Genomic DNA, 1,121,550 nt, shown 5'->3' on the forward strand with positions numbered 1-1,121,550 from the left:
TCAGGCTAGCAATTAGGATTTGGAAAAATCAGAAATTGCTGAAGGGTATCCGTCTCCATTAAGAGTACCATTAGGGTTTGAAGAAAAAACTGCTTTGCCTGGTCCAACCTATACCTCATTTGGAATATCGCATGTTCTTTTTTCTTTTGTGAGACAATTTCACATGAAACAAAAGATTTTAACAAGTGTATATAGTCTTTATCCAACCATAATAGGCTAATTGGCTGAACAATAACTGTGGATCCTTGAAACTTATAGAATAATAAAGGTAGTACTCATTTATCTCTGGTAACACTGAGGAAATTCCTAGAACTCCCAGGGAGTGCTTGACTAAATATCTCACTATATCAGTATACAAGAAAAATGGAAATGATTCATGGAAATTCCATCTGAAAAAAAAATGGTTTATTTTATATTTCAAGCCACAAGCTTGGCTTAAAGATTAAAGAAATGAGAATATTTTTAAAGATAAAGTAAAGTTATGTTAAGTGATTACTGTTTGGCAATGATTTTTTGTGTATAACCTCAAAGGTACAAGGGAAGTAAAATGTTTGGCCTTTAAGTAGCAGAAGCAAAAATTTTATTAACAAAAATTTATGCATTACAAGATTTATTCTTAAATAAGGAGAGTATAATCTATGTATTTTATTTTCTCATTTTAGAAATTAGTTTTGAATAGCTTAAAATTAATCTATATATGATCACAATTAACTGATATTTCTAATCTTAACTAGGTAAGACCCCTAAAAATCAAATATTCTAAATCTAATATTGTGATACACAGAATAATGTACAACAAAAGTATTCACATCGTAATCTCCATAGTTTGTGGTACATTATGTTTGTTACACAACAAGGAAGGATTAAGGTTACAGGTGAAATTAAATGTACTAATTGGTAGACATTAAAATAAGTTTATCTAGTATTATCTGGGTGAACCAAATGTAATCATGATGATCTTTTAAAAGTGGAAGAGAGAGGGAGAAGAGGAGGTCAGAGTTCATTAGAGATTTGAAAATGCTTTTCTACTGGTTTTGAAGATGGATGAGGGAGCCATGAGCTAAGAAATGCAGGTAGCCTTTAGAATCTGAAAAAGTCAGGATGGATTTTCCCCTAGAGAATACAATACCTCATTTTAGTCAGGTGATACCCATTTTGAAATTCTCACCTTCAGACTGCACAATAATAAATCTGTGCTATTTACAGCCAGTAAATTTGTGATAATTTATTAAAGCATCAATAGGAAACTAATATAAGTGTTAATCCACAGTGTTTAGTGGAAAATTAATCCTCTTTATCAATATGAAAGATAATCTAAGACATTTTGGAAGTGTAGGGAAAATGTGTACTTCAATAGAGAACTGCATTTTCTATTACAGATCCTATGAGGGTTATCTGATTCTGATTCTATGAGAGCAATTTTACAACTCTAAATTTTAAGTAAAAAAAATGCAAAATAATTTATCATCTATGCACATACAAATTCTGTTCTGTCCAGTACGGTTTCAATTAATTTTTCTCCCTCATCATAGAAAAGACTAGTTTTACCTCAATTTACACATTCATTTCAATATTCCCAGTCTATAAATGTGTTTGTTCTTTGGATTCTCCTTCAAATTGGTTGTAACGCATCAGCAACTTTCTCATTAATGACTTAAATAAAATCTCTCATCCATGGTCACTTTTATATCTCTAAGCTAGTTATGATTTTACCTTTTCTTTTTTTTTTAAATTATCTTTTAATGTAAGTGACAGAAATCTATCTACAATTAAAAGAAGAAAAAGAAAAAAAGGGAGAGAAAAAGAAAGAAGGGAAGGAGGAGAAGGAAATAGAAATAGTTATTATCAGAGTTTCATGTATCTCAATTTACCCTGAAGATTCCTGTCTTTGGGTACAGCTGGATGGCTCTGCTCTTGTAATTCCCTCAGAGGTATGTCTCCTGTTTTAGTTTTCTCCCACAATGGTTTTATTCATCAGAAGAATCTTTCTACATGGAGCAGAGTATGCTTTTTGGCATCCTCGACCATTCAAGTGTCACCATGTGTAATCCCAAGTGCAGTCACGGTCCCAGTGAATTTGTCAATTCCATCATTGTTTAAACAAATACCTATTCATACATGTATAGTCTGACTGATATTGTATCTAGAAACTTGAAATATATCAGTGAATACCACAAAAGCCTTCATCTTGTGGATTTTATATTCTGTTGGGGGAAAATAGACTTCCAATAAGCAAAATAAAAGTGGCAATCACATAGCATATTAGAGAATGACAAGTGCTATGTTAAAAGAAAGAGGAAAGTGAAAAGATAAAGAATGCTAGGGTGGGGACCACCTTGTAGCATTAATTAAGGGTTAAATAGGCTCCATAAAAAGTGAAATTTGAACAAAAGTTCAAAGGACAGGAGGGAATAAACTCGTGAATAACTACTGAAAGAGAAATCCAAACTGAAGAAATTGCCCTAGCAAAGGACCCAATGTGGGTAAACTATTGAAATTTTCTAGGAACAACAAGGAGGTTAGTATAGCTGGAGAAAAGTGAGAAAGAGGGAGAGCAAAAGGATATATTTAAAGCAGAAAGGGAAAAGGGCGTCAGATGATGAACACATTTGGAAAGTTGAGCAATCAGATATTCTGACATTTTTATGTGTTGATTTAGGAAAATAAAGGAATTGAGTATTATTCCATAATTTTTGACCTGAACAAGTAGAAGGAAATGGGAAAGCCTGCCAGAACTGTTGAATAAAGGAGGAAGACCAGGAAATATTTTCACAGACATGCTGAATTTGAATTAACTACTGGAAAAAACAATAGTAAAATCAAATAATATGATATGAGTCTGGAATGTCGGACAGAGGTCTGGGCTGGAGAAATAAATTTAGACATCACCTATACCTAGATTTTATTGGAAGACTAGAAAATATTATCAAAGGAGAGAAGATACCTAGAGAAGATAATCAGTACCAACCACTGCAACAAGAAAAGATTTGGAAAAAGAAGAACCAGCAATAATGACAAAGTGAAATAGGAGAAAATCCAAGAGACTGTAGTGTTCTGAAAGCCAGTTGAAGAAGGTGTCAGGAAGGAGATGACCAAGTAGATGAAATTCCCTTGAGAGTTTGAGTTAGGACTAAGAACTGGCCATTGGATTTACTGGCAATGGGGCAATTAGGAACATGTGGGAGAGAAGTTTGGATGGAATTGTGGGATCCAATGCCTCAGTGGATTAATAATTAATAAAGAATTAAAAAGGGGGACTAGATGGCAGTGATTTGAGATAATCCTTTACTCTTACTGCAAAAAGAGCTGGAAGCAGAAAAGAAACCCAAAGAAATATTTTGAACTTTTTTTTAATGGCAAAAATAATTTTTTGCATGTATGTCTCTGGACAAAGACAAACACATAAAATTATGTGCTGCTATAACAGAACACTTCTTATTGGGCAATTTATAATGAACAGGGTTTTATTTCCTAGATTTGTGAAGACTGTGAAGTCCAAGATCAAGGGACCCACTCTGGCTAGGGCCTTCACAGTGTGGGACAGGAAAGTGAGACGGACAGACATTGAACATGTAGCTCAAACCCTACTATATTATTGGCTTTAATCCATTTATAAGGTGTAGCCCAGATAATCTGCATACTTCTCACTAGGGGATGCACCTCCCAATGCTGTTGTCCTAGAGATTAAGCTCACAACAAATGCTTTTTGGGTGACACAATTGAATCACAGCATGCCATTTTCAGTAGAGTTATAGAAAGTATGATAATGTATCTCTGGAAAGGAGAATTGCTAAAGCTATTACCTTGAGTAGGATTGAAGGGATTGGATATTGAATAGTTGGCCCTCCACATTAATTGGTTCTGTATCCATGGGTTCAACCAACTGTATAAAGAAAATATTCATAAAAAGGAGTCCATATTAAATAAGTACATATTTTTTCTTGTCATTGTTACCTAAATAATACAGTATAGCAATTATATGGTATTTACATAGTAGTAGGTATTTATATATAATCTAAAAATGATTTAAAGAATACAGGAGGATTCATGTAGGTTATACACAAATTCTATGCCATTTTATATAAGGGCCTTGAGCATCCACAGATTTTGATATCTGAGAGGCATGTGAGAACCAAGGCCTTGTGGATACTGAGGCATCAATACATATATGAATCTAGGGACCACTGTTTATATGAATCTAACATACATAAGGAGGGACTAGCTTACATGATTATAACGTTTTTCATTTGTAAGAAAATGTGGAAAAGCAGTGTATAAGTGCAGAAGTAGTACAGGAGGTTGGCTTTGGTGGGTGGTGATTATTGTCTGAACGCTTTAATATTCTCAATGAAACAGCAAGCAAAACCTTTCTGGTAAAGGTAATGAGGAGGTACTAAGGCTGGAAAGAAGAAATGGAAAATAGTCATCAGATGGGGAAAATGAAGAGACTTGGGATGGATGGTGTGATGACCAGCTGTGTACCTTCTTGAGGTTCATAGCCAGGAATTTAAAACAAGGTTAATTGCTTACATAATATTTATAGTTCCAAAGTTCAGGTAATAAGTAGAGAAATGGATTTACCTAGGTTTTTAGTTTTGCCAAATGAGTTTAAATTTGCAGAACACAGAAGATATGCTTAACTCATCTCAAACACATATGTTAAAGAAATTTTATATCTCTTGGGTATCATGCAGGAAAAAAAGTGTCTTATTCTCAAGAGCTTACTTACCCAGGGATTCTTAAGGTTCCCACATATCTGGCAAGAATTCAGACGCATATATTAATTGTGATGTTGGGCTTGAAAAGTTCACATATTGGCCAACTAATTGAAAGTTTTTTACAAAGGGAGAAACTGTATTGTGATAGAACATTTTTTCTATGACAACTAATTCAACATTCTGTTGCTGTATCAGCATGAAATGTAGTTACATATACAGCTGACATTTTCATTTATAGTTAGAAGTATCTATGTTTTATTTTCCTACTGGAGAGACTGTTTATTTTAGGCAGATTCTGAGTTTTATTCTTTTATTCCCTATTGAACTTAGCATATGACAAAACACATGGAACATTTTCCAAAATAAAAAAGGAAAAAATAAACAGAAAATATCTTTATTGATTAAAATTATCAACTTCACACTTTGGGATACTATATTTTTGTTTCATCCCCAATAGAGCTCACATGATATTACACAAATATTCAAATTCACATTGCAGATTTAAAATGAACTTTAAAGTACATTCTGCAGTTGGAGACATTTCTGAGTATTAGTAAACAAAAGAGCTTATATTCAAATTCCATTATTATCTTATTTCAATAAATTCTTAGTTTACAAATAAGCTGTATTACTCGACAATGGCCATGTCTACTGTGGTCTTAAAAATAAATAAATAAAATACTAAAACAGAATTTAGGATTGAAATATAAATCTCTAAAAAAGAGTGTTTATGATAGAAATGCTGACAGACCCATAACAACAGCAGTGCTAGCAGGCGCCACTGTAATACCCAACATCATCAGCCAATTTACCTCTTCATTCATGTCTGTTGCTAAGTGTCTAGTTACTGTAAATGCTTTAGATTTTGCATAATTTATGTAAATTATTAAACACCTGTTCTCTTCCCAGAAAACAAAGATATGGAACAGTCTCCTTAGTTTAATTGATTCCTGGCTTGAGTTCTGTCATTGTTTCCCCAGCAACTACAAGGGAGTTGTAGCTCCCTAATGGTCAGATACTGTTGGAAAAACACAGATGTTGAGAATTGATCTTTCAGACACATATATCTGTATAGCTTTATGTGAGGCTGAGTGGGCATGTAAATGAATAAATGAAAGTAACCTTACTTCTCCTGAATGTGTTTAGAACAGAATATGCCTGTTATCAATAATACTTATCATAATGCACTTCTGCTGTTTATTTCTCTGCATTGACTTTTTATACTTTCGACATCAGGTTTAAATTTTTTTAAATGGCTCATTTTTCCTTAATGAGGTAATCCATATTTCTTTCTCAATAACCAATTCAAATTATTTTCTTCAAAGGTTTCCAAACATGTAGTTTAAAGGAACCATGCTTAAGGTGTAGATAAAATTCAGTGTCATCACATGAAGCCTGCTAGGGACACAGCACTTTCCTGTGAGAAATCACTAACTGTGATTATAAATCTCCTTGCTCAAATGCCAAAGGTCCCTGGATCAAAATAATCTTGTAATTACCTGCCTAACCTAGACAGTGCTTTGGAGTGATTCTTCATAAGGCAACTTGAGCACAGTATAGCCTAAAATTATTTAGTTATATTGAACCAGTTACAGATATATTATTTGTATATGTAAAATTTTCCCATGGACTTATTTTCCTTAAAATAGTTGATTTTGGAGTGTTTTATTCAGAATGTCATGTTAAATTTATTTATAAAACATAAGACTACTGGACCAGTTGTTCCATTGAAGATCACACATGTCCAACTACTATACAATTCTGTTGACCACTAAAGAAAGACAGGAAATAAGAAGCAGGATATAGAGAAAGGATTGCAGAAGAATTGATTGAGTTTCCTCAGTGTATCATCTTTGTATTCTTTGGCACGATTTACTAACCTTCTCCCTAACTGTATAAAATGTTCAGTGTTTGAAATCAAATTGAAAAAAAAAATTTATATATTAAGAATTCAGAATTAGAGTTGAATTCACATTCAGCTTTCAATACAATAATCCTCAATTATTAATGTTAATGAGAGTTTGAACTCACAATTTCTTTCGGTCAACCTAAAAATAAGAAAAAAAAGAAACATAGTGACTATGTAAATAACAATTCACTGAGTGCAGATGAGTTTAATGTTTCAATTTTTATTAAAAAAAATTATACCATAACAGATATATAAAAAAATCTGAGCATTTAACCTGACTTAAGTTTAATAATATGAAATGGGTAATAAATGAAATGAAATAATATGCCTAGGACATGGCAAGCAGGATGTGTATCAGGATCAACAATATGAATGTTCAGTAATTTGCATTTCTTTCTTTCTCACATGTGCACAACACAACTGGGATTTGGCCCATCTTACCTAGGCTTCTCTGGGCTTGATTCCAAGATATTGGATGGGTTCAATTTTTTCTACACGTCTTTCATCACCTTGAACCATTGGATTCCCAAAGCATGAGCTTCTCATAGTCAAAGCCAGAAGCACAAGTGAGTGAGACCACCCATACAAATATATCTCAGGCTCCTACTTGCTAGTTGTCTGCTAAAATCTCACTACAAAGCAGAACACATGGTCAAGGCCAATATCAATGGGAGAGGAGCATATGTTCCTCCCATGGAGATGAACAGAGATAGAATGAATACTTGCTGAACAAAATTTTAATCAACTATAGGCAGCTGTTATTACTATTTTTAAGGCAATTATAAACCAAGGCTACATTATGAGATATCTAATACCTACTTCAAAGGGAACATCACTGGTTAAGTAATAATTTTTTAAAAAATCAGCCATTTTAATGTATTTGGCCCCATCACTGATGACCATTAGCCCATATGTGTATGAATGACTCTGTGTGTGTGTGTGTGTGTGTGTGTGTAACTAAAGAGAGAAATATAAAACATTTCTTTTAGAAACAAGTTTTGGATTATATTGCTATAAGTCAAGAAGCTTGTTTGGTCCATAAACCCCAACCCCACCCCCACGTATGTCTCTTTCTCTGTCTCTGTCTTTTTGCGTGCTGCTTCTCTTCTACACCAAATTATTCCAATATAACCTTATAAACTAATTTCCCAACTTCTATTTTCCTACCAGGGGATAATATCTCCACTAAATTGAGCTGATCAAATGATCTCCTCTGGACCTGTGTAATTCAATATAAAAGGCATTGTTCGGTCTACCTTGATCATATAACGAAAGGACCTGGTACATACTGCACATAATAAAACAGAGGAAGGGGTGCAGCAGACAGTAAAGGAATTTTGATCAAAGAAGAGATTTATCTTTGTTCCTACACATTTTGGTTCCTGGTCTGTGTTTCATGAAGCCTGGCCGTTTTTTGACTTTATGGACCTAATATCATTTCAATTAATTGATTTCATTTTGATGCTTAGGTGATATTCTATCTTTTAACAGAAACAAAACCTCCTTGATTCAAATCAGAAAATTCTTGCATTTAGATTGGAAACTTGTTATATCCATATCTACCAACAAAAAGCAATAAAATTTGTCTCTCAAGTATTTTCACCTCATTGCAATTTATACAGCCTGTAACCTGTAGCATCTCATTTTATTTTCAACAAAGCAAAACTAAAATAAAATAAATTAGACTAAATTAAATTCAACTTAGTGGAGTAAGTAGGGTAATATTATCTTCATTTAATACATAATTGATAATTAATGAATTCTATAAAATGTATGAAAACTTTTAATAAACTACTCAGATATTTAATTTCTGAAAATGTTTCAAGATTATGTACTTTCCCTTCTTTGCCTGGATATCTAAAGATAACAAAAATGCAGGATGAGCTCACTCTAGCACCTCATACTGTGTGGTTTAATTAACAAAAATACTGTGTCACACATGCATCTAATAGTATAATCAAGATGTCCAATAAGTTTCCTTTGTCTCTCTAGTCTTTTAAAACAAATGTTGATCTGTTCCCTGTGCTTCTTTATTAATATTATGACTGTGTTTCATACCTCCTAGCTCTGCAGTGGGCTATACCTTGCTACCACCTACAACCCACAGAAAGTCACATCATGGCCCACATGATGGACTACTGTGTCCCTTCTTTAGCAAAGGTTAAGAAAGGGAGAGAGAAGGGAAATTGCATGGAAATGGAAGGAGACCCTCAGGGTTATACAAAATTACATACAAGAGGAAGTGAGGGGAAAGGGAAAAATAATACAAGGGGGAGAAATGAATGACAGTAAAGGGGGTAGAGAGAGGATAGGAAAGGCAGCAGAATACAACAGACACTAGTATGGCAATATGTAAATCAATGGATGTGTAACTGATGTGATTCTGCAATCTGTATACGGGGTAAAAATGGGAGTTCATAACCCACTTGAATCAAAGTGTGAAATATGATATATCAAGAACTATGTAATGTTTTGAACAACCAACAATAAAAATTAAAAAAAAAGAAAGGACCCCAGAGCAGGAAAAAAAAAGAAATTTTCAGAAGAAAATTTCCATACAAATATGAAAATCTTAATGTTCTAGCCAACTTTTATTTTTCCATGAGTGTAAATATGGAAAGAATCTAAATACTGAGGACTTCCATAAAAATGGAACATTCTGAGGATACTTCCTCAGTCTTCACTTTCTTCCCTCATAGGTACTTAAACCTTCTCCCAATACTTCCTGATTCAGATCATTTCCTCCAAATGTCATTCCCATTCCCTCAGAAAATCTCTAGTCCTCTTCACAGGTTGGAATTTCACTCTTTGGATTTATATGTTTGCCTGACTTTCTTTCAGTTCTTTCTTAGAAGGTTATTATCAGGACAAAATAAACTAATGTATCCAAAGGACCTAGTCCAGGACCTGTATACAGTGAGCATTTAATGAAGATCATCATCATCATCAGTTGGCATGACCATCATTTTATTTTTATATAGCAGAGTTGTAGGAGTATAGATTCAGGCTGCAAAACAAACCACTGAGTAAATACCCTGGCTTTGCCATCCTATGACCAAGTGCAGCTTATTTAGCCTATAACATATTTCTTTATCTGTGAAATGAATATAATAATAGTACCTACATCTTTGAAAACTTCTAAAGATTAAATAGATTGTTATATACAAATACTTATAGAAATTTTGTCATGTAATAAGCTCATCATATGCTTATTCATTTTATTATGATTTTTTTAATCCACATAAATTTTTCTTTGTCAAAGTTTTGTGAACTCAGGTATCTTCTTCAAATTTGCCCAAATGATAACTAAATCCATCACTAATCAAGGGCCAAGTTTGGCAAAGAACATAGACCCATTGATGAATGATAAAGTACGTAATTATTATGCCTGATCAACATTCTTACCAGTGTGACTCTAGTGGGATCCTTCCTTTAACAAATGGAACTATTACAGTAAGCACATCTATCAAGGATAGATGTTAACTTATCTTTCAGCTATGGTCTAAATCCATACTGAGAAAGGGAAAACATTTTTTTTTCCAATTAGCAAGGAGCCTGTCTGCTCTTTGAGTCAATGGACCCCAATTAGTGTGTGGAGAAGCATTTGATTTCTTTCCTGCCCCACCCTAGTGGGCTTACCTTAGTCATAAAAGAGATATATTAGCTTTTAATGCATGCTCTCCTGCTTAATATTGAAGGGAACTTAGTTCTTTATACCCAGTTGCTTCCACTGATAGAATAGGTATAGAGAGATTACCATTTCCTCCCAGCATATCTAGAAGATACATGAACAATGAGAAATCCCAGATAATTTGAAACCTCCTACAATGATTCTGTTGTTATTTCTACAACCCACACATGTCCTATTCATTAATTTTGTACTTACATGAAATTTACACTAGGAAGTTCTGGCCTGGCTTATGCTAGAACCTAAGTTTCCTAGATATGGTCTTTTTATAATCATATTTTAGCTTTTTTATATCCATAAAACTAAGAGCTTTAGTTCATTTCTAAGAACACATAAATACGTTATATTGCATTTTTTTAATAGAACTATTTTTAATAGTTTTGATTTTCTGCTTAGAGTATACTTATAAATTAAAACAGACACACAGAAAATGAAAGATATTTCTGCATTGATAAATATAGGGAATTTAAGGACCGTGTTTAATTCACTGTAGCCCCTTCCAAAGAAATCTTTTCATAAGATGCAGAAAGGTACACTAATATGTGTTGCTGCTAATTCAAGTAAAAATTTCACATGAGTGAATTTTAAATATTAATTGTAATCTTTCCTTAAATCTCTTTTCCACCTTCACTACCATTAAACTGTTGAGGTTTAATTTAATTTTGCTTAAGTAAATTGCAATAGACATGATTCAGTCACCTAAAGAATGTATTTTGGGGGAATTGAAGCTCACAGTTTCTTGTTCTGAGATGTAAGTATGCCTTAGAGGAATACTTTATAATCTACTCAGTTTTGCCAGGTGTTCTAACTCAGATTTACTCTTGACGAGCAAGTCATTCAAGCACACTGCCAAATGAGGGCTCTTCTATTAGTGGCTCTCCATGGCATTGCAACACAACACAAGTGGTTGAATCTAAAAAGGAAATAGACTATTCTTATAATTTTCATCTATACTAATAGTAGAATATTTTTTCAGACAATATTTTCCATCATACCAGTACATAGCATGAAAAACTTAGGTTAAATTTTGGAAATATTTTTTCAATAATTTGCCAAATATAGTAAATTCATTGATTATGCATCTAATTTGGCTGTTTTCTTTGCAGACCATAAATCCTTTATAATCTGATACTTCTAATAGATTTAAATATCAAAACTTGATAGTCAATAATCACATAATTTAAAAATAATTGATTTGTTGTTAAAATCATCTATTTTCACATTGTATTTCTTTGTGGTTCTAAGAGCTCAATCTTATATCTATAGTATTATCAGAAAATCTGGCTTCTTGTACTAACACCCCTTAAATGATGTGCACAACTCATACAAACCACTAAATATCCATTTCTCCCAGTTTTTCTGTTCCTTAAGTGACAGTAATATATAATATGTGTGTGGACAATTTTTAGGTATTATAATATTGTGTAATTCTCTCTGCTCTGTCACTGTGAGTCTTAGCTTTTATTTGTCCATATCTTTAAGAATGAAAAAGATGTTAGTTATCACTAAAGTTTCACATATTGATACTTATCAGCATTGATAAGTATCTACTTCCCAATTAGTCCAAATCAAAGACTATAAAATGATGGAGTACATTTCCAACAACCAGTCTATTTTAGGGATAAAACTTCATTTGTACACAATAAAAATTTTCCAAGTCTTTGTTCTTAAATACCTTTTACTTTTATTCTACCAGCAGTAAAATTAGTGCTAAAATTTTGTTGTTGCCTAAATTCAGTTCTACATTTTTCCAAAGGTCTTTTGCACAAATTTATTTATGAATGAATGAAATAGGTGCCTGTTTTCTTGTCTTGCTCACAACACAAAGATAAGTAATAATCATATTTTGTGTATTCTCATTAATTTAGCTACTTTTCTGGTGTTATGTTGGTAATTTGAATTTTTAATAATTAATGCTCAAATAGCATTAGAGAAATAATCACCAGATTCTCCTGACCTCATTGGTATTCTGCCATTCTGAAATAGGTAAATTATGCTTCAGTAGTTTAAACATTCGATGATTGATTATTACAACAACACACAAACTTAAAATTGATTTATAAATTATTAGTACTAACCATTCAAGATTGTGGGGCCCCGGGCCTTCAAGAAGGTAAAGGATCAAACAAAAGGAAGAAACTGCCCATGGTCTCCTCCTTTCCTGATACCTGTCTGTACAAAATAACTTGCGTGCTCCCAAAAGAGGTTAAGGCCTTTATTCAGTCAATAGGTATGAGACAACACCTGACAGGGGACTCTCCAAGTTGAAGCAAAACTTTACAGTTTTATGGGATAAGAAAAGCAGAGCAATTTGAGTCCTTGTGGCTTGACCTGGTCAGCAGTTTTTGGTCGCTAATTACTCTAACAATTGTGGTTAAAACAGCTTGAGATTATTCTAGTTTTTACTGTCTTGGTGCAATTCTATCCTGCTCATGGCCAGTGTACTACTTTTTTAAACATTTACAAAGTGTTTTAACTAAAATCAGTTGGTAGGAAAATATTAAACCAAATCACAGGTTTCACAGTTTCTAGATTTGCACAAATAAAATGGAAAATATTTGAAGCCTCAGAATGTCAATATTAAACAAATATAGTATAAGCTTTGCATACGTAAGCTGCTAATTTTGTTTAACCCTCCAATTATAGTCCAGACTTTCACATGTTTGTACCTATTTCTTTATTAATTAATTGATTTATTTTAATTAGGTATATATGACAGAAGAATGAATTTTGATTCATTGTACACAATTTCAGCAGAACTTTAATATCCCATTGTGTGTGTATGTGGGTGTGTGTATTCCTTTATCCATTCATCTATTGAAGGGCATCTAGGTTGCTTTCACAGTTTAGCTATTGTGAATTGAGCTGCTATAAACATTGTTATGGCTGCATCACTATAGTATGCTGATTTTAAGTCCTTTGGGTATAGACCGGAGAGTGGGACAGCTGGGTCAAATGGGGTTCCATTCCAAGTTTTGAGAGCTGTTATTTGCAGGACTTCAGGCTTGTTGTTGGTTGGTCAAGGTTCATTAGGCAAAAGGTTGGGGAAAATAAAGGAGGGACAGGGAAGCAAGGGGGAAATGGAAGATGATAAGGGTTAAAGGTTATAGAAACTGAGGACTCTGTCATGTGTGTTTTAATCCTTTTACATATTCATCCTTAACATTCTGAATTTCTTTGCCATCTAATATATGATCACTTTGAGTCTAAGAAAACTTGTTAAAAGTGAATGAAAGGATATGAAGATTATAGATTCTTTAAATCTTTCTATAAGACTGAATTTTACAGTCCCTTTCATTGTCTCTAGAACCCACATATCAGTAATGCTGTTTGTTCACACTTACCGTGTGCTAAATTAAAGTCTTGACAATCCAACATTTACACAATATAGAAGCCTGGTTCTGGATGTTTGACGGAAGGAGGGTACTACATAGTAAAGCTGGCAACTCACTTCTGAAAACGTGTTTTGTTGAAAAGCATTTAGAGTAACTATTCTTCCTCCTCTGCTTCTGGTAAATTTCATTAGTTTGAATAGATTTGAATTCACATGTGGTTTTCATAAATCCAAATGATAGACTGAAATGGCTTGGTGGTACACAGTCTTACTTTCTAAAGCTCTAAGGACAATTTTATATACATTGTAACCCAGTGTTTTAATTTACAAACAATCTGCTTCTACAACTATTTTTTGTTCCAGCTCCTTTTGAAAGAATAAAAGGTCACTGGCATCATTTCCTATTTCTCCCCTATATGTTCTGTAGATACTGACCCAATTACTTCCAGAACAAACTCACCTTTGTCTTCTCATAAAATGTTGCCTTAGAACTCATTATTGACACCTTCATTTCTCAGGACCAAACACATGGCAAAAACATTTGGAAAGTATGTCAGTGTTTACTCAATGGAATATGTCTTTACTTGATTTCCTTATTGTAAAATGTGATTTTTTTTCTATTACACTAATTGTACTAGAATGTGTTAACTGGTTAGCTCTGGAAATGATTTCAACTCTGTTCTTGTTTAGAATAACTAAACTTTGAACCAGAACCTTTCTGGGGTTCTTGCTGTTTCAGAAAATGTATGAAAAAGATGGTAATTTAGCACCCTGCGCCTTATAATTAACTTAATCGTTGTCAGCATGTAGCTATAAACCAAATACCAATTAGTCCTATTTGTATATCCATGGGCTTTTCTGGTTGTCTTTGAGTTAAAGTTTCTTATTTGTGCAACTTAGAGCCCCCCCAGTGTGCAAGGGAAAATGCTTTTTTATACATTTTTAAATGTGCAAATTAACTGCATATTTAGTTTCCCTATGCAAATGAGCTAAGCTGATAAGTTCTTATTAGCAAAAGACAGGTTTTGCAATGCTTAAAATTCAACAAATGTAGGGAAGCAATCTGTGAAATGCTTCAATAGTCCACAAATGGTAGTTAGGTATTATCAGAGATTCAGTTACTGTTTAACAATCATTTAATCCCTGTAGCTTCCTGTATTTAAAAAAAAGCCTGTTTCCACATTGAAGAAAGCATATATATAAAAATGCTGCATTCACATATTAAGATAGACAGAACCAATAGTATACATATGCTAAAAGAAATGCATTATCCTGAAAAGATTCCAATATATGTTGTGAAAGCCACCCAGGAACAGAACAAGTTACATTTACATAAAAGACCCAGAAAACAAACATAGAAACAAACGTAGAAAAAAACATATACAGGCCCAAATATATGTTTGGAGACTCCACAAAAGTGTGCTAGCTGTTCTCCAAAAACTATCTCCTCCTCTTTTAGGAAGATAGACTTTATTAACCAGCTTTCCTTGAAGATGTGTTCATGGGTCTGAGTTCTACACAATGGAGAAAAAGAGAAGGTGACAGATACAGCTTCCTAGCTTTGGCCTCTGAAGTTCTGAATGGGAAGAATCAAGGTCTATGATGACTTTGGAAGTTCCATTACAAAGATGACAGTACTGCCATTATCTTGGATCCCTGACACAGCACAGCTCCCTACTGTACTGTCTCCCTTTTCTGACATTTTTCAATCTGTCTTGAACTGTTAAGCAAAAAGAAATGGATTTCAGTATTTGAACCATTACATATTTTGATATATTACTTTGACCTAATAATTTGACTTGAACTTGTAAAGTGAAAGTTATGTAGCCCCAATGCATATCTTTTCAGTTTCTAGTCAAATTTTGTTTTCTTTAAAGTTATCAGAGCTTGCTGGGTTGAAGAAAAGGCTCTGATAGATGTGTCTTCGATTAACATAAAGTGTTTCTATTTGCATAAAGTCTTTCCATTTTTATTTGCAATACAAATAGCCATAAACAAGAAATTAACAGTGTTACCAACAGGCATGACACCTCCCAGTTGATGCATAAACAAGTGACTTTCCCAACTAGACAGCCTTCTGTTTCTACCAGTGCAAGATATGAGTACTTAAAATATTCACCAATCTCTATGACACCTCCATATCATTCTGTGATTCTATAACTCAAAAGACTTCAAAATATTAAAGAGATTCTTCTCTGAAAAACAGGCAATAAAATTAAGGAAAGTGAAAATTCTCCTCCTCCTCCTCATCTTTCTCTTCCTCCTCTTCCTCCTTTTTCCTGTGGGAGTCATAAGATTTGAGTTCTGGACATGATCTAATCTGGAGCTAGTACCTATTAACTGTCTATTTTATTACCATTCTAAAATGATAAAGTAGTAAGGACCATTTCTAAAATTATTTACAAATATGCACCATGACACTAAGAGATAGATATGCTAATCTCCCAGAACAATTTGCTTATGGGAAGCTCTGTCAAACATACCCTGCTTCTGTGAACAAAAGACTCATTTAGAAAATTATCTAGGTCTTGAAATAGTATCTGTGTGATAATGAGCAAGTTACTTAGCTCTAGGATCATTGTTTCCCTAAGTGTAAATGAAAGTCAACATTATCTTTGCTGTTTTTACAACTTTAAAATGGTTTAGAAATATGAAGGTTCTTCATCTAGCCCTTGCAAGGCAGTGACCTAGTATCATGTGTGCTTGCTTGGTTCCCATTTCACTGCCCAGTGTAGAATAGGCAGACTACATAGCTGACCCAATACTGGCCCAAACACTTTAGAGTCACAAAACATTTAGAATGACGAACAGGCTTAGATATGAGCCAAACATGAAAATTGAAAGTCAAACAAAGAAAGTCAAAGTATCATTTTAAAATCTACAGTGACTATCAATAAATATTTTCTTGAAGTTACATGATCTGAACTTATGGATTGAATGAAAATAATTGCTTTCACTGTTTTTTTTTAATATCAAACAACTGTTTGCTTTTGACATAATAAAGGTAATAGGCATTTCCTGATTACCTACTGAATGCCAGAAATGCTTTTACTTTGTTATAGAATTTAATAGTCACAATGAATCTTTCAAAGCAGGTGCCTCCCCACCACCATATAGGCACACCATTTTTTTTAGGTAAGAAAATAGAGCTCAAGTCCCTTGCTCAGGACCACCTATTGAACTCAGTACAGAACAAAACCTACACAATACAGCTGAGCCCAAGTTGTCTGGTTCCAAAGGCCAAATTCTTTTTATTGTCACATTGACTTTCAATAATAAAGTCTACAACACCTTCAAATCATTGTGCTTTAATTGACCAACCATTATTGCCCTCATCATTCCTATAAAGTGTTCATGTATTAAAACTCAGAAAAAAAAATACTTGGGGTAGAGATTTAGGGTGTAATAGCAATACCCATGGGTAAAGCAATCCTCTGAACAATGCTGAGCAAACTGAAGGACACCATTGTCTAAACATACTTAAATATACATATTTATTGGCAGAAAATGAATAGGCAAGGGGAACATGCTGATGCTTGATCAAGTCAAAGATAACATGGTTAGCATAGTAAGAAAACAAGAACAACTTTGTTGTGACAGTTCCTTTGTATGATGTCATTTAGTTTTTGTTCATAAAAATCTATAAAATGACATCTGTTTATCCATTTGTGAGCCAGACAAAGCCACATTTAGTACCAGGTCTCTGTGCACAGTCCCCTAAAGGAAGGCCCTTTGTAAGTGATGATGTGTCAAAAGTCACAAAAAACTGTTAAAATTCTACTTCTGCTGAGAAAATAGTGCACTTGATGGAGATGTGTGTGAGATGTATTAAATCCAGATGAGAGTGGTATTTCTGTCTCCATTAGCAACAAACACCCAAGAGAATGAAATGTTTAAGTTAAAGAAAAAAAATTGTTTGTGAGCAGAATGGCAATTTCCTCTAGAGAGGCCAACATACAGACTACACCACATAGATAGGCCTCCAAATTTTAGTTCCCACCATTCCTCCAAATCATTACATGTACACAAGTAGATGCTTTCAGAGAAAGTTTGACTGGAAAGAATTTCCTGACTTTCAAGAATTGTTATTCAGAAACTTGCAGGAATTAGTGGCAGCAAACGTACAAATTAACCTTCTTTTTCATTACAGGTAGTTTCTGAAATACTTACATATCTCTCAATAGTGTTCCTGTATATTCAGTATCTGTTTATCAGTAGGCTATATTCCCAAATCGAGAAAGGCTCCTACATGCTGTCAATTACATGATCCTATTAGAAGACTCAATTGTAGGACTCACCAGGTAAACTGGGTGGTCACATCTATATCAATTTCAAATCACAAGGCCTTTTCATTTGCAACTTGCTGAAACAAAGATATGAAAAAGAAAAAAAAAATGTTACCATATGACAAATACAAACTAGCTTTTATTGTTATTTTCTGTGAAAGAAAACATTTAAAAACTGAATGGCTTGATCCAAGGATTTTATTTTCTCACAATTCCCACAAATCTGCACTTTGGATTAGGTTCAGCTGAAAAATTCTTCCCTTGCTCTCACCTGAGATCATTCATGTAACAGCCATCATTTTGTGGCTGAATGGGATTGAATGATCTAAGGTCAAATCATTCTGTGTCTAGTAGTTGGTGCTGGCTGTCAGTTGGAGCAGTGGAGGCAATAGTTTCATTTGTTCTCTCTGTAAACTAATTCAGGATTCTCTATGAGACGGTCTCAAAGGAGCAAAACCAGGATATACCCCAAAGTTTAAGACCTTTTCAAATTGCCTATGGTCTTACCAGGGAAGGTTGTGGAGATCTGTGAGCAAATGATGCAGGGTAAGAATTAGAATATCATCCATTTAGATATTTTATATGATCTGATTTACTGGAAGAGAACAAAACAGACCCACCTGTATTTTTCTCCTTCACCGATTTTTCTATGATCTCTTCATTTCTACCTACTGAATAATATCTTGGGTAGAATGCCTGGCTTTCAAGTATTTGAAGAGCAGCACTTTCAGGTAGTAAGAAGTTCAATCAGAATTGAACCAAAGTTTTTATTTCCTGTTTAATTTAAATTTTCTTCCCTGAACCAAGATCTGAATCTCAAATTCTATACATTAGTAATAAATAGGAGGAAGTAGTCAGTCATTTTTCTTCCAAGGATGGAAGGGATAATGGGACGTTCAAATATGAAAAAAATGGCAAGATCTTTCTTGGTTGATGCTGCTGTGATTGGACTTCAAAGATAGCTGTATGATAGACACCAAATACCAGCTATTTCTCTGACATAGTACTATGGTGGCTACTTCTTCCACAACAGTGCTTCAATATAGCAATTATCTCATGGAGGCAATGTCTCTTCAATTGCCTTCTGCACACCAAGCCTGAACTGCTGTTCCTAGAACAGCCCTTTCTTCTAGGGTGAATCACTGTCATAGCAATTCTCTAGAGAGTGGTCCTTTCAAGAGAGCTAGGCTTGACTGCTTTCTATACTGACCACTCTGCCCCATGGAACCTGGGCCTAACAAACTCTGGGAGGACAATCCATTCTCACTAACTTCTGAAGCCACATCAGCCAGGCTTTCTACCTTCACCTGTTAAAGTAAAAGTCAAGGACCAGTCCATATATACACCCCAAACAAGACCAGTTCTTACAAAATCTTCACCTTGCTTTGCTCTGGGAGCGCCATGAGATGGGCCTGAGTTTTGAGGCCTAAAACACATCCCAGTGGAGTGGAATATCAATCTTCCTTTGTGTGAGCATTTTACTGTCTTCTGACTGGTTTCTGAGCTTCCTCCCTCGTTTGATTTGTATAGGACACCTCCTTTCTCCCCTCCAAAGAGGGGAGGGGAGATGCCTTGGAGCTCTAATGGGAAAAGCCTATTGAACAGCCTATTACTTAAATCTTTATTTGTTCATCATTTGTCCCTTCTGCACACTTAAGTTTGATTTCAAAAGTAGCAGGATTTCTCAAGGAACTATTTTTGCTATTCTTTGTTTATCATTTGCCCATTCTCTGTGGATTTACATATTTCTATGTACATGATGATGCATACCAGGAGACACTTTTCTCAGTCTAATTAGAATAACATAAGATTCTTCTTTTTACTCTGTGGTACTTTGTGATTGGTGCTGCCAGCATTAATCTCTGCCAGATTCAAGGAGTGTTTTGCTGCATTAACCAACGTTATGTGTTACCAATACTTTTATGCTATGATTCTGTTTGTATTATTCCCCAAGAATATTTTTCCTCCCAAACCATGGAGTCTGTGTAAAACCAGCCCTGGTGCTATCACAAGCTCCACCTTCAGGCAGGAACATAGATTGGGGGATCTCAATTGTCACATCATCTTTCTAGCCTTGCTGTACCAAGACTACCAGAATTCTTAACACATCCAAAAAGCAGCACAGCCTGCTGTCCTCTTGATTTTCAGAGCTCTAAGCCTTGGACTCAGTTTTTACATCTCTCCTGACTCTTGCAGCTGTCATCTGACATATTCCAGAAATTCTATGGATCCTGCTCTCAAGAATCCTGCAATTGTCATTTCTGGAAAAGCATTTCTTTTTTTTAATTTTTTCTTTACAATCTTTTTTCTTTACCAGCAATCATAAGGTAAAGGATGAAAAATTCATATTAAATATGCAAAAATTCTAGCTCTCATCTAGTCACTGTGTAAATGAGACCATTTTCCACTTTGGACTTATTCTGCAATATGTCTAAATGACACCACATTCAGGATCTTGCACATGGATGAGAACAGGCCCTTACTTGTCTATTTTAAGTGTCAGGTGGCAGGAAGTATCAGCTAATCTATCATGAATTCCACCACTTAATCTTTCTACGTGCTTCTCATATGGTCTGTATTGAAATTATTCAAATGTGTTCATGCAAGTGTCCAGAAAATACCAAATGTATGGGAAATGTCATCCCAAAGCATACTCAGCTGAAATTCTCATGGCCCCAACAGTTTGAGGCAGTTTTCTTTTCCTGAGACAGAATACACTGAGAAAACTTTAAACAGACTATTTTACATGAAATTTAAGCAACATCTCAGGGTTTATCAAGTTCTGAAGTATCCTGAACCTAGGTTATATGTAAGATTAGTGGCATCAATATATTTAAAAATATGGTATGTAAATGGCTTTCGGATCATGGGTCCCCTAGATAGAGGTAGAACTACATTTGTATTATGAATTCTCAGTCCATGGCACAGGCTCTAACAATGTAATCACATAACAACGTATTTTGTAAAGTTTGTAAAAGTGTGATATTTAACTGTGATTCAATGTAACTGCTATTTCTTTACACTCCAACACCCCTTGGTTGTACTCTACCTTATGTCTAGTGACTTTGGGGTGACTGAGGTATAGTTAAGGAGAAAGCTGGTTATAAATAGGTGTAGTGTGAGCTTATTGGTCCTCAGTCACTTCTGTACACCATTCAGGAATTGATAGTCATCCATCCAGATGCAGGAATGGCTACATGATACTCCTGCCACCCAGTGCTGACCAAATGGACTGTGATGATACTGTAAGGTCAGAGGTCACTGTGTGTGTACCATGGCATCTACATCAGCAGTGAAAGGATGTACATTACAGTTTGCTTCAGAGAATAGTTAACATTAGTTACTAAATAAGGACCCTTAAAATACTCTCATATTTTACAGCTCAGAAATTAAAGACTCTAGAGAGACAATTTTTTTCAAATTTGACAATAGTCCTAAAAATGTATTTGATATTACCAGTAATAAAATTTGAAGATGAAAAAACTTTCTGAAAACTAGGAAATATACAGCATTTCAAAACACATTTAAAAGATTGAATTAGCTGAGAAAAAAAATTGAATTACTCTTCTTTCCAAGGAAAATAATAGTATAAAATACAGTTTTATGAAGGTGTGATCAAAGAGTGCACAGCCTAATGTTGAAAAAAAATGTATATAATATGTATAATAGAAGTGCCTCAGACAATACTTAAATTTTTTAAAAGTTTTTATGTCTCGGTATTTTGTAAAGTTTGTGATTGCTTCTAAAGATTTATATTTTTCATGGCTTTCTTCTATTTAAAAAGGTTCTCACAGATTGCATATACTTCAAGTTCCAAAAAATCTGAGTCTGCTCCTCCCCCCAGGGTAAACAAATATATAAAGACACACATGGATGGATAGATAGATAGATAGATAGATAGATAGATAGATAGATAAACAGAGGTTATGTTCACTTTGGCTTTGAGAAAGCAGAATTAGTGAATGCAGATAGCACCCAAACCATACAGGACTTTATGGATTAAAATCAATATTTCAATTCACCCAGCTTGCACTTAGAAGCTAACTAGGAGCCAGTGCAGAACACATAGCTGACTCACATAAATAAAGCAAACCTCTTAATGGAGTATATGCAAAAATTAAGACGACAACAACAACAACATCCCTTTTAAGAAAGTAATCCAAACAGACCAATCCCCTTTGTACAGATGGAACATTCTCAGAAAAACCCTGGGACACATTAACAGGGTGGTTTATCAACCTCGTTCCATAATTGACTCTGCTCTTCGTGAAGGAGAGAGAGATTTAGGAGTCATTTAGATCTGGAGAGGATTTTGTCTAAAGATAGATTTATAAGTTAAGTAACATTTTTTTTTCAATCTGTATATTTTACTATCTTGACAATCAATAAAAAAAACTCATTTAAAAATTGAAATCTGGGGTGTGGGGATTTTTTGGCATTTTATGATTTCCGGATTAACACTGGCTGTTTTGTTTAAATGAGGTATTTTGATTTCCCCTCAACTTCTCAGAAGTTTATAGCCTTTAGGAACAACATGCTTTTGGATAAAACCCAATTTGCAAAGATGTACCTGAGGAACTTTTTTTTTTTAATATTCTTGAGCAGGACAATTTCAGTTGCTAATAAATTCTGGGAAATATTTATATTTTTGAATAAAACATGAACTTTCTTCTTTTTTAATAAATGAGTTTTTGAAACAGAACTTCCTAAAATCATGACCACAAAATATAAGACTTTAAAAGCTCTAAAGATTACCTGGATTTGTACACCAGCATTACTCCTCTCAGAGGAGAGACCTCTGGTAAGTGGCTTAAGTCTCTGAGCTCATCATATTCATATCTAAGGTAAGTGTCATAATGGAACCTGAATTTTACTCCTGTGTTGGGGATTAAATCTGATCCTTAAGAAATATTTTGACTCAGGACCTTTATAAAAATAATCAAAAATATTAAAGAACTCTTTACAGCTTTTTTTTCCCCCAAAGATAATCAAAATAAACTTGTGGCTAAAATATTGTCCAAAAATATTAGGGTAAGAACAAATTCTTAAAGGAAAAAAGATGAGAGTGACTAACACAATATAGGAACTGCAAAACATAGACAAGCATGACATATCTGCTGAATTCTTTTTTATTTATTTATATCATTTCCAAAAATTAAAAAGAAAAAAGAGGATGAAGAGAAAACAAGAGTTCTTCCCTGGTAGAGCCTGCCTTCCAGGGCCATGTCAGAACATCTCTGAGACAGTGACACTTAAGATTAGCCTGAGTGATGGGAGCTCCCCTGTTTAATATGTGGCCTACAGTGCACTAAATGAACAATGCATTCCATTACAACTGTCTTGAGGGGATTTGCTATTCAGACATTTCAATTAAAAAACAAGTATTGTATATTTCTATAGAACAATGCTATTTTTTCTTTCTTTCTTTTTTTTCTCCCCCCCCCCCCACAATACATATGGACAGAAGATGAGGCTTAAAACTTTGTAGGAGGTAAAAGGAAAAAATTAATTTAAAGGGTTTTGTTTCCTCCTTCTAATTATTTTTTTAAAAAATATTTTTAGTTATAGATGGACACAATACCTTTATTTTTTAAGTGCCTCATATGTGCTAAGCAAGCACTCTACTGCTGAGCTACCACTGTTAAGAGTCTGTAAACAAGTCAGGATGGCGCCTGGCATGTTGCCAGAGGGAGTGGTTTGTGAAGTAATGCCAGCGAGCCATTAAGCCTGGAGATTCCTTATTGGTTGACTGCTGTATCTAGTTTATGTTAATTAAGATAAGCTGTGTGTAATATATATACCCCTCCTGTCCTACAATAAACGGCTCCCACTCCTGCTGTATCAATCTACACAAGTTGTTTGTCCCCCCCCCCGTTATTTTGCTGTAGCCGCACTTCGGCATACCACCCCAACTTAATTATTATTAATGATTATATTTGCCTTTCTTTTCATCAAAGTCAACAATGTAAGTGAGGTTCCTATCCAAATTATAATTTATATTTTAAAATTTAATGTGTGATTTCATAAATCTGAATCTTTTAAAGAAATATTCTAAAAACTTTAAATAATGATATTCTAAAAGTCCTGAATTTGTTCAAATTCTCTATTACTGTATAATAATAGCAACAACTGCAGAACTATAATAGAAATATTTTCATTGGGTATTCAAGTATTAGATTAAATATTTTTTTACATTGTTTTCTCTATTCTGTTAAATAGCTATATAAGATATAGCATTATATCTTTTAAAGTAGTTTAAAGATGAAAAAAATGAAAATTAAGATGAGGTAAGTCCCTGTCCAGAAATTGGTTAAATAATAAATTACATTTGAACTCAAATACCGATTATATTATGATCATTTCAAAATTATCCAGAAAGAGCCATGTTCCAGGTCATTGTTCAGTATGATTCTAAAAACATTAACAGTTTATATTTTTGAAATATTGCTGTACTGGTTCCCTTTCCTCTTCTCTGCTGTGTCATGACACAGCCAGGGTACACTTGCTAAGATGCCAGTATCACATTGTTTGTACCTTCCAGACACAGAATCATGAGTCAAATAAACTTCATTACTTTATAAGTTTCCCAGCCTCAGGTATTTTTTTATAGCAACACAAAGTGGATTAAGATAACCAGTCATCATATTGAACTCTATTGAATTTTGCATATGTAATTTTTTACTTAGTAAAAACACTCTGATTTTATTATTATTTTATTATTTCCATATCTTCATGAAAATTGGGTTTTGGAGAGGCTGAAAATGGCTGCAAAGTCACACATTTGCCTACCAATCCTAGATTATCTATCACTATACAAGTTGCCCTTCTCGAGAAAGGCATCAAGAGGACAAAGGGGAGGTTTTAAGATGGCAGAATAGAGCAGGTCGCTTTCCTGACTGCTCCATGGCGTGAAACCAAGAAAGTAGGCAGGCAGCTTCTCAGCAGGGTGGGTGAACAAAAAAAGGAGGGGGAGAATTTTACTGGAATTTAATACTGGACACTCAAAGCAAATCAGGGACTCAGGAGGTTGGATATAGTAAAATAAGGAAGAAATCTCCAAAGCCACCGTCCTGAAGCACCAGCCAGAATAGTCCCTCAGCAAGCACAGTGGAGGGATAAGAGAAGTAAAGGAATCTGCATTTTTTTTTTAGGAGGACTGAGAAAGACATAAATTGAAAGGTGCCATAATTTGGCCCATAAATAGATCTACCTTTGGGAACTTTTGACTAAGTCACTCTTTAAAAGAAAGTAATAGTTGCTTCTTATATTAAGTTATTTTTGACTAATCTGTGACATAGTTAGGGCCACTCTAAAGGATCCAGAGGAGGGATTAAGGAAGAAACCAAGAACAGAAGAACAGAACCAACACAATTGTTAGCTAAAGAAAACCTTACACTAAAGGAACAATTTAGCCAGAGCAAAACAATACACCTTGTTACCAGCTTTGGGACAAGAGAGCAAGTTTAAGGTACTCTAAAAATGTCAAAACTAAAATAATCCAAAAACCTTGCACATACATGGCTAACATTCAAAGAGCAGGAATTTGGTTTTAGATATATTAATAAATACATTTAATCTCTCCGTAAAGGATAAAAATTCTAAAAAGGAAGATATCCCAAGACTTTCTGATGTTTACAATTTTTCAAATGGCAAGACATTATTACCACTTTGGGTACTGCTGTTTCTTTCAATCAGATTGAAAAATTTGGAGTTAAAGCAAGTTGTCCCCAAATTACATATATTTGGGACAACCACATGTAAGATGTATAAACTTGGAGAGTTGTTAATATTCACTTTCCTTAGTTTGATAGAGATCTTTACGTATACAAATTAGATACACTCTAGAAATGTAATGTAAAGCAAAGATCATGTGTTAAACTTCTTAAGACAGAGGACACCCTTGTGCCTCAGAAATGTTCAAAAGGAACATCAAACAAGAATGGTACAAAAGAAGTGGAAAGTTATCCACCACGTTAATTAGCACTGGCAGAGTCCATCTGGTCTATACCAGGCTGACATTGGAAAACATCATAAAACATTTTTCCAGGAGAAGCAGCCTTAGCTCTTGGTCCTTTGCTTCATTTTACTGGTTCTGAGAGACACAAATGTCATGTTCCCACTCCTACTCCATGTCTGACACTTCCTCAGCATTCCTAAATAGGAAAATGACAAAGGCCTTCGAGACCCTGTTGACTAAAGGAAGAAAGTAACATGGTGAAAAAAATATTGTAGAGGTTTTAACTTTTCGAATAAAACACTTTGGTCTTTCTCTTTTGTTTTCTGGATGCTTTCCCTTTCTTTTGAACCTCCTGTAAGGTCCATTTCCTGGTCTTTTCCACGTGAACCAATAGAGAAAGATCTAACAGGAAAATTTTTGAATATCTCTGTCCTCACATACTCAATCCACAATCTTGGCTCAAATTTTCTCTTTAAACTCTCTTCCAACAAGATGACAGCTTTTCCCCTGTAGTGCATTTCCTGAGGGGACAAGACTGGGTCTTTGGTTACCACCTGGGTCCTGAAGGATTACAAATGGAGAAATGGTTCCTAAAGGAGAGGCTGTGTTCAGTCTTCGCTGTCAGATCCCTCATTAGTTCCTAGGGTTATGAAGGTGAATTTGAAATGGGCTCTGCTGTCAAGGATCTTGTTATTTAATACTAGTATGCCTGGACACATGTAGGTGCACATTGGGTAAGAAACATCATGGTTCCAAAAATGATCACAACAATATCTCTTATCACATATGTTCTTTTGTAATGAAATGTAGCCAGCATCCTATAAAGATATGTAAAATCTGAACCCTATGTGCTATATTGGCCAACAGTAAAGCAATGTTGCATGATATCCCAGGCCACCCTTAGGTCTCTGTTTGGAACATTATTTTCTTGGAAACCATTGCTATTCTGTGAAGAAGCTTAAATAGCAAAGTATAGAAGCCCAAGTTGAAAAGAACTAAGGCTTCCAGGTAATTGACCTAGTTGAGCTTCTACCCAGGAACTTACTCAGCTGTTGGCATTGTGAACTAGACTGTTTGAGACCTTCCAGCCAGCCCAGCATCCCAGAAGAACTCCTAGTGCAACCCACAGAATTAGAAAATTAATACATTATTTTGGTTTTGAACTCTTTCCATGTGGCAAGAAATAATTACTACAATGGGTATAAGGCTTAGACTTGTCTCTGAGACTGACTTCCCATACTTTAATACATTAAGTGAATTCATGTATATGATTAAAACATTGCATTCAAGGGAGAAAAACATGAATTTTATTTTGTTTTTTAAAAAAGTAATAATATATAGCAATCAGTTCCACTGTATAGTAGAATGGGAAAGTATTTCTCATACAACAAGAATCCGGGGACACTTCCGTAAGCCAGCCATAGCTCTCGGCACAGGGGAAGAAGACTGAGTCTCTCCACTCAATAATTCTCAGTCTAGTGAAAGAGATGGAAACTTGAGCTTTAAAAAAAAAAAGGGTATAACACATTGAAGAATGTAGACAACTCCCTTGATAGGCCTCTTCAAATCCCTCTAGCCCACTTCTGAATTCAGCTCCACTACCACCAAAGTTTCCGTGTGACTTACATCAGCATGAGAAGACCCACCTCCAGTTCTTCCCACCCACCTTTCTGCTTTTTCACTTTCTGGTCTTTTCTAACACAGTGGAGGCCTTTGCCTGAATGAACACTGGAGATAGGCCACCAGGGATGCACCTCCACCAACAGGGAAGGCAGGCGGTGAATACGTACATGCTCTAGCCTCCATGTCTTCCAGAGGAAAACTCTGGGAACTATTCTGCTCAAATGTTCATAGAATAAAATCCTTATTGCCTCCCGTGGTAACCTCGACAACAAGCACTTACATGAACTCCTTGTTCTTCCATTTGTCCCTTCTCTCCACAAATACACTATGTTGAGTTCGGTCTTGCTTCAGCCTGATTTTGAATGAACTCCAAATGAAACAAAGCAGGGAAAAGAGTCACCTGAGACAAGGCCAAGGTAAGTACATTGAGTGAATCAAGAGCGTGGTCAGCAGAACCCACATTGATTGATTGATTGAATGATTGAAAAAGGAGTTTTCCTTTCTTTCTAATATGAACAATAGGCATTTGATGACATTAAATCTACAGTCCCCCAATTCAGATCGCCTTTGGCTATTGAGACAGGAGAGAGAAAATCAGAGGGTATCCTGATGGCTGAGAAGCAAATCAATAGATGCAGTTACCAGATGTTCAGATGTTCAGTTTAAATTTAAAATTAATGTGGTGAAAAAGTATATAGTTTGTCAAAAGAGTGGAATGGGATGGAAAATATTAATAACAAGAATGCTTTATAAATGATGTCCTCTCCAAACAGCTGAGTATACAAGATAAATTCAATTTCAAAGCCCTTGTGTCATTAACAAACTACTCATGCTTTTCTCACTAGGCTTCTGGATTCTCCAGGACCTTCTGTGCTTTGCCTCACATGGTAAAGATTCATTAACTTTGCTTCCCTATTTTTTTATTGTTTGACCCCTGAATTAATCTGACTCTGTAGAATTTTCATCACTATTGTTTTTTTTTTCCAGACCAAATTACAGAGGAGTAAATTCAATTTGAGTGAAAAATGTTGCCCACCTTCTCACTACTTCCAGTGTTATATGGAGTTGCTTATAGGCTTGAACAGTAGCAAGGCACAAAGCTTCACATTCTATTAGTGGTTTTCATGCTTTAACAAGATACTTCATGGAGAGTTGTTCTACCAGTGTAGAAGCAATGATCCAGGAGATAATTATCAATTTCAAATTTAACTAAAGCTAAATTAAATAAGTGTAATCAGGTCAGAATAGAGTAGTTGAATGGGGAAAATGGAATAAAAAACTTATTTTTTTCTGAACAAAAGGAGTTTCTCCCCTTCATGTCAATTATAAATGTCTAAGGGAAAGGCATAAAAGTTGCATTTTCTCATTTTGGTTTGAATTAGACTTATTGTTTTAGCACAGTGTGAAGAATCAGTTTGTGAATGTGTGAATGAATCAGAGAAATACATGGGTCGTGTGTATCTTCACATGCTGGGTTAGGTTGGCAGAATTTCCATTCCTAAAGAGTTTGATCTTACATCGATATGTAACATTAAGTAATGTTTACATTTAAATGTTTAAGAGTCGTGCTAATTGTTACATTACACAAAGAACAAATTTACAAATCTGGCCATAATTAAAAGTTTAATCTGTACATATGTATGCATTTGAAAATACAAATTATACATTAATATATTTTATGATACTTTATTAGAATTTTTGTAAGTTATTTATACCATATCTAACAGTTTTTTAGTGATTTTTTTCCTTAACATGTTCTGCCTATTTTCTGCTTCAAGCTGAATATTAAAGCATTATCATTGTTTTTGTTTGTTTGTTTGTTTTTGGTTCCAGGGATTGAACTCAGGGGCACTCAAGCACTGAGCCACATCCCCAGCCCTATTTTATTTAGAGACGGTCTCACTGAGTTGCTTAGCATCTCACTTTTGCTGAGGCTGGCTTTGAACTCGTGATCCTCCTGTCTCAGCCTCCAGAGCCTCTGGGATTGAAGGCATGCACCACTGCATCCGGTAAGCATAATTTTTTAAATACCTGTGTATGGTCTTCCCATTTCTTATATTTCAGTTCTGTCCTAATTTTTTTTTTCAAAAATTATGTTTTCTGAGGCATAAAAAAGCCTTTATTCTGTAAGTATGCTTCTCAATGACTAAAAATTGCTCCACAGCTCCAGGGTGAATAACTGAAACTACTACAATGCAGAGAATTCCCACAAAAGTGTTCAGAATGTTTGCTTCAGCCCTATTTTTACCCACACCGAACTTCTGAATCTCAAGTCAGGGAGAGTCTGCCCCATTCAATGACCTAAGAAAAACAATCATCACATTATTACAACCCTCTCAGATTTCAGTTCTGAACAGGACAAAACAGGCAGGGGTTTTATTCTGTTTGGTTCACTGCTATATTGACAGCACCCAGAGCTGTGCCTGGCACAAAGCAGGAACTCCATAGAGACTTTATGAGCAAATGCAATATCATTAATTATAGTCTACTATTAATCATAATTATCATTTTATTAGTTTGTGATAAGTACTTTGTGAAAATGACTAGGCCTCTCCATTTTGAGTTATCCAATTGGACCCAAATGTTTTGTAAAACAGTTTGAAACTTGGAAAATCCCAAAGCCCAACTGTCAGGTGGAGGTTGGCAACACTCCCCAGTCCAGCACTTGCCCTTGTGTTTCTCTGCCCATGGCCCTCAGGCTGGCCAGTATGAGACTGGTGAAGGGCTGTTTGGGCATTTTTTAAAGAATGGTCAACACTTATTCATATTACCCATGCATCTGCCAAGCCCCCCATCTTGCACACACTGCATTTAAGAGTCTGAGTCTATTTCTGTGTTCTGTCATGCTGTGTCTCCCAAACTTCATTAGCAACATGCACTTCAAAAATGTATGTCTGCACTGAACAGCCTGTGTCCTGCTAAGAAAGATAGCAGCATTCTCTGTTTTTAACAGTGACATTGCACATGCATTTGAACTCTTTTGAGTGGGAATAATATCTAACTTAGGATAGACTAGATTGCAATACCAACTAAACCAAACATACATAATGATCAATAGTGACACTTCACATGGGGCTCTTGCTAGCCAATGACTGAGCATGTTGGGATGCTAAGACAGGCCTCTTTCTATGGGACACAACATTCTTCCTTCAAAAGACTTTGGTTTGGTTTGAATTCTTTTCTTTTCTCTGGCTGAACTTTCAAACAACAGCACTTCATTCTAATCTTTTTTTTTTAATATTTTTTTTAGTCGTAGATGGACACAATATCTTTATTTATTTATTTTTGTGTGGTGCTAAGGATCAAACTCAGGGCCTCACATGTGCAAGGCAAGCACTCTACCACTGAGCTACAGCCTCAGCCCTCATTCTAGTTCTTTGCGTGCCCAGTCCTGCTTCTTTCTTCTCATTTATAGAAACCATATCAGCACTGTGGTTTCAACTATCTACCTCCTTTGGTTTCTTCTGCTTTATCCTCAAAGGTTTCTCCTGTATAAATCCCTTGCATATCTACTCCCATCTTGAAGTCTGCTTCTCATAGGACTGTAATACAAAAACTCCTATAGTGTATCTAATCGTCTCAGCCCAATTGCATTTTTTTTTGTGACCAAAAGACCTGACAAGAACAATTAGAGTACAAAAGTTTATTTGGGGGCTCATGGTTTTGGAGATCTTAGTCCATAGATCACCAACTCCATTCCTCAGGGCCTGACTTGAAGCAGAACATCATGGCGGACTTGTGGGCAGAAGAAAGCAACTGGGGATATGGCACCAGGAAACAGAGAAAGAGAGGACACAAAATATGAATCTCAAGGGCACACCCCCAGTGACTCACATCCTCTAGCCACACCCTACCTGCCTATAGTTACCACCAAGTTAAAGGGATTCATGCACTTATTAGGTTAAAACTCTCAAAACCAACCATCTCTAAATTTCTTGTATTGTCTCACACATGAGTTTTTGGGAGACATCACATACATAAATCATAACTGTGCTCTTCTGATCAATCATTGTAGCCTTTTCTCTAAATAAGGAACAAACTAAACCCTGCTTCCCCAAGGAGAATATCCAAAGGTCCACTGACTTAGTACCTCCAGATAAAAATCCAGAGTACCTTGGTGACATGTAGCTCCCTCCTTCAGGGCCATGTATAGCATCTCATTGTCCTATAATCTAAAATCTGAAAAAGTGAATTCACTTAGCAATCATTCCAAATACACACTCAATGGCAGAAAAGGAGTGATATAATCACACTATAAAGACTTTTTATTAATGAAAAGAAAATAAACATATCAGTTGCTGCAGGTAAAAAAACAACAGCAAAGGAATTCTTGGAAATATCTGTTATAAAAATACCTGACCTTATCAGAGAGAAATCCCTGACCAGTCTCTGGATTTGCTTGGTTCATTGTTCACTCCGGCCTCCATTGTGCCCTCCAGGAGGTACTCTGTTTTATCCTCCATAATTACTTCTTGAAATGGCTTTTGCGGAGTGGACTGTCTTGGGGACAACAGAGCTTTCCCAGCTTACTGTTGGAGGAAAAATTTGGAAGCCCAAGGCTGTTCTATAGTTATTGGCTTCTCCAAGCAGTCCTCACGGTTTCTTTGAAAATTAAGTCTCATCAAACACTTTGCCTACCTTTGTTGGATGGGCTTTTTATCAGTTCCATGCACCAGTTACTACTCTAAAAAGTTGTATTACTTTTTCTTTTTATTACTTGTTACACATAATTTTTAAGTCTAATTTTCTTATAATCTAATGAGAACCGAGGTGAAAATACTGAGATAAGCAAGATTGAATAAGAAGACAATACCCTTGAGGTTATTTTTAATTTTCATTCATTCATTCATTCATTTTCAATGCTGGGGATTGAAAGCAGGGGCACTCAAACACTTAGCCATGTCCCCGGTCCTTTTTATTTTTTATTTTGAGACAATCTCTCTCTAAATTGCCAAGGCTGCTCTTGAAATTGCAATACTCCTACCTCAACTCCCAAGTTGCTGGAATTAGAGATGTGTGCATTTGCACCTGGCTTATTCTTGCTTTTGTAGAGGGAATTCCTTTGTTTGTGTGAGAAGTATTGGTGGACTTTTCTTAAGAAAATTTTTGTTTTTTTTTAAATAGTTTGGAGCCCAAAAAGTTATCATTTCCCATCCTGAAGAATTACAAAGTTTAGGAGACTCTTGCTCCTTTTTACTTCTGCTCTTAAATTGGACAAGAACTCAAGTTCTTGTTTGAGCTCATCCATTTATAATATCTTTTCAAATGCAGCCAGGAAGAGCCAATCTGGCTTTTCCCCAATATCTTTCAACTAATAAGCCTCCTCCCCACTGAAGGATAGCTCTCAGCAAAAGACTGATGAGAGCTGAAAGATAAATATCTCATATTCCTTGCCCAAGATAAATGTAAGTAATGTCTCTTCAACATCACAAGATGCTCATCAGATTTAAGATCCACTTTCCCATAATCATAACTTGGTTGATAACACAATGTAATTGGCTTCCTTCCCTTCATGGCCTCATTTCCCCTGCTCTCTTACAGAGCACTTTCCCCCAAAATGTCTAACATTCTAATCTCTGTCTTCAGGACTGCTTTCAGAAGAACCCAAACTAAATATTACTTCTTCTTTCTTTCTTCCTTTACTTTTCTTTTTTCTTTCTTTTCTTTTCTTTTCTTTCCTTCCTTCCTTCTTTCCTTCCTTCCTTCCTTCTTTCCTTCCTTCCTTCCTTCCTTCCTTCCTCTCTTTCTTTCTTTCTTTACTGGGATTGAACCATTGAGCCACATTCCCATCCCCCTTTTTAAAAAGAAAAAATATTTTATTTTGAGACAGGGTCTCTTTGAGTTGCTTAGGGCCTCACTAAGTTGCTGAGACTGGCTTTGAACTTGAATTCTCCATCACTTGTTCTTTATTATATATCTAGAACAGTGGCTGGCAAACAGAATATAGACAATATTAGTGAAATGGATTGCTATACTCATCCTAAATGTGAAACTTCATCCTTAGCAAGTATTTCCTTTTGACTTTTTTGAGAATAGAAAGTGTGTTATTAAGCTATATGCTTTCCTCATTTCCCTATCATAGTGACTATCAACTTATCAAGCCCTAAATCTAATAAAACTACAAGCTGCCATGAAGAAAAACATATAAACACATACATACTAATTTTATAAGGTGCAAATAATGCAGAGACTGACTACTCTCAAAAGTCTCCACAAATCTAGATTATTAGCTCCAGAGCTATGTCAAAGCAAATAAATACTGCAATTCCAGAAGACACATTCTTTATCATACCTTTTTACTAAACTTTACCTGAAGAATTATTCTTGAAACTTTATATAGGTGAATTTTATACATAACTAATGATATGTGTAGAGTAAACTGTAGTAATTAACACTGTAAACTCTAGATTCTGGGTAATCTCAGACAGATTTTTCAAACTCTTTGCCCTATTTCTCTAAAAAATAGAGTAATCACTATGCATCTGGCACAGTTAATGGAAAAATAAAAAAGAATTAGTCTATACAGAGCACTTAGAAGAGTGTGTGGACCTTATCAATAACTATATCAACTATTATTCTGATGCTATCCAATTAAGTTTCTAAGGTGTTTTTTTGAATGACTTTGATGGTTGTTAGTAAGATGTTAGACCTCTTACTCCAACTTCAACCAAAGAACTTCTGGTTTTATCTGTTTATTTCCTGACTTCTTTGTAGGTACAGATAAAAGTTTCAAGATTTGCCTCAGCTGCAAAGAGCTACCTGGAGCAAAGGCTTCTGGGACCCAATAGTACATCCAATGACTACTAAGGGAAGAAGAACAGATTCCCAGCCATTTCATCTCCTGATAGACAAATATTTTAGGCCATGAGCTCCTGGTGGGTTTGGAAGAGGCTTTGTCTGACCTGCATCACCATTGAGTTGCTTCTTCTCCCAAGTCCTAACTTGCTACTCTCCCCTTCACAGATGTTGTTAAACTGAGATTGAGAACCTGCATGCCACACTCCCTCTCAGTAGTCAGTGTCTGCTTCCAGAAGATCTGACTTGCGATAACTTCTACATAAGATTCTTAAAGCTCCAAAGAAACCATGGTTTCTCTAGAGTTTGTCCCATAATTATCTTTAGTCACTTTATGAATGTACGATTTTTAGGCAATAGATTATAAGCTTCTCAAAGGCAAGAACTTGATTATATAGATGGAGATATTGAATCATACTTTGACTCCTGGGCTCTTGGTTACTTGGTTAATGAGCATTCTCATGATTAATTGTTATGATAAATATATACATACAACAAAATTAGTCTTTTTTTGCTTACTGCTTAATATAAGTAGCAATTATTTACTAACTTGCCCAAATTCTTTGGCCTTCTCTGTTTTTTTGGGACAGATAATAATCTACTTAACACAGCTTCATATGTCAGTGTTTGTCTCTACTTTTAAGCATTCAGGCCCAAACTGGCAATGCTCCCAAGAGTCTGTAGAGCCTGCTGCAACAAGATCTTCCTTCCAGAGACTCACTGATGACTCTAGCAGTTGAATCTTCTTATTAAGGAACAGAAATTTGCCTCAGTAAAACTTTCAGCTGATTTCTTTCTTTTTCCCATTTGGAAAATAATAATAATAATTCCACACTACTGAAGATTACAATCCTTCCAATATTTTGCGACAGATCTTAATGTCCCCTAAGGATGCATTCTGTTCCACATTAAGAATCCACTGTTTCTTTCAGAGATGAGATTTGCAGGATATTTGCCATCTTGCCTGTCTTCCCTTGGATACATTCTACTTCCTCAAAGTCTGTCAGAATCGTGGCAAACAAAACCTTCATAATGTACAGCCCAGTTCACTGGGGGCGATTAGTGTCCTTGTTTTGGATGCTGTGTGTGTGTATTACTGCTGGCTACATTGGCATTAAGTCTTTAGCCTCCTTGTTATTACATGGTCCACCAGAGTGGTTTTTCTGCCAGATCCTTATAATTTGACAGCTCTCCAGCTTAATTAAACCTTTACAATCTAAAGAACCCCTTCTCAGCCAATCTCAGCCCATCACCTCAGCAAGGATAGAATTTCTCCATTAATAACATGGAAAATTTTCCCATTGGTCTTTTTAAAATCCATTATTAAGTCAGAATCTTACTCAGATGTTGAGCGACATTGTTCCAATGAGTGAATACTGGCTCTGTGTGTGTGCTTTATAGGAACTCAGGGATCACTGCATATAAAATATAATCTATGAAATAGGATTTTATTTTTATAAGGGTAATTTGATTTAAAGATGGGAGAACTCTCCCTTCTGGAAATTCAAAGCAGGAATGCTATTGATATTGTTTGTGGATTTTGTTGTTTAGTCTAGTTTTATATTTTGTTTATGTTGGGCTGATTCTATACACCTTTACAGTTTCTGGGATCCAACTTCTTTCATAATTACCTCAGAAATGTTGTCCTATGGGAAACCTAGCACAAGAAATTGTGCAAGCTTTTTGGAAAATCAGAATTTTACACAGCTTTATGGTCTGGTATAGGGTAAAGCCAAAAACTAATTTTTCAAATTACTAACACAGATTTAACACAAACTGTGGTGGTTTATTGGCTGCACAAATTTGATTATTGTTTTCATTACATTTGAAGAACTGATTTCTTTCCAGAGATCTCATGTACAATGTAAGAGTAACAGCTAGTGTTCATTCACAAATAGTTACAGATCAACAATAGGCAGCATTGAACTGAAGTTCCATGGAATTCTGTCTCTCACCATGGCAATATTTATGTCCTCTTATTCCATTTGGTAATCCTGGAAAAGAAACTGCATCCCATCATCAATATTTTCCAAAGCAAACTTTGCTTGTAGTTTGGAAATTTTTAAAATGGAAATCATGATTTAGGGCCTTCACATTCCAAAATCTCACCTCTAGAACACAGAACTCCAGATTCCTGGAAAGCAGTGACTGTGTCACACTCCTCTGAGCAACCCCAGAGCCTAGCACCATCTTGATAACGAGTAGGACCTAAAGAGATGCTTGTGGATCAGGGGAATAATGAGTGAATGAATATTAATGAGTGCCAACTGTGAAAGTGAGCATCTCGTGACAATCACAGGCATTACTTTGAAAAGACAGCAGGAGCAAGGCAGAGCTGCAAAGGACATGTAATTGGAACTTCTTGAGCCCAGAAGAGGAGAAGATGTAGCAGGAGGATGGAAAATCACCAAGGACCACAGTCTATGACAGGAATGGGAGGCAATCAGCAGCACAAGCAGGAAGAGAGCCAAGGTGCTTTCAGGAAGTCTGTACCAGGAAAGAGGAGTGCACTGTATGTGGGAATGATGTGCAGACAGCTCGCAGAGCACAGGCACAGCATATGTAGCTTGTTAATTTGGGGATTTAAAAAATTATATTTGATATATAAAATTAATAAAGATAATGAAAAATTAAAACTAAGAACAAGGAAATGGATGCAGAGAAGTCTTTAACTACATGTGTTTAATGATCATAACAATTTATTATAAAATGCTTAGAGCTATAGTCATGCTCATGGGATGAATGACTTTCATGAAATAAAAACAGCTGTGGGGAAATCACAAACTGTAACAGTATCAATAAAACCAATAAAATTAAAGGAAGTACCTTGAATTGTGATTCCAATGGACAATACATACTCAGTTATCTTTTAGGTCATATATGGCTCAATCTAAATGTAATTATTAAAAAAACAGGATAATGTTGTAAACATTCACTATCAACCAACATAACCTACCACAAGGATCAGTGTTTTAAGGAGTAAGAACCCATAGTGCTGCAGGTCATAGACACAAGGAAAATCTCACAACAAAGTTTGAAAAGACCAAGCAGCTTATTATATAGTGTCACCAATATTGCTAGAGGTTCTTTGTGTATTTTAAAAGTATCACCCAGGATGTGAAAGATGTATACATTTTGCTTTGTTTTTCAAGAATATGTATACTTAATAACTCTAAGTTGTATATATTTTATTGCATTTGAATGCATTTTAAGTTTTAGTTTTTGTCTAGTTATAGTTTTTTAAAAATTTGAGTGCTTATTTATGGAAAAGCACATTCCCTCTCAATTATTATATAATACAATATGCAATGTAATTAATAATACACCTTCCATTGACATGGAATCTATTTTTTTAGTTAAATTTCTTCTCATACTTTATTTCTTTACTCACAGCAATTCCATGAGATAAGCAGGTTAGTTACAATAATCTCCATTTTAGAGATAGATAAAGAAACTGAGACATACGGAAGTTAAATATCTTGATTATGGTTTCACAATTACTTAACTTCCCAGGGCTCAATTCTATTTCTCTGAGTTGTATTTCTTTGAAATTTCTCTCAGACCCTTCTCCTTCCCCTTTATAGATATCCCTGTCAAAAAAGAGCTGGTTATAAGCAGTTATAATGTTTAATATCAGAGCTGATTTAAAAAGATGATCAGTCTAATACAGACAAATAATAATAACTCCACTTGTTAGACTCTTGTCTCCAAGGCCCAAGCAGGAGACATTTCTCATTTCCTAAGCTGATAAAGTATTGACCTATGGCCATAATAATCATATTTACTCCTTCAAAAATAATTCCCTTATGACAGAAATCAAGCAATCATTATTTAAAAAAAATAAACACAAATATTTTTATTACTAGAAATAAATAATATTTTCTTATAAGAAATAAAAATTTAAGTAGTGGGATCATAATGGAATAATTTCAGCTAAAGCACTAGACTGTAGTATTTTTGATGAGTCTGTTTCTAATGTATTATATAGATTTTAGTAATATTAGAGGTGACATGTCCACCAGGACAAAAGACCACACACCATTCCAGTAATCCTGATCATTTAGCACCATAAATACTCTCTGTTTCTGAAGGTTCCAGCTCATGAATTTTTCAATATCACTCTTTTTCATAATAGTTTTGATTTTTTTCTTTGACTCTCCATTATGCCATTAATATAATCCCACAGAGGCTTTTTCAAGTAGAACGAGAGCAGCACTTAATTACTGGAATTAGAAATGACAAACATCACAGTTTTTATCTAGTTGATCTCTTCTAAGTGGTTCTCTGTGTAAATTTGAATAATCTTGAATCTGTGACATTTAACTTTTCACAAAGACTTCTGAAATTATTTTTTAAACCTACTCTTACTTTCAATTTCTCTCAGAATACAGTGATGATTTTCTTTGTTAATGTGGACTCTTGAGTAATATGATAAAAATAGTAGCCACAGTGCAAACATTAGCTTTAATCTCCAGGTAACAAATGCCCTTTTTCCTATCTTAAACTTGATTCCCATTCATTAATATCAATAATAATTCCAAATAAACAAATGTATCAGGACAGTAAGGATTCTTTGGTTGTCAGTTATAGAAAACATGGCTTACAGAAACATGGAAGCTTGTTGGAGGAACAGGTAGTCCCAACCATTAATGGAAAGATAAAGCCAGTTGTGAGAAGAAGCCAGGAACAAGGTCAACTCTGAGTGGTAAAGTATCAGGAACCACTCAGCTATCTCATCAGGAGAATTAACGCACATGTCATTTTCTCTATCCATCTATTCAAGACTTACAGTACCAACAATGTAAAACTTTGTGCCATGATTGAGTTTCATACTGCGATGGATGGTTAATATTAGGTGTTGTTTTAAGTAGATAAAGAAATACCTAAATACCTGACAAAACATTATTTCCAGGCATATTCATGAGGGTATTTCCAGAGATTGGTATGTGGTGAACTGAATGCAGAAGATGGGCTCCCCCTGGGGGGGGGGGGGGGCAGCATCCAATCCATAGGGGGCCCAGACTGAATAAAAAGAAATGAAAGGAGATTTCACCATCGCTCCTTCCTAGAACTGAGACACCGTGCTTTTCCTGCCCTTAACATCAGAACCCTACATTCCTGGATTCAGGACTTGCAACAGCACATTCTCCCCCTGGCCTCAGTCTTGGCTGAGAGTTACACCATTGACCTCCCAGGTTTTAAGGCCTTTGGACTTGAACAGAGCCAAACCACTGGCCTACACAGTTGTACAGCTTGCAGATGGTCTATTGTGGAGCTTTTTAGCTTCCATAATCCTATGAGTCATTTCTTCTAACAAATCCTTTCCTATCTATCTATTCATCCATTTATCCATCCATCCATCCTCTTTGTTCTCTCTCTCTGGAAAGCCTAAAATACATACCATACCTCAGTTAGTAAGTCAGAATGTCTTGATTTTCAGTTTAATTAAGGCTGAAATATATGCATATATATATTAGGAATGAGAAAATTCTCCTAAATAAAAGCAGAATGCTGGTTAGCAAGAGCAGAGGGAACAGGTAGTTGGCAGCAAAATAACAACAGCAAGAACAACACATGTCCAGTGACATAAATCATAATCCTTATTCTATTGAAAAATAATATATCAGATGTTCATTAAAATGCTAGAAGAAGACAGTTTTCTTTCTTCTATGGCCATATTTCTGAAACTCACGTACTATTTCTACTCTATTTACTTGCTAAACATCTGCTGCTTTTAAATTTCTAGCAATCAGTCATCAGCACCCAAATCTTTACCCTAATCAGTATCCCTAAAATATCTAATAATTTATTTTCTTTCTCTTCAATAGACCTCTACTCTTTGCAGCATTCAATGCTAATGACCACAATATATGTTATTATCATTATTATTATCTTTAGTAACTGAAAAAATATTTGCCAAGAACGTATGTAGCTGTCACTTAGTAGTTTGGGAAATTATGAAAAGATTGCTAGACTCTTGGGGGTTTCACATTTAAATAACAAACAGATATAAAAATTATACCATTGTATATCATGAGATCACAAAATATTTATCTGTACACAAGAAGAAGCTCACTGAGTAGAGAAGGATAGAGAATATTCCTGGTAGAGAAAATGATGTATGCAGAAGAACTGAAGCATAGTCCCGTCAGGGGAAAGCACAGCATTTCAGGAAACTGTGTGTTTCAAGCTCAGAGAGTCAGGGGCTAAATTCATTTATACAGGGACATTTATATGACCTATGAACAAATTTAAACATTAGGCTTTAGCAATGAAAGACATTGAAAAGTTTTAAGATAAACATAATATTTATATTGTAGGAAGGCTACTATGGTGCCTACACAGATTGAACTAAGGAAGAATGCTAAACTATTAAGCATTTTTGCAATAATATAGGCTCCCCAAAAAAACTGAAAATTAAGACAATTGTATTAATTTATCATAGATCCTAAAGTAAATTACCACACACTTGAGGGCATAAAACTAAAGAAACATATTCTCTAGGGCCATAGTTTGAAATCAAGATATTGGCAGGACACTGGGAATCTATAGGAACTTGTTCCTTGCCTTTTGTGCCCTTTGGTAGCTGCTAGTACTCCCTGGCTGTGGTCACAGCACTCCAATTTCTGCCATCATTTTCCCCTGACCTACTCCTCTTCTTGTCAATCAAATTTCTCCATCTGTCTCTTGTAAGAACACCTGGATCATTGAATTTATGGCCAAACAGGATAATCCTGGATGATCTCTTTTTCTCAAGATCCTTAACTTAATTACATCTGTAAAGACCATTTTTCTAAATAAGGTAACATTCACAGATAATAGGAATTAGAAAATAGCACAGCTTTAGGGAGACTACTATTCAACCAACTGCAGCACTGCAATGAAAGAGCCCGTGGAGAATGACAGATTTGATGGTGACTGATAAAACTTGTTGAATCATAAATGTTCAGAGGACGAGTCCCACAAGGGTGGGTTAAAGGAGATGGACATTTTAAGAACGACTTTTGGATTTCCGCATTAAGGCAAACAGGAAAAACTGCTTTTTTGTCTATGAGTATCCCTTTTCATCTTCTTAACCTTTGGAACTCTAATTTGGAAGAGATGATTTTGTATCCTGATATTATTTCTTATTTCCTAAGACTCTTATAGCTAGGGTTATCCTTATGGCCAGATTCTGTAAACAGGGCTCTCCTGGTTAGGATTTAAGGATGTGCTTTTTAAAGAGATCCAACTTAGCAGACATGCTCTCTTTGCACATTTGCCCTTCACGTTCACCTTCTACCTCCCTCCTGGCAGAAACAGGATGCAATCAAGTCTTTAAATGAAATGCCATCTTGTGACCATAAGGCTCAGAGCCAAATGCTGAGGATTTGGAAAGGGGTCTTTATAGTAGAGCAAGTAGATAGAAGGAGACTTAGTCCTTGCTGGTGACATTGTAAAAATGACACTCCACATTTTGTATTAAATGAGAGAAAAAATAAATTAGAATGTGTTATTTTTTTAAAACTCTGTTTAATATACTGTTTTTATATGATGCTAGATTTTCTGTTGCTTACAATTAAACAGAGGCTGAGAAATAGAGAGAATCTTATATTTTGTGATATCTTCTGTCAAGAGAAAAAAATTACAGAAGAATGAACATTTGAGAGGAAAGATAATAGGTTAAAATTCTGTCCTGTTCAAGTTAAAATCCTGTATCTTAGGGCTTGAAAATATATCTTGGAATCAAGAGGAGTGTATCAGAAATAGACATAAATTTAGAGGCATCAGTATAGCAATGGTATAGACAAGATCACGCAGAAAAGATGTGCTTAGAGAAAAAAGAGGAAGAAAACAGGAAGGAACAGGTACAAAAAGGGGGGACTCACAAAGAGTGACAAGGAGGAAAGATAAGGCAAATGGAAAACAAGAAAGCAGTCATGTCATAAAAGCAAAATAGAGAATTTATTTCTAAGTGTTTCCCTTCTCTTCAGAGCTCTTAATCTTCAACATCTTATACTAATATTTATTGATTGTCTACCATGTATATATGTTTGTTCCACACAGTCTACTATTTCTATAAATTTCCATTTACTTCTCTGAGACCCCACTCACTATTATGAATTAATTATACTTTGCCAATAATTCACAAAATTACATTATTATTCCTGATCTTTCCCTGTCCAACTACCTATTAATCTTTCTTTTCTTCTAATGCAGAGAGATTCTAAAACTTCCATAAACCTATTGAGAAGAAGTTGTACCATACTTCATCTATTTTCTAATATTTGTGCTCACTTTATTTCTTTTCTAGAAGTATATGAATATAGACGTGACTAGAAACTTTAAATACATGTCATAGAAATTTCCTTTTAAAGAATAGAAGAATCTTTTTTAGTGGAAGTTCATGTTCATGTTTGACTGTCTTATCTCACATAGGAAATACTCAGATAGTAGAAAACACCCTTCTTATGACAAGATTGCAACTACTTTGAATATTTAACATTCACCTAAAATTTAACTGTACATCCACAATAAAAATATCAGTCACAGATTTCTCTTCCCTGAAAACACAAGCTATATTAAAAGTAAAGACTAAGTTAGAGCCGCTGTGAGTTATTTTTGTTTACTGAAAGATATGTATTTAGGAAAAATTCATTCTACTACTTTGTCCTTCTTGTGAAATGATTTTTAATACCTAAAATTCCTATTGGTATTTTGCAGAACAAATTACTCAAAAATGAGTAACTTAAGACAGGCGTCCTAATGGACTCACGGGATATTGGTCAGGAATTCAGAAAGGGGATTAACTGGACAGTTCTCACCTGAGGTCCCTCATGTGGTGGCTGTCAGCTGCTGGTTAGGGTTGGAGTCATTGCCACATCCAGATGGCTCATTTGCACGGCAGGCAGTAGATGCTGGTCACAGTGCCCACATGTGACCCATCACAAAGGCAGTCTCCAGAAAGTTAAACTTACAAGACAGCTGGCTTTCCCCAGAGTGACCATCCCCCCCCAAAAAAAAAGACAGGAAGGAGGTGCATAACCTTTCCTGATCTCACCTTGCAAGCCATCCAGCATGACTTTTGTAGCATTCTTTGAGTTACAAACAGATCACCAAGGTCAGTCCAGATTCAAGTGAAGGGACACTGACCTCACATTTTGATTTTAAAATGCCTGAAAGTTTATCATTATAAAAATCTATTTAACTTTCGTAATGAGAACTACTTAAAGTTTCTACTACCAATAGATACTATGAGACATTTACTACTGTCTCTTATAAGGGAAGCACAATAACTTTCATTAATATACTATATCCTTAAAATGATAAATTTCTTACAACAAAAGAAATGATATAGCCTGTTGGGTTTTGCCTTTCTACCCTTCACCCTTGAACCATATTTTTGCAAATCATTAGGGTTAAAGCTTTAATTTATTAAATCAAGAGGCTACCTCTAGGGAGGACAAACTTAAAAAGTAGTGAAGGTCTTGTCCTTTCAAGCTGTGAACAGCAATTACTTTAAGTCTTGTCTCTGCAGGAAGAAAAAAACAAACGTGTCGTCCTGGAGTAAAGGGAAAGGAGTAAAGGGAAGCCTCATAATTGCATGGGGGAAAATTAAAAGAACATTCCTCCAGTCTCAATTAATCTTTCCAGAATTTCCCTCTATGGTAGATGGAGAAAAAAAATTTAAATAGGCAAAAATAAATTCATTGAACATTTGTCTAGAATTTACTTTAAATCATTATGTACTGTGCTTTCAGATTTTCAACTTGAAAATATTTTTGAAAAGTTTAAGAAAGTTTGAGAAAAATTCATTTAGGCAAATTTTCTACTACTTTTATCATAATACAAGCAATTTAGACCTACCCATTGTTTCATTAATAAATCTGCACCAATAATTAACTTTAGCCTACTTTTACAAAATTTAAATCATCTCTTGTCCACATACCTATAGTGCACATTATCATCCATGTTTGCAAAGTTAACTAATATAAAAATATTTATCTTAGACCTGTTCCCTTTAAAGTTCCATGTTCGCTTGTGTTTGAAAAGTTGTTTCTTGTCTTTGTTTGCCACAACAACCATAATGGAAATGCATTCATTTTATAAAACACTCCAGATGTGTGTCTCTCAAGGGTTACATCTATAGTTCTGGAAGCGGCCAGTAAGTGTCGGCACTGTTGTTTATTAATATAGCTATGGACAATAAGTAGATTTTATTTCTAGCCAAAACAAATGGTTCCAGTTTTCTGCTTTTCAAAGTAGTCATTATATTTGAAAGTACTTCTTAAGATAGTGAATCAACCAGGTCCAGTTGAAAAGCCAACATCCAAAAGAGAGTAAAGAAAAAGTAAGAGGCAGCCTTGGTCTTTGACATCTTTCAATAAACAAAATAATGTCTGTTTACCTTTGAACTCCCCATATATGAGATTATTAAATACTTATTTAGTATACTTAGATGGATGTTCTGTTACATGAAGCAAAAATTATCCAAATGATCATGTTTCAGGCACACAACAGAGCAAATCAATTCTGTTTACTTGTCTGAGAATAGTCAGTAGGATATTGGATATACTCATGTTATCTGTTCCTGCAGGATTTTTCTGGGAGGGTCAACTACATTTCTGCATAGGCTGAGCATATTAGAAAAGTTATTGGGGCCAATTAATGTAGGAGGAGACTTCAAGGGTCAGAGCCATATTGAGGTGAAGAAAAAGTATGAGTCAAAAGAAGGTTTGACCAATTGCCTTTGAAATTTTCTTTATTTTACAAAAGGTTAAGGTTCAGGCACATACAATTAGCCCAAAATCATACTGTGTACCCAATATGGTGCTCAAGACAAAATGTGAGGAAGATGTTGCAACTTTTCTCATGACCCCTACAGGTATCATGAGACTAAATTATCCCTGAGAAGCTACCTTTTATTTTGCTTTTAGCTTGATAGCACTCATTCATGAATCTGCAAATATCCAGAGGGAATAACACACAGCATTTTTTAAAATGCACATTTTTCTGTATGAGGTTCTGCTTCAAAAAATGATTGCATTCATTTATTCTTTTAGGGCCTTGCTAATTTGCTGAGGCTGACTTTGAACTTGCGATTCTCCTGCCTCAGCCTCCCACGCCACTATGATTACACTCATGCACCACTGCACCTGGCTCATTCATTCAGTCTTAAAACAACCCTTGACGGCCCAATCTATACTCTCATATGTACATAAATGAAATCCCTTGGTACAAACTCTATCCATAGACTCAGATATGAAAATTACAAAGAGAAGGAAAGATTCTTCTGAGGGAGTTAGGAAGGTTACCCAGCAGAAAATTGAACAGGGCTTCCAAAAAGAGTCATTAGGTAGAAAACAATAGATGTGATGCCTGGAAGAGGAAAGTGTAGACAGCAAAGCTCTGAAACATTAGGACACATTGCACACTATAGCAACAAGGCAACCCAGCTTTGAACTGTAGGGAAGGTCTAGGATGGTATATTGACAATTTTAAACTTTATTTACTTTGCATTTAAGTTTATTTTGAATTTGAATACAGAGTCATAGGAAAAAAAATAGTGACATTAGATAATGTAATTGTTATGGTAAGTAAAAATATTCCTTAAAGAAATATGGGGTATGGGTTAGAAAGAAATGGTTCTATATTCTCTAATCTCCTGAGCAAGAAAAAAACACCCCTAAAGTACAATTTTGCAAAGGATTACCAAAATTGCCTTTCTTCTTTCATTTCTAAGTTTGGCCTTTTGATTACTAAACAGGTCTTTACTGAGTCAGGTATTCCAATGAGCCATTTGATAGCTACCACTAATTCTTTGTATTACCTTTGTTAATTAAAAAAATATATAGAAAAGAAGAAAGAGAGAACAGAGCAGATTTCCTTAAAAAACCAAAGATGTATTTTATTTATTTTTTTTTTCAGTATTTTAAACATTTTTAGTAAATTGAACCTGGAAATAATAATAATAACACTTATTACAAATACAAAAGGGTAGACTTTTTTCACATTTTGATTACATTTAAAGCCTCATTGAGTCCATGATAATCTTACATTTGCTAAATTACTTTAGACTATGAAAATCTCTTGTTACTAGAATTGTATTGCATGCAAATTTCCTTTTTCTCTGACCTGTTTAAGAACAAACCCTTTCTCCTCTTAGCACTGATACTGATGCAACTTATTAGATACAGGCATGTCATCTCACATCTTCTCCGTTTCGTTTATTTCAGGTACTCATCACAGAAAGACTAGCTCATATAGAAGGGAGTACTACTTCCATTTCTGTTTCATTTTTCCTCATTTGGTCTTCCTTTAATCCTAGAGATTTCTGGGTTTATGACAATAGGAATAGCATAAAGAGAACAAAAAGATTCCAAAGAGCAGGATGAATTTGCCATAAATGGGCAAATTTATATGAACAAAATCCTAGTGGGGATTCCTTCAGCTGTGTGTCATCTTCATTTTTATGGGAATTAGCATAACTTAGTGGATTATGTTCGGGTTGACTGACAGTCTTTGTGTCTGTGCTTGAATATCTCTGACAGATCATCATAGCAGAGCATAATATAATGGAAAGAACCCATCACCTGAGAGTCAGAAGTCCTTTGTTCCATCCTAGAGCTGACACAAACTTTGTAAGAAAACTTAAAGCATTACTTTACCACTCCATGCCCCCAAGTATATCTCATATGAAATACAGTCCACCAGACAGGCTCAAAGATCTAGTCTCTTCATCCTCTAAAACCCAATTACTCTTTGAGTGCACTTAAGCATAGAGCTGAAATTATTTTTACTCTGGTTTGTTTTTAATGTCATACTAACTTGTCATTGAAGTCAAAATCCATCAGTAACCCAACTAGATATAAGAAGGCTTCATTTGAAACTTGCAAAAACATACACCTGAATTTTTCTAGAATCTATTATTCAATGTCCAGCCATGCTTTCTGTAGATTATTACCACACATTCAGAACAATATTATTCTCAGAAACTTCATTAAAAGATGAAGAAAGGACATAGAAAAGTGAAAATACCATGTAGTAAAACAACACCCATAATGTAAGCAAGGTCTTCTATGTTCACTTAAGGTTGAGTTGGAGCTTTTCCCCCCATGACTTTCTCAATTGGTAAAAAGTGCTAGAGCTCCATGCCTATAGGGGATGAGACATCATCTCCTGGGCATCTAGGCAGGGCAGGGCTCACTGTAGCTGTGACAAAGAACTAACCAAGGACATCAGAGTTCCACCAATGCTTTCTGTACTTCTGAACTCTAATTAACTTTGTAAGTGAAAGGTTGTTTTACTTTTGTTTTTTTTTTAGAAGACTAAAGCTAAATAAAATACAATGAATATGGTATGCATAAAGTCAAAAGAAATGGTATCTTGCTTGGTCATCATGGACAAACATTAAACTGAGTTGGCAACTAATTGACCAATAATGGTTATGGACAAAGTAGAGTTAACTTTTTTTTTTAATGATGAGAAACATTTTATTACCAAGAATGTGATTTCTTTTTGAAATATAAAAGACAACCCTTTTATATTTCAAAATAAAATAACTGTCATCATTTTAACAAATTCCTTCCATTCTGTTTTTCTTGTACTTTTATTTTTATTCCTGTCTCGGTTCAAGGTTTTTACATTAAATAAAATTAATATGTGCACTTTAATATGTGCCTTCTTATTTAAGATGGTGCCATAGCTTTTCTAAGACAGTCATGTATCACATAACAACAGATACATATTCTGAGAATGTGTCAGCAGGTGGTTGTGTCACCATAGGAACATCATAGAATGTTCTTACAAACACAAGTTGTCTACTATGTACTCAGGCAATGTATTCAGTGAGACCAGTTATGTATTTGGGCAATTATTGGCCAAAACACAATAATATGATGCATGACTGCCTTTTAAAATATTTACCCTAACATAGTTTTAAATGTCTACCACATGGTCTATCATAAAAATGTCACTGAATTTAAAGATCTTTTTGTTCCTTGGATAAAATGTGACATAATTTAGTTTCAAAAGTTTTTTTCTATAACTAAGATAGAATATACATTCAAAATGTTTAAAATGCAAAAATGTTGAAGAAAAAATTACCATATTTTTATAGAACCAAAGAAATCCATAAAATACATAAATCATGTGAATTACTTTTGAGAGCTACCAAGATAAACTACCACAAAGTGGTTAGCTTAAAGAATCAAAATATATTATCAGAGTTCTGAAAACTAGAAGTCCAAAACTCAGGTATTAGCAAGGCTATAGTCCCCCTGAAAACTGTAGAGGACAATCTTTCCTTGCCCCTTCTAGCTTCTGGTGCCTACTGGCAATCCTTGGCATCCTTGTCTTACAGACACTCCACTCTCTTCCTCAGTCACCTGAAAGTCTTTTCCCTGGATTCCTTTCCTTTTATCATTAGGAGACTCTCATGCTAGATTAAAGATACACACCAGTGTGACATGATCTTAACTGATGACACCTACAATGACACTCTTTCCAAATAAGATCACAGTCTTAAGTACAGAGTTGAGGACTTCAACATACCTTTTTGAGGGGATGCCATTTAACCCATAACATCAAGTAACCTAGAAAAATACCATGCCTCCTCTGCATGTGCCCACACTATTTCCTTTGGCTCATAAGCCTTGCATCCTCTCTTGATATTTCCACAGTTTCTTCTTCAGGGGCATACCCTTCTTCCATGAATGGTGACTGTGGTCTCTATTCAACATGTGTCACTGAAAAGCCACACACACTAGATAGAGATAAGTTACATGGATTACAATGTCACTCATGGAGGTCTTTTCTTATGAATCCCCATTGGATTAGTTGTTATCACAATTCATATTTTCACACTTTGCTAGTTATTTTTCTGTCATATATCTCAAGCTAGATTGTAAGTTCTGCATTAGCAAAAACAGCATTTATTTTCCTATCTGTAATGCATATTAGAGTAAAATGTATGATGATTAAATAAATGAATTGATGAAGGAATAAATGGATGAAAAGAATTTCCCATGCCTGACTGCACCTGTAGATGTCTATGAGTTCTTGGCTTCTAAAGGGCTTAGCTTTACTAGGAACCCTTTCTGTCTAATTTAATTTACAACTTACCTTTCATTCTTATTTACATTTAAAAATAACTAGGAATCTTTTATCTTGGAACTATTTTACTTAACCCTCTCTTTAATTTCATATACATCTAATATGTCCATTACTTTGTCCCTATACACAATTAAACAGTTCAAAATATTAGAAACAAATTATTTTGACTTTTATATTCCCCACTTATTCTTTAAAATGAAAGTTATTTTCTCTTAAATTTAAGCTAACAAAAAGGTAATATCTATAGAAGTTAAGATGCCAAGTTGCATGCCATCATCTGCTTGCTTTGACTTATTTTTCCCCATTGCATTATATATTTACATGATTACTTTTTAATGCCTCAAAAATTCAGGATATTGCCTGTATTTTTTGTCATTGTACCAATATAAGCAAGACTGACACAATACATATTTATTGAATAAAAACAAAAGAATAATTGTGAAAAAAAAACATTTTCTTCCTAGACTGTAAACTGTTTGAGGGAGGGACTTTGTAACTATCAAGTGTCTGATAAGTAGGAATACAGCAATAAACATTCATTAATTAAATGATCACATCATTAAGAATATTTAGCTTATATTTCCCAATTTACAATTTTGACATAAATAGCAAATACTGTGAAAGATCAACTGAGTTAGACTTCCCTTTCAGAAAGAAATGCATATGAAAGAATATATTCTTGAGGAATATAAAAGTCCCTCCTGAATTAAAAAAAAAAAAATTAAAAAAGAGTCATTTTAGAGTTAGTCAGGAGAAGAGATTGGGATTTCTGTTTGTTTTTAAAATGTCTGAAAGTTCTATTCTCCAAACCAGGAAGAAAAGGTTTATCTATTCAAAGGGCTTTTAAACCATGGGGCATTTTACTATCTCTGGATAAATAAAGACTTCAAGAACTAACAGACTTAAAATTTGTGGTTGCTTTTAAAAACAAAGCTGCCTCCATATTTAGAGACAGTATACAGACAAGCTCGTATTGTAGGGTGTTAAACTTTATCACTGATGGTCAAATCTCATGTGCAATAAACTCACCTGTGAGCTTTTTGCTTTCCTTATCTTTGTCTCTGCCCTTAGGCATTGGTCACAGCTAGGATGCTATACTTCAGGAATCCAATCCAGCATAATAAATGACAGGAAATGAGACATGATAAACACCACAGAAAAATTAAGTCCACCAGAACTGTCATTATAAGAAAATAACTGCTGGCTTCCTAATTGCTTTACAACTTCAGGGACACCTGCCAATTATAATTAAAGAATCAGAGACTAAATATTCCATAAATCTTATTAAGGAACCATGGAAAACATAAGTCAGCAGGAAATATAAACTAGAGTCTTTCCCAAGAGTTCAATGAAATCTCTCTGTCTGGGCCACTTAATATTATGTACAAACCATAAATCCATAACAAGCATATTACCTAGTGTAAAAGGCAATACCTCTTTGTCAACATATATTTTAATTCATGGTGCCAGATATACATTGTATTAGGATGAATTATTTTCAGATAAAAAGACCTTCTTTCTAGTTTCATATTACTATACCACCCAGATAGATTTCGTGTAAAACATATTCTTTGGGAAAAAGTGTGTGACTGATAGCATAAATTCTAAGGAAGAAAAGAAAAGGGGGAAGGGACTTGAGCCAACATATTGATATTTTGCATATTAAATTTCTTGTTATTGCCATGAAAAATGTTCCCTAACAATACCTCTGTTAACATCATCACCTTCATCCCTTTCCATGCATTCCAAACGTGAGCAGCCACTGTGTGTATTGGCTGGCTTCAGGTCACATCTCCACCCATAGAACTCACCACATTTCCACTCTAGGATACTTGAATTGAAGGTGAGTTATGGTGACTAAATAGAGAGTCATGCAAGAAACCCAAGACCCAGAAACTAATAGATCTGACTGTCATCCTGAGCAAATTAAGACACTCTCTTGAGCAAATGAAGACACTCTCTTGAGCTGAGTTTCTTCATACCTGAGGCCTTGTTGTTTGCCAAGCTCTTTCCTTCCATCCTTTCTTCATTCAGCATCTCCTTAAGTCTCTTCTTGAAAGATCTCTCTCTTAGCTCATGGACCCTTTACTGACTCTCTTGTCTTCTTCACCACCATCCCCAGTAGTTCTCTATCCCATTAGTGTGTGTCTTACAATCTGAAATTACATTATTTCTTTGTATACTGACTCTCTGCTTGTGAACCCCACTATAATACAATCAATGGTTCTGAATTTTGAACACTTTGGTCTGGAAACTTTGTTTTTTGACAGTCACAACTTGGGTGGGGTGCTCTATGCCGCTAATAGGTAGCAAACAGATGCTGTTTAACATCCTACAAATGGATAAGATATCTTCACAACTAATGATTCTGTGGTTCCAAATGTCAATAGTGCCAAGGGTAAGACTGACACGAATCCATGAGACAGTGATGTCTTTTTAAGTCCCTGTTGAATCTCCAAGGGCTCAAACATTGTCTGGAATAAAGTAGCCTCTTGGACATGAGCTTCCTTTCTTGCATTTCCCTCTTTGTGCTCTTAGTGGGGGCTTTATCTCCTGTGCTCATAGCTCAGATGTGCCTGGATTCCTTGTAATCTTCCCACTTGAACCTACAATAATGTTCCAATTCAGGCAATGATATAATTACTTGGATGTTTCTGATACAAAATCCTACTTTTTGATCCCATTTGTGTACTTATGACTGATAATAGTAAATACATCACTCTGCTTCCAGCAACTGCATAGATCACTGATGATTTTCACCATTCTTGATATTTACAACACCCCCCTCTCACTATTCTATGGCATTATCATTCTCCAACACCTTTTCAAAAACAATGCAAAAACTACACCATGGCACAGAAATTTACCATATCAGATTCTGAACATGTGTAAGATGTTGTCTGGGTGTATGGATCCTATTTCTGCAATCTATCCTCCTTCAGTAGATAATCAGCTGTCAATTTATTTAATCCAATTCCATGTTTATCTTTCCAGACATTTATATTGGCCAAATACATTAATACTAGATGTGACTTTGGCATAATAAATCAGCAAATTATTTTCAATTTAAGCTATCATCTGCTACTGAAAACTGTGTGGGAAAATGTAGAATGCCAGCAACTCATTATATATCCAATGTGACAGTTTAGATAGAAAGAGTCAACTGAGTTAAAATACACACACCTTTACATACTTACTATGTTATAATTAAATAACTTATGTCATAAGTACAAATTTTTAGATCCATGTTTAGCATTCTCAAAATGTCATATTTTTCTGTGAAACAGAATAGACTTGAAACTAAGTTAAATAATTCATCACATAAAGCATGTTTGCCTTTCTTTTCCTAAAGGCCTCTCAGTAAATAAAATTCATTACAAAATATCTTAATTGCACATATTTTCAATATTCAGTCATTCTATAATTTACAGAAAATAGAAATGAAGTTATATTTACTTGTTTCCTTTAATCAAATAAACAATATAGCATTGTTTAATGAAGGAATGGTTGCTGAAGGTAGTAGTGTGAAAAAAAGAAGATTCTGAGTAATCTTAACAAGTGTGTCAGAACTAAAACAGAAAATTTGATACACATCAAAGATGTTGTCTCACTAAGCTGTAAATTTATTTCAGTGCAGGTGTCATTTCAACATCATTTATGAGTGACCATCAGAATCCTCAGTACATTTACACATACATCTTCTGTTTTTTTTTTGTTTGTTTGTTTGTTTGTTTTTTGCATATGGATTAGGTTTTAGAATTGTCTAGAATTTCCTGGGAATTAATGAGTGTGTGAATATTTTCAAAACCAAGTTTTGGTATTGCTTGAAAGAGACTTTCAGTACTTATCCATTAAAGTTATTATAAGCAAAAAGTTTTAATTTTTTTTAAAGTTTCTAAAGATACTCATAGAAATTAGGCAGAAATATTCACAATTATAAAAAATGAATAAATAACACAGAACAGAGGCAGTTCTAATTAAATATGGCCTGGGTAACTGTCCTTTAAGTCTAATAGATAGCAGAAATTCATTTTTCAGTCTTTCTACTTGTAAATAATTCAGCGTCATAAAAAGTGATCTTAATGATACATTTGAAGTATTTTAATTTTATAGATATAAATTTCCTGAGGATATATACATGTAGTTTAAAAATGTGTTACAAATAATGTAGACTATACACATACTACTAGTTTTATACTTTTTGGTGAAGAAATGTATAGTAAAGGTGAACACTGTAAATTATTACACTAAATAGATCAACCAAAGAAACATTCGTATATCTGTTCATTATTTGTGTCAGAAAACCATATTGTCACCATGGAGAGCTTTTCGTATACAAAAAAAAAAAAAATTGTAAAATTTGCCCTTGATTTACTCAGAGCTAACATTTTTAGTTCTAGAAAAAGCATTGGTAGTATTTTATGCATGAAATTCTTTTTAATTAAACAAAGACTGCTGCGACGAACTCTAAAAGAAAATCAGTGTGGTTTCAAGGACAAGCAAACTGAGCAGCCAAAGATCATAGGTGTGTGCTAAAAGGCCAAGAATACTCTGGTGACCAGAGAGGGAAGTGGGTGGATTAGAGGGAAAAGGCAATGTGGAGATACAGCAGCATGAACATATTCAAAATAGAAAAATCTGACAACATAAGCTTCTCTATTGTATGAAGCAACCAAGGAAACAGAGAGGGATGGAGGAAGACAGGGAGAGGGAGAGGAAGGAAAGAAAGAAAAGAAATTTCTTGGTGATTCTTTGGTTCCATGTGGTCACCATACCCTTATGCCATATCCCATCCTAGATGGGCTAATGAGCCTGGGGCTCATGAGATTACACGGTAAATTGAGTGATAGCTGCTTAACTCAGTAGAAAAGAGCATTTTTATTACATGATATCACCAGGCTCTTATGGTGAGCTTTACGAGATCTCACATGGTGATTTACAATTACTCCGTGTCACCAGTGTGGCACTACTGTTGCATTGTTTTGGCTATTAAAGTAACTGCCTCCTGAGCCAATTTGCGAACAAGACAATTCACAAAGCGGCAGTGCTTTGTACTGTAAAAATAGATGCTAGAGATAATTGGGCAAGGTGGTGTCATGTCACTTGTGTGCAGTTCATTAATTAACTGCTTGAAACTGCTATAAAATAATAGCCATGTCATCAGGATGAAAGTACCAGAGTGCAAAGGAAATAAAACTTCATAAGAAGGCAAACAGAAGTAGCTGTTATGAAGAAAACTCAAATGTTTCCTTCCTTTTTAGTACCCATCTTATTTCCCTGTAGTTACAAACCTGCACTTCAACTTTTCTTATTATTGCTTGTTAGTGTTTATTAGGTGGTAGATGATGCGTGCGATTTGTGTCCCCTCTGATCTGTGGATGCTGATGGATTGTTTACTAAAAGAGCTCAGGGATCCTTGCCACAGATAGAGCAATATCCTGAGATTCCCTCCCACAGTTCAGAACAAGGCCCATCTTAAATACATTCATGAGTGTGTCACTAACAGGATTTCTTATTTCAGCAGGAAGTAGATCTTTAGTAGGTCCAGCCCTATGTCAGGAAATAAACCTATGTAAGTGGAATGATTCTGCCAGTAGTAAAGTCTATGCAAATGTAATGTCATATTTTTGAAATTGTCTTAGTAGGCTAATTGTAGCTACTTTATAACCAAATTGGCTAATTGGCAGTTGCATCCAAAATAAAAAGAACAAAAGAGTAAGAGAGAGAAAGAAACTTAAGTGAAAACATGATCAATAATAAGTATTAGAATAGTAACTGTGCATACCACACCAAGAACTATTTTTATCTGCTTTCCAGTTACCAGCTCCACAGTGACCTTAAACCTGAAGCTGTGAGATGTACTTAACAAATGGAAAAGGAGATTTGGGGAAGTTGGCTGAATTTGCCTCTGGCTAAAAGAATATGCAATACCATTACATACTACAGATAGCCTAGAAAAATATAGAAGTGAGTACTTAAAGATATTAAGTTTATTTCTCTATGAGGACTCCCTCTCTTTTGCAATAATGAAAAACTAGGTCACCTCACAATGGTAATTTTCTCAGAATTATGGTGTACTCGAGTCAATTTGATCTCCTTTTAGCTGAACATTTAGCTAAAGAGGGCAGTGCTAAAAGAAGCAACCCATCATCCTTATCACTGCAGTAGGGGCGAAGGTGCTGGCAGTGTGGCCTCCAAGGCCCTGTCAGAGATTGTTCAAGGCTTAGGCTGATGAAATATTTTCTGTCAGGGCTTATTCCACACCTGACATTTCTCATATTTGATCTGTTAATGGTTATTGCCCACTATGCTGGTTTCAAAGGTCAGATTCATAAAAAGGTTATATCTCTACCAATTGAGCCCTTCTTTAGGAACTTCGTTCAAATATGTGTTGTAAGCCATGGTGACAAGTGCCTGACCCTCACCAGGAGCACAGAGGTGTGAGGACCCCTCCCTCTGAGGATCATTTGTTTTCCCTGTGTTTTGATGAAGTCAGCATCCTTTCTAGATGTGTTAATAGCTTTAAAAAATTAACTGTAGATTATTTTATTTTATAGGTATTTCTGTATATTCATATTAAAGAAATGCTGAATTGATATTAGCAAGGAAGTATAACTACATTGATAGTTATTTGCTGTAGTTATGGTATTAATCTTTTGCCATGTGTTTGCTAATAATAAAACCAAAAGCAAACTAATTTGGCAAGAGGAAATTGTTTTTAGTCCGGAATACAAGAACTAATAGAGCAGCCAAATTGCAGAAAGGACATGGCTATAACTAGTGTCAAGGACTTGAATCCCAAAGGGACCTGTCACATCTCAGTCTCAAAGTATCTTGTTCATTACTTGGAGACTATCTTGCTCCAAGTAGTGTTTTGTTCATTGATAAAAAAGAAATAACTCTTTTCTAGTTTAAAAAAATTGTAAAGACTAGTGAAACATAAATCTTTCATTGGTCCTTCCTTGACTAATGAGCTAGGGGAAAAATATAATGTACAAATGTGACTGACTCCCTGAGCCAAACTCCTGGATTTTGGTAGAAGGTGATAGCAGTTTCCAAAAGAAGCTGAATGGTGGGAAGAGGAAGAGTAGGAAGTAACTGTTTTCAAAAGAAAAGAAGGAACATCAGGTCAAATAATTGTGTAAAAAATTTTAATGAAATTATTACTTGAAAGTTAGGACATAATTTCAGAAACTCAAATAGAATGTATATCTTCTCCTAAAATCTCTCTCATTCATAATAAAACAAACATGGGAGGAACCACTAAAAAAATGAAGGGCTACATATTATTTTAATATGTGTTATTGTAACTAAATAGGTCCTTGACCATGTAAAGTGCATTCTATAGAAAATGTTTGAACAATAAGCAAATAAATTAAAATTACGTAAGATATCAATTGATAACTATAGAGAAAAATAGCAGAGAAGGACTGGGAAGGGAGGGATGAGAGAATTGGCTATTGTTTTATGTGCTGTTGTCAGAGAAAGCTTCTCTACATATCTGGGAAAGGAGTTAAATATTCTTGGACACAAAATTTGCCCTAACAAAGTTGAATTTGAAGTAGATATGCTAGATAATGAAATGATCACAGACTAAAGCATCATTTACCTATAGGAAGTTGTGAAACCTTAGAAGGTAATTTACTTCGGGTCTCAGTTTTTTCATCTGTAAAATAAATATATTGTTCTGTTTTCCTCTCAATCCTTAAGATTTCTTTTTAAAAATTTTTGTTTATTTTAATTAGTTGTACATGACATCACACATATATGTGATATAATTTCATTTTTCTGAATGTATATATTGCAGAATCATATTAGTCATATAGTCACGTATATACATACAGTAATAATGTCTATTTTGTTCTACTATCTTTCCTATCCCCACATCCCCTCCCTTCCCATCACTTTCTTCTACCTAATCTAAGATAATGCTATTCTTCCATAGTGCTTGTCACCTTATTGTGAATTAGCATCCATGTATTAGATAAAATATTCCGATTTTGATTTTGTGGGATTGGCTTATTTTGCTTAACATGATGTTTTCCAACTCCAACCATTTACTGGCAAATGCTATAATTTCACTCTTCTATAAAGCTGAGTAATATTCCATTGAGTATATATACCATATTTTCTTTATTCATTCATTTATTGAGGGACACCTAGGTTGGTTCCATAGTCTAGCTATTGTGAATTGAGCTGCTATAAACATTGCTGTGGTTGCATCACTATAGTATGCTGATTTGAAGTCCTTTGGGTATAAACCAAGGAGTGGGATAGCTGGGTCAAATGGTGGTTCCATTCCAAGTTATCTGAGGAATCTCCATACTGTTTTCCATAGTGGTTGCATCAATTTGCAGTCCCACCAGCAATGTATGAGTGTACCTTTTTCACCACATCCTCGCCAATATTTATTGTTGCCTGTATTCTTGATGATTGCCATTCTGACAGGAGTAAGATGAAATCTTAGAGTAGTTTTGATTTTCATTTCTCTAACTGCTAGATATGATGAACATTTTTTCTTATATTTGTTAACAAATTGTATTTCTACTTCTGTGAAGTGTCTGTTCAGGTTCTTAGCCCATTTATTGATTGGGATTTTTTTTTTGGTGTAAGATTTTTGAATTCTTCATATATCCTAGAGATTAATGCTTTATTGAAAGTGGATGTTTGGTTCTTCTCCATTCAAAATTTGGTCCTCTCTTCCTCACTTTCTTTATTTTTTACCAAATGGAGACTTCTCTGACCTCCTCACTATAAGTACATCTCTTCCTCCTCCCACACTCAATCCCATCTACTTTGTACCATTTTTTCCTAAAGTACTTTGTCACTTATAATATGTAACTGGCTCATTTTTATGTTAATTGCTGATGGTGGCCTCTTTCCACTAGAAGGTAAACTCCATGAGGGTAGGGATTGTCGCTTGAGTGGCTTGCTGCCATACTTTTGTAGTCTAGACCCTTGCCTGTGATAAATGTTCAAGGAATATTTATTAAGTGGATAAAATAGAAATGATAAAATGGAAAGTTTGTTTTAATATTTTTAATTGCAGATGGACACATACCTTATTTATTTATTTATTTTTATGTGGTGCTGAAGATCAAATCCAGTGCCTCATACGTGTGAGGCAAACACTCTACCTCGAATTACAACCCCAGCCCATAGACAATGTTTTAATGATTACTTAGTCTATTTTTTTCCTTAAATCAAATTTATATGTAAATATTTATATATTTATATATATATTTCCTTTAGCTACGAAGATATATAATAATTATTTTTCAGACAATAAGCATTGATCTTTCTGTAATAAATATTACTTTTGTTTGTTTAAAATTAGTGTTTTAAATATGCTATTTATTTACTTGTTGTTACTCTCTAGCAATTTACTATAACTTTGTATTTAGTTTTCATTAGGGTGTGGAAATTATGATAGTAAACATCTACTAATTTGCATTAAATTAGTTGCTCACTCCATTGTAAACAGTGAACAAAGATTGAGGATAGAGTGGGTGTTTGCTCCACATAGTCATTCAGGGACCTCTCTCTTCTTTCTAGCTGATATACCATTCACTAGTCCTAAACACGAGGAAAGACTAGAGAACTTGTAGAAGTTTTGAGATCAGTAGTGGAAGTAGCATGTATCACTTTCAGCTATATTCTGTTGCCAAAAGTAGTCATTAGGGACCCTCTGTATGAAATAAAATTATACAAAGTGCTAAAGAAATAGATGCAGATACAGATATTCATTAGCACTAGTCTTGCCCTTGCATTCTCTTAACATTTAACCATTCTCCTACACAGGAGATGGAGCCACTATTCTGGTGCTGCACACAAATAACAAAGAAGATCTTTGACTTGATTTTCATCATGGCTTGAATTGCTAGAGATAAGAAAAAAGAAAAAGACTTTCCTACACTCTAAATTTTGTTGTTTTCATCCAGCTTTATTTTCAAATGTAAGTCACCAGAATATTAAATATATTTACTTATATGTACATCCAAAATGGACTACAAATGTGAATTTTTTGATGTGTTCATCAATATTTTTACCTGAATTTTCCCCCGCAAGTGGAGATAGTTCAGTTCATTGTATATTGCAAAGCTTTTAAGAGCACAAAAGAAAATTTGAAACAGCTATTTCCAAACTAATTATCATTGGAAAAAACAGGAAGAAATCATAAACTAATATCTAACTTTTTCATCTTGAGTAGATTTCTACTAATAATATATTAAGAAGTACAAAATATATGCTGTATATTTTTTTCCTTTTTAAATCATTTACATTGACATACATTGGGCAATGGTTATCATAAGTAAGCATAATATTATATCCATTTCTTACCATAAAATGTAAGTTTATCTCTCAAATACTGCTTGGCTATGGCTATATCCTTAGGTCAGAAAACACATGAGAAGTTTTTTTTTTTTTTTTACACTTCCTCACTTCAATTGTTAGGATTTTCTTTTTCTTTTTCTTTTTATTTATTTTTATTTTTATTTTGTTCTAATTAGTTATACATGACAGTAGAATACACTTTGATACATCATCCATAAATGGAGCATAATTTTTCATTCTTCTGGTTGTATATGATGTAGAATCATACTGGTCACATAGTCATATATGTACATAGGGTAATCATGTCTGATTTATTATACTATCCTTCCTATACTTATAACTCCTCCCCTCCCTTCATTCCCTTCTACCTAATCTAAAGTAACTCTATATCATTTTAAAAGGAAAAACAAGAGCTAGTGTTGAGTACTGGTTCTAGCACTTCTTAACTGTGTGAGTTTTGGCAAATCACTTAGCTCTCTGAAACTTAATTTCCTCAACTAAAAAAGGAGAGCAACAATTCTTACCTTGGAGGGATATTATATAGTTTTTCATTAACATAACAACAAGTAAAGCAGTTCTTGCTTCATGGTAACCTGCGAATATACTTTACTATCATTATTATTTTTTAGGGTAATAACTTTTAAGGGCCAAAATAAATTATGTAAAATAACTACAATAAAATATTTTAAATAAATGTAAGCCAAAACAATGGGAAAGGAAGTTCAAGTGGGGCTTGAATTAAGTTTGAATTGTTAGTGGCCTTTGGATGGGAAAGGGAGATGCAGAAACACAGTGAATTTCAAATCTGTAGTTGACTTTCATAATTTTTAAATTTTAAAAATGTATTGGTACATTTTCATTATGCAAAATAATGGGATTCATTATGATATATTTATATCTGGATATAATGTGATTTGATCAGTTTATAATTTAAAATTAAGTAGCTAAGCAGGATGTGCCAGCTTTTTATTTAAAATGCAAGATCCATGTAAAATTTTAGACTTTTTTTTCACATTTTAGTCTTGAGTAAACATGATTGTTGTACTGTGAATTCTTTTGTGCATCTGTGTGTGTGTGTGTTTGTGTGTGTGTGTGTATGTGTTTGTGTTGTACTGAGGACTAAACATAGGACCACTCTACAACTGAACTAGGTACCCAACCTTTTACATTTATTGATTTATTCATTTATTTGAAATGGAGTCTTGCTAAGTTGTCCAGGGTAGCCTCCAATTTATGATACTCCTGCCTTAGCCTTCTGTGTAACTGGGATTACAGGCATGCACCACGGTGCCACTGCCTGGCTAATAGTATGAATTCTTACACTTAAGATTCTTCTTTGAAACTAAAACAAATATAAGGCAAATATGAAAACAGACAGATTGAATATGATATAACTTCCCCTTTCATGATTTTAAAGAGATGAGATGTTTACATAAAATAACATTTTGCTATCTATGAAATTTCACTTTAGAAAATATCCTGGGATATATAGCTCAGTGGTAGAGTGCTTACTTAGCATCTTTGATGCACTTATTTCATCCTAAGCAGCAAAAAATAAAAATAAATAAACAAATAACTAAATAAAAAGAAAGAAAGGCTAATTAAAATAATCAAGGAAAAAAAATTAGTCCACCCACAAATTTGCTCAAATATAGCCATGTAGCCATGGATAGACAAGAAACTATAAAGTTATTCGGGTCAACAATAACAACATTTACAGCAATAAATATGAAACAGTATTTTAAAATTATCCTTCAAGGATCCAGCTAATTATTATACTAAACTGGAAGAGTGGAGTTTGGGTCAGATAACATGGATGTTCAACTCACCTCTTAGCTCTTCTGGGTTACCCCAGTGCCAATCAAAGGCTTGGACTGAGACACTGTGTCTCTTACACACCCTTGGTAGCTCATAATATACACAAACAAACTAGCCTGAAGTGCTACCTTATTTTTTGTGTTTTCTTTTCATTTTTTTCCACTTCACTACATGACTATATCATCACATATGGCATAACATGTGAGCCAAAATTTCAGTCTCTGCTTGATAATTTATAAACATTTTAGGAAATCACTTTTAGCCAAATAATTACTACTGAGAAAGCATAATAATTATATATGTTACATGTGATATATATAAAATTGGATGTTTTATTTACAATCATATTTTCATATAAGAATCACTTGGTTGAAAGCAGTGAACACCAAAGTTTTCTCTAAACTCATATTCCATAAGTAGCTTTATATCTACTAGTAGAAATAAAGCAAAAGTATATCAACAATAGGCATGCATAACAAGGGTACTACAACAGTTAGCATACCAAAACTGAAGGTTTGAATTAAACAGAAAGTTAAATTTGAGTTCTTCCTTCTCCTGTCCCTCCTCCTCCTCCTGCTTGTCCTCATTCACCTCCTCCTCTTCATCTCCTCCTCCTTCTTCTTTCTCTCCTTATTATTATTATTACTATTATTATTTGTTATGGTTTAGATATGTTTCTCAAAAGATGATGTGTGAAACAATCCAAGAATGTTCAGAAGTCAAATGATCAGATTATGAGAGCTATTACATAATCATTGGATTCATTCACTGATATGGATTAACTTGGTAGTAACTGAAGGCAGGTACTATATGGCTAGAAGAAGTGGGTCACTGTGTGTGCCTTTGGGGTTTATATTGTTCCTGGTTAGCGGTGCTCTTTCTGCTTCCTGGTTTTCATGTCCTGAGCTGCTTTTCTCTGTCATTTCCTTCACCCATAATTTCCTACCTCATCCCAGGCTCCAAGCTATGGAGTAAGCCAACCATCAACTAAATCTCTGAAATTTTGGGGACAAACTTTTCCTCCTCTAGGAAGTTCCTGTCAGGCTTTTCAATCACAGTGATAGAAATCTAACTAAAACATTACTATTGCTTTATTATTATTTTTAATATTATTATGCATCATATTCTCAGATTCATTATGTATCAGTGAATACACTTTGCTAAGCATTGCTTGTGGTTATTTAAATAAATCTTCAGCTAGTCAGGTCATCATTGGTTCACCTGCCTTAGAATGTGATGTTATTTACACATTTAACAGAAAGGGAAAGAAGAACATTAAACTTCAAGTTTCTTGTTTGTGAAGGCAGGGGTAAAATAAATAGAAAAGGAAAGATGTCTGGGGAAATGAAAGGATAAAGAAAAGAAAGGAGACAGAGGGAGAAGATGTGGGGATAGCTAAATAATCTAATTTGTTTGTATAGGAGGTTAATCACATCATTCTGAAATAACATGCCTTATGAAACAAAGGCACTAAGGTATTGATTCTTGACTTTTAAGAAATTCTGAGGGGAAAAAAAAGTTGAAGAATTTTTAATTCCTTTTCTTTGTCAGAAATATGCTCCAGATCTTTACAAGGTACTCGATAATTTTCTAAGTTCTTTTTTTCATATCTTTGGTTGTATACAAAGTATATTCACACCAATTTGTGTTTGCATATATGTACTTTGGATAATAATGATTATCACATTCTACCATCATTTATGACCCCATGCCCTCTCCTTTTCCCTTCCATCCCTCTGTCCTATCTAGAGTTCATCTATTTTTCCCATATTCCCTCTCCCTACCCCACAATGAATCAGCCTCCTTATATCAAAGAAAACATTTGGCATTTGGGTTTTGGGGATTGGCTAACTTCACTTAGCGTTTTCTTCTCAAACTCCATCAATTTCCCTGCAAATGCCATGATTTTATTCTCTCTTATTGCTGAGTAATATTCTATTGTGTATATATGCCACATTTTTTTATCCATTCATCTATTGAAGGGAATCTTGGTTGTTTCCACAGTTTACAAAAATAAGTGCTGAGGATGTGGGGAAAAAGGTCCACTCATATTGTAAATTTTGCTGCTATAAACATTGATGTAGCTTTGTTTCCGTAGTGTGCTGTGTCTAATGGAAGGAAAAGTAGGCCCTAATCTCCATCATGTGTGATTAGGCCCCAACTTCCTTAATAAGATTCTTGTGGGGCAAGAATTAAAATCAAGAATCAATAAATGGGATGGACTCAAACTAAATAGTTTCTTCTCAACAAAAGAAACAATCTGTGAGGTGAATAGAGAGCCTACATCTTGGGAGGAAATCTTTATCCCTCACACATCAGATAGAGCACTAGTCTCTAGGGTATATAAGAACTCAAAAAGCTAAGCACCAAAAAAAAGCAAATAACCCAATCAATAAATGGGCCAAGGACCTGAAGAGACACTTCTCAGAAGATGAGGTATACAATCAATCAACAAATATATGAAAAAATGTTCACCATCTCTAGCAATTAGAGAAATGCAAATCAAAACTACTCTAAGATATTATCTCACTCCAGTCATAATGGCAACTATTATGAAGATAAACAGCAATAAGTGTTGGTGAGGATGCGGGGGAAAAGGTACACTCATACACTGTTGGTGGGACTGCAAATTAGTTCAGCCAATATGGAATGCAGTATGGAGATTTCTTAGAAAATTGGAAATGGAACCACCATTTGACCCAGCTATCCCTCTTCTTGGTCTCTTAAGTTCTGTCTTAATAGAAGACCTGACCTGAGATGTTCTATCCAGTTATTAGATGGAGAAGAATCAATAGATCAACAGAGTAAGGCAGGAAGTTACAATTTCTAACCCAAATAATGATAATTCAGTCCTTATACATAAGTCTGGTGTGTTTTCTCTGAACCCAGTACCAAATTCTTCCCTCTTTCCCATGAACATGGTAAAAGTTCTCCCGACCTACCTCCCTGACACACATTCATTCTTTTCTCACTAAGCAACTCAAAATGTTTTACCTCATCCCCCTTTGTCTTAATTAAAACTTTCCATTCCTGTCTAAATTCATACAATATTACACCAATGGCCTCTTTATCTTTGATCTTGCATCCATCTTTCCTTCTGCTTCCCATGCTTTCAAACTCTTAATATGTTCATTTAGCTAATTTGTCTATTTATATTTTGTGCTTGGGATTGAATCCAGGACCTTGCACATGCTAAGCACATGCTCTACTACTAAGCTATCCTTAGTCCATATATTAATTTCAAATGTCAATCACATCACTGAAAATAAAACTCACATCTTCTGCCCCAACATTTAAAGACTATCATAAACCTGTTTCACTAAATGAAAAAAAAAAAAGGTTTCCTCTAAGCAAAAATTTGTGTAAGATTCTGTGGTTACAAAAACAAAAAGAGGTTACTACCTTCAAAAATTTCAGAATAAAATGAAGTGACATGAATGGGAATAATCAAAATTGATCAAGATCACTTCTTAAACAAACTTTTAGTAATGAAGAAAAATCAGTACTTAATATATGTTTGAGCAAGTATCAGTTCAAATGTCTTTGCTCCTTCAAAGTGATCATTACATATTTATGCACATATTCAATAAATATTTATTGAGTTCTTCCTATGTGCCAAGTACTGAGTTAAGGACTGAAAAATATATTCAATAAATGTTTGGTGAATGAATAAGCAAGTGAATGAATTATAGATTAGCTTCTAACATTTTCACAATTCATTGACAAATCCTCAGGAAGTTTTGAGAATACCATGATGCCACTGTGAGGCAACCAGATTCCCCATCACAAATTCCCGATGTGTGCTCTCCCCCATGCCTCCGCTGGTTGTCTATAATGTTTGCAGGCAGACTACCCTCAACTGTGGGCTTTTGAAATTATATTTTCTAAAGACAATTGCCTCATCTAAGGGGATGCCTTCTTTCCAAGGAAGAACAGATCTAATGACTAATCACTGTGATCAGATAAAGGTTTATTGCCATTGCCGCAATATGTGGTCATCTTAGCTTACGATTTTAGCAGGAATTCAGCTAAGCCTCTGTTGAGACTATACAGCAGCCTAGCTTCTCTCTCTGTCCAGTTGTGCTTTCTTTCCTTGATCACCTGTAGATGGACATACAAACCCATATATGTTGCTAAGAACATACACTAACAAACTTCTGCACTCCAAGTTTTAACTCTGAATCTGCTTCCCAGAGAAATTCATTTATTTATTTTTTAAATCACCATGAATTTGCCATTCAACATGCATATTAAATAAGGCCATGAATTTAAAAACCTCTGATTTGGCCCAAATAATATGATGATTGATGGACTAGAAAAGATCATAATAAAAGTTCAGAAACACTTTTTGAGGATTATCTTAGTACATCTTCTATCTCAACCTCATATAAACAAGTACACACACCATAGCTAGTGTTTATTGTGTTATACTGAAAGTGGCCAATGAGATTTTATTAAGGCCATAAAGTCATAATTGTTTATGGCTTCCTTTGTAGTCATATCATGCATTAGTAATTGGGTATTATTAAGGAAATATAAATCTCTACAAATATAACAAATGTAAAATTCTAATTGAATTTTAAAATGGGTGCAAACTGTTTTTGCTTATTCTAAAATGTGGAGGCTATGATAAATTCAAAAAGATTGAAATATTTAAAATAAAAAAATTTAATACAGATATGTTTATGTGTTATGTTTGCTAATATGCATGCAGAACCATATAAAATGGCTGCAGTAGTATTCACCTGTTGTCAAATATCTTGTCTTTTAGTGAACAATATGTTGTATTGAAAGTAGATAATGAAACACTGCAAAGTTAAAATATATATCATTAAAACTCTAAAAAATTAAGGTATATTGATACTTTTTTCTAAAACATTATTTCTTTTTACCCACTCTTGTATATATAAAAGCATGTGAATTTACATTAATAACAATTGAGATTCATAGTTTACACCTTTACCTATAAGAACATTCACAAATTTGTCTAGCTATATTCTTGTACAAACCCATATGTTATGTTATTCTAATACCAGAGGAAAAAATGCAAATCTCTATTTTTTTCTGGATATTTTTTTTCTTTTGATAAAAGTATTACTAAATTTAAAAGTAATGTTTAAATTTCTTTCCTCTGAAGTAGCTACTTTTTTCTTAAGTTGCTCTAAAATATTCTAAAATATAATTTTCATCATATTTTAAGAAAGAAAAAACTCACCTTGAAGAAGTCCCCTATTACTATTCTGCCTTAACTAAGTGGATTATAGACTTTGAAACTAAACCTGAACCCTTCTTTAAAAGGTGCCCAAGCTTAACTATCTTGTCCTATAAATATGGAAGCCGCTTTGACAATAATTGGATCTCCCTAATACCCATATGGATTCAAATATTGCAGAAAGGAAATGGATTGTAAATTTTGGCAACTGAATTTAACTATACTTCCATATGCTTTACCAACCACAGGATTTGGAATTCGAACTGTTGTTACAAACCATTTTTGCTAATTAGAAGCATCTTCATTTTTCACCTTCACAAGTAAAGTTGTGAGAAGCCCAATGTTCGCCTTGCTTATCTCAAATTCCCATTTGGCAGGCACTGTAAAAAGTTACTCCCAAAGAGCTGTCATATGCCTAGAGTCTCCAACTTGGCACAGATACTAGCTTTGACCTCAGGGAATTCTCCTGTGTGAGTCTTCCTGTGGTTTACCTCTGAGATTTCTCTCTAAATTTAAAGAGAGCAAGAGGAATGGGTAAAAACAATAGCTCAACAAGCCAGGTTTATTTTAAGTGCTTCACAAAACAATTCTCCTGCAGGACCAAACTGCTACAACATGGTCTCAGATAATTACTCTTTACAAAGTAATTCAGGAAGAGCAAGGCCAATTAGCTTAACAATTAAAAGGTATGCTAACAGCACAACACACATTCATCAGAATTAACACCCACAAATGCTCCTATAGACATCACATCAATCAAAGTGTGAGAAATATAGATCTCAGTGACCATGTCCTTGGTCATCATCACATTTCATCCACCAGTCAAGGACTGGTAATTTCTTGTTTATTAACAGTCACCACAGTGATACTCTCTAACATACATCTTTATAACCTACATCTTTATAAATAGCTCAAGATGACTGGACTGAACAAAAGGGAAATCTAAAATTCAAATTTTAACTAGTAAAAACTATTGGTTAGTTTCTAGATGCCAACCAGATCTCAATACTTGACCTACGTAATATGTCCTTTCCATGATTTTTTTCTGTAATATTTTCAGTTACAGCTGAATTTGTAATATTTGCTGTTTTCACAGTGAGTGGTGGAGAGCCAGAATCAGGCAAAGAAACTGCCTCGTTTAAGGTCCAGCTATCCCTACCATCAACTAACTAACTTTGGAAAATAGAGTTGATCATTTTTGTAAATATCTGCCTATTCTCAGACTCTTTCTACACTGCTCTTACTCTGTGTGTGTGTTGTTTGTTTGTTTGTTTAAATTGCAGAGTAGTTTATTTTCCAGGCTCCTCTGGCTTCTAGGCAAGTGCAGCCAGTGGGAGGAACTGCTGAAGGCTAAAGAACAGAATGAGAAGAAAAACATGGTATTTCTCCCCTGATCTCTGTTTCTTGCGGAGCCATTGCAAGGTCCTATTGCCTCAAAACTGTCATTGTCAGCTGCTCACTCTTTGGGCACTCACAGTTTAGACTGTCTGTGGTCTGTCTTCTCCAAGTGGCCCCAGAGGCAGACAAAGGGACTATCTCACTTGTACCCCTAGAGTTGAAGATGAATTTCAGCACTCACATGATTTATGTAATCAGTTTTCTATATTCATTTCTTTATTTTTGCAACACATTCATAGATCTTTTTTTTTCCCCCTAACTGGACACTTACAGTTGTACCTACCTAACATTGCTTCATGTTCTCATATAAAATTGAGCCAATAGCAATAACACCAAACCTACAGTGTAATTTTGAGGCCCAACCTACAGTGTAATTTTGAGGCTTGATTAGGTGAAGATGTAATCAAGCTTCATGGTGCATCACAATCATCTGCAAAACTTGATACAATACAGATCATAAGGTCTCACCCTGGGAGTTTCTGATTCATTAGGTCTAAAGTGGGCCTAGGAACTTGTATTTCTAGTGTGTTCCCAGGAGGTTGGGATGTTGCTCAACCACAAACCACACTTGGATCAATCATTATAGTATAAAGTTCTTTACTTATTATGTATAATCCATAGAGTTTTAAGAATTGATGCTTTCTGGAATTTTCCTGTCTTTCCTAATTGTGGTTGTAAATAGGATTTGAAGATAACTTCAAATTCAGACTAGGCAGATTTATTTAATGATGGACTTGTGTGTATGTGTCTGGGACATTTCACATAGCATTTATCTATATGAAGTTAGGCAGGTAAGGTAGGTAGGTGTGTGTGTGTGTGTGTGTGTGTGTGTGTGTGTGTTAGATCTTACACTGTGCAAATGATGAGTAAAAATTGTTATATTTTAATAGTCTTTTGGATGAAATTAGGATAGATTTTTTGGTTATATAAAAGCAGTTATTTTTTTTCTCTCTCAACAAAAAGTATAACTGAATGTGAAGGAGAAGGAAAAGGGGGGATGATGATGTGATTTTGTATGTGACTACTCAATATGTAAAAAACTTTAAAAGACGTCTTAATATATTTTCAGTTAACAAGTGCTGCAAAACTTCTAAGCTCTGTTGAAGTGTGCTATTCAGGCTCAGAAGATTAAGTACGTACTAGACCTAGAACTCTAGTTTCCAACTCAACATATATTATTTACCTGTATGTCTTTAAATATGGAAAGTACTTTGACAAAAATTTATTCTCCCTTATAGTCACATATCTAGCCAAATACAATTGATTGAAATGCAGAGACTTTAAAAGATATATCTCTCTATATGTTTATATATCTGTTTGTATTCAGTTTTACCTATATCTTTATAGATATAGAAAGACACATGAGAGATTTGTGAAAGTCAATCTCATTACAAATTCCTTCTAGATTTGGGGGATTTTTCTCCCCCGCTAATTTTTATAGCTGGCTCCTCTGTCACAATTTGACAAAATGTCTTTTAACCTACACATTACCTCAAAGGTTTTTTGTTGTTGTTGTTTAGTTTTGTTTTGCTTTTTTTTTTAGTTAAAATCACCTTTCCTAAAAATCAAAGTTTTGTCCAAAATAGTCTGTACATTTTAATGTAAACAATAACCATGATCTCATTTACTCTCTCATATTTCATTGATTTATATAAATAAGTACAGAGAGCATAAAAGAATTTGGGAGTAAATGTATGTGGCATTTCTCACTCACATGTATCTTGCAGCTAGTGCTCCTTAGCTGTATCAGTTTTCTGTTGCTGTACAACAAAGCACCATAGTTTATTAAATTAGAACAGCATATACTTCTTATCTTACACGTTTCATGGGTCAAGAGTCTGGCACAGGTTAGCTGGCTCTTTGTTCAATGTCTTACAAAGGAGAAATCGAGTCTTTAGCCACCTGGGTTCTCATCTGGAAGCTCCAGAAGGAAAAGATCTGGTTCCAAGCTCATTGAGTGCTGGCAGAATTTTCTTGTGGGTAAGACTAAGTTCACTGTTTTCCTGATAGCTCTTGGCCAGGCACAGCTGTCAACTTGGTCCCCTGTCACCTGGCCACCTCTATCAGAAGCTCCCGACAAGACTCCTTGCTTCTTCAAAGCCAGAAGGAAAATCTTTCCTATTACCAAGGCCCAGTCCTTTCAAGGGCTTTCCTGAGAGGCCAGACTGGCTCAGAATAATCTCCTTTTAGGATAAATGTAAGTCAATTGATTGGGGTCTCAGTCCCACCTGCAAAACCACTTTGCTTTTGTTACACACCAAAACATGGGCACCAGAGTGAAATCCATCATAGTCCTAGTCCTATCCATACAGAGGGGAGGGGAATATCTAGGACATGTGTCGCAGTCCAGCTGCAGCAAAATAACGGGGGGGGGGGGTGGCAACTTGTGTAGATTGATGCAGCAGGAGTGGGAGCCATTTATTGTAGGACAGGAGTGGTATATATACATTCCACACAGCTTATCTTAATTAACGTAAAATAGATACAGCAGTCAACCAATAAGGAATCACCACACTTAATAGCTTGCTGGCATTACTTCACAAATCACTCCCTCTGGCAAAATGCCAGGCGCCATCCAGACTTGTTTACAGACCTTAACATTAACCACTCCCTCTGGCAAAATGCCAGGCACCATCCAGACTTGTTTACAGACTCTAACATTTGCCAGGCGCCATCCTGACTTGTTTACAGACCTTAACAGACATGTATAGCAGAAGTCAGAATCTGGGGTATCATCTCAGAATTCTGCATACCTCAGTGTCTGGGAACATTACTTCGTTTGCTTTACAGAGCTATTGGAAAGTGTTGAATAATCTAGCAGGCAGAATAAGAGAGGTGGTTTAAGAGAACTTGCATTCCAGTTATATTTAGGTGACACTGTTAACTTTTGAGGTACTTTGATTCCTGTGTAAATATCTACTCATAATAGTTATTTGGAACTCCCCAAAAAACTCTAATAGAGATATTATTTTATATTAAAATATTGTAAGAAAGCTAAAGTGCTAAAGTCACCAATTAAAAGGTAAAAATGCCAATGTCAGCAAATAAAAATTGGCTAATGAATATAGACATTATAAAGAGTATTATTTATTTATTATCTAATTATGTATTTCATATATTTTCTATTACTTTTCCTTTTCATACTCAAATTATAGAGTACTCTGAGCAAAGACTAAAAATCTTTATGTCCTCATTCAGAGTGAGATCTCAGGAGTAATCATGTGGCTATCTCTAGACAGATAATTAATTTAAAACAAAAAAAAAAAAATCTTCTTCAAAGGAAAACAAATGACAGAATGCCAAACTCAGGTCACAAGCTTGAAAAACCAACAGAATCCCTCCATCTTCATCTTCTTTTCTTTCTCTTCTCCACCCCACCCCTGCCCCATATCTGTACCTGTCTGTCTCATCTCATGATTCTCAATAGGAAAGGAAAGTTTTGCTGACATAATTGTTATAGCCAGGTCTCCTTCACTACCCCTAATATACTATGACTTATTTTTACGACCTTAGTTTGTTTTTTTTTTACATGAACTTCTGACTATATTTTATGAAGGGATCCTCCCAAATCTCTAGAGAAAAATGAAGCAGAGCAGCTACCAATCTCAGACACAGTGAAAGCCTAGGAGGTGCATGAGGCAGAGACGTGGCTTCCAATTGTAGCATTGGTAATTTTACTGATGTTAAATATTTTCTTAATTTTTCTTAATTTAAACATAGGGATAATTAGACCTAAAGACAAGGTCAAGAAAAAAACTATCAAGGGGCCTGGGCTGGGGCTCAGTGGTAGAGTATTATCGTAGCAAGTGCAAGGCCCTGGGTTCGATCCTCAGCACCACACAAAAATTTTCTAATTTGCTCCATTAGTAAGTAAAAGAAAATAAACATCAAATCTCAAATAATCAAATGAAATGTAAAATGTATTACTATTTTTCAGTCAACTTTCTTGTAGTTTCTTTTTTTGGTACTGGGGATTGAACTCAGGGGCACTTGACCACTGAGCCACTCCCCAGCCCTATTTTGTATTTTATTTAGAGACAGGGTCTCACTGAATTGCTTAGCACCTTGCCAAGTTGCTGAGGCTGGCTTTGAACTCATGATCCTCCTGCCTCAGCCTCCCCTGTTGCTGGGATTACAGGTGTGTGCCACCATGCCCAGCTCTCAACTTTCTTTTTATCTGTGCTTATTCTCTTCTCGAAGTTCATCTTAAAGGAAATAGTCATTTATTTATTTAGGTAAATCATATTTCTCAGAGTGAATTTCATGTATCTTTGATCCCCTGTGATGTTTCCAGTGGGAAAAACGAAAAGCAGAAATCAATGCTGGGGAGACCATCCACTCAGCAGTGCTAAAGGAGTCACAATGACCATGAGCATAAGGGTTCTGATAAGCCCTAGGTGGCAAAAATGTCCTTAATATCTCTCTGAATATGGTAAAATTTCTCAGGACAAGTATAGGGAAATGTTTTAAATGTCAATATGCAAAGCTCAATGGAGTTTCATTTATAATCTTTCATCAGAATTGAGAGACATAAATGATACAAATGGAGAAGGAAGAAAAAGTGTCATTATGAGAAAGAAATGAAAGGGAGACTTGGATAGCTTGGATTTGCTTGCGTGGTAGGAGACTATCATTCTTAATGACATTTAGCCCTGGTAAATGTCACCCATGACACTAAGAGTAATAATTAAATTAAAAATAAACTATAATCACTATTATCGAAACTAGGTGATACACTGCAATATGTCATTGTACAATCTTACCGTAGGAAATGTCTTGAAAATCTGAAATTATGGAATAAACTGGGGGTTGGGGGAGGCAAAGATCTATAACTCCAGACTAACACAAAGGAAAAAATCATAAAGATCATTCTAAATATTGCTATCATGCTTAGAAATTAATGAATATGAATTGCTGACGAGCAGGCTAGTAGAAAGATCGTAAAATAAAATCCCAGTTCTGTGAAAGAAGGGAAAGCAGGCAAACCTTTCATAGAGAGGTCAGATGGGATTAAAGGGTAATGTTTAAAGAAATAGATCTTGTTTATGATGTCCAGAACTGTTTCCTTGAGTAAAATAAATCAATGTGGTAGTCTTCTATTGCTAAAGATCAACATGACACATGAATGAAGCAATTTAGAACAAAAGGATTTACTTAGCTAATGCTAGAATAAATGTAATTCTTAGCATTTTCCATGTTATACCCCAATCAAAATAATGAGATACCATAGGCTCTTCATTTACATATTGGGTTAACTGTTGATTATTATGAAGTGGCAAGGTGAAGTAAAAAGAACAATAAATGGCAATTAGCTGAGGGATTCTACAGAAAGTCTTAACTTTACAAAGTAACAGTTTTCCACTTGGAGAAAAAGAGTATTGAATAATGCTTTTAAGCAAGTCGTAAACTCAAATGCACAAAACATGTTGCTATTACATTTTTCACCTACTTCAACCTTCTATATCAGTCCGATGTGCTGATTTAGAATTCCTTTGGACATTGCTATCATCTTGAGTCAAACCAATCTGCTATCTCCTTGAGACAAGAATACTGGATTGATGATTTCCATGAATAACATAAAATGTAGGTCTTTTTGTCTGAAGAAACTAAGCTTTGCAGAGATGATGGATCTTCCCCGAGGAGGTGGTTCACCTAGTATCTCATGACTTAAAACTTGGTTTTATGATGATGTGGCATAAGTCCTTTTCCATGTAGTACTGTGTCTTAGTAGGAGTCAGTATTGATAATCACTAATATGTGGGTGCAGTTCCTATATCAGTCCCTTAAAGAAGGAATATGCTATTAGTCTCCTGTGAACTTGAAGGAATGGAAATGAAACTAGAACATTAAGGATGGACAAGCCATAGTCAAGAGGGAGAAGACATTCCCTGAAATGGCTAGTCCATTAACAGAGGAAAGTTTTAATAAATTATCTTCATATAATTTGTCTTGAGCAGTGGTTAAAAAAAATCATGCTCAAGAATTGGGAAAATTAAATATCATGATATCCTTTTTCTAATGAGACTTCCCTATATGCCAAGTACTGTGCATGCATTATTTCATTTTGTCCTCTCAATAAATCTATGAGGCAGGAATTGTAATATTAAAATATAGAAAAATGAGATTCATAAAGGCTTAATATCATACTGGAAGAGATTTTAATTTATTTTTTAGTAAGGGAAACATATAACCCTACTCTGTGTTTGACACTGTACTAAGCTTTTTGCAAATGCTAACTCATTTAACTTTGTTACAGGGTTATGAAGCAAGGATTGTTATTTCCACTTTACAGAGACATTCCAAACAGGCAGTGGAGAAAGAGTGCCAGTACCTAACCACTGCACAACACTGCCAGGTAAGTGGTGGAACTGTAATTCACATTCACATCAGTGCAATTCCAGTGCAGATCCTCCAAAGACCTATGGTTTTCATTTGTATCATCTTTTTCAAAAGTCTTTATGTACAATGAAATCTAGTCTAACAAGTATGAAAACAACTGATTTTAATGATAGATGATTGACCATTTTAGTATTCAAATGGCAAAAATATTTTTGTGACAAAGAAACTAAATAAACATCATCTAATCCTGCCTGGGCCCTCATGCTATAATTGTGCTAATAATAATATACCATTATTGTTTACTTACTGTGTTTTAGATACTATAGAAATATTTTTGTGTTTTTTCTCAATTAATTCAAACACTGAGACTAGATGCATTATTAATAGTTGTGCTCATTATTTTCCAGATGAGGAAACTAAGATAAAGGAAGACTAAGTCATTTGCCCAAGATCACATAGTTATTAGTCTATAGCTTTACACTTTAACCAGGCAGGGTGGGTCCAAAACCCACATTCCTAATTCCCAACTGTGATCAGGAGACTCCAGGATATTTACACTTCTTATCTCCGTGCTGAAGCCACAGTAGCCTGTGCTTCCTCGAACCCTAGTAGACCCAGAACTTCCTCTAGTTCCCCATGATCCTTTGTATCCAAATAAATGTAAACATCTCAACCACTAAAAGAGAGAGAAGGAGGAGGAGGAGGAGGAAAGATGGAAGGAAGGAAGGAAGGAAGGAAGGAATTATATATTATATAATATATATAATTATATATATATAATAAATATATATATATATATATATATATATATATATATCCAAATAGTAATCCAGACTAATACTGCTAAAGATTATAAAACAACAAGGTAGAATCTGTAATTAAATTTGTTGAACGTGAAGTGCAAATTTTCTATTCCCTTTCACATATGCCTCCTTATTTTAGGTCTAAATACGGTTTTTTTTGTTTGTTTTTTTTTCAGTATTCAGTAAACACAACATTTATTTTTAGGTTTAACTATAGCTCTAAATGCTGTCTCGCCAGATTATCTCAGAGCACGTGCATGAAAAGAGAGTTCATCCCTGTTGACTTCCTAAATTAAGTACTGCCAAGGTGAAGCACAGTCATTAAAATATAAGGGGATCCCTTCCCTGTGCCTCGTTCTCTCTACTGTTTTAACATCTTCTGGAAATTCTGTTCCATGTGAAGAAGGAAAGTAAGGAAGTTGTCAGGGGAGAATAAAATTAAGATGGTGGTGATGAGAGAGTTTGTAAAGGAAGAGACCAGGTAGTTTTAATCACCAGTTCAAGGGCACAGAGCATTCTCATAGCAGAGGGAAACTGTGAACATTAAAATGAAAATGGTAAGATTAAGGAAAACACTTTTTTTTTGGTCAAGAAAGGAACTATTTTAACAGAAATATCATGCTTGGGTCTTTTAAATATAAATATATACACCTGTAATCCCAGTGACTGGGAAGGCTGAGGTGGGAAAATCTCAAGTTCTATGTGACATCCTGAATAACTTAGCGGAGACTCTGTCTCAAAAAAAAATTTTTTTTAAAGTCCTGGGATATAGCTTGACTAGCATGTGGATGAGACCTTGGGTTCAACTCCCAGTATCATAAAAAAGGAAAAAAGGAAGGCAAAAAGAAAAAAAAAATCATATTCTTAGAACTCTGGGTGCATAAGTTAAAAAATTATAGGAATTACTACTCTATTTATATATTCTTGTTTATTCTTATCTCCCTCTAAAGAAAACTTTGCCATGGAACAGCAAGCTTAAAAAACTGCTTACAGAGTAGGGTTTTCTTTTAAATATAAATATATAATAATCCAACAACACATCAAAACTCCTGAGCTGTCAGTGGATACAGTCCCTCCTCCTGGCTCCTGGGATTTCAGCCCACTAGGCATTCCCAGCTTCTGCTCCAGCCAAGCAGTCTAGTTCCATCCCATCCTCATGTGAAATCTGGTACCTTAATCTATTAAAACATTGTTTCCTTTTACTAACATATCTTCTTAATTAATAATGTGTCTTTCATGGTATAAATTATCTGTCCTTATCATGAATTTCTTGCCTAGAACAAAAAAATTAACTTTAACAAGTCTTTTCATTTCATTTCATCAAATTGCATCTTGATGGATCAAGACAGATGGGTAAAGTAATTTTCATTATCTGATCATCAGAATATTTCTTTTTATTAAAAACAAACAAGTTGATAGCATTTCACATATTTCCAGAGCTGGGGTCCTGCACACATTCTAAGACCAGGCACATGACCCTGGATGCTTAGACCTGGACTGAGGCTACATTCTGTCAGCAAAGGATGTCAGAGAGTTCTGATACTTTAACAAGAAAACAGGGTCTTTATGAAACATTCAGCCCCTGTGAATCCAGTCTCCTTGTACTGCGACTGTTAGAAAGTTTAAAATGTTAAGTAATTTCTCGAACTTGCCCTAGAAACTCAAGTTGGCTTCTTAAAGTTCCTTTTCCCCCTGTTTGAAAAACTTCTTTGTTTCACTAACAGCAAATCTCCTGTGTTTTGTAACGTTGTTATTGAACAAGTTTAATGATTTGCTGAGGACCTCATCTAGAGGCATTACCAAGCAGCTCGAGATTAGAAATGTATGGTGGTGGAGGCTCTCCTAGAATAAATGAAAATATTTTATTCAGCTACTGAGAAGGGTCTCCAGAGATCAAATTAGAAGCTAGCTGTGAAGGGAGATGTTTAGGCATGCTCTGGAATTATTTATCAGCATTTTCTGCTTGTGTGAGAATAAGCAGACATTAAGTTTAAATTAAACAAAGGGGGAAAGAAAACAAGTTTTTTCAGTAATTTGACTGCTAATGATATTTCTGAATTATTCTCAGCTTAATAGTTTAAGTAATTTGCAATGATAATAATTGTTCCTGCTGAAGCTACAATAGCGTTGATTTTTTTTTCTTTTTGCCAAGATTAACCCCCTTTAAAACCCTAATGGACATGTAATTGCAAATTTATTGTGGGCTTTGTTAATTTTTAAATTTGTTTTCTTCTTCTTGACATTTCTTTTAATTTAATTTTATTTTATTACATTCATCAACAATTTGAGAAACTGACTTAAAAGTCCATTAAAAAGGAATAAATGTTCTTTATGTTGCACTTGTTTGTCTTTATTTATAATGAGGCTGAGCTTGTAGATAGAATAAAGGCAGCTTAATTATTACTTTCAACATTAATGTGTTTTTCTCATGTACTCATTCAAAATAAGTGTGCTTTTAGGGGTTTTTGGAAGGAAGTAAACTGTTAATACGGGTTTGCAAATATCCCTTAAATAATTAAATAAAGGACTAAACCACATCCAAATTAACACACAAGTCTGTATTTTAAATAACATTTAGGTGAGGAAGTTTTGCTAAAAGCCAATAAACTTGTTCATAAGGGAATGCAGCATGTTATCACAAATAATTGGAAATTTAAAATATTTTTATGTAAAATACACCACATTGAGACACTAGAAACTAAAACCCTAAGTGTTACGGCTGCTTTTCATATTGAGGAAATGTAAATACATAACTCGACATATTGTCAGCCAGTAAATCGTCTTTTTCGTGTCCTGAACTAAGTCACCATATTAATCATGTACCTAGAAATGACCAAAACTACTAAAACTTCCCCTGACACTCACTATATCAAAAGTGCTATACTTGATGGAAATGATATTTTTCCTATAAATTTATGTTGCATATTTGAATATTCTTGGTTCATGTTAACTATTTTTAAAAGGATTTGGTTATCTGATCTCAAATAATTTCCATTAACTTATTCCACTGTGATTTAGAATTAAATTGCACCTTAAATTTTTAAAAGGAGTGGAAAGGAAAGGAAAAAGAAAAAAAATGAGCTGAGGTGAACGGAGGATTCAATAATAGCATAATACATTCCTGGCCTGAAGAGGGGAAATATTAGAAACAATGTGAAAAATTAAAAATAACACACACACACACACACACAAAGTTTATGTGATTTTAGAAGAGTTAATTTGGTGTAAAATATTTTTTTCTTAATCTGAAATGTCACAAATGTTAATGACTTTCAAACACTTGACAGTGACATTCTCCACCCTCTGTTAATACTCTTTCAGTGCTTGGGAATCAAATAATTACAGGATGAGGCATTAAAAAAGTCAAGAAGGCAATACAATGCTTTGAGTTAAATGAGAAAAAGGACTCAATTGCCAAAAGAGAGGAACAATTTAACTAGACACATTAGTAGAAATTTAACAAATACCTTAATATTAGTTTCTCTAAAAATGTTGTCAGATATTATTTACATTTATATCTGTTCATGTTTTTACCTAAATTGCTTAATTTCCTGAAATGCCAAAAGTTGATTTTTCTTTAGTCTTATGATGAAGGGAATCCCTCCATTGAAATATTTTTTTTCACATCTATATACTTGGGAGGTTATCTCAAAAAGATATCCAGATGTTTAACAATATTCTAACAGAGAGAACTACTTTCAAATATTTCCTACCTGCTTCTTCCATAACCTATGGTGTGGCTTTTTCTTTATCTATTTCCTTTTCATGATTCCTGAAATTACAATAGGTGTGCAGAAATTCCAACAAGAATAATTAATTGTTGACATAATTCAACTACTATGTGTGTCACCATGAATTGCCCTGCAACAATCTTGCTGTTACTGCTTACCTAAGTCTTAATATTTCAAGTTCTCCTTCACAGCAAGTAGTGAATCATTGTTCTGGAGAATTAAGTTTAGATAGCCCACATGGTACAAAAAATTAAAAAAAAAAAGAAAATTGAAGCTTGTGTTAATTTTCTGTTAGTATGACAAAATACCTTAAAAAAATCACCTCATAAGGAGTAAAGATTTATTTTGGCTTATAGCTTAGACATTTCAGTCCAAGCCTGCTTGACACTATTGTTTGGGGGCCTTGTGGTGAGGCAGAACATCATGATGGAAGCACATGGCAGAGGAAATCTGTTTACCTCAAGGCTGCTGGGAAGCAAAATAGAAGAGGATGATACCACCAATGTTCAATGGTCCTTCTACTAGACCCTACCTCCTAGAGACTGCACCACCTTCCAGTCGCTGTACTGGCTGGGTGAACATGCTTTAAACACATGGCCCTTGGGGAACACTGGAGAACCAAATGATAACAGAACTAACAGCTTAACACCAAAAAATCCAAATAGTCATAGCACATCAGCATATAATTATTAAAAGTAATGACCAAAATATCAAAAACACCAAAATTTCCATGGACATGTTAAAATCTCTTTTAACATGTCTCAGTCCTTTTGAAAGAAGTGGTCCTAAGTAAAATTGAAGAAATAAAGGGTAACTCTCTTTATACTGTGATGCACTATTACTGTATCTAGAGATGGTGGTGTATTGTGATAAATTGTTCGGTTCTACTAGAATAGGATCTTGTATCAATGTTTTGGTCATCTCCTATTTCTATGCTTCTAATATATCATCACCACTCCATAAATCAAAGAAAATATAAATCAATTAATATTTATAGAACCATTTTCCATCTTTGTAACTATATATATATATATATATATATATATATATATATATATATTACTTACAAATAAATCAAAATATCAAATAAATAAAACAATAAAATAAAACTTACAAATACAAATAAATCAAAACAATCACTTGAAAAACTAAACAAGTTTTAGTGAAATGAAGCTACATACAATCTTTTATGCATAGTTTTTTTAATAACTGCTAATGTAGTCTATGGAAGAATGTGTACTTAGGTTTGAGAACATATGACCCTCAAAGCTTAAAATATTTATAATTTTGCCCAATGCAGAAAAAGTTTGTCAATTCTTTGTATTTTTGACACTTTTTTAAGAACTAAACTTTATTTACTATAACTAGGTCTCCTGGCTAGGGTTAAATTTCTGACCAGATCTTTTACATGTTCCTGTTGTCCAGGTTAAAATCTATGACTTTTTTTTTTCTTAATCCACAGAGTTTCTCTGAAAGTTCCCATGTGTATCTGTGGCATCTGTTTTAGTCAGCTTTTTTCGCTGCTGTGACTAAAAAGACCCCACCAGAACAACTGTAGGGAGGAAAAATTTATTGAAGGGCTCACAGTTTCAGAGATCTCAGTCCATAGAAGTCCAGCACCATTCCTGAGGGCTCCAGGTGAGGATGAACATCATGGTAGAAGAGTGTGACAGAGGGAAGCAGCTCACATGATGATAAGGAAGGAGGGGGAAGAAGGGAGGGAGAGAGGGAGAGGGAGGGAGGGAGGGAGGGAGGAAAGGAGGGAGGGAGAGGGGGAGGGAGAGAGGGAGAGAGGGAGATGAGGGGGGAGGGAGAGAGAGGCAGAGGGAGGGAGAGAGAGGGAGAGGGAGGGAGAGGGAGGGAGGGAGAGAGGGAGAGGGGAGAGGGGAGAGAGGGAGAGAGGGAAAGAGGGAGAGACACTCCACTTTCCAGATATAAAATATATACCCCCTAGCCATGCCCCCAATAAACCAACACCCTCCAGCCACACCCCACCTGCTTCCAGTTACTACTCATTTAATCCCATCAGGGATTAGTTCACTGATTAGATGAAGGTGGTTGCTCAATCATTCTCCTCCAAATTTTCTTGCATTGTTTCACATGTGAGCTTTTGGGGGATTCCACATCTAAACCATAACATATCACATATCACCTGGTCTAAATGTTGGTGATTTCCAAATATATCTACCCATCCTAAATATCTCTTCTGAGCTTCTGCTAGCATCCTTCTACGTAAATGTCTTCCAGACTTCTAAAAATTGACAAACCCCAAATTGAACGTACATTTCATTCTCCAATCTGTTCTTCCTTTGTTGTCTTTTCCACTGATTGGTCCTGCTCAGTTACTGGACCCATCAACCAAGTTTTCATAATGGATCCTTCTTGCCTTTCACTTCTGATCCATAGGAATATTTTTCTAGTTATCATCATACACCAGGTTGCCACTATCTCTAACCCATCTAATCAATTGTCCAATCTTGTCAGTCTCAGCTGTGTTCATGACACATACCCTATTTTCTCCCACATCCCCTACCCTGCACACATACACATATTTCAATTGGGTAACTCCTGTATCACATTTATGCTTTTCTCATAAAAGATGTTTTCACCTGCACAAATCCTTCTAGACTGTGCTACTATCTCTTTTGAGCACTCCCAAACTTTTCTACACCTTCCCTTGCCATAATATTTTTCAAATTCCATTCTTTTCATTTTTACTAGTTCATAACAGGTTGAGGTATGCCTACTTTATTCAACCTGGTTTATTCAGCAAATAGCACATTATTGGCTCAAAAAAGGCATGCAAAAAAATCTTAATTGAATTTTAACATTTTGAACAATTTGGAGGATCATTCATACCTAATAATATTTCTGAAAAAGCTAATTAAATTTAAAATAATTTAATATTATTAGCAATATTTATTTCAATCCTTACCTTTAATTCTCAAAATATGTGAGCCTGTGCAGTTTCTCGTGCCACTATCCAAATGGCCAGCTTTGAATATAAGCAATGTTGGTCTGTGCCTCTTACAAAATAAATCTTGGAAGCCTTATGGATAGTACTCTGGTGTGCACAAAAAGGTGCTGCTGGACTATGTGATACTGTAACAAAAAAAAAAAAAGCTAGCAACTATAAATTTGAAGGCAATAGATCTGCATTTTCCAAAATCTGTATGGCTATATATAATCATTTATGCTTTCCGTTTATAAATATCATTGTCTTTAATTAATGTATCTTGGGTAAATGAAATACATCTTTACATAAATTCTTCAGGAAGAATCAATCAACCAATTATCTTATACTACAAACTAAAGTCATAGGAAAAATTTAATAAAAAATAATTTAGTGATCAAGCACCATGGCTAGCAGTAATGGATCTTTCCCCTCCATAAGGAAACTTTTATATAGTCATATTATCACTTGTCTGTCGAATGTGTTTCCTTAAAGCAGAGAGAATTCTAAGCACAAGACACTTTTTTCTGCATTGAAAAAGTACAGGACATTTCAAGTTATAGAAGCACAAGGCAAACACATCTCTGTTTTTCCAATTTTTATAGTTTATCCGATTTTCATGACTGAATTTAAACCTGGAGAAAGAAGGATATGTAATAAAACTTGAGGCAGACTCCTAACAGTAAGAAAATGGATAGATCTCCTGCACAACTTCTTATTGATAATGAATTCTCCATTTACTAAGGAAGACAGAGTGAAGCATTTCTTGGCAAATTATACTCACTTCTGTGTTGCTGCCAAATGAAATACTTGAACAAGTGCAATTCCACATCCTACGCTTGATGCGAGTCTAATGTCACTATATTTGGAATGAAACATTGCTCAAAAGTTGGTAACAAAAAATGTTTTTGTTTTTAACAGGTCTCAACTGTTTCTCTTTTCCCTCACTTCTAGCAAATAGTAGGCATGAGGTACTTATTGGAAGAGTCTAAAGAAAACCACATGCCATTTCTACATCAAATATTTGTCTGGGAGCACCCAGGGTAGAGGTATCTATTTTTTTTTTAAACAAAAGCCTCAACCCCTGAAACATATTTTATTATGATTTTATTTTATGGAAGACATTTCAAGAAATGTTTTTGTATCCTAATGACAGAGAAAAGGAATTGAAAATTCTTTTATTAATCTCACATTTCTGCCAGAAGAATAACGAAGTGTTTGAGGAATCCAGACTGAAAATAATGATGTTCACTCATTTATGAGAGCAGTCACATTCTTGCCAATCTGACTTTGCTTGTACACTGATTCTGTCACACCAGTTCTCACGTCAGGAAGCAACATCTCTTCTCATTCCTCTCTAAAGAAAAGAAAAACAAACAAATAAACAACATTCTTCAGTGTGGTTTTCAACATAGCCCTTTCTTCAGTTTCATGGACCTCTTTAGTGTCCCCAGAAAATGTCATACATTTTCAGCAGAAAAGGCCAATGTGAAAGGGAGATTAAAAAGAAAAAAAAAAGGTAAATGTGGTACTTAGCCATAATTGGAAAAGCATGCACTTAGGAAGCAGAGAAATTTGAGCTTAATCCCAGCTAAGCCCATTCAGATTAACCCTTTCTAAGAATAAGTCATAATAACTGTGGAAATGACAATGCTTAACTGAGGCAGACATTATTTCTAACCAAATATGCCCTCTCCCCAATCCTCTTTCTTTTCTAAATGATGCTAAAAAAAATGATAAACGTTCCATCTCCCTTGCAGCAAGGAATGTCTATGCAAACAGTTTTAGAGAATAAGATATAAATCGAAATCTGGCAGGTCACAGGAAATATTTTGTTTCCCATATTAGTTGATACAGATGTCACTGGCCTTCCCTACTCCCCTTTAATATTGCCTTCAACATGGAGGTAATACCTGGAGCAGAAGCAGTCATAGATTGACCTGTAATCATGAGCTAGCATGCCAAGGATCTGGGCAAAGCAGAAAGAAAGAGACAGCACCTGTCTTGCTGACTGCTGAAATAGCACTGACCTGCTTATCTCAGGATTTTAAGGTATGTGAGGGAAGAAAAACAAGTATTCCTTGTTTAATTGCTATAATTCAGTTATTTTTACTTATAGCCAAAGCATTCCTAACAGGCATACTAACAAATGTTCTCAATTCCAAGCAATTTAGTGTCTTAGTAACTTTTTCATAGCACCTCTAAGCCAAAAGAAACAGTTAATATGTTCTACTTACTAACTTGTGAGGTCCTAAAATGTAGCACATTTTTGTATTGTCACAACTTAGTGTCTAAGTTGAAAGCAGGGAAAAATTTAAAAATTGAAGAAGAGCACCACTTCCCAAATTTTAGAATCAAACTGGGCACCACCACCATCATTTCCAGTTCCACATGGGTTTTTGTGTGCTTTATTATTTTTATGATAGTAACTATTGAAAATTCAATGTCACAAAGATATGTTTGAAAGATACGATGTTCGTCTTGTCAAAATGACGAACAATATTGAGATGTCAGTTATGGGGTCAGATGCTAGTTGCACAATTTACAATGATATCGCTCTGGCTTGGATTGCTTTGGGTCACCATTTGGGAATAGCAGCCCTAACTTTCAGAAATATAATGATTAAAAAAGAGATAATAAATTTAAATAATAAACATCACCAGCTGACATGTTACAGATGAGCAATAAATTGTAGATATACTAGTTTTCATCAATTTTGAACATGCTTTCAAGAGTATCTACCTGTAAAACACTTTTCATCTCAGGGAGTGGGAAATAGACAATTCCTTGTTCTTCTGTATCATGAACAATATATATATAGCATCAATCTAAGAGCACAGTATTCAGTGTACTTCACTATACACCAGGCACACATAAAGGAGCACAACAATGCAAAATTAAAAGCTAATTCTGGAATCAGAAGTTACATGTGGCAAATCAAAGTACAATACTACAACTATACTATCACCCTCTGCTAGCTTGCCACTAAGAATTTCATCATAATGCTGTATTCATGAGTGTCTCTATTTCCCTGCCACAGGTAAATGTGGCAGAAATGTACAAATATGCAAAACGTTACTTGCCTTCCATGAGCAGGATTTTACTAACTCATGGTTAGATTTGTCATTCCATAATGAGTCTCTTATATCCTGTCTTTCCTGTCCTTTAATTTCCCTTCTTGATTATTCTTTTATTAGAGAAAGAATATTATGGTGCTTTAATTCCCACTTAGCCTGCTTATATTCCTCACAAGTAAATTTAAGCATATGCCCTAGTATAGTTCAATTTTGGGGGGTCCTATCCACTCTCCTGTCAGTGTGAATGGTGTTTCCTCTGACTTGTTTTTTCCCTTCTTAATGATGACCAACTTCTTTCCCAGAAGAGTAGTCTTTTCCAACAATAGAAATTTGTTTGTGGCAAGCTAAATTTTTCCCTGCTTTCAACTGGATAAGATGCCCCAGTTACTCACAAGCCACAAATATAATGACTCCAGGAAATTACAATCTATTTCACCCAAAAGAGCTCAAAATGACTGGGTGCTTAATGTAAATCAAAGGTCAATTTTCTTTGGAGGCTTGAGATATGGAGAAAAATAAATCTCGACTTGCAGGTCTCTGTTTGCTTGAAGAAATTCAAGCACTTCCTAATGTAATAGGAGATAAATTAGACCATTCCTCCAAAAAGCTTGGGACCCACTGATTCAAAACTAGTTAAAATTATCATGGCAGCCAACAAAGCAATTGTCTTCTGGGAAGCAACACCTTCAGAAAATCCAATGAATGGGATATGTAGCAATGAGCAAAAGATTGGTTCTAATTATGAAAAAATATTAGGTAAGCTATGTAATAACCAATCATGAAGGGTTACTATAAGCTCTGGACATGTTTTTTTAGCAATTATTATTTATATTTGATTAACATGCATTGATTTATACACATTAATTGGATTCATCTGATCTTTTCACACATGCATACAGCATGTGCTGATCAAATCCAATTTCCCTCTATCCATTACCCACTAAACATCCTTCTCAGCCTCTAGCAATTACTATACTATACTCAGGTGGACCTTTTGAGCTTCCACATCAGAGAGAACATGCAGTATTTATATTTCTGAGTCTGGTTTTATTTCACTTTACATAATGTCTTCCAGTTTTACTTTTCTGCAAATGACAGAATTCTATTCTTCTTCTTGGCTTAATAATAGTCCAGTGTATAATTCTACATTTTCCCTATCCACTCAACTTTTGATGGGTACCTAAGTTGATTCCACATCTTAGCTATTATGAACAAGGGTCATAATAAATATGGGCATATAGGCATCTCTTTGGTATTCTTTTTCATAAATACCCAAAAGTGGGATTGTCAGAAAATTTTGCCAACTGTTCATCTGACAAAGGATTAATATTATATATATATATATATATATATATATATATATATATATATATGGAACTCAAAAAACCAGAAGCAACAACAAAAAAAATCTCATGAAACACAATAGGGGAATAAACTGAAAAGACACTTACCGGAAGAAGAAATACAAATAATCAATAAATATATGAAAAAATGCTCAATAACATTAGCCATCAGGGAAGTGTGAATCAAACCTACAGTGAAATATTATCTCAACCCCAATAGAATGGCTATTATCAAAACAAAGACAAAAAATAATAACAAATGTTGGTAAGAATGGAAAGGATCTCTTCCACAGTGTTGGGAAGGTGAATGGTACAGCCACAGTAGATAACAGTATAGAGGTTCCTCAAGCCTGCTCTTACCAGGAAAGAAGAACACAGACTATGCAGGAAGCACTGTAGAAAACAGAAAGGCTCTCAGGCCTGCAAAACACAGTCATCTCTATTACAACATTTTCAAATGTAAATAATAATAATTCTATATTAACTGATTACCTTCACTTCCTCATTTCCTCAGGTGAATTACTCTCTCACCTAAAGTTAATAGGCTAAATGTGTATAGCAAGTAATTCAAGTAGGCTAAAATCAGCATCATTCGATCTTTTGTCTTTTAGTTCTCTCCATTCTTTCCTTCTTTAATGTTATTTCTCCCCTTTCACTTAGGAATGCAAATGAAAGGATTAACATATGTTGCTGAATTTGTTTTGTGCAACTTGAAAATCCATTTCACAAGAAATATCACATAACTCTTTACATTCCAAAATCTCTCCAGATACTCCTCTCTATGGTTTGCAAAGTGTAACATGTGAGATTTCTATTTATTTATTTATAGTTTTAAAATTTAAAATGTATTATTTGATGTATGGTCAAAGAACACATTGATTATATTTTTAATATTATATCATTAGAACGCAGTGTGACAACTTGATTAAAATTCACAAACACAGAAAAAAAGTTATTAAACACCAAACCTAATCAGTAAGTCAGAAACTCTGAACGCGCGCATGGTTTTTAAACGTATCCTGTGATTAGAGTGACCCTTTGCTTTCCTTATCTCTACTTGTGAGTTGACGAAATACATCCCTCCACTTCCTCAGTTTAAAGCAAGAATTAACAAGAAAAAATTTGTAGGCAGATCAAAGAATACTAAGTAAGTGCTGTAATTTTCAGGGAAAATATTATGGGTATTTGTATCATATACTGTAATGAAAATGGAAATTATTTACTCTGGGGACCCTGGCCACATTATCGTTAAATTATTTGCATCCTGATAAATGATTTGCATGCTAATGAGAATGTATTCCCAGAACAGTCTTTCCAAAGGCTTCTCTATAGTTTTACTACCAGGTATATATGATACCATGTGATTCAAAGATATAAAACCTCAAAAGATCTGTGAAGTAAATTACCCTTTTTTTCCTTTGCAATATACTTTGGGGGGATTAGTGAATGTTTTATTTTAAATTTGCCAGCTTGTTGATAATGAATTCTTAACTCTATGGAGTTTTTCACTCATTTGTATATTTATTTATTTATTTCACTTCTTCCATGATTACACCACAAATAGTCACCTTGCTTTGTGTGAGCCGAAGGTCTTTTCTCTCTCCGCACAAATGGATAAAGATTCGGTCCCCCGACAGAAGATAAAAATATACTCCATGTCAGAATTCTTTTCCCTCTCCAATGTTTTACATTTGACTTTTATTCATATGCAACTGAAAAAGAAAACAGAAATCTCTTCTTCAGACTGCAAATAAGGTTTTGCCTATTTAAGTGAATTTTAATTCGCCTGTTCTTCTCCTGAGTAATAGTCATTATTCTGATCTCCCCAGAGATGGTGTATTCCCAGTGTCCACTTGGATTCAGCTGCTGCAGCTAGAGCACACGTTTGATCTGAGATACTGTAGATGTATAATGCAAATAAAAATATGTTGATCTTCTCAAGGGTGTTCTTACACTAGCTAAAGAATAACTTGAAAGGTTAGTGGGGAAGGGGTTAGTTCCCAAAGGGAAAGGCTATTTCCCCACACTTGCTTGTTGGAGGATGAATTTGCTAATTGGAAAACTAGAAGTTCTGGGGATTTGCAAGTGGAACAGGTGAAAATGTAACTGGTGATAATTAAAGGCTAATTATCTTCAACCCACAATTGGCCACAGGAGGTTCTTTTGAGTCACATAAAAAGAGAGACTGAGCAAAAAAATAAAATAAAATAAGACATACAGAAGAACCTACAATTCTTTCAGATACCTGTGCTACTAACTATAGGCAGAAATTGAACCTGTTTAGTGATTGATGGCCAATGCTTACCTTACCTGCTGGCCACCTTTTCTCCCCAATCTGTCTTAATGATTAGTACATTTAATTCATGTCAGCATTAGAATGCATCTCTGTTGTTTAGAAAAACAGAGACTCCTCTGATAATTGAAAGAAAATTATTTCCGACATGCAAAATATGTTAGCTTTTTGTGCTATGATCAAAATACCCAATAAGAACAATTGAGATATGTTCATATATGAATACACAATCAGTGTAACTCCACATCATATACAGCCACAAGAATGGGAAGCTATACTTCATGTACATATGTCAAAATACATTCTATTGTCATGTACAACTAAAAAATAATATTAAATTTTAAAAAGAAAATTGAGAGGAATAAAATTTATGTTGGATCATGGCCTCAGAGGTTTAATCCCTGGTGCGCTGAGTCCATTGCTCTGGGTCCATGGAGAGGAAGAATATCATGATGGAGGAAGGGTATAGCACAGAAACACTGCTCCATTCATGGCTGCCAGGAAGCCCAAAGGGGGAAATGAGCCACAGAAAAAATGCACTCTTCCAAGGCTCCCAGTGACCCATACCCTCCAGCCATGCCCCACCTGCCCACAGTTATCACCCACTCAGTCCGTTCAAAGTGGCACAGACTAATGAGGTTTCAGCTCATAATCTAACCATTTTACCTCTATTTCTGAATTAACACAGGAGATTTGGGGGGAAACCTCATATCCAAACCATAACACAAAATCATTGTGTTAACTCTGCTAATGTTGCCCTGGGATGTAAACTGCTTTTGTGGATCTCTTTGACAATAGTTTATACAGTGTCGAGGTCAAGAGAAACATAAGCTATTTTTCATAATTTAGGCTGTATTTTGGCTTACTTAGGCACTTACATGTTAGGAGGGATTCCAGGAAGATTTCTCCAAAGAACTCCAAAATTGTGCTAGATGGAATAGGAAGAGACCAGGACAGAGAAAAGCAACAGCAGAACCATCACTCCAGGAGCCATGGCCAAGTGCTTCTCTGGCAAAATGGGGTAGGTGATGTATTCCTTGCCGTGCTGCCTCCTCATGAGCATCTGACAGTACCAGGTAACCAGTTCCAGTCTTCCCTTGAACATCTCTACATGACCTCCTCAAGGGTAACATGCTCATAAATGACCTTGCCCCTAATCTGACCACAGCTGAATGACTCAGAAATGGGTACTGATCCAAGCCAAGAACATCAAGGAACTTCCATAACATTTTTCAAAATGAATTTGAGTGACAGGGGTAATCTTTCTTAGGTATTAAAAATTGTATTGCGTCACACACAGAACCAACCAACGACTGCAATTTTCACTGTATGGAGAAAGCTGGTCTATAACAACAACAACAAAAAAAAAAAAAAACAAGCTGACAGGCAAAAAGAAGAAGTGACTAGAGAAAGGCCACTGGTTTGATCCCCTAAATATTTGTGTTAACATGGGGTTCAGTCATTTAACCTTTCCTTGGAGATGGAACCATAAATTTTCTGTTTTGATTAAAATAACTCATGTCAGGATTTTTAACTAAATGATTTCTAAAAGAAAATACAAATAACAAAATACAATTTAGGAAGACTAACCAAGAGAATTCCGGTGGTGTTGTCAAGCATATGTTATGAGAAGAGCTTACCCCCACTCCTAGTCCCCCGATCAAGTTCTGGTTTAAAAGGCAGAGAAAAATCAGTTATATGACAGAAAATTCTCTGCATGGAACAATGATGATCATGATCCCTGAGAGCAATAGATTCGATTCCTTGGACATTAGAAGGAACGAGAGGGACAACAGAAAGCCAGGGAGTAAAACAGGAAGAAGAAAGTTCCCTGTACCAGCAGTCAGCACAGAGTAGAAAATGAGAAGGAATGTGCCTCTGAGCTAGTCCATAACCCCAAACAAATGTCTCTAATTTTTTGGAATGTTTTACAGGCCTTCTAAAGGCCCAGAAGGGGAAAGAATGGACTGAGAGAAGGATACCAGACAAAACAAACTCTCTTTGTGATGACTCCTGGATATTGTCAGTGTGTGGGGAATGAGCCACAAAAGCTTGGACCAGGATGGACCAGGATGGAAAGAATTGATGGTGTAGGAAATGACACACATGATCAAAGCCTGACATCATGATGTATATTTCTGCAGAGTCCAGAGGATGCCAAGTTTCCCAGGATCGAGAAAGTCACTGTATTCTTTCCATCCACACCCCATCAAGTCATGTCTAGGATCACACCTAGACATTCTACCTGGGTGCCATCGGGAAAAAAGAGAGTGGGGCACTCTTTCAGTAAAAACCAGTCATGACTAAGTAGCACCAACTTGACTGAATTCGCTGGCTGGAAACTCGTGTGAGTTCAAAATACAAGTTCAGATTTTGTGAGTTTGATTTTGGTATGTCCATTCCTTGGCCAAAATCTGTGCTACATCTTAGCACACACCACTTAATAGCTAAAACTCATTTTAATGATTAAACCTATCTATGAATTCATGCTGAATATAGCATGTAAGTTTTGACTTTTATATCAATGTTTTGGCACATAGAGTTATTATGGGCCTGCTAGAAACAAAGTTTGGGTTTTAATTTAATAGACACACCACCAGTTTTAAAAATGAATAGCACGTTCATTAGAAACTGATATGTCAAAAAGCTAATCATTATTCTTGGCTAGTTCTTCACACAAGCAGATTTGTGTGTGTGTGTGTGTGTGTGTGTTTAGTTGTAGTTGGAATCTAGTTCTTTGCAAATGGGTTTGATATATTAACGACAAAAAGAGCCTCCTTTTAATTAATGGCACAGCTCTAACTTGCTCTAACTGGAGCAGTATCAGGGAGAGCCAGCAATGTCATCCCTCCTTCTATTCCACAGTGTGTTTACCTTTCACAGAACTGTCTCAGGAGAATTCATCCTGGAAGAAAGAAATTCTGAGCCAATTGCAGACACTTAAGGGATGGAACTAACTAAAAATTCAGTGCCGAGTAAAAAGTTTGCACTTCAGTATTTGAAGAAGTCGATTTGAATAGAAAAATAAAGGAGTGTCCCTTAAAAATAAATGTATTTGTTAGTAAAATTGTGTTGAGCACTGGAATTCATTTCAATCGGAATTCAAAACCCAACTCCTAAAGAAGTGAAATTAGAGACATTCTAGCTGAAGTTACCTTAAAGGGTAATGAAAAGCCTTAGTGCTCCCACTTACTCAAAATTAGAGAAGGCCCCAAGGCTTTGTCACATTCTGAACTTTGCCAAACACACTTTGAAGTGACTAAGTAGTGGCAGCTCTAAAAATAAAAGCAAAACTAATGCCAGAAATAAATTTTTATTTAGATCACATTATGTACGAATCCCTTGAATCACATCATCTCTGTTAATCTATCAACCCAAATCCCCATGAAAGAGATAGGTAAGTTATGGCTCCAATAGGTTAAATCAGTTGCCAAAATTACTAAGCTAATTATTGGCTAAGTTGAACAAAACACCAGCTGTCTAGGTCTAGTAATATGAGCTATTAATCACTTACATATAGACATTTAACATCGGACAGCTTCTTGATCAGTGGTTATGTTGATGGGCAAACACAGAGGCACTACGGAAACTAAGGCTTCCTTGGAAGCAGAGGGGAGGTTCATAGTGCTTTAATTCAGGACACATTTTGTGTGAAGTGACAGGGATTTCCACATGGATCTGAGTAAGCACATGGACACATGGAAATGAAATTTGAATGAGAAACCAAAGATAAGAAGATACAGATTTCAAAGCAACATACAGAAGAAAGTTGAAGACAAGAATGATGCTTATTATGCAGATAATATATAGAATTAGGTTGGTAAAGCCTCAGAGAACATCAGCTTTTAAGGAGTGTATGTAGGAATGGCAGTAATGAAAGGGAATCAGGAAAATAACTTTGCAGAAACCTGGGAAGAAGAGTAATATGAAAGCACCATGGATGCTGGGATTTTTCTCTTGCCATGCAACAGTGTGTCCCAAACACCAGGAATAATGCCTGGTTCATAGCAGTGGTTCCAGAAATACTTGTATAAGTATGTTGATCCACAGCAACTGCTGCTGTAAAGAAATTAGTCTTTCTTGTTGTGGTTTAAATGATAAGGATTTCTTAAATATCATTAAAACACTCACTTCCTATGTGTGTTGCACATAATCTACATGCTTAAAATTTTTTTCATGCTAGTTTAAAAAGAGAGCGTTATGCAGGTTTCTATAATTTAAAAATAATACATGTTTTAGGTTATCTTTACATGCTTAAATATTTTCAAACCAGTTTTTAGAAAGTAGACAATTATACAACTACTTACGAATGACAATCCTCATTATTTCAGAAATTGCTTACTAAAAATTTATTTCCTAATACAACTGGTGATGGAGTTACCTAATAAAAGGTTTGAGAGTTCTATTAGCTTTTAGCCTTGGATTTGCCTGCTTTTATATACACCTACATGTTAGAGCTATTTCATTAATTTTTCAGTGGGCCTATGATTTATGAAGCAGTTAATATGAATTTAGGAATTATCTGCTTCCAAAAATGCATCATAATTTGTGTTGAAGTAACAACTGTTTCAAAAAGAAAGCCACAGTCATCACTTGGTTGTGTTGGCTGACAAACCTGGAGTAATTAATCTTTGTTTTCAGTGAATATTTTATTAAATTAATTTTCAAAAATATGTGCAAATTACAGTTTTAAAAAAGCCTTTATATGTGACAGTGAAATGTAATGAAATGTACTCATGCCCAGACATAAGCACCTGCCAAGATTTGAAAAATGAACTGCTTTTTTTTTTAACCCAAAGAAATCCAAGGTACTAGGAATTTGCCAAATGAATAGATATAGCTTATTTTATTTGTTATTGTATTCTTCAGCACATATTCACTGTTCACCTGAATTTGTTCATGATGCTACTGCATAAAATATGTCAGGCTTTTGAAGACAAACCTGTGTTTGGAGCTGACATTTGCAACTTCCTAACAATATGATTTTGAACAAGTTATTGCACTTCTCTGAGCTTTATCATAAATCAGAATTACTTCAATACCCATTGTAAGGTTACTGTAAGTTCTTTGATAGCATGAGCTACATGGGTCTTGTCCAGAATTGTATATCTAGCTCTGAGGTAGGAGTTTGATAAATACTTGTTTTAGTACTTACGTATGTGTGTGACCTGGCACACAGAGTGTACTCAAAAAATGTTACTTCCTTCTCTTTTTTCCACTTACACAATTATTTGCATCAGCCGGCGCCTTCTCAAAGATTTCTGTTATTGGAACAAATGTGGATTTTAAGCTTGAATTGTTATAATAATCACCTCATTCCTCTAGCAGATCTTTTTCTTTGAATATATCAAACCTCTTACATTACAAATATCATCACTACTCATAATTTAATTCACTAACATAATGGTGCCCAAATATTGTCCTCTAACTCCTCCAAAGTAACAGGAATTACTTTCTTCATTTTCATTCATTCACATGACATCAATAAATTCAGAGTCTAATTATTATAATAGAATTGAGTTTTACTAAGTGTTTTGGTTAAATAAATGACAAGGCATGTCAGACATCTGCCTTTGGTTGACATGCATAACATATGCCTCCTCCACTGTAAATTCCACTATGGTTCTTATGTCAACAGCAATGGTGTAATGAAATACGCACCAGTTGTTATTGAAATTAGGACAACCAACAAGGAAGATTCCAAAGCAAGTTTATTATTTATCTTACATTAAAAACTATTATAAAATTGAAGCAGTGGCATGATTCAATTTAGTTTTACATGAAACTATTGATCTTGATTTTTGCACAAAGAAGTCCTTTCGGACTAAAGCTCTACACAGAAAATCAATTTGCTTAAAATGCTTCCTTTTATACATAATAGCTTGCCCATTGAGGGCTGAAATTCTGCATGTGAATAAAACTGCAGTCTCCTTCTTGCCAATCACAAGAAGCACTATGTAAATTATAATTGGAATATTTATGGCAAAAAAAAACCTAGAGGCCACAATCTTTCCACAAGATAATTGAATGTCAATAATGACCCAGGAAAACATTTAAAATCGTACCTCAGCATGAGTATAAATGTCCTCAAATTTAACTTTTAAAAAGTGTTTCTCTTCTTTGTGTGCTGAACTTCTGTTCATATATAGAAGAATACAAGCAAGCTGCTACTCAGTGGAAGCATTTTGGTTTAATATACAGAATAGAGAGGATTAGGAGGACTGCACTCAATTTTAGTTACGAAGGTGTTACTAACCAGCAATCAGAGTGAATTTGGCCAGTTGTTTAATCCACTATGAATCTCAGTTTTCTTATTTATAAGATTGGAAAATATATCCTAAATCTAAAATGCTTCATTTCCATCAAGAGTTACACTAATATTTTATACTTAAAACTCTTTTAAATATTAGAAATAAGTAAAAGAAAAATGTGTTGTTGTACTATAACTTTCAAGAGAAGGCAATGAAACAAGAATTAAGGTGCCACATGGATACTCTTAACTCAGACTTTTTCAAAATGTATCCTATTTCCTGTGAATTCAAGACAGTATTATTTTTGAAATTTTATCAACCAACTTAAAAACATAAGTTCTTGTGTAAAATTTTCCATCTGGTTTAGTAAATAGTGTATTAATTGAATAAGTGGAAGAGGAGAGATTTGGAAACAATTTCCAGAATCTAACAATCTGTATCAGGCTCTATCTGTCTCATTTGAACACAATATTAACATTTATTCATAATCTCTCCTGTTGAGGTTTATATATGAACTTGATGATTTAAAGTACGATATCGCTACTATACACATTACTTCTCATTACAACAAAAATGTGTTTTCTGCGGTATTTTTCATTCATCTAAAGTAGACCTAACTTTCTCTAATATAGTACATCCAGACTCTGAGAGTGATAATACAGATTTCATACACAGATAGAAAATATACTTGTTAATGCTACAGAGGAGTGTTACATTTTGCCTATGATCTGCTTCCATTCAATTTCCTTAAAGCTAATTTCAGAATCATTTTCCCATAAAGTTTTAATTGGGAGTGTCTCTTCACTACAGATCTAATTATTTCCTACTATACCATGAACATGACACACTTCCGGCCTTGTATACCCTAAAGGATTTCAATTAATTCTAGCAATTGTGAAACATTAGGAAAGTAACTCCTAGACATTGTGCAATATGACTAATTTGTATATATCTAAAAAATGTGATCTAACATAATCATATTTTACTGGAGGCCAAATAAAGGACATAAATGTGTTATTGAAAGACAAATGTTATATGATTGAAATTTGTTTTTCTCCAGAGCATAGTTTCTTCAAAAATTGTAGCAAACGAGGATTATTCCATTTTCTTATGCATAAGGGGAAACGACTAATCTTTTAACTCTAGCAAATAATGGATGCATTTTAATAAGGCTTTTAAAAATCTGAAATTAGCATAACATAAAAAAGAAATTAGACATTTTTATCAGTAACCACATGTAATAACTAATTAATGAGAAAGTACATTTTTCTAAATATTCATAATTTCCTAAATAAATCAATAACTCAGTAAATAAATTAACATAGTCTAATAGATTAGTCTAGTTTAGTCCATAATTATTAAAATCTGCTGCATTTTTGTTATACAATTGAATCAGCATATAGAATAATGACTGAGAATAAAGTCTCTGGAGTAAGAATGTCGTGCTTAGGTTCAATGGGAATTTGGGTATAGATTTAACCTCCAAAATCTTAATATATTCAGCTGGAAAATGCAAATTGAATAAATACCTTCTTCATTGGGTTCCTTGTAATGATTAACAAAGTGCATATAAAGTTGTTAGAAAAACCCCTTGCACTTATGTAATACCGAGGTCAGTAGAACAGGGAAATTTTTACAAAGCAAGAATTATAGTATTAGACCTTGACCTAAGTTGAAAAACTTGAGGTGATTGCAAAACTTGATTCCTCACATGACCCTCAAATCACAAAGTCCCTCTCTCTCACTTGCCCAGCACTCCAATGGTGATTGGTGTTTGGAACCAAATTCCCTGGGCATACCTGGTTCACAGGCTCCGCAGTGAAATTCCTTATCAATCATCATCTCAGTGTACCTTGTCTCCGTGTCTTCTGTTCAGTACTGCCTGGCCTCAGAAAATTCCATTTTGATTCTTAATATTTCTCTCCAACAGGAGATTTTTCTCTATAGTTAACCCAAATCTACTGTTGCAATTAAACATTATTTTCATTCTTCTTTAAAATTGATATGAATAAGCTGTTAGGATGCTGGGCATAAGAACTTTTTAACAGGGTTATTGAAAGTTTGAACATTAATATTACAAATTTGACAGTGAACTTACAGAATTAAATGATATAGAATTTGGGCATTGCTAAAAACAAAAATGGAACTCTATCTTATGTGCAATTGTTTTTAAACAAATCAGTATTTCAAAACTCTTTTAGATAGAAGTTTGAACTTACATGCATTTTAAATTACTTTATCAATAACAGAAGCCTATTTTCTCTTTTATTCTTATCAATATATATGGAGAACACCTACTGATTGTTTTGCCAGTAGGTTCTATCCTTTTGTAAGTTCCTCCTCTTTCTTCAAAATGCTTTTTATCTTCTCCCTGTAAAAGAGCCACTTGTCATCTTTAAATTTATCTATCTTTATAAAAGCTCCAAAAATATGAGTAAATTTACATGTACTTTGCTTATTTAATAAAAACCCTGCAAGTAGATAATACCCCCTTTTTCCTTATCTTGAATAACTAGGTATTATTATATATTGAGAATTAAATGTATACATATTTCTGCTTATTATTATGTCATAGACACTTTGTTTTGAGTTGATATTAATAGCAACTCTGGCTTTTTATCTGTATTCCTCAACTGTTTCTAATTTGAAATTTATTTCATAACATGTTATTAGATTGATTAATGTCATTCTCATAGGTTAAAAATATTTCTTGATGTGTTATGATGTATCTTCTTTGAAATATACTCTATTTTAGCAGAGATAAAACAGTGTAACAGTTTTTCTTAAATGGACAAAGGTAAGCCCCTCATAGGTCCAATCTCTTGCTGGATTTTCAAAAAAGGAAGCATCAGAACTCAATTCCACCTAATTAGCTGCCCATCACCCTCCTAACATCTATTAACTACGCTAACATCTACTATGTACTCCATTGTCTTGGAATTTTTGGAATCTTCTCTATTTTCCAGAGACACAGCTACATTACTTCTGACCAATCTCTACCTCCTGAATTTGTCTTTTAAATTGAATATTGCTCTCTTGCTCTGTGTCACTAGGAACTAGAAATCATATAACTAGTAGGCCCACTGATTTGGTTTGATTACAAACCAAATTAATACCAGCATGAACAAGCAGAAATCAACACCAACATGAACAAGCAGAAATATTCACTTTTTCTTTCAGTTAATCCTCTTCTGCTAATCTATCCTAAATAAAAAAGCAAATCCCATGCCTTCTTCAATTTTCCAAGAAAAGCTTCAAAATTATTTTCTCTTTGTCACTATTCTTTACCACTATATCCACTTAGATGCCAAATACCATTTTACCATTTTATCTATTTTCAATATTTATTTTGTTTTCTCTTCCCTTTTAGTTTCTGTATTTCTAATTTTTAAACAAATTTCTTTCTTTTACTTAAGTAAGCATGCAATGAATATTGAAATGTTAATCAACATGCAATATTCCCTAAAAGCATTAACTTTCCAGATGTCTGTTTTTGTACCATTGAACATAAATTTTTTTGAATATGATGTGATACCTTCATATTCTGTCATTGAGCTACTGAGTCTTACAAATATATGCCATCATTAAACTATTATGTTTCTTTTGGATTTTCCACATTAATTAAGTTTTTATGAGTTATATCATTCAACATTGAAAGGATATATACCTTATCATAAAACAAAATTTCAACAAATGGAGTTTCAGAGATCTGATTGGCTGGTTTTAGAGATTCATAAACCAGACAATATCTCATCCACAAAATAGAAAGGATATCCAGAGAGATAAAGAAAGTGGGCAAGTTTTACAAGCAGAACATTGGAGGAAAGCAAGAACAAAGCACAAACAGCAGATTAGTTGTTTCAAGATTACTTTCCCTACAGAAGTACAAGAGAAATTATGTTGGCACCATGGAATTTTGCTACTATCTCTTTCCTGACTTCCAAGAAGACCAAATCTGACAAGTGAACAGTTTAGATTTCAGTTTGTTAATGCGGAACTTTAGCAGGAATGACTTCATTTTAAGCCTGCAGTCATTTTTTTAATAAATTTTACCTTTTCTTTCATTTTAATGTCCACATTTATTTTAATATCAGTTTTACAGCTAAATATACTCTGTGATTATAACTCATTTTTTTATATTTACCCTCAGTTATTTCTTAGTTTGTAGATTATGATGCTTTTATGAAATAATATTACCTGATTTCTTCTATAATTAATACTGATTTTAATATAACTTATACACTTGCATGAAGTTTGATAAGTTTAAAAAAATCTTGTTTTACACCTACGTGCCTAGAATGTCCTGGGTATTATGTTCTATTTCTACTGCCTTGTAATTTTGTTTTTATTTGGTTTGATTTTTTTATTTTATTTTTTTGGTAGAAATCTTAAACTAGAATGAATCTTTTATCCTTGAAAGTGACTTTACAAATATTTGTAACTCGTATAACTCATAATGGGTTAATATTCCTACAAATCAACAACAACAAAAACAACTGATTTAAAATGAACAAGGAATTTAAATAGACATTTCTCTTTAAAAATATACATAAATAGTCAATAAGCACCTGGAAAGATGCTTAGCATTACAAGGTAAATGAAATCAAAACCACAATGATATACCATTCCAGAACATTTGGTTTGTTGTTTTAGAAAAGTAAATGAACAGAAAATAACAAGAGTTGGCAAGAATGTGGAAAAGTTGAACCCTTGTGCATTGCTAGAATAAATGTAAAATGTATAATAATTCAATTTCTATGCAAAACAGTATAGTGGTTGATGAAAAAAATAGAATCTCCATATAATCCAGCAATTCTGCTTTTAGATATATAATCAAAATAGTTGAAAGTCAAGACTCCAACAGATACAAATTTGTTCATAGTAGTATTGTTCACAATAGCCAAAAGGTGGAATCTACCCAAGTATCCATCATAGAGTGAATAGAACAGAGTATACATAAAATGGAATATTATTTGTTCTTAAAAAGGAATGAAAACTTGAAACATACTGTAATGTGGATGAACCTTGAAAACATGCTAAGTGAAACCAGATAGAATGTTCCTCTAATATTCATTTCTGCAATGAGACTCCATCTTTCATCAAATTAAATATACTCATTATTGATCTTACATAACTGATTACACATATCAAATCTACTATCAGGATTTGTTGATTTTATTTGTGTACTTATCAAGTCTACTAATTTCTCTTTTTGACCATAGCAACTGCATAACTATAACATTTATTCTGATGCAAAACCATCATCTCTAGTCTGAGCTACAAAAGCCTTCTAAGTGCATCATTTTGCACATATCCCTTATTATCTTTCTTACATCTATTTTCTGTAAAATCCATAGAGATTCTTTTCTACATAAGATTATGTCACCTCTGTATGTAAAAATCTTCAGTGATTTCATGGACTTTGAAGTGAAGTCTCAAATCTTAACAAGTCACTGTATATTTGGCTCCTAATCTTATCTAACCTCCTCTGAGAATTGAAACCCATCATTCTGTGCATTCAAGTGACACTGTTTTGGTTTTAGTTCCTTACATGATTTAGCCTACATTGTGCCATACAGATTTTGAAAATGTTCCTTTGAATTTATTTCACTGAATGCTTTCTCCCTCTTCATTTCATTCACCTTATGCTCATTTTCATTTCTCATCATGTACCACTACTTTGTGAGAGAAAAATTTCCAACCCTACCAAACTGGTCGGAACCTTCTAATGTATTATTTTATCGTACCATAAAGCTTTGCTGCAAAAATTACAGTTGTAATTTATGATATTTTTACTGTGATCATTATAGTAATGCAGGGTTCAACCACCACAGTTTATGCCACTTTTGAGGAAAAACCATGCCTTAAACCATTTGGACTGCTATAACAAAAATATCATAAATTGGGTGGTTTAAACAACAAACACCTGTTTCTCGCAATTCTGGAGGCTGGGAAGTCCCAAATCAAGATACTGATAGATTCTATGCCTGATGAGGACCTGTTCCTTACAGAGGGAAACTTCTCACTGAATGCTGACAGGTTGGAATGGGCAGGACAGTTCTCTAGGGTTCCTTTTGTAGGAATATCAACAGAATTTATAAAACCTCTGGCCTCATGATATAATCACCTCTTAAAAAGCCCCAGGTCCTAATACCGTCATCTTGGGCATTAGGATTTCAACATATGAATTTTGAGAGGACACAAACATTCAGACCACAGCAGACTACAACTTTTTGTTTATTATTTGCTCCTTAGTGCCTAACACAGTACTTAGCATTTAGTAGGCACCCAATAACAACATGTTGATGTAGTAGCATGTAGGATGGCCTGGAAAATTCTAAGTTGGGAACAAATTGTGAAGAATTTTCAACACAATGCTAAAGAATTGATACATAATTTGGTAGGCAATAGGAAGTCACTAAAGCTAAAGGGAAAGGACTTGAACAAAGGAAACTATTCATCAAAAAGGTTAATGTGTTAATGTTTGTGTGGTTCATGCAGAATTAAGATGCGTTGGAAGTTACTCATCATAACTTTTATATATGTACCAGAGAATAACAGAAATGTATATAAAACATAAGTGCAGTGAGACTAGGTAGAAACGTCCTTTCATTGTGTCATTATATGTGTTATAGGAGAAGGAACAATCATAATAGTTGAAGAGAAATAAAAAATTACCCATACATAAACTAGAAGAAAGAATGAAAAAAATGAAGAAAAAGAATTAAAAAAAAATAAAAACCAGGGAACAGGAATAGTGGTAATATGAAGTAATCTATTTAACTGCTAGAACAAGGGGAAGAGGGAGAATGGTTCAGGAGGTAATACGCAAAGAGTGACTGGTTGAAATTTTCCAAATAACAAACCAAAGATCCTACAAGTTCAGAGAAACTGGAGCACAAAGAAGACTTCTGTAGTCACATCATAGTTCACATTGCTGAAAACAAAACAAAACAAAAACTTATTTTCAATGTCTTAAATGCATCCAAAGAAAAAACTTTACTTCTGAGGGAATAACAAGAATAAAAGCAGTTGACTTCTTATTATAAATAATGGAAACCTGGTGAAAGTCAAGGGTTGAAATGAAGAAAAATGAACTATCAACCCATCAACTAGAAATGAATACACAAACATCCTCTGAACATGAAATGCAAATAAAAACCTTTTTAGAGAAATTAATATTTAGACAATTTGTCACCAGAAAAATTATTAAAGAACATTCATACTAAGTGGGAAATCATTCTATGAGATAACAAAGTTGGTAAGAAGGAAAGATTACTAAAATAGAAAATATGTAAATAGGAATAAAGTGATATTTTTAAAAATTTCTTTAAAAGTCTATTGCCTTTATAATGTAACTCTACTAAAAATGAATGATTTGTAACATAATCTATTAAAATGCAAATTAAAACAACATTAAGATAACACTACACACCCAGCTAAATGACTAAAATTAAAAAGACTAATAGAACTATGACCATATAGATACACAACATTGTAAATTTCTCTATATTTCTGGTGGGACTATAAAATAGCACTTTGGAAAACACTTATTGTTTCTAATAACAATAAGCAAATACTTGCCCTGTGACATATTCATTTTACTCTTACTTATATGTTCAAGAAAATTTATGTCCAAAAACTATTTGCACAAGTTTGTTTATAACATCTTCATGTATAATAGTTCAAAACTAAAATGGTACAGTGTATATTCCTAATAATAAGGAACTGCAGTGTGATATATTCATAAAATAAATATAGGGGTTTGAAATACAGATACATAGTAACAACATTGATAAAATTCAAAACATGTAAAATAAAAAAGTTAACATAAAGGAATACAGACTTGATATTCACATGAAATTAATACAAGCCAAACTACTCTAAAATATTCAAGTTAGAACAATAAGTGTTTGTTGGGTTATTAACTAGAAAAGGAATTCTTTGGGATAATAGAAATAATCTGTGTTCTCAATTGGGGCATAAATTACATGTGTGTATGGCAAAAGTAATCTGTTTAATATCATTGCATTTCACCATATATTAAAAAAACTTCACAAGTTTTTTTAAAAACCTAAACATTCTCAAAGAAATAATTATACCCACATAATTACACTAAATAATAATGAATAAAACAAACAAGAAGATATGAATCAAAACCAAGTTTTGTGAAGAGGAACAACTTTAAACACAGAAAGTAATGAAGAGTATTTAAAAGAAACTAATAAGTACAGTCTATATTAGACATAGTTAAAGAAAACAATTATTAAATTGAAAGTAAACATCAAGGAATTAACATAGAATATAGTGTAGAGATGGAATCATGTGAAAATGAACAGAATATTGAAAAATTCCACAATGGGTCTAATAGATTCAGAATTAAGAACACAGACTTAGCAACAAGTTCTACATCTTGTTATCTGTGTTAGTTTGGCATGAAACATATTTGATCTAACTCTTTATGTGTAAAATGGTGAGATTAGTAGTCCCTATTTTAAAGGGGTAAGAATCAACTATTTGAACACTAAAAATGCTTAAAATAATTAGCAAATATTAAACATAATAAACCATGTATGTGATTTTATATCAATTTTGGAAGCAGAAAATGAGTAGAATGGCAGACTGACAATACTTGAACTATAACAACTAATATTTTTAGAACTGTAAAAAAAGATTAATATTAAAGGGCATTGCAAATGTTCACCAATCTAAAGAAAAGTAAATTCAAAGCCATTAAAGAATAATACGTATTACCTAAAAAACATGTGATAGTTGTACTACTAACTTGTAATCGGTGACAAAATAATGACTACATTGTAAGCACTAAATAAGATGCTACAATTAAGTGACAACAGTAAATATATAAAGATTAAATTCACACATGAAAACTCAGGTATTCACATAGGTACATGTGTTTAAGCAAATCATGCCTACAGTGAAGCAACACAAAAATAAAGAAATAGAAAAAATTTTGATAGGAATATTGATCAACAAAAAGTGTGTTTAAACTACTGTGTTAATTTTGGACTAAACATGATTTAAGGATGAATGCAATGACAGAAATGGAAGAGAAACTATATATTAAAAACTGCAGTAATTCATCAGCAAGAAATGATAAGCATGAATTTGCGTATGCTTAACAGATGTTATTGAAAGAAGCAATATAAAACTTGGTGATTTAAGAACAAATATCTTAATGGTTAGAACACTCACCAAATACATGGAGACCCTGGTTTCACATACACACACACACAGAAATATTTAAATGTTGACAAATTGAGCATTATACTTGGAGATTTTAATAAACTGTTGTCAGAAACTAGTGCATCAATAAAAGACAGATGTTTTAACATTTAAAAACTTTGGACACTTAGAATGTCACAAAAGAAGTCTCAAAACGGAAAAAAAAAAAAAAAAAAATCCAGGCATCAAAACTGTAAACACCAGAACTCATCACAGTAAAACTACATTTGAAAGCAGTAATTGGAAGCTACCAAAAAAGATAATCTGAAGAAATCATGTGTCTATACTTTACAAAATATGCAAACATACTATATACTAAAACTTATAGTATAAAGTTAAGGTGACATAAGAAAGATGAAGGTTCATTTTGTCATATCATTACAAAAGGGCCCCAAAATTAAAAAGCAAAGTATCCAACTACTAAATCCAGAAAAACACAATAAAGTAAAAACCCATGGAAAGATAAAAGAACAAAATAATAAAAGCAATATCAGCAAATTAAAATGAAGACAGAAAAAAACAGAGATGTTCAATAAAATTAAAGGTGATTTTTAGAAGAGCTAGAAAACAAATGAAGTTCTAGTAAAACTTATCTCATAAAATGAAGCATTGGAAAAATAGGAAGAAATATAACCACCAATAATATATCATAGAAGAAAACTGCTGTAAACTTTTACTAAAAAATGAAAAGAATAAAATGGACAATTTTGTAAATCTAAATATGAAAACTGTTAGACATCAGACAACTGATATAAATCAGTAACTATATAAGATATTAGTAATAAAACATCACTGATATAACTCCTTAAAATGACAACCTTTAAAAAGATTAAATTGCCTTGAAAATTATTTTATTAAATTTTCTTAGCCTATAGAAGTATTCCAAAAGAAACAAAAGTAGAAAAAGTAAGTAAATTCAGTTAGTGAAAGAAGACAAACTTGAAATTCAACTGGAAACTAGCTTAAAATTATAAACCGATCACACTTTTGTGTATATATCCAAAATTCTAACAAATAAAATTATTAATTGAAAGAGAACAGCAATAGTAAAGACAGACAAAATAAGATATATCTTAGAAGTGAAGAATATTTAATTTTTATAAATGTATTGACGAAATTCAACTTAAAGAAGTAAAGCATGCCATTTTATTAAGTGACATTTTAAAAAATCAATTAATTAATGGGAGAAAAAATTCTTAGAAAAATCAAAAATAAAGGTTATTCTAGCCACAAAATCAGGTATGTCTGTTGTATTTAATAGGAAACTCTAATAGCACTCTCTTTAAGATCTGAATAAGTGATTGATTCCAGATATTAATTCTGCCCTTTAATATTTTCTTGGAATTTTAAGCTAGTGCATTTGACATAAAAAATTAATACAAGTTATAATAATTAGAAAAGTTGAAACTGTCATTACCTTCACGAACAAGAGTTAAATATTTTTTTTCCTCACAAAATTCAAACAGATTCACAATATATGGCAAAATTTTATAGCTAATAAAGCTTCTATCCTAGTTGTTGCAAATTACATCAACATAGAAATTAACTGTATTAACTGTGAAATTTTAGTAGAAAAATGTGGTATTCAAATAGAAGCAATAACCTTGTTATTCTGGGTAAAAATCTAATAAATATGAGCAAAGTTTTAAGAAGAAACATGCAATATTTCTGAAGGAAGCAAAGGAAGATTTTAATGAATGGAAAAGTACATCACATTTATGGAAGGGAAGACAGTGCAAAGGCATGACTAATTTTACAAAATTAATCAAATTTTTTGCAGCTTCACTAGAAACCACTTCAGAGCTTTTATGACACTTGAAAAATTAATCAGAAAATTATATTGAAAAGCAAAATGTTAAGAATAACCATAAAAAAGTATAAAAGTATGCAAAACAAATTCAAGGCCTGGCATGGTGGTACATGCCTATTATCCCGCAGGGACTGGGGAAGCTGAGGCAGGAGGATTGTGAGTTAAAAGCCAGCCTCAGCCACTTAGCAAGGCCCTAAACAACTCAGCAAGACTCTGTCTCTAAATAAAACATTTAAAAGCCTGGGGATGTGGCTCAGTGGTCAAGCGCCCCTGGGTTCAATACCTGATTAAAAAAAAAATTCAAGAACAGTGATATTTACTACTTAGTATAATTTTGTTTTTAATAAAACTATAATAGTTAAGACAATGTCTTATATGCATAGAGATGGATACATGATAAATGGGACAGAAAAATGGAATGAATGGTTAAGAGAGAAAAATATACATGAGCTCCTGTAAGCCAGTGCAAATCTTGGGGAAAGAAATATGATTTGGCAATGTGATTTCCTATTTAAAAAATAATAATAATAATAATAATTATGCCTTTCAAAACAGAAGCAAAACTAACAACTCCAAATACAGAATGTGGAAAAGAAACATTAAATATATTTGAAGAAATATAGGATATATTCATAGAAGAATTTGAGAAGAATGAGAAGACTAATGAGTAAAATGTGTTACAAAAAAAGTAAAACGTGGGAAAAGAAACGCATTATTAGGATCCAACATGGCGGCCGGCAAGGAAGCAGCACTTTCAGTATCTCCACATTAACCGGATCAGAAACACCCATTAAAACAGCTACATTCTACCTACTGAGGAGCTTCTAGCAAAATTCCGCTGAAAGGAGACCTGCCAGGAATTAGTAAGTTTATTAGAGGTGACAGTTTGCCCCAGACAAGTGAATCTTGGCCGGCCACGCGGGCGCAGAGGTCCAATCCCGCAGCCACCGCCCGACCGGCTCTGCAAGCGGCCCCCAGCAGCCCGGGGCAGCGAGAAGGGTCCCCGCCTGGCCCGGCAGACGGCCCCCACCATCCCGGCTCTCCTGGCGGCCCCACTCGCTCTGTGATCGGCCACCCCACCCGCCCGGCTCTTAGCCACGAGGCCGCTGCCTACCCGGTTCTACAAGCCGCCCCCGGCGCGGCAAGAAGGGTCCCTGCCTGGCCTGGTAAACGGCCTGCGCCCTCCTGGCTCTGCTAACGGCCCCGCCCACCCGGCAAACAGCTCCCCCCCGCCCTCCCGGCTCTGCTGGCGGCCCCGCCCCTGGCCAGCGCAGGCCCAGCTCTGCAGGCGGCCCCCGGCGGCAGATTACATTCAGGGGTAAACCAATTAGGTTAACGGCTGATTTTTCATCACAGACTTTGAAAGCGAGAAGATCCTGGAACAATGTATTTCAAACGCTGAAAAATAATGGATTCCAACCAAGAATACTGTATCCAGCAAAATTAAGCTTCAGATTTGACAATGAAATTAAAATCTTTCACGATAAACAAAACCTAAAAGATTTCGCAGCCAGAAAACCAGCACTGCAAAGCATTTTGGGCAAAATTCTACAAGAAGAGGAATGGAAAAACAGTGCCCAAAACCAACAGCAGGAGGTATCTCAGTAAAGGGGGAGGAAAACAACCAAAAAGTAAAAACTAGCCAAACTAAAATAAATAAATAAATAAACATGACTGGAAGTACAAATCATATTTCAATTGTAACCTTAAATGTTAATGGACTAAACTCACCAATCAAGAGACACAGGCTGGTAACCTGGATCAAAAAAACAAATCCAACAATATGCTGCCTTCAGGAGACTCATATGATAGGAAAAGACATACACAGGCTGAAGGTGAAAGGTTGGGAAAAATCATACCACTCACATGGCCCTCGGAAACAAGCAGGAGTGGCCATACTCATATTGAATAAAATCAACTTCAAACCTAAGTTAATCAAAAGGGATAAAGAAGGACACTATATCCTGTTAAAAGGAACTATTCACCAACAAGACATAACAATTATCAATTTATATGCACCAAATAATGGTGCAGCAACGTTCATAAAACAAACTCTCCTCAAGCTCAAGAGTCAAATTGACCACAACACAATAATTATGGGTGACTTCAACACACCACTCTCGCCATTAGACAGATCCTCCAGACAAAAGCTGAATAAAGAAACTATAGAACTCAATGACACAATCAATAACCTAGACTTAACCGACATATATAGAATATATCAACCATCATCAAGTGGATACACGTTCTTCTCAGCAGCACATGGATCTTACTCAAAGATAGATCATATATTATGCCATAGGGCAACTCTTAGTAAATATAAAGGAGTGGAGATAATACCATGCACCATATCTGATCATAATGGAATGAAACTGGAAATCAATGAAAAAAGAAGGAAGGAAAAATCCTGCATCACATGGAAAATAAACAATATGTTACTGAATGATCAATGGGTCACAGAAGACATAAAGGAGGAAATCAAAAAATTCTTAGAGATAAACGACAATTCAGACACAACATACCGGAATCTATGGGACACAATGAAAGCAGTTTTAAGAGGGAAATTCATTTCCTGGAGTTCATTCCTCAAAAAAAGAAAAAACCGACAAATAAACGAACTCACACTACATCTCAAAACCCTAGAAAAGGAAGAACAAAACAACAGCAAATATAGCAGAAGACAAGAAATAATTAAAATCAGAGCGGAAATCAACGAAATTGAAACAAAAAAAAACATTGAAAAAATTGATAAAACTAAAAGTTGGTTCTTTGAAAAAATAAATAAGATCGACAGACCCTTAGCCATGCTAACGAAGAGAAGAAGAGAGAAAACTCAAATCACTAACATACGGGATGAAAAAGGCAATATCACAACAGACACTACAGAAATACAGAAGATAATTAGAAAGTATTTTGAAACCCTATATTCTAATAAAATAGAAGACAGTGAAGACATCGATAAATTTCTTAAGTCATATGAGCTGCCCAGATTGAGTCAGGAAGACACACACAATTTAAACAGACCAATAACAAAGGAAGAAATAGAAGAAGCCATCAAAAGACTACCAACCAAGAAAAGCCCTGGACCAGATGGGTATACAGTGGAGTTTTACAAAACCTTCAAAGAAGAATTAATACCAATACTTTTCAAGCTATTTCAAGAAATAGAAAAAGAAGGAGCTCTTCCAAATTCATTCTATGAGGCCAACATCACCCTGATCCCGAAACCAGACAAAGACACTTCAAAGAAAGAAAACTACAGACCAATATCTCTAATGAACATAGATGCAAAAATTCTCAATAAAATCCTGGCAAATCGAATACAAAAGCATATCAAAAAAATTGTGCACCATGATCAAGTAAGATTCATCCCTGGGATGCAAGGTTGGTTCAATATACGGAAATCAATAAATATTATTCACCACATCAATAGACTTAAAGATAAGAACCATATGATCGTCTCGATAGATGCAGAAAAAGCATTTGACAAAGTACAGCATCGTTTTATGTTCAAAACACTAGAAAAACTGGGGATAACAGGAACTTACCTCAACATTGTAAAAGCTATATATGCTAAGCCTCAGGCTAGCATCATTCTAAATGGAGAAAAACTGAAGGCATTCCCGCTAAAATCTGGAACAAGACAGGGATGCCCTCTCTCACCACTTCTATTTAATTTAGTCCTTGAAATACTAGCCAGAGCAATTAGACAGACAAAAGAAATTAAAGGCATAAAAATAGGAAAAGAAGAACTTAAAATATCACTATTTGCGGAAGATATGATCCTATACCTAGAAGACCCAAAAGGGTCTACAAAGAAACTACTAGAACTAATAAATGAATTCAGCAAAGTGGCAGGATATAAAATCAACATGCATAAATCAAAGGCATTCCTGTATATCAGCAACAAAACTTCTGAAACGGAAATGAGGGAAACCACCCCATTCACAATATCCTCAAAAAAATAAAATACTTGGGAATCAACCTAACAAAAGAGGTGAAAGATTTATACAATGAAAACTACAGAACCCTAAAGAGAGAGATAGAAGAAGATCTTAGAAGATGGAAAAATGTACCCTGTTCATGGATAGGCAGAACCAACATCATCAAAATGGCGATATTACCCAAAGTTCTCTACACATTCAACGCAATGCCAATCAAAATCCCAATGGCATTTCTGGTAGAAATAGATAAAGCTATCATGAAATTCATATGGAAAAACAAAAGACCCAGAATAGCAAAAGCAATTCTAAGCAGGAAGTGTGAATCGGGAGGTATAGCGATACCAGATTTCAAACTGTACTACAGAGCAATAATAACAAAAACAGCATGGTACTGGTACCAAAACAGGCGGGTGGACCAATGGTACAGAATAGAGGACACAGAGACCAATCCACAAAATTACAACTTTCTTATATTTGATAAAGGCGCTAAAAGCATGCAATGGAGAAAGGATAGCATCTTCAACAAAGGGTGCTGGGAAAACTAGAAATCCATATGCAACAAAATGAAGCTGAACCCCTTTCTCTCGCCATGCACAAAAGTTAATTCAAAATGGATCAAGGAGCTTGATATCAAATCAGAGACACGCCGTCTGATAGAAGAAAAAGTTGGCTATGATCTACATATTGTGGGGTCGGGCTCCAAATTCCTTAATAGGACGCCCATAGCACAAAAGTTAATAACTAGAATCAACAAATGGGACTTACTCAAACTAAAAAGTTTTTTCTCAGCAAGAGAAACAATAAGAGAGGTAAATAGGGAACCTACATCCTGGGAACAAATTTTTATTCCTCACACTTCAGATAGAGCCCTAATATCCAGAATATACAAAGAACTCAAAAAATTAAACAACAAGATAACAAACAACCCTATCAACAAATGGGCCAAGGACCTGAACAGACACTTCTCAGAGGAGGACATACAATCTATCAATAAGTACATGAAAAAATGCTCACCATCTCTAGCAGTCAGAGAAATGCAAATCAAAACCACCCTAAGATACCATCTCACTCCAGTAAGATTGGCAGCCATTATGAAGTCAGGCAACAATAAGTGCTGGGGAGGATGTGGGGAAAAGGGTACACTTGTACATTGCTGGTGGAACTGCAAACTGGTGCGGCCAATATGGAAAGCAGTATGGAGATTCCTAGGAAAGCTGGGAATGGAACCACCATTTGACCCAGCTATCGCCCTTCTCGGTCTATTCCCTGAGGACCTTAAAAGAGCATACTATAGGGATACTGCCGCATCAATGATCATGGCAGCACAATTCACAATAGCTAGACTTTGAAATCAACCTAGATGCCCTTCAATAGATGAATGGATTAAAAAACTGTGGCATTTATACACAATGGAGTATTACGCAGCACTAAAAAATGACAAAATCATGGATTTTGCAGGGAAATGGATGGCATTAGAGCAGATTATGCTAAGTGAAGCTAGCCAATCCTTAAAAAACAAATGCCAAATGTCTTCTTTGATATAAAGAGAGCAACTAAGATCAGAACAGGGAAGAAGAGCATGAGGAAAAGATTTACATTAAACAGAGAAGAGTGGGGGGAGAGAAAGGAAGAGAGAAGGGAAACTATGGAAATGGAAGGAGACCCTCATTGTTACACAAAATTACATATAAGAGTTTGTGAGGGGAAAGGGGAAAAAAAAACAAGGGAGAGAATTAAACAACAGCAGGTGGGGTAGAGAGGGAAGATGAGAGGGAAGGGGTGGGGGGATAGTAGGGGATAGGAAAGGTAGCAGAATACAACAGTCATTAATATGGTATTATGTAAAAATATGGATGTGTAACCGATGTGATTCTGCAACTTGTATTTGGGGTAAAAAATGGGAGTTCATAACCCACTTGAATCAAATGTATGGAAGATGATATGTCATGAGCTTTGTAATGTTTTGAACAACCAATAAAAAAATAGACAAATAAAAAAAAAAGAAATGCATTATTAAAAAATATTTGAATACTGTCAAATATTATCATGCAATATAATTTTTTAATTCCTGGTTATTTGGGGAAGAAAAGGCAAATGTCTCATTTTTTAAAAAATCTGCAAAAATAAATGGGGAAATCACAGAAACAGATAACACAATGGTCAATAAACAGAATGGGTCAATTTCACTACTAATGAGGTTCACTGATTTTCAATTTATTTATTTATTTATTTATTTTAGTACTAAGGATTGTACATCCGGGCACTCTTCCATTGAGCTACATCCCCAGCCTTTATAATTTCTTTATTTTGTGACAGGGTCTCAACAAGTTGTTGAGGCTGACTTTGAATTTATAATCCTCCTCCCTCAACCTCCTGAGTAGCCACTGGCACCGCCATGCCAGGTTTCCACCACTAATTAAAACTACACAAAGTAAAATAATAGTAAAATGCTACCTCCTACCTATCTAATTGACATGTATTTTATAATCAGATGATTGCAAACATTTGTGACATTGTCTGAAACCTTTTACACTTTTAATCAGCAAAACAACAGCTATTACAGCCAAACAGATAAAGTGTATTGATTTGGATATGAGATGTATTATGGTTTGATATTAGGTGCCTGTCCTCCCCCTGCAAGAAAAAAAAAAAGATCATTTGTGAGACAATGAAAGAGGGTTTAGGGGTCAATGAATTGGCTCTTGAGAATCTTGGCCTACTCAGTGTGTTAATCCCCTGTATGGTAACTGTAGGCTGGTAGAGTATGGCTGGAGGAGGTGGGTCCCTGTAGACAAGCATTTGGGATTTATATTTGTGTCTGTTGAGCAGAGCTTTCTCTCTCTCTCAGCTTTCTGATGTGTTGTCTTGAGCCACTTTCTTCGGCCACATTTTCCCACCATGCTCTATTGCCTTACTTTGAGCCCAGAGCAATAAAGTCAGCCATCTGTGGACTAGGACCTCTGAAACCATGAGTCCCCCAAAAAACTTTCCCTCCTCTAATTGTTCTTGTCATGTCTTTTGGTCACAGCAGTGAAAAGGCTGACTGAAACAAGATGTTCCCCAAAAGCTTTTGTGTTAATACAGGAGGTGAAATTTTTCGCATAGAGAGTGGACTTGGATTCTTTGTCTTATGCATTTGAAGAATAGGGTGAGAGCAAAGTAACAAGATTTATTACAGAAACAAAAAGAGAGAGAGGTCCCAAGAGAGGGATATCAAAGAGTGGCTATTGTCTAAAGCTTTATGTAGATCTATAAATTTAAGAAAATCAGCCCCTTGCCCAATCCTGGGTAAGGCAGTCAGTGTCCACAAGTTATTCTTGTGGCTTTTAGTCCAGTCAAAATATTAATCAGGGGGTTGGGGATGTGGCTCAAGCAGTAGCTTGCTCGCCTGGCATGCGTGCGGCCCAGGTTCGATCCTCAGCACCACATACAAAGAAAGATGTTGTGTCCGCCGATAACTAAAAAATAAATATTAAAAAATTCTCTCTCTCTCCCTCTCCCTCTCTCTCTCATTCTCTCTTTAAAAAAATATTAATCAGGCATTTTTCCTTTTTTGGAGAGGCATGGACCTCGGTCACATAGCTCCTGGTTTAAAAATAGCCTTTTTGTAAGTTTTGTCTTAGCAAATATCTGCAGATGCTGTTTGGGCTCTACTGCCCTGGAATGTACCCAGGGACCCATCTGCCTATCCTCCCAGCCTTTTCTTTTTCTCTTGAGGTCAAAATCATTGGATTTTGAGAGTTGAAATCTATTACAGCCAAACAGATAAAGTGTGTTGATTTGGAATATGAGATGTGTTATGGTTTGATATTAGGTGCCCGCCCATCCTAGTTTGAATGAACTGAGTGGTAACTATAGGCATGTAGGACATGAATGGAAGAGGGATATCACTTGGACCAGACCCTGGAAGGGTTCATCTTATCCTCACCCTACTTCCCAGTCCCCAAGCCCAGAGAAGATTCCCCAGACACACCCTTCCCGGGGCGCCTGGACTCCAGCCAAGAGCAATGAATTCTGCCATTCTTGGACTTAAATCTCTGAAACTGTAAAATAAACTTCCTCTCCTCTAAGTTGTTTAACACTAATTGTTTATTCAGATTAAACAACAACATAATGTGTGATACACTTTTGTTTTTTTAAGAGCTGTAAACTGATCAATGAGACAACACCTCAGATCCTGCAAATAAAAACACCACATTCTCTGTTTTTTCCCTTTGTTTTCACTGTCTCTATTGGATAAAGGTCACCCTATGGCCTCTCCTCTTCAGAATCTATCTTCCATCATTATATCCAGCTTTGGGAAACCAGCATCCTAAAGCCATTAAAACATGGTGGTGCTCCCCAGCTTCCCATTCCCCTTTCTTAAAACCTTGGGAAAGCAGGGTTCTTTGGGTCCTCCTGGGAGGGTAAGGTTTAGAGATTAAAATGCTGCACATAATATGTCCATTCCAAAAATTTTATCTCCAAGGTCTTCAGACTATTTTTTTTTCCCTACAAGAAGGGGAAAACTTTTTTCTGTTACAAGCCAGATAGTAAATATTTTAGGTTTTGCAAACCACATACAACCCTGTCTCATTCCTTTTTTATCACTCTGTTTGTTTATTTAAGTGCCTTTGAAACATGGAAGAACTGTTCTTATCTTTATGGCTGTAAAAACAAACAAACAGAAACAGCCTAGGGATAGATTGTCTGGTGAACCAGTTTGTTGATCCTCCTCTACAGCTGTAGCAGGGTACTTGAGTCTCCTAGTCTCAATTCATGCAGTCCTAGAGATTTATTCATTTCATCTAGCTTACCTTATTTGTTGGTATACAATTATTCAAAGTTCCTTTTCATAGTTCTTATTATTTCCAAAGTATCAGTAGTAGTGTTCCCACATTCATATTTCTTATTTTGATTATTCATATTTTCACTATTTTTCTTTTTTAATCTAGCTGAAAGTTTGTAAATTTTGTTCAGCCAAAGAACAACTTTAGATGTGATTGATTTTCTCTTAGTCTTCTGTACTCTATTTTGTTTATCTCTAATCTTTACTCTTTCTTCCTTCTGCTAGTTTTGAGTTTAGCTAGCTCTTCCTTTTTTCCTTATTGCATAAAGTTAGTTTATGGATTTCAGGTTTTTAATGTACCTATTTTACTGATATAAATTTTCCTCTAAGCATTGCATTGCCTTTGCTGCCTGCCGCCCACAAGCTTTAGTAAGTTGTGCTTTCCTTTTCATTCATTTGTATATACTAATATCCTTGAGCAACTTTTTCCCTTGATTCTTTAGCTAGTTAAAAGTGTGATATTGAATTTCCACATATTGGTTATTTTTTTTTTCAGTTTTTCTTCTGTTATTGATTTTGGTATCATTGGAGAAGATACTTAGTATAATTTCAATCTTTTTAAAATTTAGACAGCTTTATTTTGTTTGCTACCAATTTATAATAATATCAACAATTTTCTGGTATACTTTAGTAAAACATAATCTATGGAATCATAGAAAATTATATATATATATATATATATGATAGGAGAATTGTGCTGCTATTTGTGCTTAGCTAAAATTATGTCCAGGAAGAATTAGAAAGAAAATACAAATAAAAAGATATGAAATATTGAGATTATCAGATAGAATCAAAAGATCACAGATTATATATGCATAAAACTGAAAAAGAAGAAAGCCTGAGAAGTAAAGAAATTTGAGTAAGTTTAAAAAAATAAAAAAGATAGAACATGAGATGAGATATGAGTGACAAGATGATTCCAAGTGGAAGTAATTCTCTTCCAGCACATGAATAAGTGGTATACTTGACTTCTTTGGATTTGAGGACCCTGAGAAATTCTACAGTGATCTCCACTTCTAATCAAAATGGGGTCTTTGGAAGGAGATTTATCCTACTACCTGAAGTATAAAAAAAATGCCATAGATTATATAGAGCCATTATTTTCAAGTATTGATAGTGTATAATGCAAAACCATGATCTCTAAGAAAGAAAACACATTTGACGATAGCTTTGTAATTATCATGAGAGAATAGCTGAGTTACAGCACAAAGATGGAGAACTCCATGGTAGCCTGCCTGGTCAATATCCTGTGAAGAAGAGACAGAACCAGAGGACTGGGAGTCCAAGGCAGCTGGAACTGTGAGGCCGAGACCTGTAGAGAGGTACAACACAGAGAGAAAGATCTCTGCAGATGGGCAGACGGTCCTTGAGTCTTCCAGCTGAATATTGATTAACATACTGATAGAAGGAAACTACCTAAATCCAGAAAAATCCTACTCTAAAAGAGGAGAAAAATCTGTAGAGGTTACATTGGGCTAGAAATAGTCTGCCTCCTCAGCAGAAAGCATTATAATATATTGGGCTCAGAGTGGCAAGCTGAGGAGGATACCTCAAAAATCTGCTCCAAATAGCCCATTAAAGGTTGCTGTGTTGTAACCATTATAAGCTAAAAAAATAAATAACACAGAGCCAGATGTGGTAGCACATGCCTGTAATCCCAGCAGCCTGGGAGGCTAAAAGCCAGCCTCAGCAATTTGGTCAGGCCCTAAGCAACTCAGCGAGGTCTCTAAATAAAAAATATTGAAAAGGGCTGGAGATGTGGCTCAGTAGTGGTTAAGTGTCCCTGGGTTCAATCAATGGTACCAAAAAAAAGAAAAAAACTGATAAAAATGGGTCTCCAAAATTAGAAGACAGGCTACTTCTGACTTCAAGACCTTTTAAAATTCTACAGTAATCAAAACTGCGATGGGCTGGGATTGTGGCTCAGTGGAAGAGCACTTGCCTAGCACAGGCAGAACTCGGGTTTGATTCTCAGCACCACATAAAAAATAAAGGCATTGTGTTGTGTCCATCTACAAAAAAAGATATTCATATTCTCTCTCTCTCTCTCTCTCTCTCTCTCTCTCTCTCTCTCTCTCTCTCTCCTTTAAAAAAAAACTGTGATATTGGCATGAAGATAGATAAATAGGTCAATGGAATAGAAGAGAGTCCAGAAATAGACTCACACATATATATATTCAATTGATTTTGACTAAAGTGCCAAGGAAATTCAATGGAAAAAGATGATCTTTTCAAGGAATGATGTAGGAACAGTTTGTTAGTAACATACAAAAAAATTAAATACAAAAAGAGCACTGCCCTTGGGTTCCTAGCACATACAAAGTATTTATTTGGAATATTCATAACAGTCACAGAGAGAATGAAAAAGCTAAACCCACAAAATATCTGGAAGGAAATATAAAATATTAGTGACCTAGGATTTGGCAAAGATTTTCTAAATACAATCCAAAATACTTAGTATAAAAGAAAAATTCAATAAATAGAACTTGATCAAAATAAAACACTCTTGCTCTTCAAAAGACACAGTATTCAAAAAAAATAAAATACTTGGGAATCAACCTAACAAAAGAGGTGAAAGACTTATACAATGAAAACTACAGAACCCTAAAGAGAGAAATAGAAGAAGATCTTAGAAGATGGAAAAATATACCCTGTTCATGGATAGGCAGAACTAACATCATCAAAATGGCGATATTACCAAAAGTTCTCTGTAGGTTTAATGCAATGCCAATCAAAATCTCAACGGCATTTCTTATAGAAATAGAGAAAGCAATCATGAAATTCATATGGAAAAATAAAAGACCCAGAATAGCAAAAACAATGCTAAGCAGGAAGTGTGAATCAGGCGGTATAGCGATACCAGACTTCAAACTATACTACAGAGCAATAGTAACAAAAACAGCATGGTACTGGTACCAAAACAGGCGGGGGGACCAATGGTACAGAATAGAGGACACAGAAACCAATCCACAAAACTACAACTATCTTATATTTGATAAAGGGGGTAAAAGCATGCAATGGAGGAAGGATAGCATCTTCAACAAATGGTGCTGGGAAAACTGGAAATCCATATGCAACAAAACGAAACTGAATCCCTTTCTCTCGCCATGCACAAAAGTGAATTCAAAATGGATCAAGGAGCTTGATATCAAATCAGAGACACGCCGTCTGATAGAAGAAAAAGTTGGCTACGATCTACATTCGGTGGGGTCGGGCTCCAAATTCCTCAATAGGACACCCATAGCACAAAAGTTAATAACTAGAATCAACAAATGGGACTTACTCAAACTAAAAAGTTTTTTCTCAGCAAAAGAAACAATAAGAGAGGTAAATAGGGAGCCTACACCCTGTGAACAAATCTTTACTCCTCACACTTCAGATAGAGCCCTAATATCCAGAGTATACAAAGAACTCAAAAAATTAGACAGTAAGAAAACAAACAACCCAATCAACAAATGGGCCAAGGACCTGAACAGACACTTCTCAGAGGAGGACATACAGTCAATCAACAAGTACATGAAAAAATGCTCAACATCTCTAGCTGTCAGAGAAATGCAAATCAAAACCACCCTAAGATATCATCTCACTCCAGTAAGATTGGCAGCCATTATGAAGTCAAGCAACAATAAGTGCTGGCGAGGATGTGGGGAAAAGGGTACACTTGTACATTGCTGGTGGGACTGCAGATTGGTGCCGCCAATTTGGAAAGCAGTATGGAGATTTCTTGGAAAGCTGGGAATGGAGCCACCATTTGACCCAGCTATTCCCCTTCTTGGTCTATTCCCTAAAGACCTAAAAAGAGCATGCTACAGGGACACTGCTACATCGATGTTCATAGCAGCACAATTCACAATAGCAAGACTGTGGAACCAACCTAGATGCCCTTCAGTAGACGAATGGATAAAAAAAATGTGGCATTTATACACAATGGAGTATTACTCTGCATTAAAAAATGACAAAATCATAGAATTTGCAGGGAAATGGATGGCATTAGAGCAGATTATGCTAAGTGAAGCTAGCCAATCCCTAAAAAACAAGTGCCAAATGTCTTCTTTGATATAAGGAGAGTAACTAAGAACAGAGTAGGGACGAAGAGCAGGAGAAGAAGATTAACATTTAACAGGGATGAGAGGTGGGAGGGAAAGGGAGAGAGAAGGGAAATTGCATGGAAATGGAAGGAGACCCTCAAGGTTATACAGTGGAGGGGGTAGAGAGAGAGGAGGGGAGGGGAGGGGAGAGGTGGGGAGGGGGGAGGGTGGAGGATGGGAAAGGCAGCAGAGCACAACAGACACTAGTATGGCAATATGTAAATCAATGGATGTGTAACTGATGTGATTCTGCAATCTGTGTATGGGGTGAAGGTGGGAGTTCATAACCCACTTGAATCAAAGTGTGGAATATGATATGTCAAGAAATTTGTAATGTTTTGAACAACCAACAATAAAAAATTTAAAAAAAAAGAAAAGAAAAAGCATATAGAAAATGTATACAAAATATGCAGTTGACCCTCCAAATCTATGGGTTCCATATTCATGGATTTAACCAACTGTGGATCTAAAATATTTTTTTAATTACATATGTACTAACATGTACAAACTTTTTCTTATCTTTATTCTTTAAACAATACAGAATAACAACTATTAGTATTGTGTTAATAATTATAAGTAATCTAGAGACAATTTAAAGTATTCAGGAAGATATGTGTAGGTTAAATATAAATACTACCCTAGTCTATACAAAGGACTTGAGCATCTGCTAATTATGGTATCCACAGGGAATTCATGGAACCAATCTTTTATAGATATTGAGGGAAAACTGAAGATTAGTAACTAGAATATGTAAAATACAATTTTATTTCAATAAGCAGACAACACAATTTAAAAATGAGCAAAGCTGTTGAACAGAAACTTCACTAAAAAATGTACAAATGTCAAACAGCACATGAAAAGATGCTAAATACCATTGTCATTAGAGAAGTATAAATTGAATTCACTACTAAATGCCACTACACTACTACTACCAAGTTTATAATTATAACCATAAAATATTGTGCAACTGGAACTCTCTCGAAATGCCAAAAGGAATTTAAAATGGCACAAACTCTTTGCAAAAAATCTACCTCAACCCTATGACCATGACAATGTATTTACCCAAGAAAATGAGAACATTATGTTCAGATGAGAACTTGTATGTGAATGTTCATAGCAGTTGATTTATAACAGCCAAAAACTGGGAATAACAAAATATACATCAGCAAATGAATAGAAAACAAATTGTGATCTATCCATACAATGAAATAATACCAAGCAATTAAATAGAATGAACTATTGATATATCCCATGCACAGATAAATTGCAAAGTCATTAATATTGAATGTAAGAGAGTGGGCAAAAAAAAAAAAATAGAAAATACGTAACTGCATGATTCAATTGGTTGAAAATTCTAGGAAAAGTAAACAATCTATAGCTGCAGATCTGTAGTTGTCTTGGGTAAAGGTAGCAGAGGAGAGTGGTCTAACCAAGGGGCCAAGGAGTATGGTGGCTAATGGAAGTGCACATTATCTTGACTATAGAGATGTTCCTTTACATTCAAAATTTTGAATAGGATGAGTGAAGGTGAGCCCCATTGAGAGGTGACATTGGAGACATACATGTGTCATAGTCTGTCAAGTAATACCTTTATGTACATTTTAATATGCACCAATAGTACTTTGATAAAGCTATAAGTTTAAAATAAACTATATTCTCATGGTAATCAAATGCTGTAGTTGTAGAGATGATGATAGGGTTTGGACTAGAAAATAAAAATAAATTTAAGCCCAGTGAAGACAAAGTCATTTGGTGAAGTGGAAGTACATCTGAGAAATTAGAAAATGTTGAAAATTAAAGTAAAGAAATGTTTTCCTAAGAGTAAATAAAGAACTTTCCAAAGAGAGGTGCCCACAGATTGTGGAAAACTTGAAATAAAAGTGAAAAAAAAGGGCATGAAGGTTTTACCTATTCATCACTTAGAAAATTGACAGAAATCCTCAATTTCTTCTCTTGAAAATGGATTAATAGCTACACTATATCTTTTGCTAAAATTAGCACGAATATTTAATATTCCAACTGCATTAACCATGAAAAGAAAATGTTATTACTATCTAGCATGAATGTGTCTTTATATAAAAACATCTGTTATTTTATGTTCTTGCTTAATAGATTATACAGGTCAACAGTTCTGAGTATTTACCTTGTTTGTCGTCAAATTTACTAATTAATGTTAGTCATTAGAAAGTTTACATTTGTGGTAGACTATTAGTTTGAAGGTTTTTATCATTCACAAAGGTGAATTTAAAAGTTTTGGCAATTCTTTCCTGATTAGCTAACTATAAAAGTAGTTTCTTTCAATGAAGTGCTAAGAAGCTAGGATCTCATTTTATCAATTAACCAATCAAATCAAGAGCCACATTGCTATCAGAACTATTTTTAGAGCATACTCAGATTTGTTCCCATTATGTGGGCTTGGTCTCAACAATCATAGTGCTCTGCCTTTCCTAACTAGTATGTTCTTTATTGTGAACCAAAGATGTGATATGGTCAGTTCGGCTGCATAAATATTCAAGTTTTATAAGGTCAGCAAAAGCTTTCATTGAAATGGAAATAAAATATAGGCATGTGCAAAATAAGGTAGTTATTATACTTTAACAAAAATATTCAAGCTAAAAAGAATGGACAGAAGGACACTTAAAGCAATCAAGAAAATAGAATTCATTCATTAATTCAACAAATACATTTAAAGTACTTTACTAGACACTTGGGATAAATCTGGAGGGGGGGGGGAATGAGGAAAAATTCCTGCATAGGAGACTGAGACTGATCATAAAAATTAATGAACAAAATATATATCACACTGGAAGGTCCTAAGTGTTATAGGAAAAAATAAATAAGGAAAAGGGAAACCAGGAGGACAAACAAGGAAGTTAAGTTTAAAATTTTGAATAGGATGAGGAAAGGAGAGCTCTATTGAGAGGGTGACATTGGAGTAAAATCTGGAATGAGGTGAGGGATTTAGCCGTATAGACATTCAGGCAGAGTACAAAGGCCTGAAGGCCCTGCAGTGTTCAGTGAAAGCCAGGAGCCAGGATGGATAGAGAGAGGGAAAGATGGAGACAATAATAGGGGGAAAGTCCCATCCACGTCCTATGTGGGATTGGGGTTCCCCTAGGTGGAAGGGGCTGACTGACAAATAAAAGCTAAGGGAAATAAAAGGGGGAAAAAAACCCACAACACAGAAAGTAGTTTCAAAACCAGGGCAGGACAGGCAAGCTGATCAAACCCTTGGAGCTTCTAGACAAAATGGAGTCCCTGCTTGCTTTATTTATACTGGGAAACATCAAAGAGATTCTATAGAGTGTTCTTTTCAAAAAAAAAAAAAATGTTAAAGCTGGACTGTACAGTTCCTAGAGGGTTATGCTCATTTCTAGAGCTACTATGAGGAACCTCTTATAGGAAGGGAAGGAAAGGTCACATGCATTGGGCAATCTATTGCCATGGGAGGGAGAGCCACAGAAAGTTCCCAATGCCAGGCCTATCTCCAACTGGCTTCCATGCAGAGAGAAGATCCTCCTGTATTTCATGGATGGCTTCCCGCAGAAAAGGTCAGAGAGATTATGGGGCAAGTTCAGGTAGACCTTTGTGTGCCATTGGCTTTTTACAGAGAGTGAAATAGGAGCTGAAAATGCTTTTGAAACAGTAGAACATGATCTATTTTCCATTTAAAGAAAATGATTTTTCTTGCACTACTGGGAATAGAATGTAGCGAGACAGAGGTGGGAGTAGAAAGACAGTAGATTATCACAGTGTTATAATTGAGATTTTTATGAGGCTGAGACCATAGTGAATGTAAGGAGAAGTTGGATTCTGGAAACATTTGGAAGTAGAGCTGATGCTATGTTACATAGCATATAGTATGAAGGAAAGATCAGAATTCAAAATAAACAGGAAGGTGTAGCCATGAGATTACAGAAGGATAAAGTTGCTCTCAATAGAAATACAGAAGATTTTGGAGCAGGTTTTGGTGGCACACACTAGAAAATCAAAACATGGAAATTTACATTCTGTGGAATGGGGATGATGCTCTTTGCACAGGACCAGTTGATGGGCACGTGACAGTGAACAAAACAGTTCCAGCCCCTCAGAGAATGAAGTCATAGGGACCAATTAATAAAACAGACTGGGGACATTCTTGCCCTAAAGAGAATTGTATGTGAGGGACTTATTCCTACTTCCAGAACAACACCCAATCTGAAATACTGAAGGGTAGACAGTAAAGTGTGAAATTTCACACAAATTATATCTTTTGACCTGATCAGTAGAATATTTCTCAAGTTAATAGATATTGATATTAAATAACAAAAAAATGTAACAGGAGGGTAACATACTAAACATCTCCAAGCACTTACAGCTTTTATTTTATATATTGAAGTATTAATACACACTAAAAATATAATTTCTTAAAATGTTTAAATAAATGCATGATGTGAAACAAACAATGCCAAAAATAGAAACAATGCTAAGTGAAATTGAGAATTTCATAGTGTCCCTCCCTTTAATGTTAAGTTTGACAACCTTCTTCATATTTTCTGAGGACTTTAACTTGAATGACTATGGGTTTGATGACAATTACTGTTTTCTAACACGTAAGTTTTTTTAGAGTGTAGAATGAAGTCAATATTACATATTTTACAATACAAGGAAAAACACAAAGAACATCAAAACAGTGAAAATGATTTCTTTCTGATTCAACTCTGTTAATATTTTGAGTCCATGCTTGCTTTATTTATACTGCTTGTCCTAAGAAGATATTTATAAAGTAGAAATTTTTGGAATAAATATAAATATGCACACTTGTGTTAACATTTATCTATTAGCTTCAGAAATAATTTGGAAGAAAATAATGATTTACGTATTCAGACCACATAGTGAGAAAAAAAAGTAAAGATAAACATTCTAAAATTAAAGAATATTTTCATAAAAACATTTTAGGGGAGAGCATGCCTTGAAAATCAAATTCCTCTAAAATCAAAAGAAGTTGATAATTCACTGAAAGTAGTATTTATTACAGGAATATTTTATTTTCCTACAATTTTTTGGTATACATACTATGCATAAAGCAAAATGAAATACAATATTTTACATATTTATTTTATTAACATTGATTTTTTTACATTACAAAGATTTTAAATGTCATTATATTTTCTTAAAAGTACATGACCTTAAAATGTCCACATCAATCATTCCCTTTAATTAAAATATTATTTTAAATATGTGCATATAGAGAGAGAGATGCATGATTTCATTTTTTATTATTATGAGTCAATGCCTAAGGCAGACTAACTTTATAAATAAATGAAGTTTATTTATATTTAGCTCCCACTTTTGGAGGTTCATGCATATTTTTTCAGCACTAACTCAGCTCTCTGAGGACCTCATGGTAGATGGGGTCACAATGGTGGAGAGTGTGAGAGGAAGAGATCACATCTTGAGATAGGAAGTCAGAGGAAAGACTTGAGTCCCCAGTCATTTCTGAGAGCATGCCCTCAATTGACTAAAGATCTCCCATCAGGCCTTTCCTATCTCCTCCACACTGCCAAATTGAGGACACACCTGCAATACCTGAACCCTTGGAGAACAAATCACAGCAGTGGATGTAGGTGTGCATATATCCAGCTGTAAGTGCTTCTTCAGCCACTGGTATGATGCTAAGTGAAGTGTGATAATGGCAATACTCATACAAGGAACATCATATGGAACTGAATATGTGCCTAGAATTCTTCTAAGTGCTTTCTTATTTATCAACTAACATAAACCTCAGAGCACATTGTTGAGTTGAACACTATTCTTAACACTGCCTCACTTAGGATGTGACATGAATCACAGAAGACAGAGAGATACACCTTTGCTCATGTAGGTGATACGAATAGGAAGTGGAACTGGTTCATATACCCTGCTATTGGATTCTGGAATCTGTTCCCTTAACGGCTATATTCTGATGCTTCATGTCACCTTAGCCAATTTCTGCTTTTTTTAGATGAATAACTATTTTTTTCCATTACAGTGAATAAATATATGTATTTGTGAATAATCACTGTTACTCTCTTACACTACAAAATGTAGGGTTTTAGTCTGAATGTTCTCTGTGAACTTTTTTTTTTCAGGTTTACCCATTACATTTTGCAATTATTCAACCAATTTACATTTCTAATTTTTTTATTAAGATCCTAGAAACTTTTCTTAGATCTTAGTACCTCCTGTTATTTTCCGATATTTATATAGCCATGATTTTCCCCTCCAGCTTAAAAAATAGGCTCTTTATAATTCCACTTTTCTAGTAGCAATTAACAAGTCACTACACTAGCCGACCTGGTTCCATTGTGTCTTAGGGGACTACTATGTGCCTGACATTATACTTGATATTTAAATAAATCAAAGACATGGATCTTTCCCTGAATTAATTTACAGTCCAATTGAAAAGCAGATATTCTACCCTTCACAAACAAAAACTGCCATATCAGCATTTCTCAGCTTCCGTTTTTTTTTCCTCCATGAAACAGTGATTTTCACAAACCCCAATGAATAAACACCATGTTTGACACAAAATTCCTTTTTACTGACTAAAACATCTTATTCTTTTTTCTTTAATAAAATAAAGTTATCATAATAGTGAATAATAGCACTGTCAGTAGAGAAATAAGCTTGGATCTCCTTAAATAATGTTCTTTTCTTATCTATATTAAGTTTTTTTTTTTTTAATGGTTATTAGAGGTTGGGGATGTGGCTCAAGTAGTAGCGCGCTCGCCTGGCAAGCATGAGGCACTGGGTTCGATCCTCAGCACCACATAATACTAAAATAAAGATTAGGAAATGGTTATTAGTAACAAATTACTTGAAACTATTGACATCTTGCATCAAAACAGATTTTTCCATTTCATATTGTCTTTGAGGGCTTGTGCTATCATGAGGCTTTATTGAGAAGATGAGGGTATTAAGGTTTTGTTTTTTTTTTTTTTTTTCCCATTACTATAATGATACAATTAAGCTAGGTACTTAGAAACAAAAAAAGTTCATTTTGGCTTAAAGTCCTAAACCAAGAGGGGAAACACCTGGTGATGGCTTTTGCTGACATAGCCCAAAGTAACACAGGGCATCACCCGACAGGAGTCAAGGATAAAGCTTATATGTGTGTGTGTGTGTTCCTCTGCTCTATCTCTCATCAAATCCACCAACATTCAGTGATTAGGACTCCACCTTGATAACTTTATCTAATACTGACTACATTCTGAAGGCTCCATTTCTAACCACCTTAGTCAGATTAAGTTTCCACTCTCTTAATCCAGCATAATGGGGATAAAATTGTACTGCCTAAAACTTTGGAGAATACATGTACACCATATCAAACCATAGCAATAAGTCTTAAAGGAAAAATATCTTTGGTATTCAACTTTTAACTAAAATTATATTTTTAATTGACTATGGTTTACCTTTTACTTAAATATTTTTCTTTAATGATGTTGCTTGGTTAAGCAACAATAAAACAAACTATTTTCGATTTTACAGAGAGCATCCATTGAATTGGCTGTACAGCTCTGCAGTCCAAATTTTAGTGTATTGAATTTGTGTTTTATGGTTTTATCGGCATGGCCTAGAAACAAATTTTACTCTTCTAATGAGGGCTTGCATCTAATCAAACATAGTCATTATTTTTGCTTCATACTAATTGGCAAAAATATGTTCTCCTTCCATTCCCTGTATCTTATCCATCAAATATCTCCAAAGATTCTCAATCTCTCTTAGCAAAAACAGTTTTAAGTTGGCTTTCATAAAAAAGCATTCAATTATTTTAGAAATAAACTCTTATAAATTCTAATTATTCTGATTCTAAACAACATTTGTTTCTATTACAAAATAAGCCTTTGAAATCATAAATGTCTAGAACAAAATCACCTTTTCTAATGAAAGAAAATATTTTGAATGTTGAGAACAGCAAACAGAGTAGCATATCTACAGATTTTATGTCTGGTTTTGTCAGCTTCTTTGCCGCTGTGACCAAAAGACCTGACAAGAACATTTTTAGAGGAGGAAAAGTTTATTTGGGGCTCAGAGGTCTCAGTCCATAGATGGTTGATTCTATTGCTCTCGGCCCAAGATGAGACAAAAACATTGTGATGGAAGAACATGGCAGAGGAAAGCAGCACAGGACATGGCAACAAGAAAACAGGCAAAATATATACCCCAAAGGCATGCCCCTGGTGATCTACCTCCAGCCACACCCTACCTGCCTACAGTTATACCTCCCAGTTAACCCATATTAATGGATTAATGCACTGATCAGGTAGGGGGCTTATAATTCAATCATTTCACCTCTAACCTTTCTTTCATTGTCTCACCCATGAGCTTTTGGAGGACATCTCATACCTAAACCATAACCATGTCTACACTGTTTTTCTTGTATTTTGCAGTTTACAAAGACAATTCTATAAGACAAAGTAGATGAAGTCTGAAGAGTTCTCTTTTTACAATAATTTAAAACCTGTGAAATATTTTAGTGTTGAAGGCAATGTTTCTCAGTTCTTTTGAGTTCATGACACATTTTCTGGTTCAAGAATGTTCAGTGGGTTTCTTGAAGAAATTGAAAGATTTAACAAATTCTAAACAAGCCAGCATTGATTAGCATGTAGTTCAGTCACAGGAGTACCTTGTGTTGTCCTGTCAAGGGCACCATCCTCCAGAATGGACATCAGCTCCATGACTTTGAATTGTTGCTGCTATTGTATGATCTTTGTATCCTCAGGAAAAAAAAAATCATCAAATTTTATTATTTTTCCTATGGGGGATCAAATTGTATGCTCTTGTTATATCTCATATTTAATCAGTTTCACCTTTCTTAGTATATCCCATAAATTGATTGGCCTGATACCATAATACTCTTTTTTAATTCCAATTGTGATGTAAGTACATTTTAAACATTGATCAATTTGACAAGGTTTTCATTAAATATTGTGGCCTTTGAACTAATGTAACCTAAGGAATATGTTATTTCCTTAAACAATTAGTTTTGTAGACAGTTACAGTGCACTCTGTAAGGATATCAAAGTCAATGTATTTTGAATGTTCCTCATAGGTCTATCCTAATTAATTTTTCTTTTTACACAGTTTCTATGTTCCCCAGTGTCAAAATACAAAGACCAGATGACAGATTATTTTATTGTTAAAACTTCCATAAATCAGTAAGCTTGTGATGAAAAGATCTGGATTGTAATTTACAAGAAAATAAGCCCTTGATCTTGGTGCTATGTTGGGCAGGGATCCAGTATGGAAATTTCTATAGGTCTCTACAAATGATTTGAGAATAGTAAAAAACAGTTATTGTAATACCAAAATGAATGTTACACAGAGACCCTCAAATAACTCTCAGACCACACAGTTTTATGCCAATAAAATCCTTATTGCTGGCCAGCGGCGAATGCTCTACTCTCTAAAAATGAGATGGTCAGAGTGACGCACTCCCGTAAGTTTGGCCACATATTTAAGCAAAAAAAAAAAAAAAAAAAAACACAAAAGGGATGTTTGGGGGTTTAGCCAATGCAAGCAAGCCAAGTTAAAGAAGCAGGAGATTGTAGTCAGGCAGTGGGAGGCTTAGCCAATCAAAATAAGCCCAGTTACCCCAGTTACAGAAACAGGAACTCAATTATCCCAGTTACAGAAATAGGAGATTGCAGTGAGATAGTTCTATGTTCTTGAGGTTTTCCACAACACAAGGAAAAACAACTTGTCCCAGTCATGCCTATTTCGCAAAATGAAGTTACTAAACACACATTATGCCTCATCACATTATGACTCATGAGAGTCATCAGAAAACAACAACAACAAAAGATTTCTGTAATTCTAAATAGGTTTTTTATATGAATATATCCAAAATCAATATTATATTTTATTATTAATACAGTATATATATATATATATATATATATATATATATATATTCTTAAAATAATTAAATGATGCAGTTTTATTTCTCAACAGTCCAAATCTCTTACTGTGTTTTTATTGGCAATGGGAAACCTTACAGTTTCAAGAATCAACAGAATATTTAGAAAATATACCACAATTTGAGGTTAATATATTTTGATTTATCTTGGTAAATAGTTCTCAGGCATATCTCCAACATAATCTAAATATAATACATTATGTAGAATAAATTCTGGCTATAAACATTTTTTTCTCCTGTAGGACCTACCAACATTTTGCTAGCCTTAGACCTGAGGAGTATAGTAAAGGTAGAAGGCATCCTGTCTGTATTTTTGGCTAAATACCACTTGCTTTTTCTAAAATTAAATCTTTTCATGCATCAATCATGATTATCTAAGATAATATCAGTTTTGATGGTATCAATGATGATTTATGAGCAGAGAAATCTTTCATGATTGCATGAAGATAACAGTTAATCTTCCTGAGAGGAGCAAGGATGCCTTCATGAAAGTATAGTCCTTTAGGGTGAGTCAAAAGTAGTTCCAAATACAGAGAAAAAAAAATTAGCAAGAACAGAAGAAATACAAGTGAGAAAGTAGGGGCATCTTCCAGAATACCTAGTACACTCTCCCTGAACATGATGCACATGCCACGGAATAATTAGAGTAAATAAAAAGAAACTTTAAATTTACATTAAAGAAACATGGTTCTCATTTTTTGATTAAAATTTGGAAATAAAAATTGGCATGTAATTTCATAGATAATGGGATTCCAACTAGGCTGGAAAAAGGAAAATGTAGAATTATAGTTGTGTTTAGAAATAAAATTCTTCTAATTATGGTAAATATGCTTTTATAGAGGGAAGGGGTATATAGACATTGAGGAGATCTGCTAAGAGATTATTTCAATGATCCAGGAAAGAAGTAAAGTAGGTTTGAACTAACCTCATGTCAGTAGGATTTAAAAGAAAGCAATAGATTTTTTTAAAGGAATATATAGAATCTATAGGCCAGTGCCTAAATATTGTGAGGCAACACAGAATAAAGAACTAAAGACAACCCCAAGCTACTTACAATGTGTGACTGGGAGAATTCTGCTACTATTACACAGCCTACGAAGGCAGGAGCCAGAGCAAATTAAGGAGTAAAGATTGTCAAGTTGATTTTAAGCGCTGACAGGGTGTCCAGGGGAAGTTGCAGAGGACACTTTCGGAAATGCACGAGATGAAGCTCTGGAGGACGATGAGGCAGATTCCCCAGCATCTTGACTGTGGTCCAGTTCAGTATACACCTCCATACTGCCAAGCCTATATTCCATATTCTACAAAAATTTATTCTAAGTCAATAAATTCATTACGAAGCTGTCCACACATTTTAGTAAGATTTCACCTGTGATTTACAATCTCTCTTGGTGAATATTGTAGTCTTTGTAGCCCTCAAATAGAGAAAATGCCACCCCTTCCTCAAGTCACCAGAAGCTGGGGGATTTCTTTTTGTCTGCGTGTGGGGAGGGGGCACAGTGTCAGGGGAGTAATGTGGATTGAACTCAGGGGCAATGGGCTACTAAGCCACATGCCCAGCCCCATTATTATTATTATTATTATTATTATTATTTTAATTTAGAGACAGTGTCTTACTGAGTTCCTTAGTGCCTCACTTTTGCTGAGGCTAGCTTATGAACTTGCCTCCAGAGCCACTGGGTTATGAATGTGTGCCACTGTGCCTGGCTGCGAGGGGGATTTCCTGATCCTTGGGAACATATTCTGAACCCCTTCTTTCACCCTGCTAACACAAATAGCACAATTCTGAGCAGGTTGCTTAAGCCCTTTTTTAATTTATAAAATGTGAGTAATAAAATAATAATCTCTACCTTGCCTACTTCAGATGTGTGCATTATTATTAAATAAGACAAGATTAAAGCAATATTCCAATGTAAGGGGTGATTATTATATTCTACCACTGTCTTGTATTCCCACATGATAAATTTAGCCAACTGGATAGTTGAAACATTATGTGCCAACTTCCTCACCCCATGCTCAGGATTTGGTAGGTCAAGAAATAGAAATCAAGGCCAGTCATGAGGCATAGTGCTATTGTGCTTGTGAATATTGGTTCTGAGACTTTGAGCAAAGTGACCCTAACAATGTGCCTCATTACCTTTACTCCTCAGTAAAGCTGAGGTGATATTAGAACCTCTTTCATTGAGTTGTGGTGACTACTAAGTGCTCAGAAATGTTAGCTATTACTATATTATTATAGTGGTGTCAAATTTTAAGTCTCAAACTTGAACTTACAAAACATGCAACATTTTATTTCTTTGAAAAAATTAAATTGACATAGCTTTACAGTCTTTACTCAGGCTACTGACAAATTTCTTACCAATTCAAAGGTAATCCTCACTTATAATTTTAAAAAGAATTCAGTTTCAGGATTTCAATCCAGCCAATTAAGGTATTCACATCCCTTTTACATTTCCTCATCTTTGATGCTTAATGAGTTCTGGTATCAGGTCAGTGGTGTCTGAACCATGTGCCTACATCTTTGATCCTTGCTGCCCTCCATGTTTGTTGATATGCTACCCTGGTACTTATAATTGTACTGGCTCCTGCTCCTAACACCTGTGATCTTTGTGATCTCTGGTCAAGAAGTTCACAGACTGTGCTTTTCTTGTACTCTTCTCTCTTGATTGGCTATTTTATCATAGTAGATTAAAACAATGAAGATTTATTTCCTTGCTCTGGCTATGTAGGCATTGAAGATCAATAAGGGTTCTGCTCAATGTCTATTGTATTCCAGGACACACTCTGATAGACTGACTCCCATCAAGGACTTGGCCAATCACATAGTAGAAGGAAAAGAGAAAGGGTGAAGCCTCATATTGGCTCTTAAAGTTCCCATGGGAAAGTACTTACATCACTTAATTCATGTCTCATGGAACAAAAGAAATAACATGACCAAGTCCAATTTCCATGGGGTAGAGTAGTATCATCAATCTTCATGCCATGGAGGAACAGAAACATTTTTTGAAATCATATAACTGCCCCCAAATTCCTAATCTCTTTTTAAGCATAAGTAATTGTCTCTCAAGAAGCCACAGACACTTTGTACATACACCATCCCAGCAAGAACTCTGGGGCTGCTGTCAGTTACACCTGCCTAGATAAGCCAGAGCACAGAGTTCCAGACTAGAGGGATGGAAGGAAAAACACAGCTTCCTAATGGCAGATCTCCAATCACTTTTCAAGCTCAGTTTCTAATAGTTTTAAATATAGTGGACACTCTGACAAGCCTTTCTATAACATTTGTAAGGCCCAAGGCAAGAATACAAATTGAGGCCCACATATTATATGTCTAAAGATTTTTTAAATATATGACATGCTACCAAACTATGACATAAAGTGTGTTCCAACTTTCCACCTTGACAAGTAAATCTTCAATAAGTCTTGGAAGTTTAACTCATAGAAACATGACAGAACAGAGTGCTGCCCAACCACAGGGCTCAGGCCCACTTTGACAGGTTTTGATTTAACCTCTCCAGCTCTCTGATATACTCAGAGGCCCCTTACCTTTAGGACATTCTGGCCAATGTTTCCATGCTTTATCCTCATTGCCCACATCTAATGCTGCACTCACCAGCAGTAGTCTACATTAAGGGGAAAGGCACACAGGCCTTCAACATGAGTTCAGTAACACTTACGCTGGAAATTCAGAGCTCTGAACCCTGCAACATGGTTCATAAAGGGGTCATGTGGGCTCTGGCTGAGCTCAGCACTGCTGACCTAGGAACTATCACCTATGGGGAGAGGTGGGATCAAATGAGGGTCAAAATGGCATGGGACAGAGAATCTCTCAATTGTGGTCCAAATACAAATAAACTTTAGAGCATAGAACACATAGAAGACAAGTCATATTCATGTAAAAGTATACTTTCACAAATTTCTACATGTCAGTAATAGAACTTAATCATAAAATGATTCTATAAGATCATGTTTTAAGGCTCTCTGCACTCTCCCTTCTATAGCTACAGACAGTACTTCTATTATGATAGTCCTCACCTTACTTTTGAATAAAACTGACCCAGTCAGGGGATATTTTAAATGCTCCCTCCCTTTGCATTTTATGAAATATCTTTTTACTCTTTGGGGAAAAGAATTCCCTGAAAGTTTCTCATTAAGAATTGTTTCCTTTAATACTTTAAAAAGCAGTTTTATTTACAGAAGTGTACATTCTCCTAAGATCTCTATACCTATTATGCAAAATAATTTCTGTTTATTTTTGTAAACTCAATACAAATTCTGATAGCAACTGAGCAGCATGTTTGTGCCAGTGTGCTGAGTTTCCAGTGACTTATCTTCCTGTCTTCATATGATCCCTGCTCTGTGAAAAAAGATCTCCCTTACATATAAGTGTCCAAGATTTGAGAGCTGTACTTATGGCCAAGACAAAGAAGTTTCGCTCTAAGTTAAATTAAATAATATTCTAACTATGGTCTGATTCGTTCCCATACTTTGGTTCTCCACTCCCACCATCAGCATATGATACCACACTGTGTGTTTAAATGAAAAAGTGGCATATCTAATAGGCTGACAAGTCCTCTTTAGGAAAACATAGGTTCAATTGCTTTATGAATTATGATGTATGAGTTACAAATGTCCTTGGTATAAGAATATTCATTTTTTGCATTTGCTTGTCTCTCACTATTGAAGCAGTTTGTAAAAATATAGTCTGTTTGCTTTATTTTATATGTACTTAATTTTTTCTTAAATGGGGAAAATATGAAACAGAAAACCTCCCATGTAACCAAGCCGAATCAAGAAAGACAATTACTTTTCCCTAATGAAATGTTCTATTTCCTTAGTTTGCTGTTTCATTAATTTCCCAACTTCATTTTGTGCTGATCTAGATTTTAGTAGTTTTCCCTGAACACAACTTGAACAAAAGATGTTTGGATTAATTAAAAAAAAATAATGTGTATCTGCAGTGTGAGAGACACTTTTCTATGAGCTGGGTAATGGTAAGAGGCAATTCAGTTTTTTTCTATCAGAGAACTTTCATTTTAGAGCCGGAATGAGGGCAAATTAAAACAGGCAAAAGAAATAAGAATTAAACATAGTGGTAATTATGACACAGAAAATCAAAAGACAGAGAATGACTGGGAGGCAAATAACTTGTAGAAATCCCTCTCTGAAGAGGTAAGATTGGGGATGGAACATATTGAGGAGAAAGGTGAAATAAACACATAAATATTTGGAAACAGCTCAGCCACCAGAGTCAATAGTGAGCACAAATGACAAGAAAGGAACCAGAGGGTAGTGTTGCATGATCAGAAATAAATGTAATAAATGTGATGGGAATGTAATAAAGAAAAGAAAGAGTAATGAGAAATGAGGAAGGATGATTACCCAGGGGTCAACTCAATTAGGGGATTCCACACTAAAGGTGAGTTCCATTTTATTATTAGTAGGAGGTCCCCACAGGATTTTTCAACAGGGCAATAATATGATCCAATATCTACTTTTGGAAGATGATTTTGCTGAGTGTATACTGTATTTTGAGTTTAGAGTATAAAGGCTGGCAACTTGCATAGGTAGGAAAGTGAAAACAGGGAACCAGGTAGAACACAAAGTTGGCTTACGGTTGTGTGGATTCATTTCTGACTGGGGTCTGTCCAGAGAGACACAGAAGATATCATCCATTTTTTAAGTTCAATCACATTTCCCCTTAGCCTTTTACTTGAAAACATATTTTGTGTCCCCCTTATTTCCTGGTCTTTTTTCCTTATATGGCATGGAGTCCTTTACATTCTTGCGAATACTCAGAATTCTTTCTCTGCCCCACTCACCCTCCATGCCAAGTAATGTGCAGAATTTTTCTTCTGGCAAACACACAGAGTCATTGCACCTGGGGTTACCATGCCCTGCTATTCAGATATGTGGCCCTATTTCACAGAAGTTATGCACTGCTTTCCAGAAGTTGCTAAATATCCAAGAGCATATCTATGATTCATTAATTTTAGATAAGAGGCAGACATTTTATTTTTGCCTCTTTCTGTCCTATTCATTTTTATTCCTTAAATTATAATTAATGAAAAATAAAAGCAAGTGCATTGACATGGAAATTCCATCAGGCCATGAGAAAGCCAAAAAAGCCAAAATATTTTTTTTCTGACTTTCTTCTCCACATTATTGGATGCATGCAGCTGGGTAGCATTAAGAGGATTAGAAACATGAATGGTCTTCTGTTAGTTTTCTGTCCTTATCATACATGTCCAGTCTAATTTCTGGAACATCACTTTCATTGTCAGTTATTAATCTTTCTGAGGTGGAACACTTAGTGGCTTTGGTTCAGTCAATAACTTCTTTGGTATTAAAAAGCTCTTAAAATGGAGTGACTTGTGTGTGCTCTTTAATTTCATTTCTGGCTGAGTATTTCAGCCTTCCACTTTGGTAGAGCATTGGTAGAGGCCAACTCATAGAACTATTTATGAATAAGGGACCTCTGGATTTAGTGGATAAGGGAAGGTGTTTCCCATTTATAAGAGGTATTGGGTGATTTCCACATTTCCTTTCTCTAAAAATCTCATCAATGCTATTTCAGTGCTTTCAAGGGGATGGTGTTCACAACAGAAATGAGATTGTTGTTTAGACTGAAAAGAGCCATAAACAGGAAGAATATTGCCATGTTTTCCAACAGATGCTCTCTCTGGCTCAAAGCTTGAGTCTATCATATTATTGAAAGGAGCATTTTTAACATCATGCCTCAGTAAGCAATAAGGGAAAAAAAACTCAGTCTATTTGTGTGAAAAATTGCATGTATTCAGAATTTACTACTACATTTGGATGGGAAAATGCCATAAATGTTAAATTTTAAAAATTATGTCAAGATTTGCCTGGACTTCTGTCACAGTTAGTCTTCTTCCTTCCTCCAGTCAGCTACCTTATTCTCAAGACTGAGTTCTAATAGCCAAATCCTCACTTCATCTTTTCCAGAAGGTACTCTCTTTGCATGATACTGAGCCACAAGTAACTCTGCATACATGGGTCTATGGGTTGGATTTGATGGAACTTTGCGTGTTTAATACTCAGCAGCCCCCATCATTATTATATGTTTGTTTCTTGACCAAATCTTAGGCCTGAAAAAAATGTGATCTGTGGCTTCTATACCTGAAGATGCAAAATTGAACACAAATACTGTAATAAGATAATTGTCAACCATAATCTTTATTAATGAAATAGTTTCTTATTTTTCAGACTAATTGATGTACTGGGAAATTCTGTATACTGACTGTGGGCTCTGGGTCAACCATTATTTCTAATTCAGTTCATGTCTTGTAACAAATGACCTTAAATGAAGAAAATCAGTATCTAAAACTCCCAAATGTAAGTTCTTAAAAAAAAAATGAAGCAGAGTAGTCTAGGATTGTACTGTAGCAACAAACAACTCTAAAACTTCAATGTCTTCAAACAGTAAAAATTTCTTTCTGTTCATGCTATGTGGCTGTTGAAAGCAGGCAAAAGGTGTCGTGCTCACTTACTCAACATGGGATTCAGGCTGAATGAGAAACCTCCCTTTCCACCATTGCCATTTACTGAGCCCAAGGAGAAAAGAGCTTTTCAAGGAGCAATTTAAATGCTCTAGCCCAAGTATGGCATACTAATTATTCATTGGCCAGAAATAGTCATGTGGTCTCAAGGGTCAGGGGTGGGGAAAAGGAGGTGGCTCACCAATTTCAGAAAGTATAATTCTACACATGTTCTAAAGGAGAGAGAACCAGAAATATTTTGATAAATACCTTAATGATTACTATAGCAATACACCACTGGCCTTCCCAAAGACTATCTGGGGACTACTCCATTGAGTTTCTTTATGTTATTGATGATTTTTTTTAATTAATAGCACAAATTAATTATTTAGCACAAATTAATTTTAATTTAGCACAAATTAATTATACAAAACAATGAATTTCTTTGTGACATTTTCATACATGCATGTTACATATTTTGGTGGCATCCACTCTTCCTATTATCCCTCTCTTATCCTCTGCCTTCCCTGGCTCAAATACATAATTTCTTTCTAGCAAATTACCCTGAGTAACCAGTCCTTGAGGAAAGACCATAAAACAAAGGATGGAGAGGAAAGCACATCACATTCTCCCCTTTGCCTTAGGTTCCTACCATTTAGGAAATGCAGGCTGGGGTTAGTATTTCTTTCCTTCCTGACTGAGCAGAATAGCAAGTCCATGAGTTGACTCACCCCACATAAATCCTAGTGCTGGTGGAGACAGCACTTTGTTGCACTATGTCTCTGAGATTTCCTTTGGGAGAATGGAGTTTATCTGGCACTTTCCTGGCATCCTCAGGCTTCTGCTTCTCTGGGAAATGTTTCTGCACCAGGAAATCAAAAACCATTAATAATCGTTCATTTAGAAGGTGAAGCAGATTGAAGAAAAATTTCAGAGTCGTGCCTTGCCTTTGCTCAAGGGAATTTCCTTGGCCCATTCCCAAACACTGTGTTAGGTTCCTCAGATTTCACACACATACACAAATGTTAACCGTAATCTCCAGGATGCTATCTATTAGGTAGATATATAAACCTTCCTGGCCACGGGGAGCTGGTGTCATCCGGGCACTCAGAGGACAGAGGCCTGCACTCTTTGCTACTTACAATCATCAAGAACTCAGAGAAGGCTTTGCTTTTCTTTTAACAGTTGTTGAGGTTTAATTTACATATAATGAATTACATATATTTCAGATGTTTAATTTGATGTGATTGATTTAAATAAACACCAGTGAAACTATCAACACAATCACAGAGTAAACATATCTCTCACCTCACAAAAGTTTTCCGGTGCTTCAGTTTTTAATTTTTTTTAATTTACACTTAATATTTGGACATATTTATGGATTACAGTAAATAAGTCAATATATATGTCAATATGCAATGTATAATGATTGAGTCAAGGTAAATACCATTACTAGGTATTGGGGAATTTTGGATTCTTGTTTTGTAGTTATTTGAAGCTATGCAATAAATTATCGTAGATAATAGTTATCCCATTGTACTGTGTAATACTATAATTTCTCTTACCTAACTGTATTTGGTGCTTGTTATCTAACCTCTCTGTATCCCTCCTCCCATCAAACCTCCAAAGCCTCTAGCAGTTGCTATTCCCTTCTAGGAGATCAACATTTGTAGAACACTCCTATGAGTGAGATCATGTGGTGTTTGTCTTTCTATGCCTGTCTTATTTCACTTAACATGGTTTCTTCCGGTTCTGTCCATGTTGCCACAAATGACAGAATTTCTTTCCTCTTTTTATGGCTGAATAATATTTAACTGCATATGTCTATGCATTTTTGTACCACATTTTCTAGATCCATTCATTCATATTTAGTCCATATTAAGGCTATTTTGAATAGTGCTGCAGTAAACATGTGAGTCTCTTTGACATACTGATTTAAATTCTCTTGAATATGTACCCAGTTATGAGACTGGTGAATCATATGGTACTTCTGTCTTTTTAGCTTTTTGAGAAATCTTGATACTGTTGCCCATAATAGTTGTACTAATCTATATTCCCACCAACAGTGTACAAGATTTTCCCCTGTTTTAATCCCTCGTTCTGACCCTCTCCTTCACTCATTCCAAGGTTATGAGTAATTTGCTTTCTATCACTATAGATTTTTTATTTTCTAGAATTTTTATATAAAGAGAATTGTAGAATACATACTCTTTTTTATATGTCTGATTTCTTTCATTCAGAAGTACTATTCAAGGCTTATCCATGTTGTTAGATGTATCAGGGGTTGATAACTTTTCTTTGAAAAACAATATTTCATTGAGTGAATATATCCTGATTTGTTTGCCCATTCACTTGTTGATAAACATGTGTATTGTTTCCATTTTTTATGTTGTAAATAAACCTGCCAGAGATATCTGTGTATAGTCTTTGTATGTGCATATCCTTTCCTTTCTCCTGAGTAAAGACTTAGAGTAAAATACTGCATCATATATATTTAACTTATAAGACATTGCAAATCTGTTTTCTAAAATTCTGTATCATATCATATTTTAAAAACACTGAGTGATCCAATTCCTACACTTTCTCTTCCAATATTTGATTTTAAAACATTCTTTTTCCATTTTAATGCATGTGTGGTGATATTTCCATGGGTTTTGACATGTATTTCTCTAATGACTAATGATGCTCATGTGTTTATTTGTCATCTCCATATAATTTTATGGTGAAATATGTATTTAATTTTTTTACTCATTTTTTTCTTTTAAATTTTTGTTTTCTTTTTGAGAACGTGTTTTTCTTTTAAAATATTTTAGATAATTACAAACTCACACAAACATATCCAAGAAACATATAAACATAGCTGTTTTCACCATTTGAAAGTTAAATTGCCAACATGATACCACATCACATGTGTATTTCCTATAAATATTAATGTATATTTCCTGTAAACTGTAACTCCATACCCACAGTACAACCAACAACTCCAGAAAATTAACATGTACAAATGATTACCATTTAGTATGTAGACCCTACTCAAATAAGTTTTCCCAATTTTTCCAATGTCTTATGAAGCAAAAGGAAAAAAAAATCCAGTCTAGAATCATGCTTCATTTGTTATGTCTCTTAGTTTCATTTGATCTACAACATGTTTTCATTCTTGCTTTAGATTTTTAAGAGGTTAAAACTTTTGAAGAACATAGATCATTTATTTTGTGGTATATCCTCCAATTTAGGGTTAGATTCTGGTTGTTTATTTTTGACAGAAATAATACTGAATTCTTATTATTACAGATTGTTTTTATAAAAATATCATTATTGAAGTATAATTGATACACTATAAACTGTTCATATTTTAAATATACAATTTGATGTAACTTAACCTATGTATCTATATCATTATCACAATCAGAATAATAAAAATATCAATAATCTTCTCGAAAGCATTCTAGGCTCTTTTGTATCCTTCCCTCCAAATTTTCTGTCCTCTGCCCAGACAACATATGATCTACTTTCTGCCAGTGTAGATTACTTTGCATTTTTTTTAAAAAAAATTCTATGTAAATGGAATCATACATCATACACTACTTTTTATCTAGTTTCTTTCACTTGACATAATTATTTTGAGATTCACCCATGTTGTACCATGTTTTAATATTTAGTCCACTTTGCTTTTAAGGAGCATTCTATTGCATGATATACCGCAGTTGTTAGAACCTCTTGATAGACATATGGGGTGTTTCCAATTTTTTACTATTAAAATGAAGTTGCTTTAAATATTCTTGCACAAGTCTTTGTGTGGACATACGCTTTTATTTCTCTTGGGGAAATATTTTGGCATAAAATAGCTGTATCATATGGTAAGTATGTGGTTAACATTTTAAGAAATTGCCAACTATTTTTTCTAAATTAGTTGTGCTATTTTATATGCATGTGCATTGGATGAGAGATCCATTTTGTTCACTTTCTCACCAGCACTTGATAGGGTCAGACTTTTTAATTTTATTCACATTAAGAGGTGAATAGTATTATCTCATCATGCTCCATTTTCATTTCCCTAGCACCCAATAATGAGAGCTTTTCATGTATTTGTCATTCATCTTATGAGCTGTTCATGAATTACTTGGATGCTGTGAGAAAATTTCAATTTCATGCTATAATTATAATGAAAATCTGTGACTCTCTACCATTCCTAATTCCTTATCTCTTCCCTTCCTCCTCCTCCTCCTCCTCCTCCTCCTCCTCCTCCTCCTTCACCTCCTCCTCCTCCTCCTCCTCCTCCTCCTCTTCGTCCTCCTCCTCTTCTTCTTCAAGGGAATTTAAAACATCTTATTTTCCTGTTTCTAATCATTGGTGATATATGGCTCTGCATTAAACTGTTGAAAACCTGATGCACCCTTCTCTTGGAGCTCTTCAAAGGTACAGTTCTTCAAACATATGAAGACTTGACCATCTCCTTCAAGATACTTTTTTGTGAATTGTTATAGTTTGTTGTTATTTGTTTATTTACTTTTATAGTCAGAAGTCTACTGATTGGGAGTAGGCTATGGTTTTCAGACCTACAGAAGGAGTAACAATCCCCATGTATTGGGCTAACTTTCTCTAATGGAAGGTTTTACAGTGAGGTATTTCTTAATTTCTTCAGAGGCATTGAATATCATGACAGGTGTGAGGAAGTGATTTTAGAAATAAAATAATCAATGTTTTATGTATATTTTGATATCAAACAAATCTTAAGAACAAATAAACCTGTTTTGTTTTTGTCCTTTGCACACAGCTAAACTACATTGTCAATAATTCTTTGAAAATGAGTAGAGTCATGTGACTGCATTCTGGCCAATTAAACAGAAATAGATATAAAATGTGCCACCTCCACACCTGCTCATCTTAACCCATCTCAGATGATTATCAACATTCTTTCACCTTCATTGATGTTCGTGTTGCAAGTATTGAAGACAACAGATTGACAAAATGGAATGAGACTGAATACCTAAATTATTAACTGGAAGAGAACCACACAAGGATCAGGAACACCACTTTGTTAGATTTTGTGAAGAATTTTCACTGCCTTAAGTCACTGAAATTTGAGGATTCACCTATTACAGCAAATACATTATGCTTCCTAACACAGAAGTCATTACGTCAGAAGGAAATGTCAATAATAAGGCTCCTGCATTTTTCTACAAGTACTTGTTCCTCTTTTTTGGACTTCAGGCTTCAAGTCCTTGATGGAATGCTGAAGCCCACTGAGACAACAGTGGTTGGAGTTTAATTGAAGGCATAACTACTATGCAATAGTCCTTTTAATCAAGATGTTAAAAGGAAACTTTATTAAACTGTGATTGAATATATAAAATTAAGATGTAATGCATTTTAAATATATTAGCTCAAATTATAAAATATTAAATTAAGATTTAATATATTAAATTAAACACAGATTAAACTAGATTGAAAAAAAAATGCTTTTAAAAATCTCAAATACACCAGAGAAATTATTAACCATTTTCTTTAAATAGTAGAAATCTAGTACATATCAGAGTGATAAAATAGGGACCATTGAGGGGAATATAGTCACACTGGGTACAGAACAATTGCTCCACTAGGTAAATGAAACTATCAAAGGAGAAGGTGAAAGTTGGTCCTTAGTTAAAGAGAATAAAAGAGAGACGCAGGGTTACAGCGCTGCAGTTTCTGCCAGACGCGCAAGCACCGCACTCAGGGCTGAATTCTGGGTTCGAGACGGGGAAGGAAGCGGTCCATCTCGGTTCTCCACACCGGTCAGACCACAGAGGAGGCCAGCAGCCACCATGTTGGTAAACTGACGTCACCACACCTGTTTTTGACTGACCGCAGCTCATTCAGCCATAGAACAGGTAATTTCAGGCTGCAATTCGCCTGCGGCTTGCAGACAGATTGCTAGGGTTCAGCGCCTGGGGGCTTCTTAAAATCTGATCTTATCGGAGTGAACACGGAGCGCGGGGAGGCCGAGTCCCGGCTCCCGGAGCCGTCCCGGAACCGCCCTGGCTCCGGGCTGCGGAGCCTGCGGAGGCTGCTTCTTGGACCCTGCTAATATCAGAGCAAACACGAAACACCAAGAGGCCGAGTTCCGGCTCCCGGAACTGAGCCCGCGGGGACTGCTTCTTGGAGCTTACACTTATAGGAGCTTACACCGAGCACAGAGCGGCCGAGTCCCGGCTCCCGGAACCGTCCCGGAACCGCCCTGGCTCCGGGCTGCGGAGCCTGCGGAGGCTGCTTCTTGGACCCTGCTACTATCAGAGCATACACCAAACACTAGGCGGCCGAATTCCGGCTCCCGGAACTGAGCCCGCGGGGGCTGCTTCTTGGAGCCTACACTTATAGGAGCTTACACCGAGCACGGAGCGGCCAAGTTCCGGCTCCCGGAACTTCCCTGGACCGGGGCTGGGAGCCCGCGGAAACTGTGTCTCGGTCCGGGTCCTGCTGAGGGCAGGTCAGGACTCACCCATTGCTTGGGTTGCCTGGCAAGGGGAACGAAATGCTGCCATTCGCATAGGATACCAACATGGCAGAGATCTGATGTCAGCAGAAAGCGGTGGAGGAGAGATCTTCATCAATACCAGCGGTGACATAAGCAGTTGGTCTCCTCGTAAGGGGGGTGAGGCTCAGTCACCCGAGTCTCCTCAATTTGTCCTCGAGCCAGAGGGAAGGAGCCGGGCCGCCGCCAGCCCCCGGAGCAGGCCCAGCGGCTCGCCAGCGTGGTGACCGCGTGACCCCAATTGGAGAGGGGGCGGAGCGGAGCCGCCACCCACACCCGCCAGGTGGGCAGACCCACGACCCAGTAGTACATGGGCGTGGTAGGAGGGGCAGGGCAGAGCCGCCCTTCGCGCTTGCAAGGTAAACAGACCTGTGACAGCCTGGCGGGTCAGGCCCAGTGGCCTGCCAGTGTGGTACACACGTCACCCCAACTCGAGTAGGGGCAGAGCAGATCCTTATCCCACGCCCGGATCAGGCCCTGCCGGTGTGGTGGTCACGTGACCCCAATTGGAGTGGGGGTGGAGCGGAACCGCCACCCGTGCCCGCAGGGTGAGCAGACCAGTGATCAACCTGCAGATCAGGCCCAGGGGTCCGCAGGCGTGGTAGGAGGGGCAGGGCAGATCCGCCGCCTGCGCCTTCAAGGTAGGCAGACCTACAACAGACCTGCGGATCAGGCCCAGGAGCCTGCCGGCGGGGTACAAATACCACCCTAATTGGAGTAGTGACAGAGCAGAGTCGCCTCCCTTGCCAGGAACAGACCCAGCATCCTGCAGGCGGGGTAGTCACGACACCCCAATTGGAGTAGGGGCAAAGCAGAGCCTCCACTCGTGCCCGAAAGGTGGGCAGATCTGCGACCGACCAGCAGGACAGGCCCAGTGGCCTGCTGGTACGACAGACACGTCACCCCAATTGGAGTAGGGGCAGAACAGAGCCGCCACCAGCTCCCAGAACAGGCCCAGTGACCTGCCGGCGTGGTAGCCACGACACCCCAATTGGAATAAGGAGAGAGCAGAGCCGCCGCCCGCACCTGCAGGAAAGATACGCAAGCAGTATGAAAAGACAAGGAAAGAAAGGACCACAAGCAATGCAGGTCAACGCAACTTTAGAAGAGGTAACAGCTGCAGCAGATGGAATGTCAGATAAAGAATTCAGGATATACATGCTTCAGATGATCTGGAGTATCAAGGAAGACATTAAACAGCAAAATCAGACAATGAAAGATCACTTCGACAACGAATTACGCAAACAAATCCAGGAAGCAAAGGATCAACTATACAGGGAGATAGAGGTTATAAAAAACAAGCAATCAGAAATCCTAGAAATGCAGGAAGCAATAAACCAACTTAAAAACTCAATGGAGAATACTACCAACAGAGTAGAACACTTAGAAGATAGAACATCAGACAATGAAGACAAAGTATTTCAACTGGAAAAGAACATAGACAGCTCAGCAAGACTGTTAAGAAACCATGAGCAGAACATCCAAGAAATATGGGATAACATTAAGAGACCAAACTTAAGAGTCATTGGGATACAGGAAGGTACAGAGCTCCAAACCAAAGGAATGAGCAGTCTATTCCATGAAATAATACAAGAAAACTTCCCAGACTTGAAGAATGAGACAGAATCCCAAATCCTAGAAGCCTACAGGACGCCGAATGTGCAAAATCATAAGAGATCCACACCTAGACACATTATAATGAAGATGCCCAACATACAGAATAAGGAGAGAATTTTAAAAGCTACAAGAGAAAGGAAGCAGATTACATTTAGGGGCAAGCCAATCAGGATAACAGCTGATCTTTCAACACAGACTCTGAAAGCTAGAAGATCCTGGAATAACATATTTCAAACACTGAAAGATAATGGGTTCCAACCAAGAATTGTGTATCCAGCGAAATTAAGCTTCAGGATGGAGAATGAAATTAAAACCTTCCACGATAAACAAAAGTTTAAAGAATTCACAGCTAGAAAACCATCTCTTCAAAACATCCTAGCCAAAGTATTACAGGAAGAGGAAATGGAAAATAACAATGAAAACCAACAGTGGGAGGTAGGACAGTAAAGGGGGGGGGGAAACAATCAAAGAGGAAAACAAACAATGTTTAGTAACAGAAATAAACAAATATGGCTGGAAGAACAACCCATATCTCAATAATAACCCTAAATGTTAGTGGCTTAAACTCACCAATTAAGAGACACAGGCTAGTAGAATGGATCACAAAACAAGACCCAACAATATGCTGCCTACAGGAGACGCATTTGATAGGAAAAGACATACATAGGCTGAAGGTAAAAGGTTGGGAAAAATCATATCACTCATATGGACTTCGGAAACAAGCAGGCGTGTCCATACTCATATCAAATAAAATAGATTTCAAGCCAAAGTTAATCAAAAGAGATAAAGAGGGACACTACATACTGCTTAAGGGAACCATACACCAACAAGACATAACAATCATAAATATTTATGCCCCAAACAATGGTGCAGCTATGTTCGTCAAACAAACTCTTCTCAAGTTCAAGAGTCTAATAGACCACCACACCATAATCATGGGAGACTTCAACACACCTCTCTCGCCACTGGACAGATCTTCCAAACAAAAGTTGAATAAGGAAACTATAGAACTCAATAACACTATTAATAACCTAGACCTAATTGACATATATAGAGTATACCACCCAACATCAAGCAGTTACACTTTTTTCTCAGCAGCACATGGATCCTTCTCAAAAATAGATCATATATTATGTCACAGGGCAACTCTTAGACAATATAAAGGAGTAGAGATATTACCATGCATCTTATCTGATCATAATGGAATGAAACTGAAAATCAACGATAAAAGAAGGAAGGAAAAAGCATACATCAATTGGAGAATGAACAATAGGTTACTGAATGATCAATGGGTTATAGAAGACATCAAGGAGGAAATTAAAAAATTCTTAGAGATAAATGAAAACACAGACACAACATATCGGAATCTATGGGACACATTAAAAGCAGTTCTAAGAGGAAAATTCATTGCTTGGAGTTCATTCCTTAAAAAAAGAAAAAACCAACAAATAAATGATCTCATACTTCATCTCAAAATCCTTGAAAAAGAAGAGCAAAACAACAGCAAAAGAAGTAGAAGGCAAGAAATAATTAAAATCAGAGCTGAAATTAATGAAATCGAAACAAAAGAAACAATTGAAAAAATTGACAAAACTAAAAGTTGGTTCTTTGAAAAAATAAACAAAATCGACAGACCCTTAGCGATGCTAGTGAAGAGAAGAAGAGAGAGAACTCAAATTACTAGCATACGGGATGAAAAAGGCAATATCACAACAGACACTTCAGAAATACAGAAGATAATCAAAAACTATTTTGAATCCTTATACTCCAATAAATTAGAAGATAGTGAAGGCATAGATAAATTTCTTAAGTCATATGATCTGCCCAGATTGAGTCAGGAGGATATAGAAACCCTAAACAGACCAATATCAATTGAGGAGATAGAAGAAACCATCAAAAGACTACCAACTAAGAAAAGCCCAGGTCCCGATGGGTATACAGCAGAATTTTACAAAACCTTTAAAGAAGAACTAATACCAATACTTTTCAAGCTACTTCAGGAAATAGAAAAGGAGGGAGAACTTCCAAATTCATTCTATGAGGCCAACATCACCCTGATACCTAAACCAGACAAAGACACTTCAAAGAAAGAAAACTACAGACCAATATCTCTAATGAACCTAGATGCAAAAATCCTCAATAAAATTCTGGCGAATCGGATACAAAAACATATAAAAAAAATTGTACACCATGATCAAGTAGGATTCATCCCTGGGATGCAAGGCTGGTTCAATATACGGAAATCAATAAATGTTATTCACCACATCAATAGACTTAAAAATAAGAACCATATGATCATCTCGATAGATGCGGAAAAAGCATTTGACAAAGTACAGCATCCCTTTATGTTCAAAACTCTAGAAAAACTAGGGATAACAGGAACATACCTCAATATTGTAAAAGCAATCTATGCTAAGCCTCAGGCTAGCATTATTCTGAATGGAGAAAAACTGAAGGCATTCCCTCTAAAATCTGGAACAAGACAGGGATGCCCTCTCTCTCCACTTCTCTTCAACATAGTTCTCGAAACACTGGCCAGAGCAATTAGACAGACGAAAGAAATTAAAGGCATAAAAATAGGAAAAGAAGAAATTAAATTATCACTATTTGCAGATGATATGATTCTATATCTAGCAGACCCAAAAGGCTCTACAAAGAAACTATTAGAGCTAATAAATGAATTCAGCAAAGTGGCAGGATTTAAAATCAACACGCATAAATCAAAGGCATTCCTGTATATCAGCGACAAATCCTCTGAAATGGAAATGAAGACAACCACTCCATTCAAAATATCTTCAAAAAAAATAAAATACTTGGGAATCAACCTAACAAAAGAGGTGAAAGACTTATACAATGAAAACTACAGAACCCTAAAGAGAGAAATAGAAGAAGATCTTAGAAGATGGAAAAATATACCCTGTTCATGGATAGGCAGAACTAACATCATCAAAATGGCGATATTACCAAAAGTTCTCTATAGGTTTAATGCAATGCCAATCAAAATCCCAATGGCATTTCTTGTAGAAATAGAGAAAGCAATCATGAAATTCATATGGAAAAATAAAAGACCCAGAATAGCAAAAACAATGCTAAGCAAGAAGTGTGAATCAGGCGGTATAGCGATACCAGACTTCAAACTATACTACAGAGCAATAGTAACAAAAACAGCATGGTACTGGTACCAAAACAGGCGTGTGGACCAATGGTACAGAATAGAGGACACAGAAACCAATCCACAAAACTACAACTATCTTATATTTGATAAAGGGGCTAAAAGCATGCAATGGAGGAAGGATAGCATCTTCAACAAATGGTGCTGGGAAAACTGGAAATCCATATGCAACAAAATGAAACTGAATCCCTTTCTCTCGCCATGCACAAAAGTGAATTCAAAATGGATCAAGGAACTTGATATCAAATCAGAGACGCGCCGTCTGATAGAAGAAAAAGTTGGCTACGATCTACAGTCAGTGGGGTCGGGCTCCAAATTCCTCAATAGGACACCCATAGCACAAAAGTTAATAACTAGAATCAACAAATGGGACTTACTCAAACTAAGAAGTTTTTTCTCAGCAAAAGAAACAATAAGAGAGGTAAATAGGGAGCCTACATCCTGGGAACAAATCTTTACTCCTCACACTTCAGATAGAGCCCTAATATCCAGAGTATACAAAGAACTCAAAAAATTAGACAATAAGAGAACAAACAACCCAATCAACAAATGGGCCAAGGACCTGAACAGACACTTCACAGAGGAGGACATACAGTCAATCAACAAGTACATGAAAAAATGCTCAACATCTCTAGCTGTCAGAGAAATGCAAATCAAAACCACCCTAAGATACCATCTCACTCCAGTAAGATTGGCAGCCATTAGGAAGTCAAACAACAACAAGTGCTGGCGAGGATGTGGGGAAAAGGGTACACTTGTACATTGCTGGTGGGACTGCAGATTGGTGCAGCCAATTTGGAAAGCAGTATGGAGAGTTCTTGGAAAGCTGGGAATGGAGCCACCATTTGACCCAGCTATTCCCCTTCTTGGTCTATTCCCTAAAGACCTAAAAAGAGCATGCTACAGGGACACTGCTACATCGATGTTCATAGCAGCACAGTTCACAATAGCAAGACTGTGGAACCAACCTAGATGCCCTTCAATAGACGAATGGATAAAAAAAATGTGGCATTTATACACAATGGAGTATTACTCTGCATTAAAAAATGACAAAATCATAGAATTTACAGGGAAATGGATGGCATTAGAGCAGATTATGCTAAGTGAAGCTAGCCAATCCCTAAAAAACAAATGCCAAATGTCTTCTTTGATATAAGGAAAGTAACTAAGAACAGAGTAGGGACGAAGAACAGGAGAAGAAGATTAACATTTAACAGGGATGAGAGGTGGGAGGGAAAGGGAGAGAGAAGGTAAATTGCACGGTAATGGAAGGAGACCCTCAGGGTTATACAGTGGAGGGGGTAGAGAGAGAGGAGGGGAGGGGAGGGGAGAGGTGGGGAGGGGGGAGGGTGGATGATGGGAAAGGCAGTGGAGCACAACAGACACTAGTATGGCAATTTGTAAATCAATGGATGTGTAACTGATGTGAATCTGCAATCTGTGTATGGGGTGAAGGTGGGAGTTCATAACCCACTAGAATCAAAGTGTGGAATATGACATGTCAAGAAATTTATAATGTTTTGAACAACCCACAATAAAAAATTAAAAAAAAAAAAAATAAAAAAAAAAAAAAAAAATAAAGAGAATAAAAGCAAAATGTAGCAATATGTTGAATTCCATCTGCTTCTGTGAGGCTCCAGTGGCCTTGCAACCTGGTGGTGAGCACAAGCCTCAACTACCTGGAGTTGTTACCTTTTCCTACATCAAACAGAAAAAACCCTGGAAAATGATTTTGATGTTTCTGCTTCTTTTTATCTAAGACAAGCTGACTCTCTGCTGATACTAACCCTTGGGTGTACCTGGAGACATTACAAGAGGAAAAATAGAAAGAGCACATACACACAAACACAGAGAAGGGAAAAGGAAAAAGAAATTACCTAAGGCATTTTTTTTCTGTTTAACTCAAGATAAATAAATATAAACATGACTTTGTATTGAGCTTAATAAATGTTAATTTAAAACCTATTGTCCTATCTGTACAATGGCCTTATTTTTTTAAGTATGATTTTCCAATTATAAAGGAAAATAATACTTAAAAATAATATAAATTACAAATCAGAGCAGATAAGACCCTTTCCAGGAAAGAAACAGACAGTAAGTGATGTAATCAGACTCAAGGCTTTATGTTACTCTATGCTGTTTCCATTAATGCACTGTGTGTGTGTGTGTGTATTTGTAAATACAATGGTCTGTATTTACAACTGAATTATATCCATAAAGGAAGTCAGTTTCCCCAGAGGACAAGTCAATGCATAATCACTTAGGAATTAAAGTACAGATGATAATAATAATAAATAATAATTATAGCAGTTACCATTTATTAAGCACTTAATGATGTGAGACACGATGATAAATACACTGCCTGAAATAGTCTATTTGATCATCTCAACAACTCATGAAATAAGCACAATCAGTCCCTTCATTTTATAGGTCTGAAGTCTAAGAATTAAAGAGCTTAAGAAAAATGCCCAAAGTCACAAAGTTTTTAAGTCACCAATCTAGATTTAAAGTCTCCCACTCCTTTCCTTCCCTCACTCAGTAAAGCATTCTTCATTAGCATGATTGGGATATTTAGATGGAATGAGATGGGAGAATAAGACTTGTGAAGAATCTTCATATCTGCTCTAAATCTTCTCACTGGCTCTTTCCTAAATCTTAGAATCTATAAGTAGCAATTTCTGATACCTATGTGGGGACATTATCCATCTGCCATGAATTCTTGTCTTAATACTGACATAAGCAATGGAGTGTGTGTGAGTGGTACTGTGTCAGCAGGCGAATAAAGTCTGTTTTTATTTAGTACAGTTTTGCATTCTTCAACCCACTATGATCTGACTTCCTTCTTTTCCAGTTTACTATAGATGAAAGTTAATTATTAAGTCTCAGTGGTTTCTTTTCAGCCCTCATTGCTTTGGGTTATATTGAACACAGTCAGCCATCCTTATCTTCTCAAATTCTCTTCTGACTTGATTTCTGATGATCATTTTCCTGGCTGTCCTTCTATCTCCCTGTCCCATTTCACTCTTCACCATTTGCCTTTTCAATAATCTGACCATTGAATTTCAGTGCTTCAATATTAGATAATCTTCCTGAGCTATTCATCTCCAAAAGCAGGTACTATCTATATCTATATAATAATGATACCATTTCTTCTTTACTGTGTCTTATCTTGGTCAGTTGTAGATACTTTTTGGATGATCTTGTCCTCTTATCCACATACATCCATATCTATATACAGCTAATATATCTGTTTTGACCCCAAGATCCAGGCTTTCCACTTTCTATATGACAATGTATCTATACTTCACCTGTATCTATATCTGAATCTAGACACCTTTATCTAGATATTTAACACAATATGTTCCAAACTGATCTCATCCTAACAAAGGATGTTAAGAACATGCCCTCTAGAGCTGGCTAGTGGTGACTGTGGGCAAGTTATTTAAGACCTCAGTTCATTTACCCACTTGGTAAAGCAGGAATAATTAGTGTACCTTCCTCATAATGTGAAATGACTACTCCTAGTTGGCCCAGGTATTTTATCGTAGAGTTATTTTGTTGCTGCCAATTCCTACTCACAATCTATGATGGTATGCCCCTGAATGTTCACTGTACTGGATCAGAGCTGATGGATCAGTAATAGTCAAAAATTTACCTTGACTATCTGTACATTATCAAACATTCCACATTTGGGATGAAGGTTGTATTAATCAAATTTCTCCAGTTCTAATAAATGCATTTCCTAATTTGTTATTCAAGATGCCCATGTAGTGTTGGGATTTAAGGAAGTTCAATCTTTTGGTGTGCATGCAGCGAGCGAGTCTTTTTCAGCTGCCAAATCACCTGGGAATGCCTTCACTCTGTGTTGTAATACATCTGTGAAAGAATATAACCACTAGACTTTAGAGAACATTCTTCTTATTTTCCTGGAGAGACTCAAAAAGAAAAAAAAAATCAAGACTGAGTATTACACATATGAAAGTGCATGTGCACATACACATAAACTTTACACTTTCCTCTTTTCAGAATGAGTGAATCTTTGAGTTTATATCACTTTCAGGACATCACTAGCAAACTTGCCACACTTCCAAATGTATAGATTCACCTTTTCCATTCTGATAAAGTGACCCTGAATTTGCCCTCACTGTTCACTCTTCACTGTGCTTACATAATTTTTTGTTCATTGGATAGATTCCTGCTCATATTTCAAAATCTATTCTAACATTTCCATTTTAGGAGTATCTTTTCAGATCCACTTCAAATAATGGATAAAATAATTATAGTAGTTTGCATATGCTTACTAACAATCTTTATTATTATAGAGTTTGAAAATACCATTATATATTGTGTACCCATGTGCTCATATAAATTTTTACATTTAAGCTTTACAACAAGTTTATTAGGTATTAGCTGTAATTTATATATAGGGGAAAGACACTCACTGAAACTTAATTGTGCAAGGCTTACAATTAACACTCACAAAACCAAAATATAAACTGCCTTTCAACTGTTAGCTCACATGGCCCCTCCCATCATCATAATTAGTTTGTGATCCAGTAAGTACTTTTCTTCTAGCTTTCCTAATATTCTATAATCTCAAAAACAAGAATCATTCATTTTTTTATTTCCATTTTCTGGCACCGTATTTGTTTTATAAAAATGTTTTAAATTTTGTCTAACGAATTAGTCAACCAGTAGTAATCGAATGACACATTTGCTCTGAATACATATTGGTAAAAAAAAAAAATTAACACCCAGAAAATAGAAAATAGGTCTCAATTTCAAGTAGCTTTCAATTTCCCAATTTAGTAGTTACATTGAATAGTATAAAGGCACAGAAATAAATTCAAATTTGTAATTTTACCTTTGCTGATACCAGGATTGAGAATGCCATGCATTTTTTTTCTGTTATATGACTTTTCAGCTTCCCAAAACCCAAAAGGTTGGATTATGTAATAAAAAAGCTAGCTTCCCACTCTGACAATCTGTCACTGTCCTCTAAGAAAGTCAAACCGTGAGAGCACTACACACTTTATATGTGTAAATCACTGGCATTTAACAAGAATTGGTTTGAAGAATTTGCAAATTACAACAGATTCCACTTCAAGAAACAGCCTTATGAATCTGTTAAAATTTTTGAATGGTTATAAATAGCAAAAGTTTTGATCTCGGCATTTTACTTTTGTTAAATTTTATTTTATTTTATTGTTTTTAATCTCAAGCACAACCTTCAATGTCCATATATTTGTAATGGAGAGTCTGTGAAGAAAAAAAAAAAAACATCTTAACCAGAAATAGGCACATAGTAGGCACAAGGTAAATGTCATTTTACTTCTCCCTTCTGCTTCTAATCATGTTGTTCCACCATCTGAAGATGTTTAGAAAACAGTTCTTGTGGACTTAACTCTTACATACAGACTGATCTTTAGGACACTTAGCAGTTTAACAGAACACAAGGACTGACCCAATCAAAACAGCCGTCCAGTTCAGCGGGCTCTGCACTATCTGCACAGTCAGAAGTTCATTCACTGCTTTATTCAGTTTGATTCATCTACTTATCTCCTCCATTCAGCTATGCTATGGTGTAGTATGGTAGCAAAGCTTTAATATTTCACAGGAACAACCCAATTTCAAGTTTCCATATTACCTTTGTGCTTCACCCTTTTCTCAGCAACAACTTTTGCTATATATATTTTCATTAAAAAAATAAAAAATAAAAGTGAAAAAAAACTTTTTAAAATGCTTCTTCAATTCAACTTTAATGATTTATTGAATGCTTACATGGTAGAAGGTGTTATGAAATTGACTGGCAGTAGATATGGGAACAAGTTGAATAAAAGAGCCCTCTAAAATCATAGTTTGATTCTTCTCTAGTTAAATAAGAAATTTCAGCATCCACAAATTATTATAGTATGCAATTTCATGAAATTTTAAGTAGCTTTTCATAGTTCCCAGTAAACTTAAGGTACAGAGTCTTCAAATTTTAACCATTAGCTCTGAGATTTAAAGTATGACTTAATCATTTATAGATAATTTTTTTTTAGCCACAACTTTGTCAAGGAAGTTCTAAACATGATGGGATATAACCCATTGACTCAAGATTGTTCATGTTGGCAGCCCCTTCGTTTCTAGAGTCATTTCACCAAATATTGTTTCACAAATAATTAGAATAAATTATCTTGGATATTTTTGGCCTGCTTCTTTAATAGTGTATAATATGGCATTGTTTAAAAATTACCAAAATATTATTTCTGGTTATTACATAAAGTCATTTCACATTTTTCAAGTAAAAGGGAAATTAGTCACTAGTTGATCATAACTTGGCAGAAAATTGCTAAGTATACAAAAACTATTTAAGAACAGGAAAAAAAAACCTTATTAATGAAATGTCACAAAATATCACAGTTCATTAGTCCTAGCTTTCTGATATCTACTGAATTAACTATAGACTTTTAAATAAATGGTTCTTTTCATGCACATGGTTTTAAAAATACCAAAAATCTTAATCATTAAATTTCCTAAGCATAATTAATAATTATTGAAAAAGTAATTTTAATAAATATGAAAGCTTCTTATTTGAAGATTACAATGTGAAAAATATCTAAAATTCAACCAAATTAATTATTATGAAGCAGCTTTAAGCTTTATTTTAATTCTTGGATTTACTGAACTCAAGAATCTATTTGGCAACTTGTTTATGTGTTATCTATGTTGTAATTAAAGCTGTAAATGTATTCATGAGCACATTTATAAAAAATTATAGTGGCGTGTGTTTAGAATCTTTGATTTTGCTAACCTTAAACTTGCAAGAAGAGTGAAAAACTTTAAGTAACATTTGTATCTTCATTTTGTTCTTCATTTCTTGTACTATTTAAGTAAGGATTGTCTTGGTTGGTGATATTTAGAATTTTTCTTATTGCACAAGCTCCCAAATGGGTGAGACTTTTTTTTTCTTTTTTAAGTGTCTAGCTATTGATTGAAGTCCTAGAATTCTGAGATCAACATTATAGTGATGGAACTGGGATGTCAAAATATCCTCTTCTGGTTACATCAACACAATATTCTTGATTCTTAATTAGAAGAAATAAGGATAAATAACTTATTAGAATCCCTTACTTTCAATTTCTTTTTCTAATATTCTGTGCCTCTAAGTGATCTGAAATGCAATCAAATAACCAATAAATATTCTTATAGCTATAAAATAAAAATAAAATACTGATTTTGTAAATTATTTTGAAATGTACCCCAATGTAATCTTTTAACAGATGTGAGAGAGCTGAAGTATCCCATGAATAATATTTCTCCCATGGATCTTTCTGTATCTACTTTTCATTATTATTTGCTCTAGTATTTATCTCTAGGGATTATCTTTCTTATACGGATATTTATAATTATAAGCATCTTGCTTATAAATACTATATTTAAAAGCCTTAAGCCATGTCTATATCTCTTTTTATAACATTTAAATGTCATATGTTGTATAGTAATACCTCAGTTTACTATTTGCTCACTTAACTAAAGCATTTATATTTAAAGGTCTGGGGGTACAGCTCAGTGCTGGACCACTTGCCTAGCATAAACAAGGCTCTCGGTACCAAAACAAACAAACAAACAAACAAACCAAAAAACACCTTTTGTTTGATTTTTTTTAAAAGAACAAGAAATAATGAAATCATGTATTCATATTTAAAGCCTGAAATTCTTAATGTATAATTTCAATTATAGAACTCAAACTTTTCACTTGGTTTCAGTAGGAAAACTATTTTCAGAGTTGATTGTGCAGCCAAGGAAACCAGCTTCCATTTCCTTTTAGAAGGTCTGATCTAGTTTACACATTATGTATATATTTTGGCTGAATGATAAGTTATCACAGGTGTATATCTTCAGCTAGCAAGAGTGCTTACCAAAGCATGCTGTGCGAGCTAAGAACACTGTAGCAGATAGTGCAGATACCATTAAAATGTCTCCTTTGTGTTATGTTCAGATGAAAATCCTTCTGCCTCCTGAATGTAAGAACTCAAGTGTTCATCAAAAGTTAAGAGAATTTCCAGGTAGAGAGCCCTAAATTCAGTTTATGGAATTAATAAGGTAACTGAGGGTAGACCAAATAATGAATTATGAATTCAAATATCAGACATCATCATCTGAAAAAAAAAATCAAAGTTTACCAAGAAATCTCAAAGGAAAGGCAGGCACCAGTAGATGTTCAATCAAATGTTTGTTGAACAAATGGGTAAATAAATACTGAAGGCCACAGGAGGCGAAGTTTGATTTACACAGGGAATTTGTCCCCGCTCTCTTCATGTCCTCACTGTTGGAACTACACTATACCCATGGATGGACAGGCATGGCAAGGAGGGAAAAAAAACACAGGTTCACAAAGTTCCCAATTGTGCAAAGGCAATGTGTTAAAAATTACCAGATATTTTATGTGCAGCACATAACACTGATTTTTTTTTCCTCAAAACCAAGGAAAATTTTTCAGTAATTCACAATTTGATTTTGAGCTGAAAAATGCAAATGATTGTTGAACTGTGATAGAAAGTAGTGGGTTCAGGATAAACATTGCCAACTGTGGTTTTATCCTTAGGAAGTCTGATATTCACTATTAAGACAAAAAAAAAAAAAAAAGAGGAACATCTTACATAACTTGGAACACCCAGTTTAAATGCAGGAAAGAAAAAAGTTAAAATGAAGAATAATTAGTTTTTTTTTTTTTAAGTAACCGGAATTTTCTCACTGTTGGAAGTTTGATGTGAAATTGAATAATGAATAAGACAATATATCAGAAAGTGAGTTTTCAAGAAGATGAAAATAAAAAGATTAGGAAATATTTGTGAACATAGAAATTTGGTTCACCAAGTTTGTACAAGAATGACGAAACAGTTATCACTATGAAAGCACTCTGCAAAAATTTGAGACATGAAAAGAAGAAGAGAAATGCATCCCATTGAAACTGTAGGGGTTACTGAGAGGAAATAATGAGTCAAATTAGAGTCAGAGAGACTGGAACAAACAGGAGCCATGTGGATGGAGCTCATCAGGTGGAGTTTGGGGAAAGTGACACTTTGTGTGGGACCATGGACCCCTGCACACACACATGTTGTTGCTTAGGGAAGGCACTTCTACAATTCCACTTGAGGAGGCGATCCTGCAGTCTATTTTATTTTGACTCAAAAACTAAATGATAGACTATTATAGTCTCAATCACTATTCAATTGCTAAAAGAGAATCATCTGATAGTGACCTCCACTCATAAAACACTGTCACTTGGTATCTTTTGAGAGACTGAATTTTCTTAGTGAGTGTAAAGTCCTATCTATCTGTAAATTCCCTTTGAATTTTTCTTTGAATAACCAGGCATACCACAGAAAAAAGAAGGAGAAGGAAGGAAGGGAGGGAGGGAAGAAAAAAAGGGAGGAAGAAAAGGACTAACATAAAATATTTTCAAAGAGCATATTTTTTCTATTTTGTATAATTAAATAAAAATGAGATGTGATAAAATAAGATTTTGTCAGTTATTTTTAAACATATCAATATATGTAGACATTTTATGAAGACAAACATGCTGGGCTTCATTTTCATTTTACCATAAGATGATTTAATGTCTCATCATGAGATCAAATCTTTTAAGCCTCTCTAATAAAAGTTAGGAACAAAAATAAAGGCAGGGTCTTTGCAGTCAGGTACACTAAGCTTTCATTCCAGCTTGCCAATAATAGACATGCAACGTAACCTCTTTGAATATTGAAATGATAATATTTACCACCATGGTGCTGTTTTGAGAATGAGACAGCTTTTGGTAGCTGCTCAATAAACTTTGTTTATTTTGTGTCGTGTTAGCAACCAACACACTATAATCGGTCAGCATTGGGCTAGCTGATGGGGACAAAATATAAAAATGCATCATGTACCTGCCTTTGAGAAGCTCAGTAGTGAAAAAAAGGTGGTAAATTCACCAATCCAATCTGTACCTAGTGTTAGAGCTATGAATTCTCTATGGAAAAAAAAAATTCCCCCAATTTCCTTCCATCGTAGGATACACTACTCTTCCAACTTTCCTGCCTAAAGCAACGCAGTGATCACAGTGGCATCTAGACAACGTAAAAGTCAAATGAACTAAAGCAAATCCCAGCTTCCTTGGAGGCATGAGGATGTGGAAAATCTCCATTCCCAAGAAGCTGTGAGACCATGTCTGATTTAAGTCCCAATCCTACACAAATCAGGCCTCACGCTGGGTTGCATGTGTAGAATTTCATGTCCAATCCCTGTAATGAGGTGATAAGGCCTGTGTCACAGTAAGTCGGTAGCAGGCAATGGCAATTAACAGGATTGCACTAACCTGGAGATGCGCCAAGCTGGCAAAAAAAGGATTAGAAAGTAAATGAAGTGAACAACCATGAACCAGCAAATAGGGCTTAATGGACAGTACAAGTCAGTGAGGCAAAAATGGGCCAGTTTGCTCTCATTGATTTTCACTGCCCATTGAGCTGCGTTCCTCCTTTGCTTTCTAATGAATTTATCTTGGCCTAGGCAAGTTCTGTGACTGTCATCCCGGGGACAATTCCATTGACCACATCAACTCCATGAATGACTGGAGTGGACCCAAGTATAATCCCACCTACAGAGCCCTTTCTCCTGTACGTCCATGTGATGTTCTGATGACTTGGACAGTCAGAGAAATTTTAATGGCGCCTTATGCTGTACTTGTAAAATTGTATGTGTTGAGAGGCATGGAAGTACACATTGCAGTTTTGTTCAACTTGTGTGATCTACCTTATTTATAAATAAGTGTCAAGGACAATGAAAATATCCGAATCTGCCATACTCCAGTAGCTATGAGTTAGGTCTTGTGGAAGGGACAAATGACTGCTGCTATGCAGAATGACTAAATTTAGGTGGTCATGAAGTCTTCACTAATTATAATAAGAGGAAAGCAATGCAGCTACTTAAACTCCCAAAATAATGCAATTTTAAGTGCTATCCAGCCTAGGAGACTACAAGTATCTCCACTTGTAATATGTCCTTACCCTCCTCTCTTCTGTTTTCTCTCATCTCTTTCCCTGGCCCCTTTTCCCTTTAATCTTTAAATGTTTGTTTATTTATTGCTATCTCACTTCTTCTTCCTTTCTACTGAATACTTTATTTCTAATCCTTCCTACTCCAAGTGGAAACGTACCCTAAAAGTAAATAAAATCACCCACTACATAGGAAAACAATTAAGAAAATTCACATTTGTCCACTAGATTATTCAACAATTGCATTTCAGATAATTTTTTTCTCCATAGCCCTTCCATTTGTGTGTAGTCACAAAGTGAGGTGACTTGTGAGATTTTAAAATTTCATCAGTTTCTTACAAAGGGAAAAACCACTTTCAATTGAAACTGCATTATTTACCATGAACCTGACCCAAGTTCCATGTCTTTAAAATAAACTCAGGTAAGAAAGGCAACATTTGTCTACCCATACCAAGTGCTTTTATTGTGTTAAGAATTAATAGACAATATGGGCATACAATTGTAGCTAGATTTTACTTCAATATAAATGGCCTTGTGATAAGGGCCACATCGGTACCCTTGACAATTCGGATTCCTTCATTACTGAATGCTTAAGCATCCACGTGCGGGTGGAGGAAGCCTCTGAGTTTTCCCTGGCTGGGCCAGAGGGTCAGACCTTACTTAGCTGGTGAAAATTAATGAGATTCCAGTCTGACAAGGAAGGGCTGCAGGCCTGAAAAAGACATTTTTTTTCCAAACTAATTAACAAGTTTTTTCATGAGTCCCATAAAATAGCTTATTTTTCTATTGTCATTGTAAACAATTATTTAGCAGTGAGACATACCAACAAATGATTGTGAATAACTCCTGAGTCTACTACATGGCCATATAAATATGTGATTCTTTGGTTTTTGTTTTAAATTGTTGACAAACTGGAAAGAAAAGGGTGGTGGGGATATAGGTAAATCTTAGATGTCATAGGTCATATTGCCTTGGTTATTAGTTCTCTCCTTAACTATGCTTTTCTTCCCAGGGGACCATTTTTCTCCCTCCTATAAAGTAGCTTTGCATTCCTTAGGTGCACTCTTGGAATTACAGGGCCAGCTGCTCTGGTTCTTCCCTGGGGTTACTGCTACTGCAGTCAGGGGAGAAACTGGGGGCATTTCAAACCCCACAAAGTGTTAATTGCAGCTGCTTAAGCAGAAAAAATAAATAAATAAAAAGAATCCGTCTTATTCTAAGTTATGCATTGCATAGCATGTGCATTTGATGTTTCCTTGTATGTTTCCAAAGCAGCATGTGCAAAGTATCACACTTAAACTGTCACCATCTGAAACATAGAGCAGCACATGGCAAATGTTTTAGGAAGGAGTCTATTCATGCATGCACCCCACCTGAGGCACCTGGAAATAACTGAACTTACAAACATAGTTTTGCTTTAAAAAAAAAAATCAAAAACTTCTGAGTTGAAATCAACTTAGTTTTAGCTGGATTAATTTATCCTAATATGGATCTCTGAATGTTTTATCTTTCCTTTGGATTATTTCTAATATTCTTTAAATGGATTTCCACTTCTCTGTTTTCTGTCTCCTACCCATTCTATCAGATTTTCTTTCTTAAAAATGCACATTTTTTACCATATCACTCCCCTTCTTAAAAAACTGTCAATGGTTTATTGATGCCAAAATAAAGCTCAAATGCCTTTGCTTGACATTTAAAGTTCTCTGCCATCTGGCCTCAACTTCCCTTTGGTTGCTGCCTACTTCCCTGTACATCCAAATATAAATCTTCTGCTTCAAAGTGGTCTATTCTCTATTACTTCATCACTACTCTCTTTCCACAGCAAAAAAAAAAAAAAAAATCTCATGAGTTTTCTAAACACTAATTCTCTCTCTCCTTGAAATGACCCCTCCCAATTCCATCAGCCTCTATTCTGCCTACCTTCCAGAAAACACAGCTTCTGAAAGACATCCACACCTCTACAGCTCTTTCAAGTAGTAGAGTCCACCAGGAAATGCAGTGCTGGAGGGCAAAAGAGTTGAATTTTAGAAACTAGAAAGAAGGTCTGGGTTTTCATTTTTCTAATACCAAGAAAGAACATGACCTCCAAGGAATGCATTAACCTTTGGGTCCTCCATTTCATCATTACTAAAATGGACATAAGCATTTCTTTTATTAATTTAATTTCACAATCAGCTAAGATGTCTGAAAAGGTATTTAGAAAACAATCCACAAAACTACAACTATCTTATATTTGATAAAGGGGCTAAAAGCATGCAATGGAGGAAGGATAGCATCTTCAACAAATGGTGCTGGGAAAACTGGAAATCCATATGCAACAAAATGAAACTGAATCCCTTTCTCTCGCCATGCACAAAAGTTAATTCAAAATGGATCAAGGAGCTTGATATCAAATCAGAGACACACCGTCTGATAGAAGAAAAAGTTGGCTACGATCTACATTCGGTGGGGTCGGGCTCCAAATTCCTCAATAGGACACCCATAGCACAAAAGTTAATAACTAGAATCAACAAATGGGACTTACTCAAACTAAAAAGTTTTTTCTCAGCAAAAGAAACAATAAGAGAGGTAAATAGGGAGCCTACACCCTGTGAACAAATCTTTACTCCTCACACTTCAGATAGAGCCCTAATATCCAGAGTATACAAAGAACTCAAAAAATTAGACAATAAGAGAACAAACAACCCAATCAACAAATGGGCCAAGGACCTGAACAGACACTTCTCAGAGGAGGACATACAGTCAATCAACAAGTACATGAAAAAATGCTCAACATCTCTAGCTGTCAGAGAAATGCAAATCAAAACCACCCTAAGATACCATCTCACTCCAGTAAGATTGGCAGCCATTATGAAGTCAAACAACAACAAGTGCTGGCGAGGATGTGGGGAAAAGGGTACACTTGTACATTGCTGGTGGGACTGCAGATTGGTGCCGCCAATTTGGAAAGCAGTATGGAGATTTCTTGGAAAGCTGGGAATGGAACCACCATTTGACCTAGCTATTCCCCTTCTTGGTCTATTCCCTAAAGACCTAAAAAGAGCATGCTACAGGGACACTGCTACATAGATGTTCATAGCAGCACAATTCACAATAGCAAGACTGTGGAACCAACCTAGATGCCCTTCAATAGACGAATGGATAAAAAATATGTGGCATTTATACACAATGGAGTATTACTCTGCATTAAAAAATTGCAAAATCATAGAATTTGCAGGGAAATGGATGGCATTAGAGCAGATTATGCTAAGTGAAGCTAGCCAATCCCTAAAAAAACAAATGCCAAATGTCTTCTTTGATATAAGGAGAGTAACTAAGAACAGAGTAGGGATGAAGAGCATGAGAAGAAGATTAACATTAAACTGGGATGAGAGGTGGGAGGGAAAGGGAGAGAGAAGGGAAATTGCATGGAAATGGAAGGAGACCCTCAGGGTTATACACAATTTCATACAAGAGGAAGTGAGGGGAATGGGAAAAATAATACAAGGGGGAGAAATGAATGACAGTAGAGGGGGTAGAGAGAGAAGAGGGGAGGGGAGGTGAGGGGATGGGGGATAGTAGAGGATAGGGAAGGCAGCAGAATACAACAGACACTAGTATGCAATATGTAAATCAATGGATGTGTAACTGATGTGATTCTGCAATTTGTATACGGGGTAAAAATGGGAGTTCATAACCCACTTGAATCAAAGTGTGAAATATGATATATCAAGAACTATGTAATGTTTTGAACAACCAACAATAAAAAAATTTAAAAAAAAAGAAAACAATAAAATACTCTGAATATCATATATGATAGCAATGTTCTCCTGAACAACTAGCATTTCCTGTGCTCTTATAATATGGCAGGCACTGTTGTTGTTCATAACATTGTTATGGTTGATACTATTATTATTCATAGTTCAGAGACAGAAAGGCTAAATTACTTTCAAAGCAGAAAGGCTAAATTACTTGTCCAAGCTAAAAAAGTAGGCAAGAGTAGTGATTCAAACCAAGGTAGCTGGAAGACCGAACTTGCTGTTATTGAACTGCATTATCCTGCCTCTTATGCAATCTTGTAATCAATTATTAACACGTATTTAGTCTTATAAACTCCTTGAGCCAACCAATCACCACAGCACATCTTCTTTTCATCCTCCATATGACCTTCACACCCTCTGTTCCCTCTGTCTGGAAGGCTTGTCACATGTTTTGCTCCCCCAACTCTTTCAGGTCTTTGCTCAAATGACACCTCAGTGAGGTTTTCCCTGACCACCATACTTAAAATTATAAATGTTCAGCCTTCCTTCTCCCTCCCCCATTTTCTGTATTTTCTTCATATCACTTGTCACTTGGCATCCTACATATTTTCTATATTTATTTAGTTTTTACTGTCCTGTTTTATTAGAATTTAACATTCTAGTGGAAACAGAGATTTTTGTTTCATTTACTCTGTTCCCAATGCCTAGAACAGTGCCTGTCACTTATTAAATAATAAATATTTGATAAAAATTTTAATGATTTGCTTTAGTATATGTCTGATCAAATTATTCAAGACTCTTTGCAATTAAATACTATTAACATGTGTATTCAGTTGTGCAGAATTAGAATACAGATACTATCTATAATTCTGGCATTCTCTTTAAATGACTCCTCATGCAGTTTCTTTTACTTGAATATGTGCCATAAATGCATTTGGATTTAGATAGACATGTTAGAATTGTGCAGTCATCTCTCCATGGTTCTTTAAAGGGGATTAGTTTCATGAACCCCCCACAAATACCAACATCTGAAGATGCTCAAATACCTTAAATAACTTGTGCAGATAACCTATGTAAACCATCTTGTACACAACAAGTCTTCTTAGGTACTATTACTTATAGTACCTAATACAACACAAATAGTTGTCATACTGTATTGTTTAGAGAATAATGACAAGAAAAAAAAGTCTGTATTTATTTGATACAGATGCAATTGTTTTTCAAATATTTTTGTCTGCCACTTTTTAATTCAGGGGTACAGAACCCAAAAAAATATGGAGGGCCAACTTAACTCTTTTTCATTTGTTAACTGCAAACAAGTTTCTACATTTTTAATTTAAGAAGTTTGTGAATGATTATTTGATAAGAGAAAAAGTATCCTCATAGGTAAAACTTCTACCTTCTATACATATTTTGCCCATGATAATGCAAATATGTCCACGTTGTTTGCAGGATAAAATATAAATTCCTAATCATTAGTGTCAAGATATTTTAGGACATAGTCTCCAAATTTCAAAATAAGTATTGGGCTATTGCTCTTTTTATTCATTTCAGCTTATAGTTAAACCTCTTGCAGTTCCCCAGCCTCTCTAACAGACTCTTATGCATCTTTGTCTGTGAATATCAGATACTTCTTTAGAAACAGCTTTCTCTAAAATATCTAATTGGTGAATTCCTACTTATTTTTCAAGTCAACTCAAATGCTGTTTCTCACAGAAGTCATCCTGGACTTTTCCATTCAGACTCAGCAGTTATCCCTCCAAGTTCAACTTCATGATGGACACATTTTGATTTTAACAATGAACATGGTACTCCATGGATTTCCTTGAAAATTCATCTCCTTGCTTTAGAAATATCTTAAAAGCAGAAAACATAATTTTAATTTTGTATTACCAATAGCTGGCACACATAGCTTGCTAGCACTCAACAAATACGTGTTGACTACATAGTGACCTCAGTTTTTGTTTGTATGTTTGTCTTTGAGTGAGCTTCAACTGTAGAAATAGATCATTTCTACCCTAAGTAGTTTAAGATTATATAACTACCTAGATTTCTGGTGTAAATTTTTAGTGGTGTCCTTTATTGGAAGAAATACTTTTCCCTTCATCTCAATATTTTCATAGATGTGAATCAAGCTCAACTTTGGCACATTTCCTGCCTCTTCACTTCCTCAATGATCCTTCCTCATATAGGAGTGAAATGAAAATTGGTCCTGCCAGGGTGTGCTCTTCCCCTTCTTTTTCAAGAACCTATAGAACACAGGTTCTTGATTGCTATGGCCAAATTGTCTACTGGGCCATGAAGAAGCTGTCCTTGTGGTAGAAGATTTTGACTGCTAAAAATTGTACTTGATTTTGAGTTTCAGTATTGAGTAACTGATTTATCTTTAGATAAAATCCACACTGCCAATTGGGAGCAATATCAATAATAAAGCAGATTTTTTTTCTCTCTCTCTCATTTGCCTTTCCCTTTGGTCTTATTTTGCAACAGTTAGAATTCAGATGTGGAAAAAATGAGGCTCTTTACAAGACCTTTGAAACTACAAACATCTCTCATAATTAAATTATGTTTATGTTATGATGTAAATTAAAATGTATTACCCAACATTGTTTTTGTTTGCACCATTTCATCTATGTATCTCAAGCAAGGCTAGGTATTTATAAGAATGTACACAAGATGCTCACTGTGATTATGAAAAAAAATTAGAGTGTACCATTTGAATATGCATTGATACCAAGATAAACACAGTTCCACCACCAATGATGATCTCAGTTCTGATACTTAAATAATTCCTAAGAGAGAGAAAATATTAAATTCATTCATCTGAGTGGTGCCATATTAGAGTCTTCAGATTATTCAGGCAAGGCAACCTTTGCTCACAAATTTTATTTCCACAGATCCTAACATGCTATTTATCTAGTGTGAATTTCATATCAATGCATGTTTCATGGATCTACCAACTTCACTTTCCTTGAAAAGAAGCCGATAATGAATAAATGTTTTTTTCCACTTTAGTAAGTAAAACATTAAACATAGTGCAAGACAATTTTAAGGCAAAGTGTCACAACAGATCGTGTCTATTTGCTAGTCAAACATGATTATAAGTGACAGAAGTGGTTTACATTTTCATTTTATAACATTCTAATACTATAAAACATAAAAATAAGAAACTAAAAGAATTATAGTTATATTGAAATGTACTTTCAGGGAAAAGAGGGAATATAATTTCTCATTACTATATATAATTACAGCTCTAAGTTTGCACTAAGTATCCCAGAGTATCAACTTTTATTTGGCAGTTTTAATTTTCATATTCATTTTTCTTTAAGCTTATCTGTGTTTCAACCACATTTTTCTTATCAGGAAAAATATGATAAATTAACATCATAAATGTTCATCATAAATGAACATTTTTCTCATCTCTTAGTTCATTACATTCAACTAATTTTTTGTTAATGTGAGCTTTGAGTTCAAAATTTTCATAGATATACATAAATATTTCATATACAAATTATATTCTTCTTTCTTAAACCTAGAAGGTAACAAAATGAATGAATATTTGTAAATGTAGAGTACACAGAATTGTTAAATATATATTAGATGACTTATTTCTATAAATATTATTCTAAATCTGTGAAATTGTATGAGCCATGGACCAAATATTTAATTTTCATCCAAATATTCTCAACATCTACTAAAATTTTAACTGATATAGTTAAGAAAGAAACTGTAGTGGTGATTATATAAATCAGTAGTCTCTCCCAATATAGATGAATGATGTCTATTAATCATGGGTACATAGTAGAAAATATTTGTGTACTGAAAAGAATTTCTCAAACATTGTTCACACTCTTGTTTTGCTCTATGTATATTTCTATCTGTGAAATGCACATTGCAGCTATAGTTTTTTACTAAAAAAATTCTTTAAAGTGTTATTGTACTTACCTTTGTATGTATTATAGTATATTCTTAATTAAATGAAATAAAGTTCAACAAAAATTATATGGGGATCTACATTTTTTTAATGATGAAAGGTGTTATATTGGAAAAGGAATGACACAAATGGTATAGAACAATCAACACTTTGAACATTGAAATGTTTAACTTGCATATCACCTTTCCCCATCATAGAATAATTTAAAATGTGAAAAACTCAGAAACTTTGATAAAAACTGTAATTTATAACTGGAAGATATAAGAGAGTCCTTATTCTTTAAAAAAATCTCAACAATATTTATACAAGGGCTTATGATGAGCCTGATATTATATTGACCACAGATAATTCCCAAATCACTGTTCCTATTTTGCAGAAATGTTTGTATTAGTTCATACTATTTGAGATTTTGTCACTAAGAAATTCACCTAAGTTAACTAAAACCTTCTATATCCATAAGAATCTTTTGCTTTCGAATGAATCCTCCTCAAACTCTTAGGACAAATTGAAACTCACCTCTATCCCCAATTCTTTCTAGAGATCTTCTATAGTAATAATTGAAAAGTTAAAATCTATACTTCCCAGACATTTTTGAGTTTTGGCTTCTACATGAAAAGAACAAAAACAAAAACCAGATTCTTTTAATTAGTGGCACTGATAAGATATTGAGAAAAACCCATGTGACTACCAACATTTGTTATTTTTGCTGGCCAGCAAAGTCATGAAGAAGTAGAATTTACCTGCATCGACATTCCATTGTGTCACCTCTAGTTCTTTGGTGTCACAGGCAGTTGCTGGAAAATGGACTGCCTGTCTCAAGGCTTGATGACTTCAAAAGAAGAGTCTACACTGAGAAGTTTCCTTACCCTGGTTCCTATCCCCAGATTTGTAGTAGTACATTGGGTTCCTAAAATAACAGTTCTTCTCACTCCTTACTTTCTGGTACAGGTATAGAGCTATAGCTTCCCCAGGAGGACAATTCTGCAGTGTTGTGGAAGTCTAGTCTAGAGATCCAGGTCTTCAGAATTCTCCTCCATGCTCCCCCCGACCCCTTTTTAACATTTAATCTGCTCTTTTAAACTATTTTCTACTTAAAATACCTTGTAGTTCCTTTAGTCCAATTTATAATCTTCCTAGTCTTCATCCCTGTGATAAAGATGAATCCTCTTTACTGAGTTTTTTTACTGAGTTTTTATGAATCCTTTTGACTGAGTCCTATAGACCATCACTGGGGGACATGCTCACCTCTGACTGATTTGTTAAGGACAAAGAAAATTTTAAAGTTCTATTTAGCAGGTTTATAGATTGTGCTCTACCTCTGTAACTGAAGCAGAGAAATGAGCTTCAATCCAAAAAGTATAATTTTCTTAAGAGAATCAAGATTTTCCTGAGGAAATTTAGGTGCCATTGCAATAGGAGTAACACATGATTTGAAGCCAAATGAGAAATGACTACTGGGTCTTTTCTCTAAAATGTAAACACTTTGGAAGGATTATGATTTTTAAAATCATTTACATATTAGGTGGAATTTGCTAAACCTGATTAATCTCTTTATAGTTTTAATAAAGAATTTTAAATTGAAAGCATTAATTTTAAAATGTTCATTAAATTTCTACCAGGCCGTCGACTATAATCTCTGCCCTCATGAATCCTACAAATTCATTGTAAGGCAATTGAATAATTCATTACAAAAAGAGAAACAAAGCCATCCCAAGTAGAAATAAAATGCTGTCCACACTCAGAAGAGAGAAGAGTTACCTCCTTTGCAGAAATTAGAGAAAGTTTCAAGGAAGCAGCAATATCTAATGCAAGCTCACATAATGGATTGGGCTAAGCCCAAGGAGTTGGGAAGAGGTCAACACAGATAAATGACACATTTGTGAACAGGAGAAATTATTGAGAATGGTGTAAGAAAATGTTTTCTAAGAACTGTAATTTTTTTTCATAATTATGATTTTTTTTCACATAGTATGTAGAATGAGGCCAGGGGATTGAAAGAAAACCATGACTTCAGAATAGTTAGAGAAGATTACTTTATAAGACTTGGTGACATGATGCCCGTGCTTTGGAATTTATTTATACCTAATTCCATTTTTAAAAGATCTGAAGTGGCTGACCTGGCAATTGATTGGCTACATGGGCCCGTATAACAAAAGAGACAAAGATGACATTCAATAAATATTTGTCAAGAATTGAATTAATTTACTGTGTCTTGGCAAATGGAAGATGGAAATGATACTACAAGAGTTGAGTCAGGAACGAGTTGATTTGAACAGATAATAGGAATTGACAGCAAGTATATTAGAACAGACTCTTCATGTGTCTATAACTACATATACCAGTTGTACCAAAAAAAAAAAGTAATTTAGTTGTCTTGTAGCAATATTCACAACCAGTGAAAAATACCCCCACTAAATTCCAGTTGTAAACAAAAATCTCAATACCCTGGGAGGCCAAGGCATTTCTCTCCCTAAGCAGACACACAGTAGGTGGAACTGATTTGCTTGTTATAGTGGGGTCTTCCAAATAATCCATCTTTTGCAGCCATAATCAGAGCATTACTTTGAGTTAGTTGGAGTCAAGAAGCTTGCACTGCATACTGTAAAAGAGTACCACACTTTCTCTCCTTTTTCTTTCTCTCAAAATGTGCATGAATAGCCATTTTCCATGACTCCAGATACCCTGATAACATCATTTAAAGACTCTCTCAGAGAAGAGCACTGGAATTACCATTTGAGAAATAGCTGGAGTGATATGTTCTTTAAGGGCAAACATTATTTCTGATATTTTTGTAACATATACGGAAGGTAGCTATTATCTTGATTTTGTAGATTAAAAACAAATGAAGGAAGTAAAAAAGATTAGGAGATTTCTCACATTAGCAGGACCATATACTCCAAGACATGAAAGACCTGGGTGCCAGCTAAAATCTATTTCTTTTTTTTTGGGGCGGGGAGCGGTTTCCCCACTACATCTCATGCCCTTACTTTGTCCATAGCAGCAGATGGAAAGGACACATATTTCCTACTGTTCTACAAACAAAACACCAAGTTGTAATTCTCTTTGGCCACTTTAGCATAAATATATTGATACTGAACTCTGTAGGATGCAGAAAGTCCAGGTTGCACACTTAGCTAAGTGACTTAAGCCTCAGTTTTCTCATCTGCAAAACATAGATAAAAATAATATCTTCTTCATATGATAACTATTGTTTTCAGAGCACATGCTGGGCTAAGTGTTCAGTACAAAGTCTCAACCCAGTATGTCCTCTGAAACCAAACGTTATTATTCTTGATAAGTTCCTTTTACTGACAAAAAAAAAAGCATGCTTTTTTTTTCCTGAGCATTGTCTCCGATTTTAAATGCATTGTTTGCTTGAAAATAATTAGCATATTTGCAGTGCTCAGTACTGTTCATTTTAAAAGGAATAGGAACAAGAGACTTTAGCCCTATGCAACCATTTCAAGAGTAGTCTCTTTAACAACAATACTCTGTGGTTTGAATCTTTCATTATTCACTTGTGCATGGTGAACTCAGGATACTTCATCCTCCTTGGATCTGTAGAACAAAATGTGCTCAGCTGCAGACCAATTATGATACTCAAGTATTTTCAAGACCGCTGAATGGGATATGTTGAACTGTGCTTGTGTGATTAGCTTCATTGATTTCTATAGAAAATGCAGTACTTAACTTCAATCAGTATAGTAGTTCAGTAGTTCAAGGAAGTTTACTCTTCTTTTGAAATTCACAAGGAATATATAGTATAAAGCCAGCCATATAAGAGCCATAATGATAATTTAACAAAACTAGATGCCTCAGGATGAACTATAATCTGTCTCATAATTTGAACATATTCGACCATCTCAGAACTGAGATGTATTTTTAGTCCTACTTTACTTACAGATTATACTGTGCAATTACTTGCAAACAACTATTGATTTACTTTAAAAATAAATACAGATCCATTACATTGGAGTCTCCATGTTTCTTTTGTTTAAAAATCTTTTACTGTCTTCTAGTTGAAATAGTGATGTCTTATGCCTGGAAGATGATAAGCCATTCATTAAAAAATATGGAGTTAAAAGCCTCCAATGAAAAAGCTTAAGTAGAAAACTGGTGGTTAATGGATCTTCAATGATAACAGACATGAAACTTGGTGAACCCTTAACTCAATCTATCTTTCTATCTAATTATTTCTGTGGCGCCTATGATCAAAGTTATTTAGGCAAGCTGACAGAAATATTGGAATTTTAACATAATAAATGAAAGAAAGAAGCTTTTCCCTGTCTGTATTTGAATGGAGACATATTGACATGTATTAGGGTTAATGATACAATGTCTACAATATACCCTGAGTTCCTTGGAAGGGAGTCAGTACAAATTTTTAAAGGATAATTTTTTTTTCTTGTCTTGTCTTCACTTTGAAGTGAGTCTTTTTTTGCCAACACAGGTGACATTTGACAAATCAACAGTTCTCAACAACTTAATGGCCATGATGTTCAAGGTCTGGAAGATATTTCTGAATATATAGAAGAACTGCAATCTGAGGATTGTTCTTTAACTTTCCAGTGTGAAAGCAAGACATTCAGTGAGATAACAGTAGAAACAAATTGCATAATTCCACTTCTATTTCTTATGCAAACCATTACCTAAAGCAGAACCATATCCAAAACAGCCTGCTCACCCCTCCTGTGAACAAATTCAAAATTATGAGGCTCATGATCAGTAGTGTGGTAAATCATATGTTGTTCCAAAATATTTTGAAATACTGTTTTTTCAAATGCTTGTACAGATCAATATTAAAAGTATATTCTCAAGTCTCTTCCTTTAAAATGTGGATTGATTTTTTATGTTATCAGGAATATTCAGACCTTGAAGGTGAAATTTCCAAACTGCTCCTCCATTTTCTCTACTTGCTCCATCATGGTTTTTATATTATGATACTTTTTAAGTTTCCAAGATTGTGTCCTATCTGCAGGTTGTTATCTTTTTTGCTTTTTGTCCAGCAAACTCACATAAAGCTTTTATCTTTGAGAACCTGCAACTAATTGATCCATGCAGCAAGGCTAAACATCAAAGGATAGGCAAATGTGGTGTCACCTGTGAAAGGGTTGGTGGGTCTTATGGGTTATGGTTACAAAAATAGTAAAAAATATTCCTCAAATTTCTTCCTTACACAACTTTAAAATAGAAGTCTCTGGCTTCTGTGAGTTTCCCCAAAGTGGAATAAACAGAATATAAGCAGTCACTTCATAAGGGTTTAGCTACATGGAGTGTTATGGTTTAGATGTGAGGTGTCCCCCAGAAGTTCACGTGTAAGACAATGCAAGAAAGTACTGAGAAGTGACTGGGTTGTAAGAGTCTTAACCCAATCAGTGATATAATCCTCTGATAGGGATTAACTGAGTGGTAACTGAAGTGGTAGAGTATGGCTGAAGGAAGTGGGAATTAGGGTGTGACTTTGGTGTATATATTTGTATCTGGATAGTGGAGTCTCTCTCTCTCTCTCTCTCTCTCTCTCTCTCTCTCTCTCTCTCTCTCTCTCTCCCTCTCTCTCTCCCCTTCCTGATCCCAGTGATGTGAGCTGATTCTCCCTGTCACCCTCTCCCTCTATGATGTTCAGCCTCAACTAGAGCCTGGAAGAATGGAGCCGGCCTTCTGTGAACTAAGACCTCTGAAACCGTGAGCTTTCAAATAGACTCTTCCTCCTCTGTAGTTGTTCTGGTCCAATCCTTTAGTCACAGCAGCGAAAAAGCAGAGTAAAAGCTGATTCTTGGAGGAACGTTGTTCTGATTTTCCTTTGGTTGAATAGTGCAGACAGAGTTCATATGAACATGATATCATTCATTCAGCCCATCACTCATGAATTCAGTCAATACATATTTGCATTCAACAGATACATTATATATTCATCTATTCTGATGACAGAGGAGCCTTTTGCTCCTATTGAATTTTCATGAAAAGGGTTAGTTTCTTCTTTTATCTGCTTCTTTAGATTTAGGTAACTAGAGTTAGCCTATCAAAGTATTCTAAGAAATTTTGTAATTTCCCGGAATTTCTTAATTTTAATTTTCATCGAAGAACTGTCATTAATTTGACTTAGCTGGCTGTTTTCTTTTTTCCTTTCTTTTCTTCTTGTTATTATAATGACACACCAGAGAGCTGCTGTAAGTTAGTGCCACTAAAAACATAAAATTTCACTTACATTATTAGAGCTTTTCAGGTCAACAAATCATTAATAGCACGTATTTTGTAATGTATTCACTGCGACAGCACATTAACTGTGCCCAATCAGGAGCCAGATGCTTTGGTTTAGGATCTCTTCCCATCTGTTTTGGCTGTCATTTGAATGGTAGTAGCAAACATTTCTCCAAACTTAGTATCAAGCTCTGGCGCCAGATCAAATCTCACCATGTGACCATAAGTATACTGTGCACTTTGATTATCAGAGCAATACCTGTTTTGGTTCAGATTAAACTTAAAAATCTATTGACACAGGCAGTTCTCTCCTGCATGATATCAGGGTCCATCTCCAAGTACCCCTCCGTTATTTCTGGAATTTTTAAGAATTGGTTCTATGCATTGTGAAGTTGGTCATCTTGCTCCCTAATCAACTCAAGTGTCAATTATAAAGCTGCTTTTTAATCATTCTCTGCTCTTTGGTTGTTAATTTGTACTCTATGATGAAAATGTTTTCATTGTAAAAATTCAAGGAGTTTAACTTTCTTCCCAAAATAAACAAATAAATCTAATGCTGATTAATGGAGAAAAAATCAAGAAATTATTGCACAATGTTAGAGAAAAGACTGCTATGGACTTCTGCCTTGCTTCTGGTCTGTTGAAGCTTTGTGGAAAAACAAACAGGCTCAGGGCTGAGTGTCGATGGCTACAAATTCTGATTGTTTTCTTACAAAGAAAAATGAAGCTTAATGTTCAAAAAGTCTTGCCTTTATCTGGAAAAAATTGGTGCAAATCATTTTGTTATATAGGACTAAATTCTAGGTGAAGTTGAGAGTGAATCAGTTTTCTTTTACAAAACTGTGGAGTACAATAAGAAGCCAAGTTCACCTTATTCTTTAGTCAGGAAGTGTGGCTGTATTTTGGAATGTAAGGGTGCTCTAAAACATCTGCAATGTCCAGCAGTTAACTTATCAGAATAAAAACTTTTTTTGTATATATGATTAGATTCTACGGTCTTCAAAGAGGGTTACAGAATCTTAATTACTTGGAATGTAACAACTCCAGTTAAAAACAAAATATTCAAGGTGAAAACACCCAGCAGAATTAAGCAGTATTATTTCAACCTTGAAATGAAAGTTTTATCTTATCACTGTGTTACCCTGTCACGGAAAACTGAGCGTGTGTTAATCAGTATTGCTGATTACAGATGGGAAAATTGTGGGGATTTTTCAGAACCCTCCTTTTAATGTAAATGAAGTGTCATGACCATGATGCAGGCAGAAATATTTTGCAGAGACTAGAAGGCTTTTTAAATTCTGAAAAATACAGGCTAACTTCTGAGATTTATAACTTATTGAACTTCTTATGCATAAAACATTTAGATTACTTTATTTAAATACATGATTGGATTGTTCTGCTGTCACTGCCTCAGATGTACCTGCTTGGTTTTTCTTTTCCATAAAGTATATTTAGTGATTTGAGTACATTTAAATGCAATTTGTCTTGAATAAGAAAAATCTGAAGATAAAGTAGCTGTAAACAAATAACTAAATAAATAAAGCTGTAACAATGCAAAGGAGAGACACAAAGCTAGGAATTGAATAGATGGGAGAATTGTAAGCACTGAATATTGATTTCAGGCTGTAGTTCACAATAAGTGTATCTGCCTCTCTTGCTGTTTCATTTTTAAGTAGGCCAAGAGAAAAAAAAATATGAGTATCTCTATCATTTTAGTGTGTAATTGCCTCTGTTATTTTATCAACCTTGTTGCATGATGGTGACAAACCAGGCTCAGGGCCAAACTCAGTTTCCACTCCATTTCAATCTATACCAAGCAAAACCAGGTCTATACCCTATATGCCAACCCAATTTTAAGTTTGTAGGACTCTGGTGCAGACCTGAGTTCTTCCATATTACTCAGTGGCAAAAAACCTTCACAGTTCAGTACAGTTCCAGAGCAGCCTAGGTGACCTGGTTCCTGGGGATTCCAATTCATGCCACCCACGGTTCTTAATTAACTCCAAGACGTAAAATAGGAATTGAAAACTCTGCTTAAAATAAGATCAATAGTCATGTTTGTCAAAATTCCTTAAAGTAAGAACTGAGCAAAGTTTGACACAGGGTGTACCTGCTCTGAGATCCACATTTCACCAAGAGCTCCAGAAATCACTGGACCTGAGTGAGTCCTGAGAGTTTGTGCTGCTGGACAAAAGAAAGCCCAGAATACACATTCACTCCTGTGAGATTGCTCCTCTCCTATAGCCCTTGCCATTGTTCATGCCTTGTGCCCTCTAGCTGAATACCCACCAATTATAAATATCAATATATTTTATTGTTTCCAGTAGAATTAGACAAAGATTTATGCAAACTGAAGAGAAACTAGAGCATGAGAATTACAAGAGTAATGCACCATGGACCAAAGTTCCTGAGGATTAAAAAGAGAATTATTATAAATCTATGAATGTGGAGGACAAAAGAAAATAGGTTTAAATCAAATCGTGATGTGCATTAGGTTTTTTTTTTAATCATTTTTTTTCTCCAGCATATTAATTGTTTCCAAAATAAAAAGAAGCAAAAATAATTCTTACATACTGGAATAGTGTTAGAAAAGGATTAAAAGGATCCAGTCTCTCTTTGTTTATAGACAAAATGTGTTAAGTGCTAAAGTGCTGACATCGAGATTTTATAGGCTCAATGCTCTGAATCAGATTCTACTGAAAAGCTGTCTCTCTTTTGACAGGAGCCTTACTTACAAAGACAAAAAAGGTCATTTTTATTTTTTTTCTTGTGGAAGTTCTTTATTCTTTCTGACTTTTTAGCCTGTTGCCCATCTCTTTTGCTAGCTATTTAGGGTTAGTTTTGCAGCATAATTTGATCATGTTTAGCCCAGTGTGAGACCAGATTAATCTGGTTTTCTCCTTTTGGGTCATTTACTGCAAAATGTTCTAGATCCTACCAAATTGCAGGCTTCTCTGACAATTGAACACACAAGATGCGTCCTTTGATGTCTTGGTCTTTAAATTTCCTTCTAAATATTTGAGAGTGAAAAACTCATGAAAGGGGAGACTAAATGTTCTCTATGAAATGTAATTACCTTTCAGTCTTATGGCATATCATTAAGTGGGCTTTGGATGACTTATAAATCACCTAAAATATACATACTACATATATATACACACACACAGAGTAGTTTTTTTTCTTCTGGTTTAAAAAACAAATTCGTTGGACATCAAGTATAATGTTTTTAATATGTCATGCCTTATAAAATAACTGAATTTGTCCTGAAATTCTTTCTATATAATACACAAGATATATTAATATAATTACCTTTCTTAGCAAATGCCTGGATATTTGGGTTTGTTGAATTTGGGCATTTGCTTATGCTAAGTTTGTTACTTGTGGTGTGTTTGTGTGTGTGATTGTATGTGTGTATTCTGTCTCCCCATTGAATATACATTTTATAATTCTTGAATATTGTTTCTATGTAATATATAACATCATCTTTATGCAGTTTTTTCCCAGTATAACTCCTCAAAAACCATCACCTCAACATAGATCAAAACAACCATGACTTTTTGACTTGGAATGTTTCAAAATTATTCTAAGCAAATGGTGTAGCAGGTTAAATGTTGCTATATTTTTTTTAAGAACAAAATGTTTTATTATAAAGTAATATCTTTATCACAAAATGAACATATGGGGCAAAAATGAAAAATTAAAATAGCTAAAAGTACTGTGCTCATCACTATTAGCATTTTGGTATATTTTTCTCCTACCAATTGCATTTTAAAATATCCAGTTTTCTTGATGATTTTACAACCATGTGGGTACAGAAGAGATAGAAGAGGGACAACATTCATCTACCTGTGGACATTCAAGGTCTCTGCATAAATTTTGGTTGCCCATTTTATAAATTGATGCAGAGCCCCATACCACATCTATTTTCTACTCTTGCCCTAATGAGTCCTTTGATTTTCTGTGTCATTCCAATTTTCCTAAAGTAACAAACAGTTGTATTGATGAATTCCTTTGTGGCATAATGCTTCTGAGAGAAGACTAATGAGAAAGACCTCTGTACCCATCATCCTAGAAAAGATGTGCATTTTAATAGAGGTCCACTGATGTTAATGTCCCTATTTGATCATTACATGCTGTATACATATACCAAATAATGGCACCATACCCCAGAAATTTGTACAAAGTTTTAAAATAAATAAGTCTTCTAGTATTAGTGTCATTCCTTAATGCCAACCTTGAGCTGGGATTCCTGGCAGGGTATCTCTGAACACATTAGCAGTATTTATTGAGCTCCCTCAGAGTGTAAAGTTCTGTGGTAGGATCCTGTAATGCTTATGAAAAATATTCAAAGTCCCTGATTTCCCCCAGATGGCAATTTAATGCTAAGAAAGTTTTGTGCACATTCCACTGAAAAGAGATTGGGTGAGTGAAGGTGTTTTACAAAGACATGTGGGTCAAAGTCAAACATACCTGCATTTGAATCTGGCTTTGGGACAATCCAACCCAGGTTTAATGTGATTGAAGACTGTTTCCCACATGTTAAAAATCAGACTAAGTGGCATCATTATCATGATAGATAATACTAATTGAAAGCTTATCACAGTCCAGGCATATTCTTTAATACTTTGATTATTTCAGATCAGTTTTCCCTATTTGAAAACCCAATTATCTTACCTTTTTATAGGTACCAAAATGGCAGCATAAAGGAATAAAAACTTTCCGAAGGCCACACGACCTGCAAGTGGAGGAGACAAGATTTGCTCTCAGGTAGCCCGAATTCAACAAGAGGATGCTTAACCTCCTTCTCCACTGCCTTTTGGGACTTTGGTGAGCATAAAGTAAAATAATATATATAAGCTCTACAGAATGTGCAAAGCTGTAACTTCTAAACACTCTCTGATTCCCTGGTGAACTGAGAAGTTTTGCAAAAGACAAGGGTTTACTTGAAAGTGAAACTTGACTTGTTACTTAACAGGTAAAGGAAATAAAAAGTGGTTCTATTTTTTTTTTTTTGAGAAGCAAAGAACATTTACCTGAACTTTAGTGCACTTTTTTGGATGTGAAATTCTTCTTCTCTCTTAGAATATCTTAACTCTATTCCAAAACAGGTTCATGTTATCCTCCAAATTATTCTACTGAGAATTTTGAAGGTAAGGTCATTCCTTAGAAATAGCATAGCTGAGATGGACTGTTTTTAACATAGATTTTAGAACACAAAGATTTCTACAAGTATAAAAGGCAAAAATTATTATGGTTATTTTAATTCATTTTCTTCATCATTTATTTTATTCATCTAGTAAATTTTTTCCCTTAAGTTTATCAATATTAAATCAATTAAAATAAGCACCTACTGTACCAGATACAGTAAAAAGCCTCTGAGAATACAAAGACCATTTTTTTTTTTCATTTTGCATCACCCTGGGTATATTCATCATTCTTAGTACTTAGTATCCTTCTCCTTCTCAGGGTAAGATTACCCACAATTTGGTTTGGAAAAATTTAATCTCACTCTTTACTCTAAGCCTATGACCTTCAAAACCTGATAAAATCTTCTGGGTTCTGTCACATGACATCCCTTTGGCCATGCTAATTTGTTCAGGGTTTGGTATATCCATTACTCCTATTTAATCCTATTGACCTTCAGGAGTTTACTGAGAATTTTGGGACAAAGTCATCGATTTGCTCACATTAGGTGGGTATCCTGTGCCTATGAAGTCCCTGGAAATTCTAGCAAATTTCCATATGGAGGAAAGCTAATCTTAGGAAGAAACCAACCCTATAGATGCCAGAGTGTTCGGATATGAAAAAAAAAATTATAAAGAAACCAATTTTTGAAGCTATTTGTAAATTGCTATTATTAAACCACCCTTGAAACTCTCCTCCTCCAGTTCTCTTAGTTATGTGTGAACCAATAAATTCTCTTTATTATTTAGGCCAGTTGAATTGGAATTTATTATTTTTAAATAACATTTCCAGCTTGCTATAAACTCCTAGTGTGAATGCAATTTAAAGTTCTTATCTTTCGTATCCATGAGAAACAAAGCAATGAGACTTATAAACAAAATAAGTTGCCCTCAGCTCTGACTCTACCTGGCATACATTTTGAGCTCCGTGGATCTCTCATTGATGCTCAGCTACTTAGCCACAAAAGATTAATTAGTTAGCTGATTGTCAATGGTCTTGGTTTAGGTTTTTCCTTTTGTTTTGTTTTTGTTCATTTCTTGTATGATTGCCAAGAACAAATCTGAGTATTGGACGAATGCCCAAGAATCTTTATAACTCCTTGTAGTAGTTGAACCAGATTCAGCACTTTTGATCAGAGACGAAATAACAAAAAATTCTTCAATCGATTTTTTTGAGGATATATTTAAAGACATTGCATGATATCTACTCTTGTTAAAATGTCCAAAAGTAATCACAGAAAATTTTTAAGTATTATTTCTCCAATTCTTCTGTCTTCTGCTTTTCTCCTCCTCTTGCTCTACTCCATCCACACTAAACTATTTCAGGTATGATCCTACCTTGGAGCTAGTTTCTGCATTGTCCTTCCTTCTATCAAGCAGAAACTGAACTGATGATCCTCTTTGTTGTTTATTTTTCCCTAGACATCTAATTCTCTTATTTACTTGTCAAAAGTCTTTGCTCAAATATCACTTTTCTATGAAGTTCGCCCTGTGACTGCACTTAAAATTGTAAACAATACCCTATGAACCTGAAATTTCTTCTTCTCTGCCTTATTTTTTCTATATCATTTATTACCATTTAATACATTATGTACTTTATTTCTTTATTTACTGTCTGTCTGCACTCTATGGAATGGTACCTTCCTTTGAGCAGGGCAGTTTTCCATTTTGTTCACAGCTACATCCCCAATGCCTGCAAGGATCCCTGGCACTCATTTACTGATGTACACATTTGCTAAACAGAGGAATCTGACCTTGTACCAAAACACAATCATTTGTTTTTCTTAGATGTCACATGGCAACAATGTCTCTACAAAGAAGAAAAATTAAGTAGATAAATATAATTACATATGAGAAATATGATAACAGCTCAGACTAAGAAACAGTTATCATTGAAATATGAAACACTAGAACAAGAAAAAAATTCTTCAAAGTTTGAAAAAAAATTAAGGAATCAAGACTTTAGTCCATAGAATGTAATATATCTCTAAGAAATGTCTGAAAGGTGTGATTCCCATGTGGATGGAGGCCAGTATAACAAGGAAAGCCTGAAAATTTGCATCTGCCTCAAATCATTCCAGTGGTAAGCCAGGAGCCCTCAAGGAGAAAAGATCGCACATTGCTTACTCCATAGACAGGTCAGAGGAGAAGTGACATTTGGATTAGCCCCACTCTTAGAAATAAAATCACAGGACAGAATTCAAAGGGAAGTTTCCAATTCCTGTCTTTAGAAGAGACTCAAGAACCATCAACAAGGGAATAAGACTGGAAGAACTTTATATGCCCCTGTAACCTTCAGCCCTTTCCCACGTTTGTTGGTTTTATCTCTTCGATATTTTCCCCTAAGGAATTAGCAGAAAAATCCTTAAAATAAAAGAGGTCTGTGTGATTCTGTCAAGGGTACGTAAATAAAGGGTCAAACTGGCAAGACTTCACAAGCTTCTGTCTTTCTTTCTTGGTGGATAAGAAAACCCAAGAAGATAGACCTGGCGGCAGCTACTATCAGGAAGGAAAACTGGCATAGTCACCAACTTGCAGGAAGAGATGCGGATTCCGACATGATATGGGCCTGCAGCTGTGCTATAGAAATGCCTCTGCCTCTTCAATATTTAATAGTTTATCTCCTCTAGAAGATAGGGAGTCACTTAACATCATATGAAAACAAGTTCAAAATATTTTTAAATACTTTTGTGAGTAAACAATTCATGAATATTTTAATCAAAGGAGGAATGTCTGGGGTTCTTTTTGGAATGTTATGTTATGGGAAGCATCTCTAAAACCTCAAGGATACCTTGGTGAGCATCAAAGGCCAAATGATAAGCTGGCTACATGATTAGCTAGTTTGACTTACTGTAGCACATATGACCTTTTATGATTAAGTTGAGCAATTGCTGTTAAATGAATGTGCCTGTAGAATTCTAGCCTAGTCCATCCCTTGGTAGAAGGAAACATTTCTAAATAAAGCAAAATATCAAATGCATCTGATAATGAACCAAAATTTTGCCTCTTATCTCTAAAAACATTCCAAAAGTTATGACACACTTTGATGTCTATGATATTATCACTATCTCTTCCAAATTTACAAACTACATTTAAGATGATGCATCTCTATATAATATCATATGGATTAAAAAGAAGCTCTCAATCCCAAGTGATTTCACTTTCTTGAGGACATTTGGCAATATCTGGAGCCTGGAGCAGGTGCTAGTGGCATCCAGTGCATAGAGGCCAGGTATGCTCCTACATTGCATTCTACAATTGTACCTCCCAAAAATGTACTGTGTTGTGGAAACGGTACCCATAACAAAGAAGTACCCGGGTCAAAATGTCAGTAGTGCTGCCACTAAGAAACACTGATCACAGAATCTCAGGCAATGAACTTAGTAAAAATAAATCAAAACAGAGAATATCATATAAAGCTTATGTTTCCATTTTAATTTTTATTGTAACTTTTCCATCCAAATTTTCTTTAAGATCACATCAGAAAAAGAATGTGGTTGCTTTTAACCTATGACCTAACATTTTACAAGTGTGTGGTATTTAAGCACATCATGAATTTCATTTTTGTGCTTTCATTTTTTCCTAATTAATAAACAAAGGATTCCAAGTTACTCAATGGCACTCAATTGTGTTCTGACTCCTGGCATTTGGGTAACATGTTGTAGATGACCAATAGCCTGCCTGTCAAAGCTTTGTTCTGAAGTAAGCTTATCAGCAAAAAATTGTGTCTATTGACTCAGATGAAAAATACCAAAGAAAACAGGACAGCAAGAACTGAAGTGAATAGCAAGGTCTCACTAGGACTTGTTGTTTCATTTTGAAATAAGTCTTCCATAATGTGATGAGATGTCCCGTATGGCCTGCCAGACACATTCCTTGAATGATGAGACAGGTCCCCAACAATGGTGAAGTGTTCTGTCAATCCCTGAGCGCCGTAACAATATACACGTGCAAACATTCCATCCCTAGGAGAGGATTTCTGGTAAAACAATTTGGCCCACTTTCCCAGTTCAAACAACTGCAGATGCATTCCAGTGTGTCATTTTCAATAAAGACAGGTGGTCCTCTGGTTCTTCATACCGGAACTCTGCTCTGTGCTATGAATGATATGTACACTGTAGTTTAGCCATACATGTGTATAAAGTATTTAGGATGACATAAATCAGAAGCTCTCCAACTGGCTTTGAATTGAACATTTTTATTCTCTACACATTTCCTGAAGTTGTAAGATAGTCCTTTCTTCTAGAGCACCACTATTAAAATTTGAGTCAGCATGAATGGTGTGAACTTTCTCACTAGCAAATGAATTAAGTGGCAGCCCTAATACACAGATAAGCTCTCCTTTGTTCCAATTCCAAGCCTGAAGAACTTGCTGTAAACTTTTCATGCTAGCAATTTCATGTGGCAACACTTGTGCACCTATGAAGATCTTCATGTTCTATGGTAAGGGTGAAAATAGAAGCACTTTTTATACTATACATGCTTCTCTTATGCCTCCATTTTGCTGTTTGGTGAGAATAGAGTAAAGAGCAATAAAGGAAAAGTCTTGGTTTGCAACAAAACAGTGTTGCTGTTTCTTTGGCCAGTGCTGACTGACAATGCCCTCTTAGTCATAAATATCCAATAATTCCACTCATGGACTCCAAGTGTGCCTTTTGAGGAGCTCAGTGGAGATTCCTCAGTACAGGATTCAGACTCAGGCTCCACTTCAAATCCTCCTAAAAATAGAGTTAAGGAGGTCTCTGCACCCACTGTGGAGACTGACCTACCTTAGGTGGAGGACCAGCAAACGCCATCTGAGCTCATTTACTGTCTATGGTGTCCCAGACTCAAAGAAAGCTCAAGTACCATAGCCACATTAGATAGTGATATGTGAGGCTGGGTTTTGGAATGAGAGATTAGTTAGAATCCTTTCTTTTCAGCTTTGACACTAATTACAGCAAACTTAAAATTCAAGGTCAAATGAGACTTATAGGGAAAAAATACAGAGGACACTGTATAAAGTGGCATCAAGTTGCCTGGTATAAATGACAGCTCCTAACGATGTGTGCGACCTTGACTAAGTCACTTAACATCTAAGCTTAGATTTCCTCAACTATAGAATACAATAGTGATATTCCCTGCTTCATGGTTGGTTGGTCTACATGAATATATTAAGTTAGCTATAAGAATAAAAACTTACTTTCTCAAATCCAGATACCTGTTTATGCTATCAGATTAAAATGTAAATAATATAAAAAGAAGTGAAGTTTTCTTTGCTTCTTAAATAATTTTACATCTGATATTGTCTGCCAAAGCTATTTCTCTCTAAATGTCTTTTGACTAGGTTTTTTTTTTAAAAAAAAAAAAAAAAAAACACTTCTCATTTCTTTGGAAATGATATATATGTGTTTTCTAAGACAGTGATTTTTCAAACTTTACTATGCCTAAGAATTATTCAATTATGTATTAAATGTATTTTTCTAGGCCCAATCCTCAAATACTCTGACAGGCAATTTGTAAACCACACTTTGGGAAAAAAATTGTTTTAAGATGAATGTGAGACTCTTGTCCACTGATCTAGTCCTGTGAAAGTTTGCAGTGATGTGTGCCTTGGTTTACAAAGAATGCCTTTCACTAGAAAAACAAAAAAATACAAGGACACCTTATATGACATTAAAGTTTTGACTTATCACTGCTTGTATAGGCAGAAATTGATATTTTCAAATAATTATAGCATTGTGTACTTCTGCATGGGCAACTTTATTTCCCCCCCAAAAAAAGTGCTCTTAAAAAAGAGAAGTAGGAGAGAAAACTGACCTTGGAAGTAACACAGCACAGAATTATAACTATACCAAGGGAGAGAATGGCAAATCTCTATTTCTGTCATATGAATAATGGACATCATAAAAGAAACAAAGTCTGTAAAAAGCAAATAAATTTTTCTATATGTTTTCTTTACTAGACATTTTCATTATATTTTACATCTTTATGTTAAATAAGGCAGCGTGTTTAAAATCATATAGTAATAGGAGCTATCCTCAATATTTGCCTAGAAAATTTTTGACATCTTGATTTAAGCTTCCAAATTAGTTCCTCTGTATGTGGCTCCCATTCTCTTATTAAGAGCACTTTCCTTATTACCAGGAGCAGCTTTCACATTTTGATGACACTGATTTTATTTTTTTTATTTTTGATTTCCAACCCTCCTCAACCCTCATCCCCAACATTGCTATTCCCAAAAGCTACAATGAATAAAAGGCCCCTATTTCCAAGCAAATATATTGAAATGTGGCAATAAGCACATCAATTATCATAACATTGGAATTTTTAAATGAAATAATGGACTATCTAAGCAGTTTTTCTATAGCAAAGCTATAATTTCACAATAAAAAGGTCTCTTTTTGAAGGTAATTTCCCCCATCTCAGACTTGAGAGAGACCATCTCATCACACAGACTTTCCTGCAAGGAACAGATTTGAAAATGAAATTTGTGACAGGACTCTGCCTATTCGATGTCTGCAGCAACCCATGGTTTTGTATTGACGTTTGTTTTCATTTAAAATTATTTTGGAAATAAGCTAGAAAAAAATTGTGTTGTCAAGACTTGATATCATTTCCTATAGCACTTCAACCTAGTATTAGGAACATTATATAAAAGACAAATTGTTTCTCTGTCTTCTCATGTACAAGCTTAATTCAGTCCTTGGAATGAGCTCATTGCATTCAGATAGCCATGTGTGAACCTTATGTTATTCTGCCCTTTCCCAATATTTAAAAACTGATATCTATCTCTTCAAGAGGATAAGTGTTTTGCTAAGTTGAAAAAAAATTCCATTCAGGCTTGGTCTGCATTAACTCTATTGAATTCTTCAAATACATACCAGGTTAGTGAAGGCTAACCCATGGTGGGCTAAATTTTTTGATAAATATCGAAGTTTTCTTTGATCCTGATAACCCACAAATGTTCAGCATGAGTGAGTTTTCACGGTCAGCATGCAATGATTTTGATATTTAACTTAAGCTCTACCCCAATGTGGTTTATTTTACTTATGTGGATGGTATGCTTAGAAGTAAGTAGCAAGAAAAATTGGAAACAGCACAAGAGTAGAAGACATGACAAATAAGGTGCTTTTCCCAGTTTGGCTAAGAGTCTACATCATTTACTTGTGACTTAAAGGGCTCTCTCTTTGTATGTGAGTTCATTTGAAGTAAAACAAACAAAAAGTTCAGAGAATGCATCTTCACTTTATTTGACCAGCCCTTGGCTGCTTTCTTTTTATGAATCCATGTCTCCCTTCCCCATCTTGACAAAGCTTCTGACCCTGACCAGGGATCAGGTGTCTTTCCATCACCTGGCAACAGGAGGCCCAAGAAGGATGAGATCAGGTAGGCTAAAGGTGTGCAAATAGATAATGCACTGGAAAGAGCTACCTCCCCCTTCAATTATAAATAGCAACCTCAAAAAATAAATAAATGCATTGTAAACCCAATTTTATTTGACTCAGAATAAATCCTGTCTTCAATTTGTAGGATTCAATAGAAGCTAGGATTCAAATGGGAAGAGAAAAGTGTCAATATGATTAAAGAAAATATACATGTAACCAACTTTCAATTCTGTTTGGATGTCCTAAGAAATCAGGAGGGGATTATCCTGGAGAAGGTATTTACTGGAAAAAAGCAGGAGGGGGCTTTTAGTGTACTGATCATCTTGGTTGCTCCTGACCTTGCTGTTACATGAATTATTTAATTTGCAAAATTTGTTTAAGCTCTGCATTGATACATATACATAAAAACAAAACCCAGGAGTTTGCCTTCTCAACACTAAGAACATATAGGACCACATTATTCTCTGATGTAGGGGCTGTCCTATTCTTTATAGGAAAGTGCAGCCATTCCTTGCCTCTACCCATAGATGCCAGTGTATCTCCCCTCTCTAGTTGTGATGGTCAAAAATGTGTCCTGAAAAACAAAATCTCCCAAGCACCTTTCATGAAACTTAGCATTATAAAAGACAATGTAATTGTAAAAGACAATGCTAAGTTTCATGCCTAGAAGATGTAATTCTTTAAGATAAGATTATTGCATCATAACCATGAGTAATATTATCATACTTGGAGAAGATTATGTGGGTTGGCATTACTTGAAATTCACGCTGTCTCCAAAATCATTAAAGTTTATTATAGTTTTGATATGCCATGTTTCCCACTGCTTAACGTTCGTGCTTAACTTCTATAAATCAAATACAGCCAATGCAGAAATGCTTTTGACAACAGATTGATTGATTAATCTCAGTTTTGAGCAGAATAATTGGCAAGAAAAGGGAACCCATTATAGGACTACATTATTTATAGAAACAAGAGGGCTCAAAATTACCTGCAAGACAAGTATCTGAGAGTATTCTCAGTTCTAATAACAAAACCTGACTTTACAAATGGCCATTGAGGCAGACGAGAAAGTAATTGAGAAGAATGAAAGTTTTCAGGTCTCTTGGCATGAAGAATTGCTAATACAAGTTCAGATTTTTCACAACAACCAATAAAATTAGTAGTAACTGGGTTATTACAGAGACAAGGCAAACAAGAAATTCATAGATAAAATACTGTGGGTAAAGAGTCAAACAAAAAGGTGTTTAAAAAATGAACATTAACATTCTAGGCAAACACTTTAAAAGGCTGCAGCGCCAGACTCACAAATACCAGCAAATCTTGATAACTCTTTTTATTAGGACAAAATGCTTTCTGTTTAAAGGGCATCCAACATGTTTTTGTTGGGCTTTTGTTTTGGTTGGGTTTTTTGCTCTGTGTATTTTTTTAAGACGACTTATGGCTTAAAAAGAAAAATAATGCCATCTGAATTCAATGTTTTACCAAGAACTGTTTATCAGTGTTTCATTCTGTGCACTCAGAGCATAAATGCTTTCTTTTTTTCCTGAAGCCAGATTTGGATCACTCACTTGAGCTGGGCCTGGGGGAGAAACACAGCGTGTATGATGAGCTGATTAATTACCAGAAATCAAATGCCTTGCAGTCCAGAGCTCTGAGCTTGAAAGCAAGTACCAGGTCGGGAAGAACAGTGAAATCCACATGCATGCATGGACACACAGGAACACCTTGGGGATTAAGTTTCACTGTGGCCTGAAACAAAGGACTTAAGAATGATTGTTTATCCTTGACAATGTGACCTGTGCCAGATCTTTTTAAACAAGAGCTTTAAGCATACAACTTTCAAAGGCAAAGAATCCTGTTAAATCAACCTCGAGATATTGTCGTCTTTAAAAAAAAAAAAGTATCAGCATGATTCTCATTGTTCCACCACCCTTTTCACACTCCTTGAAACTTAGGTAGTAATTCACAATTAAAGGTTAGGATATGTCTTATTTCAAGTTTTGTGTGCATAAATAGAATCTGTTGAGGCTGTCTCTTAGGAAGAGCTTCTCATTTAAAGTGGAGTGCATGTCTACTGGGGAGATATAAACAGAGACAGAATAATATGAAATGTTGGTAACAATATACTGCCAAGCTCTGAAACCTTGAAAGCCATTAATAATCATAGATGGGCAAGATCAGCTTGTTCAAACTTTTCAAGTCTTCAAAGATCATAGAAATATGCTGCTTAGCCCTTCAGTTCACTGTGTAGGTTGGATTTTTTTCCATGCCTAATATCCATAAAACCCCCATTAACATCACAGATTCATTTGTATCCGCAGACAAAGGTCAAAGGGTCCAGTACTGAATCCTAACACAGGAAAATTCACCTATTTTTTAGTTGTTGGTTTTTAATTTTTTGTTTCTAGGGATCATTTGTTCTCCCAGAAATTGCTTATACAGATTACCTTCCATCTCTAAAAAAAAAAAAACACTCATAGGACTTGGAGCTGTGGTGCCACAGTGATGCTTTCACATGCGGGTCATCTCCCCAAAAGTTGTGTTGTAACCCTAGAGCCCATCTTTGCTATTCCAAATCACTGAAGCACCTGAGCCCTTGCCTAATATGAGTAGATTTTTAAAAATCAAAACAATGGATTAAAAAGAGCACTGGGCCAAACCCTTTCTAGATTCCCCAAGCTTGTCTAGCAAAGAAAACTGGTGGATTGTGAGCTCAATGGTAAAACCTAAAATTGTTCTTTAGTATTTACTTTCTTCTTTGGCTGCCTCAGAAAGCTCTGTGACACTAAGTCAATGGAGGAAGAGAGATGAAAGTTCCTCAAATTAGGAGCCAGGGATACTAGCCAAATGTGTAACTGTAAATATTTTAAGATGAACAAGTGGCACAAGTGGAGTTTCTGTTTAAAAACTACTTTCAAGAGAAAATGAACACCAACAGGGAAAAACCTGGGGTGGAATTGCTTTTAAATGCTTGTGGAATTTGTCCCCTCTTCCTGTTCAGTGAGTATTTTCTGCTTTGGAATTACCATTTTTTCCTGTCCCAGGAGTTAGCATCCTCTGACACAGCAGGGTCTGGGGCAAAGGAAGGCACCTCCGCCTGGGGTTGAGAATTGAATCACCCTCATGCAACAGGACACTTAGTAAGAACCTAGCTGCCATCTGGACTGGTGATCCTTATGTTGCTAATTAGAAAATCATATGTCTCTCCTAGATTTGAACTTCAGGATGAAGAACATATTCAGGTATGTGAATTAGAAAGATGCAAAACAGATTGAAACTAGTTTGACTAGAAAATACTGTGTAGTGGAAAATAAGCATGGAAATCACAATGACCTGAAAGTTTGTTATGGTTTAGATGTGGTGTCCCTCAAAAGCTCACATGTGAGACAATGCAAGAAGGTTCAGAAAATGATTGGATTGTAAGAGTCTAAACCCAATCAGTGAATTAATTGCCTGATAGGGATTAATGAGTAGTAACTGAAGTGGTAGGGTGTTGCTGGAGGAGGTGGGAATTAGGACATGGCTGGGGGTATATATTTGGTATCTGGAGAGCAGAGTCTCTTGCTCTGCTTTCTGATCATGATGTAAGCTGCTTCCCTCTGCCACACTCTCCCAACGTGATGTTCAGCCACACCTCCAGCCCTGAGGAATGGAGCCAGCCTTTTATGGACTAAGACATCTGAAACCATGAGCCCTCAAATAAACCTTTTCTCTTCCACAATTATGCTGGTTGGGTCCTTTAGTCACAGCAGTGAAAAAGCTGACTAAAACAAAGTTTTTATCTACAGAATTAAAAAAAAATCAAGGCTTCAAAGAAGTTAAATAAAATTGGTTAATCCTTTCCCTCACACACCTCACCCTTTAACATCTACCTGGCCATTTTTCTTCCCTGTATCAGGCTTTCTTTCTTTCTTCTTTGGCTCCTCTATCCCATCCCTCATTTGGTGAGTCTGAAAATAGAAAAGACAAACCATTCCTGTCCAGCCAATACCTACAGTCCTCAGTGCCCAGTTGTCTAGTCCTACTCATTAAATAAGCCACTGTTAAATGATAATTATTTTCCCCTTCTTTTCCTCATATTTCCTTTATATAATTTGCTGTTCAATTACTTGGCATCCCACTTGGCATGCCATATATATATGGCATTCCAAGTAATTGAGTAGGAAATTAAATAAAGGAAATATATATAAAAAATATTTAAGGAGTTCTATATATCTATTTAGATATGTATAATATATATATATATATATATATATATATATATATATATATATATATATATATAGTGTTAAAATCCATGGGTAATTTGGAGAGGATTTTTGAAAATTTTACCAGAGTATATCACTTTAAATATATATATATATATATGTATAATCACTTTAAAAAGTTATATTCAAAGATCTTCTCTTTATTAGACAAATGGTAATAATTTATGGATGATCTTACCCAAGGCTTCTTTGAGATGATGATATTTTTGTAGAAATATGAATTTCTTTTTTTACAAAAATTACATTTGAGTTTGAAATGCATTGTATGACTCTCTCCCCCACACCCCTTTGGCAGAAATTTTACCATCCTAATTATGTTTACCTTAGGCCAATATTAAAATTGTTTTACATTCCTTGACATAAAAACTGCCTCAGGGATAGAGCATAGAAAGAGGGACTTGACCCAGAAACACATAGATGAGGGAGAAGTCTGCCCAGGGGTACAGATTTAACCTAGATCATACAGAAAGTGGATAAGCCACAAACATATAATCAAGAAATACTTATCTCTAAAACATGAAGTAGATATCTTATTAAACTACTCCTCTAAAACATGAAGTAGATATCTTTTTAAACTTTTCATTCTTATAGTTTTCTTAATTCTTTATCTTTAGCCAGGTGTAGTAGTATACACCTATAATCCTAGGAGCTGGGGAGGCTGAGGCAGGAGGATTACAAGTTTCAGGCCAGCCTCAGCAATTATCAAAACTCAGTCCCCTAAACCCAAAAAGAAAAAAAAAATCTACTTGTTCAGATAAAATTAAATAAAGAACTTTTTATTCTGGATTTTTATAGTTTGGAATTTTTCTTTTACCTCTTTAGAAGAAAATGTTCTAATTTTTAGTCCTCCAAAAGCAAAAATAATTCAGTTGGTTTTACTTTGTAAAGAATGTTATGCTCTCCTTTACCTGGTTTTTGTTTTGTTTGTTTGTTTTTGCAGCAAGCCTAGGTGCCTTTAAACTTGGGTAGTAGCTATTATGGTTAATTTTAGGTATCAACTTCAGTGGATTAATGAGTACCTAGAAACCTGGTAAATTGTTATTTTGAGTGTATCTCTAAGGGTGTTTTCAGAGATTAGCTTGCAAATCTAGGGAAGATTTGCCCTCAATGTAGCTGGACACTATCCAAATATCTGGGGACCTGGAGAAAACAAAAAAAAAAAGAAAAGGCAAAAATATCTGTTTCTGCTCTGGGATATTCTTTCTTTTCTGTTTTAGACACCAGAACTCCAAGCACCCCAGCCTTGGCACCTGAGGACTTCAATGTAAGGCCTGCTGGGTTCTCAGGCCTCTGGCCTCCAGCTGATAATTACTCCCTGGGCCCCCCTAACACTGAGGCCTTCAAACTTAGACAAAGCTATGCTACTGGAATTCCAAGGGCTCCAGCTTGCAAATAGACTATTGTGGAACATCTCAGCCTCCAAAAGTCACATGAACAAATTCTCCTAATTAATTTCCTTTATTATATCTATTATTATAGTTCCTATTGTTTTTGTCTCTCTGGAGAACTTTGAGTGATACAACATTTCTTCTTTTTCACATCGTCAACTCTATGAAATAATAGAAATTATAATGAAGCAGTAATTTCCATCAGTGGGCTCCAAAGGATTTATAGCAATTGTTTCAGGTGTGGACAGGAGACAGGTAGTAGTATTGACATTTCACAGATGGGAAAATGATGTCATATAAACATTAGGTGAATTGTCCAAGGTCATATAGAAAGTTATTGACAAATTACTGTATGTTCAAGCAAAACAGTGTATCCTCATATAGAATCTACTTCTTGGCAAATCAGCCATGTTGTACCTTATTACAAATGTACTTCATGCTAACCACCATGTAACCAACATAAAGACTTCCACTGCAACAGCCTTCTTAATAGGAAAAAGTGAATAGTTTGACAAAAACATATACAGAGTAAGAAAATGTATTTTCCCCAGAATTTAAAAGATAAAAGCAGTCATTCAAAAACAAGGACTTTATTCTGTTCCAGTTACCATATTCACACTGGGGATTTAACTGTGACGTATCATCTCTACCTCAAGGAACTTGCAACTTGTTGAGTAGAATTGATATTCTCAAGAAATACTTGCATTTATTTATAATGAAGGATGTGAGGCTTTGTGATGTGTACTAAATAGCTCCAATGAAACTTGCACTTTGAGTTGCTTGGTAGTGATATCAACTTTCTGATTTCTGCCTCACTAAGTAATGTGTTTCATGGGTCATTGTGTTACTTCTTGTTTTGTTTGTTTCAGGCAGTGAATATTTTTTTATCATCGAACTCTGTGGATATAATTATAATAGTAAAATGTGTATATGGCAATAGATTAAAACAGTTATCAATTTCAAATTAAACATTACAGAACAACAAAAAAGAAATGGTAATGGCTTTATCCCTTTTTTTTACATTAATGGGTTTCACTCTAACATTTTCATATATGCATATATCATGCTTTGATCTTGTCTACCCTTCCTTCTACTCCCTCTGCCTTCTCTTCTCTCTTCCCCAATATCCTTTCCACATCTACTAGACCCTCTCTTACTGCAAGTTACTTTTTTGGTTTTGTTTCTACATAAGAAAGAAAACACACTATACTTATCTTTCTGTGTCCGGTTTACTTTGCTTCACATGATGTAATCCAGTTCCATCCATTTTCCTACAAATGACAGGATTTTATTGTTCTTACTGCTGAGTAGTTCTCCATTGTGTATGTACCATATTTTCTTTATCCATTCATCTGTTGATAGGCACCTAGGCTAATTCCTTATCCTGGCCATTATGAATACTTTCATAATAAACTTGGGTATGCAGTTATCTCTTCTGTGTCTGACTTCATTTTCTTTGGATTCTTGATTTTCCTTTATTTCATACCCAGGGGTGGTAAAACTGAATCATATGGTAATTCTATTTTTAGTTTTTGAGGAACCTCCATACTGCTTTTAATAATGATTGTACTAATTTACATTCCCACCAATGTTGTGTAAGGGTTCCATTTTCTCCACATTCTCTCCAGAACTGTTACATTTTTTTCTTCTTCTTCTTCTTCTTCTCCTTCTCCTTCTCCTTCTCCTTCTCCTTCTCCTTCTCCTTCTTCTTTTTTCCAATAGTGATTCAGACTGGGATGACATGAATATCAATGTGCTAACTAAAGATATTGAATATTGTTTCATGTTTTTGATCATTTCTTTGTTCGTACTTCTTATAAGAGGTATTGGTTCAGACAATTGACATGTTCTTGATTGGATTACTTGTTATTTTTATAACAAATTTATATTGTTCTTCATATATGAGAAACAGAGGTCAAGTTTCAACTTTCTGCATATGTATACCCAGCTTTTCCAGCACTATTTGCTAAAGAGGCTATCTTTTTCCAATGTATGCTTTTGGCACTTTTTTAAAGAACTACTTTGCAATAGGTGTATGTTTTTATTTCTGTGCCCTCCATTCTATTCCATTGATCTACTTGTATGTTTTTATGCCAGTACCATACCGTTTCTGTCACTACAACTCTGTCGTATATTTTGAAATCAAGTATTGCGATGCCTCAGGCATAACTTTTTTTGCTCAAGACTGTTTTGGCTATTCTGGGTCTTTTATTCTTCCATGTGAATTTTAGGATTGTTTTTTCTTGTTATGATGAAAAATGTCACTGGTATTTTGACAGAGATTGCATTGAATCTGTAGATGCTTTCAGTCATATAGCCATTTTAACAATATTCTTTCACCATGAACATGGAAGTTCTTCCCATCTTATACGTCTTCTTAAGTTTCTTTCTTTAGTGTCTTGTAATATTCATTCTAGAGTTCTTTCAACTCCTTGATTAGATTTATTCCTAGGGTTTTTTTTTTTATTTGTTTGAGGACATTTTGAATGAAATTGCTTTCCTGATTTCTTTTTCTGCTCATGTTTTGTATATAGAAAAGTTATTGGTTTTTATGTATTGATTTTGTATTAGGCCACTTTGCTAAATTTGTTTATAAGTTTTAAGAGTCTTTTGGTGAAGTCTTTGGGGATTTCAAAGCATAGGTTTTCCAGTGTGGTGAGCCAGCCATGAGCTGTGTATGTGAACTATGAGCATGAGTACATGGGTGGACTGAACTGACCATGCCTCTCTGTTTGGGCTGGTGACGTGTGTATCCTTTTTGCTGGACCCTGCCTATGATCCCCACACAGCACATGAGAGGGGCGTCGCCTTCCAAGATGTCAGTCAATCTGCTGACCACTAGACTTCATGAAGCTAGACTCAACCCCTGAAACTCATTGGGGAGAAACTTTCTCAAGTGTCTTTCCCACAAGAAAAAGGGTCTTCAGAATGTCCTCTCTCTCATTTTTGCCTGCCTCCCTTGTGGGGAGGAGAGGGGCCATCGCTGAAGAATCCCAAGAAAAAGGTATTTTCTCTGTCTTGGTGTGATTATTTCGTGCCAGCCCAGTTCACCCTGGAGTGACCCTGAATGACTTAGTGGTATGTCACGACATTCTAGGTTTTGGGGGGGCATAGGTTTTTAAAATATTCACTACTGGTCCTATGAATCTTGGTGAAATCCATTATAATGTAACCATTTTCATCTGTAATTTCATTTGTTTAGATCTTCTCTCTCTTTTGACTTGTTTAGTTAGGGTATGCTAATTTTGTTTACCTTTCAAAGACGTAATTCTTTGTTTCATTGAATATTTTTACACTTGTTTTTGTCGTTGTTCTATTTCATTTACTTCTGCCCTGGTGTTTATTATTTATTTCCTTCTACTGATTTTGATTTTAATTTGTTCCTGTTTTTCTAAGATCTTGAAAAATGTCTTTAGTTTAATTATTTAAGGTCTCTATTTTTAATGTATTCTCTCATAACTACAAACTTTCCTCATTGTACTGCCTCCCACTCCCCCAGACTCTGAAACATTGTGTCTCCATTTTTATTTGATTCTAGGAATATTTTAATTTCTTCCCCAAATTCCTCAGTGCTCACTGTTTTTTCAAAAGTGCAGTATTCACTCTGTGTGTATACATAATTTCTATAATTTCTCTTTCTAATGATTTCTAGTTTCATTCCATTACGATCTAATAAGACTCAGTAAATCATTTCACTTATTTCATATTTGCTTAAACTTTTTTTATGGCCTAAAATACAATGTATTTTGGGGAGAGTTCCATGAGTTGATGAAAAGAATGGTATTTTCAACTACTGGATGAAAGATTCTATAGCTGTCTGTTAAGTCCATTTGATCCATAGTCTAATTTAATTCTGATGTTTCTTTTTAATTTTGTCTGGATGATTTATCTATTGGTGAGAATAGGTATTGAAGTCACCCTGCTATTACTGTATTGGGGCCACTATGTCCAGTAGTGTTCATTTTACAAAAATGGGAGTTCTGATATTCAATGCATGTATACTTACAATCATTGTACTTCTTAATGGATTGTTCCCTTTATCAATATGTGCTGATATTCTTCACCTCTTTCGAATGATTTTGGTTAGAAATATGATTTTTTGAGTATATGTATGCCTACTCTTTCTTTCTTTCAGATTCCATTTGCTTGAAATATTTCATGTCTTTTCACTTTCAGTTTGTGTATGTATTTTCCAGAGAGGTAAGTTTCTCACAGGCAGCAAATTGTTGGGATTTGTGTTTTAGTCTAATCAGCAAGTCTGCATATTTTTCTTTTAGTTTTCTTTTGGTTGTCTTGAATATTATATGTTATTTTCTTCATTTCTTCTTCATCTTAGAGGCTTGATAATTTTCTGTATTAATAATGTTTGATTCTTTCCTAATTATTATTTACTTATATACCCTTGAAGTGAGATTTATTCTTTCCTGTACTCTCATGGTTGTGTTGATCTCTCTCCCTCTTCTGGTTTTAAGATTCACTTAAGTATAGCTAATTAAGTAATGCTAATTTAGTAGTCATGGATTTCCTTAGTTTATGCTTCTCATAGAAAGTCATTTTTTCTGTTTCTATTCTAAAGTACAGTTTTCTGAATATAATAATCTATTGGCAGTTTATTGTATTTTAGGACTCATCATTCCATCCTCTCCTGGTCTTTAGAGTTTCTACTGAGAAATCTTTTGCTCTTCTGATGGGTTTGCCTTTAAATGTGATTAGATACTCCTCTCTTTTAATTATTAATAATCTTTCTTTGTCTTGTACTTTTGTCACTTGAACTATAACATGTTGTGGAAAAATTATTTTCTGGCCATGTCTCTAGTACCTGAATGTTCATGTCTTATCCAAGATTTGGGAAGTTTTCTACTATTAATTCACTGATTAGATTTTTGATGCCTTTGGTCATTAACTCTTCTCCCTTACCTATTCCAATTACATGTATATTTGGTCTCTTAACGGTGTCTCAGAGATCTTGTATGTTCTGTTCATTATTTCTTTTTTTATTACAGTTTAAATGTGATAATTATTCAACCTTGACTTCAAGCCTTTATATATTCTTCTTCTGCCAGATATAGCTTATTGGTGAGGCTTTCAACTGAGATTTTAATCTGACTTGTTTAGTTTTTCATTTCCAAAATATTTGATTTTTTTCAAAATCTCTATTGAATTGTTCATTTATATCCTGTATTTCTTCCATAATTTCTTCCTTAATTCATTCAACTGTTTATTTAATTTGCTTTGAATTATTTGAGCTTTCTAAAATCATTCTTTGAATTCTTTCTCTACCATTTCACCCACTTCAATATCTTTTGAATCAGTTAGTATAGTTTTAAAACTTTAAGAGGCATCATGTGCCTTTTTTGTTTTAATTGCTTATGTTTCTATGTTGAGTTTTGTGCTGCTTTTAGAATGGGTATCTCTTCCTTTTTTTTTTTTTTTTTTTTGGTTAGGGCCTTCTTAATAAGCATACTGTCTTGATGTTATGCCCTAGGAAACTAGTTTTGTGTGTGGGTGTAGTGTTGAAATTAATTCCAATTGGACTTGGTTACTCTTATTGTGGTTACTTCCATTCGGTGGAAATGAAGCTTCTTTTAGCTGTTAGGGATTTCTCACACTTGATTGATCTTGGTCAGTTACTTGAAAGAAATTTCACTAGTGACTGTTCCAATCAAGATGATAGGCCTGGAAATTTCATCCTCTGTTTAGATACTGGTGCAGCTTCACTTGTTTCATAGAAAGAACAGGACCAAGGTCAGAGCTCCTTCTCTCTGGCACTCACCTCCAGGCTTGTCATCAATGTGTGGTCTGATTGGGAATAATAGTGACCAAAGCTGAGGTCTCTCCTATGTGTGGTGCCCATACACAACTGTCCTGTTATTTCACTCTGTTCTTGCTATAGGGGTGAGTGCTCAGGAACAGGGCTTCGGATCCCTCCACCTTGCCATGATAAATTAGGGAAACTTTATTGCCTGGTGGCTTTTATGCCCCCTATTCTTTACGTTGAAGTATCTACCAAGGTTTGAGAGGTATTAGAATATGGATGGAGCAAGGTGCAATTCCTCTCAGCTGGACTAGGAGCATAGCTCAGCCACACCCATGTGCTCAACATTTCAGGTTTCATCACAAAGCAACACAAAGAAAGAAGATTTAAAAAGAAAAAAATGCAGAGATATGAAGATCAAGTTAAAATAATAGCAGCAACTGAGAAAATACTGAACTGACTGCACATTCTGGTAATTGCAACTATTAAGGAGGCTGGAGGCCTGACTGGGCAACACAGCAAAAAACTAACAAGGGAGGGGGAAGGAAAGAAAGGAAGAAAAAAAGAAAAAAGGGGAAGGAAGGGAGGAAAAGAAAAGAAAAATTAACCAAAGGGGAAAAATGGTAGCTGGAGAAAAGTATCAAAGAAGAAAAAGAAAAAAAGGGGGAAAGGTGAGAAAGAAAAATTAAATGTTAATGATAAGAGGAGACAAAAACAAACAAACACAAAACAGCAACAACAAAAAAACAGTATTCATAAAAATAAAAATTTTCTCACTGTCCAAGGTGGTTGAAAGAGTGGCAAAGAGTGGGAACTCATAGTCTATGCCAATCAGAGCTTCTCCCCATGTCTTTTTAGGATTTGTGTCCCTTGGACAAAGCACAGGCTAGGGATTATTCACCCCCCTCTTCTTTCCTTTGTGATTCTCATTAGGTGACTAGCATGGTGATTTATGATTGGAGTTGATTAAAATATTTCTCAGCTACTTTGTATGCTAGAACAAGCTAAAGCAGAATGCACACCTCCTGGGGGGCGGGGGATAATGTTTTTCAGAACTCTTTGGGTTACCCACTGTGAGAGCAGGGAAGACACAATGCCCTGGTGTGTCAGAATGAAGAAATCCCTAAAGCTTCTCTCTAGAGTTGCATACTCAGAGGGTGGAGGTTAAGACTGGTTCTATGATGGCAAGAGACTGGAATCTCAAAAGTCTCTTTGGGGAGTGATGATGGCAGGTTCTGCATAATTCTCCATCCATAGTTCTGGCACACGAGTCCTGGTTCTTGTGTGCCATCACACAAGACTTCTCAGTGCCCCCAAACTCCAACAGCTGATCTGGAAAACCGCAAATTCCAAAAGGAAGTGCCTTGTTTCCCCATACGCTAATTCCCAACTTAATAAATTTGGACAATAGAGACCTCCTCAAGATGACTCCGGATTATAGCACTGTGAGCATGTGCTGAGCCAGTTCATCAGACAAATCTTACGACTATTGGTTTATGCTGCTTATATTTCTGCAGGAGGCTGAATCCTGTTCAGTAGTGGTCACTGTGACTTTCCTTCTTTCTTCCCTACCCTCACCAAAAGGCTACCCCTCCTCCCTTTGCTGCACTTCTGTATGATCAATGCTAGATCATTCTGTTTCACTCTGTATTCCTCTATTCAGTGTCTCTGGTTTCCTTCAAGTCTCTGTCTATTGAATTCCAGTGTTTTCCCACAGACACCCACATCCCTGGCAACTACATTCCAGCTTTTTAATTCTCTCTCATGGAGATGGAGCTGAGTTTTGGGGGCCTCTAATGTACCATCTTAAAAAGGCTGAATCAAATTTTTCTCTGAACACTATTGATGGTGGCCACTTTAACTTCTTTAAAATATCGTATTAAAAGAAAACTGAATATTGAAGACTGTTTAGATCACATATTTCTTTAAAAGATTTTCTAAGTCTTAGGTCTGGACGTTAGGGACTTAAGGTAGATGATTTAGCATCCAGAACTTTTTGACATTCAATTTGGACACTTAATATTTGATAGTGCTTCCCTCAACATCAAGGTAGCAAATTTTATTTAGAGACAGGGTCTCACTGTGTTGCTTAGCACCTCACTTTTACTTTGAACTTGTGATCCTCCTCTCTCAGCCTCCTGAACCACTGGGATTTCAGGTAGGCACCACGTGCCCACACAAGTTAACGTTTTACTGACATATTCTAATTATTTTGTTACATAGAATGCATTGAGTATTTTCATCAGTCTTCACAATGTATTTTAGGTCTTCTGAGACATACTTCAGACTTCCTTCCCCTAGTCACCACCCAACCAGAAAGTAGCTTTCAGCAATGATTCACTTATCTCCTCATTGCTACTACAACTCACTCTCTTAGGGATGGTCCATGTGTTTTATGCATGAGAGTGGAAGTATAGCATAAGGAAATAACTGAAGATACGTTAAGAATGTTAGGACAACTAGCACATTCCTAGGACCTAAAATATATTCAAAATTTATGTCTAAAACAAATTCACAAACTTTTCTTCACCATTCCACTGCCTCACAGTCATATGATTATAGAATGTGTATTGATTGGCAAATTATAATTCCATCTTTTGTGTAGCTTTAAAATGGGGAACATCTGTCTGTAAGCATATTCTGATTCACATGTAAAAATTCACACATGTTTAGATATATATAAAAATGGAAACTTCCAAGCCTGGTTTTTCTTTAAAATGCAATATATGACATATTTCAATTTAAATTAATAAATTAATCCCTCATCTGCCTCCACTTTTCTTTTTCCCCTTTTCTTTCTGTTTTGCTCCATAAACCTTTATATCTGTTCTTCCTTCATTACTTCAAGGTCATAAAAGTATGTGACACTATATTACCTTCTAAACACTTAAAATTGCTTATATTATTCTATCATTATTAATTACTTTGGATACAAAAACTAAAGCAGGCAAAAATATTTGAGAAGTTGTCTTAGAAAAAAAATCCAAATTTTCTAAGGCAAACAGCAATGTCCATATTGACACTCATTAGTCAGTATCAATTTCCTACTCTATTTTGTCTACCCAAACCTAAACTTTGATATTTACAAAAGTTAAGGGTCATATTTGTATACACTCTTCAGTCTTGTTGTGATCAATAATGTTGACTATTCAAAAATGAATGTTTCAGAACCCCAGGGACAATGTGCCTTGAGGTGAGATTTAATTCTATGCCATTGTTCACAGTTCCTTTACTGACCAATATAGTATCTTCCTTCTATGTGGTGAATACCAAAATGTTTAGTCATAGTAACATATAAAAATTATTTAAACTGCTTCTTTTCCTTAAAGGAAAAAAAGAATGTACCTAAACCATGATAACTAAACAATCTTTCTTATTCGAGCTTATAAAGTAAATCTTAGAATGAAGATTAGAAGAGAATTGATGATTATATATATTACCTGTACCTATTTACATATTATTTACTTATTAAATGCCCTTTAAGAATTTGTTCTACACAGGATAGAAACATAGATCACAAACAATTCTAAAAATAGTTTAAAAATAAATGACAAAAAAACTACTCTCACCTTTGGATTCTGAATCGTTGCTCTTGTTGCTGTTGTTTCATTAAGTATGCAGATGTGGTGGAAAAGCAATGAAGAATGCCCTTTCAGTTGTAGGTGTGCCTTTAAAAGGTCAGGTCTAGAGGGCCTGTCATTTGTGTGTGTATGTGTGTGTGTGTGTGTGTGTGTGTGGTTGTAATTGTTGAAAAACTAGCAAAAGTCCTTTGCAGAACAAACTCTTCTCATTATGATTTCTTTTTTTCATATTTTTTTTCTAATGGCAATTGGCAGCATAAATATGTGCAGACTCACAGATCTCATTCATTGAATAAGATGCTTCGTCCATTTACTATGTACATGCTCTGTGTTCACTCTTCTATGCCCTGAAGACATGGGAGAATAAGGATTCTTGAGATATAAAGCTCACATTCTTGGGGAATGAAGTAAGAGGTTCAAATGGTGACCATTACAGTGTAAAATATGGAGAGCAACTAAACTAGGGAATGTTACCTGAAAAAAAATAGTAAAGAAGGCAACTCTGAAGTTGTAATACTGAGGCTAACATTTGAATCCTAACAATGAGTTACCAGGCAAAGCCTGGAAAAGAATGTTGTAAACAGATAACTACAGATACAAAGGCTCAAGATAATAAGACAGGTGTGCTAGCACACACCAGCCACTTAGGAGACTGGGGAAAGAGTATTCCAAGTTCAAGACCAGCATCAGCAACTTAGCAAAGTCCTTAAGAATGTAGTAAGACCCTTTCTCAAAATAAAAAAAAAAAAGTTCTTTGGATGTGGCTCAGTAGTTAACCCTCCTTGGGTTCAATCCCCAGTACCAAATAAATAAAAAACATAAGGCTCAAGGTGATAACTAAATTAGTATGTGTGAAGAAAGGGAGATGATTAAGAAAATAAAGTAAGTGCAAGACACAGTGGAAATGAGGTAAAGAGCTAGCTGGAGGCCAGATTAGGAGGGCTTCAAAGAAAACGGTAAGATTTTATTTTGTTCAATCAAAAGCCTTTGTATGGTTTTAAGCAAGGGTATGCTATGGTAGTGTTTATATATTTAAAATATCAATTTGTTGATATGTGGAAATGAGACTAAAAGGTTTTGGCAATGTCAAGTCAGATGTGATATAAGGTGAAGAGTAGTGATTAAAAGGGAAAATCATGAGAAGTCGTATAGCAGGAAATCATTAGAGATGGATCCCAAGCCCTGCTGATGTGTTACATACACAGAGTGAGATACAGGGCTTGAGAACAGGTCCTAATGTTGTGGACCTGAGAGATTTGGAAGACACTAGTCCCATTAACCAACATAGACAACAAAAGGGATGGAATATAAGGAACATGATAAAATCAAAAGCCCTGTCTCCTGAAATGGGGATGACTTTTCAACCTAAGGATGACGTAGAAATGAACCTCTAGCCACTGCTTGATCATTTTCAGGGAAATAAGTTTTACAACTTTTAAAGCAATCCTACCTGCATTACATGCCTAGTAACAATTAATTAACACAAAGTTCCTGTGAGAAAACCATTATTATTATATTCTCTATGCAAATGACTAAATTAGAGAGATTCTATAATTTGTGCAAATATATGTATGTATATAGTATTATATTGTATATTACATAGTGTATTATATTGTGTGTGTATTATACACATATATATTGTTGTGTATATATCCATGTCCATAGCACTTATGCATTGAGAATTTACATCCCAAACTGGCCAGCCTCAGAGCCCAAGTTCTGAAATACTAAGTGTCAAGAAAAAAGTCCCCAGTAGAGAAAAAGTTTACCGAAGTTTCAAGGCAGAAAGCCATTCTCAAGTCTCAGGGGACTGAATCTGGATGTAGGAGTCCTGGTCACAAGGATCAAAAGAGAATCCAGAAAGGAGATCCAATATCAAAGTTGAACTAGCAGCAAATTGCAGTTTGGCTCACTCCTGTAGACATTAGACTAAAGAAGATAAATTTCCTCTCCCCAGGAAGATTGTTCCAAGAACTAGAGATGGCACTTAATTTGCCAGTTGGCTGTTAAGTGATTCCAGTTACATGGATTGGAAAGATGATGGTTTAAGAATGATTCAGTCCGTTTGAAGGAAATTTACTCTTCTATACTAATCATCAGGTTGGACAGGACATGAATGAATGAGTTGTTCACACAATTGTTTCCACTGAGTTCTGGCCAGGTCTGATCCTAATAGGATCTTGAGAACAGATATTATCCTTCAGCTAAGGCTAAAGGAATGAGTGCTTGATATTTTTATATTGGAAGTAGCCTCTCTGCTCCTCTCACCTATGGATGGATTATTTTCTAATTAGAGACTCACCATAAAGCAATTTCATTATAAAAGAGAGTTTAAATATACCCCTGTGGCCAGGCATGTTGATGGATACTTGTAATCCTAGCATCTTGAGAGGCTGAGGCAGGAGGATTACAAGTTCAAAGCCAGCCTCAGCAACTTAGCTTGTCCCTAAGCAACTTATCAAGAACTTTTCTCAAATTTTTAAAAAATAAAATAAAAAACAAGAAAAGCCCTTCCACTTTAAAAAAATAAATAAAATATAAAATATATCTCTTCAATTATGACAAAGTAGAGACTGCTGGATGCCACACATCAGGCAAGACAGAACATGGACATTTTAAAACAAAAAATAATAATGATTTTAGCCCTGTTAAGTAAAACTACAGAAACTTTAATAATACTTGGGTTAATAACACAAGCTATACTATGAAAGTGCTTAAGATTTTATTCTAATTCTAAAGGTGAAGGGACTTGAAAATTTCCATCTGAATGGCTTAAGTAATTACATTGTTTATTGATACTAAGTAATTAATTTATTCAACACATAATAGTGTATAAGTACCTAGAGGGATTAGAAAACTATCCTGAATGTTGGATACAAAGTCAAACCAGATCCTCACCCTCTTGGAGTTTCATATTTTGAAGAAATATGCAAACACACAAACAAAAAAATCAAACATGTCTAATTGCAAATCCTAAAAAGTAGAGGGAAGAAAAGAATAAAACTCAGTGAGAAAGAGTAATAACAAAGACCCCATCTAGATTGAGCAATCCAGGAAGATTTTTTTGAGGAAACACAAAAGAAGCTGAGATCTGAAAGAGAAGGTCTCAGCCAAATGAAACATTGGGGTAAAAGAAAGAAATTCAGAAAGTTAGTACAGACCTTGGAAGAACCAAGAACTTGGCGAATTCAGGAAACTTTCATTGTGGACAAGTCTAGAGAGAAGTGACAGGTGTTATTAGATGAGTATGAAGAATAGGAGCCACATCATGAAAGGTATGAAAACATGTAGGGCTTTTCATCTATTTCTTCCCATATACCCAAGAAACCATGAATGTGGCACTATCTAGTAGAGATTTTTTAAAAGACCAAACCAGTTGTAATATCAATAGTGAATTAAAAGAGAGTGAAAACAGAAGTAGAGAGATACATACTCTAGGCTGTATTCCAAATGAGGTATTGTGCTGCCTTAACCTGAGAAGGATAGGCAGTAGAGCTATGAAGGAAAGTACAGATTAGACGTTCATTGTGAAGGTTGCATAAACTAAAGCTCAGTGATATATCCTAGCTCAAGAGGAAGAGGTGGGGAAAAAGAGTAATTTCTAGGCTCAAACCCATAGGTAGAACTAATATTAAAAAAAAATCAGCATTGTTTTCATTCCCAGTTCTCAAACTCAGTCTCATTTACATTTTTATTGTTTTTCCAAATAAAATGATTTTTTAAAAAATTTTTTGACTGACAGAATCAGAGGCCCTTCCTGCAATGCACAGCCAAACTGTACCCTCTTGGAAGCCTTTCTCCTTTATCTTCCTGGAGAATTTTTGACCAGATTTTTTTCCCCCATTCTTATGCTCACAGAGGAGGGTTCTGTAGGTTGTGTGTGGACTGTGGTGAAGAGGGAAGAAGTGGAGTGGCACTCCCAGGAGTTGAGAAAATTCTTTTGACACTATTAACTCCCATTCATCTATATCCAAACAAATTAGAGACATCTTACCGTTCTTGCTTCTATCTTTTCTTTTCCTTCCATTCACTGTGATACTAAGTCCTAGAGAGCCATCTTCAAGCTTTCGTTCCTATGTCCCCTAAAATAATGTAGTAAACTATACATATATTTCCTCACACATCAAATTAGTATTTTTCAACATAAATTCAAATAAGTTCATTTCTGGTTACAGGGAATACAAACTATATAAGATGCATAAGAGATAAAGGAAAAGACTGACTTGGGAAGATAAAAATAACAAGACAGGCTTGCTAAAAAAATAAGTTTTTAATACCACATAATTTGAAGGAAATCATCACATAAAATTTATGTAAACACTTTACTCAATATATCTTGATAATTTTGGTAGTCCCACAAAAAGATTACAGTTTCACTGAAAATAATCATTGACTCTAATCTGTACAGTTTGGGCTGTTATCTAATCAGAACATTCCCCAAAGGACTCCAATATCCCAATGCTAGTATCAGGCTTCACTCTGAACAGGAATATATTTAAGACAAAAAGATAGGAAGTCCTGCTGTTTAAAATGCCTTGATTATTCACTAGAGGATTCCTTGAAACACCTGAAATTTCTTTATGCCAGCCTCATATGTAATAGCAACTTATGGGAAGTTGATGAACATCTTTCTTTTGTAAAGTGCAAAAACAATAGTAAATTCATTTTTTTCTTCTCTGGAAAATCCATGATGAAAAAGCTAGACATGGAAGTTAAGTTTCTGAAAATTGACTTCCTTAAAAACATCTATGCATGCATATCTCTTGGAAAGTTTTTCCATAGCACCAATCAGATAGATGACTTTCACTGTAGATCATACTGCCTCTGTTTCAGAATCTCCATTCTTATGTTCCCACAGTCTGAGAATTGGATGAACTTGAGCCTTGGTGGTTGTTATAGTCTGAATAAGAGATGTCCTCCAGAAGCTCATGACAATGTAGCAATGTTCACAGGGAAATGATTAGATTAGGGAGCTGTAAACTAATTAATATATTCACCCATTTTGGTGGATAAATAATTTGAAAGGACCACCGTACTAGGTGGCTACTCTAGGCAGTTGGGGCACAGCTGGAGAAAATAGTTGAATAGTATGTGCCTGGAGGGTTATATTTTGGCCCTGGCTCCTCACTTGTTCTTTCTCTCTCTTTCCTGGCTGCCATGAGCTGACCATTTCTTCTTTGCCATACCTTTCCACCATGATGTTCTGCCTCTCCTCAGGCCGGGAGAGGAATGCAGTTAGTGAAACTGGGCCAAAATAAACTTTTCCTCCTCTAAGTTGTTATTGTCAGATATTTTGGTCACAGTGACGGAAAGCTAACATGTGGTCCTGGATTTTTCTCTCTCTCTAGCTGGTGTCTACTTTAAACTTCCACTTCTACCCTACACATTGAATAGTAATCTTGTGACAAGTACTTTGAAATTTTGATGTGAAAGATAATACTTATGAAGTAAGTACACAGTGAATGGATGAAGCAGAGGCTTAATAAACAAGTTAAATAACACAATCTGCATAAATAAATCTATACAAGCCCTCCTCAGAATTTTCACGTATAAAAACACACATGTGACGTTCTTAAAGTTTGTATAAGTCTTATGAGTTCTGTTAAGTTTCTAGGATTCTGTAGACATTTCTAGTTATGGCTATGTTTTCAAGTAACAGAAATCACACTTTGTTTTATTTCTCTTTCCCTTTTTCTTTTTTATTTACTTATTTATTTACTTATCAAGGCCATCTGTTCTTGAGCTTCCTAATTATCAGAGAGAGAGAGAGAGAGAGAGAGAGAGAGAGAGAGCTGGGTGCAGTGGTGCAGGCTATAGTCCTAATAATTTGGGAGGCTGAGACAGGAGGATCACAAGTTTGAGGCCAACCTCAGCAGTTTAACAAGGCTCTAAGCAATTTAGTGAGACTCTGTCTCTAAATTAACATTTCAGAAAAGGACTGGAGAGGCTGGGGTTGTGGCTCAGAGGATGAAGTAGAGAGTGCTCCCCTAGCATGTGTGAAGCACTGGGTTCGATCTTCAGCACCACATAAAATAAATAAATAAAACAAAGTTATTGAGTCCATCTACACTAAAAATAAATAAATAAATAAATAAACAGGATTGGGGATGTGGGTTCAATTCCCAGTATCAAAGGGGAAAAAAAAGAGATTTTTAGTCTATTCACTAAGATAATGGATAAATAAAAATTATCTCAATTTTTAAAGAACTTTTATCTTCCTTAGGAGCAGAATATATTAGATACATTGTGTATGTGTGTGTGTGTGTGATTTTTTATTTTTATTTTTTATTTTTGCTCCTTTATAAATGAGAAGTTGAGTGTATATTCTGTGAGTAGAAGACAGCTATTAAAGCATGGCATGTAATGTTTATACTATTCTATTCATCTTCTCTGTCTTCATGTCTGTGTCCTCTCCTTCTCTTATTTTCTGCATGCCTGTGTATACGAAAATGTGAATCTTTGCACATAGACTAGAGTATAGAAATTGTTATGTCATACTTTCTGCCAATTTGAAACTAATTCTGACCCTTTTTCTAAATATAATGCATCACTTCATCTGTTTCATACATACTTATTGTGTAGATACTGAACTCAAAATGTGTGATATTCGACCACAGTAGCATTGAGTAGTTGTCTTGCATAATAACTGCAAACCACCTTCTTTCCACCCCTAGGATCTGACTTGAATTAGAATTAAGTTTGCTTTTATTAAAATGGCTTTATAAGAAGGTTAATTAAGCTTTGACCCTCTTGAACCCTCATTCTAGGAAAAATCTGTGAACTATTCAGTTTATGAGCAGCTGGTTAGCACATCAATAGCACTTATTGAGCATATTTATGAGCAGAATGCTAGGTACTATAGGTAACTGTGAAAGAAGAATACAATCCCTTTTCTTAACAAAGTTACTATGTAATGAGAAAGAAGAGTTTTGATTTAGATGTCTCCCACTTACATAACCATAACCATAGGTGGCCATATACAGAAAGCCAAAATTATCAGAAATTAAGAAGACCTGAAATTTAAAAAACAACCTGGGTGCAGTGATGCACACCTGTAATCCCAGCAACTCAAGACACTGAGGCAGGAAGATCACAACTTTGAGGCCAGCCTCAGAAGCTTAGCAAGACCCTTTCAAAATATTTTTTTTAAAAAATTAATTAAATTAAAAAAAAAATTAAAAGGGCTGGGGATGAAGCTCTGTAGTAAAATGCCCAATACACACCCCCCCCCCTAAAAAAAAAAAACTAGAAATTTAAAGGACAAAAAAAAAAAGAGTATAGGATTTTTATCCACACAGGGCAATTAAAGTTGTGTACTCTCTCCTTCATTAAATATGGTTTGTTGGTTTGGTGTACTGGAAATCAAAAGAATCTAATTATAATCAATGAAGCACTTTGGCAAGTACCTATTTTATACTCTGGCTTTTAAGAAACATCTAACCAAAATTATCCCCCAAGTTAGGAATAGAACTGTTTAAGATTTCTATGTAAAAGCAAATATTTTTCATCAAGTTCAGGATATTTCTCAAGTCATCATTGTAAAGCTGTTCATAATGGAATTCAATTAAAAACAATTACATTAAGAATTAATGGATTAAATATATGTGCATATACATAGATGTGTGTGTGCATATATATATATATATATATATATATATATATATATATCCCCTGCAACACTGTTACCACATACTCTCATTCTTAGCATCACAGTTACCCACATCCTTGGGTCTTATTTATTTAAATTCTTGGAGTTCATTTTAACCTTTTACTGTAGCCCAATTATCTAATTTCCATATTCATTACTCAGTAAGAAGTCTGATCACATTAGATGTTATACAACCCTCTTGAGCATGGAAAAAATAACTTTTTGTGTCATGACGCCTACTTAAACTTAACTTGAAAACACTGTGGGAGATGCTTACTCAATAAGCATCCACTTATTTGACTGGAGGAAGGAGGAGACTAGAGCTGTATCTAGAGGCAAAATGCATATTCATCACTTTCCCAAATTTGGATATACAGATGAATTTCTCAGCAGTTAATTGCTCAGTGAAGCCTTCCCCAAGAATCCTGTGGAGTCTAAATGCTAAAAAGAGAATTAAAGTACTCCTCGAGGTGGTGAGCTTCCCTCAGCTGGTCCTTCACTTTTGTCCAAACTCTCTTACACTAAGAAGACCCTCTTAGAACAAAGTAGAAGTGCAGGAGAAATATGGATGAATGCTTGGAGCAGCATGGCCCTCGTTTGCATAATCTTGGAGTATGCATATGAGACATCTTGCCAGAAACACCTTCCAATAAAGTCACTCCTGTGAATGACCCATTAATAAGTCTTGTGGTACATTAGCAGATTCTGATTGGTATTTTGAGAAAATGAAGGAGAATACAATATTATATTTCATCATTAACAAAGTCATATTCAATATTAACTATGTAATTCTTTGCTATATTTTTAAGTGTAAGAATTGTGTCCTAAGACTAATTTCAGATACACACATGTACTTACTATGTCACAATGTAAAATATATTTCTTACTCTGAGTAGAGATGCTTACAACTTAAAACACCTCATTAGGATAAAATATTGTATCTCTGGAATTTCCTCGAGAAAAATAAATATGCTGCTTAATCTTAAACTAAGAAAATTGATTATGGAGAACTTCCTTCTTACAGAGATTGAGGCTGGTGCTGTACTATGGAACTTTATCTGGTGACCTGAGACGTGAATTTGTAACAGAGGGGTGGAAAAGCTGGCAAAGTCAACCACTGCCTAGGTAATCATTTCATTTGGGCCCAAACCTGGAAAGATGACACAAAGTTGTTGCTCAATAAATCTTTGAATGAATGAATGTGCATAACCGTGGAAAGCTTTCTTTGCCCCAAATCTCTAGTGTTACCTCAAACAACACACAACTAAAAGAGGAAAAAAAAAATACAACCCTAAGTGACAATTACAATATGACAAACCTAATCACCTGGATGGTGAGACAAATTGCCCTAGAGTTCCGCATTTTGAAATGTCTAATCTTTACCAGTTACACAGGGAGGACTGGCAATACTCACCAATAAAAAATAATTTCTAGAAATGGAGTTTGGAAAATAAACACAAATTATTTTAAGTGGCTTTTCAAAAGTAATAAATGCATTCAATCCAATGAATTAATGAAGTATACAAAGAGAAATGAAAATTAAAAAGAAAATATGGCATTTTAATTGTTTAAAATTTTTAAGATTTGGACTGTCATTGCCATAATTTCACTGCTCTATACAAAGCTAATATATTTTTGTGCTTTATATTGCAATCTTAAATGAAAAATTCACTATAATTAGCATTGGAACATTTAAAAGAACTTGATTCTTAAGTTATTTATATACCAAATGTATTCAAGAGTAACCTAAATACAATTCAATGTAAGTCAGACATTTTATTATTAGTTAATAGCTCATATTGACCTGTAAACATAAGAGATTGGAAAAATGAAGACGTAAGCCTTTATTCATCAGGAATTGAAATTTTGTCCTAATTCTTTAAGGAATAAAAAAAAATGAGGCAAAATGAAATAAAAAATTCACCTTCTAAATATTTCCACTTTCTCTTCTGTCCAACAACCTCCATTTTCTGTTTCAATGATCTTTATAAATCTTTTTTCTTTCTTTCTTTCAATTAATCAATGGGCATTTCAATCAATGCACAAAATTACTACAGTAGAGATTGGGGAGAATAGACAGAGAAAAAATATAAATGAAACTTGAGACAGTTGGATGGAGTATAAGCAGTGACCATACCAGGTCTGTAGGCATTCAGAGGTGGGGACAGAGTCTTGAAGCACCCCAGAAAGGGAAGGGGAACCAGATGCAAAGATGGTTTAAACCAGTAGTTTCTAGAGTGTACCACCAGGAGGCACTTACCGATGTTCCTCTATCAAGCCCCTTGACCTCAGGAAACTATTAAAACTCCCCCAACAAGAAGATGAAATAGAAAGAGTAATTACCTTTCAGTTGATGTAAGAATTGAATGAAATAAAATACAGAAAGTGCTTATATCACAATGCCAAGAACTGCTACACAATATTAACTGCTACTACTACCAGGCCATTACATCCCAGTACTGCTTATCCTACCTTAAGTAGGGTTCTTATGTTTGTAAAATTATTTCTTCCCTTGAAGAAAACTTTGTTTGCTTGCTCATTGGTATATTTTTTGAGCTAGTTTGAGCAGTTCTATTTTCCTAGCAACCAGATACTTCCTGATCTGAATAACTTTTTTAAAAATAAACAAAAACAAAACAAACAAAAAAAAAGACTTGGGTCAGACAAGAAAGACCATGCTAATTAGATAAATACTTTTAGAATCAGTGCATTGAAATTTCCTTCTTCTAGAATTTTTTCCCTCAATGAACTGTTTACCAGATTTCACATTAGTGCACCAAATCTGCTACTTGACAAAAACTTCTGTTAGAGGAAGAGCTGGAAATTTTCTGATTTGGTGAAGTATAGTAAAATAGAGAAAGTTTACTTTAAAAATCAGTGATTCTTTGCACATTTTGCTCTCCAAGAATGCAGTTTGAATGGGGGGGTTGGGAGTATTAATATTAAGGATAAATGCCGACTATTCAAGAAACTTTTATTTCTAAACAAGTTTAAGAAACCCAAGTTTTCTGAAGTAGTTTTCTCTGAGGTCTGGGCAGTCCTCGGTGAGCTATAGCAATGTGTTATTTCTCACATGATCTATTGCATGTAGGTGTCCAGATGGGACCTAAGGAGTGTTTTAGGGCTTTGTCATTCAATTTTAAATTGTTTTTATGAAAACAACCAGTTTTCACTTGCTACAAAAGATATTCCACTTTAAGTAAATAGGCTTGTGGTTAATTTTGGAGGGGAAATTTTTCAAGACTAAATTATTATTGATATCTATCTCAGATTTTCATATGATTTATATTCAGAAAAGCAAACAGTGACCTGTACATGACCATCTGTAACCATTTGTGGTAAAAACTGAAGTCTGCAAAGTTGATTACTCTTGAAGTGTAAACAATATAAAGCAGCCCTATTTCTAGCATTACAGTTTGATCTAAATATGATAATCCTAATTTGAATTTCTCCTATTCATATTTGAAATCAAGAACAATTTTAGTAAAACACCTTAAATATATTCCCTAATACAAATAATACAGAGAATTCTTGTTTCAAAACAAGAAATCATATAAATAAAAATTGTCTGCTCTGTTTTTAATCCAAGCTGACTATAAATTAGTAAACTAACATTAATTCTTTTCAAATCTAATGTTTTTAACTTAATTTTAAAATCAATTTAGATTTATAGAAAAGCAGGGAAGATAGAGTTCCTGTGTATCTTTCACCAGGCTTTCTTAATCATCTTAGATAACCAATGGTACATTTTTTTAAAAACTAAGAATTAACAGTGGGGCTGGGCATGGTAGTACAAGCCTGTAATCCCAGAAGTTTGGGAGGCTAAGGCAGGAGGATCACAAGTTCAAAGCCATCCTCAGCAAAATCAAGGCACTAAGCAATTCAGTGTGACCTTATCTCTAAATAAAATACAAAATAGGACTGGGGATGTGGCTTACTGGTTGAGTTCTCAGGAGTTCAATCCTTGGCACCCCCCAAAAAAGAATTAACAGTGGTCCAATACTAATAAATGAGGTAGAGATTTGATCTAGATTTCACCAAGGGTTCCACTAATGTCTTTTTCTGTTGATTGATTGAACCAGTTTGCCTTATTGTATTTAGTCATCATGTCTCCTTAGCTATCTCAATTCAGTGACAGTTTCTTGTTTTTTTTTTTTTTTTTTTTGGTCGTTTTTCATAATCATGACACTTTTGAAGAGTACTGGTCAGATATTTTGTAGAAGGTCTTTCTGTTTAGGTTTATTTGATGATCTCTTGTGATTAAACTTTTGAGAACACTGTCCCATATCATAATGCGAATGATTAAATGTGACTTCTGGTGAGTCTCACGTTTGTCACTTGGTTAAAGTATGTCCACCATATTTTTCTATTACTTTCTCCTTCCTATGCTCTCTATTCTTTGGAAGCAAGTCACTAAGTCTAGCCCATACTCAGAGAAAGAGGAATTAAATTTCTTCTTCTGTGGGAAGAAATGTCAAACAATTTGTACTAATACTTTTAGGTTTGCAAATATCCTAATTCTCAAAGTTTTATCTACTAACTTTAGTGTTCATTGGTAATTTGCCTGCAGGAATTATAAAATTATGGCTGTGATTTTCTATCTTCCACATTCGTTGTACATCCATTACTTGGAATTCTTCTGTGTAGAACACGTAATCCTTCTTCACCGTTATTTTTTATGTTATCATTTATTTACCTCAGTATGGATTTATGAATATTCAATTTTATTCTTGTGTTTAAACCTGTCTTTGTTTGCTGCTATAACAAAATAGTTTAGACTGAGTAATTTATAAAGAACAGAAATTTATTTTCTCAACATTCTGAAAGCTGGGAAGTCCAATATCTGGGTGCCCGCAAACTCAGATGTCTGGTGAGGGCTGTTTTCTATTGCTAAAATGGTGGCCATTGCTACCCTCTCTATAAGCAAGGGGCTATGTGCTCATAGGATAGAAGGTGGAAAACAAAGGTGGCCAAACACTGCATGAAGCTTTTATAAATGTCTTAATTTCATCCCCAAGGGAGGAACCTTCATGGCTTAATTGCTACTTAAAGGCTCACCTCTTCATACTGTCCTGTTGACCATTATGTCTCAACACCTGAATTTTGTAGGCAACATATTCAAACTGTAGCATTATTCAGTATTATCATTATTCATTTGTTGCTCAACATCTTGTTGCTTTGGGGCTTCCTTGATATTAACCTATACTTTTTTCCTTTTCTTTCTCTCTTCCTTCTCCCCTCTCCCATCCCCATCCCCATCCTCCTCCTCCTCCTCCTCCTCCTCCTCCTCCTCCTCCTCCTCCTCTTCCTCCTCCTCCTCATCTTCTTCTTCTCTCCCCCACTCTTTTGTTTTTCATTTCTTTCCTCTGCATTTCCTAATTGACTTAAGCTCATTTTGGAAAATTTCTGTCTCTGCCCCCAGAATAGTCATTACTCTAAGATATCTTGTCCCCAAGATCTGGGTGCTAGGTCTGCTTATTACTAGTAGGGTGTCACTACTTCAAGTGTACCTCACAGGACAAAGCTAGGAAATAATCACCTATCTGTTATTTCTATATCTATCTGTCTGCATATATTTAAAATAAACATGAGATCAAGCCATTATCTCTAATTCTGACAAAATTTCCAGATATAAATTTTAAGGCAGCATAGATTTTGTTCAAACAACTAAACATTTGGAGGGTGAAATATTTTTTAAAGCACCCTCTGTGTTTTCAGAGAGTTACAATAAGATGCATTGTTGTCAAATATTCTAAGCTTTCTATTACATTGAGCTTTTTTGAAACATGATAGATGTTACATAGTAACAAGAGAATGACATTAACTATATCCTTATTCCAAGCATTTACTGAGCACCACTTAAGCACTGAGACAAGCAGCAATAGAAAGACTTGCAAGACCCCTTTGATCTTAGTCTTCATTTAGAAAACAATGTGCCTTATTTGTATTATTTTAATTACCTATAATTTATTACATTCTATTTGGAGACAAATGTGTCTCTAAATTTCTTGCTATCAGAAAGGTGGTGCTTCAAAGGGGCAACATAAAGATTTTACAAAATTCTGCCTTCATGGCTTGAACATATCAGCATAAAACTCAGTTTTCATCATCCCAGTTCTCCTTTTAAAAAGCTTCTTTTCTAGTTTTATTTTCCACTTTTCTTAATAAGTTCTCAGTAATCGATCAAATTTTGAAATGTTTATTAGAATAAGTACTTAACATCATTTGTGCCTTGAAACGCTGATCAAAACTGTCACAGCAGCTTATATGATATCAAGACAAACAGACTTTTCAGCAGCCTCTGTTGGAAACGAAGCCCCGATACCTATATTTGTTGTATACACTTGGCCTCTTGGCTGCCAAACCTATGCCCATCTGTGGAGATGGCAGGTTGCCTGCTCATAAATTGGCTGGTCTCTTATACTATGACATGAGTTCCAGCCAATGACAGCTAACAAAATGTTTCCAGAGGCAGCTCTTCTTACAGGAGGTCCTTCCTCATGCCAGAGTTAGAGAAGCAGTTGGCATCATGCATCCACTTAAACTTTGTTACACCTGTTGACACTTTCATGCCAAAAGCAGACAATACAACAAATGAACACCAGAAATCACAAAGAATTTAATGAAGCTTAAAAGTAACCCTTCTCAGTGTCTTACAAATAGATAATCAATTTTACTGGCAATTACTTTCTCAGTTGAAATTTAATTAATAGTGCATGCAGAATTGCTAGAAACTGGCCAGAAAAGAATTTGCAATAAGGTGTCCTATATTTCCAGTGTTTGTGGTCTGAACACTTCATATTGTGTAATAAGTGAAAGTCAATAATTACACTAAATATATCTTTTGTCTATCTTTTTTTTTTTAACAATGCCGGCACATGTCAATCAAAGTAGGTCCCTTTTAAGATAGCTTTCTCTTAATGGAGAATTAAGGTAATTATTCCAATGATTGAGACTCCCAAAAGCATTGAATTACTTAGATTGTCTCTTTCCTAGAATAGTTAAAAGGAACTGTGTGGGGGTTGGGGGCACCCATTATAACACTATTCCACAATTCTATTTTAACTAAACATCATTTAGCCATCAAATCTGTTTTTAATAGAAATTTATGTCTAAATATGACAATAGAATATGTTTTTGATTATATGATAAATACATTATTTCACTATATTGTCTGTGATTGATAGGCTTATACTCTGATTTACCACAAACATATCCCTAAAATGCATCTCTGCACTTAAATGTAACTGTTTTCATAAAAGTGCTGTAATTAAGATAGTGCACTTCCATCCACTCCTCCTACCACCTCCACTCATCCCTGAAAAAACACAAGACCAACACACCAATTTATATTCAATATTATGCAGATGATTCTGGAAAACAGGAAAGGTATTCATTTGTAATAATAATACTAGAAAATAATTGAACTAACAACAAGTATCTCAAAGGTTTTCTGGAGTGAATGGGGTGTCTAGTTCTCTGATAAGCCCTAAATGAATCAAAATTCTTTCTCCCCTCCTTTTCTCACAAATCGAACAAAAGCAACTAGGTTTTACTACATACTATTATCAGACTCTAGGCTAAATTCCCTAAATCTATACTTTATTGAATATTAAAAACACTGAGTGAGATACTATTTCCACTCCACAGATAAATAAACTGAAGCACAGAGAGATTAAATAACTTGTCCCAGTACAATAACTTGTGTGAAGCTGCAAAAATCAAGCCCTCTGTTATTTAAGGGCCTAACTCTAACTGCTGTATAACTTCATCTCTTCTTTCTCTACTGTTTTAGTCAGTGTTTTCACTGCTATGACCAAAAGACCTGACAAGAAAAATTTTGGAGGAAGAGAAGTTTATTTGGGGGTTCATGTTTCAGAGGTCTCAGTCCATAGACAGCCAGCTCCATTTCTTGGGGCTTGAGGTAAGGCAGGACATCATTGCAGAAGAATGTGATGAATGAAAGCTGCTCAAGACATTGTACTAGGAAGAGAGTTCAACAAGGACAAAATATATACCCCAAAGGTGCGCCCCTCAGGGATCCCCCCTCAGCCACACCCTTTCTGTCTACAGTTACCACCAAGTTAATATCAATGAGAGGATTAATTCACTGTTTACATTCAACTTCTTATAACCCAATCATTTCATTTCTAAACCTTCTTGTATTGTCTCACACATAAGCTTTTAGGGGATACCTAACATCTAAACCCTGAAAATTACTTTTATTTTATATTCTGCAGGCAGTATATAATGAACTTTTAAAAATTCTTCCAAAATACCATTCTCATTTAAACCCACTTTTTCTGCCTGATCTAATTTCCCTCCTTTCTCCCATTCACTTCTCAGGGATAGTCATGTGACTCTCTTTCTTGCTTGACTATCACTACCCTCCTTGATCCTTCAAATTTAGGTTCAATGTTTCTTCTACATGTTCCCATTCTACATTTCTAATGATAGTTTTCGTGTTGTATAGTAATTGCGTGAACTCACAATGTCTCTCTTCCAACGTAGGGCAGAAATATTTTCAAACAGAAGACTCATCTGTCTTTCCCACTTTCTACCAGGAAGTATCCAACAGAATGAATGACATCTAAGTGTCTACTCATTCCTTTACTCATTCAACACCTACTATATAACCATCAGTGTTCTGGGGCCTGAGGGGGCAACAGTGAACATGACATAATATGCAGTCCCCACAGAGTTTATGTTCTCATTGAAGATTAGGCTAAGTGATAAGTCAACTATGCAGTTGGTGTTGATAGGGAAAATCATGAGACAGTGAAGTAGGACAGAGATTTGCAGGAAGGGGATTCCTTGTTAAGGAATACTTCAGAGGAAGGCAACATTGGAGAAACCATTCAAGGGAGTAAGAGGTAAACAGTGATGATATGTGGAGGCCAAAGCAGGAAGAAGAGTTGAAAGGAAAGTTCCTATGGCAGAAGCATGAAATCTGACTTGTAGATTTAGCAATATGGCCGTCATTGGTCATCTTGATGAGAGCAATTGTGGTGATCAACAGGAGCACCTTGACTGAAGTGGATTCCCAGAGCAGAGACAGCAAAGAGTTTATCAATAAAGACAATTAGAGAAATGGTACTTAGAAGAGGAAGGTGTTTCATGAAATATTATTTTTAAGTAGGAATAAAAGCATGGTTATATCATGATGGGGAAATTCCAGTAGAGAATAAATACTCGATGATACAGAAGAGAGGAGAAGATTACTAGAGCTACATGCTTGAAAAAATGGGAAATAGAAAGTTACTTTAGATAAAAGACTCCAATTAGCAGCTACTTTTATGAAGACAGAAATCCATTTGTCTTCCGTGTAACAATCATGGTCAAAGCAGATCAGACCAGTGATGCTGGGACCACAGGGTCAAGATCTCATACTCCTTGTTGGCTCATCTTGTTCCACTTTGTACAAAATGGGTTATAATCACATTCTAGCAATGGAAATGAAGGAAGGGGTGTAAGTGTGTGTACTCTCTCTCTTTAAGCCGAGAACCCTAAAGTAGCATACATCCATCACACATAAAATGATCCTATTCTCATCTATGTGACTACAAAAAAAATGTGATTTTTTTTTCCAGCAGAAGGGGCCTAGGGATTTGGTAGGATGTGAGATGGGTCAACTACTAGTCTTTGCTTCGGGAAAGAAAAAGGCAGTTAGCATATCCAGTGCAAGAAGACCTTTCCAAGTCTGGGGACCTAGGGATCTAATGTGGAGAAGATACCAGGTCTGCATAAGCCCCAAACTAATACACCTATGATTTTAGTCAAAATATGGTTAGCTTTCATCCACATGAAAATACAATTAGACAAATTATTTTGGTTGTGAGGTAGGATAGTTGGGTACTAAAGCTTGGGACAACTAAAGCATGGGCAGAGATGCAGGTAGGAACCCCATCTCCTGCAGTTTTTATTTTTGTGACCTTGAGCAAGTTGCCCATTGATTTAAACTCTAGTTCCTTCACATACAAAATAGGGTTAATAACACTGACCTCAATTGGTGTTTAGAAGAAATGAATGTAAATAGTTACATTAGCACCTGGCCATAATAAGTGCACATAAATAATAGCCATTACTGCCTTCACCTGACAACCTTCATGACTGCATTTGAAATCAATATTTTGCTTTTTTGTTTGTTTGAGTATCTAAATAACCAATGAAAATACTTAGTCTATTGTGTGTTTCTGATTCCAAGATTATTATGAAGATGGTATAAGTCATGAGAAAAATCTGAGATGACAGCAGTAAAAGTTGCCCTGTAATTCTTCCTGAATAAATACTTGAGGTGTTTTTACACCAGCAATTATTAATTACATGGTGATTGTCTATTTGGATGTATTTTCCCATTGGAAACAAAGCTATAGTCTTTTTAAAAAGTAACAAAAAGGAGGATTTGTAAAGAGAGAGAGAAAGAAAAAGAATAAAAGAAAAGAAAGTGAGAGAGATGGTATAAATCTATAGAATTGTATAAAATAAAGTTTGTATTCTGGCTGTATTTAGATTTTTGACTAAATGGCTCACTCTGAGTCTCATTTTACCCATTTGAAAAATGGGAATGTGGTTACTGTCTCATAAGTTTGTTAAGTGAAATTGCAAATAACAACTTTTTTATTCAAAAAAAATTTTTTTTTGTACCATGGAATTGAACTCAGGGGCAATCTACCACTGAGCCACATCCCCAGTCCTATTTTGTTTATTATTTAGAGACAGTCTCACTGAGTTGCTCAATGACTCACCATTGCTGAAGTTGTCTTTGAACTCGCAATGCTCCTGCCTCAGCCTCCCCAGCAACAGGGATTACAGGTGTGAGCCACTGCAGCTGGCTCTTCATTCAAACCTTAACACTTACATCAGGTCTCCTTTTAGAGCAAAGGGATTTCGACTCACTGCTCTGTTCTCAGGGCAAAGTACCTGGAATGCCAGGTGCCTAATAAGTATCTGTGAATGAACACACTATTCTTCTCTTGACCACCTGGCAACTTTTCTAAGTAGCCTTGAAACAAGGGACATAACTAATGGTGTTATTCCTTTTTATAATTCTGTTATTAGGTAGTTCTGCCAATATGGAGGCCCTTCACTTTGTTATTTTTAGCTCATATCTTTGTTTACTGTGTGTCAGGCTGACCTAACACGTTTTCTTTTCAGGCACTATATACCAGCTTCCCAGGACTTGAAGGTGTGCTGTGCAGTATCTTTGTGTTTCATCTGCCTTTATGTTCAGATAGCCCAGCAATGATTCACAGTCCACAATAGCTATCACAGTCATTCTATTTTAATCTGAATTTAGTGCATATTATTCTAAATAGGTAACCTGGTCAAGCACTACCTTCTTCATGCAGGAAAACTCTCACGGCTAAGTAGAAAGATAAGGGATGCTAATGAAAATATCAGACAGACAGAAGTCTATGCCTGTAACTCCACCAACAGACCAACAGTATTAAAGGATGTACTACAGTTCAGTGGACTAGTTACTAGATTTTTAAAAAATGTTCTATTAAGGAATATGAAATGAATTATCTTATATTTAGCTTCTATTCCCTTTGCCTTAATCAGAATATTGCAGTCCATTTTATGAAACAATATTTGTTCAGCAGTATTTCTAAAGTGATATGAGGTATTAATCCAGTGGACTGTGAAGGTTAAAATTTTTCTTACAAATACTTATAAATTTGTCTTCCATTGCAAATCCTTATCTCTACTTTTTTTTAACTCCCTCTACTTGAAAATTAATACTGATTTTAAATGGTATCACAAATAAGTATATTTTACCTCCAAAAGGGAAAAAAATATTATGAAATAATTTTCAGAGAATCTTGCAGAGAAAGAATTTCAAATTATTATTTTTTATTCCCAGCAGTTATAAATTACCAATACTGCATCATAGTTTTGTCTGCTTTAAAAGAAAGGAGGGAACAATAGAACTTGTATATAAGCTATGATTTATGCTTGGGCGAGGAGAGACTCTATATTTTAAAAGTGAGAGTATTGCACACATTTCACTTTCCCTCCACCCTTCTCTCCCTTCATGCATCAGGATAAATCTCACATTTACCCTGAAGGAAAGCTTTACATGCCACAAAAAGCAGCAGCCAGCTGAAAACAAGTGTTCTCTACAACAACAAAGGCGACCATATATCTGAGGGGTTTTACTTTTTGCAATGACTTTTTGACTAAGAAGGGAAAATTTACTGTCTGGGCAGAGGTTTTGTAGGTATTTTTTAGTCCATATTTGTTACACTTTTATTAGCCTCAAAAATAGTTACCATGGTAATAGCTCCATTTATATCTAATCTTAGAGCTGAATTATAGAAAACCTTCCCACGGGGTTGCACACAATGCCACTCGACCATTTCATCTAGCCTATTATTTAAAGTGGGAATTATTTTAAATACTATCAAATTGTTACATTCTATTCAGGACTTTTCTTTTGTAGCACTCAAGTTAGTGAAATCCTTTGGTGCAGAATTTTGGAAGAAATGTGTTGAATTTCAATAGGCATTCTTTAATAATTTTTTCTTAGTGCTTTTCCTTTTATGAATGCTTTATATGCTTAGACATAGATGATAGTTTATTTTCTTTTATATCTTAGTGCCCAAAAGAACTATCAAAAAACAATTATTTTAACATAAAATCTGTAGTAAATCATAATATTAGCAACTTCTAAGAACCCTTCCATATTTGAAAATCACTTTCCTCTAAAAGGCACTCATAACTTATAAAAGAAAGTCATAAATAAATGAGACATGACCATAGATCCACAGACTTTAAAAGAACTTGGATAAGCCATCCTGTTTATTCTCCAAATCCAGTCTTAACAGAAACGAAATTATCCCATATGGCAGTTTTCTCGAGAATATTCTTTAGTGATGGTTCCTCTACCCTCCATAATATATTTCAAAGTCTTACAAGGCTCATTTTTCTGAAACCCTTCCCAATATCTAAACAAGGGGTATCCTGCCACAGTTTAATTATACTTTCTCTGGGTCTGTACCATATTTGCTCATTGACACCCACAAGATACTTTTCAACTGTGGAAAGAACTCAGGAAGCTTCTAATACACTTTAAATTAAAATATTTTAACAACAGCACCCTGCATGTGCAGAAATGTATTGGCAATGGGAGAGGAATAAGATGGCGAAGATAACTCTACCACAGGACAGCCATTAGAAATGTTGGTTTAAAAGACTAATTACCAATGTTCAAAAGTCTCATATGCATAGTTAAGATCAAAACTGTAACACAGCATTATTACATGTCCAAAAATATTTGACCTTAAAGGCTTGTACAATAATAAAATATAAAAAAACAGCCAGGCATAGTGGCACAGGCCTGTAATCTCAGCAACAATTTGGAAGGCTGAGGCAGGAGGATGGCAAGTTCAAGGCCAGCTTCAGCAACTTAGCAAGGCTCCAAGCAACTTATTGAGACCCTGTATCAAAATTTAAAAAATAAATAGGACTGGGGATGTATTTTAGTGGTAAAGTGCCCCTAGTTACATCCCCAGTATAAATAGATATATATATACTCAAAATGACAATGATTGTGCTATGATATTCAAATGTGAATTTTTTAATATTTCACATTAGCTGATTTTTAACAATGTCTTATTATTTTTTAATTTTTTAAAAGAAGGAAAAATAAAATGTATGTGGCCAACAGTATGTGAAGCTAACTGAACATCCCTTTGCAACTTTTCCACTAGTATTTGCCTTGACTTTAGAAATTGAAGAAATTCAACACAGCCAAGTCCTTCCCTCTAGCCTCTAAGCAGGGAACAATGACCATGCTATACCTTTTTGGGTAATGAGACATAACCATAAGTCTGCTGGAATTTATCTGAGGAAAACATTCGTTCTTGATTTAAAAAGACAACTGTATTTTGTTTCATCTGCTGTTTGCCCACCCAAATCCAGCCTTGAATGGAGAATCTATGCCTAAACTAGAGCCCATGAACTAACTATGGAGACAACTATGAAAGAGAGAGTCTCATGGTGATCCTCATATCAGCTGTTCAACTAACACCAAAAATTTCAACATTTTTATAGTGAAAGGAAAGTAAATCTTCATTTGTTTCAGCCACAACTGCCTAGAAAATCTTTGTTTTACAGCCAAAACTGTTTCTTTTTATCCAATATGACATATACAATCTTAATGTCATTGTGAATCTGTTATCTTTGAGTCTCTGGTATAAAAATCTTTAAACAAATTTAACTTCAGTTACCAAATTCTTGGATTATAGAGCAATTTAATCACTTTTGTCTTTAAATTTATTAGGAATATGTCATTTTTTTTTATTATTGCCTTAATAAAATCACAGGAGAAAGTAAAAATTTTCAACTGAAAAATATCTGTGCTGTCATTAGACAGGATGAGCTCTCATAAAGATTTTGGTGGTGAAAGAACAAATAAATCTCAAGGCAATGATTATTTCCCTTATAAACTACTTAGTTTTACATATTTAAAAAAGTAGGCTTGGCAGTATGGAGATTTCTTGGAAAATTGGGAATGGAATCACCATTTGACCCAGCTATCCCTCTCCTTGGTCTATACCCAAAGGACTTAAAAACAGCATATTACAGGGACACATCCACATCAATGCTTCTAGCAGCACAATTCACAATAGCTGAACTGTGGAACCAACCTAGATGCCCTTCAATAGATGAATGGATTAAAAAAGGTGGCATATATACACAATAGAATATTACTCAGCAATAAAAGAGAATAAAATCATGGCATTTGCAGGTAAATGGATGGCTTTGGAGAAGATAAGGCTAAGTGAAGTTAGCCAATCCCAAAAGCCAAAATGCCAAATGTTTTCTCTGATATAAGGAGGCTGATTCATAGTGGAATAGGGAGAGGGAGCATGGGAGGAATAGATGAACTCTAGATAGGGCAGAGGGGTGGGAGGGGAAGATGGGGGCAGGGCCTTAGTAATGATGGTAGAATATGATGGACATCATTATCCAAAGTACATGTATGAAGACACAAATTGATGTAAATATACTTTGTATACAACCAGAGATAGGAAAAATTGTGCTCTATATGTGTAATAAGAATTGTAATATATTCTGCTGTTACATATAATATTTTTTTAAATAAATAAATGAATAGACTTGGCAAAATAGCCCATTGTGGTATACAAACAAAGTCACTTGTATTTATAGATTTAGGCTAATTTTTAATAAGTTTCCCAATCTGAAATCAACAGCAAGCATGCTTTCTTAAAAGAAATTTAGTAACTAATAAGCCATCATTACTAGCATTTACACTAAAAATATTGTTCCAGGTTATATGTGTGTATGTGGGTTTTTTTTTTCCTTTTGATTAAAGTTAGTTAAGCTAACTTCAAGGATAAGATAATCAAGAGATTTTGTGACATCATAGATGGATCAAAAGCAGAAAAAGAATGTAAGCCAAAGAAATGTCCTGATTTTTACACAGTCTTTTTGAACCTTTTTAAAATTTAGAATTGCTATTTTTATTTTAACAAATTAAGGGAGATGCTGTCAGAATGGAGATAAGAGTAGGATCCTATATCAAATGATGGATTTCTGACTCCTATTTCCTTTCCATCTATTCTGCGGGAGAAGCAGCCAAGACCCCACCCACATTGCTGACTTACTGTTATTATTTAAAGTCATTCAGGCAAAGGGTTTCCAGTGGGATTCTCTCTAATATGAATCTGTCTACAACCATGTTTTCCTTGGTGAAATCAGGGTTTTGCTTCTTCATTAGAAAATGTTCACTTTTTCAATTTTGTGCATTATGAAAGCAACATTTTAGTCTCCTTTTGCATGTAACACCCATGAGAAGGCTGAAATCCATGATCTCCAGAAATATTCATAAGTTCATATCAGAAATTCTTTTTTAAAAATCCGAATTTAAAAGCCTGTTGTTTCAGAGTGCATTTTCTCTACTACTTTGTGGAAAACTATTTTGTACATCTCCAAAGTTTTTTTGATTTTGTTTTATTTTTTTTCTTCTCGCTGAATGAATGATCCTCAAGGACCATTTATCAGTGGTAGAAGTTTAAACCGAAAAATGGTTTCTTAGGATGAAAAAAATTAAAATTAAAAAAATAGAAGAAAATAGAGGTTTTGAGTGCATATTGAATTTATAATTATGATTACACTATGAAGAATTACTTTAATCAGCTTTTTCACTGCTGTGAACAAAAATCTGACAAGAATGATTCTAGAGGAGGAAAAGTTTATTTTAGGGCTCATGGTTTCAGAGGTCTCAGTCCACAGATAGCCATCTCCATTGCTCTGGATATAAGTGTGACAGAAAATCATGGCAGAACAGTGTGGTGGATGGAAATGGCTCAGGATATAATGATCAAAAAGCATAAAAAGAGTTCCTCTTATAGACAAAATATGAAGCCCAAAAGCACACCCTCAGGGACCCACCTTCTCCAGCCACACCCAGCCTTCCTATAGTCACAAAATTAACCCCATCAGGGGATTAATTCACCAAGTGGTTTAAGGCTGTTTATAACTCAATCATTTTACCTCTAAACCTTCTTGCATTGTCTCACACATGAGCTTTTGGGGGATTCCTAATATCTAAACTGTAACAAGTGTTTAAAATATTTCATCATTGAAAACATAAGCTTTTAAAAATATTATTTTACAAGTTCAAGTGTAATCTTGTTTTTGTTAAAATAAATTTCAGTTTATCTGCCAAGATACGTGAAAATCATCTTAGACTTAACTACCATTTGCAACATTCCTCTTGAAGACCAAACTAGCACAGGCGTGCGTACACACACAGCACTGTTCAATGGCAACAAAAGCAAAAACAGACAAATGGGATAATTTGAAGCTAAAAAGCTTTTGCCCTGCAAAGGAAACAATCAACACAGTAAAAATCTATGAAATGAGATTAAATATTTATAAACTCTATACCCGATAAGGGTTAATATTCAAAATATATAAGGAGCTGAAACAACTCAATAGTGGGTTAAAAAAAATGACCCAATTAAAAATGGTATTATCAAAATATGCTCAAATATGTATGTATTTCTGTAGATATTAGTAATCTAAACTGATTATCACTATAAAACAGTGTCCAATTCTTTTAGGAACAATTGGATGAGAAAATGCAGTCCTTTGCCATGCAATGACATTTCAGTCAGTGGAATCCACATTGGATGGTCCCCTAAGATGACAATGCAGCTGAAATTTTTCTCTTGCCTGGTGACACAGCAGTGGTCCTGATGTGGTAGCATAATGCTTCCTAGAGTGTTTATGGTGAGGTCAGTGTAAACAAACCTACTGGCAAGTCATACAAAAGTATACAACTATTTGCTGTATATAATAATTGATAATAATAATAAACTACTATGGAAGGGAAATCGAGGAATGAGAGATGGGTAAGTGAGAAATGAAAGACAGAGACCAGGCAGAGATACACACGAGAGTGAGTTTGTCAGAGCTGACAAATGGCAAAACAGGCTTGAGTTCCAGGATTTTTATGGGGCGGGCTCAGGAATCAGAGCTGAGCAGGTCCTAATGCAGGCGGTTAGGGGTTGAGTTGGTATGAGTGGTGAGCCTTTCTCAGAAACACCCATGGGTTGGAAAGGGAAACTTTTTCCCTAAAATGGCAGCTGTCACTTAAGATGGACATCCAGATGCTAAGCAAGGACCTTATATTCCCCCCTTTTGTTTTTTATTGGGCCCCCTTAAGGAACAGGGATGTAGGTCAATCTTCTGTATCTACTTCCTGCTCAGAAGGGGCAGCCTTTGTGTTCCTCATTAGGGATACGGGATGTTATTGGAATGATGATGGAAGTTGAATGGTGGTGGAATGCTGTCCCCAGTGGCCCAATTTTGGTGAGGAATTGGTGTTCCTGTAACAAAAGATGGTTTATAGTTTGGTTAGAGAGTTTTTTGGATTTTCTCTTGAACAAATTTAATGACTCAGGGGGCAAGCATTCAAGTAGCCTTGCTATATGTGGTAGGGATGTGGAAGAAGCTCCTCTAGAGTTTGCATGAATGGGTAAGAGGAAAAGAAGTGAAAGAGTCATGAGCAGTGGGGAGGAAAGTAGCAGAGTTTAAAGGTGAGCACATGTGGAAAGTAAGACTGAGATCTTCCACCAGAGAAACCTGTAGAGATATAAGGTGACAAGGGGGAAACGAATGTAAGCCCTTGTAGGTGAGGAACTCCTTTAAGTGATGGGGAGCCAGGATAATAAGTGAGGTCCCAAAGGTGAGTTTTTTTTGTTTTTGTTTTTTTTTTTTGATTGGTTAATGAGTAGAGAGGCTGCAGCCAATATTTGTAGGCAAGAGGCCATCCCCAAACAGTAGGGTCAAGACTCTTTAATAGATAAGCCACAGAGAAAAGGTTGGCCACAGCATATGTTCGAGGACCCCTAGAGCAAATCCCTCTTTTTCAGCCCCGTAAATGTGAATGGGCATGTGAGATCAGGAAGATGCAGAGCAGGTGACTAGAGGGCCTTCTGGAGCCTGGAGAAGGGCTTTGTAACAGATTGCAATAGGGGTTCAAAGAGTGGGCCCCGGGCTGCATCATATAGAGGCTTTGCCAATATAAAGTAGTTAGGAATCCAAGCTCTGAGGAATCCTGCCATACCTAGAAAGGAGAGAAATTCTTCCTTAGTAGAGGATGTTGGTATATTAGTAATAGAACTTTTCCATTAACCGTAATGGCTTTATGTGTAGGGGTTAGGAGGAGGTCTAGGTATGTTACCATTGCCAAGGAAAGCTGTACCTTGGATGGAGAAACCCTATAGCCACAGGCAGAAAGGAAGCTAAGAAGTTTACAGGTTTCCTGATGACTGACCTCCAAGGAGGGACTGCAAAGAAGGAGGTCATCAACACACTGTAGCACCATAGACTGAGTGATATATATGGATGCTAAGTCCTTAGCCAAGGCCTGTCCAAAGATGAGAGATGTCTTGGAACCCTTAGGGGAGAACTTTCCACGTCATCTGAGTGGAGTTATATGACTCAGGATCTGTTCATAGAAAGGCAAAAATGTTCTTAAGACTCAGAAGGGAGGGAAATAGAGAAAAAGTTATCTTTCAGGTCTAGCACTGAGAAGTAACATGTCCCAGAAGGAATGGTGGAGAGAAGGGGTATAAGGATTGGTTACCATGGGATGGATTGGGACAACCGCAGAATTGATGAACCTTTGGGCTTTTTTTTTGTACTGCCAAGATGGGAATGTTATAAGGGGAATGGGTAGGTCTAAGGAATCCCTTTCACAAGTGGTCTTGAATGATAGGCTGTAAGCCAAGGAGTTTTTGTCAGGAGAGTAGGTATTGTGATTGGGCCAGAAAATGGAGGGGGTTTGAGAAGGATGTGAATGGGCTTGTGGTGTGAGGCAACGGAAGGACTTGAAACATCCCAGATAGTAGGGTCCACGTCCGAAGGGGGTAATGGGAAGGTACTGGCAGACGGAATAGGGAATGGTCCTAAGGTAAGGGGAGCAGCAGGTGAGTCTGGATGGAAGCATATGTGAGGGAAGAAGGAAAGCATTATAGCTTGCTCCCAAACTTGCCTGTGCTCCTCTGGCAGGAGGGTGTTAGACAAGATTATATGGATATCATGGAAGTTGTGGCAGGAGGAGAGAAGGGCAGAGGGGCCAAAGGGAGGAGTTGCTGTAGCAGCTTCATCAGAAAGGGTATTGTGGTATGGCGGGGGCTCATCTGCTGGGCTGAAGGAGGAGGAATCCTGGGTAGGATCCTCTGTCCCTTTGGAAGCAGGCATAGGGAAGGTGAGAGCTAAGAAGACTTGTGTGGGAGAGCAAGAGTTGCAGAGAAAGGGCTTAGAATGTAGAGAGGAGAAAGTCTGAACATATGATCTCTTTCCATTTTCCCAAATGCTCACAGTAGTTGAAAAGATCCCTGATAATATTAGGATCTAGAGTGCCGTTAAGTGGCCATTTAGAGTTGTTATCCAAAAGATATTGAGGCCAGATCTGTTTGCACGAGCAGATAAGTTTTGGGGGGTTTAGGTCTGGGGTAAAAGAGAGAAACCTAGGTTAGCCTAAGGGACTGTGAGAGGGAATGAACGAGGAGCCACTCATGGTGAGCCGTAGGAGGTGAGTTTAGAGGTGGTATGTCCCCCAGTCTCTAGCATCACTTAGTCAAAAGGACAGTTATGCTCAGGGGGTCATCAGCACCGCTCATAAGTGTCAGGGCCAGAGTCGGTAGAGGCACTTGGGCTCTGGGCCAGGACTAAGTAGTAGGGGCAGAAGCCCATAAAGATTAACCCAAGGCTGAGAGGTAGTCTCACCAGGAACAACTCCTAATCACCCTTGATGTTTTTTTCTCAAAACCCAGGACCCAAATAAAAGACCCCCTGTAGACTCAGTCTACAGTAGGGATCAGCCATAGCTATGTGGCTGGGGGTGCCCCCAACCACATGGTAACCCTGGGAGTGCCTTATGATCAACGGTGATTTTCCGGGACCTGTAGGTCATTTAGGTGGACCTGAGACAGGGGTCTTACTTGGAATGTTCAGCGGTGGATGCAGAGAGGACGTTCGACAGAATGGAGGGCCTGGTCCCATTATGGAATCCAGATCAGGGTCCAGGGACACTCAGTAACCCTTGAAGAGGGGAGCAGGTACACCAGGGAAACTGATTCTGGGTTTTTACACCCAAATGAAGGGAAAGCGAGGAATGAGAGATGGGTAAGCGAGAAATTAAACACAGAGACCAGACAGAGATACACATGGGAGTGTATTTGTCAGAGCTGACAAATAAAGGCCATCTCTCTGTAGATGAAAGAGGCAAAACAGGCTTGGGTTCCAGGACTTTTATGGGGCAGGCTCAGGAATCAGAGCCAGGCAGGTCCTAATGCAGGCAGTAGGGGCTGGATTGGTATGAGGGAGTGGTGAGCCTTTCTCAGAAACACCCTTGTGTGGGAAAGTGAAACTTTTTCCTTAAAATGATGGCTGTCACTTAAGATGGCCATCCAGATGCTAAGCAAGGACCAGTTAACTATGTTAACTGATTGATTAGGAATTCACTATATTGTGGTTTTTATCATTTTAGAGTTTATTCAATCTACTTTAAAAAATACATTTATTATAAAACAATATGCCTCATTGTTATGCTCGAATTCGGGACCCCCAAAAGACCACCAGAGACCAAGATCGATGTAAACAGCAAAGAGGTGTTTATTGCGAGCTAGCTCGGTCCTCTGTGCACGCACACAGCAACTGGTGATGCTGAGAGGCCCGGAGCCCAGGGTTTGCAGCAGTTTTATACATTCTTTGGAGAAGGCAGGGACTTCACATACATGATAGCATCTCTTAGCAAATCATCACACACCGCGGGAAAATCAAATAACAACTCTAAAACATGATTAGCACATTCACTGGTGGGAACAAGTTGAGTAAGGGTGATTGGTCAGTACAAAAGGGGTATTCATTTGAACTGATTGGTTTAAGCCAAGAAGGGTGTACATGCTGAACTACATGGTTTCCCAACACGTTATCAACCACCATAAACTACTGGGAGGGTCATCTGGCATCCCAGGTATTTCCCTGTCTCATGTTGATTGGTGGCTGCTAGGGGGTTGCTATGGATCCCCACCTAGCCTGACTGAGTCAGGGACACATGGCGCAGCAGATCTCTCCTGTTATTTGTAGATAAACAACTTAGCAGGGTGGGAATGTGCCTAGGAGTGGTCTGTGGGTTTTTCCAAGGACAAAGGTGATGTCCCTTCCTTGGACAGCTTTGTTCTGAGGTAGAGGCTGGTTTTTCATCATTATGCTGGCAGCAGCCTCTTACCTCTCATGTTTACCAGTCTCTTGATTGCATCAAAAAGCCATGTGGTGTGGTTGACCTATGCCATCTAGGAGTGCATGAGTGCGCACCCTGATATCTGCACAACAATGAAATTGCATGATGTTATATTTCAGAATGTGTTCTGTTCTTAAAAGCAATGCATGACTTCATTTGATAAATTTTGTACGAGTAATTCCACACCAATAAGAAAATTAAATTTTTTATGTTTTGTGAGCAGATAGTTGGTAAAAGTCCCAAGAAACAAATTAAATAATTTTTTACAAATACTATTAATATTTCTCCTAGAAAAGTATGCATGAAGTAAAAATAATGTCCTCTTATTTTTATCCCTATAGGAGGGATAAAAATTTAGATGACTTTAAGTAAAAACAACAAAAAAAATTTTAATGTTTGTGTCAAATCTGGCCTTTTCCTTCACACTAATCATTGGGAAAAACTGGCGAACAGAATGAGGTGGAGGGAAAAAGCAATTAAGTATACATAAATTTGAACTATCCTGATTAGAAAGATTACAGAATTGAAATAAGTCTGAAAACTCTGAGTCAGTGTTGACCCGTATTTAATGTTTCAGAAATGAAACGGCATCAGGTGAAACGGACTTTGCTATGTTTGCAAACTTTATTAGAAATGGACTGTTTCTAGGGAGCCAAAGCATTTTAACTGGTGCCAAGAGTGCAGAAGGGAAGGGTCTTTGTATTTTGAAAGAATAATGAAACCAAAGGGTTGCAGCCAAATTTTGAAGAGGAGTCCAAATGCTGTTTGGGGAAAAGATGACTGAATTACCAGTGGCTGTTTGTCACCTCCCAAAGCTCTGCTGCAGAAAGACAGTGCTGAATAGCTTTCATAATCTTTTTTTTTTTTTCCTTAGTCTTTTCTTTCAAATCAAGTCAAGCAGAATATAGTTAAAGGGTGAAGGCTTAATTTTCACTGAACTCCTCTTTGTGAAATTAGACCTTCGGAATCCAAAATTTCCCAGCCGTCTTTTTTAAATTTTTTTTTTAAACAGTAAGTAATCAGTGTTTAATTACTTGACTTTTTACATAATACAACCTTTGAGACTGCACTTTCTTACTGAGGCTTTGAGGTGTATTGTTCAGAATGTTTCATGACCCTGAATGTCTTTTAACACTAAAAATACTAAGACTAGACATGGAGAAAGTGGACATGCTCTTGGGGTATTCCACTGCACACACTTCTATAAAAGCCTTGGGTTAGGTGATCTTTTAGATGATTAGACACAGCTAGGAATGGAAACAGAGTTCTATGCCTACATTTTACTTAAGATTGCAGTTTCATTACTTCTAGAACTTGAGGCCTTCAGATTAAAGGCATTGTTTTATGACTAGACAACAGAAGAGTTAACAGAAGTTCTTTTACTCTGTGAGAACTATATTATTCAGAGCTAAAACTGTTCTTTAGCAATTAGTTTATTTATAACCTATATGTGTATAAACAATAGTGAATAGCTTTTATAATCTTTTATTCTTGGCCTCCTCTTTCACATCCAGTCAAGCAGAATATAGTGAATAGCTAAAACGTCATTTTCATTGAAATTTTCAGAGAATGTTCATAGTATATTCTCTCTTTAAAATTTTGCATATATAAGATATAAGAGAAAAACGTTAAACTGGTCCAAATTAACACTCATACTACTTTTTATTTTTATTTTTATTTTTTACAGGTTCTACCTATGTAGGAAATCACAAAAGTAATTAATTTTTTTATTGAACTACCAAGGCATCAATTAAACAAATATATGGAATAAAATTATAGAGGGCTCTACCTAGACCATCAAAGAATCAAAAATGTTAGTGTCATTCAGGAGAAAATGAATATATATATAATGTATTTTCTACCCTACCCACTCCAAAGATAAGAAGAAGAGGAAAAGAAGGAGGAAGAAAAAGAAAAGAAGAATTAAGATTCATTGTTGCCTTATCTGTGCTGCTAAAAGAAATTAGCCTAGACTGGGTAATTTCTTGGTAACAGAAGTTTACTTCTCACAGCTCTGAAAGATGGGAAGTGAAGAGTAATATGCCAGCAGTTTTGGTGTGTAATGAAGACCTGAGATTTGTAGATGGTACCATTTAGTTGTTTTCACATGGTGAGGGACAGAGTGCAAAAGGGATGAATCCTATGTCTTCACATGGCAGAAGAGCAAGTGAGAGCAAAGGCACCCTCTCAAACCTTTTTTATAAAGTTCTTAATCCCATCCACGAGGGCTCTGGCCTCATCACTTATCTCTTGAAGGGTATCACCTCTGAACATCATCACACTGGCAAATAAGTGCAACAAGTGAATTTGGGGAGAAACATTCAGGCCGTAGCAATTGCACAAACATAGGCACATGTGCATAATAAAAGATTAAATCAAAACCCCAAAATCTAAATACCCCAGAAATGATTATTTTGACTTGGCAAGTGCTTTGCAAATACGAAATTATTGATTGCTTATTTTAATCATTTTTTTTTTTTGCTTTTTATTATACTATGACCTGTTCCTGTTGTTTAAAAAAAAAAAAATTTTTTTGACCTCTAGTGGAACATGGTAGCAGCACATCCTACCATTTTAAGCATCTCTCCTTACTCACACAGACAGAAATTCAATAAATAATATTTTAAGAATGCTCCTCTAAATATCTGTATTTGTATGTCTTAAATAAAATCTTTCTACAATATGTCCACTAAGAAAACTACCTTGACATTTCCTGTATTTGGCAGTTTCGACTAGTCTGTGAACTCTGAGTTGGTAAACCATGTTCTCTTGTTCTCAGTTCCATCCTCAACAACTGGGACAGTACTTAGCAGAGCATAAGTGCTCCTTGCATATACATTGAATAAAATAATAGTGACTTAATAGAGATTAACCACATTCATTGTACGTGGACAATGCTGACACTTTCCTTTGTGAGATAAACTGCTCATTTTCTTCCTATCCTTCATCCATACCTACAAAGTCAAAGAAAATAAATATGCATTAGTTATACCAAGTTGTTTTCATGCTTTTATTTTATTTTTTACTTATTTTTTAATTGAACGCAATGACTATGCATTGCTTTATCAACAAAAAAGGCAATAAACATGATCAATATTACAGTTAAAACCATTTAAATAGGAAAAAAATTCCAGAGAAAATATGTTCATTTTGACACACATTAAGGGAGGTCTATATGGATGAGAAATTGTTTTTTTAAAAAGGTACAAATCAGGCATTTATGCTTACCTAAACACAAAGGTTTGGCCATTTACATTCCAGTTTTTAGTATTCTTTTGGCAGGACAAAAATTACTATCATAATGGCTATTTCAGAGTGTAGCTGTGAGGTGACTGGATCTAGCACAGAGCTTGATGAGATTAAGATGGCAAAGGGGGGCGGGGAGGGGGAGAGACAAAGGAAAAGGGGATTAGCCTCTGGAAAGAGAAGGGAAGGGGAGGAGGAGGAGGAGGCTATCCAGACATGCCCAGACTCATTCTAAGCCTTCCTTTCCATTGCAGCTGTAAATTGTGTGAATATCTGAATTATCTCCACAGTTAAGTTTTTTGTTGTTTGGTTTTGTTTACTTTTTAAATACTACTGCTGATGCTTTTTATAGATGTCAAGTTAGCTCTTTTCCATCTTATTTAATATTATATATGCCCTATGAAAAGGATATTTCCTCCATTTTGAAGATAAGGAAGCTGAGATTTGCAAGTTACCTGATTTCCCCAAATTCACAAAAAGCTAGAGGAGACTCAGAATTTAAGCTCTAATATGTTTATGTATATATGACTCTTAAAATCTTGAAACTTGAAAAACTCCTTACTGGCTGAGCATGGTGCCACATGCCTATAATCCCAGCCGCTCTGGAGACTGAGGCAGGAGAAGGGCAATTTTGAGGATAGCAATTTAGCAAGGCACTAAACAATTTAAAGAGACACTTCTCAAAATAATGAAAAGGGCTGGGGATGTGGCTTAGTGGCTAAGGACCTGTGGGCTAAATTCCTGGTACAGGAAGGAAGAAGAAGTAGCAGTCTTTGTTGTTCAAAAGGATAAGGTCAAATTTTCAAAAACACATATTTGAGAAGATAATATGAATCATAGCAAAACACTTAGTTTCAAACCATAGTTTTATCAAGTTATAGTATAGAGAATTAGTTTCAGTACAAGAAATTAATCTTGTTGGTAATAATTTCAACTAAATAAGAAACAATATTTTTTAGCTTCATTTATTTCAAATGTGGCAATTCTCTTTTCAATAAAAAATTTCTTTTAATTCCTATCAAGAAGAAACTCTAGATTATTTTATCATTGTTGATTCTGAAACAAAATCAGGAAATAATGAGAAATACAATCTTTTTTTAATTTAAAGTTTATCAGTTTTATTAAATTCATATTAAATGTTTTATTTTTCATTTACATTGGTAAAATGTCTTATTTTCTGTGCCTCCTGCTTTCCATACTCAAAAGAATATTTTTGGCTGCCTAGTTTATCTGTACCTGATGGATAGAAACAGAAAAATATATTCTAATTTGCTGTTAAACAAAGTCATCAGTAAAATACCATTTGGCCAATGAAATATTTTAAATTATTATTGCATTAAACTTATTTTCATTTAAATATCATCACATTTAAACTAGTTTAAATTATTCTCTCAATAACAATATAAATTTATGGTCTTCTATGATCTGCAATGATTTTGTAGCTATCTCACTTGGTAGATCACAAATTTGGAAAATTGCCATTTTCTCTGGAACAAATTCCTAGGGTTGGTTTGTTTGTTTCTTTGTTGTTGTTGTTGTATTTGTTTTCATTTTTCAAACCAGCAAATGCAAAGGCCTGATATATTTTCTTGGTTTTGTCTAGGTTGAAGCTTGAAGTAACTTGGAAGTAAACAAGTGACCTAATTAGTACACAGTAGAGATATTTAACAAACGGTGTACAAAGTCTGTCTTGCTTGACTATAAGAATCCCTCAGCTGTGTTGTCATGCTCATGTAGAAGCCATTGTGGTGACAGCATATTACATTAACTGTCTGTCTAGTAGTAATAGATCCTCACCAACGGTCAGATTTGGTGACAGGGGTTACCCAATGTGGAAAGGAAATTAAGGCATTCAGAAACTCTCCTTAATTTGCATTTTTTTTTTTCTTTCTTGAGAATACATAGATTTGGGCCTCTTTTTTTTTTTTTTTTGGACTGTTTAGTTTGGGGCTTTTGTTCTTTTGCAGGGTGTATGAGATTTCTCCTAGGGATGGGAAGAGAGTGCCTGGGGAGACAGCAAAAGAAGGTATATATTTACATTAGGACAAGAAAAGGGAATAATCTTTTCTTTCAAAGCTAGAATAGAGGAATAGATATGTATCAATGACTTGAGGTGCCCCACCTGAATGACCAGAAATAAAAGTTACCTGTATCTTTGGGCTGCCAGGCTATGATAAACTATAAAAGGTTTCTGTTCAAAGATGATTTAATACTGTTAGGAGGGAAAGAAGTCAGCAGGGCACATGCTTTGGAGACTAATATTCTTCATATCTAAAATGCAGCTTTGGTTAAGGACGCCAAAAGAGACTTTTAGAGATTTGGAACCTGCATGTTTTTGCAAAGGAATTTGACAAGCGTGGCATTTCTTGCATTTCAAGCATGCCAGGTAGCATTCATCAGAGAATCCTGGTTGCTTGTGGTTTTCACTAAATTATGCTGTTTTGGAAATGCACACTGTTTTCAAGTTTTCCTTTGGAATATATTTTGAAGTGTGTGTGTGTGTGAGTGTTTGTATATACACACATATGTTGAGGAAAAGGGCAGAAAGCAGTAAAACCGTCCTCTTTTTTCCTCAACCCAGCTTTTAAAAATTCTTAAAATGTCCTTAAATACTCACATACTACTACTAAGTTCTGAAAATATGTCACATAAATGAACGGTTTTTTTGCTCCTCAGTATAAACTTCCTAATTTTTTTCCTGAAGAATATTATTTTGAACTTCCAAATTTCCTTCTGCCTGGGTTAGACATTTGAACTCAAAACAGATCAGTTTTAATAGTAGCTATTGATATTCATTTTAATCTAGACTTCTAGTATTATTAAAACCTCATGCTCAATGTATGTATGTATGTGTGTATGCAATTCCAAACTTAATGTTGAAAATAGCTTTTCCTAATTATATAAAGAAAGGAAGTAATATATTTTATTTAAAAAAATTATTTTGGGGCGATAAAAGATAGAGATGTATTCTATCAAAGAGATCTTCTTAAATAAGTTCTCTAGGTAGAATAAAAACATTAATTTGGTTTCAATTGGATACATGTAAAGATGAAGTCCTTTCTTCTACAATTACTACAAATGCAGATATAGCTATCTTCTAAAATATTGAAATAAAATAATTATTTTATGCCTTAATAATACAATGGTACAATGTGCTAGAGGGTGATGATATAAAGATGAATGTGAAAACTGAACAACAACAACAAAAAAAAATCTTTTCCCTAAAAAACTGGTGATCTGCAAGGACAAATTTTTTTCAAATACAAATGTGAATAAATGGTGTTAAAGGCAATTTTTAAGAAGCCTTTCTTGGTCAAATATTTTTATATTTTTGCCTTTTTTTCATAAATGAAATATATATATATGCATATATATATGTATATATATATATATATATATATATATATATATATTTACTGAACATACATAAGATAAAATGCTCTGCTGAAATATCTATTAACAATTATCTTCAGCTATTTATCTATTTATATTACCTATATGGCAGAAAAAAAAAGTATTTTGTCTTAAAACTCTCTTGGCCATAGATAAAAATTATGTGACTACTCAGAAATAATTTAACACAACATTATATTGGTGCTATCATGTTCAAACTTGAAACAATGACATTCAAATTAAAGGACATTTTGTCTTTCATAAAGTATGTCATGTGCTTTAGGCCAGCTTTCTTAGTTGGTCACCCTTCTGTATATAGGCTTACAGCATTGGCTCTGTGTGCATCAAACGATCAGCCTTCACCCCTGAGTCTTTTGCTTCTATTGTGAGTAAAGTAGAAAGTCTTTAGCCTGTTAGAAAGGTACCCAACCTCCCTTAACTTTAGTAACCCCACGAACTTCCTCAGAGAGATTTTTGATATGAATTAAATAAGTGAATCTGTAATGAGTTAGATTTTCTAGATTTAGAAAACACTGAAAATATTGACTATTTTATTAGAAGGTATTGGTCTTTACAAGTTGTAAATATCAACCTCTGAATTAAGTTTGTTTTTGAAAATTCCTATTATTTAGGAAACACTGTAGTTGAAACACAATTAGTTACATCCCGTGTGCCTTATTTGATATGGCTATTCTACATGTACATAGAATCAAAAGAAATACATTCTTGGCAATTATGTATAATATGTACATTAATGAATTATAAGAAAAGGTTTAAGTGTTAAAGCCCTCCCTAATTTTTTGTACCATTCCCCATTCATCTCTCCTGCTCATTTTTTTCTCTTTAACTTTGGAAAGAAGAGTCAATTGTTTTAGCATCTCTCTCTCTCTGTCCATCTATTATTTATCAGTCCATATCTGGAGTGCCAATTGCACTGATATTCTATCTAATGCACATTGCAAACTTCAGAGAAGCAGACCTGAAGAGTGAGCTAGCAGAAGGTCTTGGTTTAGCAGATCCAAAGGGAAAGAATTTTCAGGCAGGAGGGGCTTTGTTGTCTAGTGAGATAACAGAACAAAGGAAACACAGGTGAGCCGGGAGAGTTCTGAGAAATAGAAAGTAAATAAGTTATTTAAGTAGTGTTGTCAAATATCTGAAAATAGAAAAAAAAAATTGTCACTTCTACAAACCAGGTAGTTTCCCAAAGAAGTTGCTCCTAATCAAATCTGTATGTGCTTTAAAGTCTTCTTTCAAAGAAATGTTCTACCTTAGAAGAGAAATTTTAAACTATGTATTTATTTGGAAAGCACATATTTTGGAAGTCTCACATTTGAGAAATTTTTTAATTAAATATTGTCCCTAGGTAGATATAGGTACATTGGATTAATGGAAGTATTTTAAGACAAAAATGTAACCCTCATAAAATTAGCTTTAATAAATATTTTACTACTTGTTGATTAAATCATTGACAAAAATTTTGTATGTTAGTTACCATAAATAATGAGTGAATGAACTCCAGGTATCTGAGGTTCATGGAACTGCGATAACTGGACAGAGGGTCATTGTTAAACTTTGTACCAGAAGCAAGATTCAAGTGCAGATCTTGGGAGATAAGCAAAGAACGCATTACAGTGAAACTACAAGGGTGTGTGTGTGTACAAGGTGGAGAGAGAGGGAGGTCAAGGAAGATCCAAACAGGCAGACAGACATGACCTGGTAAGGAGGAAGGTGGTGAACTTTTGAACCCAGCTGGTATACAGAGGATACAATAATACCAACCCTCTGTACTCCCCAGGTAATATAATCACAGTTCTCAGGGTAAATAGAGTCTAATCCCACCAATGTGTACTTCAAATAAGAACTTTGTTTCATTGGTATTAGCTTTTTATTTTTTCAGTTGTTTCTAAGTTGTTTAAATATTTGTTACCATCAGTATTGCTCTGGGCTTTTATGTTCTGGAAGATAAAAGACCAATAGTTTAATTTTGCAATGAAAAACACCTACTAATAAGCCAAGAGTATAGTGTTGCCTAATATATGTTTTTTAATTACAATGGTATTTTCTGCTTCTATTTTTAAATTTTAAATAAATGCTTAATTATTTATTTTAGTGGTAATTAAATAATTTTGTATGATATAAAAATTAAATAAAATAAGTCATTTCAGAGATTTTAAAAAATTACTTTATATACCCTTTGCTTCATAGGACATAGCTAAGAGAAGAGAAAAGCAAACTTTTGATTTTGTCCTTCTAACAGACTTTCTATCTAGAAGTAATTGTATGTTTATTATATTCTATCATTTTTGGACTCTTTAGTACCACTCTAATTTGGCAATTTGTACCAAAAAGTAAATGGTGACTTTCAAAGAAACTGGGTTAAATAAAATCTATTTTTCACGTTCTTGTTTTTGTCCCAAACATTACTAAGGTGGGAAAAAAAATCACATATAAGAAACTATGACAAGTAAAAAACAAGTAAACAGTTTGGAAGTGGGAATAAGACCAGCTAAAAATATCAATGTTTACCAACTTCTTCCTACTAACCAGCTTTTGCTGTAGGTTATTCAATTTTTCCACCTTATATCTCTTCCCATTTTATAAATGAGAAAAAAATAGAGGCAAAAAGAAGTCTTTTGTTCACAATGACATATCTAGTAATTTCCAGAGATACAAGCTTCATTTTAGGCGGGTGACTCCACAGCCTTTGATTCCTTTGTGGTTTAAGCAAAATAAAAATTATACATCCTACTCAGTATTCTTGGTTTTCTGCTTCAATCATTTGAATATAAAAAATAATGTATGAAACTGTGATGAAATAAATTCAAAGATTTCTCTATAATGATTGGCATTCCTTTTTGTCACACAATGACAGATTTACATATATTTATATAATTTCATTGAAAACACAGTGTACATGACAAAGTTGAAAATGGTTACTTAGAGATGAAACAAAGATGAGTTGTGGTGGAAGATATTAGGCTCTATATAGCTCAAAACTATTAAAATTTAATGCATTGCTAACCCCATAATGAAAAAAAATTTGTATTATACTTTAAAATATTGAGAAATCACATTTGAACAATATTATAAAACATATTCATGCTTCTGGAATGCTTGAGTGTATTAGCTATGAAGCATACACACCAGTTGAAGCAATTTGTAAGAGCATTGTAGTCATATTTCTGGAAAGTATAAAGCCATACACACACACACACACACACACACACACACCCCTATTATTTCATATTACATAATATATAGTACTATTTATAATGAAAATAAATGTATGGATATTTTGTGTAATCATATTTTATTATTGCATAGTATTTGTATATTTTAAATATAAAATAAATGAAAATAATATGATACATAGTACATTTTGTTATATTATATATTGCTTTATTCCTTTTTCATGTATATGTTATAAATACATACATGTGTCAAAAGTCGATGTTACATATAATGGATGTAACAAATTTTATTATGTCTTGTTTGTTTTTATTGAAATAAATAGGTGTCCTGTTTAGCATTTTTACTAGCAGTATTTGTTATATTCAGATATCTGAAGAAGATTTTAAAATATTCTAAAAACCAATCAAATGCATTTAGTATTATCTTCTATTTGGTAAGCAAAGAGAACAATTTCATAATACTACAAAGTTATTCAGTTTATATCTAATCATCAAAAAAGTTTCAATTCCTTTTGATTCCTACTTCTTAATTTAGTGATTTCAATGGTGAATTACAAAGATTGGGCTAATCATAAGCAAAGTTTTTTATTTCAAATTCTACTAAGCACAATATATAGTTTTCTCATTTTGAATAAATAAAATAAAAAAATAAAAGTTGAGTAAAACATATTTTTATTGTAAAATCAAATGTGGTATAAAAAATGTATTGTGTAAACCTTTATCCTTACATCCTAGTATCTAGCACAGTGCCTCATTTATAGTAAAACTATGATACATATGTTAGGAATAAATAATTGGATGTGAATATTAATTGTAGCAGATGCAAAGAAAAATCTATAGACTATCACTTTTTCTTCTAATGTAATTCTAACATGGTTTGAAACGGCAAAATTTTAAAAGTGAATCAAGCAAAAAACCAAAAGTTTAATAATAAGCTTCACCTTTAAAATCTTCTAAAATAATAATGAAGAGTTTACAAAAGAATGTTAAATGTTTCAAGAAGTTCATACCCTTTGTAGCTAAGCTTAAACCAAAGTACTTCCCATGAAAGATATCAAAGAATAATTCCCAAGCCAATCTCTACCCAGGAAAGGAAAAATCATAATTGAGTATTATATTCTATTATCACACATGCTTTTTTTTCTTTTCTTAACCATAAAATATTCACTAATATTTTATTGTGTATAATATTTTCTCCAAAAAATGCCACAAGTCAAGTTTGCATCTCTAGAAATTCTTCTCTCATTCAATACTAAAACTCAATATGTATTTTGAGTCAATGTAACCCTGGAGTCAAGTTTCTGCCACCATCAGGCATTTGTAACCTGAATGTCTACACTAGTACATATCCCGTTGCCACATAGGACACTCTTTTTTCAATTGCAAGAAGACATAAAAGCCAGCGGTAATTATCTAGGTTTCTCGTTAAGCCTTTGACTTAATCCAGACATTATGTACTATTGAAAAGTGGTTGGTGTTTTGAATCAGGAAAATTAATATATTTAAATAGAATTCTGTTAGTACAGTATTACAGAGTTTATTCCCCTCAGTTTATTTTTTCTTTGCAAATGTATTCTCTTTGTATATTTTAGAATAAATTTTAGCATTTTCTATATAACAAATCGTATATTTAAATTTTGCCCATCTCATATTTTACAATGAGGAGTTAGATTCCATCTATAAATTTCAAATTAAAACCCCATAAATTACCATAAGAAATATCAGTTGCTAATTATTGCATAAATTAAAAGTTCTTTTCTAAACAGTAGGCACTGGTTTTGCCTCTGGTCTCTTTTCTTGTACTGTTTCTCAAAAATAATATTTTATGTTATTTCTTGAGTGTCTTAGAAAACATAATCTTGTATTCAGACAATATATTTTACCGATTTTAAAAATCCAAAATTTGATACCTCATGAATTTTCTCAAGTTTGATAAATAACTCTTATGTAGCACTTTTTATATGGCTTCACACTACACTGCAAAAGTAAACATAATGGTAATTTCATGTTATGATTATTAAACTGTATGCTACTTCTTCCAAGAGAAGCAAAATATCAAAAATACTCTAACATCTTATTTAAAATCACCCACTCTACTATAGCAGTGGCATATTGTCCTTGACATTTGATGGGTGATTTATGTTTTTAAATGAAAGAGCTATCCAATCAACATAAAGAACATTACTTTTCAGAAGAAAAAGTAAACCAAGGTGATCCTTTTACAGTCACATCTCTGCAATCATAAGGTATTTATGAATCTAAATATCTATGCTTCTATCTGTCCCACTACTGAATAGGTGTCATTCAGATCTTATTACTGAATAGGATTTCTTATTGCAAAATACATAAAGTTGTGAAAGATTACTAAATTTTCATGTTTAGTCTTTAATTTAATCCAGATATTAGATTAATGAAGGGTTGTTTTATTTTTTTTGCGCTTACCTTTGTAATAAACACGAAAATCAACACTTTTCTATGTCATTATCTTTTAGAAATTATTAAGATTATTTTCTGAAATATTTTGTACTGCTGAATATCAAAAATCTTAGAGAAAAAGAGTGCATGCAAATCTACCTTTCTAATTATTCAATAGATCTTAGGAGTTTGAGTTTATACAAGATATAAACTGAAACAATCTGAGACACTGAAGGGCTACACATCGTAAGTATTGTTTATTACGTTAACATTCCTTTTATCTTGTTCTTTTACCCTAATTTTATTTATAGTTATTTATGCCAGTCATTGCTGCATTGATTCTTCCATTTCTTCTGATTTATTTTAAAAATCTATAAACCAAAATCTACAAAAGCGTTTAATCAACAAGGCAATGAAAATCATTCTAAGCATGGCTTAAAAGCTCCAGCTTTATGAGTGGTCCTTTATAGCCTCATTCCTTAAAGTTATCAAAAGTATTCACACGCCCAGAGACGTAGAATTCGTGCACTGTCTTCCTCTGGGATGCAGTTGTCTCTATAGAAGACTGTTCCAGAATGCTGGCTTCCAAATGGTTTACATGGCCTTTCACAAACGTCCCAGTTGTCATTCGTGCCACCTTAATACTTCAACAAACCTTTCTGAGATATGACTTTAAAATGTCCTGATGCTACTACTAAATTAAATTTAAAATGTTGACTTAAAAGTGAGCATTTGGGAAAACCAGTTTTTATGACTTCTCCAGCCTTCCCATAATGTGTCCTGAACTTCTTGTATCAGGCTTTCCAGAGTCTCTAAGATTTTGTTTTACAAGAGCATTGATTTTAACTCTTTGAAAATGCAGTTATTCTAAGAACACATCACCTGCATAACATACAATCTTTTACTAACTTTGTTCTTAGACAAGGCAAGGTATTTTCACAATTAAAGCTTAATAGCATGACCTAGAAGTACTTATTAGTTTAGATTTTTTTCTTCAGACTCATTTCTCAGACTCCATCTGGAACTATACTCTGCTCATGTCTATGAGGGTGGCAGGTGCCTCCTGGCCTTCTGTGTTTGTTTCCTCTGCTTGAGACTGGAATAGCTTCTCCCACTGCTCACTCCAGCATGCTCAGCTTATACTGATAAAATACTTCCCCACAAGGATGTCACTGACCTTAAAACAAATGGGCTTATTTCCCTCTAGAAGAAAAATAGAGAGCGGTATAGAGTTCCACGTAACCACAACTAGATCTCCAGCTATCTAGTGCCACTGTTCATAACATAGCTTGCCCTCTAATTATATTGTCTATAAATTGTCTCTACTACCCCTGAACCCTTAATTTCAATATTCTGTGTAAGAAAGTCATCCTAATTCACTATCTATGCCAATGGCCTAGCCATCAGAATTCTTTATGGTTTATGAAGAACCTTACATTCAGAGCCTTACATTCTCAATGGAAACAGCTTATAAAATATATTGTTGATATAATTACTATTGAGATGGGAGGTAAGTTGTCTTAAGAAATGTGTGGTTTTTTTTTTTTAATTTTTTATTGTGGGTTGTTCAAAACATTACAAATTTCTTGACATATCATATTCCACACTTTGATTCAAGTGGGTTATGAACTCCCACCTTCACCCCATACACAGATTGCAGATTCACATCAGTTACACATCCATTGATTTACAAATTGCCATACTAGTGTCTGTTGTGCTCTGCTGCCTTTCCCATCCTCCACACTCCCCCCTCCCCACCTCTCCCCTCCCCTCCCCTCCTCTCTCTCTACCCCCTCCACTGTATAACCCTGAGGGTCTCCTTCCATTACCGTGCAATTTACCTTCTCTCTCCCTTTCCCTCCCACCTCTCATCCCTGTTAAATGTTAATCTTCTTCTCCTGTTCTTCGTCCCTACTCTGTTCTTAGTTACTTTCCTTATATCAAAGAAGACATTTGGCATTTGTTTTTTAGGGATTGGCTAGCTTCACTTAGCATAATCTGATCTAATGCCATCCATTTCCCTGTAAATTCTATGATTTTGTCATTTTTTAATGCAGAGTAATACTCCATTGTGTATAAATGCCACATTTTTTTTATCCATTCATCTATAGAAGGGCATCTAGGTTGGTTCCACAGTCTTGCTATTGTGAACTGTGCTGCTATGAACATCGATGTAGCAGTGTCCCTGTAGCATGCTCTTTTTAGGTCTTTAGGGAATAGACCAAGAAGGGGAATAGCTGGGTCAAATGGTGGCTCCATTCCCAGCTTTCCAAGAAATCTCCATACTGCTTTCCAAATTGGCTGCACCAATCTGCAGTCCCACCAGCAATGTACAAGTGTACCCTTTTCCCCACATCCTTGCCAGCACTTGTTGTTGTTTGACTTCCTAATGGCTGCCAATCTTACTGGAGTGAGATGGTATCTTAGGGTGGTTTTGATTTGCAAGGAAATGTGTGTTTTGTTTTGTTTTGAGAAGGATACCAGAAATTAAACCCAGGGAGCTTCATCACTGAGCCACATCCCCAGCCTTTTTTATTTTTTATTTTGAGACAGGGTCTCACTACATTAATTCAGGCCTCACTAAGTATCAGAGCCTGGTTTTGAACTCGTGATTCTCCTGCCTCAGGCTCCTGAATCGCTTGGTGATTTTTAAGATTGATTATTAAATACATATCTAAAATAACTGGATTTCTCTACTGAGGATGGGGATCCATCCTTAAAATTGCAGCAACTCTGGAGGCTGAGGTAAAAGGATTGAAAGTTCGAGTTCAGCCTCAGCAGTTTAGTGAGGCCCTAAGCAACTTAGCGAGACCTTGTCAAAATAAAAAACAGAAAGGACTGGGGATGTGGCTCAGTGGTAGAGTGCCCCTGGATTAAATCCATAGTAGCAGAATAATAATAAAATAACTGGAGTTCGTGAATCAGGAAAGATAGCAGTATGCAAAGGATGTTCTAATATAGATGCCTTGAATGACTTCAAAAATTAGCTCTGAGCTTCTTGAAAACCACAGAATGATATATAATATAACCACATGGTATATAATTCTAATTGTTAGAAAGGAAGATTTCAGTGCTTCAAGAAAGACAACTTGAAAAGGGTCCTAAACTATAAATGTGATTTAGCTTACAGACTTTATAGAGCCTGTAAGCTATATTATTATTAGCAATATTTTCAAAAAATATGTAATGCTTTATTACCTACCAATAAATGTCAATCATTTATTTGAAGTATACCATATATATCTGTATAACCATAGTATAAGCATTTTCTTTTGTAATAAAAATACTGGAGAGATGCATTAAATGTAGATTATATTTTTTTTTAAAAATTAAGGTATATATATTTATTTAAGTACATAGGCTGTTCTATGTGATTTCTAATAGTATTGGAAAGTTCCATAAGCCACATAGCTTAGCTTTTGATCTCTCTGATTTACTTGTCTCTAAGAGTCACTCTAATTACCTAAGACTGATAATTGGCATTCAAAAAGGTAGCAGAATGCACCTGCCACTCTGACCATGGCCGACCCTCACCATGAATTAACTAAAAGTCCATGTCAGGCAGCTAATTGAATGAAGCCGTACACTTGTAAGTGGTAATGGTTATGATTAGTGTGTAACATACCACATAACAATAATGATGTAATCTGGGTCTCAGTAGACCTCAAATTGAAGTCTAAAGAGTCATAAGGAGAATAAATGACAATATGAAAACTTTAAAAGGACAGACAGAGCTCCCTTGCTTCTGTCTCCAAACGGAGAAAATATTCAACTGGATTTGAAAGGTTGGTATGTGATATGCTGCACCCTTGTACTTGATAGACTTGATAGCTCGTTAAGGTAGGCCTGTCAGCGCTCCTTTCATTTAGGTCTGAGGAGTTATTCTTCATTTGTAGCCGGGAGTGAGGAGTCAAATTGGAACTGCTGACTGCTGCGTTTCTTAGCAGCTGGGGCTCTCCAGTTTCAATGAGGTGCATGCTGAGCATGGCATGCCTATGTGGAGTGGCTTACCAGTTACTTTTTTGTTATATGTTTTCAGAGCCATTACAGTAATGAGATTAGTGATGCACAAGCTGATCATGCTTTCTTTACACATTACACTTTGTATACAAGTGACAAATATGAAGTGAGCGGCCAGAAAATGTCATTTGGTGAGAAAACATGATGTGTGGGTGTTCTGGCTAAGCACACACTGTGTGCAGGATGGAAGAGCCTTTGTGGATGAGATGAATCCTGCTGGGCTCTCAGCCCCCGGACTCTGGGATAATAAAGCAAACTTGTCCTGTGTGAAATGTGCTCCTGACTCCAGAGCTTATCCCATGCTTGTTAGATATGACATCTTGTAAATATCCTCAGCAGGACATGTTGCTGAACTTGTAAATGAGAAAAATGAAGCCTTTCATAGCAAATGTATCAGCCCAGTGACCAGCTTACTCATGAGCAGAAACTGAACATGTGTCCAGAAATGCAAAGTGAGATTTCAGAATGTGCTGTCAGTCCGGGATATTATAAATGTGGCTGGTGCTCCTGTGATTCAACAGTATCCTGTGGTGTGTAAACAGGTTACACTTCTGGTGTTCCTTTCCACAGATTCATATATTTACCGTGTAAATGATACTTGAAGTTAATGGTGACTAAGAAACTACTTAATGGAACTCAAGAGCAAATCTGAGAAATGGCATTGGTCTACCAACAGAGCTATTAGGATGGTCACAGATTTGCATCACAGATGCTGCATTAACCTTGCAAGTGCATCAACTCATTCCATAAAGCCTGGCGTGTTTATACTGTACCCTGTCAGTAGGTTTGCAAGCTGTCTGCAATAAAACCAAAGTCATGGTATGAGACTATTGAGGGCACAGCATATGTCTACTATGTGTAACCAGCATGAAAGGTAGATGGAATGTTCTATTTCTTTGGTAGATACAATAGTTAGAAACAGAAATATGTTTTCAATATAAGTAGTGATATTGATGAACAAGGAAATTCAAGATTCTAAATTACAAGATTTGGAATGTGAATAATAAGCAAAACCTAAAAGAGAACATTATGATTAAGGAAAATACTGTGTGGTCAATGGTAATCTCATTAACTGACAATGCTGAACTTTGTTTTCAATATACAAGTTTGAATTCATATTAAATGATTTTGAATTTAATAACTGGCAGCCAATTCCAACAATAGATTTATCTAGTATCTGGAGTGTTTTTTTTTTTTTTTTTTAAAAAAAGGAAAGAAAAGGTCATGGCCTGAAAGTCATTTTAAAAATATTGTTTGAAAAGGGCTTCCTGGAATTTTTACTTGGTATTGTAATTATTGATTCCAACCCAATGAACTAAGCAGCTTTTAAAATAAGAGCATCTCTATTTCCTTAAGTAAGATATTAGGGTGAGGTTTACACTGAAAATTTTGTATATACAAAATTTCTTTTCAAAAATAAAGTTTTTTAAAAAATTATCCTTTACACAGTTGATCAAAAATAGAGAAAGAAAAAAAGGAAATATTTTAATCAGTACTTTACATACTAAAAATTTTCAAATTTTAGAAACTTTTTAAAATCAGAATTTATTTGTAGTAGTATGCTCAAATATTGTTTACACTGATTTCACTTCATTATATTTTCTTTTGTTCTAAATTTACTTAACATCTCTATATTCTAGAATATGCATGAGTGTGTGTATGTGTGTGTGTGTGTGTGTATATATATATATGTGTGTGTGTGTGTGTATATATATATATATATATATATATATATAATGTTGTTGGTCTTTAAAAATAAATTTGTAGGCAATAAATGCAAACCAAAATTCAAGTATTGCAATCATACTTTCAAAAACTGTTAGCTTTTACAGAAGACATTAGTCATCATTACCAAACAGACCATGGAGAGTCAATCTGGTTATCTTGACTCATTAGAAGTTATTTAAAGCTTTAAAATATATGTAATGTTACAGATTAATATGAAATAGACTAACCTAGCTGTTTGGCCAGAAAATATCTTGTTAACCATCTGTGACTAACTCTTTCATATTGCCTTTCAAACTCATGAACCACAAATGCAGTTTTAAAAAATTGCCAAAATATATTCACTCTTGCATTTGACGGACAGATGAAATTTAACATCCTTTTAAGCTCCAACTATCATAAAGCACCTGCAGAAAGCCAATATATATTAAACCTGAAATTTAATTTAATTTTTTAACTCTGCTTTACTTAAGGATTTCAGAAACCTACATATGCATCCTTGGATAATATTCATGCTCATTGAACTGCAGTGTATCTTGTACAGAATGGTGCATTAAGAATGAATGAATTGCCTGCTATACATCCTAATTTGCTTATTTCTCAGTATTTTGTTACATTCTTAAGAGTTTTGATGAAGGAAGGAGAGGAATGCTTCTACAAAAGCTCACAAGAAAGGATTTTTAAGATAAATAGGGTAGGGGTAGGAAGTATTAAAAATCCAAAAGAATTTTTTAAAACAAAGCATGGTATTATGAAGTTGCTACAACTTTAAGTCACCTAAGTTAAAGAAGAAAGAAATCCAATTTTTTAAAGGCACTGTTAGGGTCAGTATCAAATCTAATAGGGTAAGAAAACAGTAAATACCACAAAATTTGAAAACCTCCCTATTCAAATCCACTTATCTTCTTATACCAACTCTATTTCCCTCAGTGAATTAATTCAAATTTAAGATCCATCAAGAGAGTAAGTTTCATATTTAAGTTTAAGAAAGAAGAGCAAAGCCTTCTCTTCTAGAAAGATTGCTTCCAGGAAAATATTGTATTTCTGAAAAAAAAATTGACAGAACTAACTGGTATATTGTTATAAATAATATTCCATCACATTAGGAATGATTTTTAAAGTCTTATCGGGGCTTTAGGAATATACTGCCATAACTTGGATAGAAATCATTTTTAAAATCCCCCATCATCTTTAGGTTTGAAAGCTTTTTGGAAAGTTAAGTGGGTAAAAAATAATTTGGATCTTAATTAGCAAAAGTTTTGTGTATTTACAGGTGCTTGTATTAGTAATTTAATTTTGCTAGTATTCCAGACATTAGCATCAGACTTTTTTCATAACACATTAATTTAAAACATTAAAAAACATAAGGAAGCCACAGAAAAAATCCACTTAAGTTATCACATGTACCTTATCAAAAGAACAAGGGACCACAGTCACACCATATGGGCCAGTCGGATCATAGTCATCTTCATGGGGAGGAGAGTGTCACTGATGCACAATAGGAAACGAATAATCAGATGAAATAAATTTGGCCTATTTATTTGTTTCCATTTCAGATTACTCAAGACAAAGGCAATGAGACCAGCATAAGACTGACTGTAAACCAGCTTAGTATCCACCACTGCATCATTCCTTCAATGTTATAATCAGGTTAAATAATTTGCATGCATAAATTTGATAGAAATATGTCATTAGGAATGAAAAACAAAACAAAATACAAAAAAAAACCAAAAAAGTAAAGTATAAGAGCTCTAATGTGTGTAGGTATTAACTTTGAAGAAAATCTGACAGTCAAATTTTGCACTTTAAATTTTTAATTTGAAGGAACTGGAAATTTTGTGGGAAACGTGATTAATTTAATATCTTTCGACTTATCAAGTATCTTCATAATTTTAGAAATTAGTCTGTGTCTACTTGGAATCAAAGAAACTGTTTATTTGGCAAAGAAGCTAAACCAATTGATAAACTAGGTGATTTAAAAAATGCTTTCATTTCATTATTCAAAATTAGAGAACAATAGACCTTCTTGATGTTGACCTTACATAAAAATAGAAATAGTATACAGGCAGTTGCCCATATTTTGGAAATAACCTAAGTTTCTGAGACGAAGAATTTGTTCTTATTTCTAAAGATAATGTTGTTATCAAAAAATATACTAGGGGTTATGTTTTTCCAGATTTTGTGAAGTTAAAATCTGGTTACACTAAAGAATTTGGGGGGAGAGGAGCCCCTATATTTTCTGTCATTTTTACGGCAATTTGGTTTTTAAAATTTCTCTTTTTGAATTTTTCTTCCATTTCAAATGACTTAGTTAGGACTTTTGTTGATTAAGGTAATTTTAAACTGCCTTGAATTGAAGCTTTTGTTTTTCCTATATTTTCATTTAACCTATTTACATTCTTCTCTCTTTCTGAGAATATGTACTGTGTTGTGGATAACAGGTTCAAGGAAAAAATATTAGTTATTGCAATTAGAGTATACGTGTTTAAAGTTCAATATATAACTTTAAAAAAGGAGGATCATTCTGATTTTATTTCCTCCCAAGTATAGAGTTGTTATATATTGTTAATCTAAACTATTAAATTTAGACTAAAGAGTCATAAGGAGAAAATACATTCACCTAATTTGATGTCTTATTTTTAATTGTCATCGTGAGCCCATAAATCCATCTTTACAATTTTTTTTTCTCTGTAAATTTCATGCATTACGTATCACATGAAGTCTTTTCACTAAAACTGACAAAGCTTTTCTTTTTTTTTTTTAATACAGGTATATATGCTATCATTCAATTCACAAATTCAGAAAAAAAATCTATTTTTATATATTTGATTAAATATAAAAGTCCCAAAATATTATCCTCAACTCTTTGGGTTTGGGTCAAAGATTGCTAAGTACTTTTTTTCACAGTCAACTTCTAAAATAGATATCACTTCACGCCTACCTTCTTATCCCCCTGCTTATATCTTCATCCTGCCACTGAAGTAAATACAATGTATTATTCTTAAATACTTATGTGGATGTTAACAAAAATGAAATAGGCATTGCTCCAAAAAGAGAGGAGGGGAGGGAAAGAGAAAGAACCTTCTGTATAATGCTGCTAGCAAGGCTTTATCTTTATGACACTAACGATAATCCCCTGTGTAATTAACTGTGGAGTGGTTATGCATGCTGCATGCAGCCCATGACAAGCCTCATAGAAAATACATCAGTATTAGCCACAGGTGAATTCGTTTAGAAAGATTAATGACTGCACCTGAATTTTAATGTCTGAAAAGGGATGGAACACTGAATCCTTAATTAAAAAGTTGAATGACTGGCATGGTTTGTTTAACATCACAAATTTCAACGGGAGGGTTTTGTATTCAAATACAGTATGCAAAAGGAAACTTTCCTTAGAAAGTGGTGAAGTAGGGGTGAAAAGCAAAAACGTTTTATATGCTTTACTTTATGTAAATCGATCCATGGATCAGTTGCTTTGATATGGATCAAATGTGGCGTAATTATGGCTCTTTTCTGTTTACAGTGAATGTGAAGAGGAGAATTCTTACAGAATATGAGCTGGCATTGCCCTGGAACCAAGAGAAAGAGTAGGAGAGCAGTAAAACCTGCCAGTAAACTTACTCTTTCTTTAATGGGAAGCAGTTTCTTCTTCATTATTATTTTACAAAGTTTTTTAATGAACAGAAAGTAACCTTGAAAAACAACTTGGCGATACCATTCCCAATAGAATTTCAACTCTGCTTTGCAAACTCTTTTGCTGAGCATGTTAAAGCTTGTCACAGACAGAAGATTTTTCAATGACAATTTTAATCTCCTCTTTTTTAGGACTTAGATAGGGGGCAAGGAGAAAGATGACTTAGGCATGCTTCTATCTAGAAGAGGAAACAACTCAGATCAATCATTTGTCCTCAGGGTAAGAATAGCTAAAAGCAGATGTCTTAAGCAAGAATGACCTAAAAAAAATATTACTTTGACCACTGCATTTACTACCTTTAAAATAGGGCTTTGTGGGTTTTTTTTGTTTGTTTGTTTTGTTTTTTGTTTTCCTGTTAACCATAAAAAACAGTTTGTATGTTCCCTACAAATCCTGATTTTGTAGGGAAAAATAAATAAGAAAAAAAGAAGAAAGAAAATGATATACCAGAAAAGACTGACATCATTGATCTATCCAGAGATAACTGGCACATTCAGTATAAATTCATATTCAACTTTTTTCTTTTTTATTGTCATAATGTAAGGTTTTTTGTTTTTGTTTTCTAAGAATGAAAACAAAAATATATCTGATAGTTTTGTTCTAACTGCAATTTAATTGTCTGCATTTTCTGTTTGTTCTTTTCTTCAAAACAGTAATTCTACTGAAATTTTAGTTCAGAAGAAAGCAAAGCATGTGTAAAATTCCTTTGCCTTTTTATTTTCTAGGTCAGAATGCTGCTCACATCCATGGCAAAGTAGATTTTGATGCTCCTTAACTTCACACATAGCTTGGTGTACCACTTTTTCTGCCAAGTGAAAGCATGGCTTTTAGTTCTGTCCGCTTTCCAAGGGAACACATTTTTAATGAAATGTCATTTAGGAGTATTTGTTACTTCCTGTAAAAGCTTCTTTAATGGTTTTGTGTGTGTGTGTGTGTGTGTGTGTGTGTAGAAAGAAAAATTCAGTCTCTTAAAATGTTGTAGTTATAACTGTTTTCCCAGTACTCAGAACACTAGTGAGTGGAAAAGAATATCCTCCAGTTCTCACAGATGTATCAGATGTTTTTTATCATGAATTGAGGATATGTGTGCTCCGTGTACTTCTAGCATCTCCGAGATAGATTATTAAGCAAGTGTATCACTGCATAGTTATAATTACCTGTATCACAGTTTGAGATAAAGTTATTGGCACATGAACTATAAATACTTTTCAGAGACTGGGTTTAGTTTTAAAATAAACATTGACATCCTAGTAGTAAGCCAAAACTGAAATGTAAAGAAATGCTAATGCTTTGGTAGCTCTTCTCTGCAGAATTCAGTTAATCCATTAGAAGTCAATCTGTAGGATAAGGTTTGAGGGGGCTTAAGGATTGGTATTGTTAATGCCAGTTAAAATAATTTACAAAGGTGTCCATTAAAGCTGTCAGCAAAGTGTTGATGGACAAGAATAGGTTGAGTCTGGATCTACCCAGAGCTATTCACGTTAAGGGTCAGTTAATGATTTCTGTTATAACTTTAGTAAATAAATGTCAGAAACTTCAATATTGAAGCTTTCTCCCAGTTAGTACCCAAATCTCTTTCTAAACTTATTTAAATCCTCATCACTAAAAGATAAGCATGTTTTCAATGGGTTCATAAGCATTGCTGGAAAAGGCCTTATCATTTTCCAAAATTCCAGGGGATCAAGTTCACTCCCACACCGATTAAATCAGAATAAGAGCATTTCAAACTTAAAAAAAAAATCGAAGATTAGAACCAAAAAAAAAAAAAGAGTATTAAGGTACCTCTTACATATTGCATTGGCAATAATTTAAAACAATCACTCACTCACAGTGATGGTTAAAGGAAAAATAATTTAATGAAAACCTGACATTATTCACTGAAAAAATATTTAGACCCAAATATGAGATAGAACTAAAAGTTACATCCATAAGTAGGCCTTTGTAACTATGGGTATAAATATAGTTAGGTGCAGAAAAAATTCAGCAGGTTCTGATTAATATGAAAGATACTTATCTTTCATGATGAATAGTAGATTCTTAGCATATTGTCCTGTTGATAAATGTTTTACATGTAGTAAGTAGAATTTGAACCACTTTTCTTGTGGAATGAAAGAATAAGATGCTTGTCCTGACTTTCTCTCCCTCTCTCACTTCAAAGTGCAACATTAATTTTTGACACTGCATCCTAATACATACACTACTTTTTAATACAGTTTAGAGCTCTTGCAATATTTATAATTGTAAGATATATCTATTTTTTGATAAATTTAAACATATATATATATATATATATATATATATATTCACATATCATTATCTGTTTTTTAGAAAAACAATGTGAGGGTCTGGGGAAGTGGCTCAAGCGGTAGCTCGCTCACTTGGCATGCGTGCGGCCTGGGTTCGATCCTCAGCACCACATACAAAGATGTTGTGTCCGCCGAAAACTAAAAAATAAATATTAAAAAATTCTCTCTCTCTCTCTCAAAAAAAAAAAAAAAAAAGAAAAGAAAAGAAAGAAAAACAATGTGAGTACAGTAAGTTGTCACCCAAACTGAAAAAAAAAAAATTCAGGACAATAGCAAATAGGAAGCCAGTAGTGATATTTATTATTAATTACATGCCAATCCCTATTATTAGAGACTTTTAGTCCATTACTTCATTTAGACCAGAAAATTTGCTCTTGATAAGTATATGCTAGACCCATTTATAGAAAAGAAAACTGAGGATTAAGGACCATTTTGTTTGTAAAATACTGTAAAGGAACTGGGGTCAGAGGTAGAGCACACACTTAGCATGCAGGAGGCTCTGGGTTCAATCTTCCACATCAAAAAATAAAATAAAGTGTTGTGTTCAACACATTGTCAAAGGCTTAAAAAAAAGTTATTTCTCTCCCCACTTGAAATCATGATCTATCTTTGGTTAAATTAAGAACTATTAAGTCTTCACTCTAGAAGTCTAGGATGCTTATTCAGGAGTTTGTTTGGAAGTTTGCTATGTAATTTGAAGGCAATCCTGTGGCAGCCAATTCTTAAACAAGCAATTATTCTGTAAATTAAACTGTAACTGCTTTCTGTCCCTGATAGTGATAGAATTGGATGTAAAGTTTGCAGCACTTACAAGGCACCTCTTCTGGGCTGACCCTGGAAGATAGCAATAGCTGTTGGCAACATTCATATGAAAAAAAAAAAATACATAGACAGAAAATTAATCAGTAAACTCCTATTTTATTTAAGAATGGATTATAAAGTTTGTGTGCTTGGTATGGTTTTAGGCTGCTTTAAGCAGACAGGAGAGAGAATTCACTTTGGCATCCCTTCTGTTTCACTTCAAGCCTCTGCTTTACTCCAAGTCTCTATAGTCTTCAGAGTACTAGGAAAAAATATAAATGGCAATTTTCTTCTTTAGGAAGAATTTCTTTTCATCACATATTTCAAGTGTCTGTAAATGAAAGTCATTTAAAGATTGAGGAATAAGAGACATTTTTTTCAAAAAAAATTTCATGCTTAAAAAACTGAAGATATGATACCATAAAATTTAATGGTAGAATCTCAGAAAGAGGTATGTGTTTACAATATTTTCAACTTTTCTGTATGTTTGATATTTATCGTATTGGGTAAGGGAGCTTGAAGTATGGTCTAGAAATTGCACACTATACTACTAATAATATTTATTCCTGAAAAGGGTAGGAATTAATAAGGAAATATTAATTCCTCTGAATTGCATATATTTTTATGCAAAAAGTTGTGTTAACTGATAGGAAAAGTTATGCTCATTTTATATGTAAAATGAGATTTGTAGAAAATGGATCACTGACTGCTTAGATTTATAAATCCTTTTGACACAGAGTGAAAAGGGAAATAATGTACTCATATTGGAGAGGTTCTTTTCTCCTGGTTTGTGCTAGAGAAATTACCTTTTAAATTTTATTAATAGAAATAAATAATAGAAAACTCAAAGAATTATCACAAACCCAGTATGTAGGTATTCTATTATAGAGAGAATATCATTGAAAATAAAGGCAAAACTTTTTCCTAGCTTCAAATTGCAGATGATCTAGTTAGAAAAACAAAACTAACATAATGGAAATAAAAACCATTTAAAGCAAACTCTCATTAAACAGAAATTAGAGAAGGAGATTTGAAGTGCAGTGATCAAGCAAAATTAACATATCTAAGGAAAACTACAGGGGAAATTCTGGGAATTAAAAATTCCTTAAAAAGATTTAAACATTTGGACTAGTCATAACCAATGTTAAGATATATTTCTATAGTTTTTTCATATATGTATTTTTTAAATTTCAGGATCATACCACATAAGTGACTTTGAATACCTATTTTATAAATATAACATGATAATTGGCTCATATCATTCATTAATTATACTTTAAGGCTTTTAATAGCTGCCTGAAATTCTATCATGTAGACATAGTTTATTTCCTCAACTCTTATTTTGTCAACCATCATGTTTGGTGAGCACTGAACTAGTGTTCTAAATAAAATTGAATATTTTTGTTGTGATAAGTTTACATAGTCAACTGTATCCCTTCTTTCCCTAACTGTTGGCTTTTCTTTTACTTTTATCTTTGAGATCTGGAATGACAGATGATTTTTGTAACATGCATGAGGGCTAGCAACAGGTGCTCCAATTTAAGGAAAAGTCACATATGAAAATCAATTTCTACAAAAGAGAAAACTATGAACAAATTCTTCATTTTATACAATCACTTTCCCACAAAGTCTGAAAATACAGATGTTTTTGAAGTATACTTTTATTTTTAACATTTTGATGTCTATGCCACAGTGCATAAAATTGTGTTGATATATGTATACTGAGTTTATCTCACTATAAATTTAGATATATTTTCTAAAAGTAAATCTAGTTAACACAAATACTGTAAACTTGACTCTTAAGTTTTTTAAATTAATATCATAAGCTGCAATGTAATTGCACATCAACATTATGCTGAAAACTATTTTAACATATTCCACAAGCCAGACTATTTGTATCCAACAGATCAGAAATTCAGATGTTAAGAGTTTATTGGAAAATAAATTATTATTATAAATTCAGAGATTAAGTGAGTATTTCCAAAATAAAAATATTGTAATGCTACCACGCTTTCTTAGGTAGGGTATGTGTTCCGTTTCCTTTAAAGATTTCATATTTTTCCAAATGTAGCCGTATGAAAAAGCTGAAGTACAGCACTTCCTGCAGAACCATTTGTCATTTACCTACATTTACTGTGTTTACTGTCCTCTGTGTATTGCTAAACTTCACTTTTAATAGGGGAAAATAGGCCTTAAGAGGGAAGCAGTATTTTACTGCTGAGCAAGAAACTATTTGTATTCCTCTTTCAAAGCCTGCCTCAGGAGCATGTAGAATGCTCCTTGACCAAAGGAGATGGTATGAATATTCATGTGTTTTATGAATCACAGAGTTGAGGCCGTATGGTTTTCCCATTTATCAATTACTGGTTTAGGATTATCCAGCCGAAGAGTTGAACTGATTAACAATGCTCTTTTTGTTTGCTCGGTGTTGAGGTGAAGCAGCCCAGTGACAACTGTATTATTTCTTGCCTCTTCAGCTGTCCACACTTGTGCAATAAGCTTAACATCCTGTCAGGTTTCATCATGTATCCTCTTTATTACCACATTGTGAGAATTTGTATAGTTGTAAATCAGAATGACTTTTTAAAGTTTAATTTCTCGTTGCAGTAAAGACCCCGTGGTTACTGTGCCTAACAAGCAGGGCTAATCATGCCCATCATTAAGTGGTCTCAGGTATGCTTGGTATCCGACTGGAAAATTAAAGTTTTAAAAGTTAATGCCACAAGCGGTTGACAAAAGCAGCTGCAGTGAGGACCTGACCATTGTAGGGAAGTTGGAATAAAGCACACAAACTCACCTTGACTGATTCCATGAGCATAATTATTTTGGGTTTGTTTTACATTTGTCATTGTTTTACTTTTTTTTCACCGCCTCTCACTGCACATCTTAATAATTCCTGTTTAAAATATCACCAGGAAATTTCTTTTGGAAAGACTTCTGCTGTTATTAAAATTAAACATGCAATTCTTTTGCAGCTCAAGAACTCTGCTGAAATTCTGAAGTCTAAACTCTCTTTTAAAAAGGGGAAAATAATATAGTAACAAAAGATTGATCTCTCATTCCCTCTTTCTTCGTTTTTATCCTTCCACTCCCTCCTTGGGCTCCCCCATCTCCCCTTCCCTCGTGTTTACTTTCATTAGTATGCAGTGGTACATTTAATGGAATAGTGTGAAAATGGGCAAAGCCTGAAGGGCCTTTCTTAAGTATAATTTTCACTTAAAATGCTGAAGTAGTGATTCCTTTTTAGAGAGAACAATGAACTTGCTCATCTGCTATTTAGCATCTTAAATTCAGATCCAAACTTTTCTTTTTTGCAGTGTTACATATTGATTCCCCCTTTGTCCCTTTTCCTGTTTCTTTGTGGTTTAGTTTGCTGTCTTTGATTGGGGTCATCTATTTCAGTTTGTGTGCATATAAACATCCGCATTCTTTGTTCTCTTCTTTGGTGACGGACAGCCAAGTTCAAATACATAGAAGACTCCCTTTTTTATATTTTGCATTATTTCTATATTTTTATTTTATTGTGAATATGAAGGGTATTAAGCCACCCCCTACAATCTACTGAATATCCCAGTGCAGTCTGAATTAGCTGTCATTTAGTTCTTTCTTCACTGTATCCAACTTTTACTACTAACCTATTTGGAAAGGAGCCAGAGAAGAGAGAAAAAGAGACTGCCTTGAACTTCAGTTGTATAGAACTAATACCTCTGCCCTAGTGTGGGAGAATCTAATTTTCTCTCTGAATCTGGGACTACACAAGAGGCAAGTTAGCACCTTCTAACAAGAATCCCTTAAAATGCTTTTTCTGACAAAGTCTCTGAGTGATCAATCATTTGCCCTACCAAAAAAAAAAAAAAAGAAGAAGAAGAAGAAGAAGAAAAAAGAGGAAAAGAGAGCAAAGAAAACTACATATTTCAAGTGCTGTAAAAGAAGTCTATATTTTGGGAAAACAAATTAAACTTTTTTGGGGAAAAAAATCCATTTGCTTCATAGGACTGTCTCACATCAAGGCAGACTGTGTCAGTGCTGTTGAATTTCTTCTCTCAGATCCAAGCATATCATTCTGCATTGAGTACGAAGCTGTGACTGCCTAAGATTCTGAAAATTCTGTTTGTGAAGCAATGAACAGTGTCAAGTTCTTTGTTCAACATTCTGAACACCAAGTCTCACATTGTGAATTCTGTTTTTCTGGTTTCTAAATCCTGAATGGTTGCATGCAATATGCATGTGGGATAGAGATTAGAAAGATTCTGCCTGCGGAATTTCTTACTCTTTCTAAAGCATGTGCTTTTTTCAGTGGCTATGACTCTAGTATATTTATGCTCATTTTTTTTCTGACAAGTTTGATCGTTTCCTTTACATTTTATTAAATATACTTTCAACATTACACATACTCTAACAAACACTGCATGTCGTTTCTGATTATATTTGGAGTATGACTATATGGCCGAAAAAGATTATGTATTCATTACTAAACTAAAGTGAATAAAACACAGGAATAGATATGAACCTGTAAGAGAGAGAGAAATAACTAAGTGGTTTTTAATGTTGAGAATTTTGTTAGATGAGGTTGGTCTCTTATTTATTCTATTGTCTTCCTTTTTTCATAAAATTTCCATTCATTTCTTTTCCATATTACAGTTTATATAAAAAAAAATCAACAGTAAAAAATTCCTTATTTCTATATCGTTATCTTTATAATTCAACATTTTATCAAGTGCACTCACTAATTAAACAGCTTAGACTGAAAAATAATGTCTGAAGGCCTTACATTTTTCTGCATGATGATTGCAACTTCAAAGAGAGCTTCATCCAGCAAATAGCAATGGGAAAAGTCAGTTTAAGTTTTTAAAATTCACTAAATAATAAGTGAACAACCTGAAACAGAAAAACAATAGTAAATACAAAGTCAACCTGAAGCACAAAACCAGGTCTCTTAAAAAAAAAAATGCACCTTGATGTATCTGTATACATGGAATTTTTACTTCCCCCATTCTTTTAAATGTTTTAGTTTTTTGGAGTAATTTCAGCAAAATTGAGGAGTAAATACAGCAATTATAGCAGAAAATACAGCAAAATTGAGCAGAAAATATGGAGTGGTTCTATATGCCCTCTCCCCACAACACACAGAACCTTCCCCACTATCAACATCCTATAGTAGAGTGGGATCTCTGTTACAATGTTCTTTCTTTTTTTGTTTTTGTTCCTGAAAAGAGGCAAATTTCTGGTGTTGAATTCTTTTACACTATGGGTTCAAAAATCCCATTTTTAGCTCAGTTTCAAGCCTTGCTGCGGTACATTATTCCCAAACACAAATTTTTCTTTGAATGCTGCTAAATTTATAATTCTAAATGAGTTATTGAGGACATACTGTGTTCAGCGTATAACACAGCAGGGATGCTAAAAGTAACAACTTGGAAAAGGTGTTAATAGTAGCACTAGTTGGTTTGTAGATGTAAATTGGCAAATACCTTGGCAGAGATTAACACTGGGGATACAGCACAGCCTTCATTGTGACTTCTCCTTCTGCTATTGGCAATAGCTTCTACCTGTGGGTGGACAAAATTCCAGATGTAATCATTCAGCACTCAAGTCCTGCTTCCTCAATATGCTTCCTGGGGAGATTGTTAAAATTGAAGCTCTACAGAGAAATTAAAATAGAACTTGTCATATCGTCTTAGAAATAAACTAAGTTTTAAGCCAAACAAATCCCAGGGTACTAGAACAACAACAACCAAAAAAAAAAAAAAAAAAAACAGAAACAGAAACTTAAAAGCAGACAGAACTATCTGAAAGAGGTGACAGATATGCTAGATATGTTAATTATTCCAAAGTGATCGCTATACAATGTATTGGAACATCACACTGTGCCCTATAATTACATACATATTATAAATTAAATAAATTATAAATAAAAAATAAAGAGATGCTCATTGGAAATAATACGCACTTGGATAGTCTGGGCTTGTTCAGGCTATCATAAGATCATAAACATGCTTAGTGCCTAAAGTCAAATGGTGGACCTTTCCTATAGCAATTCCAGTATGAATACTCAATTCTGAGTGTGAATATAGTGTGCTGCAGGCACTTGCTAAGCCCCTGAACCAGAAAGATATTCATCCTGTTTGGCCACGCAGGTCTTGAATATTAAAGAGAAAAGCCTTAGAAAACTGGGTTCCATAAGCTTTCATTAGATTGGAGACAGATGTAATTTTTAATGAATCCGGACTATGGGTATTGATTCTATCAAAGAGTTCTGGGAACATTAACAGAAAAGAGATTCTCATGACATCATGTCCCTCAACATAATGTGTACGTATAATCCATGTGGGTCATGTATATTTAATAAAATTATTGATGAGAAAGGGATCCCTTTAAGCCTTTACTCATTAAATGATGTTTCTCTCCCAACCTCTTATCTTGTTGCTCTGAGGCTTTCCTAAGTGGTTGCTCCTTTGTGTGTCCACTCAGCAATTTTCAGAAGCATCTCCTCTGCTTCAAGTATTGTCCTGAAAATAGTTCGTACTGCAATTGCCCCTGTGCTTTTGCCTCTATACCCCCTCCCCTCCTACCCCATCCCACAAACCATTTACAGAGAATTGATATTTCAGGGTCAATTAAGTATTCACAGTGCTCCCATTATGCAGGAAAATTGGCAGTACAATGCAAGAGCTGATGGCATCATCAAATTATCATAACACTTCTGAAGTTTTCTATTTCAAGGCCAACAAGAGCCCAAAATAAATTTCTGGGTATTTTTTTTTTAATTTCTTCAAAAGACCTTATCATTGCTCAATATTTATTGAGATGCCAATGGTAAGTCATTTCTTAATACACTTTATTTCTATTCATTTTTATCTTAATATTTTTTTTAATCTTTGGGTAAACAAGATCATTTATCCATCATCCCTGACATGTAAAAAAAAAAAATCTACAAATATATGTTGTATGTGCAAACAAGGAAAGGTTTCCGTTAAGCATTTGTGGTTTTCTTTTCACAAAGTATCTAATGAAATAAGTGTGGAGCAGTCTTGCCACATCCATAGGCATGCATGCCACAACATACTTAGGTGTTGCTATTTCTCTAACCGTTAGATATATTATTTTTTCCTCCAGTGTTTACAAGACAGAACAGGTCTTTTATCTTGGCATAATGCTGTCACAAAATAAATAAATAAAAGACTGTGGATAAGAAAGCGGGGAGTGGGGGGGGACGTCTTTCTTCATAGTGAAGATCTGATAGAAGAAAAGGCTCCGTGGTTTTGGTCTGGGCTTCTCCACTGAAGACAGACAGTTACTTAGAGCTCATTATGTGTGGTTTGAACGGCTAAGAATAGATATGTTCAAAGCGTAGATATCAATGTCTTAAAAGCCACTCGTGGGATAGACAACAGCTTCTTCTTTAAGCCACTTAATTTTTTTGTCTCGAAATTAATATTTTATTATTCCTTGGAGCACTGGACATGGTCTTTATGGTTTGAAGATGTATACCAACCACCATGCACACTAATATGAAGCTGCATCTTCAAACCCCATAGAGAGAAGGTGCTGGAACTAAATGCTTTAGCACATTGCTGCAGTAATTAACTGGGGTAGACAGATTTAATGCTATCATCATTTATTTTAACCAAGGACAAAGATAGGAAAGGAAGGGTCAGGAAAAGGAATGGATACAGTAGGAAAGTAAAAAAATAAATAAATAAATGTAGGCATTGCCCACATCGGGAGCAGTGGCTCCCTGCTACTTTGTGAACCATCGTGTTCAAAGCTGTTGATTTAGACTCCTGCTGGTAAACATGCTTTTTTATAACTTTAACTCATCCATATTTCACACAGGAGATTTCATAAAAGAGACAGATTTATAATTTTCTGTCACTGAATTCAAGATTACCAATTATTTCTTTATTGAACTTTTTGCATCCTTTACTAGAATAGGTATTCATAACTTTATATACCTTTTCTTTTTCCACAGTCACTCAATTTAGATTTATGAAGCCTAAGAGTTGTCTCCTATAGCAACTCACAAAAACATCTACTTCAAATACACAGTAACTCAATCAATGTAATTATTTCCAGGAACAAGCCACAAGTTTTAGGCTTTAATGAGTCTATATTCTTGGATGGTGCAATGATTTCCAATGAATGGAAAATAAGGATTTTTGAGCACAGAATATATGGGAACATTTAAAGATTTCTTTGTAGATTAATTGTGTATTCATAAAGTTTTAACTTTACTCTGTGTACAATCCAATATTTAAAACTTTCCAAACCATATCAATAGTGTACTTTCAGAACATTAATTATGTTGAGGTTCACAGAAATACCGGAGAATTTCAAACCAAATATTATATAGTAAAACTGCAAAAAGTGATCTCTTGGAACTGAGAGCTTAAAGCCGGTGACTACAAAAGAAGGATGATATGCCATATATCTTCTACAGGTGCTATACACGCCATCTGGTTGACCTAATCTAGTGGTATATTATAACTACTCTCTGATGTAGTTCTAATATAATAGGATTTGTAGAAAGAGTATAAAAATATTGATCAGGCAAATTGCACATATAGTAGTCTGAGAAATGGTCAGGATCTAGAGAAAAGCTATCCAAAATAGATCTTGAAGAAGCAGGCATTTTCTAGACAGCTAAGAATGATCCTATTCAACCAACAGAGATGAATTGGAATTCAAAAGTTATCCAATACTTGTGCTTTTTGAAGACTGAAAAAGGAACCCTCTAATTCCTAGGAGATGCAGCACTTCACCTCGCCAAGACAGAAGGTCTCAAGAGCAGAGGCTAGACTTTATCTCTCCAGCCACGAGGCACTTTGTGCTGACACCCTTTGCACAGCCATATCTTGCAGTCCCTGACCAGATCCTCAGAAGTTCAATAGCAAAACCAGGTACAAGAAGTGATCACATGCATCCTTGTATAGACACACCACCTCATTTTTTCCCTGCACATTCCTTAACTGTAAGGAATTCCTTAACTGTAAGAATCAAATGGGATTCTTCAGCAAATGGTTGCTGAAAAAATAAACAAAATAGAAGTAGGTGTCTATCAAGCTGAGTAGTCACTCTCTAAGAAAGAAGGACTATTCAGATCTAATAATGCATGGAGCTAAATACTGCTTCTATATATTACATAGAACTTTAATAGTTTATCTCTGATAAACAGAAACACAAATACTGCTTCCATATACTACATAGCATGTTCATAATTAATGCAATGATTGCACATTGGAGTTTAACTTTCAGATGTTTAATTTTGATCCTCATAACATCCCAGGGAGATAGATATTTTTATCTTAATTCTGATAGTAGAGTAGAGCAGTTAACAGAGAGGTTAAGAAGCTTGCCTTCAATGGCACAGCTGGTTGTATATTACCACAAGTAGAACATACCTTCTGACTGCAAAAACAGAGATAAGTAAGTGCTATGGAAATTCATGAGAGAAAAGAGATATTTTGAAATTTGAGAAGATTTTTATGGAGATGGAGTTTTGCTTTTATTTTTGTACTTTTGTTTAATATTGATGGATAGTGAAATCTATAGAAATTATGAAGAGGTCTTGCACAGTTCTGTGAGTAGTCTCTGTGTTTTTGTTTTGTTTTTGTATTTGTTTGTTTTGGATTTACTACTTTTATTTATCTTTTGAACATTTTCAAGGTATTCAAGAACTCACATTAGTTTGCCACATTTTTCAATTTATGCTGTTTAACTGTGAAGTGTGTCATGTGTAAGGGTGTGTGTACTATTTGATATTGCTTGCAGGAATAGCTACTATCCTTAAAGGAAGTCCAAAAATAGGATACAAGGATAAATATTTAAAGAGGCATATGTTTTTATAAAAGTTGTTAGTAAAGATTATGGTAAGAAAATTTAAAGATAATATACAGAATTATTTCTATAATTTTTATCACTAGGTAAGAATTCATAGAGCACTCATCTAAAAATCAATAAAGTTCCCCATGGAAATGACTCCACGGCATGTTAGTCAGCTTTCTATCATGTGACAAAATGTCTGAGATAAACAACTTATAAAGAGGAAATGTTTATTTTGACTCCCAGTTTTAGAGGTCACAGTTCATGGTCACTTGGCCCTGTTGGCTTTGGGTCTGTGGTCTCACAGTATATCAGGGCAGGAGCACCAGCCACTGGACAGCTGCTCTCCTCCTGATAGGTAGAAAGTAGAAAAGAGATAGGAAGGAGCTGGGCCTCCAAAGCCCCCTTCAAAGGCACACCCACAATGACCTAGCTTTCTCCTACTAGGCCTCACCTCCCAATGTTCCACCACCTTCCCAGAGCACCCCAGGATGGTGACCAAACCTTCAACTCATGGACCTTTGGAATATACTTAAGATCCAAATGAGGATCTTAGCAGCAAGTTAGATTATTCATTTCTGTTGTCTTTGTCCAAAATTTTTAAAAAAAAAGTCTAATTACATGTAACTTAGCCTAGTTTAGGTTAGATGACCATTAAAGTTATATATTACTAAGCTATATTTTACTAAGATGTCATGAAATGCAAATGCTAGAATTTTAAGATTTTATAGATAGTACAGTAATTGTAAATATTCTATTTTACAAATGATATAAGAGGACTATATGTTGGACAAATCAAATTTCAAAGAAGTTGAAATAGTATAATTCTGTGTTTTTATCTTCATGGGTATAGTGTTTTATATTTTTAAAATGTAAGTATAACAAAATTCAATATCAGAGACCATTTATAAGTCAAATTTAGTGTTGCAAACTCCAAGGTGCTATGTTTTTTATAAAAAAAAGTATAACTTGAAGATAACAAGACAAATAATCAAGGCAAGAAAAAAGAAGTGCATTTTATGTAGATGATTTTTGATCTACAGAATCCCAAAGAGGATAAAATAAATGCTGGACTACAACCTTCATATATTAATGTTTATAAACTAATGCCAAGATCTGAGAGTCACAAAACCCCCCTGGGTATCTTTATTTTTCATCAGTGTTTGTACTTTGCTCCATCATCTAAACATCTCAACATCATCTAAACAAGTGGCATTTTTAGAGTTTATTTTGAAAGAAATAAAATCAAGTCAACTCACTTGTATTTTCTTTTTTTATTCCATATTTTTATTGGTGCATTATAATTACACATAATGGTGGGATCTGTTGTTACATATTGTACCTGCACACAATCTAACAATATAATTTGGCCAATATCATTCCCCAGTATTTCACCTTTCCCTCTCCTCCTGCCTTCCCCTGGTCCCTTTCCTCTATGTATTTTGTAATAGTGAACCACATCATATTGTATTCTAGCTTCTCTCAATGCATTGATTTTTATCCCTTGTTAGTATAGGATCCCTGTGAAAAAACAATTTTGAAACTACTTTTAAAGTATAGAAATCTTTACATCTCAATTTTCATCTGTTTTTGTGGCCTAAGAATACTCAGCAATTTTTAAGTTCTGTTGAAATGAAGCACATAATAATGTAAAATGAACAATGAAAAAGAAATCTGAGTAATAAGAGTTTAAATGTCAATAGATTAAGCACTCCTTGGTTCCCAATGCTACATTTTCAAAATCTTTTTGAAGAAAAATCTCCTTTTACTTTATTTCTATCCCACTCCCCACCTTTTTTCATAAGATTTAAGAAATCCTCCAAAGATTTTGCAAGCTTCTTTTGGGGGCTTTCCACAATGACAGCTTCAGGCTGTTGGGTCAGGTGACTGTGAAATCTCCTTCACAAGAAGTCAGTTGAAATTATGCTGGTAGTAATCATACTGAATTTAGCCTGAGAATAGATAGAGGAAATAAATATGTATAGGATCAGTTTTTACATTCAGTTAAATATTTGCATGTTTCACAAATAATTAACTAGGATGAAAATTATCTTAGGCAGCACATTATACACATTTATGTAGCATCTATTACTTTACTAGGGCTAAAATATTGCCAGTATGCCTGATAGGCACATGTGGAAGCAAATCCCAGGAATGAAGCATTTATAGTAAACATCCATATGTTTTAGTAAACACAATTGCAGGCTTTCCAGAGTAAGTACATGTGTGAATTTTTTAAATGATACTGGAGAATTAAAATAACCACTCTTCTTATGTGCCTAAAAGGAAAAAAAATAACACTAAGTCACATGAATTGATGTTGTAACAAAATAATAATGATGAAAATAGTAATATATATATATATATATATATTCCTCATATTTTACAAAAGTCTGACCTGACTTTAGATAAGGAGGCAGTTTAGTAATGTTCAGCTGATAACTGATCTGGTAGAATTTAAGACCTAATCTTAAAGCACTAGTTGTTTATAGTAACAACTAACAGTGATTACTATGTTGAAGCACTGTGTCCTTTTCTAAGTACTTTCCTTATGTTAACTCTTACAAGTTATCTTTTATGATCAGTTCCATTATGGGCTTCATTTTACTGATGAGGAAACAGACACAAGGTGATTAAACACAATGCTAAAAGTCACACAGCTAGTAGATGACAGCGGGGATTGGAATACAGACACACTGCCTCTGTTGTCGATCTTAATCATGCTTTGGCTTAAATGCAGCATTCTTTAATGGTTGAGAACTGATTTGGATCATTCTGAAAGCCTTAACTTCCACTTTTCCAACAATGCTCATGTTCCATGCTTGCTTTTGTTTTACCTCCCTCTTTGTAATAGTATTTGGATTTTCAGTGGCAATGAGGGATGGCATCCCTCTCCTCTACCAGATAGGCACTTCGCTGTCTCAGGACCCTTCCCATCTTCACTTCAGGGTTTTGTGATCTGGGGGGCAATGTGCCATGGTGTACACCTGTAATCCCAGCTACATGGGAGTCTGAGGCAGGAACAAGCAACTTAGTAAGACCCTATCTCAAAACAAAAGAAAGACATTTTAAAGGATTGGGGATGAAGATAGTGGCAGAGCAATTGCCTAGCATGTGCAAGGCCTTCAGTCGATCCCTAGCACAAAAAAATAACATTTAAAAAAAATTTTGGTAGCTGCCTCTGGATAAGCAAATACTTTTAAGCCATCTGTTAGGCAACAATCAGGTGGCAATTTAGGAAAACTCTACCAGGGGTCCCAACAAAATGTGACCAGTAGAGAGAGAATGCAGTCCATTGTCCAGCCCTCAACCTGGTAAGGCGTAGGCTTGGTGAGCATCCTGATATCAACCAACATTGACATTGCCACAAGTCTTTACATGAATGTGGCTAGATTTATTACAGCTGTGGGAACAGAAAATCCTAGCTCTTTTGCATCTCTTACCTGAAATAAAGAGTCAAAACAAAATGGCTTTTGTGTATATGTGTGCTGGGAATTTGAACCTAGGGCCTCACACTGTGCTAAGCCCGTGCTCTACCACTGAGATACAGTCAAAACTGGTGTTTTGGGCACAAATAGACAGGTGTATTAAAACTTTCCTTCAGGGCCCAATATCCTTTTCCATGGAATGTGTTGACCTATAACTTCTAGTTTATGATTAAGAAAATACATTTTACAAATAGCCGTACATGGTTTATCCCCAGTTCCTGATATAATCACTTCTCAAAACCCCAAAATGTCTCTTTTGCACTGAAATTCTATAATACCTCAAGCAACTTTTAAGTCCAGTAAAACTTTTTAAAATAGTTGTCCAATGTCCACCACCAAAGAATGACATTCCGCTAATATGTGAGTCCCCACCTAACAACATGTCAAACACAACTATTGATAGATTCTCATTTCCTCATGGACACAGTTGAATTACTACTGTGTGTCATATTTTAAAAATCTCATTCACATTGTGGAGAGCTTTCTAGTTAGTAAAAACACTGCCTAGATATAAACAGTGAAATTCCCTGTCTCGATTCCATTACCACCCATACACTGACCTTAGTACTACCACGCCATGGGTGGGGAGTTGGAAGGAGCCAACAAGTATTGCATTTAACAATCCAGGGCATAGAATAGAAAGAAATAATATGAAAAGAAAGTCATGGTCCAATTTCCTTTCCAAGAGGGTTTAGCAGAGCTGTGGGAGTTGGAAGAAAACCGGACCTGGCATTGATAAGAGTCAAGCAATCTGGAATGCTTTTTGCCTGCTTGGACTTCGTCCCTCATGTTTTCCCTCTTGGTCCCACTTCAAAATTCATTGTTATGTTGTAAGTGCCTGATAAAATGTGAAGGTATTGTGAAAATGTTAATAATAATGTCTTTATACATTATGACTTAGGGGGAGACGATCTCTGTTCCTATTCCTTTGTCTTCTTTCCCTTCCTTTTTAGGTGATTTACTAGATAGGCCACCTTCTATCTTTCCTGGGACTTTCTCTCCTTGGCTCTTGAAGTTCTTTCCTGACAATTGTGAATGGTCCTTCTACTCTTGGAGCAAAATTTCATTCCCAGATTATCATCAAGTCCCCTTAACACTTGGTGCATGGCTTTTTTTCAGACAAGTTCCTAATAATCAAAATTTCTTGCTATTGGGTGGTTTTTGACAAAATAGGCTGGTGGTTATCAGATAATTGCCAGATCTGTCAAAATTAATTTTAGTCTCTTTTGATTAAATAGGGAGAAAATAACCGTTTGAGTCAAGTGTCTGAGACATACTAACAGATTCATTTAGCCTTAACCATTTCATTTATACCTCTAGAAGTGAATGGATTTTACTCCACTTAAAAAGATATATTCTTCCTGCAAAGTTTCATCTTAAACCATGAATACATCCACTCATATGAAAGAAGTCTCTCAAAATGGTCTTAATGCATATAATTGGAATAAACTCTACTTACATTTTCTATGCCTTATCAATTCTTTACTCTTTCTTTGTATCTAAAATTGATGCTTTTGATTACAGGGTCCAATCTGTCAGTCTCACTACAATTATTCCATTATCAATGACCAGAATGATTTTTTTAATCATTTATTTTTCCAATTATTGTGCCATAAACATTGGCTGATATTATCATCTTCTCATTGATATGTTTGCAAAGCACTTTAAATAGTGTCTGACCTTTTATAAAGTTCATATAATCTGTCACAATTATCACCATCTCATTGAATCCTCACAATAGCCTAATAAATTAGGAAAATTATGATCCCAATTTACAAATTTAAAAAATTAAGACTATGAAGTTAGGTAATTTGTCAATGATTAAATGCTAGCTAGTACTGTAGCAAAAGTTTAATTGCAAGACTGGAACTATGGCTTAGTTGTAGAGCACATGTTTAGCAAGTTCAAGGTCCTGGGTTCAATCGCCAGCACTGTAAATATAAAATAAAGTTGCACATGATTACAATGTGGTTACTGAGGTCTAACTAGCCCCTAGCTCTCAGTTCAAAAGAAAAACAAAAAATTAATTTCAAGGCTGGAGCTATAGCTCAAGTATACAGCACAGGCTGATCATGTACAATATCCTGGGTTCAATCCCTAATGCACACACAGACACACAACACACAAACACACACTTAAAAATTAAAAACTTGATTTCAGGCCTGGCTGATTCTAACTGAGGTGTATGGAAGATTTCCAAAATTTTTAATGTCTTTTCTATTTACCTGTCTTTGTATATCTAGTAAATTGCAGGAGAAAAAATATATATATAACACTGATCAATAAAGTAACTCCTGACAAAGAGGAAAATTAAAAGAAATGAAGATTTGTGTATATACCAACAGTTGTTTTTTTTTAACAAAAACTACTTGATCATAGTAAAGACTCTAAAGTCTATCCACCCTACTAAATCACCTCTTCCTATGGAAAATGAATTCAGTGTTAACAATAAAGTGTCACTGCTCAAGCAAGCTGAGGGATGAGGAGGGAAATTAAGTAGACATCTGTTTTATCAATAGGGGGGTGAATGATTCATATTCAAATTACAGTACATTGGGATTCCGTGCTTTGGGGATATCACAATCTGGAAAATACTATTGGATCAATGTATATGGCCATGCACTGAAAGCTTAGTGCTAACATCCCATAAGAAAAGAAAATGGTAATTATTAAGCTAAACTAAAAACGAATTTATAATGAAAAAGTAAGGATACCAGCTATTAAAAACCCAGGCTAACTCAAGACAACATTTCCAGTTCACTGATAACAAATTACTCTCCCCTAAAACTGGGGGAAGATTGTCAAACACTGTCAACACTTCTGTGTATGAAACTGAATTCCTCTTCAACAAACTCTAACAACTTGATAGTTTAAGTAAATAAATAACAAATGTTAATATCCTAAGTGTCTAGTAAAATAAAGCTAAACAGAAAAAAAAGGAGGGGGAAATCCTCTTCGTTCCAGATATAATAAGATATGTCTATGGAATAAAGGCTAACTTCTCCCTAAAGATAAAAGAGAACACCTGTACATTTCAATGAGCTTGAGACTCAGGTGGTTGCTCAAAGCACAAAACACTTCCTGATATTTATGTTCATCTCAAGGGAGTAAGAAATGTAAATGGCCAAATTCCATTTTATCTCAAATTATACTATTTTTTAAACCAGTAATTGTGTATCAATGTCTCAGAACTGTTCTGGACTTAATGGGGAACATAAGAAGCTAGCACATCTTCTTACTCTGAAAAATTTCCCCCCACATGATTTAGCTTCTCTTTCCCAACTTTGCCTTCCTCACTTGGTAAAATGGCATTTCCATTCACATAGCTATTCATGCAACAATCCTGTCTTCTTTAATAATACCACATTCAGTTCATGCACAGTGTCATCTCTAGCTACAAAAAAATATATATTCCAACTCCCCAATACCCAGTTAGTCCAAGCCTTGACTTCTATTCGGTCCCTGCAAAAACTGCCTGATTGGACACTTGATTTCTTCTTGGACTTTCTTACTCTCCTGCTCTACTCCGAGATAGTTCCAAAATGAAATGCAGTTCCTATCAATTTAATGTTCTGTATTACCCATGGCCTCCTACAACAAGGAAACCCAACATCCTCTCCAGTTTGCTCTCTAAGCACCTCTCAGCCCATCTCCCACCCTCAACTCCTTAGTCAAGATTTTTACACCTGGAATTTTCTCTCCCCAGTAGTGCTTTTTCCAGAGAATACATAAATGGCTTGCATCTTTGCTGCATTTGTATGTTGGTCTTATGTCAATAATTGCTCAGGATCTTTTCCCAAAATGCACACTCTTACTCTTCATTCCCTTACCCTGCTTCATGTTTTTTTTTTTTGGGGGGGGGGGCTATCCCTTATCATTATATAGCATTATATATATATGCAATTAATTAAATATTTACTGGTTGTTTCTCCCACTGTAATATAATTTCTGTGAGGCAGAGAATGTGTTGCTGTATTCCTTACTCTACAAGAGATCCTAGAGGATAGAGCATGTTTTATATACATTTGTTAAGTCCATAATGGTCTTTATATCTCACTGTTGGAACTAATTTAGATGACCATCTATCTAATGCCACAATTGAGTTATCAATTCTTGGAAAACTTCTCTAGAATTCTTACTGTATTCTAGTATACCTAATGCTTTCATTGTCTCACTGAGATCCAATGACAGTATTTCAGTCTAGGGAAAAGCAGGATAGCAGGGTTGATTCCAGTTTCTCCCATTCACAGCTGGCTGGACGTTTTTCATTATATATTTTTCTGTGTTAAAAAAAGTCATCTTTATACAAATCTTCCCACCCCAGTCCTACTTCGTACGTCTGAACCTCCAACAAAGTGCCCCTATTCATAATTCTGAATGATAACTATTGTAACCACATCCCTCCCCCTAGTTTTATTCTTCCCTGGAAAGAAGAAAATGTTTAAGATCCTGGAACTTTAATGACTCTCTGCCTCTATTTCATATAACACTTTGACTTGCTGGCTAGAAGGACTACAAATTGGAACTGAATTGTATTTTAAATGAGCTAAATATATTCCAATAGGGGAAAAATATTTAAAAGATATAGCCTAGTAATACTATTATAAATGGAGGTAATGCTAGAAACTAAGTCAAAGTAATTTTGTGAGGACTAACAGAGCTACTAGGTTTATTGATGTGTCTGTTACCAAATTAGAAGCTAAAAGAATATATTTACTAAATTAAGACACTATTTTTGACCTATTTTAAGTTTAGAGAAAAAGAGCTCAGAAAGAAGAGTTCCCATGTTTCTTGTTCATTCCTCCAGTTTCCACTATTATTAGCATCTCACATCAGCATAGTATATTTTTTAAAATTGATAAACTAATATTGATAGGTGTCTATTAACTAAGTCCATAGTTTATATGAAGGTTCTCAGTTTGTGTTGCATACTTTTGATTTTTTTTTTCCCAGTACTGGAAGTTGAATCTAAAGCTACACTCCTAGCCCTTTTTGTTTTTTATTTTGAGACAGTATCTAAGTTGTTGAGTCTGGCCTTGAACGTGTGATCCTCCTGCCTCAGCCTCCTAAGTAGCTGGGATGCATAATGTCATGTATTCAACAATATAGTTTCACATAGAACAGTTTCACTCTCTTAAAAATTCTCTGAGCTTCATCTATTCATCCTTCCTGCAAACTCCTGGCAACCACAGATCTTCTTGATTTCTCCATAGTTTTTTCTTTCCCAGAATGCATAATTTTTTCTTTTCCAGAATGGCAAGTGGTTGGCATTGCAGAATATGTAGCTTTTTAGACTTGTTTCCTGCCCTAAGCAATATATATTTAAGGCTTCTCCACTTCTTTCCATGGTTTGTTAGCACATTTTTTTTATCACTGATAACATTTCAATGTGTGATCATACTGTACTATATGATATATTCACCTATTGAAGATTACTTCCAGTTTTTTATGATTCTGAGTAAAACTGCTATAAACTTTTCTGTTCAGGGTCTTGTGTAAACATGTTTTCAACTCATTTGGGCAAATATCTAGGAGTGTAATTGTTATCTATATAGGTTTGCAAGAGAGTGCCAAACTGTTTTCCAAAGCGGCTGTATTTCTTTGAATTCTCATCGTCAATAGTTTCTAGCATTACCTCCATTTCAAGAATGGGGAAATGAACTGACTCAAGCCGCGTGACTTTCCCAAACTCACATAGAAATTAACTGGGAGCTGCAGGTGTGGAAGCCATAATGGACCTTCCCCAGAAGCAGCGCTGCCAACCACTATGCCTCACTACACTCCAAAGGCATTAAATGTACAAGGGAAACGTCGCACATAAAGAACAACTAATAAGAAAAACGTCCAGGGTTGAGTGTTTCTTATCATGTATTAAGAGAAGACCAGGGCATTATGATCAGGGTAAATGCCATCTGCATGGAGCAGTGGTGCTGAGAAAAAAATTTTAAAAAAATCATTATTCACGAATGAAGACTGGCTTATTATTTTTGTTGTTGTCTTTGAAAACAAATGAATCACAATTAACATATATAGTCTTTTGGTGATAAATGTCAACATTTTTGACATCATTGCATAGATCTCAATGTAGACAGGTTCAGAGGTACAGCTCTTCTATTTGGCTTTATCATTCACTTGTGAGGCTAATATATAAGTGTGCTGCAGAGGGAAAGATTGGTTGTCTAATATTTGTAAAGGATATTTAAAAATTTTAAAAAATGTATCTAAAGTGGAATGTAGGTAAAATTAAAGAGATGATATGGCAAGTCATTGACTATGAAACAAAATTCCAGTCAACTGATGAGCCCAGGGACATTTTAGGAACATTTTAGGCTTTCTTCCTTAAAATGCTTTCTAGATACTCTGTTATCATGGCAATCCTCTCCAAAGTCTGGATCTTCAAAGTAACCTTTTTCCTGCATGCCCCAAATAGAAATTCCACTCCATCTCTTCCTAGGGCAGAAATAAAGCAACCCTAATATCCAGGGTCTTTCTAGATTATACACTACATAATATGATATCATCTTAACTACTTTCCAAAGCAGAAGATATGTCCAATTAACCTTGAATATTTTATAAGAAACCTTACAATAGAAAATATAATTGCATGGTTGTTAAAACTTACGACTAATAGGTTTGATAGAGTACCATAAAATAATTCTCATCAGAAGATTAACACTAATGAAACATAATCTTAAAAATAAATAACAAAAAATTAACTCACTGCCATCAAAATACAACTAAAATGAACTTGGAACTTAGAAGGGTAGAAAAATACCTTAAACACAATTCATACAATTTCTGGATTTAACACAGGAATTTGTCCCACCCTATAGAAATTATTATTTCTAAATTCTTACTAAAGAAAAAAAACAGATGAAAGAAAATGTTTTTCTTGCCCCTTTGTGGTGTCAAAAGGTTATTCTATGAATAGGTTTCTAATGTATCCCCTCACTGAAAGTCAAAGTCCTTAAGGTACAGTTCTTAGTATTAAAAATTAAAAATAAAAATAGCAGGGAAAACCTTTCACACAGATAGAAATAGAGAAAATTGCTCAAGAGAGGGAAAAAAGTCCCCTTGACAGATAAGCAATAGCTCTGCTTACACAGTAATTTATGGTAATATCAGAAAGCTTTTGATAAAATTTCACACATATTGCAAGGTAGGACATTGGAGAAGATAAAGGACTCAAAGAGATAGGGAGAAATTAAACCATTTTTAAGGGGGGAAATAAGTATTTTTTTTAAAAAAAAAATATATATATATATATATACATTTTGACAATTGGTTTTGTCGGTCATAACAATTTATATAATTTATATGTGCATTGAGGAACTGCTATATCAAAAAGTGGCAGCCTAACATTTCCTCCATTGCTACAAAAAGTCACTTTTGAGAACCATAAATATGGGAAGATTTAAAATGCGCGCGCACGCACACACACACACACACACACACACATACCATACACTTACATATAATACATATGGGTGCATGTATGCACATCCTGTAATGTTTGTGAACTAAACTGTTATCATTTGACTAGTTTAGCACTTTTAAACTCTTATCTTCATTTTATTTGATAGCAAATCAATTTTCCAATAAAATAATTTTGCCTTTGGGGTATTATAATGAAAAACCAATTTAAAATATATTTCTATAAATACCAAAAAGTACTTTCACACTAGACATGCAGTAAATAAATGAAGCAATATCCATACAAGGTGCTCCTTCCTTTCTTGTTATCTGAAAAATAATGAGCCTTGGTTTACATATTTTTCCATCAACCTGAAGTTCTTATTAAGGTTAAAGCTTGAATATATTTGTTACTCTATGGAATTTTGTGTTTTGAATTTCACTTTCTATATTTAAAAACGTATATAAATGGCATCAATAAAGAATTTTAAAATGAGCTTTTTATATAGTTTGATGACCATTTTTTAAATAGTATTGTCCAGTTTTTTTCTCTGAACTTCCACATATATTTGTCATTGTTGTTCTTAGTCATTGATTTCTCAACTCTATTTCTGACAACAACCACTATGGTGTGCTTCCTTTTAGAAAACAGAATTTTTTTTTCTTTTCTTTTCTTTTTTTTGTCATTCCAAAGGAGGATATTGTAAGAACTCTGTTACTTGTTTTTAAAGATCATTGGCAAGAAAATTTTGGGAAAGAAATGCAGCTCTGTCTCTCTTCTCCCTAGCAAATCTCTCCTGAGGCAGAGCTTTAATGAGTAGCTCTGGAAACTTCTTAAGCAATATGTATCACTGACCTAGATGGCTGACCTTTCAGGCTGATGCTATTCAATAAAGATAATATCAGAATCTGAAGTAACTGGTTTGAGTTTCTAAAGTATTCTGAGGAAATATTTTGTGAGAGTGGGAAGCGTATTTTAGTGCCATTCACATGTTTCCCTGAAAAGGAAAGCTGATCTGCAAGGGTGCTGAAAGCATTACAGGCTAATTTCATTGCAATTGCGGGGACTGAGAGGGTGGCTAGGAGAACCAGGAGTTGGGTGGGGGTTCAAGAGCAGGGAGGTGAATACCCTTGACCCTTTGGAAAATCACAAAGTGCTGGAAACTGCTAGAGAAGGTTCATGTTTTGAGCCTTTATAGCAATTGTGCAGCTCTCTTGAAAATTTACACTGTCATTTTATTTATAGCAGATGTCTCTTAAAGCAAACATTTTTACTTTATTCTACACAAATCTTACGGAAAATTGCAAACATAATGTGGAGTTTTGGTCATGCTGTAGAAATCTACAGTATTTTCTATAATGGATTATGAGCAAGGGGAAAAAACTGATACTGATCTAAGGCTGAAGGATAAAGAGTAATCAAAACAAGGCTTCTGCAGATGCTTTCATGAAACTTGTTTTAAAAGAGAAGGCAAAAGTTGAAACTGTGGATTAAACCAACTAAATTAAATCAACTTGTATTCAAAATACATTCTGCACTTCTGAATAAAATGACCAGACGCCAGCATGAACCAATTCCAGTGTCTGAGATACAAAATAAATAAATAAATGTTTTATTTGGATGTTCCTAAGCAAACATTGTATTTGTGTCATACATCCGGTGGAAAAACAATCTGAATATGCATTTCATTTTTCTTAGCTAGTTCTGAATCGTAGTTTCTTATGATTCAATTTTGAGGCTAGCGACTTAGGTCTGTCCTATGGCTGCTCATCAGTTACTAATTTGTCCAACTGAGAAACTTTAGCATCTGAAATTTAGCTCTTAATACAAAATAGAATGTGCAATTAAAGGAGAAAGTAAATTCTGCCTGGAAACTTATACTGAAAAGTATAAATAAGAGGAAAATAAGAGATAATATGATGTTACATTAAGTGAATTCAGCAACCTTAATTTTCCAAGGACTAGTCAGTCCATTCAGCTACAGATATTTACTCTTATATTCTATATACCTAATTAGCAGAATTCAAAGTGGAATTATTGAATTCTGGAAATTGAAATCCAGATAAGTAAAACCTATATTTCTGAGAATTCACTCTTCATTATTCATAGCTTGCAACAATACACATTTCAGAAAGGAAGTCATTAAAATAATGTGGCTGTTATGTTTTCACAGACCTTTCTGAGAATTTAACCAATACGACAGCATAATCTCTCTGGACTCTAAAAACACAAATCCATGACAAGAACATGAGATTGATGGAATTTGTAATCACATATTTCTACTTATGTAATAAATTTACAATTTCAAGGACATTATTAAAAATGACCTGACTGCATTACAATGTGTGCATTCCTTTGCTATTTTGCATTAATGTCTGAAGAAAAAAAAATTGTACACTCTTAATAATCTGCTGGTGGTGCTTCAGTGGGTTGCTTACCATTATAATTCTGGTCACAGATGAGGGTTAAAATATCTCTAACCTTTACAAATGTATTATGTGGCACCACTGACATAGCTTTTATTGGAGATAAAATCAATGACAAATTTTCTGTATGACAGAAGAAGAACATGATTTCATATTAATTTCTGGTGATAGAGACATATTTCTCTGCTTGTACTTCTGAAATGTTTTGGATATAGTAACAATGGGCAATCCTTTCTCTTCCATTACATCAATAAAATCTCAAAATCCACTTCATTTTTATAGGTCCAGAGCTTCAGTAAATATTTCTTAAGCGGGACTAAAAAACAGGGTGAAAATGTTCAGAATTCAGCTCACTTCTAACCTGGCTGATCAAAACAGACAAAACATTCTGCTGGTTAGACATAATGAGAAGCAGAAAGAGGAAGCCACAAAAGAGCCTGGAAATTGAATGTTGCCATGAAGGTGTGTAAGAGCTTGAGCAAAAGTTTCTCAAATATAAGTGTCAAGATAATGGTAGGTCCCTCTGACAGTCATTTAAAAGAAAGAATAAAGCCTATTATAGAAACTTTTTGGAGTTATAAAAGCACTTGAGTTTTCAGGGAGCCACAGACTTGTAAAATGCTTCTGACATTCCATCAAAAAAATCGGTGTTATGACATTGTCATAATACATAATCATATAGTCAAGGAATGATTGGAAGTAAATCCATAATAGCACTTTTTTTATACAAATTTCACGTTGTATTCCAGACAACTTCTTTCTCTCTTATTCCCTTAGATTAAATGATGAAGAGAAAGAGAAATGCATTGTTTCTCCTGATTCCTTTTCTTGACAATTTCTTAGAAAAAAAATCAAAGTTCTAACTGGTCCATATTTCTTTCCGCTTTTGATCATGAAGAACCTAAAAGAAGTCCATATCTAATAGTCCAAACTGTCTAATACTGTCCTGATATCACTTCAAAATTACATACTCAGGACAAAGCACTCCTTTCAATTGCTGGACAACTCCAAGCTATATCAAGGGTTGTGTGAACTTTGTTTAAGATTCTTAAGGATCTGCTGAACTTGACTCTTTTCTAGTGCATATCTCTGCATGACACCAGAGATTTCCCTAGACTAGGTCTTTAATCACAAGTTTACCTGAAATCAGACCCAAGCTTAACATATAGAGTAACCAACAGTCAAAATGCACCCCTTCACTCCCCAAAGAACTAACATGTGGTTTTAATTTTATTTATTTATTCTTTCAATTTATTTTTTTTTAAAAATCCTTCCCTGTTGCCTAAGCCTTTGGGCATATGTGAATAATAAAAACAACACTGCTGAGCATAAATAATGCATATTAACTATGTCTATTAAAATTTTCCAAAAAGGTCCATCAAAATTCCCTATTTTAGAGTCAGGAGTCTCAATTGAAAATCTATTAGCAAAATAATTCTATTAAATTGTCTGATATGTCTAACATCAATTAATTACATTTATATTCAATGCTATAGTATAATGACTTTATAATATTAATTGTGATTTTAATTTAGGAGAAGAACTTATAAGTTTCCCTCAAGTTTCAGTATTTAATGATTTTTTCCACATTAGGCTGTATCCACAAATTGAGACTTATTTATTTATTTATTTATTTATTTGTCAAACAAATGGTCAAGTATTATTTTTTATGATTTTTTTCCACTGAGTTTACCAATTTAATTTGTTGTGAAGTAGTAAAGCAATCCAGTAAAACCAACAAATTAAAGGTCAATACAATATATTGGTTCACTTTGGCTACGCACTGTTCATATTTGGCCGTACAACCAGAACTTTATTTTCTTAAATATTGGAATTTAAATGACATAAGACTAAAGCCACAGAAGTCCAATATTGCAATCTGATTGAAAGTAGAATATTATCATATTGACACTAGTCAATAAAACCAATTAAGGTGTCTCTACCAGGTCAGCATTAAGACAATTCCTTCTCACAGTCAGACTAGTTTCACATCTGGCCATTTCGGCCAAGAAGATAAACTGACCCTGAGATTACAGGTAGTCTGTGACTGTTTCATGGCTGATAAGACAAAGATTGATGATGAAATGAGGTAGTAAAATGCTTAGAATCTCCCACAAGTAATCAATAAATGTTTGCTATTCGTATTGTCATTCAAGTAAGTACTGTTATTCAAGCTTTTCACTTTCAACAGACTACACCCCCCCCCAGCCCCTTACCTGAAATAGCTCCTCTTTCTCTCTTTGAAAATTCAATATTTCATTCAAGGTTCTGTGGAGCACCAGCCCAAGGTTATTTCTTTTCTCTGGACTCACTTGTCTTTAACCCAAATCAAAGTTTACAGTGTATTGTTATCTAAGTATGGAATGCTGTTACCTAAGCATTTTTACTTCTGCACACACACAAAAAAACACAAGTTGCCTTATGAAAAGGACATCATGCTATCTATCCTGGGTCTCTACTGTGTACCTACCTATACTCCACCATCATAGTCATGCTGCACAGAATCCAAAGAGAGAACTGGACAATATTTTAATGACATTCTTCCTTTGTCATTCCTGGTCAAGCTAAAGAACTACATTTTTTTCAACAAAGGCTCAGATTGTTTTGTAGTTTTGGCTTTGCTATTGTTTTGGGGTAACTTTTGCTTTAAAAAAAATCATGTCCCTTTAAAGGTAACTCCATATCATCTGCCTTTAAATCTGAATTCTTACACACTAAAATTCTCCGGATGGAGTCCAGTGAGATCCAGGATTATATAGTGCTTCCCTTTATAATGCCAAATTTCCACAACAGGTTATATAACTTGATGTTACATTACAAAGTGTGATACAATAAATATAGATTCTTAGATATGTCTGTGAGACTTTAATTCCTTGAAGACAAAACAGGTATGTCTACTATTATTGAAACAATTAAGGGCTATAGTCATTGGCATGGTGTTTATTTGCACACCATCATGCAATTCTCTTTGTTAACAATGGAAATTCCAAGTATTTAAGATTTATGTGTCTTGGATGAAGGGAAGCTAGTGATCTAAATGAGTGGATGTCCAAAAGATGAGTATTTACTTTTTCAATTGCTTCCTTTTTATTTTAAAAATCTGTGTACATATTAAAATAAAACCCCAAATAATCTGATTTCAGTACTTATTTTGTTTGGCTAGTTTGTTAAAAACAAAGCTCTTACCTAGTTATCATTCTTTTCTCCCCATCATAAACCAGAGACCTTTATCTCTTTCACTGTGTCATAAAAAATTCAATAAATGCTGATTTGCATTTCAAATTCCCCTCTTTTTTTCAGAAGGACATCAGTTTCAATGATAATTACATCACTAATCTCCTTTGTACTAACAGTGGGAAACCAAGGCTGAGCTCCTTCTGATGGAAGCCCTACAGACAGAGGTAATATAATATTCTTCCTTCTCAATAATACTGAGTTTTTATTTTGGTGAAGTCTTCATTTTATTTTGATTAATACATTCTTATTTAAGTCATTTGTTTGTGTTAAGCATTTCATTTTGTCTCCTTTCATTTAAAAAAATGAGCATCTTATTACTTTTGCTACAGAAAGAGGAAATTTTTCAGTGCTGATTGGCCACATTAACTTTTTGTTGTTATTATCAGTATATTTTAGAAACACTACTTGAGGAAATTATTTCTATATAATTTGAGGAAAGTATTTTTCCATCTTGTTGTTTAACCAATGAAATGACAAAAAAAATGAACTCATTCATACCTGATTGTGTACAGATACATGTATGTGTATGTATACATGTGTGTATAAGAACATACACATATTTTGACACATAGTGCTAGAGACAAACATACAGCTAGCTCTTCAACAAATGTTTTGTGAATTATTTCTTTTCTAAATTCTATACTATATGTTCTATATTTTCAGAGACTTGTCAGAATTTCAAGAAATTGTATACATGCAAAAATTATGTTTTGTAATTTATAAGTTTTGCTCTCTCTGTAAAGAAATAAGCAATATAGAATAAATAAATACTGAAACTATTATAACAGTTTAGAAGGGATTTTAATGAAGTTACTATTAAATATCTTGATATGCACATATCATGAAAAAAAGAAAACTAAAAATAATTTTTCAAAATAACTAATATCAATTTTAAACTATCTTATGGAAGTAAAATAAATTTGTGAAAGAGAGATCTGGATGTATGACATTTCTGTTCATTAGCTTATCAAATCATTTTAAAACATATTTTATCTAAATCTTATTAAATAAATATAAATTGTTTGAGTTATCTATATAACATTTACTAACCAATAACTATTTTAAAATTACTTTCAACAAATAAGACATTTTGCATAAAAAGTTTATCTTAAAAAGTATAGGCTAAGAATAAATGAAGAAATACAACCAGATCACAAAAACAAAAAGTATCAATGCCATTGTTGAATTTAAAAATCAGTCAACAGTTGTGTTTTGACTATACTGAATCTTCAAATTCCCCCAAACAGTTATCATGGACACATAACATTTCAAATAAAAATATGTACTTAATAATACTTGCTAAATTAAGGGAAAAATCCAAAAAGTTATTTAGCTTACTATGAATCAGAAACTCCATTGTTAAAACAGAATAAACTGGTCAATTAAACTAATGAATTTTTTATTTGTTTACCATTTCTTAATTCAAATATAATTGTGTATGTGTGAGAGAATGTGTAGACAAAAGTAGGAAAAAAATTTAGAAAAGTTAGTGTTAAAAATAAGTCCAAATATAAAACAAAATCCACAATGCAACATGGAAATATTTCTAGTTTGGGGATAAAGCTCAGAGATAAAGTACTTGCCTAGAACATGCAAGGCCCTGGGTTCAATCCCCAGTAGCACCGAATATCAAATTAAAAAAAAAAAAAAAGAAAGAAAGAAAGAAAAGAAATATTTGTAGGTTAATTAAGTACAAAATGCCTTGTCAAGTTAAAGACTATGTAAATAATTGTGTAAGGAAGGAAGAGAAGAAGGGAGGTAAAGAATAAATTTAAAAATTAAGCAGATATGTGAATATTCATTTTTCAAAAGAAATGTTTTGATAACAATAATGTTTTAAGTAGTATTCTTGTATCATAAAGTGTTCTTAGAATCAGATCAATAAAAGATAAGTTAAATGTTGCTTTTTTCTTCCCCGGCTCCCAAACTAAATACTTGTTTTTTTAGAAAATAAAATATCAATTGTTCAGTTACTATTTCCATGTTACCACATAACAAAATAATGTTGTGCCTTTCTAAAAACTGAATTGTATGAATTGTCTGTATCATTTTATATGTGTATATAAACACATTTATATAAAGGTTTATTGATTCTGTGACACAGAATAAAAATGAACTTGTGTGATGAAATGAACCCAACATTTTTATTTATTAGAATCTTATTATAGAAAAAGAAAATACAAGCAATGAGCTTACAGTGCATAAATTACTCTTTAGTTGTTAACAACACACACAAAGCTATATCTACTAAAACCAGAATAGCTAAATTTTTTAAAAAATCTGCAACATTTTCTAAATAATACCCATTCATTCTGATTCTAAGAAACAGTTATTTTATATCTCCCAATTAAATAATCCAAATGTTTGGAGTCTTAATGACCAAATAGCCATATAGTGGACTGAATTTTCCAGCCAGATATTTATGCATTATGTACACAAAACCAATGAATTACTGTACTTTTAATAGACCTGGATAAGACCTTGGGAGTTATTATGAACACAAAGATAATGCAGCTGTATATGACCTGGTTGTTATTTCTGAAAATTTTAAGTAAAGGCAAAAAAAAAAAAGTAAAGAAGTTTGAAAATTTTTCTAATTTGCAAGGAATAAATATATAAGCACATTTTTGTTCAAAAATTGTCTCCTTTTTAAAGTATATATAGTCACTGAATAGCCCAGAATATGTCTCATATTAGAAAAAATAGACCAATGAGAGGGCATAGTTGGCAAGCCAAAGAAGAGATGGTTGACAGGGCATAAACAGAAAGAATCCCAGAGGCAAGAAATGTGTGGAAAGAGCTAGTCATGGATGAAGGAGTGTGTAGGGAGTACAGGGACTTGGAGAAGACAGAACTGCCCTGAAACGAGACCACATCTAGTTCTCGGATCTAAAAATCCATACATTCACTTGTCCTGGTGCCCTGAAATTTCAATAGTCTATACATAGCTATTAATATTCTACTTTAAGAAATACAGAAATAAGTATAGTCTGAGTTCCATTCACTGATTTAATTAGACAACTTTTGTCTAAATATCTACCATTAAAGTGTAAGAAAAAACTTTTTTTCAAATGCATGTCCTGGTTGAAACTAAAAGAAAAAAAATGGTTAAGATGCACATTTAAAAAGCTATTTTAATGGAACCCCAGCTACTCACACTGTAATTTTTATACATGTATAGATTTAGACAGGAAAATAAGTAACTGGAGTTAAAGAAACTCATCAGTGTGCCTTTAAGAGAATGTGAGAAATTAGATTTAAAAATAGTTTTGTATAGATGGACTATCTCGGTTAATCCTGTTTTCCAAAATGTGCTGCCATTACACAAGTCACTGTCCACGTTTTCCTCTGTAGAGAGCACTAACAGATGAAAGTTATCTTTTAACAACCAGAGTTGCTGCAAATCCTGCCACCATCAACTTTTACAAAACTAATGCCCCTGGTACTTATCAAAATCTTCCATGTAGATTGTGGACAAAACTTTAATTGTACATAAATAATAAAGAAACACATTGAACACATGATTTAAAATGTAATTAGACAAAATTCTATTAGGTTTACAACCCTTAGCAGCTTTTCTTTGAAAGAAAAAATAAACAACTTAAGGCTTTTTTCTTTTTATCTTAAAATCATTTCCCTCAACTTACCAACCTAGGGAAATCAGTAGACAATTGAATGCCTTACATAACTCAGGAAGCATAAAGTATGTGGGCTCATGCTCTAGAATGGTACCACAAAAAAATTCTGAGAAGTGTGGCTTATTGTAGTGCTCAATTGTATTAACATAAATAACTTAGTTATAAAAATAATAATAATACTGAACATATTGAACTGATTTTAGTGTAACAGTTTCAAATGTTTTCAGCCAAGGACTCCTGACATTCAACTAAATTTGATAGAATTTTTGTTTCATTTGCCTTTCATACCCCAAGGCCAATGCTTAAAGAAATTCCAGACTGAGGTTCCCTATATCATCCTCATCTGTGTTCCCTAAGACATTTCTTCTATCCTCCCTTCTACCTACATCCCTCATCTACCAAAAGAACTACCCATCTCGTTTTCATTTGCATGACATTTTCAACATGCTATCCTGGAAATCCATTCTAAGGGACCATGTTCTATGTGAAAGTGTTATAATTAGATCCTTCTGGTACATTTGGTAATAAACCCATCTGGATTTGATCCAATATGTACTAGTTTTATACCAAATCTGACCTGTTATGGCTAGAGTTACACTAAGGTTCCATTTCTACATTCTTTCTTATTTAAATTGTGCGCTGTCATCCAAGGATTTTAAACAGCAAACTATGAAAACTAAGTTTGCATAAAGGTAACTTAGTTAGAGAGCAACCATCATTATTATTAGGTGTGGCTTTTCAAGGGGACAAGATGACAAAGACAAATAACCAGATTGGGGCTTTCTGCTAATTAGAATAGTAGCTCTCCAACTCTTTGGACCAGTATCCCTTTTTAAACATGACAAGTAACCCTGACACTCACCAGGCCTGCTCCTAATTTCCATTGGCCACTATTACTCCATGATAGCAATGAAATGTAATTCCTTATCAAATTAAATTTGGGAAGAAGGTTAGGGTTAGATATGGATATTCACATCTGATTCACAATATACATCAGAGACTATAGTTAGAATAGAGGACAGAAAATTAGTGGTAAAATTAAGTATTGCAATCCACTATAGAGTTAGATAAACACACAGCAAAGATGAACAATGACAATACTAAATCCGAAAGAACTTTTAAATACAAACCTCTAAGGGTGACAATTGAAAACTATTCCTAAAAGAAAGTATCAAGGCATTCACATAAGCAGCCCTTCTGAGGAGGGAAGTGCCGCTCACATCTCTGAGCTTGCCACACACTCTATGACAGCCAGACTACTCAGTAAAGGAAAACAAAAAAAATCCAGATCCAGGATAATACAAACATTGGCTTATAAACACAAAATCATGGCAACTCTGAGTAAATCACATAATATTTTACTTGGAAGTGGGCTTTAATTGTACACAACAGTGAAATCCTATGGAATTACTTGTCATGCTTCAAAAGAACCAAAAAAAGAATTTGAAATCATTATAACAATTCACAGCCCATCAATGGACAAAGGAACTTAACTTTAAAAAAAAAAATTTAATTGAGCTCTGAGTGCCTAAAAACTTAAATGTTTTGTATGGTAACCTAAATTTTTGTCAATAATTACATTGAGGATTATGTCAATTACCAAATACTATAACTCACATTTGGCTTCAAATACATACTTGTGTTCAGGATATCACTGGGTCAAGCTGCACCTCCTTGTAATTGTAAGGCTAATGAGAAGCATATTTCATAGACAACTAAAAACAAGTACCTGCTAAGTAAAGGCCAACTAATGTCATTTAAAATCTTGATGACTTCTTTTTAGTTTGAATACAGAAAATTCTAGAGAGAACTAAGTCATAACAAGTGGCAAGATAGCTTTGACATTCCAAACTCAAAAGAGGCTGATTGTCATTTAGGTTGTGAGCAGCGATTTAATTTCCTCAAAACAACTTCATCTGTCCATAAAATTAATGATCTTAATTTAAATTTTATTAGTTCTATAGTTTTTATTGACTTCAACTTGTAAAGTGGTCTTTCTTATACATGATTCTATAAAGCTGGTAAGCACACAGAGTTTATACCTATTTTGATGTTTAAACGTGTTTAAGTAATACTATAATAAGAATAATTAAGTCAAAGCTTAGGGTCATTAAGAAACTTTGCTCTTAAAAGGGGCCTACACAATAGTGCCCTAGCTCGGGTGTGGGGAAGCAGCTATTTGGCCTAGCCACAGTTTGTCACAGCTAATCCGCTAGAGAACAAAGCCATAAAATGAATGGAACAGGCTGAACCTGGGGAGAAAATGGGCACATCGTGATTGGGAGAGAGATTAAGAGACATTTCTATAGTCAGCTGGGAAGATTATGGTTGGAAACTGCTCCACAAAAAGCTTCCCTATGCCTTTTGAAGTTCTCTAGAATAATACCTCCTGGGAAACTCAGGCGATAGGCACATCCCAGTTCTTGTAAAGAATTCTACAAAGGCCACAAAACTTCTTTCTCAAATTTCCAGAAATACTGCAGTTCATTCATCCTGTCCTCACATCAAATCAAATACCAAGTCCTTTTTATCTGCACGCTCTATTGATTTACTCAGAGCCTCCTCACCATTTTTACTATTCCTACCATGGCTGTGAACAAAGACTTCTCCTTTAGGAAACTGAACATAATACTTCCAGTGTTTCTCAAATGCGAACCCTTCCTCCATCTCCATGCATTTTCCTCATTGTTTTATCCTCCTACAGCAAAGTTCAGATCATTTGGTTACCTGGCTCTAAGTGCTGAGAGCCATAGCCAAGTAGGAACGATGCATGGCATTTTTGGTTGAAAAGTGACGCCAGCAAGCCATTGAGATGATATGATTATGTTAAGATCTGCATTCAATTGGATATTAGACCCCTGCTGTCCGCCTCAGCCTGCTACTTTGGAGCTCTAGCACGACTCCGGGAGAGTTCCCATTGGTTGGGGAAGTGCGGTGGGAGGGAATTCCAGAGGAGGGATTTCCTGTTGGTGTAGTGTGTCCCGGGAGAGCACCGCGTGTGTGGTTCGGCATATTTCCCGGGAGCATGCATGAGTGGCATTGGCAGGAGTTTCAGAAATAAAGTTTGTTTCTGCTTCGGCATCTAAGTCATGAAGCTTCCACACTGCCAACTAAATTAGGTACTCAAGGCAATCATTCTAGTGTTGTTGACCTTCACTCTTTCCAAACTTGCTCCCCAGTGCTTTCTAAGCTTCAACCACAGTAAGTTATTGGGTGTTCACACCTCACTTAATGCCTCTGTGACTTTAAACAAGCTGTTTCCTTACAGGAAATATCCTTTTCTCTTACTCAATGGGTCATAGATTAGGTTTCTTAAGATTCCCAGACTCTAAAATGTACCCCCATGAATTTAATGTGCTCTAGAAATGGCAACTGGGTACCTTAGTCCATTCAAGTTGCAATAACAAAATACCATAATCTGGGTAGTTTATAAACAATACCCTTATTTTTTTATAGTTCTAGAAGCTGGGAAATCCAAGATCAAGGAGCTGATTCAGTGAAGGGTCCATTTCCTGGCTCGTGGATGGAGCCTTCTAGCTATGCCTTTGCATGGTGCAAGCGGGATCCCTTGTATGAGGATATTGGTCACATTTATTAGGTTTCTGCACTCATGACGTAATCTTCTCCTTAAATATCCTGTTTTTTAATAACATACCCATGAAAGTTGAGATTTCAACATATAAATTCTGAGGGAGATATAAACATTCAAACTATAGCAGAGAATAAATACAAAGAAGCAAGGGAAACAAGATTGTTTGGGCAGAGTTTAAACTTGAACTTGGATAAAACTGGAAAATTTGCAATGATCACACTGAAAAATCTGAGCTGAGAAGATCTTTAGAGGTGTCCCCAATCCAGGAAAAGCAGCCAGACAGGTCATTGTACGTTATCTCCACTAGAAAATGGGACATAACTTTTGGCAAATCATCTTTCTTCGACTTGAAGTAATATTGAAGGATGTAGTCAGCTATGTATAGTCAGAAGCAACAATAAGGCAAGTTTTAAAAACAGAACTGCGCAACTCAGTACAGGCACTTCAGCCCATTTCTTGTGGCACTCAGAACCACTTACTTTATAGAAATAGATTCACTCCCTCTGGGAAAAACTCCAGAATTCCAGTTGATCTATATCCCTGGGGCCATTCAGAATAGGAAGTTAGTGGTACAAAGTATAGCCCAAGACTACAGCTGATATTAATTATTTTTTCTCCACTACCCATTTTATAAAATTCCCTAATCTAACACCTCTGCTGATTCAGGTAGGTTACAATGTAAGGGAAGCCAAACACAATCCTGAAGAGTCTGGTCCCCTGGTCTCTATAAACTTCTCAGACCCTGGCTGCTTCATCAAATTTTGTAGAAGATTGCCAAGAAATACGGGTGCCTGCTCCGTTCTCCTTTGCCTCCTCTACCTCGTCCTGCTTATAAAGTTCAATCAACATACTAGGATGGCTACATTCTCCTTGTCTATTGATCTTTTAGTAAAAAATTCCAATCTGACTAGGTGGGACTCATCATATAAAGTTTAATGGAATTCACAAGATATTCCCTGGAGCAAGTGTTCCACATCTTAGAACATACAGAGCTTGGAGTTACAGGTTACATCAGATGATTGTGAGGTCACTTCCATCTCTAACCTGGATTATCAGACTCATTTATTCTACCTTTTGGACATATACTACCCTATATCAGTCACTTATTTAATGAATATTGTATTCCAAAAGATGGACCTATACACATAGACTACTTGCAAATTGTCACCTCAGTTGGGGTAGAGAACAAAGTCTGTGCTTTTGACAGACTATTCAGCCAACAACTGTGAGCCAACAACTGGTGCATTATGTGATAGGACCAATGTGTCCCATGATCATATGCCAGCTGTTACATTTCCATTGCTATAAGTTAATTCAAGAAAATGTTAGGTACCATTATATATTGACTGATCAAACACTCTTCAGGTTGTGTATCTGAATGAGGCTTTCTGCAAGCGGAAAGTGAAAACCCATACACATGAATATATCAAGGTTTCAGCCAAAATTAACCACTCTTCTTTCCAGAGTAAAAAGAATCCTGCTAGCGGTTGGTCTCTTCAACAACTGGTGACATGTCAGGGACTTGTCATTGATTTATATCGCTGATGTGTTAGACTTTAAATAGCAACATCAACTAGATAAGTCTTGCTAAGTACTTACAGGTTGGTGCTTCATCCTCTTCACCAAGAATACTCAGATCATAAACTCATTTAGCCAACTCTAGCATAGAGGATGACTTGTTCAAGATGTCAACTGGATGAGTAATGCTATTTATTTGGTTGTTTAGTAGGTTTTTCATAGTGAACGTCTCTGGTAGAAATTAACATGCAGTGCAAGAATTTCTACATTTTATGCCCACTTCCAAGAATTCAATTAATAATATATGCCTCTTCTTTAGAGGCTATTCTAAATCATGCTTTCTTTCTCCTTTCAAGCCACCTACCCAATGAGTTGAGCCATTTGACCTCTCTACAAACCCATATGTATTCTTAGCATGGGCTACTTATCTTTCCACACAAAGTGTTAGACTAACAAAAAAGAACTTTCATAGAAGAATTTGCCCATTGGTGGGTCTCTGGTACACTTGTGTCCACATGTCAGGCAAACTCACAAATGAAACATGTAATGTTTTTATTCATTCATCACCTGGTCATAAGAGGCAAAGAGGCTTCATGTAGCCATAGGTGTGAGCTAAGGAAAAGGTACCAACAAAACAGTGATAGACAGCATGGGATCATAAGCAAACTCTTCAAGCTTTATAACTTGTAGGCTCTACTCATAGCCTATTTCATTCCAGATAATCCACTTGCATCTTATGATGGTTTGTGACTGGACCTTCAAAACCCCTTTGATTCATAAAGTTTTCTAGATTCTATCTTGCAATGGACCCAGGAACACTTGATGTTTCATTACTATATTATCCATGATTACTAATAATCTGTAGCACAGTAGTGCATGAGGAGTTAATTTGAATGTGTATAATTCCATTCTGCTGATGGCATCACTATTTCCCAATCTCTGCAGCTCTGTGTTGCAAACATTCTCAGCATAAAAAGGGGGTTACCAATCCCCAATACCTATAATATCTTAGAGTATTACATAGTCCACATGGCACATCTATTTGAATTGCAGTCTGGATTGACAAGAGCATATTCCTTAAAGGTAGCGGGCTTCTGTGTTACCCAGTAAGTATGTTGGAACATTAATCAAAAATGTGGAATAAGATGCCTCCAGTGTTCAAAGTGTGCCAAGCACTATATTTGTCTTCTAATGGTAGTAGAATGAAATACAATATGTGTGATTTACTTTGGAAAGGACATCCTTGCATTTTCTGGAACTCTAATAATATTGTTGATAATCAGATCTATTAATATTTTGAGGGTTTATCTCCAATCCTTGAAGGACATTAATGTGCTTGCCACTTTTTGTTCATCTTGTCAATTAGCATAATGCTCTCAATATGGTAGTACAATTTTATATTAGGTGACATGTATAAATGTTCTGAGTCTCTTCTAATTAAATTTTGATAGCACCAGATATGGAGTAAGATGATACATATATACTCTTGTCCACCTTTAAGAATTCAATATACTCATGGTTCTCCTTCTTGATGAGATAGAAAAAGAGTATATGCTCAAAGCCAGTGGTACTATACCATGTGCTAGAGGTCATGTTAATATTTCTAACAAAAAGAACATACTTGGCATACCAGCTTCAATTGTTGTTACTTCTTGATCGAGTATACAGAAGTCTACTGTCATCTTCTAAATTGCACCTGTGTTTCCATAGAAACTATGGAGATGAACTAGACAGGAAATATTGTGACAACATTCATACATCTTTGATATTTTAATAGTGTCACTAACATCTGCCCTTTTTCCAGGTTGTGATATTGTTTTTCTTTTACTATCTTGGTAGAGTTTTGAGGAAACAATTCAGAAACTTCTTTTTGACCTTGCTTGTGATAACTCTTATCCCTGGCATTACCAACTATAAAGTTTGTCTCTTCTTAGACCTCATACACTCCCAGTCTAACAGGTAGCCTGAATATCAAGATCAACTGATACTCTATGTACAACAGTCTTCAAAAATATTTGGGCAATACCCCCTTTTCACTGTACAATGACCACAGTTACCTTAGAGGGAAGAACTGTAGTATTTGTTACTGTATTTATTTGCTATATTGTTACAAGTCTTACTTCCTAGGATGTTTTCGTTAGTCAATAATGATTCCAGTTGAAAACAGACTCAATTATAGAAATAGTACAAGGGATATACTTTATTTATGGCTGGTGCCCTTCACCTTCAATTTTTTTTTTAGAAAATGTATATAAGCAATACCCTACTGGCTCCCCATTTTCTTTGAAGTAACATATCTATTAATAATCTCCAGTGTTCACAGTTCTGTTCCCCTTTTACCAGGTGCAACACCCTGCCTTATTTATTGTTATGATTTGATCCTATGTAATTGTCTACAGGCAAGTGGGAATGTTAGGGTAAATACAGAAAAATGTTTACTCTATTATGTATACTCTATACATGTATACTCTATTATGAAGCAGAGATCTCTGAAACATCTTTAAGCAGTAACCTCTAACTGACATGGGTAGGATACTTCTACAGACCCAGAGAATTCATGGAATCTAAGAATTCAAGAATTTGACATATAAACTCAGAAGTCTTTGCCCCATTTCTCACCTTGATATAGAAGGGTTGCAAATATGGAGTATTCAGCTTCCTCAGAAGATTTGCTACTCATATAGTTAAACCCTGGGATGACCTCAGTTGCTCCTGTGTTTAACCAGAGGAGATGGGAGTTTTTTATGTTGCCAGTAGGCTCTCTGGCTTTCACACTTAGCTTATAATTGGTGATAACTCTCCATCTTCCATTGGTTTCATTCAATGTATACATTTCCCCCAACAGACATCCAAGGCCACCACACTTAAAACTCCATTTTTTTTTTTAATTTTAGAATTACAATTTTCTTCAAACCTCTCAAACACCTGAGACATTGCACCCACTAGCAAATTTCCTTCCACCAGTATATGATTGCAAGTTCAATTTACCACTGTCAAAAACTTTACTGACTAACTTGCCACAGCATGGCAAGAGTTATCTATACTCCACTCACCACTAGTGATGGAATCCTTGTAGTCAGATGGCTGGTCCAACTCCAAAATTCCATTTTATGGTCTTCTTCCTAGTACTACTTCCAGGGCCAACTGATTGATGTTGGATTCTCCAAGAAATGGACCCTGTGATTTGTATGTAAAAGTTTATCAGGCAGTGTTGTTGGGAGTAACTGTGAAGTAGCAAAAGGAGCAGGACTGGACAAGGAAATGTAGGATTGAAATACAACATAAGTGTGAGAGAAGGGCGGAATAGGGAAAGGTTAGTCAATGGGTAAAAGTTATAGGTAAATAAGAGAAATAATTTTTGGTGTACTATTGCACAACAGGTTGATTATAGAGTATGATCATGTACCATATATTCCAAAAATCAAGAAGAAAACACTTTGATTGTTTTTACCACAAATATTAAATGCTTGAGGAAATAAATATTACACAATATATACATGTATCCAAACAACACATAGTATCCCATAAATATTCATAATTTCAAATATTAATGAAAAAAACACATAAAACCAAAAAGTGGAAATAATCCAAATGTCCATTAACTGATAAATGGATAAATAAAATATGATATATCCATACAATTGGCTAAAAAGTAATGAAATACCCTCAAGTGCTGCCTACCTACCAGTGATGGTCTGTCTGCATGTATGAAAGTAGTCCCATAGATTACAAATGAGCCAAATAAAAAAGGTACATATGACCTTTGTTTATCCCATTGGACACTCCAAAATTGAGATAATGGTTGAGCAATGACCTCAATTAAGGCTCACAGGCCAGATCTTTGTATTGCCACATTACTTAGTCCCTGGGTAAGGGTGACACATAGGAAGAGGCATAAACTGGGCCATGGTATATTCCTTTCAATCAAAAGCAATTACTGAAGCTCTCAGTACCTAATGCTTACAAGACCTCCAAAAATGAATGCCTCACTCATATTCAAAGGGAGTGTCTTAAAAAGAGATTTGGTGGTACAACACAGCATTTACCACATTATCTCTTAAAGTCCTTCTTCTAAGCAGTGAATATTCTTATTTTCCTTCTAATGTCCTTCTGAACTTTGCTGTAACATTCTCATAACACATTTTACCTTCTACTATCTTGATATATAACTCTAATCTTTCCTTTTATATTTAAAATTCCTTGGATGCTGATATTGTGTCTGATTTATCTTTGAGTTCCTTTCTAAGTCTATTTCTGTACCTTCTCATTGTGCAATCAATATTTGTTTTATCTTGAAAACTTCTATTCATCTTCAGATCTCAGCTTGCAAATCCTTTAAGAAACCTTCCCTAACCTCCCAGACTCAAGAAGGTTTTGGATGTTCACTACACCTTGTACTTGTCTATTATTACATTAGTTCCAATTATACTTAATTTGTCACCAAAATAGTTTTTAATAGGCTACTGCTGCTAAGAATGAAAATTCATGAAAACAAAACCTAGCTTTCCTTTGCTCAATATTTTATCTACAGAAATTAGCCCAATACCCAGTATATAACTGGTTGTTAAATAAATAGTTGTTGAATGAAAAGATGGATGAATTAATACATGAAGATGAGAATTCACTTCAGAATGAAAATCACTTGGGAACAAATGGAAATTAACAGTCATTCACCCAGGAGCCTGAATTAGTTCAGTAGTTTGCTTTCCTCCTAAGATGTTGCCAGGACCTATAGTGCCAAAGGACTGAATTGATGAGGAAATAGAAGAATCCAAGTATTTCAGGTATCCTGATTGCTGGACAGATCCTAGTGAAAGTCTCTGGAGAGGCTGGCCAACAGGAAGACAACATGAGGACCTTCAACCTCTAGGTTTTAAGGTAAAGAGGCCATTCCCCATGAACGAAAAACATAGAAAGTAAAATTTAGTGTTGAAATCAAATTTTTATCATATTTTCTGTTTAACTCAATCCCTCACCAATAATGAGAGACTGTATTTGAGTCATCAGGACCCTTTTAGCTAAGCCACATCACTTTTCTTTCAGAAAACAGGACCAAGAAGGGCAATGGTCCTGCAGGATTTTGTTGTCAAGTTCTGTGATGGAATAGCACTACAGGAAGTAAGGATCACAGTATTCTAATTCCCAGCCTCTTTAGGAATTTTCTTTCAGGGTTGGCTTATTATGGATACATAGGTTTATATATGGATAAATATATGTATTCTATGTGTCAATATAAAATATCTGTTACTTCATTTTATTATTATTTTAACTTCTTGTTGTAGACATTGGGCTGGGTATCAGATTATATATATTCAAAAGCTGTTTAAACCACTTAATGAGCTATCTTGGAGAAATAACATGGCAACCTCAGTTTCCTCATTCTTTGGGGGTGGAGGGTAACCAGGGATTGAATTCAGGGGCACTCGACCACTGAACCACATCCCCAGCCCCATTTTGTATTTTATTTAGAGATAGGATCTCACTGAGTTGCTTAGCAACTTGCCATTGCTGAGGCTGGCTTTGAACTCGCTATCCTCCTGCCTCAGCCTCCTGAGCAACTGGAATTACAGGTGTGCACCATCTTGCCCAACTTCCTCTTGAAAGCAAATCTTTTGATTGTAGGAAAAACTACATCAGAACTATTGTAAGAGACAAAGTAAGAACTCAATACTTTGTGTTTAGTAAATAATCACCTCCATGATTATCTATATTGGTAATAGATTTCCAAATTATATTGGAATAGCTTTTGGATATTTATTAATAGGATTATGCAATTTTGTTGTTAACACTTTATTAGAGGCAAGTGAAAAAATACCATCATTCTCTAAATTATTGCCTTAAGTAATTATTGTGCTTTAGAAGGAAGTACGTAGTATTTGTAGGGTACTGGCACAGGAATTGATCTAGTAACTGCCTACTTGCTGATGGTTGAGATGCATGGAGATTAGGTCAGAAAATTTTGGGGGAAATTTTAATTGTTGTGAAGCCAGGTCATCATTAAATATCACTGCCAGTGCCTCCTTTATTACATTATGCACTGAAATTTAGTAAAATAAATAGCAGGTTTCTCTGGGTCTAACTATATATTTTGACTGTTGGGACTAAGAAAATAATACCCAAGGTGAAGGTCTTAGTTACAGTCTAAGAAGCAAAGTTTTCCTCTAACTTTCTCCTCCCCTCTATCTCTTTTTCCTCCCTTTCTCCCCTGAGGCAAATCATAGAAACTAGAATTTCTCTACCCAAAAGCAGGACATAGAAACCAGAACTTCTTTTCCCCAAAGCAAGCCATAAATCTAAAAATATTACTCTAATTTTCCCCCACCTTTCTGTGTAGGGATTGGCCATAAAGAAATTAAAACCCTCATTCCACAAAGGTCCTGCCCTACAATCAGGAGGAAAAAGTACTACACCAGAGAGGTCAAGAAGGACCTGAGCAGACAGGCCTTGCTGGGTCCCCCAACTTGGTCACTTCACAGTAGATCAAACCTTCCTTGTTCAATCATGTGACTACACAGCTAACCCCTGATTCAGTGATTCTGAGCATAAACAAAGGTATCATTCCAGATATTTGATCTTCATTCTGAAGTCTCTATGTCATGTAAGACAATGGCCAAATAAATGCATTATATTTTTTTCTTGATAGCTTATCTTTGGTCATAGGTGTGACATCCATGACCCTTTATAATGCATATAAAAGAGATCAGCTGCTTTTCATCCCCTGTGAGACCTTGGTTTAGTTTTTTCATAGTAAGATATAATCTTTATGTTTTACATCCCTTATTAGAAAATTAGGGAATGTTTAGCGTTAGCAAGTCTATTAATTTTCTGCTAAAGGAATCTTCTGTGTAGATTTGCGGCCACACAGAGACTTTGCCTTTCTGTCAAGATGACTGATTGTAAAGTGGAGAAGGGCATCAGAAAATTTCTCTTCTAGCCCCAGCTCTCTGAGTGGCAATATGAGTCTGAGCATGCCACCTGGCAATCTAAGACTGTGTTCTTACTTACAAAATTAGGAATTTCAATTGACATTTCTTTGAGCCCCTACTACAATCAAAAAATTATGCAGGAGACAGAGAGTGGTTCCAGGAAGGCTCTTGATGACAGCATAGAACATCATACCAGCGTGTCATTTCTGGAATATTAGGATACTACTCTCCACTCTCCATCCATTTTCTGTGTTTCTCCTCCTTCCTTTTATTCCTTATGTGCCAACATGTTTTGTCTCCTATTCAAATAAAAACTCCTAGCATCTTAGAGGCTGAATTAGGATGTCTTTATTCTTTGTACCACTTATTGTCACATTTTGTATTTAGGAAAGCAGTTACACATAGTAGGTGCTAGACAAAATGTTATGTATAACAGCATTAATAGCTATTATCAAAGAAGGGATCAGGTAAATGTTATTACAAAAGATGTAAAATTTACTCTAAGTAACTAGTGCTTATTTAGCTTCTAATGTGTTATCTCAGAAGGGAGCCCCATTAGGCAACTAAATATCACCATTTTGAATACAAAAGATTCAGAGTAACTGGAAGCTATGGTTTTAGATATGGTTTCATTAATATATTTGAAGTTTGGTCCTAGTGTGACAATGTTAAGAAGTAGTGGGACCTGAAGAGCTGGGGTCTAGTGACACATGGTTAGGTTCTTTGTGGGTGCTATCCTCAGAAGTGATTAAGGTAATTGCCATGGGTTCCTGTGATCATTGTCAAGAGACAGTTTTATAAAAAGAGTCGGATGGGTCCCCCCACACACACACACAAACACACACTCAGGCTTCCTCTCTTGCCATGTGAGCTCTCTCTTGCACAAATGCTTCTGCCATTGTACCACTGCCATGATGTGATGAAGCCAATAAGGCCCTCGCTAGAACTGGTGCCACATATACTTTTGTTATTTTAAAAGCATGTATGTCAAATTATGATAACCTCCTCAAAATGCTCCAGAAACTTCCCATTTCATTCAAACCAAAAATCATGACCCTTGCCAGGTATGGTAACACACGCCTTTAATCCCAGCAACTCTGGAAGATGAGACAGGAGGATTGCAAGTTGGAGGCCAGCCTCAATAATTTAGCAAGACCCTGTCTCAAACTTAAAAGAGCTGAAAAGATAGCTCAGTGATAAAAACACCAGTTCAATCCCCAGCACCAAAAACTAAAATAAAGTAAAATCCACAACCCTTTCCACATGATCCTGGTAGCTGCCACTCGGACCTCAGTCACTGCCTGTCTTTCTCTCTCACTTATCTAATTCCATTCCAACCATACCCTCTCCCTGCTACTTGTTAAAGCCACCAGAATCCAACTTAAGAGCTCCTCTACTGACATTCCATAGGAGTAGGAATTTCTTTTAATTTCTCAATTCATTCTGGTCACAGTTCAAATGTCATCTCAGAAAATTACTTGTTTAGCCATCCTTTCGGAAATAACAGCCTCCTTTACTCTTTATCCAGTTTTTCCCCCCTTATTGCTTGTTTCTACCCAACATTTAAATGACTATCAAGGTCATCAAAAACAAGGAATATCTGGGAAACAGAGCCAAGAATTGCCTAAGGAGACATGACAACTAATTGTAATACCATATCATAGATGGGCTCCTTGGACTGAAAAGGACATTGGGGAAAAAAAATGGGAAAAATGAATGTGAGGAAATTGTGCTAATTCTCAATTTTCTGTAAAAATTTAAAACAAAAAGTTTACTATGTCTGAGTGTGTGTATATATATATATGTGTGTGTGTGTATCATTTGATAATCATCCATTTCCCTAGAAACCCTTGCTCACTGTTTTATCAACAGTCTTAAAGCAATGCCTGACACCTAACAGACATTTTATAAATATTTGCCTAATTAATTAATTGTGTCATTTATACTTCTCCAGAACGCTAAATGGATTCCAAAATTTTAAGAAACATTTGCTAGGTTATAGAAAAAGCAGGGATGAGCTGGATGTGTAGTTCAAAGGTAGAGTGCTTGCCTAGCATGCTCAAGTTCCTGGGTTCCATCCCCACTTTTGGAAAAACAAAAAGAAAAAAAATAAATAAAGATAGATCAAGGATATAAACCACAATTCAAACTCAGTTCAATCTATTTCAAGAGTGCATTAAATCACCATTTAGGACCAAAAATAAAAAGGAATTTGGATTTCTGAACTATACTTAGTATACCATACTACCTATAGTACAGTAAGGAATGTTGGTTTTAAGCAAGGATAGTAGTAAAATGGCTATTTAAGTGAAAATGAATTAAGAATGGCAAAGACAGTGATGGAAAGGACAATTTAATAATTATAACAATGATACCAATAAAAAGAAATGAGACCTAAGCAAAGGGGTAATGGGAATGGAAAGAAATAGAAAAAAATAGATGTATATAAAAGATACTTTGGTCTTAGATCATATGAAATTGATCATTGATTAAAGTATTAAGCAAGAAAGAAAAAACAGATTGAACTGAGGTTATGAATCTAGATGACTAAAAGAATATTAATACCATTAACTGAAATGAGGAATAGCAATTTTTCTTTGACCTTTATATATATATATATATATATATATATGTGTGTGTGTGTGTGTGTGTGTACATATATGTGCATGCTTATTTTATTTGTAAGTGGCAAAGGAAATATAAATATAGAAAATATAAAATCCTTTGAAAAACTTAAAAACATTAGCAGGGTATAAATTATTTTTTAAATGAATTTTATTTACAGTTTTTCCAAGTGAAATATCTGTAACAGAAGGTTATATTTGGCCATCTAAGTTAATGCCTAGCTTTATCTGACAGCATTATCGATGGTCTTTCTTGTTTTTGATGTCTCAGGTACAAAAGCTTAATAATAAAAAATAATAATAATCCCCGTACAAAACATACTGAGACCTCTGCTCTCCATATCAGTCTTGGGGTTATTAAATGATAATTATTACTATGAGTTAATATCCATCCAATACTAACAAACATACAGCCTACAGAACAAATGAAAGGTGTTACCCTGGAGCAAAGTAATTTTTTTATGATCAATAGCCTATCATTAGCATAATGTTTATTTTATGCATTTGCAGGCATTATATCACCTGAATTGTGGTTTATAAATATTAACCTATTGATCTTTGCTGCTCTTCCATACGCTACAGGAGTTTCTGATAAACATCATCTTTCCCTTTTTTGTAGGTGAAGGACAAAACAATTAAGCAAACTTCTAGTTATTTGATGATTGGACATGGTGGTAGAAAGCTCTGAATCCAAGGTTGTTTAAACACATGAATTCCTCAAGCTTTCCTAGAGGTTTACATTCCAGCTTACCCATAAATTCCAAACTGATAATATGGCCTATTTTAAAGTAAAATGTAGAATGAGTACAATAACATAACATACATATTTTTATCCAGCACTGTGACTTGTGGCTTACAAATGCTTTATAAATTATCGAATACTATGCTGTAAATGGACTTGGTTTATTTCACAAAAATCTACGACCATTTATTTTCTTGTCTATTTTCTTTTTCAAGTTTTAGCTGAAGCAATTTATTAGGCAAGATTTCCTGGATTCTTCTTTGGAAACATATCTTTTTATTCTTTTGGGAGTTCATTACATTGGTTACCAATCTGATTTCATTTAGGTAGTGAAGACCAGCTCTTTGAATGAGCACAATAATATACCCTTAAAAATAATAAGAGAATATACTCAGGGGTGTCCAAGAAATCCATTATTTTTCTTAAACATTTTTTTCACTCCATTTGTATGGATTTCCTGATAGAAAGCTTTATTAAATCCATTATTTCTTCAATTCATTTTGCTAAAGTAAACCTGACACAAGGCTGAAGACTAGGACCAGCATTAGAATTATATTTAATGAAAATCTGGAACACAAAAGCACTTCAATTATTCATGTTTCCTGATATGTACTGAAAATGGGTGCACATATGTGTGTTCCTTTGATAGGGTTCAAATTAGCAATGAGCTTTTAAAAACACAATCCCTAGTAGCTTCAACAAATGTCTTTTAACCAGCTTATCTTGAGCAAAACAGAGACTTTAAATCAAACTTCTATTTCATCTATTTCTTTCTTTATTACTGAAACGAATAAAGTAATTTTTCATGGAAACTTAAATGCTTATCAAAATTGGGAAGCAATAAGTACAACAATAAAACCATTTGTTAGAAGCTTCATATATTATTTTATATTATTATGATTGGCGTGACAACATTTGTCTTGTCATAGGGAATTACATGGATTTCTTAAGCTGCAAACTGAAGCATAAGTCATGTGTGTACAAAGTGAAGGACTGAAAATTATGTCTAGTTGAACTCTCTGAAATTTGTTCATGAGAAGAAACTTTAGAACTGGGAACCAATGACCCTCATTTCACCACTTGCAACACAGAAAAGATTCTCAGTAATAAGTTCGACAAATCCGCATTCAGTTCCATATGGTCATTTATCCTCCCTACGTCTTTGAAAGTAAAATACTGTGAAGGCAGCATTTGAGTTTTTGGTGACAAATTACTTTTCTCAATGGAATCAAAGGCTGTGGCCATCTGCAATGAAATAGATGAGCCACAGCTGGCTTTCATAATAATCAATCCTGATTGCAGGACTGTGGCACTTCTGGATTGATTGTGAGGACCTGCTGTGACAAACAATACTGACCAATTCAGTCATGTTGACAACAAGTTATTTCTCATGTTTAGATACAGACTCTACCTTGTGTCATTAGAGGGAAGGAAAGTTGGAACTCATCTAAAATACGTGATCAATAGTAGAAAATTTTCTGAAAATTCAGAAAATCCTTAAACTATATTTAGAGAACTAAACTAACCTCCATGGTATGTCAATACCAAAGCTACATCTATAGTGTATCAGTAAAATATATAATCAAATTTGTGAGGGATTTCTATAATTGCCTCTTTTATCTACACATGCACCCTAAAGGAAGCAGGCTTTCCCCAATTTGCACAATGTGATTTGAAGACCTTGACTCCATCTTTTCTCTGTGTCTCCAGGGAGAACTCATTCTACCAGGAATCAATACCTGTTGAAAATGCAGGCAGGCCTTCGAGTGGTAGAGGTTTAGGACTACGGCCCAAGACGACAAAATTTGTCTTTTTGGAATGTAGAATTAGAATCTAAGACACTAAATCAGTTAGCTATGGAAAACTAAGGCTAAAAATTATATAATTCCCATGTCTGGGAGGCTGATAAAGAATAAAAATGAGTGACAGAAAAGAACCAGTAATGAAGACTGACATGTTGAATGCTTACTCTAAACCAGCATCATTCGTTATTTATTCATTTATTATTATTATTATTATTTTTGGTACTGCAGATTGAAATCAGGGGCACCCAACCACTGAGCCACATCCCAGCCCTATTTTGTATTTTACTTAGAGACAGGGTCTCACTGAGTTGCTAAACTTCTCTCTTTTGCTGTGACTGGCTTTGAACTTGCAATCCTCCTGTCTCAGACTACTGAGCCCCTGGGATAACAGGCATGCGCCACCGCACCTGGCCACTATTTATTTTAAACCTCACATCACGATTATCATTATCAGGTACTATTATTATCCTTGTATAACTGATGAAAAATCTAAAATTTGAAGAGATAGATTAAGTTATTCCCATCATAGATGTGAAATGGAGACAGAACTCAAGCTCAGTTCTGTTGGACTCCTCTTGACTCCTTAGCTATAGAGCTGGACATCTACATAGAAGGTGCAGAAGAAAAGAGAAGGAAAGAAGTAGATGTGACCTCACCCTATTGCTTTAAGAGTGAACTTTCAACTAACTTCTGAGCTACAATTTCCTTTGGTCTAAATATTTGCCCATCTCAGTCCTGGGATTCTCCTGAACTTCTACCGTGTCTCTAGATGTGTGTATTGGACACAGTAAAAACGGAGCTGTTGAGATAATTTAAGAAAAGTTACTCTTTGTCTTCATTTCTTCAGACAGTTCTTTCAATGTTTGATAATTCACTTTGACTTCAGATTTAACTTCAGTGTTATTGTGATTTTCTGAATAGGTAATGCACCAATACCTAGTGATTGTGAGTAAATATGAAATTTAGGTTCTTTTTTTCAGCGATTTTCTACTTTTCAATTTATAAGGAACATCCAAGACTAAATCAGATAATGTTTATTTATCATTAGTAACGACCATATTTGAATATACATCTACTTCTTTCTTCTAGAATCACTTCATTAGTGAGATTTTAAATCTGTCTTAAATAACAAGGTCACTAATGCCTTCAGCCCATTATAATGCTTCATTCCCATAAATATCCTGTATTTGTGGACAGCAGAGCTACTAACCAAACGTATTCTAAGAATGAGGCATTGGTGGATTTGTACTCATCCTTCTTCTCTAAGACCCAAATCAAATAGGGAAAGATGAAGACCAAGATGACTCAGATAGCCTCAAATTTCAGAAGAATGCTACTTTCTTATGTAGAAGTGATATTCAAAGGAGAATTTAAATTCTGCATTATTTCATAGGTTATGTTATTTGTGCATTTTGATGCTCTGGATTTTATTGTCCCGGGCTTTGTTTGAGAATGGGAATTCAACATCAGATTTGCACTTCAGCTGAAGCTCCAGTTCTCCAATGGTCCTTCCCCAGTGGCATGTCTCAGTCTGGACAGGGCTCCTATACTGTTTGGGCATTTGTCTGCATTTGTTTGTTCCATGTTTCTCAAGTAGACAGTACAATCAGGGTTTCTTTTTCAGAGAGTTGGCTACTGCTACGTTTGGCAGTAGTTAACTGTTTAAGCAAATCTAGGATACTGGAACAGAAATTTAAAATGTATAATGAGGCAAAGAAATACTTCCTTCTCATTTTCAATTACTTTCATAATGCTTCATCATCATTCTCCTTAAAATTGTTTCTCTTTGTTTTTAAAGGGATGTGGAAAGAAAAGGTTATTTATTGTAAAAATATAAAGACTCATTATTTATTCTCTTTTATGTTGTCACAAATTCTGTGTTATTATAGACAAATTGTTGAAAAGATTTGCAGATAATCTTGTCTCAATTGCCTTAAACTTATTCCGCTGTATTTTTCTTTTAGAGTAATGCCCTCACTATAATGGAATTTCAAATATATTAACAGATATTACCATTGATCTTTCTTTATGTTAAATAACTATGAAATCTATATGTTTCATTCGTATAAATAAAATATGTAAATGCCATTTAAATATATATGCATTTATATTTTATGTGATTCTGTTCACTTTTATAGCATATTTTTTAAGGATTAATGGATCTATTTTCTATTTCTTCAGATTGTAGAGCTTTTTCCAGTGTAAAAAAAAGCTACTTTTCTAATGTTATATAAATATAATATAAATTATACATTGAATATACATGTAATGTAATGGTAAATATGATATTCTCTTTTTTTCTTAGAATTTTTTCCATGTTTCCAAAGGTTAAGATCAATAGGCACTAGAACATCTGTGCAGGACATTTTAAAAATTGTTAAAATGTTGTAGTAACTATACCTTGAGGTATATAAGAGTAAGTCAAGAAATTCATAATAAAGGGATTTTTAAAGGTAGTTTCAGATGGGACCAAATAAAGGAAATTTTTTTATGCTATTCTAAATGCCTGACATGAGTTTTCTGGATTTGATAGCATTCTAAAGGAAAGTGCATGGCTTGGTGGAGCTGGCAGAGAACAGCCTTCAGAGAGAGATGGTTGCTTTCCTACCCGAGGTTGAGGTCAGGAGGAGGATGGTTAGGACAAGAATAAAAGAACTTTCCTCCAGGGCAAGTAGAGATGCCTAGGGCTGCTAATCTTCAATTAATTTAAGAAGGACATAAAGGGAAATCCAGAAAGAAAATGAAGTTGTATCTATACATGCAAAAGCTGATGGGGAATTCTTAGCATTCAGAGCTTAGTAACAGTCCAGCAGACATTCCCCAGATGGAAGATTTCTGAAGATTCCACAAAACTTCCCCATAAGAGAATCATTAATATTTGTACATCTACTATACACAGGGAACACCTCTTGCAATTTAGAATGGCACTTGAAGAGCCCAGGACAAAACAATGAGATGGGGTGGCAGAGATGAGAAATGAAATGTAAGTCAGGAAAAGGGTGAATGAGCCAGCCAGGTCCTCCTCCTTATTGCAGCTCACTCAACTGAGCCAGGCCAGAGAGTGGTTCTGGAAGCTATTTAAATAAAACTGATAATGAAACTCTGATAGTAAACTAAATTAGGTAGAAAGAGATGATGTTATATGAAGAAAATGGCCTGACCTATAAGGAAATATGCAAAAGAATTCATATTAGATCAAGGAAAAACAATTCTTTTAAACAAAGTATGTTTAAAAGAAAATAATAATAAAAGTGTTTATTATTTAAAATCCTACAAAGTCCATTTCCCTCAGTATACACATATGTTGGATTGTCTAATCAGGATTAAACAAAGTTTTTATGCTTATAAAATAATACACACACACATATAAAGAAAATGAGTCTAATGAAGTAATACTGCATATTTGCTTCAAATGTTTTCAGAAATTTTAAAATGTATGGTTGCACTAAATATTATAAAGATACAACAGAATAAGGGGACTAGAGTGACGGAGTGCTATCAGGTACAGCAATCTGTTACAAGCTTCCACTTGTAGAGATATCTGTTAAAACTGATGGCATGCATGTTCTATTTAAAGAAAGATTATTTCATGCAGAGGGTGCAACAAGAATAAAGACCTGAGACTGGGATATGATGGTTGTATTCAAGGACCAAAGAGGAAACCAAGGGGCTGGAATGACTGGAAGCAGGAGAAGGTGGAAGAGGTATGCTCAGAGAACAACCTTGCAAGTAGACCTCATGGGCTCTGCAGGAGCTTTGCATTCCACTCTGAGAGAGTAGGGAAGGTATCAGAGGGTTCTAAGCATAGGAGCGTGATCGGATGCACATTCCTAAAGGCTCACTTTCATGTTTTGCTTATTAATTACTGTGTATATTTTTAAGTCGGGGGCAGGTCATGCCAACACTTTCCTATTGCCATGGCTCACTCTACTTATTTCATTGTCTAATACCAGGCCTGCTTTACCCATTCACTTTGCCTTCCAAGCCCCTGACAGCACTTGAGTTTGCATCCTCTATTGCAGGCTCTTACAATTCCCACACAACGGGGAAACACTCTTAAATAGAAGCTCAAGTTGCTACCCTTCATGTTTTCTTTTTTCTTTGATCCATCAGGTCTCCTCAGACATGGCTTTGTTCACACTGTGAATTACAAAGCCGTTCTAAGACCTCCTGGTCTTCTGGGATTTGCTATGCCATTCAGAAGAGTTTAGACCCAAGAAACTAAGTGCTCCAGAGGTCTTGAGCTTGTTGCCAATGAGAAACCACATTTGTCCCAGAGACCCTTTTAATTTCTCTCCTGAAGAGCCAGGTAGTACTGGAAGAAGACTCATGCCTAGGCAAGGTTATCCCTAGAGAATGAGGAACCAGGCCACAATACATCATTAAAGGTACTCCCTGACTCCAAAATGTATTGTTATAGAAATAAAGTCAGTTGAAAATTCATTTTCAAGATAGACTTGAAGAGGAAAAGAAATATCAAAGGAAAAGCTTAAATATGTTTAGAAGTGGAAAGAAAATAGTACCCATTTGCTCTGGTAATGGCATGTGTGAGGGCTGGAGTTGGGGCTGGGGGGATGGTGGGGAAGAACTTTAGGTTTCTGTTTCTTACAGTATCCCCTCCTTCATCTGCCTTGTTGAGTCAACCATGGCAGAGGAGTTCTGAACTATCACCACCAAACATAGGACCTACTAGGCACCCCAATTTAACATTCCACAGAACAAGTGTGTCATAACTGGACATTCGGTTTATTCTCATATGAAACTCCCAATCCCTGCTCAACAATATTCCAGATTTGAGTTCATAGAGTCTATAAGGCTTCCCAAACAAATTTAATTCTTATTTTCTCTGTTTAATATGCATTACCAGTTAGATTTATTAAACATATACTATGTGTCAAGCACTCTGGGCCCTGAGTATTAGGCCTGGGTATCATGAGATTAATAAGAACAATTCTGTCCTTGATGAATGGCATGTTCCAGTAAAGTAAACAGAACTATAAATAGGATAAATGATGATGTAGTCCATTAAGCGTTTTTACTGAGGTAAAAATAAAGTGTAAATGCACAGAGGATACTATCTTGCTGAAGGAGAAAATCATATGCAGAACTGAGCACCTCGTATTTTGCTTATTGCTTCATATTTTAATTCATATTGGAATCCAGAAAGATAATTTCACATATCACTAATTCTATAAGGTAAGGGTAAGATGGTAGAAGGACTTCAATGGCATCTTAAAGACCTCACACTGCATGCTATCGCAGTGAAAAATCCACTGAGGGTGTTTAAGCAAAGAGGTACTCATTCTAATTACATTTCCTCATTTATAGCACTAGGCTAGGCCTCTTCTCTGACCACTTAATTCATATATCCACCAGCTGATGTTATTTACATCTCTACTTAGAAGTATCATGGATCTTGAAAACTTAATACATCCAAAAGTCTTCCTTTCCTTCCAGTCTAGCTCTAGGCCCCAGGTCGTTTCCAACTCTAAAAGGGCCTTGACATCTAGCCACTGCTAAAGCTGAAAATGTAGAAGTCATTCTGGAGTTTTCTTCTTCCCTCATTCTCCATCAGCAAGTCCTTTTCTATTTTTCTACCTCCAAGTTTTATTTTGAATCTGTCTGCTCCAATCTGTTTTCATTCCTGCCACCCTATTTCAAGCCATGTCTGTGCTCCGTCATGTAATGGCAATGGCCTCCTCCCTTTGTTTCCCTATCTCCACTCTGCCTTGCTCCAGGCCAGCTACCACAGCCACCAAGAGTGATCTCAAAGTGGAAACTAGATGAAGCCATTCCATCCTGAAGCAACATGCAAACCCATCTCAATTCTTCATATTATAAAGGAAAGCCGGAATCCTCACCATGCTGTGTGCCTGGACTGCCCTATTTTCTTACCTCTCCAGTTATACTTCTTGCCACTCTCATCCTCGCTAAGTTCCAGTCTCACCCTCTGTTGGAACCTAAATGTGCCACATAGTTTCTATACCAAGACATCATATATGATGCCTCTCCTTCCTTCAGTGTTCTCTATCCTTCATGGGTGACTTTGTCTTTGGGCTTCTGCTTAAATCGTAGATCTCCCTTAACTCCTCTTGGTAACACTCTGGTCCCCCACTCATTTCTATCAGAGTACCTAATTTAAATCCTTAACAACAAGTACTTCAACTTATAATAAAATAGAGGATGATGATAGATAGAAGGCTGCAGTTAACTAGAGGATAATTGAAGACAGACAGCAAGACAGTGAGATGGCTGCTATCTACTTGTTTGATGTCTGCTTCCCCCATCAGATGCTTTAACTGCAGCCTCCATGGGGTCTGCTTTGTCCACTGCATCCTAAATATCAAAGTGCTCAATACATGGTTATTGAGTAAAATAAATACACTTCTCTCTCTCTCTCTCTCTCTCTCTCTGTCTCTCTCAAACCACTTTACTTTGAAATTAAGTAACTAATTTGCATATATTTCCAATTTATTTTACTTAGATATGTAAAAATTCCCTACACTGACTACCTTCTGCTAGATGCAAAAATATAGCATGCTACCCTGTATTCACTGCAAAGCACTAAAATAATATCATCAGAGGATATTTTGAACGTTGCAATGTGTTTTTTAATTCTCATTGACCACTGAATTTCTTATATTTCCACATATAACCAATTTCCAGATTTACTGAAATTTCCATACATGTATACATGTATCTGTCTATACATCCATTTATCCTTTTTCATCAAAATGAAACATATTATAATGTGCTTATCTATAGTATATGTCTTTTAAAAACAAATAATAATTTTATTCAATCTGCTTAATGGTATAGGTAACTTTTTATTCCAAGTATACATAAGCATAGGGTGAAATAACATAAGTTATGTTATCTTCTAGCCAAAACATTAAAGAAAAAAAAGAAGAAGAAGAAAAGAAAAGGCTGTTCTTGCAATCTTTGCAGAATTTCAAACATTAGTCAAAGAAGAAAGTCCCAAGAATCTTTTCAGAAATCCTGTTTGGGCGCAATTCCCAGCCTAATTTTGCAAACCAAGATGTTTGGGCAGCCCTGGTATGCTGGGGATAAGCAGTTGAGGATTTTTATCTGAATCAAACCCAAACTCTGACTCTAATTAAAATACCACAACACTGTTAACTCCTTGACTGTGTTAGACATCGGTTTCGTTGAACTAACTCCACTTCTGGAATATAGCCTCTCATCTATGTTCTTTCTGATTGCTTATATTTTCATTTCTGCTTTCCTCTTGCTTTTCAAAGGATGAAGGGATCGTCCCACTTTTTTGTTGCTATGCAGACTTCTCTGGAGTTGCATCAGGAAAGCAAAATTACTAAAGTCAAATAACACAGATGTGATGACAGGAGCTTCCAAAGCTTTCAGCTTTATTCATTTTCCTCTTGAGAACTAGGGATGGGGCAAAAAAAAAAATGTTATGTGATGCTTTTTTTTTTAATATTGTCTTATACAATAAGGAGAAAGAAATAATATGTATACATACACATATACACATATAGGTAGGTAAATATACACATTTTAATTGGTAAATGCCTTTGATGTTAGCATTTGAGTTCATAATCCCCTACAGAGGAAGCATGACCTGCCAGGACTAGAGCTAACTCTGTGTGTTTATATCACCAAGCATATATATAATGGATGCTTGGAGCTACCAATTTGTAAGAATATGCCCTAAATTCTTTGAAATCCCATCAAAGAAAATCAGCAAAGGACACATGTTCTCTGTCCCTCATCCCAAGACTGCTTTACATGGATACCCACTTTTGATCCTGTTGCCTGCAAACCTAAAAGGCCGTAAGATTTCAACTTGCATCACCTGTTGCTAGTGCTTCTGCTATTCCCTCATTACTATTTCACTCAGTTCTGAAGCCTAGTATGAAGCCAAATGCAAAGTGACAAGTGAAAACCAAGGGGCTTCAAAGTACACAGTGTATGTGATCTTCTTGCCATAACAGAAGAATGTCTTTGTCCTGTAAAATTAGGGCCTCTCCGTCTTCTACTCGACAGAATTAGCAATATGGACTCTGTTCAGTAGCTAATGGGAATTCCAGAGAGATTTGGAAACGTTTCCCAGAAGTAGAGGAAGTAAAGAGCTTCCAGATTCCCTATATAAATGCTTTCCTTAAACCATAGACCTATCATTTATTAAATTGAACAATTATTTACTGGGCATCTATTCTAAATGCTGGGCATAAAGCAATAAGGAAAGTAGAAAGCCTCTTTTTCATAGAGCTCACATTCTAGCTGGGAACACAGTTAACAAACAAATGAGTGGAACATGTTTGAGATCAGAAGTGGTAAGTGTTGCAGATTCTTGCGGGGAACGGAGAGTATTGGGATTTTAATGGAGTGATCAGGGAGGTCTTCACTACCTGGAAGACATTTTGAGAAACTCCTGAAAAAGTCAAGCAGTTTTGATACCTACAGGAAGGTAACACCAGGCAGAGACAATAGTAAACACAAGTGCCACAAACCTAGTAGTTTAAAACAATAAAAATGTATTCTCCTACTCTTCTAGAGGACAAAAGTCTTCTCAGAGGGTCTCATCTGAGAAGTCTGAGATGACTGGTGTCTCTCTCCATATGGTCTCTTAACCTAGCGTACTGGAGGAACCAGGAGAAGGCCTGAGAGGTTCAAGTGAAGGAGGAGAAGGAGTCTAGGAGATGGGGGAGAAGTCATGGTAGGAGGTCCTAGGTCAAAGTAAGGGCTTTGGCAGTTGTTTTAATATGAATGGATTGGAAAGTCTTTGGAACAGATGTCAGTTTCCTGGGGCTTCCATAACAAATTGCCACAAACCTAGTAGTTTAAAACAATAAAAGTGTATTCTCCTACTGTTCTAGAGGGCAAAGTCTAAAGCAAGGTTCAAGCAGGGCTATGAGCCTCTCAGAAGCTCTAAGGGAAAACGTGTCTGCACCTCGGCTGGCTTCCAGTGGCTCCTCCTACTTCATCGTCTGGTACTAGTCAATGCAATCTCTGCCTCTGTGTTCTGAGAGGCTTTTCTTCATTGTCTTTCCCTCTTGTGTTTCTCACAAGGACCCTTGTCACTAAATGATGAAGGATGATCTCATCTGGAAATCCTTAATTGTATCTTCAAATAACCTCTTTTTTTTTTTTTTTTTCATTCACAGGCTTCATTCACAAGTCTCAGGGGGTGAGGACATAGACACATCTTTGGTGGGGTCACCAGTCAACCACCTCAGAAGTTTCAGGGGGAGGAGTTTTCAAGATCTGACTTGCGACTTAGTAGGCTCATTCTAGATTCTAGTTCCCACAGTAAAAATGGGCTTTAGCGAAGCAGGGAGACTGCACAGCAGAATCCCAGGGACCACAGGACACAAGGAAATAATTCAGGTGTGTATGTGGCTTGTACCTGAGCAGTAGTAGTGCAGGCATGGAGAAATGGCTAGATTCTAGATAGAATTTGAAGGTAAAGATAACAGAATTTACAGAGGATTTTATGTGAGATGTAAAAGTAGAGTCAAGGGTGAATGCAAGGCTTTGAGAATATCTGTAGTTCTTTCTGATATGTATGGTAGAAATGACTCCTTTCCTGTAAAACCCTTTTCATCAGAGAGGTCAAGGTCATTATCTATCTGCCACTCTTCTTCTGTCCATCTCCGGTTGGATGTTATTTCCTTCTGGCAGCTTTCCCTGACATCAATAGATTGGATTAACTTATCTCTGTACTCTGTGCCCTGAGTTTATTCCTGTCATAGTTTTTGCAAAATAACCCCACAGTTAGTGACTTAAGACACACAACATGTACTAAGTTCATGATTTTGTAGATTGATAATTAGCTTGGTCATTCAGATCTGGGCCAGAGTCTGCTGATCTAGGCTAAAATTGCTTATGCATCTACAGTTAGCTAGTGGGTCAACAGGAGCTGGATGATTCATGATGGCCTCATTTGAGAAGTCTGAGATGACTGGTGTCTCTCTCCATGTGGTCTCTTAACCTCTACAGGCCGACCTGGGAATGTTTTCATAGCAGTTAAATGTTTCCATAAGTGAGAACAGAAGCTGCAAAGCTGCTTGAAGCTTAGGTTTAGAGATGATACAATTCTGTCAAAACCAAAGGATAAGGAAACAGACTCCACTCATTTCTAGTAGAAGAATTGCTATAAATTCTGCAATCTGTCAAATCTCTTAATATAACTACTTATTCCCTGCTACTTAGTAGACCCCAGAAAAAAGGAAATGAGACTCTTTTTTCATCATTGTATCCTCAGTCAATAGACACTGAATACACGTTTACAATACACATTAACTTTAAAAAGCCAGGTGCAGTGGTGCAAGCCTATAATCTCAGCTATTCAGGAGACTGAGACAGGAAGATTCCTTGAGCTCAGGAGTTCAGGGTCAGCCTAGGCAAAATAGCAAGATCCCATCTCACAAAAAAAAAAAAAGAAGAAATGAAATGAAATGAGTGAGTTAGTTAATTAATTAATTAATTAATTGAAAAACAAAAATGCAATTCAGTTTGCAAATATCATCCTCTCTTGGTGAGCCTCCATTTTCTTGATATATGCATCAGAATCTTTATATACTCATTATCTATAACATGTATTTCCAGGTGGTGTAAAACTATTGCTCCAAATGAAATATCAAAATTAAGATGGACAAAGTAAGGCATGGCCAAAACCACTTTTTTCTTGAAATTTCCATACATTTTAAATACTTTGAATAACTTTTTAAGGGCAATAGATATCAAGTCACTTTATATTAACTCACCACAATGAATTCTTATTTTCTTTGGAAGAGTTTCGTTCCTATGTAAGTTAAGTATATACTTTTTGAGTGGTAGCAGGTGTTATGTAGACCCACTTTTTTTTTTTTCTTTTTAAGGTTCCAAGTTCTGGGAAATATCTTCTTTGCATAAATTACCTGGATCTTTTCAGCAATGCCTTGAGAAACCACAGTTGTAAAGAGAATTATTTTCTTCCCTACTGATCGTCAAAATAATATGGAAAACACAAAGGATTCATTAATAAAGATACGTCTTTATTGTGAAACAATGCCATTGTCTGGAAAAGCTCTAGTGCTTTACAAACAGAATATATTGGGCTGTTGTTCTTCTTTAGACAGTGGAAACTTAAAGGTGTTTTGGTGGTAGAGATAAAAATTGAATTTAAAATCCCAGTGCCCAATCATTTGCACTAATGACTTCATTCCTAAAGCTCCATTCATTCTGCTCTGTTTCTACATGTACTACAAAGAATTCACACTACGTACCAGCATACTCCTTTTAGACTCTCTTATATTTTTTACATCCTCCTTAATGTGAATTTCTTTCGGCACTGAACCTGAACATCTTCCAGAGCCTTATTGATCTAAATACATCAACATGTTGTTTGTGCTGCTTGTCTGTCTGTTGCAGTTAGTCTAATAAGTCTATTGGACTATTCAATTCTGTGTTCGGTAGTCTGCCTAGGTTTTGTAGTCAGTACACCAGAGATGTGGAAACAAAGGAGTCATCTGAGATGCAATTCAGTAAGAGCTCCTGGAGAAACTTCAGCTCTCTAAAGAATATAGTTCTCAAGAATTAAGACATCTTGGAATTAAAATATGATGAGGGGGCTATCTAAGACCCCCCCCCCCCAGGGACATTAAAAACACAAGCCCAGTTCTTTTTAACTGAAGGGAAGGAATAAGGAAGCAAAGCTGGTTCAGTGTGGAATAAACAACATTGTTAATCGTTAGAAGTTTGTGTTTACATCAGACACTTAGAAGAGATGCAGGTGTTAGAGTTTTATTAGGCATCCAAGTCTGTGCAAGTCAAAAGATGAAAGAGGCCAAATCTGGTCATGTTAAGCCTTAGACCTTGGTGCAGATCTGACAGTCTTAACCAATTGAGAGGGAATTCAACACAAAAATTGCCCATCAGAGGAATCATACACTGGGCAGAAAGGAAAGGGTCTTCTAAAGGGTTGGGCTCTCAATAGCTGGTTATTGTCTAAGGACTGCCTGATAAGGTAAATTCTGAAGGGGCTATTAACTGACTCTGTCATGCAACTTCACTTCTTGCTGCAGAATCAAAAGTTTTTCTTGAATGCAAAGTCAAGGGACATAACTTCATGGCTCCTATGAAGCTTCAAGTAATTTAAAATATTTGAGAAAGAGCTGAATGCTTAATTAAACCACTATTTCCACCTCTATTGTGGCATTGTGGTGGGATGGTGCAAGGAGGCCTATAATCAAAAGGTAATTTGGAAGAATCCTAATGTATTCAGTCACTCTGTTAATCAGCATAATTTCTTAATCATTTGTGGTCTTGGTGCCCTTTTTGGAAGTTTTACTTGTCATTGTGTTTATGGGAAATTGACAGTTATTAATTGTTTTTAAGCTTGAACCAGTCCCTATTAGAATTCAAATTTATTTCCCACTACTGGGTCCAATATCTATGTAATCATTTATCTTATAGTGAATTTTACTGTAAGTGTAATATTTACAAGAAGTAATTTGTCATTCCTGGGTTAAGTATAGAAACTTCAATATTTTCTGTATAAATATGTCAAATAGCTAAGATTCAAACAATAGAAGAGAATGGAAAGCTTATAATATAGCATTTTATATTAGAGTTAGGAGGCATGCTATCTGTTATCATTATTGTTTTTATAAATATGATTTTCTCAATTATTAACCATCATTAGTATTAATGGCATTAATACTGGTAATCCATCTCACCAAGGAATTCGAAGTGCTGTATTTTTTTTTTAAATGCTAAATGAGTTCCAGGGCTCCAGCAGTGATTCCCATCCTGATGCGCTACACCCAAAGTCTCCAAGCACAATTAATTTTAATTCATATACGAATATGCCATACAGTGCTTTGGGTTAGAGAATGGAGTGATACCCCCTTGCAAGTAGTTTTGAAATATCTCCCTAAGGTCTTACATTTCTAATCTAATTGGCACTATATCCCTTTTTCTCACCAGGGACAGTACTCCTTGTCATTTAAACCTTGTTATGCCTATGTGTTCCTGGACTAGGGGGCCCAGATGAATGCATACGTGAAGTGTACAAAGGTAGAAGAGGAGCAAAGGTCCAAGGCTTGTCCCTGGAGGTAAGAAACCTGTCATGCTTATACCTTGCCTCTTCCCTTCAACCTGCTCCCCATTTCTTTCCCAACATTCCTGTGACATCTCTCCTGATTTTCTACTCATCCTTGCCTCTGTGCTCTGGGAATATGTGACAGATTGTCCCAGCCCACATGCTCTATCCTGCTGGCCCTCCTCCCCAGCCTCTGCTCCTCATTCCTTCCTCTTCCCGACAGCTCCTACTCTGTCTTCGAGGATCATTTCAAGCATCATCTCATCTGTAAAGTGCTTATTTTTATATCACCTGTACTTTGGACTCCTTTTCTCTCTACCCTTTTCCTTGGTACAGTTGTCTAATATTAGAATTGATCTATCTACATATCTGTTTCCATCATTTCTGCCCAAAAGAATGGACAAACACCATGTGTTTTTTTCACATATGTAGCCTAGGTTCTTGCTAACAGAAGACTTGGTACATTTTCAGCAAATGAATGAATGAAACTTTGTTCCTCACTGTGTATACCAGGGGGTCAGCACCTCCACCATCACTCTCTGAGGGTCTGCTGCAGGGTCCTTACCTATTGGCAGGCCCTAGTGCTCCCAAGCACAGGAATAGCACCCTTCTCATTAGGATATTATCCCACACAGTTTTGCCTGCACCTACTGAATATTCTCTACCTTAACTGAAATCTGATTTTTCTTGGCATGCCAATCTTCAGCTAAATACTAGAAAAATTATCTCTGGTAGAATCATTAAAACTAATATGAACTCCTATTACTCTACATGTAAACATGTCAATATGCTAATTCTGCCAGTAGTATGCACATCGAAAAAGAGAATGGAAAGCCAGTAAAACATAAAAATGAACCCCTAATGGTGGCATTTCAGGGACTAGGAGAGGACAGATGGAAAGATATTTCTGGACCAGAGAGCTTCTGGGTGCCCTTCACGTTGTACCACGCGAGCCATTTCCTATTCTTGTGCAGAAGGTTGGATCTGCTGCCACAACACTCTCTAGCTCTCCTGAGAACAGTTTTTTTCTATTTCTGTCTTTTAAAAAAAGGTAGAGGCACCATTCCTTCTGGTTGTCAGGAACCAGGAAGGAGACTTCCTCATACAATGGCAAGAAAAAGCCAAGAAGGGACAGAGAGATCATCTTTTTTTTACATCCAGTAGACACTGTAATAATACTTCCCAATTCAGAGAGAGATGTTGAAGTTCAATGGTAACAGATTTGTAATAATTATGACAACAGATTGCACTGATTAATTGTTTACCCAGGTGCTATGCTAAGCCCTTGCTTAGGTCATTTTGTTATCCCCATTTTACAAACAAATTAAGTAACTTGCTCACAGTCACAAAGCTGACAAATGACTAAGTCAAGTTGGCACTGGTGCCCAGAGAATTTTGACTTACACCTTTAACAGACTTTCTAGAAAGTACCCATGGTATATGGAAGGGGCACCTAAGTATGCTAACATGTCAATATACAACCCAGGACTGCTGGTGCTGTTATTTCTAGCCTATAGATAGCAAGAAACATTGTATTTGTTTACTCCTTTTTATTTCACAAGGGTACTGAAGACAACATTTCAGAATCTAAATTTTACATAAAACAATTCATATAAAAGATGTAAAATATTTGCCCTTGTTTTTAATATCTTTTCTGAAAAAATGTATAAAGTATCTAAGATATGTAAAGGACATATCCAAAGTGTTTGGAGAGCTGTTTTAAGGGATATTATATAGTCCCTGACTTGAAAGACTTTGCAACCTGAAAAATAATATTAAGACCTCAGTAGCATTACAAGGCTGACCTGTGTACAAGCTGTTTCCAAATTGATATTAAAAAAAAAAAAAAAACTGAGAACTCAACCATCTACTCAGAGAGCAGCCAGACTACTGGATGTCACAGACATAAAATAGCTATTGTCTTCACCCTTTTGCTTTCAAGCAATTGTTTCCTAAACACTGTTATAGTCACTAAGTCTGCTTACTTCAGAAATTCTGGATCGTCACTGAATTCCAAGGAAATGCGTTACCATTTTCCTTTAGATTTCTTTTAAAGTATCACTTCTGTCCATCAAGTCAGAGTTCCTGCAGATGGAGTGTTTAAACTCTATCTTTTCTGACAGGATGTAGAGTCCCAACAGCAGTGAAAATCTAGCTGGATTCTTTGCTACTCTGCAAACATCACTCATGTGTTTATGCTGAGAGTTTTAATGCCATTTGTTGAAACATATTTAACCTATGTCATTTGGTTCACATCAAGTCAATGCTGGTTTCCACAAGGCTAGGATCAATTCAGCCAACCAGCTGGTTTGACTGATTTTTCTTTTCAATTGACCTAATTGTCTGGCTGTTTGGGCATCTGCAGACACCTCTACACAAAGAGAAGGCAGGTTTCACGTTAACTTACTAAAAGAGGGTCATTCTTTTCTTCTGAGATCTGCTGTGGGCTTACTGAGTAAATGTTGGCAAAAGTTATAATTATACCCTCCTCTTATTTCTCATTTTTAAAGTAAAAATACTAACATATAACTATCCAGAAAAATTTTTATGATGCTCACTGTAGAAGTAAAAAAAATACTTTATATTTAAAGATATACATGTGTTATATTTTTTTCAAAAACAAGATTTATTTTCTTCTGAAATGCCAGAAAGAATATGAAAAAATAGCAAACTACTAAAGAGATTTAAAAAAAAAAAACTTCTTTTCAGTGGTACATGAGTCCTTTCAGATAATTAATCTTTAATAAATATGTAAGTATTATTTTCTATTTACATTGCAGTACGTATTATTAATTCTTTAAAAGTTAACAAGGATCAATTTTCTTTAGAAGTACATACATCACTTAACAAATTGTCTATTTTCTTTCAGTAACATCTATGCCATCCAAATCAAAGCATCTATCTCATTCAGAACTCAGTTTTATCCAAATGTGTTTACCTAGCAACTAATAAAAGATTTTCAGTATACTGTCTAAAATCCTAATGAGAAAATAGGAAGAATCATAAAATGTTCATACAAATCAGATCAGATGGAGCATCAGCTAATCTGGATGTATTTTTCCCTATGATTAACCAGTTCTTAATGACAACATTTCTTATCTTACAACTGTGACATGAAGAGGGAGCTGTAGCTCTTCTGAGACACAGTTCTGCAAGAACCAGCTTATCCACGCTCTCCGGTCTCGTGTCTGTTTCTCTTTCTCTCTCTCTCTCTCTCTTGCGCTGTCCCTCATTCATTCACTCTTCCATCTTTTTGCCATTGTGCCAGCTCAATTTAAACCTATCTGCTCTGTATCTGTTCAAGTGGAGATAATCCATGCAAATCAGGAGCAGAGGCTTTCAGTGCTTGGTTCACAGAGAGGACTCAGCTTGAGGAGGTCACTCGTTCACAGCCGCTCCTCCCATTATATTTTTCCCCTTATTGCAGAACTGCTGTATGTACACAGTGACTGAAAGGACTCAATTTACTGCAACTGCTGCCTGGCTTTACTTACAACTTTTTATTATAAAGGAACTTACCTCCATCTGTCTTTGCAAGGTAGGAAGTCTGATTCTTCTAAAGACGTGTGTAATGCCTCCACTGTCTGCTCATTATCAAATGTCACTTGAATGCTTTATATCGTTGCTGGCACTAAGGCACAAATGCTGAGATTCCAGGTGCCTAACGCTTTTGTTACTTAACCGTATAGGTACAATTGTTTAAGTGCTGGGTATTATAATGTTTATTTTCCCTGCAGCCAGCTTCAGTCTTACAATGCCAGAAAGATTATAGAGTGCCCACTCTTTAATCTAGAAATACAATTCTCTGTCAAGTTTTCCCTCTTAAAAAAAATAATAACCTCTGTATGTTTTAACTTACCATATATCCTGACCAATAATAGCCAAATATAAAATTTGACCATATTAAGATTTAAAAAAAAAAACCTGGAACCTTCCTGCAGCATTTTCTGTGAAAAAGAACTAACTGTTGAAATGTTTTTTAACAACAGCGAAAAATGGATAGATTTTACTTCATTCTGCTGCAAAGCAAGAAGCCGAAGGCCTGATTGCTAACAGGCCTGTCAAGTAGATTTATTTTTCACAATTCATAAATTGTTACTAGGCTCTGCAGAAGTGTTACAATTAGTTAGGATTCCGTTGCTGTCATGATACATGCTATTATTTACTGTCTTGGAATTGAAATTGTATTATAAAAAAGTTCCATGTAATAAGGCTTAAGAAAAGCCCTTGTGCTTGTACAGTACTGTTTGAGATCATTATTTAAGAATGATTTCAATAGCCAAATTGGTTGTTTGGATTAAAAATGCACATAAGAAGCTAACAAGTTTGACGATATACCTGCTGATTTATGACAGCAATCCCTGGGCTTACGTTACTTCATATGTTTCCTTGAAGTTACTTGTAATAATATTTTAATAATTCCTTAGTCATTTCAATTTTAGAACACACTAAAATGTCATAAAATTACAGATTCAAAAATCTCTTTGATTAGTACAAATATAATTAGAACATGCTAGTTATAATTTAGATTTCAATAAATGTCATGTCTTTGAAAGCACTCCATAATAATATAATTTTGCATTTATTGGCTTATTTTTCTAAGATTTTGATATGCAGCTATGACAAGACTAGTTAATCTCTTGTATAAGGTAGAATTGACCATAAACAGTAAACAAAGTTGACAGTCCTGAAAAGAAGAAAAAATTATCCCCTGGTATACTGAATAGTTCTGATGGCATAAATCCTAGATTTCATCTTCTGGGTAGATACTTGTAGTTAGTGGAGTTCAAGGGGAAAAAATTTATTATCCACATAAAATATCTCACTGCTAAAAATGTGCATTTCTTTTTCCTTTTGATACAGAGTCTTCTACTGGGAAAAAAAATGCACTCTGATTTTTGAGTACAGTACAAGGCATGAAGCCTGTCATTGTTAGCATAAAGAAGACATCCACACAAGTATTACTGTGCAGAGGGCGATCTTTCTGTCTCTGGCATTTGTTAGGTTACTGTACATAGAATTTAACAGATAAATATGTTCTGCTTCGTGGCATTTTAGTGATCCTATTGGTATGCAGGCTACTCTGCTAGGATAGCAACAGAAAAAAAAAAGAAATATATGTTTTATAGCAGTGGGTAATAAAAGCCCTTCACGGTGAGAGAAGAGGAATTTGACTTATTTCTTACACAGTAATTAGAATTTCTTTAAAACTCTTTGAAATACTGCATTGTAAAGTAAACTGAGGCTCCCCGTGAAGGGCTAATTGAATTTATCTATTTGAGTCATGTAGTAGTCCAGGAATATCTTCTTCCCAGACACTATCACTGGAGGATTCCATTCAATCTTCAGCATTACAGGCAAAGAAAGGGATTCCTCACTAATGATGGAGGGTGACTCTTTCATATTTAAAACGAGTTTGAGAGGAGCACTCTACAGGAAATCCTTACCAGATGGAAAGGTGTGTGGGATTGTCTGGCTAGGAGAACTTGAGACCAGTGTGAAACTAAAGGATGCCCTTTCAGAACAAAGGGACGCCATGTAATACTCTGTCAGCAGGCAAGCCCAGGATAGATAGAAAAGTGGCCAAGAAGATCTTTAGGGGACCGAGAGTATGGAGACAACTAGGCATTCTCTTTTCGATCAAATTACCAGGATTTGATAGGTATACAGGCAAGGCACTCCCCCTGGAATTTCAAACCATCATTTCACAGAGTATTTCAGAAGCACATATTTTATAGACACTCACATTTGTTTGCAAACCTCAGGAAACTCTCCAAAGACCTAACTGTGTGCCTTTAGTTACGTTTTACTATGCATCCTAAATAAAATGGTCACAGCCTTCCACTCCCGTGGGTTTCTTTTGCTTCATCTGTAAAGTTGCCATTCGTCTAGTAACTCATTCAAGCAACTGTTCAAGATAAGTTACAGTTACTCCACTTTTGTGTGCCTTGCAGCGGAATCTATAGAACTGGTAAACCTTGTGGCTTTATATAATACCAGGTTGTTATTCCCACCTGGCTCTTTTCTGCTGGTTTTACTGAGTACAGTTAAAAAGATAAATTCTCATCTTAAAAGGATGCTATGGAGGGTGTTAATAAGTTGTCTGTAACTTCAGGAGTATTCAGTGGGGCCATAGAAACTTGCAACCCAGCTTGAGAAAAATGATGTGCTTTGTCCACCGACATTCAATGCCTACCTCATCTGTAGACATTCAGAATTTCTCAGGGAGGATTCTGTCACACCATATGTATTTTATAAATCTTGGAAGTTATTGTTGCGTATGGACTGGCTATGACATTGACTGAAAACTCATCAGATACTTATTGCTTTATCTGTATTCATTTAAATCTGCACAATAATACTATAAGGTCAATGGGACCATCATCTGCATTTCATAGATAAAAACACTGAGGTACAGAGAAGTTAATTGAGTTAACCAAAGCTACACAGTTATAGTAGAACTGGGATTTGAACCTATCTATTCTGTTACTGGCTTTGAAACATCACACAATAATGCCTTCCTGGATAATTAGCTCAGTTCACTAAGTATATAGTAAGGGCATTTCCCTCCCTCTCTCAGTAAAAAAAGTATTTCATTTAACCATTTGTCATCTTGATTTAGAAATCTGATTCTGACTTTTCGACTCTTTTCATAGTTCTTGACCTCAGTCTGTGTATTAGCATGATAGCACTGTTTTTTAATATTGTTTCATTAAGGCATGTGGGGAACGGTTACTCTTACAGAACATTTGTCTTTTACCTCAAGGAGTTAAAAACCAAATCAGATCTGTAATTGACTGACTTGTCTACTGACAGCCTTTGAAGCGCCACCCCCACCCACTTTTTTTTTCTTTCTGTCTAAAAAACAAGATTGACATCTCTTTATATGTTTGGAATTTTTCAGTGGTGTAAAGTGCTTTGTAATGATGGAAATTAACCTGAGGCTTTATCTAACTACCTTTCCCAGCAACTCCATTGAAGTTCTGATAACAATTAAAATTTTTGATGCAAACAATTGTTCACATCAGAAAAAAAATATTCTCTGTCTTGTACTTTCCTTCCAAATCTATTGGATAGTAAAAAGTGGTCCTCCGCCTTGCTTTTCACTGGTACTTCTGTATGAAAATATCCCTAGATGAAATACACCAGCACATTAGAAATGCAGATAAGGAAAACAAATGAAGTGACAGGCGTCTTTAAAATGGTCTGGTGTGAAACACTGAACATGGTTATCTGTCCTCTTGTCAGTAGGTCTTTTCTCCTTAAGGAGCAATAAGTAAGTACAGGTCCATGCCAGGAAGCATTTGTGACCTTACTTCTGTTTATTTGGGGAGCTTGAACTGCCTCCTGCTATTTTTCCACCCCCTGTGAGAAGATGAACTATTATACATGTAACCCATAGGAATCTGATTAAAGACCATGTTCATTTGACCTGTGGATAATATCAGATATCCAATGTAAACAAAAAAACCTGAACAACATCAACACATAATCAAGTGGCAGAAATGTGAGGGACATGAGTCAGTAGCAATTGAACAAACTGCACATTTCTCCAATAACAAATAAAAAAACAATTTTGATGCTATTCTGTGATACTAGTATTCTTTTTAGATCTCATTTGAAGTATCAGGCAGATGGACTGCCCTATATATCCCAAACCTCTATCTGCTGGCAGTCAGAAAGCCCAAGAACCTATCTTTATAGTTATTTTAATATATCAGTTTTGCCTGGATTAGCCAAGCTAGATGTCGACCATTGGCCCAGGAAAGGTTGGGAATTAATTTAAATTTGAGCTTGCCCTGCCATCATCTCTTGCTGAGTTTCTTAGCCTGTGAGAAATTCCTTTCAGATTTGATTTCTCCATTACTTGGTTGATATTTCCACCTTGAAAAAAAAGGGGTGGTGGGGATGAGAGGACACAGGATGGCGGGCAGTAGTTATGCCATGATATAAACATGCCAAGGAGTTGAAACTGACTGAAAACCATTTGAAGAGCCGTTAAATTTCTCAGCCCATAATTAAATTCCCTATCTAGAAAGATGTCAATTTCTTGAAATTAAAAACAAAATCAAAAGATTTTTTCTCGCTGAGGAAGGTTTGCAAAAATATTCAGACAACTTAATTCTCAAATGTATTAGCAATCTGTTCAGAGTGACAGTTATCAATACATCCAAGCTGAAAAATAAAACTTCCCTAGCTAATAAGATCTACAGTTTAAAAGAAAAGCCAAAATTCACAGTAGCCTTAAGCCAGGATTGGGAAGTCTCTGTTGGTGTTATTGTTGTTGTTTTATATAGAGATATACCTGATAGGATACATGTATATCTATTGATCCTCTTCCAGACAAATTAATTAAGTACCTCTTGCATGATTGAGACCCCTTTTCTGTTTATTTACAATGACTATGGTTCACACCACACAAGTCAGCCTCTAATTGTGTTTTTTCCTCATATTTCCTTGGTTGTTTTATGGTTCATATGCTTGAATCCCAAGTAGCTTGTAAACTACGTGAGGCTAAAAACCATACTCTCTGTCCTTCACAGACCTAGTCTCTGTGTTAAGATCAGAGCCTGTTTTTTTTTTCTTTTTTATTAATGTTTGAATGCTTGATTGATTGATAATTTTTTACATAGTTAGATTAGATTTTTTTAAAAAAAATTATTTCAAGAACAATGAGAAGAATACTTATTTGTTTAAAATATTTCTCAAGACCTAGCTTAACTTCAACACTGGGCCTATGCTCCAACAGAATGTGAAAGTTTATGTGTGCTCAATTTAAAAAAATAACTAAAGGAAAATAAATTATGCCAACAGAAAAAAATGGTATGTACTGTGATTTTTCATTTTAGAAGTTTAAAGGTGAGGTAACTGTGGGAAGAATTAAGTGAAAATGTAAGGGGGATGAGGAAAATGAAAGGACAAAGGGAGAATTCTAGAATGCAGAAGACAGTGGAGCGAGGGGAAGAGAGATACCTTGGGAGATGAAGAAAGAGAGTTTGGAAGATTTTAAAGAATTCAGACTCTGACATTTCTTATTAAACACGGTTTACAGTTTTTTAACATCTATCATTAAATCTTTATAAACTTCAAGTGGATTAGAAATAATAATTAATCTTAAAGAGAAAGTATTCTTTGTTCTGAAGCCTGGCTCCCTGGAAAGGAATGCATTAAGAGGAGGTGGGACCCTAAGTAATGGTGAAAGCAAAGAGGACATTCAGGCAAAGTACAGAATGGTTGATCCTAGAAGAAATTCCACAGAGTTTACAACCATGAATCAAGCTCTGGAAGGAATTTGACAAATTCAGTCTTACCCAGGCAGACATCCTCACCTAAGCAGGGTGGAAGATGGAGATGGTGGGAGGAATGGGCTTTGGGCAGCTTCAAAGGTATACTGATTGTCAGTCAATGTGGCCCCGGAAAAGGGCTGAGATGCATGAACAAGACATGACCTCAGAAAGCAGCACTGGCAGGAGCAAACCAGGATAAGTAGTGGGGGTACGCAAACCTGGGCAGACGCAAGCTTTCTTCACTCTCTGGGTACCAGGCCCATGGGAAACAAAGGGCTTCCAGTTTCTCAAAAGGCTTATGGTAGGTGAAGATAGTAGAAACATGATTTTCCTGCCCACTGGGGTAATCAAACCTCAGACTACAGGCATGCTGTTTTCTCGGCTCTAAGTCATTTCATTTTTCTCCCTTTAACTATGGAGATATTAAAGACTATTTGTGAAACCCTTTTGATTAGCAAAGTGAAAAGCCATTGAGTACTGGCTACTGGGATTTTGTTGGATGGTACAACCTGAAGGTAACTGTGGATGCTTATTTCTAATTAATGAAAGAGATACCACCAGATCATGATTTAGAGTTTCACATCTTTGCTTGGGGGTGGGAGCTTGGGGACAAAGGCATTTAAATCATGTGAACTAAATTTGCAAAGGAAGCATAAGGAAACACACAAATACAATCTTCAGACACAGACCTGGGTGGGAATTCTAGTTTGGGGGAATGTTATTTAATATTTCTCAGTCTTGGGCTGGGGATGTGGCTCAAGTGGTAGTGCGCTCGCCTGGCATGCATGCGGCCCGGGTTAGAACCTCAGCACCACATACAAACAAAGATGTTGTGTCCACCAGAAACTAAAAAAATAAATAAATATTAAAATATTCTCTCTCTCTCTCTCTCTCTCTCTCTATATATATATATATATATATATATATATATATTTATTTATTTATTTATTTATTTATTTATTTATTTCTGAGTCTTAGCTTCCTCACCTGTAAAATAAAAATACAGGTACCCATTTCTTGGTCTTGTAGCAAAGAAATGAAATATTTGCTATATACCCTCCAATAATGCAAAGCTCATGGAAGACATTTGACTATACTTCCTATCCTTATTTTATTTTCTGCCTGACAGTAAATTTACATTAACCTCAACCCCACTCACAGGCATATGAATTTAGATGTTTATTGGCTTCATTTTTATTTTGTGGCTTGAAAAAAAATTATGGGACAAAAAAGCTCTGTTTCTAACAGGTTACTCTCATAGAATCTGAGGATAGTCAGACAAAATACTTATGTCTTCTCATAGACAGTGAGGCAGATAATAACCATGATTAGAGTATCCTTCAAGAAAGATGCTTCGGGGTGGGGAGTACCATAGCAGTAGAGCACTTGCCTAGCATGTGCAAGGTCCTGGGTTCATTCCTCAGTTCCACACGAAAAAAAAAAAAAATCTTATGGTGGAGATCATATTATAATTTCAATTAAAATTAATATGTTCACCTAACTGTGCTTCTCTGATCTGATCCTAATTTAATTTCCTTAAGGTCTGATGCCTATGGACCAGCCTGTGGTAATTTCTACATTTTTAAAAATAGCATGGCTATCCCTTTTCCTAGGCACTGGGATGACAGGTGCTGGGGCTAGAGCTGCTAAATTTCCTTTTTTGAGGTGGTCACTGTGGCCGTGATGAGCTTCCAGGGCCTGAGTTCAAAAGCCAGATTGACAACTTTTGAAAGAATTGACTACGGCTTAGCCAAATATAAAAGTCATTGTGAGAGGGCTCTTCTTTTAGCTTTCTGTGTATGTGTAAGTTGAGCTCAGAGCACATGTCAGAAGAAAAGAAGCATCAGGACAGGGAAAACCAGGGGGACGTTGCACAGCTTTGTAGGATTTTTCTGATTTCTTTGGAAACTATGTAAATGAATTCCTTAAACACAGACTGCCATTGATTTTTTCTGATGCTCATTGATCCCCTCGTCATTGCTTCATGTATGTGTTCTCCCCAAACATCTACTATTGATGTTTCACTCCCTCAAACTCTGTCCTCAATCTATTATAAGTATATCATTAAAATCTGTTTAATTTTCTATGAAAGATTATATTAAGTGCACTTTTAGTGTAATTATGTCGATAGTGGAAGATAAACATGTATTAGGCTGTGCAAAACGCTGATTATCTGTCAGGATAAATCTGTTTATTTCGGATATAGCAATCTGACAACCCCCTGATGCTAATCATGAAAGTACATGCTTGTGTCAGGTACTGTTTGGTGAGGTTCTGACAGTGAAATGCCCTCAATGACTTCCTGGTGTGACACAATCTATCATATATACATGCACATAGGAAATATGTAATACAATGCAGATTGTGGATCCTATGTTTTTATATACATATGACATACTTATAGTCTGACATTTTTGTCACTATCTTGTTCACATGAACAGTTCTGTAAGATGGGATGGTGGGAGAGAAGGGGAGGGTGGGTTTTAGGACTAGGCTGCACTTTAGATTGGTCTCAGGACTTGGTTTGTCCTAAGTAATGTCAATGCAGAACCATTTATATAATCTACAGAAAAAGAAAAGAACCAGTGAAAAAAGGGAAATCCAGAGGGCTGGGGCCAGTACAACATATTCATCTGCTTCTCCGTGCAAACATGTTTATTTTATTCTTTTAACTCTTTTCCTTGAGATAGTAGTTTCTAAATATACTCTAGAAACACTGCTGACTGCCAGCTGCTATTGGGCACCAAGTTCCTCTTTAATGAGATAAAACAGTATCAGAAAGTCAACATGCCACATGCGCCGGGGATGAATTTCACCAGGTTTCTGCATGGCAGAAAAATGCTTCTAAATGAAAATGAATTGAATATTCAGGCACAGTTTGCCAACTCCTCTGAAAAATAATTTTATCTGACTTTATTACATTGTGATCGTTTCCTGGATGCCATAAAATGCTGAGTAGAATAATAAAAATTGATATGCATATTGACATTTCAGTTTTCTAAATAGAAGCTGAGAAAATATAAACAGCATTTGATTTTTGCAACTCTTCTGACCAACCATTCATATGCCAACTAATTCACTTACTCTCAAATACCTCACTCGGCCTTAATATAAATGTCTTCTGAAATAATTTCTCGCCAGTAGATTATGCACGTCTTTAGTTTGATTCAGAATTTACATGTGTAGTTTGCATAATTTTGCATCAGAGTGTCTGCTTTAAATTAGGTAAAGGTCACTGTCATTCATAATCAAGAGGAAGGTGGATTAAAGGTCACAATTCAATAATAATAATAAAAAAAACCTGATTAGATGTAGAGGTTTGTTCTTGTGATTCAATATCACTGGATAAGTGGGAATCATGAGTCAACAAATTAACCTCAGTGTAATGGGTGACTCGCAAAGATTATAATAAAAAATCATGTTCACACATTTTTTTCCCCATGTTTAAGATGTTTGTCTCAAGGTAGCATTGACAGTTTCTTCAGTTAATACTTTTTACCACTGGGTGTCTTTTATAATGTCATATGGTTTTAGGAATGACATAAGTGACAATTTTATCTCCAAAATAAAGTAGTAAGTTATAATGAATTAATAATAGACAGATGTGGATTAGTAAGTCCCTAAGGACCATTGGTTACTTTTACCATTTTTTTTCCCTAAGGTAGTTTCTAGTTCTTCCATTCTTTAAAGGATGAAGCTGTCACAGCAAATTTATTTTCATACATAACCATTTTACACCTCTCATGGACACTTATGAGCTCCTATAAACCCTTCGGAATTTTGACATCTCCTCAGTATTTTTGTCTGTGATTAGAATGCATATGTCTAAAATAAATGCAGTTAGTAACCGAAAATTAGGCTTTTTCCATTTTTCTCATTTTTAAAGATATGTTTGACAATGATTTGAATAAATAGAAAACAATTGAAAATAAACAAATATCAGTATATGTTTATTTTGTCCATAAATCAATTTGAATACCTGAAGGAAGATAATTATTACACCTTTAATTTGTGTTTGGAGATTGAGTGTAAGTACCAACATATTAACATCAATACTTATTGTAACCATTATTATACTGTTAATATCAAAATGTGAAGATTCTGGTTTCCTCGTCTTCTGATATTTCTTTTTATCTATACAAATGTTTTTTTCTAAAGAAAGAATCTTACTTTCTCCTTTTAGTTGTTTGTTCACTGTTTGTTGAAATCTTAGCATAGGATCAACTACCCACTCCTCAACAACAACAAAAAAAGGTACACAAAGAGGCATCACCTTCTTAAAATAGATTGTTTATTTTTCTAAAGAAAATCAAACATTTTAAAAGGAACTATAAAGGTTAAATGGTTTAAGTAGATTATAATTAGTTAATTTTGTTAAACATATACTGGATCAATTTTACATTATTTTAATTACCTTTTGGAGTAAATGGTTTGGTGAACAAATTCACTTGATGTTCAGGATCAAACAAAATTACCTTTCCTCTGGGTAGGCTTAAGTTTCACAAATGATTTAGAAATGACCTCCTTTGCTTTCATCTAAAAATATCTTTGGATTTAGAAAATGATTAAAGTTGGATATATTGTGTTTTAAGCCAATCATATTTTATCATTTTCATAGCTTATTCTTTCTTTAAAGTGAAAAATAATGAAACTCCACTAAACAGATGTTCCCTCTTTAAGGAGACTCTTGGAATTCATGCAGTATCATGGCATTTGTGAAACTGATTCAAATTTTATTTCTGCCAGAAGACATATATTGTATTCTGGTAAGTTTATTAAATTTTTTTTCTGACAAGACATAGGGATGAAAGCTAGGTGATCATTAAACATCATGGCCAAATCAGAGGCATTCTGATTTATGTTTCTTCAGTGTTTGTGTGTGTGTGTGTGTGTGTGCACTCGAGCGTGCCTGTACTCATACCTTGAATAGGCAATCCCTGAATCATAAACACTAGCTCCCAGATAGTTGAAGAGTACGTAAGAAAACTACATATGTCTCTCTCCCCCACCCCACAAGGCATCTAAGGAGCAAGTCCAAATATATTCTGCCTTTTTTGTTGTTGATGATGTGCAGTTACTACATTATTCCTGTGTCCAGTGATATTTATCTTTATTTTGACTCACAGCAGAGGTTCTCAACTAGAGATGATTTTGCTTCCCATGGGACATTTGGTAATGTTTAGAGACATTTTTGGTTTGAGTTGGGGATGGGGGATGCTCATACCATTGTTTAGTGGGTACAGAGTAGACAAGCTGTTAAATATTCTAAAATGCTACAACAAAGATTTTTCTCATCCAAAATGTCAGCAGTACTGAGTACAAAAAATTCTCTCTTACAGGAAGGAAAGAGGTGTTCTTCCTTCTCTGCCTCAACTCTATAGTACCTCTTTTCCCACTCCTAACACCACATCATGCCATCTTGTATCCGGCTACCTTCTCTTCATCCCTCAGAACTCTCTGGGCACTCATCCCCTATGCAGGAAAGCTCGGTGGATGTGTGATCTGACTATGAGAGCACTCCTTCATCTTACCACATCACTGTATCTTTGAGCTCTAAAGAGTGGGCTATTTTTCTACATCCTATACTAGACTATAAATCTCCTGGGAATTGTACTTTGTATTGCTAACATCTAGCAAGGCTTGTAATGACATACAAACCATTTTATTAAAATTTGTTCTTGAGTGAAGTCAAGTTCATCTCTAGAAACAACACTGTACAGGGTGTTTGAATTTCTCGATTAAATAGCACTTGAGATACTCTTTCAGGCATTGTGGATTAAATAAATAAAGTGCAGTAGTTGACCTGAGGACATAACTGTTTCCAAAAAATGTTTCAAAACACTGCCATTTATAAGTAAGGGGTCTGCCTGCATATTTAGTGGTATGCCTATGTATTTTTTATATCTATATAACTGAATATGTTTTAAAGCTTAATTATGTGTTTGTAAAACATTGTGTATGTGTGTACATATGTATGTGTATATACATATATATCCATGTAATTTCAATAAGGAATACATTTTAATGAAGATACTTTGTGAACGTATCATTAATATATACATATATATAAATAAAGCATATTTTCACATTTATCCCACCAAATTATCCAAATACTAGTGAATGCCTGCATTTAAAACACTAAATATTACATTTACAATAAAATAGAAAATAGCACTCTCCACTTTTAAAGAACATGAATGCATTTCATGAAATCCCTTTTACTTTTATACTCTGTTTTCTTGACTTTCTTGTTTTAGGTTATAAATATGGTCAAGAACAAAACCAGCCAGGCATGGTGGTGCATGCCTGTAATCCCAGCAGCTTCAGGGATTGAGGCAGGAAGATTTTGAGTTCAAAGCCAGCCTCAGCAAAAGTGAGGCACTAAGCAACTCAGTGAGACCCTATCTCTAAATAAAAATACAAAATAAGCCTAGGGAAATGGCTCTGAACTCAAGTGCTCCTGAGTTCAATCCCCAATACACCCCCCAAAAAAAGAAGAACAGAACCAGATTATAAAATAACATCTTCCAGTTGAATAATAAGCAGGCAGGTGAATTTTTCCAGGACTTCCTTTACATCAATTGTCATACTTTCAATGGAAATATTTCAAAAATGCTCAAAAAATTGCTTTCTGAATAAAACTGGGATTATAAGGTTTCTAGTGCATAGTTATATAAATGCTAAAATAATCACAAGTCAAATTATCATGAATTTTTATTGCATTCATTAATTTTATTTCTTAGATTAGGCAATAATTGTAGAAAAACATAAGATCCATGAACCATTTTGTCTTCTGGGCCTTCTGGGCCAATTTTTTACACTGTTCCTTTCATCTTTATGTGAACATAAAGAGCTGAAATTCATAAAACAGTTACTACAAGACTTCAGTAATTTTAACATTTATTTTTAAATAAAATTTTAAATAATTGGGAAATAAGTGAAGCATAAAACTTAATTTAAAATTCAAGAAAACAAAGTGTTTTGGGTATACATTTTGATAGACTACCACTCTTTCACCAACATATTTAAAAAGCAAATGCTGAAATAATAAAAAGAATCATTTAAGCTTATTTAAATTTATATGTATCTTATGAATGTATTTGTATATATGTATGATATGAGCGAATGAGTGTGGATCTTTGGCTTCTACCTTGAGATGAAGTACAAATTTCTGTCTTTGACCATTGCCTTTTGTCATTCAACGTGAACAAAGCAAAGAACAAAGTAAATAATAAATCATACACGAAACAACCTGGAAAAGGTTATCAATACCACATATGAAAACTAGCATTGAGTCTAATCTAGAACATAAGTTCATAATTCTGTACATCAATTAAAAATATGAAATGCTCAAATTTAAATGGGGATCCTTGCAAGGAACTTCAGTTTGGGAGATAAAGATTTATGGGCTTTTAGTTAATCATAAGTTTAATATGCACCACTGGTGAGATATGATGGCTAAAAAGAATACTACCACCTCAGGCTAAATTAATAAACATTACAAAAAGGACAATGGAAAGAATGGTTCCATTACATTCTCCAATTATTAGATCACATCTGGCATATTGCAATTAGTCTTTTACATTTAAAGAACATTGAAAAATACAATATGTCAAAAAATATGGGGCCAACTTGGAGAGGGATTTAAAAACCACGTCCCATCAAGAATAGTAAAGGAGAGGGAACAGGGGAGATCATGAACTGAAATCTACTTCCATGCACGTGTGTTTGTCGGGATGAACCCAACTTCTGTGTGTAATTATAAAGGTCTAATGATAATTTTAAAAAGAATAGAAAATGAATCAAATTATTTGTACAGAAAAAAAAAGACTAAGAGTAGATACAATGAACATTGATAAGGATCACTATGGATATCTTTTAGCAGATATTTATTGACACTTTGTGGCAAGCACCATGTTTATACATGAGATAAACAGAGAAAATGAAAAAAAAAAGTTGATGATTTTTGAATTGTATTGGATGATGATAGTGGAAAAGGAAATGTGATGCCAAGCAGAGACCCCCATTTTCTGATAGGAATGACCAGATGAACTATTTCTGGAGGTGGTGGTAGTTTAAGAAGTTCTAAGGCAGAAGTTGAAAAGTCTTGTTTTGGCTGCAATAAGTTTGAGAAATTGGATCATTTGGGATAGGGAGGTCTGTAAAGACAAGGTTCATATGATTTGGATGAATGTTTGGTGAATTGTCAGATAGAAGAGAGCACAATTGTTCTGTGCCCTTCAAGAAAGCAGATACAACAACACAAATGTCAAATTTCCAAAGTCACCTTCAATCAATGAGAGAAACAGCTTTAAAAACTATACTCTCCAAAGCCCTACTTTGGCAGAAGATAAGTTTTCCCTCCTAGAAGAGAGTTCTGCTCACAGAGACAAGTCTAACATATATATATATATATATTTTATAAAAGATGTCTGATCTGTACTCTGGCCAGCCACAGTGGTAGATACCTGTAATCCCAACAACTCAGGAGGCTGATGTAGGAGGATTCCAAGTTCAAGGACAATCTCATCAATTTAGCAAGGCCCTACACAACTTGTTGAGACCCTGTCTCAAAATAAAAAAATAAAAAATAAAAACAGCTGGGGATGTAGCTCAGAGGTAAAGCGCCCTTGGATTCAATCTCCAGCATTAAAAAAAAAAAAAAAGGCTATATTCTGTGGAAGACTGTACTTCCCTTCAACATTATCGTTATTTCAACACTGTTGTGTTTAATTCCAGATACCAGTTTTTAAGACTTTGGAGAGAAAACAAAAAAGATTTTCACTTAGGTGGCTGCAGGTGTTTGCTAAACCATTTAATTGCTGATTGCTTCTGGGCATGTACTTATCACCTTTCTACTGGAAGGTTATTGACTGCACCAAGCAACTATTGGCTCTTTTCTGAAGCATGCACACTTTCTCTCCCAGGTGAGGGAAGGTCAACCCTACACTAGCGGAAGTGGGCACCAAAGTTCCAAGCCAAGTGTTCTCTTCCAATATGATTCTAAACACCCCATGCAAAAGTTGCTAATTTACTATGGCTGGCTTTCTTGTTTTGCTTAAACTTAGCCTCAAGCATCCTTCTCAATCCAGCACTCCCAGACAATCAATACTCACTGATTGGCATTGGCATTTGAGATGATGTTCAGCTCAGTTATCATCCCTGCTCATCCCTATGACTCAGCTCTTAAGGGCCTGTACCCTCACAGACTCTACTGGGGATGAGAACTGTAATGATTTCTTCTAGACAAGGATCTGAGAATTCATACCATTTGCCAGCCCAAACAATTGTTTGTTCTTTTCCTTTATTGGTAATGCTCCATTTTTTCCCCCTAAAAAGGCTTTGCAAATTTAAGAAAATTCTTTAGCGTGGTCTATAAAGAATATAAAAGTGTGTCAATACATGTTATGGAGAGTGGGAGAAAGAATTAGCCATATAATCAGACACTACACAACAGACACTGCTTAATCAGAGCCAGAGATTTCAGGCAAAGCATCCAGTCCTTTAAAAAAAAATTTTTTAAAAAAGATTTACTTTTTCTTTCCATAGACTTCAGTCTTCAGTAATAATTGTGTACTTTGTGATTGTGATTCCGGGATAGTACCTATCACATTAGAGTTCAATTTTAATATATCTAGAGCTCTTTAATAAGACAGTCTGTTAAGACTGGGGCACTGGCTGATTAATAATTTGGTTCAAGTAGACTTTCATTCAGGTCTCAGGAATAAGTGCTCTGTCTAGTTGATGAATTTCCACAGTAAACACAAACGTTGTTATTTGTCATATACTAACTGTTTTAATGGGCCATTCTTCATGATCTTTAACAACTATCAATTGATCTCTAGGACTCAGATGTCGCACTGCAGTGCAGCTATGTTCAAAGAATCTAAGTTTAGGTGAACTACAATATAAAAGAAGGAAAAAAAAACACATTAATCTGCTTCAGGGACTGAAATAAATTATGCACCGTAATGAAGATGTGAACAACAAGCCGTTATTCAGAGATGTTATTTTTCTCTACAACAAAAATATTGTAATCAATCCAGACAGTTATATCTTCAGTTCCTAAGGCTTTAATAAAAGTGAATCCAAGAATTCTTTTTTAGACTTTCAGATGATTACATCTTGAATCATCAGAAATAATCAGATATGTTTTAAATCAGCTGGGAGATAAACTGATCGATTTTGAACTTGTAAAACATAAACTCTAGAGGTAGCTTAATTTCCACATTTATCATTTGTGATTATTTTTCCACTTCCTCCTTGCTTTAAAAAGCACATCAAACTTAGATTTCCTTCTAGCAGACCGGCAGGCCTAGGCCACTTAATACCAATAAAACCCAAAATGCTTAGAAATGAAACGAGTTGTTTTTAAAGAGGTTCAGGGCACACACTTATGTCCTAAGAGTACAAAGTACACGCTTACTTCTTTATCTGATAGTCTCTGGTGGCAACATTAGCACACCAATGTTTTATGCATTTCATACATAATGCTCCATGGGATCATAAAATCCAGGCTGTACAGCTGAATTAAGTTTGCTGAGAATGGAATGGGACAGGAGAAAGGACATGTGCTATTCAGAAAAACCATCCTGTTCCTTTATCTTCTAGGAGATCCACGGAAGCCCTTCCTTTGGAAAGTGCTCAAAGACAGATCAAATGTGATAATAAAGGTTCTCTATCTGAACAGGTCTGCCCTAGAAATCGTGCTTTGGAAACTCGAGGTGGGAAAGAAAGGCAGTCTGTGCCAGAAACTGATTAAATTTCAGTCATCTATTCAAAGCAGTCCCTAGTTGCTTGTAAAATGCTCCATATAATTACAGTAACTATGGGTTTTAAAGGAATTTACACATTAGCCTTTATCATGGGACTTTCTTTGTGGGTGCATTTCAACTTTAAAATCAATATCCCTAAAATAAACTTTAATAAGATTTATTAATTTTATCTTTGTGGACCTTTTAAAAGTCAATATCAAATATCTTTCTCCAGATTCCTCTTGGCATTTGAAGAAGCTTAGATATAATCAAATGTCATGCCCTCTGTATGTTACACGATCATTGTTCTATGACTTCGCTCTTGTATACAACTTAGCCCTACTTTAAACTTTGAAAGAGTTGTGAATCAATACTAAAGACTGTTTAAAATGTGTGGGTCATTCTGATACATGATCTCAGTACTGTGGACAAGGCCCATTAGTTGCTTCTCAGGCTATTATCTCGCTCAGTGTCAGGTTTGAGTAACCCAAGGAAGTGGTTTGACAGTGCTCCGCCAACTTTGCACCATAGTGGTGAAAATCACTTCATTGAAACAACCTATGGACTTGGGGAACAACAATAACAAAATATATATATATATATATATATATATATATATATATATATTTAGAAAGTAGTATCCCAGAGAAAAACAAGACTACTACCATTCATTCAATGTATTGTAAGGAGCATTTATAGAACGTCAAAAAAGTAAATCTGTTTCTTTTCAGAAGAGCCTGGGGATCACTGTTTCTTTATAGTAAGCTACAAAGGGCAGGAATCCTTACCAACCCCCCCCCCACTTGATAATTTACTCTTCAATAGCTATAATCTTAATCCAGAGAATAGTTGTCTTTGTCTATTCTGTGTTACTATAACAAAATACCTGAGACTTTATAAGAAAGTCTCCCAGTTTGGGAGAAAGTCCAACGTTGAGTGGCCACATCTGGTAAGGTCTTCATGCCATACCATAATATGACAGCATCATAGAGTAGGAACACATATGAAAGTGAGGGAAGAGCACCCGCAGAAAAGCCAAACATGTGGGGCAGGGTGCTGTATGACAACTTGCTCTGGTGGTAACTAATTCAGTTTCCAGAGACCGAACTCCCAGAGACAGACATGAATCCCTTCCATAGTGCCGCATGACCTGATCACCTCCCACTAGGCCCCAACTCGTAAATTCCACCATCTCCTGGCACCATTATGTAGGGAACCAAACTTCCAGCACAGAGGTCTTTGAGAGATGAATCAAATCCAAACCATAGCTGCAGTGAATTTAAAATTTTCATTGGAAGGAGAAATTTTTGAGGAAGTCAAATTGCAAGATTTTCACTGACACCAGAAAAATTCTATCAATACAGCACTATCAGTCTCAATCTCATTTGTAAAGTGTCATTTTAATGTCCATTAAAAATGATAAAAATGTGTGGGATTGGGGATATAGCTTAGTTGGTAGAGTGCTTGCCTTGCATGTACAAGACCCTGGGTTCAATCCCCAGCACCACAAAAAAATAAAATAAAATATAAAACGTAACCCTTAAGACTAGATTGGCAGTTTTCTGAAAATAATTTAACAAATTATCCTGTACTGAATAGGCATACCTTAAAAAGATAATTTAGTTAGCCAAGATAAGCAGTGCCTCTCCACTCAGTTAAAGAAGGCATGCAGAGGACACTATTCAGTTACTTATAACATGGCCAACCATCCTGTGTAAGGATTACCAGTTCAAATATTTTTATCTGCCTACAATAACCATCAGCTACCTCTAGCCATTCTACCCACTCACACTCAGAAAAATGTTATTTGACCCAGCATTCACTCAAAGCATCAATTATATTTTACAGTCTGCCCTTTACCTGGATTATTTAAGAGAGCTTTTCATTTCCTTTGTTATTTGCTCATAAAGGATATTTTACATGATCTACACAGGATCTGTCCATTTTTGTAGAATTGAGTTTATCTGCTCTTAGTGTAAAACTGAATTAACAGTAGCTTAAACCAATTAGTGTATTTTTCTTTCTTGCACAAGGAGTGTTGTGATAATCTATCCTGGACTAATATGGCAGCTACGTTCCTGTTGTCTTTCTTCTCTGCCACCAGATAGGCAGGGCTTCCATTCTTTAAGGTTGCCTCTTGTTTGCAAGATAGCATAAAGCTCTAGCCATTATGTTCATTTTGCCAAACAATGAAAAGGAAAAAGGAAAGGGCTTTTACAGTCATCCTACTACACACTCTCAGAATATTCGCTCCTGTATATACCCAAAGACTCAGATTATTTCTCATATCCACACCTATTTTGAAGGGAGGTTAAGAGATAGTTGTTTAGACAGATCTATTACTGTTTTTAACAAGACAGAGAAGTAAAATACAATACATATTATGAGGACAAGTAATAATCTCTGCTGCACCATTTTTTAATCTGATCCTTATATGGAAGATCTCTCATCTAATACCAACAACTTCTCCAAAAGCTAGTTGGAGACATCATTAGCTAAGATCCTTTTGGGGCTGGGGATATAGCTCAGTTGGTAGAGTACTTGCTTCACATGCATGAGGCCCTGGGTTCAATACCCAGTACCAAAAAAAAAAAAAAAAGATCCTTTTGACTTTATATGTCTGCCTGAGCAGTCTTATGTCTTAGAAGTGAAAGTTCTAAATATAAAGTGCAATTTTCAAATAATTTGATTTAATCAAAACGTCCCAAAGCACAACTGTTTTTTTAGGTGCTGATTTATTTTTTACTTCTGAATCTTTGAGATGGTAAGTGTCTAAAATTTAAGCAACTGTCATTTTTAAAACTTAAGAGAATCAGAGACAAAAATTACTGGTTTCACATCATCAAATGTTTCAATTCTGCATCACCTGAAACACTGAAGTTACCAGTCCCTTAATGTATTGCTCTCATAATTGTGATTTTTACAGATTAATTGTTATTTGACAAGTCTGCTGGTGCGGATATCCTTCTTTGACTTTGAGTGTTTCTGATGATCAGTTTAAATTTGAGTCAAGGTAAAATAGAAATAAAATTTTGATTACATTTTTATTAAACTACTCTTAAATATAAATAATAATATTTTCGATCACTCAAGAGGCTTTTTTGTTTCTAGCTGGTATGTGCCATATACTAATCAAATGGAACATCATGAGATTAATGTCTATTAAGCTATGACATGCTTATACCTAATACCTAATCCTCATGATGAGGATGCCCAAAAATATCTGAAATATGTTCATGTTTTACAGAAAAATGGGGTCAAGAGATAATCTCAAATACTGACCCAATTGGGATTAATGCAAACAGATTTCTAAAATTGTCACATGTCATTGAAAGAAACACAGATGATGTACTACCTGTTCCTTGACATCTAAGGGGCATATACAATTTAAGAAAAGGGAGGTCACACATTTTTATATTACATGTATTCACATTTCCTTGGGGATTTTTCTGGTGCTGGGAACATATAGACAATGAAAATTCAATTTAACTACAATTCAAAAATATCTAAAGTACCTTACTTGATCAAAGTGTATTGTAGGATTAGATACCTGGAGAATTTAGATATTGGTAGATCGGGATTATTATTTTAAATTGGAATATCTTTAAAATTTAGTCAAATTAATGGTTCATTCCTTTTATTCCATGCCATTATGAGCTAAGTACACAAAAGCTGTTAACACATGGCATACCTAATCACCAGTCCTACCAGCTGCCCACAGATGCATCAGTCAACAACAAATGTATTCTAATCATGTCCTGGAAAGAACTGTTTCACACCTTTGGAGGCTGACATCTGCACCTTGTAGAAGTGCAAAAAAAGTGTTTAAGGTCTGCATTTATTGACACCTGCTATGTGCATTGGAGAAAACATGTAAGCGAGCTCAAAGGGTATTTTTGAGGAACTCTGAACACATAGTAATAATTGCCATTGTTAACATTTTAAAGTTTAACAACAGATTAAGTTGGTTGATAAGTACATGCACGACTGAATCATAAAATCCATGAGTTCTGGAACCATTTCTTAACATATTTGCATGCCCCATAGTGCCTGGCACTGTGCCTGGTATATCATATGTTTTCAAAAAATATTTGATGATAATCAGTGTTACACTTTACATCTATATCAAACCAGAGTGTCAAGCTGATGAAAAGGGAAGGACTTCTTACTTTTAGATTCCTTTACTTCCCTATACTCAAATTCCAGTTAGTTGTTGTTGGTGGTGGTGTTTTAAGTAAGACAGAATGGAACTTCCCCGAATAAGAAATATGCATGACTACTAAAGACAATGATTAGCTTAGAGGAAAATTCCACATTTACAAGTAAAACAGATGGCTTTGGAAATAACTCATGGCAGAGTTTTGGCTCTGAAGTAATGATTAGGTAAATTTTAACTCCTTGAGATAGGTTGTTTTTTCTTTATATTTTGGGACCAGGTATCCAAACAGTAGAAATAGACACAATATTATATCAACTCACAGGTATAATAAAACAATGAATAAGTGCTCATCTTTTTCATGATTACTGCCTCTATATTTATTTTCCCCAAATAATTATTAGCTTTATATAAATAATATACGTTATTCCCCTGTTAGTCGACAATGATGTTTGACATTAAGGAAAGGTCAGGCATCATGAATGGGAAACCACATTGTGCATTGCCTTTACGGATTATGGAATTAAGAGGTACATGTATTTGACAAAGTATGGAAATCAAATAGCTGCCATGTTAGCAGTGCCCTTTTACATGCCATAGATTTATTGACATTTACCAAACATTAAAAAAAATGATAAAACTGTGAGTGCTTAGTGTGCATTATGATGTAAAACCTAATATCACTTCCCTAAAGATTATAAGAGAACACTTTAATCAGAGTAAATCCACCAATTGATTAGACAGGCAGTTGAAATATAAGTTAAACAAGCATATTTAATTCCAGAAAGCACAAAAATTAAGTCCTTTATGTCAGTTAAGTTGTATCTGTTGACTTAGGTACAAATTCAATCTATATTTTATCCATATACACACAGCAATGCAAAGTTGTTCCATGGGCCCAAGATGTACTTGATGCTTTGATGTAACAAGTAGATTCTCAATCCACATAATGCTTACTGCAATAGATGTTATGGAAGTAGCTTTCCAGGAAGAAAATAATTATGATCCAACTCTATGCCTTTAATTGAAATACAAAGTTGCAACATAGATTTTGCATTCTGAACCATCATGGGAACTGCCAAAATAAATACAGGCATTCAGGTTCTAGAACTTGTACTCCTACAAATACAAACTCATCCCCACTCCCAACCCCTGCACCCCCACTCTCACATACCCCCTACCCCCCTGTAGAATACATACTCTCTACCCTGAGTACAAGAGTTCATTTTATTATCAGGAAATTGAGTCAGTAAAAGAAATATTATAATAATCATAAATATAAATGACTATAAGCTCTTGCAGAGATTTTAAAATTAAAAATTTAAGGATTTTCATAAAGTCTTTCATAAACCAATCAATTTGAGTAAATATCTTATAGGGGCAAATGAATTTACTGTCATCAGATTTAGTGATAGCCATGTTTCAAGAGTTTTAGAAACACTAAATTCAAACCGATTTATGAAAATACAATTTAATCCCAGGTAAATGTTCTTGTTTGCCCCTACCTGAATGATTACCTAGCCTTTGAAATGTACACAGTCTTGAAATGCACCCCAAACATTGGACTCCTCTGAGGAAACATTTAAATGTATAATGATAATACTTTTATATGAAATTGAACCAAACACCCATAACATATGCGCCTTTCACCTTATTTTCTCCAGTAATACATCAAAGCAAGGGAGTTGATTTTTTTAAAAAAGGAAAGAGGTGGAATTTCTTATAAAGTCTGAAAACACCTGAGTTCAGGAGTTTTTGTGGATTTATTTTTTCATGTTTTAAACTATGTCTATAGTTTTGTTGTATTTTTCCCTCAGAAAAATATGTCATCATGGTATGGCAATATTTTATGTTGACATGAACTTAGACTTCATACACTAGAAAGACTAGTGGTCTGAGAATTAAGAGAAACCTTCTGATGGGAACTGTACTCTCATCTTGTCTGGCAAGACATGAAGCCTCCCTAGACCTTGTAGGTGATGTTCACAGTGTTGTAAAGTGAGGGTTTGGGAAGAAATCCTTTCAAAGGTGCTTGTGTTGGCTCTTTGTTCTGCATTTACCACTATCCAACTACTGCACAGAAGGACCCAAAGAAAATAGCCCAAATTCATAATTTTTATTGCCAATCTGGACTTCCTGAATCTACTCTCCTATTTAGAGCAAGTAGACTAAAAAAAAGTATAGAAATGCCAGAGATAACTTTTTTCATTCATTCTCTTTATTTATTTGTTTTGTTTTTTTTTTTTTTTTTTTTTAGATGGTACTAGGGATTAAACTCAGCCTGGTGAATGATAGTCAGTGTTCTACCACTGAGCTACATCCCCAGCCCTTGGTTCAGACTTAAAGCTCAATCCTTTAGCTCCCTTTATCCTGGGTATCTCACTTCCATCTTAGCTGAGTTCTCCAACAACAACAACCAAAAAAAAAAAAATTCACTTCCAAATCTAATGGAAAGTGTTGTTATATGGTTGTTCATTGCCTTGGGTTGTTTTAACTTCAAAACTTCAGGAGTCTTTCTACCTCATGTCCTGGAGCCCTATGTAAGTAATGTAGCTTTGGATAGGAGTTTTCAATATTTTTTATTCCATTGGCATTTTTATCCCAAAATTAAAGCAGAATGATTAGATATTCAGTTCTGGAATCAGTCCATGTCCTTACTTCAGCTTACCATTTATTAGCTATGTAAGTAGGCAAGTGACTAAAGTCTTTATTTCTTCCCTTGTGAGTCACATGCAGAGGGTGGCTAGTTGCTGGCCTTACCCACAATGGCTTGCAATAAGTGTGAGGTGAGATAGTCAGGACTACAATCAGGAAGACCCATTAATGACATGGTCTTCCAGCATTCATTCCACTACTGTCCCTTTATTACAGGACAGTGAACAATACGTTGCTCTAATAGACATTCTAGTTAGGGCAGACATGCAATGAACAAGCAAACAAATAAACATAACTGTTATATTGACTGGCTGGTGCTTAAAAGACAGCTTTATAGGATAATGTGACAAAGAGAGAGAGCTATTTCAAGAGATCAGGAGGGCCTCTCTGAGGAGGCGGCATGCAGCTGGGATAAGGATTGAGCAAAGGAAAACTTCAGGAAGGAACATCCCACTCAGAGAAACTGCAAGAGAAAGCACAGAGTAAATAAAGAAGATCAGCACAGCTGGTGCCCAGTGATCCAGGGAGGGTCTTTGTTACCAGACAATGTCAGAGAGGTGGAAGGAGCAAGACCTGCTCAAAAGTGGAGTGAGAGCACAGTTTGAGAATGTCAGAAGCCACTTTTGGTAGAGTCGTTATCAAATCTCTCTTCTACCCTCTTGCAAACATGAGACCTCAGATGAGTTGATCAAACTCTCTGAGATTCAATTTGGGACAGTAGAATGGAATTGATAATAATTGCTCCTCACAAGTTTTGGAAATGTTGAATGAGATTATGAATGTAGAATCCAATTCAGCACCTCATATATGATAAGTACTCAATGATTACAGCAAGATATCATTAAATTATTATTATGATGCTGCAGGGTTGATGGTATGATGGTAGCAGTGCTAATGTCCAATCTTCCCTTTTTCAATTAAAGACATATTTTACTGAAATGAGGTAAAATTGGCACTGCAAAGCAACCAATGTATAAAATTATTTCAATAGCTCCACTTATGTATTAAAAATTGAAAAATAAAACCCTACTACATTTACTAGATTCTGGTCCACTAAAAAATTATACAATATAGTAATTGTAACTGCCATCCAACTCACCAGGAGATGAGTTTGCTTGCCATCTCAGCATCCAGATCCAGTTCTTACAACAGGATTGAAGGTATTTAACTACACTCACTATAGTTAAAATATCTGTGTCCCCCCAGAATTCATATGTTGAAACCTAATACCCACAGTGATAGTAGTAAGACGTGGAGCCTTTGCAAAGTAATTAGGTCTTGAGGGCAAAGTGCTTTTATAAAAGCCACCTGAGAGAGCTGGTTTCCCCTATCTGCTGTGTGGGAACACAGCTAGAAGGTGCTTTTGTTGACACAGAGAGAAAGCCCTGACCAGACATGAAATCTTCTTGTGCCTTGACCTTGAACTTACCAGATTCCTGAACTGTGAAAAATAAATGCTTGTTGTTTATAAGCCATCCAGTTTACAGTATTTTGTTACAGCAGTCCAAGCAGGTGAAAACAGGGCCTTTTCTAATATCTCAAGAACTGCATAATGTTGAAGAGCACAAGCTCTGAAACCAGCCAGCCTGGGCTTCACTGGGCAACCACTCACCAGCTATGAGTCTGTGCAAGTGGCTCAGCTTCCCCAGGTCTTAGGTTCCACATCTCTAAGTCCAACACTTATAACTCAGCTATTGTGTGTATATCAGTAACATAATGCCTGTAAAGTGCCTTTGCAATTTATGATATAAAATTAACTCTCAAAATATAAACTATTATTAGTTGGTACTATAACTCATGATAATCAGTTATAATGACTTCAGGTAGATGTGAACAACCACTTTTTATAAGTGCCAATTCTAAAACAATCAAACTCTTAACACGGTCAAATAAAAAAAAAAAAAAACCACCTAATATCCCACTACTCATGGGCAGCCCCATTTAGATATTAACAAATCACTTTCTTTGAGGTTTTTTGTTGTTATTGTTTGATTATTTAATTTTAATAGACCTTTCTACCATGCTAGTTTCATGACTTTAAAACGTCTTTCTAATTTCATGACGAAATATTAGAAAATGATTTCCATATTGAAACTTTTCCAAATATATTCATATATTACCATTTTGTTACTTAAAAGAAATATCAATTTTACAGTTATGATTTTCTAGCCATTAAAATTGATGTTAGGCCAGTCACAGTGGTTCACACCTGTAATTCCAGCTACTCAGGATGCTGAGGCAAGAGGATTGCTAGTTTAAGGCAAACCTGAGCAAGTTAAAATTTAAATTTTAATTAAAAAAAAAAGGTCAGGGATGTTGCTCAGTGGTAGAGCACTTGCCTCGCATACTCTAGGCCCTGTGTTCAATGCCCATTACAGTAATAATAATAAACAGTATTTTTTAAAGAAATAGAATTGATAACTTACACAAATACATATTTCTCCAAAGGTTTAAATAAAACAAACAAACAACAAAGTAGTTTGTTAATATTTAAATGGGGCCATCCACAAGTAGTAGGCTGTTATGTGACTTCTACTGTATTCTTTTTTTTTATGTGGCCTATTAACACTTTTATTTTCTCAGAATTGGCACTTATAAAAAATGGTTGCTCACCTCTGCCTGAAGTCATTATCACACATTGATTATCAGTCAGTACCTTAGAGGAATGAGTTGCCAGTCAGGGACGGTTAGGAAGAAAGGGGAAGCTACAGAGTAGGGGAAGTGTTTCCAGGCAAAAGGGGAGGCAAGATGACAGAGGTGATGATCAAGAGGGTTATGTCAAGAGATTAGCATATTCCTTGACTCAAAGTACATTTCCTATGTACTGTGACTAACCATCAAAAATCCCTCCTTTTAGAAATGAGGGTAAGTAACTCACTCTAGGTTGCATCTATGGAAGAGCCAAAATATGAAACTAAATAGGTTTGAACCCAAAGCCTTATGAATGCTGGTAAGAAAATAAACATATGGCTTTTGCTATTTTCTTCTGCATTAAAAAATGGGGGTGTGTGTCTGGTGTGTGCACACGGGTAATCCCAGAGGCTCAGGAGAATGAGGCAGGAGGATCACAAGTTCAAAGTGAGCCTCAGCAACTTAGCGAGTCCCTAAGCAACTTAGCGAGACCCTGTCTCAAAATTAAAAATTTTAAAAAAAAGGGCTGAAGATATGGCTCAGTGGTTAAGCACCCCTGGGTTCAATCCTCCAAACCAAAAAAAAAGCATGTTTATGTGTGTGTGTGTGTGTTGTGTGTGTGTGTATAGTTTCACCTGATCAGGACACAAAAATCCTGTTGAATATCATTACCCTATTTTATAAATGGAATTGTAAATTTCAGACTGAACAAGTTATTGAAAATCATTATATTTTACAGTCACAATTTCTGACTCACTCGTCGTTTCACTACACCACACTGTTGTCATTCCTTAGGTGAGTGCTCACACAGAATATAGAAATGAAGCCTGTGTAAGCCAAGCCCTCATCTCCAAACCAAAACCATGATTCTTGTTCACAAAAGCACACAATTTAGTGTGAGAAACAAAATTTTGATGCACAAAGAACTGCAGACTTCTTTCAGAGTACAGAGGAAGAAACAGGGGATTAAATATAATTTGCATGTATAATTCTACCAACCCCTCACACATTCTCCCTACTCTATTTCTCCTACTGCTAGTTATTCTAAATCAGTTTTGGAAAGAGAATTTTAATGCATTTCCTCCACCATCTCTCTCCATTTTGACTGAATTTGAAATGTATTTCTTCCTTTGTTCATTTTGTAGTTATTAAAACCTACTAATATTCAAACTCCTATAACAAACCCTGGGACTGCAGTGTTAATAAAGGGAACATTTCTCTCTCCAGGAATTGACCAATTCTTGCAATGTTTAGTGGAAAACTTTTAGTTCAATCAATAGCAAAATTAGTTGGAATCTAGATCCCAATATTGCCTGACACTTTCTTCTCTTCAGCAATTCCCTGTTTTAAGAGCAAGGCTGCTTTAAGTGTGGCTGTTTGTAAGACAAGAGAGATTATTATCATAGTCCCACTGTGATGACCTTCACTCTATCATTCTTTTCATTCCTGATTAACGCTCAGTGGCCTTGTCAGAGATTCTCCTCCACTATGCCAATCTGCCACTTCCAAACCTATTTCACCTCCCTTTCTTGCCTGCACCATTGAAAACAGGATTTCTGAAAACCTTTTGTGCAAGCTATAATAATGCTGCTTTTTCTAAATATACTGATAAAAATATGAATGTGACTGATTGTGATACTAATCAAGGATTAGAAAGGGGAAGAGTGTCACAGTAGCTCATTGTAATCCTTCATTTTTCTCTTCGGGTTGATTAGGAATCGTTTTTTCTAGTTTCTGATAGTAACCAGATATAGAATAAGGTACGACTAAAAGTCCTGATGGAATCAGTTAATTGTGACCATTTCCTTGATCTTTCATTTGAGTTGAGATTATTTCTTAATTACTTAGTAAATTTTTTGCTCTCATTGCCCGGATCCCTGAGGTGGGTTAATGTGATTTGCAGCTGGTCCTAACTATGTATGGTTGTCAACACAGCTTATTTTGTTAATGCTATAATCCAGATGAGTGAAGAGAAGACATACTCACCTAGCGTCTCTTGATGATTTAATCCTCCTCTGGAAAGGATTAAGGAGCTTTTGTTTGCATCATAAAATATTATGAGTTCCCACAGAAAAACCACCTTTCTTTCATACTCCAGGACACCACGTCTTTCATGTGTTTCTGTGATTGTTAGTATATGATCTTCTTTCCAGTTCAATCACCAAGTTATCCCACTGTCTAGATCTGTTTTAAGAATCCCTTTAGTACACAGGGTTTGGTAGACAACAAAAAATTGCTAAACAGAGTTGCTACATATCCTATATGCTGGCATACAATGTTCTTCAAAGTGTCTTTCCAAGCATTGGATTGAATCAAATGATCAGGTCCAATCATCTGAGGTTCCTTTAAGTACATAATAAATTCTGAGTCTGCTGAAGTCTTCAGCCAGATAATTCACAAATGGACAAACAAATAGGATCAAAGACTTTACAGCTATAAATCATTACTCTCAAACTTCAATTCATTTTGTTTCCAATAACCTGCACTATGTAGAAAAATAATGTATATGTTTGTTAATATGATTATTTTAGGAATTGTCTAACCTGAAGGGGGCTCTAACTTACACAATTGAGTCACCTCTTAGGTTGGGAGGTGTAACTCAGTATTAGAATTTATATAGGAGGTTTGAGCCCCAGGCTTTGATCAAGCACTAGAAAAAACAAACAAACAAACAAACAAAAAGACTCCTCTTAATATACAGTCAACAAAAACATTTTATTGGCATCTAGTCTGATGCAAACACTGAGATATTAATTGATAGTATAGGGATCAATGCTTAACTTCGAGCTCACAGTGATAGAAATTAAGTGACTTAATTAAAAATGGATAAAGAATACTCAGGGCTATAAGAAACTCCTTCATAATTTTTGCAGAAGTTACTTTTTCCACCATACACCTGGAAATTTAATAACATTACGAATAATTGCACAGCATTCACCATGTGCCAGATAATGTCCTAAGTAATTTCAAAATTTACCCTGAGGAAATATTGCCATCCTTCTTTTTCAGAGAAGGCAACTGAGACAAAGATTGTGTGTAATTCAGACAACCTACAAATTGAACCCAGATATTCTGACTTCAGTGTGCAACCTCCTAACCATGAACATGGTTCAGCCGCTCATCTCTGCTGTCATCTTCTGGCTCTTCAACTGCCATCTTTCCCTTATGTTAAGATTGTTTCTTATTCTCCCATCTCATTATACTGTTCTAATTACTAGAATGCTCTTCTGCCAACTTCCTTGTGGCACTTATTCTTACACATCCCACAAAACTCAGATCATAGTTCACTTTCTTCCTTGAAACTTCATCTAATTTAGATGTATTCTCCTCTGTGTTCCTTTAGAGACTTGTGCATATGTGTGCTTATAACTAACACTTTCTGAGCATTGATGAGTGCCAAGTATTAAGGCTTCTCCTGGATGATTTGATTCCATCTTTGCAACAACTCTATAGGAAGGCACCCCACTTCACAGAAAAACATATTGAGACATAGTAATAATTAAGGAATTTTCCTAAGATTAGAATCAATTAATTAATGACAACTGACAAAATCAGGATAAAATCAAGACCATCTGATTCCAAATGCCTTGCTCTTAAGTGTGATGAGGAACACACACAAAACTACCATCATCATAATGCTTGCTACACTGTGTCTGACCTTGGCTAAAAGTACCTCCACAGAGCTATGGGGTGTGTTTGATCTTGGATCCCCAGATCTTAACACAGAGTCTAGGAAATCAAAGGAATATGAAATTTTAACTGCTATAAATCTTTCTGCTCCTCATCAGTGTCCTCCTTTTTCTCCTTTAGTCCTTCACCTGATACTCATTTTGTGTTATTTTCCAGGGCTTCAAATCTTCTCACTCTCACAAGATTCACTGCCGGGGCATTACCTTCCACCTGTAATGCTTTTGATTCCAAATTCAAATTACCTATCCTGGCTTGTCTTGGAGTTTGTCCTTCTCTCTACCTCTGTGTTTATTAACCCCTCTGACAGGAAGTCTTTCATTTCTTTGACTTGCAAACTCCAAGTGATTCTTTGGGGTTCAGCTCTTTGGTAAGCTATGTATTTTTTATCCACAGTTCTTGATTTGCACAACTTGTAATTTGTATCATATTCTCATTATGTATGTATGTATGTTTACTGTCTCTCTCTCCACAGGAAACCATCAGAAAGAACTGTGCTGTATTCATTTTAGTATCACCGTGTCTGTAAGAGCATATCACAAAATGAGTATTCAAACAATCATTTAGTATATAAACGAATGAGAAATCTGAAGAATGTCATTTGAGTCATACTTTATTTTCAAGAAGGTGTTTTAAATCAGGAAGTAATGTGTTAATGTTTTGTCATTTTATAATGCAAGTAATTTGAGGATGTAATAAACAAATGGTACGTCTCTTAAAATATATAAATTTAATGGAAGGAGATCGATATTTGATTCTGTCTTTTCATGCTTTTGCAATGTGTAATTAAAAAAGGGAGGACACATTAACCTTATCACTAAAACACGAGCTTCAGCTTACTGAGGAGTCGGAATCCTTTGCCCAACTCGCGCTTGCTCCAGGTCAGGAGTCTACAACAGTGCTTCTGGTACAGAAGCAATTTCCCCTCTCTACTAGGGTAGCAGGGTCATCTGATTGGACTTTCCATGGTCCTGGCTGAATAGGAAAGGAATTAAATTGCAGTGTCAAAGGAAATTACTCATTCTAAGAAGCATTCACACATTATCTATGGCCAAAACCATCTCTGACACTCATTTATGATTAAAATTAAAAGTAAAAAAAGAAGAGGCAGTTTGGCAGCACTTCTGTGACAATAAAACTGCAAAGACCAAATTAAATTGATGGCACTGGTCTGTGGCACACCAGATAAGAAAGTGGTTTTCTCCATGGTGTTTTAGAATTTAGAAGCTTACCCAGTGAGGCAGGAGAGGAAATGTGCGCCCCAGTGGTCTGTATAGAAACTCTTTCTAGAACAAAACTTATTTAAGTTGATGCCCAATAAGTTCAAGTTATTTAGATATTCTCTTGTGGGAAGTTGTGTAGGAGCAAAGATCTGTTTAAATAGAAATTTAGAAGTTTTAAAGGTGAAATCTCCAAAACAAGCTCATTCTTCACATTGTCAATAAGCATGTACAGTTCTATTTAATTTTTTTCTTAACCCAAGTCTCCATAATATATTTCTAACCTTTTTACATGTTCTAAGGTAATGGGTGGTTACAATGAATGGTGGAAAAGATAATAATTTCTTGATAACATGTCCCTGAAATAACAAGGAGTTGAGGTAAAATGTCTGCTTTAAAACATTTTGAAATTATACAGCCTGGCTTAAAAATTGTGCTGAATCCTATGCCTGGGGAGGAGATAAAATTAAAATGTTAGATTTAAAAGGAAACTCAATATTGATTGTTAGGAGCAAAAAAAAAAAAAAAAAAAAATTAAGGCCATGGCACTATTTTAGTGCCCAGAATAGATGTAGTACCAAAGATAGTTTAAATGAGAAAGGTTTCTGGATTTATTTAAAGACATGTCATCTCTTTGGCCTCTTCACACAGGGGCAGACAGAACAAAAACGATTTATCCACTGGGCTATTTGCCTTTTAGAAAACTGTAATTTGTTTCTTATATAGACCTATTTTTATATTTTGATTTTTATTGCCTGGTACTTTCACACTTAAGAGTTTTTTCCTTCAGATATCGGTTTTCTCAACCTAGTAAACATTTATACCATCCTTCTAGAAGTGGGCTCTTTTCAAGTTTGAAGTGACAGTATATTATTTATTTTATTCTGATTCTTAAGCACTCTAACTGGAGTGATACTTAGGTTACCCTCATGTGATAATATTACTAGATGATTCTGTATTTTCATAAAAAAATACATGTATAGAAGTCACTCAGGTTCTGTACACTGATGTATCTATCATGTACCTGTCTGCTAAAACACATCAACATGAATGGAGACATGAGTCCCAATTACTGAAGTAAATGCTAGTCTCAGTATTGACTTTAAATCAAAATTTAAACTAAAACAAAATTTTAGATGTTTATATTTTTCTTTAGGAAGAATGAATTCTAATAAAAACTAGTTCTTTCCTGAGAAACAAATAGAAAATGAGTAGCAGTTAATATAGATGCAAATGTGTTCAGCTCATTCTGGGAAACTATCTCTGTGGGTGGAGAAAGACTTTATAAGTCAGAGATTTCCTGAACACTGAATCTGTGAAACAAAGACGGTTTTGACTCAGCTACAGTGCTAGAATTATAATATACCAAATATATGTATTTAAGAATAGATAACCATCTTAATAACAACCAAAATTCCTTTATCATTTGTTTCTTTGATGAAATTTTATTGTTTAAAAACAACTAAATATATATATATAGTTTTTTATATATTTATATATATTTGTATATATAAATATAAAATATTTATATATATTTGTATATATATAGTTGCTGATGGATTTTTATTTTATTCATTTATTTATATGCAGTACTGAGAATTGAACCTAGTGCTTCACACATGCTAGGCAAGCACTCTACCACAGAGTCACAACCCCAGCCCCATGAAATTATTATTTTTAATGCCCAAGTTAATTTACTAAAAAGAAAGAAAGAAAAGAGAAAGAAAAATGACTTATGTTTGTTAGTTTTAGATCATATATTAACAGCCCATAGAAATTATGGACTATGTTATAGATAACTATGTGAAGAGTGGTTGGAAATCACAACAAATATTGAAGAATTGGAGTTCACAAATTGATCAAACCAAATTAAGTCGCTATTCTGATTTCATCATACAACTTTTGATAACTTTTTTTTTCAACTTATTAGTACCTAGCCACAGCTATCTTCCTTTAACAACAAATTAGTGATTATAAATGTGTATACAATTTTTAAAAAGTTTAAAAGGCAGTGAAAGATTAACACAAGATTCGGAACTGTGATTTTCTCATGTCTTAGCTTACATTGTTATAATAAAAGGCAAAGGACTTGCTGGCCTAAACAAAAGAGGTTTGTTTCTCACCATTCTGGAAGCTGGGAAGTCCAAGACTAAGGTGTGGGAAGATTCAGTTCTTGGTGAGGACCACTTTCCAAAGCACATGACTGTCTTCTCACTGTGTAGTACATGAGAGAGAGAGTGAGCTCTGGCCTTCTTCTGATAGGGTCACTAAATGCCACCATGGATGCACCTCATCTAAAACCTGATCACCTCCTAAAGGCCCTGCCTCCTAATTCCATCACATTGGGGTTAGTGCTTTGATATATAAATTTTAAGAAGACACATACACCCAGACCAAAACACCTCCAGTGAAGAAGAGCTACATGATAGCTTAGGACAGTGAAACACAAGAAAATAATTTGTTGTGTAATTTTGAGAGTTAGAATAGACAGGTAATATTACAACAAAAACCTTAAAAGTATAAATGGGGATCGTGTACAGATCAATAATACCAGTGGGAGTGAACTCTGATTTATGATTAATGGAATTTCGTATGCTTGTGGGAGGTTGGAACCGAGGAGAAAAAGAAGAGGAGGAAGAAATAAAAGTTTACCATATTAAGAAATGCAAATATTCAAATGAGACATCATCTGATTTAGAAAAGGATATTATTCAGTCTTCATATTTCAGCTTAGGCAGCCTTTGCCAACTAATCTCCAATTAATTTCCAGACTATATTGTATATTTCGTCTTATAACTTCACTGAGTATTTGTAATTGTTAATTTTTTCTGATATGTTAATTATATAACAAAATTTAAGTATGAATTTGACACTGCAATAAATTTTGTACAAAAATTGAATTGTGTCTGAATCAAATAAGTAAAACTGGAGCAATTCAAAATAAAGACCAACAAACATAGCCTTTAAATTCTCAAAAATCATAAAGCAATTAATTGTTCTACATGAAATAATTACTTTTGAAGCATCCTAATTCACTGTGAAGATCATGTAATTAGTGGTTTTCTTCCCAAAACACTCTGTTCTGTATCAAAGAGCTAAATGCTCATTTTCTCATTTAAAAGATCATTTTCCTTGCATATAAAAATTTCCCCCAAAATGTAAAATTAATTATGTTTTGGGTTTTAGGTTTTAATTTGCCTTAATAGGATTTGTCATTTTATTCTTTAAAAATAAAATGGTTTACTTTTTTGTTTTGTTTTGTTTTGCTAAAAAGGGCCAATGTAAAATTTGCAGGTATATTAGCCATATAACTGTATAACATTTTTTTTTTTTTTACATGTGGTGGCCTGAAACAACAATAAACACTCCTTTATGTCTCACAGTTTTAATGGGTCAGAAAATTGGCAGTGGCTTAGCTGGGCCCTTCTGGCTGGAGTGAAGGGAATGTGAGTTTGCAGGCAAGACATCAGACAGGATTATAGTCATTAATGCATTGACTGGTTGACAGCGTTCTTACATAGGTAAAGGCTCACATAACTTCACAAGAAAATTCCCAAATTGTCAGAAATTTTGCAGGATAGCTGTTAAACATACCATTATTAAAAATTAAATGACATAAACTCATAATAAGCTATATTAAAAGTAAAAGTAATAAGAATTCAAAACTAATTACTTTTTAATAATTTTACTATGTTTTCCTACAATGTAGGCTTTTGAGCTCATTTGCATCTTTTGTGTCTATGTGAGGAACGTTATGTAGAGTGGAGAACTACCAGCTATCTATTGATAACTCTATCTCCTGCAACATCATATGGGTAGGTTGAAATTGTCCCTGCTGTGAAAATGTATAAAACAGAAATGGGGAAATGCTACAAATCACTCTATTTATCATATTTTTAATTGTATAGACTCAAGAATTATGTACAAGATTTTAATAATACAGATTGCATTTTAAAATGTATTTTGTGGGCTGGGGATATAGTTCAGTTGGTAGAGTACTTGCCTTGCATGCACAAATCCCTGTGTTTGAACCATAGCACCACCATAATAATAATAATAATAATAATAATAATAATAATTTTCCATAGATATTATGGTATGTCAACAGCATTTTTAAAACAATAGCATTTTTTAAAATACCAGAAAAACTATTCTGGTATTCAAAAACTACTTTCTAATTCAGCTAAGAAGTCATTCATTCTACTGATAAACCAAAGTGCCAGCACAAGCCTTCATTTTTCACCTCTGTCTCATTTACTAAGGTAAACAAAAATAATATTAACCAGCATTCATGTAAGAGCTGCATTTGTTCATCAGTGACTGACTTTTTGCTACATTGACTAGTAATCAAGCACTTATTCAAAATATGACTTTATGCTAGCAATTAATTATAAATACCGCTCATGAATTTTGAAAGAAATAGGAAGTTACACTGAGAGTAGGCATATGGAATTTATAATAAAGACTATTGAATATGTTATTATAATTGGCAAATGCTACATATTCTTCATTAGAAACATTGTATTTGGATTCCCCCTGAGTGTGAATGACCCAAGAGAGAAAGAACCAGGTAGAAACTATAGACGTTTCATGGCTTGGTCTCAGTGCTCAATGTCTTTTTCTTTCCTGAAACAAATCTAATTCTAGGGCAGTTCTCAATGAATAGTTAGTTAGATGCAAGTCACTAAGACTGGCCATGCTCAAGTGCTCCCTTCTTTCTGTCTCTCCACTCTGTCCCTCTCTTATCCAAGGTGATACATTTCAAAAACAAATACCAGTGTTTTATTGATAGCACATCATTTTTTTAAACCTCCACTGTTTTGAAAGCCATGCATTCTGCTACATTGTCTCTTCCATTCCTGTCCCCACAAAATGCCCTCCTAGAAGTAATTGGAAGATTAATCTTTACTTGTGGTTACTTTTGCTAAAAAGTTGGAAAGAAGTAATAATTATCCATTAATACCAGAATGAAAAATACAAATATAGAATTGTTGTCCCTTTATGAGTATTAGTGCCATTTAATCTACAAGGCACCTAGAAAACTCAGTTGAACTCTCCTAGAGTTATAATTATTCCATAAAAAAAAATCATGAGAGAGAGGTAGTAAAAGGAAAGAAGGAGAAAAGGTAGGAAGGAAGGGAGGAAGGACACTTATATAAACGTAAAATTTAAATGTTTTCCTTTATATTATAAACTTTGTTAGTAAAAATGTAGATATTCAATTGAGATTATGAAGTTTGAAATATGCATTATATATTCTATTCACTTACTTACCTAAGTACCACTTCAAAAGACTTGAGCTTTTGTTAGAACTATTCTTGGATTCTGAATTGTATGAATAAATAATTTTTTTTATATTTCTAGCCTCTATTGTTTCACATTTTATTTTTTGTGACAAGATATAATACAGCAATAGTAATACTTTGCTTTTTCATAACAGTCTCCACAGAAAGTTTATAAAAGTATTGTCTGTTAACCTAAAGCTAAATCGCATGCTGAGAAATATGACAGGTATTCAGAGGGAGGGAGTGTGAGTTAAAAGGAGATGGAGAGGGGAGCAATCACATTGGGAATACAAGGCTTACTACAGAGGCTTGAAAAATATTTGCAAAATGAAAGTTATCCATCATGCTTATGTAGAAATAGGTCATAGTCCCATTTTTGCAGTTGTCATAATCTTTTTGGCTAATGTAAACACCCCCTCCACATCTCAGGAACTGTAATCTCATAATCAAGAAGGACAATTTGGCAAACCATCTTTAATTCAAGAATATGATCTTTATTCAAACTCTACATTCTCCACATACTAAATTCTATCCCAGCAGCATTAAGAGACAGCTATGGGCTGAATAGTGTTTTCTCCAAATTCTGTTAAAGCCCTAAGCCCCTATGTGACTGTATCTGGACATAGCATCTTTAGGAGGTAATTAAGATTAAATTAGGTCAATAAGTACCAGGTCCTAATCCAATAGGGCTGTGGCCCTACTCCTTGTATGTAGAGAAAGATCTCTCTCTCTCTCTCTCTCTCTCTCTCTCTCTCTCTCTCTCTCTCTCTCTCTCTTTCTCCTACACACACACACACACACCTCTCTTTTTCTCCCACCCTGTCATGTGAGGGTGTAGCAAAAAGGTAGCCATCTATAAATCAGAAAGAGGTCTTATAGATGAGGATTTATCCTCAGATAAAGAGCAGAAACTAAACTAGCCAGCAAATTGATCTTAGACCTCCCAGCCTCTAAGACTGTGGGAAATAAATTTCTGTTTAAATCACCCAGTCTTTGGCATTTTGTTATGATCACCTGACCTAAATAATGCAGATGTTGGTACCAATGTGGAAGTGTTTTTGGAACTGGTGATGGGCAGAGGCTGGAAGTATTTTGAGGTCCATGCTATAACAAGGCTAGATTTCTCTTAAGGGACTAGAAATATGGACAGGAATTCCAGTTAGGGATCACAAGGAAAACCAATGAGAACACTTCCACCTTGCTAGAGAATACATAAACAATACATAAACAAACAGACTGTTGGTCAGAAATATGGACACTAAAACCATTCTGATAAGGCTTAAGATGGAAATGAGGAATAATTATTGGAAATGAAATGGAATGTGATAGTTGTTATAAAGTAAACACTGAATTGTGTTCTGGTGTTTTATGGAAGGCAGAATTCACAAGCATAAAAATTAGATAATTAGCAGAACTTTCTAAGCAAAGTATTAATACAGCTTAGGCCTTTGTTACTTCTAGTAAAATGTGTGCACAAAGACTTGTTTGAAGAAGAAATTATTAAGCAAAAGGAATCTGGACTTGGAAATTGGGAAAATTCTTAATATTGCAAAAAAAATGAGAAAGCTTATTCTAAAGACAACACTAAGAGGATGACTGAGCATTCATTTGATGAAAACATCCTGGGTGTATCTCATAGACAGCAGAAGTGAGGAAGAGATGGAATTATAGCAGCAGAGTTGCTACCAGTTTGCATTAATGGGGCAGAAAAGTTCAATAAATGAAAGTGGACGGTTGAAATTCTTGAGGTCTCCAGGACCAGAACTTCTTGAGTTCTCCAGGATGTTCCTCTTGAGTTCTCCAGATTGCTCATTTTTGAATATGCACTCTTCTTCATGGAAAGGGAAGGATGACCCTGAAGGTGGTCCACAGATCATCAGGGCTGCCATTCTTACCCAAGGTCCAGGGGTGAGGCTGCTTCCTCCTCTGACTCAGGGCCCCCAGTGATCACCATAGATGCCAAGTGAGTGGGCCAGGGCAGAAGAGGCAGGGTTGCCCTGCAGGGCCATGGGTGTGATGCTGCCTCCCTAGTGGGCTGGCAACTACAGCACCAAATCAAAGAGGAGTCTTAGGAGCTAATAAATCTTACCTTCCTCTGTAGATAAGATTGTAAAACATACCTTCTGCATCACGTGCATAAGCACACACATGTGTGCAAGCACGCATCTGGTTTAATTCAGATGTTCCTGGTGTTTCGACACAAGATCATGATGAAAACACCCTCTGGGATTGTGGTTTCCCATTAGCACCATGCAGAATCTAACTTCTGAAAAGTAGTCTGCCTATATCTGCTCCATTATTTTGACCATAAATGGTACAATTAGTATTTTAGGAGGTGTGGGTGGCATTGGCTGTGAGATAGTCAAAGAAAAAAATTAATTAAAAGCTTGGAATGATTTGCCTGAGCCTGGCTGAAAGAAACATGAATTTAGCTGAAAATTCTTGAATCTGAGAGCCAGATTTTAGAAATTTTCAAAAACAAAACAAAACCCAAGAATAAACAGCAATAGAAACAAAAGAGAAAGATCTCACAATGAGTCGCTTTCAAAGATTACTCTCCCTTGCTGTCATTTAAAAATAAAAATGTTTTAAAATTAGGACATTATGAAATATGAGATGGCCTGAGCAAGCCTTTCCAGTGTAATACTGGGAAATAGTAAACTATTATATTATATAAAACAACCATCTGAGCAGAAATGATAATTAAAGTAATGCATCTGTATGCTTCATTGATTTATGAATTTGTTTAATGATTCTTGTTCAGAGTAGCAAAAGCTATTATGCATTCACTGATTTTAAGAGACAATATATAACTGCATGACCTTTTGCTGCACCAAAGGAAGTGATACTATGAGAGATTCAAATGGTCACACTGATTTTTGATTACACTTTAAACCATATTTTTTTTCTTCATTGAAAAAAGTTTTATGATTGTATATTCATAACTATTGATTGTTTTGGAAAGAATCATGGCACCCAAACGAAATTACCTCCCCAGAGCTAGAGTTAGACTTAAATCAATGCAAGCAAAGCCATTAACTGTGGTGGGAATCTTGGCTCCAGGCCCCTCCACAGGCCTCATTCCACAGCCACTGAAGAAGTATCTGCCTGTAACCAGGTGCTGCCAGACAAACGCTAAGTGATGTGTGGTCATTCTTATCAGGGAACTTTGTTTACATGGTGTTCAGTCACAAGTTGATCTTTCTATTCATGTTGTCTTGTGGTATAAACTTCCTTGTTTGTTTTCATTTTGTTTGAACCAGGAAGCCAGTAAACCTTAACAAACAGGCTAACCTGAGAAGGAAAAAAAAAAAAAGAGAACTTAAGACCAAGTGATGATAAGAATGGCAGTCATGTCAAAACGTTATTAATCCTCTGAATTTTGAACTCTTTAAAAGCTTCTTTATGCCCACCCCCCCTGCCTTCCACCTGGCACCAGTCTCTCCAAAAATTCAAAGAAATAGATGTTAAAAAGAGAACTTGTTTTGCAAACTGCATGTGTGCCTGGGTGTGTGCACACACACATGCACACAGATACCAGCATTCACTCACTGGGCTCAGTAAACCCAAGCATTCTCTCATCATCATGTCCATGCTTGACTGGAAACAGCTATAAGAAAAAAAAATAGGAACAGCCAATTTGCCATATCAGATCAGACCACACATTTATCTATTTCTGTTCTTTGCCTCTGGGAGTGACCAGTTTCTGATGCTTCATAGGAAGATAGGAGAAAAAAAAAATCGAACAAAAGGAAAAATATTTCCTTCAAATATGCTTTAGACATTCATTCCCCAGTCAGAAAAGCACCTTGCAATATTCTACTCTTGTGGGCTTTTAATTTTTTTTCCTCCCTTGAAGTTTCTCAATTTATATCAAAATTAAAATAATTACCACAAATGCCATTTGAGTATTCCGTGAAAAATTTTGGCAACCTTACAATTTATTGTACTCCTTTCTTTCATCCCTCATTTTGAGATTTACCTCTGTTGAAAAGTCACTTCTGATTTTAGCAATGAATTTTTCTAAGGGAAAAGGCAACCAAAAAATACTGTATGACAAATAACTTTGATTTTATTAGTGCATAGCTATAACTATACCACATCACTTCATCTTAGGATGCATTTTATTAAAATGATACAGTGATTCATCTTATCTGACAATGTTCTAACAATAATACCTGTGCTTATTGTTATGACAAAATTACACAGGATAGTGTACGCTGAGGTTTGCGATAGAGTCAAGTGAAAATTTGTAAAATATCTTTATCCTATAGATCAAGATTCAACTGAACATTTACAAATTTTAATAACAAGAATCCAAAATCATTTTGGGAGCAAATAAAAAGAATTGCTAAGATTTTTCCTAAAGAACAATCAGTGAAGAAATCAATGTAATGACATCAGATGTTAAAGAGAAATCAGATGAAAAGATTTGAAGATAGAGTTCTTGGGCTGGGAGTGTTGTGAAGCACTTGGCCTGGCATGTGTGATGTCCTGGGTTCTAGCCTCAACTCTGAAAAAAAACAATGAATTCCTTTCATAGCTTATGGAATAGTTTGTACTTCATTAACCAAATGTGGGGGCCATATTGCCTGGAAATCATAGAATGACGATATATCCAAATAAGTTCTTTTAGCAGTAAAACTGAATGACAGTAAAGGAATGTTATTATATTTGATAAGCTTTCTGCTTCACGTTGTAATTTTTAATTTTTCATCTTTTTACATGTGGGCATTTTGTACATCTGACTCTGTCACTTCGGTGTGATAGAGCATTGGACAATAAGATTACATGCTGACTTTGTAGCAATAACTTGGGTTTGATATCAGCACATCTCTGATTATGAAAAGAGAAGTTTTATTCATTTTTATTGACTTACAACTCAAAGGGATGGTTCTAAATAAACAATGCCTATTGTGTTTTCATTGATTTTCATTAATAACTCCAGAGTTACAAAATAAAAAATATTTAAAATCTGGAACATATTTCCTACTAGATTATGACAGTTTAAAACTTGGTCAATATTTGACCCCCAAATTATTTGACAATGTCCCCTTAAGCCTTTTAAGGGTCACTTAACATTTCCCCTACAAATCTTCACTTTCAGAGGTTTAATGTTTGACCATTTAAAGCTGCAGAAGTCTGGAACTTATACAAGTTGTCAGCCAGATGTTTTTTATTTATATACATGAGGTTTGTTTTTAATCCTCTTTTCTCTTTTACTGTTTTACTAGAAGTGTTTTAAACTGCTAATAACTACCAAAGCACACAAAAACTAAAGGCTTTAATCTTTCTTTCTCTCTTTCTTTATGTCTTTCTTTCTTTCTCTCTTTCTTTCTTTCTTTCTTCATCATGACTATAAATACTTTCATTTCCAAATACAATGTATAGGGACTTCCATTTATTCCCCACCCCATGACAAAAGTAAGTCAAGAGAATTCTAGAATTTTTTACACGTATTATGACAAGGGTGATAAGTAAGAAAAATTTTAAAGTCCAATGAGAAGTAGAAAGCTGGAAATACTAAAGCAAACTGAAGAAATTCTATTGAATGGACAAGTTATTTATCAAATGTATAAAGAAAAATTGAACGAGATTAATTGTGTAGAAGTCCTTGATGTCTTTTACCCAGCACCCCAGCACGTAAAACTAGCAAGTAGGTGGAAGGAGGTTTGAATCCTAAAGGGAAGGTGCTGAATATTCAGAATCAAGTTCAAATTAAATAATGTTTTTAGTGCTTACACTTTCTGTCAAAAAAGTATTCCTGTTACTGACTGACTGTACTTGCTTTATAAGAACCTGAATGACTACATAGGTGACAAAGTTATAAACCCCTTCAAATAACTGACAAGTGTCTAAGTCAGTTTAAAAAAATTAAGAGTGGCTCCCTTGTTCTAAAATTATACAAAAGTGCCATTTCACTTTTCAAGCAATTTGAAAGCCATTCATTTTGGTGGCAGGTAGCCAAAACACAAAAGCCAGAGAACAGCAGCAGAGATGTCATACAGGCATACACACGTTTTCCAAAGACTTGTGCTGCTTCCAGCCTCAAAGAGACAGCCTCAATAGGTTGCATAGACAAAAGAGTCACAGCCAAGATCCGACTAGGTATACACGTGTGCTTTCTGGGTTCCAGCTCACCCCGATTCACCCTCGCCGACTGCCATTTGCGAACTGCACTCCTAAGCCTGGAAGCAAAAATTAAAATGCTGCTAGCCACAGCAGAATTTTTATCATCCCAAGTATCTGATGGACAATGGACATTTGGGTGGGCCATACTCAAGTTTTAGTAGCTAAGTTCTTCTTGCAGTTAATGGACCTCTATTGCCTCAATTAGAATGACACAAAACCTGGCAACATACATGCAAGTAATACTCTCTCTCCTCCCCACCCAATATGTTTAAAATATATAACTTGGCATAATCACTTTAAATTCTAGCTGTATTAAAAAAAAAAAAAGCTTGAGTTTGAATAACCTGAAATAGTATAAGGTCTAGTTTAAGTCTTAGGTCAAGGTGGATGCTAGTTCTGGGTTGCTCAGAAATCAGAAGACAAGCAAGAAAGTCTTGAAAAATGGAAAATTCTATTGTCCCTCAAAGGTCTACCTTAAATTCCTTAAGTCAGTGGTGATTAAATAGGGGTTAGTGTTACACAACCTTCCTCTCAACTACAGGTATGCCTCGTGAGAGAGGAAAGCAGTGTTAAGCCCCCTGGGTGAAACTTATGCTGTCTAGCTCATTGCCATTCCTTCAGTCATCTAGTCACTTACAGGGTAGAAAGGAAAAATACACCTAAACAACTGAATGGAGTGAAAGCAGCAGCAGTGGAAGTAAAGGAAAGAGTGTTTAAATTTAACTGGTCAAGAGGAGAGAAGCTTCACAAATGAGATGACATTGGCATTTGTCTTTAAGAAATACAAGTGGGGGCAAGGGGGCTAGCTCAGTGATACAGTTCCTCCCCAGCTGATTAACTAGTTAAAATCAGAAGAGTAAATGGCACTTAAACCATGGCTGTGTCACAAATACCATGTTGCTCCCTTCTTATTTTCCAGAAAGTTTCCAAAAGTAATAAAATAGATTTCAGGAAAAGCAATTGTATAGAAAAAAATATGTGTGCCAGACACTCAGTTACTCTCTCTCTCTGTAGAACTCTTTGCTACTTACTATTACAGCAAACAGGTTTTTTTTGTGTGCTTTAATAAATCCCAATTTTCATAGCTTTTATGTCTAGGCATTTCAAGTTCAAGTTCTATTTGGCTGAAATCTAGCATACAGCTCCCAGGCATTTGCAGACATACACACAGGCGTGAACACACACATACACTCACACATTCTTGTAAACCTGTTGGGATTAATAGCACAGAAAGTAAATTACCAAATGCTTCAAGTGCCTACTTGGATAAGATAAAAGTGAAGAGGTAGAGTTGTCCACAAAAGGGAACATAATGTCTGTTGGCTTTTGCAAGAGAAAGTATCAGAGTATAAGAAGTGTAGTATGCTACAGACGGCAACGTGCAGAACCCAGCCTGGGAAGACTGAGAGGTGATTAGAAGCAGGTTCACCCTGGGCCTGCAGCTTTCCCCACTCCCACACACAGAGCAGCTTCTGAATTCCCACAGGTGATCTGTGGGCAACAAGGGCCTCTTTTTATCTGCCATTATCAGATGAATGGTGACCTACTCCCTTTCAGTCTGACCTTGTCACTATCTCTGTAACCTCTGGATTAGACCAACGCTATGAGTTTCATACTGATAACATTGACAACTGCCTAAGAGCCTCATCTTGTGCCAAATTAAGAAGAATACTTTCTTTCTGTCAATGTTACCTATTTTCCTTTCTTGGTAAGATTCGTTTTATCTTGGGTAGAATATGAATATTGTTTGCTTTAGGAACCCTAACCAAATTGACATGAAATTGTTCTACTGGGTAATGAATTGCCAGTGGGCAGAAATAAAAGGATCGGAGATAGCTGTGTAGGACAATCCTCAAATGCTTCCCTCACTCCCACCCCTACTATTTATACAATTGTGCTCCTCAATTAGATTTAAAATGAACTAAGGGAAATGGTGTCATTTCCAACAGGAATGTTAAAAAATTAAAGATGCTAAATTCAACCTAAAATTTCAATGAATCTTAGGTTGTACCTTGCAAAATACTAGCTCCTTTCAGGGGGAAAAAATATTCTCAAATCACATAAAAAAGGGTGCGGATCAATGGAAACAATGTAGGATTTTTGCCAGCATGAATTTAACTTCTGTCTTCTCTGATTACTGCATGACCTTAGTCTCGTTCCTAAAGCCTGGAACTAATTTTTTTTTTTTTTTTTTAAGGGAGGACTCAGGAAATTGGCAAGAATAAGGAGAAAGAAGTAACAGGGGGCTTAAGGGTGTAGCTCAGTAGTAAAGCACTTGCCTAGCACATCCAAGGCCCTGAGCTCAATCCCTAGCACTGGGGGAAAAAGGGGGGGGGGGATCCTGTTTTTTGTGAAGGAATCCGTGATTGCTTTTTCATTATTATGGAATGATATGTACTGGGGTATCTTCCAGCAGAATGCCTTCTAAACATCTTCTCAGGGAGATGGATGCTTCTGTCTGTCTTCAGGGGACCATTAAGGGTTCCTTTTGAAGCCTGTTAACAGTCACATATTTCCTTTCATCTAAGGTACTAGGTACTTAAAGCTCATCTGGCCAAGGCATGGCTAGATAATGGCTGCTAACATCCAAAGGTCCTGTGAAGGAAGCATAAACATAACAAGCCAGTCTTCCTGGGTAGCTCCTCCCCGTCAGCCTGAGAGATGCACACTGCAAGACTTTGGAGTGGCTCATGTTTCATTATAGCCTTTGTTTCAAGATTTAAATTCATAGGCTATGAAAGAATATTTTGTCATCAGGCTTCCAGAATCCTTGTCTTCAGTTTTTGGGTTGCAAACATCCTATACCTGAAAATACACTTGCCTCCCCCAATCATTAAATTTTAACTTTAGGCTTCTTTACATTCAGTTGATTTCTTTGCTAAACCCAAAATCTATTAAGTTTATCCATCTTAACTTTTACTAGTCATTTCTTTGAAACTTTCTAGCTGTTGGCTGGAACATCACTGTTTTTCACCTCTTTATTGTCATTTAGCATGGTGGCATGAAAAAGAACACTAGATTTGGAAAAAAAAAAAATCTCACCACCATTTGGGATAATCATGTAAAATTTCAAAAATGCCTTGCTATTTAATCTTCTGATCAATGATATGAAATAAATAATATTAGCACCACCATTTTATAGATAAAATAAACAAAGGTTGGCTGGGGTGGAGAGTGAGAGGGGATGAGAGCTTTAGGGTTAATAAGTAAGTTGCAGCCAGTAACTAATAAAATCTGGATACAAACCCAGCTTTCTGGACTCTAATGTGCATGCCCTTTTCATTAAACTATTGTGTCTCTGAAGTTATTCAAACTCCTTAAGCTTTAATTCATTCACAAAATGAGGATATTAATCTCTGTGTAGCTCAGAATGCTCATGTAAAAAATCAGATAAGTGAAAGTGCTTGATAAACATTAAAATTTTATAGTAATGGGGGCAATAATAAGGCAAATTAGCAAATACTGGGTAACAGTGGTTCTATAAAGCATAACACATATAAGAGTAAAAGGTGTTTATTAAAATTAGCCTCTTCTAGTTAGAAGAACCAAGCTTCTAAGAGTAGATATTAGACCTTTACTTCTCTTGTCAACATAGCCTTAAAAAAATAATCATCACAAAAGCTAAATTATGGAAACAGGGTAGAGTTTACAGTTCTTCAGCTGCATGACAGAAGGTGCTTTTCCAAGGTAATTTTGAAAAGACAGATTTTTTCCATAAGTGGATATAAGAATACTTTTCCCACATCATATGAATGAGGTACTGAAGGGGAAGCATCGACCTCCCCTCAATTGAATTGAATGTGTCTTGATGACTAAGTCAAAAGATGCCACTTCATGCCCTCTGTGCTCTGGGTAAAATACAAACATTCAATCCTGATTTTCCAGAAGCTGATGGTGTCCTAGATTTTTACTATATTAAGTTCAGTCCGAGTCCCTGAATAATCTCGATTGAAAAACAGATATGTGAGCTATGAAAATTCTGCCTTTGTGTTCTTTCATTTCTTCAAAAATAGAGCATATGTGATTCTTTTCCTGGTGCACACTTCATTGATAGTTTGACCAATTTCCTGAATAAAACAGCCTTGCTTTCATCTTGCACTTTTTTCCCATCTTGCATTTTTTTTAAAGAGAGAGAGAATTTTTTAATATTTATTTTTAGTTTTTGGTGGACACAACATCTTTACTTTTATGTGGTGCTGAGGATCGAACCTAGTGCCCAACGCATGCCAGGCAAGCACGTTACTGCTTGAGCCACATCCCCAGCCCCACCCCATCTTGCATTTTAAGACATTCCACAATTCTTGTCACTTTGAAAATCATGAAACCATTTGATTTAAGTTCTAAGTGGATATCAGTAATCAAGTAGAATCACCAGGCGTGATAATGCATGCCTGAATTCCCAGAAGCTTAGAAGGCTGAGGCAGGAGGATCGTGAGTTCAAAGCCAGCCTCAGCAATATAGTGAGACCCTAAGCAACTCAGCAAGACCCTGTCTCTAAATAAAATACAAAAAAAGGGCTGGGGATGTGGCTCCGTGGTTAATTGCCTCTAGGTTCAATGGATGTGGCTCTGTAGTTAAGTGTGTCTAGGTTCAATCCCTGGTACCAAAAAAAAAAAGGAGAACAGTAAAAATTAGACCTTTAATTCCCTGTCAACATGACCTTAAAAAAAAGAAAAAAAAAACACAAAAGCTAATTTATCGAAACAGGGTAGATTTTACAGTTTTTCAACCTGGATATAATGGTGAGCAAAACAGAGCAGTCTATAATAAAAAAAAAGAAGGATAAGAACCAAACAATTACACAAATAAATACATAGAAATTTTCATAAATTCTATTCAGGAGAATTAACAGGTGATAGGAAAGAAATGTATTCAGTAGGACCAAGGGAAGTTCCTGAAGTGACACATAACTTGAAGCCAGGAAAACTGGAAGGAATTAATGAGAGAAAGAGGACTGAGGAGCAGGAAAAGAGAAGAGAATCCGGGAAAGGAAAACAGCCTATCTAAGAGCCCCGATGAGAAAGTGCCTTTGGATGCACCAAAGAGGTTACAAAAACATCTGTGTAGTTGGGAGGGGACCGAGGGGTGTGACATACACAGAGACCAGATCATGCTGCGGTATATGCACACCCATGACAATAAACAACACAGAGATCTTAAAAATAACTATGACAGACTAATAGCTACACTTGATTGTTTTATTCCTGATAGTTATTAACCACGTATCACCATAGTGCCTTACATTCCACTGAATGTTGAGTGGCAAGCAAAACAGAAATGACTTCTATTCACATAGTGTTTAGTCTACAGTTCTGGTTCATCTTTGGGTATCTATGTTTTTGAAAATATAACACCCCCACAAAGCAGTATGTGGGAAGAGGGGGCATGACTAATTTTATCTGCAATCTGTAGCTTCATGACTACATGAAGTAATACCAAACAGTGCATTTCATTAATACTTAATGTCAACATGACTATTGCTATCATCCTTAAAACATGATTGAGTTTCTCTTTTTGTTTTGACAATGTCCCTGAGCTCCATCATTCTATGTCTACTGCATTTGTGTCATCCCCATCTAAGTATCTAACAGGGACCTCAAACTGAAACTCCAAAACAGAACTTTGTTTAACTCTCTGTATGAACCCACTGACTCCCAAATTGTCTCTCCTAGTATCCCTGACCCATCGAGAGAAACCACCATTCACTTTCTCAGGACAAAATCTTAGGACGAAATCTTCCAGGATTCCTTTCCCTCATCCTTACCACTTCCAAACCACTGGGCAAGTGCTATTATCTCTACCTTTAAATTTTATCTAGAGTCCCTCTTCACATCCATCCTCAACTGCTTTCACAGACAATAATCTACTCTCCACAGGATAGTCAGGGTAATATTTTACAATATTTATAATGAAATTCTGCTGGTGTGGTAGTACACACCTGTATTCACAGCAACTCAGGAGGCTGAGGCAGGAGGATTGCAAGTTTAGAACAACCTCAGCAACTTAGCAAAATTTTAAAAAGAATTGGGAATGTAACTCAGTAAAACACCCTGGAATTCAATTTCCACTACAAAAAAGAAAGAAAGAAAGAAGAAAGAAAAATATTATATATATATATATATATATATGTAAAAAATTCTCTGTCAACTTAAAAATTTTAATTACTTTCCATTTGAATTAAAACTGTACTTTCAACCAGGGCTCCAAACTCTACATGATCTCCTCCTCCCAATTTATTTTATCATAACAAAAAAAGCTTCCCTCAGTGCTATAATCTTCACTTGGGCTAGATATTTATTTATTCTTTGAACAAATCAAGCACAGCCTCTGAACTGCTGTTCCTCTGTTTGGAACTCTCTGTCCCTGGATGTTTGCTTGACTGTTTCCTTCTTGTTTATCACCCAGTTCTCAGTTCTATTATTACTTGATCAAATAATTTTCCCCATATACTAATGTGATCTTGCTCATCAAATTATTCTCTATAATTTTATCTAGTTTCAATTTCTGCATTGTTCTCAATATCATTTTGTAAATGTGCTATTCCAAGTAAAATAGAAATTTGATGGAACCACAAATCATATCCACGGTTTTTTTTCACATCTTTATTTCCAATACCTGGCAAAGCAAAGCAGTCTATAAATGTTGATTAAAAGACAGGATGGAAGAAAGAAAAGAAAATGAATAGTGTGTCCAATAAAAACTAGCTGATGTTTTAATATTTTATGTTCTCTCCTCAAACTAGAAATAACACTTAAAAAAAAGTATTTTACCCAAAGCATTCCACAAGCATTTTAATGCATCCAGGAGAGAAAGTCTACCTATCTCATTCTATGTGGAAAAACTGAGTACTAGATCTGTAGATGACAGAGAAATGCAAATGACAAGAGAAACAGAAAAGAAAAAAAGGCCTTAATTTTTCATTGTTGCAAAATATTAGCTGCATTATCTAGTTTCCCCTTTAACTTTTTATAAAGGAAGGAAAAAAGAAAGACAACAAACCACAATGACATCTCAAATGCATGCTAATTCTGTTGGGTATCATTCATTAGATGATACACGGGGCTGCATCCTCACAGTGTGCATTATTTCCTCTGAGTGGAGCTCCATTGATTTCAAAGTCTCTAGGTTGCCATTTTGGAGACTGCTGAGTGCAAATATTATAATGCCATTTGGGAGACTCTAATGTGCTTTTTAGAAAAGTAGTCTCTCACTAATATTCAAACTTACCCTGATTGGGGTTGGGGCTACATTCTTGCTGAGGAAAGATGGCTCTGATAGCACTTACACTTTATTTTCAACCCTTTAAATTTGACAAATCACATCAGCAAACTTTCCCAAGACTTTATTGATTCTAAGCAGGGTGGTCAAAGCCTTGAAGATGTCCTTGGGTAAGTGTTCCTTGAGGACAAGTTCACTATATGATAAAGCACTGTATTACAAAGGGGACTGTACATTAGAGGCACTCAATAAAGTTTTGTTGACTAAGTGAATAAGTGAATGAATAGATGAATATATGCTAAAATATAATTTGGGGGAAGAAAAATAAGCAAGCTTCTCTGTCCATCTGATTTTAAACTTTAGGCACCAGAAAGTAAGTGAAAACTTTCTTTTAAAGTCCTAAGGGATAAACCCGTCTTCCTCCCTGTTTTTTTTACAACAAACATCTACTAACCATTTATTATATGTGAGGCACTGGAATGAACACAGACCAATTAAAATAATCTCTTAAAATAAAACCTATTCGGAGGCAACCCTGTGAAGACCCTATCAGTACTTGGAATCATTCTCCTGCCACCCCTGTAGTAATTCACTGCTCTAATAAAGTACACAAAAATGTTTTCAAAAACAAATTCCCTGTTATTGATGACATCCATTCCTGGAAAGGCAATGATCCTCCAGGTTTCTTAAGAACTAGAGTCTGTTCTTTATGTGTTAATAGACACCATGTCTGGATCAAGGCATCCCAAGGACCTGAGTATTAGTTGTATTGTTTTGGCCTTCTGTAGGTCTGCTTTCTCCAGGATATTTTGGTATGGTATCCCGGGCTTTCATTAAGCATTTCTATAGTAAAAGACCATAGGAATCTCACCTTGACATTTAATGTAGGAAGTTTTTTGAGGTTGATTTTTTTATTAAGTCACTCTGTGTCACCTCTCCCTATGAAGTTTCACATGAGAAGAATTTTTAAAAACTAAGACCCAGTTAAATCCTTGCTTTTTCCAAAGATTTTTTTTTCACTATTTTCAAAGTTAACTATACAACTTCTGTGGCTGCCTTTTTAATTTTTTTTTGTCTATCAGAAAGTTTATTATTTGAACTACATTAAAACTTCAGGCATTATATGGGATTACATTGCCTTCTTATCATTATGGTAATTTCTTAAGAGATGAGAAAATGTAGGCCTCCAAATTTATATGTAAAAGTTTTAACAATTAAAGCTATTTTCAAAGTACTTAAAGAATATTTTCCACATTTTGCAGGCAATACAGCAGCAATTAGTACGGATCAAAAATATCCATCCACATAGAGTTTATATGCTTTGTGCTTTCCTTACTATTTTTTAATTGCAAGAATTCTGGGGAGAAGGCCCATCATTTGACTCCTCAAATGATCACATATAGCTAATATTCTGTTGCATGTCCCTATAATATATTTAAGAATAAAATCTTTTCTATATTATTAAAATATTTTATCAAAATGATTAATGTTCTTTTCTGTAATTATAAAATAATTTACTTAACCAATTTGAACATCTTAAATACGCAGGTTGTTTTCTGCATTTTAGTAACTGTAACCCTGTTATGTTTGGGAATTATCAAATTATGGGAACGTCTACCACTTTTCCTGTTAGATTACTAATCTCACCAATTAATTCATTTAAAATACCATCTTGGACTGGGGATGTGGCTCAAGTGGTAGCGCGCTCACCTGGCATGAGTGTGGCCAGGGTTCGATCCTCAGCACCACATACAAACAAAGATTTTGTGTCCACCGAAAACTAAAAAATAAATATTAAAAAATTTTCTCTCTCTCTCTCTCTCTCTTTAAAAAAAAAAAAAATACCATCTCTTAGTAGTACACCTATATATCATCTTACAAAATTCACCAAAAATGTATTCTTTTTTTTCTTTATCAGAATCTACATATTACTGTGCACATATTTATATACTTGCTATGTGTTTATATATTGATAGGTATTTATTAAACAAAATCATATATTATATCATTTAGGAATTGAATGCAATTATTGAGATTAAAAATACATTACAATAACACTTAAAGTATAGTTATACATAATAGTCATGATAACTATGAAGATCAACAGTAGGAAACTTGGATTTAATCTTAGAAAAAGGACTTTCTGTGATATTCAAATAACCCCTTTGCTAAAATCAAGCATATTAAATGGTAAATTATTATTCAAATCAAGCAATTAATGAGTCAATCCTATGGTAATCTAGCTGAATAATTTTTTTCTCTAAAAATGTCTAAACATAACTTTTCCATAAAGTTTAGACAATTTTCCAGAAAAAGAAGAGGACAAAAAACATGTTCTAGTACAGGATTTCCTTCCCTCTGATAGATTACCACAGGATTACCAAAAGGTAATCACAAGAAGGTTCAAAGTGGTGCTAGCCCCAGGCCTGACACCCGACTAATTTGGTCAAACAAGTGACAAAAGTTATCTGGCATGTTGCTAACCAATTAATTCATTTAAAATACCATCTCTTTGTAGTAACAATATCTAAAAGATCTGTATTTCATTTATTTTTTTCTCAATTCAGAGAAGGAACTTTCTTACTGAGAAATAAATGACTTAGGAAACAGGAATCTAATAATAGAAGCCTATATATATCATATCACAGATCCCTCTGGAAATAACTACTGCATTAAAACATTTCTATATCTAATTTGAAATGAGAAAAACTATTCAGGTAAATCACATTGCCAATGACTTTGCTATGGCCATTCAATATTGTTGAAATACTTCTGTTTCTTTGTGAGGTGTTGTGTTTGTATTATACATCTATAAGTAACTTTAGTCATTCCCCAACACTTGCCAAAAACACCTGCTGTGTTTTTGTTTTAAATCATTATCCTTGTTTTACGTGTGTGGCTCACTGAAGTTCTGGGTTCAATCACCACTAGGGCAAGAAAAGAAAAATCAATTAATCAACCGTGATTATTACAGCTGTCATTTCCTTCTTATTTTGTCCCTTGCCCCCACCATTCTAAAATAGCTAAAATCCAACAGGAATCCAGATTGAAGGAAAATTATGAAATAGAGATGAATATTAAAGCCAAATGAAGTCATAAATTTCTCTATATATCTATCTATGAAAAAGAAGTATTTCAACAATATTGAAATATCTATCTATCTATCTATCTATCTCTCCCTCTCCATTTTGTTTTGGTCCAGAATTATGTATTATTTTAATTAAACTTGAGTCAAAATTGCCATTTGTATTTTGACCTATTTTCAGGTCCAAAGAACAATTCTCTGTGGATCTTCTTTGCTACCAAAATTGTACTCGTGGAGTACACCAAAATGTGTACTCCATGAGTAAAGACACAGAAGAGTACACTTGCAGAAGATGTATTAAAAAAAAAAAAAAAAAGATGATTACTTCTAGTTCCCAAGTATAGAGAAATTAGGCTGTGTAAAGGGGCTAACTGATTTCCAGAACCAACCATATTTAAAACAAAATGTGATAAAACAATTATTTGAGTATCAAAAGGTTAAGACTGTACCTTTTATTATCTGCATTGCTGAAAGACAGGGAGGTAGAAAAATTTCTAAGAACTGAAAACTTCTTGGGCTGGGCTAGGAATGTAGCTTAATGGTAGAGCACTTGCCTAGCATGCATGAGGCCCTGGGTTCAATTCTCAGCACTTCAAAAACAAAATAAAATAATGATGTACTAAAAAAATCTAAGCAGGGGCTGGGGATGTGGCTCAAGCGCGAGCGTGCTCGCCTGGCATGCGCGGGGCGCTGGGTTCGATCCTCAGCACCACATAAAAATTAAAAAATAAAGATGTTGTGTCCACCAAAAACTAAAAAATAAATATTAAAAAATTCTCTCTCTCTCTTAAAAAAAAAAAATCTAAGCAGTACACCTGTGGTTAGTCACCACAATTCCTCAAAACCAGTAGTTTGAAGTAGTTATCTTCGAGTAATCAGGAACAATAGGATACTGGTGATTAGTGTTTTAAAACTATGACTCATGTGCAAATTATATTGGGATAACCAATTGTTCTCTGCATTTATTTGCTCTTACTTGCTTTATTATCCTTTCTAAGAGGTGACCCTCCTGCTGCTAGAGCCCACGTGGTAGACCAAGACCAACTGGGCTTCTTGATGGGACAGCCCACAAAAAGGGGCATGAAATCTTAACCAAAAGTAAATTTCTCTGAGGTCAAACAATTTCTGTGAGTCTAAAAGGTAGGCTTCAAATCATAAATTGGGAGAGGAAATGGTTTAGACAGTTAACACCAAACCAAAGCAGAGAGCAGCAGCATAGAAAGTAGCCAGCATAGAAAGTAAGGACAGCACTGAATGGAATTTGTACACACTGATCTCTCATTTGCTCTTCCATTCATATATAATAAATATCCCAATTCTCCCTAAAGTTGGATATAAATGGAGGCCATATGTGATAATCTCCCTCTTTACGTCATAGTTTTTCCCACTACTGCTGTATCTATTTCTACAAGGACTAAGGGATATGAAGTATTTTCCTTCCCTATTTTTTTTTTGTGTGGGGGGGTGGGTATTGGGGATTGAACCCAGGAACATTTAACCACTGAGCTACACCCCCAGCCCTTTTTTGTATTTTATTTAGAGACAGAGTCTCACAGACTTTCCCCATTTAGCACCTTGCTAAAATGCTGAGGTTGGCTTTGAACTCAGGATCCTTCTGCCTCAGCCTCTGGAGCCACTGGTATTACAAGAGTGCCCCACTGCACCCGGCTCCTTTTTTCTTGAATGAGAGAAAGAGAGAGAGAGAGAGAGAGAGAGAGAGAGAGAGAGAGAGAGAGAGAGAGAGAGAGAGAGAGAGAGACTCTCCAGCTTTGTGACACACAAAACAAAACAAATACACCCGTTCATGACACAGGATTGTCTAGTAATTTTGGTCTAGATTTAATGACCCCAGTACCAACAAGCATGAGTTTCATAGCACCTACATTTTACCAACCTGAAATTAATTTCATTTTAGACTTTGTTCAACTGAAGTTGAATCTGTTGGTTATTAAACAACACCATTGACATTGGTTCCTTTGATTTTGAAATGGCATCTCTATAACTGACTAGCTGTTTGATTTTCAATACTAATTTTCCTACTGCTTGATTTCTTCATGGGAAGGTGGGGTAAAATCCTCAAATAATTATTTTGAGGCTGGGGATGTAACTCAGTTTTATAGTACTTGCCTAGTATGCCTGAGGCCCTGGGTTTGACCTTCAGAACCAAACAATAAAAAAAAAAAAAAAACTTGTTTTAAAGACTAAAAGTATTCATTAGCCCATTGACATATATGAACACTATTAGCAGTGATGTCACCCACCATAGGTTTCCTAAAGAGTAAGCATTTTTTTCCCCATTCTCTGTTACTCCAGGGAATTTTATTTTCTTCTACTAAATAAAGATAATAATACAAATAGTCTGTTGGTTCTCAGTAAGTATTCTTACACCTTCCTCTTTATAATGACCATGAAAACCTTTGGAGACTGGCTTTTTCATTCAACACAAATTTCCTGTTTCCCTACTTCTGAATAACAACTAAATAAGTCACTACCATACAGTTTAAGGCACAGAAGTAGAAAGAATCTTACCTACCTTCATCATCTTCATGAGCTCTCTCCCAGAGAACTCACCGGGATATGATACATATGGCTCCAGAAAAAAATAGCAAGTTCAATTTGGCAAGATATGTTCTTTTTTAAAGAACCCTTTTATTCAAAGAAGCAGGTTCAGTGCACAAATATTTATAGGAACATTCCAGAAACCCTACAAAACCAGTGTCGCCAGAGAGTAGTAAAACAAAGGATTGTAAAATTAAATACAGAATTTATTTTATACAGCTGGTAGATTTTCTACCTAGTTTTCTAGCTTTACTGCTTCTGCCTATGCTTTTCTCTGACCCATCTTCATATTCTCTTTAATATACACCAAGAAGATGATATTTCTCTGTTAATCTCTTAAACTCTCTAGTCTCTGATTTAACATGGAAATATTCTGTATTAATCCAAATTGCACATTTGGATTGTGGATTCAACTAATCTTCCTTTGAAATAAAAGAATATGAAATGCCTCAATATTTCAAGTATGGCCCTATGCATCTTTTTAAACTCTCTAATTAATTTTAGCCACTTCTTTTCAAATCGATGATTCTTAAAAGCCTCCCAACTGTTAAACTCTATTATATAAAACTCTCTTCACTCCTCTACCTCTTTGGTTCTTTGAATGTCTTCTCTCTTCCTGTGAACATACTCCCAGCGACTTATCACAAGCTCTGTTCTCTTTCATGTTATATACTTACCTCTCATAATGTTAATCACCTTCTGAATGCTTAATATTTTATAAATTCTAGTACCATTAACTTTCTCCCAAGTTCAAGACCCATATAATCAAGTGCTTACAGTTATTCCACCTGTATATTTTACAATAAAACATTCAGTTCCTCCCCACTAGCCTTTTTAATTCTCACATAACTCTAATCTTGGTAAGAGTCACCAATTTCAATCGACTTGGATAAATCTATAACCAGGAAGTGCTTCTTAACTGGCTTTTCATTTCCCCTTATCTAATCATTTGCCTACATTGTCTATTTTTCTCTTTAGTATCACTCAAGAGGGTTAGCTCTCTCCCCTTCATTGGCCAGTTCCTTAGTTAAAGCCTCCACATTTCTCCTTGCCTGGTTTCTCTCTGTTCACCACACATCTGCTGGAATGATGGCTAACTGCATGTATGGACATGCCAATCCTTTGTTTAACACCTTTAGAAGACTCTGCCACATAGGAGATAAAGCCCAAAACTCCATCACTCCAAGCATAGTCTGTTACCATCTGATCCCTAATGATTTCAACACCTGCCTTTGATGTCTCATCTTCACACTTTGCATTTCAACAGTACTGAACTTCTGACAGACCATCTCACTTCCTACCTCCATGTCCCCACTTTCCCATCACGCCATTGTTTTTCATCTCTGCATCCCATTGAATACACCTCCTGATGCATGAAGTGGTCTCACTGACATCTACACATACCCATCCTCTTGAAGGACTCATTCTTATGTTTTTGCTCCCTGTTCAGACATAATCCTTTTATGTCTCCTCTTTCACTATTAAAAAAAAAATCCAGTGAGACAATCTTCTCCTCCCCCCCAAAATCATCCAAATCTGCATATTTCCATGATTCTATCTAATGTATATATTATACAAGAAATCAAAGTGACAAGTGTTTGTAGTTCTAAATAAAGTGGAAAAAGTGATGAAACAAAAAATATTTGAAGGAATATGTGTGTGGGGGGTGTGTGTGGGCGTGAAATAGAGAGAGAGGAGGAGGAAGGTGGGAGGAAGAGGGAAAGGCAAAGAGAGAGAGATTGAAACAATTGATACATAGAACAGGAGAAATGGAAACAGAAAAGAATGCACAAGCACATTTCTAAGGATTCAATAAATATGGAATGTGTCAATAAGAATAAAATTAGCATTAAAATGTTCGCAGTTTAAGTTATTAGTTCCCACTGAAAAAAATACTGAAGAATTACCAGAAAAGGGAAAAAAAATCCCAAATATTTATAATCAACAATAGCATAAAGATACTAAATTATCACTAATAGTTTAGTTGTAGATTATATTTTCCTTCTTGGTATATTTTTTAATAATACGTTTTCTTCTTAAATCAAATGTGTTTATCTGTATACATTGTTGAAAAAAGATAAATAATATATGGTCATACAAAATATGCTTATGCTTATTCTTTCATCAAACTAGAGGTATCAGATATTTAAAAAAAAAAAAAAAAGAGGAGCGTGCATGTGTTTATGTGTGTGTATACTTACTTGAAACTAGTAGCCACTTGGCACGATATTTCCAGAGTAGTTTTTGTTTGAGTTTTAAAGGATTTTGGAAAAAACGTTCAGATATAGTCTAAGTCTGCCAAAATGCATGCCTTCCTATACAGAGCTATTGTTCTGCTTCTGAAAGCAATCTTGCTTCAGCTGAATGGATGACCTTATTCTGAAGTGATTGGTTCATTTGAAAGGCCAGGTATACTTCTTTTTCCCCATGCACAAGGGAAAGCGAGACTAAATCAATTCATATTTCCTATGAACATGAGAAAAAATCCTTTGGCTCAGGAAGCCATGGCAAAAAAACAAATTTCATAAAACAAGGCATCATAAAGTTTGAGAATTGATTTGCATGAAGCACTTGTCATCCTACAGGAGACACCAGACCACGTTTGGTACTGAGATTAGGTATTTTATTTATTTATATTTTTCATTATCACTAAGCTTTTTGGAATGAAGGCACTGCAAACCAGACAGCAGCATACATTGACTACAAAGCCAGTGGAATAGCTTTGAGGGTTTTTCTTCCTTGCAGAGTGACGTCATCAGCTAGCCTGTGCCCTGCCCCACACTCCGCTAGAGAAGTTCCTCTCTATTAGTTCTACCTTCACCTGCCAAGAAAAGAAAACACACAGCTTTCTTTATTCTACACTGAAACAAAGTGGTTTGGACACAATTTGGAGGAGAATTGCCAAAAGAAACAACAAAAAAAGGCTTTAACTTAATAATGTTTCCATACATTTAGGTGCTCTTCTAGAATATATGACTTTAATTGATTTTTACCTTTTTTATGGAATACAACTATTATAGTAAAAATTGAACTTTGGCATCAATCCAGAATTTTAAAGAAAAAGATATAAAACTTTATAAAATTCAGAATATTAAATTATTGCTGGAGGGATTTGAGTTTCTTTCTCTCATTTTGTTTTTCGTCTTTCATGAAATAGTACAATGCTTATTGTGAACAGAAAATAATACTAATTTTATCTGGAGCAATGCTCTTTTCTATTTTATCTGAGACCTACCCTCTAAACAAGGTGATTCATTAAAACGAGATTGTCTGCCAAACAAACTGAAATAAGACCTATGTTCACGCATGAAAATTGTCATATTCACAACATCCTTTTTATAACTAAATATAGATATACTAAAGATACTTCTGTGTTTGACTCTCATGAGACCCTCCTCTCCCCCAAAATGTTTCTGGGTGTTAAGGTCTGAATACCATTAAAACCTATCTCACCATTGGAATGCTTGGGGAAGAGCAATTCAAAAATTTTGAATAACATAATCCTTTTAGGAACACACTTTGGCAGTTAAAATCATCTCATCCCTCATTAAATATTATTTTTTTCCTGTGCTTTCAAAAAACTTGACTTGTATGTAATAAATTTTCATTTTTGAGATACCGAAAGAATTAAGTTATGCTAAGTATAATAGAATCATTGATATAGAGATGAGAAAAATGTATTAGGCCTATCCTTTGAAGTCTCATGAAGGACAGTTTTCAATATAGTGTGTGACTTAGTGAGTTCTCTAGTCTAGCGTTTAATGGGAATTTTCAGTATGCTAATAAAATGCTTTTAAAAATCTATTTAGACCATGTGTACCCAAGTGAGACAGATGTTACCAAAAAGTAGAATAAGTTCTCTTTTCTATAGTTCATTAATATTGGCCTTGAGTGGAAAAGGCAGCATCTTCAGGGTCTCTACTACCCACAAAACCATTAAATGAGCCAAGGAAACTAGAACCAACCACCTTCCCTTTTATGCCTGTTGGATCACAGCCATAAAGAAAAAACCTCAGTGTTCTGCTCAAATTAGGGTAACATTTTCTCTAATTCTATTTTTATACACCAAATTAATATAAAGTCAGTTAATTGAGGTAAGACCGAGAAACAAATAGGTGCTAGAGAAAGACAATTAAAAATAAGGAGTAGTGTGATCAGAAAAGAAAGGTGTAAGTGAAAAGGTTGAGATTGTGAGATTAAACCTGAATTTCCAAAACGAATGTTTTCCACTAAAAATATTATACATGTCTACCAATATTGTCAGTCATAAATACTTGCTTGTCATGAATATAAAATAAGAAATGCAAAACATTAGGCACAGCATAAGAACTTTATAACTGATCACTTTCATTCTTTTTAATAGAAACATTGAATCACATGCAGTAGTAACCTGAAATACAATGTAAAAAGTATAGCCTTAAATCTCTGTGCTAGTCACTACTCTAATTGTTTAGTACAAAATAGGCCAGTTTTCAGAAAATAAATCATTTTAAAAAAGAAAAATCAAGCACTGGTCATGAGTTGTTTTGATTCATCCATATACCCAACCATTCATCCATTTATTTATGCAATAAATGTTTATTGAACAAATCATCTTAGGTATGTGTTAGTTGCTGGGAATAGAGAAATAGCAGTAAACCTAGTATTCTCAATCCAGTGAGAATGACAAATGTATAAACAAATAAAGAACAAAGGAATAGATGCTAAAATGGAAGTCTGCTGTAATTACGACGAGGGATAGTCATGTGGGAAGCTCACTGTAGGACACTTAGAACAGCTATCTTGGTTCTTGGTTCCCCTGTAGCTAACTAGAATAATGATCTTAGATACTGCACCTCCATGTGAAACAGACAACCTGTCTGTCCATTGTTCAAGTGAAATGAGACGCCTTCCTGATATCTGCAATCTCAATAGGATCTTATAAACTGCATCCATCATTTTTGTTGTTGTTGTTATTGTTTGTTTTGTTTTTTTAAATGGGAAACTAAGGACTAGAGATGTAAGGAATAGAGTGTTAAGAGTACTTTCTGAGCATGCATGAGGCTCTGGGTTAGAGCCTCAGTACTAAAAAAAAAAAAAGAAAGAAAGAAAAGAGACTATTACACAAATGCTTCAACTAATGAATCATCAGAGAATAAAGATGAATAAAGTCAAATCCTGTAGAGAAAATAAAAGTGAACAAAAGTCTTCCTAAATCATTCAGAGAATGTTGGTATGCCATAAAGCCCAGGAGCTATCTTACCTGTAAGATACAAAAGCATTAAGAAATGCCAAATGATCTCACCTTATGTCAGGAGGGCAGAGAGGGCAAATGCCAGAGAGAAATGCCAGTGAGTCAAGTTTGATCTTATCATCTGTACCCGACTTGCCTCAATTTGTTAGCACCTATACAACCTGGAAAACCTATCTTTTGCTAGATCGCTTGATTACAATTTAGTTTGAGTAAGTTTCAGTATGTTACTTCATCGGGTTTTGGCCTCCTTTGCTCATGGCTCTTTAATTAATTAGTTGATTAGTTTGTCCTTTATTATTCCATCTCATTCTGCAAATGTTTGGATATGACTAATTTTCTATTGATTTAATAATAAACTTTGCCCAATGTTAAAATAATATACATCGATAAGCAGCTGGAGAGACCTTTTATTTCTGTAGAGGAAAACTTGAAGCCAAATTATACCTGTCTACTTATATGCATGACTAAGATACACATATGATGTATTCCCATATTATTTTGCTTAGTCACTCCTCTATTCTCCAGAAGCAGGTTGGCAACAACTACAGTGTGGCACTGTAATTAGTTCTTTACATATGTGACTTATTCCAGTGGTTCTCAAATTTTAATGTGCGTGTCATTATAATTATCCAGAGGGCAGGGACTTGTTAAAAGACAGCTTCCAAGAGTTTTTGATTCAGTATGTCTTTGTGTAGCACCAAAATTTGCTTTTCTAATACAGTCCAGAGTGATGCTGATGGTGCTGATTTGTGATAATATTTTGATAACCACTGTCCTACACCATCCCTGGTAGCTGCCTCAATGATGACAACTAAGTCTTACCTCTTCACAGAACCTTTTAGAAAATGTTCAATAAATATTGAAAATATTGCCTAGTGTGGTGGCACACACCTGTAATCCCAATGGCTCAGGGGCAGGGGCGGGTGCAAAGGCAGGAGGATCACAAGTTCAAAGCCAGCCTCAGCAAAATCAAGATGCTAAATAACTCAGTGAGACCCTGTCTCTAAATAAAATACAAAATAGAACTGAGAATGTAGCTTAGTGGTCAAGTGCCCCGAGTTCAATCCCTGGTTCCCCACAAAATAGATAGATGATAGATAGATAGATAGATAGATAGATAGATAGATAGATAGATAGATAGAAAATATTAATAAGTGAGCAAATGATTGTACATGGTTCAGTCCCCAAGAAAGAAAGAATTAATAGCTCCTGACCCCACTACTCAAAATGTTGGCCTTTGAAAAACTCTAAGTTAGAATGAGCCTGGAGCAAAACCACAGTGATAGATGGAAGCCTGGGACTAGAAATGTCAAACAACATTTTAAGCCTTCGGTTTCCCCAGTGATAGACAAATGAGTATCATATAAATCCCTGGGCAGATTCAAAATGTATTACTTTAGGGCAGGTTATGAAAACCTAGAGGAGGAGGCAGCCATCCAAAGAATCAATGGGTCAGTTCCTCATGGGTAAAATTAAAGGCAAATGGCAGCATTGTTTTCTTGTTATTTACAGGGTATATGGGGAAATACCAAAGCATGGACTCTCTGGGATCACAAAATGGCCTTACCCGTCTTTGTTCAACACTGAAAAAGGTAAATTAGATACCCAGAAAATTATGCAGATTAGTAAGGGCCTAGACAAATATATTGATGTCAGCCTGAAAGATGGTTTCTAGTGGTGTGGAGAAGGGGGATACTCCTCATTACTTAGGCATAAATGCTGGTTTTCATCAAGAGTTTGGATGATGTCATAGAGGGTAGGCCACCTAAATTGCAGATGAGTCAAAAGTAGGGAAAAAGCAAGCGATTTTAAAGAAACAATATGGCAGTATCTAGATAATCTGAGAGCGTGAAGTAAAGCAAAGATGATATTGAAAAGGTTTTATATTGGGGAAGTGTAGGTCCAAAGACTAAATTACATAGACACTAGATTCAATAATGCTGTTCATGAGAAAGACTGATAATCAGCAATACATTCAATAGGAGTCAAATATATTTAACCACATTTTAATACATATATATGAACGTATACATGAATATATATGATTATATATATATCAATAATATATACAACTATTATACATACATAGGCTATATATATCAAAATATATAAAACGATGTATGCCTTAGCTATGCATATAACTACACATGTATGACATATGTGTGCATCCCATTTTTTACCCAGTTATTCACACAAAACCACTCATTAAAATGCACAACAAAGCCCCATCATAACACAGTGAAAAGGGTAAAAGTATTTAATCCCATAAAATGCAAAGTTGCCTTGCTAGACCAATGAAATAATCCAGACAGATTAGCTCAGCTAATCCATTGTGCAATTCTGGTAAGTCTGGGCATGCAATTAAAACATGTAAATCCCATCTGTGGTAGCAAGTTATCCAGCCTGGTTTATATGCCCTTTTGGTTGTCCACTGTGGCTTACAGATCCATCAGGATATTTGGGATCCTAGAATTTACAGAGAATTCCAGCACAGCAACAGTTATTTTAGACATCTCCTGATTAGTTGGCACCCATTTCATTGGCCCTATTAGAAAAAATAATTGGAGCTCCATTCTTTGCCTTTACTGTCCTGAGTCCAACATGTTCCTCCTGGCTATGGTTTGGATATCGTTTAACCGTCTCCAAAGGTTCATGGGTTAAAAGCTTGGTGCTCAGTATGGTGATGTTAAGAAATGGTGGGTCTTATTGGAGGAGGAGTCTTAGATCCTTCATGGGAAGTCCCCAGGTCATTTGTGGAGCTGTCTTCAGAAGGAATCAATACTGGAGAGTTATTCTTTTTTGCGGGGCGTGGGGGGATACTGGGAACTGAACTCAGGGCCATTCGACCACTGAGCCACATCCCCAGCCTTATTTTGTATTTTATTTAGAGACAGAGTCTCACTGAGTTGCTTAGTGCCTCATTTTTGCTGAGGCTGGCTTTGAACTCTTGATCTTTCTACCTCAGCTTCCTGAGCCACTGGGATTACAGGCATGCACCACTGCATCCTGAGAGGGGGTGGGGGGTTAACCCTTTCCCTTACTCTGGCTTCCTGCCTCACCATGTGAACTCTTCCTCTCTCACATACTCCTGCCATCCACCATGAAGTTCTCAACAGACCCCAACCAATACTGGTGCTATGTCTTTGAACCTTCAGAATGTGAGCTAAATAAAAATATTTTCTTTACAAAGTTTCTAGCCACAGGTATTACATTACAGCAAGGCAAAATGGACTAATACATTCCCTTTTCAAGTCTGTTCTCACTTGAGAGCAAGGGTGGGTAGAAGACCATGCCCAACATCAATCCTGTCTTGTCTGCTTTATAACTCCAATGGGAGACAATTATCATGGAATTTTGTTGCAGACAACATGCTAGGTTTCTGCACACAAAGATAACAAGACATTATCTTTGTCCTCAGGGAGCTTGCAGTCAAATACAAAGATGTGCTTACCTCTGAGGAAATTTAATATAGTATCTATCTTAGTAAGTGTACACAAAGTGTAAAAGCAGCAATGCACAACACTTTAATATGAGTTAGGAAGTCAAGAAATCTTTATAGAAGAGATATCATTAAAACTCAAAATTAAACATGAGCAGGTGTTTGCTAGAAGATAAATAATCAGATTTAGCGAGAAGACAAAGGAATCAGTAAAGCAGGAATAAATTATGGAGGACCTTGAATTCTCACCTACCTTCATTCAAAGGTATATAAGAATAACAAACAGCAGTAAGGACTGAGTCTAATAACATGTGTATAAGTAAGGAGAAGAAATTTATCAATTAAGATACAAATAAACTAACTCGGGCAAATAATACCAGCTGAACATTTGCCTTTGAAAGAACATTCATGCAAATTAAAATAACATATTTCTGTCTATATTCACATTCTACTGCTGGTTCTAGGATTAGGGAAATTCAAAGTGGAATATTGCAAGGATGTCAGTACCTGGAATCATCTTACACTGTCTATGGGCATCTTGTCTTTGATGACTCCTTGACTATGGTTAAAAGTAGTTCCTTAGTAAAAAATGAAATTTCTGGACTTCTTCACAGTAGATTCAAGCTATAAGGGATAAGTTCAGTTCTGGTTCATCACTTGGACATAATGATTTGTTTTTTTTTCAAAATGCTATCCTTTATACTATTTTTAAAAGCAAGAACACATCCTTTGACTTTCTGTTAATTAGAACAAAAAGACCAATATTGGGTCCTATTCTTAGCATGTTCAATAAAATAAATGAATTCCTTTTTTAATACAACTACAACATCATTGCCAAATCAGCAATAAATACCAGCTTCTACCCTCAGGTGGATTGGCCCCCACCACTCCTGGCATTGGCTCTGTTCTCTCTTCTGTTTACACAGATGAATAATATAGATATCCTCAGCCTTCTTTGCAAGTCAATTAACAGAGTTTTAAAAATCTCATTTTGTTCATTTCAAAGCTGTGAAGTCCAAAGCAGGGCATAGTAGCTCTTGCTAACCTGTTCCAGAGAACCATTAGGCATTTTCCCAGCAGCCTGTGGGGCAACTTCTACTTTTCAGATTTCTCCAGTGATCAAAAGTGAACAGCAAAGTGCTGCCAACCAAAGAAGCATTGCCTAGTAGCCTGGTGTTCTGGGAATTTTTCCAGCCTGTTTTATGGAGACAGCCCAAACACCATAGTGTTCCCAAAATGTCTGACTGGGTCGTCTAAGCCTATAGTAATTTCACACAATTGAATATTATTACCTTGTTAATAAGACTTTCACTATCTCCTTTTTTTATTTTTTCCCTTTCTTCCCTTTCTCCTTTTCTTTGCTTATTCTCTCACTTCCACATCTCCCATCAATTATCACCTCCAATATTTTGCAATTTTTGGCATGCAGCCTGCTTTCTTCTTGCATACCAGAAGATGATAAGCACCTCAGGAGTTGGCCAAACACTTCATTGAGACCCCACAAGATTGAATATGGGCCAAAACTGCTAAAGGCTGGTTCATTCAAGCAGGAGTTGCCAATATTACTAGTAGAATGCCTAGGTCAAGAAATAAATGCATGAACTTTTATAATTATCAGAAACAAATCAACTGGGACAAAGAGTCATTTCAGTAAAAAAAAAAAAAAAATCAGTCATCAGCAAAACTATGAAGTAAAAGATTGCAAATAATATTGAGGAGTTATTCTGACTGCAAATGTGCACAAACATGCAAGCAAAGTATTCAGCAGATCATCTGACATTGAATGTATGCTCAGTAAGTGTCAGGATCATAATAATTAACCATCGTTATCACTTCCCTCATCTTCTACGTACTATCAATATCAAAACTGGCAAAATTTTAATTTGTGGCCTGTTTAGTAAGATTTTATCCAGATATTGGCTAGATGCTGTTTGGTATACACATACTCATACTAAAAGGGCAGGAAATATCCCAGAAGCAGTTTTGTTCACAAACATTCAGAGCATCAAGTATTATACCACCTTTGAGATCCCCAAAAGGATCCAAAGTCCAATAGTCAAAGTCCAGGTTGATTGTAACTCTTCCCCTTGGAATAAAAAATTTATGATTTTGTGGTATGTGGGAATATGTTTGTCTGAGAATTGTTTTTCATTTAAAATAAACTTACCTAGGAGTGTTATGCCCTAATTTTAAAAAGCATCAAAAAATATTATTAAATATTTAAAAAATTAATAAAGTGAAATATATCATCTGTCTCACCAGCCTAATATACACCTTCCAGCATTTTGGCATACTTACTTTTGAATATTTATGCACTTTGTAGATGCCCAAGAGTAATGTGCAGATAGCATGCAATGGTGTTTCACTTGACCTATATATACCGCAGTGACTAAGGGCAGGTTTTGTCAGCAGAATGCCCAGGTTCAAAGAGTAGCTCTGTTTTCTGTTAGCAAAATCTCTTAACCATCCTGAGTCGAAATTTCCCTTTATACAAAAATGAGGATTTAATTCTCATGTGTGCTTTATTGTAAGAACTAAGTTAGAAAATTCATGTTCATTGCATCCTATATTGCCAAGGATACAGTATTTAATAAACATTGTACATTTTAAATGGTTGAAGGTAGTCTCTTATCCTTTAACCATCTTTGATTGATAATTAACATCCTACAACACATTATAAAATAGGCTACTGGTAGCCAGATTTCAGATTCATGTCACCATTACCATTAATGGATATATCATTTTTTAAAAGTTTTTTTTTGTGTGTGATGTGATGCTATATTGTCATATCGGTTAATATTGCTTTTCAATGTATTCTTACTTCAATTTATTTAAAAAAAATAATATCATGCTTGCCAGACATCTTCTCCATCTAAGTTCCCCTTCCTCAGGTTGGGGGCACATCTGAATGGTAGAGAACATGTTTAGCATGCACCAAGCCCTGGATTCAATCCCCAGCACCAAATAACAACAACAACAAAAGTAAGCTCTATTTCCTCCACTCCCCACATCTTGCCTCCTGTGCCCAGGGCAATTTCACAGCAGAGAACTGCTGAATACAGCGGGTCCATGCAACCTGACTTTCTCCTGGTAACTGCATCTCACAGAAATCCCAAAACTCAAAGACTGACTCTGATATCCTTTTTTCAGAAGCCCAAGCTACAAATGGTAACATTTTTTTTTCCAATTTAAATTGAATTTACATTTCACTGACTACTAATGAGGTGAACATAAATACTCATATGTTTGTTTACTAGTTGTATTTCGTCTTTTGTGAATTGTTTTCTTCATGTGCCTGGTGCCTATGAATGTGATTGGGCTTTTTTAAAAATTGCAAAGTTATCAACCCTTTATGAAATAGAAACTGGGGTATTCTTTCTGAAATAAGGAAGTTTTATATTTATAAACCCAAATATTTTGGCATTTTTTAATAATTACTTCTTAAATAATTTATAAATTCACAGCTACCTTCTAAATAAACATCTGTTTACTTCTATTTTTTCTGATTTAACAATGGTTCTATTTTTTTCTCTTTAACATTTTACTCCATCTGGAACTTATTTTGGACTATAATGTGAGGTGGGGGAATACATGGATGTCTTCCAAGTTGCTAACCATTTATCCAGTACCATTTTTTACTAAACCTTCTCTTCCTTATTTTATTGACTTTCAATGACTTTAACATATATGATATTTTTATAAATAATAGCATCTATTTCTGAACTATTTATTCTCTTCCATTCAGCTGCGTATTTTTATACCAAAACCACAGATTTACTTATTATAAGTTTATAATGTATTTGGTGGTGGTGGGAGTGGAGGTGGTTCTTTTAAACTTACTTTGATAATCTTGGGTGTTTATTTTTTTCTAAATAAATACTAGAACAGAATTTTAAACTTCTCCCCAAACTCCTACTTTGTTTCAACCTCACAAAACATACAAATGCATGTGAGAATTACATGAAACATAAGTAAATGAGGTTCAATCATCTCTTTCAGAATCATGTTTTGTTCTAGTTTATAGATCTCAATAAGGCTTTTAATTTCTTATATGTTATTTGTATAGATTGTACCTATATTCATAATTCTCTTTATATATAATTTAGACAACTTTTTAAGATTATTACACTGGGGCCAGGAGTGGTGGCACATGCCTGTAATTCCAGTGGCTTGGGAGGCTGAGACAGGAGGATGGGGAATTCAAAGCCAGCCTCAGCAACAACAAGGCATTAAGCAACTCAGTGAGACCCTGTCTCTAATTAAAATACAAAATAGGGCTGAGGATGTGGCTCAGTGGTTGAGTGCCACTGAGTTCAATCCCCAGTACACCCCATCCCCCCAAAAAAGATTATTACATTAGGTTACTAACATTTTATCTTGATAGCTTGACTATAATTTCTTCTTTTAATTATACTTATAGATTTATATTAAATACAATTGTATTCAGTCATGTTAATAATCTTGTATTTCATGTAACTCTTGGAAATTACAACTTTGCTAGGTATTTATAGCTCATGTTTGGTTTCACGTTCTACTGGTTGATAAGAAATCCCTAAATAATAATAAAAGTTAATGAGGTAGTGGGATCCTTATTCCCAGTTTTCACCATGGATTAAATACTGGTTGTTGGTTTAAAATAAAGACAGTTTTTCTTGTTCAAGAAACAGTCTTCTTTTCCTTTTAGTGTTTCATGAAGTTTATCTACAGAAATTGTGAGTCTTCTTTCCAGTTACTTTTGACATAAACCTACAATCTCCTTCCAGTTTATTGATTTGCTATTCTCTATGAATAGATTGTATAATACCACATTATGCTTTCTCTCCTGCAATTAAATCTCATGTAGTTGTGGTCAATTATTTCTACCTCACTGCAATCAATGATGGACTTAAGAATCCAACATTTTAAACAAATAAAATCTGTTATATCAAACTTTTCCCTAAATGCTTGCTTTATAAACCCATTCACCTTCCTTTACCCATCGTATTTGGAAATCCTACTTTGAAAACAAGTGAGCTTGTCTAGCCTGATAGTTGATGAGAGAGGTCATGCCCTTCATTGGTCATGATTCCTGTGTCCAAAAGCAGTTCAGTTGTTCTCCCTTAATATTTGTTCCAATGTTTCATTAACGGTTAACATGAAAGAATCTTGTAAATCATCTTCCATGTTTTGGCCTAGCTGAACCCTCCTATTCAAAATAAGCTTCAACATAGTATGTCATTTATATAATCAGAGTTACATGGCATTTCCAAGAGGAGTTATTCTAGTTTTCACCCACAGTTAGCAAGCCTTGCTCTCACACTAAAGCACATGAACATTTATAGCTTTAATGCAGGTTTTGTTCTCCTTTGACTAATATTTTTTTTAAATCTCCAAGATTGAACATATGGGACTTTTCAATATCCTATTATAATTGAAACTGCTATTTGCTATTTGTCCTCAATGTAATAACAATCTGAATGTCCATTAAGAAAAGACTAATATGCAATAGGAATACCTCTAGTGAGCTAACTACTTAGGCATATTATATGCCTAGTGACCCACATATGTCTGAGATAAAAAATGAAATATTTTCAGTTGTATATTATTATCTAGGTTATTTGCCTTTATTTTAAAAAAGGATGTTTAATATTAATTTTTAAATTGAGAGAAAATTATGAAGCACTCGGAAAAAATAGAGGCAAATAAAGGACATAAAGTAGGAAGTAAATTTGATCAAAGACAAAACTGGATTTAAAGACAATGGTTCTGTTGCCTGAGTTGATAGTCTGCCAAAATAAACAGTGAAAAATGAAGAGAAGATTGGATTGATATAATTGTTCTTATCTTAAGGTCCTAAAGTTATTAGAAGTAATAGAAAATATGGAAGATTTTTATTCAGGGTATAGGAAGACCCTATCTTGTTGATTTGATACTTGACAAAACTTAAGTATTTCTTTTTTTTTTACTTTTTATTTTATTTTTTAGTTATCGGCAGACACAACATCTTTGTATGTGGTGCTGAGGATCGAACCTGGGCCGCACGCATGCCAGGCGAGCGCGCTACCACTTGAGCCACATTCCCAGCCCAACTTAAGTGTTTCTATAGGGATCGCAACTAACATTGTGGAATGTTTCTATTTATCAGAAAACATTTCTAAGATGATTCCTGCAGGACAACTTCCTAATTTCTTTGCGTTTTCAGCATTTACAATGGTTCATGCTTTATCTAGCTTTGGGGATATACCCAGGGAAAAAAAGAGTTTGAACTTGGTTCTCATTCACACAGTCTGCTCTTTCCATCCACTGCTCCAACTGTTTCCATTGAGCCACACTGGAGGAAAGTTTAGACACACAGAAAGATATTCCTCTAGAGCTATTTTAAATTGAAAGCTCGACTTTTTAAACTTTTCCTTTTAAACAAGATTTAGTTTTATATCAACGTTATTGACCAGAGCTACTCCCACTGAAACATCTCACCTCAAACATACAAAAACTTGCTTTAAATTAGTGACTTGCTTTAAAAAGCTTTCAGGTCCTTAGTATTCCATAAAGTGGGAGGAAGGGAGGGAGGGACAGCCAGAGGCGGAGAGACAGAAAGAAACCTAGAGAGAGAGAAACAGACAATATGTGCATGTGTGTGTGTTATTTGAGACTCCACAGGTAGTCATTATGTTCTTGTTTATTTAGTCCCCTAGTTTTTCAAAGTTTTTCAAAGATGCTCAGTTTCCCTGATAATAAAAGAAATGCAAATTAAAGCAAGAATAATATAAATATGTTGCCAAAATTTTTAACGTTTTTATTTTGCCCAAATATGACCAAGGCTTAGAAAAATATGCTGTCACCTACACTATTGGTAGAAGAGCAATTGGTATATTTTTGGAGAGAAATGTCCATCAAAACTAAAAGCGCACAGACTTGAGTTGATGATACAGCTCAGTGGTACAGCATTTGCCTAGCACGTGAGAGGACCTGGGTTCAATCTCCAGTGCCACAAACACACACACCGCAAAAAAAAAAAATCACAAATTCTCAGTATATTTCATTTCTAGGAATTCTTCTCTATGGAACTTCTCACACGAAAGTGCTAAGATAATGTCAAAATGTGCATTGTAGCTTTGTTTACAATATAAAATCTGAATACTTATCAGTTATAAACTGGTGAGATAAATTATAGTAATGCACATATAATGGCATGTTACAACTCCAAAAAAAATGAGAATGGTGGCAGGGCACAGTGGTGCATGTCTATAATCCCAGTGGCTCCAGAGGCTGAGCAAAGGATTGTGAGTTCAAAGTCAGCCTCAGCAACTTAGAGAGGCACTAAGCAATGCAGCAAGACCCTGTCTTTAAATAAAATATAAAAAAGGGCTGGGAATTGGTACAGTGGCACATGCCTATAATCCCAGTGACTTGGGAGGCTGAGGCAGGAGGATCATGAGTTCAAAGGCAGCCTCAGCAACTTAGCAAGGCACACAGCAACTCAATGAAACCCTGTATATAACTGAAGTATTAGAAAGGGCTGAGAATGTGGCTCAGTGGTTAAGCACCCCGGGTTCAATCCCTGATACCAAAGATAAATGAATGAATGAATGAATGAATAAAAAGAGTGAGAAAGGTCTATATGTACTACATGTTGATAAATATGTTTGTAGAAATTTAAAGTAGCTTGTTCAAGTATGGTATAATCTCATTTCCATAGAAAAAGTGTATGTGTGTGTGTGTGTGTGTGTCTGTGTCTGTGTCTGTGTGTCTGTGAATGTATGTGTAGAAAGTTATCAGAAACATACACAAAGAACTCTTCAAATCTGGTACCTAGCTATGAGGGGTGATAGAAAGAGGGTGGTCTGAAAAGGTAGAGAAAGAGGTCAATTTTCACTTTATGCTATTTCCTATTTAATTTTTTACCATTTTAAACTAATTTTTTAAAATAAATCACTCATTATTCCTTTCTGAAGTTATAGAAAATAAAAAGTTTATAACTGATGTGGTATCAGAAAGTACCACTGCCACTATATAATCCTCTACATTATGTGTTTAAAGGAAGTTTTGCCGATGTCTGAAACATTTGAATACCTTCTGATCATTTAGAGCACAAATGATAAGAAATCAACAAGACCTCTGATGCTTAAAATGTGGCTTAGAAAAGCTATTTCATAATGCACTTGGTAATAGATTAGAGTAAAAGGAATAGCCAAGTTATCAATCTCATCCACTCTGTTTAAGTGCAGGAGGTTTCAAAAATAATTTTCAGACAAATTACCTTCTTTACCAATTGCTAATGCTTATGAAAAAAATGACTGTATCTTCCTCCTATCTGCTTGCACATCACTACCTATCGCTACCATAACCTCCTCAGTTGTCCAATAAGACATCAAGTTGTGGTCATTTCTATATATGTTGCCTGTAGTCAGGGAGTCTTTGATAAATATATAAAAAGGGAACATAGTATTCCATTCCTTTGTTCTTCTGCACACCTGAAGAGAATACTTAAATTTTATCAATACTATTTCCACATATTTTTTTATTATGTGGTCATATAAAAGTGATGGCCCTATAAATTTATTTAAAACCCACTATTTTTCCTTTGTGAGATAGAGCTTTCAGGGCTTAGGTGAATACTGAAAAATCATAAAGCCATGTGACTATAAGTCAATCACAAAAAATACAGTTTTTAAACTGGCTTTACTTTTGAAATTTGAAATACATTCCAAAGGCTGCTTGAAGTGAAGTGTAGAAAGAAACTCATATTACTTCATTTAAGCCATATGAAAATTTGTGAATATTTGATCTGTTCACAATTTACAATTGATGTCAACTAAATTAAATCAAAGGAGAAAGGCAGATGAAGTAATATATCAATGAGAAAGAATAAACACAACAGTGATTTAGGTAAAACATACAGAAATATTTCCTGATATGTAGTCCTGTTAAATATTGTACTAGGGAGAATGACAAGGGAAAAAAAAATCCTCAGCTATGACTTACTAGAACTGGAATGCCTGTCTTGGAAACAGAAAGTTGGTATGGTAATCATTTAGAAGAACAAATTAGAAAATGCATTAACAGCGTGTTGATAATGAAATATGTGCTCTATTTCATTAAGATCTAAAATAAAAGCTCAGAAGGCTTGATTCCTTGGAAGAAAGCTTAACTACTTTTCAAACCTAGTATTGCTGCTAAATAAACGTAAACATTTATACAGAACCAAAAAGGAATGGTCCCCGAAATAATTGCTATAGAAAATGAAAGTTCTCCTGAAGCCAGGAAAATATGTGTTAACTTGAAGTCTAAGACCACACATAGCTCAGTACACTTCAATAATTGTTTAATGTCCTCTAGGAACTTGTGGATAATTACAAAAGATAAAAAAAGAAAGAAAGAAAGAAAGAAATGGGTCTAGAGCAATCAATTTGTTTTCTGTTTAAATAACACAATCTATTAGTTTTCAATGTCTCTAACTTGAAAGAATTTTCTTTCCTTTTCTTTAAAAAAAAGGCCTATTCTTTACCATAAAAAATGACAAGTACAAGGTCAAATTCAAAGGTAATCTAATGACATGTCTGACTGTTCTCCTATCTAAATGAAATAAAAAAGACACAGTGTCTTTCATAAAGGACCTAATAGAATAAACCTAGTAAACAGGAAGCCATTTTATTTAGCTTAGCTGATTTGGTCTTGGTTTCAAAGGTGACCAGAAGTCCTTGGTGTGCAGTAAGATGGCAATTAAACTGGTATTATCTGACAGCCTCCAAAATGTCTTCTCTCAAAATATTTGTGTGTGTGTATGTTGTACATAACACATCCTCAAGATTTCTCTCTTCTCCGCTGTTAGTCCCATAATGACAGAATTATTATAACCAGAGGAATTGGGGTAGTGAGAGAAGATGGGAGGGGAGGGAGGGGGGATAGTAGAGGATAGTAAAGGTAGCAGAATACAACAGTTACTAATAGGGCATTATGTAAAAATGTGGATGTGTAACCGATGTGATTCTGCAATCTGTATTTGGGGTAAAATTGGGAGTTCATAACCAACTTGAATCTATTGTATGAAATATGATATGTCAATAGCTTTATAATGTTTTGAACAACCAATAAAAAAAATAAATTAAAAAAAAAAATAACCAGAGGAATATAGTGTTACCCTGATTTTCTCTGCAACAGCCCAGAGGCATGCATTGTCTTTGTCCTTGGATCCTGTATTCTAAGTCGTCACCCTTACAAAAAAATATATTATTGAGGAAATTACATAATATGTATATACTAAGTTTAAGAGATTCTTGATCAATCCATTGCAAATAATTGGTGCAAATATATGTATAATATATATATATATATATATACACGTTTTATATATTATACATATATACACACATGTATATATAGACATGCATTATATGTATATACATATATATATATATATATATATATATATATATATATATACACACACACATATATATACATGCATATATACATGTATATATACATGCATTGAATCAATGGTCCTACCACTCCTATGAATGGAAACTCACTTTCAACTTGTGCCCTGATAAATCCTGCTTCATCTCTATGGTCCTCAATACTGTCCTTTTCTACATTTTGTCTATCAATATTCACTCTATACTGCCTGAAGACTGCTGAGACCAATGTTTTCACATTACCTTGAAAAGCAGTTAGGCCACAAGTCACAATATCAGAGAAGTTGTGGCTATTTTTTTTTTTTTTAGTTTAATATAGTCTTATGTTTAAAAGAAGTTGGTTCTTATTTTCAGAATTAACTTCAGCCAATTCTTCTTGTGACTTGAGAACCCATGAAAATTACTCATTCAAAATCTGGTAGTGTTGGAAGGTCAGTCACTGTAATGGTGTATGTTAAAGTATTCAAACATGTGAGATCAATATTAACCAATATTAATTGCTATCATTATTGCTCTCTTGGGTCTGCATCAAATATGAAGAATATTTCATTTGCAAACATTTATCTAAAATAATTCAAGAAGCAGGTATGATGACTCACACCTGCAGCTCAGGAAACTGAGGCAGGAGGATCACAAGTTCAAAGGCAGCCTCAGCAACTTAGTAATATACTAACTCAGTGAGACCCTGGCTCTAAATAAAATACAAAAAAAAAAGGCTGAAGATGTGGCTCAGTGGCTAAGTGCCCCTTAGTTTAATCCCTGGCACCAAAAATTAAATAAAATAAAATAATTCAAGATTAGGGGTTCAGGTGTAACTCAGTGATAAAACGCTTGCTTAGCACGTATGGGACCTTGGATTTGATCCCCAGCATAACAAAACTTAAAAAATAATAAGTCAAAACTTATTTATGATATAAGATTATATCAGCAAAGTGCTTCTGTTCTAAAGAAAAACTTAGATAATAAGAAAAATAAAATATAAATATTAAATTAGCAAATTATCATTTTATTTTTCATGAGTCAGGCACTGTGGTTTTGGCAGGCTGCAGTTTCACAATGATGTAGGTAGTATAGCTTTCTCTCTAGTTATCCTGTCTGGGAATAGAGGTGGCCTCTTGAGTCTATGGATTAGTGTCTTGTGTCAATTCATAAAAATTCTCAGTTCTCTCCAAATAATGCCTCTGTCTAATCCTCTCTCAGCTCTCCTCTGGGACACTAGCATGTACTAGAATTCTTCATTCTGTGTTCTATGTCTTCACCTTTTCTTCCATATTTTTCATCTTTATTTCTCTGAATAATTTTTTTGACCCATCATTCTCAATGTTTTGGGGCCTGTTAAATCTGTCTTTGGGGTTTTTAGTTTGGTTTAAAAAAAAATTGTAAGTTTGTGCTTTTCAAATCTTTTAGGTTACTATATCTTCTGTTCCTGGCAGTAGTTTTCAAACTTGTATTTTAATCCTTTAGTCATGGCAATAATAGTTTCAGTTTCTCTGACTAATAACTTCAGTATCTAAAATCTACAAAACTGAATGATGTTTCTCCTAGAATTCACACATACTTTTTTGCTTCTATATTTATCCATAAGGTTTCCTTGCAGCCTGGCATGAAGGGGCCTTCCTCAAGAGAGAATATATTTTGATTTTCACCATATACCTATAGGTACTCATTGTCTAAAACCACCTCAAGTCAAGTTCATAGGTTGAAGATCCCTGGACCACCAAAACAATGCACAGTGAAGGCAGCAAGTCTATAAAAATATTAGCCACAACTTCTTTGGGATAGGTTGCTTTCCTTTCCTCTTCTGCCCTGATCTCTGACATGCTAAATAGCTCTGGTCTGAGGGTTTATGCCCCACTCCTCAGTATATGTTAATGTTATAGCTTGATTATATAATAGCATGGTATATTGATAGTGTAGCTTGATGATATTATAATTGATGGCAGTAGGTAGTGGAATCTTTGGAGGTGATTAGGTCTGAGGGCAGAACCTTCATGAATAAGATTAGTGTCTTTATAGAAAAGGCCCAAAGGAGCTCAAATGCAGGCTCTACCACATGAGAATGCAGGCAGAGTTGTCATCCACAAGGAAGTGGGTCTTTACCAAATGCTGAATTTTCAGGTGCCTCGATCTTGGACTTCCTAGCCTCCACAACTGCTCAGAATACACTTCTGCTATTTATTAAACACCAATTTGTGGTGTTTTCTCATTGCAGTTTAAACAGACAAAGACACAAATTGCAATTTCCTGTGAGAAGAGGATAAAATGGTAGAGACATGATTTCCTACTGGTCCCCTTGTCCTTGGACAATTAGGGTCTCCATGTAGGTAGGAAGGCTTATTACACTTCCTTACCTGGTGCCTTCAAAGAATCTGCCAAAGCAACAACCCTAATTTAACAAGAGCAAAAATGTCCTTGTGGGCAAAAGCAAGTTAAAGACCCTGGATCTCCGTTTTTTCCTTCACTTTTGTCCTGAAAATCTTACCATATTGTCACCTTGTGAATGCTCTTAGGAAAAACTTTATAATTCAGCATTCTTGGTTGTTTTCAACAAGAGCAATTCTCTGAATAATGTAACCTGTATTGAACCACTTTGAAACATTCAACAGTGTAAACATCATTGAAAAGAGAGACCCTATAAACAACAGGGACAAGGTCTCTTTCCTAATAGAGATCTAGTTATAGAATCACACCAAAGAAAAGGAAAAAGAAAGCAATTTTGAGCTTAAAAAAAAAACTATAAAAACTATAAATGAGTCAATAGATATTAGCACAGGGATATAAAAAGGAGATATTGTGAAATAACTTACTGTTTTAAATTTAAAGGAAATTAAAAATATCAACAATTAGCTAGAAAGGAATTTAAATTAAATTAAATGCCATGTGCCAAATTACTTACGCAAAAAATAATTTAAGGTATAATTAAAAGAGGTATGGATTGGGAATAGAGTTTCAGAGATTGGTTCCGTGTCCCATTTATCTGTTGAATGATCTTGGGAAAGTCATTTAACTTACTAGATATGATTCAGCTCTTAATTAGCTGCACATTTGTTGATCTATAAATGTTAGGCATGGCTGGGAGTAGTCAAGAGAGGTGAGAAAAGAATGATTTCTTACTTCCTGCAATATGACCTGTGGGGGGGGGTGGAGGGGGGGAACCTTGATGTGCAGAAGTTTATTTCACATCTGCTAGTTGGAGCTCTAATCCCAAATCTGTAGATTATTTGACCTTGAGTAACTCAGTAATTCTCTTAACCAAAAGATGTACCATAGGTCAAAGCAGTGATTTTCACAATGGGCTCTCTATGACACTAAATGTTCAGTGGATTCCATCCATCTTCTCTCCCTTGCCTGTACTTTAGGTTCCCCCAAAACAAGGGAGGAGGAGAGTTCTGCAATTTCTTTCTGAAATCAACCAGTAGTTGGCTGGTTGGCTGTTTGGTTATGAAAATAATAGAATTATGAAAACTGTGTATGTTTGACTTACTTTCTAGTAACCAAAGAAATATAGGAAATCTTCAGAATTATTGCAAAGGACATGCACCAATAGAAGCCATTTGTAGAAATGTTGGTTTTAATGGGGGGGGAGAGAGAGAGAGAGAGAGAGAGAAAGGGAGATGGAGACATGGATATGCAATTTTAACATTTAAAGTACAAAAACAAATCATGACCATGAGGGAAAAGTTCTAATAAGACCAAGTGCAATGGCACATACCTGTAATCCCAGCTACTTCAGAGGTTGAAGGAAGAGGATCATAAATTCAAGGCCAGCAAGACCCTGTCTCAAAAATAAAACGAAGTACCTACAGGGCTTGCCTAGTATGGACAAGGCCCTGGGTTCAATCACTAGCACCATAATAATAATAAGTTACATTTTAAAAAGTAAATGCCCCCACCTATCACACTCATTTCAATTTATGTAAAAAATTTGGAAAATATATAATAATTATTCCAACAGATTTGTGTAGTTTTTTTATACATAAAGGGAATTAGACTATATATTCCATGCTGCAATTTAAGGTCCACTCTTTATATATCTTGAACATTTCTCTCTATATATGTATATATTATCTACCTTCCTTTTTAGTACTGTAAAATATTTCATTACAATTCACTAGAGATGGACATCCATTATATTTTCATGTCCTGTTTTCAATTGTTTACTATTACAAAGATGCTGCCAGAAACTCCCTTTGTATTACTAGTTTTGAATATACATGGGAGCTGCTGTGGCTGCTTCTGTGTAGTATATTTTCTCAATCAAGAGATCATTCAAATACAGAATTTTTTTTTTTTTTTTGGTACCAGGGATTGAACTCAGTACTCAACCACTGAGCCACATCCCCAGCCCTATTTTGTATTGTATTTAGAGACAGGATCTCACTGAGTTGCTTAGTGCCTTGCCATTACTGAGGCTAGCTTTGAACTCTGGATTCTCCTCCCATAGCCTCCAGAGCCACTGAGATTACAGGCATGCGCCACTGCAGCCCAGCTCATAGAAATTTTTAACACTTAAAGAAGATTCTCATGTTAAATTATCTGGTTAACTACTGAGTCAAAAATTCATTTTAAACTTTAGGTTAGTATTTGCTTTTTTGAAGTTCAGTAGGCAATCAAGTTTGTTAACAAATGAGATAAACGAATGCCTTTATATGGAACTCACCAAAATTGATTCCTTGATTCAGCAAATTCATTTTCTGAGTACTTATTCTGTGCTCGGGACCCGATACAGGAATAAGATGTGGGCACGTGCCTTTAGCACTTGTGGCTGGAAACAGTCGTGTTAACATCAACTGTAACACAATTTAGCAAGTGCTGTAGTAGAAGAGCTGCCCTGTGATTCTGCTGTTTGAATGTAAACACTGAAAATGAGGAACTAGAGTTGCTGCTCTCTCTACCAATGTAGTCATTCTCAGGCCTTTCCAGTAAATGATTCCTATAGAAGAAAAAACAAAAAATAGAGAATCCGGCAAATAAGCTTCCATTTTCATGTGTCTGTAATCATTTCCTATCTGTAGTTCACATATTTTTTCTCCTAAAACAAAGAAAGGATTTATGTTTCTACTCAGACCTCTGCACCTTCACGTATCTTCATGTGCCCTTTGAACATGGGAGAGGTCTGTCCTTGCAGAAGTCTCCTGGCCATCTTTCCGCTTGTACTTTGCACTCTCTTCAAATCTATGCCACGTTGAACACAACTTAGTGTTGGCTCCCTTTTCTGGAAAGAAGAAATATAGGAACAAGTATTTATTGTGGTCAAGGAAGCCTCAGAATGCATCTAAAACAAAAATATTAATTGCTACCATTAAATCCTCACCATCAGGATAAGTGCTTTACTTACTGTGCTACATACTTTATGTAGATCATCTTACTTCATTTCCACAGCAATTACTATCCCCAGATTACTCATGAGAAGCACAAAGCATGGCAAAAGGTAACTCACAAAGTCACAGAACTTGCAACCAAGGAACCAAGATTTAAATCCAGGTCTACCAAATTCCACTATCCACACTTTGATTCACTATACTGCCTCCACAGGAAAAGGTTGTTTTCAAATACAAATAGTGTTGATATCACTAAAGCATGTATAAAAGCACCAAATAAATTTCTCTAGCTCTTCCACCCCCCCAACCACACACACACACACACACACAGCAACCCTTTTAAGCTTAAGAAGAAACCTCCTGCCTGGATGCTATGAATAAAAATAAAGTTTATTTCAGGAGGAAGATTTTGAATATATTTGAGATATTTAAGTGTTATACCTGCTTCCTATGTAACTTTGCCGCCTTAGGGTCTTTATGGATACTAAGTCTCATCTATTTTTACCAATTTCTGCTAAATTATGCTGGAGAAGCAAGCTAATGCTAACAAAGAAGCTAACTTGACAGATAAAGCCCCAAGGAGGCAAAAAAAAAAAATTTATCTATATTAGAGTCGTATTAGTCTAATCCCACATCCCAAAATGCCAGACCTGGATTAACCAATCTCCATTAGATAAGCAGGATATAAATTAGCAATGGAAGACTTGGCCCAGCCTCTCTGCTGGAAGCATGTTATTAAGCGACCATGCCCAATAGCATTAGGGAGATACGTGTTTGACTATGAACTTGAAATCCAATGGGTAATAGAGTGCCAAATGGCACAGTTTCTCTTTATTAGTTCAGCCTCTCTTTCTTATATAGTGTAGTGGGGATAAAACCATACATCTTTCATAGTCAGTCGTCTAGTATAGACTATATCTATCGCTGACTTAGAAAATCCTTTGCAAAATCTGGCTCTAATATATCCTATCTCATCTTATTGATTAACATAGTTCTTCTGAAAAAGAACAAGTGTAACTTTTTGTGTCCCATCCAACCAAATCGTGCTTCAATAAAATTGCTTTCCTCTTTCATTGTTTGTACACATTTTTTTGATTGTCTGATAACATCTGCACATGGGAGTGTAAATTTCAACATTGTTGATGTTTCCAAATAGTTATAAGTTCCAGCTGTTTGTACTTCTCTCTCCAGTGGAAATCTAACATTACAAAGGAAAAGAAAAAGAAATAAATATAACTAGTTCCCTGGTTGCTCATTACAGAAGAGATAAATTGTATCATAAAAATTCTATTAGCAATTATATTTTTAACAAATCAGAAATTCTCAGCAAGCAATATTTAACACTCCCAGTTGCCTTTATCATTTGGGTGGGGAAGAGATTGGTGATTACAGCCTGGTCATGTAGAAGGTTCAGATAACAGAGAACACTCCATGCCCCAGAAAAATCTGTGCATATGCAGAATTCCATAAGGAGCATGGAAGAACATTTATAAGTAAGCACATGACTTCATAGGCGAAGCCCTCAACAACCAAGCAGGTCCTGGTCCTCTTGATCTCTAAATGAAACCTGCGCCATCTCAACTTGAATAAGAAAAGATTGTACAAACAGCCTTTTTCCCTTTCTGACACTCAATTTTTTTCTTTTTCTTTTCTTTTTTTTTAAAGAGATGGAATCTTGCTCTGTTTGGGTCCAGGCTGGCTTCAAACTCCTGGGTTCAAGTGATCCTCCCACCTCATATTAGTTTACGTTGCACTTAACCACTGAGCCACATCCTCAGCCTCTTTATATTTTATTTAGAGGCAGGGTCTCACCAAGTTGCTTACAGCCTCACTAAGTTGCTGAGGCTGGCTTTGAACTTGTGATCCTCCTTATCAGTCTCCTGAGCCTCTGGGATTTATAGCTATGTGCCATGGTGCCCTGCAGATTGAGCATGATTGCCTTTTAATTTAGCAATGGGAAAGAAGTATCAATGAGAGGTACATGGGAATCAAGAAGTACCAAGATGCTATTATCTACCTCCATCATGTAAGATCCTTCTACAATCACCCAGCAAAAGTTTAATAATGAGAAGGGCTGCATCAAATGTATGTGTGAAGATAATACACAAGAAATCAATATGATATGATTAATATAAATCAAGCAATTAAAAATCGAAGTCCTACTACAGCAATACCATTGACTTTCTCTCATTTTGGGAGTGTTTATCAGATAAACAAGCTTGATTTCTATGAAACTTTTTTCAGTCACCTTCAGGAAATATCTTAGTTGTCTATGAAGTAATTAAGCAGCAGCATCTTTAGTTACCTGCTCAAACTTACTGTGTATTAGAGGATTAACTGTTTAAGGGAATACAACCCTCATAATCATGTCCCATTTTTAACTTTTAAATTTAAAATATTAAACCCAAATGTAAATTATGCTTAAATCCCTAGAAACATTCTCTTCTTGAAGATAATCACTTACTCAGCCATTAAAAAATAATAATATGATGATGATGATCAGGCTCTCCCTCTAAAGAATTTAAATAGCAATTGTTTTTGAAATTCCAAGAGAAATAAGCTAAATAAATAAATTGGATAGGAAATATTTAGTAGATGACACACTTTCCTTCCAAAGAGGTAGCCAAATTAGCCTTTCTGTCTTTTTCTCTAATTCCTTTGCAATCTAACCTCACTTCTCAACTGAATGCACAGACAACTGTCTCCCTGTACCAGGACAGGTATCTGATAGAATCCTGGCTGTTTATCTTAGCTTGGTGCTTTTCCCACTGAGTATGTCATACACACAGACAGAAGACACAGTGTCTTTGGGAAATTGAGGTCAGGAGGGAATATGCCATTCTGCCTGCCAGGCTCCCTAGTATGTTATTTCACCTGCTGGGCACAGAAACTTCTCTCCAGAGTTCAAAAAAGAAAGTGCTTCCTTGATTAATCACATACGAGTTTCTGCACCCAGGGGTCACTGGGTGGTGATCCCTTGACACAGACCAAGAGAATCTACCACCTAAAGGTGATACTACTGCTGTATCCATCCACCTTGCATATACTGTTCTAACCTGTGGGCTCTATCCACAGCAGGCTTGTTTTAATAAGATTACAGAAAGGGACTCAACTCAAAACTGCAAAACAGACTGTGAAAAACACAAACTGAAAAATTCCTCTTGAACTCACTATCTTCCCCTGAAACAAACAAAAAAAATCTTAAGTTTATTTCTTCATAGTTTAATCTCATATTTTCTAATGTTTTCCATTTTTTTAGTTTTATCTTTTGTCCATATTTACTCTTTGACATAACCATGAAACAGCTTTGCCCACAAAGCATTCTTGTTCTGGAAACTTCTAACATGCCACACACATGCAGCCATCTTTACCTAAACTCACCACCATCTCTTCCAACCACCCATTAGGCCAGAGACTTGTTTATTTGTTTGGCAAACACTAATTGAACTGCTATTCCATTCTATGACAGTCACTATTTTAAATGCCAGAGATTTTTTTTTAATGAGCAAAACAACAACAACAAAAATTCTTATATTTGTGGAGAATTCAGTGGAATAGAAAAGACACTAATTTTTGCAAATGATCATTTTGTTAAATATGTAATAACTAGAATGAGTACAAAAATGGAAAGTTTTGCTTACTTGAAAGAAAACCTAACCAACAAGACCATTTACTCCAAGGAATCTGGGAGGTGTCCTTGATGAGATGACTTTGGTAACAAATGATTAATCCCAGAATAGAAACAATAAAAAACTTCCACTGGGATTTGCATAGGTTTTTCTTTAATGATGATAACTCTAGGTTCCTGTATGAAAGGTAGTGTTATCATCAAGAATTGAATAAGCAGATACTCTTGGAAAGAAAAAATGGATTTAGAAATTAGCTTTTCCAGGAAAAAAAATGTGCCTTTACCTAAGTATCTGCAGCTTATGTCTTTATGTGTTTTCTGCTTACCTACCATTCTTCCATAAGATGACAGGGATAGTAGGCAGGTCAATGTCTTTTATTTTTATCAGATCTCTTTATTGTTTCCCACTGGGTAGTTAAATGATCATGGATACAGAATTCATGCCCTACTAGCTCACTCTACAGCACAGTGGAGCTGTGAGGCCTGAAATCAGACGGACAGAATGCCAAGGTCATCGCCACCACTTACTAGCTGTGAGATCTTAGGCAAGTTCCATCAACTTCAGGACCTCAATCATCTTTGCTTTAAAACAAAAATAATTTTTTATTGTAGAGAATTCCATAATTTATTATAGAGAGTTATGCAATAAACATTGTTTAGAATGCCACACATTTTCCCAAAAACTTTTGTTTTAAAGAAGGGTTTTTTTAAAATGACTTTTTTAAAAATCACATTTCACACCTGAAGAGATGAAGGATAGAAAAACGAAGTTACCTGGCTAAGATCATACAACCATAAGGGAAGCAAAATTCAAACCCAGAACCATGTTCTCGGTCACTGCACTCAGAGGCTGTGACTGCACAGAAAGTACTGATTAAAAGGCCTTACCATGTCTGAGTGTTTAATAATGTAGATTACTGTCAGGTTCCACCATCTGTATGTCCACATTCTTGCAGGTAGTCATCCTCAAATTGCCCCAGATGAATAGTTCTTTCTTTTTTTCATTTCTTATTCTATCATCAAACTAATCACCATCTCTCTTTCTTTTGCATTCTTACTAATTCCCTCCAACAGATATGTGGCAATTCCTTGTTTTTAATGTAAGTATGATACTGTAATAGACAAAGCATGATGACTATATAATACTTAAGAGACTTTTATACCTGAATTGAATGTAAACATGGCTTTTAGCAATGATTCTTGAAGTCATGTTGACATTCTAAGATAATTTTGCAGGAATTCCTCAGTAGTGTTGAAGTTCCATTATAGATTAATCTTTCAATGACTTCTCAACATAGACATTATTATATTAGTTGAGGCCACAGAGTATATATATTGTACTGAATTTTATATCATGTTTCCAAAACAAATCTTTTTTTCACATACGTGTTTTTGTTTTGCTTACGTACCAAAAATTAAACCCAGGGGCACTTTATCACTGAACTACATTCCAAGACCTTTTTATTTTTTGTTTCAGGATAGTCTCAATAAGTTGCTAAGGCTGACCTTTATTGTGATCCTCCTGCCTCAGCCTCCTAAGTTACAGAGGCTGATGACGGGCATGTGCCACTGCCCCAGCATAGGCAAGTATTTTTTAAGGAATGCCCACTCTGTGTGGGAAAGCATGCTTTATTTCATTTTCTCAGTGAAACCATCTTTCAATAAGATATTATCACTTATTCAACACCACAAGGAAATTGGAAGGATGAAGTCTTCTTTTGGCATTTGCCAAAGAATCTGTGTTAATTTATAATTTGTTATATTTCTACACAATCAGAATTATTTGGAGTACTGAACCACACTATCTTATGTATTAAATAAAATATGTCACATTTCAAGACAATAAAGACTGTTTTTATAAAGCCTTTGCAATTTTCCAATACATTTTTTGCAGAGGAGGTACTGGGAATTGAATCCAGGAGAGCTTAACCACTGAGTCATATCCCCAGTCTTTTTTTTTTTTTTTTGAGACAGGGTCTCACTAAGTTGCTGAGGCTGACCTCAAACTTGAAATCCTCCTGCCTCAGCCTCCCAAGTCTCTGGGATTACAGGTGTATGCCACCATGTCCAGCTCTAATACATTTCTTAGAAGATAATCTCCTTCTCTCTCCAGCAAAAGTCATTGTGGAACCATGATTATGGCATGTAAGGGAATAGTTCTTATATAGAATAATTTTGTTTCATTTCCTCTTAAAATCCAATAAAATGTTATCTCCTCATGAAGTTATAAAATTTTAGTCCTCTTGAAAAAGATTATAATTAATCTGAGGTTTCACACACATATTTAATCTATTAGTAGAAAAATTTCTCATCTGTGCTGTAATTATCTTGAGAAAGTTCAAGAAGAGTCTCTAACAATCTTTAACCATATATACATGCAACTATTTGGATGACTGCTCTTCACTGAGAGCAGACCAAGAGGAAGTGCACTCCCAGCTGCAGTTTGAAAGATTTAGGCCAGAGAGAATGGCCTCCAGTCAAGGTTTTACATCTTGGGATTGTTTTATCAGTGGAATCACAGACCCTCTGTGTTAAGGGCTTCACAATAGAATTTTCACCTTTCAAATACAATTTAGGTTTAACAATGTTTTGAGATTAGGTGTGAACTGAGTGACATTTTGGAGTCTTTTGATCCTTCACCTGAAAGGTCTGACTACATAATAGCACGGATCTTGAGTACAGAAGTGAAACCAATTTTGCTAAAACATCTGAAATATACTCTTCCTAAATAGTAGCACCTGGTTATACAGAAAGTCCCAAAGAGTCTTTGCTCCCAGGAGATCCCCAACCCAGTTTTCTGCCACCCAAGAGACTTAGGTAACACTGCTAAGGGCAGAGAAAGACAGCCTTGCATCCAATGTCTGGGCTGCTCTTTAAATAGATCTGCTTTTCTCACTCTCCTCCCATCTAAAGTTTTGAATACAATGCAATTTCAACTATTGCCATCAATATTTTTCTGTTAATTAAAAATAACAAATGACACTATTGTCAGAGAGGAGTTGTGTTCTCAGTAGTAGGTGCCACCAGAGCCTGGAAATGACTGACTTGGGGGAAAGCAGTGTTCTCCCCAGTCAGCAACATCTGCAATATGAAAAGGGTACTCCGGAGGTTAAAACCAATTTAAGCTTGTCAGTCTCTAGGCAAATGCCGCAGAATCTTCAGAAACAGCTTGTGATGAGGGAGTGTTGAATGGTAATAAGTGCAATCAACCTTCCAGTTTGGATCATTGAGAATAACGGGATTTTCAAGTTTTTTTCTTTTCTTTTCTTTTTTCTTTCTTTTTTTTAACTTTTTTTTATTATTGTTTTGTTTCATTTTGGTTTGATTTGGTTTGAGCTCCCTGTTCCTTGTCTGGCGTCTCTTGCAGAAGTGTGCATTTCTGTGAGAGACATTTGCTCCTGTTTCAGAAACCTTCATAGAAGGGAAGTTCATTGCTACCATCTGTACTTGGTTTAGAAGAGCTTTGATTAATAAGGACCACCCTATTGTTCATTTGTTTGACATGTGGAAATATTTGTAATCTGTTCCTGGTGAGAGAGATTTCAGCAAGGACCCGGTTTGACTTTCAAACCCACATTGCCAATGAAAACCAGCCTCCTGAATCCAGAGGTCAGTGGGGAACAGGCATAGGTGTTTTATCCTCCCCTCGCTCCCTCCCCCAAACACCAACACCTGTTAGAAGTGAGGTTGAAACGATCCTGTTGGAATTCCGGGATAGAGACCCAATTCCAACCTGAAAAAGGCTCTGATGTATGGCTTATAATGAGAGCCGGAGACTGCCCACTGTTACACATCATTATCATTCAGATCATGAAAGAAAATGAAATGGTTCAAGCAGATAACAGCTGTTTTTATTCTGCTTTTCAAAGATTCTCTTAAACAACCTGATCTCATGGCTTTTATTTAAGGGTGAACACCCAATTGTAAACATAGGAGCAATGCATTCTCATGATGTCAGTAATAAAAGCATGGATAAAGCAGCATGTGTATTCTGGAAAGCTAACTAACCATTAAAGCCAAGAAACATAGTCTGGCACAAATCTTATTATGTGTCCAAGAGGACTTGATGGTATGCACATAAGAAAATGTAATGAAACAGCGGGAAGGAAGAAAGAAGGGAGGGGGAGGAGCCCGAGGGTGGGGGCTGCAGTTCCATATCTGTGAGACGTTAGCAAAATTAGAGAAAGGTGAAGCTGCCAAGATCATCTGAGAAAGGGGTTAGCATAGCAAGTAGAAATGAAAGCAATCTTGTTTCTGTTTCTCTGTTGTATTACAGAATCCCTCATTGCAGTTTTGTCTATTAGTTATAGACAATGAGGCCATTATACAAGACACACACAGGAAAAAGGAAGAGGCCCAGTTTTCCTTTTATCAGGAGTTCAGATCTCATTTGGGGCGATGTACATCTATTGTGTTTGTAATTGCTGTGATCATTATCATAAGCATTAGGTCTAGCTCGCTGGAGGAATTCCGCAGCACCACACACAGCTCATCAGAATTCTGTGAAAATGAAATTGTGTGCAAGGGAATTTTGACAGAGTAAACCTTACACAAAGCCAATCTGCTAGATATTTCTCATAACTTTTTTACTTTTGCAAAAATGCAGCAAGAATACAAGCAATTTCTCCTAGATGCACTCTAAGATGGCAGAACTCATTTTTTTAATGTTTTCTTATTTCAGTATAATAGGTAGCATCCTATATCAATGGGTCATTGTATTAATAAAGTAGGAATAAATCATACTTTTAGTGTACTTGATAATAAAAATGGTGGTGTCTTAGGAAAATAAGTGTATATACATACATATAAAATCTACACCTAATGTTCATTTATGAACCACATAAATTATAACATTAAACCAAAAGATGAGTCCAACAAGCAGTTAAGAACAGTGAACTGGCTGTTCTTGTGCTTAGTACTTGTGCTTAAAAAAAAAATAGAAGCATAAAAATGTCAGCTCCATAGATTTGCTGCTAAAAGATCCTTGTTCACCTGTGCATAAAATACAACTGCCCCCAAGGGTGTGCACATTTACAAACACAAATTAATCTTTTACCTGCCCAATGCACAAACTATAATGGATTTCAAAACTGAACAACATAACCCACTAAATACAGGATTGTTTAAGATAGCTCTGCCAAAGGAAAACTATAATGCATGGTTTCAGGTCATAATTATAGTTGGATTTTCTGCTCTTAGATCCTCATTAGTTTATGTAGAAGGGGCCAATGAAATAAAGTAGAAACAGCTTGTAACATATATGGCTTTCTATTTCACTGAATCAAATAGGAAATGATGCAGGTGCTTAAGTTGTTCTGAACTGTCCTTTCCAGTTCCGTTAGAAACGATGTTCAGACTAAACTGAAAAAATTTTCATCAGTATGATCAAGCTGATTCCATAGACTTTTGTTTATGATAGAGCAGTAATGTACACACAGACACACAGACATAATAACATAAATTTATATTCTGTTATCAACTATGGCTATGTTCATTTTCCAGTTTGTAAATTACCTTTTTCTTTCAATACCTGTGTAATGGTCATTTTCTTTTTCTCTTTTCTTTTTTCTTTTTTTTTTTTTTTTTTGGTGGGGGGGACAGGGGAGGCAGTATTGGGGAATGAACTCAGTGGCACTTGACCACTGAGCCACTTCCCCAGCCCTATTTTGTATTTTATTTTGAGACAGGTTCTCACTGAGTTGCTTAGCACCTCACTTTCACTGAGGCTGGCTTTGAACTCACTATCCTCCTGCCTCATTGTATCCGATGCTAAATTACAAATAAGAGGAAAATTAAAAGAAGACACCAACCACCCCTGGGGAAACACAAAAAGAACACACATTTGTATCAGTTAGCATGTGTGATTAGCTGATGACTATATGGTTTTAAGCAATTACATGTAATAGGCATTTTGAACCTGCCCTTACATCCTGCAACATGGAAACTACACCAGTAGGCAGCTAAAGCAGGACCAGGGTCTAGCTCTGAAATTGAGGGGATCCCTTCCACTTACAGCCCATTGGATTGTCACATGGCTATAAAACATGAATTCAGATACCAACACAAGTCCAGGAGGCTGAGTTCCAAGTGAATTCGAACATCTGTGAAGTGAAAATATCCTGGTATCAAGGCTTGCTACTGTGTTGAAAACAGTTACTGATCACTTTCTTGCTTTAGATTAAAGTACATCACTTCTGATGGTGGCAGGTGTACTGATGACTCTGTGAATCTTCATTAATCAAACCACAAATAGAACACCCTCCCCTCTTTTTTTGTAAATCCATGAAAAACAGAATCACAACTTCTTCACACCTCAAAGAAAGAAGTGGTGTCATTTGTTAGCAAGGGAGGATAAATTTCACCTTCCCACTTCCCCAGGCTTCCCAGTAATCCAAAACCAAGAGAGTAAAGACACTTTGAAAACCTGCCCCTTCAGCCCCTGCCTTTGGTAAATTAATGACTACAAGATGTTGTATGCCTATTTGAGCAGTAAGAAGAACCTGCTTCTCAAAGGGGAAAAGAATCTGGAACCAGACCCAGAGGAACTGCAATATGTGCTGAATCTTAGCACATTCCAAAGCTTAGATGATCCCCCCCACCCATGAAAGACAGCGCAGACTTCCTCCAGCCTCATGGCTCCCAGAATACAACATATTGTTCAGAAACAGGTATTTTACTTACACTAGAATTCACTGTACTATGCTAACAATTGACATTCTGCTATTACTTTCTGTTTCCTTATCCTAGTCATAAAATGTTTTATTAGCTAGCTAAAAAAAAAAAAAAAAAGAATTAAGACAGAAGAGAAATCTGTATTTGAAACTGTGCATTGAATTTAGTTTCCTCTTTAAAAGGATAGATATAACAAAAATGCCCTTCTCTCACGATGCTTATTTTGATTTTTGAAGCGCATTCTTGCCCAAGTGCTATTCTTTTTTTTTTTTTTTTCAAATCTCTCACCTTTCCTCCACACAGCCATGATGCAGATTAGCATTGGCCTCCAAGCCTCAGGCATCAAAGGAATTAGGTCAGACCCAGAAGAAATCAGGTTGCAGGCAAGAAAAAAAAATTAATAAAATAGAAGCTATGTCTGGAACTTCTGTACTCCTTCAGGCAGACTAACGAGCCCTGGCCTTAGATGTAACAGTATTAAGTAATTGGTATGTGGGAGAAAACTAGTGAAGATGTTTGAAAGACCAAAGGTTTTAATAGTATTAGCAACATGGTGATACGTTGAATTTATTTAAAGAGTATATACTGCATGGCTCTCAGCCTTAAAACAATATTTGCAATTAAAAAATAATTCCAGGAAAAGGTCTAGCACAATATCTACTTTCCCATAATTTAGGATTTTACTTTTTAAAAAGTCATTTTGAATTTGTTCTCATGTGAGATTAGTGGTCTTTTAAAGCATGTAATATCTGTATCCAGGAAATTTATTTTATGTTGGCATGTTTAATGCTTATTTACTCAAAAAGCATTATGTTATCTTATTTTGGATTATTTTAAGGACAAAAAAAATAGAGAGAGGTTTTATTGGATGTCCATGCTTAGTTTATTCTCCAGATAACCATTTTAGTTGCCATTATTACTATCTCCAAAATGATTGGAGGAATAATTCAAATTCAACCTATCACATTATCCAAGGGCATTCTATGAATAGCAGCAACTGAGAGAAAGTTCTGGCAAAGATGCAAAGGCAGGCTATCAAAGTCAGCAATAACATTCAAGAGTGTTTTCCAGAGTTGGCAAATGCAGATGAGAATATTTATATGTGATCTCTCAAACTATCCAGAGTATTTTGGGAAAGATGTTTTTCATAATGCTTAGATTAGCCATTATGTATTTTCTTAGCATTTTAAAGGTTTTCTTGCATGATGAAACAAACCTTTGGATGATACAGTCATTTACACATGCCATCTCATTTAATTCTCCCTGCAACTCCAGGAGGGAAATAACTAGTATCATTATCATGATCCTTTGTTATAAGAAACCATGGCATAAGCACTAAATAACTTGCTTAAGGCTTCCAATGTGGAAGGTAACAAAGACAAAATTTGAATGTATTTGTAGTGGATTTTCTAGCTTATTCAGTTTGAAGAATGTTGCAGCCTCTGACCTATGAATGTAGTAAGTCTCAGTGTTTTATATTGCTCTAAGACATCCCTTCAAAAAAGTGATAATAATAATGCCATTATTATTATTATCAATAAAATAATTTTAACAATGGAAAAATATTATACTGCCTAATATATATTGAGACTAGTTTATACCAGATACACATAAGTTTTCCATGTATAAAATTATTTAATACTCACTATAAGAGATATATTACCTGTTTTCAATTTGAAGAAAGGAAAAATGAAGCAGAGAGAGGTTGAGTAATTTCCTCAGGTTATCAGCTAGAAAGAGCAAGACCAGGATTTAGACCCAAAAAAATCTGGTTCCAGATGTTGCGTATATAACCATGAAACTCTACTGAATCCTTAGATCAGGTCATTCTTCTTCTTTTTCTTCTTTTTTTTTTACTGGGGATTGAACCCAAGGGTGCTTAACCACTGCGTCTCATCCCCAGACCTTTTCATTTTTTATTTACAGATAGGGTCTCACTAGATTGCTTACATCCTCGATAAATTGCTAAGGCTGGCTTTGAACCTGCAATCCACCTGCCTCGGCCACCTGGATTGCCGCTGAACCCAGTTAGGTCATTCTTATTTTATTGTTGTTCTTCTTCTTTTTAGATATATGTGTCAGTAGAATGTATTTTGACATATCATACCTACATGGAGTATAACTTCCCACTCCTATGGTTATACACAATGTGGAGTTACACTGGCCATGTATTCATATATGAACTTAGGAAAGTAATGTCCGATTCATTCCACTGTTTTTTCCATGTTCATCCCCACCCCCTTCTGCCCTGTCAATCCCTCCAATCTGGTGAATCTCCACTCCCCACCCCCACCCGGGTCTGCCTATTGTGAGTCACCATATTCTTAATTCAATCATTGTATCACATTGTAAAGGAGTGAGTTCGGTTACATTGTTATCTTGTGAGTATAAATGAGCATCAATGATGACAAGAAGGGACACCATCTTCTATGTCTTTCTATCACTAGCAGGAGTGTGGGTTATATAGCAGCCACCATGGATTTATGAGTGGATAAAAGAATTAAATGATTTATAAATATTTGGTTGGGGTGACTGAATGAAGGATGGATGGATGAATGGATGAATGGATGGATGGGCAGATAGACAGGCAGATGGATGGATATGTAAAAGAATATATGATATTTACATACAGGAAATGTATGGGTCAGTCCTATATGCCAGTTTTACCTGGACATATTTTTTTAAAATAGACAATTTTTAATCCACTCATTTTCCTTGATTTCTGAAAACTACTATTCTTTCTTCTCTTCTTTCCATTTTTATTGTGTTCAGGGCTGGCAGGTAATGGGAATTTGACTCAAGTGTACTTCACCAATGAGCTACATCCCCAGCAATATTTTTTAATTTTGAGACAGGGTCTTGCTAAATTGCTGAGGTTGGCCTCGAACTTGTGATCCTCCTACCTCAGCCTTTCAAATCACTGGGATTGGGGCTGGGGTATAGTTCAGTTGGTAGGGTGCTTGCCTCATATGCACAAGGCCCTGGGTTCAATCCCCTGTACCACCAAAAATAGAAAAAAAATCACTGGGATTACAGGTGTGTACAACCACACCTGCTATTGTTTCCTTTTAATGGTTATTAGGAATGACTCCACCTAAACCTACCCTTAGAAATTTTCTCTACTCTTTTGTTATGTATATATTAAAGCTTTTGAACTTGACATTACTCCTCTTAAAGGACAGAGACATTTGGTCCCCTACTCACCTTTGGATAGAGGAACAGCATTGCAGTCCTGGCTCTCTAGATGGAGCCTTCCATTTCCCTCCATTTGCCTGGCAGGTGCTCCTTAAAGATTTGGCCTCTATTATCCCTATTCGATTTAACAAAGAAAGCAGCATGACATCCTGCCAAGTGTGAATCTCCTGCTGGAGGATAGATATATCATCCTGTTACTAACAAGGAACAGACCACATAACATTTCTAATTTAATGTCATGTGTCCGATGCAAGTGTCAGAATCTCCCTGTCAAAACTATGGCTGTCTTATCAATAACCACAACAATGTATGAAAACATTAGTTTCACCTAAAAAAAAAAAGCAAAACATAAAAACTGCAAGCTACCGTGTCAAATACCTTTATGGTAAAGTTTAAGAGTATAATAATTTGATAAGAGTTTTCGGTTATAGCTTACTGGTACAGGGTTGGCCAGTATACACTAGGACTTGGGTTCAATCCCCAGTGCACAAAAATTAAATAATTAATTAATTAATTAATTCCCTGTAAAAATATAATTAGTAGTTTAGTGGTTGAGTGCTTGTGTAGCATATGCTAGACCCTAGTTCAATCCCCAGCACTAAAAATAAAAAAGGAAAATACAAGCAAAAGAATGGAATAACTAAAAAGACATCGTTTCACAAAATATTTGAGTTTGCTTGTAAGCAGAGAAAAATGATCCACTGCTTTGAGAATTGCTTTGGACAATAATTATCAAAGCTTAAATATATGGGCTGGGGATGTGGCTCAAGCGGTAGCACGCTCGCCTGGCATGCGTGCGGCCCGGGTTCGATACTCAGCACCACATACCAACAAAGATGTTGTGTCCGCCGAGAACTAAAAATAAATAAATTTAAAAAAAAAAAAGCTTAAATACATAAAGGCAAATAAAGATTAGCCTTTCTACTTGAAGTCAGTAGTTTGATGATTTTTGTCAAGAAAAGGATTTTACTAGAGTTCCTTTTACATTATCATCAGCTTCTTATTTTGATGTGATAGAATAATTATTTTCAATTAAAAAATTTGGAAAAGAAAAACTAATTTCCCCAAATGGTATAATTTACCACTCACTATTATGACACATATTTATAGAGAGCCCTCTATGTGACAAACACAGGGCTAGTCACGTACAACACAATGTATTTCTTGACTAGTGGTTAAATATCTTGTCTATTTTGGATTCAATCCCCACCACCACAAAAAGAGAAATACACATGCAACATTGGAAAAACACATGTTTGTGAACATATTTTAATTAATAGTAACAGTGGTCCCCCACACTATATACACACTGTCAAACTGCTAGTGATCTGAGTGAGCAAAAGAGCACAAAAATTCAAATTCTCGCTTGTTGCTACTGAATGTCAAGAATGGTAGCTGGAGTCTTTCCATCTTCTGGTTGCAGTGTAGAAAATGTGCAAAACTTCTTTTTTGCTTCTTGTTTAATTTTTTTTTTTAGTCATTTGAATTTGTATTGTTAAGCCTTAGTTACTTCCACAGTGTGTGTGTGTGTGTATGTGTTTGTGTTCTATTTTTTTTTCCTTTAACTATGATACTATTCACTGTGGAAATGTAGCAAAAACTATTTAATCTGCAAGAAGGGAGGAGGGGAAAGGAGGCCACATTGCCACCAAGTGTCAGATGTCTGTGAAAGTGGCCTTAGGACTGATCTATCAATATACAAAACTCATCTCAACTTTTAAAGGCTGCCAACATAATCTTTTGAAGCAAATTTAAAATTACATGTTTGAAAACGTGGGTTACCAAAACGTTCTCTATCTCTCTGATTCACAGCTCTGGGTTGTCTCATATTCCTGCGGGTCTCATTGGGATGCTTCGTAGACACACTTCACCTTTCTTTCTTCAGTTTCAGGGTAGAAAGGGTCCCTTTAACTCCTGAAGACAGTAAATCACAGTTTGTGTGGTGGTTCTCAGAAGACACTTAAAGGACTGAATTGGATGCTCTACATAGCACCCTTGCCAAAAGAGTTCGGAAATGACTTCCAGCTTCCCACAGTAATAAAATGGCACTGTTTTGGCATCTTTAAGGTAATAAAAGTGAATTTTTTCCATTCTAGTAAATGAGAAGAGAGGCCTGGTTGTTTTAAAAACTGATTAAAATTCACGTGTTTCCCCCAAATTATAGAGCGTGATATGAGCACACTTAGGTGAACTTGGGACCACCTCAGAACCTTACTGTATGCAGCTCTCTGGGGAAACAGGATGTGCTGATGGGTGGGTGGAGGGCGAATGGGGAAGGGTGGCCAGGTGCCGTCAGCACTGCGGCCACGATCGATAGGTGGCGCTCTTCCCTCTGAGTCAGCTTGAACGAATTCCGAGCCAGCTCTTCAGAGGATTTTTATCTCGCTGGAAGAAAAGTCTTGGAAGTTCATCAGTATTTCTGGCACTGTTAAACAGCTGCTGAGTCTAATCGCAGACTCTGGCTGTATTTTGGTGATGAGGAAAGCTCTAAAAAACAGGTTTCGTGTCTTTAAGAGGGAGGTTTATGCAGGGCATTAACGTCATTTGTATACAAGACTTTAAAATTAGGTTTTGCTATCTTCACTGTTTCAAAGGAAAATCTTTTGTCATTCCAATTTGACTCAACCGGTCTAGGAGGAAGTTTGATCATCTTCCATTTCCCATCTGGCTATTCATAAGGCACCTGCGTCTCTGTGATTTCTCCTAGACTACACAATGCTACCAACTGACAACAAACATTTTGTAAAGGAAGACCACCTTTCAGAAAAGGAACCCGAACATTAGCAGGCTGTCAACCCACAGGCACGGGGAATGGCTTTCTATTCTTTATTTCAACTGTACCAGAAGTGGAAATTATAACTGTTTTAACCAGAAAAGACAAGATTGATACTTTTTTTTACATAGAGTCCAACTCACATTTGCCTTTGTTTATATGCTGCAATTAGAAGGCTATTACAAACAAATTAGTAGTATCACCGAAGAATTTTTAATGACTTTGTTGATTTCAGCTATTGCCAAATACCTTCATCTACTCATCACATTCTTAATTAAGAGACACCAGTGTGTGTGTTTATATAGTCTCTTTGTTAAAATTATGCAAACTTGGCTTCAGCAGTTAGAGGCTAGTCCATTCAGTAGACAAAACTATTAAAGAGCCTAAAAAGATTATTACAAAAGAAGCAGGATGGAGACACACCCAGCTTTACAATAGTGGGGAGGGAGGGCTCCCTAACAAAAGATGTGATAAGCAGCAGGAGAATATCACTGCAGATCCTAATGATGGTGTGTAAAGACTTGAGTACATGTTTATCCAGCCTATGACAGCTCGGTTCAACAAAGAGAGAATCTGATGTAAATGCTAAGGCCCTTTGTTCACAAATACTCCCAGTGAATATGACCCAAATCAGAGCACGGACTTTAGTGGGTAACCATCTGTGATAGAAAGGAGCAGTTCCTTCTGGGCCAGTCCAAAAATGCCAATGAAGGAAGCATTCCCGCAGCTAGCCCCTGACCTTCACCTTCCAATACGTTATTAACCTGTTAAATTGCATGATCTCCAAGTAGACTCAAAGCAGATGCTTAAGAATGAAAGATGTAGTCCCTGATAAGATACCCATGATCCATAAGATAGGACACAAGTTTAGAGATCTATCTTTAGCATTATCCTTTGTAATACAATTTCCCCATTCCTCTCAGCATTTTAAGCTATGAGATTTTCAAGGATCGTAACCATATCTCATTTAACAATGCACAGAGTGGATAATCATTAGGTACTTGCTGAGTTAGTAAATAAAACCTGTCAAAATGAGTGTCTCTTATTTTCATTGCTAAAGCAGAAGCGATCAATTTCAGCAAATATGGTAAGACCATTCATATTCAGTGTTTTAAGGATAATAAGTTTATCTCTAAATATTAAAACTGTACTGCAGATACCCTAAACAAATTTCTGCTTAAAAATTAAAAGTAAAATAATAATTAGCAAATTCAACAGCTCTCAGGAGTCTGAGGCAGGAGGATCTCAAGTTTGAGGCCAGCCTTGCAACTTATCAAGATCCCATCTCAAAAACAAAACACAAAAAGGGGTGGGGATATAGCTCAGTGGTAAAGCACCCCTGGCTTCAGTACTCAGTACAAAAAAAAAAAAAAGAAAAAAAGAAAAGAAAAGTCAACACTTTTATCTTTAAATCTAGGAACTTGCTAAAGTGTTTATGGATATACTTAAGCTACCCTCCAACCCCCATACACATGCTACCTCCTCTGTAACTTCAAATCATCTATTATCTTTTCTTATTCCAAATATAAATGAATGCATGAAGTAATCAGTTTTCCTTTGGATATTCTGAATGAATTCCTGATTGTGACCACTTGATGCATGAAGAAAGGCAAAATTCATATTTTGCATCTAAGTGATATTTGTCTTTGTGTAATTGATAAAATTCCATTTATTGATTCATCTACCACATGTTGGTTAAATGTCTGACATATACAAAATAATCTACTAAATGCAGGAATCAACAGAAAATGTTCACCTTTTCTTTATTCCACCTGATCAGAAGTCTACTGGTTCATTCTTATTTTACCAGTGGTTCTAAATTAATATACAGGCTAAAGATTTCTTTTAAAGGAGTGTTCTGAAAGTTGTCCATGCTTACAAAGCATCTGTGACTATGTATGTGGTAAAACAGGTTCTGAATTTAATTCCCCTGGAACTGGCTCAGTAGATCTGGCATGGATCCCAGGAATTTGCTGTATTTCTAATAAGTTTCCCAGGTAATTCTTAGGCAAGTAGTCCTCAAAACATGCATGAAGAATTACAGCCTTAAGAATTAAAGAGATTTTCTTTTTTATGCCATGCTGTATTCTAGGTACAACAAACATCTTCTTTCACTTCATTATTTTTTCCCATAAAATACAATTGAAATTTTCCTGAATTATACTTTACAATTACAGTCAAACTTGTTGTGACCCAGAAGGACTACTATATAGTTTTTTTAATCCCTCTAAAAAGAGTAGGGAATGAAGAGTACTAGGAAAAATTCTTAAATTGCCAATATGTAGTTTTAAATTGGTAAATCATTATGAAGATAATTCATGAATTTTTTGGTCATTAGATTTGCCATTATTTTACAAAATAATATTCAAAAATATTTCACTAGGTACTTTTCTTTATTGCCTTCTTTTGTAATTTTCCTTTCAAAATATTCCATTAGATTTCCATGAGTTTTTCCTATAACTTCACAAGAGAGAAAGTGAAGTGAGATCTATTTTCCTTCCTATGTCAATAGTACCTTACTTCAGTCTCTTGGAATGGATTGTTTCTCTCTTTAACTCCTTTCACAATATGGTACCATGTGTTGGGACTTAGAAAATTATATCCCAATTATGATGCTTTGGCATGCTGAGTGCTTTGAACTGAAGGACATTGAATTAGACATTGAATTGAACCAAAAGCAAAACTCTCTGACCTTCTCCTGCCCTTTTTTTCTCCTACTCTCTTTTCTTCCCCAAGCCAGGCCACAAACTGGAATTCCTCTTCCCCAAGGTGAATCATAGAAACTAGAACCCAAAGTCAGCCATAAAATCTAGGAATGTTACCCTAACCTTGTCTTATCTGATCTGATAGTAGGTCATGAGACCTCATTCCAGAAAGGGCTCTGCCCTATACCCAGAAGGAAGAAGTGTTACCTAGAGAGGCCAAGAAAATATAAACAGGCCTTGCTAGGTTTTCTCCCTGAGTCTGTTACATTGGATCATATCTTTTGACCAATCATATTTCTATCCAGCTGCCCATTCTTCATCAAACTTAAGCATTAAAATCTAGTTTTCCCTGAATCTTTGGGTCTTCATTTCTGAAGGGTACCAGATCACATAAAACTTTACTGCTATAAATTTCTAGGACTTTCTCTTGCTAACCCATCTTTTGTTGTAGCAGCCTTAGCCAGGACTTCTTTGATGGACAAGTAAAGGGATGACAGTCTCATAGGTTCTGAACACAGTAACATATTTAAGGTAGGGGTAGATAGAAAACCTGTGGCTAGAATTTACTTATTGTTTTTAGGGTCTACCATTCTCCCAGGGAAATACTGTATTATTTTATAATTTGAGTTCTAAATTTGTTTTACTTGCTTCTAAGGTTTATAAGTCATTCCTTTAAGAAAATTTAATGTATTTCTAGTAAATTGCACCCAGCGGCACACACTTGTAATCCCAGTTTCTAGGGAAGTTGAAACAGGGGAATCACATTTTGAAGCCATTTCAGAGAACTTTGCAAGACCCTAATTACAAAAATAAAGATTTTTTAAACAATGCTAGGGATGTAGCTCAGTGGTCAAGTGCTTGCCTACCATGTGTGAGGGCCCAGGGTCAATTTCCCAACACCAAAAAAAAAAAAAAAAAAAAAAAATCAGTGGTAAAATGTTCACTTTCATTGAGTTTTCATTGAGTGCTATAACCATATTCACATGACTAACACAGCTTACTAAGACTGAAATCTTTTGTGGTCATTTGTGAAAGCATAATGTCCAATGATAACTAGCAAATATATATGCTAGGGCTAATCAAAATGAAATGAACCAGTACATCTGCCTTCTAAAGACAAACAAACAAAAGGAATAGATTTTTGTTTTCAATTTTAAAAGGCTAACATTTTAGAAACATTATGTTATAATATATGCTTTCCCATAATCATAAGCCCTTGGGCCTGGAAACAATTATAATAACATTTGTGGGGAAAACCCCACACTGTTTCTGTGGTGGCATTTCTGCCATGCTTCAAATTAGAACTCCTATGAATCATGGAACTGAGTAATAGATAAATAAAAATATCAGGAATTACCTATCTATTTTCATACTGAAAGAATGAATTTAGATAAGATTTCAGGTCAAGCTTCCTAACTTGTCGAGATTGATACATTAATACCTGGTTTTAAATTTGTAGCAACTTACATAGATAGATCCATGTTCAAATGGACTAAGCACTTTGATCATTCTTCTAAAAATGAACTCCTGATAATATGGTCCAATTCTCCATGGCAACATATCCAGTTGCCCACATGGAAACTGGTTAAGTGCTACAAATAAACAACTGAAAGGCTTTATCCACAAATAATGATAATGCTTAAAATCCAGGGATCCAAGGCACTTGACCAATGGCAGACCAGGCAGTAGAACTCAACCCCAAAAACAAACAAAGGCACTTTTTATCAGTGACTTTGCAATAATAAAGTATAAGATGAAGCATATTTATATTTATGACTCTTATCAGAAATCTCATACAGACAGTTGTCTTTATTATTTTAAATGTCATAATTGCATAATTATAAATGTTATGCAAATTGTCTACTTATTTGCCCCATGGCAAATCCTAAATATTAAGAATCATCCAACTTTAGAAAACACATAAATATATCTAGGACAGTATTTTCAAAAGATGCATGGATGTAAGAACAAATGTTTTTGCACCACAGGCACAACTTAATTTTTTTTTTAATCATTAAAGACCTTAAGGAAAAATCTGACCTTGGCATTAAGAATTAAAAATGCTACAATGCAGGAGAGGGGACCCACACAGTAGTTTTAGTCTGTCTAATCCCATCAGGACAGACACCTCTAAGTATATTTCTCACAGTGAAAAACATCTGGTCTAAATGCCTTCTATGTCTTTAGGAATATATTGATGGAAAAGAAAAACAATTTTGTCTACTGTAAGCAGTCAAGGGATTAGATATAATCATAACTGTGCAACAGTTGTTGTCAGGGAGGCCTATAATTATAATGAAATTTTATAATCCTTTTCTTGAAAATCCTAATTTACAGATGTTAGAATTTTAACAAAAGTAAGTATGAGAAACAGGAAAAAAACAAATTTTAAAAAAAGGCCACCTATCCTATAATTTGCTCTTCATTCACTCACTCATAGGCCAAAGTGAAAACAAATTATTGAATTCAGATATGGAAAATACATTTAAAGCCTATTTGATAACATTGTTATCACAATTCTTGTCAGCACCATTAGATACATTTCTCCAAAAGTCTTTAATCTCATTAGGTGTGTGTTCTTTATGCTATAGTTTTTTTAAAATATTTTTAAATTAGTTTATCTATCCATCCATCCATCTATCTAAACATTTATATTTCTATATCTGTCTAGATATAGTCCAAAACTAGTGGAAAGAGGGCCTTTCAAGTACCTTACCAGAATGTTCCCACCCTAATGAAAGCAAATAGACATTATAAGAATATAAGTTTATCTTCCAGTTTTGATGCCAAGGGACCCTTCTACCCTTTGAATTGATTTCAGCTCAGCCATGATTTTCCATATGTTTTCTGAGTTTTCTCACCATTCTTTTGATAATGAGACAAAATGCATTGTTTTGTCCTCCAAAGTTGCAGAGTGATGTTAGCAAGAGGAGTTTTGATTTGAAAATCTTTATCTGGCATAATTATGCATTCTGTCCAAGATTCCATTGATGGGAAGTAAACTGCTTTTCTCCCTCAGTTGTCGTGCTTAGGGGAAAGGCCAGATGGGTCCAGTAGCTAAAGCTACAAAGGAAGCTCTCCCAGGTCATTGGTGGGAAGTTCAATATTATTGCATCCCTAATAGCAGCTGCTTCTGTTTGAACTCAGGGTTATGAAAGATGAACTACATTAAATGGTAAATCATTAAATATCAGCTGAGTAAAAGCACTGTGTTGTATTTCCCTGCTTAAATCACCAGCATCTGTCTTCTCACATGCAAAGAGTTGCTCTTTACAATCACACAGTGAAACACTGACAGAAGGGCCAAGGCAAAAACCACACAAAAAACCTCAAAGAGCATCTTTTGGGTTTGCAGTTGGTGAGTAAATGATCATCAGCAAATATTCAGCAGTGGAACTAAAGCTCAGCATTGCATTTAACACAGCTATAAAATATTTAGGGATGCATGATCCCTTTAGAGCCTCATTTTTTTTTCTCCTATTATGTGTTTATTCTTCAGGAAAAGAAAAACAACTGTTTAAATTATGTCCATCTAATACCTTAGATTTATTGCAAAGCCTACAATTTGCTGGTTTCCTTTTACTATTGATCCTCCTCTTGCTTGTGGGGATGTGAACATCATAACTGGAGATAAAGCCTGTGCTGATTCGAAACTGAAATTGCACAATAATGGACACCCACGGTGGGGTTTCAGGACTGTTAAACAAAGTAGGGCCCTCTCATCTAGTTGAATTAGGCAGCAAATAATCTCAAATGGCAACTGTAGCTGTAAAATCACATTCATGGCTTGGCTTTAGGTTATATATAGTATGATCACAGGTAGAAGACAAGGGTCTTTTCTTCTCTCTCTGCTGTGTGTGCTTTTCATGGCGCTTGGATCCACTGTGAGTTTATCTTGTCCACATCAGTGTTTTAGCTGCCATTGTAATGTCATACTGAACCCGTATCATGACAAGATACTGAGGTAACCACAAAGCATCTCAACTACATATTCTTTTCACACACACCCCTCTCTCTCTCTCTCTCTCTCTCTCTCTCTCTATATATATATATATATATATATATATATATATATATATATATATATTCATATTCCTGCAATCAAAAGCAAATAAAAATGTGGAATTCACTTTTAGGTTTCCAATTAGTCCTCTTTCTTTGGCACAAGTCAGACTTCAGAGGTTGCTACCTTCAAAATTTGTCCATAAAATAGAGTTTAATTGCATAGATTATAATCTACCAATCATTTTTATGGCATGCTTATTTTGAAAATGTATCCTGTCATGTCATTCCTACAATCTCTCAGCTGGGAATATGTTACCTTCCATGGACTATCAGAGGATGATCTGAACATTTTCTTAGCAGTTTTATTTATAGAGTCATTTTACTCAACGGATGAAAGGAATAAATTTTCTTTTAATTTCTACCAAAGGATATAATAAAATTATCTGTATATTAATCATAAGATAAACAAAGTTTTCAGGGGAAAATTGCCTACCAACATTCTACTTATTACAAACATACTCAAGTCGTTCAAAAGAACAAACATTTTCATATTTCTCAAACTTCTTTTTTGATAGGCATTATAGTATTTTAAGAAGTATACAGATGTATCTCATTGTACAAACAAATATATTCTTCAGTGCTTTATTAATTAGCACCTCTATTCAGCAATAACATCAAGGAAGATCTTAGCTGAATAAAATCATACCATCATTCAGGGAAGCAACCAACATATTCTTTTAAGAAATGATAAGCACATGGAAGATCATCTTGTATGATTTTGACAAATTATCAGCTGTGCCACCATTTTCCCATCAGTAAACTGACAATAATGCTATCTCAGGTGTGAGAATCCAATCAAACAATACAAATAAAGTACTTGCTAAAATGTGTGGCATACACTAAGCTTTTAGAATAAGTAAAATGTTTGGGTTTTTTTTTTTGTCGCAAAACACATGCCATGTATTTCAAATCTATACAATATTATTTATCTTGTTTCCTACATCCTGTACCCTGTCCCTACTCCCTTATGCATTTACTAAAATCTCCTTTTTATAGCTTCTCATTTCATGTGTTTTATCTGCTGGAAATCTTTCAGAGACCAACCAGTGAGACCAACTTGCAAATATATTAACAGAAAACATATATGGCATGTGGTTTACCTCTCCTGGGACATGAATAGACAAACAGAAAATGTCAGAGTGCCGTGTTTTAGAAGAAATACAAATCTTAGTGAACTGAGGACATGGTCTTGCTAACATGGGAAAGGAAAGACAACAATTTTGACAAGATTAAATTAAACCCTGTGGGACCTGGTCATCCCCACATTACCTGCTTTTAAGGGCCTATACTTGTTGGGTGTGTTACACACCTATAATCCCAGCAATTTGGAATGCTGAAGAAGTAGGATTATATGGTAGTGGTCAATCTGGGCATTTTAGCAAGATCCTGTCTCAAAATTTAAAAAATAACAAGGGCTGAGAATGTAACTAGTAAAAAAGTGTCCATGGATTCAATCCCCAGTACCTCCCCCACACACACATACACACACAAATATAGGCCTGTATAATTATATTCAGGTCAAACTAAAGGTCGTCAAATATCATTTAAATATCATTTAGTGGAGCTTGAGGGAGAACTGTGCTGGCAGGCAGGCATACCTAGGACACTTTGCAGAACACAGAAGCAGAACATATATCTATTATTCAAGACTGTTTTATCATTGTATTAAAATATATACATCCAGACAGTCCAGAATATTTGCAAGACAGAACTGAGGCTCTGGAACCTGAAATCAGTTGTGTAACTGAGGGGAAGGAGCACAAGGCAGTCATGGAGAATCTGTAACTCAAGATTCTGAATACTAAATATATAGCACAATCATAAAGCGTCGTTCTATGCATTGTTCAGCATCTTTGTCAATGAATTTCCTGTTAGTTTCTTATTCCCATAATAATGCTGCACACATCTATGTGCTGTATAAATAATGAAGATAGAGGCTTAAGTGTTTCATGTTAAAATGCTACCTGAAATGTAAAATGAAACCACTTAATTAATTCTCAAACCACTTAGGTTAATTTCATTACAGACTATGTCATTCAACAAGTCATGTCATTACTGAAGCCAGGGTTAAACTGCTCTTTTTTTAAAAAATAGAAAGCCAATCTTTAAAGACTTTTACAAAAATGAAAGAACCATCCAATCTCATCACACCCTTTTCTGGAAGAAAAACTGACCTATCTCTCAATGTATGGGGCTTTCTCCATGGGTAGTGTTCTTATCTATAACAGTTTAAAAGTTCCAGAGGAAAATATGTTTTAGCATTCCATGGCACACTTCATTTCTTAAGAGTACTTCAATTTCTCTTATTTCTGGAAGAAGATTAATTTTGTCAAAGAACATTCCAGATCTGTGGTACTTAAAAGGAGTCACTTGCACACCAGCATTGGCAGAAAGTCCTAAGCTCAGGTGTTAGAGCATCCCAAAGAGGATGACACATCACCCTGTGATTACCATCTGTTGGGTGTCCTCTGGACAGCTGTTGTCTCTTGACCATCACAAGTATTGATAATCACAAGAAGAACTAAGGAAGTGCACATGGAGGAAAATTCCCTGCTCTGCTGTGAAACAACACTGCTTTTAATTGCACCATAATGATTTTTCTAACAGACACAATGGTATGTAGTGTAGTCTTAGAGCTGATTTAAAGCACACAATGAACCACAGTGCAGCTGAAAGGCCAATTGAGACTTCTTAGTGCCAAGAAGGTTTTTGTCCTACGTGAATACTTAAAAGCATTTTCGGGAGCTACTCTGTCCACAATCTACTTTTAACAAAAATAACTGCCTCTTATCATTGTGCCTGGGCAATTTTTAAATTAAATGTACTTTTTTTTTTTAAATTTCAAATATCAGAGGAATTAAGCCTTGGCTTTATTTTCAATTTTCATGATATATAATCCTAAAACGAGATAACTTCATCATTGTGTGGGTGATGGTCCTAAATGTTACCCTCCTGTTTTTTTTTTTTTTAGACCACTTAACATTTTAATTCTTACCCTTCAGTGTAAATGTCTATCCAACTAACTTGTGTCTACCTCTTACAAAACATTCTCTGACTCAGCAGTTGCAATTATACGGAGATGGTGGAACTGACTAGACAGACATTGAAACTAGCTGATCAGACATTAAAATCCTTAGCTTCTTTGTGTGTGTGTGTGTGTGTGTGTGTGTGCGTGCGTGTGCGTGTGTGCACGCGCGCGTGTTCTGGGGATTGAACCCAGGCCCTTGTACATGTGAGGCAAGCACTCTACCGACTGAGCTATATCCCCAATCCAAAAATCCTTAGCTTCTTAATGTGAGCAATTAATATCAACAGTAGTAGTAACTACAGTTATTTGAGGGCCCACTATGAGTCACTCCTCCTCTCAGGACTTTCTAAGCTTTGACTTAAAAGAAATTCCAATCAAAACGTCACTTTGTGTCAAGGTCTGATTCTGTTTCTGGGAATTCAGTTGTCAGAATATGATGGATTAATCAACAGAGGGTTTCTAAATCCTCCATCACCATTTCATTCTGAGGCATAAAAGGAGAGAGAGAAGGAAATTTCACAAGATCAACTTTTTATACTTTTCATTTATTTTATCATCGTTATTAGAATGAACAACATATGTTGACCTCATCTTGTATATGTATATAACAGAAACACACACACGTGTGCACACACACATACAGGCAGATTTTACTCTAAACTCATTTTCTTCATCTCCTTCCTATTCTCACTTATTTATAAACCATCTTGTTACCACCTTTAGTATTCTTCAGAAGTATAGCAGCAAGGGCAGACATTGCTAAACTCACACAGGGTGTACCTGGGTTCATTCTCTATTTTTCAGAAGACAAAATGAGTTGCCAAAATGAGTTACATAGTCTCCGTAGGGGAGATTGTCCTTGTAAGTCACAAGTTCCATGGCTAAACCACCTTATAACAAAAGACAAAACAATAAAAGAAATGCATAGAATGTTTTTCTCCCACTCATGTAAATTTGGAAAGCAAGAGACGTGAGAAATTTTATCTTCTAGTCTCCACTGTGCACTACAGGAAGAGATCTAGGAGAACAGACCTTGGTGAAAGATGTCTTACCTTTTGGCCACATTTTTATCAGTTGTCCCAGGATCATCTCCAGAGCAGGGTATTTCAGCCACCCCTTATTTGACACAAAAACTGTAGAAGAGAAAAAATAACATATTGTCCTCATCCATCAAAGTCTATGACTGATTATCTTCTAACAAAACACAGATTAACAGCTGATCAGAGGGGCGCATACCTGTAATCTCAGCTACTTGGCAGGTTAAGACGGGAAGAATACAAAAAATAAATAAATAAATAAAATAAAGGCCAGCCTGGGCAAATTAGCAATAATCTGTCTCAACAACAAAAACAAAAAGAAAAATGCTAGGGATGAAGCTCAGTAGAACTCTGGGTTCAATCCCCAATCCCAAAAGGAAGAAAGAAAGAAGACAAATTAAGAAAAGAAAAACATAAAATTTACTTAACCAAAGTTTCCAGTAGTCTGGAGTTTTTAGAAATCAAGACCCAAAACCGGAGGAAAAACTAAGTATTTTTATAGACAGCTTTGACAAAGAACAGCTGTGTTGAAATACAATCAGATAAAAAGGTGGTATAACCTAATGATAATAAACAGAAAAACTTAGTAAAGCCTGTTTGTTTAGATTCTTGGCCTCCAGGTATAAGGCAGAATGCCTGTCTCATGAGGGTCTCATGATCTACTTTTATTTTATTTTATTTTTGCTGCGCTAGAGATTGAACCCAGGCCCTCACACATGCCATGCAAGTACTGTGCCACTCAGTCACATAAACCGTCCCTTATGATCTACTTTTATGGGAGATAGGTCAGAAAATTTCCCTAAGACCATGTTTCAGGGGAGAAAGGAAGGAAAAGGACAAAGAGAACCTTCCTGCACCTTTGGTTTTCTCAATTTTCTTCAGCTTAAAAAACCTCCTATGCTAAAGGGCTACATTGAACATGGGCATCATATTCTGAGTTCTGACACAGAAGTAGTACCCTTTCAAGAAAAAAAATTCGAATAATCTCTCCAGGACCGTATATGGTACAAAAATTTGAAATGTACACTTTCAAAACCTACTGACTTTATTTGTGAACTATCCACAATGCATTTGAAAGCCAGTTTTTTTTCTGTAATGACCTATTGTTCCTGGCAGCAGGCTTGTCTGTGAACCAGTCTTCCCAGTTCCACCACTTCACCGTGAATGATCAAGACAGAAATGGTTCATTGTGCTGTCACCGGAGGCTACTGTTACCTTTTTTTAAAATATATATCCAATAGAAATCTGTAGACTAGGAGTAGGGGAACATTCTGTTATTAAAAAAAAGAAAGAAAGAAAGTTGCAAATACAATCCAAGAGGTTTAAAAAGCCACAAGATTAGAAAGCAAGGTTCAGGCGGGAAAAAAGCAGCAGCAACAAGGTGTTGGGGGCTCAGAAAACCATACCTCCAAGTATGTCACTTTGACATACTGAGTGCCTTACCTGAAGGACATTGGAAAGTCCTTAAGAGGTCCCTCAGGCCTTTTCCTGCCCTCCTATGTCCTGCCCCTCTTTCTACCCCCTCCCACCTCAGCATTTCATAGAAACCAGAATTCCTTTCCCAAGGCAAATCAAAATAACTAGAAATATAGCCCTAACCTTTCCCTGCCTTCACTGGCCATAAAGAAATTCTCTGACCTACTTTATCTGATAGTACCCAGGAGGTACTGCTCCGTACATGCAAGGAATGCTACACAGAGTTAGAACCATCCCAACAGGAAAACAAACAAACACCTGGCTGGGTTTTCCCTCTCCAGTTTATCATTAGGTCACTTCCTTTCATCCAATCACATTTTCCTACTACTGGGTCTCACCTATTTATATACATCTAGTTACTACTATTGCTCAGAAATGTAGCATACATTTCTTTTTCTTTTCTTTTCTTTCTTTTTTTGGTACCAGAGGTTGAACCCCAGGGTGCTTTACCACTGAGCCACATTTTATTTGGGGTCAAGGTCTCACTGAGTTGCTTAGGGCTTCACTAATTTGCTGAGGCTGGCTTTGAACTCACGATCCTCCTGCTCAGCCTTCCAAACCACTGAGCTAACAGGTGTAGACCACCATGCCAGGCCTGTAGCACACATTTCTACACCTCTGTCCATTCTTCATCAAACCTAAGAACAAAAATTGTTTGCCCTGAGCCAAGCATAGTGGTGTACACCTGTTAATCAAACTTTCTAGGAGACTGAAGCAGGAAGATGGCATGTTTGAAGCCAGCCTATAACTTAGCAAAACCCTGTTTCAAAAATAAAAAGGGCTGATGACATAGCTCAGTTCAATTCTCAATTCAGAAAAAAATTTCCCCTGGTCCTTGGATCTTCATCTTTGAAGGCCCAGTGGTACCTGTATTACATACAAGTTTGATTGTAAACATTTCTGCTTTTCTTTTGTTTATCTGTCTTTTGTTACAGGAGTGTCCCCAGTTATGGCCGTTTTGATGGGGAGGAAAGGCATCACACCTTTTACCCCTGCAAAACCCTGTTTTCAGTAACTTGGGGAGGGAGAAGGAGGGTGTTTGTTTCTCAACAGCCTATTTATTTTTAGGAATATTTCTGATTTCTAAACCAGTAGACAGGCATAATTTCAGCCCACTCTCAGTTTGTCCCAGGTCCTAGGAAACATGACTCCCTTTCCTGCGGTGAAGAGTGCACCCACCAATTGTCCACTTATTTGCTTGCCCCTGATCTATACCACCAGGGCCTCCTCAGTCACTTTCTTAAAACAATGTTTTTTATACAGCAAACAGGGCAGGCTCTGCACACGCTTTTTCTTGTCCAGGATAAAAATGAGAAAAACAACAATCATGACATTATACACCTCTAGAAATGGAGCAGATATATGTTGCATGCCTCATATGCCAGGACCCATGTTTTGGATAGTGGAGGAAAAGAAGTAAACAAAGGCACCTCATGGCTTTGTATTGTAACGGGGAAAAAAAAATGAACAAATGGATCATACAGAGCCCAGTAGTAACAAGTCTTGGAAAATAATAATAATAATAAAGGTAAGGGAAAGAAAAGAGATAGATGTGGGGAGGGGAGGGGTTGTGGGCAGGAGGCCTGGGGAGAGGGGCTTCAGCAGTGTGGTTGGAGAAGCCTATCTCTGCGGTTAGATGTGAGTGGAGAGCTCTGTCAAGGTCCCAGGGAATAGATTTCCAGTCAGAGGATCAGCGGGTGCAACAGCAGTGAGTTGGGAAGGGGCTTGGCGTGTTTCAGGAACTGGCTGATTCTGAAGGCCTTTGTGGCACGGTGGGGTACAAGTTGCCAAGCCCTCATTCTTGAAAAGCCTGTCCTGCATTCTGAGATTATGGCTTTCCTCTGCCCCCCTCTAGCCCCCACCATGTTAACACGTCCTTTCTTTTAAAAAATGATGTAAGATTTCAGTGTCAGTTGTTGTTGGTGGTTTTTTTGTTGATTTTCTTTTCTTGAATAGCCTGACTTGGCAATATAAAATGTTGGCAACCTTACATTGTTCTCTCTCTCTTTTCTTTTTCCTTTTTTTTTTTTCCAAACTGATTCATGAAATACAAAACTCTCTTAAATGCTGGCTTCAGGCATGTGCAGAAACTGCCAAATCTCCCCCTGTGTCCGCAGAACACTCCATCTTCACCCACTCCTAAGTATTTGTTTTGTTTTGTTGGGCTAATTTTGGGACTTACTTTTTTTTATTTTCCAGGTTTATTGTGAATTAACGAGAAATGCTGTGCTCCAAAATGTCACATTTTATGTTTGGCTTATTTTATTTTGTTTTAACATGAAAAGGCACTAGTAAAATTTATCCCCGGTTCCTTAGTAAAACAGCGTGTCAGCAAGGGCAGGTACAGGAAATGGGGCCCTCCCAAGATCTTTTATAGTCTGACATCAAAATTAAATTGGGACCATTGAGAACATCTGGAGTGCTCCCTCTTCTCTTCCCCCAAGTTTTTGACAGGATACCCCTATTTATTTTGTGTTTGTGTTTGGGGGGTAAGGGGGAACCTAAGAGCTGCTTTTTTTTTTAAGGGAAAAAGAGAAAACCAGATATTTTCAAGGGAATTGACTACTAGTGGCCAGGATAACAAAGAAACCCCACTAAGCCTAACCACAACCTGACAGAATGAAAAGTGAGTCCGGAGCGGCCACTCACCACAAATCCCCATGAAACCTGCCAGGAAACCAGCTGAAAGCAGGAGAGAGGCTGCTTCGGAAGGGCCACAAACAGTGGCCCCCAGAGAATCCTCGGGACCCATTCAAATTCAAAGTGCAGCAGCGGGGGAGGGTGGAAACTGGAGACCCGGAGAATTAGCAGCCCTGTGATCACTTTCAGGGTTATGATGGAAGGGATTTAAAATGCAAAACCGCATTCAATTGTAAACACTGGAGACAAACTGGGAGCAGAGAGGAAATAGGATTTCATTTGGTGATTTTAAGTTTTAGGTTTGAAATGGGGACGGAAAGAACAATGCTATTTTTTTTCCAGAACTGAGACTGCCTGTTCCCTTTTGTAAGAAAAGTGAATGTGAATATATCAATATTACTTCTTTGGGCTTCAATGCTAATAAGGCATACTTCCCACCGAATCTGACAGAAAGGATGAATACCTTGCCCTGCTAATGGTTAATTTGTAGTGGCATGTGTATTTCTTGAGTGTTCATGAAGTTTTCTAATTCATCAGCACACAATTGGGCTTGCCCCCACTCCCTTTAAGCAGAATGAAATGCCGAGAGGGCAAGAGCTTTGGGATGTTGTATTATTCCTCTGCCAGTGTATTTACTACCCAAAAGTTATTGCTAATTTTTCTCTACCTCAGGAACAAAATTGTGCTTCATCCAATAATTTAGGACTGACCACACTTTAAAATGTTTATTGCTGTTGAAGCTGTCACAGATTGCATCAAGCCATAGAGATGCTAATCTATCTCATGTATTTGAAACTCCTCTGGGAAACATAGATTTGGACTTACTGCCGAGAGAACATGACTGTTAGGATTATGGAGACCATACATAGTGAGGAAAAGCAGCATCACTTTTCTGACTGCAAAGTAAACAATAGGGCGATTGTCAGCTTACACACGGGGGCCAGGAGCCCTACTGCTGGGGAGCTGTGTGTAAAAACCACCCTCAGCAAGCGGGCGTGATGTTTTCTTCTTCAAGGATTCAGATGAGCCACCCTGGCGAGTATGCAGGAAACAAAACAGGATATTCTTGTTTAAGGACCGCTTTCTGTAATTATGTTGATTTTTTTTATGCAACACTTGAACTTTTAAAAACTCAAGGAGGCATAAGAAGTACTCCAGAGGAGAATAAATAATTGGGATTTTTTGTCTTAAGTGAAATGTTACCGTGCGTGCTTAACAAAATTAACTTGTTTGCGTTTGTGATTGGGTCTGTGAATTAAGTACACTTAGACCAGGCCTCTTTTGTCTCCCTTCCTCCTCAACCAACACCCCAGGCCCATTTTTAAACAGGAGGTCAAGTTGTCTTTGGAACATCATATTTCCTGATTGGAAAAGGCACTGGATTGTATAATAGTCTGACAGGAAAGTTTCAAGAGTACCAGGAGCTTCCCTGGGAAGGCTGGGGGATGTGGCTGGGGGATGTGGCTGGGGGATGTGCTGCATCTGTAAACTAATTTCCTTTGAGCCATCACGACCTGTCCTATTGTTGTGTACACGAAGTCTTCCAAGAGCCCAACTCGACTGTAAATACCCTGAGGAAAAACATCTTTGGAAATATGTGCCCTGGGCTTGCTGGGTACTTTTATCTGTCCTTCCCTTTGAGGAAGGAACATCTGGCTCAACAACTTGCTGGCTAATGTCACCATGCCACAGATGTCTGGCCACTCCTTTCCCACCCGAATATATCAATCCTGTGTGTTTGAGGAGGGATGTAACATGTTTGTATGCCAAGGAATTTGATTTTGTGACAATTACTTGCCCTTGATTTAAGAAAATTACTTGCCCTCCTTATCTTTTGTTGAATCAAAATACCATGCAATCTCCTAGTTCACTTGGCTAATTTTTATAATTTTACAACACAATGAAAGGATTCTAGATTAGTGCAGGTCATTCTCCTCTTTATCCTCCCTATTTCTGGAAGATTCTAATCCACAAAAGGTCATAGACAACATAAAACTTCCAGGATGAGGAAACCACAAAGACCTGTTTGCTGGGAAAGCACCTTGGGTTCTAGGGCTTCTTCTAAAGGGAGTGGGCCTGAGTTCTAACCATTGTGATTCAATGGAGAAAATGGAATGCTGACCTCACCCTGGGACCTACGGGGGAGTTTAAAAGGGTACTTGGGGACAGCCTGCCAGGGTTTGAGTACAAATTCTACAAATAGGCATGCATTTTATTTAACCCCTCTTTCCCTGTGTTTCCTCATCTGTCAAAGGAAGATTATACTCGTTGCAATTGTACATCGCTGCATAATCAAATACCCTGAAATTAACAGCTGAAAAAAATGTATTATTTTCTCTCAATTTTCTGTGGATTGACTGGGCTCTGTCTGGGTGGTTCTTAAGGTACACCCTCTCAAGGTGAAGAAATAAAAGATTGGGTAGGAAAGAGACAAAAGGGAGAAGGCAACTATAACTTTAGTCTAAAAGCTTTGTGCTTGAGTTTCTCAGACCTGTCACTCCTGAGCCAGTTGTCTCCCCCAGGCCTGTCATTTACAAATTTCTGGGAAATCTACAAATCTTCATTCACAATCTTAAAACGACTGGAAATTTACTCACTTATGAAAATCTGCCTGTATCCTGTTAATTAATTCACTAATACATTAATTTTTAGAATAGATTGAGCAAAGGAAGATATGAAACTTATAACAAAGGGTATTTTCCCAAAGTTATCTATTGATCAAATCATGGAGGAGATGTCAACTTAAGGATCCTGAGAACTGCCAGACCACCATGTACCATCTTGTGATCACCAGGTGATGTCATTCCCACAATTTTCCATGCCCACCCCTCACAAACTTTTCTTTTCCCTCCTTTCTTTCCTTCCTTTCTCCCTCCCTCCCTTTCTTTTTCTTTCTTTTGTGATACTGAGGATCAAACCCAGGGCTTCATGCATACGAGGCAAACACTACCACTGAGCCACATCCCCAGCCCTCCAACTTTTCTTTAAAAGAAAAGCCCAAGAGCAGAAAAGCACTTCTCTGGAGATAACCCATATTTTCCCTTGAATGTGCTCTTGGCTTTCCTCATAAATCTGTGTCTCTATCTGGAAGGTCATGCCTTTCTGTGACTATTGTCAAAGACCCCCTGGTCCTGAGTTCAGGTTACTCTCTCAGGGATCTCCTTGAACTGTCTCCAGTGATAGTTCTCACTCAGGGCTCATAATTCTGGTGTTGGCAGCAGGAACTGGAGTCATAAAATAGCTTGAGGGTGTTGACCACTCGATGGGATTCATTCACACACTGATTGTTGGCAGGAGCTGGGTTGGGTCTCAGATACACTGGCCTCTCCTTGTTTATTGGTCTTTCTTACAGTGCAGAATCCTTATTCTGACTTCTTACCTGGCAGCTCTGGTCTCCAAGAGAATAAGGCTAAAGGTTAAATGCAAACCTAGTGTATTTATTCCCTTCTGTCCCATTCTATCTATTAATAGAGTTAATAGGCCAGCCCAGGTACAGAGGCAGAGGAGGTAAACTCTATATCTTGATTAGAAGAATAATCAATAATTTGCTGCCATCCTCAATCCACCACAAATATAATGTCAGCAACATAGAATTTTGGGAGAATTAAATGAATTAATCTACATCACATATTTAAACCAGTATCTCACACATGGAATATATATTCAACAAAAGTTAGCTATTATTTTCTGGGTTCCTATATTATATTCTTCATTGCAACTTATCATCATCCTACCTTCGTGTTGTTTATGTATATCTGTCCATATGTAAGTGTTTATTGTTCCTCCTATCCAAAAAGACACCTTACAACCAGAGAAACTAGATTTGTTTCCAGGACCTAGGAGAGTGTCTGGTACATAATGAGGACATCATAAAAATGTGATGAATAAATGAATGAATGAGTGAAAAAGTGAATGAAACCCTGGTGAATGCAGAATTGGAGGAAAAAAATATTCTGGGTGATTGGTTATGGAATATGAAGTAAGGGAGGGTTATGAGAGAGAGGTTAACATTATGATTTGCTTAAGCATATTAAAAATTGGGGTGAATGGAATGGGATTGTGGCTTAGTGATAGAGCATTTGCCGAGCATGCTCTAGGTCCTGGGTTTTCAAAATTGGCACAATTAGAAAATTGTATGTTTTCATCCACAGCCCTTAGAATTGGAAAGGTCAGGTTTTAGGCCTCTGCTATGCTGTTTGCTTGTTGTGTGACATGAAATGATTTTTTAAAATAATTTTTTAGCTGTAGGTGCACACAATATCTTTATTTATTTATTTTTATGATCAAACCCAGTGCCTCACACATGCTAGGCAAGTGCTCTACCACTGAGCTACAACCCCAGATCATGAAAAGATTTTTTACCTTTTTTGAGTTGTGAAATCAGGTAACAAGGCATATTTCATAGGATTCCTAGAAGAATTACATACAACTGACAGAGTTTCAACAAAAGTATTGAATATAATTTATAAAAATGTACAAATTCCCAAAAGCATTAATGATGAGAAAACTTCATAACATGATTTTTTTCTGAGATACTGAGAGTGCTTGTTTAGCACTTGACTCCTAAACGACATCTTCAGCCCTTTTTGTTTTAATTTAAAGGCAGAATGTTGCTAAGTTGTCCAGGTTTGCTAACTTGTGGATCTTCCTGCCTCAGCCTCCCTAGTACTGGTTTGATAAGCACCCACATCCATGCCTAGTGACATGAGTTTTATTTTATTAATATGCTATATTAGATTACATGAATTTTTGGGTTTTATTTTTAAAATAAAAATAAAAATGCTTTTGTTTCCAAACATTGAAATATCAAAATAATATTGCTTGCTTTTTTACTAACTCAACATTCAATGTGTGAGTATATCGACCCACACACTGACCTTTCTACTCCACTAGTCTTTGACACAGAAATTAAAACCAAATATTGAATGAGTTTTAGCAACCATGTTAAAAATAAATGTTTACATTCATCAAGAGAAATTGTGACATCAAGGGAAGTAAACATCATGTTGGAAGAACAACTTCCTGGAATTCAAGGGAAATTCCCCAGCCTGAGTCTCCTTGGTGAGGATATCCAAATGTAAATTACTTAACCAACCAGATGGTGATTGTTGAAAGTTCAATAAATTCAAAGCACTCAGAACTTTGGAGATTTTTTTCCCCTCTGAAGTTCTGGTGATTGAACCCTGGGCCTCATACATATTAAGCAAGGGCTCTACCACTGAGCTATGCCCCCCAAGCCCACTTTGGGAAATTTTTAAAGGAAAATACTTGATTTTTAGATCTCGTAGTATTTTAAAATGAACTTATTGACCAAGATGAACTGGTAAATATAACAATTTATTTACTCAAAACAACAAGGAAATATATTTGTATGTGTAATGTGTAATATATATTCATGTGTAAATGTGTAAACATATATTCAATTCAAAATGGTCACTTTTTTAGGTTGACACATATTTGTATAGATTCATCATGGGTATCTTGGACAGAAATTTAGTTGGTTTCCTTGCTTTGGTAAAGACATAAAATATTTCTTATATTAAAGACTAGGGGTGTATCTCAGTGCAAGAGCACAAGCTTAGCCTGTATGGGGCCCTGGGCTCAATCCCCAGCAGCACCAAAACCTCTGAAAGATAACAAAACCCAAAATTCTTTACATTGGAAAGACTGCTTTGGAACTTGGGAAGATGAAAGCAGTGGAAAAGGATTATGCCATAGAGAATCACATCTTCAAAAGGAAAGTGCTCGCCCCGATGTCGCATACTGCTGCTGTAGATAGCACAACCTACATTCAGCACTGTGTAAGCACAGTAGCAAAACGCGGACACAGCAGGCACAGTTCAGTCTTCCAGCCTGAAGGAGAATGTGGCTGCAGAAGTCACAGTAAATAGTAAATAATAACACTTTAGTTGATTTGTTTTTGAGGACAACTTATAGATACAGGACTAACCCTTTTGATAAAAGATGGGGCAACACTGACATTATAAATATTTAACTGACAAGTAAAAAGTGACTAGCGAATATTAGTTTCCCTTCCTGCTTTCTTTTGAACAGTGTCAAGACACTTTTTTGTTCATTACCACACTGTCCAGGTCCTGTAACTGAGAGGGCTGTCACAGGTGCTGAGATCATCTTTGTCCAGGGTACAACCTGGCAGTGCATTAACAAATGGCAGGTGGTAGCCCGGTCCCGGACCAGTAGGGGAAAGCAGAAGCCCAGAAGAAATAAATACAAAATGCATTCAGCTGAGTGTTTCTACCCATCCAGATCCAGTTTCTTCATGATCCATGTATCAGGAAGATCTACCAAACCTGACACTGCTCAGTTAACCCCACTTTGTGAAAAGGGGAAACATTATTCCCTGTTAGGATTTGATTAGAATAAGTTGTGTAAGGCTTCAGTTCTTCAGCAGATATTGACATTCATTGCTGTAACTACTATTCCTATATAAGAGTGTTAACAAAAGTGATTTTTTTTTCTTCTTCCATACCTTACCCCTTCCAGGGAATGTCTATAATTCTACTCTTTAAAAAGTTAAATCCAGGTCATATAAATTCTCATCAAGATGTGTTCATAAACATTTACCTGCTTTTTTCAAATTAGTAGCAACCGGTAACTAATGCCTCTAGTTTGGATTATAATTTGTTCAATTTATCCAACCAATACAAAAGCCTTTTAAGGGAAGTTCAACATCTAGCCTGATATTTAAGCTCTTGAACAAAACTACTGTTGTTGCCTCACTTAAAAAAAAATTCACCACAAGGGTGTAGAACAGTTGAGAGAGATGTCTATAGTACCCTGGAATCACAAATGTACAAATAAGAGAACTAATATTTCCTTACTGTTTTTAGAAAGAAAGAAAGAGAAAAGCTCTTTTCTACACTAGGCAAATAGCAAATGATTTAGTGTCATAAATTTACATACCCTAAGTAGTGGCAGTATTTAGGCAGATTAGATTAGCAGGCCTTGTGTTATCATCCAAAGGAAAGGAGGGGGAAAAAAGGGCAGGGGTGGGGGGGACTACATCTGAAGTCATCTGGTTAATTGGAGGAGGTGGGGAGATAAAGTTGCTTCCATTAAGTTCTTTTGGAACAGTTGCAAGATCCACAAAATCTGTTTTTAGCTCAGTCATTCATCCTGTTGGATGTGTGATGTGTTTTCAATTTAATGATAATTGCCCTTTCCATTTCTTTGATAATTGCCCTCTCTATTATCATTTATGGAGATTCAAATTATAAATCAAGACAAGACAGCCAGAAAAATATTATGATTGTCCCTTCTGAGGCCACAGCAAACTCAAGTAACACTGCCAAAGTCTGAGAGCTTAAGCTATTTTCATTTGCATGTTTCTGAACATTTTATTTTAGGGTCCAATGGTTTTCCTAAAGAGGAGGCTGCATGACAATAATAGAACTGAATGATAATGTGGACAGAGGATATAAATTTAGCTCTGATTCAAGTTATAAGCTTGTATTAGAAACTGGAATCTTGCTCTCTGAACTGTTTGAAAGCAGGGTGAGGAGTCAGCCACATATGTTTACTCCCAGTCACCTGTGTCCCCATTGCAGACCCTGCGTAGGTCTGATGCCCAGGGCTCCCCTCTTTCTCTCTCCTCTGTGGGGAAAATAATGCATTCTTCTGGCACCAGCTTACACCTGCTTAGGAGATCCCATTATTATATTTTCAGGGTTTTGGCAAGCCATTTGTTCTCCTAGAGAGCCGCTATTAAAAATTAAATTGCATAAATTTAGAATGAAATGTTATATTGAAAACACAAGTAATACATGCAGAAAACGCATCACTTCCTAATTACTTTGATAGATGGTATCTTTTCTTTTACTTTCTTTTTGTAGTACTGAAGATTAAACCCAGGGGTGCTCTACCACAGTATTACATCCACATCCTTATTTTGAGACCCCAGCTTGCTAAATTGTTGAGGCTGGCCTCAAATTTATGATCTTTCTACCTCTGCCTCCTGACTTGCTGGAATTATAGGGGTGTGCCAAGAGCCCTGACTCCTGAGGGTATTTTTGTCTATTATATCTCTGTGTTAGAAATACCAGTGGTAAAGCACTTGCCTAGCACGCATGAGGGACTGGATTCAACTCCATTACCACATAAAAAATAAACACAAAAAAATATTTGAAAAAGAAAAATAAACAGCATGTAAGATGTGATATGGATTATCTCTTTCCAACTTTGCCAGGATTTCATGTAAACATCAAATGTGGAGAATATTAGTAAATAATAATAATGTTTATATTATTTCTATTACAAAATGCTATGAATCAGTGCTTTCTGCCCAGACAGTGGTTGGTAAACATTTTGCAACCCAGATCTGAACAATAAGAGTTTTGTGACAGAAAGGACTTCAGAGTAAGTAGGGTAGAACTAGTTTCCCTATTGGCTCAGCAAGTAGCAGTATGAAGTTGGAGCTGTTCTCTTAAATTCTCTGAGCTGTAATTTGTCACTCTCCTGCTAATATCCTTCAATAATTTCCTATTATTCTGAGAATAAAGGCAAGACTCCTTAGGGTCCTTTTTTTTTTTTTAACCACTTCTTTCTTTGCCCCAGATTTCTTTATCTCCTGTGTGTGTGTGTGTGTGATGTGTGTGTGTACCTGCACACACTATGGGTCTAACCCAGGGTCTCAAGTATGCTAGGCAGGTGTTCCACCACTGAAATTAACTTGCAGTCCACCGGACTCTCTCTAGTTTCCACCCCCTCCCCCCACCCCAGGTGCTGAGAATTGAACCCAGGAACACCTTACCACTGAGCTACATCCCCATTTTGTAACTTTTTTATTTTGAGATAGAGTCTTACTAAGTTGCATGGGGGTTTGTTAAATTACTGAGGCTGGCCTGAACTTGCATCCTCCTCCATTAGCCTCCCAAAAGCTGGGATTACAGGAGTGTGTTACCAGCACCTGGTTCCTGGATTTAAATTCCTCAACTCCCCCAAATTCCTTTGTCTAAAAGGCCTGCAAATAGGAAGTGCTTCTTATTGTCCTCTTTGTCCTACTAACTTCTACCCATTACTGGGGTCTTAGTTTCAATGCCACTTTCTCAAGATAGATTTCCTTGATAGCAATACTTTATGCCCCCCACAAAAAAGTTCCGACCTCCCGGACTGGGGATGTGGCTCAAGCGGTAGCGCACTCGCCTGGCTTGCGTGCGGCCTGGGTTCCATCCTCAGCACCACATACAAATAAAAATGTTGTGTCTGCCAAAAAAAAAAAAAAAAAATTAAAATTCTCTCTTAAAAAATTTTTTTAAAAAAGTCCAGACCTCTATTATAAATTCATATTAACCTTTGGCATTTGTAAAAAAGTATTAAAAAATTATTTTGGATATAGTTATTTGATTAATATTAAAACCCCTCTTCTGATTCTCATGCCTGTTATCACTGTCAATTTAGCTCTATGTTCTGTGGACGTCCTCTTTTCTAACCTAACCAGATAAATTTAACCAATAGGATTTTTGTTTTATTAAGATCAAACACTCTTTACAAAACTATTCGTTCTGGGGCAGGGGATATAGCTCAGTGGTAAGCATTTGCCTAACATGCTTGAGGCCCTGGGTTAAATCCCTAGCATGGCAATTATTATTATTATTATTTATTTATTATTATTATTATTATTATTATTATTATTATTATTTCTATCTGTGTGGTTGCTAAGGACAGGGACTCTGGTTGAATTTCCTAGGTTTGAATCTAGACTCTACCTCTTCTGAGCTGTGTGGCCTTAGCAACTTCTCTCTATATTTATGTCCCTCTGTTTCCCAATTTATGAAGTAGAATTAATAACTGATTTCCTTAGGGTCAGTGTGAAAATCAAGTACATGAAAGTCTGCAAAGGGCATAGAGCACCGCTGATCATGCAGGAGCAGTACTTCACTGTGATACTGTTACAGAGCTGGGGCCTTCCAGGAAACTGAGGCAGTGTGACAACCCCCCTTCAAACCCCAATTCTTGCCAACAAGTCAGAGAACAATATCACTCCTACTCAGGCTGGGAATGTAGCTCAATGGTAGAGCACTTGCCTAGCATGGGTGAGGCTATGCAAGTGCAGGATTCAACCCCAGCCCTGTCCCTCCCCCTCCAAAAAAAAAAAAAAAAGAATTATGAAGATATTACTCCTGCTTGCCTCAGCTCAAGTTGAGGTTTTCCCTAATTATATCACTTTCCAGAATCCTCACTTCTATGGAGTCTCCCACACCCCAAACTTTTGATTTTAGACCAGTCTACAGCTTGAGTATTTCTGCACTGGAAGCACACGGAAATCTCAAGCTCTGGTCGCCCCCCTCATTTATAGTCTTACAGTCCCAGCTGCTCACTGCCACTTTCCTGAGACTTTTTGACATATCAGACACAACATACCACACCCGGATTCATCATTACCCCATTACACTGGTTCTTTCTTTTGACATGTGTAGTTTTGTTAGTAGCACTCCAATTTCTTCGGTGAGAGTCCAAGTTCCTAATTTATCTATGTCTCTTCCTTCTCCCTTGCCACACGTCTCAGCAGTTGCCAATTCCTATTGATTGTCTCTGAAATACCTCTTGCATCTTTTTCTTCCTTCTAATTCCCACTGCTACCACCTTGTCTAGGTTCTCATTAATCTCTTTCTTGTCTGGTTGGTAACAATAGCCTAGGATCTTCAAAGCTTTAGATTCAGCTTTAAAATACCAAGAATCCTTCTAGAGTTAGACACCCCTCATACATGTTTCTAACTGTATTTTGTGTGATGTTTTATTGGTGTATTCACTCCACATCACTGACCTTGACCAGCTAGTTCACCTCTATACCCTCAGCATCTACTAATGCAAACAGCACTACGTACTGTTAATTTTACTACCATTATTAAACATCATTTTTGGAGTATAGTGATTATAGTATATTATTGAAAACAGTACTTTATAATTTTAATATTGCTAAAAATATTGGTGGGTTCATTATTGAATAAATCCATTCTCTGTCCTTGCTCTGATCTATAGTACACATACTCCATCCACCTAAATTGGATTTCTGGTTAATTCACTCCCTGCTCAAACATCATCAGCTCTCCCAATTGATTGCCTCCAGTTTAATACCCCCTTCCTGAAATAAGGCCCCAATTAAGATAATAGATTTACTTCTATGAAAACTATGTTCCCCTCAGAATCTTCTAGGTGGTGTTGTTTTAATTAGAGAAATGAGGATATCAGTTGTGGTTTCAAAAACTTCTTCAGGCTATGTCTTGCAGGACAATAAAGAAACAGAACAGTCCTTCCTTGTTAATTACAACCTATTCCTAAATAGAAGGTGCAGCTAGTTAGGAGGTTACCATTATGGGGATATTTGTTAAGGAAAAAAGATGCACATATTTAAATAAAAGTATTTAAAAACCTAAGAGTTAGCCAGAGTGGTGACTCACACCTATAATCCCAGCACCTCAGGAGACTGAGACAGGAGGATCACCAATTCAAAGCCAGCCTCAGCAAAATCGAAGTGCTAAGCAACTCAGTTGAGACCCTGCCTCTAAGTAAAACACAAAATAGGGCTACACTTGTGGCTCTGTGCTCGAGTGCCCCCTAGTTCAATCCCGGGTACCAAAAGAAAATTAGTTTTTCTTCAACAACCCTAATATGGGTAGTATTCAAATGAAACTAGTAATACCTATTTTAATAAACAAGGCATTCTCAAACTTAGCAAACATTAATACTTTTGTACATTTGACTACACTTAGTTAATACTGCCTTCATTAATGTCCTGCAAACTTAGTGTGTATATTCTGTATTTAAAAGACACATATAAGAATTAATTCTAACTCTGATAACACTTAATTACCTAAATATGGTATTTGGTGAACCTGAAGCTACATGCCTAATCTCTTTTTTTTCAATACTTATTTTTTTATTTGCAGGTGGACACAATGCCCTTATTTTATTTTATGTGGTTCTGAGGATCTAACCCAGTGTATCACACATGCTAGGCGAGCACTCTATCTCTGAGCCACAACCCCAGCCTTATATGCCTAACCTCTTAAAAAATATTGAAAATTTCTTGAATGCTGTTTTCAAATATAAAGACCTATTACAAAAAATAGAAGACTGGGTCCTATTCTACATTTTTTTACTACCAACACCAACAATTATTCAATTACCTTTGTCCCAGTAAATGTGGCCCAGTTAGATAGCTGAGGTTAATGCTTTCTACAAAAATGAGCTTTTTACCACAGATGAAAATATCCTTCTTTCACAAAATTACACAATCAAATGTCCATCATTTCTTTGAAATGTTAATCTTATGTCTATTATCTAACCATGTAATGAAAAAATTGGCAAGAAAACAACTTAAGTGCTACCCTATTCCTTTAGCATTTTCAATCATGGCCTAGGATTTTGTCTCCATCTGCAAATGTGCTTAACCAAGGGCAATGTGAAGCCTGGAGGCAACTCTAAGAAAATTCCCTTTGTTATTTTTCATAGGACCTTCACAGCTATTTTGGACCATCACTATTATACATGGTACTAAGGAACAAAATTCAGTATTAGATTTGCCTTGGACTGTCATTTTGCTGTTTTGCCAAAAGCAAAGTCCTACAGATGAGCCTCAGGAGAGCGTCACAGTAAGGTCACATTGTAGAAGAGAATATGTCCATTCCTCTTCCACTATCATAAGGCCAAATGTGGCAGACTCACTGGGCAACTGATAGCTTTTGCATTCAGAAAGTACTTTTTATCCTGTTCCAATTCGTGTAAAGCTTACAGTAGGTTGAAAAACTAAAAGTTATTCATCTCCCTATCTCCAAAAACCTACTCTTTGCTCCCTATTAATTTACACATTTAACAGCATGAGAAATCCATTTTATTATCCCCAATAATACAAAAAGAGAGAGAGAGAGAGAGAGAGGGAGAGAGAGAGAAAGAGATCCATATTTTTACAGCATATTTCAGTCAAGGATCTGAGGATATTTACAACTACTTTTAAATTCAAGAAAAAACTAACAACTAACCTCCAAAACATAAATGGGGTTTGGGGATAAAGCTTAGTGTCATTACACCTGCATAGCACACATGAGGCCCTAGATGGATCCCAACATCACAAAAAAATAAAATAACTGGTTGGCCCATCTTGGAATTCTCTAAATAAGTCTTTTTAATAAGCAGTCATTTCTTGATCAGGAATGTTGATTAACCATTTTTTCTGTTTTAGGCCAGAGACAGTACTTGATTTTCTGTTGCAGGTTTGAGACTCACTTGATAGAAAATCCATCCATCTACACAGCTTAATTAGGAATGAATTTTAAGTATTCAGAACCTACATATAATACTTTGACTTTTAGAGATTAAAATGAGAGCAGTGATTAGTTAACAGGCCTCACATTGGCTTCACCATTTCACTGCTTTTAGAAATTAAACTACCTGCTCCATCTCACCATTTCTAGCCTTTACCCCTTGCAAGGTTATTGTAATAGGGATACTTAAAGCAGAGAGAAAGATATTCCTTGGTAGTCAATTAGATACTAACTACTGAACTAGAAATAGTAAATAAATAACAAATATGCATAGTACCCAAATAAATGAGATAAGTATACTATTTTTATTTTTAAAAAGAAGAGAATACACTTCTACTACAAAAGTGAGATGTTCTGGCATCCTTTTACCAGGCAATTTGAAGCCTGTAAGTTTAAGTGTCAGAGGGTAAGAAAAAATCTTTAGGTACATTTATAGCTGCAGTTTGCAGAAGCTGAGAGAAGCAGGTAGTAACTGCTGCAGCAGAAGAGCCTATTATCAATATGTAAAAATGATTTCTTCTTTTTCTACCAATGGTGAGCAGGTACTTGCTTTTCTTTCCTTTTTTTTTTTTTTTAATCCATGAGGGGTTTACCACTGAGTTACATCCCAAATCCTTTTTTATTTTTTGAGACAGGGTCCCGCCATGTTGCTGAGACTGGCCTTGAACTTGCAATACACCTGCCTCAGCCTCTGAGTTGCTAGGATTACAGGCATGCTCACTGCACCCAGCTGGTACTTGATTTTCTTTAGGAAATTTATAATAATTTCTTTTTAACCTTTAATCATTGACAACTGATACCAAAGTCAGACAGGTAACCCTTTCTTTCCTTATGCTTTGGTGAAGAATAACTGACAACTGAAAGAGTCAGTGGTTTTCAAAGAGCATTAAAACAAACAAAGAGTTGTGTCATCCATGTATTTTTAAAGTGCTGCCACTTTGATCTGAGGGAATAACTACCTGGGGGGAGGAATATTCTTTAAGGTATTTTATCTTTCATATTTAAAACATTTCTTGAGTTCACATTGGTATTAACTTTACAAATGCTTCCTAGTCTGGTCTGTTCATCATACCCTCCACCCCCAAAGACTTGCTTTCTGATTTGCACTCACATCTGCCTTGACTAGAGGAACAGATGCTCAGCTTCTCAGGGTCAGGGTTTGACCCTCTCTCTCCTCTCTCCAGGACAGATAGAAAGGGGTTTGTAAGCAATGGTGGCAGCTTTCCAATGGCTGGCCTGGACTTTTACACTTAAAGTAAGCAGGTGGCATCAATGGGCTGTCTAATGACTAACAAGATAAGAGTGCAATTGATCTTTTTATTAACCCATCTCCCCAGGTGGGTGGCAGCCTGCTCCTCCCTCCTGGGTTTAGTTACATTGTTCAGTTCCAGTAATCATTTTAGACCCTTTTGCTTTTTTAGTCTGAGCTGATACTTAAAGCACAGGGGTATAAACAGGGATGTTGCCTCATCTAAATTCTGTCCATCTGTACCTCCAAATTGGTAAATGCCTTAATAATTTGAATCTGATGCAAAAATATTTAATGCACATGCTAATACACCTTCATTACTATTGATCTTTCCGTGCTGTGTTTGAACTAGGATTGTCTGTCTTCTTTCTAGGTCACAGTCCACTTACTCTAAACCTTACAACTCATTCTGAAGAGTATGGAGCCTACATAGAGCAAGGTAAATGATTAATTTCAAAATAAGATATAATGGATCCAAATAATGTATGAATTCAAGCATTGTGTAAATGTGCTGTGCTTTATCTGCTGGTGGTTTCTAAGTTATTACATTGGGTAATCTTTGGGTAGAGGATAGAGCTGTGATCCTAGGTAGACATGGGGGATAAGACACTGCACTGCATGCGGGTCTTCCCTCCCTTCAAAAGTCAGGTTCTGTTGTGTGCTGCTTCAGGCTGGCTGCCTTCCTAGATTACTTACAAAAGTATTCTTCTGCTCTTAGGAAGTTTGGAGGAGGCGTGGAGTATGTCTGGAGAGCACAAATCACATAGTCAAGTGGAGATCAATTATTGACATTTTTGTAAATGAAGTCTGAAATTATTAGCTGCATTCCTTTGTAGAGGTAGGAAGAAGTGCAAAACACCCCACTTAGGCTACTTCTACCACATCTGGTGGTAGATGACTCAGTATGGGATAAGGGACTTTTAGAGGATAGTCTCACATTTCCATTTCCTTGAATCATCATTGTGATTTGCTTTCCTGGTGGTTTTTAAGTAATTGTATATTCCTAGATACTATCACTTCTGTGTTAAGGTAGATATACAGGAGCTTTGATTCCACCTATAGCAAAGTGACTGAAAGTCTAGGCTTTGGCACCAAACTAAATTCAAGTTTGCGTTATTTATTAATCCAAATGGTGGTTTTGCCACTCACCAGCTACAGAAAGTGGCCTTTGGAATTTTCATCTGCAAAGTTAAAAAATGGAATGGTAACCACCTCAAAGAGCTGTGGCATAGCATAAACCAGTTAGTAGAAATACAGCACTTATGTGCCAGCAGTGACCTGGCACACAGTAAGCACTAATTTACTGATTAACTAAAGTGTTATTATTCTACCCCTCACTCTACTTGTCTAAGTTCTTCTACTCTCCTATAATCTGCAAACATGGTTGTTGTAGAATTACTATTATTTTAATAATTTTATTTATTTATTTTTGGTCATGTTAGGTATCAAATCCAGGTCCTTGCTCAGGCTAAGTCCACATACTATTAGTTAACTACAGTCCCAGCCCTTTGGGAATTATTAAGGGAACCAAACTCCCAAGTTCCATTTAGCAGATTCTCTCCTAAAGGAGTTTTATTATCCTTCATGTAAATGCCAGAAAGGAAAATAATTGGCATCCATTGTCCCTTGAATGGATCCTGGCCGGCCCAGGTAATGCAACATGTAAAGTAGCCTGCAAGTGGGGCGCCTGCCAGCTCAGCACACGAAGTCGTTGGAGAATCAATTAGGAGGCTTGTCACCATTTCGGAAACACGAAAACATGAATTGGCATAGAGTTTCAGGAAGCAGAATAAAAAGGAACCAACAAAACAAAAAGCCTTTCAGGGGACTGGAGGCCCAGTTCTTCCAAATCACAGCCATGATTATGATCGCCATTAGAACTTAATGAGCCCGTGTATGGCTAATGACTTCATTTCTCCAGTAGATTTGCCAATAGTCCATGTTTCTAGTCTCTTTCATCCTTCTCTTCCAAGAAGTAGAACTATGGTGCTTACAGGTCAGAAAACATGTCACTGGATTTTCCCTTCCTCCATTAGCAAAAGCATATCTCTCAGATCCACCACCTGCTTCCTTCCTGTCAGGACAGAGGTAACAAAGAAAATAACACCAGGTAGGGTTTATAGAGCCCTGGAATACCTGGGTTCAGTCCAAAATTGGGCTACTCTCTGACCTAGTTTTCTCATCTTGAAAATGTTAATTGGCTGCTATCCTATCTACATTTACATAGTGATACATCACTACCCTATTTCCAAAGATAATATTAAAGACAAAAATGTGTGAAATTGCCAAGTATGGTGGTACATGCCATCTACTCAGAACACTGAGGCAAAAGGATTGCAAGCTCAAGGCCAGCCTCAGCAACTTAGTTTGACCCTGTCTCAAACAAAAAATTAAAAATGGTCTGAGGTGGGGCTGGGTTTGTAGTTCAGTTAGTAGAGTATTTGCCTTACATGTGTGAAGCACTGGGTTCTGATCCTCAGAACCACATAAAAACAAATAAGTAAAATAGAGGTTGTGTCTGTCTACAACTAAAAAATATTTTTAAAAATGACATGAGAATATATATGTGTATATATATATACATACACATATGTATATAAATATGTATACATATATATTTGTGTAGTAAGTTATATTTCATAGAGATTCTGATGGAAGAAATGGGATCCAAGATGTGATTTATAATAGTGAATAAAGTTCGGATTTACAGTGCTTTTCTGGACTCAACAAACACAAATCCTATGACTTTGGAGTATCCAGGGTCGATATAATGCACTGTTTCACTACAAGTGAGGCAGAGAGGTAGCTGAAGGGGCTGGGCAGTTCACAATGAAGTTATGTGAATCCCAGCAAGCAAGGCTTCCACTCTTCCAAGCCCATATCCCATCAAATGCCCAGTGTGGTTGGAGCCTGGGGTATCCCCCTCACCTTCCAACACTGAAGGTTCCAGGGACTACAGAGAGAATTGGTTCACTTCTGGAGAGGAAGGACACTGCAACTACTACAACCTTTAAAACCCAAATGCTGCTCTTATGAGCACAGCTCACTCTATAACCACAACTGGCTGAAACGGAACTCAGAGGCTTTGAGGCTCATGCGGCCCAAGTGTTCTATCCCTGAGGACTCGGTTTCTTCTGCTCTTCCTGTTGGCCCATCAAGATGCTTTCTTTTGGTTTCTGAACAATCCCACAGTGAACCAGTTAAATGAGTTTGTTTTCTGCCTCCTGGGAATATTAATAAAGAAGGGGCTGAGACTAGCTCACTGGTAGAGCTCTTGCCTAGCATGCTCAAGGCACTGGGTTTAATTCCCAGCAGTGCGAAAGAAGAAAAATGAATGGCCTGAGGATATAAATATACTTAATTACCATTATGAAGAGTTTAATGCATGCCTGCTACTCTGTTATATGCTTTAATATATGTATATCTCATCTAATTCTGACAAAAATTATATTAAGAATATATTGTTCCCAGTTTAAATATAAAAAAAAAATGAGGTTTCAAAGTTTAATTTGATCAAGTTTAATTAACCAGTAGCAAGTGGCAGAGCCAGGATTTGAACCCACATCTCCCTGAGGCCATAGGCCATGCTCTTTCCATTATGTACACTTAGACAGTGTTGCCTCACTGTCTAATGATGCTTTTGTTATATACTCAGGTACGAGCAAGATGACTGAGTTGACAGTTTTATTGCATGTATGACCGTTAACATCAACCAATATTATTATTTAGTTCCATGAAGTCAATGAATGTTTTGAAAGGAGATGGGCTACAGATACAGAAAAATCAATGAATATTTGAGTAAGCAAGTGAATTATAAACAGTAAAAGCATTATATGTGCTTTTCCTTGGAAGTAACAAGAAAGCTATAGTGTTAATAAAACAGACCCAATGTTAGTGACTTAAAGCCCCCAAAGTAGAAATCAGTCTGACAGTGAGTTAGGTTGATTTTGCTTGTTCCATAAACCGATTTCTCAATGAAGTTTCTTAATTTTGACATTCAGTATACAAAATCCACCTCATGTCTCTTTATGTTCCAATTCAAGGCCAGTTTTCTCCTAATCTCTTCTCATTTATTATTCGCTTTCATATAAGGCTCACTTTGCCTTCTTCTCACATTCTTCATGTTCTCCCAACTCGTTAACACTGTTCTTACTGTCTGAAAGATCTTTCATTGATCTTACCTTTTCTTCTATCAATTCTTCACTGTACTTATCTTCCAGGATCTGAAGTTCTGATTTTGCCCAAAGCCTCTTCAATTAATACATATAAAACACTATAGTCCTTCCATGAAAATAATTTTTCCTCTATAGCCAAAGGCACTACCAGTGGTAAAATGTATTCACTTTGTATATAGCAGTAATTTCAGCAGTTAGATTGCACTAAGTCTATTTTTTTTTCTACTTTTGGTAGAAAGTTTATTGTAGAAAATGATTAAATATCAAAACATACAAGAAGGATATGGAAGTCATTGTTCATGCCAACACCCCCAAAAAAGAATCCTTGACATATTGTCATATTTCTTTCTAATCCTTTTCTTTTTTCAACACATTTGGTTATAGTTTAACTTAAATTCCCCCTGCGTTATATATTTGTATACTGCTTTCTTTCCCCTCAAGCTAGACCCTCTAGGATTTGGTTTCACTCAGTTATCTGAATTCTTATAAGCCAAGTAACCAGTAAGAGGTTTGAATCTTAGGAGGCCTGGTAAAGCATTGACTCAGAAGTACTCAGATTTCTGAGGCTTATTTAAAACATGTAATTCACACATGGACATGTGTGCAACTCCTGGGTACTTCTTCACTTTGCCTCTGACATGTGTTGATTTCCTGTTCATTAAGTCCTCTCATTATTTTTATATATATATATATATATATATATATATATATATATATATATATATATATAAATATAAATATATAAATATTTGGGGGTGGGAGTACTGAGGGTTGAACTCAGGGGTGCTTTACCACTGTGCTACATTCCTAATCCTTTTACTTTTTTTTATTTTGAAACAAGGTCTACCTAAATTGTTGAGGGTCTTGCTAATTTGCTGAGGTTGGCTTGAACTTGAGATCCCCCTGCCTCAGCCTCCCCAGTAACTAGAATTACTAAGCCTGGCAAAAATATCTTCTAAGGTATTAAAATCCGTTGCAAAGGCCCTATAGGATGCTGCATGCATTCCTGTAATTCCAGCGACTTGGAAAGCTGAGGCAGAAAGAAGGATCAATAAATTTGAGGCCAGCCTCAGCAACTTAGTGAGACTCTGTGTCCAAAAAAAAAAAAAAAAGGACTGGAGATGTAATTCAGAGGTAAATTACCTCTGGGTTCAATTCCCCCACCCCCTAAACAAACAAACAAACAAACAAACAAATAAAACCCATCATCATGTCAGCAGGATAACAGATTAACTAAAGCAGAAGACTTTCAAAGATTGCATGAGATGCAAAAATGCTTTCCTTCTACAAAATTGTTTTCCTTAAATGCTATCTCTGAATCTCCTATCTATGAAAAATGGCTTTTCCTACCCCTTATGTATTTTTTTCACAGTCCCTAAAAGAGATATGAGAGATTATCCAGGTTAAACACTGATTCTAGAACTCTTGGAAACCACCAAATAAATACATGCAGCTGTAGTGTAGATTTCACTACTGAAGTTTCAGAAGCTCAGGTCTGAGCACTACTAAAGCTGAGCATGAGGGTTGAACAGCTGTAAGAGAGCTGAGGTTCCCCCAGGCAGTGGGGATTCAAGAGGACAACCATGAATTGTCAGGACAATCAAGATACCATAGTATTTTAGACTACAGACATTCTGCGTCCAGGAAGATATTGCCAGCAAGAAGTCTGTGTTTTATTGAAGTCTAAACTAATTCCCCTTGTTTTGTGCTACTGAATGGTTCATTTGCTTTGGGAGCCTCAGGGGATAAAGGGGAGGGAAACAAATTAAGTCAAAACTGCAAAGACTTGTTAAAAACTACATAAGGTGTGTCTAGCTCTCTTATTGTTATATGATACACTGGGAGGAAAAAAAAAATCTGTGGGAATTCCACCCTGACTGACTCCATAACAACTTACAGCTGATTAAGTCAAGCTTTGAAATACTCAGTGAAAATACAGAGAAAACCAAACTTAATATGCAATAGCATAAACTAATCATTGTTTCACTTTCTGGAAATTGTGTTGGCACTGGGGTGAGAAGTAGATGAAAAAAGCTCCAAGAAAAACAAAAGCATCTCTCTGTAAATCAGTGAGTTTACAGATTAATGAAGAGCCAGACTCTGCTGTTAAGGACTTAATACACAGTGATTATGTGCATGTCCCTCCATAAGGGCAGGCACTTAAGAGTTCCAATGAGGGACTCGTATATGTGCCTAGAGAAAGGAGGAAATAGAAACATTTATGACTTCTGCACCACCCAACATATACAAAAACACATCCTCTCTTAATCCCTATCTATAAAACTTTATTTACATAGTTATAAATTGGGAAATCCCATGCATAAACCTCTGTATCTATTAAATACACAATGGTTTAATGGACTGGTGACCAGGCAGGCCTGCTGACTTTTGTTTTTCCTGGCAGCAAATAAGAAATTATAGGGAATCCATATTTCTAAAGGCAAAACATAGCTCCCAGTCATTTGTGGCATCATTAGCAACATTGGGATGTCCCTAAAGGACAAAACACATAAATGTTCTCATGTCACTTACAATTGTGTCAAGGAGAAAACCAAAATGAACTTGCAAAGTCATGCACTAGCTCAATTTTGGAAGGAAAAAAAATCTTCCTTTGAAGGAAACGAAATCAATCCCCAGTTCAAATTAAATTTGAACTATTCTGTGAAACTCCAATACACAGCTCCAATAACAATCAGTACTTACGGACTTGAGGTGCAGGCAAATAATGTTTCATTTAAAAAGAAATTGAATGAGGATTACTGACAGAGAAAGTTTTGATGCTATTTTGTCATTAAAGTTAAATCATGCTATTATTGGCTGTCTTGACATCTCAATTCTCATTCTCCCCCCATTCCACTCATTCTTTTCTATGCAGTAGGGGCCCTTTGCTTGATTGGGCTTATGTCTTAATCTTATTAAAATCTTGTCATGCAAATGTATCACAAGTTAGGCCTGGCTCATGCAAAATTTAGCTTAAATTCTAGTGGCATGCGATACTTTGTTATGCACAAATCTTCTGTTTGGTTTGCTGACATTCTTCTTAGTCGGCTCTCATGGTGATTCATTATCTTGTGATATAGATTTCCAAGTATCATCTTTGTATTGATTTTTATATCTTTAATAACCACTCCACAGAAGATGGCTCCACTGGTGTCATTGATCGCATCAAAAATTCAAGGCTTACAGAAATACTAGAGGGCTAATTGGTAGCAGTACATTTCAGACTTAATCTTAATGCAGTCTTAATCTTCTGCATTAAACCTACCTGAAGCTTTCCTCTTGGAGTCAATGAGGGGAAGTTTTGTGCTTCGTTGAAAAACACCTGGTCAGAACATTGGAATAAATAGACTACAAACTTGAAAATGTCATCTTGATACTCAGGTATCAAGAGCAATCTCTTCATCAGGACTCTCCACATAACATGCTCCTTGCCTTCCCTTCTGCAGCCTCTGGCTCCACCCAGCCAAATGCTTGCCCATTTTGGAGCTAAACCAGGCTAAGATATGCCCTCATAATTCCATAGCATGGGCTACCCTGCAGTTACATAATTTCCCAACTTAACAATAAGTGAGATTCCTTTGTAGACATTCAGAATGATCATCCTGTCTGTGTAAATGACTTTAAAAAACAAATTTAGGATCTTGGTGTAAGGTTTTGTTTCTCACTGTAAGAAGAGAAGAAGCCACTTAAGAGAAGGTGGAAAAGGAGAAGCAATAAAAGAAAATTTGTATATATTCTGTTCCTTGGCAGAGTTTAGAACTAAGAACTAAATGTACACACTGATTCATCTGTAGCATAGATATTGTATCCAGTGCTAAGGAGAATTGGGAAATATTTTTACATATTTTTATTGATTCATTATACTAGTACACAATGGTAGAATATGTTCTTACATATTCCTACATGCATACAATAAAACAATATAATTTGGCCAATAACATTTCCCACTATTTCCCCTTTCCCTCTCCTTCTTCCTCCACCTAGTGCCTTTCTTCTACTGATCTCCCTTTGATTTTTTAGGAGATCCCAATCCCCACCTTTTTTTTTCTTTTTCCTCTCTAGCTTCCACATCTGAGAGAAAACAAAGACCTTTGACTTTCTGAGTCTGGCTTATTTCACTTAACATAATGGCCTCAAGTTTCATTCCTTTTCCTATAAAGGAAACTTCATTTTTCTTTATGGCTGAATAAAACTCTATTGTGTATGTATACCACATTTTCTTTATTGTAATTTTAAAGACATTTTAGAGTTAGAGTGAGGATTTTTAGAAAGACTAGAAATACAAAAGGATGAATCAAGGAAGGAGGCCACAGTGAGATATTATAAAAGACATGGTGAGTTTTTGATATTAACATTCAGATTCTTGAATCTTAGGATTTGAGTGATTCACCAGAAATTATAGTTGCAAATTTCAGTTTCTAATTTTTAAATTGAGATCATAATAATCTCATAAACAAAAGAATAATAACTGTCAGGTCTATGCAAGTAATTTATCTGTTTAGTGTTTGAAGATGATCTCAGCAACAAATTCTAAGTGTCACATTACAGTGCAAGCATAGATTTCAATTTATCTAGGATATGATATTTAAAGAAACAGCAAATCTTTTTTCTTCTCTTTCTTATGGTACCAGGGATCAAACCTAGGGGCATTTAACCACTGAGCCACATCCTGGGCCCTTTAAATATTTTATTTTGAGACAGCCTCTTGATAAATTGCTGAGGCTGACTTGGAACTTGCGATCCTTCTGCCTTAGCCTCTTGAGTGGTTGGGATTACAGGCATGTACAAACCACGCCTGGCTAAATTCTTATAAAAATTCTTTTTCCATTGAAGTCATTATTCCTGTTTCATAGTTGTTTGCTTGACAGTTAATTTAGGGACCACGTATCTGGTCATAAATACCCATGTGCTGATGAAATTTCCGTTTATACTATTTCCAGCTCATCCTCCTTTCCAACAGGCCACAGTTTTCAAACCTAAGGGAGCAAAGCACTTTTGAGCAGTTTCATTATAGATGGTTTGACTTCATACTGTATGTCTGCCTTTTGAGCTGACTTCCCACAAAGCAGTTGCTGATTTTACTAGTTTATCAAAGAATTTGTTATCCCACCTCTTGGCTCTGCTTGCCTTCTATTTTCTTCCTCCTTTGCTTTCTTCCTTCCCTTTTATATTATTTTATTTTTTGAGTACTGGGGATTAAATCCAGGGATGCTTTAACATAGAGCTACATTCCCAGCGCCCCCCCACCTCTTTTTGGATGGGGAAATGAACCAGGGTTATTTTACCACAGAGCTACATCTTTTTGATTTTTGAATTTTGAGACAAGGTCTCACTAAGTTGCTGAGGCTATCCTCAACTTGTAATTCTCTTACATTAGCCTCCTAGGTCACAGGGAATACAGGTGTGTGCCACCATGCCTGGCTTCTTTGGATATTTTAAATGACAAGGTTTATGAATATATAAAATGAAAGGAGACAAAAATTCTCTAAATTTAGCTACTATAAGACATCATGAAGAGAGTTTTCCAATGTTGAGAAATTTCTTTTATCCTGAAACTTTGCCTTTTCACTTTTTTCTAACATTCACAGAAACTATTAAAAGTCTCTGAGGTTCAGTCTAGAAAAGATATCCTTTTGCTGAATAAAAAATTAATATGAAACATGAATATAATTTTCAGTTCTTATTTACTTTTTGGTGCTGGAGAAGGAATACTGGGCTTTGCAGATGTAATTTTCTTTTTAAAACTTCTAATTTTATAAAAAGAAACTGAATATCCACTCTTAATATATGACAAAAAAAAAGGTATCTATTTGGTGCTAACCAACTCATTCTTTTATTCTTTTTGAAAAATTGTCTTTCCTTTTTAAAATAGTATTGTCTATTTTTACCCTTGACAAGAAATTAAGTTTTGACTTATTACTTAACAATAATACTGTCAATAATATCTGGTTATTGAACAAGAATCAAATATTTGAAAAATGCCACTAGCAAAAACATGTTTTAAATTTTTACTCTATATTAAATTTTTCTTTGATAGTTTTAAAAACTACAGAGTTAATAGACATTTCCAACCAAATGAATTTTTAAAATATTAATTTGTATATAAAATGGCCCAGAAGTGAAGTATGAAAGTATTGCTATTTTTTTTTTAAAGCATTAGGTTTTGTCTCCCTTTGGGAAGCTCATTCTTTTTTTTAAAGAGAGAGAGACAGAGACAGAATTTTAATATTTATTTTTTAGTTTTCGGTAGACACAACATCTTTGTTTGTATGTGGTGCTGAGGATCGAACCTGGGCCGTACGCATGCCAGGCGAGCACGCTACCGCTTGAGCCACATCCCCAGCCCCAGTATTGCTATTTTCAAAGCATTTGCTTTCAGACTTTGTTCTTCTGGTCACAGCTTGGTACCTGTTACACTCTCCAAGCAGAGTTTCCATGTCATTCCATAGAGGGAGACACCTTTGGAATCATTATTGATCTCATCATTGAGAGAAAATTGCATGTGCTTTTCAATTTTGCTGCTATGAATTGAGATAACCTCAAATTATAAATTCAACGCTCAATGGACAAAACTGGCATTCTAACTTCCAGTCAGGTAACAAAAATAACGCCATGCTTGGGGCAACTATGATGCTTTCACTTGTATTATCTTGAATTGTTTCAAAGATCAAATTTAAGAAATACCATCTTCATTCTACAGATGAGAAAACTGCAATTAAGTAATGTTGTAAAAATTCACAAAATCAATAACATAAGACTTTCTGTTCCATTTGGCAAATAGCAATATCCTCTAGAATAGAAATTTGCCAATGGTTAGTAAAAATTTTTATTTTTGTGTTAAGATTACTTACCATGAGGGCTGGGGTTGTGGCTCAGTGGTAGAGCACTTGCCTAGCATGTGTGAGACACTGGGTTCAATTCTCAGAACCACATATAAATGAATAAAATAAAAGTTCATCAACATCTAAAAAAAATTTTTTTAAAAAGATTACTTACCACGAGTCTACTTTCTTAAAATATTTTTAAATGACAATAACACATTATATATGCACAATGTTGTACAACATGTCTAGGATTGGTTCATCTGGCCCAACTGAAACTTTATACCTGCTGACTAGAAATTCTCCATTTCTTCCTCCCCATAAGCCTGGCTGGTAGTCATCATTCTACTTTCTACTTCTCCAAGTTTGACTACTTTAGATACCTTATCTAAGTGGAATCATGCAATATTTGTCCTTCTGTGACAGACTTATTTCATTTAACATAAAGTCCTCAAAGTTTATATATGTCACATATTGGAGAAATTCTTTTTTGAAGGCAAAATAATATTCTATTGTATGATACATACCGCATTTTCTTTACCCATTCATATGTCTATGGACATTTTAGGTTGTTTCCTCATCTTGGCTATTGCAAATAACGCTGCAATGAACATAAATATGTAAATATCTCTTTGTTGTCCTGATTTTAATTCATTTGTATAAATACCCAGTGGTGGGTTTACTGGATCATATGGTGGTTGTAGTTTTAATTTTTTGAAGAACCCTCATACTGTTGCCCTGGGCAGCTACACTATTTCACTTTCCTCCAACAATGTGAAAGCGTTTCAGTTTCTCCACATCTTTGCCAAGTTTTGTCTTTTATTAATTTTGGTAACAGACAGACTAAGAGGTGTAAGGTCAACTCATTCTGGTCTTTGCATTTCCCTGATGATTAGTGACATTGAACACCTTTATGTACCTGGTGAGGTGACTATTTCTGTGTCCTAGGCTTCCTTTTAACTCTAGCAATTATTTCCTTTGCTGCTCAGAAGCTTTATAGTTTGATATTGTCCCACTTTGTTGAATTTTGTTCAATGTTTTATACTAATAATTTGTTTGTGGGAGGGGGGGTACGGGGTATCAGACCCAGAGGTTCTTTACCACTGAGCTACACTCTTGTCCATTTTAATTTGTTTTGAGATAGGGTTTTGCCAAGTTGCCAAGGCTGACATCGAATTTATGATATTCCTGCCTTAACTTCATGAGTCCCTGGGATTACAGGTGTGTGCTATCATGCCTGGATATACTAATGACTTTTTTTTTTTTATGCTAGGGAGTGAACCCAGAGCTTTACCACAGAGCTATTCCATCTTTGAGACAGGTTTGCTAAGTTACTGAGGGTCTTGTTAAGTTGTTGAGGCTACTCTAGAACTTGAAGTCCTCCTGACCCAGCCTCCAGAATTGCTGGGATTACAGGTGCTTGCCACCAGACCTGGCCTACGTTAATAATTTTTTTAAAGAATACATATTGTGCTTAAAATAGAGATCAGGGATTGGGTTGATGTTTCCAGAATATTATTTTGTGTCAATTTTACTTCAAGCCACATAATGAAACAAAGCATTTTGTAATTTTTTTCTTTCATAAGAATTTACAAATACAGAGGCTTGGTGTACAGCTTAGTGGTAAAGTCTTTGCCTGGCATGTATGATGCCCTAAGTTCAATTTCCATCACTAAAATAATATATATATATATATATTTACAAATACAATAACAAAATATTTACAACAGCTGAGTTACTTTAGGCATGAAGTAACTAATGAATTATTTCATGAATTGTTTCATTTTCAAAGTTAAAGCAAAAATTGCAGGGTTTTTTGTTGTTGTTGTTTGGCTTTGTTTGTTGGTTGGTTGGTTTGTTTCCCTTCTAGAGGTAGAGACTGAACTCAGGGCTGATTTACCCTGAACTGAATCTCCAGCTCTTTTCTATTTTTTACTTTGAGACGAGATCTCACCAAGTTACCCATGCTGCCCTCAACCTTGTGATCTACCTGACTTAGCTGCCCAAGCAGCTAAGCAAAAATTGCACATTTTTACATTAAAAAATGCATATTCTCAATCCATACATTTGACAGGTTATATTACAAATTTCCTAAGGTTTTTTTTTGAAAATTTCAAACTTTCCATGTCCCACATCAGACAAACAGACTCAAAAATCTTAGGTAGCACAGCTTGCAGAAGTTATATTTAGGGTTGGGGATGTAGCTCAGGGGTACGGTACTTGCCTAGAATGTGCAAGGACCTGGGTTCCATCTTCAGCCCCACATACACACCCACATGCACACACAAAGGTAGAATGTACTGTTTCCTCACTAATTGAATATGTTGCTGAGGAGTTGAAGAGTCATTTCTTTAATTTATTAATGAGGAATGAAATGGTCAGAAACAGGACAAGAAACTTTGAATTTTCTACCTTTTACCAAATTGCCTCTGAATGCTGCTCCTAACCAGGCAAGAGACATGTAAAAACACAGACTGTAAGAAACCGATCTATGGCTTCGGATTTTCCTATGAAATTGCTAGCATTTTCCTTGCTGCAAGACGCTCTGTCTTACCTCCGTCAGGTGTATATTTTTATATCAGTCCAGAAGGCAACAGCAGTACTCATGCAGACATGTGACAATCCAGATGTCTCCTGCTCGCCTTTCATTCATGCAACCTTCCATTTCTTTCTGTCCTTTGGCAATATTGCTAAGTTTTTAAAAGAGAAAAGGAGTCCAGAAAATAGAACCAAATATATTTTTAAAGAAGAACAAACACATTATTTACTGAGCAGTAAAAGCCTTTTATCTTAGTTTTAGCATTTTTAAATGTTTAATATTCATTGTCTTTTCTAAGAACATAACACACTGTTGTAATAAATCATGGTAACAGACATAAGAGGGTTCTTTTAGCTAAATTTTCAGAATGACTAAGGCAATTTTTGAGACATTGCAGAGTGTCAATAACACTTCATCTTCCTGTGCTCATTCTGACTTTTATATCATGTTAATTTATGTCCACTTATTATATTTTACACTAAATTCTAACATGTTGCTTGGGTAGCTCACTAGTAAAGGATCTTGTTTAATCTTCCAAAATACTTGCTTTCCCTTTAGGCATGTCATGCAATCTCTTTGTTCTTTAATGTCTATATGTACTTCAGAGAGATAAAAAGATAAAATACTGTAAATATGTTATGTTCTGAATATTTTCTCATGTAGCCGAGGAAGTTGAGAGCATAGCGAGGAGGCAAGGAAACCCAGTTGAGTGAAGGAATGGAAGGAAACATAAAAGTTTAAACTAGCCAGTAAACAAGAATTCTTCTAACCACAGAAGAATAGCTAATGTACAAAATAATAACAGTAATAATAATAAGGGTCTGGGGTGGAGCTCAGTGGTTGAATGCTTACCTAGCATGTACAAGGCTCTGGATGCAATCCCCATCACCGCAATTTAAAAAAATTAAAAAAAAAAGAAGGGAAAGTTAGTTTTACTGTCTGTGATTATCCTTCACAGTATGTGGACAAATGCATATAGAAGCAAACTCAAATTAATGAGAGATGGTAGATGCTGGCCAGTCATTTTTTTCCTACATGATCTACAAATGTGGCATTTGACATAAAGTTATCAGGTTAAGTAGACTGTCTAATTTTTACTCCGTTATTCAGTTCCTTGGTCCTTGTTCACATCAGCATCTTGCTCCTGAGAGCTTCCAAGTATATCATTGTTGAAATGCTAGGCTTTTATGACTTCCTGATCAGTCAAGGGCTAAGAATGCTATCCATATTCTGGGGGAAAAAAGTTTGTTGCATTTATTTTGTCAAAAGTCATTTATCAGGGTTAGGGTAAAGAGAATTAAGATAGAAAAAAGAAAACAAGTTGTATAAGCTTTGTTGAAAAAACACAAGTTGTTGTTGTCTTTGAATTTGCAGGTTGGAGGGGGAGCATTGTGTTAGACAGACTGGGTTGGATTTTGTTTCTCCCTTTTTCACCAGCTACACTGTTGGTTTCTCTGGGGCTGGATTTCTTCTCAGTAAAATGGATACAGCAACTTTTGTGAAGTTTAAACCAAGCAGGAGAAGGGCAGAAAAGTGTTTAGTACTCAGTCAGCTCTTGTTAAATGTGAATTCTCCTTGCTAAGATCTTTTTCTTCAAAGCGTTTCTCATATTTGTTTTAGATGCTGGTTTCCCCAAAACTGAGAACTTTTGTTCCAAAGACAGGCCTAGAAAACCAATGCTGTAGCTGTTGTCTGATTTCAAATCCAAAAGAGGTTTTCCCCTGGCCTTTCTCCCCACTGCGCTGAGCTGTAAAGGTGTTGGAAACAATTCAGTCTTGTTTTATTTGTCCTGGATTCTCTTTAGTGAGGTAGTTACTGAAATTATAATAAAACATAGACCAGAAATGCAATAACCCCTGGGTGATCGGACCTCAAATACTTAACTTCACAAGGTGGTGTGGAGGCTGAATTAGAAGACTGATGTTTGTGACAACAGTTTAAGTTCTTGCAGAAAACTATCCGTGGTGCTGTGATTTAAGCCTAGAAAGAAGAAAAATCTCACTTCTGCTCTCATTAAAAGAAAACTGTATTAAAGCCTACTGTAAACCTGTTTCTCAGGTTGGTCCAGGTAAATGCAAGAGTAGATAAGTTTCTTCCTTTTTCCCCCTCTTTCTTCCTTCCTTTTTTCCCCTGATGCACACAAAGCATTCCATACATACACATAATCATGTTAGAAGTACGACCCATTGGGAAATCTGAAATGATTGATATTTAAAATGCCAACGTCTCAGGTGGAAGTTTCCATAGAGTACAAATTACACAACATATTTGCATTTCCCCGTTCTCTTTCTTTTTTGGCAAACATGTAATATACACCCAAACAAGTGGTGCCAGGCAGCGTCCTTTCTCCCTATTCAGTGCCTTCCTCTTTCCCCACTCTACTTCTCATTAACCATTTGGATTTGTACACACAAGCTGTGCCCCCACCCCCACTCATCTCTAGCAGTGTGAAAGGAGAAAAAGCCTCGGAGTTTCTGGGCAGCCTATCAGTTTGCTAAGGTTCATTTTAGCTAATCCAGACATCCCGCACAGCAGGGGGAAAACTGCTGTATCTAGTGAAACAAGAGCATGAATAATTAAAACTCTGTTATTAATGAACTTCCAGTCGTTATGTAAATGAAACTGATTTCAAGTCTAATTTGTCAGCCTGAATTCTTTTTCTGTTCTCCCTTTGTCTAGGACAAGAACTCATCATAATGGACTTGATAATAAAACACTGGTAGACATGCTGTGTGCAGTGCCCATCTGAGTTAGAGCTTTTAGCGTGGTTAATTGATACAGTTACTCCAGAACAAGTCTATAAGGCATTTTGTATGGCTCTCAGTTTTAAAAGCCGCTCTTTTTCCCTTTGACAGGGCTGCCTATTCTTTGCACATACCTCATTATCATTTACCTTTACATGAGGGGTGGCATATAATTACTGCCTAGTAAATAGTTTCTTTTGCAATATCCATGATGTTCAAAGACAGCAGAGTTCAAAAAGGTCTAGGGGAAGGGAAGTCTGTAGTCTTCGGAGAATGACAAATAGCCACCAGGGAGAGAAAGAAGAAAAGAAAAGAAAAAGGCATAGTTGACAAAGCACAAGACCACTATGTCCCAGTCGCTTACAGCTCCAACATCAAGTGTCACTCATGCTATTGGTGGCATTGTCCAAGCGGTACCCTGATGTCGTTGGTCACATATTTCAGTTACATTGTTTAGATTCACTGTATTGTTGGTGAAATCATTCACTATTAAGGTGACAGCTTCAAATACGGCAATCTGATTTCCTCTAGTTACAAATATTTTACACAACATAAAAGCAATAACTCTCTCAACAGAAAACCACTCAGTCGGGTCAACTCATTGAGAATTTACTGAGCTGGGATCTCTAGATTTGAATTTTGAGAATGCATCTATATCAAAATTTTTAGGAAAATATATGAATTAGATATCAGAAATTAATTAGTGCTTTGGATAGTTGACATGTGATTTTATATCTCTAAGACAATATATAAATCCCGTGACAGAAATCCACTCATTTTTTAATACATCTGCCTAAACATTAAATTATTTTGTTCCATATTTAGAAGCAGGATTTTAAAAGTTTTTCATTTAGAAAAATGCTATATTTTAAGCTACAAGTGGCAATGACATGATTCTTTCTAACTAGCAGATTTCTTTTTTAATTCAAATGATAGTATAAAATATTAATAAAACCTGGAAACTTTTCTAGATCCCACAAAAATCAGTGCACCAATTAATAGCAAGTTTTAAGTCCCACTCCGGGCATCTACAATACCCTGCTATCACTGAAATCAGAGAGTGTTGTTTCATTGTTTAGTTCTGCTGTCTTTTGTTATTTTGTACTCTTGCTTTATTTATAGTCCAAAAAATAAACGATATCGTAATCACTTTTGTCCAAACAATGAAAAACATGGAAATCTAAGCATCTGTCTGAATGATATAATCAATCCTGCAGGGATTCGTAATTATAAATTTATTTCACACATATTTTCAGTTAACTCAAGTGTGCCAGACCCTGGGTAAAGTGATGGCAAATAAATTTTCAAAAGAGAAAATCCTTTCGTAAAAGGGGGAAATGACCCATCAACCAATATTTATCACATAATGTGAAATGTATATAATTGAGAGATGTTTAGTGTATCGAATGTGTGAAGTGTCACAGAAATATTCCAGAAGTGATCTGTAAGAGGTCAGGAAATATGATGCCTCTGAGCATACCATCTTTTTTTTTTTCTAATGGTAAAATATTATATAGCCCAAGGCCACTGCTGATGCCAGGTGCAAGATCTCCTTTTAATTTTGTTTCTTTGCTCTGGATACATTGTATAACAATATATGCCTCAATTTCCCAGCCAGTAAATGGAATACAGTTATTCCAAAACATGTCTGATTTTCATGATATAAAAAAAGTCTAACTTGAAGATGTAGGTTACATAAATCCAGTTCCTCAATTTCACAGGAACTTGACTGTACCGTGACATCACAGCAGGGACAACACACTTCCATGACTGATGATGCCCAGCCTGACCCGCCCATGCAGCTGTCCTGCACTTGATGGTCTCACTTGGACAGAAAAGGTTTCATCTCTGTGGTGCCTATGCCAAATTTGTGCTGTGGTCACTTTTTAGTTTCACGTTTGGATAAACCCTGAAGTTCCTCTAAATTGATCTAAGCCTAACAACTCTCTATATTAAAAGTCAAAAGGAATCTAGTGATATGTACAAAGTGTGCAATGACATAAAACATAATCTCTTTTTCACACACACACACACACAATCTTTCTGTTTTCCATTGATAATATGGCTCACGGGGCTGGCAACTCTGTTCATTTTAATTCTAGCTAACTCGAGAAGTCATAAAAAATACGTAATCTGAAATTAATGTCAATTAAACTACGTTGCTTCTTTAAAAAGTTAAGAGGAAAATACACGTAAGTAATAGAAATCAATTATTGTGTATTCCCAGTCCTATTCTTATAAACCAGAGAGGTAATCTATCGCTCCAGAGATTTCTACAAGGTAATTACTGTTTATTCTTTAAAGATAATATTGTCTTCCCCTTCCTTCACACCAGTCCTTTGCAGCTGCCACCTCTAAGAAAGCAAATAAGCTACAGTTACAAAGGAAAAAAAGAAGAACTGTAAGAAAGTTGGTGTTGTGCATACTGTGGACAATAAGACTGCTGAACTTCATCCCCTTTTTGTGACTTGAGGCTACACTACTTTATGGGCCACGCTGTATACACACGTTGTAACTGTTTTTCAGTAATAAATGCAGCTGTGACTTTGAGAAGGGACACTGCTGCAAAGGGAGAATTAGTAGGAAATATTTTCCTTGTGGATGTTTAATTAGTTAAAAGAATAAAGTTTGAAAATTATGAGCTGAAAAAGAACATGGACCAATTAAGAATTTGAAACAACTAACCAGCAACCAACTCTTTTCCCTATCTTTAAACAGGGGAGAAAAATGAAAAATAAAAATAACGCCGCTGCTATTATTATAAGCATGAACCCAGAAACTTCACAGTGCTTCAGTCAATACCGAATTAATAAATATAAGTTACCTTGGCAGATTTTAACTGACTTTGAAATTAAGGTCCCACCCCCTTGCATGCCGGGAGAGCTGGACTTCAGCAAAATAGACTTAATAAACTCCATTGTGCTTGTAGATCCCTAGTGAGATTTCCTGCCCATCCATGACCAATCGGTATTATTTTTTTCAGTGACTGGTACTTTTGTGAGCAAGATTGGGGTTTCTGGGAGTGATTAGCACTTTTCACCATTGATTGACAGGTTCAAACAGAAGTGAGACAATAGGAGGAGTCATTAGGAATTCAAATGTAAGGTTGGTGTTTGCAGGCTTTGGGATTGATTTTAATAGAAAGGAACTATATATGTAAGGAAAAGAATTAATGTTAAAAATGTGAACTTCAGTGTAAATTAATCTTTTCAAATTCAAGAACGTTTTCATCATTGAAATTAATGAAAAATTATACAGATACAATAGCAAGTTTTGAGATGTTCTTTTCTAGAAATTTCTCATGTCAACCATGGATATTTTCAGCCCATTGTTTTAGATATTTAAAATCCAAAGATTTAAAATCTCAGAGAAATTCTCAGTAGTAAAGGTTTAAATTTAATTTTTCTCATTCAGTGAAAATCTTGTAAAAAAATATTGTTTTTTTAAAGAAAGAAATAGGATGAAACTCTCCATTATATTCAGGGAGATACCTTGGGGAAATAATTATAGTGAATGATTCTAGCATTGACCAGTAATTGATAATTGGCCACAAATAATTAGGGTGGAATATCTTCACTGGTGTAAATTATGCTAATAGCTCAGCTTTGTCCCTAGGTGCTGATGTTGGTTTCTTATAAGTAATTTTGTTTTAAATTCACATTATAAATTTAGCATACTACATTTGAAAATTTAATCTTGTTTGGCATCAAAGTAAAGGCAGATAATGCAGAATTAAACAAAGCTTAATCAAAGAAGAAAAATAATATGCACCCCAGAATTTGTCAGGATTTTAAAATCCAATTTCTCTTCTTCTGGGAAAAGAAGTTTTCTGTGACAACATTGAACATTAACTCTGTTGTTTAAAAGCAAAACCAAAGCAAAGCAAGATGTGTTATTTGAAGTCACCTCCAAAATTTGAATGGAAGCATTTCTGATACCCATAAGTTGTTAATATTTAAAGGATGATACCATAAATCCAATACCCTGTGCACGAAATAATCACCACATCAGATTTTTATGCATATCCTGTGTGTAGCTCAGCGTTCAGGCTGCATTTTTGAATATGTTGTGACTAATTTATGCCAAGTTTTCATCAACCTAGCATTTTTCGTTTTTCAATTGACATACAAAGTTCGGTAATTTGTGTGCTCAGTATGTTAATATACTGAGACAGCAAGAGAAAAATCCAGTACATCACAAGGATGAAAATAATCTGTGAGGGAGCTTCAGTGGAAGTTAGGGTCAAGAAAACAAATACAGTCCAGGGAGTGGCTGGTGTCAGGACTTATGTAAATCATTAATAAACCCCATTTCCCACATCACAGGATGAATTTCTGTCTTTTTTGTTTTGTTTTGTTTCTAACCTATGCACCCTCCAATTTCCACCTCTTCCATTTCCCTCCAAAATTTCAAAGAATCCTCTATCAATGTTTCTCAGATTTTTTTTTTTTTGCAATTGAAATTACCTAGGAATCTTTTAAAATTTCTCTGTGCATGTTGGTGAACACTTATAATTCCAGCATCTCAAGAGGCTGAGGCAGGACGATTGCAAGTTTGAGGCCAGCCTCAGCAACCTAGTGAGACCCTAAGGATTTAAAATTTCAAAAAAGGACTGGGGATATAGCTCACTAGTAAAGCATCTTTGAGTTCAATCCTTAGTACCAAAGTTAAAAAATCTAAGGCTTGTTCACACATTCTGATTTCTTGATGAAGGTACAACCCAGTTGTCAAAAAATTTTTATAATCTCCAGGAGATTCTAATATGCAGCAAAATTTGAGAAACACTGTTGTAAATATTGCCTCTGTTTTCTCTAAATTGATCTGAAGAGACACCGATACCCTCTCTTACACATGGCAGAAAGAAGTGCTTCCCATCTTGCTGTTGATTTCAAGTTCATGGCTCCTTATTCTGTAGTTTTTTCTAAGGATCATATCAATGTACCCAGTGCTTCTTTTAAACTAGCTGACAGCCTCTCATCTGCACTCAACTTCTCCCTCTTATACCCTTTTATCCCCTAAATTACTGCAGATCAACTGTTATCCCTCTGAGTTTCCAGCTCTTACTCAATTTCGTATCCTTAGCCATCTTTGGTATCTTATCTTTCCTTTTCAATGATACCTATTTCATTTCTTTATCCAAAAACCCACAGGCAGGCTCCATTCCTTTCTTCAATCTTCACCCCAGAGCTGAGTTAAGATCCTTAGTGGTTTCTTCATCTCATTATAGTGGACATCTCTGTTTCAGACTCTAGTTTTCTGCCATCCAATAGGTGTATTGCTTTTCTGTAGAAAAATGCTACCTTCAGAGTTCTTGTCATTGCCCTTGCTTATTATGAACATCCCATCAGTGAGTTCCTTAAATATATCTTATCCAGTTTTTCTTAGTCTCTATTCTCAAAGGTGCCTTCAGTGGCAAGCTAACCTAGAATTACAGATCTGGATGAAAGTGGGTCTCTATGTTGACAGCAATGCTTAATGAAGGATCTTCACCAAAGAGATGGGTGCAGGGGGAGTTTTCATAGCACAGTGACCAAAGCCTCTCTAGAGTCCCTGCTAGAAAAAGGTTGGTTTGTTCCTTAGGTCTGTTCTTCTTCCTTTCCTTGCCTCATTTTATCAAGATGCACACACCTTATATTGAGCCAGGATCCTCCAAAAAGCCAGGAAGGAAGAAACAGGATTGAATTATAGACATCAGTGTCTGTGCTTTATTATTTATCTGATTATGTGAATTGTGTACTTATTTGAACAATTATAAAAAGAATGGCTACCTTTTTACTTTCCACCCCAAGGCTGTGTTCCTACATGAACTGAGCTATCCCTTTTCTCTTTCTTGTTTCTAACCCTCTTTCACATCCTACATTCTCCTTTGTCAAATCACCTTCTTCTATTTTCTCAACTTCCTCTTCTAACCTTCCTTCTTTTTAAAATGGTACTAAAGTTTGGAACCCAGGCCCTCACTCATGCTATGCAAGCCCTCTATAACATAACTACACCCCTGACCCCATATTTGCTTCTTTCCTTGGCACTTTCCCTTGAACAGCTTTTCAAATATCTCTTTCACAGGAAAAAAAAAAAATGCACCCAAAGAGGGTTTTTTTTGTTTTTTGTTTTTTTTTAAGCTGTAAAAATATACATGAATGAAAACACTATTTCTTCTTTGTAGGTGTGTTGTGTTCCTGAACTACTAAATATTTATGTCATACGATTATGAGTATCAAGTCCTAGGATGTAGATACAAGTTAAAATTAACATGCAAAGAGAATAACCTATCAAGAATGGAAAAGCAAGATTCAGTTGTTGCAGAGTTTTTAAAATGAGTGTTGAAATGATTAATACGATTATTTTTATTTGCTAATTTTAAATGATGGTACAAACATACAGAGCTGTTGCATATTTATAAAGAGGGGTGGTTTATCTGGCTTTGTACTTGAGATTTGAACAGATCTAGTTTCAAGTTCTGACTGCAGTTTTACTAGTTGTGTAACATTCAACAAATACTTTAACCTCTCATGGTCTGTTTCCTCATTGGTAACAGGAAAGGGTAAACAATATCTTATGTGAAGGATATTTTTAAGGTCTATATGAGATAAGATCTGTTAAGTACATTGTTGGCCTCAAGCGGAGGAGGAAGTCTGTAAATGGTGGTTGACACTATTACTATTTATGTATCTCAATAAACCTATCACTAAGTACCTAGGTTTTGGTGTGTATGTTTCGTTTGTTTTGCTTTTGGCACTGTGGATAAAATAGGGGGAATATCATATATGCTAGATAAACACTCTAACACTGAGTTACATCCTCCCACCACCATTTTATTTTTTTTAATTTTGAGACAGGGTCTTGCTAAATTGTTGAGGCTGGCCTTGGATTTTCCATCCTCCTGCCTGGACCTCCTGAGTAGCTGGGACTCTGAGTGTGTCCCCCATCACTACCACCCCCAACAGATCTGGGGATTTTCTGTATATTTCATGGTCAGTTGTAATGTGATTATTTCTTCATATCATCTCAAATCTATTCCTGACATTTAATATATCAGTACAAAGATATTTTATAATTCAGTATTTTACCCATTTAAATGGAAAACATATTGAGCCATGTGCTTTCAGCATAGTCTGTTATCAGCCTCTATAGCCACTAGATGTCAATACAATGTTTACCTGGAAGGTTTAATAAGGATTCATTAGTACCCTATTTAATGATTAAATAATGTATTCTCAAATGCAAGGCATTTTCATATTGAAGAGTTTCTGAGAATTTTGTTGTAATATTATGTGAGTGAATACAGAATTCACTCCACTAACAACTCAAACTTCACCTCATCCAGGCATAAATAGTTGTTGAATAGAAACAATTTTAAGCCTGAATCAAATTTAAATTGCTAAGAAAAAATGTATATCGGCAGAGGATAATTGCCCTAATTGGGTATTTTGCTGTTACTTTACTTACAGAAAAGCAAATGAGATCTTTATTATTCAAAACAGGATAAGACCTAAATTTTACATTTCATTTTAAAGCTGATATCTTCCCTTATCATACTTACAATTATTGAGAGCAGAAATGATCTCAGATATTTCTAAAATCATTTCCTTTAGAATACTGGCTATTTTAATAGTGATCTGGCTATGGGATAATTTAAATTTTTTTCTTTTCAAAAGTGGGTTTTCGAAGGTCAAAGTCTTTACTCTCCAATCTTTAACCCTTCGATTATAGTCAATAATTTTTTTCTGAATATACTCAATAACTTTATGTATTTGAAGCACAGTAACAGTACAAGAGAAATATAATTCAAATGTCCTTTCCTATGAAGTTAGGGGGTCATAATACACATGAAAAATGAGGAAAGAATTCCAAATACAAATAAGCCCCCCCCAAAAAATATCAAATAAGGAAAAAACTTATTATCTTTACATAGATGTATTTGCTTTCCAATCCCAACTTTATGTTTGTTTGTTTGTTATCTAATTATGTCTCATTAAACCTAACTGCTCATTTCAGCCAAATAAGATAACAAGAGAACTTGGAAAATCCACTAGCCTGAAAGAAATCTTCAGTCTTATCTTTAGTGTATACATCTCTTGGTACTTAGAATCCCTTAGTGCCAACTCCCTCTCCTAAACAGTTGGGGTACCATAATAAAATTTTAGGATAGGAAATAAAATTTTAGGACAACTCTAAGAAGTTTTTTTTTTTTTTGCTTTCCTTTCAACATCCACACTGAAAGTTGGCATTATTTTACATGAGATTATAATTTAACATATCAAATATTTTAGAAAAGAAAAAGAAGGAAAGAAAGATGGAAATTGAGGGCAAGAAGATCTACTGGATCACCCATTGGTTTCTTTCCCAACCACTATATGGAAATTTTTTTCACAACTAGGACTCCAATCCCTGCTAATGTGTTAGCTACAGAAATCAATGTAAGAAATTCAGAGATGGGGTAGGAGGAAGAAGAGATGGGATAAAGAAGAGAAAAAGAAGAAGAACAAAGAGAGGAGGAGGAGAAAAAGGTGGAGAAGGAAGAAGAGTGGTGATGGAGGAAGAAGGGAAGGAGGAAGAAGAGGTTAGAGTGAAGGAAGAGAAAGTGGAGGAAGAGGTAGAAAATGAATGGGGGTGAGAAGAGGAGCAGCGACCTGCTGAGAGGCAGAGCCGCCCCCTCCCCCTGCACCGGCAAGGTAGAGGGAACTGTGACCACGCACAGAGCAGGCCCAGCGGCCTGCTGAGGGGCAGAGCCACCCCCCACCCCCCGCGCCTGCCAGGTGACCACCAACAGAAAAGGCCCAGTGGCCGGCGGTGGGACAGAGCTTCCAATCACTCCTGCAAGGTAGGCGGGCCTGCGACCCACCTGCAGAAGAGGAGCAGTGGCCTGCTGAGAGGCAGAGCCGCCCCCTCCCCCCAGCGCCTGCAAGGTAGACGGAACTGTGACCACCATCAGAACAGGCCAGACCTGCAACCGAGAGACAGAACAGGCCCAGTGGCCTGAGGAAGGGTAGAGCCGCCCCCCCCCGCGCCTGCAAGGTAGGCGCACCTGCGACCCACTGGCAGTACAGCCCCAGAGGCCTGCAGAGGGGCAGTGCCGCTGCCTGCGCCTGCAAAGTAGACAGAACTGTGACCACCGACAGAACAAGCCTAGCGGCCCGCAGAGGGACAGAGCCGCCGCCCGCGCCTGTGAGGGAGACTTTGCAACTATACAAGACCAATATAAATATATAGGGGGAAAATTCAATAGCACAACAGTTTCACAAAGTAGAAAGCAACGCGAACAGTATGAAGAGACAAGGAAAGAAAGGACCACAAGCATTGCAGGTCAACTCAACGTTAGAAGAGGTAATAGCTGCAGCAGATGGAATGTCAGATAAAGAATTCAGGATATACATGCTTCAGATGATCTGGAGTCTCAAGGAAGACATCAGACAGCAAAATCAGACAATGAAAGATCACTTCAACAATGAATTACATAAACAAATCCAAGAAGCAAAAGATCAACTATACAGGGAAATAGAGGTTATAAAAAACAAACAAACAGAAATCCTAGAAATGCAGGAAGCAATAAGCCAACTTAAAAACTCAATTGAGAATACTACCAGCAGAGTAGAACACTTAGAAGACAGAACATCAGACAATGAAGATAAAGTATTTCAACTTGAAAAGAACATAGACAGCTCAGCAAGACTGTTAAGAAACCATGAGCAGAACATCCAAGAAATATGGGATAACATCAAGAGACCAAATTTAAGAGTCATTGGGATACAGGAAGGGACAGACTTTCAAACCAAAGGAATGAGCAGTCTATTCAATGAAATAATATGAGAAAACTTCCCAGACTTGAAGAATGAGACAGAACCCCAAATCCTAGAAGCCTACAGGACGCCGAATGTGCAAAATCATAAGAGACCCACACCTAGACACATTATAATGAAGATGCCCAACATACAGAATAAGGAGAGAATTTTAAAAGCTACAAGAGAAAGGAAGCAGATCACATTTAGGGGTAAGCCAATCAGGATAACAGCAGATCTTTCAACACAGACTCTGAAAGCTAGAAGATCCTGGAATAACATATTTCAAACACTGAAAGAAAATGGGTTCCAACCAAGAATTGTGTTTCCAGCGAAATTAAGCTTCAGGATGGAAGATGAAATTAAAACCTTCCACGATAAACAAAAGTTAAAAGAATTTGCAGCTAGAAAACCATCTCTTCAAAACATCCTTGGCAAAACATTACAGGAAGAGGAAATGGAAAACAACAATGAAAACCAACAGTGGGAGGTAGGACACTAAAGGGGGGAAAATAATCAAAGAGGAAAACAAACCATGTTTAGTAACATAAATAAACAAATAAGGCTGGAAGAACAACCCATATCTCAATAATAACCCTAAATGTTAATGCCTTAAACTCACCAATCAAGAGACACAGGCTAGTAGAATGGATCACAAAACAAGACCCAACAATATGCTGCCTACAGGAGACGCATTTGATAGGAAAAGACATACATAGGCTGAAGGTGAAAGGTTGGGAAAAATCATATCACTCATATGGACTTCGGAAACAAGCAGGAGTATCCATACTCATATCAAATAAAATAGATTTCAAGCCAAAGTTAATCAAAAGGGATAAAGAGGGACACTACATACTGCTCAAGGGAACCATACACCAACAAGACATAACAATCATAAATATATATGCCCCAAACAATGGTGCAGCTATGTTCATCAAACAAACTCTTCTCAAGTTCAAGAGTCTAATAGACCACCATACAATAATCATGGGAGACTTCAACACACCTCTATCACCACTGGACAGATCTTCCAAACAAAAGTTGAATAAGGAAACTATAGAACTCAATAACACAATTAATAACCTAGACTTAATTGACATATATAGAATATACCACCCAACATCAAGCAGTTACACTTTTTTCTCAGCAGCACATGGATCCTTCTCAAAAACAGATCATATATTATGTCACAGGGAAACTCTTAGGCAATATAAAGGAGTAGAGATAATACCATGCATCCTATCTGATCATAATGGAATGGAACTGAAAATCAATGATAAAAGAAGGAAGGAAAAAGCATACATCACTTGGAGAATGAACAATAGGTTACTGAACGATCAATGGGTTATAGAAGACATCAAGGAAGAAATTAAAAAATTCTTAGAGATTAATGAAAACACAGACACAACATATCGGAATCTATGGGACACATTGAAAGCAGTTCTAAGAGGAAAATTCATTGCTTGGAGTTCATTCCTTAAAAAAAGAAAAAACCAACAAATAAATGATCTCATACTTCATCTCAAAATCCTAGAAAAAGAAGAGGAAAACAACAGCAAAAGAAGTAGAAGGCAAGAAATAATGAAAATCAGAGCTGAAATTAATGAAATCGAAACAAAAGAAACAATTGAAAAAATTGACAAAACTAAAAGTTGGTTCTTTGAAAAAATAAACAAAATCGACAGACCCTTAGCCATGCTACCAAAGAGAAGAAGAGAGAGAACTCAAATTACTAACATACGGGATGAAAGAGGCAATATCACAACAGACACTTCAGAAATACAGAAGATAATCAAAAATTATTTTGAATCCTTATACTCCAATAAATTAGAAGATAGTGAAGGCATAGATAAATTTCTTAAGTCATATGATCTGCCCAGATTGAGTCAGGAGGATATAGACAACCTAAACAGACCAATATCAATGGAGGAAATAGAAGAAACCATCAAAAGACTACCAACTAAGAAAAGCCCAGGACCGGATGGGTATACAGCAGAGTTTTACAAAACCTTTAAAGAGGAACTAATACCAATACTTTTCAAGCTACATCGGGAAATAGAAAAAGAGGGAGAACTTCCAAATTCATTCTACGAGGCCAACATCACCCTGATACCTAAACCAGACAAAGACACTTCAAAGAAAGAAAACTACAGACCAATATCTCTAATGAACCTAGATGCAAAAATCCTCAATAAAATTCTGGCCACTCGGATACAAAAACTTATCAAAAAAATTGTGCACCATGATCAAGTAGGATTCATCCCTGGGATGCAAGGCTGGTTCAATATACGGAAATCAATAAATGTTATTCACCACATCAATAGACTTAAAAATAAGAACCATATGATCATCTCGATAGATGCGGAAAAAGCATTTGACAAAGTACAGCATCCCTTTATGTTCAAAACTCTAGAAAAACTAGGGATAACAGGAACATACCTCAATATTGTAAAAGCAATCTATGCTAAGCCTCAGGCTAGCATCATTCTGAATGGAGAAAAATTGAAGGCATTCCCTCTAAAATCTGGAACAAGACAGGGATGCCCTCTCTCACCACTTCTGTTCAACATAGTTCTCGAAACACTGGCCAGAGCAATTAGACAGACGAAAGAAATTAAAGGCATCAAAATAGGAAAAGAAGAACTTAAATTATCACTATTTGCAGATGACATGATTCTATACCTAGCAGACCCAAAAGGGTCTACAAAGAAACTATTAGAGCTAATAAATGAATTCAGCAAAGTGGCAGGATATAAAATCAACACGCATAAATCAAAGGCATTCCTGTATATCAGCGACAAAGCCTCTGAAATGGAAATGAGGACAACCACTCCATTCACAATATCTTCAAAAAAAATAAAATACTTGGGAATCAACCTAACAAAAGAGGTGAAAGACTTATACAATGAAAACTACAGAACCCTAAAGAGAGAAATAGAAGAAGATCTTAGAAGATGGAAAAATATACCCTGTTCATGGATAGGCAGAACTAACATCATCAAAATGGCGATATTACCAAAAGTTCTCTATAGGTTTAATGCAATGCCAATCAAAATCCCAACGGCATTTCTTGTAGAAATAGAGAAAGCAATCATGAAATTCATATGGAAAAACAAAAGACCCAGAATAGCAAAAACAATGCTAAGCAGGAAGTGTGAATTAGGCGGTATAGCGATACCAGACTTCAAACTATACTACAGAGCAATAGTAACAAAAACAGCATGGTACTGGTACCAAAACAGGCGGGTGGACCAATGGTACAGAATAGAGGACACAGAAACCAATCCACAAAACTACAACTACCTTATATTTGATAAAGGGGCTAAAAGCATGCAATGGAGGAAGGATAGCATCTTCAACAAATGGTGCTGGGAAAACTGGAAATCCATATGCAACAAAATGAAACTGAATCCCTTTCTCTCGCCATGCACAAAAGTTAATTCAAAATGGATCAAGGAGCTTGATATCAAATCAGAGACACACCGTCTGATAGAAGAAAAAGTTGGCTACGATCTACATTCGGTGGGGTCGGGCTCCAAATTCCTCAATAGGACACCCATAGCACAAAAGTTAATAACTAGAATCAACAAATGGGACTTACTCAAACTAAAAAGTTTTTTCTCAGCAAAAGAAACAATAAGAGAGGTAAATAGGGAGCCTACACCCTGTGAACAAATCTTTACTCCTCACACTTCAGATAGAGCCCTAATATCCAGAGTATACAAAGAACTCAAAAAATTAGACAATAAGAGAACAAACAACCCAATCAACAAATGGGCCAAGGACCTGAACAGACACTTCTCAGAGGAGGACATACAATCAATCAACAAGTACATGAAAAAATGCTCACCATCTCTAGCAGTCAGAGAAATGCAAATCAAAACCACCCTAAGATACCATCTCACTCCAGTAAGATTGGCAGCCATTATGAAGTCAAACAACAACAAGTGCTGGCGAGGATGTGGGGAAAAGGGTACACTTGTACATTGCTGGTGGGACTGCAAATTGGTGCAGCCAATTTGGAAAGCAGTATGGAGATTTCTTGGAAAGCTGGGAATGGAGCCACCATTTGACCCAGCTATTCCCCTTCTCGGTCTATTCCCTAAAGACCTAAAAAGAGCATGCTACAGGGACACTGCTACATCGATGTTCATAGCAGCACAATTCACAATAGCTAGACTGTGGAACCAACCTAGACGCCCTTCAATGGATGAATGGATAAAAAAAATGTGGCATTTATACACAATGGAGTATTACTCTGCATTAAAAAATGACAAAATCATAGAATTACAGGGAAATGGATGGCATTAGAGCAGATTATGCTAAGTGAAGCTAGCCAATCCCTAAAAAACAAATGCCAAATGTCTTCTTTGATATAAGGAGAGTAACTAAGAACAGAGTAGGGTCGAAGAGCATGAGAAGAAGATTAACATTAAACAGGGATGAGAGGTGGGAGGGAAAGGGAGAGAGAAGGGAAAATGCATGGAAATGGAAGGAGACCCTCAGAGTTATACAAAAGTACATACAAGAGGAAGTGAGGGGAAGGGGAAAAATAATATAAGGGGGACAAACGAATGTCAGTAGAGGGAGCAGAGAGAGAAGAGGGGAGGGGAGGGGAGGGGAGGGGAGGGGAGGGGAGGGGAGGGGGGATAGTAGAGGATAGGAAAGGCAGCAGAATACAACAGACACTAGTATGGCAATATGTAAATCAATGGATGTGTAACTGATGTGATTCTGCAATCTGTATATGGGGTAAAAATGGGAGCTCATAACCCACTTGAATCAAATTGTGAAATATGATATATCAAGAACTATGTAATGTTTTGAACAGCCAACAATAAAAAAAAAAATGAATGGGGGTGGGGGAAAGCAGTGTGAGTAGAAGTGACAGATGGGATGATGCAATAGGCAAGAAAGATTTGCATAGGGTCAGGATGTTAAATGGACCCTTGCCTTTGTCTCGGAGTTCCAGTCAAGATGTACAAATGACAATAAAGTGACTGATATCCCATTTTCAAGGGACGACTGCACTATGTGCCCATTATGGTAGTTCTTAGGCACATGACATCATTGGGCACCTGAAATGTGGCAAGCTGAAGTGAAATATGCTGCAAGTGTTAAATACACAACAGATTTGTTACATTACAAAAAAAGAAAAATGTAAAATATTTCCTTAATTTTTTTTTTTCTTTTTTTCAGTGGTCGGTGCTGGGGATTGAACCCAGGGCCTTGTGCATGTGAGGCAAGCACTTTACCAACTGAACTATATCCCCAGCCCTGTTATTATTGATTTTACATTAAAATAAGATGATTTTGGATGAATTCAGTTAAATTGAATGCATTATTATAATTAATTTTACTGTTTTTTTTTTGTTGTTGTTGTTGTTTTTGGTGGTCCTGGGAATTGTACCCAGGATCCTACACATGCTGGGCAAGTGCTCTACCACTGAGCTACACCTCCAACTTTTTGATTTTTTTTTAAATCTCATTACCAGATAAATAAAACTTTGTACATGGCTTGAATATTTCTACTGAACAGCAATGTACTACATCATTGCAAGAGCCCCGCTAATTGATAGCAAAAATGGTTCTTTGACACTTACCCCATACCTTCCTCCAGTTTAATGTTGTGAGACTAATTAGAGAATGAAGAATTCTTTGTAAAAAGAAAAATATAGGCCCAAGAATAGAACAGTGGCATCTTACTTCTATTAGGTGAGTGCTGTGCTTTTATCCAATTTCAAGCTGAGCAAAGAGGAACCCAAAAGATAACCATTTATTCAGATTGAGATGCAGGACTGAAGGAGAGATTGACACCTCACATCATATAGATATATCCACAGGGTTGCAACAACTCTTAAGTGACTCTTTGCCCTGCTACAGGGAGTTGAGTATTTTAAGAGAGCGCTTAGAATAACTTGACCTTAGAATAACTTGCAGTTGGAGGGAATCAGAAGCCATAGAGAAGGCGAGGGAGCAAAGGGAGAACAGGAGATAGAAGGAAAAACACTTGCCCCGGCTCTCCTCAGGTCCCCTCATGTGGGCGGCCGTCACTTGGAGAAGATGAGGTAGTCTTGAATTGAATATGAAATACACATTAGTTTTTGGATAGAGCTGAGTTTTGCAGCCGACATTTCTGATATATGAAAAAGCTAGAAATCCTATGGAATAAGTGCAAGTTCAGAGGCAGAAAAAAAATCTATTGTTTATTGTCCACCTCCCCATTAAAATTAAACTCCAGAAGGGGTAGGATTGTTTTCATCTGCATACCCCAAGGGGTTTAAAATAGTCCCTGGCATATACTAGGTGTGCAATAAATATTGGTTAAATGAATGAATCTGATATGATTGAGAGCAATAGTTGGAAGAAAACAATGCTTCTTTTTGTTCCTGTAGAGTCTAGAATGTTTGGTAAACTGGACATTTGTGTTAAGAAAAGCAATGCCGGTGTCATTTAATGAGCATGAAGTGGCTGGCAGATAAGGGGAGAATTGCTGGTCAGTTCGTCAAAATGCAGTCCATTTTAGAAATTATAGAGTATAGCCAAATCTCTGCATGATGCTATACTATCAAGAACTCTTTTAAATTTTCCTTGCCAATAGACTCATATTAAGGCTTGTGGTGCTTAAGATATTTCCAGTGCTCTCGAGTTATTGAACCTTTTTTCAGTCAGTAAGATCCTCAGTGAAATTTCTTCCATCATTCATGGCCAATTACCTTTGTTTTTTCAATTACTGGTCATTTTGTTTGAGATTGAGTTTTGAACGTGTTGAACACTTTTCATCATTACTTTATGTAGATTCAAGTAACACTGAAAAAGACTGTAACTTTGACAAAGATTAAGCTGCTACCTGTATAGTTTTCTAACCTTTCCTAAGAAAAAGTCTTCTTAGGTGATATATGCCCACTGCATTAAAGCCCAGGGACTAAAAGCAATCAGAGGTAGTACAGTTTTGTTTTTCTTGTTGTTTTGTGATACTGAATCCAGAGCCTCATATATGCCAATGGTCTACCACTGAGCCACATTCCTAGCCCCTGATTTGTTCTTTAAGTTCCTATGGCTTTAAATTATTATTATTATTATTATTTGCTAGAAGCCACTGACATTAGTTGTTGAACTTCAAAATCGGTAAAGAATAAAACAAAATACTGAGCATTTAGTTCATAAATTTTGTGCATGAACATTTTTGAGAATACTCCACATAGGTATAAGTTATTATTGCTTTTCAAAATATAAGAAGGTGGTTATTATTTTACCTGGGTATGTGAACTTGGCTGAAATGATGGACACACAGTTAGCTTCCTTACCAAACCCAGGCTGACTGTCTCGATTTTCATTAATGTGGTCCATATTCCAAAAATTCTTCCTTTCTCTTTGCTGCCTGACATCTTTGTCTAAAGGTACCAACTAACCTTTAAGCAACATAGATGAGAGTTTTCTCAAAAGATTTTTAAAAGTATGTATGCATATTTTAGAATATTTTATGAAAAAGAATTTGGAACCTCTATTTTTCTATTTCAAGATTTGGCCAATTTTAGTCTAAGATGTTTCATGATGGATGATGGGAAAAGAATGCTGCAACCTTTAATGATTTTTGTAAGTGATTTCATTTTCTTAAAAAGAAGAGCAATGATGATCTCTCCATACTAGAAGTATTATTCCAAGGAGAGAGGGACAGAGAAATTTAAAAGACAAGGAAAGCAGTAAGGGATCAGAACAAGTTGATCAAGATTATAGAAAGAGAACGAAGAGTAGGGATAACAAAGTGCTGTCAATTCAGTTGTCACTTGGGGTTAATAACAGGTTTCCCAGTAGAAAGGATTCAGAAAAACTTTGAGGCTATTAAAGTCTGTGTAGGAAAGAGTGCTATGATTAAACAGTTATCTCTGCCCCCGTGTAGAAAGTGGCACTAGGGACACAGAGTCATGCATTCCATTTCTATTCTAGAAGGTAAAGTTCTCAGGTACACTAAGAAAACCAGTGAGTGTTCGCAGGAAGCAGAACTTCAGGAAGAATCACGGAATCCCAATGATATGGACACTGGGGAGCCAAGTCTGGATTTACTCTTTCTACTGAGGAGAAGACTCTTCATGAAGGACATTTAAAATAAATACATGATTAGGGAAACAAACTGACAGAAAGAAGGGAGTAAGGCCTTTACATCATATATTTGAGGTCTCCATTCTTGGAGGGTTTTTATTTGTTCATTGGTACTAGGTATTGAATCCAGGAGCATTTTACCAGTGAGCTATCTATTTTTCATCTATTTATTTATTTATTTATTCTTTCTTTAATTTGAGACATGGTCTCCCTAAATTACTGAGGCTAACCCCAAACTGGTGATCCTGCTGCCTCATCCTCCCAAGTCACTGGGATGACAGATGTGTGCCACTGTGTCCTGTGAGGTCTCCATTTTTATACTTTAAAATATATAAGAAACTTGAAATTAGGTCAGGTGTGCTGGCACACACCTGTCATTCCAGCTACTCGGGAGGATGAGGCCGAAGAATGGCAATTTCAAGTCCAACTTGGACAACTTAGTGAGATGCTGTCTCAAAATAAAATTTATAAAGGGCTGGGGGTGTAGCTCAGTGATAATGCACCTCTGGGTTCAATCCCAGTACTGATAAAACAAACAAAAAGAGACTGGTGAGTCACTCCAAAGATGCAAGGATTGTGAGGAGCAGGAAATGTATCAGAAATCTGGATATGAGACAAATGTACCTCTTAGTGCTCAAAAAAAGAGAGAAAAGAATGGAGTATATTTACCAAGTTTACCAAGGGGACATTATCCTTCCTTTATTCCGAAATGAACCCTTCCTCTGTGTTCCTTCTCCTATCACCAAGATTCTTTGTCCTTCTCTTTCTAGATATATCCATTCTACCTTTCTTCTCCCATTTGCCTTTTAATTCCTTGCAAAGAATTTGATTCTCCTCCACAGAAATCTTCCCAAGTTGCTATTTAAGGGATTGCTAAGCATCCACTAGATACTTCTCATCCTTACCTCCTTTTAGGCAACATTGCTGTTTAGTATACCAGGCCATATGCTTTCTCTGAAGTCATCCCACCACTTTCTCAAGCTCCTCTTCTGGCCCCTTCTTCTTTGTAGATTTTCTCTTAGGGTCTGTTCTCAGCCTTCTGATTCCAAATGTATGATCTTAGAAATTTTATGAACATCCGCAGACTATTTTAAAATGACTGATGTCCACCTCTGCCTAAGTGGTACAGGTTTCCCAAACATTTACTGGTATTGCATTGTGGCTGTCCAATGGAAATATCCAGGGATAACTCACACACACTTGATTCAACTTGTCTAAAGTAAAACTCATCTCTGTCCATGGCCTAGGAACACAGGTTGTTTTCCTTCTGTTGTTTGGATTGGTTGAACATTGCCACTGATCCACTGGTCACCAGGCACTGTGCTTCAGTTTATGTGTCATATCATTTATCACATATTACAAACCGTGGAGATGATTATGCCCATTATATAGGTGAAGACATAGACGAACTAAGAGGGTAAGTAACTTGCCCAAAAGGACAGAAAGATTATAAGTCACTGAGCCAGGAATTCTGTTGACACCGATCTTAAAAGCCAGTGACATTTTCATACCAATCATAAGGAAACATGAGGAAAGGGAGGTGAATTTTTTCTGTTTCTGCAGAGTACACAGCTGGAACAGTGAATAGAAATGAAATGAACATAGTTTTCAAGGTATCAAAGAACTTGTTTAAAAGTTACTCAGCAAAGAAGCAAGTTTCCTGATAAAATATGGCTTCAGACTCAGGATAGCTGCAAAAAGATCTTTTGGATGGAAAGGAAATTTAGGTGATAGAGACCCTCAAAAATTCTCAACAGAGTAATATTCCCTGTCATTGCTACAACTTATGTAGTAGCTTCAGGAGTCTGTTTACTAATTGTGTGAAAAATGAAACATAGGCACATAACTACTTAGTAAAGGTACTACATGCTAAATAATAAATATACTTGTATGTTAACTTAGTTAACCTAAAATTATAATTTTAAATAGGAAGAAAGGGATTTCCCTTTCTTTTAGTGATTCCTGTTGTGCTCTCTGTTTTGAAAAGCAACTACCACAGCTGCTGCACACATTTTTTAAACGATTCATCACTGCAATGTCATCCTGGCTATAACATCATCTTGTGTGGTTCAACTTGGGAGAGGCATGAAATGTGTGAATGGAACAACCTGACATCGTGTTCCAAAACTAAAGAGAACATTGCTTGCATGTTTGAGGGTGGTTTTTGCATTGTTTGTTTTTGTTTCCGTAACAAAAATTTTAATCTGTTGTCTTAAAAAAAAAATCTGCTTTCAGAATGGGTCTGTGCTCCACACTTTGCTTTGTGTGATAATTATTCCTCAGGAGAATTGGCAAATAGGTGCAAGGGGCAGGAGGCATCATCATCTCCAACAAAAACTACAGTGGGGGAAAATCTGAGAGGTGAGGTACCAGATAAGAGATGCTGGAATTCATGCTCAGTTCCTGTGGCCGGACAGCCTGGGCAACATGCCCAGGGCTCTAGCTGATTCTGTGGAGGCCACTGGCAGGTGCCTACAATGAGACTCTGTTCATCCACTTTAATTAGCACCTCATCACTTTCAGCTTGGTGTCACCCAGCTGGCTAGAGCAAGACGACACCTCCAGCTTGAACTGGGCTCCATTCCATTTTCTTGGAGCTTATGGAGACATGTGGTGCTTTCTTTAAGTGCAGCTGGTGCTGGCACTTTCATTGTAAATTTAAATCTCTGTTTGGAAAAAGGTGATAAGAACAGTTTGTTTCAAGTCCCTAGTGTTTAAGCCTTAAGCAATTCCCAGCAAATACATTCAAGGCTCCTTCTGGTTTGATCAGCTACAATTTGTAGTCGTCTTATTAATAGTAGCAGCGTTCAGATTCTCCTTAATGACGTTCACACCAAGGAAGGCTCTACACGGGCATCACTATTTCTCTGTGGTTCAAAGTTTGTGCTGATTGCTTTTAGCATTTTGGGTGATGCTTGATGATCAGTGCAAGTCATGAAAAACTACGACTGTTATCTGCATGCATTTATTTGAAGTTTTTTTTCCTCATTTCAATGAAACAAAATTGGGATGCTTAGTAGACACATTCTGTTTTACTGCAATTCTTTCTCCATAGCACAGGGTTGCTAACATCTAAGGTTGCATGCACCATGAGCTTTATGTCACAGCTTAGTAGTCTTCTGCTCTTTTTATACAGTTAGTGAACCATCAATATTTAACTTGTTTTTATTATAAAGTGTCTTGTATATTCTCCTTGAAAATATCACATAAAATAGCATTTTTACCTATCTTATAACCAATTTATATACCCCTTAGATTTTGTCCCCAAAATATTGGCATGATCAATTAATACATTTCCCTTTAAACCTTTTTTTTTTCTTAAATGTATTAATATACTTTCTAGGCACCAGGTACCTTTATTTTGCAGAGAGAAATAAAATTATTTCATTTTTTGAAAATTATTTTAATTGACATGATATTTGTACTTAAATGGTACAGTGTTTTATATATATATACATATATGTATGTATATATGTATACATACACACAAACAATATGTAATGATCAAATCGGGGTAATTAGCATTTACTATTACTTCATTTTTATGTAATACCCTAAATAGCTTTATTTGTTCTCTCAACTTCAAAATCATCTTTTAAAGTATCATTTTAAGTCATAATAATTCCTGATATTGTAAGCAATTTATTTAATGGACATTGTCTAATGTGGTTCTCATGAAAATTCTTCCTTTAAAGAAAGGAAAACTGAAATTCAGACTAGCTAAATCACAGGTGATGATGGAGGAAGAAGGTCTTAGGCTCAATCCCTGTCACCTGCATAGCCCCAAACCAGCTAAACCTCTAGCCTGACCTAGCTTGAACCAGATTCTTTGGCCTAATATATAACTTACAAGGGCAACAAGGAGGCCTCAGGCAGTACCAACCTCAGTTCTCTGGCCTGCTAGAGGACTACTCAAAAGACTAGTTTTATTTTGTAAAAGAGGCAAAAATCAGACCAAAGTCTCAAAAATATTATAAAAATGAAGGTAAAAATTTAGGTCTTAGTACAGCAGATGTTAGTTATCTCATTTTGCTTTTATGCAAAAATTATAGATGTTTAGTTTAACATTACCACATGAAATTGAAATATTCTCAGTTGGTCAGTTAGCTGCTACATGGTGTGTATGTGGGTCATTTTTCTTAAAGCACAGTAATATTTCATAGCAGAAGTTTTAATTTAAGAGCACATAGCATAAGCCTACACTTTTTCTATATAAAACAAATGAGAAATATATTTTAAATAGCATAACATATAGCTAAACATATCAGGGAAAAAACACACTTGTTTTTTAAAAGGAAGAACACAATATATTGCATGTCTTCAATATGGGAATATTAAACTCAAGAAGAAATATATTTTTATTTTATTTCATTTTTTTTGTACTGGGAATGAAACCCAGGTGTGCTTTACTGAGCTATATCCCTAGTTCTTTTTTTCTTTCTTTTTTAATCAGCTGCTTTACATTTTTATTAGGAGCATATTACAATGAAATTTCAAATTTTTTTCTTTTTTAGAAGACATGTTTCACTAAAGAAACATAGAAGAGGACAATTGATTACAAAAGGAACAAGATTGGCATTTAAAATATAGTACTTCACACATCAAAGGTTCTACTTGCTCAAGAACATTATACTTTCTAAGTAAGGTGACATAGGTCCAAGTTAAACCAATATAATGTTGTTTTTTCTTTTCTTTTTAAAATTTTTATGTGTTCTTTTTAGTCATACATGACAATACAGTCTATTTTGACATTTCTATACAAACATGGAATGTATCTTAGTCCTTTTCATTTTTTATTTTGAGACAAGGTCTCGATAAATTGCTTAGGGCCTTGCTTAATTGCTGAGGCTGACCTCAAATTTGCAATCCTTCTGCCTCACCCTCTGGAGTCACCAGGATTACAGGTATGTGCCATCAAACTGGCTCAAAAGTATACTTTTAAAAAATTTTCTTGATGATAATAATAATAGAAAAATAGAAATAGCTAACATTCAGTATGAAACTAAGTATTTTTTTTTAATTTGCGGTGTTGAATACTGAACCCAAGGACATGTGCTACTAGACAAGCAAGAGTTCTCACTGAACTACATTCTCAGCTCTACTAGGTGTTTTTTATAAACTAATTTTATTGTCAGAACAGAATAATCTGATGTAAGTTTTTGTTAAAATTATTTTGCAGATGAGGAAAATGAGATCAAAATAGTAGCATCATCTAGTACAAAAACTGATCCCAGTCCTAACATGAGTGCCCACATCCACCACAACATACCATCTTGAAATTACTTAGCTACTACATGTAATGGTAATTTTATCAATGTGTGTGCTTCTGTCATGAGAGATGTCCCTCAACTCCTATGTCCACAGAGAATTCAAACATATTTTGGCATTTGTGTTCTTTCTTCACCTCGAAAAAGTAATCATTATCCATAAAACTACTCATTAAAGTTGAAAGTAGATAGAAATGAAGAGATTTATTTTGAACTTTGACTACTACCATAAACAGTCATTTGTTAAGTGGTTTCCAAATGATTCTTACCTACTGTCTAGTCATAATCTTTTAAACATGTTAAAAGACACTGCAGCTCATTAAGATTTCTTACTTAGAAATCCCCACTGATAACACAAGATTTGACTGTTCATATTTTCTCAGATGTAAAAATCACGTGAAAAATTATTTCCCTAAATGAGATCACACTTGGAATTCTAGGAAAAAGAGAAAGGAATTAGAAGGGTGCAATACCTGCATCATTTTTAATACTATAGGCTTCCATTTAAGTATGTGAATGTGACCCTCCTCCTAGGAGCTGATGGGCAGATGGGCACCTGCCTGGGGTTGAACCAGCTACAGCTGGGAACCTTCCTTCCCCTGATTCGAAGGAAGATCAAGAGTCAAGTTTTGTTAATCTGGGTAACCTCATTTTCATCTCATTTAACTAGTGGAAGTTAATTGAACTACCTGCTGAGATCTCTGGTACATAGCTAAATAAGGTGAAATGAGGTTACAATGTTCCCTAACCCACTTTTGTCCCCATTTACCGTATGGGCTGGTTTTCAAAGAGGGTCAGAAAATACTTTGCTATCCAACTGCCTTGTAGCTACACACAAGATTCCTTGTCATTCTGCTCCTTAACTCCACCTCTTCCTAAATATTTTTCCCTCCTCTTTTTTCATTCCCCTTCATGTCACAGAGATCTGCTACCCATTTTTTTTCAAGCCAATTACCGACATATCCTTAGGACCTTCTCCTCATATCTGTGTGTTCTATGGATGTTTCCAGACGTGTTGAATCCACACCACTCCTTGAAACTCTTTGTCTCACTATTCCCACAGATCTCACTGTTCCCTATTTCAGCCTGAAAAGACTATATGTAGGCAGCTACAGGTTGCATTGGAAAAAAAAAATTCAGCCTATCAACCATTTATATTCTTTTGATATTTTAGCACTGCTTATCATTGCTTTAATTATTTGGTAGCAGAATCGTATTTGTTATTTCTGACATAGAATATATTGTGTTTTAAAAAAAAGTTTAATGTACCATATGTTTCTGCATTGTTTTCTCTTGAAAAAAATGTCAAGGATTCATTTGGTGATGCCCTTAAACATATCTATCTTTAATTTTCTTTTTTTAAATTTTTAAAAAAATTTTTTTGTAATTGTAGATGGACAGAATGCCTTTATTTTATTGCATATGGTGCTAAGGATCGAACCCAGTGCCTCACATATGCTAGGCAAGCGCTCTGCCACTGAGCTACAGCCTCAGCCCTCTATTTTTAATTTTCTATTCAAAGAATACACATTTATTTTGGAAAAAAAGTTTAAATTCAAAAACATATAAGCACTGTTGTTTCTCTTCTCTTAAATTGCACATACAGATTATTATTAAGAAATAAGGGAAATAGCTATTTATACCTCATTCGCCAGTGCAATTTTGAAGTTGAAGCCCAAATGCCTGAATTAGTGATATTATACACTAATGATCACAAATTTCCATGTCACCTTGGAAGAATGCACTAAATATTTTTCCTTTATTTTTAACTTGTGTTTCCATTACTATCAGTGCTTTATGCTAGAATAATAGTAATTATAAAACCATTAAAATACATCTCAGCATGAATACATCTTTACTTTGTATTTGCAAACTCAGTCGACTTAGCTAGGTTCTATTTTCAGTGTGATATAAATAGTTTGTTCTTATTTATTATCACTTCAAGCTTTCTACCTTCATTACATACCTTATGTTTTACATTATATGTGTATTATATATAATTACATTTTGTGGTAAGTGCATAAAAACTCTAATTTAAAATGGCCATCATCTCCTTCTTGACTCTTCTACTATCTCCAATCTGTTTACTTAGGGATACATACAAGTTTGTGGGGTTATTTTCTTTAGTTTGTCCCGACATTCACTAGTGAAAGTGGACTAGCTGGTGACACCACACAAGGAGAAAACAGTCATCCCCAGGACCTGGACTCTCTACTGAAGCAACTCCCCCATTAATGTTGGTAAAACTTGAACCCAAATATAATGTGAATGTCACAGGATTGTTTCTAAAACTGTCTTATGTAGCTTCTGATGGACATTCTTTAAAACTCTTAAGTTCAAGTTTGAAATTATTGCCTTTCTATGGATCTTAATCCACTTTTTATAAAGTCATGCTGGTTGTATTCTAGCAAGAGAGATGAACTTGTCAAGATGAAGAACACAAAGCAATACAGAAGAATTTACCTTTGTAAATTTAGAAGCATAGATGTATATTGACAAATAATAAACTCTCCCTGGAGTGAACAACAAGGGCACCAGGTATGTATGAGCCAACCACTATTTGATAAACCTCTATTTTTATTTCAAGGCAATTCATTCTTTCATTAGTGGTATCACATAAAACCCAAAACTGGATAAAAAGAAACATATTATTTCCCCAGAAGCAATCAAAACAATGGTTCAGTAGTGTGTAAACAGAAGTGATGAGCCAAGTCCCATGAAGTTTTATCCACTTCATACTGCACGTCATAGGATGGTTAAATTATAAAATGATTTTTAACGGGTTGTTTTTGAGGTTGGATCTGACTGAAGTTTGAGCTTAAGCAAGGTGTTTTCCAGCATGTTTCCTTTTCTAAAACTTTTAATAGACATGTGGAAATGGAAGACACATGTTTAGCAATTATAAGGTAAGCTCATTTGAAACTCTCTCAAATAAGACTGAACATTTTCTAAATCACAGTGTCTGTGATTTTCAAAAGAGCTACTCAAGTCCTCAAATGAAAGCAATTGTGATGGACTGAATTAGGACAACTTTGTGGTTATATTTGATCATTTTTAAAGGGTGTACATTTCTAAAGGATATTGGTTTTCATGTCTCATGTATAAGTCTTCAGTGTAAGGAGACCAGGTTCCCTTGCCAGATGTGTATATATTCCAGCCGGGGCGGGGGGTACTTTTACATCCATAATGTTGGAGAATAAATCTGCTGCTGCTTTGCTGTTGTAAATCTAACTTTAAGAATGAATTTCATAAAGTAATTGATCAAAATCACAAAAGGGATTAAAAATATGTCTACACTTCCTTATTAAATCTAATTGTAGAAAGTACATTCTTAAATCTGAAGCTCTTTTCTATCCAGACAACTGATTGGAATACTGAGGAACAGAGAGGCCTGCCCAGGTCAACATTTCATTTCATTTGGGCTCCAGGTTTCTGAATGAACTTCAACACAGAGCCTTGTAGACATCTGAACTCCATAAATCCACAGGTGTTTAAGTAGCCCTGAAGGCTGGGTCAGACAGCAGACTTGTTCCACTCTGACTTTACAAGGATTTCATACTGTGTCAACAACACTTGCAAGGATTTCTCTTTATTGCTCAGTAAAACCAGTAGCAAAAGGACACACTTTTAGTGTTCTTCCCTAAACTGTGACATGGTTTGGTTTTATTTCTGATATGAGCTGATGTTTTAGGATAGGTATGTATATACTCTGATGTCTATATTAGGGTATTTTGCATACAATGTAGGTAGCAGTTTAGTATTTACATCTTGAACAGTATAGCTTGTTTAGTTTTGTTTTCCTTTTGCTTCTTTTGATTTGTTTTGGTAATTAAGCCAGATGCAGAGGGCAAGCTCAAAAGAAAAACTAAGTTTCGTAGAATGAAAAGTATACAGTATGATTTGAATGTTATTACAATCTGTGATAGTCAATAATATCGCTCTATAGGACATTATCAGTTCAGCTTAGACTGTGAAATTAAGTCCAAAAACAAAACAAAAGCAAAGAATTAAAAAGAAAAAAAAATTGTAAAAAAAAAAACAAAAACGGGAAAAGAAATAAAAAAACAGGGAATTTTCAAGATTAGAATTCAGAAGAAAAAATGTGAAAGTCCTTGATAGATAGTCAGGAAAGGCTGAATTAACTCACATAAAAAGCCTAGACTTTCCATGTTGCTCCTATTTTAAGATTTTGAGTGATTTTTAGAAACATGTTTATAAGTTTTTTGTTGTGTTATTAAAATGGTATACTTGGAAGTATATTTGACATCGAGGCAGGATAAAACCACGAACATCAACATGGTCCTTTATATGGACTACATGGTATTTCTGGGATGTGGTGGTTTAATATGCAATATTTCATTTCTTAACAGATGTTTCTAGGATGTCTTGAGTACAAAGAGCTTGAGTATTTCAGGGAAATAATCATTGTTAGCATTGTTGTAGGGTACACACAGATGCCAGAGTCTTGCATTCTTCCCACTTTTAAAAAGTTGCTAAAGAACATTGACCCTGCCTACATGGTGAATAAACAAACATATGGGAAAGAGAAAACCAGGTCTGCTCAAGTACACATTGATTAGCAGTCCAGCCTGATTCCCCATCAACACATCATGTATAAATGATGAATCAAGTAAATGACTGAAGATCAAAGACCACCAGTATGGAAAACTAAAGACGCGGAGTTAACCTCCAAAGGATGACATATCTACTGAGTTAACAGCTCACGCTTGCACACAATGCCCCCTCATGCATGGATGGTGTGCATTTACAGTTCAAGTGGCCTTTGTAAATGCCTTCTATATATAAGCTGCTTTGCCAGCTTTCTTGGAGAAGCAAGCAAATATTCCTTTCATGCTCCCAAGCATGAGTTTGAAACATTTGAAAACTGATCTCATATTTGGTAGATTTTTAAGTGATTAAGTACTTTCATTTCTAACTATTTTTTTGTTTATTAAATCAGCAGGGATAAAAAAAAAAAAAAAAACTTCAACAAAGTGCATACCTGCTTGAAAGTAACTAAGACTCTACAAATGTAGCAGGAAGTGATAAGACTACCAGACGGCTAATTATTAGATGAATTTTTGAGAAAGAAGTAAGCCTGGGAATGTAGCTCAGTGTAGTATTTTCTAGCATGCAAAGGCCCCAGCTTTAAATCTCAGCACTGAAAACAACAACAGAAAGTTGTGTGTATGTGTGTGTGTGTGTGTGTGTGGTGTGTGTGTATGAAGAAAACTGTGTGTGGGGGGAGGGGTGTAGGTATGTATATGTGTATGAATATAAACAGGGAAAAATTATACCTGAAGTACAAGCAATATAAACCATTTAAAGGCATATTGAAAAGTGGGGAAGTTTGCTGAAACACAAAGATCCTAAAGTTGTATATTTAATAACATTGACAGCTCATATAATCACTTCTATGGAGTTTAAGATAGCAGGTTGTCTGAATATTCATTTACTTGAAAAATGGACATACTGAGGAAGGAATGTAGAACCGTGCTCATGTATGTCACTATAAAGTTCATTTTCCACACAAATATTTAAAAACTTATAAATTTTGTGTTTTCTTTTGTTTCCTTCTACTTCTCCTCCCAGCCCCCCTCCTCCTCTTCCTTCTCCCAGTGCTAGGGATCAAACCCAGGGATTACCTTTAAAATATGAACAGAAGGGGATCCAATGTCTCAAATTATAAGAGAAAGAACTAGTGAGCTTTGTTAGAACAAAAGATGGTAGAAAGTGAAGATGCAAATAGGAGTTAAAAGAAAGAAAAGTAGTACATGTCTGTAGTCCCAGATTTTAGAAAGGGGAGGCAGGAGGGTTTCTCAACTAAGTTCATGGGCAACAAACAGAGGGAGACTCCTACCTCCTTAAAAAATAGAGGGCCTGAGTTTAACACAGTAGGAACGTGCTTGCCCAGCTTGTATGAGGCTCTGGGTTTTATCCTTAGCACATCTCTCTCTCTCTCTCTCTCACTCACACTCACACTCTCTCTCTCTCACACACACACACACACACACACACGAAGCTGAAAGAAAAAAACATTAAACCTTAAATCTTGGATTGGAGGGTAAAAGGATTTCTATTGTCATAGGCACTCCTAGTTACTTATTTGTTAATCCTTTCTGTCATTCTTCCTTGAAAGCAGAAGCCTGTATTTTATCCTTTGCAGTGCTGTACCCACAAAATACTATATATTCCATCCCCTCTTGTAGTTAAGGTTGTCCAAAGTGACGTGGCCATGAAAGCTTGTTCTGCAGCAGCCATTCTATGACATGAGGTAACCCCAGGATGTGGGTCAGTGCTAAAACACAATGAAATACGAAGAAGGAACCTAAGCTCCTGAGGACCATAGTGACACCCATCTCCAGCCTGGACTGTCTGCTCCTTGTATTTTATATGAAGGGAAACAAACCTCTCTCTTATTTTAAAAAAATGTACATTAGTGATAAATATTTTGCTTCTTATTAGGAAATTAAAACTTCCAGTTCTCCAATAGTGTTTATTTCATCATTTTTCCAATTTAATATTTTGATTATCGTTGACCTAATAAGTTGAAAAATTTTATCATTTTGTATATGTGACTCGAATTAGCCAAAAAAAAAAAAAGAGAGAAATGATGAAAATACATAGGTGTTTCTACATAAATATCTTCACAAAATAACCAAAGAAGTAAAGAACACTTTAAATTCTACTCGCTTCTTAAATATCAATTTTTGAGTAGTTTTGCGTATATTTTATAAGTTCAAAATTCAGTTAAATGTACAGAACTTTATTCTGGTAATGGCAGTCTATTGACTGAAATCACATGGGAATGAAAAATGTAATAAAACATAGAAATACTTAGATTATTGCTAGAAAAAAGGTGCATTTTAAATGAAAAACACTTGGATCTATACATGCTAAGGTTTCTAATGATTGAAAGTCATCACCGTGCAATATTTTAAACATAAATTAAGAAAGCATGATTTCTAAACTTGGTAAAACTGATTTCAAGTGAATAAAATCAACCTTAAAATTGGATACAATGTTCAATATTTGGACTTTAGAAGGAAGTTTTAGACAGCAAGGCATTTCATCCTGCTGTCCAGATACTATTCTGATCTGATGATGCAGAGTGCACTGCTGACGTCAATCCAAAATTTGCCTATATAGGACTTGATGAATACACTTGCTTCCTTTCTAGATTTCTTCCTCTATCCAGAAACAGAACAGGAAGATCATTTATTTTGCAAATAGACAAGTATGTGAGTAGCATAAAATGATCATGGAATATGGCCTCTGTCGACATCTAACGTATATGTCTATTTTGAATCTTGTAATAAGTACACAAATGCATATGTAAGCGATAGACAAAGCCTGCAAAAAAAATGAATGAAACTTCGGCTTAATATTAAAGTACAATATAACCTTAGTACTAGTGAGAAATACTTGCATCTAAATGTCATACAGTTCTAGAAGTTACATAGGGCAGTGTCATTCACCCTCAAAGAGACTTGTGAAAAACATTTCAGGAGCAAATAAATTAACAAACAAATGAAAAGCCCTAAAAATCCTAAATGTAATAGCACAATGGCTCAGTAGATGCAACATCAGGTTGTCCTACACAACACAATTACCATCCAGTGTATTAGAGGGGGTAAAAGCCAAACTCCTAGGGAGAGATCTTTGGCTGTCCATCAGATGCAAGTCTATGGTTGCAGTAAATATTTCTCTCCAAGTATCACTGGCTATCTTCCTATCTTTAATTTCAGCTCCTTTAAATTTTATTTCATGAAATATTAAGATATGTTTGTACTCTTCTATTTTTAGTCCTATTTCCCAAAAGTGTCCTATTTGTACAATACATCAAAAAAGACAGAGTTGGCTGTATGTTTCTTCCCTTTGTTGGGATATGTGGAAGGAAGGGAGTGGAGGTTATTTTGGGAGAGAATTTGTCTCTGGTCAGCTGAAACTCATCAGTGAAGTAATTTCTATTTAAGTCTTGGCTTTGTCACTCGGTTGTAACAAGCCAGAACTATCAAACAGAAATTGGGATACAAATCAGTAATGGGTGCCAGAGAAAATGCATGGACAAAGAAGAATTACATTTATTATAAGGCAGGAGGGAGTGGTCAGTGGTCATCCCAAGCCAAGAGTCTCATCAGAAGTTTGGGTCAGGAGATGCTGTAACACTCATTCTAACATCCCATTACATACTCTCAGAGAATCCTTATCCACTGCTCAAAACATGGGTCCCACTGGGTATTTTTGTCTGATTCTTGATGTGGGGTGAGGGGGGAGGAGTCACGGGGTGAGTAGGACACAGAGACACTTCCTGAAACAATTTTAAAATTAATAGCTGGCTTCACTTTTAAATTGGCTGAATACCAGTGTCAACATTCCCAAGCTCGTCTCCTTCATGTTTTGACAACGTTCAGTGACCTAACAGCACCAGGTTTTGCAAACTCTCTTCCTTAAATGCCAATTCTGCATAGTAAGTTGGAAATGTCTTGTTCGTAGTGTCAGAATGTTGCTGATTTTCACTCTCTAAAGTGAAAGTCTTACTTCAATCAATCAGCAATATTCTTAGCAATGTATCTGTTACAGGAAAACTGAAAGAAGATGTGGTGTTCCATTTCTTAAATCGGATCTATGTTCATCATCTTAAAAGGTGTAATTGGGAAGCTATGGGTCCTTCTTCTGAAGATGGGCAGTTTGTTTGGAGTAGCTTTTCCCAGAGGCAAGATCAAATGCCTATGCTAAGCCCAAATCATTACATAACTTTCCCATCATCCTTAATCTGTTTTATGAAAATAAATAACATAGTCACACAATTCTATTGGTGGGAAAAAACTTTAAAAAATCACCCACGATTGTCATTTCATGTCATCACTGAGAAAACAGAGCTCTGAGAAATTGATTAATTTCCTCTAGAGCACACTTTGGTGGCACCTTTGTGGCAAAGGATGAGTTGACACCCAGAGGTCTTGATTACTAGTTCACCATTCTTTCCAGGACAACTACAAATGTCTCTTCAATTTAACTTTTCTTCACAAAGGAATATTTTAACACTTCAGGTATTTTTTATCCTGCAATGTCTGTGCTCAAAGCTATTAATTTTTAAAAAGTGCTCAGAACTAACATATTCCAAATAATGAAACTGGTACCCTACATCACCATCTTTTATTTAATAAATTTAATCTGCCCGTGAAAGCCCCGGGTAGGCAAGTTTGCACTTAGCATGCATCAGAGAAGCACATGTGTGACATAGATAGATAACTATTAACTCCTTTTAAGCCTTCAAATGCCTTAGAATATCGGAGTAAAAAATCTGAAAACTGCAGATCTTATTCAAATGAACCAGGATAGAGCAGATGGTTGAAGAAGGCACACAAGCAAGAAGGAAATCTCCTGTTCTCCCTTTCTGATTACTTTGCCCACAGAGGAATAACGATTCAAAGAAAATCAGTAATCATGGCGGATGTCATTAGCATATTCCCAATAAGGGAGCTTACATAAAAATTCCCAGAGAAAATGAATGACTGCTTGAAGATCAATGTGCAAATAGCACATTTTCAGCTGCCTCTTTTCTCCAAAATGTGAACGATTTCAGATTATAAAAATTGAAGTTCATAAAAATAACATGCAAATACTAAGGGTTACTCAAATTAATAATGGTGACTATTATGAGCAAAATAAAGTAAGTGCTTTTACAAGTTTATCAGTAATTAGAATAGTACCTAATGTTGCACATTTCTAATTACATTCCATTTGGATTGCAAGGAAATCCGAAGACTTATTAAAATATCGAACATCCCTCTTCTCACCCCTTTGTAAAGGAGGATTAAGCAAGCCACAGTGAAGTATCTTTATTGCTTTATTGTGAATCCATGCAGTAAAGTGTGTTTTTCCCCTTCTTAGTGGATGAGCCGAAATCATTGAAATAGCAGATCAACTCTAAAGGAAAACTTGGATGAAACAAATTTAAAATGGAAAAAATTCTAACTCACGTGACAATGAATTTAACTTTCCAATGTTGAGAAAACATTTTGGAAGATGTGCTTTTAATTAATGCTAAGCAAGGAAATAGGAGATGCTTACCTAAAAAATGTCAAACATAACACACCTGATGAGAGTTTGTCATTGGTACAAACCTCTCATTGCTTTCTTGCAGAGTTTCTGAATTTCTAGTTATTGAGGGGCTACAAACATCCACTGTTGTCAAGCTGAATTTTTTTTTCAAGCTGAATATTTAATCCTCCAACACAGGACATAAGAATTACCTGTATAGGAAGAACAACAGTCACCAAATATGCAAATATCATTATCAATAATAAATCTCCCTCCTAAATTAACCACGAGAAAACAATATTGGCAGGTCTTCTTGTTAAGTAGAGAGGACCTAGGCGATGCCATCATTGATTAGACCAGGAGGAAGCAGATGGTTAAATAATACAATAGGAAATGTCACAATCATTTTAATTTTATTATTGAAACCCAAACTTTCAGTAGCAGTAGACAGATTGCCTTCATTTTTCATCCATAAAACAAGCATCTTGAACATTTCATCAAAAAGAACTTTTTCTTACACTGGCATTGCAACCAATAAAACCTTTTATGCATGGCAAGTTGGCAGAAACTATTAATAAAATGTCTGTCAACTGCACATCGTTCTTTTTTGCTCTGGTAAAAATGGGGGGGACCATTAATTACAGTTTCTGTCACACTCAAAAGACACAATGATTGTTCTGGTTTCTTAGCCTGAATTCACCTAGTGACCACCTCTTCTGTTGGATTTGAAAAGGAATAGGTCCTTATCCATCTAAACAAAAAGCTACAGAGCTCTCCTAACACATTGCCTGTGTCTGCCTGGGCAACAAATGTGGTATTTTAGGTTGACTCTGAAAGAGGATTATGAATATGGATAGAATGCAAATACTTCATCTATCTTAATCAGAATACAGGAATTCAAGCTGTTGAGGAAAAAAAAAAAAAGACCTTAGAATTCCCATACAAGGAAAGAAATTTTATAGTGCTTATTGAATTTAGAAGACAGAGATTAGAAATGAACTTAATGAATCTGTTCATCAGAAAGCAAGCAACAGAGCAACAGACTTAGCAACAAGTGTAGAATAATTATCCTGGACGACAAATAAATATAATGAACTTTCAGAGTGGGAAACAACTGTTCAACACAATTTAAAAAGTAAACAATATATATTTTTTTCCAATGTAGATTTATTTGCTTTGTCCTCCTTTTTCTACTGGATTAAACTTTTTTTTTTATTAACTATTTCAAACTCCATCCTCCTAAACTGATCTTTTCTCCAGAAGTTTCCTATAGTGGAAAAGGAAGAGCAGAACTACATAATTTCTGTAACAAACCATAAAGGTAACAAGGAGCCCAGGAATGACTTGGATAGGTTCCTTCTGAATTTGCAACAAGTTTTTAGCAATAACACCATGCCAGTTTTCCTTAATATTTCAATTTATCTGCTCCAAGTAAGTCAACAAAAAGGTCTAGGTAGTTTGGTTTACCTCCTCTAGGTCCCCCATTTCCTTTTGTTTTTAATGAATGTATTTGCTTTAGGCACTAGAGTGTAGAAATGCAAGAAGTTTCTTTGTTTATTTAGAGAAATATTTCAATTTAGTATACTTAATATTAACACTAATAATGACAAGTCCTGATGCTATGGATTTTTTTTCATTCTGTTTTCATTATTTTATGAAGTTCATTCAAGAATTTCTTTATCTATGCAGGATAGGAATTTGAGGAGATGGGATATATAATTTTAAAGAACAAAAATGTTTTCTAATAATTTGTAAAATGAAAATAAGAATCTACAAATACATATTATCATTTATCTAGATTCAAGTCCTAGGTCTGCCTGATACTAGTTGTGTGACTTTAAGCAAGTTAAGTTTTCTATACCTAAGTCTCTTCATCTGCAAAAAGATGAAAATCCTAGTGTTTACTTCACACAAGGAAGTAAAGGATACCAAGTCATGAAGTACCTAGAACACTACTTGTTTATAGGAGGTGCTATAGGAAGTGCTGTATAATTGTTAGCCACTAATATTAATGGGTCTACTTTCCTTGGATCTAAGGCCAAAAATGAAAATTGTGACCCGAGTTCAAAATTGAAAGGCTAAAGCACTAGATTGTCTGTCATCCTGGACTGCTACTAGAATAGGTATGGCAAATTTTTGAGAAGATTTTACACAATGAAAGCAGGGACTCTCATTATGAAGGGGATACTGTGAGCAGCTACTCAATTAGTAGATCAGATTGAAGACCACAGAAAACAATAATGTTGGTAATGCTCAAGTTTCCTCACAGGACAAATGACTATAAAAATCCAGCGAGTATCAAGAACTATCCTTATTTGGCTATAAAGTTTGAATCTGAGAAGGAACCTTGCTGTTTCTTACCGGGCTTTACACACACACACACACACACACACACACACACATTATATATATACATATGTATGTGACTCTTAATAATCTTTTTTAAAAACCTCTATTGAATAGAACTTTTATTACCACTGGTTAAAAAAATGGCATATCATAAGAATCTGGCAAGCATTCCGAGCCATTTAATCTTTCATCAAGGTTTAATCAGAAGAGGTTTATATCTCTTTTGTGCAATGTCAAGTGCCCACCACAATTTGTCTCCCCCATGCTGGACTGACAGATTGAGCAAGTATGCAGAGAGCCAGAATATTTGAGTATAATTGCAGTGTCAGCACTGTTAACTGTATTTATGAGAAGAGAGTTAACACTATGACATTAATAATTTCATCAGATTACACATGTTTGCTTGACAAACAAGCAAGCTATTCTCCTTAAATTATCTGTGACTAGTGCCGATTTCAGCTGGAGAGCCGCCATGAATTCCAGTTTTAGAAGAAAAATAAACTCACTAAAACACTATTCAACTTATATTGTTATGTTTAGGGGAGGGGAAAAAATTAAGTCTTTAAATATTTGCATTGAGCCAGACTTTATAAACCCTGGTTTCCTGTCAATAAGGAAGCAAAAAATGGTTAGGACCTTACAACAAAAAGGAAGGGCCAGGAAGTACAATAATTGTGTCTCGCTGTACCATAGTTCAAAAATAGCTTCGGGCAGAGACATGAAGTCTTTTAGTTTGCCTTGACTTTTGAAACCACGAGATGCTCACCTGCAGTGGTTTCCGTGATTTGTGGCAGCTCACCAAAAGCACAGGATAATAAAGACAGTTTGTTACCCTCTAATTTTGGAGGGGCATAACACATGAAGCTTGTACAGCAATCTCTTTCCTACATATTTCACTCCATAAGGGGAAACAATAAGAGGGAACATGACATGTATTAGAGAAGTAAATTACAATGTTATACTCTTTGGTCCAATAAACCATTGTGGGCTGTCATGCTCCTGACGACTGAAGTGTTGTTTTATGCTACAGCTTAATCAGCCGGGTCTGGGCTGCACTTTCATATGCCAGTGCCTTAGGCAGCAGCAATGCTGTGATTCACACACATGATCACAGAAGCCTGTATGGTGAGGTCCTCACAACCTGCCATGTGCATTATTGGCCTGGGTGATGGATCACCTTGCAGTTCATTTTGAAGAGGGAATGGGACTTGAACCGGATGGTTAAAATTATCACAAAACGTTGAGCCACCTGTTTGTCTTATTTAATAGGAGCATCTTGCTGGTGTTGGTTCTAACAAAGGTAATGTTTCATCATTTGAGCTTGGAATCTATGCCCTTGCGAGAACCCTACAGGCAGGAAGCATCTGTATTTATGAAGCTTACATGAGGCGGCATGATGTGAACCTGAATGCAAAAATTAGAGAGAAATATATTGATTCCATCACCACGAGTTCCAGAAGAAAAGCCCACCACTGCTATAAATACTTACACAATCGGGTGTCAAGAGCAAGTATTTGGCCTTCCTTTTTAATAATTAAGATAGCAGTTATATGTTCACTTTTATTATTCTTATGGCAGTAGGTATAATGAAACAAAGAGAATGGTAGTAATAGATTTTAAACACACCCATAATCTTCATTTATACATATCATACCTTTGTGAAAAAAAAAGTAATAGATATACTTAGAAAAAAAAAGGAATAATTTATCCTTGGACTGAGAAAAAATCTTGACTTGGTATCAATCAGTCACTTAGGAATCTTATTGCCAGAGTTTTATATAAAGAAAAAAATATTTATGAACCAAAAAAGATAAAGCAAGTTTCCTTACTAGGGTGGCTATTATTAAAACAGAAATAAGTATTAACAAAGATGCAGAGAAAGTGCAAAGTTCACTGCTACTATGATGTTAAGCATTTAAGGATAAATTTGATGTTTCTATTAGAAAAATGCTGGTATAAAAGTATTTGGATTTGAAAAGTCATTCTGTTCACTTCTATGACAGCATTTTTACCCTGAAACTGTGTTTTACTCAGCTTTTTTGCTGTTGTAAATAAAAGATTTGACAAGAGCAACTATAGAGTAGGAAAGGTTTATTTAGGAGCTCACGATTTCAGAGGTCTCAGTCCTTAAGAGGATGGCTCCATTCCTTGGGGCTCAAGATGACGCTGGACATCATGGAGGAAGTGTGGCAAAGGGAAGCAGCTCACATGGTGATCAGAGAGCAGAGAGAGGCTCCACTCATCAGATACAAAATACATACCCCATAGCCACGCCCCCAATGAACCACTTCCTCCAGCTACACCCCACCTGCCTCCAGTTACCACTCAGTTAACCACATTAGGGGTTAATTCACTGATTAGAGTAAGGCTATAACCCAATCATTTCTTCTCCAAACCTTCTTGCATTGTCTCACATGTGAGCTTTTGGGGTATGCCTCACAACCAGATCATACAAAAAGCAAATTTTTCTGGGACAGAACAGCTGAGGATTTGTCTTGAAGCACATTGGTATACTATTCTGAGTTTTTGTTTTGTTTTGGGTACTGGGGATAGAACTCAGGGGGCACTCTCAACACTGAGCCACATCCAAGCCCTATTTTTTTGTATTTTATTTAGAGACAGGGTCTCACTGAGTTTCTTAGCGCCACCCTGTTGCTGAGGCTGGCTTTGAACTCCCGATCCTCCTGTATTGGCCTCTTGAGTCACTGGGATTACAGACGTGCACCACTGCGCCCAGCTATTCTGCAGTATTTCTGCTATGTGATTTTACTTGTGCTTGTGCTCAGCCCCTGCGTGTGTTGAGAGTTCAATGCCAGTTATTTCAGCTTAGGGTGCTGTAGCTTGAAATCCTGTTTTGGTAATTGCTCACATTCTCTTTTGAAAGTGCTCTGCACTCCTTGTGATGTTTGTATTCCAGTTCTCCCATCAAGGGACAAAACTTGTCTCTTCATTTCCATGAATTAACCTCAGTTAGAAGAGCAGGATTCAGACATAAACTTGAGAAATTTTGAGGTTTTATTTTGTTTTCTTTTTACTATCTTACATCTACCTCGTTTGTTAATTAAAGTGGATTGACATCATTACCTCACTTTCATTAAAATCATTTAGAAAACAGGCAGTATGGATAAAATCAGTCTAGATGTTGTATGAAGACCATTAAATGTAGATGGGGTCCTTTCCTTCTGCATATAGGAGTTTCTGGTCCTGTTCTGGGTAAGGTGCAGAATTATAGGAAATGCAGAGATCGAAACAGGCAGAGCAACAAGAACCATGGTGTTGCATCACAGAGGTCAAGAGTAAACTTATTAGAGTGCAAAATTTAAGAATATGATGAAACAACACAGTGCAGGGTGGGAGAACTTTCTAGTCAGCCCAAGAAAGGGGGCTTCATAAAACCTGAAGGGAAGAGGTGGATTTACTCTGGTAAAAGGCTCATTTGAAATCCTGTGAGGTCAATAAATTATCACTTTTGAAGAAAGATGAATGGCCACCAAGTAATGTGAAATGGAGGGCTTGAGAATAGCACACTTCCCAAACACGTGGTCATTTCCCAAAATTTGTTCCAAAGAACACTGGTTCTAAATGGTGGGGGTTGGGGGTGGAGGGGTAGGGTGTTAAAGGCTCTCCTGGTCCTCTTGACCTGTGTACTATATCTCTCTTGGTGATTGACAATGAAAATTGAGTCATCAAAGGCCCTGCTAAGTCCCACAATAAGGAAGATTGTTGAGCTGGCTCTGGAGATGCACACCTGTAATTCCAGAGACTTGGCGATTGAGGTGGGAGGATCACAAGTTCAAAGCCAGCTTGGGCAACTTAGTAAGACCCTGTAGAATGTTGAATTTTGCTAATCCAGTCTTTCTAGTTTTTTACATAGTACTTACATGATATTAGGTATTATAACTAATCTAGAGATGATTTAAAATATAGAAGAGCATTGCATAGGACATATACAAACACACTACATTATTTTATATAAGAGACTTGAACATCTGAGGATATCGGTATCCTTATGGGTCCTGGATACAATCCCCTAAGAACACCAAGAGATGACTCTACTGTACACATTATATCAGAAAAAATGATATGCAATGGAGAAAAACTTTTGAAAAATAACAAGAGGTGTTAGTTGCAGTGGCTGTACCTGTGGTCCCAGCTGCTCGGGAGCCTGAGGCATAAGGATCTCTTCAGCCCAGGTGCTAGAGGTCAGCCTGGGAAATATAGCTAGACCCCATTTCTTAAAGTGAAAATGAGAGAGAGAGAGAGAGAGAGAGAGAGAGAGAGAGAGAGAGAGAGAGAGAGAGAGAGAGAGATTCTCAAGGGGAAAAGGTGATATTGAGAAAGTAGCCAGGAAAGGTTTGTGTGACAAGAAGTCAGTTGAGGCTCAGGTGAGAAGCACCCGTGTAGTTGATTGCTGGGGAGCCAGTGGAAGTCCCATGGTAATATGACAACAAACTCCCCGTTTCCAGAAAGTGCTGAAAGTCCAGCACTTTCTCCCTCCCAGGCAGAGGCTTTGTGCTGATAGGAAGTTCTACGTGGTGGCACTAGCCTTAAACAATCTAATAAGGGATTGATTTTACCAGTGCAGATGGGGAAATTGCTCATCTTGTAAAAGCAAATTAACTCTTTGGGGCCCCCAGGGTATTGTTCATTTACTAATTCATTTACAAATTGTTTGCTTCTTGGCCTCTAATTAGTGACACTCTCCTCGGTGACCACGTGTTTGGGAAGTGTGTTATTCTCAAGCCCTCCATTTCACATTACTTGGTGGCCATTCATCTTGCTCCTCAGGAGGGAGGCAGCACGTGGGAGTAGCTGGTCATACATCATTTGTCAGAACCAGAAAGGGATTCATCGCCCTGCTGCTGAGCTATGTTGAGCGGAACAATGATAGGGGACTGACAGGTCTGCTCTCTGATTCAATTCTTGATATCATAAGAAGGGGCTCCATTTACTCTTGTTGTCATTGAGAGATCAGAGATAAAATAATTTCGAAAAGGTGGGAAGTTTATGCTACCTTATGCTACCTTGGGACACATCCCCCCTTACATCCTCCTGATACAAGTATTTTCTGCTTTCAGAGCCAGCTCCATATATATGAAAGTGCTGAAAGTCATGGGGCGCAGTGCAAAATTAATATGTGGGGTCCTTTCTTCTGCAGACAGTGAAAATGACTTTAAACGTCTTAGACTGTAAAACATTTCTTTTTCCTTTTGTCAACTATCTCTTTCTTGTCAGAGTGTTTATTTGCTATTTCACACGCTTCTAAGGAAAATCTTAATTATTAGCCTGAATTTTGCCACTCAGTTTTATATTGTGCAATGCCAATTTTAAATGCAAATAGGAGCATTTAAGTCACATGGAATCACTGAAATCACAGAATTCATACTTTGTAGACTGTATATGCATTTTATTCTTGCCAGAACAGTGGAAACATTACACAAAACTAACTCAGCTGTTTTTATTTCACTTCGTGATACATGCACGTTCCGTCTTCACCATCATCCTGATGAGTAAGGAAGGTCTGAAAGGAAGCAAAGCCATATGTTTTATATTTGTTTTTTTTTCCCCTCTGTGATCATTATTACCCCTCACTCAGTTGCAGATGTAACCCACTTGCCTTGTGTTCACCTTGAGACTCGCTGACTTCCTGCACATAGTGGGTCCACCAGAATTTGGGGCTTATGAGGCATCACAAATGCTCTCTTTGTGTGAGGAGGCAAGGAACAACACACAGATATTGCAATCATCTTCACTTGCAAAATACAAGTTCAAAGGTAAAATTTTTATGAGCTTCCAGATAGCAGAATATTGAAACTCGTGCTGGGCCCCTCTGAACAAAGCTGTGTACATAGGTTCCATGCCCTGAAACTGTCCCTGTCACCTTTCTATGGTACACAAAATAGGCAATGTAGAGCCCCCTGTGAGGGTGCTGCCATCTCACAGAGAATGTTACTAGCACTGGTCCTTCATTTATCTTTAGGTGTACCTATGACATAACCTTACAAGGTGAAATACTCACCAAGAATATACATTATTCATTTGAAAAGAGCTTCAGACTCAGTCGGAACAACTATCATCCAAAGTCTCTGAACCCATATGCCCCTTTTCCTGAGGCTCTGCTGGGAGCCATTAGCCAAGTAGGTATGACAATTTCCTTGCCAGCGTACCCCATGTTGCTTAGTGGAAGGACTAGTGGAAATAGGACATTTTGCAGTGACATTGCATCTAAGGTGACCTTGCTCAAGCACCAGGGCGGATCCGGGTTTAGGGTGTTCCCGGTTTAGGATGATCCGGGTTTAGGGCGTTCCCGGTTTAGGACTATCCGGGTTTAGGGTGGTTCCAGGTTTAAGGTTATTCCTGCTGGGGATAGGGCGTATCCTGCTGCCTGAGTTCCCCTTGAGTTCTCACGGGATTCAGACAGTATTTTTTGGGAGACAGAAGCCCAGTGGGAGTGGATTTGGGCAGAGAACGTGGATTTCCCCAGAACGTGATTGTAGACGGCTGGTGTGAGTTCGGGAATAAAGAGTTGCTGTTTGAATCTACAAGCTGTGTGGTGGCTCGTGATTTTGTGCCCAGCCAGACTGCGGCAAGGCTCCATTCACAGAACTGTGGATCCCCTAATGGAATAGCTCATCCATCTTTTAATGCATGCAACGTCATGGCTCCTTCCCTCTTCTCATGCTAAAATCACATTTTGATTAAATCTGTCCTACTTCCTTTCTTTCAACCACTGCCACATTCCTTGTGTATCAATCCCTGTATTTCAAAATGATTAAAATCTAGTGCAATGGAATACTTCAACTGCCAAAATGAATGGGGGAATCAATGCACAAAAACCCAGAAAGCCAATAAGCCTGCTGGTCATTCTGACACCCTGTTAACTTCATCCCAGGGTCGGATGGCCTTTGCTTCTCTTCTCTCTCAGTGACAATGTAGTTCTCATTCTGCTCAAGGTATCCTCTGTTCCTTTCACGGGAAATCTTAGAATCGCTTAGGAAAAAAAAAAAGACACAAGTGACATGGCAAAAAAGCTGCTTCCCAGCACTTTTCTCTCACCACTCTGTCTGCCGTCATCCATTGTATTGACCTTCAGCCCTACTCGGATACACATTTTATAACTGATGTGGAATATATAGTCTTTTGACAGACAGTTCATATGAATTTACTATCAACCTGGTGCCTGTCTGTATTGTGGTAGAAATCATATTACCAGATTCCTAACAAGAAGCACTATGATGTTAGAAACTGTTAAAAGAACATGAATGAAATAAAAAGACCCCCTTACACACAGGCTGAAGAACTAGTTCAAGTAACAAAGCCCTATTTTCCATCTTGTATGTGAAGCAACTGGATTAACAACAACTGGCACGAAGCTGAACTGACACCCTGACTCTCGCTGTGCCAGGCAGGCTCTCTATTGAATTGTTCGCACCAGCCATTTCTTGTGTGCAAACAGGAGAAACTTGTTCGGGCAGCAGCCACTCTGAATGGTATGCGAGGATTTAGTGAAATGCATGTTTAGGACAGCTTTCTTAATCCTTGCAATTCTGCCCAACAGAGGGAATTCCAGGGTGACAGATGAAAGGACACATCCAAACCTTTCACTGAATACAGTCAAGACCAGAAAAGAAAGTTGGTGGAGCTATTAAAATATATTTTGTTAATGCTCAACCCACAAACACCACTGTTAGGAGAAAAAGTCAAATGAATGATGGTAATAAACAGGCTGGTATTACCCTCTGATTAAAGTGTCATGATTCCTCTTTAGAAATCAAAGGAGTTATCGTGCTAATGAACTAAATTAGACTGAACTAACATTCATGTTAATAATTATTACTCACAAGGCTAGCTGTGTTAGGAGTGATAATGATAATGTGAAAGCTGAATATAATAATAAATATTCCTCAGGTGCATATCCTCTAGTTTAAAGCAGATTGGACAGGGACATGTGCATACCCCAGTGGCACAATCTCCAAAACTAGAGGGATTTTTTTCCCCCAAAGTAAGGAGGGTAGATTAGGTCCTAGGTGAGTAGGAAAAAGAAGGCTAAAAAACAGAATTCCTTATTAGAACCAGAAGTGTTAACCTGACAAACACACTCATTCAACTCTTTAATACTATGTATGAAATACATATGGTACTCATTTTCCCTTAAAATGAGCCATGATAAAAAACAATTTTATATTCTCAAGGCTAGAAATAGAAAGATATGCATTGGTGATAGTATTGATTTTTTTTTTAATCTACAGAAAGGCTGCTATTAGATAGGTTATAGTTACAGTGAAAACCTAGAGCTGTTTTTAATCCCCTGGGGAGGGGGGAGTTCTGTTGGGTCCTTTTTGTCATTGTCAAGGTGTAGAAAGAATGAAAAATACTTTGGTGTATTTCATTATTAGTACACATGAACAGTTTGAACTCTCCATTATTGGGCTGTCTTTTTTCATAGTCAGTACCTTTTTTCAGTCTCTTTTTAAAAAACTATTTGACAAGAAAAAAAATAGCCTTCTTGGTTTAATATGTGAGTATATACAAGTTCATACAAGTTTTCACAAGAAAGTAAATGAAGAGCATGCCCTGCAAGCTTAATCACATTAATTCGGAATGCAATCAAAGCTTCACATTTTAACTCTATCTTAGTGTCAATTGAGCATGCTGAAACAAAGACTATATGAATATATTCCTTGATCTTACAAAACTTCTTTGAATAAATAAAATATATTACTACCCCTCAAAGAAAAATTATGATGTATGTAAAATAATACAAAATAACTCAGCTATGGCCAGCTACTGCTACTTGATCGCATCAAATGTGGAATGAAATTCTCCTGGAAGAGGTAATCATAGACAGAATGTTCCAGACTTCGGGGTTGTTGTCTACCTTTCAGCAAAGACCACAAGTGAAGAAGACCAACGACTTTTGAAACAAGTGGTTAAAGAGGTTTAGGATTGTTTCTTCAATATTCCAGTTTTCTGAAAGTATTGCTGTTAATAATTATAGGTAACTTGCACCTTTATTTTCTTTGTGTAGGGGAAAGGAGGCAGCCAAGGGATTTTTTTTAAGTTAATAATCTCTCTTTTTCCATCAGAGTTTAACTTTTTGATATGATTATACTTTCCACATGTTTCTTGTGTGCTGCTTTGTTTCTTAAGGAAAGCAAGGTGAATCAAAAAGAAAAATGTGTCATGTGAATATTTGACTTTGGCACTATTTGGACCAAATTAGAGCGAAAACAAGGTTCTGGAAATTATTATTGTTTTATTAAACAAAAAGTGTCAGGATAGGCCTTAGTGAATCAAGCAAGCACATTTTTCAAATTATTTCAGTAAAGAGTGGGGAGTTGAAAAACATTTTGGGGGGTCTTAATGTTTCTTAGTAGCTTTTTTGTGTGTGGGTTTCAAACCCAGGGCCCCATGCACAGTATGCAAGCAATTTACCACTAAGTTGCATCCCTGGCACTGTCTTTTTTCCTAAAGGGTAGGCTGTCTCTGTAATATCTGAGTGTTGTCCTAGATGCTATCTGTGCATCTTAGGATGGGTTTTACCTCATCATACTAAATGAGCAAATGAGGAGATGTTAAACATGTCTACATATTTCCTGTGAATCTCCAGCCTGTTCTGCATAGTCTTTGGAAGTTTATAGTACGATGCTTCACATCAGTCTTAAAAAGGCGAGAGATTGGGTTAGATGAAGAGTATTTCCTTGTAATCAACTGTAAAGAGACCAAGGTCATGGAACAGATTTCTTCTTTTTCCGTACTTAGCCAGGAAGACTATGTGAATGCAAATTGCTTTATTGGTAAAGGGAATTAAAATTATAAAAAGCCAGGCTTAAAGAAGTGCAAAATCAGGGCTGTGTCGGAGCAGGGACAATATAATTGTGGTATGGATTCCCATATGGGACTAAATTATCTAGATTTTAGTAACATCAGCAGTTCTGTGTAGCTGCTGGAATGCCGCCAATGTGCCATATTTGCTTCATTTTTAAGATGGTTCTGATTCTACACAATTTTAAATATGCAGAAAGCGAAAATTGTTCTGGTATCTTGGTGGTACTTCTCAGATACATGTCATTTCATGTCAGAAATTTTATTTGACTATTAAACAGGAAATGACACTGATGTGGCTTTATTTTTCTAAACAAAATGCCACTTATTATCATCTCTATCTAGGCTGTAAAATCTTCCCAGTAGGGGAAAGAAAAATACCCTCTTTTGTGAGTACATATCAAGGTTGTCTTCCTTTACAGTGTACCATTCAGTAATACTGTTTTGTAGCAACTCAATAAAGCTGATAGTTTTTCTGGGTAATTACCCACAGCCCCCTGCAGGACAAATTAGCATTCATGACCTGAATAATGCTTACTAGAAAGAGTTCAATGGAATTTACTTAATCAGAATCATTGCTTTCTCTTGGCTAATTTTTTTTTTTTTTAATCTGGTCCCCAGTGCCTGTAATAGCAAATATCTTTCCGGCCAGTGTTTGACATCTGATAGAAAGGAAAAGTCTTCAAATTTTGTAATATGTTTGGGGTCTTGGAAAAATAAGCATGTATATATTTTATCCAGCATATAAACATTAAGCTATCCATCTTAAAAATTTCTAATTAGATTTATATGATCTTGTCCTCTTTCTCTTTAGTGCTGGTGCTTATTGATTTTAGAATGACAAAGAGAACGCTTTTTAAAATAATTTTCTAATCATCCTTCAATAGTTTCTCAATTTGTGGAAAAGAAAACCATAATATTTGCCATGATTTCAGAGTAGGTGTTTTATAATCATCCTGTATTCCTGAGCATCAAAAGTTAGAGAAATTTTAACAGACAGTGTTGTTTTGATGATTTGATTGTTTTTTGTTTTTCTTGTTTTTGATGATTTGTTTGATGATTTCATAATTGGAACAAAAATGCCATGGGATGTAGTTATGAAGAAATTAGGAAAAACGAGGAGGAGAAAGTAATATTTATGAGCTTCTTCGTGCAAAAGGCTCTGTCAGGTAAACAATGTATTCTATTTCATTATTATTATTATTATTATTTTGATACCAGAGATTGAACCCAGAAGATCTTTTCCAATAGGCCACATTTTCAGCCCTTCTTATTTTTTATTTTGAGACAGGACCTCACTAAGTTACTTAGGGCCTCACTAAATTGCTGAGAATGGTCTCAAACTTTCGATCCTCCTGCCTTAGCCTCCTGAGTCACTGGGATTACAAGTGCATGCCACGATAGCCAGCTCCAGACATTTTTATTTTGACAGGGTCTTGCTAAGTTGCTGAAGGTCTCCGCAATTCTGCCTCAGCCTCCCCAGTAGCTAAGATTATAGGTATGTACCTCCATGGCCAGAATATTTCATTAATTCTTGAAATGGCTTAGTGAAGAAAGTTCTGTTGTCTTCATATTTACAAAAGAGGAAAGCGAAGTTCACAATTGAAGATCCTTCTTCCAGTTTCTACACTCAGTAAAGGACAGATCCAAGATGTAATGCCTAAAATGCCTGAACAAAAAGTTTGTGCTTTTTGGTTTTGTGTTTATATGTAATGATTTAACATTTTTAGAAAGGCGATGAAAGAAGGTCCTAAACCAATTCCCTAGAATGAATCTCTAACTTGTAAAAGACTGCTAACCTGGGAGAGTAGATCTTTCTAAAATGCAGCAGCAAATCTGTATCTTCAAAGGACAGCCTGAACAACCATTTGTTCTCCTTCCTGTCCTCCTGTCCACAGCGCAGCCTGTGTCTCATAGGCAGTGGGAACTGCTGAGACACCAAGTTCCACAATGGAACGTTAGTGAGTGTTTCAAAGTAATTCAGTCAAATCAACAAATCAAGGTTAAAAGTGTGAGATCCGACCCAAAGAAAAGAAAGCAAGCCCAGGAAAGCCCTGGTACTCAGTGAAGACACATGCATTTCTGTGGGATAGGGATAACTGCCCCAAGGCTGTTGTCCTAGCAACCTCACAGTTTTTACTGAGAATAGTATGGTTGTTTAGATCTTCATATTTTTAGAGTCAATGTTTATCGGAGTTGATGGGGGGGGTAGTTGATGGAGAATATGTGGAGTAGTTAGACCTATAAAGAAATCTCTTAGCTGCTCCATTGATAAGAGTCCATGCCTTACTATATAATACAGTTCAGTATTGAACTGAAGGAATTCACTCACTCAGTCCCCTGTACTATGCGGAGTCAAATGGAATTGGGTACTTAATTAAGTTTCTTAGGGTATAAAATGGTTATCCCACATATAAATCTAAATAAATAAAAATGTTTTTTCAACTTTAGGGGTTTCAGAAAACCTACAACACATTTTTGCACAGATTTTCCTTCCAAACACTAGAATATTGCAAGAAAAATTCAATCCATATGTTTCAGATTTACTTACAGTTGTATCAAAATCTTGTGTTGCAATTGACATTTGATGTTCATAAAGTTTTCTGAATGCTTTTTATTTGCTCTTAACTCAAGAACAGAAAGTTGATTTGTCAAGCTTATAAGTACCAAAACCCCCAAATATTAAATTTGGGTGGAAGGCAACAAACTTAAAATTCTGTATCAGGCGTTAAATCTAATAAGCCATTTGTCTTGCTATCTTTACAATGCTGTTTACTTACAGATATACATATGCTTGGCAATATGGCATACTTAGACATACTTTGGATATTGGCGGGGTAAAGAGAAAGTGGGGTGATAAGATAAGCAAGGAAAATATTTTTTATTCTGGTACTCTGTCTCAATTTAAATATTAACAGTATATCATTTATAATTTAATATAAAACAGTATGTACAGTGATAGCCTATATCGAACTTTTTCTCCATCCTTCAATTGATGATCTCAAGTCTCAGGTTGGTGCTCAGTAGCACTTCCTCTCCTGCAGTATGCAATTCCTGCCAACTCTTCATATCCTGGGGTATCAGTGTCTTAGGGATGGTCACACAAAAGACTCTGCATTCGTTGTGTTGCTGCTGTTTTAGGTGTTTCCCAAAATGACTGCTTCCATTTATTCAAGGCTAAACGTGGTTCTGCCTCTGCTTAGAACAGGGTAACCATACCTTTCAACCAGAATCAATTCAGTGAGGGGTATCACAATCTTATGTAGCCAGCCTGCAACTTCAAAAGGAGAAAAATGCCTTCTGTTAATTCAAACTAAATGAGTCTTTTGACATTTATCTAAAGACAGTACAGAAGTAAGCGGTTCACTTTGTTATGTGATTTGTATGTGCAGGGTCTTATAGTTTTTTATTACTTTTACTTTAAATATATCTTCACTTAGGACAAAATGATACATGTTCAGTGTAGAAAAGTGAGAAAATGTTTGTAACCAAAAAGAAGGAAATAAATCCCTGAAATCTCAATTCCCAAAGATAACAGCCAATTATATCTGTCTTTTGTCTTTCTATTGTACTTTCAATACATAAATGTGCATGTGTTATTTTTTTCTCAAATATGAAGTCATATCATAATTTCTCCCATTCTACCTTCACTGGTGATACAGAACAGTAGGTGCATATGTCAAGTTCTAGATGACTGCATAGTACTTCATTGTTCAATAAGCATGTAATCAAACATTCAAATAAATTTATTCAAATTTAATGATACTAAATCTTAGATTCAGGTTGTCCAACTGTATTTGTCACATAAATTGTACTGTAAATAACTTTTTTTCTTGAAATCTTTGCTCATGTCAATACCTATTTGTTTAGGATGAATGAATGTAGCATATATACAAAGATAGTATGCAGCTTACATTTTCTTCTTTTGGAACAACAATGGATCCATGCCTCTGCTTTCATGTCTTCACTTCATCCTTTTCAGGAGGTATGCAAGAGGGTCAGAAGTTGGGGATGTAAAGTACGGTGGATGGCCGTGAGAAAATTAGGCTAAGAGTACAAAAGGCTACACTACACATCTTGTTTGAAGAATCCGTAATTCTTATATTTCTGCACTTCCTTCCTTCATCTTCATACATTTTTTTCAAGTCCCCATCACCTACTCCAAAGTATTACCTGAACTTTAGGGACTACTCTAGGACTACTACCCATGAACCTCACGTTTTCCACAAAAAAACTGGACCTAGAGTAAACCCTGAGAGTGTGATAAGATACTTTTTAATTGTAAGAAATGAAAATTCTTTTACTCCAGTATGTGCCAGCTTCTCTTTGGGGGTATATTCCTGTGTGATGTCATTATGAAGTATATAGGAATAAAGTGAATAAAGAGTGCAGTCTCTCTATTTATTTTTAGGAGGTGAGACAGGAGAGCTAAATAGAAAAACACTCCTACCCTTTGGGAAAAGTCCTACCCAGTTTACATGCAGCCCCTACACTTACTGACTTTATGACTTTAAGCAAATAGCCAGAGCTATCTGAGCTTCAGTCCTCCTCTGTGCATGGTTGTAATATCTTTTTCATACCATCCCATAAGAATCCAGTGGTACTGGCAGAGCATCTTGCATGCAGAAGGTGTTAAACAAAGAGTAGGCGCAGCACTTTAAGTATTTTTAGACAGGGAGGTGTAAGGTACTGATTGAAGGCTATTTTAAATGTGTTTGTCCCTTCACAGCCGGAGGTCATAGTGATTAAAACTGTGGGCTAGGGATGTAGCTCAGTTGTAAAGTGTTTACCTACCACGTGCAGACACTGGATTCATTCCCCAGTAGCACAGAAAAGAGAGGGGAAAATGTCGTTGTTTTTTGCTATAGGAAAGATAAAAAAGAGTAACTTAAATAGAAGACTTATTTTCCCCACATAATTCCGCAGGCAGAGGTAGGACCTGTTGGTGCTGATTAGTGGTTGCAGAACTTCTAAACCAAGGTGTGCAGAATTAATTTCTTCTCAGCTACCAACATATGGCTGCTGGCTGCTTTTGTCCCAGTTTCAGGAAAGGAGAAAGAGGAAGTGATCAGGAGGGAGAAGAACCCACCTGAGCAATCCAGAGCATACTGTGGATGTCTCATTGGTCCTTGCCGCCCTGGCTACAAGGCTCAAGAGCTGGCACCAGCTTTCCTAAGAAAACCAGAGTAACACTTGTGTGCCAAAGAAGCCCTTCCCCTTCTCCTCCATACACCTTTCTCTAACTTGCTGCCAGTCTGATAGAGTAGGCTCTGTTGGCATGATTTGAGGGGAATTGCATATCCTATCTGATCATTCTTTCTCTCCCCCAAGTTTCTGTTAACGTCTAAAATTTAGCATTGGCAAATTAAGCTACCACCTACTAGATGTCAAAATGAATGTACCTATGGAAAGAAAATTCGCATGTTGCTTCATCTTTGTTATTAGCACCTTAGATGATCAACAAATTTGTTAATTAGATCCCTTTAAGAAGAAAATTAATTCGAGACTTTGTTTTAGAAAGGAAGGACAGAGAACTCAGCTCTGCATGACAGGTGATAGTGGGGCAGGCCAAGGTAGAAACAGGCAAAGGAAATAAAGATCAGGGAGGGCAATAAGAATATGCAGAGAGGCAGTTGAGCTGTTATTAGCCAAGCACCTCAAACACAACTGTCATCTTCTTCACAATTTGTCCTAGAAATAGTCTGATTGCTCCTTTTTCTTTCGTTCTCAGTGCATCATCTGATCACATGCAGACCTTTATATAAACACACCTCTCAACGCTCCAAACCACAAAAGAGAAAACTAGCTGAACCTGTGTCTAGTAGTATCCTTATCCTGCTCCAAGCTTTGTATTTTATGAAGCCCAATGTGATTATAGTTGGGACCCACTAGCCAGAGAGATGGGAACTGTTGGCTACACAGGCTGCTTCTCAGCTCAGAGGCTTCTGATTTGCTATTAAGGTTTCAGGAAAAAGATATTCTTTTTAACTTTTTTTTTTTAACAAAACAGGTAGTGTGGCCTTGTAGTTCAACCCACAATTTCTAGAACCAAATTGTGTGGGTTCAAATCCACAATGCTCAGTTTCTTCATCTGTAAAATGGACATGATAATGGTATTTTTCTTCTTTGTTTACACTGAAGATTAAATGAGGTAATATAATTTGAAAACTAAGAGCTACATCTGGAATACATAGTGTTTGCTTTATAAAGTTAAAAGCATTCCTTTTTTTCTCTCATCTTTTCTTTAGATAGACAATCATATCTTACATATCTATTTTTTTGTTTTTGTATTTTTTTTAATTTCCAGGAACATTTCCTAAATATTTTCTTGGTTTCAGGCAGGTAGGTCATTATTGTTATCATCCCCATTTTACAGATGGGTGAATGAATTCATAATGATTATGCTCATGCCCAAAGTCACACAGATAGTAACTAGGAAAGTTTAAGAAGTTTTCAGCTGTGACACATTGATTTCTATTTATAAGAAATGTTTCAGAATTGTAGGAAAATGAACATGTCTCAGAAGTGATCCTGTTTGCATGTTTTCATGATTCTCAAAAATTGAAAACCTTACATGCAGCCCAATAGACTTGCCTACAAAGATCAAAGGAGTGTTTGACTTCCTGATTTACATATAGTTAACTGTCCTACCCTGGCAGAAGCCCCATACATTCCATTATTGTTGAATGAGCCAGTAATTATACTTCTAAGTATCTACCCAAGATCCTAAGCAGAAAAAGGGGAGAAAGTTATATAAAGAAGGATATTAATTTTAAAGTCATAATACCCAAAGAAGCAACAAATAGTCTTAATATTTTTGGCATAGGATCAGTTTAATAAATTGTGTCACATCAACTCAATGCAGTAATGATAGCCATAATAACCACCATGTGTGGAGCATCCAGCAGGGGCAGTACATCTTAGTAACTCCTGTCAAATGACATCTCTTTTGCTTTCCTAAGAGCTGGGCATCATCTATCACATCACTGCACAGATAAAATGCCACAAAATCAAGATCCTGTGCTCACTGTGAGTGATACAGCTGGCTCATCCTTCAGCCAATGCTTCTCTATGGCTCAGGGTGTCTCAATTAGCAGTGATCTGCTGCAGATGGATCAAGAATAGCCTAAGCTGGTAAAAGCAGTTTTGATCACCTTGCAAGTCTAGGGATAGACCTTGGCTTCCTGGCACTGGTGTATGGCATTCCTTCTCCCCTTCCTTCCTTCCTTCCATTGACAGGAATGTATACACAAATGCTGAAGCTCAAGAAGCCATCTTGGTCTCTGGCAAAGACACATTCCTGGGGCAGGGGACTAGAAAGCTGGAAAGACTTGGGTCTCTGAAGACTTTGTGAAATGCCATATTTCCCCCAGACTGCCTTTCATGGGTTTTTATGAGAGAGACTTTTGACTATGCTGAAGTCTTGGGCTGAGGGAATGGTTCTAAATCTCTCACAGTTTTACTTAATCCTAACTAATAAATTTGCTTTCAGTACCAACAATAGATGATCGTTCTTAAGATAAAGTTGGAATTTCACCCCACTTCGTTAACATCATATTGGATAAAACTGCTAACTTCAGGAAAGAAAAGGAATCATCTTCATACTGGGTAGGAGGTCACGTACCCAGCTAAAAATTAGTAATTGAATCAGTGGGGAAAACGAAGAACAGACACATACAATTGAAGCCCATATCTGTCTGACTCCAAAGCTGGCCACTCACTGCTATATTGTACTCTCCTGCTGCTGATTAGACTGAATGATGATGTAAAAAACCTGTTATATTATTTTCCATTCTTTTAGAGTATTCAAAATTAAAATATACTATAAAAAGAAACATGCTTTTAGTAAGTTATGCAGAATAAAATTCTATATCTTACATATGCAGGTAAAATTATGATTTCAAGAGCAAAAAGTTAGGTTATTTGGATTTAGAAATGTGAATGAATCACAGATTTGTTCCTACTTTATCTTTTAAGCCTTCTTTAATAAGCAAATCATAATTTTATAATAAAATATGTTGTGGGTAGTTATGTATATATACCTTTTTTAAAATCATGTAAACCATCCAGCTACAGAATCTTTTTATATAGAGCCACTAAGCAGAATCTGTAAGTAGTAGATTTTATATAGAAGAGAAATGATAAATAGCATGTCATTTGATGCTTCATAATTTTTGGTTTTTAACTTTCTGGGTCACTGGTTTCTCAAAGAGTTTTCATTCTTTCCGCACATTAGTTAGGTGATTGAGGAAGGTGTCAGGCTCCTGAGACATGGGAAAAGATGATGTGGGGGGATTAAATTCTTCTTTTATTTTGGCTGAGTATACAAAATACCCAGTTTGATTTAGTAGTCCTTCCCCTGTGTGTATTAACTTCTGTCTACCGTGGGCAGTGCTGAGAATATATTGTCATTGGCATCCAAATGAGATACATACGTTTTTTAAAGTATATACTGATTTTATAAAATCAATGCCAAGAATTGATGGAATGGTTAGGACCAAGAAACTTGAGAAAAGGAAAGAAAGAACTGTTGATTGATTAAGATTAAGGAGTATATAGAGACAGGAGTAGGAAGAAACATTACTGGAGGGATGTTATGAATAGAATATGTCAGTTGAAGCTGACATTGTGGAAACACACCTGTAATCCCAGCTACTTGGAAGTCTGACGCAGGAGAATTGCAAATTCTAGGCCAGCCTGGGCAACTTAGCCAGACTCTGTCTCAAAGGAAAACATAAAAAGGACAAAGAATGTAGCCAGTGATCGAGCACCCCACTACCCCAATACCACACACACACACAAAAAAAAAAAACTGGATATGTCAGTTGAAGAGATTTCACCAATGCAAATTAAAACTACACTGAAATTTTATCTCACTCCAGTTAGAATGACAATTATCAGGAATATAAGTAACAATAAATGTTGACAAGGATGTGAGGAAAAAGGTACACTCATACATTGTTGGTGGAATTGCAAATTGGTGCAACCAATCTGGAAAGCAGTATGGAAATTTCTCAGAAAACTTGGAAGGGAACCACCATTTGACCCGGTTATCCCACTCTTTGGTCTATACTCAAAGGACTTAAAACTAGCATACTATAGTGACACAGCAACATCAATGTTTATAGCAACTTAATTTACAATAATAGCTAAGCTATGGAACCAACCTAGGTGCCCTTCAACAGATGGATGGGTAAAGAAAATGTGGTATACATACACAATGGAATATTACTCAACCATAAAGAAGAATGAAATTATGGCATTTGCCAAAAAATGGAGACTATCATGCTAAGTGAAATAAGCCAATCCCCCAAAACCAAAGGCCAAATATGTTCTCTCTGACATGTGGATGCTAACAGAAGTTCATTGGATTAGATTAAAGGTTCATGAAGGAAGGGGAGGGAGATGGGAATAGGAAAAACAATAGAATGAATTGAACATAACTTTCCTATATTCATATATGAATACATGACCAGTGTTCCACATCTGTACAACCACAGGAATGGGAAGTTATATTCCATGTAGGTACAATATGTCAAAATACATTCTACTGTCATATATATCTAAAAAGAACAAATTTTAAGAAAAAAAAAGAGAGAGAAATATGAGGGAGCCACAGTGCAAGCCTCATATGTAATGATGTCCTTTCTAGTCATTATAATAAAAAAGTAAAAAGCACATAAAAAAAAGAAAAAGAAAAAAAAGAGACATTATCATCCCTGTGTAGTGAAAGCACATGCATAGTTTGTTTAAGTGATGTCAGTAGTACCCAGGAGCACAGACATCCAGGAGGAGTGAAATCCCCAGATTGTCCGGTAGTGTGAATGATGGATATCCCTTTTTGTTTTCAGTTCTGGGGATCAAACCCAGGCCCCCTTGAATGTTAGGCAAATACTCTACTACTAAACTATATCTCCAGCACCTATATATCTTAAGAAAATATGTATGCATGTGTTTTAAAATGTACTTTTCCTGTCTTTAATAGTTACTTCTTTGCTGACTTTTTAAGAGGAAAAGAGACAAAGCTTACTGTTGAAAATGATTTAAACCAGTTAACTCACATGCAATTTTGATAACATAGGTAAAAATCTATCTTGTCTCCTAAATTATTAGAATGATAAAAACTCTTGGGTGATTTGTATCCATTTTCCAGTGCAATAAGTTGAGTATACAAATCTACTCTTATACAACAAGAAGCTTATGGCTCATTTGTGATAATTTACTTACATTAAATGGTTTACTAGATAACTGGGTATTGAAATGCAGGAAATTAAGTAATATGCATTTATGAATATATCAACATGAAGCCCACTATTATGCATAACTATAATGCGTTAATGAAAATATTTTTTAAAAGACTCCATTATGGTTTATATATGAAGTGTGCCCAAAAAGCTCACATGTGAGACAATGCAAGAGGATTTAAAGCTGAAGTGATTGAGTCAGCCTTAACCTAATCAGTGCATTAATCTGCTGATAGGGATTATCTGGGTGGTAGAGTGTAACTAGAGGAAGTGGGTCACTGGGTGTTTCCTCTAGGGTATGCATTTTGTACCTGATGAATGGTTGCCATATTCTAAGCCACCTTCTTTCACCACAATCTTCTTTCTTGATGTTTTGAGATCTCAGTCCATACACAGCCAACTCTGAAACCATGACCCCCCAATGTAAACATTTTCTACTCTAAAATTGTTCTTGGCTGGTCTTTTAGTCACAACAGTAAAACAGTTGACTATAACAGGTTTAGTAGGAATTTCATTTATGAATATGTTCTAAAGAAGATATCTTTAATTTCCCAACTATGTCATTCAAGAGCTATTTAGTGATTGTAGCTTCAAAGAAAACATGGCCTCTTAACAGTGCATGAAAACTTGGGTAATAAATTTAACCAAAAGGTTGGAGGGAGAACCAATTCTGTATGATGACTGTAAAAACCATTGAAGAACAGAAAAGACTTAAACAAATAAGCATATGTATTTTGAGATAAGAAAACATATCATGAAAAGTTGTCAAATATCCTACACTGACCTACAAATATTATATGATCCTAATATATCAATCAAAGTACTTTTGGAACAAGATAAGCTGGTGCCAAAGTTCATATGAAAAATTAAAAAGAACCAGAAAAAGTCTTTAAAAGAAAATTAGGGAAGTAAGCCTTTTGGTTATTAAAATATCTCATGAAACTTCAGTAGTGAATTGTAACTTTGAAATGCAGTGTTAGTGCAGATGTGTACACACGGAGACATAAATAGAACAATTTAAGGTGTCTAGGAAGATATATAAATAATATTCAAAAATGACAGATCAGTAGAGATGAGGAGTTAAACAACATTAGAAAACTAGAATAGATCTGGGGATGTGGCTCAGAGCTTAAGTACCTCTGGGTTCAATCCCTGATAGAAAGAAAGAAAGAAAGAAAGAAAGAAAGAAAGAAAGAAAGAAAGAAAGAAAGAAAGAAAGACAGACCATGTGTAAAAATAGAATTTGGATGCATAATCTGTCTATACAATATATCAATATAAAAAAATAAGACATGGTAAAGGAAAGATACAGATATTTCAGAGAAAAGAAAATACATTTAAATAAAAAAGGAATTAATCTCACTCATAATCTGAGAAACTTTGTAAATGAAAGTCATCCAAAATTTTTATTCTTGAATCAAGTTGGCAAAGATCCACAAGTTGATAATACACTGGGTGGGTGAAAGTGTGGAGAAGCTAGATCTGTTCCACCTGTATGGAAGAGAATTTGGCAATAGCAAGAATAAAAATAAAAATAAAAATGAAGAAAGCATATAAATATTACTAACACTTCAAAACTAAAATTATGCTTCTAGGAATTAATTTGAGACTATATTTAGTACTATGGACTTACATGTGTATATAAACCATACTATATTGAATGTCATATTAAGAACTCTGTGAATATGTAAAAGCAAAAAGCAGAAAACAACCTTAACAGGTGCACATCAATAGGAGACAATTTAAGCACAATGAAAGAGCCATGTGAGGTACTATTTGTGCCAATGTAAAAAAGAATGAGATAAAGCATTTGTCTTTGGGCATATTGGTACATTCATATGATCCCATCAACTCAGAGAATGAGGCAGGAAGATCACAAGTTCAAGGTCAGTCTCAGCAACTTAGTGAGACCCTGTCTCAAAACAAAAAAACAAAAAGGGATGGGGATGCAGCTCAGTGATTGGGCACTGCTGAGTTCAATTCCTGGTAACTCCCACCACACACAAAGTTAATCTATATTTACAAGCACACACACACACACACACACAAAAAAAAAAAAAAAAACAAGAAGCAAAACAGTATGAGTACTATGCTACCACTTATGTTTTAAAATAGATAAGATATGTACATTTGTGTAGAATAGCTTTGTGCAGATGCACAGAAATTGATGAACTTACTCATCTCCAGGGAAGAAACTTCAGTGGCTAGCATCCAGGAATGATAGACTGCTCAAAGCTTTTGTTCCTTTTCAATCAGAAACTTTTGAGCATATTACTACTCAAAAAATAAAACATAACAACTTGAACACCTTAATAGTCATGCCCTATAGTGACTAACTTCAGTCACAAATGGTTTTTTGTGTGCTGGCAGAGGGTGCTGAGAATTAGACCCAAGACATCCTTCATGATAAGCCTATGTTTTATCACTGAGATACCCCCAAAACCCAAGCACATATTTTCTATTTAAAGGTAATGGCTCAGTGGTATTTTAAAGCTAGCTCCCTTCAAACAAGTAGATTTGAAATTTAAATATAAGTTAGAGAGGTAGAATTTTTTTAAACACCCATAAATAGACTAGCATTCCACACATGCAAAAATGTCAAGATGGCCATTCTAAGTGTACAATCTTGTCAAATGGCTTCCTAACTCTATGTTCAGCGACATTGAAGCTTGAAGTCACCTCTGGTGGGGTACTAACCCCAAGTTAATCAGGAAACACTAAAATTCATGGCTTTATTGGCATGGTGGGGGTAAGGGCGGAACCAGTGGTTAGACATTTACCATTAGCTCAAATGTTCTAACGCTTGCCATGACTTTCTTTTGAGACTTTCAGATTTCTTGAGATTGCTACTCAAAATCATATGTTCATATTTATTTGACAATGAGACTCATGAGAATTATATGATATGGGAAGACAAGTAAAATGTGAATGGAGTGCTGGTGATTAAAAATAAATCCTCATTTCTAATGCACCATTAGTGACACCACTGAGAAGAGCAAGAATGTGGATACACCACTCATTGTACATCCTCAGTTTAAATGAACAGAGAATTTTCTGTTTTATTTTTAGGCAATTACAAAAAGCTGGAGAAACAAAATCAAGTAAATCTGTAAGCTTATTTTGTCTCTTTGTATCATACAATGTTTCTTATTTAATACTTGCTTGTTTTATTAATAATTAAAAGCAAGTTTGCAACATATAGACATGCAGAAGAACTTTTGAACCTATGGGAATTAATGTCTAGTGAGAATGATCCAAAAATAATACAATTTCTGATAATAAAAACTCTGTTCAGCTATTTTACACTTTTGCTATATACTGTAGACATTTTCTTTACATCATGACCCACCTTCATATGATATATATATATATATATATATAAATTCATGTAAATATTATAGCCAGATAAGCAGCATACTGCTTATAAATAGATATATGGCCATGAAATAAAGTTAATCTTTTAAAAATATATATATGAAGAAAGACAAAGAAAAATAACACTATAATCTTAAAAGAAAAATTACTTTGAATGTAAAGAAAAAAGATATGCAATGTTTAAAATCACTTTGTGTTAAACTTTTATAAGCCCCAATTAGGGTTTCCTTCTTTTGGGGGTTTTTCTCTATGTTTTAAGAAAAAGATTTTGGTTTAGAGGAATGCATGTAATTTTCCTGCTTTAAAAACAGTTTCTATCTATGTAAATATGCCTACCTTGCCATTGCCTATGTCAGTAATACCCAAAGGAAAGTTTATTTCAAATACATATATTTTCCATATTTGAGAATTGAAAATTAAATCAGATATTTTTGTCTGTTATTAAAATTCTAGTTTAAGTTTGCCCAAGGGCCAAGCTAACACAAGCACACTTACTTATACTGCTGTCATGCACCTATTTACTTTTGAATAAGGTATTGACCATTGTGAGACATCTATGGCTATGCCATTTCTCTGGCTATCAGGTTAATGGATTAGTTTTGTTGGTATTGAAATCAAAAGCCAGTGATCTTTAAATTATATCTGGCTGCTATTGTTGCCAAAGCAAAAACTAAAAACCAATATATTAAACTCAGAAAGTCTCATTTAATACACTCAATTGAGTGCTAATCTATTAGATACTATAATGATCACTAATAAAATATCAACTTGCTTCTGTCCTTTAGAACAATACAGACAATGCAGATCATTATCTGCTGTGTGAACTTAAACAGGTCACCAAGCCCGCTAAGCCAGCTTCCTTATCTCATTCAGAATGTTGTCAGTTGGTGCTGAGGTGAGAATGTTGGTCCTCCCAAAGTTTATATGTGGAAACTGGATCCTCAGTAATGTAGTATTGACAACAAAGGCCTTTAGGAGGTGATTTGATTACTTGCAGGCATTAATAGAGTTTAGAGTCCTATAAAGGGAGCTGTGTTGTATTTCTGCCACATGGGGACAAAGCAAAAAGACACCTTCCCAGAAACAGAGTGAACTTTACCAAATGTTGAATCTGCTGGTACCTTGACCTTAGACTCCCAACGTCCAGAACTGTGAGAACTCAGTTTCCATTATTTATAAATTACCTAGTGTTCAAATGGTTTATTATTCCTTGTTTTGTTTTTTGTTTTATTTCTTCAGTGCTGGAGATTGAACTCAGGATCTCATGCATGCTAGGCAAGCTACACTCCCAGCTGTGTGAGGTATTTTTTATAATAGCCCAAATAGAGTAAGAAAGTTAGAAAAGATCAGCAGTCTCTATCTAAATACTCAATGACGTTCTTCATAGAACTTGAAAAAAAAACAGTCCTAAAATTCATTTGGAAGAATCAGAGACCCATAATAGCCAAAGCAATTCTAAACTAAAAAAGCAGTGCTGGAGGCATTACTATACATGACTTCAAATTATACTACAGAGCTACAGTAACAAAAACTGCATGGCTCTGGCATAAAAAAAAAGACACATAGACTAATGATATAGCACAGAAGACACAGAGACAAAGACACACTTCTACAGTCATCTGATCCTTAACCAAAGTAGCAAGAACACACATTGGAGAAAACATCCATTTAAGGCTTTTTAACAAGTGGCACTAAGACAACTGGTTATCCACATGTAGAAGAATGAGACTAGACCCTTATTCCTCACCCTGCACAAAAATCAACTCAAAATGGATTGAACACATAGAAATTAAACCAGGAATTTTGCAACTCCTAGAAGAAAATGTAGGGTCCATTCCTCAGCATTTTAGGCACAGAAAAGAACTTCACAATAGGATCCTTAAAGCTCAGGAAATAATGCCAAGAGTTAATAAATGGGATGTCACCAAAATAAAGAGCTTCTGTAAAGCAAAGGAAATAATTAGAAATGTGAAGAGAGAACATACAGAATTCGAGAAAAGCTTTGATGGCTACTCTACTGACAGTATTAATATCTAAAATATATAAAGAACTCAAAAAACTTTACACCAAAAAATTAAATAACTAAATTAACCAGTTAATTAAATATTATCAATCAATAACACAATAAATGGGCAAAAAGAAGTAATATAAATGGTCAACAAATACATGAAAAAATGTTCAACATCATTAAATATTAGGGAAATGCAAATAAAAAAATACACTGAGATTACATGTCACACCAATTAGAATGACAGTCAACAGCAATACAAATAATAATAAGTAAGGGAGAGCATGAGGAGAAAAAGGATTACTTTTATGTTGTTGGTGGGATTGTAAATTAGTATAAAGCACTATGGAAATCAGTATGGAGGCTCCTCAAAAGACTTGGCATGGAACCACTATATGACCTATTATTTGTAACACCTCTCAGTATTTATCCTAAATAATTGAAGCCCTCATACTATGAGGATACATGCATACCCATGTAGCAGCACAATTGCCAAACTATGGCACAATTGCCAAATTATGGAACCAGACTAGATGTCAATCAATGGATGGATAAATAAGAAGAAAATGTGGTATATATACACACTGGAGCTGTATTTAGCCATGAAGAAAAATAAAATTATGTAATTTGCAGGAAAATGGATGGAACTAGACACCATTAAGTGAAATAAGCCAAACTTAAAGGGTTGAGGGTCTTATGTTGTTTCTCATATATGAAAGCTGGAAAGGAAAAAGAAAAAGAAAGATGGGGGCAGACCTCAGGAAAATCCAGGGGAGATCAGTAGAGGAAAAGGACTAAGGGGTGGGGGAGAGGGATGGAGCAGGGACGAGCTAGGGAATAATATAGATCAAATTATATTATCTGCGTATATGACTATATAACAACAAATCCCATCATTATGTACAACTATAATGCACCAATTTAAAATGGAGGGGGGAGAAACAAAAGAAAAGATCTGCAATATGAAATCAATGGCAAAATGAGTGATCCAATGACTGCTATAGAGATTAGAAAGGGGTAACTGACGTTCTTTAGAATAGAAACTGACCCTTTTTCATCTTAATAATTTGAAAACTTCACATATCGCCTAGTATACAGTAAGCACCCAATAAACCTCTGTTGTAGCACTTAAGTGAATGAGTGGTTCATTGTTGGCTGAGGTAGAAGGAAAACCTTATGCATAAAATAGAATTCTAACTGTGTCTTGAAGGATAAGCAGGATTTGTATTAGCTTGGGGAACAGGAAAGGATATGATAAGTAGGAAAAATAGCTGCAGCCAAACTCTGGAGAGGAAATGAGGAGAGCCTTTTGAGAGAGGACAACAAATAAGATTCCCAGACCAGAATGAAGAGCATATGCAGCCAAAAATAAAATCTGAATGTCACAAGGAAAGGTGAAAAGAGATTTATGAAGAGCCTTAACATCTAAGCTGAGGAGTGTCGACTTTATTAGGTAAGTAAATGAGCAGTGGGGAGAAGACAGGATGAAAGATGCTGTTTTAGGGCGTCCGCCTGGCAGTGGTGGGAGGGTAAAATCCGAGAAGTCAGTGAGAATTGTCAGTGAGGTCAATAAGAAATTGGACCCCACAAAGAGAGGTCATGGCAGCAAAGCAGCTCTCCCCACAGAGGAGAGGTGAGGGGCAGTGGAAACAGGATCAGATGGGGGAGAACTTCGAAATGAGAATTCAGAGCGTTTGGTAGCTTTTAAAATAGTTGCTACTAGAAACACAGAGTGGCAAGAATGTATTTCAGATAAGCCCTGTGGCACTCCTCTGAGAATAATTGTGCTATTCATTGCAATGAATCATTCAATATACATTCGGTGCAATTAGGTATTATGGAATGCTTACTTTTAGTCCAATCTGTACTAGGCACTATGGAAAATAAAGAACCCCCAAACTGCGGAACATCTTGATTTAGGCTTACCTACCTCCAATGTGCTCAGAATGCTTATTATCCCATAGTTGGGCAAAAGCATCTAACATCAAAATTATTTTATAACGTAGTGTTGAATATCTCATGTAATGTATTGAATATTGTACTAAAGTAAAAATCCAGAATGGCTTTATGGGTACAATTTTGACCAATGCAATGTTGAAAATTTTTAAGCTGAACCATTGTAATTCAGTGACCATCTGTATAGAGGAAGTGTCTATGATATGGTATCCACAAGATGCTGATTAAGATGAATATTAAGACTATTAAGAGCAATGTGTAGTAAGAGCACATAGAATAACCAGAGTCATTAAACAAACTGTTTTATTTAATCCTCATAACTTTGAGGCAAGTACTACAATTTATCCCCAATTTACTTACACAGACATTGAGACTTGTGGTGGTAAATTAACTTGCCCAGTGTAATAAAGGCAGTAAATAGTAGACTCAGGAATAAAATCTTAGCACTCTCACCCCAATCTCACGTTTTCACCACTAACTACATCATACATGACTAACATACATAGCAGTAGTTAATAGAGATTATAGAACTATAATTTTGAAGGACAAAACATGTGGTATCACAAATTTTGCTTTAGAGCAGGAAAGACATGTGGCTTACAAGAGAAATTGCATAAGGAACTGCACAGGTAGGAATGAATATAACATGCTCCAGAGCATTAAAGCAATCAGGGTAAGTGATGGAACGAAGAGGCTGAAGGCATAAATCCAAGCCAGACAATGGCAACAAGGTTGAACACCACGCACAGAGTTGTCTGTCCTTCGACATGACTGGGGTCAATCAATTAATAAATACTTATTGAACATGAGTCAGCCTTCCTGGTAGCAGGTCCAGGAGTTCAGAATGAATGCATCCTCCTCCCATATTGTCTAGGCTGCAGCTTTATCTTCAAACCAGCACAGGCTCAGGACGCTGTCCATCTAAACATGTGCCATACTTCAGATCAATTCAAGCTGCCCTTTCTCAGAATGGCATGACTCAAAACTTTCCTGAAGTCTTCAGAAGATTCAGCTTCATTATGTTCAGTGTCATTAGTCTAGAGAGGAAAAAAAAAAAATCTAAAGGATCCCAGAGAGGTAAGGATTTTTATTTTACAGAATAAACCGAGGGGAAAAAAATGTAAAGTTTAGAAAGATGTGTACCAGGCACGGGGAACATGTCCGTAATTCCAGTGACTGGGGAGGCTAAGGCAGGAGGATCCTAAGTTTGAGGGCAACCTGGATTACTTAGGGAGAGTTTATCTCCAAATAATATAAAATAAAAAGGACTGGGGATGTTGCTCAGTGGTACAGCACCCCTGGGTTCAATTTCTAGTTCTGGAAAAAAAAAAGAGAGAGAGAGAGAATGAGAGATGTGTAGCTAGCACACTTATCTGTCACCTAGCGTGCAATATTTGTTGAAAGAAGAAACTTTAAAGAAGGTATTCTAATAACTCAGGTTTGAGGAGTTAAGACCCTGCAATAGTACAAAAGGAGAATTAAGAATTAACCAAAAGACATCTCACAGGAAAAGTCAACATCCTCATTGAATATGTGGTGATGAAAAGAGAAAAAAAACATAGACTACACCATTTTTTTAACCTGTCTCTTCAAGAAGAGATGCTCTAAATGAAATTCCAAAAATTAGAAATTTCATTAGGATAAGAGTGATTTTTCTCTGTTAGTGTACAGAAACTAGCCACATGCTTAGTACATAGTAGCTAGTCAATACATTATGGTGCTGAATATATAATTTTAAGAAGAAAACCACGCTATCCCATCCTGAAGCTTGAGTCTCAAGTCAGAGCAATGATATTTACTACTAGAAACCCATGTATAAATGATCCCCTGTTACAGTGGGAGTTTTGCTTTATTCTTTCAAAATAAAACAACAACAATAATTATAAAACTAAGTGTAGGGAGTGGTGTGAGCACCCCCGCCCAGAGTGGAGGGCCTGGGTTGTCGGCTGTTTCCTTGAAAGCAACCCCAAGATGAATTTCTTGATTTAGCCTAACCTACCTCCAATGTGCTCAGAATGTTTATTATCCCACGGTTGGGCAAAACCATCTAACATCAAAACTATTTCTCAAGAAGGTCAATGACTTCTCACTTGTCTGAGTTCCTATATCTACTTTCTTAAAAATTTCTCAAATTTTTAGAAGCTTCAGACTTCACAAAATCTGGACCTAGCGTTGTATACATTAGCTCTAGCTGGTACAAAAACATTATTTGAATTCCCCTCTTGCCTTTTCTTCATCCCAGATAATTAAAGTTTGCATTTTAGACTTTGAGTTGAGTTAAAACTGAGTTTTAGTTCAATTTATATAATTTCCTATCCCTGTGACTTTGGCACAGTATTTAATTTCTCAGACCTCTAGTTTCCCCATCTATAAAATGGGAATATTTATTAATAAATAGTCTTCGGGGTTATTATAAGCTTAAATGTCCATGAGGGTTCAATAAATAGCACTTCTGTTATTTTTAATAAATAACCCAATAATTCTTATACTCATTTTTCACATTTAAAACATTGTATATAATTGATATTTTGTTATAAATCATCAGAAGCCTGGGATATAAAATTATTACAACTTTTCCTTTATTTTTCAAGTTATCCTGCTAGGAGAAATCCTGGATTTGTAAGAGTTAAGAACTAAGTTTGCAATACAATTTTTTTTTTTAATTTCTGCACTCTTAACATGCTTTGAGGATGAGTCTAAATATAAGTGCTTCATTTTTATGAATGATAATCTGGGCTGTGGACATTATCACTTCACCAAGTTATTCCAAGAACATTTCAAGCTCACTAAAAATCAAATTCATAAAATAATTTACTGGTCATTTTTCACCATCTGGGGATCAACAGGAAAAAAAAGTCTTTAAAAACAATGAATAAAAGACCATAATTTATATTGCAACAATCACCCACTAGAGATTGATAATTTTATCATTGTGATCATAGTGTGAAGAAAAGTGGACTCTCACATGCTTTTGCTCTTAAATAAATTCCTTTGAATTTATTTCCAAATCACCTATTTGTTTTATATCTTTCAAAAATCTAACATTTTCTACCTTTGTTCTTTTAGAATATAAGAACTTCTTTCCCACTAGTGATATTATATTCTTTAATTTTATTTATTTTTTCATTTTTAAAATTTGCCCTAACTAGTTATACATAACAGTAGAATGCATCTTGACACATCCTACATAAATGGAGTATAACGTCTCATTCTTCTGGTTGTACACGTGGTAGAATTACAAAGGTCGTATGTGTACACGAAGTAATAATGTCCAGTTCATTCTACTATCTTTCCTGCCCCCATACCCACTCCCTACCTTCACTACCCTTTGCCTAATCCAAAGTACCTTTGTTTTTCCTTAGTACCCCAACATATTTGAACTAGCATCTGCATTTGGAAAACATTTGGCCTTTCATTTTGGAAGATTGGCTTATTTTATTTAGCATGATAACCTCCAACTCCATCCATTTACCTGTAAATGTCATGATTTTATTCTTCTTTAAGACTAATATTCCATTGTGTATAAGGACCACATTTTCTTTATCCATTCATCTGTTGAAGGTTCTCTAGGTTGGTTCCATAGCTTAGCTATTGTGAATTGAGCTATAAACATTGATGTGGCTGCATCACTGTAGTATGCTGATTTTAAGTCCTCTGGGTATAAACTGAGGAGTCAGGTAGCTGGCTCAAATGGTGGTTCCATTCTTCCAATATGGAGGAATTTCCATACTGTTTTCCATAATGGTTACATCTATTTGCAGTCCCACCAGCAATTTATGAGTGTATCTTTTCCCCCACATCCTCACCAACACTTATTGTTGCTTATAGTCTTGATAACTGCCATTCTGACTGGAGTAAGATGAAATTTTAGAGTAGTTTTGATTTGCATTTCTCTAATTGCTAGAGGTGTTGAACATTTTTTCATATATTTGTTGATCAATTGTATTTCTTCTTCTACGAAGTGTCTGTTCAGTTCCTTAGCCCATTTATTGACTGAGTTATTTGTTCTTTTTGAGTTTTTTGAGTTATTTATATATCCTGGAGATTAATGCTCTATCTGAGGTGTGTGGGGTAAAGATTTTCTCCCATTCTTTTTATTGGGGGTGATTAAACCCAAGGACACTTAACAACTGAGCCACATCCCCAGCCCTTTTTTATATTTTTATTTAGAGACAGGGTCTTGCTGAGTTTGTTAGTGTCTCACTAAGTTACTGAGGCTGGCTTTGAACTAGCAATCCTCCTGCTTCAGCCTCCTGAGCCTCTAGAATTATAAGCATGCACCACTGCACCCAGCTTTTCTCCCATTCTGTAGGCTCTCTCTTCACATTATTGATTGTTTCCTTTGCTGAGAAGAAGCTTTTTAGTTTGAATCCATCCCATTTATTGACTTTTGATTTTATTTTCTGTGCTTTAGATTCTTGTTAGGGAAGTCAGCTCCTAAGAGACATGGTGAAGATCGGGGCCTACTTTTTCTTCTATTAGGTGCTGGGTTTCTGTTCTAGTGCCTAAGTCTTTGATCCACTTTGAGTTGAGTTTTGTGCAGGGTGAAAGATAGGGTTTTAATTTCATTTTGTTTCATGTAGACTTGCAGTTTTCCCAGCACTGTTCGTTGAAGAGGCTATCTTTTCTCCAATGAATGTTTTTGGTGCTTTTGATAATTTTTATCTAAAAATAATTTTTTGAGTGGTACTAGAAATTGAACTGAGAGACTATCTGCCACTGAGCTATATTCCCAGCCCTTTTTATTTGTTATTTTGAGACAGAGTCTGGCTGTATTGCCCAGGCTGGCCTCAAACTTGAGATCCTCCTGCCTCAGCCTCCCAAGTCACTGGGGTTACAGGTTTCCCTCACCACGCCCAGCATAGTATTCTTTAATTTTAAAGAAAGTAAAACACCAAAATGTCCTCAGAATTCCAGAATGCACTTTGATGAATTCTATCTGAACAACCTTTAGTTAGAATATCCACATGGCAAGCAGCTACATACATTGCAAGCATAGTATAAAAATGTTCATAAACTATATAATTTATTCTATCACAGAGATTAGTGTTCATTCTTCTGGAATTAATCCCATATCCAACCCCATTGTCCCTATGCTGATTATGAGCTGTATTAGAAGACAATACCAACCTCACACTAGGAGCCTAAGGAATACTAGCTGGGGACTCTTGTTTCAGGCATTGCAGAATGTCTTTGCTCATTCCTTTGGGTGATGACTTCTTTCTAGACTAAAAGAAAATCATGACATGAATAAAGAAAAGAAGGGAAACACTTGGGCCTCTCTCAGACCATGGATTCTCCAGCTGAAGCCTCACTCTGAACATGTGATGAAAATCTCTGGTTATAGAACCTCCTAACCCAGAATTCTGGTTCTCCTGCCCATTACAATGTTTTCATCACCTAGTCACAATGGACTTCATTTTCCTTATCGGCTGATTATGAACTGTACTAGAAGACAATACCTTTTATCTGTAGCATGATTTACCAGATTCAAAGCACATTCACATTTCTCATTGCATCTACACAACTTTGAGCGAAGATAGAACAAATAATTCTGTTCCAATTTTTCACATAAGCAAGTCTTGGAGGTGAAATGGTTTATCCAAATAGACTTAATTAGAGCTGAAGGCAAATGCCTTCTGGCTTCTGACTCTTTGCACTATTCAGTTTCTTCCTACCTCTCACTGACCTTTCCACTTGTATAAATCTGTGATTCTGGGAATCACATCCCATCTTAGAGATGCTTTGCATGGTTTATGCCTGAGAATATTCAGCAGTTGGTAAGAGCAGAATAATGCCACTGTTCTTTAAAGTGTGTTCAAAGGTTACAGAATCAAATGCAAGTTATTTTTAAAGATTCTTTATTAATTCAAACACTGGATGAATATTGTGATTTTTTTGTTTCAATGACAAGAGCATACATTTAAGTACCTTCTCTTTCTTTCCCCCCTCTTTTCTTAACCCACAATCAGAGCTTGCTGGTTCTAAGCTTTTTGGCATCTCTGGATGAATCTTATATGGCTTGAAATAGCTGCTACTGAGCTGTTGTTTAGTACTTTCGTCCAAGTCTGCTTTAAGTGTGTACAATGCAGAAAGGGTTCTTTTCTGAGGACTGAGACTCTAAGCTTCAAGAAATGTTGAAGGGTTTTGTTTTCTCAGAGCTGTCAAGTTTCTTTGAAAGAACTGAACAGAAGCAACAAAGGAAGATGTGAGAATGATTTAAAAATTTTTTTAAATATCTCTTTGGTTTTCCAGCTTTCTTTAAAATTAAAGATCCGTTGTTAACCATTCCATAGTTGAACGCCTCTATCTTTGGGTTATTGCTCTGCAATGATGTGACCCTTCAAGTGTGTGCGTGTGAATGTGTTCTTTTTCTTTTTCTTTTTTTTTTTTTCAGCCTTTTCTCTAAGATTTAAAACTTATCTTTTCAAAAAATCAAAAATTTAGAAAAAGTGGTTTTATTTAGAAATAAGGAAAGGGGAAGTGGAAAGAAAAGTCATCCTGGAAGAATAAAAATAGAGCAGAGAGCCCAACAGACCAAAAGTGGACAGCACACCATGCTTACATGATTTACTTGGGGTTTCGTGTTTTTGAAAGCAGCACATAAGTGCATGGTAGGATTTTGGCAAATGAAATTGTGTACTGTTTACTTGAAGGCACTCAATGATGATAAACCGTTATTTGGTACAAGCAGTATGCCTGATGGTGCCAAGAACACTGAATTAGATACAGTTCCTGCAAAGTAGGTTTGAAATCTAAAGACAAATTAGACAGACAGGGTAGATAATACCCAGAAAAAGCCTAACATTTCATCATGTAACAATGTCATCATGGACATTCTAAGTATACTTTCAGACATAATTTGAAGAATTTCCTAACTGCACATGAAAACATTGTAAATAGAGTCATATTTACACAGATTGAACATGTGCACAGATGTAAGCACATAAATCTCAGATGTGCAATTTAAGGGTGATACGTTTAGCTGCTAAATATAGGCATCCACCTGAAAATTGCTATCTTTGCTGCTCATCTCCCTTACATTTTTAATTACTTTCAATTTCCTTTTTAAATTAGAGATTTGAATAAACATGCAAACATTTGTTGTTTCTGAATAATATGACCAACCTACATTTGAGTGAAATTTCCTCTAAATAATTTTTTTAATTTTTACCTTTGGCTTCTGCACTTGTTGTTTGCTCACTTTATGAAAATATTTTTCTTTTTACTTTTTCTTTTCTTTTCTTTTTTCTTTTTTTTTTTTTTACAATTGGCAAAATGGAAATTGAAGAGGAGTCCAGAAAAACAAACCAAATTCTTCATGTGAATAATCATTTCACATTGACGTCTTGAAACAAGAAAGATTTCTGCTATTTATTTACCAGAGATGAGTACAGATAATTTCATTTTGCATTGATTTTCTCTATGAAGAGAGGAAGTGTGGTCAGCTAAAACAAAGCCCTGAAATGGGGAATCAGCAGCCACAACTTCTGTTCTCTCGTTGCAGAATCTGTTCTGACTCTTAGGAACTCTCTTGGTTTCCATGATCTCAGATTTTTCTTCTTGTTGGCTCTTCATTTGTTTGTTTTCCTTTGGTTTTGTTTTTTTTAATGCACATGATCAAATTTACAGACAGAATTCTTTGAGCTCTTTTGTTGAGCTATTTTAATTGGTCTTTTCTATAAACACAGTATATTGATAAAATGGGAGCCCATACAATTGTGCACCATGCAGGAATACAATCCTCTGACATTTGTGTGGCCAAATGTTTAATGAGAACCCACTGTGTGCAAGGCATTGAGGTAGGCTTTGCATAAACATATTTTTTCTTTAAATTACAACACAATTATTTTTCTGTCATTACTGAAAATAATAAGCTTTCCAGTAGGCTGATACTGTATAAGTTTAGGATAACTGTACACACACACACACACACACACACAATCACCATACATTTTAAATATAGAAAACTCTTTTATTTTTGAGAAATATTTGTCAAACACACAAAAAATTTCAAATCCTATGACGTGTTCTTATTATATTTTCAAATTACTGTTTTTAAATTTATGGAATACATGTATCCATTGTATATATTTGGAAAGTTGGCATGAATATGTATATATTTGTGTATATATGTGTGTGTGTTTATTATATGTTTATATATGTATATAATTAGAAAAAACATCATGCTTATGCCAGAAACACATACATCTGTGCTTATTAAAATTGTGAATTAGAACTTACAGAATCACCGTTTCTAATAAAAAGTATTTTATCACCAGGCATAGTAGCACATGCCTATAATCCCAGGAAATCAGGAGGATGAGGTGGGAGGATCATAAGTTCCAGGCCAGACTCAACATCTGAGGGAGACTCTCAGCAACTTAGTAAGATACTGTTTCAAAATAAAAAGTGAAAAGGCTGGGGACATGTAGCTCAGTAGTAAAGTGACCCTGAGTTTAAAAACACAAAACAAAAACATTTTATCCTTACTAGGTGTGTACTTGGTGTGGTGTGAACTTTTTTTTTTTTAATTCCCCAGGTTTTTTGTTAATGCTAGTTGTCTCCTTTTCCTCCTCTGTTTCCTTTTCTTTTTCTTTCTTTCTTTCTTTTTTTTTCTTTTCTTTTTTTTTTTTTTTGTGTGTGTATGTGTGTGTAGGGTAGTGGAGACTGATCTAGGCTAGCACTCTACCACTAAACTATATCTCCAGGTCTTTTAATAAATTTTATCCTGAGAGGGGGTCAGGCTAAAATGTTCTGGTTGGCCTTGAATTTGGAATCTTCCTGCCTCAGCCTTCCAGGTAGCTGAGATTACAGGTGTGTGCCTTTGAACTCGGCTCACTTCTTTCTTTTTACCCTACAGTTTCAATATATGTGATTTCATTTCAGGGACCCAATATGAACTGCTCTAGTTGTAGCCATCTGTGAAAAGGGAAAAAGGCATAGTACTTCCTTTTAAAGACAAATCCCCAAAACCGTACAATTACTGTTACATGCCTTTCTTCAGAACTTTTATTTCTGAGATTCTAAAACTACAGATTGCAAGTGACTCTAATCTAGTAGGCACTGTTCAGCCAAACAAGTGGCATAGCAAAATAAACTCAGGGTAGAAATTCTAATTCTGGCTATGCTGCTAACTAGCTTCAATAGCAACAGAGGGTCATTTAGTTTTTATAATTCTGTTTCTCCATCTGAAAAACAAGAAAAGTGGAGTTGAAGTTAAAGAGGTAACTTCAGATTTTCCATTTCCAGAGTATACCATAATGCCCAAGATGACTTTTGACAAGACTTAAAAACCTATTTAGTAATAATAATAATAATAATAATAATAAAATATTTTAGGTCTTTGCCTTAATTTTTTTCTTGCAGAACTGGGAGTTTGACCCAGGGAGGGTGGGGTTCCTACCACTGAGTTACACCTCCAGTTCTTTTCATTTTTCCTTTTAAGACAGGATCTTGGGCTGGGGATGTACTTCAGTTGGTAGAGTGCTTGCCTTGCATGCACAAGGAGCTTGGTTCAATCCCGAGCACCGAAAAAAAAAAAAAAAAAGACAGGATCTCACCAAGTTGTTGTTGAGGTTGGCCTTGAACTTGCCATCCCAGTTGTCCCCAGTTGTTGGGTTTGCAGGCATGAGCCACCAGGCTCAGCTGCCATAATTCTTTTAAAGAAATATATATTGAATACTTAATACATGACAGATATTTGATTAGGCACTGAAGATCCGATGTCAAGCAAGATTGTCATAGTCTCTTCTCTCACAGGGAATAAAGACAAATACAGAGAGATAATCACAGTTTCTAGCAAGTGCTATGAAATAAATGTATAAATGTCTTTATAAGAGACTAACAGAGGTGACCAGCTTTAGGTAGGGTGATGTGATCAGAGAAGGCAAAACAGAGACCTTTGGAAGAAAATGAGCTGTTCTCACAAATCAAGAGGATACCAAGAATTAGGACATTCCAGGCACAGGGGATAGCCTACACAAAGGTGCTAAGAACCCAAGAAGAAGGTGGAAAACAGAGTCCAAATCAAACCGGTACTGGTACCCTGGTAAGAAATTTGGATATACTCAGATTTTGTTCTCAGGAAAAGGGGAAGATGCTCATGACATGCGACTAAATCAGTCAAGGTCACTCCAGGTGAATCGGGTTGGCACTGAATAATCACACAGAGACAGAAAGTACCTTTTTCTTGGGGTCCAGTGGCTCCTCAGCCCCAGCTCCCACAAGGGAAGCAAGAGAGGCAGACAAAAGAAAAAGAGAGCACCCCTGAAATTGTCCTATTTATTTGGGGGAAGACATTCGATAAAGTTCAACCCAAATAAGGCAAGAGATTTGATTTCAGGGGGTCGCTTGGTGATGTCTTTGGTTAGCAGAATGACTGACATCTCAGAAAGCCACACCCATCTCAGGTGCTGTGTGGGATTGAAGGATCACACAGTCCTGTCACAGCAGCAACATCAGTGCCATCAGTGTCATCAGTGCCATCGTCTCTTCCTGTGCTCAAATGCTCACAGCTCACATACACAGCCCTTGGCTGGTTGGCAACAGGAAGACATTGGAGGGTTTCAAAGAAAGGGAAATACGTGAATCAATTTTTAGTCTGGCAATACTCTTGCTTTTGTTGGAGGAAAACAAATATAAAATTATGAGTAATCAAGAGAAAAGTAGTGGCAGCTGAAGGACAGGAATGGCAATAAAGGAGAAAAAATACAGTCCTCAACTTTTGTTTTTTGCTGGGGATTGAACCCAGGGCCTTAGTGCATGCAAGGCAAACACTCTACCAACTGAGCTATATCCTTAGCCCCATATAGTCTCCAACTTTTGACAAATTTGGGATTTTTTTTTCACTTTATGAGGGGTTTATTAGGAACACAAGTGACTCCATTATAACTCCAGGAACGTGTACCTGCATAAAGTGTAATTTTAAAAGTTGAGTTATACACTTAAAGTTATATACAATCAATGAACGATCACACCACCAGGTCTTATCTACCATGGAAGCATAGAGAAGAGTGATGTGTTGTGCCTGCTCTATGGAAACTCACAATTTGGAGGGAGGAACAACTAACATAACATAAAGGAACCCATGTGAATAATTTCATAGGGCCTTTTTGGCACCTTATAAAAAAAAAGTCATGTATTTCTTTGGGTTAGTAGGAGAAGGTATAGAAATCTGATGATCAGATATTTGTGTTGCATTATAGCTCATTCTTATTATCTAATATTTACAGCCTGATTTTTCTGTCCCAATAACCACAAAGTGACCATTGTTGAAATAGGTATTTGTTTCTTTTCCACATATCATATTTTTCCTTATTTAGGCCAGGTCTTGGATGTGGGCTATGTACCAGATTGCAGCTAGTAGTGGGAAGATTAAAAGAACACTCAATTTAGACTCTACCAGTGTATTCCAAGATCTCACTCACACCTTCCTACAGAAATCTTGAACTCTGGCCTCTTCAAACACCCACTTTTGCAAACACTTCATTCTAAGTAAGAGACAAACTCACAGATGGCAAATATAGACTATTTGCTTTCCAGAAATTATAATAAACTGATTTAAGTTCAAATAAGAAAAGATCAAATATAGCAAATGATCTCATTTGAAAATTAATCGGTATACTCTTAGTAATAACTTTTAGAATTAAGTAATAACTTAGAATAAAGCATGAAAACTTACCTAAGACTTAAAAGGTCCTAAATAAAAGAAACTAGACTTTGCAACTTAAATGACTCTTTAAGGGAAATTTTTTAAAATGGCTGACTTTGAAGACTACCTTGTAATACATTCATGCCATGACTGAGGGTTCTCACTCCTTCCACAGGTTTGGAAACCATCAGACTTTTCCATTCCCAATGGTAGCCTCAGTTCTCCAAGCTGGTAATGTGTGTAGCCATCTGAGTCCCCAGAGCACAAGTGGGATAAGCCAGGGGCCTAGCATTTGTGGCCTTCTGCAGGAGTAGGGAATGGTAATTCTGATATCCCGGACACATTTTAAACTGAGTAATAACACTTTGCCTACTTAAATGCCCCCTGTAGTTTCAATTAACTGGGCATGCTTCTGAATATTCCTTCACTGTTAGGCGAGGCTTGGTTACAGCTGGCTTGCACCACTTCGGTGGAGGATAAAAGGGTGTTCTCATCTAGAACCAACTTTTCAAACCCGTGCAACGCTAAGGATATAATTTAAGCATTTAGGCCTTAATTTGCAAGACGTTTTCAGAGTAGAAGGGTCAATAACACTTGTATAACATTTCCACCCTTGGAAGAAGCATAAAATCCCAGAATATAGTGGCCTAATATTTTGATTATCAATTCAATAAATAGAATTGTGGCATTACTGCAATTGAATTCCTCATTAATAGCCACATAATAATACCCCAAGGCTCAGTAGAAATACATAAAGAATATTCGTAACTCAGCAATGAAGTATTCAGATTTTATAATAATTATTTCTCAGCAAATAACACCGGTTATAAAAATCATATTTCTCTAATTCAAAAACTCTTACACTGTTCCGTGGAAAACTGTGTGTACTTGGAAATCTTTTCTTTGCAAAGGGGTAGAGAAGGAGTTACAGAGATTGAATTTTTTCCAGTACTAGGGATTGAATCCAGGGCCTTGCATATGTTTGGCAAGTGCTCTTCCACTGAGCTACATCCCCAGCCCTTATTACTTTTTATTTTGAGACAGGTTCTCACTAAATGGCCCAGCCTGGCCTTAATCCTGCAATCCTCCTAACTCAGACTCTTGAGTAATGCCAACGTTCTTGCTGGTTTGAAATCTTAATAGATGTCTATTAACAGCAGTTTATGTTATCTAACAGGTATGTAATAAGCTGGTTTGGAAATCGTTGAAGACTTCTTATTTCGTTTTTGGTTTTGTGGTTATGACAAAGCCTTAATTATATGCTAATGTTTATTTTGACTTTCAAGAAAAGGGATATAAGAGCTGGGTGTATGGTTCAGTGGTAGAGTGTTTGCCTAGCATGGTGAGGTTCTGGGTTAAATCTCTAGCAACACACGCACACACACACACACACACAAAAGGAACTAAAGGGGATATAGTGAGTAGGACTGTATTCCCCTAGTTCTTGTGACCACAGAGCTATGGAACATGCAATAGTCTAAACATTTGTGTGTCCTCAATATTCTTATGTTGTGCCAGGCGTGGTGGTGCATGCTTGTAGTCCTGGGAAGATCATGAGTTCAAAGCCAGCAACTTAGGGAAGCCCTACACAAGTGAGTCCCTGTCTCTAAATAAAATATTTTAAAAAGGGCTGAGGATGTGGCTCTTTGGTTAAGCATCCCTGGGTTCAATCCCCCGTACCAAAAGCAAAAAAAAAAAAAGATTCTTCGGTTGAAATCCTCACATCCTTATAAAAAAGGCCCAAGAGAAAAACACCTGTGAAGAAGCAACCCTCACCAGACAGTGACTATGCCAGCCCTCATTCTGAACGGCCCCACCTCCAAGATAGTGACAAGTAGATCTGCTTCATTTATAAGCCACCAGTTTGTGGTATTTTGCTATAGCACCCTGAATGGACTGACAATATACCATCTTATTTTTTTCTGTTTTCCTATTGAAAACGCACATTGATTTCTGACCACTTCTCACCCGCTCCTCTGCTGCCACCCTACCTGGAATCAGCAACATTTTTTCACTGGATTCCTGCAATTGCCTCCTCAGTTCAATTCATCTCCCTGCTTCTGGCCTCTACCCCATACTGTTTGTTTTCAAGAAGCTATCAACAATATCCTTTAGAAATCTACAAGGAACCCAGTGATGGTCTCCATTTTCCTCAGAACAAAGGCAGAATTCCTCACAGTGTTCTGGAAGCCCTCCCTTTTGCCACCTCTCTCTCCAAGGCCTTCTGAATTCATCCCCCTTTTCTTGCTAGGTTTCCACTTCACAGGCCTATTGAGAGTTCTGTATGCATCAGGCACGCTTCCCCCAGAGAATATTCACACCAGCTCTTCTCCCTGTTAGGGACAGTCTTTCTTAGAGAGTCACAGGGCTCCTTGCTCCCCTTCCTTCAAGTCATTCTCTTATATGTTGTCTTCTCAGTGATCTACTCTCACCAATCAACTTGCTCCTTTTCTGTTATGGTTTGGATGTGAAGTGTTCACCAAAAGCTCATGTGTGAGACAATGTAAGAAGGTTTGGAGGAGAAATGATTGGGCCACAGACTTAACCTAATCAGTGAATCCCTGATGGGATTAACTGAGAGGTGGCTAGAGGCAGATGGGGTGTGGCTGGAGGAAGTGGTTCATTGGGGGCATGGCTACAAGGTATTTACTTTGTATCTGGAGTGTGAAGTCTTTCTCTCTTTGCTCTCTGATCACAATGTGAGCTGATTCCCTCCACCATGATGTCCTGCCTCACCTCAATCTGTGGGGAATGGAGCCAGCCTTCTATGGACTAAGTCCTCTGAAACTGTGAGCTCTCAAATAAACTTTTCATCCTCTAAAATTGTTCTGGTTGGATTCTTTACTCTTTATTTCTTTATTCTTAACTCTTTATTTCTTTATTCTTTACTTTTTAGTGAAAAAACTAAAACATCTTCCTTCCTTCCCTCCTTCCTATTTTTTATCTTTTTTTTATTTTTATTGTCCTGGAGATTAAACCTGGAATGCTTTACCACTGAGTTATATCCCCAGCCCTTTTTCATAAACAAAATAAAATACAGGGTCTCACCAAGTTGCTGAGGGTCTTGCTAAACTGCTGAGGCTGACTTCAAACTTGCAGATTCTCCTGCCTCAACCTCCTGAGTCACTAGGATTACAGACATGTGCCACCACGCCTGGTTCTCCAACCTACCTGTTTCAAATGCCAGCCTCTACCTTACTCAGTTGGCAACCCTGATTTCTCTTTTCCCTCTGTATCTTGTAGCCATTGCCTGTATCATCTACCAGCATGCTGCAGAATTAAGCAATTTAGTATATTTGTTTTCTGACTCCTTCAGCTAGAAAGTAAGTCATAGGAAGGAAGGGATTTTATTTTATTCTGTTGTAGCTTCAGTTTCTAGAATGCCAAGCATGCATTAGGTTCTCAAACGTTATTTATTGAATGAAGAAAATCGTAAAAGCTTTCCATACCTGTTTTTAAAATAAAAATGTGTCATATGAACAATGCTTCTTTTTTTTTCCTGCTATAATATTTATGATGCATGTTATCATCAGTTGTTAGAATTGACGACCATCAAGTCAGGGGATGCTTGCATTTTTCTGAACTCACTGCCGCCAGAATTAATTTACTATCTGATAAAAAGAAAAAGCTTACTGTCATCTGTGACTTCTCTTTCTCTCATTTCATCACTCTCCTTCCTCCACCTGAAATTAATTTTTTGCCAAGTTGCCTAAGCCCTGCCAACTCTATTTCAATAATAACTTTCTTATTAATTTCTTTCCCTCCTTCCCCACTAGGAAGGGCACACATGGGGGGACAACTGCCAATAATCCTGGAGAGGAGGCCAAAACCCTATCAGAGGTGGCCTTTGATGCAATTAGACTTTCTGTGGGAAGCAATGGTAAGCCATTGCATTTTTTAAAAGCAAGATCACAATTTTTAGTAAGATAACTCTGACAGTGATGTATCGAATGGCCTGGAGGTCAGCAGGATTCTCATTTCTAATTCTGCACTAACTCTTTATTTCACTTCACATGATGCTCTTTCTTTCTCTCTCTCTCTCTCTTTTTTTTTTTTTCAGTGCTGAGAATCAAACCCAGGGCCTCAGGCATGCTAGGCAAATTCTCTACCACTAAGTTAAATCTCCAGTCTTTTTTTAAATTTTATTTTATTTATTTATTTATTTTTTAAGACAGGACCTCACTAAATTGTTCGGCTGGTCTTGAACTTCTGACTCAGTCTGCCTCAACCTTCTGAGTATCTAGGATCATAGGCATGCCACCAAGCCTGGCTCTATCAGATTTTCATCTATCTGCTTTTTTTTTTTTTTTTTTTTTTTTTTGGTCACTTACTGTCATCTCAGTCTTGCTCCTCTCCAAGAAGCCGGATATGCTACAAAGACACAGGCTAAAATGCATCACTTGTTCCCTCTCCTAATATCTTTCATATTGACCAGAAGATAAGAGGGAGGAAGAGGATAAAGAGGAGAGCTTGACATGTCTTTTTAAATAATATCTAAAGCATCTCATATAATGTGAGTTAGGCCCACTTATTCTTCCTGTGGTGGTTGGAATCTAACCCAGGTCTTGTGCAAGGTAAGCAAATGCTAGACCACTGATCTAATCCCTAAGCATAGTTCTACTTTCCACATAGAAATGGAGTTTCAAAAAGCAAACATTTTACTCAACATCATATCAGCAGCAGAATTCAAACTGCCCAGGAAGATAAAATAATCTGACTTCTAATGAACTTCTAAGTTCTAGAAACTGAGATCTATGCTTTATAGGAATTGTTTAAATTTCCACAGTCTGTCTTATAATAAGCTGAAGTTGTTAACCCATTTCTCATAACAGGAGACTAAGGTTAGAAAGATTAAGTAATTTGCCCAAATTCATGTAGCTAATAATGGTAATGCTGGACCTGGAGAGAAGCTAGTTTTATCTAATTGGAGAAAAAAGTTCCAACCCCACTATCAATAAAGACCAATTCTCACTGGGCACCATCCTGGCACACTCCTATAATCCAAGCAGCTCCAGAGGCTGAAGTGGGAGGATCACAAGTTCAAAGCCAGCCTCAGCAACTTAGTAAAGACCTAAACAACTTAGTGAGGCCCTGTCTCAAAAAATAACAAAAAGGGCTGGGGATGTGGGTCAGTGGTTAAAGCCCCAGGGTTCAATCCCTGGCACCAAAACAAACAAACAAAAATTCTCTCCACTATGCCATCCTGTCTTCTCTGCTATGGGAAGAGCAATCAGACGCTGACATGGCTCTGGCCATCCCTGTATGATGGTGGGTCAACTCAGTCAGTGAGTCCTCTGTCCTTCTTAACTTGAACATGCCTTAACAGCTTTTTCTCCTACTACTGTTTGCAGGGGAGAATAGCTCTGCACAGACTGGTACCTACAAAAATAGAAGATCCCTCTTCCTACACCTTTTCTTGTTTCATGTTAACCACTATCACCTGGCCTCTAGTTACAAGGAAGGGAAAAACCTCTAACGCTTAAGATGCAAAAATTATAGTTGAATTTGATTTGTGACTAGCACAGCAGAAAAATTCTCTGTGAACTTTAAAATTTTACCATTCTTTTCCTGCCCAGCACTATGGATCTGGCAAACCCAGAGGCTGGTTTCCCCCTTTTTTCCTTTTTGAATATTCATTTAGGATTGGCTCAATACCTGATGATCTTGGGTAGAGACTTTAAAATTATATTGTTGCTAATTTGTATCTAATGAGTTATTATTCAAGCTGGGCAGGTGGCACACTTTTGTAATCCCAGTGACACCAGAGGCTGAGGAAGGAAGATTTCAGGTTTAAGGTCACCCTCAGCAATTTGGTGAGACCCCTCTCAGAATTAAAAAACAAAACAAAACAAAAAAACAGGCTGGGGATATAGCTCAATAGTAAAGTGTCCCTGAGTTCAATCCTCAGCACAAAACCAAAACAAAATGTTATTACTCAAAATACTTCATGATATGAATGAAGATTGAGGCAAATTATAAGTATCATAAATATAGTCACACCTTGCTCAGGTGTACAAAGACATGGAGTTTATTTCTTTTTAACTGATAGAGCTTATTCCTCACAACCCCACACCCACCAAGTAGCACAGAAGTTATTTCGGTTAAATTATTGATTCATTCTTATTTTATGCAACATATTTTCTGCTTTGATGAGTCAAAAAAAAAAAATTTATCAGGTTTCTGTCCCTCCGCTCCCATCACCTAGATTTAAGTGGATGATTGAGGCATGTGTAACACTTACCAGAATCCTAGGCCTGAGGCCTGACTCTGGGGATCCAACAAATCAGGTCTGGCCACTTGCCCCAAAAACCCCACAGAAAAGGAAACTGTGGAAAACAGGAAAGAAATCTGAATCAGTGTAGCTGTACCAGGAAGGGGACCTGTGTCCTTAGCTGTATCTTTAAGGGACCAACAATGACTTTGAGGTTTTTTAGAAAGAGAAATGGGAGCAATGGTAGTGGTGGCGGGTGTTAGCCTGGCCAGAGGGATTGCATAGCTGCCAAAGCTGGTGATCTTAATGTGTTGTGTTCGGCCCATCTTTATCTCAGGATTGGTCAGGCTGCCTTGTCCCTGATAAGAAAGTTGCTATTGCCTGGAGGGTAACTTCGACTCATCACAAGATGTTTATGAGATCAGGCCTGGTTCCTGGAATCCAGGGTGACTGAGAGCAAAGAATATGGATACAAAATGGAGGCAGATGCCATGTCCTTAATCCTGCTTTTAGCCACCCAGAGGGAATTTACAGGAAAAAGTAAAGAGGCTAAATTCTTATTATGTACCCTAGGGGAGGCAGAGTCCTGGAGGCCATGAGATGAGCTCTAAGCTGGCCTGGCCTGGCCTGGCCTAGGCCCAGAGTTGATAAATCTCAGGAGTGACTTGTTCCTCCCTGGGCCTTCTGGAGTCTGCCTTTAAGATACACTCACTTTGTTCACTGAACTTTGACAGGGCTCTGGCCATCTCCCCGTGCTGTGTGGCCCCTATCTTTACTTTTGCTAACAATAATGTATTCCCTAACACATGACTGAAATTCTCAACTAGACCTTTGTCTACAGAGACTTTCTCTATTCCCTTTAGACTACAGCTAATGGCAAAGTTACCAGGTGCATTCTTCATCTACTTCCAGCCAGATCCTTCATTCCACAGTCACTGAGGACTTCTGGATAGCTAATGCCCTATGTAAGAGCTAAGCAAGACTCAGAGGCTCAGAGGCACATCAATTCAGATCTTTCTTTAAGAAAAAAAAAATCTTTAGAGAGATAACTTATAAAGTCTCCTTGGAGAGGCAGAAGACCTTTCCCTTCAACAGTCCCTTCATCTTCTCCAGAACATCTCTACACTTCTCTTCCACTCAACCAACCTTCCCACCGGGGGCTGGAGAAATAGAAGCTCGCCTACCTCTGTTTTCCACCCAGACTCCAGTGGGAACTGAGAGGAATTTCCCAACTTTCCCTGCACTTGCTGTCTTTTATGCCTCTCCAGTATTGTTTGTCTGACCAGCTTCTCAATAGTTAAAGAAGAAATAAAGGAATTTAGAAAATCCTTTTCTTTCTTATAACCCAAATTTCATGACTATTGTCTTGGAAAAGAAGTCAAAGGGGCCAGCTTTTGAGATTCAAAACTGATCAATGGCATCTTTGTTCTAATCTTGGGAATGCCCAGCTTCTCCTTCCCAGGGGCTATATGCTTAAGAGGTGGAAGTTTGCAAAGAGGGAACTTGATTTAAGGGATAAGTGTCAGTACTTTGATCTATTATTTCAAATGATTTCAAATAATTCTCATTATACTCCCACTAAAATAACAACACTAGGTTCATTAGAACTATATCAGATAGCACGCAGCAACTTATTTTTTCACTTAATTCTTACAACAACCCTATTTTGAAAGTTATCATACACACAGAAGAAAACCAAGGCACAGAATGATTTGCACAGGCAGGAAGGAAGAGGTTCTTTGTCTTATCCACTGCTGTCTAGAATAGTGTTTTTCATTTTGACTACAATTCATTTGAGAAATTCAATTTGCACGACATTCTAAATGCACACATAACTAAGGAGTTTCGCATAACAAAACTTGCACTCAATTTCTTTCCTTTTTTTCTCTTTTCCTTTTTGATGCTGGTCACAATCAACAAAATTGGTTTCATGACCTACAGAAGGGCCATAATTGATAGTTGAAAAATGCTGTTCTAGCTTCAATATCACAAATTCAAGTAGAAATTACATCAAAGTATTTGGCCATTTCGAATTCAGGCTAAGGTAATTCTTCATGCACAAGTTGTAATTGGGAAAGCTTGTGTATGAAAGACTTGAAACAAGTGAAATAGTGAATAAAATGTCAATTAAAGACTGTTAAGTAGTTTAAAATCACGTAACAGGAGGAAATTCTAAACAGAACAAATAGATTTGTAGTGCAAGGACTTGCCACTTGTTAGTAGTTTCAAAACATCTTCTTAAGTTTAGCTTCTCAGAAATTGTAGCTAACTACAATATGCATGCCTTTAATTTTGATCTATGGGACATAACTATATCTCAGGATTTTAATTTTTTTCCAAGGATTTATATAAAAATTCCATATTGGTTTGGTTCCTTCAAAATTGTGCTCCAAATCTCTAAGTAGTTTCAAAATAGATTTTCATAAACTCCCAATTCTTGGATGAAAAAACTATCTGAGTCATTGGACATTCTGCATTTTGAAATAAGCAAGATGAAGTCAGGGTTGATAAAGTCAATTAATAATTTTGGGATGAATGAATGACATTTCAGGAAATGAAAGGTTCAAAGGTGTTAAAGAATTTCCAGATCATAAAACTTAGAAAACCCCCACAACTTCTGCCTTTCCACCTCAAGGCTCATTAGAGGGTAGTGTGCTTTGCTTTGGGCCACTTTCAAGTCAATCAAGTAAAGAGCCCTCTCCCATGTTTATGGCACTTTCTAATTCTCACTAAATTATACCTTTGACCTCTAAAAGATTTGCAACTGGCACCAGGATGTGGTTACAAATTGGATCAGTATCACTAAGCAGATCTTTGTCACACACTGGAAGATCTAATTCATCAATTACCTACTGAAGCCAAAAGGATGACATTAGTAGCTTTTATTGGGGGTAGGTTTTTAAGATACATAACTGGAGAACAAAACAGAAGCCTTGGAAAATATGGAAAAGAAACTAGTCAAAACAAGGTAAAGAAAAGAATGTTTGAGTAGGTGCTGGGAAACCTTAATGCTGTTTCTGCACCTACCACAAGATGGTTTTAGAATCTTAAAATTAGTTGGCCATTTTAGACCTCAGATTTCTCACCTGTACATGTTTGTCAATGGTCTCATAGTTACTGTTAAGCCAAATACGTGGGATCAATTCTTACCCTCAAATTGCAAACAAGATTCAAATCACCACATTAGAGTGATTTTCTTCAAACATCCGCATTAGATAAGAACACACTGGAGAATACCACAAATGAGCAGTCTTCCTGGAATCCAGTTTGATTGAAAAACACTCAGGCACCAGCAGCTTCAGGAGAGGGTTAAGAAAAAATATGTAAACAATATTGTGGGAGGAGAAACTCATGTAACCTGCAGGGGGCACTACGGTACTTTTCACAGATAGAAAAAAAAATCTGATTAATGAGCTTGAGAGGTACCTGTTACCCCACCTGAACAGCAAATGGGAAGAAAGGAACAGAGAGGTTTCTTCATTTATCAGTCCTCTTATGGTTATTTCTCCCTGCCTCTGTGTCAAGTACACAGCCTAGAAGTAGTAATCAATGATTATAAAAGATAAACTACTAACTGATTGAAGAGGGGAAAAATTCCAAAAAGAGCAACTTTTTTTTTTTTGGGGGGGGGTAAGGATTTGATATAAATACCCTCACTACCTAGTCACTTGAGGAACTGTTATTTAGTAAGGTGTAGGAAAGCTGAGGAGAGAATGTTTGAAGCTCATGATATATTGATTGTTGGCAGAGCAGAGGTAAATTACAAGGAGAATCCAAGAAGTATTAGTTCTCCCTTTTTAGGGAAGAGTCAAAAGGATAGATCACATATGAAGATGCATGTCAATGCCATAGATTTAGAGGTTTCTGCTCGGGAAGAAATGAATTGAATTAAAAATGATGAGCAGAAGGGACCTTATATTGTAATTCTTAACAATTTGTAAAGCCTTTTTTTGTAAACATTAGATCTCATTTGATCCTTATGATGGCCATTTTATATTTGAAGTCTTCGAGGTTAAGTGGCTTGCCCTAAGTTACATAGTAAATTTCAGAGCTGAGTCTTTAATGGAAATTGATTTCTAGTGATTTTCGACACATCACTGGGCCACTCTCCCAACCAAGTGTGTTTTGGGGGACTTACTCGTAATGGAAAAATTCTGTTATAAGCCCAAGAGATGTCAGTTTATGTTGTAAAGTGAAAAAATCAAATGGCAGATATTCACAAAGCAAAATAAAGACAATTTCTTCTCACATGCTTTGTATCTCCAAGAAGCTAACAGGAGTTTTCACAACACAAATGGCTAATCTTAACAGCAGGCCAAATTGGCAGTCGTGTTGTCTGCCTGATCAACAATATGCCAGGCTGCTCGAGATTTATCCTGTAACAACTCCTCAGGGTGAAAGTATCATTTCCAAAAAGTAAATAGAATTCCAATAACAAAAGCTAATAAAGTGGGACCCTACATGCTTCCCATATCCTCGCCCTCCCCCGCACTGAAACTGACACAAACAAACCAACCATTCATTCAATATGGCCTATATTCAGATTAGTGTCCCAAGTCAAAGATCCAGGAGGGGAATCTGGAAAGAGTCAAAACAGGAAGAACAAGTTTGGGTGTGAACTCCACAGGGAAGCCTCGGGCTTTGTGAGACATAATGATGTCATGGGTTTGGGGAAGGGGGGGTGGGCTTCAAAGTCAGACCCAAGTTTGAAAACCAGCTCTGCCCCTTAGAAGGCGTATTTGGATTCATCAAGTCTCTTTTTCTGTGCAAAAGAAATAAAGTAATGATCCTGCAAGTTGCTGTAGAGATCAAAAATAACATATATAATGACATGTAGCACATAATAAATTCTCAATAAATGACAACTAAAATTTGGGGATCCCTGACACTTGGTGGGAAATGGGGCACAGAGCAGCCATGAAAGTCCTGATCACAGTTTGCCTTTTCCCAAGCCTGCCCATAGCTAGCTCTGACATCAAGTCTTGTGGAAGGTCTGTATATCCAATAGGCCAAGGACTCTTGTCAGAAGACATCTTTAGTCTGAGTATCACTTTGAGTCACTAACTGTAAGGATTTATTATACTTTGATTTGTACAAGTCCTCCAAGATCAAAGACAGATTCTGAATGTTAGTTGTCAAGTGAGGAAACGATTGTGGAAATATAAAAGCAAAGCAGTTCGTGTTGCTTTAGGAATAGCTCATTTGCAAAATCTAATATGCTATTACATTGACATATTTCCTCATTTTATCTATTAAATCTTCCATTTTAGTAAAACTAGTTTGTCAGAACCAAATGCTACAATTATGTGCACTTACATACAAATCGTATGTGTATATTCTGCCTATGGTATCTAACAAATGCTGGGTCTGATTGGGGGGAAAAAGCCCAGGAAATTAAGATTGAAGTATAAATTGACAGTTTGTAATTTCAAATATCTTTGAATATGACTACTTTAAAAAATATTTCTGAATCTGGGATAGTCACAGGCCTGTAATTCTAGTGGTTGGGGAGGCTGAGGCAGGAGGCTCAAAAGTTTAAGCCAGCCTCACCAAATTAGCAAGACCCTAAGTAAGTTAGTAAGACCCTGGTCTCAAAATAAAATATAAAAAGGGATGAGGATGTGGCTCAGTGGTTAGATGTCCTGGGTTCAATCTCTGGTTTAAAAAAAAAATCTGAGGTACATAAGTTTGTAAAATATTTGTTCTTAGACTAGGAATATTAGGAATATGACTTATAGAGAGTTGTGCATTAGGAATATTAGGAATATGACTTATAGAGAGTTGTACAAGGCTCTGGTTTTAGTCTTTCAATGTACAGCACTGCAAAAAAGAAAATATACACAAAAGATATGAATATGATTTAATGAAGGTGCTTTTTAAAAATATATATATATCAGTTCTTCTAGCACTCCCATCAAAAAGTTGTTCTAAAAAAAAAAAAAAACCCACAGAAATAAATACCCTGAGTTGAAATGTGCTCAGGTTGACTGCAGTATTTGTGTGCACTGCTTGTCCAATACTGTACTAGAGGTAGGGACTCACTTTCCTGGTCTCTGACGCTTAATCTGTCCTTTAATCGGCCTAGCTTTTTTGAATTTGCCTGCATTTGGCCTGGGAAAAATGTCTGTGTGAAGACTGACCTCTCGCCAGTCTCTGAGCAGCTTGTTTGTGGTATAGACAAACGTGCTAGTTTAGACTCCTCTGTTCTCTATTGACTAAGAACTTGAAGAGTTCTTCAAGCTCCACTAGGCCCTAGAAGAGTCTGTTGAGAGTCTCAGCCTTTTTCTTCCTGCCAAGTTACTTTTTTTATTAGACTGATAAACTCTTGAATTGTTGAAAAGCAACTGTTCCAAGAAGGATTTAGCTGATTCTCATGGGGTTTCCCAGTATGTGGAAGATGTATTTGTGTGTGGGATCCATTGGTCCCCAGCACACTTAGACCTAGATGACCTCTCTTCCCAGCTCTAAAAAGGTTTCTGGAATGTGATGGGAATACAGTGCTGCTTTTCAAAGAAAGCCACAGCCACTCAATCAATTTCCTTTCCCCTCCACTTCCCATCTCAATGTGGATCTCTTTCTATAAATGTTAGTCTTCAAAATTAGGATTTCAGGTAATTTGATGTTTATTACATGAATTCTAGTCAGATAAGGTAAAAGTAGCTTTGCTTAGAGTAAAAAAAAAAAAAAACCCAGTAACAACACCATGTGTTCCGACTAAAGCCATGTCTGCCCAGATGCATGAGAGGATTTAAACTGTTAATTTTCACATATTGCTCAAGTAAGCAAAACCAAAGGCATTTAATTTTTCTAATAATCTCACACATGGTTTCCTTATAATGTACTACACAATCTGTATTGATCACTCTGTCGGTGAGATATGCATTTAATAAACATGTATTCTAAAGTGAAGCATAAAATCAAAGTTTAAATTACTATTTTTGAAAGCCACTCTTATCCCCCAGCGTGTCAAAACAAATGTCAACTGGGGGTGTGGGGGGGAAGACTTACATTTCAATTGTTTTTTTGAGAAACTAATTCATAGCAGGCATTAAGATGAACAGGGCAAAATCAGTCAGCAGAGAACCAGAGAAATAAATTCCATACATTTTTAAAATAAGGTAGATATAGATACATCTTCCATGAGACCATTAGGGGACAGAAAAGAATTTAGTTTAAAGTTGTAAAGAAAAATAAATTTTTAATGCTCTGAAAAAGAAATGAAATTTCATTATTTTTAAAAATTGTTAAATTGATAACTATTTATGGTTTGATATTAACCATTAAATACCAAATCTTGATCCACTACATATGCCATTTATATGCATGTAATAAAGATTAGATTATAAGTGTTTAGCATTATTTTCAAGGGCCATGATTTACATGTAAGAGCAAGTTACAAAAAAAAAAAAAGGCAAATTACTTTGCCAAATTTAAGCAGTTTCTGAACTGTTAGCACCTTCCAAAGCAGTATTTGAAACTAAGCAAAAATTTTACACATCTTTAATGCTCTTTAGAAGAGTAGAAAGCAAATTGTAAATATGCAAAATGGTAAATAGAAGGGGTGATTAAAAGGAAATGCAAATTTACATTTGTAGTGGTAGAAGGTACTGTTGTTTTTGATTTGTTATATGCCTTAATCTGGCATGCTATTTCACCCTTCATGACACACATCAATACCTTCTTTATGTCTGGCTATTACCACTCATTTAAAAATCTATTTTACATGATTCTTTCAGCCAAAAATGGACCATAATGACACAGAATACAGCATGTGCTTCATAAATTCTGCAAGAATCAATACTTTGGCTGGGAATTTGTCAGTCTCTCAAAGTTATGCATCATTAAACTTTACTGTTATTACAGTGGACTCTTCTTCAAAGTTCAGTACCTAGCTCGTATTGGGGAAATGTTTTTAGAGCCAGGAAAGGTGGAGAGAAGCAAAAGCTGCTTTCAAGGGGATATATACTTTCAGATGATGCTTAATTTGCAAAATGCAAATAACAGAAGCAATTTTGGTTGGGTAGTTTACAAGAAATGGGTTGTGTTCATCTATAGGTCACTTAGCAAATATCCAAACAAGTTTGGAAAATATGGAAGATATTCTTCTACTGACCAGATTCCACCTCCCTTCTCATTATCTGATGATGACAGCAGACAGGTTCAGAAACAGATGACACTGGGATTCTTCACCCATGCTATGCGTCTCCCTGGATTAAATAGTAATGAGAATATCCCCTCTGTTTTTGTCTTCTCTGAGAGGCAGTTTGTGTTTGTCATAGTGACTGGTCCATGTAGACACTTTCTTTTCAGCCACACCTTCAGGGATTCCGGCTGTGATCCTGTCACAAATGACTTTGTCAGCATCCAAAACAAATATCGGGGGAGTGCTGTTTGTGAGTTGCCTCCAGCTTGTTTCTCTAGTCTCACCAGTCAAGATCTCACAATTCGTCTAACCATGACGAAATATTTGAAGTTCCCAAAACAAACAGACAGCTCTTGCTGCTGGATTTAAGGTCTGGGTTATATAGTTCCTGTCACCTGTCCTGCCTTTCCCCCTCATTAGTATTATTTTCTTTATGATCTCAGAATATTGTCACCTTCTTTGAGAAGTCCTCCCTGACCACCTCAGACTGAATTTGGTGCTCCTCTACTCTCCTGTAGGCACACTGTGCTGCCTGACATTGTACTGATCATGTAATGAAACATCTTGTCTAGGGTCTGGGTTATTTACAACAATGACATTTTTAATTAACACTGTGTCTTTTTTGCACCCCCCTGACCCAACCCAGTTTATAATGGCATAAGGAAATCAGAACATGGCACAAGGGTTTTGCTTTATTTTATTTTTGATAATGGAATTGAACTCAGAAGTTCTTTACTACCAAGCTACATCCCCAGCCCTTCACATTTTTTTTTTTTTTTTTTTGAGACAGGGTCTCACTAAGTTGTCTGTGCTGGCCTTGAATGTGTGATCCTCATGCCTCAGGCTCTCCAGTGGCTAGGATTATAGGTGTGTGCCACTGCACACAGGTTTTGAAAGGAAATAAGAACAAACATTTAAAAACTATTTATACCACCTAAAAAGAAGTAATAGTTTCTTGTGATAATAACCAAAGCAAGTTATTTTTTTATATTAGACATTTATAGATAACATGAATAAGTAAACTATTATGGGCCTTTGAATGTAGAAACTATGTAAAATTATAACACCTTTTATAAGAATATATTAACTTTTTACTTGGCTGAAATGTCTCATGCACTGGTTTGTTGACAATGCCTTCAAGGCCATGTTGCAACCTGAGAGAGTTTGCAAAGATTCCTTTGTACTCATTCCTTCACCCAGGCTTCTTTCAGTTCCGGATATTTGGCCTAACTTCTTAAAATTTGTTCTGACCAAAAAGAAAAAAAAAAAAAGCCCAATCCTCATTTTTTTTTTTAAACTGGGAATTAGAGGTTTAAATTTAACCCAGAGATGCTTTACCACTGAGTCATATTCCCATACTCCCAGCCCTTCTTCTTCTTCTTCTTCTTCTTTTTTTTTTTTTAATTTTGAGATAGTTTCACTAAATTGCTTAGGACCTCTCTGAATTGCTGAGGCTGGCCTCGAACTTGCCATTCTCCTGTCTCAGCCTCCCAAGCCACAGGAATTACAGGTGTGTGCCACCATGCCTGGCCTGATTCTCACTTCTTAAATGAGTTTATTAATATAATAAAATGCTTATCATAGTCCCTGGCACCCAGTTAACTCTCAGTTATTCTTATTTCTGATCCCTTGATATTTTCAAATTACCCTTTCAAAAGCACTGTATCTAAGCCTAAGAGCAAGTACAGATGGAGAAGAAAAGCAATATAATGAACCTTGAAACAAATTCTTGGAGTGTGTCATGCATTTGAAATTGCAGTTCAGAGTTCAGGCATTTGAATTGGCTGCCAAACAATAAGGAATTGTGCCTCATCCGGGGCAGGTATTAGCAAGTTGGTATCTGGCACAGGACAAATCTTTGCTCCTTCAAAGTTCTGGTTGTGTGCTTTCTCTCACTTGAATGATCTTCACCCCCAATTTGTTTGCCAGTCTGCAAAAAGTGTTGGAGTCAGTTATGCTTCTACTGTGTATGGAGAGTCAGCCTGACATGGGAGGCTTTAGGGTCAGAAATTGCTGAGTTTGAACCTAGCCCTACCAATACTGTCTCTGAACTTTCTTTTCTTTATTTGTAAAGATGGAATTAATAACCAGTGATACTTTAAAATCTCTTGAGAGTAAGTGCTAATTAATATAAAATTAATGGGATAGGTATACTCTAATCTCTGTGAAAGGGGGGGAAAAACTCTTCTAAGTAGGTGACTGATTGTCAGTTGTGAAGGATATAAACACTATGAAGAATTGGTATCATGTATATTTCAACAGTGCTCTAGTGCATTTCAGTATACGGTCTGTGCTCAATAGGCTATGGTTCATAATCCTTTAATATTCCCCACTACCTAGTTCTGCGCTTGTTCAGAATTTGATATGCATTTTTTTTTTCTTTTTTACTTTTTAATTTTATATCATGTGCGTTTGTTACAAATTAAAAAATCATCTATTTTTAAAAATACTTATTTGTTTGCATTAACACACTTCAGCAAAGAGGAGGAACTGCATTCAAATATGGCTAGCTAATCATGACCATGTTAATTGTACAGACTTTTCTTTCTTATTCTTCGGTACTGAGGATTGAACCCAAGGACTTGTGCGTTCTAAATACACCTCAGCATTGAGCAACATGCCCAGTCCCCAAAGATACTTTTCTAAGCAAACAGTTCTTACATATTATGAACTTGGCACTGAGCTAGGTGACATAAAGAATAAACATAAATCGGACAGAATCGAATCCCTTTAAAAGGTGTAGTCAGCGAGGAGGAGGGAGAAGGACGTGAGTAATGTAGGAGAACACTGGAATTCTCTTCATGTGTCCATTTAGTTTTGCTGTCCTTTATGGAGTTAGTTCATGCTTCTTGTCTTGACAAGTCTTAGAAATCAACTAGAAAATATATATTTTATAAATGAATTTGATTACTAAACAAAGTATTAAATATATCAATTCTAGACTATCTTTATATACTTCTGCAGCTCTTTCTACCCTCTGTTTCTAGGTTCTGTCATTTTTTGTTATGAAAAAGAAGGCATGGAGGAGATCCTAAGCAGGCGGACTCTTCACATCTTTGCTCCATTTGATATGTGTCTGTGACAATGAAACCCAATAGGTAGCAGAGGTGCTAAAAGCCCCAAACAATGAGTGTGGGGTGGGGAGATCAGAGGGCATTTCACACAGCAGGCTGGGTAAATTTCTAGTCCTTACTGAGGATGGAAGCATTAGGGTGGAGGAGGCAAAAAGATTATTTGCATGAAAAATGTTTTGCCTACCACTTGTTGTGATTCCCATTTATCTGTAGTTATGTTTTAAAAGCTGCTTCCTAAGGAAATTCTTCCAGCCATTTCTCAAAGTAGTTTTTGTTTGTTTTGTTTTTGTTTTTTTTTGTTTTTTGGGTTTTTTTTTTTTTTTTTTTTTTTTGGTTTTTTTGTTTTTTGCAGGAGGGAAGGGATTGTTGAAAAATTTAAGTCATCTTAAAGGACAGAGGTTTAGAAGCATTTCATTATTGCAATGATCCAAACCCATATATGTCATTTCTTCCTCAAAATCCCACTTGGTGCTCTTGCCTGGCAGGGAGCATTGCTGGTGAGGATGGGGGGTGTAGGTGAACAGAAAGGGGTCTTCCTGTGGTGGATGGTAAGCGAGAGAAGGAACGTAGCTGTTGAAATCCACAGGCACTTTCTCTTCATAAAGCTCGCCCCCTGGATTTGGCCATAATGGGTGGCAGCTAGTTTTGGCAGCAGGTGGTTCCAGGGGAATCTGCTGGGGAAAGTTCTCCAAAGAATTCTGGGAAGGAAAGAAGTCACAAGGCCAGCTGGTCAGAGGAAAAGGATAATTGGGACAATAGTTGTCATTGAGAGGGCTTCTCCCCAAAGCAGCGTTTTTATTCCATGCTTGCAGATTGTCATAATCTGAGTAGACTCCAGAGGCAGAAGGCTGAAACAGGTCTCCACTATTGTAGATCCTATTACTGGAAAATCTGCATTTTTCATACAGCTTAGTGGGGTCTAAGGTGGAAGTCGGGTCTGCCAGATCAGTGGTTCCCCCTGAACCATAACTCTTGGAGAAGGATAAGCAATCATTCAGTGAATTCGGCTGGGGAGTGTTAGCTATTAAATGTCCACTGTAACTGCCAGGCAATTGGACACCTTCCTGGAATGACCAAGTTAAAGGTAAACTTCCCTGACTTTGTGTTTCACCTGGAAGAGACTTGGATCCTGGGTTCCCCTTCAGCTTTAGGGAGACAGAGGCAGGTGCCCCATGCACTTTCTTCATTGCTCTTCTTGCCTCAGCTTCTAACTTGGTTTCTGGCTTTGGATGATCATGCTCTCCCTTTGACTGGAAGAATATGAAGCGTCCATCGTGTCTCCAGAAGTTGGTGACGGGGAAGCCCCCATGGCCTCGGCAAGGAATCAGCTTCAAAGGCCCATTACAGTTGGGACAACTTTTCTTCTGCTGCTTCTGCCGGGCTTTGTCACAGATTGCAGGTCTCAGGTAGACCTTGCGCCCCTCCTTGGTAGAGCAGTTGTGGCCGCACACCACCACACCCAGACAGGACTTCTTGAGGATGCGAGAGTTGTGGTTGTTAGTGTTGCGCATGGCCCAGCTGCTCAGGTGCCGCTGTGCATTCCTGTCTTCTGAGCTGTATATGTGCTTCACATAGGAATCTGGCCACTCCTGGAACCAGTCGGTCTTTTTCACATTCTGTGGCAGTTTCATGTCATTAATGTCCCAGTTTAATACCTCTTTGTCTTCAGAATCAAAGTCTTCAGGTTCCATGATAAAGTCAGGTCACCCACACGTTTTCCTCTATTCAATTTCCTTCAATTTGAATTTGAGAATTTGCTCTCAAAGGTTCTTGATATAGGTGGATCAGCCTTCTGACTTCTTATCCAGATGTAGACAATATTGTCAAGAACTCATCTCCCGTTCAGGTCCCAGTAAGTTCTGGTCATTTTCCTGTTCCCTATTCCAGGTCAGGGTACACTATGCTAATGAGCTCTGGCAACAATCCAATCAAAATCTAGATGCTCTCAGCTCAGGATAGGTAAAAGCAGCCTGTTTCTTCTCAGCAGCCAACAATGTAATGAATATTCTATGGTGTGCTTCTGAACTTTCCCCTTCTTTATGTTGAGGACCTTGTAACTGAAATGGACATTGAGAAGAACCTTGTGAAGAAGTACAGATGTCTTCCTTCTTGTTTCATAGGGTAAGCCCAAACAGATTCAATCACTGTAGATCTTTATTCTCTTATCATTTATCCAGCCTCAAGAGCTCCCTCTCATTGGTAATGGAAACACTCAGCCGAGCCCAAAGGGGAAGGCTTGCCAGGGGCAGCAGGCCATTGAGACCTTAGCAGCCAACATCACCAAGGAGGGCTGATCGAGGAGCAGGCAGTATGTGACACAGTCGATATGCATTTTTGAACTAAATAGAATTGATAAGAATAAGAGGTGATCTCTAAACAATGGCAGGAATATGCCCCTACAACTATTATTGTTAAAATAAATTTCCTCATTTCTGAGTTTATATGGGTTGATATTGAGTGTATCAATAATACTGCAATAAGTCTTGAAGAAAAAAAGGGTTTTCTGACCTGCTCTGGGTATTTTACTTTTCAGCTCTGGGGAACAATGCTTGATTATCTTTTATTTGATTATCTTTTAATGTGCAGCTCTCCAAGTCCTGCCCTTCACAAGGGCACTACATCTAAGGATCATTATTGATGTCATAAGCATCCTTAATATTCTGGCCTTTCATTTAGTCTATGTTTGGATTTACAAATAAATTTGTATATGTATTATGACAATTTCTCAGTAATAGCAATTAAATATCTTGCTTTTCTTTTTTCAGTGCTGGGGATTGAAGTCAGGGCCTCACACATGCCAGGCCAGTGCCCTGCCACTGAGCTACATCCCCAACCATGTCTTGCTCTTAATAGATCCAAGTATTACAAAAATTTTACAATAAGAAAGTAAAGGGACTTGAAGAAGAGACACTCTTTTCTAATTCAAACAAAGACACCTTAGAGGCTGGCAGTGGCCCTGTGCACACAATGCTCAACAGTGCTGGGAAGACAGTAGGATGTTAGCAAATGCTTGGTGAATGAACAAGCTAATGAGGAAAGCCTTTCAGAGTACAGGTATTGTGACAGATTACGACAATGGACACCAGTATTAAGGATGGTCAAGAACACAGACTGGAGCCAGACACGCGAGTTAAAGTTCCAGTTGTCTGGCTTGCCGTCCATGTGTGTTGAGTTATTCAACCTTGCTGTGTTTCATTTTCCTTATCTGTAAAATGGAAAAATAATACCATCCGTTTTACAGGATTGCTGTGAGGATTGAGCTAAGACATAAAATGCTTTGTATTGTGTCCTGTTCAATAGTGGTCTAGAGCTCAATATTCTATAGTCTGTACCCAGTAGGCTACAGCCTATATTTCTTTCTTCCTTCTTCTTCTTCTTCTTCTTTTTTTTTTTTTTTGTACTGAGGATTGAACCCAGGGGTGCTTAACTACGAAGTCACATCCCTAGCACTTTTTATGCTTTTATTTTGTTTTGTTTTTTCAGTAATAAAGATTAAACACAGGGGTGCCCTACCAGTAAACAATACCCCCAGCCCTTTTTATTTTATTTTGAGCCATAGCCTGGCCAAGGCTTCATAGAGATCAGATTCCGAATTTCAGGTACTCCTGCCTGAGCCTCCTGAATAGTGGGGATTATAGGCATGTACCTCGAATTCGAGTTTAGGAGGATATTTCTACAGTTTTCTTATTATCATCAATCCAAAAATATGCGTTGAAGCAAAGAGCTTCTGTGAGATCCCTAAGGCAGGAGTGTATCTGATACATTCAAGGAGTAGCAAGAAGACAACTAGTGCAGGAAGAGGCCATGCAGCGGGAGCAAAGGGGGATGGATCAGAGGAGACAGATTACACTTGTGGGATGCGGTAGTGGTACAAGCCATTTGGGGACCTGCAGGCCATTGGGAAGACTTTAACCTTGACTCTGACTCCTGAACCACCAGCGTTTTGTCTTTTTGCCTCCCCCTTCCTCCTCCTCTTCTCTCTTCACCATTATCACTTTCATTTACAAGGCATTTATTGAACACTTATTTTGATTTGAACAATAATAAATTTTTTAGGCAAGTTTTTTTTTTTTTTTTGAGACAGGGTCTCACTACATTTCCCAGGCTGCCCTCAAACGTTTAATCTTCCTGCTTCAGTCTTGAAAGCAACTGGGATTACAGACATGCACCTCCCTGCCCCACAAGTTTGCATCATTTATATAAAGACATTTCTGATTCAAATCTTTCTTTTTAGATGCCAAAATATTTGTTAAATTATCATCCTTAAGGTACAAGAACAAGGGCACAAATGGCTTTCCAAATAATAAATCAACATTCACAGAGATCAATATACATTTTTGGTTGCAAAGTAAAGGACAATTCTATAAATAATAAATAGAAGATATGAATTATATGAATAGAGGTGAAACCAAACTGTGCAAAAAAAAAAAAAAAAGGTCCCATTAGAAGGGAAGTATATAGCTAAAATGCATATTAAATTTTTTTGGGGAAAAAAAAAGATTTCTGAAACTTTTGGATAGCTAAGTAAGGTAATTGAATTAAAAATACCAGCAATTTTGTTCTACCTATAAACTGACAAGTGTGTATATGTATCGACACCAACCACACACAAATTTTTATTTTAAAGGAAAACTTAAATAATTATATTCAGACTATATATGTTTAAGGTACTAACAAGCAAAGATTGGAAAGTTAGACTTTTTTCTTAGGAAGATCTTTCTCTTCATGTACATGTAAATTTTTCTTGTGCCCAATAAAAGTAAATAAAGTTTATTTTTTTCCACTTTGCCCAAAGTATTACATTATATTGCCTCAGCTAAAAAATATCCTTTATTTAGAGCTTTTGCTTATTTGCAACTTCTTCCCAGTAGATATTTCTATTATTTAAGATTTCAATAAATTAATTTGTTGGGGGGAGGTACTAGGGATTGAACCCAGGGGCATTCGGCCACAGAGCCACATACTCAGCCCTATTTTGTATTTTATTTAGAGACAGGATCTCACTGAGTTGCTTAGGGCCTCCCTGTTGCTGAGGCTGGCTTTGAATTTGCAATCCCCCTGTCTCAGCCTCCTTAGCTGCTGGGATTACATATGTGCATCACCACACTGGCTTAATAAATTAATTTTTATTTTTTAATAAATTGTGTAAGTTTTTCAGCTTAAAAAAGTTTGATACCAACATTGCATGACTATTAGATAATAAATATGAAAAAAATTCTATCTAGTAAAGAGCTTAGAGAAATCTTTTCCCTATTGTGAGTAAATTATTTAATTTTGAAATCTAAAGGGTTAACACATATAATCTTAAAGTTCATTAAAGAAAAATTAAAATGGTTATTAATATTATCTCAAATATGTCATTCAAACCCATAATCTTGGATAGCACTCTTTATTCATTCATTTTCCCACTCAACAAATATTTGTAATTCCTTTATTGCCAAAGCAAAACTTGGCCTTTTAATTTTGATTTGTAAAAGAGAGGTGGGAAAAGTTTTGTGCCTGGTGCTGTGATATGTTGTATTTAGCTGTCAATATCTATAAACATTTCTCAATATGACCTGTGAATGTTCAGCTGTTTACAGTATTTCCTGCAATTATCTCTTCAGAAATGTGACAGGAAAAGGGTTCATGTCACCCAAAGGATTTGAGAAACATACAGTATAAATCATTGTAACTTGGCTTCTATTTTAAGACATTACACGTCTGCTATTATCATGTACTCAGATGACTTTTGCATCTTGCAAAAGATTTTAAAATGCATTTTACTGCTGTCCCTAGACCTATTCCTGGCATTCAGGGTGTCATTATTTCTAGTTTTAATGAGAGTTCTTTGATTATCAAGGGAATAGAACAACATCATTTGGAGTCCATCATCAGTCTCCTTTGTTAGAAAGGATTGCATAGAAGAGGAAGAAAGAGAAGAGATAAAGAAAAGAGAAGTCCAATGAATGGAAAATATGAAATAAAATTAGTATTTTTTTTTTGGTCTTACTAATATGACATGCATGATGTAGATGAAATTGTTTTATGCAGATTTTGGTGACTTACAAAATAGATTGAAATATAACATAATTTTATAGCTAATACCTCAGTTTTTTTCAATTAAGAAACTAAGAACTAAAGAGAAAATAAAATTCAAGTCTCCTAATTCTCATGCTAACATTCTCTTTATTTCGCCTAATAAATCTCCACTCTGCCTATCAAAAGCTTACCATCTCAAAACAGGATTGTACATAAATATAAGTACTGAATTTTCTCTCCCTGAACTGACCTGCATTTACATGTACAAAAAAAAATGTAATTAAGCCATAATACAGAATACTTTCTAAATACCTCCTAGGTACTGAACATTTTGTTTCGTTTTTACACTCTCTTAAAAAACAAGCAAAATCCTATCAGGTAGGTTAGTGTAGGTAGATTCCTTTACAGATAAGAACATGGAGGATCAGATAGATTCAACAACTTCCCCAGTGTTTTGGAGCAAATCCAGACAGCCCAGAAGCAATGATGTTAGCCACTAAACAATTTTCATAGTAACCTAACATCAAATCCTTTTCAAAATCAAAGGCAAATAGTTAGAAACTCATTGTTTCCTCAAAGGGTAAGAAAAAAGAATTTAATTAAATTCAATGCATGTATTATTATATTGTTAAAATTAGTGTTATATATTGCTGTGAGGCAAACTTCCCCCCAAATTTAACAGCTTAAGGCTAGGTAATAAATTACACCAGAATTGAATGGTTTAAGGACACAAACATGATCTCAGTTTCTATGGGTCAGGAATTTTGGGCATAGCCAGAGTATGTCGTTTGGATCAGGTCTCTTACAAGGCTTCCATCAAGGCTACAACCATATCTGAAGTCATCTCTAGGTCAGACTGGAGAAGAACCTGTTCCCAAGTGCCCTCGGAGATTGCTGACAACATTAATTTCCTTATGAGTTGTTGGGCAAAAGGCCTTATGTCCTCATATTTATTGACAGGAGCCCCCCTTATTTCCCTGCCACATAGTACTCTCTGTAGGACAAATGGCATCTATTTTTCCATCAGAGTGAAAGACCTAGAGAGCAAGAGGGGTGGCCTGACAGAGCCAAAGTCCTTTGTTGTCTAATCTCAGAATTAGAAAAAAGTCACTAGGTCCAGTCTGTCTCAAGCAGAGGGAATTATCCCTCAATACAAGGAGAAGGGGACCACTGGGAGCCACCTTAGAGGCTGCCCTCCACAATCAAGAATGTGTTCTCTGGGTTGGGGATGCAACTCAGTGGAAGAGCATTTGCCTAGCATGGTGGAGCCTGTTTTCCATCCCCAGCACAGCTAAAAAAAGGGATTCTCAGAGGATGCTGGGGACTAAAGGCTCAATTCATTCTGGCCTACATGTCTGGCTGTAGCAGAATTCCTGACATGACTGTCCTTCAGTAGCCACCATCTTATTCAGGCAGAGCTTTACATTACGCAGAATGCAGCAGCCCATCCTGCAGGGTGGACTTAGAAATACTGCAAGTCTATCTAGGAGTGACCTAGACCATAATTCATTTCTTTCAGAACTAAACTTCAAACATGAGAAAAATAATTTGGTGGATATAAGTGTCCAATTTTTATATAATATAGCAGAAAGAAAATGGGTTCTGGAATCTTCTAATATTTAAAGAAATATTTCAAAGATGCCACCTGTTTGAACACAGGCAGCTTGCGACTATGAGCTTCAGTTTTCTGACTGTAATTCAGGGACACCCTAATTCTTTCATAGTGCTGCCATTAAGATTCAATAAGATGATGTAGTTGAGAGGATTTTGTCAACTACAAAGACCAACATATAAATACAAATTTTGCCACTAGTTCCTTCAGCTACAGAACAGGACAGATTGTTAAGAACAGCTGCTTAGCATATTATTTAACTCTCTTACTACAGCAATAAATATCTTTGGAATATGGATGGTAAATGGACTGTGTGGTTAGTCAAATAACTATTAGCAGCTATACTAGCTGTTGATTTGCTAAAGAGAAAAAAAAAAATTTCAAAGCATTTTTTTTTCCAGAGGCACTTTTATTTTTGGCATTTTCTTGACAACACTGCAGAGGTTTTGAGGGAATGCTCAAGCTTTGTGCAGTGTTGAAACAATCTGGCAGCACACATTTACTTCAGCTGTTCTCCTTCCTTGCACACTGCACCCAGTGAAAAAGTTCCCGTTGTATGTCTTTGACTTGAGAGAAAACATTTTCCCATATCATGTAAGAACTACATGGAGTTTAGCCCTTGATGGATCAGAAGAGTACATTAGCCTTTCTTCTTTAGTGGCCCAGATTGAAATCTCATCTGATGTTTTCCCATTAGAAATGAGATGGCAAGATATTTTCTGGGAAGTGATTTAGGTACACTAAAACAATCTATAAGGATCTATTGATTAGAAGTAGACTTGACTCAATCTTGATTTGTACGCAGTGAAGTTCCTTGGAAGGTGATGTGATTGACAGGCAGTGCAGAATAGATTTGGGGCCGGAGTAGACAAGATATTGCAGCTCTGCATAGAGGCACATGAGAGTGCAGTCTTGAAGAAAGAAAAATATGGAATTTGGAGTGCTGACAGATCACAAATTCTATTGTTTTGGAAGCATATATAAACTCAAACAAACAACAACAACAAAGGATTTTGCATGCAGGGGACTAATAGGAGGAAGAGATACTGGGTGTTCTATGCACTTTGAAAATCATCTACTTCAATAAATTTATATTGGTTGCCATCAGGTTGTTTTTTATTAGTTTTGATCCTACATAGTTTTAAAATAATAGCAGATTATGGTGGCATTAGCCATCAAACTGGAATTAAACAAATAAAAAAAAACATGAAACTAAATGGCCTGTCTATAACCTTGTAATTATACATCATAATAGGGACTAGGAAATAATAAAATGATGACTTAGGAATTTTAGAACTGGAGTAATAAGTATAAAATGCAAAATAAATCAAATATCAGGTCATAATGAAAACACTAGTCTATTGAAACTTTGTATTTTTTATACTCTAACTTCCTCTTTACTTAGAATTCCATTCCACAAATTATTTGGAATTAGAATCATCATGTATGCAACACTTAAAATAATTTTACGATATTAGGCCTGTGGTTGTAGCTCAGTGCAACCATGTTTAACTAGCATGTGCAAAGCCCTGGGTTCAATCCCCAGCACAACAAAAAAAAATAAATAAAGCTAATAAAATTAAATAATATGATAATAAGTACCTTCAGGTATAGTTCTCCTGGGACAAAGTTTCCCTCTGTTCCAACCAAATACGGATCTTCCTGAAGGAGAACCTAAGATCCAAAAATAGAAAAGGGTGACTTTTTAAAATCCTAATTGGTTACTCTACAAATATTATCCTAAAAGCATTTTTGCATTTTTATATAAATAGAAAATAAAGATCTGATAGCATTTTTTATTCTTAAAATAATTCTTGACACTTCTATTTGAGGAAATTTCAAGATAATTATAGTATGAGACAAGAATTCAGTTATATTAATAAGCCATGAATTTGAAAAAATGAAATTAAATTTTATCTGAGTAACTAAGCTTTTCACACACAAGCCAAATAAACAATGAAATTAAATTTTATCTGAGTAACTAAGCTTTTCACACACAAACAAAAATACACCAAGGGATAGGTATTATTATGTCTATAGCATTTAAAAATAACTCAGAGCACTGCGGGTATAGCTCGGTGGTAGACGAAACTTTGATTCTTTTTTTTTTGGATATTATTAACAATGTAGGGACAAGAACCACAGGAACTAGAAATTAAGATTATCAATCATGAAATCAATTGTTCTTTGGAAAATCTGGTCATTTGTTATCTATTGAAATTTAAATTAATTAAAATAAGTAAAATGAAAATTTTAGTTGCACTGACCACCACATTTCAAATGTTCAATAGCCACATCTAGCTGGTGGCTATAATATTGGACACCACAAATTTAAAACATTTCCATTATCATGGAAACTACTGATAGATAGTATTGAATTCCACCTCCTATTTTCATGGCCCTACATATTGTCTGTTTTGTGGATAGAATCTGGAAAGTATGCAGAACACTTCTTATTCTGTCCTAAATGCTGATAATTAGACAGGATATCTCCTCCTTTTTAAAAGTTAATGAACACAAAACACTTCATGGCCCTAGGTATTCTATTAAACCATGAAAGTTATAATAAAGTAAGGGTTGAAAATACTTAGAATTACATATTGAGTTCAATGAAGTACTAAAATGTGCTTAGCAAGTCTCCACTTCTCTTCTCTGTTTGGAAAGAAGTTAATGGAAAAAAGGATATTTGTTAAAATACTAGACCAAACAATATTAGTATGAAAGAAGTTCTTAATATGCATAAAGATTAGAATGTCATGGAAACAAAATACCTGATAGTGTAGAATAGGTTTTATCCTATTGGGAAAAAGATTTTTCCTGTCTTTCTTTCAATACTATATTGCTGCAAGACTTGAACTAAGGGTGTTTAAACGTTTAAAGTCATTAATAACAGCGTAAGTCAGAGTTTATTTTTTGGTGGTTTACTTTTTTTGTTTGTTTTTTGGCTGAGAATTTGCTATCTGAATATCTTAAAATAATGTAGTGCATTGCTATAAATTTTTTTTTTAGAAGACACCTTGCCTAATTTCCCCCCCACCCCAGTTTTTGCTGCTGGTTTTAATATTAAGTGAAATACAATGGTTTCACAACGAAAATCAAAGAGTCTGAAACCTCACATTTAACCATTAATATGAGGACTAATTAGAAGGCAGATTTTTCTCTAAGAAAAAACTAGAGTGGTGTTTTCCACTGTTAAAAAAAGAGGGGTTGAAGTAACAGCTTCTCTTCCATGCCGTGGGTTTGGGGAAGCAGGTGAACTTTCTCCACCTTAGCGTGTTCTCTTATGCAGAAGTCATTACAATGATTATAATCTCAAGGGGGGTTCTAATGTTACCTTTTTTCTCTCTTTCCAACTTACCTCAAAAGGAATCCACTGGCTTTAAAGCCTGCATGCATTCGGTTAATCCCACCTCACTCTTCTGTCTGTCTGGGTGAGCTTCTTCAACAGATTCTTTGAATATGCGTTAAAAAACATAAATCACTGGATTAAATCTGTAGAGAATGATGAAAGCTAAATTCATGTATATACATGTGGTGGGACAAATGGACCTTTTTATTATTTAACCTGAATGAAAGCAATAAATTTGAAACAGGTTTAACTGATGATGTTGGTAATCCATAACAGATTTCCTAAGTGTTTTTGAATGAATGTTGGTTTTGTTCAATAATCCCTTGGATTAGAGAAGGTTTAGATAACTCGAACAATCTGCAAAGAATCGTATTATTTTGCTATTTATCTTTTATTTTTACCAAAAACCTATATGTATGGTTTAGGCTTTAGCAAATTAGATCAAAAATTACATTTGTCACTTCATTTAAAAAAAAATGTGGCTAAAGTTAGACTGTGTAGTTTTTAACCTATGTTCTTGGGTAGTGGCCTGCTCTTCACCGTGCTGTTAATATGCAGTATTATGTAGTAATATGTCTCATGTTTTTTTTAGGTATACAGACAATAGCTTCTTTCAATTACTTGCTTTATTGAACTATCAATTTTACTTTCAGTTTTCTGCATTGTATACACTCCAGGATATAGGATAAAGTTCTTTAAAACTGTACTATATATTCACATATGTTGCCAACAGCAACAAAATAATGTTTGAAAGAATTCTTAGGAGAGGGTTGGGGCTGTAGCTCAGTGGTTGAGCTCTCACTTAGCACATGTGAGGCACTGGGTTCAATCCTCAGCACCATATAAGAATAAATAAATAAAATAAAGGGTTGTGTCCATGTATAACTGAAAAAAATTTTTTAAATAATTCTTAGGTGAATTAATCAGTTCTAATAACAATTACAAATAAATAATTGTTAAGATTTTTTAAGCAATTACTACATGCCAAGAAGGTTTTTTTTCTATTCATTATCTCATTGAATTCCACACAATTTTATAAGAACAATTATATCCCCATTTTTGTAAATGAGATAGCTAAATAACATAATTAAGAAATCTTAAGGTTACACATATGTAGCAAATTGCAGGTCCAGGGTTCAAATATATCAGAGTCCTAAGGTTGGGGCAGTAACTTGGTAGTTAAACAGGTGCTTAGCATATGTGAGGCCTTGGATGTGATCTCCAGCCCCCTGCCCCCACCCCAAAAAACCAGAGCACACAATATTATATACCATATTAGTTATCAGTTGCTGTATACAAGTCATTCTAAGAATTGTGGCTTAAAACAGTGATGTCTATAATTTCATATATTCTGCACATTAGCTTGATGGTCTGGCTCAAAGTCTCTTAGATGTTTGTCATCAAGATGTCAGCAAAAGCCTCAGTCATCCAAAGACTTGACTGGGGCTTGAAGGTCTGTTTTCAAAATGGGTGTTGGCAGGATGCCTCAGTTGCTCCTTGGTTCTTGGCAGAAAGTTCAGTTCCTCATCATTTGGACCTTTCCAAAGAGCTGCTCTAGAGTCCTCACTACATAGGAGTTGATTCTTTCAAAAGAAGATAAAAGTCATAATATTTCTTATTACCTATGCTCAGAAATTACACTCCATAATTTCTGCAATATGCTATTGGTTACACAAGTCATCCCTGTTATGTGTAGAATGAGATGACACAAAGTGAATATCAGGAATTAAAAATCATTTGGGCCATCTTGGAATCTGGCTACAGTATCCACTAAAATATACTACCTTCCCAGACAAGCTGTTTCCTGCATAAAATATATTGCTAGAAAAGTTAGACATCTGAGTTTTTCATGTCTGCACTTACAGATACTGAACAAAGGAACAGCATGGAAAAGTTACATGGAACTCTCAACTGCTACTGATTCAGATCTTTAATATCCTTCAGTGAAGAGAATATTACTTTTATTAGATAAAAATTCCCAGAACAATATTCACATCATATTCAAATACAGGAACAAAATCATATCCAAAAGAAGATATTAAATTTTTTTTTAGTTATCAATCATTTTGTTCTATCTCCAATTATCATTTTATTTGGCTCAAATTACCAGGGTTTGTCTAGACAAGAAGTCAGCACATTAATTCTATAAATGGCTAGATAATAAATATTTGTAGCTTTGCAGAAGTACAGTCCCTGCTGCAACTGCCAAACTTTCTGTTGGATCATGAAGGCAGACTTGACAATGTGAAAGTAAATAGGTGTGGCTGTTCCAATAAAACTTTATTTACAAAAACATGTGACATTGATCCTGGGGGTGTAGTTCAGTGGTAGAGTGCATGCTTAGCACATGTAAGACCCTGGATTTAATACCTAGCACCAAAAAAAAAAAAAAAAAAAAAAAGGAAGAAAAGAAAACACACACAAATGAAAACATGTAGCAGGCTAAATTTGTCCACAGGACATAGTTTATCAACCTTGGTTAAAACCATTCTTTGTGTGGACTTTTTAACAATTATTACTTTGATTTCAGATAACTAAAATTAATTTTACATGACAAAATCCTGTTGTTGTGGTCTATAAATTATTGTATATTTTAGGAAAATTTGGAGCATTATCAAGATAAAAAAAAATGAACCTGTATCAAAACAGAGCACCATATGTAAGATGAACAATTTACATATCAAACCATTACTCTAGAATTATCAAGCCATTCTAGAGTATGAACTAACTTGTAGGAATAAAATTTTGATAAATCTTAATTCTATCTGTACTATGAAAATTGTGTTGTTGTTTTTTTTTGTCTAACCTTTCATTTTCTTTTTTTTTATAATTTTTATTGTTGGTTGTTCAAAACATTACATAGTTCTTGATATATCATATTTCACATTTTGACTCAAGTGGGTTATGAACTCCCATTTTTACCCCGTATACAGATTGCAGAATCACATTGGTTACACATCCACTGATTTACATATTGCCATACTAGTGTCTGTTGTATTCTGCTGCCTTTCCTATCCTCTACTATCCCCCCTTCCCTCCCCTCCCCTCCCCTCCTCTTCTCTCTCTACCCCATCTAATGTAATTCATTTCTCCCCCTTGTTTTTTTCCCTTTCCCCTCATTTCCTCTTGTATGAATTTTGTATAACCCTGAGGGTCTCCTTCCATTTTCATGCAATTTCCCTTCTCTCTCCCTTTCCCTCCCACCTCTCATCCCTGTTTAATGTTAATCTTCTTCTCATGCTCTTCCTCCCTACTCTGTTCTTAGTTACTCTCCTTATATCAAAGAAGACATTTGGCATTTGTTTTTTAGGGATTGGCTAGCTTCACTTAGCATAATCTGCTCTAATGCCATCCATTTCCCTGCAAATTCTATGATTTTTGTCATTTTTTTAATGCATAGTAATACTCCATTGTGTATAAATGCCACATTTTTTTTATCCATTCGTCTATTGAAGGGCATCTAGGTTGGTTCTACAGTCTTGCTATTGTGAATTGTGCTGCTATGAACATCGATGTAGCAGTGTCCCTGTAGCATGCTCTTTTTAGGTCTTTAGGGAATAGCTGGGTCAAATGGTGGTTCCATTCCCAGCTTTCATTTTCTTGACTTTATACACTGAGGACAGAGCAGGATAGGCACTCAATAAGGATTTTTACAATAAATTCAAAATCTTACCTCCTTTAACTCTTCTACACCTCATGGCCTTCACCTCGAGCCCTTCACTGCCTTCTCTCATTTTTTCAATAAGCTTTTTAGGACATCTTATGATATATAAAGTTCTCTGTTAGTTTTGCTTTTAAAAAGTCATCCAACAAAATGTAAGTGGCAGGTAAGAAACAGCTATTGGAAGGTAATTGAAGATATAAAGACTTAAGAACAAATTGAAAAATTATAGAATAGAATGAACATTGACTTCAAATAGACCGGCTAACAGGAGCAATGAAGCATCAGACAATAGAGTAATTGGTGAGGAATTTATTGGCCTCTGACAAAGCTATTAAAGACCAGTTCAATTTAGTCCCTCTCACTTTTATTTCTGTTATTTTTACATTGAAGCCAAGCATTATTTTTTTAAACACTCATTCTAATGTGGTTATAACTATAACTTAAAAGATGTCTACTACAGTGTCCATTCACTCAAACAAATATTTACTTATTTATGGAATATTTACAATGTGTCAGGCACTAGGGAATTTCTCAGAGACACGATGGAAATCAAAATATAGATCTTGTCCTTAACGTGCATAGAGGCTGATAGAGATATAGGGAAGTAAATAAGCATGGTAAAAAAGAACAGTGTCATAAGGTTTAAAGCTCATGACCAGGTTACTTAACTCCACATTAAACTTTAATATCACAGGTCCCATGCAGTTCAGCTATTTCTGCTTTTAAAAACAAAAGCAAGCTGGGTACAGAGGTACATACCTATAATCCCCATTACTTTGGAGGCTGAGACAGGAGGCTCAAGGTCAGCCTGGGCAATTTAGTGAGACTCTATTTCAAATAAAACTTTAAAAGGGACTGTGTGTGTATCTCAGCAGTAGAGTGCTTGTGAAATATGCACAAGGCCTTGGGTTCAACCCTGGGTACCATTAACTTAAAAAAAAAAAAAAGCAAAACACCAGAAAAATTACAAATCATATCATTGGAGTATATTGTTTTATTATTTTTATTATTGTTTTCCAGAAGAAAAAAAAAACACCATTATCAGTGTTTGAAGGTAGGGGAGTTTCATAGACAATTTTTTTAAAAAAATTCTGGGTTTGATGAAATTAAACAATTTTTTTTCTCTCACTGCAAGGACTTTTCAGTATTTATATTATGATAAATACTGTGATTCACTCAGATGGCAAATATAGTCTGTACTGTATTGAAATATACTTGATAAGATCATACAGTTTTAAGGAAGTAACAGTTAATATTTAGTAGGACATGAATGTTTCTTGGAGTATAGTTTGAGAAACACTACCAAATGCGATTTCATACATTTTAATCAAATCACATTTATTAAATTTTAGGAGAGTGTATTAGTTCATTTCTGTGTGTGTGTGTGATGCTAGCAATTAAACCCAGGGCTTGAGACACCAAGTACAACAAGCACATACTTTACCACATACATCCTCAGCAGTCCATTTTTTATTGCTATGAAGAAAAATTGGAGGTTTATTTTGCTCATTGTTCAGAAGACTCAAGAGCATGGAGCATCTGCTCAGCTTTGGTGAGGATCTCATGGTTGATGGTATCACAACAGTGGGAGCTAGTGTAGGAGTGTTTTTAAGAATGATTATATGACAAAATAGGAAACCAGAGGGATTTGGGTAGCCAGGCCTACTCTTTTTATAACAACCCACTCTAACTGGAGGTTTGCAATAATTACATCATTACCATCCAGTGGTGGTATCTCAGGTAACCTAACCACCTTCTTCTAGACTCCACCTCTTAAAAGTATCATCACCTACCAACACCACCACACTTGAGAACAAGCTTCCAGCATATAAACCTTTGGAGAACACACACAAATCACATGCAAATCATGGCTGAGAGATATTCTTTAAGTGAGATATTAATATATTCTTTTTTTTTTAAGGCAACAGCTCTCCAATTTTACGTCTTTCAAATTTTGTATTTCTCCATTTTTGTATCTTTCAATTTTTGCATTCAGTTGATGTGTACTTTTAAAGGAAATATTTGCCTCTGATCCCATTAAAAGCTGTCAGGTTTTGCTAATCCTCAGCTAATTATGCGATAGCATTCCAGAGAGTTCAGAGAGGTAACAGAGTAATCTGAGGTTTCAGCCTACAGAGGACAGCAAAAAGATGAATAGATTAAGCTAATTGATGGCAGTATTCAAGTTGTCCCCAATTTAAGCACCCCCCATTTCCCCCACCTCCAACTTCTCTCTCTCCTTGTTTTTTCATAACCTTAAAAAAAATTCCCACTAGGTTTCTTAGCTTCCTCTCTTATTCACCCTTTTACAAATGAGATGGATCTGTGACCACCAAAGATTTAAATTTAATCATACTACTGATGGTCATGGTAGCAACAAAAATATTATATAATTCAGATATGAGAATAGAAATAGTGTCATGGCAACCAGTTCATAGCAATGGAAGGCATAAACAAGCTGTCCACATCATAACAAACAGATCTCATTTCCAAATTTCCCTTCTACTGCTCTAATGGTTCTGGCTCCATTTTGCACAAAGTTTTTTTGGAAGATGAGACCACACCCCCTTAGTGCATGTGTGTGGACAGGAATTTATTTTAGGTAGGATTTGACTTATGCCAATGTTTGCCTCCAAATAAACCCCCTTATGTTTGAGTCCTCATATTTGGGTCTCTCATAAGAGGCTTTCTCAAATAATTGTTTTGAATAATAAAGTACTATTTGAAGAAGACACACAATCTTAATGAAACTCAAACAGTAGTTTTTCAATTGTTAGAGAATTCTTTCATCGAATTGGTAAAAAGACATTATTCCTAAGGAACCTGTTTCATTGTTGCAAGTGTTAGATAACATTGTAAACATGCTTTTATTCAGATTACTTTAAAAGGCAGTGTAGTAAGTTATTGCAAAATGGAGATCAGACAGACACCTACAAAATAACTTCCTCCCCTCCTCCTCTTTCTCCTCCTCTTTCTCCTCCTCCTCCTCCTTCTTTTTTAAGTTATGAGCACTTTTAGAAGAAGCCTATGGGAATCCCTTTAGAATTAAGCAGAAAAACCATCTGACATGGAGTGAACACTTATGGAAGGAGGTGCACCGGGGGTATGAAAATGAAAATGGTTTAAGCTACAGAAGGAAGGAAAATCAGAGATTGGTGACTGACCAAAGGAAGCACCTGCTTTCCGGAAATTAAAATCATGTATTAGGCAGCTCTGACTTAATTGCCAAATGGGGTGAAGCCCAGCATCGAATGTAAAAGGGTCCCAAATTATAATTGGGCATCAAGGATTAAAATTCAATACCTGAAAATTTCCTCAGAAATGAATAGGCAACTGGGACAGACTGCCGAGCCCAGTACAATGTGCTTCCCGCAGCTGACACTGGCAGGTCACTTTATTTGGCACCAAATAAAGTTCCCAAGTGGTCTTTAAGGGCATTCAGCTGCTGAGTGCTTATTTCATTCATCCCTTATTGTGCTGCCAGTAGCAGATCCAAAGAAGTAGCATGAATCAGCTCAGTGGATGAAATTTTCTCAGGCTGAGTGATGGAGATGCGACCCGACTTTCTTCCCTGCATTAGTGGGACTTCTGCAAGCAGTGACGCCCTGAATAGCGATGGATTTCACACAATGTCCTTCAGGAGGAAATCTGTAGAAAGGCAGGATAAAAATGAACATTAAGACATTTCCAAAACACATGCCATTTAGTGAGAGGAAAAAAAAATTAATGAGAAACATTTTATGTATTTGCCATTACTATGTAACTTAGCACGTTGTGAAATGAGGCTTGGAGCTCGCCTTTGCGTGTACCTCCAGCTTCAATGTAAGATGCTAACTCTTAAATTTTCTGCATCAAGCATATATTTACCTCTCTTTATGAAATATTTAGTCTCTTTTAGTTACTTCTTTTTTTCTGGCACCTGTAAGAATTAAAGCCAATCCATTCAATATCTTTCGTTTTATATGGGCTAATTTTAGAGCATATACTCAGTACTGGAGTGTGTTTTCTTGTTTCTGCCAATTCTAGTAAAATTTTCTAATTATAAAATAATATTTTGTGTCCTCCCCCATGCCGGTTTAAAAACTGCTGGAGCTACAGTAATTCTACGGAGGTCATGAACCTGTCTGATGAAGTACAGATGAATGTAAAATATTCTTATGTGCTTTCCAGGCTTTATTAATGTGGGCTTCAGTACACATTTTTTATTTAAATATGTGGAAAGGTTAAAAGGTGGTAGTTTTTATTATTGTTTTGCCTTTGGTTTAGGACAAATTTTGCATGTATCTACAGCAAAAGCAGTCTGCTAATTATTTCATATAAATCACCGTTAGCAGCGGTATTGAATAGAGCTACTATCACTGAATAGTTAAGAGTCTTACATTTCCATTAGAATTAGGAGCAAGGGCTAATTATTTTAGTTAAAGCTAAATTTGATCTAAATGGGAAGCATATTTGGCATTTAATCTAGAAACCTAGAGCTGTTACGGGGGAAAAAACTTGCATATGGATGTCGTCTAGAAAAAAACATACAGATTTTTTCTTTTTACATTTTTTTTTGGAGAAATTGGTATAGTTACAGTGGGATTATTAATATAAGAATAGTAATATAAAATAATTAATGTGAGATGTTCTGTTCCTATGTTTATGGCCAAATTTTTCAGTATAAAATAAATTACTTTGCCAAGATAAGTTTGCACAAATATTTAAATGCTTCTCTAAATTGAATTTCTTTAAACATTTTGTTATAGAAATATCCAAATTTGCACTAAAATAAACAAATAATGTGAACCCCCATGTACTCACTACTCTACATTAATGACTGCCAATACATTTTATCTATCTCGGTTCTTCTATCTCATAACTCCTTCTCTCCCCAGACTTTTCTTCCTCAGTGTTCTGACTACAGAAGCCAAAGAGTGGGATTTTAATTAGTGGAACTTGTTTTAAAGCTGGCTCAGTCTCAAAGTCAAGCATTTTATTTAAGAGGCATTTTCCTCCAGTTTACCCAGGAAAAGAGTGGTGTGTTCTACCCACAATATAAAGTGCTGGATAAAGTAGGAATTTAGTAAAACGGAACCTCAAGCACTAGGAATTCAAAAATCTGGATTTTTTTCATTTTCTACCAACTTTCTACATAACGGACATGGTGCTCTTTTTCACCAGTAGAATCTCTAGTCTTCGTCTTCTACCACTCCTCTAAAACTCCCAGAATGTCTTTCTGCCTTTATTTCTCTCCTTATTTATTTTTGCCTCTCTATAAATCATAGATAATAATAGTTCCCACATCATAGCTTGTTAGAATTTAATGACAGCCTCCAAGGACAGGTGCCAGTTAAATGAAACATATAATTAAAATTTGTGCTATTCTAAAATTGGGTTACTTGGCAATACTCAAATCAGAGACAACCCCCCATTCAGATGACAGGCATGTAGTCCTTATCCGGGTTACAGGGTGTGCAGCAAATCCAATCAAGTCCAGTCTTTGCTCGGTGCCAAAAATGTCGATGGAATGTTTACTCTGGCTAACCCACATTTCAGGTGTTTATTTATTTATTTATTTTTTTTGTATGTGGTGCTGAGGATCGAACCCGGGCCGCATGCATGCCAGGCAAGCGTGCTACCGCTTGAGCCACATCCCCAGCCCCATCAGGTGTTTATACTTGTAAATGTTCTGCAGCTTCTGCAGCTTGGAACTCTGGCAACCAGTGTTCTTGTTTGTGATTAACCCAATAATTTGGGTGAAGGCTATATGTGTTTATTAAGCAATTAATTTAGTAATATGCATATGTGTATATGTATGTATGCAATTATCAAAGTTATGCAATGCATATGATATTATAAAGTTTCTCTTTAATCTTCAGTACTTTCTCACTAAGAAATGGGTAGGCATGATGTCAGTTTCAGTCTTGAACATAGACATTGTCTTGTTGGATCTCATGCTTTTCCTTTCAGGCATGATTATCATTTTCCTATAAAGAATATCCCTTCAGGTATCCTTGCTTGCCAAAACTCCTGAGTGTCTTGTATTTACTCAAGAGCATGCTCTATGATTCTGTCACTGACCCTGTTGATTCTATTTTGATGATTCTTATAATTTTCATTGATTTCTCTCTTTGGAATTGCCATTTGCACCCTGCATCACACTACTGAGGGAGAGATGTGTATCTCTATTGTGTTGGAAAAGTCCTGATCTCTTCACTGGACACTCTGAATGAATATGCCTGACCAAACTAACCACTGTGATGTGTTCTTCCATTCGCTTCTACTCTTTCCTTCCTTGTCTCCTTGGGTCTACTTTGAGATCTTAAATCTGTATCTTACCACCATCTTCTAACAAGGTGCTATTCTGCTTGTACAATGTCTCTCAGACAATAAGACTTTGCTGATAAGTCATCTCTATAATCTCTCTGGGCTCATTAGTGATACACTGATTGGCAGACTCACCCAGCCACAATCAGCTCCGTTGGTAGCTGAGCCATTTAAACTCAGTGATACTCTGGGCTTATCTTTTATTCTTAAGCCTCAGCCTCTAAAAACCAGCATTAGGAGGAGGATAGCTTCTTTTCCCAAACCAAGTGTCATGCAGAGGATTATCCTGCTAGGAAATGAGACCCTTCTTTATGCTCATTTGTCTGGTTTCCATTTTTCAAATTTTTTCTTGTTCCCATAGCTTCAAGGCACCAGGAAAAAAAAAATCAAGTTACTACTATTTGACCAGAAACACCTTTATTTTTATATTATTTAAATGTTCAGTCTTTCCTGCCTCACTCGGTGTAGGTTTCACTCTAAAAAATGTGCTATGGAAAGATTTGGATGTATATTTTATTTGATTTTGATTTTCCTTTGAATAAATCTGGATTTTTTTTTTAAAAAAAAAGATCTGTAAGAAAAGCGCAAATCATTAGGAAGGCATTCAAGGTAGATTAATTGCTTATCAAGTTTTTTATTCTCTCTTCAAACCATATTGAACCACTTGTTTTACATGAATTCCAAAGGCTGGCACTAGATTTCACTTCAGGAAATAAATGACATAGGGTATTATATTTTAAGGACCATTAAAACCTTGAAATTGCACAGTGACTTAAAAAACAACAAGTTATTTAGCCTGGATAGCTTTGTAATGGCTATACAATGGGGAAATTCATTGTTAAATGACCCTCCCATTCCTACTTCACATGTAATGCTTGGCAGGAAGAGGAAGGAAAAATGAGTCTAGTATCCGGGCACATAGGGTCTAATGTAAATGGCATTGAAACGTTATGGGTTTTTGTTCCAAGTGGATCAGAGAGAAAGTACCAAATCTTCCTCTAAAATCTTGTGCTCATTGACCCATCGCTGCTGATTAGAAACTATTTCTGCCTGGACTGACAAAGCTAACCTAACCCAGGCTGTTGTCATAACTCCAAACCCTCATCATCTATTACTAAATGGGCTTTTTATCTATATTTTAAAATGTTTGAGATAAAGAGCAGAAGGTAGTTGTAAGATTGTTCATGAAACAGTTCTAATATGAAAGATTTAGAAAGTACATTAAGTGGCATTTGAATCTGATGCTGCTGTTGCCTAATTTATCTTCTTTCTAACCTTTTCTTTTATATCTTCATTACAACATCTATTAAGGCAAGGAAACCTAGCTGCCAGAATAAAGGCAAAATGTGACAAGTTCTAAAACAACAAGAATGATAATATGGAGAATCCTTTTCAGCAAAATATCAAACCAACAGCAATAAACAGCCAACGAACCCCCACCTGTTTTTTTGTGATGAAAATCAAACAGAATTTGAGTCTATAAAGAAGCAATAATTGCTTAAGTAACCAAAGTGATACAGTTCATTATTTTTCTATTGTACATTCATGTTGTTCCCCACCCCACCCCAAGGTGCACATATAATTTGGGTTTTTAAAAATATTATTTACATATAGCACTTGAAAAGAGATGTTTTAGAAAGTCATACAGTGCTCTTCTTGTAAAAGCAATGCCCTTTCCTGTTAAGGCCAAGGATGCTTTCCCCCAAACACTCATTCCCTGCTCAAGACAGTGTAGCAGCTAATGAGGAAAACAGGCCAGAATCTCAGTTGAATGTTTTCCTTTGTTTATCTAGGGAGGGGTTCATTCTGCAATTGGAAGACTCCCTTAGTATCAATGAGTTGAAAGTACTCACATTCTGCCAAGAGGAAAGTTGTAAAGCTTTGTGTACCCATAGTTTAAATTAATCTAAAGCAGTGCAAAAGAACTCTGTCATTTCAAAGAACATCAACCACACTGCTTCCATTGTCTCTGATTATAAAATACATTTCACCTAATTTACATTGCATTCCATTTCTAGATCCAGGGTCACTGGTTAGCAATACTAGAAGATCTGCATCTAAACTGACAACTCTGATATTGGCACTTGCTGTTTATTACAGGTATATGATGTTTTTTAAGCCTACTGGGGGTTTCCAAAATAGTTTTAGTTATTGGCAAACAGTCCTTGAAAACTACTCCATGCCCAATAATAATGAGCACCTTCACACGGACTTTTTAAAAGAGAGCATTAATTCAGAATATAAATTAAGAGAATATGTTTGATGGTGAAAAAGCACAAACCTGCCTACACATTTTGGTTTCATGTATAAAATATAAACAGCGTATGAACTTTCCCTTGTGTCCTCAGAGAGAGAGAGCTGCAGCTTTTTTTTCCTTCTGAAGGGTGCTTAAAATATGTTACTTTAAACATTATCCCATAAATAAAATACAATGCTTGCCATAATTATATTTTTAACCCATACATAGGTCCTACAGATACTGTTCTGAACCTTGATTTTTCTCCTGAGATGCAATTTAAGGGTTTTAAAAAAAAATCCTTTAAAAGACTTTCTATGAAACATGCAGTTTTTTTTTTAATTTGTGTTTCTATATGGCCAAATTGCTCTGTTGTTATAAATACTGTATGTAAAATTACCAGATTGCTTGGCATTCCATTTTTACAGGGGATACTGCATCGTTAAGTACTGAAAGAATATAATATAACTATTCAAACGGCTTAAAATATTTTGTAACCATAAATTATTATCCAAAAATATTTTTCAAGTAGATAAAAAGAGTTGTCAATTCTGCATAGTGAATGCCTCATAAGGGGCTCGTTTGTGGTTGAAAACTGAATAAAAGCAGTAAATTAAGACCAGACTTAACCATAGAGAAGCTGTAATCCACTACAGATTTCCTTGGTGAATGAAGTATTGTTATGTGGATTTATCCTTCTTGCTTGTACAGTTAACCAGTCACATCTGTGGCCAAAGCGCTGTCTGTGCTCACAGACAGGGTGGGGTCACTAACCCCAAGGAGGTAAGCCATGCTGATTCTACATTGTATTGATAAGTGCAAAATAAACACAACTGGTTTCGCAGGGGGTGCCCGTGAAAGTGTGGCGGGTGTACCAAGATTGAACTATAGTTAAGAGGGGGAGAGGTACCCTACAGAGAGTGGGCACTTGAGAAACCGCCAGTGACACTGGGTGTCAGTTTTCTAATGGACACGATGCTAAAGAAGAGAGCCTTGATAGAACCAAGTGATATGTGGGTATGAAGGAAGGTCAGGAGCATATGGGTTTCTGAATGCCCTCAGTGCTGAGAGATGGCTAAAATATGGTACATGTTAAAGGAGCATCACTCACTATAAATATTCAATGTCAAGAATTTAAATAGTTCACAGACATAGAATCCCTTGATGATTATTTTATCCAGTATTGTTGACTTTCCCCTATTGTTTGTCAGCAGCCACCATAATTAATGACTAAGACCCTGCAAGTCTTAACAATGAACCATTTTAGTCTTAAGTCCATGTATTTTTCATTGTGATTACATGCCAATAGAATAACTGATTTGTCCTTTTGCAAATTAAGCTTAAGGGAGCCAAATAAGTTATATCTCTGCTATTACATCTTTTTTTTTTCTTTTAGAGCCCAATTTTCCCAAAGGACATTAATTCTGATTTCTCTGATGAAGCTTCGTGGCTGTCCCTCACATTTTACAAACTATTACCAACTCAGAGCCGAAAAGAAAACTGTAAGTGAATGTTATTTGAAATTAGCTCATTTTCATTATTTCATAAAAAATTTATCCCACATGGGAAAAGAGGAAAATGAGAAAACAATAGTGAAAATGCCTTTTTATTTGATAGAGAGTGGATATTTTAAAAATATAAGAATCTAAAGCAGTATTTTATAAATAATGTCAGTTTTGCAAGAAGTTAAGTCTTGAGTAGGTATTTGTGTTTTAAGATCACAACAAAATGTCTAAAGTATGGACTACTAGCTCAATTAGAGTATCTGAATCCTTCATATGAAAAAAAAATACTTCTTGGAGTTTATCAAGATTGCAATATTGCTTTACTTTAGAGGAGAAATATTTAGGCTAATGAATTCTCTATAAGATTCCACAGCTCTATGAAAGTGTAAACTAGGTTATCTGCTCACAAAAAGACCACTGGGACTTGAAGTAATGTGGATCTCTTTACTAATGTAAAGAGATCCACAAAGCATTAGCTTTTCTAAATACATGCCAGATTTGATTCGATTCCTGGAGAACAAAGTTTATAATTAGCATCTCTACTTAATTAAGAATAACCACGACTTGATTATATTCATTACATCTTTTCAAAGGTGTCTGTTTCTGAGGAAAGCACAATCTCAATATCTCTTTAAAAATATGAATTTAACCAGTACTTCTGCAGTTTTAAAAGCGTTTTCTTCAAGGTAGCTGAAAGGGGTACCAGGCTGGGTGTGTGGAGGTTTAGGTCAACTTGCCTGCAAATAACAAATAAACTCCTGAACATAAAGACAATGATATTTCAATCAAATACAGTATCTAAATCACACCCACACTCACAGGAAAACACACATACACACTTCTGAAGTTAAGGGGAGAAAGCTTCAGTGGAAACTATCACTAGCAGTGAATTACTCTGGTACTCTGGGGTTGTATTTTCTAAAATGGTTATAGATAGATCAAAATAGAGATTTACTTTTATACGTTTGCATGCCTTTTTGTGTATTGCAACATTTTAATAAAGTAATAAGACTTCCCCTTAAAAGAGATAGTGCTCATTATCGTTTGTAATTCCATGTTGTGTATGTAGCAGGTTCCCTACATGTTGTGAAAAGGTTATGGATCTACTCACTGTAGCGCATCAAAAGTATAAAGGTGATAGGTGAGATTCTCTTTGTTGCAAGTGCTGAGAAATAATCATTTAAAGGTCAGTTGCACTCAAAAAAAAGAACATTTGTTTAATAAGTAACTCATTTTGGGATATGCTGCACTTTTAAAGGTTACAGAGTAGACCAATTTGCCAGTGATGTCAGCAAGAAGTACTATTAAAGTCACTGGTCCTGTTAAAACAATTCTTTGTAAAATTCAGATTGCATACTTTCTCACCTAGCCTGCCACACATCAAGAAAGCATCTCAACTACTTATAGCGTGGTTACAAAGACACATGAAATTATGCTCTTTATCCTAAGTACTTGGCTTCTCTTAAAAGCAACAATGGAGTGCTAGAAGGGAGAACACATCAGCCAGCGTGAGCCCCACCCACAGGTGCACAGGAGCACCACGCACCCTCCCATATCTAATACATCCTATTTTGCTTCATTCTTTCAGCTTTATTAATTTATAAGAACATGCTCATGTGTCACGGGTTATAGGATTTCTCACTGGATGTCCTGTTGTACAGTATAACAAGAATTGTCTTGCTAGAAACTCCTACATAAAAGAAAAGAACTATTGATTCAGCTATCTAAACAAAAAACTATTGATTTATCCTTTTTTATTCCAAGACCAACTTCCCTCTCCCCTGAAAAAGCCAAAGCGAATTTGGTTTGGCAAAAAAAATGGAAAGCTAATCTGATATGTAGACAAGAGAGAAGTAACAATAATTGAAATATGGGCAAAATCTTGTAGTACCAGAAGGGTTATTTTTTTTTTTTCAAGAACTGAACAAAAGTGGGAGTTTATTTAATATAACTTTTGTACTATTAAGAATTTTTTGCCTTTAGAGATATGATGTACAACAAATAAAAGTTGCTTTGCTGCTTTCATATTTAGCCTTTTACTTTTTCTTTGTGAAGTATGGTTTTAAACTGGCAATAATTTTCTCTAGAAGGTTAGCTCTCTGCCTCAGATGAGTAGATGAATAAAATAACTCCAAGAAAAACCTCTGTGGAAAGCAATCTCTCTGAACACTTGATTGCTTACAATTTACATTTACTTTTTTATACTACACACTGGTTGCTAAGCTCCCCATTTATGATATTTTGTTGGTGGCACATAGTGAGCTCCCAATTGATTTTTAACATACATGGTTATAAATTTAATTACAGTATGAAAACAATATACTTTCAAACTCCTAAGATTGGCTATTTAGGTGAAAGAATTTAGAAAGCTTACAACTCTTACCCTGGGACAAAATAAGAATTTTATTTACGTCTAGAAGACATTTACAATTAGAAGAGAATATGACTTTCTTATTTCAAGCAACTTAGCTAAGAATCAAGTTTTTCTCTTAATTTGGCTTGCTTTTCATTTGAGAGAGGGCAAAATCTATTTCCTGGGCAATTTTGCAAAGCAAAGATATTAATACTTTGGGGTTTAATTGTATCCTGTGTTTAAATACACTGTGGGTGAAACCCCAGACCTCTGCTTAATTGCTGTGAGAAAATAGCCTGATTTCTCTGAGATTAGGCACACGCTTATGTATACTTTGACCTAAGAGTGCCTCCTTCAGAATTAATCTTCTAAGGTAGAGGGATTTGCTTTTATATGTGAGCAGGGCCATTCATGACAAACCGGGCCTAATAAACTAACTTCACCTTCCAGACCTCGCTTTTGCTGTCAAGTTTTTCTTCATCTATTCATTTCACACATCTCTTGTCCAGTGACTTATTAGCAAATAACAAATAATCCTAACCTGGGCAGGAGAAATAATTTTAATGACTTTTTTTTTAATTAGAAGATTTTGAAATTTAAATTGGCTACTTCAGAAGTAAAACTATCAAAACCCCCTTATTTTTCCTAATGAAACATACAGCGTTCTAAAATATCTCCATTTAAGTAAATACTGGAGCCCACTGAAAAAGACTAACAATTCATATTTACTTAAAATTTGGTTCTGCAGCTGTATTTTGTTGAATTCATCTAATGTATGAAAGTGCTTTTTCTTTCCCATCAGCTACATCAGAATTGTTTTTGTAAGATGTAACAGAATGTTCTGGTTTTAAAATATTTATATTAATCAAAGTTGGGACTGTTTATATTTTTTGGCAATCGGGCTTTTCTTTAAAAGTGATGCACTTCCATTTAACTAAACAAAAGTGTTGAAATGGCCTGTCATATAAACTTCAACACAGCACAGTTGGTAATAGAGAATTTTGAAGAGGGGAAAGGAAGGGGAGTTAGTTTCTGGGCTTCAGGTTCAACGTGGATTAATAAAAAGTACGACATGGGTAATTTCCAAGATTTTTCTGAGGAAATGTCCTTCATTGCCATTTACAGACTCTAGGGTTACCTGATTGAAAGTTTCTCATTCTATTTTCTTGGGGCATTGGGAACTCAAGCCTAAAAGCTAGCTAAAAATTAATGACAAACCGCTACAGCTGGGAGCTTACTACATCATATAAATTAATTTAAAAACTCCTTCATGTTTTGTATACTTCCCAACTCTCTTAGTAGGGCCGAAAGTACCTGTATGTTATCACAATCTTCTATATATGTGAGCAGAAATACCTTGAACTAAAGCAATTTTTGGAGATCCAACCTCTGGCTGTTGTTTTTGGGAGGTGAGCACTGCCAAATGGTCTTTTGGTCTCTCATAGGGGAAATGGATTCTTTATTACAGACATTTTAAATAGCAAGCCAAACTTTGGTAAATTCATACGTAGTTATATATAAGTCTTTTGCAATAAGCACAATCTCAAATATTTTGAAAGTTTAATAAGACATTAGATAGATCGACCCATTTTGTATAAATTTGACCCATTGTTGTTATTTATTTGTATTTACTAGTTCACTATATTGATTCATTTCTGTGGAAAATAATCCCCAATAGGAAGGGTAGTGACAGAGGACTTAAGTCCCTATTATAGAAGTTACAAAGGCTTTTTCTTCCGAGATGATAAGCACTTATCAAATAAACAGGAAGTATTCTTATGCATGGCAGACAGAGGGGCTAAAGGTCTCCTGTTCGAACTTTTCGCCCTTCTAGAATCCCTGATCCTTCATTATTTTGTTTAACTTGATGTAAGTCTTGACCAGTAGCTGACTCTGAGAAAACATTTCCTGGCATCATTTCCAGAGGTGATGTAGGATTACAGTGCTTGCCTTTTCATTTTGGGTTGAGAAAGAAAAGTCCAACAGTGGTTCCTGGTTAATATGTGGCCTTTTAATTACCAGGTCAGACTAATTCATTTCTTTGGCCTTTAGCATTACAATTTTATTTTCAAGCTTTGGTTAAGATAATCAATGCTTGTGTGGACACACACACACAATCACTAACACCCAAACACTTTTTAAAGGGAAAAACCGTACTGTAGCAGAACAGAAAACAAGTATACCCTTTTTAATTAACTCATTCATAACATAAAGTGGTGAGGGAAGAACAAAAAGGTCAATGTATAATAAATATAAAATTTAAGTCTCTAAACTAATTTACACTTTTTTTATGGTACTAGCTAAAGCCAATGAAAATAAGCATGTTTTCCATTATGTCGCACCATTATGGATTATTATTAATATCTTGTTTCCAATTTTATGCGATTTTTGAATAATCCAAGTTTATGCACAAGCCTGGGGATGGGGGTTGCTTGCAGTAATTGAGATTATATAGTCCAACACACAGAAAGAAGAAAACGTATGTATAATCTTTACCCATTTCCAAACAGAGGGGATAATCAGCCTGATTCTATTGTGCCTTCCCTCTTCATGCAGCAATTCCTTTGAAGTCAGAGGGAGATGGAGAAGCCGAGCTGAGAATGTGGCTGACGGGGAAAAAAATGAATATTATCAGGTCAGATTCTCATAACCAGGTTTTATGCCACATTAACCATCAGGTTTCCTTTAGTGCAGAAACTTTTATTATCATTTTACCTCCTGGTCTAATCCAGGATCACTAATATAATTTCTAATAATATGCTGGGGATTATTCTTTAGTATGTTTATTTGAGCTTCCAGAAGCCAGATCCACAATCCAGACCTGCAAAAATGTTAAAAACATAAATAAACAATTTAAAAAAATAGAAAAAGCTGAAAAGACTCTGCTTATAGATGAATTTCGAAACATTGCCCAATTAAACTGGCATCCGGAGCGACTATATTGGGGCGGGTAATGTATTTACCTGCTTGTAAAACAGTTTCTCTCTTTCTCCTTATTCCTTCCTATCTTTAAGAAGAGGGGAAATGAAAGGTCACGTTTATGTCACTGAGCTCAGCGTCAGGTCTGTTATTGCTACTTGCAGGTTTTTTCTCAACTTGTTTGTTACAAATCACAGGAAGTGTGAAAGCATATGAAGGTATAGGAGATAAAGTATACAAACCTATGGAATGGTGGGCTGCAAGTAAGAGCAGTCATGAGATGCAGATGGATAGAAGGCTGTCCAAAGGCTCTTCCGTTTCAAAATCTCCAATAAGAGGGAAATGACTGTGTGAGCCAGAAGACAGACCCAACCAACTTGTCAAGCTATGAAGCTACCTAAGAACAAGTTCTTCATCAATTAATATACATCTTTATGAAAATACCACGTGAAGTCACGTGATAGGTATTGGAGATAGGAAGACAGATCACACGGCTCTTGAAAATTTTCAAACTCGTGGAAAAGACACATTGATAAATAATAGCAAAAAATATGACAAGATCATAACACAGATATGGGCTTAGCACTGTAGGAACACAGAGAAAGGTTAATTTTTCCTGGAGTTTGGAAAGCAGTGCTGGGTTGGTAAATAACAGTGTCACAGAAAAGTTGATATATTAGCCATGTCTTCTAGTATCAGGAGGTTGTGAAATGGAAGGAGGAGCCATTCCAGGCAAAAGAAATAGTATGGATTCCAGCAAGAGTGTGTCTAATCCAGGGAATAAGCAATTGTTAAGGAGAACTGAAGCACGTGGTGCACAAGCTGTGTGGTAGGAGGAAGAGTCTACCATGATTCCGCTCCAAATCACAGCCCAGTGAACAAAGCCTTGTAGAGTCTTCATCCAGGAAGCAATGGAGAATCACCAAGATGTTGAAGCACAGGAATTACATGTTTTAAAAATTGGCTGGCATCAGTAAAGAAGATGGCTTGGAGGGTGATAAGAATAAAATAATTCTCATCAGTTATAGTGAGGTTGAGAATTGGAAATCAGTGAATGCCTTTGCTGTGGTAATCAACTAAAGAGATATTTAGGAGACAAGAGACAAAAAAAAAAAAACTGGCAACCTCAATTCATACAATCTTTAGTATGCATACTATCTATCAGGTTTGGATTAGAGTGACATAGTTAGACAAAACACTTTTCCAGTATAGTTACTAATAAGAAAAGAATGCTTAAGTCACAAACACTAAAAGCCGGTCTAGAAAGTAAAATTCTTCTAAAAAATAATTTATTAAGGGAATGCTTTCAGGAAAGAAGGAGCAAGAGGAGCAGAAGAAGATAGCTTAGAAGGATGTGGTCAATGCTGAAAACTGGGTTAGCCTTGCCAGGTCCCTTATGGAGCTATGGAACATATATCGTATCCTGGGGTTAGCTCTTCTTATCTCAGAAAGAAGGATTCTCAGGTTGTATTGACTGTGTTCAGCTGAGCCCAAATCTTTGGAAAGAGAGTAATCCTGAGTTGTTAGCAGTCAAACACTAGCAGCAGCTGGGGATTTGGATGCTGTTGTCCATCCCTTACCTGGTTCAGGTGCAGTTGCTTCTTACATTGAGTTTACTGCATCTAGCCACAACTGCTTTGGAAATTTGATTCATTGGCGTGGGGGTGGGAGCAGGGAATGCATAGGGTCAGTGTGACTAGAACACACTGCATCTTCCCAGATACAGGTTTCTCCAATGGCCACAACATATTCATCATGTACCTTTCCTCCCCTTCTAGATGTTCCTCCTTAACATCTAGTACTTCTGCGGGTCTTGGTGGATTGCCTAGAAGGAAGAAACCAAATTCTCATCTGTTAGGGAGTCTGAACACCTGCTTACCATGTCCTAATCAGGATGTGTTATTAGACTTACTCATTAGTTAAGCAAGGCATAGGAATAGCAAGATATGGCCCAACTCGTCACCTGAGTGCCCAACACATGGCTCCCTGACTCTACCATGTAGCTGCATTTCTGCCTTCTTATGACAATCATGTCAGATACTCTGCCAATATAGTGACTTTTTTGTGTCAGTCATTCTCCTGAGTCTCCGGGATTACAGACACATGCTACTCACCTGGGTTCAACATGGTGAAAGAGGAGCTTCATGGGAGAACTGAAGGGGCTTATAAACCACTTCTGTGAACCAAATGTGTTCAGGGGAATATGCAAATTTAAGATTCTTATCTACGAAGATAGCTCTATCTCATACCTAAGTGTCCTACTCTTTTTCTTTTTTCTTTCTTCTTTTTTCCTCCTTATTCTTTTTCTTTCGGGGTCTTAAATTTGGCATAGAAGACATAGGCTGAGAATTTCACTTTTCTTTAAAGTTCTCTCACTTCCACAAATAGGACTTTAGCCTGATCTTCAAATCTGCCCTCTCACCTAAAAGAAATGAGTCTCTCTTTTAATTAATTAATTAATTACCTGTGGTACTGGGAATTAAACCCAACGAGCTACACCCACTCCAGCTCTTTTTATTTTTCATTGTGTGACAGGGTCTCTAAATTGACCAGGCTGACCCCACAATTGCAATCATCCTGCCTCAGCCCCCTGCCTCGCTTGGGATTACAGGTGCGCACCACTGTGCCTTGCTAAAATGAGTCTCTTCACCTGCTGCTAATGATTATTTCTGACCGTCACATTTTGCTTTACATTCTGAAAAATAGATCTGAGTCTGTGTGGCAGGCTGACTCTGGGATGGTTCCTGATGAAAACTGCCTCCTAATATTTGTGACATTGTATAGTCCACTCCCTTGAGAATGGTCATTGTCTTTTGACTTATTTTTCACCAACAGAATTTGTAAAAAAAAAAAAAATGGGATTTTATTTTTAGATTACCCTACATAAAATTGTCACATCCTTCTTGCTAGCAGAATCCCTTTCTCGCTGGCTATGATTAATTAATCCGCCGTGTGGCAAAGGCCAACAACTCAGAAGGAACTGTATCCTGTCAACAATAACATGAGTTTGAAAGAGGATCCTTCCCCAGTTAAGTCTTTTTTTTTTTTTAAAGAGAGAGTGAGAGAATTTTAATATTTATTTATTTTAGTTCTCGGCGGACACAACATCTTTGTTTGTATGTGGTGCTGAGGATCGAACCCGGGCCACATGCATGCCAGGCGAGCGCACTACTGCTTGAGCCACATCCCCAGCCCCCCAGTTAAGTCTTATGATGAGACCCCAGTCTTTAATGACACCTTGATTTTAACCCTATAAAAATCACAAAAGCAGAGGACCCAGCTAAGCTATTGCTAGAATACTTAGAAAGAGGGAGATGATAATCATGTGCTGTTTAAAGCAGTTAATTTTGTGATAATCTGACATAGAGCAGTAGATAACTAATAGAGCCTATCACTTTATCTCTTCAATGTGTCAAGGATATTTGGTAAGAACCAACCAAACCTAAAGACTTTTTGAGAGTTTTAATTTCTCCATGTCTCTCAAAGCCAGAGACCTTGAATCAGCCACTGTGTCCCCTTCCGCCTGTATCTCAACCCAGTGTAAAATCATGGGTGAAAATTTTAGCAAGCTTTTCTTTTTCTTTTTCTTTTAGTTTTTAGTTGTAGATAGACACAATACCTTTATTTTATTTGTTTATTTTTATGTTGTGCTGAGGATCAAACGCAGTGCCTCATACATGCTAGGCAAGTGCATTATCATGAGGTAAAACCCTAGACCAGCACTTTTTCTGTAAAAGGCAGGTGGTAAATGTTTTAGGCTTTGTAGAATACATGGTTTCTCTCTCTAATCTTCAATTCTGTCTGAAAAATTCACAATTGACAGTATTCCAATAAAAATTTATTTATAAAACAAGTAAATTGGATTTCGGTCCATGGGCCATAGTTTGCTGACCTCTGATCTTAACAATCCTACTGCTATAAAATGTCAGGGACTAACAATGCTGTACTTCCAGGGATGGGGCCTTATTGCCATTCAACTCCAGAGGCCCATCTTGGTCTCTGCTTTCTAGGAATATCCATCTTGACTTGGGTTTCTTAAAAAGAAAACCTAAGGAAAATATTCTTATAAAAGTGATTTATTGAGGGAGTACCCTTAGGAGAAGAGGAAGGAAGGAGACAGGAGAGGGCAAGGAAAGAAAGCTAAGCAAGGATGTGTGTTTAACTGAAAATGGTGGGAGCTTGGTCCCATAGGAAGCTCTGGATGTCAGATCTAAATTCACCTTTGCAGTGTGTGTATATTTGCGGGGAGGAAGGTAGGTGGCAGGAAAGGAGAATATTTTGTATTCCTTATGTCAGTAGATCTTTGACTGCTTTCTGCCTGGGTGGAGGGTAGTCCCAAGTGAAGAAGGCTTTCTCCTCAAAGGAACGGTACAGCAGTGAGCTGCTAGTAACCATCACTCTTCACAACTGGGATATGGATACTTCTCTATTCCTCCAGTGGGGCAATGCATTTACTCTACCTAAACTTTTCTTAATAGCCTGGAAGCATTTTTAAAAATTCACTTTTAAGGTGGGGCAAGGGATTGGTCAAACACATGCATGCACAAATTAATGATGCTGAAAAAATGCAAAACAACCCCCATTAATTGGGGTTATATATTTGTTAGGTGTTGTTAATTATCAGTTTTCTTAGTCCATTTGTCAAAACTGGGACCAACATACTCAAAGTGGATAGAACTGAATGATGCATTGGGGAACAATTTGGAGAAATTCAAGCAATACCAAGATGAAAATCAAATACCTCCGAGTTCTTATATCATGGTGCTTACTACTAAATAGTATAAGAACAATCACCCCAGAACCCAGTTGTTCCAGTTTCTATCCCATTTTATCCCTACTTTCTGTCTGACCTTCTGAAAGTTACCTAAATTTCTGTGCCTCCTTGGTTTCTCATCTGTAAAATTAGGTTAATACCAGTATCTATCACAAAAATGAGCTATTACAAGAGTATTTATTCACAACTGTCCTTGGTACATAGCACACATTAAGCAAATGTGTGCTTAATTAATGTTGTTGATGTTACTATTATTGTCATCTTTAACTTATCTATGGCTATATTTAAATATGTGTTTTTCAGTGCAGTCTTAATTGGTGTTATGGGTTCTTAGTCCTGTGCTTTGCAATGTTAGAAAACATAATTAAATTTGTTGGCTCTCAAACAAAAATCCAAATCCCCTTCTTAGACTCTAAGGAAAATTCTGCAAAAAGCTTTATTTTTGAGTCCTTTCTGGAGATAGAGTTGGAGGTATACCTATACTTCAAGGCAAAAATCACTTAAAAAGAGTATCTCTATTCACATCTGAGATGATCATGCTTTAGTAATAAATTTTAAAATACTCTCCCCCCCTTTTTCTTTCTTTCATATTTGGAGGCTATACTTGGGATTAAACTCAAGAACATTCTTCTTTAAAATTTTTAAATTTTGAGACAGGTTCTCACTAAGTTGCCCAGGCTGAGTCTCAAACTTGCAATCCTTCTGCCTCAGCCTTTCGAATAGCTGGGATTACAGGCATGTGCCATGGTGCCTGGCAAAATCTTGCAATTTTTGGTAAGGTAAAATTATGCCTTAATTTTGTGAGGTTTGTTGGCATGGTTGATCGTAAACAAGAACCTTCAAAAAAGAAGACAATAGACACCTGTACTTACTTCTACATGTAGATGTACAACTAGGTATACACAAATATATAAAAAATATTATTTATCATATATATATACTGCTTCAGGAGATTACCAGTTTCTAATTTTTAGATTTATAAATATACTTTTGAATTTCTAATGATGCTCAGTGGCCAAGATTTTGTACATTGGACCCAAATAAAATATATCCGATCCCTAGCCTCTCTCTGGCTTCTACTTCTCTTCATCTTTATAAATCACTACTCAATAAACAAAGAAATAGGAATCAAGCAACCAGGGAGATTTGGAAGAAAGATCACAATTATTTGATGAGTGAAACATCTGGAAAGGGATCATGACCTCATTATCTTTTGAAAATAGTTAATGAAACTCTTCTTTTAGCTCACTGAAGAATTCTAAGTAGAAGTGCTTCATCAAGCATTAACTAAGAAAATGCGTGCCAATGCTTTGGATAAATCAAGTTGTCATTCTGCTCCATAAATATTTATTCTGCAGATGGTTTTTAAACCTACTAGTTTCCTTTTTATAAGGAAAAGTTAAGTTGGTATATTTATTTTAGATCATATTACAGAACTTTTCAACAGTTGGGATTTTTGAAAACATTTATTCAATTCCTCTTCCTATTTTAAATCAGTGGCTTGAACTGAACAAATCATGTTAGTAAAAAGTATCACACATCAGGTGAAAGTTGGTCTTACCTATTACATTTTTTTCTTGGCAACATAAAAATATGTTTCCAAAAATCAGAAATCTTTGGAAATCTGGTTTTTCAGAAAGAAGCTACCTAAAATCAATAAGCCATTGGACAACAAACAGTGCTTGAAAAACAAATAAGTTGAAAGATTAAATTATTTTTAACCCAAAGGTGATTATGCTTTTCTGGTTTAAAAACTCCTTCTCTGATAAGAACTTAAATAAAGTAATAACTATTGTTGTGTGAACCAGCAAATATATTTAACACAAACAGTCATTGTATCTCTTTGATTCAATCAACAAGCAATTATTGAATGTTAATGAAATGCCTGGGACCATGACAGGTTCTAGAAACCCAAGAATGAAATGGTGGTTCCTGCCTTCAAGCAACTATCTAGAGCAGGTGACAGATACTTCTGTGACTATGTATAATACACTGTGACATGTTCTATATAGACAGCAAAATGGCTATGTGGTACAGCAGAAGGGGGAAAAAATGCTTGAATCCAGTTTCAAATTAAAACATGCAATGCATTTTAAGAACCAAGGATCGGAAAGAAAGTCAATAAATAAATGAAGATCCAGAAAAAGCCTTTGTGGAAACAAATGTAGAGGACAATTTTTAACAATAATTAACCTCCCAATAAAAATGGATTAAAACATTTAGAAAGCCATGAGATCAGGAACAATGTGCCTATTTTAACATCTCAGAAATGTGTTTATTGGACCTAAGTTGTAACTGTAGAGACAGACCTCACTTGATGCAATAGTATCCTTGTAATGTGTTAAATTTCACTGAAACCATTAACAATTTAAAAGATCATCATTTCAAAATGCTAAAACTAAAAATTCACTGTGATATATTTGGTACTGGAGTAAATATGGTCACAATCAATTAATATCTCAGAAAATTACAGTGTGACAAAAACTAGAGTGAAGTGCTCAGTTCTCCATTCGATTAATGAAACTCACTCAGTTGGCAAGATATAATTACACGAGCCTGCGATATGAATGCATGGTTTTGGCATTTGCTCTCATATCTCTTGAGGCTATTACGTGAGTTACCAAGCATAGTTCTTTATTGGAGTGTCTTAGTCTGTTCTGGCTGCTATAACAGGGTGCTCTATAGTGAGTGGCTTCTGAAAAACAGAGACTTGTTTTTCACAGTTATAGAGGATGGAATTACAAAACTCAAGGTGCCAGCAGATTTGTGGAGGGTCTGCTTCCTGATTCATAGACAGCCGTCTTCTCTCTGTGGCAGAGGGGTGAGGGAGCTCTCTGGAGTTTCTTTTATGATGGTCCTTAATCATGCTTACAAAACATTAGCCCTCATGACCAATCATGTCCCAAAGACCTCACCTCCCAATGTCATCACATTAAGGGTTCAGATCTCAACATATGAATGGGGCGTGCATAGACACAAATGTTCAGTCTGTTCCACTATGTTTTGAATGTTTCCCCATAAGGTCATGTGTTGAAAAATTGATCCCAATGTGGTCATATTCCAGGTGGGATCTTTGAGAGTTGATTAAGCCAAAGGGCTCTGCTCTCATGAAAAGAATAATGCCATTAAGAAAGAGTTTATCTTTGGTTTCTGTAGAAGGGAGTGAGGGAAAGGGTGGGGCTGTGGGGATGGGAAGGACAGTAGAATAAAACAGACATTGTTACCCAATATACATGTATGATTATACTACTAGAGTGACTCCGCACCATGTACAGCCAGAGGAATGAGAAATTGTGCTCCGTTTGTGTACAATATGTCAAAATGTATTCTACAGTCACCTACATCTAATTAGAACAAATAAAAAAGAAATCAAGAGTTCATTACTGCAAGAGTCAGTTCCTTGTGGAAGGGCAAGAATGGCCCTCACTCTCTTGCCCTTCCTCCTTCTGCCATGGAATGATGTAATCAGAATGCCTCCCCAGACACTAGCATCTTGATCTCCAACTTCCCAGCCTCCAGAATTGTGAGGAAATAAATATCACTGCATTATAAATTACTGGGTCTGTGGCATTTTGTTATAGCAGTACAAAATAGATTAAGGTGTTGAGTTATCATCTTTCCCCTGTTTTACTTCCAAAATCCATAGATTTTTTTTTTCTAGACAGTTTTCAAAGCAAAATAGGTTAAAGTACACCAAGCAACAGAAAGTTTTTGCTGAATAATTTTTTTTTTTCCTAAGAAATTTCCAACGCTTTTTTGTTGTTGTTTTAATGTGGGAGGTAACACACAGGATTAATGCTCTTTTTAGTTTTCTGCCTTAATATTCAAGTTGACTTTGGGTGACAAACACCACAGCTATGTTCAATGCTGCTTCTCACATTCTTCTCTCTTGTCTGTCCCTTTTCTGAGTTTACCTTATTTTCTGAATATTTGAATAACATGGTTCACTTTTAAAGGAACCTTATAAAATAAACATTTAAATAGTTTCTGCCTTGTGAATTTATAATTTAATGAAAAGTCACCTTGCATAAAAAGAAAAGATGGAAAGACCTTCTTTCTAAGAAAAGTATATGGCAAATAGGAAAATCTAGTTCTCTTTTCTAACTCTTTGTTGTTGACACCTGTCATTAAGGGGAGAGGGTTGTGTGGGTGTTGGGGATGTTATAGTAATAGTTGAGAGGTCCTCTTCAACCTATGGTACCAATTCTCTTCCCCTTGTCAAGGATGTCCTGTCTTATTATTACATTCAGATTGTTTTTTTTCTCTTTATCTCTCAGCTAAAACATTACATTTTCAAATATTTTCCATACTTGAATTAAAATTTAAAATACACAATAGTAACAGCAACAATGATTAAAATATGTGAATTCATTCAGTGTTTTACAAACTTCAAAACACTAATACATTTGTATTACCTCATCTGATCCTCATAATAACCATATGAATAGGTAGAGCAGGTCTGTTGTTTTCATGTTACATGTGAGAAAATTAAATATCTCATTTGAATTCCCCCGGAAGCTTACTCCAAGACCAGGATTCAAATGCCAGTCCCTTATTTGGGAGCTGATCCCAATAAACACTGACAGGAAGTGTGAAATGAGAGAGGGAAGAGAAGAAAGTCAATAAAAGGTGCTTTTTGTAGACAGGTTCTTATTTGTTTATTATTCTCTTGGGAATTGAGCCCAGAGCCTTGCACATGCCAGGCCAGTGCTCCACCACTGAGCTACATCTCAGCCCTTAAGCAGTCTCCACTTTGGCAACAGGAGTCCTATCCTGCTGAGGAACTCTGATAGATGGAGTAGAAATGCAACTTGATGTTAGGGGCAAAGGAGCTGGGATATTTCCCTACTAAGTCTCCATCCATCTTTGGTTGAAGTGTGCCTTGGGAGATAACAACTTAGGGCAATTCCAGTTTACTTCATTGGTAAACAGAGCATCTTCCCAGAGCCAGAAGAAGATGCTCGACCCTCACATCACATGTATTCACAGTGAGCACATTTAGGGTACAGAAGTGAATGCTAAGGGAACAGGGTAGGGCAGGACAGACTCTTAACTGAACTCAGCAAAGTTAGGCAATTGACCCATCCTGGGTCACACAGTGAGTACAGGCTAAATCAGGAAGGATCCCAGGCCTTTGATGGTTTCTGTAGAAAGAGTAAAATAGATGGTGTTCCTTGTTCTTGAAGTGTTGAAAACCAGAGGGTATAGAGGAGAGATAAAATACTAAATGTGAAGAAAAATTCTTTGACAAGTTCTTACAATAATTAAGGTTTGTTCACTTCATACATATAATAAAAATTACTCAAAACCTGCAGCTTTTATGGAATGCACAAAAGTAATAACACATATACCTTTACACAGCAAATATAATGATGCCACTATAAATTGCCAAGGTTTTCAGTCCAATAAGAGGCATTTTGCCAAGGACACTGGAACCAATTTTAGTATTTACAAATGTCATAATACCTTTACAGGGCATGTATATCACGGAATATTATGACACACAAGGGGTCAAGCATGGAAAATTCACAGCCAACCGTAGGTCACCACAATAGGCTCTTCTCATCAGCAGCACCCGTTCATCAGTTTGCAGTGGTGAAATATTTGCATACAGATGTGAAGGTATTCTTGTGGCCTACTCAATAAACCAGAATGGGGCTTTATGCACCCCTGAGTTTTCAATTAATGTTGTTGACAGAATGAATGGCTATTTATGCAACCAGCCTTTCATGTTCATTCATGGTACACAATGCCTAAGTCTTAAAGATCTCAGCTAAATGCCTCCCCTCATAGGGGGGTGCTTGTGGATTCCTTTGTATATATAGGGTAGCATAAGGTTCAATGATTCTATCTAATCGGCAGAGTGAACCTTACATTTTAGCCAAGGGTGATGAAGCTTTTGTCCTGCAATGGGGCATTATCCCACAACTTCTACAATAAGTCGAATGTCTGATTGTATGTACAAAGACCTCAGACAACCGATCCCTGGACTTACCTTTCCAAAGTATGCCCGGCCCTGCCTCACCACACCCCAACACTCATATTTGGGAGGAAAAGATAGCTACACATAGGAAAGTAATTAATAATTTTCCAACGTAAAGAAAAATGAATCCTTAGTACACGTATCCATCTGACTGCATGAACAAGCCCTGGGCACATAGTTGAAGCCCAATTAATGCTTCCTGAGTTTGCTCCAATAAGGAAGCTTTGGCCGCTACGTGTGCCAAGATTTCTGTAATGTGCTACAGTTCCCAGAAAGTGGAAGGTAAAAGTAATCACTGCCTTCATCTCACCCATCCCACGGTCTCTTCCAACAGGGAAAGGAATGTGTCAATGTTGTGCAGGAAAGATTTTCATGGTGGATGAGTGAAATCCCACTGTTGTTCTTGGATTGAAAATGGAGACCTGGCACAGTGACACATGCGTGTAATCCCACTGTCTTGGGAGGCTAAGGCAGGAGGATCACAAGTTCAAAGCCAGCCTCAGCAAGTTAGCAAGGCCCTAAGCAACTCAGTGAGACCCTGTCTCTAAATAAAATATAAAAAGGAGTTAGAAATGGCTCACTGGTTAAGCACACCGGGTTCAATCCCTGATACAAAAAAAAAAAAAAATGGAGAATTCATTGGGTTTAGTCATTATTCATTCAAAATTACATGACCCTGTTTTAGCCATCCATCAGCCCCACAAGCAGCTAAGGATTACAGTCTCCATTTTTCAGATCAGGGAAGTGAGCTCATTAAGCTTAAATGGTATCTCCAAAGTTACATATTTAAGAATTATGTTAGAAAACGAATTCCATTCAGGTAGCATTCGGAGATTAGAATACTGATGCAAATTTGTCAAACGTAATCTAAAGTAATACATTTTAAAAGGTCAAACTATGTTTCCCAAGTTTTTTGAGACATCGTGCAAAAAGTACAATATGTTTATTTACTTCTGCAAAGTAAATTAAATGTGTAGTCCTTGCATTATTGATGTCTATTATTTTAGTCCCTAAGAAGTATGTGTAGCGAGTTGCTTTACAAGAGAAATTGTATTACAACAACTTGTATTTACATGCCTTTTTAGTTTGTACTAGTGTGTTTATTTTTCTGCTAACTTTAGGACAGTGATGTAACATGACACTATTTTCAAAATCAAACATGCGAGTGACGGTCCTGGAACACAGATTAGTGTTTGTACTCTAGAGATATGCAACCTAGAAAAAGCCTGCATCCAAACCAGAGGTTCTTCTTTAGAGTTCATGAGCAGACAAGGAAAGACCTGCAGACCAAATCATGAAAGGCCTTGAATTATTACTAACCCCAGAGGAGTTTCTAGAGTTTTTACATTTGCCCACTGTCTTAGAAGAATCTCTGTGGTTATAATCTATCTCTAACTCTTTATTCTTCTCAAGTATATCTCATTTCCTCTTGAAAAGTTTCTCCTGCTCATTAGATAGTGCAGAGAAGAGGCAGACAGGTCCAGAATAGACCCCAGATTTGTTAGGGCTAATTTGGAGTTATGCCCCAGCACATCTTCATAGGGCTCTCAGGAGCTCCCAGCAAAGCAAACTGCTGCCTGATTTGCAGTTTTACATTGTAGCAATCAGAATTTTAGGTCTGGGCTGGAAGGTGTGATGCAGACCTGTGATCCCAGCTATTTGGGAGGCTGAAACAGGAAAATTGCAAGTTTAAGGCCATTCTGTTCAATTTCATGAGAAAACTTAGAATGAATCAAAAAGGACCAAGAGTATAGCTCAGTAACAGAGTGCTTGTCCAGCATGCATGAAGCCATGGGTTCAATCCCTAACATGGCAGGTGGGATTTAGATATGGAGAAAGTTTAGAAATTATTTAATATAACATGCTCAGTGAATAGATCATGTGTTTCTGAGAACTTCAACGACTTTCCCAAGTCAATGGTAGAGCTAGAGATAAAACATGCCCCTCAGAATGGAATGAAACATGATTGTTTAAAAACATGAAATGTAATCAAGATAGACTTGTGGTAAAGCTGGTGGGCCAAACTTTAAAGCAAAAGACTTCTAAGTAAATCAAAATTTACTTAGAAGCCTTGAGACAGAATACAAGAAGTGGGTCTAGCCACCCTGCCTAAGTAATGAGGTTAATATTTATTTTTGAAAAGGCTTAGATCTATCATCTAAAGTCTTAAATCATATTCATTCAATGCCATGCTTAAGCATTATAGTAATGAAAAGGAACAGCCAGCCTGAAACAGAGAGGCTGCTGATAGATGCTAAAATAATGAGCAAGCTTGCACGCTGTGCATAGGTGATCATTGGTGAGAGAGAACAGAACGAGCAGCAGCTCTTCCTTGGTGCAGTGCAGAGTTGAGCAGGATGATTTATAAACCTCAGCACATTGAAGAGCAAAAAAAATAAATCATTAAGTAGCATGGCTCATGATTCAACTGGCTTTTTTCCCCCCTAACATGGGTAATAAATTGTGTGGGCTTTAATAATTTATAGGAGATGTTGTTATAATGTGAGAATATTAACTTTGGTGAGTCTTTTAATTTGCTTGTGATGTCAATACTGTGCTGAAGTGTTTCTTCTACAGGGCAGCAATACCACCGGTGCACAATTGTGTTTTGACACTTCAGTCAGAGACTCCTGGGGACTAGATGAGACAGTTCACTTTAGCACTGAGCTTATCAATTTGGTGCATGTCCCTCAGGAATTACATGCCACAGAGAGAATTAAACAGAAGGGTTGAAAGCACTTAGAATCATATTAGCACATTCGCATACAACCCTTTCCCCCATGTCTTTGTGGAAAGATAACCTGACTAAAGCCATTTTATTTCTGCCCAGGACTACTCTTCAAACTTGTTAGCAGGGAAAAAAAAAAAAAGAAACATTTAAAACCAATAGAATGCAACACCATGAAAGTCCTCAAAATATTCTGGATTCACCTGGGAATGTGGTCAATTTCTTCCCAGTTTATAATGTCCTCTGATGTTTTTTTACCATTCTAGAAATGTGACAGTAATGACCCTCTCATATTTCAGAAATAATTCCTCTCTCCTGCCCATGTTTCCAGTTGGGAAGGACAGGACCTTGTAATAGTTTAGTGAGCATCAGAGTCAGAAAAGGATGTATAAGGAGGAAAAAGGTAGAATGAGAGGAAAGGATGGCAGAGCCCTTCAAGACATGGCAAAGCAGAGGGATACAAGACCCCTGGACATGGCAGGCACTTTGTGATTTCAAGTACAGGGAAGAAGCCACTCCCAGAAATGAAGACCTCCCTTCTCCTGTGTTTCAAGGCAACCTCCTTTATGATATCAGGACTTTGGGGGGTTTTTTTTGTTGTTGTTGTTGTTTTTGTTGTTAATATTCTTAAAATTTAAAGTAAGTGAAATATTCAATCTGAGAAATTAAGATGAAGTCAGTAACATAGGCAGAAACCGGCAGAATCAAAGAGTACAGCAGCATTAGATGTAAACTGAGGACGGATGGGGTTAAAAAAATTGACACCACTGGACTCAGGGGTGCAGGCCTGTAATCCCAGCTACTCAGGAGCCTGAGGCAGGAGGGCCACAAGTTCAAGGCCAGCTCAGGCAATTTAGCAAGACCCTGTCTCAAAAATAAAAGGGTACGTATGGGAATATAGCTCAGTGGTAGACATTCTGGGTTTAGACCCCAGTACCACAAAAAAATCAAATAGATAAGCAAATAAATAAGATGGCGCATAGTGGAAGGAGGTCAATGAATGAGTAGAAAGAGGAGAAGAATCAAAGACTTAAAGTTAGATCTTAGTCTCTTTCGTGCTCTCATGTTGTTTGTTTCGCAGAGTTTGGGAGGATCAAACCCAGGTCTTCTTGAACTAGGCAAGTGCTCTGTCACTGACCTCCATTCCCAGCAGTCCTCTGGTGTTCTCTGTTTTTAATGTTATTTTCTACTTGTTTTGATTTTTATTAAAATATTTCCCCTTAGCCTGAAATGTTTTGTTCCTCTCTCCAAACCTAACCTCAATTTTAGCTGTTCTCTCATAAATCCAAACCCAAGAAATTCTTACCAACATAAGTGATCATTTGCTTAACCTCAGTATCTTATTGTAGTTCCCTTACAGGTTCAAGTTCAAGGTTTGGCTCCTTCTAAAAAGATGAGTATGTATATATGAGTGTGTGTGTGTCCAGAAAATGTGAAAATGTAGATGCATCCCTATATAATAAATCTCTTTCACAACTAAATCAACCTATAATAACACAGGTCCATATGCCACCACATAGGCTGACCCACAAGATACCATAAAGCTCCCACAAACTTTGAAACTGAAAGCTGAAATGCTTTTTTTTTTTTGCTTATATTTCACAATAACCATTTCCTCAACCCCAACCATTAGTCAACTCCCAACATTCTGAGTAATGCTCACATGTGGGATATTACATAGTCACTTGTGCTGTCAGAGAAACTGGGATAAAAGCTCCAGAATAAAGGAAAATTAGGGAAAGTATTTTACAATTATCAACATATTATACTAGTGTATCATTTTCCACCTCCAGCAAAAGTAGAAAAAAACAGCAAAAACAGTTCTATCAAAGGCAAGTCCTACTCCTCCGCTTTCCTAAAATTCAGCCTGCCTTACTTATTAAAGTTTAAATGAAGTTATTAACTTGGTTAGGGCTATGATTCTTGAACTTAGTTTAATAAAGAAGCATCTTTTTGCTGGTCAATCTTATACAGAACCTAGCATCTTCAAATGGGTATGGATGAACACTTTAGTTACAAGGGTGAGAGTAGGACTGGAGCTTCCCATTCTCCATACAGGGCGATGTGTGGATTCCTGGGAGTTCTGTGTGATTCAGTTTGAAAACCCTCAAGTTAGATCCTAGCCAGAAGATAAGGGCTTCACAACAAAGCAAATAAATAGGCAGAGTCAAGTGTAATGCCAGAGAAGCAGATAACAGTGCCTACTGCAAACAGCTGTCCCACGTTGAGATTTCATAAGCAAGTTCTAAAACCTGAGACATTCTCAAGCCTGAGATTCAGGGGTTTCCTGGTATATAAGACTTCAGCTCTAAAACTCAGACAGCCTGCACAAACTAAAATAGTGGGTCATCCTATTGAGGGGACCCGCTTGGAAGGTCCCAGTGACGTCAAAAGTCTTCCAATGCTCAGAAAGCAGCAGCAGCAGCATCTTCACACAGATGCTGTGGGACCTTAGGAACCAGCTATTCCATCATGGTTGGCACTGGAGAGCTCCAGGATCCTATAAGAAAAGGAGAGGGGAGGCAATGCAAAAGGACCCCTGTTATAAACCACAACACAAAGGACAGGTATATAAATTCCCACACATGCACATGGAGAAAACCTGAATATACTTTTTTTTTTAATCACCAGTTGGTTCTTCCTTAGATAATACAGCACTTACATATAATTTCATATCAGCCTCTAAGACAAGGAATTTTATCAATGAAATTGCAGGGGCAGAACTCTGCTCTCTAAATTCAATATCCAGCGTCCTACTAACCACATAACCCGAAGACATGATTTAAGGTCACAGATGAGGACAGTGCAGGAGCAGCAATTCTCTCAGATGCTATAAGACCTGCTGTCCAAGGTCAACGCTGAGAGCCTTCCCCTAGGCTGCAAATCCCTTTGTACCAGACCTGCCTGTGGAGATTGGGCTCTGCTTAATTACAAGGCTGAATTCTAAATGTGCTTGTTGTTTGTCAAGAAGAGAGCATACTAGCCTATCTTGTGATTTATGTGTGCCCAATGACAAACTGTATTATTCAAGTGAGAAGAGCAGATGGCCCCCAAACAAGACAGTTATGGCCCACAATTATAATAATTATAGCACCCAGTGGATCTCCAAGATACCAAGAGAGCAAGGAATCTAGCAGCCATCCCAAAGACACTTAAAGGAAAAGGAATTTAAACTAAGCTCTCAGGCAATAAAACACATGGAGACCCTTCCTCATCAAGATGAAAGGTTTATTCTTTCCCTGTGGAAGAAAGCAGGACAGGGAGAGTGAGCCACCAGCAGATCTAGCAGACTGTGGCCCAGGCAGGACTTCCCTTTTCTCTGGTGATGCTATCAGCTTTGTGAACAAGGACACTACACTGATTTGGGTTATCTTGGAAGAAACCTAACTTCTCAAAGACTGATTTACATCAGTCATTTTTGTCCCTTATTTCCATTGCTGACAGTCTGGTTCTATTGTCTGTAACGATTAGATTTTAGAGTGTTGAAAATAGCCATGCAAATTACCAAAATGTTTTCCATTTGAGACCTTATACATATGTGAATAAAATCAACTCTAAGCTGTTAAATGGAATTAAATCAAATAGGCTAAATCTGATGACTGATATTCTAAAACTTCTGTGAGAGGCTCTCCTTGACCCAGCCCCCTTATTAATGGCCAATTGTAAATGACTTTTGCAAATGGAAGCACCATTTGTCACTTTTTAAAAATAAGTACAACACTGTACACTCTCAACTCCCCCCACTCAATTTAAGCATCAAGATTTATAGCTTGTCGTGAGCTCCTATGTCTTTCTGTTCCTTCTTTGTACCTCTCCAAATGCTCATGTGGCTTTTTTTAGAATAAAGTGAAGATAGTTTGTACTGAACTCAAACTGAGCATTCTGAGACTTGACTCTCAAAAATTAGTATTCTCCTCTGTTCCTTGGATCTACTATAAAGGTTTATTTGCCACATAGTAACTAATTATACTGTAAATTCTAAACTCTTTCATTTAGTCTTTCTGCAATGTACTACCAAATTTTGGTCATCACCAAATTGCTTTATTGTTTATTTGTATAGAGGGGAATTTTAGCAAAAATTATAGTTAACCAGTACAATTTATGTAACAGCCAATGAACATAATAGACTATCAAGAAATGATCCTTGAACACACACACACACACACATGCACACATATGTGCATGCTTAAATCTAGCTCTTATCAATCAAAAATCTGTTTATTTTTGTTTGGTTTGTTTATTTCACTTTACCCAAGAATTTTACTGTAAATTTGATCTTTTCTCTCTCTCTCTGCTTGTGTTTTTATTTTCTTTTTCTTGTCTTTCTTCTTTCCCTCTGTCTTTTTTTTTCTTTTCATTCCTCTCTCACAAGTATTTCCCCATGTATATACCTTAAATTCTTCACGTTACAGGCAAATACATATGCAAACAAATGTCTCAAGAAAAGCAACTCTGTGTGTGTGTTTGTGTCTGTAATCTAAGTCCTTCATTTATATGTTTATTATTCATCTGTGGCTTTTGCATAAGAATTTGACCTCTGCAATCATGTGTCTAGAAAACCACAAAGCAAACTATTGTACATATTGACAAATCAAGCATTTTAAACAATGAAAAGCCTCTTGATATTATAACTTTGACTTTATAACCTAAAGCACTGCTTTCTTAAAATAAATCATTGCTATGAACTTGCAAAACTCAAGACTGCTTCACGAACTTCATTTTAACTCATTATTTTCTAATTTTTTAATTTGTTCTTTTTAGATACATGACAGTGGAATGTATTTTGACATACTGTACATACATGGAGTATAACTTGTTCTAATTAGGATCCCATTCTTGTCGTTGAACATGATGTGGTGTTACACTGCTCTTGTATCCATAAATGGACATTAGAGAGTTATATCTGATTATATTTTCTAATTTTTAAGCTAAGGTTTCTGTGAATTCTGGTTAAATGACCCAGGGGCCAATCCCCAAATTATATCTTTCTCTGAGCAACTATGACTATTAGTATATATATGAACATGGAATTAAAAATTATTCTGATATAAATGTTACCAAATTCAACATTGGATATATAAAAATGTAGGTCACACTAAGTAAAACCTAAACTGTATCAACCAATCAACTTATTTTGCACCAGCCAATGTGTTAGACTCTGGGATTCACAAGTGAGTGAGATACGTGTGTGCAGTGAGTGTGGAGTTTATACTCTGTTAGCAAACTGGCCACTAGATATGCAACCAAGCATGTAAGGGAAGTTACAAAAGGGGCACTCAGATGCATTTTCTAATCCAGAGTAGGCAGTGGTGCAGGAAAGGCTTGCCAAAGAAAACATCCTCCAAATGGATGATGGAAGAATGAAGAACAACTAATGAGGCAAAGATGAGACCAGAGTTCCAAGTTGAAAAAACAGCACAGCCGAAAATCAAGGGGGTAAGAAAGAACACCTTCCCTTGGTTATTATTCTTTGACTTTTCTTTATATTCATATGTTCTTTTCATTACGTAAACATTTAGCAATATAATTGTATGCACTTTGGAGTATTTATGTTTTAGGTATTTCTCCCAAAATGTATTTGCCTTACTTTCTGACATCACTTGATTTCTAGTTAACTAAAGATAATAAAAGAAAGAAAACTGTCATCTTCCTTTGGCACTTACTGAGTTTAGAAATTCAACTAATTCTGATGTTTTAGTGGCAGCGTTATGGAAAGGAGAGAGAGAGAGAGAGAAATCCATTAAAAGTAGCTTTTCTTTTCCTTACTCTGATTCCCTAGAGTTTATTCTCAAGGGCATTCTCAAGGCCATAAACTCATGAGCCTCACTAAAGTGAAACACCTTCATAATATTTCTCCAAGGGCCAAGGAAAGGAAGCACTGTGCATGTGTGAGCATTAGGCTGATCTTTAAAAGGATGTAGTAAGTGGGTTTCACTGTACTGGCAACTCTCATGGGTTCATTTTTTCTGCTACACTGAGTAGCACGTTCATATCTGATTTTCAGTGCATGATTGCTCCTAGTTATCTCCCAGTGCTCCTGCTTCAAGGAAGGTTCATCTTCCTTTCTCTGGGTGAAGGGTGGGTCAGAAGGTAGAAACAGACTGAGAGTCGTTTACCTGCCTGTTCACAACAGGTTGCAGATGTTTCACATGCATACGATGCACAGGAAGACAAGGTTAGGCTCTTGCCCCAGAATCAGCCTCTTAGGACAATGAAAGCGCTGCTCTTTTCTATACCTTCCTATCCACAGCTGTTATGCTTTCCTTAAATCTTTTGTAAAGTTTGTTAATAAATGTCACAGGGAAAAGGAGTCACATTCTCAAATAAGTTTGGGAAATACTAAATAAAACCAAGATAACTAGGTGTGTGTTGTTTGTATGTGTTCTCTAAATGCCTCTCAGAGCCTTTAATGTGCTCATGTGCATTGTGGATATTTAAGAGGGAGAGGTTTATGAGATCTTACCTATCTTATTTAACCATTAAATATGTTTTTCTCGATAGTATCTCTCAGGGCCAGTGTGCTGAGACATACACTTTGCAAAACACAGCTATGTCACTTTTCCCCACTGCCTAATTAACACTAAGAATTCTTGTTTGCTGACTCTGAATCTGTTCCTCAGTCTTCTCACTGACATTCCCTACTCCAAATTCTCTGTTCTATTCTTTTTATCTTTCCTGCTTCCCCTCTGCTACACTTTTTTTTTTCCTCCCAGAAGTTTAAAATTGCTGTTGAGCACCTTCTGGGTCCCCAGCCTTGGCTATAGCCCTGGAAACAGATCAGCTGACCATATAACTCACTTATTGAGAGGTTTTCATTGGAAGGGTGATGAGCAATGCTAAATAAGTAGACGAATAAATATACAAGTAGGTTTTCTCTACTAATGCTTGTAAACTAAACCTAAGCTGATTTGTTTTGCATAACTCTTGGGTTCTTTTGGGGTAGGCAATGGGTACAACACAAGCTTTGAAATAGATGCTACTCTTCTAAAACTTTGCTTTAGGTCATAAATGAAAGTGAGAGTCACACCAAATTCTCACACAGGGATTTCATTCAGTAAAGTCAATTAACCATTAGGCACAAGAGAGTTTCTCAGACCTGTTCTGTGCTTAAAAATGTTCCACTTCTGTCTTGTGCAGTGACTGTACTTCAAAAGCAGATTCCACTACCTGGTCCATCAAAAATCTTCAAAAAACAGGAGAAATTTAGTTTTCTAGTTTTCTCTGTCTTGTTCATGTCAGGTTGGGGGATATGCTAGAAATATTGTTTACACATCTACCTTTAATCTTCCAATGAAAACCCATTTCTAGCATTCATCATGCTAATTAACAAGGTGTTAATTTCACCAATAAAAATCCACATCTGATATTCACTATGCTAATTAACAAAACATCTTTTTCAGAGATAAAGATAGCTGAAGTGCTTGCATCAGTAACTTCCTCTGGATTATGGCCTTTTGGTGTCAGCTAAAAGCCTCCCAACCCACCTCCTGGAGTGCTGGCTGAACCAGGGTGTAAACTTCAACTAACCTATCTTAGATGGAAAGATCTGTTCTGATCCATTTTATGTAAATTTCAATGTAGACTCTCTAAATCCCATAAAGGAAACAAATAGATTAGTGACTTGAAATTTGAGAGATCTCAAGGAAGAGAACCCCTGCCAACCTGATAACTGAGTGAAGACTTAAGCAGCAAAACTTAGGAGCATTTTGGTGATATGCATTCCGCACAGAGGTTAAAAAAAAAAAAAGAAGTGCACAGTTTCCAATGCAAAAGTGAGCTCGATGTGTGCAAGAAATCGGCACAAGTCCAGGGTGACCAGCACAGTGAGACACCATGAGCAGAAAAGGGAATAAAGTCAGAGGAACCCTGAGAAACTGAATCACTGGAGGCTGTGCTAAGGAGTTTGGGTTTTATTCCAAATGAAGTGGGAATTCATTTCAGAGTTTCAAGTAAGGAGTGACATAGGATTTACATTTTAAAAGAGGTGTCTGCTGAGTGGGGAGAATGGATCTTAGGCAGTTCCTGAAAGAGTTTATTGTGGTCTAATTGAAGGTGGAGAGACATACAAAAATTGGGGACATATCTGAACATAAAGCCAATAGGGCTGAGTCATGAAAATGAAATAGGACACAGATTGAAAGTAAAATAATCAAAACCTTAGTTTGGAGCTTCTGCAACCAGGTTGCTCTTGGTGCCATCTGCTAAGGGTAGGGGTGAAAAGCACACATGCTGAGAAAGACCAGCAGCAGAGGATGAGATCTTCAACATGTGATCAGGATCTACCTGTGAGGCCATTAACCAGTTCAATCCAGTTTCTTCTACCAAGCCTAGCAAATTTTTTCAGGGCTTATAGAAATTGCTAGAGTAAAGCCTTTAGAAGCATCATGCCATCCATGTCTTTCAGTGGATTTGCAATCAAAACTTCTACCTTCTCATCTTTAGAATATAACAGTTTTGTGAAAATGAGGACCTACTAGAACAATAGTAGCCCAAGTGGTAGTTTTGGAGGAATGCAAGTCACCTTGGTCTTTAGACTCAGAAGATACAAGACCAAATTCTGGCCGTGTTCCTGGTCCATATTATGACTGTGGACAAGTGTGAAAGTCTCAGTTTTCTCATTCGCAAAAGGAAATCCGTGAAGTGAACATTGAATAAGTAATGTAGGTGAAGTGTTTAAAGTGGGTGAAACTGCTAAATGTTCAGTATTACTTTTATTACCATAAAAAACATTTCCTAATAATGTGAGCTTCGTTTGTGAATGTAATAAATATGAAACATACTCACTGAGCCCATTACATGCAAATCCCTCATTTTATAGGCTTTAGTGTATATAAATTACCAGTTTTAACAAAAATATATTCTCCTGAGCTTCCAAGAAATAAGCCTGGATAATAAATCACATTATCTCTTAGCTAAAAAATCATTTGGTCCAATGGCATGCAAAAAAATACATGGTAGCAAAACCACTTGGGTGCTTTAATAAAACACTATTTCCTAGGTTTTTGCCCTAAATCTGTTAATGGAATCTGGAAATCTGTATTTATCAAATACTCCCCTAGTGATTGGTGATGCAGTTGGCCTGTAGTGTGACACCTGAGAAGCTAGTCCATAGCTGAGAAAATGGTAATACAAAGAAATAATGAATTCTTTATCACAAATGGATTGAAATCTTTCCTTCCACTTTAAACCAGCATACCCTGTATTGTGCATTAGTCTGTTTTCTGTTATTTCAACAAAGTACCTGAAACTGGGTAACTTATTAAGAAAAGACATTTCAGTTTTGGAAGCTGCACTCTTAAGATAGGATATCTCCACCGATTTGGCCTCTGTTGAAGTCCAATGGAAAAATGACATCATGATGGGAGCTTATATGTGATAGAGGTAATATCATAGCAAGATGGGAAGCCATAAAGTGAGGGGAGGAACCAGTAGCATCCCACCACTAAGCCCCACCTCCTAAAGGTGCCACTACATCTTAATATTGCCACACTGGAAACCAAATTCCCAACAAATAAACCCTTAGGGGACATATTCAAATCATATCCAAACCATACCACATTGGAACTCATGGACAATATTCAAGGTCTGGATCTAGCTGATCCTTCTATCTCGCTTGGTAACCATATATAAAAGCCAACAGGATGCTAATAGGTCAGGTGTGGTGGTACATGCCTGTAATCTCTGCGACACAGGAGCCTGAGGCAGGAGGATTGCAAGTTCAAGACCAGCCTCAACAACTTGGAGACCTTCAACAACTTAGTAAGACTCTGTCCCAAAATTTTTTAAAAGTTAAAAGAATTGGGGATGTGGCTCAGTAGTCAAACACCCACAGTTTAAATTCCCAGTACAAAAAACTAAAAAAGAGAAAGAGATGCCAACAAAATCAAGAGGTGAAAAAAATAACGTGTATGACAAAAATAAGTAAGTACTCATGAGACAAAAACTTAAGGTGAATCTGAATAGTTCTGGAAAAACATATCAGTAGACCTAACAAAAATTAGACCAAGAGCCTACATTATACATATGCTTGATCTGTCCCTTGTATTTAAGTTGAAATTCATTGGTGATCACTTATGGAACCTCATAAACATTTTATGCCTATTTTCTTTCAAATGAGAATGAAAATGATGTCTCAGAAAGAGTGAGGACACCACAATAATAACACACACACAAACACACACACACATAATCTAATTTTAAAATGAGCTCAGGACTTGAATAGACATATCCTCAAAAAAAGACATAAGAATGACCAGAAAGTATATGAAAAATACCCAATGTCACTATTAAGAGAAATGCAAATTAAAACTACAATGTGATACAATCTCCCACCAGTCGAGTGGTTGTTAATAAGATGCATAATTAGCACTCATTAAATATTAATTATCTTTGGTGTTGTTATTAAGGAAGGTGATCCATGCAAAGTACTGTAGTTGCTAGATGACCCTGCCATGGTCCCTGTCCTCAAGAATTTTATGTAAGTAAGGAAGAGAGACAAGGAAACAAATAACCATGATAGTCTAACATTGACAGTATGGACTTTGAAAGCAGTTTGAATCCCATCTCTGCCACTCACCAGCTGTGCATTGGGCAAATTAGTTAACCTAACATGAAATTACCTTATCTCTAGAACAGAGATCATTATACTTGCCTCGGAAGGTTGTTGTGAGGATTACAAAACTAATGCCTGTTAAACACATAGCACGGAGTATGGGAGTATGGAACATCATTAATTGTTCAATAAATATAGACCTGATCACTGTCCACTTGTTATGTTGGGAAAGGCCAGTGGGTGTGATGACAGTGGCCAAAGAAGGCATCAAAACAAACTCAAGGACATGGACAGTTTCTGTGCAGGAAAGCCATGAAGGAGAGGAAACCAGAACGGAATCTTGAAGGTCATATGGAGATAACCCAGAAAAGAGAAAGGAATGGTGCGTGGAGCAGATGGCGCAGTTAGTAATAAGGTGGTATGCAATCAGGGAGCTACAAATAATTCAGCCTCGAAGCAAGGAGGAGTGCAGTGCAGACAGGCACGTAAGAGGCTGGGACGATGGGCAGAAACAGAGCAGGAAGGGTCTCTGCCAGGGTTCAGGGGCTGGGCCTGGGTCTTCCAAAACACTAGCACCCTTTCAGACTTTACACAGAGGAGTGACAGATAAAGATTTGTGGTTTTAAATGATGGGGATAAACAGTGTGATCCCGCCGAATTAAAATAGCTAGTAGTGGGGAGGGGTTAGCACTTATAAATGTGAGCAATGCCTATGAACATTTTCTGAGCCAAATGACTTTTAAAACAATTTCCATTGCTGATTTAAGATACTTTGCACAGATGTGAGGCGTATTTTTTTTTCCTGACGGAATCTCATTTCTGTTCTAAATTCTTTATATCCTTTTGTTTGCCCTCATTTGTGTTTACACCACCTGTCAATTTAGTGTAATCTGTGATTTTAATGTGTTTTCCCCTCTTCCAGATCATTATTAAATGTGCTAAATAAAACCAGACCCATCACTGCCTCTGGCACTTCCCTCCCTGAACACTTCCACCTAGCTCAATATGCTGATTGTTATTGGCATAACACCTCTAAACTCCTTGAAACTTCCTCATACTCTAGTCCGTATCCAAGAACAAGATGACTAGACAAAGGAATGATGTCTTCTTTGGCGAGAGAGCCAGGCCCTCCAACTTGGTCCTGTAAACCTGTGCATCAGTTTAATCACTCATAAGGGTACAGATACAGAGTCCAAAAAGATGTTACTTAATGTGACATGTAAATCAATGGGCTCTTGCTTATTGAGCTCTGCAATACAAATGTCCTAATGGATAGACCTAATCAATCTCTTCATTCCTAAATATAGTGACTGAGGATGTGTGTGTGTGTGTGTGTGTGTGTGTATGTTGTTAGAGTCTGTAAACAAGTCAGGATGGCGCCTGGCATTTTGCCAGGGGGAGTGGTTTGTGAGGTGGCACCAGCGAGCCATTAAGTGTAGAGATTTCTTATTGGTTGACTGCTGTATCTAGTTTATGTTAATTAAGATAAGCTGTGTGGAATGTATAAATACCTCTGTTGTCCTGCAATAAACGGCTCCCACTCCTGCTGTATCAATGTACACAAGTTGTTCGTCACCCCCATGTTATTTTGCTGCAGCCAGACTGCGGCATATGTGTGTGTGTGTGTGTGTGTGAGAGAGAGAGAGAAATGTGGAGAAAGGCTACTACAACCAGGCTGTATCAAAAGCATAACTTTTTATTGCATAAAAACAAGGTGGTTCCCCAGTGGTCCAGAGGTTTGTTTTTATTTTGTATAAATATAGATATGGCATTAGTTAGTCATAAATGTTTTCATAAGAATGTCAATCACCCCTGCCTCCACCCTTTTTTTCTCTCCCAGCTCCATTTCCAGTTCTACCCTAGATTCCAGTTCTATACCAAGTCAAAGACAGGACCCTTGGCCATACTGCAATGGCATGAATAAGGAAAGGGGAGAAGCTATCACCATTGCAGTAGGCAACCCTAAAAACAGACATCATTTAAGAAAAAGCAGGGACCACACACACACACACACACACACACACATACACAATTTTGCAGATCATTCTCATTTCAGTTCTTAGATTTTTGCCTTTTCATTCATCTCAACTTTTTTACCACTAAGCCCCAGCCATTTTATTTTTTTATTTTGAGTCGGGTTCTTGGTAAGTTGCTGAGGCTGGCCTCTAACTTGTGATCTCCTGCCTCAGACTCTAGAGTCACTGGGATTATGGTTGTGTGCCACTGGGCCCAGCTCCTCAAGAAAAAATTTTGAGGCCTTGTCTTAGTCCTTTCATGCTGCTAAAAACAGAATACTCATGACTGGATAATTTATAAAGAATATAAATTTTTTTTTTTTTGCCATTCTGGAAGCTGAGAATCTGGGAAGTCCAAGATCAAAGGACCAGCATCCTATGAAGGCCTGCGTGCTGAATCCTTCCTTGGTGGAAGAAAGAAGGGAGGGAGGCAAAGAGAGAGAAAAAGAGCAGAACTAGCTTTTTTTTTTCTTATCTGTGAACTCATCATCTTCCTGCCTCAGTCTGCCTAGTAGATGTGAACTTACTTTTATAACAAAACCTCTTTCTTGATTAAAAAAAAATCTACTCCAACAATTGGGAAATTAACCCATTTGTAGGGGTGAAACCATGTAGTAATCATTTTTTAAAGGTTCTACCTCTCAACACTATTGCATTAAAAATCAAGATTCCAACATATGCACTTTCAGGAACACATTCAAATCATAGCACCAACTAAGTCTTAGACACTGCTCTAGGGACTATGGAAACAAAAACAACAACAAACAAACAACAACAACAAAAAAAAACCCTAAAAAATAAAGAATGGAAAATAAAGAACAGTTGGTCTCTATCTTTAGAAAGCTAAAATTTAGCTGAGAGGACAGGTTAGGGGGAAGTAATCCAGAGTATATGTTTTCTTGAACTTTAATTTTTTTCCCATATCCAAAGTGACATCTCAGAGGTAGTTTTATTATGGAGATAGGTTCAACTAGTTAAGTTGGAGTTTTAAAGCAAACAGCTACAGATTGCATAAACAGATATTCCCATGCTTTATTCCATGGCACATCCAAACCTCCTCTTTCTCTACTTCAGTCCAATATCAAGTCCTGAAGGAGTCACCATTATTCACTGGTACTGTAGTTCCCTACAAGCCATGCCTAGAGCCACTGGGAACCAAGGCTTCCCAACCAGGGTAGGGCCCACAAAATCACCAAACGCAAAAGCCACACTACTGACAGCTCCCATAGACTCCCACACAGAAACATTTGAAACTGAATTTTAAGGGTGTACAAAAAGAGAAATAAGGTACAATGCTCACCCCTCTCTCTTCCAGGCATTAGCCCAGTGCTAGAGAAGCTACCTGGGTCCCTCTCAATGAGAGGCAGGTGTCATCTTCTGAGTTTCTCTGCCAAATCCAGAATTTTGTGAAGTCTGGCTAGTTTGGATCATTGGTTATCAATTTGGGCTTGATATTTCTTTTCAGGTGCTATGCTTTCATATTTAGCTCAGTGTGATAAAAAAGGTTTTAGGGAAATACTACTTTTTTTAGTTGTTCATTCCTTGAGGCCAACTTTCTTCAAATGCTCCATTTTATAAAGCTACTAATTCCAAGTGTTCAGCATCTTATGCACTTTCACTTTCTGGGGCTGCCCACTCATTAGTATTCAATTCTTGCTTTCAAAGGTGTTAGACACTTACTTTCATAGGAAAGTCCACTGAACAACAGTCTATTTGAGCCTTGAAAAGGTAGCAGGTAACACCACATCCTCTACTTGAGTCATCGATTGCAAATTTCCCAAAAAGCCAGCCCAGCAGCTTTCTTTCATGGCTTCAGGAGCAGTCTCAATTTCCATTTCCTGTTTTGTTTTTGAATACTTGCTCTCCGTCTGGGATGTGAACAACCATGAATTTATAATTATGTCACCGAGATGGGGGACAAAGAACCTTTTCCTTTTTGAGAACCAACTTGGCTTCTGAGTTGTGCTGGGAAGCATGTGGGATACTGTGTCGGTGTTTCTTTAAATGGTGTTTTTCCATTGCAAACACCATTCCTGTAGCATAATCTAAAATATTCCCCCTGGAGTAACCTCCACAAACAAACACACTTCAGTAAGTAGCCCTTTCCCAGGGTCATTGGAACTAAAATGAACGACAAAAAAATTCCACCCACCCTTCTTGCTGATGGTGACCTAATGTTCCTCTTGAAATGTGGACTGGAGCAATACCCCGGGGCGTGACCTCTGTGGGCTCTAGACCTTCCACTTGGTTATAGCCCTCTTTTATTTTCAATTGCTGAAAGTTTACAGCTACAAAACAAAAAGCTTTATTGTTAAAGGTTATGTTGCCTTTGCCCCTTTCAATTATAAGGCATATGTCTTTGTCTTGGAAGCATCGAGTAGGCAGAGAAAGTAAAAGATCATTAAATAGGTATAAGTGATTTATTTTTACCTTAGAGAGTTGGGATCATAGTGCTCGAAGCAGACATTTAGCTATATCAAAGCATCCAGAAATAAAGCTAAACAGCAAAGTTTGACTAGAAAAACCAGTTCTCCACCACCATGTAATGGCATGTGGATTTGCCTCCCCCAATCCCCTGCCATCACTCAGCATACTGCTCCCAGTACTGTCTAAACAAGATTGACTATTACAAGGGGAAGAACAGCAAGTTTCCCATGTAATGTCACCAATTTTTTTTTTTATATTCCGAGAATCCTTCCCAAGGCACTAGCACAGTTTTAAAGGCAGAAAGGTGACCATATTTTTATGACAGTTTTTTTTTTTCCCCCTTGGTCTGAGGTTGGAACACAAGAACAAAATAGCTCTTTTTGTTCATTGTACCAAGAAATTCCCTCCTGGATCTATCAAGTGTGACTGTTCACCTAGCAAATAGCTTGGACATATCCAGACATAAACACCATATGAATAAAACATGTTGCAATTGTTGGATATAGTTATGTTTTTACAAAGACAAGGTGTTCTGCTCTGCTCTACGCTATCTGCAGAAGTTCATGGTAATCATTCTCCACGGTGACACTTTATGTTATTAACTGAATAAAAATACTTTTAATTATCTCAGTTAACTCTGTTTATTGTGACAGTTTATGCATCATTAATTTGGAGAAGTTTCTTTTTAACCATTACTGTAGCATAATGGCATGTCTAGGTTGAGTTCTGAATTGTTTTTTTTTTTTTTAAAAAAGCTTGAACATTTGTTTTCCACATTTCAACTCAGATGTTATCTGTTTGCTTTTCTTTTAACTTTAAAATGAAGTCCTTTAAAAATGAAGACTATTTTGGAGGAAGGATCATTAATTAGTCATATCTTGATGCTTTACTGATAATCAAAGTTTCACAACATAAGCAATTTTGTCTAAATTATGTCTAAAGAGAATATAATCTCTAAAATAAAATTAATCTAGACCACAGTGTGAAGCACAGGCTAAGATCAACACCTTGATTCACAGAGGCTGAGGAAGTGGGGTATGGGGGGGTGTCATATCGCTGTTTCTGGGTAGAGCCCCAAAGCTCAGCACAGTGGTGGCTTTTTTAAGGGGTTTGCCTTCAAACCACCCACAGTGCCTTTACTACCTCATTGCCCTGGGCGCTGACCCAGTGGAGATTTCCCTGTTCACCAACAACCTACAGCAATTTGCACTTATTGACACCATAGCAGCTAATTGGTCTTCACGACCTGCAAACTTTCAGGAAGGTCAATTTAAGCTGCCTTTATTGTGTCAAGGATCAATGTAAAATTTCTCAAATCAGGTAGATATGCACTGCTGCTCTCCAGCCACACTGGAAAGTAGTCTGAATTTGTCTTAGTTGCCTCAGTGAGAAGATCTCAGACATATGTAATCTGAGATTTGAAAGACTGGCAGAATACCATTTTGTGATCTTTTTGAAAAGATGAAATAAAATACATCAAAATATCTTTAGAAAGATCATTGAGTTTTATTGAATTATTTTTACAAGTTAGGTTTGATGCTAGATGACATGTCTGTGTGCCAATGTGTTGCTTTTTATTTTGCACTTAATCCTTAAGATACAACATTAAACCAGGGAAGCAGAGGACAGAGTGATTAAGGAGCAGACTCAAATCAGACTTCTGGATTCATATCCCCTCTTTGCTTATCAGTTGTGTGAACTTGAACAGTGACTTGCCTTCTCTGTGCCTTACCTTCCTGATCTGGAAAAAAAAAAAGTAGCATGTGGTTGTTTAGATGATTTAATAAGTATTTACATATAAAGAATTTAGAACATTACCCAGTACATAGTTCTTGATAATAAACATTAGCTATTAATATTATTACCCTTATTCTATATTTTAGAGCTCAAAGGGCTAAGGTTTGAAAAAGGTAGAGCCAGATTCTGAGACTAGAAATGTTTTACACTACATAAGTATTTCCAAAAGTTGTATAAGATTTTTGGTGGTACAGAACAGAATTGTAAGTGATAAATGAGCAAAACTCTATTTCACCATTATGTATTTTTATATGAAATTAAAAGATGTAAAAAGTATAGCTAACATAAGAAGTACATGGTTTCATGAATTCCATTGTTTAGGGGGAGGTCAAGTAAAAGAATTGATGTAAAGAAAAAAATTATGTGAGTTAAAGTACAAGTAATTTATGACAAAAAAAAAATAAGTAGTATTACATGAATACCTAAAAGTCTGGGAATGCTCCACTCTAACATACTGCTTCCCTAGAATACTCTCATCTCAGGCTTTCTGAATCCTAAGTGTCATGATGGAATTGAAATACATGTTCTCAGCCGGGAACAGTGCTACATGCCAATCATCCCAGCGAGGCTGAGGCAGGATGATTTTGAGTTCAAAACCAACCTCAGCAAAGGTAAGGTGCTAAGCAACTCAGTGAGACCCTGTCTCTAAATAAAATGCAAAATAAGGCTGGGGATGTGGCTCAGTAGTTAAATGCCCCTGAGTTTAATCCCAAGTATCAAAAGAGAGAGAGAGAGAGAGAGAGAGAAGAAAAAGAAATACATGTTCTCTGTCTTTGTTTTCTTAGTTTAAATAATTAATGAAACTAATTTATATATCTGTGATATGCCCAACATTCTGCTTTATATGAGAGAGCTCAGTCCTCTAAGAAGAGATAGCTTAGTTGAAAAAAAAGATCCAAATGTCTGAAAGAAAATTCAAGAACTCACTAATTTCAAGAGTAGTATTTAGGTATTCAGATGTATAAGCTCAGGGTCCAGGGGAATTGGTATGCACTGATTAGTACACACTCATGTATTGGTATGCTTTAGTCATCAGAAAAGGCTCCATATGAATGTGGTTGCAGAGCAGGGCTGGTATGTGAAAAGAAAGGGAAAGGACTTCCAAGCGTTAGGAAGTTACTGATCAGTTCATCAGAATCAACCATGTAGCTCTGAAACAGTGGAAATGCCAAGGGTATACTCCAAACTTCAGCATCACAATCTCCAAAGAGCATCATCAGGCAGGTGATGCCAGTGTGATTTCACTCTTCTTGAGACTTGAGTATTCCTCCTGTCTGAAGGCTGAAGAGCTCTCTTCCCTTTGGTGTTTTAGAAGAGCAGCCCCATCAGAGAGAGCCTGAGAAGGGAGGGCACTAGGCTTTGGGGAAAAGTCCATCCTCCCCGTTCTTTTTCTATTTCTTGAATATCGCTCAGTGTGCTTGGATTTGCATGACAGATAGGATTCCAAGATGATTCCCACAGTCCCCCTACCCTGGTGATAGCCTTTCTCTATCCTGTAGCTTAGGCAGGACTCTGATTTGCTTCTAGCCAGTAGAATACAGCAAAGGTGATGGGATGTCATTCCCATGTGAGATTCTACTTTAGCATACTACAAAGAGTATGCTATCCTTGAAGCAGCAAACAGCCATGCTGGGAACTCCCTAGGCAGAGAGCCACATGTATGGATAGGCCTGAGGTATCTCCCTACTAACGGCCGGTAAGAAGCCAGGACCTTCAAGGAATTGAAATTTCTAAAAACTTAAATGAGTCTGGAAGCAGATTTCTTTCTTTTTGGAATTGGTGATTGAACCTGGGGGTGGTTTAATCACTAAGCTACATCCCCACCCTGAGCTCCTTCTTTATTTATTTTACCTTTTTAAATTTTGAGAAGAGGTCTCACTAAGTTTCTGAGTCTAGTCTCAAAATTGCAATCCTCATGTCATAGCCTCCCATGTTGCTGATGTTTCTGATGTGTGCCACCACACAGGGCAGATTCTTCTTTAGTGAAGCCTCCAGATGAGAATGCAGCCTAGCTGATGCCCAGATCACAGCCTCAGGTGACTTTGAAAAGAGGACACCTTTAAACTACCTAGACTTCTGTAGGGGCAGAGAGGGGGATGGTTAGGTGGCAGGGATTGGGATGGTCAATAATGGGGATTAAACACAAGACCTTGCACACGTTCCACAAGTGCTCTACCACTGAGCTACGTGTGCAGCCCAGAGTCTCACTAAGTCACCCAGGCTGGCCCGGGATTTGTGATCCACCTGCTTCTTCCTCCTGAGTAGCTGGGTTTACAGGCATGTGCCACCATGTCCTACTTAAATTGCCTGGATTCTTAATCTAAAGAACTGTGAGATAATAGATGCCTCTATGTTTCATGCTTCTAAATTTGGACCAATTTGTTGTACAGCAATAGAAATTAAGAATCCTACTTTAGCCTAAAAAATGAAGGGGCCGAGTCATGCTGATATCTGGATAAAAGACACAGCTTGCCTCCCTCACTTCCTCCTTTGTGTCTGGTTGTAGTTTATCACACATTTACATTTTCCCCTTGGTCACTTGCAAGAATGTGTGGCTCCACCAGGGGATCAAAGCCTCCCCCTGTATGATTGCCATTTGCAGTCATTTCTAGTACAGCAAGTACATCTTAAAAAGTAGAGGGACAAACATTTGGATTGGTAGGAGAGAAATAAGGACTTCTACAAATAATAGTTTTGTCTCCTTATTAAAGAACGAATATGTGTTCATTGTCATAGGAAGTGAAATTCAGACAGGGGAGGAAGCATTCAAAACAACATGAGAAATGCCTACCCTTTATATTTTCCAATATTACACTAGTCTTTTGTGTACCAATGTGTTCCAAATATAGCATTATGTGTCCTTTTGAACCCACGTTTTTAATTTACAATATAGCATTCTTGGTTTTCCAAGTTATTTAATGATCGTTGACAACATCATTGTTCGCTTTGTAATGTTTCTGACATGATATTTCATTTTACTTATACAGTTCAATCCATTTAAATCAATGTGAATAGAGCCAGAATTTGAAAGGACTGAAAAAATTTTCTGACAAGTTTGGTGTTTAGGAAATATTATGTGGGCATTAATTTTATTCTGAATCACATCAGGGTTTTCCTACTTTAAGGAGTATAACTTGATGATCTTATCAAAATGCGGATGGGTCTGAGATGAAGCCAAAGTTCTTTATTTCTCCAGGCTTGAGACTGATTCTGATGTTCCTGGTCATTTTTTTTTTCTTGAAATTTATTTATTTGTTTATTTACCCTTTCTAGATATACATGACAGTAGAGTGTGTTTTGACATATTATACATACATAGAACAAGTATAACTTGTTCCAATTAGAATTCCATTATTGTGGTCTTACATGATTTGGAGTTACATTGGTTGTGTACAAGGATAGGAAAGTTATGTCCAGTTCTTTCTACTGTCTTTCCTATTCCCATCCCCCTACCTTTCCTTCATTCCCTCTTGTCTAATCCAATGAACTTCTATACTTCCCCTCCCTACCTTCTGTTGTTATGGGTTGGCATCCATATATCAGAGAGAACTTTTGGCCTTTGTTTCCTGCCTCCCCCAACCTTTGGACTGGTTTATTTCACTTAGCATGATATTTTCCAGTTCCATCCATTTACTGACAAATGCCATAATTTCATTCTTCTTTAAGACTGAGTAATATTCCATTGTGTATATGTACCACATTCATCTGTTGAAGGGCACACAGGTTTGTTCCACAGCTTAGCTATTGTGAGTTTAGCTATTTACATTGATGTAGCTATGTCGCTGTAGTATGCTGATTTTAAGTCATTTGAGTATATGACAAGGAGTGAGATAACTGGGTCAAGTGGTGATTTCATTCCAAGTTTTCTAAGGAATCTCCATACTGCTTTCCAGAGTGGTTGCACCAATTTGCTGTCCCACCATCAATGTGTAAGTGAACCTTTTTCTCTATCCTCACCAACATTTATTGTTACTTATATTAAAGGAGATGCTAGAACAACAACAGTTATTAGGGATTAGAGGCTTCAGCAAGGGCAGGTGTAGTAGCAATGAAAGGTAACAGAAGTTGATATTTCAAAAAAGGACTTCATGACAGATTGAATATACAGCATAAGCACGGTAGAGGAATTTTAAAATTTTTCCATTTCCTAAACTGGAAGGCTTCAAGATTAGCGATACTGTTGACAGAAACATAGTTAATTTGAATTAAGTATGATGAGGTTGATTTTGACTGTGTTGATTTTGATTTGATTAGGTTATTGTTGTGAGTTAAATTGTTCCCCTCAAAAAGATATGTTAAGCCCTAAGCCTAGGCACCTGGGAATATGATCATATTTGGAAATAGGATCTTTACAGATATAATCAAGTTAAAATAAAGTCATACTGGATTAGGGTGGGTCATATATCCAATGGGCAATGTCTTTCTAAGGAGTGGCAGATTGGGATACACAGAGACACATACTTACTAGGGAGCAGGGCAGGTGACAACAAAGGCAGAGACTGGAGTGACAACCTATGAGCCAAAGAACAACCTGTCCCAGAGACTTCAGTGGGAACCAGGTCTTATTGATTCCTTGATTTTAGATTTCTAGCATCCAGAATTGTGAGAGAATAAATTTCTGTTGTTTTCAGCCCCCTAGTTTGCACTATTTATTTTCGTAGCTTCAGGAAACAAATAGAGTTATCTAATTGTTAAAGTTGTGGAAACAAATAGACGTATGAGATCAGCAAACACACTAGTCAGAGATTAACATGCCAATTTTAGAAACTTTAGAACAGAAATTTGTAGTTCACATTTCAATAGTACAAGCCACTAAGAACATAAGCATACAGAAAGAAGAACCGACAGTCATATTAAAAATCACTCCTAGTTGAAAAAAATGAGCAGAGAAATATGGCAACCCCCAAAAGTCATTTAGTGCCTCTAAGGCTCACTCTCCGATTCTGTACAAAAGAAAAGACTGAATTTAGACAATTTTTGAGTTCTTTTACATCCATCATTAAGCTTATATGTTGGCTAGATGCAGGGAAAGCTAAGAAGCAATAGAAGCCAAGAACAGAGTATCTTTGGTGATAATGGTGACCGTAGGGATACTTTGTATTGTGTCTATCTGGGGGGTTCAAAACATTTTTATTTATAATAAACTATTAATCCTAATACCTTCACTATGAAGCAGAACAAGCATTATCATCATTTAAAGGATAAAAAAAATCCAAGACACGAGAGAGTTAAATGAAAAAGATTTTTCAGTATAATATATTGCCTGAATAAGGCAGAATGCTTATCTGGAGAAAAACTAATGACAATATAAAGAGCATAGAAATACTGGCGAGAGGCACATCACATTTTCTCACTCTCCTTCTCTCCCTCCCTCCCCTTTACTCTAGGCCTTCCTCCCTCCCTCCCTCTCTCTCCCCTCTAAATTTTCTTGCCCTTATTTGTAAAAAATAGATTTGGGTTACACAGCATTTAACATTTGAGAAAAGGGAAATAATTGGCATCTTGGGTGATCAAGAAAACAGGTCTTTTCCTCCCTTGAGTGTTTTCCTTCTTAGGGTTAATCAATACCGAATAGCTGCGTTATTTACTCTATTGTTCCTGTAGCTCTGATAGTTTTCTCCAGTCTTTAAGGACAGTGAGCAGACATCAATGTGTTTTTACTTCAAGAAGAAAACTGCAGAGCCACCAAATTTGTTGTCAAGAGTTAGGTGTCATATTGTTCTTTAGGAAAAAAAAAAAAAACATACCTAAGCTGTTCCCTCTTCAAAAAGACATTCCCAACGGGCTTCAACCAAGTATTACATTTTACCTCTTCTTTATGTTAGGTTGCATTCCTCAGGGGGCTATTATCTAGAAAGTTAAAAACAACCACCACCCACATCCAACAGTCTGCTTGAAAACACAAGCTCCACCAGCAACAAAAACTTATTGGCATCTTTAGAGCAAATCGTATTTAAAATTAATGGCATACTGTGCACAAGTTAAACTGTGGACAATATATAGTTTAAAAACCTTTATTTGGGTCTGGTGATGGAGCTGTGTGGTAGAGCACTTGCCTAACATGCATGAGGAGGCCTTGGGTTCAATTTCCAGGAAACCCTCCCTCCAAAAAAAAAAAAAAAAAAATCATTATTTTAGAAAGCTACCAGAGAGGAATTTTCATTCTCTCATTTGCCGTTGAAGAGTGATTGATTAGCCTGCAGCAATCTCAGCTATATTTTCCCACTCTGACTCAACAACAGTCCCACCAGACACAGCCTCAGATGATTAAGAATTGTGTCAAAACTGCAGGAACCTGAGACCCAAAACACCCTGGCTTAAATATTCAAGTGACAAGCCCCATCAGGGATGGGCTGCTTTCCAGTTGGATTTTCTGTAGACACTTTCCTAGAATACTCCACCCTCTTCCAGATCTTTACTGGTAAACACTAAAGAACAGCAAACAACACCCAAGCCAGTCCAGTACTGTTGCACCCGTGAACCGCTGCTTTAATGAACTGCTACCCTTTCACATAAACTGTCAGACAGAAAAAGTGTTATCATTGCTTAAAACATACAAACTGACAAGTGGGACAGGTAGCTGAAAAGATTACTCACTATTCAATAGTGAACTGGCCAGGGGAGTGGACCCGTGGGACAGCATCTAGGCATCTGCTCTAGATGGTCCCATGAAAGAATGTTCTGTGTTAGTCCTCTGACCATTGCCTCAGAGCATGAACTTTATAAATATTTGCTGATGGGTGAATGAAAGCATTTGTACCTGTACTTTACCAGTAGGAAGAAAAAATTGGCAGTTATACAGTTTAATGATGCCTTACAGGCTCCTGAACACCAGAATGGTGAAGGGTAGGGGTGAGTGGGTAGGTGAGGAGAGCTAAGTTAAAAATAAGGGGAGGGGATAGCTCTGTTCTTTTTGCTTCGATACTTTATTCATTTACATTGATGCCAAGCCAGATATGTATCCTGGTCCAAAGGGTTTTTGTAGTGCCCTTAGTGATTTTCAGCAAATGTTAGCTATTAGTATTATTACCATTATTATTATTATTATTTTAGAAAGGGATAATGGGTTCAGAAGTCATGAAAACTGAAACCACATTGCCACAGCACATGTGAATATGAAAGCACATGACCATTAAAAAATATTTTAATGTATGTATCCGATTTATCCAACCAGCTTGGTTCCCCTTATGCCTTTCTCTGTTCCCATAATCTGCACTGCAGATATTTTGTAAAAGCTTCCTTACCCCAGAATTGTTGCTTGGCATCATCTCTTGAGTAATTGCAAGAGGGGCAGGGGTCTATTGAGCTGTGTTTCTCCTGGCATTGAGATGGACACTGAATTAGGCTGGCTGTATACAGCTGTATGAATAGTAAAAACAGCTGTCATTTATTGAGTATCTACTCTTTTCCAGGTGTTCCATTTCACACTTTAATTTCATTATTTTATATATTCTCATAACAACCCTTCTAGAATGTACTATCTCCACTTTTCCCTGTGAAGATTCTGAGGTCCAGAAAGGTTAAATAATTTTTCCCATGATCATGCATCTGTCTCATCTGAGTAGAAGTAGACTGAGAAACAACAGCAAATTTAAAACAGTTAAGACAGAACGTGAACTGGATCAGAACTATTAAGGCCAGCCATATCTCGGTTAAGACAGATTCAGAACATGGAGCTCTGTGAAATCCCCCAAAAGCTCTAGATTGTCACAAGGTACCAGGTTTTGATACCTCAGCCTCAGCTCACCAGAAGGTTCCACAGGCTGGCCCCAGTCTAGCGATGTCCTCAGCAGCTAGGTGCCATCCAGGTCCAGTTGAGACTCACCATCAGTGGTCTATGCTTGGCTTTCCTGTCAAGCCAAGCAGTTAGTCCAGTAACCACAGGAGTTGCAGTGAATCACAGCACTTTCAGAGTTCCTCTTTCAGTGTTGCCTTCAGGTCCTGCATCACAATTTTTTAAAAATATCTTAACATATTAAGATATTCTGGAACCACTCAAAGTCATTGTTATGGTTTAGATGTGGTGCCCCCCATAAGCTCACATGTAAGAAAATTCAAGAAGGTTTGAAGGAGAAATGATTGGGTTATAGCCTTAACCTAATCAGGGAATGAATCCCTGATGGAATTAACTGGGTGGTGGCTGGAGACAGGTGGGGTGTGACTAGAAGAAGTATGTCATTAGGGGCGTGGCTATGGGGTATATATTTTGTATCTGGAGAGTCAGGATAGTACCTGCATCACAGATTGTATATTATTCCCAAGTCTTCTTTTTCTCTGCTTCCTAATCACCATGTGAGCTGCTTCCCTCCACTGCACTCTTCCGCCATGATGTCCTGCATCACCTCAAGCAGTGAGGAATGGAGTCAGACTTCTATGGACTATGACCTTTGAAACCCTGAGCCCTCTAACTTTTCCTCCTCTGCTATTGTTCTGGTTGGGTCTTTTAGTCGCAGTAGAGAAAAAGCTGACTAAGACAGTCATTGAGATAGAAGCTTGATGAGAAAGGTAGAGACCCTGCTGGGCAAATAATCATCACTAAATAGCATTGATCATAAAATGTGAGCATACTTATGAAGTATACTTATGAAGATGGCAATTCCCAAAATGAAGTCATGAAGTTGCTGAGAGTGACATTGAGCAACATTCCTCACTGGGCTCTCTGTGTGGCCTCGCAAAGATCTTGCTCAGATACATACCTCCCAGGGGGTGTGTTAAGTAATCAGAGTTGACTGATGCTTTGTAGGATTTTCTTGTGTTTCTTTGACTTCTCTTACCAGGCTAGCTCCCTCTCAATGAATCTGTATGGTTATAAATCAACATTTACTGAGCATCTATGGAATAACAATGAGCAATCACTCCACACATTATTGTATTTTTTTTCCCTCAGTAACCCAGTGAAGAATTTGGGGTTATTATCCCTTTTATAGATAATGAAACTGAGACTCATGAGTAATCCCTATGCCACAAATGGATTTGGCATTTGAGCCCAGAAGTGTTTCAGAGACTGCTTGCTCTCCACGATCATAGACCCTTCTGCCTTGGCCTCACCAGCTCTGCTACTGCAGAATATTTAGGGAAAACAATACTTCTTCACTTCAAATCAATCAAATGGCATATGTGTGTGTCATAACCTCTTCTTGAATAAGAGAACACATTTTTTAGGCTAAAATATTAACACTGTTTCACTTCACAGATATGTATGAACTATATCACATTTCTTTACTTCTCTAAGAACCAACAAGAAATAATGTGATTTATTTTAGGTAAGGTTTTAAGATTATTTAAAAGCTCTTCCATTTGGAGGATAGTACCTGCATCACAGATTGTATATTATTCCCAAGTCTCATTAGAGTGTTCAAGGAGAAAGTCATCCTTATGTCAACCAGCTAGTGGAGTACCTGCCAGGAGGATTTACAGTGCAAGAGTGACCATTAGCTCCGACTTCTTTAAAGCACATTTCTCTTAGAGACCTTGACAGTTTAGACATAGGGCAAAAGCTTCATTTATTGACTTCTAGTTGAAGAAGATAAAAAGGGTATTTTGAAAAGAATTAGTAATAAAAATAAAGGTTGAATCATATACGCCTTCAAGGAGGAAGATAATAATACCATGCATAAGCCAGTAAGATAGATATATATTTTTTTTCTCTTAGTATTGAATATATCATATTGAATGCCTGAAGGTATTAACAAAAACATCCTTATAACTTATAAAATCAGATCCGACACTATCTGAGGCAATAGTTTTAAGCTAATAGTTAGAACTGTGAAGCACATTGTTAAATCAATTTAGTGGGTCATGAACAGCATTTTTCTAAAAGGGAAGAGAATAGATTATTTCAAAAAAGAAAAGATTCGAATAAAATAGAATGTATCAGCTTGCGTAACACATGGTAAAGTTAAGTTTTGTGTTAGGAATTAAATTTCATATTCACTACTGCTTCCTCCTCAAATAGAACAGAATAGTTCTTAGAACATAGCAGCCAATAAATAAATATTTGTTGTACAATGAATGAATATATACATAGATATGCATATTCACTTTTTAATTAATTTTTTTAGATAGAAGAATATTGTAAAATATATTTCTTACTGTAGTACTGGATAAAAATTGGAAAGAATCATATATATATATATATATATACATATATATATATATACACACACACACACATACATACACAAACGTGTATACATATATAAAGTATACTATATAATAATCACATATCCAATATAAAACATCTTAGGTCAAATTTACTAAAAGCAAAGTCTGAAACAGGAATTTCTGTGCAAGTGACAGATTTCAAGAATGTCTATAAAGAGACATCTATAAGGGAGAGACCAGAGCAAAGCAGATCAGTGTAGAGAAAGCAAGGAAACGCTGTGTTTTCAGAAATCTGACCTCCCTGCCTTTCCCAAGAAGGGCAGCTCCTGTCAGCCAAGGGCAAGACCATCCAAAGCAGTAGGTGGAGACAAGCCGGACTCCTTCCAGGCTGAAAATTATTCCTTCATTTACTCAGTGAATAATGAGTATCTACTCCATGCCCAGAATACTGTGTTAAACCCTAGAGTCTGAACTACCTCAGAAATACTAAAGTTTACAAAGTGAAAGACCAATTTAAAGTTTATTCTTAAAAAGCAGAATGCGTATGATAGGAAAAGGGCCTCTCCATTACAAACCATATTTCTTGGATGATCTTCAAGTTTCATACACATCTTAGTTTTCCTAGATTCTTAACTCTTCACAATGAACCCAGCACATGCATTGAAAATGAGATGACATGCATGTGAAAACACACATTGGGCGTGATTAGCAGCCCATGAGAATCTTTGAATGTACCAACATTTTACAAAAAATATGTAAAATGTGCTACAACTATAAAGTTCACAATTGTAAGATTAATTGTAAGACGTGGCAAAAAAAAAAAAGCCATGCTGGCTATGCTATTGACATGGAAATAAAAAGTTATATTTCTGAAAAAAGAGAATTTAACAGAATCTTAAGAAAGCTAACCAAGCAAAACAATTTCTAATCTACTGCTAGTTTCTACATGTTCTTCTAACTTTAGATGAATTTTTAAATATTTCAGCCATTAAAATAATAAGCTACACAACCTAATGTTATGAGATTTGTGGACCTATGTTAATATTGAAGAACAGTGGGGACAGTCGCTCTTATTCTCATTCTAGCACCATCCTAACATCATTATTGTTTTGTTTGTTTTTTAATTTCAAAAATTCCTACCTTGCTAATATGAGTCCAAAATACAGATTTAATGTGATCACTCATCTGTTCCAACATCAGCATTATCTGTGGTTCATTCACAGTCTGGAAACAACCCACTGTTCCAATTCTGTCTCCCATCTATTGCCACATGAGGGATATAAATACTGCTGGAGCTGGGCATGGTGGTCCATACTCATAATCCCAGCTACTCAGAAGGTTAGAAATTCAAGGTCAGTCTGGGCAACACAGCAAGACCCTGTCTCAAAAATTTTAAAAAATAGCTTGGGGATATTTTTAAGTGGTAGAGTACACTTAGGCTCAACCCCTGTAGTGGGCAGGGATCAGGGAAAAAGCCTTCCTGTTTCTCTGCTCCATTAATTGTTCTCCCCTCCACAGCTAAGGCCATTTGTTGTTTATTTGTACAGCCTCCCTATACCCACCTCCAGGCTCTGGATCTAATCCTGACCTAAGTCAGAAAGCACAGTAGATTTATGGTCCTTTCATTCAGCTCAGGGAATTGGGGATGAATGACCTTATCTCCTGCCTAGCTCTAACCTTGTGTCCAACAGTAGCACTCCTCAAATTCTAACTTGCATACAAATCACCTGGATCTTGTTAAAATGCAGATACCCTTGAGCAGATAGGCATGGGGCCTGAAATTCTGCATTCCCAACAGGCTTCCATGTAATGTCAGAGCTGCCAGTCTAAGGACCACACTTCAAACAGCAAAGTTAGTACATTAACTCTTAAATATGTCTGTATCTCTATAATCACCCACTGGTACCTAGGCCCCATTCTCAAATACTCTGAATTTATTGGTACTAGGTACAGCCTAATCACAAAGAATTTTTAAAGCTTCCCAGTTGATTTGAACATACAACACAGTTTGAGGGACATTGGTTCATATCTCAGTTTTTTTTTCATAGTTTTTAAAATAATTTAACTGACATGTATACTTCTTTATGGTACAATATGATAATTTGGTGTATGAATCGATAAAAATGGGAAAATTAGCATTTCACCTCTTTGAATATTTTTATTTGTTCTTTTTTAATCCCAGTTCTGATAGTTATGCCCTCAATTATCTCATGTTGCCAGAGACTCACTCTCAGTCTGTGCAGTATTGTTATTGCCGTTTTAACATCTCTGCTTAGACTCCTACTGCATCACACACTACAGATCTTCCCTTGAATGGCTGGTGGGAATGTGTTGAATTTTGAAGGATTTCCTTGAATGTTGATTATAGAGCCTGCCTGGTTAGATCTTTAAATCTCGGCTCTGACATTGTTGGCTCTGAGGTTTCCTATTATGGCATGTTTCTTTTGCTCATCAGATGTTTATTGTGTGACATTCTATAGCAACATAAGTATTTGCTGATATAAATTTAAAAAGGATCCTTCATTCATTTATTTAACAGAATCCTTACCAAGCCCCTCTTACATATCAAGCCGTGCTCTAGAATGTGGGGTACAGCATTTAAACAAAAAAGACCAAGTAAAGGTCCCTCGCCTATTGATGCTTACACGATAATAAGAGAAAAAAAATAATAGGCAAATAAGTACATGAAATGAATTCAACTAATGACAAAAATTTTAAATAAAACTATGCAGAGGGAAGGGACCAAGAGTGACAGAATCTGATGTTTCATATAGGAGGGTCCAATGAAGGCTTCTGGGACAGTGTCTGAGCAAAGCCAGAAGGAGGCTAGGGGAAATGTCTCATACGTGTCTTGGAAGAAGAAAATTCCAGAGGGAAGAAGCAAGGACAAAGCTCTGAGTTGACAGCTAGGAGTATTTAAGGTGCAAATGAGGAGGCTGTTGTGGACAGGTGAGTTTTAGCAAGGGGGCTATGTGAGGAGGTGGCAGGTGGGCAAGAGACAGATTAGGCAGAGCCAGATCAGACAGATGAAGGACATTTATTCTGCATAAGATGAGATGTCTTTGAAGCATCTGAGCAGAGGATTTTTAAAGAATTGACTTGGCTATAATAGATTTTTTTTTTAAATACAAAAATCTATTTGACATTGTTTGCATAATGTTTTCAGTTGGTCATCTGTCTGAGAATGTTTAAGGGTATACTGCCAAGGAGGTTTATCAGCCCATATTGTTCTCTACTCTTTTCCAAACATTTAACAGTAAAAACATTAAATGTTCTTCAACTCTATAGTCCCAGTATAGAGAGAAAAATGGAGAGATTTTATAGGGGCTAAATCTTTGTAAAATTCTCATTTGACTTTTAAAATATAGATATGATTGAAGGAATCTTTCCTTTAAATGGAACACTCGAATATCTCACACATCCCTTTTGGATGCCTAACAGGTATCTCAAACTTAATATAGCCAAATGAGAACCATTAATTTTCTCTGCCAAATCTCCTCTTAATTTCAGTAAATGGCACTATCATTTATCCAATTGTTCTGGATAAAACCAAGTTGCCATCTGACATTCCTCTCTCATTCTCATACCTAATGCATAACTAAGTCTTGTCAGCTCAACCTCCAAAATGTTTCATTAATCAACCTCTTTTACCCCCTCTTCTGCTATGACCTTTATTCTACCACTATTTGCAAGGGGAAGGGGAACCCAGAGTTCAGACATAGACCTGTGAGTCTCGAAAGGTCAATCAGACCTTCAAATCACGATGGAATTGGTAACAGCGTAAGTGACTCTGGAGTTCAAGCAGGATATCTGGGCTAAAGGTATCATTTGAAAGACTTGTGGATACCAGTGGTTCTTAAAGCCATAAGACTGCATGAAATCACCTACAGAGTGTATAAAGATGGAGAAAATGTCCCAGGACTGAGCCCTGGAGCACTGGGTAAAGGGTCTCAGAGAGGTAGTAGGAGAATGAAGAGAAATTGGTACTCTGGAAGTCAAGGCAAGAGAGTGTTTTAAAAGAATGTAAATCAGTTGTGCCAAGTACTTCTTATAGGCTGAGTCAAATGAGGACAAATAATAGGCCACAGTACCAAATCAACTATTTTCTCTTACCCAGGGTAATATTATTGCTTCCTAATCTATTTTCCCACCTTTCATCTTGTCATCTTGTCTCTTTACAAGCAGCTGTCTTCTAAAAAAAAAAAAAAAAAAAAAAAAAAACCCACAGTGATTTTTCTAAAGTTTAATCATATCAATTATTCCTCCACTTCAAGCCTCCAGTGATTATTCATCCCACATGGACTTAAAACAGACCAAGTTTGGCTGGAGGTATACCTCAGTGGTAGAGTATGTACCTAGCATGAAGAGGCCCTGGGATCACACACACCCACACCCACACAAATATCCACAGCAGGTAAAGTCCAATATCTTCTGGCTTCTGACTACCTCTCTGAACTCATCTCCCTCCCTGTTCCCTTCAACCAACCACATTAGATTTGAGTTGTATTTTATGGACGACAAAAACTGCTGATGCCCTATCTGCATCCTCCCCACAGGTTTTCATGTTACTGACAGTTTCCTATATCTAGCACCCATGTCTCTCTTCATATTTGCCTAAGGGATTTCCTGAGGGGTTTGCTTGACCTCCAGTGATATAATCTAGAAGAGCAGGGGATTAACTATCAGGTGGTAGAATGTGGAGAAGGCAGGTACACTACACAGCTCTCTCATGCTTATAGGATGACCCTGGGCTAACTTTGAATTGTCCTCTCAAAGAATGCCTACTCTGGGAGGAAATGAGCCCCCATTGTCCATAGCAGTAAACCACTTTCAACATACCCCTTATTCACTTTTCTCTCTCCCTAGCAATTTTCTCCATTTCCAGGTGCTTCTTAAGGTGACTCTCAAATAAACTGTCTTGAGTGCCAGTCCTTAACCCAGAGTCCATTAGCTGTCCAAATGAAAATACAAGCCAAGCCACTGCTGGTCTTTTGGCTTTTGTAGACACTCTGCCTTTTCCCAATTCTTTGAATACCATCCTGTTTATCAGTCTTTGTCTGTTTGGGTTGCTCTAAACAAATATGATGAATTAGGAGATTATAAACAACAGAAGTTTGTTTCTCACAGTTCTGGAGGCTGGGAAGTTCAAGATCAAGAAGCTGCCAGATTTGATCTCTAGTGAGGAGGACCCATTTCCTGGTTCACAGATGGCACCTTCTAGCTGTATCCTCACATGGAAGAATAGGTGAGAGAGCTCCCTTGAACCTCATTTTTAAGGACACTAATCTATTTAATGGGGACCCCCAAAATCAAAGCACTTCCCAAATGCCCCATCTCCTAATGCCACCACCTTGGGGGATAGGATTTCAACATATTAATTTCAGGGGTTCACAAACTTTCACACCATAACACTGGGCTCCCACCTTTAAAAGGTCTCCCTGACCCTCTGATTCAAGCAGGTTTTATCAGTCATTCTGTCTTTGTTGTATCAGCATCAATCAGTGGTAAAAGTTATGTATCATTTCATGAATTTGTTGGCCGTCTGTCTCACTAATTCCTCCTCACACTCAGGACACATCCCCAAACACATTCATGAAATTCAAAATTGTAAGAATTCCTTAAAGGCAATAACTCTTTGGGCTTCCTTGCTCAGTCCCTAAAATAACACATGAACTAGAGGAGACAGTCAACATTTGTAGGCTGCCTCTTTAAGGCCTTGCTTCTCCTGGTGGGGGTACATGTGCTTATCCCATGGCTGCTTGGTATTGAATCAGGGAGTCTGCTTCACAGGTCCAACAAGCATGAAACATAACACATCTTCCAGGAGCATAAATTTGACCAAGAAAAAAAATATGTGTGAGTGTGGTGTGTGTGTGTGTGTGTGTGTGTGTGATTCTTAAATCATTTATTCACTTTTCCATAATTAAAATTTTTATTTTTGTATTTAAACAAACACATCTTATAGAGTAACAAGGGAGATTCTCATGGGCTTTCATGATAAAATCAGTGTTCACTGTCCCTTGCTTTAGGGGTACTTTGATGGGAAAGTCTGAAAGGCTTCCTCTGAGGGACCCATACTCTAATTGGAAAAAGGAAGGAAACTCTAATGGGAATGGACAGCTACACAAGCTGTCCCTAATTTTTTCTAAGTTTTCCCCCTGTTCTCAAGAGTTTTAAAGCCATTACCCATACTTCCCCATTTTCTGGCCCAGTTTTCCCCAAACTGAGTTCTCCAGAACCATTAATTTATAGTTTCTAGAGATTAAAGAAAATCCATCCTCAAATAAGACGGGAAAACACGGATTAAACCTTCTTAGAGCCCTTAATATGCTAACATGCATTTTCTTATACCAAAGAGAGAGACTGTGCATGAGGCCTTCCCTCGAATTTATCTAACCCAGTAACCCTGAATTAGTTTTTTTCAAAACAAGTAGTAAAACACTGCAAGGAAAGAATGGTATTTCAAATCCTGCACACATTTTCAAGTCAGACATCATGCTAATTGCCTTTCATGAAGATTTTACATACTTATGAGGTAAAAGAATGATTATTTCCTTGAATTTCAAAAATCCTTCAAGGTAGGAATTATAATCATCAATTTCTTTCTTTCTTTCTTTCTTTTTTTTTTGTTTGTTTTTAATACTGGGACTTGAATCCAGAGGTGCTTTACCACTGAACTACATCTCCAGCCCTTTTTATTTTTTTATTTTGAGACAGTCTTGCTAAAGTGCCCAAGCTGGCCTTGAATCTATGAACCTCCTGCCCCAGCCTCCTGAGTAGATGGGATTATATGACTGGCTAATCTTCAATTTCTGAGGAGAATTTGACAGTGGTTCCACAGCTAGTAAGTAGCAGGAAAGGATTTGCAAAGAAGGGCCCTTTCCTTACTTATTACAGTTGAGAAATGAGTAAAATGTTCAGATAAAGCCTCAGATGAAGCAGAAGAGGAAGGTTTCCAAATATCTTCCTCAAAATGTGGCAAAGGAGGTGGGGAACCGGGTTTAATTTTGTTAATTATCACCTATCTCAGCTGTTCTTTTATATTTATTCTTTGTAAAATATTGATTTTTGTAGTCTTCTTAGAATAATCATTTAAACAATTGCATATAGGTCTGAAAAAAATGGAGCATTTCAGTTTTAATGCATTCTATATAATGAATCCACACATGATTCAATAATTGAAGATTAAAATTTTTTTCTATGGCAGCATTTAAGAGAGGAATAGTACACATTTCTGAAGTAATTATGAATATATTAACTTAAAAGTCACTATGCATAGTGACGTAATGAATGATATAGTGAATGTCTAGTTTGTTGGCCTGAGGCAACCTATTATAAGACATTTGCTAGGTATACCATATATTGGATTTGAATTTTGAATATATAGAGGCTTATGAAATTCAAAAACTTTAAAAGTCTTAACAATCTTTTAAACCCTCGCATGCTTTCTCATTATTTTATTTTTTTTTCATTTCCCCAGATAATCAGCTAAAACATAGGACTGTATAATTACAGTACTGAACATATGGCAACCCTATTGAGAAATACTAATGGGGAAATTCATTTTTAATAAAATAAAAGCAAAGAACAGTTTTCTTGGCTGGGTGTAGTGGTGCATGCCCGTAATCCCAGTGACTCTTGAGACTGAGGAAAGAGGATCACAAGTTCAAAGCCAGCCACAGCAACTTAGCCAAGCCCTGAGCAATCTCTAAGTAAAATATAAAAAAAAAGACTGGGGATATAGCTCAGTGGTTAAGTGCCCTGGGTTCAATCCCCAGTACCCAAACAAAACAAAACAAAAAACAGTTTTATTTTACTATATTTGGGTAAATGATATCACGTATCCAGCCCGGAGGCTTATTTCCAAGCTTTTGATTTCCTCTCCATTCATATTTTTGTATTACTCCCTGTCCAGAAGAGGTAGGTATATCCTCAGCCTCGAATGGCAGCAACACAGTAGATCAACTCAATGGCCTAACAAGTAGTTACAGAGTCCATACATAAGCCAGGCATACTGGCACACACTGGTAATCCCAGCTACTCAGGAGGCTGAGGCAAGAGTGTTGCAAGTTTAAGGGCAGCCTCAGCAACTTAGTGATACCTTATTTCAAAGTAAAAAGGTAAGTACTCAGTGGTAGAGTACTTATCTAACATGTATGAGTCCCTGGTTCAATCCCCAGCACTGTAAAATAAAATAAATGAATAAAAAGGAACCATACATAGCAGGTTGTTGGGATAAAATATAATTCTCTCACTTATTGAGTGGGCATCTAGTGTCCACAGTTGGTAATTTTCTGGCAGTCTTGAGGGAAGAAGAAGGTGTATATTCTTATTTTCAAAAGAAACCATTACTGAGTTTTGGGATTTTTTTCATTTTTGTTTTTTTGTACCAGGGATTGAACCCAAGGGTACTCAACCACTGAGCCACATCCACAGCCCTTGTTATTTTTTTTATTTTGAGACAGGGTCTCACTAGGTTGCTTATAGCTTCAGTAAGTTTCTGAGGCTGGCTACAAACCTGTCATCCTCCTGTCTCAGCCTTCCAAGCTACTGGGATTACAGGCATGCACCCCCATGCTGGCATCACTGAGTTAATTGAAAAATAAAACTATTAGGTGACATTCAGAGACCTGGATCTCTCCTACTGAGTGTCTTTAGGCAAGTTAACCTCTCGGGTTCTTTTATTTCCTTATTTTTTAAATGAGACTTGTAATCATCAAAAATGTACCCAAACTTCTAAAGGTCCCCAAATTCTGATTCTTCATCTCATTTCTCCAAAGCATGCTGCCTCTTCTCTGTTAAGCCCTCTGTATCTCATCTTTCTCTTTGTTTTTAATTTGCAAAAGTTCTGAAGTAAGAGTATTGAAGAATTAGTATAATAGAATTCAATCCAACAAGAATTTATTGTGCACTTTTATCAACCTGGAAGCTATTGTCAAACACTGTATCATATTTATATATACCAACAACCTTGGGAAAAAGATGACATTCTTTACATACTGTATTCAGAGTTTTGCACAGCTTTTAGGGGGTAAACTAGGGTATAACCGAGATCTCTTTATTATATCTGAAATGCATTTTCCACTGCAGTACAATTGAAGGTCCTTTATTTGTTTAAACAAAACAATAAATTTTCTGTGCAAAACCAATTTCAATCTATTGCTGTCTCAGCTTCAGCTGACATTATTAAAGTATAAAAGCCACAAAGAGCACATCTTGGAGCTGTCCTTCCCTAGCCTTGTTTGCCTATACTCCTCAACTAGTTCCTACTCTTATTTTAAATTTAAAAGGAAGATCTAGGCTGTGTGTGATGGCCCATGCCTATAACCCACCTACTCAAGAAACCAAGAACCGAGGATCCCAAATTTGAGGCCAGCCTCAACAATGTAACAAGACTTTGTTTCAAAAAACAATAACCAAAGGAAAGAGGGTATAGCTTGGTGGTAGAGCACTTCCCTGGCATATGTGAAGCCTTGGGTTCAACTCTTAGCAACGCCAAAAAATAATAATATAAAATAGACCCTTTTAACAGCATTCTACCCTTCCCCCAAATTGTTCCTGCCCTAACCCCTATTCCTAACCCCATTAAAAATAATAACACTTTACATGTGCAGAGCAAAGAATTTTAACACAATGCTTTGGCATTCTGAGCAAGACTATGAAATTATTGAAGGAATACCAGAGCCAAGGACAGGCGATCAAAGATGTTGGTTCATATGAAGCAGTGATAGGAATGTGACCTTGAGCAAATTCTTGGAGCTTAGGATAGAGGGGTGGACTGAATTTAGAATCTTGGGGGACTTCCAGTTTCCAGTCTAGCAAGCAAGAATCTGGAAATCACTGCTACATTCTAACAAGTAAGAAGTTGAACAAACTGAAAGATTAACAGCTCCTCTTAGATCCTTCACAGAGGAGGGATCACGAGGCAGACCATTGTCTCCAAAACAGAGGTCAGCAGGTAAAGGCAGATAAGCCTGATTCGCTGGGGTAGAAACCCTCAAGCGTGAACTTCTGTGGGAAGCACTGCTAAAACAGGGAAATCTAAGCCATAATTGATGAATTGATGAATGCTGGATGCTAACCATGATAAGTCTGAGAAATAAAAACCCAGGAGGACCCAGTAATCAGAGGTCCCAATGATTCAGTGAGTTTTAATTCCAGGAACTCAACCTGGTTCCCACAGTCCTCTCATGTTTCCAGCAGCAGGAGAGGAAAAGTAACCATTATAATATATGCCAGAACATTCTGGCGTGTGTGTATGTGTGTGTGTGTGTGTGTTGCTGGAGATGGAACCCCGGGCCTCCTTAGTGCTAAGGAAGTGCTTTACCACTGAGCTATACTCCCAGCTCACATTCTGTCTGTATAAGACTTGCACTGAGAGGAAACTGTTTAACCAGAGCCTAACTGACCTGGAGAAAGGGGAATAGTCAGCTCCAGCCCTTTCTAGCCTTCCATGTGATTAGAAGAGGGGAATACTCAACTCGAATTCCCATCCTGTCCATTAAAGGGAGAAATTTCAAAAACTGAGAAGAATGTATAAAGTTCATAACCATAGGCTCATTAAAAGACTGACATTTAACCATAGGACTATAGTATGCTTCCTACCACACACCTTCCCACCACATGACTAAAAGCTCATTTACAGCAGTTCCTTTTCCCAGCAATTATGTATGTAAAGGGGGGGAAAAAAATACAAGACATGCTAAGAGGCCAAAAAAAAAAAAAAAAAACGTTTGAAGAGACAGAAAACATCAGAACCAAACTCAGCTGTGGAATTATCAGAATAACATAGTTGCTACTTGAAACAACCATGATTAAGATGATAAGGGATCTAATGGAGAAAGTAGGCAACATGCAAGAACAGATGGGCAATGTAAGCAGTGACCGCAATTCTAAGGACCAAAATGAAAATGCAAGACATCAAAAGCCCTGTAATAAAACCAGGCTTGGTGGCTCACAACTGTAATCCCAGCAATTTGAGACACTGCAACAAGAGGATCGAAAGATGGAGTCCACAATGGGCAACTTAGCAAGACCCCGTCTGAAAGTGAAAAATAAAAAAAGCTGGGAATGTGATGCAGTGGTAGAGTACCCCAGGGTTTAATCCCAAGTACTGATAAATAAATTTTTAAAATCACTTCACAAAAGCCCCATCTCTAGCAGATGAGATTTTGGGGGACATTCTAGATCAGACCATGACAATAACTTAGATGAAATGAACCAACACCTTCAAAGACTCAATTTGTCAACACTCAATCAAGAAAGTATAGAAATCTGAATAGGCCTATATCTATTAAAAGAATTGAATAAATGATTAATAACTTTTTAAAATAACATCAAGTCCACATAGGTAATGAATTCTATCAAATAATTAAGGAAAAATATTACAAAAAACCATAGATCAATATCTCTCATGAACATAGATGCAAAAATTCTCAATAAAATAGTAACAAACCAAATTCTGCTATATATCAAAAGAATTACATACCAGGATCAAGAGGGATTTCTCCCAGGAATACAAGAATGATTCCACATTCAAGAATCAGTTAATGTGAACTGGGGTTGTGGCTCAGTGATAGAGCACTTGCCTAGCATGTGTGAGGCACTGGGTTCGATTCTCAGAACCACATATAAATAAATGAATAAAATAAAGGTCCATAGGGCTGGGGATGTGGCTCAAGCGGTAGCGCGCTCGCCTGGCATGTGTGCGGCCCGGGGTTCGATCCTCAGCACCACATACAAACAAAGATGTTGTGTCTGCCAAATACTAAAAAATAAATATTAAAATTCTCTCTCTCACTCCCTCTTTAAAAAAAATAAAAAATAAAAAATAATAAAGGTCCATAGACATCTAAAAAAGTTTGTTTTAAAAGAATCAGTTAATGTAATCCGTAACATGAACAGGCTAAGAAAAAAAATTACATGATTATATCCATAGATGCATGAAGATCTTTTGAGAAAAATCTCTCAGATTTGATAAAAGTTCTTAGTAAACAATGAACAGAGAAGAATGTCCTTAACTTAATAAAGAGCAAATGCCTTATAGCTAACATCATGAGCAGTAATGAAAAATTCAAAACTTTTGATTAAGATCAGGAAGAAGATAAGGATGTCCCCTTCCACCATGCTTTCCAAGATCATACTGGAAGTCCTAGCTAATGCACTAAGACAAGGAGAGGAAATAAAAAGAATATAGATCAGGGGAGAAGAAATAAAATCATCTTTGTTCATAAATATAATGTTCATGTAGGTAGAAATGCTGAAATAGTCAACAACCAAAAAATTACTATTAAGTGATTATAGCAGGATTGCAAGATGCATAGTTAATCGACAATCAAGATGAACCACACTACTAGGTATAACTAAAGCTATAATTTTAAAAAAGTTAATAAACAAAAATTAATCACTTTCCTGCATTCCAGCAATGACTAACTGCAATCTAAAATTAAAAACTCAGTATCATTTATGTTAGCACCTCCCCAAAATAAACCTTTTGGTATATACCTAACAGAAAATGTACCAGATCTATACGAGGAAAATAAAACTCTGAGGAATGAAATAAAAGCTAAATAAATGTAGAGATATTCCAGTCTCATGCATAGGAAGACTCAATATTATTAAGATGTCCGTTCTTCCCAACCAAATCTATAGATTCAATACAATCTCAATCAAATCCCAGTAAGTTATTTTTTAGATATCAACAACTGATTGAAAGTTTATATGGAGTAAAAGACTCAGAAAAAAATCAATCTAATATTGAAAAGAACTAAGTTGGAGAAATAACTCTACCTGATTTCAAGACATATTGTAAAGCTATGGTCATCAAGATAGTGTGGTAGGGGCTGGGGTTGTAGCTCAGTGGTAGAGCACTTGCCTAGTGTGTGTAAGGCAATAGGTTCAATTATCAGACCACATATAAATAAATAAAATAAAGATCCAGCAACAACTAAAAAAATAGTAATTAAAAAAAAGATGGTGTGGTATTGATGAAAGAATAGACAAGTAAACCAACAGAACAGAACAGAGCCCAGAAGTACACCCACATAAATTTAATCAATTGATCTTTGATAAAGGAGCAGAGAAAACATGGAGAAAAGATAATCTTTTTAAAAAGTGATTCCAGAACAACTGAGCATGTACATGCAAAAAAAAAAAAAAAAAAAAAAGGCGGGGGGTGGGGGGAAATTACTCCAGGCACAGATCTTACACTGTTTACAAAAATTATCTCACAGACCTACATGTAAAATTTAAAACTCCTAAAGATAATATAGCATAAATTCAATGACTGGGTTTGGTGATTTTTTTTTTTCATACTGGGTATTGAACCCATGGGAGCTTTACCACTGAACTATATCTTCAACCCTTTTTATGTTTTATTTTGAGACAGGATCTTGGTAAGTTACTAAGACTGGCCTCAAACTTGCAATCCTCCTGCCTCAGCCTCCTGAGTTGCTGGGATTACAGGTACCTCACAGGTGATTAATCTTTAGATGCAATATCAAAGGTATAATCCACAAAAGAAAGAACTGGTAAACTAGATTAAAATTAATGAGGTCTACAAAGGACACTGGCAAGAGAATGAAAAACGAGTCACAGCCTGGGAGAAACATTTGAAAATTTGCAAAAAAAAAAAAAAAAAAAAAGTATGTGATAAAGGACTATAACCCCAAATTTGCAAAGAACACTTAAAACATAAAAAAAAAAGAACAAAAACAACCCATTTCAAAAACAGGCCAAAGGTCTTAACAGACACCTTACCAAGGAAGATGTACAGACAGCAAACAAGCATATGAAAAGATATTCCACAGCATATGTCATCATTACATATTTGCCCAAATCCACAAAAGAGCACAGCCTTAATGTAAACCATGGACTTTGAATGACAATGATGTGTCATCAACTGTAAAAGTTTCCATACTGATGCAGAATGTGAGTGTAGTGGGTAGATGGGAAATTGCTATATCTTCCACTCAGATTTGCTGTGAACCTAGACCTACTCTAAAAAATAAATTATATTCAAAAAGAGAAACCAGGGATGGAATTGCGGCTAATCTATAAAGGGCTCACCTAGCATATATGAGGCACCAGTTTCAATCCTCAGCATCACATATAAGTAAATAAAATAAAGGTATTGTGTCCATCTGCAACTAAATATATATATATATATATATATATATATATATATATATATATATATATATATATATATTTAGTTGATTATCAGACCACATATAAATAAATAAAATAAAGAAAAAAGAAAAACAGAAACCATTTAGGCCTCTTGACACCCTCATACTCAGTGATTCATTGGTTTTCAGGATACTTATCAATTAAGTATTAATATGTGCATAGCATACTTTCTCTTTTTAAATATGTGAGTACGTTCCATAAAAATCCAATATCATTAGTGGCTCAGGAGGCTGAAACAGGAGGATCATGAGTTCAAAGCCAGCCTCAGCAAAAGTGAGTCGCTACACTCAATGAGACCCTGTCTCTAAATAAAATACAAAATAGGGCTGAGAATGTGGCTCAGTGGTTGAGTGCCCCTGAGTTCAATCTCTGGTACAAAAAAAATAAAATAAAATAATCAAATATTGTAGTTCTCAATTTGCCTTCAGTTATGACTACCATGCCCAGAGGCAGACACCATCATTATTATCTACTCCAAATGTTCCTATAGGATTTTTCTATGCATTTTCACACTTAAATGAATATATGTAAATATATAGTACGGCTTAATAGAAGAAAGGAAGCATCTTTTTTCTTTCTTTCTTTTTCTTTTTTTTTTTGCACTCACAATTGGTATCTTTCAATGTTAGTATCTATTGATTGTCCTTATTTTCTATAAGTGCTACCTAATATGTCATTTATGAATATGATACTTCTATGAAATAATTCTTCCTTTGCTGGACAATTAGGTTGTTTATTTCATTATATATATCCCTTGCTAATGCATTGGATATGTTAGTATGTCTCTTTGGCCAGGTGTATGTGTTCCTTTGGTTAGCTTTTGATTAAATTTAATTTGAATATACCCCCAATTCATTCTCCTATGTCATTGTATCAAATCACTTTTCATATCAGCAAAGTATAAGACCCACACATCCTAGCCAATACTACATGTTATTAAAAAAATAACTTAGATCAATCTAAAGGGTAATCCTGTTACTCTCAGCTAGGCAGAGTGGTTCATGCTTACAATTCCAGCTACCCAGGAGGCTGAGCCAGGAGAATCACAAATTTGAGGCCAACCTGGACAACTTAGTGAGACTTTGTCTCAAAATAAAAAGGGTAGAGATGTAGCTCAGTAACAGAGCCCTTGCCTAGCATTCAGGAGAACTTGGGTTCAATCCCAGTATTGCAAAAAGAAGAAAAGGCATACTCATCCTTGTTTTCACTCATTCTTTTATACGCTAGACCTTCTCACTCATCACATTTTCTGGTTTCTATCCATCTCAACTCCCTTCTGTCCTACGGGGATCTGGTGATCTTGGTGGGGTTGTTCTTACTTGTTTTCCATGCCACCTTCCTTTAGCTAAATGTTTCTTCAGGAAAGAATCAGATATTGCTTGCGTTAATGCAAATTTAAGACAATTAGTTCCTATTATTATGAATGTTTACATTTCAGTCCTCATGTCTGATTTCAGGATCGATCGGGGGGTTATATCAGCAACTTAAAGAATCGTGTAAGATAATTATTTCTTGGACTAGGAGACTTTCTCATCTCCAGAAATCACACTGTGTATTAAAGGCCCTGGTCATGTTTCACTAGGAATGAGTTGTGTGGAAAATTACGACTTTCTGGTTAGAAAACACTTATTTATGCTGATTGCTACTCAGATCATCTCAATGTCAGAGGATTCTTCAAGTAGCAAATGTGCTAACCGCTGTTCTGAAAGGCAATGTGATATGGCTGTTGAGGGGTGAAGAGATACTAGAATTCTGCAACAAAATTCATTTATTGGAATGAAGTTTGGAAAAGGAACACCATTGAGGCATGCCTAAAAATATTTTCAGATCAGAAATGTCTTCCTCCAAGCTTAGGTGGGCATCAGACATTTCAAAATTCAGCAGGCCCTTTCTTGGATGATGGAGCTCTTCCTATTTTTTTAATTAGCAAATATGCTGCCTCTGAGGAAGGCCTTTGAGCCTGAGATTCAGTATGATAACATCTGTCCCTGGCTATGTCACTCCAACTACTTTGGCCTCAAATTTCCTCTCTCTTAATGTAGCTAATGTACCATGTTACAAGAAGCTATGAGATTAAATTGTTGTGCCATATGTGAAAGTATTTTTATCAACTCTTAAAAGGCTACAATTATTTAGTAAATCAATTAGTAAAACACTATTTTGAACACCTATGTGCTAGACACAAAGATCTTGTGAGATAAATATTGTTCCCAAGAGACACTGGGCAGCTCAAAGAAGTTATCGTGCTTAAGATAAACCTAACACCACAAAATATATTCATACAAAATCTTTCTCAGTCTAAAAATTTAATCCTTTCCAGCACATCATCTGCCTTCATCATTTTACAGTATAGCATGCATAGTAGGTATTTTACGACTATATCTTAAATGAATGCAAAAACTAAAGATTACACAATATTCAAATGCAGAGTTTTGAATGTAATGAGATTTTCTCTCATTTAAACATAGGTATCTAAACCGTAATAATCAAAGTAGTCATAATGAATAACAGTTCCAGGTTCTCTCCCAGAAAGACAGCATCATGAGGGTAATGTACTGGAAGTTTGACTTACCAAATGGATGATAAGACTGACTAAGCAACCAGGAAGTTGCTATTCCGTGCAGTTTCCCCAGGCAGGTGCCACTACACATTCTGGGGAGATGTGATAACAGCACATTTTACATCTTCATGTGTTGAAACCAATAAATCTTAGTCCTTTCCGAAGCACAGTCTTGCTTTGGGGTAAAATTGCAACCACTGATCTACGGTTCAGCTCTGACTTAACTTTCTGATCTCTTAAGAGTCAGCAATGATATCAGAACTGAGGGGCTGTGGCTGCTAATTTAGAGCCAAAGTAGAACCACCTTCATATTAGCAGTGACTGGATCATGCACACTTAGAAGATTAGAGCCACACGGCAAAGAATCTGACTCCCTCATTTATAGATCCAGAAACAGACATCCAGACACAAGACATGGCTAGGTTTTAAACCTAACTCCAAGCTCGGGGGTGTCTACACTGTGCCTGCCTTCTGTCACCCACCCCCTGTGAGCTGTAGTTCCTCACCCCTGAGTGCATTAACATGTTGGAGCCTAACGCTTTCTAAATCCTTTCTGTTGACTGCAGCAAAACAGAGAAAAGACACATCTTTCTTCTCCCAGAACATTGGGCACAAGATCATGCCCAGATGTCATGGTTAATTACAGTTAAAATGTAATGCCACAAGAATGGATTGCACTAGACAGAGAGAGAGGATGGAAGAGCTCATGAGCTAAAGAGAGCCAAATTTCTGATCCTTCTTGAAGGATGGTTTAGCTGGAGGCTTTGCACAGCTCTTAGGACACTTGTTATGTAGTGACATTTCTATAAGCCTCAGGTTTCATTCAATCCAACTCTTTTAGTAGTGGTAGGGAAAAGGTATTTCTAGACTTCCCATCTTAAAAGAGTTCAGAAAAGACACATGAAGGTGTAACTTAAATCCCAGTGCAAGACAAGCTCTGCATCTCTCCTGGATTTTGAATCAGCCTATTGGACAAGACAAGTGTCTACCTGCACAATCCTCTGGTCAGCTGGAATCTTGGGGTGCTGTGTTAGACTGCTGCGTTTGCCCAGATGCAGCATCCCAGCTCAGACATCAGAACCCTGCCAACAGGGAGAAAGGCAAGCCAAGAGATGAATTTTTTTTATTGACACCAGGCAGTTAATAATCCCAACTAAATTGCAGAATTCAGAAAGTTTATCTTGGAACTCTCCCACATTTTCCAGACTCTTCTTCCCTCTCTTGGAATGTCCTCTCTCTCTCCTTGCCCAAGCATGCAGGGCCCTCAGGCCTTCACCACCAAAACCAAAGGCATCTGACATTCCACTGATTCTCTCTTCCAGACCTGCCCTATCTCAAAGTCCACCCAAACTCCATCCCTTCATTCTGTGCAGATCTCAAGAAAGATATTTGATTAAAAGAATTCACAACAGGGTGAATCATTGAGAAATACTATCGCCTTGTTTTTCCTAGTCCCTGAGGATTCACATTTTGAAAGATCTGTTAATTTATCCTACAGGAAATCTCTGAGTACAAGGAAAAGTTATATTTGAGCTGCAGCACAAGACTTCTTGGTAACTCCCTACTCCCAGGACTAGTCCTCACTGACTAAATAGTTAATCTCCACTTTGATTCCGTTATATTATTTAGTTTCTTTTACTCCCCTTAACTAGATTTTTTTTCCTTCATTTTTAAAGAATCTTATTAAAAAGCTAATACGTAAACAGGATCTGGCCATGTATTATCTACTCCTTTCTATGATGATCTGATAGAGGTTGTTCATGATTCCCACTTTAAAGAAAACAGGTTTAAATGGGTTAAGTAGTTTGCCTGAGGTTATGATACAAGGAAGTGCTATGAGTCAAGCCCAAGTCATACTGATTTGTGAGCCAATATTCTTTCTTCTTTGGGTGGGACTGGTGTTTGAATCCAGGGATGCTCTACTACTGAACTACATCCCTAGCCCCCTTTTTAAATTTTATATTTTGAGACAAGTTCTCGCTAAACTTCCCAAGCTGGACTTGAACTTCTGCTCCTGCTGCTTCAGCCTCCCCAGTAGCTGGGATTACAGGTGTGCAACACCACACCAAGCTAAACCCAATATTCTTAATCCCTGTGCCCTAATGGGGAAAGCATTGATTCTCGATTCTCAGTCAGCAGGACCATGTCTGAGTCGACGGTTCACGAAGTGATGACAATTACTAATTGTTCTACCTTAATAATAATATCGTGCTGTGCAAAAGTGAGATTTAAATGCGAAAAGTGATTTCAAAAATTATACCAAACCTGAATTTATGTGGATACTTCTCACTGATAAAAAAGTATGGTGGTGCTGGAAAGTGAACCCAGCATGCTAGGCAAGAACCCCACCACTGAGCTACATCCCCAGCTCTTTTAAAATTTTATTTTGAGACAACATCTTGCTAAATTGCCCAGGCTGGCCTCCAGTTTGTCCCCATCTCTTCAGTAGTTGGGATTACAGGCATGCACCACCACACCCAGTCTTTTCTATTCTTTCTCTTCTTTTTTAAAGTCACCCTCCTGAAGGGACTTTGATTTTAGTGTACATGTGAACTCTATGAGAGATGAACTTGTAACAGAAGCATACTGGATCTCTCTCTCTCTTTCTGTCTTCACTCAGGCTGTCAACAAATACTTGCTAAATAAATAAATGATAGACCTTTGCCTGGAAAACAAAGAAGAAGTATGGCAGATGAATAAAAGGCTTTTGCTAATTGGGAAATTATCACTGATAGGAAGAAAAACTGACTTTTACACATAATGATCAAGCCTTAAATAGCTAAGTAGTAGTAAGATGTATTCAGACTTCAGATGAATGTGAATGAAATCTTGTGCTAGTTTTCAACAGATCAATGAAGTTATTAAGGTTATACTAATAGTTTCATTTTGACCTGTGTTTAGCACCCAGTTACACCTTAGCAACCTTAGTCCTACTTGAACTTCTGTACCCCGTTTCCCAGTGATTTACAAGTTCTTAAAAAAGGAGGGAGTCTTGTGAAGTGTGCATTCACTGAGTCCAGTTTTTCCCCATCCCCTTCACTATTTTCTATTTTTGGTTTTCACCCCCCCTCCTTGTACCTGGCATGTTTCCCAAGAAGTGCTTCAGTTGCAAAGAAGGAAAACACTGACAGTGCATAATTTAAATGAGAGAGATGTGCCATGCCACATTTTCATTAAAATTACAGAAAAATCCAAGCTGTGTGGAGTTTAAGGGAGATCAGAATAGAGTCCAAAGTGCTATCATTACATTTTGTAGTGTTTTTTTAGCTCAATAAAGCAGCTGTCCTATATTTGCAAAATAGCTTGGAAATTGTTGGTCGTGGAAAAGGAAAGATGCACACTGGGTTTTTTCTTTCTTCATTTCAGTTTAGAGTTCTCTACTAGTTACAAGAACTGGTAGGGTGGTGGAATCAAGCGCATAATTCCTATGATCCCCATTAGCATCTTAATATCAAACCAAGTATATATTGAAAAAAGTTTCTCAAAGAGGATTGGGACAGAACTTTGCTAACAAATTAATAAATTCTTTCCCACAAGTCAAATATTCTACTGATTGATAAGCTTAATAAAACAATGGCATTCGATTATAATGGTATTTCAGTAAGCAACATTTTCTGCAGACTTACACAAAACAACAAAGTAAAGATGTTGTTCTGGGGGGAAAAAAAGACCTGAAATAAATGTAGAGAATAAAGAATGCCAAAACAGTACCAGTTTTCTCAGTAATTGCAGGGTTCTGCCACTTGTGAGCTAAGTCGTCCTTTAGAACTGGAAATTCATTATACTTTGGCATCAGTTCATTACATTTTGGCATTGGTTCGAATCACAGAATGCTCCTGTCATTAACCAGGAGATTTTCATCTCAGTAGTTAATAACTTTCCTGTACATGGCAAACGCCCATTCTATTATACTATCTTAGAATCTAGACCCAAGAATCAGAGACCTAAAGTAATAAAAATAATCTTTGCCATTTGGAAATTCAACAGAAAACCGGCAAGAATGTTTTTTAATCTCAGAGAAAACTAACTTGAAAACTAATTATTTTCCTTTTGCTTTCCAAATAAACTATATGTCTATGATTTTCTAAATGAAAATATGTAAATTTTGTATCTCAGAACAAAATATCCTTATGAGCGTGAGTTCATCTTATTTTGTTAATAAGTGATATTTTTCACTAACGTAAATCTAGAACTTCCAAAAACACCAAACCACTCTATATATACTATGTTGAAGAATAGTGGATAACAACAAAAATCTATTCATGCCTCCAATTTATAAATAACTCTCAATAGATATTTGGAAATGCTTACAGACCTTTCACTTTTTAGACACAAATACACAAAGTACTTAATTTTACTGTTTTATTTTTCATATAGGATCATGGTAAAACTTCTTTTTTGAAATTTCATCTTTTTACTGTTGATATAGAGCAAATCTAGAAAACTATAAGACACAAATAATGCAACTAAATAAACTTTATCCTTCCATATCCTTGGCCACTTATCTCCCTGGAAGTCTTCAGATGCCTCTCCCAGTCACAGCCCTTACCCTCTCCTCTTCAGTGTGGACACCCCTTGCATAATATAACTTAGTTTTGCCAGTTTTGAATGTTTTAAGTCTCTTTAAATAAGAGTCCCCTTCCAGCGTTCTCGTTTTTAAAAACTTTTTAGCTTTTTTCATTTTTAAAAATTGCAATTTGTTAATTAAATGTAATCATTCATCATTTGAACAGACCTATAGTCTAGATTTTATAGGTTGCATTCCCTTGGTGTTATCCAACACATCCCTCTATTCTTTGTAAACTCCTATAAATTGGCAGTTAATCTGGAAGTTTATTCAGATTCAGTGTCAAATGTGTGTGTGTGTGTGTGTGTGTATACATATTGGACATACTTCATAGATTGTAGGGTACTCTTTGCCAACATACTGTCTTGCAAATTATTTTTTAACTTAATATGTCTTAGTGATTCCTCCCCTCTACTTAGTAGATTTTCTTTTATTCTTTATTCCATAGAAGGATGTTCCATAACTTCTCTTCCCTTCTGTCGAAACTTTGTTATTCTCATCTTCATATTAACAATGCTATATTGAACATCCTTATAGAGAGAATTTTGGCATACAAGTGAGAGTTTTATAGGAGAGTGAAGCCTTTAGTCCTTTCTCTCCTTCTACACTAATAGGAGACTCTGAAAAAAGAAGAATTTCATTGACACGAGAAGAAACAGTAAAAGGACATTTTGTTCCATGCAATGCACTTAGACTGTTTCCTAACACAGGAAAAGGATCAAATCTACAGGAATCTATAGCAACAGTATCCAAAATGGGATATATATACAACAGCATATACTGAAGCAGCCAGGATGGAGTGCAACTTTTATTTCTATTATTTTCCATGTGTATTTTTAATAAGGTACAGAAATATGTGCAAACAATTTATAAGTGTGTGTGTGTGTGTGTGCATGTTCAAAATACATAATCCAAGGATGTTCTGAGAGAAAAATATTTAGGTCCTAACTATTTCTGTTTATTATATAGAAATAGATATAGATATAACTATATAGATACAGATATAGATATAATTATTTCTGTTTATTATATAGAGTTTAGTTTCTGCAAAGCTGATTATCTGTTGAGTATTTCCACAGAAGTGATTTGTCATCACCTCAAACTCAACCTGTATTTAAAAAAAAATCCTTTTTCCCCTCCAGGTCCAGCTTCTCTCCTTGATTATTGTGTTTCCACTGATGGTAGCAACATTCTCCAGGACACCCAGCCTCGAAACCTTGAGTCATCTTTCCTTTGCACCACCTTCTATGTCATCTCTGCAATAGCTTTTACGTCTGTTTCCTGCTTTCCACCTCCACTGCCACCATCCTTTTCAGGGCCCATTTAATGGCTGTTAAAATAAAAGTTTAATTGCTCTCCACTCATTCTCTCTTTTTAAACCAACACATCTTAAAAGATGAATCTTTCTTAATCACGGTTCTGATCATGCCACAAGTCTGTTGCAACCTGGCATATAATTATGAACTGCTAACTAAAAAATACCAAAACGACTCCTACATATGGTTTTCAAGAGCCTTTGTGCTTGGCTTCCAACTCTTCCTCTTCCCACCATTGTCCTCTTTTTCCACTTAAGATTGATTCAACCCAGTCCTTCCTCTTTGCCTGACTCTGGTCAGGCATGTTGCAGGTGTTATCTCATTTAATTCTCACCATGCTCTATGAGGTAGATGGCTGGATGTCATTGTAATAAGGGAGGTTCTGGAACCAGCATGCCCAGATTCCAATCCCTGCCTTATCAACTGCGTGACAAGGGACTTGTTGGACAGGTCTATTTCCCTCTCTTACTTTGGTCTTTTCATCTGCAGAGTTGCTTAATTACTGCTACTCTGCTTGTTCCTTATTTTTAATATTACTGTTAATATCACCATTTTTCAGTAAAGGATAATTGAAGCTCAGAGAGATTAAGTCAGTTGCCCCATTCACACAACTAAGGAGTGTCAGATCAGGAATTCAGCCCACATGTCTGACTTTAAAGGCCATGTTCCTGAAACAGTCCTTGGCTGCCCCCAGTCTCCAGACCCATCTCTCTTTCTTCCTATGTGTACTTAGAGTTCTGGTTATCAATTTCCTTAATCCTCCAAGGTGCTTCATCTTTATCTTTTCCTACCTTTCTTTTTCATATTTTACAGTGACATTTCTATTTAAGTTAATTCCATTCCTCTCCTTCCTCCTCAGTGGTGATCTCAGCCTCTTAAAATTTACCCATTGCTATGAAAGGTCACTTTCTTTGTGACACCTCCCTTGACCTTCTTGTTTCTTCTGCAAAACAGCAACTGTGACCTCCCTCTGCCTGAATGGACATATCTTCTCTGATTTTTATCATATATGCATAATTTATAGCAGATATCTATGCATCTACAGGAGAAACCAGGACATTATGTTCAAAAGTTCCCCAGAGATCATCTTGCTGACACTGTTTTCAGAGCCCCAGGGTTTAAGGGAGGCAGTTCCAGACTTGACTGATGGAGGCAGCCTGGAGAGGCTGAGTGAGTGGACCTGACCTCCTTACACACACCCACACCACTTCACACAGAGGATCCCCTTTTTATTCCTTTTATACCCTGGGATAAATGTCTAAATACATTCCCATAATCAGTTATTGTCTCTTCTCTCCCACTAGAACTCTGGTATTTTGTGGGAAGGGAGTCTTCTGGCTAGGGTGTCTCTAGCTTGGGGCTTATCTGATACAGAGTGACTTAATTTATCTGGACTTAGATATTTTACCTTTAGGCATGGATGGTAAGTATTCTTTCCCTTTTAAAGGTACAAGAACAGAGGCCCACCTCACCAAAGTCATCTGTCCTAGTTCATAGAGTTAGTGAGTAGAGAAGTCAAGATCTGTCTGGCTCAGATTCTGAAATGGGATTGACCAAGGTTCAAATCCCAGCCGACCTCTAAGTAGCTTGGTGTTCTGGCAAGTGACTCAATCTTCTGAGTCTTGCCTCTTGTAACAGGCATAGCCATACCTCACACTGTTCCTAGGATCACACACTGTGACCTAGATGTCTGGGTTTCAACCCAAGTCGGCTGTTTTCACTATGCTGCACTATCTACTAGAGAAAACTTCCTGAGAAAATGCTAGGTATTGTAACTTCTGAACTATCTTCAGCAACAGATTCAAAAATACATCATTCTGAGACTTTTCCCCCACTCAGCCTGTGTGATTTTTAAACTGTTCAGAAAGCTATGCAATTTCTGTCAGGGAGAGAGCAAGTCAAGGCTCTTACATGAAACAGTGATACAGCAAGTGACGCATAATGCTATTGTCTGACTTCTTGTGACCCTCCAAAATCCTTATGTTGGAACCTAATCTCCCATGTGATTATATTAAGTGGTGGAGTCCTCGAGGAGGTGATTAAGTCAAAGGGTAGAATCTGCACCAATGGCATTAGTGCCCTTATAATATAGGCCAAAGTGTTTGCTTGCTTCTCCCACCATGTGAGGATACATCAAAGGTACCATCTATGAAGCAGAGTCAGACCTCCCCAGAAACCACAGCTATTAGCACCTTGACCTTGGACCTTTTGACCTTCAGAACTATGAGAAATAAATTGCTGTTGCTTATAAATCATTCAGTCTAAGATATTTTGTTAGAGCAGCCCAAATGGACCAGGACATATAGCATATGATAACAAGGCCTGGCAATTTTGTTCTGCTAAAGAAATTCCCTCCTCACTAAAATATCTGAATTGAAGTAGTATTCTACTCCTTTGCCTCTGAGCCTCTAAGTTCCCAACTGATGCTTCTTCCAAGAGAAGAATATCACAGTCAATTATGGGAAGATGTATGTGTCTGTCTGTGGTTTTTGGAAATATTAACTATAGAAAACATTTTATTAGGGCTGGAGTTGTGCCTCAGCAGTACAACGCTTGCCTAGTATGTGCGAGGCACTGGGTTTGATCCTAAGCACCACATAAAAATAAATAAATTAATTAAATAAAAGGTATTGTGTTCAACTACAACTAAAAAATAAAAATTAAAAAGAAAAAAGGAAACATCTCATTAGCATTCTACATCCATTCTTAGAAACCCTGATGTGATGCTTCCATGCCTTTGTTAAGTAATGCAGCAAAAAGTTTTGAGGATATAGCCACAAACTGTAAGATATCTCACCAATAAAACTTAACAGTTCAGTTTTTTTTTTAAAAAAAAACATTAAGACTGTTATAACCATTGCATCTTTTGTAATCTTATTACAGCATATTATTTTCAGAAATAGAATCTTAACACATATTTGTCCTTGTTTTACTATTATAAGGACAGTTAAATTGTTAATAAAGCATTAAAAACAAGAAAGAAAGGCAAGTCAAAGGCCCACTGGATCCTGGAGGAATGGATCCTGACAGGTTCACTACAGCCCACTTATTGGTGCCTTAATAATGCAGTCAATTTATTGGTGCTTAATAATATCTTATTTATTTGCACAAACATTGTTTTTAATTCTTGCCCCATCTGCAACTTACTTTTTTTAAAAAAAAACATCTACTAGTTACATCTACTAGTAACTGATAATGGTGACTTATTGTACATGTCCCCAAAACAACTTGCCAGTGAGAATAAAGGAGTGGACCCAGAAAAGAACTAGTTTCTAAGAGAGTTTAGTGCAAGGTTTCTTTCCTGTCTGGGTTTCCCCTCTAAGATTTGGATTCTGTTATCATCTGAGAACCCAGTCAAGTGAGTTCTTTACTTTTACCAACCTTCCCAGATAACACATTAACTTAAAAAAAAAAAAAAAAAACTGACCACAGGATGTGGCACGTCTCTGGTGCCAGAACACTGCCATGTTGTATATATTGTGGAAGGAACTTAGTAAATATCCTTCCAGGGAATGCTTAATGACGTGTAGATGGCTGTTAATAGGTCACCAGGACCTTCTTTATCACATTTCCCTTCTGTGCATCCCTCTGGTTTTCCACATTCTAATGGTACGCCCTGTAACTGAATTTTTCACAACAGAATGTATCAAAAATATTTTTAAATTACATTCTTCTTTAGCATTAAGCAGTGAGCTATGAATCAATGTTTATTGGAAAAACAAAGTTTCACATACAATGAGATGTGATTTGTGTGTCGGAAAGCACATTTTTGCAAAGAAAACCATTATTTCAATACCCAAAAAAATTCTGAGTCTATTGATCAATTCCCCCCACCAAATCCTAACATGATCACTACCAATAATTTTCAGATTGATTTTTGCCCTTTTGACAGTCTATGATCCATACCACATTTTCTTCCTTCCAAACAGAGGTTTGAGTAATGCATTGAACATTGTCTAGGAATCAGGATTTAATGTTTCCTTTTCCCTAAGTATGCCCATTTTATCAGAAACAGGTTTAAGGGGGCAAGATGATAAAAGTACATTTTAAGACTACATTGTTTGATAGGTCCAAATGTGTTCTGGCGCTCTGAGAAGTAACATCATACTGTCTTTCCTATGTTGTACACACCATCACCTGCTTTCTTTCCAACTGTGAATAGGTGATACTGAGTAATCTGCACTCTCTTTTTGATCTCTGTGACCCAGGAAAATTCACTGAGGGTGAAGGTATAGTCTGTGACTCTGCAGCAGTTTTTTCTCTGTGTAAAGCTAATAAAACCTGCGACCTTACCCTTATTAGTGTTGTCCTCTCACCAACTGAGCTAACACCTCCAAAAGTAAACAGATGATGGGTGCAGAGTCATATCCACATTCATTTTCCAAACTAGTTCTTCTGATGTTGCAGAGAACAGGCATCCTATCTTGGAAAGTTATAGAACTTTCAGTAGTTGTTAGAAGCTGCCATCTCCAAGTTTTAGTAGAAAAGGAAGTCTTTGAAAATTGTCAAACAAAATTCAAATGAAAAGAGAATCTACCAAATATCAAGTAGAGAGTGTTAATGTTCAAAGGGAGCTAGATGTCTTAATCTGTTCGTATACATTTGGGATCAACATTAATAAATTTGATCAAAAATATTTTTTGAGCATCTACTTTGAGTTAAACATGTTGTAGTTTAATGAGAGAGAAAATATAGTTGGATCTTGTAAGTCATACAGTCCAGTAGGAAACATAAGTAAACAATAACAATTTAGTATTAAAGGCAGAGTTCAAGGTAAAGTTATGAAATTCTGGGAAGGTTTCCCAAAAAGTATTAGCAAATCATAAAGGGTTGATAGTTTTCCAGTGAGAAAAATTAATTTTCCTTTCATTTTATTTATATATTTCTCATTGTATTGTTTTAACAATCATATTTAATTCTATGTGTTTTAAAGTTTTTTACACCTACTCTTTTAATGTCTTTATGTCTATAAAAGTTTTGAGAATAAAATTTAAACGTAAACATCTTAAGTTTTCACAGTATTTTCATAAAAATTATATTATTTATCCTTATTGTGTTCCTGGGAAATTAACAAGTGATTTATCCTTATGTGTTCCTGGGAAATTAACAAGTGGTTATTAAATCACCTTTGTAGTAATAAAAAAATATTAATGCAGAAGGAAGGAAAGTCCAACTTGTTAAAGTAGCATTAAAGCCAAAACAATACCCCAAGTCCTCAATTCCTAGTCTAAGAGTCTCGGCATTTGGATTCAAGTCTTATGTATCTTGCTTTCTAATCACTTCAAGTTTTTGGTTGTCCCTGAAATTGTATTGTTATAACAGTTTAAGATAAGAGCTTTTAGAAAAATAACAATGAAGAATCCTTACCTATTCCTTGGGGGGAAAAAAATATCTAAACGATGACATGATTTTCAAAGACTAGAGAATCAACTGTGTAGTCAAAACTTTAAAATTTTTTATTTGATATAGCCTATTTGTAAAAATGAACTTCACTGATCCATCCCAATTCACTTAAACTCTCTAATTATTCATAGGTTAATTAAACATCCATGCCTTGGACAGTCCCTGTTTATACCAGTTTTCTAGTGTAACGAATAATAGCACCCCTTCTACTTAAAAACATTTAGTTTAGACAATACGTTATATGATCACACTGGGCATTTGCCATATTCTGGTTAAATGTGTGGAAAAAAAACAGAATTGTGTCTTCCTCATCCCTTCTGCCCGACTATGTATCTTCTCATCGCCTGTATGTAATTTTGAATACTACTAGATAAGTCTTACTTATAGAGGACAGAAGAAAAAAGTACACAGCAATAGTCTGCTTAAACACCTTTTCAGGAAATGGTGGCAAAATTACATCATGTCATTTGGTGATAGTGCACTGGTCCAGTTCTTCATCAATCCCTGTAATTTTGTTATTTTGTTAAATTATGCCTGATTGATAACAACAGGGTGTGAGCAGGTGGCGACCATTGTAGCCATTTGGTCTTCCTATTAAATCTCCCATTTGTAGGGTCCAGTCATCTGCTGGTCATACTAATTGTTAAAGTCAAGTTTAGAAGCTTGATAATAGAAGAGAATATGTCCTATAAGAATGGGCTCCTTATTATCAGAGTAATTTCCTTGTATGATTTGTAGATTTTTATTCAACTATGGGAAATAAATATGGTACATAAAGATTGTTTTCATGTGGATTAGATTGATCTTCAGTCTACCATGTGTATACAAACCTAGAAGGATCCTTGGTAAACAGGATATCCTGCTGCCCTTAAGCATTACTATAGGTTATATGGTATCTCAACTGTCAAAAGGAAATACTGTATCTTCAAGGTTTTTTTTTTCTTTCTTTCTTTGGTTTTATTTTATAATTTATATTTCAAAACTGTCTGTATCTGTAAAATCTTTATATATTGTATACTGTACAAAACAAAGCCTATAATAAATTCTCAAAGAACTATTTATCAAATAAACATTTGAAGGGATAGCTATTCTTTATATCGTTACAAATATGTTAGATTTCTGAAATATATAGTAAGGCAAACTTCATCCAAGATTTATATTAAAAATATTTTTTCCTGTGTTCTCATAATTCAAGAGTATTTTAAGACCTGTATCTGTGTGTGTGTGTGTATGTGTGTGTGGTGTTGTGTACCCCTCTTAGAAAATCAACTTTTAAAAGTCCAAGCAGAGAAACCCATCATTCTATTTTAGTTTTACTATAATAGTGTTGATGTGCTTCCTCTGAAATAATCAGTGGCATTTAAAAAAAAAAAAAACTCATGTAGTGATTAGAATGTGCATTCCATGAATGGTACTAAACCTTTTTGTGAATCAAATTCTTTCAATTCTCAAGAGTTTCCCTAACCAGGCATAGATTCAAGAAATTTCTCAGTGATTGCCTTGCCTACGAGCTAGTGACTGAAAAAGAGCATACACTAAGTCTACAAAATCTTTCACGCTATGTGAGGGCACAATTGAAACAATTTAAGAAACTACATTTATTTTAGTCTATCAATGATAATATTGCATTATTATTTTTTCCTTCTGTCCTTTTATAGTCTATCCATAAATATTGTGTCTTTGCTTAAATTCATCTAATTTGTTGATTGAATATAGCTGGCTGGAACTTTGAAATACATTTAATAAAGGTGGTGCTTAAACCACATTCACTTATTTTCTATATATTTATTAACTTACTGTGATGTACTAGGTACTGAACTTGATGCTGAGAATACATTTAAAAATCAATCTGGGCTGGGATGTAGCTCAGTGGTAGAGTGCTTGCCTAGCATTTGCAAGGCCCTGGGTTTGATTTCCAGCCCTTACACATAATAATAATAAGTACTATGGGGCTCAGATAATAAGGACATGTTGATCAAGGCACAGTGAGAGCAAAGAGAAAAAAGTGATTCATAATGAACTCTGCCTGGAATTTTAAAATTAAAAAGATAAAACCCTTCAAAGGTAGATGGATAAATGGAAACTACTGAATATTTTAACAAGAAGAATTTGCTGAATAAATATAATTTGTTAAGACCTTGCCATAAAATATACATTTTATGAAGAGTATAATTACTTGGAAATCACTGAAGACATTTACTACTAAAGTAGCGTTTTCTTTTAAAAATTGACATATGTTTTCCATGTATATGATTAAAACGTTTCGTCTTATTTTTAAGCCATTCTCTTTAAATAAATTAATATCTAAGTTGAAATGCACCTAAATTCTTATTCACCAATATAGGCAATGAATTCTCATAAAGTCATTACTGTTCCCAATTCCAATTTCCAAATGTCATTTATCGTACAATTACCTGTTTTTCACTGGGATGAGTAGTCAGAGTTGACATTGTAGCTCCATCTCTATGGCTCTTAGTCTCTGAAATGGAAATTGATATTTCTGTTGAGAAGTATGTTAAATGAACGTTATGCTACCTGTGTGAGAACCTCTGGATATTAAACCTTATAAATCTCTGAATGAGAGTCTGTATCTAGAAACCTCTAACATTAACAGCAATGCAGGTGATCCTCTACATGGAGCTACTTAAGGTACCTTCCCTTTCTAGAATACCATGACTGTGACTAATTCCTTTAGGAACCTACAGAGAATCTAGTTCATGTCAGTAATCCCCAGGATACCCCCTGATACTCTGGGCGGTTCCATATAACTCTCCTCATGAGATGTAATAGCAAATTCAGCAGGATGAAGGAAAAGATTTCCTATGAATTCTCTCCCCTGTTAGAGAATAGTTTCCTCCCTAAACCTGAATGGCTGGGCAAAGGCAAGACTGTGGACAATCCTTTCTAAACACACAAACAAAAGAAAGCAAGCAAACCTAGAAAATTTCCTGCCCTGACAAAATGTAATGTGTCCTTTTAAATCAATTTTGAAATAGATTCTCAAGGCGAGGGAAGGCTCCGGCATGTCACAACATCTGTTAAAAGTGCATTTACTTCCAACAGAAACAATGGGACACCTCCAGTGGTACTCAGATTACTGAAGACACCAAATTGCTAAAAAGATGCAATACCAAAACAGACAAAAACAGGGTTTGTCAACTCTGATGAAGCGGTTTCTGTGGACTCTGCACTTTTCTATGCCCCTCTGCATCTCCTCACTCCTGTAAAATATAAATAAATAAAAGGAAGAGGCTGCTAAAATGATGAAACCTTAATATAACCTTTTCAGCAAGAGATAAAAACATATTGATTGGTGACTGCTGAAGGACATCATTAAACTCTCAATGTTTGATTTCATTTCTTCCTCTCTTATTTAATTAATTTATTTATTATTTGGTCGCCCACGGGCATCTCTGTACTGACTGACCCTGATAGTTCAACTATTAAAGAATTTCCCTCTCCAAGGAGGCCTGATGTAAACATGATAATCTGTTTGGTGGCTCCTATGATGGCCCATGAATAAAACATGTGACAACCAGGTTGGAGTTGAAACAGTTCACTATTAGTTACCAAACAGAATGTTTGGAAGCTCCTGAAAAGCTTTACCATGGCTAATCCCAGAGGCCTGGAATCTCATTCTGGCCTCAAACTAACCCACAAGGGCTGTGGCTAACCATTGTCCTTATGGTCAACCACCCTCTAATAGCTTATTAAACAAGACCAAATGCAAAGGATTGGATTTGAAAAATACTCCTTTAACTGTGTCAGAAAGCATGTCTCTGCGTTTAGAAAGTACATATGTACTGTATCCTTGAAAATAAAAGAAAATGTTGAGTAGGTGAGATGTGGGAAGAGAAGTCTAAAAGCCAAAGTGAAAGAGCTAGAAGGCAGCCACATCTATTATATTTGAGAGTGCACACACTGAAATCAAAATGCAAAATCATTTATTCAGTTCTTTATAACATTACAAAGAAGCGATTGGATATTTTTTTCCTTCGATTACCTGTTGCGACCAAGACACGTTTATAAATATAACAAAAGAAAAGACTGGGCTATAATCACTGCAGTGGCAAATCAAAGAGGTAAAGCCTGTCCCTGGTTGGGTGGATGTTGTTGGGTGGATAAAATCAGAGAGGAATTATTTAAGGTGACCTTTCCCACACAACAAGAGAACAATTGTTCTTATAATTCAGGTTTGTTTTTAAAGCATAGTCATTAAAAAAATGCTTATAACACTTTTTTTTTTTCCTGGAAATCTCTCCCTTTGTGCACTGGCTATGGCCATTAATCCTCTAATTATGTTCCTGCATATATTTAATTTTTGATCTCTTGTAGAAGGAACCATAACATGAACATTTTATATAAAGACAGTTTTATATTGCTACATAACAGCTGCTATTGACTAAACAACTTTCTTGGGACTGTCTTTTGTCTGTATTCTCTTATCACCTCTGACATACTCTGTACTTTTCACCTGGTTGCCATTATTCTTTATTTTAATGAAAAAAAAAATTAAATGCAACTCAAGATACTAGCACATTTGAAAATTTATAATATATTTTGCATTCCTGGTAGTCTTTAAAGTAAGCATGATTTTAAGAGTATATGTATATGTGATTTTTTTTAAAATTCAGCATTCTGTAAAGAGCACTGTCAAAATACAAGTCATAATTAATTAATGTAAAATTATAAGTTAATGTCCAGGACACATCTACTTTAAAATATTATAAATAATAAAATTTGCATCTTCTGCATATTTATAAGGCCTATTATAAATTATTTATGCGCCTCTATTGTAAGATTTAGGTAATATAATTTAAATGTAATGTCGAACTCCCTATAAATCATTATTGAAAAAAAAAGTTGGAAATAAAAAACTTTTGAAATTATGAGCAAATGTCTTTTCCAAAACATTATTTTAAAGAAAATCAAATCCAAATACTTCGGATAATATTTAGTGAAAAAACTTCAGTAGTACTTAGTGTATCAACTTCACCATGGAATGAAGTGTTCCACATAAGTACATTTTCCTGGTAACTAGCTTGCAGCCTTCTGTGTGTTTTGAAAATCAAATGAGATAAAGTATCGAGAAGTGCTTTACAATTTTTAAAATGCAATATAATGGATATTATTACTTTCATCCTGCTATAAATTCACTTTTAGACTTTTAGATCATTTTTCTTTTTGTTCTTTTTTTTTTTTTTTTGAGATGGAATCTCTCCGTGTTGCCTAGGCTAACTCAGTGATCCTCCTGCCTTAGCCTCCTGAGTAGCTGGAACCGCAGGTGTGTGCCACCACACCTGGCTAGATAATTTATTTCTAGCATAACTTTTCAAAATATGTTCTTCCTAAGTAGCATATATAGAATATAAGTTTACTTTTATATTTTAATTGATATTTATAATTATCAACATGAATTATAGGATTTCCAAGTTTTACTGAGATACACTCTGAGCATCTTGTTCCTGACAGTGGTGCCACATTGTTATGTTATGTTTTGTTTGTTTTTGGTTTTCTTATCTGTGCTTCTCTGTCTCCTACCCAGGTGAAACTGTCAGTCAAGCTGGCCTTTTTCATCTGCTTTATTCTCCCCTCTTCCCTCTCTTACTACTTACTGGTTGGTGTCTTTTGGTGTTTGGGGAAACAAATAAACAAATCCTGAATTATGTCTAAAAAGTAAATGGGTTTAGGTGAGGATCCATTAAGTTCCTGTACGTTTAGCTGGGTGAGCTTTTATTATAAGACTTTTTGAGTATATGTTTAGGCTACTAACTATACATTCACTGAGCAAGTATTTATGAAGTTCTTTCTGGGTTTCTGCCACATAATTACACAGACATGGCCGTAGCCTCATGACGCTGTAAACTAGAGACACAAACATAAAACGTATGATTACCCCAATTTTTAATTACATTGGATGGGTGCTATGAAGAAGAAATGCAGGATGTTCAAAGAGTATTTGAGAGGACAGTCACCTGTGCTAATCTAGGAAGCCTTACCATGTAGACTGAGTCCCGAAGGACAGATAGCATTGAAGCATTGAAGAGAAAACAGTATGTGAGGAAATGTGTGCTATCCGGAGACTTTTGTTTATTTCCAGAATCTAGGTGAGATAGCTAATTTAAAAGACCTCTTAATAGATGAGTAGCTGACTATATAATTTCTTTTAAAGAATTTAGAAAGATTCTTTTGATGACTATTTTCTCCTGGTTCTTTTTCCAGAGCTTTAGAGGAACCCTTCTCTAAATTCTCAATGCAGTTTCTATTTAATTGTGGAGTGTGACTCTTCTGTAACCAGGCCATTTATGCTGCCTTACCTTGAGGACAAATTTCCAATTCTATACTGTGCTCTGCTTGCAATCTGATTGTAGAACTCCCACTGATGGCAGTCGGCGCTGTGCTTGTATATCTAGGAAAGTACACTGCCCTCTGTGTCACTGTCAGACTCCTCTGGCACGGGGCCTGGAAGCCAGAGTGTAGATGTGAGTCTCTAAGGAAACGGAGCTCTCAGCAGTGCCACACTAGCAGCAGTGTGAATGGAGGCAGAGAAAACAGGTAAAAAAGAAAAACGTGGCAGCTAGACCAGCACCCCAGCACCCTTCATTCCTCCAACCAAGAGTGCAGGAGAAGAGGCAGAAGGAATGAAAAAGCAATGAGACTCTCTGTTTCATAAAACCATCAGTATTATAGTTACACATTGATTTTTAAGGAGCACATGCCTCCTAATTTATGCAAGGACTAGACAATAATGCAAATGGAGGGTATGATTTAGGACCAGCCTAGACCTTTTGCCACCCTCTGCTCCATTCAGTAGGAGAAGGGGGCCTCCTTATGTTTGTGTCTCACCTTCTTCTTTCTTCTGCCCCACCCACCCAGGCAGCCACACCTTCAGGGAGATTAGCCCAGGGAAGAGACCCAAGCCAGCACTGGAGTGGGCTCCAGGCCATTTGACAGGGAATTTCTGGGAATACTTGCTCTTCTTTAAAGTGTACTACCTTAGAAAATGAGGCAAATTTGTAATGGTTTAAATCCATGTTTGGGGTTTTTTTGTTTTGTTTTGTTTTTGCTTTGTTTTATAACCCAAGAGTGTTTTACCAATGAGTTACATTCCCAACCCTTTTTATATTTTACTTTGAGACAGTGTCTCACTCAGTTGCTGAGTCTGACTTCAAAATTGAGACCCTCCTGCCTCAGCCTCCCAAGCAGCTGAGATTACAGGTGTGTACCCCTGCACTCAGCCCTATGCATCTTTTAAAGACTTTTTCTAAATCTGTGTTTCTCAAACTTAACATGCACCCACATCATCGAGGGATCTTGCTAACATACAGATTCACAGTCAATAGGTCTGGAGTGGGCTCGAGATTCTGAATTTCTAACAAGCTCTCAGGTGATGCTGGTCTAGACACAGACTGGAGAAATGAGGTCTGTTTAAATATTACTGGTTTCAATTGTGTGTGGGTATGTTTGTGCATGTACATGGGAAATTTTAATAGCATGTGTGCTAAAATATCACACAGCAACATGAGCTAAAAAGACACAGGTTTTAGTCTTATTATTTTTATTTAAGATCTTGTCTCAGAAGATGTCCCAGACAACAGCCTTTCATACCTGTTCCTCCTCCACATTAATCTACGATCAGCAATGTCACCATGTCTTATCTTTGAATTGGGCTTTCAAGTGTTGCTTTTGCAGTCTTCTGTAGCTTTCTAAAACCTTACAGATGTCTAAGATACATATTAGAGCAAATGGAAGACTAAATGTCTCCTGGTTAGAAAAGGGTTTTTGATTAGATTTAAACAGCTGTCATCTCTGAAATTTCCCTCTCTAAATCATTTTTTTTTTTGCTTTCAACAAGCTCTTCTCCATCGCTTTCTTAGATGGATGCTGCTGCTGTCCTCTTCTAACTACTCACGTTAACTGTGTCCTGTGGTATGGAACTGATACATATTTAAGAGCATCTTTACTATCTCAAAAGCACTTGGCTTAGAGAAATTTTACTCTGCCTCTTCTCTGCCATAATGACTATTTTCCTTTGTACCGAGCAAAATTTCAGCTACATGAAGAAGACAATGATGCTGCAGTTTTGAAAGCTGTCATGAAAGTTATCACTTTTCATTGAACCCTAGATGAAATGCAATCTAAAGTATGTGTTGTTGTTGTTGTTGTTTTCCCCAAAGTAACTTGGACTTGTGGGAAATGACAATTTAAAAATGTGAACAATGAACTAAAATTATATAATGGAGAATTGACTAATGTTTTAAGGATAAATATATTTTTAGATTGTGTTATTCCACATTTTTAATATGAAATGTGAAATACTCTACTGAGTACTGAACTAAATTTCCCCCTGAGAATTTACAGAATATAACTGAAATGGCAGTTTTCTTGTTAGTCATGATCAAAGTGATCTGGGAATGTCTAAAAACATGTGAAAGTTGATTACACATTTTATTGCTGGCACCGCACTGACTGGCCACCCATATGATGGAGCAATTGGGACTGTGTACTAGTTCCAAGTAGCCTCAGGGAAAGAGTACCCTGGGTTGAGACCTTTAGAAAGCATTTGCTTGCCTCATTTAACCAAGTGACTTACAATTTTCCAGCTTTTAGCTTTATTTATTTCACATAATGAGAAGGGAAAATATCTTCTTTCTGCCATTTAAACAAAGAATATCCATCATTTAAAAATTAATTTTCAGCCACACCTACCTATCTTTTTCATGAAATCCATGTTTTGTTTGTCGATAAGATAAAATACATACTTAAGCAGACTAATCCCATTTGATTTAAAAGTAACCAAGATTTGTCTTTAATCTTGCCTGCCTCTCAAAATCCTATTTGTTTTTCAAGGCACTGTAAAATCTTTTTTCTTCTAGGAAGTCTGTATTCCTCTAGTCAGAATTAGTTGTCACATTTCCTGACAACATCACTTATATGGCATCTAATGATAAGCTTAGTATACAATCTTTGTTGAATAATCTTTTGTGTACTACTAGAATGTGAGTTGCTGGGGGAACAAAGCTCATTTCTTATTTTTTATTTTTATTTTCCCCAAAAAGCCTAACCCAGTGCTTTTTTTTAATAATAGAGGCATAGTATTTATAATGCTTTTCTTATTTTATTTTATATATGCACTATAGAACACTAGCCAAACTAATAGATAACCAAGAATACACCTAATGACTATTTCCAGTTTTTGCTCACTATTATAAGAAACTAAATAAGAGTCCAATAAAGAATCAGAGTTGGCATTAAACACTGCTTATCTTACTGCTCAAGCTTTAACTTTTAACCTTTTGCAATAAAATATCTGTTTATATATTTTCTTTCCTGCCTTTCTATTTCTTTTAATGGGTGACTTTGGCAACTGTTCCATTTCCCCTATTATTAGAAGATTACTAACTAGCCCAAAAGCATCAGAGGAAATGCACTTTGGGGGGTATTAGAACAAAAGAAATGAATGACTAATGATAGTTTACCACTTCAAATCAGGGAGCTGTTTTTCAACAACGTTAAGGGAGTTTCAGATGAGAACACAAATTAGAAATCAAAATTCACACACTGAAGACAGAAGAACTTGCTTTCATGGAGCAGTGCCGTGACTTACTGGTTGAATGACCTTGAGAAAGAGAATTAATATCTTATAAACTCAATTCTCTAATCTGGAACTATGGAAAGAATAGCACTGCCTACTTATAGGTTGGTTTGAGGACCCCATATAATTAGCACATTTGCCACTGTGTGTGGTGTGGAGCCCATTCAGAAACTGAGGTTGCCTGGCCTGGTGGAAAGGTCTGGCCATCCATCACCTAATCAGGCACGTGAGCTGATGAGCCCTGGTGTCTCTTCACCAATTGCTTCTGTTTTTGTTTATTCCCAGGCAAAAGGGGACACCAGATTGTAGCAATTAAGAAAGTGAGAACCCTCAAAGTCAGAGAGAAAATCAAAGCAAAGACTTAGTCACTAAATCTTCCAGAAGGAAGAAGGAGAAAAATCAAGCTTAAGCTTGATGCATTCAATTCTGAATACAGTTTCTTAAAAGGAATTTTTGTGGTAAGGGACAATGGAAAGATACCAAGTTAACAATACAAACCCAAGGGCAGGCCCCATGGAAATCAAAGAAATTGGCACTCCAGGCACAATGTACAATAAGGGAATGTTTGAAAGAGAGGGCTATGTATTTGCCATTTTGCTTGATCTACATATCAAAAGCATCCTCCACTGTATATAGAAGATCCTTGCAGGAAAATGTTTCATATGAAAAATAAAAAAATAATAAAAGAAAATAAAAGGAAAGAAAGAAAAAAGTGCTGGAGGCCATGTCATTTTTTTTTTCAATCCTCTTCCTTTTTCACAGATTTCAGTCCAGGTGTAGTGAGAAGCTCATGCAAACTAATACCCTCCCAAATCACCACAAATGAAAAAAAAATTTAAAAATACTGGGAAATAAAACATCTACTATAATAAGTAAAATCAAATAATCAAGAAATAGAGATAACAGAAAAATTAAGTGACCTTAACAAGAAAAAACATAAGTTTTTGAAAATCTAATAATCACTTATATAATAAGAAGTGCACATCAGAAGAAAAGAAACTTAGCTCAGCTACCTTCAGAAATATTTTTACTTGATAATGTATCTAAATATCAGTCATATTAAAAAATTGAAAGTCCAATCTCCAATAAGCTGAAACCCAAGTAGCTATGGGAAATTTTGTGCTATTCTACCCACATCATATTAGGGCTCGTCTCTAGCAGACTTCTGGTAAAGATTTTGCCTTAACAAAGAAAGATGTCACTCTTTCATACAAACAAGTTAACAGAAGTTTTAAGCTTATTTTCAGAAAAGAAATCTGTCCCGACGTTTAACCGGAACTGATAAATAGGGTGGAAAAAAATGACTTTACTCAAAATGAAGATTTTTATCCCACACCCCAACCTCATAAACTGGCGATTGAATCCAGAGCCCCTGGAATGCTGCACAAAAATGAAGGTTTTTAAATCTCAGCTGTATGGCAGTTTGATGCAGGAGGATTGCAGATTTGAATGAAGCCAGCCTGTGCAACTTTTATTTTGGCCCTGTGTTAAAATAAAAAATAAAAAGGGTGGGGATGTAGCTCAGTGGTAAAGTGCCTGGGTTCAATGCCCAGTACCCTCTCCCCCCCAAAAAAGAGCATTTTTAATTTGTTATAACATTCAAATTTATGATTTACTTTTATTCAAAATCAACAACAAGGTCTAAAGAAGGAGGTTCCTTCTTAATACTACCTGGAGATTGTGGAAAGGTGTGGAAGACACATTGGCTGTTTACCCAGGAGACTCCCATTCAAATCCTGCTCCTATGGTCTCTTTGTGATCCTAACCCACAGTCTCAACATTCCTGTGCTTCACAGAAAATAGCAGTAGATCGACTTATTATTTCTATCATATTGTTATTGTGATATTTGAATAAACCAACATAAATAAATAACCCAGTACAGTTCCTGAAATATTTAGGGTGCCACAAAATGCTAGCATCAGTCTGCCTAATTGTACCACCATCGAGATAACTGTTCAAGTTGTCCTCTGTCCCACATGTCCTCTGAGCAATCAAATTGCATTTCTACCTCCCACATACCTCTCAGTTATGGCTTCTTTTTTCCATCTTCTTTTACATTGGCCTAAATTGAGCCCCTCATTACCTCAGGATTGACTAAAATGATGGGTGTGTAATTCACCCTTACCTACAGACTCAACTACAGCCAACGTGTTCTCTATGTGGAATTCTCTTTCTAGAGAATAAATATAATCATATTATCCTTCTGCTTAAAAGTTCTGATGACTTCTGGATGCCCATAAAACATAATTTAATCTCCCTAAAGTGATATATGAGGGACTTCATCATTAGGGAGTTCAGCACCGTCTTCTACCATTTCTCATTACGCATTTTATGTAACTAATACACAGAGACTCTCCTTTTCCCAATCTTCTATCCTTGCACTTGCTGTTCCCTTTCCTTGTGATGTATTTCCCACCCTCTGACAGTGAACAACTATTCATCTTCAAGACACAGCGGAAATGTCACCTCCCATATGTAGCCCTCTCGAAGCACATAGGAAGAATTTATAGTTCCTGTAGGACTTATAATTATATCCATTACACCACACCACATTTCTTTAATTACTTGTTTATGTGTCTGGCTCTGCACTGAACTGTGAGCTCCAATGCATAGCACAGGGTCAAGAACGTAGGAGTATTTGACAAATATTTACTGAATTAATGATTGAGAACAACAAAAAAAAATCCATGATGTTACAGTGGAACAGCTCTTGAATTTGTATGCTCCAAATTTGCAAGTGGCCTTTCATTTTTTAGTTGTTGTGGTTTGTTTTTTGGTACTGGGGATTGTACCCAGAAGTGTTTTACCACTGAGCTATATCCCTAGTCCTTTTTATTTTTTATTTCGAGGCAGGGTTGTGCTAAATTGCTGAGGCTGGCCTCAAACTAGCAATCCTCTTGCCTGAGCCTCCTGAGTTGCAGGTGTGCATAACAATACCCACCATGGCCTTTGATTTTTAGGGTATATTTGTAGCCTTTCTCCACATAGGCAAGCAAAAGATTCAGAATTATCTATTTAGCAAATTCTACAAAACCACCACCATAACTTTTTTTTTTTTTTTTTTGGTCATAATGATAATGCAAGCAAATGTTATCTTTGGCCTAAATTTTCAAATTTAATAGTCTCAATTACTTGGTTTGTTTAGACACAGAAGGAACACAGAGGGTGTTTGTTGTTTTGTTTGCTTGTTTTTTTGTGCGGCTGGGGATAGGGCAAGCACTCTACCAACTGAGCTATATCCACAGCCCTGTTGTTCTGTTTTGTTTGTTTGTTTTCTGTACTGGGGATCAGACCCAGAGGCCCTTTACCTCGGAGCTACATCCCTAGACTTTTTTTTTTTCATTTTGACGCAAGATCTCAGAAGTATTTCTGCTGTTCCTAAAAATATAAATTTTAGCCAGCTACAGTGGCACACACCTGTAATCCCAGCAACTCAGGAGGCTGAGGTGTGAGGATCTCAAGATTGAGGTTATCTAGGCAATCCAGAAAGACCCTGTCACAAAAATAAAAAGAGCCAGGGATGTAGTTCAGTGGTAGCGGTGTGCCTGGATCCAATCCCCAGTATTAGACCAAAACAAAACAACACACCAAGTTTTAGATACTCTACTCTTTTCTTTTGCATGCTGGCACAAAGGAAAGCCAGGGATGTGGACAGGAGCCAACTGACTTTGATGTACGGTTTATCCCTAACTCAGAGTTCTCATCCAGCAGTGTACCTTGGTTTCCCCTTCCATTAAATAGTACCAGGCTGGATTTCAGGATAGTGTGAATTTAATGAGAAGGTCAGCAGTAGTCCCATTTTTCTTCTCTTTTGTCAAGAAAATAAGAGAGAACAGTAAAATCCTGGTATGCAAAGGTAGAAGCCAGGGTTCCCTAATTAGCTTCACTTAGTGCCTGGCCTAGCTGACAGTGGATAGATGTTCCTTGCTGGTGATGAAATACTAAGCATAAGAACCTGTGTTTCTGGTTCTGCGTTGTCAGAAAGCTGCTATTATTCAGCATTTATTAGGTACCCACAGAGTATGAGGCATAAACATGACAAGTAGAAAACACACAGTCCCTAACCTCTAAATTACAAAAGACAGATGCACAAGGAAGTAGGTGGACCTCGAAATTGTTTCCAAATGGCTGTTTGTAGGAGGATTTAGAGTAGGAAAAGTCAAGGAGGGCTGGCTAGGGGACAGGATGCAATGTAAGGAAATAGGAGGTATAAGAGGAGTTATTGTTTTCATAAAAGGGTTAGGGTAGGAGGTCAGGCCAATTTCCAGAATCGTTAAGAAGTGACAGGAGAGATCTACTGGTGATAATGAAGAACCCAAGGGAATAAAGAGAGAGGAGTGATTTTCTTTTGTCTCTCTGTCCTCTTTGCTAATAGGAATACTTCCTCCAGCTTCCTTGTTGGCAGTAAAAAAAAAAAAAAAAAAAAAAAATCATGGTTCTTTTAAAATAAGACGCTCCCTTGCTAAATTAATAGTTCCAACATTTACTAGCCTCGGTTTCTTCATCTTTAAAATGGAACAATAATACCTCAAAGGGTCAACCTGAGAATTAAAGAAGATGAAGCATGAAAGTGGCCCATGTGGGTGCCCAGGAGGCCCTGGAGCTTTAGTCAACCTCTGATGTCCTGGGTTTCTTGCTGTCTCATTCTTCTATTTGTTTAAAGGAGTAAGACTGTAAGACTATTTTTTTTTTTTTTAGCAGTCATTAGATAAGAGACAGAAAAAAAATCACAGTGGGAGCCTTGTGAAATAGTTCTCGGGACCCTCCAGGGCATTTCTCTCAGTCTCTTCATCAATGGAACTGGTCTGTATCCTAAGTCTTATTTATAAGGAGGCTTTCAGGCAATTTCACAGTGCTTTTCTGTGATGCAGCCCCCCAAAACATGTAAACCCAAGGGATTAGTAGCGACTTAAAGGGAAAATAGTGTAAAGTTACGCCATGAACCGAGCAGTGCAGCGCCTTGATACACGGTTCCCTTGGGCTCCGACAGTGAATGAAACTTATCTAAGTGGCCCAGTCCACTCCCACACCGCTGGATCCGCAGCCCTTTGTTAGGACGTGCAGGAGAATTGCTCAATCTCAGGGGGCAGCTGAGTCTGTAATGACCTGCATTGTGGAAACACACAGGAGTTCACTATCTAGGAATGAAAACTTAAATCTCGTTTTATATTTCTTTGTTGACAGTTGCAAAGCAGGACTGTGGGGTAAACAAAATGTTTATTCTGGCAATGTTGGTTTCATAGGAGTTTCAGATACATTTACTGAATAGGGCAGCAGCTTGGTATGGAAATGAAATGGGAATATCATCTCAGAGCTACACAGAAGTCTTGAAAAAGACTGGAATATTCCCTAAATACAACCATTATGAGGCTGGCATACTTACACTGATGATCTCATCAGACTAATAATTAATAAGCGTGAATTAGGCTAATGAAATCAGATAGTGTAATGAAAAGCAGCCTCCTATTTGTTAGTATCCCTATTTTCCCCATTATTTAATCTCTAAGAGAAATTGAATATTGCTGCTGGAGATCTAATTGAGCCTGTATGACTTCTAGACAATTTTTTTTTTTTAAGTCTCAAAGAGCCTTTAGAAAGGGGCAAGTATAAAAATATTAAGAATCTCTGGGCTGGGGATGTGGCTCAAGTGGTAGCGCGCTCGCCTGGCATGTGTGCGGCCTGGGTTCAGTCCTCAACACCACATGCAAACAAAGATGTTATGTCTGCCGAAAACTAAAAAATAAATATTAAAAACATCTCTCTCTCTCTCTCTCTCTCTCTCTCTCTCTTTAAAAAAAAAAAAAAAGAATCTACATAGCAACACTTGCAACATTGGGAACACAGATCAGATCAGAACAACTGCAGGCATTTCCTGTTTCTTTGATAAAACTGAAGAAACTGTAGTAAAGGAAATGATGAAAATGCATTTTTTTTTCCAGGCAGGGTTTTATTTAAAAAAAAAAATGAGATTCTCTTTCCTCCAGTGAAAGCTTCTTGGATTTTTTTAAAAAATAATTTTGGGGGGCTGGGGTTGTGGCTCAGTGGTAGAGTGTTTACCTAGCATGCATGAGGCACTGGGTTCAATCCTCAGCACCACATAAAAATGAAATAAAGATATTGTATCCACCTAAAACTAAAAAATAAATATTTTTAGAAATATTGTTTAGTTGTCAATGGACCTTTATTTTATTTATTTATTTATATGCAGTGCTGAGAATTGAACCCGGTGCCTCACACATGCTAGGCAAGCGCTCTATCACTGAGCCACCACCCTAGCTCCAAAGTGTCTTGAATTTTTTGACACACCTAGTTTAGTAAATAATTAAACTACAATACATGTTTCCCTCCAAGGATAAGCACTTTAGTATAGCCTGGAAGAATTATGGGGTCAAGAATGAGCCCTTTAGGCTGGGCACAGTGGCACATGCCTGTATTTCCAACAACTCGGGAGGCTGAGGCAGGAGGATCAAGAGTTCAAAACCAGCCTCAGCAACTCAGCAAACCTCTAAGCAACTCAGCAAGACTCTGTCTCTAAATAAAATATTTTTTAAAACGGACTAGGGATGTGGCTCAGTGTTAAAGTACCTCTGGGTTCAATCGCTACTGAAAAAAGAAAAGGCTTTTGGTCTGAAGAATGGAGCTGTGAAGACAAACGGGACATGAACTGGGAGATCATCTTTTCGGGTGAGAACTCATCAGCTGCCTCTGTATCTTAAATCTGCAAGAAAAAGGTGAAAGCATGTCTGATGTGGTTTGGTTTCTATTTGAGTCTCCTCTTCCAAAGAAAGCTTGAGAATCTACAAAAGGGATCAAGGGCAAAGGAAGCATGTGCTTTCCATTCTTCTCCCATAGCAGCATGTGGATAAGGAGAGCCCTTGTGTGAACTGGAACTGTTCGGGACCCGTTCCAGGGACTTCTTATTCTTATGTTCTCTCATCTTCTGTTGGAAAGCATGTGCCAAGACAGACAGGAAGAATGCATTTGTGAGTGAAGGGTTAAGCCAGCAGGATGTGTAGATTAAAATCACAGTGTATTTCCCATTCGATAATATTGGATCTATTTTGGGATTACTTATCAGTTGGTTATTGTGCTAATAATTGCCATTAAAATTAATACTACATTTTGGGGATTAGGCAGAGAGCTAACAAGTTCCCTTTTACACAGAGCTTTCCAAAAGCAATCTGGGTAACTTGTTTCTGGAATGCAGCTGTGTAAGTTTCATTAACATCTTGCAGGTGGAGCCTAATTTTAGTTCAGCCTTGAGAAGGGGGAATTGTTTTCCTCATGATACTCACAGCAAACAGCAGCAAAGCAGGTGGAGCTTCACCAAGCGCTTGTTTACTTTCCTGTTTTTAAAAAAACAGATGATTCATATCGTTAATCATACAGTTTCTATTTGATTTTAACATGTCTTTAACAGAATACTCTGCAGTACATGTGACCCACAGTTACTCAAATATAAAACAAAAGCAATGAAATGGAAAATGATAAGAAAATGAGCAACGAATCCTAAATATAGTGGAGGAGAAGCCAGTGAATGAACTGAAGTGAAATTTAGAAATGCATCTGTTTGGCTACAAAAGCATTTTTAAAAGCAACCTTCTAGATTCTAGTTTGGCAATTTGAGTTTGGCTCAGTCAGAAAGTTCAATATGGATTTCTTTCTGCCATTGCAAGAAGCAAAGTATTAGGGGAAGGAAGCTGTTGCTGTGTAAAGAGGAGAGGAAGGATCAGAAAGGACAACTGAGATGCAGATAGCTTTTTTCTGGCCAGTCCTGCCCTGGCCTTTGAATTCAGGGAATGATTGGTAATTGGCTTAAATTTTAAGATTGAGGGAAAAACATTTTAAGGAATCAGAGTGATTAATGACAGTAATTTCTCTTTTAATTTGTTTAGGAAGTATTTTGAGCTTCACTTGGAGATTCAAGGGAACAAACCTTATGTTTGGTCTAGTTAATGTGTTTCACTGCAGTAAACCTACTGTGTGAGTCTCTGGGCACAAGGACAGAGCTCTGCCACCATAATACTGCTCTGTGTCATCTGGCTTAAACAAGAGCCTTTGAATTCTTCTGCCCTGTGGGGCGTGCATGAAAATTCCATTACCTCCACAGAGAGGGGGTAGCTCCATGTGCATATTTGTTTCTTTCAATTCAGCCTCTTGGAATGGATGGAATTTGTGATTATGCTGTATAGAAGTCTATTGTTCTGAACCTCAAAATAAACCTCTTCTTAAAAGCCCTGTTTGGAACCTCGAAGGTCACCATTCAAGGGCTTCCCTTTATGAAACTTCTTAACCTGGGCTGCAGGTTTGTCCGTGAATGTGCTTCAGAGTGTTCATGGAAAAGGTTTTGTTTTGTTTTGGGTTTTGTTTTTAAATTTTTTCTTAGTTGGCATGAATGTGCATTTTTCTCAAGAAAGAGTTCCATAGCTTTCCTTGGATTCTCAGAAGACTCTGTAATGCCAAAAATGTTAAGAATGGTAGCCTTATACAAAATGTTTCAGATACCACCTTTCATGTAATAGAGATACAGTGGTTGACTTTGGCTAATGATTATAACTTATACAGTTTGTCAGGCTTTCCTCTTACAGTGAGTTATAGTTTGACATAGGAAAAGTTTGCCCTTACGTCTGCCTCGTTTCTTCCATTAGGGTTCCATAATTCCTTATCTCTGACTTGTAACCATGCTAAATGAACATCTAAGAGAATATTAGATTCTCTCAAGATGCATTTCTTTATTCAACAAAGATTTGTTAAACACAAATTATACTTAAAGGTCTTCCAGATTTCAGAAAGACACAACACACTCTTTCTCCTTTAGACATATCAGGCCTTTGGCAGAGGCCTTCAGCTAGGAAGAGAAACTCAACCCACTGATGTTTGTAAAGGGGAAAACATTATATAAGGCACCAGATTTTCAAAACATACATTCTCATCTTGAAATATAAATGAAAAACATAAAAGCAATGATAGGGACCTTCTGACAATGTGACAAAAACCACATCCCACCCAAACTGTGCAGTGCTATCCCAGTCCACCCACCTGCAGACTGGCCATAGAGGTTGTGTGGGTGGCAGAATGGAATCATGGAAGGAACTCCCAGGGGCAGAAAGAGGGAAAAGGTCATCTAAAGGCAAGAGAAACCAGTGTGTCTAAAACTTAGGCTAAGTAAGCATTTTTGACTAAGGTAATCTAGACTGTAATTGCATAATTATCATTGTGATTTTCCAACTGTCTTGAGGATAGTCCTACTGGGGTTTCCAAAAACTTGGTGCCTTTTCATTTTCCTCTACAAGACTCAGTCTATGACTGCAATTTATTACTGTATTCTACAACTCAGACTCTGTTAATATTTCTTTCATCCCCCACATCAGAGTTTCTCTTCTGTCCTAAATTATTCTTTGACACTCCCCTTCCAATTTGTTCACAGGACTGGGAAGATTAAGAGAAAGGGAAATAACTTTATATGAAGCAGGAATGAAGTACTTTTTCCAGACACATAGGCTCATGTCTATAATCCTAGTGACTCAGAAGGCTGAGGCAAGAGGGTCACAAGTTTGAGGTCAGCCTCAGCAACTTAGTGAGGCCCTAGGCAACTTAGCAAGACTCTGTCTGAATATAAAAAGTGAAAAGGGCTGGGGATGTGGCTCAGTGATAAAGCACCTCTGGGTTCAATCCTTCGATCCCCAGTACCAAAAAAAAAAATACTTTTAATTTTGTCTCATTGAAACTCACACTTTTAATAGCATTTGCCATTCATTTGATCTTTCCAACATTGTTTTAAGCCTCAATCAGAATGTAAAATTCAGCATCTAACTTCAACTTATCATGAAATATAGGATTATCTTAGGGAGGATGAAATGGATTTGCAGTCCATTTCCAGAATATAAAAAAGGTTGCTTTGACTATCTAAATGGAGGGCTCATCTAAAAAATATTCCTAGTTAAAAATCACAGAATTGGCAACCTGCCTTCCTCTTTCCTAGGTTTTTCATTTCTTTGTAAATTTTTCCTACACTCCTTTCTCGGCAAACCTACACTTTTCCTGCTGAGATTCCTTAAGCCACAGAGTAAAATGTCACCACCAGGAAACATGTGATTCATTTCACTCTTGCTGGTAGGTACATTCAGAATTCTACTTCAAGAGGTTTCCTTCCTGGTTTTAATCTAAACCTTATTGGGCTGCCTGCAGTGGCCCTGGCGACCACAACTGCAGAAATGAAGTCTTTTCAGAAGCACTTAAGGAAGACCTGGTAGTGATGATTCTGCTTCTGAAGAAGTTCCAATCAGCAGCAGGGTAAAATTTATGAGATTCTTATGAGATTTTTGGTTTCTTAAAAGAGTGCACATACCACAGAGAATCCGAATACATTCCATGAAAACTGGGCCGTCCTGACAACCAGCACAAGCCAAGCACATGTGCAGAAAAGTTGAGAGGTCACCTTGTGGCAGGGCCACACTAGCAGCATCGCAGACAGATGAGATGGAGCCTGGTTAGAGTCTACAACAATAGAAGAAGGATTCTTCAACTTCACTAGGGGAGCCCTGCCAATACCTGATGGTTATCTTTAGTGCAAGGACCCATCTTTAGTATTTAATAGTATCAGCTCTGCTTGTTTTTTTAGCCTACAAATTGAGTAAGGATAAACAAAGCATTAGCCAAAAACTCTGTAAGTACATGAGAATCTTTACTTTGTAGAAAAGAAACAATAATTTAAGAATAAAGAGTATTTTGATTGTACATACCAACATGCTTGGATAATGTCTACACTTAGTTTTCTTTTTAAGACATTTGATTATTAAGAGTTACGTAGGCTGAGGCAAAATGGCTTTCCCATTCACGAATATATATGGCTATGTATATAAATATACATGTACATAAATACATATGAAAAATATGAAGGCCATTTTGCCTCAGCCTACTATTATATGTGTATTTTAAATCAAATTAAATACTATATTTTAAAAGCTTTTCTACTCATCCGACTTCGAAAGGAAGATTCAGTTACTCAAATAGATTAAATTGTGTTGGGAAACAGAGGTGCCAACCAGCCCTCACCCAGAGGTGTTGGACCAATTCACTTGATAATAGACCATTGTATGCTGTGCTCTGTTTGGATTACTGTTAGACAAAACTAAAGGAAAGGAAGAGCAAGCAAGCACAAATAGACTAGTTGGATAAATGAGAATTGGTGACATTAATAATATAAATGATATTTAAATCATTATAGCACATTATAATACTTAAATCATTATAGCACATTATAATTTTCTGTTTACCTACAATATGATTTTATCTTCTAATAATCATCTTCGAAGGAAGAATGAACAGATATTATCAAGTAATTTGATGGAGTAGAAAGTTAAATCAGAGGTTTTAGAGCTGTGGTTTAGTCAGCTTTTTCACTGCTGTTGACTAAAATACCTGACAAGAACAATTTTAGAGGAGGAAAAGTTTATTTGGGGGCTCACAGTTTCAGAAATCTCAGTCCATAAGCAGCAGGCTCCTTTCCTTGGGGCTTGAGGTGAGGCTGGACATCATGGTGGAAGAGAGGGGTGAGGGAAGCAGCTCACATGCTGATCAGGGAGCAAAGAGAGAGAGAGACTCCCTTTGCCAGATACAAAATATATATCTTAGAGTCACGCCCCCTAGGGACCCACCTCCTCCACCCCATCTGCTTTCAGTTACCATTAGATTAATCGCTATCAGGGGATTAATTCACTGATTGGGTTAAGGTTCCTTTAAACCGATCATTTCACCTCTGAATGTATCTTCTATTGTCTCACACATGAACTTTTGGGGGACACCTAATATCCAAACCATAACAAGCATTGACACCAGTCTCATATTTAATAAGACATTAAACTAGAGAAATTCGAGATTTCACATAAATACTTGGATACCTGACTTGTCTAGAAAATAGAAAGTTCTAACAGTACCGAACACATTAGTCCCATATCCACCGTGGCAATGGGGGACCACAGTACTCCTTCCTGTTGCTTCACATGTGGTTTCCTATTCATTAATCTTTATGGCTTGGCCTTTGTAGACACTAGATTTTTGAACCTCTGATGTAAAAGGATTGTCATAAGGCCATATCCTGAGCTGATGGCAGAGCTAGGACTAAAATGCTGGTCTACTGGCTGCATTTTTTTTTTAACCATAACATGTTCACATAGACTAACATGAGGCTAGATCAGCTCTTTCCTCTCCTCCAAGAACCTCCCATTCCACTGGACTTCTCAGAGTTGTCAAAGAGGTCACTTGTGCCTCCACTCCTGATATTGTTGGTACTGTCCCTCAGGTTTTTAGTACTGTCTGCTACTCTCCCTCCCCTGACAAAACTTTAACCCTAGTGTTCCACTCAAAGTCCCCTGCTCTCTGCAGCCATCTCAGAGCTGATCTGCAGCTTCCCACCTGCCATCATTTATTCAGTCTCATCCTTTATTCAATAAATGTCAGATGAGCAGATGAAGAAAGGAAACGGTACTAGTATGTTAATACCTTAGTCTGCAGTTGACTTGCTCTTCTCCCCGGGTTTATGTTGGAGTGACAACATAATGACTTCATTCTCTGTTTTAAATGATGGGTCAGATTACTTAATAATGAAGAGTTGGGGAGAATGGCATCCAGCCACATCCATCACAGGCAATGCGTACAGTTTGGGCAACTTCTCTTTGAGATACTCCAACACGAAGCTTGCAGATTCAGAATTTTTAATTCATTTATTTATCAAAAATGTCCCTTGCTTGAACTGAGAAGCTCATGTTTCTTTGCCTCTTTAGTTTGGTAAGCAGGGAAAACATTAATTCAGGCTAGAGAAGGCAGCATTCTGCTTTACCTCAGCAGGAGACAAATTGGTGGCTGGCAGGGAAAATTATATGTCAAAAAATGATGCAGAAAAGATAAGAACTGGGCCAAGTTATTGATTCATTCCTTAACTCTTACTGTGTTCCAGACACAAGTTAGGTCCTGAAGTAGATATATTAAATAAATAAGTGCAGTGAATATTATGGGCATCTATACAAAGTACTGAAGACACAAGGGAGACAGCAGTCAGCTCTTCCCAATGAAATCAACTAAGTTGACCTTCAAACTGAGTCCTCACAAATATAAGTGTATTTGGCACACGCTTTGGGTAGGACATTAAAGAATGTTTAATGCTACAAAATAAATTAATTAGATGCATCTCTCCTTCATAAGAGTATATAGGTCATATGGAAAACATTTAAGAACATAGTGAGTGTATTAAAAAAAACACCTAGTGGACACAAAATAAATGAATAGAGATCTATGCTTGCTAGACTCCACCTGAACTTCAATTCTGGCTCAATTATTTGCTGGAAGTATTGAGTTTGGACAGATTTGTTCATTTCCTTGTGCCTCAGTTTCCTCCTGTCTTAAAAAGAAGATGATAAAATTATCTACTTCACTTTAGGTTAGCAATCAATGAGATGATACAAGAAAACTGTTTAGCATAATAGCTGACACACAGTAATTAAAAAATTAGCCATTTGCAATATTGTAATATAATGTAGTTGAAAACCATATACTATTTTTCTTTAAAACAGCCAGCATCAAAAAAAAGAGTCATATATTTTCAAAGCATTTATTAATGAAAACTTAGATAATTAAAACAAAAAAAAAGAATCTCGTATCTAATGTGCTTTGCAACATTTATGTTTCAGTTTTGCATTTTATTCTCACTCATCTTAGATAATGAAACTAGACCAGGTCCCATAATTGCCCTTCCGCAACTAACTGTTCAGTATTCAGTTTCTTGAATTTTTCAGTGCGGTTCATCTCCCAGCTGAAATGAATTAGCATGATACTACTGTGCTGATGCTTCCAATACTGCACATTACCAAAGACAACCATTCTCAGCAACAATTTTTTACTTTCAAACATTGATTAAAATTAATCTTTTTTGTTTTTTTCCTGAGGTCCTGGGAATTGAACACAGGGCCTCTTGTATACTAAGCAAGCACTGTACCACTGAGCTATATCCCCAGTCCCTAAGTTGTAAATCTTAAAGTTTCTTAAATTGTATTTTTTTTTTTTTGGTACCTGAGATTGAACTCAGGGGCACTCAACCACTGAGCCACATCCCTAGCCCTATTTTGTATTTTATTTAGATACAGGGTCTCACTGAGTTGCTTAGTGCCTCACCATTGCTGATGCTGGCTTTGAACTTTTGATCCTCCTGCCTCAGCCTCCTCAACCACTGAGATTATTTTAGGGCTTTTTTAATTTTTTCCTCTGTGGTACTGGGGATTTGATCCCAGGGGCACTCTACCACCAAGCTACATCCCCAACCCCTTTTTAAAATTTTAAATTTTGAGACAGGGTCTTGCTAAATTGCTGACATTGCTGAGGCTGGTCTCAAACTCATAATCCTTCTGCCTCAGCCTCCCAGGGAGCTGGGATCATAAGGATGTGCCCCTGCTTCCAGGCACAGGACTGTTGAACATAACATCAATCATAGCAGTCTTCTGGAAAAAGTTTCAAAATTCTTTATTTCCTACTAATTTATTTGATTATTTGGTTATTCCTATTAAATTCATATGACACTGAGCACTCTGGATAAAATAACCTTGTGAAAAATCTGTCATATCTGGGGGACTCTACCATCCCTAGATAACATACTATCCTTACAATCTCTGCTAGTCTACAGGAAGTAATCTTAGGCCTTTGTATATAATATGTGTTATGCTATAAAAAAATTAATATGGCTCTTTAAAAATGCAGTATGAGGATGTAACTCAGGGGTGAGAGCAATTGCCTAACATGCTCTGGTTACTGGGTTTGACCTCCAGCACTGCAAAACAAAAACAAAAAATCTTTAAAAATACACTATAATGAAAGTGAAAGTACAATTAGGGGAGACATATCAATAAAATATTATAAGAATAGAAGGACTTTATTACTTGCTAATACTCACTTTTCCTGAGATAATACAAATTACCAAACAGAAGCTATTTCCTTTTTAAAGGTGTTTTTCATCTTATAAAATTGGGGTCATCCACTACATCCATCTTGAAGGAAAATGCTGTCTCCACATTGCTGCTTCTGTGTCACCCTTAAGTGTGCAAGGCTGATGCAGCTGTAGTTTGAGATTCAAGTGGGAGCTGCTGAGAATCTCTCCCTAGCCATATTCTCCAGTGGTACTGTGGGCTTTCTACCACAGTCGTGGGCAACACCTCACACCACTACACTCTTCTTATCTTGTTCATTTCTCAGGTCTTCTTTTCCACACCAACCAGTTGTTCATGATTTGCTGTAGAATAATTTGGCCCTTTTCTTATGAGACACTTCTCATGAAGCCAGGCCCAGAAGCACTCTGACTTCTCAACTTCAGAGTCTCATCCAGATTCATCTAGTTGTTTTCCTTAACAACAAACCATTTGTATGTGATATGTGTTGCTCCTCCAAAAGGCAAAAACAGTAGCCTTTTTTCTTTCTTAAGAAACATTCTTAAGAAACAAGATTGTGGGTTTTTTATGCCCCCAATTCATATTCCATATTCCAGATATATTTCAGCAAATATTTTTAAGTGTTTTGTACATGTGAGGCTATTTGAAAAACAATTTGATATTCATACTTCTAATAACTCCCATTGCAAGGCATGAACCCCCAGAAGCTGAAGCAGAAAGTTATAGAAATAAGACCTTGTGTTTTTCAGTAGGAAGGAACTTCAGATGTGCCCCTAGAAACTACACTAATTATTCTTGTTGTATCATGGAGTATGAATGAGAGAAAGAAGACTATCGATGAGTCAATGCTGACCTGATTTTACAAGCAATGAAAGGCAGATTCTGAGAACTTCAAAACAATGAGTTTGACATCAGTCCCTAGCAATGTTAGACAAAATTATTAACGTAAAAATGAGCATTTTAGAAAAATGGCAGTGACTATTAGGTTCACCAAGAACAAAACAGCCCCAAGTACACTAATTTACTTTTACTCTTCAAAAGAGAGTATAGTTGGACTTGGGCAAGTCTTTTAATCAAAATACTCATATGTTCCTAGAAGATAAGTCAAAGCTGGTTTTTAGTATAGTTAGAAAGTTTCCACAATGAGAGAATTACTTCTTTCAGAAGTGACTTAGAATGAGCTTTGGAGTCAGATTTTCAGGTTCAAATTGAAGTGCTGCAATTTATTGGCCATGTAAGTTTATGAAAGTTGCATAAATTTCCTGAACCTTAAAATTCTCAGCTGTAATGAAGGATTAAAACTGTCATGATGATGCTGTGTATCTTAAATGACATAATGTGAATGAATGTTTTTTACCCATCCTTAAATAAGTGCTCAATAAAAATGATAGGCGTTATGTTTTATTCTCCTTACTATAATGACAGTTTCCAACGTAAAGAGAGGTCCCTGAGAAATGTACTAGCACGCTTTTGCCAGTCATTTGAATGGAAACCTGGAAGCCTTATAACTATACTGGTAGGCTCCTTGCTATGCTATGCACTCTTTCAGGAAAGGGACCCTGTCTCCTTATTCTGTATGCCATTAGTGCCTGACATAATGTCTGACCCATCGTAGCCACTCAGGTGTGTCTTAAAGAATGACATGAAGCTGAGCATGATGGTGCACGCTTGTAATCCCAGCCAGCTCAGGAGGCTGAGACAGGAGGATTGTGAGTTCAAAGCCAGGCTCAGCAAAAGCAAGATGCTAAGCAACTCAGTGAGACCCTGTCTCTAAATAAAATACAAAATAGGGCTGGAGATGTGGCTCAGTGGTCAAGTGGCCCTGAGTTCAATCCCCAGTACCAAAAAAAGAAAGAATGACATGAATAAAGCATGGCAACAAAGACATTGGATAATACAGTCAGGATTCAAAAAAGTCTTGAATAAATAGAATAATGGTCCAATGTCAAACATGAACTAGAGTATGAATGGATATAGAGTCCTCTATTTTTATACAAAACACAGGTTGCAACAGAAACAAATTACAATAGCTTGAAATAAATAGCATTTGGTACAAAAAAAATTTAGACATTCTAGTTTTACAAAAGTTCAAAAACTCAGAATAAGATGATGCCAACCCTCCACAGAGTACATTTCCTGCCTTAGTAAAATTTTAAATGATTAGAGATAGAGTCCAGAACAAGGCCGGCATCACTACCATGTACTTTGCATAATTAGGCCACATGTCAAGTAATGCACTCAGTTCTGACTGCCACATTTAGGAGAGACAGGGACGAACTGGAATCTATCCAATATGGTGATAGGCCTTAAAAGCCATATCCTATTATAATGATTAAAGGAATGCTCAGTCTGAAAAAAAGAGTAGACTTAGGGAAAAATGATAGCCATTTTTCAAATAGTTGAATAACTTTCATGTGGAAAATAGGAATTAAATTTATCCTCAGAAGCTTCAGGAAAAAAAAAAAAACTCATACCAAAAAATAGACAATTCAGGAAAGTATTGGTCAAAAATAATGATGATCTCTATTTAAAACAAGAATGAAATGTCTTAAAGGTAATGTTGTATTCTCTTCGAAGTTAATATGAATTTATTTCATAAATGATTAATGTACGCATTTATATGCATACTTTATATACACCCTATATTTTAGGGAAACCTTCAAAAGTTTGTAGATTAATTGATGTATATCATTTATGGTTTCCACATGTGTATTTATAAATGTACCTGTAAACGTATACTTAGCAAATTTTAATTAAACATCATTATATGTCAGTTTTGTGCTAGATAGTGGGCAAGCTGAAGCACAGGCAATATGATATAGAAAATTTCTGCTTTGAGTGGGATATTAGATGAAAGTTTGATATTTGAGATTAAATCAATCTAAAAAAGCTATTTGCTTGATTTAAATGTCACTGGGGAATTGAGAGGTTTGAGAAATTAAAATCCTACATCCAAAGCACATTGACAATGTAGGTTGAAATCATGCTGTTTGCATCTACTGAGCCTCATATTTTCTAGACTTTGTTCTGATCATGCCATACTTACATGGGTAAATAAGACATATGATTTTGGCATATTTCTAAAATCTTATCTTGCCTCTTCAATACCTGAATTTTATTTATAACATATACCTGTAAAGCAATATTTAGCCAACCCTTTTTCTTTTCTTTTCTTTTCTTTTTATTTCAGGTGTGGCGGGGCGGGTATTGGGGATTGAGCTCAGGCACACTAGACCACTGAGCCACATTCCCAGCCCTATTTTGTATTTTTTTTTTTTTAGAGACATGGTTTCACTGAATTTTTTAGCATCTCACTTTTGCTGAGGCTGGCTTTGAACTCACAATCCTCTTACATCAGTTTCCTGAGCCTCTGGGATTACAGGTGTGAGCCACCCAACTCTTTTTTAATATTACCATGGACAATTTTAAAAAATCACATTGAGTGACAACTGTCTACTACTCCTTAAGGTAGTAAAAAAAGATTCCTTTTTCTTTAGAACTTTATAGAATACTTCTCCTTTTCTCTTAAGTAAAAGAATTATAATCAACAAATACATTTGATTTGCTAGCAAAATTTTTTTTCATTTTTTCTTTTTTCTTTCTTTTTCTTTCTTTTCTTTTTTCTTTTTCTTTTTTTGATACTGGGTATTGAACCAGGAACAGTCTACCTCTGAGCTACAAGTCAGTCCTATTAAGGTGTTGGTTTTATTTATTTATTTATTTATTTACTTACTTACTTACTTACTTATTTTTGAGGCAGGGTCTCACTATGTTGTTGAAGCTGGCCTCAAACTTGAAATCCTCCTGCCTCAGCCTCCCGAGTCACTGGAATTATAAGCATGTGCCACCATGCCTGGCTGATCCCAGAAAATTTAAGATAAAAACGTTCAACATATGCAGTGATGTTCATTTTCATTGGTTGGAGAATTCTGAATATATTTCCTTTGTCTTTTGTATTCCAAACATTCGCCATTAAAAAAAAAAAAGTCGAAGTATTGTAACTTTTTATGCTTAAAGAAAGTTATATTACTAAGGAATGAACATCAAAACGAATCTATTTTTGCTAAATGGCTAATTAGAAGAGGATGGTTTCTAAAAAGGAAACAAACAGAAAGCAGTAGAACTGCCCAGTCCTGCTCTCTGCAGCCCAATCCTGATTCAGCAAATAGGTATTTGCCAGTAGCAATGAGCATTGTGTACTACAATGACGGTGCTGGTTAGCTCGATACTGTTCCCACACCTCAGCTAGTCGGGGCCAGTGCGTGGGTAATACATGAAGTCACTGGGTACCTGAGCGAAATATTGAAAGCTACGGAGGTTATGAGGGTTTAGAGACAGGTGGAACTGGCTAAATGATCACAGCCACACCCACCCTTTAAAATGTACTTGACAAAAAAATTCATGTCAATATGACACCTGTCTGTGTAGGAAATTCATGACAGGACAAAAGGGCAGGCTTCGGATACTAATAGTGTTGTGACTGGGATCTCCCCAGGAGCCTCTCTGGGAAAGACTCTGTGTTCCTTTCTCACTTATATACCAATTGGAATTGGAAGAGGGCTCCATAACTGACACTCTATGAGGACCCAGAATTCCTACTGATAAGGTAAGGTCAATTATACCATTTGTTTTGATCATTGGAGACAGATTACAAATCTCTTACTAGATCTTGCCTTTCCGTATGTAGATTACTAGGGCAATCTTGGCAGTGTGTTTCAGGGTCTTGAATTCAAAGGATGGAACTCTTTGGTGCCTGTTCTAAAAACAGACATCCAGCCCCTGCCATAGCTGTCTGTACAGTTTCTGCCTAATGGGATGCAGAGAAAGGACGAAGATGATGAGCTGTGGTAGAGTGGGAAGGAGTGATTTCAGAGAAATGTGTCAAAACAGCTCATCTCCAGAGGCCCCATATAATGATGTTTTAGTAGCCACCTATATCCTGAGATTTAAATTTATGAAAGAGATATAGTGATATCTTAATTGCTCTGAGGATGTCTTTTCAAAAGAATTGTCACAGAAGCAGTTCCTCCTTCAGAGGAGCTGAGAAACCCAAGGAGATGGCTTTATTGCAGAAGAGCTGAGGAAAGCCTCTGTCCTAGGAGTTAACGTTTATGGATCTCTTTGGCAAATAAGAGTCTCCATTTCAATTCTGTTCTGTTTGATGAAGATTCAGAAAGTCTTAATCAAATCTAGCAGTCCCTACTGCTTCTTTCCTTCCTAATCTCCCTGATCTTGAATTATGAGATCCTTAGCTCTTAAAATAAAGCACCATTTGTTATAGCCTTTTCAAAATTAAGACTAACCCCATCAAAACTAATTGTTTGTTAACATCAAATAAACAAATTTTTTTTTAAGTTTGATGAACTGTTTGTAAGCTCTAATCAAGTGGGTGGAGTCATAAAGGAGGGGAGGGAACCCGCTGAAACAATATATGTAATTTGCATTATTATTTGAGATAATTATGAAGCAAGCGTTCAAAAGCTGTTCTTTATCTTTAGACCAGAAGTGGGGAAGATGGGGGAGAGGAAAAAGCACAAGAACACCCAGCCATTGTCAGCTGCTCTCTAAAATATTGCAGGATTCACAATTGTGGAACATTAGCATTACTGAGAATGCCAGGGACAGAAGTGTCACGTTGAATGTAGAGTGATGACTTCATAGGAAGGCAAAGCTGAGGATATGACCAGTTTGCAGTCACAGAGAAATCAGCTTTAATTAATTTGAGTGCCAGCTCTGTGTATAATTACACAGCATGAGAGTTTGCATGCAAATTCGGAAATGCTGATTGTTCAAATACTTGCACTTGCTCATTAATACGTTGGGACTAACCAGGGCTGGCAAGCAGACAGGGTACAGCACACAGTGCCTGCAGGCTAATTTGTATTATACTGTAGTTAGCAAACAGATTTCAGATGTTTCTTCTTTCTTTAAATAATAAGCACAAAAATAAGTATGTCATTTTCATTGGTGACATACCTTGTTTTCTTCTCGATTAAAATAAAAGATTTGGGGTTTCTAAAAACCTGTTGAAATTGGAATTGATGTTATCATTACCCTGATTTGTAACTATTTGACATTGGTAATATTTATGCCAGTTCTAGGATATTTCCACTTGACATTTCATGCAATTATCTAAACTGATCATATTTTATAATTGGTAGAACTATATTTTTTAAAAAAGGTAAATTTATACTTAAATCCCAAACAGAAGAAAACAGTGGTCATAGTTGAACTGCCAATTTGTCTATCAAATCTAGTACCTTGTGGCAAACATCAGTCCAAAGGTTTCAGACAAAGGATTGACTTCATTGTGAAAGTACCTCATCCTAAAATGTCCTAAAGTGAGACTTTTTCCATTCTGATCTCTGAATTATTAGGAAAGATCAGCTTCAATCAAATTGCCAAATACCTTAACCACATTCCAGAGGGGGGAAATTTTTTTTTGTTAAATCTCAACCCTGGAAATACCTGATACTTTCTTCAGAAAATGTTGTAAGAAAACATCATTTTATGGGGATTGCCCAAGTCCCACAGATCAGGTACAACCAATGCTGTCTATTTTGTTGCCAGCACTGCAGTGCATTTCAATTCTACAAGTGTTAATGAGGCACCTATTTCTGTCGAACACTGCATACAGTGGTAAGCAAGGTAGATACAGTCCCTGCGTTGTCCATCTCTCTTTTCTCTCAGGAATTGTCTTAGGAAGGAACCTAACACAGTTTCCCTGGGAAATACATTCTACTAGCAGTATTACCTTGGAGAAAGCCCACATTATAGAAACTTGAATCTATGGATTTCCGCAAACAGTTCTCAAATCCCATCTGGGAGACTCACTCACTGTCCACTATTTCTTTAACCCTATCCCTGTGCCAGATGAAGGGAGCTACCACTACCCCTGGGGTTCAATACAAAATTGGAAAGGATATGTGAGGCAGTCTATAAGGCAAGCCCAAAAGTTTTATAAGAAAAGATTGAAGAGGAAGGTTCTCATACCCTTCCCTGAAAGTCTATAACTGTAAGAACAGTCATCTTTCAGGAAACAAAGGAAGACACAACACATAGATGGATACCGGGCATGTCACACCATTTGGCTCAACTACCAGTAGGCAAGTTCTGTTTGAGTATTCTTCATATGGCAGCCTGAGGAACACCAACTAGACAGAATGGTCCTTCCTTCCTTCCTAAGAAAAAAAAAAAATCTGTTCAAGTGTTCCACATGAAGGACTTCCTATAGATACGGGATATATGTATAACTGAAAATGGAAAGGGACATTAAATCATTCAAATATATACCTCGGCTCCCACTTCATTTTCAGAGTAGTTTAACCCTCCTTACTACATATCAATAATATGCAAAAAGGAAAGAAAATTCAGGATAGTGAAAGGATTGTCTTCGTGATGTATACGCTGTAATTTGGAGATAGTGTACCCTGAGCTCCAAGTACCTTGAGCTCAGACAATATTTCTTTATAGCTCTATCATGGACACCTCTGTCACAGGACACCTATGGTCAGAAAACAAAAATAACAACCAACCTCAAAAGAAATGAGCAAAACATGTATGCTTTAAGAAAATTCTGCTGGGCATGGTAGCACACACCCTGTAATCCCAGCTACTCAGGAGACTGAGGTAAGAGGCTGGGAAGTCTGAGGCCAGCTGGGGTGATTGAGCAAGACCTGTCTCAAAATAAATGTGTCACTAATGGGGCAGAACTTGAGAAATGTCCAGGTAACAGGTTAGCTACAGAGTCTTTTGTTGGTCTTATTGTTGTCAATCTTACTCTAAGACAGAAGAAGAAAGGAGGTTGATGCCAGAGAACATCTAAGGTAGAGGTGAGGAAAGTTGTGAGTGATGTGCTAGGTGCCATTGATCTCAGTGGAGACACTGGTGAGAGCATCTCCTGGGAGGGTCTAGGAAAGGCTGGACATCACACAGTGATAAAAGGCTCTACCATCTTATGGAAGAGAAGGAAGAACAAAGTCATTCAAAACAATTTACAATGGAATTGGGGGGGGGAAACAGGAGGGAGAGTAAACAAATGGAAACTGTTCACTGTAAAAACTTCATTTAGATGTTAACTCGTGCCAAGGTGAAGTGAGAACTTGAAATCACCTAACAGTTTATAAGTTTATATTCTCCAAGGCTGGTACACTGAAAGTAGTGTTTTTTTTAATAGTTTAGTGCTCTTGTAATTTGTACAAGTGTGTTTCTTGTGCATAGTTCCTGAGGAAGGAATTGTGGGAAGACAATGGCACATGAAGTAAAGGAGACAGGTAATGCCAGGAGAGCTTGGTCTTCAGGGAAAACCTACCACCTCTGGGGCCACCTCTTCCCCTCTGCTCACCTTTGGCCTTGCTGATAATAATAAATGTATTATTGCCCACAGGAGAAAAGCCTGCATGGGGATGCCTAGGTCTCCCTTATCAGAGCACTTTCCTCTTTAAGCACTCCACATTTCCATTGACTCATCCCCTGCATGTGAGGTACCGCCATATGCAGGCAAGGCAGCCATCGCCTGAAAACCACTGGGAATGCAGCACCTGTATATTACTTGACAAGAGAGAAAGCCCCAAAGGCCAACACTCCACTTCATATGTCTAGAATTACCATCAACATTTTAGGATAGGTGAATTCTTAGGCTTAACTGGCTATTCCAGTTTTCCTACCTAAAGACCGGAACATAGGACATCAGTCATTGAGTGGCTGCCAATGACACCAGGGCATCCCCTGGGAGTGACCACCCTGGGAGTGGGATAACAAGAGCATTGAGCATTAAGAGATTCCTGGAGGGACTGATGTTGTGGGATGTGAGCATATGGATCTCCAAACACCAGGTAGCAGTCAGTTTGCAAAAGAACAAGACAACAGTTGTCTCAGAGCATCTCTGGCCTGCCATTTACTGCCTCTTTCTATTTCCTTTTTCTTTGGTCTTCTGCCTCTGCTGTCCTCTTCTTGACCTTTTTCAGATCCCAAATCTTAGGGTCCTGTCAACCAGATAAAAGAGTTTCTAACATGTAGCACATGGGGAATGTTGAATATTTTTTAAACAAAGAATGATAATCACCGAAATTCCAAATCAGAGATTTATTAAGGATTTATTCATGTGAGGAGCTACAGCGTACGCAGGGGATTTGAGGATAAACTCATCAGGCCTTTTACTTATGGACCTCATCATCTAATGGGGAGACAAACCTGTTTGACTTGAATACTTGATGATGCAGAGGTACCAAGGAGGAAGAAAAGACAGTGAGAGAGCAAGATAGTTCTCCTGTAGGAAAAGAAAAATATTGGCAAATCAAATGAATCGAATGACAACCAAAAGCACTTAGGTATGGAAATGTACATAAACATGAACAAAATGGTATTTTAAAAGTATTGTTTCTGGCAGCAATATATAAATTTGTTTGGATACAGAAGAGCCTACAGGCATTTAACCGGCTGTGGAGATGGTCTGTTAGAAGAGAGGGGATAGAAAGGCAGAGATCCATCAGAGAAGAAATTGACAGGTTCTTGTAAATTTCTGTGGAAGGAGACAAGAAATCTGTCATATTTGATTTTAAGGTTTCACATCTTGCTGATGACGTATTAAAAAAAAAATGGAAAGAAACATGGAAGGGGACCAAACGTGAAAAGGAAAATATAGATTCAATTTGGATGTCTTGAGTTTTTTTTGAGGTGCTAAAGCCTGTCTTTGTTAGAGCAGAGTACAGGGTGGAACCTGTATCCAACACTCTGAAGAGAGGGAAGGTTGATGACGGAGCTGTGGGGTCATCTACACACATGGACCAAAGAGCAGATAAGACTGTCAAGGAAGAGAGACCAGCAGAGAAAGAAGCGGAGAAGCAAACATTTGGGTGACACATATGGAGGATGTGAAGAGGAAGGAGACAGAAACTACAGTTCCACAGTTACAAAGAAAATCATAAATCCCCATAGAAAGTGGGGAGGGGGTGAAGAATTTTCTGGAAGGAGGGCCTGATTGGGTGACAAGGAGGAGACGAGAAAGATGAAATGGGAGAAGACTGGATGTCACAATGCATTAGTCACTGATGACTTTCAGGAGAGAGATTTCATGAACGGAGGTTTCTCTTTATGGCAAAAGAAGTCAGATGCTGGGTGATAAGGACTTACCAATGTCTTTGGCACAATCAAATACTGAAACTAAAGCAAAGTGGTTTGCTTTCTAGGAGTTTACTTCTAAATTAGACGGAGAGAAGCTGAGGAAGAGAGATGCCTCAAAGGCTGAGGCCAGGTCAGTTTGGTCAGTGCAGCCTTTTACCCAACCAGAGACCTGTTGTCCTTGTGGTTTCTTTCAGCCTCTGACTTCCTGTCATCAAGTGAAGGTGGGTGGCAGTTAATGGGGAATTGTTATGAGGTTCAAAGATGACTAAGGCTATAAATCACAATCAGGCTCTTCCTACAAAGCCAGCTTTGGAATTACAGGAATTTCCCCATAAGAAAGTCATCTCCACTCCACCCACTCTTCCTGGCCCATTTTACCTTTTTGAACACAAGGGTATCCTCTTAGGTGCATGCACATTTCTCATCCTAAGTGGCCAGTCCATTTGGAAAGAGCTTCATAATATTCCTTTCATGTAAAGGTGTTTGATCTTAACAGAGTACACAATCATCAGAATAGCTTTACTGTCATGTAACAAATTCAGTGCTCGGTCTTCCTACCTTGTCATATTTAGTTTAAAAACATGCCAAGGGGCTGGAGTTGTAGCTCAGTGGTAGAGCGCTTGCCTTGTACGTGTGAGGCACTGTGTTCAATTCCCAGCACCACATATAAATAAGCAAATAAAATAAAGGTCCATCAACAACTAAAAAAATATTAAAAAAAAAAAAAAGCCAAGACCAGCTGGGAATAGAGCCCAGTAGTGCAGGGCCTTCCTACCATACCTAAAGCTCTGGGTTTGATCCCTAGTACCACACACACAAAAAAGGCTAATCTAGAAAACTCTTAATGAATGTATATAATCCCTGGGCTTTTGCTTTGAATATTTATCTTTTCTTTGGCATCCACATATTGGCTGAAGTTCAGTGCTCAGATCTACTGAAAGCAATCTGATAACAAATAGCACCACATTACCTGTGAGTAGAAAATTATTTTTGCTCTTATTCAAATACTTTTTCATTAGCCACCCACAAATCCACTTCAACTACATACAGATGCCTGTTTACAAGTGCAGCTGAGGTGTGGTATCTAGATAGTTGGAAGAAAATATAATTATATGTGTTTACCTAATAGAGAATCTCTGTATTATCAAAGAGATATGTATGAGGAATATGAATTATCTGTATGCTTTACTAACATAGAGTTGAATTGCACATTGTTTGTGTTCTTTCCAAAACACAAGTAGCTATTTTATATGCCTAGGCTTGTTCTCTATTTCTTTCTAGTTGTAAGACTATCTTTACCACTTACATAATTTTGCAGAATTTTTATTTGTGTATATATGTATGTACGTGTATACAAATTTTCTTTCTCTATCAGGAACTCAGGCAGGAACCTTCATAAACTTGCCCTGCATGGTTGTTGGTTTATCTGTCAAAGAAATTCATTACCAAGAGAATGTCTTGCTTTATATGCTTACTAAATTTTTAAAAAATGTTTTTCATTATATTTATACAAACGTAACTTGGCTAGCTCATAATTTACCAAATGCAAGCATTTGTCAGGGTTATTTCCAATCACTCAGAAAAATGTGCCTTTGTGTATTTTGATTATTTAAAGCAATTTTGTTTCCATTATGCGTGCGGGCTGCCAGAACAGCATGACTGTCTTGACTGAGGAAGTAGGAATGCTCTTAATTTTCATACATGCATCTGTAGAAGTACTTTTGATTGTTTAACCAATGTACAGATAGTGATGAGGGCATAAATGTTTTTGCACATGTTTATTTTCCTTGGCACTTCAGAAGAGAGGGATAATGCAAAGGAAAATTACACATGGTGTTTGCATTTAAATACATATACACTAGATTGTAAGTTGAGGAAATGTTTAATACTCTGAAGCATAAGAATTAGGATGTATTCCTTATATAGAAATCTGTCATATGACTTAATTTTATTTCTATACTTTAGCTAAACTTTTTTTTTTGGCTTTGGGTTTATGCAAGCTTTTTACCAAACTCTGAAGTTCTAAGGGATCAAATATTATTAAAACTTACTTACTTTGCCTTAAAGAAAATCCTTATACTTATTCATTAGATGATTCCTAACAGGAAGGGGAAACAGCTAACCAAGTCAGGGCATTAGAGGTTATTCTTGTGAATATGGTGTTACCGTATAACTACAAAACCAAAGGTTTTTTTTTTTTTTTTCCTGGCTGTGTATTAAATTTCATTGAATCTTAAGATGGTATCAATAGTAAAATGCACTATTATTTTACATTCTACAAAAATTTTTAAATCCTGTCAATAAAACAATAAAAATCACTAATGGAACAAACTTATTTTAATTTCAGAGATGTTAAAATGGGGCAAAGATACATCCTGTGATGGATAAAATAGAGCATATGGAATAATTATGGAGCTTTAGCTCTTGGAGGAAGTATGCTAAGCACATCAACTCAAGGGTGCTCTTTCCTGGCTTGAGAAGATATATTATCTCCTCTATTCAATGGGACAGAAAAATTGTTCTATGTATTCCAAATGGTTTCTAGCCTCTTCCCATATATAGAATTATTATAAAGATATTCTTTCTTCTAAGAGAAATGACAATGACTTAAAGGAGCAGAATAGCAGTACCAAAAGGGGGAAAAAATAAAAGCACCTTGGGTTTTAAAGTTAATCTAGCTGAGATTTGATTTCTCTACTCACTTGTTCCTTCAGTACCCTGTTCTTCTACCCAATAGTCTTTCCCTTCTAGATCACTGTGGGACTAAGAGGTAGTAAAAATTTTGTTATAGGAAACTGTAAAAGGTATAGATTCTAAATATTTCTTTACAATACCATTATAAAGCCATATTTTTAAAAAATAGTCAATGGGCTATGAACATAATTCAGTGGGAGAATACTTGCTTAGCAATGTACAAAGTCCTGGGTTTGATTCCCATGACTAAAGAAAAAAACAGAAAGGAAGAAATGTATGTAGGTAAACCAAAACATTTAAAAATCCAGAAGAGGTGTTAAAACAACTCTCAAGCAAATTGTTATAAAATATAAAAATTAATAATTAAACAAGTAAAGTTAATGATTTGGCTATCAGAGAATAGAATTTGAGAGAAATAACCTGGTTCCCTGTCCCTGTCACCACCTAATTCAGTGACTGGCCAGTAGTATTTTCCCAGTTGAAGTTTCTTGAGTTGTTTCTTGATTTAATAAATTGATTAATTACAGCCAGAGTCCCTTTTCTTATCTGTTTTGGAGATAGGCATTTTGAGGCAAAAAAAAAAAAAAATTCAAGGAGGAAATATTAAATTGTATTCTAAATGTTTCATTACATATTTCTTTTCAAGATGTTTTCTGTCATAGTGTCAGGTTCTTCTGGCGTTGAATACAATATTCAATTACTCATCACCTATCCATCTTCTAAGTAAACACCAATGAAGCAACTCATGAGAACCAGGCATTCGGATAGTAAGATAAAAAGTGCTGCCCTCTACAGCAGTGGCTCTCAAAGTGCTAGACCTAAGAACCCGTCTCCATTCCCCCAAATTATGGAGAGCCCAGGAGCTTTTTTGTAGTGGATTATATTTTTCAATATTTATTACGTTAGATATTAAAATGGGAAAGTTTAAATGTGTAGTTATTAATTCAAATAAAAAGTCATAACAAACCCATTTCATAAAACATTTTTAAGAACAAAAACTTGATTTTAAAAAAATTAGTCTAAACGGTAACATTATTTACATTTTTTTTAAAAAAATATATTTTTTTATTTATTTTTTTTCAGAGGACACAACATCTTTGTTTGTATGTGGTGCTGAGGATCGAACCCAGGCCGCACGCATGCCAGGTGAGCGTGCTACCGCTTGAGCCACATCCCCAGCCCCAATTTACATTTTTTTGCAAATATTTTTAAAGTCCAAGTTAAGAAAGGACAGATAAATTCTGATTACCTTTTTTTTTTTTTTTTTTTTTTTGCTTGTGGTGCTAGAGATCAAACCTAGGACCTCACACATGCTAAGCAAGCACTTTACCACTGAACTACATTCCCAACTCTCATATTAGCTTCTATGTCAGTCTGTTACAACATATTATTTTGTTTGAAATATATGAAGAAAATTAGTCTTACACTGATTGTTAGGGGAAGAGGGAATATTTTAATACCCTTTTCAGATTAATGTGATGTTCTTTGATTTAAAAAAAATAAAATAAAATACATTGGTTAATCTTATATTTTGAAGAGATCTTTTACCCACACAATAAAAACATGAGTATATAACATCATGTATTGTTCATTTAGAAAATACTGTTTTTGAGTGAATTATGCATATTCTCCAAATAACAACATATTTCATGATGCATCCTTTTAAAAACACCATTGTTAAATCAATGCCAATCTTATCTGAAAAATCTCTACATACTGAACAGCTATCAAGTCACGATGATAGCAACACATTGTTTATTAAGTTATTATTTTTGTGTGAATGTTTGAATTTTATCATTGGTCACATATACTATCAGTTGTCTTCCTTGAAATGTCTGGCTCTCTTCCCTTCACATTTTTATTAGTAGCTATAAAACACTAAAGCCAGAATAACCATAGTTGCTTGGTCTTTCCTTAAAGCAAAAATGATATTCCACAAAAAGAGCACCTATCTCAGTGTACAGCTCAAACATGCATCTCAAAAGTGCTTTTCCTGGGCTGGGTTGTGGCTCAGAGGTAGAGCACTCACCTACCATCATGAGGCACTGGGTTTGATCCTCAGCACCACATTGTCCACCTATAACTAAAAATAATTTTTTTTTTTAAAAAAGTTCTTTTCCTGAAGAACCCTCAGACTTCAATATAGAGTAAAAATATTTTTTTAATTCATTCCATTTTGTCACACAGAATGTTAACGATATGTATTTTTCAGGAAGTTTGGATTTTATAAAATTATTATTAATTTTAATCATTTTTAAAAGACATTCTTAATTAGAATTGGTAGTTTTTAAATTTGTTGTATGTTTTGTGTCATTTTGTTTTGCTTTACTGTCAGTATAAGGTAGTTAGAAATACAATGACAATAAAACTGCAACATAGTTTGGCACTGCTGCCTTAATTTATGTTCAGGTGTTGCTGGTTTTGTATGCCAATGTTTTCCATCATTAATATAAGCAACAACATTGTGAAAAAGACAATGTCTTGATTTCATTCTTAAAGTGGATTTGACTTTGCAAATCTCCCTAAAAGGGTCCAGAGATCCCCAGGGATCTATCAACTTGACTTTGAAAACATTCTCTAGAGATTCAAAGGGATAAATAAGTAGAATATTCATCAGTTTCTAGGAAGTATAAGGAAAGCACACATTTTCATTATTGCATGAAGGAGGCTATGTCTGAGTGGAATCCTGAAGCACACCTCAGTATCAGCCCAGTAAACAAGAAACCCTTGGCTGATTGAATCCTAGGTCTAGAAATATTATTTCTGTTAGCATTTTTCTAATATACTTTATAAAGTCTAAGGAAGCTCAACCACATGGTTCTTATATGTTAATCGTATTCCAGAAAACATGTATGCCCAGTTGAGTAAGGTCATTAATAAACCATTATGGCTCCAGGTTGAGTTACTATGGGAGTGTAGAAGGGAGGACCTGCAAAAGCTGCATGAGATTCCACCTTCCATTGTACAGGCACTTTCATGTAGTAAGCCAGACGTCATCTATTTTGTGTACTTTTAGACTCTGCCCCAATAAAAATAAATTCAAACGGTCCTCATCAATGTGACCTGGCAAAATGTAATTAACCATTTTGACTAACACTAAGAGAAAGTAGACTGACATGAATTGAAGTCCTAAAATGTGACTTGTTGGCCTTTCAGATGTGATCACATTTAATTATCAAATAATTTAATAAGTATTGTAAGATTCCCATTCAAGAGACTGAGGTTCAAAGATATTGAATAATATATCAAATGTTACAAAGTACAAAAGGTTCAGAACTGGCTTTTGGACTACTGTGTCTAATTTATGTTCAGGTGTTGCTGGTTTTGTATGCCAATGTTTTGGGAAGTCTTTCTCAAACTATAGGCTGTATAGCTTAATGGGAGCAGGCAAAGGTGTGTCAGTAGTAAGTTAAGTCCTTGCATATGCTGCTTGCCTTCCTGGAGCACCAATGTATCTTGGTAGAGGATTCTTAAAATATCTTAAAATTCAAAACAGAAATACATATAATAGAATGGAAGCCATTTGAAGATGAAGATAAGAGACTTCCAAGAAATTTCCAATTAAGAGGGAATGATTTGGAATCTTCCCAGAGCATCTGAGAGTGGAAGTTCAGACTCCTCTATATTGAGGGATTTTTAAGATGCACTCTGAAACATTATTTCTGCTGAGAATGGTGGTGCAAGGCTGTAATCCCAGCGGCTCAGGAGGCTGAGGCAGGAGGATCATGAGTTCAAAGCCAGTCTCAGCAATTTAGCAAGGTGCTAAGCAACTCAGGGAGACCCTGTCTCTAAATAAAATATTAAAAGGGCTAGGGATGTGGCTCAGTGGTTAAGCACCCTTGGGTTCAATCCCTGGTAACAAAAAAAACAAACAACAAAAAAAAAAAAAACAGAGACATTACTTCTTACATCAAACAAACCAACATGTTTTGGTCATAACTAGGCCAAATGCTATCCATTTAGTGTACAGAGCAATGTAAAAGTCTGAACAAAGTGCTAATAATTCCTGATAGCTGTGAGTGCAAGGCAAATTTCTAAGTATCTTCCACAGATATAACACCAGTGAGTAGCAGAAGAGGTGAGATTAGGAGGGAGAGAAGCAATTAACTCTAATACTTAAAATAGCCACCATTGGCCAATGATGATCATGATGATGATGAGAATATGTGTGACAAAAATTGTATTTTTTGAGTCTCCACCATGTGCTGATCACTATGCATAAATTCATCTTAAGTAAGCTGCACAATAATCTTTTAGGTTGATCTTATTATCCCCATTTGTGTACGTACTCAGATATATTACTATTGCATTCATGTTATCTCAACAAGTCTATGAGCTATTATTATCCATATGCTGCTGATGACAAAATTGGTCTCAAAGTAGATAAGTAATTGCCCAGGTTTATACTGTAAGTAAATGATGGAAATATACACATAACCTGGTGGGCTTGTCTCAGAAGACTTAGATCTTTCCATGCCATGTTGCTTTGATATTAGGTAGAGTTAAATACATAATTTATTGTCTAAACTTAGATACTTCTGAGATAACAGTGGTTACTATTAAAAATTGTGCCAGAGTAAGGTATATAAATTGGGATTGCCCCAGACAACAAGGAACAAATACATACCTTATTATTAGACAAAGATAAAAGCACTATCTACATGCGTTTATAGTTAGGCACTATCGAGATGCATTAATTTTTAAGAAATGTTAAATTATTTAAATTTCTAAAAAATTCTTAAAAATTAAAAATAAATGCATCTGGATATTTCTTTGTATTAAAATATTGACTAATCATTTCACCTTAAGTAAATGTACGTAATGGAGGAGAGATGCCTTTGTGTATGATTAATACCCAAGGAATAATTTTTCCTAGAAAATTTTTAAATGATGTTAGAGTAGAAGTGATATATTTTTATACACAATGAAACAGAAGTCTGGCACAAAACTCTAAAGGGGATAATGAAGGTTTAGAAAATTCTAATTTAGTATTAGAAGGTAATGAATGTGGCACTCATTGTGTTCAGGAAGGTTATAACTTACTGATGAAGGGGAGGAAATTCTGAGAAATAAGTTGCATACTTGAGCATTTTCCTATTTTAGAAATAATACTGTAACAATAACTTGAGAAAATTTTATATAATTGTCCAGGTAGCTACTCCACCTTGATCCAAGTACAGGTTTGGGCATGTTTTTCTTTTCTTTTATAGTTGCTTCTATTACAATGTATCATAGGTATAAGTCTTAATTTCTTTCCTATAAAAGAAGAATAGCTTATAATTTCTTTTGTTTCTTTGATGCAAGGGTTCTCTCCTCCCAGTTTTTAACCTGCTTTGTTCAGTCTTTCTGCTCTAATTTTTTTTTCTTCTTCAGTAGATTTACATAAAGTTAAGTGACTTAAGCTGCTGGTGACATTATTTTTGGAATTTATTGCGTCTTGCTTTGGCTGCTCCTGATCAAATCCAGATTTATTTTCTAGAGGAAGCTAATTTAATGGGGGGAAAATTATTCTTTTGTAAAATAAGTACTATAAACTTTCAACCAAACAGGCCACTCAAAATACAGGGGAAAAGTCACATTTGTTCACAAACACATGGATTTTTCTTTTCTTCTTTTTTAATTCTAAAGATATCTCTCTATATAGTCTTGAGTAATATAATATGTACTAACTTTGAAAAAACATTTTTTCCAGACATTAGGTCTAAACAAAAGAAAAAGCAACAACTTAAACAGTATGTTTTACCACTATATTTTTTCTGTTTGTAAGTATGTGTGCATCTTGTAAAGTTTTTTCTTTGCTTACAGACATCTTTCAACTTTTTAAATCCATCCTTACGCATCTGCATCTTTTTACTTGGCTGGACATAAGTAGAGAAGGCTTTTCTCTTGAGTGAACATGGGAGTTATTATACTACATTTTGAGTAAGAGTGTGCTGAGCAATTAATACAATACGACATGCAGTGGTACTGCCACCAGCTTACTTTCAATAGAAATCTGTATGCATGTCAAACTGCCAAGTGCTTGGGGGTGGGGATACCACTCATCTCTCTGCTGTTTCTTTCATTGTCTCTTTATGAGACCAAAGACAGAGAACCTAATGAAACAGAAGTAGAGCTCTTCGGTCCACTGTACACATTAACAGAACTTGATGTTATAATTAATAAGTGAGGTTTTGAGGCCAACCAGATCAAGAAAGGCAAGGTGTTCTGCTCCCCCAGATACCTTTAAGCTTGGCAATACTAAAATTACTGATGGCTTACCTCTACACTCCAAAGCTTCACAGCATCATAATTGCTTTAAGGTACTGAAATATATGACATTAAATCATATGAAAACAGTGACAAGAGCAGAGAGAGGAAAGATGCAAGTGGCAAGGAAAAAATGAAAGGTATTGATATTATTATATTTTTAAACTAATGTCCTTCGCTAAGGCCCACAACACAGTTTGTCAGATCTTAAAAGTTTATTTCTACCGTTAAATAAAGTATCTTGGAATTAGTTCCTATGCCTGGACATGGCAGGCATTGTGGTAAAGAGAAAAACAAAGTCCTTAGAGGCAGAAAGATTTGTGTTTGAACAGTTCTTCTACAGATTTGCATAGCCTTGAATTAGTTCCTCAGGTTGTTTGAGCTCTATTTTGTGATCTGTAAAAGAGTATCACTAATACAGTGTTATAATTACTGAATAAGTTCCTGTACACAAAGCATCTAGTACAGGATCTGATACCACTCTGCATTTATTGGATTGTAGTTCTCATTAACAATATTGCCAGAACCTGCATTTTGATACTATCAAAATTGTATAGGCCACCAACACACTGAGGAATCTCTATTTTCCTTCTCCCTGTGTGATTAGCACTTCTGGAGGAAAAAAAAAAAATCTCTCAGTGAGAAATTAATGTGGTATAGCCAAACTATAATTTGTCAGGGTCCTACAAAAAAAAAAGCTGCTCTTGACCACCAAAAATGACCAAATCAAAATCTAAAACCAAAAATTAAGCTTGCCAAAAGCAGCAAAAAAGGAGAAAGCCATTAAAAAATAATCGATAGCCCGAAAAGTATATGTAGAAGGTAAATTATATTTTTTATAGTGGTAATGGAAATATTGAAGGAAAAGTCAGTATTTAAAGTGGTCAAAAGTGCTATACTTAAGTTCAAATACTACTCCACTATATAGCATTTGATCTTCAACAAAAACTAGAGTCCTGCCAGACTTAGTGGTGCAAGACTGTGATCCCAGTAACTCAGGAGGTTCAGGCAGGAGCATTGTAAATTCTAGGCCAGCCAGGGCAATTTAGCAAGGACTGCGGATATAGGTCAATAGTATTGCACCTCGAGGTTCAATCTCCAGTACCAAAAAAAAAAAAAAAAAAAACCTGGAGACTAGAGTATTAAATATTTTTGACCTTCAGTTTTCCCATTGATAAAATAATGACAATGGTTCTACTTCACAGGATTGTCATGACACTTGTATGGGATTTCACATGTGAAGAAATCAGTAAAAGCCTAAGAACTCAATATCCTTATTAGTAAATGTGAGCCTCTTTTTAGTCAGTCCTATTGCCTTTGTTTTCTATCTTTCTCTAAGTCATCAGGACTTCCCAAAGCAAAGACATGATATATTTGCTTCTAGAACATTTGAGTGCCTTTGAGATCTCCATGAGAATGAAGCATTCTGGAACGTAAAACAGTTATGAGCCAGTTTTGAATGCTTCTCTGTATAAGTTGTAGGAACCCCAGGCTGGGCTTCTCTCCTTTGGAGAGAAACACAGCATGTCTCTCAAAAGGCCAACTACAAGTCAAAAGCCATACATCAGGTTTTGACATTTCACCATCAAAATTCATCTATCAGTGAAACACAGTTCATATGACTAATCTTGTTTGATTTGGCAATGGGGTGAAATGTCAATAGGCTTCCTATTTTGACTAAAACTATTAAACATACCAAAGGGAATATTACATGTGTGTTAGTCATCCCAGAATAAAGATGAGCATACATCCCTGAAAAGTTCAGCTATACTAATGGGATAATGGATAACCAGAATACTTCACATTTGAAATGCATACTTTGTTCACGTTTTTGCTGTGCTTGGAGAATTGTGTGAGTGTTGCCAAAGTCTTGGGTTTCCTTTGCCCCTTGCCTGGATTCTCCATTGACACTAATGGGAATTTCACCTTCAAGCTCGAGACAATATATGGAACTCAAATGACAATAGCAGAAGGAAAAGAATACATTTTATACATTGTGCTATAGAATTATTTTTTTCTTGACTGTTTCTGTTATAGTCATTGACTATTGCTAAGAAAGATCCATTTGGAAACCTGAAAACATATTGTCTCTAGAGGCCAGTCTTTTGAAAACATACTTTTACCCTTGCATGTCATCACAAATTACATAAAAGAATAATTATAGATCAATCTATATAATTTTAATTTTGTGGTTAGTTGATTACAAAAGCATACCCCTCTGGCACTGCCATTAGTCTATAAGGTATGTGTGCTTCTTTTTCCATTCTGAGAGAATGGCAGTTTTAGAGAAAAGATTGTCCGTATTGTCATAAGGAAATGTAATGCAAAATTTGCCACTTACTGAAATTTAAAGTGTGATGAACACTTTGTAGTTCATGTTCACACATTAGTAATAACCTGTAGAGCTATGAGCTGTTGGAATGCAGCATTAAAAAAAAAAAAAATCTATGTGAAAGAAGAAATATAAAGCCCATTTATGTGAATGACCAAATGTCAAAAATGTATTAATGCATTTTATAAGCTGTCCTGTTCATTATTTTGCTGACATAGAAACCTTGAAGTGTTTTGTATCCATTTCATTATCTACAAAAGTATGAACTATAATGGAATTTACATGAAATCCTGCTGCTGAGTGGGGCCTTTCCTGCATAGTCAGCTTTGCCTCTTAATCCAATCTTCCCCAATGTAGTTGGAATGGTAGTTGCCACACTCAAGCAGCAGGCTCTCTTTTGTAAAGAAAAGTATGATTTTGAGCTGCAAAATGAACAGAAGTATTTTTCTATTACTCTGGATCTTCCTCTTGCTGAGTTTACATGAGAAATCTAGCAGGAGGTGTTATTAAACAGCCTCAGAAATTAGCCCCAAAACAATTATCTTGGTTAAGCTATGGAAGGAGACACTAGAGGCTTAATGAAAAGAGCATTTGAATTTTTGTGATTGAATATCTGTTGGACACCTCTGTAGTTATTAACCCTTGTGGGCAGGATCTCAGATTTTTTATTATTTTTAATTGAATTGTTTTTGGAAAACTGCAGATTAAAAACACTTTTCTCCCCTGCAATTGTCAGAGATCCTGGGGCATACTGTGTAATAATGGGTTCTTGAAAAGTTTGGCTTAAACCTCCCTGGATGGCAAGGTTCATCACAAAATTAGGGTTTTATATCACAATGGATTTGTGGAATATATGTCTACCGTCATATAGTCCACTACCCATTTCCTACAATCATCTTTTTCCAACACCCATGGCTTTCTTCACATTTCGTAGTAAATTTTCCATGAATTAAAACTTCCTGCAAACTCAGGCGAGTATTCCAAAAATTTCCAGTTTTTCAGATCCCTTCTCCCCATGTGTAACACAAATGTCAGCTTTGTCAGGCTTGTTTCTTTTCCTGTGGTCTTTTACCATCCCAAATAATTTCTCTCTATACAGCATTTGCTCTTTTAAAAAAAATATTTGCTGGATCTTACCATGTCAAATCTTAAAGTTACTTAGTTGCTTTAATCTTTCCTCCCAAGCCCCCTTCCCCACTTCACCTCCTCAGTCACTTCATCATTTTAAAAATTTTCTCTTAACTCTCTCCAATCTTCCACATATTTCTGGAATTGAGTTCATCCAAACTGAATGCACTTTTCCAGGTGCATCATATATCATTGCTAAGTCTGGGATGTGATGGTTCTTTGTATACAGCCCAAATGCTGGTCGAATTTGTCTTCTCGCCCCCCTCGCTGATCCTTGTCGGCATGTTGACTCGAGTGTTTTTTAATATCTCCCACTGATCCCTGTGGGAGTCTTTCTGTGAGCAGGCTATCTTCAACCCGCTGGTCTTATGAAGGAATGTCATATGAGAGAAAGCAGGATTTGGCGAACCATGTTAGAAAATATGTCCCATCCCACCCCACCTTCTACCATTTTTAAAAACAAATCCATTCTCTTGGCATCTTTATTTTTGCTAACCATATTTTATTATGGAATTAAAATTAAAGCATATACAGATAAATTTCTGCTGACATGATCAGAGGGAAAGTGGAGAACCCATCTTAACTAAGGGCCCAAGGATTCTCCGAGCTGTTTTACAGATGTCTAACAACAACTTGTTGAAAAGTCCTACACAAAAATTAAAGTACCTTTACTTACTGAAATCAAACTGTGTCTTTACATTTTCTAAACCTACTCATTCCAATTCTTTCCACTACTTCTGGCCATGAAAGGTGCTCATTATATATACAAAATTGGAAATGAGAAATAAGAAAAAATAAAAATTAAATTTGATATTCCAAACTGTTTTAGTCAGCTTTTTCACTGCTGTGACTAAAAGATCTGACCAAAACAACTGTAGAGGAGAAAAAGTTTATTTGGGGGCTCACAATTTCAGAGGTCTTAGTTCATAGAAAGCCGGCTTCATTCCTTGGGGTTTGAGGTGAAGCAGGACATTATGGCGCAAGAATGTGGTGGAGGGAAGTAACTCACATGATGATCAGAGAGCAGAGAGAGGCTCCACCACCAGATATAAATATATACTCCATAGCCATGCCCCCAGTGAACCACTTCCTCCAGCTACACGCCATCTGCCTCTAGTTATCACTCAGTTAATCCCATGAGGGATTAACTCACTGATTAGGTTAAGACTATAGCCCAATCATTTCACCTCCAAACCTTCTTGCATTGTCTCACACATGAACTTTTGGCAGACACCACATCTAAACAATAACAATCACATTAAAAGTTTTAAGGGGCTATCAGTTATGTGAATCCCTTCCCAGTGATTTGATAACAGCTTTCCATAAAATAAACTATATCAAATGTAGACCATTCCTTTTTGCTAAGTCACAATAGCATATATTTATTTATCTATATAATTACATATCACTCTCATCTTTGACTTACAATTAAAATTTGACTTAAAATATCTATGTAGTCACTTTTGAGCCATGAGGATGATATCAAAGAGAAAACCATAATCCTTTTCAATTCATCTTAAATTCTGTATCTCTTAAATTCTGTCAATACTTCTTCAGCTGCAGAGAGAGATTAAAAAAAATTGTAGTCTGATTTCAGCTGAATATCTCAAAATCTTAAAGTTTTGGCAAAGCAAGTGCAGGATTATATACTGGGAAATCATATTCCAGTCCACTAAGAAACAATATGACTCAGAAAACTCCCTAAACATACTTTACCTCATTATTACATCTTAATATATCAAGACTACAAATTTAGGTATTGTGTTTTAGAAAAAGAGAGAAAGATAATGACTTTGCCTAATATTTAGCACTCTCTATTTCTGCAGAATATTTTCTTTGAGCCCTAAATTTAACTCATAGTCTGATACTTAAGCACAATGTAAGTTTATTGTAAAGCTGATAGGGAGGGCTGGAGGTATAGCTCAGTGGTAAGCACAGGTGTAGCATGCACAAGGCTCTGTTTAATCCCCAGCACCAAAAACACAAAACACAAACAAAAAACCTGTGGAGAAAATTCCAGTCAAATCTCATGTGGGGGCCAGCCTGGATGACACAGTTCTATAATCCCAGGTACTCAGGGTGCTGAGGCAGGGGGATAGCAGTTCAATATCTGTATGAGCAACTTAAGGAGACCCTGCCTCAAAATTAAAGAAGCTAGGGATGTAGCTCAGTGGTAGAGGGCTTGCCTAGCCTGTTCAAGGCCTCAGGTTCAATACCCAGTGTCTTTTAAAAAAGAAAGAAAATTATGGTGGAACCATAAACTGGACATCAATAAAAACATTTCATGGAGGCTGTTTCTTACTCAGCATCTGCTTCTTTTCTCTTGCTCTTGTGGCATTCTCTGTCTTTCTCTGGGTGTCTCTTCCTTTTTTCCTCCCATCTTTCTCTGCTTCAGCACATGCCCCTACTCAAGCATGGCCCTATATTGGCTTTATGTTTCTTTTCTAATCAAGAACTCAACTAACTGTGCTCTACTTCTACATTCTACAGGGCAAGAGAATCAGATCCACTCTTTTGGGGCAGGTTCTCTCCTCTGCCCCAGGCCAATCTGTTGTGATGATTAGGGAAGGGTCATCTAGTTTAAATATGGGAGCCATACCCACATTGACTTAGGATGAGTTTTCCAAGAGGTATTAGGATTGGTAAATGCCTAGATCAAAATGTGCCTGCATTTGTTCCATGCTGATATACAAATGTAGGGAGAGACTTGTTCCTATTGGGTAGTAATAATTCAGTGCCTGAATTTGAGGATATAATCCATCTTCCAACCATTTTCATTTTTAAATTTTTTATGGTAATAGAAGATTTCTAAAAATCTAGTTTTAATCCTAAAGCTAAATATTTTTATCTATATTTTTCAACTGAAGAGCCATTTGTCCATGTCAGTGATCTCTGATTCCACAGAAACAATTTTTTTTTAAATGTAATTTTTTTGCCCTTCTAAGTTCCTATTTGTAGTTATTTTTAACTGGTCTGCTGTACCTAGCAATTTTAGTACTTTCTTGCAGTACTGTTTTTCTCAAACTTATCTGACTTTGCAAAAAATAAATGAATAGAACTACCTCTTGCAGTGCCACATTTCAAGCACTTTTAGAAATAATCCATCATTAACGGTGCTCTCTGTGTTAAGCAAAATGATTAATCTGAACTAGAGATTTGATGATGTATATATTTTTCATCCTTTTTGTTTTCTTTCAATTTCATAATTTTTGTATTCCTCCCTTCTGTTCTGTTATAATTAAAGTCTATTATGGAATAAACTAAATCATTTTCTCTTTCTCATTTAATTTCTGACAGTCAATCTTTCCAGGCCTATCGAGGGTTATTTTAAGGAAAAATGGAATAACATAAATTTAAGTTATACCTGTGAACAACAAACTCTTTAAATCAAGCCATCTCCATTGTTAATATCCACCACCCTGGTCATATACTCCAGTTCTGGAGACGTATAATAAATGGCTACATTTACGGGATTGGCCATGTTGTAGTTTATTGCTTCCACTATCCAGATACATCTTCTAATCGTGGCAGTATGAGTGAAATGACAGCCTTACCTAATGACTGATGAGAGTAGTCTCATCATGGTTCTGGTCACTGTGATAAGCATCAATCACAAAGACAGCCAAAGATGTCAAATCTGCTGAGATGCTCTTTAATCCCGTGAACCTGGGAAGTCAAGACTGTCAGCACAGATTCAAGCAACTGTCTTGCTCCATGGTCCCTAACCCGGCCCAGTTAGAAGAACCATGTCATCCTAGAGTTCTCTGCTATGAATTTCACTTTTCATAAAAGGATACAATGACCCATACCAGGGCACACTGTAACAAATTCCTTTGGAGACATTTGACACCACTTTGCCCAACATTTTTTTTTTTTCCTGAGAGCTACTCCTGTACCTTTTGCTATACTTGAGGTTAGAAAGATTTGTAGAAGAATTTTTAATTTACCAACTATAATAACACCACACTAATTCAAAGAAATACATAGGAAACATGTTATTTATTTAGCCAACATATAGTGCTTAGTACTTCGAACAAGATGAGAACCACTGATCTAAAAAATGTACTCTTTATTAAAGTCCCTCTTACCTTAATGATTCAGATAATTGAGGGAAAAGTTTTGTTTGGTTGTTTTTTCCCTTTACATAGCATTAACTTGATTTTCCACCTAATGTGTACTGACAAAACCTGTGATTTTATAGGAAACCATGTCTAAGGTATCACAATTACCCTCCCATGATTCAGGGAGGATAAATTATGAGTATATTTCCCTGAGGTGCAGTAAAATAGTTTATTTATTACTACTTCCTCAACATCTCACTCACAGGTGGTTAGATTTTGAACAATTATTAAGTAGGCTTGTGTAGGCAAGCACAATAATTTGACTTTGGGAAGCTATTATCTGAGCCAGCCTCCCTCCTGGTAGGGCCCAAGGATATTATTTACAGAAATGAACCAGTGTATTATGTCTAATATATTCTTAAGAACATTGTGCATATACTCTACCAGGTTTTTCTGTTTAAATGTTTCTATGTCATGTGAGTTCATTAAATATTTTTCCACATAATTTTTCTCTTAATTTCATTAAGCTCTGAAGCTCCTATGGTGACTTTCTAAATGTATCAAGTTTGTATTTCTGTATACCAAATGAGAACATTCACCTTCTTCAAAATCTGATACAAAACTTATTGCCTTTAATAGTTTTTTTTTCACAACAAATACCATAATTATGTGCCTTTTCTGGAGGTTTCCTAAGATTTCAAATGTTCCTCCATCTTTGGCTGTTGTTGTTGTTACAGCAAATATATTATGCTTACATATTCAGTTTGGTCTGCTATATAATTTGCAGCTTGCACACGCACACACACACACATCATTACAGTTACTCCCTATTTCACGTGTGTGTATGTGCTCCTGTCAGCCTCTTGATAATGTTTTGCTTTAGCCTGAGGCAGCATGACCTATGTGTTTTTGGTTTTGTAGTTTTTAATTTTTTTTTTGTTTTGTTTTGGTGGTGCTGGGGATCGAACCCAGGGTCTTGTGCATGCGAGGCAAGGACTCTACCAAATGAGCCATATCCCCAGCCCATATACTTTTGAGTTTTGTACTTTTTTTAATTTTGCCAAATGGCAATCCATACCATTTATCATAGCTGACTTAAGCAATCAATATACTTTTCCCAAAGAATGGTGAAACACTTTGCAGTTTGTTTATTCATTAATTCCCTCATGAAAGATTATTTATTGATAACCTCCCAGTGCCTAGTACTGTGCTAAGCACATGGATGGAGTACAGTAGCAAAGGAGGTAAACTGCTGGAGAGCTTTTAGTCTAGTCCAAGATGATCTGCTCAAGGCACTTGAATGAGGATGCCATCAAGTACTGTTACAATGTCACATGCTGTTCATATAGACTAGAATATCATTAGTCTGTGTCTCTCTTGCTTTTCTCAGTAAACAACTTATTGCTGGAAATATAGTCAAGGGACAGGTAGGTAATAGTAACTAGGAGAAATCCATATATTTTCAAAAGGAAGTGAGTAGTGGATCATACATTCATTTTTTTTTTTTTAACTTGGAGCAGGTCAGAGTAGACACAGAGGAAAGGAATGTTACCTGCTGCCAACTATTGTTAAAAGAGTACAATGTGAGATCCACCCCCAGAGCACTAGTTGACATATTCCCTAAAATCTCCAACTATAGCATCTGTAAGAAGTACATCAGACAAATATCTCAACAATAAATATATTTGAAATTTTACTTATCAGAGAAAAGCCTTAGAACTATATGTGCTTCTTTAACTCAATTGTTCTTGCTTTATGTCTTAGAGTTTGCCAATATCATTATTAATATTTTCTATTGTTTATGTATATTTCTTGAATGCCAGAATAATCTTACAGATGTGCTGTTTTTAATGACAAAGAAAATAACAGAAGTGGTGATTAAAAATATACTATAAGCGAAGCTCCTTCATAAAAATCCCAGAGCTCTTTACAAAAGAAATGAAACAATGAACTGAAATAACAGCTGAGCTAATCATAAGCTAGTTAAAAAAAGATAACAGTAGTTTAAGGTTTTTTGAAGTCCATAAATAAAAAGATGCAAGTTCATGCTCAGGAAGAGTAACTTTTGGAATTTGCTAACAGAGAATGGTAGAAGAGGTGACTTAACATGCAAGTTAAAGTGACTCTTAAGTTAAAATGAGGTGGAATATCATGTACATGTGGTAGAGGTTAATTTCATTGTCTTAGCCAAAACTGTCAACTTACCAATTTCTTTTACACTTACCAATTTCTTTTACATTTAAGACTATTATTTTTAAATGTAGAATAAGGATTTTTATTTTAAAGAGACTTCTAGGACTGGCAGTGTAGCTTAGTAGTAGAGGGCATGCATAGGTTGTGCAAGGTCCTGAGTTTGAACTCCAGCACCACAGGGGGAAAAAAAAAAGACAAAGAGAGTGTAGATTCTATTATTCTTTAATCCTAATTCTACACACCTTCTATATTTTGCAATAACTATGATATTTTCAAGATTCTTGACTATAATTATTGTATTTCATTTACTTCAGCAAGGAAATAAAAACTTTTAGTAAGGTGACACCACCTATATACTAGGTAGCACAGGAGCAGGAGAGGAAGCAAGCTTCACTGGTATTATAAGGTCACTTACAATATCAGTGTAAGTGACCAGAGGTTCATCACCATTGAGGGGGGTCAGATTCAGTGTGTAAACCACTTTCCAGAAATACCTAAAGAAACTAAGGAAGACAAGCTAATTACTAATTTCATGTGCTATGTTAATTTGCTGGGGCTTCGATAATAAAACACTACAGACTGGGTTGCTTTGAACAACAGAAATTTTTGCCTGTCCTGGAGGCTGGAAGCCCAGGATAAAGGTGCCAGCAGGGATGGTTTCCTCTGAGGCCACTGTCCTTGACTTGGAGACAGCCACCCTCCCAAGTGTCTTTCCTCTGTATACATGCACCCCTGCTGTTTCTGTGTCCAAATTTCCTCTTTGCATAGGAATGCTGGTGAGCTTGGGTTAAGGCCCACCGTAAGGATTTCATTTTAACTTAATGGTCCTGTCTCCATATATAGTCACCTTCTGAGATCCTGGAGGCTGGACACTCAACAGATGAATTGGGGAAAAGGTCCCAATTAAACCTGTCATATGTGTTGTAGTTAGTTGAGCAGAGTCACCCTGAATAGATATGTCTCCTTGGAGCCTCACAATGTGAATCTATTTGGAATAAGGATCTTTGCAGAAGTATTGAGGTAAAGATCCCCAGATGAAACCAGCTTAAATTACATTAGGCCTTAACTCCAATGATGGATTTCCTTATGAATGACACAAAAGAAGGTGACACTCAGAGACATGGAGGAGAAGAAGATATAAAGATAGAGGCAGAGACTGGAGCTACGCCTCTGTAAGTTAGGGAACACCAAGGACTGTCCACGGCTGTAGATGCTAGGAGAGGCATGGAACAGATCCCCCCCTTGAAGGCTCCAGAAAACACAAACCCTGCTGACACCTTACTTTGGATTCTTGCCTCCAGAACCATAAGAGAATAATTTTTTGTTGTTTTGCGGTAATTTTTTAAGGCAGCCACAGGAAATGAATACAGACACTGGTACTGGAATATAATAAACACAGCTACCCTATACTGATGACTACCATGTGTGAGGCAGTATACTAAATACATATTATCTCTCTCTTAAATCCTCTCATCATTCATTTTGCCCATTTTGTATGCTTAAGGAGGCACAAATAGTAAATGCCAGAGGAAGGAGTCAAACCAGCTACCATGCAGTGGTCCTTACACAAGACTGCACGGACCTGGCAGACAAGAGTATCTTATAACCACAGGAATTAATATTGTGTTCTTAAAGGGTCCAATTTGTTGAGCAGAAGCAGTTACTCTGGAGACAGAGAGAAAATTAAGAGGCAGCTACAGCTGGGGCATGGTGGTTACACGCCTGTAATCCCAACAGCTCAGGAGGCTGAGGCAGGAGGATCATGAGTTCAAAGACAGTCCTAGCAAAAGTAAGGTGAGAAGCAACTTGGTGAGACCCTGTGTCTAAATAAAATAACAAAATAAGGCTGGGGATGTGGCTCAGTGGTCAAGTGCCCCTGAGTTCAATCGGTGGTACCCCCTAACCCCCACCAAAAAAGAGGCAAATACAAAGGTAACTCTCCCTGACATTAAGGGGGGGTGTCCTGCCCTAGCATCACTCCATAACTAAGCAGAGGTTTAGTTCCTCATTGGGGTTCCCAAGATACATTTCCTTCCTCAAGGATCTGCTGAATCCAGTCTCACCTGCAGCTCAATGTTGGGCAGGATTGTGCTCTTCTTTGGCATGGACCCAAGCATCCATATTCAGTTTTAACCTTGATTTTCTCTTAGATTTAAGTACCCATGCCTAATAGACTAAATCTGATCATTGGTTGCTTCTTTACAGTGGTTGGCTCTAGTGAACATAGTTTAAGTTTTGGTCACTTCCAACAAGTAAATCAGGAATAAGGACAGAGATGGTAGCTGGAATTTAATGTGAACATTCTTGCTCTATCCATTTTTAATTTTAGAAAGACTCCCTGGGTCTTAACCCCTTATCAAGGACCCAGCTGTTGAGTTTTATAATATTGATGAAGCCTAGTTTTTCTAATTTATAAGTCTGAAATATGAAAGAGGGAATAGTCCTATGACTCAGTTTTCAAATATTATATATTTCAAGGTAAAGGGATACATTTTTTCCCACCCCTCAAGAACCTCAAATACTGTATGATCTGACTATGCATATAGAAGTTGACTAAATAACCAACAGAATACAGGCCTGGGGCTTCTAGAGTAATCCTGGAAATGAGACCCTTTGAGGACAGGCCATTATTAAAACTAAAGCAATGTGAGCTGGGTGCTGTGGTGCACCCCTGTAATCCTAGCGGCTAGGGAAACCAAGACAGGAGGATCATGAGTTCAAAGCCAGCCTCAGCAAAAGTGAGGCACTAAGCAACTTAGTGAGACCCTGTCTCTAAACTAAATACAAAATAGGGCTAGGGATGTGGCTTAGTTGTTGAGTGCCCCTGAGTTCAATTCCTGGTACCCCCCCCCCCATAAAAAACCTAAAGCAATGTGTACCTGTTTTTTTTTTTTTTATAGTTGCAAAAATTAGAATTTTCCTGAGTTCTGTAAGACAATGAAATATATTTACCTTATAAAATATTTTTACTGAAATCATCAAGTTACCCTTTGATACAGTGTTTATAACTGAAGATTTGTGAACAAACTGAAACCCAGGTTAGAATTTAAAATTTGAAACAGTCTGGAAAGAGAGACCACAGCAACCTCAGAACTAAATTTAAATAAATAATTAAGTCAGAAAGTAAACAAACACTCTGTGTCCTGCAATGCAGAAAGTGTATCAACATTGCCCAACTATGTCTTTATGGTGCCACACAATTTAGCAGGATCTGGATTTAGGTCCAGATTGAATCTATCTCCCTTTTCTGTGTCCTGATTCTCATGACGGGAAGAATGACAATTCTCTGAGCTAGCCTCCATCCTTTACATTTCTACTCTCAGCAACTGTTGAAGACGCTTTCCAACCGCAATATGATTCTCCATCTATAGGCATCCCACACCGTAAGAAAGGACAAGGAAAGAGCAGAGCAGGAAGCGAAGCCTTTCCACAATTTTCTGGGGGTAACCCCATTAGGTTAGGTACCTAACAGTGAAACTTAAGAGATCATACTCATGGTGTTTACTAGCAGGACTTTACAGAATAAATAGACAGACTGGACACCAAGGGGCTCACATGGCAACCAGGGCCACCTGTGAGGAGGAATATACTTTCTGAGATACATCAGGCAGTCTGACCTCTCCAGGGCTACATCCTGAGCCTAAATTGTGGTTGATTTTTCTACCCCTTTATTCCCAATGCATCTAAAACCTATGCTGTTGACCTCATTTTCTTCTTGCTGTCTTGGCCTCACCTTAGGCCCCAAACTCTGTGCTCTTTATCTGAAACCCTTGGCCTAATGACCTAAGCGATCATTTCTCTGAACTCTGTCTTCATAACAATTAACCTGGCTACAGGGTTCCAGCCAGCAGGACTTGGACTACTTCTGTTGACACTCATTCTGCTGGGTGCTTTGCTATGCCTGCTGCCCTAGGGACCCATGGCCTAGTGCCCTCAGGATGATGCAGGTGCTTTTGCTTTGAAATAATCGGACCAAGAGAAAGAGCTTCACTAAAAGAACTTTTGTGCTGGCAGCTGTAGACAAGGCATTTATTCAGCATAGAACAATCTAGTGAAGCAAGCCTGGCATGGAGAAAACAAAACAAAACAAAACAAAACCACAACACTAGACAACAAGAGTTGAATTAATTAACTCAGTTTTCCTAGGGCAACTTTTGCTTCTGAGAGTGTATCTCTGGAGTCAATCTATAGGGCTCCACCCCACCCCAGACCCTTCCATCGCTTGCTGCACAACACCAGGTGTATTATTTAACAGATTGGTTCCTCAGTTCCCTTCTCTGTGAAAACAGGATAAATATGTTGGAAAGCTAAAAACGAGAACATCAACACAAGCAGCTCCAGCAGCAATGGCACATAGTAAGTACTCAAAAATTATTCATACTTTGACAGTCTACCAACTCATTTCCTCTACTGTAGACACAAAACCATCAGCTCACTTTAGAAAATGCTCTGGCCTAGAGCAGAGGAGCCAAACTAGGGTCTTATTAGGTGTTTATGTTAGAACATTATATAAACTACTGTCTTTTCTACCCTGGTTTTGCCCTCTGGAAGGCAGAGGGAAAAAGAAAATAAGCCCCATCTGGTAATGGTGAGTTAAATATTGAATGATAACTAAACAGGTAAACTGAGCAAGAGACACTCACCTCAGCAGAGGTTCTACACATAAGACTCACTCTACCCAGTATGCCAAGCAAATCCAAGTTCTGCAATGTTTCTAAACAGGGCATGTTTGACTTTATTAAAGAGATGACACCCTTTGTCCTCAGAGCATTGCGGGTACTTCAGTATGCTGGGTCCCTCCAAGTGCCAGAAGCATTTCCCAGTCACTTTGATCATGCCAGATGCCTTCCATGATACACAGACACACACGCAAATACACACATGTACTTACATATCTAAAGGTCCCTTAGGAAGGTGATAGGATACTAGATTGAGACCCACACTGTAGCAGTAGAAGCACGTGGGTCTCTCAGGAAATAGACATTTTGGAAGGAAATATGTACTATAATGCCAAAGGAAGATTAGGGTTTGCAAAACTCAGTTGTCATCCAACATCTGAAAAAGTAATATCTAACCTTTCAAGTCATTACAAATGACAATGCTTATCATTATGCATTTCCCTTATTAAACAAGGGTTTATTAAATGCCTACTGAGTACCATACATATTAAAATGGTTATTTAAACCAGAACAGAGCATCCTTGAATATAATTTCTAGTTTAAGTAACCATGTCTGAAGTGGTAGGTTATTTTTAAGTTCTGAGTAGTAGCTAATAACACAATATAACTGTAATCCTCCCCCCCCCACACACTCATTTTGGTTATTTTTGTGAAGCTAAGTCAAACCCCCTGGGTTGGCAACATTTCGATTAGAATCTCAATGCCTTTTGGCCTGCATGATTGCACTGAACACTCCTAACAAAGTTGAGACAAGTGCATGGTTATTCAGACACAGATATGTAATCCAGACAGACACAGAGACATGACTCAAAGGCTTTGTGCTCCCTTAGTGCATATGGTTTGTACTATATACAGACCCGCCACTCAGCTGCAGCCAACATTCACATTAGGATATGAAAGTTAAGCCATTAGGTGGACTTTTTCGTCTACATTCCCTCCCTGGATGGGGTATCTAGAGGATCAGCTGCTATGCACAAATTTAAAGAGCCTTTAAAAGAAGAAATGCATGCAATACAACAAAAGGGATGAAAGAGAGTCAGGCCTCAAAGAGAGTGATGAGGAGGGAGGGAACCTGCAAGCTGAGTGTGGAGAGCCCACTGATGGATCACAGCGCGGGGTGGAGAAAGACATGGTTAGAGGAGTCTAGTGCCACCAAAAGAAAGGAGATACTTTTATCTCATAGAGAAAAAAAATTATAAACCAGAGTGTTGTTTTCATATACTGAATAATCTTACACTTCTTTTGTGTATTATGAACCAGAGCTAATCTTAGGTGAAGATATGACAAGGGAATTTTCTTTTTTAAATGACAGGTTATAGAATAAGAGTAAAGAAAATCATAGTGAAATGAAGTTGAAGAGTTAGGCCAGAATAGATATAGGAAATAAGAAATATAGGAATAGATAAAGGGGGGGGGGGGGAGGAACCAGCTGGAAAGAAAAATGTATTAAAATAAAATAGTAAGAAAAGTAATTTTATGCTTTCCTTTGAATTTAGAGTCATCTTACCTTTAGAAAATAGACCTAGGGGCAGCATACTTTAATATTTTGAGTAAAAATCACTAAGATACTGAAACTTAGTTCAGGAAAATGTGAACTTGACATTTCAACATACATATCCTGAAATCAATTTTAGCATGGTAATGATCATACTAGAACATCATAATTAGATATATTTAATTAAATTTTTGGAGTATTATCTTTATTTCTTACAAGGCTTGGAACCTTTAATACTTAAAATTTAAAAGTGTATATGAATTTTATACAAACCTACTAACATTTTCTCTAAAAGCTATCATAGAAATAGCCCCTAACTGAATTCCCTTTGGAAACTGTATTTTTCTAAGTAAGAGGAATCAACTGAAGACAACTTTTTAATATTTCTAACCAAGAGTACAGCAATATTCAATCAAATTAATGTTATCAGTGTGGTGATTATTTGAATATCTTTGATGTCAGAGCTGTGCCTCAGAATTTCAAAATTCACTTGACTTTGAAATCAAAGTATACATGCTTTTTTCCTACTGTAATATAAAATATAAATATTAAAATTTTATCAAAAAATTGAACACACAAAAGGAAACTGAAAACTTTGCCAAGGATTGTGATAAAAATTTAATTTGTTTTCGAGTATCTTATAATCTATGAAATATATAAAACATAAGCTAACTGTGAATGTGGTATATATTTTACTAGTATTTGTATGACAAAGGACTAAAATTGTGCTGCCTGAGTTTACGTTACCATGTGCATTTTTAAAAGGCAGTAGTTCATATTATAATTCAGAAAAATATTCATCCAGAATTTGGAAACTTAGGTTTTAGCCTCGTCCTGCATTTATCTATTAGTTGTACAACTTTTTTTTTCTTTTAAACTGGGAGTATGTTTCCTACTAGTTGGTTAAGCATAAAAATGTTATTTAAGCCAAATATGTAAAACTACATGAAATATGATTTAATTATTTAACTGTGGTTTCCTTAGAAATCATAAACAATTTTCTTCATTAAAGTTATGTTATCCATGGGGCTGAGGTTGTGGCTCAGTGGTAGAGTCCTTGCTTAGCACCTGCTGGGCCCTGGGTTCAATCCTCAGCACCACATAAAAACAAATAAGCAAAATAAAGTAAAAAAAAAAAAAGGTGATGTTATCCAATATGTCTTTCCTTCCTCTTACCAAACTCTTCTCCCATTACTAGAAAAAGCAAGAAAAGGGAAAGAATAAAAATTAAACAAAAGGGAAACATTTCACTTTTCAAATCTATCCCATTATTGTCTTTCTTTAAACTATTCTGGTTGAATTTTTTGAGGAAAATGCCAGTGAATCAAACATTTAAAATAAAATGTTTGACATCTTGTTTGTATTTTGCCTTCAACTGGCATCATATGAAGAGTTAAAAATGGAAGCCAAGACTACAAGAATTTGTAACTTGCTGGGTGAGGTGGTGCATGCCTGTAATTGTAGTGACTCCAAGGCTGAGGCAGGAGAGTGACAACTTTTAGGCCAACCTGGGAAATTCGGTGAGACTGTCTCAAAATAAAAAAGTAAAAAGGACTGGGGATGTAGCTCAGTGGTGGAACACTCCTGGGTATACACATATCCCTGCACCATACACACACACACACACACACACACACACACCAAAGAATAACTTATTCAGCAAATCAACATTGCAAAAAAGGTGACATTTAATAGTTAGGGTTGTTGTAATCATTCCAACCCCTAGTATAGCTTTGGATCAGGGAAATTACAAATCAACGAATGAATATTCATGTTTCCAAGGAAAAAACTTCTATTGTTCCTATACTTAATTATTGGTCACAGAATCTTACCATGAATAATTTTTTCTGTCCCTGAATCATTGCTTGTCCCAGGTTTTCTAAATTGTGAGTTGTTACTCTCTTATCAAATACAGAACCTACAGTCATCATTTAAATTGTTTGGCAAGTTCAGTACTAGTACTCATCTCTTCTACTCTCTCTAGAGGTGAGATTTCCAGAAGAGTCTTAAGGACAAAAGGTACAGAGCTTAAGGAACTTTAAAAAGAAAAAGAAAAAAAAAAGGCACTATCCTTGCAGAAGAGTGATGTAAGAGGTAAGGAGGTTAAGAGACAAAACTGAACAATGAGTTTGGGGAGAAAGCTAGCTTTTTATGGAGTAAAAGGAAACAGAAAGATTGAAGTACTTTGGCCAGCCTAATGAAGGGTTTTGAAATTGAGGGCCCTTAAAAGAAACCTGGAATTAGAACAAGTTAAAGAAGTGAAGAATGTTGGGAATGAATGGAGAGGGCTTGTTTGTCTAGAGTTGATGCCTTGATAGAGAAAAAGCAGCCAGCAGCAGCAGTGGCTGCAGCTAATAAATTGGCATGTGTAAGAATGGGGACAGGAAAGCACCGTGCTAATGACTGTCACAGGTTTTTTTTTTTTCTTTTTTTTCCTTTTTTTTTTTTTTAAGCAACATGAACTCATCCAAAGGAGTTACTTAAAATTATAGTTTGCTCCCTCCCTCCCTCTCTTTCTCTCTCTCCCTCTCTCTAAGAATTGTTTAAAGAGAAAAAAGAGGGTAAGGAAAAGGAAGGGGATAATTTATAAGACGTACCTTAGGAACTATTATTAGAAGAATAAAAAAGAGAACTACTGGCAAATGTAAGTGCATTAGAAATACAGTAATTAAAAGGTTCTATAAGAAAATGAGCAAATCAGAGCTGGCAATCTTCTATTAACCTATTGTGACTTATAACTCATGTTTCATTTTCCTTCCCAGTACAAAGTTCCCCTACTACTGTGTATGATGTCCACATGCAATTTCCTGTTGTTGTAACCCCACATATGTAGCTGTGAGCAGATCTTAATTTATTTTGTATGTGCCTCTTGTTCACCAGCTTTAAGTTTAGGGAGGAATTTATCTGTGCTTTGGAAAGTGCCCAGCGTAGCTCCTCTGTGTTAGCATCTGATGTCTATTTTGGTAATATAGCAGTTATCCCTAAGTGATAAGGAAAAGCAATGAAATCCATTATAATATTGAAGGAGAGGAAAGGATAAGGACAGAGGTAGCTTGTGATGAGCTTTTTTTATTGTGAGAAACCAAAAATGAGATGTAAATTATGGGAAGTTAAAGATGTATCTAGGAAATAAAGTAGTAATAAGATACCTGCAAGGTGTTTGATGAATTGCTTTTTAAGAAAATTAAACTAAATTCCTGATAGATGTTAAAGCATTCCATGAACACATGAAATCACTTATATTTCCAAAAGTTAAATTAAGATATGTTCAATCTCATAAGAAGTCAATATCTACTAAAATACTGAGTGTGTTTGGCAATGTTCTAAACACTATTTACATTATCCCACTTAAAATACTTCTAAACTGTATGAAGTAGGAACTGATGTCCTCATTTTACAAATGAAAAAAAATGGTTGACTACAGATGTAAAGTAACTTGCTCAAAATTGCAGGTATTTGAGTGGCAGCAGTTTCCAACACAGGCTGAGTCTGATTTTTTAATACAGGTTGACTCCTGAATCAGGCATTGGTAATTGTTATGTCCTTTGTGTCTAGGAGAACTATTTAGATGAATTGTTACTGTTGTGGGTGAATTAAAAAAAAAAAATCAGCCAGGCGTGGTGGTGCATGCCTGTAATCCCAGCGGCTCGGGAGGCTGAGGCAGGAGGATTGTGAGTTCAAAGCCAGCTTCAGCAATGGTGAGGTGGTAGGCAGCTCACCATTGAGACCCTGTCTCTAAATAAAATACAATATAGGGCTGGGGGTGGAGCTCAGTGATTGAGTGCCCCTGAGTTCCATCCCCAATACCAAAAAAAAAAAAAAAAAAAAAAAAAAGCAGCACTGGTATTTAAGTACTTCACTGGAAATCCAGCACATGCTGAGGACCTAAGAAAGATCTTGTTTCCTCTACTCCAGGGCTGAAGATCATGTCTCTTGCCCTTATCACAGTGTACCAAATGCTGCTCACAGTTAATGTGTCTCCAAATGCCTAACTTATTATGAGAGACAGAGACACTGGTGGAAATGGAGCAGAAGAGCAAAATAGAACAACCAGATGGCCCTCTTTAAGTTCCTCTTTCTTCTGTTGTATATATTTTCTGAACTGTCTCTGGTTCCAGTTCAAACAAAATCATTTGAAATTATATCTGTAGGATATGCTTGTGCAGAACTTGAGAAAAGACAATGTTTCTTGGATTAAAAAAAATGTTATCCCCAATAGCCCTTGCACCTCATTTGTTCCAAAGACAGCAGGAAATAATTTGAGAATAAACCAAAATACTGTAGTGCTTCATCATTTAAAACTGCATTGACAGAAAAAGCCAGGGATGGGTGACTGCAAGTCACCCTGTCAGTTCAGAGGGGGAATCATTTCAAAAGATGACAAATTTGAAAGCCTTCTATCTTGATAACTAGCAGCATCATTCCGGCAATCCTTGATGATTGTTGAATGAAAGACCCAGTGTGGGGCTAGAAGAGAAGACTTCATAATAATAACAAAAAGAGCTAAACTTTTTATAGCACAATGAAATTTACAAAGTGCGGGTACAGATATTCTCTCTCTTGATCTAGCTCTGAGATGCACATAAACTGTGTATTTTTGGAAAAGTCACTTTTCTTTCCTGAATGTCAACTTTCTCAATTATAAAATGGGAAAAAAATGATGATTCTCCTTAGGCCACATTACTTAGATTTCTCACTTAGAAAAGAGAAGAATTAATGTATTAGGTCAAAACATAGCTTTGTTGATAGGCAAAAAAAACCTACAGAGCTGGGCATGGCGGTGCAGGACTGTAATCCCAGTGGCTTGGGAGGTCAAGGCATGAGGACTGCAGGTTCAAAGTCAGCCTCAGCAAATTGGCGACACCCTGAGTAACTTAGTGAGGCCTTGTCTCAAAATAAAATATAAAAAGGGGTTGGGGAAGTAACTCAGTGGTTAAATGCTCCTGAGAGCAATCCCTGGTACAAAAAAAAAAAAAAAAAAAAAAAACTACAGAATAGCAGTTTCCTATGGCTAATCTAATATCTATCTTATGGAGTTGTGAGAACTAAATAAATGCACTAATATACTCAAAATATATTTGGCTCTTGGTACACTCTCAGTGTTAGTCATGTAAATATGATCTCATTTCATCTTCTCAACAGCCTTGGGACAAGGTAATAGGTTTCTACCTTTGAATATAAATTTATGGGAAAAAATAAACAATATTTAGGGATTTATGAGAGAGGTGTAGCTTTATAACAAATACCATTCCAGTATAACCCTTTGTTCTGTGGACTTTAGGTTGCTCATTGTTAATATCAGCCAGCTCACCAGGTCTTTGAGATGTTCCTCCTTCCCACCTAAATTTGCCATCCTGAGTGTGATTGGCTAGTTTTCCACTTGAGGTCTCAACAAATTCCCTTTTGGCTTTGTTTACCTTAAAACATGGCTGGGGACCAGAAGAATGACTATTCCTAGGCTCATGAATAGGAGAGGAGTTGAAAAACATGCAATATGTCAGCAGAAAACTTTTCAATAGATTCAGGTACAGGTTGATTTAAAAGCAATAAAGTAAAATAAAACGGTTCATGAATGAGTATTGTAAGGGTCCCGAGAAACGTCGGAGAAAGAGACCACCAAGTGACCACTCATGCAATTGGCAGGAGGGGATTTATTGAACCAGCATGCTGGGGCTCCGTGCCCACTCAAGAAGGGAAAGCAGCCAGAGCCCCGAGAAGGGGCTGAGCACTGCTTAAGTACACTTTTTGGGGAGGGCGGAGGGATTTGTATACATCAGAACAAATCATCATGAGGCGCGGGAAAATTGAATAACAACTCCTAAACATGATTTGTTCATTCATTGGCGGGAACAGGTCGGGCTGGAGTGATAGGTCGTTCCTAAGGAGGGGGTTACATTTAAACTGATTGGTCCAGGCCCTTCAATGCCTACGTGCGACCACACAGAGCCCTTATTAAACAACCAAATAGTCAGGGGAAATATTTACTGGGCAGTTCCAAGCATTGTCTTAACAGCTACAGAAATTTCAGGTTTTGCAGGTAGCATAGAAACCTAACAATACCTAATCCTTTACATTTTAACTCAGACCTTGCAGCTTAGAAACTTTATAACACCCGGTCTTTTACCCTTTAACTTTTACGCTTTAATTTCAATTTCTTTTACCCTTACAGTATAAATAAACTGTGAAAATTTGTTTACTTGCATGATCTGATTTTTTTGTGGGAAACGTTTTAATTTTGATCTTGATTTCTAAATGATATCTGTAGGCTTTTCGCCAATAAACATTGTACCTTTGCAAATATGGCTGTATCCTACTTTTACTAAATTGGCATAGAGTAAAGGAATAATTTAGTAATATAAAGGTATAAGATGCCAAATGTTGTGAAGGCAACAAGAAATAAATATTTTGTAAATTATTGGACCTGTATTTTCTAGAAAACCTCTGAAAATAAACATAGACAAAGGATATATGTATTGTCTATAGTATTTTACTCTTCAGTTAAATATGCTACATAAAGTCATGAGGATTATGATTTTGTGTGTGTGTGTGTGTGTGTATGGTATTGGGGATTAAACCCAGGGCCTTGTGCATGTGAGGCAAGCACTCTACAAACTGAGCTATATTCCCCAGCCCATGAGGATTATGATTAATAAAACAATGTTTTCAGTATTTTTCCTAATAGTTTAAATAATAGAATAGTCATTTTGGCTGCTCTTCTCTCTGAGAATCAGTACATTAATTAAAAATTATATTTAAATATTACTTCTTTGAGAAGTAATAATGTGGAACATACCAGGATTTTTTTCCATGAAAGTGCTATTTGTGAACATATGCGAAGTCTAAAGTATTAGGGTATAGTTGCCTTTTGTGGACACTATTTAAGACATAAATAGCAAAAGAGAAATATGCTGTAGCTATTTCTCCCATCCTTCTTTTTCTCAAATGTAATCATTTTAGATTACTGAAATTTTTGAAAGGATGAAATGGAGAAGAACAGTAATATTAGTGGAAAGAAATTTTAATAATTAAGTATTCAGTATAGTCTACATTTGACTAAAAAAAGTGTTCTTTAATAGTGTGTGTGTGTGTGTGTGTGTGTGTGTGTGTGTGTATGAATGAGAGAACAAGAGAGAAGGGGAAAAAGACAAGTATGTATGTATAGAACCACACAGGGCTGGTAGATTTCTTTTTATTTAGCTTGTTTGTTTGTTTGTTTGTTTGAATTCTGGGATTCTTGTTTCAAATTGATGACTTTAAGCATAGGCTAACAGCCTCATGTTACCAAAAAGAATACTAGCCATAAGAAAGAAGAGAGGTTTGCTCAAAGTTACAAAGAAGACCTAGGACAAGTTAAATCAGTTCTCAAAATTCTTTGACAAGTATTCTTTCATTTTACATCTTGATTCTACTGAGTTCTGTTCATTAATCTATTCTAGAATTTAGCCACTTTCACTCTCTTCTTTCCTTTTAACTGGTAATATCAATTCTCTAGATTTAAAAAGGTATCTTTGGAAAAGACCGATACCTAGTGAGCTAAACACAAAAGTGCCTTATATTCCATTTACTCACTTTCCCACCCCTGTACTGGGAATGGACCCAAGTGCATTCGCCACTGAGCTAATCCTCAGTCCTTTTTACTTCTTTATTTTGAGACAGGGTCTCGTTGAGAGGCCCAATTGGCCTCAAACTTGTGATCCTCCTGCAGCACTGGATTTACAGACGAGTGCTACACCCAGCTTCTATCCACACTTGCTTAGGACACATTATCAGTATACTGTTGAAGCAGAATTCAGCTACAATAAAAATGTTTGTTAAAATAAAAGGAGCTTTTAAAAATCATGAAGAAAACTCATATATAAAAACCAAGCGGACCATGCACAGAGCAGGCCCAGCGGCCTGCTGAGGGGCAGAGCCGCCCCCCACCCCCCGCGCCTGCCAGGTAGGGGAACTGTGACCACGGACACAAAAGGCCCAGTGGCCCGCGGCGGGACAGAGCTTCCAATCACTCCTGCAAGGTAGGCGGGCCTGCGACCCACCGGCAGAAGAGGAGCAGCAGCCTGCTGAGAGGCTGAGCCGCCCCCTCCCCCTGCGCCGGCAAAGTAGAGGGAACTGTGACCACGCACAGAGCAGGCCCAGTGGCCTGCTGAGGGGCAGAGCCGCCCCCTCCCCCTGCACCGGCAAGGTAGAGGGAACTGTGACCACGCACAGAGCAGGCCCAGTGGCCTGCTGAGGGGCAGAGCCGCCCCCCACCCCCCACGCCTGCCAGGTAGGTGGAACTGTGACCACCAACAGAAAAGGCCCAGTGGCCTGCGGCGGGACAGAGCTTCCAATCACTCCTGCAAGGTAGGCGGGCCTGCGACCCACCAGCAGAGGAGGAGCAGCGGCCTGCTGAGAGGCAGAGCCGCCCCCTCCCCCTGCACCGGCAAGGTAGAGGGAACTGTGACCACGCACAGAGCAGGCCCAGCGGCCTGCTGAGGGGCAGAGCAGCCCCCCACCCCCCGCGCCTGCCAGGTAGGTGGAACTGTGACCACCGACAGAAAAGGCCCAGTGGCCCGCGGCGGGACAGAACTTCCAATCACTCCTGCAAGGTAGGCGGGCCTGCGACCCACCGGCAGAAGAGGAGCAGCGGCCTGCTGAGAGGCAGAGCCGCCCCCTCCCCCCCGCGCCTGCAAGGTAGACGGAACTGTGACCACCATCAGAACAGGCCAGACCTGCAACCGAGAGACAGAACAGGCCCAGTGGCCTGAGGAAGGGTAGAGCCGCCCCCCCCCCCGCGCCTGCAAGGTAGGCGGACCTGCGACCCACTGGCAGTACAGCCCCAGAGGCCTGCAGAGGGGCAGTGCCGCTGCCTGCGCCTGCAAAGTAGACAGAACTGCGACCACCGACAGAACAAGCCTAGCGGCCCGCAGAGGGACAGAGCCGCCGCCCGCGCCTGCAAGGTCGGCGGACCTGCTACCGACCGGCAGAGCAGGCCCAGCGGCCTGCCGGCGTAGTAGGCACATTGCCCCAATTGGAGGAGGGGCAGAGCCGCCGCCCGCGCCTGCGAGGGAGACTTTGCAACTATACAAGACCAATATAAATATATAGGGGGAAAATTCAATAGCACAACAGTTTCACCAAGTAGAAAGGAACGCGAACAGTATGAAGAGACAAGGAAAGAAAGGACCACAAGCATTGCAGGTCAACTCAATGTTAGAAGAGGTAATAGCTGCAGCAGATGGAATCTCAGATAAAGAATTCAGGATATACATGCTTCAGATGATCTGGAGTCTCAAGGAAGACATCAGACAGCAAAATCAGACAATGAAAGATCACTTCAACAATGAATTACATAAACAAATCCAAGAAGCAAAAGATCAACTATACAGGGAAATAGAGGTTATAAAAAACAAACAAACAGAAATCCTAGAAATGCAGGAAGCAATAAGCCAACTTAAAAACTCAATTGAGAATACTACCAGCAGAGTAGAACACTTAGAAGACAGAACATCAGACAATGAAGATAAAGTATTTCAACTTGAAAAGAACATAGACAGCTCAGCAAGACTGTTAAGAAACCATGAGCAGAACATCCAAGAAATATGGGATAACATCAAGAGACCAAATTTAAGAGTCATTGGGATACAGGAAGGGACAGAGTTTCAAACCAAAGGAATGAGCAATCTATTCAATGAAATAATATGAGAAAACTTCCCAGACTTGAAGAATGAGACAGAACCCCAAATCCTAGAAGCCTACAGGACGCCGAATGTGCAAAATCATAAGAGACCCACACCTAGACACATTATAATGAAGATGCCCAACATACAGAATAAGGAGAGAATTTTAAAAGCTACAAGAGAAAGGAAGCAGATCACATTTAGGGGTAAGCCAATCAGGATAACAGCTGATCTTTCAACACAGACTCTGAAAGCTAGAAGATCCTGGAATAACATATTTCAAACACTGAAAGAAAATGGGTTCCAACCAAGAATTGTGTTTCCAGCGAAATTAAGCTTCAGGATGGAAGATGAAATTAAAACCTTCCACGATAAACAAAAGTTAAAAGAATTTGCAGCTAGAAAACCATCTCTTCAAAACATCCTTGGCAAAACATTACAGGAAGAGGAAATGGAAAATAACAATGAAAACCAACAGTGGGAGGTAGGACACTAAAGGGGGGAAAATAATCAAAGAGGAAAACAAACCATGTTTAGTAACATAAATAAACAAATATGGCTGGAAGAACAACCCATATCTCAATAATAACCCTAAATGTTAATGGCTTAAACTCACCAATCAAGAGACACAGGCTAGTAGAATGGATCACAAAACAAGACCCAACAATATGCTGCCTACAGGAGACGCATTTGATAGGAAAAGACATACATAGGCTGAAGGTGAAAGGTTGGGAAAAATCATATCACTCATATGGACTTCGGAAACAAGCAGGAGTGTCCATACTCATATCAAATAAAATAGATTTCAAGCCAAAGTTAATCAAAAGGGATAAAGAGGGACACTACATACTGCTCAAGGGAACCATACACCAACAAGACATAACAATCATAAATATATATGCCCCAAACAATGGTGCAGCTATGTTCATCAAACAAACTCTTCTCAAGTTCAAGAGTCTAATAGACCACCATACAATAATCATGGGAGACTTCAACACACCTCTATCACCACTGGACAGATCTTCCAAACAAAAGTTGAATAAGGAAACTATAGAACTCAATAACACAATTAATAACCTAGACTTAATTGACATATATAGAATATACCACCCAACAACAAGCAGTTACACTTTTTTCTCAGCAGCACATGGATCCTTCTCAAAAATAGATCATATATTATGTCACAGGGAAACTCTTAGACAATATAAAGGAGTAGAGATAATACCATGCATCCTATCTGATCATAATGGAATGGAACTGAAAATCAACGATAAAAGAAGGAAGGAAAAAGAATACATCACTTGGAGAATGAACAATAGGTTACTGAATGATCAATGGGTTATAGAGGACATCAAGGAAGAAATTAAAAAATTCTTAGAGATTAATGAAAACACAGACACAACATATCGGAATCTATGGGACACATTGAAAGCAGTTCTAAGAGGAAAATTCATTGCTTGGAGTTCATTCCTTAAAAAAAGAAAACACCAACAAATAAATGATCTCATACTTCATCTCAAAATCCTAGAAAAAGAAGAGCAAAACAACAGCAAAAGAAGTAGAAGGCAAGAAATAATGAAAATCAGAGCTGAAATTAATGAAATCGAAACAAAAGAAACAATTGAAAAAAATTGACAAAATTAAAAGTTGGTTCTTTGAAAAAATAAACAAAATCGACAGACCCTTAGCCATGCTAGCGAAGAGAAGAAGAGAGAGAACTCAAATTACTAACATACGGGATGAAAGAGGCAATATCACAACAGACACTTCAGAAATACAGAAGATAATCAAAAATTATTTTGAATCCTTATACTCCAATAAATTAGAAGATAGTGAAGGCATAGATAAGTTTCTTAAGTCATATGATCTGCCCAGATTGAGTCAGGAGGATATAGACAACCTAAACAGACCAATATCAATGGAGGAAATAGAAGAAACCATCAAAAGACTACCAACTAAGAAAAGCCCAGGACCGGATGGGTATACAGCAGAGTTTTACAAAACCTTTAAAGAGGAACTAATACCAATACTTTTCAAGCTACATCGGGAAATAGAAAAAGAGGGAGAACTTCCAAATTCATTCTATGAGGCCAACATCACCCTGATACCTAAACCAGACAAAGACACTTCAAAGAAAGAAAACTACAGACCAATATCTCTAATGAACCTAGATGCAAAAATCCTCAATAAAATTCTGGCCACTCGGATACAAAAACATATCAAAAAAATTGTGCACCATGATCAAGTAGGATTCATCCCTGGGATGCAAGGCTGGTTCAATATATGGAAATCAATAAATGTTATTCACCACATCAATAGACTTAAAAATAAGAACCATATGATCATCTCGATAGATGCGGAAAAAGCATTCGACAAACTACAGCATCCCTTTATGTTCAAAACTCTAGAAAAACTAGGGATAACAGGAACATACCTCAATATTGTAAAAGCAATCTATGCTAAGCCTCAGGCTAGCATCATTCTGAATGGAGAAAAATTGAAGGCATTCCCTCTAAAATCTGGAACAAGACAGGGATGCCCTCTCTCACCACTTCTGTTCAACATAGTTCTCGAAACACTGGCCAGAGCAATTAGACAGACGAAAGAAATTAAAGGCATCAAAATAGGAAAAGAAGAACTTAAATTATCACTATTTGCAGATGACATGATTCTATACCTAGCAGACCCAAAAGGGTCTACAAAGAAACTATTAGAGCTAATAAATGAATTCAGCAAAGTGGCAGGATATAAAATCAACACGCATAAATCAAAGGCATTCCTGTATATCAGCGACAAATCCTCTGAAATGGAAATGAGGACAACCACTCCATTCACAATATCTTCAAAAAAAATAAAATACTTGGGAATCAACCTAACAAAAGAGGTGAAAGACTTATACAATGAAAACTACAGAACCCTAAAGAGAGAAATAGAAGAAGATCTTAGAAGATGGAAAAATATACCCTGTTCATGGATAGGCAGAACTAACATCATCAAAATGGCAATATTACCAAAAGTTCTCTATAGGTTTAATGCAATGCCAATCAAAATCCCAACGGCATTTCTTGTAGAAATAGAGAAAGCAATCATGAAATTCATATGGAAAAATAAAAGACCCAGAATAGCAAAAACAATGCTAAGCAAGAAGTGTGAATCAGGCGGTACAGCGATACCAGATTTCAAACTATACTACAGAGCAATAGTAACAAAAACAGCATGGTACTGGTACCAAAACAGGCGGTTGGACCAATGGTACAGAATAGAGGACACAGAAACCAATCCACAAAACTACAACTAACTTATATTTGATAAAGGGGCTAAAAGCATGCAATGGAGGAAGGATAGCATCTTCAACAAATGGTGCTGGGAAAACTGGAAATCCATATGCAACAAAATGAAACTGAATCCCTTTCTCTCACCATGCACAAAAGTTAATTCAAAATGGATCAAGGAGCTTGATATCAAATCAGAGACACGCCGTCTGATAGAAGAAAAAGTTGGCTACGATCTACATACTGTGGGGTCGGGCTCCAAATTCCTCAATAGGACACCCATAGCACAAAAGTTAATAACTAGAATCAACAAATGGGACTTACTCAAACTAAAAAGTTTTTTCTCAGCAAAAGATACAATAAGAGAGGTAAATAGAGAGCCTACATCCTGGGAACAAATCTTTACTCCTCACACTTCAGATAGAGCCCTAATATCCAGAGTATACAAAGAACTCAAAAAATTAGACAATAAGAGAACAAACAACCCAATCAACAAATGGGCCAAGGACCTCAACAGACACTTCTCAGAGGAGGACATACAATCAATCAACAAGCACATGAAAAAATGCTCACCATCTCTAGCAGTCAGAGAAATGCAAATCAAAACCACCCTAAGATACCATCTCACTCCAGTTAGATTGGCAGCCATTATGAAGTCAAACAACAACAAGTGCTGGCAAGGATGTGGGGAAAAGGGTACACTTGTACATTGCTGGTGGGACTGCAAATTGGTGCAGCCAATTTGGAAAGCAGTATGGAGATTTCTTGGAAAGCTGGGAATGGAGCCACCATTTGACCCAGCTATTCCCCTTCTCGGTCTATTCCCTAAAGACCTAAAAAGAGCATGCTACAGGGACACTGCTACATTGATGTTCATAGCAGCACAATTCACAATAGCTAGACTGTGGAACCAACCTAGATGCCCTTCAATGGATGAATGGATAAATAAAATGTGGCATTTATACACAATGGAGTATTACTCTGCATTAAAAAATGACAAAATCATAGAATTTACAGGGAAATGGATGGCATTAGAGCAGATAATGCTAAGTGAAGCTAGCCAATCCCTAAAAAACAAATGCCAAATGTCTTCTTTGATATAAGGAGAGTAACTAAGAACAGAGTAGGGTCGAAGAGCATGAGAAGAAGATTAACATTAAACAGGGATGAGAGGTGGGAGGGAAAGGGAGAGAGAAGGGAAAGTGCATGGAAATGGAAGGAGACCCTCAGGGTTATACAAAAGTACATACAAGAGGAAGTGAGGGGAAGGGGAAAAATAATATAAGGGGGACAAACGAATGTCAGTAGAGGGGGCAGAGAGAGAAGAGGGGAGGGGAGGGGAGGGGAGGGGAGGGGGGATAGTAGAGGATAGGAAAGGCAGCAGAACACAACAGACACTAGTACGGCAATATGTAAATCAATGGATGTGTAACTGATGTGATTCTGCAATCTGTATATGGGGTAAAAATGGGAGCTCATAACCCACTTGAATCAAATTGTGAAATATGATATATCAAGAACTATGTAATGTTTTGAACAGCCAACAATAAAAAATTAAAAAATAAAAAATAAAAACCAAGCAATAAAAGAAAGTTTCTCTTTTAATTTAAAATCCATTCCAACTACTTCCCCTAACTAACCTTTTCTTTCCCATCTGCCCTTCGCCAATTTGCTAGTTTGATTGATCTCTTTCCAGTCTTTACAAAATGGTTTAGACAGCTAGGAGTTCACTTCAAATTTAACTCAAACATATTAAAGAAAAACAGCAAAGAAATATGTGGATAATAATTTCTTATCCTGAGAAAGAAACTCTCAAGGATAAATGATAAACTGATGAGAAGAAAAAAATTAAACAATCTTAAAACTACATTCATATCATTACCCCCATTTGTTCACACTGTCCCCCTGCCCAACACACCCATACACTCTTCATTTTACTTCTTAGCACTTTCAATAACCTGGCTTATGCTATATTGCCTACTTATTGTCTTTTTTCCCCTTATGAGATGATAAGCCCCATCAGAATAGGAACTTTGTTTGAATAGATTTTTATTTTCTTGGTTATTACTTAAAATATATAGATACTTGATAAATATTGTTAAACAAATAAGCTACAAATAAGATGTTTGGAGAATATAATTCTATGGTTAATTAAATGAAACTATATTTGTTGTAAAGGTTTCTAAAATGTCTGTAGCTATCATGGCCATATTTCAATTGTGATTGAGTTTCATATTCTTTCTTAGGTTCATAGTTCTATCATTTCTCATTATATAGTGTAATGTACAAGTCATAAGAATTAGAGTAAAATCCATACTGACTTCATGACTGACCCTGTTTTGAATAAATCTTCAATCTGAATGTGGTTTCTTATAATTGGCCAATTTCCCTGAAAAGCCTGTAAGTAAGTAAAATATATTGATCAATTGAGAACTGAAGTTAATTGGGTTTTTACTAAAATTTATTATACTGCCACAGAATAGGCACTCAATTAATATTGGTCAAACATGTAAACTCCAGTTAGTTAGAGTTATTTTGTTTTTAGTTTCTCAAAAACAATATTAAGTATGTGATATGCAATAGCATTAGAATCCATGAAGAGGACAAGTAAGCTATTTCAAAAGTGTCTCATATTCTTATTGTCTTCTTTTTCATTTTCCTTTCCCCTTTCCCTTCTTTTCTATTTTTTTTTCTTCATTTTCTTTCCTGACCAATTTAGTCTCAGACCATGAGGTATAGACAAGTGAGATAGGCATCCATGGGTGCATGGGAGAGGAGAGACTTGGCAGTGCATCTGAATGGGGATGGGAGAGTTGAGTAGCAATAGGATAGTGGTTAAATATAAGCAATTGATCAAATAAGTAAATATATTAAAGACAATGGAAGACAGATTTTTCATTTTCAGAGAAAATAATTACATATATGAAAATAGAGTCCCTGTGGACCTTTGTGATACTAGTTTACAAATGGAGGTATCAGGGTTTCATAAATATATATGTATATCCATATATAGATATATATGGATATACATATATAGATAGATATAGATAAATAGATAGATAGTAATATGTAGAAAGAAAGATAAATCTATCTATCTGTTATGGTTTAGATATAAGGCATCCCTCAAAAGCTTATGTGGAACATAATGCAAGAAGGCTTAGTGGTGAAATGATTGGGTTATGAGAGCCCTAACCTAATCAGTGCATTAATCCCCTGATAGGGATTAACTGAGGGGTAACTTCAGACTGGTAATGAGTGGCTGGAGAAGATGAGTCCCTGGGGGACTGCCTTTGGGGAGATAGATATATATATATATATATATATATATATATATATATATATATATATATATATATATATATATTTTTTTTTTTTTTTTTGACTAGGGATTGAACCCAGGGTGTTTAACCACTGATCCACATCCCCAGCCCTTTTTTGTATTTTATTTAGAGACAGGGTCTCCCTGAGTTGCTAAGTGCCTGGCTAAGTAGCTGAGGCTGGCTTTGAACTTGGGATCCTCCTGCCTTAGCTTTCCAAGCTGCTGAGATTATAGATGTATATTACCATGCCCGGCATGGGATATATATTTTGTATTTTGCAAATAGAGTCTTTCTGCTTCCTGGTGCCATGTTTCCAACTGCTTTCCTCTACCACACCCTTCCACCATGATATTTTGGTTCACTTGGATCCCCAAGCAACTGTCAGCCACGGATGGACTGATACTTCTGAAACCATGAACCCCCAGATAAACTTTTCCTCACCTAAAATTGTTCTTGTCAGGTCTTTGGTCACAGCAGAGAAAAAGTTGACTAAAACACAATCTACCTCTCTCTCTCTCTCTCTCTCTCTCTCTCTCTCTCTCTCTCTCTCTCTCCCTTTTTCCTTGTTTCTGTACCCTGAGAACACCCTTAAGACAATGGACACCAGATCTTGGTATCTAAATATCATTCTCAACAAAAGAAACTGGGACTCCTTGAAGACATCAGTAATACCAAGGCTTGGACATAAAAATTATAAAGTACATCAGGAATATCTTATTTTGCTAAAGTAGAGAAGTACTCAATCAATGCCAGGGCATGTCAAAAAAAAGTCAGATTTAAGAAGACCACCATGATCATATCTAAACAATCTGAAGATCGAAGTGGATAATAATTCTAACAACAGACGTATAGATTCAGCTTGATGAAACTGCAGCCATCTTGAGTCATAACCACCATGTTTGATTTAGAGAAACCTGTATTGGTTTCTCCTGCAGTTTCCTGGAATATTATAAATACATAAAACCATTATGAAGCTTTACTACCATACTGTGGCAACTGGAATGCTCCTTACTCTTTGATATTAGATTATGATAAATCAGGTATATTCAGGCTGGGTGGAGTCACTTTTGTTCTAACCAATATGTATGTCCCTACTGCTGACCCAACTGTTGGAGATCCACTTGGTATTGCTGCTGCCTAAGCGTTTGTCAATAAGTCTTCAATAAATTTCACTCTGTACTATTCTAAATCCAACTACTTCTCTTTCTTCAGTCTCAGGGCACCTTGGGGTAGGTATTCAGACATTTAGATGGGTTGTTCCAGAATGGCAGATTATAGCCCATTGAATAAAATAGATATCCATATGTCCAAACAGATATAAGGAAATTAATATAAAATGGTCTGGGGTTGCGGCTCAGCAGTAGAACGCTTGCCTCAAAAGTGGGAGACCCTGGTTTTGATCCTCAGCACCACATAAAAATAAATAAGTGAAATAAAGGTATTGTGTCCAACTACAACTAAAAAAGAAGCATTTTTTAAAAAAAGAAATAAATATAAAGTTAATGAACTTGCCCCCAAATACTTTTAAAAAGATGGAAAAAAAAAAAAAGCTATTTTACAGTGATTACCTTAATCAACATTGACATCAGAAGCAATGTTTCACTTGATAGAATGCAATTCAATGAATCATTTTTGCAATTTTTCTACCAAAAATAAATAACCTGAGTCTAATAATGAGAATGCCAGAGAAAAACCTAGAAAGAAGAAGCATCATGGGGCTGAGGTTGTGGCTCAGTGGCAGAGCGCCTGCCTTGTGTGTGCAAGGCCCTGAGTTCGATCCTCAGCACCACATAGACATAAATAAATAAAATAAAGGCATTGTGTCCATCTACAGCTAAAAAAAAAGAAGGAGCATCTTACAAATAACTCCTAATCTTCAAAGGTGTTAGAGTCATGAAAAATATGGAAAAACTAAGGAAATATTCTAGATTGAAAGACTAAAGATGTGTGATAAGTCTATACAATGCTAGACTGGATTCTTTTGCTATAAAGAATCTCTGGGACAAGTGGAAAAATTTGAATGGGACCTGAGGACAATATGATAATGTTGTATCAATGCTAATTTTCTGATATTTGTAGTTATGCTTCAGTTATAAAGGAAAATGTCCCTGTTTGTTCAAGTATTTAGGAATAATGGGTACCATGTCAAAAAAATCACTCTAATTCATGAAAAATGTTATTTAGACTGTAGTTGTATTATTTTTTGTAATTTGAGATTATTTCAAAATAAAAATTTTAAATATTTTCAAATTTGCTATTTTCCACGAAATGCCTTCATTTTACTAAAAAAAAATTAGGTTAACTTACAGAGAACTTTTTCCTATTGCACATTATTCATTTTTATAATGAAGTCTGCTATGGTCCAATTGTGTATGTCCTCCCAAAATTCACATATTGAATCCTTACCTCTGACATGAAAATATTAAGTTTTGGGACTTTTGGTAGGTGACATCATGAAAGTGAAGCCCTAATAAATGAGATTAGCCATTTTATAAAGAGAGATCCCTTGCACTTTCTACCATGTGAGGTTAGTGAGAGAAAAGCTTTGTCCATGAGGAAGTGGGCCCTCCCAGACACTGAATCTGCAGGTCCTTTCTCTTAGACTTCTTAGTCTTCAGAATGTAAGAAACAAATATGTATTGACTATAAGATACCCATTTGATGGTATTTCCTTATAGAAGCCAGAATAGTCCAAGACATAAAAAGTATAGAATGCAGAAAGAACTTTTTTTTAAAATAAAGGGTTATAATAAGTGTTTTTTTTTAAAAAGTCCTTATACTTTGTGGTAATTCCTATTTAAATAATTATGAACTCTCAGAGGTTTGGTATTGATGGTTGTAGTAATGTTTTCTGTTTCATCTTATCTTATTTTAAAGGCCTTTTCATATATTTCCTTCAAGAAGAAGAGGCTGAATATCTACAATAGATATTAAAATAGCAATGAATATTATCTAAACAGAAAATTGACACTTCCCTAAAGGCAGAAAACTTAGTAGAAATAATAATGTGAACAGGTAGCATCTTGTATTTACTTTTATTGCTAAAGTGCAACTATTTTCAATAACAGGAAAGAACCAGGTGAGGTGGCATATGCTTCTAGTCCCAGCTACTCAGGAGACTGAAGCAGGAAGATCTTAAGCACAGGAGTTCCGGGGCAGCCTGGGCAGCATAGCAAGATGCCATTTCAAAACACAGAAACAAAAGCAAATAACATGGCAAATAATAGACTCTCTGTCGGTTGTGAACTTTTAAGTCAATTCTTGTCTTTAATAGCTATTTAGTTGGTCAATTAAGTAATAATTTCCATTAAACCAAACACCTGAAATATCTGGAAGGTTGTCATTGTGACTCCGATTACTAGCAAGGTATTTCAGAGGTTGACTATTCTTCCATATAGGTAGACAATCATGTTTGGAGGAGACTATCTTTTGAATATGCCTTTGAATATTTGTGAGAGAATACTCTTTATTTTATTATAGAATTGAGTTGTAGTAGGATGGATTTGGAATGTAACTGGTGAGAGTGAAGGGGGCCAGGGTTATCTGGCTGGCCTATCATAGAAAAGATTTTACCCCGTGACTAAATATTGTGGCAGTGTGCTGATAGAAATCCAGAAATAATAATAATCCTTCTTGGACTTCATGAACACTTTCTTAACATGAGAAAAGTTGACCTTCACAAATATTATGGGTTGGAGAAATTTATAGTGTTTATTTAAGAAAACCCTCAGGCGAGGCATGGTGGTGCTCACCTGTCATCCCAGCTACTCAGGAGGCTGAGGCAGGTGGGCCTAGGAGCCAGTCTGGTCAACTTAGCGAAACTGTGTCTCTAAATAATAGAAAGTGGGCTGGGGGTGTAGTGCAGTGTTAGAGTGCTTGACTAGCATGTGCAAGGCAATGGGTTCAATCCCCAGTAATTCCCATCCAAAAGAAAATAAACACTCAGAATTCCACATTGCTGAAGACTAATTAGTCTAAGATCAGTAATACAATGCAATGGGTTCAAAATCTAACTTTTCTGCTTTATAGCTTTGGGAGGAAGCAAATTATTTAATCTGTTTGTTCTTCATATGTAAAAGAGATAATAATAGCACCCAAATTATAGAATTACTATGAGCATTAAGTGAGACATTTCAATTGCTTAAAGTAGTACCTGGGACATAAGGAAACACTAATTGCTAGCTAATATTATAATTATTGGAGATCAGGAACAGTAGAAAAATCAAGCAAAAATAGAAGCTGCAATAAGAAATCTAGTGATTTTGTAGAACACATTTTGATCATTCCTTGAATAAACCATCTTATATGTACCTAATGTACTGATATGTACCCAACACATAATTAGGGCCCACAAGTACTTTTTGCTTAAATTCATCTGTATAAATGGGGATGATAGTAGTATTCCTCACAGCATTGTTATAGGATTTAATTATAAAAATTCTTAGCAATTTTCCTGACAACTAATAAGCACTCAAAACACTAGTTGTTTTACTATTCCTAATTATATTATTATCATTACAATATAATAAGCACAGAGTTTGAGAGATACATATGAGGGCATAATTACAATTAGAACAGAGGAGCAAATATTTCCTTTTTAGGAATGTATACAGTTTTCCAGAGAAGAGGGAAAGAACATTCATGGATTCACAATGTGCTTTACTTAAACTGGACTTGTTTCCAAAAAGTCACTGGGTCCAAATTATTTCACTGAGAAACTGCTTTTGATATGACCATATCCCCACAGACTAATCAATCAACAAGTAATTGAGCTGAATGCAGTGGTGCACACCTGTAATCCCAGCAAAGAAAGGCTGAGGCAGGAGCATTGCAAATTCAAGGCTAGCCTGGGCAATTTAGCAAAACCCTGTTTCAAAATTAAAAAAATAAAAAGATTGAGATGTAGCTCATTTGTAGTGCGCCCCTGATACAATCCCTAGTCCTGCCTAAAGAAAAACAAACAAACAAACAGAAAAGGTAATTGAGCACCAAATCTATGAAATATGCAGAAGAAGTATAGACTGCCTCCTTTCTTATATTCACATTCTCTTCTTCAGCATTTTTGAGGTCAACATCTCCCTAACTGCAGTCCGCATCACCACGCCATAACTACTAGGCAACATAGCCTAGTTCTCTAATGCCTGCTGCATCAAGCCCAAATAATTCTGTCTAGTTTTAAGAATCCTCTTCAGTCTTGCAGTTGGAATATGGCATATGGCATAAGTACAAACATTACCTTGAACTTGTTAAAAGATATCAAAAACTTCAATGCAGATCTAGTTAATTAGAATCTTCATTCTAACAAGATCCCCAGGTTTGTAAATTAAAGTTTGAGAAGTTCTTCTTTACAATATTCATTAATCTAAACTAAACAAAACCACTAACTTCCCACACAATATACAGTGTCATCAGGAACAGTTGGGCTGGGCATAGCATAATTATAGAGGGCCTGCCTAATATGCACAAGGCCTTGAATCCCATCCTGAGCACTGCAGAATTACATCTTTTCACTAATTTTTCTGCATCCAAAGCAATTCCTCTATTTATGCTCTTAACTATGATGAAAATACCCTATTTCCTTCCCACTAACTCTTTAAATCTCCTCCTTTGAAGACTAATAAAAAGTTTCAGATCTTCCATGAAATTAAGACCATTTCAAATGACTGAACTCACACAGCCCTACCTCCATACTGGGGATTGAACCCAGAGATGCTGCTTAACCACTGACATTTATTCTCAGTCCTTTTTAAATTTGAGACAGGATCTCATTAAATTCCTTAGGGCCTCGCTAAATTGCTGAGGCTGGCTTTGAACTTGTGATCCTCCTGCCTCAGCCTACCAAGCCACTGGGATTACAGGAGTATGTCACAAAACCCAGATCAAGAAACACCTTGTTCTTTTTCTCCTGTGATAAATGACACCATTCTTGCTGAAAACTTCTTGAATTGCATCAACACCATTTCATACTTTTTGTTGTTCATTCATTATTCATCCAATAAAAGTTTTCTGAATGCTTATTATTATTTATCAGACACTGTTGCATTGGCCACAGTACAAATAAAAAAGCAGAATTTTTGTACTTTTGGTCAGCTCATAATCAGAGCCACAAAACATAAATAGAGTTATCTTACATTTCACAGGCAGAATGTACAAGTGGGTAGATGTGTAGGTAGAGAGGGCTATGTTAGATTAAACCACAAAAAAGGTGCTTTTTGTTAAAACTACTTAAATGAAATAATACTGATGAAATATATTTGTGGTGTGAAACAGATTAAATCTTTCAATCGATAGGGACAAAACAAAGAAATATCATGCTTTAATTTTTTTTCATGTTTATTTTACCTCCTATAGAGGATCATAAGTATCTTTAATAGGCCAGCAAATGTCTGTTTTTATTCATTCAACAAATACTATCATTAAAAATAACTCCCATTTGTCCTTTTCCAATTCCTTGGGTTTTAGACATGGTAGGCACTAAATAAATACCTGTTGATCGAAGATGGTCTTTGATCTCAGGTTGGGGACCAGGTTTACACACATGGGAAGACCATTGCACAAATGCAGCTCTTCCTCCTGCTGTTATTCAGGACATGAGGAAGCAGTCATGAATGTGCAGTGACACTTTGGTTTAGTAATAGCATCTTTGGGATCAAACGTTTCTGCGGGGTGCCATGGAAGTTTCTGTTTCTCTATAGGTAATGTTTGTGTTCACCAGAGACTCTGTTAGAACATAGCCAACCAAATGGGATTGGCTAGTAAAAGCTTTTGTGGGTGAGCATTTTGGAAACAAGTTTCAAGACCATTTGCTTCGCAAAACCTCAGCAAAAGGAATTTTCACCAACATAAGTTATGTAAAGGTTTGATTTGAAAGGGTCAGGAAGGGCAGAGAAGATAAAGTTCTTAAGGAAGTATGGAACATTCCATATTCTTTAATGGTAAAAGTAAAAGTAAACTCTTCGGGTTATTGCAAAACCACCCCTCAGATCTTTTGGTAGAAACAGATGCTGCTGGTAAACAGCCATTCTTCAAATATCTCATGCTCCAAGCAATAGCACCAGAGTAAAGAAGATTAAGGATTATGCAAGAACTTTGGTGAGCCCACTGGCTCCTTCAAAGTGGAGTCACACAAGGAAACTTCAAAACCAAACTAAATAAAAACACTATTTCCAAAATAACATAAATTGAAACTTTACAGGATCTGATGTTACATGAATAGTATTCATTGCTTTGACTTAAGAATCAGGAATTTCTTTATATTTGTAATCTTCAACTTAGTTACAAATTATTCAGTGATCTTGGTGAAGACGAGCATTCACATCATGTGTAATTTTCTCTTCAACTTTTAATTTCTCTGGATACAGACGAAAAATTTTGGACTTTTAATTGAGCAATTATTACTTCTTAAGTGAATATAAAGTTGGAGGATAGGGCTGGGGATGTGGCTCAAGCGGTAGCGTGCTCGCCTGGCATGCATGCGGCCCGGGTTCGATTCTCAGCACCACATACAAACAAAGATGTGTCTGTGATAACTAAAAATATATATCAAAAAATGTCTCTCTTTCTCTCTCTTAAAAAAATTAAAAAATAAAAAATAAATAAAGTTGGAGGATATTGCCGAAATCTCCCTTTCATCCAGAGAACAAGTCTAACACAGGCAGTGCATTGTCTGGCAGCACCCCAGCCCTAGGTGGAAGAGCCAATCAAGACTGGAAGGGGGGGTTGGGGATGTGGCTCAAGCCCTCACCTGGCATGTGTGCGGCCTGGGTTCGAACCTCAGCACCACATACAAAGATGTTGTGTCCGCCGAAAACTTAAAAATAAGTATTAAAAAAAAAAAAGACTGAAAGGGGAACGAATTCTTCACCTCCTGTCACTCCCTGGCATCTACTGAGCTCCTGAACTAGTGCCAACTAGGTCCGATTTACATGTCTCCTTGGAGGTTTTAGATAACTCTTCACTAAGAACTGTTTGTTTTTCTCATTTAGACTGTTTCTCCAGAGTAGGATTTGCAAGCTTGCTGCTGAATACGCTGTTGCAGATCATTGCTAGTTTTCGTCCTGACCGAAAGCACTTGGTATTTGAAAAAATTCATTAAGAAGTGACTCATTTTACCTCCCAGATCTAAGTTTGTGGAGGGGCTCTAACACATCTTGGACTCCAGCAACAGAAAATAAAGAGTTCATATGCAAATATTCATACAAAATGCCCACACAGGAACTTGCTGCTTTGTGGCTTGTGTCATTATTTAAGCAATTCTAATTGAGTGTTTCTTTGCAGAGAGCTGGAATCCACTTCTCTAGAACTTCTATCAGTTGCCTTAGTTTTCTAAGACTCTCTCTGTTTTTTTTTTTTCCCCAAACATTTGAAGATAGGTTCAATGCTTCTTCTCAAGGTATAGGTTTCACTTTTAATTTAAATACATCTTATTCCATCAGTTTCTCCTGAGGTTATATACCTTCCAAACTTTATCATTAATGAGAAGTTGGTTTTGCAATAACTACATTTTGAACACAGTTTCTACTAATACTGAGCTCAATTAAAGTTAAAAATATGTAAAATTTAGCTGGGCATGGTGGAATATATATGTGTGTGTGTATATTCATGACTTGTATTTTAAATAATATTTTTATACTTGATTAAGTTTTTTTAAAAATATTTTTAGGTGTTAATGAACCTTTATTTTATTCATTTATTCATATATGGTGCTGAGAATTGAACCCAGTGCCTCACACATGCTAGGAAGCGCTCTACCACTGAGTTATAACCCAAGCCCTTGATTAAGTTTTGATTGCTATGTTTAGTCGTCTGTAATACATAAAATACAGAAATTGCTTTTGAGATATCAGATTGGTAAATTCAGCTACAGAAAGCATCTTTTTGGTGCCTCCATTAATGGAAATTTTACTAGACACTACTAAGTGCTGACTAAAAAAACATGCTAAAATATTACTTTTAGCTACTGATATAAAACTTCTTGCCAGAGATGCATCACAACTTCAAGACAAAATGTTTGTTATCTAAATATAAGTCTTAGCACAAAATAAAATTGTTAGGAACATCTTAGATCACTTGGCTACAAAATTTTTAAAATTTTATTATACAATACCAAATTAAAATATAGTAATAATTTGAAAGATTTCAATCATTTATGAAAATGTAATTAACCAACACTAAAAATCAGAATGGATGACCCTTTAAGCTGGGCACAGTGGTAAATGCCTGTAATCCCAGCAACTTGGAAGGCTGAGACAGAAGGATTGCAAACTCAAAGCCAGTCTCAGCAATTTAGGGAGGCCCTAGCAATTTAGCAAGACCCCCAAACCCTGTCTCAAAATAAACACAAAAAGGGGATGTGACTCAGTCCTTAAACATACCCCTAGGTTCAATCCCCAGTGCCAAAAAAGAAAAAAAAAATGAATATCCTTCCAATACTCCTTATACATTTACATAAATAATTCCTTATATGCCAGTTTTTCAAGTCCTCTGCAAAATGCTAAAGTGATGATTCATCCAACAATGTAGATGGTTAATAATAACCCAAACGACATCAACAATTTAATGCATTATGCTTTCACTTCTCATTAAAATTGTTGTATTACTGAAGCTGATCAAATTTTGTTCATGCTTAGCCCTCCATTTAACTCTGATATTCTATATTTTTCCTCCTATATCAGATTTTGCTTTGTTTTTAATTATCTTCCTTCTTTCTCTTACCTGTATTCAAGAAATAGGAAAAGAATTTTGTCAGTCCAAGGTATGCTCAGATAAAAGGCAAATTATTCAACAGACTTGTTGAAGAGGGTTGACATTTAAACATGAGAGGCTGTTTCCTATATTCGTCACTTTCCTATTGAGGTCAGGTGATGCATGATAGTGACTGGCTGAAGTGTTTCAAATAATTTTTAAAAAAACCTTCTAAAAAATGGAATGGTGGCAAAAATAACATTAAAAAAATAATAATGAGCTAGGCATAGTGGCACATGCTTCTAATCCCAGCTACTTGGGAAGCCAAGGTAGAAGATCACAAATTCAAGGACTGCCTGAGCAAATTAGGGGGACCCTGTCTCAAAAAATAAAATAAAAATGCTGGGGATGTAGCTGAGGGATAGAGCACTTGCCTAACATGCCTGAGGCCCTGGATTTCATCACTAGTACCAAAGTATGGGGATTAAAACAAATGAGATAGGAGTCCAAACATATATCCAATCAAGTCTTATACTTGTCTAATAGTTATAAGCCTCTCTGAAAATATTTATACCTGTAGGTTGAGGCAAGTTACCTATTCAGTTGTAAGGGGTGTTATCAGATTCATCAGGACTTGGTTGTGAATTTGACTACACAGTTTTGGCTCATAGAAAAATGAGGAGGAAATATCTGATTAAAGTATGCATTGCTGCTGAGGCAACTGAATGTTGCCATAGCAATTCAGATGAAATGTGCAAGAAGTGAGATAATTAAATCTAACCCCTTTAGTAGTTTTGACAGTCAATGCACTGCCAATAGGAAAAGTTATCTACAGTATTAAGATAAAACACATTCCACATGGAAAGTCTCCTTACTAGTATTTTGTTGTTCTTTTTCTAAATGCATTGCTTTAGGTGTCTAATTTGAATGTTCTCTTTTAATAATCAAATGCAGTTTTGACCTTGGTCTGCAACTGCCTGGGATTTCTGCTGGTTTATTGTATCGTGTGAGCAGACATCTATAAAATATATCCATTTTGACCCTCTAGTTCTTGGAAAAAACTATACTAAATTTTAGCCAAAGCTGGCACATTTGAGCTTAGAATTCAATAATATCTAGAACGTGCTGCCCTCTTCAGGAGCTGCTGCTTAAAAATGCTTTTTTTTTTTTTTTTTTTTTTTTTTAGCAGTTGAAACTATGAGCAGTAATATCAAAAGTTCTATTAATAATTTTTATAAATGAGTAGCAAATATATTTCTAAATTTAAATTATTTCCTTTAAAAGCTTGCACTAAAATTAATAATACGAAATTTTGAAATAAATATGAATATTTGTGATTAAATACAAAATAATAATTTCCTTAAAAGAACTACTTTCATAAGAGAGAGCTGCTTTCTTGAACCATTACAGATTTTGGATTTCCATATTTTTTACTATCCAAATGTTTATTTAACAGTAAGTGTGTATAATAAAATATTTTCTGTGAAAAAAAATCTAAGTAGGACACTCTTTAAATCCTAATTTTACTTTCCAGCCAATAGTGTTTAAAAACTTTGTGAACACTAGTGTTGCAGTTTGAAATTTTAGTTTTTATTTACATAATATTATCATTTTAAGAGTAATGACTTAAAACATACATTAGAACATAATTTTTATTGAAGGTTATCTTACTAGAAAAATATTTTTAAGGTCTGAAACATCATTATCTGGAAAATCTAAGCAAAACTCTTTTATACATATGTTATCTACTAAAATTTACGTAGCCATTATGTAGTTTTGACAAACAGATATAAACTCAGGGTATTTTTTCTAGATTATGTTTATGATACTTAAAAAAGGGGAGAGGACAGAAAATAACCAACGTCTTATAACACACCCTATAATGACTCCTTATGTTATAACTACTAAGACAAATAAAAGTTATTTTATACTAATAAGTAAAAATAAAAGTAAATGTTTATTTAAAAATTTAAAGAGCACAATAAATTCAAGAGCCAATATCTTTTCAAAAAACAATTTTATTCTAATTCTTATGTGATATTATTAGAACCTTGTATTTAACAGAAAAAAAAAAGTAAATAGTTTCTTCTTATGAAAAAGAGGAGCATGGAATTCAAATTTTGTTTCCCAGCTCCTACTTCTGATTTTCAGGTCAAGATTCCAGACAAAAATTTATTTATATTTAAGTGATATAATGGTCATTAATATTGACTTCAGGAAACTAAGACGTCCCCCCATTTTCCCTTAAAGAATTTTAGGTGTAGCTGTCCTATATGTATCAATGAAAAACTCAACTAGGTGAAAGGGTAATGAAGAAAAAAACACTGACAATTTTTTTCTTAATCCTGTAATATTTGTTTTGCAGAAAATAAAATGTTTTATTCTGTATTCAAAAGTACTTACCATAACAATTGTTTAATCCTAAGATAGCTCTGTCCAAGGACATGTAATACATGTTCAAGAATTCTTAGGACACTGATTTGTGTTTTCTGCAATAGATTTACTCCATTTTTGTTTTGCTCCTGAAGCATTACATTGGGCAGTTAGGATCCCTGTGGATGGAGGCATAATAAATAATAATATTTTCTTTGCTTTCCAGGGTATTTATGGCACAATGATAAATTTCATCTTTCCCAGAATGGTAAGTAAAGAGCTCTTTCTATATTTGATACTACCAAAAACAAACAGGAAAAAGTGGACTGGAATAACATAAGTAGAGTATCATTTACTAAATATATTGAATGATCTGATAATTATAAGGCAGCTTATACTTTTTTAAAGAAACGAATGCTGCATTCAAATCCTGTAAACATTCCACAGTCCTCACCAAATATGCTGCAGGCTCTTCAAAGGGAATATAAGGTTTTGCTTTCTCTATTGAATTTCAGGCAAACATAGTATATTCAACATTTTGTTTCCTGGAGTAATTTACTTTAAAATATATTCAGATATAGAAATAAATGTGGTTTACATTCTGTGAGAAGAAAGAGAAGGCATATCTGTGATACATGTCGAGAGTGGATAAGAGTCCTTTGGAATTTTTACTGTTACATAAAAACTGATTGTAATTTATGTTTGACCAGGGCTTTGCACATCAGTGAACTTAAAAATGCCTATTTTCTAAAAGCATATATCATAACAATTCCTAGGCAAGTTAGCTACTGTCTGATTTTGTTTATACACATAATTTGTTGCCTCTATGTTATGTTTTGATGACATAAAAGGTAATACTTAGTTTTAGTTTTGATCATAAGCTCTATACAATCCAGATTATAATAAAAACTAATCTTATTTAATAGAAAAGGTCAATGTAAAATATTTCTCAGCAAGTTATTACTGTATCTGAAATAGTACCCCACCCCCTGCCTCTAGTGGTTCTTAAGTACTTTCTATAAAAAGAAGGAATTTCTTTTTTGGAGGGTTTGGAGATTGAATCCAGAGCCTCAGACATGCTGGGCAAACCCTCTACCACTGACCTACATCCCCAGCCCAGGAATTTCTCACTGTAGAAAAATATCACTTTTCAATAAACCAATCATCACCAACTGTTATATTAGAGAAAAAGCAAAGCAAAAAAAAACAAACAAACAAACAAACAAACAAAACACATAATATGTTGTATGCTTGTGTACACAGGGGAAAAAAGAGTTGGTATTATATTGTTAGCATAGAAAAAAAACTCAAATGACACACCAAAAAGTGGGAATATCAGTAGTTGAATCTTCTTCATTCTTCATTTTCTGAATTTCCTATAATAAATATGTATGATTTTTAAATCAGAACAAAAGCATTATTTAAATAACAACTATTCAAAAAGTATGCTTATTATTAGATATGTATATTTAAATTGAGAAATACTGCTTTGTGCCCACTGCATAAACAAAATGATCTCACATAATTAAAAGAAAAAAGAAAAACCTTCTACCTCCAGGAAGATCTAAAAATATATATGAAGATTAATTGGGTAAAAATTATATTTTTTTAAAAAAGCACTAAAAGGGAGAAAAAAAAAGCTGTCATTTAAAAAAAAATGTTTTATTCTGGTTAAAAATGTGTATCTATAGTTCAAGTATATCAGTGTGGAAATTAGATACTTGGATTCACATTGGCTTTCAGTATGTTATAATTTGGCATTTTATTTATTTTTTTTTCTGCAAGAAAAAAGGATCTAACACAGAAAAGTTTAAAGTAGGAAGGTGAAATTTTAAAAATTAATTTATACTTTAAGTTAGATGACCTATTTAAGACTAACAGAAAATGTCCATCTAAACTATGCTGTGTAATTTGCCCATCTTAAACAATAGTTGGGCCAGGTGTAGTGGTAGAGTACTTTCCTAGCATGTGCAAGGCCCTGGGTTCAATCCCTAGCACTGCAAAAAAAAAAAAAAAAAAAAAAGTGAAATCATTAGACATTTGTTGTGGCCCATTCCTGTAATCCTGCTACTTGGAAAGCTGAGGCGGGAGGATCACAAGTTCCAGACCAGTCTGGACAATTTAGCAAGACCCTGTCTCAAAATTAAAAAAAAGAGGGCTATGGGCTACAGACAGGGAAAAACAAAAACTTACTCTACATTGTATAAAACAATATGGTAAGAGATTTAGAGTCACCAGCATAAAAAAGTATTAATGAGTTAAGGAGTAAATTTCATTCATTTGTAAAATTTACTTAAGTGAAAGTCTCATCCAAATTATATTTTATAAATAAGAACTTATAGAGTCATTCTATATTACTATTTTTAAAATGCATCCAAAAATTCAACCTGAGTTTTCTCCCCTGATTGGGGATGAGAGAGGATTGCAAATTGTGTCCAGACAAAATAAAGCACCAATTTATATGTGGAAATTGTAAAACTTTTAATGGGAAATATTGGGGAATCAAACATTTTAGTTCATAATTTCTGTTTTTGCATATATTTTATAAATCTTCAATATAGTTTATATATCAAGACATTTTAGAAAGAAATAAACAAAATGAGCCGCTTTATCAATAACCAGGAATGATTCAAGGTAAGGTGACAAATTATTAGGTAAATAAAATATCCAGTCACTTGAACTATTTTCTTTCTGATGTGTAAGTGTGAATTTAAGCAAGCAGCCAAAGTTTTAAGTTTTATGTGAAGTGAATTGAAATGTAACTATGTGATTTATTGACATTTATCTATTAAAACTGAATTTTAAAACAGAATAATCTTCAGCATTCCAATTTTTTCTAAAAGATTAGTGGTAAATGCCAAATATTAAAGAGCCAGGCATGGTAGTACACACCTATAATCCAAAAGGCTTTGTTTGGGAGGGTAAGGCAGGAGGATCCCAAATTCAAGGCCAGCCTCAGCAATTTAGCAAGCACCTGAGTTCAATCCGTGGTACCAAAAATAAAATAAAGAAAAGCTTACCAAGTTATTAATCTGTATTTTAACAAAATAGATCTTCCCTCTCATTTCTAATTCTGAATGTGTTTAGTGAACAAAGGTTGAATGTGCATTTCTGCGAACAGTCTAATTTTCAACCAACATTAATATACTTTATTTTTGAGAATGTTAATACAATTTTATTACCTTCTTTCATTAATAACAAAAGTTCCACACTGTAGTCAACTATAGCCAATGGCCATTTTGTCATTTATCTTTTAAAATTCCACCACTGTTTGCTACCATGATAGGTCGGATGATAGTAATATAAAGCATTGCTAACTGGCCAACTGGTTGATAATTTCCAAGATTTTGAGAATAAGCAGACAAAACAGTCATCTCCTTTACCTTCAATTAAAATTGCATGCAATTATTTCTGTAGATTATAGATCTCTTTGGGGATTTCCAAATTCATATAAGTTTTTGGTTCATTTCACAGGAATAATATTCATCTTAATTAGCAAAACACAATTGATGGGCTTTTTACAAGAGGGAGTTCAGTATGTGCACTGATTATTGCCACTAGATTATCTGTTTTTGTTTGTTTGTTTTTATTGTTGTTTTTTAAACAACAACAAAAAGCCCTGTTTTAAAGCTGGTGACTACAGCCAGGCCTGGAAGTACACAACCGTGAATTAGGAAGCTGAGGCAAGAGGATCACAAGTTTGAAGCCATTCTCTGCAACCTGGTGAGACTCTGTCTCAAAAGTAAAAAAGGCTGCACTGTATCTCAGTGGTAGAGCATCACTGGGTTGAAAACGAGGTAAATAAACACATGCATACACCAATATATTATTAGTCAAAGTATTGGATTATGTTATCTGTTTAGTAGCCATTTTGCTTTCGAACACAGGATGTTTTGATGAGTGGTTGGCCCATTTTATTTTAACTTCCTAACTTTCCTAAGCAACATCCTAATTTGCCTTCTGAAATAATTTATTAGCATTTTATATTGGTTCAAATAAATAAAAATCTTGTTTAATTGATAAAAGGACATTTCTGTTCTGTTATTTAATTCTAATACATAATTTCTAGGGTTAAAATATTTCCTTGAAAATTTTTAGTATTTAATAGCTAAAAAATAAAATTTATGGGCTGGGGATGTGGCTCAAGCGGTAGCAAGCTCGCCTGGCATGCGTGCAGCCTGGGTTTGATCCTCAGCACCACATACAAACAAAGATGTTGTGTCTACCGAAAACTAAAAAATAATATTAAAACTCTCTCTCTCTCTCCCCCTCTCAAAAATAAATAAATAAATAATAAATAAATTAATAAATAAAATAAAATTTATGCAGGGCATGGTGGCATATACCTATAATCCTAGCGACTCAGAGGCTAAGGCAGAAAGATTTCAAGTTTGAGGCCAGCCTCAGCAATTTAGTAAGTCCCTAAGTAACTTAGCAAGATCCTATCTCAAAGTAAAAAACAAAAAAGAGTTGGGTACAGCACCCCTCGGATCAATACCACTAATAATAATAATAATGATGAGGAGGATGATGATAAAATTTCTAATACATATATAAGAAATAAATCACAAATATCTGTGTGTTGACAGTTCAAAAAGAAAACAACACTATGATGATCTCTTAAGTCCTCTGTGTGCCCTTATATAATTCTTTAACCCTCTTCAATCAGAGATAAACATTATTCTGAATTTTTTCTATCCCTTTCTTTTTTTTTTTTATAATTTTACCTCATATATTTGTATCCCAAAATATACAATTGTTTGGTTTAAATGTTTTTCAACAACAAGATGTAAATAAAACTTGCACTTATTTGTCTTTGATTTTTCCTAATTATCCCTAGGATCTTAAGTTTCAACCCCCTCAGCACATCTTTAATTCATTAGTTTACATTGTTGTATAGTATTTTACTGCCTTAACATTGTTCATATGTGGTGCTGAGAATTGAACCCAGTGCCTCACACATGCTAGGCAAATGCTCTACCACTGAACTACAATCTCAGCCTAAGCCCTAAATTTTCTTCTTAATTTGCCTAATTAATTTGTATTTTCTATGGGATTTCTCTTAAAAGCAATCATATGTTCTGTATAATCAGTCTTATTTTTTTCTAGTCTTTGTACTTTCTTTCCTCTCTCTCTCTCTCTCTCTCTCTCTCCCCATCTTTTCCTATGTTGTATAGAAATGATGGTGGATAACTTTTTCTTTTCCTAATTTTTATAAGGAAATGCTTTGAACATTTTGCAATGAAGTAACAGGAATTTAATAGATATCTTTTATCAGCTTAGGGAATTTTCTTTTTAATTTTGTTTTCAGTTTTTATCTTTAATGAAAGTCGAATTTTACAAAATGTTTTTACTACATTGATTTGTAGGATAATATCATTTTCCTCACAAAATGCTGCAGAGCACTAAAACTTCTTTCACCTTAAGGACATTTACTGAATGGGCATTTTGGCTTTGATGTCCTCGCTGGCAAAGGGGGAAAGTCACAAAGCCTAGGACTTAGTTCTGTGATACAATATGTATAAACCATTGTCCATATACCCAATCTGAAAACACACCCATCCCATAGAGGAAAGCAAATAAAATAACAAATCTTAAGTGTGTGACTAAAGAAGAAAAAAAAATCGTGATCATAAATGCCAGAATATATGTCAGTGATTAAGTGCTTGCTTAGCATGCAGGAGACCCAGTACTACAGTAAATAAATACATGTATACACCAAACCTACCTACATTCACATGATCTCAGTGGTCTCAAGACTACCAGGTAAGAATTTAGTTTAGGGGTTTGGGGCTATAACTCAGTGTTAAAGTGCTTACCTAGCCAGTGCAAGGCCCTGGGTTAGATCCCCAGCAAGATAAAACAAACAAGTAACAACAAAAGAATTTAGTTTTCACTGGTACCCAGTAGTGCCTTTTGAAACCAAAGAAAATCCTTTCCAGAGATTCCAGCTTTATCCCATCTCTCTAGGAATTCCCACAGGGTAAGCCCACAGTCAGAACACAGAGATACACTGGGGGCAAAAGGGGACAAGAATTAACTGAAGGGGAGCTATAATTAACTGAAAAAAAGATAAAAAGAAGAATCAGAGTCATAAGGATTTCACATGTTGGGATTCTTTCATTTTTATTTATCCTTTTTCTTCTTCTTCTTTTTTTTTTTAATTCTCAATCCTTGTTGCACATGAAACTATATTTAGATATATCTTTTTGCATTAAATTTCATATTAATTAACATAAATACTTGGGAATAAAGTTAGAAATTCATAATATAGTCAAGTTTAACCTGTAAACTAAACCTAGGTACAAAAAAAAATGGATTTTGATTATGACACTTATCTACCAAGCTACAAACAAGTAACAAAATACTATATCACATTTAAAAATAGTAAAACATAGCCGGCTCAGTGGTATACACCTGAAAACCACCTCGAGAGGCTGAGGCAGGAGAATCGCAACTACAACAGAAGCCTAGGCAATTTAGCAAGACCCTGTCTCAAAAATAAAATAAGAAGCTGGGCACGGTGGCACACACCTGTAATCACAGCAGCTCCCACTGCTAAAACAGGAAAATAGCTGGTTCAAAGCCAGCTTCAGCAAAGGTGAGGTGAGGTGCTAAGCAACTCAGTGAGACCCTGTTTCTAATTAAATACAAAATAGGGCTGGGGATGTGGCCCTGTGGTCGAGTACCCCTGAGTTTAATCCCCGGAACCAAAAATTAAAAAACTAAATTAAAATAAGAAGGTCTAGGGATGTAGCTCAGAGGCAGAGCACTTACCTAGCAGATACAAGGCCCTGGATTCTATCCCCAGCACAGCTAATCATCCCGCCACCCTAAACCATATATATTTGTATTTTGAGGCCTGTTACAATAGAATCTTTTTTCAAACTTTACTATTTTTGTAGACAGAAAACATTTACCTAAACGTTCAAAATTATGAGTACATTATAAGCTATTAGAATCTGCTTTATTTTTGTGGTATATTTTCCCCCCAATATCTCAGTGACTTTTAAATATTTTCACATTTGTGTTTTAAAAAATTTTCAGAAAGGAATTGTATCCTGACTTCACTCCAGCCCCCTGATTACTATCACAGTAATTTTTTTTTGGGGGGGACACTCAACCACTGAGCCACATCCCATCCCCAGCCCTATTTTGTATTTTGTTTAGAAACAGGGTCTCACAGTGGCCAAAGCTAAACTAATCATAATCTGTGTGTGTAATTTTTTAAACCGGAATTAGGGGACAGATTGAGGCAAAGGAAGAATATGTGAGTTGATAGATCTCGAGGAAAGCTAATTCTGAGCCTTCATTCCAATTATTCAACTTCTAAGTCTATGAACCAATAAATTGCCTTTGTTGAAGCTGGATTTGAACTTCTGTAACTTACACCCAAAATGGTCCTGAGAACTATAGTTATATAAAGAAAATTAACTTCTGTGATGGTTTTCCTCCATGCCCAAACTCACAGATGGCAATGAAGGAGTCACACCTGTTATATAGAACCTTTTCCATCACAAGAGGAAGGACTGGGAAGAACTTCTGGGTTAGTACCTGCCTTGACCAGAATGCACACTGTCCTCAGAGGCAGCTCAGAGTAAGGATTGCCCCCAAATTATTTCTATGCCAAGGATCAAAGCACCAGCATTTTGATAATTAAATTTCTGCTGTCTATAGAGATTCCATCAAGAAGACCTTCTTGGATGCAATATTATTTTCTAGTTACTTTATACTTCAGCTTTCATCTGGCCTCAATGGAGAAGGAAGGGACTGAAATTTAGGGGAAGATTATAAAAATTTTTCCTTTTTCTATTTTTGGTATTGGAGATTTAACCCAGCAGTGCTTTCACTACTGAGGTATATCCCCAGCCCGTTTTACTTTTTGAGACACAGTCTCACTAAGTTGCTTAGAGCCTCAGTAAATTGCTAGGGCAATTTTTTGATGGCCTCCTTGTGATCCTCCTGACTCAACTTGCCAAGTTGCTGTGATTACAAGTATGTGCCATGCATGTTAGTTTTGGTCAGTTTTGATTTATTTATGGTTAGGGAATATGGGCTGAGTTGTGTCCACGGAATTCATATGTTGCTTGATGTCTTAAGCCGCAGAACCTCAAAACGTAAATGTATTTGAAGACAGGGTCTTTGAAGAGTGTAGTTAAATTGAGTGAGGTCATGGGGGTTGGTCCTGATCCACTATGATTGATATTCTCATAAACAAAGGAGGTGAGGACACAGAGGAAGACTACTCGGACACAATAGAAGACTTCTACCTACAAGCCAAAGAGGAGAGGGGCCTCAGGAGAAATAACACTGCTTGCTAGTCAATCATCAGGGTCTGTCAAGTCTACCCATTGGATTGTGAGATTCTTGAGGACAAAATCTGCTCTGTACTGTCTGCTTATCTCCATTGTGTTGTTTAGGGTTCCCAAACTTGGTTAAGCATCAGAATTCTGGATGACATTTTTAAATTATATATTTTTTCGACTACCATATCATATCTATTGAATTAGAATATACAAACGTGTGGGCTAGAAAGGTTTTTTTTTTTTTGGTACTGGGGATTTAACTCAGGGGCACTCAACCACGGGAGCCGCATCCCCAGCCCTATTTTGTATTTTATTTAGAAACAAGGTCTCACTGAGTTGCTTAGAGCCTCACTGTTGCTGAGGCTGGCTTTGCACTTGCCATCCTCCTGCCTCAGATCTGAAGCCACTGGGATTAAGACCTGTGCCATTGTGCCTGCCTGGCTAAATTTGTATTTTTAATATGTTCCCAAGTTGACTTTGTGAATAATGTTGTTGCTTTTTTCTTTTTCCCCCATTTTATTAATGATCATGTGACCGTTTCTCCCAAACTTCTTACTTTGCATTTTGTTCTATATTCCTACTGAGCCATTCATTATCACAATATCTGAGGGGTTTTTGTTTTTGTCTTAGTAATATATTTAGTTATGCTTTCTTGAAGTAAAATAGTGATTCTTCTATATTGATTATGCACTTCAATAATTTTTTTCTTGAGGTTGTATGTGCTAGGTTATATTATGCCCAACTTCTGAGAAGCTACAAAAATGTAATTAGGATGCTTTAATATATGTAAGAACAAAAACAAATGAAGGGCTGGGCTTTTTAGCTCAGTGGCAGAGCGCTTGACTAGCACCTGTGAGGCACTGGGTTCAATCCTTAGCACCACATAAAAATAAACAAATAAAATAAAAGTATTGTCCATCTACAACTACAAAAAATTTTTTTTTAAAAACCCACAAAAACAAATGAAGCCTATCCAGTTTTTTCCCTGAAAGCTGCTTTCAGCATTAAAATGTCCTCTTCATCACTATTTCCAACTATGTGAAGAACATTTGGGGAAAGATAGCAGAACATTTAATTTATTATAATTATTTTGTGACCCAACCCTATTAATATGGATAAAAGTTGTATGGTAGGACCACAGGTCAATGTCATGTAGAGTTTATCTTGGAAAAGGAGGAGGTAATATTTCAAATTTGTCTGGTCCCCTATCTTGTAAATTTAACTTATATGCTTTTCATTTGACAAAAAATTGACAATTTTCTTTCCTGAAAAGAAAAATCAAACTTTTTTTTTTTACTCTAATTAAAAAAACATCTCCATGCTGAAGCCTTGGGTCTTGGTTTCTACTGACAAAAAGGAAAGCATGATTTTAGCAAGGGATAACAAAATAATTAACAACCCTTAAAGTAAATTCTGCCATGGTTTATATGTGAAATCAAAGGTGGTCCTTTTGACCATATTTAGATAAGAAAACAAAAACTTACTGAATATACCTGCCAAACTGATAGAGTCAATGGATATTTGCTTTGTGTCTATCGAATCAAGCATCGTATACAATCTGAACAGATAAAAAAGAGACATTTTGGGGTTGGGGTTGTGGCTAAACAGTAGAGCGCTCGCCTAGCACGTGCAATGCCCTGGGTTTGATCCTCAGCACCACATAAAAATAAATAAAATAAAAGTATTGTGTCAACTACAACTAAAAAAGTAATTTAAATAAATTTTAAAGAGACATTTTTCCTGCTTTCTCGGAGCTTTCAGTTTAGATAACAGAAGTCCTGGTTTAGGGAGGAAAGAAAAAAAAGAGGAACACTTACCTGAGCTTGGAATGGAAGCAGAGACTAGAGTATATGAGAGGAGGTCATGCTCCAATAGCACATCCTGGAGGGACCACTTACTGGGTCATCAGTGTCAATAGCCAGGGGTCAGCTGCGACTTGGGTAAACCAATGACCATGACAGCTTTCAGTCCAGTCTTTGCTGTCCACGCTCACTTCATAAAACGCTGGTATTGAAACCAAATATTATCTGTAGGCTACTTTCCTCTTCTGAATGTTTCATGTGTTCATTAAACAAATATTTTATTAAATGTATTTATAACATAAGGTCCCTTAAGCAGATTGAAAAGACCACAGTATGAAGTGATATATTAGCCAACAATGATTAAATATTAGTGTTTCCAGACTTGTGTTTGCATCTCTAGGGACAGCGAACTCACTATTTCTTCTATTGAGGTATTCTTTCTTTGAAAAATTCTGACTACAAGTGGTTCAGTTTTTAAACTAAAATATGCCTTATGATACCTTAATGTATTTTTATTCAACCTCTTTGGGGCACTTGTAATAAAATGAATCCCTCTCCCACATACTTATAGGAATTTTTTAACCCAAAAAATGTAGTGAGAGTTTCATTAAGTTAGGAAAGGGTTAGGAAAGATCTGGAAAGTTGAAGAAAGTAGATAAAGAAGAAAGTAGTTATTTTCCCAGGACCTATTCTTATTGGTTTTGGTTTGTTTGTTTTGGTACTGTGCCACAGTCTGGCTGGGCACTAAATCACGAGCCACTCAAGCAGGAACAAACTTTATTTCCAAAACTCCCGAGAACGCCAAGCGTTCTCCCGGGACACACCACACCAACCGGAAATCCCTCCTCCGGAAATCCCTCCTACCGCACTTCCCCAACCAATGGGAACTCTCCGGGAATCCCGTGAGAGCTCCAAAGTAGCAGGCCTAGGTGGACAGCAGGGGTCTAATATCCAATTGAATGCACATCTTAACACAATCATTATCATCTCAATGGCTTGCTGTCCTCACCTTTCAACCAAAAATGCCATGAGTCATTCCTACTGGGCTATGGCTCTCAGTAGTACTGGGGAGTGAATCCAGGGGCACTTAATCACTGAGCCACATCCCCAGCCCTTTTTTTGTATTTTATTTAGAGACAGGGTCTCACTGAGTTGCTTAGTGCCTCAACAATGTCAATCCTCCTGCTTCAGCCTCTGGAGCTGCTGGGATTACAGTTGTGTACCACCATACCCAGCTCCTATTCTTAATGTTTTCTATTTCTAGTCTTTTTCTTGCATATTATTTTTATTCTATTATTTTATGTGATTTTATCATCATATGTACAAATGTACACATATGCCTCTACATTACAATATGATTTCTTTCTATTTAGTAGGAGAAATTCATAATAGAGAATAAGTGAGCAGGTACTGGAGACAGACCTCCCTTCAAATGTAAGCATTATCATTTGTTAGTATTTATTTATTTATTTATTTATTTATATTATTTAAACTCTCTCAGTCTCAATTTTCTACTCATATAACATTAAAATAACCTAGAACTTCTTGGGGCTGGTGTTAACATTGACTAGTGTAAAATAGTTAACATAGTGTCTAGAAAATAGTAAATTCTAAGTAATGATTAAATTTATGTTTATACTATTCAGATATAACTATCAAATATAAGACCATTCAAGCTATATATCTTGGAAATCTTATAAACTTTACATTCACATCTTCCTTAAATATTACTCCTAGATGGTAATCTAAACAATTGAAAGCAGGATTAGATTATATTCTCTTTTTTTTTTTTTTTTTTTTTGTGGTACTAGGGATCATACCCAGGGCTCACACATGCTCTGAAAACACTCTGCAATACTACACAAGAGCTACATCCCCAGACCTCTCCATTATTTTCTTCTTCTTTTTTCTTATTATTTATTTATTGGTACAGGGGCATGAGCACAGTAGTGCTTTACCATTGAGCTACATCCCCAGTCCTTTTGATTTTTTTATTTGCAAAGTTGCTAAGGGTTTCACTAAGTTGCTGAGGCTGGCCCTGAACTTGTATCCTCTTGCCTCAGTCTCCCAAGTGGCTGGGATTACAGGTGTGTACCACCATGGCTGGATCCATTATTTTATTTATATTCTAAACTTATTAATGCAGTCTAATCTATTCCTGTTTGGTGGTGTTTGTTTTTGCAACCATGTTTTTCCGTTGATTCATAGCCAAGTAAATCTCCTTTATTTTTCTCCCTGAGTCCTGCTGCTAAGTCACATATCTTTCAAAGCAAATTTGGGCTGTTGGTATTTGGGTACCAAGGCAGGATCTCACAAATATTCCCACCAAATTATATATTATTAGATTTTGTCCATGTTTTAATTATTTTTACATCCTGATTTTATAATCCAAAGCCTTCCTTCTCTCATGTAACCTGTTTTTAATAAGTCATGCCTTCTTATAGCTTTATCTCACTCATTGATAAATATGTTCACACCAGGCATTGATAAATATGTTCATCACCACTGGGGGCAATCACTCAATCACTTACAAAAATATGATAATATATCCCGGAACCTACATTTCTCCATCTGCTTCACAAAGATATAAAGGAAGACTGAATGCCTTGCTATTTCCATTGCCCTGATATGCAGGTTTGCTAACTCTAACAGAGGAGAATATATAAAATTGGGCTAAATTACTTATCCTTTTTGAACTTATATGTTTTCCTAATAACCACTTTTCAAAAATGTTCACAAACTTCTTATAAATATAATGTAGGCTATCTACGCCCCACCCACCAAGCAATGACAATTTCAAGAATCTAAAGTTTCCAGGTTCTACCATTTTCTTAATATAAGGCATTTCTGTCCTAGCCTCCCCCAACCCCCCACCCCATTTTTAAAAGGTAATCAGTTAAACACTCCATAATATCATTTAGAAGGTCCCTGGTAATAATTCACTGAAGTCAAGAGACACATTTGCCCCTAGACCAGTTAGGTTCTCCCAGTACAGTGTATAGGTTAAGTGCTTGACCCTGTACCTAAATAGGTCCTAGCTCAGGTCCTAGCTCTACACTTTTGTAGTTGAGTGGTCCTGGGCAAATTATTCAACCCTATAATAATGCATGTTTTTATAGTGTTGTGATGATTAAAAGCTTGAGTGAGTATAAATATTTAGTGTTTGATACCTACTAGGTCCTCAATAAATTTCTCTATATCTTTTTATCTGTTTGTCTTTTCATGTTTAGCCAAAATCTAATGGTCTTGACTTCATTCAACACATATTTATTGGGTCCTACAGATCCAGCAGTGAACAAATCAATGTCCCTGCCACATTCTAATGCAAAAGAGAGAAAATACTTACATCTGTAAAATAATGGCAGTCAGTGATTGCATATGCAAAGTCTTCAAGCCTGTAACCCCAGGGACTCAGGAAGCTATAACACAAGAGGATCACAAGTTCAAGACCAGATGGGTAATTTAATAAGAACTTAACTCAAAAAAGGGCTGGGAATGTAGAGCTACCCACTCGTGGGTTTGACCTCCAGTAAATCCCCTCCCCCACAAAGAAAGAAAAGTCTGGAGGTCAGTGAGTTGTTTTTTGTTTTGTTTTTTCCTGTGGTGCTGGGGATAGATCCCTCATATGTGGGGTGAGTGCTCTACCACTGAGCAACATCCCCAGCTCCAAGATCTATTTTTAAAAGGGCAGTCAAGGCAATCTCTGAAGAAGTGACATGTGAGCAGAGATATGAATGAGTCAACAGGGAAGAAACCTAAAAGAATAAAGAGGCTTTGCTCTCTTTTTCATGAATGAATTTTATGTGTTCAAAAAAAATGGGCCTATTCCTTTATTGATCTTCCCTCTTATTTCATGCTAAGGAAAAGCACTTTGGGTTCTTTTTAGCCTCTTTCACAAGTCCCAGTTCATTTTGTGCTTTAGTGTTGCTGAATTTTTATACATCAATGCTACCTTCATATATTTATGCTTGATTATGTGTCCCCTTTTACCATCTTTTGCGCATGCTGTTTTAAATTCAGAGCCTGTCAGTGAGTCCCTGTGCAGCACACTGGTTTCTTTAGTTTCCTCCCCATTTTCTTGCTCATTAGAATCATTTGTGTTTGCATAGGCAGAACACTGCTTAAATCAAACTCTAAGAGCGCATGGTTGCTTTTCCCCAAGGTTCCAATCATTTCCATTTTACCTACTGGTTTCTGTCAGAATTGGGTCCTGAGCAGGAGTTCCCCTTAATGCTTACTCTGCCTTCTGGGAAATGAAATTATCAGCAAGGCCAGTCAAGAAATTGTCAGTGTTTTGCTTTCTGAGGAATGAAAGTTTCTGCAGATACTAGGAGACTAAAATCCCTAACACTAAGATATGTGGCTGCCTTGTCAGTTTTGTGGTCTGCAGTAGAAAAGAATCCTTCTTTTTCTCCTTCTGGCCAGAAAGTCTATAACATAGTCACATAATGCTATTTCATCTCTGTGTTTCTTATTTTATTCTAGATTTTTCTCTAGTGTTTCTCCCACCATAAGTTCTTGGATTTACATATAGGGTCATAGCTTCTAAGTAGCAAGGCCAAGTCACCTACCTTCCAACAGGCTTGGTCTAAATATCATCAAATTTGATTGAATTATACTTTTACTCATGAGCAAATTGTGGCCTAAAAATGATATTTCATTTGCTTAAGGTCTCAAAGCTTGTTAGGGATTTTATTGTGACTGCTCAACAGCTCCCCCCCACCGCCCCCCCCACACACCCCCACACACATTAGGCAAGAAAATTTCATCCCTACGGTGTGACTTTCCATGAGTAGTTCAGGGATTTACTTCCACTTTTATGAAACGGAAATAATGATATCTGCCCTTCTACCTCTCAGGGCTGTTGTGAGAAGAGAAGAAAAGTATTATAATAATAATTTAATGATTTTAGTTTTCTGTGGATTTTTATTCCTTCTAATTTAAGTGATGTGCATTTTAAATTTTAATCTGTGTTGAAATGTGCTTACTTTGTTGTAGTTTTACAACAAATTGCAGGCTGTATCCCCGCCCCCCCACCCTCCAGATGAAAAAGGATAGGTTCTGGCATTCCTGAGACCCGGGAGGTAATCCTTGCTGCTATGACAATACATCCTCTTAACCTTTCAGATTTTAGTTTTCTCATCTGTTAAAGGAAGAACATCCCTTTCTCTTTCAGTTGTGAGAATTGACACAGAAAGGCATTAGAATCAGTGGTTGTTTTTGTTTTACTTATTATTTTTTCTTTATTCCTCCTCTCTCTGTGAGATTTTTGATGGCAGACAGTATTTATTTATCTTTGTATTCCTCGAGTCTCATATTCAATAGCTACACAGTGTGTTTGTTGAATGAATTATTTACCAAGGTGAACAATGTGGAGTGGGTCTGAGGGTGGCAGCACGTTGTAGGTCAATGTTTTTTCCCCACTCTACTCTTAAGAGCCAATATTGAGTTTTGTGAAGATGGCTGCAGGAGCTGCAGAAGTGATGGGGATGTAGCTGGGGGTGAATCTTGCTCCGTATTTTGCTTTAATCAGAGCCAACATAGTTGTTTCTCATTAATATATTGGGCTGCTATGTAAGATTGCTTTTAGAGAAACAGGTTTTTCAGCTAAGAGAAAGTTGAAACAAGAAATGTACCTGGACAGAATGTAGGCTCTAAAAGGAATCTGAAAGATTCAGCTTCCAATACTTGTTTTACTGTTAGGCACGTTAACCTTTCTGTCTCACGTTTTATTTATTTACCACGGGACTGATAGCATTTCTGGTTGGTTGTAAATGGACAGGCATCTAGCTACCACATGCACACCTGCTGTTTCCCAATGTATGTAGCCAAGGATTCAAAACTTGGATCCAGGCGGCTGCATGAATCAGGAACAGGTGCATGCAGGCATAGCATACCTGGCTTGACTTTTCTCTTCCTCAGGTTCCCTATGGGCCACACAGCTGCCAGAGACACCACTGCCAGGGCTGAAAAACATAACTTTAAAAAATCAAACGTGCTATCCAGAAGAATTTATACTCATAGCCTAGACACTTTCACAGAAGGAAATGTTTAAAAACAAAGGGATCTCCCAGCTCTAGATCCAAACTGTCACAGAGAAGAATAAATACCTCCTGGAGGCAGGATGGGGAGGAGCAGGTGGAGTCAGAGGCAGGGGTCCCAGTGGTGTCTCTCCTTCCATCTCCCAGTGTTCCCATCTCCCTGGAGGGTTATTTTGAGTAAACCCCCACTCCCCAACTCCATACTGGAGATTGAATCCAAGGCTTCATGCATGCTAGTCAAGCGCTCTAAAACTGAGCTACATCTCCAGCCCTGGAGGTTTATTTTGAAGATTAAAGTAGGGGTAATACTCAAATATTTAATAATGTATAAATGTTTGGGCTTGGGCACCAATAGATCAGAACAGATGCTGGTCATAAACTACCAGAAAGCCCTGCCAGTGCACGCCAGTTGAATGCCAGCCCTAAAATAAAGTAATATTAAAATGTCCTCACCATATTTGACACATAGATGGTACTTGATTAATGTTCATCCCCTACCCTGCTCTCCTCTTCCTCTTGAATTAAATTCAGTAAAAACACAAAATGGCAGCTCCAAGAAGAGTTAACTCCATGTAACAAAGAAGTCAAGCTTATTGTTTTATTTGTACACTATATTAATGAGGGGATAATTTCTACTGCCAAAATTCATTTTTTGGTCTATAGTAAAATGGATATACATTTAAAAAATTAATGTCAGGACTGGGGACAAAAGCTCAGTGGTAGAGTGATTGCCTAGTATGCTCAAGGCCCTGGATTCCATCTCTAGCACTGAAAAAATAAAATTAAATTAATGCCAAATATTCCCTGAACTAAGCTGTTAACTAGTTACATATCCTAGCTATACCCAGTGGGCCTATTGTCTCTCTCCTCTGACTTACTTTCCTTACAAGGAAAGGCTAATTCCTAGAACTAATGGTGGAAATGAAGACCACTGTTCCTTAACCATCTGGGTTTTTCTCCCCTCTCCTCCAAGCCATTGTGATGCTATCTTTCCTAGGAAGAACCTTTGCCAGAATGAGTCATTGGGAAAAGAATGTGTAGGATTCCTTAGGTAACTTAGCTTAAAAAAAAAAAAATGTTGAATTAGCCTTTGGAAGTGTTTTTTATTAGGTAGTACAACCAAGTTAAGCATGAAGGACATCTTTATAGTCAAAGTTTAAAAAAAAGTTAAACTGGAATGAACTTATTTGATGGAGAAAACAGGGAAGGACAGGAAGCATGGAGTGACAAGTAACTGACCAGCTTCACCATTTAGTGAGTCCTTTCTGGTCTCATCATCAGCTCATGTTTTTGCTGGGTACTGGCAATTTTGTAACAGCCCTTCTCTTGGTGTGGCTCTCAGCAAAGATAAAGGAAATTTGGCTTAGTGGTAGAGTGCATGCTTAGCATGCATGAGGCTCTGGGGCCAAGCCCCAGCACTGGAAAAAAGAAAATTCTTTGCTAAAATATATTTGAATTAGAATGGTCAATACTGTTCCATATTAGCTTGTAAGATTTTAGGCATTTTGAAAAAATTTTCAATTGTTTTATGCTATTAAAAGTACCAAAATAATAGCAAATATTTGAATAATTATTTTTTGCCAGGCACTATATGTATTGATTCATATAACCCTCACAATGACATTGTAAGGTATATGCATTTATTACTCCTCTTTTATAAATGAGGAAAGAAAGAGTTAATTTAAATATAAGACTCCCTAACTTGCTCAAAGACACATAGCTTGAAAATGATGGAGCTGAAATCTAAACTGAGGTAGTCTGGTCGACATTATAACCTTTGAAATTATGTTATTTATCTAAAAAAGAAAAAAAAAAGAAATTTAAAATTTAGCATTAATCAAAGTTAAGTGACTATACACTATTTATACAGTCATTTTCAGACCTCTTTCAAGGTAAGGGAGAAAAAAAAAAGATAAATCGTCAATATAGTTTATATTTTTTAAAAATAACATCTGTGACTTCTTTGTATGGAGGTGTCAAGCACTTCAGTGTGGTGTTTTAAAAGCATTTGCAGAGTAAAGTGACTTCAAATGGCATTTACCAAATTCTGGACCTAATGGAACTGTAGAATTTTAGGTAAGAAGCGAATTTATAAAGAGATTCAACTGGGTATTTTCCTATGGGATGCTTATTAAGCATCAAGACAAGAAATACCCCCTACTTTTCTGTGGTGCTGGGGTTCAAACCCAGGGCCTTGTGCATGCAAGGCAAGTCCTCTACCAACTAACTATATTCCCAGCCCAGAAGTTCCCCTTTTCAAAGTATATATTCTTTTAAGAGTTAACAATAATAGTAAAGATGTTTCATATTTTAAAATATGAACAGAGTAAATCAATTGGTCGAAGTAATTATTTAAGAACTGAGTATATCTTTTATATTAGGTAGAAAAAGTGAAAAGGTAAACAAGATGAAATCTTTGAAAAATAAATACTATGACTATTAAAAGCTTAATTTTATTATTGTCATTTAAAAGATCCTTGCTTAATAAAAAGAAAGAAAGAAACAGGCACAGTGGTACATACCTGTAATCCCAGTGCTGGGGAGGCTGAGGCAGGAGGATTGCAAGCTTGAGGCCAATCTCAACAATTTAGTGATTATTTGGTCTTGTTCATATATAAATAAATAAGTAATAGGTTTGGGATATAGTTCAGTAAAGTGCCCTTGGGTTCAAACCCTGGAAAGAAAGGAAGGAAAGAGGAAAGGTTTAAGAAAAGAAGGAAGGAAACTTTCCTATTATTAGGGAAGCAGCCAGGGGTAGAGGAACACCCCTGTTAGTCCAGGTATTATGGATGTTGAGGCAGGAGGATGGAAAATTTGAGGCCAATCTGGGCAACTTATTGAGACCCCTCATTAAAAAAAAAACATAAGGGCTAAAAGTGTAGCTCAGTGTTAGAACACCCGTGGGTTCAAACCTCAGTAGTGTCACTAAGTAAACAAATAAATTAAATGAATAAATGAAGCAGAACCAATCATAGGCATTCATATCCAGTCTACACAGTAAGTTATTTGTGATGCTTTTCTTTTAAATGGGCTGTACCCCAACAATTAACAACACATTCTTCCAATAAAGTTTTAACAGGAAAGCTGTCTAGATAATTCTTTAATAAAATGGTAGGCAGGTGGTGTTCATGTATTCTCAAATAGAATTAAGAAAATACCATTTAAATGAAAGTTTCATTAAATTGTTAACTAAAGGAGAGTAGAGTTTCAATAAGGTTACTACAGTGAGCACAAAGGCTTTTTTCAGGAATTATGTATTACTAGGGATTTTGAAACATAAACAACAACAAAAAATACATTTAAAGTGTCAGCAGAAAATCAGAACATCTCCTTCCTTGGAAATTCCTATTAATTAATTTACTCTTTAAGATAACATTAATATAATTTTCTGGAATTTGGCAGGACAAAATTGGTTAAAATGTTTTTTGGCTCCTGGAGGTAGGGTTTCGGGCTTTGAGAGCTCAGTGAGTCATAAGTGAGCTAAGAAAGAAATATGGTACTTTTTGCATAATGCATATTCATCAAAGATGTTTTGCCTTAAATCCAAAATGTTAGGGTGCAAAACATAACCCTTGAAAAAGTCTCATGGAATTTAATTTTTGAGGTTCCCTGGATTTATCTTTACCTTGTTTAAATTGTTGGGACAGAAAGGGTACAGGGGAGAAGGGCTGACCCAGGTAAAATGTAATGGTCAGCTGACATTTCCACTTTTCCAAATTCACTAACAGAAATGCTTTAACTTCTTGCCTTCCTTGAGATATTTTCACCTGTGCCCAAATACACACACACATACACTCAGTAAAATAATTAACAGTAAAAACTAGAAAGTCCTTCAGCTAATTGCCTCCATATGTGCTTCTGTTTACCTAAAAGAAACACACGTAAAAACTTTGTAATCCCAGCAGCTTGGGAAGCTGAGACAGGAGGATCTCGAGTTCAAAATCAGACTCAAAAAAAGTGAGGTGCTAAGCAACTCAGTGAGACTCTTTCTCTAAGTAAAATACAGAATAGGGCTGAGATTGTGCCTCTGAGTTCAATCCCCAGTACCAAAACAAAAGGCAGTGCTATATAATATTTGCACAAGAAGTAGCCTTAATATTGAGTTAAATATTTTAATGATATTCATGATTATAGGGTTCTAATTTATTTATTTCATAAATACTTTCTATTAGCCAACTATAGCTAGGCACTGAAAAGACCACTATTCTCCAAAAAGCTTTTGAGAATAGGTAGAGGGTTTCAAAATTACCTCAGTGTGATTGGTACATTGCCATTCTGAATAATATCCAATACTGCTACTTGTCGTGTCATACAAAGTAGATAGCCTTTCCTAGTTCCAAGAATGTGGACTGATGGTAGAGCAAGTGCTTGCCTAGCAGATGTTTTAGTAGTTTATTTTTTTTCCCTCCAAACGTAAAAATTGAGACTTAAAAAAAAAAATGAGCTTTTACTGACTTGTTGCCTAGTGTTGTGGTAGTGCAGACCTGTGATCTTAAGTACTCAGGAAGTGGGGGCAGGAGAATCCCAAGTTCTAGGCCAGCTAGGGCAACTTAGTCTCAAAAAATAAAAAAATAAAAAGGGTTGAGAATATAGCTCAGTGACAGAGCACCGCTGGGTTCAATCCCCAGTACTGCAAGGAAAAAAAAAAGAAAAGACTGTTGTTTCCTAAAAAGGCCATGACTCACCAAAAGAGCTGGCTTATGCCAGTAATCCTGGCCATTCAAGAGGCTGATGCATGAAGATTGCAAGTTCAAAGCCAGCCTTAGCGAGACCCTGTCTCAAAATAAAACATAAAAAACAGACTGTGGCTCAGAGTCTAAGTACCCCTGGGTTGATTACCTGTTATAAAAAAAAAATGACTCTACTAGGATAGATCAGGGTTTTTTAAAGTTGTGTTAAAATGCAGAGGGTTTCTTATGCCTCCCTCCTAAAATTTAAGTGTCAAGGGTAATAAGTAAAAAAAATCTTACAGCTGGGTTTATGGAATTGTTAGATGAAAAAAGGACTAGAGAAGAGGGCAGCTTCCAAATTTACTAAATGCCACAAATATGGGGATTTTTATATGTAAAATTAGGAACTTTCTGGTAAATTAAAGGAATTTGTCAAAAGGATCAGTTGCAAAACTGAAATAAAAACTGAATAAACCCAACAAAACCTAACACAATAAAGAGACCAGTACACACACAGGGAAGAAAACCGGATAAAGTCTCCCCTCAAAAAAGAGACTAGCAGGACAAAAGAACAGATACATATCATTATGTTCAGTGACTGAGATACTTAAATGAAAGTTAATTTTCTTGCACATTTAAAAATAAATTGACAAGAACCTGTCACATATTTATTCTATAACCTCACCATAGTTGAAGAATTATTCAATCATTTTCATTACTTTTATGAGTAAAAATACATCTTCAGAGGAAGAATAACAAGAATAAGTTCTATTTGAGGGAATTTTTTATCTTTATGTCCTAATTAGTTTTGTGTATTTCTTCATAATTTTATATGTATATGTATATCCTTATTTCTTTTTTTTTTTTATAAATATTTGCCCTCTTTATCCACAGATGATTTATTTCTCTGGGAAGGAGTATGTTTACCACTTTCCATTAGCACTCACAGCACTAGATTGAGGAAAGCAAGATTTCGATCTCTGATGAATAATTGTCTTTATTATTTTTACATTTTGAAAACTGTCAGCCTACAATTTCAGTAAAAATGCAAAGTTAAAAATGCATATAGAAAACAATGTGCAAGTTTCTCTGACATTAAATCACTCTGTCTGCCAAATGGAGCATAAATAGCCTTCTAACAGGGGTCCTATGCAAACAGTGGGTGATCAGAGAACACATGGGCAGTAACACCAAGTTATACTGCTGCTATCAAGGACAATGTATTCTGAATTCTCTTTTGTATTTCTTTTGTGATACTGTGCTAGACCACAAATATATAGACACAGATATATACATTTACATGTGCATATATATATTTTACAGAATTTAAATAATTCATTCAAATAAATTATTTAAGTGATTTAAAAATTCCTTTGTCAAACAGATTAATGGAACCTTGTTATTCAAAAGATAAATCATTTTATATGAAGTGGCAAAGACTTCAAGGGCTAATAAAGGTTTTATAAGAGATAAACTTTTAATGAATTAATACTTTTGTGTATACTTATTTTCTGTATACATAAATATGCACATATATGTTTACAATTATATTTAGACCAACATTTTCTGACTTTCTAAAGAAAACAATAGTAATAGTATTTGAATTAAAGTATTTAAAATGATTTGTGTTTAGGAGCTGATGTATAATAATTCACCAAATAGAACCCAAGTTTTAATTAATGTGCTCTAAATGTTATTATTTTTATAATGAGAAAAAAAATTGTAACATATGAATCCAGTAGTCACTATTCTTGAACACTTTTATTCACATCATTTCCTAGGTTTTGAAATGTATTTGGCACTCAAGATTTTCTACTGCGTAGATTTGGACCAGAAAGATGTTTTGTTGTACAAAATGATTGTGAACTAGCATTTGTATAACGAGACCTTAAGACCCTGGGAAAAATTTTAAAGATTTTTATGAAGCTCAGTACACATTCTTCAGCTAAATTTTGGCATAGTTTCAATTTGAGACTCTGCTGAAATTCAATTGGTTTATTTTGTAATTAAAAACAAGGAAATCATAGTAACAAAAATATATAATGTATGGCACTTTTTGTTTATGATAGAAACATCCATAAAGAAAGAAACATGTTCTAACTTTTCTCATTACCCCAAAGGGAATTGCATCTTTAATCACACAAAGCACAACTGCTTTCTAATTTTGTTTAAAGTGTTGCAGTACTTACAAAAACCAGATCAGGTTATTATAAATCTAGAGCAAATTAGAATCATTGGCCTCTGCTCAGCTCTATGTGAGGGTTCTATGTATATCATAAATTTAATGGTATATTAAGACACACATCTGTTTCAGCTTTGTAGAAGTTAATAATCTAACTACAGAGTATTTAAACACTTCTTTCATTAACTGGAAAATTCATGCAGGAAGAGACTTCCCTTGGTTATAGGGTACAAAATACTTTACTTCCAAATTTTGATAATCTATAAATTTATCCAAGCAGTTAAAAATAGTTTTCTAAGTATTCAACCTAGTCTCTATTTTTGATATTACATGATTTATTCCTGAATAAAAATATTCAATATATGCATATATGTGAGCATTATCATCTCAAATCTATACCTGCATAAAATAAACATATATGTAATTATAAGTGTACATTATACATATATAATCATATAATCATAAGTTTATATGTATGTGCCTGTACATAATCATTTTGAAATAGGGCATTGGAAAGAAAGTAAATATTGAGTAATTACATGAAAATGTCAAAATTCATTCTTGTAGATATTTTTCAGATTCCTTACTAGATTATACAACTTTATTTTTAAATCTGAAATGATAGCCTTCCTGGAATTCATATTATTTAAAAATAATTCATATTCTTGTGTTCCATGAACATTTACATTTTATAGTCAGCAATTATCCTCAACTTTTTTCTAATTTTATTTTAGCAAACTATAAATATTTTTTCTTGTTATACCCATCACCTTTTTCTTTTAGACATGCCACTCTGCATACAGCAATTCCCTAGTATTATAATGAATTATTGTGTTTCAATTATCATTAGATAATAAGCAGGAAATTAGTTTTTCTTGCAGTATATTTTATACTGTCTGAACAATTAAAAATATGACTTGAGAGTTGGGGATATAACTCAGTAGTAGAAGATTTGTAGCCTGCCTTAGGCTCTGGGTTCAATCCTCTGCTTTGCAGAACCAAACAATAACAACAAAAACGAAACAACCAACCAAACAACTCCCTGCCCCAAGAATATGTGATTTGAATTTGGGCCATTAATTCAAGTAGTTAAGGACATAGTCCTAATTAAACTGGGGTCAGAGATTAAATTACATTTCCAAAATGATGGTGGGCACTCTTAATATACTAATCATCCTCTTTAGTTATATTGTAGATTCGTGATTTTGGTAAGCAGGACAATTTAAAAAGAGTATGGATGATTTGGTAAAACACATTTCCATCACCAAAACAAAAGCATTCAAAGAATATCCAGGTGATGGTTCAGCAATTTCTTTTTAATGTAGAGTTACTGAACAGGTTATTTATGTATTTTTATTTTTAGCCTAATTTTTTCCCCATACTTTCTTCAGTAAATATCACTCGACAAAACCAAAAACTTATCACTATAAGATAATTTCAATATTCTTTTGAGGTATAAATAATATTCTAATGTGATTTTAAATTTGGAAGCTAATTCTAGAGAAAACTCACTTTTTTTTAACCTAAAATACTTACTTTTACTTATCACAAAAGCATATGCCTATTATATATCATTGTTTGGTCTAGGACCTGAGTGATTGATTTCATTGTGACCCTAAGAATGCATTGTAAAGAACTGCAATGGGTTGAAAACTGAACCATAAAGATTTAAATTATTCTTGAGAATAGAGATAGAAACATTCTATTATCCTATCAAGAAACTATGTGACTTGAGGAGAACTGGGCTTAAAAGACAGCATTTTAATTTGCAAATTTCTGTTCTAGTTCTTACATGTTCAGACAAATTTATTTTTACTAAAATATGCACAACAAATGAAAGCCTTCAAAAATAAAGCTACAGAGTGGAGTAAAAAGAATCACAATCATGCCTGCAATCCCAGCGATTTGGGAAGCCAGTGGGAGCAAGAGGATTGCAAGTTCAAGGCCAGCCTCAGCAACTTAGTGAGACCCTGTTTCAAAATGAAAAAAAAAAAAAAAAGAAGCGTTAGGCATGTAGCTCAGTGGTACAGCATCCCTGAGTTCAATCCTCAGTACAAAAACAAACAAACAAACAAACAAACGTCATATTAGAAAACAAAATAATGAAAATGTGTAACGCCTAATTTACATGATCAATCAAAGCCAAGGTCAACATCTCATATTACACAGTTTTCAACCATAAAATATTTTCAATAATGAAACAAATTTGGTGTTTAAAAAAATACTAAGGCTACATATTACAATTATTATTTCATGCTGTATAATTATGAAAACTTTAATGTATTTTTAATACATTTGAAGTATGATATAATTATAGCTTTGGCTCTCTAAAATCCAAAGAAAGGCATTTGAACTAGTTTTGTGACTCTTAACTGCCTTTAGCAAGTTTTGCCATACTATAACAAAATATGACATGAATAATCAAAGTCATATTCCCAGAGGCACTAAAAATTCCATTTTGACTATTCTGCACAATTCCTATTTGGCTATCTTTAAGGGTTCAGATTTGATAGAGAGTTACTGCTACTATTAGCCTTCTCTTTGCTTTGTTCTACACCAAAGCAATGCATTATACTTTACCAAGAACTGCACATTCAAACAAAAAATTGTAATTTTAGGTTACTCAATTTATCTTCAATAATTTCAAAGAAAGTTTAAAGACATTTCATCTTCTTTGTTTACAGGGGTAGAGGTTTGCACATTAAAAGGAGATAGGGAAGTTTAAAAATATTTTTAGTTGTAGATGGACACAATACCTTTATTTTATTTATTTATATGTAGTATTGAGGATAGAAACCAGCGCCTCACATATGCTAGGCAAGCGATCTATCACTGAGCTTCAACTCCAGTCTTGGAGGTTTGTTTTTAAACCACATATTTTAAATAAGAAAACATTTGATTATGAGTATTTATCATGAACAAAATAGTGATTGTAAATTAGTATAAATAGCTTTTATAAAAAGCTGTTCTTACAGTTACATTTCTTGGTTTGACAGAGCATTGATAGAAGATCTATAAGACCCAATTATAGAAAATCCTCAAGGTGTAGAGATTAACAAGAATTATGGGAACAATCTATGGGAAAGATTAATTCAAAGTTTGTGCAAAACTCTGCATAACAAAAAATAATCATAGTCATGATTATGAGGGATATCTTTTTAAATTTGCCTGCTTTTGAGTATCATAATTGTAATTGTATAAAAAATTATATTTTATATACAATTATACATATTTAAACACTTGAAACACAGAAAATGTCATGTAGCCAGTTGTAGTGGTAGATATTTTAAAAAGTATTAATTACAAAATGATGGCTATTAATAGTATGTGTGATTATATATTTATAAACAATGTCCTTAAGCACAGCAAACCATAATCATATGTATATTATACTTTAAATTATCTGTACTTTTATGACTCACCTCTACATTTTGGGTAAAGTTTGACCTTGGACAAAATTTACTCAGCCTAGAGAGCTGGGAGAATAGTTAAAAACTTACTGGTATTGCCAAATGCTTTCATATGTTTCTGCTCTCATGGAAAATGAGTTTTTATTTCTTTTCAGCCTACATGTGTGGTAAAGCCAAAATGAAAAACAAAGCTAGCAACTTCCAACCAATTCTAGTTGAGTTTGGTATTCATATATTGCTTTGATCTGCTCTAGACCTTTAAAATAGTTCATTTTCTACAGTAGGGAAAACTAGTTTCACTACCAAGTGTTATCAAACAGTAATTAGGAAGAAAAGGAACCTGAGTTAAATTTAGAATAAAATTAGTTGATTTTACTTCTATTTCTGAATTAGAGTGTAGAGTAATTTCACTTTGTTCTTCTTGTTGTTATTGTTGTTTGATGTTTGTTTCTTTTGAAAACTTTTACAAGCTCTAATCACAGACAAAACTATGCTCCCTCAAATAGACACAATCTTCCCTCATTGATACTTCTCAACATCTAAATAGTTCAAACTTCTTGGAAATTTCCCACCCTCGGTCAATTCCCAATATCTTTTCTTCATCCCACCACTGAGCAGCCCCTTTTTAGACCACTGGCTTGTATATATCTAAGTTTGCTAGTGTGAAGAAGCTACCATTTTCTTGACTTACTCTAATCACAGTATTTTGCAATAATGTCCATCTCCAAACTTCTTTAGGTTCTTTAATTCATTTCCTAAACTATTATTATTCATGTTCTGTTTTGACAAATACCTGATTACTTCCCTTTAAATAAATATAGTTGGAGGGTAAATAAATTTAAAAATTAGCATACTATCTATATCAGAAATACATAAGCCCATTGAATAAAATAATCTTTAGTTTCTTCAAGTTGCTTAAATTAAAAACACGAGTTTCTACAGTTGGAAAAAACATGTATGGTTAAAATGCTTGAAGCCCATCAATCTCTCTAACCACATAAACTAATGAGTTCCTTCTGTTTTCTTTGAATGAAATCACCATGAGTGGTTAGATGTTGATTTAACATAAAACAAATGGAAATGGGTGTTTCCTTTGTCCTTTGTAGATTTATTTTTAAAAACAATTAGCAAGTATTATGAATAAGTCAATGATTTTGCCATTACTTAAATAAAAATTTAGATTGAGTAGTTAAATTGATTGGATTGTAGGGAATGCAGAACATATTCTAACTTTCCTTAACATGCTCACATCTGCAGATATTATTAAGCTTCTTTTTTTTTCCCTTACCATAACACCTGTATTGTTATAAATTATGTTTTGAATTGTCATGAAGTGTCAGGTAAACTATGTTTTGGGGATGTGGACATACTCTGTGGAGTATGTCATTTAGGTGTTCCTTTGTAATGGCAGATTTGTGGCTAACAGCTTAATTTTGAATGTATCAAAATAATTGAATGCTTTCTTTCAATTTTTCTTTATGGATATACAAAGAAATTTGAAATGTATTATGTATAAATAGGAAAAAAAGAATTAAAATTGCTTCATACTTAAAACACCTTGAAGAAAGAATAATTTTGGACATAATTTTAAAAAAGCAGCGAATTATTATATTCTTAGGAAAAAAGTGTTGAACCCTTTGAACTCTTTAGAATTCATATCTAACTGCATTAAGATCTGCAATTTGCATAGGGATTTTTCCACTCCCTATAGTTTTAACTGTCTTCTGATAAGTTCTTTCCCCTTCTAAGTCTCCTTTTTTTGTGACTGTTGTCTGTTTAGGAACATAGTGGGAAGTGACTCACTTTATGTTCTGAACATCAAAGAATGTCAGACCTATGAAATGTAGACAGTGGGTTCTTAGATTCTTTCTGGGAGAGTTAAATAAATAAGTAAATGAGCCAACATATGGGCAGCTTAATTCAGGCAAAAATGTCTATTGATTACTTACTAGGCTCACTAATAAAAACTTCAGCCTAAGTTTTGCTTTCCAAAAGGAAATAGGATTAGATTGATCTATGCACTCATTGGGGCTCCTTGTGAATTATGCCCAGATGATGTTCAAGATGAACAAAAGAAAGGGGCAACATTTTTTTGAATAATCAAATTATTAGTCTGACATACTATGTTTTATAATTCCAAATAAATTAATTATAAGTGCTAAAGGGGACTGCGATATAAATAACATCTGAGATCTATGAATTCCAATTGTGCCTTCTTTTCAACTAAGTAGTCTGATTCAATATTGCAAGGTAGATTTGTTGTATTTGTGAATTTTGCCATATGTAAAAACTTAGGTACATGATAAGGTTTTACACCAGGTCTTCATAAATGTACTTTTTTTTCCCCAGACTAGTTTGAATCGTGTCTGGTAATATTTAAATTATGTTATCTAAGAAATTCCAAACTGAAGTGTGCCTGTAGTTTAAAGAACAAATGCTCTGAATTGCTCCTTTTATTTTTTAAAATGGTGAAATGTTAAAATACCAAGATCAAATAGAAGAAACTGAATTAGCCAAGATTTTTGTTTTAATCTGAGAATTATAATGCATTGACTAAAAGAGCAAGTTCAGTTATTTGGACACATGTACATTTAACTTATGATTTTATGCAAGTCAAGAACAAACTTGACCAATAGTTGGATTAACTTCTGTACTAAAGATATCTGGCTTTGTGACAAAATGCTGATAGGTATTTAGAATCATTTTGTCTTTTGAACAATCTACTGTTGACATTTTAATAACATTGTTTGGAATGATTTCTCAAGAATGATGACTGCAACATACCCACAGAAACAAAAAGTTCATATTGTTTCTGAAAGCAAAGAAGATCAAGTTTCATCCTTTTTCTAGAGGTTTTAAATCTTGGAAAATCAGTTTTTCCTGAAAACGAAAGCAAATGGCTTCATTCATTAGTAGAATCAGTGGTTTATGAATAAACCTGAAAACTTGTTTTCAGCTCAGAGATTTTGAAATTAAAAAAATTCCAGATTTGATTTTCTTCGTATGTATAAGACAATTAACTGGGTTTTATATATTTTTTTCCAATGTGATTTTTCCTGTAGTGGTCTGTTCCCTTCAGTTTGGGTCTTGCTCTGCCTGGCTGTCCGCTGACACTGCCAACAGAGAGGGGCAAGGAAGTGTGGTCAGAGGACAAGAGCAAAAGCAGTTTCAATGTAAGGAAATGAGGGGAAACAGACCTAACAGCACTATGAATATACTTGGAGTAAAGAGCCTTGTAGTCTCCTTTCCTTCCGTTGCTTATCCTGGTGAGTTTAATCAAAAACAAACAAAACGCTCTTGTGAAATATAGTCAATAAAGTCAAAGTTTAGCTAGCTCAATGTAACTACAAAGAAAAAGTCATCGCAATTTAAAAAAATGTAACTTTCATTAACGAGCGCGCCGGAAATCTCAGGTATCAAAGACGCATTAACCCTGGAGCGTCCCCTGCGCGCTGCAGCCGGACGGAGGCAGCCGCGGCGAACAGACGTTCTTTCTCCTCGGAGCAGTCACACAAAAGGAGGGCTGCGGAAACTAAAAGTTTAAGGGCCTCCGGCTTGGTGCGTGGAGAAAAGAGAAAACCTGGAGACGGGGTGGGTAAAAGACGCATCCTGGGCGCCTTTCCCGAAGTCCAGGCAAGGAGAAAGCTCTTGGGCCTGGAAGAAGAGGGGAGGGGGACCCCGAGCCGCTGGCCAGCCCCCTGCGCCCACCCTCCGAGGCTGGAGAGCTGCGCTCCGCCGCACTCTTCTGAATACCCTTCACCCAGTTCCAGAAATAAAATAAATGTTTTTAAAGTGCGTGTGTGTGGACAGGATGGAGAGCGTGCGCGGGCAGAGCGCGCGGAGGACCAGGCGCGCAGTAAGTGGAGTTTGGGGGGGCGGGGTGGGGCGTCTAAAGGTTGAATGGGTGCGTTGATGGGGCGGCGGGGGGCGGCTGGATGCGGAGCCCAGAGACCTGCGGCGGGGGGAAACGCGAGCGGACTGGGTGAGGAGGGAAGGGGAGGGGCACGAGCCGGAGCAGGCCGCCTCCCGGGCGCGTTCCGTGGCCGTGAGCGCGCGTCCCTCGCCGCCGCCGCCGCCGCCGCCGCCCGGACAGCCCTGCGGCCGCCCCGCCGGCGGAGCCGGGGCCGGCGTGTCCTCTGGCGGCAGCTCTGCCGTCGCCACCAAAACCCGAAAGGCTCGAGCCCGTAAGTGTCCCCTTCGCTCCTCCCCGACACCCCCACCCTCCTTGGGCGCTCTGCCGCCGCAGCTGCTCAAATGGAGTGGAAAATGGCCATTGGGCGGCAATGAGTTATAGATTATCTGCTCCACGTTTTGTACTTAGCTGCCTGTAATCTTCTTTGAGTTTGCCCAAGCCCCTTGCTGGAAAAATCAGGAGGGAGAGATTTGTCCTTTGCTGCTGTACACGCTAATATGTTTATATGATTAGCCGAACTCCGGTGGGGAGGGGGGTAGGTGGGGATTTGGTGGGGAGGAGGAGGAGGAGGCTGGAGGTGACTCCAGTTCAGACCTCTCCGAGAGTCTGTGTCAGGACTTCGCACTCCCCCGTCTCTGTGCCTCTCCTCTCCCTCTCTCCCCTCTCTCCCTCTCACTCTCTCTCCGCTCACACACACGCAGAGGTGCTGGAGCAAAATCGGGAGCTTACCGGAGAATTCTTTGGGATTGTTGGGGGCATCTCCCCTCCGTTGCTGTGCGTGGCGTGACTCTCCCTTGATCCTCCCTGCTTCCCCGAACCTGAGTTCTCGTCTTCAACCTTTCGTGGTGCAGCGGCCACCGCTCAAACCTCGGCGGGGAAATCCGAAATGTGAGGAGGGGCCGCTGCTGTCTCCTGCCCCGGGCCGCAGGGTCGGCGCGAGGGATGCCAGTGCGGACGGCGGGCTGAGGGGCTTTGCCTGACAAACTGAGTTGGCCTCGTGCCGCGGGCGTCTACTCGCCTGCCCCTCCCGCGGCTGCCGCTTCGAGGGGACTCCCAAGACTGTGCACCTCTGTCAGGCTTTCGCCTCCACCACCCCTTTCGCTCTGATTCCCGAATTTTTTTTTTCTACTAAGGGAGCGTGCAGTCAGGGGGTGCGTGCGCGTGTGTGAAAAGACCTCTTTCGCCGAGCGGCGTGTGGGAAACTGCGGGAAAATGTTGACTTAACCCCTGGAGCCGCCCGGCGCTGGCTGCTTGGCTGGAGGCGGCAGCGGCGGCCGAGCAGGAGGACCCGCCGAGCCGTGGGGCCGTGTCCGGCCGGCAAGCCGCGGCGCTGCCTCCCGCGCGGACTCCGCAGCCGGCGACCCGCTCTCGGAGGGCTTTGGCCTTCTCCAGCCACCCGGCTGCTGCCCTCTGCGCCTCTCCCTGCGCGCGGCCCCCGTGCCAGACGGCCCTCCCCCGGGGCACGCTCTCAGACCGAGGTAAGAGCCGCGGGAGCGAACAATCGTACCTCTGTGCCCGGCTTCGGAGACCTGTTTGCTTTGCGCCTCCTGCCTGGGGGGGGGTGGGTGCTGGAGGTGGAGGGAACCGCGGCTTAGTCGGGCTCTGTCGTCTCTGTTCCGCCGGGCAAGGGGAGACCCGCGCTCGCAGTTCTCCCCCTCCCCCCCGGAGAAATCGTTACGCAGAACTCTCAGTCCGGTCCAGCCTGCTCCTTTTCTCCTGGATCTAGTGTAACGCTTTCGAGGCACCAGTCGTTGGTGGGGACTATGTGGGGCCGGTGTAGGGTTGTAGAATGGAGCTGCCATAACATGCTTTTTTTTTATTATTATTATTTAAAAGCTTGGGATCCGAAGGTGCCACTCGCCCTTTCACAGTCTGGATGGGGAGGGGAGTGTGAGACTCGCCCTCCGCGGGGCAGCTCGGTTCCGGAGGTGCTGGGCCGAAGCCGGGCGGAGAGCGCGGAGTCCCCCTCGCTCCCCCTCCCGCCTGCAGACCCGTCCGGGTCTGTAAGTGGAGCGCAGAGGCTGAGCCCTGGGAGCGAGTTCAGGGAAAGTGGACGGTGGGGGAGGGCTTGCAGGAGTTGTTACGGGTTGTTGTTTCTTCTGTAGGTGGTTAGGTAATATGGAAAAGCGAGGATGACAGCAAAGCGCAGCCAGATGTGGCCGCGCCAGCGTTGGGGCTGGCAACGATTAGGGGCGGCTAGCAGCCGCTGCCGGGGAAGACTGGCGGGGCGGGAGGGTGGCGGAGCCAAGGACCCGGTGGGCCACGGGGAGGGCAGAGAGCCTCCCGGACCCGCAGTGAGAGGGCAGCAGCGGGCCGCGTTGGGCCTGCAGGAGAAGTTACCGGGTGTGGGCTCCTGGGATGCCTTTGGTGTAGGAAACCTAGAGGAGCCTGATTTGGAGGATAGGGGTGCCAGGTTGGGAGCCAGCTGCTGGAATAAGGCGTGGGAAGACCGCGAGGAAAGAGGAGACTCCTGTGCTAACTGACTGTGGCGACCCCCAAACAGAGGGGCCAGGACAATCCAAACCGCGAAAGCGCCCCTGCAGTGTGGAGGCGCGCTTGCAAGACTCTTGCTTGGGACCAGTAAAGTTTGTTCCTTTCCCTGAACTACGGGGCTTGGATTGGAATCTTCACTTAGGGTCAAAGTATCGCCGAGCAGAAGCTAAGGAACGTATATATGTCTTCCATATATACATATATATTAAGTTTTGCCTTTACTTTGTCCTCTAAATGCATAGTTGGAGGGACAAGTCTAGCAGTATCCAGCGGTATCCGTCTTAACCTTTCCCGGTCTTCGAGGGACTCCTCCCCCTTTGTCTTTTCCCTCTTTCTCGCCCCCCTCATTCCATTCTTCCTGATGCAAACTGCTGTCTCAGATTCAGACCGAGGAAATGTTTTCCTCCTGTTTCTTGAAAGGTGTCAGGCTGCTTAGCAGCTTCTCTAAGCAGCCTGGGAGCGTCTGAGCTGCAGCCACCAACCATATGGTTCCCGTTACAAAGGCCAGGTTCTGTGGCAGTCGCCTCTTCACTCCACCCCCAATTCTTTGATTTTCTTCTGCATTTTTTACACTATGCGTGCTTCTCCTTTCTTTCCCTCCAGAGGCGTATGTTTAACGGACGTAGTTGGTTCATTCATTTCTCTGTCAGTGTTTCTCTCTGGAACTGTTCCCACCGAATTTGCTCTTTGCTCACCTCAAGTTGCACAATGAAGAAAGTCTCATCCTTTTGGTAAATAATTACCTGTTGGGGAATCTCTTACCAAATCAGGTTTGATCTTGGGCAAACTTTAAAAAATAGGCACTACAGAGGCAATATTCATCCATAGGGGAAAAATAAAATAGTTTATGGGGTGCCAATGGTAACGTTCCAAGTTGGATGGGACTGTCTTGACCTAGCTAAAGGTAACTTTGTAACTTTAAATTTAGTATCCTTATTATTCTTGAGAAACACTGTATAAGAAACTCTACTTAAGTTCAGGTGTGTTGTGGAATATTTTGTTTTCTTTCCTTCCACCCTCCAATAAATTTATGCATGATAGAAAGAATACTAACAGAACAAATGTTCTGTTGTTTAGTTTCTTTAGACATTCCAATTCTCTCCTTTTGTTGGTTGCCTCTAAAAGAGGTGCCATTTCACATCATTCTGCACAAATTGTTTGAATTAATGCAAGTGTGAATTCTTACCGTTTGAAGGGGATTATTAGCATATCAAAGGTTTCTTAGCTTCAGCTCAATTGAGAAAACTTCAGCCTGTCTTCCATTTGCTTCCAAGCGGAGGCCCAAAGGGCAATGAGAATTCTAAAGGGTAGAAATAGGGAGGTGGATTCAGGCTTGTGTTTCTGAACTTTTACTGTTTTGTAATTATGTGAGCCAAAAACATTGTCTATTGCTGTGGATCCCTTGCAAGTGGCAAGACAATTATTTTCTATTGATAAATGGTTTGTTCCTAGAAAAAGGGTGACCTTTTATTTTATGATAGTCACTGTTGCCTGTCTTTTGGGGTCCCTTTAGTGGAAGTGAGAAATCCTTTCCATCTAACTTAATGCTTTTCTAGGGCCTTCAGTTTGTTATATTAGTAAAATGAGAAAGGTTTTTAGTTAGTCTTATAAAACATTTTTTGTGTGTGTGTGATAAAGACAATTCTATGCACAGGAAATGTCTTTAATAGTTGATGAATTAGTAGGGAAAAAAGCCAGTGGAGGACATTTAGAATCAAAAACTCAACATGAACTTTATGAAAACACAACTTCTATTGGAAGTAGAAGGTTGGAAAAGTTTTCTAGGTGATAAAGATCCAATTTTTTATGAATGCTATTTAAATAGAGGCAATTCTGTTTCAATATTGAGTTTTGTTTAAATTTTTTTTTTTTGTATTTTGCCAAACAGAATTATTATGCTCAAAGTTGTTCTATATTTGTTAATATTTATGGTTTATTTGCTTTGTATATTTTACATTCTTATAAAGCTATGTTGTTTGAATTCCTTTTAACAACTCAATGTCCATGAATGAAGAAACAAGTAAGAACAAGTAGTTGGGTCATTTAGGTCAGTTTATAGAGAGCAGAGGGGTCAAGGGAGAATAACTTTTATCTTCAATTAGGAAAGGATTAGTTTTCTGAAACCTAGTTTTAAGATGAAAACGAATTTCATAGAAGGTTTGGAGATTTGTAAGTTCATGTATTTTATAGAGTTTAACCTTTGAGGGTTGGTTGTCTTTGAATGGGAATTGATATTGTTTTCTTAGAGACTGGATTATTTACTAATATTCAGACTCCTTGGTTTAATTTTAATATTGGAAATGAATTCTAATATGACAGTTTAAGATGAGGAAGAACCATCATTAATTGCCCAACATTTTCATCTTTAGTTTAATAGGAATGGTGATTTTTTTTTTTTTCAGATTAAGGTGAGGTTTTTATTTTTGTTTTTACTGCCATTGAAATTGTTTATCATTACCCCCAAATCATTTTATGATCGTTTATCTGATCACTTCACTTATCTAAGAAGTAATTTAGTGGTTAAAAAAAACCCCACCTACATTGATGTAATTGCTGTTATTGCATTTAAGTTGCTGTTAACTAGTCTGCTTTGAATGCAGAATGTTATAAAGAAAATATATCATCTTTTAGAACTATTAGTGATAATCTAAAAATTGTCTTGAAAACATTGATCTTCATTTTATGGTGGTGATCCTAAATTCAGCAAATCTCTAAAGGTGTAAAATGCAGTGAAAAGACGATATTTCAACATTTAGATGACAAAATTGGACTACTTAGAAAAAAATTAACATACTGTAGAAGCACTTCAGCTGCCATTTTCAATCACTGGGTTACTATGTGTTGGCAACAAAACGAATTTAGAAATACAGATAGCTCTGGGAGCAGGTAGTTGGGGGAGTTCAGAATATTGAATCATGTGGTGTAGAACAAACCAATTACTTCAAGTTTTGACTTGAGAATTTCCAATAAATAAAATTTATTCCAGGCATTTGACTGCTTTATTAGTGGACTAACACATCAAAGCAGACAACAAAACTTCCAAATGTTATAAAAACTAATATAAATATACAGATCTCACATACACTGCTACAAGTCTTAATTTAAGACAAGCAGTTGGAGTTTTTATTGCTGTAGTTTTCACAATCAACAGAAACGTTAACACCAGGCTTCTGGGTGTTTCCTTTCTTAAAATGAACAAGAGGAGAACTTTAAAACCAAGGTTTACTTAAGGTTAGATCTTTATTTGATCATTACCAAAGCTTTCTATGTTTCATTAAAAAATTTAAAATAGTATTTTAGTGTCTTAAGTAATATGGGAGTATGGGAACTAAAATCCAGCTGTCATGAAGGTCAAGAGGTAACTAGAAATATGCAAACCTTAGTAATAAAATATTATTGCTTTATTTTCTAACAAAATATTTATTTGACCTAACTTTTGTGAATAAATATTTAAATAGTAGTTTATTAACAGGTGTGGCATGGAATAAAGGAAGTATTACAATTTGTTTCAATCTATGAGTTAAAAACACTTGTACCTACCTATGAGAAACCTGTTTTCATTTTAGCAAAAATTTTTACCACTTTCTCCATTACTGATATTTAAGGAACACAGATTAGATGTAATTAGAGTAAGAATGAAATATGGTTTTGGGAATGAAAGAATTTAACTATTTTAACAGAAATGTTCCTCAAAGACTTAACACCTTTGCCTCTTAATTCTTTGTATCTGATTTTGAGTCTTGAAGGGCTGGCTTCACATTTGACACATGCCTGCTTTTCTGCAGAAAAGGTTCATGTAAAACAAAAGTGCAATTATTTTTGAGGTAATATGTGTTAAAAATAGAACACATAATTATAAATAGGTTCATAATATTATTTAGGTAGGCTAGTATGCCTAACTAAAAACTCTGCAAATTGATGATTTTGATAAAGCGCCCAAAATGGCAACTTTAGCTACTAACCCTTAAAAGAACTTGAAATCCTATTAATGTTTTGGCCATGTCAGTTTCTGTAATTTAAATATTAGCTCATGTTACTTAACTCCATAACTATTTTATAACTATTTTCAACAAAGATTTAAATGTTTCTATTTCAAGGACAGATTAAAATCAGAGATGTCTTAACTTCTGTTCCATAATACTAATTCTGGAGCCCCACCCAATGTTTATGTCTTCAAATAATTCTTGATTGAAGGTTGAAAGGTTGAAAAGTATTTAATCACTTAGATTACTGTAATCAGAGGTGATGTGATCAGAAAAATAAATTGAGACTATTCTCTGAATTCTTTGTTACTTAAGATGCTCTTAAAGATTGGTGAGTAGTGATTATTATTATTTTTAAGTGCTTTAAGAAAATGATTTAGGAAACGTTTTGTTTAATATACAGGTAAATAGTTAATTATTGAAACTGTATATTTTCAATCCTAAAATGATATCTTGGCCTAGTGTGATAACTTTTAGAGGTGTAACTAGGGTCTTTTATTCCTAAATTTAATTCAGGACGTCAATTTGGTATTTTGAGTTTTGTATGTAGGTTTTGTTAAGCACATGTTATAAACTGGCAATCCCGTAATGTTATTTCAGTTTAAGTACTTATTTTTTAGGTGAGTCATGGTGTGATAACAAAAGGAAGGTCTTAATCAACCAAAAAAAAATACTTTTTTAAAAATCAATTTTTTACATCATTTATCTGATGACTAAATGTATTTTTTAGATATTTTAAAATATATTCTTACCCAACAATTTTAAAAAAGCTTACAAAAATCCTCCTGTATTTGACAAATAAATGCTTTCTAAAGAAAAAAAAAAAGTTGATCCAATGAAGGAACCAAGCGCTTAACACCTGCAAGTGAAGTGCAGCTTATAGCAAAATGCTATTGATTGTTTCAGAAGCACTGAGCAAGTTTAAATACAATTTGTTTAATTACAACAAAAATGCAGTTTTATGAAGTAATATAGTTTGTCTTCATAGAGGATTTTATGCATTGTGTGGTGGTAAGTAAAATCCCATCACAGTTGTATAAATTTGTTCAATTACTAGAACGGCTAAAAGAAAAAAAATCAATTTAGGTTGAAAAGCAACAGAAATTAGATTACCTTGGTTAGTAGGAATTTGCCAGCAGTGTCTAAATTGCTTAATAATATCAAAAGTTACCACTTTTCACTGTGTAGGAATCTTGGTGCCTACACTTGTTTACTTGGTGATATTCATTGTGTGAACATTATTTTTCTTTTTGTTTTCAATTTTTTTTTTTTAGATGAAAGCTATTACATAAAAAAACTACGTCCACTTCCATGTTTTGGCTTGATTTAGAGGTTTTTGTTTAGTAGTTGCTTTTCTGGATTTCTAGAATTTGTAATCAGTTGATATTTCAGATTAGTGTAGTGAAATATTAGATGCAATTTTGTGAACCAGAAGAAACCTAATCCATCAGCGAGGAAAACTAGTTTATTATGAGCAATAGAAACATTTTTCACAATTTTTTATTACTGACTCTAGAATTGTACCAAATCCTAAATCTTAGATTCTTACAGCAGTAAAGTAACATGGGATTCATTGAAGCAGATAGCTGGGCACCTGTTTTATTAGCACCTTGATTCATTCTGGTACCAGATTTACGGAGGTGCAAGAACAGCCACAACCATTGCTCAAAGCCACCCGGCTGTTTTTGGGTCATGAAGTCAACTTCCTGGAATTTCTGGGGAAACCAGTTGAAAAGGGAGGACAAATGTCACTTTAAATAGAGATGTTTAAATCAGATTTCTGCCTGAGGGTAAAATTTAGGTCTGTTTTAGCCCGGATGTAATGTCTCCCTCTACAGAGCACAGCATTAATCACGACGACATGACAAGAGAACGTATGCTGAGCAAAACAGGCCCCTGTTGGTCTTGTCATTGATTCTCCCCCCCCCCCCCCCCAAACTAGGAGGAGTACATTATAAACATTAAAATTCACCCATGGGGATTGCACCTTACTTAATCTTCGAGTTTCAGTGTCAAAATTAGTTGCCTTAAAAGAAGCCTATTTAAGGCAAAATAATCTCAGGAAGACTTTTTTTTTTTTTTTAAGAATAGAGTCAGTACTGGAATTAGAACACAAATATAAGGTGAGAAAGCAGCCAGGTTAAGCAGAAGTTAACTTGAAATAATATGATAAAGTCTATATTCTGTTTTAAGATGTATTACGTGCCTTTAAAAAATTATTTGATAGTAGAGAAAAGAAATTTTGATTAAAAAATGAACTATTAGTTCTTCACAATGAGCAGTAAGAGTGAAAAAGATGATTACCTTTAGACTTTACATGAATTCAGACAAATACTATTTTGATAGAACAAAACCAGACACAGTCCTGCATCATTTTCTGGATGAATTAATAAAATTTTCAACCATAGTAATAGCAAGGAATGATGTGCCAGGAGGCTGGTTCCTAATACTAAAAAGGGGTGTAGTTTTGCTCTTTCAGATATTAAATAATACCTTTTAATTCCTTTCTTGGCCAAATATATACACATATGAGCAGACAATTTTTGCTGTGTTTTCTTTCTGTGTATCAATATTTTTGACAGATATTGGCTAAAAAGTAGTGCACGTTGAAAGTAAAAAATCTGTGTAATTAAGATCTCTTTTAAAACCGAGTTTGGAAATGGTGACTTGTTTAATATCTGTTCTGCTCTCAAAGATATTTTCTGCGTTTGGACCATGAAATGCTTGTATTACCCACACTTTGCATCTTTTTGTAGGTATTTTTACATCAGTCTACACCTCAAACTGATTATTACCCTGGATTTAGAGGACAGTATAATCTATCCCCAATTACTGTCAAAAATGGCTCTTGGCTGCTGGAGGGGGGGTCGTCTCCCCCCACCCCCCACCAGGTGACCTTGCTTTTGACTAATGCTTTCTCTTGTAGAGGATATTAACAGAGTTTATTTGTAGAAAAAGTAGAAGAGAATTCAGTTTTGTTTATAAAGTAAGGTTTAATTTTTATCATTCTTAAAATTCGAATACCGAGACAGTAGTTTTCTATATATGGGGTGAAGCATTACAAAATTTTAGATAAAGTCTTTATATTTCTCTTTTATGTCAATTACATTTACTTAATCAGTTTTCAACTTCAATTTACATAAAAAAGAATCTCATTGAAAATAATTTTCTCCCTGTCTTTATTTGAAGCAAAGGATTTCTTTGTGTGCAATTATTTTTTTATTCCACTGATATCTTCCATATGGAAGTTTTATTTCTCGACATTAAAAGCCTACCATTTTTTAGTGTTTGCTACTTGGGTTATTGATTAGAAATTATAGTACACATTACTTATACAGCATTTTCTCCACTGATCATTGTGTTCTTAATCTGAGGATTCGTGGTGTATTTTAGCTCTTACATTTTCCTGCTAAAGACTGAGAATTCTTGGAAAAAATTTAATTTGGGTAATATTATAGATTTATGCATTTATATCCCAATAATTGTACCTATTTTCAGAGTGTGAGGGTGGTTTTGTGTATTAGGCGACAGATGATAAACTGAAAATTGATGTACTGAAGATACCATCTTATTTTTCATTTTCAGAAAATGGGTACAAAAGTAATTTTGCTTCCTATGCACCAACAATTATGCTAAGATTATGATGTCCTAGACATTTTCATTTTTGCTAAGGACATTTAACTGTTCTTCCCTTTTTACATTTCTGTCATGAGGAAGACAATATGTGGCTTCCTCTTGATAATGCAGCAAACGAATGCGAATGTTACCCCCTCATGCTTTTTCTGCTGCAAGTGGTATGATATCCATAGTGCCACAGAAGCCACCTTTCATTAATTTTAAACTGTGTCTACATCTTGAAAATCTTAAAATATCAGAGAAACAAAATTTGATTTCTTAGGGGAAAAAAATCACTAAAAATGCTGCTTATTTGCCTTGGCTTTTTTTTTTTTAACCTTATTTCCTTTGTTTCCATGGAAAAAAGATATATAACTACGATCTGTTCTCTCTGTGTGATAGTTCTGTATGTTGAGTATGAAAGTTTGCTTATCTTTTACAATTTTAGTTATTTTTATTTGTGGTGCTGAGAAGTGAACCCACCCGAGGTCTTATGCGTGGTAGACAAGGACTCTACCACTGAGTTAGGCTCCCAGCCCCATGATTTCATTTGTTCAGTGGTATTTTAGAAAAATAATTTAATATTTGTTTAGTAAGTATTTTACAGTTACTGAACTGACAAGTATTTGTCAGTTCATTTATAGGTAAATCAAACTCCATTTGGTACAGATTTCTAGTCACATTCTTTATATGTTATAAAAGTGCTGTGTGCACGCTAGAAGAGAGAAGTCATAAATAAGGGGCATCAGCATCCATCAAACAATTTTTGGTAACATTGTACCCAAAGACTTTGAAACTGTTCTTTACTTTTTCTTTTTTGCCCTTACTTTTTCTTTTTTGCCCCGTTGACAGAAATACACCTTAATCTCTATATGCCTGGTGGCAGTGGGGGGGGAAAGAATGTGGCAAAAATTAGGTTTAGATAAAGAGAAATCTACAACATTTTAAAAAATGACAATTACAGAAGGGTTTTGCAACTGAGATCAGTTTCATCAACACACACACAAATATTCTCCTGGTTTAAGTTTTGGAATTAAAATACGAAAGAAATATAGTTTTTACTCAAATATTTTAAAATCCATTTTTTGTCTTTCACTGTAAATCAATCATAAGATTCCACCTTTGATTGTTTATTTTGTGTTCAGAAGATTAATCAAATAAATAGGCTGCACAGCTTTGTTTTGGGTGGTCTATCATTTTAGGCTGGTACAGTGTAAGTAAGGCAGTGTTTTCTTTTCCTTGAAATATACTTTGTGTAACTGGCTCTTGGATGACTCAAAAGTCTGTGAATTCTGCCTGCTAGATCTTCTTTCTTACACAGGCTAGAGGACAAGAATATTCATGCTGAATCACAAATTTTGAAAAGCAGTTGTTTTACTCATAAAGGAGGAGGAAACAAGGCTAGGTAGTAGTATTTCTATAAAAGAGTAGCCTGCATTTTTACACAGGCAACTGCCTGCGTGTTTCAAATATTTTTGCTAACTCTTGTTATTACCTGCAGAGGGAGCTTGTATATGAGAAAAATAATCAAGGCACTATAAATTGATGATTTTCTTTTGAAAATTACATTTTATTAATATATTTTAAGTTTTTGTTTGAGAAAAATGGCTTTGAGGGAAGTAAGGCTTTTTAAGATTAGCCAAATAATAGTGAAATTTAATAGATCAGTGCCAAGCGTTTATCATGTTGTATATTCATAGATTACAAATGTAACTTTTTATCTTAATCAGTAAAACAAATGTGAAAGATAATTGTTATTAGATTCATTTTGAGGTTTTAAAAATTTGTATAATTGACTAAACGTCTGGGAAAGTGACCACAGAATTGTCCCTGTTTAAATATCTGTTGGCCATTAAAATACACAAACCAGCTTTTGAGATAATTTTCCTGATTATGTGAAATATTAAATGATCACTAAACAAAAGAGTAAGTTACATGCCTTTACACTTACTAGATCAAATTAGATAAATTGCACATGCTTTTTTTCTAAAAACAAAGATGATCACTTTGGATTAATGACTTCTACATGCAATAATGGGCAAATTAGTGCAGTGACACTTAAATAAGGATACTACCAGTAAGGACCTAATATTAAGTGATCCAGAACACCGCTGGCTAACTTGGAAAAAAAAGAACGTAAACAAAATGGACAGTTCTTTTTAAGAATGTGTGTTAATTAAACTTCTAAGAAATTGTAAGACAAATACTCAGAAATGTTTGAGTTTTGCATTCAGGTGTTTTGGTAATTAGGGAGGTAAGCATTCAGGACTAAAAGTGAGCAAACTTTTTACATTGCCTGTTTATACTTTTTTTTTTTCCCTAGGAAATTGAATGATAGGGTAGTACATTAAAGTCTATTAAAAATCAGTTCTAGGCTGGGATTTTAGCTCAGTGGTAGAGCACTTGCCTAGCATGTGTGAGGCACTGGATTCGATTCTCAGCACCTCATATAGCATATAAATAAAGGTCCATTGACAACTAAAAATAAAAATAAAAAAAATCAATTCTGTAATTTTACATTTTGGTAATGTTACTTCATCATTTCACTTGATGGAAGGTGAGAAGAGGAAAGGGTATCCACTTATACTTTCTTCAAAACAGATATAATAGTTTCTCTCCCTTGTTTTACTGCAGAATGATATGAGAATTTTTAAAAAGTTTACTTTTATTTATTTTTATGTGGTGCTGAAGATCAAACCCAGGGCCTTGAACGTGCTAGGTGAATGCTCTACCACTGAGCCACAACCACAGCCCGAGAAAAATATTTATTTTGTATTTTAAAAGGCTTTGGTTCTTGGTATGATTCATTGTTTTAGATTTATTATTATTAACTAGTCTTTACTAATATGAAAAATCAGATTGTTATTGTTACACAGAGTAATTCTCTAGGTAAGAAAACTTATTTATTAAAGATATTTATGGTATTGGCAGGGGCTTTTGTGTGAGTATTACCCTCTCAGCATGGCCCTGCATTATCTTAAAAAGTCTGTGTGCTACATTTGTGCAGAGTATTTTCATAACAGGGCAAGAATGTTAGCAACAGCAATTCTACTTCAATAGGATTATGATGGTGTGCTTTACAAAATTACATAAATGCTCTTTTCCATAGAATGATCCATAGGTATTCTTTGCTGCTCAGTTTATGTCATTGTCCTAAAAAAATATGATGAAAAGATTTCTTATAATACTTGATACTGAGTATGATAGGCACTGGAAAATGGAATCTGATATTACAGTTCACTACCTTTTCCTTCTAGTAAATACCATAGCTCCCTTCACAGGGAAGTAAGGGTTACTGGAGAATTCATTCCAGGAAAATTGTTACGAGAGGCACAGTAACTGTCACGGAGTGCATAACTTCTGTGGTGTTATTGGAAAGGCACAGCTAGGGTAAGTTCTACTAGCGTTATCTTAAATTTGAAGGTAGACTACTGAGTGGTTTGTAAAATTATGAAATTAGAATCCATAGCAAAAAAAGAAAAGTGTCATTAAAAAGTTAATTTGTAAGTGGATTATTGGTATTTTATTATATTGGAGATGTATGACAAAGAAGTTAATTACTACCAACTTTTCAGTTTAAAATAGCCCAGATAGTTTTTGTAAATTATCAAAGAAATTTTTATTAAATGTTCTTGAAGAATATAAATTTATGATATAACATCTTCTGTTCATTTGCATGTTATTTAAGAGTAAATGAATTATTGCTCCTACATTTATGTGAGCAGATTGATTTTTTTTTTAAATTTATGAGTTTTATATATTTTTAAGAATAATATCTCAAGAACGAGTAATGTGTTGTGAGGTGATTTCAAATGATTTTCTTATAAGCTTTATAAAACTGGAAGCTTTCTATTAGAAAAAACTATATTTTTATAATAATCTTTTTTGAACGAGGAGTCAAAATATGTTAAGCATTTTAGCTGGAATTTAACAAAACATATTAAACTCTAGTAATATTTAAAATAATTTATATGTACATATATGAACTCTGTAATGTGATGCATGTTTTAATAGCTATTAAAAAGCAATAAAACATTTTTAAATTGTCTTGTTAGTCCTAGAATTTAAAAAAAAACTTATTTTTTCATTTTAACTACAAAATAGGAAAACAATATTTGTTGCTTTTTTTGGGTATATTTCAGAGGCAGTTCTTTGGTCTGTTTAATAGATTTTTTTTTTCAAGTTGAAGTCTAACAAAGATTTAAACATTTTCTATTATGTACACTTTATGTAGTAAATTTGGTAGCATTCAGATATATTACCAAATCAAAACTGTGCTAAGAATGAAAATGCTAAAATCTTAGAATATCAAATTTCTATTATTTTTCAGAGAATAAAATTGAAAAATTTACCGATTTCCCCCAATAAATTAAACATAGTAGTCTTATCTTTACATAAAAATAAAAACAGCATTTAAGGAAATACCTATAATGCAAAATAAAAATACTGATGCTTACTACTTTATGTAACTTTATCTTTAATATAAATATGATTGGAACTTTTTAATATTCTTGTTTAAAAAGAAAAATTAAAACAAATTAAAACGCAGTCAGTAAAATTATTTTGTCAATGAATTATATGTAACAGTTTTAAAACATTTATATTTAATCCTCTTTGAATGACACTGTTGATTCTAAAGACATTATTGTTTTGACCAAATACAAGTCAAAGCTGAAAAAATAGGTTTATTACTTGTGTTGGAGGCTCCCAACAAAAGCTAACTAAGAATCAGGCAAAAGATTTAACATAGGCATTTCAGCACTTGTCAGAGCACAATCAGAAATGCTTTGCTGTCTCTGAGTAGTAGTTACTGACCTCCAATAGCTTTGACTAAGATAAGAATAAAATACCTATATCTTGGAAATTATTTGAATTACACTTTCAAGAAAAATCTTTGTTTAGTTCTGTGCTATGTGAGATTCAGATAATAGCTGCACCACATTAATTTGAGAATATACATCAGAGCACTTCTCTATTATTATAATCTCCATAGGAATTTAAGATTGATTGATGCTTGTATTTTATAGAATTACGGTGACATAAAAAGTCATAGAAAGAGGGTGACCTAGATTTGTTAGTGAACTTGCCGGTCAAACATAACTTACATGCTTTGCTTATTTTAATGAGGTAGCCGTGTACCTCTCGTGTGCTTTATTTCTCACTATTTTTGTTTACTGTGTTACTAAAAAGAGGTATGTAAATCCTCCTGAAATTTCAGCCTGGAATCCATATCTGACATGTTTAAATGAGAATGCATTGAAAAAAACCCAAGTATTGTTCAATTAATATTGAAATAACTTAGAACCAAATACAAAGCTTAAGAATCTTAGAAGTTTCTTTTTCTAAGGTTGCATTTTTCAAAAAATATTTGGGATTGATTTTTTTAATAGTTTGACTATTTCTTTAAAAATTAGAGAGTAAGTATTGGAACGCTTTAAAACAATACTAAATTGAATAGCTTGCAATGAAGCTATCGCATAAGTATTGTAAGAATATTAAGAATCTTGTAGATTACATACACTAATGGCCTTATTCTCTTTATTGCTTGTTAATTCTATGAAAATCAAGAAGAACATATCAAGAAGGTGGCAATTAAATCACCACAATGTTAACTTTTAAATGAAAATGTAGCTTTGATTTGTTAGCTTACTTTATTAAAATTGATCTTGCTTGTTTATGAAGAATAAGTCATTATAAACTCCTATGTAATTATAAAATTGATATTATTAGACATTTTTACACTATTCCTAAAATACCCTTTCAAGCTGGGTGTGGAGACACATGCCTGTAATCCCAGCTTCTTGGGAGGCTGAAGCAGGAGGATCCCAGATTCAAACCTAACAATTTAGTAAGACTGTCTCATAATAAAAAATAAAATAGGGTTGTAGATGTAGCTCAGTGGAAGATTGTCCCTGGGTTCAAATCCCCAGAGCCATGAAAAACCCAATTAACCAACCACCTTTTCAATATTGTATATTTTTCAAGACTTCTAATGTGTCCTCTTTTCTTTCCTCCAGTACTGTGGATTGAACACAGGTCCTTGCATGTGTTAGGCAAGTGCTTTGCCACTGAACTACATCCCCAGACTATTTTATTTTGAGACAGGCTGTAGCTAAGTTTCCCAGTCTGGCCTCCAACTCAAACTCAGTCTCTTGAACAACTGGGATTATAGGTGTGCACCATTGTGCGAGACTAGTATGTCCTCTCAGAATATTTCTTTTTAGATGTTATCTTAATAATTTTACATTTTTCATGTCGAATTAAATGACTGAGGGCTTTATTCTTCTCTAAGTCTTCTTTTTCATTTGACATCCTAAATACGCTGTGCTGTTTGACCACCTAAAAAAAAGCCAAAGCAGAAAAGTAGTGATTAATATCAATGTATAGGATTTTTTATTTAATGTGGAATTATTATGTGGAGGTGTTCTTTATAGTGTCATACACTATAATTTAAATTTTTGGCATTTTTCAGCTCATAAACATTTCTTTAATCATTTATTCTGATGATCATTTATTACAATGTAAGAGTGATCTTTGTGTATTTGCTTACTTTATTTAACCCACAAAATAAAACGTTATTCTATGTACTTTTTCTATGTTTTTTTGTAGTGCTGGAGATTGAACCCAGAGCCTTGTGCATGCAAGACAAGCACTCTACCAAATGAGCTATATATCCCCAGCTCATTCATTCCATGTACTTTTTCTGAGAAGGAAGATAGAATTTTTGTTGGTTAGTTTGTGCAAGACCCTGGGTTTCATCCCCAGCACTGCAAAAAACAGCACACACACACACACACACACAAATGTTTTCATTAAAGCATCTTAAATGACATTTGAAGGATGTACACATACTGCCATTTCAAAAATAAATAGAATAATTTTTAAAAGGAGAAAAAAGTTAAAATTTTGAATAAGCAGGATTTGTATGGGGTACTTATATAGTACAAATAATGTCTTTGATTAGTCTGCCATCCTACTTGATTTCATTTAGATATATTTCATTGCAATGTATGATAAAGCAAATGTATGATAATTTTTGGCCAGGATTTTTCATTGTCTGTGTCTCATTTTTGACTGAAAGTTAGGCTCTGTCTTTTATATAAATTTATAAAATTATTGCATTATTTGCATGTCTATTGATTTTTTTTTCTTTATCTGCTTTTCTGTTGGAATAGATGACAGGTATTTTTGTAATTTTGCTATTTTATTTTGTTATTAGTTTATATTTATTGCATAGAAGAAATTCTGAAAGATTAAAAAGTATATCAGCCCTGTATAAGGGAGGATAGATAGACTTTTAGGTAGGGACTTAATATATGTTTCAATAATTAAATTAGCTGGAATGTCAAACTAAAAATGTTAGGAGGAATCCCAGTAAACAGCACACATAATTTTGGCAAATAGTTAAAATTTTCCTTAGTACTCTGTATAAAGGTTCACTTTTGAACTGTATAGCAACTATGCCATTCTGTATTTTTTTTTTTTTCTTGGCAGAATCCAGGGTCTTACACATATAAGCAAGTGCTCTACTACAGAGCTATGTCTCAGCCCTTATCCTGAGAAGAGTCTTGCTCTATTGGTCAGCTGGCCTCAAACCTGTGATCTACTTGCTTCAGACTCCAGAGAAGCTGGGATTATGGGTGTGCGCCACTGACCATGGTGCCATTCTGAAAACTCACAGCTCTGTTTATTGCTTCGAGTATCAAGTTTTTATTTATTAAATTAGCTTTTTGATGCTGAGAACATATTAAAGCTTCGGTATTTTCCATTGTATTAGTATGCAGTCAAAAATAGGTGAGGGCTGAAGGTTAGATCAGTGCTAGACATATTTAGTTTGCACAAGACTCTGGGTTTGAACCCCAGCACCAGCATGCCTCTGACAAAGTGAAATTTAAATGCTAAATATCCAAGTTAGAATTTTTTTGAAATCATTTTTCATTCTGGTGTGGAAACAGTTTTAAAGGTAGTACTTCAGTTCTTTTTTCCCTTTCCAAGACTTATACATTTATTGGAAGTCAGAAGGTATCTATCGTAGTGAGTTTTCTTTATGTGAATTTTGAGTTTTATTGATTCTTTGATAGCATAATAGATAATGAACAATACATAGAACAACACAGCTTTTGGTTTAATACATGTAGATATTACAAATTTATAAAATATTGAAATTGTTCTAAGTATAATCAGAAGCTTATCTTTGTCTTTTAAAGTATAGTACAGATCTCTAATTTAGTTAGATATTTAGCTGAAAGGCAGATGTTTCGTCTTTGGAATTAATTTACATTCAAGACTGAATCTGACTAAAACTTAAATCAACTTTACATTTATAGGGGAATTTATAGGGTTCAGTGAAGATCATAATAGTAAACTTGAATGCATTAATCTTGATATTTGACAGCCCTGTTATTACTCGTTTGCTGTATAATTTGTAGTTTTCTTTCTTTCTTTTCTTTTTTTGTTATCAGGGATTAAACCCAGTGGCACTTTACCACTGAGCCATATCCCCACCCCTTTTTATTTTGAGACAGGGTCTTGCTAAGTTGCTTTGGGCTTCACTAACTTGATGAGACTGGCTTTGAACTTGTCATCTTCCTGTCTCAATCTCCCAAATTGCTGGGATTATAGGCATGAACCACCATGCCTGGCCAGTTTATAGTTTTATTAAGGCCACAAGTTATTACCAAGCTAGAATGATTTGAATTTTGCCATTATCCTACCTCTTGCTCCCAGTTTTGACAAACTATATTAAGATGTACAGTACTAGGAAATTATTGCTTTATGAAAAACTTAGTTTTAGAGTCATTAGAATATAAGTTATGTGGAAATTAACTGTGTGTGTGTGTGTGTGTGTGTGTGTGTGTGTGTTGCTGGGGCTTGAACCCAGGGCCTTATGTATGGGAGGCAAGCACTCTACCAACTGAACTATATCCTCAGCTCTTTAACTTTTTTTTATTGATATATAATAGATCATAGTGGGATTCATCGTTACATATTTGTTATATGCACACAATATAACAATGTACCAAATTTTGAAAAATCTGGTATTTTACCTGTGGGTAAAATTTGTTAAAGTATGTTATGTTATAGTTAATAGCTACTACTATCTGACAATAAGTAAGGGGTTGGATTTACTTTAACAATCCACAATATTTATAATGCTTTGGACTTTACTTTCGAGATGTTATTTTTGGTTTCCTACGATGCCACAGAGGTTATTGTGGCAACACATGTGGTTTTAAAAATTTGACAGAACTTCTGGTACTCAGTTTGCCAAAATTATCAGACTAAAAACATGCATTTACTTCCACTGGTCTTAAAAAGACCGTAGTTTTAAATATTGTGTTTTATCATTTCCAAGAATAAATTTCAGACCATTTATTAAGGTCCTGAATGAAGAAAGGTACTGTCATATAAGGATTGTACTCACTAGGTTCATGAGAGGAAACAGGACATTTGCACAAATAATATAATACAAGGCACAGACTCTGTAATGACATAAGAAAATGAAGTATAGTGAAAAAAAGCTGTGGAAGTATAGGGTAGGTGAATGAATTAAAAATGAGTGGTATGAAAAACTAGATGCCTTTAAGTGGATCAGAAGGGAGAGGAGGACTGCAGGATGTTGGCTGCTTTGGGTGGAGAGAAGTTAAGGGTAACACCATGGGAAAACAGGCCAAACCCGGTGCCTTACAAGGAACTGGTGTGGATACTATGAACTGCACCAGAAGATGAAGGACATGAGACTGGAATGTCAGTTTGGGACGCGTTTATAAAGGGCCTGTTCTCTTAAGATTGTGTAGGCTCTGAAAAACTTTATTTTCAAATGAGAACGTGTTAAGTTTAATAGCTAGCTTCAAAAGTGGTATAACCCATGAACCAGAGTTGGGAAAATACTGGAAGAAATGGAAACCCAATTAGAAGGTGTGGGTGACAGCCTGGTGAGAGACAATGACAGCAGACAGATGCAAGAAGTTTGTGTGGTGGGATGGGATTAGACAATGAGAGTTGAGAATCAGAGTCTAGAACCAGTGTTCTAGCCATGCCAAATTGTTCATTCCTCCACAACCTGTTTGAGAGTAAGGGAGAAGAAATAAGCCCATTTTTTTTTTTCTGATAATACTTTGAAGTGCATAGTTAAGTCTAAAGAATACCAGTCTTACCTCTCATTACTCCATGTTAATATGTATATTTTTAATGGAATTTTTGTCAAAAAACATAATTTTGCTTCATTTATAGATGTCTCTAGAAATGCTTTTTTTTAAAAGTTATGAACCTGGATGTGTTTAAATGATATTTGTTAAAATGTTCATATAAAATGAAAAATCATCTTAACTAGGTTTCAGGCTCTCTATGGTCTAAGTTTTTTGGTTTATTTGTATTTATATGAAGTTTTTACTAGGTAATCATACTAAAAGTCAACTGTCATATGAGGTTCTTACTAGGTAATCAAGACTAACAGTCAACTGTCATAATCTAGCTAAAAAGAAATCTTTATTGTGTTAAAGAATATCTATTAGAACTCTTGATATTGTTCAGGGTCACATTAGTAGCATTTTTAAGACCTCTGTGAACAACTAATTTGATGTTAAGTTTTTTCTATACCAGCCTGCCTCTTTTCAGGACCTTTAGAAATATCCTGCATTTTTTTTTTCTCTTTTTAATTCACTGCAATTGATTTTTACTGAGGCTTTCTCTTTTATCATGAACTTCTGGTATGTATTTATCTCACTGTTACATAGGAAATTTTCCTATTATCTCATTTTGTGTAAAAGGAAAAACATTTATTCAATAGCATTTCAGCTTTTTATACTCTGCAATAGGTTTTAGTTCTACCTCTGATCCTTTGTAACACGTTAACAGTGGCTGACAAGCCTGAACAACAACCTAAAGTAACCTAATGCACCTATCAATCAGCACCTGTTCATCAGTGATTAACCCAGTGTAGGCTCTCAGTTCACACTTTTTTTTTTTTTTTGGTGGTGGTGCTGAGGATAAAAACCAGGCCTCACTCATGCTAGTCAAGCCCTTTATTACTGAGCCACACCCTAGTCCATACATTCTTGTTTTTTGTTTCTGGTTCTGGGGCTTGAACCCAGGGCCTCTCATTTGCTAAGCTAAGCTATACCACTGAACTACACTCCCAACCCCTTCAGTATACCTTTGAATAAATGTTTATCCTTGATCATGAAGATCCCAAGAAATTGCAGTAGAATCTAACCAATTACAGATTTCATTCATAGATACAAAAATGATAAAAATTAAAATAAAAGCATCATGATATTGATTTGTATTCAAATTTATATTGTATGGGAATATTCTTACAATACACTGTGACTCAGCTACAGTGCCAAGAAGAGCTTCACGTGGAAACTCGGTAAACTAATATATGTAGTGAACATTGGTTTAAGTAACCATGTCTTTTGACATGCAGTTTTCACTGTGATTTGGATCTTTTTTCCTGTCATTTTTGTTAGAGAGATTCTCTTTCTCCTCCTTTTCTCAATTCTGCTCAAGGTTTTCTATTATTTATTTATTTTAAATGATAGGATTTTCTATTGTGGCTACCTTTCTTACATCATAAATCAGTAATTGGCTCAACTCGCCTTTATCAAATTGATGTTCTGATGTTGAAAACAGGAAGCGTTCACGTCTGCCTGTCCATCTGAAAATATCACTGCCTTTTGCTTACACTTCTACTGTAGAAATAAATGAAAAAAGATGAATAGTTTTCCCTCATTTTTCTTCACTTTTGTAATCTGATGCCTGACGGAGTTACCATACAGAAAGCATGCAAGTAGCATTCTTTTTCTTCTCCCTGACCTACAATCACAGCTCTAAAGTCCCTGCCCCCAAATCATCCTGAACCTTAGGATCCTCCCACATTTTAACAGCTTTAAAAGGAAGTCAGCTTAGGATCTTGTGAGAACTGTGTCCTGGTATGATAGCTTGTATCTCCTTTTTCTCTGAAAGGATCAGTCATGCTGAAGACATAGATATGCATAAGGTAATCAGAATGAGATAAAGGGAGGTTAACTAAATATTCTTGTTGATACTGCAGTGTGAATTTTATTTACTATAAAGATAAAAGCAATCCTTAAAAATGACATTTTTAATGTTTATGAGATTAACTAATATAAAGAAATCTTTTGACAATATTAACAAATTTATGGCTGAACTGTTATCAATCTGTGAAATATCTAGTCACTTAGCAACCTGTGAGACAATAGCATTTTAATATTTTATATAAACTTCTAACACAGGTAGCACAAATTTTTAGCATCAGAGATATTTTCTGGCTGGCAAGGAGCCATTTTTCTACAATTTCTTTCTTCATTGTGTAATTACATATCACAGGTGGATTATCTTTATCTTTTAATTGTGAAATGATAATTTTTTTGGAGGAAGGGTGGTTTTTTGCCTACCAAAATATCTTATATTAAAATCTGATTAAAATCTTATTGTGTTCTTGCATTCACAGCAGAAGACTATTATAAATTGCATTATATGAAACTGAATAATAACTATAGTTTGATTTAAAGTATTAATAAAATCTAAATTTGTACATTCAAGCTGTAGGGTTGCACGATTTTAATTTAGTGAAATGCCAGCACAATTTCTTGTATTTAGTTTGATGAGTGTTATGTGAGAATCGCTCTTTCCAAATTAGGACAGACAAATACATTATACCCTTTATAGAGTCTAATTATTAAAACTTGTTAAATTTTATATTTGTTATTCAGATAAATTCTCGTAAATGAGTTTCTTAGATTTATTGTGAACATTGTTTGATTTATATATTGAAGCCAATTAGGTTGCAAATGCTGGTCAAAGGAACAATGGGAAATAACTTAGGATTTGAAAGTAGCCATGATTTTCCAGCAGAGTTTGTAAGTCACAAATATTGAAAAGAGAATCTGCAGTCTTCTATGAACTGTAGATAGTATCAGATGCTTTAATTACAAAAAAAAAAAGGTTCTCTCTTTGTTCTGAATGGACATAAAACCATTTTTTACATATATGTTGTCCTATATTCAAAAAAATCTCACTACTAAGTGGTATTTTTGGATATAAACAGTATTTTCTCAAATGCAAAGCATTGCCAGGGAAATATGTAGATGTGGAAGCTTATTTTTTTAGGAAATTCTACAAAAAAAAAAGTAACCTAGATTTTTAGCATCTTTTTTTTTTTAAAACGGAAATTTCTTTTTTATTTTATTTGTTCTTTTTAGATACATATGACTGTGGAGTGTATTCTGACGTGCATACATGGAGTATAATTTCCCATTTTTGTGGGTGTACTTGTTATTTAAAAGCAAAATTTATCAAGTCTATTTAATATAAAGAGTATTTTGCATTTTTTAGTACTTTAAAATTTTAAATTATCTTAAATTATAAATTGTTTTTATAGATACTATTGTATTTCTAAGTATTTCAAAGAAAAGCTTCATCAAGGGATTATTCTGCTGGAGTTTGGGTCTGAATTGCAGTTCTTGCTTCCTGGTAATTATGGAGCTTTCTGGTTCCTCCCGCTTAGAAAGAGAAGATTCAGGGGTTTTTAAACTTCTCCTTGAGGAGTTTATTTGACTCCTATAAATGATGAAGATGATAAGGTATTTTATGCCAAAAAGTAATGAAAAAGTAAACTTCCTGACAGAATATTCTGCTCATTTGTTTTCTGTCTTATAAATTTGTACTATTCAATATTTAATTTTTTAATTGAAGGAAAATTCTGCTAAGAAAAAAATCTGGAAAATCTCTTTTTAGGGCATCTCTTTAAATTTGATTTCAGTTTAAAAAATTATGTTTCTGTTTCACACTTCCTGAGTTCCAGTGACTTTATTTTTCCTTACCTCTATTCATATACTGCTTCCCATGGTTCCCCCTGTTCCTTTCGCCTACCTCCCTGTCTTTTTCCTCCTCTCTCATTCCCTAATGTTTATGATATGCTACCTTTTTTGTCAGGTATACTGAAATGTAGGAGGTTAAATGAAAGAGCCAGTTAGAAACAGTTAAGTGATGGGCCAAAACTGAGTTTTGGAAAAGGAACTACTTTGGTCTAGGCCCAAGTGGCAGAGAGGATAGCATGCAAAAGTAAAAGGTATAGAGGCCTGGTAAACCTCCTGTGGTCCCAGAACATAAACTCAAATCGCCGTAATATTTTTACCAACCCAGGGGGAAAAAAAAGAATGCTCATTCATATATATATATATATTATATATATATATGATAAAAGGGAATTCATTAAAAATTATATGATTTCCCAGTCAGTCAGTTTATTGAACAGTTAATGTATTGATCACCAGGATGTTACACTACTCGTCAAAATCGAGATTAAAGTGAAGAACAAAAGCCAAAGGCCATAAGGAGTGCTTGCTTCCTTGATTGCACTGAAGTAATTGGTAAAGTTGTGTACTTGCCTCATTTTCACATCTTCTTCATTGCATTGCTTGCAGTACCACCCACAGTACCTGGAACAAACTATGTATCCAGAAAAAATTTTTTTTTTGTCCTTGGTTTGAAGAGACTTATGTTGAAGAAAGATAAAAATTGAAAAGTGTTGACAAAAGAGATTTATTTATTGTGGTAGTGGTGACTGAACCAAGGGGTGCTTTACCACTGAGCTACACCCCAAGCCCTTTTTATTTTTCACTTTGAGACAGGGTCTCACCACATTGCTGAGGTTGGCTTCAAACTTGTGATTCTCCTACCTCATCATCCAGAGTAACTGGGATGACAGGCATGCACCACTATGCTGGGCTGACAAAAAGATTTAAAAAACAGTTTCAAAGTTTAATTGAATTGGCATTATAATATTATCAAAGAAATGACACAATGGCTATAGGACTCATAGAGGGAGAGGTTTTTTTTTTTTTTTTTCCAGTCGGAGACAGTCTGGTTGACTTCATGGCACAGGTGGTCTTTAAACTGTCAAATCTGTACAGAATTTTTTTAGGTGGAAAGGAGAGGTTTTTTTATGTGGATAAAAAAAATCTTGCATGAAATTCAGTTGGAGAGGCATATTTAGAATTATCGAGCAAATAAATTTAACAAGCAGAGTATTGAATTAAGTATTTTTAAAATCAGGTTAGACTGTATTTCTAGTTTTCTTTTTTAACTAGATTTCCCCCTCCTCATTATCCCTATTGCTGAAAAATAGATTTGTTGTGATACATTACAGTGAGAAAATAATTCCTGTACTTGTGGGAAAAATAACAAAAACAGCAGTTCCAAGATCTGCCTTTGTCATCATGATCCCCCGTGTTCTTTTTTGTTATATAAAAATGAATTGTAGGATTGGTTCCAGTTTTACACATTTAATGGTTTAGAGTGAAATTAGGAGGATTAAACTAATGAAAGTTGGCAAGCTGGATGGAGAGCGAGAAATAAGCTCTGAGATTTTTGCAGAGGAAGAGGTTAAGGCAGAGGGAAGAAAGGACTAGGAAGGGGATTGAGGAATTTCAGAGTAAGAATCAGCACAACAGTGAATGTGTAACACCTTAAGATGAAGTACCTTTTGTATTTATAGTGCTATGTTTTATTTAAGATGAATAATGCTCTAGAGGACCTTTTAGTTTAAAAATTTTTAGAGATGGGGCTAATTTCATTTATGTGTGTATATATCCATTTATGTTTAGTAAGCTTGGTTCAAAAATATCTTTTACTTCATAGTAGATATGATGTTTTCTTTTACTATTTCACACTAATGTGTTCCTTTGTTATAGTAAGTTAGCAATTTTAGAATATATGTATAATTCATGCTAAATCGGTATATTGGTCTAGAAGGTTTTCTAGGAGACTTAATAATGGAGTAGAGGCTTCTTTAATACATGTGAGTATATAAAACATTATTAATGTTAACAGATGTTGCACTTTAATCCCCTAGAATGATTGTTTGGTACCAGCAGGAGATTTATTAAGACTGAATTGTGTGAAATTGTGTGTGCATAAGCTGCTACTTAGATTGTAAAAAGGCTATTGAAAACTGTTAAAAAGTTTTAGCTATAATTGGCAGAGAAGTATTAACTGTGCTAAAAGAAGTATGTGTGTATGGCTGGCCCGTGTGCCTTAACCTTTTTATCATTTATCTTCTTGTATTAATGTCACTGAATTATTAATTCATGAGCCAGGGTGGGAAGGGTGAAGGCCCCATTTAAATGTGTGGCAAATTTATCCTTATCGCCAGAGACATGAAAAAAGTCATTCTGTGTTATCTCTAAAATGGAAAGGACATTTTAAAATTTCATTTACAGTAATCCACTTCACTTCCAGTAAAACACCTAGATTATTACCACCATAATATAATGCTCTTATTAAAAATTTGTAACCTTCTCTACTCTTTTGTCTTATATATATAATATTGATAGAAGAGTTTAGCCTTCATTTGTTTTAATGTGATACCTATTGTAGCTTAAAATATTATTCTTATGAATAGTATGCTTTAGTTTGCCTGTTAAATTTTTAAAAAACATTAGGTTTGCATAAAATAAGAATATGTACTATAAAAGTCACAATGTATTTTGGTGGAGGGAATTAAGAAGTAAAAATACTTCTTAAAGGTGTTCATATATTGTTACTTCCTAGTTACTTGAAATAAGATTAGTGATTTTGGCCTGGTAGAATTTTTAGCTTTACAGAAGAAAGGAAAATCAGAATTTTGCAGTTTCCTGTGGAATACACATGTAGAAGTGGGATCTAGCCAGTATTTCATAAGGGTGAGTAGCAATGGTGACAAATTTAGTACGAGTTTGAAGCCACTTTTACCAATAGCTATTTGAAACCATCATATTAATGCCATAATACCTCAGAGGTCTTGTGCAAACCTCATTACTTTTCATTATCTCATTACTTACTGTTTTGATTGGTTTTATATTCTCTCATACCAAGCAGAGTTAGTCAAGATAAGTTGCTGTGGCAGTGTCTTCTGTTTTCTGGAATTTCCTCTAAACCTTGTAAGCCATACATGTAGTTCTGTTACATATACTGAAGCATGAAGTTGGTTTGTTTTATGCAGCTTTGTTTTATCTTTCTCCTTCCATCGTGGTCAGTTTACCTTTATCTTAACATTTAAGTTAATTTATTAAAACAGTACATTGCATTGCTTTCATTATTTTTGCAGACATTCACAGTTCTTAGTTTACTACTTGACTGAAGTCATTTCTTGAATGTATTTTGGTCTTGTGCTTGTTCATCTGTTGCAGGGGTTGGCAAACTAGGGCCAGCGGGCTGTTTTGTAGGTAAAGTTTTGTTGGCACACAGCCATGGCCATTAATTTATGCATTCATTGTCTATGGCACTTTTCATGGTACAGTAGCAGAGTTATGTAGCAGTGACAGAGACTATATGGCCCTTAGAGCCTAACCTATTTACTATATGATCCTTTACAGGAAAAGTTCCCTGATGCCCTGAAAAATCACTAGTTATCATTAGTTTTTTTTTTTTTTTAAGTTTTGACAAAAAGTAGTTTGATTTGTTTATTATGTGGTGCTGAGGATTGAACCAAGTACCTCACATGTGCTAGGCAAGCACTCTACCACTAAGCCACAACCCCAGCCCTGTTGGTAGTTATTTTTAGGCAGTTTTGCTTTTTTTTTTTTAATGTGTATGGTAGCAATATTAAGTGACTATTTATTCTTTCAAAAAAATTAAAAAAAAATTTAAAAGAATATATAGTCACTTAACATTGCCACTATACATATTACAAAACTATTAGAAAACTACATTAGTCATTTACAAAGAGAGGCTTGGCAAGTAATTTAAGCTTCTATTCAGTTCTTCTCAGCTTTTTTATAACCTGTTTCATTTTATTAAACATTACTTTTATTACAACTTTAGTGTTATTTGAAATTTTAATAGAGATTATAAAATTATATTTTAAAGTTGAAAATCCCTTTTCTAAAAACCACATGCCTTCACTCTGTGATTGGGTAAGAAACAGAAACACATAGATGTTTTCTAATACCCCTGCCCTCACGCTCTGCCCAGTACTGGGGATTGAATACAGAGGCACTCGATCACGAATCAACATTTCCAGCTATTTTATTTTTATTTTGAGACTGGGTCTTGCTGGATTGCTGAGGCTGGCCTTGAACTTGGAGGTCCTCCTGCCCCAGCCTGCCAACTAGCTGGGATTCAGGTGTGTGCATTGATGATTCTATTTGTTAACTAAAGATTTTGTTTTAATTTTTCCATATGTAATAATCATTCAAAATGACCTAGTGTTTTTTAAAAAAATTTTAACAGTGTGTCCGTAAATCCTCCTCTTTTTTTATCATATGAATTTCTTAATTTTTTTTTAGTGAAATTTACCCCACCATTCTCACAGAATCTCATTCTGATCTGGAAGAAAATCTGTTCTGTTCATTTACTCACACTGTAACTTTAATATTGTTAATTAACTTAATTATTCAGAAATAATTCATACATTCCTTTTCTCTATAATTCAAGAAAATCCTGTTATTTTGAATTCTACTTGTAGACACAGATATAAAACAAATGGAACATAATTATGACTTAATGGGGACTAACCTCAGGGAAGGCCCAAGAACTTGTTCTTTCTTGAAGGTCTCTGCTGTCTTTTGATCATCTGTAGGTTTCCTAGGAAGGTGGATTGTAAACTATGTGAGTTGAGTAAGTCTCAGGCTACTTTATCTTGGGCGCCAATATAATAATCTCTCTCTTTTTTTTTTTTTGTTACCAGTGATTGAACCCAGGGGTGCTTAACCACTGAGCCACATCCTCAGCCCTTTTTTAATATTTTAAATAGAGACAGTGTCTCACTGAGTTGCTAAGTACCTTGCTAATCTGCTGAGGCTGTCTTTGATCCTCCTGCCTCAGCCTTCCAAGTTGCTGGGATTATAGGCAACACCACGCCCTACTAATAATCTCTTAAGTAGGTTTTAAAAAATATTTTTCTGAAATAGCTACTTCTTTAGATATAATTTTAAAATATGGAAATTAAAGTAATTGCTGAGATGTATTTTGACAGAAAAGGCAAGGTCTAGATTAAACATATTGTAGAATCCCCTAAATGCCTTCCTTAGATTACTTTAGGTAGAAGCAGTACCATAATTTATAATGGGTAAAACTAGGAAAATGGTAGAATGGTAGTTTTATCACATATTTCTATTCTTAGAATTTAACACAGAACCAATTTATATAGGAAGTAAAAATAAATAGCATTGACTTCAGCACCTAGTATCACAAATATCTAGGTGGTATTAACTAGATATTAATTGACTTGACTTGAGATACATGCAGTTATACTAATTGTTTTACTTTATTTTAAAAGTAAGAAGTGCATGTGTATGTATCGTTCTGAATTTGTGGTCTGATGCTTGTGAAGAGTCCCAAATCTTATAGGGGCAGGTTAAATATGTTCTTGATCTGTCTTGGACTCATTTTCTAAAAAAAAAAAAAAATATTTATTTTCTAGTTACAGTTGGACACAATACCTTTATTTATTTATTTATTTGTATGTGGTGCTGAGGATCCAACCCAGGGCCTGGCACGTGCTAATTGAGCTCTCTATGGCTTAGCCACAACCCCAGCCCCTATCTTGGACTCTTTGATAAGATAAGATAGCATTTGTTGATCTAGGTACAGGACCCAAGGATATACAGATATAGAAACTGTTCTTAATTATCTCATTATTGTGATATTAAATGTATTTATTGTCATTATGTTTTAGGATTTTAGCAGTTATTATTGAATGTATATTTATGATTTTAGTCATTTTCCATTATATTTAATTTTCCTTAGAAGAATATATACTTCCTAAAGGTAGCAGCTATATCTTTTTATCTATGTGTGTATTTTTGTGGTACTGTGGATTGAACCCAGGGCCTTGCATATACTAGTGCATGTGTATGTATCGTTCTGAATTTGTGGGGATTGTACTAAGGTGCCTTACCACTGAACTATTTCTTTTGCTCTTTATTTTCTATTTTGAGACAGTGTTTTAGTTAGCTTTTTCCATTACTGTGATCAAAATATTTGAACAGTGCAACTTAAGCAGAGGAAAAGTTTATTTTGGCTCAAGGCTTCAGAGGTTCAGTCCTTGGTCTGCCAACTCCAAAGCTCTGGACCTTAAGGTGAGGCCAAACGTCAAGGTGGAAGGGCGTGGCAGAGGGGAATAGTTTAGGACTTGGCAACCAGGAAGCAGAGAGAGCCCTTCTCATCAGGGACAAAATATAAACCCCAAAGTCACACCCCCAGTGACCTACTTCTTCCAGGCACACCCTATCTGTCCACAGTTAACCACCCAGTTAATACATATTAGTAGGTTAATCTGCCAAATAGTCTCTTAATCTAATCAAGTCTAATTAAGTCTCTTAATCTAATCAATCTCACCTCTGGGGCTGGGGATATAGTTCAGTTGGTAGAGTGCTTGCCTTGCATGTATAAGGCCCTGGGTTTGATCCCCAGCAACACAAAACAAACAACAAACAAGCAAACAATTTCACACCTGAACATTTTTTAAACTTTTTTTTGGGGGGGTGGGGGTTGTACTAGGGATTGAATCCCTGGTGCTTTACCCCTGAGCAACATTTCTAGCCCTTTTTATTTTTTTGAGACTGGGTCTCACTAAATTGATTATGGCCTCACTAAATTACAGAGGCTGTCCTTGAAACTTGTGATTTTCTTACCTGAGCTTCCCTCTCACAAGTGAACTTTTCGGGGCAGTGGGGGAGAGATACTGCATATCTAAAACATAAGACAGAGTCTTGCTAAATTACCCAAGCTGATCTCTAATTTGACAATCTTCCTGTATTAGCCTCCAGCGTACCTGGGATTACATGTTTTCACCTCTACATTTGGCTACATCTTAAAAAAGGTTTTTTTTTTTTTTTTTTTTAGAACTTAACAGAACCAATTTATATACGAAGTAAAAATAAATAACATTGACTTCAGCACCTAGTATCACAAATATCTAGGTGGTACTAACTAGGTATTAATTGACTTGAACTGAGATACATGCAGTTATTCTAATTGTTCTACTTTATTTTAAAAATAAGAAGTGCAAGTTTAGATAACACTGTATAGATTGGCATAGTTTGCAAGTGAATTGTTGATTTCAAAAGGCAATGTACTATATATAAATAACAAAATTTTCTTCAGCTTCTTGCTATATATTCTTTATACATATTTTTTTCCATTTATTTTTAAGATTGTTTGATATACTTTACTCAGATTACCTCATTACCTCTAAGAAACCTCTGATGGTGATATTGATGATCTAATATACAACAGATCCTGGGTCATTATTATTTCATTTAGTGGTTGTATATATAGACCAAGAGGGAATTTGAATATTGATTCAGGGAATGGCTAGTAACAATGATTTATGAACAACAAATCCTGTGTAGTGAGCCAAATGTTAAGATTTCATCTTATAAGCCCCATTTAATTTTTCTTTTATTTTGCCTAAATAATGATTAGTCTGTAATCTCGTAGATGTTAACATTAAAACATCCCTTCCATGACTGTTAACATGCATTGCTAGTTTGTGTTGGAGGTAGTGTTTGTTTTTATGACTTATAAGCAACTTCTCAGGTAGTGTGGTTGATAAGATTTATCTGTCTAGGAAAATTTGTTAATTTATAACATGTAATTGCCAGCACTTTAAATAGCAATATAAATGAGTAGAATTAAGGTAGCTCAACTGGAAATAGTAAAAATTAAGTTAATATGTAGATATCATTACCTGGGGGATGTTAGTTTTACTCGTGTAAACATTTTGAAAATAAACTCATTATTCTTTTGGTGTTTTATCATTTTCATAAACCCAAAATGACTTTGTTCTATTTCTATTTATTACCCTCCCTCCCTCTCTCTCTCAAAAACCGAGGGGATAAAACTTAGGGGCACTTTACCACTGAGCCATATTCCCTGCCCTTTTTTATTTTTTATTTTGAGACAGGATCTTGCTAAGTTGCTTAGGGCTTCAAAGAGTTGCTGAGGTGTGGCTTGGAACTTTCGATCCTTCTGTCTCATAGTCCCAGGTGTCTGGGATTACATGTGCTACCATGCCTTGCTTCATTTTTTAATTTTTAAAAAAGATAATAAAACATGTAATGTAAGCTTATCTGATTTATTTAGTTAATGGTGATTTTAGAACATGGACTTAATTCCCAGCTCTGCTAGCTACTTACTCTTCTTGAGCAGGTGAAATTTCTCATTTTAAGGTAAAATGGAGATAGTATACATCTATGTTTCAAAGTTGTTGTGGAAAGCAGAGGAAATATTATAATAAGTGGAGTTAGTTTGTTAATATACTTTCAGTTTAATTTTTTGGAAACCTAATTATGTGCCAGGAAATAATACCATCTTTTCAGATGGCTTATTTTTGAGCTAGAATGTAATTTCCCTGAGTTTTATCTGTTTTGTCATTCAGTATATACCAAATAATAGGTGCTCACTAAACATTTGTTCATGAATAGTGTGGTGTGGGAAATTTTTTTTTTTTGTTAGTCTGGATTGCAATCTTTGTTCTGCCACTTAACTAGCCAAGTAATTTCAGTCTAATTACTTCACCTCATTCTGACTTCTAAGCTTTGTAATATTTACTTTGCATTTTTATAAGGCTTAATGATTTGTGTCTGATGCAGTATTTCACAAAGAGAAGGCACTTGGGAAATATTTCTAGTCATAGTAACCCATCATATGTGTTTAACTCTAAAATTTGCATGAAAATTCTAGACTATTATAAAGTCAAGAGGAATATAGCATGATGTTTTAAAATTGGAGAGGACTACTGTTTAAAAATAGCTTTCCCTTGCTGGGCATAGTGGCTCACACCTGTAATCCCAGTGACTCTGGAGGCTGAAACAGGATGATTACAAATTGAGGCCAGCCTTAGCAACTACTTAAGATCTTCTCTCTAAAAAATAAAAAGGACTGGGAATTTTGCTCAGAGTTAAAGTGCCCGTGGGTTCAATCCCTAGTACCAAACAAACCAAACCAAACACAAAACAAAACAACAACAAAACTAACTTTCCTTTCCCTGTCTCTTACAGGGTGGGGGTGTACTAACCCCTGTGTTATAGGTGTGCTGCAATGTTTTCTAACAGTAAATTCAAATATATTAATAATTATTTTTGGTATAAAGTTTGAGGAAGCCACCAGCTTTTCTTGATATGTAAGGCATATATCTGTTTTATTTTTTTTTTCTTTTGAAATTTCAATTGCAAGGACTGGAATTGTGGCTCAGTGGTAGAGCACTTGGGTTGGATTCTCAGCACCACATATAAATAAATAAATAAAATAAAGGGCTATCAACCACTAAAAAAAATATTTTTAAACAATTTCAATCGCAAGTTTCTACAGTCATGAAATGTCCCCCACATTGGTTTGAAAGTGACAGTTATTTGTTTTTATTATTTCAATTGGATGGATTTTAATGAAAAGAATGGCAGACTGCCCTGGACTGTTCCTCTAATGTCCACAGCTACAAGCCTCTTTTGCATGCTCAGCATGACTCCTAGATATTATAGCATATAGCAGATGTAATTTACTAGGAGTATTCCTGACCTCTTCTTTCTGCTCCTCTAAGCCCTCTCATAGGAGAATCTATTCCTTTACAGTGAAGAAATTTCAGTAAATGGTAAGACGAATAATAAATATTAAGGGGACTATTGTATAAATAGTTTAATTAAAGTACTCTAGACTTGATGCCAGTCGTCTTGATACTTACCATGGCATTCAGAAATGAGACAGAGGGAGAGGGTGGTTACTAATGGTAGGCCACATGGTTTAGGATCTCTGTGAGCATTTCCAGCCCATCCCTGATGCTGTCCTTATGAAGCAAAGAAAATAAACTCAAATCCAAATGGTATGTCTGGAGTGAAGAAAGCCTTTCTGATTAGTGATAGCCCAGTTTGCTTAGCCGACTTACCGGAGAAAAACTCCCAGAGGTGTTGATGTTTTTTTTTTCAGATGCCAATGAGAAGGGGAAACTAGACTTTACAGATCACATATAAAATAGTTCTGCAGAGTAAATCCTCTGGTTGAGTTCCAGTGAAATAGATATTAAACTGTAATTTATTTTTTGTCTTCTATGCCTGTGTATGGGACACAGTGGGGTTAGTATCATCCTTTCTTGTGTTTGTTTCAGTAAAACAGAATAACAGCTTATTTTACTAGCAAATTATGTCCTATAATTATTATAATTTTATAGTGCAAATAAGATCAGAATGAGTAATTTTGTAAAGCTATCTTCAGTTTTCATTTAGAGTACATACACGTACACACCACACACACACACACACACACACACAGTGCATACAATTGTAGGCTTACCCCGAGTATTGATGTTTCATTTTATACAACATTAGTGCACACTAGCAAAGATGGGTGACGGGTAGGTCTTGTGCTTGGGTAGCTTTTGCTTTCCCTGCTCTCTTGCTTATAGTTTTTCTGGGCTTAATAGCCATTGTTCACAGTGGTTTTTTTTTTTTTTTTGTCTGTTTAGAAATCAAAGATAAAGCTGTCAATATGAATCTTTGCTCTTGACAGAATAACATCCTTAGTTAACCAATTTTGAAATTTTTAGTTAAATTTTCTTTTCCTCTAATTAATTACAACTGATGTTGTTATTCTACTTTATTTAATTGATGCTGATCAACAAACAGGTTTTACTTTTTCTATATTTGCTAAATAAATATCACATCATCAGGCTAAATGCGATTTCCTGATAATGTAACACAAATATGTGACTATAAACTGGTTAGTGGTATTTTCCTTTTAAATAATTTTGCTGACAGTTTAAGGCACAGGATATTTATTACAGCTAATAAATATAAGCAGGTTACTGTCTGAAGACTCCAGCTGACTGTACATTGTAAGTAGTGTATAAAACATTGAAGGCTGTTGGGATATAAACAGTGCTGAAGCGGATTCCTGGAAGTCACTATTCAGCTTTAGAAGGTTTGGTAGTAATGATGCATTAATTGCCTTTTTACATGACAGAGTAATAGGATACTTAGATCTAAAAAAATCATGGCAGAGGTTTGGTAGACAATGGCTTGTGGTTCATAGAAACAAGATTATGATGAAATTGTTTGAATCTTTTTATTTGGAGGATAGAAAAAAAAGCCTTTGTAGGAGACTGTGTATTAGAAGTGACTTGGATCTTTAAAGATCATAATCCTTGATAGTTTAAGTGGAAGTGTGCTGTTTCTGTTTTTACTAAGAAATGAGCTGTTAAATATCTTCTCAGTTCCTCTCACACTTTATGCTAAGAACTCTGATGTTCTTGGGAAAAAGGTTTTCAAAAGGGGGAAAAATCAAAATACAAATAAGTTACTAATGTGGGACATTATTTAAGTTAATCTTTTCTATTTGTTGAAAGGAAATTTAATAGCCCCTTTCTGGTTTTGTTTCTTGTTTTTGTTTTGCCTTGTGAGATACTCTTGAGCTTATTTTTACAGGTAGTTAGTTTGAAGAATGGTCTGCTAAGCTGCATCAGTGTCTGAGTGCCCTTTGGCTCCAGCTTAGTTTAGGAGCAATGTTTTTTGGGGATTAGTTTCACCATATTTGATTGTTTATTCATTCTATTCTTAGCTTACTGTGGTTTGCTAAGTATTTCAATTTTCATTAACATTTGTTCAGCGAAGAGTTGTTTTTAATTTGGATCACAGCAGTAAAATCTTTTGATTTAGTTTTCAAAATTGCACTTCAAGTTTGAACTTCTGGAAATAATTTTATTTGATATGAGAGTTGATTGCATATAGGTTGTGGAAATGAGAAAAAATAAATTCGATATTCTGCAGATGAACATAAGCTTTATTTGCATATAGAAGCCATGATTTTGTACTTTCCAGAACCTGTTTCTGTTTGACAAAGTGTCGTAATCAACTGGAGTGTACTTTGTGAATTATGTTTCACGTTCTCAAGCCGTAAGAACACACAGAGATTTAGTACAGGGTCTGTTCATGAAGCTTTCTGTCCTGTCAAAGACCACAGTAGAGGTCTTGGTTGTGTGGTTTCCTCCTCCTTTTCCTCTTATTAGCAGAGGTTTTCCTATTTTGGCAGCTGTTTCCTACAAGGCAGTCATCAGTCCCTGATTTCTTCCTTCCCTTTCTTCCCACAAACAAGGACTCTTTCAAATATCGAGTGACCAAATACTGAATGATCTTGGATCGCCTTAAGAAAATGTAACTGTGTTGAAGAGTTGTACATGCAGGCCAGCTGCCTGTAGGCATTCGCTCATTGAAATCAAAGTACCCGTTACAAGTAAAACTTGCACAGTCAAAATTCTTTGTTGGAATGTGGAACAGTCCAGAGGGTCACTCAGTTTTACTTGTAGCAATTAATGTACCTCATCTACATATTAAAATTATTCTAATTGCTTGGTCAGATTATTGAACAGACTGTAAGATGTAAGAAATTGTTTATGGATCAGCCTTTGGATGTGTCAGGCCATTAGCCTTTTGATCTAACTTTCATTTTAACGGTAGGAACTTGGCCACAGCTGATGTAAACTTTAGTTTTAGTTTAGATTGTCTTTTGACTAACCTTTTGGGAATTCAGTTCAAAAATGAACAGAATGGGCCAGCTATTTCTACATGTATGTGTGTCAGGTCTCCATCAGACTGATTTTTGATGTGTGGCTCTTTTTGTATTTTTGGCATTCAGGAGAGGAAGCATGTTGCCCTTTCTTTTGTTTTTATCTTGTTTCTTTCGACAGAAAAGCATTGAGGTGTTTGCTGCATAATGCCAACTGTGACCCCTGTCATACCTAAATGTCTTTAATGTTTTCAGAGAGAGCTAAAATTGGGGTGGTCATGGGCCATGGTATAGAGAAAAACAATTGTATCTCAGACTGTGGGCATGATAAAACAAACTCCTTATTATAGAGATATTTTGCTTGTTTCATCTGTGATTTTTTTAATGAATTAAAGTTTAGATTAATTATTTCATTCCTTTTTTTTAAATTGCCTTTTTTTGGCACTGGGAGTTTAACCCAGGGGCAATTTACCATATCCCATAACCCCAACCCCCCCTCCCCCCCTTTTCTTTCTTTCTTTCTTTTTTTTTTTTTTTTTTACTTTGAGACAGGGTCTCACTTAAAGTTGCTTAGGGCCTTCCTACATTGCTGAGGCTGATCTTGAACTTGTGATCTTTCCACTTCAGCCTTCTGAGTTGCTGGGATTGGAGGCATGTGCCACCATGGCTGGGCTAGATTAATTCTTTTACATTCTTTGTAGTGTATTTCTTCATATGAATGCTATGATCGTGCTTTTCCTGTGTGAAATATGTTCCAAACCATTTAGAATCTGCTTTTCCATAGAACTCCTTTATGGTGAATAGAACATAATGAGCAGCTACTGTAATCCCTATGATACATGAAGAATGTGTTTGCTACAAAGTAGTTCAGATGATGTGAAAGAGATCTCAAAGTTATCAGGAGAATTTTGTTTTCTAAATTATGCTTATGTTTTAGTCACAGCATCTAAATTATTAAGAATTGTCTTATTTGAACTACCAATACAACCTCATAATGGGGAGGGTGGGAGTCCCCTCACTGTCTCACTTCATACAACTCGTCAGTAGCAGCTTGTCAAGGGTGGCTTGAGAAAACTTGGTAGGGGATTAATTAATTTGTAGCAAATAATAGGAAATTAATTTGAAGAAAGTGTAAGGTGTTCCCCTCAAAGGGAACATTTGTGATTTCTTTACCCTCAGAGGCTAGACTGGGAAACTAGATATATTTGGGAACTGCCTTCATTTTATGAGTCTGACAAAGCTAATGTTATAATGCAGTTCCTCATACTACTCTAGAAAGCACAGCTCTTGTGCAGAACCCTGCAAAAGACCTAATTCCAGGTGATACTAGGATCCAGAAAACACTTTTTAAAGTTACACTCCTGATAGTGTTTGTATCTTGTTTGGAGAACTGGGCGTATAAGGGCTAGTCAAAATTAGAATTGACCCCCAGGTTTGGTATTCTTTGTGATCCTTCCCCTAGTTATGCACCTTGGAGAGGTGCACTGATCAAAATCTTTGGGGTTTTTATTTGGGCCTAGTGGACTCAAGGATGTATTTTAAGTTATACCTTGTGAAAAAGAACAACATATGAAATCTAAAATTTTGACCTATCCTAGAATGACTTTCAAGTTTTTTGTGTTTTTCTAAGAAGGCTTCTTTATTAGGAATTTATGCACCTTTACTGTTACTTTATGTTGCAAGGCTCAGGTAACCAATGTACAGGAGCAACTTCCACATTTGATTTAGAATCAAAATATATTTTATACTTAAAAAAGGGAGGGAAGGGGAGAGACTTGTTATTTTTGTATTTTCAGTGACATAGCAGGACCATAAAGCCAATGATAGATTTGTTTGTTTTTCAGATATGAGGATCAATGATGCAGACTGCTGGGTTCGATGAAGCTGGGCATTTATAACTAGATTCATTAAGGAATACAAAGAAATATCTAAAGGGATCAATAATGGTGTCTTCTGGTTGCAGAATGCGAAGTCTGTGGTTTATCATTATAATCAGCTTCTTACCGAATATAGAAGGTAAGATACAGTTTAAATTTTGTTCCTTAAATCAAGGAGAACTTGAGCTATGCAATCTTCTTTCTGTGAAAGTGGTTAGAATATTATTTTATTATTCTAAAAGAGGTGCTGAATTCTTCTTTTGGTGGCTGAATTATTTCATTACACTGCTATAAAGTATAGAAAGTGCTAGATGTCTGAATTTATATTTTACATATATTTGTGACCTACAACAATTCTAAATAATCCTAAGGGAACTAAATGACATATTGGATATATTTTACATTTGTTGACTATATTTATTGCAGTAAATTTATTTATTCCAGGAAATTTGAAGTATTTGGTAGTGATTTTTTAAAAAATATTTTTAGATATAGATGGACACAATACCTTTATCTTATGTTTTCTTATTTTTATGTGATGCTGAGGCTCAAACCCAGTGTGTCACATGTGCTAGGCAAGCACTCTACCATTGCGCCTCCACCTCAGCCCTTTGTGGTGATCTTTTCACTTCGTATTTAATTTTTTGTTTGTTCAAGTATAGTTGTAGTTTTAAAATGCCTAAAATAAAACAAAAAAAGTTCACATCTTGTAAAAGCCATTTTTGTAGTACTTCTTAATGTTATCTGTATCTTTAAAATATATATTATATATATATATATATATATATATATACACACATACATATATATATGTATATATCCTTCATCATGTGAAAACTTGTAAAAATGCAGGAAGACTTTTTTTTCTTGAGCACTATTAAAATTTTTTTCTTTTGTATTTTTGTGGTGCTTGGGATGGAACCCAGGCCCTCCTGCATTATAGGCAAGCACTCTACCAGCTATACTTCCAGCTCCTAAAACTGTATAACTCTTGATTAATGGTGAGTAGTTTTCAAGACAGACCAACTTCTTTTTCTGGGTTGGTGATTGAACCCAGAGATACTTTACTACTGAGCTATATCTCCGTCCCTTTTTATATTTTATTTTGAGACCAGGTCCTGCTAAAGTGGTGAGGCTGGCTTTGAACTCACAATCTTTCTGCCTCAGACTTCTGGGATTATCACATGCACCGTCACACCTGACTGAGTTTTAAAGAAGTAAATGCATTTTTGAGGCTTAATGAAATAATTGGAATGATAATTTATTATTTACTGTGTAGATTTTCTGGTACCCACTATTTATGCAGTCTGAAATAATATTCCCATGTGAAAAGAACATTCATCCAGATAGTACAGAGCATAAAGCAGACTGAAAGTTAATATGAAGGAAAGATGTGTAAATTTTATAGCTAGTTGATGGTGTTATTCAGCATGAAAATGTTAAGTTATAAAAGCTTTGAAGAATACAGAATCTTTGATAAATTCATATAAAATATAATGGATTTTTTTTAAGGCCCAGTGAAATAGTATTGATAAAAATGTTTTCGAATTTTTAAATTGGTTTTATATATGCTTTTAATTATTCTATTTATAGCTATTAATAAAATGGTTGGCAGGGGAAAAAAAGGCATAATATCAGCTAATAGATAGGAGCTTATTATTCCAATGTGTTTGTAATAAGCTTCAAAACATTAACCTTTTAATTTTGCCAAAAGAATTTTATTTGAATTGTTTGTTCCAAGTTTAGGTTTTGTCATTTTCTTCCTGTCCTGCCAATCCTACACTCAATATATTGATATAACTTGGTAATATATTTTAAACATACAGAAATTTAGAACTATTTTAAAATAAGAACTTCTGTAACCAGAAAGTATATAGTGTTCAATTAGATTTAAGTCATACTTGAAAGTTACAAATATATTACTATTTTATTTTCAGATTATATTCCTCTTTGTTTTAGAATTGGAGATACATCAACTCTAAAAGTATAGTATGTCTGAGTGAAGAATAGTACTGTAATGATAAAAAAGAAGCAGGAATTGAGTTTTAATGTGAATCTCAGGCTTGGATTGTTGTGAAAATCATATGGATAGCTTATAATTTTGCATCTGGTTTTTAGAAAGAATAATAACTGAATTCCTGCTGTTATGTTTGATGTTTTTATACATTTAAAAAAGATTCCAGGTGTGGACCAATGGATCGTTAGTCCAATAATGAAAAATTTCCAATTGGTGTGGAGACCACTTTGCTGGCGCAGTAGCATAACTCAGTGGGGGGCGGGGAGAGCTAGCAGACAGAGACTTTTTCATGAGATACTGCAGTTTTATTTCCAGTGTCACCTATCAGGTCAGGATTCATATCTGCTGTTAAGAGAAATATCATTTTTGGCACATCAGGCCAGGGGGTATTGCTTTTGAAGCAATTCCCTCCTACTGATAAAAAGAACTGGGGACGAACTCACACTGCTTATTCTAAGAGTATACACAGCTAATGCACACTGTTAGAACATTTATTCAGCATCACATGAGTTTGTCTTAGAAAAGTTTTACATGACAGGATAGTCCTTTATTGCAGGAAACCAGATAATGGTCTGTGAACACCTATGGAGAAAACCAATCAAAGTTAGGTATGAGGGTATAGGAAGGAAGATAGAAATTTAATTGTTCAGCCATTAAGTTTTTTCTGAGCCCTTCCATGAATGTTACCTTTTAAAATATTAAAAAATGAGATGGTATTTTTTGTACAGTTCCCAGGTCCTTGCACATAAACTCAGATGAGGTTTCAGAGATACACAAAGCACAGTTCTTACTCTGAGGAGCTCATGTTCTTGCACAGCTTTGGAACCTCAAACACCTATTAGGGTCAAACAGATAAAGTAACTTGAGTGTATCAGGCAGTCTGGGGTTTGCCACAGACAGGGAAGTGCTTGCCAAAGGACCATGATTAAGTCCTTTCCAGTGTATAGCCCAGTTTTGCCAGTTTTCCAACTTTTCAATTGAAACCAGACATTAAGATTTTAAATAATAGCAACCAACTAATATTTTAAAACAAAACAGTTTACATATTGTAGAATCACCATGGACCATGTCTTTCTTGTTGATTTCTATCTTCCAAAGTACTGATTTACCTTGGTATTATTTAAAGGCTTCATAACATGTTGGATTTATTTTAGATCTATACCTATCAGAGGTATATTTCCAAATTTGTGAGAAGTACTTATTCTGTGTTCAGACAGACCTTATAAATATGTCCTGTTTCTTGTGCATATTCCTTTATTTTTATGGTGCTGGGTTTGAACCCAGGGCCTATGCACGCCAGGGCCATGCTCTACCACTGAGCTATACCTCCAGTGCCTCTTATACATATTAAAAAACCAAATCAATAACCACTTTTGAAGTTTAGTATGGCAAAAGCTAATTATATAAAAGCCTAGTTGTTAGAATTACTCCATTATTTGTCAGTCAGTCTTAGTGAATATTTTTGCAAGATAGAAACATTTTCTTCCTGTATATTTTTAAAAATTGTGTTTAGAATTTCTAAATAAACAATGATTGAATGAAGACCAAACTTTAAAAATATTTTGTAAAATTTTTATATAATTGATTTTATTCCTGGAGAACTAAACTCAAGCCCTTCACAAGTTAGTCTGTTGAGAAACTGGTGTGCTTTGATTATTTTGGCCAATTTTTATAAGCATAGTAACCCACTGTGGAATCATGTATCAGTAAGTAGGAAAGGAAATTGAATTTTTGTGTCCCAGAGAATTAAATTATGCTATATAATGGAGCCCTGGCAAGCATAAGTCAGACATATGAAAGCTTGCTCAAGTGACAAGTTACAAATAATAGTGGCTCTTCAGCAAAGCTGGTAATATGAATTTCAGGTTGAATTCTTTACACAGTTAATACGTAACTAAATTTCACAAGTCTGAATTTTTGTAATTAACTCAAATTATAATGTTGTTATTCTTATTTCAGTGAAAAATGTTATTCTAGGTATAAATACCAGATATAGCTTTATATGTTTATTTTATATAAAACAAGAAAATTTACAAACATAACTGTGGAAATAGTATCCTGCCAATTTTTAACTGACATTTAAATTCTCTAAACACATTTTCTAATGACTTTAGAATCAATGTTATCTTCGTAAAATATGATATGTAAAATAGGGTATTTTCAGTATCTAGTAGAAGAAAATAGGCAGGTCTGGAGGTTAAGTATTAATTAAAAAATAATTTTTATTTTACATGTAAGTACTTCCCAATAGTCTGAATTTTGTGGAAGAAATAATGATTCTTCAAGTTTAAACTTAATACTTGAAGAATATCCTTTTTTCTTTCATTCTTTCCTCCACATACACATAAGAAAATATACACATACATATATCTGAATATGTATGTACACACACACACACACACACACAGTATGTCAGCTCCACAAAGGCAGGGTTTTTTTTCATTGCTGTTTTTCATTCATATATTAAAGTGCCTAGAATGATGTCTGTTTTTTAGCAACTACTCAATCTGTTCTATCACATGAGCAGCATAAGTCTTTGAAGTTCATAGTCTTAATAGTGGGGAGGGGCCAGTGAGCAGTTGTCATAACAGGGTGATAATTGCCAGGGCCTTGTTCATGCTAGACAAGTCTTCTGCCACTAAACTATATCCCAGCTTTAAATGTAAATTCAAAACCATTTTTTTTTGGGGGGGAAGAAAATGATTTTATTTGGTGTAATTCAGAAGTTAGTAACTGGTTGCTCTCTGGGAATTGAGTCAGTATATTTTCAGATTTTGTTTATCCCTCTGATCAGGCTCCTGTAATTTTAGGCTTTAAAAAAGGAAATTTCTTTTAACTTTTTTTTTTTTTGGATAGTGTACTGATAAAGAAAAAATATTGAAATATTCACAACAAATTGGAAAAAGCAACATATTTTCTGCTGCATTTAGCAGAACTCCTAAACTCTTGTTTCAGTTTGTCTTTTTTCATTGTGATAACTTTATTCGTTTTCTTGTTGGGAATAAGTAGATGGCCATCACTATAATACTGATTTGACTTATGTTAGGGAATTACATTTTCTAATCTAGCAAAATTGACTACTTTTGTTCATTTCAGTAATTTTGATTAGTTGAAGTCTTGAAGGTAAATTTTCAGCAAGGTACATGGTGATTTGGCTCTATGACTCCTATTAAGCTTAATGGGAGTCATAACTCCCATTAAATTAATAGGAATTGTATATCTGTGCTTGCTGCACAGCAAATGTAACCTTATTTTTTTAAATTCACAAATTATGTAAATTAACATCTGCTCAAACCAACACAATTTTTTTTAAATGATTTTATTTATATTTTTAGTGTTGTCCTGTGTGATTTTACTCCTTAAGAAAGTGCTTAACTATATTGTTCTTTGGACACTTTAAATTCTTTATTGTGTTTTACAGATGTAATGTAATTTGATTGCAGCACTTTCTTCTCCATAATTAGTGAAGTATTTTGGTTTTAAAAATATAAATATTAATGCCATTATAAATTAAAGGATATTATTTCTATCTTGGAAAAGCCAGCTGTCTTTTTATTATGACTAGTGAGATTCAAGATGCAGGTAAATTTGTTCTGAATGTGACACAAAGTTGCAAAAATTAAAACTAACTTAATAGATATACTAGCATCTTTTAAAAAGCTAATTTGAATTATATTCGGTCATTTTCTACCCTAGTATGCATCATCAATATATCACGTCTCATAAATGATGAGTACATTCAAGTGCTTGGTTGTTGATTTTTTCCCCCCCTTCTCTCTTTTCCTCTCACTTTCTACTCTGTTCTATCCCCCACTGCTTCTTTTCCAGTAACTTAAGGAGCAGGTCTTTGCTGGTGTTATAAATAAGTGTGTCATTCACAGCTGCCCAGTAGACCTCAATAATATAATATTGCAAGCCTCCATTTTCTCACAGAAAAGACTGCATCAAATATTTCATAAGTAAATGTTATTAAACAATAATATGCTAAAAGTAAATTATTAACTTATCTAAACTAGAGTACATTTTAGATACATTGATTTTATGTGCATATTATATATTATCAGTTATTTTTACATTTTGAAAAAATCAATAATATATTAAAGGTAGCTTAATTAAAAGTACAAGAGGCATTTAAAGCATCTTCATTTTGCAGACCTGTGATTCTGTTAAGTACTCATTATTCATTAATTTCAGTTTTGATGAAGTTCTTGCTTCATTTTTGAATTAATACCTTTTCACTTTTTTATATGCTATATACTTAGTTTGTGGTATTAGAGAATAAGATAATACAGATGACTGAAAATATCTTGAGTATTAGGTTGGAATACTGTGATTTTACAGTATGCTTGAAAAAGCCATTAGATTCATAGCAATTGGATTAATATTAGTTCATTTCATTTTAGATTAACTAGTTAAAGAATATAGGTATGCCTTGAAAACCTGACTTACCTGCCCTAATACTAGGGGAGTATCTTACTGAAACATATACTTAATATCCCACGATATTCCTTATTTTCTATTTGCCTCCTCTGCATGACAGAGAAAGACATGACAGCATGCAGGTTATGTGTATTAGACATCAGTGTGGATTAGTGAATATCTCATGACATCTTTCAGCCTTGGTCCTGAACTTCCTTTTTTCAACTTGACAGGAGAGTGCAGGAGCAGGAGAATACCTAGTCCTGGCTTTGGGATCTCTCGGCTAAAATTTAAAGCTGAGGAGAGAATTCCATATCCATGCTTCAGGAAGCAAAAACAACGTTTCTTTTTTTTTTTTTTTTTTTTTTTTTTATTGTTGGTTGTTCAAAACATTACATAGTTCTTGATATATCATCTTTCACACTTTGCTTCAAGTGAGTTATGAACTCCCATTTTTAGCCCATATACAGATTGCAGAATCACATCAATTACACATCCATTGATTTACATATTGCCATACTAGTGTCCGTTGTGTTCTGCTGCCTTTCCTATCCTCTACTATCCCCCCTCCTCCCTCCCCTCCCCTCCCCACCCTTCTTCTCTCTCTACCCCCCCTATTGACCTTCATTTCTCCCCCTTGTATTATTTTTCCCTTTCCCCTCATTCCCTCTTGTATGTTCTTTTGTATAACCCTGAGGGTCTCCTTCCATTTCCATGCAATTTCCCTTTTCTCTCCCTTTCCCTCCCACCTCTCATCTCTGTTTAATGTTAATCTTCTTCTCATGCTCTTCGTCCCTACTCTGTTCTTAGTTACTCTCCTTATATCAAAGGAGACATTTGGCATTTGCTTTTTAGGGATTGGCTAGCTTCACTTAGCATAATCTGCTCTAGTGCCATCCATTTCCCTGCAAATTCTATGATTTTGTCATTTTTTAATGCAGAGTAATACTCCATTGTGTATAAATGCCACATTTTTTTAATCCATTCGTCTATTGAAGGGCATCTGGGTTGGTTCCAAAGTCTTGCTATTGTGAATTGAGCTGCTATGAACATCGATGTAGCAGTGTCCCTGTAGCATGCTCTTTTTAGGTCTTTAGGGAATAGACCAAGAAGGGGAATAGCTGGGTCAAATTGTGGCTCCATTCCCAGCTTTCCAAGAAATCTCCATACTGCTTTCCAAATTGGCTGCACCAATTTGCAGTCCCACCAGCAATGTACAAGTGTACCCTTTTCCCCACATCCTCGCCAGCACTTGTTGTTGTTTGACTTCATGATGGCTGCCAATCTTACTGGAGTGAGATGGTATCTTAGGGTGGTTTTGATTTGCATTTCTCTGACTGCTAGAGATGGTGAGCATTTTTTCATGTACTTGTTGATTGATTGTATGTCCTCCTCTGAGAAGTGTCTGTTCAGGTCCTTGGCCCATTTGTTGATTGGGTTGTTTGTTCTCTTATTGTCTAATTTTTGCAGTTCTTTGTATACTCTGGATATTAGGGCTCTGTCTGAAGTGTGAGGAGTAAAGATTTGTTCCCAGGATGTAGGCTCTCTATTTACCTCTCTTATTGTTTCTTTAGCTGAGAAAAAACTTTTTAGTTTGAGTAAGTCCCATTTGTTGATTCTAGTTATTAACTTTTGTGCTATGGGTGTCCTATTGAGGAATTTGGAGCCAGACCCCACAGTATGTAGATCGTAGCCAACTTTTTCTTCTATCAGACGGCGTGTCTCTGATTTGATATCAAGCTCCTTGATCCATTTTGAATTCACTTTTGTGCATGGCGAGAGAAAGGGATTCAGTTTCATTTTGTTGCATATGGATTTCCAGTTTTCCCAGCACCATTTGTTGAAGATGCTATCCTTCCTCCATTGCATGCTTTTAGCCCCTTTATCAAATATAAGATAGTTGTAGTTTTGTGGATTGGTTTCTGTGTCCTCTATTCTGTACCATTGGTCCACCCGCCTGTTTTGGTACCAGTACCATGCTGTTTTTGTTACTATTGCTCTGTAGTATAGTTTGAAGTCTGGTATCGCTATACCGCCTGATTCACACTTCCTGCTTAGCATTGTTTTTGCTATTCTAGGTCTTTTATTTTTCCATATGAATTTCATGATTGCTTTCTCTATTTCTACAAGAAATGCCTTTGGGATTTTGATTGGCATTGCATTAAACCTATAGAGAACTTTTGGTAATATCGCCATTTTGATGATGTTAGTTCTGCCTATCCATGAACAGGGTATATTTTTCCATCTTCTAAGATCTTCTTCTATTTCTCTCTTTAGGGTTCTGTAGTTTTCATTGTATAAGTCTTTCACCTCTTTTGTTAGGTTGATTCCCAAGTATTTTATTTTTTTTGAAGATATTTTGAATGGAGTGGTTGTCCTCACTTCCATTTCAGAGGATTTGTCGCTGATATACAGGAATGCCTTTGATTTATGCGTGTTGATTTTATATCCTGCCACTTTGCTGAATTCATTTATTAGCTCTAATAGTTTCTTTGTAGAGCCTTTTGGGTCTGCTAGGTATAGAATCATATCATCTGCAAATAGTGATAATTTAAGTTCTTCTTTTCCTATTTTTATGCCTTTAATTTCTTTCGTCTGTCTAATTGCTGTGGCCAGTGTTTCGAGAACTATGTTGAACAGAAGTGGTGAGAGAGGGCATCCCTGTCTTGTTCCAGATTTTAGAGGGAATGCCTTCAATTTTTCTCCATTCAGAGTGATGCTAGCCTGAGGCTTAGCATAGATTGCTTTTACAATATTGAGGTATGTTCCTGTTATCCCTAGTTTTTCTAGAGTTTTGAACATAAAGGGATGCTGTACTTTGTCGAATGCTTTTTCCGCATCTATCGAGATGATCATATGGTTCTTATTTTTAAGTCTATTGATGTGGTGAATAACATTTATTGATTTCCGTATATTGAACCAGCCTTGCATCCCAGGGATGAATCCTACTTGATCATGGTGCACAATTTTTTTGATATGTTTTTGTATCCGATTCGCCAGAATTTTATTGAGGATTTTTGCATCTAGGTTCATTAGAGATATTGGTCTGAAGTTTTCTTTCTTTGAAGTGTCTTTGTCTGGTTTAGGTATCAGGGTGATGTTGGCCTCGTAGAATGAATTTGGAAGTTCTCCCTCTTTTTCTATTTCCTGAAGTAGCTTGAAAAGTATTGGTATTAGTTCCTCTTTAAAGGTTTTGTAAAATTCTGCTGTATACCCATCCGGTCCTGGGCTTTTCTTAGTTGGTAGTCTTTTGATGGTTTCTTCTATTTCCTTGATTGATATTGGTCTGTTTAGGTTGTCTATATCCTCCTGACTCAATCTGGGCAGATCATATGACTTCAGAAATTTATCGATGCCTTCACTATCTTCTAATTTATTGGAGTATAAGGATTCAAAATAATTTTTGATTATCTTCTGTATTTCTGAAGTGTCTGTTGTGATATTGCCTTTTTCATCCCGTATGCTAGTAATTTGAGTTCTCTCTCTTCTTCTCTTCGCTAGCATCGCTAAGGGTCTGTCGATTTTGTTTATTTTTTCAAAGAACCAACTTTTAGTTTTGTCAATTTTTTCAATTGTTTCTTTTGTTTCGATTTCATTAATTTCAGCTCTGATTTTAATTATTTCTTGCCTTCTACTTCTTTTGCTGTTGTTTTGCTCTTCTTTTTCTAGGATTTTGAGATGAAGCATGAGATCATTTATTTGTTGGTTTTTTCTTTTTTTAAGGAATGAACTCCAAGCAATGAATTTTCCTCTTAGAACTGCTTTCAATGTGTCCCACAGATTCCGATATGTTGTGTCTGTGTTTTCATTAATCTCTAAGAATTTTTTAATTTCCTCCTTGATGTCTTCTATAACCCATTGATCATTCAGTAACCTATTGTTCATTCTCCAAGTGATGTATGCTTTTTCCTTCCTTCTTTTATCGTTGATTTTCAGTTTCATTCCATTATGGTCAGATAGGATGCATGGTATTATCTCTACTCCTTTATATTGTCTAAGCGTTGCCCTGTGACATAATATATGATCTATTTTTGAGAAGGATCCATGTGCTGCTGAGAAAAAAGTGTAACTGCTTGATGTTGGGTGGTATATTCTATATATGTCAATTAAGTCTAGGTTATTAATTGTGTTATTGAGTTCTATAGTTTCCTTATTCAACTTTTGTTTGGAAGATCTGTCCAGTGGCGAGAGAGGTGTGTTGAAGTCTCCCATGATTATTGTATGGTGGTCTATTAGACTCTTGAACTTGAGAAGAGTTTGTTTGATGAACATAGCTGCGCCATTGTTTGGGGCATATATATTTATGATTGTTATGTCTTGTTGGTGTATGGTTCCCTTAAGCAGTATGTAGTGTCCCTCTTTATCCCTTTTGATTAACTTTGGCTTGAAATCTATTTTATTTGATATGAGTATGGACACTCCTGCTTTTTTCCGAAGTCCATATGAGTGATATGATTTTTCCCAACCTTTCACCTTCAGCCTATGTATGTCTTTTCCTATCAAATGCGTCTCCTGTAGGCAGCATATTGTTGGGTCTTGTTTTGAGATCCATTCTACTAGCCTGTGTCTCTTAATTGGTGAGTTTAAGCCATTAACATTTAGGGTTATTATTGAGATATGGGTTGTTGTTCCAGCCATATTTGTTTATTTATGTTACTAAACATGGTTTGTTTTCCTCTTTGATTATTCCCCCCCTTTACTGTCCTACCTCCCACTGTTGGTTTTCATTGTTATTTTCCATTTCCTCTTCCTGTAATGTTTTGCTGAGGATGTTTTGAAGAGATGGTTTTCTAGCTGCATATTCTTTTAACTTTTGTTTGTCGTGGAAGGTTTTAATTTCATCTTCCATCCTGAAGCTTAATTTCGCTGGATACACAATTCTTGGTTGGAACCCATTTTCTTTCAGTGTTTGAAATATGTTATTCCAGGATCTTCTAGCTTTCAGAGTCTGTGTTGAAAGATCAGCTGTTATCCTGATTGGCTTGCCCCTAAATGTAATCTGCTTCCTTTCTCTTGTAGCTTTTAAAATTCTCTCCTTATTCTGTATGTTGGGCATCTTCATTATAATGTGTCTAGGTGTGGATCTCTTATAATTTTGCACATTCGGCGTCCTGTAGGCTTCTAGAATTTGGGATTCTGTCTCATTCTTCAAGTCTGGGAAGTTTTCTCGTATTATTTCATTAAATAAATTGCTCATTCCTTTGGTATGGAGTTCTATACCTTCCTGTATCCCAATGACTCTTAAGTTTGGTCTCTTAATGTTATCCCATATTTCTTGGATGTTCTGCTCATGGTTTCTTAACAGTCTTGCTGAGCTGTCTATGTTCTTTTCAAGTTGAAATACTTTGTCTTCATTGTCTGATGTTCTATCTTCTAAGTGTTCTACTCTGCTGGTAGTACTCTCAATTGAGTTTTTAAGTTGGTTTATTGCTTCCTGCATTTCTAGGATTTCTGTTTGTTTGTTTTTTATAACCTCTATCTCCCTGTATAGTTGATCCTTTGCTTCCTGGATTTGTTTGTGTAATTCCTTGTCGAAGTGATCTTTCATTGTCTGATTTTGCTGTCTAATTTCTTCCTTGATACTCCAGATCATCTGAAGCATATATATCCTGAATTCTTTATCTGACATTCCATCTGCTGCAGCTGTTACCTCTTCTAAAGTTGAGCTGACCTGCATTGCTTGTAGTCCTTTCTTTCCTTGTCTTTTCATACTGCTTGCGTTTCTTTCTTCTTGGTGAAACTGTTGTGTTTTTGAAATTTTTCCCCCCCCTATATATTTATGTTGCTCTTGTATAGTTGAAAATTCTCCCTTGCAGGTGCGGGCAGGGGCTCTGCTCTGCCCCTCCTCCAATTGGTGTGAGGTGTCTACCGCGCCCGCGGACCCCTGGGCCTGATCCGCTGTTCTGTCGCAGGTCTGCCTACCTTGCAGGTGGGGGCGAAGGCTCTGCCCTGCCCCTCCTACCACGCCCGGGGACCGCTAGGCCTGATCTGCAGGTTGGTCGCAGGTCTGCCCACCTTGTGGGCAAGGGTGTCAGTTCCGCTCCGCCCCCACTCCAATTGGGGTCACTTGACCACCACACAGGCGAGCCGCTGGGCCTGATCTGGGCGCGGGCTAAGGCTCTGCTCTGCCCCTACTCCAGTTGGGGTGGAGTGTGTACCACGCTGGCAGGCCGCTGGGCCTGATCCACAGGTCTGTCGCAGGTCTGCTTACCTTGCCAGCGCGGGCGGTGGCTCTGCCCTGCCCCTCTTACCACGCCTGCAGACCGCTGGGCCTGATCTGCAGGTTGGTCGCAGGTCTTCCTACCTTGCGGGAGTGGGCGGCGGCCCCTCTCCTCGCCTCTGGCTCAACGACAAAGCGAGAGAGACTCGGGTATCTGTGACTCACCCTCCCTACCAGGGGACCAACTGTTTCCGTCGCCGCTGGCACCGATGAAGTTTTCTCCTCGGCCGCTCTCCGATGACATCAGATCTCTGCCATGCTGGCATCCCCTGTTCTATGGCTGAATCCCATTTTCTTCTCTTCCAATAGGCGGAGCTGTGCCCTCTGAGCTGAGCTTCTGCCCTCTATGTGCTGACAGAAATCCCTGTACGGTGGCTCCTGGGAGTCTCTCAATCCTGTTAGTCCAGAGCCCTTTCACTTATCCGGCCCCTCCCCCTGTTCCTCCTCCCAGCCAGCCAGCCAGGTCCTGTTCACCAGAGGCGGTTCCCCAAGGATCTGATTACACTTGCAGCCCCACCACGTGTCCTATATCCCGAACGATGAACACCCTCTCTGTCATTCAATTAAGCCCCAGTGCTGTGGTGGGGTGATCTGGGAACCAACAGTTAAATTTTTCAGGACCCCTTTGGTGGGCACGCCCCCAGAAACTGGCGGCTAAGATCTTGGGTGTCGCCACTGGTGTTAAGGGGAGGTGGGGATCTGGAGTCCCCTCTGCTTCCCTACAGACACGCCCCCGGTGGTTTCCTGGCTGCTTGTATCTGGAGGGGGTGGGAGTCACACACCTGCTAATGTGGATTCCGCTGGGAAGGAATTCTGTCGGCGGAACTCTGGTGATGTCACCACTCTGCTATGGCAGGCCCCAGGCTCCTTGTCAGAGTGTCCGAAGGGAGGGGTGGGACTGGTCTGTCTCTGGTTGGTTTCAGCTCCCGGTTTGCTATTTCATGAAGGCTTGGCGAGAGACCTCTTCCTAGAGTCCCTACACCACTCCTGCTGCGCTGCGCCTCGGAGGCTATCCGCCCTGACGCAGGGGCGGCGTGCAGGCAGCCGACAGTCGCCGAGTCGCGCGGGCAGCGGCTGGCGGGTCTGGACCTCTGCGCTGCGTGGCGGAGATTCACTCGTCTAGCGCAGACTGTCACCTCCAAAAATCCTTCCAATTCCCGGCCGGTCTCTCTTTAGTGGAATTTTGCTAGGAGTTTCTCAGCAGGTCATATCTAAGCGTATCCATGCGTCTCTCTGACCCCTTTGTTGAGGAGGTACTGAAAGCGCTGCCTCCCCTCTCGCCGCCATGTTGGATCTCCCAAAAACAACGTTTCTAATCTCTCCTTATCAGCATGAGACTGTCTCGAGTTGTACTTTTACGTCTGCCATAATTCCTGCTATAAGGGCTTATTTTTCTTAAAGTATTTTTTTCTTTCTAATTTTGAATGTAATACATCTTCCCAAGAAAGGATAAAAAATAAAGACCTTAAGATAAAAATGTAAAATTGTTCATAATTTGAATATTAACATTACACGTTTCCTTTTTGTCTTATTTTTCCAATATACTTAATATTCTAGAGAACAAAATTATGTATAAAATTCATTTCATTTATTTCATTTACATCTATTGTTGCATTAAGATTTTTCAATTTTACATTATCATCACCTGAATTATCATGCCATTATATATTGTGATAATGGATTTTAACAGCAGTATTGTAATTTATTTTATACATACCAAAAATTATTCCTTCTCTTCTACTCCTCATTGATTTGTTCTTAATTTTTTCAGGTGGAAGTACAATATATATCTTCATATTAACATTTTTTTTCATATCTGGTGGCTAGAATTTTAGAATTCTGATTATTATCAGAGATGTAGCTATCTTTCAAATTGTTTTCTCTGAATAGTTATGTGAATGTTCACATTGATTACCAGTGTATGAGAATATCAATCTCTATATCAGCATCGATTTTGAATTTTAAAAATAATTGACATTTTGATATGTGGAAGAGGGTATGTTAATGTAAATTAAATTTGTAATTTGATATCTACTTGTTAGGATAAAAAGATTTTTTATTAGTTTATCTATTGGCTAGTTATAATTTTGATGTGAATTTTTTTGTTCAATACCTTTACCAGTTTTTCTCATTACCTGTCTACAGTTTATTTATGACAATAACCTTTTGTCAGTTGTATCATGGAAAATCTATTCTAGTTTTATTTATACTGCTTAAATATTTTAAAACAAAAAAGAAATCTGTAATGTAACACATTACTAATTAGTATTGTAGTCATTGCTTATTCCTATATTTATCAGTTACTAAGATTTTTATTACATTTGACTTATTCATCTTTTATTTTCTTGCTTTTTGATATATAGCTATTTTCTTTTTGAAGTCCTCCATTATTTTTATGATTAAAAATCTCATAGTTTGACATCAGTTAAAGGTTCGTTTACTTGCATTTCCCTGTGGCACTTCAATGGTTTTATTCAAAATTTTAATCCATCAGTACTCAAGATTGTTATATGGTGATATGATAGCTAAATTCCTTTTCTTTTGAGGTCCTGGGGATCAAATACAGGTTCTCATGCATGCTAGGTAGGCGCTGTACTACTGAGCTACATGTATCAATCACTATTACCTAAATTCTTTAACTAGTTAATTTAAAATGAAGTGAACTAATATTAATCCAATTGCTATGAATCAAATTTTAACTAACAAATTTTAAGCTATGAAACAAATTTTAGTTAAATTTTAACTAAGTAGGTACAAAACCAAATTAAAAAGACGTGGTGAGCAATAATAAATAAATATATAAAAAAGGAAAAAAGAACATCCTTTATATCAATACAGAATAAAGTGTGGATAAAAAATATCTCACTATTCTTCTGATTCCTATATTACTGCCCTTACCTACATAAATGATTTACTTTTGCATAAAGTTTGTTTAATAAGGTTTATTTTTAAGAAAGTAATTTTTTTGGTACAGGGTGGGTGGAGAGAGTGAGAGGAGCAAAAACATGAATATAGTGATTAATGAAAGCATTGCATAGTGAAAATGAAATTTCAGGATTCTTGGAGTGTCAAGAAACAGTAATTTTCTGGGGGGAAAAATGGATTCAAATAATATAGAATTTTGTTTTATATATGGATTGCTCTGAAAAAGAGTTCTAAGTAAAATTCTCACTTTGTTGCTTATTTGTGGGGTATACCTACTATTTCTTGTAAACCTTCTGTTTATATCTAAATGGGGGGGTGTGCGTGCGTACGCTGGTGCAGTTAAAATGATTTCTCTCTTCCCTTTCTGGGTCTTTTCATGTAGTATGGATTGAGTATCCCTAATTTTAATGTCCAAATGCTCTGAAATATGCAACTTTTTGAGGGCTGACATAAGGAAACAAAAAAAAAAAAGAAGATTGCAGCTATTTCAAAATCTAAAAAAACTCTGAACCACTTCTGGTCTCAAGTACTTCAAATAAGGGCTACTTGGCCTTTACTAAAGATGTAAACTAGGTGACAAATATGCCTATATTTAATTAATGTGTTAGAGGTGGCATGCCTCGTAGGAGTCAGGGACTTCACCACCTCACTCAAATGCAGCATAAGGATGAGCAAAGCATATTTGTCCATGGTGCAGAGAGCCTGTTGGATTTTAAGAGAAAAACAGAATGCTGTGGTGAGGTGACAAAGGTGATTCAAAAAATTGTCTCGAAAAGCAAAGGAGAAAGGTGGTGTAGACCAAGAGTATTTAATTGTTTAAGGAAAATATTGCTGTATAATTTTATTTTGGGATTGCTTTAAGTAGATATGCCAAACACCTGAAGATCATTCAGGCAGAAGGAATGGAAATGGAATTCAGTGCAGGGGCAGGAGGGCTCATCTGTGAAAGAAGGAAATGTTTGTAAGGATCCAGGGAGAGGAAAATTCAAGAAAAGATGTGTATGGGAGGAGGAAAAATTTTAGGGAGGTCATGTTGGATTTAAAAAATTAGTGTTCCTAAAATTTAATGTGTGTGCATGTGTAAATCACATGGGGGTCATGGTAAAATATAGATGCAGTAATCTGGACTGGGCCTTGATATTCTCATATCTTTTTGTTTGTTTGTACCGAGGATTGAACCCAGGGGCACTTAACCACTGAGCCACACTCCCAGCCCTTTTTATTTTATATTTAGAGACAGGGTCTCACTGAGTGGCTTCAGGCCTTGCTAAATTGCTGAGGCTGGCTATGAATTCATGATCCTCCTGCCTCAGCCTTCTGAGATGCTGAGCATCACAACTGGCCCTGATATTCTCATTTCTGGCAAGCTGTCAGGTGATGCTGAGGTTACAGGTCTATGAGAGGACATCTGGTTCAGGGAGTTTTGTTTGTTATAATGTTTAGTGTAGAAAATCAGATTTTTGTATGACAATGATTTTCACAACTGCATATCAATATTTGTTTCTAACCCAAACAATGTAGCTGAAATTCAGAAATAACATCATTTTCAATTTTATAACTCATTTTATTGAGAAAGGGACTAAACTACCTTGAAGCTTTATTGAACATTTTTATGTATTGTTACATTTCTAGCCCTATTTTATATGCTTTCTATTCATCTTTCATCTAATTATTAAAAAACAAAATCCCCAAGGACAATGTAATCTGCTCCTTTCTCTCTCTATTCTCTATTGATCTCTCATTATGGAAATGTTATTTTAAAGCATATATTAATGCATTTTTTTTATTATTTAAAGAACATTTTGTATCATGTAATGCAAAGTATGTGTTGTTTACCTTAACTCATTTAGAAAAAGTTTATTATTTTATACCCCTTCTAGAGTCTTTTTAAGTAACTAAGAAATATAATTTTAATTTCAGTATTAACCATGTTTGCCCTGTAAGACTGTAGGATTGGAGTTACTTGATAGTAAACTGGGCATTAAAAGTAGCTATTTTATCTGCCTAATGTAATTTAATGATTTTTCCATTTGTTAGTATTACACATAGTCAAAGATGTTTTTCTTCTCAGTAGTGAATATAATAGTTCTTCTTAATAGTGTCCATAATCTCTTTTTGATTTTCCTGTCAAAGGAGATGGGCTACTGATAATGATTTATTTTATGATAATACAAATTGCAAATTAAATTTGTGTCTTCATTAGAATTTTTGGCCTTTTAAAGCCAAAATCAAATTAAGTAAATAGCAGTTTTGAAACAGAGAATTATATATAGATACATATGTTAGATATTTTTATTTTCATTTTTTTTTGTTGGAAATAAATAATTTTAGACTTGGGAGTTACAACTTGGAGATTGGCAGTGTAGAATTTTTCACTTTACAGATGAAGATACTACTGAAAAACCTGCAGGGGATTGTCCCTTTGCCAGGATTTACTATGCCAGTACAGTTTCTTCATGTAGAATTTTATACTTAGCTTTGGGTTGTTGCCTCATGAGGCTGTCACTCAAGAATCTTTAAAATATACTTTAAATAATATTGCACAGCACTGTTGAACTTAATGGTGATTATCAAAATAGATCATTTATTTAAAAGTTTTCTTTATTCATGATCAGTTCCTATTAAAAGCTATATTAACATTGATTGTTTTGTAATGAAAAGCATCTATAATACAGGACGACTAATCTTGCTAACTCTGCAACTTTCAAATAATCCTCTGAAGTTTATAGCTGCAAGCATATATAGATAATTTTTTTTAAAAACATTTCTTTGAAAATATCAAATATTACTGAGATGATTAATTACAAGAACACTGAGAACCTGTAATAATTTTAAGCATAATTTTAACTTTAACTCTGTTACTATTTCACACTGTTGTCAGTCGTCTTTAAAATAGTTAAAAGGCATGCCTTCTGAGCTCCTTCTTCAGGCATGAGTTTTGTACATTATTGGTTCCCTTTAGTTGGCTTACAACAGGAAGCCCATTTAATTCTTTGCTTTGTTTTAGAGTTTAAGCAAATAGAGACCATCCCTTGTAGCTTTCAAAAGCTCTTACTTTTGTTGCATTAATGGCACTGGCTGTAGATTCTGTGATCTGGCTTTATTTACTAGAAAGCTTGCCTTTGAGAGATGTCACTCCATCCTTTCAACAATGTTGTTAATTGACTGATAGCAAAGATTGAGTGGAAAACCTTTGGTGACAAAAAACTGAATATAGGTGTGACTTCAGTTTAAAAGGTGGTGAATCCTTGCCTCCTGATCCCATTTCTAGCTGTACTAAAATTGTACATATAGATTAGAAGAACAAAGTATATTTAAAAGAATTCGGAAATGTTAAGCAACAATAAAACCCATAACCATTTAAATGACAGCAGCTGACTATTTGAATTAACTTTGTGTTTGGCTTAATTTGGGGCCCTAATTATTCCTAACTTACGTGAGTAGATTTCAATTATAGTATCCTGCAGGGATTTGTAGCTAAGGCAACTAAAAGAATCATTTTACATAAAGTACTTTTGTTCAACTGATTAGGCAAGTTAAAAATGTAATGATGTAAAATTGAAACCCTCTGACAAGGTCCAAATAAATGTTTCTAGTCATTTTGCCAAAAAAAAAAAAAAAGTTAATTTAAAATAATATTTTGGTCTTTTTAGAAGATTGACTTCACTGTAATATTAATAAATATAAATATATAAATGTGTTTTAAAATTGCATGTTTTCCTGAAGTATTAACTTTAGGGATGAGGACAGATTTGTCACAGTGGACACCTTTCTAAGTATTTTTTTGTTTTGTAATCCTTGATATTTATTCTGACAATTTTAAATAATAGATGTAGAATAAAAGTACACATAAAAAGCTCAAATGACTGGCACTTCTTTAATTTTGTATTTCGGAATGCTTTTCAAGTTGGGGACAGATCAGAGATTCATTTACAGATAAGATGCTGCATACCAAGGAGTAGAAGGACACACAGAAAGGCTGACATTGTGTTGCAGCTAGTGGATAAACTCCACATTTAACTTACCCATTATAAATACTCCTGCACACCACGAGAGCTCACCTTAATACTGAACTCCTTCACCAGGTTGAAAGCTACTTTATGACTCGGTTCCTTACTAATCTGTATGTTGGAGCACAGTATAAAGAAACATTTGCCAGTATCTATAGGCCATTTTGAGGATCAACTGGAACATTTCAGTAGGGTCTTACTACTGCCCGTTCTGGTAAACCAAGTTGAAAGCAGGCAGCTCTGTTCTTTTGCTTATCTTCTCAAGCTCCTGGAGCTTGAACGCCGGGGCATGTAACCACTGAGCACATTCCCAGCCTGTTTTTTTTTAAATTTTGGGACAGGGTCTTGCTGAGTTGCTGAGGCTGCTTTGAACTTGCAGTCCTCCTGTCTCAGCCTCCTCAGTGGCTAGGATTAAATCCCTAAAAAGCAAATGCCAAATGTCTCCTTTGATATAAGGAGAGTAACTAAGAACAGAGTAGGGACGAAGAGCATGAGAAGAAGATTAACATTAAACAGAGATGAGAGGTGGGAGGGAAAGGGAGAGAAAAGGGAAATTGCATGGAAATGGAAGGAGACCCTCAGGGTTATACAAAAGAACATACAAGAGGGAATGAGGGGAAAGGGAAAAATAATACAAGGGGGAGAAATGAAGGTCAATAGGGGGGGTAGAGAGAGAAGAAGGGTGGGGAGGGGAGGGGAGGGGGGATAGTAGAGGATAGGAAAGGCAGCAGAACACAACAGACACTAGTATGGCAATATGTAAATCAATGGATGTGTAATTGATGTGATTCTGCAATCTGTATATGGGCTAAAAATGGGAGTTCATAACTCACTTGAAGCAAAGTGTGAAAGATGATATATCAAGAACTATGTAATGTTTTGAACAACCAACAATAAAAAAAAAATAAAATATTTTAAAAAAAAAAAAAAAAAAAAAAAAAAAAAAAAAAAAAAAAAAAAAAAAAAAGCCTGAACCACCATACCAGGCCAAAGCAATATTTTAAATGTGTACTTCGTTCATAGGGCTGCGTTTTTACCTACATACAAGGCAAGTTTATCAATATTGAAAATAAGCAAGTTTTGGTGCATGCACAGAGTGTATAGCTTGTGGTCGTCAGGATTAACAGCTGAGTCTAACTTAAAATTTAATTGTAGCAAATGCTAGTTACTGAAGGTAGCCTTAGTTCTTACATGATTTTGATAATTCTTTAAATTATCTGGATGGTAATAACCTACACTGAACCAGATCAACTAATGTTGACATTTTTCTCTTATGTGTGGCATTTCCTACTTAAATCCAGTGGTGAGCTTAGGTACATTGTCATTTTCCTTCCATGGTTTGAGAAAATGCTTTAGAAGATAGATAATTATGAAGGTATCAGTTTAAAAATGCTTAATAATGAATGTATCTCTACTTACTCAGTAAACTTTCATTTAGTAACAAGAAAATCCTTCCTGTTATTGAAACTTCAGTATAAGAAGGAGGAAATTTTATCCTCTTAATGACTAATGATATTGTATTATAATATATTATGTAGACTTACCATACATGAAAATATATTATTTTTAATTATATTATTGGTGACTTTACTGTTAACATTAAAAGATTTACTTCAAGCTTCTGGTATTAAAACCACTGGCTTTGCTGGGGGAAATCTACGTGTGTATATGTATACACACATGTACATTTATGTGTATGTCTGAATATATATGCAGTCAGTCAGAATTTCTTATTCTCTATTTAACATTTGCAGATGGGTTTGATTTACCATACTATCTCTTTGTTTAAATTAGAAAATAAGTATATTCTATTTTTAGTGGAAATTGAGGTAAATTTAGAGTACAATATAGGAGGTACTGTTTATATTCACTAACTTTGAAGAAGATAACATTTAACTTATATTCTACACCATTACTAAGTAAATTCTACCCTTATATTAGTTTGTAACTGAAAGATTCACTCAGAAAACTCACTTTTTCATTGATATGTTCATCATTGATTTAAGGTTCCAAAAATAAAGATTTCTTATCCTCACATTTAATAGTTTATTATCATTCTTGTTTTATAACAAAAGTGTGATCTCCCAGATCAAAGCATTGTTTTCTAACACTTTGTTCCTAAAAGGTTTACATTTATTTTAGAAAGTTAATTCTTAAAATTAAAGCTTGGGGGGCTGGGGTTGTGGCTCAGTGGCAGAGCACTTGCCTGGCATGTGTGAGGCACTGGGTTTGATCCTTAGCACCACATATAAATAAATAAAAAATAAAGGTACATCAACAACTAAAAAAGAAAAAAAAATATTTATATATGTATATACATAAAAAAATGAAAGCTTGGCACCATTGAAATTAACTAAAAAGAATATATTGCTATTTCATAGGACAAATAAAAGAGGAATGTTACCGCTTATTTATTTATTTATTTATTTGACCCCCTCCCCCTCCCCAAGTTACCACTTTTTTAGAACAAATGAATCATCTAGGTAACTACTTGGAGAGAGAATGGTATAGCTTATTATGGGGGGAGTTATTAATGAATATAATTTGGTATATATGTGGGATGAAATAGTAATACTCTATAAGCAATTTGTCATTTAAATATGAAGGGAATATGAAAGTATTCTTAGATTTATGATTGTCTGAATATAATGTTGATTTAATTGTCCTTTCATAAAACTTTTTCAAAAAATTGTCATATAAAAATATATGGAGGAAAATAGTCTCCATAGAGTTGAGTAAAAAATTTCTTTTTCTCTATTTAGCATTTGCAAATTCTTATCTGATTTACTGTGCTGACTCTGTGTCTATCTCTTTTGCTTGAGTATCTTCTCATTTTCTCTGTTAACTTTGAAAAAAGAGTTAGCAAATCCTGTGTTTAGTAGAAATGTATAGTTTCATGGGCAACTGAGAAATAACTGCACTAAATAAAGATATCCCAACCCAGTGAAACTTTATTTTTTTTAAACTTTATTATTATTTTTTAAACTGTGCCTTATTAGTATTCATTCCACATGAAGATATGGTATTTTAAATTTACCCTATAATAAAAGAAAATGTTTTTTTGATATAGTAGCAAAAAACGGAACTGTCAGTCCATTCCAAGAGTTAAGAAGGCAGATACAGCTGGTCCAGAAGAGAGAGTCTAGTTGGTGCATAAAAAATACATGTCAGCACTTCGACACTGCATTCTTTTGGGGTATCTGTTATCACTGAATAGGAAACTATTTCAAATTGACAGGCAGACAGAATGTTGTGCTGAATGTGTAAATTGGAATTATCACATCTAGCAGTTCCCTTCACCAGGTGCTGGCTTGGAGCTTGGTTCTGCACAAATGTCGAGAGAGTGCCAGGAATAGTTTTATTTGCTAATTATCTCTCATCTCTTCCAGTGTCTAGTTCTTTGAGTAAATGGCTTGCCCAGGTGTTTTTAGGAATGCCTAGCAGGACAGTCTAAGAGACTACAGGTGCTTATGTGGCAAATGAATGCCATATAGAACACTCAAAACATCTATATCCATCTGTGTGGAGAAGATTACTGCTTTCAGAAGTTTTACTCTCTAATGTATTGAGAGTAATAATTGGCAGCATTTTGTTGGCCCAGAGACACTGGTAAGGGCAAAAAAGTGGGAGTTGGTTTTTAAGAAAAACATTTAATTAGGCTTTATGTTTTAGTAAACACACACACACACACACACACACACACACACACACTGATTTGCAACCTGTGTGGATAAGTCATGACATTTTCAAAGATCATTAAAAAAAATCCAAGTATTAGTAAAGGAATATTGAAGATCAATTTTTGTTCATGTTTTTTGATCATCCCGGAGAAATTTAATGCTGCATAATATATAACTGTTAAGGTTTGCTTGTTTTTTGGTCTGTCATTTTTTTCCCCAAGAAATTCCTTTGTAATATAGTACTATGATGTTTGAAAACAAAGTTTAAGAATTTATGCTTTATATCACAAGCTGTTGCTAAGTTCTGATCAAATTAATTTGTGTTTGAAGCATTTATATCTGTTACTATTCTTGTAATTTAAGAACTTGGATCACAGAATTATTCTTTAATTAGTTCTGTTAATCATGTTTTCTTGACTATCATAAATATTTTTCTTCAAGAATTTATGGTCCATTTTTTGCCTATCCTGTGGACAGTGAATTTTCTTAATACATTTTCCATTAAAGATTGCATTATTGTTTTCTTTTTTCTAATCTTTGCTTAATGGTAAGATAATGAAATGCTAAGTCCTCAGAATATGAAGATTTTATTAGTTTTCTTATAATTTTCCTTGGTCTTTGAAAGTTATTCTTGGCATTTCTACAGCTGGGCACATTTCTGAGATGCAGCAGAACATTTCACAAGATTTATTGTGTCAGCTTTGATTTAGGATTAGGTATTATTGTTGTTGTATTAACTATCCTCATTTCCTTTCACTGACATACTTGTAGTGAAATTCCATTTATACAGGTTTCTCACGGGAACAACAAAACCTACATATTCAAAGGCAGCAACTTTTGGCTTAAAGTCCAATGGTTCAAATTCTGACTCAGTTTACTAACTACATGAACTTATGCAAGTTACTTGAGTTTGAGGTTTCTTATTTACCATAAAATTGCTAAAATGCCCATCTTTTAGACTTGTTGATGTTTAGAAGTTAAATATTTAAACATGTATTCATTAGTAATTATCTAACATTTGCCATGTGCCCAGAGTGTGCTGTGTACTAGACATAGTTCTTAACTTTAAGGATCTTACTGGTTATGGTGCATGTTCTAACACCTACAAGGAGCTATGGAAAGCTGCCTAAGTGGTACATCCAGATGAAATTGAAACAGCAGAGCTATCTCAAAGAAAAAAGACACAGCTAGCTAAAAGGGAATGAGAAAGGCATTCCAGGAGAGGGAGCACAAGGTGCAAAAAATATTGCCACTAAAAAATGTGGCTTGCAAGCTGTTCATTTTGTGTTCAAGGTGAGGTGAGATGGCACAGGATGAAGTTAGAGCCAAACCACAGACGGCTATTTTTATGTCTTGTGGAAGAATTAGAATTTTACCATATTAGGTGATATAACATTGAATAATTTCAAAAGTGAATATCAATTTTTATTCCAGAAATATTCACTAAAGTAGGCAGATGCTTTAGGAGATCATTTTGTCATTATTTAGATGTTTTCTTCAGTGTATGTTGTTATGTGAGATGATTTTCTCCCCCTAAGGAAAGTCAGAAATTGGGTTTGAATGTTCTGCCTTCATATTTTGGAATGTTGGCAACTAGTTCCAGATAAATTCAGACACTGAGGGGCAAATAAAACATACCGGTGAGCTGAATTTATTCCGTGTTCTATGCCTTTACGATCTTTTTCTAAATAAGACTGCAGTGGTAATTCAGGTGAGAAAAACAAATGAGAGATAAGAACAAAAATTACAGTAAGACTAGATAAAAAGGGATGAATTGTTGAGATATCAGTGGTGTCTTCATGGGATTTGGTAAATCTCTGATGAGAGAAATGATGATCTATACTTTTTTTTTTTTTGGTGATAAGGAACAGATAGTAATGTTTGTTTGGGAAGAAAGTAAGCAGGACTCCCCTGGACGGCGGGAGTCTTATTTCCTGAAGCCCTTGCAGAGTTCGAAAGGTGAATGGAAACTGGTAACATCTAACAGGGATCCCAAACCTTAGCTCTCTTTACTTGTCTGGTTATTTGACCCACATCTCTTTGTATTTGCTTACTTCCTGTTCCGTCTTTTAAAAGCTTCAAGTCTCTCTTGTAGTTTTGTTTTAGTGTGATTTACAGTGTACTCACCCAAGCTTATGCCTCCTGTCAGTTTCAGCTCTTGCTCTAATTCTGGAATTGCCCCAAGTTTTCCAGTTAAAATTCTGGAGAAGGCTTGGCATATAGCCCAGGGATCGAGCACTTTGCTAGCAACCATGAGGCCCTGGTTTCCATCCCATCACCAAAAAAGAAAGAAAAGAAAAGAAAGGAGTTCTAGAGAAAAAGAAACTCATGGACCCACCCACTCACCCTTCCTTCCATCACCAGGGATCGAGCCCACTGGTGCTATGTCCCTACCCCTTTTTATTTTCTCACTAAGTTGCTTAGGGTCTTACAAAATTGCCGAGGATTGCCTTGAACTTTTAGTCGTCCTGCCTCCTCAGCCTCTTTAGGCGCTGGAATTACAAACGTGTGCCACCATGCACAGCCTCTTGGACATCTTTGTCAAAGGCCCACGTTATTTTCAACCAAATGTATGTGTAGTGTTTCTGGTAGGCTCTCATATAGTCAGTCTAGCTTTGCCCCCTTAGCAGAGCCTGTAAGCAGAGCATTTGAGTAAGAATGAATTCAGTGCTGATGGAAATGATTTCTATCTAGGTATGGTGGGTGATATGTGCCAGGAGTTAAGGTGGATCATGAATTAGCCAAGAAAAGAAATGCCAAAAGAAGCAGATTTGATTGATCATTTGTGATATCCATGTAATGAGGTTTTTTGCTATTAAAAACATAATAGTAATATGCAGAGACTGACAAACTTGTCAGTGGGGTATACATAATTACAGAATTAAAAGTAGTCTTAGGGCCTTAATCTTCCATAATGTATAATATGCATTTACCATGAGGCTTGCTTTAATTGCTAAATAATAAACATGAGTAAAGTTTGTGGGTTAGTCAGCTTTTTGTCACTTTGACCAAATTACCTGATAAGAACACTGCAGGAAGAAAAGTTTATTTGGGGTCATGGTTTCAGAGGTTCAGTCCATGTTTGGCCTACTCCATTGTTGCTCTGGGTGATGTTGGAGCCTCATGGCAGAAGGACGTGGAGGAGGAAAGCTGCTCAACTCAGGACAGCCAAGAAGCAGAGAGGGAGCAGGAGGTGCCGAGTTCAAAATATAATCTCCAAGGGTATGCGCCCAGTGACGTCCTTCCTGCAGCCCCTCCTCATGTCCCTACAGTCATCATCCAGTAATTAATTCAAATTATTAATCCAGCAAACAGATTCATCAGTGAACATTCCTGCATTCCTGCATGAGCTTTTGGGGGGACATCTTGTCCAATCCATAACATTTTGGAAAACTTTTATGCAAGTATTCAGAAATGACTACATTTTAATGTCTCTAAATTGTACTTTATATTTAAATATAAAAACAATTGGCTGACCTTCATGGAACTCTTTCCAGGTATCAGGCACTGTACTAAGTGTGGTGCTCCCAGGAGACCTGTGGGTTTATATTGTTTTCTCAATTTAGTAGCTGAGGTAATGTAGGCACAATTAGTGGACATTGGTAAAGTTACATATGCATGAACTAACTCAGGGATAAAATTTGTTCATCCCCAGGACAGTCTAGCACAATGTTCCTTTTTTTTTTTTTCTCCCCTTTGTGCCAAGGCTGAACTCAGGAGTACTAAGCCACTGATCCACACCCCCAGCCCTATTTTGTATATTATCTAGAGACAGGGTCTCACTGAGTTGCTCAGTGCTTAGCTTTTGCTGAGGCTGGCTTTGAACTTGCACTCCTCCTATCTCAGCCTCCTGAGCCACTGGGATACAGGTATGCACCACCATACTCGGCTACAGTGTTCTTTAATTTGTATAATAAGGAATATCTTTTTGTTGTTGTTGGTGGTACTGGGGATTGAACTCAGTACTCGACCATTGAACCACACCCCAGCCCTGTTTTGTGTTTTATTTAGAGACAGAGTCTCACTGAGTTGCTTAGCACCTTGCTTTTGCTAAGGCTGGCTTTGAACTCAGGGTCCTCCTACCTCAGCCTCCAGAGCTGCTGGGATTACAGGTGGGCCCCACCTACCCAGCTAGGAATAAACATTTTTTTTTAACTTAGGAATATTTCTAGATGTGTATACTGTACTACGATTTATCCACCCAGTGATTTAAAAATTGATGCATATATGTAAAAGAAAATGACTTTAAATGTTCATAAATGTACAAGCACTGTTCACATCCGGCTAGGTCTACTTAACCCCAGACAGCTATTGAGAAAGTAGAAGATGCAGTATTCAGCATATGCTTTTGTCTCTGGTTAAGACACCTTATTTAACTTTTCTTTTTTAAGTACACAAACTAGATATTTTGACATTGCATAGATACAATGTTAGAAAAACGTTTTATCAGCTCACAGATGATTCCTCTTAGTGGCAATTTCCACATAATACCCATTTCTTTTTCACTCACATTCACCATACACTGATAGATGTAGCAGACATTGTTTTTTTCCCCTAATGGTAAATATACAATTGAATGATTACCTTGTGAGTTGAAAATGCCACTTTTTAATTTTAAGTTTCTGGGTTCTTGGTATATGACTAAAACTTTAAAAAGGTACAGGAATAATGAAAAATTTAAGACCTATTGGTGGACTGAAGGTATAGCACAGTGGAAGAGCATGTGTACATGAAAGTCTTAAGTGTTTGATATCTGTAGCAAGCATTACAGTTTATGTTGTCTGAGTTCAGTCACTTTCCATAATAGCATAGATAAGAAGTGCTTTGGGAAAAAAATACTTTCTAGGAATTCAAGGTTTGAGTTCTTGGTCTAACTCTAAGTCTACTTAATTTCTCTGGTTTGAGTTTCGTTATCTTAAAAATTAAGAAATTAAATCAGCAAAGGGCCTATTTCCATGTTGACTCAACTAAAATGAAGTTCATGGGACAGAATCTTTGCTATCTGCTTACCTTTAGCATACTTCTTATCATGATAGTTTTTTATTTTTGTCTTAGAAAGCCACTTTGCAGCATGTGATAGGTGATTGTTCATTAAAGATACACGTGTCTTCCAGTGGCCTAACAGGCAGGTTTTGATCATTTTCATTATATATCCTCATTAATTTAGGATATGCTCATGTTTACTGACATTTTAGTAGGATGATAAAGCATCAAAGTATTTTATCACAGCTAGTTTTTCAACACTTGTAGTGATTTTATGAAGTTAAATCAATTAAAGAAAACCATCTACCACTTGATAGGAGCTGTCAGAATGTTATGGTAGGTTCTGGGTTAAAGATGTTGCTGCTCAGCATTATATGCTACATAGAGAAATTCTGTATTTCCTTGATTCTGTCAGCATGACTTCTAAAATGTCCTTTAACATTTGATATTAGTTCTTTATTGACAAACAGCATGAATGTGTTTGGTTTAGACCTTGGACATTTTTGTCATGTGTTATTTTGCTACAGAAGACTGTAGAAAGTGTTTTTTCCCCTTACATAGACCAATCTGTTTATATATGCTTTTGTCGTCATGGAATATGGCAAAAGATAATTTACAAAATAAGAAACGATACCGTTACCCTAAGATTTTATTTCATTTGCCAAAGTTAAACCTAGAAACTTTGTAGCTTAAGGGAAAAGAAATTAAGCCTGGTTATAATGTGGAAATTATACCAGATTATAATGTGGAGTCATCATGGTATCATAGTTATCAAAGTATTAAAACACACACACACACACACACACACACACACACACACACACTTACACACACATGCCCTGCAAGATGGAAATTAATTTTTTAAATTTCTTTTTGATTGTACTGGGAGTTGAACCCAATAGCTTTCTACCACTGAACTACATCCCGAGTCTTTTATTTTGAGACTGGCTCTAGCTAAGTTGCCCAGATTGGACTGGAACTCAGTATCCCCTTCCTCAGCCTCAAGAGTTGCTAGGATTATAGGCATGAGCACCATGCCTGGCCAGAGCCTGGCCTGAGCATATTGTTCATTATCTTTATTGATAAGTTCCCCAGGAGGTAGATCCTTAATGAGCCATTCCCCTTAATCCTTTTGCTGCACTACCCCAGACTCCAAATTTGAGCAATGTGACACTGCCCTAGACAACAGTGGCTACCTGCTGTGAAGATTCTTAGATTGCTGAAAGTGGGTTGCTGGAAGTGGGTTGTGAAAGTGGGTTGTTGAAAGTGAGCAGATGTGAAAGATAGCAGATGGGTGGGAGGCCTCGATCTCTTCCTGCTATTTAAGTTTGATTTAGTATAAACTCAGATTTAATTGTTTACATCGGGGCCAATTAAACTCAAGAAACTGGGTATCATGGAGACAGAGTCTGATACAGAATAAACAAGCATGTTTTCTCATACATGAAGATTGGTAGTTGAGTTAAATATATTCAGTTTTAGAAAAGAATAATGTAGTTGTCTGAGAAGATTAGAAGTCAATACGTTTGTCCCAAACTTATTAAATTATGTGTAAAAAGTATTAAATCACTTCTTTGATTCTTGTAGTTCCTTTGTACCAAGAATTAATCTGAAAAGCAGTAGATATTTTATTTTTTCAGCAATTTAATGTGTTTATAGGAATAACATTATAAAATAATTAAAAGTTTTGGATAGAAGTAGCAATCTACTATGGAGAAAGAACTGAAAATGCTAGAATTCAATTTTTCTTTGTTACAAGTCACTATAAGACCTATGAAAACTATATTCAGTTTTTTAACAATTCAGGTTTTTATGTTTTATACTTTATCATGCACTCTTTTTTTTTTTTTTTTTTGCAGTGCTGGGGATTGAACCCAAGCACTGGGCTACACCCAGCACTACCCTGCACTTTGCACTCTTTAGCTAGAGATATGAGTTAATGACATGGCAGCAATCATAAGTGTTCCTAAATAGTCAGTTGTCAAGTATATTTCATGGCTTAATTTTGTACATCCTTCTTTAAATAAGGTGCTCAGTGTGAACCTCAAAACTTGTCAAGCGTGAAGATTTTGTTGTCTGAGGAATTAAGTGCCACCTCACGTGTTCGAAAGCAGAATATCCCTTGGCAAATATGTGCATATTTAATGAGGACCCTTGCCCACTGAAATAGCTATCATTGACATGTGCAGAATATTTCATCAATGACATTAGAAGAGGGTAAAATTATTTAAAAATTCCATGATTATTTTACAGATTCTATTAGATTTGACAGTTAAGCTTATTTACATCTTTCTTAATGTGAGAGTTTCAAACAATGTATTTATTTAATGAAGTAGGAAATGGGGATTCTCCATTGCTTTGGATTTGATTGGCCCTTTTGCTTTATTTCTAAACTCAAGTTTTTCACTATGCTACTTTACAGATAGCAGACTGCCACATGCATTAGTATCTCTTTTTCCTTTACTGATTATGTACTCAAAAGAAACAGGCTTTATTCTTTGAAAGAGGTGGTAAGTAAGAGTAAGTTAGCCAAAAGTGTTCCCATGTCTTTCAATTTTCCTTTGATATTTTAAAACTGTAACTTATTTTCCTAAAATTTTATCTAATGTTAGCTCTTGACAAAAGTAGGTGTGACAGTGGCCAGAATTTTCAATATTGAGAGTTGTTAAATGAGCTGTTTGAAATCCTCTTAGGCTTTTATTGATATAAAAGATAAATATTATTAAATGTACTAGTACGAATTTAATAAAAATCTTAAAACTGAAGGTATTTGGCAGCTTTCACACAATGCAGCTAGATTTTGTTTTTTATTTATGGATATGAATGATCACTTAATTTCTACTTTGAGGATGATAATCCCCCGCCCAACACACACACACACACACACTCTCTCTCTCTCTCTCTCTCTCTCTCTCTCTCTCTCTCTCTCTCTCCCTCTCTCCCTCCCCCCCCTCCCTCCCTCCCTCCCTCCCACAATCACTTTGATCAGGAGCTACCTGTTCTAAGAAATGGCAGTGGTGTCCAATTCTTCTGAACTGATTATGTTTTCTCAAATGTGAGATTAGTACTATTTTTGAGTCAACTAGTTTTGAGCCAGTCGCACATTTCTCCTGAGAGATGCCAGGGAAGTGAAATGGCCTTTTGTTAGTAACCTTTGTTGAATGCCCCACAGACAATACAGAGAACACAACTCCCATGGAGACTGTTCATCACCCCAAAGAGAAGGGGAAAGGGTTTACATCATCACTTTCCATGAAAGTTTGAGGCATTGAAAGTTTTACCTGCAGTAATTTCCTTGAAAATGTTCTGTATAGAATGTAAAATTTAAAGAGAATTTTTTTTTAATATTTAGAAAGGTGAATGACATCAGTGTTAGAAGAAGGAAGGAATTGTTCATTTTGTGTGTGTGTGTGTGTGTGCTGAATATTTTTTGTGCTAACAGCCATTTAGAGATACAGGGTGTTATTTTCTCCATTATATAGATTAGGGGAAAAGGGGCTAAAATGTATTAACTGCTGCCTAAGAACACATAATTCTTTAGTTTGTAGAGCTGAGATTCAGATCCAGTTCAGCTCCTTGAGTTCATGGTCTTACTGTTAAGCCTTGCTATTCTTAACAGAGCAGGAAAGAAACAACATTTCATGCTCTTGCTTTCTTTCTGTTCTGGAACATGTCAGGATGTTTTCTTGGATCTGGAACTCATTTCTTGGCTTGTCACTTTTTACTGACTTTTGCTTATCCTTTAGGTCTTGGCTCTAATTAATGTCAACCCCCAGAGAGGCTTTTCATAGCCATTGAATGGAAAGCATCTCCCAGGTTACATCATCCTATTTATTTTCTTTACAGTTTTCACTATCTAAATACTTTAATTGTATGTTTCTCTCTATATAAGCTTTATGAGGACAGGAATCTCTTATTTTCCTTTATGTTTCAAATTTGGTTTCACAGTATAGTACTTCACACATAACAGCACAGTATAACCATTGATTCAATGAAAAAATATAACTTTGAAGATTATGACTCCCTTTTAAGTATGTAGAAATAAGTAAGTCTTCAAAAAACATCTAAGGGAAATAATTAAAACTGCACTTCAGTTTTAACTTTGAGTTGTTATTGTCTCCATGAAAAATAGTTTTAAAGTAAGTTGTGTATAACTTTGCCTGAAAATTATTGGCAATTCTTTTGAAACTGCTTTATTTATGTAAGACATTTTGTAATCTTGTATTTGTATTTTGCAAAATACAAGGTAATTTGTCATCATCTACTTAAGATTCACTTCTGCAAGCATATATCTTAATGACAGTTATTAACTTGATTGTGTTTCTTGAACAAAAGAAAGGAATCTCTGATAATTTAGAATGTATGAGGTGTGTGTGTGTGTGTGTGCGTGCATAAAATACTCTCAGATCCTTTTCTCTTGCATACATAGAATTCTTATGTGTGATTCTTAACAAACATCAACCAAGGGTGAGCTTGAAACACAGAATTATGTGGCAAATAAACCCTTTATTGCTAGAATATAAGTTGGTGTGGGTGATTACAAATTAAGTATACAGTTATTTAAAAACTGTTTCTGAATTTGAGAAGAAATTGAAATATTTCATATAAAATAGTAATTACTTTTAAGCTTTGGTAGGAAAAAAAAAATCCAATAAATTCTACTTGATTTGGGCTATAAATTCCTGTTAGAATTAGTGTTTGATGATCACTAAAATCTCAGTGTTTTGAGATGTCTGCTCTCCAACAACCAAAAAAGTCACTTCTATGTAATATGTTTTGCTATTAAGGTAGCATTGTCATTGGACAAGGTCGAATTTTCATTGAACCCCATGGGAAGAGTGAAGTGCTGTTTGGGATGGCTATAAAAACAAAGCAAACTTCTTCCCTGGGGTACTTTTGACTTCCTTTGCTATGTGCTCATGGTCTGTGCCATGTGGCTCTTTTTAGATTTGTGTCAGAAAGTCAGGGTAGAAAGTAGGTGTGCTGACACATGAGAGAAAACACAATATTGAGTTCGAGTGAGTTTTATATTTAATTTTATACTTCAAAGTAACTATTTTACTTAAGTGACTTCAGAGTACTATCTGACTATCTGTAGTTAAATTCTTATCCAAATGTTGGATTAAGAAAAACAGAAAGTCTAATTGTAAACTGCTTTTGCTTATTGGCAATTGCTAATACTTCTTACTAAGTGAAATACAATTATAAAGGCAAACCAAATACTTAATCGCAAAGCTGGGCATAAGTAACGTAGAAAATGTTTATTCCATATGATATTTGTACTTCATTTGATTGAGTAATTAGAACTTAAGTTGTCCATCTATGAAAAACTTAAGATTTTTCATCCCCTGACCTTTGTTGAGTTATTGCTTCTTCATTTTTTTTTTTTTCTGCTTTATATCCTGTGATAACTCATACCTTCTAGCTTTAGGGGATCTTAACATTTTGTAGCTTATAGACCTTTGTTCTTAAGTTGTAAGTGTTGCATTGGTAATGTTAACCTGTGCCACTTCTGCATGCTAGACATTACGGTAGGCCTTGCTGGTAATTGTGGAATAACCCCTTCAGTTCTTACCCTAGTAGAGCTCAGACAGGCATTAACTAATTACAACTGTGGCATGTTCTCTAAGGGTAGCTGCTTGCTGCAGGAGAACTTTCATCCTTCCCCTCCTTGTTCTATATTAATTCTTCACCACTAAGCAGAAGTGGACTTTGCGAAATTCAGATGGGATCACTTTCCTTTCCTAAACAACCCCTCAGTGGCCTCAGTTGGTACAAATCCTTGATGGACTCAGTTCCTGTGCCCTTTCCAGCTTGCTGTGGAGATTGTCATCTTGGGGAACCCTTGACTTCAGGTGTGTTGGATTTTTTTTTTAGTTCCTCTAAACATCTGCGGGCCTTTATTTGCGGCTTCTTTCTTTTAATTCTCTCCTCCCCTTCTTACGATTTTTTGTTATTGTTGTTTAGATTGTTATATTTATATCCCAGAGAAACTCAATTAAAACATGTCTCCCCTCTACAACGTGCAGACATATAACATGTTGTTAACTTTATTTTTTAAAATAATTTAATCTTGATTGCTTATTTATTATTTTAATGTGGTGCTGAGGATCAAACCCAGGGCCTGAACTATCCTAGACAAGCGCTGTACCACTGAGCCACACACCCCAGCCCCATTATTTCTTTATTAGTACTTTTACAACATGAACTGTTTACCTATTTTACATTTTTCCCCATGGCAGGAGTGGGGTGGGGTGGGCAGCTGTTATTTGCAGTAGCATATTGGCTCTATGTGAACAGGAATACTGTCTTGGTTTAAAATGGTCTTTTAAATAGTATAGTCAATATTTATTAAAAAGATGGGGAAATGGGAGTGGATATTGGATCAAATCTAGGGGTTCAACTAACCTGTAGTGGACTACTGAATGGTGCATGGTAAAGTTGAGTGACTACTCATTCTGTAATGCAGCTGGTGGGTTTGTAGAACTTACATCAAACCAAATGATACAGTGTGGCTTGTGTCGGGATTTTCATCTGTGTCCTAAGAGCTGGTAGTAACCAGGAGTTTGTTCTGATCAGACCGTGTTTGGAGAGGTTATTATGGTTGTGATGAGGAGAGAATATTTGGGAAGGAGTAGGGGTATATGAAGGCATATGTAGAGGATATGAAGGGATGTAAAGAGAGCATCGAAAGCAGGGAGTCAATAAGCGGATTATATTGCTAAAGAATAGATAGAGAAAAAAAATATATTAGAGATACTTAAAACATTAAAATCAACCAGATGTGGAGGTGGCTAAGGTGGGTCAAGGCTGAGTCTTGGGTTTATGGCTGTACAACCTGGATATATGGTACTGCTGTTGGCTGAGATAGAGGAGGACCAAATTGTTGATAGAGGAGGACCAAATTGTTGATGAAGTACAGTTGTGAATCATTTTCTTTGTTCTTTTTTTTGAAGTCTCAAGTCTCTCTCTCTCTTTTTCTTTTTTACTCTCTAAATCTTTTCAGCCAGACTATCAGGAATCAACAGTTTCAGACCTGTTGCGTGAACAGAATTCTGTGATTAAAACAAAACAAAACAAAAGAAACACTTCTTAAAAAAAATAAGAATTGGAAAACTCTTGCTTTATTACTTTAAATCTCTGTGTATGTTTATACCGATCAGATTATTTTCTTAAAAGAGAGTATAATCTTGCTGTGTTTTTCTCCAAGAAATCTACCAAACACTTGCCATATCGTATTGAACAAGTCATAAAATTATATTATTGATGGGTGAATCTGTCTCTTAAAGATAATTGAAAGTACTGAGTGGCTCACCATGCAGAGAGCTGTCTGTCCGCTAAGAGCATGGACCTATGGAAACGTCATGATAGTTAGGCCCTAACATACTGTAGAGCTTGGAATTTTTTATGGAGGATGGTGACTGTCAAAATATTCATTGAAACTATTGATTTATTAAATAGTTTAAAAAAATAAAATATGATGTGATTTAAATTGGATAATATGCATTATATGTTTGGATATATGTTTTCTTTATTTAGGTAGGCTTGTTAGGTTTTTTTTTTTGTTGTTGTTGTTCCAGGAATTGAACTCAGGGCACTTACCTACTGCATCCTCATCCCGTTTTTTTTTTTTTTTTTTTTAAATTAGAGGCAGGGTCTCTCTGAGTTGCTGAGGCTAGCTTTGAACTCATGATCCTCCTTCCTTAGGCTCCCAACCTGCTGGGATTACAGGCTTGCACCACCATGCCCGGCAGCTTTTTTTTTTTTTTTTTTTTTTTTAAGGGGAAATTAGAAGTAAATCTTCATGAGGCCAAGTTTGTTAATTCCTTGGTATTAACTAAGTGTTCAGATCAAAGTGCTGGCTATTTGTGATACATTTTAAAATATTATGTTTAATGTATGTTGAAAACAGTAGAATACTATATCATGTCATAATCAAGCAAGTAGGAAATGTACATTTCCTTATGAAACAGAAACAATTAATAACACTTGTGAGATCTGTGTAGAATTAAAGACAGCCAATTATTCAGTTAAGCATTGTATATGTTTCTGCACATAAAACTTTTTATACATATTTATGAGAGGAGAAAAATGTAGTTAATTTATTACAGATTTTTTTTTGTTGGTAACCTAACATTTGTTGAAATCAAAGATTTATACAAAAACTTTCATTTACTCCTAATTATCTAAATTTAAATACTTGGATTCCTTAATCATATTTGGCACATCTACCCAGTTCAAAAACAGATGATAACCAGCGATTCCTTTGTATTTTTACCTTTAAAGAGACAAGCAAAACTAACAAGTAAAACTAACTAATCCTCTCTATCCTTTCTTGAGACATCTTTATCTTTGATAACACAATATAAAACTAAAGGAAGTCACATTTCAAATCACAAGGGACAGTTTTATTTATTTATTTAAACTTTTTTTTTTCAGTTATGAATGGACACAATACCTTTATTTTGTTTATTTGTTTTTATATGGTGCTGAGGATCGAACCCAGAGCCTCACATATGCAAGGCCAGCTCTCTACCACTGAGTCACAACCCCAGCCCAAGGAACAGTTTTAAAATGAAACAAAATAGAAAGGGAAACTTTTTATTTTACTTTCAAATAATAGTTTTACATTTTTGGTATGACCATAATACTTAATTTTTGGTATAGTAGAAAATGATGGACTGATATTTTTTTTAAAGATAGAGGAATGTAAACTCCATTTAAGTATTTTGCAGACGAGGAATATTATGAAATGATCAAGGTTTGATTTTTATTGATGTTGATAAAAGTGGGTTTTACCCATATTTTATTCATTTATGGGTTAGCATGGAATGAAACAACCAAAATCATATATTTTTGTGGTTTTCCATTTTTCGGTTGGTGAAAATTTAAACATTTAGATTGGTTGGTATTATTTCCATCAAATTGCTTTTTAAACTTCACACCCTTTTATCCAGTTAAAGGTGTTACCTAGTTAAAGCATTAGGAAATCTCTTTTTTGTTGTTGTTTGTTGTTTTGAAAAAGGTAAGACTGGTCAGATGGTAAACAAATGACTACAATATTGGTAGAAGATGAAAAATAAAACTTTCTCAGCTGACATAATGTTTCAGTAATTTTTATCTTATTTCTTACTGAGTTTTTAAGTATTAATTTGTTGCCAGATGTGACTAGATCCAGAGAGATTGCTGAGAAATTAAATTCAGCTTTCTTTGTTTAAGACTAAGGCATAAATTGATTTGTTCCTACCTATTTTGTCTCAGAGGAAATGCATGTGACCTCAGTTATAATGAAAAACTTACACATTGGAACACAACCTGCTGAAATTAAGTTTTTGTGGATGTGGAGCCAGATTTCCTTAGAAATCTTAACTTTTAGTCTGAAAAACAAGTAGTAGAATCCTCTTTCCCCTTCTGAAGCAATATATCAATTTTTTTAAAAATGTGTTTTTAATCTTATATATAATTATTTTGAAAGCATTTTTAATGCTGATGATTTGAATGTTTTGTATAACCTTTTAAAGTTGTTATTTCTCTCATAAAGACTGTTTATTCACACTTTAATCAACTACAGGTGCTGATTGACTTCTGCATTTCACTTTGGCTCCTGTTATCCTTTATAAAAAGAAAGTATATGCCCTTGGAAGTTGTTTTCATTATTTTGTATCATTATTTCTGAACCAACAGAGGGCACTTAGATATTTTTATATATACATACATATATAGTTTCTTGCCTGCTTAAAGATCTGTACATAGCCAATATAATCATGGTCTTCCTGTTGTGATAGTGTTAATGTGTTTAGTGTTCATGCTGAAACTTCTGTTTTGAGCAAAAGTAAATAAAATTAATAGTGTCAGAGACATAGTTTCTTACTAGATCTTTTTGCAACCTAAATAATGCTTAACTCTTTGGAGAACATGTAGGATTAAATGAGCAGATTTATGATATGAAACTGCTGTATAGAATGTAGATTAATATGAGAGCAAACTAAGTACTATGTTTATTCTGTATTATTGCATCTCGGAGAGAAAATGATGAAGTTAAAGCTCAAGTTTATTTTTAATTCAAGCTCTTGACTGAAATATAAAGGCATTTAAAGCCACCTACCTGTTTCAAAGATGGTGTGGACAGACCACCTGCTGTTAACATGCTGTAAGGAAAATGGAGAGATGTAAATGAGTTTTGGTGATGTGCTGTCTCTGAATATAAATGAAGCTGAAGGATCTTCTGTCTTATATACTCTTAATAGTGAACTGCCACAGTGTTCAGATCTTTGTGTGGAAGTGAAGGCTGTCATAAAGGATTACTGTTAGCCTCTTTTTTATTTTTTTTAAATACATGAATACTTGTTAGCAAAGGATAATTCAAATATAATTCAGTTATGATACTTACTTTTTAATATGTCTCTAAATATGGTACTTTGTAAATGTGCTTTGACAGTGAAGAAGTAATTCTGACTGAAATGTAGAAAGCTCATTTTACTTGAACATCATAAATGATGGATGAGGGCTGGGATTATAGCTCATTGGTAGAGTACTTGCCTAACACATGTGAGGCACTGGGTTCGATCCTCAGCACCACATAAAAATAATAATAATAAAAAAAAAGGTATTGTGTTCATCTACTTTAAAAAATATTTTTTAAAAAAAATGATGGATCAGTATATGGCTAAGAATTAGAGAAAATGGAGTAGCTGTTATAAGGTATCTATCACTGGCCTAGCTAAGGTAGTAAAAACAGTTTTAAAAGTTAATTTTTTTCCATATGAGGTGAGAATTGATAAAATTTGCTCTGTATATTAGTTGGTGAAATTTTTTGAAAACTTGGTAGCATATTCTATGAATTTTATTAAAATCTTTGAATATAGAATGAGTTCAGTTATGATAATTATTGTTTCTTAGTTTTGTCTCTCTCATTGTAAAAATACCTAACTCTAAAAATAGAAAGATCAAAAGTAGCAAAATTGATGAAATAAATTTCAGTTTTATTTTAGTTAAGCTTTAATAAAGTGTTAAGATTTACTATTCATATTCTTTCTGATGGTTGCATATTAAGATGAGAAAAAAGTTTACAAAGACTCTAGGTAGAAAGATGAAATAGTAATAAATTATTTTGTGAATTACTGCTTAGCTCAAGATTTGTATGTGACATTAAGGAGGTTTTATCCTCAGAATGTGTAAAAAGACTCCTAAGTGACAAAATTTGATTCATTTTGGATGGATGCTCTCCAGCACACCCTCCTCAATTCATCTGTGGCACTGAAAACTTGCCATTCCAGTCCTGCTGCACTCCCATCTTTGGAAGCAACTTTAATTGTATGACATTGTCATGATGTAGCATTAAGCCCTCCCAAAGATCACAGGTCAAGCTGAAAATTAAAGGTGAAGCTTGGTTTATAGCATCCATTACACCATTTAGAGCATTGGGTGAAATATTGATTAAACATTTTAATAACTTTTAGACTGGCTTAATTTATAAATTATGTTAAAGTTTATTACAGGCAAAATCAACATAGGATGGAATTATGTTTTTTTTTGATCTTGGAGTTCCCCACTTCTTTTAATGAAATTAGTCATAAATTAAATTCCTAATGAGGTTTGAAACCAAGAAAAAGCTAGAGGATCATATCCTCAAGTTTCCCAAGATGTTTCTGCACTTGCTGTCTTCCTGATAGGAATCACCTCATTATAAGACAGCAGAGGAGCTAAATCTTACTTTTTATTATTATTCACTTGTTAATAGTGTTTGTGATTAAGTCTTTTATACTAGTGTTCTGTAAATTTAACTAAACAGGGATTTATCGGAAAGTTATATGCTTTCATGAACAGAAATCTTGTGCATGGTGTGTGTTTTTCTTTTTTCTTTTCTTTCTTTTTATTAAGTCTTGATTTGCTTGTGTTACCAAAAGAAAAGAAAAATAGCGGGGTTGCCTGTGTCTTAAACTCCTAATTCTATAGGCTGTACACTCTTTCTCCCCCAAATCCCTGCAGCAAGTGACCTTGTCAAACAGAAGTGTGGAATAATGGGAAGCAGCCCAGGGAAGGTGGCTCATTTACAAGCAGCTGTTTGCTACTGTCAGAACAAAGGCAAATCAGAGTTGCATTAAAGGGATATGACAAGCAGAGTGAACAACTGCCGGCCCACTTCCCTAATAATACTTATCTTTTAGTGATTCGTTGAAACACTTACTGGTAAGAAAGTAGTTATTCATAACGACCTGGGGTGAAAATGCACATGAAAATAAAAATCCATGCCTTCCATTTAACCAAATACAGAATTATGAAGTAAAATTTGATGAAAGCATCTTGAGACTGCTTTTGAGTGACAGAAACATTTTGGGTATGTTATGTTCCCTCAGACATTTAATTCCATTGTTATGTAGGATTTGAATTGTGACATATTTGAATCTATTTAATATTTCATCATGTTGTAACTGGATTCTTGTTGTCATTTTATAAATTTGGAACAACACTGAAGTAATTGAGTGCAGCACCCTACTTACATGCCCACGATGGAATAAAAAAAGAGCTGCCTTTTATCTGCAGCCTCAAAATAGTCCTCTTGGTATTTTGGAGAGTGGCTTAGGATTTGCTCTGTGACTTTTGATGTGCTCTGAAGTGGAGAGCAGCACTGTGTCTGGCATTTGCATTTTGGTAATATTGCTTTTTAAATGTTCTGGAGAGGTACATGTTCTTCCACCCTGCCCTTCTAATGCATCGTTAGCAATATGTCCTTCACTGGAACTTTTCCCTCCATAAATCAATTATGCATTTGCTATAGTTCCATTTTTTTTAAACTGCAGAAGGAGAATACTGTATATCAAGTGCTCGTGAAACAAGTCTTTTGAGTAAGAATCAGACCTTGAGAATTATCAATTTTTTAAATGTCTTTCAATGATAGTAAAGATAATTTAAAAAGTAGACATTTCAAAAAAGTTTGCATATCTGAGTTAATTTTTGGCATATTTTTTAAAAAGCTAAATTGTCAATATTTTCTACATATGACTTTATGATATAAGTGCAGTAAAAAAAATGTAGACATTTAAAAGCCTCGTTAGATACAGGACTAAGATTGGTTTAAATGTATGATTTGAATGTGTTTCTGAGGGTTTTTTTTTAATACATTTTTTTACCATAATTTTGTATATGTTCTGTTAATGAAAAAAATTTTTAAGGATCCCAACATTTTTCCTTAGGTCGTCTACATATTCATTATTTTGTAATCTGTACATATTTCATTTTCCTCAAATTCTTAATGATACAAAAGTGGACAGTATATGCCTTTTATACTCATAAAGCTATTCTGTAAAATTGCTTTTATGCATTGATTCTATTAGACTTTTGATCACTAAAGAAATCCCTGATTTATAGTTAACATAAAATGTATTAACTGGTAGTTACCTAATTGTCTGTAAGTACTTGTTAAATGCTTGTTTAGCTTGAATGACTAAGTTAAAGACTGTAGACTGTCTTTCTCACTGAGGATTAAATCCAGGGTTTTTGCACATGCTAGGAAAGTTCTTTGTCACTGAACTACATCCCCAGCATAGCTCTCTTTCTTTATTTAAGGAGTCAGATTTACAGTAGTTCATAAATTAATGTTTTGTTCAGGAAAATAGTGAATTGATGACAGAATCAGGATAACTCGCATCTCAGAGTGAGAGAAAGATTATTAAAACTTTTCGACTTTGTTTTTATATAGTGGGATCTGCTTGTGCAAGCTCACAGCTTCAGTAACCTTCAGCCATGGTTTGCAAGCTGTGGACTGGGGTGGGATGTGTATCTTGGTCTTCCTATGGAGAAGAGTTGAAAGTTGGTCAATTCCTTTTTTTGACTCAGGATTAGAGAAATACTCTTCTTACTTAACCACTCTGCTGAGTTTCTCATCCTAAAATATTGAGATTTAATTCCTATTTCTGCCTCCCTAGCCATCTTTTTCAACAGTTTGTTTGTTTGTTTGTTTTGAGAGTGCCAATGAAGTAGCAATGTCTTTTGTTTGGACAGATATTCTCACTTTAAGGTGATAAAAAACAGGATATTTCTCAGGATTGATGTTTCAACTGAAAAATATTTACCTTTATCTCTGTACATCAAAATTTATTGCTGCAATTGGTATGACTAAAGTGATATAATGTAGTGCTTAATAACAAAATTAGAAGCCAGATTGATTCAGTGTAAATCATACCTCTCCTGTTCATGACCTTGGGCCACTTAATATCTCTCTGCCTTATTTCACATATCTTTAAAATGATGATTGAAGTGTGACTGTTATGTATGAAGGTTAAAGGAATTACTGTTTGTAAGGTGCTGAAAACAGTGCCTGATATATAGTAGATACTCTGTGTTAAATATTGAAAGGATACAATAAATTATCTCAGTATTTTTGAGTTATATAGATACTATAGATTGACACATATCCCTAGTTTGACCTACACGAATGTGAAATACTGAAGTATTTAGCATGCATCACATTTATTTTTTAGAGCAATGTTTTACTGAAACTTTCAATCTAGAAAGTACAGGAAAATATGTGGAGTTTTCTTTTGTTTGCATGCGTTAAGTCTCTCATCTCATGTGTAAAAAATAGTTGCAATTTTCTGGGGAGTGGGGTTAGGGATAGATCTTAGAATTTTTTTTTTTCTACTGGCATTTATTGGTAGTTACATGGATAAATTGCCCTTAGAAGTTACTGAATGTGGCTTATCTATTTAAGAGCAATTAAAACCATTTAAAACATTTACCAGATGTGTTATTCACATGAGTCATGCTTGACACAGACATGTTAATCTTGTTCAAAGGGAAGAAAAAAATCTGTATGAATCATGTTTACGTATTTTAAAAAAACTGACTAGGAATGTTTATTATAAAAATCTAGGAGCTGGGATTGCAGCTCAGTGGTAGAGCACATGCTTAGCATGTGTGAGGAGCTGGGTTCGATTCTGAGCACTGCATATTAATAAATAAAATAAAGGTCCATCAACAACTAAAAAAATTTAAAAGTCTATAATCTTGTTTATTACATTAGAACTTTATATAGTTTTAAGGAACATTTACTGTTCTTATTCCTAAAAGTTGTACTACAATTTGGTGGAAGTTTCATTATCATCGGATCGGCTTTCAGGAGATTCAGAGAAGCCGTACTTCACAAATAAATAAATCTTTTATGTTCAAAGCCCATCACTCAGATTCAAGAAGACTGTTGTTGGGGCCTGCCTTGTTTTCCTCCCACAACATAACCAACATGGTGGACTTCCTCATTATGTGCACAGCTTATTTACCTGCTATAGCATCTACATTATATGTATATAGAAATTACCATGATAAAGTTTAAATATCTATGTTACTTGATTTGACATTCTTCAGATTTATTTGTAAATAAAGAGGTACATCAACTCATAGAATATTGATGGCATATAGTTTTGGAAAATGTTCTAAAAGTACGGGCAAGAAGCCAGACATGGTAGCACAAGCCTTTAATCCCAGAGACTCTGGAGACTTGTGGCAAGTTCAAAGTCAGCTTGGGCAATTTAGAAAGATCCTGTTTCAAAATAAAAAATAAAGAGGGCTGGGGATGTGGCTCAGTGGTAGAATGGTAGAGTACCATGGGTTCAATTCCTATTACCACAGGGAAAAAAAGAAGAAAAGGAAAAGGAAAAAGAAACAATTGTTTCAACCTATGAAATTTAACTTATTCTCCTTATGTTTTCTAAATTACATGTTTGGAAGATATTCATTTTGGGGATATAGCTATGTATGAATAAATGTTAAAGAAATTACATGAGAAGGATTGAGATATGATTTTTGTTTGCTTTGTAACATTTTGACCTTAGTGTATAAATCAGATTTCTGAGATTTATTTATTCTATCAATTAAATTATGGATTTAAAAATTACTATAGTTTGACATTGAAAGAAAAAAATTTTTTTCTTTGTACCCAGAATTGAAACAAGGGATAGTTTACCACAGAGCCACATGCCCAGCCGTTTTTATTTTATTTTTTATTTTGAGACAGGGTCTTTATAAATTGCTTAGTGCCTCGCCAAGTTGCTGAGGCTTTGAATTTGAGAACCTCCTGCCTCAGCCTCCTGAGTCGCTGGGATTGCAGGCATGCACCCCAGTACCTGGTGTAAAAAGTTATTTTACACAGCACTGAGTCAAACTGTTGGTTTCATTTACCCACCCTGATTTCTTTCATTTATGGTTCCCTTTGTAGAGTAAAGGAGAACATGTATGCCTTACTTTGTTGGAATAATACTGACATACTAGCAGATGGTCACCTTCCAACTGGTTTGTCTTCAAAAAATAAATTAGAATATTAAAAGTGCCAGAGAGATATAGGCCCTTTTAAATTAACAGGTCATTCTTTCCAACTATAAAGTAACTCAGTGTCACTTAAAAGGCCATCTGTGCTTAACATGCTGTCCTACTGTGTTGCCTTTTTCAGAGAGACCATTTCAGTATACTTTTGGATCCCCAGTTGGAATGCTTTCTAGCAGATTACTTGCCTCAGATACTTCATTTGTCAGGGGAGTTTGCTTTCAAGTAGTTGGACTTTATGTGTCTTCCTGATAGTAAAAGAAAGGAAAGAGCCCTCTCTGTATAGAAATTAGATTGTCAGTTTTAAATTGTTTCCTGAGATTGTGTTTTCAAGAAAGCAATTTTAAGGGATGGAGTTGGGGCTCAGTGGTAGAGCACTTGCTAGTATGTGTGAGGTACTGGGTTGGATTCTTAGCACCACATGTAAATAAATGAATAAAATAAACATCCATCAACAACTAAATATATACATATACCTATGTACATTAAAAAGAAAAGAAAGCAATTTGAAGATATCTTTTTGTCTCACCCTCTCAAATCCCGACGTAAACCAGTATGGTGGCATCCTTGAGTTTTATACATTCTGGGGGTATTTCTTACCCTAACCACCCCCACCCCCCGCCACACCATTTCTTGTATTTTTATTTGTAATGCTCATATTGCATAGTATGGGATGAATAGGTTTATATGCTGAAATGTGAAATTATATAGTTATGACATCATATGGGTATTGGTGGATCTGGGAGTCAAAAATAATGATTGGCAGAACTGTGTGTGTGTGTGTGTGTGCATGCATATATTTGTGTATATGTAGTCTTGGTAAGGCATTAATTCCTGAGTCCTATAAATATTAATCCTATGTAAATATTTTAAAAAAAATTAGTCCAATCATTTTAATTTTCAAGTTGTTACAAATAGTACTTAAAAAAAGAAAAAGAAATTGGCTTTTGAGATTGTTCTCTGCTGGCAGTTGTCCTCTCTGTTCCCTGCTTATTCTCTGAGGTTAAGAAGAACTCAACTCCTTCAAAATATCTTCTGTACCTTAATTTATTTGGACATGGTTTATAGAAAGCATGATTTTCTACTGTTTAAGAGAAAAAAAAAATACTGAGATCTCCCCTCCTTCTAAACAACTTCTGTAACAGCTTCCGTTTTCATTAGTCTTTCTTTACTTCTAAACCTACTCCACTTACAGTTGCTACCATATAATTGAATATTTACTTACATATGCTCCTTGTGTGGACTGGGGTTTCTTTGCCCCCTGTCCCAACCCAGTGGGCTTTAAACCACAGTCTGCCTCAGTCCTTCCTGAATCTGCCTCAGTGTGTAAGGCACCTAAATGTTGCTCAGTGGACCCTGTGTCAATTCATTAACCCCACATCTTTTCCTCATTAGCCGTTTTCTTTCACTGAAGGTAAAAATTGCTGGAAATAACTCTCCTCTTCCTTCTTTTTATCTGACCTCCCCACCCTTTCAGTACTCCAAAATGTATTACAAAAGCCTTAAGGTTTTGTAAAATTCGTACAGTTTGTTTCCTGATTTTAGTTTTCTGAGGAAAAACATGAAGACAGAAATGATGATTCACAATACATTGTTCTAACTTGAAATGCAAAAATTAGTTGCACATTCAAAATGCAACTTGGTGCAAAAAACAAAAACAAAAACAAAAAAAAACTCCAAAAAACACTTTTTGGTTATTTTCACCAATCCTTGTAGTATTGTAATTTAGAATTTTCTGCTACAAATGGGAGACAATGCTTTCATGCAGATCTAGTGAATGTTTTTGTTTATGCCAAATGCACTACTACTAATAAAAATATCTCATATAGTTCACACTTTGTGTGGTTCATCAGAGTAAAGGTTAATGGATTAAAATAAACCTTTTTGGGAGGAGAGGTAGGAGTTGTACCAGGAATTCAAGGGCATTCAACCACTGAGCCACAGCCTCAACCCTATTTTGTATTTTATTTAGAGATAGGGTCTCACTAAGTTGCTTATCACCTGGCTTTTGCTGAGGCTGGCTTTGCACTCCCAATCCTCCTGCCTCAGCCTCCTGAGCTGCTGGGATTACAGGCGTGTGCTTTAAATAGTAGAAAATCGTATGTTCTACAAACCACATTAAAAAAAAAAATCCCTGTTTATGTGGACAATGATGCAGTCAATGTGAAAGCAGTTTGAGAAATTAGAAACATTTAAATATATATATGTTAACATTTTGGTCCAGAAGATTTCCTTGAGGGAAGGGCTGAACGCCTTTTATTATCTGTGACATTTTCCAAACTGAAAGATACTACGTCTTTGTTCATTGTTTATAAGATGCTATACAACCCACTCATCTAATTCTAGTGGATAATCGAGACCTAACATATTCATTGTAGGTAATGAATGCAGTTCTCTTGGATGCACCCATATAATCCAATCCAATAATAGCTTTGGAAAAATAGGCCCTCACCTCAGTTTATGTGGGACTTTTCTCTCTTGTGGAATCCTAGCTGAGGAAGGCACAAAACAACCTGTTACAATCTTCATTAGAACAAAGTCTTACATCCCCAAAAGTTATGTTTGAAGACATTTCTCCTAGATTGGTCTTCTTTGGCCCAGTTAGTTAGTGGTTAAGAATGTATCGAGTATACAATGTAGTCCAAATCTGGTTGGCTCTATTTGTTTTCCAAAGTTTTAAATGTAGCCATGTTTTATTGACAGCATTTTTCCTACTTAATTATGTCTTTTGTTGACAGCTCAAACTGTCTCTATTTACTCTTATTTAGAATGCAGCTGGCAACAGCAGTTGGTTTGTGAAACCAAAGCACATAATTAACTTCCCCATTTAAGGTATGGTTTGTTTCAATGGGAGAGAAGGGGTTTTACAGAGTATATTGCTTTAGTCTAAGAAGTGATACAGTATATTTTCAGTGTGATACATTTTATATGTGAGAATTTTAAAGAATAAGAGAACATGTATAACATTCTAACACTATTTGAATACTACTTGAAGTACTATAAAAATACCTTAGTTTTGTTTTTAAAAGCTACTCTTTAAACCAAGAAAATCAGATGTCAATATTCAGTGTAAATGTCTAGTTAACACAGACCAGTTGTGATCATGTTCCACTCACTTCACCTGTGTGCATAATAATACTTTTCTTTGTAGATTTTTTGAAGCAGTGTTAAGTTCCTTCCTATCACTCCTATTTTCAAGATACTTTGTAGTTACTAATTCTAAAAGAAAATAAATGAATCAACCTATTAAGTAAAGTAAAAAACAGGAAGTTCATATTTAAGCAATAACTTTCATACTACAAGATTTCTTATATCCTGATCACCTTCACCCAGTAGGTCTCAGAAAGCTATCCAGAGTGCTCACCTAGTGCTGCACCTATTCTTGGTGTTAGGCAGCTCAATTTTATTATTTTTCTACTTTTAACAATCCATCTGACTTCCCATGATTATTACTCTATCTTCTTTTATGACTTACTAACTAGCATTCCCTTTTCTTCCTTACCTGCTTTTTAAGAGCTAAGTGCATGGTATTTTTGAGATCAGAACTGTAGCCTTAACAGTGACACACTATACATATTAAAAGGAGAGTCTTTGGTTGCCACTGTTTTAGATTAATAAGAAATTTTTCTGTTTCCAGTTGAAACTGCTTTTTTTCATTTTCCATTCCATAAGAGTAACCCTGTGTAGGTGAATGATTTTTTAAAGACTCTTAACACTTTCTCCCCTGGAATTTTATGTTAACAGAATATGGTTTTCTAAAAGATACTGTTACATTTTCTTACTAAAGTCTTATCACATTTTCTGACTTGCTAATCCTAAGTCATAACAGTTTTTTTCCTAGTATTTTATTTTGGAATTGAAAATTTAAAAAATTGCTAATTATGTTAAAAACAGGACTCTTGAATGCTTTCTTGAATGAACACAGCTAAGCACCATGTATGCATTCTTTCATATAGCATTCAGAAACTCTTATGACATACTGTTATTATCTATATAGATGGGGAAACAAACTTACAAATATGCTAGATAAGTGAACAGCTCTAGAGAAACCTGGATTGTATGTGGTTCCACATTGAGCCTAAGTAAATAAAACAAAAAGAATGAATGCATTGTGTGAAGGCCATTGTTCTGATGAAGATAATTTGGGTTTTTAGTATAGATTCATAGAATTAAAAATATATATTGTTTATAGTGCTCATATTATTTAGAAGTTGTAATGAGGAGAACATCAGAATTGAGTGATCTAAAAGAGTTTTAAAAATTGATAGCAAATGAACTAACCGAGTAATTTTGAAAATGAATAGAATTATATTGAAAAGCAGATATCTTTAATGGAGAATCAAGTCAAGGAAATAAAAGCAATAGAGAACAGTAGAAGCAGTATATGGAATTAATGACTTAAAATTGTCAATTTATTTCACAATTTTAGTTTACAATAGTGATTTTTCTAAAAATGCCCCCCTACCCCCAAAGGAAATATGGAGGGGAAACAAGAAAAACTAATGAGCTGGTAAAATGTATTCAGCACTGGTTTTACTTTTATAATGCTTGATTTATAAATATTAAATGTAATGTTTTAATGTAGATATTTGTGTTTATTTTAAACATGGTTCTTTCAAACCTGATGTTTCATTTGTATTTGCAGAGTAATTAAAAAAAAATGATACTAACTTTTAAGACATTAGTGATTAATGGTTCACAAACAAGTCTTCTGATAATAAATTAGTAAATTAGTAAAAACTTCCTGTAAACACAGCTGCAAAGACCTGCCAGGGTTTTTTGCTTCCATTTTTTTTTTTTTTTTTTTCCCAATGGCTTGATAGGAATATACTGCTGCTTTCTGGTTAATTACTGCCTCCAGTTAGAAAAGCAAAGGCCTTGAATTCAGCATTTGTACGGTCGCATGGCCCTGTTCAGTCAAGCTCAATGCAAGTTACATGATTGCCTGAGAGGAATAGAAAAGCTCCTTTCTCAGTCTCTGACCAGAATGTATGATAAGGCTTGATGTCAAAAAGGGCAAGTTGGGGATAACAGCAATTATGGCAGAGGCAAAGTAGTTTCCTTGACAACCAGATTGAAGATTCATTGTGATTTATTATTTACTACTTCAAAACCTCATTCTCTGATTTAATTAAGGACTGGGGTCTCCATAAAATTTATTTTTTTTCCCCAAAATTGTGTGCCCTGTTACAATTGTAAAGCTGTACACTGAAGAACTGGGGTTGCGGCTCAGTGGTAGAGCACTTGCCTGGCATGTGTGAGGCCCCTGGGTTCGATCCTCAGCACCACATATAAATAAACAAATAAAGTGAAAAATCCATCGGCAACTAACAAATATTTAAAAAAAATAAAAAGTCGTATACTGAAACAACCACAAACTGATGGTATTCTAAAACAAGGACAACTTAGGCCGAGCCTGTAGTTTCATGAAAATTTAGACAGGTCACTTAGGTAACAGTTAACTGAAAATTATATGGATCTTATATTGAGTGATGTTGTTAATCAATAATTACTAATAATTTAATAAAAAACACCCTTTGGTGATCATGAAAGCAGGGTGGTTGCAACAAGTGAATTTTACCTTTTTGTTGTTGTTGTTGTTGAAAGCAACTTTAAATAGTTTGTGCTGATTTGTATTTCAGTGTATCATTATAGTTGTAAAATACCAGTGTGTTCTTTCTTTGCAACTACCTACATAATTACATACCTTTTATATTGCCCAAATTATAGTCTTTTAAATTTGATTGTAATCAGATAATTTTTTGCCAGAAAGCGAAAGTTCAGCTTCTTAGAGCAAGTTAGCCACCAGATAATTTTGTATTTTCTATATTTTCTCTTCCCAAATATTCCTCAGATGCTTCTTATTACCTTTGCAGTTGAAACTTTGTATGGACTACTTATTCAGCATTAATTTATAGTCAAATGTGATAAGATTTTTAGCATGTGGTTTTTATTTAAACAAAAAGCCTTCCAAATAAAATAATTTTAAACCTTTATTGAATTTCTATTCAAAATGAAGTATTTGAATGTACTCTTTTTAATTAAAATAGTGTCTGCTTAGCTCGTTTACATTCTTTCTGTCAGAATTTCTGCCTGAGGATTCCATATATAATTAATGTAAGAAAAACAAGAGGATAATCCCTTGGTAGCAAACTGGTAATGGATTAAAGGACCAGAGCTCTGAAATTCCAGGAATGTGACACACTTTCTCAGAAAGATGCACTTAGGCCTGCTGTCTAGAAATATTAAGTGCCCCCTAGTGTAATTAGCTAAAGACAGACATTCTGAATATATTTTATTGTGTGTTTAATATGGATTATGGTAAGTAAATGTATGACTGATAATAAAGATGATTTGGGGAAGAATTATTACTTTGCCCAAAAGAGAGGTTTGAACATCATGAAATCTTCGGATTTCTTACTGAACCAATTAATAGGATGTACAAAATGTGTATTGAGAATGTGCAGATCAGCTTCTAAGGCAGTATGACCAGTGTCTTATAATAACACTATCTAGTTTAGGAACATTGGGAACCACAGCTCTTATATTCCTATTTCTTAATTTAAAGCTTTGGAGTAGGTGAGTGCTTTCAAATGATTCATTCTGATTGTCAGGCTCAGAAAATGCTTTATATTTTCTTCTTGAAAGATGAGTATGATTTTGTTCATTTGTGGTAGAGAATACAGGGAATAAACTGGAGAGTGTGGGGCCTTGCATGCCATCTTTAGGCATTGGGCATTTATCTTGAAGACCAGAGGGAACAGTCAAACCCCTTGGCCTGCAGGGCATAGATCTGCTTTTAGCAAGGCATGGGTCATCGGGTGGTTGTTGAACTAAAGTAGAGAAAAACTCAAGGTATAGAGACAGGGGGAGTTAAAAAAGAGAATTTCAAAAGGGTCACCTGTGAAATAATGATAGTGGTAGCTAAGTGAGTAAGAATTGCCTCTTTTGATAAAAGTAAGATAAACGCATGTTTAAAATAGTAGAGTTACATTGAATTTCACAGCACATTTTCTCATTTAAATATTTTGGAGATACTGGAACAGCTTCCTACACTTTTGCAAAGTACTCAGTAAGTATATGTGAAATATTGAATGATTGAAATGAAACAAACATACTGGAATTTTCCTTGTTGATGAAACAGCATTTTGTTAGAAAAAAAACATTTTGACTGAATACTTTCAACATAGGCATTTCATATATTGTAGTTCTTTTAAAAATTTAATGAAAGTTCTTAGAATTAAATAATGGTAACAGGTTAGAAAATCATCTCAATGTGATCTTTCCTTGTTTAAGTTTTGATCAGAACCTTACCTGTACAGATTATGTATTTGTGATAATGGGGAATTTAAAACGTCACCTTTTCTGACATCCTTCATCTAGATACTTTTCTATCTTTTGTTCCTCTTATGTTTCATCTATCTTTCTCTCTGTGTATGATGTACTTGCATTTCTTACTTTTAAGACTGAGGTGCTTAAAAGTAGAAATTGCAAAATTCATTTCAGTAGATTGAGCCCTACCAAGAACATGATGAGTACTCAATGAATGTTTCAGTAATGAACAAGTAAGCTACAAACCTAAAATATCCAACAGAAGTATGGCTGGATAGGAAATTGAGTTTCAAAGATTATAAATGGAGTTCTCTCAAGGAATTAGACTTAAAATTTGATCTAATTTACATGTGTACATATTACAGGTTGTTGTTTGTTAATATGTTAGATGTTTGTGACTGTGAACATGATAGAAACTATCTCTGTTGTCATTCATATCTTCTTCTGGATCTTTAGCTGAAAGTATATAAGTATAGTATGATGGTCATTGGGAAGATAGCACAAAGAAATTTCTAATTATACCTTAGAAAATAGTGCAGTTTCTTATTAAAGATGATTATATAATTTCCTATCCTGAAGCCATTGACATAAAATTTCTGACTCTATAATACCTCCTATTTTTGCACAATAGCATTCAGATGAGTCTGGAAAAGTGAGTGGGAAGAATATTGAGATACAGCAAATATACTCAATAATATAGGAAAGTGGTAGTGAAGTAGATCTCTTTCTTTCCATTTTCCACAGAGGGCATACCCAAACAAAATCCTGGTATTTGTTACAAAGTAATGTGTAGGCAAGCACATTTCCTTAAGAGCAATAGAGTTTCAGTAAGTTGATTAGTTTATTCAACAAAGTGATTTTGTGCTAAACACTATAAAAGTGAAGGTGACCAAGACAATAGACTAAGAGAACATTTTAGTTTATTTACTTTGAATTCTGCAAAGGTTTTACAGTCTTTGATTGTTTGGTGTGGTTAATAAAAATCCTGACAACTGAATGCTCAAAGAAATGGAATATTTTTACATATAATGATCTTTCCATCATTAAAATGTTTGTTACTAGCTTTAGATAGCTTTGAAATTTTGCCTATCTGATTTCCAAATATATTCTCCCCTGGCATAATACACAAAAGTGTTACTAGGACAGGGAGATATAAATAAAAACCTATAATTCTTTTTCTTTTTTGGGGGGTGGGGGGCGGTGTTTCTGGGGACTGAATCCAGAGTTTTCTATCACTAAGTTATACCCTCAGCCTATTCATTCATTCATTCATTCATTTATTTAATTTTGAGTCAGTCTTGATAAATTGCACAGGCTGACCTTGAACTTGTGATCTTCCTGCCTCAACCTCAAGATGGGATTACAAGCATGTGGTACCTCAACTGGCTAAAAACCTATGATTTTACAAAATAGTTTTGTAGCGTGTAGAAAATTTATTTCAAATAACCATTGTATTCTTTTATTGTGTTTAATGTATATAATTTAAATGCCCAGAAAAAGTTTTTATTGATTCCTGAGGATTGCAGTGATACCCATGATAAAACAAGCTCACTGTGCTAAGTGAAGTAGCATGGAAGTCAAACTAGCATCTACTGATAGGACTTAGGAAGGTAGGATGACACAGTGAGAAGAGTATTTAAGCCATCTTTCAGATTCCTTTTGTGGCATATGACTATAGTGAAATCTCCTTAGCACCCATTTTCTGAGCTATAAATTTAATGGCACATATATAGTAAGTGCATGCCACAGCCAGGCACTGTACTAGATGCTTGGGATTATAATTATGAATAAATAGCCATCATGCAGGTGAGGGATGTTTTGTATTGATTAAAAGGGAAATCACATAGATATGTAACTTTGAAGCCACGTGGTAAATGTAAGGAATCCCCATGAAAGCATTGCCAGAATTAGATACAGTTGTGGAGAAGAGGTGGGATAGTATGTGTATGCAGTCACAGAACACTCTTCAGGGAGGATTTTTTTTATGTTTCTGTTCTTAAAATGGAAGGCATAAGAATTCACCAACAACAGGGATATTGCATAGTCTACCCCCTACCCCCTGTCATTATGAGAATTAATTGAGTTAACATGCACTGAGTCTAGAATCTTCTAAAGTCCTTACAAGTGATGTTCTGTTTTCGTGACCTATCAGTGTACTTTGTTCCTTTCAAGAAAGTATAGGAAAGAGGGATGGGGAAAATGGAGATTAGTATAATTCTAATTACCTTTATTTATGATTTTATAATCTGTACATTATTTAGATATATGAGTTATTCAATTATATCTAGTAAATAATTTACCAATTAGATTGTTTCCTTGGCTTGCTATAGGTGGAATCCAGAAAACTCTCTTCTCTCTTCTCTCTCTCTCTCTCTCTCTCTCTCTCTCTCTCTCTCTCTCTCTTTCCTCTCTCTCCTCTCTCTCCTCTCTCTCCTCTCTCTCTCTTTGATACCTGGCATTGAATCTAGGGGCGCTTAACCACTGCGTCACACCCCTAGCCCTTTTTATTTTGAGACAAGGTCTCACTAAGTTGCTGCGGCTAGTTTTGAACATGTGATCTTCATGCCTCAGCTCCTGAGTCTCTAGAATTTCAGGTATGTGCCACCATGCCAGGCTGGAAGCTTGAACTTTTATCAATCATACCAATGGAGCTGCAGTAACCAGGTTTTGAGTTACCACTCTGTGCACACAAAATTAAGCATTTAACAGTTGTCATGCACTGTTTTGAGTACTTCACATGTGACTTATTTAATCTTCACAAAACCCAATGCAATGTAGGACCCACCTATTATTATATCCATTTTACTGATAGGGAAAATGAAATACAGTTTGGTCTCGTAAGAAGGTACATTCAACAAGTAAACAGAGGAGTCTAGTTCAAACCCAGTCTGTTTCAGAGAGTGTACATCTGAGTATAGCATATGAATAAAAATTCTTAGAAATAAGCTTTCTTGTCACAGAAGACCTAAGACTTTCAAGGTATTTGTGCTGCAAGCAAATAGGTTGTAAAGCACATGAAAGAAAGCCAGCAAACTAGCTAGCCCGTGGAATGTAAGTGGATACTTTTCTACAAGTTAATTTAGCTGAGAAGCTTATAGAATACTGTTTCAAAGCAGAACAGACAGTAGAAGTCAGAAGTCCACATCACTGGGGAGAGGGAGACAGCATTTTGCTAAAGGGCAGGAAGGGTTCTTTCTTTGCCATCTTGGGCATCCTGAGGAATAAAGATGTACTGATTCTACTCTTTGCCTTTTGAGTTAAGTGTGGTGCTCAGGGTTGTGCATGTGGGTCACCTCAGACTCTGTCCTTAATGCTTCTCTCCTTTCACAGTAGATAACTTCTCTTTGAAAAACATGGCATTTATTACTCTGATTTTGGAGGTCCTGTACACATAATTTGTATAACTGCAAAGCTTATCATCCTATCACTTAATTAAGTGTTTTGATGGTTTCATGATAGAGGAGGAAGCGCTTGAGCCCTAAAGGAGAGGGTGAGCTAAAATCTGAGCATATAGGATGAAATTGCAACTAGGGGGAAAAATGATATGAAGAACATTATAGAGGCAGTCATGCATATCCAGATTTTAAATAGTGAGTAAATTAAGATTCTCAAGTCTATATAGTGTAAACAGATTAACTTTGTCATTTAAGTAAGTTACGTGTAATCAATAAATTATTGGATTTTCTATAATAGTGTCCTGGCACAAGTAGCATTTGCTTCTGTCTTTTATATGAGTAACTTATTTCCAGAAAAATAGTTCATTCATCTGCCTTTCAACATGTAAAATTTTACAAAACAGCAAAGTGCCAGCTATGGGATGTACTGGGAAGAAACCTAGACTAAGTTGAGGACATTTGGAACAAACTGCAAGGAGGGACTTACAGTTGGGAGAGGTGGAGATTAGGAAAAACCCTTTCAGTCTATAGGAATATTTTGTTGGAGACAAATGCTCATTTTCTTATTGCATAAATATGTTTGGGCATAGGTCACTTGGGCAATGTAGGATACATTAAGGTAATTTTGCTGCAGGAAGCACTGATATAGGCAGTCTTGGAAAAGCCACTACAGTTTCTCAATATCCCTCTAGAGTTCTGGTGTATAGTCTCTGTTAGCTCCAAACAAGAAAAATTAAACACACTTTGGTATCACTTTAGTTCTTAGTATGAGATAGTATGTTTTTGAATTGCTCTCACAAAGGGGTACAGAATCTTCCTTATCTTCCTAGTCTGCTTTAAATCCTTAACTCAACTTCTGTTTTCTGGTACCTCAGGGTTAGTGGCCAGTTTTCCTGAGCTCCCGGATTACTGAGCTCCAATGAGTTTCAATGAATGGATCACTTTAGGCCAAAATGTGTTATTGTTTCCTAGGTCCCTTTACCCTTATGGCTGTGTCCGCAGGAGTAGATTAATAATTTTTTTTGCCTACTTATCTGGGAACCCATTACTAAATCAATAAATCTTATCACTGCATTATTAGTGATATTTATTTTTATTTGTACCTTCTATTATTTTGTATTATGATATTGTGGTTTTTTTTTTTTTGGAGTGCATCACATTACATTTTATCAGTGTATATTTAAACCACTTCCGTATTTTGGAAGTTTTTTTATGTCAATTTTCATAAATACCTTTTACCCAAATTCTTGCCTAAATTTTGGATAACTTTTAGAATATATGCTTATAAATGAGATTTGGTAATGGTTCTTTTAAAAAAAGATTGTACCCATTCATAATCCCAGGAATATTTGAGGCTGCCTGTTTTGTAATACCTGAACAAACAAATCTTTGGTGATGTAATAGGAGACAATGTTACCAAATTTAATTTTTAAATATATTTTGTGCTTATCAACTAAATTGAATATTTTATGTTTCTACTGATAGTTATTTGGAGGCCTTTTATTTCTAGAGCTTTAGTATCTTGGGGGACATAAGTTGTGCTTAATTAAATATGTGTGTGTTTTCTGATGTTTAAATTTCAGAATTGCTTTATCTTAATTTCTAATGAATTTCAGTTTCTGTGTGGTCAGTGCTTTTAGGTTAATGTACATTGTTATATCCATCAATGTTTTTACCTAGTTTTCAAATAAAGACAGCAGGATACTGGCAATTGAAGCGATTTATCTAGTCACACACTTCTTTCAGGGATTCTAAGCCAAATCAGGTATACCCCTTGTCCAGATTTGTTTTGTTATAAAATAGTTATCCATCGTAAAATTAAACACTTCAATAACATCTGTAGACATCATTAAATTAATGTTAGGAGGAAGGAATATTTAAATGGAACATTTTTAAAATGCAATTATCCACCTGATCATATCCCCACTTCCCATATTACATCACCTTTCAGTGCTTTGGTAAGCAGAGAACTTACTCTAATGATCTTGTTCTTCCTGATTTAATTACCTCTGTGATAAATTTAAACCACAAGACTCTATAACTGTTTCTACTCAATATCAAAACATCCACTGAGAAGAGGAAACTGTAGTAATATTCACTTATTTTGCCTGAATTATTTGAAATAGTGGTTGACAAATATTTTTGTAAATGACCAGATGGTAAATACTTTAGGCTTTGTATGCCAAAAGGCATAACCAAGGGTATCATAAATATTTATATAACGAGAGAAATGAATATCTAAAAAATTTATTGACAAATTAAAATTTTATTATAGAACACTGAAATGTGAATTTTATCTAATTTGCATGCATCACGAAATATTGTTCCTTTGATTTTTTTTAACACATTATATTATTTAAAAAGTCATTCTTTGTCATGGATCATGGAAAAACAAGCAGTCAAAATGTTATTGAGAATAAAGTGTGTGGGTAATCTAATAGAGTAAATCTGTCTTTTATTTGCAGAACATTTGAGTAATTACTATATTTTTGTATTAAATATATTAATACACCACAATTTTATAAGAAAAATGAAGTTCATTTGTAAAGAAACGTATTTACATGTTTCCAGTCAGCAAATGGCAGAACTAGCACTCATTGCCCAGGTTCTTTTATCTGCTCACTGTTATCTCTTTCGTATCAATCATGGAAATCCTCACAATGGATATTAGTCATGATTACTCATCTTAGTCATGATGCTACATGGATTTGAGAAATGTAATTTCCTAAAACATGCCTGTTAGTATAAATCAAATCCTAAACTTACTCTCATTTTCTGATAAGAAGCATTTGATTATTCTTGGAACCCTTAGCAAGACTTTCTTCTGTAGTTCTTCCTTCCTTGAATAGTAAGCTTTTAAATCCGGTAACATTCAGGATCAAAGGGATGAAATTAAAATTATCTGAAGTTGTAAAGGGAAATAAACATTTAAAGTACTAGGGAAGGGGCATTAGAGTCGTACACCAGGGCACAGCAACACTAGCTCAAACGGGTCCCTATGAACCTTTTTTTCCTGGAACTCCTTGTAATTTGTTAGAATCTCTGGGTCTAGAAGTTGGAACTGCTCTGTTGCCTCTGCACTGTTGGTACCTGTAGGGAGCAGGTATGAAAGACTACAATGGGCCTTAGTGTGCCGGGGCAGGGCCTATACCATTGGATCTGCTACCATGCTGTTTCTTAGTTCTCTTGATGTTCAGCTTGACAGTTAAATACAAGAAAGGATATAATTTTAACTCTGCAGAAAAGTAGTATTATTTCTCTTTTAAGGTAACATTTTATAACTTTGCAATATCAGATTAAATATATCTCCCCCCGACTCCTTCCCTGAATGTTATGGTGACACAGATTTGAAAACTTTTGAGTATGTTCTTTAAAACATATCATTAAAAATTGAACACATCTGAATAGCAAAGCACAAACATGATAACACCCAAACTAACCTGAATTCAAAGTTACTACATTGTCATTTAAAAAATGATTTTATAACCTAGATACTATTTTGGGCTTAGTTTCTGTCCTAACTCATAGATTGCAGTTGGTAAAGTACTTCTGTAAGTCATCTGCTTTCTTCAGGAAGGACTTGAACACTGGGTGGGCTTTCTGTAGTTTGTGGGAATGGTGGTGTTGAGGTAGTATTAATGGTTTGTTTGCCTTATTCCAGAATAGTTTAAAGGAGGAATCAGAATGTGCTAAGGACACAAATACTTCAGGAATAAATGAATGAGCAATTAATAAATGCTGTTTTCTACTTGGTGATGGTCTTCATTATTTTGTTCATATCCATTGCACCTTGAGATGAGGTTCACAAAGTGGGCTCACCACTGCATTTGATTTCTCTTATTAAGGCATTTTGCAGTTTCTTATTGGTCCAGGAGCATTTATTGACAAAAATAATAGCCACACTAATTGCAGTGTTTACGGGAGTATTGTTTATACTACTGCTATTACTACTACTACTACTACTACCACTACTACTACTATTATTATTATTATTTATTTTTTTGTGCATGTATGTGTGTTGTGCTGGGGATTGAACCCAGGACCTTGTGCATGCGAGGCAAGCACTCTACCAACTAAGTTATATCCCCAACCCGCTATTATTATTTTTGTCTTATTCCTTGCTTGGTTAGTTGTTCCCATAAGCTCCATGTATCTTTTAGAAATTTATCTTTGCATCTGGTTGTGAGATAAAAATAACTCTATTATTAGAGAGTCTTATATGTTAGTGATTTCACTTTCAAAAACAATCCTCACTTACAAAGTTCTTTGAGGTTTTAGAGGAAAACAGTGCCTTTTTGGAAAGTATGTAGGAAGCAGTTCATGAAATTGCTCCTTTCATCAGTGAAGAAGAAATTAAATATCTGGCACTTTTTAAATGATCAAATTGTTAGCATGGGTAATACTTTGTGTTGAGACTGATTTCAGGTTGTGTTATTTTTTTCCGTATGAATTGTGAAACGAATACTTCACAGGCATGCATCTGGGAATGTAAGGTTTTCTCCTGTAGGACATGTGTTTGAGTCAGCTGTGGTTGAAGTGATTGCATTTGGATTCCTGTGTGGGAAGGAGAGAAATGAGGGGGTGGTTTTAGTGCAGTTTCAATGTTGTTAACTCTTAACTTCTGGTGTTAATATTAATTGGACCCCTTACAGATACCTTTGATGAAGAAGGAGTTCGCAGGGAACTCCTTCACATATTTAGAGTTTGTTGTTGCCTAATAAAAACACATTAACATGTAAACCTTACATACATTCGCAATTTAGTTTAAATATACCTTTTTACAAATGAAATTTTGGGTAGTAGTTTTGTGACTTAAAAATATTGTTGTTTATGTTTAAATATAGCATGGTAATAACAAAAAGATGCAGAACCCAAATTTTAACACTTTTTGATCTGGGAGACCTGCCTGGGAAATCCTTCAAATGAAGTCTCTGCTCTGATTAGTTTTATTCATCAGACTTTAATACAGTGACAGGAAAGGAAAAGAATTCTATTTAGCTAAGCACGGCTTGGGTCAGTCATTAGTACTCTGAGGCTGGGTGGAAAAGTTAATGGAATTTCTGATAAGAAAAGGATAATAAAAGAAATCATTAAATAGAAGATTATATTAAATAATCAATATAGAGGTGGAAAGAAATTGTCTTACCTGAGATGATGAAATTGGTGTTTTGTTATTCTGTAATTATTCTCTGTTGACAGTGAATAAATTATACAGAATTACTTCAGAACTTTAATTTGGTAATACAATGTGAACAACCTAAGAAATTACATTTCTGATGCTAACTTCTTAAGGTTAAACTGGTTTTTAAATAAGTATAAAAAAGTAGAATTGTAAACAATAGTTCCTATTTCCCTGGGGGGGGGGAATGGAGGGGAGACAGTGTAAAGTTACTAGTCTCCTTTTTTCCTTTTAAATGATTAATGATCACAACTCTGGGATATTTTGAATTCTAGAAGTTAGTCAAGGGCACATCTTTAAATTGGAATCTCATTGAATAGTGGGCTCTTGTGAAGATATCTTTGTCATGTTTATATTTTTATCTCTTTACATTTGTTTTTTTTATAAAATATTTTCTGATAATATGCATACTTAAATGTAATATCAGAAACTTTTAATATAAAGATAAAACTGTAGAGGCTTTTTTTTCTTCAAAAATAATTTTATATTCTAGTGTGTATTTAACATCTTTTTTGAATATAGGAATTAAAGTATGAAGCATATGGCAAAATACAGTGAAAATTGAATGCCTGCTGAGTTCCAGGTACTTTGTTGAAAATCAAGGGTATAAAAATAAATAGAATTTATCCCCGTTCCATTGCAATCTCAAAGTCCAGAATGGGAAGAAATACAAATTCAGAGCATGTTTTCTACTCTGTTAGAAGAGCTCACAATTATGCACACTCATTTCACTAATACACCCATTTATTTAACATATCTTTATTTTGTGTCCTCTGTGAAGAATACTACAAAATGTCTTTTTATGAAGTTTTGGCATTCTAGTGTTGAACTAGGTAGATAGTGCATCTTTATTACCCTCACACAAGGATCATTTTCATTTCTGTTTACTTTATATCCCTGGTGTCTAAAAGAACAGAGGCACATAGTAGGTCCTAGGCAATTATTGGAAGAAATTGGTGGCCTATACCTGAGGTCAGATTTTCTTTCTCTATGGTCAAGGATGCCTTGAACTGGATCATAAAGGCTAATTGTTGCCTAAGAGAAGATGAGCAGAATATCCTGTGTGGAGTGAGTAGTTTAAACATTGGCATTGGGTAGTTGTGTGATATTGAGGATTGATATGAAATTCAGTCAATTAAAAAAAAAGAATATTGGAATTAAAGTATTATACATGTGAACTTTGGAAAAATTGCAGCTATGTGCTGAGACTATCAAGAGTGTCTCTTTTGTGACTTATGTTATTTTTAATAGATAAGCTTGTCAGGAATTTTCCTTTTAAAGTTCAGTATTAAATAGATAGTATTTTATAACTGAAATTACTGTTTTAAAATGGTACTTGTTAATTATTACTTAGTGGTAGATAATTTAGAAGTTTTTAAATGGGCATGATCAGTTTCTTTCTCATAAGGAGTTTAATCCCAAATGTTTTGAAGGACTCATAGTGCATACTTTCTCCTTAAAATACTGAGAGGCTTGTCAGAGTGGCAATATTTGAACTTAACAGCTGAAGATATGGTACAAGTACATTTTTTTTTTTTTTTTTTTTTTTACTTTAGAGCATCCCAAGTATCTAGAATTTGGGACTCTTAGGAAATATGAAAGTTAAAGCTTTTTTCTTGAGGTTTATGTAATTTGATTTTTGTCCATTTTTTTGTCTTAATTTTTTTATTACACAGTTCTTAGATATTTTTAATGTATTTCTATTGGAAAACAGCACTTTTGACAAACTGATTTTGCTTAACAAAATATTGTAAATATTTAAATAAACTGCAAACATTTTTTTTCTAGAATTAAAAAATGCTTCATAATTTAAAACATCCAATTCACTTTTTTTGAAATTTATCTAAGATGAATAGAACTTCTTAATAAAAATGACACAAGAAGCTAAGGCATATTATTATTTATATTCAGCTAATTATTTTGTAGTTAACATGATTTTAAATTGAGCATTTTCTGTTACAAAAGTTCCATATTTCTGGGAGGATTTGGTTGGTGTTTCACACTAACCAGATTTGGGTACAAATTGGTGTTTTTTTGGCCAGTGTGCTTATGTTACAAAGTAACAGTTGTATTCTTTTGTTTTCTTTTAGCATGAAAACAAGGTTATAGGTGACATTTTTTTTTTTTTTAAACCCTCTGCCTGTCACAGTTTAGTCTTGTCACATACTTCAGATCTGCAAGAGAATAATGTGTTAATGAACACAAAAGAGTTATTTTAGGATTTGATTGATAGCTATTTCTGAAATGGAACTAATCAAATAAATGGAAAAACAGAGTGACCTTCTATAAATTTAAATAAAACAGGGTTTTAACACACAGTTTTTGATATAAAAAGTTTTATTATGCATCCTTGAATTTTAAAACTGTGTTCCAATGACTCCATGAATATGCAGAGATAAATGGAACAGTTGAAATATTAGTGAATTAATTTATCTTTGAGATTTACTTTTAACACTCATTTCCATTTTAGGAAGAAATCTCATTAACATATATAAATAAGAATAATTCAGAGACTTCATATGCCTTCTCTCATAATAGACTGTGGCTTGAGTTAATGTTTCAATACAGCTTGGAGTCACAGCCTCAGTCCCATAGAGGTCCCTGATAATCAAAAAGCATTGTGCTTCCAGGGGCCCTCAGACAGCATGAGCAGTAGCATCCATGACAGGGTTTAGTTCAAAGTAATTAAGGAAAACAGTACCAGAAAAGTTGAAATTTTTATATTATAGCTTAATAACACTTGTTATAGGAATGCATGATTTTATAAAAATGTGTAAAGGATAGACTGAGCAGAGATAATGGGAGAAAAGCAAAATGTTTCTAATCAAGTGCTTGAAGGCAATTACAACAAAGTATGCATACTATTTGGTGTCAGAGCATCCTGTGATTTTGTAAAAATGTTTATACATGATTGGAAATCCAGTGACGGAATTCCAATTCTGGTCATAGGATTCCCACTTAGTAGTAGTGCATCTGTTCATTAGGACTTCTCCCCTGAATGTGGATGATTTCAGTCCTGTGTCCCAGCACCTGTTGCTGGGAGGTATTTTTTCCCAGCCACCGTCCTAAAGCACAGAGAGTTACTGCTTGACATTCTGTAGCTTGAGGAGGGGAGGCTGTCTCTTCAGAATCATTTGTTCCCAGAGGAGAAATGGAGCAAAACAGTTCATTTTACTCTAAGCACTGCTATTTGGTGGTATTCACATTTGCACAGCACAAAGCTGCAATATTTATTTTTTTTTGCTCACTGGGCTTCCCACCAGTTCTTTCTACAATTGTCAAGAATGCAAGATGGATTGTATTACTCTTTGCTTGTTGGGATGTTTTGGTTTTTTTTCTTTGTTGAAATAAAAATAGATTAAAAATAGAGTTTAAAATAAATATCATAGTAATGGTGTGGTTAAAAGTCTTTCATTTAGGGATTTCTTGATGTTGATTATGTTGACTGAGCCATTTATTTAAATACTTGGCCATGTGATGTACTCTTTACTTTTCTGCTCCTCTTCTTCACCCAATACTGAAGGCACCCATTATACCATAACTCTGTCATCTACAATTGGCTGAGTTTCAGATCTTAATTTTATTCTTACTGGATATGTAATCATGGAAAATATAGTCATTCTGTACCTCAGTTTCCTTCTCTGTAAAATGGTGATCACAGTAGTACCTATCTGTATGGTTGGTTTGAGGACTTTTAGTTAGGAAGTATTTGTAAAGTTCTTAAAGGAACTTGTGTCAATGATGGTACAGAGAATCTTCTTCCCCCCAAAACAAGTGTAAAATTGGACAAAATTGTCAAAAGCAATCATTTTGACCTCTGAAAATTAACTAAAGCCAAACAACTAGTGGGGAGTATACACTTTTGAAAATCTGTTAGAACTTCCCCTACGAGCAGTGGAAGTTGAAAGTGTGAGGCTGCTCCTGCCCCTCATCTCTCATGGTTAGCTGTCATTGTAGTAGCTTCATCAGGAGAAGGCTGGCCTTCCAACACAGTGACTTTGCTGCCAGAGACAGTTGACTTGATTCGAAGTTCAGGGTGGAAACCAAGACCCAAGAGCATTGTCAATGAAAACAGTAGACGCTATAGGAAATAAACATCTGCCCCTGCCTCTCCCCACATTGTAGCTCTTCTACCATTTGCTGTGGTCCAAGTTACAAAGCACTATGCAGGCACCACCAGGAAATGAGGAGCCACTAGATCTTTAATCATTCTTGACTAACTAGGAAGGTGCACACCTGTACAGAGAGGTGTGATAGGGCTGGCAGAAAGCAAATAGCAGACTGATTTGAAAACTATCTGAACTTTGAATACTCTTCCCAACTCAGCAGAGTGGAACATTTCTATGGGCTCATAGTTTTTGTGCAGAGTTTATGTCTGATCATTGGCTGATCACTAAGCTATATGAAGACAGAGGGTAACTTCTAGGAACCTCGGCTAAAAGGTAAAAACGAAGCAACAAGCAGAGATGTCGGTAGCTGTACACAGTGGTGGAGACGGATTTTGTAGATCAAGTCAGGACACTAAAAAGAAAACACAACAGCTACAATTTCTCTGGGGAAAGTAATATGAATCCACAGTTAGTGGATTACTAACAGAATATTATTTGAAATGTATAGTTTTCAAAAACAACAGAAAGTTCACAAGATACACAAAGAAACAGGAAAGTTGATCCATAGTCAGGAGAAAAAGCATTCCATAGAAACCGCTTCTCATGTAGGCCCAGATGATAGATTCAGCAGGAAAACTTTTCAAAGCATCTATTATGAATATGTGCAAAGATTACAGTAAAACTGTATTAGAGAATTAAGAGGAAACATCATGACAATAACTTAACAAATATGAAATCTCAGTAGAGAAATAAAATATTACTTTTAAAAGGCCTTAGAGAAAATCTTGGTACATCTTAGTTGTTTTATCAGTGCGTTGTAGATTAACACCCCACCCCCCAGTGCATCCCACCTTTATCTGAACCTGGAGATTCAAATTCAGTAGGTCTGGAATACAACTTGAAGCTCAGTCATGAAAAGCTTCACTTACAGCCATGTTTATGATCCTGCAAACTAACAACAATAAAAATTAAAGGGCTCAGTTTAAAAATCAAAGAGCTTCATAATCAATTCTGTGTTTCTGACAAAACAGTAAGAATTTTGAATTATGGCTCCAAGCCAGTCTTTTAATAGCATGTTCTAATATTCCTCACATTTTCTAATAATATGATTTATTCTGTTTTATTATGGAATTAAAATTGCAAATCACCTCTGCCTTTAAAGTAGATTGTGCTCAAAAATATTATTTAATGTCACTCGTTTGAGGTTCCACATAGCTTTTTCCACAAATAAATATCAGCTTCTAAATTTGTTTTAATTGAAAGTATTTATATAATAGTACTGATTTAAGCTTAGTTATTTGACAGGAAAGGAGGAAATTGCTGTTGTCTGTGTATGTCTGTCCCCCCCCCCCCCCCCCACACACACACACACATACCATCTTTCAAAGTTGGGCTTGCCTACTGCTATTGTCCTGACATTTGTCTGGTTCTGTTCTCTCTTTTCTGTGTTTCCTCTTCATTGACAGTGTGCCTCACATATATGTTCAATGTGCTCATAATACCACAGATCTCAGTAGAAGCCTGCCCAGGTTTTTTTTTTTTTTTTTACTCAAATATTTTGTTTGAGTAATTTTAATAGTTTGCTATGATCTCCTGATGGTTTCCAGGTTTCAGATATCACATTCCCCACCCCACCCACTGTTCAATCCAGTTACACCTTTAGTTTTCTCAGTAGAACTGAGCGTTCAGCCAGGTTTGAGAGTTGCCAGTCCAGATCACACCAATATATGATCCAATAACCCATTAACAACATTATTTGTATCTTGGAAAGAAGGTGCATTTTTGTCTAGGTGACTTTCTCTTCCATTGAATTAGTAAGAAGCATTGTACAATAAGGATTCAGAGAACAGTTTTTGACATTGGGTTGACCTGAACACAACCCAGCTCTTCAAGCTGGATGTTACTTTTGATTTTGAGTGTCAGGACCACCCAATAGGACACATGGGATAAGTTATATCATGCAGAGTAACTGAAAGTATAAAGATAAAAATAAAGCATTGTCTTTTATAATAGGAATACTATAAATGGTGACAACCTAGAGAACTGAAATAAAAATTTCATGCACGAGGGTTTTGATGTGGAGGCTGATCCATAAGTACCTACCAGGCTGGCATAGCACAGATGTTTGTCCCCCCAGAGACATATTTGCTATCCTTGGCTTTCTTTTTTTACCTTTTGTCCTATGTTCTGTAGCTTTATGGGAACCCTATTTGAAAATTGTAATTCAGACTTCAAATTGTAACCTATTATTCTATTCAAGAACTTTTTTTTCGGCACACACGAACAGTGGTTGTCTACACTTGACTGCATGTACAATAAATAAATTCATATAGCATTTTAAGTATTTTAATGCACACTTCTCGTCATTTTAGAGCCATACAGGTAGGAAAAATAATATCACAGATGTTTCATCTTCATTTTGCAGATTACAACCCTGAAGCTTAGAGAAATTTTTGCCATTTTGGGTCTTTTAATTGATTTGATTGGAGCAATAATGTTTCCTTTGTCTGATGAATCCTTTCAGCCATGTCAGTGTCTATAAGTTGAAAAGGTTAACAGCTGTGTTCCACTGTCTTAAGTGTCTTACTTATTTTGGGGAAGAACTGCTAAGACAAAGGTATTTTGGGGATAATGATGCTGATAGCAAATTTATATGTATACATTAAACAAGAAAGTATAACAGAACTTGTAATCCATTGCACAAACAAATTTTTCCTTGATTAATGGTTATATATGATATTTGTAAAACTTGTCACTGTATATACAGTTGATCAAATTTGTCATTTTCTTTGCATTTACTGAAAAGGAGCTCTTTAGCTTGTGTTTACACTAGGTTACGCAGAAAATATTTTGTTTGAGTCATTTTAAAGTATCTTATAAGGGTGAGTCCAAGTAAAGATATATTAAAGCAAACTGATAATAAATTTCAGACTTAGAGTTAAATGAATTTTTGACATCTTTTGACTGTAGATGTGAATCATATTACTGGAAAGTGTATTGTTAAAATAGTTTCACAAATTAATTAAAGTCTGATTTTCTTTTCTTATTTTAAGGTTTCAGCAGAGCAGCTTTACCATTTGGGTTAGTCAGGCGAGAATTGTCCTGTGAAGGTTATTCCATAGATCTGCGCTGTCCGGGCAGTGATGTCATCATGATCGAGAGCGCTAACTACGGTAGGACAGATGACAAGATTTGTGATGCGGACCCATTTCAGATGGAGAATACAGACTGCTACCTCCCAGATGCCTTCAAAATCATGACTCAAAGGTAAATATTAAAGTATTTATGGTTGCGTTTTGTCTAGTATGTTTATCCAAGTTTGTAGAATTAATGTAATTCCAAAGTGAATAGACACAGCCCATATCTCAGTTTATGTATGAAACTGAGTTGGATTTTTATCACACTACTATTGATTTTTACTTTGTTTTCTACAATATTCAGACTTGTATATTATTTTAATATAGCCTGAAAGAAGGATTATATACTACATATCTTTTATATATTATAAAAGAGGAAGAATAATAATTCAAATATAATCTTTTTTAGAGCTTCAAAAATTTGAAGTATTTTAGGTATTAATTAAGAAGGTTTAAATGTTTAGGTCTTTGTCAATAGGTGCTCCTTAGCTTTTTAAAAAAGTAAGCTTTATCCTGGTGCAGTGGCACATGCCTCTAATCCCAGTGGGTCGGGAGGCTCAGGCAGGAGGATAGCAAGTTCAAAACCAGCCTCAGCAAAAGTGAGGCACTTAGCAACTCAGTGAGACCTTGTCTGTAAATTAAAATATAAAATAGGGCTGGGGATGTGGCTCAGTGGTCACGTGCCCCTGAGTTCAATCCCCAGTATCCCCGCTCCCAAATAAATAAATAGATAGTAAGCTTTAGTTTTTTTGTTTTTAAAAAATATTTTTAGCTGTAGATGGACACAATACCTTTATTTAGTTTTTTAATGTGGTGCTGAGGATCGAACCCAGTGCTTCATTCATGCTAGGCAAGTGCTCTACCACTGAGCTTCAACCCTAGCCCAATCTTTAGTTTTTAAAAGCAATTTTAAATTCTAGTAAAATTGAACAGAAAGTACAGAGAGTTCCCATGTAACTCCTATCCTCACATAAGCACAGTACGTTATCAGTATCTTTTACCAAAGCTGTATGTTTGTTAAAGTCTGTGAACTTACATACACATCCTTACCCCGCAAATTCATAGTTATCTTTTGTTTTATTTATGCTTTTTTTTTTTTTTTTTTTTTTGGTGGCAGGGGTGAGGGTGTACTGGGAATTGAACCCAGGGCACTTATCTCTGAGATACATCCCCAGGCTTTTTAATTATTTTAAATTTTGAGATAGGTTTCTCATTAAGTTGCTGAAGCTGTCCTTGAGCTTGTGATCCTCCTCCCTCTACCTCCCGAGTTGCTGGGATTACTGGTGTGCACCACTATGTCTGTGATCATAGTTTAATCCCGCTAAGAGTCATTCTTGGTGTTTTGCACTCCATGGGTTTTATAAATTGTTTAACAATAGGTGTCCACCATTGTATCAAACAGAATAGTTTCACTGCCCTACAAATTCTCTGTGCTTTTTCTCTTCCCCCCACCCCTTTTTTCCCCAATGACTCCTGATAATTCCTTGTCTTTTTACTATCCCTACAGTTCTATACTGTCATATAGTTAGAATCATATATAGCTTTTTTAGATTGGCTTCTTTTCACTTAATAATATGCATTTAAGTTTTTGCCATGTCTTTTCTTCCTTCATAGTTCATTTGTTCTTAGCAGGGAGTAATATTCCATTGACCAGACATTACCACAGTTTGTTTTTCTGTTTAAATACTGAAGGGCATTTTGATGTCTTTCAAGTTTTGGCATTTGTGAATAAAGCTATTGTAAATATCTGTGTGCAGGTTTTTATTGTGGACATGTTTTCAGGACTTTTGGGTAATTACAAAGACTGTGATTGCTGGGTTTTATAGCAGGAGTACATGTACTTTGATTAGAAACTGTCAAGCTGTCTTCCAAAGTGGTTGTATCATTTTGGATCTCCACCATCAAGGAATGGGAATGCTTCTGACTTCACACTCTTACCAGCGCTTGGTACTGACCATGTTTGGATTTAGCCAATGTAATTTGGATGCAGTGGTACCATCCTTGGTTTAATTTATAATTCCCTAATGATGGAAGGTGTTATACGTCTTCTCATGCATATTGCCCTCTGTATGTCTTCCCTAGTGAAGTGTTTATTTAGTCTAAGCTCATTTCTCTAATAGCTTGTTTCTTTTCTTATTGTTAGGTTTCAAGATTTACCTTGTATATTTTGGATAATATTAAAAAAAAAAAAAGAATTGTATCTTTTCCAAATATTTTCTTCCAGTTTTTGGACTTCTCATGCTCTTGATCCATAGCTAGATCAAACATAATAAAACAATACTTTCAGGTTACAGGAGTACATAGTTGAGTATACACTCTATGGATAAAATCCTCTCAACAGTTCAGACAACTTTTGGTTGTCTTTCCTAGAAGATTGAGCTTCATTCACTCATGATTGCATCTAAATTTAGAGGAGTGTAGAGTGCCGTCAATCTAACACATATGTTAATATGGGGGACTTATTTCTGAATAGTAACTGGGATTTCTTCTATTTTTAAAGAGCATATCGATAGGGGTAAACATTCTAATAAGATTCTACTCTTTATAATTCAAACAATTCCTTTCTCTTTTATTACCTTGTACATTGCTTTAGATTATTTTTAAGACAAGGCATAGGCAAATTGTCTTTTCCTTGAAGTTCAGAATCACATTCCCACCCCCACCCTTACCTTCCACAAGCAGGAAAATTAAATTTCAGGGCAATATAAAATGTGATATCATTGAATATGTAAGGCACTGTAGTTTGTGTATTGGTTATAAATCAGTCTTTAGCTAACTTTAAAAAGATCACCATTCAATAAGGTAGGAAAGGAGTCTTTTTTTTTTATTGGTTGTTCAAAACATTACAAAGCTCTTGACATATCATATTTCATACATTGGATTCAAATTGGTTATGAACTCCCAATTTTACCCCAAATACAGATTGCAGAATCACATTGGTTACACATCCACATTTTTACATAATGCCCTATTAGTAACTGTTGTATTCTGCTACCTTTCCTATCCTCTGCTATCCCCGCTCCCCTCCCCTCCCGTCTTCTCTCTCTACCCCATCTACTGTAATTCATTTCTCTCCTTGTTTATTTTCCCATTCCCCTCACAACCTCTTATATGTAATTTTGTATAACAATGAGGGTCTCCCTCCATTACCATGCAATTTCCCTTTTCTCCCTTTCCCTCCCACCTCATGTCTCTGTTTAATGTTAATCTTTTCTTCCTGCTCTTCCTCCCTGCTCTGTTCTTAGTTGCTCTCATTATATCAAAGAAGACATTTGGTATTTGTTTTTTAGGGATTGGCTAGCTTCACTAAGCATAATCTGCTCTAGTGCCATCCATTTCCCTGCAAATTCCATGATTTTGTCATTTTTTAGTGCTGCGTAATACTCCATGGTGTATAAATGCCACATTTTTTTTATCCATTCATCTATTGAAGGGCATCTGGGTTGGTTCCACAGTCTAGCAATTGTGAAAGGAGTCTTAAGTGCGTGCGTACACATACATTCAGATACGATAAAATACCTGAATTCCTGGGTTGAGAAGTACACTTTGATAATTGAATTTGAACAGTTTTATTTCTCCACTAAGTCCTAGTTCATTAACTGCAGAAAGTAGTGCATTATATAATAACTTGCTATTTAAAATGCTGATACTGAACATCAGGGTTTTTTAAGAAACCAAAAAACATAAGTGTACTTTTGAAAGATTCTCACCAAAATGTTTTTACTTTTAATTCTTAATGAATTTTATTAATAATTAGTCAAAAATCTCATTTGCATAAAATAAATTGTTTTAAATGTATTCTTATTTAAAACATAAATCTTTTATGAACTATATAAGTTTAGAATTGTGATCCATGAAATCACAGTGACCTGAAAATCCAAAATCTGAAATACTCAAAATCTGAAATCCTTTGACAGGTTGCAATCAAAACATAGACCCACTCAAAGTATTGTGTAAAATTATCTTCAGGCTGTATATATAAGATACTTTTGAAACATAAGCAAATTTTATGTTTGGATCTTCACAATATCTAATTTTATATATCCAGATTGGGTTAAGTTTCAAGATTTACCTTGTATATTTTGGATAATATTATTATCCAAAGTACTGAAAATCTGAAATGATGTTGGTCCCAAACTTTTTGGATGAGGAATGCTAAACCTGTAGAACATTTTGTACTTAGTATTTCAAAATTTGGGAACTGCTTATGTCAGGGAGGCTATAAGATTCATACTTAGAAACAACCATTTATTTATTCTTCACATGTTGATCTATGTGTTCAGTGCTAGTATTATGAATTAGGTATCTGAAAAGCAGCCTGGAAAGAAGTAGGAAGTGAAGAATTTTTATTGATGATTACCTGTTTTTACTAGGCTAACAAATAAAAAGCAGTGGAAGTTGGTACAAAGATAATGTTTGGAATAAACTGGCTTTATGGTCTTGTACATTGTAGCTAATTTTTGTTTGCCTGTTTGTATATGCATTTAAGTACACAGCAGATACCCAGTCACAGATGTCAGACTTATGCTTGTTCATATGAATATCATTACATGTTATAGGAAACAGGCAAAATAAAATGTCAAGTTATTTTCATCATTTTTTTTATGAATGTGCAACTGCATTTCTAGATATTTAAGTGCTTTAGCAAGATCTAGAGATTGTCAGTATTTAAATTCTATGAACATAAGTAGTTGTTCTCTCTACCCTTCTTATCAAAACCTCAAACAGTATATGATGTATTGGAACAAATAAAAAGGTAATAAAACTATTAATGGTTAACCCCCTCCCCCCTTTAAGTTGTATTACACAGGAGTTATAATTATTTAATAATCAGAATGACAGTTGAAACACAAACATTTTATTTAAAAGAAAGACAAATTAAGGTGATTTCAAAATTAGGTTCATAAGATGATTTTAAAATTAGTGGTAGCTTATAAGCACCCCAGACTCTGTATGTAAGAACATGAACTTTTAAATAAGACTGCCATTCAGTATAGCATTTCAAATAGCTATAAGAGAAACAAGAGGGCAGCATTTTTGCCCCTGTATTATTGTGAATAATAATAATAGTTATTATTATTATAACCTTTATTTTATCTGTTTATTTTATTTTTTTATGTGGTGCTAAGGATTGAACCTAGGGCCTCGCACGAGCTAGGCGAGCACTCTATTGCTGAGGCACAATCACAGCCTATGAATAATTATTTTTGAAAGTGTAGACTATTTTGGCTCTTTAAAAAACACCAGGCCCCTAATAACTTAGCAAGTTTTTATATTTGTACTCCTAAAAAAATGTGATTTTTTTAAAAAAAGTAATGCAATAAAGAGAGAGAGTATTATTTAATATAGAAGTTTCTCTATGGAAAGCTCAAATGAGAACATTAGACTTTTTCCATTAAATTTGAAAGCACCACTTTCTGCATATAATGATGGAAATCAAGAAATTTAAGTACCAATTACAGTATTTTTTGCTTTGCATTTCAAGTTTTTTCATCCCTCTCCTCTACTGTTTCCACTTTAGCAGTTCAGAATGAAGTAAATAAATTAACTTGTAATTCATATTTGTGATCATAAAAGTATTTCTATTCACTTTATATTTTCTATTTTCTGTTCAATTTTAAAGTATAAAACTAAAGCTCTCTTAATAACTGATAGTATACATTGAATTGCTTGGGATCAGAGGTATTTCAGATATTTGATTGTGGAATATTTGCACAGACGTTACTAGTTGACCATCCTAATCTGAAAGTCTAAAATTGAAAATTCTCCATCTGAATATTTGAATTTTGAATTTGGAACAGTTCAAAGATTTGATTTTCATATTAGGAATGCTCAAATTTTATGTTTGCTTTTAAATATTCTGCCTAGCTCATCCTAAAAAGTATGAAATGAAATTCTTTCTTAAAATGATTTATAGTTTAATACATTACAGAATAGTCACCATTGCAGATTAAAAAAAAAATTTTAGCACTCTCTGAAGGTAATTGTTATGGGGCAACTTAAAATAATAAAATGAATTATAACATTTTGAATTTATTCACAAAAATATTTCTGTTATTACTGTGAAGTATTTGATTAATAAGTAAATTAGAATTTAGCTAAGTTGTGTTGTACTTTGCAATACTTGAGTACAATCTAGTAGGTGTCTTAAACCAATGTGTTAAATTGTACCCACGGTTCTCTTCTCAAACAATTTATGTTCTTCACTTGAGAATCTGTCCATTGTGAGCAAGGTAGTTTGATATTTTTAATTATACTTTAAAATATGTCCTTAAATTTTTAGCATTTTGGACTAGATACCTAAAAGAAATTAAGTATGTCAATATTTTTTTATTTATTTTCAATATTGAATGTAAAGTTAAGTTGCATAGATATATTTTGTTTTACAGAGTAATTCTTATCATCTCATGAGTATTAGTGTACCTTTGTAAATACAAAGAGGCACTAAAATAGTAAGTACTAACCAAAAGAAGTTATTGAGAACAGGTGCTTCAGTTATTCTCTGTGTTAGAAAGGTGTTTTGTGTAATTGATTGAAAGATAGATTCTTTTGATTGCTTGTTTTTGAATTGTCCCAAGGAAAATACAGGTATGGCCTAGATTAGGGAATTGGCCTGGTTACTTACACACTTTCAGTCAAATTTTTTAACACACACAGATTGCAATTGGCTAGCATATCAAAGCATGACTTCATTAGGCTTCTGCCTTTTTATTTTTATTCAACATATTTTTTATTGGTTCATTACAGTTGTATGTAATGATGGGGTTTGTTGTTATATATTTGTACATGCACACAATATAACTATAATTTGGCCAATGTCACTACCCAGCAAACCTCCCACCCCCAAGCTTTCTTATTAAATAAAATTTTGGTTGTTTAGCCATTCACATGCGTGGTTAAAGAAGAACATACAGAAGAAGCAGAAATAAGCATAAAGTTGATAGTTTCAGGTAAATAGATGATATCATCCAACAATATTATGTAGTTTGAGCATATAGAAGTCCTAGAGAACACCTGTATTTAACAGGTAGAGATAAAATTGCCCTTAAGGAAAACACAACTGGCATTGGAGGATAAATGTCTTATAAGCCTGCAGTGAAGTACAAAAGAGAGATATAATTTTTTTCTTGATGTTTAAGATTTCTGATCTTTTTTGACAGCTCAAATTAACTCACTCTCTCTCTCTCTCTCTCTCTCACACACACACACACACACACACACACACACGATTTTCAAGATAGCAGATTTTCCAAATAGAAATGAAGAAAATGGTAATCAGCCTTGTATAACTGAGCAAGAATTAGGTAGTAATCTATTCATATGGTACCAGGTAGTGAGTAAATATATGACTTACAAATTAGAGGCATAAATCAGGGATTTTTATCCTAAGGGAGAGAGAAAACTATCTACTTTCTAGAACTCGTTAATTTAATTAATTTAAGCTAAGTGACAATGAGGTTGGGCTGATGAAAGTAGTCTCTAAGATGTGGGCAACAGATAAATCTGTTTTCTTCCTATACCCCATTCAGTAATTTTCAGTTCTTGGTTTTTTTCTCTGTATAAACTAATCAAGGCCTAACATATTATTCTATGTATGATAATTGCATTTATTTAACATTTTTAACCCAAGAAATTTTCTTTTGCCCCTGAGGGTTTGAAGGAATGTGTGAATTGTTTTCTTTTGTTTCTTTACATTATCATCATGCAAAGCGAGACTGGAAAATTTTAAGTGTCAATTACAGCATTTGGTAATAAGTAAGTCTGCCTGGAAAGGACTATGCCTACTGTAATGTGCAGAGTGATCTTTGCCTTTGCCATGCCACCTGTCTGTCCCTGCTACTAGGTGGGGAATGTAACTAGGGACCCTCTATTGGATGGGAGGTATGGCGTAATTAGGCCATAGCTTGTATTTTTAAAAGGTTACTGAATATCAGTTAGAGATGTACAGAAAAGTGGGACTCATCATATTGTAACTTCCTTTCATTATATTTAAAGAATCCTTGCCATTTTAGACAGTACATTTCATTTCATCGCTGCATGTGTATTCTCACTGATTTTTAAAACATCCATGGGAAGGAGTGGCAATACATTATAACTTTTCTTACATTGTGAGCCTTTGAAAAAGGTTTGAATTATTTGCCACAGGGGCTGAAATCTGAGATTGTCTATATATTGAGTGATTAATACCTTAGTGAAATTTTATAAAATTGTATTCTTAAATAACTTTGAATTTCAGTTGTTACATTTTAATTTTCAGATATTAATAGGTATTCATAGAAAGTATTTAAAAAATGAGATCCTTGAAAACACACACACACACACAGACACACACACACACACATCTTTACTATAAGAAGTGATGAACTTCAAAGCTTCTCAGAATTTAGCCAAGAAAATCCATTAAAACACAGTCACAGTTCTGCTGGCGTTCTCCGGCCGACTTCATGATTATAGATTTCAGTTTGTACATACTCTCTTTGACACACAAGCCTCTCAACTTTTTTATTGATCATTCAGTCTTCATAAAGAAGCTTTGTGTCCAAGTCAGAGGCATATGAAAGAGTTTATTTTATTAATACGTGTTTCCTGATCTCTTTTTATAGGTAACAATAAATATTACATTTACCTTCCTAAAAGGTATTCAGATCACTCTCTGATTAGTAGACTTTGTTTTTTTTTTTCCTGAAGGAAAATATCAGGCTAATCTGTCTTTTCATCCAAGCTGATGTTTCATAGTATTTTGGGAATTGGTATATTTTATTCTTACATTATTATAAGTGCTTACTAGTTAGGAATACTCTTAGTATTTGTTCAGTATACTTACTCATTCCCATAGGATCTATGCCTGCTACTTCTGAGAAACTACATTCTTATCCTTATGCTATTTATCCCAAGTGCTTTTATCTATCTATGGTGTCAGGTTTATCAGCCATTTGTCCATTAGGATAGGATACATATGGGGAAAAATAAATAACTGTGATGCTACTAACACATCATTTCCATGTGATGTACTTAGGTTATTTTCTGTTAGTTGATGGATTTCCACTAATTCTCTCACTTGCCACTGAGTTGTTTTAAGACAGCTAAGTGGAATTACAACCACATATTTTTGGCCAAGGAACTGAGAGGGTACAAGTATAGATTCTTGAACCTAAAGATAGTAATAAATAACCATTAAAGCTCAAATTGGTATATCTAATTGGACACATTCTTTGCATGTCACTTACTGACGGACATTTAAACCTAAGCTCTCATTATAGAAGGGGAGACTATTGGCAGTAAAAAATGACCATATTAAACATTCACATTTAGTGTGCAAGAAAGATTAATAAATTAGAAGACAAATCATCTGAATATCCCTTACAATCTTGCTTGTCAAATGAAGGGAAAAAAAGTGGTCACATCAGTGCTTCTGCATCACAGGGTTCTCTGTTTCTCCTTTTAAAATGAAAATTAGTAAAACAATTTCTTTACTAGATAATGAAGACTGAAGAGTATAGATGTGAATTGCTTGTTCTCACAGGTCTTTCCTAATTATATATGGGATTTACCCCCTATGTTACTTGGTCAAGGAAGCAGTGCCATTTTCTCTGAGGACATTTATATAACTGGTTTTCAATATAATGTAAGGATTAGTCTATGAAATTTCAGAGGCTTTCATTTGAATAATACCTTAAAACTTTGAGTTTTCTTTTATTTTTGGACAGATGCAGGGTGGGGAGGGTAAGGTAAGTTAGTTTTTAAAGCAAAGCCATAATTTTAACTTTGGTGATTGGGCTTCAGTTTTTGTTTTTCATAGTTATCTTTATTGTTGAAAGTGGAGAGGTAAAGAACGAGGATCAAAATCCATAAAAGCGAACATGAACATTTTCTTCATTTGACCTATAAATTCAGTATATCATAATGATCTATTTATAGTTCTTTTCATAGCCTTAGGGATTATTTATTCCAGCTCTCTCATTTCAAAGATGAATGTTATGAATGGGATGGCACAGGTATTTCTGTGGCACATATATTGTCCTCTATCTTGTAGTATTTTTATTCAACTAGAACATTCCCTGGTGTACACAAAAATATTGATTTCTATTTACAAAGTATAAATAAATTCAAATCAGTTTATTAATTGATAGAAACTTTATTTCCCTAATTAATATTTCTGAATCAAATGTTTAAAATTCAAATACATTCATTTATTAGCTAAAGAAAATTATTGTGGTCAACAAGGTTTCTGATGGCATTTTACTAAAACATATTTATCTAAATGAAAGCACACAAGAGCTGCTTACATAAGACAATGTTCAAATACTCTTTTGAGTGTTTTGTATCTAGGTGGGATTTATTTTTAGTATGTACCTGCTTTCTGAAGTCATACTACTAATAATATAAAAATTTATCTTATGAGCATCCTTTCTAAAGTGTTATGCTTTTAACCATAGTTCTAGAGAATAATAATGAAATTTATTTTAGAATTTCAAGTCAAAGCCTAGTCACAAATTTTGCTTTCAATTTTTTTTTTCTTCTATTCAATACCCCATGCTCTCTTAGGCCAGTACTACTAAAATATAATGCATATTTTCTGCCAGTTTTAAATTAGAGAACAAATGGACTGGGGAAGTAGCTCAGAGGTAGAGTGCTTCCCTTGTACATATAAGACCCTGGGTTTGACCCCAGCAACCCCACCCCCATCCCATTCCTGAGAGAGAGAGAGAGAGAGAGAGAGAGAGAGAGAGAGAGAGAAAACTCAAGAATTTAGAAGTTTTTTTTTTTTTTTTAAAGCATGCTGTACGGTTTTCAAACATTTTTTTTAATGTTTTCGATGGATATTTATTTATTTATTTATTTATTTATGGTGATGAGACTCAAACCTAGTGCCATGCAAGCTCTCTACCACTGAGCTTCAACCCCAGCCCACAAATGTATGTTTATTATCGGGAAAATAATACTTCTGAATATATATTATTTGGTACATGTAATTATTTAATGAATAGTAACAAAATACGATTTAGGATTTGTTTTGTATTTTGTTTTGTTAAGGGTTGAACTCAGAGGCACTCTATTACCAAGCCGCTTCCTCAGCCCTTTTTATGTTGTATTTTGAGACAGGGTCTCCCTAAGTTATCAAGGTTGGCTTCAACTTGGACCCTCCTGCCTTAGTTGCTGGGATTACAGGTGTGTGCCACCACACCAGTTTAAAATTGATAATTTTTTAATTCTAATTATTCTTGTACATTTAATGAGATTTCTAAGTAAATAAAATGACCATATATTATTTGGTACAGAAAACATCCTTGGTCACTGTTTTATCCCAAATCCCTGTATTTTTTCTTATTAATAGTTTTAGGAGAAGGGTAGCAGGGGTGAATCAGTGTCACTCTTAATAATTCTTTACTATCTAATTTTATAAATAAAGAGTGAAGATTTACTATTAAGATACATAAAAATAGTTAAATTGTCTCTTATGTTGTAATTAAGTTTCTATATATCATATACTGAAATTGTAAGCATATATACCATAATAGCAACACAATAGTGGCAATAAAAGAAAACACCCAGTATCTATATTCTAATTTATGCATAGTTTATATAAAATTATTCTGAGTAATTTAGGTTCTGATGGTATTTTACTTAGCACATAGTAATCTGTCTTACAGATTTTAATGGTCCATTATTATTACTTTACCAAGTGTTTTCTTCACATATATTACAGCAATCTTATTAGTTTTTTTAGTGCTGTTTGTTATTCTACAACTATTTGTAGTGCTAATATCTCTTTTGCATATTTCTAGGGAAAATCTCTTTGTGAAAAATTATAAAAAAATAAGTTTGTAATTTTTCAATATTTATTTCATATAGATCAATCAAAGATATTGTGTAACAAATACTTGTACCAGATTTTCTATGTTTTCTTAATATGCTATATGTAATCATGAAAACATAGTTTTAGAATTATCACAAACACATCACCTATGATCTTGATGGGAGCACCTGAAATGAGAGTTGCTGTATATGTGATCTTTCTGTTGGTTTTTCCAGACCATAGATCCGTCATTCTTATTGAACTCACCTGTAGTTTCTTAATATATCACTCTGTCTCTAAGGTGAATTCTTGGTAAATCCATGAATCTAGTAATTCTTAAGGTTTCAGAACTGTTCACATAAACGGGCCTCTTCCAAAACATTGGTTCACAGGGCCATCCATATAGTTTTTGTGTGCTTTGCAAGAGTACAGTATTTAAATACATCCTTTTAGGTTTTGGTTTAATTCTCTGACTTCTCTGTGACACTTTTCCTCATTATGGTGACTGAAGAGTAGCCAAGAGCATTTGGGGATCCCGTTTAGTGGAAGTTCAGTTTGTGATAAATTCAGTTTGAGTATAGTGGGGTATTTTTATGTGGTTTGTAGATACTCATGTACAGTTTAGTTATTGCTAGATATTTTGGTGAAGAAATGACCTGTGAAATATCCCTTTTACCTGTTATACTTTTAACTGATTGTGACATAAATGTGCAAAGCTGGATTTCATGTTACAGTTTAAATGTGTCTTGTGGCACTTGGGATAGGTGGGAAGTGGAAGAGAAATAATGTTTGTAGTATATCAAGCCAGAAACTAATCTGTGGAAAATTCTTTCAGTCATTAAATGTGTAAGACATTAAGGAAACATTTGGATTTCATACACATAGAACCAAAGCAGTTTTATCCTATGTATTCTTGATGGAATACATAGGTTACATAGAACACATGTCAATTTTAGTACATAAAGTTGTACACATGCTTTGGTTTCCTCCACTTTTTATGAGAATACTACAAAACAGAAATGATCAGAATGCTAGTGTTTGTGAGGCATTGCATCCAGTATGATGTGGTACTGTAGGTGCAAATTTTATACATCCAGCTGTCAATTATAATAATATAAAAAGGAAGTGTTGATCAGCCACCCACGAGGAAAGGGAACATTGTAGAAAGCGACAGTATAAAATTGTTATTGGAAGATAAAAATCTTAAAACATGCAGCTAAAAATTAAAGTATTAGATAAAAGGTTGCCAGACAATTACATAATTAAAGCCATACTCTAGTTTTCTGGGTTTTGTTGGTTGTTGTGGTTGCTGGCTTTTAAAATTTTATTTCTTGTTATTTATTTTCTTTTTCCAGAAATACTTATTGATTTCTGATTTTCTACTTGTAATCTTTCTATTTTGTTTAAGAAAGACCCTTAAGTTTGACAAGTTTTAGAATCCACAAAACTAAAGTCCATGCCTGCTTTTAAGTTTATAAGGTGATGGTTTTGAGAAGTTGGAATAGTGTTCCTTGCCCATTCATAGGATGAAGTGTGTTTGGGAAAATTTCATTGTATCTTTGATAATTTTGTATTTCAAAGATTTAGGATTTGGGAGAAGAGAGACTAAAAAGTGAAAAAAAAAACGGTTTATCAAGGTTATCAAGTATATAAGACAGCAAAACGTTTATCTGTTCTGTAAAAGTTTTGAACAATAATAACACATTTTGCAGCTTATGTTCATTATATCAAAGTTTTCTTTTTGGAACTTGCTAAAACTATATAGCAAGAGGAAATGAGAGACTTTTCTACTGACCTTTTCAGGACACTTTGCTACTTGCTCATGATGATTTTATTACATACATTGAATGTATGGTCTTGTCCTAAGATATTGTCATTGTTAATTTATGGATTTCTGTATATGTAATTTACAAGAATGTTTATAACTAACTTTTGAAATCTGATTATGGGTTGTTACGTGCATGAGATCATATCTTTAAAAATTGTATATAAACAGGTATGTTAGACAGAGAGACAATGGTCATACAAAAATATTATCTGATAAGTTGACTTGGGACATTTATATGTACATTGCCACTTATTTCAACCCTTGACGAGGAGACCTTTATTAAACTACGATGATTACTGAATGTGAAGTGTAACCATGATTATTTTTTATTCAAATATAATTTAAATATTCATCAAAGAGAAGCTATGCTTGAGACTGACAGAGACTATTAACATCAAAAAATATAATTAACTGCATTGGGTATCATGAAGCAGAGTTAGCCAAATAGCCGAGAGGTCTAATTGCTGTAGAGTTTGAGAAGCAATGGTTTTATTTTATGCCGTAGCTGTGGAATTAATAGTAATGTGGTTTCCTATGTGGGCCAATTAAAAGCTGCCTGTTAAGGTTCATTGCTCTATAGGAAACCCATTGAATATCACTTAGTAAACAGGATTGACATGTCAGTGTGTACAAGAAGATAAAATAGAATAAAAAACATGGAAATGAGACATCGTATTAGAATATCTTTGGAAACAATTCATGGAACATCTTGCCATGACCATGTTGTGGGTGTCGTGGTGTGCCTCCCAGCTTCCTCTTTCATGCTCTGGCATTCTTCCCCCAGCTGCTGAGAAACTTGCTCTCTGATGGGGTCATAGCTGTCCCTCTGCAGGAACTGCCAGAGCTACTGAGTTCTTAAAACCTTCTTCCCAGATGCAGGCATTCTTTGAATGCTGGGTTCTGCCTCTTCATCCTTTTGCTTCATTCAGGACATCTCTAAAGGCTCTCCCAACTCCAGAGCTGCCTCCCTGAGGGATTTCCTGGGCTCTGCTTGCACCTGCACTGCAGTTCATCTTTGCACCTTACCTAAGTCTGCATCTCTCAGTGGCTTCCCTGATTGAGATACTCCCAAGCAGCCTCTAGAGATCTCTGCCTCATATCCCACTTCTGTTACCCAACCATAGAAAGGCATGGATATTAAATATAAAAGCAAGTCCTGCCAATGATATCAGATACATGCATTTAGAAATCTAGCCATTAAGGGTAACAACTAAAGGAATCTTAAAGTTAAAAAAAATTGTATAATTCAGATCTAAAAATGATTTTTTGCATTCTAAAAATTTATTATTGTCATGTCAACCATTTTCTTTAAAAAAAGTAATATCCTGACCTTTGTAGCTCTATCAAGCTTTTTAGTTAAGTACAAAAAGAATGCATTCCTGATTAGACCCAAAAGATTTTGACTTGTCTAGGCTGTAGAGATTTAAAAGTGGGCAGACATTCTAATGGCATTTTGACATTAATGAGGTTGCTGAAATGGAAAAGTTTAAGGGTCAAAGATAAGAGCAGTAGCAAGATCTTCCAATGTTTCTTTTCTTAATAATGACATATCAAATATGCTTACTGATCATGATTCCTAACATAAAATATATAATGTTATATGCAAGTGTACTACTTTAAGCGTTACATTTTTATTTTGCAAATAAAAATAACTCTAACATTGTTAAAGTCTGAACTGTACCACCTCAAATTCAGTTTGTTAAATTAAGACAACATCATATTTAGTTGTAACTTTTAAGATGTGAAAAATCTTAAAATTGCTGAATAGAGTACAATATGATGATGTCTTTAATCTACAGTGATAGAGATGTTTTTCTAGTCATTCATTATTTAATATGCTTACCCTGTTTAGATCTGTGGCATAAGAGTGCATGTTAGCTTTCAGAAGAGCTCGATGTTTGCTGCTTCACAGCACACAGCCCTGTAGTCCCAAGCCTGCACGTGTTGTTAGCGATATTTAAAGCACTTGAGTCTAACATTTATAGGTCCTGATGAACTGAGCGTTTCAGACAAGTTACTGATATGAAGCTAATTCAGGCTAGAAGTATAATATTGAATGAAAGCTTTTTGCCTTCATTGTATTTTTTTAAATGTATATAAATTGTTTATACAAACTGTGTAAATCAAGACAATTTTTAATTTGGCTTGTATTGTATAGTTAATGGAACCATGCTTGGCTTCTGAAAATTACACTTTTGTCTTTCATTCACTGATTTATGCTACCAAATGATTACTGTGTTCTGTAACGTACAAGCTCATATGCACAATCTATAGGTGTTTATGAACAACCGGCAATGATATATACTTGGAAGAGTACAGACTGATGTTTATGGAGCTAATAAATTTTAGATTTGAATAGAGTGTGATGCATACATAGCATGTGCTTCAGAGATTCTTAAAATAGTTGCTGACTCCTCAAAGATAATATAATCTGGTGAAGAAGGCAGATACATACAGAAATACTTATGATACCAAATCTCCCTTAAAAATACAACAAACTTTCATACACTAGTGGAGAAGAGAAAGGGCCGTGCAGTGGGCCTGAGATGGGGAAACGCTGTTGAAGGCATACAGAGGACAGGGCAGTTGCTCAGTGCCTGAACTCAACCTTCTGTACTTTCTATGGAGCATCTTCATCCGCCCCCTCCTTCTTTTAGAGCACTGTGCATTCTCTCTTGCATCTGAGCTAAGGAGGAAAGGGTCTTTCAAATATTGTGTTCTTTATATTTTTCAAAATTATGGAATAGTTCTGCAACATACATATTTTAAAAATTATTTTTAACTTTGTAATGTCAGCACAGAAAATGGCAGCGGGGCTTGAGTCTTCATACTAACTTTGAAAGAGTAAGTAGCTTTTTTTTTATAGCAGAGAACAGGAATATACAATTTCTCTGCATTTTATTAGCTTTTCTCTGCTTTGATATTATTTAAATGTAGCATATTTAGGGTATTACTGTTTTCACAATTGTAGATATTTTGGCACCTAGATTATAGGAACAGACATTGCCATCTACTGCTTTTGTTAGTATCAGAATCACAGGTGGTCATAAAATTTTCATATATTTTCTCCCTTCCTTCCTTCATTTCCTCCCTCTTTCCTCTTTTCCTCCCTCCCTCCCTTCTACTATCTATGTATCTATCTATGTATCTCTCTATCTTTCTTTCTTATTAAAGATAATTTCTTGCCTTTGTGACTGAGTTACAGCAAAAGGATACTTCCCTTGATCTCTGCTTTTTAGAAAAGAGCTCTTTGGGAAATAGGCTGTAAACTGAATGCTTATGAGTTGGTGTTCAGTTATCAGGAATGCCATCAGCAATGCCTTGTTGCTTTCTTATCAGCTACTTCCTGCTGTCAGCTTGGCACTTATTTCAATAGAAAAGGATTTGCATCAAATGTAATGCCTTATTATATACAGCTAACATGGGGTTTTTAATTGTGCAAACACATGAAACTCCTGCAGTGGTAGTCAATTTGATAAAAGGATTAGATTATGAATATTTTGTCATGATTAAAGATTAGTTCTGATTTATCAGAAGTAAGCCAGTGAAATTTGTCATATATTTATCACTCAGGTGAGTCTCCATTAAATTTGAGAGTGTACGAACCACAGAGTATCCATCTCTTTATAAGTCTCTGATGAATTTGGTTATTTATATTCAGATTATCAGTATTAAGGATCTCCACACACCCCACATACACCTTTCATACCTACTCTGCTGCTCAGGCTATCTCAAGAATTTGTTTCCAGCTTTTGGCCTTTATTTTTTATTTAAATCTCTCTCTCTTTTTTTTTTTTTTTACAGAATAGTCGGGTAAATATCTATACAGAATTTCTGCAGTGTGTGTGTGTATATATATATATAGATATAGATATATATGTATATGTATACTGCAATGTGTGTGTGTATATATATATATATATATATATTTTTTTTTTAAAGGAAATGATAACTGGTATATATCACAAGACATTTTGAGTTGTTCTTTCCTTAAAATACTTTTGATTAAAATAGAGCAGAATAAGTATTCCAGTATAGAAAGTTTTTATTGAATAAGCACTTGCTGAAAATAGAACAAGGCATTAGGATGGATTTGAAAGAAGCCTGACATCTAAGAGAAGGGTAAAACTAAGGTCCTGGAAGCAAATCAAGGTCACTGTGTGAAACCTGATCCATTCAAGTGCCCAACCCACTTTGGAGTATTTGGGAAATAAGTAAACAAGAACATATGATCTATACAGTTTAACTCTAGACACATGAAATACTTGGTGAGTTGAATAACTAAAATGCAAAATGTAGAAGAGGTGACAAAAAGCAGAATGTGATTAATTGTCAAATTAATTACATTGACCTTTGTAAGTACAGGAGGGAACGATCACTTCATGTTTGGGTGGCCAGGGGAGAAGTACATACCTTTTGGCCAGCACAGTTGCTGCTGGCTTCCTTCCATCTGCCTCAGGATGGTCTCTGTGTGTGTGTGTGTGTGTGTGTGTGTGTGTGTGTGTCCATCCCCACATGCATGCATGCACATGTGTTTTCAGGAAAACTTCCTCAAGAATGTGAGGAGCAGTGGCTGTTCTGCAGAGGGCACCCCTGGGAACTGGAAAATAGCAGGCTAGACTAGAAGTATAGTATCCTAAGCTCTGATAATTTCCCACTTGAGGGACTTAGGTTCCTTCAAATCCATCTTCTGGGGAAGGAAGAAATAGTTTAAGAAGCGTTTATAGTAATTCATTATTGTGCTGAGTTTTAAATTACATAGATCTCAAAATTCTCAAAATCTACATGAAAAGGTTGTACTTCCTGCCATGCTTTTTGTGGAAACTAGTACTTAGCTGCACACATGGAGTAGTTGGTATAGTAGAGTTGCTTTTTTGTAGGGTGTGGTTTTGGTAATTCAGACAAATTCTCTAGGCCTTAATTGTTTATCCGTATTCATGAAGTATTATATTAGATAAGTGATTTTAAAATTGATTTCCTGGAGAACCTCAGGCTTAGAGGTAAGTGAGGTGAAGGGGAAGGGAGAGCAAAGGGAGTATCTTGGAGCAAAATTTCAGCTACCACACTTCCAGGCCCGGCCCCATTCTCCATTTCTAATCCAAGGCAGTTAAACAGGGTTTTTTGTTTGTTTGTTTTCTGTTTTACTTTTTTACATGGTGCATTACAATTGTACTATATACTTCACAGTAGGATTCATCATGCCATATTTGTATATCCACATAACATAATTTGATTAATCTCATTTAATTTCTTAAGTAAAAATTTTCTTGACATCAAGGTTTTGTGGCCAGAATTTGATAGTACTGTATTTGTTGATGATTTGGAATTAATGCTCAAACTTGTTATTAACATATTTCTTGCTGATAAGATTTTTAAATTGGGGGAAAAATATTTTCTTAGAACTGAATGTTTTTATGAAAATTCCTGGGAAGATGGGATGTAATTTGACTAGAAGGGTAGAATCACAATAAGTAAATGACAAGGTATATTCTTTCTAGACTGGAAAGAGTGACCTAAGGAAGCATAGGTCATGGTTTTTGTGAGGTACAAAGTTAAAAATAGGTAGTTAGGAAAAGATTCATGTAATCTTTTTTTGTGCAAAGTAGTTGCACAGGATTTTGAGAATGAGTTTTCCCTATGTTTACCTTTGGAAAAATGTTAGGTCTAAGAATTTCCCGTGCCCTGCAACATTGATTTATTAAATCTTTTCATATTAAGATATTATTCATACTTTACAGAAGATATTTGTATGCATTTTTTAATAAACAGGGTCAAATATTTTACTACCAAAATATCTTAGAAGTTGAGTCAGGAAAGTAAATTAAGATAGAAGTAATAATAAGAAAAGTGTAGTTAGCTGAAAAATAAGTTTGATGAAGAAATAAAGTATTCAAAAAATGCAAAATTCAGCATGGTTAATGAATAACAAAGCTTTCCTGACTCTTGTTCAAAAAAAGTCAATGACTTGGGCTGTGGCTCGGTGGTAGGGCACTTGGCTAGCATGTGTAAGGCATCGAATTAGATATCCAGCACTGGGAAAAACCCAAAATAAACAAACAAAAATGTACTAATAGAATAAAAAGTCATTTTAATAAAAACTAATATACCTTTCCCAAATGTATTAAAATAATTGAAATATACTTTCAAGTTTCACATAGTGCAAAATTTTAAAAAGTCACACTTCCAAAGTCTTAGGACTATTTTACTTCTGCACTTAGATTTTGTAAGAAGTTTGTCAACATCATTACCTTGCTGTAATCACAGTGAGGTCTGTAAAAGTGGAAATTATTTACACTAGCTATCAATTAGACTAGAAATTTGCTTGTCTTATTTATATTTGTTATAATGCTGACCAAATGGCACCCTATCTAACATTTTCAGAGTCAGAAAAAAAATCCTTATGGCATAATTTTCTTATTACAAAATCATATCCAAACCAAGGGAGTAATCTTTAATATGCATTTAAAATAGCAACAACACAAATCTAGTTTACTGGGTTTTGCCCTCTAAAACTCCTTTTAGTTGCTGGTTCTTTTGCATTATTTCAAACTCTAATCCTCTGAGCGGGTAATTAACGGACCAGAAAAGCCATTTGTGGAAAAGAAGAGCCGTAAGGGTGAAAATATTTCTTCACTGAATGATCTTTAAGAAGTAAATAATTACAAACAGAAAAGATTCAGGATGACCAATCTAAACCTGAGGATAATTAGAAGGAATAGAGTATGAAAATCGAACTGCTTGGCATGTACAACAATTCTCATATCATAACAAAACTAATTAAATATTTAGAAACCAAAATCCCCTCACAATTTGATGAAAAATAACCCACGACAAAAGGGTCTGTAACTTTGCAGATAATTAGCAAGGGTTATAGGAAGGAAAAACATCACAGATTGGCTCCAAGGCTCTGCAAGGTCACGTCTTATTACACTGTGTCTTTTATATAGTCTGGTAACAAGTTTCTTGCTAATTTAATCTAACTAGGGCATCCCATAGCGATTTCCCATTTCCCTTGTTAAAAATGTGATAGTTTCTGCAAGTGCAAACTGTAGTAGGTTAACATTTTTATAAATAATTGCTCTTAACTGATACAGGTCATAATTTTTTTAAATTATTAAAAATGGAGGTCTTGAAAATTTGGGCACAGATGCAAAATTTTAAAAAATATTTTAAAATTTTATTGTTTATTTCTCTACTTAAATTATCTTATTTCTTTCATTAAATAGTTAGACCTGATGACCCAGTGAATGAAACTTAGTCTCAGTGGCATGCTTTGTAAATAAATACTTCTTATTTTGCTAATAAAAGCAAGCACATTTATGTTGAATATGCATTTATGTAAACAAGAGATTTTGTACTGGATTAATAAGGCTCTGAATAAGTCAAGCCTCATTTGCATTAAACTGACCCCAAGGTCCAGTAAAAACTGCAAGGAATTTCAGAGGTTTCCAAAACATAGAAAGTTGTTTTTAGCACAGCATTTCATTTAAAAATGCTTGTTTTAGTAATTAATGTGAAATTCTGAAGTAAAAAATCTAAAGTTTCTAAAATCCATATTAACTATAAATGTTAAAATATACATGCTTTGTGGTTATGATTCCTGGGACAATATTTTACCCAGGTACAAAATGATACTGCAAGATATCACTTTTATGTTATTCCTGTTTTCAACATCTGAAAAAATGGAATGGCAACTTTCTAGAAATGAGTTTGAACAGGATCTTATTGTCAGGCTTCTGTTGACAGGCTTTAGGTTACCTAATACTTACATTATGGGGAAAGGGCTTTCTGTTTCTCTTATGCACAACATTCTTTTTCAGTCAAATAGATTTATGTTTATATTCGGTTCTCAATTATATTTTATGGTTATCATTTAAATAATAAATCAGGGTTTTCTATTATTTTTTTGGCATATTCAGTTTCAAAGATTTAATCACAGTTGTAAACCTAAAAAAATCAGGATTGTGTAAATTTTCCTAATTTTAGTGTCCATGTATCTGTCCATATTCACGCATATTATCCTCTCAGATTTTTGTACAGTAGCAACTGCATTTCAGCAATAATTTCAGAATACTTTAAGTAACACAATGTGGTGTGATGCATAAAGTGCCTAAAGAATTAAATTCTATGATAGTTAGAAATTTTATGCTTCTCAAATTATTAAATTATGAAAGCATACTCGTGACAAATGAGAATATTACTATAGAACACCTTCTTTTTGCCATATTAATTACACACCATTTAGCGTTCTAATGTTATGTTTACCTAGCAATTAGTTAAGCTCACAAACCATGATTTAATAAATATTTAAAGAAAGCAGGAACTAATTTTGTTGGCTCCACAAAAGTTTAGATGATATAAGAACATTTCATTATTAAAAAAATAGAACAAAGGTTTGATTTAACATTCAACAGTTTTCCTTTTGCACCTGAGAGAACGATTGCAACCCTGTATCTTGAGCATAAATTCTCTGTATCTCCTTTAGTTCACTTGATTACTTTGTTTGAGCAAATCTGTCTGCATTGAAGCTCACCTATTCCTGCATTATTAAAGTCATCTGCTGTGTTTGTAAAAATTTGTTCTAAATTTGGAGTGATATAAACAAGTGTTCTAGTGACCAGAGTACTAGATCTTTTGGAATTGTTAGTGCATATGGAATGATTGGAAGTTAAAGAATATTTTTTTTTCTTCCTCTTAAGCAGATAATCTGTATTTTAAGTGTTTCTTATCAGCTTTCATGTTACAAAACTGTCCAAATTGACAGAATTCTTTTGAGAAGCAGAGCTGATTGAAACAGAATTGGATATCTCTGGTGTTTATTTTCGGTTAAGCATGTTGTATTTACAAGCAAAAATAACCAGGTTAACCTTAAATTTATCATTTTATTCATTCAGAAACACTTACTGAATTCTTATTATGTGCTAAGCATATAATCAATTCCAATACAAATTTATAAATTGGCAGTTTTTCTTTCTTTTTTCTCTTTAGTTCCCTCACTCATCCCTTTGTGGCAGGGTTTCTAAATTTTCTTAACTTGTGCATTTGAATAGAATAAATATACTGATCAACATATAATTTATTCTTGTGTAGTAATTGAGGCTTGGGAGTGGATGTCATTCCTATTCCCATTAATTAGACTATGTATTTCTATTAAATGATTCAGCTAGAGATTTTGTGTTCATTTAGGATGTATAATTCACCTGTGTTGTGGACTAAGTTCTTCTAGGATATTCCTGTGAATTTTCTGTTTATATCCGGCCTTTTGAAAAGAGATGTCATCACGTGTTATTCTGGTACCTTGAAAGCATTTATTTCATCTTTAAAAAAGTGAGCAGTTTTAACTAAGAGGTAACTTAGTGGAAAAAAAAAGACATTTTATATTGAAGTTTAAAAATAACAGATGCCAATTAGAGAAAGAAATCATTGAGGCAATTTTCACTTAATGTAGAATCTCAATAATAAAGAGTTGTATTTCAAAGGACAATTTCAAATTTAAGCAAACTTGAATTTAGTTTTTGTCATGATACACTGAGCTGTTGAATGCTGAAGTATTTGTTCAAGTTGGTGGATTTTGCATTTTTAATCTTCCTTAGAACTGTGGTGAATAATGGCCCCTGGCAGGAGATAATGAAATTCTCTTAATTTATATTTTCAAGTAGAAGCTTCAATTGAAAATGGCATCCTATGGCCTGGAGACATAGCTCTAGTGCAAGTTTCAGGGGAGCTACAATAATAATGCAGTGCCATCAGTGACGGGGGAAAGATGGGACAGTGAAGAAGTAATTTAAGGAAGAAAAGGAAATGCACCAAAGCTTTATTGTAGCATATCTAATGATCTGCTGAAGATTCCCAATGGTTTTTGGAGCATGACTGGAGAAACTAATGTTATCTTGCCAAAACAGAAGCTCTTGCTTAATCAGCAGAACAAGGCTATTGATTAAAACACCTCTCACAATAGATTACACATGGAATCTCATCTCCATACTTTGCACTTGGTAAAGAGTAATAATGAACATAAGATAATCAAAAGAAGAGTAAAAGCAATTTGTTGCACATTGTACAATTCAAGATTAGAGTTGCAGTAGAAACAAATTTGCATGAATAGTTTGGCCTGTTTTTTAAAGCTGTACACAGGAAGGAATAGTAGTACAAGGATGACTCCGGAAAAGGAAAAGTTCTTTTGCTTCTCTATGATTTGTAGATCTATGTCCACTTTATATGAGGGGCATCATTATTGATATTTTCCCTGATGGTGGCAATTCACACTTGTTGACATTTGTTTTCCAGGCATTTTGTGGAAGAGTTTTCCTGCTTTATCCTTAACACAGTTCAGTAACAGTTATTACATTTTACAGAAGAGAAAGCTAAGAGGAAAGGCTTAATGCATTGCTTATGGTCTCAGTTAAGTAAGCAGCCAACTTGAAACTTACACCCTATTTCTTTCTGATTTTAAAGTCTTTGCTTTTAAACACTAATCTTCCCAATTAGCACATGATTTTTCTTCATAACAGAGGGTATGTTTTTTGATACAATTTGTTCCAAGATTATAATCAGTAATTTGTGCATTGTGCTGCCTCTCACTTATTTTTAAAGGTTAAGGAAAAGGTATATATAAATAATTTGTATTAGTGTTCCATAAGCAACAAAACTTATTTATTTCCACAAAAAATACTTTCTTCAAAATACTTCTGCTAATCTGTGCGTGACATTTTCTATGTAATTTCTATTTACTAGTATATAAACTAATGACATACTTTTATAAAGTGCCTTTTCAATAATAGACTTTTTTCTTAAGAACTTTGATTTAAAAATGTACTGTGGATGCTCTAAAAGTTCTTATTGAGACCAGAGAACATTTATTCCATATGAAAAATAAAATATACTATTTACAATACATTTTCATTTTTGGTATCTGCTGATTGTGATTGTTTAGATATATATTTGATATTTCTTAAAGTATTTTTCAACATTTCTTCTCCTAAATATTGTGCACAAGCCTGAGCAGTATCACTAATTTTGAACAATTACTCTGACTTTTTTTTGCTAATCACAAAATGTATTCAGTAAATACGAAGTGAATTGAGCAACTAATCTCTAAAATTATTTCTTCAGCTTTTGGAGATGAACATTTGGATTCACTTCTTTTATTCTCATCCTCCCCACATTTAGGGTAAAAACAATATAAGGATGAGTATTAAAATAATGTCTAAAATTCTACATTTTTACCCCATTTAAACCAGCTTAGGACCAAAAAGCAGAATCTGGGATTTTCTTTGTTTTGTCTGATGGATTTAATTAGTAAGATGTAAGTTTTATGAATATTAATGTGAGAATTAATGCTTTTATTCTGGTATTAGATTGTGAAAATGTTATAAAGCATTTATTAGTGGATTTATTTTATTATATATGGAATTTTTATGTTGAATGTAGTACTGTTAGTCAGTTTTTCTTATATGACTAAAATACCTGATAAGAACTTAAAGAAGGAAAAGTTTATTTTGGGCTATTGGTTTTTGAGGATCAGTCCACCATGGCTAGCCAACCTCATTGCTTTGGGCCTGAAGTAGGGAAGAACATTGTGGCAGAGGGTATGGAGTAGGAAAGCTACTCACCTCATGCTAGACAGGAAACAGAGAGAGTGGAAAGGGCCTCAGGAAAGTTGAATTCTTGCATGCCCCAGTGACCCACCTCCTTTAGCCATGCCCCACCTATCTACAGTTACCACCAAGTCAGTCCATTCAAACTGGGATGGACTGATGAGGTCACAGCTCTCACAATACAAACATTCCATCCGTGAACATTAGTGCATTAACACAAGAGATTTTTGGGGACACCTCATATCTAAACAATAGCAGGGACTATATGTAGTCTTTATAATTGTGAGCAAGGTAGAGGAGAAAATCTTTTGATTTTCTAATTTCAAGTTTATTAAAACTTTAAATGTACAAATTATCTAGGTTGCAGATTGTCAAAAGATCAACTCAATGAAATCCACATTTAAAAACGGAGGGGGGAAGAAGACAAACTTAAAAGAACCCTAAACAATGAAAATAACATAAAGGAGACTCATCAGCAAGTCTCTAAAACTTAAAATTTGACAGAGAAAGGAAATAATACATTTACACAATTCACCTATCCACTCTTGATTCATGATCAAATTTTTTATTTTATCTTATATATGGTTATTTTCTTGACTCTTTGATTTTTGGTTTTAGAAATGGCTCTAGAGAAATATTAAAAATGATCAAATGTGTTGAATTTGGGACTAAGTAATACTTCTAGATTTGCCTTCTAGGTAGTATCAAATCATGAATTATACCCCTGATATTGATTAGATATTTGTAAGCCCTGCTATTATGCCCCTGATTTCTCTCTAAAAACAATTATTTTTATTGACTTAGATTTGAGCCACTCATAAATATTTGAATATGCAATTCAAAGATTAAGTATAGAAAAATTAGCAGTGACTACAATGGATCATATTTTGTTTTTAATTGTGTTTTCTTCCTATGGAACATAGTTTATTTTTATAGATTGTCAAACATTCAATTTCCAGGTTATGTTGGAGATTTTCATTAGCTAGTACATTTTTAGGAAAGGATTATACTTTTCCTCTTATCTGTTAAAAGGGTGTATATGTGATATAGGCATGTAATTAGATATGGTACTTTTTTTTGACTTTCCATGTCAGGAATTGACAAATAATTAGATGATTTATTTAAAATCAGAACAACTAAAACCCCTAATTCCTATGTTTAAAATTAGGAAAGAACACACTGTTGTAAATTTTGTTACATACTTTTGCTTCAGTTGAACTCATAACTTGTTTTCTATTTTACAGGTATTTAGTTTTATAGACCTCAAGCATATGTAATCATATGAATTTATTTTTAAATAAAGCATCTAAAGCTATCATGTTTTATGTAATTCTCAATCAATCATCTGAGCAAACATCAGGATCACCATCAGAGCCTTAATACTGCCATGACTAGGTATCTAACCCCAGGCTTTCTGAAAGCTGGTATTTCTGGATGGGTCTGATAATTTGCATTTCTAACAATCTCCCAAATTGATTCTGGTTTGAAGACCACACTTTGCAAAACACTATGGCTTTAACTACCCCAACTCAGCTGTGAACTTTATAAATACAAAATAACAAAAAAAAAACAGTTATTCCAAAGTTGAAATGTTTAAAACATGTCTAGTATCCACTATTTTATGATGAAATATAGTTGCAGTTTCTTTGAATTATGACCAGTGGTTTATCAGTTTTAAAATCCCTGTTCTTTCTCTTCTGCTTTGTACTCATTTATACTCAATTTTCATGCTTAACATCTTAGAAAAGTGTAGGTTCTCAACATAGTAACAAATCCACATGGTATTCTAGAGAATACTGATATTTTAATTGCTAATACAATGATAAATTTATTGATAACAAAATCTTTTTATGTGGGGGAAGAGGGAGAAATTCACACCAGAAACTATGCCTGGCACTAAAAATGCAAACCACCGAATGCATTTCCTTTCTTGGCTTAGTGTGCCTCTTTATTTTATTTAAAATAGAATGAAAACTTAAAGCTGAGCCCTTGGTGGAAATTTACTTTGCTTTTGTGGCTAAGTAATTGCTTTCTTTTTCTCCATTTTTTGAAATGATAGCAATTTATAGTTTTACAATCTTTCTAACAGTTTATCAGTCAATGAACATTCAGATTTTTCTTAGCATTAACAGATTATATTGGGTATTTCTTTCCCCCTCCTGTTTCCAAATTTAGTCTGATTGGAGAATTTAAGGCCATTTCCTTCATTCACAAAGGAATAAATGGTCTATATTTTTATTTTCACAATTTGGTTCTTTAAAAGTTTAGATTCATTTCCATGCATAAAGGTACTCGTACGCATGGCTCTGGTTTTCTTATTCTTTTTACAGTTGAGTTCCTTTTTCTTGTTTACTCTTTATTATTTCAGTCCTAAAATTCCCAGTTTTTCCTCAAGATTAATTTCTCATACTTCATATTTCTATATTGTAAATTTTCAAATGTAAAATGACATTTTTAATATCACGGAAAACTGTGAATTCTAGAAATCTATATAATTTTATTTGCAGGAACTACATTAAGTTTTCTTCCCTTCAGTTTCACTTAAGAAAACAGACACAGAGTTAACATTATTTACTGCATTAAAGTGAATGCTTTATACAATGAGATTAAAGAAATAAAAATAATGTGGTTGGCATAAACTATCATAATCACCTTTGACATTAATTTTAACTCATAATTGTGGTAAGATGATTAATGCAGAATTGTTCGGGAAAGATTATATATGGGCAGTTATTTTTCATTTTATGGTATTGGTCTTCGTTCTATCAAAATTGAACGAGAAGCTGCATTGCTTCTGCCTTATTTACTTCTTGAAAAATGTACTGTGACATTGAGAAATAGAAAATAAAAGGTTTCTAATTCCACATCGAAGTCATATTTATTCATCTGATTGATCATGGGGAAAATTTGGTACTCTACAATGTATTCTTTATTTTATATTTATTTTTTGGAAGGTGATATAGATTCTCAAATCTTTGAGGTACTTCCTTTTTCTCCTTGATATATTTCAACCTTGAAGACAAGCCCTTTTCTCTTTTCCCTATTCATACTTTGGTGATATGAGAGGAGCCTTCAGTGAGAAGGGAAGGGTAATGAAGTATATAACAAGTTTGTCCATTAGTAGAATTGTTACTTTATGCAGTTTCTACAATGAGTGTATTTTTTTAAATATATATTTTTAGTTGTAGTTGGACACAATAACTTTATTTTATTTATTTATTTTTATGTGGTGTTGAGGATTGAACTCAGCGCCTCACATATACTAGGTAAGCACACTAGCACTGAGCCATAGCCCCAGGCCCAATGAGAGTATTTTAAAGTTATTTGAAACAGCAGAATTTGATTGAATGGTTATGAAATGTATACTGAGGGAGTATATGAAAGGGATATCTGACATACAGAAGTTTATATTCCTCATATCTGAGAGATGTGAACATGAGATAACGTGAGGATCCCTATAGGTATGAATAAACACAAGAAAGGGAATAAAAGGACATTAGTTTTTGATGATGATCAGGTTACTGATTGAAGATTCCTGGGAGATCAAACATCTTTAAAAAAGTGGTGAGACCTCTTGTACAATATAAGAAAGAAGAAAAATGTAACATCAGAATTCCGTTTTTGTACTGATTGAAACGTTAGATATTGAGCTAGAGAAATCCTAAATCCACATGTTCTTTAAATTTCAGGGTATACAATAGGTTTTGTGATTCATGTAGATTTTTTATTAATTTTTTTTAAATATATGACAGCAGAATGCCTTACAATTCATGTTATACGTATAGAGCACAATTTTTCATATCTCATGTAAAATTAATTCATTTACAATAAATGGTGAACCACTGGCAAATGTCTTCAAATATTGCAAAAGACTGACAGTACACCATGTGTATTGTCCGTGTTCTTAAACATTACAGTTATGTGTGTGTTTTGAAAATGAGTGCCACACTGCATTATAGAGTAATCACGAGGAAAGTTAATCATTATTTTTTAATATCTGTACAAGCAATATTCATTGTCATTTATTTAACATTTATGATTCATTTGAAGTTTGCTATAGTATATTTTGAATTATGAAGTGTACTTATTTATTCTTGTAAATGTTTTCACATTTTGTCTGTCTTCAAAAGAGAAGCAACTTGGTTCTGGGTTCATGACACCTAGGTGCATGAGTTAATATATCCACCCTCTTAATGTGATTCTGCTTCTACTGCCATTTGGTTAGTTGTGCTAGAAATGGGGCCACCTCTTCAGAATTCTTTGTAGTGTTATTTTGTAGTTTGGTTATTTTATGCACTATAAGATATTTGGTATTCAAATTGTTAAATAAATTTTGTTATAATGCTGTTGTTCTGCTTGCTTTGCCTTTTTAATGCATATAAGATCAGAAAACACAATAAAACTCCTGCAAACATTCCATTCCATTGGGTTGTAATCAAATTAAATTATAAAAGAAATAGTTCTTGCCTTTACCAAGCTTATAAAAAGAACATCTGGACCAGTTTATAGAACTTAAATATCTTGCCTAGAATTCTGACTCAATTCTACGACTTTTGATGGTGAAAATGACAACCAAAGAAAATTCTGTAGAATTATATGTAGGACACTTTATGCTTTATGTTACTGACATTCTTTATTTATTTATTTATTTTTTTGAAACAATCCATTTTTTTATTCAAATAGAATCACATTTAACAATCAAGGTCATATACTGACATTCTTTTTAATGTTTAGAAGAACCAAGGTACATTGTCCTATCATTAATAGTGTGAGCACATTGGTCTATGAAGGTAACAATGATACTTAGATATTTAGTATGTGCTAAAGGCTTTAAAAGGATTCTGTCATTTATGCAGGCCATCATATGTAAGGTGAGATCTCCTAGCTTGGTATTCAAGAGTGTAGACAGTGCCTATAATATAATATTGAACACAAAACTGGACTTGAGGATGCTTTAACATTGTTTTTATATTATTAAAACTTCCATCTTAGCTATTCAATTTATAATTACATGTTTCTGATCATAGTATTATTATTATTTGCAATTTTAATTATTAAGTATATCAGCAGGTATCCTGGTAAGCTCTTTTTCTCCCCTAGTACATATTGAATATGTCAAAGACTCAAATTAAAATGTATAATATTGTAATAATGGAGAACTATTAGCTGTATTTTGCTTATAGTTAAAATTTAGTATAACCTAATCTAACTTTGTAGCTCACAAAGTTAAAGGAAATATAACTTCTTTAATTATTTAATAATGTAGCACAACCTAATGCCACTTGAATTTTTGTTTTATGCTTCTGGTTTCTTAGAGAAAATACAAATTGGTTCTACATTAATATTTCATATGTAAAAGAAATCAAACAAATATGTCACACAAGTTTGATTCATTCTGTTTTCCAGGTGCAACAATCGAACACAATGTATAGTAGTTACTGGGTCAGATGTATTTCCTGATCCATGTCCTGGGACATACAAATATCTTGAAGTCCAATATGAGTGTGTTCCTTACAGTAAGTATGAAATTTATATTTTTCACTTTCCCTGGCATTCTTCATTGATGCTGAAAGACTACACATGTGAAAGCAGCATATGTTTATGGCCTACAAAACCATTATGCATGCAGAGCACTAACAGACTCGGGACTCCAATTAGCTTCATGAAGTGTGGAAGGAAGCCATAGTGTGATGCTGGCCAAGTGTCTGTCTGTGTTCTTAAGTGTTTGGCTTTTAAGGCTAGTGTTTTTCCAGAAAACAAACTTGAATTAGCTATTCAATAGGGCAGATAGAAATCTGTACTTTTGCCCAATACCAGTTGCTGACAAATTGGTTTGGCTCATGGTTTTCTAAAGGAGGAATTGACTTCAATTTTAATCTTGAGCTACTTGAATGGCTACCTGCTGTCGTGGTAACTTTGTAAAAGCTACCCTTGCAGAAACTGAGGCACATGTTGCCCTTTTTGATTCTTGTCCTTGAAGGGAGCATTTCTTTACTAGATTCAGTGATGAAATCTTATGTTTAAAAAAATGAATCAAACAAAATCTTGTACATATTTTAATTTTATAGCATCATATTTAAAATCCTACAGAGGCATATTTGAAATTCAATTGAAAAACAAATTTTTTTCGATAGGCTTTGGCTTATTTATACTCTAATGCTGTATAGTTTTCCTTCAGATATTCCTACACTTTCAGTAGGGGGAAGAAAAAAACAACATATTAGACAACTTAAAAGTTTAAATATATTTCCTGATTTTCACAAGCTACTTTGATAGAGTTGTCTATTTACTTTTTAAATTGGGAAAGGTGAAAAGGGGTAAGTCATGTCATATTAGTTCACAGGTATTTGAATTAAAAGTGTTACAGGAGAACTTTTACTGATTGGAGAAAGTTTTTACACATTTTCTCCCATTTAAAAAAAAATACAAAACAAAAACAAATTTGCAGCCAGATGTGGTGGCATGCCTGTAGTTCTTGCTTCTGGGGAGTCTAAAGCAGGAGGCTCACCTGAGGCCAGGTGTTTGAGGCTATGCTGAGTAACAGTGAGACCCTGTCTCAAAGGAAAAAAAGCAAACCAAAAACAACCCAGATAGGTATGCTGTGTCTAATGTGTTGGTAACACATCCTTACACATATTGTAAAGGCACTCTCTCTGTCCTCTCTGCCAGTTTTGATAAATTGGCATTTTGTGATATCATTTAAAGGCCAAACACAGATTTATCTTTTCTTTTCATCCCTGCTCTGTGTTCCTGTGTTACTGTGAAATGGATGCTTTTTTATGTTTTCAGTATTTTCTATACCATTTGTAGGATTGGAAGCCTACTGAGTGCACTGATCTCTATATCATTTCTCCGGTGTGTAGTGTTGGTGGCTTATATAATCATTCTCCTGTGCCACTAGAGGAACATTGTATTCTTTTGAGCTAACCAAAATTTTGTTCCATAAAGTCCCTTTCACTTGAATTCAGCATGGTTTCTGTCCTCAAATTAGAGAAGGAATACAGCATCCATTCCCAAACAGTGGAATCAGTCAGAGCTGCCAAGAATTGTGTCTTTCTGGAACCAGTTCCTGTTATCTAGTCTATAGACCAAGAACAGTGTTAAGCAAATATTATTTTCAGACTCTTAAGTAATTTCTTGCGCTGTTTAAGAAAGGAAAATGTGGATATCTTCTGGAACATCTAACTTTCAAAATTTTACTTTTTCAGTTCTCCAGAAGTATTGTACATTGTGCACTAAACTTGCAAATAGCTATATTCAGAGAAGTATTTGTTCTTTTTAGTTTTGTCATTTAAAATAAAAAGAAACACAGTAAATAATTTGCTGTTACTTTTCTAGATGTTGCACGAGGCAGCAATAAGTCTATGGCTTTTTATTTTAAAGCACTCCTTGCTAAAGAATAGAAGTAATTACAATTCCTATATACCGTACAGTAGTGACACACTATAAATTACATGATCTTAACTACTATTTAAATTCAAAAGGTCTTTTTAGATTATTATAATTCTTATATAGGACCATGTGTTTCCATATTTCTTTCGTGGTTTCCTCTCCATTTATTTACTTATTTATTTTTTGTGCTTTGTTCCCTTTGTTGGCGGGGAGGGATGTTGTGCTATTATATCCATTGCTCACACCTCCTTTTATTTTAAGCATCTAGCTTTTATTTTCTCATTGTTTTAAAAAATGTATTTGTATTTTGAAAAACTTACATCCCCATTTCACACTTACTTGGTTGATGAAAAACTGCCACCATCAGATCACATTTATTCCCTTTTGTTTTCACTTGGCTTTATGCCAGTTTCTGCTAAAACATATCCTCCAGGACCTTATACCCAAACTGTTTCCTTCTAGCAAAAATCAATTTCAGAAATTTTTCATGACTTATGAAAAATTCACAATAAATTTGCTCATCAGATAGCATTAGAAATACTGTTGTTTTGGTTCATTTTAATTTGTTTATAAATAGGCACATGTATAATATGTGACTTTGGTACTTGCCTAGATAACCTTTGCACCAACAATGCATGTATATAGGGCATTCTTTGTTGTTGACCAACTGTTACAAATTGCATATATGTGTATTTAAAAGAAGTTCCAGGATCTTGGAGGATAAAGGAGAATAATCAGCTTGGGATTTTTGCATCCTATGGGTAGTATTTGTTTTTCATTTGGGTACCCTCTTTTTTCAAATTTCCATGGTACATGATAATGATGCCATGTTAGGTACGAGATATATTTAATGAGAATGACAATAGCTTTGCTATTGACTAATCATTACTAATAAATAAGTGTGAGATTGTTCAAAATGAAATAGTGTGTCACTTCAGATACAGAGTATGTAGGCTACAGTTAGTTTGGGTAAATTCTTGTCTTGTGTATCTGTGTAGTCCTCCACTGATGTCAGTGGATCATGTACTTGTGTGTTTGGTCTATAGAAAAGTAAATGTATCATTATGAATTAATTAGTAGAGCCTCTTAAGACAAGTTTCAGTATATGGCATGTGATAAAGATTGCTGATTTCATTAATTTTATTATTTTTATATTCTGGTTGATAGACTTGGCTGATTCGACATATCTATCCTTTGGGTTTTCATAAAAATCATTATGTAGGAATTGTCTTTTGTTTTAAAATTTTATATCTTAGATGATTCGTTAATCATCCAAAGTTATTTTTTTATTATTACATTTGGATGTTATTTCCCAGTTTTCACCAGAGCTATAAATTGAAGACAATTCATATCCGTTTTCTTTTCCTTTAAAATAAATGATAGTAGTTATATCACAAGTAAATTAAGATTTCTCTGTATGATATTTTTCTCAGTAACTACACTGTCATTTTAATATAATGTATCAAATGAATAAAATTAATTGATTTATTTTAGTAAACTCTTCCTTTCCTTAGGAATAAAAACACAGCTGTGTATAAATATATTCTGAGAATTCACAACACTGATGATTTCTCTTACCATTTTTCCACCATGCCCTTTTATTAATGATTCTAAGCAGGTATATTTTTGCTCTTCACTGTAGAATCATTTTAGGACAGGTGGTTTATAAACAAGTACTGTTTCCAAGACAGCAACACTGAATCTCTCCTGTGTACCAGATGTAGTCAGAATCACACATTATAGAAAAAGTATGTTTCCTGAAAGTGGTTAAATTTAAGACCAAATTGGTTAGGGGAAGTTGTGACTTAACGTAGAAATTTATATGCTGTTTCTGTGGCACAAATGTTTGTGTGATATGTTTCTCCCAAAGGTATTTTGGAAAGTTCAAATTTAATCTTAATGAATAATTATAATTTAAAAACTGAATCAAGATAAGAACACTAAATATAATACTATACTTTCTTTGAGTAATCAGTTTGGAGATGTAGTATTAGCACACCCTAATGCATTTTAGCAAGGGAAGAGGGAGAAACATAGGCATCAGTCTAGTCATTTTTATGAAGTTCAGGCAACATACTTCAAAGCCTACATACATTTAAAATAGTACTTTATGGTTTCTAGTTATTAGAGCACTATTTACCAACAAGGATCTTATATAGCACCCTTCCTAAGTATATAATCCACTTCTTTAAATTTGTAGGGGTTTTGTTTCTTTCTTTTCTTTTTTTTTTTTTCCAACCTCATATAACTGTACTAATCAGGTTTGTTTTATGAAAGCATTTACCTTTTATGGGGTCTGTGGAGTCAAGGTATTTGCTTTGAATGCTTGGTATGATTGTCGTTGCATGCTGGCTTGCTTTCTGTGTAAATTAATGATAGTGGAAAATGTCATAATAAGCTAACCATAATTCTTTCTTCCTTTTTCTCCTTGCCTACTGTGCTTGCTTTTCCCTTGTATGTATTTTGCTTACTTTTTTTATAGACTTAGTAGTACAAGTTTGATATCTGTGATACTGAATAGAAAATTCAGTAAGAATTTTGTAATATAAAGTCTATATACCTAAATACATAATTTTACTAAATCCTTAATGGGTAAGAAGGTACTAGTTTACCTCACCCTTCACAATCCCTATTGGGGCTGAGGGGAGATTGATAATATTCCTGAAAAGGAGGCATCTTTCTTATGTTTATGATTAATTTTTCTAGGAGTAGAAGATAATAGAAAAATAATTGAAATATGTACTGAGGTACATAATTATGTATTTCTTCTTATATAAATATCTTTGAATAAAATGTTATCATATCATTATTTATTAAATTTGACCTAAAATTTAAAATCAAAATGGCATTTTATAAATGTATTTTCCTGTTGTTATATAATTTTAGTCATTTTAATAATTGAGTTCACATAAGATAAATGGGGATGGTACACCTGTGCATGCATTTATGTCGATAGCATACATATGTAAAGAAAATCTTAATAAGAATGCTGAGTGACTTTGGAGAGGCAAGAGCATGTATAGCTTGCATTAGTGAAGAGTTTCATTATTTATTCAGGTACACTAAGTGAAGCAACATGCCAGCATATTTGTATTGCCTCCTTAATCTACTAAAATGATTGATCCATGTTCTTTTATGTAACTTTAGAATCTTTCTCCTGCTAGGTTTTCCTGTGTGTGTTTCTCTTTATCCAAAGTAGTACAACAACTTATTCTTCCTATATTTAGCATCTATTACGAATTCAGTCTTAGACTAATAGTCGATTTATTTTAATCTTTTTTCTTTTTTCCTTGCACCTTTTTTTATTTTTCTTCCGATGCTTAAAATAGAAGTGGAGCAAAAAGGTAAATAACGTATACAGTCTGAACCCCAGCTCCCTGTTATGTGCCTTATGGATGTTAACCTCCTCCCTCCCCTCTCCCACGACCTTCCTACATTAAAATAATCAGCAGGATCTCATAAATGCACCTCATAAAGAAGTCGACTGTTTACAATGAAATTATGTGACTGCTAAATCTGGTGATGGGGTAAAAGTTCTGAAGTCGGCGAGGGGCAGCTGCCCTTTCTCTGTTTCTTTTTGTCTCTTTTCCCAACACCCTTGGATATTTTCTTGTTATTGAAGTGTCATCTTGCCTGGCTTCCAGAACCCTCTCATAGCATGCCATGGTTACAGGGTCTCCTGATCGTTCATCACTGCTTTCCTTATATTTACTTTTCTCTGCTCCTAATTGCATTTTCCGAATATTTATGTTCCTTAAGTCAAAGCACCTTTAACTTTTGTAAAAGTTCTAAATAAGTATTCACAATGGGTTTTCTGTTTTATTTCTCTTATTTTGTAGTTTTACTTTCGGGGGGGCTTATAGGTGGGCGAGGGGTTGGAGAGTATAATGTTTGGAATAAAGTATTTCATGCATAAGCTCAAAGTTGTAAACCATTTATTACCAAATTATAAGGCAAAAACCCACCAAAAACTTAAATTCTCAGTTCAATTATGAATGATCTTACACATAGGTTTGTGTTTATGAAAATAAACCCTGACCACTTTGTGTGATGGTATTCGATTATGGTCACTTCAGAAAAGAATGGTAGTGCTTGTTTTAAGTTTAAAGTTTGGTAAAATTAAATGCTAATAAAACAAATTTTTCTTTTTTGTTTTGTGATCAATAAAACCTTGTGATTACCTGTGTATTTTTTTTTTTTAACTTGGCTTAATTCTTGTCTTTTCTCTGTGACTGTTAGTTTTTGTGTGCCCTGGGACCTTGAAAGCAATTGTGGACTCCCCATGTATATATGAAGCTGAACAAAAGGCAGGTGCTTGGTGCAAGGACCCTCTTCAGGCTGCAGATAAAATTTATTTCATGCCCTGGACTCCCTACCGCACTGATACTTTAATAGAGTATGCTTCTTTAGAAGATTTCCAAAACAGTCGCCAAACAACAACATATAAACTTCCAAATCGAGTAGATGGTACTGGATTTGTGGTATATGATGGTGCTGTCTTCTTTAACAAAGAAAGAACAAGGAATATTGTGAAATTTGACTTGAGGACTAGAATTAAGAGTGGAGAGGCCATAATTAACTATGCCAACTACCATGATACCTCTCCATACCGATGGGGAGGAAAGACGGATATCGACCTAGCAGTTGACGAGAATGGCTTGTGGGTCATTTATGCCACTGAACAGAACAATGGAATGATAGTCATTAGTCAGCTGAATCCATACACTCTTCGATTTGAAGCAACCTGGGAGACTGTATATGATAAACGTGCCGCATCAAATGCTTTTATGATATGTGGAGTCCTTTATGTGGTCAGGTCAGTTTATCAAGACAATGAGAGTGAAACAGGCAAGAATGCAATTGATTACATCTATAACACCCGATTAAACCGAGGAGAATATGTAGATGTTCCCTTTCCCAACCAGTACCAGTACATTGCTGCGGTGGATTACAATCCAAGAGACAACCAACTCTACGTGTGGAACAATAACTTTATTTTACGATACTCTCTGGAGTTTGGTCCACCTGATCCTGCCCAAGGTAAGAATGCTTACTTGTTAATGCTTATGTTTTTCATAAGCAACTTACTAGTAAAAGACTTATTAATTTTCTCCCTTATTTCTTCCCCTTCTCATATTTAAAGCAAAGAATATGAGGAGGTATATTTTGTTCAATTTTCTTTTCTGAGTTTCTTCACTTAAATGTTGGCTTTATGAGATTGTAGCATCATTACTCAGTTTAGTTTTTCATTGCTGAAAATACAGTATCAGCTACAAACCTGTTAGCTTTTTTTCCCCTCACCTGGCTTCTGAATTGATGATACTCTGTGTGCAGACCTTTTAACTTCTTGGCGCCAGTGGTTAAAGGAAATGTGTGTTAGGAAGTCCCAGAGGAGCGACTAGGTTTGATGTACAATGCCAGGTGTAAGTGTTCTGAAGTTTTGGAGTCTTGTTCTCTGGATGGGAGAGGCAGTCCTCAAACATCTTTCTAGTTCATCATGTAAAATTACACATTTTTATTTCCTGATACATTAGGACAGTTTAAAATCAATATTTTTATGACTGTCACACATGGACTAAGCATTAAGTGATCTCAAGTGATGATTTATAATGAGAGATCTGTTGCATTTTTTGATTTGTGTTCTCTTTGGGTGTCTTTGTGGACAAGCATTACTTAACAAATTAATGCTGCATTTTTGGAAATATATTTTGGCTGATCAAGTGAATTCATTTCTATGAGAAAGATTTTTGAGTATAAAATAAATGAATTCTTTATTAAAAGAAGATTACCTCATACTTAAGATAAAAGAGTAACCTGTTAATGTATTATTATGAACCTTGCACTAATTATGTCTTTTCTACTTGAACGTTGATATTTGTGCATTTAAGATGTGAATTAAATTTCCATTTACTGACTTAAATGGAGTTTTCAAATTAAGTTGCTTCAAAATTTTAGAGACTGCAAGGTTTTGGAGTGACTAATCTTTTCAACAAGGTAAAACTTTTTTTTTTCTGCTAATGCAATATGCATAAATGTACTCATCCACAAACTTATATCCATTCATTTAAGATATGCTATTAATAAGTTCTAAATATTGTCATACTGCTAGGACCTCAAAACAAGTTACAGCTTTTTGTAATTGAATTTCTAATTTGAGTATTTATAGAGCTCTAAGATGTGCATTTTGTTTATAAATAAGAGTAATAATGATGTATTGACTTAGTGTGTGGCACTCTTTTCTTAAAATCATGTAGACTTAGATTTTTTTCATTAAAGATATTAGTAATGTCCATTGTTAAAGTTTCAGTCATTTAATCTTCTTTTAGAGCATGGAATGTTTATTGACAGTAGCTGTGAGTCATTTTTAAAAAATTTATACATATCTGTTTCCTCTCAAAAGCAATTTGGTTTGCTTCATGTATTTCAGTTTTGTTTTGTTTTCCCCAAAAGCTACTCCAGTGCTTCTCCTTTATCCTACAGGTTTCTCAAAGGCAAACTTGAGACAGACATTGACAGACTTTAGGCATTGGCCATAATCGTATTGATCCTTGTGTTAACCTTTTTGTAATCCACATTACTCTGACAATTGTTACATTTTTCTTGGGTGGCAGTAAATCTTTTCAACTTGTTAGGAAAAGAAAAGGCTTTAGCAACTGCAAATTCCTAATCAGGCAACACCCAAAGGATTGTGAATGAAGTTTAGTGTAAATTCAATTCAACCAAGAGTCATTATTTGTCACAACTTTCTTCATTCTTACAAGGATGAGTAACCATGTCTTTCTCCACATGTGGCATGTATTCTACTCAGTACGTTGATGCATTTGAGATGAAAACATCTTTGACAATTTAGTTGCTTTTTTGGAAAGAGCAGTTGCAACCTTTGAAAATGAGAAGCTTAGACATGTGTAGGAAGTTTGTATTACCACAATAGTGTTTTATCATTCAAAATAACCATAGTTAAGTATTCCCAGAATGTAAAAATTCATATCGACCCCTTATTAAACCCTAAGTAATAAAGAATTTTATCTGACCTAAATTTCTCATGCTGATGTTTGACCCATATTCTTATTTTCTCCTTCCTTATAGTTTTTCTTCATAGGCTTTTAGAGATTCCAGTCTCTGTCTTCCAGGATGTGGGTTATCTATATGCCCATAGGTGGGACTGTGCAGGACTGTTCTGGCCCGTAGATTTAGGTCAAATCAATAAGCCACTGTCAGCTTTCCGGAAGGAAGATCTAAGAAACTCAAAAGACAGAACAATCAGAAATCAGGTCTTTGCCATCAGTAAGGCACGGATTCACTTATTTGGTTAAAATTCACACTCAAAAGTTTTCTGGAGGTGGATATGCTACCATGTATGTGGCCAAGATGAAAGTGCTATGAAGTATCTATTTCTTTCCTTCTTTATTAAGTTCTCTTTGCTGTGTATCCATTTCAGTGCTTTCTCCCCTTTTAATTCCAAACCTTTTTATGCCTGACAGTACAAGCATAATTATTTGTATCCTGATATTTTTTAAAGTTGATTTTTAGCTTTATTTTGTCTTTTTATAGTTCATTTCCCTAAAACTGTCTGATTTCCTTTCTCTCTCTCTCTCTAAAGCGAGCTTGGGAAAAACCCTATCTAGTCCTACTTTAACTCTTCCATTTGTTAATTTGAATTGCTTCCTATTTCCTTACCTCTTTCTACAAATTGGATACCCCAATATTATCAACAAAACATTGTATCTTTTCTTGAGTTTGGGAAGTTGTAGAATATTTGTTTCAGACTATGAAGTAAAATGTTCCCCTGATATGAGGGAGAATTTTCAGCAAGGCAGCCAGTTTTGTTACTTAGGAAATGGTCAACATTTCCTCATGCTCATTTTTTGCCTTACCAGGCTACAGACTCACTCTAGCTGGAGTTCATTCAATGAGTGAGCAATGGGTGAGTTGTTGGACCCTGGTAAAGGGAATATTAACTTAGCAGAAATGGGTATTTCCTCCAAGTCTTTGATACAGAAAGAAGCTTGTAATAAATAACAAGCTCTTGGTAAATACTACTATAGTAAATTGAGCCATTCTATATGTTTGTTGAAATCTTCATGGGCAAGTAAATAAATGTGTTCATTAGCACTATGTCTCAGGTATCAGTAATCAAATGACAAATGGTGGCCAGAATGCTGAGTCAGTTCATACGAATGCTTGATATGGTATTATGATAAACAGCCTTGTACAAAAGGATTTGGACTTTAGTTATAATGCTATTGTGAAATGTCATGTTTCCTGCTACTCACAGGATATTCTTGAGCTTTAAACCTTTTGCCATGTAAGTTTCATAAATTTATTGCTCGAGTTTTAAATTATCTTCTCAAATATTATATCTATAATTTTTATATATTATATAATTATTGTTATTTTGGAGATTTACACAAAATTGTGTAAAAAAATAAGGGTAAGTTTTTTTGACGGATGCCATACATTTTTTCAGAGTCTATGAAAATCTGTTACTTAGAAACATAAGATTGAAGCATTTAAGAGGGCTGTCATGTGACCATAAATAAATCATTTAATTTCCCCATCACTCAGTGTCCACATCTGTGAAAGGAAGATAATTTTGTGTCTACTTCATGGGGGTGTGGTAGGGATTAAATAAGGTGATATGCTGATCCATTAATGGTGATTGGCACAGCATCTGGCACATAAATGCTGAATAAGTATAAACTTTTATCATTGCCAGATGCCCTTCTGGGACTTTTTTTTTCCACCTGTGGAAGCTGCATTTCTAGCTTAAAACATTTTTTAAAAAATTGCTTTCCTTGGAGTATTACTAAATTCCAATCTTGGAAAATTCTAGAATATTAGCTTTGCCTCTAAAGGGTTTAGTTTTGTCATTTAAAGATTACTTTGATGAAATCCCAATATTTTACTCATTTACTTTTGAAGACTGTGTTGATTCCTTTCAGTCTTCTTTTCATAATATATTGGTGAAAATATATTGGCCTAAGGAATTCATGGAAACATGGCTGTAGGATGTTGCATGACATTTTTTGCTTTTACTATCTGCCTTGACTCAGTTATTATGAGTCTTTACTGATGGTTATCTAACAAACCACTGCTCTACATATTTCAGTGACTAAATGTATACTAATTAGTACAGTGTCGAGGAATACATAGATGGTATAACACTAAACCATTTTGTTCTGCCCTTTTCTCTTTTTGCTCTGGTTCCTGTTTCCCCTTTAAGACTTGATTCTGTAGCAGTGATTTGACGCTTCTGCAAAAGATTGTGATGCTTTTGACAAATGTTAATTGAGAAAGCACTGAAAGCCTAGCTGCATTGTAATCAAAAGAAAATTACAGAGGTTTAACAAGATGTCAGGGAAGTGCTTTACAGAAAGATAGACAGGTTTGAATAGGTTTCTGCAGCAGCTGGCTGGGCATGATGCTTGAGTGATGTAAACAGGCATCTCTCATATGGTCAATAAATTATGCCCTGGAAATGAAACATGTGCTTAAGAAGTTTCTCTTGAGATAGAAGGGAAAAGGAAGACAATGTGTATTTATTGATAACAGGAAGTTCATCAGTAAAAGCTGGAAAAATTTACATACTACTTTTTCTGGTAAACTTAGTATACTCCTCATTGTGTCAGAATTAAATAATATTTGTGGATCACAGTTTAAAGTACTAAACATATTAGTGATAATAGGAACTTTTCTAATAAGTTGTATTATTGTATCTTGTTTCTCATTCATTACATGAAACAATGAATGTTTTATAAGATGATTTTTAAATAGCTATTTTTAGCTTTTGGTACTCTTAATTTAAAATTAAAGCATCGATGTAGTTTTAAGAGTGAATAATCTGTATGTATTGGTAAAACTTTAGTGTGATCTCACTTAACAGAATTTAAATGGTAGTATTTATTAAATTTGTGCTGACAGATTTTTGTTTTCATTTAAATTAATTTAATGATAATTAATGGAGAAAACATTGAGCTCCATTATTTTTTAACCTGGCTGACTTAACTGTTTGAAAGTAATGTCAAAAGGTGAAAAACAGCCTTTACTAAAAAAGAAATGTTCTCCTTTGAAATTGTGTAGCCGTAGTTCCTTTTATATTCTCTTTTAAGGGTCCATAAGATATACAGGGTTGGTTTCAAATTAGCTGTGATTTGATCTAACCTTTTATCTTGATGTCACATTATCACTTCTGACCGGAAGTAGCTGCTGCTTCATACCTACCTTGCAAAAGTAAAGAAGCCAAAGCCTGAGATATTTCCTTACTAAAACAGCACAAGCATGCCAAAGCTTATCTTCTGTTTGAATCTAATCAGGCATGCTCAAAAAATCTCTCAAGCAAGAATGGCTGCTGGGTGAAAAGATGTCACAGTATTTATTTCTCTGCAAGATATAGAGTGGGTGACTTTAAATCTTTTTTTATTGTCTTAACTACATGTAATTGTCAGACATTTGTCGATATTTTGAATATGTTTATAGCGTGCGAGTTTATATAAGAATATAATTTTCCCACATTATAAACTACCCTTCATTTCCTGTTAGATGGTATATTATGGAAGTTATACTTGAACTGCACTATCAAATATCTCAATGAGAAGTAAACCTAGGACAAAGTCTTACAAGCAAAGCTATAGTAAAATCCAGATTACCATCTTTCAGCGAACAATATGAAAAAATTGAAATAAATGAACAGATTTCTTCTTCTTCTTCCACCTTACTGATGTTGTCAGTAATTCTGTTGGTTGTGCTGGGGACATATGGACGGGTAGGGTTGTGTTCGTGTGTGTATGTGTGTGTGTGTGTGCACGTGCACGTGCACATTCACACATACCTGCCTGTGTACAAGTGCAAGGGTGTGTTGGAGATTAATACACTCATCTTTTTTCCATAGTGCCTACCACAGCTGTGACAATAACTTCGTCAGCTGAGCTGTTCAAAACCACAGTATCAACCACAAGCACTACTTCACAGAAAGGCCCCATGAGCACAACTGTAGCTGGATCCCAGGAAGGAAGCAAGGGAACAAAACCACCTCCAGCAGTTTCTACAACCAAAATTCCTCCTGTAACAAATATTTTTCCCCTGCCAGAGAGATTCTGCGAAGCATTAGACGCGAGGGGGATAAAGTGGCCTCAGACACAAAGGGGAATGATGGTTGAGCGACCGTGTCCCAAGGGAACAAGAGGTATTTCCTGTAAAACAGCGTACATTAAAATGTCTCTAAAGTTAGTAAGTAGATTTCAAATTGTACTAAAGTGATTTTATTTGAAGGAAGAGATATTTACAGGAGCTGATTTTATTTTCTCTGTTACTTTAGTAATATAGCATCTATGGATAACTTTAGGATTTTGATACCGTAAACATCAGTTACGTGAGGTACTGAATGGGCTCTGCCTCTCAAAACCCAGGTCAAGCTTTGCCTAAGTACCCTAGTGAAGCCCTGTGCAGCTGCCATTCTCATAAGCATCACTTTGGACAAGTCCCAAGAAAACAAAGGGCTTTTTGTTTGCTTGCTGTAAATGTCTGATATTTCTATTGCTAAGTTTATATTTACTGCTTATAATTGGCATTATACTCTGCTTTTTGTCAGTTATTGTCAACTTCCCCCATTAGTGTTTATTCAAAATTTAACACACAGACTAGGATCATCATAGCCGATTTCCCGAATGCATGCAGAAAAATGGTTTCAATTTCCCTGTTGTTTTCTACATCTGTTGTAGGAACTGCTTCATATCTCTGCATGGTTTCCACTGGAACATGGAACCCTAAGGGCCCCGATCTTAGCAACTGTACCTCACACTGGGTAAATCAGCTGGCTCAGAAGGTGGGTTGGAACGTTTTAATATGATACACATTGGTGATTTAGGGCTTTGACTTCTAACATAAATAATTTAGTTTTGTATGTTAAAACCAGCTTCATTGCTCTTTGTTCAGTATAAAATCAAAAATTTATGTATCACTATGTCTGTAAACTACTGAAAGTTACATATATTGGGGGGGTATTATGCTTCTTGTGTTAAGCCTTTTAACGAGTATGCCCTTGTTTAATTCCATTCATATTTAGTTTGTTCTCTTTCTTTTGATGTTCACAAGACAAATAATGCATTCGCCTAATAAATCAATATTATTAGGTTTGCAGCTGAATTCACAGAATGCAAACAGATGTTTCTATTACATATTATTATGATACAGGAAGTAAAAATGGCTTTCAAAGGTATTGAGACCAGTAACCTGAAATGCTACAGTGTAAGGCAGTGCCCTTTCATTTTCTCCTTCTCCACCCATCTTTCTGAATTACAAACACTAGATAATGACCCTCAGTATCACACTGATTACCTTCCTCTTTAAATTCCAGATCATTGGAATGAATAAGATTTTTAAATAACAAGTTAAAATGGTTACAGTGCAATGAGAGCTGGTTGAAATTTTTCTACTTTTGTTTCTTTTAAGTGTCTGGTTAATAATTTCTTTTGTGTGTTGAGGATCTAAAAGGCTTTAATCTTCTGAGATGAAGAGAAAGTTATTGGTTTCAATTATTTGCAGATATAGACTTTTTAATTTTTTTTTTAAACCACAACAGAGGTACTCAAGGAGAACTAGAAGCCACAACAGAACAGGAAATATTACTGAGATTATATAAATTGTCATTTCAGATCAGAAGTGGAGAAAATGCTGCTAGTCTTGCCAATGAACTGGCTAAACATACCAAAGGGCCAGTGTTTGCAGGGGATGTGAGTTCTTCAGTGAGATTGATGGAGCAGTTGGTGGACATCCTTGATGCACAGCTGCAAGAACTGAAACCTAGTGAAAAGGATTCAGCTGGACGGAGTTATAACAAGGTAGGAAAAACTCTTCTGCTATTTTAAACTAAGACATTTTGTATGGCAGCTCTCTATGCTCCAGTTTACTGCTAGACTTCTTGCTCCCTTGACATACACTTAGGAACAAAACTTCTAATTTTGGTTTATTTCCCATGGAAGAATTATAGTTGAGAAAAGAGCATCAACCACCCTCCAAAAAAGTGTGAATAATATGAATTACCTAAGAGATTTTAGTTGGTGGCAAACTGCACCCCTCTGATTGTGGTAAATACATTTTTTTTTCCCTTAAGAATGCATTATTTGCACTTGGAGAAATTGTATGTTATACAGTTGATATACTTTGTATGCTAATACATGCAACTCTTATGGTTGCAGCAAAATTGTGACTCAGGAACATTAGTCACTGAAATACTCCTTTCAGTGGCAGCTTTTGGGTGAAGGATAGGTTTCCCTCTGCAGGATAATTTTATATCATTGCTATAACAAAAATTTCATAGTTACTTTAGGTTCATTTCAACCCCGAATCTGTGGCTATCGTGGTTCTATAAGGTTAAAAAATAATGAACCTTTTTTTGACCGCATTATATATTTTCTCGCTGTCTTTCTCTCTCTCTCTCTCTTTTTTTTTAATTGTCAACATGCTTTGCATTAGTATACTTAACAAAATGCAGCTAAAAATTATAAACAAGCACTTTTGACAACTAGTGTGGGCCATCCAGAGGACTACCGTAACATGAACTCTGGAACACCAGCTTAAGTTTTGAGGATTCTTCTTTCCTCATTTCAACAGATAAAGTCTAACCTCTGATTTTCTTTTCTTTTACCTAAAAGCTCCAAAAACGAGAGAAGACATGCAGGGCTTACCTTAAGGTATCTCTCCTGTGCTGTCACCCTGCTTTCTCCCTTCTTCAGCTACCTGCCACGCTTTATCATCTTGCTGCATGATCCAATGTATTTCAGTCTTTGATAATTATATAATGTGCCCCATATCAGCTGTACAAATGTTGGCTTTTCACAGGTATATTATTCTCAGAATAAGCAAATAATTTATTTTAATGATTTTTGCTGTTTTTCCATTCATTCAAAAGTACAAGAATTTTAATGAAACATCCTCTGAATTGGAAAGTAATCATACAGTCTTTTGTTTTGTTTTGTTTTTCTTTTGTTTTCATTTCTGTGGACTAAAAAAAAAAACAACTTGAGTGAAACAGCTATGATATATTCTTGGCAGTTTATCATATCAAAGACTGTGTAGTCATAATGTATGTGCATGAAAAAGTCACTGCTTTCTTATCTTTGTGGTGTACTCTTAAAATAAGCTTTGTCTCAAAATTTTTAGGGGTCATTTCTAGAATTATGTTGAAAATGGAGATTGGTTACTAACAATGAAACATAAATAATGTGACAGTGACATCAGTATATGTTATGTATTGGCTTTTATCAGGCTAGAGCCATTGCTTGGCTCAGAATACTTCTGTATTCCAGGTGGTTTTCCTTCTTGGTATATTTAAGTACCCAAGTAAAAGGAAGCAGACTGAGGCTTACAGTGGAATTATGCCTTCCTAGTTCTGTGTGATAGATCTATGTGATGCCAAATTGTGTTTGGTTTGATCTGTGGATTCTAGAAGTTCCTTTTCAGGGGAGTTTTAGAAGTTTCTTTTCAGGGTTATTTTCTGACCTCATTCTTATGGGGACCATTACCATGGCAAATCAGACCTTGAAGAGCCAATCCATATATCATGATGGAAAAAAAAATAATTTTTGTAGTTTCATAGCAAAGAGGTCATTTAAAAGTCATAACTCCACTAATTTTAGTTTGCAAGATCTAGAAGAAAAGAATGCATCTCACTAGTTAGTAAAAGACATTGTTGGATCTGAAACTTTACAAGAACAGGTGGGTGGGAGAGCCTGTTTTTGCCTAGTGAAGTTCTAAGAGTCCCATTTTAGCCTGTCTGCTGGGGGCAAAGAAATAACTGCTGAATTCTGTATGATTTTTCAAACTCAGGTGTTCGGTTCAACTTTAAGTTATTAGTTAATGTTTGAAATGTAATAATGGGCATGTTGCCAGGACATTTATCTCAGTGGAAGAAGAATATCTCCCCTACCCCTTCTGTAGCAGGAAAAGACTATTTCTGGAATATGATTAGGCTAATGATCATTTTGATCCCTCTAGAAAAGTACAACTGTAATAAATAAGGAGTGTTTCAAATTAATAAAGCATGCCATCAGGGAGTTCCATGTATACTTAGTAAATTTCAGTATGACCTTAATTTCTGACCAGTGTGATTTCCAATGTGTCTCAAATGAGCTTCTCTGTTCAGATAAGACTAATAAAACTCCTTAAATTACAAATCAGAAGCTGACTTACACTATGCAAATGAAGCGGGCTCCTACTTTGTGACAGAAGATTCATTTGTAACTTAGATTAGAGGATCCAGTCTGTATTTCTTGGTGACTAATGAATCTGGCCTCAGCAGACCAATTTCTGTTCCACTCTAGTTAATGGCTGCTGCAGTATCAGTGTGAGCATTTTGACTATTCTATCTCCCATTAGAGAAAGAAAAAAGTCTTTAACGCCACTTGGAAGTATATTCCACCTGCCAGGAAGGTCGTGGTGGCTCACAAGGCAGACAGAACGAGGGTATTAAGATGGATTAAGCTAATTAATCTTATTCTGACAGTAGCCTCAAACAACTTTTCCCCCTCCTCATTTCAATGTAGTACCTCAAACTAGCATTTTTCATCATTGTTCTTTATATAATGTAGGTTCTTTTTCTTCTGTGATTATACCAATAGATCAAAATCTTGCATTTGGGGGCTTAACAACACATTATGAGTAGTTAAATGGAAGAGTAAATAAATTTAGTCATTTCAGCTATCTAAGGCATATTTAGGGCACAGGTAACAGCAAGTGTCAGTATAAGAGTCTACCTTCAATTGATTAGCTGTCTGGTTTATATTTCTATTGTTATTTTGCATGGTAATAACTTAAACCTACATATGAATATTAATACCTTGGATGTTTATGATGGCTTTATTTTTGCTTTTCTGTTTTCCTTAAATTATCAGTAAAGGCTTTAAATATTTTGCTTGCTTTCCTGATTCCTTTAAAAGCAGACCATTGTCTATGAATTAAGGTATACTTTTAAAGTATTTTTTAGCTGGATAGGGAATTGGAAGAGTGAAAATATTTTCAGATATCTTATAATATTTAAAACCACCTTGCTTTTTTTTTCTTAAATGATATAAAGTAGACAAAATCTGATAAAGCAAAATTTTAGCCAATATTTTAGTTCATGTTTAACAAAACTGTATGGCTGAAGTTTAAAGCATAACTATTAGTCTACTCCAGAGAGTAGTAATCCATGTTTTCCATTTAGAACATTTTAGTCTCAGATTATAGAGTTACTTTGTTCAATGTGAACACATATGCAAGAGTCATGTCTCAGGTTAGCAGTTGCTGCTCTTTGTTAATGTTTCTCTTCAACAATTGAGGTAAGATTGTATAAACAGAGATACATGACTATTCTACACACTCTTTATAATCAGGTAGAAATCTGCTAATCTTCAGTTAGTCCTATTTTGAAATGGCCAGGTGTGTTTCAGCTTGATCAGATAGAGATTGTTCAAGTGTACTTCCATCTTGAAATAAGAGTATATCGTCACAACAGATAAATATTACAATTGTCACTAGTCCGTGATTGGAAATCGCCTTGGTTCCAGAAGCAGTCAAAACTAATGATAGTTTTCTAATGGATGCAGGCAATTGTTGACACAGTGGACAACCTTCTGAGACCTGAAGCTTTGGAATCCTGGAAACACATGAACTCCTCTGAACAAGCACATACTGCAACAATGTTACTGGACACATTGGAAGAAGGTGCTTTTGTCCTAGCTGACAATCTCTTGGAACCAACAAGGGTCTCAATGCCCACAGAAAACATTGGTAAGTGGATTTATTGCCAGGTTTCAGTTCTATTTGGAACATATACATTTAAGAGAATGATATTTTCATTCTGAGCCTTTTATTTCCCAGTGTCAAACTTCTCTTTTGTTATTTGTCTATTAGCAAAAGAAATTATTGATCATACTATAATAAAATTAATGCAAAAGCCAAAATCTACCCTATGTTTTTTAAAAGTTGGTTTTATGGTTATGTTTATGTTTTTCCCTTGAAAAATCATTAAAGGAAAAAGTGTAATAGCACTTAAATGCCTGAATATGGATTGCTTAAGTAAGGAAAGTGCTTGCTATGAAACTGGTGATTTTTCCCCCCATTTTATATAATATGTTTCAAATGAATTTAAATTACTTTATGGAATGTGTTCTCCCAGTCAAATATTTTAGCTCACATAACCTAAGCAAAATATATTAAAAACAACTGCTTTCAGGTAAAAATGGTCAATGAACTACATCTCCCATAATGCAGAATGTCCTTGTTTTATAGGTTTCAAAGAGCTACAGATAGTTTTAAAGCATAATTTAGAACTTAAATACTGCCAATGAGAGATCAGAATTCTTGACACAAATAACATTTTCTTAATTTAGTTTTAACCATTTAGAATTATTGATAATTTGATGAGTATATCCCTTAGGGAGGTAAAAAGTTTCTCAAGCATAAATATTAAAACAAACAAAAAACCCAGAAGGGACACACACTACTCTTTCTCCCCCAAGAAGTGCTAACTTCATTAGCAGACTTCATTAAGTCTTCCTCTCCGGGCTACCATGTCTTATTGCCCATCTGTGCTTATTTATCTCGTAGAAATTTCTATTAAAAAATATAGAGGAGAAATATAATAGAAAAAGTAGACAAATTTTGACAGTTTGATTTGAATTTAGAACTTTATTTTAAATAAGTGAAATTTTCAAAAGAAATGAAATTAAAATCACTTGTTCATGAGGGTGGGAATGATAAATCACTTAAAAACATATAGGTGACTCTATGACCAGTGTGATTCTGCAATGTGTACAATTAGAAAAATGAGAAATGATACCCCAATGATACAAATGTATGAATTGCCAAGATCATTGTAATGTCATATGTAGATAATAAAAAAACAATAAAAATTTAAAAAAACCTTCAAAGTAAATGAAGTCAAGATAATTTGGTCCATTATGATCTGGAATACCTAGTTATGAGGAAAGGGATATTTTAGTATAGGCTTAGTAGAAAATAAAACTCCCCTTCTTTGTCAAAAACTTTCATTATTTTTAAGCTAGTTTAAATTACTGACCTAATAAAATTCCTAAGATAAAGATTGAAGAATACTTTTCAAAGGTTTCCAGTGACTTGTAAGGACAGCAGGATGTAGACTTGATTATCTTAGAGATAAGTCATGGAAAATATTACTGGACATGCATATTATGACCTCAATTTGTTTTCTAAATCTTTTGAAGGTTATTAAAAAAAAAAAGCTAGAAATAGAAAAAAGAATGAAACTGAACTAAAATTTTCCTTTTCTGCTTTTGACCAGTGTGCATTAAAATTTGAGGGGAAGGTTGAAGTTCTAGTTAGTCTTTCAGATGTGTGACACATTGTTATATGTCTCAGTTTGAGATATACTCCAAAAAATGAAATATAATTTTCTTAATACTTAAGTTTTTCAGAGTTCTAAAGGATTATTCTTCTTGTTAATTTTTCATTTTATGAAACATTATGTGTAGAGATTGTTCTAGAATGTAGTATACATTTTACTGACATCCCTCAAATAATGCTTAGAATTTACTGTTCTTATGCTAACTACTCAAAAATTATTAATATGAAAGTGATTTTACATATTCTAGCAAAGTTCTTTCTGATTTCTAAGTCATAGATAATTTTGTAAACTAAATTCAGTATTTAGTATGAAGAAAACATCATATTATTTCCTAGAACTTGCATTGTTGTTTTTGATATAAAAACCCAAATAGGCTATTAATTCCCTTATGCCCTCACTCTCTTGAAGCCCTTATTTAAATTTAGGGCTTGGCTATAATACTTTAAATTATTAAACAATTTGATTTCCCCTCTACTAATTTCTCTTTAAATCCTTAGTTTAACTCCATAGCGTGGTTTACCCTTATAATACATGACCTCATAAAAGTGGCATAATTGTATCTGATGGTGGCATTTTATAGTCTCACTTTGAAATATAATAAGAATATTAAAATCTCTACAGTTTGATGAGTTTTTTCAAAAAAGTATAAACCTATATAATCATCAACATGGTTAACATTTTTATTACTCCCAAAATCAGCTCCTCTGTCAGCCCAGGATGGGCTGTCTGTCATCTGCTTTCTGTCACCATGGTTTAGTTTTTTCTAAGATGTTCAGTTGTATGGAGTTGTATAGTGTGAACTCTTGGATCTTGCATCTTTTATGCAGAATAATAGCCTTAACATTTTTTCATGTAGAGGGAGTGTCAGTAGTTCAGTCTCTTGTATTCCTGGGTGTTATTCTATTACAAAGACACAACACCCCTTGCATGTTCATTCAACTTTTTAAGTGTTTGATTTATTTCCAGTAATTTGCTGCTGTTTCCCCCAATAATCTCCATCAGCAACATATGAAAGTTCCACTTGTTCTTAGTCACCACCAATTTTAGCAGCCTTTTATCTTAGCCATTATAGTCGCTTGTAGTAATATCTCATTGTGGGTTTACTTTACATTTTTACGATGTAAAGTAATTTTTCATTAATAACTTCTTTTTCTGTGTTTATTGGCAATTAAATATATATATATATATATATATATATGTATGTATATGTATATATGTATGTTTCAAATTTAATTGATGTAATGATGTGACTATTCAGTTATTTTGCTCATTTTTAGTTGGGTTTGTCTTAGTGAATTATAAGGATTCTATATGTTTTTAGTATAAATGTTTTGCCAGATAACATGTATTCTGAATATTTTCCTCTGAATATGACTTTTCTTTTTAATTTTTTATTATCTTGTGAAGAGCAAAAGTTTCTAATTTTGATCAAAAATTTTTATTACCTGCTTTCAACAACATGTAGCTAATACTGTTTCATTTATGCTTCTCACTATTGTATTGTTTTACAGCAAGTGTTAGCATCCTATCATTGTGAAAAACTTATTTTGTATTCCATATCATTTCAAAAGCCACAGTACGGTTATCACATTGAAAAAAAATGAGCAAAAATAGGTTCAAATAATAACAAAATATGTTTATGTTTACTTGACTTTTGTAAATGTGTTGATCCCTGCTTTGTTTGAATTAGATTTCAAATAAGTTCATGTAATATATAGAGATTGAGTCTCTTTTAACCAAAACACTGGATTTTTTCTTTTCTTTTTATTTTTTTAACACCTTTTCATTTTTGTAAAAGAAATCAGGTGGGTGAGTTGTCCTGTAGAATTTCCCACATTCTAGATTTGGCTTATTTCATTCCCAGAATACCATGTAACTATGCTTGGTATACCCATAATCAGAAGTAGAGTCCTGTGTGTATGTGAGTAGGAATTGAAGCAGGGGTGCTCTACTACTGAGTTATACTGCCTTCCCAGTCCTTTTCATATATATATATATATATATATATATATATATATATATATATATATATATATATATACACACACACACATACATACATGCATACATACATACATTTTTTTAAAAAAAAAATTTGAAACAGGATTTCTAAATTTCGCAGACTAGAGTCAAGCTTATGATCCTCCAGCTTTAGATTCGTGAGTAGCTGGAACTATAGTTGTGCATCTATATCTGCCCTGCCCTGCAGATCTAGATCTAGAGTCTTTTTAAAATATTTTTTTAGTTGTTGGTGGACCTTTATTTTATTTATTTATATGTGGTTCTGAGAATCGAATTCAGTGTCTCACACATGTTAGGCAAGTGCTCCAGCACTGAGCTACAAACCCAGCCCTAGATCTAGAGTCTTTTTTTTTTTTTTAATTTTTTATTGTGGGTTGTTCAAAACATTACAAATTTCTTGACATATCATATTCCACACTTTGATTCAAGTGGGTTATGAACTCCCACCTTCACCCCATACACAGATTGCAGAATCACATCAGTTACACATCCATTGATTTACATATTGCCATACTAGTGTCTGTTGTGCTCCGCTGCCTTTCCCATCCTCCACCCTCCCCCCTCCCCACCTCTCCCCTCCCCTCCCCACCTCTCCCCTCCCCTCCCCTCCTCTCTCTCTACCCCCTCCACTGTATAACCCTGAGGGTCTCCTTCCATTACCATGCAATTTCCCTTCTCTCTCCCTTTCCCTCCCACCTCTCATCCCTGTTAAATGTTAATCTTCTTCAATAGACGAATGGATAAAAAAAATGTGGCATTTATACACAATGGAGTATTACTCTGCATTAAAAAAATGACAAAATCATAGAATTTACAGGGAAATGGATGGCATTAAAGCAGATTATGCTAAGTGAAGCTAGCCAATCCCTAAAAAACAAATGCCAAATGTCTTCTTTGATATAAGGAGAGTAACTAAGATCAGAGTAGGGACGAAGAGCAGGAGAAGAAGATTAGCATAGAGTCTTAATTAGGCAAGGTTTAAGTGTTTTTTCCTCTGGAACTTTCTAGGGCATCATATCATGAGGCACTTAATACTTATTTCTCCTTGTGACTATAAGATCAATTAGATAGTTAAGGTGTTAGCAGCCTGATCTGTCCATTGTAAAATTTCCTTTCACTTATTTTCAGAATGGTCTTAGTAGCTAGGGTGATTGGAAATCCCACAGTCACAGAGCTCACAACAACAGACTTACTCTTCATGCTGTGCAGCTTGTTGAGGATGGGCTCTGGCCCTGCTTCCTGTTGTCTTCTATCCAACTCCATGATGCTTTCACCTTGGGGCCCAGGTCAACAGAGCAGCTCCTACTAAGACCCTGCAGGTCTCCTGACAGAGGTCAGCTCGTGGGTACTGTTCCATTTTCATCTCATTGAACCCAGTACTCTCTGATGAATTGGAAAAAAACATGACAGAGAGATATATTAAAATTCTGTCTGCAGTGTTAGCTGTGAGACTCTGAATGACTCTCCTATGAACCAAGTGTATTCACTTCCAGAAATCTGTTGAATAAGGCATGTATTATTTCAGTAGTACAGATAGTATAGATACTATGGTACATCTGTGCACCACCTGAGCCACATCATGGTATTTTACCATATTCATTTCACATTTTTTTTTGGAAAAACTATAATCATAGATAATGTAGAAGTTCCCTGGTTTCCTCATTTCTGATCAGATAAAAAGGGGGTTAATTATCATCCTTACTTTATTTTCTAGCACTGTTAAGCTTCTTATGTATGTATGTATGGTTTCACTGTGTTGCCCAGGCTGGCCTCCTAACTCCTGGCCTCAAGAAGTCCTCCTGTTTCAGCCTACCAGTATTTTTTTTTTTTAAATTTGCACTATAGATGTGTATGTATAGTAACTTCCCCCAAGTTTTTCATTGATTTCACACTATAAATATGATTATATAATTTTTTCTTACCACTTTTTAATGTATATATGCTATGTAAATATATGTATATATCTATTTTTTATTTGGTGTAAGAATACATCAAAATTATTCTATTGATAGATATTTTAGTGGCTTCTATTTCTGCACTGAAACAAGGAAAATTGCAGTGAAAATTTTAAATATCTTGTTAATTTGTGTGCCTTTGGAGACATACGTACACACATTCTGAGATAGAATTTTTGAGTGATAAAGCATGCCCATTTTTGCTTTACTAAATAATGCCAAATTGTTCTCTAACCTTTTTTTTTTTAACGAATTTACATTCTCACTAGTAGGTAGTAGCAATAAGGAATTACAATATTTCCTAACATTTCATCGTTGACATAAATTTGGTTAATCTAATGAGTTTGAATTGATCCCATTAGTTTATTAATTTGCAGTTCCCCTGATTACTTAATGCTTTTGATTCTTTCTTAATGTGTTTATTTGCCTGTTTTGGTGTCTCTCCTGTGAATTCATCGTCTACGACCTTTTATTTTTCTATTTCTTTGTACTTCTATGCATTCTGGACACTAATTCTTTGAGGATTATATAGTCTAAAAACACTTCTGTCTGCTTTCTTTTAACTTTTCATAAGGTGTCTTACTGCATAATACTGAAGTCATATTTATTAATCTGTTTTTTATGGTTGGTATTTTGGTATCTTATTTAAGAAATTTTCCCTTGGGCATCTGTTTTGCCTTTTTACATTTGTCTTTAATACACTTTTTATTTTGATACAAAGTAGGTCACTGATTTGGTTTTGTAAATGAATAACCAGTGCTTTCTACACTTGTGTTAGTGCCTATTCATTCTTTCCCCCACAGATTTCTAATGATATCTCTGTCATATGCCAAGTTTCTATACATGTCAACTTGTTTGACGAGTCTATCATTTGCTGCTTTTGCTTTGTATTGTTTTGTTTTCAATATTGCTAGTATTTCTTGAGTATTTCAACCTTGCTCCTTGAGGAAAAGCCTTGGCTGCTTTTTGGTTTGTGTCTTCCATATGAATATTAAAGTCAGTTTGTGATGTTACACACATACACCAATCCCCTCCCACACAGAATCTTAGAGGAATTTTTATTAGAAGTAGATTTACTTTGTAGATTGTTTTCTAAAGAAATAACAGATTGATCTGCTGAGTTTGCTCAATTAAGACAATAACATAATTTTGTTTTAGTCTTTTCATAAAGTTAAGTATTTTTCTCATTAATATCTTGTGCCTTTTTAAAAAATTAGTTTTTTCCCCAAAACTTATACTTGTTGTTTTTGTTACAAATAATGGATCTTTTTTGAATTACATATTCTAATTGTTTGACACTTGATATGTGGAACACAACTGATTTTGCTGATTGCAGCCTTGCTAAATTCTTCTTATTTTGATAGTTGGTGTACTCTGTCATGATTACTACATAGTTAACTATGTTTACTATAAAAAATAACCATTTTTTTGTAGTCTTTATGTCTTTTGTGTTTGATGAATTACCATTTTAGATAAAGTTCTCTAGTATAATGCTAAATAAATCCTGTTGATAGGGATCATTCTGACTTTAAAAGGAATGTGCATTCGCTGTAGGTTTTGAATCAATAACCTTTATCTGACAACAAAACCTTGGTCAACATGTTTTCCTTTTAGTCCTATTATTTTGTGAAGACTTTTTGTATTAAACGAGTGTTAAAATTTACTGAATTCTTTCTACTTATAATTTTTCTTTAATTTCTAACTAGGTGATATAATTGTACATTTTTTAATGTATTAATTTCTGTGTGTTGAGTTAAACAATTTGTTTGAGATGTTATCAAGAGTATGTCTATTTTATAAAAGATTTTAACAGTGTCATTATCCTATTGTTTCATTTCTTGTATTGTTTTATTTATTTATTATAAAAGTCTTTTGAAATGAATTGGAACACATTCTTTTTCTGTTTTCTGAAACAGAAAATCTTGTTTAAACCCCAGTGTATACTTAGCTGATTTTATCTAATTGCTATAAAGTATTTTAAAGTGTCCTCATTTTATTTTTCTGTGAAAATTTCATTTTCCCACAAAACGGCAATTATTGATTGATACAAATTGTTGTAAAGTTGATTATTGCATACTCTTATGGCTTAAATATACCTACTTAAGTTCTGTACTAATGATCCTGTTATTTTTGAAAATTCAATCATTTTCTTCTTTACTCTGGACATAATTTTTGAACTTTAGTAATTTGTTCAACAGAATTAACTCTTTGTACACGTATCCCTGTGCACTGGTCCTTCTTTCCTCTTTTCTTTTTCTCTGTTTTGAGACAGTGTCTCTCCATGTTACCCAAGCTGGTTTCAAGTTCATAGGCTCAGGTGATACTCCTGCCTCAGTCCAAGTGCAGGGCTTACATGCTAAATCTGTACATGTGTATATGTAGAATGGTTGAATGTTTTATGAAAACTCAAAGAATTTCTTCTTCTAGTCTGTCATTTGTCTTGTTTTGAGGATGACTAAGAATTATAACCCCTTTCAGTGTAAAAAGGAGGTAGTATATATTTAATTGATTGATTTTTTTTTTTTTTTTTTTTGCTAGAGAGGAAAGTGAGCCCAGGGGTGCTCTACCATTGAGGTACATTCCAATTTTTTTTTTTTTTTTTTTTTTTTTTTTGGAGACAGTTGCCCACTAAGTTGCCCAGGCTGGTTGCAAAGAGCTCCTCTTTACTCAGCTACTCAATTTCCCCAGTAGCTGGGATTATAGGCTTGCACCGCCAGGCCTGTCTAGACATATGTTTTTGTCATTCTTATTCTCTTTATATTCTCAGCCCACACACGTGGAATCTGATAAGAGGAAAGGAGATCATCTACCTACCACATGTTTAATTAATTTCCAAACATGAGTCAGTAAAATAAGTACCTCAACCAGTTTCTGCAGCTGATAGAATTCTAGGCATTACATGATTCTCATTATGAAGTTGTATTGTAGTGATTTGACACGTGGTTTAATTGCTTATAAAAATCTTTTGAGTATCAGTGTTTCCAGATTTACAGCTAAACCTGTATGTTTACGAAACATTTGTGGAAGATTAACAACAACAAAAAAATTAGCATCCAAAAGTTTTAGTAGTTCAATAGAAATACATGAGCTCATTCTTATAAAAAGAAAGGGAATGAGTGAGTTCATCAGATTTGTGTGTATGTATGTATTTGCATCTAGGCAAGAGTATTTATCCAATGATATAGTTATTAAAGAAGAAAAGTCAGAGGAAAAGATATAGACTGTAGTTTTGAATTATTATTTTAAAATGTTAAATAAATATCAATATAAAGCATGACGATGTTTAATATAACATTAAACAGCCAATATTTATGTTGATGGTAGTTACTATTAATTATATTTTTGAAATGAAGTAAAGCTTAACACCCTCATTGTTGATCAGATAAATATTCTCAATCTTCAATGTTTTCTTTATGTGTTTTTCAGTTTGCTACTTCTTTTGAGGGTTTGAAGTTTTTTTTGTGTTTTTTGGTTTGTTTCTTTGTCCCCCCACCCCCCACCTCCCGTTGCAAATTCTTACTTGGCGTTGTAGTACTAAAATAGCCAGTGTGTAAATGACAAGGCATGACTGTGTTCAAAGAAAAACTTTATTGATAAAAACTATAGATCCTATTTTGCCCAACCTGAAGTATGTAAGATTAACAGTTATTAGTGAGAATTAATGGGAAGTTTTAACATAATGACAGTCATTTTCTCACAAACACTTTCTTTCCTGGCCTCACTACTTTCAAAAATAAGAAAAATATATTATTGAAGTCTTGATCTCTGAAATTTTGTATCTTAAAATGTATCATTTATGTAAATAAATAAATGTATGAACAAATTTATACTTCTACCACTGCCAAATATGGTTATTGAAAAGTTATTTAACAAAGAGATGCAAAAATATCAATTCAGAATATTTTGTTTAATTTCATGATTTAAATAAAGTTTTGAAAGTTTTTTTACTATAAATTTATGCAGTGTTTACTCTCATAGGATAAAAGTTTGGAATTGACTCATGACAAAAGCCATAAAAATATGAAGAAAATGTCAAAATGATTATACAAAATATTTCAGAAGGTTTTAATATCTCTTGGAGTAATTTAGTATTTTTTATTTTAAAGTCTAATAGTCAAGTTTTGCAATTACTGTGAAAGAAAGCAGCTTCTGTGCAATTACCATTTGCCTCTTTTAATTTAAACTAAAGAATTCTCCATTTTTCCCCTCTTTTGTCCTTGGCCTCATCCAGTTCTGGAGGTTGCAGTTCTCAGTACAGAAGGCCAGGTCCAGGACTTTAAGTTTCCTCTGGGCATCAAGGGAGCAGGCAGCTCAATCCAACTCTCTGCAAATACTGTCAAACAAAACAGCAGGAATGGTAAGACAGACTGTTTTCTTTAAATTTGTTTCTTTTGTTGTTCAGTTAAACCTACTCTAAAATATTGATCTCTACATAATATACAACTGCAAGAATGAGATCCTAATTAGAATGTTTTACTCTATGTATGTATAATTTGTCAAAATGCACTCTACTGTCATATATTCCTAAAAAAGAACAAATTAAAAAAGAGAAAGAAAAAAAATATCATTTGACCCTGACTGTAACAAAAGTGTCTTAAAAATTTTTAAAGTATGTTTAAAATAATGCCCCATACATGTACTCTTAAATAAAGATTCTGTAAGGATTTTTTCAATGTATTCTCATTTTATTGTCTTATTTTATGCATAAGCATATTTCCTGAAAGTCATATGATGGTTTCTACCTTCCTAGGGCTTGCAAAGTTGGTGTTCATCATTTACCGGAGTCTGGGACAGTTCCTTAGTACAGAGAACGCAACCATAAAACTGGGTGCGGACTTTATTGGTCGTAATAGCACCATTGCAGTGAATTCTCACGTCATTTCAGTTTCAATCAATAAGGAGTCCAGCCGCGTGTACCTGACTGATCCTGTGCTTTTTACCCTACCACACATTGATGTAAGTTAATGTATGCTAATGAAGCAGTGGAAGGTTATAAAACTAGAGAGGAAGGGAAGTAAAGCTGACATGCTGGGGATGCTGAGAGGGAGAGGGAGACTATGGGATGGACACAGGACCTTTCCATTTGAATTTCAAATGTTGGACTAGGTCAGAGACACAAGTTTATTTAAGTCTGTGAGCATAAAATTAAATGAGCCTGGTTCAGTGATTATTAGAACTTAAGTGTATTCTTAATGAAAGCTAATTCAGTAATCAACAGGAAAATGTAAATGACTCTAATTTGTTTTCAAATGAAAATTAACTCTTACCTTAGCAGGAGGATAGCTGTGTGTTAACTCTTAGGACTCTGCTTTTGTAGAGTGGCAAATGGTTGTTGTTGTTGTTGTTTTTAAATTGGTTTTATTGATCATATTTGGCAGGGCTGTTATTAAGTATTGTGTTTCAAAAGTAAAAGACTGAGATGTGATTCCTCTGCTGTACCTCAAGTTGATACTTAAATACCTACTCTATGTTCCAAGTAGAGGGAATGAGTGCCTACAGATAACCAAGTAGATTTACAGAATTGACAAAAATAAAATTGTGCAGTCATGGTCCTCGTGTCATATCTGCTTCAGTTGATTTACTCTTAAGAGCCTTGATGTTCTGTGTGATTCAAATGGTTGCTAGTGTATCACTTAGAACTAACCAAAAATGGGCCTCAAATTGAAAGTGGATTTTTAGACATTTGTACCTTACAGAATTTTCTCAGAAAAAAATTCGTGGCTCTAATTTTGTCAGAAATGGGGGGAAATGATTCTAATGTACCATCAGTATGTAAAATCATAAGATGGAAATTATAATTGTGTAAAATGGGTCTTTGGTAATTTAGAGTACACTTTAGAGTGTTTCGGACTATAAAGCCCCTTTTAAGCTAGATGTCTGCCTTGTATAACATAGTCCACAGTTTTGCTGATGAAAAACTTTATAGTCCGAAACATGCAAAGTTTAATCTAAATTACCTTTTACACATATTAAACAATTGCCATTGCCATCTTAGAGTGTAAAATCCTAATTTTGTCTTGTCATTTTATTTCCCAGCCTGACAATTATTTCAATGCAAACTGCTCCTTCTGGAACTACTCAGAGAGAACTATGATGGGATATTGGTCTACCCAGGGCTGCAAGCTGGTTGACACTAATAAAACTCGTACAACGTGTGCATGTAGCCACCTAACCAATTTTGCCATTCTCATGGCCCACAGGAAAATTGCAGTAAGTATTTGCACTTCTAATTAGTATCAGGGAAAAAACCTCAGAGATTCAAAACAGCTTGTATTGTAGTCCTGTTTCTTAGGTGATTATCGTAACTAAAAGCAAAGTACACATGAATTTCTAATAGTTTCTACACTATCCATATATTTTAAGAAGTAGTATCACTCTGTTATTGTTTCTTTTTTTTTGGTACAAGGGATTGAACTCAGGGCCACTCTACCACTGAGCCACATCCTCAGTCCTATTTTTTTTAATATCATTTTTTTAATTTTTAATTTAATTTGTTATATATGACAACAGAATGCATTATAATTCTGATTGCACATACAGAACACAATTTCATATCTCTGATTGTACACCCCAGTCCTGTTTTGTATTTTGTATATCTATCACTGAGTTGCTTAGTGCCTGGCTGTTGCTAAGGCTGGCTTTGAACTCGTGATCATCCTGCCTCAGTCTCCTGAGCTGCTGGGATTATAGGCGTGTGCCACCGAGCCTGGCTGTTATCGTTTCTTCTTAAAATCATGCTCTCCAATGTCACTTCATGTAATTGTTGGAACTAAGGGTTTAAAAACTGAATACCAATGGGTCACACAACAAACAAAAGACTAAAATTTAGTATGCCCTTCCCGTTTCAAATGTTGGAATCTCCTTTTAAGACTTTGACCACACACTATGTAAAGTTTCATATTTTGAAAAGCCTGAATGACATCGGGAATACATCTTGGTATTTCTTCTTATGAGGAGAATGTTAGTGAGAACTCAGGTTTATTGTTTACTCAGCTCTCAGTATGAAAGCATGTAGAAACCCAAAGAGAAAATGAAATTAAAACTTGGCTTATGTGTGTTATCCTAGAAGATCTTTACAATGTTGATTATTTTTAATCATAACTAAGCATTCTGTATTTTTATCATGAAAATGTTTTCTGTGTTTTTGCAGGTAATTATTCCGATCATTATTTTAAAATATTTGTGCTTTTGAGTTATTTTCTAGGGAATATCTTCCTCTTTCATAAGTCATTCTTCATCATTATTATAGTCAATGAGATAATAATCTCTTTTTAGTAATGAGCCCTGTTTTAGCTCACATGGATATTATTCTTCAGAGTTCAATATTCAAAAAAGCTATTTTGCTTCTCATTAATGTACTGTAGGAATACTAGTGTTCTTCATGTCTTTTTATTTTATAGTATAAAGATGGAGTTCATGAATTACTTCTCACAGTCATCACCTGGGTGGGAATTGTCGTTTCCCTTGTATGCCTGGCTATCTGCATCTTCACCTTCTGTTTTTTCCGTGGTCTACAGAGTGACCGTAATACTATTCACAAGAACCTTTGTATCAACCTTTTCATTGCTGAGTTTATTTTTCTAATTGGCATTGATAAGACAAAATATACGGTAAGCACCTGTCAAGATTATTGACCTTGGGTCTTTGAAAATTCTTTAAATAGGTATGAATTTGTGTATGAGGTTGCTATTAATTGTTGACATTATAGTTTGGTAAAACTGACATGGTGATATTGAAGTATAATTTGTAATTAATTAAAAAACAGCTCAATCATGAAGTAATATTATGAATTAATTTATTTTGTTATTAAGGTACAATTGTGTTTTCTGGGTTATTAAGATGTGTAATTTGAATAGAAGAATGCTAGCGAACTGAAAATATACTAGTTTTTAATTCCTATTGTGCTTACATAGTCATTCTGACTAGTGAACCTCTTCATATTTAGAGCAATGTATTTGTTATCTTGAGGTCTCAATGTCAGAAACAGAATTTAATTAGTTAATACATCATCCTATATTTTTCTGTGTTGGGTTGAATTTAAAGAATGTTGCATATAAGATAGGATAATAATCCTACTTAATTAAGGCCAGGGTATTTATCACTAGAATAAGCAGTTTAAATTTTTATTATATAAAACATAGAAATAATATATTTTCGCAAGTATTTTAGAAAATATTTTCTATTTTCTAAAGACTTATAAAGCAAATCATAGACAAGCAGAATAGTTAGATTTTATAATGGATAATTTAAGAAGACTTTAAGATTTGTTTTCTATTTGATATTCAGTTTGACCCAAAACAGTAATGTTTTACCCCGATGAAATCTAGCACACTTGCTGTTATTCTATGCAAATGTTATATTCTTCGTGTTTGGCAATGTTTTTTAACTTTTGTTTCCAGTTATGAAAAGTGATATCTAATTTTTTTTGAGAGAACAGTAGTTTTAAGTAAAGATGTGTTTATAAAAAACAGGATTTGTGTGTGAGTATTTTATAGTTTTAGCAAGCTATTTGTATTCATAAGTTTTCTCTCTCTCTCTCTCTCTCTCTCTCTCTCTCTCTCTCTCTCTCTCTCTCTCTCTCTTTGTTCTTTCCTTACAGATTGCATGCCCAATATTTGCAGGACTTCTACACTTTTTCTTTTTGGCAGCTTTTGCTTGGATGTGCCTAGAAGGTGTGCAGCTCTATTTAATGTTAGTTGAAGTTTTCGAAAGTGAATATTCAAGGAAGAAATATTACTATGTTGCTGGTTACTTGTTTCCTGCCACAGTGGTTGGAGTTTCAGCCGCTATTGACTATAAGAGCTATGGAACAGTAAAAGCGTAAGTAATTGCAAGCGACCTGAGTGTTTTTCAAGTGAATAATTTTTTAAAGCCTGTTAGCTGTCAGTGAGGGTCCCTGACAGACTAAAATAGCATCTGAAAGCTTTATTGGTAAGAGAATGGGCATGCCGTGCACAAATTACAATCAAGTCTTTTGTAATTTTCTAGGTTCAGAGGATTTGTACTCTAGTGAGGCAGATTCTACATTATGGACTTTCTTTTTAACACAAAAGATTGACCTGAAACAAATTGAAAGAGTAAATAACTTTTTGGCCTTAGAAGATATTAAGTAAAAATTCTTCTGAACTTAACGCCTCTGACAGGTTTAACTACTCAGTTTTAAGCTAATGCTTCATTAGCTCTCTTTGTGCAGCCGACCCTGTAGCTCACTCTTGTTCTGAATTGTGACACTAGCAGCACATTCCATCCCATATGTTTAACTTTGATAATATTTTATGAGGCAGTTAGAAAAGGATTAAAATAAGTCTCTGTCTTTCATTTATAAAAATATAGTTATTTACAGAAAGTGACAGAAGGTAGACATGGCCATGTTTCTAAGGATTTTATTTTATTAGGGGCATGAATGTGCCTTCCAATTCTGTTTATTTTTTTTTCCTTTGATAAAACTAGTTATATGAAGACTCTTGGAGTAGAGAAAGCTTTTTGACTATAAAGATGATGAAAAACAAATAAAAGAAATTCAGCAGGGATTCAAGGTTATATCAAAAATGAACCACTAAGTAAAATATGTCTTAATAAGTTAATGCATCATTTACTGTAATTCTCTGCAAGTTCTGTGCTTTGATTTTTTTCCCCAGTATTTGTCCATTCCTAATGAAGGCATATTTATGCTGTTCTGTTTCATAACAAACATAACATCTGAACATTTTTTTCCTTGTCTGTTTCATAGGGCTAAACACTTTATTTCAGATAGATCTGAAAGGCAAATTTTGATGATTACATATAGCACTTTAAAATGATGAGGCCATTTGGAATTTGAGATTTCAGATCTTTCTTAATAAGATTAAGAGTCCTTAAGGATTTAGGGGTGGGTGGGATTTATTTTTTTCCCTGTATAAGCATAATTTTGTATGCTTTTATCAGGTAAATAACTTGAAATGGAAAATGGCAGGTTGAAGTAAATTTCTGTCCTTTGTTAAATTCACGCCAACTCAGAATTATTAGAATTGGTCTTGTCCATAGTGAATTTTCAAAAGCAAATTTAGAGATCGTTTTGTGTTAAGTTTTAAAAATTTAGTTTTCTTGTGGTGTTAAATATCCAGTGAGGCTACTTGGTACATATTGTTTTGTTTTCAAAACAGTTGCTGGCTTCGTGTTGACAACTATTTTATTTGGAGTTTCATTGGACCTGTCACCTTCATTATTCTGGTAAGAAGACTCTGTTTTCCCTTTCGTTTTAGCTGCTACTTTAGAAATATTATTCAAAAATAACTTAGTTTATGGTTGATTTATGTATTCAAAAATTATATAGACATTCTATGTTACAGGATAATATTATTTATTATATTTTAAATATTACATCATTATCGTGTTTATACACTTGCTAATTAACTTTCTGAAAATCACCTCTACTGAAAAATACCGTTTCCCATTTCTAATTAATTGTGTCAAAAATCTAAAAGAAATACTTACTTATAAGCCATGTTATGAATTAATGAATGTTTTAGAAAAGTGAATTCACATTACCTTAATTGTTACCTTAATGTCAACATAGTAATTTAGTAGTTTAAGTGAATGTCCATACCCTAAATTGTTTTAAGGCATATTAAAGTTTAAAAGTTTAGATTAATAGAGGACTTTAAAGCGAATTTTAAACTCATTAGGAATAAAATAAACTTTTCTAAGACTTAAAATACCAAACAAGGACTGGGGATGCAACTGGTTTTTAAGAATTTTTAATTTTTAAATGAATTTGATACAAGTTAAGATTAGTGACATTAAGGTTTTTTAAAATTCTTACATTATCCTTAGTCATACTTCAATTATACTAAAAACAAAAGAATGTAACTAAAGCATTAAGAATTGGTATTATTAACCATATCTATTTAATAACTAGAAAACAAGTTGAAACACAAGCTTTAAAATTACCTTTATCTTTTTATTCCTATTTTCAGAATTTTGTTTCTTTATTTCAAAAAATTGTCACATGAGCTTCTTTTGATATTTTTATAGTTAATTCGTGTTTCCTAAAGTTTGGAAAACCTTTTAGTAGTTGAAGGAAACTTTAAACCACTCAAGTGTATGTGCATTTTTATTCTCATTAAAATTAATTATTTCACACAATTATATTTACAAAGCAAAATAAAAATACGAGATGGATGTTTATGTGAATTAAATCAGTAAAATATTCTCTAGTGTTCTTGGGTGAGCTAATTTCTTATCAGAATTATTCAATCCAGATAACTACTTCAGTTTTTGTTCTTAGTGTGTGTATGTGAATACAGCCTAAGTTTATCTTGAATTAATGACAGACAATTGACATGAAGAGGTATGATCTTTAAAACCACAGGCTTCTCTTTTCCCCTAAGTCCTTGGCCAAACACATTTATACTTTGGAAACTATAAAGACCACTTTAGGGATATTCACACTATAAAAATGTCATGTGTTTACTTCTGTTGTACTGAAGTTTTATTTTATATTTATAAAGGTAAGTACCGACTTTAAAACATTAAAAAGAAAAAGACATTGTACTTGGCAAAAGGAGCTAATGTTCACATGTTCTCAGCTTTGAGGAAGAAAAGAGGTAAAACACATTTTATTTGTATTACCCATTTAAAAAGACAGCCCCATGTTAATTAGACTCTTATTATTATCCTCTACCAAATCCTTTAGGCTGAGATGTGTGTAGGGCTTTTAGAACATTTTCCTGAACTTAAAAACAAACAAACAACAACAACAAAAAGAAACCAGCAGGTAGCAATCACAGTATACACCTCCTTGGAATTCTTCTCCTCAGTTGCCTTGCCTTCTAATCCTCCCAACACACAGTGAAACTAAGTGTGGTACAAGAGTGCCAAGCAATCTTGCAAAACACCATGTAACCTAACCTAAACTAAAATATAATTATACAGCATAAGCTTGCTGAAAATACACTTACCTACATTTATTCTCTGACAATACATTTAAAACTCAATTCAGACATACATCTTAATATAAACTATATTGTATACTATTCATTTATGTTCTATTCTTATAACAAAAAATAGAAAATATAGTGTTGCATTTCCAGCTTTTTTGAATTGAAACCATTTAACTTCCTAGTATTAAATAAGTGTACATTTTTAATAATAATGTTCTATGAAGAAAAATAATATGCTAAGGAAGATAAAACTTCCCACTTCTGCATCTCTGTAGAATGTCTTGCCTACAGGCACTGGAGTTATTATATCTATGAGAAAAGTGCTGGTAAGTAATGAGCAGTGGGAAACCATTAGTATGCCTGAAATGGTTTAATGAAAGCTTGGATCATGACACGTCAGGAGCTGTTCTTATCATTTGGACAGCTCCATCTGCATCATTAATAATTAATTCAGTTCAGTAAGAGTTCAGCTCACACACTCATTTAGAAGTCTTCTTCAGAGAACACCTCTCTGGCTGCTAGTCCCAGAGAGAAATAGGTTTCTGCTTGGCTAATAGCAAAGATCTAGAGATACAAGTACAGTTTTAGAGTTGCATTTGCCAGGTAGCAAAAGCTCCAGGGAGGACAAAAAGGGTCAGAACATGTGCAGTTCAGCTAGGTTACTTCAGAGTGGTGTTTCTGTTCTTCTGTCTTATCATATCCATGTCAGCACTGCAAGCTGTGGAATGAATTTTAAGCTGCTAAGCTCAGACGGATGTGATTCAATTGAGCAGGTTGATGACCATAAAGCAAACTGTGCTCTCCTATAATCTGTGGTACCTTTTTCTTTTTTATAAACTTCTTTGTATTTTTATTTTATCAAATGGGTGATTTTTAACTATGCCATGTTATTAAGCAGCATTGGATTTTGTAGCAAACTTTTCTGGCAGGCTATTTTAATAATTATTTTTGCAATTATTATTTGGGAAGTGTTGAAAGAATGATATTGGTCAGTGGATCAGAAAGAATGCCCTAGTTTGGTGATTTAGTCTTTTTAGCTATATGGGGGAAAAAATATTTTTTTCTTCTGGATTTACTCCCACCCTTTTACATAGTATTCTATGAAGACATTCCCACCGATCTATTTATACCTGCACACATACAGGCATAGAGCAGAGTTAATATTTGATTAATTTTTGACTGAACAAATTGCTTCATCTCTAAAATTAATCATGAGCATATTTAGGCTTGTGGATTGACATACATACCTAACATAATCCTAATAACCTATACTTAAGGGTGACTTCTATGTGAATAATTGAGTAACTACATGTACTTACCAGGTTAGACAAATCTTCATGTGTGTAAAAAGTTGATAGCTCCAACTTTTTCCTTTCTGACTTACGCATAAAACCTTTCAACTTATCTTAAAATGTTATGTTTAAACTGAGTGATGTTTATGTTTGGGAGGAGAAAAAAAATTACAAAAGACAGAGGCAAAAACTGACCTCCTTGGGGTGCAGGTGAGAGGAGCAGCAATTGAATGATGTCTGTTCTCTCCCTTCATCTGCTTTCCAGTGACAAATAGGGGAAACTCTCTTTGTGTGATTAATTTTTAAATGTATACCAAAGACAGGAAAATATATTGAAGAAAAATAAAATAAGAAGGAGAAAAAAATCACTTATTTTAACCATAAATAAATAAAGGAGCAGGGAGGGAAGAAGGAAATGAATGTACACCTGGAAAGATCCATGAAGAATTATATCATGAAGATAATGCAAAGAAACTAGGAACTCCGGTTTGCAGACTAAAGTTTAAAATCAGGTGTTTTGTCTGAAAGTGAATATTGTGGATTATAGAATTTATCAAAGATGTTTATATTTGCTTCTTTATCTCTGTTTTTTTTTTCTATTGTTGTATTTTAAGAGAACAAGAAAGAAAGGGTGGTGAGAATCTACTGAATTATATCCCACAAAAATCATAATTCTTACCTCCTGAAAAAGATCATAACAACAATATTTATTCTGTGAAACGAAAATTTAACATTATAATTTTTTAAGCATTGAAAAAATAAGAGAACTGTAAAACCACACTTTAAAAAGATGTATTTTTGCTTCAGTATTTATCCTATTGGTTTCCAGGAAATATTTCACTGCCATATGCTGTTGGCAGTACCATACAAAATTTTTTAATATCTATATGGTATAAGTATTCCATTTTTCTAATAAACTAGTAAATAATTCATGTCAGTGAAATTTTAGTTTTTTTTTTTTTTTAATGAATTGGGGAAACACTCATTTTAGGATTTTTTTTTTGTCATCTTATTTTAGAGTATGACTTGAATGCTTTTTTTCATACTTTCTTTGTTTTGAAATGATGAAATGTTGTCTTATTAAGTGTCATTGATTTGTTATTTTTATGCTTTCTATTTCATAGACTAAATTTGTTCAGAGTTTAACTAAATTTCTTGACTGTAATGGTAATTTTTAGTTTCTTTACATTGGAAAATTTATGAACATTTGGAAAATCATTTGAGTACAAAAATCCTTTGAGGGTTTTAGGATTATTTTCCCAATATTTTTAGTTGTCTTTAAAGAAACTCCTTTTAAGTCTTCTTAATGCAATCAATGCTGGCTGTGTGAGAACAGCTTTTTAAAACTTTAGTTTTATATTCACACTTGGGTTTTCTGAATTTCTGTAGTATTTAGTTACACGAGAATGTAACTGACATAACAAGCTTTAGAGAAGACACAATGGACAGTTAAGCATTCAGGTTGACTAGTAGGGAGAAGGGTGAGCATTCTGGTTGTGGAATGCTCGAAGTTTCCAGAGGAAATGGATTGTTAGTTAACTCTGGTCAGTCCATCAATTGGAAGTCATTCCAAGAGTACCCCTGTTATGCAATTCAGGGTTTCTTTGAGGCAGTATTGTATATATTAATTGATTATTTATTTTAACCTCATTTATCATTGCTTGTTCACTTTTACATTGGCTTCTGCCTTGAAGAAGCAGAATCTTGGTTTTGTTTTGTTTTGTTTTTTAATAGAATCAATATATCTGTTGTTCAGAGACTCTTAACTTTCCTACCCAGAACAAATTGGTTAATTTTATTTGGAAATACTGTGGGCTGTGGAGCCAGACCACAGTATATTGAATCTCAACACTGACTTTATAATAGCTAAGTAATCTTTGGGAAGACACATCTTAATAATTTGTAAATTGGGCATACAAGACTGCCTGCTACCTCTGGCAGTAGGACTATAGCTGGCTTTTCCCCCCTGAGATTTTATATATTTTCTGAACTTGTTGATATATTAAATAGGAATAAAACATATTTTGTTTAAAACATCAGTTGAGTGAAGGGAATGAAAGAGGAGAAAAGTAGCCAACAGTGTATGCTTTAAGGATTAAATGAGAATTTGTGTGTGTGTGTATGTATGTGTGTGACATATTCAACTGGGCTAGTTTTCATTCTTAACTAGGAAAAAAATGTCTTTATCATATATAAGCTTTAATTATATTTCCCTATAGGTAGATTTTAATTTCTTATTTCAGTTTTATTGAAAAATGTTTTTATTCTTAGACTGCTTTTTTTCCCTGATTTTGTTCACTGAAAAAAATATTGTTCTGATAAGTTCATCCCTGGACTTTTTTACTCGTTTTATTTTTACAGCATACTTTACACAGTCCACATTTCCTCACATTTATATTCATTACTCTACGTATAATTGTAAACATGTGGTAGATAATAAATAGCCTTTTTGCTTTCTATTTTGTTCCTAAGATGAGGAGAGGAAATAATTAATATGCTTAGAAAGTAATAAATACCAAATTGTGGCCTTATATATTTTGGGAAATTAATAAAGGGGGGGGACCCTATATCTAGAAATTTGCAATAAAAGAAATGTTTGTATTAAGACATTCAAAAAGAAGTGGAAACAGAGTGAAGGATTTTAACTGAATCTGTGAAGCAGATTAGCCAAGGGTGGGTATCAGTTTGTTTACATGGGTTTTGGATTGTTTTTAAGATATTTATGCAGTTCTTCCTTTTAATTATTCTTCAATTTTACTAGTTAAGGCTGCTGTTGTATAAGCTATAGGAATAATAACATGTTGATTTTGTTTATTTTTTTAATTAGAGATACACTTTACCATAATGCTTTTAAAACCTAATCAATATTTACTGTATTATCAAATGGTTCTCTCAAATTAATTTCTCAAAGGCAGAAACTGTCTTGTATTCACAATACAATCAGCATATCTTATGTAGAGCAGTCAAGACAATAGATATTTGTCGAATGAAATGTATTATATTGTAACATTCCTTACAATTCAAGCATATATTTTGTGACTTGCTGCAATAATCTTTAGCAAATAAAGCAAAAATAAAATGTTTCTACAATTTTACTTACTTTTTATCTAGATAGAATATGTTAAGAAATTAATCTTTAAATACTTTAAAACAAAAAGCTGCTTTTGTCCTCCAGTAATTAACATGGAAGGGTAGGACCCTGTCTGCCAACATGTATAAGTTATGCCCATTAACCTCATTTTATCCCGTAAAGAATAAGGCATAGTAGACAAAATGATAAAGAGCTTGGATTAAAGCTTTTGCTCTGTTCCCAAACTTATCTTTCATAGGAAGGACTTAGAAAGTTTAATTTATTGTCCTACATAAACTTTCCTAATTATAAAAATTAGAAGTAGTGATGGATGAATAAATAATGTTATCATTTGATCATGTGTCATTGTGACTCGATAAAAAGGATCATATTACTGTAACAAAGTTGTGTTGATTATCTGTTCCCAAGGAATTGAATTCATCTCCACCTACAGTGGGTACTTATAAATATACCATTTGAGCTGTTACTAAATCATGTAATGTTTTAGTCTCTTTTAAAATAATAATCCAAAACAAATGTCAAAATCCAGGAACACTATAGTTTAGTTCTATTTTTAGAACCATAAAAGTGGAACTGCCACCTTTCCAAAGTTCTGCCAGGTGCTAGTAGAAGCAAATACAAATTACCAACCTTTGTCTCTCCTCAGTCAAAACACAACCTCTTTTTCTGAGTTCACTCTTGTTGACCTCTGGGCATCCCAGACCTTCTATGTTAGATTCCATCTTCCCCAGGTTGATTTTGTTTGCCTCTAGATTCACAGCACAGCAGAATGTTTAGAACTGAAACAGCCTTTTGTCAGAATTTACCATGCATGTTTGGCATTGCATTAAACCTATAGAGAACTTTTGGTAATATCGCCATTTTGATGATGTTAGTTCTGCCTATCCATGAACAGGGTATATTTTTCCATCTTCTAAGATCTTCTTCTATTTCTCTATTTAGGGTTCTGTAGTTTTCATTGTATAAGTCTTTCACCTCTTTTGTTAGGTTGATTCCCAAGTATTTTATTTTTTTTGAAGATATTTTGAATGGAGTGGTTGTCCTCATTTCCATTTCAGAGGATTTGTCGCTGATATACAGGAATGCCTTTGATTTATGCGTGTTGATTTTAAATCCTGCCACTTTGCTGAATTCATTTATTAGCTCTAATAGTTTCTTTGTAGAGCCTTTTGGGTCTGCTAGATATAGAATCATATCATCTGCAGAGAAAGCAATCATGAAATTCATATGGAAAAATAAAAGACCCAGAATAGCAAAAACAATGCTAAGCAAGAAGTGTGAATCAGGCGGTATAGCAATACCAGACTTCAAACTATACTACAGAGCAATAGTAACAAAAACAGCATGGTACTGGTACCAAAACAGGCGGGTGGACCAATGGTACAGAATAGAGGACACAGAAACCAATCCACAAAACTACAACTATCTTATATTTGATAAAGGGGCTAAAAGCATGCAATGGAGGAAGGATAGCATCTTCAACAAATGGTGCTGGGAAAACTGGAAATCCATATGCAACAAAATGAAACTGAATCCCTTTCTCTCGCCATGCACAAAAGTGAATTCAAAATGGATCAAGGAGCTTGATATCAAATCAGAGACACGCCGTCTGATAGAAGAAAAAGTTGGCTACGATCTACATTCGGTGGGGTCGGGCTCCAAATTCCTCAATAGGACACCCATAGCACAAAAGTTAATAACTAGAATCAACAAATGGGACTTACTCAAACTAAAAAGTTTTTTCTCAGCAAAAGAAACAATAAGAGAGGTAAATAGGGAGCCTACGTCCTGGGAACAAATCTTTACTCCTCACACTTCAGATAGAGCCCTAATATCCAGAGTATACAAAGAACTCAAAAAATTAGACAATAAGAGAACAAACAACCCAATCAACAAATGGGCCAAGGACCTGAACAGACACTTCTCAGAGGAGGACATACAGTCAATCAACAAGTACATGAAAAAATGCTCAACATCTCTAGCTGTCAGAGAAATGAAAATCAAAACCACCCTAAGATACCATCTCACTCCAGTAAGATTGGCAGCCATTAGGAAGTCAAACAACAACAAGTGCTGGCGAGGATGTGGGGAAAAGGGTACACTTGTACATTGCTGGTGGGACTGAAGATTGGTGCAGCCAATTTGGAAAGCAGTATGGAGATTTCTTGGAAAGCTGGGAATGGAGCCACCATTTGACCCAGCTATTCCCCTTCTTGGTCTATTCCCTAAAGACCTAAAAAGAGCATGCTACAGGGACACTGCTACATCGATGTTCATAGCAGCACAGTTCACAATAGCAAGACTGTGGAACCAACCTAGATGCCCTTCAATAGACGAATGGATAAAAAAAATGTGGCATTTATACACAATGGAGTATTACTCTGCATTAAAAAATGACAAAATCATAGAATTTACAGGGAAATGGATGGCATTAGAGCAGATTATGCTAAGTGAAGCTAGCCAATCCCTAAAAAACAAATGCCAAATGTCTTCTTTGATATAAGGAAAGTAACTAAGAACAGAGTAGGGACGAAGAACAGGAGAAGAAGATTAACATTTAACAGGGATGAGAGGTGGGAGGGAAAGGGAGAGAGAAGGGAAATTGCAAGGTAATGGAAGGAGACCCTCAGGGTTATACAGTGGAGGGGGTAGAGAGAGAGGAGGGGAGGGGAGGGGAGAGGTGGGGAGGGGGGAGGGTGGATGATGGGAAAGGCAGCGGAGCACAACAGACACTAGTATGGCAATTTGTAAATCAATGGATGTGTAACTGATGTGAATCTGCAATCTGTGTATGGGGTGAAGGTGGGAGTTCATAACCCACTTGAATCAAAGTGTGGAATATGATATGTCAAGAAATTTGTAATGTTTTGAACAACCCACAATAAAAAATTATAAAAAAAAAAAAGAATTTACCATGCATGTGACAAATACAGGAGAAAAAGGACTCATGGTTAAATAATGACTTAAGTAATGGTTAAATAGGACTATATATGTATTTTTTAAATTTGCCCTCATCTAGAAGAGTTTTCATATTTTATTTCACTTTCTCCTCACAATGACCTTAGAAAGTAGGTTGTGCAGATGTTATCAATCTCATTTAATCAATCAAAATCAAGAGCTAGACTCTTATCCAAGTCTTATGATTCCAACCCAGGGATTCTTCCTGAAGCTGATGTTAATGGTCCTTCTAAGAAATTCACTTCAGTATTTATTCCATGGGTTTTAGGCTCTGGAGTATATGTAGCTAAAGAGACTAATTTAGGTTTGGTAATTTATTTAATCATTACTACATGATACTGACTCATTAAGGCTGCAATTTCATGTCAAATGATCTATTGAAGAATTGATCATATGGAGCGTGTTTTACATAGACTGAAGTTGATCATCACATACCTAAATTCTCTCCCATATCCACATACTATTGATGCATTAGTTTGTTAACTATATTTGAAAAAAAGATGTTTTTGCTTTCTTTATAGTGATCCAATTCTTTCTTTATTTGTTATAACAGTTAAATATCATCTTCCTGGTGATCACATTGTGCAAAATGGTGAAGCATTCAAACACTTTGAAACCAGATTCTAGCAGGTTGGAAAACATTAAGTAAGTATTTTGTATTTTAACTTGACAAGCTAAGTAAAAGATATTCTCCACAGGGAACACAGGTATTTTTGCCTTCTGTCAACTGTAGAAATTATTCAGAATGAAGTTTTACTGATCAAGGTTAAGTCTCACTGTTACTATGTTACAGACATGGGTCAAAAGTTAGATAATTCTGTCTTGATTTAGAATGAAGAAATTGTTTCAGTAGCTTTGTGGAAATGTCATATCACTATAGCAATTTCATTTGAATTGAAAATGCAATTCAAAATGATGTTCTTGTTTGCATGGCTGATAGGATTTTATTAAGTTTGTTTTTTTAAATGACTTTTTGATTTAAGGATTCTAAGCAGTTTCTCCTCCTAATCCTGTTTTCCTAAGAGAATTTACTCTATTACTATTGTTAACGTGAAGATGATCTGTTGTTTTTATGCTAATTAAACAAATGTTTACTTTATCTCACTAGTGTTATTGCAATATTCTATCAATGGAAAAATGCTATCTAATTAACGAAAAATTGATAGCTGTTGATTCATTAAATCATCTTATGGAGGTATTTTCAGAGTTATTTTAAAAATATGAGTGTTAATTTAGAACTTGAGGTATTCGAGTTATAATGGGGTTGTGAAAATACTTTTAGAGTAAAAAAATGGCAGATGTATTGTAAGGGTAAATTAAAAAAAAAAAAAAGATGTTTTAGATAGGTTAGTGCCAGCTTCATTGCATGTTGCATGGTAAGAGAGAGAGCTAATCTTTAGCATCTCTCTCTTTTCTTCCTTTTCCTCTTTCTGTCTTCTCATCTACACCAGTAATTACCGTGTTTGTGATGGCTACTATAATACGGACTTACCTGGGTAAGGTAGAACCCTACATTAACAAATTTATGGCATGATTTATATTTTTTACAAATCCGTCAATATCATGAATTGCCCTTAATTTTTATAATTATTTTGAAATATCTAATTTGCTATAGTATTTTTAACTATAATATGCCTTTATTTTTTAATTGCTTGCCTCTGCATTTTGACTTTCTTAATTTTGACTAATTTATATAATATATAAATGCTTTCTTATTACTTTCTATTTTAATTCTGTCTAATAATTTTGTTTCTCTTTTCTGCTTATAATGCTTTCTAGCTATGAAGATAATAAGCCATTTATCAAGTAAGATCATTAGTTAGACATGGAATGCACTGACTTTAATTCCTTCTCATTCCGCCCTATTTTCTACAGTTCTTTTCTCCTTAAGCTATTCATGATGAAATCTCTCCAAAATTATTATTATTTTTTTAATTATTATTTTGAAGTTGTCCTCATGTTTTTACCTCATTTCAGCTAGGCTTCTTCATGCTTTAGTTATAAAACCTTAGGTTCACCTAAGACTAGCTCATAGACTTTGAAGTTTAGGTACTAAGTGATTATCTGCCATTTAACCTTTCTGTATGTGTCACATTATTCGGTGTCATATGAGTAGACCACAGGAATAAAAATATGTTAGTAAACTAATTAAGAACTCCTTAATTTCTTTAACCAAAATGCACATAAACAGCAATAAAGTCCTGGGGGTTATTTTACAATCTGTATTTTAAAGTAGTTTGATACCTGTGTATTCTGGAGTAAGAAAAGGTCATGCCTGCTGTTGCGGTTTTCACTGGAGGCTGCAGTACTAAATGCTGTTGTTCTTTTTTAATCAATGAAAGGATAAAGGCAAATGCTGTTGAGTTTGAATGTGAACATAGAGAAAGTCAACTGCTACTACTAAAATGTTAATAAATAAGTGTAATATTTTTTTCCCTCATTGAACCTGTTAAAAAATTCAATTTGTTTTTTCAGGTCTTGGGTGCTTGGTGCTTTTGCTTTGCTGTGTCTTCTTGGCCTCACCTGGTCATTTGGGTTGCTTTTTATTAATGAGGAGACTGTTGTGATGGCGTATCTCTTCACCATCTTTAATGCTTTCCAGGGAGTGTTCATTTTCATCTTTCACTGTGCTCTCCAGAAGAAAGTAAGTGAATGGAAACACTTAGGGCCTCAGCTTGCCCATTTTGTGACTTGAAAATAATAGGTGTAATAGAGAGGTTACAGTGGGCGTATTGCTAAATAGCATCATATTTTTTTATTATAAGTTAATTTTAATACCTATCTGGAAATTTAGGTTCACATTATAAAGTTGAACAATACCAGTCATCTTTTGGGAAGGTTGTAAACCAGATTATTTATGTTAAGATTTCTTCTTTGCTAGTAGGGGCTGTAGAATATTTTACTCACAGAGTATACAAGATTAAAAAAAAAAAAAAAGTTACATTTATTTCATGCTCACTAACAGGAATGCACTAGTCCTAAATGAAATTGAGTGTAAGAATACATCATGTCAATTTTAAACACACCAGGCATATAAAAAATTAATGCTAATGTTCCTTTTGAGTAATTTTGAAAGATTTAAAAACCAATAATTTAGATCTCATGTCCTACCTAGTATTTTGTTCTGACTTCATGTTAAGTGAATTCAGCAAAAAGGATTCAAAAATTAAATTTAAAAGGAAAAACTTCAATCTGTAGCAAGACATAAGCCTAAGAGAATCTCTTAGCTGCCACTGGAGTTTGAAATTTCTGTGCCTTTCACACAAGGTATCATCCTTTCTGTCTGCATATCTAATGTAGTCTTTTTATTCTGTTATTACTAGTTGGTCACTAAATTGAACAGAGAAATAGAATTGTGAAAGTGAAAACTATTATGTTTTCAGTCCTGACAAGATGATAGTGTTGTTACTTCCATCAGTTTTGAATAAGCTATAATTTTGAGATAATGACAGTGGAATGTGCAATACTGACAGATAATGTACATTCACAGCAATATAGGCATTAGGCAAAACCAACACTGGAGGGTATTATTTGGATAAAATACCATTTTGATTGCCATTGTCTTGGTTATACAGCATTTTGGAACAGTTAATAGCCATTAAATGTGTGGAAAATTTTTGTGAGGTATCATGTGTTATTTAATAACAGTGAACTCTAACTTTCTAAACATTGTACGGGGATAACCTTAGTAACTACTTTAGTTTTTATTTATTTCTTATGTAAATGAGCAGTCTGTGCACAAGCCTATGATGACATATTCATCATTTCTGGATTATTGTGCCAAACAGTTTTGATATAATGCATTGACTTAACAGAGAAAGGGTGAAACAGTTATTATTTCTTCATATAGTTATGTGTGCTAATTGAACAAGGAGATTTTAACATGCTTTTTTCCTTAACAACTGCATTTTAAAAGCATCCTGATGCACTTGTTTTGACATGTTCTCCTTATTCTAGGATACGTCCTATTGGGTACTACCAGGGTGGATTGTTAAGAATATGACATAAAATGGTTACATTAAAATCATGGTTCTTACTGCTCGAATTGAGCATATTTAGGCCAAGAAAATGCCTTCAAAGCTCAACCACATTGTTATTTGCTTTAATAGGTATAATTAAATAAACCAAGAAAAAAATGCAAGTACACTTAGATTTAAAAGATCATCTGGTGACTTCAATTTTCTAATTTTGAAAGGAATAAGTGTTAAAGTCATGGTCTTTACAAGTGGATTACTGAGTTGTGAAAGGGGAAAGGCTTCTTGAGTATTTGGGGAGTTTTTTGTTTGTTTGTTTTTTGATTTTTGTTATTGTGGTGGTAATCTACTAGAAAAAAAAATTTTTTCTTCTGTAATTTTTCCCTGTCTGTGTTGTGATTTCAAAGGCTGGCTCTAATCTACAATAAAACATTTCTATGCTGATGTAACTGTACACAATCCAGCACCCTCTGCCCTTCTCCCAATTCTGTACTGTTCTAGAAGGGTAGTTCTTTGGACTCCATTTTTTTTCTTAATATTGTTTTTAGTTGTTGATGGAACTTTATTTATGTGTATGCTGTGCTAAGAATCAAACCAGTGCTTCTCAAATGCTAGGCAAACAAACGCTCTAACACTGAGCTACAACTGCAGCCCTGGGCTCCACTTTTTAAAGGTTGATTTCAACTTCCTTTTAGACCTAACAATTTTCCTCTCCATTCATATATGCAGGATCCAGTGAGAAAGGGAAATTACATGGGTAACTCATTAATGTGAATGGAAATAGCTTTTTTAAATAGTTTTGGTGAGTGCGAATGAAGTGAGTAGACATCTTAGATGCTCCATACTAAATGTTAAAGCTAGGCATATCAGAAAATGAAGAAAACGTTCTGTTTTGATCATTGGCAAATGTATCAAAGTACTTTTTTTCTTTGTTCTTATGCCAAAGAAGTCTTGTCATTACAAAGAGGTTACTGGCAAAACTCTGCAATCTAGTCAAAGAGGTTTATGTATTGACCTAATAAGAAGACGTGAAGCATGTAAAACTTAAATGACTGAATTACAGATTGAGTAAATATAATCAAGCAAGGAATATACAAACTGTTTGTCCGATTTTCTTAGCCCAAAATAAAATGAAGCCACTAGTTGTGTAGGCAGAATAAGACTTTAAATACATTGCTATTGAATTAATAGCTAACATTCAGATAATAGTAACAACAGGTACAAAGTTTGTCCACATGTTATACAAAGTTTTAAAGATCCTACTAGCTAATCAAATGGTCAGAGATATTTCTCTGATAGGATTCTAGCAATTTCAGCTGAACTTGAGTTTGAAATTTCAATTTATTTTCTCTGCAGATATGTCATGGTGTAATTTTTTTTGGTTGTCTTCACTCTTCATTTAATTAAAGAGAGAAGCAAGTATATGTTTATCTCAATTCCATGGTCTCATGATTATTCATTGCAGGTACGAAAAGAATATGGCAAGTGCTTCAGACACTCATATTGCTGTGGTGGACTCCCAACTGAGAGCCCCCACAGTTCTGTGAAGGCATCAACCACCAGAACCAGTGCTCGGTATTCCTCTGGCACACAGGTAACAAAGGGTTTGACAGCATCTTTAATTAACCTTATTTATAGAAAGCCTTTTGGGACATGTTCTGTTTAGATGCACTAATTGTTTCCTCATTATAATAATGCAGGTAGTAAATGCTTGCTTTTTTTTAGTATGCTGGTTTTAATTTCTTCTTAAATATGTACTCAAGGTGTTTATTTAGGTGTAAACATCCTTTTGGAGGAAGCGTGTCCTTTAAGAAGTGAATCCTAAACAGTCCATATTCTAAGGACGTATAGTGCAGCATTCATAGCAGTCACTCAGTCAGCATTGTTGAATAAACAGTCATCTCAACTTTATATAAAAAGTCAATTAAATAACACACTTTCAAGAGTGGAAGATTAAATACCCTTTAGTAAAAGGCAAGCAATAGGGCAGCATAGATGTCCTTAGTTTTGGACCCAAAACAGCACACATTCTGTAAAAGGCCAACTGATAATCATACACAGATTGTCTAGGATGAAGCTTTGTGTGTTTTTAATAAGGTGAGCTTGGGAAAACTAACATATGTCTTGCTATTTTATATTAATAGAGTCGTATAAGAAGGATGTGGAATGACACTGTGAGAAAACAATCTGAATCTTCTTTTATCTCAGGTGACATCAATAGCACTTCAACACTTAATCAAGGTCAGTTATTAGGAAAATTTTAGTTTACAATATGCAATACAAATTTTGGACTTTTTGCCAACTTAGAATAATTCTAGACATAGTATAATTCTAAAGTGCTGAACTTTTCTCTCATGGGTGTATATATCACACGTTCTTAAACCTGTTTACTTTTATCATCACTTATTAAAGTACATATAAATTCATTTTTTTCAATAATGTAATGCAAAAAAATATAACTTTAAACTCCACACTATCAGAAGGCTGGAAAAAAGTAATTATTAAAAGCATACTTTGCCACAGATTAAAATGTTTTCCTCCTTTCTAAACAAGACATTTATGAAAGGGTTCTTCTTAAAATATTAAAATAAATTAGAGTAATGATTATTCATGTAAAACAGTGCTGATTTTACAGTGAAAATGGCAAAATTTTTGTAAAATTATTTTATGATTTTTCAAAAACTGAAAAATAAACTTTTAAAAGATTTATAGAAAGTCTTTATAAATAAAGTTAAAATTCATGAAAGTTTGTATAGTAACTTTTTCAATATTGTTCAATGTGTCTATAGAGGCAACTTTAAATTTGTCATATAAATCAATATAATTCTGGAAAAGGAACTAATTTAGCAACATAAGGTCACAAGCACATGCACACACAGGTATTCCTGAATAATAACTTAATACATATCAATCTAGTATGAAAAAAAGTATTATTGTGTTGATCCCGGAAAGGTAACTTATTCAGGTATTTTCAGTTTTGAAGTATTGATTTGTAATGTAATATAGAGTTTTACCACAATGAAAATATTCAAACACATTTTAAATTGTCGAAATTGTTCTGGGAAGATTCTAGTTTAAAATGAAGAGTGGAGCATGTGTAACATCAAAACCAACTTGAATTTGAAGTATTTTTAATTGAATAGGTAGAATTTATAATTTATCCATTAGAATGAGGGAAATGTGCATCTATTCCATTGCAGTGGTGTTTTACCTAATTCTGTGAAGATGACTATCAAAAAGTAAATGAAGTACTCAAAGATTCATTTTTGAAACCTGGCAAATGAGATTATAAAACACGAATTCTTGTTATATACAATTTGTGAATCATCCAATGATTCATTTTAGAGTTGTTTTCCCCCTCGGCATGTACGCTTTTGCATTTACTAAAGGAAGCTTTTTGCAGTGTGTCATAATTTTTACCTGTTTGTGAAAGTTGTTTTTCTTCCTGCTTGTATCAAAGTTGGTATTAACACAGATGTTTTCATGAGGGATAATCCCACACCTGTAAATCTGAAAGTTTGAGATTCCCTCCTTTGGGCCTCTGTGGTGAAGTTTTTAATATTAGGCAGTAACATCTTGAAACATAATGTTGATCTGTATGCATTTAATTGGCATTTTTGTTTAACAGTGATTTTGTATAAATTAGTAAATGTCATCCTTAGCAGGTGTTTACTTGGGGGATTTAGAAAGCACCTGTGAGTTACTGAAATTTAACTTCCCTCTCCCCTTTCTCCTTCAAATTAGTAGTTCAAATACAGTCAGAAAATTTCAACAGATTTTCCATTGCCAACTTGTCCACTACCCTGATGAATTAGGGGAAAAATATATATATATATATTGCAACTGTAACACTAAAATAAGAAAACTGATGTATTTTTTTTCTGTTTTTGTTTTTTGTTTTGTTTTTTTGCTTTAGGAATGACTGGCAATTACCTACTAACAAACCCTCTTCTTCGACCCCACGGCACTAACAACCCCTATAACACATTGCTCGCTGAAACAGTTGTATGTAATGCCCCTTCAGCTCCTGTATTTAACTCACCAGGTGTGCTTACACTTAACAAATAAAACTACCTTTCTTTGCTGCTAAACACAGCTCTGATCTTTGCCCTATTTCTAAAATACTCAAGTTGCCTTAATATTTATTATTATTATTATTATTACATCCTTAGTTTTTCAATTTAAAAAAATTATGGTATTGCCCATGCCAGGCTTCTAAAACTGCACTATATTATAGTAAAAGTTCAATCATGATAGTATTTACAATAATGATCCATGTTTTTAACACAGGTGGCATAAATCTTAATATATTATTACAGGACTGACATCACATGGTCCGAGAGCCCATCTTCAAGATTTATATCATTTAGAGGTATAATATCTATATAATATGTTGTTCAGTTGACTCTAAAGCTTGCTGACAAAATTGCTTCTGGAATGAACTAGTTATAATTATTTGGATGTATGGGTATAGAAAACTACATCCAGCATTGTCAATATAACCGAACTATAGTATAGTGCAGCTTTATGGTAATTTTTCTTTTTCTTAAGGAAACTTATGAGAATAGAGTTAATATTAGTCAAGTTTAAACTAATAGTTTTTAATTGGGGGAGGGGGGAGAGATTATCACTAACCTATCCTGTTTATTATACCAATAGCTTATTTTTAAAAAATCATATATACTTAATATTAAAATTTTTGAGATTTTTGGGGAAAGTTATATAATTACTGCTAGCATATAATCTCTATTTGTGAATAATATTTGCCACTAAATTGAACACAAAACTTGGTTTCCTTTTTTTTTTTTTTCTTAAAATTCTTTTTAACGTAACTGCAGCTTCTCTTTCATTCTCTTGTTTTCTTACTTCCTTATGCTTTCCTCTAGCAACCTACAGAGAGACAAGTATGGGAGTAAAACTTAACTTTGCCTATCAAATGTAAATTTTTTCAGCATGATTTTTAACGGGCACAATTAAAACATTACTAGCAGTCATGAAGTAGACTCAGCGGGCAAGTGGTTCACAATTTGCAACTAAAATGTTGCCAAATTTTTAAACAGTACATCTATCTGTACTTCCTTTTGTCAGTAATAGAGGTCTGTAGCAAATGCTGTCCATACTTAAGTACATGCAATGCTGAAATAATTTGCTCTATAAAGCCTGAAGTACTGTCAGCCAAAATGCTTAATAATTGACTTTATCATTTCTGCATTCTCACAGTCATCTTGCTACAGGCTGTGGAAAGTCTTCAAGTGAATTACCTGAACTTGGGCAGAAAAAGATGCCTCTTCAAAACCAGAGAAGCCTTAAATCTGCAGTATATCATAGAAAACACCTTTTGGATTTTATTCAGTATATTTCTTACATTTCTTAAAGCAGTGATAAAAAGAAAAGAAAATGTTTGAAAACATTGAACCTCTGCAAAGGAAACAAATGCTAGCATGTTATCCGTATGTCACCTGCGACTTACAGTGCCAAATGTGTTCTAATGGTAGAGCTTACAAATAAAATTGTGGCACATAGGAATTTATAAACTAGAAAATTGTGTCAAGCCAGAGGAAGCCTTACAAATAACTATCATAATTTCATTTTGTTAACACCTGAAGCACGATGAAAATTGAATTGTTAATCTTTCAAATGTAGAAGTTGGGTCAGAATTTTGATTTTTGTGTTTTCTTTCTTTTTTTTAATAACATAAGTAACAAATATAATATTCTCCCCCATATTATTATTTCTGCTAATGATAATTTAGCCAACAATTGTCAGACACTTATTGGTCATGAAATTTGTGTCATACGGAGAATTTGTATGTGTTTTCTGTAAGAAATTGAGTTTTCTAGGATATCTGCAGCTTTAAGAGTGAGGGAAATTTCTTATTCTTTTCCAAGAATTAAAATTTTTTCCTAAACTCCTCCAAGCCTTGCATACAATGCAGCAGCCTCACAGTGGTCAGTTTCATTTCAATAACATCATTTCATTCTTTTTTTTTTTTTTTAACAGATCTATCTGTAGACAAGTGATTTTTTTTTTTCTTCCAGGATTTTGAGAATGAATAGCTCAACCTTCCATTGTGTAGATCACTTAATTTTCTCTTTTATTTTCCCATTTGCTTGAGAAGCACTGTGATGTCCTAGTTTACATGTTTATGTGTCTGTAGAAAATACAACTGATTCATCAGAATAGAGCATGTTACCATGTTTTTTTTCCTCCTAAACTTCCTTCCATATCTCAAGCAGATTATCCAATCTTTCATTCTGTTAGAAATAAATATATATTAGCCAAGGCTGACACCCTTCTCCCATTCCATAGTTAATATCTATTCTCGGTTTAATTTCTGTGACCCATACTTAAGAAATCTCTAACATTTCTGCGTTTGACCTCCATGCCCATGGTGCTTATGGGCTGATCTTGTACAGTCGACTCTGCTGGTTCATTCGGTACTGTCACTGTGACTGATGCAGACTGCAGGGCTGCAGGCAAACTTTGACCATTAGAAGCCTGGGGCCATTACTATTAGAGAGATTATTAGTACCAAAATAAATTAACATAAATACTAAGTGTAAAGACTGCTATTGCTGGTAATCTAATTTGTTGAACCCTTGCTCTGACTAAGTTGCTGAGAAGCTTAGAAATTCTTCATCATGTTACAATAAATCATTTTACTTTCTTTTATATATCAGCTACTCTTAGGCCAGATAGCCTGAGCAGACAGACATGATGTGAGTTGTCCAAAGTGAGTCATTCCACCTGCCGTCTATCGTGTTGTTGGATGGTGCTTGTGGGCCCTCGGTCCAGTCAGTATGAGAGATGGCTGTCTCTGTTTAACATGATTTCTTTGTATCTGTCCATTTTTTTCATTCTTTTTTTTTTTAAATTTCATCTTCAGACAAAGGAAATGTTAGAATGTTGTTTTAAAAAGTTGCTTGCCAATTATGTGGGTTTATGTTGTACATTTGCCTTTCGGTTTTGTATGTGACTTATTCCTTTTTAATTTAGTGTTGTTTAGGACAAATTCTGTTAATTTTATTTTTATAAGCCATAGTCTTGTACTGAAAATGTAAATGTCAGTAATAAATTGCTTTGCATTAACTATGCAAGGGCATGGAGTGAAGTCTTGTTCATAAGAGTGTCAGAGATTTGACCAAAAAAATCATTGAATAACTACTGTCTCTCCAAAATTGATAAAGTAATATTCTGTATGCCATTTTCCCTCCCTGGAAAACAGTATCAATTTTTTTTTAACACTTTTTCCTGTTATCTAAGGGGTTGCAACTGTTTATAGTTGGGAATGCAGGAAAGCCTGACACTTTTCAAGTGCTGGCTTTCAAATACAACTTTGTCCTGAACGACATTAAAAAGTTTTGTACAAAAGAAATAAAGTTTCTTCAGAAAGAAACAGAGGAAGTAATGGTAACTCCCCCTTTTCTGTTCCAGGACATTCACTGAACAATGCCAGGGATACAAGTGCCATGGATACTCTACCGCTAAATGGTAATTTCAACAACAGCTACTCACTGCGCAAGGGGGACTACAACGACAGTGTGCAAGTTGTGGACTGTGGACTAAGTCTGAATGATACCGCTTTTGAAAAAATGATCATTTCAGAATTAGTGCACAACAATCTTCGGGGCAGCAGCAAGACTCACAACCTGGAGCTCACACTCCCGGTCAAGCCAGTGATCGGAGGCAGCAGCAGCGAAGATGATGCTATCGTGGCAGATGCTTCATCTTTAATGCACGGCGACAACCCAGGGCTGGAGCTCCATCACAAAGAACTCGAGGCCCCGCTTATTCCTCAGCGGACTCACTCCCTTCTCTACCAACCCCAGAAGAAAGCGAAACCCGAGGGAACTGACAGCTATGTCTCGCAGCTAACCGCGGAGGCGGAGGATCACCTGCAGTCCCCCAACAGAGACTCTCTGTACACAAGCATGCCCAACCTTAGAGACTCACCCTATCAGGAGAGCAGCCCCGACATGGAAGAAGACCTCTCTCCCTCCAGGAGGAGTGAGAACGAGGACATTTACTATAAAAGCATGCCAAATCTTGGAGCTGGACGGCAGCTTCAGATGTGCTACCAGATCAGCAGGGGCAATAGCGATGGTTATATAATCCCCATTAACAAAGAAGGGTGTATCCCGGAAGGGGATGTTAGAGAAGGACAGATGCAACTGGTAACAAGTCTTTAATAGTACAGCTAAGGAATTCCAAGGGCCACATGGAAGTATTAATAAGTAAAATAAAGACTCCTTTGGCCCCATGCAGCTCTCCCTCCAAGTCTGCTTGAAGAGATGACTCTGTTGACCTGTGGTTCTCCGGTGTAAAAAAAAAATGACTGAACCTTGCAGTTATGTGAATTTTTATAAAACATACAAAAACTTTGTATATACACAGAGTATACTAAAATGAATTATTTGTTACAAAGAAAAGAGATGCCAACCAGGTATTTTAAGATTCTGCTGCTGTTTAGAGAAATTGTGAAACAAGCAAAACAAAACTTTCCAGCCATTTTACTGCAGCAGTTTGTGAACTTAATTTGTAAATATGGCTGCACCATTTTTGTAGGCCTGCATTGTATTATATACAAGACGTAGGCTTTAAAATCCTGTGGGACAAATTTACTGTACCTTACTGTTCCTGACAAGACTTGGAAAAGCAGGAGAGATATTCTGCGTCAGTTTGCAGTTCACTGCAAATCTTTTACATTAAGGCAAAGATTGAAAACATGTTTAACCACTAGCAATCAAGCCACAGGCCTTATTTCATATGTTTCCTCAACTGTACAATGAACTATTCTCATGAAAAAATGGCTAAAGAAATTATATTTTGTTCTATTGCTAGGGTAAAAATAAATACATTTGTGTCCAACTGAAATATAATTGTCATTAAAATAATTTTAAAAGAGTTTGAAGAAAATATTGTGAAAAGCTCTTGGTTGCACATACGTTATGAAATGTTTTTTCTTACACTTTGTCATGGTAAGTTCTACCCGTTTTCACTTATTTTCCACTGTATACAGTGTTCTGCTTTGACCAGTTAGTCTTTATTCTTACATTTAAATTTCTTATTGCCAAAAGAACGTGTTTTATGGGGAGAAAACGCTTCAAAGCCAGTTCTGCCATGCCTTGCACAAATGTGGTGAAATCTAGAAAAGATTGTGTGTCATCCTTCTGTTTATTCTTAAACAGAGGGCAAAGAGGGCACTGGGCACTTCTCACAAACTTTCTAGTGAACAAAAGGTGCCTATTCTTTTTTTAAAAAAAGAAAATAAAACAAATATTACTCTTCCATATCCCTTCTGCCTATATTTAGTAATTAATTTATTTTATGATAAAGTTCTAATGAAATGTAAATTGTTTCAGCAAAATTCTGCTTTTCTTTTCATCCCTTTGTGTAAACCTGTTAATAATGAGCCCATCACTAATATCCAGTGTAAAGTTTAACACGGTTTGACAGTAAATAAATGTGAATTTTTTCAAGTAGTTAATGTGCACTTTTATATATGATACATAATTGGCTTTAACACATTGATCCTTTCCCACTCCTTCCTCCCCTTGGTTGAGGTGACTTCATAGTTTAGGTAATCCATGGATATGTAAAAGAATACCATTAAGTTGCCTGTTCATTCTTCATGTTAAAGGATTACATATGCACAAAATCTGGCAGATAACTTTTCAATAGGGAAATATATTAGAAGTATTTTTTGTTGTTGTTGCATTGCACCCAAACTAAAAATAAATAGATAAAAGAAGGTTTGGGATTTCTACCATCACATTTGGGCATCATAAATTTTTTTTTCTTAAATTGATTTTTCAGCAGTATATTGAGAAATTCCTAAAACATACTTTTACAGTTTGAGGATTATTAGTATCTCTATAGACAGCTGTGAATGACAGTATTTCTTATCATTGAAAGGTTTTGCTCCAAGTTCAAAAATCATATAATTGAATCTCAACAAATAGATTTTTCCTATTTATATCATGAGCATTTATTCCAAATTCTTCTAAAGCTTAGTGGTTCTCTCAAATGCTTCTACCAAGTTAGAAATCACTTTTTTTTTTTTAATGTGGGCATACTTGGACATGCCTATTGAATTTTAAAAGAGTAAGGAAGAATTTTAAGTATATACTCATGTACCTAAAAGTGGATACAGTGAAGTAGACACTAAATACTGAAATTAAATTTATCAATCCTCTGAGAAAAAAATTTCCACATAATTGTATTTGCTAACATTTTTCAGGAATTTACAAAATTTTATTTGCTGGAAAGGAATGTTATAAATACAATTTTCAGTCTTGTTTTACTTTTTCTTTTCAGTGCCTGAAACTACAGTATTTTGTAATATATTCTTCTTAGTGAACAACCTAACTAGCATCAGGCCATTTTGCTAATTAATTAAAAAAAAAAAAAGATGAAGAAGAAGAAGAATAAATGAAGAAAGGCAGCAGTGAACACTCTGCTTACTAGTCCCATCTCTGTATCTCTTAAAGCAGTTCTCAAAGCTCTACTACAATATTAACAAGTAAATAGTACCCAAAGGGTTTGTATTCTCTGTAGTAAAAGTAATTTTATTATGGATCATTATCTTATAGACTAGAATTTGGAAGTTTTCATTCATCTTTGCTATCAAAAGAATCATTTTCGATACTGATTTTCAATACTGATTTCTTATAAATGATGTTAATATTGCCTTAAATTCCATCTAGGGTCATCTCTAGTACAAGGTAGTTTTTTTTTAGATTTGTTTAACATTACCAATTTACTGTCTTTAAATGCCAATGCACTCATTATTAGCCTGTTTTCTTTGGATCTCTCTAGCCTGCACCTGTACATACAATTCACACATCCCCGATTACTTCTTTTGTGGTAGTTACAACTGTGAACTTAGAAAGTTGCATTTGTATACCTCTCCCCAGGGATAGTTACTCTACTAGTCCATTAATAATAAGGATGCTTTTGTTCATTTATTTAGCTGTGACTTGATAAAGGTTAGTCTACATTGATGTTTTTATTTTTTCAAAAAGTGTATGTTCTATTTGCAAAAGAAATATGCTACATATATATTAATCTTACTGGATTTTATACTCATTTATGTAGAAGAGTATATATGTAAATCACTTAAATATGTTGTCAATTACAACTCATCCACATTTCTTTGAGGGTAATTACATGTAGTATTTTAACCAGTGGAACAGCAATTATTTGGTAGAATATCCTCACTGTCCTCTCCCCCAAAAGAAAAAAGTATGCACAAATTCATTGCCAAATTTCAAAAGAAAAGCTCACATGCACTTACTGTATGGGTGTATTCAGGATGCTTTGATTATTAAATAAGAAAGGAGAAAATGTATTTTTCCATCAATTCAACTTTGAACCTCAGGCTTAAAACTAACTTTTATTATGTTCTTGTGAGATTGGGGTGTTTGTAAAAATTTAACTCAGTAAAATTTTTATTGCAATTAAAACCTTCTAAGTCAAAAGCCTTGAAAGAATGCATACTAGTTTGAATTCCTAAAATAAAAACAGTTCTTCATATTTTCTTGATACTGAAGTTTTCTTAAAAGCTAGTACTCCTGCAGTATTTTATAAATAAAACTTAGTAACAAGAGTTCACATGTTCCTGTGTTCCAGAGATTTCTCTTTCCATGAAATTACTGCATTAAATCTGAAACATCAATATAAAGAGTTCCTGGCATTTTGAAAATAGATGAGAGAGTTGCCTCACAGTGTAATACAGTTAGTGTGGTTTTGGTGAAAAACTGTATCACATGCTTCCTGCTAGTGAGTCGAAAGTTAAATTGGAGTGGTCATTAAACAGCATGTATTGGCAGATTGGAAGCATTAGTTCTAAAGGATAAGTGAATGGTACTGGGTTTGAAGATAATTCATGACAATCTTAACTATCATGAGTGGTGGGGGATGAGAATTTTCTTTTATGTCAGTGTGATTCTACTAATGATCACAGGAATGCATTATGTTAGCTAAATGCACCAGGCAGAAAAATTAGAGTGTTTAAGAAAGACATCACATTTTTAACCAACATGTACTTTGCACATATTGTACCTAGTAGCAAAATGTACAGCATTAATGGGAACTCCTGGAAGTTATCCAAGTTCATCTCAAGGTTCTATGGCCACCCAGCTTTCAAGGCCAGGGTAACATATCTCTGTCAAAGGGCATTAACAAGCTGTAAGTGCACCATGTAATTATGCTAATTAAATGTACTGTAAGTGTTTTTCAAATATTGGCAATAGACCACTCCTCCTCTCCTAATAAGGCTTCTCTGGAGTCTTTGTCCTTCTCCTGATGGCCTTCCTGTTTGTTAAGTGTGTACTCAAAAGTCTCCAGATGACAATTTGATTTTTAAAATCTATTGTTTTCAATGGCAAAATTTTTCTGAATTAATGTGTTGTGTGAAATGCCATTAGATATATGACATTTAACATAGATCAGTCTATGAAATAAGAAACAATATAACAGGTGACCCAATAAAATTTAGCTTCCTAGAATCTTTATTTATTTATTTTGAGAGAGAGAATTTTATTACTTATTTTTTAGTTTTCATCGGACACAACATCTTTATTTGTATGTGGTGCTGAAGATCGAACCCAGGCCGCACGCATGCCAGGCTAGCTACCTCTTGAGCCACATCTCCAGTCCCAGCTTCTTGGAATCTTAACTGCTGTGGAGAAAAGAAAAACTACTGCCCCAGGAATCTTTCACACATTTTTCTATTATTTGCTTATTGGAGCTCCAAGACCACAATCTCTTCAAAATGTTTAAAAGGCATAGTTAATCTTAAACTAATATTGTGTGAGCATAAGAGACTACTGATAAATGTTCAATTTAGGAAGAGTTTCACAAGCATTTTTAAATCACGTCAGAACTAAGCTTTTAAAAAAGCATGTTGGCCCTCACAGTAACAAGGCTTTCTTGTGACTGATACTTTGATATACTCTAGAAAAGGCTGACAGCCACTATATAGAAACACCCAGAAACAATAATGATAGGTATCAAAGTTATTGATTAGTTGAAAGGTTCATTTGTGGGTTTGTTTGTTTTGCTGAAATATCAGTCTTAATAAATAGATGGCTCTAAAACCAAAGCACAGTGCTAGCATACAATATATTCTTTTAACATTGTAATAAAAGAACTACCACACAAGAATTTCTAATTTTTTAAAAGACACTAATGATTTTGTCTAATTTGCTATTTGCATATTACAATGGGAATAAAATTCTTAGTACCTATCTTATTTTAAGAGATGCTTGAATATATCTCAGGCTCTATATGGAATTCCACTTTTGCAAAAGAAGAAAATTTTCCGGAGGTCTCACAGGTGGTGAATGGCAAAGCCTGTACCAGAATGTTCTCTCTTTGATGCCGGAATAGAAACTCTTAACCAACATGGATCACCTCTGGTTTACTTTGAGTTCCAAGAATATTCCTAATACATCACAGATTCTCTGCTGGCAGTGATGGGATTTTGTTTTGAGTCTCTAGATCTGTAAAGGAAAATGAAGCCAGCAAGTCAGTTTAAATAAGTTAAAGTGTTTTGAGAAAAAAAAAAATTCCCTGGCAAAAGATAATCTACTTACCTCTAAAAGATAAAATATTACCCATCAACTGGGTGGTAGTCATATGCGAAATTTATTATTGTTTACTGATTGTACCCTTTGAATGACTTTTAAAAGTCCACGAGAAAGTAATTGTAATGGGGAAAAGAACTTGTCCTCACCTGACCAAAAAAAAAAAAAACCCTAAGAATTTATGTAAGTATTTGTTTTTTATTTCCCCACCTAAATTGGCTATAACAACCACAAAAGCCATATGAAAAACCAACATGTTATTGAGTTTCCTTACACTCTTAAAATTACTATTGTTTAAAATTAATTAAAGTATGTGTATTTCAGTATTCAGGGCTTTTAAATTTCATAATCTATCTATGTTTTCAGCATTTGGCCAGAAACCTAATCTTTTGCTCTAAAAAGTGAAGAATTGCAATAAATAGTATCATTTCATTCCAGAATTTGTTCTGCAGGGTCCTGGAGTTACATGGGACAGCTTAGAAAGGCAAGCTGATTAGGAGGTCCTTGTATGTTAGGTCATTGACAGTGTAGTCCACTAGGGCAGCATTATGCTGACCCATATGATTTTTTTTCATTTAAAAAAATACATATATTTTCAGTTGTCTGGATCTTTTTATTCTATTTATTTATATGTGATCTGAGGATTGAACCCTCAGCCTCGCACATGCCAGGTAAGTGTTCTACCACTGAGCCACAACCCCAGCACCTTTTTTTATTTTTTTTATGGTGCTTGGAATTGTACCTAGCACCTGACACATGATAGAAAAATCACTTGGCCACTGAGCTACACCTTCAGTTCTAATCTTTATGATTGATTGCAATAATTCTCATAATTGTCCAAGATGAGTATTATTACAAATAAGGAAACTGAGTACCTAAGTACTTCAAGTTAGCCAATGAAAAAGTGGTAGGTTGGTTAGGAATTCAAATTTTGTTTCATGCTTGCTTAAGCCCAATCCCTTGATACTGCTCAACTGGGCACAGATTGACCCCCCTTCCTGTCCCGCCAGGAGCTCTGTAGCAGTTAGTTTGCACCAAAAAAAACAAAAACAACAACAACAAAAAAGTGTGCACTGCCTTAGGGACTGCTCATCACATAGCTAGTCCTGGAATTACAGAAGCAAAGGGATCTGACTGTACTCTGGGTCCTTTGCCCAAGAAAGACACTGTCTCTTGTGGCCATTCTACCTGTCCAAATAACCTTGTTGATATCAGTAACTTCTTCCTCTGGATCCTGCCTACAGTATTTCATTCCCTACTTTCCTCCTCCATTTTTTTCCTGTTCAAGCCTTATCTCTTAATCATCCTCAGTTGTGTTTTATTGTCTATTTTTATCACTATTTTAGTTCTTAATCACTTCTACCTTTATATATAACCTTTTCACTTTATGTAGTTAGCCTCTCTTGTGGGTGTGTGTGTGTGTGTGTGTGTGTGTGTGATTCTGAGTTTCCTCTTTTATTTCATCTCAATGCTTAAAATCTTTTTAAAAACATTGTATATTTTATGTTATTTTTCGGTATTATCTTTAATCTTTATTGGACAATAAACTTAAGTATATTTAAATTATATTTAAATTTCTCCTTTTCTACTTTTTAATTTCCTTTTAATTTTATATTTATTTTTTACACTAAAAAATAAAAGTCTCCTTCCTCCCCCCACCCTTCTTTTTGACTTTCTTTTTTAATAATAAGAAGTATGACCACAAAGAAGGTAACATTGAGAGTCTCAGGCATTTCAATCTTACATGTAATTGGAGTGCTGTGTGAGAAAGAGAGGACACCTAAAATTTAAAAGCTATGTAGAAAGAATCCAAAGAGAAAATTGTAATGGGGAATAGGACACACCAGCGGGACTGATTTCATGTTTCTAATCTCATCCTGTGACATGCAGGATGACATTTTTATGATTTTTCTCTATTTTTTTGGTTACAAGATACACACCTAATTTTACATTAAATTTTTAGCATTTTAGCCCTATTGATTATCTTTTTCTTTTTTTAAGTTAGATATGCTCCTTTTTTTTCCCTTTGTTTTTGTTTATTTATTTTTATGTGGTGCTGAGGACGGAATCCAGGGCCTCACGCATGTGAGGCAAGTACTTTACCATTGAGCTACAACCCAAGCCCTAACCCTATAAGTTCTTTTAGAAGAGTTGCCTTAACAAGTCTCATTTCGCCACAGCCATTTAATCAATTTATATTTAATGAAAAGTCAAAGTGCCAGGAGCAGGCTCAACTTACTACTTAAGGTAGTCCAACAATATGGTGAGCTAAAATCTAGGGATTCATCCTGTCTGTATCCACCCTCAAAGTTATGCTAGAACAACACAAATGCTTACAGAGGAGGATGCTTTTTGATGTACTTTGTCATCTTCCTAGATGTGGCCATTGAAGGGGCCTGGCCTCCAATTCCAGCAGCTCCATTTAAATGCTCAGTGGCATTAGACATATTTTTTTATTAATTTATTTATATATGACAGTGGAATGCATTACAATTCTTATTACACATATAGAGCACAATTTTTCATATCTCTGGTTGTATACAAAGTATAGTCACACCAATTCATGTCTTCATACATGTACTTTGGATAATAAGGTCCATCACATTCCACCATCATTTCTAACCCATGCTGTCTCCCTTCCCCTCCCACCTCTCTGCCCTATGTAGAGTTCGTCTATTCCTCCCATGCTCCCCTGTCCCTACCCCACTATGAATCAGCCTCCTTATATCAGAGAAAACATTACATCAAATGTGAAAAAAAAAGGATTGCAAATTTTGAATGGATCTCTTCATTAAAGAGCAATATTAATACCATAAAAGCTTTCCAAATGGATCCCCACTTACCTAACCTTCCATAATGACTCCGGCTCACCATATCCTCTGTTAAGTGAACAGGCAGCCCTTGGTACACTGAGCCCAGCCAGTAGGCTGTCCACTCTTTGCATTTTCACATCTTTTACTGGCAGAGTAGTATGTTTACCAGGGTTCAATTATATTATTTTTTTTCACCAAATGTATGTGTGGTTGCACTGCCTTTTGCAATTAATTTATCAAACATTATATACTGATTAAATAAGTGAGGGGAAAGAAAGTATGAAACGCTAAATATTTACTTCTAAGTTAGTTGTGAATGAAACAACAGAAAAGTTTAGAATAAATAAATAAATAATAAATAAATAAATACCCACATATTTGTGGCCCCTTTGGAGAAAGCAAAACTGAACATTGTAGGTATTGCATTCTTGGTAGGGTATTTGTAAGAGAAACAGTTGAGACTCTAACCAACAAACCCATACTCAAAGAAAACCCTTTGTTCCTTCAGGAAGCAACTTTTTGATTAATCAGTCAATGTCTTGCATTGTCTTGCCCACTTCATAAAAGGGCTCTTGATGAAGAAGGAGTTAGTTCAATAAAATAAATTACACTCTCATAGTCAATCACTCAACACAATAATTATAGTAGCTAATATATTTATCATATATTTTAACATAAAAGTGAAGGTGAAGCAGAAAATCCTTGAATATATTTTAATTTCTTATATAGTTAATCCCAATTTTAGTTCCTTTCATCTGATAAGATATTCTTGTAAATAATTTAATAAAGTAGAGGTATTATGGTTATGAAAACTTGTGATTCACATGGACATAGATATAAGCCTTTGCTCTCTCTTGGGCAAATTAGTTAACCTTCCTCAAATTGTTTCCTCCTCCATAAAATCGGAATCAGCTTACCTTGCCGAGGGTTGCACATGAGGACTAATGTGTGTCAAGTGCCTCAGGGTGGGGGCTGGCATGTGATGGGTACTCGGTGGACAGCAGGTTTTTATTTCTTCAGAAAGAAATTGTAAGCAGCATAAACCTCTCAAGACACTAAGTTTTAGAAAAATCATCAGTCATCAGGAAGTCAACTGGATTATGGTTAACTTCCTCAAGCCCTGTGTCCAGGAAATATTCTCATTGACTTTCTATGTCTAATGCACAGTGTCCCTCCAGATCAGGTGGCTCCACATGAGGGTTATTCTCAGCTGGGGGCAGCCATCTAGATTAATGAGAGCAAAGAGGAGCAGGCTGTGAACTCCTTTATGGAATATTAATTGAGCTAATTAAAAAATATTTATCTGATGCCGAGAAGTGGGCCAATTTTTTCACTTCTGTATTTTCCCATTCCCTTCCTCTTGCCTTCTTACAAAGTTTTCCTATGCATCTCTTGCTGTACTAGTTTCAGTTTTCTTTCATCAAGTATATATTGCTTGAGTGTCGATGGTGTGTTTCACGTATGAAAGTAGATGGTGAAATGAAGACAGTCCCTGCTCTTGAAATAATAATGGTAATGACTCACACGTATTGATCACCTACTGTTTGCTGAGTAATTGAACTCTTCATAAACGTTATCTTGTTTGTTTGTCTGTCTATCTATCTATCTATCTATCTATCTATCTATCTATCCATTGCTGCCAAGGATTGAGTTCAAGGGTGCTTAACAACTGAGTCACATCTCCAGCCCTACTTATTTATTTATTTACTCATTCTAATCAATTATACATGACAGAAGAATGCACTTCAATTCACAAATGGAGCACAATTTTTCCCTTCTCTGGTTGTGCACAAAGTAGAGTCACACCATTCGTGTCATCATACATACACTCATGTCCGTCTCATTCCACCATCTTTCCTACCCCCTTGCCCTCTCTCCTTCCCTCCCTCCCCTTTGATCAATCCAAAGTTTCTCTATTCTTCCTATGCACCACCACCCCCAATTATGGAAGCATCCATTTAACAGAAAAAACGTTCAGCCTTTGTTTTTTCAGGATTGGCTAACTTCGCTTAGCATGATATTCTCCAACTCCATCCATTTACCTGCAAATACCATGATTTTATTCTCTTTCAATGCTGAGTAATATTCCATTGTAATATTCCATATACCATAGGGTTTTTTTTAATCCATTCATCTGTTGATGGGCATCTAGGTTGTTTCCACAGTTTAGCTATTATGAATTGTGCAGCTATAAATATTGATGTGGCTGCATCACTGTAGTATGCTATTTTTAAGTCCTTGAGGTATAGACTAAGGAATGGGATAACTGAGTCAAATGGTTCCATTCCAAGTTTTGTAAGGAATCTCTACATTGCTTTCCAGTCGGTTGCACCAATTTGCAGTCCCAACAGCAATGTAAGAGTGTGCCTTTCACCCCACATCCTTGCCAACAACTTATTGTTGCTTGTATTCTTGATAACTGCCATTCTGAGTGGAGTGAGATGAAATCTTAGTTTTGATTAGCATTTCTCTAATTATTAGAGATGTTGAACATTTTTTCATATAGTTGTTGATTGATTATATATCGTCTTCTGAGAAGTATCTGTTCAGTTCCTTAACCCCTTTATTTATTTGTTTGGTGTGAAGTTTTGTGAGTTCTTTATATATCCTGGAGATTAGTACTCTATCTGTTGTGCATGTGGTAAAAATTTGCTCCCATTCTGTAAGCTATCTCTTGACTTCACTTATTGTTTCTTTTGCTGAGAAGAAACTTTTTAGTTTGAATCCATCCCATTTATTGAGTCTTGATTTTATTTCTTGTGCTTTAGGATTCTTGCTAAGGAAGTTGGGGCCTTCCTTAATCTGACATGTTAAAGCCTATTTTTTCTTCTATTAGGTGCAGGGTCTCTGGTCTAATTTCTAGGTCTTTGATCCACTTTGAGTTGATTTTTGTGCATGGTGAGAGACAGTCGTTTAATTTCATTTTGCTGCATATGGATTTCCAGTTTTCCTAGCACCATTTGTTGTAGAGACTGTCTTTTATCCATTTTTTTTTTGGCACCTTTGTCTAGTATGAGATGACTGTGTTTACATGGGTTTGTCTCAAAGTCCTCTGTTCTGTATCATTGGTCTACAAGTCTATTTTGCTGGGTTTTGAGGGATAAATAGGAGTATGCAGATGAATAAAGTAGAGAAGGAGTACTCTAAATAGATGGAAAATTATATAAAAATCAAATAGGATAAGACACTAGATGACTTGAGGGAGATTAGTGCAGCTAGTAAAACATTATCTCTTTCAAAATGATAAAACCAACACTTGAATAGGTTAAATAAGTAGTTTTAAATCACAGACCTAGAGAGTAGCAAAACTTTGGTCCAGTATCATCTTATTTGAAAACCCAAAGGCAGTATACCAGAAGTTTGAATCACTCAATGTCTAGACAATAATAATTTATTGAGCACTCAATAAATTACACAACAATTTGGTAGCAGGTACCAAGTAAAATATTCTTCCAGGTAAAATTCTAGCTTCTGAGGGCAGAGTAAGAAACAAAGCTGATTCCCTGTCCTCCTAATAAACTTTTAGACTCACAAAGAAGGAAACTTCAGCTACCAATAGGTGCTACAAAGAAAATACCAATGATCATGGATAGAGTATGCAGACCTCGTTCTATTCTAAAGACTTGTATTACTTCATGTCATTCTCAAAATAAACCCAACAACTGTTCTCACGACCCTCATTTGCTGATGAAGATGCTGAACAACAGTACTGAAGTCCCTGCCTCATGACCCACAGTGGGTAAATAGAGACACCACACTCAAACCCAAGTGGTGTCACTCCAGAGGGTGTGCATGGTCACACCTTTGTGAAGAGTAAATGATAAGGGACACTGCAGTGAGAAGTCTGGTCTAGCTAGAATACTAGCAAAGACCAGGACGAGGAATAGATGTACGAGTTGGAAACTAGAATAGTGAAGAGGGGGATGTTTTCTTAAAAATCCGGAGATACACCATTCCAAGTACAAACATCAGCAAGTAAACAGACACTTAGTCAGGAATGTACACGGTATCCTTGAGGGTCAGCAGGAGGAAAGTAGAGGGAAATGAGGCCTCCATCAAGGGCAGTCTGGGAGCTGTGGACATGAGCTGGAATATCATTGTCATTCTCTACCAAATGCCATTATTCTCTCTACATTTTTCTTTCCTGATTGACTACGCTGGTCTCTGATGTGGAATGAATGAGATCCATAGAAGGTCCCAGAAAACTGTTCCAGCTCTTCTCCAATGCCATACCTCTCCCAATGATGACACCAAGAACTCCTGGAGGCCAGTAGCTCATAGTTTCCTGTCTGGTCATCTTTCATTACTGAATGCACATTGCCAGCTGGGGTTGGTAGCTGCAGTCCCTAGGGACCTCTCAGGTCAGAAGCCTATCTGACACAGAAAGGGCCAGCATAAGAGGAACAGAGGACAGGAAGAGCAGGAGGATCAATCAAATTTGAGCAGGACCCTGTGTAAGTCTGAAACTGCCTTACCAGGAAAGCCAGAAGTCTGTCAGGGTGCATTTCAGACGAAGAAACTGCCTCTATTTAATATCAGTTATGACTTGGGAGATGGGACGCTCTGCACTGTTTCAAGGTGACACAGCATTATGTGCTGCTTGTCGTTATGAGCCTGTTCTAATTATATGCCTCCTTGATTATTGTTCTGCAGATTGATTAGAACCATATTCAAGACATTTGTAGATCATAGTTCCTGGACACATCTATATGTTAGCAAATCAAGTATGATTTATCCCTGGAATTATTGGTTAGGGATGGCTTCTCTTTCTCAATGCATGTTCTCTCTAGCTTATAATTTTAATTAGCTCTTGCTCCCAGTTCACACTGAGAATGGGGATGATTGTCACTTCAGCACTGATGCACAGCCTTCGCTTGTAATGCAACTTGGAGTTTTGCATTTGGATTCCTTAATCAATGCTGGATGTAGGATAAGGGAAACGGCTGAATTAAAGTTGCAGTGCAATAGGAAATTGAATAGCTCTTCAATTTGGGAGGTGAATTTGAATTAGATCACTGATAGGCGAAGCTGGATTTGACAATCTAGGGACACACATCCACCATGCCCGATTCTGGGTAAAGATCATCCTTCTCTCACACCCGACCTAGTGGGCAGGGATTAGACCCTTGTGCTAGAGAGGGCCCAGCCCACCTCAGGAGTCTCCCATGTGTTTTTCATTTCTTACAGTTTCTTGAAAAAAATGAATGGCAACTGTCATGGCTTGGCAAGTCTGTAGCAGGTTATGCTGCTTGTGCTACCTCATTGTCTCTCTCTCTGCCACACAGAGGCTTCAGGTTTTCTCCCTTTTTTCTTTCACATTAAGAGAGGTAAAGAGAGGTTTCCTTGGAAGTTCTGTATCCATGGACTGTGGCAAAAGTCTGTGTACAGTCGCTTCCCAAATAGGTAAAATAATTGTAAGAAAAACCTTCTTTGAATTTCTGATTACCCTCTTTACCTGAGATAATATTGTATTGTTTCTTGAGAGATTTGGTATTTTGAATAAGATAATTATATTCCTACTAATATGCAAGTAGAATTTCCCCTATGTGAAATACAAGAGCGGTACCTATTTCTGAAAGATTTAAGTTCAAATTTAATCACTCTGTCTCTGAACTTCAAGTGATATTTAATTATCGTCATCTTGACTTACACTGACTGATATACAAACAGTGCCAAGGGGAGCAGAAAAGTAGAACATGTGCTAAAGAAAATAAAGAGCTGAGAGGAGTGTGACAGAAGTTTGGAAGTTTCAAGGATGTAATCTGTTCCAGCAAGTTCAAGTTCTTTCCTTCCTAAAAAAAAAAAAAAAAAAAAAAAAATGCAATTGGTATTAAAATACACTATTGCTTGGCAGTGCAAATATGAATATTTAACAGTAACAAGTTGATGCAGTTTAAATGTTCCTAGGCCCAGGTTTAACAGAATATTGTAAGGAAGATTCACTTTCATGAAGTGAAAGTAAGTGTTTGAAATGAAGTCGAGTATCCTTGAGGATTTTTATCACCCACTAAAGCTTAGAGAAGGCTGTTTTATCCTACAGTTGAGTTTGATCATCCAAAAACTAGTATAAATTTTGCCCTAAGTGAACAGTCTAAGTAAGAAAGGATTCTTCCCAGGCAAATTTAATACTTGTTATGTGATATTTGTTGTATCTCCATTTCTCCAGAGGAACTGAACCAATAGTGTGTGTGTGTGTGTGTGTGTGTGTGTGATTTATCTGAAGAACTGGTGGGAAAAAAAGGTTACGGAGGCTGACAAGTCCCCAAACTGCTGGGTGCTGGGGGGGTCACTGATTGCAGTTTAAGTCTGAAGAATTTTTTCTTGCCCAGAAAAAGGTCAGTCTTTTGTACTATTCAGGCCTTCAACTATTTGGATATGGACCACCCACATTATGGAGAGTGTGATCTTTATTATTTTTTAAGTCCATCAATCTAAATCTTAATCTCATTCAAAAACACTCTCAAAGAAACATTCAGAATAGGGCTGAGGATGTCACTCAGTTGTAGAGTGCTTGGCTAGCATGCTTGAGGCTCTGTGTTCAATCCACAGTACTAAAAAAAAAAAAAGGACCTGCTTATTTGAAAAGACAGTACAAAGTTGCTATTCCTAGGTATGGTCCCTAAACCACTTGTGATGCCAAGAAGCTTACCATCCAGTGGTGATATATTTTGAGTACTAAACTCATCCTTATTTTTGTTTCATTTCTAAATTAATTCTGTAAAGAGAGAGGAAGTTGATATCACAAGAGCACATTGCATTTTGGTAAAGACAATGGCCATAGGGTCAGGAAAAGGCCTCGCTGGCTTTTCTTGCCTCAGTCCTATCTCCCAAGAATACATCAACTCCTAGGATTTGGGCTAGTAACTATTTATATCAACCTGACCACCAGCTGAGGGACTCAAGAGATTGCCCCTAAGGAGACAAATGTCAGGGCCAATGATAGACACATACCTACTGAGGACATGAGGTAAACAGCATGGCACTGTGAGAAGATGTTACAGAATAAGAGAAGGAAGACACCAGGCTTCTCACTTAAAGTGTTCTTTATTTCGGTTTGGGGTGATGAAAAAGTTCTGGAGTGATGGTCACACAACAGTGTAAATCTACTTAATATTTCTGGATAGTATAAACAAAAATGGTTAAAATGCAAAATTTCATATTGGGTATATTTTAGTACAACTTAAGTTATCTAGACAGGCTTAATGTCTTAGTATAAAATTCAATTATGTAACTAAGATGTACCTTATTTACAACTGGTATGAAATAGACACAGTGATTAATTAAAAATATTTTTTTTTCCTAAAGCAGATCCTTGGTCTCTGTGAGAAATTAATGTAAAAAAATAAAACTATGAAATATTTTGAATTCCTGGGGAGAAATCGATATTTTATTTTTACCTAAATTGACCTGCAAAAAGCAGGATAGCAAGCAAAACAAAACCATGAGCATTAAAGATTTAAATACCAAAGTCAGAATGTTCATAGTTAAAACATAAATAAAGAGGTGTGGATAGGGAAAGATCCTATCTCATAGCAGTAATGCAGGTAGCATGATATAAATATGATTAGCTCCCACGAAAGCATAAACTAATGAAAAACTATGAATAAATAACTAATAAAGCATTAAAGTATATTCAAGTTTCTGATTATCAAAGTGATATAAATTATTTCCAGGGTCATTTAGTAAAATAGGCAATTCTAACATCATAGCAAAATGTCTAGCTAAAGCACCTGTGCTCCTATTTTTACTAAATGTATAAAAAAAATGAACCCTGAATACTTTGTACTGTTTTGTCCTTCGCATGTTTATGTGAGAAATTTATGGACAGGTTCAGTGAAAAGGTGCAGAGATAATTAGATTGCTAAGACCTACACAGCAAACCCAAAGAAGCTGATATTTATTTAATCAAAGACAAACATATGCTTAGAAATGCAAAAGTAGAATTATTATTCTATCAAAAGGTACTAATTGGTTTCAATTTTACAGAAGGGAGAAAAACGGGGGTAGATATTACAGGATAATTTCTATCACAGTGAAAGTATTTTGGGTATTTTGAAACAGCAATTTTATAGTAGGTTATGGAGGTTGTTTGAAAATTTTTTTTCTATGATATTTAAAAACAGAAAAGATTTTCTTCTATCTCACATGGTTTGGTTTTAGGTTGGGAGCTCTGCTAAAAACCTTTCTCAAGTACCCCTTTGGAATTATGATCCAAATCCAGACTTATGCAACACAGCTCTTAAAAAGCATGTTTTATATAGATTTCACTGCATGATAAAACCAGGTTTCATGATCTCAGCTGAAATATTCCTCTAATATTACCAGTCCCACTTACACATGGTACTTGATTTGTTACAAGATCAGATGAATGGAGCAAATTTAGGAGCAAATTTTTTGCTCCATCAAAACAACTCTCCTTGAGGTCTATGAAAAGCAGGTATTCTTTTAGGATATATGTGAAAATGAATAAATGAGATAATAATATGAAAATGAATAACCCAGAAACTGATCATGGGAGACATCTCAGCAAATAATATTTCTGACATGACAGCAGAAAATGAGGGGAATATTCTTGAATATGTCTGCATATTCAAAGCTGGGCTTATATTGCAAATAACAATAATTATAATGAGACTATTACTACAGATGATGCTGTGTTCCAGACACTTGTTTAATCCTTCAATAACCTTGTGAAAGAAGGACTATTATTATCCCTTCATATTATGAAGAAACTAAGGCACAGAACATAATAAGTGTGCAGATGTGAAGGCCCTGGGGGAAAATTGCATTGGAAAAAAGCAGGAGGACAGACTGAAGGACATTTGGGACACCATGTGACAAGCTTCTCTTTCTTCTAGGCAAGCCTTTGTGAGTGTCTGAGATGAAGTGTGACCAATCACAGATATGCTGTTGGCATTGTATATAGTTCTTAATCCATTGGTAAGTAGGTGCTGGAGGTGAGACTTGTGGTGTTGAAATAGTGAAATGGTTCAGATTAGGCAAGAGAAAGGCATGGGAACAGGAAGGAGGATTTATTTGGGGAGATCATGGAGGAAGAAATCATAGGACCTAGTACTAACTGTATGTCCAATGGAGGGAAAAAAACATTGAGGACGTTTTCTCCTTATAAATTTAATTTTAAAAAGTAGAATTGCAGAGCTGGGGGTGTGACTCACTGGTAGAGAGTTTGCTAAGCATGTATAGTCCCTGAGTTTGATCACCAGCAATGTGTGTGCGTCGGGCGGGGCGGGTAGGATTTCATTTCATGAATAGTATATGCGCACAATTGATGATAATTCTGAAATGCATTGATTATTTTGCTTATGAGCTTTTATAAGTTTTTAATTTGCTTTTTTGTGTTTAAATATTCTGCCCAAACCTGTGTGTTTTAATACATGGAAAACAAAGCCAGGTATATTTTTGAATGTGTGACTAAATAACAAAGAGACTCAAACTGATATGGGCAGTTAATAAAACAGTTTAATATTGTTTCTTGAATGAACGAGTCTCATAGGTAAACTGAGTATCCTTACAGATCCTTCTGATAAAGTTTTCTAAAGTTGAGGACTTCTTGGTAATTTTAAAAAATATAATCAAAAGTTTAAATGACAAAAGCTCTAGTTACAGAACTTTGCTCCTCACAGCATCCAAGTAAGTAGAGGAAAAGTAGAAATTTGAGAGCTAGTACTTTCAATTTCACATACAAGGAAATAGCACCACACAGATGAGATGGGTGAGCAAAAGATTGAGATGGATTCTCTAATTGGGCATGGTGGCACAACTCTGTACTCTCAGTTACTCAGGAGGCTGAGGCTAATAAGTTCAAATCTAGCCTCAGCAACTTAGCTAGACCCTTTCTCAAAATATAAATATTTTTAAAATAGCTGAGTAGGTAATAGCCTGCCTAATATGTATGAGGCCCTATCCCAGTACTGGCGGGGGGTGGGGGGGGAGGAAGGAAGACCTACTCTGTCACTCTTTCTTCCAGTCATTGTATTTATTCTTAGCATCACAAACTTTGCACCCTTTCCTTGCTCTCCCTCTCTACTAATCTTACCACTAAATTCAATTTCATGCCCTTCGTTTAGTTCCTGTTCTCCTTCCTTCTGGAGACACCTTAATTTTCTTCTAATTGCATACCATTCTGCCTTCCCCTCCCTGTGTCTAGAGTATTTCCTCTGCCTTTATTTGCCAAATACCTTCCCTTACTGCCTTCAAAGATCTCTTTCATTTTTCCCTTCTTCCCCAAAGCCCATCAGAACTAAGTGTGTGTGATATTGAATTTCTCCTTTATTCTAACGTGCTACCTGTTCATTCCACAAAAACCACAAGTGCTGAACTTAAAACATAACGTAATACTTATGTAGAATAGGCTTGCTTTTGCTCTAATATCACCCAGGTTGGATAATTCTATTTTGAGCGCATTAATATTGTGTGGTCTGAAATGTAGGCAGGGAAACAATAGGAATTGATTCCATTTAACTCACTCAGAGAAGCATATGCACGATGCAATGGAACTAAACACACAATTAATAAATGCTGCAGTGTCCACCATCTTGCATCCCTGATTCTAGGACTCAGACAAAGGGTTTTTGCAGAATGGCCATCTTCTGGCTGTGTGTATTTTTGTTTCATAGTGTCAAATTAGAATCCTATGATTCATAAAGGGATTCTTTCAAGGTCAGAGGTTAGGGACAAGAGAAAGGGAATGGAGGATGAGAACCACAGGTGTCCTCTGTAACTCCACCTAGCAGGTCCGTTTTCTAATTCCACTGGGGAAGAGATGGTTCTCCATGCATGGGGCTTTAGGCTAGCTACTGTCCTCTCTTCTCCTCACTCTCCCCTCTGCTTCATTAGCTAATCACAAAGCAGGTGCCGTTCTGCCAGCATGCACTGTTTCTTCTAACTCTGCAAGTAAAGCTAACACTGACTGCTTAATCACTTTTCTCTCAACAGGTAATGATAATAAAACAGTGGGGAAAATGACAAAATTTAGTGCACCATTTTCTGTGTTAGGAGTCATGTACTAACTTTTTCTTTGACAGTCAATCACTTAACTGAAGCACAGCAAGCTCAAGCAGGTGCGACCCCAGCATCATCAGTCCTGAAAATAGGAATAAGTGGTATCCTCCAGTTCAAATGCGAGATGGCAGCAGAGGATCGAACAAAAACCTGGGCCATCTCTTTTGTTGGACTTCCATTTTTTCCAGTGCAACTGAGGCAAAAATGATGATATGGAGATATAAAAGGGACATTTTTTTATATCATCTACTTCAGTGTCTATTTACAAATGGAGAAACCAAGACCCAATAGGACTGAAATGGGGTTTTGTTGAGAATTGAGACATTCTGACTCCTGTGGTAAATTACTAGATTAAGTAGCCTCAATGAACTCTGATAAACATTTCAATTTTGATTTTGTTTAATCTCTGGTACACCCATTTGTTTTAACATAAAACACTGGAAAACAAAAGATGCCTCATCTGTGAAAATTACACAGATTACAGTGCTTTTGAGGATCAGTTTACCAGACTTCTTGGGATTGAGTAAGGCCATATGATAAAAAAATCACATATTCCTTTTGTGATAAGGCAGTGAACAATGAGGTTTGCATGATTTTTCCAACTTTCTCTCTCTCTTCATTATGTAGTGTAGAGGCAATGGATTCAGATGGACTTCCTTACTTATTATAGATTCTCCTCTTATTAGATACTGAAGAAGTAGAAAACGCAGTTCTCGTTCATGTTTTTCTGATGGGAAAATAAAGAAAATGGGCATTAAATTACTTTCCCATAGTCACTCTTTAGATGACTGGTGTCTTTTAGGAAACTGAAGCAACACAAAAACACCCCCCCCCCCCAAAAAAAAAAAACCCTAATTCTTGTGATCAAGTCAGAAAGATTTCAGACACATTGCTCAGAGTAATAGGCTTGAGTTTATCGAAGGGATAAGAAAAGAGAAAGAGGACCCTATCAGGTAGAGAGCAGTTCCTTTCAGAGAAGAGAGGGAAAGTGTGCCTCTTCTTCACTCTAGTTTTATTGGAGATCCCAGAGAAGTTTTCAGAGAGTCCCACTCAGGTCCTCTTCTTGAATTTTGACTGACAGCAAGATGACATTAGACTTTCAAGTCCCAACTGCCATGATAACTTTAGATCACTTTGGCCCATCAAAATAAAATGGATTCTCCATTTGTGGTTCTCATTGGATTATGAATAATAAATTCTGCAGGAATTTATGGTTAGGAGGAATTATCCTTATCTCCCTCCGTTTCAGGACTTGGTCTGTGAAAAGGCACAGAAAAATATAGGGTAACTTGGATTCCTCTTATTGACATTTATTATTGACATCTTATTGACATCTTATTTTGGGCCTGCATTTGTCCTGCAGATAACAGGTAGAGTTTGCTGAGAAATGTGACATAGCCTGTCCACTTAAGCCAGGCAGGGCTGCAGGTAAATCACCTCTTGGAAAAGAAATCATTTTGGGGTCAGTGCAGTGGCCCTCTTCTGTAGAATTATTCTCTTAATCAAAGTTCCCACATTCACATCTGTCTATCCCCTATCTACTCTTCCTGGGTGGGAGAGCTGAAAGATCCAGGATAGAGGCCCAATTTCCTTTTACCAATGTGTTCAGCTTCTTTCTAATATATTACATTAATTCTTGTCATCATAAAAATTTCCAGTTTATTTAGCTGAGAACGAAAAGAGCTAGACAAGCCAAAAACAAACAAACAAAACAAAACACAACACCTCCCCCAACAAAACCAACATGAATATTATGTTAGCATTTCATCTTTTATTCAATACCTCAAAATTGATAGCCATAAGGAGCCAGAGGCTCAACCTTTCTAAGAAAGAAATTATAGCTTGAAGAACAGTTGAACCATCAATTCATATCTGACATATAAGGTCGATGTGTCTGGAGAGATTAATGAAATAAATATTATGGAAAAGCAAAATTCAGATTTATTTTCCAGTCACTTTTCATAAAAAAAGAAACTAAAGAAATCAGTAAATATATTTGGAGCAAATAAACAAATAGAAAACTTGGGTATCAGGCAAAAATGTATAGTAAGAATTCTGGCACTATAGTCATTTTTATTTAGATCATTTTTTTGTAAAATTAATTTTTTGCTTATAAATCTATATGGTTATAAAATAAGCAGAAAATCAAAATAAAATAAGCTGATACACAGTCCCAATATCCAGAACTAATTTAAATATCTCTGAAACAGTTTTCTCTTTCCTTCTTCTTTCCTCCTTTCCCTCCCTTTTTCCTTCCCTTCCTCCCTTCCCTCTTCTTTACCCCTTTTCTCTGTCCTATACAAAAATGTCCTTTTTTAAAAAAGTCTTTTTATACTCATTATTTTTGATTGTATAATATTTTTATTTTAGGGAAAGGTTTCATTTCTGCAAATTTGTACTACTGTAGCAATTTCACCTGGTGTTTCTCAGAATATCTCTGATAAGAGGATTGTATTTGACACTTGCATGGTCTACGCTCAGATCTTGTTTTGCCCAAGGTCACATAGCATGATGTCCTGAGAACGTGGCTGGAATGGATCACACAATGAGGACCATCAGTTCAGGTGATACTACCTCACCTTCACTGCTCAATGGGTGACATGGAAGCACTGGCCACAGTTACACTCCATTAGGAACCACACCAGGGATTTTGTTTCCTTTCAAGACTGAAGTTCATTTGCCCACTCACGTTAGAGATGATCCCCATTTGCAATCGTTTGACTTACAGATTTTCAACAGGGCAAAAAAAAAATGCATTTGTTTGAATTTTGATCTCACCATAGACAGGATGCATTCTTGAGATGCAGGGCAACTGCATGCAGAGCCACAGCTTCCAGCCAGCCATATGATCCCAAGGGCAAGCAATACTCACAGTGTTCTGTGTTGCTGGGCTAGGATGCTGGGCAGCTAGGTGTACTAAATGCATTTTCAACTCACAACTCATGATTGGGTTTATTGGAACAGGGCTTTGGCTTAAGTGAAGGAGCATCTGTATTGTAAAGTTGCAGATGCTTTATTTGCGGAATCTCAGAGAGTTTGAGAATATTACTAAAATTGATTGTATATGATAGGAAAAATATCATTCTCTTAGAAGATTGGGTAAGAACCATCAGTCCTGATAGAAAAAAATCACTTAAGAAAAATCTGCAAATTTAAAAATGACTCCTAGAATAATTCCAGAATAATACATTGTCTGCTTTACTTCTGTAGCCTCTGCCATTCTGTTCATTGTGTGTACAGACAACTAGCATCAGGAGAGAACAGCTTTTCCATTGATAAGTGCAGAGGTGTAATTTATGACACCTTTGCAAACACGCTGGGGACTGGGACATCATTTCACTTTAAGCTACCAGTGTGCAGGAAAAGCAAAAGAAAAGTATTAATGTGATACATCATTGCCTTTGGAAATTGGGAGAATAATTAAATTCCTTGCTGACTCCCATTAACACAGTTTGCCATTTGCTATAACAATCCAGCCTCTACATGCACCTTGGAGTGATTACTTTATGAAAGAAACAATGAGGAATCCCAAAACTTGAGGCAAAAATGCTATAAAATATGACCTGAGAGTGCTATTAGTATACCAATGACATTTTAGTGGTCCCCATGATATACCACTTCATGGTTGCAAATGGCAAATAAGAATTGTACTTGATTTTTTTTATAATCAATTCAGAATATCAATCAGTAATATCATTGAAAAAAAGAAATTTGGTTGAACAATTTTGTCAATTCAAAATGATAGAATTAGTAGAAAGATACAACTGCAACCAAGGTTCTTTTGCAATGCATGTTACATAGAGGAAGAGAAGGCCAATGCAAGAGGCATTTATCAAGTGCCTACTATATCAGCACATAGTGGTACTACTAGTCATAGAAGTACATAAAGTATTACCTACCCTCATGGAATTTTCTTTTCTTTTTTGGGGCGTGGGGGAGAGGTACTGAGATTGAACTCCCAGGCTCTTGACCACTGAGCCAAACCCGCAGTCCTATTATGTACTTTAGTCAGAGACAGGGTCTCACTGAGTTGTTTAGCACCTAGCTTTGCTGAGGCTGACTTTGAACTCATGATCCTCCTGCCTCAGCCTCCTGAGCTACTGGGATTACAGCCATGCGCCACTGTGGCTGGCCGGAATTTTCAATTACTACTTAACACAAGTGAAAAGGTTATGCAAAACTATAGCATAAAATAAGTCTTAGATAAGTGAGAAAGTAATTGTAAATTGGCAGAATTTTGAAGCAGGGAGAGAACAGGTGTTATGGAGTGGTAAGAATATCTTACCCAAAGTGCAAGCCCTGGGTAATAATTGGACTGGCTCTTAAATTATTACCATAGCTCAAAGAGAAAGAGAAAGAGTAATGGAGAATGAAGGCAGAGCAAAAGTTCAAATGAGAACACAAGAGCAAGCAAGGCATTTATTAGTTTACTCAATTAATTTATCAAATATTTATGGGGTGATGCATAGGTGTGCCACATTCTGCCAGGTGCTGGAGAGATGGGGCCAAGAGGACATAGAAAATATAGAAAATAGAAATTTCTTGTGGAGATTTCAGATAACCATGAGGAAGTCATGTCGGCTGCTGAGTAGAATGAAATGAAGTTCAAAAAATAGACTGAATTTTAGGGAAAAGCCCTTCCTCTCATATTATATTTCATCCCTCCACCCACATCCAGGTAATAAACACTTGCATGATTTGAAAAAAAAAAAAAAAAACAGTCATTATTAACACCAGAAGTACAGCACCTTTCTAGGGCACAGCAATGGGGATGTGTGAAATGAAGACCTTTAGGGTGAGATGTCTGGTGTCTTGAGCCTGTGTAAATTAGTTCTCCTAAGAGCAGGTATGCCCCCTCTCAGGTGTGCAATGGTAATGAAGATAAAGAAAAGAAGGAGATTTTCTGACCTACTATGTACAAGGCTCTTTACTATTTCATCATCATGGTATTCTAATTAATATTTTTAAAGATTTTTTTAGTTGTATATAGACCTTTATTTTATTTATTTATATGCAGCAATGAGAATTGAACCCAGTGCCTCATACATGCCAGGCAAGCGATCTACCACTGAGTCCAACCTCAGCCCACAGTATTCTAATTAATATCAGTGCAACAAAACTATTAGTGTCATTATATAGACGAAGGAACTGAAGCTGAGAGAGATTGGCTTCTCTAAGAACACAACTAGCTAAATGGGAAAGCCATGCTTGTAACTCAGATACAATTAACTCCCCAGCTCATTCACTTATCTACTACTGCTATACTATTATATTGCTATTGAGAAAAATGAGGGTGTTGAGATCAGAAGCCATTTTAAGGAGGAATATAATGAAGTTAACAATAGAATTTTGAATCCATTCTCAGATATAAACTTCAGGTATAAGAGATCTGGGTTAATAATAATAGGTATGCAAAAGGAAATAAAAAGAAAAATTAGAGAAAGACAACCCTAAGGGTAGTAATAATTAAATTTTAACAAGAAAGGCCTATGTAGACAGAAACCAATTACATTTAGTGAAATATACTTGTGCCTTTTGAAAGGATTAAAAAATACAAGTTTGGCTTTGAACAAAAACCTAGTAAATGCTACTCCTTTGGAGTCTACTTCCACTGGCAAAGGCCCTATGTGGTAGGCAGAGTAATGGTCCCCCAAATGTGCTCATGCCCAAATCCCCCAAACCCTTGAATATGTTAATTTGTGTGGCAAAAGAGACTACAGATGGGATTAAAGTAAGAGTGTTGAGATGGGAAAATTATTCAGTTAGGCTCAAGGCAATTCCTAGGTCCTCACAGAAAGGCAGCAGAAAGGACCTGGTTGGAGATAGTGATAGTCAACAAAAGCAGAAAAATTGAAGGAGACGTGATGACAGTATGTGATGCTTTTTAGCCAAGAAATGAGGGCAGATTCTAGAAGCTAAAACCGACAAGGAAACACATTCTTCCCTGGAGGCACCAGAAAGTATGCCATACTTACCATCTTAGATTTCTACCCTCCAAAACCATGAAATAATAAATTTCTGTTAGTTTTAGCCACATAGTTTATAGTAATTTGTGATGGCAGCAATATGAAACTAACACAATATAAGAATCTGGAAACCAGAAGTGAATTCTGGGTTGCCATGGCTTTTAACATTAACCATGTGGATGTGGGCCAAGCCCCCAGGTTAGGAGTACTGTCCACCTACCACAAGACCACCTGTATGGTTTGGATATGGAGTATCTCCCAAAGACTCATGTGTTAAAGACTTAGTTCCCAATGCAGTGATGTTTAGAGGTGGGAATTTGGGGAAGTAATTCGATCATAAAGGCTCTGACCTCATCAGTGGTTAATCCATTGATGGATTCATAGCTGATGACTTTATTGGGAAGTGGTAAAAATGGTAGGACATGGAGAAAGTAAACCCCTAGGGGCATGCCCTGGAAAGGTATTCTTATCCCAAGCCCTTTCTTTCTCTCTCTGCTTATTGGCTATCATGAGCTGAGCAACTGTCTTCTATCACACTCTTCTGCCATGATTTTCTGCCTTATGTGTGCCCAGAGCAAGGAAGCCAGCCAACTATGGACTGAAACCTCTGAAATCATGATCCAAAATAAAAATTTTCTTCTTTAAGTTGCTTTCTCAGACATTCTGGTCAAAGGAATGAAAAGCTGGCTAATATATCACAATTACTTCAACCACAAACTTCAAAATTCACAAGTCATCCTTGCTTCTAACAAAGTGCTTACAATTTCAGGGATTCTCCTTTATCTCCTGGAGTTGGTAAGGCACTGGAATAACTTGTGGGGCTATGATTACAATTCCATCACAGCAAAAAGATAGAAATCAGTGCCAAAAGCAGAGATACATTACACGGAGTTCAGAAGCATCCCCAAATTGAACTTTTGCTGTCTTCTAAATCAGCACTTGTTATGCTCTTATTTAAAATAAGAGGATATAGAAACTTGATTAATATCAACAAGATTAAATTTTAAATTGGGAATTTCACTGATCTGCCAGTTTCAGCTAGGATTGACTAAAGTATCAGGTAGAGAGATGAAAAGTAAAATTGTGGTCACTATGGCCTGGGCAGACAGGGGCTTCCTTACCTGGTCTCTATCTTACACATCAGTTCTTAAAAGATGAATGCTGTCTTCAAAAGTGTCCTGAAATATAAAAGAAAAAACAGTAAAGTCTTCCAGTGCTCAATCCCACAAGTGAAAAATGTTGAACTCCAACTTTTATCTATTTCAGACTCATAAAAAAAAATCTAAAATTTGAACCAATAGGTTCAACAAGTAGGTTTTTTCCCAAGGCAGTTGCTTTCTTTGAAAAAGAGGCCATAATGGACGCCTTTGGAAAATGTCTCTGAAAACTGGGTCTTCCCAATTTCGGAAGGAGGCCCAGACGTATGAAAAAATGAACAAATATCTTAAATGAAAACCTGTTGATCCAACCTAATAGGAAAAAGTTGCTGTTGAGGCAAATGAGAGAAACTCCAGAAGTAGGACATGACGTCAATAGCTGCTGCTGAATTTCTCATACAATCCACACGTGTAGTTGGTTGATAAAACTTCTAGGTAAAATTTGTGCCAAAAGAAGAAACCAGTAGTAATGGTGTTCCAGTCTATACACAGTGGAACATTCAGTCTTCTTCAACAAGATCGAGACAAGCAGAAGCTTCTCCCAGAGCTTTTCTTTCCCACTCACAGGGTCCGTGTGACTGGGACTTTGCAATGGGATCAAGGACTCAGCTTATTTGAGACCCTACTCTGCACTAGTAGTATAAACTAGCCAGGCAATAATGACATCTGGGTGAGTGAAAGCATTGAAGGTGACAGGAACATCTTGATGTTATTTGGGAAAAGGGTCTTTTTTGCAAATGCAAGGAAATCAAAGATCTTGAAATGAGATCATACTGGATTAGCCAAGTGGACCCTAAATCCAATGACAAATGTCCTACAAGACACACAGAGGAGAGCTGCTCAGAGAAGGGAAGGTTTTGTGAAAACAAAGGCAAAGATTGCAGTGATGCAGCCACAAGCCAAGGAATGATCGGAGCCACCAGATGATGGGAGAGCAAGGCAGGATCCTCCCAGGAAGCCGGCAGGGGAGCAAGGCCCTGCTGCCTTCTTAACTTCAGTTGTCTGCCCTCTGGAAATGTGAGAGAATACATTTCTGTTCTTTCAAGCCACTAAATTTGTGCTAATTTGTATAGTAGTCTAAGAAGTAATACAGTGACCGTATAAACGTGTGAGGCAAGGGATTTCTAAACAATTTCCTTAACACTATAAAATATATTAATTCACAGATTTCTAGTGGCAGTTACCCTTTCAGTCCGAACAACTAACTATTCAGATTACAGTCTGAATTAGTAGCATAAAGAACAAAATGAATTATCCAAAGTCAAAACAACAATAATAAGTAAGAATCTGTTATTAACTAGTTATTTACAAGCTGTTACCTGTGTAATATCTTAGTTTGATTTTATTTACTAAACATACATTCTAAGTATGGAACAGAAGTCTATTTGCAAATTGTTAATATATTTACACTTCAACCATGGAACCAAAAGTAATATGTAAAATTTGTTAAAAATAAAGGGCTGTGCCCAGTGTAGTGGAGCACACCTGTCATCCCAGCTACTCGGGAGGCTGAGCCAGGAGGATTGCAAGTTCAGGACAGCCTCCATAACTTAGTTAAGACCCTGTCTCAAAAAAAAAAAAAAAAAAAAAGCTGGACATGTTGCTCAGTGGTAGAATGCTTGCCTAGCATGGGCAAGACCCTTGGTTCAATCCCCAGTACCACATACATACACATAGGCACACCTATAACAAAACAAATACCCCCTGAAAACAAATAACTAAACAAAAAAAACTGCCACCATCTCAGCAAACAAAAACCTACAAAATAATAAGCAAAATAAAATATATATTTATAAATAAAGTGATAAAATTTATAATTAATATCAACCATAAATGTATGAATCAAAAATAAGCACAAACTTAACAATCATTCAATAAACTCAAAGAACAACATGAATGAAAGTGAAGAACTAATGCTTCCAGGAACTATGTAGATTACTTTGTAGTCCAAATTATTGGACTTGCTTCTTTTCTGACTTCCTCTAATTTTACGTGATGATGATGATGATGATGATTATTTTACATTTTAACATAAGCATTGATTTCTTTCCATCTCCCAAATCTTTGTTAAATGTCATAGACAAGAATTTGTCAGCTGCTCTCCAGGGCAGCCTCAGAATTTTGCCAGCTCTGAATTCTCTTGTCAACTTTAAGTCATTCCATGATCTGCAACTGGCAAGAAAATGACAAATCCTGTATGTACAAGAGGAGAGGTAGGTTCAAGTAGTGGATACTTCTCATTTTCACATAGTATGAAAGGAAATTTTTTAAAAGAGAGTTCAAAAATCTTATTTTAAAATTTGCCTTCCGAAAAGTTTGTTACCATTTTTTGGTTGATGTATGTACTTCAGAATGGAGGCTTGTGATGGTTAATTGCAGGTGTCAACATGACTGGATTAAGCTTAGAGAGCTGGTAAAGCATTGCTTGTGGGTGTGTCTGTGAGGGTGTTTCTGGGGGAGATTAGCATGTGAGTTGTGGACTGAGTGGGGAACATCTTCCTTCAGTGTAGGTGGGCACCATCCAATTTACTGGGGGACTGGTTTGAACAAAAGGGCACAGAAAGGTGCAGTCTCTCTCTCCTGCAGCTGGGATATCTCTTACCCTCAGGCATCAGGGCTTCAGGGTCTCCCGCCTTTGGACTTCAGGACTTGCACCAATGTGCCCCTGGCTTTTCAGGCCTTTTGTCTCAGAGTGGGACTCACACTGTTGGCTTTCTTGGTTCTTAGACCTTTGGACTTGGACTGAACATTTCAGAGTCGCCAATTTGCAGAAGGCCTGTGGTTGGACATCTTGGACTCCACAATCACATATGCCCATTGCCCTAATAAGTCCCCTACCATCTGTATATCTAACTAACCATCTGACCTGTTGGTACTGTCTCACTGAAGAACCCTAATACCAGGCTCATGTAGTAGGAATCTGGACACTTGGGAAATTTTGCCATTGGTAATCCAGGCAGCTGTGGATAAATCAAAAGTCTGTGTGGTAAAGTGACCATAAACATGTACCTGTCTTTCTAACTCTCAGATACTTTTTTAAGGCTCTTAGGTATATGACGGCACTGTTGAATATTACAAACTATTGTCATGTGACAGCTAATCTAACTGTATTTAACCAAAATGTAGTGTCTTTACCTTCAGAATAATCTTTATTCAGCAGATCTATTTCATTCTCAAGTGTGAGCTTTCATATTTAATATGTCAACTGTAGTTCATTTAAAAACTAATCCTAAGTACCTAGTTGAATTTTTCATTCAAGCTATTTTTGACAGCAGCGAGTGACCAAAACTCCAACAGGGAAATTTAGGCCTTGGATGGAAAGTTTCTCATACAAAATCTATGGCATTTCTGGTTCCCCAGCACCTTTAATATTCACTCTCAAGTTAGAGTCGGTGGATTTTTTTCAAGAAATGTTTGGCTCTCAGGCTAGAAAGTCAGGACCCCTCCCCCCCCCCCCTGTTCCCTATCCACCCTTGGTTGCATGAAACAGAGGCCAACCCAACTGTTGCTGCAGGTGCCTTTTATAATCAGTTTTAGGACAGGAGAAAGGACCCTGGGGGCTTACTATGTGATTTGTGTATCTCCTCTGTGGAACAGCATACTCCTATTTATTTCTGCCTCTGAATTGTCAACCCATCAGTGCTCAGCCCACTTCCTTGCCCAGATTTATTCTGCTTGAAGAATTAGGCACTCAGACTTGTAGATTCACAGCACTCCTGTAGGCCCCTGGTAGATCACTTATCAGCCTGGGTTGTGTTTACTCCTTTCATTTCTTCCTCCTTTTACTCCCTGAAGGCAGGGGCTGGGTCCTTTGTTCACATTTGTCTAGTAATGACTCTCTAGGGACAGATATATCAGAGATGAAGTCTGAATGAAGGGGGTGGATTCTTTTTGTTTATATGGTAGCAAGGCGTGGGGGTAAATTTTTGACTTAGATAGCATTCAGATTTATTTAGTGAGTAGTTAAATGAAAACAGGTTTCTGGTGTTTTTAAATTAAACTGTAACTGAGGAGGTAATTTTCTAAAAAAATCAATGCAGTACAATGCCCCCAAAGTAATGACTTGATTTTCTTATATTTTAGAATATAAGCTTCAAATGTAGTTAATGTAACTCCTTAATTTCTTTAGCCTGGCAGGGAGGTAATTTTTATTCCTGATAACTTTTAAAACAACATAAACAGCAAAGCTTCTAAATGTCTGCTAAACTTTCATCACAAACATGACACAGTTGTTCAGAGGCTGGGAGTTTCAGCCGTCCTGGGGGCAGGAACAGAGTGGGATAATCTTCTAAAATCTGTTGACCCCTCTCATGAATGTGAGAATAGGCTGGGTCTCCTCTCTGTCACCTTGCCTGTTACCCAGCCATTCCCCATGTTTGCCACTACTGTCTGGGTCCTAGAAGTCCTTCTTCCCTTCTCTGTTTCTATCCACCTGTCTTTTGTGTCGTTCACTCTACCTGTGCCCTTTCTGGCCTCTGCATCAGCTAATCTAATAATGTCTTCAAATATTGGAGATACTCCTCACCCAATGAAGGCTCCTTTGTATTATTTTGCTAAATTCGACCAAGCTGGTGCAAGAAATGAAGCTCTTAGTGTGAGAGCTACTCTTGCCTGGAGAGAGGCACATCGCCTCCCCCAGGCTGACACTGGATCTGCAGGTGGCTCTGGATCCATGGGGTGAATCAGTTGAGGTCAGGGTTCTAAATGTGCTGTCTATTTGTTCTCTAAATACAAATCCCCAAACCCATGGAAGGTAAGGAGTTCCCAAAGAACTTAAGAAATTTCGCAAGCAGTGAGCACAATTTCCTAAGATTTCCCACAGAGCGTTCTGAAAATGTGTATAAGCCTGCTTTAAACCATTTGGAACATGCCAGTCCCATCGCCTAATAGGTTTTTAACTTCATTTTTACATTAGAATGTATAATATTCCATAGGAAAAAGGCAGTCTTGCCAATATAATTTCAAGGTGACTGCACCTTTTATGTAACATATGTCTAATGCCCTGGGTATGATAACTACCACTGTGTAACATCCCCTAAATTTCCATGGGTAATTAATTGATAACTGCTCTGTGGATGTTATATAAACCCTTTATTAAAACATAATTCAATAAAGAGAGTTTTAAATCCGAATCACAGTGAAGGACTTCTCCACTTCTATGTGCAGCTAAATTGGGGCCACCAGGTTGCCTGTTCACTGCCCTCTTCAAGAATGGAGTGGTCAGTTCTGGGAAAAAGAAAGAAACTGGACCTCAGTCCTTTCATGTGACAACTTCAAATTAAACTGTGAAAAGCAGGGCCATCTGAAAGGCTTGTCTTCTGGCTGGGGTTAGCCCCTGTGGTTGGCACTTGGAACTTTCTGTAATGAAAGACAAATTAGCACACTGCACACACACACAGGGGAATCAATGAAACAAGGAAAGAAGCTGCCACAGGAAAATAAAGATTAAATGGGAGATAAAGAATGATGTCTTCAAATATTGGAAATACTCCTTGCCCAACGAAGGCTCCTTTGTATTGTTTTGCTAAAGCAGACCGTAATTTTGATGTTTCATAAAAATTTAAGTGGAGATTTTCTTTCTGTGGTAGACATAAATCTCCTGGAGGAAAGATTTTATATGTAATTCCAATTTTGTGGTGCTAAGAAAACAAAGAACAGGTGAAGATTTTACTGCAGGTAATTTTGTGAATTATTAAAGAAGAAACCTCCCACAGCCATGCCATAAACACACTCTCTATCAAAAGCTAAAATAGCAAATCAACAATGCTTTTTGAGGTACTATAAGATGCAATGCTCAACTCCTGAACTGGAAATAAAAGCTGCCTATAAATATTTACTGGTAAGATGACTCTGTGATAATAAATAGCCCTTTCAAACTAGTGCAGAAAATATAAAAATACTAAAAATGTATCTGTGAATGAATATGTAAAAAAAATGCAATCTAATGTATGCCAGGTAGACCAATGTATATGCTAAGACTTGGCTGAGAATTGCATCTTTGGGATTTTAAATTATTTAAGGGGCATAAAATAGTTCATTACAAATCTGTTTTTAAGAAATTACAGAATTAGATACATAAAGGGTTCGTTCATAAAGTTTAGGAGGTAACTAAAAAAAATTTATTATTATTTTAAAATATGGCATGAATTCCAAGGAAGTGCTTTCCCCTGAGTAGGAAACAATATCTGCACTTGGCAGTTTGCTAACTTTCACCTTTCCAAAGAAAGCAAAAGAAAATTTGGCATGAAGAAATATTGCTTGAAAGAAAGACTGTGTGATTGATTGGTTGGTTAACATCTTTATTTTTTGATACAAAAATTCATTCTAATTGATTGTTTATTTTCCTCGATTTCTAGAGAGAGGGAAAAAAGGGAAATAATGTTTGAGACTCAATTTATTGCTAGGAATAGTTTTAATTCTGAGAATGTGTTCTAATTTGGTCAAGAACCTACTGTCATCCATCTAGCAAATGAAGCCATTATGCCAATGATACAGACACCTACACATCTTCCAGGATTGGTGCAGAATTCTGGAGGAATACACTAATAAAGAGAAAGAGGTCAGGTAAGGTGAAGTGACCGATAAAGACAGGCAGAGAGGAAGTAGGTAGAGAGGCAATAGAGGCGACTATAGAGATGGTGACAGACATGGAATGCAAAAATCTTGCTGGTGAGCTACCAAGGGATTATTGTTGTTTTCAAGGTTAATTTAACAATCCTTGCCAAGGCCACATGAATTTAATGTGATTGGTGGCTGGATTCCCATTTTTGGTCATCAGATGATTATGAATATATTTTATGGGCAATTTGTTACTCCAGTCTGCAGCCCACCATTCTTTATCTTTAGATTCATGTACACAACAAAATGGAAAGTGAAAAATAACTCCTGCATCTCTCTGCCACCCAGCCCCAGAATCGAGCACATTGCTATTCAGTGGGTTACCTTCAAGTCAAGAGGCCCCAGCTTATTTCTGTGCTCTCTCTGTAATGCCTGGCTCACTTGGTCAGGCTCCTGGAAGTCTCGTCGGAGGTTGGCAGTCAGGATATTTGAAGAGAGTGCTGCAGCTGCTTCCGGTAAGGATCTCTGCAGCCTGGTGCCAGGTCGAGCCAATCTGTCAGTGGCTTTGTCCAATTTAGGGTTACATTCAGAGCATCCTAATCAGGACACTTCACCCTCAACCTTTCTGCCCATCACCTGCCAATACACAGGTTAAGTCAAAGGACCCAGATGATATCCCCCCAGGCTGCCCCAGATATCATGCAGGAGCAGGATCCAGAACATGTCACAGAGCAGCTGATGTGGCAAGGATACAGAATTGTTCTCTGTCCCACTTTGAGAGTGTTTAGAGCCTGAAAAGAGAAATGCTACACTATATTTCATCTTTATGGGCATACACTGATTCCATTAATACATCCAGGGCCTGGATGTGCACACAGGTGAGACAAAATTTCATAAGAAGGTCAAGTTGTTCCATGCTTCCCCAAACCACAATGCTTTTTAACTCCATTCTCAGACCAATTTTACTGGAAGACTGATTTTATTTACTTTTTCTGATACAGATTTCACTGTTTTTTTGAATATTTTCCTTCGTTGTGTGAGAAAGACATTTCAGAACTTTCTCATGCTCCCATCTAAAACCATGACTTTTGGCCATCAACCTAATTCATCCTGTGACCTCTCTCCTAACTCCCCACACCTGTTATTGCATTTAGAATGGTTTTTCTAAACTTGAAATTTCAGGCAAATATTCCTCTGAGCACTAAACATAGTACTCTACCCCCTGTGAATACATAAACCCGTAAATTTGTGCTTGTGCAATAAGACTGAAATAACCAAAGACATTACAAGTACTAATAAACCAGGTAATTTTCTAGAAATTTCCTCAGTTATCCATCCTCCCCACCCACCACAGAAGACCTTTCTCATGACTCTGTGTTTGTCTAATTGAATAGTCTCTGAGAGATTTAGTTACTTGTCTATAGCATTTAAAGCTGCTCAGATTGGTTTTCCCATTTCCTAAAACTGTTCAGTTAAGAACTAATGTATTTAACCATCTTCAGTGATTTATTTCAAAGAAATTTAATTAGTATATTTTAAATTTTACAAATACCACAGTCAGTTTTTTTTTTTTGTAGGGACCCTTCTATAACTTATTTTATTGTGTATGTTTTTTGGACGTGTCCATTATTTGATAGTATTTAGAACATAATAATATTAAGGAGAAATAATCAGTAATACACAAGATGAAGCTAGAGAGGGAAGATTTTAAAAGAAACAATTAAAAAAAAAGAATCTGAATTTTTAAAATGTTTCATTCAACAACTAAAACATCCAAACTATTTGAGAGATTTAATGGCTCATCTTATAGCTGCTGAGAAGAAAGAAATAATCTATTCACATGTGGCCCTGAATACAGAATAGTAAAGGGACAAAGCTTTGTAATATTTCAAGCATCTTTAGTTTGTGTTTTGGAAGGCAGAAATGGCGCTTTCTATTGTTCATCCAAAATGGGAAATATTGGAAAATGAGAGTTCTGAATAACAATAATTAATAATAAATTCTTGCAATTACAAAGCATCTTTCATCCCAACATCCTTAGGAGTTCAGTATTTTCCCCAAAGGCACTGTTTAATGCTCCTCTCACGCAATTGACTTGCAGCATACTGACATGGTGAATCAAAGGCAAAATACCACTTAACATTGAAAGATTGAGCTGCTGCAGCAAGACCAAACACAAAGCTCATTTTAGTATACTGTTTTTTTTTTTAAATATTGTTTTTCAGAAGCTAGTAAACCTGGTCAACATTCATAGCTTCTTCCCATAGTCATTACTCAGTAACTCGGACTAACCCTTTTTGTTGCCATGATAGGTCAAATTAATTCTTCATTTTTATGCCCAATCATGACCCTTTTCTTTGCTGTCCCACTGGGACATATATTAATCATTTTTTAATAACCCATTAGGTATAGTCATATCCTGTGACAACCAGGTCTCTATTAATTTCAAAGTCTTTAGCTTCATGCAGCATATCCAATAATACATTTCTCCATCTGCCTATGGAAAGAGTGAACTTAGAGATAATGGTCAACACAATGCTTTGTAAGTTTTCACTAGATCACATACTTTCCTGAAGGATGGAGGGCAATATCAAAATTATATGAGTTAAATATACAGAATTGAATAGGATCATTATTACAAATAAATGCCAGTAGATTATTCAAAGCATAGTTGCTAGTCCAACATCTATGTAATAGATACGAAGTATGAATAAATATGCATACATTACATTCCTGTTTGGACCTCAATAAGTCTGTTTTTAATAAATAACAGTCTTGCTACATCTAGTCAGCCTTCTTTTTCTGAAACCTGATGCCTGGAATGAATAAAACTTAATATTTACAAATGGGATATGGTACATATTAACTTGGAGCATGGTAGTAACAGTTTGGTTCTAAAGAGAATTGGCATTTACTTGGACATCATCATGCCTGGTACATTATCCTAGGTCATTGTCACAATGAAAAGTAAGGATTATTTTCAAATTTTTAGATAAGAAAGTTGAACTTCAGTGTAGCAAATGATCTAACCAACTGAATTTTATGCCCAAGGTTGTTCAGTTAATAAAGTTAAGACGAGATGAATTTTTACTTTGTGGTCAAGGAATTTCCTGAAAGTCATAAAATCAAAAGAAAATACAATTTCAATTGTAACTCATATATTAAAATACTTTGGCTTAGAGACTTGCCATATAACAAGTCTGCAATCTCCAAAATGGCAGGGATTGTGTTCCTCTTATTTATCATTTTATCCTTCAGACAGTGTCTAGCACAGATTAGGTGAATAAATAAAGGTAAAATGAATGAATGAATGAGAGGCAGCCTTTATGGATATGCTTGTCACCTTACAAATGGCCACACATGCAGATGTTTTCCTGGGTTGAGCTATGCATTGATTTTATTCTCCAGGGAGAAATGAAGCTTATCTATTATGATACAAATATCAGAACAAATCAATCATCATAGATTATATGAAACTGTTGCTCTCTTTGAGGATGCTCAATATGTTCCTGATGAATTGCATGCTTGTACAATTTTGATTTCATGAATTCAGTGGATATTGCTTTGTTATTATGCTGGATGGTAGATACATAAAAATGAGTAAAGATAGTGACTTGTCCTCAGTTACTGGAAAGCCATAGTTTCTATGCTGGATAGTAGATACATAAAGATGATTAAGACAGTGACCCACCCTCAGTTGCTGGAAGGCCACAGTGGACAACAATTGATGGCAGGGATCAGGAGAATGGCAGGTGGAGACATGTGACCCTGGGGACATTAAGCCATCCCTATTCGATTTTTTCATTTCTCTTATTGTCTGTTCACTTTTTATACCCTTATATTTAGTGGTATCTCTTGAAAATAGAATATCACTGGATTTTGTTTTAATCCAGCATGATCATATTTTTCTTTTATTTGAGGAGTTTTGGTTATTTATATTGATATATTTGAATTTTTTCAACTTTCTTATTTTGTGTCTTCTCTTTGTGCCACTTTTTCTGTTACTTTTTTCCCTATTCCTTTTTGCCCCATTTAGTAATGGATGAGATTCCAACACCCTTCCTCTCCAATCCCCTCTCTACCTTCTTTGGAAATTGTATTCTTTATAACTCTCCTTTAGTCATTTCATGAATATTGTAACATGCACACCTAAGTCTATAATTATTCACATTTTATAATGTGAATAATCATTGCTCATATAGCAAAAGGACTTTGGAAGGCTTAACCCCTCATCAACTTCTTGGCTGTGATGGTTTGGTTCTATGCTAAGTCCTGAGTAGATTCTTGGGGTGCTCAAATTAAAACACTGTTTCTGGGTGTGTCTGTGATGATGTTTCTGGGTAGATTAAATTTGAACAGGTGGTCAAGATTGCCAATCCCACCCTGTACCCCACCCAATGTGTTATCCTATCCACTGAGAGTCTGAATCGAACAAAAGGTGGAGGAAGAAGAATTTATTCCTTTCTTCCCCCCCTGCCTCACTGGCTGAGCATGGACATCCCTCAATGTCTCTTACCCTGGGATTGTGATTTATGTCATCGTTCTCTCTGGTTCTCAGGTCTTCAGACTCTAAATCATATCTCTGTCTTTCCTGAGTTTCTAGCTTCCAGATGGCAGATGATGCGACATCTCAGTCTCCATAATCATATGAGTCAATTCCTCATTTTATATATAAATATATCCTATTTGTTCTATTTATCTGAAGAACTCTGATTAATATACCAACTTACCAAGCATGGTTTTAAAACATTTTTGACTTAGTTTATTTCTTGGTGCACTTACCTTCAGCAAAGTAGCCATTGTTTTATATAGTAGTGTATTTGTCTATAAAAAGCCTGGGTCAAAGGTTTATAAGCAAGTAGTTTATCTGGGAGTATGTCAACTGAAGCATGATGGAGAGACATGGGGAAGAGGGAAAGCCAGCACAAAGATGGCTGTCGAGTTTAGTAGCAGCAGACAGGACTCAGGTGCAATTTGTTAGGACTACTGGCTAAGTCTTACCAAAGGATTCTCAGACTGAAGCATTGTTCATTGGCTCCCAGTTTCTCCTGGTCAAAAATTCCAGGTGTCCCTTAGGGACATTAACTATAGGACATTAACTATATTGTAGACTTGGGCTGAACAAGTGTGAGAATCCCCTGGTAGGAAGTGAAGGGTGCAGTCAGTCTGCAGCTGTGTGAAGTTGATTGAAACCTGTGTGCTATGACTGGTGCAGCTTGGCTGGAATCAAAGGTGTGGCTGAAAGAATTTGAAGAGGTACACAAGAAATATCTGGATTGGGGATAGGAGTGTAGCTCAGTGGTGTAGTGCTTGCATGGCAAGCCTGAGACCCGGAATCTAATTCTTTGCACTTCAAAAAAAAAAAAAGAGAGAGAGAGAGAGAGAGCAATTCAACAGTCAATAAATATCATATATTTACATGCTTACATATTTACAGTATTTACATACTTAGCAATAAAATTTTCAATGTTCATTTTGTAATTCTTCAGTTATTTCTTTTTAAAATTTCCAGAATTGAAACAACACTGATGATCAGATGCAAAAAGCCCCCAAAAATCTCAAACAGGAAATTATAAAGATATCACTCCTGGATAAATCATTTACAAAAGATCCTTCGCACTTTTCCTTAGTGACGGTTTTCTTTTCTGTGATTAAAATAAAATCTGTTTTACTTCTCTGAAAATGTATGTTTCTTCCCCATCCCCAGTTCTTCTTCTTTTCCTGTCTCCAGTTTTTGAAAGATTGCTTCTTTATAGCAACATAGGTAAAACTATACTGAAATATATTTTCTCTCAAACATTGAGGGTATAATTTCATACTTTGTGACTTCTATTGGTGCGATGGAGAATTTGGTCTTCAATTTAATTGCCTTGGTTATTTGTATATACCTTGTAATTTTTTTTTCTGGTTGTATTCAACAAGTTCTTCTTTTTTTTTTTTTTAACATTGTATCTTGTCATTCCTTTTTGATTTATCTAGGTATGATGTCTTTGTAATTTTCTGTTTGAAAAATTGGGGGATTTCCTGCATCTGATTATTAGTGTTGTTTAATCAAGTCTGGAAATTTCCTAGTTGTTACATGTTTGAATATTGTCTCTTTTCTTGTATTCTCTTTTAATTCCAACATATATTTTGCTTAGATTTTCTCATTTTTATTGCAGTCAATCTGTATTTATATCTTTGGCTTCTTTGTCTCTTTTGACTGCATTCTTAATAGGTATTTTTTTCTTAAGTTTACCTTCCAGTTCATTAATTCTCTCTTTAGTGGTATCCATTTCATTGATTCCTTTTACTAAAGTAATTGTATTTTTCATTTACAGAAACTCTATTCTAATTCTTTTTTGAATATGTTTGGTCATTTCTCATAATCTTTCACTCAGTGATCATATTTTCCCAGTCTTCTTTTTTGTTTAAACAAACCACTGTTGTTCATTTTACATTCTGTGTATGTCTATTTATTGCTGCAGTCCTTTTAGTCATATTTTGTTGTTTCTCCTGATTTTCATAGTCTCCTCCATTTAGGTATGTTTTGTGATTTTTTTTTTCACTGTGGGTGGCATATTTTCCTTATACCATACACATTCTCTGGTGTTCTCCAAGGATCAAATTAAATTTTCATTCCTTTAGACAGGATTTATACTTGCTCTGGCAATTACCTGTTGGCACTATCAATGCTGGAATGTTACATTAAATTAAATTATTTACTTTTGAATTTTATCATCATATTGAAAACACAAATTTAGTCACTAACCTGTTGGTGGACCAGTTGCATTTATACATTGTTAGGGGAAAATTTTATCTATCCAGGATCAAAATTATGACATAAAATTCTCTTTACTGATCACTACTACACAGCATGTTTTATTTTAATTACATTGAAGGCAGAGGACTTTGAAATTCTATTCAGTGCAGGTATCTTCTATTAGACCCTCTGCCTTGGACCACCTTGGATTTTATTTAATGTCTGCTGCTTGTACTTCATCTGTCAAATACGAAACTCAGGATTTCCAAGGTGTAGCATAAAATCTCAGAGTAAAAGCCAAATTTAGAGTCTACCAGGGTGCTGTTACTCTGTTTTTACTTTTATGGATTCATTAGTATCATGCCTGCACAATAATGTATTAAAAATATTTTATATTTCATCTAGCCTCTTTCTTGTTTCAATTAGGGAATTTTAAGAATCAGGAATATAGTCCTCATAATATTGGAAACAGTCCTTGCTTCTATTTTTTGCCTGCATTTATTTTTTTAAACATTTCAATAATTTAAACTCAATTTAAGTAACCTCATTCACCTCTTTCTTATTCCTTTTCTTATACTGGTTGTTATTCTCTTCTTCTATTTCCCCGCTTCTACTGTCTTTCCCTCACTTGGTAAAATAAAATAGAAATTGGAGGGAATACATTATCAACAATTTATACTTGGTGATTGATTTATTACATTCTAATGTAGTTTTAATCTTTCAGTTACTTACCATTTATATCTCTTTTCTGTTATATAAAAAGAAGACTTTCTCCTCTTTTGTTTGCTGACATTTGAAATCTTTTTAATAGGGGACAAATTGCTTTGGGGCATAAATACTTCTGAATCTCATTTTCCATAAGTCTGTGCTGATGGCAAATGTAATTTAATGTTCTAGCTATAAAAGTAGCTCCCTTCTATTGAGTACCTGGTATTTTGCAGGAAACATGTTAAGTGCTTTACCTGCATGATTTCAAATCTTCACAGTCACCGACCGGGTCAGGTAGAGATCATTGTGTTTATTTTATTGATAAGGACAACTGAGACTCCATTTGGTAAAACAATTCATCCAAGTGTATGTGATAAGTTACATTCTCACTCTGGCTTGTTTGGTCCTAAAACCTTTCTTCTTTTGCCATTTTCTTACACTGTCTCTTTTGAGTAGTTGGAATTATAACCACTGGCTCATGATCTCTCTCCTTGAATGGATGCTCTCTCTTAGGGAAAAAAAGACATATCTCTGGTGGTATTTCTTGAAGAATCGTTTTCAGTTTTTGGGTGGAGGCTGGATAGAGACATTGGATCATATACTTTTTTGGGGGGTGGGGTGCTAGGGATTGAACTCAGGGCCTTGTGCATACTAGGCAAGCACTCTACTAACTGAGCTATATCCCCAGTCCAGGATCATATTCTTTTGCTTCTTGTACACATTCCTTCCAATACCCTGTAGCCTATCTGACAACTTCTCAGTTTTCAGACTTCCCCAACCCAAATTTTACCTGTCCTTGTCATGAGACTCTCTGAATCTTAATTTTATTTTCTAGGACATTTGATGTTATCCCCAATTTGTGTTGATGACACGATCAGACCATAACTGGATCCTTGACTGATTCTAGAATGTATCCCTAATGCCTCATCTATTTTGAGTTCTGGCAATAAAGTTTCTGACTATAAAATATGCAGTTTAAGTATAGTCTTCTCATTAATGGAGATATTACTCTTTAGGCCTAACAAAACACTTTTTGGATAAAAGCCAAGATAGTTCAGCCTTATGATGAAATTTCCATATTCATTCCTGAGTGGTCTAGGAGCATTGCTTTTTAAACAAAGTCATTGCCTCCTGTTCTCTTTCCTTTTCAGGTAAATGTGGATAATACCCTACCTTGATATCCCTAGATGAGAAGGGTGAGTATATGAGAAAGCCAGTTAAATGCTTTGAATTACTAGGACAAACTATTATTAGTCAAGCTACCATAATTATTAAAGAGTTTATTGCATTCTGCAAAGAACAAATTTAAATAAAGAGTAGGGATTGTGTCTCCCATGCAGTTTATATAAGTACAGCCTTACACTACGTGAATAGTAACATCTGTATAATATAAAGCTTTTGTAAGGTTGTAGCTCCCGTGTTTTAAATGTGTATATTAACATCTTCTAAGATGCTTACCTGATTAGCTATTTTCTGTTTTCTAAGGAATAGTTCTACCAGAGGAAGACTTATAGAACTAAAGCTAGGAAAGCCTAGAATTGATAGGAAAGCATTCTTTTGGTGGCCATGCCTGGGCCCTATTGTGTTCTCAGAAATCTCATGCAGAAATATTGACATAACTCCCAGGGCAAGCAATGATGAGTCAAAATGGAAAATTTGGCTCTATAGTGTTTTGGTTGCCCAAGATGTATTAATTTGGGAAGAATCAATGATATATTTAGCTATTCCATATTCAGAGCTGGGGATTCAGATGATTAAGTTGCAATTGTTGGTTTCTGAGAATTATGATATCATATCACAATGAAATGGGGGAAAATTTGTCATGAAACTGTAGACAAAGACCCCTGGGAAGGAGGAAGAGGAAATTCCTTCCAGTGGTATTAGGGAAGGTGAGTAAAGATTGCTACGAGTCAAATATAGATGCAATCCTAACATAAAATTCAGTGCTCTTTGGATCTTGTACAAGTTTGGTGCTGTACCTAGCAATAAACCCATATTTAATTTTCCTTAGCTTCAATTCAGGGGAAACAAAGCAAGCAAACTAACTACAATCCAATACTGGAAATTCGGCCCTGACATGCTTGTAGAGGGTGTTGGAAAATTCACTTTTCTGCCCCCATTCTGTTCTCCTTGAGCATCCATGCCTCTCAAATGGGAGTTTGGTGCGCATAAAGATTGCTCCAAACACAGACTCAGTCATCAATTATAAAACCTACAAAATGAAGCATCCCAGGCATCTGACTTTTTGTGGGCGGACTTTCTTTGTTGTGTTTCCAGGAGGCAGCTCCTTTCCTTCAGGTGTCACCTACCCACATCCAGGGAACCAGAACGCTGGGGACCATTCACACAATTTCCAGAAGGCTCTTTCTTCCTTTCCATTCCTTTCTCCATTCTGTTCTGTTGAGGTTTTTTTGAAGCCTTCCTCCACAATCAGACTTTCCTGATTTGGTGGATCATCTGAGCTAACTGCCTGGCAGGAAATATATTAAACTGGACTTTTTGGACACACAGTTTGTTTAAAATGCCTTCCTTAGTGTAGGGATATTTCAAAGAGGACTAGAAACTGCTGATTTTAGTGCATTCCCAGGAGAATGTGTGTGTATGTGGCTGGGTGCCCTCTTCAGATGCTTCTGTGATGGAGATGACAGTGGTGCCAGGGTTCTGCTCCACTTGTCCCATGACTCCTGGGGGGGGGGCGGGGGGCTGCTGCCCTCCCTGAAAAGGAACTGACATTGCGTCTTGTATTTTCTGGCTGGAGTAGACTTGGAACAGGAAAGGACATTCCAGGATGTAAATAAAGGTCCACCTATCTGGTATTTCTTTTCAGAGGGATTCTTGAGACAGTGTGTGGCTTGTTTCTGGAGTCCCGATGTCTGGTGTCTTCTTTCAGCAAGGGCTGGGTATTTGGATGAACTTTAAAGCTTCCTGAGTTTTGATGTGGTGTTGGAACAGAAGCTTTGATGCTTCAAGCTGCTGACTGCAGAGGAAATGCAGGGTTTACTGCTTATCAGCTGATGTGCAGAACAATGTCCATCATAGAGACACGGATTGCAGAGGTTCTGCTGTAGCAAAGTGCAGGCTAAATATGGCACACAGAGCACTCCAGAGCTGCTAATTCCCTGTACCTGTACAACAAACTGGGTACTTTAAAACAGCAGAGAGTTACGGTCTCCTAGTCCTGGAGGCCAGAAGCCTTAGATCAAAGCATCGCAGGTCCTTGCTTCTGGTGGTTTGCTAACAATCGATTTTGGGTATTCCTGGGTTTGTAAAAGCATCATTCTAATCTGCCATTTTCATGTGTCTTTCTCTGTCTTCACATGTCTTCCCTTTGGGTGGTCTGTCTCTGTGTCCAAATTTCCTCTCTTCAGAAGGACACCTCTCAGATAAAGGTCCACTCTGATCACCTCATTTTTTACTTGATGAACTGAGTAAAGACTTTACTACCAAATAAGGTCAAATTTTGAGGTATTGGGGGCTAAGACTTCAACATATTTAAAAAGAGGACCCAATTCAATCCGCTACAATGGGCTAGTTTCATCTCTGGGGACTGTTTCTAAGTAATCTTTGTGTTTCCTGAACTGAGATTAAATACTATCTTTATGAGATCTTTGGCACTTGGCACTTCCTCCAACAAGGCGACTTTACACATTGTGTTGCTGCTTCATTGTTTGTCTTCCATAATAAGAGGTAAATTTGAAGCCAAGAATTAAGATTTGTGTCTCTAATAGTTTGTCACCGTTCCTAGCATATTGGGAGCCTCTGCTGAACTCATATCAGGAAGATATAAAGTGGAAAAAAAAATTCTGGACCTGTGATTTGCAAACTGTTTAGAATTTACAGTGCCATTTTATATGAAATAAGGAAAGAGACTGCCAATTTATTAAATAGATTATTTGGTCTGAAAATTATCAAATGGCTATACTTGACTTTGGTTAAAAAAATTGCAATCAGTCAAAATCAAATTTGAGAAGTGAGAGGGGAAGTTTGAACTTTTTAAAATCCCTTTTTAGAAAATGGATTGGACAGGGCTCTGGGACCAGTGTCTCTGTAATAATGGGGTGTGTGGGAATGAATGCTTTTGAGGTGATTAGAGCCCAGGGCAGTTTGTCCAAACAGCTGGCTTCTATTTCTGACTCATCCTGGATTCACCGTGACCTCCAGCAAATCACTTATATTCTGACTCTCTTTTAAGTGAGCTTTAAAATAAAGATGGTGACTGTGACCATGTTAACATATTAAACGTGATGAGAACTAATTTTTAGGATAAGCTTTTAAAGAGATTTTCATGAAAGCCGTTATTTACTTTAAGTGTTGTGAACATTACGAACTGGCAAACAAAGAAAAAGATAAACTGATTCAAATGAGTAGATTCAACTTTGGTATATTTAGAAACAAATGTCTTTCTTTTCTGGTAAATAAAGCCAGATGCATAAAAGGCAAACTAATTTATAAAAAGAAATCATGATTCATTTCAACCTTATTCTTCTCTCCTTGGTACATTTGTTTCTTTCTATAGGGAGTTAACTGGAAAGTTGATCCTTGGAGAGAGGTTGGATGTGAACCAAAATAGCAGAAGTGGTGACTTTAAGGAAGTAGAGTTGACTTCACCAGTCCCTGGAGGATTTCAACAGAGAAAATAGAACTGGAGACTACACTCTATTATTTGCATGCATTTCCAAGGAAAGTAGCAAAAGCCATTCCAGAATTCCTGTTTGTAGCTTATGGTGGTAGTTTTATTGGAAGGGGTATGGGTGATAACTTTTTATTTGCACGGCAATTTACATTAACTTACAAAATTAAAGGTAGACATTTTGGAAGGTGGTGGAACAAAACTGACCCAGATTATCACAGTGTTCCTAAAGCCTTCATGTTCTCCCTTAGTTAACCTATAGCTGCACACAGAATAAGGTCAAATGTTGAGGTATTGGGGGCTAAGACTTCAACGTATTTAAAAGGAGGACCCAATTCAATCCGCTACAATGGGCTGCAGCACTGGAGATCTGCTGCTGTGGTGTCCAGTAAAAGCATATATACTTGAAGCAAACAAGTACAAGTATAGACACAGACATGTCCCAGCTGAGAACAGTGCTTCTTTCTTTTGGAGTATTAATTCTGAAAGAAATATATAAAATAGTTGGATTCTTTAACAACATTTTTGATTTCCTCAGAAAGTATGAATCTAGTCAAATGAGCCTCATATACAAGTGTAGATATGGACTGATACTATTTTTTTTTTCTGTAATGTTTTAAGGAGTGTGGGCTATTCAAAAAAGGGGAGGATAGGAAAGTATGAAATACTGTAGACTGTTCATGGTTTGGTTTGTAAGGACAAGTGTAATAGGAACAATTAGAGCATAACACAGGAACAGTGGGTGATTTGTGTGGTAAATTATGAGAAGGTAATAAATAGTTGAGCTGGCTACGAAAGGAGAGATAGTAATATTCAAGAAAATTATAAAAGTGTGAGACTTCAGGGGCACCTTGAAATTTAAATTGACAGAGAGGAGGGATAGGCCAGGAATAGAAAATACGTGTCTATTCCAACTTACCTCTTCCTTCGTTCATGGCAGACATTGTTAATCAATCACCCATGGTAGATTTTTCTTTCCGTAGAAAGACTATCCACATTCAGCTTTCTGGGATTTATTTAAGTATTTGGTTTATTTCCCTGTCAAACTACAGACTCCTCTAGTGTACAGGTTAATCCTTGCTTATCTCTTCCTACTGAGCTTGGCACATAGAAGAGGCTCTCTGTAGCAACCAAAAAAGGTGCACTGCTGGTTCTTGCTTCAAGAAAGAATTTCCCATTCAGCCTCCAGGAATGCAGTTAGCTGACAGTCTCCAGCTGCAGCGCTGGAGATCTGCTGCTGTGGTGTCCAAGCCAAGGCCCAGCAGCCCCCACCCCCCACCCCATGACTGAGCTCAGCAGGGGAACTGGGCTGTGACCATTTCTGCAGTCCTGTTCTGGGGTTCTGCATTGGGTGGTTGGAATGTCCCTCTGATCTGCATTGCAGGCTGGGGGAATCTCCTCACCCAGTTCTGCTTCCTGCTCTTTGTCTTTCATGCAGTGTTGTCTCCCCGGTTAATCTCTTACACTCTTTGCTTGGCTTCAGAGTCTGCTTCAGGTGGGTTTGGCATTGACTCAGCAAAAGTTAACTCAATTGAGTTGGTGATAAGTTTTCACTGGATCACCCATTCTTGGATATCCACTTCCTGGTTGGGTATTGCTCTTTTGTTCTACAAACATTCTGAGCAATGACAAAGTTTTGATCTCTGAGATGCTGGAAATTCAAAGATGCATAACACTGATTCCTATCGATGAGACAGACTCATGGACATGTGTTTAGAGACCGAGAATTTGGCAATTAGAAACTTGTTCATAGTGGTTCTCTTACGTGGTCAGCTGACTTCGGAATCAATTAAAGGGTTTTGGTTCCAAGTATGAACGTTTTCTTCTTCCCTTTCCTGCTCTGTAACATATGCAGTAAAACATATACATATACAGTTAAGTGCACTAGTGTTCACATTACTATGTTATAGTTCAACATTTCTGTAGGGAGTTCTTTGGAACACCAATACCTGAAGTGTGCTTCATGAAATGTCTATCATTGCAAATATACTAAAACAGGTTTCTTACTGGGGTTGGGGGCATCTTTTACATGCCAAGATACGTTGTGCCTTTGTAAGAGCAGATCAAGTAGTTGACATTTACTGAACTTGCGTGGCTTGGGAATTATCTTATAGAACACCTCAGAGGAATGCTATTCTACTCAGCTAAATCAAATGATGAGTGTTATTTGCTATAACATCCATTCAACATTTTCTACCTGCTAGCAGTCTTGCAAAGGAGGCATTGCCCTTACCCGCCCTTGTCAGATGAGGAATCAGAGGCACGAAGGGTCAAGTAATTTACCCTAAGCTCCACAGATGGCAGTGCAGCCATGCCCTGCCACACTGCCCTGCAGTCCCCTGCCTCCGAGTATCTTTGATGTGTTAAGCCTGCCCTTAATTCGCTAAGGACTCAGAGAAGTGCATGTGAAAGAATGAAAACTGCTTTGCTTATCCACAGGAGCTGTGGGTTTTGTGCAATTTGGTGAGACATATGTACAAAGGCCTAAAAAGAAGGTTGGTTTGGATGGTGTTTAGTGGGAGGGATGAGCAGGCCAAGCATTGATGTTTCCATCTGGCAGTCTGGCAAAGAACAGTTTCTCTTCAGAGGGCATATCTAGGGCTGATTCTCTCTTTTTGCTGGTGCTCCGTCCACCTCCCTTTTTGTATTCCCTTCCGTTTTCAAAAGTCTATTCACCCTGTCCCCAACACCCTCAGACAACACCAAAAGTTAGAAGTTGATAGATATAGCAAGAGTCAGGGTTTACAATCAGATGTTTGAATTTAGGTCTTTCCTCTATCATTTGCCAGTTGTTCAAGTTGCTTAATCTGTCTGAGCTTCAATTTTCATTCGACTAATATGGTACCATAAAAAATATCTACATCATAAGATGATTGGAACAATTCAAGAAATAATATACGTAAAGTGCTTAGGACATAGTGGGCACTTAATAAATGGTGTTGACTCTAAGTATTACTTTCCTAGCTGTTTCTAAAATTAAATGGTGACCCCTTAAGCTGAATATCCTTCCAAATGTGAGAGAGAAAGATCTTATTTCAGGGACCATACCAGTAGTAGGAAAGGAGGAACTATTTTTCAAGGGGGATGGTGGCTTTTAGACCCTCCCCTGAATAACCCCTTTTAATGCATAATTACCGTATATATAACTCTCACCTGTAGGAGTGATTCCAGCTTCAGTTCATCTTGTGATGACTTTCAGTTCCCTGGTACCAGTTATCTTCATATGCTCCGTGGGCTTGATGGCCACCGGCCTGAGTTTTCTACCCTCACTGCAGTACCTTGCTAGTAATTTGAGTCTTTGAAAAGGCAGGCAATGAGGGTTTTAGTTGGCTCTAATGTCTATTCTGTGGCTTTATTTGCCTCTTTCCCAGAGATTGAGCATTTGTGTCTACGGGCATAAGATCGATTACTGCATTGTGAGGCAGAAATGAAAGGGAAACATTCTTTTCTTTCCTCTCCAGCTCTGCCTGGCATTGGCTGCATCCTCTTGCTTAGTCTGAGCGGTCACATGGCCTGAGCGCGTGGACCCGGCAACTGTAATTGCACACTTATCTCTGAGACAAAAAATAAATGAAGTTGCTATCTAATTTATTCAGATGGCTCTCAAAATGCAGCATTTCATGTGCTGATTTGATTTCCAGGAACTAGAGAGTAACTATGAATGCTTTGTTAGGAAAATTACTTTAGAGCAGAATGAAGCCGATTTTTCTCCAGCCACAGTAACTAATAGCTTAAGATATAAGATAAAAATAACGTATTTTGTAATTAATATTTTAATTTACTAAAAAAGAGAGTTAAATGGTGACTAGACTTCTCTTCCCCTTGATAATAATGAACCCAGGCAATTTCAAACGGAGAAGAGCAGCCAGGAGTTTAATACCTTTGATTAAGAACATGTTTCCACAGTGGCTATTATGTTTCTATCTAAAAGAGCAAAACAAAACTCAGGCTTATTTTATTTTGGAACTGCAGGGGGTCTTATGGCATCAAAAGAAGAGGAGAAAATGTTTAAGGATAATTAAAGGCAATTTGCTTCATCAGCCCTTTCTCCTCCTCCTTCCTCCACTTCCCCTCCTTCTCCCCACAATACTTGCTAATTGCCACTTCAGTGACCTGAGGATTGTTTTTTTTCCTGAAGTAACTTGCCTGTTTGGCTGTTGCTCACACTTATAATTGACTGCATAAATCAATGAGCCTCCATTAGTTCATTTAAAAAACAAAACATGAGTTATTCCCTGTCCTACATTGGCTAGTTAGACCTTAGGAAAGTGAAGGTCAAGAAACTAACAAGCCTGAGTACCAACTGAGTCCTGGGTGCTTTACTGTGCTAATACATTTCATCTCCGAAGGAAAGCCTTTGAGTCTCTGATGGAACTGGAAAACAGAAGCCGTTTGCTTCAGGTTCTGCTGCTTAGGGTGAGATTAGAACTCCAAGCTTTGTTTTCCACTTTATTACCTCTTTTCCTTTCTCTATTTTAAAGCTTTCATTTAGAATTTTCATTCCTTCCTTTAATTTGAATGCCCCTGGCAGGCACTGAAGCTCATAACACTTAGGTTGCAAAAAGTGAACTTGGCATTGTGAGAAGTCATTCACAGCTGCTTCCCCTGGGGACTAAGAAAACTCAGTCACCTCCGGGGAAATTTTTAGCTAAAGTTTTAAAATAACAGAATCCAGCGCAGGAACTAAGCTCCTAAAATGGAAAGTGTTTTAATTCAACATTACGTTTTCAACTCTGATAATTGATAATAAATGGCATCACAACTCTCAGATAAAGTGGCCTCCAGGGTAAAGGAGTGATTCAGAAACTTTTGACCTCAAAGTTTGCACAGGTTTTCTTTACACTCAGGTGAACTGACAAGTATGTACCAAAGTGTCACATGCTGAGTAAAGTGTAGGAAAAATGCAGGTGAATTAAATAAAGGATGGATTTTTGTGTTATGGTAAGGGAAAACCCCAAATGGCTGTAAGTTTAGAGTAGGGTGATTTTAATGCTGGTTTGGGGAAGGGGTAGCACAGGGGTTATAGGAGCAAAGAACAAGGGTAGCATGTTAATTCTTTGCTAGACAGTATATAGGAAAAGAGGGAAACTAAACAACAATGTGATCAAGAATGTCAGCCTCAGAGAAGTAAGAAGGAGCCTGACTTCCCCTTTCAGGATTGATTTGCTTTCTATCAAACTCCCCACCATCCTCAAAACACAACATGCATGCTCCCCATCAATGTGGGTTTTAAAGGTTTTCTTCTTTATTTTAGGTGCTGGGGATCAGACCCAGGGCATGCATGCTAGGCAAGTGCTCTACCACTGAGCTCTATCCACTGCCCAGTTTTTAGGGTTTTCTATTTTTGTTTTTATAGTTTTGATTTTCAACTTTGCCTTGCATGCGAAAACAGCCAAGTATTTGCATGTGGGGCACATTTGCTCCAAGTTCCATTTCAAGAGAAGTTAAAACAGAAGATTCAAGACAAAGGTTTTGGAGAGTAACAAAGATGAGGAAGATTTGGCTGAATACCTCAAATGTCCTGGGAAATTGTCTGACCTTCTCAAATTCCAGGGATAAGAATGGGAAGCATAACTTTAAGGTTGGCTATCCTTAAAGAGGCAGAAAGCCAAGTGAATCAGACTCCAGTTCTAGTGTTTTACCATTCTCTATCCTATATCCTAGGAGATGTTTTCAATACTGTCAAACATTTTATATACTAGGAACACTATTTAGATCCTTGCTACTGGTCAAATTTCATCCAGCCTTATTTTCCTGAGGATTTTTTCAAGAAATATTCAAGAAAATGATTTGTCGGAATTGAAGGTGATTTGGTGAAGTGAGAAGTTAGATATCATTTGAATGATAAATTGCAAATAAAATAGGAAATTATGTTAGGGTTGCATTGAAGTCACACACATCCAAAGTATGGCATGATTTCAGATAAAAGTATACTTATGCAGTGGGGTAGATCCAGTCCTGAATATGAGATATTTCCTGACCCTCTGGCCCCATCTCTTATGAGTCTCTTTCCTCCTCAGTTGGATCCAGCCATATTGGCCATCTTCTTGCTCTGCCAAACTGCTAGATTCTTTCACACCCAGCTCTGGCACACATGCCCTCAGCCTGGGACACTTCTCCAGTTCCCTCCAACAGTTAATTTCAGTTTATTTGTCAGGAGATTAGTGAAATGTTTCTTGTTTTGTTCTAATACTCACTTATTTTTATAGGGTATATAATCACAACTGAAAGTCATTTGTATAATTCTTGCATCAATATCAACATATTTCTAGAGATTATAAGAGTCACCAAAAGGGAGGTTGTCACTGTTTTGTTTACTATTATATAATAGTAATAACCTGTAGCCAGTCCTTGATAATTATATGAATGAAAGTATGATTGGTACTGGGACTTCAAAAATTGGATGCATACTTAAATGCCCAAGTCAACTGAAGTGGGAGGGGGGGGGTATCACATCATTTTTGAGAATGAACTAGCCCTAAAATCCTAAATGCTAAAAATAGAGGAACATGGATACTAAATGTAATTGAGTGTTAAGGAATGCTAGAGAGTCAGAAAAACAAGCAACATTGTTATGGTTTGGATCTGAGGTGTCCCTCAAAAGCTCATGTGCAGGACAATGCAAGAAGGTTTAGAGGAGCAATGATTGGGTTATAGATTTAACCTAATCAGTAAATTAATCCCTGATGGGATTAACTGGGTGGTAACTGAAGGCAGGTGAGGTGTGCCTGGAGAAAGTAGCTCATTGGGAGTGTGGCTATGGGGTATATATATTTGTATTTGGCAAGTGGAGACCTCTCTCTCTCTGCTTCTTGATTATCATGTGAGTTGGTTTCCTCTGCCATACTCTTCCACCATGATGGAGCTGGCTGTATATGGACTGAGATCTCTGAAATTGTGAGCCCTTAAATAAACTTTTTCTTCTCTACAATTGTTCTGGTAGGGTCCTCTGTTGACAGCAGAAAAAAAAAACTGACTAAAATGAAACTAATATTACATTTAGGTGTAGAACAAGGACCAAAGTTTGCCTGGGATTAATATATGCAAGTAATAGAAAGGGACTGGTGGACCATTTTAATGGTACCTTATTTAAAGTTCCTTGTATTGCTGGCGATTGTGGTGCCCATCTATGATCCCAGCAACATGGGAAGTCAAGGCAGGAGGATGGAAAGTTTGAGGCCAACCTAGGAAATTTAGTAAGACTCTGTCTCAAAATAAGAAACAAAAAGGGCTGTGTTGTAACTCACTGGTAGCCCCTGAGTTCAATCTCTAGTATCAAATATGTTATTCTTGATAACGCAAGTCTCAGTGAATTAAGTAATTTTACTGTTATTATTATTACTTTTCACCTTCTGACAAAGGTGGGGAGCTATGAATTCAGAATTCATTGTTATGTGTCCAAATGCTTGGAATGCCATATCTCCCATTCTTTTTAGCTTCTCTGATATCTGACACTCCACAACCTTCTCTGGGTCACTTGCTATAAATCATGTGCCCTTCTCCTATAATCCCATTTGGGCTTCTATATCTATAATTACATATATTTACCTATTTGTTTCTCCTACTGGACTGAAAGCTTCTTAGTGGTAGTGATTTTCTCATTTGCCCATAATGTTCCGTGAGTAGTGCAATACCTAGCATTACACAGAGAAATGTTTGGCAAACCTAATTGAATTTATTTTAAATACCTGCTTCATTTTAACAAGTAAGTATGTTTGTTGGAAAATGATTAAGTGTATACTTATGTAAGGAGCACGTAGTAGAGTGTGTTATATAGTTAAAACTTTACATATTTTTTGTATTATTAATTTCAGTCATACTTTGGTGGATAGCTTAGAAAAATGGCTACAATTGCTCGAATTTCCCTGTATTTGTGTTCTCTGCAATGGGGATTTTACAGCAGCTTCCCTCAAAAGACAAAGTGTCTTTACTCAATCTTTAAATCTTGGCTGACCTTGAAATTTACTTTAGCCAATAGAATATGACAGAATGATGGTCTGTCAGTTTCAAGTCTAGATCTTTGAAATTCTGCTCAATTGCTTTGTGAGTATGTTTGAACAGCCATTCTGGCTGAGGTCATTCTAGACCAACCAGTTTCCAGCTGACCTGGCAGGTGACCCCAGAGGGTGCTGATTGAGCCCAGCTGAAACTGGAACTGCCTGCTATCCCCAGCCCAAATCACCCACCTGCAGAATCACAAGTTATGTAAATGGATGTTTTAAACCAATACACTTTTGGCTTATTATGCCATAAAGATTAATTGTCACTGATAGGTAAGATAAAATACCTAACAGTTTATTTTGCCAAGAATGGTGGTAAGATCTGACCATCCCTTGGGAAGGAGATTTCCTGGGAAATAGAGGGTTAGATAACTTCAATGGATTTGGAAAGTGAAAAGGAAAAAAGTTCTTTGGGGAACAAACAGTACCTGATAAATAGGCGGACCCGACAAAGCATCTCATGAAGACTATGAGCTTCCTCAAAATTGGAAGTCATTTCAGCGGACAGATGAACCATCAGGGACACATGACTTGATACCTGATATTCAGCACAGTAAGCAAGCTTTGCTGTCTACACTGGTTGGAGGATGCTGCATGAGTTAGTTGTCAGTTGAAGTTGATCAGGTATTTGAGATGAATAAACATCATAAGCAAATAATAATAAGCCATATGATAGAGATCAGGATTGATCTTTAGGAAACAGCATAAAAGAGTTAGGCCTAAAAGGATGACAATGTGGAGAGGTCTGAACTACCTTTTGGTTTAAAGAAAGCCAGCGAGGCTTGGGTTCTTTAAGTGGAAATTGGGTTACTGTAATTATTTCACACAAAGAATCAAGTAAGATAACGGACAGGACAGCATTTAGTTAATTGTGGAGAGTTAGAACAATGGCTCTCTTTATTCTCCAGTTGATTCTGGAAGATATAACTAGGTAAAAATTTGATGATCCACTTGTGGGAAGTTATATAGATTTTTTTTCAACCCACAATTCTGTCATTCATGTCAGGCTCCCCACATTGTCCTTCTGCTCACCTCTTCCTGAACAACCTTGCTTACTGCAGACAGAGGCAAAGCCTTCTTTTTGCTGATGTTGGACTGTTCACTCACCCTTTGAATCAGGGTGATGATGCAGCTTCACCTGTTCATGAATGTTCCTGCTTTTATATTCTTGTGACACACTCTAGGCCATTGGATAGCAAAGGTGTGTTAGAGAACAGATGTGCCCAATGCTATTTTGTTCCCTGATCTTTCAGAATTAGGATTTTTTTTAAAAAGTGCACCAAAAAAACAGCGACCAAGAAGGCTTAATAATATTTTGAATTTCTCTGTTCTGTGTATTTTTTTTTTTAATTTCCCCTTAGCCCATTCGGCACCATAGCTCCCTCCTGTTGAGTCATGACATCCTTTGCTTCAGGGAGAGGCAGAACCCAGCCAAGAACAAAGGAGACAATGTTCGGTTTTTGAATTCCAAAACATGCTCTTGAAGCTAATTTCAGAGACAACAGTAGTGAAAAGCCAAGGTATTCACTTTGCAATACCTAGGCTTGTTGAAAGAGAAATCAGAAGCTTTCCTTTAAATATTAACTAGTCCCTTAAAATATTAAGAACTTAGAGGGCTGAAGGAAGGAAGATTTACTGTAAGCTACTGAATAGAGAAAATGTAGGGTATGGCATAAAGGTAATTTTCCATACACTGGAAATAAGAAAACTGGTGGGGAGGAGCTATCTGGAGAAAAAGGGGAGAGGATAGCAAGTTTAGTGAGCTCTGCATTAGGGCTAGTTTCTGGACCTGAGGCTGACAGAGATCCAGATGATTTTGAAAGTCTTTGATTTGAGGGGCTGGATTTACATACATTGCCTAGAGCATAGGATAGAGATCTTACCTCAAATGGGGTCTTCAGTAGAACAGAAATTGTGGTGCTATTCTCCACCAGGCCTGAGGTACCTCCTCCTACTACCCCCAAATCCACTTTGGATCCAGAGAACAGATCCAGGCAAGTTCCCTATATACCCTTACAACTGGGGCATGAGATGGTATCCCAGAAAGAGAAATCAGAATGTCTATCAGGAGGCTTCCACAGCGTAAACAGATAGCGCAAAGCAGGGCCATAGGGAAATGTAGTTAAATCTTAAAACACCTGCTGTGGTGCCAGCATCAAGGTAAATCTTGATGGGGTAATGAGAGAAAAGCTGAGCGTCCTGAAAGCAACCATCTCCATCCCTATGCTGAGAGATCAGAACACAGATCAGCACCACACCCAGTACAGTGTCTGGGGCTGGCCAGAGCTCAGACACAAAGCAAGGGCTAGATGTCCTTTCTTTAATAATAGGACAAGCCACAGCTCCCTCTGTGGGTGGGTGAATAATGTTGGGGAAAGCATTGCATCTGACTATCCAAAAGAGATTGTTTTAAGTTAATGTGAAGTCCCAAGATCTGTTTTCTGCTTCTTCCATCAATGAAAATGAGGCCTCCTGGAGTGTGAGTCTCTATTTATAGTATAGTTATAAGTTTTGACCTCACAAAATCACTATTCAAAGATTTGTGTGGGACATATACCAACTTGTCCTTCTGATGTGGGTTAACCCATTTTTATGTGCCCCATCTAAAATCACTCTGTATTTTCTCATGTGTGTACCTGTCTCCCATAATCAATTGCAAAGTTTACATGATAAGAACTCCATCTCTTTCCTTTTTATATTGCCAACTGTTGGCACATAGTTTGGCACATTCCAATCTCTCTAGAGATGTCTGTTGGATGAATCTAGGAGAACAAAATTTTGGTAAATTGTGAACTCTAGGATCCTAGAAAATCTGATTATTCAACTGAATTATCAGAATCAATTCCCAATTTGTCTGTGCTGTGGAGACATTTCCCATTTATTAATAATTGTAGAATGCCCTGTTTGCATATCACTCTAAGCACCTTTACATGTAAATCATTTAAGACTCCCAAGTATTCTAGGATGTTGGTTTTATTGTCCTCATTTTATAGATATAAAACCTGAAGAGTAAGATACTGATCCCAGATTTCCAAGTTATTCAGTGGACAAGCCAGAATTTGAGTCTGGCTTTAGCTTGTGTTGTTAGCCACTCTACTATATTTATTTGACTCCTTGTATATTAGTGTTGTTTTATGGAAGTGGCTAGAATATCTGTATTAGAGAACAGTGACAGGATAACATTTCCAGGTAAAGTGCTTATTAATTCCTAAATGTGCATAGAGTCAACTCTCAGTATTCATAGTTCCTACATCCATGGATATGACCAATTGCAAATCAAAAATATAATAGCAAACAAGCAAACAACCCTATACCCATACTAAATAAATGCAGACTTTTTTCCTTGTTATTACAGCCTAAGCAATATGGCATGACAGTTATTTGCACAGCATTTACTTTGCATTGGTTATTGTAAGTAATTTAGACATGCTTCAAAGTATTCAAGAGGATGTATGAATGTTATACGCAAATATTGGGTCATTTTATTAAAGGGACATGGGCATCCATAGACTATGATTCCTGAGAGGTCCTGAAGTTTATTTCCTGTGAATACCAAGGGACCATTGTACTCAAGCATTGTTCTAGGAAGGCTGTAGAGTGTTGTAATCAATGGCAAGAATCTTCCCCAGCAACGTGGAAAAGATGACACCTATAATGTTTCTTTCTTTTATTTTTCTTAATTTTTTATTTGTTTTAATTTGTTACACGTGACAGTACAATGACCTTGACATATCATACATTTGAATCAGATGGGATATAATTTCTCATTATTCTGAGTGTACAGGTTGCATTGGTCATGCAGTCACGTATATACACACAGCAATAATAATGTCTATTTTATTCTACTGTCCTTCCTTTCCCCCCTTCTGTTTGAAGTAGGCCTTTCAAGGAGGAGGGAGAAGGAGCAAGGAAGCCATGAAGGTGGAGCCACGGGACTGGGTGGCCAGTTAATGCTCCCGTATCTTTCAGACATTCAAGCACTGTTGGAGCCTGGTGCATTTGTTCACAGAATGTGGGCACTTGGAGACCTCTTCATCCTTTAGCTGAGTACAGAATGGAGTGATAATCACTATTGGTCTAGGTCCAGGTCCAGAGTGTCACTCTAAGGAACTGCTCTTGCATTGTGTGTGAAGTCTGACTGGGACAGAGAATGGTTGGCAGAGGCCTGGGGATTCCTGCAATATGAAACTACAGTGGGGACCATAGGGACTCCAGGCACCTTTGGCAAGTTTTTTTGATGTAATCTGGAAAGCAAAACTAGCTGTTTGGACTTCCTCCAATACAAAGTAGAAAAACAGTCTCTTAATATTTGGAAGTTACTTCATTGTGGCTTTAGGCTGTTCTCTGCCAATATGCACCAGTGTAACTATAGTTGATTTTTATGCAGCCTGATTGGTCTGTGCCTGTGCCACATTGGCTCTTTCATATGTTGAATGTCACCCTTGGCCTTAGGAGAAGAAAGAACGTTGCCCCAAACACAACTTGTTCTATGTGAATAATATTGAGACAGTCTTTGTTTCACTTATAAGTTTCTTTTCATAATTTTTCTAGCTTCACTGTGAAGGTAATAAATATCAAAGCTGGCATTGTCAATGATCTCTTTCCAGAGATAGGACCAGACAAGCCTCTTTTCACTAGGCTCTTAGGGAAAGCACATTCCCAGGAGAGGAGAGCAACATTAAACCATGTGTCAGTCATTCTGCAGGAATGAAAATGTTGGTTTCTCTGGTTGCAATAATTTAGAGATTAAGTGTTAAATGTGCAAATTCAGGAAGGCTATGATTTGTTTCCTAAATCATACAATCTTGTCTCCATTTCTCATCCTGTATCCATCTCATTTAGAAACTCATATAACTTGTCCAGTGTATCATGGTGTGGAATTGTGTCATTGAGTTTGTGGGCCTCCTGATAAATCATGTCACTCAGAGACTACCTTCATAAGCCGATCCCTCACCTGGCCACAATTCCCATGAAAAAGAAAGTGCTTTGTTACGTGTGATTGGAAGCTTTCAAATTGGTCTTGGCTCTTTTCTATTACTTAGGCCCTCGTAACTTTCCCTTAGCTATAGTTAAAAAGTTCCCTTTGCCACACTTACCAGTATCTACTGCCCTGAACCTTTATCAAAGGGAATACTCTGTAATCATTTTCAATTGTGCAAAAGCTTGGGACCTGACACCTGGTCACCTGTAATACTCAGTACCATGACTACCTTTTATTTTCCTGCCTACTTGTCACATCCTAGATGGTGGAACATCATATTTGTGGCTCACAGAATCCCAAACCTAACCAGGTGATGGATGTACTGTTGACAATTAATCCACATTTCTATGTAGTTTTGAGTCTATTGCTTTTCGATTTATTTGTACTGTGTTAAGCAACTAATTGAATGGTTGCTAAGGCTTGGTTATTAACTATAATAGTTTCCCTGGCTGTTTGGATAGTCTTTTGAATCTGTTGATGTTTGGATGGACTATTATTAAAGACAATGCAAAGCAAAACCAAACAAAATCAAAAAGCCCTGTATAAACTAAAATATACATTAAGTAGTAAACATGCTGTCATGACTGAAGAGGACTGTCTCTCTCTCCTCTCTGGGATCTCAGATGCAATGTCTATTTCCCAACAGGAAAATTAGCGTCTGTCCAACACAAAGACTGTGTTATTTGCTTTAACCTACTTTCCTTTTATCTCTACCAGTCCAAATCTCCTCAGAGCAGAGGTAGGCAGGATGGAAGGGGCGCCGGAATTGTAGTCTGGAAATTTGAGGCACGTCTTTGGCCATTGAAAATGGGATTATCCACACAGGACAGTTTGAATTGTACTCAGAAAGTTCTTGGGCCATTCAGGTATTTTACTGAAAAGTGTTGGTTCTATTGCCATAGGCAAATATATCAACATGTGTCTTTTGGTTTCATTTTGTGTTTTATTGTATGTATGTATGTGTGTGTGTGTGTGTGTATATATATATATATATATATATATATACACACACTATATATATATTTTTTTTATATATGTGATATCATGTAAATATCTCAATGCTCTTACAATTTTTTAAGTGTCTGTGCTGCCAGAAAAAAATATAATATGTTGCTTCTAAAGTCCATACTGCTCCATGAAATGCATCTGGCACATCTTGGTCATCCACTCAACCAGCAAGGAACACAGGCTACTTCCAATGTTCCCTCCCTAATCATAACTAATGCTCCACTGAACTGATCTAGGAAAATATACTTGCCAATTAAGTGATGGCTCTTTTTCTTTAATTTATCTTCCTTTTGTTTATGGAAAACTGAATTTATGAGAGATTTTAGTCTTTGTTCCAGTATTTTTTTTACCCTTTAAAAAATCCTTTAATATTTTACACAATGCTCCACAGTAGAAAGGCTACTTATAGATTAGTCATGCTCTTTGCTCATAATTGATCTGTTTTCTCTTCTTGTTTAAATTTACAATTATCATACTACTCTTGTGCACTCACTGGATGACCTAGGTGTTTGAGATCATAACCCAGTTTGCGTTTTTCTTTGTCATGGTAACAGTACCATTTCTACAATAATTCAAAATGTAAATTAACAAAATCCAATAGTACAACAAACAGTTGGGGGAAATCTGTAAAAGGTTGTAGGCATCCTTTAAAAAAATGCTATGAGTGACAGAGATGAAATTGGCTAGAAGACATGCTTTTCATATATTTTTCTTTGTCGGGAAGAACCCATCTGCTGGTTATGCCATGGGTGGTTTACCCTGTGGTTCAATATTTTCCTACTCTCCAGAATACTAAGCCAACACTAAACTGAAAATAACAAATGTAGCTCTATTCATGGATAAAAAATGCTATTTTGGAGAGGGATCCATGAAACTCTGACTTTGCAACACCCTGACCTATCTACTGAGCAGGCAGTCAGAGGTGACTTATAGTGCATATTGTTTTATATGAGCTTCAGCAGCTCTGTGTAAGATTGTTGAAGGGTTGTGTGACTGACCAAGGCACCAAGTGGATAGCCTAAGCAGTGGTCCATGAAGGGGCCCCCTATGAGAACTTGGCCTCAAAGAGTTGCTACAATGGAAAAAATGTTTAACTATACCGATTAGATCATTCACTTGGGGGATCTTGAAATATACAGACACTTATTAATGCGACAGGAAGAAGCAGTTGATAGAGAAATAATGACATGGATTAAACAGGGAATGAGAGGTTGATATAATTTCTGTAGTATCCCAAAAGACCTTTTTTTCTTTAGACCTACAGCATTTGAATATTGAGAGTTATCTGTGCATGATGCAGTTTCTAGAATATGAATTTAAAAAAAAGTCTGAACAACTGCAAATAAAAGCATACAAGATGTCCCAAACCAAAGTTGAAAGTGATTATCAGAAAAAAGTAGAATCCAATTTTAGTAATTTATATTGTAAGTATAAGTAAGCAAAGAAGTTATTTCACCAATGAAAATATATTGGTGCTCTGACTGGTTATAAAGGGAATAATATATTAAGCTCTAAATGTGTCCATGTGTTAAAAATGGAAGGAATGATTCACAACTGAGTTTTTCCAATACAACAGCCATTGAACTCTGCACTTGGGACACTATAATATGCCGGTGGAATGTAAGACTATTTCCCACAGTAAAAAAAACTAAAAATTGGTGGAAGTGTGTGTCTCGGGCAGTAATACTCACAAAAAATCTATGCACTCCACTATATTTTACAACTTTCTTGTGGTTAGGTTAGCTAATAAGTTCTGCTAATGGTCTAATCTATCTAGATGTGACAGTGTCACTTCCTGTTTAGGATACTTATGGTCAGTCATTAGTTCTTTTTGCTCTTTCTTTGTCTGTTTTGATACCAAACAAGCCATGTATTGAGATGGTGGAGCCACAGAACAGCACCTGGAAGGACCCAGGTTTCGATGCTGGGAATCGAAGTGCCCTGGAGAGCATCCTGGTTTGTAAAGGGCTTGGTGAATAGATCATAAATTTTATATGTAAAAGACTAAGATTCTTGAGGTTCTTTGTTACTGCCAGACTCATACCAAGTGGGATTTGAATCCTGGCTAGCCTGTTATGCTAGAAATATTACTTTTCCCCATATCATATTGGTTTTAAAAAATATAAAGCTCTAAGATGCATGAGTTTCAGCTTAGTCATCTCAAAAAATGGGTAAAATGAACCCCGCCTTATAAGAGTGTTATACAACCTAAATGAGATAGCTGTCTTAAACTATAGGTTTTATTTTTATTCAAGAATGGTAAAGTCAACAGATCAGAAGATGATCGCTATTGAAAAGATAGTTTGATATTCACAGTTCCCAAGAGGAGGGGAAAGATATAATGTTAGCTGCTAAGTAAAGAGGGCACCTTGGGGGGGGGGGCGGAAATTCCTGCATTAATGTACCTTGAGAATTGTCTTTTCTTTTTGTTTTAGCTATCACCTTTTGGAGGAACTTGGAGAGAAGAAGGCAAGGTCATGAGCCACTCTCACTCATTCTTTTAGGCGACCTATAGTAAACTTGGTTCATTATAATAATATACAGAGACTAGCCAGAAGCATTAGCATTGCTATCTCTCTTCTTTGAATATGTGCTCTATGATCTTGAGCTGAGCATGCCCAGGAATATGTCTGACAGTTTTCTTTCTTGAACTATGACCTTAAACTGAGCATGCTCAGAAATGTGCCCACCCCTAATGTGTTTTCCTATTTGAATATATATGTTTGCAGAATAAAACTCAATGCTTTCTTTCCTCAGGGAGAACATCACTTTAGAAATAAACCAAGATGTCTCCTTACCTGCTACAGGTAATAAATCTTTCTCCTCTCTCTCATCTCCCAGTGGTGATTTTTGACTTTGTGCTCACCAATATGTGAACCAATTGTATTTGGTTACCATAACACAGAGGGCCACACAGAGAAACTCCAGGACTGGTTAAGAAGTAGAGGTAGTGAGGGAAAATATAGGCAAGGAAGGATTTTTTTGTTGTTTCCAGGTAAGGATGGGCAAAGCAAGCTATAGAGTTGGTATAATTTCAGTGGGCTCTGAGGTGTAGGAACTGTCTCTTGTTGACAGGTGCTGGCCCTAAGGTGATTAGGAAAATAGGAGAGTGGCTGGCAAAGAAAGTAGTTAGAGCTTGAGCTCTGTATTGGTTTGTCTGAGTATGAAAAGCACACTCTTCTATTACAGGGAGGGCCAGAGTCCCTCCAGGGTGAGCAATTCCTCAGATGTTTAAATATCAGATAAATTGGCATGGTTAATACAACAATATACAGGAGAAGTGAGAGTCCGGCTCAGAGTAGCCACAGAGATGAAATTAAAAACAAGTTCAAATGGAGTAATTCTGAATTCTACCTAGGAGACCAGTTAGGAGGTGTTTACAGGGTGCACTACTGATCCGTTCTCTATAGTGAAAATAGATGCCTCTAAAATGTGTTTTTGATTATGTTACTTCTCTGTTTCAAAACTCTGATACATGCTCTTCTCCCTATTTGGGCATTCTAGCTTCCATGTTTCTCAGAATTCTTTTTTTTTTTTTATACTAATATTACAAGGTCTTAACAAATGACATTGCCTCTGAGAGAACTCTGTCAGCCCTGCCCATCCATTAGTATTCTGTACTATATTCTCTCCTTAACTCTGCATTAAAGGCCTCCTAAGCACCCACACATCACTGTTTACATCATTCATGCCATGGTTTTGGGATTTCATGTTTATTTGTCTGTGCACCTGTATTAGTCAGGAAGTAACATCAAGGTAGATATGTTTTGAGAAGTTCCTTTAACATAGTCTAATTCCCTTAGTATAAGCTCTGACTGTGCTTTTTTTGTTCTCCTTTATAGCACTGACACATTTTTGGTAGTGATTTATTCAGTGTTTGTCTTGTCTTCAACTGTTGGCTCCAAGTAGATCTTTCTTATTTATTATAATCCTTATAGTACAACATACAGTATATACTCAGTGCATATGTGCAGAATGATTGGCAGGTAGAACTTGTATCTGTATTGTTCTTTATAATAGTAGTACCTTTAAAATAGTGCCTGATCCCAAATAGACGCTCAGTAAAAATCTGTAAAAAAATTGAATAAAGTCATATATGTCCAGGTGGAGTGGTGCATGCCTATAATCCTAGCTACATAGGAGGCTCAGGCAGGAATTTTTAAGAGTGAGCAGACACTGAGGAAATGAAGATGTACTTGCCCAAGGCACTCAGTACAATGAAAGCAGAAGCTTAAGTCTTGTTCAATGCTGTTTTCTTTCTGCAAATGCCTATGCTTAATGAGCAGGCTGATTTGACAACAATGGAGTAGTTTGTTGGTTGTTAAGCTTCCAGGTACAGGCAACACCTGGGCATCTTGATCAAAGATTGATCATGTCAGTAGGTCTGGGGTAGGCTTTGAGATTTTGCCTTTCTTACAGGTTCCCAGGTAATGCCCCTGCTGCTCGTACAGTTACCTTACTTTGAGTAGTAAAGATGATGAAGGCCCACAGATTAATTTTCCTATTATATACACTTGAAGCATCAACAGAGGTAAAAAGTAGAAATAAAGAAAAACATTAATCAGTGTAAAAACTTCCTTTTACAGGAAGGAGTACTCGAGCCAGGTTAGTTGTCTAAATTGATAAAATTCAATAGATAATTGTTCAACTCTGTCAGATTTTGCTTCTGGGAAGGGAGGGTCTGTAATTCTGAAACCAGGTCCTTGTTTTTCTTTTATCATCAGTAAGAAGTTGAGAGCAACATATTTTCATTCAACCTGAATTATAAATTTTGTAATGAACTTCTTAAATGATGGTACTGTTTTATTGGTTTAGGATGGATTCATTGTGAAACAGACGGAGACAGATTTGTCCGTGTGAGTTTGACTGGAAAAACAAGGGAATTGAGATGAATACTGGGAGAAGCTGACCTGAAGACCTGCAGTGCAATTGCAGCAGAGTTACAGCTGATTATACAGAGAGCTCTGGGAATAAAAGGGCTCTCAACATTGTCCCAAATGGAGGCAAATGGAATGGGTCTTTATTCCCTTACAGGACCCGTCATTAAGTGCAGAATGCTCTCTCTGTGGGAGGGGTCTAACTTGAAGAAGGTCTCCTTGATCAAAGACAAGGGACACATCCTAGAGAGGGACTCATCAGGGAATAGTTGGCAGCCTTTGTCAGAAGCTGACTGAATGGGAACCTCGGCAGGGGAGGGGTACCTGGATGAGCTCCACAGGTCTACTGCACACACTCTTCCTAGATCTCAGACAATTTTAACACATATCTTCTTCTCTCACTCTGGGGTTTGTAAACACTGGCTCTCTAGATTTCTCAGAGAAAGAAGCCATTTGATGCAGAGAACTGAAAGGCATTAGCAAAGCAGTGGGGGCAAGGAGGGTGAGTTAGAAGGTTAGCAATATTCTGTCACCTAGATATGTTAATCATATTCAGAGGCCTCTGAGATAATTACAAATGCAAAAACTCAGTTCAACTCCCAACATGTCTACTAGTTCCATCTACATATCTGCTCTTTATATTTTTCTAGTTTTATCCTCCTCAGTTCCTCCATTATAAAATGCAGGTTTTCAAACAGATGATCTATAAAATCCCAGACAGTTTTAATAAAATTCCGATTATATAACTCTTTCTCCTTCTAAATCCCTGCCTTATCAACTGGCTCAGAGAACAGAAACTTGGTCTAATCCAAATATATATATTTTTGCCCACAAACATCCATTCTAAGAATCAAGAAATGCCTTAAGGGGAAAAGGAAGAAGAAGAATTAATGTGGGTCTTTTTACATTACAAAAGATTAAATAAAATGGTGTATTTTATAGAAAAATGTAGAATACAGAAAAAAGAACAAAATAATACTTAACAAATATGTTAACATTGACTTGTATTTCTGTTTTTTTCTTCTTCATATATATATATTTATAATCATATACTTATATTATTTGTGCCAGTCTTTTCATTTAACATGAATGTCCGAAGTATTGAATATTCTCTGTAATATTTAAATATTTTTATACTATATCTCACAGAAAAGAAAATTGAATTTATTTCTATTTGGGGAGGTTTATCCAATTCTATTTTTTACTTTACAAATATTGTCTTGTCCTCAATTTTCTCCTCAAATTAGGACTATGATTTAGAATGGAATTCCAGAAGTTAAAAAAAAAATGAATCAGGGTTCAAGGTTAAGGGGAAGAAATTGAAAAGATGAGAGTAATAAAGGAGATGAAGCATAGAAAGATACTGTTTTATCAATAGAACCCACTTTCTTACCTTTTATATTAATAAAGGTTGGAGGATGACCTTTATTAATAACAAGATCATGGCCTGATTCTTTGAGAAGATCAAAAATTAGCAATTAACATCATGAAAAAAATTAGAAGAAAAGAAGGGAAGGTGGAAAAAAATTACAAAAGAATGAGCAAACATGAATGATTGTTCCACATTTATAGATCCTGTAAGTGGATCTTCTATTTTGCCCTTTGACTACATGACACTTACCTCATTTGAGGGAACATAATCAAACAATATTTCTTTATGTTCTATTTTTGCAGAAGTCTTTGTGTGGTGAATAAGGAGGAGGATTATGGAAGTCATTCTATATCCCAGGCAGAATATTATTATTCTAATATGTGGTTTGGAAGTGGGGTGTGAAATTCTCTTCATTGGAGACAGAGGAGAATGGAATGCTTTTTCTCATTTGGGAACATGAGTTTGAAAGAAGAATGATCAACTTTTCAAAACAAAACCTTCAGGACTAAAAATTATAAAACTAGAGGCAAAGGGGATTTCATTTTATATTTCTTTCTTCTTTTATCAAAATTCCCTTGCATTCTACCAAACTTGTTTTTCTTTTTTCTTTTTAAATTTAATTTTATTTTCATAGTGTGTGTTCCTTTTTCTCAGTTCCCCAATTTCTTTGCCTTTTTCAATTTCTATTTGGCAACAGTGACCAGTTGAACTTTGAAAAATAAACTGGTAAAATTTCCAAGGTGTCTAGCCATAGATAATTTCAAGGATTCCCCATGCCTAACTGGTATAAATAACAGGTTAAATGCAGGGCGCTGGGTAATGTCTAATTGTTTTTTTGGCATAGTTCAACCAAGGCCTATGCACTTCTAGCTTGATTTGGACTCAATATTCATGAATGAACTATATTTTCTTCAGGTCAATACACGTTAGCCCAGAGAAGCAAAATCAGTATTATAAAAAAGTATATATATATATATATATATATATATATATATATATATATATATGGTGGTCAATTATTGCTGCTGGTAATCATCCAGCCATTGACTCTGTCACACTGTTGTTCTTAGCCGGATAGGAGGCTTAGGTGGGCTAAGAAAAGCAGGCAGGATGGTTGTGAGCTCCTTTTCCAGCAGCTGCACATAACTTCCTTTGTACAGAGCACTTAATCTCTCACAGTTTCAGTTTACGGCTCTGTAAAAGTGTAAGAATGAGTGCAGTAATATTAACTGACCTCCAAAGTGATTTGGTGCAGTATTAATAAAAATTCTGCTAAACAAATATCAAGTGCTAGACAAACATTTAAGGGTAATTTTCTCTCCTATTCATTGGTTTTGAATTCTGGGCTTTTTATAATGTTCTGAATGATCTTTTCCTTTCTCGACGTCATCCTTTACAGTGCTTCAGCAAGATGAGCTGAACCTTTTTTTGTGGCTAGAGCTGTTCCTCTCCCTTAATGCTCCCTGTCTGCAGACTGTAACATGTCTGTGAGAAATCCAGTTCATGATGACAAAACTCTCAGGAGTGTGCCTGCTGGGAGCCATTAGCCAAGTAGGTATGACAATTTCCTTGCCAGCGTACCCCATGTTGCTGACATGTTGCAGTGACATTGAATGTAAGTGACCTTGCTCAAGGACCAAGGCAGATTAGGGTGTTCCCGGTTTTAAGATAATCGTGTTTAGGGCGTTCCCAGTTTAGGTTCCAGGTTTAAGGTTTAAGATTATTCCTGCTGGGAATAGGGCGTATCCTGCTGCCTGAGTTCCCCTTGAGTTCTCACGGGATTCAGACAATATATTTTGGAGATAGAAGCCCAGTGGAAGTGGATTTGGGAGAGAACGCGGATTTGGGAGAGAACGTGGATTTCCCCAGAACGTGATTGTAGACGGCTGGTGTGAGTTCGGGAATAAAGAGTTGCTGTTTGAATCTACAAGCTGTGTGGTGGCTCGTGATTGTGTGCCCAGCCAGACTGCGGCATTTGGCGTCCCGTGTGGGGAACTTCTGAAGCTTAGAGGTAAGTGAAATTTCTCACCCTTGAGGAAGAGAGAAAGAATGGGTGAACATTTCAAAAAACAATGTGTTATTGTTTTGATTTATTTTGTTTTTATTTCAAGTTGCCTGTTCCTAGAACTTTCTCAGGCAAACTGGGGAAAATGGTTGACTCAAGGTTTGAAGTTGTTCGCCTCCGAGCAAGATAAATTGTTAGAGGAAGGAGGCGCCCCAGTGAGACCAAGAACAATTAGGGCATATGTTGATACAATACAAAAATGTAGCCCATGGCTTTTTAAAGACGAGTTATTAAGTATATCAATGGGACCACCATGGTATCCTGTAGAAGGATTTTTCTTCAACAAGAAAGAGATGGCTAGTTCTGTTTGCTACACTTGTCTAAGATCTTGGTTTCTACAAAGTTCTGATTAATTTACAAAGCTAAAATGTTGAAACATCAACCACTCTTTACTTATTAAGTTACATAAGGTAATATATTTAAGCATGTGTGTTTTCATAAATTGGTGAATGGAAAAAACGTTTAATATTGCTTTGGTCTGTGTCTTTGCTAAAACAAGGTTACTAAGAGTTAAGATTCTATCATGTGTAATTTATATACAAAGAGTATAAGAAGTTTCAGTTGGGTTTCAATTATAGTATTATAGTATCATAAAAAACATGAAAGTCTTTCATCTTATTAAAGTGGAGTAATTTGTCTAAATCAGAAATTTTATAAGAGTTGTTTCAAAATGTGAATTTATAAAAAGGGTTAACGGTTAAAAAAGAGATAGAAAAAGATTCAAGATGTGGAAATATATTTTAATATAAAAGGTTAAAGGAAAAAGAAGTGTTTCTAGATAAGATAATCTGTGTGGTAAAGTAAAAAGTTGTAAAATGCCATTTAAAAAGATTTTGAGGAAACTAGACTTAATTTAAAAGCTTGAGAAAGGAAGAAAGAAGAAAAAGGTATTTGTACATGGCAGATTGAGACAAAGCTTCTCAATGGAGTTAAAAAAAAAAGCCTTTGGTTGAAGGGCAGCCATGTAAACTAACATTGAAGCGATTTAAACAGAATCTAAGCCTCGTTTAAAAGAGTGAAGTTGTAGGTGGTGAAAAAGTACATTTAAAAGTACAGTATAGATGATAATTAAAAGGCTTTAAAAGGTTAAATTGAAGGTGGTCGAGATACCTTCATGGCAGAAAAAAGATTGCTTTATTGCATCATTCGAAGCCTAGTTAATCTTAAAGGCATTACTTTAAAAAAATGGGAAGATAATAGGATAAAATATATTTAGATAAAGAAGATTAAAAATTTAAAGTGAAAAACTTTAAAGACAGAAGTATAGAAAGTTAAAAAGAAAAAAGATAAAGAAGATGTAGGAAGATAGAAAAAATGTAGGAAGACAAGAATTTTAAACCCACAAAATAGGAAAAAAAAAACTAGGAGGAAAATAAGCAACTAAGGGTAAAAATACAAACCTTAGGAAAAAAAAACTGGAAGATAGAAATAAGATAGAAAATGGTTGAAAATGTCAAGTAAGGTATTACACAGATAGAAAATGCAAAAAGCTAAGACAACTATTAGATACAGACATACTTATTAAAGCAAAAAGAGGGAATTGGAAGGGGGTATATATCCCCCAAAGATAAACTTAAAATAACGCTTTTTACTCTAAACTTTTTAAATTTGGATTCATCAGGACTTAGTGCTGCGGAAAGGCATATGTATCCAAAAAATGTACATAAGCCTAAGGTACTTTGGAAAGATATTCTAACAGGACAATGGAAAGGTCCTGACCCAGTGATTGTCTGGAGTCGGGGTTTTGTTTGTGTTTTTCCACAGGGAGAACAGCAGCCCATTTGGATTCCAGAGAGATTAACTAAAACAGTTTCTACAGATCGAAAAGAAGATGATTTGACTCAAATCCATAACAGCAGATATCCAGAACTCCAGCTTGGCCATTCTTACATCTGCAACAGTGATTAACCAGTGATGCAAATTTTATTTCCTTGCCAGTGCACCCCATGTTAGTTGTGGTAGTGCTGGCATATCTTTGCTGATGGTGTCACCAGTGATGCAATTTTTCCCAAGGAGCCGTCAATTGGCTTGGTGTCGTGGCATTTCTGTATACTCCTCCCTTCTGCTAGTGATGGTCTAAAATTTGGGGGCCAATGGCTTATGCTGGACCGGTAGTCAGTGACGGGTATGATCCAATTGCAGTGGTATCAACCTAAGACAGGAGGCTGACGCCTAAAGGTCAGTTTTCCGATGACGGGTAAGAACCATATGTTGAATTGGACAACCTACCAGGCACGGTCCATAAGCCACATTAACCTCACTCCCCCACTGGCACCAAGGCCAAATTTGGGGGCCAACAGAGGTGAGGCAAAGAACCTCACCCCCCCACTGGTGCATAGACCTATCCACAGTATGGCTGTATGCTGGACCAGTAGTCAGTGACGGGTATGATTCAATTGCAGTGGTATCAACCTAAGACAGGAGGCTGACGCCTAAAGGTCAGTTTTTCCCATGACGGGTAAGAACCATATGTTGAATTGGACAACCTACCAGGCACGGTCCTTAAGCCACATTGCTTGTTGTTTAATTAATCAGAAGGGGGGAGATGCTGGGAGCCATTAGCCAAGTAGGTATGACAATTTCCTTGCCAGCGTACCCCATGTTGCAGTGACATTGAATGTAAGTGACCTTGCTCAAGGACCAAGGCAGATTAGGGTGTTCCCGGTTTTAAGATAATCGTGTTTAGGGCGTTCCCAGTTTAGGTTCCAGGTTTAAGGTTTAAGATTATTCCTGCTGGGAATAGGGCGTATCCTGCTGCCTGAGTTCCCCTTGAGTTCTCACGGGATTCAGACAATATATTTTGGAGATAGAAGCCCAGTGGAAGTGGATTTGGGAGAGAACGCGGATTTGGGAGAGAACGTGGATTTCCCCAGAACGTGATTGTAGACGGCTGGTGTGAGTTCGGGAATAAAGAGTTGCTGTTTGAATCTACAAGCTGTGTGGTGGCTCGTGATTGTGTGCCCAGCCAGACTGCGGCATTTGGCGTCCCGTGTGGGGAACTTCTGAAGCTTAGAGGTAAGTGAAATTTCTCACCCTTGAGGAAGAGAGAAAGAATGGGTGAACATTTCAAAAAACAATGTGTTATTGTTTTGATTTATTTTGTTTTTATTTCAAGTTGCCTGTTCCTAGAACTTTCTCAGGCAAACTGGGGAAAATGGTTGACTCAAGGTTTGAAGTTGTTCGCCTCCGAGCAAGATAAATTGTTAGAGGAAGGAGGCGCCCCAGTGAGACCAAGAACAATTAGGGCATATGTTGATACAATACAAAAATGTAGCCCATGGCTTTTTAAAGACGAGTTATTAAGTATATCAATGGGACCATCATGGTATCCTGTAGAAGGATTTTTCTTCAACAAGAAAGAGATGGCTAGTTCTGTTTGCTACACTTGTCTAAGATCTTGGTTTCTACAAAGTTCTGATTAATTTACAAAGCTAAAATGTTGAAACATCAACCACTCTTTACTTATTAAGTTACATAAGGTAATATATTTAAGCATGTGTGTTTTCATAAATTGGTGAATGGAAAAAAGTTTAATATTGCTTTGGTCTGTGTCTTTGCTAAAACAAGGTTACTAAGAGTTAAGATTCTATCATGTGTAATTTATATACAAAGAGTATAAGAAGTTTCAGTTGGGTTTCAATTATAGTATTATAGTATCATAAAAAACATGAAAGTCTTTCATCTTATTAAAGTGGAGTAATTTGTCTAAATCAGAAATTTTATAAGAGTTGTTTCAAAATGTGAATTTATAAAAAGGGTTAACGGTTAAAAAAGAGATAGAAAAAGATTCAAGATGTGGAAATATATTTTAATATAAAAGGTTAAAGGAAAAAGAAGTGTTTCTAGATGAGATAATCTCTGTGTGGTAAAGTAAAAAGTTGTAAAATGCCATTTAAAAAGATTTTGAGGAAACTAGACTTACTTTAAAAGCTTGAGAAAGGAAGAAAGAAGAAAAAGGTATTTGTACATGGCAGATTGAGACAAAGCTTCTCAATGGAGTTAAAAAAAAAAGCCTTTGGTTGAAGGGCAGCCATGTAAACTAACATTGAAGCGATTTAATCAGAATCTAAGCCTCGTTTAAAAGAGTGAAGTTGTAGGTGGTGAAAAAGTACATTTAAAAGTACAGTATAGATGATAATTAAAAGGCTTTAAAAGGTTAAATTGAAGGTGGTCGAGATACCTTCATGGCAGAAAAAGATTGCTTTATTGCATCATTCGAAGCCTAGTTAATCTTAAAGGCATTACTTTAAAAAAATGGGAAGATAATAGGATAAAAGATATTTAGATAAAGAAGATTAAAAATTTAAAGTGAAAAACTTTAAAGACAGAAGTATAGAAAGTTAAAAAGAAAAAAGATAAAGAAGATGTAGGAAGATAGAAAAAATGTAGGAAGACAAGAATTTTAAACCCACAAAATAGAAAAAAAAAAAACTAGGAGGAAAATAAGCAACTAAGGGTAAAAATACAAACCTTAGGAAAAAAAAAACTAGAAGATAGAAATAAGATAGAAAATGGTTGAAAATGTCAAGTAAGGTATTACACAGATAGAAAATGCAAAAAGCTAAGACAACTATTAGATACAGACATACTTATTAAAGCAAAAAGAGGGAATTGGAAGGGGGTATATATCCCCCAAAGATAAACTTAAAATAACGCTTTTTACTCTAAACTTTTTAAATTTGGATTCATCAGGACTTAGTGCTGCGGAAAGGCATATGTATCCAAAAAATGTACATAAGCCTAAGGTACTTTGGAAAGATATTCTAACAGGACAATGGAAAGGTCCTGACCCAGTGATTGTCTGGAGTCGGGGTTTGTTTGTGTTTTTCCACAGGGAGAACAGCAGCCCATTTGGATTCCAGAGAGATTAACTAAAACAGTTTCTACAGATCGAAAAGAAGATGATTTGACTCAAATCCATAACAGCAGATATCCAGAACTCCAGCTTGGCCATTCTTACATCTGCAACAGTGATTAACCAGTGATGCAAATTTTATTTCCTTGCCAGTGCACCCCATGTTAGTTGTGGTAGTGCTGGCATATCTTTGCTGATGGTGTCACCAGTGATGCAATTTTTCCCAAGGAGCCGTCAATTGGCTTGGTGTCGTGGCATTTCTGTATACTCCTCCCTTCTGCTAGTGATGGTCTAAAATTTGGGGGCCAATGGCTTATGCTGGACCGGTAGTCAGTGACGGGTATGATCCAATTGCAGTGGTATCAACCTAAGACAGGAGGCTGACGCCTAAAGGTCAGTTTTCCGATGACGGGTAAGAACCATATGTTGAATTGGACAACCTACCAGGCACGGTCCATAAGCCACATTAACCTCACTCCCCCACTGGCACCAAGGCCAAATTTGGGGGCCAACAGAGGTGAGGCAAAGAACCTCACCCCCCCACTGGTGCATAGACCTATCCACAGTATGGCTGTATGCTGGACCAGTAGTCAGTGACGGGTATGATTCAATTGCAGTGGTATCAACCTAAGACAGGAGGCTGACGCCTAAAGGTCAGTTTTTCCCATGACGGGTAAGAACCATATGTTGAATTGGACAACCTACCAGGCACGGTCCTTAAGCCACATTGCTTGTTGTTTAATTAATCAGAAGGGGGGAGATGCTGGGAGCCATTAGCCAAGTAGGTATGACAATTTCCTTGCCAGCGTACCCCATGTTGCTGACATGTTGCAGTGACATTGAATGTAAGTGACCTTGCTCAAGGACCAAGGCAGATTAGGGTGTTCCCGGTTTTAAGATAATCGTGTTTAGGGCGTTCCCAGTTTAGGTTCCAGGTTTAAGGTTTAAGATTATTCCTGCTGGGAATAGGGCGTATCCTGCTGCCTGAGTTCCCCTTGAGTTCTCACGGGATTCAGACAATATATTTTGGAGATAGAAGCCCAGTGGAGGTGGATTTGGGCAGAGAACGTGGATTTGGGCAGAGAACGTGGATTTCCCCAGAACGTGATTGTAGACGGCTGGTGTGAGTTCGGGAATAAAGAGTTGCTGTTTGAATCTACAAGCTGTGTGGTGGCTCGTGATTGTGTGCCCAGCCAGACTGCGGCATTTGTGCCCAGCCAGACTGCGGCATGTGCCTTTACAGTAGAGCAAGTAGTACAGAAACAACTACGACAGACTTTGCTACCTATATGAAAAAAAAGAAAAAATCTAGAAAAAAAATGCTTGATACTGGTAACAGCACATTTTAAAACAAATTAAATTCTAGAAAAGGCTTGTTTCTGCATTTTTATTGATTTACTCATTCAACATTTATATATTAAACTTATTCTTTGTGTTCCTTGCATTTCTGTTTGTGAAATTAAGGACATAGCGGTAAAGAAAAGAAGGAAGTCTGTGTTCCTAGTTGGGAGATACATGAGCAAGCAAATGAAGCATGAACTACAATGTCAAAGAGCTACAAGTGCCATCAGAGGGTAAAATAGGTTTGCAGCAGCCTCCCTGAAAGGGAGAGCTGCTTGAATTGAGTGGTCAAGGAAGGTTCCCCAAACAGTGAGAGCAACACTGAGACCTGAATGATAAGACAACTTATCATTTGAGAAAGTGTCATATGCTACCACTACTACTTCTGTCCACCTTGCAAACTCTGCTCTTCTCCCTGTGCATTTGAGGAACTCTCCCTCATCTGTCTGCCTCTCGTCAACTAGATTCCATCCTCTCTTTCCCATTCAAGGAAACCACATGACAATTATTTCCTTGCTATACTGTAAAGCCACATTTTTTTCACTTCTTAGTAATTCAGTTCCATTGATCCATGAACATAGTGTAATTTCTTTCTATTATTAAAAATGCTCTCCATCTCTCTCCATGAACTTTCTCAATTATCCATTCATTTTTATTCAAAATTCCTTGAAATCTTTCCTCTTTGTATTTACATTCTCTTTCCGAGTCATCCAGACCATGTTTCACCTACTCCCTTCATTGAAGCAGCTGTTATCAAGGTCACTGATAACCACAGTGGTGTTGGTTATCTAACCCTGTACTATCAATAGTAGTAAACAGAGTTGATTACCCTCTTTGAAATATTTGTTTCAATCAAAATACATGATACTACACTTGTCCAGATTCATGCTACTACTTCTCTGACTGTTCCTGCTCATATCCTTGGAGAACTCCCTCTTATTTCCTCCAGATTTTTGAGTTCCTGAGGGTCAACTCTCTTTTATTCTACATTCACCACTTAGGCAATTTCACAGACTTAAGTTCTCTTTCTTTATCCGTCGCTCCCTAAGTTCTCTCTCTAGACTAGAGGTCCAACTCTTATCTAAAAGGTTGCCCAATATATACAAATGCAAGTCTCATAGTATCTAACCTAACATATCAAAAACAAATTTTAAAGAAGTCCCTACAGCCTTAGGAAATAATTTGTCCTATTGTCGAAGAGGGAAATATGAGAGAAGAAAGAGTTTTATGAGAGAAACCAAAGCCTTCATTTTGGACCGCATCCTCATGGTTACTGGGCATTTTGGGGCAAATTTCAAGAGATTAGCACAACTGTCAGAAGTATGATTTTTGTTCTCACCTAGTCACTTACCAGTGTTGTCTTGGGAGTCTAGAAAACATCAAAACATTTTTGGTGTGAGTGTGCGTTTTTTTAAATTCAATTTTGAAACAGCTTCTATCATCTTGGGGAAATAATATATGTTCAATAGTTTGCCTAGCCTATTTAGTCTATAGCACATGTTTTTATCATTTAAGAAACATTAAATTATGTTGGAAGTTTTGGTTGAACTTCAAATAATCGCTAGCATAGTGATATTGAACATATCAAATACTCTGATGTTGTATCTGATATCAAAAGATTACTGTCTCTAAGAAGACTTATAAAGCAAATAGTGTTGTAAACAGAATAAATAGTACTAGATATTTTGGACACTTTACCAAGTGTTATTTGATATGAGTATGTTTTAGCCCTAGATATTGATAATATGCCAGGAGACTACAGTCTTATATTACTTAAAGGATATGAAATTTGCTATTGTGAGTTAGTTTAGCTAAACCATCTCTTAAAACAATTCAATAGAGACAAAAATCTGTCTAATATACTAAATTTAGATATTCTCTTGGTTCATTTTAAAAATTAAATTGCTTTTTTATTGGTTAGGTTGATATTGAAGATGATATTCAATTTGATAATGTCAGGGGGAAATTCAGAAAATCAAACTTGTAAGGTATATATCCCATGTAATTCTAATTAGAGAATTGTTTTGTATTCTGTTTCTATTTAATAAAAAACCAAACCAAAACAAAACAAGGAACAGTAACAGTTTCCTGCATGAAGTGATTTAAAGTAGAGAAAGCAATGAGAAATTTCTACATAGGTGAGCTTACTCTTTTTAATTATGATTTTAAAAGGAAAGAGCCAATTAGGGTGCATGGAGCTTAGAAAAAAACAAAACACTTGGTATCACACTTGTGTGTGTGTTCAAAATGCTTCAAGTTCCACAAGTTTATGAGCCCAGAATAAACACAATTAAAATCATTCGGGAAAAACACTTAAGGAGCTATTTTGAGACAAACACGACCTTTAATAAGTCAAAGTTTGATATTTTCAGGAAACATAGTGTATAGAGACAGGTGGTATATAAGGGGAAGAAAATGGAGAATGAGGAACTGTGACCGTTGACCAGCATCTGCATTACTCCATCATCCCTGACACAATTCATGGCTTGTTCCTGCAAAGGCTTGACCACTTGGCTGAACACAATCACCTGCTAAGTCACATACACTGTCTCACTGTTTTCTGGGGGATTCCTCCTTGTGCTTGTGCTGGGGATGGTGTGGCCTTCTCTTTCCTCTTTCTGCTACTTGTACATTTGGGAATGATAATAAACTCTTCTAGACATTGTTTCTGTAGCTTGGTGCCAGCGAGGAGGACTCTCCATGTTTTTCGCTTTCTCTTGTGACAAACGTCTGCCTTGCTCCTCCCTGGAGACTTCCCATCTCTGACACTCTCCTGTGGTCCTCTTGACATCTGCTTCAAGCCACTGCCTTCTATCTCAGGAGGGAAGCTAGGAATTTTGATTTGTAAAAGGGTCCTTTTTACTGAAGCCAGAGCTCCTTTGTGGCTTTTATATACAACCTTATCTGTCTCTGGAAATGCGATCTGCATGATGGATGTGAACAAGTGAGTCGGGCTATCTGCTATTTCTTCTCTTTGGATCATCAGTTTTTCCCCAGTTGACTGGGAAATCTGCGGATTTCTACCGAGCTGACACTTTCAGTAGAAAGGAAGAAGTGAGTCTCAGGTTATGGCTGGCTGGAGGCCTGTAGTGGGCCAAATGTTACACTAGCCGTTGGAAGTGTATAATATAAGAGAACAACATTCTCCTCCAAGGGTCGTGCTTTTATCGAATTGCCATTTGCCTCTCCCGCTGTCCCTATCCCCACCTCTGGCTAAAGCTCTATTTCTGAAATAGTGTCCTTTTCTCATTTGTCCCGCAGAGCTGTCATCAAATATCACCAAAAAAGCATTGGGAAATAAAACGGCCTTTAACTGAGAGGGCTAGTCAGCAGGGATCCAGGATTTGAAATCTTTGCCAGGAAGTACCTTCAGACACTTGGAGCCCGAAGATGGAAAATCCTAACCCCTGGTATTACTCGAAGTTCCAGCAAGTAGGCAGAGTTCCCATATAATAGAGCTGAGGTCACTGGCAGAGTGCAGAGGGTTAAACTGACATGACCAGAATTGGCTAGCATGCACTGCTGGTCCCATCTCAGAAACGAGGTAATTAACAAGTCCCGCTCCATGTCTCTCCACCATCCTTGTGACTTTCTGTGCTTGATTGTAAATTATCTTTCCTTCTCTCACTTTCCATTTTCCTTGTGTCAATGAAGCGATTCAAAGAAAAGTGCTAGGGCTGAGCTCCCACTGGAAGAAAAAAAAGCAGAGCTCCATGCCTATGAGGGCCTCCTCACACCGGGCACCAGAGCTGGTGACATTATGAAGCTTGTTAACTTCAAATCTTCTTCATTTTACATTTTTTTGTGTGATACATTTTACAGAAACCCACCCTGGGGAGAGAAGGGCCAGTTGCCTCTTTATTACACTGTAGAAGAGCCACATTAGCGTTCCAGTCTATATATTATGAAATTAAGTGGATACCCTTGGGGTTAATTCCTTGTTGTAATTGTAATGAAAAGAAACAATTTCTAACCCTCCATTTAAGATCTATAACTATTAAAATCCACTAGTCTTAGTGACTCCTGGGGCCAGCGGAGTGCTTCAGTGTATATGAAAAGGGGCACTCCTACAGTGTCCAATATCAGTAATTTAAAAAATAACCACCTCCAAGTGGGAAAACTAACAAATGAGTTTTCCATTTAGCCCCTCCCTGCTGTTTACCCATGGTGTGTTAGATTCATCAACCCTGTGAAACTATATGCATATTGAAATTATGGACCGGGGTTCTAGGATTTGGGTTGGACTAAGAGGAGCAGAATGGTACAGCGTGATGCTCTTCAGGATGAAGTTTAGAGTGAATAGTCATAAAGAATGACTGGAAAGAATTGAGAAGTAGAAAAGCGTCAGAGAAGGCTAGACTAGCAGACCTTCTTCTGCTTATCTTACAGTTATTTCACCAGGCACTTGCGACTGCAAATTATATATATTTTCCTTTCTAATATTTAGTCTGCTATAATTCAGTTTATTGTTAGCAGTAAAAAAATGTACATTCTACATATGACATCTGACTTAATTTCTTTATTACAGCTATTATAGCCATTAAAATACTAAACTTACTAGTGTATTATCATCTGACACAGTGTAAATCACTGGTTAGTACATGCACAGGGGACGATGACAATAATTTAAAATAAAAGAGGGATGTTTCAGTTTATAATAGTGTTAGTGTACAAAAAAAAAAAGACTTTGTGAGGCTTCTGAGATTTCTGGTGGGAGTTCTTTTTAATAAATGTATTTGTTCAGTTGTGGTTGACATGATCATAGCTCCTTTCTTTCTCTCCTTTCACTCATCATAATATGAACTACTTCAGAAGAAAAGAAAAGCAGTTGCATGCTTGACAGAAAAGGAGCAAACCAAGAAATAATTGTTGTATTAAAAAAGTTTCCATTCAATTGCCTCAGGAAATGTGATGAAAGGTTCTATTTAGAGTTTTTTTTTTTTAATAATATATCACATTGTATGTCACAACTTATTAAGAAAAACTTTTATTTTGGGTGAATAGTTCTATTAATTCATGTAGCATGGCTGCTGGTGACTGTGTGTGTGTGTGTGTGTGTGGCGTGCGCGCATGTATGGTATCTCAGAATGCCCAGGAAAAGTCATTACTCCTCTGTTGTTCTTATGCCATTTGTAAATCTTGGCATTCCTGAATTTGTCTCTCATGTAGTCATTTCAGAATGCCAGCAGAGGGCTGGTAATGGCCCATCATGTTTAGGTCACTGGCTTGTATCCGAACCAGGCAGGTGGTCTGAGTGAAATTAGCAGGCCTGTCTCAATTCAATTCCCAGCTTCCCCTAGTCCACTCAATCAAAACATTTCACCAGTCTCATGCCTGAGCTTCCCTCTTGTCTGTAATTGGCCAGGAATTACTTTGGAGAAGAAAAGGTTTTGAGATACTTAAATGAATATGACAATAGAAGGGAGAATTATTAGGGAGAATAATGTAAACTTACGGAAGTTTACTTGGGGGTCTCTGACTCTGGATATGTTTTTTTTTTTTTTAACTCTATTTGTAAACAATTTTAGCCCTAACAGAACATTTGCAAAAACCGTGTAGACACTTCACATATACCCTAATTTTAACAACTTATGTAACCACAGTACAGTGATCAAAATCAGAAAATTAAAATTGTTTTAATACTATTAAATGAATTCTAGGATATTCAAATTTATTGAAATCTAAGATTATTCAAAATCTATTAGTTTCTTTTTCTCCTTCTTTTTCTTCCCCCACCCCACCTTGGAATTGAACCCAGGATCTCACACAGGCTAGACAAGCGTTCTATAAGTAAACATCCTCACTTTTTTTTTTTTTTTTGCAACAGGGTCACACTAAGTTGCTGTGGTTGGAACTTGCAATCCTCCTTCTACAGCCTCCTGAGTATCTGGGATTTCAAGATTATAACACCAAAGCCTGGCTGGGTTTTCTTTTAATGCCTTTTTTCTGTTCCAGGATTCAACCCTAGAATCTCCAGTGCATGTCATTGTTATTTCTTCTTAGTCTTCTCCAAATCTATGACAGATCTTGGATCATTCCTAGTCTTTCATGATCTTAACACTTTTCCAGAGTATTAGTCAGTTAGTTGGAGAATGTGTTTTTAAACTTGGTTTGTCTAATACTTTTTGGTCCCTGGATTAAAGCTAAGCATGGTTGGCAGAAATATCCCAGAGGTGATGCTTTGTCCTCTTCAGTGCACCACACATAAAGTCCGTGACGTAGACTTGTTATTACTAGAGATGATGAGTGTGATCCCTTGGTTAAGGAAGTGTCTGCTGGGTTTCTTCTCTGTATAGCTATATTTTTTTTTTTCTTGATGTGGTAGTTTCAACATTTGAAATTATAAGGAACTTGTGAGAAAGTATGTTGTTTTGTGTGTATATTTCAAGAAGAAAAAACAAGAGTCACCTTTCTAAGTTCTTCATTTGAATAAGTCTAAATGCATTTATTTTTTACAAACACCCTTATTTTGCTCTTCTTTGAGTATTGAAATAGCTTTTCTTAGTTTGAGCTGTTATAGCAAAGTGTAGACTAAGTGGCTTATAAATAGCAAAAAAATTCTTTCTTTTTTAAAAAAAGTTTTTATGCCGGGTATGGTGGTGCACACCTATAATCCCAGTGGCTTGGGAGGCTGAGGCAGGAAGGATCTTCAGTTCAAAGCCAGCCTCAGTTGCTTAGCTGGTCTTAAGCAACTTAGATTCTATCTCAAAATAAAAATATAAAAAAGGGATTGGGATGTGTCTCAGTGTTTAATTATCTCTGGGTTCAATCCTCCATACCAAAAAAAGTTTTTATTAGTGCACTATTTTATATATATATATATATATATATACATTTACTTCTGACAGTTGTGGAGGCTGAAGGTCAAGACAGGGTGTCAGCAAGGTCAAGTTCTGGGTGCAGAGACTTTTCTGAATGCAGACTGCAGACTTCTCTTTGTATTCTTACTTCCAGAAAGAATGGGAGAGAGTGCTCTAGTGTCCCTTTCATATGTGCACTAATCCCATTCCCGAGGGATCCACCTTCATGACCTAATTCCCTTCAAAAGTCTCACCTCCTACTGCCATCATTTTGACAATTAGGATTTGGAAATATAAATTTTGGAGAAATAACAGTCCATTGCAATATCCAAAAAGTCAAAGTAAAATCATCCTTGGTGTTGTGATCCTGCAACTATAACTGTGATGATGGAGCCTGGGAACATTGTGAACCCATGGTCTGGGCTTGGTGGCAAGAAATCTATGAACCTGGGTCAGTGGCAGCTGGTGAGATTGATTGCTGGGCCAGATAGATAAGTGAAATTTGGAGTGCAATTTAAGCTGTAATCTTGAGATCACTTTAATTTCACTGTTATGGACTGAATGTCTGTGTCTCCCTGTGTTTGTCAAGGTTCTCCAGAGAAACAAACAATATGATATGCCTATATCTGTGTCTTTCTGGAGAAATTATAAGAATTGGCTTGCATGATTGATTATGGAAGCCAAGAAGTTTCACCATCTGCTGCCTACAGACTGGGAAGCCCATAGTGTGACTCAGTCTGAGCTGGGAAGCATAAGAACCCAGGGAGATGAAGGGATAAGTCTCAGTCTGAGTACAAAGGCTTGAGAACTGGGGGTGAGTATTGATGTAAGTACCAGAGAATGAAGGTCCAAGATCCAGGAGCTCCAATGTCCAAGGGCAGAAGAATATGGATGCATGAGCTCAAAAAGAGAGAAAATTCACCTCTCCTCCACCTTTTTTGTCCTATTTGAGCCCTAAGCAGATTGGATGATGTATGCCCACATTTCGGAGCCTGGCCTCTTCTTTATTTAGTCTGCAGATTTAACTGCTAATCTCTTCTGGAAACACCCTCACAGATTCAACCAGAAATAATGTATTAACAGCTATCTTGGCATCCCTTTTCCAGTCAAGTTGATGCATAAAATTCACCATTCCATATCCCCAAATTCTTGTCGAAATCTCTACTCTTAATGTGATGGTATTAGGAGATGGGACTTTGGGGGAATGATTAGATCACGAGAGGGTAGAGTACTCATTAAGGGGGTTGGCACCTCTATAAACCCTAAACAGCTCCCGTACCCTCTCTCTGCCATGTGAGGAGATAATAAGAAGCTGGGGGCTGGGTTCGTGGCTCAGCAGTAGAGTGCTTGCCTAGCACATGTGAGGCACTGGGTTGGATCCTCAGCACCACATAAAAATAAATAAATAAAATAAAGGTATTGTGTCCAACTACAACTTAAAAAAAAAAAAGAAGAAGAAGCTGGAAGTCTGCATACAGAATAGAGACCTTGCAGAAACTTGACCTTGACCAAGTCACCCAGTCTATGATACTTTGCTATAAAAACTAATGCAATTAATTTGTGATATTTAAAATATATTATTTTGTCTTTCTCACAATATTGTGAGCTCTAGGAATGGACAATTGTGTGCAACCTCTCTTTAAGCCTCCTATATTTGACAAAATACCTGCTGTAATGGGTGATTAATATATGTTTATTAAATATATATTATATGTTTATTAAGTTCATTACATATTATATGTACTCAAAAGGGAGAAGGCAGAAATTAGGACCCCCACATACCTGAAAAAACTCATGATTAGGAAAAGGCACTCATAAGTATACATAACCAAGATATATATCATTGTCGAGCATGTCTTAGAAACTTGCTGATGGACAAAAGCATGTACACCCTGTCTACTTTTCTTCAATGTTTCTATAACAATTCTTAGAACATAATAGGCAACAATGGATATTGACTGTGTTAGTTTTCTTTTGGTGGCATATAAATTACCACAATTTAGTGACTTAAAACAATCCGAATTTATTGCCCTAGAGTTATGTGGTCAGAAGTCCAACTTGAGTCTCACTGGGTTAAAATCAAAGTGTTGACAGGGCTCATTAAGATTATTTACAGAACTTATTTCCTTGTGACTTGAGGTCTGAGGTTTCTGTTCCTTGCTGGCTGTAATTTGAGAGCTATCTGTAGCTTCTAGAGGCTTCTTTCACCCATGGCTTGGTTCATAGCTCTTTAGTCCATCTTCAAAACTAGCAATGGTTTGTTGAGTAGGAATCTCTCCTACTTCTTCTGTCATTGGATCTCTTTGCCTGTTGCACTATTTTTTGTCTACATTTAGGGCTCATGTGAGTATATTTGACCCACCCAGATAATCCAGGATAATATATTTTAAGATCTGTGTGGTAAGCAGAATAACGATGTCTCAAAGATGGAGCAGAATCGAAGACCTTAGAATTTGGAAAGATATCCCATACTCTTGTATAGGAAGAATTAATATAGTCAAAGTAGTCATATTACCAAAACTGTTATACAAATTTAATGAAATTCCTATTAAAAATCTCAATGACATTCATCAAAGAACTAGAAAAAGCAATCATGAAATTCATTTGGAAAAATAAGAGATCGAGAATAGCCAAAGCAACCCTTAGCAAGAAGAGTGGAGCAGGAGGCATCACAATACAAGACCTTACACTATACTACAGAGCAATAGTAACAAAAATGGCATGGTATCGGCATTAAAATATACATGTAGACCATTGGTACAAAATGGAAGACACAGAGGCAAACCCATATAAATATGGTAATCTTATAATAGACAAAAGTGCTAAAAACATACATTGGAGAAAAAGATAGCCTCATCAAAAAATGGTGCTGAGGAAACTGGAAATCCATATGTAGCAAAATGAAATTAAATCTCTCTCTCTCTCCCTGCATGAAAATTAACTTAAAGTGGATCAAAGACCTAGGCACTAGAACAGAGACCCTGTGCCTAATAGAAGAAAAAGTAGACCCAAATCTTCATCATGTTGGCTTAGGACCTGACTTCCTTAACAAGATTCCTAAAGGACAAGAAGTAAAATTAAGCATAAATAAATGGAATGAATTCAAACTAAAAAGTTTCTTCTCAGCAAAGCAATCTCCAGAATATATAAAGAACTCACAAAACTTAACCAAAAACCCCCAAATAACCCAATCAATAAGTGGGCCAAGGAAATGAACAGACACTTCACAGAAGAAGAAATATAATCAATCAACAAATATATGAAAAAATGTTTATCATCTCTAGCAATTAGAGAAATGCAATTCAAAACTACTCTAATATTTCATCTCACTCCAATCAGAATGGAATTTATCAAGAATATAAGCAATAATAAGTGTTGACAAGGATGTAGGGAAAAAGACATATTTATATATTGCTGGTGGGACTGCAAATTGGTGCAGTCAATCAATGTGAAAAGCAGTTGGAGATTCCTTGGAAAACTGGGAATGGAACCACCATTTGACCTAGCTATCCCACTCCTTGGTCTATACCTAAAGGACTTAAAAACAGCATATTACAGGGACACAGCCATATCAATGTTTATAGCAGCACAATTCACAATAACTAAACTGTGGAACCAACCTAGATAACTGGATAAAGAAAATGTGGTATATATACACAATGAAATATTACTCAGCATTAAAAGAGAATAAAATCATGGCATTTGCAGGTAAATGGATGGAGTTGGAGAATATAATGCTAAGTGAAGTTAGCCAGTTGCAAAAAATCAAATGCTGAATGTTTTTTTTTCTGATATAAGGATGCTGAGTCCCATGGGGTTGGGTGGGGGGAGCATGGGAAGATTAAAGGAACTCTAGATAGGGCAAAGGGGTGAGAGGGTAAGGAAGGGGACATGGGGGTTGGAAAGATGGTGGAATGAGATGGACATCATTACCCTAAGTACATATATGAAGACATGAATGGCATGACTCTACTTTGTGTACAACCAGAGATATGAAAAATTGTGCTCTATATGTGAAATATGAATTTTAATGCATTCTGCTGTCATATATAACAAATTAGAATAAATTATAAAAGAAGTAATCAAAAAATCTTATTATTTTTTGGTGGGGTTCTTTTTTTTTTTTTCCTTGTCTTTTTTGGAACATTGGGATCAAACCCAAGGCTTTACAAATATAAGGCAAATGCTTTGCCCCTGAGCTACATCCCAGTCTGATGAGATGAACTTTGTTAGCAGGAGACTAATAACAAAAGTAATAGACTAATAATAGGTCAGGATCTCTTTCCACTACTTTATACATTCCACACTCTTGGGCTTGGTATTTTACATATTATATATAAGATTGGTATCATTTTTCTCTATTTTTCAGACATGGAAACTACAGTCAGAGAGTTTAAGTAATTTTGCTTAACAAATTGATTGCAGAGTTATAATATTTTTTGTTGTTGTTGTTGATTTTTAAACCTAGTTCCTTTTCCCCATGCTTAAAAAGTTTGGTATAATATTTATAGCAAAGTAAACAAATAGAATGGCAAAATCTCTCTCTGGCCCAATCATCTTTCTGCTTTTCTATTTTATATTTCTATTACCTTATTTTCTATTAAATGAGAGCCTTTGAAGTGATGGATTGGTAAATTATACCTAAAAGGCAAAAATAGTCATGGCTAGGTCAAATCCACCCTAAACCAAGAAAGTAAAAATAAATAATCTTATTAATATTTTAAAATGAGAAAAAATAAACTTGAGAGCAATAGAAACCCAGAATTTTGCTTGTAAGAGTTTGTCAAGTTTTCAGTCAAATTACATAGGTTCTGTTGGAAATAATTGGAATTGGAACTGAATTAGTGAAGGAGGCTAATGATGAAATTAATGTTACTATAATTGATTATCACTGTGCCAAGGATAAAGAAAAATTCTGAGAAATCATAAATTCAGAGAAATTATAATCACTTAAAAATATGTTCAAGTTATTATAGAAACTCACAGAAATTCTCTCAAATGAGGATACAACCACAGGATCATGTAATCCTTAGAATTAAAGTTATATTTATCAGGCTAGGCAAAGATTTTCTTCCTTTTGGACTAGATCATCATAAACTTTCAACTCTCCCTGGTCTTCACTGTTTCTGCTGGGTTGTGTATTCTTTTTGTGTGTGGCACTGCGGACATCCACAGGGCCAGCAATCAGTGAAATCTGTCCAACCGCCGAACAAAGATCCTTCTGAGAGCAGCTAAGAGATTATGTGTCAGATCATTTCTGCCTCTGATATTCTGCCAGATTCACTGTATAGGGAACTTTAGATATCTAAAGGCTGCCTTTAATTCATGATCCCTTTATTCAGGACATGATATTTCTGACATGTGTTTCAGTTATTGGAAATTGTCTCAGTTTAAAAATATGAGGGATACAATGTTCTCCTGCAGGTTTTCTAACTATTACTTGTTCCTTAGTGCTTTTAAAAGAAAACTTTATACTTCCTAAAGTGAAATGTTTGATAAATATTCTTTTATATAGAATCTTAATCACTATCCCATACTTTATGTTAATATCCTCCACCCCCAATTTTTGGATTAGCATGTAGGCTTATCTGACATGGAAGGATGCTATTATTTATGTGTTGTTTTTTTTAAGGTTGAGCCTTAAACATCTCAGGATTCCTTGAGTCCCAGAGAACAAACTATATTCAGAGTTTATGAATAGCATTGGGAATAATGCATAGTAACTCAAAGAATTACTCTTTCCCATAATTCTTGAGTTGTTTGGTTTCTTTTCTTTATGGTCATGATGCTTTTCTCAGAAATGTTACTATCTAAGTAACCCTCTGTGGATTAACAGACAATTCTAGAGACTAAGGATCTGAGAAATGAATATTACTAAGTATAAATTGAGAAATTTGTGATTTTCCATTTTGTGCTATAATTTTTGTGAGAATTTATAAATTAGGACATATTCTTTGGACTTGTCTCTTAATATAGCTCATTTGACCTTTAAACTGACCACACCATTCAACAAAAACAAACATTTGGTGATTATGTTTTTCTAAATTGATTGGCCAACTCAGCGAAACAAGATTTGTCCACTGTACTACTCAGCAAATTATAAAATTGGAAAGCCAAACTCTTTCCCTATGCAATGATGTTTGTATTAATAATGGCTACATAGAATCAATAGGGTGTGTGTGTGTGTGTGTGTGTGTGTATACACTATATATTTATATATAAGTATATGTAGGTATATATATTTATACATATATATTTAGATTATATAATACATATCATTATATGCATAATAAAGAGACTTATAAGGAATTGATTCACGTGATTATGGAGATTGACAAGTTTCAAAGTCTGTGGGTAGTCATTAAGCTAGAAGCCCAGGAGAGCCAATGGGCTAGTTTTACTCTGAGTTTGAAGCCTGTAAATCAACAGCACTGATGATGTAGTTCTAGTCTGAAGAATGGCTGGCTCATGACCCATGAAGAGCTGAAGTTTCAGTTTGAGCCCAAAGGCAAGAGACAAGCCAGTTTCCTAGTTGAAGTCTGTCAGGCCAGGAACATTTTCTGCTAGTTGTAAGAAAGGTCAGCTTTTTTGTTTTATTCAAGCCTTGAATGAGGCCCACTCATGCTGTGGAGGGACATCAGCTTTTCTTGATCTACAAACATAAAGTTTAACCTCATCCCAAAACACCTTTACAAAAAACACCCAGAATATTGTTTTGTCAACTGTCTGGGCATTCTGTGGCCAAGTCAAGTGACACATATGATTAACTATCAAGGGTCAACAAGGGTAGAATATTGAAAGTTACATAAAAACATTATATTTTACCGTTATGAACTTAATTCCAGTAGATTGTCCAGGGTACTTGTTTTTTTTTCTTTAAACATCGGAGGTGTGACAGGGTTCAGATCACATCAGAAGTTGAAGAGGTAACAATTGGTGAGGTATTTGCTTCCTCACTCTACATGAATCTCAAAAGACTAACACAAACATGGTTCTGCTTCGTGAAAGCTCTAGAGGCAGAGTATCTGGAAATCTACAGCCTGTGCTACTTCCTAGTTTAATTCCTTCTCAGGATATCCTTGTTTTTTTTTTTTTTTGGTGTGTGTGTGTGTGTGTGTGTGTGTTGCTAGGGTTTGAACCCAGGACCTTGTGCATGCGAGGCAGGTACTCTACCAACTGAGCTATGTCCCCAAAGCTATCCTTGGTTCTTGATGAGTCTCATTTGTGTCCTGCTCTTTGCTGCCTGGAAGGCTTCTAGCATCCAGCTTTGGGAAGCAGGCCTTCAGCATGCTCTCTGCAGCCATGGCGCAGCTTCTCAGCTCCTCTTAGTGTCTTTTTCAGCTCATGGCTCATTGTCATTCTGTCAGCATTTGAGGAGAGGACACCATGGATCCTGTACCTAAATGCTGCAGAAATGATGATTAGAGGGAGAAATGCCAGAGAGTCATTGTGGAAAATGATTTTCCTGTAAGAAATAAGAAGTGTGTTGTTGAAGATTATAAACCCAACCATAACATCCAGACCCTGACTATTTAAAGTATACATAGCAGTTTTCAAAAGAAGAGATGAACTCAGTGGGATGCCTGGGTGTTATGTATTCAATTTTAAAAGGATTTTTGAGGAGAAAAAAAATACCATTTGGTTATTTTTCAGGAGTTTAAGGTGCTAAAGAAAAGAGATTTTACTTGTAAAAGTTTAAAATTTTGAATATTTTGCCTATATTTTTTACATTTTTCTTTTGTTGCCCTTGCCAATCAACTTATCTTCTTTCTTTAAGTATTTTGTTAGTGTTTATTTTAGTTTTAAAAGCCATATTCTTACAATCCTACTACTCCAAACCAATGATCTCCTTCTAATAATGCTACCTAAAGTTTATTGGTCCTGCATATGTTTCTATGTAGCTGTAATAAAAACCTCCTATCTTCTTATGACATCAATTCTTAATATTTGGTCCCATTAAAAATCTTTCTTCTGCTTCCTTTGGGAAAAATTCCCATTCCAGCTCCAATTTTGTTCAGTGTCAGCCATGATTATATGGTTAAGCTGATAAGTGGGATAAGGAAGGTTTTTTTCAGTTTCTTCCCTTATTTCAAGTGCGTATGAAGATAGAGAGGCAATAAAAACTCTTTGCCAGACTCATTCAAATGAGATTGTTGAGATGAGCACAGGGACAATGTTTTGAAATATCATATCTAGACTATATAAAACATAAAATATGTATATTTAAAAATATGCTTTTGTGGAAAATAAGTGATACTTTCATTCCTCTCATGTTTCACTGGCCAGGGTAAGTCGGTTTTAATAAAAAATAAGCTCTTTAGAATAGTCTTTTAGAAAGGAATATGGTAGGCCTTGTATTCTATTTTTAAGAAAGGGCAGTTCACATAACAATGACTAAATTCCCTAGGCCCAGTGATATTTCCTTGTTTAGCGAAGAAAGGGAAGTCTCCATTTGTCTCTCTCTAAGTTGGCAAATATATTTTAAATAAAACAAATTTTTATTTTAGAGCTTGTTTCCAGAAGACATTATTGAAGGTAGAAAGTTATGGCCCTGACTGGGGTCTGGTTGAGGGCCATGAAGTCTTAAAATTCTAATGCTTCCTGCATAAGCCAAGTTCTGAGAGGAAAATGAAGGAATTATCCATTCTTGAGACCCCAGAGGACGATACTATCAAGTGCATTATGGAGGTTTTACACCTCCTCAAGAGGGTCATTAGTTTATTTCTCTACAGCAATTTTTATGTTTTTTAATGTATATCAGTGTGGAAGGAATATCTAACTAACCTATTTATAAGTATCATAAAAGATTGTTTTTCCTCTTAAAATTGCATTATAAAAAATGAATCTTCCCACAGCTTTATTGCTGGATGTGTTTTCAAGATTTTTCTTTCTTTCCTTTTTGTAAAACTTTTATGTTCTCTTAAAAAAATATTAGCCACTTTACTTGTCCTTTCTCATTAAGGAAGAAAGAGCCGATGTTAAGAGTGCTTTGAGGAGAGAGCAAACTCCCAAATTATCTCCAGGCACAGTGAATTTAACCCTAAATTTACCTGAAAAATCCAGAACCAGCTATATCAGGAAGGATTTTCCTACTTACGACTGGAAATAACACTGCATAGCTACAAGGTGAGAAATTTGCTGAAAAGGTTTAAAAATTCTAAACTGGCAGTAAGCTGAACATGTAAGAAACTTATTCCTATTCTAATTCTAATTCAAATGCTTGTTTTACTCCCATAATATAAGTTCATTGTGATAAGCACATGTTCCCTAAAGAATTAACACTCTGCTGTGATTTTTCGAGAGTTGCTGTGTCATCACATGATGGATGTGTGAACTTATGTGTATCTGCTACAATGGTCAAATTATACTGTAACAGCAACCTCAGGTTCTCATTGAGGGAAAAAAAATAGACACAACAGAGGCTATTTCTCTCCAATTTCAAGACAGCAGGGAGCTGTGCTCCTGGTACTGCCTTGAGAATCTGGGCCATAGAAGCGCTATCTCAACTGTCTTTCTACTATGACTGTGGCTGGGGGAAGGGAACGTGTTGAGTATGGTACTCCTATTAAATCTTGCACCTGAAAGCAATGCATTTACTTCCTCTCTTAGTTCATTGGCCAAGGTAAGAAATAGGATTGTCCCTAACTTCAAAGGGGACAGGAGAACAGGAATTATGTTGAATAGCACTACAGATTATAGCAAAATTTCTATATAGATGTATGTATGAGCATGAATCTGAGATAGGCAGTGAGCTGGCTTAGCTAAGATAAAATGAGCATTAAAGTGGAAGCAAACTGTAGACAAATCCCATGGATTGTAGAGGTTACATGTTTTAAAAGTTTCAGATTTATGGAAAAAAAGTGAATACACAGTTAGTTTTCCCTAATATTATACATTACATATTATTATTAGTATGGCAATTATTAACAATCATTTGAACTAAAGTCTATATTTTACTCAGAATTCCTTGGATTTTACCTGATATTTTATTCCCAGGTCTCATTCAGGATACCACATTACATTTAGTAGGATTCTCCTTATATTATGGGCCAGGCTATATGGGCAACGACCAAACAGACTCCATTTACCCTAAGACTCCATGTTATGTAGGAAATGCTTTTCCCATGGGAATACCTCATCTCTGTACCCATCAACAGTTGCTTACATAGCATATTTGACAACACAAAATGACAAGTTTTTTGTTTTTTTTTTGCGGTGCTGGGGATTGAACCCAGGGCCTTGTGCATGCAAAGCAAGCACTTTACCAACTGAGCTATATCTTTAGCCCAGCAATTCTTATACAATGTAAAATTGTTCTCTTTTTGGTTCCTACTTTTCTTGAACAATATACCCTGTCAGAGAATGATTGTCTAGACGTTAGTAACTATTCTTTAACTTGTACTCAACTAGGGTCATTTTGACATACTTCCCCTCCTGCTTATGATTTTAGATCTCATGATGTTTGCTTATGGTTTTGAATCATAACAACAGCCACTTATGATTAATGTGGTTTTGGACTATAAAGATGTACTCTAACCCTTGGAGGGGGTTGAAGGGTGTAGACTTGCAGCCTGCACCTTGGCCTACAGCTGGTGAATGCATCTTCCTGCTTTAAGATCCAGTCCGTGACTTATTCCAATCTCGCCGTAACATTTAGTCTCTTGACTCTTGACAGCTTTTCATATCTCTGGCTGTTGATGCTTTATGGGATATCCTTCCCATGAGATTTGTCTGACACTTTTCTCCTGAGTAGAATGGGATTATGGGTTTTGGGGAAAAATACTGCAGAGGGTAATTGTCATTTCATTACATGATATCAAGTGTATGTGACATTAACACAATGTATCACTGTTGATGTTGACCTTGACCATTTGGCTGAGGTTAGTTTTGTCATGTTTCTGCACTGTTAAGTTATAGTTTTTTCTCTTTCCATTTTGTATCCTTGGAAGGAAGTCACTACAAGCAGCTGACATGGAGTGGGGAGCTAGGTTCTACTTCCTTGAACATGGTATGTCTATGTAAATTATTTGGAGTTTTGCATGAAGGATCTGTATTTTTTTCCTACTTTATCATTGATTCAAAATTTATAATTTTGGATTTTTATTTTAAGATTTGGGTTATAAGCCAATGCTACTTAAAAAAATTTTCCCCCCTCAAATTGTTCCTCTTAAGCCACTGGGAGCTCTGGTGTCCCCTTAAGATACCCCTATCATCATTTCTTTTAAAAATATATTTTCTCAGTTGCTGACACAGTTGTAGAAATGAATCCTCTACCAAGTTGTGTTAGTAGTACAGATGTTCCATTCATTAAAATAACTTTGATTATTTAATATTTTCCTTTCAACTTTGCTGCCTTGTCTTTACTTGGTAAGAAAGATAGCAAGTTATCTGTCTGATGAGATGATCATTTAAAACTGTCACTGACTTGAAGTGCGATGAACAACAAAAATCATTTTTCTATGAGAAATTACAGGCTTCCAAAGGAAAAACAATGTGCAATGCTAAAAGACCTAGGTTGGTTAAGACAGTTGGTTCTGCCCTGTAGAGACACTCTTCTAGCAGTAGTGGTTGTTGGAATAACAATCAAACAGTCTCCATTGTCTAACATGTTTCTAGAAACAGGAAACTGAACTGATATTAAAATGGCATGTGCAGTGATCACCACTGGGCATTATATTCTTTTAATTTAGCGTCTGTAAAAGGTGATCAGTAGTGCAATTCAATATATTGCTCATAAGGATAATAGCTTTTATCTTTGTTCTAGAAAGCTAAGGCTTTTAAAAATCATTCTACATTTTTGTCATAAGCTACTCGGAGAGTGCAATTTATCACTCTCTCTCTTGCTCTCTCTGTTACAAAGAAACTAATTGCGAAAGCTGTTCACATAAATGAAAGGCTCTTTATCAAGTATGTGCTTCAATGTGATTTGGTTTTGTTGCCATAGCATGGACTGTTGCTGTCAGCTTGGGTCATAAAGCCTTTGGATAACTGGTAGACAGTAATCACCACCAATCTGGGCTGGATATTTTAATTGTCAGTTCAGGCCTAGAGAGCTCTGACTTACTCCCCATCTGCCAACAGATATCCTTAGGCCTGGGAATATCACTGCTATTTAAATACCTAATTTCTTGTGCAAAAAATATTAGAAATATACCAAAGGGGCATGAGATAAAGTGACTTTTATTTTAATGGAGATAAGGGACATTGAATAGAGGCAGTGAGGAATGGTCAAAAACAGTGGGGTTCATTGTTTGTAGGCAAAATAGTTCAGGACTACTTGACTCTGGAGAGCACTCTTGGAATTGGGAGAGAAGAGTTGAAGGCCAGGAAGAGACTCTCAGGCCTGCAAGCAAACATTTCTGGAGAGATTTGTCCCCCTCTGTGCTGGATGAAGGCAAAGGGATGTGGCAGAACATGCCACTCTCAGTTGGTTTCTTCCATAGCTGAATCCCCCATCATTAAGTGCCTTGAAAATGAAACAGAATTTAAAATGGTTGCTAAGTTGTGCTTGTAGCCAGCACAAAGAACAAAGGTTTTGGGCAAATGTGTCCTTGGCAGCATATGCTGCTTTTGTAAGAGGGTTGATGTTTTTTTCCAACACCAGATAAAAATCCTCTGTGACCACCTGTGCCTTATGTCATTACCAGTCCCCTCAGCTCTAGGGCCCTTTAGCCACTACAAAAACCCTCTTTACTACCATTGGAATTCAAAAGACTTGAAAGGCCTCCAGGAGGCACTGTGGAGAATCTGTGGTTAGAATTAAATACCTTTTAGTTGAGGAGAACCAGTTTCACACTGGTCTCTGAACTTGGAAATCTTAGCATTTTTCCCCCGGGAGACGGGGTGTTGAAATCAGATTGCTGAAGCGGTGTTACATGAATGAGAGCTTAAAAAAAGATTAAAGAAGTTTAAGGCAAAGTTCAGATATATCTTTACTATCTTCCTCAGCACATTGACACAAAGGATTAAATACAGTTTAACAGAAAAGTGGAAAAATGATTTTAATAGAATATGGTCAGAATTTGGGAACTCAAGGATTGTTATCTGTATTCCTGAAAGTAGAATATTCGCTCATAAAATTGAGAACTCATTGAAGTTGTAATGACATTCAGAAAAAACCTCTATTTATTTTGACCTGAGAGAAGGAGTTAGGAAAAAAAAAATTCTCCCAGGAACCAATATTTTATTTCATTTTCTTCCTGACTCACCATCACACCTGATTTATTGTTAACATCTACCAGTGGCTGAGGTACTTAAAGATCCTCAGCTGTGAATGAAGTATATAATACACACAAATTTTACATAAAATAAATATTCCTAACTAGTACTGATAAGACTGAACTAAAAAGGAGCCTATTGGAAAGTGAAACCACTAATAACTTATATGTGTATGATCAAGAATTTAAATGAATCTGATTTTCTGGTACTTAGTTTTCAAAAATTAAATTAAGACCAAGATGACACTTTATGACATTGTATTTTGACGGTACTTGGTAGAGGGAAAAAAGGTCCCTGGAGTGCCTAGCTTGAAGAGCCCCATGAGATTCTGAAAAATATACTTTTTGAATACTTCAGCTTACTAGTGTCTTTCCAGTACTCAATTAGCATAATTTGACACAATTATAGGTATAAACATTTTATAGGCACTTGGTGCAAGAGTGTCAAAAAGTGTTGATCTCCATCCGCTTATATTGGCAACACTTACCTAGTTCTAGCATGACACTTGAATGAGCAGTGAAATATGCTCCATACTATTAATAAAATTCAAAGCATATTTCATCTTGACACCATATCACAAGTTTGACACTGCAGTTCCTCTCTGAGGAATTTTGAGTCATGGAGACATCCCCTTGCTACATCCCCATCTCAACTAGATGATAATTTGATTCAGACTATTTTAATACATGCCACTATGTATATCTCCCCTGCAAAATGGAGGCATACCCACAGAGAAAAGAAGGTATAACTGACAGGTCAACATCATTTTTGTGAAGTGGTACCTTGGTGGTTTAAGAAAATTTTTCAGTATGACTTACTTTTACCAATTTTTCCCTTTTCATGCTTTATGAACAGGACTTTCAAAATTACAAAATTGAGTGAAACCGTAAAATTACCACTTTTGACTGTCATAATAAAATTTTAATGAACTTGTTTTAAAATTTCAATAATAAAAGGGTTTACAATTTAAACAGTATACAGTTTAAACAGCTGTAAAGCATTTTCTAATCCAACAGCCTGGAGATGTACTAATAGCAACAACTTCATGTAAGTGTTTGATTTGTTTTCTAAATAGCTAGGATTTTGCATGTGTCCTACCTGAAATAATTGAAAAGGAAAAAAATAAATAAATGATAAGTACAAAAATCTGAGGGCCAAAACTCAGATATTAGGAAACAGGAAATGTCTGGTTGAGATGTGTCGGTTTTTTAGTTGTATTTTCCTTCCTTGTTAATCATTACTTTCAGGTTTCTCAGAATTGAGTCGAAGTCCATTAGGGTTGGCTCCATTTTATCTGTGATATAACACCTATCATTAAAATTCATGTCTAGTAAAAATAATCTGATTCATCTTAATGTTGAAAACTGAGGGCAATCCCCCATCAGTGATTAGTGATTTGGTTGACAGAATTAACCAGACTATGGTTAATAATTAGCAATACTAATTTTTTGATGGAAATTACTGAGGCTTGTACTCATTTTTAGAAATTATTTTCAAGGATGTGTCTCTCTTAAACTTCCTTTGTGCAATAATTTTGCTAGGGCTAAGGTAGTTTTTTTCTAAATTTCAAATGAATATCAGTCTGATATTGGAATAAAAACATTGTGACAGGAATCTTTTTAGCACTTTTAAAAATAATAAAGTTATATTTTTCCATCTTCTAAGATCTTCTTCTACTTCTCTTTTTAGGGTTTTGTAGTTTTCATTATATAAATCTTTCACCTCTTTTGTTAGGTTGATTCCCAAGTATTTTATTTTTTTTGAGGATATTGTGAATGGAGTGCTTTTCCTCATTTCCGTTTCAGAAGTTTTGTCGCTGATATACAGAAATGCCTTTGATTTATGTGTGTTGATTTTATATCCTGCCACTTTGCTGAATTCATTTATTAGTTCTAGTAGTTTTTTTGTAGACCCTTTTGGGTCTTCTAGGTATAGAATCATGTCATCTGCAAATAGTGATAATTTAAGTTCTTTCTTTCCTATTTTTATGCCTTTAATTTCTTTTGTCTGTCTAATTGCTCTGGCCAGTGTTTCGAGAACTATATTGAATAGAAGTGGTGATAGAGGGCATCCCTGTCTTGTTCCAGATTTTAGGGGGAATGCCTTCAATTTTTCTCCATTGAGAATGATGCTAGCCTGAGGCTTAGCATAGATAGCTTTTACAATGTCGAGGTAAGTTCCTGTTATCCCTAGTTTTTCTAATGTTTTGAACATAAAGGGATGCTGTACTTTTTCAAATGCTTTTTCTGTGTCTATTGAGATGATCATATGGTTCTTATTTTTAAGTCTATTGATGTGGTGAATAACATTTATTGATTTCCGTATATTGAACCAGCCTTGCGTCCCAGGGATGAATCCTACTTGATCATGGTGCACAATTTTTTTGATATGTTTTTGTATCCGATTCGCCAGAATTTTATTGAGGATTTTTGCATCTAGGTTCATCAGAGATATTGGTCTGTAGTTTTCTTTCTTTGAGGTGTCTTTGTCTGGTTTCGGAATCAGGGTGATATTGGCCTCATAGAATGAATTTGGCAGAGCTCCTTCTTTTTCTATTTCCTGAAATAAATTGAAAAGTATTGGTATTAATTCTTCCTTAAAGGTTTTGTAAAACTCTGCTGTATACCCATCCGGTCCTGGGCTTTTCATGGATAGGCAGAACTAACATCATCAAAATGGCGATATTACCAAAAGTTCTCTATAGGTTTAATGCAATGCCAATCAAAATCCCAACGGCATTTCTTGTAGAAATGGATAAAGCAATCATGAAATTCATATGGAAAAATAAAAGACCCAGAATAGCAAAAGCAATTCTAAGCAGGAAGTGCGAATCAGGCGGTATAGCGATACCAGACTTAAAACTATATTACAGAGCAATAGTAACAAAAACAGCATGGTACTGGTACCAAAACAGGAGGGTAGACCAATGGTACAGAATAGAGGACACAGAGACTAATCCACAAAGCTACAACTATCTTATATTTGATAAAGGAGCTAAAAGCATGCAATGGAGGGAGGATAGCATCTTCAACAAATGGTGCTGGGAAAACTGGAAATCCATATGCAACAAAATGAAACTGAATCCCCTCCTCTCGCCATGCACAAAAGTTAACTCAAAGTGGATCAAGGAGCTAGATATCAAATCAGAGACTCTGCGTCTGATAGAAGAAAAAGTTGGCTCCGATCTACATATTGTAGGGTCGGGCTCCAAATTCCTTACTAGGACACCCATAGCACAAAATTGATAACAAAAATCAACAAATGGGACTTACTTAAACTGAAAAGTTTTCTCTCAGCAAGAGAAACAATAAAAGAGGTAAATAGGGAGCCTACATCATGGGAACAAATTTTTACTCCTCACACTTCAGATAGAGCCCTAATATCCAGAGTATACAAAGAACTCAAAAAATTAAACAATAAGAAAACAAATAACCCAATCAACAAATGGGCCAAAGACCTGAACAGACACTTCTCAGAGGAGGACATACAATCAATCAACAAGTACATGAAAAAATGCTCACCATCTCTAGCAGTCAGAGAAATGCAAATCAAAACCACCCTAAGATACCATCTCACTCCAGTAAGATTGGCAGCCATTATGAAGTCAAACAACAACAAGTGCTGGAGAGGATGTGGGGAAAAGGGTACTCCTGTACATTGCTGGTGGGACTGCAAACTGGTGCGGCCAATCTGGAAAGCAGTATGGAGATTCCTGGGAAAGCTGGGAATGGAACCACCATTTGACCCAGCTATTGCCCTTCTTGGACTATTCCCTGAAGACCTTAAAAGAGCGTACTACAGGGATACTGCTACATCGATGTTCATAGCAGCACAATTCACAATTGCTAGACTGTGGAACCAACCCAGATGCCCTTCAATAGATGAATGGATAAAAAAAACGTGGCATTTATACACCATGGAGTATTACGCAGCACTAAAAAATGACAAAATCATAGAATTTGCAGGGAAATGGATGGCACTAGAGCAGATTATGCTTAGTGAAGCTAGCCAATCCCTAAAAAAGAAATACCAAATGTCTTCTTTGATATAATGAGAACAACTAAGAACAGAGCAGGGAGGAAGAGCAGGAAGAAAAGATTAACATTAAACAGATACATGAGGTGGGATGGAAAGGGAGAGAAAAGGGAAATTGCATGGTAATGGAGGGAGACCCTCATTGTTATACAAAATTACATATAAGAGGTTGTGAGGCTAATGGGAAAATAAACAAGGAGAGAAATGAATTACAGTGGATGGGGTAGAGAGAGAAGATGGGAGGGGAGGGAGGGGGGATGGTAGAGGATAGGAAAGGTAGCAGAATACAACAGTTACTAATAGGGCATTATGTAAAAATGTGGATGTGTAACCGATGTGATTCTGCAATCTGTATTTGGGGTAAAATTGGGAGTTCATAACCAACTTGAATCTAATGTATGAAATATGATATGTCAAGAGCTTTATAATGTTTTGAACAACCAATAAAAAAAATAAAAAAAAAAAGCTTTGGAAAGATTAAAAAAATGTAGAAATTACTATTTAAGAAATTAAAAAAAATAATAAAGGTGAAATAATGTGAAAAATATTTCCTTATGTTTATATAGTTATATACAGCTTTTGAAGTACTTTGACATTATCTCAGTAGGTATTCACAATAACCTTTATAAGTAGGAAGAACAGGTCTTAGAGTCAATGAAAGTACCTTCTAATGATTAAAAATTGAAATATGCTCTTATAATTCTGACCATGTTGTTGAGTCATATAACACATATGTATATAACTACTAAGGTCAGCACAAATTTTATTCCTATTTTTCAAATAAAAACCTGGGCCTGGGAGGAGTTGGTTGGCTTGATTAAGGTCACAAGGTGGTAAATGTCAGAGTTTGTGCTTGAATTCAAGTGTCTCTGATTTCAGAGTTCAAGATTATAACCTGTACTTTAACCTGACTCTTGAGAGATCACCCAACTCTCATATTTTAGATAAACCTTGTTCCACAGTTTGTGTGCCCACTTGAGGGACTGCATTTCCCAGCCATTAAGTAGCCTATGGCTTGAGTTTTGATGTTAGATACCACACTGTACTGAATTTCTGTGGCTTATGTTCTTCTCTCAATTGTACAACCCTGCACATGCTGTAGGTGGATCACTGCATAGGTAAAGTACTTCCTTAACTCAAATGTACTTGATAATTAATGGCAACTCAGGGTGATTTCTAACCTGTTCCTCATGAATGAGGTGGTTCAGAGCTGACCCTAGTACTGATTTATTCTCTAGCTCATGTGGGATTTGAGTTTGCAGCTGTCACTGAGTTGTATGGATCAATCATGACTTCTTTCTAAAATGCCGTCCCCCTCTTGATGTGCTTGTCCCTTTACCTACACTGATCAATGGGCTTCTGGTTATAAAGATAGGATTGGAAGTGGTTTCTTTGATTTCCCTTGATGATTTCAAAGGCATTAAAAAGATAGCAGCCCTTTTGCAGGGGCCCTGGGCTAAGGGTGAGGGGATGGTGCATATTGTGATCTCTGGCCAAGGCCAATCCTGACCTTTTCTTTGCTGTTTCTTGAATGGGATTTTGAAAAAGAAAGAGACAAAGAAGGAAGGACACACTGTAGAACAATATAGCTTTTAACATCTAGGGCACACTTGGGGAGATCACAGGGGAGCTCAAAGCTGAGGGAGGAATGGTGACAACAATCCTGTAAGAGTGAAAGGTGACAAAAGTGGATAATGAAGGAAGAAGGGAAGAATGCCAGATTGGGAAGAGATACCAGGTCCCACAGTTAAATGAGGCCCTCCCAATGGTTGCTAAACTTCCATGTTTTTGTTTTTTCTTTTGTTTCTTGAACAAAGTAAGTGAGAGCACAGAGCTGGGTTGGCAGCATGAGTTGCCTCATGAGGAGCCCACTTTCAAATGGCATATGATGACTTTTACAACTAAAATGTTGATATCAATGACTTAAAAACAGATATGGGCAAGAATTAGAGCGTCAGAGGTTCTTTACTACTGATCAATTGATGGTTTGAAGTCCTTTTTTGAAATTCCTCTAAGAACATGGAATTTTCCTCTATGAAAATGAAAATATGCTCATGCCCATTAAAACATAATTTTAGATTTATAGGAACTCTGAAGGTGACCCCGGAACCCCTAAAGAATGCTTGGTTTGGATAGTCACACTAGACTTCGTAAGGAGAGCAGAGAAACCTTGAGAAGATGGGTGAGTTTTACATAGGCACAAATAACAGGTGTGAGGCAAGTAGAAAGTACTCTTTAATATTGGTGAAATGCAATGGATGATTGAGCTAAGAGTTTTCCCTTCCCCTCTCAGTCTCGTTATTATTCTACTACTTAAAGATTCAGTAATCTTGGTAAAAATGTGTCCTTCCCCTTTCTCCTCTCTCTTCACTTTTTCTTTCCCCTCTCAAGATGCAAACTCTATCAGGAACTAGCAAGCAGACTGCAGATACCTCAGAGCCTCAAAGTTACTTCTGTCAAATGTGGCAATAAAATGGTTACAGAACCCTGTGTTTTTGGGAAATGTGTATCGAGCTTTAACTCAACAGCTCATCTTTTAGCCAATGTTCTTGAACTTTAATGTGCTTGTGTCTCTCTGGAGATTTTGGTAAAATGAAGATTCTGGTTCTGTAGATCTGGGGTGAGGTGGGATCTGCATTTCTAGTACATTCTCTGGTGATGTGCTGCTACTTCTGTGCCATGGGCTACACAGCGAACAACAAGGCTGTAGTTTTCTAAGAGAGCTAGCAGAACTATTTTAATAATTGTAGGTTCAATTTGTGGTGTGTGTGTGTGTGTGTGTAATAATCTAAGTTTATTTTCCCAGAAAATGCTAATTTCTAAATACGTCCCCATTAAAGAACATTTTGAAGCGGATAAGGAAGTAGAACATCATTACAATTCTGAAAAATGCAAAATTTTCAGAAGATTGAAAATCAGCTCTCTGATCTAATTAAATAGAGGCTGATAAATGTATAACAACATATCTCATGGCAGAGTCTGGGGAGTAAGAGTAGTCTAGTTCCTGTCCCCTCTCTCCATGAATGTCAGGTAGAAATAACGACAGGAAGCTTGCTCTAATTCCAAAAGAAAACATCATTTGTAGATAATGTAGTTGTATTTAGATTTTATTGCAAAATGAAAACTGTATTCTTATACTCATTTTAATTACTAAAATAAAAAGATTACTAGATTTCCTTGGTTCTAATGCACATATTTCTTTATATTTCAGCACAGCTGAATTAGGATGTGACTACATACTCTGTGGAGTTTTGCAGTTGCTGGTGGCCAGATGGCAGCTGTGAGGAAGATGTCTGTGTGTGCATGCACAAGCTTAATTGTTATTCTTGGTGGCATGACTGGACAAGGGCAACCTCCTGACATTTCAGTCAGAAACCATCAGGACTATCCAAGGAAGGAATATGAGAGCAGAATGAGTGTCAGCTGCTTGAAAGAAAATCCTGGGGACCAGCTCAAGAAATGCTGCATCGCGAAGCTTTACATGACACAGAAGTTGATACCGTGTAAAGTGCTGTCTATGAAAGGGAGCTCAGGAATGTGAGATTCAACAGGCCCAGAAGTTTTCAAACAAACATATTATTCTCATATTTACCTTCTAGCATATGAATAAAATAGTGATAAAAATCCGTGTGTAAATGAATCTGCAAGAACCCTTTTACTAAGTATAAAATAAAAATACCAAGTAGGATGGAAAAACCACTAGGAAAATAAAACAGTGATGTTGCATCTTATAATTAATGGGAGCTGAATTTGATGAAATACTTCAATTTAAAATTCACATGATGGGCAGGTGCGGTGGCTTACACCTGTAATCCCAGAGGCTCGGAGGCTGAGGCGGGAGGATGGAGAGTTCAAAGCCAGCCTCAGCAAAGCACTAAGCAACTCAGTGAGATCCTGTCTCTAAATAAAATACAAAATAGGGCTGGGGATGTGGCTTAGTGGTCTAGTGCCCATGAGTTTAATTCCTGGCACCAAAATAAATAAATTAATAAATAAATAAATTCACATGATGGGATATAAAGTTCTCTCAAATAATAAAATTACTGATAATAGAGTTAAAAGAGAATCCAAGTAACTATCTTCAATTAGTGAGTTCTTTAATCAACCATGAGGCATGAAGTCCAAGAAAATAATGGAGATTTTATGGTGTTAATATAAATTAGACAATTCAGGTAGCAGATTAGTTTTTGATATTGAGCACCCATGTGATCTTGGTCAAGTCATTATAACTCTCAGCTTTCTTACCTATGGAAGGAAGCTTGTCTTAGACACTATCCGACATATTTTCAAGTACTTTGATTAGTTACAAAATGTAGCAGATGAAAGCTTAAAACTTTCATCTATCTATTATTTTACCCACATTATCATAACAGAATTTTGCCTGAAAAAAATGGATCTACTCATGTTTTAGCTTAAACTGAAGTAGGATTAATTTAACTGAACCTTGTATAACTTCTATTTGAGTAAGGAGAAAATGAGTCAGCCTCTTCTAAGCAATTCTGTTATTACTTGCAAAACTATAATGGATAAATTCCATGGGTTTCTCTTTTCTGGAGAAAATAAACTTAAATTCTTTAATGTGTCCAAAAATAATAAAATTGCAATTCTCAATTTTAGTATATGTGCTGCTGAAGCGAGCACAAAATTGCAATTCTCTAACAACTTCTGCTGTATCAATTAGCCCTTTGTTTTTTTGGCTGCCCAAGAACCATCCCCCTTTCTGAAGAGTGCCCTTAAATCTTTCTGAAGAATGACCTCTCTACACTCTATGTAGTCTTGCTGGGTTTAAATCAAAGTTTTTGAACTCCTTTAGTCAAAAAAATGGACAGTTTTCCCAGAAAAAAAATAAAAACAAAAACAATTACTTTCTTTTTGGGAGAATTTTCGTCTAGAGACAAGTGTTGCAAGAATAAAAAAGATAGTTGAGTTCACTCACTCCTATGCAGTGTCTTGAGACGGTCAGGTGGTCTTGTGGCTGTGATGTCCAAACCAGATCTGGTCTCTGATCTGATGCTGAGCTGCCTCCAGGCCTGGCCCATAGCATCTTCTCCATTTTGAACTCTTCAAGATGGCTCTAATAAGACCCTCTGCATTTTTTTTTCAGTTAATCAGAATTGGATTTTGATGCTGACCATTAAAGGAGCCTAGCAAGTGCAAGGACAGACTCTATTGGGGAGCTCTAGAACTCTAAGACTAAACCTATCACCAAGCCTGCTCAGCATCTTGAGTTCAACAGAAGGTAGAGGGACAGTTTCAGTATTATTGCATCTCATTGCATATCACACGAAAAGGGTTCAAACTTTGCAAAACTGTTGTCAAATACACACAGTGTAAAACTGAAAAATCTCTACATATTTTTTTTACTTTTACTTCAGATTTCTCAAGTTCTTTTAATTGATGTATTGGACCTAGTTTTGACACAAATTATATCTTCAAATAGAATTTTGAAATGCAAGCTTTACTTCTATCTTTCTGTCCTAACTAAAGTTAATTGAGTCCCTTCCTTGACTGGTTACTAAATGTAGTGTAGAAAAGATACCCAAGGAGGAAAGCCATTAATAGTTGGCTCACTCTATTTGAATGTCTCTTCACAGAAAAGAAAACAAGCTGGCTTGTTTTTCTTTTATGCTATGATGGTTCCATTTATTAATTACAACTTCTGCTAAATTTTCACAAGGTAAACTGTTCCTCTGGAAGCCATTACCCTTGTGGCGACTATGCCAATTGAAACTATTGACTTTTCAAATGAAAAGAAATACAGAGGCAAAACACAGAAAACACTCACCAAAAGCAACTCAAGGCCCTCTGAGATACCTCTCTTGGATCATGCATTCTGGAAGATTGATGGTACCTTTTTCTATTCTTACTTCCTACCCTGTCATGACACATAAAAATATATCCTGAAGGCAGTTTTGAATGAATGGTGTGGTGTGTGTCAGATTGCAGAGGAGAGAATATGGAATAGTCAGGCTAGTAGTGAGTTTCTTTTACAGATCTGATGTAATGTTCAAAGCATCAGAGAGGTGGGTGGAAGGTAATAATGCAAAAGAAGGGACAAAGGAAATACAAAAATCAATGGAAAGGGTTTGTGGATAATTGGATGAGTATATTAAAGGGAGATGGTCACTTCTGAGTAAGAATGGGAAGTCAAGATGGAGAATAGATAAAGAAGAGGAATTTTGTTGATTGCAGGGGAGGCATTCAAAGAGTAATGTTCATCCAAGAAGTCGGATGTCATGTTGAAGCCTGAGAAGAGCTGTGTTGAAATCTATGGTCTTTTGAATAAATAAACAGAGCATGCCATTATGGGGGAGCAGTGACTTTTGAAAAACACAGAGCCTTGCCTATTAAACTGCAGTTTCTGCCTCTGTAAACCTGATGTTGCAGGATCCTCATAGGCCACGTCCCAAGTGGAAACTGAGATGCAAAGTATGAATTTAAAGATTAGCTGGGTTGAAGTAGAGGTAAAGTATGAAAACCTCATACTACGCCTTGCCCGGTTTCTTCTTAAATATCTCATTTTTTTTCTGGATGTTTGGAATGACTAAAATATTATTAGAAAAAGCTGACAGTATGTTCAAGAGACAAGAAAACCTGCTTACACCACTTTACAATGTAACTGGATCATCTGCAGTACACCCAGATGTACCCAAATTGGCAAACAATAAATGCATGGGTCAATGGTTCAAGAGTTCTATATAATAAACATAATAATATAGAAAATAAGATTAATTTAAGAATATGCAAAGATATTATTTGTCTATATCAAAAATAGAAACCATAGGTATGAAAATACATAGCATGAAACATTTACAATTTATGTGTGTAAACTCTTCTCAATGAAATGCCAAAATGATGATTAAGCATGTAAATTTGGATTGCAAGCACAGACTCTAATTGTGCTCACCTAATCATCCATTATATATACAATTTACTGATTTTCACGCTCAACCAGAAAGACTCAAATATTGTCTAAGTGTCACTTAAATGTCCATGGTTTATAAGTCTAAAGTTGTGGAAAATGAAAAGGTTCACTACCCTAGTAGGCATATCACCTTACCCTGCTTACATTTTAATGCATCAGAGTGCCTAGAGCTTAATTCTTTCAAACCTCTTTATGCCTTTAATTTTATAGAGCTAAATGTGCTATGTTTTTTTTGACCTGCTGAAGAGAAAATTTATTTTATTTATTTTATCTTGCTAATAATGGGCATGCAGATTCATATTAAATCATTGTTTCTGTTCTTCTTTCACAGGCTATGGAATCTGGAGTAGCCTTTGAACTCAATTATACTTTAATAGTGTGTTTTACTATTTGATATCTTAATTTATAGAATTACATTTCTTTATAATGATGCATTTGAAACTTTGAGAAATGCTTTTATGTGAAAGACTAGATTTGAAAATTTGTACCCCTTCCCCGATTTTCATATTCAAATATTCATTTTAGTATCTGATATTTTCTCTGATTTTGAGATCCAGGACTGGGCGCATGGTTCTTGGTAGAAAATGTTGGTTGAAGAGATGTATGCCAGAATGGACTTATGCTTAGTTGTGTGAAAAAAATAATAAAAAAAATCTAGCAAGAAGTGTAAATTGCAGGATGTTCTTTATGAATTTATACAAGAAGAGCTTTCCTCCTCATTTCCTTTTGCTCTACCCACTGGAAGTATTTCTTTGGATTTATTTGTACATACAGTTATGTGGATGTTCATAACACAATGGTCAAGAGCTCAGTCTTGGACTCAAGACTTTGGGCTCAAGCATCAGAAATGAGTTAATCACTAATTAGGGCATACTAAGCATATTTTCTAACCTGTATAAGTTTCAAAGTTTTTATTTTTTATTTTTGCTTACAGTGTGGCTCAGTGGTAGAGCATTTGCCAGGCAGGCATGAAGACCTGGGTTTGATCTCCAGCACCCAAGGAAAAAAATTTAAACATCAATTCCTAAAGGAGTTTTAATATTTATGGTATAATGCATATGAAGCACTTAGATATAGTAAGCAAAATTTTGTTGCTATTATTACTTTTAGTTACCATTTCTCCCTATGTATGTAAATGTTTCATCAGAAATTTTATTGCTTCCACAAAAGGGTTTTTTTTTGTTGTTGTTGTTGTTTAAAGGTAAAACTATTATGAATTCCTTTTCATAGCTCTTATTGAGAAAGTCTTCAAAGCATTTTAAAAAATCTTAGATAAATACGTTTTGAAAATACTTATGCACAAAAAGGGAGAATGACAACTAATATATACTATCAGGGAGTCTGAGTGTAAGAGTAATGATCCATCTCATAAGAATATTTACAGGTGTTGTATTAGTCAGGGTTCTCCAGAGAAACAGAACACATAAGATGTGTAGTAGAGATTTTTATGGAATTGACTTACATGACTACAGAGGCCAAGAAGTCTTCCCCATATGCCATTTGCAACCTGAAGAACCAGGAAGGGTGTTGGTGTAATTCAGTTCTAGTTCGTTCTGAGGCCTGAGATCTTGGAGCTCTGTGCATATCTCATTTTTGAGAGGGGGGTGGGGAGAAAGAATTTGCTTCTGTCTCTCTCTCTCTCTCTCTCGTTAGTTGAGGTTCTCAAAAGATTGCATAAGTTCTGCTGTGAGTGAGGTTACATTTCCTTTACTTAGTTACTGATTCAAATAAGAATCTCTTCTGGAAACACCCTCACAGACACTCCCAGAAATAATGTTTTACCAGTGATGTGGGCATCCTTTAAATCTAGTCAAGTTGGTACATAAAATTAATCACCACAGCTGCTTTTCATGAAATACATGTTTAAATCTTACAATAATCTTCAAAGTGAGACTATTTTTACCATTACCCCCCCCTTTTATTGATGAAAAAATTAAGACCCATTGAGGTCATATTTCCAGTGTAACAGAGCTAAAACTCATGTTTCTTGGAATTTGTTACTTGTATAAAGTTCAGAGTTATGTGTTATATGAAGTTGCTTTTTCAGTTGCATTTATAAAAAAGCACAACTCTGAGTGAAACACACACACACACACAGACCACACAGACACACATACAGACATACACACACACACACACACACACCAGGAATGGCACCTATAGACTCCTGGTTTCTGACAGCAATTCTAAGATCAGCATATTTATTGAAATCAACATATTTTGAAATGCAAGATAAAGTACATAGTACATTGTGTACTTTGAAAATGATTCTTCATCAGTTTTGAAAATATAAACATTCTGAAGAGGAAAAAGCCAGCTTTTCCAAAATTTAACTACTTCCTTTAAGTTACATGGATTTTTCATCCTTAGTTTTCTTTATTCACATCATTGAAATGTTATTAGATTGAATATCATTCAAATAAATAAATAAGCCTATTTCTTTCCATTAGCCTGTCAACATGTAAAAAGGCTAGGAGATTGATTTACTTCAAGAATCAATTTAGAGGTAATTCTTCCCAAGCTAGTGCAACTTTTGATTTTTCTAGTCTCTCTGTCAAGCCAATAATCTCTTATTTTGTTTTCCTGGCCTTGAAATTCCTCCCCAATCAGCTTTGGTGACATGAACTAGATATATTTCTATTATGTGTTTGTTTTAGAAAAATCTTATTGATGAAAAAGTAGAAGATATAATGACAAGAAATTGCTCAGCTGTCATTAGACTCTGCTCTCTATGGCATTTAGAAAAGTGGAGAAAACACAGAAAAGTCAATAACAAAGTATCTCAAGGTAAGTTTGGGTGCTAAAAGAGCAATGGTAAATATATATTTTACAGATATATATATGGGTAAGTATAATAAAAAGGGGTGGGAGGGGGAGAGAGAGAGAGAGAGAGAGAGATGTGTGTGTGTGTGTGTGGGGGGGGGTAGCACAATAGTGCATGCGCCAAAGAGGGAGTGGGGAGATGTGGGAAGATGGGGGGAGGAGGGAGAGAAAATATAAATTGAAGAACTGTCTCAGAAGCTGGACTTTATTTGTAGAGAACACCATACCCTTGCCTTTACTACAAATTTATGTGTTGGGGCACTACAGTATAAAACTCTGCATGTGCTTGCAAATGGACTCCAGCAATATAATATCACATAGCTATTTCATTTGATATGTGAGTTTAAAAACATCTTACCTATTGCAGCTGTACCACAGATGCTATAAGGCTTTATCAAAAGATGGCTTCTTTTTAAATTTGAAAACATCAACCCTGCCAAATTACTCATTACTATTAACAAGATCAAATCATAGCAATATCTAACTCAGCAGGCATTTATTTATTGTTATTAAAAACGTCTGGCACTGCAGAAGAAGTAAAAGATTTGTGAAGAGAGTAGTACAAATTAGCGACTCACTGGGAACCTACTATGTGCTGAAATTTTATGAACACTACCCTTCTTTAGTACAACTCTGCAATGATGCAGTTATTTTATAAGCTAAGAAATTGAGGCTTGAAGAATATCAGTCATGTTTTTGTATCTGTATAATGAGTAAGCTCCTGAATTAAGGGTCTTGCCTGCCTGGCTTACAAGACTTCGTTTCTTTGTTCTAACCTGAGCTACTGCACCTAAAATAAAATTGTGTGTATATGAGTGTGTGTGTACATGTAAACTTGTTTATATGGAAAATCATTTGCACATATAATCTCATATATAAAAGCAAATATATGTAAAAGTGTATTGCTTTTTTACATATATATATCACATGTATATATATGTATATACTTACCTATAATATCCTTCTTCTTACATCATTGGTTTTTGTGTCTACATATTGATCTTTGAATTAATAATTTAACATACAAAATAATTTTAAAAATTAGAGCATGATATGCACTAATCAAGTATACTTGCCCTGAGTAGAATTTGATCAAGAAGGAAAATATTCAGTTGCATAAACTAATCTTCAGAGGCACTTTTATGTACACAGATAATTTAATAGTTTGGAAATGAGCAAACTGGGTGTACAAAATATACGAGACTTATAATAAGACAGTCTGACAACGTAGAATAGAACTCAGCAAGGTCAGGTTAGGAATTTCTCACTGTGATGGGTTCCCTGAGGGGCGAAGAGGTGGAGCTCCTAGTATTTGTGGTGAGATCACGTGTACTGATTCAATGGAATTATAGTGAGGGGTCTTGAGAGTGCTTGACAATAAGATTGCTGAGCAATTTTCAGTGATTTCATTGTTATGGAATTCTGGAAAAAGGAATCAGTAAACTGGAGATAAGCAAAAATCACTCTGAGCTTTGAAAAAGGGAAGAAATATTTTGCAAAGTAGAGACTGACAAGCTCTATTTATCTCTGGCAAGCCTACAGTGAACTAGAGGAGAGTGGTTTCACACTTCCCTAAGAGAAAGTGATGGTTATTATGTCCCGGTATGGATTCACCAGGATCAAAGCATATGAGAATAATGCAGTTCATTTTAGGATAGCATTGATTCTCAGGTATAACGGGCCATTTTTCTGTATATTTCATTCATCTAGCATGATTATTTTATGTCTGCCCTATCTACAAATCTGTACTATCCCATTCTACACTATCTCTTGACGACTGTTATTTCTTTTATTCACTGAGAAAATCAAAACTGGCATTCTACCCTGTCATCATTCCTCCTCTTCTAGAGGTGAACCTAGGATATTCTACCACTGAGCTTTTTATTCTACCAGCCCTTTTTATTTTTTATTTGGATACAGCGTCTCCATAAGTTGCTGAGGCTGGCCTCTAACTTGTGATTCTCCCACTTCAGCCTCCTGAGTTTCTGCAATTATAGGCATGTGCCTCTACGCCCAGCTTGTGAATCTAGTTTCAATTTTATTTCTCTGCTATCCTTTAGATGAAAGCCCCTGGAAAAGGTTTCTGTGTTTGATGTCTCAAATTTCCCTCTGCATGCACTCTCTTCAACTCAGTTTCCAGCTTTGGTAGTCTCATTGCAGAAGAACTGCTCTTTTAAGAGGTTTTGATTTAATTCTTCCAGGGTGGGCCCTGGATTCTGTTATTTTATAAATGCTGGCCAATTGTTTATAAAGTGTAGCCAGGTGGAGAACTGGCATAGACCTTCCAAATAAGGATGAGATCCCATAGTGTGCTTACTCCACCTTACTGCTGGATACCTCTGCAGCCGTGCTTACATATCTAGTGAGCTTCTATCTTTGTAGACAAAATAGAGTGATTATTTTGAATTATTCTTTGTAAGAGTTACTGCAGAGTTTGCTTAAGTAGAAAGCTTGCAGTGCATTTTAAAATAAGATTGTGGCTTCTGAAAAAATTGATTCATTCATGAATTTTCTGAAACATAGCTATTGTATTAGACCAGGCATGTATTTGTCTTTTGTTGGAATAAAGGCTTGGATGCCCTCATAAACTAATAATCAGAAAGAATATGGGACATGAGCAAATCACTCTAATAACTTTATTTTGTCTTGTGTGAAACAATCTCTCAAACTATTTAAAGTATTTTACATCTCTGTAGGACAATGCTTGACATGTATTTTTGAATTGAAATATTTGCCCAGACTACTCAAAATTCATAGATGCCCTTAAGCTGAGGGTTCTTTTTGTGTGCACAAAAGCCTTTTAGAAGTTAAGTGTTATGTATTGAAAATATAATAGTGGGTGAATTTTCTATCTATCAATCTCTGGGTCTGGTGTCTATTTCTTGCAGTGCTTATCGCCTGATCATCTATTTGCTACATATTTTCTGAAGATATATGGTTTCTCCATATTTATGGCACATAATGATTTTTGATGTTTATTTGTTCCTGTTTCTTTTTTGAGACAGATCAAGATAACATCAGTGCACAGTAATGGAAAAAATGAAAGAAATAGTTGACTTTTCCAACATTCCATAAAAAACTCTGAAGATTTAATCAGCAGTTGAATAATCCAAAAACGACAGGCCATCACAGGAGTGAGAAGAGATCAGAAGTGATATGAGGCTTGGTTTCCAGTCCTAGGTTAGCCACTAATTAGCCATGTGACCTTGAGCGAGTCTCTTACGTCTCTACATCTCAAGTCTGAAAGGGTCTAACTTTTAGGTTACACCAGAGTGCCTGGGATCGTACAGAATTTTATAGCTATACCTGAGAAAACAGTGTTCGATCCTTTAGTAAGGATTTTATTCTTTAGTAAAAGAATGGGAATAGTGTTATATTAGCTATGCATAAATCCCGTTTTAGTGAGTGCTAAAATAAATTAATTTGGTAATTTTTCTGCTTGAAAATTGCCAGAGAAATTAGATCTGTCTTTGAGCACAAACACAAGAGTCAAAAGAACAGTAAATGTAATTTCAATTTCATTCATCTCCTTTCAAAGACTGAGACAAACTTGGACCTCTTCCAAAAGACCAAAGTAAACAGAAAGGGAATGTTGGAAGATTGAATCAGAGCCAGAATAAACTAGGATTTCTAATGTTTAGGATAGATTTTGTAAATGGATCCAAAAAATGGTTCAAGGAGATGCATTTAGATCTGGAAACCAGGCCAAATTGCTTCAATTAATAATTTTCAGAATTAGGAAATTAATTTGTATCAATATTAATCTATATTGGAGACGACCAAGGATATACTAAAGGGCACTTTGACTAATGATGTAATGTTTTTCCCTGCAGTATCATTACCTTTGGTTGGTTAAGTGGAAAAAAAAATCAAATTAACTCCATGCAATTGTTTAATATATTAATAAAGTTTGTATTTAAAACAACTTTATATTTATCTCAGTTTTACTTCTTTGATCATAAATGAAATGAAAAAATTATATTTTTCATAGAGTTTCACAAAATACCCTATAAGTTGTAGCTAGCAAAGATTACAAATACAACAAATTAAAAGGAAGTAAAGACCTATGGGATTGACATATCACTAAACTAGGTCTTGATGCCTAGTGTTTAATTGGCCTGATATAAAGAAAAGAAAAAAAAAAAAACAATGAAAAAAGATTGGTGATATTGGCTGTACTATGGCAGAGTTCCGAAAGAGGCAGCCCTTACTCTCAGAATGAAAAGTGACCCTAATTATTTAGGTTAGCTGCATTACTTGTTTCTAGTCAGATTTACTTAGAGACCTTTCATGTTCAGCACAACATGTTTTCTACCTTGTAAAGTCTGGTCAATTGACTAGTGAGCCCAATATTGCATAAAGAATTAATGAGCTACTATGAACTTCGGGGGACTGTAGCTCAATAAAATGCTGTAGTTGGATGAAACCTCAGATGATGTGTAATGTTATTTAATAGGAAAGACACAATTGTATTCCTGAGTTTTAGAAATATGATAGAAACTTGTGAATGAACATGATCCTCAACAGCAAAAGAAAGCACCTCTGAGTTCACTGTTTTACATGCTTGGGGGATTCCATTGGTATTCTAGGATGAAAAGATAGCACAATGTGATTTGAATTCTAAAGTTCCTGAAAAGTAACAGAACTACTTTCAAATCAGTCACTAATAATCCAGTTAGAAATTAGTGAGAAAACTAAAGTGTTGAAAATTATCTTAAGATATTAGAATGCCATTTTAAGCCTCTACTTAACATTTGCATGTATAAACCATTTCTAGTCATTGTAATGCATTTCATTAAAAAGTTACCTTTCAGTGGAATGAAGCCTGTTGTGTGTTAACAAATGTCAACCTCATTCATTTATTCAATAATATTCACTGAGTGCCTTGCATGGTGAGTGTATTAGTCAGCTTTTTCGCTGCTGTGACCAAAGGATCCAACCAGCATAATTATAGAGGAGCAACAATTTATTTGAGGTCTCATGGTTTCAGAGGACTTCTTCCATAGAAGGCCAGCTCCATTTTTCAGGGCTTGAGGTGAGGATGAACATCACAGAGGGAGAAGGTGGCAGAGGGAAGCAGCTCAGATCACAGTGATGAGGAAGCAGAGAGAGAGAGACTCCACTCTCCAAATACAAATATATACACCCAAGCCACACCCCAATTCCCACCTCCTCCACACCCTACCACTTCAGTTACACTCAGGAGATTAATTCACTGAATGGGTGAAGACTCTCACAACCCAAACATTTCTCCTCTGAACCGTCTTGCATTGTCCTACAAGTGAGCTTTTGGGGGACACCTCACATCCAACCCACAACCATGAGGTACTTAGCTGGATGATGAATCTTTTCTTATTCTTTCTGTTCTTATCTTTACTAAGTATAAAACTTTTACTTAACTTCATTACTAACCATTAGATGTATTTCTGATTTTTTTTTTTTTTTGTATTTCTGATTTTAGACTCCATAGTCATGAACACTTAGGAGATCTTTCAAGGTATGTTTTTATTTATTTATTTTTTAACTTGAAATTTGAGGAGTAAATCAAATCATCAGTTTTGTTTGGGTTCCCTGCTATTCTGTCTGACTTCCCTGCTCCATCAACTTTATAGGCAATGCTTCTGCCCACACGGCGCAGAAGTCCGAGGACTCTGTCAGTGTCTCAAGGCAGCCACTCCCTTCTGACACAACAACGTTACATACAGCTCTCCTTTATAGGGATTTTCACTAGTAACTGAAAGACAAATTAAAACCGGGAGTAGAAACAAGCATTTGCAACAAAGCAATATTCCTGAATTTGTTTGCTTCATATGAACATCCCGGTATAATTGGCAATGTTGACATTTTAGAATCATAAAACTAGGAACTTGGGATTAATAAACAACATAATATTCCCACACTGGACAGGACCATGACAAATCCACATCAGTGTGGATTTGCTCTTTCTTTCTTTTTTTAATATTTATTTTTTTTAGTTGTAGTTGAACACAATATCTTTATTTTATTTATTTTTATGTGGTGCTGAGGATTGAACCCAGGGCCTCGCACATGATAGGCAAGTGTTGTACCACTGCGCCACAATCCCAGCTCCTGGATTTGTTTTTTTTTTTTTTTTTAGTAGTAAGAGTATCCAGTTAAAAGTGCTCAATTAGCAGCATGGTGACATTGAGATTTGTAATAATATGGACCTGTGTTTGAGATCCAGCTATGAGAGTTTGGGGAATAAATTTCTTTATCTCTCTCAACCACAGAAAATACCTGTAAAAAGCATATGGTAATTTCAATCTCATCAAATTGAGGATTAAATGGAATACTGAAAACAAAGTATTTATCATAGTGCTTCATTGTGGTCTAAAAACTTTGATGATCAAATTTCATTTTGTAGATATGTACTCATGAATGTCCCAAATCTTCATTTTTCAGCTTTTATATACCAGGATCTCTCCCATATGTTGCAGATATAAAGCTGAGCATTCTGGTGCAATGGGGAAGCAATGAATCAACAGTCATCATGAAATGTACATACACCTGAATCAAACTGAGTTGCGTATATGTAGTTCTGTTTGTGAAAAGGACTACAGTTGGTATTTTTGAAGCACTTTTCATGGTAAATTCAAATCTTTGTTTTATATTTTAATACGTACAGAGACAGGATAGCAAAGAGATTAAGAACAGAACCCTGGAATTAACTGCCTGAATTTCAGTTCTGACTCTATCACTCATTAGCTATCATAACTTTGGGCTATTTATCTTTCTCTGTCTCTGTTTCCTCAATGGATAAAAACAGGATAATAATACCACCTGCTTCTTAGATTGTTATAAGCTCTAACTATTAAAATGAACATAAAATTCTTGGAGCAGTTTCTGGCCTGTGGTGAATGCTCAGTAAATTTTGGCTATTGTAAAACATATTACATCACAAATTATTTAAATATAGTTAAGGTGTGTGTGTGTGTGTGTGTGTGTGTGTGTGTGTTAGTACTTAGAACTACAACATGCTAAACCAGGCAAAATAATATTAGCATTCTGTATTCCACACATTTGTCTTTACCAGTTTTAATAATATAACCAATAACTATCTATGCTCAGTAAAATTATGTTTAGTCATAGGGATAATAGTGTCAGGTATAAATGACACAATTAAAAACACTACAGGAGCTAAGTTGCTCAGAAAGTTGCAATGCAAATATTCCTTCTTAAGAGCCTTGCGAATGTGCAATGAGAAAGAATAAGGGTATCTTATTTTATTCCCTGGTGGGAATCTATCCATATCAAATATACTACATAATTCTGCTCATGGGCAACCTCTGCTGAGACTCTCTTCCTCATCATAGAGGCCTTTTAGAGAAGGAAGTAGATGGGCATTGATTTCATTTTTTTAAGGAGTTGGTACATTATAAGTGTAAGTTAAAAGTAGAAGCATATCATGTGATTTTCGGAGATATTTTGGAACATGCCTAGTTTAAGAAAGCTATTATTAGCATATTCTTGAAGCTAAGTTTACAAATCATTGTCAAATGATATTTCTATTACATCCAAAAATGTTGCAAAATGACATTTATTCAGTTGACTTCAGGACTGTGAAATTAATTTGTTCATTCACTTGCAAAATCATATCAGATACTCATGTTATATTAAACATTGTACTAGACACTGGGCTACAAAGATTGGTTGCATTTCCTGGACCCTAGGGGCTGATCATCAGCCAGGGGAGAAGGGGAAATCAACCTTTAAACAAAGACATTACGCTAGATTTACAGAGTCATTTAGAAGATAGATGAGAGTTTTCTAATTAAGATCAGGGTGGGTGTCACCAAAGGCTTCCCAGAGTTGAACCTTGTAGTGCTGGCTTGATGTGAACTATTGAGTGCCTATGTTGGCCAGCATGGTATTCATTAGTTGGAGGAGAGCAGGTGTAACCTGCTAAAGGTGACAGCTTGAAGGAAGGGATAAAGGTATAAAAACACACAAATTTTTTCAGAAGCAGCAAATATCCCACATGGAATTTAATAGAGGACTCAATGAGTTTATAGAACCAGTTCAGAGCTTGTTCCAAGCAGGCTGAAAACCACTGTGCTGAGCTTGTCTGGAGGGCAGGAGAGCCTGAGGCAGGAGTGGTAGCATTAAGGTCCCTTGCTTAGAGTCCTCTGTGTGCAGGGCATGAGCCATGATTAGGCGACCATACCTTGGAGAGTACAAGAATTTGAAAGCCATTATATCTGACATCTAAAAAGGAGCCAGACAGCATTCATATGAGAGCCAGGGACTGAGAGGGAACCAGGGACTTCATGAGAGCAGAGGCTCAAAGCTGTGACCACCGGCTGGGGTGTGATGTGGGGCTTGCAGGAATTTCCTGAGCAGCCAGAACATAGCTGCAGCAGATTTTTATAGGGCACTTGCAGCCTCCTGAATGGGTGAGAAGGGAGCTGTTAAGGGCACTGATCTGGCTCAGGCAGAGGGCCTTGAACTAAACTGACGAGTTTGAACTGTATCCCCAAAGCTTTGGGGAGTCATTCTGAGCCTTTAAGCAGGGCAATGGCATGATCAGATTTGTGTTTTAAAAAGATCTTGTTGGCTGCTGTTTACAGATGGATTGGAAGTTTGTGAGTCTGAAGGCACGGATATCAGCTAGGAACGCTTCTACAGACGAGATGACTGGAACCTGCTCCAAGGCACTGCAGTGGCCACTGGCTGGGAGCAGATGGTCTAGGGAGACCTGGTAGGTGGAAAGTGGGTTGCTCACCAAGAGGAAGAGGAGAAAAAGAGCTGAGATCCCAGGAATCATATGATATGTCTGAACCGGGGAATGCAGATAGATATCCTGCTAGTTCCTGCAGCAAGGAGCCTCAGAGAAGGTGCAGAAAAGCTGGTTTCCCCTGGGAGTTTTGACTTTGAGGGTTCTGCTATGTGGGAGCAATTTGAAATTGGCCACATAGAGGTCAAAAACTTAAAAAAAGATCTGAGTTAGGTATAAAGATCTGGGGTTCTTTATTATTTAGATCATAATTGAAACTGATGGATGTGAATGAAATTTATAGACTGGAAAGAGAAAAGTGCTGGTAAGCACTGACCGTTAGGAAGAGAGTGGAGGGAAAGGATTCCTGGCATTGAGGTGTAATGGCCAGAAAGGGAAAAGGGAGATGGAGAGACATTGGTGATGGGGAAGCAACTTAAGGAAATAATTTTCAGAGAGAGGGAAAGGTGCAGAAGAATCAGTATGATAAAGAATCCTACAATAAATGTTGTGGGCAAAACCATTGCACTAACTTTGCTAGACATCTCACATACACTAGCTCTTTTAATGGTCATAACAACTTACAACAACTCAGGGAAGGTGGGTGCTGCTATCCTCGTTACAGAGAAGTCTGCCCAGGTGAAGGGAGGGTATGTGATTATGTGCACATTGTAAAACACATAGTAGTCTCCCTTTGCTCATAGTTATTCTTTCCATGAATTATATTACCTGAGGTCAACAGCAGTCTGAAAATATTAACTGGAAAATTCAAGAAATAAACAATTCAAAAGATTTAAATAACTTATAATTTATTGTTATATGTATTCTATTTTACTATTAGTTTTTGTTGGTGATCTCTTACTGTGCTTTATTTATAAATTAAACTTTATCCTAGGTATGACGTATAAGGAAAACCATGGTGTACAAAGGCTCAGTGTTATCTGTGGCTTTGGACATCCACTGAAGGTCTTGAAAGGAATTCCTTGTGGATCCCTCTTATCCACAAGGAATGACTAGAGTGAACAATACTGGTTGACTCTTGAATTCAGAAACGAAGTCAGCTCTGTCAATGCTGAAGGGATTAAATTTAAAAAAAGAAGAAGAGAAAAAAAAGTAAAGCTAAATTCTAGTGAGCCGAAGAAAGATGATGGGTGGAATTAGTAAGCAAAAACAATGAGTGAAGTATGGTAATTGTCCTGAGTGAGCTGAGAGCTGAGTTCAAGGCAGACATGGAGAGCATCATATTGTATGCTGTTAAGAAATGATCCATTGATGGCTGACTTTGAAGGGGTACGAGGAAGAAGTTTGGGAGTGACAGCTCATCTCTAGCACCTTAGTCCTTGATTTTATACCTACTGGTCTCCTGTTAATTTCTGAATAGTACCAGCTCCTCCTAGGCAGGGGTCTCTAGACCTGGGTCATTATCATCCTTAGCCTCAGGTGTCTCCTCTGCCAAACCCTTCCCTGGTCACCTTGTCTGAAGTTTTTCTTCATTCCTATGCTTTTTTCTCTCTCTTACTACTAATATACTTCAATTTTCCCCACAATTTATATTTACTTCATTATTGATGTATTTCTTTACAGTGTTTCTTCTCTAGGGCCAATCTACTCACCATTGTCTCTAGTGCAGCACAACACAACACACAGGTGATCATCAGTGTGCTTTTCAGTAAACTAATTAAAAGAAGAAGAAATAATGTTTTGGTAGTCTTTAACCATATAGACAAGGCGGGGAAGATTATTTCTGGTGAGTGGGAAAGGTCTTGTGATGTTATTAAAGCATGAGCCAGGATGGGATTTTTTAAATATTTTTTTTATTGGTGCATTATGGTCATGCATATGATGGATTGATTGTCACATATTCCATACAAGCATACAATATACCCATATATTTTGGCAGGATGGGATATTTAAATAGCAGTCAATAGCTTGGTATGTTTGTACCATATTATGGAATGGCTGAGGGGTAGTTTTGGTGAAGTTGGCAAGAACAGGCAGAGGAGTTGACCACAAATTGGTACATTTGGGTTGTCTAAGGGACAGCCTTATGTCCAAATCCAAGACTATAACAGTGGACAGTTCATTGAAATTCTGATACTATGGAAATTAGATATTAAAAGCTCTTCAGTCTGAATTTAGTCTAAATTTGAATAATTAGATAATTTTCTATTTATTGAATTTTTGTCCTCATGATATAATACAAACCAGTGACCTTGGTCTTACATTAGAAATTTTATTTCTGTGAAAAAAATCAAGAATTCCTGTTTGGTGTGTATCATATGTTTTTTTGTGATCATTGCCTAGTAATTCAGTAGCTAGAGAATAAAGGGCTTTTTCATTATTTGGAGACATCCATATTCATTAAAATAGTTGGGCTGGTCTTTGTAGGTAGGGTAATGGAAATCTGCAAACTTGTTTAACGAAGGATCAAACAGCCTAATTAAATGTTGGCCGGTCATAATAATAGCCTCTTTTAAATTTTATTTTATTTTTGGTAGAAAAAAATGGCAAATGACAGAAAGCAAGCGACATTCACTGAACAAACTGGTCTTTGTTTCTTATTAATTACTGGGGTAGGCATATGACATTTGCTGTGGAAAATAACAGGTCACTTAATGGAGTGCCATAGGTCTTTTGAATCTCCAGAGAATTGAGGAAATGAGCTAAATGATCAAAACTAATGTTGGGAGTAAGAACTGTAATACTTGCTAATATTTTTGCTAATTTGATAAGTTATTTGATAAGCTTCTAAAAAACATAATGAGAGCAAAAAAAGGACTGTAATGGGGAAAATGCTATGTTTTTCTACCTGAGGTCATTACCCTGAGATGGTAAAATGATCCTCCTGGAAACTTTGGTAGAAGAGATGTTACTAGATATAAATAGGGAAATAACTTTATCCATTAAATTCAGTCAGCTGCCTAGATTAATATACCACTTTCTGAAGACAAAACTTTGCAATTTGCACCATTATTAATTAAAATCTAGAGCACAAATACTGTCTTTTTGACTTTCTAGCACATTTACTAAATATGTTTACCCTGTTTCTGTTTTGAAATATGTATTAAACTTCATGCTTTGCAATTGCTTGGGAACATATAGCTGTTTAAAATCTGCATTCTTCTCCTAGGTTGTCAACTAAATGTAGGTACCTACTTGTTTTGAGCTCCATGCTGCAGATGTCTCAGCACCCAGGGTCTTTTCTTTATGTGGCATGTTGATAAAACTAGACGATCACTCTCTACATATTCTTTTACTGTCACAGTAAAGCTCAGAGCAAATTCTCCTTGAAGAATACCTGAAGACAAATCTCACTAGGGGAAAAAAATGCCGATTTTTACTTTCTACTCCTGGGAGAATTATCATGCCTCCATTTCAGGGGTCAGCAAACTATGGCTATTCAATTATGGCTATTTTCTTGCTGCCAGAGTAGAGTTGAGTAGTTGCTGCAGAGACTATGTGAATTGCAAAGCCTAAAATGTTTCCTATTTGATCTTTACAGAAAAAAAATTGGTGACCCTGCTCTAGTGCAAGGTTTCCCTGACTATTTCCATATGACAATTGTTAAAGGGGATTTTAAGAGGTGAGATTAGTTAAAGGTCAAATAGTTAGGGAAACATTTGGTTAAACAAATTTAATTTTTTTCCTTATTGCAAGATAGCTCAGAATGATTAGTATAGTAATGCACATGTTGACCCTTTTAGAAGAAAAATTATTAATATTTTCCCAAATTCCTTGTTCATGGTCTCATTTCTTTGTGAACTATGTAGGGGATTAGTGCTCTATGAAGCACATTTTAAGAAGTGGCTCAAATATACATTTCTTTCATGATTATTTTTTGTTTCGAAATTCTGCTTTATGTTGGAGAGGACTGTCAATTCTTTTTTTTCTCCATAGTTTAGATATTAGAAGATATTTAACTCAATATATAAGTGCACTTTGCTCCTACTATTTCAACATGATCTCAGTATAGATTATTTTGATGTCTGACCTTATTTTTAAAGGAATCTTTCATTTCTCATTCGTTTGAACAATTTTAAACTTAAGTTGAACATAATACATATTGGACAGTTATATAACTATAATCTTTTTTCTTCATATTATTACAGTTAGAAAATATTTGAAAGCCAGGTATAAAAATTAAATGCTCTGGAAAAATTAAATGTGCATCTAGCGTCTTCTTCACAGTGGACAGACCCAGTTGCCAAATTATTATCTTTTCTTCTTTTTAATTTATTTACTAGTTATTTTTAGTTATATATGACAGTAGAATCCATTTTGATATATGGAATATATCTTATTCTAGTTAGGACCCTATTCTTGTGGATATCTGTGATGGTGGAATTCACTGTGATGTTTTCATAACCAAATTATCTTCTCTAAGTAATCATCTACGAAAGAAACATAGATGTGGACAATAAATTCTTATATAACAATGTGATTTCCCCCCTTATGTGTGTTCAAGAAAAAATAGTGATTGAACATTGTATTTGTCTATTTAATTTAATCTGATAAAAATCTGTTGTTTGTGTTATTTCCAGTTTTCTTCAGTTATAAAATACTTGGTTTCTCAAAGCAGAAGATACAGTCTAAATTGAGGGCTCACATTTGGTCTCTCCAAGTAGAGACGATGGGATGATTATGAATCAATAAATTAGATTATGTAGATAATGGAGTTAAATAAAATTTTGTTTCATGTGTTGGCAAACTCTGGTTAGTGAGCATTAATCAATGACTGAATTTGGACAGATTCTGCAAAGGATATAGATAGTAAGATGTTTCAGAAAACATTATAGCAGAGTTGATCTAAAAGGCAGGAACTATCATATCATTACAACCAAATTTAGAATTCTGATTCAGAATGTTACATGTAAACTCTCTCACCTGTAAACTTTGCCATCTTGGGAAGTATTGTTTCCTCTGTGTAGAGTTCTTTCTTTCTACTTCCCATGATGTATTAGTTTCTTTTGCTGCTGTAACAAATTGCTACAAACTTAGTGGCTTAAAACAATTTATTACTTTAGAGTTCTGAAGGTCAAAAGTCTAGAACTTATTTCCCAGTGCTAAGATCAAGGTGTCATCAGCTCTGTTTTCCTTCTCTAGGGTCTAGGGGGAAATGCTTTTCCCATTTTCTAGAGGTTACTTGAATTCCTGAGTTTGTGGATCCTTCCTTCATCTTCAAGCCATCAGTGTAGCATCTTGAAATCTCTCTCTGACTCTGTTAGTACCATCACATCTTCTTTGACTCTGACTCTTTGGTCTCTCTTTTAAAGAACTCTGGTATTATGTAGAACTCACTCTGATAATCTAGAAAAATCTCCCATTGGAAGATCCTGTCTTAATCATCTCTGCAAATTTCCTTCTCCCATGAAAGATAACATAAGTTCTGGTGTACAGGATGTAGGCATCCTTGGGGGAACATTAATCATCCTATGGGCAAATTGGATTGCATTCTTAAGTCTAGGAATACAAACTCCTCCCACCCAGGATGCATTCCCTTATACATTGTCTACCACATCAGATGAAAAGGGGTATTTTGAAATGGGTTCCACGAATAAAACTCTCATGGTATCCTGTATATTGTGTTATTCATACATGTTCACTTCCATTTCTCATAGTAGACTATATTTCTCTACTGTGATACCTGAAATAGTGCTGAGAAGATCACAGATGTTCAAAAACTATTTGTTGATGTCTTTGAGAATCTTAAGTGTATCATAATTGAGGAATGCCTTGATATTTTGATTTAGGCTGTAGTTATTGAAAGTGCTTCATTCTTGGAGTCTTGAGTTGTCCTCCTGTTGACTAATTCTTTGGTGTCTCCTGTCTGAATACTGTACTTTCATGCAGTGACAAACTTCTGTCTCATCATTTGCTCTTAGTTTTCTTTATATCTCTCCAGGCATTCCCATCAGTCCTTTTCAGGAATAACTCTTCCACCTCTTCCTCCTTACCTCTAACTGTTCTGTATAGTTCTATCCCCAAATCTTGTCTTTTCCCCCATATTTGACATTTCTAAATTGTTTACCAAAAATTGGATATCTTGCTATGGATAACCAAATAAATCTGTTCAGCTTAAATTCTCACCACAAGGTAGGTGCTCAGCTATGTCCCCTGACCACCTCTTCCTGAAATGTCACAGAACCTCAAACTTCTAACAAGTGGAACTCCTAGATTTTTATCTCTTTATTCAAATCTGTGCAACCTCTTCCATTTGCCTATCTGAGTTACAAAGTCAAGATCATTTTCTGCCCATTTTTGTGGCCACAGTTTATGTTTCCAACATTTCTTTCCTTCTTCTTTTTGGATTCTGCTACAATGACCACTCAAGCTAGAATAACATTCTGAAACGCAAATTTATCTTACCCAAATGCAGTCTGTTAATGGCTCTCCACTAGCTGTAAATAACATCTGACATCTTTGCCACCTTATGCAATGTCTTTTGTGATCAGTGAATGGTGCTTCTAAGAGTAGAACAACCTGTTGGTTGTTTGCACAGATAAGCCTAGGAAAGGGACTGCTAAGGTTTAAACTGTGGCTCTGTCACCTATTAGATGTTGGACTTACCTAGTTACTTTATCTTTGTCTTAATTTCCTTGTCTGTAAAATGGGGATAATAATAACACCTACCTCACAGAGTTTTAGTAAAAACAAAATCTTATAATTTGTAGTAAGGTCTTAAAAAGTGCTTAGTATAGCATAATTGCTCAGCAAATATTACATGCTATTAATATTATGCTCTCATTAAATTTTATATGTCCTATATTTTTACACATGGTGATCACCTGAGATCTGTATAAGTTAATGATACAAAGCACATGTTTGAGCATTAGAAAGATTTGGATTCACATCTTTACTTCTGACACTTAATTCTTTATGTTTGAAATAGGCAGAATAATAACTCCCTCATAGAGCTCTGTGAGATTTAAATATTGTAATATATGTTAAGCAATTATTTCAGTATTTAATGAACATAGTAAGTTTTCTACCTATTAATATTATTCTTATTTCTGTATCAACAATGCTTTGGACACATAAAGTGTTTAATGATTGCTAAATAATTTGCCACTTTTTTTTTTTTTGAGAGAGAGAGAGAGAGAATTTTTTAATATTTATTTTTTAGTTTTTTGGTGGACACAACATCTTTATTTTATTTTTTTATGTGGTGCTGAGGATTGAACCCAGCGCTGCGTGCATGCCAGGCGAGCGCGCTACCGCTTGTGCCACATCCCCAGCACAATAATTTGCCAAATTTTAATTTGGAGTAAACTAGCCTAACTTGGAAAAATTGAAAGGGGCTGTGTCTCCATGCCTTGGTAGTAATCTGCAGAATCCAATAGGATCCAATATGAAACTGTTATGAAATTCAATCAATTAAAACAAGGTCAAGATCTTAAAATATAGAGTAATCATATTCATTTGTCTAATACCTAACTCTAATTTAATCTTCACTTTTAAATTATTAGTCTAAAAATTTGTAATTCAATTTACTCAACCTTACTAAATCATTAGAAACACTTTGCCTGAAAATCAAAGATTTAAATTTATAATTAAACAAAATAAGAGCACTTTGGGAATTTTTAAAACTTTTTGAATTAAACTAGATGTTGTAGTTAATGGGCATTATCTATTTATATGCTTGAGTTTTTTTTTTCCTGTTGTTGTTGTTAATATCTCTTTCACAAACTGGACTGTAACTTCCATGAGAGCAGAGACTTTATTTGTATTGTATACTTGGAACTAGTAGGAGTTCACTAATTTTGTTGAATGAATTTCAAGGACATTTTATAACCCTTTTATTTAATCCAAATGTGTATGTATTTAAGATGCACTTTATGTAAGAAGAATCTAGGTAAATTGCTTTTGTTTTACAATAATTCTAAATTAGGTATTGGCAAACTATGGCTTGAAAGCAAGATCTAGCCCATTGTGTGTTTTTATGAAGGACTGAGAGTTAAAAATGGGCTTGATATATATATTTTTTCCTTTCAGTACCAGGGATTGAAACCAATGGTGTCTACCATTGAACTAACTCTATCCCAATCCCTTTTTCTTTTTTATTTTGAGACAAGGTCTATTACATTGCCTAGGCTGGACTTTAACTTAGGATCCTCCTGCCTTATCCTTTAGAGTTACTGGGATCACAGGCGTACATCACTGCCTTTGTTGTTTTTAATGTTCAAAATTATAATCAGAAGAAGAAAAATAGTTCATTATATGTGAAAATTGTAGGGAACTCACATTTCAACTTCCACAGTTTTATTGGAAGACAGCCATGTTCCTTCATTTCTGTATTATCTATGGGTAATTTTGCTTAAATGGCAGAGTTGCAATCAAGACTGTATACACCCAAAAGCCTCAAGTATTGATCTATTTATCTCTTGACTTACAGCTTAAAATATTCCTTCCTTTACAGAAACTTTGCTAACATGTGTTCTAAATAAAACAAATAATACAGAGGCACCATGATGTCATTCAACTTGATTTACTTTTGAAAGAATCAAAATAAATGACTGCATGCATATTTTAGTTCACAATTTAACTATCATTTGTGTTTAGATTTTTATTTACTATCAGTTATGGTTCTAGGGTTAGAAACTCTACAATTTTAAGAACTGAATCTCCCTATAAGAAAATGAACTAGTATTAGATAAAATGTCTATGATGCTTAAAGTCAAATCCAGCAGTTCTCATTTCAAAGCTTGGTGTTCCCACTTGCTCTCATTTATGCACCCTTATTAATGAAATAAATGTATTTGGCTATGTTTTTTTTTTTTTATTAAGAATAGAGTGCTTAAAATCTAAATTCTAAATTGAGAATTTTTGGATGTATAATTATTCTGTTAATAGATGATTCTACTAATCTATTACTATTTTCATAAATATATATTTTTTCTTCTTTTACATATCTCTTCTCTCTTATCTCTGTTTTCAAGCTTTAGGTCAGTAGCTGTCACAATTTGTAAAAAAAAAACAAAGCTATGAATAATTATAAAGATAATAATGAAGATAACAATAATCCTTTATATTTTTATAGCGTATTGTATTTTTATAGTACATTGTATTCTTTCAATTGTTTTTTTCTCAGAGTTTCACATATATAATGGTAACCTACTGGACTGACTGACTTTGTTTTTGGTGCTGGGGACTGAACCCAGGGCTTCTCACATGCTAAACGCATGCTCTAAGACTGAGCTCCACCCTGAATCCATGAACTTCCTTTAAAATGTTATATTGTTTCACTCTTCAAATTGGTGTATGAGGGTCCCTATAATAGAGATGAGGATATTTAAAAACCCTACTTCTTTTCTTTTAATTTTTGTACTAGTATCAAGAAGTGTTGATAATTATGCATTGATAATTAGAAAATAAAATATACTTCCCTAATTTTAATAGTTGAAAACAACATGTAATTGGAATTAGATTTTTTCACATTTTTTATTGGTACATGATAGTTGTACACAATGGTGGGATTTGTTGTTACATATTTGTTCATGCACACAATGTTAACAATATAATTTGGGCAATATCTCTCCCAATATTTCCCCTTTTCTCCTCCTCCTTCCCCTGGTTCCTTGTCTCTACTGATTTCCCACTGATTTTCATGAGACCCCCCATCTTCTTTTTCTTTTTTTCTCTCTAGTTTCCACATGTGAGAGAAAACATACAACCCTTAACTTTCTGAGTTTTACTTATGCTTCTTAATAGAGTGTTCACATGTTCCTTCTATTTTCCTGCAAATATTTTTCTTTATAGTTGAATAAAACTCCACTGTGTATATATACACCACATTTTCTTTATCAATTCATCCATTGATGAACACCCAGGCTGGTTGGAATTAGATTTTTAAAAACTTTTATAAATGAATTCATTGACTAGCAATGGCACTGCTTATTTTATCAATCATAATCAATCAGTATAATTAGATATATAGGCATGCCATTCTTTTACTAAGAAAAAGCTATATAATTATAAATTTGCTCAGATTGACTTGAGCAAATTTATAATTATATATTATAAATTTCTGAAATTAATACCTCTACAATATTGTACACAAATGAGTGAATATTCTTAAGCACCCTTTTTTTTATAATCTATTTTGTGACCATTTCTTAATTTTAAGTCAATTCTCATGAAAATGATTTGAATAGAGAGCACCCCAAACCAGAAAATATCCATGACTTTAAACCAGATACCAAGGACCATAGTTATGGAAGAGAACACTTGTATATTCTAGTTTATTTATTAAAAAAATAAATAAAATAGAGAAATCCTCAAAGCCAAAAATAACTTTAAAATTATAAATGTTAAAAAAATCCCTAATAATATATTGCTAAATTTAATGTGACCAATTTTGACACACTTTCATTTTGTAAAGAGCTGATCTTGAAGTTTATTTGGTAAAGGGATGAAGTATCTTGTGAGAGTTAGTGACTGTTAATTCTATCTTCAAATATTATTTAAAAACTGGCTTACCCTATTTAGCAAAGCTAAGTTACTGTATGTCTAATTAACCCACATTTTAGGTGGCATTTAAATAATTTTAAGAATAAACTCAGTAGAACTCATTAATTTCTAAATTTTAAGTGATTTGCACTGGCTATGTCTCTTCCTTGGATGAGCAGTTTCTCTAGTAAGTATCCTAATATTAGACTGTCTGTTGAATTTTTAAACTGACTTATTAAAAGAAAAGTCTTGAGTGAGAAAAATCATACAATTACAAAGCCATCCTTTCCACTTACTATTAAGCTAACAATGTAAGACTAATATTTAATGTTATTAACAATGCCCCAAGTCAAAGGTTTGTGATTAAACGAAGGATACAAAAGACTGCCATATTTAAAACATCATTTAATTTTTTAGAAGAATGCAAATCAAAGACCAGAATTAAAGCCCAAGAGAAAATTTTATTTAAGCATATTTGAATTTCTATTGAGTTCCATTTAACCCCTGAGGTTTTTTTCCTCCCCTCCTGATAAACTTTTGCCCTCTAGCCTGCTGTGAAAAGAACAATGAAGCAGCCACCAATGCTCCCCAAACTTTGTAAGTGACTCTTTCTGAGTCAATATGCCTTAGCTTCCGTAAGTAGCATGAAAAATCTCCTTTCTACCTCTCCCACCAGGAATCTGGTGCAAAATGTTATGCTCAATGTCTTGTAGAGCGGAAATCAAGAAACACAGGACCCATCTGCCTGCATGTTGCATGTTGAATAGAAAACATTACCACTATTATAAATTAAGGAAAATCTTTTATCTGGCAAGGCTATTTTCCCACACAATGTGAGTGGCGAAGATCTGAGACTTCCATGAAATGACTGCCCTTAGTCTGGCCCTTTCTAGTGTTAAAGAAGAATGGGAACCTAGAAAAATGTCAGGGACTTACTTAGGCCATGAATCTGCTGCTATGCCGGTGAAACCTTTGTGCTACAAGTTTTGGCTTCTCATCAAAAGAAGAAGAAAGAAAGAAAAGGAAAATGGATCCAAAGCAACAGTTTAAATGCAGGATTGAAGATTTGATACTGGTATTCTATCTCTTTTCTCTTCATTCTATCAAGAACCCAAACTCATTTTTATCAGTAGTTTCTCTGCTTCTTTGTCACAGCATTAGCTTGTGAATTCAGAGTAAATTTTCATCTAGGAATCCGGCTTCAAATCCCAGGAACGTCAGTAATTCTCCAAGGTGATAACTCCATTATCCAAGCCCAGCACATTGCCTTCTAATAAGCTTGCCCTCTTCTTAGGAAATCCAGGGCTTTACTAGACACTATTGGTCTCAGATTCCTAATACAGTATTTATTAGCATATGGAGTCATTCATTACTTGATCAGATTGGAAAGTTATGAATTCAAAACAAAACTGGGGGAAGACTGTATGTTTAGCCTACTTCCTAGCAAAAGCACATACTTGATGACTAAAATAGTTGCACAACTACTATGAAAGACACTTCTTTACTTTATCTTATATTTCTACTCATCTCCCTGACTTTTATCAAACAGCCAAATACCTATTCCTGACTTTCTCTTTTTACTCTTTTTACCTACTCAGGGCTGGAATAATTTTTTGTGAATACTTCCTATCAAACACATGGATGAGTCTCCTCTATAAAACAAATATATAGCTGGGTGTGGTGGCACGCCTGTAATCCCAGTAGTTTAGGAGGCGGAGACAGGAGGATTGTGAGTTCAGAGTCAGCCTCAGCACTAAACAAATCAGTGAGACCCTATCTCTAAATAAAATACAAAATAGGGCTGGGAATGTAGGTGGCTCAGTGGTTGAGTGCCCCCGAGTTTAATCCCTGGTAATATATACATATATATCTCCTCAATTATATACAGATGTATATATCTCCTCAATTATATACAGATGTTTTGACTTATAATTTCTGATATGGTGAATGGTCTTTATAACCTGTCACTTGCATGAAAGCAAACTTAATTACAGTTGTTACATTATCTGTGCATTACTCTATCATGATTAGTAATTATTACCATTCATTTATTTACATTCATGCTATCTATTTCTATAGATAAGCTCATGTTTTTCTTTCTATAAGGGAAGACACCAATGATCTCTGGTATTTCTCTTCCCATTTCCTGTATTTACTGCCTTCCATCTCCATCTTTCTGTGCCTTCTAATGGAGACAGACATGGAAAGCTATAAAATCTCTTTAAATAAATCTATTAATCTGCAGGCGTTTCTGCTAGCATTTTTCTCCCTTCTGCAGCTGGTCATGCTAAACATTGATTTACAGAAAAACTACTATAACTGTAACAGTTTAACACCATAATTTTGTCTCAGAAATTACAGCATCTATAAATGTCAATTATTAAATGGCAGGACTTGAAACAATGTTGCATAATTAGCAAACGTACAGACTGGCCTGGTTTCAGATATCAATACTTCTACAAGACAGAGATGTACCAACCCCAATAGATATCCTTACCTACTCTTTATACAAGATCACTGTAGCAGTACCATAAGCAAATATAGCATAATTGGCATTTGGCATAATATATCTCTGATCTACAACTCTTGCAGTGAAAGTTTTGTCTTAGTGTCATTCCTTTGAATTATTTTCTCTAACTTTCAAGGAGTGAATAATTCCAAATTGGATGACAATGTCCAAAGTTGGGCAACTGAAATAAAAGAGGAAGGAATTTTTCATATAATAAACACTGTATAATTATAAAAATATACCAAACATGTAGCTATATATTTCTGGTGTTTATATTATCATCATCAAAACGAAGCTCCTCACTCAAAGACAGAGTTTTTGGTGCAAATATTAACTTCCCCTGGAAAGTCCAGTTAAGGGTGTTAGGGCTTAAAATGAGTATCTTGTGAAACCCTAAGCATGTCTATTTTGGTTGAAAAACAAACTTGTAGCGATTTTATCTCACTCTTTCACTGCTAATATAAAACTTTGCATTCAAGTTTTAAATTTGGTTACAGAAGTACATGTCTATATGTATTTAGTACACAGGCTCGATCTATCTATCTATCTATCTATCTATCTATCTATCTATCTATCTATCTATCTATCTATCTAGTTATGGTTTGGTTGTGAGGTGTCTCCCAAAAGCTCATGTGTGAGACAATGCAAGAAGGTTTGGAGAAGAAATGATCAGGTTCTGATAGCCTTAACGTAGTCAGAGAATCGATCTCTGATGGAATTAACTGAATGGTAACTGGAGGCTGGTGGGGTGTGGCTGGAGGAGGTGGGACATTGGGGGCTTGGCTTTGGGTACATATTTTGTATTTGGAGAGTGGAGTTTCTCTCTCTCTGCTTCCATATCATGTTAGCCACTTCCCTCTGCTACACTCTCCTGCCATCATATGAGCTCAGCCTCACCTTGAGCCCTGAGGAATGGAGCCTGCTGTCTATGGATTGAGACCTCTGAAACTGTGACCCCCTAAATAAACTTTTCCTCCTCTAGAATTGTTTAGGTCAGATCTTTTATTCACAGTGGTGAAAAAGCTGAGTAAAACATATATACATATATATGTTTATATGTATATATATAAAAACATATATGCATATGTTTTATATAAATTATGTTTTAGTCTAAATTATATGTATATGTGTTTTATATATACAAACATTGTTTAATATTTATAAACATTGTTTATTTATAGATATATAAATAATGACATTGGCATTTGAAAGACAATACCCTACTTAACTTTTTAAAACTATTGTTAAAATTGCAATATTTTAATTAAATAAAGCATGACAGATGAGGCACTAATGTGACAACAGCCTATTGGCATTAGTATAGCTTGTAAGTTTCTTCTTTGTGTGAAATATAAAAAAAAATCTAAATTTATAATTTATTCTATGGACTTCCTTCCACCTTATTTACTTATTTCTAATTAAGACAAATCTAAACATATGAAATAATTCAGAATGAGAATGTAGAATTTTGCTGCAAGATTAAATGTCTCTCTTGTACACTAATAAGTTTTCTATATGATTAGATGAAAAATGAATAATACACATATAATATCCACTTATGGACTGACTTCCAAACAAGAATCCCAAGATAAATCATATAAAATAATTAAAAGATGCATTGATTTTTGAGACAATGAAAATCTATTAAAGTTGTTAAAGATTTAAAGTCCCTTATATCCCTGGAGTGGAAACTCTCTGGTTATAAATCTCTTAAGACAGCAATGAAAAGGAAATATGCATTGATAATATTCACCTGACATTAAAAACTTTCGGAAAATAATTTTATTTAATAAAATAGGTAATAAGAAAGAAAGTCTTTGAAAATTATTTGTGTCTCTTGACTAGGAAAACAATCAATAAAACATATATGAACAGGGGGTAGATGGGATTTGTTCTATTTTAGTTACCATTACATTCACTTGATAAGAGGTTAATGTACAATAAAGTTATTATTGGGAAATATTGAAGGGCTGAGAAAAAATACCTGGAAAGTTCTCAATTTTAACTTTCATTTTCTATTAAAAGTAAGGCAGATATAGGAATGAAATGAATGGTTGCCTGGAAATTTAAGTTTAAAAATACTAAACCTAAAAAAATGCATTTTAAGCTCTTCCATTTTTTTTCTGCAAATATGCAAAAAATTGTGAATACCTTAATTGTTTAAAAAAGTGATTCATATAGTGGATATATTTGTTGTATTTATCAAGAATGATAGAAATTTGCAGAAGTGGTGTTTTCTCCTCATGGTCAAGTGAGTGGTGTGGCTGAGTTTTGGAGAGCTCTGCTTACACTCTGCGAACAATAAACATAGATGAAATGAATAATGATGCACACTTATTTATTTATTTACTATGCACCAAGAACATTGTCCCCCTTATGTAGAATACACAGTCTCATTGACACATGGTCATGGCCAGTATTTTATGAAATCATTGAATAAAAATCACTCTTTAGACATTGAAGTTTTATTTCATCATCCTCTTTAAAAATACAAGAGAAAGTCTTAAAATAAGATTTTTATTTTCATATAACTTGCATGACAACCTTTTTTTTAAAAGAATATTTATGTTAGGTATCTTAGGCAGTAAGTCTGAAAAGAGAAAGAAATTGTTCCCTTTCATGGTCTTTAGATTCGGAACCAAGTAATTGGAGTTAATGACCCACAACTGCCATGGCTCTTGTATGATGTTAGGCAAACTACTTTAACCTCCAGCTCTAGATGTTCCTTTTCTTTCAAATGAGAATGTTAATTTACCTCAGAGGGCTGTTGTGAAGAATAGTGAGAACATGCATATGTTAGAGCATTTTGTCAACTGTAAGAAACTATTTGAATGTGAAATATTTCAAATACTTGATGGTGAATATGTGAAAGATTGCTGATGTTTATGAGCGGAAGTATTGATTCTTTTTTTTTTTTTTTTCTGGGAGAAGAGTGTCTATGACTGTGCCAGTTCTGTAAATGGAAAGTTGGATTGTGAGCCAAGACTTCTGCCCAAGCAGATGACAAATGGGAGAGTAGTAACAGGAGAATAAAGACAAAATGTGATACAGTTTCTTTTATGTTGATAGAATGTCATTTTCTTGGGAATTTTCTGTACCTATGCTGTACTCTCATAGAGAAGGTACTTATAAAAAAGTGCTCAATTACAAGAATCTCATCTTTGACCATGACCACTTAAGAGGAACATAAAAAATTTGCAGAGATTTCAAAGGAGGGCTACAAATACAATGATTTGGGTAAAGGACCTGTGGGGAAAATGTTCTGTGATTTTTCTGTTTACTAAGGACAAAGCTAAATGTAGAAATGTGGGAATGTGTAATATATGAAGGATAAAAGAACATCTGTTTTTTGTGTCTAAGAAAAATCCAAAGGAACTGGGCTTAAGCTATAGGATAACACATTTAAATTAGCAACAAGAAAGAATTTCCTGACTTTGAGGGTTGTTGGGCATACAAAGACTTGCTGGAATCTCCACTGCACATCTTTGAAAAAGTGTTTTCATTAAAATGGAATGGTGTAGGTGTTGACCTTCCTGTATGTAAGACAGTGGATCAAATGACTTTTAAATAACATTTCTAATTCCCTTGATTCTTGAGTATTGTTATTCTGGTAAAATAAAAGAGAAGCCTGGCAAAAATTTCCCCCCAAAATTCTTAACTATGTGCATGGAAGAAAGAGAAAAATACATTTTGATTCTAGTTAAGCTGCTATTGTACTATTGTGGGATAAATAAATTATTGCTTAGAATGTTCTAGAATATGAACTGTTATTTGCAAAAAAGAAAAAAAAATCTAATGGAAGACTTCTCAGAAATTCTCTACTTTCTTAGAGTTTTTCTACCCCTACATTCTTTCATCACTGGAAGGAGTAGAATAGGACAGTATGGGACAGACTGCTAACTATTCATCAAAGAATCATTTGTATTTTTCCTGTGCTAAGCTCTATTTCTCAAACTCTTTTATACTTGTTTGGAGAAATATGCCTGAGTTCCAGCCAATGGAATGCGAAAGTGGTAGATGTGATGTGTGCCACCTCAGGGCCAACACTTTTAAGAAGAGTGTGTGTTCACCTCCACACTCTTTCTGCCTGCTGTTCCTGCAAGCAGATCATGCAGAGAAGATGGCTGAGTCACAAGTGGGCAGGGAACCAAATCACTGACTGATTCACTTTGCAGAGAATCACCTGCCAATCAGGAACATCTTCCTCAACCTCTTGTGTGAATGAGAAAGAAACTTCTAATTTAATTGAATTATTCTGTATTTTTCACTTTTGTTTCTTTTGTACCTTTGGCTGAGACCTCCAGTAACCAGGCCCATCTTACTCTGATCATTTCTTCTCAGACCTTGGTCAGATCTTGGTCAGACCTTCTCAGACCTTGTTTAGGTTTCTCTTTCATAAAATTGTAAGAACTATAGAATCACGTTTTAATATTTTGGACTTATTGAAATTATGCCTGCATCTTGGATGAACTGAATGACTTTTGAGGCCAATACAGAATTGGAGCTAGAATTTGTTTCTTCATTACAAGTAATTCCTTTAGTATACAAGAACCACAGTAGGTAAATTTATTGAGTATATAATGTATGTCTCACATACGTAAATGTATGTATTACAGGTTATGTGGTATAAATCATACCACATAGCCTTAAACTCGTAAGACTGGCCTCATTTGACTATGAAGTAAATTGAGGCTTAGATAGTTTAAGTCATTTTCTTAACGTCACATATTTGTTAGTGGGCTTTTTGTTGTTGGGACCAAGATAACTGACAAAAACAACTTAGAGGAGAAAAAAATTATTTGGAGCTATAGTTTCAGAGTTCATCCATAGACGGCCAATTACATTGCTCTGGGCTCAAGGTGATGCAGAACATTATGACTAAAGGAGACAGCAGAGGAAAGCTGTTCACCTCATGGAGTCCTTGAAGTAGAGAGATGAGAGAAAGAAGGAGCCAAAGAGAAGATGAACCCCTCAAGAGCATTCCCCCCATTGACCTACCACATTCATGCCCCACCTAGCTACAGATACTACCCAGTTAGTCGGGTCAAACTAGGTTCACCTGATTAGGTTACAGCTCCCACAGTCCAACCATTTCATCCCTGAACATTCCTGCATCAGCCAGGAGTTTTTAGGGAACACATATCCAAACCATAAAAATGTCCATACTATTCACCAGAACAGGGATTCCAAGGTTGGTCTTTTCAAGAAGTTGAAGTGTCTGAGATTTTAACCTTCTTGAAAGATAACAATTTACCCTACTTATAGTTTCATGGGTGCTGGCAGAAGATTTGAGTCTCCTGGATCAGAGATATAGGACTTATTACTCCTTTAAATAATAGATGGCATAGTATATATTTTCCTGAGCCACTTTTTCAATAGAATGGTGGGTAAAACAGCAGGTATCTATATGTAACACACAGTGAGCAGCATTCCACAAGAGGAACCCTGAACTCCGGAAAGATCTCTTATATTGAAAATATGAGTACAGCTACTTTTTGCTCTGGAGAGAGACTCTGCATCAAGGCTGTTTGCTATTTAAAAATCCTTGAAAAGATAGTTGTGAACAAATTCAGTCAGTGCTACAGCTTGCAAGACATGCAGAAATGTGAGAGACCTAAGGAGAATTGTCTCCCAACATACTTTAAGTGTAAAATTCATATTATCAGCCACGACACCACATTGACTCAGTAGCTGTGCAGCTGGCAGGAAAATGTGATGTTGAAATGGAGACATTTCAATAACATAAATTTTTACCATTGAAATGCCATTGGTAGTCAGCCCAATGCATCTTAAGTGAGGTGCATATGGGGCCACAGATGTATAATTGGAGCTGATTTTCTAAAACTTCTCCTGTCTTTAGGCATTTTTCTCTGACTTAGAAGCTTAGTTGAAGGAAGGAAGAAACAGAAGAGAGAAGAGACTCTAAGCACAGTTTAAAGAGAATAGGATCTCTAGACTTTTCAGTCATTGAATGTCAGTGTTCACAGGTTATTGCTGATGTCACTTGGGTCTGTCTGCTCATAATATAAAATGAGATGGTAGCTACCAAAGCAAAAAGAGTAGGGCCTTTAATCTTTGGTCTCCTGAGTTTGAATAAATTCTGTTTCCTTGATGATATCCTTGGATAAATTTTACTCCATCTCTGGGAGTTTCATTAGCTTTTAGGTGAGGGTGACCCTAGTCAACCTCATAACATAGTACCTGGTAAATAATAAACAATCCGTTAACATTTTTTGCTATTATTATTAAAAGTAGCAGGAAATCTGCCACAGGTAAAAGTAATACTGAGAGACACTTTAATGCCTGGAAGCCCCATAAGAAATATCACTTTGAGCCAAAAGTTAGTACAAGGAGGAATTTTACACTGACAAGGTGAATTTTTATTATTTAAAAATGTAGAAATAATACTTGTGATGGTAATGTTAATGCTGCTGCCTTTAAATCCCAGAATGAAACTCAACTGCTTTCATTTATGCATTCCAAAAAAAAAAAAAAGAGGGAACCCTTTTGTTAAAACTCACTTAGTCCATCTTAAAACACCTTTCAGTCAAAGAACAGCTTCTCATTAAGGGAAAAATGATTATTAACATCCTCATTTTGCTTCCTCTCGTGAATTATTTGCATTCAGAAATGTGCATGGCATTAGTTTCAGGGTAAATGCAAATACGACAGCGGGATTTCTCACCAAGCTCTTTTTTATTATTAGCTCTTTTTATGTACTCCGTTTATTATTCCCTCATCATTTTTCACATTGTATTAAAATGTTAGGTTTCTTAAAATAATAATATTTCTTTCATTGGGTAATTGTCTCAGCCCTGTCTACAACAGTCTACATCACGGAGTGCCCATCTATAATTTGGAATGGCTTATAATGACTGTTCATCTTTGCTTAGGAGAGGCCCAGGAATTAGCTCTCCTGGTAACTGAATCCCCTCTCTCCCATGGAGAATGTGATTACTCCAGGTAAGGTTCTTGGGCTTGCAAAAGAGGGCAGTGGCGTGAGGAAGGCTTCTGCTGAGAGTGCTGGCAGGATATTTACAGTCTGGGGCTTGAAGATAAATTAAGATTTTTTTTTCCCCTCTCAGCTTTGAGCAGTGTCCATCTTCAATGCTTTTTAAATACAAGAGCTTCACACTATATTTTCTCTTGATGTTGGGAAGCTGTTTTATGAGAGACGTTTGTTTGCTGCCTCCAATGTCATCCTTAGGAGGAACAGATGAGTTGGGGGCTAAGAATTCAAGGGAAGTGGGCACAGCTTGGTTGGAGGAGAAGCTGGGAATCGGGGGTATACTTTCCATGAGGGTCTGCCTTGATAAACTGATTATAATTACTTGGTTTCTCCCTGGTCATAAAAAAAAGGTAATAGATCTGACTAATAAAACCAAACTAATAAAATCTTTTGATCATTTTGATTTACTGCACTTCACTGTACTGAGCCTCCCTGTTGGCTCACAAATTGTTGCTGTCACATCTTTTTTTCATTTGGTTTTTTGAATATGACTTAATGTCTCCTTTTCTCTTCCCTTGTTACTGTCCATCATTTCACTTCTTCCTTCCAGGGAGCGGGGGAATGATCAATGATCATGGCTCTGAACAAGCACTTTCTAGTAGATCAGAGAAGTGTGTGTGCGTTTTTAAAATGGCATGGTACACAACATACAGATACTTCAATAGCGCATTTGCAATGGAGTCTCTTTTTGGTGCACTATGAATTACAGGATATAATAATTAGATTTTGGATTTTTGCAATTCGCTATGTAAATTTTTCCTTTGTAGAGTATGGGATGGGAGAGCACTGACTTTACGATGACCTAGAAGATAGTAACAGAAGCAAATGTCTGACTCAGAGTCAGGTTGATACAGGCCTTGTATAGGAGTTAGGCTACTTCTTCCCCCTATTTTATAATGCCTTCCTCACATCAAATTTATTAAAAGTCCTCTAGTGAATAGACCAGCTGTACTTAGTGCTTGGTAAAGGGGATAAAATTCTTCTTACAACTGCTAATAGGCTGCTGGGTAATAAATGCCATTTAGCCTAAGGCAGATAATGTTATTTTGCAGGTTACTACATTCCTGGAACTTTGCTAAGTGTATACTGCATTATTTCAGGTCCTTTTCACAATAATGCTGTGCAAAAGTTCCTATATTACCTCTGTTTACAGAAGAAATTCAGAAAAAAGACATTAATCAGAATGTCCAAACATGGACTGCCTAAAATATTTTTGTGACACTGTTGAGGAAAGTGGATGAGGATGCAGGGCACTAGAAGCAATTAACCAAAGCCGTCAGGCCAGTCTCCTGCAATCTATTGACAGCATAGTGATCTATTCACAGCATAGTGATGTGCATGTCATAGAAATTTCCTCTTTTTTTTTGGAAGGGGTGGTGGTGGTGCTATTTGCATTCCTTCTCTCTGGGATCATCAGTTTATATACTTGGCCTTTTTTACTCCCTAAAGGGAAGTTCACTTTTCCCCTATCGACTGATAAGGCCAACTAAGTGATGGACAGGTGGCCAAACCCTCAGGCTCAGGATTCAGTCTTTCTGGTTCCATTTTACTAGTACTGTTCATGCACCATTCACGTTCATGTTCTGTCCCTGGTTAACTGTGACTACTGTCAAGTTACTTAATCACCTTTCCTTTAATGAAGTCGCAATTGTGATAGAATTACCCCATGGGGTTGTTATGAAAATGTACCCACAAGCCTTGGAGAATAATGCCTGTTACATAGAAGTACTCATAAATGTCAACTCTTTTATCATAGATGTTAGTATTTTGTTATATATTGCATTTTTTTTCTATTTTATTCTTTTCAACCTTATTTGTGAGGTTTTCTGATCATCCATCTTTCAATTATGACTTTAAAACAAACTCACAAAAGTTAAAGGTGAGTATTAAAAATGCTTGTTTAATACAGGTATACTGGGCTAAGGGTGCAGCTTATCTAGTATGCATGAGGCCCTGGGTTTGAGCCATAACATCTCAAACAAACAAACAAACAAACAACAACAAAATGACTTCCTACCGTAGAAGAAGAAGAAGAAAAAATCTATACTACATTCTACATTTACCAGTTGATTTCTTCAGGTTTTCCCCCATTCACATTCCTCTGAAGTGAAGGAAGCATTTTTATCTCTTCAGAAGCACAGAGCACAGGAATGTTTGACTTTGATGCCCTTACTGTCCAGCACCACCATCACGATAATGTACTAATTGTCATTGTGCAAAACCTCATCCATTTGTATTAGGAACCCTGGAGCACAGGGGACACAGCAACTATTTAACTGCCACCCATGCAAACACTCGGGGGACTGGACCACTAGATTGAGAGATGGAACTGTGATTGAAGGATGGTCCCCATAGCAGTGTTGTGTGTACTGTGTGAATGACAGGCTAATACCATTCCTCATCCACAGAGGGTTGGTAAGGAAAAGGCACTCCAAATGAAACCAGTAAGAGTAATCACTCAGTCAGAAGATAAAGTGCCATCACTTTTTAAGCTCAAAGTAATGGTATTTGTGATATATATTTTTTTCTTGAAAGGATAACTGCCTAATTAGAAACAGAATTGACAGAGTCTTTCTATTGTTTCATAAACCATATCAGATAATTTTCCTATTTGGATTACCTGGTGTATGACCAACTGCATCTTTTTGAAGGAAATTTGAGAGGTCTAGATCCAAAAATCAAACAGTTCCTCCACCAAAAGAAAGAAATTAGCAGTGAAAAGTGATTAATACAGATCTCTGAGAGTGGGAATTATGTTGATTTGAACCTTGGTAAAATAATTTAATCTTGAGGGACCCCTAGGAACTAAAGAAGGTTCCTATCACAATGGTGTCCAATAAGGCAAGCACAATTTGTATTTTTAACACTCTACAGACCAACAAAAAAAAAAAAAGAAAAAGAAGAAAATTATACAAGCCAAAATTTTACATGCCAATGGAGAAAATTATGACATTGTGACAATTTCTAAACATGTTCAGAATAATTAAATGTATTCTGTCAACAAATACAGTCAATCAATATTGGAAATCCCAGAAGGTAGTCTATATGTTTTCAATTCTTTAGGTGATTCTGGCACCCACTGATCATGCTCCAGGCCAAAGACTCCTTCGAGTCACATGGATCTGCCAGACAGAAACTGGCAAAGATTTCCTGATTTTATTACAGCCTGGCTGTGGACCAGTGTGAAAAGCTATATAGATGAACATGAGAAAAATTCGGCTGTCCCAATAAAAAAGTGGGTAGCTATCGTCAGCATAATTGTGGTCCTTAGGTGATGGCTGTCTTAAGCTTGATATGGTAATATGGCTGGTGTTAAGGAGAATGTTGGTCTGACAGTGCATTCAAATATACTCACTCATGTAATAAGAAGTTAGGAGAATATTACAATTGCTGAAGTAACTCAATAAACATCCATCTGGATTGGTATTAGTGCATGCTGTTTTGTGCACATCTGAATTAAATATAAACAGATCCCTCAACTTCTAAAAGCTTAATATGAATGGCATATGCATGAACAGACTGGCAGATACACAGACAAATGCCAACACCAACCAAAAAAGCAAATTGAACCAAATATTTTCGTGATGTACAATTGTTTGTACAGCTCTTGGAAAGCAAAACTTCAGACATGAAATGTGCCTATCGGAGTATCTGGTCTTGAGGGAGACATAATCTCATTAATTCCAGTTACTCATAGAGAACATTCTAAGGATAATGCTAGTTACCAGTGTTCCCTAAAGACTAAATTATTTTACTAAGATTCAAATCAGCATAATCACCACTCTCAGAAAGTTCCCCAATTCCAAATAAATCTTCATAATTTTAAAGGACTACTCTGTCATCAGGACCATAAGGGGTGCTCAGTAATCTTTTGCAGAAGAAAAGAAAGGTGAATTTCAGGTATGTATAGTGAGAAGATGTGGAACCTACAAAAAAAATGATTGTTGAGGATCCTGAGAAAGTATGTTTTTAAAACAAAACAAACAAATTAAAATTATACAAATGAGGACAACCTTAGAGAGATGAGAGTTGGAAAGCTAAAAAAGATTCAATTATAGTTAAATGCTTCTCAGATTTTGATAATATTTTCTAGCTTGTATTTGGTAAACATATTAATGATTAATTATATCTAATGAAAAATGACAGTAGAGCTGCTTGTGTTTTTTTTAATATATATTTTTTAGTTGTAGGTGAACACAATACCTTTATTTTAGTTTTATGTGGTGCTGCGGATTGAACCCAGTCTCTCTCGTGTGCTAGGTGAGCGCTCTACCACTGAGCCACAATCTCAGCCCTGCTTGTGCTTTTTAAAGTTAAAATTCCCCCTACTTTTATTCTCACTTGTTGGAGAGGAGGAACCTTTTGCTCAGGATGAAGTGAGTGATCTGAAGGCCTTCTGGTCTCCTGTCTGACATCATGTAGAAAAACCTATGAGAAGTTGCCATAGAGAGGGAGAACCATTAATTTTCTCTCATCAGCTTTTATCTTTGTTTAAGATCTTTGTGTAAGATCTTTGTGCAAAACCAGTGGGATCTTGCACAGCCAGGTTGAGGGAGCATGTGGTTCAGTCTTGGGATGCTCAGGAGGAAGTGTGGCCAATTGCAATGCCAGGGTTGTCTTGATTGTGATGCTGAGACATTCAGTCCATCCAGACAAGGAGGACCGTGACAGTGCCACACTGTTTAGGATGGGAGCCTTTTAAAGGCCCGGAAGGGGCATAGCCAGAAAAGCTGTGGAGAAAATCACCATAACCACTTCGAAGAAGAAAAAGGAAGTCACAGAGACAAGCCAATGCCCAAGCAATCTGATTAAAAAAAAAGGAACAAATAACAAAATCCCATTCCTCAATGAGGGTGTTTTGAAAATCGTATATTTTATGGTCTGATTTTTCCCCCCTTTTCTGCTTCTTTGGTTTTTAGTGTTCCAAGAAGAATAGGACAGTGAGTGATAAACCATTCCCCACCCACGAAAGCATGCCACCTACTTTAATTAAGAGAGCAGTAGCCTTGAAACCAGCCCCAATTTTAAATTCTAGCTTTGTTCTTTTACCAGCCGTGTGATCTTGGGCAAGTTACTTAACCTTTTGGAATCTCATCCTTTTCTGTAAAGTGGAGATAATGGAATCTATTCAACAGGATTTTGGTGAAGATTTGATGTTATAAAATCACCAAGCACTATAACCTGTGAAATGTGTTTCTCTTCTAATGAAGAAATCGGGGAGTAAGAACCCACTTTTGAGAAAGAGAATTGATTGAAGTTTCTACTCGTTTTCAGTTTCAGCAACTTAGTGATGCTCACTAATAAACCAAATCCGGAAACACAGCCGAAGGATATAATCATGATATTGTACAAATATTTATCTAAAAGAATGTTACATATCGTTTTGTTCTTAATGGAGGAAATTAGAAAAGATGTAAATATTCAACATGGGATTGCTTAAACAGATGATAGAAAATCCATTTGATGGGATACTAAATAGCCATTAAAAATATCTCAGAACTGGATATTTAAAGTCATGGGAAATGTTCACAGTGTTTTATGGAGAAAAATTTGTTTAATTGTATTACTAGAGGATTCTAGTTTTAAAATTGAAAATTACATATACATTAAAATGATAGAAATAATACATTTACTGATAAAGCTGTTGTCCCTTTGGGGTGATATTGTGGGTAATCTTATTGAGTTTGGGGTTATTTTTTATGTTCCCTGATTCTTAAACAATAGAATATAATTTTGTAATCATAAAAAATTATTTTAAAAATTGAATTTAGGCCTATACTTTAAGTAATAGCACAGCTGATTGGTAGCATAGTGTCCTAAATCGCAAGGAGGAAAGGAACAAATAGATTGTAGAACAATTATTATTTAATTTTTTTCTGCATGTATCAAAAGAAATTGGCAAATAAGTATAGTTGTCAATGAATAAGAATGTCTGGATTTTTTTGTTTTATACAGATTTTTATATTACACCTTTCAACAAGTTTTGTTTTTTTTTTTTTTTTTAAGAATTTAGAATTAGCACCTGTAAATGGATCAAGATAAAAAGTTTATGTAGAACAGTTGGTTTCTAGTTTGTCATTTGTAAAGATAGGTGCTTTTTGACTGAAAATGTCAAGAAAATAAATTGTTCTTTTATTTAGAAAACTAAATGTGAAATTGAATACTAAATGATTAAATTTGAATTCACTGGAAAACTATGGTGGTTTAAAGATGTTTCAATTCATTCACTTATTCATTCATTCTTTCATTAATTATACCTATCTTCTATTAAAGTGAAGTTGGAATTTAAAATAAATACATATCATCAAGAACTTAGAATGTAGTTCTAAAATAAATAAAATAATCTAAGAACGACAATATTCTTACTATTCTTCCACCTCATTTTAGATTAATTAAATCACACAACTATGAGAAAAAGAATTTGCTATATATTTGTTTCAAATTGATTCTGTTAATAGCTTATGATAGGACTTTATTGTAAGAAAAATAACTCAGTAATCCTATCAAGATGCTGAATAATTTGGAGAACTTAAGGAAGCAAATTCCATTATGTGTTAGTTGTACAGTCTTTCTGGGTGTGGAGTTAGCATTATTTGTTGGTATCACAGTGTTTACATGATAAAAACTTGCCAAAACATATTTTGTTTCATTTTTTCTAATCGATCTCATAATTTCTTTTTTTTAAATCACTTTCATTAGTGATTCATCCATTTCAAAGAGGAAAAACTCATGAACATTTTGAAACTGAGTACTTTGATAAATGCCTTAAGATTAAGGATGGTGACTAAGAATACATGACATTGGATATGGGCATGGCGCCTGCCTTAACGATGTCATCCTTTGGTAGTGGATCCAAATACAGGAAATGTGAGTGACATCATTATAGACTGCTGCTCACTCCAATTGTTGTAGATATACTGATATCATTTGATTAGAATCTGATACACCTGCTTAAACCCTCTTTGTATCTGAGGCTCCTCTCTCACTCTCTGAGTTCTGTTTTCATTCCATTGACTCTTCTTTCTTTGCTTATCTTCATTTCCTTCCCTATAGAAATGACCTAGGCTCAACTCTTAGTTTCTCATCTCTGGGGTGCTCAAAACCCAGGTAGTCTCATCTATCCCCACCTATAAATTTCATCTATTCCCTGAACAAGTGCCATATTGATTTCTCCCTTTCTTTTTCCCTAAACTCTAGACTTATAAGGCAAACTGTCTGCTTGGCCTCGACACTTGAATGTCTTACAGAATTTTCCCAGATAACATGTCCAGAGTTGAACTGCTGATTTCATGCTCTTCAACTGGCCAAACAAAACAAACAACCCTGCCTTTCAAGTTGTTCCTCTCCCACAGTAAAGGGCAATTCCCTTTACCCTATTTCTCTGTTCAAAACCTTAAAGCTACCATATCATTTATTCAATAAATAATGATTGAGTGAACATTATACTCCAGGCTCTATGTAGTGCCAGGGATTTGTCAGTTGGACACACACATAGTCACACACAGAGTCACAAAGGAGTTTACATTCTAGCAAAGCTGGTTTCTGTCTCTGGTACTCCCCATCATTCCGTTAGAAAATTCTGTTGATTCTATTTGGGTAAAATATCCGAATGTGGTCACTTTCCATAATTTCTGTCATTTTTATCTAATGAAGTCATTGACTTCTTTTTCTTGATGGTGGCATTAGTCTTCTAACTGGTTTTCTTTGTTTCTGTCTTTGTTCATGTAAGTTCTCTTATCAATATTGTCCCCAGAGTGACCCTTTTACAACTGAGGTCAGGTCACATCACTGTTCAACTTAAAATTCCAGTTTTTACTTCAAAATAAAATCCAAGTTCATTACCATGAACTTCTAGACCAATCATAGGAACTCACCTAGGATGAAGGGGCTAGATGAAAGGGCAGATACAATTGAGAGGCCTCTAAATATGACCCCTTGCCCTCCGCCATAACTATTTCAAAGCCAGGATTCAGCTTGTTATTGCAGATATGGTGGAAGAGGTGGAATGTGCTGACCCAACACTCGTAATATTTGGTTGACACATAGTCCATCTACTTTTTGATATTAAGACCCATTTGGTTAGACATGACCATGACTGTTCTAGGAAATGGGAAAGGAAAAAAAATCCCAAACTGAATCTTTTCAGTAGGAAGGAGATTGATTTGACATAAAGACTTTCTTCTTAGCCTTTTACCATCCTCTTTTATGTGGCATTGAAGAGCTATGAATTCAGATGCTCAAGTTATGATTCAATCTATCCATATAAAATTCTTGATTTATTTGAATCATATGTATCTATTGCCCAATAGTTATGCGTATCAGTCACTCTGCACCCACCTCATCTGTTATCGTTAACAGAAATCGGTTGACCAAGCTTGGCAAGCTACCCAGACTTTAATCCATAAGTGGAAACAAGGAAAAAAAAAATCAATTCTTTTTGGTTTATATGTGTGAAATTAAAACACTTCTAGTTTAAAAACTGCCTGGGCTAAAGAACTAAATTTTCTTTACTATCATTTTTAAAACAGAAATATTTGTTACAACTTTCCTGTTAATGTGTTGATCAGTAGCAAATTTCACTTAGTGGTATTCAATATTAATTTTAGTAGCTAGCTCAGTGGCTTGCCTTACTAAGGGACTATTTGCTGCTTTCTTCCTTTTAAAAAATGGGAGCAATTATTTGTGCTTATGAGAGCGAGGGGAGCAACCACATACTAAAAATAGAAATTATGAAATTAGCCACAGGCAAATTGCAGAGCAGGGACAAGTCCATGAACATTTCCTTTGACTGGCCTGCTCCTGACCTCCTCTTGAAGTGGACAGGCTATTTACTTGAAAGGATGACATATTGGAGAATCCCCTTCGGCTACCCGGTTCCATGTCTCTCCAGCTCAAAATGCCAATTGAGGGCTAAGTTTGAAGCTGCATTTTGGTTTTGGAGACAAACTTATTAGATCCACAGCTTAGAGTAGAAAAATGCGTGATGTCAGGGGCACTTGTTAAATTTGAGCCATAACCTTTGGACTGGGTGACAATTTTGTGGTTTTTAATTCCACTTTCATGTCTTTGAACTTTAAGCTGCTTCAGTGCAAAGTTACTCTCAAATGATATATTTAATGTGGGAAAATCTTCTAAATTGGAGAAGTGCTATTTGTAAGTACTACCCAAAATACACATATTCATTCCTCCAAAAATATCCAACAAAAAATAATTCTGATTCATCTTTGGAGATGAGAAAGAGAAAAAAAAAATAATATATCAGGGGAAACAGCTCTAAGCAAAATCACATTTAGTGATCAGATTCTCTGTATTCTTGGCTGCTGTTGCCAAGGCATCTGCGATTATTATCCTTTTTGTATCAGGATGAATACATGGAAGCAAACAGAGCTTGCACTTAGCAAAATGAAATATAAGAATCCTATGCGTGTAGGTGGAAAGGAAGTGATAGAATTCAGAGGAACAGATGTTCTAAGAGTTATTAAAACTTTTCAAAATGAAATTTCATACCCCATCTCTAATTACTACATTGCTCTTCTTATATCCTGATGAGTCAAACCTGTTAAAATTCTTGAATAGACTGAAGAGAAATGGCATGAAGAGCCAAAGCAACTTTTATTACCCCAGTGACTTTCAGTCCAAGACAGGTTGACCCTTTCTTGAACTGACCATCTACAACTCCTCAGAGGTGCCCACCAAAAATGCCAGAAAAGAACATTCCTGGCTGCACATTTTTTTTTTTCATTCTTCAAGTATGTTATTAGAATTCCTCCTCTGAAAACACCGTGCTACATCATTGTACTTAAAATAAGTGCTTTTTGATTTGTTCAACTTTGTGTTTGCAATACCTTAAAATTCAGATTTCATTTTTTCCTTTAGTGCCAAGTTATCTGAGCATGCATTTTCTTTCCATGCAAAATTAGGCTTTCTGTACCCATAGATTGGAAGCTAAATGCTTCATATTTATTATCTTTAAGGTGCTGTGTTAATGAAAGAATTTTAATCATTGACATTGCTCTGTGAATTATGTATTACAAAAACCCCTGCTGGTGAGTTAGACAAAATTAACCTACTGTAAGGGGCATTAAAAAAATCACAGCTAATTAGTAAGCCAACAGGAACAAAGAGGATGTAAAACAAAGATGTTGAGAACAAGACATTTTAGGTAGAAACTGCTGCCTCGTTTTCCTCCATGGTTCTTTCTTTGATTTGGGCTCTCTCTGTAATGACAGCCTGCCATTGCTAGAATCGTCTTCCAATCTGATATGTTCCATTAGACTTGAGCATTTTTATGTTTTGTAATTAGTTTTCTAAGCTACAGTCTCTTCACTCTTTCAAACTGTGGAAATCCAAAGGCTCATAATAGAAAATGGAAGATATTTTTAAATGCTTTTAAATTATTTCCCAGGCGATCTATATTAGAGATGTAAAGCAATTCGCAGGGATTATAATGGGAAATGATTTTCATCGCTTTTTTCCCCTTGAATCTCTGTATGCTCATCATATATCCCGTATCCGTTCCTGTATTTTAAAGTACTAAAGCTTTGTCCAGGCACCCTTCTGGATGTGATTCCATGTGGAGCGGACAAAAACAGGCTTGGGTTTAAATCACAGGCCGCTAGCCTCCTCAGCGCCTCCTCATGCTGACATCCAAGGGCCATGCATCACTCTGCTGGTGCAGAAGCTGGGAGGAGACAATTGACCCTGAGAGGCTGTTGCCAAGGGGCTCATGCTGGGCCCCATTTGTTTATAATTGCTCTTTCTAAGTTATAGGTGGAGATAAAGCAACCGAAATGGGCCACGCAGAGGTAAGAGACAACCATAACATCTATTTCAAATTTTCCCCACTTGACAGAGACCCTGAACATTAAAAAGGATAAGACAGTTCCTTGACCTTGCATTTCCTTCTGGATTATTTCTTTTTATTTTCTTTACATTAAATTTTCTCTCCTTCCCCAACAACATCCAAGGCCACTGTCTTCCTAATGAGAATCTGATTTGTTGTTCTTTACAGAAAGTGTCATTAATCTTTTTTTCTTCCATCCTCCCGGTTTAATGTCAGAGTAGCCTCCAACACTTGGATGATTTAAAACAAAAGCAAACTGAATATATGTGCAAAAATCTTGCCTTTTTAGGCAAAAGGAAATGGTCAAAGAATCCACAGCAAGGAGAGATCCCTATTTTGAAAGGGTGACAAGGTTCAGGAGGCTGCCAGGATATCAGCAGTGGTGTGGGGGCTGTGGCTCCAGATCCTTCATGTTCTTTAATGCTTTTGCTGGGTTTAGAGAATGGTTGTTCTGCATTTCAATTCGGATGAGTTTCTCCTTCATAATAAGCACAGTGAAAACAAGTTGGAATACTGCAACAAATCTGCATGTTCTTGAATCTAAGCATTCTCTTCCCTTACTTTCTATTTCCATCTTCGTAGTTAGAAAAGGAGGCCCCAGGAGCATGGTTCTTCTCCCTCCTACAGTCTCTCTGCTTGAATCCCTTCCAGTCCTGTTTCTGTTTATGTCAGTTGCCAGACGAACTCCCGGGGTCCAAGTATCTCCTTTTTACCACACTCTAGTCCTTACAGGGGTTACCTGTGTGCCTCAACTCTTTTTCTGTTGCTACAAGTCAATACCAAAGACTGAGTCATTTATAAAACATGAAAGTCTTTCAGCTCACCCTTCTGAAGGTGGGAAAGTTTAAGATGGTGTGACTATATCTGGTGAGGTCCTGCTTGCTATTGGGAACTCTCTGCAGAATCTCAAGCTGGGGTGGGGCATCACATGCAGAGATGGAATGTACTAGCTCAAATCTCTCTTTTTTCTTTCAATAAAGCTACAGTCCCACTAGAGAAGGGCTTCACCCTTATGGCCTCATTTAACTTTAATTATTTCTAAATATTATAGTTCTATTCCCCAAACTATAGTTGGATGAAGTGTCCACCTTAATACCTCACAACGGAGATTAGATTTCAACCAGAGTTTTGGTGGTGACATTCGAACCAAAGCACCATAACCTACCCTTCCCCCAGACTCCTGGCATCCTTCCAATGAGACTTCTGTTCCATTATTAGCAAAATGTTCTGTACTCTTGACTTCTTCTCTATGTTTTAATCATGAGTTTCATTCTAATAGAAATCTGATTCTCTTCCAGGGGCCCTCACATGCCTCTCAAGTGGTGTTTCTTGTAGTCTCCTACTACCTCCCTCAAGCCTCTTCCTATAGCATCTCTCAAAGTCTCTCCTGCAGACTATCCTCAGTCTCCCTCACAGACTGGGAGGTGGAGTAGGTGCACTCATTCGTCTTTGCCCTTCCGTATCAGTTTCCTTCCTCACCGCTCTGAAACCCCAAGTTTCCTCTCAGTGTGTCTGCCTCCTCTTTGTTGCTGGCATCTCTGACCTCTGAATGGTTCTCCCTCTTTGCCCAATGACTTTTGCTCCTGGCTCCCAGCCATTTTCTCTAGCAGTGCCTCTAACTTCATGACTTCATTCATGGTGATTTGATTATACGTAGAATGGATATTCTAATGCCTGACTCCTCAGTTCCTTGGCCACCTTCTCCCTTAAGAATCTTCACATTCCCTCTGTTTTCGCCTCTTCCTGCAGAGGTCTTACTCTCAGAGGTTAGATCTGATCACTGTCCATCACAGTAGCTCCCTAGAATCTGATTACCATACCTCATGCTCGCTAAACAACACCTTCACCCTTTCCAGGTGCCACCTCCTCTCTCTTTCCTCATCCCCAGTGATCTTCGGACACCACAGTGACCTCTAATTCATTGAGATGACTACTTTGTACTCTCTTTACCAACCCAGGGTCCTCCTTGGCTTCCCTGGACAATTTGAATTCCTTTGCCAATCAACAGTTGTAATCACAATTGGAAAGACGCCTCTCGATCGACCCCTGCCCCACTCTTGTTTTGTTCTATTTAATTGAGAAAAGCACAAACTTGATTCTGTCCCACTCTTTGTATCCTTCAAATCTGTACCCATGCAGCTATAAAATTAAATACAAAATCACATACCGTGGTTTTGTCTCAAATTCATAACCAGGAATATCAAGTGGGCATTTCATTTACTGCCGCCTAGTAGTGGCGTTAGGGTTTTAGTGCATTCACTCCCCACTTTCCTGGGCCATTCATGTTTTTTTTCTATTCTGTTTAACTTTACACCTTATATACTAAGCCATAGTAGACTATTGCACTGTGTATAAACATGTTCTGGTCTCGAAGGCTTTCCTGAGAGCTCCAACACTATCTAGCCCTATGATCTTGGACAAGTTGCTAAACATCTCTAATATTTTAACTCTCTCATCTATTAAAGGAATATATTATACCTTTGTCATTGGATTTTTTTTTTATGACTAATTGAAATAATAGCTGTAAAGTCCTGAGAGCACTACTCAACACATAACTGGGGTTCAAAAATACTGGATCACTGTGTTGTCAGCTTTACATTTCTGTGACAAATATGTGAGATAAGCAACTTAAAATGAGGAAACGTTCTTTAGGCTTGTGATTTCAGAGGTTTCAGTCCATGAGTCATTTGGTCCTGTCACTTTGGGCTTGGGGTGGCACAGTATGTCATGGTGGGAGCACAAAGGCAAGGAGGTCTAATCACCTCAGGGTGCCAGAGAAGCAAAAAGAGAGGGGGAAGGGACTGGCAGCTCAACATCCTCTCCAGTGGTGTGCCACCAATGACCTCACTTCCTTCCATTAGGCTCCACCTTCTGAAGGTTCTTCCTCCTCCCAGTTGAGGCACAGGCTTGTGCCCAAACCTTTAATACACAGTTCTTTGGGGGACACTCTTAACCATAGCAATCATGTTATTATTACGTTTAATTAGGAGGGCCAGGAGTTTTCTTTTCTTGCTTCTATAAACTCCTCTTTAAAAACAAGACATAAATGTTCCTTTCTGTTGAATCTGTCATGCCTTCCCTGTTACCTTATCATCCTACACAGGTTTTATGCAGTGGTTATTATGTTGAAATATAATTGTTTCTTATCTATCTGGCTCCTCAGCTAAAGCATTTCTTTCCCAATTACATTTCATATGTCTTACTTAAATTTGCCTGTGAATGTTCTACCTTAGTGGCTGACAAAAAAATATATGCTAGTTATGAGAAAAAAGGAGTTAATAAAATATGATCTCCTTCCTTGTGTCTAGATATGTTGCCAAAATTGTTCTAGAATAACAAATTACTTTTTGTGAAGAATTATTTGAACACAAAGACCAGAGTGGAATTTGAATTTTGTTCAACATCCATATGTAAAAGTTAGATCTGATTAGTCCAGATAATTGAATGGATATTGCCAATAGGATTATGTAGCTGATTCTCAGAGTGGAAGCTACACCTTCCCTGTTAAACATCATGTTCTTTTATTATGAGGGACACAGTCATGCCAACTGGGTTTGAGGCTGTGTGAGCTGATGCCTTTCAGAGTTCAGCTGTTCCCCTGTTTATTCTGGCACAGGTTTGACGTGCAAAGGCACCAATTGTTTCCCTGTAGAAGCTCAACTTCAGTCTTCACTGAGAGACGTCTTTCTCTTTTCCTTTTCGGGCTTCTGTGCTCTATCCTTAAAAAATTCTCCTTTAATTTTTTTTTTTTTCAGGATCATAAGATACTAGAAAATTAGAAATTTGCTTTGAGGCTGGCTGGAAAAGGACTATGTGCCTGCTATTTTATTTTTCAATGCATTTGTTTTGTAAATTTACATCTTTATCTTTTTGAGAAGATTACTTAAGAGAGGCATTTAAACAGATGTCACTGTCTGCATTTTATTGATTAAATGTGCAAAAAGAGGAGTGGGTTGATTGCTTTCATATCAAAGTAAGCCATCCTTAGGTCTGGGGGCAGTTTTGCTAGGGTTTTAACATACTTTTATTCCTGTTTAGAATTTCCATTAGCTCATGCAAGAAGGATCTACTATTTCAAGTTTATGTTTGGACACATCACTTTTTTAAGGGAAGATGGGAGAACAATGAACAAACTGTCTATAGATGTTGTCACCACTTATAAACAGTTTTGCTGAAGGCATTACAAGGTGTGAAGAGCTGTCAGCTGAAAGAAGATCTATTGGTCTCTGGCTTTCCAGCATCTGGAAAAAAACCAAATGGCCAGCTGAAATCTCATACCATGCAAAATTGCATTAGATTTTTCATAGTGCACTGCCCATCCCCTTCAGAATGGAGACTCCTGTAGGGCCTTCCCCAGCTCCCTCTACACCCAGACTGATGAATCACCTAAAACTCTCTTAGGGAACTTCCTAAAGGATGCCACAAAGAAATATTATACATGTCAAAATGCCAGTAGGGAATTGTACAAATATCTGCATTCATTTTGGAATTTAAATATCTGGGGGAAGTTGCTGCATGGACTTGAGTCTGCAAGTAAGTTTTAAGACTTGTCTTTGTGACTGGTCATCAATTCATCTGTTGTATAACGGTAAAATCAGGCACAGTGCAAATAGCTCTTTAACAAGGCCGTCCTCTGTCACTTGTAAACCATCATCTTCTGTGAAACTGAAGTTTCTCTACAATGACCTGCAAGATAACAGACAGACTGCTAACATTGGACAACAGAAATCCAGGGCTACATAGTACAAATGTCAGGGCCATCTCTCCCCTAATAATGAGCATAACATTATCAGTAACCACTGTTGCTTACTTACCAACTGAATCCAAAGTCCAGCTTCTGGGCTCAACACTTAAATATGTATGTTCATCTCATGTAATCCTTCTAAGAACTCTTTGAGGTTGCTCTATTTTTACCCTTTTACAGGAGTGGAAACTGAAACTCACAAAGGTTAAGTCCACTTGCCAAAGTCATTTAGAAAGTAAGAAAGTGTGATGTTTATCCAGAGATTGTATTCACAACCTCTGTTTCTCTTCCTGCTTCCCAAATCTGCAGATTACAAATCTTTTCTCAAAGCTACCGATTAGATATGTTATATGTCTGGAAAACATATTTGGAAAGTCCAAACAGCAGTTGCATTCATGAGTATGGAAAATTTCAATCAGCAAACATGGGAAGTGAACAAGTATAGATTCCATGCTGACCCCAAGTCAAGTCATGCACTAAGCACTGGAAGAGAAAAAATGTTCTGGAGTTGGAGAAGTTGGGAACCTTCTCTTCCTAGTCTCAATCCTCTGCTAGAAAGCAAAGAATTCAGCTCCCTTCCCACCTTCAACCACCCACAAGTATGTTTTCTGTCCTTGAAGACCTAAGCATTCACTTAGGTAGGAGGACTACAGGTTCCTTTGGCCTAGAAGTATGAGGTTACAGCCACCATTCTTGTGTGTTCTTTGTAGTACCCATCAGCCTTTTCACAACTGCCCTGGTGTGGTCAGTAAGTCATATTATTGTCTTAAATTTAGGCCTTTTTAAAATCAGTATAAGGAAATGGGAAACTTAAATTGGCTGAAGAATGGTTTGGAATTGGCCCATCCATTATCTTTTTCCTGAAATACCATTTGGGAAACAAACTTAAGAAGAAGGAAAACCGAAAAACAAACAAACAAAACTAAAATACAAAATCAAAACTGTAGGCATTAGTATGATATGTGGAGTCACTGGACAGTCCACCTTGCCGGGTCCTCCTCTGCCCCCTTGACATGTCTTCACTGGGGGCTTGTTCTTGGCTGGAGTGCATGGGGGCCATAGGACCTTGCATACCTTTGGCTGTCAAAGCTCTGCAGGGGAGTTATTTTTTAACTAGGGTGACATCTTTTGAATAAATGAAGCTCAAATCACAGTTTCTGATAAACCTCTCAGGCCTCAAAATTCAAGACAAACCCTTTCTTGAATTTGAAACTTGGGCAGCATCTGTGCTCTTAGAAAAAAAGCAAGCAACTAGACATTCCTCCTCTTCTGCACAGCAGCTGACGCTGCAGCTGAGAACATGCATCCTGCCTCAGCCTCCTGCACTGGGCCTCGATGTCAGATGGAAACAGTTGTGGGGCTTCCTGGAACCCCACTTCTGCCCTTCCCTTCGCTTCCCTGCTCCATTCTCAGCCCCCTGTTTTTCACAAATCTCTGAGAGCACTTGAAAGGGGTGGAACAACTTATTACTCAATTCAAAACGAACATGGGGCTTTCATATTTAAAAATGACTAAATGAATTAAAACCGAATTCATTCTGTGAAATTCCAAAATAAGTCATGATGCTGCCCAAATGCAACCTCTCTTGGAGGCTTAGTTGAAATGTCAGAATTCTGTTTGCTGTTTGGGTATTTTGAACTGTGACTCCGTCACCTTCCTGACTGTTTTAATGTGTTTTTGTAAAGCCTGGCAAAATTATATAAATAAAATGTCTTCAGATTTTTCATCTTTGCTCAGCTGTGCTGCAAAGGGGTAATCGGACCCCACTGTAAGCACTATGGAAAAACACAGCTTAGCTGACAAATTAGTGGTATTTGGTGCTAATATTACTAATTCAACATTTGGAAGGGTTGCTCACTGGGGAAAAATAACATGTTCTATAAGTCACAGGAGAAACTAGGGAGATAGTTAATGGGTGTTGGCTCTGCTGCACGTATTGCTCACAATACTCTTCAAACGGCTCCTGACTTCCTGCCAATAGACGTGGAAGTAATTGTCAACAAGATTTATTGTTACTTTCACATTTACACAGCAAGAGAGGGAAGGGTGAAAGAGTTCTGTGAAGTTCAGTGCTGACTTCTACTGAACCACAGCAACGCACCCTGATTATCGCTAATGTCTGCTGCAGAAATAATTTTGCATCATTTGAGGCCTTGAAGTCATTCTTCTTGTCAGGAGCAAGTCCCCCCCCCCCCCTCAGTAATTTCTCCTCAGATCAATGAGCTGAGCATTATTTTTTTTTTCCCATGGCAAACAGTTGTTTTGCACATGGGGAATCAGTGTTCTTCAGTGACAGAATTAGGAGTCAGATTTAGAGTGTGACCAACATGCCCCAGCTTGGGGAACAAACAAAAAAAAACTCACTGGAGGTTTTGAAAAGGGTAGGATTTTGCTTGCCAACTTAGAAGACACCAGTGAAAGAAAGCACATGCTTAAAGTATATTCAGGAGTCTGTACAGTAACTTATTATCATTATTATTATTATTTTTTCCATTTCAGCTCTATGGTCAGGATGCCGAGTTTGTACAGACTGAGAAAGTAGTTTCTCTCGATAGCTGTCAGGAATAAAAAATGAAGATGACCAACGAGATTGTGATTCCCTACGATTTGGATACATATTTCTAAGGGCATGGAGCAAATGTGAGTGTCAGGAAATTGATGAGGAGAGCACAGGATTCTTAAGCCGTGTGTGCAGCTAAATGCACACACCCCACAAACACACAGAAGATGATCTCCTCCTTGAGTTTCAGGATGGCATTTCCAGGCACAAGAAGCACCTGTTGGGAGAATGTCTCCCTGTAATGAAGGCCATCTGGAGAGAGACAAAAGTAGGGTGTTAGGACTCTGTTAAGTGCAGAGGGAGCCCGTCATACCGATGGAGGCAGCAACTGCTCTGAGGACTCTTAACAACTGTGGGGGAACAAATACGTTGGACAAGGAGTCATTTATCTAAGCCGTATTTACACAAGCAGTGGCCATTTGAAAAGGAATGGATTTGGATTATGAAACTTCTTTTCCCTCTATGCAAAAAAAATAGGCGTGATCCAGGGAATCTGAGACCTCCTAGCTTTCCGCCTTGTCATTTGAACATTTACCATGGGGCTTATTTTCATACCATCCAAGCGCTTATCCTTTGATTATTTTTTAGAGAGGGAGAAGAAATTATAAAGGCACCTATCATTTTAAATACCACCCTTCAAAAGTTAGATAAAAGTGGGTCAGGATCAGTATTGATGAGTCACACTAGTAAGAGGAGATGTCAGAGTAGAACATAGGACTCTGTGTCCTGAATTGATGAGGTGCACTGGTCGGCTTTGTATCTTGTATCTTCGAGTGGCACAAAGCAGTATTTCCTGGAAGGCCATGGTGCCTTTACACGACAGGAGCTTGACATGATGTGGATGTGAACCTCTTTGAGAATTAATCACCAGGAATTCATAAACAATTATGTCCTTTGTATGTATTTTTTTCTTTCAGAGAGCTCCATATTGTTACTTGAATATATTCATTAATTTATTTAACAGATACTCATTTTTTTGTCTTTTAAAAAAAATTTAGCTTATTTTTTATTGGTGCTTTGTAAATATACATAATAGTGAGACTCATTATGCCATGGCCATACATGCGTATAACATAATTTGATTACTCTCAATCCCCAGAACCTTCCTTTTCCCTTCCCTTCTCCAAACCCCTGATCTGCCTGTCTACTTTACTGCTTTTCCTTCTATTATTATTGTTATTTTAATTAGTGTACTATCATTATATTGTGTGTGTCTGTCTATATGAATTCACTGTGGTATATTTGTGCATAAATGTGGCATCATTGTAGATTTCTTCCCTAGTACTTCCACTGCCATACCTACCTCCCTCAGCACCAAGGAACAATTTTTTATTTAGTGCTTACTCTATGCCATGTACAGTGCTCTGGGCACCAGGGATCAAACAGTGAGGAGAACAAATAAAAATTCTTTCCCTCCAAGGGTTTATATCCCAAAGAAAAGGTCTTCCTTAAAAACAAAACAGGGAGAAGTAATAGGTGCTGCAGGAAATGTGAAGCAGGAGAGGAAGCATTTTGGCCATGGGAAGGAGGTTCCCATCCTACAATGGGTGGTGAGACCAGGCCTCATTGAAAATGTGGCATTTGAAGAAAACCCTAAAGAAAGTAGGGAGTAAGCCATGTAGAATCTGGGAGAATGTTCCAGATTGAGGGAAGAGGAAGTGCAAAGGCCCTGGTGAAGGAGCTGACCTGGTACTTTCGAGGAACAGCAAGGAAGAGAAAGTGGTAGACAGCAGCAGATTATTGCAGAGGTACCTGAGGCCTTATTGTGCATCATCCTGATGGACATTTTCAAGATGGTGGCTATTGGTCTCTGAGTAAGATGGGAGGTCACCAAAATTTTTAAGAAAAGAGATGATTTGTTTTAAGCAGTTCACTTGCTGTGTTAAGGCACCTTTGTATGGAGGAAAGATTTGAAATAGAACCTCCAGTTAGGAGGCTGCTGAAATATTGCAGGCTGGAGATATGGCAGCTTAGACTTGGACATGGGTAATGAAGGTGGTGAGAAGTGGCTGGGTTCCGAGAGTGTTTGAAAGGTAACAGTCCAACAAGCTTTGCTGGTTTTCTGGGTGCAGAGAGTACATGTTATGTACTGACGTTACATCATTCTCTCAGGCTTCTAGCACTTGATGTGCATGCTTCTGGGATTGCTGGAGAAGCCCCAATGTTTTCTTGGGTTTTAAAAGTTTTGGTGTATTTTTCACCATGGCCTTTCTAGACAGAGGGCTTTGACACTGTCTCATATAGAAACCTCTGTCCTCACAGTCATTCTGCCTGCCCTGTTCTTGACCTCCTCCAAGTTCATGAGGGTGGTATGGAGTGAGTGCAGAGTTCCAGGTACCATGGATCAGTATTCCATTTATCAAGAAAAAGCTCATTACTACTCTGTCCTCCTTGCTTTATATTCCCTCCTCCCTGAAATGTCATAAACAATGTGTTTAATACTAATCAATGAATCTAAGTATATATTCAGATTTATATACTTACTGGATAATGTGACCATTTCTTATAAAAGGGATTCCCTCAGTAATGCTAATAGCAGTAACTTAAATTAGTATTTATTAACCTTGTTTGTGGTAAGCAACTGTTTTGAGCATATTACTCTTATATTCTCATTTAATTTTCACAGCCATTTTCGGAAGTAGGCACTAATGAGGGACTTGAATTTTTGAGCTATTTGGTGCCTTACTTAAAGTCATATAGTTAAGAAGTCTGGACTCTGCCACTAATTCTATACTACTATATACCTGTCTTCCTATTTTGTATTCTTGATGTAATATTTAGCAATATTCACCCCCATGTAATGTTGGTAGTCCTCAGCAAATCAGTTGAAGACCTGAATAGACCAAAAAGACAGGCCTCCCCAAGCGAGAGTGAATTCTGCAGCAGTGTGCCTTAAAGCTTCCTCAGCACCACTGGCTCTCACTGCAGACTTTAGACTTACTGGTCTCCACATTCACAGGAGTCAATTCCTGATACTAAATCTTATGTTCCTGTGTATATGTAAACACACACACACACATGCATACACACACACACACACACACACATAACCCTATTGGTTCTGTTTTCTGGAAAAACTTGACTAATATATTTGCTTTGTGGGTGTAGTGTTTGTATGTGTGAGTGTGTCTGTGTGTGTGTGTGTGCTTGTGTGTGTGTTTGCTGGACATGAAACCCAGGACCTGTGCATGCTGAGCGTGTGCTCTCCTGAGCTACACTGCTTGTTCCAAGACATATCTCCTGAAGTACAATCATCACCAGAAGCTGAGTTCACGACTATTTTAGGCTAAGCACTTTATCTGGGACATGCTGGGATGTGGGATTTCTGCCCATGTAAGAGTGGTATCTGTCTCTTCTCTGGGACTCTTGCCCCTGCTGCAGATTCAGATCCAAGTGAACAAGCTCTCACACTGAGAGTTTCACCATCTGCATCCTTTCCAGTGACACCTGCTTCCCTATATCACTGCTATACTAATGACAGCAACCTGTTAATTCTGTCGTTCTGCTTAAATGCTGTACAGTTTGGATCTTCAGTGTCCCCCAAAGGCTCTGGTGTTAAAGGCTTGACCTCAGACCGCTGGTGCTAAATAGAGGGTTAGAGATGGAAGATCCTCCAGGCACTGGAGGTGTGCTCTCTATTCATTGCAAATGTACCCTCTGGTTACTGGGGTGTGCCCATTGTGGATGTGGGACCCTGCCTTTCTCTCTCTTTTGTTTGGTCATGAGGTGAAAGGCTTCTTCTGCTATGCACTCCCTCTGTGATGTACTTGTCACAGGTCCAAAAGCAACAGGGCTAGCTGATCATGGACTAAAACTTGCAAAACTGTGAGCCAAAATAAACATTTTCCTCTTTTAAGTTGATTACCTCAGGCATTTTCTTACAGCAACAGAAGGCTGACTAACATAATAATCTACTCTATGTTTCTTTTTTTTTTTTCCTATCAGGTTGATAAATACAATACTATTGTTGAAGAATAATGAAAACATGATTAATTCATTACTCTGAGTATTTTATAATGTTCCAACTGGAAAACTCAAGCAATGGTTTCTAGTTACTACTGAATATAATACTGAAATAATTCTTAGCAAAGTTATTAGATTTAAAAAAAACACCAATACCAAACCAAATCCCAGCCCCTAGAGAGAAATTATCCTTTCCACAGATAGGCATTTTAGGTCAAGTTTTCTGGGTATTGTTATATCTCACTGGCCATTTAAAAATAAAAACAGGTACAGTCTAGATTTTAAAGGTAGATATCCTTCAGAGGTGACCAGCCCTGGATATTCTCCATAAAGATCAGCAGCAAGTAATGGAATAAGAAACACCAGAGACGGTAGAATAAAGTGGTGAGATTTTGCTTTGTTTTAAAAAGATTCCGTTATAATTCCCACTTTCACTTGTACAACTATACAAGTACAAAAGGATATTTCTATTAATTCCAGGTTAGGTCATTTAAAAAGTGACAGTTAAATCAGTTGAATGAATGGGCAAATTTAGTATTATCAACCAAATATATAATGAATAAATATAATTTACTACAAAACGAGTGAAATAAATACCATAATCTTGAGGTTAATGACATAGAAGACTGTAGCTTAGGAAGTCAGAATGTCACAAGAGGATTGTCGTATAAACATACTATTTAGAACTCAATTTCATAACGACAAAGACTGGTTAAGTATACAACTGATGAAAAAGGACTTTGAGCCCAATCTAGCCATTAAGGACATTCTTACTGTCTTACACATTCTTCAGACTTCCTTTTCATTCCTATAATAAGATGTCAAAAGTCATCTTGTTGTTCTGTATTTTCGAAGTGTTTTTGGTCATTGAAGTCATTGGTCATTTTGGTCATTGAAGTTACTGTTTTTTTGAAGCAATTATGTTTAGATTAACTCAATGAAATGAAAATATTTGGATTTTATTTTTAGTTACCACAAGAGCCCAGCCTGGGTATCAGGCAAAGGAGATACAGAAGAGAGAGGAAGCATCCTGTAAATAGCCACTGGGGGTGTTCCTTTGTTTCCTAACTTCTCCATACTGTGCTCTCTGTTTCATCTTGGCCTATTTTACTTTCCTTTTTTTTCCCCACATGTAAGGGTCACTGGGGTAATCACATAGGATCATTTTATTTTTATTTATTGTTTTTTTAATCTTTATTTTGTTTTTATTTATTTATATTGTTTTATTCTAATTATATATGATAGCAGAATGCATTACAATTCATATTATACATGTAGAGCACATTTTTTCATATCTCTGGTTGTACACAAATTTGAGTCAAACCATTCCTGTCTTCATACATGTACTTAGGGTAATGATGTCCATCTCATTCCACTGTCTTTCTACCCTCATGCCCCCTCCCCTCCTCTCCTTTCCCTTTGCTCTATCTAGAGTTCGTCTATTCCTCCCATGCTCCCCCTCCCTACCCCACTGTGAATCAGCCTCCTTATATCAGAGAAAACATTTGGCATTTGGTTTTTTGGGACTGGCTAACTTCACTTCGCATTATATTCTCCAACTCCATCCATTTACCTGCAAATGCCACATAGGATCATCTATGTTGGGATAAAGTGGCAGGCAAATGGCAGTGATTCAAGAATCATTTGGTTATATTATTGTGAGCAGTACTATAAACTAAGGTCAGCAAACTTTAGCTTTAGGGGACAAATCTCCCCTACCACAAAAGCTTATGAATAAAGTTTTATTGGAACATGGCCACACCCTAAATTTATGTATTGTCTGTGGCTGCCTTTGTTCTACAAAGGCCCAGCTGAGTAATTGTTACAGAGCCTGCAAAGCTTGAGACATTTACTACCTGACCTTGTATGGAAAAGGTTTGCTGACCTCTGCTAAATCAGCCTCAAGATCAATGTATGTATCATTGAATAAATGACATTCCCTTTCAAAATGGTTAGTAGATTTTACAAAGTTGGAAATAGAGATTGTTATTTGAGAGAATTTCTAGTTGTTTTATAAAAATTGCAGGAAATAATGATGAAACAATAACATTCAATAACAAACTAAGATTCCATCTTCAAACTCTATGGCAGATTAGATGACATGATGCTGGAGGCAAGGGAAATCAAAGCCCAGGAAATTTGGAGCTTGCTGTTAAATTTGGCATCACTGATTTTGAAGAGGTTACAAAATGCAACAAAGTGCTTTCTTCCATAATGATATATGTTTCTCTTTGCCTGAACTTCATGGTGAGTCATTAAGGTACTTTTCTGAACAAACTTGTTCTTCAGGGAGAAAGTGAACACTTCCACAATCTTTCACCATCCTGAATTAAACAACCAAAACAACAAAAAGCATAAGGGTCAATAATCCATTTCATTATATTTAATTTTTTTCTTCTTTTGTACCTTAAATTATTATTTTTTTTCCTTTTTTACCCTCTGGCTTGTTGAAAGGATTACGTGAGTTAGTACATGCAAAGTTCTTTTAACAGCATTTTTGGCAAAACATAGAACTGAGATGCAATTTGATAATAATATTATTATTACATCATTATAACTTTCTTTAGGAGACTTTTCTATTTTTCTTAGGTAAGATATTGCTTTCACTTCTAGTAAGAAAAAAATTACATTCCTGTCAACTGATATGGTTATTTCCAATGCAATTAGATTCATATCCATACAGGACATATTATTTAGCTAATACTGTGC

At 35.7% G+C, this 1,121,550-nt stretch overlaps 2 protein-coding genes and 2 long non-coding RNA genes across 41 annotated transcripts; 1 reads left to right on the forward strand and 3 right to left on the reverse strand.

The window, feature by feature from the left end:
- The first annotated feature begins 317,796 nt into the window (after positions 1 to 317,796).
- On the forward strand, positions 317,797 to 962,030 carry Adgrl2 (adhesion G protein-coupled receptor L2). 38 transcript variants are annotated; one of them, XM_058578955.1, is made up of 28 exons: positions 317,800 to 318,102; positions 413,004 to 413,185; positions 443,745 to 443,810; positions 574,652 to 574,733; positions 576,266 to 576,371; positions 738,076 to 738,117; positions 806,611 to 806,782; positions 874,280 to 874,493; positions 904,992 to 905,101; positions 911,217 to 912,017; positions 917,866 to 918,159; positions 918,695 to 918,798; positions 919,628 to 919,813; positions 920,627 to 920,665; positions 923,558 to 923,741; positions 933,544 to 933,669; positions 934,063 to 934,268; positions 935,349 to 935,522; positions 936,713 to 936,922; positions 937,912 to 938,132; positions 939,455 to 939,521; positions 949,128 to 949,219; positions 950,026 to 950,070; positions 951,050 to 951,218; positions 954,014 to 954,142; positions 954,693 to 954,789; positions 956,465 to 956,593; positions 959,983 to 962,030. In XM_058578955.1, exons 7-28 carry the CDS (start codon positions 806,710 to 806,712, stop codon positions 960,735 to 960,737), a joined length of 4,425 nt encoding a protein of 1,474 aa, XP_058434938.1. In that variant the 5' UTR covers positions 317,800 to 318,102; positions 413,004 to 413,185; positions 443,745 to 443,810; positions 574,652 to 574,733; positions 576,266 to 576,371; positions 738,076 to 738,117; positions 806,611 to 806,709; the 3' UTR covers positions 960,738 to 962,030. The 38 variants fall into 38 exon arrangements, with proteins under 38 accessions (XP_058434953.1, XP_058434963.1, XP_058434962.1 ...); XM_058578958.1 differs by lacking the exon at positions 413,004 to 413,185 and adding an exon at positions 627,154 to 627,271; XM_058578980.1 differs by lacking the exons at positions 413,004 to 413,185; positions 574,652 to 574,733 and adding an exon at positions 959,229 to 959,281 and having other exon boundaries at positions 317,799 to 318,102; positions 959,983 to 960,122.
- LOC124091960 (uncharacterized) lies at positions 540,492 to 581,334 on the reverse strand. The gene is made up of 5 exons (XR_006851473.1): positions 581,224 to 581,334; positions 569,628 to 569,972; positions 562,670 to 562,762; positions 560,914 to 560,985; positions 540,492 to 540,576 (listed from the first exon to the last, which is right to left on the reverse strand). It is a non-coding gene; the product is annotated as an uncharacterized LOC124091960 (long non-coding RNA).
- Positions 551,050 to 553,965, reverse strand: LOC124091958 (chorion-specific transcription factor GCMa-like). Its single transcript, XM_046443220.2, has one exon. It carries the CDS (start codon positions 553,367 to 553,369, stop codon positions 552,059 to 552,061), a length of 1,311 nt encoding a protein of 436 aa, XP_046299176.1. The 5' UTR covers positions 553,370 to 553,965; the 3' UTR covers positions 551,050 to 552,058.
- On the reverse strand, positions 751,147 to 756,773 carry LOC131424146 (uncharacterized). Its single transcript, XR_009226695.1, has 3 exons — positions 756,521 to 756,773; positions 753,855 to 753,923; positions 751,147 to 751,376 (listed from the first exon to the last, which is right to left on the reverse strand). It is a non-coding gene; the product is annotated as an uncharacterized LOC131424146 (long non-coding RNA).
- Positions 962,031 to 1,121,550: the final 159,520 nt, after the last annotated feature.

Source organism: Marmota monax, unplaced genomic scaffold (genome assembly GCF_021218885.2).
Source record: "Marmota monax isolate L192 unplaced genomic scaffold, Marmota_monax_Labrador192_F-V1.1 WCK01_AAM20220418_F8-fsc00046, whole genome shotgun sequence".
NCBI lineage: Eukaryota > Metazoa > Chordata > Mammalia > Rodentia > Sciuridae > Marmota > Marmota monax.

What these genes read in the sequence shown, in the direction of transcription:
- LOC124091958 (XM_046443220.2), bottom strand. Translation starts at nt 553,369, where the DNA reads ATGGAACCTGAAGACTTTGATTCTGAAGACAAAGAGGTATTAAACTGG.
- Adgrl2 (XM_058578955.1), top strand. Translation starts at nt 806,710, where the DNA reads ATGGTGTCTTCTGGTTGCAGAATGCGAAGTCTGTGGTTTATCATTATA. An exon ending in TAAATCAGCTGGCTCAGAAG is followed by an intron (nt 918,799 to 919,627) that starts GTGGGTTGGAAC and finishes TTGTCATTTCAG; the next exon opens with ATCAGAAGTGGAGAAAATGC. An exon ending in CTGGACGGAGTTATAACAAG is followed by an intron (nt 919,814 to 920,626) that starts GTAGGAAAAACT and finishes TTTACCTAAAAG; the next exon opens with CTCCAAAAACGAGAGAAGAC.